General features: G+C 36.2%; 1 protein-coding gene and 1 non-coding gene across 2 annotated transcripts; one reads left to right on the top strand and one right to left on the bottom strand.

Moving 5' to 3' along the window:
* Window positions 1-873,949: 873,949 nt before the first annotated feature.
* Window positions 873,950-874,021, bottom strand: TRNAC-GCA (transfer RNA cysteine (anticodon GCA)). The gene has a single exon. It is a non-coding gene; the product is annotated as a tRNA-Cys (tRNA).
* A 163,360-nt stretch (window positions 874,022-1,037,381) lies between these two features.
* SLITRK1 (SLIT and NTRK like family member 1) lies at window positions 1,037,382-1,042,643 on the top strand. The gene is made up of 2 exons (XM_005907284.3): window positions 1,037,382-1,037,840; window positions 1,038,284-1,042,643. Exon 2 carries the CDS (start codon window positions 1,038,337-1,038,339, stop codon window positions 1,040,425-1,040,427), a length of 2,091 nt encoding a protein of 696 aa, XP_005907346.1. The 5' UTR covers window positions 1,037,382-1,037,840; window positions 1,038,284-1,038,336; the 3' UTR covers window positions 1,040,428-1,042,643.
* Window positions 1,042,644-1,153,433: the final 110,790 nt, after the last annotated feature.

Here is a 1,153,433-nt window from a genome sequence, read left to right as displayed (position 1 = left end):
AGAAAAACAAATATTGAAATACTAATGCCAAATATGTAATCCAGAAAGATGGTACTGATGAACCTATTTTAGGGCAGAAAGGGAGATGTAGATATAGAGAAAAGAATTTTGGACATGGGATTGGGGGCTGGAAAGAGAGGGTAGGACAAATGGAGAGAACAACATGGAAACATACACTATCGTATGTAAAACAGCAGTGGGAATTTGCTGCGTGACTCAGGAAACTCAAACCAGGGTTCTGTGACAACCTAGAGGGATGCACTGGGGTGGGAGTTGGGAAGGAGATTCAAGAGGGAGGGCACATATGTATACCTATGGCTGAATCATGTTGATGTATGGCAGAAACCAATATGATATTGTAAAGCAATTATTATTTAATTAAAAATAACAAAAAAAAAAAAAACAGCATGGCATTGGTAACAGAATAGACAAATTCATGGACTGAAAAGAAAGGACAGAATATTCTATTATTGTCATAATAGACCTTAAATTTCATTGCACTTATAGCATGTCACTTTAAGAAAGTGATGCACTTATTCTGGTAGCTCTACCTCAAAATAGACATGTATGTAAAGTTGTAAAACCACTATTAAAATATAAGTGAACAGTGATTTTTTTTTTCCCACAAATAGTAAAAACTTGGGAGTTTTTTTGCATTGCATGCATGTAGGTTGCTGGAAAGGTTTCATGAGATTGTCAGTCTTGCTCATTGGGTAAATGACTCAGGATGATGGCCTTGTTATGTCCACATATTAAAACTCAAAATATTCCTAAGAAAATATTTCTTTTTATTTCTTTAACACTGATGTTGTTTTCACATAAGATGCATGTAAATTACTTGTATTTGAAATAATTTTTCTACTATCAAATGTCAGGTTATTAAATTTATTTTTTTATTTCTCTATGGAACAGGCTGATTTTCCATTGTGTAAAAATGTCACAGAACAGCTGTGACCTTATGTTTGGAGATGACTGGCACAATGAAGTGTCAGAGCAAGGGAAAATGCCATTCTCTGATGAAATGAGCTGCTTCTATCACATTAATCATTGTTTATAATTACTAACACAGGTGCAGACAGCTGAATCTAAGATAACTAATAAAATTACTATTTATTATAATATTCCTGGTAACCATTAAATTGGAAAAGAAATTAAACATGTAGTTAGGTCATCATATGTCACATAAATGAAAGAGCTAGGTTATTCACATGGGTAGGACTATGGGCTAATTCTAAGTCAGCGTCTATTTTTATCATGTTTTGGAACTTTAAAAAACATTTTTATTTCTTGATATTTCGTATTTTTTCTTAGGTTGGAAATAACAAGTGGAATTTTTAACATTCAGGTATCATTCCTCTTACAGACAAAAGCACTGAAAGCACTGAGCTTTTCCTTTCACTTTAATAGGAAATAGGGCACTTACAGCTAGGATGGTATATTGGAACATATTTCCACAAGATTTTTTTTTCTTTTTATCTCACTGACTGTTGAGAAGTGAGCCTGCTTTTAATTCCATGTACTCAACCTTGACAATCTTTCTCTTATATTTATGAGTATGTATCCACAATGTGTCATAGTTTGCATTATTTACAATCCCCAGTTTTAACAAGCCTATGAATAAAATGTAAATAGTAAATAAATAGATGACCACTAAATGTTTACTTTGGATAGATTCTTATACCTGCTTTAGAAATAGAAGTCTTAGTATGATTACTTGTTTACTAAAACTAAAAGAAATTATATCAAGACCTTAACTATATTCATAATTCGTTACTTCTAAAGAATGACAAGTATACTTCCTGTTGTTTAAATATAATGACATTAGGGAAAAATATAAATGGGAACATGAATAAAGAGCATGAAGTCATACTTAGGAAATGAAAATTTATTTAGTAAACTTTTTTTTAACTTTTATTTTATTTTTAAACTTTACAATATTGTGTCAGTTTTGACAAATATCGAAATGAATCCGCCACAGGTATACATGTGTTCCCCATCCTGAACCCTCCTCCCTCCCCATACCCTCCTTCCTCCCCATACCATCCCTCTGGGTCATCCCAGTGCACCAGCCCCAAGCATCCAGTATCATGCATCGAACCTGGACTGGCGACTCGTTTCATACATATTTTACATGCTTCAATGCCATTCTCCCAAAACTTCCCACCCTCTCCCTCTCCCACAGAGTCCATAAGACTGTTCTATATGTCAGTGTCTCTTTTGCTGTCTCGTACACAGGGTTATTGTTACCATCGATAAGTTCTATTTTGTACTTGTCACACTTTCAATTTTCTTCTCATTGGAGACAGCAAACCTTTAAACATTTAAAAATATAGTTCAATAGATTATTACTTAGAAAAATCAATTTGAAACCACAGTGAGATACCACTAAAACTTCTTAGAATGGCTAAGATCCCAGTCTTATTTGTACTAAGTGCTGATGAGGGTATGAAGGAAGTGGAAGTCACATACATTTCTGTTAGAAGATTCTGTATAGTCAATTTGGAAAACAAATTGTTCTTTACAAAGCTTGTGTAAACTGACTATAAGAACCAGAAATTCAAGGTATTTACTCAAAGGTATGAGTACTGTATTCAACTTAATTCAAAGCTACCAAAACCTGAAAACAGCCTAAATGTCCCTCAGCTGATGAAATGATAAAAAATCAAAAGCACATCAATACAATGAGGTACTACTGAACTAAAGGAAACAACAAATTACTGACACAGGAATGTCAATATCAATGTGGAATAATGTCACATTCATAACGCTAAGTGAACAAAGACAGAGCCAACTCTCTACATACTGTGAGAGTTCATTTGAATGAATTTTTGAGTTAAGCAAAAGTTACACTGACAGAAGTCAGGGCATTGGTTTCCAGGAGATCAAGTGAAGGCAAAGGTCATTTACAAGAAATGTAGGAGGGAATTTGAAGCACATAGTACTTTATCTTGACTTTGGCTGTAGATACACAATTCCATGTATTGTTAAAATTCTCCCACATCTATACATTAAAAATCACAACTTTTGTTGTAGACAATTTAGGTCTAAATCAAACTGTAACAAAAGTTATATACCTCTCAAAAGACAGAGACAGTTGTTAAGATGAAGAATGTCTTGTTTGAAAATTATAATTTGGAAAACTCTACCTCATAATAAATCCTTTTCTCTATAATGTTTTCTATTTTTTAAAATGTGTTCTTTCTTCTTATCCATGCATTAGATAAAAATAGAGTTTTAATAAATAACAGAAACAAAACCTAAAATCTTTGAGCAGGTAAAATAAAAAATAGTTTATCAGAACAATACTTATCCTTGGTGTCTATAAAGCTGATAAATGTAAACCATTATTTTTTCTAAAAATGCATTTGAGCAAACTACCCTAAGAAATAATAAATACAGAAATGATCAACCAAGGCACATATTTTTCCATACCAAAGCAACAAACCATCCATTTTTTTCTGTATAGTTAATTTATTTTAAAGTAATTAATATTTTCCATGACTGATTTTAGCCTGCTGGATTCTGATAATAATCTTTTACAAGCAACAGATCCAAACAACTGACAGAAAATATAATTCAATATCATAGAAGATATTTAGCATCCAAAGTATATAAAAAAAAAGATGAAAAACCTATAGGATTTAGAACAAAGTTCACAAATAGAATGGAACTCCCAGAATTAAAAGTCTTTAGAGAAATTAAAGATATGAAAGGGAGCTCAATCTTACAAGCTACCAGCAAACTATAAACTAAAGTAATTAAAAGCTATTATTTCAAACCAAAATTCTGGGAAAAAATAAAGAAGTATATAGATTCAGATATTGACAAGATTATAGATAAAATTATTTTTCTTAAATGATTCTGAGGGAGTGAATTGTTACTACTATTTTGAGAGCAACTGTCAGCAGCTGAAAACTTTGCAGTTGAAAACTTACATGAAAATAAAACTAGATCATAAAATGCAGTTGCAAGTGGACAATAAAGTGAAGATGTGGATTATACATTTTGTTGCTAAATATTCACATGAAATAACACACACATAATGCTCTAAATGGTAAATGGATATTTGACATGTATATCAAATTAAATTAAAGGACTAGGGTCAGAGTCTTTAGAACTTAGCCAGGGAAATGGATTTATAATCTTGAATAAAGCTAAGGTTAGCCATAGCCATATCTACATTGTTTGATTTAACACTATCAAAAATAAAATCGATTAGCATTATTTTTTTATTTTTGGAAAAATGTTGCCTTCAATTATTTCTAATACATTTCTTTATGCTTCTGAAAAGAGAGAAAAGTAAATTTTAATGAAAATTTGATTTTTCAGTTAAATTTTCAATGTGGTCCTTATGTATAAAATGAGGCAAGTCAGGATACTAGTTTTGTACAATTGTTGATGTCTCATGTAGAAACAATAGCATAAATAGCTAATTCTTTACTATGTTTATTTGACAAAATCTAGCTTGCCTGGAGAATCCCAGGGACGGGGGAGCCTGGTGGACGTCTATGGGGTTGCATAGAGTCGGACACGGCTGAAGCGACTTAGCAGCAGCAGCAGCAGCAGCTTAGAAGTAGGTTTTCTACTTGTAAAATATTGGTCTTTTTATATTTTCTCTATAAAACAGAATTTCACCAACCACAGATACTGGAAAAAAGTGTTCATCAATAGGCCTTGGTTTTAAAGATTTTAAAAACCTTGATTCTTAACAAAGAGCATGTATTTTATCATCCTGCTGAGATCTAGTAAGTGACAGATATGTGCAAAGACCCTATGATAGCAACAGTAGTTAAGACAGTTAAAAGCTAAAGTAGCACTCTGCATTTTGGATGACTAAATGAAGAACACAGTCAGCTAGTCATTAATTCTGCCTATATGTGCAGCTTTTGAGACTTTAGTACATTAGGTTGAACAGTATTTTTAGTAGTATAAAACTAAATGTAAGATAACCTCGTAAAAGGCAGTGAAGACAGAATATCAAATCATTAAAAATAAATAGGCTACTTTGAAATATCCAACTGAGAAAAAGTCCTAGGAAGTAAAAACTGTTATGATGTCCTACTTCCAAAGAAAGTTAAGACTCAGCCAAGAATAAGATTGACTGAATGTCTATTTTTTTCTCTTTGAATAAAAATACATGTTTAGGATTTAATATGTTACCTGAATTGTATGTCAGAATTTATCATTGTTCAAATTTGTGCTGTGTTTTTGATTCTCTCACATTTCCATACACATGTGTAAGCACAGACCCAATTATTTTATTATGTAGTGTTTGGTTCACTAAATAATGTTTGGATTAATTTGGTGTTCCAGCAATGACAGTCAGATAAAGAACTGAAACAAGTCAGGGGGGCTACATCATTTCACTCAAATGTAGGCAGAAGAATGAAAATTCATTTAAGCACTTTAATGATTGAAAAGCAACTTTTCACTTGTAGCAATTTAATTCATTGATTATAGTATAATCATAGGGTCTAAATTAACCAAAACTACAGATTTTAATTGGAAACCTTTCCTTTCCTGTTTATCAGATTTGTCTGAATATGATGAAGCAATTAGGAAAAAGAAGCAACTGCTACTGCTGCTGCTGCTAAGTCGCTTCAGTCATGTCCGACTCTGTGTGACCCCATGGACTGCAGCCCACCAGGCTCCTCCATCCATGCGATTCTCCAAGCAAGAGTACTGGAGTGGGGTGCCATTGCCCTCTCCAAAAGAAGCAACAGAGCCACTAAAATACAGGCAGAGCTAATTTATCATAACTCATAAGAGCTAAATTGATCCATTAAGTGCCTGGACTTTCCTGTTGGTGCTTTTCTTTGATATGCAAATGAGAATTCTATTTTTTAAAGCAGGAACAAGACAATGACTAGGTAGAATAGACATAGTTAACAAGTAAGCCTACCTACTAAACATTTATTCTCAATTTAGCACTCTGTTTTGAAATCTCTCTTTATTTCCCAGGATTAATTGCTTCTGCAGTGCATAATTATAAAAATCAGGTGACAATATAGTTTCATGGAATGACAAAAAATATATATTATTAGCCCCACTCCCCCTTAAGGTTATAAAGTACTATGACAATCAGGAGAAGTTTTGAATATGGAATGGCAGGTTTTCAATAACCTAGAATACAGAATATGATCAAAGCAAATTAACAAAAGAGGTCTTCTAGGTTTTTGGTCTGGGTGATGGACTGAAAGATCATGCCACTTATAAGTTGGGAAAAACTGAGCAATCAAGAGACTAGAAGACTGAATTAGAAAAAATAAGATTCTGTTTTAAAACTGTTTGAGTTAGGTGACTCTTGGAGATTATGGTGAAGACACCAAGTAGGGAGTTTTATACTGGAGCATACACATTGGGTGCACCCCGGATCTCATTTATCACCTGGTGCCACCATTTACCCACCAGACACAGGCACTGCCTTCACTGCTGCCCATACCTGCTCAAATATTGTTCTTGCACTATTAGCATCACCTTGGGTTAACCAATTTATTGCAAGGCAATAGTGAATGAAGAGCAAAAATCAATAGAGGCATGCCTCTTATTGTGCTTCACTTCACTGAGCTTTGTAAAGATTGCATTTTTTACAAATTGAATGTTTGTGGCAACAATGTGTGAAACAAGTCTACTGCCACCATTTTCCCAACAAGATTTGCTCACTTCATGTCTCTGGCTCAATTTTGGTAATTCTCACAATATTTTAAAATTTTTCATCATTGTTATATTTGTTATGATGGCCTGTGATTAGTTATTTTGATGTTACTATTGCAAATTATTATGACTTGCTGAAGTCTCAGATAGTAGCACTTTTTAGCAATAGAGCACTTTAAAATTAAGTTGTGTACAAAATTTTAATAGATACACTATTAAACACTTATGTAGGGTACAGTATATTACGAACATAACTTTTATATTCACTGGGAAACAAAAAATTCATGTAATTTGTTTTACTGAAATACTCACTCTACTGTGGTGGTCTGGAATAAAAGTTGTAATATCTCAGAGGTATGCTCAAGTGTCTTTCCTCCATGTGAAACAAACTCTATGGTTCAATATACACCATTATCCAAGGGCTGTTGTTGCTGCTGCTGCTAAGTCACTTCAGTCGTGTCCGACTCTGTGTGACCCCATAGACGGCAGCCCACCAGGCTTCCTGTCCCTGGGATTCTCCAGGCAAGAACACTGGAGTGGGTTGCCATTTCCTTCTCCAATGTATGAAAGTGAAAAGTGAAAGTGAAGTCGCTTAGTTGTGTCCGACCCTCAGCAACCCCATGGACTGCAGCCTTCTAGGCTCCTCTGTACATGGGATTTTCCAGGCAAGAGTACTGGAGTGGGGTGCCATTGCCTTCTCCAAGGGCTAGACTTGTCTAAAGTTATTTTTAATTATCCACAATAGCATTCCCTTTGAAAATAAATTTATTAAATGTAAATTCACTTCTCAGACTCACTTTTACAGAATCTGAACTAACATCCAAATCAAAAGAAAAACCACAATTAGAAATGCATATGTAATAAATCATAGCATAAAAGATATTTAAACAACTGGGCTCATACATCATTATAAGGATAATGAAAGTAGAGACTTAGTTGATCATAAAAACGTAATTCTTAAAAGAGCAAATGTATACTCATCTTGCATAATGACAGAAAAACTATCACACTGAATATTACATTGTGTAATGACATGAAATAAGTTGGCTTCTTCAACAGGACACAAAAGTGTTTCTAAGGACCCGGGATAGAAGACATTATTGAAGGCAGTTGAGAAGAAGCAGAGGAATGCAATTTTGAAAAACTATTCTGAAACTCACCAAAATAAAATCTACACTGGAAGTGATGAAGAATATAATTCCCTCATATAGGCAATAAAAATCTAAGATATGTAGACATGAGAAACTAATAGAATGTAGATGGAGAAAATACAAAGAGAAGAAAAGATGGATCACAGAAGAAAATGTGACAATAAACAAATAAAAATTAAATATTAATACATAATGGTAACCGTAAAATGTTATAATAAAGTCACACATGCTTTACACTAATCAAATTTTAACCAGAATGTGATGAGAGGTGCCTTGAAAAGTAACATTATTTAAAACTTTTTGACAATTTAGTTGTCCTTCATACATTGGGACCCAGATACTTCAGTGGTAAAAATCAATTCAAAGAACATTTAATATATTTCCTAAATTTTATATACAAGAATATTTTAACCATTTTCTTCTTGTATAAAAGCAATGTGAAATTTCAGAGTGAGTTATTTAATAACTTTTGGTACGTTCTTAAATATAGACAAACATTAAAGTTGCATTTTTTTCAACATACATTTTGATTACTCTGAAAATAACTCTAAACACTCCTATCTACCATAGGCAAATTGAAGTATTTGTATGCAGGCTGACCTACAACTGACATATGTGTGTGTGTGCCCACTCTCTTGTGACCTCATAAACTGCAGCATTCCAGGCTTCCCTGTCCTTCACCATCCCCTGGAGCTTGCTCAAACTCATGTCTATCAAGTCGGTGATGCCACCCAATCCAACCATCTCATCCTCAATCTTTTCCAGCATCAGAGTCTTTCCTAATAAGTTGGTTCTTGGCATCAGGTGGCCAGAATATTGGAGTTTCAGCTGTAGGGTCAGGCCTTACAATGAATATTCAGGGTTGATTACTTTTAGGATTGACTGGTTGGATCTCCTTGCTGTCCAATTGACTCTCAAATATATTTTACAGCACCACTGTTCAAAAGCAACAATTCTTCGGTGCTCTTATGGTCCAACTCTCACATTCACACACGACTACTGGAAAAATATTAGCTTTGACTAGATGGACCTTTGTTGGCAAAGTGATGTCCCTGCTTTTTAATACACTGGCTAAGTTCATCATAGCTTTTCTTCCAAGGAGCAAGAGTCTTTTAATTTCATGGATGCAGTCACTGTACACAGTGATTTTGGAACCCAAGAAAATACAATCTCTCACTGTTTCCATTGTTTTCCCATCTATTTGCCATGAAGTAATGGGACCAGCTGCCATGATCTTTGTTTCTTTCTTTTTTTTTTTTGAATGTTGAGTTTTAAGCCAGCATTTTCACTCTCCTCTTTCACTTTCATCAAGAGGCTCTTTAGTTCCTCTTTGTTTTCCGCCATAAGGGTGGTGTTATCTGCATAGCTGAGGTTATCTATATTTCTCCCAGCAATCTTAATTCCAGCTTGTGCTTCATCCAGTCCGGGATTTTGCATGATGTACTCTGCATATAAGTTAAACAAGTAGGGTGACAATATACAGCCTTGACATACTCCTTTTCTAGATAGTTAATAGTGATTTCCAAAACAATCAATGAGATTAGTTGCAAACAGTTAAAATCACTAAAAATAATAGGTTGCAAATTTCATTACTCTTCTTTTTCTGTCACATATTCTTTTCACAGAAATAATTAACATAATATACACTTGCAATTTCTTTAAGTAATGATGTGTGGACAAGTAAAATTAAAAACTTATACTTGTTCAAATCATTTTATTTAGTAATGTTCGTATTTTTTGAGAAAGTTAGGTAAATAATTATGTTTGATTTTGAAAGTGCATGTTGATTTTGCTAAGGATCATTGCTAAGTATAAAGATCAAGAAAACACTTTATGATTAAGGAAAGAATCTTACTATATACACTTCTATTCAGCATTGTACTAGATGTTCTACCCGAGTCAGTTTGGCTATAAATATTAATAAATATAAAGCACACAGGTTGGAAAACAAAAAGTAGAATTACATCTATTCAAGGATTATATAATCTTGTATGTAGATAATCTTAAGAATCCACTAAAACTATCTGAATTAACAAATACTCAGCAAGTTTACAAAACATAAAATCAATATAACAATCAACACTATTTCTATACACTAGCAATGAAATTCAGGAAAAATTCCACTTGCAATAACAGAAACAATGGACTATTCAGGAAAAAGTTAACCAGGAAGAAGTGCAAGACTTGTACACTGAAAGCTATAAAACACTGTTGAATGAAAATAAAGAAAAGCTACATGAATGGAAAGACATCTATCTTCATGGAATAGAAGACAACAGCAAGATGTCAATGTTCCACAAACTGACTTACAAGCACAACACATTCCCTATGAAAAACTCAGCTGCATGATATTTTAGCAGAAATTGAAATCAGATTTCTAAAATTACTATGGAAATGCAAGGTATCCAGATTAGCCAAAATAAATCTTGAGATAAAGAAAAGACCAAACTTGCTTTGGTCTTTTATCAGAACTCTATGTAATTGTAGCTACTTTAAAAATACTGTTAGGCAGTTCCCTCAAATGTTAAGCAGAATTCTCTTATGATCAAGTAATTTTACCCTGTTATATACCCAAGAGAAATGAAAACATATGTCTCAATAAGAACATGTACATAAACAATCTTAGTAGTTTTATTCCTTATAGCCAAAAATTGGAAATAATTCACATGTTGTTCACTGGATAAGTGAATAAATAAGATGTTTTTCATCCATATAATGAGATATTGTTTGGTAATACAAAGAATGATGTCCTGCTCCAGTCATAACATGGACATTGAAAACCTTATAATAAGTGACAGAAGCCAGATATAAGGCTACATACAATTCCAGTTATATGAAATATACATATTATCAAATTCGTAAAGATATAAAGTAGATTAGTGGTTGCCCAGTGCTGGGAGGGAAGGGTTAATGAATGGAGATTGCCTGCTAACGTGTGCCGGTGTTTTTTTTTTTTTTTTGTTTTTTTTTGGTATGATGAAATATCTTAAAATTAGACAATGGTGATAACTGCACAACTCTGAGAATATACTAAAAATCACTAAATTATTTTTAAAGGGTGAATTTTATGACATGAGAGTTATCTCAATAATGAAGGTTTTATAAAGATCAAACATAAATATATTAATACTTCTATTATTCTGGATACTAATGATACAATTTATAATTTTTAATCATTTCTTCCCATGTTTTTTATATGACTACATGTCTACATTAAGAGACTTTGCCTTTGTTATACCTCATTAAAACAGTATGATTATATAGATTTTCATTCAAGTTTTATTGATAATAAATATTTTCAATTTTTATGTTGACTTCAGATAATCATGGTTTTAATAATATTTATTAAAATACACACTTTGGCATATATCTTTTAGTCACATCTTGCTTATTTATTTTCAACATAATTTCCAAGTGATCTTATTCACCCTAGGCTATGGATCTTATAGTAGTTTCTTAAATCATTGAATTTACTTTTGGAGAATAAACAGATACTTTTGTTCCTTTCCTTTTATTAATTATATCAAGAGGATATAAATATATTATTTCTTTCAGTAGAAGCTTATTTTAATTACTAGATGACATTTTCCATTTCAGTCAGGCAATTAAGCAATGTACACGAATGAAATAAAGGGATGGATATACAAGGAGAAAGTGACCTCAGCTTTCTTTGTCTTTCTGTTTTTTTTTTTTTTCTTCAATAAACAAGTCAAAGCAAGCATGGAAAGGAGAAAATTTTAATTTCTTAAACACTCTCGAATGTTGGAAAATTCTATAAACATGATGTCAGTAACTTTCAATTTCTTTAAACTTAATTCCACACAAATTACAGTCATCTACATAATAAGTACTTAGGAATACAATATCTTTGAAGTCTGTCAAGTTGATCTCTAAAGAGCTTTGTTACTCATTTTATACCCTGCCATTACTGCCCATCAACTAACCTTTGTCTTTCTTTTACTTACCTTTTACCACAAAACTAACCCAAATTTAGGTGAAAGTGTGCAGTTTAAATGGTAAATAATTAAAAAGTAAGCTGCCAGCTCATCAATGGCAGTGTATTATTTTGTCACAATTTTAAGAACAAATCACTTGTTTCTTTAACAACAACAAAAAAATAGTTATTGCTATTGTAATCAGAGGTAAGGTATTTCAGGTATTTCTATTGACAGTAAATTCCACAGAAAAGTAATGGGCGTGTTCTAATGGATAAAATAGCTGACATGGCATATTTCCTAACAGTGATGTCAACAAAAAGCTTTTAGAATAAAAAGTAAATGATGTAACAGTTTACAGCCTTAAAAACTTCAATGTTATTTATCTTTCTGCAATGTGAATGGGACAGATTTATAAGCCATTTCTAGTCTCTGCTGATAATTCATTGAATAAACATGCTTTCAGGCCGTTGTATACAAAAAATCATGTAAGTGGTGACTCAGATGCCAGATTTTCAAAAAACTTTAAAACAAATAAGACTTTTAACATTGTAATTCACCAGTTACAAGTGGATTTCATGTTTGTTTTGTAACTGACATTTTAACAGGGGAAAGCACTTTTCTGAGTGACTCTCTAGCTGTTCATCAGACATTCATGTTCCTGCCATTTGAATGGGTGGGATCAACAGCTGATTAATATTATGATTCTATTCTCAGATAGTTTGTCCTTTTCGTCATTTCTGTTCACATTTTTGTTACCATAATAAATCTTATCAGATATCACTATAATTTTATTTTTTCATGGTAGTAAACAAAACCTGATTCGAAGAATTGACTCATTTGAAAAGACCCCAATGCTGGGAAAGATTGAAGGCAAGAGGACAAGGGACAACAGAGGGTGAGATGGTTGGATGGCATCACCGATTCAACTGACATGAGTTTGAGTAAACTCTGGGAGTTGGAGATGGACAGCTCATGGGGTCACAAAGAGTCGGACATGACTGAGAGACTGAACTGAACTGAAACAACAAAGTTCAACATAAATCCATTGATTAAAAAGTACAATAGTGAAGTGAAAGTAGCTCAGTCGTGTCCAGCTGTTTGTGATCCCATGATTTCTCCTGGAATTCTCCAGACCAGAATCCTGGAATGGGTAGGCTTTTCCTCCTCCAGCGCATCTTCCCAACCTAGGGATCAAACCCAGGTTTCCTGCATTGCAGGTGGATTCTTTACCAACTGAACCACAACAATAATCATTGACTAATTCTAGCATTTTTAGAATTGAGAAGATTTTAACTTAAGGTTTCAATACTATAGGTCAATTCTCTATTAATGCAAACTAAAGCAGACTAAGCATTTTTTTTTTTTTTGCAGAAAATACTAGATTTTATAATCCATTTGAAGGTGGAATTAATTCCCATTTAGAAGAAACTACACTTTAATAATATGGCATTAAATAACTCACACAGATTCAGTTACTTTTGTTTACATGTGTGCGTGCGTGCGTGCTAAGATGTTTCACTTATGTCCAACTCTGTGATTCTATGGACTGCAGCCCACCAGGCTCCTCTGTCCATGGATTCTCCAGTTAAGAATACTGGAGTGGGTTGCCATGCCCATGTTCGGGGATCTTCCTGACCCAAGGATCGAATCCCCATCTTTTATGTTTCCCAAACTGGCTGGAGTGTTCTTTACCACTATTGACACCTGGGGAGCCCTGTGCTTATATATGCAAATCAAATTTTAAATTTTGTTAGATTGTTACTGTCCATTAAAGATGGGTACTTCAGAGGGAAAAAAAATCATCAAAATGATAATTTTTTAATTTTTCTAATGCCAAATAGATATTTTTAATATTCAAAAGCAGATACATTACTTTGCCAAAAAGGTCCATCTAGTCAAGGCTATGGTTTTTCCAGTGGTCATGTATGAATGTGAGAGATGGACTGTGAAGAAAGCTGAGCGCCAAAGAATTGATGCTTTTGAACTGTGGTGTTGGAGAAGACTCTTGAGAGTCCCTTGGACTGCAAGGAGATCCAACCAGTCCATTCTAAAGGAGATCAGTTCTGAATGTTCTTTGGAAGGACTGATGCTAAACTGAAACTCCAATACTTTGGCCACCTCATGTGAAGAGTTGACCCATTGGAAAAGACTCTGATGCTGGGAGGGATTGGGGGCAGGAGGAGTAGGGGACAACAGAGGATGAGATGGCTGGATGGCATCACCAACTCAATGAACATGAGTTTGGGTGAACTCTGGGAGTTGGTGATGGACAGGGAGGCCTGATGTGCTGCAGTTCATGGGGTCACAAAGAGTCGGACATGACTGAGCAACTGAACTGAACTCAACTGAATGATTATCTTGACTGATAAGAGTGATAGAATTTTAAAACACATTGCATAATAGGCTTACTTCACTCTAGCCAGAAAGAAAAACACCAATACAGTATACTAATACATATATACGGAATTTAGAAAGATGCTAACAATAACCCTGTGTACGAGACAGCAAAAGAGACACTGATGTATAGAACAGTCTTATGGACTCTGTTGCAGAGGGAGAGGGTGGGAAGATTTGGGAGAATGGCATTGAAACATGTATAATATCATGTATGAAACGAGTCGCCAGTCCAGGTTCGATGCACGATACTGGATGCTTGGGGCTAGTGCACTGGGACGACCCAGAGGGATGCTATGGGGAGGGAGGAGGGAGGAGGGTTCAGAATGGGGAACACATGTATACCTGTGGCAGATTCATTTTGATATTTGGCAATACTAATACAATTTGTAAAGTTTAAAAATAAAATAAAATAAAAAAAAACCACATTGCAACTTAATAACAATATATAAACCATTAAATGTATTTTAATCATTTTACTATAGATTCTGTAAGTTAAGAGATGCATAGAACTAGTTTAGCCATCTGGCATTCCAAGTGGCTCAGAGGTAAAAAGAATCTACCTGCCAATACAGGAGACCCAGTTTTGATCCCTGGCTCAGGAAGATCCCCTGGAGAAGGAAGTGACAACTCACTCCAGTCTTGTCACCTGGAAAATCCTATGTAGAGAGGAGCCTGTATAGTCTATGGGGTTGCAAAGATTCTGACACATCTTAGCAACTAAACAGCAGCAGCAACAGCAATAATAGGATGAGGAAGAAAAAAAAGAGTTCTGTTATCTGTAAGAAGTCAGAAATTGCTTTATACCAATCTTCATAAATCTCCTTAAACTGCAGAAGAAAAAAAATGAGGCAAGTACATTTTTGTCAGTAATAGACAATTCTCCTTAACCTCCTTGCATTATCAGTTTCATTTTTGCTCTTTTTAGAATGGTCATTTTTCTCTCTGGTAAAATAAATCCAATATTATTAATACAGAATTGGTATATTTGTGTTTGGTAATCTATAATTCAAATAAGAAAATAAGCATCAAAAATGTCAAATATTCAGACACGAACAACTACAAGAGCTTCAATTCATCAAGTCTATGTTAAGGTACTCAGCAAAATTAGGTATAATGTGACAGTTACCTTTTCTTTAAATTATTAGCTCCCAATTGAAGTAGTCATTGTTTACCTAATATGACTCTTGTTATGTTATGTATTAAATATGTTATGTGCAATATATATGATACCTGCTAGAGACCCAAATATGCAAATATGTAAAGACACAGTCCTTGTTTCAAAAAACTTATAACCAAAATGGGAAATATATGCGCAAATTAACAATTGTTACTTTCCAGGATCAAATATTATCATAATGTATGTATGAGATTATGGAACATTTCATAGTATACCTTAACCCACAGTGTTCCTTTGATTGGCAACTGGGAAGTTTGCTTTCACAGGAATGTTAGAAATTAGTATTATTAATAAATTCCTATACAGCAATTATTATTCATTTTCAAATGAATAAATCCTTAATCTTTACCACAGTCCTTAGACTTTGGTGAACACTCTGAAAATAATTCTTCTATGAGTCTATTAGTCTTATATCTAGAATATTAAGAAAAATCTCAGCTTTTGTAGCTTTTCCATAGAAAACAGAACAGCATGTTTCAGAGATTTGTAAGCTGTTTATAAACAATGCATTAGCTCAGTGCCATATGAAAAGAAACCAGGAAATACTAAATCTATGGAGTTTGTAATATATATTGACTATTTTGCTTGTCCCTTTTAAAGGTTGAACTTAAATTTACGGTATATAGGCTGGAGGCTGGGATACTATTAGTCACTGGGGTTCTGTGATACGTAACGTTGTGCTATGTGTTGATGAATAGCAGTAGGGTTCGTGAGGGACAAGAAAATGCATTACAATTGTAAGCAATTGCACAGATCTCTGGAAATTCCTCTGTTTCTAAGAATTACTCAAAATCCATAAAATAACTTTGTAACAACCTGCTGCTGCTGCTGCCAAGTCACTTCAGTCCTGTCCGACTCTGTGCGACCCCACAGATGGCAGCCCACCAGGCTCCCCGATCCCTGGGATTCTCCAGGCAAGAACACTGGAGTGGGTTGCCATTTCCTTCTCCAACAACCTGCTACATCACACCATATAATCATTGTAAAAGAAATCTAAGGGACAACAGTGATAAGTGACTAGATATCTTCTTTTCTTGTGTTACTTGATCTTCATTGAGATGAGAGTTCCAAAATCTTTAAAAAGTATGCACTTCTTATCTTCACATTATGTTTTTCCCTTGATAAATATATCATGTGTACTTTGTTACTTTTTATAAAATTGAACTTGGATTTTAAGTTTATCCTCAAAATAAGTCATAACAGTAAAAAAAATACAAAGGGAAACAATTGCTTTTACACTGTTCACTGAGTCAGACACGACTGAGCGACTTCACTTTCACTTTTCATTTTCATGCATCGGAGAAGGAAATGGCAACCCACTCCAGTGTTCTTGCCTGGAGAATTCCAGGGATGGGGGAGCCTGGTGGGCTCCATCTATGGGGTTGCGCAGAGTCGGACACGACTGAAGTGACTTAGAAGCAGCAGCAGCAATTACTAGCCAAAGGTCAGGAAAAATCTTTTTCACTAGGCTTAAGTTAACTGATATCCTCAACTAACTTATGAGATTGCTACTGCTGCTGCTAAGTTGTTTCAGTCGTGTCTGACTCTGTGCGACCCCATAGATGGCAGCCTGCCAGGCTCCCTCATCCCTGGGATTCTCCAGGCAAGAACACTGGAGTGGGTTGCCATTTCCTTCTCCAAAGCATGAAAGTGAAGAGTAAAAGTGAAGTCGCTCAGTTGTGTCCAACTCTCAGCAACCCTATGGACTGCAGCCTACCAGGCTCCTCCATCCATGGGATTTTCCAGGCAAGATTGCTGGAGTGGGGTGCCATTGCCTTATGTATAATTACAAGGTACAGAAATCAAACAAGAATTTTAAAAGTAAGGAATCCAATATTACGTTAACTGATTTCTCAATCATTCAGTGTGATTTCATTCTTTTGTTTTAAAGACTGAAGTAATGCATACCACCATTTTTAACAAAAGTCAATAATGAGATATGAGGGAAGCCACTGATTCCAAACTAAAACATAAACCTACTATCCACTTTATGATTGAAAGTATCACTCAACTTTACTTTTGCTACTAAGAGTCAAACTTCCTTAATTTTATGGTTCAGTTCAGTTCAGTTCAGTTGCTCAATCATGTCCAACTTTTTGCAACCGCATGAACTGCAGCATGCCAGGCCTCCCTGTCCATCACCAACTTCGGGAGTCCACCCAAACTCATGTCCATTGAGTCGGTGATGCCATCCAACTATCTTATCCTATGTTGTCCCCTTCTCCTCCTGCCCTCAATCTTTCCCAGCATCAGGGTCTTTTCAAATAAGTCAGCTCTTTGCATCAGGTGGCCAAAGTATTGGAGTTTCAGCTTCAACATCAGTCCTTCCAATGAACACCCAGGACTGATCTTCTTTAGAATGGACTGGTTGGATCTCCTTGCAGTCCAAGGGACTCTCAAGAGTCTTCTCCAGCACCACAGTTCAAAAGCATCAATTCTTCGGTGCTCAGCTTTCTTCATAGTCCAACTCTCACATACATACATGACCACTGGAAAAACCATAGCCTTGACTAGATGGATCTTTGTTGGCAAAGTAATGTCTCTGCTTTTTAATATGCTGTCTAGGTTGGTCATAACTTTCCACCCAGAGAGTAAGCATCTTTTCATTTCATGGCTGCAATCACCATCTGTAGTGATTTTGGAGCCCCCCAAAAATAAAGTCTCACACTGTTTCCACTGTTTCCCCATCTATATTCCATGAAGTGATGGGACCAGATGCCATGATCTTCGTTTTCTTAATGTTGAGCTTTAAGCCAACTTTTTCACTCTCCACTTTCACTTTCATCAAAAGGCTCTTTAGTTCCTTCTTCACTTTCTGCCATAAGGGTGGTGTCATCTGCATATCTGAGGTTATTGATATTTCTCAATAATTTAATTCCAGTAAAAAATTTAATTTAATTTAAATTTAATTTAATTCCAGAAATTTTAATTAAATTAAAAATTTAATTTAACTCCAGAAAAAAACACATAATCATATAAATGATGTAATAAGTGTTTGTCAAAATGCAACACTCATTCTTTAAAAAAAAAAAAAAACTCTCAGAAAACTAGGAACAGATTGGAACTTTCTCAAACTTATGAGGAACATCAAAAATAAATAAATAACACCTAAACTGTCATAATACATAATGGTGAAAAGCTGCATACTTTACTTCTAACATCACTAATATGCCAAATATCTTCATTCTTTCCACTCCTATTCCCCATAGTATTGGAGTTTCTAGCCTGTGCTATAGATTACAAGTCGTTGGAGGTGGGGGTTAGGAGGAGAGACAGCCAGAATGAAGAGGAATCAATGGAAATGTTTCCCCATTTCTTATATAGTTACATATGGAGAAAATCCCAAGAAAATGAAAATTTCCTTTAAATAATAAGTGAGTTTAATATGGTTACAGGATAAAAAGTCAGCATGCAAATAATTATATTTATTTATAAGGGCAATGTAAAACTGAGGGTCAATTTTTTAATAACAACCAGTTAAATACCATTAATAATGGCTCTAAAAATTTAACATACTCTGCAAAAATGCAGAGGCTTTGTATACCAAAAACTATAAAGTCCTGACAAAAATAAATTTAAAAAATATAGATGCTTATGATATTCAAATATATAGCACATTTAAGAAGAGAAAATATGAAAACTATTTCATGAACTAGGATTAACAAAGATTTTGTTAACATGATACAAAAGGAAAAGCAACATTCCACCAAAAAAAAAAGTGGATAAAATTTAAATTTATCAAAATTAAAACTGTTGCTCAGGGAAAGTTTCTATGATGGAGACAAAAATGCAAAGAATAGGCTTGTAGATAATATTTTTAGCATATCTCATATTTGTCATGTGTCCTTAATATAAAAATTACTCTATAAAGTCGATAGTTGTCGCTGTTCAGTTACTCAGTTATATCTAACACTTTGCAACACCATGGATGGGAGCATACCCGGCTTCCATACTTTCACTATCTCCTGGAGCTTGCTCAAACTCATGTCCATTGACTCAGTGATGCCATCCAACCACCTCATCCTCTGTTGTCCCCTTCTCCTCCTGCCTTCAGTCTTTCTCAGCATCAGGGTCTTTTCTAAAAATAAGTCAGCTCTTCTCATCAGGTGGCCAAAGTATTGGAGCTTCAGCTTCAGCATCAGTCCTTCCAATGAATATTCAGGACAGATTTCCTTTAGGATCAACTGGTTTGATCTCCTTGCAGTCCAAGGGACTCTCAAGAGTCTTCTCCAACACCAAGTTCAAAATCATCAATCCCTTGGTGCTCAGCTTTCTTTATGGCCCAACTCTCACATCCATACATGACTACTGGAAAAACCATAGCTTTAATTAGATGGACCTTGAGAGTGAAAATCAACAGTAGAAAGCAACATAATTATAAGATGATCAGGATATATGAACAGACATTTGATTACAGAAGTTATAAAGATGGCAAATGAGTACTTCAAAAGATGTTCAATATAGTTACCTTTTTGATAAAGTAAAACCACAATAAGATACCACTATGTAAAGGAGATCAGTCCTGGGTTTTCATTGGAAAGACTGATGCTAAAGCTGACACTCCAATACTTTGGCCACCTCATGCGAAAAGTTGACTCATTGGAAAAGACTCTGATGCTGGGAGGGATTGGGGGCAGGAAAAGAAGGGGATGACAGAGGATGAGATGGCTGGATGGCATCACCAACTCAATGGACATGAGTCTGAGTTAACTCTGGGAGTTGGTGATGGACAGGGAGGCCTGGCGTGCTGCATTTCATGGGGTTGCAAAGAGTCAGACACGACTGGGCAACTGAACTGAACTGAACTGATGTACCTGTTTAAACAGCTAAGTTAAAAAAATTAAAATGTGAAATCCTGGAGTTATTGCAAGCCAACTTAATTGTCATACTTTGCTGGTGGAAAAGCAAAATAATGAAGCCATTTTAGAGGGAAAAAAAAAGTTGGATATATAAAATTAAACTCCACTTCTCTACAGGGTAACTATACTCCTGGGCATTTATCCTAGGGAAAGGAAACTAACGTCACACCAAAAGTTGTACAGACATATTCAAAAGCAGCATTTTATGAAATAGCACTGATTTAAAAAGCAACAACAACAACAAAAAAAATGTCTTGCCACATGTAAAGAGATAAACTTAATATTACAACCCAATAAATGTTTTTCACAAAAAAATCCTCTAAATTTTTTCTGTTTTTAAACTATCCTAAGGTTTACATCTAGATCTGTTAACCATTTTGATATAATTTTTGTAAAAGGTATCAAGTACTGCAAAGTGATCAAACTGGTCAATTCTAAGTAAATCAACTCTGAATTTTCATTGAAAGAACTGATGCTGAAGCTTATAAGCTCTAATATTATGATGCAAAAAGTCAACTCATTTGAAAAGACCCTGATGCTGGGAAAGATTGAAGGCAAAAGGAGAAGGGGGTGGCAGAGGATGAGGTGATCAGACAGCATCACGGATTCAGTGGACATGAATTTGAGCAAGCTCTGGGAGATAGTGTAAAACAGAAGAAACTGGCAGGATAGAGTCCATGGAGTCACAAAGAGCTGGACATGATTTAGCCACTGAATGAAGAACAATCAAGTATGATTTCAGGTATTTTCTAAAATATATGGTCACTTTTCCAATGCTATTTATTAAAATACCTATCTTTACTGAACTGCCTTAGCACCTTTTTCAAAGATCAGTTGATCATATTTGTTTGTATTGATTTCAGGACATTTTTTTTTTTCAAAATGTACAGATATCTTTGTCTATTTTGTTCACTAATATTACACTGTCTTTATTATCATAACTATATAGTAAATCTGAGGGGATGACCTGATGGCTTAGCAATAAAGATTCTGCCTGCAATGGAGGAGCCTCAGGAGACATGGGTTCGATCCCTGAGTTGGGAAGATACCTTGGAGAATGGCATGGCAACCCAATCCAATATTCTTCCCTGGAGAATTCCATGGACACAGGAACCTGGCAGGTTACAGTTCATAAGGTCAAAGAGAGTCAGAAATAACTGAAGTGACAGCATGCGTGCAGGCATCAGTTCAGTCACTCAGTCATGTCTGACTCTTTGCGACCCCATGGACTGCAGCACACCAGGCGTCCCTGTCCACTACCAACTCCCGGAGCTTGCTCAAACTCATGTCCATAGAGTTGGTGATGCCATCCAACCATCTCATCCCCTGTCCTCCCCTTCTCCTTCTGCCTTCAATCTTTCCCAGCATCAGGGTCTTTTCCAATGAGTCAGTTATTCTCATCAGGTGGCCAAAGTATTGGAGTTTCAGCTTTACCATCATCAGTCCTTCCAACAGATATTCAGGACTGATTTTCTTTAGGATTGACTGGTTTGATCTAATGCAGTACAGGAAACTCTCAAGAGTCTTTTCCAACAACACAGTTCAAAAGCATCAATCCTTCAGTGCTCAGTTTTCTTTATAGTCCAACTCTCACATCCACACATGATGACTAGAAAAACCATAGCTTTGACTAGATGGAACATTGTTGGCAAAGTGATGGCTCTGCTTTTTAATATGATGTCTAGGTTTGTCATTTCTTTTGTGTCATCTGCATATCTGAGGTTTTTGATATTTCTTTCAGCAATCTTGATTCCATCTTGTGCTTCATGCAGCCCAGTGTTTCACATGATGTACTCTGCATATAAGTTAAATCAGCAAGGTGACAATAAGCAGCCTTATGTACTCATTTCCCAATTTGGAACCAGTCAGTTCCATGTCTGGTCCCAACTGTTGCTTCTTCACCTGTATAGATTTCTCAGGAGGCAGGTAAGGTGGTCTGGTATTTCAATCTCTTGAAGAATTTTCCACAGTTTGTTGTGATCCACACAGTCAAAGACTTCGGTGTAATCAATAAAACAAAAGTAGATTTTTTTTTTCTGGAATTTTTTTTTTTTTTTCTTTTTCTATGATTCAACGGATATTGGAAATTTGATTTCTGGTTCCTCTGTCTTTTCTAAGCTTGAACATCTGGAAGTTCTTAGTTCACACACTGTTGAAGGCTTGCTTGGAGAATTTTGAGCATTATCTTGATAAGAGTGTGAGATGAGTGCAATTGTGTGGTAGTTTGAAAATTCTTTGGCATTTCCTTTCTTTGGCATTGGAATGAAAACTAACCTTTTCCAGTCCTATGGCCACTGCTGAGTTTTCCAAATTTGCTGGCATATTGAGTGCATCATTTTCACAGCATCATCTGTTTAGGATTTGACGTAGTTCAACTGGAATTACATCACCTCCACTAGCTTTGTTCGAAGTGATGCTTTCTAAGGCCCACTTGACTTCTATTCCAGGATGTCTGGCTCTAGGTGAGTGATCACACCATTGTGGTTTGCTGGGTCATTAAAATCTTTTTTGTATAGTTCTTCTATATATTATTGCCACCTCGTCTTTATATCTTCTGCTTCTGTTAGGTCCATACAATTTCTCTCCTTTATTGTGCCCATCTTTGCATGAAATGTTCCCTTGGTACCTCTAATTTTCTTGAAGAGATCTCTAGTCTTTTCCATTGTGTTGTTTTTCTCTATTTCTTTTCCTTGATCACTGAGGAAAGCTTTCTTATGTCTCCTTGCCATTCTTTGGAACTCTGCATTCAAATGGCTATATCTTTCCTTTTCTCTTTTGCCTTTAGCTTCTTTTCTTTTCTCATGCATAGTAAGTCTAGAAATTAGGTAGAATGAGAACTTTGTTCCTCTTATTCAAAACCATTTTTAATATTCTAGTTCCTTTGAATTTTTACACAAATTTATCTTTTAAAATTTCTTTTGATGTATAGTTGACTTATATTAGTTTCAAGTATACAATACAATGATTCAATATTTACAGACTATAAAAAGTTACTATAAAATATTGAATATATACCCTGAAATGTACATTACATCATATTATCTTATTTAATACTTAATAGCTTGCATCTCTTAAGCACCTTTCCTTCTTCCTCCTCTCCCAGCCATCCTCCCACTTGAAAAAACTAGTTTGTTCCCCATTCCTGTGAATATGTTCCTTTTTGTTATAATCATCCACTTGTTTTATTTTTTTTTGATTCCAAATATAAGTGTGAAAACATAAGGTGATTGTCTTTCTCTGCCTGATTTATTTCACTGAGCGTAATGCCCTCTAGATCCTCCCATGTTCTCATAAGTGGTAAATTTTAATTTTTCATAGCTGAATAATATTCCATTGTATTTACATAAATTTTAGTATTATTCATTGCTAGTCATTAGAATATGCTCGATATCTGTACACTGACCATGTGTCCAGAAACTTTACTGAACTTCTGTATTTTGTAATTAGATTGAATTACAGTAAATTTTACATATTTGATTAATCTTTTATACATTATATAATGTATCTTATACCTATTATCAGAGATGGCAATGGCACCCCACTCCAGTACTCTCGACTGGCAAATCCCATGGACGGAGGAGCCTGGTAGGCTGCAGTCCCTGGGGTCGCTAAGAGTTGGACACGACTGAGCGACTTCACTTTCACTTTTCACTTTCATGCATTGGAAAAGGAAATGGCAATCCACTCCAGTGTTCTTGCCTGGAGAATCCTGGTGGGCTGCCATCTGTGGGGTCGCACAGAGTAGGACACGACTGAAGCGACTCAGCAGCAGCAGCAGCAGCATACCTATTATATATAATGAATGCATGTATTATATAATGGATACATATATGTGGATTTTCCTACTTTCAAATATCAAAGTAAAAAGCTAATCTGAAAATATTGTTGCCAAGAAATAATTTCCTTCTTTCTTTGGAAACAAGATTCTGATAAGTAGGGAGTTTCGAAAAATTATTTCAATACTGATAATAGTGGATATGTTATAAATTCTCATGGCAAAATACTATAAATAAATAGCAATGTCAAATCACTTCTTTATGTTCACAAAAGTAAATCAACAACATTCTCATTACTATCAACACAAATTTCAGAAGTGAATACCCAAGGCAGAAATTATAAATAATAATTGTAAAGAGTTATATCAAAATCTTCTCTCACCAGCAAGCATGAAGAGGAATGAGCACCTTCCCAATGTCGGAAATTATCATTTAGCAAAGTCACCAAGATACAACAAACAATCCAATCAGAGGTTAACTTTACCAATGTCATTTGCAGAATAACATAGCAGGCAGTTGGAGTGGAACTAACTATGTACTGTAAGTGGTATGAGAAGAGCTCACACATTAACAATTTTGCTTTAGGAATAAAAAGAAGTGCAATCATACTTTATATCAAAGGCTACTAAGAGCGATGACCTACACATGTGATGACCTACTTGGTTGATTAACTTTTGAAAGTTTATGCAGACCTAATCAGGTTAGAGTTGAATTAGACTGCATTTATATTCATAATTATAATCACATCTGAATCAGTAGACCAAGAAATGTGATATTATCTATTCAGATACTGGCATTCTCATAATCCTTTGTCTGTTTATATTTTCAGAAGCCATATTTTGCCCTGGCATTTTAACAATTCTTTACTTATACTTTGTAAAAGCCACATTTTACCCTATTGTTACTAGCAGTACTGGTGCTCAAATAATTTAAATAAAAAATGATATCTTTTTGTATGCACCATGGTTTAAACTAAATATGCTAGAAAAATTAGGGATAATAATGAATAAAACAGACTAAAAAAACCAACAAAAAATGTGATATAGTTTCATATTTAAAACATGAAATGAAAGCTTTTATTTTTTTACTTTCTTCTCTCTCTCTCTCTCTCTCACACACACACACACAGAAATATACACACAGGTAAAACTAGAAAAAAGGATATTAAAGTAAGGCTGCTATTGAAACTCAGCTGAGTATGAAAGCATAGATATTGAAATATCCTGGCTCCATTGTAGGAAAAAAAATTATTTTCAAAAACCTGCTTGGGAAAAACAGCACTCTATGTACATAGACCAAAATGTATTTTTCAACACTATTTTCTCATTTGAATGTGCTTACTCTAATTAAAACATGCTTTATGTGTCAAGATGCCTTGTTTTCAGCTAATATGTTGATTCTTTCAACCACAAACAACCATTCCGTTTTTCCTATATTCCACGTTCAGGAAACATGTCCTTGTATAAGACATACAAGGCTCCTCCTCTTTTGGAGCTTAAATCCCAGTAGGATATGACAGACAATAAAGAACAAATGAATAGAACAGTTATGGCATCATCTGAGGGAAATGTTTCCTGGGAGAGAGAACAGCTGGTACAAATGAGGAAAAGCATATACGACACTGTGTGGTTCTAGAACTGTACACAATGGGACACTGTGCTGTGGAATTAGCGTGAACATAGAGATGCGCTTGTAGGTTAGTTAAGAGTGGTGGGCAAGTCCAGGGAGAATAGGGCCTTCCTGAGAAAGTGGGAAGGATTTATGGTCACTGAATCATAATAAAATACTATATATTATGAAGGGTAAAGCCAGTTTCCTTCATACATTACTTTAAAAAATAGCTTCCACAGCTAAATCCTAAGAGAAATACAAAAAAAAGAAAAAAGAAAGAAAGAAAAGAAACAATGGCCTGCTTTTCTTCCATAACCATAGGTCTTTATTTTTTAGGAGATACAGCAGTTCACTTACTAATGGTTTTTAAATACTGAGTAAAATAAACTTGTTGCTATGTAATAACATATTAGCCAGAATCGTAAAGCATTTCTAATTTGGATTTATCAGAAAAGAATGGTTTGCTGATATAGGCCTAAAATAGACAATTATTTTCAGGATGTAATGATTATGCTTAGATCATTTTCCAAGAGTTTCCATTGACCTTCTTTGACAGAGAGCTCAATAAACTCTGCCTGATAACACCTGTGATATGTAATTTCAAAGTAAGTGCCTATGTTTTTTATGGTTCATCAGATCATTTTGAATGGTCAATCAATGTGTATCAATAATTACTGCACATTCTATAAAAGAAGATTCTATAGAATTTATAAATTATAACTCAATTAGCCATCACAGAAGAGATATGATAACACAGAAGGTGAGTATGAACCATGACAAATCAGATAAACTCTCACACATCATTAAGCAGCCTCAGCAGTCATGTTAAGGGGAAGGCTTTTGCACTTTTTCATTTTGCCTTCTTTTAACTTGTGCCAATTATATCCTTCCATAAATGAGGTCCATAAATGTTGTTAAAAACAGAGTCATCTAATGCCAGTTTCCTGTTTTATAGTCATAAATAAAATAAAATGATAATAAAAGAGATAGTCCATTAAGATGAACTATCCATTACTAAATTTACTATATTTAATACATAGCACCATCTAGTGAAATTTGAGGGAAATGTGTAATATACTGAATATGTTGCAGACAACTTTGGAAATAATTGGAGATTAGCTCTTATGCATTAACGTATCATTTAAATTTCTCCTAGAAATTTTTCAAAAGATAAATAAAATGTTATGGAATTCTCTGGGCAAGAATACTGGAGTGTTGAGCCATTCCTTTCTCCAGGGGACCTTCCCAACCCAGGGATCTAACCCAGGTCACACAAAAAGTGTGTCAGTGATAAGAATACACTGGCTGACTTTCCAACTATGAGAGCATAACTGACCAGAAGCTCTAGTTGCTATCTATGAAATCCATGTCCATGTTTACTTCACAGCCATGATTTCCACAATTTCTTCCCAATCAACGACTAAGTATGGTATGAATACAAAGTCAGGCCTATTCCTGGGCTGCATGATAGTCTTTCGACAGCCATCTCTGACTCAAGAACTACTCTGTAGCTCAGATGAACTTTTCTTAGATTGTGTTGCTGTCTAGAAAGCATCCACCAACTTTCTTTCCCTCTTTCCTTTGCCAGGGTCAGACTTGTATTGCAATTTGAAGATTCTCCCAAATTCTTTTAGCTTCCCAACCTCACTCCATTTTTTCCCTCTTGGGCATTTTTCCTAATAAAATGCCCACACATTTAACCCCACTTAGCATCTACTTCTTGGAGAATTCCGAAATGAGGTCTAGAAGGTCCAGAATGACCTCAGAGTAATAGAAAGTGAAAGTTGCTCAGTCATGTCTGACTCTTCGAGAGTCCATGGACTATATAGCCCATGGAATTCTGCAGGCCAGAATACTGCAGTTGGTATCCTATCCCTTCTCCAGTGGATCTTCCCTACCCAGGAATCCAACCAGGGTCTCCTGCATTGCAGGTGGATTCTTTACCAACTGAGTTATCAGGGAAGCCCCAGAATAATAGATGGATCAAGTTCTCTGTGAGCTTCCATGTAGTAGTGTTGGCTAAACTTTGTGTACACTGAAAGCAAACAAATATTTGTGATATGCTTAGCCAACATTCCCATATGGTAGCTTATAGAGAACTTGATCCACAGGCTTGGAATCCCACACAGAATAGCATTTGAGTAGGGGACAGCAAGGGTCCCGTTTAGATGTAAGTTATGGAAACCAACTGGTGACCTTAGAATTAATATGCCCAGGAATCAGAAGATAAGCAAAGAGGTCATTTAATGTCAGAGATAATTAACCTTGATCAGTAGGAGAAAGAATAACTGTACTTAGAAAATGGGGCAAGTAAACACAAAACCCAGACGACCCACTTGGCTTGCTTCTGCCTCATTAATCCTTCATTGCTCTATTTAAACTGTGACCAGATACATGTACGTACCCTGGACGGAGAAGCAAGGTATGACTATCAGGGTCAGAGCCATCAGGAATGAAGTTTTGGTCACACTACTAAGTAGGCCAGCATGACCTCTGAAGAGATAACTGAGACTGGGAGGGATTTAGAATGGACAGTAGTGCTAGGACAGTGTATCCGCTATAACTTCAAGATCAATTCCATCAGTTAGAACTCAAGTTCAAAATAATAATATGTTTTAAGGTTTTTCTCAAGAAAATGGGCCATGGAGGAGCTTGTCTGTACAACACAAGTAGTAGAATTAGTAGCCTTGGGAATAGGAGTATAATTGACCAAGGGCCCGAGCTGCTGTGCTGAAATCCATCAGCCACACTTATAATGATAAGTTTCTTACTAAACATTATTGGCTAATGACTAAGACTGGCAAGGAGATTAGAGCTGCCCTTGGTTCCAGAATTCTCCAGTCTCCCTGTTAAACTTTTCTTAGACTTAAAGAGTCTACTGCTACTGCTGCTAAGTCACTTCAGTCATGTCCAACTCTGTGCGACCCCATAGACAGCAGCCCACTAGGCTCCTCTGTCCCTGGGATTCTCCAGGCAAGAGTACGGGAGTGGGTTGCCATTTCCTTCTCCAATGCATGAAAGTGAAAAGTGAAAGTGAAGTCTCTCAGTTGTGTCCGACTCTTTGCAACCCTATGGACTGCAGCCTACCAGGTTCCTCCATCCATGGGATTTTCCAAGCAAGAGTACTGGAGTGGGTTGCCATTGCCTTCTCCGTAAAGAGTCTAGGACTCGTACATATAAATTCCTTTTTTCTATCCTTTACTTAGAATCAATCTTCCATGGCAACATGATGGATCTTCCCGCTTTAGCAGTCTCCTATCTATTTCCTCTCAGGGTCAGTATCAGACCTTTGCTCTCATAAAATCCTTAAATGTTTAATTCTGACACTATAAAGTCAAATAGTTCAAGACACTTAGATTGCAATAGGTTAGGAATTAATAAGTATACTAAATTAGTTGTTTTTGCTGATCTACAACCAGTAACTTTGTAGGAAGAAATCCCTTCTATCTCTGAATCAAAACTCCCTGCATTTAAAAAGAGTAAAATTAAAGGAAAAAAAAAAAAACTTATCCTATGAGGTATAACACAAAAGAGACACATTGAGTGTTTTTGTTTACAGGGCATCAGTTTAGTTCGGTTCAGTTGCTCAGTCGTGTCCAACTCTTTGTGACCCCATGAATCACAGCACGCCAGGCCTTCCTGTCCATCACCAACTCCCAGAATTTACCCAAACTCATGTCCATTGAGTCGGTGATGCCATCCAGCCACCTCATCCTCTGTCATCCCCTTCTCCTCCTGCCTCCAATCCCTCCCAGCATCAGAGTCTTTTCTAATGAGTCAACTCTTCGCATGAGGTGACCAAAGTACTGGAGTTTCAGCTTCAGCATCAGTCCTTTCAATGAACACTCAGGACTGATCTCCTTTATGATGGACTGGTTGGATCTTCTCCAACACCAGAGTTCAAAAGCATCAATCCTTCAGCGCTCAGCTTTCTTCACAGTCCAACTCTCACATCCATACATGACCACTGGAAAAACCATAGCCTTGAAAGTGCTGCACTCAATATGCCAGCAAATTTGGAAAACTCAGCAGTGGCCACAGGACTGGAAAAGGTCAGTTTTCATTCCAATCCCAAAGAAAGGCAATGCCGAAGAATGCTCAAACTACCGCACAATTGCACTCTCTCACACTCTAGTAAAGTAATGCTCAAAATTCTGCAAGCCAGGCTTCAGCAATATGTGAACCGTGAACTTCCTGATGTTCAAGCTGGTTTTAGAAAAGGCAGAGGAACCAGAGATCAAATTGCCAACATCCGCTGGATCATGGAAAAAGCAAGAGAGTTCCAGAAAAGCATCTATTTCTGCTTTATTGACTATGCCAAAGCCTTTGACTGCATGGATCACAATAAACTGTGGAAAATTCTTAAAGAGATGGGAATACCATACCACCTGATCTGCCTCTTGAGAAATTTGTATGCAGGTCAGGAAGCACCAGTTAGAACTGGACATGGAACAACAGACTGGTTCCAAATAGAAAAAGGAGTTCGTCAAGGCTGTATATTGTCACCCTGTTTATTTAACTTACATGCAGAGTACATCATGAGAAACGCTGTACTGGAAGAAACACAAACTGGAATCAAGATTTCCGGGAGAAATATCAATAACCTCAGATATGCAGATGACACCACCCTTCTGGCAGAAAGTGAAGAGGAACTCAAAAGCCTCTTGATGAAAGTGAAAGTGGAGAGTGGAAAAAGTTGACTTAAAGCTCAACATTCAGAAAACGAAGATCATGGCATCCAGTCCCACCACTTCATGGGAAATAGATGGGGAAACAGTGGAAACAGTGTGAGACTTTATTTTTCTGGGCTTCAAAATCACTACAGATGGTGACTGCAGCCATGAAATTAAAAGACGCTTAGTCCTTGGAAGGAGGGTTATGACCAACCTAGATAGCATATTGAAAAGCAGAGACATTACTTTGCCAACAAAGGTCCGTCTAGTCAAGGCTATGGTTTTTCCTGTGGTCATGTATGGATGTGAGAGTTGGACTGTGAAGAAGGCTGAGCGCCGAAGAATTAATGCTTTTGAACTGTGGTGTTGGAGAAGACTCTTGAGAGTCCCTTGGCCTGCAAGGAGATCCAACCAGTCCATTCTGAAGGAGATCAGCCCCGGGATTTCTTTGGAAGGAATGATGCTAAAGCTGAAACTCCATTACTTTTGCCACATGCGAAGAGTTGACTCATTGGAAAAGACTCTGATGCCTGGAGGGATTGGGGGCAAGAGGAGAAGGGGACGACAGAGAATGAGATGGCTGAATGGCATCACTGACTCGATGGACGTGAGTCTCAGTGAACTCCCGGAGTTGGTGATGGACAGGGAGGCCTGTGGTGCTGTGATTCATGTGGTCGCAAAGAGTCGGACATGACTGAGCGACTGATCTGATCTGATCTGACTAGACGGACCATTGTTGGCAAAGTAATGTCTCTGCTTTTTATAGGATAGGCCAAATAGAGAGAAAAGAAAATTAGTTTCCCAAGTTGCAGCTCAAAGAAACATGGAAAGAAGCCCCAAAGAAGTTTAAATTAGGAGACCTGCTCAGAAAGTACTCATGGTCACAGAAATTAAATTATATACTTGTAAATAAAGGGGATATTATGTACTGAGCATAAACTTGAAATATCATCTAGACGGCTTTTTTTTTGAAACACAGATTGTCCTCTTTTGTTTGAAAAATATTTATAAGTGAAAGTAGATTTCCATAGAAGTCTGGATAATAAATTTCATAGGGTAGAAATTACAGTTAGTACTCATGGCACTTTCTCTGGTATGGTACATTTTCGTGAACAGTTTAAATATACCATGCAAGTCCCTACCTAATAAAATTGGGAAAATATAAAACAATTAGTTAGAATGTATACACTTTAAAGTATACAAGGGTACTAGGAACAGGAAGTTCTATCTAGATGCATGGAATCTGGCCTGCACAAGGTGAGATCTGGTTAAGGCAAACCTATGATGGATGGAAGGTATTGTGCCTGCTTTCTGCTACAGAGTGATAGGCTTCAGAAGACAGGGAAGACCATATGAGTGTTCCTTTTGTTGTTTTGTTAAACACTATGGCTTCCCAGGTGGTTTTAGCAGTAAACAACCTGCCTGCCAATGAAGGAAATGTAAAAGACAGGTTCCTGGGTCAGTAATATCCCCTGGAGAAGGGCATGGCAACCCACTCCAGTATTCTTGCCTGGAGAAACCAATAGACAGAGGAGCCTGGCGGGCTACAATCCACAGGATAGCAAAGAGTCGGATACAACTAACACGACTTAGCATGCATGCATGCATGGCTTAATAGCCAATATAACTTAGGAACTTAAGAGAGAAGAATGTGTCTCCATTAACTGTAATTAGAAACATGAAAAGTCATATCTGACACTTCAGGAAGTAATGCGCAAAGGAGGGTAGCAATGATGCAGAGCAGGGGTTGACTCAGATAGACAAACAACTTTCGGGAAATATTTAAACGACATAAAGGCATTTGTAGGTACTACCAAAGTGTGTCCTCTATGGTGAGGTTGGGGGTTTTATACTTTGGGGAGTAATGAAGTAGAAACAATTTTCCTGCACTGAAAATTGATGTGGATAAAACCATACACTAGACAGCCTCTACTGTACAAGCTAGCATATTGGATCTTTTTGATTTGACATAGGTTCAGAGTGCTGATTCTATTTTCTTAGCAACTTCTGGAAGATAAACATAAACTTTAATAGAAGGCACTACTAAAGTCTTGTCACAGACAAGAGAAATCATGATTTCCATATCTATTGTATGCCACTTTCATCACTAGAGAGGTTGCCAAGAACCACAGATCAAAATCCTTTAATTTGTATGGTAATTTGGACATTTGGACCTTATGAATGTGTATTTTGTTGTTCTCATAGGTGAGCTAAAGAAGAAGAAATCTGTGTCTCCCATAATGAAACAGCCATTTTCTTAGCCTAGCACCACATCTAGGAATGCAGGGCAAGATATACTACCCTAGAAAGGTTAAATGGATGGTCTTTCATTGGAATACAAAAGAAGAAATCGGGGGCATCCATACCACGAGTATTTTGAATTATGAGTCTATTTCTTAGCAAATGAATGCAGAAAAAATATTGTGCATATATATTTCTGGACATTATATATTAACTAAATATATTTTTGATTTTGTTTTTACTGTTTGTTTAGTTGTTAAATCATGTTCCACTCTTAAATCCCAATAGACTATAGTCCCCCATCTTTTCTGTCCATGGTATTTCTCTAGGCAAGAATACTAGAGGGGGTTGTCATTTCCTTCTTCAGGGGATCTTTCCAACACAGAAATTGAACCCATATCTCCTGCATTGGCAGGCAGATTCTTCAGCAGTGAGCCACCTGGGAAGCTCATCATATCCTTGAATTAGGAAGCTTTATATTTTTTTTTCCTACAGTAAATTGATGCAGCCTGAGATATTAAATAAGACACATTACTCATTTTCTGAAAAATTTTACACTTACTTTAAAGTTATTTATTTCCAGTCTCCCTTATCCAATTCTAAGCCTGTTGAAAACAGGCAGAGATTATTTTACCCACTTTTAAACCTGAATGTTTACTTACAGTAGTACCTAGTACAATCATTTATCTTGCAGGGAAATGTATGAAGAAAGTATATTTTTTTTATGTATTACAGTTAATAATTTAATAAAGTTACTTTTCCTCCATAATGAATTAAATTTTTGTTGATGGAAACAAAAATTATAAAATAGAAGAAAAAAACACTAGCAGTAAATGTTATCACTATTATAATTCTTAAGGACACCAGAACTAGTATCACTATAGTCTTTATCTCTGTTAATGCAAATCACTCTGAAAGATCTCAGAATACTAGGTTCTGTCTCATCTCTTACTTTTACAGTTATCCCTCATAATTTTATACATGTTTAATATTTCTCTGCACATATTTAATTTCCTCATAGCTTATGTTTATTAAATCTGAAAATGCTTAAATTATTTTAAGATTTCAAATAAAGAATTCAACATTCATCATCAAGAAAATTCCTAGGGACTTCCTTGGCAGTCCAGTGGGTAAGACTTGTGCTTCCACTGCAGGGGGCATGAGTTCAGTCCCTGACCCAGGGAACATGCTGCATAGCACAGACAAAAAACAACAAAATAAAAAACCAAAATTCCTAAATCATAAACCCCTTCTCTGAACATTCCTGAGTCTGCGCCAAGGACAATGATATTTCTAAATTGTATGGTGGCAGCTTTTTTCACTGAGCCTTTACACAAGGCCCAAAAATATGGCAAAAATACTTCTGTCCTGATTTCAAAATAAATTCTTCTTCCATAAATGCCCAAGATTTTGAATCTTTTGTCTTCAGATTTTATACTATACAATATCTATCTTGATTATGGTCATCTACTAACATGGATTTTATTCCTTCTTAGTTTTCAAACTAAATGCCAAATAAAAATGAATAAAAAATACTCCCATCAACAAATATCACCACAAAATTTTGTCTATCCAAGACAAAGAGAAGTTTCTAAAACAACAGAGCGAAGTAGGCAAAAACAGCTATACATGGTCAAGTATCAGAATGATAGAGAAATTTTCGACAGCAGAACTGGAAACTAATAAAAATAAAAAATACATTATATGATATTATACATGTTTCAAGCCAGTCCAGGTTCGACGCAGGATACAGGAAGCTTGGGGCTGGTGCACTGGGATGACCCAGAGGGATGGTATGGGGAGGGAAGTAGGTGGGGGGTTCAGGATTGGAAACCCATGTACACCCGTGGCAGATTCATGTTGATGTATGGCAAAACCAATACAATATTGTAAAGTTAAAAAAAAACCAATATATTAATATCCCATATAATATATACATATAATAATGCTAATAAACATAAAAATATAATTATTACTAATAAATATCTCTTCTCTGCTGAGAAAAGATAAATACTCCAATAATAATGAAAGCAATTTTTATGGAAGTAAGAAGACTAGATTTGGGGACACTGACTTTAAAAAATGCTGTATTATTAATATTTTTTTTTATTTTTACTATTGTAATGCCATTATATTATTGGCAAGAATCTGCCTCTGAGTCTAAAGGATATCAGTGTTGAGTGAAAATATCTACTCTCATCTAGGTTATTCTTGACCCATTTTCACACACTTTCCAGTCAGATAAAGTAGAAAAATCTTTAAAGATTAAATAGCAGAATAGTTTTTAATCAATGTCATTAGTTGGATGGGGATAGAGGAGGAAAGGTTGATAGCTAATAGCATTCATTTTCATTATGGATAAAAAATGTTCATTAATAGGTATGTTAGTTTCATATAGTTTCTCTTGTTTTGACTTCAGATAGACAATTCTGACATGGAATTTTTGGGACAAAGGGAAGTAGCCAGAGAAAGATAGACTCTTCCTGCAGTAAAAAACATTATTATCATAATGAAGGCCTACTTATTTCTTAAATTTTTATTGCTATCTGATAGATGGTAAGAATCCATACTCTAAAACTGGCTTTGTCAACTTATTCTAAACTCAAAACCAAATTGACAGCAAAATTTAGGTCTGACCTTTTTCACATAGTATAACAAATTAAAATTCTGGTTTGGGGGATACTTTTAAAAATTGGGCTGATATTTATTTCAGTTCTTTTAGGTCTGCTTCATATAGAAAGTAATAGAATAAAAAAAAAAGAGGATTCATAGTTTACATTTCATCTATAGTACTAATGAATGCAAATACTTTTGATAAGGCTTTATGATTAGAAAAAATCATTTATATATGTAACAAAATTTGAGTACACATAAAACCACTTATTTTTAAGTAGCCAGAGACCACCATCTTCATAATATAGCTTAATGAAACTAAAATCGTGGTGAAAATATTTCTCACATCCATCTGTCACATTAGCAAATGTTAAGTATTCCATTAGAAATCAGGATAAATTGTCACTATTATATGTAATCACATTTTTCAGTTATTTTCTTTTAAAATAGATCTATCTTTGAGTGATGTAGACTAAGTTCATGATAATGAAACACTGCCCCATTGGCACAGAATATCTGTTAAAATAAACATAATTCTGTCTGGTAAAATATAAATGAGTAATGATATTACTTAAGGTTTATTGTTTAGCTCACAGAATCTCCAAGGCTGAAGAAGCTGGTTTGGGCACTCCTTTTATAGCCAGAAAGAGTGATCACAGTCAAGTACAGGGGTGGTTAATGAAAGCTCTGCTCCTATCATCAAACAGCCCAGACCCTGGGCTATACTGACCTGTTTGTGTATTGACTCAGAATGCCCTCGTGAGAACATTGCCACTGCTAATCCTGTAAACTGAACATGGATGCTACTGAGTCCACCAACCCCACCATAAATTCCACGTGTCCATTCCCATTTATTTTATTTTGTTCTAAGTCAATGTTTGGGGTAAATGCATGCAATTAATAGAGTCTGGTTTCCCAAAACACCCTATCTGCCAAAAAGACTTGGAAAGCAAAATTCTGAAACTTTCTAATTCACTTGCTTGAATCAGGACCTTTCTCATAGCAGTAAAGATTCCCTAAAGATTAATTTACTGAAGAACAAAAAGTAATAATAATAAATATTTAACATCACCACCCTTGTCTGTATAATAACAGTATCATTATGTGCTCCTTATTTTAACTCTAAAATAAACATCAAAAATTAACTATTTTCCCAATATAATTATAAATTACACAGATAAATACACTTAACCTTCCCATTGAAAAGCTTAATATGAATCACTAAATACAAATTGAGTACTATAGTCATTCAGTCATGAATATTAAAATATTATTTTGTCAAATTTTTAATTTTGATATTACCAATAACTTATACCCTTCATGAAATAATAGGGAAAAAAAAGAAATGCACAGAAGAGGAAAATTATTTATACTATATGCACATGTATATTTCAGAACAACAACATAATATGAATATCTACTATAGTATTCATTTCCCAACTTGTCAATAGGTGATAACTGGTTTTCATTACTTTTCTACTTTACTAATTATATCACTTACCCTGTCTTTAGCCAGGAGCTCAGCTGTTAAAGAGTTTTTTTTTCCCCCTTTGAGATAAAACATATCTTCATTCTTAAAGGACCTGAGTCCTTATTGGTTTTACCTATATAAAGTGGTAGCATTTTTCAACTTACATCATTTGACTTAGCATCACAGATATAAATCTAGTGTCTTAATATATATTACTTAGCATCACAAATATAAATTTAGTGTCTTAATGTGCAAAAACCAAGAAGTTCAAAATTTAGGAGAAATTCTTTAGTTATAAAATGATATTATTAAACAAAGAATTAATATATGAAGCAGTAATTTTTAGTAATGGGCATGATATTAGCAAAGCTACCATAAAGTGTTAATCAGATGAATCTACTGGGCAAATTGTGGAAACAGTGAAAATGCACATTTCCATTTTACCATACTCATGGGATAAACATCATTGATTGAGGGCTGCTCCTGGACACTATAAATCTGTGGCATGCTCAGTCTGCTGCCAAAGCTGTGTAGGTGGCTAGCCTTTGCAAAAATCCAAGGTAAAAGGGATGCAGATATTGGCTGTTGAAAATCACTTGTAGCACATAAAAAGTCCAAGATATATGGGTAGAACAGGCCAGAGTATGCTAAACTCTTCTACATTTCCAGGGTTTCTCCTAGGTTTAAATTACTTCCCTTTTTGTTTCTACAGGAACAGACAACAAAAATTACATTACTGACTCCACGAACATAAGGTGTTGATGCTGTCATTCAAACAGCTACAGCTATAGCTTTATCTGTGCTGTGTATGCTCAGTGGTATCCAACTCTGCGATCCCATGGACTGTAGCCCACCAGGATCCTCTGTCGGGATTTTCCAGGCAGGAATACTGAAGTGGGTTGCCATTTCCTCCTCCTGGAGGTCTTCCAAATCCAGGGATGAAACCCACATCTCTTAAGTCTGGGGCACTGACAAGCAAGTTCATAACCACTACTAGGGCCACTTGGGAAGCCCAAAAACTATAGCCTTAGAAAGTAGATCTATTAATAGCTGCAGCTACTCCACAGTGGCCCTTGATTCCTCACTTTAATTAGACATTAATCTGAGTCTACGGTAGGTGTGTGGGTGAGGCCTAGATCATGGACCTAGATATTTATTGAAAGGAGGCTAAAATAGCTAGTATCAGAAATTTTTACATTTTGTTATATGAAGCATAGAGAAAAGTTATATTAAAAATATATAAAGAGAACACATTACTACTGATATCACATAAATATAAAGGATCATAGAAGACTAATATGAACAATTATATGCCAATAAACTGTATAATCTAGAAGAAATGGACAAATTCCTAGAAACAAACAACCTATAAGTATAGAATCACAACAAAAATCTGAAAATCAATAATGAAAATGAAGATTAAATCAAGCTATCAAGTTTTAAAAACTACATTCTCATACTATTCATTCATTTCCTTGCTTTCTCTTTCATTTTCCTCAGGCTGCACCACAAATAATTTTTCTCATGCAATTTGAGTTTCTAAAACACAAATATGATCAGGAACTGCATCAATTCCTCATGACTACAGATTTCAAATATACTCTTGAGACTTGAGTGTTCCACTGGAATTGCATGGGAGGATATAGAACCCCTAGCCAGTGCTATTGCCTCCAACTATTATACCCCATGCTTTCTTCTCTCTCCCCAGTCTTGTCATCTTCCTCAACATAAATGTTTCTCAGGGAAAAATTTTGTGAACATCTCCTTTTATGTTATACTCCTATAATATCCTGAATTTCTCCAGTACTATCAAATCATAATACTGTTATATTTAGTTTCTTTTTCTTTTCTCAAATATTTAAATTCTATAGTTGAATCTAATTTCTCTTTTATTAATTACTTATAAAACACCTAAACAAAATTTTCTTAATTTTTGTGTAAATGTTAAATATATACCCAAAGCAAGGAGAAACTTTTAAATGGATTTTTAAAAATATGTATACCTGTGGCGGATTCATTTTGATATTTGGCAAAACTAATACAATTTGTAAAGTTTAAAAATAAAATAAAATTAAAATAAATAAATAAATTGGTAGGACACAGTTTGTATTTTAGAAATTTCTCTCACATTGACACAAACTAACAGTGAGAATCTTGAGGCTAGTAGATATTTTATGAGGCTGGTGAGGTTAGCTAGGTGATATGGTGGCTCCAACCAGTGAAGTGACAGGGGAATAGAAAGGACTAGACAGATCCCATAAATATTTAAGTGGTAAAATTGATAGGACAGAACAAGAGTTGATGTGTAGAATAAGGTAAAGGGAGATGGTCAGCTTGAAAAAACTGAGTTACTGGATTGATAAAATCAGTTGGACAGTGATGTCATTGAGATAGAGAACAGAGGACAAAGTTAGCTTGGATAATGAGAAAATTTTTTCTGCCCTTTGCTGCACAGAATTAAGCATTCTAAAAAGAGTTCTAATGTTTTGTTTTTAACTTCATTAAGTTTATAGTTTTAAGATTGTAGGCAACAAATAATGTATCTCATTAATGGCAAACAGATTTTTAAAAAATGTCTCATTTTATTTAAATTTATTAAATTGTAATATTCTCTAAAAGATAACATCACTTAATATTCTGGAAATGATTCTGAGAAAAAATAATTTGGACAGAAATGAACAACTATTTTGAATTTTACTTTTCCCATACTTAAAAATAGCTTAGAATCATAAATGAAAATAAAGTTTTTCTGTAGTTAATACATATTTTTTCATGAAAAATTAGGTTTTACACTCCCTAAAAATATTTCTAAAATAGTCTGTGTTCTTGTGTTTTTATCATTTAGTTTTGCCTGTTTAAAAGTGCAAACTGAGATTCAAATAGTGACATTGTGCTGCCACCTGCTGGAAGGTATGGAAAACTATCTGTTTTAAATAATGGACTGATAGTGATGTGCACTGCACTAAATAAGAAAACTCATGTGATGTTTAGGATATTTTTCTATTAAAAGGGTATCACAACATGCAAAGCTATGCGCCCATGTATGGTGATGTTCTCTTTAATTGTGAGTAAATCTGATTTATGCATTCTCATCCACTAACGTCTCCATGACCTGTTTAATTTCATTTTTAAAAAACATTTATGTGGGTAATTACAATTTGATTTTAACTAAAAAGTAATACAGAAGGTCTTAAATAGTTAATGTAGTAAATCAAAAAATAATCTTTAAACACACCTGAGTACATAAATGGAGACCAAAAAAAAGTTTCTAGGAGGAGAAACAAAGTGATTCAATATGGGAAAGTGGAATTGAGGCGTACTGGAGAAGGAAATGGCAACCCACTCCAGTATTCCTGCCTGGGAAATCCCATGGACACAGAAGCATGGAGGGCTACAGTCCATGGGGTCACAAAAGAGTCAGACCAGACTTAGAGACTAAAAAACAAAATCGCAATACATTGATTTAGGACATAGGTGCAGAATTCACTTAGATTTTATTGCAGTTAGGAGGCTGAAAAAAATATTAATTTGTGAAAAATATTAATTTGTGTATTAATTTGTGAAAAGCATTCTATCTCAGATTCTTTGTACTTAAAAATTGGAATCATATATTATAACACCAGGCTTTTGAGAACATTAAATGAGTATCCAACGAGTATTTCCACATTAGTCTTGCATATGACATGAAAAGCATAAAAATAATGTAAGAGTAAGATAACTTGGACAGTAAAAGCACTGTAACATGTTTAATAGTACTTCTAAAATATAAAATAAATAACACAATCAATTATAGTTTTTTGATTGACACATATTTATATCAGAGGCCAAATAACCTTTTAGTATTCTAACTAGAATATGTCACTAGCAAAAAAAAAAAAAAAAAACAAAACTGTTTTTAAGTAGTGCTTTCATTTGCCTGACTGCAATAATGGTGATAAGTAAATATATGCGTGAATTTATAGAACTGAGTGGATTATTCAAATACTTTTGAATTTTAGTAATTTTTCCACTTCTATTTCATTTGACCAGAAGAAAATTGCCATTTCTAATGGTTCTGATTGCTAACAAAATTTAAAATCTGTCCAAATGTTTCACAAAATTTGGCCTATAGTTCACTGGTGGTTCATTTGTATCATATTTACTTATATTACATTAGCTTGTGGTTGCTGATGAATAGATTACCTCAAACTTAGTTGTTTAATACAACACAAACATACTGTCTTGCAGTTTTATAAGCCAGAAGTGAAGTGAAGTGAAGTGAAGTCGCTCAGTCATGTCCGACTCTTTGCGACCCCATGGACTGTAGCCTACTAGTCTCCTCTGTCCATGGAATTTTCCAGGCAAGAGTACTGGAGTGGGTTGCCATTTCCTTCTCCATTTATAAGCCAGAAGTTCAATATAAATCTTACTGAGTTAAAATCAAGGTCTTTGCAGGTCTGCGTTCATCTCAGGAGGCTTGAGAAGAGAGTTCCCTTTCTTAGTTTTTTACAGCTTCCACAGGCTTCTTGAATTCTCATTTGTGGCCTTGCTATCTTCAGAGCCAAGGGCACTGCATCTTTCTGACCAATCATCCTTCTGAAAGGTCACTTTTATTACTCTGCTTAACTCTTCCACATCTTAGGATTCTTGTGATTGCATTGGGTACCCTAGATTATCCCTTTAGGTTAATCACGCCTGTAAAGTCCTTTGTACTATGTAAGGTGCTGTTCACAAATTCTGGGAATTAGGACATGGACATATTTGGGGACATTATTCTGACTACCACATTTTTCAAATGGCATCAAGTGGCTTAGCAGTTTTTTAAAAATGTAGCTTTGTTTTGATATATAATTCACAATCTTGAAATGTTGAGTCATTACTGTTTTCATAGAAATCACATGAGAGTTTTCATTATTACTTCTAATAATGAAAATAATTATCAAATTAATTAATTAATTTTAATTAATTTAAAATAATAATTTTTATTTAAAATAATAATTATTTTAAAATAATTTAATTTTTAATAATGATTAGTTTATAATAATTAATAATTTAAAATAATTAATTTTTTGGCTAGAAATGTGATGAAAAATGTGTTTATATTTTCTGGTCCAAGACCAAACAAAAATACACAAAAAGGAAATATCATGTTTGAACATCAATTTACAGAAATAATAATTTGAAATTGAAACATATATTTGTGTATCACACAGTCCAAAGACTGAATGAAACAAAGTCTGCTTTGGGGTGTATGAGGTGCATCTGGCAGTTAATAAAGTTTAAACATAAAGAAAAATAAATATATCAAGCCAAAATGCTGTTTTATCTTGAAAATTATACTATACTACTAGTTTTAAAGGTCAGATTACATTGGAAACTTCTCTGTGCTTCTTTTTTAATATTATTTTTAAGAATTATACAACAATAAAATGTATACCATATGAAGACAAAAATTAAATCCAACCTAATTTTCATATTATGTCAAACAGTATTTATCAAACATTTGCTTGATGGTGCAAAGTAAGGGTTATATAGACAGATTTTCCTTTTGGGAAATAATAAAAGGAAACACAGAGTTGATTTGCATAGACATGGCCCTTTTAGATCAGTGTTCTGTAAATGTATTCAGGACTTCCTACATCAGAATTACCAGAAAATACTAAGCAAGGATTGACTCTGAATCTGTGTGGAGCCCGGGGTCCTCAAGAATCTGCAGCTTGAGAAATACTTGTTATGTTGCATGTCAGTATGTCATATTCTATCCATATATCATATGGGAGAATAAGAGGATGTTAAAAATGGAGTGAGAATTGTCATTAAAATCATGATGATGTCATTAAAATTTTTGAGAATCATTTCTGTAGTGAGGAACTAAGTTTTTTTTCTTATTTTTATAATTATTCAATTAGCTTACTTTCAATGGAATAAAAGTATGAATGCAACTGAATGAGTAAACAGATTACTCATATTCCTTCATAAATAAAGAAAAATATATAGAATTTTTAAAAAGAGAGGAAATCTTACTTGAATTATTTGAAAACAAAGAATTTGCATGCATGGTATTGCTGTGCTGTGCTTAGTCACTCAGTTGTGTCCGACTCTTTGTGACCCCATGGACTGCAGCCATGGTATTAGAAATTTATTTTCATATCATGCTGAGTTTTCTAATAGCCAAGTTTTTGTAATAGCATATATTCAATTTGTTGTTGTTTAGTTGCTAAGTTGTGTCTGACTATTTTGAAACCCCATGCACTGTAGCCCACCAGGCTCTTCTGTCCATGGATTTTTTCCAGGCAAGAATACTGAAGTGGGTTGCAATTTCCTTCTCCAGGAGATCTTCCCAACCCAGGAATTAAACCCCAGTCAATCTATATGAGTATCAAAATTCAACTCATGAGAATTAAGGAGAAACATCTCTATAGACCCTACAGATATTAAAAGAATTATAAGAAAATATTATGAACAACTTTACGCTAACAAATAAGAAAAATTTGATAAAACTGACAAATTTCTAGAAAGCTAGAAATTGCCAAAATTAAAGCAAGAACACTAAATAGAATGTGTATGTAAACTTACATGAGATAATAAAATTGAATTAATAATTAAGAATTTCTCACAAAAGAAGCTGAAGTAATTCTATCAAATTTTTAAGGTAGAAAAGATATCCCAGTCCTACACAAGGTTTATAACTCATTTCACTGGGCCAGGATTAACTCAACATGGAGGCAAGATAAAGACATCAAAAGAAATCAAAGCCACACATTAATTTGCATTATGAATATACACATGAAATTCCTTAAAAACACGAACAAGTGAATCCAGTAACATATAGAAATCTATGTACATCATGATCAAGTGAAGTTTTGCCCAAGCAAAGTTTGGCAATTTAAATACACAAATCAATGAACATACACAATTGTAAATTAAAAGGCAAATGACAATGGCAATACAAGCAAAGGAGTTAAACACCCACACATCTGTGTAAGTGCAGAAAAAGCACTTGAAAAAATGCAACATCTGTATCTGTAAAAAGTAGTAGTTTCTGGAAACTAATAGAATTGAACTTACTCAAACAGCTAAAGGACTACTATGGAAAACCTGCAGCTAACATCATAGTTAACTGTGAAGGAGTAAAAGCTTTCCGCCCAAAATAGAAAATAATATAAAGACTGCTTTTTCCTTGAAAGAAAAAGTGAAAGTAGCACAGTCAAGTCCGACTCTTTGCAGACTGAAACCTGCCCAGCTCCTCTGTCCATAGAATTCTCCAGGCAAGAGTATTGGAATGAGCTGTCATTTCCTTCTCCAGGGGATCTTCCCTGACCCACAGATCAAACCCAGATCTCTTGCATTGCAGGCAGATTCTTTACCAACTGAACCACAATAAACAAAAACACTGGAGGTTGAGTTGAGCCAGTCAAATAAGACCATAAAAAGAAAATTTATGCATACGGGGGAAAGAAGGAATAAACTTTCCTTATTTTCCTTATTTGCAGATGGAACAGATTTTTTTTTTTTTTTTTTTTTAGCGAAAACCTCAAAACAGATTTAGTGATATTAAAACAAGTCAACAACAGATAACCAAAAATTAAGAGCAGCTGAAAGTGCAGAAATTTCTTATCTACCCCTCTTTATCACAACCCTTGGCACATAGTTGGAGAAGGAAATGGCAACCCATTCCAGTATTCTTGCCTGAAGAATCCCATGGACAAAGGAGCCTAGGGGGCTATAGTCCATGGGGTCACCAAGAATCAGACATGACTGAAGCTCTCTGGTGGTGGCACATAGTGTTCCCTACCTTTTTTGCCTATATTTGTTATAACTGATGAATCAATATTGATACTTTATTATTAACTAAAATTCATAGTTTTCATTAGTGTTCAATTCATGTTGTACAGTTCTGTTCTGACAGGCACATGATGTCACTTTCCAGCATTACAGTCTCATACAGAAAACATTCATTGCCCTAACAATCAAATATTGCATGCTAGCTTGAGAAAAATGTATATTCTGCTGTTGTTGGATAAAATATTCCTTAAATGTCAAGTACATCCACTTGATAGTGTTGTTCAGTCAGTGTTATCCTCGTCGATTTTCTGCCTCCTGGATCTGTCAGATACTGATAGGGAACATTGCTGTCTCCAGCTATCATAGTAGCTTTGTCTATATCCTTGCACAGTTCTATCAGTTTTTGCCTTACACATACCCATTAAGGATTAATATATCATCTTGGAGAACTGACCCCTTTTTATTCATATAATGTATCTCTATATCCCTGATAATTTTCTTTGCTCTGAAGTCCACTGCTGCTACTGCTAAGTTGTTTCAGTCATGTCCGGCTCTGTGCGACCCCATAGACGGCAGCCCACCAGGCTCTCCCGTCCCTGGGATTCTCCAGACAAGAACACTGGAGTGGGTTGCCATTTCCTTCTCCAATGCGTGAAAGTGAAAAGTGAAAGTGAAGTCACTCAGTTGTGTCCAACTCTTAGCCACCCCATGGACTGCAGCCCACCAGGCTTGGCTGTCCAGGGATTTTCCAGGCAAGAATACTGGAGTGGGGTGCCATTGCCTTCTCTGGCTCTAAAGTCTAGTTTGTCCAAAATTAATATGGCTACCTCTTATGACCCAAATTGTGTTCCCCTCAAACTCTTGTTTAAGTCATAGGCCTTAGTACATTATAATGTAACTATATTTGGATTTAAAGTTTTTGAAAAGGCAATTAAGCTAAAATGAAGATTACTAAAATAATCCAATATAATTTGTGTTATTTATGTATTTGGATTAATACCTACCATATTTGTAACTTTTTTCTGTCAGTGTCCTTGCTCTTCATTCCTTCAACTCCATTCATTTATTGCTTTCTTTCTCTGAAATTAATTGCTCATTCCAATTTATATACTCTAAGCATATTAATTATACTTCTCTTTAGACCATGGCACCCCACTCCAGTACTCTTGCCTAGAAAATCCCATGGACGGAGGAGCCTGGTAGGCTGCAGTCCCTGGGGTTGCTAAGAGTCAGACACGACTGAGCGACTTCACTTTCACTTTTCACTTTCATGCATTGGAGAAAGAAATGGCAACCCACTCCGGTGTTCTTGCCTGGAGAATCCCAGGGACAGGGGAGCCTGTTGGGCTGCCATCTACGGGGTCGCACAGAGTTGGACACAACTGAAGTGACTTAGCAGTAGCAGTAACAGCAGTGGTTGCCTAGAGTCTGTAATATAATTTACAACTAATATAAATTTCTTTTCCAATAGAACTATACCATTTCAATTATACTGCACACACCTCACAACGAACCATTCACAATTTTTCCCACCTCTCTCTTCTAACATTGCCGTGATTTATCTCATTTATTCACATGCTATAATCATCTGATACATTGCTGCTATTATTATTTGAAACAAAATCTTATCTGTTAGATAAGTTGAGTTAGAAAATAAAATATTTTATTTTACCAGTACATATTCCTTATCTAATGTTCTTGCTTTCCTTATGTGTATTAAAATTTCTGAATTATAGCATTTTTCTTTTCTGTGAAGAATTTCTTATAACAGTTACTTCAAGACAGGCTCACTGGCAAAAATGTCTTCAACTCTTGTCTTAGTATATCTTCTTCATTTTTGATGGATAATTTCACTAGATACATAATTTTAACTTGGTGTCTTTTTTCTTTGAACATTTCAAATATTTTACTACATTATTACTTTATTTTGAGTGAGCTTATTATAGACCATACCGCTTATAATAAGGTTGACTTGATAACAAAGTAGAAGAATAAATGTTTCATGTATGGGTTTTAATTTCTTTTCTTTTTTTTTTTTTTAATTAAAAAATTTTTTCCGCCCGCCCAAGACCTCCCTGGCAATTAACTGGAGGGCGGGAAAGACGCTGGGACGCCAATCCCAGTCCGATCTGGGGCGTGGGCCCCGAGCGCCAAGGGTGGTCTGGCGTCAAGCTCGGCGGCACCACCCTCCGCGTGGAACCTCCTCCCCGGCCTCCTCCTGGGTTTTAATTTCAATGAACATTGAAGATGTGCCTCTTTATCTAACATTAATACAGATTTCAGAATTTATTTCTAAATAAAAGAATACTTACTGCTGAATTATTCAAACCAATCAATTCTAGTTTTAAGAGAATAAAAGTAAAACATTAGCTGCTTAAAATAAATGAAAATATTTCTATTTAAAATTAAATAAAAATACTGCAGTCCCTCAGGAGAGATTCTTAGATTTGACTTTTCCAAGTGACCTACTTTTTAAGCAGTTGTAATTACTTCCAATCATCTTTCTATTCAATTTATTAAATGAAGGCTTTGCTTTTTAATGGATAATCTGCATTCTATTAAAGATTGAAAGCAATGCCTATGGCTTAGTTATTCTTCACTGAAGCAAACTCTTTTTGGGGACTCAATGCTTATCTTATAGTTAAAATGCACATTTCAGGAAATTAATTTCAGACTTGAAAGACAAGAGGCATGCATATATCCGATATGGTTACAGCACAAGAAAGCAAGCAACTTTGATTTCTAAAGTACTAATTGTCACGTTCTGGAACTCCCTTGAGATAATGTAAGTTAGATCCTAATTTTCAAAGAAGCCTACATAGAAATAATAAGTACAAAATAACAGACCCAGTATGTGTGGTTGATGTCATTAGAATGCTAATAGGAAATGCTTCAGTTAATGAAAGGCAAGAGTTCACATCATATTTAAACAAAGGCACTGTGAACAATTAAGGTTTTGAAATACTTAATAAAATAATTGTATTTTCTTATTTTCTTTTTAAATCTGAAATAGTTATCATATACTTAGATAAATGAAGGAGATTTGAGGGCACATCGTTTCTTTTCTTATCAAGTCTAAATTGTGAATAGGTAATGGTCATGACTGGGGCTTCCTTGGTGGCTCAGTGGTAAAGAATTCACCTGCCAATGCAGGAGACCCCGGTTCAATCCCTGATCTGGGAAGATCCCCTGCAGAAGGAAATGGCAACCTGCTTAAGTACTCTTGGCTGGGAAATCCCATGGACAGAGGAGCCTGGCAGGCTACAATTCACGGGCTTGCACAGAGCTGGACACAACTTAGCAACTGAAAAACATTAACAATGATAGTCGAGAAGTGTTGTATGTTTTGTTTTGGAATCCAGTGTTCTTTGAGTTTTGTTTTGGCAATATCTTGACTTTATAAAAAGCAGGATATTAAGCTTAATTGTCAGAGCCATAGTTTTCTCCTCTATAAAGTGAAGATGATACTAAGGCTGGTAGTAATAGAATTGTTTTGAAGACAAATGATATATATTATGAAACAATCCAATTTATTTATATAGTAAATAAACAAATTTAAGTTTCAAATTTGTAGTTAAATGAAAAGCTGGTAAACCACTTTAAAAAAGAAAATCTTTCAATTTGCTTACCTTCAGTAGGCTCTAAAAACCAGTAATATTAGGTCAAGTGATGAACTGATCTTAGCCAAGTTTTATTTGTTAAGCAATAGAGTTTTATAAATAAATAATCCTAAAGGACTATGATTCCTTCCATAATGTAAAAGAACAACAAAATTTAATATAAATTAAAGTAATAATTCTTTGATTTGGTTTCTACTTTACTCAATTCACTACTAAAAAAATAAGCATTCAAAAAATGAAGTTAAGTATACACCTATATCTCCAGGCAAGAATACTGGAGTGGGTTGCCATTTCCTTCTCCAGGGGATCTTCCCAACTCAGGGACCAAATCCTGGTCTCCTGCACTGCAGGCAGATTCCTTACTGTCTGAGCTACTTGGGAAGCCCATACACTTATCTAATGTCAAAGCTGATATCTGATATGGGTTTTCTTAGCTCTAAAATCCATATATATATATTTTAATTTCTAGTAGACCATCCCAGTCTTTAATTTTTTTCTTAAGATTTTAGTGTTCTTGGCAAGTCTTGGAAGTTTACTTATTTTCTCATGGAGTTCTAGTTCTATGTTCTTCTTTTCAGTATAATAAAGAATTTGATGCATGCTCAGATTATCTGAGCATTATTTTAAGTGCATTTAAGATATATAAGGTTATTTAAACAAATTTTTAAATTACCAGAGTCTTCTTTATTCCCTCATCACCCAGGGCCATCTGCTGCTGCTGCTGCTGCTGCTGCTGCTAAGTCACTTCAGTCGTGTCCAACTCTGTGAGACCCCATAGACGGCAGCCCACTAGGCTCCTCTGTCCCTGGGATTCTCCAGGCAAGAATACTGGAGTGGGTTGCCATTTCCTTCTCCAATGCATGAAAGTGAAAAGTGAAAGTGAAGTCGCTCAGTCATGCCCGACTCGTAGCGACCCCATGGACTGCAGCCCACCAGGCTCCTCAGTCCATGGCATTTTCCAGGCAAGAGTACTGGAGTGGGGTGCCAGTGCCTTCTCCGAGGGCTGTCTGCGGAAGCTTGAAATAGGAAGTTCTAACAGTCTGTGATTAAAAGTGGTTTTGTAAATTGGAATAAATGTAAATATAAATGTGCAGCCTTTAATTTCTGGGGATCAGTGAAGCATTTGAGTTTGACAGTATCACTTTGTAGGTGATTTGGTACTTGATTAATTAATTTATATGTAGTATTTTTTTAATTATAGTTAAAAAGTTATCTATGTAGATCAAACACTTACCTAGGTTTTATCTTTGCTCTTTTATTCTTGGAAAACACGTGAAAGCACAGTAGTCTAAAATAATTTTACTTGTGAATAAGACATTGCTAAACAGACAGTTATGAACTATCAGGGAATATTTTATCAAGGATGGAGAGCAAAACCAAAATGCAATTATAGTCCTAGGGAAAAGTTATAGCCACAGACTTAACACAATAGCATATTCAAAAGCAGAGGCATTACTTTGCCAACAAAGGTGCGTCTAGTCAAGGCTATGGTTTTTCCTGTGGTCATGTATGGATGTGAGAGTTGGACTGTGAAGAAGGCTGAGCCCCGAAGAATTGATGCTTTTGAACTGTGGTGTTGGAGAAGACTCTTGAGAGTCCCTTGGACTGCAAGGGGATCCAACCAGTCCATTCTGAAGGAGATCAGCCCTGGGATTTCTTTGGAAAGAATGATGCTAAAGCTGAAACTCCAGTACTTTGGCCACCTCATGCGAAGTGTTGACTCATTGGAAAAGACTCTGATGCTGGGAGGGATTGGGGGCAGGAGGAGAAGGGGACAACAGAGGATGAGATGGCTGGATGGCATCACTGACTCGATGGACGTGAGTCTGGGTGAACTCCAGGAGTTAGTGATGGACAGGGAGGTCTGGAGTGCTGTGATTCATGGGGTTGCAAAGAGTCGGACACGACTGAGCAACTGAACTGAACTGAACTAACACAATTTATAATATTCATGTAAACTTTAGACTTGCTATTACTTTTCCAAACAGTTTACTCTAGGAGTTTTAAGGATATTTAAACTGTCAGATGCCCTGATTAACCAGCATAACTTTTTTTTTTAATAAGTGAACATCTAAAATTTTGGAAATAAAAATCAAGATTGGTGAATTATTTCTCAAAAAGCGAGAGAACTCTCTCTTAGAGACAGAGAGAGATAATGACATAAAATACCCTGAACTTCCCTCCTCACACAGGTGTATGGAATGTACAACCACACATGGAGCCATTTACCTCTGAAAGAAATGCAGAAATTGGCTGAGTGAATCCTACAAGTTGAGCAAATGAAAAACTGCTGCATCAAAACGGGTAGGAAATGCTGAGTCACGCTCCCGCTGTAAACCCCAGTCCCACACAGCACTATCCAATCAGGTAGGCACCGTGAGGGGCTTCTCCCTTTGGAGCGAAAGGCTTGTACTTCACATTTAGTGCCCAAATCTGTGAGACTGCCATGAGGGGAAGGGCCCAGAACACCAAGTTGTGAAAGCCGAGGGCAATGAAAGCTACGAAAGAGTCCCACAAACAAAGAAGCAGGTTTTTTTGCGCACCCCCACCACCCCCCCTCCCCCCCGCCTCCCCATAGAAACTTAGAAAGTATGTATTTTCTGTAAATCTTATTTCCATTTCCTGTATAAACCTCTGGAAAAGCAAAGTAAGACCACTCAGTGGCCCTTCTCACCATTCAGAGGCCTGAGCAGCGGGAGCGGCAGCGTTGACTCCAGCAGTGGCCTGAGGCCCAGTCAGTCCTCAGTGGTTTCAGTGCCTTCCGCAACAGCTGGTTGAAGAACAGTAATCTTGGGGGGAAAAGAAGTCGAATCACTCTCAAATTCCTTCCCATTTATGGCCTTTATGGCAGACCCCAGCCCTCCTTTTCAATCTCTGCAGGATCTGTGGAGAACAGTAGTGAACGCCTTGTGAGTTTTCCCGCCAAAAAGTGCCTGGCGAGCACAGAACTCCAGAGCCAGACTGCTTCCGGTTAGACGGACTGAGGGAGCCAGCTCCCTTGTAGCTCAGATGGCAGTGTCTGCTTAGCAGAGAAGAGAGCCTGATACTCGCAGCAGTGGTTGACAGACTGACACCAGACGCCTCAGTGAGAGCTAGTGGGAAGCCCTGCGATCGGTAACCAGAGTTGCAGCTCCTGGAAGGCTGCCTGGATCTGGTGAGTGGAGGCCCAGGGAGCAGAGTGCAGGTCCAGAAGCCAAGCCGCGGCAATACCAGTGGCTCCAGTGGCCCCGGCAAACGTCAGCACAGCTCCCTGGTCAGTAATCCTGGAGGATATGACTCAGGTCAGCCAGGTTGTCAATGACAACAGTGGCGCAAACTGCTGGCTATAGCGTCTCTGGGGGTTTTCTCAGGTTTATGAAGTAGACGCCATCACTTTCCCTCTAGTGGATGTACTGTTCCATTGGGAAGCCAAGGTTGGTGTCCTAAGCAGATTCGTCTCCCAAAGAATTTGAGAACATCCTTATCCTTTATTTACAGGATGTTAATTTCTTTGGAGGTTGTAAACCTTCCCTTTAATTTAGTATGGGAATCCGGAGTAACTTCATGGGGACCCTGCCTGTATCTCTTATAGTTTATTGTTTTGTGGTTTCCTCAGAGCTTACATAAAACTTAAATGCCTAAGTCCTGTGGGCATTTAATAAAGTTTTCAAGAGGCATCCAGGAAATTCAGGAGAAGGCAAAAACCTATTTTTGGAACTTCTCTTGCTTTTCATAATTATTAAAATATTTGATCCTGTTTTTATACTGTGGGCCATTCCCAAGCTCTTTTTAAATTATGCATGCACAATATGCGTGTAATGTAGGACTTGTTATTATCCCTGCTGTAGAAAAGGATATTCAGAGGGTGATGATCTGTCTAAGGTGATCAACTTGATAACTAGCAGAGCAAAAAACAGGACCCAAGTCTCCACGTTACAATTTGGTACTGTATGTTTTATACAAATAGAACCTTACAAACAACTTTCTGAAAGCATGAGAACTCAGAGTTTACAGGAAAAACCTACCCAAGAGTCTGCATGTGTGTGTCTGTGATGTGTGTATGTGTGTTTGAATGTGCATGTGTGTGTTTAACAGCTTCATGAGTCCTTGAAATTCCCAGTAAATTGACTTTAAAATTTGAAGTCAGCCCATGAAATGATTTTTTAAGCAACCTAATAACCCTAATTTTATTAACCTGTAGTAACCAAGGATTTTATCTTTTCATTTCAAGAGTGCTTTACTATTCTAATAGTAGAATAAAATAATATTATTTTGTATGCTTATCATAGTATAAGCATATATAATATGAAATATAGATAGTAAACAAATATATATATATATGAACAACTATATATATTAAAAATTATATATATATTATATATATATATTGAAAATCAACTTTTCTTCATGATGAATAAACTTGCCTATACTCAAAATACCTGAAATGAACCACCCCCTACACACACCCCAAATTGATTTAAGATGAGTATATTTTGTTTTTTCTACCTTAAAATTACAATGTTTGTGAAAAGGTATATAATCAAAAATATTTTAATTTTGGTAAACATGATTATTTTCATTATTCTTATAATATTGAAACATATTTATTTGACTCTTGGTACATGATCTTTTGCCAGTCATGTTAAAATCTTCCTGTTTTATACTAAGTTTTTAAATAGCAATAGCAATGATGCTAATGCAATAAAGGATGATTTTAATATTACTTCACTTACAATGAAAGTACATTTTGAATCATATGTCTTTGAAGTTCTATTTTATATTATATTTTTTCACCTTGTAAATTTTTTACACATCTCTTCTATTTCCAAAAGAAAACTGTGAATGGAAGAGCTCTAATATGTGAAAATAGATGAAAATGTCACATTCCTAGCATGGTCAAAGTAGGTCAAAGTAACTTTTTATTGTGGTGAGAACAGTCTGTTGTAGTATTTCCAACTCAATTATTTATACAGATAAATCATGATTTGGTCAAATTTCTATCACTTTTTATTTTTCATTCTTTCATATCTATTTCTCTTTTACTAAATTATACAATAGTTCCATGATTAAAAAAAAATAACTGACTTCTATTTGATAAATAAAATTCCTTTTTGACTTATTTCCACTAGAAAACAATAATCTTCACAATTATTTGGGTTCCTCTGAAAACAAATAAAACATATCTATGCTTATTTAAAAAACTTGTCCAAGTGATTGAGAAAAGTTAAAAGTAAAAGTTACTGTAAAAAATTATTTCTAAAATATTGAAAGCTATTTGATAGTTTCAGTTCTTCATTAATGCATATTCAATAATTTTGAATTTTTTTTTGCATTTTAATTTCTTGATTCCCCTCACTGAGGACACATTTATATCATCAGATTATTCTTTAAATAATACATTGGTAAGTATTCACAGTTATTATAATAGTCAAAGATATTAATAAGGAAATACGCTGTCCAATACCATGCCTTATACCATACTGGCTTATACAAGATTTGGCTTTGCTCTGTTAAGTAATTGTCAGAATAAGCTAAGAGTGGTCCCTTAACTTTAATACTGCTGTCGTCCCGGTTCTAGCACTAACTGTAAGGCTATATATTTCCCCACACATAGTAAAATAGCAGGGTTGAAGAAAGACCTAGACAGCTCCTTATGTTCTCTCTGAGCCTGCCATTTTTCTTTACTTCCATTCACAAATATCCTGCCTAAGTGTCCAGTCCTATAAAAAAGAGATGTGGATGACCAAGAGTCTATCAATCAGAGTGAAGTAAGTCAGAAAGTGTATGTATGGATGTGAGAATTGGGCTGTGAAGAAAGTTGAGTGCCAAAGAATTGATGCTTTTGAACTGTGGTGTTGGAGAAGACTCTTGAGAGTCCCTTGGACTGCAAGGAGATCCAACCAGTCCATTCTAAAGATCAGTCCTGGGTGTTCATCCGGAGGACTGATGCTAAAGCTGAAACTCCAGTACTTTGGCCACTTCATGCAAAGAGTTGACTCATTGGAAAAGACTCTGATGCTGGGAGGGATTGGGGGCAGGAGGAGAAGGGGATGACAGAGGATGAGATGGCTGGGTGGCATCACCGACTCAATGGACATGAGTTTGGGTAAACTCCGGGAGTTAGTGATGTATAGGGAGGCCTGGCGTGCTGCGATTCATGGGGTCGCAAAGAGTCGGACATGACTGAGCGACTGAATTGAACTGAACTGAAGTCAGAAAGAGAAAAGCAAACGTTGTACATTAACACTTATATGTGGAATCTAGAAAAATGGTACTGATGAACCTATTTACAGGGCAGGGATAGAGACAAAGACATAGAGAATCGACATGTGGACACCAGGCTGGGGAGGGAGGGAATGAACTGGATTAGCATTGGCATATGTATGTGTGTGTGTGTGTATATATATATATATATACACACACATGTAGTATTGGCATATAGTGGGAACCTGCTCTATAGCACAGAGAGTGCTATACCCCAGTGCTCTGTGTTGACCTAGAGTGGGATGATGGGGAGGGCAGGGCTATATGCATTCATATAGCTGATTCACTTCATTGCACTGCAGAAACTAAACAACATGGTAAAGCAACTATATCCCAACTAAAAAAAGAGAGACTATAATTAGCATAGCTAACTACATTTCCATGATCATCATGACTAACTCCTTAATTTAGATGAGAGTTAGACTCATCGTGCCCTTTATTCTAGGTTATCTCAGTTCCCAGTAGTTAGTCAACCTCCCCCAGATTCTTTAATATCTATACTCTCAGAAGACCAACACTTTGATTTGCTTGTATTTGCATATTATAATGTAATCCAACCTGTTTGCAGTCATCTATCCTTCTGTAATCTCCTCATTCAGCAAAGATTTTAGTGTGCTTCCTTGTATTTTGCCAGTTATATCATTCAATATAAATGTATGATCTATTCTCCATAGTTTCTTGATGTTTTCTCCTCTAAATTTTCTTCCACCAGACCTCAGACATACTAATTGTCACACTTAGATTTTCAGTGAGAAATAATTGAACCACCTCCTGAATTTCGATATCTGCTGTCTTTCTATTAATAACTAACTCCTTCTATCTTCATAATGCAATCACTATCATACTCCAATTCTAAAATTTTTATAGCATTTCCATAACCTACAAGTTACTGCAATGTTTACTTTTCATCAGCCCCTCACTGCCTGACTTTTCTGCATACAGAACCAGTTGTCAACATTTATCTCCTTGCATATATCTTCAAACTTGCTCTCTCCCTTAATTAAATTTCTGAGATTGGAGGGGGGGTGGTGTGTGGTTTAAAACCACATCTGAATTTTACATTCTGCCTGAAAGGCAGCTTGTGAATATATCTAGGGACACATATACATAGGGTGCACATTCTCACCTCTCATTAATCAATATAACCCTCAAGGAAGTCTCCTATATTTATATCAATTCATTTCTCCTATTTTTCTATGCAACTAGTTTTCTAAGCCTTCTTTTCAGTCCTCAGTCAGTTTTGCTTCTAAAGTCACTGAGCTAATGTACACAATCAGAAGAGATCTCTCATACCTACTCACTGTTAAAATTATCAATTTTTTTCCTTTGTTTTCCTTTTAAAATGAATGAATTAGAAATATTTCCATCCAAGGCCAAAATCTCCACGTGTGCATTGAATCCCACTGGTGCATCTCTACAAAGAATTTCTATTTTAAAGCCTCCTCAAGAATAATTCCTATTAAAATAAGGAAATTCTTTAATTTTTTTGCTGCAAAACAAGTAAAAAAAAAACAGCATCCTTAATCCAACATCCTCCTCCACTTACCAATATCTTGGATGCTCCTGTTTTGAGGCAAATCATCAAGGAGTGCTCTATTTACATTATTCTCCTTTCTCACCTATTGAATTCTCTGGAATCCAGGTCAGTCAGATCTTTGTCCCCACTACACAAAAGAAAAGCCCAGTGATCATCACTATGCCAATATAATGGCAACTTTCATTCTACAACTCATTCAATATATTAACTGCATTTGACATAAATTGGTTTTCTATGATAACCAGTTTATTTTGGATAACTTACTACCATGATCATTTAAAAATCTTTCTCTCTAGGTAGATTGGTAGCTAGATTGACAGATATGATTACGCATTTTTCTTTTGTTTCTTTCCAAAATCTGTACTCTATAATAACTCAAAAAGTCTGAGCCTCTTCTTTGTAAGTGATTCTCTACCAACGTATTTGTTTAATAGACATTTTTTACAGCAGTTTTAGATTCACAGCAAAATTAAGAGGAAGGCACAGAGATTTTCCATAAACATCCTGTCTCCACACATACATCAACTCCTCTATAACCAATGTTCACCAGAGTGGAACATTTGTTATAATTGCTGAACATATATTGAGACGTCAGTATCACCCAAAATCCACTCTTGGTTGTGTACATTTGTTTTGTATGGAGATGACATATATTCTTCATTTTAATATCATATAGGGTTTATTCATATCTGCAAAAATCCTGTGTTCCAACTATTCACCACTCATCCCTACCCAATACCTAGAAGAACTCAGTGATAATTTTATTATTTCTATAATTTTGCTTTTTCCAGAATGTCACATAGTTGGAATCATAGTATTAGCCTTTTCAGATTGGGTTCTCCCGCTTATTAATATGCATTTAAGGTTCCTCCACCTCTTTCATGACTTGATAGCTCATTTCTTTTTAGTTCTGAATTATATTCCAATATCTGGAATACTACAGTTTAGCCATTCACCTATGGGTTACTTCCAAATTTTGGCATTAATAGATCAAACTGCTCTAAAATATCCACGTGCAGGTAATTGCATGAATATAAGTTTTCAACATCTTTGGGTAACTATGTTTAATAAGTTGAATTGGTAGATTGTATAGTAAGAGTATATTTAGTTCTGTAAGAAACCACCAAACAGTCTTCCAAAGTTATTTTATTATTTTGCATTCCCACTAGCAATAAAAGCGTTCACATGGCTGCACATCCTTGACAGCATTTGGTGTTATTGGTGTTACAGATTTCTGCTATTCTAGTAGGCAGGTAACAGTATCTTATTTTAATTTCTATTTCTGTGACAGCATATGATGTGGAACATCTTTGCATATGCTTACTTACCATATGTATATCTTCTTTGGTAATGTGCCTATTAAGATCTTGGTCATTTTTAATCAGGTTGTTTTATGTCTGTTGAATTTTAAGATTTATTTGTATATTTTGAATAACAATCATTTATCAGATATGTCTCTTGAAAACATTTTCTTCCAGTCAATGACTTGTCTTCTTATTCTCTTGACATTGTCCTTTGCAGAGCAGGGGTTTTAATTTTAATAAAGTCCAGGTTTTCATTTCTTTCTTTTATGGATCATGTCTTTAAATTTTTATCTAAAAGCTCGTCATCATACTCGGTATACCCAGGTCATCATACTCTTAGAAATTTTGTAGTTTTGTGTTTTTAATTTAGATCTGTGAGCCATTTGGAGTTAAGTTTTGTAAAGGGTATAAAGTCTATGTCTAGTTTCGTTTTTTGCATGTGGATGCCCTACAGTTCCAGTGACATTTGTTGAAAGACTATCTTTGTTCTATTGTATTACCTTCATTCCTTTGTCAAAGATCAGTTGACCATATTTTTGTGAGTCTATTTCTGAGCTGTCTACTATGTTCCATTTATCTATACATCTATTATCTTGCCAACACCACACAGTCCTGATTACTTACCTTTATAATAAAGTTTTGGATTCTGGCAGTATTGCTTCTCCAACGCTATTCTTCAAGTTTTGTGTGGGTACTCTGGGAATTTGCCTCTCCTATATAAAGGTTAAAATTTCTTTTTATATCTTCAAAACAAATTGCTGGGACTTTGATCAGGATTGCATTGAATCTATTGACATATTGACAATATTGAATCTTTCTATATGTGAATGTGGAATATATCTCCACTTATATAGCTTTTCTTTGATTTATTAAAGTTTTACAGTTTTTCTCATGTAGAACTTGTCCAAATTTTGTTAGATTTATATTGAAGTACTCAATTTTGGGGGTGTGAATATAAATAATATTTTGTTCTTAATTTCTAATTTCACTCATTTACTGCTTGCCTATAGGAGAAAATTGACTTTTTTATATGAACCTTACATCCTGTGACTTCTTTATAAGTTAGTTCCAGTTTTGTTTCATAGATTCTTTTGGATTTTCCAATAGACTATAATGTTATCTGAGAACAAATACAGTTATTATTTCCTCCTTCCCATTTTTCCTTCCTTTTCTAAATATATTAGTTAGGACTTCTAATAAGATGTTGAAAAACAATGGTGAGAGGGTACATCATTGCCTTATTCCTGATTTTAGTAAGAAAACAGAATTTCTCACTTTGAGTTTCTAAGTTTGATATTGCTGCTGCTGCTGCTGCTAAGTCGCTTCAATCGTGTCCGACTCTGTGCAACCCCATAGACGGCAGCCCACCAGGCTCCCCCATCCCTGCGATTCTCCAGGCAAGAACACTGGAGTGGGTTGCCATTTCCTTCTCCAATGCATGTAAGTGAAAAGTGAAAGTGAAGTCGTTCAGTCGTGTCGGACTCTAGCGACCCCATGGACCGCAGCCTACCAGGCTCCTCTGTCCATGGGATTTTCTAGGCAAAAGTACTGGAGTGGGGTGCCATTGCCTTCTCCGAAGTTTGATATTAGATGTAAGTTATTTGTAGATATCGTTTTTCAACTTGAAGAAAGTTTACTGAGAGTTTTTGTCATGCATAAGTATTAGAGTTTTTCAAATTCATTTTCTACATCAATGATTAACTTTTAGGTTTGTTATCCATAATGGATTCTATCATAAAATTTACCTAAGAGAATTTTCCTTCTGCAACAGAAAAGAAAAAAAAAAATGTGATGGTCACACTCAGTCCTCCATTGTACTAGCTATACCACGAGAGTTCTTTAGCCTCATATATATACAGAGAGAGAGAGAGAGAGAGTAATAGCAATCTGGAGAAATCTAAATACCTATATAAGGGAATGAGTGAGAAAATCCAAGAGCTTTAACTCAGAAAGTTCTGGCCTAGTCAGCCGAAAGGACTTTTAATTTAATGTAATAATGTTGAATGGAACTACTCACTTTGGAAAAAAAATAGCTGACTTAGGTCAGTTATTCTCTAGGAGTAGATCCTGAGGGTGGGGATTCTTGTTCAAGTATTATTTGGGGAATGCTTTCAGATGGAGGGAAATTGAGAAAGCAAGAAGGGATATAAAAAGAAAGTTAAGCAAGAATATATCCTTAGCTTTAGAAACTCAGACAAGTCCTGGAGCACATCTTAGAACTCTTTTTTTTTCTTTTTTTTTTTTCTCACCTTGAGACAACAGGTTGTCTTTGGCATCCCCATGCCGGTCAGGCATTAGGCAATGTCGTGTCTTCTTTGCAGCCCCATGGACTGTATATTCCATGGAATTCTCCAGGCCAGAAGACTGGAGTGGGTAGCCTTTCCCTTCTCCAGAGTATCTTCCCAACCCAGGGATCAAACCCAGGTCTCCCACATTGCAGGCAGATTCTTTACCAGCTGAGCCACAAGGGAAGCCCAAAGTATCTCATTTGGCCATGCTCAATTCTTAAAAAAAGAGGGAGGCAACAATAACAGAGCTGAAGGATGGAAAGCAGGCCAAAAAAGGGGCTGGAGATTGAAAATAGCAGCATCTACTCTTAGAACTGATACTAAAACAGTTTCTTTTGGACCAAGATTCCCTACAGAGAGATGCTTCTGAGCTTTTTTATTTTGGATATGCCCCCCATCAGACCACCTTTTGCTTAGCAGTCAGTACTCCTTGGTAAGAGTGAGTCCAGTAAAATTGAGTCCAGAAGGTCTGGAGTCCTGCATCGCATGAAATTTGTAAACACTTGAGCATATCTCAATGCATATCAAATACAGATTGCTTCTTAGGAAGATGTCAGATTTAATGTGTGATTTCTGCTGTCACTAACTAGGACATGGATTTAGCACCTCTGAATCACTAAGAAATGGTAACCAAGGTGCATACACAGTTACCAAAACACTAAGTTATTCTCTCTTGGTAGCGTCTGTGTGTTTGAATTCTTTGGACTACTCTTAAGTATAACATTTTTTTTTTAATCTATTGTTCCCATGGCTCAACTATATAGAGGAAAATGTTATTTTTAATCATTTGATTGTATCCTGCACATATGAATATTATTCTGTGTAATATTTTGCCATAGTTAACATGTTAAGCTCAATAAGAAATCATGAAAGTAACATAACTATGTTTATATTTGGCCAAGATTTTATGTATGTTAGTAAAGGAAGCCTTGAGCCCTCAGTTTTTAACAAAAACACTGGGATTGCACCATTCATTCCTTCTAAGTCACTCCCTCCTGAAAACAGGTAAACATTTTTCTCATTCCTACTTATCATCCCATATTTTTCCCTTCTGGTTAATTCTTACCTCAATAAATATGATCAATATCCTCCCAGACACTTAGCAAAAAAAGTAAATTCTTCCTTCTCTCCTTTCTCACACATTCATTCACAGAAGCTCTTCTAGCTTCATAAAATTTTCATTCACATGCCCCATATTATTCTTTCTTTAACATGCTTATTTGCCTCTGATTACAATCTATCCCCAAAACTGTTATAATATCTCTTTTAGAAATACAATCTGAATATCAACTAGCTACTTAAGACCTTCCCCTATATTCCCTTGCCTGGTTAATAATACAACATCTTCCTGATATAGTAAGACATTGTAACATGGATATTACTAGCTTTTGATACTGAAATCTACATATATCCTCTGGGTCTGTCCTCTGATCCCATTCCTGTACCTCAGGATGACCTTTCATATATCTGCAATGCATTTCTTTTCATGCCTACTCTATTCCCCATTTTCTTTCCACTTGGCTAACCTTATCTTTTATTCATACATCCCTCAACTCTTACTATATGAGAGAAGCATTTATTATGTAGTAGTTATAAAGGCAGTCTTATTTTTCTGCATACACACCTTGCACTAGTTCTTAAAATGAGGGTCTACCAATGCTAAACTTTATCTCTATTTTGATATTAACATGTTGTTGTTTCATGTATCCTTTTAACTGGAGGAGGTGTTTTTTAGCAAGAAAAATTCAGATTAGCTAACTTGTTATGTTGTTAAAAACAGGATCAGAACCTCTCCTTATCACAATAGCCTTTATGTAGACCTTTATCATGGTACATTTTTGCTATTTGTTAACTGTGTTTTGCATTCCTTTTCTTCCTGATCTAAAGTAAAAGTCCAAGAGAAAGCAAGCTAGCTAATGCAATTTTGTTACCTGATTAATGAATTAATGAGGATGTAGAACTAGAATATCAATTCCATGTGCCAAATAATATATTTTATGTTTTTGTTTTGATCATTAGCAGTTTCATACAATAACAGTTTGTGTAGAAATACATATATATATATATATATATATAATATATATTCTTTTTTTTTTCTTAAGTAGAAAACCAAAGACTATTTGTACTGTATTACGTATTATAGGACAGATTTGTAGATGTGTTAGAATAAAATAAAGCAACTTTAAAATAACAGTAAATAAGTAAACTTTTTAACTGTAGTAAAAAACATTATAAAATTTACTTTAGAAATTACATTTCTAAGTGTTCTAACCTAAGTTCAGTGACATTAGGTACAGTCACGCTGTTGTAAAACTCATCTCCAGTATTTTTTCATCTTACAAAACTGAAATTCTGTACCTTTACCCCATCCCCCCAACCCATGGTAACCACATTGCTTTTGGTATCTATGAATTTGATTACTTTAAATACCTCATGTAAGTGGAATCATATAGTAATTGTCCTTTTATGAAGGGTTTATTTCACCAAACATGAAATCTTCATTTAGTAGTGTGAGACAGAATTGTCTTCCTTTTTTAAGGCTTTGCACCACATTTGTTTAGATATTCATTTGTCCACAGACCTTTGTGTTGCTCCCACCTCTTTGCTATTGTGAATAATGTTGCTATGAATATGGAAATGCAAATATCTCTTTGAGATCCTGCTTTAAATTTCTTAAGAAATTCACCCAGCAGTAGGATCACCTTCGACATAAACTCTACATATCCCTTAGGCTCCCAAGTGGGACAAAATTTCTTTATAGTTATGAGATTGAGGTCCAAATCCAGGGTATCTCGTTGGTGCTTTGGTGTCTTCGTGAAGAAAGGGGACACTTGATGAGACCTTAGTTTTGCTCCCTGGAAGTAGAATCCCTGTTCATTATTCTCTAGAAACCCTTTTCACTTTCTAGAATATCTTTTTACTTATTTTGGTTTTTGGCATTAGCAACTCAATAAAGTGAAAATATTTTTATCCTATTTCCTTTCAGCAGATTATTGAGGTGGAGCACCAAGGCAAGCTTTAAATTTCAAAAGTTTTTAGCCTCTTTGATTTATGCAGAAGTGTCAGTATAACTCTCCTTATTTTAACTGGCTTTTATTTTTATTTCTTTGTTTTTTTTTTAATTTTATTTTATTTTTAAACTTTACAATATTGTATTAGTTTTGCCAAATATCGAAATGAATCCGCCACAGGTATACCTGTGTTCCCCATCCTGAACCTTTGATTACAGATACTACTCATGATAATTTTCATAATCTCTACTTATATTTATATACATCTTTGCTTTCCTATTCCTATACCTCCCTTTATGATTCAGTCTTGGGTACTATGGACCCACAATGCTAGACTGGAAGAAATGATTAGCTTTTTTCCCCTAAAGTATTCTGTCCAATTAAAACACCAGGTTTATTGCAAACCACACTATTAGTCCTTCAATCTGAGACTTCTTAATCTAAACAGAGATTTAAACAGTAAGTGTTATATATGTATGATTGATTTCATGATTAATATAATGATGAATTTTAAATGATTTTGTAGTCCAAAGCTTTCTTTTATATATATATATATATTAGAAATGTGTGTGTGTGAAGCAGCTGTTTTTTAAAACAGCCAAGAATTTCTGCTCTTTATATCTTTCCATTCCTTTTATCAAACATGAAAATTTATATATGATACCTGATTTTTTTTCTGTCAATAGCCAATCACACATGCTTCTAATATTTTTTCCAACTTTTTGTCCAAGAGTTATAAGGTCATTACATCCATGATGTCTTCTCATTAACAAAACTAGCCAGTTTACCAGTTCTTTTTATCACTCTATTGCCTGAGTCATTATTTTCCCTGTACTGCAATAAGAGTTCTCCCTTTTTCTGCTCACTGCAGGACTTGTGAAATGTGCCACACATTGCAGTTATTTGTTAAAGCAGCATCTCCTCTGTGACTGCCTATTTCTATTTATAGCAAAATGGGGTCATCTACGCTAAGGTAGTAAGTAGCAAACTATTTTAAAGTCCAGTGGCTTCAGCTCAGTCCCTCAGTCATGTCCAACTCTTTGCGACCCCATGGACTGCAGCACACCAGGCTTCCCTGTCCATCACCAACTCCCAGAACTAGGTGAAACCATCCAATCATCTCATCCTGTCATCTCCTTCTCCTCCTGCCTTCAATCTTTCCCAGCATTGAGGTCTTTTTGAATTAGTCATTTCTTTCGCATCTTCAGGATCAGTCCTTCCAATGATTATTCAGTGCTGATTTCCTTTAGGATTGACTGGTTTGATCTCCTTGCAGTCCAAGGGACTCTCAAGAGTCTTCTCCCACACCGCAGTTCAAAAGCATCAGTTCATCAATAAAGCTTTCTTTATAGTGGCTTTCCAGTGGCTTAGTAAAACAACGTTTTATTATACTTTTCCCAACATGAGTTGGTTAGCTTAATGTTAGCCTTGCTAGGAAACACAGATCATTTTCATTTCATTTTGACTTTGCTTTCAAGATGCAGTAGAAACAAACAATATAAATAGCATTGTGACTTTTAATACTTCTGCCAGAAATGTCTCCTGTCACTTAAATTACCCCATTGGCCAAATCAAGTCATAGGTCCATTCCTAACGTTAACAGGTCAGAGAAACACAGTCCAATCATGTGCTTCTTTATCGAAACAGCCCAGAAGTCTTTGGTGAATAGCCCTGAAATCTAATACAACGTCTATATACCAATGACACAAAGGGAAGTAAAAAAGATCTATACAGAGAGTGAAGCGGAGTTTAGAACTTACCCAGCATCATTTTTTTATAATAAATATTCTCTTTCATTGCAAATGTTTGAATAGATCTTTTGTAAATTTAATTTTATGATTTTGAACATTTAGCAAACAGTTGAAGATATAGGAATTGCACTTCAGTAGGGGTTTTGTTTTGCTCACAGATCGTAGAGCTCAGAACCCATATCCTTAGAAAAAAATAATGAATAATTATATGTTCTTTTGAAATATATAGTTAATTCTGGTTAGTTGTATCATTTTATAATAATATCATCTGTTTTGTCTAGAATGTAGTGATTAAGCTTTTTTTTGGAATAACGATATATTCTGATTTTCATTTGTGTATCTTTTTCTTTTTGAAATGCATCACACCAATATACTTTTTCAAACTTTTAATTTAAAAAAGAAGTCTAGTCTAAAAATGTTTTTTAAAGTCTGTATGGTAAGCTATTTGATTAGAAGAAGATGAACATTCTTTTTATTCTTATAAATTTTGTCAACCATTACCACCTCATAAAACCCTGCAGGTAAATTTGATATTCTCTGTTGTTTTTCCTTAATCCTGCTGAATGAATCGATTTAAATGTCTTATTTAGAGGCTCAAAATGCCACTGAACATGCCAAGATTTGTCTTCTAAACTGTGATTCTGCTTGCTTTGTTTTTTGTTATTTTTGTTTCCTTCTCTATCAATTCAGATGCAGTGGATGCCTGGCTTCCAGTCATTTGCATCGCAATGACACCCAGTGGCAAGCTAGAGAGCCCTGGCCTGGAGCCAGAGAAGCAGGCTGCCCTGGACTTCCTCGTGCTTTCACTGCTCCTTCAATGGACCTTTGGTATTAGCTGAAAAAGGTGCGATACATTGGGCTGTTTCTTTAGCTGAAACTCTATGATTGAATTAGAGATCATTTTAATACTTTATAGGACTCTCAGAACATATGTTAAAAATCTAGCTGGATGTGCTGTGATCTAATGGACTGGAAAGGCATCTTGTCCACTCTAGTCATTTTCTTGGCTACCTTTTTTATTGGTAATGTTTCAGCAGTTGCATTCTGTGTCACTGAGTGGTCAGAGCTATTTTCACTCACAAGTGGAATGTATGTCAAAACTGATTCACTTAATCTCTTAGTGGAACTTTTTATAAGCAATTATATTCCAGTTCTTTTTTTACTGAATTTCTGAAACTTCCAAAGGCACAAAACAAACAAACAAACAAACAAACAAAACAAAACAAAACAAAAAAAACTAGGCAATTATTCTCTTCTTTTAATTTTCAATTTTTTCTTCACTTTTTTTTTAATAGTGAATTGTGGCAAATACCTTTATCTTAAAACCTTGGCCCCAGAAGACTGAAAGGTGTTTGATTATAGCTGAAGAAAGCTTGAATTCCAAACAAAAATTACTACTCTACTACTAGAAAAATTCATCTAAGAATTCTCATAACACATACCTAAGAAGTAAAATTTTTCCAGAATTGAAGTCTAGAGACAAAAAATAAAAATAGTTTTGACATTATCTCCTTCTCACACATACTCATAACTGAAAATGAATAACTTTTGTTTGTTTCATCATTTCAAAATAAAATGTGAAAAAGATGCTACTTTAAAACCTGAGTTTTATGATCTCACCAATGTAAATTTGTTTCTCTCTTTATCAATTATTATTTATTGCTTGCTACATTTCAGGAATGATGCTAGATTCTGTGCCTAAAATAAATTTATAATCTCCTAAATAAGAGAAACTGGTAAACAGACAGTTGAATATGGTATTCTTAAGCATCAAACTTTGGTTGGGTCAAAGTTCCATTTACAAGTGATTTTGCTTTGTAAATATGTCAATCTAAATTTTAATCTCTTATAGAGAAGGAATCTCTTCAGATTGTATTTATCTAGTGCCTAGCATCCAATATTGCAAATAATTTTCTTCATAATCTTGTTAATTGATAATTTCTTACTATATACAGCATAATTCATAGTAGTAATGCTATTTTATTTTTTCTATATACCTGTAGTTACTCTGCAATGCTAAATTCATTGCTATGCCTTCCAACAAGAATAACTTGATGTGAAAGTATCATTAGTCACCAGTGTACAGTTCTCTTCCAATTTTTTGCATAGGAGAGGATCATTATGAAGTTAGGGGTAGCCAAGTTTTTGCTTTGGCCATAAAATGTGAGTGAAAGTGCATGTTGTACCTTCTTAGTGAAGACTGTCTAAACGACACGCTTAAAAGTTGCAAGTTCTCACGATCAACAACCCTTATGACACTGTTGGCTTTGTTTTCTGCATAGTATTTATTACCATTTAGAAAACAAAGTTATAATTGTTGCATGCTTTCCCATTCTCTGAAAGGTATATATTTGAACGTGAGATCAACAAAGGCAACGTATTTCTTCAATTTTTCAACTGATATCTGTTATTTTTCTTTAGGTCTAATATAGTGCTTGGAATATAGAAAATACTGTGTAAATTAACAGTTGTCACTGGGAGGGTATTTGATAAGGCAGGTGTAATGCTTATTTACAAAACACTGGAGATACACATAAATGTATATATGTGTGTGCATGTATATAACACACACATATACATACTTTGGAGTTCATATACACACATTTTATATATATTATTTACACATTATATATCAATATACATTAAAAGTATGAAATACATTTATTTATATAAAAGAAATATGCATATATGTATATATAGAAAGCTAGAGATACATACAAGTGTACACACATACACTATTGCTTGTGTGCTTGAGTTCTCTTGTTATTACTGTTTACATTGTTCATTTATATTACACAGATTTTTATAAATGGTATAGTTCACTAAGAGCGTTAAAAGAGTAAGTGTAGTGCGAGAGTGAGTTTAGGAGGCTTAGATGAGAAAGGATTAATATTATGCCAAGTGGAATATTTCATTTTAAGAGTTCAGAGACTGTGTATTTCTGATTATGATGTATCGGTGTGCAGTGGGATATAAAGTTAAAGTGGAATGAAATGAAAATTGCTGCAGTGGATGGGTTTAAGGCCAGGTTTAAAAGCTCTTGACATCATGAAGGATGGTGGCAGGTTAGTTGATTGGAATGAGTATCATTCAGGAACCCAAACTAATTTAGAAGAGCAGCCATGAGTGTGGTAGAATCATCTGATTACTGTTTTACAAAGATGTAGAAATTTTATGGTGTGTTTTTAACAATAGCCTTAAAATCAGTACAAGTTTTCAGCCTCCTGTCATTTCCCTTACCTCTCTTTTTCAAAGAATTGAATTCTAGAAAGCCAGACAGGAATCCAAACTTTGATTAAAAATAAGACAAGGATGTTGAGAAAAGTTAAAAATAAATTTAAATCAAGTAAACCATAAAACAGATTTTTTTTTTAACTTTCACATAGTGGAGAATATAAACATACTCTCTAAGAATCAGTTCTGTTAACTTGAGGGAAAAAAGCTTTTTGCTGAGCAAACTACTGTTTTCAAGAAGTGATAACAAGAGAGACATTGAAAGTCAGGACAGAACATTCACTCCTATACATTTAGTCAAGAGAGAAGGAAAATATAATTTAAGCATGACCTGACACTGCATAACAGCTCCAAATGCCACAACTCAATTTCTGAATTTGAGTGGAATAAATTAAAATTTATGAGAAATGTAGTGGTCCGTAAGTCATTTGATGTAGTTTTTAGACTGTGACTTAACATGAGCTAATTGGAAGGGGTTGTCATTCCATTCTTCATGGGATCTTCCCAACCCAGGGAACAAACCCAGGTCTCCTGTATTCCAGGGAAGCCTGATAAAGACAGAATTTTTTAGTTATTTCTTGATTGACTCAGAATTGAAATGTTTTGTGGAATAAGAAGACAAATAAGAACCAGCTAGTGGCTCCAATTGTTGAATAAATAAAATAAACTAAAAATTTTGTATCCATTCTTCTGTCAATGGACATCCAAGTTGCCTCCATGTCCTAGCTATTGTAAAAAGTGCTGCAGCAAACATTGGAGCACATGTATCTTTCTCAACTATAGTTTTTTCAGTGTATATGCCCAGTAGTGAGATTGTTGGGTCATATGTTAGTTCTATTTCTAGTTTTTTAAAGAATCTCCATACAGTTCTCCATGGTGGTTGTATCAATTCAGCCCAGTGCTCTGTGACAAACTAGAGGGATGGGAGGGGTGAGGGATGGGAGAGAGGTTCAGGAAGGAGGGGAACCTATGTATGCCTGTGGCTGACTCATGTTTATGTATGACAGAAACTGGCAGAATGTTGTTAAGCAGTTACCCTCCAATATTTTTTTTTTAAATTTCAACACTGATAAAATCCAAACCCAATAATGAGAAATGTATGGGGAAAAAAAGAAAAGAAAACAGCCCTGAAGAATTAGGCAGTAGCCAGGTTACAATTATTGTGAGAAATGGAAGCTTTTGTTTGGAGAGGACTAAGGAATCAAATTGTAGGAATATTCCAGGAGAGAAAAGTCTAGAGTTTTCCCCTTTACCTTCATTTTGTGAGTCTGAGGGCTTGAAGCTAGAGGTAACAAAACGTGATATTGAGGTCAAAGTTGAAAACCTGACCAAGGTGGTACTCACAAATATCAATTCATACTTTTGAGGCAGTAGGGATGTTTGTGATGCTACAAACTCTCTAAAATAACACAAAACATGGGAAATGATTTCATTATTATGCACCGTGTATTCAGACTTTGTAATCCTAGATTCCTGCCAGACCCACTCATACCAAAAAGGCGGCACAGCCACCTTTCGAACCAACAGGTAGAGTAATATTAAGAAGATGATAGACTTTTATTATTAGTTTAAGGAGGCAAGAACTTGAAGATGACTGGACTGCAGACCTCTGAACACTCTTTTACATAATCCTTGGAATACGGAATAATGAAAAGGAAAGCTACACTTAAAAGCAAGGGTAAAGTCTATAGTACAATGATTTGGACATAACTTGAGTTCACATGGAATGATGAGGTTTACGTAGCAATCTTAAATGTACACCCCTCCTCCACTCATGTGATGAACTCATTGTAGGGAATAATTTAGATTTTTAGTTACAGGGGGATATAACTAGCCTAGGCATGGAGAATATAATGCAAATCAAAATATATTCACATGGGAAAAATTAGAATTAAAATTAAGAAATAAAAATTAAAATCTAAAAAGATAGTTAAAACTTGGGAACACGAAGGAAGAGCAATAGTATTGAAGAAGTACTTAATGAAATATTGACCATGGAAATGATAATCCAGTGTATAAACTGAATATACACTGAAAGGCTGCAAGAAATAGTCCAAGTCACTGTAATACAGAATAAAAATTAAATTAGTGATGACATACAAAATTATATCCATCCAAATAAAGATAATCATACACCTAGATTATCAAAGAATTGTTTTGGATATAGACAATTTGGAAGTACAGTATTTTTGTAAAGAGAGCATTGTCTTGAAAAGTTAATAAGTTGAAATAGTCATTCTTAAAGGGAATTTTGCAATATTTACATTAAATATGGATATGCCTTTTGTCCTGATGAGCCAAACTTAGTATAAATATGTATGAAGTTATTATGGAGATGTCCATGTTATTCATGTAAGCAAAGTCGTAACTTAGTGACCATCAGTAAGAAATAATCATCTAGGAAAATATCAGTTATTTCCCTACAAAAACATGGAAACATGTTTAAATTTCATAGCACAATTTCAATTATGTGAAAGCAAAACTACAAAACAAAACCACAAGTGTGCATTTTTTGCAGACTCATGAACACTTAAGGGTTTCTGTCAAAAATATCAGAGTATATTTATATAGCACTGCTGGAACGATGAGAGGAAAATGAGTGGGAAATCAGTTTTCAATGAAAAATTAAAATCATAAAGGATTTTTTATGAATCTTTGGCATCACTATGCTCTTAAGAGTAAGATTAGTTAAACTCTACATCAGAAGTCTAAAATTTTAGTTAAAAACGTATTTTTAAGAGAAAAATATTTTGTTTAAAAAAGGAATCACCTTCTTTGAGCAGTTATTATATTAGTAGGCAACATTAAGTATAGAGAATTATGCATTGTTTATGTTGATTATATCTTTGTTCTAAGAAGAATGATAATTGATCTGAAGATGGTAAAATGAGTAATATGAAATAATTCAGTTGCAAAGGAGATAGCAAGATTAAATAAAATGCATTACTGTTACATATGCATGGACTTCTTCCATTGTGTAATAGTTGGTAATTGTCCTACTATATAATGATCATAATTGTAAGATTGGCACACTATCCAATTAGTTTTAAGTATTTGCTTAAAAAGATAAAGATGGAGAGGGTGAAAAGTGAAAGTGTTAGACTTAGCTGTGTCGAACTCTTTGGGACTCTATGGAATGTAGCCTGCCAGGCTCCTCTGTCCGTGGAATTCTCAAATGTACTATAACAGATATTGTAAATATACATTTGTTGAATAATTTAGAAAAAATAGGCTTACCAAGAAGAAATATATAAAAAATACACAAATAGAAGTTCTGGAGATGAAAAATAAAGTGTCTGAAATAAAAATACAATAGATGAAATGAATATCAGATTAGATATTACAGAAGGAAAATAATTACAGAAAATAGAGCACAGATATAAGAGTAAAAACAAAAAGAAAATTGAACTTCAGTGACTTGTGGGACAATATCATACAGGCTCTCATATGTTTAAATTGAAGCAAGAGAAGGAGGCAAAAAATTAAACAGGAAAATCATGGCTAAAAGACTTCCAAAAGTAATAAAAACCAATAAGTCAATAGATACAATAATTTCAGCATGAGTAAATCTCAAATTTATTATGTAAAATGAAAAACTAGACAAAAGAGATTACATACCATAAAGTCTACATTAAATTCTAGAAATGATAGAAATATTGTGATAGTTAGAAGATCAATGGATGACCTAGGCTGGAGGATGGCAAAAGAAAATCGTCAGTGGGGCATGAGAGAACTTCCCAGGGCTATGGGAATCTATAGTAGGATTTTACTGTGTATACACAATTGTATATACAAACATGCTATATTGTATGTTAAAATATCATGTTTGCTAACAGATTCTTTGTTATTTTGAAGTATGCACATAACACAATAAAAATATTATTCATTTATAGAAATTTTGTAAGAAAAGCTTGATTTATCTTTCACATAAACCAATAGTTCTATATTTAACAAAATAAATGGAAAATAGAAGATAGACGTCATACATATAAAATCAGAAAACTATTAGATTATTGTTAAAAATAATTCAAGATACATTTATTTGGTGAATATTTTAAAAGCAATTAATTTGGAAATAAAATAAATCATATCTTTCATCATTTAAAGAAAAACCTGTAATTTTGCAATCTGTAGTCCATTTAGCAGTTTAGGAGTATCTAAGTATTATTCTGGAGAAGGAAATGGCAACCCACTCCAGTACTCTTGGCCGGAGATTCCATGAACGGAGGGGCCTGGTGGGCTACAGTCTATGGGTTGCAGAGTCAGACAAGACTAAGCAACTAACACATACACACAGGTATTATTCTGATGATCAAGGCTTTTTATTTCTGTCTTAATATAAAATATTAAAATTCAGATTGGATATTACATGTGTGAATATACCAAAAATATTGAAATTTATGACTTTAAGATTATATAGATATAAATATACTGACGCATACTGGGGCTTCCCTGATAGCTCAGTTGGTAAAGAATCCGCCTGCAATGCAGGAGACCCGGTTCCATATCTGGGTCAGGAAGATCCTATGGAGAAGAGAAAAGCTACTCACTCCATTATTCTTGGGCTTCCCTGGTGGCTCAGCTGGTACAGAATCCACCTGCAGTGTGGGAGACCTGGATTAGGAAGATCCCTTGAAGACAGGAAAGGCTACCCTCTCCAATTTTCTGGCCTGGATAAGTTCATAGGGTTGCAGAGTCAGACATGACTGAGCGACTTTCACTTACACACATATATTAATAATAAATACCATGCACATTATGATACATTGAAAAATGTAATGTTAGATGGAAAAGGCTATCAACAAAGGCAAAATAAATTAGATTTCAGTTTAATCCTTACTGTAGAACCTGGCATTTAGATATTCAGTTCTTTATCATCACCATAATCATGTTTATGAATTATATCTATTAAATGCATAAAACTGCTAATAATATGTAAAGTCTGAAAATTATATCACTTTAATTGATTATATTATTTGCTTTTAAGTGATGTCTGTTATCTAATCTAATATTAATTACAAAATATAATTTTATGGATAATGTTTTAATTGGAAAGTAGTTAAGCACATTAGAATATGAAAATATATAGGCTAAGTTTTTTTCTAAATAAGCTTCTTAAAAAATAAATGCAACTCTTCCTAATATTATGAAAAGAAAGCAGTTTAAAAAATCAAGTGTAACAACACAAAATTTTCATAGAGTACTGAATGGTTTTCTATGAAGGCATTTCCATATTTCTTAGTATAGTCTTCATCAAATAACATTGAGGATTTTAATGGAACAGTAGGCAAGAGACTGGTTTGGAATTGCCAATTGCCATTCAACAGTTTTTGTCTTCACTATGTCTTCTATTGTATTGCACTCATAGAACATTAAAATATCACAATATTTCTTGTCAACTGGAAAGATGATAGCTCTGAGAATAGTTGTACAGCCACTTAGAAACTAATTAGCATTATTACAGAGGATTGTATATGATAATTAACAATTAAACTTTCAGAACAGAAGCTGATCCTCCCTAGAGGAGACTCTACATAGATTATGGCTAAAGAAGGAACTTAGTGAAATCTTCTTCACACAACAGTTACATAATGATGATTCTTTGCTACAGTAATTACTATTTAAATGTGCTATATATGTGTTCCTGTAACTTTGGATACACATTTCTATATACTTAAGTAATAAATAATATTTGTGTTTTATCAGCGACACTGTCTTGTATCTATTTTTCAGAATTCTAAACAAGGTGCTCTTATAACATTTGGCCACACTTATTTTAAATAAATATTTTAATAAAGTGGACACTGCATAAAGATCGAACTACTGATTCATAACCATATCCCAGAAGAATTTTTGGACATCAAGGACCAAATTTTCTGATAAAACATAACCTCTACTTACTTTTTATCTTTGTAATAAGAATATATGGTAATTTCAGGGAAATTATGTCCCTTTACTCTCTAATAAGCAGCATAAAATTTTAGATGGGGTTAATAATGATGTAGTATAAGTACTGTCGGAGAAGGCAATGGCACCCCACTCCAGTACTCTTGCCTGGAAAACCCCATGGATGGAGGAGCCTGGTGGGCTGCAGTCCATGGGGTCGCACAGAGTCGGACACAACTGAAGTGACTTAGCAGCAGCAGCATGGGTACGCTATCGTCAATTAACAGTTTGGCACACTTGCACATAATTAGTAATTTTAACAAGTAAAGAAATTTATTTTTTCCCTTAAAAATGTTACTCAGCCTGTAGAAAGGTTCAGTTCAGTTCAGTTCAGTTGCTCGGTCGTGTCCGACTCTTTGTGACCCCATGAATCAGAGCACACCCGGCCTCCCTGTCCTTCACCAACTGGTGGAGTTCACTCAAACTCATATCCATCGAGTTGGTGATACTATCCAGCCATCTCATCCTCTGTCATCCCCTTCTCCTCCTGCCCGCAATCCTCCCCAATATCAGGGTTTTTTCCAATGATTCAACCCTTTGCATTAGGTGGACAATGTATTGGAGTTTCAGCTTCAGCATCAATCCTTCCAATGAACACCCAGGACTGATCTCCTTTAGGATGAACTGGTTGTATCTCCTTGCAGTCCAAGGAACTCTCAAGAGTCTTCTCCAACACCACAGTTCAAAAGCATCAATTCTTCGGCGTCAACTTTCTTCACAGTCCAACTCTCACATCCATACATGACCACTGGAAGAACCATAGCCTTGACTAGATGGACCTTTGCTGGCAAAGTAATGTCTCTGCTTTTGAATATGCTTTCTAGGAAGGTCATAACTTTCCTTCCAAGGAGTAAGGGTCTTTTACTTTCATGGCTGCAATCACAGTCTGCAGTGATTTGGGAGCCACCAAAAATAAAGTCTGACACTGTTTACATGGTAGAGAGGTTCAGTTCAGTTCAGTCGCTCAGTTGTGTCCGACTCTTTGCAACCCCATGAATTGCAGCATGCCAGGCCTCCCTGTCCATCACCATCTCCAGGTGTTACTCAAAGTCAGCTCCATCGTGTCAGTGATGCCATCCAGCCCTCTCATCCTCTGTCGTCCCCTTCTCCTCCTGCCCCCAATCCCTCCCAGCATCAGAGTCTTTTCCAGTGAGTCAACTCTTCGCATGAGGTGGCCAAAGTATTGGAGTTTCAGCTTTAGCATCATTGCTTCCAAAGAACACCCAGGGCTGATCTCCTTTAGAATAGACTGGTTGGATCTCCTTGTAGTCCAAGGGACTCTCAAGAGGCTTCTGCAACACCACAGTTCAAAAGCATCAATTCTTCGGCACTCAGCCTTCCCCACAGTCCAACTCTCACATCCATACATGACCACTGGAAAAACAATACCTTGACTAGACAGACATTTGTTGGCAAAGTAACGTCTCTGCTTTTGAATATGCTATCTAGGTTGGTCATAACTTTCCTACCAAGGAGTAAGCGTCTTTTAATTTCATGGCTGCAGTCACCATGTGCAGTGATTTTGGAGCCCAGAAAAATAAAGTCTGACACTGTTTCCCCATCTATTTCCCATGAAGTGCTGGGACCAGATGCCATGATCTTTGTTTCCTGAATGTTGAGCTTTAAGCCAATTTTTTCACTCTCCACTTTCACTTTCATCAAGACGCTTTTTAGTTCCTCTTCACATTCTGCCATAAGGGTGGTGTCATCTGCATATCTGAGGTTATTGATATTTCTCCCTGCAATCTTGATTCCAGATTGTGTTTCTTCTAGTCCAGCGTTTCTTGTGATGTACTCTGCATAGAAGTTAAATAAACAGAGTGACAATATACAGCCTTGACGTACTCCTTTTCCTATTTGGAACCAGTCTGTTGTTCCCTGTCCAGTTCTAACTGTTGCTTCCTGACCTGCATACAGATTTCTCAAGAGGCAGGTCAGGTGGTCTGGTATTCCCATTTCTTTCAGAAAATTCCACAGTTTATTGTGATCCATGCAGTCAAAGGCTTTGGCATAGTCAAAAATCAGAAATAGATGCTTTTATGGAACACTCTTGCTTTTTCCATGATCCAGCGGATGTTGGCAATTTGATCTCTGGTTCCTCTGCCTTTTCTAAAACCAGCTTGAACATCAGGAAGTTCACGGTTCACATATTGCTGAAGCCTGGCTTGGAGAATTTTGAGCATTACTTTACTAGCATGTGAGATGAGTGCAATTGTGTAGTAGTTTGAGCATTGTTTGGCATTGCCTTTCTTTGGGATTGGAATGAAAACTGACCTTTTCCAGCCCCGTTGCCACTGCTGAGTTTTCCAAATTTGCTGGCATATTGAGTGCAGCACTTTCACAGCATCATCTTTCAGGATTTGGAATAGCTCAATTGGAATTCCATCACCTCCACTAGCTTTGTTCGTAGTGATGCTTTCTAAGGCCCACTTGACTTCACATTCCAGGATATCTGGCTCTAGGTGATTTATCACACCATCGTGATTATCTGGGTCGTGAAGATCTTTTTTGTACAGTTCTTCTGTGTATTCTTGCCATCTCTTCTTAATATCTTCTGCTTCTGTTAGGTCCATACCATTTGTCCTTTATCGAGCCCATCTTTGCATGAACTGTCCCCTTGGTATCTCTAGTTTTCTTGAAGAGATCTCTAGTCTTTCCCAATCTGTTGTTTTCCTTTATTTCTTTGCATTGATCACTGAAGAAGGCTTTCTTATCTCTTCTTGCTATTCTTTGGATCTCTGCATTCAGATGCTTATGTCTTTCCTTTTCTCCGTTGATTTTTGCTTCCCTTCTTTTCACAGCTATTTGTAAGGCCTCCCCAGACAGCCGTTTTGCTTTTTTGCATTTCTTTTCCATGGCGTGGTCTTGATCCCTGTCTCCTGTACAGTGTCACGAACCTCATTCCATAGTTCATCAGGCACTCTATCTATCAGATCTAGGCCTTTAAATCTATTTCTCACTTCCACTGTATAATCATAAGGGATTTGATTTAGGTCATATCTGAATGGTCCAGTGGTTTTCCCTACTTTCTTCAATTTAAGTCTGAATTTGGCAAGAAGGAGTTCATGATCTGAGCCACAGTCAGCTCCTGGTCTTGTTTTTGTTGACTGTACAGAGCCTCTCCATCTTTGGCTGCAAAGAATATAATCAATCTGATTTTGGTGTTGACCATCTGGTGATGTCCATGCATAGAGTCTTCTCTTGTGTTGTTGGAAGAGGGTGTTTGTTATGACCAGTGCATTTTCTTGGCAAAACTCTATTAGTCTTTGCCCTGCTTCATTCCGTATTCCAAGGCCAAATTTGCCTGTTACTCCAGGTGTTTGTTGACGTCCTACTTTTGCATTCCAGTCCCCTATAATGAAAAGGACATCTTTTTTGGGTGTTAGTTCTAAAAGGTCTTGTAGGTCTTCATAGAACCATTCAACTTCAGCTTCTTCAGCGTTACTGGTTGGGGCATAGACTTGGATTACTGTGACATTGAATGGTTTGCCTTGGAAATGAACAGAGATCATTCTGTCGTTTTTGAGATTGCATCCAAGTACTGCATTTCGGACTCTTTTGTTGACCATGATGGCTACTCCATTTCTTCTGAGGGATTCCTGCCCGCAGTAGTAGATATAATGGTCATCTGAGTTAAATTCACCCATTCCAGGCCATTTGAGTTTGCTGATTCCTAGAATGTCAACATTCACTCTTGCCATCTCTTGTTTGACCACTTCCAATTTGCCTTGATTCATGGACCTGACATTCCAGGTTCCTATGAAATATTGCTCTTTACAGCATCGGACCTTGCTTCTACCACCAGTCACATCCACAGCTGGGTATTCTTTTTGCTTTGGCTCCATCCCTTCCTTCTTTCTGGAGTTATTTCTCCACTCATCTCCAGTAGCATATTGGGCCCCTACTGACCTGGGGAGTTCCTCTTTCAGTATCCTATCATTTTGCCTTTTCATACTGTTCATGGGGTTCTCAAGGCAAGAATACTGATGTTGTTTTGCCATTCCCTTCTCCAGTGGACCACATTCTGTCAGATCTCTCCACCATGACCCACGCATTTTGGGTTGCCCCACCGGTATGGCTTACTTTCATTGAGTTAGACAAGACTGTGGTCCTAGTGTGATTAGACTGACTAGTTTTCTGTGAGTATGGTTTCAGTGTGTTTGCCCTCTGATGTCCTCTTACAGCACCTACTGTCTTACTTGGGTTTCTCTTACCTTGGGCATGGGGGTATCTCTTCACGGCTGCTCCCGCAAAGCAGCTCCTTACCTTGGACAAGGGGTATCTCCTCACTGCCACCCTTCCTGACCTTCAATTTAGGATAGCTCCTCTAAGCCCTCCTGCGCCTGCGCAGCCACCACTCCTTGAGCATGGGGTTGGTCCTCTCAGCCACCACCCCATGTCATAGCAGGCTTCCTCATTTCCAAGCTATTCTCTTAGATGACTTGTTGTGAAGAAAGTTTATTACCATGCAACTAAAACAAATAAAAACAAAAATACCAAAGGAGAGGTACAAATAGAAAAACTAATGTCCATAGTTAACAATCAATACCAGTTTGCTGACTATGTGAGTGAACCTCCAATCTCCATTCAGGTTTTCAAATGACTGTGGTCCCAGCTGTCATCTGATTACAAATTCATGAAAGAGTCCCAGTAAGATATTTGAAGCTGAACACTTACCATGGACCCAAAACTACATGAGATGCAATAAACGATTAATTTGCAAAAGTTATTAAATTCTGTGTTAAATGTAATGTGGTATTACTAATTAGAACAAATATTAATCAGCTTCTTGAAAGTGTAAAATCTGTTTTTGAGTATTGTTATGTTTAAATCACCAGATGGTCAACACCGAAATCAGATTGATTATATTCTTTGCAGCCAAAGATGGAGAGGCTCTGTACAGTCAACAAAAACAAGACCAGGAGCTGACTGTGGCTCAGATCATGAACTCCTTCTTGCCAAATTCAGACTTAAATTGAAGAAAGTAGGAAAAACCACTAGACTATTCAGGTATGACCTAAATCAAATCCCTTATGATTATACAGTGGAAGTGAGAAATAGATTTAAAGGCCTAGATCTGATAGATAGAGTGCCTGATGAACTATGGAATGAGGTTCGTGACACTGTACAGGAGACAGGGATCAAGACCACGCCATGGAAAAGAAATGCAAAAAAGCAAAACGGCTGTCTGGGGAGGCCTTACAAATAGCTGTGAAAAGAAGAGAAGGGAAAGGCAAAGGAGAAAAGGAAAGATGTAAACATCTGAATGCAAAGTTCCAAAGAATAGCAAGAAGAGATAAGAAAGCCTTCTTCAGTGATAAATGCACAGAAATAGAGGAAAACAACAGAATGGGAAAGACTAGAGATCTCTTCAAGAAAGTCGGAGATACCAAAGGAACATTTCATGCAAAGATGAGCTTAATAAAGGACAGAAATGGTATGGACCTAACAGAAGCAGAAGATATTAAGAAGAGATGGCAAGAATACACAGAAGAACTGTACAAAAAAGATCTTCACGACCCAGATAATCACGATGGTGTGATAAATCACCTAGAGCCAGATATCCTGGAATGTGAAGTCAAGTGGGCCTTAGAAAGCATCACTACGAACAAAGCTAGTGGAGGTGATGGAATTCCAATTGAGCTATTCCAAATCCTGAAAGATGATGCTGTGAAAGTGCTGCACTCAATATGCCAGCAAATTTGGAAAACTCAGCAGCGGCCACAGGGCTGGAAAAGGTCAGTTTTCATTCCAATCTCAAAGAAAGGCAATGCCAAAGAATGCTCAAACTACCATACAATTGCACTCATCTCACACGCTAGTAAAGTAATGCTCAAAATTCTCCAAGCCAGGCTTTAGCAATATCTGAACCGTGAACTTCTTGATGTTCAAGCTGGTTTTAAAAAAGGCAGAGGAACCAGAGATCAAATTTCCAACATCCACTGGATCATAGAAAAAGCAGGAGAGTTCTAGAAAAACATCTATTTCTGCTTTATTGACTATGCCAAAGCCTTTGACTGTGTGGAACACAATAAACTGTGGAAAATTCTGAAAGAGATGGGAATACCAGACCACCTGACCTGCCTCTTGAGAAATTTGTATGCAGGTCAGGAAGCAACAGTTAGAACTGGACATGGAGCAACAGACTGGTTCCAAATAGGAAAACGAGTTCGTCAAGCCTGTATATTGTTACCCTGTTTATTTAACTTCTATGCAGAGTACATCATGAGAAACGCTGGACTAGAAGAAACACAAGCTGGAATCAAGATTGCAGGGAGAAATATCAATAACCTCAGATATGCAGATCAATAACCTCAGATATGCAGATAACACCACCCTTATGGCAGAAAGTGAAGAGGACCTAAAAAGCCTCTTGATGAAAGTGAAAGTAGAGAGTGAAAAAATTGGCTTAAAGCTCAACATTCAGAAAACAAAGATCATGGCATCTGGTCCCATCACTTCATGGGAAATAGATGGGGAAACAGTGGAAACAGTGTCAGACTTTATTTTTCTAGGCTTCAAAATCACTGCAGATGGTGACTGCAGCCATGAAATTAAAAGACGCTTACTCCTTGGAAGGAAAGTTATGAGCAACCTAGATAGCATATTCAAAAGCAGAGACATTACTTTGCCAACAAAGGTTTGTCTAGTGAAGGCTATGATTTTTCCAGTGGTCATGTATGGATGTGAGAGTAGGACTGTGAAGAAAGCTGAGCGCCAAAGAATTGATGCTTTTGAACTGTGGTGTTGTAGACGACTCTTGAGAGTCCCTTGGACTGCAAGGAAGTCCAACCAGACCATTTTGAAGGAGATCAGCCCTGGGATTTCTTTGGAAGGAATGATGCTAAAGCTGAAACTCCAGTACTTTGGCCACCTCATGCGAAGAGTTGAATCATTGGAAAAGACTCTGATGCTGGGAGGGATTGGGGGCAGGAGGAGAAGGGGACGACAGAGGAAGAGATGGCTGGATAGCATCACTGACTCAATGGACGTGAGTCTGAGTGAACTCCGGGAGTTGGTGATGCACAGGGAAGCCTGGCATGCTGCGATTCATGGGGTCGCAAAGAGTCAGACACGAGTGAGTGACTGATCTGATCTGATGTTTAAATTTTTAGAGTAAGAGCAGATTGTTTTCTCTTTTACTTTATTTTTATTATCATTTTTATTTTTGAGATGGCTGTAGATGCACATACAATTTTAAAAAATACAGAGAGCTCCCATAAACCTTCTACCTAGTTTTGCTAAGTAATTAAATCTTTAAAAACTAAAATGCAACATTAATATAAAGACCATTTTAAACCCACAAGGATCCTTCATGTTATGTCTGGAATAAACCCACTGAAGAACTGAATGGGAATTTTAAAATAAAAAAATAATTATAATAACATAAAATCTCAACAAATGATCTCAACAACCAATGGTGGAAACAGAGAAAAGAATCAATGTACTTGAAGACAAAACAGAAATAAAATATGAACACCATAGAAAAAAGAATGTGAAGAAAATATGGGCAGGGTGCTAGAACCTGTTGGACTATAACCCAAAAATCTAATGTCATTGTTTTTACAGTCCTGAGGACAGGATAAAAATAGTTTTGCTGCCAAGTACTGGAATAATGACTGATTCCTCTCCCTAACTTTGACACAAGCCATAACCCTACAGACCCAAATAACTGAACCAATCACATATAGGATATACTTAAATCTAAACCTATCTAGATCATAATCAAACTTCTGAAAACTAAACAGACAAAAAATATTGAAAGCATACAGATAGAAATGGAGCTTTAGTGGTGGTGGGGTGAACAATTTGAATAACAGTCAATTTCTGATCCAACACAGTGGAAGCCAAAGGGAAGTGGAAAATATTTTAAACAGCTGGAGAAAAGGACACAATAATTTTATACCCAGTGAAAATACCCATCAGGAATGAAGACAAACTCATTACATTCACACATGAAAAAAACCTAAGAATTTGTCAACAATCGACCTACCCAAAAATAGTGGCCCAAAGCAAGTTCTGTGAAAATAAAGGAAATGATAAAAGAAGAAAGTTGAGAGCATCGGTAAAGAAGAAAGAATAATGTAAAAAGTGAAATGTGACTGAAAACAATCCACTTTCTTTCTCCTGATATGTCTTCTCAGTTATGCTTGATCGTTGAAACCAAAATTAAAATGCTGGATTCAAATATATGGAGAGGAAAATTTTAAAGACAATTATAAATATGAAAATCAAAAAGACAAAGTTGCTAAGAATTTTGTAGTTTTTTTTCAAACTGGTAGAATATGAACACCAGTAGACTGATAACTTTTGTATGTATAATGTAATCTCTGGAGCAACCACTAAACACTGTAAAACAATGCATGCAAAATACCAATAAGCATATTAAAAGGGAAATTATTTAAATGTTAAAGTAGCCCACATTAATGTAGAATAAAAGATATGAAAACCAGAGATAATAAAAAATACAAAACAAAATAACAAACTTTGCCAGAGCTTATCAATAATTATCCTAAATATGTATGACTTAAGCTATTGAAAGAGATTGAAAAAGTGGATTTTAAAAAATGATCCAACTCTATATTATCTACAAAAAATACTACAAATATACATATAAGGTAGGTTTAAAGTACAAAGATAAATATATAGAAACATTAATAAATATGACTACCATTTAAATGTTATAAATATCTATTAGTTCAAAGAAACAAAAATGTAGTGGGTACTTTTGGTGATTATATGGTATCATATGAGGTTCCCTCTGACTTCGCCCTCAGCTCTGGTGGGCATTCCTATACAATTTACAGATTGATTCAACCAACAGTACCCCACAATATTTCTGTCTTCAACCTCAGTTTCAGTGCTCATTTCTATACAATTTCCAGTTTAGAGTCAACCAACAGTATCCCACAATATAGCCGTGTCACATATCTTTCTAATTGAAACCATGACAAAAAACTCACTAAATATGCTTTATCTGAACTAAAAGGCAATTGACATCAGTGGAGGTGGGAAATACCCAACAAATTGAGGTAGGATTAATGCTTTGGCTACCGTACCTCAGGTACACAATTTGGAGTGGCACAATTTTTGAGTGACGTCCTCACAAATGAGCTGCCATTAATAAAGCAGCAGCTTTAATAACAGCTTTTAATTTATTTTTTCATGTACCTACCTCCTTCTTCCTGCATCCTCCATCTTGCTTCCTGAGATCATGATCCATACAAAGTACCAGCACTCAATCCTGGCCTCCTTTCTGTTTTCAGGGAAGAAAGACTATAAAAGCCTATTTCTTTTTTAGAGATAATTAGCTGAGTATACTGTTAGTAATTATGTTAGTCACTTAGTTGTGTTCAGCTGTTTGCAATCTTATGGATTGTAGCCCTCCATATTCCTCTCTCCATGGACTTCTCCAGGCAAGAATACTTACTGGAGTGGGTTGCCATTCCTTTCTCCAGGGATTTTTCCTGACCCATGTATTGAACCCAGGTCTCCTGCATTGCAGGCAGTTTCTTTACTGTCTGAGTCAGCAGGGAAGCCCTGTAGTAGCAGTCTATTTTCTTATTTACTTAGCTATTTAAAATTTTCTTAATGTTAATCACAAATATTTAATCATAACATATTTTCTTAGTCATTAACTATTACAAATTTCTTATTGCAAAATAGATACATATTTATATGCCAATTGATAACATTCCAAAGTGTTAAATATAAACTAGATTTTGTTCTCAGATTGCAGTAAGAGCTGAATTGAAAGCAGAATTTCACCCTAAGCCAAATTCAATCTATTCTTGGTTTATGAAAACACTATGGTGGTGCTCAAAATTCTCCAAGCCAGGCTTCAACGGTACATGAACCATGAAATCCCAGCTGTTCAAGCTAGATTTAGAAAAGGCAAAGGAACCAGAGATCAAATTGCCAACATCTGTTGGATCATTGAAAAAGCAAGAGAGTTCCAGAAAAACATCTATTTCTGCTTTATTGACTACACCAAAGTCTTTGACTGTGTGGATCATAACAAACTCTGGAAAATTGTTAAAGAGATGGGACTACCAGACCACCTGTCCTGCCACCTGAGAAATCTGTATGCAGGTCAGGAAGCAACAGTTAGAACTGGACATGGAACAACTGACTTGTTCTAAATAGGGAAAGGAGTATGTCAGGTCTGTATATTGTCACCCTGCTTATTTAACTTCTAGGCAGAGTACATCATGAGAAACGCTGGGCTGGATGAAGCACAAGTTGGAATCAAGATTGCTGGCAGAAATATCAATAACCTCAGAAATGTGGACACACCACCCATATGGCAGAAAGTGAAGAACTAAAGTGCCTCTTGAAGAAAGTGAAAGAGGAGAGTGGAAAAGTTGGCTTAAAGCTCAACATTCAGAAAACTAAGATAATGGCATCCTGTCCCATCAATTCATGGCAAATAGATGGGGAAACAGTGGAACCAGTGACTGACTTCATTTTGGGGGGCTCCAAAATCACTGCAGATGATTTTGTAACTGCAGCCATGTAATTAAAAGATGCTTACTCCTTGGAAGGAAAGTTATGAACAACCTAGACAGCATATTAAAAAGCAGAGACACTTTGCCACCAAAGGCCCGTCTAGTCAAGGCTATGTTTTTTCTAGTGGTCATGTATGAATGTGAGAGCTGGACTATAACGAAAGCTGAGCACTGAAGAATTGATGATTTTGAACTGTGGTATTGAAGAAGCCTCTTGCGAGTCCCTTGAACTGAAAGGAGATCCAACCAGTCAATCCTAAATGAAATTGGTCTTGAATATTTTTTGGAAGGACTGATGTGAAGCTGAGACTCCAATACTTTAGCCACCTGATGTGAAGAACTGACTCAATAGAAAAGGCCCCAATGCTGGAAAATATTAAAGTCAGGAGGAGAAGGGAACAACAGAAGATGAGATAGTTGGATGGCAGCACAGATTCAATGAACATGAGTTTGAGTAAGCTCCACAAGTTGGTGATGGAGGGAAACTAGGTGTGCTGTAGTCCATGGGGTCACAAAAAGTCAGACACGACTGAGTGACTGAACTGAATTGAACTGATGGTGATGCTCTGACTTAAAATTTAAAACCTTGGTTATAAAATATTAAACTAACTCTGAAGACAAAATTCATTTCTATGCATCTGTTATTGTCATGTATTATACTAATGTTAGTGACCTTGGAAGGAAAGTTATGACCAACCTAGATAGTGTATTAAAAAACAGAGGTATTACTTTGCCAACAAATGTCTGTCTAGTCAAGGCTATGGTTTTTTCCAGTGGTCATGTATGGATGTGAGTGTTGGACTGTGAAGAAAGCTGAGCACTAAAGAATTGATGCTTTTAAACTGTGGTGTTGGAGAAGACTCTTGAGAGTCCCTTGGACTGCAAGGAGATCCAACCAGTCCATCCTTAAGAGATCAGTCCTGAGTGTTCATTGGAAGGACTGATGCTAAAGCTGAAACTCCAATACTTTGGCCACCTCATGCGAAGAGCTGACTCATTGGAAAAGATCCTGATGCTGGGAGGGATTGGGGGCATGAGGAGTAGGGGACGACAGAGGATGAGATGGCTGGATGGCATCACCAACTCGATGGACATGAGTCTGAGTGAACTCCAGGAGTTGGTGATGGACAGGGAGGCCTGGTGTGCTGTGATTCATGGGGTCGCAAAGAGTCAGACATGACTGAGCGACTGAACTGAACTGAACTGAGTGACCTTTGAATAAGCATTTGCATTTTCTCTTCAGGTTGAAGAAATATTTTAAAAATCTTTTTCATGTTTAGATTATGATATACGTCTAGCATGTGGCATGTACTATATTACATATGTTTTTATTTGGTCTTGTAAGGGAAATTTTGAAAAACTATACTAGAATTTTGAATAACAAAGTTAAAATCCCATTTTTGTCTTTTTGCTTGTTTGAAATTATGCCAATGGAAAATATTAAACCAATAATTTAGGCTAAGGAATCTTGTAGTCTCAATTTATCTCTCCTTTACATCCCTTAGGGATTCCCTGGTGGCTCAGACGGTAAAGTGTCTTCCCGCAACGCGGGAGACCTGGGTTCGATCCCTGGGTTGGGAAGATCCCCTGGAGAAGGAAATGGCAACCCACTCCAGTACTCTTGCCTAGAAAATTCCATGGATGGAGGAGCCTGGTGGGCTACAGTCCATGGGGTCACAAAGAGTCGGACATGACTGAGCCACTTCACTTACATCCCTAAGGTTAGAAGATAAAAGATGTATTGGTTCAGGGAAAATGTGCTTTCTATCACTATTGCAGGATAGTAAGCATTTTTGTTTCAATGATTTTCTGTCATTACGTGAGAAAATAACGTTGTAGATAAAAGGTTTTCCTAATTTGCTAAGTACCTTAGCACACCCAATGTTATTACTTAATGTGAAGAGAATAGGGTTTTTAGTGCTGCCTAAAATGAACAAAGATCTTCAACAAACATGATTTGACTTCATGAAGAATAACATAGGAATATCTTTCTCTGGGTTACAGAGGCTTGTTTCTGTTCTTAGGAAAAGTATTTATATCTCTGAAAGAGACTAAAAAGTGCTTGATTTTTAATGAATAAAACATAACATTAATGAAAATAGTGATTTTTTAAAAAAATTTAATGACTGAAAGTAAAAATATTTTTCTAAAAATAAGACTTAGTTTATTTAGTCTGTTTTATAAATGGAATTTCACAATCTAACACAATTTCCCATTAAAAACATTTTCATATCCATATATATATATACACATATGTGTATATATTTATACATATATTCATTATGTTTAGTGGTAGTGTTAGTCATTCAGTCTTTGGTCTATATCTATAAATATATATACATAGTTTATATATATATAAATATATATATATACATACACACAAAATAATCAGCTTTGTATATTCAATAATAGTTTACCTTTTGAGGATATTTCATATAAATGGTCTTGTATGATTGCAATAATCTGAATCTTCTTGCTTTTTTTAATCTGAATAACTTAAATTTTATCATTTTTCTCTGTTTTTTTTCATGGAACCAACTCTTGATTTTATTGGCTTTGTTTTCTCTTATTTAAATTTCTACTCTTCTATTTATTACTTTGTTCCTGTGCTTGCCTTGAGTTTATTTTGCTCTGCTGTTTTGTAGTTGTTTCTAGTGGAAGATTGGTTATTGATTTGAAATCTTCCCCCACCCACCAGCTTTACTGAAGTAAATTGACAAAATTGTCCATGTTTAGTGATCAAAGTGGGACTTCCCGGATGGCTCAGTGATAAAAATCTGCTTTCAGTGTAGGAGAGGAAGGAGAAGCTGGTTCCATCCCTGGGTGGGAAAGATCCTCTGGAGGAGAAAATGGTATTCTTGTCTGGAGAATCACATGGATAGAGGAGCCTGGCTGGCGGGCTACACTCCATGGGGTCTCAAAGAGTCGGACATGACAAGTGACTGAGTACAGCACAAGTATACAAAGTGATGATATGGTGTATGCTTACATTATGTAAAGATCACTGCAGTCGGGTTAATTAACACACCCATCAGCAAACCTAGTTGTCATTTGTGTGTGTTGAGAATGCTTAACCCTTAACTTCTCAGCAAAGTTCAAGTATTTCAGTTCAGTTCAGTTTAGTTCAGTCGCTCACTCGTGTCCCACTCTTTGTGACCCCATGAATCGCAGCTCACCAGGCCTCCCTGTCCATCACCATCTCCCAGAGTTCACTCAAACTCATGTCCATTGAGTCAGTGATGCCATCCAGCCATCTCATCCTCTGTTGTCCCCTTTTCCTCCTGCCCCCAATCCCTCCCAGCATCAGAGTCTTTTCCAATGAGTCAACTCTTCGCATGAGGTGGCCAAAGTACTGGAGTTTCAGCTTTAGCATCATTCCTTCCAAAGAAATCCCAGGTCTGATCTCCTTTAGAATTTAATACAGTACATTTAAAACTGTAATTTCTCTCTGGACACTGATTTAGTTGTATCCCTTAAGTTTTTATGTGTTATATTTTCATTTTTATTCATTTGAAAGTATTTTCTAGGTTCATCATGATTTCTTTTTTGACTCACTGTTTAGCAGTTTCTGTGAGTTTTCAGTTACTTGTGAAATTCTGAAATTTCCTTCTGATACTGACTTTTATTTCTTTCCGTTATGAACAGATAAAATTCTTAAAGGATTTTACTCCTTCTAAATGTACTGAAGCTTATTTTATACCCTAGAATATGGTCTTTTCCAAACAATATTAACTATCACAGAGAATAAATATCTACTGTTGTCAAATAACATATTTTAGACACGTCTGTGAGTTCTCATTGGTTTTCTGTATTGTTTTGATCTCTACTTTGGTGTCACTTTTTGCCTCATTTTCCCAAATGTTACTTTTCAGTTGCCAATTTTGTTGGCAAAAATTGCTGTAACGTTTTATGTATTTACTCTTTTACCATTATGTTCTTTACCTCTAGAAAAATTTTTGTTCTAAATATCTTTTGGTCTAATATTAATATAGCTACTCCAGCTTTATTAAGGTTACTATTGCATGATACATATTTTCCATCCTTTTTCTTTCAAACTATTTGTTTCTTTGAATTTAAGACAAATCTCCAGTAGAGAACATATAAGTGTTACATAAAAAAGATTCTGACAATAATTCCATCATTCATTCAAATTCTTTTATCCATTCAGATTGCATGTAATCATTAATATATTTGAATTTATATCTGTCAATTTACTTTTGATTTTCTATATACTTCATGTCTTTTAATCCTCTCACTTCACTGCTTTCTTTTGCATGAGTATTTTCTACCTTAACATTTTATTTCTCTTAAATTTGTTCACTATATTTCTAAGTTATATTTCTAAGTTATTTTTTTAAATCATTGTTCTAGGTCCCAACAAACCTCTTAACTTCACTATAATCCACTTCAAATGTATACTAACTGTATTTTAGTAGATAAATATTACTTATATTGCTATATTCTGTGTTATTTTAATGAGCATTTTAAAATATCTGAATATAATATAAGTCCACCAGTACTTTGCTATAATTATTACTTCATATAATTTTCTATGTTTTAGCTAAAGTGAAAGAAGAAATTGAGGATATGTATTTTATAGAATTTGACATGCATGTTAATTTTCTTGTTTACCATTTCTATTTCTCAACATTTGATACTGTGTGATTTGAGTTACTATCTAATATTAATTATGTACTCTTTGTTTTGCTCTCACCTGTCTCCTTTGTGCCTCTTTTATTCCAAGATATTATGTCTCTATATGTTAAAGAATGAAAAATTCAACTGTATTGATATTGTTTATAAAATTGGCTTTTGCCTTGGATAACAGAAGTCAGAAGAAAACATGCATTTGTATTATCTTTTACAATTACATATTTTTCTTCATGATTACATTGTGTTTTCAAATTTCTATCTTGATTCACTTATTTTCATTGGAAGAACTTATTTCTGCCAGCAGTAGTCTTTTTGTTTGTGAATGCCTTTATCTTTTTATCTTCTTTTGTGAAAGATATATAAGATTCTTGGTTGACAGCTCTTTTGTGTTTCTTTTCTCCTTTTGGCACTTTGAATATGTCATCCCACTGTTTTCAGGCCTCATTTGTTTCTGACAAGAAGTCACCTGTTTATCTTATTAGTGTTACATTGTATCTGATGAGTCACGTTTCTATTGCTCTTCCTCTTTCTCTCTCTTTGTCTTTGATAATTTTTAATATGTTGGCTGTGGATCTCTTTGCATTTATCTAACTTTTAGATTACTCAAACTTCTTGAAAGATTAGATTAATGTCATTCATCCAGTTTAAGAAGTACTCTGCAATTTTAAAAATATTTTTTCTCCTTCTGGTACTCACTTTATTCACTTGATGTAATTAACAATGTCCTTCATTACTGTGAAGGTCTACTCATTTTTGTCTTTTTTTGCCTATTTGTTATTCAGATTGCATAATCATTAACAGTCAATCATCAAATTTATACTCTTTTTTCTCTTTCAAATCTGCTTTTGACACCTTCTAGTAATTTTTCATCTGTTGTACTTTTAAACATCACAACTTTTATTTTAAAATGATTTTCCTTTCTTGATATTCAATATTAGGTATTATATTGTTACCATAACTTCATCTACTTCTTTATGTATGACTTCCTTTAGTTCTTTGAACAAATTTATAATAACTGCTTTCAAGTCCTATATGGCAGCCCTCTTAGAGTTTCTTTTGCCTGCTTTTCTTTGTGCATATTCACTTTCCCTTATCTTTGCAAATCTCATAATATTTTTTGTTGAAAACTGGACAAGTTAGATAATAATCAAATATATACTAATCTCCCCCTCTTTCTAGGGCTTTTTGTTGCTGTTGTTGTTTGCTTGTTTGTTTGTACCTTTTGGTCTTCTTGACTTGTCTCTTTTCACATTGAACTGCCATCATGTAAATGAGCTAAGGCAGTTAAAATTGGGGCCCTGATATTTTTAATTTGCCACACCTTAGGTTAAAGCCTCAGTCCTTCAAATGGGAGCTGGGTAAAAGAAGGAAATCCCCAGCACTTTGGCTGCACTCACTATGCCTCAGAAATATAGTGTTGGGGTTATAAGAAATCAGGGTGGCCACTCCCCTGTCCACTGGCATACTGTAGCTCTTGAATAGGAGCTGAGGCAGGGATAAAAAGAATACATTTGAATCAGTTCTAATGAAGTGGATGAAACTGGAGCCTATTATACAGAGTGAAGTAAGCCAGAAAGAAAAACACCAATACAGTATACTAATGCATATATATGGAATTTAGAAAGATGGTAACAATAACCCTGTATACGAAACAGCAAAAGAGACACTGATGTATAGAACAGTCTTTTGGACTCTGTGGGAGAGGGAGAGGGTGGGATGATTTGGGAGAATGGCATTGAAATACGTATAATATCATATATGGAATGAGTCACCAGTCTAGGTTTGATGCACGGATACTGGATGCTTGGGGCTAGTGCACTGGGACGACCCAGAGGGATGGTATGGGGAGGGAGGAGGGAGGAGGGTTCAGGATGGGGAACACATGTATACCTGTGGCGGATTCATTTCGATATTTGGCAAAACCAATACAATATTATAAAGTTTAAAACAAAAAAAGCCACATTTTCTTACCCCATTCAACCTGAGTGAGGTTTCATTCATGCTAGTCCTGAAGCAAGTATTGAACTATATAACCTAAGAGCCACAGACTCTCATTGTTCTTATCAAAGTTTATTCTATTTGTGTTGAGTAATCATGTCTTCCTTTGTGCATCTTCTTAAGATAATCTCAAAAGCTTAAAATATACTTTTTAAGGGATTTGTTTTGTTTTAATAGTTTCCATCAGTTTATATTTGATTTCATTGATTGTGGGATCTATGGAGTTTCTCACACTATCATTCAGTAAGTAATCCCCAATAGTATATCTTTACATACTTTTTGCTGAAATCATTTAGAAATGCTTATGAAATGAAATGACTTCAAAGAAACTTTAAATTGTTCAGAGTTTTGTGCAAAAGGTGGTTTTTAATCGTTTAAAATAAATTATGTAATGATGTTGTCTCTAACTTTGTATTTCGTTTTATAATACAACAAACAAATGTTACAGTTTGCTTAAAATTACCACACCAGAAGAAAATGTTAAAATATATACTCCATAATAGGACAGAGTTTTTTTTTTTAATCTTTCTCACCAAGGCAATTAAATATTTAACTATTAAAGATATGCTCCGTTTCTTTCATCTTTACATAATTTAAAGACACTTCCTTTCATCAGTTACTGAAACCTATCAAAGCAGCTGCTAGAATTTGGTCATTTTCATTAACTGTAATTGCTTTGAAGTAGAATCTCTAGCTATTGTAATATAATTCCATGCTAATACAGAATGTAAAACTGGTTAGTCAGCCAAAAAAAAATCTTTACTTTTTGCTGTAGTTTGTTTTGAATGTCACATAATATTCAGACAAACATATTTATGAGAAGCAAAGAAAATATTATTGGAAAATTATGCAAATGTATAATAATCTTGGATTTTACTGTGAAAAAGCAAAAGTACTCTTAGGGTGCCCTGTTTAGCAGGTGATTTATTCTTTTGTTAGGTTAGAGCTCCCCTATGTGGCTATTTGGTTGAGTCACACTAACGACAATATATTCTCAAGATTAAGTATCATTTAATCTCAGAGATATCTTCCAGTAAAAATATATTGAGATAATCATCTATAAATAATTTTGAGATTCATAGACAGTAACGTTTTTCTCCCTTTGACTAACACTGCATAAAGAATATTGACTGGATGGAATATAAAAAAGGGGAATTAAAATTCAGTGTTTGCATGAACATAAGCAAATTTCTATCTAAGTCAACATCCTCATACTTAACAGGCTATTTAAGTTTGAAATAATTTTTCCAAACAATTATTAGTAACATTTTTCTATTCATTTAATTAGCTTACTGGGGGCAGGGGTGGGGCTTCCCTGGTGACTCAGTGGTAAAGAATCTGCCTGCAATGTGGAAGGCCTGGGTTCAATCCCTGGGTTGGGAAGATCTCCTGGAGAAGGAAGGAAATGGCAACCAATTCCAGTATTTTTGCGTGGGAAATCCCATGGACAGAGGAGCCTGGTGGGCTACAGTCCATGGGGTCACAAAGAGTCAGACACAACTGAGTGACTAACACTTTCACTTCCATATATACTTTTGAAGATATGAGAGCATATTAAAAGCTGTGTTGTCCTCAGTATATTGAAGATTTAGTAGGAAATACAATTTGTGTAAGCAAGTGTTAAATAATTCAACTGTGAATATTTTTTCCTTGTAATGGGAATTTAGTATTAACTCTCAACAGTTTTTGTGTATAACATATAGATATATTAATTATATTAATAGTTGTTGTACCTTACATATCTAGTATATATTTTTCTTATAACTGAAAGCAGATATCTTTATACTCCCTGCATCCAATTACCCTTCCCCTGACTCCCACCTCTGGTAATCACAAATCTGACCTCATTTTCTATGTGTTTGTTTGTTGAAGTATAATTGACCTACAATACTGTGTTAGTTATTGGTCATGACATAGTGACCAGGTGTTTTTTATATATCACAAAATGATTACCAAAATAAATCTAGTTACCATCTGTTATCATACAAAAATATTACATTATTATAGACTACATTTCCCATTCCGTATATTTCATTCCCATGACTAATTTATTTTGTAACTGCAAGTTTTGTCTCTCTGAATCAGAATTATTTTAATACAAATTTAATTTTTTCTGCAATTCAATTGGCAATATAAACTTCTGTTCAGTGGTTTAAATTTTTAAAATTTAAAATTGTGTGTGCTATTTCTGTGCTTTGCTAAGACTAGGAAAGGAATTTTATAGGAAAGAACTTTGAGCAGCTTGCAAACAATCTGAACATTAAAAAGTCTCATAGATTTATTAACATCGTACATCATTAAAATATAGAAGCAAAGAGGCATCACTGAACTGACAACGAGGACAATAAGCCTTCAGTGAAATTTAGTTTAGAAAAGTTTACTGGAAATACATTAGCCTGATTCAACCTCTCAATAAATATATCTGGGTGTGATTGAATGAATGACTGAGCTAGTTGCAAATCTAATATGTAGTTTATGCCCAATGAATCTAACACAAATCCCTAAGGAGATTATGTTTTGCAGATAATTTCCAGACCAAACTATTACCACTGAAGTCCAAACTGAAGTTATTATCAATTAATAATTCAGGAACAATGAGTTTACATTCCCTGAGGGCTATGATAAAAAAATTAGTTGATGGTAAATTTTTAAATATCCTGAATCATGCAAAAATAGTCCTAGAAAGAATGGGTCAATTAAGAAAATCATTTCTTGATCCAGTAAAAAGATATTCAAACAGTACACTGATTTTATACTTTGGAGTCAGTAGAGAATTTTAATTTCATTTGCCTACTAATTTAAAAATAAGATACCAGGGAAATTATTTAACATATTTGAGCATCCTAAGGTCAGCATGTGGAGAAGGCAATGGCACCCCACTCCAGTACTCTTGCCTGGACAATCCCATGGATGGAGGAGCCTGGTAGGCTGCAGTCCATGGGGTCTCGAAGAGTCGGACACGACTGAGCAGCTTCACTTTCACCTTTCACTTTCATGCATTGGAGAAGGAAATGGCAACCCACTCCAGTGTTCTTGCCTGGAGAATCCCAGGGATGGGGGAGCCTGGTGGGCTGCCGTCTATGGGCTCACACAGAGTCAGACACGACTGAAGCGACTTAGCAGCATCAGCAGCAGCAAGGTCAGCATGTGTGTCTCAGAACCATTGTTTTCTCATCGTTTTGATTTATTGAAAAATTTCTATTTTTGTGTTCTTTAGCCATAAAACCTGCAGAATAATACCCTAAAGGCTAACACTAGTTCAAAGACATCCAAATTATTTACTGCTGTGGTTTATCTGAAAGCTACAGGAAAAAAAGTTATAGGTATGAAATAATTTTTAAAAAACTACAGAATGATCAATCAAAGAATCACAATATATTTTCTATTAATGAAAATTCACAATATTAAATCAGTAGGTAATAAATATATATGTTACACAAGTGGACAAAACTTAAGAATAAATACAAGACTATGAAATGTTGCAGTCACTGAAGCTGCCATGTTTATTCTTTGGGTATCTGCTATGAACTCCTAACCCTTAAGGCACCAGGGCATAATGTCATATGAAAGGATGTGGAAGGAATCTTTTATGAAATAATTATTATTAGGTTTCAAGTATACTAAACACAGCACAAAGCAGTGCTGGTATTATCCATGAGTAAAATAAAAAAGAGGGTAGCAGAGTCTCTGAAATTTAAAACGAGGGTATAGACTTTCAGTGTGGAAAGCCAAAGTTTATAGAAGAGTTAACTATGGTAGGATTGGCTCATGATCATCTCTCAATAAATATATAGTTGTATAGAAATGCATTAATTACATGTTAAAATATAGTGCTAAATAAAAGATATAATTGTATGACTGGAACAGTCACTGGGCCAGTTTGAAAATGACATTTAATAAAATACACTAGTTAATGAATATCTTGGAGAAAGCAATGGCACCCCACTCCAGTACTCTTGCCTGGAAAATCCCATGGATTGAGGAGCCTGGAAGGCTGCAGTCCATGGGGTCACTGAGGGTCGGACATGACTGAGCGACTTCACTTTCACTTTTCACTATTATGCATTGGAGAAGGAAATGGCAACCCACTCCAGTGTTCTTGCCTGGAGAATCCCAGGGACGGGGAAGCCTGGTGGGCTGCCGTCTATGGGGTCACACAGAGTCGGACACGACTGAAGTGACTTAGCAATAGCAATGAATATCTACTTCATACCAGCCAATGTATCAAACACTTTACATATATTAAACTCTCTAATTCTGAAATAGCACTGAAATTAATTATATAACAGCATTATGAACTATGGTCAGCTTAAATTTGCTTGTTTTAATTTTGTAGTGAACTATTAAAATACAAAACCAAAAATTTTTGCATAATACTGTAAGAGAAAATTATAGTACATGATTTTGAATAAGTATCCATGGAAAATAAAAGGAAATCCATTACATTTTGATAGGAAAATGACCAACTCAACTAAGAAACTAATATCTAATATATTAATTATATATTATGTTATATCTTGATAAAAGGAATAAAAATCTAGACATTCTCAAGCCAATCTTTAACCTTTCATGAGACATATTTCTAAAAAGTTAATTTCACAGTTTTAACGTGGATAAATAATAGAAGTAAAGAAAAGCAGAAAATGTAAGGTTTCTTAATGTGAGATGCTATCAAATGAACAGGAGGGAAAGAAAAGTAATGGGGCATGAAGCTTAAATTTTAATTTTTTTTCCTCGGGTATTCAAAATAACTCCACTTTGGAATTTCCATTACTGAAAGAAAAAAATTCTATTCTAGATGAACACTCTATTATCATACTAACATGTGATTTGTGAACTTACAGGTTTATATATTTTCATAAATTAATATTATGAAATAATAGTGATTGAAAATGATATTTTGAAATAGCTATAATTCAAAATAACATTTTCAATCACTCCCTTGAAAAATAAAAATCACAACAATATATTTGTGTTTTTTAAAGTTGAGAGGGTTCAAGTACAAAAAACTGTATCTAAAGAAATGCTTTACTCTTATCACCATGCCACTCGGCTAATTCTTCTGCTACATTTTCGTTATTATTCCTACTTCATCAAACTGTGCCAACCATTAATTTTTCTGTAACTAATTCCTCAATTTGTGCCACATATTCCAGCAACTGAAAGCAAGAAAGGGAGAAAGCTATTTTATATTAACTACTATTGACTCACCAAAAATTATTAGATGAAATAAAACTATGTGCTTATTTTTTAAATTAACTTATTTACTTAAATTGGAGCTATCTACTTTACAATATTGTAGCAGTTTTTGCCATACATTGACATGAATCAGCCACAGGTGTACATGTGTTCCCCATCCTGAACCCCCCGCCCACCTCCCTCCTAATCTCATCCCTCAGGGTCATCCCAGTTTACCAGCCCTGAGCAGCCTGTCTCATGCATTGAAGCTGGACTGGCAATCTGTTTCACATATGATAATAAACATGTTTCAATGCTATTCTCTCAAATCATCCCACCCTAGCCTTCTCCCACAGAGTCCAAAAGACTGCTCTTAACATCTGTGTCTCTTTTGCTGTCTCGCATATAGGGTCATCGTTACCATCTTTCTAAATTCCATATATATGCATTAGTGTACTCTATTGGTGTTTTTCTTTCTGACTTACTTCAGTCTGTATAATAGGCTCCAGTTTCATCCACCTCACTAGAACTGATTCAAATGCATTTGTTTTAATGGCTGAGTAATATACCATTGTGTATATGTACCACAGCTTTCTTATCCATTTGTCTGCCAGTGGACATCTAGGTTGTTTCCATGTCCTGGCTATTGTAAACAATGCTGCAATGTACACTGGGGTACACATGTCTCTTTCAATTCTGTTTTCCTTGGTGTGTATGCCCAGCAGTGGGATTGCTGGGTCATATGGCAGTTCTATTTCCAGGTTTTTAAGGAATCTCCACACTGTTCTCCATAGTGGCTGTACTAATTTACATTCCCACCAACAGTGTAAGAGGGTTCCCTTTTCTCCACACCCTCTCTAGCATTTATTGTTTGTAGGCTTTTTGATAGCAGCCATTCTGACTGGTGTGAAATGGTACCTCATTGTGGTTTTGATTTGAAATTCTCTGATAATAAGTGATGTTGAGAATATTTTTATGTGTTTATTAGCCATCTGTATGTCTTCTTTGGAGAAATGTCTGTTTAGTCCTTTGGCCCATTTTTTTATTGGGTCATTTATTTTTCTGGAATTGAGCTGCATGAGCTGCTTATATATTTTTGAGATTAATTCTTTGTCAGTTGCTTCGTTGGCTATTATTTTCTCCCATTCTGAAGGCTGTCTTTTCAACTTGCTTATAGTTTCCTTTGTTGTGCAAAAGCTTTTACATTTAATTAGGTCCCACTTGTTTATTTTTGCTTTTATTCCCATTATTCTGGGAGGTGGGTCATAGAAGATCCTGCTGTGATTTATGTCAGAGTGTTTTGCCAATGTTTTCCTCTGGGAGTTTTATTGTGTCTGGTCTAACATTTAGATCTTTAATCCATTTTGAGTCTATTTATGCGTATGGTGTTAGAAAGTGTCTAGTTTCATTTTCTACAAGTGGTTGACCAGTTTCCCCAGCACCACTTATTAAAGAGATTGTCTTTTCTCCATTGGATATTCTTGCCTCCCTTGTCAAAGATAAGGTATCCCTAGGCGCGTGGATTTATCTCTGGGCTTTCTATTTTGTTCCATTGATCTATATTTCTGTCTTTGTGCCAGTACCATACTGTCTTGATGACTGTAACTTTGTAGTAGAGTCTGAAGTCAGGCAGGTTGATTTCTCCAGTTCCATTCTTCTTTCTCAAGGTTGCTTTGGCTATTCGAGTATTTTTGTATTTCCATACAAATTGTAATATTATTTGCTCTGGATCTCTGAAAAATACCATTGTAGCTTGATAGGGATTGGATTCAGTCTATAGATTGCTTTGGGCAATGTACTCATTTTCACTATATTGATTCTTCTGATCCATGAATTGGTATATTTCTCCATCTATTTGTGTCATCTTTGATTTCTTTCATCAGTGTTTTATAGTTTTCTATATGTAGGTCTTTTGCTTCTTTAGGTTCATTTGTTCCTAACATTTTATTCTTTTCTTTGCAATGGTAAATGGAATAGTTTCCTTAATTTCTCTGTTTTCTCATTGTTAGTGTATAAGAATGCAAGGGATTTCTGTGTGTTAATTTTATATACTGAAACTTTACTATATTCGTTGATTAGCTCTAGTAATTTTCTGGTGGAATCTTTAGGGTTTGCTATGTAGAGGATCATGTCATCTGCAAACAGTGAGAGTTTTACTTCTTCTTTTCAAATCTGGATTCCTTTTATTTCTTTTTCTTCTCTGATTGCTATGGCTAAAACTCCCAAAACTATGTTGAATGGTAGTGGTGAGAGTGGGCACCTTTGTCTTGTTCCTGACTTTAGGGGAAATGCTTTCAATTTTTCACCATTGAGGATAATGTTTATTGTGGGTTTACCATATATGGTGTTTATTAAATTGAGATATATTCCTTCTATGCCTGCTTTCTGGAGGGTTTTTATCATAAATGGATGTTGAATTTTGTCACAGGCTTTCTCTGCATCTATTGAGATAATCATATGGTTTTTATCTTTCAATTTGTTAATGTAGTGTATCACATTGATTTGGGAATTTTGAAGCATCCTTGCATCTCTGGGATAAAGCCCACTTGGTCATGATGTATGATCTTTTTAATATGCTGTTGGATTCTGTTTGCTAAAATTTTGTTAAGGATTTTTGCATCTATGTTCATCAATGAAATTGGCCTGTAGTTTTCTTTTTTTGTGGCATCTTTATCTGGTTTTGATATTGGGGTGATGGTGGCCTCATAGAATGAGTTTGGAAGTTTACCTTCCTCTGCAATTTTCTGGAAGAGTTTGAGTAGGATAGGTGTTAGCTCTTTTCTACGTTTGGTAGAATTCAGCTGTGAAGCCGTCTGGTCCTGGGCTTTTGTTTGCTGGAAGATTTCTGATTACAGTTTCTATTTCCGTCCTTGTGATGAGTCTGTTAAGATCTATGTGCTTATTTTTAAAATGTAAATGAGGCATAAAAATTTGTATGTTCCATTTAGTGTCATCTCATTTTTCAACCATGCTAATAATTCATTCAAATTTCTTCCATGTAATGTTTTACTTTTACGTATAATAGGTATTTTATCTATGGGGCAGTTATATATTTCTTTATATCTATGAATTATAAGTATGTATAATTCTTTACCTTGCTTATATCAGTTAAAATATTGATACATTCCTACTCCTGGATCCATGAAGATGATGGCTTTGCAGGCAGAACTATCAAGACAACAGGCTACTAGATGATTCTGAATCCTGGCATAAAGCATAAGGAGAATAAACTAAAATAGTGTATTTTTATTTTAATACTCTGCAGTTTTGCTGGAGTAATGTCAAGGTGATAACTAAAGGATAACTAATGGGTTTATCACCTACAAGTGAAGCCAAAGGAGAAGCAAGAGTTTGTTCTTACCTGGGCACTATTTTTCCATTAAGGCAGCTCAATTTAACCCTTTTATACACATGATAGATTTACCTTGTATGACATCACATTTGTGAAACTTACTAATCCCCAGTTTATCCTAGACCATAAATTAACCTTCTCAAGGGTGAAATTTAAATTGTGTAAAAGTAGTTTCAATAAAATATGAGAGATACAAAGTTTGTTATAAATTAAATGTCATAGGGATGAAATATATGGCATGAAGAATATAAACAAAAAGCAAATTTAGTGCATAGAACTGTCCTATATAATGGGCACAGGCTAGATATTAGTTTCTAGCAACTATCACATTTGTGTGTTTTTTTTTTTTTTTTACCATTAGAATTTCATTATGGTAAAGTGAGAGTCTTGTTATCAAAATATTTGGATGAAAAGTTTATGAAGAACAAGCTACAACCAAGACATTTAAGATTTTCTATTATCAACTTTTCTTTAAAACATAGGCAATTCTTATTTCCTGTCTGTTTTATCTTCCTTATTCAAAAAAACAGGCTGAAATGAAATTTCTTATGGATTTGTTGTCAACTGGATCAATTTCTGTAATTAAAATGAATTTCTTTGATTTCTCCTAAATTCAGATTCCCTGTTATCAAAATTTCTTCTTGGTATCCCCCTAGGTTTTCCATATGTTTTTCTGGAGTTATAGTCCCATGTAAAATGAAGTACATTAAAAATATACCCAGTTTCTATATCTTATTTTACATATTTTCCCATCTTATTATTTTCCTACCAGAATATACCAAGAAAAGAATAACAAAAACTGTTATAATGAAAAGTAAACATAGTAAAATATTAAAGTAATATTGTGCTGATCCTTCTTTTTTTTTTTAATTATGTATTCTTTAAGGTATCTAATTACTACAGGTAGAGGCAGTGATTTTTTTACTATAATAAATATCTGACTTAACATTTTAGCCTTGTACTAAATAGAAATATATTGTTAGTGCCATTTCTCAAAAAATAATTAATACCTGTATCCCTTCTCTAACTGAAATATTCTTGACAATTTTGATAGCTGGGAGCATAATTTCCCAATATGGGTGGACATCATCTAACCCATTGGAGGCCTGACTAAAACAAAAAGCTTGAAAGGATAAATTTGCCCCCTTTTCCCCTAATCTTTGATTAAGCTGAGACATCTCATTTTATCTTCTCATGTCCTGAGAAGGATTTATACCTTTGGCTTAGCAGCCTAACAGATTGTAGCACTATTCACAATAGCCAAGATGTATAAACAACTTAAATGTCAAGCAACAGAAAAATGGATAAAGAAAATGTGGTATATATTCATGATGGAATATTATTCAGCCTTTCATAAAAAAACAGCCTTGAACCAATTTCTTGAAGCTACTGAAAGTTGGGAGGAAATGAGCCTTGGAATTCTCAGAATTTAGTTAAATAACAATCATACTCATCTCTTCACTCTTTAGTACATTTTATAGAGAATGGCACAGTTTAAAACATTTTCAAAATATTTGGCCACTCATAAATGTTTTTCATTTTTTCTTTTCTTTAAAAAAAATCTATATATTCATTTATTTGGCTGCACCAGGTCTTAATTGAGGCATGCAGGCTCTTCAATCTTCCGTTTGTCATGCGGGATATTTAGTTGCAGCATGTGAACTCCTAGTTGCGCCATGTAGAATCTAGGTCCCTGACCAGGGGTTGAACCTGGACGCCCTGCATGGAGAGTGTTATGGACCATCACTGGATCACCAGTGAAGTCCCCACCATTTTTTTTTCCTATGTTTTGCTTTGACATTTACTTTTCAGTCTTCATTGCAACTAATTTCAAAGTCACTCTATCACCTACTTTTTAAGAATGTTGTATCTGCACTTCTGTTTAGTTCAGTTCAGTTGCTCAGTCATGTCGGACTCTTTGCGACTCTATGGATTGCAGCACGCCAGGCCTCCCTGTCCATCACCAACTCCAGAAGTTTACTCAAACTCATGTCCATTGACTCGGTGATGCCATCCAACCATCTCATCCTCTATTGTCCGCTTCTCCTCCTGCCTTCAATCTTTCCCAGCATCAGGGTTTTTCCCAGTCAGTCAGTTCTTCACATCAGGTGGCCAAAGTTTTAGAGTTTCAGCTTCAACATTAGTCCTTCCAATGAACTGATTTCCTTTACGATGGACTGGTTGGATCCCCTTGCAATTCAAGGGATTCTTAAGAGTCTTCTGCATTTAATATATGTAAAATAAAGCATTTATTAGAAGTGGTTCCTGATGCTCAGTGATGTTCCTAACATGTTAGAGATTTTCCAGGCAAGAGTACTGGACTGGGTTGCCATTGCCGTCTCCAGGAGATCTTCCTGACCCAGGGATCGAACCCTGGTCTCCCACATTGTAAGCAGACGCTTTTACCTTCTGAGCTATCAGGGAAGCTCATTAGTGATGTTACTGATATTAAATGATGGTGACAGATAACAGAAGAGGCTTCACACAGCTCCATATGATTCAGTTAGTCCATGTGGTAGCCAGAGTGATTTAATTAAGGCCTAATTCAAGGTCAAAAAAAGCAAAATAAAAGATATCTTTCTAAAAGTCTTCAATGTTTTTATTATAAAATGTCAATATGTATAAATGCCAATGATTTTATCTTTTAAAACTAGGTATACTTAATTAGAAGATTTAAGACATTAGTCTTAAGAATGGTTGTCTCAGTATATAAAGTTTACAAACTATTTAGTAGATATGTGCAAATGTTGTAGATCACTATTGTGGCTTATGCATTTAGATTAAAAACAATTTGAATATTATGAGATAATATAAAATAAATTTTTGAGTCATTGTACTAATTTATATTTTTGAAAGTTCAACTTGCTTTACTTCTTGAGGAACAGATGACCTGGTTTCCACAGTGGTTGTATTTTAAATTTCTTCCATTTAATATTCCTACTAACAATGTAGTAACACTCAAATTTTTCCATATTTTTGCCAATACTCATTAATTTCTGTGTTTTTATCACCCTAACTGCTATCCACTACCTCAACCAGATAAAATGTTAAAATAGCTGCTTTAATTAATTGTGAACAATATCCCTGAACTGGGTGGGGGGGTGGTGCTTTCACAGTGGATGAGCTTTAAGTCACCTCAAATAAAACCAGTTTTCTAATGGAAGTTGGACCTTTCATGGAACCATCATACTAGTGTCAAATAATGACATTTAGCAAGTAGTGAGTAAAGATAAAGGTCCAAACTAGTTTTCACACCTTCAGTGGCTGCCAGGGTGCTGATTTTTTTTTAGTTCCAGCTGTTAGATTGAAGGCAACCACAAATACAGAGAGGGGTGGATGGAAATAAGATAATTTAAAACATCAAAAAGCTATTTTTGTTGTTACAGAGATTCAGGCTTTTTTCCCCCAAACTGCTGCTGGATTTGCTGCAAACCTCTAGTTAATTTCCAGAGTTCTGAACAAGTTAATTCTGATAATTTTTGTCAAATTTCTACTGATTCTCTTAGGTCTTTATCTTGTTTGAACTTTTGTACCCTAGCTACCCACTAGGAGAAACACAAAGCAGAATTTTGCCTGATAATGACAATGCTGTCAGGGTAAAAGTTACTTCTACATCTTCACTTTATATATTCACACACCTTTTGGTCTACTGTGTCCATTCTGTCTTGAAATATCTTTAATGTTTTGAAGAAGATATATTTACATGGACTTTTTACAGCGTGGTTATTTGAATTCAGTTTCATTTTTAACTCTAATGTGTAGGGAGCAGTCTGACAGAAGTGAAAGTCTGAATGATTGCTCTATAATTTAAGACGCAAAAAAAAAAAAAAGAGCATGATTGTGTTTAAGAGGGAATACCTGAGAAAAGAGAGTGATTGAAAGCACTTGAAATCAGGTATACATGATGAAGCATTTTCACAGGGATGATTGCCTTAAAAGTGGAAGAATATTCTTGGATTGGAAAAGCTAGACCTTAACCATTCTTGTTATTTGCAAAGTTGCTGTTGTTCAGTTGCTAAGTCATGTCTGATTCTGTGAACCCATAGACTGCAGCATGCCAGACTTCCCTGTCCTTCACTACTTCCCAGAGTTAAAACACCAGAGGGGAACCTAGTATAATGCCTCCAAAAGCAAATTTCTGGTGGAGGCCTTAAGTACAGTTGATCCTTGAACAATGTGGGGGTTAATCTGACTATAGTTGATCCTCCATATCCTGGTTCTTCCACGTCCACGGATTTGTCAAGTCAGTTTATTTCTTTTCCTAGGTTCTTGTCTCATCACAGAAAAAATTTAGAATGATGGACTAAAGGGTTCAGCTCAAGCCAACAGATCTTTTACTAGATACTCTAAAGACATGGGAGCCAACTGACTCCAAAGGAGTCATCCTCCTCCCAGTCCCTCTTGACTTTTACATTTTTATACTTCCCATCTCTTCATTTGGTTGTGCTCTCTGCAAAACAGGGCTTGTACCCACCACTAATCAAGAAACGGAATGCAAATGGGCATACACTCAAGGCCGATTGACAATTGCAAGTTATATAATAACAGGTTCTGTTGTGTATGTCTTCCCATAATTCAGTCTGTTATAATCAGACAGAGGAGCCTGGAAGGCTACAGTCCATAGGGTCGCAAAGATTTGGACATGACTGAAGCAACTTAGCTTGCATGCATATATGTATAGAATATTTATGATCCCTTAACAGGCTCCCAGCTGCATAAGGTTACTTGAAGCCCCTGTGGTTAGTTTGTATGCACTGTGTGCTTAGGGGGCAAGTGCAGGAATTGTAAAAGTCTCTGTTGTTATTTTTGTAGCATATCCGTGAGCTCTCCTGGAGTATCTCAGATAGAGTTTAACTATCAGCTTGCATCCTTTTTGGCTAGACCACGACTACTTGCTCATGCCTAATTTCCTACTTAACAGTTTCAACCAACCTCAGACTGTGTAGTACTGTAGTATTTAACTCTTGAAAATTATTGGGTATAAGTAGACTCATGCAGTTCAAATCCATGTTGTTCAAGGGTCAACTTAGCTGTGTCCTTTGTCTTGTGCATATAACAAGTATGAGTGCACCATAGTAACATACTCAATAATGAGAATTATTTTCTTTCAACAACAGGAGACAAATGTTTGAGTATCTGAGAATGACACTATCAACTTGGTGATTGAATGTTGTTTCTCTTTAGAGATTTATTGACTAGATTCTTTAGAAGTTATCTTTCAATTTTAAGTGATGAAATGTTACCAAATACAAGTTTGTGTGCCTTACATACAGTGAGATCAAACAAACTAAAACACTGAATTTGAAGCAGAGAAAAGTTTACTGCAGGGCCATGTAAGGATATGAGTGGCTTGGGGCTCGGGGCCAAAACCCCATAAACTCTCAGAAGGGTTTCAGCAAAGCACTTTTAAAGGCAAGCTGGGGGAGAAGTGTGGTCAGTTGTTGGAAATGTCTTTGTTCTTGCAACTGTCCACGTAGGTCAGGTCCTCATGTTCCTGTAAAACTCCAATAAGACAAATGTTATTCTCTGTTCTTCAACTTTTTTATCTCTGTATGAATGGACTCAAAAGTCAGAGTCCTGAGAATAGGCTATCCTATATATTTCAGGCTTTAAGCAACATTCTTTCACAAAAGATGCAAGGCCAGCATGACTAAGCACGAGCAACAAAGCACAAAGTTAAAGCAAAAGGAACAGATCTAATATGGAATCAGAATTGTTCTTCCCTTTTACACACACTTTAAACTACTTTAAGGCAAAATATGGAAGTTATGAGGGATGATGGAAGAAAAATGAAGTGAAAGGAAGAAAAGAGTATGGGTTAATATAAATAAAAGAGAGACTTCCCTGGCAGCTTAGAGGGTTAAGTGTCTGCCTGCAATGCAGGAGACCTGGGTTTGATTTGGATGGGAAGATCCCCTGGAGAAGGAAATGGCAACCTACTCCAGTACTCTTGCCTGGAAAATCCCAGGGATGGAGGAGTCCAGTAGGCCCCAATCCATGGGGTCGCAAAGAGTTGGACACGACTGAGCAACTTCACTAGAGAGACTAATATAAATAAAAAGAAATAAAACATTATGGCTTTAAAAAAAAAAAAATTCTGGCTTTAGACACAGGCAGATCCAGATATTCAAGTCACATTCTGACTTCTCTTTCTGTTATTTTTTCCATTGCTTATATCTTCTTTCAGTCTGAGCAATCTCTTTCTAAAATGTAGGAAATATATTCTGCAGATACTTCACTTGTAGATGGATTAAACCAGAAGTCCCCAACCCTTTTGGCACCAGTGATCGATTTCCTGGAAGATAATTTTTCCATGGAGTGTATGGGGGCATGGTTTGGGGATGACTTTAGCTGCTTACATCACTTCATGGCAGATATCTGGGGACACAATGGAAACAGTGACAGACTTTATTTTGGGGGGCTCCAAAATCACTGCAGATAGTGACTACAGCCATGAAATTAAAAGATGCTTGCTCCTTGGAAGGAAAGTTATGATCAACCTAGACATCATATTAAAAAGCAGAGACATTATTTTGCCAACAAAGTTCTGTCTAGTCAAAGTTCTTGTTTCTTCAGTAGTCATGTATAGATGTGAGAGTTGGACTATAAAGAAAGCTGAGTGCCAAAGAATTCATGTTTTTGAACTGTGGTGTTGGAGAAGACTCTTGAGAGTTCCTTGGACTGCAAGGAGATCTAGCCAGTCCATCCTAAAGGAAATCAGTCTTGAATATTCATTGGAAGGACTGACACTGAAGCTGAAACTCTAATACTTTGGCCACCCGATATGAAAAACAGACTCATTTGAAAAGACCCTGATGCTGGGAAAGATTGAGGGCAGGAGGAGAAGGAGACAATAGAGGATGAGATGGTTGGATGGCATCACCGACTCAATGGATATGAATTTGGGTAAACTCTGGGAGTTGGCAATGGACAGGGAGTCCTGGCATGCTGCAGTCCATGGGGTTGCAAAGAGTCAGACAGGACTGAGAGACTGAAGTCAGTGACTATACTATGCAATTTATTTCTAATATAAGCTGCCTCTGATCTGATACTAAATACTGATCCACAGCCTGGAGGTTTGGGACCCCAAGTCTAAACTGCTCACAGTATCATAAAGAATGTGTGATTGTCTCTCTCTCTCACTATCAAAATCTATTTTAAAAAATATGCACGGGTGTATGTGTGCTTTCACATTTTGTTGGAACACATTTCCTAATTTCTTCCTGAAAAAGAGAGAGCAACCCAGATACATTTGGAAGATCTTACATATTAGAAAATTTATAATCATACTTGAATAATTATTCTCTATATTAAAATACCAAGTTGAGAAGCATTTTATCTAAGAATGAGCTTTGGTTTGCATTATGTTTTTTAAGTTTTCAATTAAAAAATGCACTGTTACTCTTATTCTTGATCTTTTGTATATATTATTTGCTTTGCTTGATCCCTCTCTTAACTTGCAAGTTCTCCTTAAAGATTGCAATTGAACCTTCTACTTGTTTAAAATGTGACTCACTATATTTCCTCCTTTCATTGTGTCTCTTCTTTAAAATATCTTAGTCTTTATGGTGATGTAATAGTTGAAAGCATCTTACCTTCTGTCATTCTTACTGTTAAGCACTTAGGTCTTAGTTTATTACTCTGTTACTTCAGTTAAAGCACTTCTATAAATATTTATTTCCCCTAAATATATTTAAAACTCTCCAGTGCTGCTGTCTCCTGTCCTTTCTCTTTACCAGTAGTTATATATGCAAGTTATATATGCAAGTGGTTCTTGCAAGTGGAGGCAGTGACAGATTTTGTTTTCTGGGCTCCAAAGTCACTGCTGTTGGTAAATTGCAGCCATGAAATTAAAAGATACTTGCTTTTTAGAAGGAAAGCTATGATAAACCTAGACATCATGTTAAAAAGCAAGGACATCACTTTGCCAAAGTGTTGTATAGTCAAAGCTATAGTTTTTCCAGTAGTCATGTACAGATGTGAGAATTGGTCCATAAAGAACACTGAGTGCCAAAGAATTGATGCTTTCAAATTGTGGTGCTGGAGAAGACTCTTTAGACAGCAAAGAAATCAAACCAGGCAATCCTAAAGGAAATCAACCGTGAATATTCATTGAAAGTACTGAAGCTGAAACTCCAATACTTTGGCCACCTAACGCAGAGTGCTAACTCATTGGAAAAGACCCTGATGCCGGGAAAGATTGAAGGCAAAAGGAGAAAGGGTGGGGGGCGGGCAGCAGAGGACTAGATGGTTAGATAGCACTACTGACTCAATGAACATGAATTTGAGCAACCTCCAGGAAATAATGAAGGACAGGGCAGGCTGGTGTGCTGTAGTCCATGGAGTCATAAAGTGTCAGACATGACTTAGTAACTAAACAACAAAAATAATATGTGATCTTGTCATGTATTCTTAGGATGAAATGTACTAAATGCTTATGTTTAAAATGCTAAGTTTGACCAGAAGTCATATGAAGTTAGGGCTTCCTAGGTGACATTAGTGGTAAAGAACCCACCTGCCAATTCAGAAGACATAAGAGACTTGGGTTTAATCCCTGGGTTGGGAAGATCCCCTAGGGGAGGGCATGGCAACCCACTCCAGTATTCTTTCCTTGAGAATACCATGGACAGAGGATCCTGGCAGGCTAACAGTCAGTGGGGTCACAAAGAGTCACACACAACTGAGCAATTAACACTTTCATTTCATATATATGCATGCATATGTGTGTGTGTGTTCACACATACATGTGTGCTTAGTCACTTCCATCATGTCTGACTCTTTGCATCACTATGGATTGTAGCCTGCCAAACTTCTCTGTCCACGGGATTCTCCAGGCAAGAATACTAGAGTGGGTTGCCATGTCCTCCTCCAGGGGATCTTCCCACCCCAGTGATCAAATCCACATCTCCTGCATTGAAGGCAGATTCTGTACAACTTAGCCTCTGGGGAAGCCCAACTAAGTGCATATTTATATAAATTTGAATACTTTTTAGTTCCTTCCAATTTTAAGTGTTTAAAGTATGAATTTTTCCTAAGGACCTCTTCATGGTAACAGTTTTATGAATCAATTCCTACCAAATATAAAGTTGGAATCAAAGCCACAAGGCAAACATCATGTCCGGTATAAGATGAAGGATATTTAAGTATATGAAATATATGTATCTTTCATCTAAATCTGTAACTATATCTATGTATATATGCATTATGAGAACATGACATAGTGTGGTTGCATGGCAAAGCCAAGATCTCTTAATTGAAATAGTTAGACTTCTGATGCTGAGATGCCCTTAATACATCTCCATATCAAAACTAACAACAACTGAGCTTCAGTTAGCTGAATAAATTTCTCATTCCACCTGAGTTATATAATATGAAACATAAAAGCTCTGGTGTACTTTGTGTGGACCAATACAAGAAATTCAGATTGGTTATTATGCTCTTTTGTTCCTGGTCTTGTGTTAATTCTCTCATATGTCCTTTTCATTGCTTGTTGGCAATCCTTAAACTAAACCATCATTCTCATTAAATTTTTAATCCTATTCTGTTATTATCTGGCTTATCTCAACTCTCCACTCTCAGTAATCAATAGAAAACAAGTACAATATTTCTGTAATCATGGTTCATAACCAGGCTTTCATATTGAGATGTAATAAGTACACCAAAGTACTTACTTCACATATTCTAAAATGTGTATTACCTCAGTGCTATAGCATTTATCATTGTGTATGTCAAGATTTATGAGACTTGTTAGGCCTTTTCTGCTTTAGCTTACTGCTCTAGAACTAAATCACTATAGATCCTGACCCAAAGCTTACAGCTGAGTAGACCTGTCATCTCTTCCCGGAAACAAACCTTCCCCTCAATAATCTATGACACCTACCTGGCCAGCTTTCTCTTGTTCACATTTATTCCTTGGCATGATAACTCTTTGATTCAAAACTCTGTGAATTACTGCCGCACTGGGTGAAACCTTGTTTTTATAGGAACATTGGGAGGGAAAAAATGTGTTGTTATGCTCAAAAATAAATCAAGGTCATATGTCAGGAATTAGAGAGGACATCAAAAGCACTTTCAGGAGAAAAAATTTTCAGCAGCAACACAGAGAAACTGTAAAATCTGATATCTCTCCATATCTAGAATGCTATGTTTATTAACTAGGTTGTAAAGCAGATTACACTTTTAAGCTGATTAAGGAAAAGTTGGAACTGCTAAATTAATAACAGTATATATGCCAAAGAAACATAAATCAGAATAATACAACAGAGCTGAACTTCTTGAAATTTTTTTAGTCTTCCTTCATGCACTTAGGCAAAATATCCTAAACTATCTGCATATGCATTTATCAATTTTGTTTTTATGTGTTTGGCATTTTAGAAATCATGTTGCTCATGAGCTAAATCTCAGGTGATATATGTATGTTTCCACAAAAAGTTTTTTCTATTTGGCTCATAATTTTTAACCGTACTGTCTTCATTCATACAGAAAGCAATAGGTTTGTGGTAACTTGATTACACATCTATCCTCTAAAATCATATTTTTAGAAATGTATATGTTTATCAATTCATCTATAAAAATTCAAATACTTTATTTCAATAAGAATTTGAACAGCATTTGTCTGTGAAGATTTTTACCTTTTGGTTTTCTGATAGCTTCTATATCTTATAAGAATATAGATTTAGAAAATATAGATTTAGTGATTTGATATTTGTTCAAAAAATGACTAACATGATAAAAAAAGAAATGAAATAAGCATAGGGAAATATCTGTGATATTAAACATATTTTAAATATTGTTTAAACAAGAAATAATGAAAGATAAACTCAGTTTGACTATTTTTTCTAAACATCAGTTCAGTTAATTCTCTCAGTCATGTCCTACTCTTTATGACCCCGTGAATTTCAGCACACTAGGCCTCCCTGTCCATCACCAACTCCCGGAGTTCACTCAAACTCACGTCCATTGTGTCGGTGATGCCATCCAGCCATCTCATTCTCTGTCCTCCCCTTCTCCTCCTGCCCTCAATCCCTCCCAGCATCAGAGTCTTTTCCAATGAGTCAACTCTTCACATGAGGTGGCCAAAATATTGGAGTTTCAGCTTCAGCATCATTCCTTCCAAAGAACACCCAGGACTGATCTCCTTTAGAATGGACTGGTTGGATCCCCTTGCAGTCCAAGGGACTCTCAAGAGTCTTCTCCAACACCACAGTTCAAAAGCATCAATTCTTCTGCACTCTAAGTTTTCTTCACAGTCCAACTGTCACATCCATACATGACTACTGGAAAAACCATAGCCTTGACTAGACGGACCTTTGTTGGCAAAGTAATGTCTCTGCTTTTGAATATGCTATCTAGGTTGGTCATAACTTTCCTTCCAAGGAGTAAACATCTTTTAGTTTCATGGGTGCAGTCACCATCTGCAGTGATTTTGGAGCCCAGAAAAATAAAGTCTGACACTGTTTCCACTGTTTCCCCATCTATTTCCCATGAAGTGATGGGACCAGATGCCATGATCTTCGTTTTCTGAATGTTGAGCCTTAAGCCAACTTTTCCACTCTCCTCTTTCACTTTCATCAAAAGGCTTTTTAATTCCTCTTCACTTTCTGCGATAAGGGTGGTGTCATCTGTGTATCTGAGGTTATTGATATTTCTCCTGGCAATCTTGATTCCAGCAATGCTTCTTCCAGCCCAGCGGTTTCTCATGATGTACTCTGCATAAAAGTTAAATAAGCAGGGTGACAATATACAGCCTTGACATACTCCTTTTCCTATTTGGAACCAGTCTGTTGTTCCATGTCCAGTTCTAACTGTTGCTTCCTGACCTGCATATAGGTTTCTCAAGAGGCAGATCAGGTGGTCTGGTATTCCCATCTCTTTCAGAATTTTCCACAGTTTGCTGTGATCCACACAGTCAAAGGCTTTGGCATAGTCAATAAAGTAGAAATAGATGGGAAAGACTAGAGATCTATTCAAGAAAATCAGAGATACCAAGGGAACATTTCATGCAAAGATGGGCTCGATAAAGGACAGAAATTGTATGGACCTAACAGAAGCAGAAGATATTAAGAAGAGGTGGCAAGAGTACAAAGAACTGTACAGAAAAGATCTTCATGACCAAGATAATCACGATGGTGTGATCACTCTTCTAGAGCCAGACATCCTGGAATGTGAAGTCAAGTGGGCCTTAGAAAGCATCAGTACGAACAAAGCTAGTGGAGGTGATGGAAATCCAGTTGAGCTATTTCAAATCCTGAAAGATCATGCTGTGAAAGTGCTGCTCTCAATATGCCAGCAAATTTGGAAAACTCAGCAGTAGCCACAGGACTGGAAAAGGTCAGTTTTCATTTCAATCCCAAAGAAAGGCAATGCCAAAGAATGCTCAAACTATTGCACAATTTCTAAGCATAAATTTTATCAAATTATTCATATTTCTAATTTTGTATTTGTAAGGTTTCTTTTTGGAGAAGGCAATGGCACCCCACTCCAGTACTCTTGCCTGGAAAATCCCATGGACAGAGAAGCCTGGTGGGCTGCAGTCCATGGAGTCACTACAAGTCGGACACAACTGAGCGACTTCCCTTTCACTGTTCACTTTCATGCACTGGAGAAGGAAATGGCAACCCACTCCAGTGTTCTTGCCTGGAGAATCCCAGCGATGGGGGAGCCTGGTGGGCTTCCGTCTATGGGGTCACACAGAGTCGGACACGACTGAAGTGACTTAGCAGCAGCAAGGTTTCTTTTAATAAGAGATGTGAAGGGAGAGGCAAATATACCTACTCCATATTTCTAAACAAGATTTTGAATTCTAGGAACTCAGATTTAAGACACACACATGTAAGTTAATAACTAAGAATTCTGAGCAAAAGCTATGTTAGGAAGAGTAACTTGGTATCAGTCAGTTGGGTTCTAATCTCAATATCATTGCCTACAAGGCCCTGTATCCTTCATGTAAAACAGGATAAAAATTATAAGAACTAGCTTGGATAATACACATAAATCTTCTAGATAAATTATAAATTCAGGCTCTCTCTTTCCTTTCTAAAAATAAAGAAAACAAACAAACCAAAAATCCCAGTTAAATTTTATTACAAATTCTCACTAAACTGTCAAAGTCTTTGTTGAGTATACTTGGTATTCTACAAAGAATATGTTTTATTAAGGAAAGTTTATTTAAGAAAGCATATATTTACTTACATTAACCGCTTTTATGCTAATCAGAGTCTGTAACATATAAGTTGTTCCACGCCAGCAGTCAAAATACTGGGTTCTCATTACCAACAAATCAGGTTAAATCTGTTTAAACAGTATCACTTGATCATATTTTCTCCATCAAATTTATGCTAATCCATCATTCAACTTTGCAACATAAATAGAATTATCCTCAGTGTTCTATTAATGGAAACATGTTGACTTATTTTAAATAAAATAGTCAGTAGCATGTACACATACAATATACCCCTTTGAACAGAGTTGAATATTTAATCTAATTTGAATTCTAAGAGAGTTTTAAAAAAAGTTTCTTTTCAATTCAAAACTCTGCTTTCTTGAACTAAAAATCTACATCTTAGAAATCATTCCAAATGTAAGTCGAAAGATAAACAATTTATTCTAGAGGTTAAATAACTTGGGAAGTAAACATTAAATTAAAATTCTGTCTTCAGATAAAAGTTAAATATATCAGAATGTTTCCAAATTATGAATAAATATTTTCTTTTTATAGTTTTTATTTCCCAGCTTCTACTATAACTAAGTTGAGATTTGAAATCTTTGAGAGTTATATGCTGAAAGATAGCATAACAATCTATTAATATTTACATGGATTTCAATTATTGTAATTAGCAGATACATTGACATATCACTTAGAGAATGCAGTAAGCTCTATAGTGAAAATCATTTCAGTAATAATATATAAAATAGAATTACCTACAATGTACACAAACTTCGCCCAAATTACACTTTTCCCAATTGTCATTATAATCAAATAATTGACATTATAAGCATATAAGGCATGATCACATACATAATTAATATTGAATATATTCATATCAAAAAGTAATTCTCAATTAAATAGAATCTTATTTTTCAGGATTTCAGTTCTATCTCTGATTTTGCTTATGATACAATTCTTAGGAAAAAAATAATGATTCAGCTTATTAACAAATAATATTTTTAAGAAAATATAAATGAATACTAAATGTAATCCATTGGAATTTCAAAATACTTAAAAACCTGTGAAATATTTAACATCTGTTTGCTAATGGTCAAATTCATGTCATTCAAAAAAATCTATTAATAAATTAAAACAAAATGAAAGCTAAGTATTTTATCTCAGAACTCTATTGCAAATCATTTTATCAGCTATATTTTTTCAGTCAGAATTATTAGAATATTTTATATTAACGAGATAACAAGAAAGTAGAATTATCATTGATTAGGGGAAACAGTGGAAACAGTGTCAGACTTTATTTTTGGGGACTCCAAAATCACTGCAGATGATGACTGCAGCCATGAAATTAAAAGACGCTTACTCCTTGGAAGGAAAGTTATGACCCAACTAGATAGCATATTAAAAGTAGAGACATTACTTTGCCAACAAAGGTCCGTCTGGTCAAGGCTATGGTTTTTCCAGTAGTCATGTATGGATGTGAGAGTTGGACTGTGAAGAAGGCTGAGCGCCAAAGAATTGATGCTTTTGAACTGTGGTGTTTGAGAAGACTCTTGAGAATCCCTTGGACTGCAAGGAGGTCCAACCAGTCCATTCTAAAGGAGATCAGTCCTGGGTGTTCATTGGGAGGACTGATGCCGAAGCTGAAACTCCAATATTTTGGCCACCTCATGCGAAGAGTTGACTCATTGACTCTGATGCTGGGAGGGATTGGGGGCAGGAGGAGAAAGGGATGACAGAGGATGAGATGACTGGATGGCATCACCAACTCGATGGACGTGAGTTTGAGTGAACTCCGGGAGCTGGTGATGGACAGGGAGGCCTGGCATTCTGCAATTCATGGGGTCACAAAGAGTTGGACACAACTGAGTAACTGAACTGAACCAAAAATTCAAAAACATATTCACCCAGTTTCACAGTAAAAGAAAATCTTAAAGGCATGGAAAGTATGCAAAGTCAAAATCTGAGTTACGTGTACTCTATTGAACTAAAGAAAAATTTACTGCGAATAAATATCAGGCACAAATTTTTTGACCCAAGTTTCTAAAAATTGCACAGGTTGCAGTTAAATGCATAAAACGAAACATCTACACATTTCTCATTGCTGCAATACTACTCAGAATCTATATGGCTTATTCAGCGGGTTCCCCATGGGATACTTAATAATTTAATAAGCCTGACCCTTTATATCACTACTGTACACTCTTGGGACAATGTTAGTCCAAAGAAAAATTGTATGTTGATGCTGAATATACTGAGCTAGTCTTAATTGTAAGTGAGTGAATCACATTTCACTGCTCTTGGTTTGTTTAAATTGGTTAATTTCCATGGAGAAATGTTGAGCTCAGCAATTTTTGCAGCGTGATTTTTTTTTTTTAATGTAGTGAAAAGAAGCCAAGTTTTCACACTCTAGAGGAAACTTTTTGAGCCTTAGCACAACGCATCAGTGTTTTGAAGTTTTAACTCTGTTTTGCTGTAATATGTTCTCCTGGGAGCCTGTATATACTGATATTGTGGTTTAATTTTACTGTCATCAAATATCCATTTTTTGTTTCTGCTATTGAAGTAGCAATTTTTTTTGGGGTGTGTGAATTTCCCTTGCTCTCACCATCAGCCAGTACAGATGGCTTTTTCAAATTCATTGGTCCTACAGTGGTCTCACTTTTTCTCCAGTGTTTTCTTCCTTGTTAAATTACTCTGGTCAGCTTCCAAATATGACACAATGACTACTAAAGGTAATACAAAGAAAAAAAAAAATCTTCCCTTGCTCTCAAATCTTCCTGTAACTACAGTTTTTCCTCTGATAAAAATGTGTTCAAGAGATGTTCATTGTAGGATTTAAAGATTCTTTTATGGCAAGACACTGCAGAATGACACTGATTACATTTGGATAGATGGAAGAACTGTAACTTGCAGTTCTAAAGGAGAGAAGGCTGTCATGCAGGGCCACATAGAAGAGAACCCCAGGGTAGAGACAGAGTACCAGTAACCAGGAGCTTAGGGGCCATTTATGTAGGGCAAGTGGGTGAGGTTAGCTACATTTCATGGGTTCCCTGTGAACTGGCTAATTCAAATAATTCTGTGGGTTTTGAGGAATAGAGGCTGTCCCTATATTTCTGACATCGGGGTGATAAGAGTAGATGCATTGTGGTCTCAGAGAGTAGATGCAAGTTAAGGGAGTTTGTTGGGTGAAATTTAATCCTACTCAAAGAAAATTGAAGGACCTCTAATTTGTGCCTCAAAACAAGGTCAAGACATCATTTTTAAGGAGGAAGCAATTGTATTACACTGGTGATATTTGGTATCACCAGTATTTCAGTGTTTTGTTTTTTTAATTTTTTTATTACCACTTCAATCAGAATTTTATTCACCACTTACCACACCATGATTTATAACTGAGGTCAGTGACAACATCCACACTGACAAATTCAAAAGCCAATCTTCAGTCTTGATCTCTGAGTAGCTGGTCTATCCACATCTGTCTTTGAACATGTTCTTCACTTGATTCTCAGTATAGAACTCCATCTTTAGCCATTGTCTCAGTTTCCCATGACTATTTCCTCATTTAGCAACATTTAAGCATTGTATCAGTCTTCCATCCATTTTTCATGTCTATATGTATTCACTCCCACATTTCCTTCATTCATCCCAGGCTGTTCCACGTTTAAACTGAGAATTCACAAATGGGTCTCTCAAGCCCAGAACTTCATCTAGAATTGTGTTAGCTAGTGGCTGGGGGAAGGAAAGTGGAGAGTTGCTAATCAGCAAGAATAAAAGTTCTGTTATGCAAGGTAAGTTATAGAGATCTACTGTACAATAATGTGCCTGTAGAAAATTTACTGAATTGTACACTTAAAACATATAAAGAGGGTAGATCTCAAGTTAAGTTTTCACAAAAACTTTAAAAAAATTAGGACAAACCACCATTTGATCATGAATTTTTATACTAAATGGAAACATCCAATGAAATGTGTATTGGATTGCCACAATGTTTTAAATGATGTGTGTCACTCAATCAGATGTGTCTGACTCTTTGTGACTCCATGGACTGTAGCCTGCTAGGCTCCTCTGTCCATGAAATTCTCCAGGCGAGAATATTAGAGTGGGTTGCCTTTCCCCTCTTCAGGGGATCTTTCCAACCCAGGGATCAAACCAGAGTCCCCTGCATTGCAGGCAGCTTCTTTACCATCTGAGGCACCAGGGATGATAAATACAGGTGAATGGTCACAATCTTGAAATATAGTAAAATATATAGTAATCTTTAAAATATTAGAGAGGTAAAATCTTTACAAAGGAGAACTCTTGATATGGAACAAAAATACAAAAATCGCATTGATTTACTTTGTTATTTGCTAAAGATCCATATAATCAAAGCTATGGTTTTTCCAGTAGTCATGTATGGATGTGAGAGTTGGACTATAAAGAAAGCTGAGTGCTGAAGAATTGATGCTTTTAGACTGTGGTACAGGAGAAGACTCTTGAGAGTCCTTGGGACAGCAAGGGGATCAAACCAGTCAATCCTAAAGTTAATAAACCCTGAATATTCATTTTAAGGACTGAAGCTGAAGTTGAAGCTCCAATAATTTGGCCACTTGATGCAAAGACCCAACTCATTGGAAAAGCCCCTGATGCTAGGAAAGATTGAGAGCTGGAGGAGAAGGGGCAGCAGAGGATGAGATGGGTGGATGGCATCACTGACTCAATGGACATGAGTTTAAGGTAACTCTGGGAGATGGTGAAGGACAGGGAAACCTGGTGTGCTATAGTCCGTGGGATCGCAAAGAGTCAGGCATGATTTACTGACTGAATAGCAACATTTGATTTACATAATTAATTCAACTTTCATAAATTGAAATTCCTGAGAATTCAACTTTTTTTCTGTTTTGAATCCATTTTCATTTGGGTAGATCTTCTCAAATGTTAGTGTAGAGTATACCAGCAGCCCCAAGAAAACCGTGTTTCAAATTCTAGTGTCCACAAATATATAAGTACACTGATGAGAATTTGGGGTTTCATCCCGAAAGGATAAAGCCTTAGTACCTTTCGAGAGGAATGTTGTGATAATGAGGGGAGAGGATAGCCGATTATGGAGTTAGTGCAGAAGCTCTAAAATAAGAAGAGTTGAAAACTTGAACTTGCTGTTACCAAAACCTATAATTCCTCTATTATCTCACTTTCATATATTTCCAATCCAACCTGTTATCAATCCAGTTTAATCCTGAGTTCTCCAACTCCAAACTGCTTTCATCCTATTTAAGACTTAAAATCCTTTGTTGTTGCTACATTTTTAAAGCCCCTTATTTCTCATCCCTATGATGATATTTCTTTCCTGATTTGTAGGTTAAGTTTTATGAACAATTATTTTAACCATTCCCTTGCATAAACTCTCAGCTTTTCATCTCTTCACTCTGAATCACTGCTTCCCCGTTATGCAGAACAAGGCATGTACATGGTAGCTTTTCAAAAAGCATTCATTGAGTGAATGGGCTTTTTATGCACTGGATAAATAGAAATGTGCCATACGTATGTGTGCTTCTAATTGCTTTTTCTTTTTCACCATGGGGAACTAGAAAATTTCATGGGAAAATGATGTATCTCAATTCCTACAACATATCCCCAGCAAGACTAGGCCTTATACTCAAGTTTTTTGTCTCCCAGTTCATCAGTCTTTTCTTTCCAGTCTCTGAGTTCTCTGAAAAACTGATTCAATTTCTCACAGACCATTTTTGGCTATATTTAATGACCTACCTTCCACCACAATGGTTGCAGAAAGACTTATGTATGAATAAAGTATTTTCATTTTTAATTTATAAACAAAACTTGCAAAAATTTGACAGTTATATACTATAAGACAGGCATAGAGTCATTCTAAGAATGATTTTATTTATTCTTAAAATAATGTAGTTTTTCTTAACTGAACAAATTGAGGAAATTGATTTTGATCATCTTTAATGTATTTGATCTGCTTCTGGAATAAAGACATGGGGATGATAAGGGTCTTTCTGTGAGAAATCTGAGGATAAAACTAAGATTTGGTTGTACATATTGATTTTAGTTAAAACATTAGTAAACAAGAATATTGTATTGCAGTGTTCTTTCTGTAATAAAATTGTTCAATAAGTTCAATTATTTCTCAATAGAATGTTAAAACTGTTTCAATAAAGTATTTTAAAAAGTGAGTTAGATGAGTTAGTAACAACTATCCTTTTCACCTGACAACCTAAATCTTTTAAATAAAGCACATGAGGGAAGGTTTATTGTTTGTATTTTTTGTTATTCTAAGCATTGGTTAAGCAGTTTTAAAGTTGAATCTCCAAACCTAATACAGAGCAGAATTATCACATTTTGAAAGGTGAGCCTGAAAGTAGAAAATACTGCTGAATCGAATCCCACTGTGAGCTAGACCCTATGACATGTGCAACTGTCCATGTACTTCAAACTAAACTAAGTAGGAAATGTGCATTCTCACTAGCAATTTTATACTGGAATTTTAACTTCCTTAATCACTTATCATGTGGTTATGCTAGCTTTCCTGAACTATGGGACTGTTTTCTTTCTTTAACTCATGCATACATAATTGAGTTAAAAATACATTTCAGTATTCATATCATGAAGGCATACACTCTTCATCCATCAACTCTATTATATTTTACTCAATATTTATTACCCCATTCATTCCATTTTTCTTCCCCTTTCTCACTCTCAATCACGTGTCTCACAGGTAGTCTAATATTGTCAGCATTTATCCTTGAATTTTATATGTATTTTATATGGGGAATAGATACATTTTTAAAATACATAAAAAACAGAAATCTAAAATGTTTTCTTTTTTTTTCTGTTTACATACAAGAGGTGTACATATTCTAGTTTATTTCTACTGATTACTGCATTTTATTCTATAGACTTTTCTATTTTATTTATCTCCATCAAAAATAAAAATTTAAACACTTTCCAAATACGAAAACTATAAGAATGTTGCAGTAAGCTTCTGACATATTTTCTTACAGATGTGTGTAAGAATTTCTCTGGGCCACATATGATGGGAGAAGATTTCTAGTCATAGGGTGTATTTTGATTGTGTATATCAGGCTACATGCCATACTTACTGCACCAGTCAAATTTCTAGCAGTGAAGAGTTCCTGTCATTTCACCTAGAAATGTTACCCAGTATTTTATATTTTAATATGTCATGAATATAATGTAGTACATTTTTATTTTAATTTACTGGCTAGCTGTGATTTTTTTGTACCTTATATAGAATTTGAGTTTTGTCCTCTGTAAATATATATTTATATACTTTCTCCATATTTCTATTCTTTCCTGGTTTATTTCTTGGTGATTTGCAGAATTTCTTTATTATTTTTTATTTTTACCATTTGTAGGTTTTTCAGTTTGAATATGACTTTTCTTAAACTTCATGTAAGGTATGTATATAATTAAATCCATTAGTTCTTCATATTATTTTATATACTTTAGACATACTATTTTAAAAATCCTTTCCTAAATTCAGCTTGATTTATATTTTCATGTATTTATTTCATGATTTATTTGCTGACATTTAAGTCAGGCAAGTCTGAATTCCATGTTTGTAGATGCTGTAGAGATGTCATTTTATTCTTTTTCTGTGAAGTGAGCCCACTTTCTTGATATGGTAAATTAAACAGTTTGTCACTTACATATTGATTTATTTCCTCTATATTTATCCTAGAATAAAATTAGAAGAGAGTGGAAAGATAGATAGTTAGATATCATCAGTTTTTTATTATTCTTGAAAACAAATCCAACTAATTTCTGTGAATCAATTTTCATCCTCAGAACATTATTGACCTTATTTCTAACCTTTTTAGATTAGAGTGAGATTAAATCTTTTTTAGATTGCCTGCTCAGTTCAGTTCAACTCAGTCGCTCAGTCATGTCCGACTCTTTGCAACCCAATGGATCACAGAACACCAGGGCTCCCTGTCCATCACCAACTCCTAGAGTATACTCAAACTCATGTCCAATTGAGTCGGTGATACCACCCAACCATCTTATCCTCTGTCGTCCCCTTCTCTTGTCTTCAATCTTTCCCAGCATCAAGGTCTTTTCAAATGAGTTGGCTCTTCCCATGAGGCAGACAAAGTATTGGAGTTTCACCTTCAATATCAGTCCTTCCAATAAACACTCAGGACTGATCTCCTTTAGGATAGACTGGTTGGATCTCCTTGCGGTCCAAGGGACTCTCAAGAGTCTTCTCCAACACCACAGTTCAAAAGAATCAATTCTTCTGCACTCAACTTTCTTTATAGTCCAATTCTCACATCCATACATGACTACTGGAAAAAACAGAGTTTTGACTGGACAGACGTTTGTTGGCAAAATCATGTCTCTGCTTTTAATAGGCTGTCTAGGTTGATCATAGCTTTTCTTCCAAGGAGCAAGCATCTATTAATTTCAAGGCCGCACACAATCTGCAGTGATTTTGAAGCCCGCCAAAAATAAAATCTGCCACTGTTTCCACTGTTTCCCCATCTATTTGCCATGATCCCAAGTGATGGGATGGAGAAGGCAATGGCACCCCACTCCTGTACTCTTGCCTGGAAAATCCCATGGACAGAGGAGCTTGGTAGGCTGCAGTCAATGGGGCCGCTAAGAGTCGGACACAACTGAGAGACTTTACTTTCACTTGTCACTTTCATGCATTGGAGAAGGAAATGGCAACCAACTCCAGTGTTCTTGCCTGGAGAATCCTAGGGACGGGGCAGCCTGGTGGGCTGCTGTCTATGGGATCACACAGAGTCGGACATGACTGAGGTGACTTAGCAGCGTCAGCAGCAAGTGATGGGACCGGATGCCATGATCTTAGTTATCTGAATGTTAAGATTTATACCAACATTTTCACTCTCCTCTTTCATTTTCATCAATAGGGTCTTTAGTTCTTCTTGACTTTCTTCCATAAGGGTGGTGTCATCTGCATATCTGAGGTTATTGATATTTCTCCCAGCAATTTTGATCCCAGCTTGTGTTCCATCATGCCCTGCATCTTGTACTCTACATATAAATTAAATAAGTGGGGTGACAATACAGCCTTGATGTACTCCTTTTCCTATTTGGAGACAGTCTGTTGTTCCGTGTCTAGTTTTAACTGTTGCTTCCTGACCTGCATACAGATTCTCAAGAGGGAGGTCAGGTGGTCTAGTATTCACACCTCTTTCAGAATTTTTCACAGTTTACTGTGATCCACACAGTCGAAGGCTTTGGCATAGTCAATAAAACTGAATTAGATGTTTTTTCTGGAACTCTCTTGCTTTTTATATGATACAACAGATGTTGGCAATTTGATCTCTGGCTCCTCTGCCTTTTCTACAAACAGCTTGAACATCTGGAAGTTCATGGTTCATATATTGTTGAAGCCTTGATTGGAGAATTTTGACCATTACTTTACTAGTATGTGAGATGAGTGGAGTTGTGTGGTAGTTTGAGCATTTTTGGCATTGCTTTTCTTTGGGATTGGAATTAAAACTGACCTTTTCTAGTCCCGTGGCCACTGCTGAATTTTCCAAATTTGCAGGCATATTGAGAGCAGCACTTTCACAACATCATCTTTCAGGATTTGAAATAGCTCAACTGGAATTCCATCACCTCCACTAGCTTTGTTTGTAGTGATGCTTCCTAAGGCCCACTTGACTTCACATTCCAAGATATCTGGCTGTAGTTGAGTAATCACACCATCGTGATTATGGTTCATGAAGATCTTTTTTGTACAGTTCTTCTGTGTATTCTTGCCACATCTTCTTAATAACTTCTGGTTCCGTTAGGTCCATACCATTTCTGTCCTTTATCGAGCCCATCTTTGCATGAAATGTTCCCTTGGTATCCCTAATTTTCTTGAAGAGATCTTAGCTTTTCCCATCCTATTGTTTTCCTCTATTTCTTTGCACTGATCACTGAGGAAGGCTTCCTTATCTCACCTTGCTATTCTTTGGAACTCTGCATTCAAATGGGTATATCTTTCCTTTTCTCCTTTGCTTTTTGCATTTCTTCTTTTCACAGCTATTTGTAAGGCCTCCTCAGACAACCATTTTGCTTTTTTGCATTTCTTTTTCTTGAAGATGGTCTTGATCCTTGTCTCCTATACAATGTCACAAACCTCCACCCATAGTTCATCAGGCACTCTGTCTATCAGATCTAGGCCTTTAAATCTATTTGTAACTTCCACTGTATAATCTTAAGGGATTTAATTTATGTCATACTTGAACAGTCTAGTGATTTTCCCCACTTTCTTCAATTTACGTCTGAATTTGGCAATAAAGAGTTCATGATCTGAGCCACAGTCAGCTTCCAGTCTTGATTTTGCTGACTGTATAGAGCTTCTCCACCTTTGTCTACAAAGAATATAATCATTCTGATTTCCATTTTGGCCATCTGGTGATGACCATGTAGAGTCTTCTCTTGTGTTGTTGGAAGAAGGTGTTTGCTATGACCAGTGCATTCTCTTGGTAAAACTCTATTAGCCTTTGCCCTGCTTTATTCTGTACTCCAAGGTCAAATTTGCTTGTTACTCCAGGTGTTTCTTGATGGCCTACTTTTGCATTCAGTCCCCTATAATGAAAAGGACATCTTTTTTGGATGTTAGGTCTAGAAAGTCTTGTAGGTCTTCATAATGATAATTCTGTTCCCTTTATCTCCATCTCAATATCCTTCCTTTTTTTGAGTTACAGTTGTGCTTATAACACATCCTTCCATGTGAACAGTGAGAGATTTTAGTAGACGTCATTGTCTTATCTCCATTTTAGAGAATAAAGGTACCATTTCTCTATCACTTATATTGTTTGATGTAGGTGTGGTATTATTTCATGTTAGAAATTTGAAATTATACATCAGTTCAGTTTACTGATAATTACATTGATTTGAAGTGACTTAGCAGCAGCTACTAGTTACTAATATGTCAACATGATTTTTATCCCTTCAGATTTTTGGGTTATGCTTTTGTCTACTTACCTATGTATTTGTCTGTCTTTTTTTTTTTTTTCTTTATTCTTCAGTAGTCTCTCTGTTTTTTTGTGACTTACATGTGTTCCATGCATCATCTCCAGGTTTGCAGTTTTCTTTATACAATTTCATGTCATCTCTTGAGTAATACATGTTTCTTACATTTAATATGATAAGTTTTATTTTCAATATTTTATTACCATTTCAAGTTTCTGTTTTGTTAAGGTAGTAACCCCTCTAAAAAGGATATGGACATATTCTGGATTTTAAAAAAATATTTTATACACATCTTGTACATTTTAAATTTTAAACTATCTAGAAGTGATTTTTTTATGTGATGTGATGTTGAGATCAAATTTTATTTGTGATTCTATTAAGGTTTTTAACAGCATTATTTTTATTTTATGTCCCCATATTAACTCTAATCAGGGGCTTTCCTGATAGCTCAGTTGGTAAAAAATTCATTTGCAATGCAGGAGACCCCGGTTTGATTCCTGGGTCAGGAAGATCCACTGGAGAAGGGATAGGCTACCCACTCCACTATTCTTTGGCTTCCGTTGTGGCTCAGCTGATAAAGAATCTGCCTGTAATGTGGGAGACCTGGGTCTGATCCTTCGGTTGGGAAGCCCCCCTGGAGAATGGAAAGGCTACCCAGGAGAATTCCATGGACTGTGTAGTCCATGGGGTTGCAAAGAGTTGGACAGGACTGAGCGACTTTTACTTCACATTAACTCCAGTCAGGAAGTTGTCCCTACCCGCTACACACTCACTCAACATGCACTTAATGTTTGTTTTAGATTGTCCATTATGCAGCCACTCTGGAAATCACATTGATTTTCAGTAGTATGGCAAAACATGTTGCAAAAAAAAAAAATCTTGTTTGAAACGAAGGCACTAGCTTTTGGGGCTAGTCAGCCGCAGGCAATGAAACTTCTGGTCTGAATCAAATTAAACAGAAAATCAGAGAGTAATAGGAAGATAAATCCTTTCTTCTTTCTCCAGGCAGTTTTGCCATGGAGCTAGTCCTTATGAGTCTATAGAAGTATTTGCACTGTTTTTTTAAGGCTTCACATGGAACAGTACCCAGAAGAGTGATATTTCATCATGCTTTTCTTTTTTCCTGTCTTATGTCACTTATAGTCTTACTCTTACTCCTCTAGGATTGTACCTTTTGAATAAATTCTTGACATTTTCTCCTTGTGTGAAGTTTGATTTTGTTAGGAATCTGAGGCTCAGAAATTGCCAGTAGGGCCTGTTTTAAAAAGCAAGCCTTAAGGGTCAGATTCCTACCTGATTAAAGACAATGATAAACCCCACTGATTATGATGTTTTAAATTATGGTAGTCATATCTCAATTAGCTAAGATGATATTTATTATTAATTGACATAAAATGTAGGAAGAGAAGGAAACTTTGGGGAATTAATTCAATGTATAGTCACTATGGGACAACAAAAACCATAATTATTGTGAAATTGATTGAAGATTTTGATGCATACTGAATACCTTGCAAAAGAACGTAATAGGTTCAGAGAAGTTATTTCCTACCCTAGTGAACAGTTTTAAACCAAAGGACCTTTATGCCAACTTTAAATTAGACTTACCTCTTATAGTCACAGGAGTGGCAGTGCTGGAAAATTTGCCCCCAAGTCTTGAAGAACTCCAAAGGGAATATTATATGTGCAATACTAAATAGACTTCTATTACTTAATAAGAGATTGGTAAGTAAGTTTGCATACCACCAAAGATATTTGAAGTATGAAAGCCATAGTGTACTGCCATGACCTCAGTGCCATTCTGAATTCTAGTGAATATAACACAAGAAAATCATACAACTGTACAGGAAAATTTCTATTAATTTGTAAGTATAGAGTTATCTTGGTAAATAACACATATTACTAGACAGTGTTAGGATGATGATATAACAGATGCTTGTATTGTCATAATATAGTTCATTTTTTAAACATTTATTGATTTGGGTGTGTCGAGTGTAGTTGTGGCATATGGGATCTTCCATCTCTGTTGTGGTCTGAGAGATCTTTAGTTGCAGCATATGGAATCTGTAGTTGGTGGTATGTGGGATCAACTTCCCTCACCAGGGATCAAACCCAGGCCACTTTCATTGAGAGCCCAGAGTCTTAGCCAGTGGACCACCAGGGAAATGCCTTATAATATAGTTCTTGCTCAGGGACACTAGGGGTCCATGTTTGGTTTGAATTGATTAAAACTAGAATTTAAGGCAAATATAGAGATTTTGTATTGTGGCGGTTCATATAGGGAACTGCTTTCCAGATCTATAAAATGCTATTTTTTTCAGTTACATAATCCTAATATAATTATACAAGTTGTACCCCATTATATTTGTTGGAGAAACCAACAGTTAATTAGTTGCTATCAACTAGTCTTTCTGATCATTCTATTCTGATTAGAGACAAGACCTAGTAGCTAAGATTACCTGTGGTGGTTTAGTACTAGTACTAGAATTCTGCTGGATTAGCATCTTACCATCCATATTGAAACCAAGCAAAACATTTTACTGACAGCATTAAGACCCACATCTCTGTTCTTTAGAAAACAGCCAAAAGAATATTTTATAAGATGCTTGCTGTCCCAGACTAAAGAATTTCTAAATGCCTATTAAAATGATTGATTTTTAAAATCGTATCCAGAAACATATCTAAATGATAAATGTGTACATCAAGCCATATTAAGTCCACTCCAAAATCCCTATCTTTGTTAGACTTGGACTCTTCCCTCTCCAATTTGACAAGGAATTTCTGACATCGTAACTTTTCTGTGCAGAAACCCACTGAATTAGTTTACTGTCTACACTTACTGAGAAATCAATCACCACCACTTTATAAGAGCACACTTAATTCAAAGTCTCTGGTAAGTGAACTCATACTTATAAGCTTACCATATAGAAAGTTATATTCCCTTGTCTAGACTGCAATCACACATGTATTCTTTTGATTTGTAAGCCTTCTTAAATTAGATTTGCAGTTGGCATTGTGGAGTATGATATACTTCTGAATTTGTAAAAAAAAAAAAAAGGGCATGATAGTTAGGGTAAGATGTGAAGAAAATACTGTTACTATCAGTAGGTAACTTTCTCAGGCAAGCACAATAATTACATGGTCTTCAAGTTACAATGAGCAGAAGGGGAGTACTTTTGTTGGTGAGAAGACTTTCATATGTTGGGGATTGTAAAAAATTACTTAAACTTCCAGATCATCTTTAATTGCAATTAATTACCAAAATCACACACAAGAGACTAGAAAACCTAAAAAAATAAAAAATTTATTTATAATTCCAAAATTTGCAGATTTAGACCATAGATTTGATTTTCAGTATCATTGTCCCTTTGGCTGGAGGAGATTAAAAAGTTGATCATAAAAATCTCCATTTTCTGTGTCTGTGTGTTGAGGTAAGAATTTAAATACTGAGTGCTCTATTTTATCATTAAATAACTGGTGCAATCTAAAGTAGTCCTTGGTTTGTCAAAGTCTTGCTTTCCATAGCGTTATGATTCAGATGAGTAAATGTGAGAGTTTGAATAATTTGTTCATCACTGGATGCTCTTGACTTCCAAGTTTCTATCCTATAGTAGCGAATTCAGACAAGGTCAGATACAAAATCCAAATTTAGCATATTCTGGAATATTTATTACTTGCAATAATTTTGCAAACTTGTTATTTCTGCCTAGAACTCATACACACAATAGTAAAAGCCATCTCTTGATAGTTAAAAAATATTGGTACATGTTAAATTGTTCCAAAAACTTTCCATATAGCCAGGGAATCCATGAGAATACACAGAAAACCTGTACAAGAAAAGGTCTTAATGATCCAGATAACAATGATGGTGTGATCACTCACCTAGAGCCAGACATCCTGGAGTGTGAAATCAAGTGGACCCTAGGAAGCATCACTACAAACAAAGCTAGGGCAGGTGACGGCATGCCAGCTGAGCTATTTCAAATCCTAAAAGCTGATGCTGTGAAAGTGCTGCACTCAGTATGCCAGCAAACTTGGAAAACTCAGCAGTGGCCAGTGGACTAGAAAAGATCAGTTTTCATCCCAATCCCAAAGAAGGGCAATGCCAAAGAATGTTTAAGCTACCGCACAATTGTACTAATTTCACATACAAGCAAGTTAATGCTCAAAATCCTTCAGGCTAGGCTTCAACAGTACATGAACCGAGAACTTCCATATTTGAAGCTGGATTTAAAAAAGACAGAAGACGAAAAAAAAAAAAAGAAGACAGAAGAATGAGAGATCAAATTGCCAACATCCACTGGATCATTGAAAAAGCAAGATAATGCCAGAAAAGTGTCTGCTTCATTGACTATGCTAAAGTCTGACTGAGTGGATCACAACAAACTGAAAAATTCTTAGAAATGAGAATACTAGACCACCTTACTTGCTTCTTGAAACACCAGGTTTGCAAGTCAAGTAAAAGCAGTTAAAACCAGACATGGAACAATGGACTGGTTCAAAATTGGAAATAGAGTACATCAAGGCTGTTTATTGTCACCCTGCTTAGTTAAATTATAAGCAGAGTACATCATGCAAAATGCCAGGCTAAATGAAACTCAAGATGAAATCAAGCTTGCTGGGAGAAGTATCAATAACCTCAGATATGCAGATGACACCACCCTAGTGGCAAAAAGTGAAGAGGAACTAAAAGCCTCTTGATGAAAGTGAGAGAGTGAAAAGGCTGACTTAAAACTCAACATTCAAAAAACTAAGATCATGGCATTCAGTCCCATCAGTACAGTTCAGTTCAGTTCAGTCACTCAGTCGTGTCCAACTCTTTGCGACCCCATGAATCGCAGCACGCCAGGCCTCCCTGTCCATCCTGGAGTTCACTCAGACTCACGTCCATCGAGTCAGTGATGCCATCCAGCCATCTCATCCTCTGTTGCCCTCTTCTCCTCCTGCCCCCAATCCCTCCCAGCATCAGAGTCTTTTCCAATGAGTCAAGTCTTCGCATGAGGTGGCCAAAGTACTGGAGTTTCAGCTTTAGCATCATTTCTTCCAAAGAAATCCCAGGGTTGATCTCCACTTCATGGCAAATAAATGGGGAAAAACTGGAAATAGTGACAGACTTTATTTTCTTGGGCTCCAAAATCACTGGGTAGTCACTGTAGCCATAACATTAAAAGACACTTGCTCGTTGGAAGAAAAGCTATGACAACCTAGACAGCATATTAAAAAGCAGAGATATCAGTTTGCTGACTAAGGTCTGTCTAGTGAAAGCTATGGTTTTTCCAGTAGTCATGAACGGATGTGATTCTTGGACCATAAAGAAGGCTGAGCGCTGAAGAGTTGATGCTTTTGAACTGTGATGTTGGAGAAGACTCTTGAGAGTCCCTTGGACAGCAAGGAGATCAAACCAGGCAATCCTAAAGGAAATCAATCCTGAGTATTCTTTGGAAGGACTGATGTTGAACCTGAAGCTCCAATACTTTAGCCACCTCATGCAAAGAGCCAAGTCATTGGAAAAGGCCTTGATGCTGGGGAAAATTGAAGGCAGGAGGAGAAGAGGACAACAGAGGATGAGATGGTTGGATGGCATCACCAACTCAATGGACATGAGTTTGAGTGGCCTCCAGGAGATAGTGAAGGACAGGTAAGCCTGCCATCCTGTAGTCCCTGAGATTGAAAAGAGCTGGACCCCACTTAGAGACTGACCCAGAACAAGAACCACATAGTGCAGTAACCAGTGTATAGAAAGCACGATTCTTACGTTTGCCTCTAGTCACTAGGTAACAGAAAATAATACAACTACTTCAGAACAAACAGCAACTCTGCCTCCATGATTGCCAGAAAGTCATTTTCCCTGAAATCTGTGACATCATATTTCACACCTCAGAAAAGAAACCTTAGTACATCCAGTTGGTGTAATGTAGATTACACTTTTCCACTGCAGCAAGGAAGCCCAGGAATAAGAATTTACAGATCATATACTAGTAAGTAAGTTTGAACTGTTTTTGACATTTTAAAAACATAGTAATCATTTCCAATTATTTTGAGTAGCCTCAATGATATTGACTCTAGGTTCCTTCATTATTTAGTTCCATAACATATTTATTTCTTTTTTTATCATTATTGATCCCTTTGGTCAGAGAACAAATGAATAATTTTGGTCAGTCCAGTCACTAAGCATTATCTTTCATTGCATACTATGAATATTTGAGTACGGAAGTCAATATTTTACCCTTAACTGGATATTAATTTTCAGAGAAGCATAATTTTAATCATCTACCTGATATTTACTTTTTTCAGTAGGATGCACAGAATCTGGTTGGAATTAGCTAAAGAAATCACTTCTTATATTCTACTTTCAAAAGGGTTTTTGTTAATATTTATATAGTAATCTAGTAGATATATTTAGAAATATAATTATTTCCAAATGTTTGATTCTTAAATGATATTGCCACTTCATTAATGAAATTCAAATGTTTCCTTTACAATAATAGTGTTCAACTGATAATTGACAAGATAAATTTTGGTTTTAAAATGGATTAAATGAATATTATAAACCAATATTACATCAATTTAAAATAGTCAATTACATGTTTCAATGTCAAAATATCACATAAGAAACGAGTTGCCAGTCCAGGTTCGATGCAGGATACTGGATGCTTGGGGCTAGTGCACTGGGACGACCCAGAGGGATGGTATGGGGAGGGAGGAGGGAGGAGGGTTCAGGATGGGGAACACATGTATACCTGTGACGGATTCATTTTGATATTTGGCAAAACTAATACAATTATGTAAAGTTTAAAAATAAAATAAAATTTAAAAAAATAAATAAAATAGTCAATTAATTTTAAAAGCTTCATATTCTATAATCTCTTCACAGTAATAGGTCAATATCTACACTCACCTAAAGTGATGTAAAAAATTTAAAAGACTTTAAAATATTACAAGAATCCTACTAACAAGTTTCTAAATAGCTCTACAGTTTTTGTGCAATTATTAAAGTGAATTTCATTAACCCTATGTCTTGCCTTGAAATATTGTTTTTATCACATCTAAAACCCTCTTGATGCATATGCATTTCATGACTTCTCAAGTTTTAAATATATATTTTAAATGTCCCTCCTCACTATTCATAATTTATATAAACACATATATATGCACGTATATATGTATATATACAACACACATATATAGGTATACATACATATGTGTTTGTGTCTGTGTGTGTGTAAATGGATAGAAGGATAAGTATGTATTCATATGGCCAACTAATAATACTGAGTGTTTAGACAATATACAGCAATATATTACAATCAGGAATAAGAGATATTAATAGTCAACAATATCAACTATCATATCATTATAAAAATTGAATAATAGCAACTAAGACAGAAGAGTTTGTCCCTGACAAAATTTGTGTAATGCTCCATTAGAAAGGCACCAGTAGTGTCACATAATCTTTACCTTACCAAATATGAGAAAAACAAATAAGAAATAATGACATAATATATACACATCATAAAATTTGGCTTTAGGAGAGAATATACATTGGATAAACTTGGAAACTATGTTTGAAAGAAAGATGAGTTTAGTATTTGACATACTTTACTCATGCTATTATAAAGTCCTAGTTAAAAGAATATCCCAAAGCTAAAGTATGTGTACAGAATACATTCAGTAAAGTGTTTTAGGGTATATATTAAAGAACATTTTTTAAGTGACTGGCATCTTTCAGTTACAAAATCTAAATTAATTACATGATCTGTTATATATTCCCCACATTTAAAAAAAAAAATCCTGATTGTAAATCATGTTTTTAATTTGAACTCAAAAACTGAACGTTCATATAATTGGTCAGTAGAGCAAAAGTTTCCTTCAATGAGCTCAGTATTTAAGTTTTAATTATTAGCTGGCATAACTTTCATTTTAACATCTACTTTGTCTTGAAATGAACAAATCAACCTTGCCTTTCCTATGGTTCAAGCCCCATTGGTTTTGATGGAAAACTTTGTCTTTCAAAATATGTACTCTGAAGCAAACCTTATATTTTCTCTAGTCTTTAGAAAAAATAAGCAATCATAAATTAAGGGCAGAAACTGTGTCTTGGCAGTCTCCTTTTTCCTCCCTGTTCTGTCCAATATTTTATAGATCCTTGATGAATATTAAATCATGGTGATGACAAAATCCTAAGCTGTCTCATTCTTTAAATCAACAAACTGTGAAATTTTATCATTTACACATGATATTAAAATAGCTGGAAAAAAGAAAACCTTTTATATTTCCTTGGGTCATTTTGAAAAAGCAAAACAATTGGTGTACATGACAGGCTCCCATCTATCTGTGTGTTTAATAAAGCCAAATGTGGTGAAGACTAATGTACCATACTGATGTTTGCAGAATTTCATTAATGTATTTCTAAGACTAACATAACTCACTCACCTCTGTTGAGTTTATGAGCCATAGGTTTTGTGCCAGCACATAAAATCAGCTTGCCTAACACAATGCAGAGACTAATAATATCAAAGATGACACTTACTCACATTTTGAAACAAGGTGACTCATTTATTTCCCCCTCCCCAGTGTAGTAGGACAATGGAGTCATTTAAATTAGCACTGAAATTAAGAACTTATTCAAAGTCACTAAGTGATAGTAACTTGTCTCTCATAAGAAAAGTCTGGTATTCTTTCATCACAAATTCAGAGTGCTACAACAAAGCAATAAAATTTATCAGTTTTATGTACATAAAAACCTTTTTATTATATAAATTATCATTGTCCATTCTTAGTGCTATATAGAATATTTTTAAAATCCTCAAACAGCTTATAATAAATAGATACAGTTACTCATATATTTTACCCCAAATGAGAATTTAAGGAAGATATTCATCAACTATACAGAATTCATGTTTTGATTACTGCATTGAATCAAATAATAAGATCAGCTAAAGAATATTTTCATAAGCTGTCTATTCACTACCATCTTGGTGATTCTATTAGGTTGGTTTGCTGTTCTCAGAAGAAAATAAAATCACCAAGTGTGTTGATAGCTGTAAATCAATTAAATAAAGAAGCAAACCAATCAACTAAAAATTCATGATCTGACTTCTGTATACTTCTCTGTTCTCTTATAGCCCTCTGCTCCCACCTGTTCCTAAACTCCTCATGCTCTTCTCCTGCCTCACTGGACTTTCTCTTTTGCTTCATTATGTCCAATTCATTCTCTCTCAGATATAATGCCCTTTCCTTCTGTTCTCTTTGGAAAGTGCAAATGCAGTTTTGCATGGCTGCTTCTCTGTGATCTTACAAGTCTCAGGTTATTTTATTCTGATGTAGCTAGAGAAAATACTAGAATAAATATCCTTCAAATACTAGGATAAAGTCAGTGTATTTTCATAGATTCTAGCACAAATAGCATAGAATACTGGAAAAAATAATGTGGCAGCAGTTCAAGTCTTATTTTACTGCCTAAAAATGGTGTAACAGTATAATTGTGTAAGTCACTGAATTGGTTAAAAATATTTTACAATGCCTATCAAATGCAGTGCTTATAGTTACACCACCAAATGCAAATTTTTGGGCAATATCTAATACTAAATCTATGAATTTAGATAGATGTTCAACTTAAGATTTTATCCCCTTCAGTGTCAATGATGTTCTCCAAAGATGCTTACATCGCCAAAAGATGTGGTAGAACAGAGGATTCCATTCAACTCCGTAGGCAAGCATTCCAGATACTTACAAAATACAAAAGCAAGTAACTATTTTCCTAACTGTCTACATCTTAAATTTAAATATATCCAATGATATATAAAACAGATTTAGATTTGCTGATAACTATTAAGTCTATAATACTCGAACAAATGCACACATACATATTTCTGTAATTATTTAACTCATAATCACACAATGGAATGAATATAATGAAGACAGCAGTATTAACAATGCAGTAAATTATTAGAAAACTAGTATTCAAGAAAATGGGGAAAAGAAAATTTAAAAGCAGTAAGGCAGACAGTTTCCTTAGAACTATATGTATGAGTCTCCCAAATAATCTAGTGAAGAGATAATACAGTCAGTCTTACAAATTCTTTGATTCCTGGGTTCACCTTAGTTGTGAAGCTGTGCTGGGGATGCTTCAGCACAGTCTGTTTGTGTTTATGTTTAAATAAACTTTTTCTCTTGCTGAAGATTTAAATTTAAGGAATTGCTTCTACTTTTTAAGTGTGTCACACAACTCATAAACAAGGATCATAAACAAGGACAATTATAAATTAAAATACATGAAATTGACAGCACAATCATGGAAAGTAACATACAAAGAAAATGCATAAGTAAAAATGGAAAAATATAGGCAACCCAACTCACAACTAAAGTACCAATTTTCTAACTATATTTCAAATTCTTAAAAATCAATAATGGAAGGAAAAAAATCTAGGTCTTAGTTGGCAAAATAAATGAACAGATACCTAAAAGAGACAAAGTGGAAATACTTTTGGAATATGGAATATTCCAAAATGGAAATATTCATGATTAAATGAAATATAATTTAACATAATACTGATATAAATGCTTCTACTTTCTAATTTCCTAAAAACCCATCAAGATTCACAGTGCAAAACATAGATGAAAATGATGTGAAAACAGCAACCTTCATAAAGAGGGAGCTTGCATATAAAAAAAAATTTTGGAAGACAATTTGACAATATCTGAGAGTTTTAACCAAGAAATATTTTTGACTAACTTTTTTGTAAGAGACACTTTAGGCCAAGAAATTACCTTAAAAAATAATAAACGTTCTAAACCTCATGTGATCTATATGCCAGGCACAGGAGATAAGCAATAAAAGAATTAATGGGTCAAGTGTATATTTCATCAGATGGTAATATGCTCTAGATAAACATAAAGTAAGAAAAGGACTAGTAAAAGGGTTAAAGGGTTATCACAGGGAGGATGAAATTTGATTAAGAATTTGGGAGGAATAAGCAAGCCATGTGGATATCTGATGAGAAAGTCAGTATTTGAAGGAAGGCCCTGGGTAAAGACCTTGAATGTAGCTGCTACCGCTGCTGCTGCTAAGTCGCTTCAGTCGTGTCCGACTCTGTGCGAACCCAGAGACAGCAGTCCACCAGTCTCCCCCGTCCCTGGGATTCTCCAGGCAAGAACACTGGAGTGGCTTGCCATTTCCTTCTCCAATGCATGAAAGTGAAAAGTGAAAGGGAAGTTGCTCAGGTTGTCTACTTGAAAGTTATACAGTCATGTCCAACTCCTAGTGACCCCATGGACTGCAGTCTACCAGGCTCCTCCGTCCATGGGATTTTCCAGGCAAGAGTACAGGAGTGGGGTGCCATTGTCTTCTCCACTTGAATGTAGAGCCATCCATATTTTTTAAAGGAAAAACAAAAATTCCAGTGTGTCTTAGAAGAGAAAATAAATGGGAGAGTAATAGGAGAGTACTAGAGGGGGAAAAAAAAAAAAACAGGGTAGGGAAGATAGATTAGGTACGTCATTGTAAAAACTGATATTTACTCTGAGGTGAAAAGTCAGTTTAAGGATCTGAAGTGTTAAGCGCCATAATATAGTTTAGGCTTGACCTAGTAGCTGACTCCTAGTGAGAAAAACTACATGGATATAAGTACTAAAGTGCTATAAGTCTAGTTAGGAGGCTACTGAAATATCCCGGATCAGGAATGATGGCTGCTTGATATATATTTTTAAAGTAGTGTCAACAATATATACTGATGGACTCACTGTGGAATATAAGAGGAGGAGAGAAGTTGATGATAAAAAAGCTTTTGGTATGAGCAACCAGGATAATGACACAATCAGGCACTGCGAATCAGACTTTTCAACGTTACAGTGCAGTAGGGAATGTGTTCACCATGGAAGTTACAGCGAGCCTGTTGTACATCAAGAGGTGATATTGATTACATAGTTAAACACAGAACTGAAGAGGAAAGGTTCTGACCGATTTAGGAGCCATTGCATTTTAAACAATATTTAAGCCATGAGAATGTATAAAATGATTAAAAACAGTTGATAAAGAGAAGAGGTATCAGAACTAAGCCATGAGGTACTAACTTATTAAATGTCAGAGATGAGAAGGAAAGATCAGACTGTGAAAAGTGGCATAAGAAATACACCAAGGGATGATGGTGACTTGGAGACAAAATTGAAAAGTTAATAAATAATATTTCAAATATCTTTGGCAAAGGAGCAAATGCAAAACAATGGAGCAGATATAGTGTTTTGTTTTTTTTTTTTAAACAAAATGATGCTGAAACAACTGGACATTCACATGGGAAAAAATGAGTTTATAAATTTATACCTTTCACAAAAACCAACTCAAAATAGATCATGGACATAAATCTAAAATTCACAACTATAAAAAACTTTAGAAGGTAACTTAGGAGAAAACTTAGATGACCTGAGATACGGTAATGAATTTTTAGATATAATACCAAAGATGTGAACCATGAAAGAAATAATTGATAAGCTAGATTTCATTAAAATTAAAACACTACTACTCCGCAAAAGTCAATGTCAAGAGAATAAAATAAGCCACCTACTTATGTTAAATGAAAGAAGCCACTCTGAAAAGGCTACATACTCTGTGATTCTGACAATATAGCACTCTGGAAAAGGCAAAATAGGGAGACATAAAAAGATTAGCGGAGAAGGCAATGGCACCCCACTCAAGTACTCTTGCCTGGAAAATCCCATGGACGGAGGAGCCTAGTAGGCTGCAGTCCATGGGGTCGCTAAGAGTCGGACATGACTGAGTGACATCGCTTTCACTTTTCATTTTCATGCATTGGAGAAGGAAATGGCAACCCACTCCAGTGTTCTTGCCTGGGGAATCCCAGGGACGGCAGAGCCTGGTGGGCTGCCGTCTATGGGTCGCACAGAGTTGGACACGACTGAAGCGATTTAGCAGCAGCAGCAGCAAAAAGATCAGTGGTTGCAGAGGTTGTAGATAGTTCATGCTCTGCAGAATATTATAATAGTTGATACATGTTGTTATACTTTTGTCCAAACCCAGAATGTAAAACACCAAGAGGGAAACATAATGTAAACTATAGACTTTAGGTGATGATATTATGCCAATGTAGGTTCATTAATTGTAACAAATGACCATTCTGTCATTTGTCATTTGCCTGGTGGGGAATGTTGATAATGAGAGATGATATGTGTGTGTGGAGACAGATGTATACAGGAAATTTCTGTCCTTTCCCTTCAGTTTTTCTGTGAAACTTAAACTACTCTAAAAAAACAAATAAATAAAGTTAAAAAACACTTTTTTCCAATTTTTCTTAATAGGCAAGAACATAATTGTTCTATAAATTCTCCTCTTTTACTTCTGTCTTACATCATATATATTTGCCTTATAAAATGTTAACACATCATCATTTTGCTTGAAATGTGCCAGGAAAATAGAATCACTGCATTTGTTAAGATGATCTGTAGTCAGGGGTCTTTGATATTATTACTATGGCTCCAAAAACCTTAGATGATGGTTAGCATTTTTTACCAATAAAGTAATTTGTAATTAAGGTACACACATTGTTTTTAGACATAATGCTATTGAACATTTAGTAGACCACAATATGGTATAAGCATTACTTTTATATACACCAAGAAACCAAAAAAATGTGTTTACTCATTTTATTGTCATAGTCTGGAACTGAACCCTGATATCTTCAAGAAGGTATGCCTGTACTTCACATTGTTATAATACAAATGGGGTAATTAAAAAAAATAGTAGTAACAAGATGATTTTAGAAGAAACTTAGAGGAGCTCCAGATGATTAGATTGAAGTTGCAGTGTTTGAGGATTCGACAGATGGAAAAATTTTTTAATGTTAACATGATTTTTAAAGTTGAAAAGTCTTCTCTGTGTCACAGATATTGCAACATACTTACTGTACAATACTGTTGTTCAGTTGCTCAGTTGTGTCTGACTCTTTGTGACCCCATGGACAACAGCATAAGAATTACCAAAATGTGACATAGAGATGTGAATTGAACAAGTGCTGTTGAAAAAATGACCCCAATTGCTCAATAGACACGCTCAATGCAACATTGCCACAAACCTTCAATTTGTAAAAAACATGATACCTTTGAAATATAATAACTAAAGTGAATAAAATAGTGAAGCACAGTAAAATAAAGTAAGTGGAAGTTTAATATACAATTAAGTGATGTTTTAGGATTTTCAGGATAAAAGTGAAGTAATGTAGACAAAATGAATTACATAATAACCTAAAACTTGATATATGCTATGTTGTCAGATACATTTATGAGCAAAAGAACATATTTTATTATACCCATTATGTCAAAATATTTAGTTAATTTAATTAAATGAATAGCTCTATTATATACTATTGGCTGACTCAAATATTTTTAAAAAGGTGACCGGTTTCAATGTATTTTTAGTAATTCACAAAATGTCTGAGGTTTAATTTCACTGAATTTTAATTATAAACATATTTTATTCATTTTTCTTTTTGGATAAGGCCACAGTAACAAATAATCTCAACACTTCAGTGTTTATGATTATGTGATGTTAATGTACTGTGGATTGGCAGTGACTATGTATTTGCCCTAAATGTGTCCTTTTTTGGAAAGCCTTCCTGGAGGCCAGTCTTTTATTGGGAGTTAATATTCTTCTGGAATAGAGAAAAGAGCAAAAATAATGCTGGAAATACTAGTATGTTCTTAAGCATCTTCTCAGAATAAGGGTATATCATTTAACACCCACTGTATTGACCAAAGCAAGTCACATGTAGAATATACTCCACTGATAAGGAGAAACTATAGATCCTATGGGATAAGTAGGTACAGCATATTCTTGAGGGGGAAAAGCAAATGAGCAGCTAACATGAAATGATTTGCTCCTACATTTAATTAGCTTATACATAGGATCATAGTGGTCCAACTCAGACTTGTCATATTGTGATAAACAAATATAAAGCCTATGTTATTGATAAAGGCGCTGAACTGCCTAACCAGCTCTCCAACTAAATACCATTGTATAACTTGTTGTGCGTATCTATTGTGCCATTCAAAGTTGGGTGTCTTGTAACTTGTGGCCTATAGTAGTTCTCAAAGAAAGTAAGCAATAATGACAAGATAAATATTTCCATTTGACAAATAATTTGGCTCATAATATTTAAAACAATATTTATTCAATTGTAAGAACTTATCAAGTGGCCATCACATGATAGATACACTTCTGTATACTGGGAGTATAGCAGATAACAAAAAGAAAATAGTTATCTTCTAGAGGTTGCATATTTCCATTGAATATTAAATTTGGAACAATTTATATTGACATGAATGATTCACAATATTAATGATTTCCTTATTTTTATATAAAGAAAACACATTCTGCAATATATATTCCATCTGAAATGTTCTTCTTCTAGGTAGCAGATGGCCAATTGGATTACTTCTGCCTTTTTCAGATCTTTGCTCCAAAATGATCTGTGAGCCTTTTCCTTATAACTCTAGTTAAAACTGTATTCCCACAAACTTGTCCTTTTGTAGTTGCTCCTCTTGTTATGTTTTTCTCTATAATAACACTATTTGATATTTGATTTATTTTAGTTTTCATTTATCATCTGCCTTCCCTGCTAAAATAGAAACTCTACAGTGGAAAGATGCTTGCTTACTGGTGTACTACCAGGGAATAGAAAATGGCAGAGCAAAAGTACATGTACTTTCTTGTACACTTTTGTTGGAAATGCAAATTGATGCTGTTACTATGGAAAACTATAGGAAGACTTCACAAAAATATAAAAAACAAAAGAAAGAAAGAATGTTATGATCCAGCAATCCTATTTCTGGATGTATATCCAAAAGAAATGAAATCACTGTCTTAAAGAGATATATGCCACCCCTTTTTTGTATCATTATTCACAATAGCCATGATATGGAAACAACCTAAATATCTATCAAAGGAAGAATGGATAAAGAAGATGTGATGCATAAATACAATGGAATATTGTTCAGATTTTTATAGAAAAGAACATCCTGCAAATATGTGACAACCTTGATTTCCCTCGAGCTAATTTCTTGAAGTTACTGAAAGCTGAAAATGAAAACTACACAAATAACTTAGGAAAGTAATGTTAAGAAGTGAAGTTTTAGAGATAAGAAAAAAAAGTCACAAATATTATTTAGTATTTGTAATTCCTTCAGTAGAATGCTTTACATGAATGGGGTTTGAATTAATTTATTTTAAAATATTATGATTATTAAACATGGTACCTTTATAGATGAACTTTTTAGATAAAATGTTTTCAGTTCATTGTATCATCAATATATGATAAAAATTGTTGCTAGAACATTTGGTCCTCAATCAACAGAGGGTAGGAAAACTTTATGTCATATTTCAGTTTGAATTAGGAAATAAATCGAATTAATTTCTCTGTTATTGACCTTCCATGCAAACTTACTAAGCTTTATTGGTTCCTTGATGGGTAGCCATTAAAATAGAATATAATTAATAGCATCCTAATTATGTCTTCTGCTGAGTCGCTTCAGTTGTGTCTGACTCTGTTTGACCCCATAGACCGCAGCCCACCAAGCTCCCCAGTCCCTGCGATTCTCCAGGCAAGAACACTGGAGTGGGTTGCCATTTCCTTCTCCAATGCATGAAAGTGAAAAGTGAAAGTGAAGTCGCTCAGTCATGTCTGACTCTTAGAGACCCCATGAACTGCAGCCTACCAGGCTCCTCCGTCCATGGGATTTTCCAGGCAAGAGTACTGGAGTGGGGTGCCATTGCCTTCTTGCTTATTTTCAGTATATAATCTTGTTCCTTGTATCCCACAGAGAGAAACTGAAATGACGTATTTTTATTTAGCAATTAAAAAATTACAAAACAATGAAAAAGAATAATTCCTGTGTATTAATTAAGTGGTAGATATAACTTACTGTATTTCACAAAATATATCATCACTTTTATATTGTACTTTTTAATTATGGAAAACAAAAACAATGAAAACTATGTATATAAACACATATATACATATATATGTACATAAATTATATACGTATATGTATGTATAAATTGTTTATGGAACAGTTGCAATTTAGTTGATAAAACGCTTTTATTGCTCAAAGTGGCAATTTACATTAGTTTTAATCATTAAAATAAAATAAATTATACTAATAAATGCTTCCGTAGCTCTGTAAACAGAGAAAGCACTTCTAACTAAGGAGATAGGGAAATTTTTCTCATTCTAATTTTGATTTGAGACAGACTTTATAGACTTAATGATTTGAATAAGATACATTTAAATTTTAGAAGGAATAAAGCTTTATGTAGAGGAGTGGAGCAAAGTGCAACACAAGAGTGAGAATATATAAAGATTATTTGAAAATCAGTGATTATATTTCCTTGAAGGATGCTAAGGAAAGTTTTTTTTTTTTTTCCCCATGACATCAGTTTAGTTCATTTCAGTCTGCTCAGTCATGTCCAACTCTTTGCAACCCCATGAACTGCAGCAAGCCAGGCTTCCCTGTCCAACTACAACACCCGGAGCTTGTTCAAACTCATGTCGATCGAGTAAGTGATGCCATCCAATGATCTCATCCTATGTCATCCCCTTCTCCTCCTGCCTTCAATCATTCCCAGCTTCAGAGTCTTATCTAATGAGCCAGTTCTTCACATTAGCTGGCCAAAGTATTGGAGTTTCAGGTTCAGCATCCATCCTTCCAATGTATATTCAGAACTGATTTCCTTTAGGATTGACTGGTTTGATCTCCTTGCAGTCCAAGAGACTCTCAAGAGTCTTCTCCAACACCAGAGTTCAAAAGTATCAATTCTTTGGTGCTTAGCTTTGTTTATGGTCCAAATCTCACATCCATACATTACTACTGGAAAACCATAGTTTTGACTATACAGACCTTTGTAGCTAAAGTAATGTCTCTGCTTTTTAATATGCTGTCTAGGTGTGTCATAGCTTTTCTTCCAAGGAGCAAGTGTCTTAATTACGTGACTGCAATCACCATCTGCAGTGCTTGTGGAGCCCAAGAAAACAAAGTCTGTCACTGTTTCCACTGTTTCCCCATCTGTCTTAAGTGATGAGACCGGATGTCATGATCTTAGTTTTAAGCCAGCTTTTTCACTCTCCTCTTTCACTTTCATCAAGTCTCTTTAGTTCCTCCTCATTTTCTGCCATAAGAGTGGTGTCATCTGCATATCTGAGGTTATTGATATTTCTCCTGGCAATCTTGATTCAAGCTTGTGCTTCATCCAGTCTGGCATTCCGCATGATGCACTCTGCATATAAGTTAAATAAGCAAGATGGTAATATACAGCCTTGATGTACTCCTTTCCCAATTTGTAACCAGTCTGTTCATTGTTCCATGTCCAATTCTAACTGTTGCTTCTTGACCTGCATACAGATTTCTCAGGAAGCAGTTAAGATGGTCTGGTATGGAAGAATGAAGAGCCTGAGATAAAGAGAAAACATGGCTCAGTTGTAGATGTGACTGGTGATGAAAGTAAAGTCCGATGTTGTAAAGAACAATATTACATAGAAACCTGGAATTCTAGGTCCGTGAATCAAGGTAAATTAGAAGTGATCAAACAGGAGATAGAAAGTGTGAACACTGACATTGTAGGAATCAGTGAACTAAAATGGACTGGAATGGGCCAATTTAACTCAGATGACCATTATATCTACTACTGTGCACAAGAATCTCTTAGAAGAAATGGAGTGTCTCTCATGGCCAACAAAATTCTGAAATGCCGTACTTGGGTGCAATCTCAAAAACAACAGGATGATCTCTGTTCATTTCCAAAGCAAACCATTCAATATCACAGTAATCCAAGTCTATGCCCCAACCACTAATGCTCAAGAAGCTGAAGTTGAACGGTTCTATGAAGACCTACTAGAACTAATACCAAAATTGATGTCCTTTCAAGAGTAACAGGCAAGTTTGGCCTTGGAGTACAACATGAAGCAGGACAATGGCTAACAACTTTTAGCCAAAAGAGCGCACTGATATAGCAAACACCTTCTTCCAACAACACAAGAGAGGACTCTAACATGGACATTACCAGATGGTCAACACTGAAATCAGATTGATTTTATTCTTTGCAGCCAAGATGGAGAAGTTCTATACAGTCAGCAAAAACAAGACTGGGCACTAACTGCCGCTCAGATCATGAACTCCTTATTGCAAAATTCAGACTTACAATGAAGAAAAACCTACTTTAGGTTTCACCTAAATCAAATCCCTTATGATTATATAGTGGAAGTGACAAGTAAACTAGATCTGATGGATAGTGCCTGAAAAACTATGGACAGATGTTCTTAACATTGTACAAAAGGCAGTGATCAAAACCATCCCCAAGAAGAATAAATGCAAAAAGGCAAAATGGTTGTTTGAGGAGGCCTTACAAATAGTTGAGAAAAGAAGAGAAGCAACAGTCAAAGGAGAAAAGGAAAGACATATCCATTTGAATGGAGGCATAGATATGTCAATGAGTGGAAACCAGAGGGAAGCAGGTGACAACTGTAAAACTACAGCCTATGACTAGTCCATCCTAAAGGATATCGGTCCTGAATATTCATTGGAAGGATTGATGCTGAAGCTGAACTCTGATACTTTGGCTACCTGATGCAAAGAACTGACTTATATGAAAAGACCCTGATGCTGGGAAATTTGAAGGCAGGAGAAGGTGATGACAGAAGATGAGATGGTTGGATGGCATCACCGACTCAATGGACATGAGTTTGAGTATATTCTGGGACTTGGTGATGGACAGGGAAGCCTGCTGTGCTGCAGTCCATGGGGGCACAAAGAGTAGGACACTACTGAGTGGTTGTTCAGTGAAATGCACTCAACTGATGGGCAAAGCTGTGAACAAATGGAAGAAGAATACAAGCAATCTGGAGGAGTGAGAAGGGATGAGATTGTGAATGGGACTTATCTGAAGGTTAATGGAGAGCCATGAAAAATAGGAGAAAAGGAAGAGCATTGAAGTTTGTCCAGATTTATATTGTATAAATAACATTGTGATGACCAACCAGATAATCCTATTGTCAGAATCAAGCCTGAAGAATCAAGTTAAACCACTTTTTTGGAGGGGGCGGGGGGAGCGGGTAGAGGGGGTCTCTCTTGTTGATCTCTCTTTTTTATAAAATCTGTATATTTTGTGAAAAATAATTATTTTTTGAAAATAAAAAAATAGTGACAAGAGTGGCATTGTTTTACATTGTCATTTTTAAACTAATCTTTACTGGAGTATATTTGTTTTTACAGTGTTGTATTAATTTTTGCTGAACAGCAAAGTGAACCAGCCATATATACTCTTGAGAATCCCTTGGATAGCATGGAGATCAAACCAGTCAATCCTAAAGGAAATTAACCCTGTGTATTCATTGGAAAAATGGTACAGCTTCCCTGGTGGCTCAGTCAGTAAGGACACTGCCTGAAATGCAGGAGACCTGGATTCAATGCCTGGGTTGGGAACATCCCCTGGAGAAGGAACGGCAACCCACTCCAGTATTCTTGCCTGGGAGATCCCATGGACTAAGGAGCCTGGCTGGCTACATACAGTCCATGGGGTTGCAAGAGTTGGACATGACTGAGCGACTACACCACATCACTGGAAGGACTGATGCTGAATCTGGAGCTTTGGCCATCTTATATGAAGAGATGACTTATTGGAAAAGACACTCATGCTGGAAAGACTAAAGGCAGGAGGAGGAGAGGGCAACAGAGGATGAGGTGGTTGGATGGCATTATCAACTCAGTGGACATGAGTTTGAGAAACTCCCTGAGGTAGTGAAGGACAGGGAAGCTTGGTGTGCTATATAGTCTATGGGGTTGCAGAGTCAGACACGACTTAGTGACAGAACACCAATACACACACACACACACACACACACACACATATTATATATATATATATATATATATATATATATCCCCTTTTTAAGATTTCATTCCCATTTAGGTCACCACAGAACATTGAGTAGAGTCACCTGTGCTATACAGTAGGTTCTCATTAATTATCTATTTTACACATAGCAGTGTATATATGGCAATCTCAGTCTCTCAATTGAATAAAAGAAGAAATTAAACTATTGTATGGAGAAGATGCAGTTGGATCCAGGAATATTTGTCAAGTGATAGGGATGCAGTATGGTGGATTGCTAAATGATGTGTGTAAAAAATGATGACAGAAAGCTATTTACAGACTGGCTAAAATGAGGGCACCTTCACTAAAAGATACAGAGCAAGACTAGGAACCTGACTGCTTCCTGCAGGTTTCAGAGCTCAGGCAGTCCCATTTGTTAGGACCAGTAGCCACTCCCCAATAACTATTGCTCTTCTTTCTCAATTTAACTTTTCTTTCTATTTCAGTGATTTAGTTCCTGTTTTGCTTTCAAGCTTGCTTAAATAAATATCTAAGACATGTTTATATCATATTTGATTCAGCCTCTCCGTGTGTGTGTGTGTGTTAAGGCAGAGTGATGGGTGGAGGTGGGAGTTCAGTTCAGTGTATTGACTGGAATTGCTGTACAACAAAAAAGTGCAAATTGTCTATGAAATTTTACTTTAGAATCTTGAAATACAAAAATCAGGGAAAGGGAAATGATTCACCATTACGTCTAAAATATCTCTGATCTTACTTGATAGCTGAAAGAAATATGGAAAGTATATGGGAGGAAATGTCATTTTATTACTGTATATTTTTATGAAATACCGGCAACTTTTAATTTAAAATGCCATCAAACTTGTAGTACTTGGAGCTTCTTCAAGTTAACACTAAAATCCCTATGGAAGCAAAGAAAAATAGTCACAACATTCATGAAGTTAAAGACATTGTATATATCCTGGATCAAGTTCTAACAATATACTCTACTAACTGTAATTTTAATAAGGTTAGTTAAATTACAGTTTTTCTTCAACTCAGTTCATAACTGAGCTTTCAGTTTTGAAACTGGCCTTCTGATTTCTCTCCAAGGGGAAGTAACTGCTACCATATCTGTGCTCTGTAGAGATGCTTTGTATTTCCCATACCATTTACATAATTCTGCTTTCAATGGAGTAAGCTTGGTTAGTATCTTTCTCACTAATGAACACCTTGAAGTTGAGGAAGCATGCATTGTCTGTGTATTTTCTGCACTACCCCTTATGAGTACTGCACTTGAAAATTATTGTTCAATTATTGAATGAAGTTTTGTTATCAGAATGGCATTATAATAGAGAGCAATTAAATTATGTTTTGTTGTATGTTGCCTTAGTGATTTGGGAGCTACTTCATCAAACAGAATGAAATAAAATATGCATGATTTTAAACTGCATCATAGTTAACTTGATGGTTCATTATCTTGACATTTATAAGTCAGTGTTTATAAATGTTTTTATATAGTTATCTTAGCTTGTAGCTTATTACATGCTATTTCCCCATAGCTTTGAAGAAGGATGCATTTTTCTCTAAATTTAATGCAGAGAAATAAAGTAAAATATTTTAAAAATTGCTTTTCACCTAATTATGACAAATCTAGAGCATAGCACTGTATACATAGCTAATTAGCTAAATACATTTTCTAGTATTCATTATTAGTTCTGGTGAAAAAAGACAGTCGGTGTGCACAGGACTGAAGGCATTCACTGTCATGGAATAATATTTATCTCAAAATCTCTATAAATATCTTGAATTATATACCATAAAATATATTCATATTTTATATAATTTAAAAATAAGTTTTAATCTAAAGTTTAATATAAATTTTTAAATAATATATTGATCAGTGAAACAGTGAAGTCACTCAGTCATGTCCAACTTTTTGCGACCCTATGGACTGTAGCCTACCAGGCTCCTCCATCCATGGAATTTTCCAGGCAAGAGTACTAGAGTGGGTTGACATTTTTTTCTCTAGGGGATTTTCCTGACCCAGGGATCAAACCCAGGTATCCCACATTGCAGGCAGACACTTTACCACCTGAGCTACCAGGGAAGCCCAATATATTGATAAATGTACCTATAAAATATGTGATACATAACACATGTCTCAGGAGTCCTATCTTAAAGGGAAATGTATAAAAGTATCGATAAATATTTTTAACCAATAAATTTACTAGTCAATGATAAACCTAAATATACATTTTAACATTACAAATGTTTAAGAACTAAACTGTGAATGCTTTTTCTATGAAGGATTATACCTACATTGATATTGTTTTCAATATTCATAGATATATTTATAAATATGCAAATAGTGATAGGTATACAATTATTGATCTAAAAGCATCAAAATCATACTTTTGTTATAAGTATGTAATTGTTATATAATTAATAGTTATATATATATAGTTGTTAATTTAAAGTTACCAAAATTATAATTTTAACTCAGTTATTTTGAATAATTATATATGTAACACAATATTACATTTTAAGCTTTTTATATTTAGTAAGTAGTTTCAGGAAGCAACAGTTAGAACTGGACATGGAACAACAGACTGGTTCCAAATAGGAAAAGGAGTACATCAAGGCTGTATATTGTCACCCTGCTTGTTTTACTTATATGCAGAGTAACATCATGAGAAACGCTGGACTTGAAGAAACACAAGCTGGAATCAAGATTGCTGGGAGAAATATCAATAACCTCAGATATGCAGATGACACCATTCTTATGGCAGAAAGTGAAGAGGAACTCAAAAGCCTCTTGATGAAAGTGAAGGAGGAGAGTGAAAAAGTTGGCTTAAAGCTCAACATTCAGAAAACGAAGATCATGGCATCTGGTCCCATCACTTCATGGGAAATAGATGGGGAAACAGTGGAAACAGTGTCAGACTTTATTTTTCTGGGCTCCAAAATCACTGCAGATGGTGACTGCAGCCATGAAATTAAAAGACGCTTACTCCTTGGAAGGAAAGTTATGACCAATCTAGATAGCATATTCAAAAGCAGAAGCATTACTTTGCCAACAAAGGTTCGTCTAGTCAAGGCTATGGTATTTCCTGTAGTCATTATGGATGTGAGAGTTGGACTGTGAAGAAGGCTGAGCGCCGACGAATTGATGGTTCTGAACTGTGGTGTTGGAGAAGACTCTTGAGAGTCCCTTGGACTGCAAGGAGATCCAACGAGTCCATTCTGAAGGAGATCAGCCCTGGGATTTCTTTGGAGGGAATGATGCTGAAGCTGAAACTCCAGTACTTTGGCCACCTCATGCGAAGAGTTGACTCATTGGAAAAGACTCTGATGCTGGGAGGGATTGGGGGCAGGAGGAGAAGGGGACGACAGAGGATGAGACGGCTGGATGGCATCACTGACTCGACGGACGTGAGTCTGGGTGAACTCCGGGAGCTGGTGATAGACAGGGAGGCCTGGCGTGCTGCGATTCATGGGGTCGTGAAGAGTCGGACACGACTGAGCGACTGAACTGAAATGAAGTAGTTTCATGTGATTATATTATAATAGATATTTTACCTGAGTTAGTATGATGTCAAAATGTCATGATTATTCCATTGATCTATAATATAAATTCACTAACAGACTGTGGAAGTAGAAGTAAAAGTAATAATTTCTATGACAGTATTTAAATTTGCACGTTACTTATTCACTTAAAAAACAAAAGCTTTTACAACTATACCTTTCTTCATAATTACCATTGTATAATTCTTAGAAAAGGAAGGAAAACATATGACTGTCTACTCTGTGCAAAGGAATTTTACATATGTTATCTAATTTAATTAGTTTCATAGCTTTTTATTAGAAAAATTTAAAGAATTTCTTTACTGGGCACATTTTGGATTTTACCATTGAAGTCAAACAATTGGATTATGTAACATAAAACTGTGCTGAACTCCACTAAGAATGTGGTAGAGATTTTGTTAATCTCTGTAGAGTTTATGCTTCACTAAATTATTTAAATAACACAAAATGTTTAAAAAATGAACTCTTTCTACCTTTGATGAATGACTGATAAGTTTACTCCATGTCAGTGTCTGTCATTGATTTACTCAAAGTGATGAGCATCCATGTTTGCCAATACTAAATCCATGTATTAAAATATTTGTTAAAAGCTATTAGAAAAAGAGAGGGGGGGAAAGCACTTATTTGATCATTTTAATATTTCTTCAAATACTCTTCTTAAACTGCATCCATGGATGTTGATCATGTGCCTTCCTAACCAAGCTTGCTTGATTTGTAATTATTCCTCTTATTTGTATTATTTTCTTTTAGTAGGATTGACATTTTTCTACAAAAACCTGGTTAATTTATCTGTGCCTCAGTGCCCTTCATGTACTTTTTATGTCACTCATCAAAATGTGATTTGTCTTATAATATCCTGCCACTATGATCTTTGCCTGTAAGAACTGAGTTATTCAGAGATGTTTTCTTTTTATATGGTAATAAGTGAAATGAAGAAGTGATAAGTATATGGTAGAAAAATAATAAATGACAGCATTTTGAAGGACCTCCCATGTACCAAGTACTTCATATTTTCAGACCCCTTGTTGGCTGTTGTGTCATATTTATGGATTTTAAATGCTGGGTCCCAGAAGCATAACCATCTCACAACTTATATCCAAGGCCTAAATGTGTCTCAAACATCCCTGACAATGTTTTGATTCCATTGGTTTCTTTTTGGAAAAAAGCAGTTAAAAGGTTAACTTCACTAGCTGAGATAATACATTTGTTCTGCAACCTGTAATGATTAGCTTGTCAAAGTACTCTTCATAGTCTGTATGCAGAAGCTACATTAATTTTTGGAATTTCAAATGACATTAATTTGAATTAAAGTGAATTTATTTAAAAACAGCTGTTAGTCATAAAATAAACCAAAAGCAACTCAAATATAGTAAGATAAGAAACTGAGTACTACAATAAGCTTATATTTTTTTATTACTTCATGCTTTTAAATTTTACATTTTACTATTATATTACAGGGCTTCCCTCATAGCTCAGTTGGTAAAGAATCCGCCTGCAATGCAGGAAACCCCTGTTTGATTCCTGGGTTGGGAAGATCCGCTGGGGAAGGGATAAATCACCCATTCCAGCATTCTTGGGCTTCTCATGTGGGCTCAGCTGGTAAAGAATCTGCCATGCAATGCAGGAGACCTGGGTTCAATCCCTGTGTTGGGAAGATCTCCTGGAGAAGGGAAAGGCTATCCACTCCAGTATTCTGGCCTGCAGAATTCCAAGGACTATACAGTCCTTGGGGTTGCAAAGAGTCAGACACGACTGAGCAACTTTCACTTTCATTATATTAACAATGTTTAAAATTTTATATTGATATCATTTTATTTTTAATCAATTAAGAGAATAATGTAAAACATGAAACTCTTTCATTTGAAATTAGCAAATAATAAAAGAGTATAGCTTTATTATTATAAATATTTTACTATGACTATAGTTACAAAATTTTAACAAATTTCTGAAAGTGAAAAGATACTATGACCAGGGAATTTTCCCCTCCTTTTACAAATGGTATTAAATTTCAATAAAAGTTTCCAAAATTGATAATAATTAAAAACAAATGACTACCTTTTTCATCCTGTACTAACATTTTTTTTTTTTTTTACTGATCCAGTTGTAACAATTCACTTTATATCCTAAATTTTAAAGCAGTATGTCTTTAATAATGATTAGTAGCTGAATCAAATGATTTTAGTGCTAATGTTTTGGTATTTTTGAAAAATCCTTACCAAACAAAGAGTTTATATTTTTTCAGAAGCAAAACAACAGAAAAATGACACATTACAATTTGAAAATTTAGAACTGGACATGAAACAACTGAGTGGTTCCAAACAGGAAAAGGAGTTTGTCAAGTCTGTATATTGTCACCCTACTTATTTAACTTATATGCAGAGTACATCATGAGAAATGCTGGACTGGAAGAAACAAAAGCTGGAATCAAGATTGCCAGGAGAAATATCAATAACCTCAGATATGCAGATGATATCACCCTCATGGCAGAAAGTGAAGAGGAACTAAAAAGCCTCTTGATGAAAGTGAAAGTGGAGAGTGAAAAAGTTGGCTTAAAGCTCAACATTCAGAAAACTAAGATTATGGCATCTGGTCCCATCACTTCATGGCAAAGAGATGGGGAAACAGTGGAAACAGTGACAGACTTTATTATTATTATTATTATTATTAATTTTTTTTGGAGGGTTTCAAAATCCCTGCAGAAGTGACTGCAGCCATGAAATTAAAAGACATTTGCTCCTTGGAAGAAAAATTATGGCCAACCTAGACAGCATATTAAAAGGCAGAGACATTACTTTACCAACAAATGTCTATCTAGTCAAAGCTATGGTTTTTCCAGTAGTCATGTATGGATATGAGAGTTGGACTACAAAGAAAGCTGAGCACTGAAGAATTGATGATTTTGAACTGTGGTGTTGGAGAAGACTTGAGAGTTCCTTGGACTGCAAGGAGATCCAACTAATCTATCCTAAAGGAAATCAGTCCTGAATATTCATTGGAAGGACTGATGCTGAAACTGAAACTGCAATACTTTGACCACTTGATGTGAAGAACCAACTCATTTGAAAGACCCTGATGCTGGGAAAGATTGAAGGCAGGAGGAGAAGGGGACGACAGAGGGCGAGATGGTTAGATGGCATCACCAACTCAATGGACATGAGTTTTAATAAACTCCTGGAGTTGGTGACGGACAGGGAGGCCTGGCATGTTTCAGTCCATGGGGTCACAAAAAGTCGGACACGACTGAGTGACTGAACTGAACTGAATTAAACTAGAGGAGAAGAAAGGTTGGCCAACATCTTCAGTCTTGACAGTGAGTAGTTTCCAGCTTGCACCTCTCTGATCTCTGCTCCAGATTTTGAATTCTCTTCTCCAATCTGGTTTCTCTTTCTGCATGGTACTTCTTATATCACTATATTGCATCCTTATAGTCACTCTGGTATAGGAAAATACAACTACCTAATCAACAGTTATAAAATAAATAACTGCCAAACATGATGTGCTGTTCCAAACTTGTAGGATACAGTAAAAAGGACAAATAAAATTCCTTCCCCATTGAGTACATCCTTGTCCTAGATAAATTTAATTACACATTCAATTACAATGTATTGAAACACTTACTAAGATACATGGTTACAGATTATTTTAAAACATTTTTCTAAAATCTACCAATATGTAAGCAATAGAGCATATACTGCAAACAGATATATTAGAAATATATTTAATTGCATTAAAATAGTTGGTAATATACTGGTCAGATAATAAAATGTAATAAAATACTGAGATATTTTTACATTTGGGACTCCAGACTAAAATGTTATGCTTGAATCTAAGCTCTGCTACTAATTGGTTCTTGAGACAATTTACTTAACCCTCATTAATGGTAATAATATTGAAAACAATAATGACAAAGGTAAGAGTAATAGTGGTATTTAACTTATAGAATTGCTGTGAAGATTAAGTGGCATAACAAGTTTTGCATACTGTCTGGCACAGAACATATGCTCAATAAATATATGATAAATTTTCTATCATAATGAGTTGAAAGAATAAATAAAATGAGTCATGTGAAAGTGAAATATCCATTCCAAAAACAGTGCAAATATAAAATTTTACTGATATACTACATTTAAGTTTTATCAAATACCAAGAAAGTTTGAAGGTGAATTACCTGAAAGTCTAGTGTTTGACTTTCTAGTTCAGTATCTAATGCTAAATTATAGTATATTATGAATTTTATGAGATAACAGTGAAAAAGTAGGGGAATGAAAAATATTAGTGTCAGAAACTTAAAATAAGAAAAGAAAAAAAAAAAAAAAGGGAATTTCTATATTGCCAAATATTGGACTTATTAAAATAGACTACATGTTCATGATATCATTTTTTTATTCCTCTCTCAGACTCCACATGTAAATGCAAAATAATGTCAACTCATTCAGTTGAGTTGATGATCGAGGCTTACAATGAGGTGAACTATTCAGAACATCAAGTAAAATGCCTGCCTCATAATAGACACTCTATAAACTTCATATCTACTCTCATTTATTTCTTTACTGCATCTTGTTGATGGCAGAGGTAGGAGGGATGAGAAAGAATGACTGGAATAAGAAACAGGCTTCTCAGAGTCACTTGAATTGCTTTCTCAGTATATCACTCCATTGCCAATATCGAAAATGCTTTTTTTCTATAAGTAAAAAATTAGTTTCCCACTCAAAGACAAAACTCATAAATTTTGTTATTTTATGAAGTTAAAAACAGAGAGACGAGAGGCAGAAAAAAGAAGATATCAACTTTATGTCAGAAAATGTAATCATAGATACAGCCATTCAACAGCCAATATATTCCAAGGTAAATCCCAGAATAAAATGCCTCATTTGTCTGGAGACACTGAGTCATTTGTTATTTTCTGACAAACGATGAAATTTCCTGAAACTGAGGAAGTATCATAAATTTATTATTACTGTAGATATATAAATGTTATTTATGTCAAAATATTGTCAGAACTTATAAATATGCTATTTTCTTTGAATTTCTCTACCTTACAAATGATCAATTCGTATAATGTACTACTGATATGTTAGGATATTATTGGCATTTGAGAAATACTATACAGCAGAAAAAGATTAATTTAAGGGCTCATATTTTTAAAAATTTCTTTTCTAAAGATTTTTAAAAAGTCTTTAAATTTTAAGAAACAATCTGTGTTTCACCAAGTAGAATTCATCACATTTACTGAAGGCCTAGAATATGTCTGTGATTATTTTACACAGTCTTCGTGGCAACCCTTTGAGACATATGCCATCCCCATTTCATAGATGAGTACATACATTTACAGCTAATGTAATATATATATAAAATTGGTGACTTCCCTGGCAGTCCAGTGGTTAAGATTCCTTGCTTCCAATGCAGGGAGTATGGGTTTGATCCTTGTTTGGAGAACTGAGATTCCACATGCTACATGGTATGGCCAAAAAAAGAAAAGTATATAATTATTTAAACGTTATTTGCTTTTTTAATAATGAAAATGGGTTTCCCTTGTGTCTCAGCTGGTAAAGAATCTGCGTGCAATGTGAGAGACCTGGGTTCAATCCCCGGATTGGGAAGATTCCCTGGAGAAGGGAAAGGCCACCCACTCCAGTATTCTGGCCTGGAGAATTCCAAGGACTATATAGTCCATGGGGTTGCAAAGAGTCAGACACAACTGAGTGACTTTCACTTTCACTTTATATTGAAAATATACACTAATAAAAAATGAGAAGATCATAAGAAGAGAGGTGGAGAATGGGTCACTTCTAGGGCAGCAGACCGCTATAGAAAAATAAGAGTTAATGCTTACTTTGTGAAATCCTTTGGCATAAAAGCAAAACAAAGACAAAAAAATCAAATTACATGTATCAGGATGTTTTTACTTGCAGTAAATATATATATATATATATATATATATATATATATATATATAAATACTAACAAAATTGCACACAAAGCAGAATGGGAGATAGGTGCTACTAATTGTTAATAATCCATTCAGAACCTCTTGGCTTCCTATATTTCCTTTTTGCCAGTCCTAGAGTCTCTTCTCTCTTCCACAGGCTTGTTATATCATGATAAAAATGGCTACATTACCTGCAGGCCACTCTTGCTTACATGACTGCATCCAAAGGAAGGGGAATGTCTCTCTACACACTTTTTCAGTTATAGTGGAAATCCTATATAGTAGAATTCCGTGAGACCTATATAGTGGAATTCCATAGGTCCAACCAGCCTAACACCCCTAAAATATCTTTGACCAGAACTGGGTCAACTTGCCCATTCCTTAAACCTATTTCTGGAAAAGGGGAATAAGATTGTCATAGTTTAATTCAACCATCAGTCATTTCCTGGGCATAGGAAGGAGCCCATCTTTCCCAGACACAGCACCTTCATATTTCTAAACTATATCTAAATTATTTAGCAAGAATGGAGAAGGCAGCGGCACCCCACTCCAGTACTCTTGCCTGGAGAATTCCATGGATGGAGGAGCCTGGTGGGCTGCAGTCCATGGTGTGGCTAAGAATCGGACATGACTGAGCAACTTCACTTTCACTTTTCACTTTCATGCATTGGAGAAGGAAATGGCAACCCACTCCAGTGTTCTTGCCTGGAGAATCCCAGGGACGGTGGAGCCTGGTGGGCTGCTGTCTATGGGGTCGCACAGAGTCGGACAGGACTGAAGTGACTTAGCAGCAGCAAAGAGAAAATAATGGCTTCTGAATAGGCAATTAACTGTGTCTGCCACTTTAGGTATGATTGTCTTAGAGATAGGATCTGATCTTAAGTTGAGAAGTTTATGGTTTTACTCTGTTACAAGCTAAGTTCAGAGAGTAGTACATTTGCCCTACCTTAGGTTGTGCCATATATATTTCAATCTGCATGAATAATGCTACTGGGCTTTCTTGTATCACCTAGGTGGCTGTGGTACATCTAGGTACAATGTTTTATAATGATTTTGCTAGAGATGTTGTATAAAATACCATTATATCCCCCAAAATTGATACTGTGTATTGAACTTTGAGTGCCACAATTCAATAACCCTTTAATATTACAAAGTGTGTATTAAATGAAATGTGCCACAAAATGAGATAATCCTTTAATAAATTTTCTAATTTAGTTCTTATAACAGCCTTATGAGAAAGGTAATTGAATTTTCCCCACTTACAGATGAGGAAATTGAGTGCTTTACAATTTAAGTATTTTTTCCAGTATTGCAGTTAGTAAGGGATAGAGATAAGGCTGCACCTTGTAAATATCAATTACACTATCAAATCATCACTGTCAAATCATTGCTGTTAAATGCCACTCTAGCATATAAAAGAAATATAAGTAGGGAGAAACAGGAGTAATCAATAGGCCAGATGAATAAGAACTAGAATATAAAATAAGAATATTGGCCATAAAAATAAATAAGAATTAACTAGAAAATAATGCAGAGCTGAAAATGCAAGGTATGATCCTGTAAGCCATATTAGCACTGATTATGAGAATGTTGGTTTTTATAAATGCTGAGTCCAGAAGTAGGCAATGAAAATGAGTCCAGAAGTAGGTGATGCTGTGTCTTCAATCCAAATGTAATCATAATTAATATAAGCAAAATATTTATGATCTCGCTATCCTTTTTATTCTATGGGATTGCAGTAGAAGCAGTGATAGCAAGAGTAAAAGCATTTCAAGGTTTTTCAAAAAATAATGAACACAATGTATTAGCAAAGAAAGATAAGGTAATGTTAAACCATGTTATATCAGTGTGTTTTCAGATTCAGATTATTTTAAACCACTTTTGAAAAGGCTGTTGATGCAAACTCAGTCTTTTAAAGAATGATGTCTTTTAGAAGCATTGCTTTTGAGGCCTTGTAGTCTTGGAATCTTTTCTTTGTCATGTCTTAGCACATTACATTAGGACAAGTTAGCCCCTTGCAATTTCAATTATCGATTTATCTTTGTCATTTTGAGGCTGAGGGTAGAGAATGTATGCCAGTCCTCTAGCCAGCTTGCTGCTTGGCACAGACCAGGGATAATTTCTCCATAACTGGAAGAAGAACTATGGAAAAGATACTTAAATTTCCATTGGTGCTTACTTTCTTTTGTCTTTTATCTTCCTCCACGTGTAACTTGCATTCAAAAATTTTTGTGACCTATACCTCCTAGGCAATTATTAATTCATTAACTTAAATAAACTTCTTTAAACAAAATGTCATTCCTTAATATAGAGAAATACTTGTATATATTTTCTTCAGAAAAGTCTCAGTCAACACATGCACAGGACACAGAGTTATGCATTAGGGAATAAGAAAATATAGAATAAGCTCTTCTTTCAGACTGCTAATTGGTAGCAAGATGGCAGATAACGGCACTAGTTCTTCCAAGCAGTAAAAACATCTTATTCATATATTTATTAAATTACCTTCTCATTCTATGTGATTGTGAGTTTACACTGCTGGCCATATTATTTGGTAAGAATTATTTTTAGTTTCAAGTATATTTTTAAGTTTAATATTAAAATATAAACATAAAGTATATTCCAAGTGAGTTTCCACAAACTTTCAATGTTGTATAGTATTAATAGGAAAGTTAAACTTGGAAAAGAGAAAGCTCTAAAATATGAGCTCTGATTTTTATTTTTATTTTATGAAGCAAAAGTGTTAAATGGGGGCAAAACAAAGAGCTGCATCTCAAATAAATATATTGTACAATCTACTATGTAAATTTCCAACTAAAGAATATGAAAGTCATAATCTCAGTGTAAGAACCTTTTAAACCTTTTTAACCTTTAAGTACATGAAGAATTTACTATGTTATCATTAGTTTTCTCATATAATTGCATTTTAAAAAAACACACACATCAGCAGCAGCTCTTGGGTCTTACTATTCCAAAAGACTAATGTATATACTACACACATACACACACACACATATATACACTAAATGAATATGATTTATTAATTTAAATCTTAGCAGTTTTTCAAAAATGAAGATTTAAAATTTAAACATGAAGCAAAATAATGTTAGGAGATTAAAAATAGTAAACCAGTTTTATGAAGTGCATTGTTAAATCTAAGATATTCAATAATTTCTTATTGTACAATATCTGCTTCTTTAATCTGGAAACACCAGGAATATGATCATCACTATCAGAATAACAGTAGCCTCAGGTACATCCCGGTGGTCCACTGATTAGGATTTGGTGTTTTCACTGCCATGGGCCTGGGATTCAATCCCTAGTTGGGGAACTAAGATTCCTCAAGCTGCAAGGTGTGGCAAAAAAAAAAAAAAAAAAAAATGATAATAGTCTGGATTTGGAAGCAGTAGCTTTTCCACATTATGCTTTAAGAATGCAAAGAAAATAAACTCTGGAGTTCAACTGATCTGTATTTCAAGCATTGCAGTGTTGGGTAAAATCATTGTACTTTGTACTCCATAACTGAAGGAGTTGGCATGACCATAATAAGAGTCAGACTCAAAGATCTATTTTAATTAAAAAAGGAAAGTGAATTAGGGTTATATGTATATGACTTACTATATGGAATTGGCTCTCATGATTATGGAACCCAGGAGATTCAAAATCCGTAGTGTAGGCTGGCAGGCTTGTGGTGCATAAAAGCCAATGTTCCAGTTCCACACTGAAGGGAATCTGCTGGAGAATCCCCTCTTGCTCAGAAGAGCCAGTCATTTTCTTTTCTTCAAGCTAATCGGATGAGGCTCACTCATATTATGGAAAGCAATCTGCTTTACTAAAGTTCACTGTTTTAAATATGGATCTCATCCAAAGACACTCTCCAATTCGACACATGAGACTGACCATTATACAAGATAAAGATTTCAAGTGAAGGTCAGTAAGACAGTCATGCTTTTTAAACATATGAACACTGGAATTATTTTTTTTTGAACACTGGAATTAAATGGAGTTTATTTTCTTGCAATTATATATTTGCATAAAACTATATTTATTTAGTTACTTTTCTTCAAATATATTTCATGATATGGCTCATGATTTAGCTTTATTTTTACACTCACATTGCCAACAGGGAATGGAGTAATAAAGGCAAACAGGTAGAAATTTGAATTTACCAGCAGCTATTTTTGATTCAAAAATGGATAAGGAAATGTTGGAGTTATTGGTTAAAATGAAATTTAGAAAAAAAAAAAAGAAATTTAGGTTTTATGGTAGATTTCATATTCTTCTTATTTAAATAAACTTATGAATCATTTTAAAATAGCTATTTAATGCTTGTGTGTTCAACATTAGATTAAATGTAGAGAAAAACACTACATACTTAAAAACTAGATTAAAAAAGTTTAGACAATATAAAACAATAGCATTTCAAGGCATTATAATAATGTGGGTTAGTTAAAATTATGAAAGAATGATCAGTCTGGAAAGAGAACAGTCAAGAAACAGTATCAAACCTATGAACAGTGAAAGAAACTACACAGTACACATGAAATTCATGGTACTGATGGGACTACTGAATTTTACATCCTTGCCAAGTCATAAATAATAGAAAATTAGACAGATTGATCTTTTCCATCCTTCACCAGTGCAGCTCTATATTTCTGTTCTCCATAACAACTTCTGGTAGCATTCCAGTTAAAAAAAAAAAAAAGGTACAAACAAAAAGCTGTTAGAGTAAATACACTTGACAAACCAAGAGTAAAAAAGCAAAAATACAAACATTTATTCTTGGAAAATATTTTCACCCTGTTTTTTAATAAAATTTCTCATTGTACAAATCACGTAGGTGTAAAGGCAATTCAGAATTTTTTTTTTTCTTTCCTTACTTTATTAATCCTGCGTTCTTGTTTCTGGAAAGAATAATATTATGCCAGAGGATACACAACACCTGCTAATGACCTTAAGTGGGGTTTGCAGATGGTCAGAAATAAAAGAATGACTCCCAGTGCCCATGGAAATGAGAGAAATACAGCTGTGTAAAGTCATAACAGCTTGTTATTTTGTGATGGTTGGTTGTCTGTGATTCCCCATTTTTGAAAATTTAAATTATAAAAACAAACACCTGTTTAAGCAACTCGCAGCACATCATTAATTCACACTACTACAGGGAAAAAACTATGTTCATCCTTGAGATTGTGCTTTCCAGGTGATATGCATTCAAGTAGTAACAAAAGCAGATAAGAATTATTAAAATATTCTCAACTTCTAACCTGAAAATGTCCACTCTCTTCACAGTAAAAAACAGTTCTTTGTGTTTTTTTTTTCTTTTTATATACATAAAAGGAAAATCTAGATCTTTCTTATAGTGGCTAGCAGTTATTAAAGTCTATTTAAAAGGAACTGTGCTATTATTCATATATATAAGCCATTTTGAAGAATATAAACACTAATAAGATTGCCTTTTGTCTAAATCTTCAAACATGCATTATCGTTAATTTATACACATAAAATGGCTTTTTAGGAGGTGAACAGCTGTCTTGTCCATAGATGTGATTAAATTACTGGATAAAATTTCACAGCAGATAACCTACTCAAGGACGGCACAGGAGCAGCAGTTTTAGAAAAGGTAGAGGATCCAGAGATCAAATTGCCAACATCCCTTGGATCATCAAAAAAGCAAGAGAGTTCCAGAAAAACATCTATTTCTGCTTTATTGACAATGCCAAAGCCTTTGGCTGTGTGGATGAAAATAAACTGTGGAAAATTCTGAAAGAGATGGGAAACCAGAACACTTGACCTGCCTCTTGAGAATGTGTATGCAGGTCAGGAAGCAACAGTTAGAACTGGACCTGGAACAACAGACTGTTTCCAAATAGGAAAAGGAGTACATCAAGGCTGTATATTGTCACCCTGCTTATTTAACTTATATGCAGCGTACATCATGAGAAACGCTGGGCTGGATGAAGCACAAGCTGGAATCCTGGAATCAAGATTGCCGGGAGAAATATAAATCTCAGATATGCAGATGACACCACCCTTGTGGCAGAAAGCGAAGAAGAACTAGAGAGCCTCTTGATGAAAGTGAAAGAGGAGAGTGAAAAAGTTGGCTTAAAGCTTAACATTCAGAAAACGAAGATCATGGCGTCTGGTCCCTTCACTTCATGGCAAATAGATGTGAAAACAGTAGAAACAGTGGCTGACTTTATTTGGGGGGCTCCAAAATCACTCCAGGTGGTGATTGCAAGCCATGAAATTAAAAGACACTTACTCCTTGGAAGGAAAGTTATGACAGACCTAGACAGCATATTAAAAAACAGAGACATACTTTGTCAGCAAAGGTCCATCTAGTCAAGGCTATGGTTTTTCCAGTAGTCATGTATGGATGTGAGAGTTGGACTATAAAGAAAGCTGAGTGTCAAAGAATTGATGCTTCTGAACTGTGGTGTTGGAGAAGACTCTTGAGAGTCTCTTGGACTGCAACGAAATCCAACAAGTCCATCCAAAAGGAGATCAGTCCTGGGTGTTCATCGGAAGGACTGATGTTGAAGCTGAAACTCCAATACTTAGGCCACCTGATGCAAAGAGCTGACTCATTTGAAAAGACCCTGATTCTGGGAAAGATTGAGGGCAGGAGGAGAAGGGGACGACAGAGGATGAGATGGTTGGATGGCATCACTGACTCAATGGACATGGGTTTGGGTAGACTCCGGGAGTTGGTGATGCACAGGGAGGCCTGGCGTGCTGCAGTTCATGGTGTCACAAAGAGTCAGACACGACTGAGCGACTGAACTGGAACTGGAACCCACTCAAGTCTGAAAGTTAACTAAATGAATATTTCTCAGTTTTTATAACCTTAGTAAGTTCTACAGCATCATGATCTATTTATTTGTCCCTTCTTCAAAATGACAATAATTAACAGAATCAAAACATTTTTATGTAATTATATTTACTCAAGAATTGGTAGGCTAATAAATATAGTTATATTTAGGATTCAAAGACATTTATTCTTACTCATTATTTTGTTTAATACATGTAAAATGTACATTCACATATCAGATTCTGAATGTGAATCCAAACACTTTCCTTCATGCATGTGCTTTTCTTCATTCATGATTTGAAGTTTTGAGTTGTAACTTTTGCATAAACAGTATTTAGAAATTTCATTTTCCATTAAAAAAATTTGAAATTATACATGGATCAGCTTTAAAGCAATCTGATCCTGTTATCTTTTTAGACTGACACACTTTGCCAATTTTTTTAGTCGACTCAACCTACCCACATCTACCAAGATGCTTTAGCAGTTCCCCTTTATTATGTTTTCCACAGTTGTCATAGACAAGATTATCTGTCTTACATATGGATATGAAATTCGTTTATGATAAATTTAACTAATCTAAATGATTATAAAGCAAGTGCAACATAAACAGGGGAAAGTATGAACACCTAACCTGAAGCACTCTATTCAGCTTGGAGAAAAGGGAAAGCAAAAGTGCGCAGATGTTTTAGAGGAAACTTCTGCCACCAGCTCACCTTTGTATAAAAATCAGTCAGCATGTTTTCATAGGCAATGGCAAGTGGTCAACGTTTGGTCAAGAGGCTTTCTAATGTGACTTGATCATTAATTGTTTCATCATTTTTCAATTTTTTTTTTATATTGGGAAATCTGAGTAAAGCAAATGAATTCAGGTTACTTGCTCTTCTTTGGTTCAGTGCCTCAGGGATTTTCCATTGATTCAGGAAATGGATGTTTATGTTCTTAGGCAGTAAAACTTTGTGTAATGTGAATAAAGGAATGTATCACTAGTAATCTGACATGGATGTTGTCCTACTCATGCTTCTGAAGTCAGCCCCATCACATCTTTCCCGACACATTCAGATAGAGATCAGTGAACATTTCATCTGCTCTCATAGCATCTCATTCATAGATCATTTAGCAGGGATAAACCTTTGCTTAAATGTCCACTTTCCAAATCAGTGATGAGCAACTAATCCTTTGTGATTTTTATTGTAGGAGTGCCCAGTCATTGAAAGTGTATATCACTGTGCAGAAAAGCAAAGATTATAATCTTCCCATGGTGTTCTGTTATGATAACTAATGTATAATTACCCTTATGGCTCTATTAATTCTTCCAATCAAAAGTGGCACAAACTAATATGATGCACCCACATGCCTGAAATGTATAGATATAATTGGCTTAATTAAATCAGATTAACTTATAAAAAGTTTTTATATATCAAATATATTGTGTTTAAAGAACATGGTTTCTTGGGTTAAAGTTCTCCAGTAAAATACCGTATTTCAAATTAATACATAAATTTAAAATATATGAGGAAAGTTATTTTTTTTATTTCTGGTATAGCAATGGTCATAAATAAATTCAAGGTAAATTATAACATGGATGTTTAACATGAGAAACAATATAAAGACTGTGGCAAGGATTCTATTGGGAAAAGTACTAGACCACAGGCATAGAAATTGGGTTAAGATTTAGAAGTGACAGGCACAGAAAATTTTGATGTATCAATTTAAAAATGTCTAGGGTGCTGTCTCTAGAACAATGATTTTATACCAGGATTGATTTTCTATCCCCAGGTAAATTTTGGTAATATTTGGAGATGATTTCAGTTGTCACAACTGTTGGAGAGGGGAAGTTGTTACTAATACTATCTAATCTATAAAGGGCAGAAATGCTGCTACATATCCTAAAACCCCCAGGATAGCCAGCCACACTGTTCCCTAAAAAGAATCATTCAACCCAAGATGAAAATAGTCAAGGCTGAGAAATCTTGCTGTAGAGGTGATGATAATGAAAATGACAATGATGACGTTTATTTCATTATTAATTTTCCCTGAAAAGACAAGATATATTTCTATCAATTGTAATTATAGTATGTCAATTGTAATTATAGTATAGTTAATGTAATTATAGTGTAGCATTTTAAAAGCTGTTAGATTGTGAAATTTATTTTTAAAACATGAATTTGTTTATTTGCTGTTATTCCATAAGAAAATGTTTTTGCATTTATTAATGTTCTAATGTCATTTTCTGAGTATGAAGAAAATTTATGAAATTGTAACCAACTCACTAAAAATCATACATAGTCCTAGATGTATCCTTCAATCATATAAATACCACTTGAATTGCAGATAATAATTTTTATCCTTTGGCAATTGGCATTGTCACTTCCACTCTATAGTAGTAAGGGATTTGATTTATGTTATACCTGAATGGTCTAATGGTTTCCCCTACTTTCTTCAATTTATCCTTTAATTCTTCTGAATTTTGCAATAAGGAGTTCATGATCTCAGCCACAGTCAGCTCCGGGTCTTGACTGGATAGAGTTTCTCCATCATTGGCTGCAAAGAATATAAACAATCTGATTTCAGTATTGACTGAAATACATTCAAGGGATTAGATCTGATAGACAGAGTGCCTGAAGAACTATGGGTGGAGGTTTGTGACATTGAACAGGAGGCAGTGATCAAGCTCATCCCCAAGGAAAAGAAATGCAATAAGGCAAAATGGTTGTCTGAGGAAGCCTTACAAATAGGTGAGAAAAGAAGAGAAGCTAAAGGCAAAGGAGTAAACAAAAGATACACCCTTTTGAATGCAGAGTTCCAAAGAATAGCACGTAGAGATAACAAAGCCTTCCTCGATGATCAGTGAAAAGGAATAGAGGAAAACAATAGAATGGGAAAGACTAGAGATCTCTTCAAGAAAATTAGAGATACCAAGGGAATGTTTCATACAAAGATGGGCACAACAAAGGACAGAAACAGTATGGACCTAACAGAAGCAGAAGATGTTAAGAAGAGGTGGCAAGAATACACAGAAGAACTATACTAACTAAAAAGATCTGCATGACCCAGATAATCACGATGGTGTGATCACTCACCTAGAACCAGACATCCTGGAATGTGAAGTCAAGTGGGTCTTAGGAAGCATCATTACGAACAAAGCTAGTGGAGGTGATGGTATTCCAGTTGAGCTATTTCAAACCCTAAAAGATAATGCAGTGAAGGTGATGCTGCCCTCAATATGCCAGCAAATTTGGAAAACTCAGCAGTAGCCACAGGCTGAAAAAGGTCAGTTTTAATTCCAAGCCCAAAGAAAGGCAATGCCAAAGAATGTTCAAGTGAAAGTGAAAGTCATTCAGTCATATCTGACTCTTTGAGACCCCATGGACTGTACTGTCCATGGAATTCTCCAGGCCAGAACACTGGAGTGGGTAGCCTTTCCCTTCTCCAGGGAATCTTCCCAACCCAGAGATTGAACCCAGGTCTCCCGCATTGCAGGCAGATTCTTTACCAGCTGAGCCACAAGGGAAGCCCAAGAACACTGGAGTGGATAGCCTATTCCTTCTCAGGTGGATCTTCCCGACCCAGGAATCAAACCGGGTCTCCTGCATTGCACCAACTGAGCTATCAGGGAAGCCCAAAGAATGTTCAGACTACTGCACAATTGCATTCATCTCACATACTGGCAAAGTAATTCTCAAAATTCTCCAAACCAGGCTTCAAAAGTAGGTGAACTGTGAATCTTTGGATGTTCAAGCTAGATTTAGAAGAGCCAGAGGAAACAGAGATCAAATTGCCAAGTCCAATGGATAAATGAAAAATCAAGAGTTCCACAAAAACTTCTGCTTTACTGATTATGCCAAAGCCTTTCACTATGTGGATCACAATAAACTGTGGAAAATTCTTCAAGAGATGGGTATACCAGACCACCTTACCTGCCTCCAAAGAAGTCTGTATGAAGGTCAAGAAGCCACAGTTAGAACTTGACATAGAACAACAGGCTATTTCCAAATAGGGAAAGGAGTATGTCAAGGCTGTATATTGTCACCCTGCTTATTTAACTTAAAAGCAGAGTACATAATACAGTGTTTCCCAACACTAAGGGAATGATTGTTCTCTGCATTAGTGCTTTTCACTTTAGTTTTTAGAGTTCTCCAATATTTAACCAATTCTTCTAACAATTTTTCCCTGCAGAAATCATGTGGTCTATGTTTGCCTGACTGGACCCAGAAATAATAGAGACCATTTAGAGAAGGTCTGGAGCCCTTCTAAGAATCAGCTTCCTCAGCAGCATGGGAACACACCTGGCAAATGTAAACTTTTCGTATTCACAGATTTCCCGAAAAACATAAAATATATAAAACTTTTACATAATTTCATTATATACTATCCAGAAATTCTTTTTCTCCCACATAATGGTGTATATAACGCATAATTTTTCCCAGCTTAACATCACTTTAATAGGCAGATTGGGGGAAAAAAACAACAACTAGGTTATAAAATCAGACAGAACTAAGTTTCGCTGTGTTCCTGAGGCATTTTCTATAGACTTTCATTATCTATATTCTCATTGTATATCATTGTAACCCTTTTAGGTTTTTGACTCACTGGTATATGAGTAACTTAAAGATAATGGTGATTAACCTTTGTTTTAGTATATGTAAAATAACACAAAACATAAGGTAGGTGCTCCAAAGATGTTAAGAAAATTCAACCGTGCATATTGTAAATTGTAACATGGTATAACCCCATGAGCTGATATTTTTTCAATGGTACTAGAAATTCATGTGAAAAGAAATTTGATTCAGTTTATACTATGAAGTGATACACACATATTCTCTCTTGCAAAAATATCTTTCATGATTTTCCAGGAAAAAATTGGAGGCATATAGATTGGCAGCATATTGTCTATCCATAAAGTCCCTAAAATGACTCGAGGGACAAAGATGATTCTCTCAAAGATCAATTAAGTTCAGTTCAGTTTCAGTTTAGTCGCACAGTTGTGTCTGACTCTTTGTGATCCCATGGACTGTAGCACACCAGGCCTCCCTGTCCATCACCAACTCCTGGAGTGCACCCAAACACATTGACCCAGTGATGCCATCCAAGCATCTCATTCTCTGCACCCCCCTACTCCTCCTGCCCTCAAGCTTTCCCAGCTTCAGGGTCTTTTCAAATGGGTCAGCTCTTTGAATCAGGTGGCCAAAGTATTGGAGTTTCAGCATCAGTCCTTCCAATGAATATTCAAGACTGATCTCTTTTAGGATGGACTTGTTGGATCTCCTTGCAGTCCAAAGGAATCTTAAGAATATTCTCCAAGACCACAGTTCAAAAGCATCAATTCTTAGTGCTCAGCTTTCTTTATAGTCCAACTCTCACATCCATACATGACTACTGGAGAAACCATAGCCTCAACTAGATGGACCTTTGCTGGCAAAGTAATATCTCTGCTTTTTAATATGCTTTCTACGCTGGTCATAACTTTTATTCCAAGGACCAAGTGTCTTTTAATTTCATGGCTACAATCACCATCTGCAGTGATTTTGGAGCCCCAAATATAAAGTCAGCCAATGTTTCTACTGTTACCCCATCTATTTGCCATGAAGTGATGGGACCAGATGCCATGATCTTTGTTTTCTGAATATTGAGCTTTAAGCCAACTTTTCACTCTCCTGTTTTACTTTCATCAAGAGACTCTTTAATTCTTCTTCACTTTTGCCATAAGGGTGGTGTCATTTGCATATCTGAGGTTATTGATATTTCTCCCAGCAATCTTGATTCCAGCTTGTGCTTCTTCCAGCCCAGCATTTCTCATGATGTACTCTGGATATAAGCTAAATTAGCATGGTGACAATATACAGCCTTGACGTACTCCTTTCCCAATTTGGAATCAGTCTGTTATTCCATGTCCAGTTCTAACTGTTGCTTCCTGAACTGCATGTAGATTTCTCAAGACGCAGGTAAGGTGGGCTGATAGTCCCATCTTTTGAAGAATTTTCCACAGTTTATTGTGATCCACACAGCCAAAGGCTTTGGCATAGTTAATAAAGCAGATATAGATATTTTTCTGGAAATCTCTTGCTTTTTTGATGATCCGGTGGATGTTGGCAATTTGATCTCTGATTCCTCTGCCTTTTCTACAAACAGCTTGAACATCTGGAAGTTCATGGTTCAGGTATTGCTGAAGCCTGACTTAGAGAATTTTGAGCACTACTTTGCTAGTGTGTGAGATGAGTGTAATTGTATCGTAGTTTGAGCATTCTTTGGCATTGCCTTTCTTAGGGATTGGAATGAAAACTGGACTTTTCCAGTCCCGTGGCCACACTGAGTTTTCCAAATATGCTGGCATATTGAGAGCAGCACTTTCATAGCATCATCTTTTAGGATTTGAAATAGCTCAACTGGAATTCCATCACCTCCACTAGCTTTGTTCGTAGTGATGCTTCCTAAGGCCTACTTGACTTCACATTCCAGGATGTCTGGATCTAGGTGAGTGATCACACCATAGTGATTATCTGGGTTGTGAAGATTCTTTTTCTATAGTTCTTCTGTATTCTTGCTATCTCTTCTTAATATCTTCTGCTTCTGTTAGGTTCATACCATTCTGTCCTTTATTGATTCCATCTTTGCATAAAATGTTCCCTTGGTATTTCTAATTTTCTTGAAGAGATCTCTAGTCTTCCCCATTTTATTATTTTCCTCTATTTCTTTGCACTGATCACCGAGGAAGGCTTTATTATCTCTCCTTGCTATTCTTTGGAGCTCTGCATTCAAATGGGTGTATCTTTCCTTTTCTCCTTTGGTTTTCCCCTCCCTGGTTTTCAAAGCTATTTGTAAGGCCTTCTAATTAGGGTGTGCAATTATCTTAATGTACTATGTAGCAACAATATGATATGTAGCCATAGTGATTGCTTCTATGACTTTTTTATTGAAAATAAAATAATAAAAAGACAGCCATTAAAATGGCTTTATTTTTCTTACTGGTAAATATAAAACTTTCAGTGCATCTTCAAAGTTTTTCACCTGTTAATGCCCACAAAAATTAATAGATTTTAAAACAGGTAGAGAACTTTTGTCTCCTTTCACTTAAATTTTTTGCTCTCTACTCTGCTTCTGCTAATCTCATTAATTGGATCATCAATCTCTAATATTTTCAATTTATCACTCAAATATTCAATGGCTTCACTGACACAATGAAGCATGGATGTCATACACACTGCAAAATTATATGAATTAATAGTCATCAGAGAATTAAACTTCACTGAACAAATTCCCTCTACAGTAGAAGAAACTGATTTATTTTGCTAGAGGTCTTCATCCTCTTATCTATCATGTTTTGTTCTTCTTGTCTCATCTGGAAAACTACTTCTCAACTTGACTGCAACTGCTTCAAAAGTTCTATTTCACTACTAAACTTTCTGGTCCCACTAAGAAATCCTTTTTAGACAAATATAAGAAGGATGCCATGAAAAACTGCTTATCTTGCAAATGAAAAGTCAAATGATACTTCAATTACATCCCAACACTTTAGGGACATTCTACAATTATCCTTTGTGGTATGCTTTAAATCAGCCATCTGGATTTCAATAATATTTAGGCTCAAAATTTTGAATGGGGAATTAAGCCTTTCTATAACAGCTCTCCCAATGCTCAAATCCTCATACTGATTCTGCTTTGCAGCATGAATTAAACTATGTTATGATCCATGCTGAAAATGATATGTCTTTACTAAGCTGATGGGAAAATCACCGTAACATTTATCAGTATCACACCAGGCTATTATGTCCACTGCTGGAACAGACATTACTTGTTCAAGCACTTCTGTCATAAGCAAGCAGATTGTATTTCCTTGCTACTCATTTTTGGCCAGAGGTCTGGTCTCTCCAGTGGGAAACTAGAGTTTTGAGTTATGCTAGTATTTCCCACTACTGTGATTCAGAGCCCTTATTGAATACATAGTAATCATGTGTCTTTTTCTGTTTGGAATTAAAGTCATTAACAAATGCTAGATATTCATTTCAATCCTGAACTTTAAAAAATGAAATTAAATCCAACATAAAATTTTTGAGCATCAATTTTGCTTCTCAACATAGGTTATAGAAACATATGAACTTAGGAAATGGTCTCTTCCCTTAATAAATGTTTAATATTTCTTGAACTGAAGTGATATTGAGTTGAACAATTGATAGATACAGAAGATAGAATATCACATTAGCCAATAATCATAAATTTGTTTGGTATACATTGTCTATATTTTCATTAAATTAAGACAAAATAGCTGATTTTTATTTATTTTAACTTAAAACTTTCATTTTGTTTATGTGCACACTCACCTGCTGCCCAAGATTTATCTTAGATTAAAACATATTTTATTGGGTTTCCCTGGTGGCTCAGAGGTTAAAGCATCTGCTGCAGTGTGGGAGATCTGGGTTCGATTCCTGGGTTGGGAAGATCCCCTGGAGAAGGAAATGGCAACCCACTCCAGTATTCTTGCCTGGAGAATCCCATGGACGGAGGAGCCTCCAAATATATTTTGGAGGCCTGACCTGATGATATTCTCCTTATATAGTTCAGATTCATCACCTACATTCTTTACTTTATCATTTACCTCCATTGAAGTGCTTCACAGCCTTTTTTGATGCCAATGGTGTCCTTGCATAAATTCAGTTCGGTTTATTTCAGTTGTTCAGTAGTGTCCGACTATGTGGCCCCATAGACTGCAGCATGCCAGGCTTCCCTGTCTATCACCAACTTCCAGAGTTTACTCAAACTCATGTTCCACTGAGTCGGTGATGCCATCCAACCATCTCATCCTCTGTTGTTCCCTTCTCCTCCTGCCTTCAATCTCTCCCAGCATCAAGGTCTTTTCAAATGAGTCAGCTCTTCTCATCAGGTGGCCAAAGTATTGGAGTTCCAGCTTCAACATTAGTCCTTCCAATGAATATTCAGGACTCATTTCCTTTAGGATGGACTGGTTGGATCTCCTTGCAGTCCAAGCGACTTTCAAGAGTCTTCTCCAATACTACAGTTCAAAAGCATCAATTCTTCTGTGCTCAACTTTCTTTATAGTCCACCTCTCATCCATACATGACTACTGGAAAAACTAGATGGACCTTTCTTGGCAAAGTAATATCTCTGCTTCTTAATATGCTCTTAAGTTTGGTTATAATTTTTTTATTCCAAGGAGCAGGCATTTTTAAATTTCATGGCTGCAATCACCATCTGCAGTGATTTTGGAGCCCAGAAAAATAAAGTCTGCCACTGTTTCCACTGTTTGTCCATCTATTTGCTATGAAGTGGTGGGACCAGATGCCATGATCTTAGTTTTCTGAATGTTGAGCTTTAAGCCAACTTTTTCACTCTCCTCTTTCACTTTTATCAAGAGGCTCATTAGTTCTTCTTCACTTTCTGCCCTAAGGGTGGTGTCATCTGCATATCTGAGGTTGTTGATATTTCTCCTGGAAATCTTGATTCCAATTTGTGCTTCCTACAATCCAGTGTTTCTCATGATATACTCTGTATATAAGTTAAATAAGCACGGTGACAATATACAGCCTTGACATTCTCCTTTCCCGATTTGGAACCAGTCTGTTGTTCCATGTCAAATTCTAACTGTTGTTTCCTGACTTGCATACAGATTCTCTAGAGGCAGGTCAGGTGGGCTGGTATTCCCATCTCTTTCAGAATTTTCCACAGTTTATTGTGATCCACACAAAGGATTTGGCATAGTCAATAAAGCAGAAATAGATGCTTTTCTGGAACTCTCTTGCATTTTCGATGATCCAGCAGATGTTGGCAATTTGATCTCTGGTTCCTCTACCTTTTCTACAAACAGCTTGAACATCTGGAAGTTCATGGTTCAGGTATTGCTGAAGAATTTTGAGCACTATTTTGCTAGTGTGTGAGATGAGAGCAATTGTATGGTAGTTTGAGCATTCTTTGGCATTGCCTTTCTTAGAGATTGGAATGAAAACTGACCTTTTCCAGTCCTGAGGCCACTGCTGAATTTTCCAAATTTTCTGGCATATTGAGAGCAGCACTTTCATAGCATCATCTTTTAGGATTTGAAATAGCTCAACTGGAATTCCATCACCTCCACTAGCTTTGTTCATAGTGATGCTTTCTAAGGCCCACTTGACTTCACATTCCACGATGTCTGGCTCTAGGTGAGTGATCACACCATCGTGGTTTTCTGGATCATGAAGATCTTTTTTGTACAGTTGTTCTGTGTATTATTGCTATCTCATCTTAATATCTTCTGCTTCTGTTAAGTTCATACCATTTCTGTCCTCTATTGAGTCCATCTTTGCATGAAATTTTCCCTTGGTATTTCTAATTTTCTTGAAGAGATCTCTAGTGTTTCCCATTCTATTGTTTTCCTCTATTTCTTTGCACTGATCACTGAGGAAGGGTTTCTTATCTCTCCTTGCTATTCTTTGGAACTCTGCATTCAAATGGCTGTATCTTTCCTTTTGTCTTTTGGGTTTTGCTTCTTTTCTTTTCACAGGTATTTCACAGCCCTCCTCAGACAGCCATTTTGCTTTTCTGCATTTCTTTTTCTTGGGGATATTCTTGACCCCTGTATCCTGTACAATGTCATGAACCTCCATCCATAGTTCAGGCACTCTGTCTATCAGATCTAGTCCCTTAAATGTATTTCTCACTTCCACTGTATTGCTTTACACTTATTGGTCCCTCTTTGTGAGTTTTTTCTCCTGATCTCTTACTCCTGAATTACTTATGTTAGGTGTTAACTCAGATGTCCCATTCCAGAATTCTTTCCTCAATCATGTGCTGTGGGTGTGCTAAATCTCTTCAGTCATATCCCACTCTTTGTGACCCTATGGACTTTAGCTCACCAAGCTCATCTGACCATGGGATTCTCCAGAAAGAATACTGGAGTGGGTTGCCATGCTCTCCTCCAGGGAATCTTCTCAAACTAGGAATCAAACTTGCATCTCTTACATCTCCTACATTGACAAGCAGGTTCCTTACCAGTAGCACCACCTGGGAAACTCTTTCTCAATCATATTATATGTAAGTTTCACTACTCAGCTTAGTCAACTTCTATCCTATTGCTTTATTCCCTTCATAATTCTACTATATGAAATTTCTCCCTTCTTTTCCTTCTTTTCTTTCTCACCCTCCTCTCCTCCCTCCTTATTTTCTTCCTGCCTTTTTTTTTTGTCTTCATCTCATTCTGATGCACTGTCTCTAGCCTCATTTTTAACTATTATATTGCTTTATTAACTCTTTCCCTTTCTCTGAAAGATTACTTAAAAAATAAAACAGAAACCATGCTGGATATTTCAGTAAAGAAGTAAATACATGGAATTATTTTCACAAATATTGGAGAACTGGAAAAATAAAAGACAACACTCAAGTATCACAGACATTTGCAACTTCAGGCATCAGCCTGCTACCACTGTAGGCATCATAAAAAAAAAAAAAAAAAAAAAAAATCAGAGGAAAAGACCACAAGAATCTAAGAACTCAAAGAATTGGTCCACAAAGACAGGCTCAAACTTCTGGGAAGACAATAAACTGACTGTTGGTGGTAATTTAAGAACTTGGAGAAACGGGTCCAGTGGAAATGAGACTGCTAAGCATGGATATTATCTGGTTAGTGGTTAAGAAGCTGGGTAGCAAATGATATGTTGCAGCAGAGATAAATGTTTAATAACCAATATATCTCATCCTTTTTGTACACTATATCCACACTTATATTCATTATAATGAACTTATATCCAATAACAAATACAACTTTATTCTTTTACCTAACATGATGCAATTGTTTTTCATGCATAGACAACAAGATGCTTTCCAAGAGACAGCACAGGATGCTAAGGCTCATTTTATTCAACTCAGAAAATATCATATTATCCACCTCTTATTTATTTTGATTAATCCTCTACTGGTGTTATAACACCTCTCTCATATTTATATATTGCAATATAAAGGCTGTAAAATTCACTATTAACAGACAACTTTCCTTTTACACAGTAATAAAAGAAAAATAAGAAGTGGAAATTAAAAAACTGGATGGTATAGTCGTGTGTGTGTGTGTGTTACAAGAAAAGTGAGTATATGCATACCTGCTACAATAAGTTTTTTTTTCCTCTAAACATAAGCCCATAGTTGATATGCCAATATTTTTTAATTCCTTATTTTTATCACCAATTTACATTCTCAGTAGGCTGATGTTGTTTAGTTTATGGGATGATCTAAAATCTGAATTTCAAAAATTCATTTCTAAAAGATCTAACATTTTTGTCTTCTGGCTTTTATAGGTTGCTGTAGTTTATTAAAGTATTATTAGTTTATTAATGTTTACTTTTAAACATGGAAGTACTAAGTTAAACCTGTGGGGTCTAAGTTAAACCTGTACTAAGTTAACCTGCAGTACTAAGATAAATCTGTGGGTCTAGCACACTCGTCCTTATCCCCAATGTGTATCAGCAACATATCTACCTTATGGGTATGACAGTCAATCACATCAGCCCATAACTATCCCAGTCTTTGCTCATTCAGTGGAACAAGGGGTTCAAAATGGTAAAGTGATAACTTCAACCTCCAGTTCAGTGAACCATTTTTCTATGCCCTGGTAGAAAGAAAAAAAACTAATGTTTTGGTACAGGAAAAGCTTTCTAAATGAATTGTTAGGTGTAACAGTATGACAGATAGGATTATAGAAATGTCTTCCCCCACCAAGATACTCATCTCCTAGTTATTCAACAGACATTAATCTTGGTAATTCTGTGGAGACATTAGTAATGTCTAATTGGATGACCTTAATATGACATTATCCTGGATTATCTAGGCGGGTTCAATGTATTCACATGAATCTTTAAAAACAGAATATGAAGGCAGAAGGGTCATTCGGACAGGTGCAGAGGAGAAATGAAGCATAAGGTTCCAGAGGTCAAAGAGATTGAAATTTAATGTAAGATAATACTCATTGTTGCCTTTGAGATAGAGGACAAGTACGATGAGATAGAGTATGTATGTAAATTGAGATGAGAAGAAACCCTGGATGACATCCAGAAAAGAAATGGGACCTTAGTCCTACAACCAAATTGAACTGGATTCTGACCCAAAATTTCTGCATGAGCTTTGAAGTGGATTTGTCTCCAGACAATCTAGAAAAGATTGCATCTGCTGCCACAAGAGTTCAGTCTTCTTGGACGCTAAGCCAAGAAAGTAGCCAGGCCCACCAGACATCTGATTGACAGAATTCTGACATCATAAATTCGTACTATTTTAAGTGAATGTTTGAGTTTGTGACAATTTGTTATGGCAGCAATAGAAAGCTAAAACAATAGTAATTTAAGCTTCTCTCATTTCACTCTTTGATTCTTGGATCTATACTTTCTGGCAATGGAAGAATATTGCCCATATTTTGATATCCATCTTAAAACATAGATCACACACCTGTAATATAGAATAGTAAAGCTTCATGGTATTACTTGTCAACTGGCAGTATAACTGAACCTTTACTGGGTCATTCTCTTTTCTGTCAAAGCAGCTGCTTGGGATGATTAAGTGTGTGAAAAAAAAGCCTGTGAATTTTATGGCACAAGCCCATTTCCACATTAATTTGCTTCAAATATTTCCTTTGTTCAAAAGCAACAAATCTATAGTTGGTGACGCTACCAAAACATTAGCAGAAAAGCCATAGCAGAGCCTCAGTATCTTTTGTTCTGATGTTGCCAAGTTAGACATTTAGCTGTGGAGATAAGCGAAATGAGTCTTATAGATGAAATTCCATATTGTTTGGCCCATGCAGAACTGCTATCCTTTCTACCACAGCCAATTTACAAATAAATATTAAGTATTAAGTTGGTTAGAAAAAAGAGATTGATATCCAAAAGAGGGGTCATTTATCCAGATGATTTTTTTTTTTTTTAAAAAAATTTTTTTATTATTATTATTTTTACTTTACAATATTGTATTGGTTTTGCCATACATCAACATGTGTCTGCCATGGGTGTACACGTGTTCCCCATCCTGAACCCCCCTCCCACCTTCCTCCCCATACCATCCCTCTGGGTCATCCCAGTGCACCAGCCCCAAGCTTCCTGTATCCTGCATCAGACCTGAACTGGCGATTCGTTTCTTATATGATAATGAGGTGGATGAAACTGGAGCCTATTATACAGAGGAAAGTAAGCCAGAAAGAAAAACACCAATACAGTATACTAACGCATATATATGGAATTTAGAAAGATGCTAATGACAACCCTGTATGCGAGACAGCAAAAGAGACACTGATGTATAGAACAGTTTTTTGGACTCTGTGGGAGAGGGAGGGGGGTGATGATTTGGGAGAATGGCATTAAAACATGTATCCAGCTGATTACTGAAAGCCTTCTCTGAATTAGGTGAACTTTTGTCAGGTAAGCATTCAGTGGTAGACAAATGGCTTCATATTCTTCTCAGTCCAATAAGGGTATTGATATAGTCCTCTGAAGCCTTTGTCACCAACTTTCCAATTCTATTTCTGACTCATTTTCCAAATTTCTGATCATACAGCCAAACCATTAGCCACTGTTCCACAGATAAATGCGTATAAATCTATATATCTATTTACTTATTGATCCAGACAAAGAATCTACAAAAACATTGTGGATTGATGCTCTGCCCACTCAGATGATTTCCATTTACCATTGTCTTCTCAAGGACACACTTGTGATTGAAGTTATATTACTGCAGCAGTCTCTTCAATGACTAGATACATTATGTGCAAAAAAGGCCTATGTTACTTCCCTTTCAGTCAATTTGTCATAAGAGGCTGTGAGAAGAGGAGTGGCAATGTTTCAAGAGAAGATACTAAAGGAATCTGAGCCCCCTGCTCATTAAACTTCTTTGTACATTATTTACCTGCTTGAACCTGATCTCTAATGAATCATTTACATAGGATGATTGATGGCTTATGATTTGGTAGCCGGAAGATACACAACCAAATTGTTAGGATAAGCTGCATGATCCGATGTCTTGTGATAATTAAAATTTCCAGTTAGAAGCCAGAAAGTATTTCTCATAAGGAAATTTTTTTTAATGTTATATGTAGAAGAGGAAAATATGTTGCTTCATAACAATCCTAGGAGTTCTCAGTGCCCTGTTGGGCTTTGCCAAGTATTTCACAGAATAGCCCTTTATTTTTCCACAGACATTTATATATTAATACCAATGGAACTGCTGTGCGAAAGTTCATATGACATCATAGCTGTTATTACAGTGGCACTTCCTAAAGAATTTTCTCTTGCCCTCGGCCTCACTCACTAAACCTTGCCAGTCTTATTAGTTACACAAAGTGTGTATAACATATTGTTTTGGAAGTAGATGATATAAAGTGCCTTTGGATAGGTTGTATTTATATGCTGTAGTTCAGTGGATATTCATATCATTCAACGAGATGGCAAGACCCTCATTTTTATGGGATTTAACTCTAACCTTTGGTTCACACTTTTCTTACTTTTTATTTACATTTTATGGCCATTGCTACTTCTTGAACATTATATTTCATAAGCAAAGTTTCATAAATATAGGTGAGCTGTGTGAACTGTTCTGTGGTTTGTTAATGCTATCATTAACAAAAGATTATGACAAAAGAAGACTAGAATATGACAAAAGAAGAAACATTAATATGGCCTTGAAACAGACTATGAAGGTGTACAGTTGTACCTGTCAGGCAACAACAGTCTGCATCTGGTGGATCTTATATGCTGGAAAAAATAATAAAGCATCTCCTTGATCAGTAGTTGTATACTTTCCTGCAGGAAAAATAAATCTAAAGAATAACTCACAATCAATCTTTTTCTGAGATCCATCTGTTTCCACACAGGACAAACAACTGAACTAAACTTAACATGTTAGTAATCGCCAATCCAGAATTTTCAAGTATTTTATACAGTAATCTTTTAAATCCCCTCAGAGATGTGATTTTACCTCCCACTGTCAAATATCCTTTCCAATTTGTTGTAACTACTCATTAGGGAAATAATATCAACATTGCTTTTTGGTATTAATTGTTGCCACTCAGTCTCATCATCCTGAGCTGCTATCTTGGATACTGTTGCCATCCTGAAGTCCATCTTAAGGACCGCATCTCCCTCCACAATATCCAGCCTTCCAAGGAGAGATGCCACAGAGATTCCTAGTATGCTGGAAATCTGCTCAAAATTGTAGTTCTCATTGCCTTGGTAAATGACTCACTCTTTTGATTAGGGACTAGAATTAATGAATGGATAGGCATAACATACGTTAAACATAATTACAAAATTTCAAACTCCTTAAGGCTTTGAATCCTGTTCTCCTGTACTATAGGAAGAAAGTATTGACCTCCCAGCTTCACTGAATGTAGCCCAAAGTAAGTTGAAATCTCAATCAAACAATCACGCAAACTCTTAGAGCCAATTCGTCAATGCAAACTAACATCTTTATGCATACCTGAAATGTGCTTTTATATTCATTTGGCTTATTACAGAGTTTTATTCCACATCTCTTTTATAACTATTATTAGAATCTAAAATATGTTAATATTAGTATTCTAACATATCAATTTAATAAATTTTATTATCAAGACCATCTATTAATATTACATTTTCAGTTTAAAAAAACTCAGTACTGCCTCCAACACAAAACATAACCAAGCAAATCCATAATCACATGTTTATGGTTCTGTTTTCTTGGGATCATTTCTAATATCAAGTACTGAATCTAATACCAATTAGAACACAGTCAGGGAAAGTGAAACCAAACTAAGTATTTCAACAGAGAAAATTTAGTATAGGCTATTTAATTGATTGGTTACATAATTTGGGGGTGTAAGGAAAAATAAACTGAAAATTCATGTAAAACAGGTAATATTTGGATTATCCAAGGATAGACACTCAAAAGGAGACTTTCTGTCAACCAGAGAAGGGGTACTTCCTGGTGCTGATTACCTTAGGAGTTATAAGCTTACAGAACGGGCTCAGAGCAGGGGGTTACTGTCTGGATAGTAATGATTGTCCTGAGAGAGTATAACAAGACTGGTTGTGATTGCTATACAAAGTTGGCAAATGGATCAAAGTGCTTCTTCCAAGGCCAATATTCAATGACATAGTGATATCAACTGGAACAGCAATCAAACAGAAAGAAACCCATCTTTTTCCTTTCTACCTTCCTGTAGTATGTTCATTTGGCAAAAAATAAAAGAGGTCAGATGATGAGAAAAAAGAGTCTGGTTTGAAAAATCTTAGTCCAAATATTTCAAAGTAGAATATCAAAAGGTTGATTAGAAGCTGAATAAGAGCTCAATTACTGATACAGTTTTGAACTAGAATATACATTGTGTATAGTGAAGCTTTGTCAGTTTAGCTTATGTTCCTAGAATCTTGAGACTCTCAATCGAAGGACCTTAGTACTTATTTGTTGAGTAACTTGCTCTAGAAAAATGCCTTGATACAAATGCAAAGTGATAATATAAACTAGAATCTGCCACCTTAGATAATTTTACTGGAATATGATAAAATATTAACAAAATAAAAATCACAGAAGATGTATTAGTATGTAATTTTTTAATTGTTATTTATTTATTATTATTATTTTATTTATTTATTTTTTAAATTTTATTTTATTTTTAAACTTTACATAATTGTATTAGTTTTTAATATACTAAATTAATATCCATATGATTACATGTATTATATAGCCCACCAGGCTCCTCTGTCCATGGAATTCTCCAAGCAAGAATACTGGAGTGGGTAGCTAGCTATTCCTTTTCCAGGGGAATATTCCTAGGGAATATTCCTGCATTGAAGGCAGGATCAAACCAAGGTCTCCTGCATTGAAGGTGGATTCTTGACTGTTTGAGCTAACAAGAAAGCACATTATTATATTATACTTTATTTCAAATAGAAAAGCAAATACAGGAAATACAGGTGGTTATCATTTAATTTAAAAGTAAAATATTAACACTGGATATCAGAGATGAAGTTTTACTAGCTTATTTATCCTTCAAATATCTAATCAATAGTTATAAATACTGTATCTGAAATATTTTACAGAAAGCATTTCAGCTAGTTTTCCTCTTCTAAGTTAGTCATTCACAAAATAATAATGTATAAAAGCAAATTGTATATACATATAAACAGGATAAAAAAATATGTGCTTGATCTTTTGATCAGTTCATTAGTTAATAAATTAATTAATTCATGCATGTTTCATTGAAATGGGTTTGAAACCTAGTGTATTAGAAAAATAAATAAATGTGGAATATATTGTAAAATTTGGTAAGAACTATAATCATTATTTGTACAGAATGTTACTGGAGGATAAAAAAGTTAGTATCTTACTCTAGATGGGCAAATTGAAGAAAGCTTCGTGAAAAGAGACCACACTAAAATTTCAGCAAGGTATTTTTCACAATATTATTTTACTTTACACTGGAACTTTTATTTTTAAGCCACATTCTATCTGCAACTTGCAACATTTAACTGGGTGACAAGTTTACACTGGGCTATCATGCCAACCACATGGTCTACCAGGTGCTATTATTTTGTTGAAATACAACCATATAAAATTTGATTTGTTCCTCTTTTTTTTAGATAGGTATATGGTGCAATGAATATTTGTAACCATTCATTTCAGTCTCTTATTTTGTCACATTTCCTTTTAATATCTCATTTGCACAGCCTTTCCTGTTTTTAAATATTTTTGAAATAAAGTATGGCAGTCTCTTCTGAACTTGTTGATGCGTTGATGTTTCTTACAGAGCTCAAGTCTTATTAGAGATTGTAGATAATAAGAATTAACAGCTGAAAGACCCAACTAGCAGTTCTACAACTTGATCCTATGTCTCACAAACAGGAAAGTCTTTGTCTCACAAACAGGAAAATTTTGAGTGATGCATCATTTGGTTTAGAGAATGGTGTATAGTCTTTCTCTCCTCCATAATTCATACTTTTTCATTAACCTAGAATGTCATTTTACTGCAATTCTTACTCGTAAAATATACATGTTAGTGGCACTAGTGGTAAATAACCCACCTGCCGATGCAGGAGACACAGGAGACATGGGTTTGATCCCTGGTTCAGGAAAGATCCCCTGCAGTAGGAAATGGCAACATATTCCATTATTCTTGTGAGGAAAATCCTATGGAGAGAGGAGCCTGGCTGGCTACAGTCCATGAGACTGCAGAGTTGGACACAATGCTCGAAAGAGCACAACACAACAGTTGTGTTTCAGTACTTTAGCATCTCTTTCTATAGGAATATTTCCCTGAATCTTAGTAGACTTGGTTTGATTCTTCTTAACTCTCATGTTTACTTCTACCAAATAACATGTAAATTATAGATAAATTTTTATTTATCTGAATCCTACACATTGCTTAGTCATGTCCGACTCTTTGCAACATCATGGACTATACAGTCCATGGAATTCTCTAGGCCAGAATACTGGAGTGGGTAGCTGTTCCCATCTCCAAGGAATCTTCCCAACCCAGGGAGTGAACCCAGGTTTCCCGCATTGCAGGAGGATTCTTTACCAACTGAGCCACCAGGGAAGCACAAGAATTACTGGAGTGAGTAGCCTATCCCTTCTCCAGCACATCTCCCCTACCCAGGAATTGAACTGGGGTCTCCTGCATTGCAAGTGCATTCTTTACTAGCTAAGCAAACAGGGAAGCCCTAAATAGCATGCAAATTATAGATTTTTTTTTTTAATTTTTCTGCATTCCACACAGTACTGCATACTCTGTGTTGGTAAGGATTACATCTTAATTTCTGTTTGCTATTCACTTAGGAAAGGTACTTGGAAGATACTGTAAGTTATCCACATTTGGGCTGAGTATATAAATGAATAATCAGTGGTATTGAGTCTTGAGGATGTAGCAAAGAAGAGTTAGCAGAGGAAAAATCCAAATATTAAGTCTAGGAAAGAATCTGTTGCAAGATATTATGGCTATAATGTGGACTGAGGGAGTTGATGAATAATCACTTTTTTGTGTACTTGGAGCATTTTTTTTTTCTCTCTCTCTTTTCTATCTGTGAACCTCCTAAGCCAATTTTGAGTGTGACTGCAGATGGTGATTGCAGCCATGAAATTAAAAGATGCTTACTCCTTGGAAGGAAAGTTATGACCAACCTAGATAGCATATTCAAAAGCAGAGACATTACTTTGCCAACAAAGGTTCGTCTAGTCAAGGCTATGGTTTTTCCTGTGGTCATGTACGGATGTGAGAGTTGGACTGTGAAGAAGGCTGAGTGCCGAAGATTTGATGCTTTTGAACTGTGGTGTTGGAGAAGACTCTTGAGAGTCCCTTGGACTGCAAGGAGATCCAACCAGTCCATTCTGAAGGAGATCATCCCTGGGATTTCTTTGGAAGAAATGATGCTAAAGCTGAAACTCCAGTACTTTGGCCACCTCATGTGAAGAGTTGACTCATTGGAAAAGACTGATGCTGGGAGGGACTGGGGGCAGGAGAAGAAGGGGATGACAAAGGATGAGATGGCTGGATGGCATCACCGACTCAATGGACGTGAGTCTGGGTGAACTCTGGGAGTTGGTGATGGACAGGGAGGCCTGGCGTGCTGCGATTCATGGGGTCGCAAAGAGTCGGACACGACTGAGTGACTGAAGTGAAGTGAACTGAACTGAATTTAGTTAAGCTTTCACTATTCCCAGTTGTAAACAACATTCTTTCTTGTGTTCTTTTGCTATTTTATTTTTATTTGATTTATCTTATAGTTTCTATTATGCTAGAATTACCTCTTGACAGAATATAGCATAGTTGTTCAGAGGCAGTGGAGTATAATGTTCAGGGACTACCAACCTCAGCTCAGAATAACCACTTTGAACCTTATCAAGGTTGACAATTACTTATGATACCGTGGATGATTTATTAAAAGTATTTTCATCAAGTTCCTCAAGAACGAATGGGGCCAATAATAACAGCTACCTCATTGGGCTGTTTTAAGGATTAAAAGATACAAAATTTACAAAACACTTAGATCATTACCATATAATAATATTTGCTGCTGCTGCTGCTAAGTCGCTTCAGTCATGTCTGACTCTATGCGATCCCAGAGACTACAGCCCACCAGGCTCCCCCATCCCTGGGATTCTCCAGGCAAGAACATAATATGTTAAATATTATCATATATTTATTCTCCCCTTTGTATAGTAAACATGTTGAGGACCTCAATAACTTTTTACTTAGATTTTTTTACAGTAAATAATGCAATGTCTATCAAAATCTCTTGGTTTGTTGTTTTTACCATTTGATCTTTGAAATATTCTCTTCTACTTGCAAAGTTATATTTATTTTCTTCCTCTTTCCTTATCTAAAATCATTTATTCTCCCTTTAATAACACTCAGAAGCTTAGAAATAAAAACTCAGCATCGCCACCTTTATTGTGTATTGCTTTTTAATACACATTGGCCACACTAAGCCTTCTTAGTAATAATTGTGTTGCGTTATGATAACTTGTCTACATTATACTTTTGTGACTAAGCTCTTGACTATTGTGTGATGGTATTTCAAACATTTATAAGGCAACCAAATAACACGTCATTAACTTTCAGGGAATTAACTTTCAGACTGTTCTGAAAACTTTGAACCTCTGGGCTATTCACTAAACTCTGACAATCAACTCACCCAGTCCCATTCATTCTTCATTTTTGTATTTGTTCTCACTCAGAAGAATGGTCCAAGAAGGGAAGTAGAGGGCTCTAAAAGATAATGTACCAGATTAGATTCTAGAAGACTGGACCAGTTCCTGGCTCTAACATTAATTAACTGTGTGAGCAAAAAAGGGATTTAAAGTCTCTGGACCCAAATAGCTTCAGCTACTAAATGAAATGGCTTGTCTAAGTCAGTGGTTTGCAGTTTTTGAAACATAGAAATAACATAGAGTTGGCGTTAGTATTTTTTAAGTTAGTATTATTGAATGTTTACAGAAATAAAAACTGGTTCAACACAAACAGTACTTTTTATGACACCAGATCCTAGTTGGATTTTCATCATTTTTGCTGTTTGAAGAATTAATGGAAGCAAATGTAGATGTACTAATTACCACATCAATTATTCCTAAGATATTTTACATTGTATTCTAAAGATCAATAAAATTTTAATTTTAGTCATTCATTCAATGGACTCATTTACTTATTCATTCAATGTATAATTAATGAAAATATATTTTCTAACATTCAGTTACTGTGGAAAAATCTGAAAGAGATGGGAATACCAGACCACCTGATCTGCCTCTTGAGAAACTTGTATGCAGGTCAGGAAGCAACAGCTAGAACTGGACATGGAACAACAGACTGGTTCCAAATAGGAAAAGGAGTTCGTCAAGGTTGTATATTGTCACCCTGCTTATTTAACTTATATGCAGAGTACATCATGAGAAACGCTGGAATGGAAGAAACACAAGCTGGAATCAAGATTGCCGGGAGAAATATCAATAATCTCAGATATGCAGATGACACCACCCTTATGGCAGAAAGTGAAGAGGAACTCAAAAGCCTCTTGATGAAAGTGAAAGTGGAGAGTGAAAAAGTTGGCTTAAAGCTCAACATTCAGAAAAGGAAGATCATGGCATCCAGTCCCATCACTTCATGGGAAATAGATGGGGAAACAGTGGAAACAGTGTCCGACTTTATTTTCCTGGGCTCCAAAATCACTACAGATGGTGACTGCAGCCATGAAATTACAAGATGCTTACTCCTTGGAAGGAAAGTTATGACCAACCTAGATAGCATATTCAAAAGCAGAGACATTACTTTGCCAACAAAGGTCCGTCTAGTCAAGGCTATAGTTTTTCCTGTGGTCATGTATGGATGTGAGAGTTGGACTGTGAAGAAAGCTGAGCGCCGAAGATTTGATGCTTCTGAACTGTGGTGTTGGAGAAGACTCTTGAGAGTCCCTTGGACTGCAAGGAGATCCAACGAGTCCATTCTGAAGGACATCATCCCTGGGATTTCTTTGGAAGGAATGATGCTTAAGCTGAAACTCCAGTACTTTGGCCACCTCATGTGAAGAGTTGACTCATTGGAAAAGACTCTGATGCTGGGAGGGATTGGGGGCAAGAAGAGAAGGGGACGACAGAGGATGAGATGGCTGGATGGCATCATTGACTCGACGGACGTGAGTCTGAGTGAACTCCAGGAGTTGGTGATGGACAGGGAGGCCTGGCATGCTGCGATTCATGGGGTCGCAAAGAGTCGGACATGACTAAGCGACTGATCTGATCTGTTCTGATCTGAACATTCAGTTAAGTTTAGTCGCTCAGTTGTGTCTGACTCTTTGCGACCCTGTGGACTGCAGCATGCCAGGCCTCCCTGTCCATCACCAACTCCTGGAGCTTGCTCAAACTCATGTCCATCGAGTCGGTGAGGCCATACAACCATCTCATCCTCTGTCATCCCCTTCTTCTCCTGCCTTTGATCTTTCCCAGCAAAAGGGTCTTTTCCAATAAGTCAGTTCTTCACATTTGGTGGCTAAAGTATTAGAGCTTCAGGTTTAGCATCAGTCCTTCCAGTGAATATTCAGGACTGATTTCCTTTAGGATTGACTGGTTTTATCTTCTTGCAGTCCAATTTGCAATATTAGTAAAATAAAAAAGGAGTAAAGCATGGATCTCAAATTTAGAATATCCTGGATATATTATCAGTGAAGATACATTATAGTGCATAGAAGGAGAGAATAATGTACATGAATAACTTCTCTGAAGATACAGGTTGAAATGAAATATATAATGTACTATATTAAATAAATATGTAATTTTATATATATATATATACATACATATAAAATATACAAGCTCTCTAAACAAGGAATATGGTTATTTAACCCATAAGAATTTCTGTGACTAACAGTTAGAACTGGACATGGAACAACAGAATGGTTCCAAATAGGTAAAGGAGTACGTCAAACCTGTATATTGTCACCATGCTCATTTAACTTATATGCAGCATACATCACAAGAAACTCTGGCCTGGAGGAGGCACAAGCTGGAATCAAGATTGCCAGGAGAAATATCAGTAACCTCACATATGCAGATGACACCACCCTTATAGCAGAAATTGAAGAAGAACTAAAGAGCCTCTTGATGAAAGTGAAAGAGGAGAGTGAAAAAGTTGGCTTAAAGTTCAACATTCAGAATACTGAGATCATGGCATCTGGTCCCATCACTTCATGGGAAATAGATGGGGAAACAGTGGAAACAGTGGCTGACTTTATTTTTCTGGGCTCCAAAATCACTGCAGATGGTGACTACAGCCATGAAATTAAAAGATGCTTACTCCTTGGAAGGAAAGTTATGACCAACCTAGACAGCATATTCAAAAGCTGAGACATTACTTTGCCAACAAAGGTCCGTCTAGTCAAGGCTATGGTTTTTCCAATGGTCATGTATGGATGTGAGAGTGGGACTGTGAAGAAAGCTGAGCGTTGAAGAATTGATGCTTCTGAACTGTGGTGTTGGAGAAGACTCTTGAGAGCCCCTTGGACTGCAAGGAGATTCAACCAGTCCATTCTAAAGGAGATCAGTATGGGTGTTCATTGGAAGCACTGATGTTGAAGCTGAAACTCTAATACTTTGGCCACCTCATGCAAAGTGCTGACTCATTTGAAAAGACCATGATTCTGGGAAAGATTGAGGGAAGGTGGAAAAGGGGACAACAGAGGATGAGATGGCTGGCATCACCAACTCGATGGACATGGGTTTGGGTGGACTCTGGGAGTTGGTGATGGACAGGGAGGCCTGGTGTGCTGCAATTCATGGGGTCTCAAAGAGTCGGACACGACTGAGTGACTGAACTGAACCGAACTGTGTTCAAGAAGCTTCTGAGTTTGAAACTTTTGCCAGACAATTCTGATCTAAAATTTCACCAATTTCTTAAATACATTAATGTGCTCCTGTAGATTGGAATTTATTCTCATGCTTTTAGTAATTTACTGAAATCTCATAAAGCCTAAAACAACTGATGAGTTGTTTTTTTGTTTTCTAAACTCATTTTATTAGTTTTCTTAGAAATCAAAGTCAATTCTTGCAATGAGGTATCTTGTTTTGTGGGCAATGGAATGAGTGTTTTCATTGCTGATTCAGAAAATATTCAATCAAATATTATTTTAAAATGGCACAATTGTAAATATATTATTATCTCTACCTTGTATTATAGATAATCATCAGTTATATAGACCATTTCATATTTTAACTTCTGTTTACCAAATCTGAAGCAAATTCATTTTTTAAAAATTGCATTTGATTTACAGAGTTTTAGTCTTTAATCCCAATTGTCCATTCTAAATCCCAAGCATCTCAGGGGCAAATAGACCCATAACATTTATATTTTGATCCATTTCTTACTATCCAATTAGGGGAAAAAATACACTACACAAATGTTTCTTTTCCTTTTAAACACATGCCAAAATTCCCCTTCTTTCATTCATTGCAGTACGTGGAAATTTATCAAACAGTGTGGCAAAGACAAATCCTTTCATAGCAAAAGAATGTCTCTAGGGCTTCCCTTAAAGTGGGAACAAACTGCTTTGTAGCTCTATTTGAAGCTGGTTAATAAGACACAAATGTAATAGTCGTCATTGCATTTAACTTCAGAAAAAAACACCACCAGCTTCAAAAGTGAACTTCGGATTATTGCCTCTGCAATTTGTTTAGGCAGCCAATGCACCACAACTCATTCACAGCCTACAAATTGCATTTGTTGGTGGAAGCAGCATACAATAAAGCTAGATTTCCTGGTGCTTTATTGATTCATCATCAAGTAGATGTTGGAATTTGTGTGTGTGTGTCTTTTTTCAATGACTCAAGTATTCTAAATGTTTTCAAAATAATGGCATGTATAAGGAGCTTCAATTCAGTTCAGTTCAGTCGCTCAGTCATGTCCAACTCTGCGACCCCATGAATCGCAGCATGCCAGGCCTCCCTGTCCATCACCAACTCCTGGAGTTCACTCAGACTCACGTCCGTCGAGTCAGTGATGCCATCCAGCCATCTCATCCTCTGTCGTCCCCTACTCCTCCTGTCCCAAATCTCTCCCAGCATCAGAGTCTTTTCCAATGAGTCAGCTCTTCACATGAGGTGGCCAAAGTACTGGAGTTTCAGCTTAAGCATCATTCCTTCCAAAGAAATCCCAGGGCCGATCTCCTTCAGAATGGACTCGTTGGATCTCCTTGCAGTCCAAGGGACTCTCAAGAGTCTTCTCCAACACCACAGTTCAAAAGCATCAAATCTTCGGCGCCCAGCCTTCTTCACAGTCCAACTCTCACATCCATACATGACCACAGGAAAAACCATAGCCTTGACTAGATGAACCTTTGTTGGCAAAGTAATGTCTCTGCTTTTGAATATGCTATCTAGGTTGGTCATAACTTTCCTTCCAAGGAGTAAGCATCTTGTAATTTCATGGCTGCAGTCACCATCTGTAGTGATTTTGGAGCCCAGGAAAATAAAGTCAGACACTGTTTCCACTGTTTCCCCATCTATTTCCCATGAAGTGATGGGACCGGATGCCATGATCTTCCTTTTCTGAATGTTAAGCTTTAAGCCAACTTTTTCACTCTCCTTTTTTACTTTCATCAAGAGGCTCTTTAGTTCCTCTTCACTTTCTGCCATAAGGGTGGTGTCATCTGCATATCTGAGGTTATTGATATTTCTCCCGGCAATCTTGATTCCAGCTTGTGTTTCTTCCATTCCAGCGTTTCTCATGATGTACTCTGCATATAAGTTAAATAAGCAGGGTGACAATATACAGCCTTGACATACTCCTTTTCCTATTTGGAACTAGTCTGTTGTTCCATGTCCACTTCTAACTGTTGCTTCCTGACCTGCATACAGATTTCTCAAGAGGCAGGTCAAGTGGTCTGGTATTCCCATCTCTTTCAGAATTTTCCACAGTTTATTGTGATCCACACAGTCAAAGGTTTTGGCATAGTCAATAAAGCAGAAATAGATGTTTTTATGGAACTCTCTTGCTTTTTCCATGATCCAGCAGATGTTGGCAATTTGATCTCTGGTTCTTCTGCCTTTTTAAAACCAGCTTGAACATCAGGAAGTTCACAGTTCACATATTGCTGAAGCCTGGCTTGGAGAATTTTGAGCATTACTTTACTAGTGTGTGAGATGAGTGCAATTGTGCAGTAGTTTGAGCATTCTTTGGCATTGCCTTTCTTTGGGATTGGAATGAAAACTGACCTTTTCCAGTCCTGTGGCCACTGCTGAGTTTTCCAAATTTGCTGGCATATTGAGTGTAGCACTTTTACAGCATCATCTTTCAGGATTTAAAATAGCTCAACTGGAATTCCATCACCTCCACTAGCTTCTTTCATAGTGATGCTTTCTTTCTTTTTTTTTTTTTTTTTTTGAGTGTTTGTTTGTTTGTTTTTAATTTTTTAAATTTTATTTTATTTTTAAACTTCACTAAGGCCCACTTGACTTCACATTCCAGGATATCTGGCTCTAGATGAGTGATCACACCATCGTGATTATCCGGGTCACAAAGATCTTTTTTGTACAGTTCTTCTGTGTATTCTTGCCACCTCTTCTTAATATCTTCTGCTTCTGTTAGGTCCATACCATTTCTGTCCTTTATCTAGCCCATCTTTGCATGAAATGTTCCCTTAGTATCTCTAATTTTCCTGAAGAGATCTCTAGTCTTTCCCATTCTGTTGTTTTCTTCTATTTCTTTGCATTGATCGCTGTTTTTTCTTTTTTTTTTAAAGACGCTTGTAATTCTTTGGCATTTTTGTTTCCTTGAAATACTTTAGTATTCTATTTTCAAATTGCCTATGTGTGTAGGAATTTTAGAACTACTGTAAAAATTATTTATCTAAATGTGGAGAGTTGCCCTTTAATATCAATACATCAATGTTCCTAAACTTTGTGATTATATTCTAATGGTAGTAAAACATTATGATTTTTCATAAGTATTAACTGAAAGTGTGCCATTATAGCATATTTTGTCAGTTGTGTTTTACATTACTTTTGAGAATTATAGTTTTATGAGCATATCTGCGATGCAATATATTACTACATGCCATCAACACAACTGATTTTCCTAGCATATTTAGTTTCCATAAAATTTGTTCACAAAACATAATTTAACAAATAATTGTGTACCTTAATAGTTTCTATTTGTTAGGGCTTCCTTTGTGGCTCAGCTGGTAAAGAATCTGCCTGCAATGTGGGAGTCTGGGTTCGATATCTGGGTTGGGAAGATCCCCTAGAGAAAGCAAAGGCTATCCACTCTAGCATTCTGGCCTGGAGAACTCCATGGACTTTATAGTCCTTGGGGTTGCAAAGAGTCGGACATGACTGAGCAACCTTCACTTTCACTTTCACAGTTTCTATTTGTTAGGCAAATAATGAAATACTTGAATGTCAAGCTTGCTTTGGAAGTTTAGGACAAGTATTTTTATATCAAACTTCAAATTACAGAAATGCTTAAAGGCATTTACTTTAATAATAGTATTAATTTATAATTCTTTATAAACATATATTAACCATTGCTTTAAAATACTTTTAGTTTACTTGTGAAAATATTAAGATTAATGTTACTTGTACTGAATAAATTTCATATTAAGCTGATAATTGCATTTAGAAAATAAACATTAGATTGCATCACTTTGTAATAACACTATCCTGAGGATAACATAATAAATGGAGTTCAGTGGTTTTCTAGTACCTGTGATATCTGAATACTGTAAATGCCCAGTGTTTTTGACAACTTGTAGGCAGTATTCTGGCAAGGTATCAGGCTTAGTTATAAGATATTAAAGCATCTGAACTTCAGGAAAATTTTTACTTGAGATATGAAGAAGATATCCAAAAAGCAAAGATACAAGCAGATCTAGAGCTCAGTATATAAGTTGGGAATGGAAATCAGGTACATACAAGTACCCCTTTCACCACGGGAGCATCCTTTTTTTTTTTTTTTTGGATAAATGCAGCTAAAATATTTAATATGTCTGTTTTGTTTTATTACTGCTGTGGGTTCTGACTTGCACTTGAGATACACCCTAAAGGATCAGTATATAAGTGATAATAAAGTTGAAATCTTTGTTGTCAAATAAATTGCACAAAAATGACAGCATTCTTAAGAATAAGCTACAAAATGCACTTCATAAAAGTATCCTAATAAAAAAGTGGAACTGATCAGTAATGTGGATGGCTAAACATTTTGAAGTCTTTTATTTCAAGGACACATAGTAGAAACTTAAAAAGAAATCCATTTCTTATTTTGATAAGTGCAAAACAAAATTGCTATTAGCCTTTGAATCAAATGTTGCTGTCAGTGAACTGAGGACCCTCAAATCAATATACATACCTTACATTAACATGTAACCCTAAAATCAATATAAATGCCTTAAATTAATATGGAACATAAAATTGAAGATTCAGGTGGATTTTTGAACAGATGCAGAGAATAAGAGATTGATCTGAATTTGCAAATGAATTCACAGCAAGTCCTTTCTGTTCCAAAGAATGACTTTCCCTGAGAAATTGTCTGCAATTGAAATCACTCTCTTTTAATAATTTTTATCCATATATATTATATATATGTAAATGATGGATAATGAATTATTGATACATGAATTAGTAAATAATAAATTGGCATTGAATATTAACTTTTTGTGTATATATATATTATCTTCTGCTGCTGCTGCTGCTGCAGCTTAGTCACTTCAGTCGTGTCTGACTCTGTCCAACACTATGGATGATAGTCCACCAGGCTCCTCTGTCAGTGGAATTCTCCAGGCAAGAGTATTGGAGTGGATGGCCATGTCTTCCTCCAGTGGATCTTTGCAACCCAGAGATTGAACCCTGGTCTCCTGAATTGCAAGCAGATTCTTTACCACTGAGCCACCAGGTAAGCCTATATATATTATCTAATATATATCAAATAAAGTATAAAATAAAATATACATCAAATTACATATACATAATATATTATATATATATCTGAATAATATATATATATATATAATTATTTAGTACTTACTAATTGAACAGTTACTATTCACTTGTAAACACACAATGGTGCACAAAATACAGACATATTACCTATACCATGGAATTTATAATCTAGAATGACACTAATTGTAAAGCTAGTTGTAATATGGAGAGATTATAAAAACACATATTATTAATAGGAAGTACTGGGTCTAAAAAGCGCAAATAATTGAAACAGAAAATATAAAGTTGAAAGACTTCTGTGTCCTTCATTCTCCTTCCTCAACTCTGAACATCAACCCTTGACAGCATGGACTTTTGAACTACAACAACAACAACAAAAAATCAGAGAGATTATCTAGAATAAATATGAACAGAATTTCATTATTTGTTATGATTGTTAAAGTAAAGGGTATATATTTTTGATTAAAATGTATCTGGTAAAATACGTATGATGTTAGAAGTCATCTCCCAGCTAACATTCCAAGTGTTAACATCATGAACTTACAAATTCGTAAAGTCTAGCTTTAAAGATTGTAGGCTTAAAAAAGTTAATTTCAAAATACACTGAGAATGACTATAATCCCTATGCATAACTTCATACAAAAGCCTCAGAAGTAATTTATCTATAAACCAGAATTCAAGTTTAACCACTCACAATGAGAAATGTAATAACTATGATTATATGATACCCTTATCTATAGACTTTATTATAGGGCTCGCAGATTAGCTATATGCACCCTTCTCCTCAATAGATACCTACTTATTACCAAAAATTGTAAAGATCTTTAGTCATCTGATTTCTCTGAATAGAGATGGATACAGAACATAAAATGCAGGGCTTCTTTTGTGCTTTTCACACTAAATAATCCTTCAACAATTACCTCTCCTCACATTCTTTCTTGAATCATTGGTTCTGTGTTCTATGGGGAATTTGACACCTGTTGTGGTAATTCTCAAAACCTTCATTTTTTCATCAGAAGAGAATTTTATTACTAAGTTCTAAAAGGACAAACTTAAATTCAACAGAATAAAATTATGTGATTTTTTTGAAAAGAACATTTTACTATGATTTATTTGTATGACTCACATTTTTAAGTGTGATCTTTGACTATTTAGAAAGTGTATCACCTCCATTGTATGCATTTGTGTCATGCACTTTTAGTTGACACATTGCAATGCTATCACTCGTTGCCCTCTTACTATAACAAGTGAAGGGCGTTACAGATAAATTAAGAATTTTGAAACAGGGAGACTGTACTGAATAATTCAGATGAGTTCACTGTCATTATATGAGCTTAACAAAGTGGAAGCAGGAGAGCCAAAGTCAGAGAAGATGGGGCAATGGAAGCACAGGAAGCAGAGATCCGACTCTTATAATTGCTGGCTTGTCACGACAAGTTAAGGATTCCAGTCAGCCTCTAAAAGCTGTAAAAATCAAGGGAATAGACTCTCTCCTAAAGCCTTTCAAAGGAAGCCTTAGATTTTAGCCCATTGAAGGCCATTTAAAATTTTTGTCCTACAGAACTATAACATAAAGAAAATATTAGTACATTTGCATTATTTTAAGCCACTAATTTTATGATAGTATTTCATAACAGCTACAGATAACCAATCTATATAGTTAATCAAAATAAGTTCTTGTGAGTGAAGTAAATTTAGAAATGCAATATCTATCTAGGAAAACATAAATGAAACATAATTAAAAGCACTATTCTGAGCAATAGCTATATCATACAAAACTATTCATGTATTTACTCAATGCTAAACAAATATGTATTGAGTAATATTTATCATGTTGACAGATCATTTTTGAATCTCAGCCTCACTAAATCTAGTTATGTAACCTCAGACACGCTTGAGATTCCTTTTCTACAAAATGAGTAAAATGCTTATGCAAAAAACTATAGCAGTGCATCACACATTATAAACGATAAACAAAGCTACTCATCTATTTGTTTCTTAGTATTATTGCTGGTCATTACATTTTATCACATACCTTGCAAATAAAAGCTATATTTGTAAAATATAGCTCGTAATAAACTGTAACACATTTGTAGATCAGGTTCAAACTTCAAACTGAAAATTTCAAAATTCTGTATGATAGACTTGAACATCTAGTTATTTTGGCATTATAATAATCATTTAATCAACATGAGAACTACATAATTACATCAGATGAATAATAGAAAAAAACATAGTGTCCCCCCAAATTAAAAACAAGATAGAAAAATGCAATAAACATTCTAAATAAATTGTCTTTCTTAATATAGTATTGTAATATATCAAGCCTGAATTAACAACAAGTCTAAACTACTATTTAATGACTCTGAGAACATACAATCTCTTTCATCTCCCAGCATAATAGAAAATAGATATAGGCATAGTGTCAGCCTATAAACTGAAAATTCAGAAACCTAAAAGAGAGTAATAAATTTCTTTTTAACAGCATGCTACCATCAGAGTAGTTAATAATAATTGTAGGAAATTACTTACCCTTTCCTCAGCTCTGGCTTAGAAAGTAATTTCATCTAAATGTATTGTATTTTAGCTGACACTAAGGACCTGCCTTTGTGAGTTCTATTACATTCTTATGTACTGTGGAATTGTACTTCAGGGTAATTTACAAACTATATGTGTGATTGGTGATTAAAATTATCTTCGAAGACTGAGTTCTATATCGATAACATTTTCCTGCCTATTTGAAGAGGAAATGAACAATCAGGAAGGCAATAAGCTATTCTTATGTGCTCCTGCACAAAGGTGTTCAGCAGATCTCTTCTCAAGATAACCATAGATGATTCAATTAATTTCTTCAAAGAGAACCTGTTCAAAGTTTTTATCATTATCTTCATTATTGCCATTGTCATTATTATTTTACTCTGTCTCAACAATAGACAGTAATAGTTTTCCTATATTGTATAGTATTCCTGTACTTGTCCCTTTTTTATCAAACAAAAAGTCAAATATATTGGATAGGGAAGTAATTTTGTATGCAATTTTAAAGTGATCCCTGGAATTAATTTAGGCATAATAAGATACAAACATTATAATACACATGATATTATATGAATACCATTAGTATTAGAGATAAATATAAAAGTAAATATGAAGCATTAAAATAAAATATATCAACATTCAAACACTATAGAGTAGTGTTCAGAGTATGACATCTGTATTGAAACTAAGTAGGTTGCTTTTTAGCTTTCTTCTTTTAACTGAAAAACTATTTTAATGTACACACATTCACATTTTTTATTTTCATTTTTTTTATTTGAAGTATAGTTAATTTAAATGTTTTGTTAGTTTCAAGTGTACAGCAAAGTGACTCAGGTATACACACATACTATATATATATCGGAGAAGGCAATGGCACCCCACTCCAGTACTCTTGCCTGGAAAATCCCATGGACGGAGGAGCCTGGTGGGCTGCAGTCCATGGGGTCACTAAGAGTTGGACACGACTGAGCGACTTCACTTTTACTTTTCACTTTCATGCATTGGAGAAGGAAATGGCAACCCACTCCAGTGTTCTTGCCTGGAGAATCCCAGGGACGGCTGAGCCTGGTGGGCTGCTGTCTATGGGGTCGCACAGAGTCGGACATGACTGAAGCGACTTAGCAGCAGCAGCAGCATATATAGATATACATATATATATTATATATATGTATAAATATATATATATATTCTTTTGTTAGCCTTAACATAGATCCTAGCAAGTAGGAGATGGTCAATACATTTCTCTCTGTCTTTCTCTCTTTCCTTTTTTCTTGTGCTTTCTATGTATATATATATATGTATATGTAAGGGCTTCTTCAATGGCTCAGTGGGTAAAGAACCTGCCTGTAATGCAAGAGACACAGGAGGTGTGGATTCAATCCCTGGATCGGGAAGATCCCCAGGAGAAGGAAATGGCAACCCCCTCTATTATTCTTGTCTAGGAAATTCCATTTTTAGAGAAGTCTGAGGGACTAGTGTCCAAAGGGTCACAAAGAGTCAAGGATGACTGAGCAACAAAGTATGAATGAATACATATGTATTTATATGTTTCTATATAAAACATACACATCACATAAATATATGCTTACAGGCAGGCACATGCATGTTTATATAATTATATATTTTATTTCATGTATAAAATATATCTATAATATAATATATATATATTCGATAAATAAGTAAACATATCCCAACATTCTACAACATATACTAAATCTTGCTGATGATGGCAATTTCCTTCTTTTTTAGCAATTTATCTATCTCTACCTATAAAACTACTGCCATCACAGTACAGATGAAGCAAAAATTAAGGACAAAGTAATAGCTACAGAAAAAGTGAAGCAACAGTCATTATAGTACTGTCCATTTCACAATATCCCCTTCATAGAGCACAGCCTTGTCATCATGAAGGGGCTGCATAATCCAATGAAGTTATAAGCCATGCCATGCAGGGCCATGCAAAATGGATTGGTCATAGTAGAGAGTTCTGGCAAAATGTGGTTCACTGGAGGAGGGAATGACAACCCACTCCAATATTCTTGCCGAGAGAACCCCATGAACAATATGAAAAGGCAAAAAGATATGACACTAGAAGATGACCCCCCCCAAGGTTGGAAGGTGTTCAAATATGCTACCAGGGAAGAGCAGAGGACAATTGCTCATAGCTCTAGAAAGAATGTAGCAACTGGGCCAAAGGAGAAGCAACACTCAGAAATGAATGTGTCCCAGTGGCTAAGATAGTAAAGGATCTGCCTGCAATATGGGAAACCTGGTTTCGATCCCTGGGTCTGGAAGATTCCCTGGAGAAGGGAATGCAAACCATTCCAGTATTCTTACCTGGAGAATTCCATGGACAGAGGAGCCTGGCGGGCTACAGCTTACAGGGTTGCAAAGAGTCAGACACAACTGAGTGACTAAGATGTTCACTTTTTTCACTGGTGGTAAAAATAAAGTCTGATGCAGCAAAGAACAATATTGTATAGGAACCTGAAATGTAAACCCCATGAATTAAGGTAAACAGGATGTGGTCTAGCAGGATAAGGCAGGAATGAACAATGATATCCTAGGAATCAGTGAACTAAAATGGACAAGAAGGTGCAAATTTAATTCAGATGAACATTATATGCAGTACTGTCAGCAAGAATCCCTTAGCAGAAATGGAGTAGCCCTCATAGTCAACAAAAGAGTCCAAAATGCAGTGTAACCTTGAAAAATGGCAGAATCATCTCCATTCATTTCCAAGGCAAATCATTCAACATCATCACAGTAGTCCAAGTCTAAGCCCCAACCATTGATTATGAAGAAGCTGAAGTTGACCAGTTCTCTGAAGACCTATGATACATTACAATACTAACACCAAGAAAAGATGTCTGTACACCAATGGGGATTGAAAGGCAAAAGTAGAAGTCAAGAGATACCCCAAATAATAGGCAACTTTGGCCTTGGAGTGAAACATGAAGCAGGGCAAATCTAACAATGTTTTGTCAAGAAAGCTCACTGATCAGAGCAAACACCTTTTTCCAGCAACCCAACAGACATCACCAGATGGTCAGTACCACAATCAGGCTGATTATATTCTTTGCAGCCAAAGATGGAAACGCTCTATACAGTTAGTGAAAACAAGACCTGGGGGGTGATTGTGGCTCAGATCCAGAGCTCCTTACTGTAAAATTCAAGCTTAAATGGAAGAAAGTAGGGAAAACTACTAGACCATCCAGGTATGACCTAAATCAGATTCCTTATGATTATATATTGGAGGTGAAAATAGATTCAAAATAGATTCAAGGGATTAGATCTGGTTGACAGGGTGTCTGAAGTAATATGAACAGAGGTTTGTAACATTGCACATGAAGCAGTGACCAGAACCATGCCAAAAACAAAGAAATGTAAGAAGGCAAGGTCATTGTCTGAGGAGGCTTTACAAATAGCAGAGGAAAGAACAGATGCAAAAGGCAAGGGAAAAGGAAAAGATATACCCAACTAAATACAGAGTTCCAGAAAATAGCAAGGAGAGAGAAGAAGGCCTTCTTCAGTGAACAATGCAAAGAAACAGAGGAAAACAAAAGAATAGGAAAGACTAGAGATCTCTTTAAGAAAACTGGAGATATCAAGGGAACAGTTCATGCAAGGATGGGCATAATAAAGTATAGAAAAGGTAAGGACTTAACAGAAGCAGAAGAGATAAAGAAGAGGTGGCAAGAATATACAGAACTGTACCAAAAACGAACTTAATGACCCAGATAACCACAATGGTGTGGTCATTCACTTAGAGCCAGATATCCTGGAGTGTGAAGTCAAGTGGACCTTAGGAAGCATTACTAGAAACAAAGCTAGTAGAGATGATGAAATTCCATCTAGGCTAATTAAAAACCTAAAAGATGATGCTGTTAAAGTGGTGTATTCAATAGTTCAGCAAATCTGGAAAACCCAGCAGTAGACACAAGACTGGAAAAGGTCAGATTTCACCACAATTCCAAAGAAGGGCAATGCTAAAGAATGTTCAAGCTACTGGACAATTGCACTTACTTCCAATTCTACTAAGATTATGCTCAAAATCCTACAAGCTAGGCTTTAGCAGTACTTGAATCGATGTAAAACCTGGGTTTAAAAAGGCAGAGGAACCAGAAATCATATTGACAACACTCACTGGATCATAAAGAAAGCAACGGAATTCTAGAAAAAATCTACTTTTTTATCATTGGCTACGAGAAAGTCTTTGACTATGTAGATCACAACGAACTGAGGAATATTCTTAAAGTGATGGGAATACCAGATCACTTGACCTGCCTCCTGACAAACCTGTATGCGGGTCGAAAAACAACAGTTAGAACCAAATGTGGAACAATTGACTGATTCCAAATTGGGAAAGGTGTACAAAAAGGCTGTATATTGTCACCCTGCTTATTTAACTCCTATACAGAGTATATCAGGTAAAATGTTTGGCTAGATTAATTACAAATTGGAATCAAGATTGCAGGGAGAAATATCAACAACTTCAGATATGCAAATACTTCCACTGTAATGGCATAAAATGAATAACTAAAGAGCCTCTTAATGAGGGTGAAAGAGGAGAGTAAAAATCTGGCTTGAAAATCAACATTAAAAAACTAAGATTATGACATCCAGTTCCATCACTTCATGGCAAATAGAAGGGGAAAAAGTAGAAGCAGTAACAGACTTTCTTTTGGGGGCTCCAAAAATCTGCAAACAGTGACTGAAGCTATGAAATTAGAAGATGCTTGGTCCTTGGAAGGAAAGCTATGACAAACCTAGACATCATATTAAAAAGCAGAGACATCACTTTGCCAACAAAGGTCCATTATAGTCAAAACAATGCTTTTTTCAGTAGTTATGTACAGGTGTGATAGTTGCTTTCAAACTGTATTGCTGGAGAAGACTCCTGAGAGTCCCTTGGACTGCAAGGAGATCAAATCGGTTGATCTTAAAGGAAATAAACCCTGAATATTCATTGGAAAGACTGATGCTGAAGCTGAAGCTCCAGTACTTTGGCCACCTGATGTAAAGAGCCAAATTATTGGAAAAATTATTGGATGCTGGGAAAGATTTCAAACAAAAGAAGAGGGTGGCAGAGAATGAGATGATCTAATAGCACCACTAACTCAATGGACATGAATTTGAGCTAACTCCAAGAGATAGTGGAAGACAGAGGAGCCTGGCATGCCGCAGTCCATGCAATCAAAAAGAGTTGAATTTGACTTAGCAACTGAACAACAATGACAATTTCACAATATATTTTGAAGGTGGTCTTCTGATTCAAAGCTGTTATTGGAGCTCCAGCTTCAGCATCAGTGCTTCCAATGAATATTCAGGTTTGATTTCCTTTAGGAGTGACTGGTTTGATCTCCTTGCAGTTCAGGGGACTCTCTGGAGTCTTCTCCAGCATCACAATTCAAAATAACCATTACTTCAATGCTTAGCTTTCTTTATGGTCCAACTCTCAGATCTGTACATGACTACTGGAAAACCATAGCTTTGACTCTAGAGACTTTTGTTGGCAAAGTGATGTCTCTTCTTTTGAATATGTTAGCCATAAGTTAGCCATAGCTTTCCTTGCAAGGAGCAAGAGCCTTCTAATTTCACCTATTAAGACAGATGATTTGTTAATAGCTGGGGTATCTGGTTTAAATATGTAATAGAATTATTTACTACTTTTGCAGACCCACAAATAAGTAAATATTTTATTCAGGACTTGGTATGATGAAATTTATTTTGTTTCTGAATTCTCAGCCAAAAATTATTGTCTCTACCTTTTCTCCCTACTCCAATCCTGGGTAATATTGATATTTTGTTCAGACACTCAAGGCAACAGGCTTTGGTAGTCTGTTTTATAGGACTGAGATATACATACTCATGTCTCTTTAATAATTTGTGAGATAGTCTTCTCAACTGTCACAAATCCCATTTTGAAAGCTAATCAAAATATCTATTAATAACTGAATATTTCATCAAAATATAACTCTCTGGCTTTCTTCACTCATCTTTAATTCTGCTATTGTTTTCATAATCTCAAAGCATTTTTAGTCACAACTGAAAGTATAAGGAAAATATTTTATATACAAATGTAAGGTTACATTAGGTTTTAGTTGTATTATTTTATTTACAAAATTTTTGCTTATATTGATTGACGTATATTCTATCACTGAATAAGAACATTGCAGACTTTATCAGCATGATTAGAGAAAGAAGCCAATAATATACTCAGTCACAATCAGTAAAAACAGTCAATTGTTATACTATACAAATCAGTGTAGACCAGTTAATATGTTAATTCTATCAGTCAACAGAATTAGAATATTTATTCATTCACCTCATCAATCTGAAAATCATTTCTTACAAAGAAAAATATACATAAAGTAACAACACTTACCTCAGAGTTAGCAGTGGCAAATGAAATAAAGCATATGCAAGTTCTTTATGAAGGGCAGAGCATTTTCACATGATAGAAATATTGAAGATGCTCTCTCAATAATCCAAAATTATGCTATGGGGCTTCCCATGTGGCACTAGTGGTAAAGAACCTGTCTGCCAATGTGGGAAACATAAGAGACACAGGTTAAATCCCTGGCTTGAGAAGGGGACAGCATAAAAACCCACTTCAGTATTCTTGCCTGGAGAATCCCAGTGAAAGAGGAACCTGGTGGGCTACAGTCCATAGGATCACAGTCGGACTTGACTGAAGTCACTTAGCATGCACATAGTCCACATATCTCTAAAAGTTGTATGTGTGTGTGTGTGTGTGTGTGTGTTAGTCACTAAGTCATAGGATTCTTCAGGCAAGAATACTGGAGTGGCTTAGCCATTTCCTTCTCCAGGGGATCTTCCAGACCCAGAGACTGAACTCCAGTGTCGTGTTGAAGACAGATCCTTTATCATCTGAGCCACCAAGGAGGCCCATAAATAGTGTATAGCTCTTATTTTTTTTGTTTTAATTTTTCATGATGCTTGTGTTTACACTTGGATTTGCACTTAGTTGAAAAAAAACATGCACCCCTTATCTCAGAAGGTTTTTTTCATATGAGCCTACCAGTCTCTTTGGCATAGTAGGTAACATAAAAAATTAAATGCCAATATTGGTAATCCATGGCTCAGGTGAAAAGCACCTCTGTACTTCAATTCACAATGGTATTTCATATCTAAAAGATATTTGATTTTCTGCACCCAATGAAGCCAGGGAGATAGCCAGAACATGTCTAGAGAGTCATAGAATTTTACAGCTGGAGGTAAATTTATTGTGAAACCCCAAATACATCAGATAAAGAAATAGACTTACAAAGATTAAATAACAAGCAAAATTTAAGTTTGGGCTAACTGATCTCAGATTTCAGGGAAAAAATCTAGATTTCTTTTTTCTTTATTCCCAGTTCAGCTACCCAAGTTTCTTTCAGACTCAAATAACATTTGATAGCCTATTTCCATTTCATTTGAGATGTACAAAACTATGTAAATACTTGCTTTAAACTCTTGCTGGATAAAAATTATAACTAGGTATTTTATAAAAAGGACTTTTTTTCACTATCAAAAATATGTTAGAATTATTTTTGAAGGTAAATTAAGGTATGTTGTTTTGTGGAATGACTAAGACAGTAGTGTTAAATAAACCAAGAGAGGTAATGATTCTATGTCTGCTTTGCTAGAAGAAAGCAAAATTATTAGCACAAATATTTTGGGATGCATTAATAAAAATCCTGACCAACTGACTAACAACTATTTTCTCTACCTAATTGGTCTAAAATAATTATAATTATTTGGAGATTTTTCATTTAAGAAAAGTGTTAGCCAGTAAAAGATAAGAGGAGAGTGCAAAAGCTAGCTTAAAACTCAACATGTAAAAAACTAAGATCATGGCATCTGGCCCCATCACTTCATGGCAAATAGATGGGTAAACAATGGAAACAGTGAGAGACTTTATCTTCTTGGGCTCCAAAATCACTGCAGATGGTGACTGCTGCCATGAAATTAAAAGAGGCTTGCTCCTTGGAAGAAAAGTTATAACCAACCTAGACAGCATATTAAAAAGCAGAGACATTACTTTGCTGACAAAGGTCCATAGTCCATGGTCATAGTCATAGTCAAAGCTATGATTTTTCCAGTAGTCATGTATGAATGTGAGAGTCGGACCATAAAGAAGACTGAGTGCTGAAGAATTGATGCTTTTGAACGGTGGTGTTGGAGAATACTCTTGAGAGTCCATTGGACTGCAAGGAGATCCAACTAGTCCCTCCTAAAGGAAATCAGTACTGAATATTCATCAGAAGGACTGATGCTGAAACTAAAACTCCAATATTTTGGCTACCTGCAAAGAGCTGACTCATAGGAAAAGAGACTGATGCTGGGCAAGTTCGAAGGCAGAAGGGTAAGGGGACAACAGAGGATGAGATGGTTGGATGGCATCACCTACTCAATGGACATGAGTTTGAACAAGCTCTGGGAGATGGTGAAGGTCAGGTAAGCCTGGTGTGCTGCTGTCCATGGGGCTGCAAAGCATCAGATGTGATGGAGGGACTGAACAACAATGACAACAGCGAAGTGTAACAAGGGCTTCTAAGAATACAGTTTTGTTAAATTTTAGTTCTTAAAGGAAATCCATAAGAACTCAACCTCTCAGTTTTGCTGAATAACAATGAATTATCATCTAGCCCCAAGTGCTAATGTCAGCCTTCTTGCATGTAAATAAGAAGGCACCATGTGGATATGTTCAGTATATATAATAGTTGGCCAGACAGAGACTGAAAAATGCTCAGTCTTTCAGCATCTGGGGGGGAGGGGTTGATGACTTTGTGGACATTTTTGAGTTATTGAATTACCTCTCCTGAAGTCTTTACTCCTTGTGTCTTTCATGAGCCAACAATAATAAAGCAATACCCAAAATAATAAAACATGCTATTTATTTACCAATACCTAGAATATAGATTTACTTACAAGACAAAAGATACTACGGAGGTAGGAAAAATCATAACTGAGTAGCTTATGTTTGCAACAGAGGATTCCTCTTTACTGAAAATTATGGGTATATTAATACAGATGTATTTTGTATTGAGAGCTTCCTGGCAGCAGAGATGATGAAGACTCTGCCTGCAATTTAGGAGACTTGAGTATGATCCCTGGGTAGGAAAGATCCCCTGGAGAAGTGAATGGCTACCCACTCCAGTATTCTTGCCTACAACTCACATCAAATACTCATTACCTTGTAGTGCTTGATACAAAAATGCTGAAATCTTCCCTTTAATACAAGTTGAAATAGATTTTATCCTAGAACTAACAGAAATATTTCTTTAATCTATATGGAATGGATCTACTTACTCAGTCACACATAAGATTTACTACTAGTTTCAGTTAGAGTTGAAAGTTCATATATATATATATATATAAGTATTTTTATATATTAAATATATATTTATATAATAGATTTAAGGGTCTAGATCTGATAAACAGAGTGCCTTATGAACTATGGATGGAGGTTTGTGACATTGTACAAGAGACAGGGATCAAGACCATCCTCAAGAAAAAGAAATGGAAAAAAGCAAAATGGCTGTCTGGGAGGCCTTACAAATAGCTGAGAAAAGAAGAGAAGGGATGAGCAAAGGAGAAAAGGAAAGTTAAAGCCATTTGAATGCAAAGTTCCAAAGAATAGCAAGGAGAGATAAGAAAGTGTTCCTCAGTGATCAGTGCAAAGAAATAGAGGAAAACAATAGAATGGGAAAGGCTAGAGATCTCTTCAAGAAAATTAGAGACACCAAGGGAACATTTCATGCAAAGATGGGCTCAATAAAGGACAGAAATGGTATGGACCTAACAGAAGCAGATGTATTAAGAAGAGGCAGCAAGAACACACAGAACTGTACAAAAAAGATCTTCAAGACCCAGGTAATCACGAAGGTGTGATCACTCACCTAGAGCCAGATCCTGGACTGTGAAGTCAAGTGGGCCTTAGGAAGCATCACTACAATGAAAGCAAGTGGAGGTGATGGAATTCTAGTTGAGCTATTTCAAATTCTAAAAGATGATGCTGTGAAAGTGCTGCACTCAATATAGCAGCAAATTTGGAAAACTCAGCAGTGGCCACAGGACTAGAAAAGATCAGTTTTCATTCCAATCCAAAAGAAAGGCAATGCCAAAAAATGCTCAAACTACCACACAATTGCATTCATCTCACATGCTAGTAAAGTAATGCTCAAAATTCTCCAAGCCAGGCTTCAGAGAAATACGTTAACCATGAACTTCCAGATGTTCAAGCAGTTTTTAGTAAAGGCAGAGGAAACAGAGATCAAGTTGCTAACATCCTCTGGATCATCAAAATAGCAAGAGAGTTCCAGAAAAACATCTATTTCTGCTTTAATGACTATGCCAAAGCCTTTGACTGTGTGGATCACAATAAACTGTGGAAAATTCTGAAAGAGATGGGAATACCAGACCACCTGACCTGCCTCTTGAGAAATCTATATGCAGGTCAGGAAGCAACAGTTAATACTGGCCATGGAACAACAGACTGGTTCCAAATAGGAAAAGGAGTACATCAAGGCTATGTATTGTCACCCTGCTTATTTAACTTATATGCAGTGTACATCATGAGAAACACTGGGCTGGATGAAGTACAAGCTGGAATCCAGATTGCCACAAGAAATACCAATAACCTCAGATACGCAGATGACATCACCCTTATGGCAGAAAGTAAGGAAGAACTAAAGAGCCTCTTGATGAAAGTGAAAGAGGAGAGTGAAAAGGTTGGCTTAAAGCTCAAGATTCAAAAAACTAAGATCATGGCATCTGGTCCCATCACGTCATGGCAGATATATGGGGAAACAGTGGAAACAGTGGCTGACTTTATTTTTTGGGGTTCCAAAATCTCTGCAGATGGTGTTTGCAGCCATAATACTAAAAGACGCTTACTCCTTGGAAGGAAAGGTATGACCAAACTAGACAGCATATTAAAAAGCAGAGACGTTACTTTGCCAACAAATGTCTATCTAGTCAAGGCTATGGTTTTTCCAGTAGTCATGTATGGATATGAGAGTTGGACTATAAAGAAAGCTGAGCCCTGAAGAATTGATGCTTCTGAGCTGCAGTGTTGGCAAAGACTCTTCAGAATCCCTTAGACTACAAGGTGATCCAACCAGTCCATCCTAAAGGAGATCAGTCCTGGGTGTTCACTGGAAGGACTGATGTTGAAGATGAAACTCCAATACTTTGGCCACCTGATGAGAAGAGCTGACTCATTTGAAAAGACACTGATGCTCGGAAAGATTGAAGGCAGGAGGAGAAGGGGACTACAGGGGATGAGATGGTTTGATGGCATCACCGACTCAATGGGCAGGAGTTTGGGTAGGCTCTAGGAGTTGTTGATGGACAGGGAGGCCTGGGGTGCTGCAGTTCATGGGGTTGGAAATAGCCAGACATGACTGAGCGACTGAACTGAACTGAATTTATATAATATATATAATATTATATATAATTTTATAGAATCGATATATGTTATTTATATATTATTATAATATAAATAAATACTAATTATATTAGATTAATATAATCATATTTTATATAATATATATATGAAAAAATTGAGATCTGAAACATTATGCTCAATATCTTATTTCAAATAGATATTGAGAGTTAGTGTTAAGTCCTCTGGTAGTTGAGTTTAATACATTAAAATATACTGTCCCTTTCATCAAAGCAGATGATACCTACAAAAACATAGTATGGGTTGGAAAGGCCCATGGAAGAAATACTTCCCAGTAAGGTGTATAGACAGAAGCATGTGTTTAAAAATATACTACTTGATATATAAATAATACCACCTAAAATAGCCAAGTGAAATTGAATGCATGTCTGCAGAAGCATAAAATGTGACTTGCTTTCCAGATTCACTGCTCAGAAATTTCAGGGTAATTTCAAATATAATTTAGAAAAAAAGTTTTGGAAAAGTGAACAATGTGTGAAAGCCTAATAAAGTCAAACCCTATGTTTGAAGCAGATTAGACTACTCAAAAGACACAGGTTATTATTATCATTGGTCATTTAGAATATGTCTGCAAGACATAGAACACTTGGGGGCTTTGACAAAAGTATTAAGAACCTTAAATGTTTCATGTGTTATGTTCTTAGTAAAAACAGTTAATTTTGTTTCTTCTGGTTTGTAAAAGCTACAACTAAGAACCAATTTATATGGAGAAGCTATAAAAGCTGTATAACCCTTGGCATTTCTAGAAACACTAGGATCTGTCCTACAGAGAAAAACAACCAAAATTCAGATGCACAGTTATGTCCCTCTGATTTAGGAAATATATTAAGACTTTTCCAATAGATCTTCTATTCTTTGAAGATAAGTGATGCATTTGATAGTTATGAAAATATTGTCCAGATGCATAAAAATAAGGATTCATAAAATATTTTATACTGAAGAAAATTCACTCATGCAGTAATTTTTGATGGCAAGTAAAAAGATTTATAATGAAGTCTACCATTTGAGTACTTGCTAAGGAAAATTTATCTTATTCTTGTAATGACATGAAATTCATTCCACAAAAAAAAGACTTAACAATTTAGATTCCGATCATCAAAAAAGTACTAGTACAGATTTTAAGGTTGATGTCAGCCTATCTGGCCTTCAAAGTGAATAATTCATTATCATTAATATAATTATTTCATTGTACTCTGCTAATTTAATATTATGGCATTAGTGGAAGTATATGGCCTTGTGCTGGAGAAGGAAATTGCAACCCACTCCAATACTCTTACCTGGAAAATCCCGTGGACCAACAGAGGAGCCTGGTAGGCTACAGTCCATGGGGTCACGAAGAGTTGGACACGACTGAGCCACTTCACTATGGTCTTGTGCTGACATTTACCCTTTGCTGTAACAATAATTAATTTTGAATTTTTTTGTCACTTTAAAAAAAAATTCATAATTTCTCTTGTTAAAAGAAAAATGGGTTTTGGTTATGAGGAGGCAGGGCCTTAGGGAGGTAATAAGATCATGAAGACAGACTTCTCATAAATGGAATTGTTGTTGCTGTTCGGTGACTAACTCTTGTCCGACACTTTGCAACCCCATGAATTGCAGCATGCCAGGCTTCCCTGTCCTTCACCATCTCCTGGAGTTTGTTTGAACTCATGTCCATTGAGTCAGTGATGCCACCCAACCATCTCATCCTCTGTTGTCTTTTTCTCTTCTTGACCAATTAGTGTCCTTATAAAAGAGACCTCAGAGATCTTGCTTGCCCTTCTCACCACGTGCTGTGCTGTGGTTAGTCACTCAGTTGTGCCTGACTCTTTGTGGCCCCATGGGCTATAACCCTGCAGGTTCTTCTGTCCATGGGATTCTCCAGGTAAGAGTACTGGAGTGGGTTGCCAGGACCTCTCGCCAAGTGAGAACACATCAAAAAAGTGGCTGAGAACCAGGAAGGGGGCTCTCACACCGTACTAAATATGCCTGGCACTTTGTTTTTGAACTTTTCAGGCTCCAGAACTGTAAGAAGTAAACCTCTGTTGTTTATAATCTTCTCAGCCTATGGTATTTTGTTTTAGTGTCAGAACTGAATATGAACCACAAGTAACTTGTGGAGATTAAATTTTATTTTCCTTGAAAATGTATATACAATTACTCTAATAATATTTACTTAAATTGTCCACATAAACTCATTCACTTGAAGTGCCCTTACAAAAAACCTAATTGCTTTTCATTTTATGTCTCTTCCATTTCCTTACTCTATTATAATTGTCTATGATTCTTTATTCCTGCACTAATATCAAACTCATAGTTGTTCATATCCCTTAATAACTGATAAGCCAGGATTCTCTATTTTTCAACATACTCTGAGTTTTCCTAACTGTATTCTATATTATTTAACAGAATTAAAAATCATCTTGTCCTGCTCCATAAAATTCCTGTTTAGAACTCATAATTGCTTTAAATTTTGCATTTTTTAGAAGAGAAAAGCCATTTTGCAATATTAATAACATGTAGGGGATTCAAGAGATTTGTTTATCCATTTGCTTACTGAAGAATATTTGGGATACTTTCAGCACTGGCTATTATTAATAAAATGACTATGAAATTCTCAAGAAATCTTCTTATGGACAATGTTTGTATTTATAATATATCAATAGCCACAAATGAAATTTCTATGTGATAGAGTAGACAGGTATTTATTTTTATTAGAAAATTTGAGTTTTTTTTCTAAATTGAGAGTAACATTTTTATCCCTGTTGTGAATATACCATGTATAATAATATATAGGCATTGCATTCTCTACATTTTCAGCAACATTTGGTTTTATCAATCTCTTTATCCATCTAGTGAGAGATACCTGGCATCTCGCTTTTAGTTTGTATTTCCTTGAGGAAGAGTGTGTCTTGAGTACTTTTTTTAAAAATTATTTTTGTGCCTTCCTAGTATGCATTTTGCTATTCTTAGATATTCCTTTGTGAAGCTTCTGTTCTAATCTTTTGCTTATATTTATTGAATTTCTTGTCATTTCATTATTGACTTGTAGAAATTTGTTGCATAATTCTGGGTTCAAGTCGTCTTGCAAATCTATGTTTTGCAAATATTATTTTCTTGGACTTAATTTTAAAATTTAAATTTAAAATTCTTCTAAAATTTATTTGCTTAATGTTTTATTTTAATGAACAGAATTTTTATGATTTACAATATATTTTTTAAGGCTATTGTTTCTGGATCTATCAAATAAAACTTTTCTTCTCCAAAACTGTGCAAATATTTTCTTCTGAAAAGTTATAGTTTCAAATTTGTGATAATATATATAATCCATTTCATATCGATTTTTATAAATTTGTAATATGTAAGAAAATATCAAAGAATTGTTCTTTATAAAAAAGGTTTCCAGTTATTCCAGCTCCAATAATTTGAAGATTTTTTTTTCCCCAATGATGACTTTGGCATCTTTTAGAAAATCAAAGTATCATTACATAAAAGTGGATCCATTTCTAACTATTTTCCATTGATCTATTTGTTAGGACTTCAACATACACATTTTGGGGAACATGATTCAGTTTATAACATAGGATCTCATGTTTTCTTGAGAAGGCATTATTCAGCTTTTAGATTTTCAAGTTTATTTATTTATTTTTCCCCTCTCTGTTCTTCAGAAAGAATTATTTCCATTGGTCATAGCACTCCATTAAGTGCTATGCTTATGTTAGGGCTTCCCTGTTGGCTCAGATGGAAAGAATCCACCTGCAATGCGGGATACTTGACTTCTATCCCTGGGTTGGAAAGATCCCCTGGAGGAGGGCCTTGTAACCCATTCCAGCATTCTTGCCTGGAGAATCCCCATGGACAGAGGAGCTTGGCAGGCTACAGTCCATGGAGTCGCAGAGTTGGATACCACTGAGTGACTAAGCAGCAGCAGAGGCAGCAAGCTTAGCTCATTGGATCTCTATTTTGTTATTTCTGTTTGTTCACTAGGCCCATCCAGTGAAGTTTTTCTTTTCTCTTTTTTTTTTTTTTAGATATTCTACTTTTCCATTCTAGAATTATAACTTTATTTTTTTCTTATAATTTTTTTTCTCTGCTGTAATTTCCAGACTGGGTTATCTCATGTTAGTCTTTGTTGGTTGTCTTACTTTCTAGACAATCAGCCATATTTTCCTATGTATTTATTTGTTGAGTAATTTTGACTTCTATCTTTGACATTGTTGTTGTTCAGTTGCTCAGTTGTGTCTGACTCTTTGAGTGAGTATTTAATTTTATTTTATATATTTTTAGAATTTCTACTTTAAGTTCTTTCTGTTCCTCCTATGAATATTGATTTTGCTTTTTAAGCAAGCATTCAATTTTCCCGAACCACAATTTTGTCACTCTTGTGGGTACAGAAGTTCAAATCTCAATATTTTTTAGCCTTTTCTGCAGTTCTTGTAATATGCCTCAGTAATTCAGACTTCAAGGGTAAGTCAGAATCTGGCAAATTCTATATTTAGATGTGGGTCTCTTTCTCTCTGGTCCTCTAATTTCCCTCTAACTGAGAGATATTCCCTCTCAGTATTCTTTGACTCTGGTAGTACAAACTTTCTTCTAGTTCTTCAATTGTTTAAGTCTTTTTTTTTTTTTTTAATAGAATTTGACTTATTCTTTTTGGATATTACTAAGGATGAATATCAAGAAACTATCTGTGAAAGAAGGAACTCTACTTAGTGCTACTGTTTATTCTCAGTTTAACTTTTATTAAATAGTATCTGAGTGCTTTTGATTATGCTTTGTGCCTTCAGGTTTATTTTTGTTTACCAAAATTTATAGGTTTTATGTATGGGAAGAGGGGTCTGATAGAAGATGTTCAGCCATGGCCCTAGTGAAGTATGTTTATTTACAAAGGAAAAGAGTACTACTATTTTATCTCTCAGGTACATTTGACAGTTGAACAAGACCGAGGTTGGACCATTGACCTCTCCCCCTGCCCAGTCAAAAATCCATGCACAATTTGACTTCCCCAAAACTTAATTACTAATAGACTACTATTGACTGGAAAATTTACTTATAAGCAGTTAACATATATTTTGTATTTTATTCTTATAATAATGTAAGCTAAAGAAAAGAAAAATTAAGAAAATTATAAAGAAGAAAAATTGTTTATAGGCCTGTACTCTGTCAATATTGTTAAGTTTACATCATCTATTTATAAGAGGATTGTCTGTTGATACCTACAATATTGTTGTTTTACGATATATAACACTGTAGATAATACACATATATTGTTTGTGTGTGTTAGTCACTGAGTCATGTCTGACTCTTTGAGACCCCAAGGACTGTAGCCTGCCAGACTCCTCTGTCCATGGGATTTTCCAGGCAAGAATACTGGAGTGGGTAGACATTCCCTTCTCTAGATACATATATTACTACATTAAATTTTTTTGAAAAGAAATATCTCTTACAGGTATAACAATTCATACATTGTTGATTAAGAAGCAACAACAGGATTGCTTTATTGTAGCCTAGGATGATCTATATGATTTCTTCATGAGGCCTAGCCCATACACTAGTGAATGAATCACTATAACATTTGTATGGTATACAGTATGACAGTCATTTTCATGAAACAGTATTTGGAACATTAAAAAAAAAGTTTATCTGTGATAATAGGCTGACAAGAAGTTTCTTCAATTAGAGAGAGAGGTATAACCTAAGGTAATGCAATTCTTTGTAAGCAAAGTAAAACGACAGTAAGAAAATAGAACATTTTAAATTTTATATAAAATATTACTCACCGTATGCCTATATAAGGATGGATGGTATAGACATATAATTTATACCTTTGTGACCTACCTGGTTTTATTTTTTTAATAGTTCTAACTATGTGGTTCATGCTATATAATGTAAATATCTCTAAGGATATAATCTTAATTGAATGAAGGTCAGAGAATACATATTTATTGCATGATATTATTGAGTTGTACCAAAACAATAGTTCAAGGTTTTTTTGTGTTCTTCTGTTAGAACATTGCTTTTTCATTTTGCTTGACTCTCTGTTAGTTCTTATATATTAGGTAAATGAGCCACCTCTCCTAGTCTTGAAGGAATGGCCTCATGCAGGATATAATCTTAATCCTGGCCTAGCTCTAGGTTGTCCTTCAAACTTCTGCAATTGGCCAAGCAGCCTATTTTTATTTTTAATGCCCCCCAGTAGTTGAGTGTGTGTCAAGATCTTTCAGTTTCCTAGAAGAGAGGATCTCAGTCTGTATGGAGATTCAGCCTGATTGGGAACACATGCTCAAGCAGCAGCTTTTAAAGTGTACAAATGTATACAGTCCTGTGGGACTACAAGCATAAGCCATGCTGACCTCCAGAACTGGGCAACTGGGTGGTCTGGAGGTGATCCCCAGGTATCAGTTGCAAAAACTGTGACTCCAGATGACTGTGTAAATTTCTTTCTGGGAGTTATTAATATAAGTATGCTGTAGTGAGGCAGAGGAACACTATGCTGATGGTGCCTTCCAGCCTCTGCTGCTGCTACTGCTGCTAAGTCACTTCAGTCATGTCGGACTCTGTGTGACCCCATAGATGTCAGCCCACCAGGCTCCCCCGTCCCTGGGATTCTCCAGGCAAGAACACTGGAGTGGGTTGCCATTTCCTTCTCCAATGCATGAAAGTGAAAAAGTGAAAGTGAAGTCGCTCAGTTGTGTCCAACTCTTAGTGACCACATGGACTGCAGCCCCACCAGGCTCCTCCATCCATGGGATTTTCCAGGCAAGAGTACTGGAGTGGGGTGCCATTGCCTTCCAGCCTCTAATGTGTATTAAATTAGATATTAATACCTCCCAGGACTTCCCTAGTGGTCCAGTGGTTAAGAATTGATGCTTCCACTGCACGGGTGCAGGTTTGACCCCTGCTCGATCCCTTGGTCTGGGAGCTAGATCCAATATGCCAGAAAATCAGATGCCTCCATCACAGGTTAATGCTTTAAGATTAGCAAATAAGCCTCTCCATCTATTGCCTCCAGGCTGTGCCCTAAGGCTATGGAGACTGATCTTGCAAGCCTTTTGGGTCCTTTGTCACACTATTACAGCCTTGGGGTTTTGCAGACTTGAGTCTGCCTCTTTGGATTTCAAAGCTATATGTATTAGGGGTTCATCTTTTAAATGCCGGTTTGAAAAGCTGAGGTGTTGTAGGGAAAGAGCAAATTAGCGAAGATGGCTTGGTCAGGTTCTCTCGCCCCATGGCCTCTCGCTTTTGCCCCACATTTTGTAAATAATGATATGTAACAGCTGAGATCACTTACTGCACTGAGCATGCATATCACACGGTTTATGTAACAACTGAGATCACCTATAGGACTGCGCATGCCCCTCAGGAGGTACTTATTTGGTCACAGGTTGTGTTGTTGTAAAGCAGCGGCATTACTGCTGCATCACGACCGTGTCTGCGGGGTCAGCCATGAGAGGAGAGACTTGTGGTATGGCTGCCATGCCGGCCAGAACAGAATAAGTGTGTCTGCGATTGCTAGGGCTCCTGGAGTCTCCTTCTGGCCTCTTAGCTCGCGCCTTGCCTACCCTGGATTCAGCGAATAGTGCGGCAGTGGCTACAGCAAGACAACTGGCGTCACCAGCAGGCTCAGCAATACAGGTGTCCAATGTGCAGTTCAAAGCTTTCACTTTTCAGTGTGGAGTTCCCTCCTGATTATGGGTCTCAGTGCCAGGGATGGGGCTTGTGGAGAGATTGTGTCCCAGCCTCCTTAATAGATATGAGCTTTCTCTCATTGGCTCAACTAGAAGTTGCTCAGAATTTTTCTTTTTTTAGAGAGAGGGACTTTTTTTAGAGAGAGAGAGATTTGTTGAGTCCCTGAAAAGAGGTGAGTCCAGGATCCTCCTAAGTAACCCCTGGAACTGGACCCCCCCGAAAATATTTTTAAATGGTTAAAGAAATATACAGTAGGCATTTACTTATGTTCTCTTGCACTTTCCACATTTTAAAGCATATTTTAAAATTTGTGTTAGGTAATTCGGGAAGAATATATCAGCAAATTCACAATTGTAAACAGCACAAGACATATGTAAAAAAAAAAAAAAGCATTGAACATTTAGAATGTTAATTAGCTATTTAATATTATAGAGTAGAAAGTCTAGAACAAGACTGGGAACTAGAACTGGATGTGCTAAGGCAAATGCACATTAGAGAGCCATTACAGTAGCATGGAAGGAATTGTTGTCCACCCCTGTGAGTCCACCCCCAGCAAGGGTTCTTCTACCAGGTGTCTTTAGAGCCTATGGAATGAGATTGAGTTCAGTTCAGAGGCAAAAGAGATCTTTATCAAAGAATGGACAAATGCAAACTCCTGCTCTAGAGCAGTGCCAAGGACCAAGGGTTCCAGAGGATAGTTGGGAGATGATCAAGCATGTTACATTTATCGTGCACTTTATTTCTAATCTAATGCCGCCACTGATCTGGCAGCACGAACCAGTCAGCCTGGAGGTTGGGGACTCCTGCTCCAGAAGAAACGCTGTCCTCAAGAGGCTGCAGGTGGGACTGTTTTGTAGGTTTCTGTCAGTGAGGAGAGGGCGGGGTTCTTGCCTATGAGGCGCAGGCGTGTCGCTTACCGCCCCAGACCCAGGTGCCTGGCCCAGCTTCTCTGCACAGGGCCATCGCCATCTTGAATTGAGGCACTGTGCACAGCGCTTGTCCTGCGGGCACACCGCGCTGGTGTGTTATGTGCAGCAGTTCCTCTATGGAAACTCTAACTGGACTTGTTACTTGCAAGGCCTCTGCACGCAACCCACTATAGGTAAGAAAAACCAGCTGTTGTTACTGTTTAGTCGCTAAGTCATGTCCGACTCTTTTGTGACCCCCATGGATTGCAGCCCGGCAGGCTCTTCTGTACATGGGATTTCCCAGGCAGGAATATCAGAGTGAGTTGCCATTCCCTTCTCCAGGGAATATTCCAGATCCAGGGATCAAACCCACATCTCCTGCATTGGTGGGCAGATTCTTTACTAAGCCACCAGGGAAGCCCAAATGAAACTAGACTAAGCCCAAAAGAAGAGGTTAGACCTCATCACCCAAATTACATCTTATTTTTTCACCCATGGAGACCAGTCAGCTTTGCCAGTGACAGAACTATCCATAAATTGAATTGGCAGCTGGAAATGAGCTAAGTGACAAAGATGACTAAAGGTTTATTCATGATTTGTGTGCATATTAGTGCCAAAATCTATACCATGGGAGTCTAGATTGAATAAGGCTCACCAGGACACTGTAGTAATAAAATGCACCATTTTCCTGTTAGTTTAGTGACATCTGTTGATCGAACAGTCATAGTGAATGTATAACCATTGTATATTTAGGTCTAGATCATAAATGAGTAATGATTTCATGGAAGTAATATCTGAAGCCATATATTTGGTTAAACTCACCCAGGGGTAAAATTACAAGAAAAAAAAAAAGTGAAAAATCCATACCTATACATTCACTTATCATCTAAAAGAAGAGAAACTAACACATTCCTTAGTATAGAGGTAAGTATATATTATGTATCTTTAGAAAGTTCGGGTACAGCATATGTAACATTCTGAATATGGGCTTAAAAACCTGGATCAGGAGTTGGCTGCCATAATAGGTCTTATTAGTCAAGGCAGGTAACATTTCAGAACTTCAGTTTTCACCCTCTGTAAAAGTTATCTACTTTGTCAGGTTAAAAGCTCCTTTTTTTTTTTTTTTTTTCCATTAGGCAGTGAAGAAAGGAAAGTATATGGGAATGGGGCGAAGATAATGATTAGCAGGTGAGTTAAAAACAAGGGCTTCAGGTACCTTCAGCTTTTTCCCCAGGATATCCAGCTACCCCAGAGACAGTTCTGAAACCAGAGGGAGGCTCATTTGTATATACTTACTTGGTCATGGCTTGTTAAAGGTACAAAATTCTCCACAAGCTTACCACCCTATGTTGGCTTTGCTTTTCTCTATCCCATCAGGAATCAACATAGGAAACTACTGTTTCCCAGAGGGAGCACACGACCTATTCCTAAGCTGCTCTTCTCCCAAATGGTAAGATGTGAATCAGTCACTTTATCTTTAATTGTAGTAGTGTATGTATATTCATATGTCTATTGAAAATGAAATATTCTAGCAGTGCCAAGTACTTCTGAAAGTGCCATTCAGACATATGGTACAACATGTTTATACCTTTTGCGGACCATCTGCTGTCTAGGCTCAATTGCACATTTATTTTACTTTTAATTCACAAAGAAAATGGAAAATAGAACTGGCCCATGTACTGCAATTTGGCTGGGCTTTAAGCAGGTGCAAATTCAATAAGAAAACTTATTTGGAACTATAAAAACCTCACTTGTCTGTCCCCGTGTGGGTATATATTCTTTCCAAACCAATGCAAATGTCTCAGTTTTTTATGCTTAGATCTGTTGCACTGTGTTTTAATGGGGTCAGATGGGATGAGGCTAATTTAGAAACCAGAGAACTCTATATCCTTTTGCTAAAGAATAAGGAATGTGTATAATAATACTTGTAATACGATTTTCTTGGTGTCACCCAGGTTTTATACTTATAAGAGAAGTAACAATTATGAAAACTTTATTCTTTCTAAACAATTTTCCTTTTAATATAGTATATGCTGTACACAGAATGAAAATACATAATATGAGATTTCTGTAGGCAAATCATCTTGCTTGTTAAAAATGTGAAAATTTGTCAGAAACCAAGTCACAGATACATACCACAAGAAAGAAAAAGAGAAACAAAGGAAGGGAATGAGGTAATATACTCATGTAGCAATGAAAACGTACTTGCAATTTCTTTATTCTTAACTATGATACAAAGTATTTTTCAATAATAAGTTCTTTTCAGGGACTTTCCTGGCCTTCCAGTGGTTAAGACTTCACCTTCCAATGCAGGTGGTGCTGGTTTGGTATCTGGTTAGGGAACTAAGCTCCCACATGCCTTGTGGACAAAAAATCAAAATACGAGACAGAAGCAATATTGTAACAAATTTAATAAAGACTTTAAAAATGACTGACATCTAAAAAAATCTTTAAAACAAATACTGCTGCTGCTGCTGCTAAGTCACTTCAGTCGTGTCCGACTCTGTGCGACCCCATAGACGGCAGCCCACCAGGCTCCCCCGTCCCTGGGATTCTCCAGGCAAGAACACTGGAGTGGGTTGTCATTTCCTTCTCCAATAATTATTGACTCTAAGTAATCTTTTAATAACTAATGTTTTGGGTTGAGTTTTAATATAACTCTTTCAATTTTAATATGAGATAACTTTTTCAAAATTTCAAAGCTATTTTTTTGACAGAAAATTTTTGAATATTTAAATTTGATGTGCTTTAACCTAAAATATTATTCACTGTCTAGGTTCTTTAGGTAAGAATTGGTGAATTTTTCAGATAGAGGCTAAATATATCATATGTCAATAGGAGACACTTCTTTCACTGATATGGTCATTGATAAATGAAGGATATATATCAAGGGTCACTTGATATATGTAATTTTTTTTATAAAGTTTGTCCTTGAAATGTTTTGTTTGAGGTCGGATGTTTCATTTGTGGCAAATACATACATACATAGATGTGTACATATAAATAAATGATGCCTCAGAAAGAAGTGTGAAGTGTGAAGTCGCTCAGTCGTGTCCGACTCTTTGCAACCCCATGGACTGTAGCCTATCAGGCTCCTCTGTCCATGGGATTTTCCAGGCAAGAGTGCTGGAGTGGATTGCTATTTCCTTCTCCAGGGGATCTTCCTGACCCAGGAATCGAACCTGGGTCTCCCGCATTGCAGGCAGACGCTTTACCCTCTGAGCCACTAAGAAAGTACAGGCATATTGTGAGAACACATAGGTGTAGGTTACTTTTCAGTTTCAATGGCTACACAATACTATTTTAACAGAAAAGAGTGGGGATCCATAGAGATGTCCTAAGGAAATCCACTCTATCAATAAAAGTAAGTCTTGACTGAGTATTTGCCATATGACATGTTGAAATGAGGAATAATACTATAATAATAAACAAGAGCTGAGACTAACTAGTTTTATGTGGAATATTTAAATAAATACTTGCATTACTTTCAAACCCTTACTACTTCTAAAATTTAAAGGCAAAGAAAAATGAAAACCAGTGGCATTGATTTAAAATTTTTGCCAAATCAAGGAAGCATTAACACCTTTAATCAGGGTGGTGAATAGGTTTAATCTCATGGACTGCTACTGCTGCTAAGTCACTTCAGTTGTGTCCGACTCTGTGTGACCCCATAGACGGCAGCCACCAGGCTCCCCCATCCCTGGGATTCTTCAGGCAAGAACTGGAATGGGTTGCCATTTCCTTCTCCAATTCAGGAAAGTGAAAAGTGAAAGTGAAGTCACTCAGTCGTGTCCGACTCTTCAAGACCCTATGGACTGCAGCCTACCAGGCTCCTCCATCCATGGGATTTTCCAGGCAAGAGTACTGGAGTGGGGTGCCATTGCCTTCTCCAATCTCATGGACAACTTCTGTCAATTTATACTGGTCTTCAAAAATGCTACCCTGCGAATCATTTGAGTTCTTCTCTTATGGTCATTGGAAGCAAATACAATAATTATTCATGTTGCCTTCCAAGATCCTTTAAAGCACTTTTCAAACTATCTTTAATTAACAGCTCCAACCATTCCCCCAGTAATATAAGACTTCTATTTGGAGTGAAGCTGAATCCTTTTACTACCATAATTTCTATGTATTCAAATAAGTTAACATGGATTCAAAGTTATCCTACAAAAAAATTAAATCAGCTAATTAAACATCCTGACTTTTCAAGAAATCCTAATGTTACTAGTTTCCTCTGTCTTTCTCTAAAGTGGCTACAGGGGTAAATAAGATTTTAATTCTAGATATGAGAATATAAAGATGGGGCTGAATTATATTTAGTGGCAGTGTATTTGAACTGTAGCTAAATGGGAATAAGGTTTAACATTTGTTATTGAATTTCTATCTCTCAGTTAAATCATACAAAAATCGGCTTTGTTTTCTGCCTTTTTCTTCTGCATTGTTGTTACTATGTGTAACTTCCCAGGTGGAGTAGTGGTAAATAACCTATCTGCCAGTGCAGGAGACATAAGGTACATGGGTTCAATCCCTGGGTTGGGAAGATCCCGTGGAGGAGGAAATGGCTACCAGTATCCTTGCCTGAAAATTCCATGGACAGAGGAGCCTATAAGGCTATAGTCCATAGAGTCACACGGAGTTGGACATGACTGAAGCAACTTAGCATGCACACACCCATACTTACTCTGTAATGTTTGTTTGTTGACATTATTCTTTGAAAATGAAACACCCAGTGGGAATAAGTTATTATCTGGGATGGTATTTGTTTACCTAATAATCTTGACATGGGTCTATATGGTGTACATATAGATGTATTTAACAGGAGTCTTCTAAATTTCAAGCATAAAATATAAGTTTAGAGTAACTAAACTCTTACTGAGAAAGTGAAAGTTGTTTAGTATAATTGAATGTATATTTAAGATCTATATGTACACACACATGTATTTAGATTAGTCATTTATACATTGTATGTAAAATATACATATATATGTTTGTGTATCTGCAGTAAAACTGACATGTGTGTACATACATAAAAATGTACCTTACAAAATTTACAAATAATATATGGCATGGGTTTGGTCAATGCAATGTTTAAGTAGCTTTGGCTTACTAAAACATCTTTGTGAATTCACACAAAAACAACTTGAAATTGAATATTTGCAATCCAGATTCCTCAATTTCTCCTGATACACCTCTTGTTGACCTTGATGGATGTTGGAACTTGATGTCATCAAAATCAATGCTGATATTAAAAGGAACTTTAGGAGCCCTGTCAAAATTAGCTAAAAGGTCATTCTCCATGGCAAACATCAAGTATGTAGCAGTAGAGACCACTGCTCATAAAGCAAGAGAAAATATACTCTCCAATCATCTGCTTTACCCAGGAAATGATATCTCCCTTACTGCCACACAGAAACTTTCTGTTAAAATTGCTTTTTTTTTTTTTTTTCATAGCTGTAATTTATTTGGCATCTTCTATGAGTCTGTTGCTAGGTTAGAGAGTCTAGAATGCATTTAATTTCCAACTCTAACCCCTATTCATACCCTAACTCATGCTGTCATGGTGTTTAAGCCTTAATTTTAGGTCAATAAAAGTTTTTTTTTTTTTTTTTTTATATTTCTCTATGTAAAGAATGTCATTTGTATGTGTGTGTGTGTGTGTTTATTCATTCAAACAATGACTTACAGTCAGTACTCATGGTTATTTCCTGCTCCAGGGAGTTTTTATCTTCTCCTTCTTAAAATGTCTGCTCTTCAAGATCTTTGTATATCACAACATGCCAAAGACAATTCACAGAGTAGACAAATGAGTCTTAAGCTGTGCTATGAAATCTTGGATTTTTGTCAAGATTTTATTGTATCATTAAACATGAAAAATAATAACTTGAAAATCAGGTACCTTTATCTTTAAAACACTGTTTCATTGATTTCCCTTTTTTCTGGTTACCAGTGTGAATTCTGAATAGAAAAGACTGATTTTCTTTCTGAACCAAGATTTTTAAAAACATATGAGATGCTTTTTTCTTTTTTTCCTACTTTAACCTGTATATTTAGGAATTTAAAAGGAAATGAGTATGTATCTCTATTGTCATTAGTTTCACTAGAGACTTGATTTATCCATTCAGTTACTGGACTTAAGCCTTTCTGTAGAGTATCAGTCCAATTATACCTACCTGTCTTGCAAAATTCCTTTTATACATATGATTCATTTCTTGGCTCCAAAATCACAGCAGAGGGTGACTGCAGCCATGAAATTAAAAGACACTTTCTCCCTGGAAGAAAAGCAATGACAACCTAGACAGCATATTAAAAAACAGAGATGTTGCTTTGCTAACAAAGGTCTGTCTAGTCAAAGCGATGGTTTCTCCAGTAGTAATGTATGGATGTGAGAATTGGACTATAGAGAAGACTGAGTGCCAAACGTGTTGGAGAAAACTCTTGAGAGTCTCTTGGCCTGCAAGGAGATCAAACCTGTCAATCCTAAACGAAATCAGTCCAGAATATTCATCAGAAAGACTGCTGCTGAAGCTGAAACTCCAATACTTTGGCCACCTGATGTGAAGAACCTACTCATTGGAAAAGACCCTGATGCTGGGAAAGATTGAAGGCACGAGGAGAAGAGGACCACAGAGGATGAGATGATTGTATGGCATCACTGACTCGATGGATATGAGTTTGAGTATGATCTGGGTGTTGGTGATGGACAGGGAAGCCTGTTGTGCTGCAGTCCATGTGGTCGCAAAGAGTCGGACATGGCTGAGTGACTGAACTGAATGTATGCATACATACATATCTATCCTTTTGATAATTAAGTAACTGAGAAATCTAAATAAAGCATGTTTCCATACTTCATATGTGTTTTTTCCTTGTAGGTTTTTTTCTTTATGCATATACCGACATTGGGCGAAGGCTCTTTTTAATATTTTATACCATAGAATTTTTGCAGCGATTAAGAACAGAAACCTGCTTTGCACAATGTCTAGTGTGTGCTAAGTGCCCAGTTAATGGTAAACTAAAACCGATAATCAAACATTATTAAGGTAAATCATTTTCTAGCAAACTGTTCCTCTAATGGCATTCAACATTATTCAGACTAATTTATCCATTGAAAACAACTAAAGATGTTGGATTAAAATATCTTTACAAATCTTACTGATAAATCAAAGACTGATAAAATAACAAGAAATCATCAGGCAAAATATAACAGAAAGCAAGAATTCACTCTTAAGTATACATAGAGCCTGAGCTCATATGCCAATCTTGCAGTAATTGAGCTTTTGAGAATCTAATAGGGCAAGGGAGATTGAAGTATAAGCATAAAGCTTTGTAAGGTTACTAAGCCAAGTGCAAATTCCCTAAATTAAGGTTGCACTCCTAGGGTAAACTTGAACCAGAAATAAATATACCCCATCCCAAGCCTCAGAAACTTAAAGACAAATACAGACTTCCATATGATTTAACACCCTAAGGACACATTCTGGGAGAACCAAGGGAAATCAGATATCGAATCTGGTCAAGGAGGTATCTAAATCATCATTGTGCCTACTGGAACTATCAGACACAGATTGTAAAAATAAGTAATTTTTATGATGTTAAAAAGACAAACCTTGGCCATATTTGCAGAGAACAAGAATTAGATGATTTGAAAAATATTCAAATAAAACTTGTAGAAGTATTTTTTAAAAATACATGACCAAATCAAAACGCAGTGATTAATTTTGACAGCAGACTGGGATTTCCCTGGATATTAAGTGATTAAGAATCTGTGTTTCTTCTGCAAGGGGCATGGGTTAAATCCCTGGTCAGGGAACTAAGATCCTGAATTCTGTGCAGCACAGCTAAAAAAAAAAAAAAAAAAGTATTTAGCAGACTAAAAAAATATTGGACATTAGGTCAAAATAAATCATCTAGATAGAGCATTCAGACTCAAAACAATAAAAGTATGGGATAGCAGTAATGAAAATGTGCAGGACAGAATGAAGTCTATATTGTTTAATGAGAGCCATAGGCAAAAAAGACAGGGGACAGAGACAATATTAGAAAAGACAATAAGGATTTTCCAGAAATATTATATTAGAAAGGCATAACAACTCACAGCCAGCTGAATGACCATAAATCATCAGCATCTACTTTGGAAATTCAGGTATCTTTTTCCTTAAAGTTCTGTATTGATCTTTCCACTTGGCCTGGGCCATTTCTCGAGATGCAGTAAAACACATTTGTAATGGTGCAAACTCTACTTTGGCTTCTGAGGAGGAAGTATAGCACAATTCTCATCAGAATCCTAGCCAGTTATTTGAAGTTGACCTGAATGCCTTCAAGGACCCAACTTTTGTTAAGCTATAGTAAGGGATAGATTTTATATCATCTTTTCTGATTGGATGACTCTGCTGTAGAGAATTGGAAAAGGAAATGGCAGCCCGCTCCAGTATTCTTGCCCTGAGAATCCCCTGGGCAGAGGAGCCTGTCAGGCTACAGTCCATGGGATTGCAAGAGTTGGATACTACTTAATGACTAAACCGCCACCACTGTAAAGAATAATGGCCATAGTGGGTACACAAATTTTGAATCTGTTATCCTTCTAGGAATTTTCCCCAAGCAAACAAACAAAATTATATTCTCTATAGATTTTCCCAGCCAACTGAGGGATAATTGATCTACATGGGGGAATTTCTTAGATATTTGAGGTCTCTTAAGGTCATCACTAAGGTGGAAACAGTTGTGTTTAGGGAAGAAAGGTGATTAATGATTGGTTTTCCCAAAAGAAATATGATTCGAAAGGTGCATATGGTACTCTGTGAAGAACTTGTTTATTTTGTTGGGATTTAATCAGCTGCAGGTCACAGGTTGATAGTGCGGTCAACATAGCCTGCCAGCCAATTGGTAAACTTTGTAATAACCAGTTACTCAGTTTGTGTAACTGAACCTAGTTCTTGTATTTGGAGGGACTGCCTGAGAGCATTGAGTGCAATCTGTCCTCTTTATCTAAGACAGATACTAGGTAGTATCCCTGTGTCACATTTCAGTATCTATAACTAATTTTTTCTCCAATAAATTGCTCACAGCTAAACTTTTAACAAAAAAGGGTCAGATAGAAGAAAACATCATTTTCATAAAGCATAATTGGAAGTAATTTTGAGTCCATTTGCCTTCTTTTGACTATATTTTCATATGAAGAATGTGTCAACCAGGCTGGTCTGAGATTGGTGATAGTAGAAAGATGTATCATCTCCAGGAATGAAATGGGTGGGATAGAATCCACTCATGTGTCTCTAACTGAGATGGGATGGTCACTTTCTGAAAAGAGCTGGATTCAATGACCAAGTTACTCTAATGAGGTAAATTAAGAAGAGGTGAAGTAGAAATCTGTTTAAACTAATTGGTAAGGAAACTGTTCCAACACTTAATAGTAGCAGATGCTTGCAGATAATGGGAAGCATGGAATTTCCATCAAATAGCTTGACTATAAGCTCATTGTTGAATGACTTTTCCAATAAATTGCATATTATTTCCAGAGTACAAGTGGTCTGAAAACCCCAAAAGAGAAAAGAAAATAAATCTTAAAGCCAAAGAATTAAAAAAAAATTATTTAGAAGTACCAGCTACATTGACTTCTCTACAGTAAAAGAAGAAGAAAAAAGAATGGACTAATATATTTTGTATATTGAAAGAAAATTGTTCCTAAATTGGACATTTATACTACACACAATTATCTTTTAAGAGGAGAGGCATTTATCACTGGTTGGATAATACTAAGGGGGAGAAAAGGAAAATGATCCAAGATGTGACATTGGTAACTGAAAGTGAAGTGTAAAGAGTAATGAAGAGGCAGAGTTTTATATATGATTGAAGTTAAGCAGGTATAAATTCAAATTAGAATTTTACAGCTTTAGGATGTTAAATGCAATTCCTGTGATAAAAACTGTTAAGATTCCTTTTCATACATGTTGATATGCTAATGATTTAAAAATACTGACAAGCCCAAGACTGGTAGAAAGCAGAAATATTTTAACATGGATGCACTAATAGTAGAAACTTAAATTGGAAATGGTTTGGCTTTATACAAGAATGGTGAACATGTGAATTCCCTAAAATCAAGCTATTCCACTCCTCATACTAAAGAAATGGCAGCCCACTCCAGTATTACTGCCTGGAAATTCCCATGGACAGAGCAGTCTGATGGGCTACATTCCACGGAGTAGTGAGGTGTTGGACACGATTTAACGACTAAACAGCAGCAGCAGCAACAGCAGCAGCATGATAAAGTTAGCAGAATTTAGAGAACCAGGATGGATGTACAAGAATAATTAGAGGAAGATTCTGAAATAGGGAAAATTTTGTAAATAGAGTGAATATATAAGTTGTTATTAATTCATAAATATCAAGATAATTAAAGACAAACCAAGACTGCATTTCGGTGAAAATAAACTCGTTAACATAAAACAATTGAAAGAGTTTTAAAAATATATTGTCAGTTGAAAGGACAAAGAAAAATGACTGCCTAGAGTATGGAATCTAAATGTAAAATGTTCAGTAATAGACAGTATTAAACTCTAAAGTTTTAAGGATAAATACACAGGAAAACCATAGAGGCAAGTAAGAAAACGAGTATCACAAGATCAGTGTAATGGTAACTTCTAAGAGTAGCTAAGTTTGTGCTTGGAAAAAGTCATGAGGTGAAGGAAGAGGACTGTAAGTTACTGTTGATATTTTATTTCTTGATTCAGGGTGGTGTTTATGATTTATTCATTAAACAGTATAATTCATTATTTTATTATGTTTATCAAACATTATTAAATATGATCCAAGTAAATATTTTCTTTTCATTACTCTTCCTATTCTCTTTAACTACTGATACATCTAAAAATAAGTATATGTGTCATTACATTCAGGGTCTTTAATAAGTGTTTTACCTATAATTTCAAAAGATTATCACATGAAATTTTTTTTTTAACTTTACAATATTGTATTGGTTTTGCCGTATATCAAAATGAGTCTGCCACAGGTATACACATGTTCCCCATCCTGAACCCTCCTCCCTCCTCCCACCCCGTACCATCCCTCTAGGTCGTCCCAGTGCACCAGCCCCAAGCATCCAGTATTGTGCATTGAACCTGGACTGGCGACTCATTTCATATATGATATTATACATGTTTCAATGCCATTCTCCCAAATCATCCCTCCCTCTCCCTCTCCCACAGAGTCCAAAAGACTGTTCTATACATCAGTGTCTCTTTTGCTGTCTCGTATACAGGGTTATTGTTACCATCTTTCTAAATTCCGTATATATGGGTTAGTATACTGTATTGGTGTTTTTCTTTCTGGCTTACTTCACTCTGTATAATAGGCTCCGGTTTCATCCACTTCATTAGAACTGATTCAAATGTATTCTTTTTAATGGCTGAGTAATACTCCATTGTGTATATGTACCACAGCATTCTTATCCATTCATCTGCTGATGGACATCTAGGTTGCTTCCATGTCCTGGCTATTATAAACAGTGCTGTGATGAACATTGGGGTACACGTGTCTATTTCAATTCTGGTTTCCTCAGTGTGTATGCCCAGGCAGTTCTACTTCCAGTTTTTTTAAGGAGTCTCCACACTGTTCTCCATAGTGGCTCTACTAGTTTGCATTCCCACCAACAGTGTAATTTTTACAGTACATTTAGAGAGCACTGAAACCAAATTTTTTCCAGTGAAAATTTTGTGTATAAAATAACACCCAAAGGCAGAAAGAAGCAGCATGATCTAAATTCCCAAGTAGTCATGAAGATAGTGACTTTGAGACATATGTCTGTAATATTTTAAGAACTGAGGAAAATAGAGATTTGAATACATATGTACACAAGTTATACTGTTAAAAATTGTGCATATAAAAGTAAAACATACTCTAAATTAGCAAAAAACGCCTACAAACACAAATTAATTTTAGGTTTATATTTCAGGAGTAGTTTGCACAAATATATATACATAATTATTTTTTATAAATATGATCAATTGATTATTCATAATTCCAGTTGTAGTATATAATGAAATACCCTTAAAGCTGAACATATGGATTTTTCTCACCTTAGATACCACGGTATTTTTCTATTTAGTTTGCAAAACCTTATTGCAATAAAAAAAAAAGCATATGCAAAATTTTTTTTTTTTTGGTAAACCTTTTAAGTATTTATTTAGCACCCATTACCATGATATTTTTTATAAACCACTTAAACATTTCTTTAGCATTCATTACCAAAATAGTTTTATAAACAGCTATGTATATAAATATATATAAGTGCATGCTCATGTGATCAGTTGTATCCTATTCTTTTTGATCACACGGACTGTAGCCTGCCAGGCTCCTCTGTCAATTGAATATTCTGGGCAGAAATACTGGAGTCAGTTGCTATTTCCTACTCAAGGGGATCTTCCCGACCCAAAGATTAAAACTGTGTCTCAAGTCTCCTGAATTGGCAGGCAGATTCTCTACCACTGAGCCGCCTGGGAAGGCCGTATATATGCATACCTGCATATCAAATTATTCCCATATTATATAAATGATGAAATTGATTTGATAAATTATCCAGTCACTGATTGTGATCCTAAAACTAGTACATGCAATCTTACAATAAAGTCTCAGGTGGATTGTTATATAATTTAGACATGACCAAGAAGTACTGCTTTGATATAAAGGCCGACTGTTTTCTAAAAGTGAGTACATTAACAAGTCAACTTATTTTCCCAGATAAAGGATATACTGCCTTAAATAATATATGATGCCTTAAATAATAATATATGATAAATTAGGAGGTAAGTTAGCAAGCAGGATTTATTTTCAAGGGAAAAAAAAGGAATTGGAACAGCTCTCCACAGCAGATATTGGCTAAAGAGGCATTGCCTAAGGCCATTGAACTTGAAAAAAATGAAGCAAATGTGTTGAAGTTCCCCACACTCAGTATGGTATGAGGGTGAAGGCTGGATTTGCAGCTTACCACAGACACCACCCTTATGGCAGAAATTGAAGAGGAACTAAAAAGCCTCTTGATGAAAGTGAAAGAGGAGAGTGGAAAAGTTGACTTAAAGCTCAACATTCAGAAAACTAAGATCATGGCATCTGGTCCCATCACTTCATGGGAAATAGATGGGGAAACAGTGAAAACAGAGTCAGACTTTATTTTTATGGGCTCCAAAATCACTGCAGATGGTGACTGCAGCCATGAAATTAAAAGACGCTTACTTCTTTGAAGGAAAGGAATGACCAACCTAGATAGCACATTCAAAAGCAGAGACATTACTTTACCAACAGAGGTCCGTCTAGTCAAGGCTATGGTTTTTCCAGTGGTCATGTATGGATGTGAGAGTTGGACTGTGAAGAAGGCTGAGTGCCAAAGAATTGATGCTTTTGAACTGTGGTGTTGGAGAAGACTCTTGAGAGTCCCTTAGACTACAAGGAGATCCAACCAGTCCATTCTGAAGGAGATCAGTCCTTGGTGTTCATTGGAAGGACTGATGTTGGAGCTGAAACTCCAATACTTTGGCCACCTCATGCGAAGAGTTGACTCATTGGAAAAGACTCTGATGCTGGGAGGAATTGAGGGCAGGAGGAGAAAGGGATGACAGAAGATGAGATGGCTGGATGGTATCACCGACTTGATGGACGTGAGTTTGAGTGAACTCCGGGAGTTGGTGATGGACAGGGAGGCCTGGCGTGCTGCAATTCACGGGGTCACAAAGAGTCGGACACGACTGAGCGACTGAACTGACTGACTGACTGATAGGATGCCAACAAACACTTATCTGAAATATGAGGACTAGTTTACCTTGATATAATTCTTGTTCCTCAAAAAAGTTTTAGCCCTTTTGCAAAGAGAACAGATCATCCCAGACATGATTCTGGGTTATTTTTTTTCCCCTTAATCTTTGCTAGCTCTCAGATTTAGAGTATAGGAAGGTGTCAGTTCACTGAAACACTACCGTGAGCATGTGTACATCATCTTCCCCTACACTGTCTTCTTCTAATATATTTTCAAGCTATCATTCACTGTTTCCAAAATCATCTGTATAACAAAAGTCAGTTAAATGTTATCTCTGTAAAAACTTAGTGTTTTCAATGTCTTATAAGAATAGTCCTGCAGAAATCTACAATAAAAATTTTATCCACCAGTACATTCTCTCCTTGTTTTGATCTACAACCCTGCATTAAGACAAAACCCAGTCCCAGTGTCCTAGTCTGTTTGCTATGATAAACCCAAAACCACACATTGTGCACTGGATTTCTGTTTAGAATGTATTTTCAGAACTTTCTTTAGGGTATCTACTTTGGAAAATTGGTAATGGAATATTTTGCCTTGCTGTATAACTGAAATTCTTTGTTGCTTATTCATTTTTTTTGCTATTCTTCCTGGTGACCAACCCAAATGACCATTATCTATTGTGAAAGGAGAAAAGCCAAATCATTAGGTCAAATTTATACTAAATATTGCTAAATGAGATCAACTTTGTTATGAATGTGAGGGAGGTAAGCAAGATGCTTAAATATATTGTTTGACAGAGAGGAGATAAGTCAAAATTTAGTTTTGTTCTAAGTCCACTATGGAAATTCTCAATATTTATGAAAATTAAAATATCATTAATTATAGGACAGGAGGGCAGAGCGGCAAAGCTGTGGTTGCAATTTATCAGCTATTGAATTTAGGTCATCTTGAATTTAGCAAAATTTTGATGGGAAGGAATAGTTGGAGACAAGTTTTTCAGGGGTCATGTTGAAACAGTTTTAGTCTTTTAGAGACTTTTACAGTTATTCTTTACCAGCATTTGCCTCAGAGAGACCATTTTTATGCTGAATGTCAGAGTCCAGTTTCTCACCTCTAACTAGGAATCCAAGTCTGAAGAACAAGTGAAGTCCATGAGCGTAAGAAATGTTAGAGTTTCAAGTGTAATTTTTTTTTTCCCCCTAGTGAATTCATTCATCAGATACTGGCTAGTTCTCAGATAAAAACACTCATGGGTCTGGATAAGATACAATACAGAATTGCAGTGCTAAGGAATACAAGAAGTGGATCGTCAATACACCCTGAAGTGCTTCCTTTAGAAATACTAACTTTTCTTAATGCTCACAAAAAAAAAAAAAAAAAAAAAAATCCTAAGCCCCAAATTCCCCAGTTTAGAAAAGCCACAGTGGCCAGATTTCCAAGGTTTCATTTCTTTCTCTTTAGTTCTTTATTCTAACCGTCAAATGTCAAATGCCAAGCATTTAGAAACTAAATAAAGTTTTATAAATAAAAGGAAAAAATCTTAAAAATTTTCATCCTTGATGCTTATTAAATTTTATATTTTTAAACCACAACAGATGGTTTAAAGATAGTTATTTTTTTAGCTTTTTAAAAAATGTTTATTTTTAGTTGAAAGATAATAGATTTACAGAATTTTGTTGTTTTCTGTCAAACCTCAACATGAATCAGCCATAGGTATACATATATCCTCTCCCTTTTGAACCTCCCTCCTGTCTCCCTCCCCACGCCACCCCTCTAGGTTGATACAGAGCCCCTGTTTGAGTTTCCTGAGCCATAGAGCAAATTCCCGTTGGCTATCTATTTTACATATGGTAATGTAAGTTTCCATGTTACTCTTTCAATACATCTCCCCCTCTCCTCCCCTCTTCCCATGTCCATAAGTCTATCTTCTATGTCTGTTTCTCCATTGCTGCTCTGTAAATAAATTCTTCAATACCATTTTTTAAGATTCCGTATATATGTGTTAGAATACAATATTTATCTTTCTCTTTCTGACTTACTTCATTCTGTATAATAGGCTCTAGATTCATCCATCTCATTAGAACTGATTCAAATGTGTTCCTTTGTATGGCTGAATAATATTCCATTGTGTATATGTACCAAAACTTCTTTATTCATCTGTTGATGGACATCTGGGTTGTTTCCATGTTATAGCTGTTGTAAATAGTGCTGCAATGAACAGTGGGATATATGTGTCTTTTTCAATTTTGGTTTCCTCAGGGTATATGCCTAGGAGTGGGATTGCTGGTCATATCGTGGTTTTATTCCTAGTTTCTTAAGGAATCACCATACTGTGTTCCATAGTGGCTATATCAATTTACATTCCAACCAAGAGTGCAAGAGCATTCTCTTTTCTCCACACCCTCTAGAGCATTTATTGTTTGTAGACTTTTTGATAATGAAGGATAATTATTTTTTTAAAAAATGGAGAAAGAGACAGCAATTCAGATTCCCTAGTATTCAAAATCAGTGTCTGAAAGTCTTAGGAGTCAGAAATGTGACTCAAAATTTTTGGAAAAACTGAATTCTTCATGAAGCTATCTGCTTTTAGAGAATCTGTAAAGAGTGTCAGTTTTACATTTCCAATCACTGAGGACAGCTGGTTCATGGGCGTATGATGCATTGTGACTTTGGAAATGTAAATGCAGGGCTTTCAAAGATAATTGCTGGGTTAGTAAGACCAGGTATGATCTTTTCCAAAGAGGTTCAAGAGTATTTTTACATTGTTTCTGAGGTTTTCCTTTAGTTCAGTTCAGTTCAGTTGCTCAGTTGTGTCCGACTCTTTGCAACATTATGAACCACAGCACGCCAGGCCTCTCTGTCCATCACCAACTCCCGGAATTTACCCAAACTCATGTCCATTGAGTCGGTGATACCATCTAACAATCTCATTCTCTGTCATCCCCTTCAACTCCTGCCTTCAATCTTTCCCAACATCAGGGTCTTTTCAGATGAGTCAGCTCTTCACATCAGGTGGCCAAAATATTGAAGTTTCAGCTTCAACATCAGTCCTTCCAATGAACACCCAGGACTGGTCTCCTTTAGGATGGACTGGTTGGATCTCCTTGCAGTCCAAGGGACTCTCAAGAGTCTTCTCCAACACCACACTTCAAAAGCATCAAGTCTTCGGTGCTCAGCTTTCTTTATAATCCAACTTTCACATCCATACAGGACCACTGGAAAAACCATAGCCTTGACTAGATGGACCTTTGTTGGCAAAGTTATGTCTGTGCTTTTTAATATATTGTCTAGGTTGGTCATAACTTTCCTTCCAAGGAGTAAGTGTCTTTTAATTTCATGGCTACAATCACCGTCTGTAGTGATTTTGGAGCCCAGAAAAAAAAAGTCAGCCACTGTTTCCACTATTTCCCTATCTATTTGCCATGAATTGATGGGATTGGATGCCATGATCTTAGTTTTCTGAATTTTGAGCTTTAAGCCAACTTTTTCACTCTCCTTTTTCACTTTCATCAAGAGGCTCTTTAGTTCTTTTTCACTTTCTGCCATAAGGGAGGTGTCATCTGCATATCTGAGGTTATTGATATTTCTCCTGGCAATCTTGATTCCAGCTGTGCTTCCTCCAGCCCAGCGTTTCTCATGATGTACTCTGTATAAAAGTTAAATAAGCAGGGTGACAATACACAGCCTTGACGTACTCCTTTTCCTATTTGGAACCAGTCTGTTGTTCCATGTCCAGTTCTAACTGTTGCTTTCTTGGTTGTTTGTTTGTTGTTTGCATACAGGTTTCTCAAGAGGCAGGTCAGGTGGTCTGGTATTCTCATCTCTTTCAGAATTTTCCACAGTTTATTGTGATCCACACAGTCGAAGGCTTTGGCATAGTCAATAAAGCAGAAATAGATGTTTATCTGGAACTCTCTTGGTTTTTCCATGATCCAGCAGATGTTGGCAATTTGATCTCTGGCTCCTCTGCCTTTTCTAAAAACAGCTTGAACATCTGGAAGTTCACAGTTCACCTATTGCTGAAGCCTGGCTTGGAGAATTTTGAGCATTACTTTACTAGCGTGTGAGATGAGTGCAATTGTGCTTGAACATCTGGAAGTAAAGCTACCTAGGTCTGTTGGTGATAAGTTTTTGTATACTGCAATAAACCTTTAAAAAATAACAGTTGTTGGATATATAATTGCTAATATCACTGGGTTAGAGTTAAGAGAATGATGACTTATGATTTCCAGTCAGTGAATTTTTGATAGTCAAGGAAGTTAAGGATGATACCTTAGGTCATGGCAGTGAATGCTTTAAATAATTTTCCAAGCATTATTTGTTCTTTTGTCTTTCACTACTGATAGACATGATAAAGACAATGGGGTTTCTAAATAATGAAAGGTATCATATACAGTTATTGTGAAATAATTTCCTCTGTCTCTGAATAAAATGGTTCATAAGGGACCAAGTTGAAAATACAAAGTCTAGGAGGCTGATTGTTATTATTCATTTGTTTTCACCTTATTTGTTTTCTAGTTGTTAATGCAGTTGCCTTTGCCAGATAAAATCTTATGGCCATCTTGAAAATACATACTAAAATGTATTCATATCAGTTTGAGGGAAGCAATTGCAAAATACCATTTTTAAATTTCACAATAAACTTTGAGGCTTGGTTCTTGGTTACTGCTTTGAGGTTGTCCTGGATTACAAATTTGGCAGGTGGGTGTGTGCCTGAAACATCCTAAGAGTTTTGAGTAAAATTATTCTGCTGCTGCTGCTAAGTCACTTCAGTCGTGTCCGACTCTGTGCGATCCCATAGACAGCAGCCCACCAGGCTCTGCCGTCCCTGGGATTCTCCAGGCAAGAACACTGGAGTGGGATGCCATTTCCTTCTCCAATGCGTGAAAGTGAAAAGTGAAAGTGAAGTCTCTCAGTCATGTCCGACTTGTAGCGACCCCATGGACTGCAGCCTACCAGGCTCCTCTGTCCATGGGATTTTCCAGGCAAGAGTACTGGAGTCAGGTGCCATTGCCTTCTCCCCAAATTATTCTAGCTATAGTGATATTAAGCTGCCAGGTAATTTACCTTTGCTACGGTGATCAAACTGAATAGTTCGTTAATAAATTATGTTATTTGATTGATTATGTTAATATATTATTATAATAAAATTTATCCTGGGAATGAGAATATATTATAAACTGTATGGAGATGGACAAGCCTCTGTAGCAATTTTATTTATGTTAAAAACCAAACTGATTGCTATTGATTGTACTGATGGTCATGCACATTGTATTTTAAAACAAAAGTCATCTTGTAGATAGCTGTTATGCATGCCTTTCTGCTTGTCCATGTGCGTGTATATGCTCAGTCTCTTTAGTCATGTGTGACTCTTTGTGAGTCTATGGACTGTAGCCCACCAAGCTCCTCTGTCCAAGGGATTCTCCAGTCAAGAATACTGGAGTGGGTTGCCATGCCCTCCTCCAGGGTATCTCCCCAAGCCCGGGATTGAATCCATTTCTCCTGTGTCCCCTGCATTGTCAGGCAGGTTCTTACCACTAGTGCCACCTAGGAAGCCCCTGGCTTATACATGAGTATATTTTTAATCTGAGGGCTTCAATATATATTTTTGGGGAAACACAATTCAAACCATAAGGGTCCACTCTTTACCCTCTCTGAAATTCATGTCTTTCCCATGTGTGAAATACATTCACTTCATCTCAACATCCCCAAAGTTTTAGCCCATTCCAGTTTAACTCAATGTCCAAAATTCACATAAATACAGTTAGCTCAAATTCACTTAAATTAGTTACATGAACGGCATTGAGTATGGTCCATCTAGAGAAAATATTTCTTGTCATCTATAGCCTTGTGAAATTACAAAACAAGTTATATCTTTTAAAACAAAATACTGGAGCTCTTATTGGATAGATGTTTTCATTCCGTAAGGTAGAGATTGGAGGAAAAAGGTCTCAGGTTCCAAGTAAGTTTGAAAACAAGCAAGGCAGATTCCATTAGATATCAAGGGTTGAGAACAATACCATGTGGCTCAGTTCCCTGTTCTGGCAGCTCTCTTGGCCCACTGGAGTGCAGCCTTAGCCTCTCTGCCCTGGGAAATACTGTCATCTCTGGCTGCTTCATCCGTGGTTCTACCCTCAGAGTCCTTTATTGCATTCTGTCTCTGACCCTCTCAAGCCAGGCTGGCAATGTTTCTTCTTGCATAATTCTAAAAATCTTGTCAGTCTTCTGAACAATTCATGGGAGTCCAAACCATCAAACAGAAAGGTACTCAATATATCATTCCTGATTATTTACATCTATATTCCCAGGTTCTTAGAGTTGACTGGATCCACAATTCACATAACCAGTCTCATTAGCAAATGTTTGTCCAGCCACATTCTTAGGTTCCAGAATGTACAGGATTGGATTTGAATTTTCCAAATCATTAACTGATGTTTTGTTTTTTGTGTAAGAGTTCATTCCTCAACTTATGTCTTACTTTTGCATTTTATTATAAGCAGCAAGAGAATCCAGGTCACACATTTCACACTTTATTGCAAGTTATTCTCAGTTAAAATCCATGATTGTCACTTATAAGCTCTACTTTCCACAAAATAGTGGAGCATAAATCCATCAAGTTCTCTGCCACTTTTTTTAAAAAAATAAGTATCACTTTTCCTCCATGTTCCAGTAACATATTCCTCATTTCCATCTGAGACATCATCAGAAGTACTCTTAATGTTCATATCTCTTGTAGCATTCTTCATGACAATATATGTATTGTCTAAGAAATAGAAGCTTTGTATGCAACTCCTCTTAACTCTTTCTTATTCTTTCTCAGAATTTTCTTTGATGGCCATATTTCTATCAACAATCTCTTCAAGGCAATCTAGCTTTTCCTATTAAGAGGTTCAAAAAATTTCCAACCTATGCCCATTACCCGTTTCCAAACCCACTTTCACATTTTCTTAGGTGTTTGTTATAGCAGACTGTTGGCCTTCTAAACTATGAGAGAATTCATTTTTGTTGCTTTAAGTCAGTTGCTTTATAACAGCTCAGAGACTAATATAGATTTTACTAAAATGATCAAAGTGCTGCTATAACAAATACTTGAGGAAAAATACAAATATAAAATGAAATGCACACATACTAAAACCAAACACACAGAGATATCTATAAAGCACCAATAAGATAGGAAAGGGGAGTATTTTACCTATATTTATATTTATAATTAAAAATAGCAATTACTTTTAAGCAAGACTTTTGGAAGCCGGATGTCACTGAATGGCAGCTTTATACTAATGGAATACTGTGGTGCTGGAGAAGACTCCTGAGAGCCCCTTGGACTGCAAGGAGATCAAACCAGTCCATCCTAAAGGAAATTAGTCCTGAATATTCATTGGAAAGACTGATGCTGAAGCTGAAGCTCCAGTACTTTGGCCACTTGATGTGAAGAGCCAACTCATTAGAAAAGACCCTGATACTTGGAAAGATTAAGAGCAAGAGAAGGAGATGACAGAGGATTAGATAGTTGGATGGCATCACTGACACAATGGACATAAGTCTGAACAAACTCCAGCATAGTGAAGGACAGGGAGGCCTGACATGCTGCAGTCCACGGGGTCTCAAAGAGTCAGACAAGATTTAGCAACTGAAGAACAACAATGTACAAAGAGGTTGTACAGGCAGTAAGTATGTTCACTGTCTGTAACAAATTTAAATATGTAGTAGATCTGAATAGAAACCACTCTGCTCTTTATATCATAAAGCACTGGAATTTCTAAACATTGTTATTGGCAAAATATACCTTCTTGCCTTGGTTGATTATTTGTGTTCTCCCCACTGTTTAAAAGTAGTGCGGAAAACTGTGTCAATTTAGAATTATATACTCTGTAAAATTTCTCTTAAAGAACAAAAGTTAACATCTAGGCATTTTTGTATATTGGCCATGTTTCCTGTGGACTTCCCAGATAAAGAATCTGCCTGCCCGCCAGGGCAGGAGAATTAAGAGACATGGGTTCGATTCTTGGATTGGAAATACCCACTTGAGGAGGACATAGTTACCCAGTCCAGTATTCTTGCCTGGAAAGTCTCATGGACAGAACAGAGTTGGAAACAACTGAAGCAACTTAGCATGTACTCAATCAGTTCCCTGCAAACTTGCTAAACTCATTTATTCAGGTAGCTTTTATGTAAATTTTGTAGCATGTTCTAAGATAGAAAATCACTTTGTTTGCAAATAAAATAGATATACTTCTTCCCGGTAGATTGTAATGGCTTTTATTTCATTTATTTTATTATTATTCTCACTAAAATTTCTAGTAAAATTTTGAAGAGAAATAGTAGATCATCATCATTGCCTATTCCCTGATTTTAAATGGAAAATAATGTTAGCTGTGAGATTTTCCCAGTTGCCTTATATCAGTTTGAAGACATTTTCTTCTAATGAAGTGAAGTGAAAGTCACTCAGTCATGTCCGACTCTTTGTGACCCCATGGAGTATACAGTCCATGAAACTTTCCAGGTCAGAATACTGGAGTAGGTAGCTTTTCCCTTCTCCAGGGAATCTTCCCAACCCAGGGATCACACCCAGGTCTCCAGCATTGAAGGCGGATTCTTTACCAGCTGAGCCGCAAGGGAAGCACGAGATTACTGGAGTGGGTAGCCTATCCTTTCTCCAGTGGATCTTCCCAACCCAGGAATTGAACCAGGGTCCCCTGCATTGCAGGCAGATTCTTTAGCAACTGAGCTATAAGGGAAGCCCACCTTTCTTCTAAGAATGACTTTTAAAACAAAAAACTGAATAAAATATGTGACGATTCTAAATGTTGGCAAGGATGTAGCGCTCACACATTTCTTGAGGAGGAATCAATTTTTATAACCTTGGAAAATTCTTTGAAATCGTCTAGTGATGCTGGAAACAACTTTCAAACCAAATTGTATGCACATGCTTAACAAAAGATACATACAACAGTATCGATGGCAAAATGATGTATAAAAGTTCCAGACTGGAAAACTGAAGTATCAGGCCCAAATTATCAATTTGAATATATTTACTCAACAGAATAATGTACAAAAATTACAGTGGCATAGCTAGAGCCTCAGTCAGTGATAAGCATGAATCTCACATGCATAACTTTGAGCAAAAGAGGCAAAACCTGAAAAACTGTATACAGTTAATTTGTACACATTTTAAACATAGTTGAAACCATAATGTGAATTAATCTGTTAGAAATCATTATAGTTGTTAACTTTTGGCATACAGGCAGCTCTGACATACTGTTATGTACCCTTTCCTTACTTGGATGGTATATGTACACTTAAAATATGCAAAAATCTCTGCATATATGTTGTGCTGAAGTTGAAAAAATAAGAAAATTTGTGCAAATAGATGTATGTTGTAATAAAATTTAGACCTATAAGCCAAGTTTTTACTTACATATCTATTTCTTTCCCTTCATCTTCTGTATTCCTGCAGTTGAATCAGAAACATTCATTGCTTTGAAGAACATGCTGTTAAGAGAGGTCCAAAATGAATTCATAAAGAATAGAATGAACAAGTCGCTTTGTGTTCCAAATTAGATTTTTTTTTGTATTTAAAGCAGGGACAATAACCTCAAAATGAAATGCTTTTCATTTTCAAGGGTCTTCTATTTTAAAGAACCAAAAATTAAACTTTGAATGATGCCAAGATGAATATGTTTGCCATACAAGAGATAAGAGCAAGACCCTATGAACTGCAGCTCATCAGGCTTCCCTATCTTTCACTGTCACCTGGAGTTTCTCAAACTCATGTCCATTGAGTTGGTGACACTGTTGTAATGTCATGATCCATGGTTTATTAAAGTCTGATTATAATATAGAGAAAAATAAACATTTTTGCACTTCACAAATAACACATATTTGTGGCACTTGATGGTTTTGCTATGTCTAAGGCTGGTCTTGGAAAATCATAGGATTTTGAATTATTTATTATCTTTATATGATAAACAAGATTTCATATGCAGATTTCTAAGTGGTTTTAATTATACCATCACCTGAAAAATAAATAACCAATATGAAGTCATAAGTAATAACCAGTTGACTAAGGTAAATAAAAATAGTCAAGTTTGGTGCATGTATGATGCATGTGTGAATAATTGAATCAAAGACTTTTATATTAATATACAATACATTAATCTAAATTAGCATAATGAAAGTTAACAACTTTGGAAGATAATTGGAATTATAAAAGCTTACACACAAATGTAGATGTTTAAATTAACAAATAGCAAAATAGAAAGTAACATCAGTTTTTAAATGCTATTGACATCAAGCAAAAAGTGAACAGTTTTCTTTACAAATCAGAAGTCAACATGCTCATAGAACACATGCTCATAGAAGAAATGTCAGAGGGCACTTGCAGTTTTTAATATCCATACTTTAATAAAGATGATATATAATATATGCTATGATGGTGTAAAAAACATCTTATTCAGCCATCCTGCTCTAGAAATATTTCTAAAATTGTGTTATTCTTATAATAAAAGTAACTTGAATTCAACTTTAGAGTGGGATCTTATTTAGGCTCTACTTTTAGCATTTTCTGAAGAATATTTTTAGTTAAGAAAAGCATAATTAATTTCAATAAGAATGACTTATTGAAAACTGTTAACTGCATAATATAAAATAGAAAATGCACTGTAAAATATGTAACTAATATTAAATAAAAGTATAATTACTATGACCAATTAAAAGAACAATAGTAATGACTTATCCATTGGAGTCAGGGAAAGAGGTTAGAATTTTTATATAATATTTTTTCAAGAAGAAGAGAATAATATTTTTTTAATTTATTTATTTTCATTGAAGTCAAGAGGATAATATTGTTTCAGTTCAGTTCAGTTCAGTCACTCAGTTGTGTCCGACTCTTTGCAACCCCATGAATTGCAGCACGCCAGGCCTTCCTGTCTATCACCAACTCCCGGAGTTCACTCAAACTCATGTCCATCGAGTCTGTGATGCCATCCAGTCATCTCATCCTCTGTCATCCCCTTTTCCTCCTGCCCCCAATCCCTCGCAGCATCAGAGTCTTTTCCAATGAGTCAGCTCTTTGCATGAGGTGGCCAAGTTACTGGAGTTTCAGCTTTAGCATCATTCCTTCCAAATTTAGATATTATTAAATTACATGAGAGGGATAAGAGTTGACTGGCAAATGAACTGATGTTCTGTCTTCCTCTCTGAGGATATCTGAATGTTCAGTTCTTAACTGTTGGTCAAGATAAGGACCATAAATCTATGATGTGTTGTTTAAGGTCCAAACATTCACTGGTGATCAGTTTTGTTACTGCTGGTTTGGTCCTGGCTTAACTGATTTAATAAGCCTAGTGGTGAATGGCCAATGGTCTTAGTCTTCCCTAGGAGTGTCAGCGTCTCCTAGACATGGTCTACCAATGCTTGCCTGCATTGTATTCCTCTTGCCATAATGGCCACTTTGCCTTAAAAAAGAAAGCCTAATGTGAGTGTATTCTGTGAAGTCAAGTCTTTTCACGTATCTAAAGGAGAGAAGTGTTTGCAGCATCTATGAGTTAATAATAAGCTGATTGAGAGAGTGAAGATAAAACAACAAAATATCTCATTCAAAAAAAGGCAGTGTGGAAGGAGTAAAACAGAATCAGAAAAAGGATAAGACAGAGAATATAAAAAGTAAGATGCTAGAAAGTCCTCCAAATATTTGAGCAATCACTGGTAAATATAAATATGTGGAAACATAACTAAGTATACTATGGATTCTTGCTTTGCATTTTCTCTCTTTGAAAATGTTACTCCAGAACTTTTCCAAATGCTTAGATTTCATCTGAAATAGATATTTTAGAATAAAAACATTTTGTCTCCAAAATAAAAGGATGTTTACTTATAATGTATTTTCTTATAGTTAATGCTGGAAGGTTGACCCCCCAAAAAAGGAGATTCAACAGCCTATTTTCTTAACCTACAGCTTCACCATTTATGATTGCAGGTACTGAAAAAGATGAATTTGACATTTCAGTGAGTATTCTGACTCATTGGTAAAGGAAACTGGTCCAAATAAACTGGGCCAACTGTAACTAAGAAAAGAAAAATATGACAAAGACCATCTTTCTCTCATCTTTCTCTCAGCTTTATAAGGTGTTGATCATATGACGGTTGTCTTATAGCACAGATTTTTTTTTTTTGAATAGTATTATGTGTCAGGTAAACCAATCATTCTAAGCGCACACACAAAAAACACTTGAATGTTTTTTGAGCTCTTTTCAAGAACTAACTCATTTGAAAAGACCCTAATGCTAAGATTGAAGGCAGGAGGAGAAGGGGACAACAGAGGATGAGATGGTTGGATGGCATCACTGACTCAATGGACCTAAGTTTGAGTAAACTCCGGGAGTTGGTGATGGACAGGGAGGCCTGGTGTGCTGCAGTCCATGGGGTCTTAGAGAGTCAGACATGACTGAGCAACTGAAATGAACTGAAAGATGAAAGTCATTTGAAAGTCATACAGTTTCTTCCGGGGTACATTTTCATAATTCACTGGTTGGATAAATGTACATGAAGGCTGAGAGACTGAAAAAGTTTTGAACAGTTGACACCGGTAAATGCTTGTTGAAAACTTAGTAATGAAAGGAGAAAGTGGGAAAAATGCAGAAAGTAGCATCGACATATATACACTACCATATGTAAAATAGATAGCTGGTGAGAAGTTGCTATATAACACAGGGAGCCCAGCCTGAGGCTTTCTGATGACCTAGAAGAGTGGGATGAGGGGAAGGGAGAGATACTCAAGAGGGAGGTGATATATGCATGATTATGATTGATTTGTGTTGTTGTATGACAGAAGCCAACACAACGTTGTAAAACGATTTTCCTCCAATTAAAAAAGAAATCATGTCCATGTACTTTTCAATGAGGGAGTGGATCTTCAAATTAATAATTTAGCTGAAAACATGAAGTCAGCATTTTGTCTTTAGGATTGTACTTTTGACTTATGTATTGACTAATACAGATGTGGCTGTATTGTTTGTTTGCACTGGTCCAAAATAAGTGTAAGTTCAGTTCAATGCAGTCGCTCAGTTGTGTCCCACTGTTTGCAACCCCATAGACTGCAGCACTCCAGGCTTCCCTGTTCATCAACAATTCCCAGAGCTTACTCAAACTCATGTCCATGGAGTCAGTGGTGCCATCCAACCATCTCATCCTCTGTCATCCCTGTTTACTCCTGCCTTCAATCGTGCCCAGCATCAGTCTTTTCCAATTAGTCAGTTCTTCGCATCAGGTGGCCAAAGTATTGGAGTTTCAGCTTCAGCATAAGTCTTTCCAATGAATATTCAGAACTGATTTCCTTTAGGATGGACTGGTTGGATCTCCTTGCAGTCTAAGGGATTCTCAAGACTCTTCTCCAATACCACAGTTCAAACGCATCAATTCTTTGGTGCTCAGCTTTCTTTATAGTCAACTCTCACATCTATACATAACTACTGGAAAAACCATAGCTTTGACTAGATGGACCTTTGTTGGCAAAGTAATGTCTCTGCTTTTTAATATGGTATCTAGGTTACAAAATAAGTGTAAGCTAGCCATCATAGAAGAAAATGTATGAAATGCTTGGCAATAAACACAAGTAATACTGAAATATACAAAGTGCTAAATAACCCTCTGAATGGTCCCTTTTTATCTATAATAATTGTACTGACATTTGCATTTTGGTGCAGAAATAGTAGTGAGTGAAACTTTTTGTGTCAGTACAAGTCAAGGTAGAGATACCAAATTATGGCAATAGTCAGTTTTCTTCACCACGACAAACTTACAGTTAAATAACTGATACTTCAAGCAAGTATTGGAAATGTAGAAACCTGTGTCCATCTCCATGAGTTTATATCCTCTCAGTAATTTAGGGTTTTGTTGATAAGTTAATGGATATATTTATGAATAGTAAATTATGTCAATATTAGGAAGATTTGTATAATTCATGGAAGTATTTTCCAAATGAACAATATATGATGATACAAATTCATATATGGGTAAAAGACACATTCAAAGATAGCAATGACTTACTCAAGTATGAAAGATTTATCGATATGGTTTCAGATTTCTACTGAATATAAATCACTGAATCTTTAAAATCTTTAAAGATTTTAAATCTGAATCACCAATCTTTAAAAAACTACCTCTTGTCAAGCTGGAGTATAGAATCAAAAATAGCCACAATTATCTGAAAAAGGCTATGAAAATACTTCTCATTTTTTTCTACATTATTTCTAACTTTTTTTTTGTAATCTTCAAGCAGAAAAAAATGAAAAACTTATTGCAGCAGAGTGAATGCAGGAATGAAAATGAGAATCTAGCTCTGTTCTAGTAATGTATAAAACAATGCTATTCTTCTCACTAAATGTTTCAAATAATGTGTAATTTTCAATAGAATGTATTGACTTAGTGGGCAAGGGTTATAATTATTTTAAGAATGTTAATAAGCAAGTATTATGAAAGATCTTAATTTTTAGCAAAATTTAAATTTAAGAAAATGTGATGATTTTAGTCATAATGCAAATCCTCTGACATTACCTTTTCATAAAAAATTTAGCTCTATATGGGTGCAGAAAGAGCTCCATGTTTTTTTTTTTTTTTGTTTTTTTCCTTCTAAAGGTCTGCTCATTTCTGTTAGAGTGCATGTGTGCTTGCTAAGTTGCTTCCATCTTCTCTGACTCTTCGGGACCCTGTGGATTGTGGCTCACCAGGCTTCTCTGTCTATCGGATTCTCCAGGCAAGAATACTGGAGTGGATTATCATGCCCTTTGTCAGGGGATCGTCCTGACCCAGGGATCAAACCTGCATCTCTTACATCTCCTCCTTTAGCAGTCGGGTTCTTTTCCACTAGGAAAACCCTTCTGTTTCAGTTGTTCTAGGTTATGCTCTGTCTCCGCATAAGAATGAAAACTCTCCCTTTAACTTTCCATCTTTCTGTTTGAAGGTGATAAATTTTAGAGTTCAAAGACACCCTCTATTATGTTCTTAGTTACTGTTGTCAAGATTTGATAGAGCTCTTCTGTTGCAAATCTAGGTATTAAAGAATTTCACACTCCCCTGCTGAGATTTGGGCAAAGCACTCTTTGCAGTTACTTAATAGCTGAGAATGGCTTTTCTTTCTTTTCATTACACTGGTGGAATAGAAGTAACTATAACATTTTCAAAGACTTTGAAGAATGTATATCAAGGTATGATTCAGGTTGCACTCCATTATTTTTATTTATATATATATATTTTTATCTGAAAAGGATATATATATATATATATATGTATATTTCAGTTCAGTTCAGTTCAGTTTGGTTGCTCAGTTGTGTCCGACTCTTTGGGACCCCATGAACTGCAGCATGCCACTCCTTCCTGTCCATCACCAACTCCCGGAGTCCACTCAAACCCATGTTCATCAAGTCGGTGATGCCATCCAACTATCTCATCCTCTGTCCTCCCCTTCTCCTCCTGCCCTCAATCTTTCCCAGCGTCAGGGTCTTTTCAAATGAGTCAGCTCTTCACGTCAGGTGGCCAAAGTGTTAGACTTTCAGCTTCAACATCAGTCCTTCCAATGAACACCCAGGACTGATCTCCTTTAGGATGGACTGGTTGGATCTCCTTGCAGTCCAAGGGACTCTCAAGAGTCTTCTCAAAAGCATCAATTCTTCTGCACTCAGCTTTCTTTATAGTCCAACTCTCACATCCACACATGACCACTGGAAAAACTATAGCCTTGACTAGACGGACCTTTGTTGGCAAAATTATGTCTCTGCTTTTTAATATGCTGTCTAGGTTGGTCATAACTTTCCTTCCAAGGAGTAAGCCTCTTTTAATTTCATGGCTGCAATCACCATCTGCAGAGATTTTGGAGCCCAGAAAAATAAAGTCAGCCACTGTTTCCCCATCTATTTGCCGTGAGGTGATGGGACCAGAAGCCATGATCTTAGTTTTCTGAATGTTGAGCTTTAAGTCAACTTTTGCACTCTCCTCTTTCACTTTCATCAAGAGGCTCTTTAGTTCTTCTTCACTTTTATATATAAATATGTAAACCCCCTTAAATATATATAGAAATATCAATGATTGGTGAAATCTGAAAATGTCTGTCAGTTGCTGGAATATCTTGTCTCCGTGTTACACCCTGTGTTATCTCTGGTACATTATTTAAGTTGCAGATAAAAGAGAATTTTGCTTTTTACAATAATTTAGATTATTATAAAATAAAGATAGTTCTATACACTGCAGTTGGAAGCAGCCTCTAATGAAATGACTGTAAGCCAATTAAAATAAATAAAGATAAATAGTATCCTAATTTCAGAACCAATGATCCTTTTGCATTTTACTTCCAAACACAATATATTTTTGTTGGAATTCAATTTCTAAATAAATATATAAACATTAACAAGTCACTGATATTTGGGTTGTAAAGTGACTCACTAAAAAAGGCCAGTGCTGGAATAAATTTATTAACACTAATTTTGATAAATATTTCTAATATTTGACTATGGAATTCTTTATAGAACATTTACCTATTATTTATATAGATACATCTTTATAAAATTAAAGTTTAGCACAATATAATGAGTACTGAATGTTGGAAGAATGTATAAAGATCATTTAATCTTACTTGTTATTGAATGTAATGGGTGTTAAGAATGCTCAATCATGTGGTTTTTGCATTATAGTAACTCCATTTCTAAATAAAATTTCAGCTGATATAATAAATGTTTCTCCACTTTTAATCCATTTTTTTTTAATCAGGAAGGCATTTTTCTTTCTTTTCTTTCTTGTTTTTTTTTTTTTGAGCAGAAAAATGACTTGATTTTATTTTCAAAGTAGCATACTGGCTGTCATAATAGTATGGACTACAGGAGAGGGTGGGATGGATTGAGAGAATAAAATTGAAACATATACCTTAACATATGTAAAATTAGATAGCCAGTGGAAATTTGCTGTATGACACATGGAGCTGAAATCAGGTGCTCTGTGACTTTTCATATTTTTACCCACGAATGATTTATGCCCTTTACTTTAAAAGGTATATTAAAATCAAACTAATACATTAAGTTTGATCCTGTTACTTAAATTCCTGTTCATATGTTGGTTGGCATTTATTAGACATGGAGAGGAGAGAACGCAAAGTGTCAGCTGCAGCTTGAAACATTAGCCACAAGAATAAAGAGCTCATTAAAATAGCAGTGCTTCCTCTCACTTCTGTTCCTTGACATAATACCCGCAGATACTATACCACTGTTAACCTCAGACTATAATAATGTTACTAACCATGGTGATTCCTCAACAGTTATAATCTGTTTTGCAAACTATTCACCTTTGAAACCAAAGGTCTCTTTATATTACCTTAAGCCTTTTTTTTTTTTTTTCTTTTTCACCTCCTATTTATTTAAGCAAACATTTATCTAGAACTCTCTAAAAATATTGCTCTGGTTTTCCTATTATGAAAGTAATGGAAGTTCATTAAAAATAAATATTACTGTAGTTCAACATACAAGGTGAAACCCAAATAGATTATAACACATATAATTTCAGCATAGAGCAGAAAGTTTAAGATGAATGAATCTGGAGCTTGATTCCTTGGGTTCAAACCCTGTCTCTGCCAGCCTTTAATGTGCATTTTAAAGCAAGGTAATTAAGCTTTCACCGATTCAGCCTCCAGGGGAATCAAATAGTTCTGACCTCATAGGGCTGGTGTGAGATTTAAAATAATTAATTAAAACTTTATTACTAATAGTGACCTCATAAGCTTGAAGTTGTCTAAAATTAAATTAGTTAATCGGTTGTGAGGATGAAATTAACCTCAGAGTACTATTTAATGCTCAGTAGGCATTGACTTTATATTAGCAATATAAAATAGAGTATTTTTACCACTTTAAACTCATATTAGGTATAATATTTGAAAACTGCATGATCATTTCCCTATGTTTCTCAATATCACTGTTTTCAGTAAATACTATCCCCATTGTATGAAGAAAATATAATCTAATCAATAGTATAATATGCTGGAATATATATGTTTTTTCCATTCTGAGTTTTGGAAAGGCCAAATTTAGCACTCTTTTACACATAATTTTTGCAAGGCAGTTTTATTTCTTAAAATGCGTTTCTACGATTGGGATTACTAGAACTTGGTATATTCAAACCATTTATTCAAAGAATATTTATTTAGTGCATGTGTGTACACTCATCCCTCAAAGCCATGAGGTGGATTGATTCTAGGACCTTCTCAGATACCAAAATCCATGCATGTTCAAGTCCCTTATATAAAATAGTGAATATAACCTTTGTTCTCTTTCCATGTATTTTGTCATCTCAAGATTAGCCCAGGTGGCGTTAGTGTTAAACCACCCCCCACCCCCCTGCTGCCAATGTAGAATACATAAGAGATGTGAGTTCTATCTCTGAGTCAGGAAGATCCCCTGGAGGAAGGCATGGCAACCCACTCCAGTATTCTTGCCTGGAGAATCCCATGGACAGAGGAGCATGGTGGACTATAGTACATAGGGTTGCAAAGAGTCAGATGTGACTGAAGCAACTTAGCAGGCAGGCAGATTACTTATAATGCTTAATACACTGTAAATGCTATAAAAATAGTTGCCAATGCAATAAAAATGCTATGGAAATGGTTACCAGTATGCAGCAAATTCAAGTTTTGCTTTTTTCTAACTTTCTGGAATTTTAAAAAATAAATTCAACTCATGGTTCGATAGAGCTTCAGAAGTGTGATCCACTGATATGGAGGGCCAAATGTGTAGTGGCTGGTATCCATCTCAGTTCCCTTGCAGATACTGCCAAAGTCTCTGTCCCCATGGAGATTATATCTCCTGGAAAATAATTTGAACTTTTGGTACATACTGCCAAATTCCCAAACTGACAAAGCTTGTTTCACATTATCTTTTCACCAATGATGTATGAAATATTGTTTCTTAAATGTCAACCAATAGTGGCTAGTCTAAGCAAGCAAGTAACAGCTAAATGAATAATAAAACAATAGGAACAAAAATAGAAGCTATGGAATAAACAATGAAAAGGCAGAAAAATTCATCATCTTTAGCCTCATTATGGCATGTAGGAGTGTAAATTAAAGACAAGTGTTGTATTTAGTCACTAAGTCATGTCTTATTCTTTTGCAACCCCATGGACTGTAGCCCTCCAGGCTCCTCTGTCCATGGGATTTCCCAGGCAAGAATACTGGAGTGGGTTGCCATTTCTTTCTCCAGGATATCTTCCCCACCCAGGGATTGAACCTTCTTCTCCTGCATTGTAGGCAGTTCCCTTACCACTGAACCACCTGGGAAGCCCAAGTTAAAGATGTATATTCCAAATAAAATATTTAAAGTGCTGATAATACCAGAAAACCATTTTCTCCTTTATTGCCTTATTTGTTATTATTATTGTGTTGTGGGAAATATCTTACCCAAAGAAGACTTTTATGAATCTTAGCAGGAACACAGGTCAGACATCATTTATATAATTCTTTTAAAGAATAGAAACAGTTCCAAATATGACAAGAAGGGAAGACAAATAATTTAAGTATGACAACATCTTTCACTTCCCATCTTCTTAGAATCTGTAAAATGCTTATAATTTTTCATACTATTATCATAATTGCTGTATAAAGATACATAATGTTGACAGGTTGTGGATAATTACTTCCAATTTACAATAGGAAAAATGGTGAGATTAAAATACAATTTCATTCTTTTAGCATATCATTTCAAAGATTTGCACTCTCTAAACAATGGTGTAGGATATGACTGAAGCAGTGGTATGAAAGATATATGATACAGATAACAATACATGATCTAGAGAAAAAATACAGGCTTTAAAGTGAGAAACTCTTGTTCTGAATTTCAGTGAACTGTGATGTGTAAAAATACATTTAATCATTCAGTCTTCTTTTCTCTCATTAATAAAAACCAGTTAATACACAGTACACCAAAGGTCTTCTGTGAGGATTTAATGAGAAAAAACTATGCAAAATTTCATTCAAGTTCTTAGCACATGATATAAAATCCCAAGCAATGGTTTTCCATTGCCATTGTATTTATATTAACCACAGCCACATAGATATTAGCCATTTTTTCCAGTCCCACCCAAGCATGCACATGCATATATCATTTAATCTTTTAAAAATATTGCACAAATAATTGAGGTCTCTGATTTCCGTCTTTGCTATAAAAAGCTTTCTCTTCTGATTTTTTTAAAGAAAACTTTCAAGCTATTAAGTCACACTTAAATCCATGTCTCTTTTAGCAGTGGACATGCTGTCTAATATTTTAAGAATAAATACATGTATTTTCTTTCCTTCTAACTTAATGGATACTTAACAATGAAGAGAGCCATTTTAAATACTGTAGATTATTTCTTCCTCAACTCAAGGTTGAAAATGAAATGTTATATGGTTTTATAGTGGCCCACAATGTTTAACTTATTCTTAAGAACATAAGACTAGAATTGCACTTGATTTCTTATGATCAAAAACATGAGTAAAAGGATTGGTAAGTGATCAGTTGATAATGATTTAAGTAACTTCTTCACAAGCAGCAACTCCATGTTGCTTTTACTTTATTTCTAACACTTACTAAAGGTGTTAAATGCCTGTTATCACTAGTTCAGAATTTATCTTAAGTATGTATTTGTGATTTTCATATTGTGTAGGTACTCCATCTTTGACAATCAGAGAGGACTTCTTTTTGAAAGAATAATACAGTAGGTACAGCTGTCATGGGCTCTACATAGCAAGTGGACAGGTTTCTAAGATCCAGGAGTGGTTAAGGTCAATATCTCAATTACCCTTTGTCTTGTAAATGATTCTTTCCATGTGTAAAGAAAAGTGTCTTGTCAGGATAACGTGATAGAAGATTGTGCACTTAGTGCCCAGGATCTATTTTTCTTCAGATAAACAGAGTGCTTTATTTTCTTTTCTTCCTGCCAATCTTCCTTTCACAAGAACTAAATTACCTAAATGGAGAGCAGGTTGTTAAATGTCTGAACTTTAAGATCCTAAAAGTACTGGCAGTTTGCCACATTGAAGATCTGACACCGACTGGCCTTGGTTTTAAACACTCCTTCCCATTTAGATATTGACAACATAGAGAATGGGAATGTCCTGTTATTTCTTGTCACAGTTTATGTTCATTGGAGAAATCCATATCTTTAGAACTTCTGTTTTTCTTTTCATCTGACTTCTACCAAAGTATTCACTGGAATGGTAACTTTCACAATTCTAGTTACTGTGAAAACAGAACCTGAAGATGCTGTCCCTACACTATTTTTTTAGTTGCTGATCTACCCAGAGTGAATTGGGAATACAGGATAAAAACAGGAAGTAGGGACTGGGAAAAGAAATACAAAGAAGATAGTATCATCTTCAACCTAGCCAATGCTCTATCTATGACCGGTCCTCGCATTCCTATTAAAAGGCAACCACTGCAGCATATGTACATTGGAAATTGTATTTTAATCCAGTTTCCAACATTTATTATCTCAGTGACTTTGATATGAAGAAATTACAAACTCATCTTGCTTCCATTTCTGTATTTCCAAAATAAAGGTAAAATGAGTCAATGTACAGAGTGTGTGTGCAGCTGGTATCCCAGGTGGCACTGTGGTAAAGAATTTGCCTGCCAAGGCAGGAGCTGCAAGAGATGCAGTTTCATTCCCTTGGTTGGGAAGATCCCCTGGAGAAGGAAAAGGCAACACACTTCTTTCTTGCCTGGAAAATCCCATGGACAGAGGAGCCTGGTGGGCCCTACTCCGTGGGGTTGCAAAGAGTTGAACATGACTGAGTGACTGAACACACACACATATGTAGGTAGCTAGCTTTAGGAGATTCAGGAGATTCCCTGGTGGCTCAGGGGTAAAGAAACTGTCTGCCAATATAGGAGATGTGGGTTCCATCCCTGGGTCAGGATGATCCCTGGAGAAGGAAGTGCTCAATAAATGTGCTAATATTGTCATGGCCCTGATTCTCTCAGATGTGTGCCCATGACAGACACCTTCAGGTCCAAGTCAAAAATTTGGCCTGTTTTCTTTTCTTATAGTAATTCTGTTGTGATTATATCATATCCCAAATCTTATGTAGCTTAAGGTATCAAAGTAAAATTTTCTTTCCTTATGCCTAAAAGTTATATGAATATGCAGAATGGTATTTTTTCACAGAGCTACAACAAATAATTTCACAATTAGTATGGAAATAAAAAAAACCTCAAATAGCCAAAGCAATTTTGAGAAAGAAGAATGGAACTGGAGGAATCAACTTGCCTGACTTCAGACTCTACTACAAAGCCACAGTCATCAAGACAGTATGGTACTGGCACAAAGACAGAAATATAGATCAATGGAACAAAATAGAAAGCTCAGAGATAAATCCATGCAGCTATGGACACCTTATCTTTGACAAAGGAGGCAAGAATATACAATGGAGAAAAGACAATCTCTTTAACAAGTGGTGCTTGGAAAACTGGTCAACCACTTGTAAAAGAATGAAATTAGAACACTTTCTAACACCATACACAAAAATAAACTCAAAATGGATTAAAGATCTAAATGTAAGACCAGAAACTATAAAACTCCTAGAGGAGAACATAGGCAAAACACTCTCTGACATAAATTACAGCAGGATCCTCTATGACCTACCTCCTACAATATTGGAAATACAAGCAAAATTAAACAAATAGGACCTAATTAAAATTAAAAGCTTCTGCACTACAAAGGAAACTATAAGCAAGGTGAAAAGACAGCCTTCAGAATGGGAGAAAATAATAGCAAATGAAGCAACTGACAAAGAATTAATCTCAAAAATATACAAGCAACTCCTGCAGCTCAATTCCAGAAAAATAAACGACCCAATAAAAAAATGGGCCAAAGAACTAAACAGACATTTCTCCAAAGAAGACATACAGATGGCTAACAAACACATGAAAAGATGCTCAACATCACTCATTATCAGAGAAATGCAAATCAAAACCACAATAAGGCACCATTTCACACCAGTCAGAATGGCTGCTATCCAAAAGTCTATAAGCAATAAATGCTGGAGAGGGTGTGGAGAAAAGGGAACCTTCTTACACTGTTGGTGGGAATGCAAACTAGTACAGCCACTATGGAGAACAGTGTGGAGATTCCTTAAAAAACTGGAAATAGAACTGCCATATGACCCAGCAATCCCACTGCTGGGCATACACACCAAGGAAACCAGAATTGAAAGAGACATGTGTACCCCAATGTTCATTGAAGCACTGTTTGCAACAGCCAGGACATGGAAGCAACCTAGATGTCCATCAGAAGAAGAATGGATAAGAAAGCTGTGGTACATATACACAATGGAATATTACTCAGCTATTAAAAAGAATGCATTTGAATCAGTTCTAATGAGGTGGATGAAACTGGACCCTGTTATACAAAGTGAAGTAAGCCAGAAAGAAAAACACCAATACAGTATACTAATGCCTATATATGGAATTTAGAAAGATGGTAATGATAGCCCTGTATGTGAGACAGCAAAAGAGACACAGATGTATAGAACAGTTTATGGACTCTGTGGGAGAGGGAGAGGGTGGGATGATTTGGGAGAATGGCATTGAAACATGTATAATATCATATAAGAAATTAATTGCCAGTCCAGGTTTGATGCAGGATACAGGATGCTTGGGGCTGGTGCCTGGGATGACCCAGAGGGATGGTATGGGGAGGGAGGTGGGGGGCAGGTTTCAGGATGGGGAACACGTGTACACCCATGGAAGATTCATGTTGATGTGTGGCAAGACCAGTGCAATATTGTAAAGTAATTAGCCTCCAATTAAAATAAATAAATTTATATTTTAAAAATTTAAGAAAAAAAAGAGCTTCAGTAGAACTAGTAAAAATTTTTGTAAATATTTTGTACTGCAGAACCTATTATTTCTTGTAGCTATTACTGAATCCCTAATTTTCCAAAAGCTTTCAATATTGTTAAACAACTGTTTTACATCTGTGAACCCAAAATGTCAGTCAAAGCAAAGGAGATGTTGCAGTATAAAAAGAGAGAGAAATTCATTTTACAAATATTATTCTGTTAAATGTATATGTTTTGGAGCAAAGCATTTTCTATTTGAAGTTGAAGTCCAAACAGTTGAAAGCCTAAACAGAACAAAAACATCAAGAGAGAATTTCTTCTGCTTCACTGGCTTTGAGTGAAGACAATATTTTTTTTCTTGCCTTTGAACTTTAACTGAATCATTGGCTCTTAATGAGTTTTAAGCCTACTGGCTTTCACACTGGAACTACATCATCTGTTCTTCTGGGTCTTCAACCTCCTGAAGATCTTGGGACTCGTCAACCTCCATAATCACATATGCTAATTCCTTAAACTCTTTAGGTAGATAGATATATAGGTCACTAAGTATATGATAATAAAATAGGTGATAGACAGATACAGATGATCCTCCATTAGTTCTGTTTCTCTGGTGAACCTTGACTAATACAGCCTCCAAACTGCACTTTGTCTTTTTCCAATGGGGAATAATAATAATTCACACCTCATAGGGTAGATTCAGTGACTCTATACATAAAAGTTTTAGTAAAAGTGGCTCAAAAATTGTGTTTTCAAATTAAAATTTTTATTTTAAGATTTCTATTTAAAGTCTTGTAAATTTTATCTTTAAATCTGAATGTGTAGTTGTGTCCAACTCTTTGCGATCCCACGGCTTACAGTCATGGAATTCTCTAGGCATGAATACTGGAGTGGGTAGCCTTTTCCTTACTCCAGGGGTTCTTCCCAACCAGGGATTGAACCCAGGTCTCCTGCGTTTCAGGGAGATTCTTTACCAGCTGAGCCACAAGGGAAGCCCAAGAATTCTTGAGTGGGTAGCCTTCCAGCAGAAGGCTGGGGAAGCGGATCTTTTCAACCCAGGAATTGAACTGGGATCTCCTGCATTGCAGGCAGATTCCTTACCAGCTGAGCTATCAGGAAGCCCACTGATAGGTAAAAGGAGAAGATAAAATTACCTCAATTTTATCTTAGGCTATTACAAACTCCTGACCAGTTTATTTGCCTAAAGCATGTTCTCCTCTAAAAGCTATAAATTAAAATTCTTCATTTGTCTAATAGTCTGATAACTTTATGATTCCATCAGATCAGATCAGATCAGTCACTCAGTCGTGTCCAACTCTTTGCGACCCCATGAATTGCAGCACGCCAGGCCTCCCTGTCCATCACCAACTCCCGAAGTTCACTGAGACTTACATCCATCGAGTCAGTGATGCCATCCAGCCATCTCATCCTCTGTCGTCCCCTTCTCCTCTTGCCCCCAATCCCTCCCAGCATCAGAGTCTTTTCCAATGAGTCAACCAACTCTTCACATGAGGTGGCCAAAGTACTGGAGTTTAAGCTTTAGCATCATTCCTTCCAAAGAAATCCCAGGGCTGATCTCCTTCAGAATGGACTGGTTGGTAAGTCATTTAGCTTCTTCATTCCCATCATCATCTGTTCCCACAGCTGGAATTTTGTTGTTGTTGTTCAGTCGGTAAGTTATTCTGACTCTTTGTGACCACACTGGCTGAAGCACACCAGGTTCGCCTGTCTTTCACTATCTCCCAGAGTTTGCTCAAATCCGTGCCCATTGAGTCAGTGATGCTATCTAACCATCTTATTCTCCGCCGCTCTCTTCTCATTTTACCTTCAATCTTTCCCAGCATCTGGGTCTTTTCTAATGGGATGGCTCTTCACATCAGATGGCCAAAGTACTGAAACTTCAGCATCAGCCCTTCCAATGAATAGTCAGGGTTTATATCCTTTGGCAGTCCTTGAGTCTGAACCCAAGTCTACTGGCTCTAGAGTCTTCATTTCTGATTGCTTCATGGTGAATCCTGTCAACTATACATTGACTTGTAAATCAGTTATTTAACACCTTGTCTACACCAAATGGAATACTCTTTTGGAAAAAAAATAAGTAAACTGACTAAAAAGATATTTTATTTACAGATTTACCTAGCTCTTACTCAATTTAAAAAGACTATAGGTTTGAGTTTCTAAGACATAGGAACAGAATTCTCAACGGGAGAGAGTTTAGTTGTTTTGTCCAAAAAAATAATGTATAAAAGTGTCATGAACATAGAACGCACTAAAGAAATATTCAACAAACTAATAAATTAAGAATAATTTGTAGAGTGGTTGAAAATAGAGCTCATCTGACAAAGTTTCTTAACTTCAAAATATAAACAAATTTAAAAGTCTTATGGACTTAGACTTGTTTTAAGTGTAGTACTCTTAAATGGAGCCTCAGTTCATTCAACATTTGTTTTCCTATAGTATTTAATGATTCAGCAACTTATACTGGTGGTTTCCATTCTAGCAGTATGGAATAAAGGATAGAATAAAGATGTTTTTCTTCTAATCATATTCCTCTAAATTAAATGTGGATATTATATGTATATATATATGCCTGTATTAAAAATATTAAATAAGTATCACTTTCACAAAATGCATTTGATTTTCTGAACTCTTTCTAGGTACTTCACACACTAAAGGGAAAAACTTGCTTGTGTTGGATGATTTAGCACCAGAAGAGATGTTAGCAAAGCCTCTAATATGTTGAGGATAAAAGTCAGATAACAAGTTTCCGGAACTTGGGAGAAAACATTATCCCTTAAAATGATCTTAGGATTTTAGAAATGTGATTTTATTATATTGTTTTTTAGTCTCCTATATAGATGGGACAAACTGTTCAAGTAAAATGGAAACTGAGCTTGGACGATGAATTGACTCCTCTTTAAATCATTTTCATTCTGTGACCTTGGCAATGAAAAGACAGGCTCAGATGATGTAATGTTTAAGGCTCTCCTAGCTCTAATGTTCTGTGAACAAAATAGGATTCTAGATTTTAAGCAACAGAAAATCATTAGATATCTTACATATGTGACTGATTTGTGTGGCTGTGTAAATGCATATGTATAAGTTTAGATAGAAAGTGGATTAGTGTTTGACTGTAGAGCTTTTTTTCTTTATTCTGCAATTTACTTTTATTGCCAAAATAAACAAAAAGAAATTTAATGTATTCTACTGAATTTCAAGTAATATATTGATTTCTTCCTAACTTCTAAGTAAAACTGTTGTTCAGTATAAATAATAGCCAATATTGCCAATAATTTTTTGCCCTGCATTTTGATGTTATTGTTTGTATCCATTTGTAAACCAAATAAACTGTCATATGTCAAGTGTGACATTACTACATCAATATAGTCCAAATCAAGTCTGTCTCTGTTCTCTTTTTTGCAGGAGATTAAGAAACTACTTCAGTAAATAAAGGGAGTCCATTCAAAGAATGAGAATGTGAAGCAGAATTACCTGAGTGAGTAGAAGAAATAAGGCACCATTTTATAATTTAGAAAATGGGAGCAAAAATGCAAAAATGAATCCCACTATTATAGAATAAAATATAAGAAAATTTTGGAAGTGGATATAGAATCAGTCAACATTTGATCAATAATTGCAAGTCTGCAATCAAAATTAGATGGCATTATGTGAAAACCAAACATAGGTGGGCAGGCAATGTGTCTAAAATTGATAATATTTTATCTTAAATAATTGTTATTAATTGATATAAGCATTTTACAGTAGTCCTCATGCAAATACCTGAGTGTGTACCAAGGCCAGGGTCTGCTTCATGTGTTCCTAGGACTTGGAGACATTTAGCAGATAGCAAACTCAACAATAATGAGTTTGTCTGTAAATGATACCCTCGTTGTTGTTGTTGTTTTCTTAGCCATTAGAGACCTTACCTGTTAAGTTCCAATTTTAAATTATTGTTTTAATTTGGATATTAATTCAAGTTATTTATTGTTGTTTATAAACTTCTTAGTGGTCTTTCTGAAATTCTTCACATTATAACATAGTAATTCTCCAAAAAATATATATATATAGAAACCAGCAAGAAAACAAATCCAAATTAAACTATAATTCACCAGAACTAAACAAGGATAAAAAGAAATCAAATGCAAGCACTATAAAAATAATTCCCATAATAACCCATTTTATCTAAGATAAAACTGTCTAATAACAGCTCAAGTCTTTATGTATTTTATATATATATGTATATATACATACATACATATCAGATCTTACAACATAGACCATTTTTCTATTCAGTATACTCTTCAAAAAGAAAGTCTTGTGGAAAAGTTTAACAAAGTCCTAAAATAACTGCTCTACAAATGTGGAAACAGGCAAGCAGAGTAATGGGATATGGAAACAATAGTATTAGTTATAAAAGTGCAACAGCCTTCCTTAGGACCTATCTATTGAGCATCTATGTCAGAATAACCCTGATCTGAGGACAGTTTGAATAGGCTAAAAAGGTTAAAATAATTTCCCACTACAAAATTCTATTGACCACATAAGTCTGTTTGGCTTTTCACTGTGTGACTTCTTTTTATTACCTTTTCGCAATTTTAAACTCATGAGGTATATGTGTGTGTGTATGTTCCTATGTATGCTATGCTATGCTAAGTCACTTCAGTCGTGTCCGACTCTGACCCCATAGACGGCAGCCCACCAGGCTCCCCCGTCCCTGGGATTCTCCAGGCAAGAACACTGGAGTGGATTGCCATTTCCTTCTCCAATGCATGAAAGTGAAAAGTGAAAGTGAAGTCACTCAGTCGTGTCCGACTCTTAGCGACCCCATGGACTGCAGCCTAACAGGCTCCCCGTCCATGGGATTTTCCAAGCAAGAGTACTGGAATGGGGTGCCATTGCCTTCTCCTATGTATAGATATAAACTTTATTTCAGATCTAGCCTAATCCCACTTGACAGTGCTATTTCCATTTTTGCGTAAATTCCAATAGACAAGTTCCATTTATGTTGCAAAATAAAAGTTCTAGAGATACCACTGATTTTGTAACTAAAATCATAGTTACCAATTAAGAAGGAGATTTAAATGCCAAAAAGATAAATTATAAAAACCTGAAGACATGCTTTTTCTCAAACATTATTAAAACTAGCCAATTCGAAGAAAACAATAATTTTAGTAAGGAAAAGTATGTAATATGTCATTGAGGAAATTTGTGAAAAGGAGTGCTATGGTCTGAATATTCATGGTTCCTCAAAATTCATACAATGAAATCATACAGTGAAGCCCCAAAGGTGATGTTAGTGGTGGATGAGGTCTTTGGGAAGCTCTTAGCTCATGATGGTGGAGCCCTCATAAATAGGACTAGTGCGTTAAATAAAAAGATCCTACAGATTTCTCTTGCCTCTTCCACCTTGTGAGGACACAGTGGGAAGCTGCTGGCATGAGCCAGGAAGAGGGCCCTTGCCCTGCCAGGCTGCTACCTTGATCTTGGATTTTCTGGCCTCTACAACTGTGAAAAAAAATAATTCCTGTTGTTTATAAGCTACCCAGCCTGTGGCATTTCTATATAGAAACATAAATGGACTAAGACAAGATGGAAAACACTTTCCAAAGTGTCCTTATAGACTTCTAGAAGGCATGGGTATTCTAAATATAAGAATATATAAGAATATAATATTATGAATATATTCTAATATAATAATTGTTATTATCTAAAGGCAATACAAAACCATAAATACCTCTGCATATTTTATATCTTTCTTGAACTCATGATCTATTAATAAATCTGGTTATCTCAATGATATCTCTTTAAGGATAGCCTAACCACATCTCAAAATCATTATCAATGCTTTTAAACAAAAGTATTATTTTTCCATGCCCTTCTCATCTTTTTAGATACAGTTACAAAGTGTATGTCAACTGAGATCCTTTCATAACTAAAAAAAAGTTGATCACCAAATACTTTCATTCCTACCCCCTTGAAATTGTTTTCTTTTTCTATATTCAAGCTTATGATTAAGCCACAATATATGATATTATTATTTCTTCCTGATATTTAAACCTTGAATCAGTTTCCTCTAATTAAATACTCTTCCACATCTGCAGTAAATTTATCTGTTAAAAATTCAAAGAAGATCATATTATTTTCTGCTCTAATGACATTTTTATAACTCTAGTCAACCCAGATTTAGTTCAAAATTCTCTGCATAAATTCAAGATAGTCCACCTTCTGTCACATCTTCAACTTCTATTGCACTGAAGTATCCTCTTCATCTGTCTAGACCAGGTAAATGTGTTTTTGTTGTTTCTGTGATAGACAGAATATCCCCATAGTTATATCCATGCCCTAACACTTATAACCTAAGAACGTGCTATGTGACATGGCAAAAGAGTTTCTCAAACGTACTTAACATTTATACACCTTAAAATAGTGAGATTATTATGGATTACTTGGGTAGGTGCACTATAATCACATGAGCCGTTAAAAGACAAGCACATCTTCACGTGGACTTGAAGAGAGGTGGCCCATGAATAAGCTATTGGGATTGAAAGCACAGCAATGACTCGTCTTTGTTGCTGGAGGGGTCCACATGGAAAGTATAAGGAACTGGTCTGAACTAACAGCCGGCAGTACAACAGGGACTTCAATCTGATAACTACCAAAAAAATAAAAAATAAAACTGAATTCAGTCAACGACTTGAATGAGCTAAGAAATGCATCCTTCCTCAATCTCTAGTAGGAAACCTAGACCTGTGGTTAATTTGATTTTGGCCTTATAAGACCTAGAGCAGAGAAACCAGCTAAGACCTGTGAGCCATAGACCTGTGAGATGCCAAATAGAAGATGCCATTGGCCCTGAGTCTGTGCGAAATTTTATAGAAGCAGTAAAAAACTAAAGTCTCCCTTAGAAATAAGCATTACATTTTAAAATAAACATTTCATCCTATTTCTTCTTCCACAACATATTATATGTATATGTCGATTATGGTAATTTGTATATATTTTTGCTCTTAGGACATATAAATGCTTTGTTACAGATGTTCTTTGAACTAACTAGTATTCCAATCTTCCTAAATTTACCAACATGGGATGCACAGCAGATTTGTTTTCCAAAGGTAACCACAACAATGTCTCCCATTCCATATGTGCTGCTGCAAGGTGATTTGCCATTCCTCCAGCCAAAGGTAGAGTTTAATTTTCTAACCACTTTAAAACTGAGTGGGCTTTGTGACTACATTGATAAGAAGGTATAAATAAATAAAGGGCAGACATGTTTCTGTGTTAGTTCTAGATATCTTCCTGTTAGCTTCTCTTTCTCCCTCTTGGAAGCCAGCCACCAAAAAAGAAATCTAACTACCCTGGAATTACCAAGTTGTGAGAAATCATAGAAATCGCAGCACATGGAAGACCCTGGAAGATAAACCATCATAACTAATTTGAGACACTCTCACTAATTTGTGAGAGAGAGACACAGAGAGAGAGAGAGACTAACAAACACCGTGGCAACAGATATGTGAATGAATGGAGAGAATATTTAAGAATGTCATCATTCAGACACTACTACCCCAGCTGATACCAAAAGGACCACAGATAAACTATTCAGGTTAGTCCTTTCCAAATTCCTTACCCTCAAACTGTGAGAAAATTAAAATGACTGTTTATGCCACTAAGATTTGGAGCACTTTGTTACACAGCCAACTGTATGTTCGTTGCTAAATCATGTCCAGCCCTTTGCGACCCCATAACCAGGATCCTCTCTCCATGGAATTCACCAGGCAAGAATACTGGAGTGGGTAGCCATTCCCTTCTCCAGGGGATCTTCCCTATCCAGGAATTAAACCCAAGTTTCCTGCATTGCAGGCAGATTCTTTATCATCCGAGCCACCATTTATAGGGAAGACTTAGAAAACCTTGGATAACTTAAATAAACCTTAGATAACTTATAACTTAAATAAGTTAATTGGCTAAAAAATTCTGGTCATTAAAAATAATAATGACAATCAGTTCCCTAATGGCAACCCACTCCAGTGTTCTTGCCTGGAGAATCCCAGGGACAGGGGAGCCTGTTGGGTACCGTCTATGGGGTCACACAGAGTCGGACACAACTGACGTGACTTAGCAGCAGCAGTGTCAAAGCACATACATTTCTGGTCTTGTAAGTATATATTCAGAAGTTTGGCTCCTGGCCAAAAATCCAAGGAGTGATTTTTTCAGACCTGATTATAGATAATTTCAAGTCTTTACCAGTAGCATCATAGAACAAAGCTGCCCTCCCCACATTGGCTTAGAGCAGAGTCCATCCAGTGCATTCTCTGAAGGGAGTTGCAGTCAAGAACTCAGACCTCCTTGCTGCCCATACTCTGGTCTGCATCTGCAATTTCTATCCCAGTTTCCTTACTCAGAATCCTTTTTATCTGGGGCCTTTGGCCAAGACCTTCCTCAGGTGCCTCTGCTGAGGCCTTCTAACAGGGGAGAGGGGAAGGAAAACTTGAAGACACTTTTCTTGATTCTGATTCAGTTCTCAGTACTTTCCCACTCCTGCTGCTGCTGCTGCTACTAAGTCACTTCAGTCATGTCTGACTCTGTGTGACCCCATAGATGGCAGCCCACCAGGTTCCGCCATTGTTGGGATTCTCCAGGCAAGAACACTGGAGTGGGTTGCCATTTCATTTTCCAATGCATGAAAGTGAAAAGTGAAAGTGAAGTAGCTCAGTCGTGTCTGACTCTGAGCGACCCCATGGACTCCAGTCTACCAGGCTCCTCCGTCCATGCGATTTTCCAGGCAAGAATACTGGAGTGGGTTGCCGTCGCCTTCTCCGTTCCCACTCCTAGACATTCCCTTGCCCTTGCCCTTGGCACCTGAGTTCATCAAACTATAGGAAACTTTTATTCCAGGCTCTCTCTTCAGTGATACCATGCCCTTGACTGGACTGGTCCAATGGACCTTCAATAGGGGAAAATTGGAAGAGGAGGTGTACGTGTTTTCTCTGGTTTAACTGCCAGCTTAAACTATTATGGTTCGTGATTAAAGGCTTAACTGTTACTTTCAGTTTGGCTTGTTGTTTTACTGACAGCTGACAACTCAGGTCTTTCTCTCCAACTCAGCTGAGTCCCTGACATATCTTATTAGTGAAGATAGCTGATGGTTTTTGTCAGGGTATGCTGTGTTATGAGGTTTTATATTGAAATATCAGCCCCTAAATCTCAGTAGCCAAAGCAATGGAAGATTACTCTTCACCCACTTGACACATCCTTCATGGGGCATCGGATTATTGCTCAACACAGTCCCTGGGGGACCTGAATTGACAGAAGAGCTACCATTTTAGCTTTACTGGTTACTAAGTGACAGACAAAGTATGTCCTGGAGGATCTTGCATTAGCAATTAAAAACTGTGACCCAGACATGGCACTTATCTCTTCTGAACACACTCACTCACTTACTCATCAACTCTAGAGGGGCCAAATAGTATAACCATATCGTATTTCTGGAGTCTGTAAGTCAGAACTATTTGGCAGACAGTTGTTAAAACTAACTCTCTGAAAATAACTTTCTTGTTAATATCCATTCTCGTCCCTTAGAAGGTGTATTGCCTACTTCCAGGAACTCTACAAATTATTCAAAGTGAGGTTCCGTGGGTTCTACTGAGTCATTTTCTGATTAAATAATTCATTCCCAAGTCTCAATGCTCATGTTAAAACTGTGTAATCAGTAAGGAGTCATGATCATGAAGTTGAGAGGGGAAGCTTGGTCAGAGTTTCTTCGTTGCAAATAATGAACTCAAAGCCATTGCTTTTTTTGTGTTCATGGTTATGGGGTAAATATTTAAGATCCTCAGCTACAGCATCTGATTGACTAAGTGCTAATTATCACCTGGAAGTGGATGAAAGCATTGGGAAAAGGGTTGATCCAATAAAAGGACCCTCTGGGGACTCCCCTAGGATTCTCCACTGTGAGAATAGGCACTGAGATTTACAACTCTATCAAGGTTACACAAATTGAGGTGCAGTGATTCTCCAAAGGAAATTGGAGTTAGAAATGAGAACTGTAAAACAGCAAATAACAACTAATGTTGCTGGTAAGTCACTTCAGTCGTGTCCGACTCTGTGTGACCCATAGACGGCAGCCCACCAGGCTCCCCCGTCCCTGGGATTCTCCAGGCAAGAACACTGGAGTGGGTTGCCATTTCCTTCTCCAATGCATGAAAGTGAAAAGTGAAAGTGAAGACACTCAGTCATATCTGACTCTTAGCGACCCCATGGACTGCAGCCTACCAGGCTCCTCCGTCCATGAGATTTTCCAGGCAAAAGTACTGGAGTGGGGTGCCATTGCCTTCTCTGAGCAACTAATGTTAGGGAATAAAATTTGCTCAAGGCCAATTTTTACTTACAAGTTATCCCTGATTCATTTACTGAAAACAGTGCATTCTAAGGCAAAACATATTTAGTATGACCTTCTTTTCTCAAGGTGAAACACACAAACTCGTAGTCTACAGAAAATTCTCCATATCCTTGATGACAGAGATTGCCTTGCTCATTCTGGAATGTCCCCTGTGACTTGCTCCCTGACTAAATATCTGAGCCAAAGTCACTTCCTATGATGACAGCAGGTAATTGGAAAATCTCCACAGAAACATCATCACATTGAAGTTGATACTAAATTAGAACAATGCTGTTTGGCTTGATAGGAGTTGAAGCCATGTTTCTGGCATATAATAGATCTCCTATCAGTACCCTTCAAGAAACTCCCTGAAAGCATTAACTACGCTGTTCTTTCAGAAACTTGGTCAGATATAGAACTCTAAAAATAAAAGAGAAGTGTATTCTTTATTTTAGGACATAATGTGAATCCATGTCATTTATTAAAAACTTGTGACTTTGGTTAAGAAAAACGCCTTCTACACTGAATCCATGAATGGATACAAATAGAGAGTTGTTAAAATCAGTGATTATGACAGAATACTGATTTAGAATACAGCTACTGTGTCAAGTGGAATCAAGGACCACAGGGTCTCTTAGATCCATAGAAATCCCCTGAAACCTTTGCCCTTTCCCCATAATAACTTGAGTGATTATAAAGGGAAGACACTAGTTATTGGAGGATCCTATACTTAAAGGGGAACCATCCTGACTCTTTCAGGATAATGTATTGTCAGTAATGCCTAACGCAGCTCCCGACATCGCTTTAGGCATTACTGACAATTTATGTGCTTTTTTTTTTTTTTAATGTTTCTTTGGTTAGTTCATTGATTTTAATGTATAGCAGAACCATCATTTTCTTTGTGGACAAATATCATAATCAAGCAACATGAGGATAACTAGACCACCATGAATGAGCTTAAATACTAATTTAATATGATAAACTAGATCTGAAGTGGACACATGATTGAACATTGTCACCTTTGGTATTTTTCCCAAATGCTTTAGTAAATTTCCAAGATCCCATGAAAAGTAAATAGGTAATAAATTTATGATCCAAATGTAGATCTTCTGGTATGTAATCTAGACTTTTAAATAAGTTATACTTATTTAGTTTTATTGTTATTGTTTATTAACTTATTTATCATTGTTACAACTGCTTCATTGAAACATTTATGATATATAATTTGATGATAAACAATATTTAACCCTTGCAAAAAACAATAAAATTAGTATAAAAAATAAATTGAGTAGGTTACTTGGCCTAACCAAGTTTTGGTTGCCTTCCTACTAAAATGGGGTAGAAAGAAATGAAGTTATCTGTGTTATAGCGTCTGTTACAGGAGCTGGCATCAGATCAGATCAGATCAGTCCCTCAGTCATGTCCGACTCTTTGTGACCCCATGAATCGCAGCACGCCAGGCCTCCCTGTCCATCACCAACTCCCGGAGTTCACTCAGACTCACGTCCATCGAGTCAGTGATGCCATCCAGCCATGTCATCCTCTGTCGTCCCCTTCTCCTCCTACCCCCAATCCCTCCCAGCATCAGAGTCTTTTCCAATGAGTGAACTCTTCGCATGAGGTGGCCAAAGTACTGGAGTTTCAGCTTTAGCATCATTCCTTCCAAAGAAATCCCAGGGCTGATGTCCTTCAGAATGGACTGGTGGGATCTCCTTGCAGTCCAAGGGACTCTCAAGAGTCTTCTCCAACACCACAGTTCAAAAGCATCAATTCTTTGGCGCTCAGCCTTCTTCACAGTCCAACTCTCACATCCATATACATGACCACAGGAAAAACCATAGCCTTGACTAGACGAACCTTTGTTGGCAAAGTAATGTCTCTGTTTTGAATATGCTATCTAGGTTGGTCATAACTTTTCTTCCAAGGAGTAAGCGTCTTTTAATTTCATGGCTGCAGTCACCATCTGTAGTGATTTTGGAGCCCAGAAAAATAAAGTCTGACACTGTTTCCAGTGTTTCCCCATCTATTTCCCATGAAGTGGTGGGACCGGATGCCATGATCTTCGTTTTCTGAATGTTGAGCTTTAAGCCAACTTTGTCACTCTCCACTTTCACTTTCATCAAGAGGCTTTTGAATTCCTCTTCACTTTCTGCCATAAGGGTGATGTCTCTTCAATAAAGTTGTCTTCTCCTCCCTGCTTTTTCCTGCTTTCTCTTCCTTGATCTTTATTCTCATTTCCCCTTTCTTCCTTTCCTTTGCCAAACTTTATGTTCCTTGGGTTTGTTTGAATTCATAATTCTATGAATTATTATATTTTATTTTAAAGACTTCATGTATAGTTTAACTATCTAGTAAAAAATCAAACACCTATAAGAGAAAAATGCTCAAATTGACAAATTTTTTAAAATAGTTTTATTTCTAAAGCTGTTGCTGTTACTGCTTTATATTGACATTTGAAACAATATATTTTAAAACATGTATTCTTTATGTGTTCTCTGATTTAATCCATCAACAAAGATTTGTTAAGGAGTGTTTGTAACCCTGAATATGGTCATTTAGTGGTAATTAAATGCAAATGTTTAAATGTAAAGACCAGTGCAGTTTATTTAATTCTTAATCTACATGAAAATAATTTCTCTGTTGCTAAGGATAAACATTTTCATTGAGTTTCCAATATTTTTCAAGTTAAAAACGTATTAAAATTTAGAGTTTATTAAATTATGTAGTACACTAGATTAATATTGAATATAAGTCATATTGCCCAGATTAAAGCAGAAATCTATACTGAAGTTACCATTATAGAAGTAGCCATATTTCCTGAATCCTATACCTGATGTAACTCTTATACATCACTAGATGGCACTCTAAATTTAGACTGTGACAAATGTGTTTTCAACCAGAAGTACATTACTTGTGGTTTATAAAGAAGAATTCATCATACGAAATAAACAAATGATCTACCTTCCTCCCTATAAACAAAGTTAAGATTTCCTCTACTACTTACTGGTGATGAGTAAGAAAACCTACAGTACTTAATTAAAACAATTTTACAATGCCAAAGTATATGATGAAAGACTAAACTAAAAAGAGGATATGCAGGTAACTTTTAAATGTTTCTCATAAATTTTTCAAACCTTATTTTTAATTGTTAACTTTAAGGCTTAATTTATATGTATATATCCAGTAATATAGAAATAAAGTATATTTATTTCTGTAAAAAGAGATGACTTACTGTTTAAAAAGCTGCCTAGCTTCTTAAAAACTTTTTTTTTAATTTACAAGTAGATATACAAATAGACTGGATACAATAAAAATGAAAGTACTACTATTAAAATATGTTTTCCTAATCAAATATAATTAGGGGTTTCCCCAAATAGACAGTGATAACTTATGTGATTGTTTTCTCAGATGTAAATTCATCAAATTCTTAATTTCTCTAGAGTATTTTTAGTTTCATGAAAAGACTAAGTTCATACTTGTCTTACTTTCCTACGTAAGTGATTGCTTCCCATATAAAGTGATACGACTGAACCTTTGGAAACGTTATCGTGATCATTTGAAAAGTAACCAGCCAATGATCTTATGACCCCAGCATAATTGAAGCCGTCAGCTATTCTCTGTCCAGGAACAAGGCCCTGGATGGTTAGCAGAAGGGGCGATGAGGTGGCTCGGCCTCACATTCAGGCTGTCAATTAGACTGCATTAAGGAACACTTTTAGCAGGGTTAATGCCATTGCTAGAGAAAGGCAGGCATCTGAAGATAGCCAGTACTTAGAAATATTCTACATTAGAAACCAACTTCTCCATGGATGGAAGTCAATGTATTTATCTCTTACTCTATGGTAAGGTCATGGCTCCAATTACAATGTAAAAACGCATGAATTCTGAATGGTTTTCCTTTGCTGAAGACCACAGATTTTTTTTTTTTTTTTTTTTCCTGACTGCACACTAAAGATCAACTTTTTAATTGTCTGGGTCAGATATGTGGGAAATAGCTATTATATTCTTCCCTTCCAGAGTAAAGAATGAGATCTTTGAATAAAATCCCTTCTGAAAAAATGGAAAAAAAAAATGTGGAGCTCTGTTGCACTGCAGCAAAGTTTGTTTTTCACTAAGTCTCTATATTTTGAGAGGAAGGGAAAAATCCATCACTGTTAACACTGATAAATGGGTAGAATTTTAATATTCATATTTCTGATTCAATTACAGTTACTGTGACATAAAAGGAGATGGCAAACTATTATGTTACTTTGGGATATATGAAATCCATACAAAACCCATAAGGGGGAAAAATATTCTTAGAATTGTTATTTTCTTTAAATACTCCAAAAATGTTCTAGTGCATTATGAAATATAAAATGAACTTATTTTAAATTCTCACTTCATTTGAAGCTAAAATTTATCTTTGTCAATACTGATCTGTTATAGAGATAGTAGGAGATCAAGAATTCAGGGAAATGTATTATTATAATTGTGAAGAAAAAAATTAAAACAAATATTCACTTACCAATGTTAAATTTACTGATATTTGGTGTTGGATGCAATAAAAGGGCTATAAAATTAAAACGCTTTGTTAAAAAAATAAATTATATTGTTCAAATTGTCATAAATTAAGAGAAATAATAGTTTCAGAAAATAAAACTTTAAGAAAGATATGTAAAACAAGCACAAGCTTTGGCCCCAAATTCTTCTCAGAAATCAAATTGGAAGCTACCAATGCCAAAATTCAATGCATCAGTGTATCAGAAGTCTTTCTAATAACCACAAGGATATTTGTCAAAAGAATGAGGGACTTGGAATTAGACAACCTGGATTTGAATCCTAACTTTGTTCTTGCTAGCTTTTAGAATTTGGACAAATGATTTAATCTACTTAAGCCTAGGCATCTCTTGTCCTAAAATAATAAAACATAGCACCTAAACAATCCTATCATCAACTGCTTATTTGGCTGATGGCCTAGAATTGAAATGTCTGGAAAACATGACCAAGCATTCATTTTATAGATTAACTCTAGTTTCTTCAGGGATATAACTGTTTATTTTTATGGCCCTTCTTCAAATTCCAATTCAGCTGTAGCATTGTTCCAAATTCTGTCAATAGTAGGATTTAAAACACACCCCAGATTTTCTTAGAATAGAGTAGAAACATATATTTGAATTATTTTAAAATGCAGCAAGTAACTCTTTTTATTACATAATGTTCTATATATTCTAAAATGTATTTGAGGCAGATACATATATCATTTACTCTAAAATACACCTGGTTAATATGTTTTGTAAGTTGGATCACTTACCATTATCTTTAGCAACCCAAGAATTTACAAGATTTAGGCTACAGGGTTTTTTTTTGTTGTTGTTGTTATTTTTTTCTTTAACCAATCAATATAAAAACTAAAAAAAGATACTTCCTTGATAAAGAATCCCTGTAGCAATGTAGAAGACACCAGTTTGATCCCTTGTCTGGGAGGATCCCACAAGCTGCAGAGAACCTAAGCCCATGCACCGCAACTATTGAATCTGTGTTCTAGAGCATAGGAGCCATAACTACTGAGCCTATATACTGCAGTAACAAAGCTTGTGAACACTAGAGTCTGTACTCTGCAATAAGAGAAGCCACTGCTTAAAACTCAACGTTCAAAAAACTAAGATCATGGCATACTGTCCCATCAGTTCATGGCAAATAGATGGGGAAACAATGGAAACAGTGAGAGACTATTTTCTTGGGCTCCAAAATCACTGCAGATGAGGACTGCAGCCATGAAATTAAAAGACGCTTGTTCCTTGGAAGAAAAGTTATGACCAACCTAGACAGCGTATTAAAAAGCAGAGACATAGCTTTGCTGACAAAGTTTGGTCTAGTCAAAGCTATGGGTTTTTCCAGTAGTCATGTATGGATGTGAGAAGAATACTCAGTCGTGTCCAACTCCTTGTGATCCCATGGACTGTACAGTCCATGGAATTCTCCAGGCCAGCATACTGGAGTGATTAGCTTTTCCCTTTCCCAGGGGATCTTCCTAACTCAGGGATCAAACCCAGGTCTCCTGCATTGCAGGCAGATTCTTTATCAGCTGAGTCACAAGTTGGACTAAAAAGAAAGCTGAGAATCAAAAATTGACACTTTTGAAACGTGGTATTGGAGAAGACTCTTGAGAATCTCTTGGACTGCAAGGAGATCAAACCAGTCAATCCTAAAGGAAATCAGTCCTGATTATTCATTGGAAGGACTGATGCTGAAGCTGAAGCTCCAATACTCTGGCCACCTGATGCAAAGACTGACTCATTGGAAAAGACCCTGATGCTGGGAAAGATTGAAGACAGGAGGAGAAGGGGATGACAGATGTGAGATGGTTGGATGGTATCACCGACTCAATGGACATGAGTTTGAGCAAGCTCTGGGAGTTGTTGATGGACAGAGAAGCCTGGCGTGCTGCAGTCCATGGGGTCACAAAGAGTTGGACATGAATGAGTGACTGAATTGAACTGCAGTAAGAAGCCCATGCACCACAACTAGAGAATAGCCCCTAGTCCCTGCAAATAGAAAAAGCCCATATGCAGTAACAAAGACTCAGCACAGCCCAAATAAATTAAATTTTTAAAATACTAAAATTTATGTAAATTATTTAAAAAGAGAATATGAAAATACAGTAAGCATGTATTTTTTTTCTCTTGTGAGTCCCTTGGACAGCAAGGAGAGCAAACCAGTCAATGCTAAAGACAATCAACCTGAATAATCTTTGGAAGGACTGTTTAAGGAGCTCCAGTATTTTGGCCACCTGATGCAAAGAGCTGACTCATTGGAAAAGAACATAAAGCTCAGAAAGATTGAAGGCAGAAAGAGAAGGGGGTGTGACAGGATTAGATTGTTGGATGGCATCATTGACTCAATGCACATAAGTTTGAGCAAACTCTGGGAGATAGTGAAGGTCAGGGAAGCCTGATATGCTGCAGTAATGGAGTTGGAAAGAGTTGGACATGACTGAGTGACTGAACAACAACAACAATTATTTATTCTAAGTTATTGAACATGAATAGCATACTGGAGCTCAAGCTGGGCTCAGACAAATCTGATTCTACTACTTGATGATATTTTCTAAGCTTTTGTTGATCAAAATATTACTTCACAGAACTGTAGCATCCACACCAACTGGGAACTTGTAACAAATGCACTCTTTTCAGGTCCCAAACCATACCCACTTCAGTTTAGCAACATCTGCAGTTGATTTATAAATACAAGTTTTGAGAAGCATTGCTGTTTATGTAATTTATGTAGGTTCACAAACTAAATGACCTATTCTATTAATTACATCTTTGTCATCATTTTTAAAGGACCTGTAGAGTGCAATAATCTGTCAGGCAAAACTGTTTATGCCAGAGTAGCTTTAACCAACTTTTCTAAAGAAATAGAAAGTTGGAACTTATGTATTTATGTTATATATAGGATGTTAACCAATTAGACAAGTTGAAAAATTCCTTTCCATACAAAGAGCAAAAGAAATCATTCAACTACTGATTTTCCTGAAATGAAAAATCATTGAATATATATGACTTACATCTCTGTGTATCAGTCTGTTTCTTTCTGAAACAGTGGTTTCAGTGTGTATATATATATATATATATATATATATATATATATGAACACACAATGGTTTGGTCACTCACCTAGGGCCAGATATCCTGTAACATGACGTCAAGTAGGCCATAGGAAGTGTTAACTACAAGCAAAGCTACTAGAGGTGATGGGATTCCAGCTGAGTAATTTTAAATCCCAAAAGATGATGTTGTTTAAAGTGGTGTGCTCAATATGTCATCAAATTTGGAAAACTCAGCAGTGGCCACAGGAAGGAAAAGGTCAGTTTTCATTCCAATCCCAAAGAAAGGCAATGCCAAAGGCTGCTGAAACTACCATACAATTATACTTATTTCACATGCTAGTAAGGTAATGCTCAAAATCCCTTAACTGCTGCTGCTGCTAAGTCACTTCAGTTGTGTCCGACTCTGTGCGACTCCATAGACGGCAGCCTACCAGGATCCTCCGTCCCTGGGATTCTACAGACAAGAATACTGGATTGGGTTGCCATTTCCTTCTAAAATGCATGCATGCATGCTAAGTCACTTCAGTCATGTCCAACTCTGTGCAACCCGACAGACAGCAGCCCACCAGGCTCCTCTATCCCTGGGATTCTCCAGGTAAGAATACTGGAGTGGGTTGCCATTTCCTTCTCCAACTAGGTGTCAGCAATATGTGAACCTAGAACTTCCAAATATACAAACTGGGTTTAGAAAAGGTAGAGGAAGCAGAGATTAAATTACCAACATTCACAAGATCATAGAAAAAAACAAGGGAATTCCAGAAAAACAACGATTTCTGCTTAATTGACTACACTAAAGCATTTGACTGTGTGGAATATGACAAACTGGAAAATTCTTAAAGATATGGGAATACCTGAACACCTTACCTGTCTTCTGAGAAAATCTGTATACGGGTCAAGAGACAACAGTTAGAACAGGACATGGAACAACTGACTGATTCAAAATTGGGAAAGGAGTATGACAAGGCTGTGTATTGTTGCTTGTTTATTTAACTTATATGCACAGTATATCATGTGAAATGCCGAGCTGGATGAATCCAAGTTGGAATCAAGATTGCAGTAAGAAATATCAACAACCTCAGATATGAAGATGATACACTCTATGACAGAAAGTGAAGAGGAACTAAAGACCGTCTTGATAAATGTGAAAGAGGAGAGTGAAAAACTTGCTTAAAACTCAACATTCATAGTTTTATATATATAGGTCTTTAGTTTCTTTAGGTAGATATATTCCTAAGTATTTTATTCTTTTCGTTGCAATGGTGAATGGAATTGTTTCCTTAATTTCTCTATTTTCTTGTTATTAGTGTATAGGATGCAAGGGATTTCTGTGTGAGGGTTTTATATCCTGCCACTTTACTATATTCATTGATTAGCTCTAGTAATTTTCTGTTGGAGTCTTTAGGGTTTTCTATGTAGATGATCATGTCATCTGCAAACGGTGAGAGTTTTACTTCTTCTTTTCCAATTTGGATTCCTTTTATTTCTTTTTATGCTCTGATTGCTGTGGCCAAAACTTCCAAAACTGTGTTGAATAGTGGTGAAAGTGGACACCCTTGTCTTATTCCTGACTTTAGGGGAAATACTTTCAACTTTTCACCATTGAGGATAATGTTTGCTGTGGGTTTGTCATATATAGATTTTATTATGTTGAGGTATGATCCTTCTGTTCCTGGTTTCTGGAGAGTTTTTATCATAAATGGATGTTGAATTTGGTCAAAGGCTTTCTCTGCATCTATTGAGATAATCATATGGCTTTTCTTTTTCTTTTTTAAATTTTATTTTATTTTTAAACTTTACAATATTGTATTAGTTTTGCCAGATATCGAAATGAATCTGCCACAGGTATACCTGTGTTCCCCATCCTGAACCCTCCTCCCTCCTCCCTCCCCATACCCTCCCTCTGGGTCGTCCCAGTGCACCAGCCCCAAGCATCCAGTATCGTGCATCGAACCTGGACTGGCGACTCGTTTCATACATGATATTATACATGTTTCAATGCCATTCTCCCAAATCTCCCCACCTTCTCCCTCTCCCACAGAGTCCATAAGACTGATCTATACATCAGTGTCTCTTTTGCTGTCTCGTACACAGGGTTATTGTTACCATCTTTCTAAATTCCATATATATGCATTAGTATACTGTATTGGTGTTTTTCTTTCTGGCTTACTTCACTCTGTATAATAGGTTCCATTTTCATCCATCTCATTAGAACTGATTCAAATGTATTCTTTTTAATGGCTGAGTAATACTCCATTGTGTACATGTACCACAGCTTTCTTATCCATTCATCTTCAATGTGTTAATCTGGTGTATTGCATTAATTGATTTGCAGATATTGAAGAACCCTTGCATCCCTGGGATAAAGCCCACTTGGTCATGGTGTATGATCTTTTTAATGTGTTGTTGGATTGTGATTGCTAGAATTTTGTTAAGGATTTTTGCATCTATGTTCGTCAGTGATATTGGCCTGTAGTTTTCTTTTTTTGTGGTATCTTTGTCAGGTTTTGGTATTAGGGTGATGGTGGCCTCATAGAATGAGTTTGGAAGTTTCCCTTCCTCTACAATTTTCTGGAAGAGTTTGAGTAGGATAGGTGTTAGCTCGTCTCTAAATTTTTGATAGAATTCAGCTGTGAAGCCGTCTGGATCTGGGCTTCTGTTTTCTGGAAGATTTCTGATTACAGTTTCAATTTCTGTGCTTGTGATGGGTCTGTTAAGATGTTCTATTCTTCCTGGCCCAGTTTTGGAAAGTTGTACTTGTCTAAGAATTTGTCCATTTCTTCTACGTTTTCCATTTTATTGGCATATAATTGCTGATTGTAGTCTCTTATGATCCTTTGTATTTCTGTGTTGTCTGTTGTGATCTCTCCATTTTCATTTCTAATTTTATTGATTTGATTTTTCTCCCTTTGTTTCTTGATGAGTCTGGCTAATGGTTTGTCAATTTTATTTATCCTTTCAAAGAACCAGCTTTTGGCTTTGTTGATTTTTGCTGTGGTCTCTTTTGTTTCTTTTACATTTATTTCTGCCCTAATTTTTAAGATTTCTTTCCTTCTACTAACCCTGGATAACACTGGTGAAAGAAATCAAAGAGGACACTAATAGACGGAGAAATATACCATGTTCATGAATCAGAAGAATCAATATAGTGAAAATGAATATACTACCCAAAGCAATCTATAGATTCAATGCAATCTCTATCAAGCTACCAATGGTATTTTTCACAGAGGTAGAGCAAATAATTTCACAATTTGTATGGAAATACAAAAAACCTCAAATAGCCAAAGCAATCTTGAGAAAGAAGAATGGAACTGGAGGAAACAACATGCCTGACTTCAGACTCTACTACAAAGCCACAGTCATCAAGATAGTATGGTACTGGCACAAAGACAGAAATATAGATCAATGGAACAAAATAGAAAGCCCAGAGATAAACCCACGCACCTATGGACATCTTATCTTTGACAAAGGAAGCAAGAATATACAGTGGATAAAAGACAATCTTTTCAACAAGTGGTGCTGGGAAAACTGGTCAACCACTTATAAATGAATGAATGAAACTAGAACATTTTCTAACACCATACACAAAAATAAACTCAAAATGGATTAAAAATCTAAATGTAAGACCAGAAACTATAAAAACTCCTAGAGGAGAACATAGGCAAAACACTCTCTGACATAAATCACAGCAGGATCCTCTATGACCCACCTCCCACAATATTGGAAATAAAAGCAAAAATAAACAAATGGGACCTAATTAAAATTAAAAGCTTCTGCACTACAAAGGAAACTATAAGCAAGGTGAAAAGAAAGCCTTCAGAATGGGAGAAAATAATAGCAAATGAAACAACTGACAAAGAATTAATCTCAAAAATATACAAGCAACTCCTGCAGCTCAATTCCAGAAAAATAAACGACCCAATAAAAAAATGGGCCAAAGAACTAAACAGACATTTCTCCAAAGAAGACATACAGATGGCTAACAAACACATGAAAAGATGCTCAACATCACTCATTATCAGAGAAATGCAAATCAAAATCACAATGAGGTACCATTTCATGCCAGACAGAAGGGCTGCTATCCAAAAGTCTACAAGCAATAAATGCTGAAGAGGGTTTGGAGAAAAGGGAACCCTCTTACACTGTTGGTGGGAAGGCAAACTAGTACAGCCACTATGGAGAACACTGTGGAGATTCCTTAAAACACTGGAAATAACTGCCTTATGACCCAGCAATCCCACTGCTGGGCATACACACTGAGATAACCAGAATTGAAAGAGACACGTGTACCCCAATGTTCATCGCAGCACTGTTTATAATAGCCAGGACATGGAAGCAACCTAGATGTCCATCAGAAGATGAATGGATAAGAAAGCTGTGATACATATACACAATGGAGTATTACTCAGCCATTAAAAAGAATACATTTGAATCAGTTCTAATGAAGTGGATGAAACTGGAGCCTGCTATACAGAATGAAGTAACCAGAAAGAAAAGCACCAATACAGTATACTAATGCCTATATATGGAATTTAGAAAGATGGTAATGATAACCCTGTATGCGAGACAGCAAAAGAGACACAGATGTATAGAACAATCTTTTGGACCCTTTGGGAGAGGGAGCGGGTGGGATGATTTGGGAGAATGGCATTGAAACGTGTATAATATCATATAAGAAATGAATCCCCCGTCCAGGTTTGATGCAGGATACAGGATGCTTGGGGCTGGTTCACTGGGATGACCCAGAGGGATGGTATGGGGAGGGAAATGGGAGGGGAGTTCAGGGTGTTGAACACGTGTACACCCATGGCAGATTCATGTTGATGTATGGCAAAAACCAATACAGTATTGTAAAGTAATTAGATTCCAATTAAAATAAATAAATTTAAATTTAAAAAAAAAAAAACTCAACATTAAAAAAACTAAGATCATGGCATCTGGTCCCATCACTTCATGGCAATACATGGGGAAAAGTTGGAAACAGTGACAGATTTTCTTTTCTTGGGTTCCAAAATCACTGCTGTTGGTGACTGCAGCCATTACATTAAAAGATGCTTGTTCCTTGGAAGGAGAGCTATGACAAACCTAGACAGAGTATTTTACAAAAAGCAAAGTCATCCCTTTTCTGACAAAGGTCCATATAGTCAAAGCTGTGGTTTTCCAGTATTCATGTATGTATGTGAGAGTTGGACCATAAAGAAGACTGAGAGCCAAAGAATTGATGCTTTTGAATCGTGGTTCTGGAAAAGACTCTTGAAGAGAGTCCCTTGGACTGCTAGCAGATCAAACCAGTTAATCCTAAAGGAAATCAACCCTGGATATTTCCTGGAAGGACTGATGCTAAAGCTGAAGCTCCAATACTTCAGCCACCTGATGTGAAGGGTGAAACATTAGAAAAGTCCTTGAAGCTGGGAAAGATTGAAGGCAAAAGGAGAAGAAGGCCAAAGAGGATGAGAGAGTTCATTAGCATCACTGACTCAACGGACATGAAGTTGAACAAACTCCAGGAGATAGTGAAGGCTGAGGAATCCTGGTGGTCTCAGTCCATAAGTCATATCCAAATTATGGACTTAGTGTAATTATTACACTTAGAGTGTAAGAGTTGGATATGACTTAGTGACTATTCAACAAAAAGAACATGAGAACAATCATCTTTACTCAGTGCCTTTTCAACCTTTTTTTCTTTTCTTTATATCCTCAAACATGAAAATATATACAGTATTGTCAAGGAACCATAATGAATAAAGAGAATAATATCTTAAAATGTTTCATTTCTTCAGAAGTTTCATTTGGTAGCCATCTCCTCTGTCTCTTTTAGAAAAAAATGTGTTGTTACATTAAATTTAAATTCATTTTGTATTGCAGAGCATCCAGTGTTGATAACAATGGCTTATAATATAAAATAGTCTTTAAGCAATTATTAAATATTAGTCATAATGATTATCAATTAGCTTCCCATATTAGCTTCCCATAACCAATAATCATAATGGTTATGGTTATTATCCCCATTTTATAGATGAGAAAACAAAAATTCAGAGAAGTGATGTGACTTTTCCAAACCTTGACTCTTTATAGATCTTCCTAACTTAAAAAAAAATTGGTAATAATTTTGTTATACTATGCCTTAACTCAACAAGAGAATTCCCATCTTAAAAGGAAAAAATATATATCTTTCTATATTTTCCTCAGGGCTTAAACATATAGAATTTGAAACAACTATTTGTGACTGTTCAAAGGCTTTGCTTCAAAATATATTGGCTTGGAATTTTTATAAATAAAAAAGTGTGTATTGAATTATTAGATAAATGAATCATGTACATAAATTTTGTAAAAATGCATATACATATTAATTTTTTGTCCAAATATGTTTCCTTTCATGATTTAAGTTTCTTCCAAACAGTAGTTTATCTGCAAGCTGTGGACTAGTCTTCTCTTTAGTCAAATATGTGTGATGCTATGAAAAGAACCAAGAATAAATAGATGGTTATTTTAAAATAATTACCAAAATAGACCTAGACTAACTTATCTAAAATAGCACCATTGCTGTGTGTGTAATGCATTACAGTAGATATGTCTTAAATACTTTGTTTCACCAGTAGAGCTAGAGGGAAATGTGTTATTAACTTTTATTATCTTATTCAAATACAATCTGCAAAAAAATCATTAATAGTTTCTCTCATGGATGCACAGAGTGAGAATTACCTTTTTATGTATCAGTGCTTATGTTAATTTACTATTGTTTAAAGTTTTATTATCATAAAAGTATATATAAAATGATTTTACACAGCAACATCACCTAAGTGAGAAATAATTTATAGATAAATTTGAAGAAAAATTTCAAAGGTACTTAAAGATTATCACCTAACTTATTATGCATTCACAGAAAATTATATTTAGGATTGCTTGCTTTTTCTAATATAAGAAAATCTTCCAAAGAGGAGTGACTGAATAAAAATTCATTTTTTAGTACAGTAGTATACTACTGCCTTTAGAAAAGCAATTGTTAAATATTCAGGAAATAATTTTAGATGTTAGAATTAAGTACAATTGGAAATTCAGAATGACTTTGTTTCTAGTAAATGAGAGATAATATTATATTGTGATAATATCTCTTGATACTGACTGAAGTATTATAGTCTAGCATTTATAAAGACTATAAAGTGCTGATGATTTTAAACTATCTTGCAAACCTAGATTTACCCACTCTGATGTTTTGGAAGAATGCTAACTATATTCAGTTTTTGTTATTCCCAGTAATTATGTTCTATAAAGTCTCTGCAAAAACTGAATCATTCACTATTCAGTGAATAATGATCCATTTTTCGTAGGGCCCTCTCAGGTGGTGCTAGTAGTAAAGAACCCGCCTGCCAATACAGGAAATGTAAGAGAAAAGGGTTTGATCCCTGGGTTGGGAAGATCCCCTGTAGGAGGAAATGGCCACCCACTCTAGTATTCTTGCCTGGAGAATCCTATGGACAGAGGAGCCTGGCGGGCTTCAGTCCATGGGGTCTCAAAGAGTAGGACACAACTGAAGCGACTTAGCACAAACCATTGTTCCTAGGAGAAATACAGAATTAGTTTCCTGCAAGCTTCTAGTCCTAACATTTTTGTCAACAAATCAAAACATAGCTTTGTTTTATATATGCTTATTTTAAAGACACCTGATTTAATACAGCGTTGCTTTATTAAAATTGAACTCACAGCCTTCCCAGGTGGCTCAGTGATAAAGAATCTGCTTGCCAATGAAGGAGACACAGGAGACACCAGTTCAATCCCTGTGTCAGGAAGATCCCCTGGAGGAGGAAATGGCAACCCACTCCAGTATTCTTGCCTGGAAAATCCCATGAACAGAAGAGCCTGGCAAGCTACAGTCCACAGGGTTTCAAAGAGTCAGACATGACTGCTCAACCAAGCACGCACACATGCAAAGCCCACAGCACCATAATTAATGCCTGAACGTAGCTTTTCTAACATATGTATTCTCTTTAGATGATACATCAGAGATTTCCTGCACTTTTAGTAGATGGACAGCACTTTGATACTACCCTTGAGGGCAATTTAGAAAAGTGAAATAATCAACAAAAAAGCACAAAAAACAGAACTGTGGCATTTAAATAGACTACAAAAAGAACAATTGTTTATAGTATGAGAACTGAAACAAGAAGGTCAGCTGTCATCTTATTTGACATCAGCTGGAAATGTGTGTTGAGTAATTTGAACTTTTGTCATTCTGTGTATATCCCACAGTGTATAACACCACAAGTGTTTTGTGGTTGTTTCTGTTTTGCTTTTTTTTTTAATCGGAGTATATTTGATTTATAATATTGTGTTACAATATTGTGTTAGGTATACAACACAGTGGTTTAGTTATACACACACACACACACACACACATATATATATATATACACACACACATAATTTATACAATACCTATAAGTGGCTGGATGGCATCACTGGCTTGATGGACGTGAGTCTTTGTGAACTCCGGGAGTTGGTGATGGACAGGGAGGCCTGGCATGCTGTGATTCATGGGGTCGCAAAGAGTCGGACACAACTGAGCGACTGATCTGATCTGATCCGATAAGTGTATTTTGTATACATGTGTGTGTGTGTGTATATATATATATATATATATATTCATTTTCTAATTATTTTCCCTTGTAGGTATTATGTAAATTGTGTATGGCTCCTTGTGCTATACAGTAGGTCCTTGTAGGTTATCTACTTTATGTATAGTTGTTTGTATATGATAATCCCATGAGTGTTGTTCTGGGAGGGTCATGCAGAAGTTTTAGTGAAAAGAGAAATTCTCAAACATAGAATCCATGAACAATGAGGATCCACTGTACTTGGTTTTACTTATTTCACTTAGAATGACTATTTATTAAAAATTGAATTCTGCTCTATTCAGTGCTTTCTTTTCTGTGCTTTTGGTGATTTTACATAAGATGGATATGCTTAAATGAGATTCTAATGAGAAGAATCATTTTCTTGTTTTTGTCTAAGCTGAGAGTTATTTCACTAAGCACATCACTTCTCTGTATCACCATTAAACATCTACTCCCTTTAGTTCTTGGAGCTCAGGAGATATTCTTACATAGTCACTTCATGCTTAGTATTATACAGGTTGAACCACATCAGTAATACTATAAAGTTGAGAAAAATGATACACTTTGGCAATTATGTTAACTTAAAGATTTATCCCTGACAGTTATTAATTCTATGACTTTTGAAAATTGCTTTACATATTCAGTACCTTAGATTTCTAATTCTTAAATAAGCTTAATATATAATATACTTAGTATTTAATGAAAATATACATTTCAAATCATTCCTGGTGCTTGTCACAGAGTAGGCAGTAAATAAATGCTATACTTTCCCCTATACAGTAAAAATGTATGATATATATGAAAGGCACAATACAGAAAATGCTGTCTCACCACAGAAAATAAAGTATACTTTGCTGAAGGTTAAAAACACAAACGGTAATTAACTTATATCTCTTAAGGGTAAATTAAAAAGCAAACAAAGAATAAAGGAAGAATGAAAAATCCCATTATAACCACTTGTTTTTCCAAATGCAATGATTAGATGACTGAGCTCATATGGTCATGAGGGAAGTACAAACTTAGCTTGATAACATGTGAAATATATGAAGTGATATATCAGGTTTTTACCTTAAAACACAATAAAGTTAAAGGGCAATTTCTTAAAAAAAAAATGTAAGAGGCTTTACAAGTTTCAGCTGAACTAAGCAATGCATTTTGAAAGAGCACCATAAAGAGAAATGTGTCTAAGGAATTAGTTGGCAGGTATGGCAAAACAACTTAGAGAAAGTGGGAAAATATGTCCGTAGGCAAACTATCTTGACACAGAAAATTTCAAAAGCATCAAACACAACATGAACATTTTTCACTTTCTTGACTTATTTCATTTGAGCCACCTAACTCACCAAGGAGTACTTCTTGAAATTAACAAAGTTTACCATGCCTAAAGCCATTAAAAAAAAAAAGCAACAACAAAAAAGGAAAAAACCAAGTCAATAGATGGCATTTTTTTGCCTTTTATCTAATGATAATCAAAGAACTATGAGACTTAAAGTACTTCTGAGTTTTTCCTGATAATAATATTTGAAATGAGCTTTTTAAAGACATTGCAATGCATTATAAAATAGACACATGTTAGCAGAGGATAAGTAGTGATTGATTGATTGAAAATGGTGAATGTTATTTTCTAATCTCTCAAAAGAGAGTAGAACTGGCATTTACAATAATTCTAGCCTAGCGTATTTTAATCATCTGGAACAAATACTCCCCTAATTTAAGAGGTTTTGAAAATATAAACACTCATCTCCTATGCTAGCAAATCACACAACTGCACTTATCTCACATACTAGCAAAGTAATGCTCAAAATTCTCCAAGCCAGGCTTCAAAGGTACATGAACCGTGAAGTTCCAGATGTTCAAGCTGGATTTAAAAAAGGCAGAGGAACCAGATATCAGATTGCCAACATTCATTGGATCATAGAAAAAGCAAGAGAGTTCCAATAAAACATCTGCTTTGTTGAGTATGCCAAGGCCTTTGACTGTGTGGATCAGAACAAACTGTGGAAATTACTTCATGGCAAATAGAGAGGGAAACAAAGGAAACAGTGACTGATTTACTTTTTTGGGTTCCAAAATCACTGCATATGGTGACTGCAGCCATGAAATTAAAAGACACTACTTGGAAGAAAAGCTATGACCAATCTAGACAGTATATTAAAAAGAAGAGACATTATTTTGCCAACAAAGTCCATCTAGTCAAAGCTATGGTTTTTCCAGTAGTCATGTGTGGATGTGAGAGTTGGATTATAAAGAAAGCTGAATGCCAAAGAACTGATGCTTTTGAAGTGTGGTGTTGAAGAAGACTCTTGAAAGTCCCTTGGACTGCAAGGAGATCCAACCAGTCCATCCTAAAGGAAATCAGTCCTAAATATTCATTGGGAGGACTCATTCTGAAGCTGAAACTCCAAACTTTGGCCACCTGATATGAAGAACTGACTCATTGGAAAAGACCTCAATGCTGGAAAAGATTGAAGAGAGGAGGAGAAGGGGATGACAGAGGATGAGATGGTTAGATAACATCACCAACTCGATAGATATGAGTTGGAGCAAGCTTCAAGAGTTGGTGATGGACAGGGAAGCCTGGCACACTGCAGTCCATGGGGTCACAAAGAGTGGGACTTGACTGATTGACTGAACTGAACTGAAAATATAAACTGTATTACCTTAACAAGAATGTAAGGAGTGTTGTAATTTTGCTACATCAATAAATCAGAATTTTATAGGTGTCTAATTATGTTATTGTTTACAATGTTGCAAATATTTATAATAGAAACATTTGTGTTGTAGCCTTTAAAAATAGGAATGAGGGCTCTTTTAATTGATTCTTGATTTCAGTCCTTCATTTAAATAAATAGAAATTGAAGGTAATTGTTTTGATCAACTTAGGGCAAAATGAGTGGCATTGATAATTTTTATCATTAATCTAAAAATAGTGGGGAATCAAGAGTTTTGGAAAACCGAAACTAACAATTTCACATATCATATATATGAGGAATGCCAAAAATAATAACAAAAAAGTAACAGAAGTAATGCAAAGCCAGTGGATACTCTCTGTCTCTTTATGTTCCAAAACAGTGAATTTCAGGAGTAACCAAATTTGAATTGATTAAAATGCTTTTTATTGGAGAAAATATTAAATAACCAAGACAGCAGCAATGATTTCTTTTTAATCTCAAATTGATGTGTTTTCACTTCATCTGTTCAAGCTTTCTGATGCAGCCTGGGAGGATTACCTCCACTCCCTGTTCGGCCTTTAACATCCACCTGCAAAAGGAAGTTTCATAAAATGTTTGTCAGTTCTCTTTTGAAGTTTTACCTCTTTAGAAATGTTTGGTGGACTCCACTGCACCTATGTCAGGTAGCCTGTGGCCAGAGAAAAATAGAAAGTACCGATGGAATTGCTGACCTAAGTTAAACATCCTTTCACTGAGACTCAGAGGGCCACGTTGGCACCCAGATTGTGTTTTCTATCTTAGCCTACTTTGTGTATGCTTTCCTGAGCCTTTTACTCTGAGTTTGTTTATTTACTATCCTCTCCTTGACTCACTCTGAAATATTTTTCATGCAGATGATAAAAGGTATTTTGGACTAAGCAGAAAGCCCAAATGGGTTCTGTCTTCTGTGTTCTTTTCTAAGCCGCCCTAAATAACTCACATTGTGAAGCTCCTCCATTTAGTGACTCTTCAGTCCCTCAGAGCTAGTCTAGTGTGGCAGGCTAAGCACTTGCGCTAAAACAAATCCCTTCTGAACCATAGGTATTTCATAAAGGGTCTTCTCAATAGGAGAAATGCACAGAAATCCAAACCCAGGCTGTGCTGCTTCCTTTTGATTCTAAGGAGGTGGTTTCCACATCAAAAGACAAGACTGACCCAAGGGCAGCAGCCTCTACTGGAGCCTGGGTATGTCACTGTTACCATAGGTATTAAAAAAATAAAAATAAAAAGGAATTCAAATAAATTTTCACTAGACCAGTGGGAAACTATTTTCACCTTACATTTTAAGCTACCTTAGAATGACAGTAATGCAGAGGATCTAAGGAGGAAAATGAAATTTACCTTACATGGTTCAGTGAAATTAAAAAAAAAAAAAAGAACACTAGATTAAAATTCTGCCTTTTTTGGAACATCAGAATGTCTCTTCTTTTAAATGCTTGATATACTGGTGACTAAAGTTGCTATAATTAAAAACCAAACCACAAAGGATGTAAATGTGGATATTTAGAAAACTGGGAAATACTTAAGGTTTTGAAAGCATATTTACCCATTGTGTATAAAATTCTAAGAATTATAGAATGTCCACATTAAAATATGTAGTAAAGAATGTGGATACATTATTGAAAAGAACCTTGGACTAGTTAATTTTCTAAAAGTTTGTAACTAATACAAATTTAGCCATGTTTTCCTTGTATATTATTATTATTTTTATATATCTTTCTATAAGCTAGGATGTAGTCTAACTATTCTGTCAACTCTAGAGTCTTGTTTAAAGACAAAATAAAATGATGTAATGCCAAATGCACTTTAAAAAGAGCTGCCTTATCTTAAGGAAGTGTAAAACTGCAAAGAAAATATGAAATTGGAGCTTTTATTTTTTTTCTTTATTTTTCATTAGTCTACTTGCTCATAGTGACATTAAATGTAGCAAACAGCCACATATACTAAGTTTTATTATTACATCATAAAATTCAATTTGGTACTTACATGATATTGAAGTAAAAGAACATAATGTTTTCTGATGATGCCACTGAAAAGCAAGTTCTTACAATTGGTAACAATATTCAAATTTTGTTTAGGGCAAGAACATTTTCATGGTTACCAAAGGACCTTCATATTTAATTTTAGAAATTGTTCCCACTTTATAAAGAAAATAATTTGCCAACTTAGATTTAACACAGTCAGAACATTTGGCACTGAATTAACATTTTGAATTCTGCCTAGTCATTAATGTATTAATGGGATAGATTCCCAAAATTAAGGTCAGTTTACAAAAAATCACACTAAGGTAATATCATAACAGTATGCTATGAAGTAGGCTTTTATTTCAGTCTCTTTAGGGGGAGGAAGATGGTCATGTGAGAATCTATAATAAAGGCCCATGTTTACTATTTGGGCAACAAATAAAAAATTCATTGTCAGGAGAGTGTATTGGTTCTTTCTGGTACTGTAACTTTTATTTTATAGAATTATTTTTTATAACTATCAGCTTCTGTTTCTTTTTTTCATAATATCAACACCCACCTACATTATTGGTTTTTGTTTTTTTAATATGTTTTATGTATTACTGTTGTTTTATCTTGATTAAATAGAGTATGAACATTTATGCAAATTTATCACAATGCCTGAAAAAGAGGACAGGGTCACTTGTTCAGGTATAAACATTATATGTTAGTATGAAATTTTAACTCTTTCAACTCAGACTTAAAATATAATTTTCAGCTTCTCTAACTTTCTTGTGTATGACCACTGCTTTCTTTTGGGTATGGGGACAGGAAATAAGCATTTTGTTTCCTGATTATAAGTGATTCAAACTTGGTAAATACATAGATTTTTATCTATTGCAAGTAAATAAATATATTTTTATCTATTGTGAGTAAATACATAGATTTTTATCTATTGCTTCCTGAAATTCCAATAATGTAAGAAAAAGAAGGTTAAAAAGCAGAGGCAGAGGGAGATAGGGAGTAAAATTCACAAGGTCAAAGATACAGGAGAAAAAGCAACATAAGCAAAATGCTGGAAGCTGGTGATAAGTGCACCAGTGACAACTGATTTATCAGATAAGAAAAAACTGAGACTTAAGCTGGCAGGAAAAATGCCTAGGAACAAACCCATTTGCAGGGCAGTATCCCAGAAATCCACAGGAATTTTCGCACTGGTACTCTTGAAAGTACAGATATCTCTGGAGCTAAAATTTCCTTGTGTGGTGCATCCAGGCGAGAGGTTTACTCTCTCGAGAGTTCAACAGGCATCATATTGGAAGAATCAGATGGAGCTGATGGTAATAACACATGCTGAAAAGCAGAGAAAAGAGTAGAAGCTTGCATCCTTGAGCACAGAAAGGACAGAAATATTCCCATCCAAAGCCCTGCTACCCTCACAGAGATTCTGGTAGATTTTAGAGTTCTTAACTATCAACTATGGACAAAGAAGCAGGAATCCCTAGACAACTGAGGAAATCTTCCAATATGAAAGAATACTAACACAATGAAGGACTACTGTAGAAACAGACATATATGGAGTAGAAAAGATTTTTTTTTTAATCTATACTCAATATCCTAAAAAAAAAAATATATATATATATATATATATATCAATGGTATTCTATCCATCTACTCTAAAGTCTGTATAAAGTAAAATATCCCAAGGAAATGTAAATAAATCTTTGGTATGTATATATATAAAATTACATATATAATGACAGTTTTGAAAATAATCAAGATATGTATCAGGATATAAAATTGAAAAAAAAAAGTCATACTAGAGAACAAAGCTACCAAGATATTGAAAATAGCAGAGAAGAGATAAGAAAATTAGAGAATCAGTGCTGAAACTGTTCTATGTGGTTATTAAAAGGTCCCAAAACAGGGAGTACAGGAAATGCCAGAGAAGATATTTTGATTGTTTCTTGTTTAAAATTGCCCACCACTAAGTGGTGGGTGTGGATAAACAAAGAAAAGTCCACACTGATATAAACATTAGAACATTAGGATTAAAGCCCTAATGTCATTCAAATTTTAGAATAAAGCCCTTAAGTCATCTAAGAATAGGAGGAGAAATGACACATTTTATTTCATCACATCAATACCATAGTTAGAAATAGTGAAGCACTTTCTTCAAAATTTGATCCATTATCCCCCGCCCGCCTGGTCGCCGCCGCCGCAGCCGCCCGAGGGGAGCTTGGGGAGGACGGTGGCCCGTGAGGTTCGTCGCACACAACGCGGCGGCGATGTCCGCGAGCCAGGCAGGAGCCGCGGCGGCAGCGGCGGGGCCTCAAGCACGGCACGGCGGCCTGGGCTTCGGCCTCCCTCCGGTTCCTAGGAGGCGGGCCGACGGCCAGCGCGGCGAAAAATTAAAAAAAAAAAAAAATTTGATCCATTAAATGCCCAATCTTTAATTGATTATATAGACTAGCAACCCAGTTTACTCATGTACTTATCCTGTTATCCAGGCATTTTTGAGTACTTGTAATGCCTCAGTCATTGAGATAGTGGAGGTCAGAGGAGCCTGGTGTCACTCAGTCCATGGGGTTTCAAAGAATTGGACACAACTTAGTGACTGAACAACAATAACAAAATTATCCTCAGTCATTGTTATAGGTACTAAGGAGAAAAATATGTTCTAAAATCCTTTAGCATAATTTATGTTTTAATAGTAGGATCAAAATAAATAGGTAAAAATAGAGAATTTTAGACCTTGATAAGGGCTGAGTACAATAAATAAAGTCTTCATTGAAAATCGGTTTTTGAGTAAACAAAAGAAGTAATATAGTAATAGAATTTGGATAATTGTATTCCAAAGAGTTCTACAGGAAACAAAAGGCTTGACCTGTACGTACAATATAGCATATCCAAATTCTAGGAAGAAGTTAATATGCTTTAAGCTATGAGAGAAAGAGGATCGAGACAAGAGATCAGTAAACTAAGGGTAGAATTGGGGTTATATGTTAAATATTGACGATCATATTAAAGACTTTGGGTAAACTCTGAGTGAAATGGAAAGCTGGAAAAGAGTTTGAACATTTTAGACAAATTTTAGCACAAATATGATGCCAGGACAGAATGAAGGACATCAGTTATGAGGGTACTGCAATGGTTCAGGCAGAGACAAAGGTGGCTTAGACTGAGTTGTGGCAATAGGAAGGAGGAAACATGGGTGAATCCTGGCTATTTTAGAAGAATGCCAGGTTTTGAAGGTTAAGCTCTTATAATTTGGTGATGGACTAGATCTAGAGTATGAAGACAAGAAAGCTGTTAAAAATAATGTCGAGATATTTAATTTGAATAATTGAAATAATAGAGTTGCCCTGTAGTGGAATAGACACGATCACAGTATGCACATGTTTGTTGAGCCATCATTATCTCCATTTAGAAAAAGTATATGTGAAATGCCTGATTATCATTGAAGAGGCTATGTCAAGAAGGTCATTATAAATGTAGATATGGAAAGACAGAAGAGAAGTTCTGATTATAGTCATCATAATGTACATGGTAGTTAAAGACAAGAAAAATGCATATGATTGCATAGGTAGTGAGCATACAAAAAATGTGTTGTCCTTATTCCAAGAAAAAGGTAAACTCTGCATGATTACCTAGTATGTTTTGTATCACATTCCATTTCATTTATTAAAAATATTCCTCCATCAGTTTTCCTATCATCATGTACATGGTACCTGAAGACAAGGAAAGTACATTAAGATTGCCTAGGGAGTGAGCAAGGAGAGAAAACAAAGAACCAAGCCTAGAAGCACATTTTTACATTGGTGAGATGAGCCAGCTCAAGAGACTGACCAGCTAAAGAAATAAGCAGAAAGATAAAAGGAAAATTAGATTAGAATAATATCACAGAAACCAATTGAAGAAGGTGTTTCAGAACAAGTGTTAATCGATAGTGTCACATGCCACTGATTTTCAACAAAGGAAGGCTGAAGTAAGTTCATTGTATTTCACAACAAGAAATCATTGCTGATTTGATAAAGGAGGTTTATCTGGTAATTTTGAAGTGATGGGGCAGAAATATAACTGTAGTCAGTTTAAGAGAGAATAGGCTGACATAAACAAGATATGATATGTTTTAAAAACATATAAAGTTTTGTTCCATAGAAGAGAAGAAAAATGAGATAGTAGTTGAAATAAGAGAGAGATCAGGGCAATTTTTCTTTCTGGGAAAAATAATAGCATGATTCTATGCTGATGAAAATGACCCAGAAGAGAGAGAGAGAGAGAGAGAGAGAGAGAGATGATGATGATGATAAAAATACGGGAAAATTGATAGAGTGATATCTTTATGAATTTGAGATGAAATTGAGTCTAAGAAATGCCAGGCAATTATAGAGAGCTTACCTTTGCTTGGAATAAGGACAATGCATCATTAGTAACAGGAGAGATGAGATTCAAGATGATAGATGGAAGCTGATAGACTGAAGGTTCCTTCTGATTGTTTCAGTCCTCTTAGTGATGTATGGATCAAGATTATCATCATCTGAGAGTAAGGTTAGAGCAATTTAAGGAGAAAATAAATATAAAATAGATATTAAGGAGAGTTGGAGAGAAGAAGGAAGACTTTTTCAGACATTTGAGAATCAAAAAATTATTTGGCCCATTTTATCAGAAAGTCACACTGGATATAAGTTCTACTACAATGAAGGAATTAAACAAGGCTGAGAATATGAAGATGAAATACAGGTGAGAGCAGAGGCAGAGGAAATTTCAAGGTACATCTCAGAATATCAGCTCTGCCTAAATATCCAACTACTGGGGAGCTGGGTGAGGCATAGCCCCAGGAAGGAATACAGCCACACACAGACAATGTGTAACTTTTACTTCCTTAAGTCATTAAAATATTTCAGTAGTTAATGTCACTTCTAGCAGAGTTGAGTGAAAAAATACTGATAAGCACAAAGAAACCAACCACATTAACTATTCAGTTCGGTTCAGTCACTCAGTCGTGTCCAACTCTTTGCGACCCCATGAATTGCAGCACGCCAGGCCTCCCTGTCCATTACCAACTCCATAATCTCACAGAAATATATGAGATAGTTTAACAAAGAAAAAAAATCAGTCAAATATGGCTCAACTATTGATTGTATTTTATACTCCAAATATTGTAAGCCCTAATTGCTCATCTGTCTCACAATATCAAAATTATATCAGGTATATTTGAATGGATGTTGAAGGGGTAGGTTTTTAAAATGTTGAATCACGTATTCCCATGCAGTTAGTCAAAAAATGTGATGTGAATTGAAACATATTAATTAATAGTTGTAACATGACATATAAATAAAATGTAAAAAAAAATTGAAAACTAGATAAAAGAGGAATTACTTAAAAGTACCTCTGAGCAGCAGAATTAAAAAGAAGAAGCGGTACAGAAGAGAAATTTTTAAATTAGTTGGTAATCTAGGCATGCGTGCATGGTTGGTTGCTTCAGTTCAGTTCAGTCTCTCAGTTGTGTCTGACTCTTTATGACCCCATGAATCACAGCACGCCAGGCCTCCCTGTCCATCACCAACTCCCAGAGTTCACTCAAACTCATGTCCATCAAATCAGTGATGCCATCCAGCCATCTCATCCTTTATCATCCCCTTCTCCTCTGGCCCCCAATCCCTCTCAGCATCAGAGTCTTTTCCAATGAGTCAACTCTTCACATGAGGTGGCCAAAGTATTGGAGTTTCAGCTTCAGCATCATTCCTTCCAGTGAACACCCAGGACTGATATCCTTTAGGATAGACTGGTTGGATCTCCTTGCAGTCCAAGGGACTTGAGTCTTCTCCAGCACATAGTTCAAAAGCATCAATTCTTCGGCACTCAGCTTTCTTCATAGTCCAACTCTTACATCCATATATGACCACTGGAAAAACCATAGCCTTGACTAGACGGACCTTTGTTGGCAAAATAATATCTCTGCCTTTCAATCTGCTATCTAGGTTGGTCATAATTTTCTTTCCAAGGAGTAAGTGTCTTTTAATTTTATGGCTGCAATCACCATCTGCAGTGATTTTAGATTCTCCCTCCCCCCCCCAAAAAAAAAGTCTGACACTGTTTCCACTGTTTTCCCATCTATTTCCCATGAAGTGATGGGACCAGATGCCATGATCTTAGTTTTCTGAATGTTGAGCTTTAAGACAACTTTTTCACTCTCCTCTTTTACTTTCATCAAGAGGTTTTTTAGTTCCTCTTCACTTTCTGCCATAAAGGTGGTGTCATCTGCATATCTGAGGTTATTGATATTTCTCCCAGCAATCTTGATTCCAGCTTGTGCTTCTTCCAGTCCAGCATTTCTCATGATGTACTCTGCATATAAATTAAATAATCAGGGTGACACTATACAGCCTTGATTACTCCTTTTCCAATTTGTAGGTCTTCATAGAACTATTCAACTTCAGCTTCTTCAGTATTACTGGTTGGGTCATAGACTTGAATTACCGTGATATTGAATGGTTTGCCTTGGAAACGAACAGAGATCATTCTGTCGTTTATGAGATTGCAACCAAGTACTGCATTTTGGACTCTTTCGTTGACCATGATGGCTACTCCCTTTCTTCTAAGGGATTCCTGCCCACAGTAGTAGCTATAATGGTCATCTGAGTTAAATTCACCCTTTCCAGTGTATTTTAGTTCGCTGATTCCTAGAATGTCAACGTTCACTCTGCCATCTTTTGTTTGACCACTTCCATTTGCCTTGATTCATGGACCTGACATTCCAGGTTCCTATACAATACTGCTCTTTACAGCATCGGACCTTGCTTCTATCACCAGTTGCATCCACAACTGGGTATTATTTTTGCTTTGGCTCCATCCCTTCATTCTTTCTGGAGTTATTTCTCCACTGATCTCCAGTAGCATATTGGGCATCTACCGACCCAAGGAGTTCCCCTTTCAATATTCTATCATTTTGCCTTTTCATACTGTTCATGGGGTTCTCAAGGCAAGAATACTGAAGTGGTTTCCCATTCCTTTCTCCAGTGGGCCACATTCTGTCAGACCTCTCCACCATGACCCGTCCGTCTTGGGTGGCCCCACACAGCATGCCTTAGTTTCATTGAGTTAGATAAGGCTGTGGTCCGTGTAACTAGATTGACTAGTTTTCTTTGATTATGGTTTCACTGTGTCTTCCCTTTGATGCCCGGTCACAACACCTACCGTCTTACTTTGGTTTCTCTTACCTGGACCTGGGGTATCTCCTCAGGGCTGTTCCAGCAAAGCTCAGCCACTGCTCATTACCTTGGATGAGGGGTATCTCCTCACGGCCACCCCTCCTGACCTTGAACGTGGAGTAGCTCCTCTCGGCCCTCATGCAGCTGCTGCTCCCTGGACGTGGGGTTGCTCCTCTTGCTTGCTTCAGTCATGTCCAGTTCTTTGCAAACCTGCTTTTCTGTCCATTGGATTCTTCAGGCAAGAATACTGGAGTGGGTTGCCATTCACTCCTCCAGGATGTCTTCCCCACCCACAGATTGAACCCACATCCCCTGGGTCTCCTGAACTGCATGCAGATTCTTTACCACTGAGCTACTGGGGAAGCCCTAACTAGGCATAAGTGATTTAAAAACAGCTATTTAATGATATAAAGTTATTTTCAGTAATTTTAGAAGTCAGAAATACTACTATCAGTGCTCAATGATAACTCTACCACTAGGAGTATTCATTAGTCACGTTTGGACAAGTTTTAATTTTTCTCTACTTGTTTTAAAATATTACAAGAAGCAATAAATTGTTTGAAAATTGTTTAAAGTGATTATTACTGTGTCCCATCTATATTTCACCAATGCGACATAGCACCTCTCACTTGAATGCCTATATTCACCTTTGCCCTTTTATGAATACAAGCTATTAATTCATGTGGAATACTTGCTTGAACAATCTCAATTCTTAGTTATGTCTGGGATGACTATGATTTTGTATTCTTGATAGCCCAAATTCAGTGTCATATTAAATGAAATATAAATATTTATCTTACTAAAATAAGTTATTTTTCTTTTACTATGCCTTAGTTTGAGTTTGTTGATATATTATTTTACATACAAAGGCATCCACTTTTAAGATTCCATAGTTATTTTGTAATCAATACCTATCTTGGTCCATGAATTAAATGTGTTTCCTAACAATTTAAGGACTTTATCAGCATGGTAGGGAAAAAGGTAATATTCTTGCATCATTGTACCTGACAAGACAAGAACTATTTTATTTACTTCATTTCATGTTTTTAGCACATTCTAGATTAAAAATTACAAAAGCAAATAAAAGAGCACCTTTCAACACTTCACCTAAAAATAGCCATAGTGAAGTGAAAGTCACTCCGTCTTGTCTGACTCTTTGCCACCCCATGGAATGCAGTCCATGGAATTCTCCAGGCCAGAATACTGGAGTGGGTAGCAATTCCCTTCTCCAGGGAATCTTTCCAGCCCAGGAATCAAATCAGGGTCTCCTGCATTTCAGGTGGATTCTTTACCAACTGAGCTACAATGGCATATAATGCTATATTTTCTCCTAGGCTTACCTATTGTATGTGTATGTATGTGATAATTATATAATTAACTCCTATAACATATATATTTTTATCCCAATTTATTCATTTAATACTATCTCCCATGAATTTTTAAAGTTAGTACTGCTACTCAATATTCGTATGTGAATGAGGAAATATAACAATAATATCTCAATAAAGATGTATATATGGATTTATTTAAGTTTTACTATGTTATTGGATATTTAAATAGTTTTTAACATTTTTAATTTAAAATAACCCATTGTAAAAATTATTACATAAACCTTCAGTTATGTCAGCATATATGACATTGAAACTATACCTCATACCTAAGGTTAAAAAAAAATCCTGAAACCACACTTCAAATGTTAAGAGAAACCGATGATTAACGGAAATTCTTGAGCTTGTCTTATAGAACAACAGATAAGAGAACAGCTAGTTTAAAACACTCCCTTGTAGCACAGCAAAACGGTTGAAACTGGGTGGAACTAACGTAGTTTAATTTTTAAAGAGAGTTAGACCATAAAAAAAGCTGAGGGCCGAAGAATTGATGCTTTCAAACTGTGGTGTTGGAGAAGACTCTCAAGAATCTCTTGGACTGCAAGGAGATCAAGTCAGTCAATCCTAAAGGAAATCAAGCCTGAATATTCACTGGAAGGACTGATGCTGAAGCTGAAGCTCCAATAATTTGGTCAACTGATGTGAAAAGCTGATTCATTTAAAAAGATGCTGATGCTGGGAAAGGTAGAAGGCAAAAGAAGTGGGCAGCAGAGGATTCGGTGGTTAGATAGTATCACCAAGTCAGTGGACATGAACTTGAGGAAACTCTGGAAGATGGGAAGCCTGGCGTACTGCAGTCCATGGGGTCCTAAAGAGTCAGACACTCCTTAACAACCAAACAACAACAATGTGGATTACTGGAGTTGTGCAGAATAGACTTGCTTGTCTGAAAGATGCCCTTTTGTCATTTGAGGCCAAAACTTTACCCTCAGATCATACTCATGCCACCGTTTTCTAAACATGTATCCATGAAGAAGCATTTTATCTTCCACCACAGCTCCAGTCACGCTATACTCTTCACTTGTAAGTTTTCAGAGAACCTCACCTTCAAGGAGATGAGTTTGAGACTTATTCTCACTCTACTCTGTTGGTTGCCTTGTAAATAAACCCTTCCTGTGCTACAAACCTCAGTGTTTCTGTGTTTGGCTTGCTACTTGTTGGCAAGGAAACCTGGTTTAGTAACACAATCTGTAATAGTTCTCAATAGAAACTACCTAACTTACTTTTTAAATGTTGCAGCAATTGATATCTTTTTCTGAAATATAAGACAGTGTTTTGCTGGTTATCCCTGAATTTTTTCATTTAAAAAATGGCCAAGGGATTTCTGTGTGTTGATTTTATATCCTGCAACTTTACTATAGTCATTGATTAGTTCTAGTAATTTTCTGGTGGAGTCTTTAGGGTTTTCTATGTAGAGGATCATGTCATCTGAAAATAGTGAGAGTTTTACTTTTCTTTTCCAATTTGGATTACTTTTATTTCTTTTTCTGCTCTGATTGCTGTGGCCAAAACTTCCAAAACTATGTTGAATAGTAATGGTGAAAGTGGGCACCCTTGTCTTGTTCCTGACTTTAGAGGAAATGCTTTCAATTTTTCACCATTGAGAATAATGTTTGCTGTGGGTTTGTCATATATAGCTTTTATTATGTTGAGATATGTTCCTTCTATTCCTGCTTTCTGGAGAGTTTTTATCATAAATGGGTGTTGAATTTTGTCAAAGGCTTTCTCTGCATCTATTGAGATAATCATATGGTTTTTGTTTTTCAATTTGTTAATGTGGTGTATTACATTGATTGATTTGCGGATATTGAACTAATAATGAGAAAACAGAAAGAGAAATTAAGGAAACAATTCCATTCACCATTGCAACGAAAAGAATAAAATACTTAGGAATATATCTACCTAAAGAAACTAAAGACCTATATATAGAAAACTATAAAACACTGGTGAAAGAAATCAAAGAGGACACTAATAGATGGAGAAATATACCATGTTCATGGATTGGAAGAATCAATATAGTGAAAATGAGTATACTACCCAAAGCAATTTATAGATTCAATGCAATCCCTATCAAGCTACCAACAGTATTCTTCACAGAGCTAGAACAAATAATTTCACAATTTGTATGGAAATACAAAAACCTCGAATAGCCAAAGCGATCTTGAGAAAGAAAAATGGAACTGGAGGAATCAACCTACCTGACTTCAGGCTCTACTACAAAGCCACAGTTATCAAGACAGTATGGTACTGGCACAAAGACAGAAATATAGATCAATGGAACAAAATAGAAAGCCCAGAGATAAATCCACGCACATATGGACACCTTATCTTTGACAAAGGAGGCAAGAATATACAATGGATTAAAGACAATCTCTTTAACAAGTGGTGCTGGGAAATCTGGTCAACCACTTGTAAAAGAATGAAACTAGAACACTTTCTAACACCATATACAAAAATAAACTCAAAATGGATTAAAGATCTCAACGTAAGACCAGAAACTATAAAACTCCTAGAGGAGAACATAGGCAAAACACTCTCTGACATACATCACAGCAGGATCCTCTATGACCCACCTCCCAGAATATTGGAAATAAAAGCAAAAATAAACAAATGGGACCTAATTAACCTTAAAAGCTTCTGCACATCAAAGGAAACTATTAGCAAGGTGAAAAGACAGCCTTCAGAATGGGAGAAAATAATAGCAAATGAAGCAACCGACAAACAACTAATCTCAAAAATATACAAGCAACTCCTACAGCTCAACTCCAGAAAAATAAATGACCCAATCAAAAAATGGGCCAAAGATCTAAATAGACATTTCTCCAAAGAAGACATACAGATGGCTAACAAACACATGAAAAGATGCTCAACATCACTCATTATCAGAGAAATGCAAATCAAAACCACTATGAGATACCATTTCACACCAGTCAGAATGGCTGCGATCCAAAAGTCTACAAATAATAAATGCTGGAGAGGGTGTGGAGAAAAGGGAACCCTCTTACACTGTTGGTGGGAATGCAAACTAGTGCAGCCACTATGGAGAACAGTGTGGAGATTCCTTAAAAAACTGGAAATAGAACTGCCTTATGATCCAGCAATCCCACTGCTGGGCATACACACTGAGGAAACCAGAAGGGAAAGAGACACGTGTACCCCAATGTTCATCGCAGCACTGTTTATAATAGCCAGGACATGGAAGCAACCTAGATGTCCATCAGCAGATGAATGGATAAGAAAGCTGTGGTACATATACACAATGGAGTATTACTCAGCCATTAAAAAGAATACACTTGAATCAGTTCTAATGAGGTGGATGAAACTGGAGCCTATTATACAGAGTGAAGTAAGCCAGAAGGAAAAACACCAATACAGTATACTAATGCATATATAAGGAATTTAGAAAGATGGTAACGATAACCCTGTATACGAGACAGCAAAAGAGACACTGATGTATAGAACAGGCTTATGGACTCTGTGGGAGAGGGAGAGGGTGGGAAGATTTGGGAGAATGGCATTGAAACATGTGAAATGTCATGTATGAAACGAGATGCCAGTCCAGGTTCAATGCACGATGCTGGATGCTTGGGGCTGGTGCACTGGGACGACCCAGAGGGATGGTATGGGGAGGGAGGAGGGAGGAGGGTTCAGGATGGGGAACACATAAGAAATAAAGGAATAAAAAAAAAAAGTAAAAAGAATTAAGTTATACAAAACATGGAAAACGATGAAATCCCCTAAAAGATGATGCACTGTCTTTAAAAAATATATTATCCTGCAGTTTTCCTATCATAGTGCCCAAAGTACTGCTTTCATTTTCAAGAAGGAATAAAATAAGACTTGAAGGGACTATCTTTATGGTTTGCTTCAAGATTTCATACAAGTTGAGAATTTAGAATTTTTCATTTTCCATTCATAGTGGCAAATAAAAGGAAATTGATAGAGGAAGATGTTTCCAAGTTATTAGATGAATCAGAGGATAAATGGAAAGAGGCAGGTAGCAGCACTTTTAGACTCTGTTAATGATGGCAAAATTGGTCAGGTTATGAGCTTTCAGAGGAATATATTGTAGATGAATCTTCTCAAAACTCAGTAATCGATAAATGACCTACATATTCTTAAGGACACAAAAGAAATGTGGTATTTTCATCCAGTTAGTCATTTGACAGGAAAAATGTCACTATGCAATGTTTTGTGACAAGAACTTGGACCATCTTGTTTTGCCAAAATGATGTATGATGATACTCTTTAATATTTTTTATTGTTTGTGTGTCAATGTTTGAGTTGAGGTTTACTATGTTAAAATTCTTGTGAACACTTCAAATAAAGTTTTTTTTCTTATTAAAAAAAAAAAAAGGCCAAAATTTGATAGGTGAATAGTCTCAATTTTTTTCACATTTCACACTTTGCCTCTTTTTTGTTCATATTAATGTTAACATTGCTCTTATACTTATTTGATATGTGATTTTTTGTTTTTCTCAGCAATGATACAATTTCTTTTGTCAATTAGTATGAAATCTTTATTAATAGAAGCAATAACACTTAATTTAAAATATCTACTGCACACATTTTCCTCAATTAATTGTTTGGAGACTTGAAGTTAAAATGAAATACGAAATGCTCTATGCAGTATAATCTGCATTTATGAGTTACCTGTGAGCATTCTGACCAGCTTAAAGGCATTAAGATCTTGGTAAAATATAAGTAGTGTAATAGCATAGCTTTTGTGAAATGTCACTTCTATATTTTCAGCAACTAAAAGCATTGCCTTTATGCATTCATATACATGCATTTGTGAGATATATATATAGTCTTGGGCTTCCTAGGTGGTGTTAGTGGTAAAGAACCCACCTACCAATGCAGGAGATGTAAGAAAGGAGGGTTAAATCCCTGGGTCAGTAAGATGCCCTGAAGGTGGGCATGGAAACCCAATCTAGTATTCTTGCCTGGAAAATCCCATGGACAGAGTAGCCTGATGGCAACAGTCCATGGGGTCACAAAGAGTCAGAAGTGACTTAGTACATATGCACAGATATGTTGTCTCACATACATGATCATGATTTTGGAAGTAATTAAACAATTCTATTTAACTTGATAAATTAGCAGAACTTTAGTATAATAGATGACATTGCAATTTGAAAGCCTCTCGTGAAGAGAAAGATGTACATACATGTTCAGTCATGTCTGACTCTCTGCAACCCCATGGACTGTAGCCTGTAGCCTGCCAGATTCCTCTGTCCGTGGAATTTCCCTAGCTAGAAAACCGGACTTGCTTACCATATTCTACTCCAGGGGATCTTTCCCTCCCAGGGATTGAACCCATATCTCTTGCATCACCTGCGTTGGCAGGCAGATTCTTTACCACTGGTGCCACCTGGAAAGTCATGAAAAGAACATATAATATTATAAAAATAATTCATGCAGAAAATCCAAAATATCTAAACTAGATTATTATATATCTTGAATTGTAGCGCTAGTAATTTAAGTTCAAAGAGATAAACTTATACTATATCAGATAACTAAAATTTTGCTTATCAGTTTTTATACCTTCTGACTTTTTATAAACATTTCATACAGAAGATATCCTTAAAATAATTTTAATCTTAGTGTAACTCAGCATACTGAAATGCAAAGTAAGAGAGATATTTTTAGGAAGTTTATTATTAGAAAAGATATTTTGATAAATTTTCCTTCTCTGAAAAATATCTAACTAGAACCATTAGTCACTGAAAATTCTAGCATCTAATTAAATGTAAGAAGTTAGTAATAGATTTAAAAGGATGAGGCATCAGACAGATACAGAAAATAGCTGCCTCATTTCAGTCAACTCTAGACTTGTGCTTCTGGGTGAAAATAGAGAAAACTTTAGCAATCTTTCTCTAAAAACACTGTAGATTTTAAAACATTATTTTACAATGTGCTTGCTCTTTTAGTGGAGTAAGACGGGTTGCAGAATAGCCACACCCTACAACATGGTAATAATGGTCAATCTTTGAAGACTTGGAAGCTAGGTATCATAATTCACTTTGGTGACAGGGGCAATGTGAAGAGTCCTGTGGTCACTCAGACCTAAAATCTGGGTCTCCATTAGGCCATGTTCTCAAAGGGAGGGAATTTTTAAAAGTCCTGCAGAATTGCAGAAAAAGATACTGGTATGTTTAAATTTGTACTCTGTATGGGGCAGAACTTAATAAGAATGTGTACTAATGTTCTGGAGAATAACCAGATGTCATCATTTACTAAAAGGATGGAACCCAAAATTCATATTTTCTGTGTTGCCTGAGAAATTCCAATTTAAGAAAATTAAAGTCTGGATCACACAGAGCCCAGGCATAAGTAACCTAAAACCAAAAACCCTCTAACAGAATTTGCTTTCATATAACATGTATCAAATTATTTTTAAAAGAATGTTAACAAGGAAAATAATGTGCTTAATTGCTTCAGTCGTGTCCGACTCTGTGTGACCCCGTGGACTGTAGCCTGCCAGGCTCCTCTGTCCATGGGATTCTCCAAGCAAGAATACTGGATTGGGTTGCCATGCCCTTCTTCAAGGGATCCTCCCAACCCAGGGATGGAACCTGCCTCTCACACACCTCATGCATTTGCAGGCGGGTTCTTTACCACTGACTTCCCTGGTGGCTTAGATGGTAAAGCTTCTGCCTACAGTGCAGGAGACCTGGGTTGGATCCTTGGGTCAGGAAGATCCTCTGGAGAAGGAAATGGCAACCCACTCCAGTATTCTTGCCTGGAAAATCCCATGGACGGAGGAACCTAGAAGGATACAGTCCTCTTTGGGGTCGCAAAGAGTCAGACACGACTGAGTGACTTCACTTTCACTTTTCTTTACCACTAGCACCACCTGGGAAGCTCTGTAAGGAAAATAATATTCTCCATTAAAAGTCACTAAATGCTTAAGGAAAAAATATCCATTATGAATCATACCTCTTTCTTGTCAGCAAAGATTTTATTAGATGAGACCTTGGGAAAGTAGTGTTTGATATAATTGGGGGAGGATGGCAGGTGGACAGTAAAAACCACTGGGAGATTCATTAAGCAACAAACTGCATCAAATATTGCAGTGACAGGGAAGGGTATGATCGGTTGGTAGGACTGAGGACAGAGCATGAGACGGAGCAACAGAGCTACTGTGCAGGAAGTTTACATGAAGTTCAGGTGTCAGCTAGTCAAGCCAGTCCAAAATTAATGGCAAGCAAAAAGGTATATCAGCCCTGTCAATGGAGTTTGAAATTTTGACAAAATAATAAGAGAATACCAAAATTGACTAATAAAGAACCAAAAAGTATTGATACTATAAATGAACAGCATAGTGAATTATTAAAAGCAAAATAGACACTGCTGAGGAGAATATTAAGTAGAAGATAGATCATTAAAAAAAAGAAGAAGCAAAAATATTTAATTAGCAGAGTAAGGGCCAAGGTGGGTAAAGTGAAAATGTTAATGTGTTTAGCTGGCATTCCAGAGATAGTATCTGAGATATTTCCTCAAATGGTAAATAAGACCCATCTTCATATTCAGAAAGAACAAACAAAAAAAACCAGGCAGAATCCATAAAAATAAGTCAACTCATAGACATATTTATGTAAATCTGTTGAACACCTAACACCTATATGATTAGGAAATCATATAAACCCTCAGAAAGAAAGAACAAATGACCAAGAATGAAATATCAATTAAATTAAAAAGTAATGTTATTTTTTTTTTTTTAAAGAGGAAGCCAGAAGACATTTCACACAAATCTGTACAGATAAAATCACTTTCAACCTACAGCTTAATACTCAAATAAAAAATAAGGGTAAAAGTAAGATATTTTGAAATTAATAAAACCTGACTTTGCTACCAAAAGCTATATATTAAAAGAAAGCATAAAGTTATGATTCACAGAGAAGGAATATAGTTTCAAATGAAGCTCTGTGATGTAATAAATACACAAAGAAAATTACACTAATATGTATATCTATTGAATACATAAAACATTACAGCAAATATCTAAATAAGATTAAAATGAATTAGCCCTAATATGCTGAACATTTTATGAAATAAGTATTTAATAAAATGCTAATTGTAAGACAAATTAAGCATCAAGTTAGACTTAAGCACAAACATATCCAAATTTTTGGAAGGATCATTAACAGGGTAGAAACATAAATTCCAAATTAATCAAAAGATGACAGGAAAAGTAAAATAAATAATGTCAAAAGTGAGCTATAAAAGTAGCCTAGAGGCTTCCATCCAAAGCCAGTGATCCATTGAACAAAAAAGATGCTGTTTTTTTTTTAATTGAAATATATTTGACATATAACAGTGTGTAAATTTAAGCTGTACAGCATATTAATTTGATACAATTGTATATTGTAATATAATTGTCATAGCAATAATTAGGATCTCTAGCATGTAACCGGAGAAGGCAATGGCACCCCACTCCAGTACTTTGCCTGGAAAATCCCATGGATGGAGGAGCCTGGTAGGCTGCAGTCCATGGAGTCGCTAAGAGTCGGACACAACTGAATGACTTCACTTTCACTTTTCATTTTCATTGGAGAAGGAAATGGCAACCCACTCCAGTGTTCTTGTCTGGAGAATCCCAGGGACGGGGGAGCCTGGTGGGCTGCCATCTGTGGGGTCCCACAGAGTCGGACACAACTGAAGTGACTTAGCAACAGCAGCAGCAGCATGTAACACAATTATTATTTATTTTTAGTGTTGGAATAAAGTTCTAGACTCTTAGAAAATTTGATTATTGTAATATGGTGTTATCCATACTTGCTATTCTGTGCATGAGATCTCTAACTTGTTTTACTACTTTTTGCAAGTTTTTTCCCTTGAACAGCAGCCAGCCTGTCCCTCGACCTCCCTGTCCTCTTGTACCACTTACATGTGGAATCTAAAAAACTACATCTTTAAAGACACTGAGAAAGGATTTTGCCAAGTGTTTTCTAAGTCATGAAGAAACAAAAACCTTGCTGTTTGGAATTCTTTTCAGTTCTGTGTGTGGTCAGACATTATTATAAAGTCATCTTTTGTCCTATGCCATCATAATCACAGTGACTTTATAGAAGGTTATTGTTCTCTGAAATTGTTTATGTTGAAGAGAACATTATAGCTTCTCGATTCTCTCTTGAAAATGCTGATGCCTTTTTTTTTCTCAGTGCCTGCCCTTTTTAGTTTCAGTTTAAGAATAAGATTAGCTCCCTTTAAAGTTTGTTATTTGGGTCTACCATGAAAAAAGACACATAGAGCAATATGGACAAACAGAAAACACAAAATATAATCACAGAGTTGTAAATCAATATAAATGTAGTCAATTCTTGAAAGATGATATCAGTTGAATTCAAAACCAAAGTTATATCTTATCTATAGCACAGCTACTTACATTATAAGAACACATAGAGCTGAACAGTAAAAAACAAAGAAACTAGTTATATGATGAAAATACTGATATAAACCAAAGAGAAGTTGATACATGTAATTTAATAATAAATAAAGTAACCTTTAAAATGACATTACTGGAGATAGTCACTATTTCCCTATTAAAACTTTCAATTGAGCAGGAAGATATAGAAATAACAAACTTGCAGGGGAATTAATAGGGATAACAACTGAAAGCAGGTTTCTGTCATAACAAAAGCCTAAAATAAGAGGAGTTGGCAGGAGGAGGCAAAATTTTTGGTAAAACTGTCACTTGTAGTAACTGAAAATGTGCATTATTACCTATCTGTTTAACCAGAAGCTCTGGGGGAAGTGGTTAGAAAACTGAAACCTAATGTTGTGTGTTGACTGTTTTTGACCAGTTACACAGATGGACTCAGGAAAGAACTGGCCAGTTTTCCATTAGAAACAAAATGAAATAGGTCTTTTCTAACACTATTTTCAGAGGATGTAATTTTGCCTGGAGAAAATGAGTGGGGCTTCTAGGTGGTGCTGGTGGTAAAGAAATGACTTGCCAGTGAGGGAAACATGAGACATGGCTTTGATACCTGGGTCAGGAATATACCCTGGAGGAGGAATTGGCAACCCACAGCAGTGTTACTGCCTGGAAATTCCATGGACAGAGGATCCTGGTGGGCTACAGTCCATAGGGTCACAAGGAGTCTGACATGACTGAAGTGACTTAGTAAGAATGCAAATGATTTAGGGGTTGATTTAAATCATTTAGAGGAGCTAGTGCTGGAAAAATCTTTTGTGTTCTATAAACCCTTTGATCCCTGAAAACCACAAAGGCTAAAGCTATTAAATGATTCCGCTACTCTGCCTAAATCTGAAAATCCTTTCAACTAAAACTAATCTGTATAAGGAATTGGGATGATGTCAAATTTCTGGATTTTTGACTGACAAATGCAAGATAACGTTTAGGTCAGGTTTAAATTCTTGTCATTTAGTATTTTTGAGCTTTAACCTGCAAGACAGTTTTAGTTTTGAATATTTACTTTTACTCCAGGAAATTTCTTAATATATAGGATGACTATGTGATGACTTTTTTTTTTTTTCCAGCTCAGTACTTCTCATAATGACATTTTATTTCATTGAAGAACTTATAATACGCCTAGGACATTTTGCACTCTATCTATCAGATTTGGGCCCTTAAATCTATTTCTCACTTCCACTGTATTATCATAAGGAATTTGATTTAGGTCATACCTGAGTGGTCTAGTGGTTTTCCCTACTTTCTTCAATTTAAGTCTGAATTTGGCAATAAGGAGTTCATGGTCTGAGCCACAGTCAGCTCCTGGTCTTGTTTTTGCTGACTGTATAGAGCTTCTCCATCTTGGCTGCAAAGAATATAATCAATCTGATTTCGGTGTTGACCATCTGGTGATGTCCATGTATAGAGTCTTCTCTTGTGTTGTTGGAAGAGGGTGTTTGTTATGACCAATGCATTTTCTTGGCAAAACTCTGTTAGTCTTCGCCCTGCTTCATTCCGTATTCCAAGGCCAAATTTCCTGTTGCAAAAAAGCAAAATGGCTGTCTGGGGAGGCCTTATAAACAGCTGTGAAAAGAAGAGAAGTGAAAAACAAAGGAGAAAAGGAAAGATATAAACATCTGAATGCAGAGTTCCAAAGAATAGCAAGAAGAGATAAGAAAGCCTTCTTCAACGATCAATGCAAAGAAATAGAGGAAAACAACAGAATGGGAAAGACTAGAGATCTCTTCAAGAAAATCAGAGATACCAAAGGAAAATTTCATGCAAAGATGGGCTCGATAAAGGACAGAAATGGTATGGACCTAACAGAAGCAGAAGATATTAAGAAGAGATAGCAAGAATACACAGAAGAACTGTACAAAAAAGATCTTCACGACCCAGATAATCATGATGGTGTGATCACTGACCTAGAGCCAGACATCCTGGAATGTGAAGTCAAGTGGGCCTTAGAAAGTATCACTACGAACAAAGCTAGTGGAGGTGATGGAATCCCAGTTGAGCTATTCCAAATCCTGAAAGATGACGCTGTGAAAGTGCTGCAGTCAATATTCCAGCAAATTTGGAAAACTCAGCAGTGGCCACAGGACTGGAAAAGGTCAGTTTTCATTCCAATCCCAAAGAAAGGCAATGCCAAAGAATGTTCAAACTACTGCACAATTGCACTCATCTCACACGCTAGTAAAGTAATGCTCAAAATTCTCCAAGCCAGGCTTAGCAATATGTGAACCGTGAACTTCCTGATGTTCAAGCTGGTTTTAGAAAAGGCAGAGGAACCAGAGATCAAATTGCCAACATCCGCTGGATCATGGAAAAAGCAAGAGTGTTCCAGAAAAACATCTATTTCTGCTTTATTGACTATGCCAAAGCTTATGACTGTGTGAATCACAATAAACTGTGGAAAATTCTGAAAGAGATGGGAATACCAGACCGCCTCATCTGCCTCTTGAGAAATCTGTATGCAGGTGAGGAAGCAACAGTTAGAACTGGACATGAAACAACAGACTGGTTCAAAATAGGAAAAGGAGTACGTCAAGGCTGTATATTGTCACCCTGTTTATTTAACTTATATGCAGAGTAAATCATGAGAAACACTGGACTGGAAGAAGCACAAGCTGGAATCAAGATTGCCGGGAGAAATATCAATAACCTCAGATATGGAGATGACACCACCCTTATGGCACGAAAGTGAAGAGGAACTCAAAAGCCTCTTGATGAAAGTGAAAGTGGAGAGTGAAACAGTTGGCTTAAAGCTCTACATTCAGAAAACGAAGATCATGGCATCCGGTCCCATCACTTCATGAGAAATAGATGGGGAAACAGTGGAAACAGTGTCAGACATGATTGAGCGACTGATGTGATCTGATCTGAGGACATTTTACAGATAATTTGAGAAACTCAATCTTGAATAATGTGTGAATTTTGGAGAAGATTTAATTAATTAAGTTAATCAGAGGGCACACCTCTGATCCACTAGAGAGATTTCTGGTTCTAAAATCTATACATTCTATCACAGGTTTCTGTTTCCTCCTTTGTTCATTATGCCATTCATTTTCCCAGCTAATAGTAATGTAAAGTTGTTAACTACCATTAATTTAGGAACATACCTAGACACAGAAATTTCAGTCCATTCCTTTCTTCTTACTCAAACTAAATCAGCAGAAAAAAGTAGAGGTATAATTTACAGACCCTGCTTTCTGCTTGAATGTGATATCCTGAGTAGACTCTGGTACAATTAGGGAGATCTCAAGTCCACTAATACTTAAATCAAGCATGTGTCTTCCAATCTAGCTTTATAAGTCATAAAGATGATCTCTCTTGGTCTTTGTCTATTGCTGCATCCGCTGTCTATTTCTCAATTTATCTGTAACTTGAATAGAGACAATGAGTGTTATTTACAAATGTGAGCTTTAGATAATCATGTAAATGCCCTAGCTTGTGACAGAATCTTTAGGCTGATAATTCTGATTTATATTTTTCTTGCCATTCTCTCTGTTCTGGGCTCTAACTGCATTTATCTAAGTACTTATGAGATACCCTCTACACAGATGTCATAAGCAGCTCAATCTTGATACATTTAAAATTAAAGACATTCTTTAATGTTTATTTTACTATTTTCAGTGTTTTTGTTCATTACCTTTAAGCATCTAATCCAGAGGTTATATAAGACATTGATATAGTCTGTCATTAACTCAGGAGCTTTTAGGATTTCTAAGGGATTGTTGTTTAGTCTCTAAATAGTGTCTGACTCTTTGCCACTCCATGGACTATAGCCAGCCAGGTTGCTCTGTCCATGGAATTCTCCAGCCAGAAATACTGGAGTGTGTTGCCATTTCTTCTCCAAAGGATTTTCCTGATTCAGGGATCAAACTCTCATCTCCTGCTTGGCAGGCAGGTTCCTTATAACTGAGTTACCTGGGAAGCTTCTTCAAAGGTATACAAACAAATTATCTGGGAAAGGCTGACATAACATAATGTAACAACTAATGAAACTGAAGAGGTTTTCTTATCAGTAGTTTCCTTAATCTTTCCCAATAGGGATGTGTACCAAGGCATGGAGGAAGCTATTTTTAGAATTGAGACATATGCAGGTTGTTCTTGGACTACCTAGTTGGCCTCAGGGGTAAAGAATCCACCTGTGGTGCAGAAGATGCAAGAGACCTGGGTTCGATCCCTTGTAGGGAAGATTCCCTGGAGTTGGAAATGGCAACCCACTCCAGAATTCTTGTCTGGGAAATCTCATGGACAGAGGAGCCTGGTTAGCTCCAGGGAGTTGAAAAGAGTTGGACACGACTAAGCGACTGAACACATACACAGTTGCTCAATCTAGGAGGCTGATGCTGTTGGGAAAGTGAAATTAAGGGAAACAATTAGAAGGATTAGGAGCAGGTTTTATGTAGGGTGAAGAATGAGGGAGGGAAAAGTATACTTCCCATAACATGAGAAGTTATGAGTTTAGTATAGGCAAGCATGCTAAATCGCTTCAGTCCGGTCCCACTCTGTGCAACCCCATGGACTATATATAGCCCACCAGGCTCCTCTCTCCATGAGATTCTCCTGGAAGAATACTGCAAGAATACTGCAGTGGGTTGCCATGCCCTTCCGCAGGGGCTCTTCTCAACCCAGGGATTGATCCCGCCTCTCTTACATCTCTGGCATTGGCGGGAGGGTTCTTTACCACTAGGGCCACCTGTGAAGACCAGTACAGGTATACAGCCAGTTTCTCTGGGGCTTAGTGTCTTTGACCTGGCCACAGCCTATCTTGGCAAAATGTATTCAGTCAAGTAAAAAGAGCACACTATTCAAAGCCTTAACTGCTACTTGAAAGGAGTTTGAATGGAGTTTCTTTTTTTGTAATATACCAACATTTGACTTACTTCCTCAAAGGAATAAGACCTCTTCCAAATAGTCAATATAAAATGCTGAGCTATCTATAGGCAGAGAATCACCAGTAGAAGATTCTCTAATTTAGCTGAGACCCTCCTAATACAGTAAATTAGATCATGTTCACCTTCATTTATCTCTATTCCTCTTTCCCCAACATATCTGTCTAATTCTCTAGAATGTACTTGTCATGAAGTGGCTCTCTCATTCCAGATATCACAATAGACTCAATGCTACCTGTCAGCATCCTCAGAACTTGATTTAGTATAAACAACAAAATGCTTTTTCCTTAGCATCCAAGAATCCTTTTAGCCTTCACGTGTCCTCTTACTCCCTCAAAAGTCCAATGGATTAATGACAATGCCTTCACCTCTGGAAATGTTATTTTCCTTTAAAAGAACACTCAGTCTTCATTGAAAAGCTAGATAAGAAAACTGGTGAGAGCCTTATGCCCTAGACCAAGAATGTTTGATTCAAACCTGACTCTTCAGCTAACTACTTATGTGTCTCTGAAGAAGCTTTTTAAACTCTTCTTTCCTATAAAATGGGAAAATCAGCATTTATTTCATGAAGTTGCTGAAGACTGAAAAATTTAATATAATCCTTTCAATATTAACAATTCCACAGATATTTATCATTATTCTGAAGTGTTAATTTTTACTAAATGTCCATTTTTTGAAAGAAGAATTTGAAATGTTTTTCATTTTTGTTTCCCTGAGTACATATTTTGCAGCAACTAATCTTTTGAGTTGTCTAAATAATTACAGCAAAATATATATTTCTCAGGAAAGTTGTGCTGACAACTTATCTCACACTTGTTTTAATATATTCTGGGCCAAATTCATTTATAAAGATGCCATTTTCTTTCTTTCTTTTTTTTTTTTTTTTTACTGTATCTGTGTTTCTCCATTCTCAGTGATATTACTACCAAGTCAGACAGCAGATGGAACTGTTAGTTCCATCATTATTGGAACACTTCTAAACATTTAGAAAACAAAGGTTATTTTTTCTTCTAGATAGGGAAGACAGTAACAGAATTGACCAGCAGTTTCAAAGTTCCTTAGCAGACAACATTAATTTTATATAACAGCTTATGGAATGTTTGCTAGAGAGCATTATATATATATTTTTTCTGGTTATTAATGCTATTAAAACTATTAAAATATACTTTACTAATAATATATGGACTAGAAATTTTCTTTCTTTTCAATGAAAAATCTGGCTGATTACACAATGAAATTGCTCAGGCTTCCTGTTGGTTTTGTCATTTGAACATTGAATTAGCTTGTGAATAATACATAAAGGAAAAAGAAAGACCCAAATTCCATCCCACTGCCATCTGGCTGAAGAGGATAAATGTCACATGCAATTGGCATACTCTTGCCTAAGATTAATCTCTACCCTTTTTTGTAAATTCTAAACCATGTTGTCTTCTTAAGCACAGAGGGGAGAATGATCTTCAAGATTTATTTTTAGAACAGAGAATGCCAGACTAGATAAATCACTAGTGTTATTCCAAATTACACAGCCTATATTCCAAAATCGCAAGGTAATGGGAAAAGTTATAGAGTTGTCCATAAGGAAAATGAGAAATAGCTAAATAGACAGCCTAAAGTGTTTATTATTCTGGAAAGGTGAATCAAAATATTAGTGCAGCACAATTCACATAGAGATGTTTTTATGATTATTTCACACTGTTGTATTTTGTCATAATATCTTTAAAACATTTTATGTTGCAATTCGGCGTATGGTGGTAAATTAATTATGTAGCAATGTTTTTAAGAATTTCATTCAAACTCAGTTATATGTGATTCTATAATATTAAACTTTGAGCATAAAAATATAATAAAAATTTCAAGTCAGTAAAAAAATCTACATTTATTTATATTTTTTCCTTGCCCATACATAAGAACATCACTCTGTATTGTTATCAATATATTTTGTAGAAAAGATTGAACAACTGTTACAAAAGCTATAGCCAATTAGGTTGTTTAAAATGACTTTATGGATTCAAAAGTATAACCCACTCATAGTAAAATCACTACACTATGAACATTCATTTACATATAAATACACAGAGAGGATCACTTAGCACAAATCTATGAAAGTGTCATGACATCACCCAGAGACATAGTGTTTAAATATGATCTGTGCTTTTACATATTAATATGCACAGTTTACTATAAATGTATGTATACAAAAATTACAACACAATTTTTCCCCAATGGACATTATACCCTGAATTTTTTTATTCTTAGTGTCTCTAGAACTCTCATTGTTTTCACTAGTCCTATACAATTCCATTATATCATTCCACTATAATTTATTATGTAGGGGATTACATATAATTAACATTATTTTCCCAATATATAAATGGAAAGCTAGCCAAGGGATAGTGAAAGATGGCACAAAGTACCAGCACAGACAGATAGCAAGTGTGCTGGGTTACTGTGCAAACTGTAGTGTGCACTGCCTTGAAAGTAGAAACAAAGGAGGAGTGAAGCCAGTATTTTATTGTTCTTTCTTTGGCTAAAATATAGCTGTCAGGTATAAAGCTTTCCACAGTGGACACTTTGGGTCCAGGTAGTTTAAATTCTATATCGTCAATAAAGAAAAGTACTTCTTTTTTGACAAGAGAAAAAATATAGAGGAGAGAAGATGATAGATAAAATAGTAAGAAAGAAGATAAATTGTTTTGCTTACTTCAAGAATTGAACTTTAAAAGTCCTAAGGACACAGAATACATCACATTGTTATTTTTGATAGTTTTCTTGGAATCTTCTACCATGCCTTTTCTCCTGTGATACCCCAAAACAGCCATGATTTCTTTCTAATTCAGTCCTAGTGTTAACATATCCATCAGTTTGGTTCCTCCATTTGTACTTCAATTCCACAAAGAATGTTGAAAGTTCCTATTAGACTATCAGTAATATCTAAGAGTGCCCAACAACTTCCCAGAAATTATTGTTATTTTCAAGAAAATGTAGTAAATGGTAACATCAAATGAGGAGCTGTAGTTTTTCTGCTAAATTCTTCATTGGAAATTCACAGGGCGGCCTCTTTTACTTGCATATTTAATTAATAGTTATACAGTCTTAGGGGATAGAGTATTGGAATTTTGAGTGAATTTACATATTGATTTATTCCCATCCATACTTCAGTGATAAGTATCCAGCTTGTTCATACGGTAGGTCCTTAACAACCACAAGGTTGATGCCTAACCTGCCTTCCTGACAATAGCTGATAGAAAAGAAAAATGATGGGCATATGACCAGAGTTAAGCCAGTTAAATTCTGTTCTCTAGCATCTTCAAATTTGAGTATGTTAATGGTAGTCTTCATATGTACAAATTTTATTGGCTTTTAACCATTTGACCCCTTCCTCTGAATAAAACTGGCCCTGTAGTTAAACACAGTTTTAGTTAGCCAAGAATAGGGAAAAGCAACTGAACAAACAAAAGGTAATGAAAACAAATCACTGTCAAACCAAAAAAAAAAAAAAAAATTCAAAGCATTCAGACACCTGATGCGCAGATTCAAAGGAAAATACAACAATCATATCGGACTCTATACACCCTACACACACACGCACATACACATACATACCCCTAATTATTTTCTCATGAAGTGAAGAGAAGTGAAGTCGCTCAATCGTGTCTGACTCTTTGCAACACCATGGACTGTAGCCTACCAGGCTCCTTAGTCCACGGAATTTTCCAGGCAAGAATACCGGATGGGTTGCCATTTCCTTCTCCAGGGGATCTTCCCAAGGAAATATATTATGGCAGCCATCAGATCAGATCAGTCACTCAGTCGTGTTCGACTCCTTGAGACTCCATGAATCGCAGCACGCCAGGCCTCCCTGTCCATCACCAACTCCCTGAGTTCGCTCAGACTCACATGCATCGAGTCAGTGACGCCATCCAGCCATCTCATCCTCTGTCGTCCCCTTCTCCTCCTGCCCCCAATCCCTCCCAGCATCAGAGTCTTTTCCAATGAGTCAACTCTTCGCATGAGGTGGCCAAAGTACTGGAGTTTCAGCTTTAGCTTCATTCCTTCCAAAGAAATCCCAGGGCTGATCTCCTTCAGAATGGACTGGTTGGATGTCCTTGCAGTCCAAGGGACTCTCAAGAGTCTTCTCCAACACCACAGTTCAAAAGCATCAATTCTTCGGCACTCAGCCTTCTTCACAGTCCAACTCTCACATCCATACATGACCACAGGAAAAACCATAGCCTTGACTAGACGAACCTTTGTTGGCAAAGTAATGTCTCTGCTTTTGAATATGCTATCTAGGTTGGTCATAACTTTCCTTCCAAGAAGAAAGCATCTTTTAATTTCATGGCTGCAGTCACCATCTGTAGTGATTTTGAAGCCCAGAAAAAAAAAGTCTGACACTGTTTCCAGTGTTTCCCCATCTATTTCCCATGAAGTGATGGGACCAGATGCCATGATCTTCATTTTCTGAATGTTGAGCTTTAAGCCAACTTTTTCACTCTCCACTTTCACTTTCATCAAGAGGCTTTTGAGTTCCTTTTCACTTTCTGCCATAAGGGTGGTGTCATCTGCAAATCTGAGGTTATTGATTTTTCTCTGGGCAATCTTGATTCCAGCTTGTGCTTCTTCCAGCCCAGCGTTTCTCATGATGTACTCTGCATGTAAGTTAAATAAGCAGGGTGACAATATACAGCCTTGACAAACTCCTTTTCCTATTTGGGACCAGTCTGTTGTTCCATGTCCAGTTCTTGCTTCCTCACCTGCATATAGGTTTCTCAAGAGGCAGGTCAGGTGGTCTGGTATTCCCATCTCTTTCAGAATTTTCCACAGTTTCTTGTGATGCACACAGTCAAAGAATAGTCAATAAAGCAGAATTGGAGGTTTTTCTGGAACTCTCTTGCTGTTTTGATGATTCAGCGGATGTTGGCAATTTGATCTCTGGTTCCTCTGCCATTTCTAAAACCAGATTGAACGTCTGGAAGTTCATGGTTCAAGTATTGCTGAAGCCTGGCTTGGAGAATTTTGAGCATTACTTTACTAGCATGTGAGATGAGTGCAATTGTGCAGTAGTTTGAGTAATCTTTGGCATTGTCTTTCTTTGGGATTGCAATGAAAACTGACGTTTTCCAGTCCTGTGGCCACTGCTGAGTTTTCCAAATTTGCTGGACTATTGAGTGCAGCACTTTCACAGCATCATCTTTCAGGATTTGAAATAGCTCAACTGGAATTCCATCACCTCTACCAGCTTTATTCATAGTGATACTTTCTAAGGCCCACTTGATTTCACATTCCAGGATGTCTGGCTCTGAGTGTTCACACCATCGTGTTTATCTTGGTCGAGAAGATCTTTTTTGTACAATTCTTCTGTGTATTCTTGCCATCTCTTCTTAATATTTTCTGCTTCTGTTAGATCCATACTATTTCTGTCCTTTATCTAGCCCATCTTTGCATGAAATGTTCCCTTGGTATCTCTAATCTTCTTGAAGAGATCTCTAGTCTTTCCCATTCTGTTGTTTTCCTCTATTTCTTTGCATTGATTGCTGAGGAAGGCTTTCTTATCTCTTCTTGCTATTCTTCGTAACTCTGCATTCAGCTGCTTATATCTTTCCTTTTCTCCTTTGCTTTTCACTTCTCTTCTTTTCACAGCTATTTGTAAGGCCTCCCCAGACAGCCATTTTGCTTTTTTGCATTTCTTTTCCATGGGGATGGTCTTGATCCCTGTCTCCTGTACAATGTCACGAACCTCATTCCATAGTTTATCAGGCACTCTATCTATCAGATCTAGGCCCTTAAATCTATTTCTCACTTCCACTGTATAATCATAAGGGATTTGATTTAGGTCATACCTCAGTGGTCTAGTGGTTTTCCCTACTTTCTTCAATTTAAGTCTGAATTTGGCAGTAAGGAGTTTCTGCTCTGAGCCACAGTCAGCTCCCGGTCTTGTTTTTACTGACCATATAGAGCTTCTCCATCTTTGGCTCCAAGGAATATAATCAATCTGATTTCAGTGTTGACCATCTGGTGATGTCCATGTATAGAGTCTTCTCTTGTGTTGTTGGAAGAGGGTGTTTGCTATGACCAGTGCATTCTCTTGGCAAAACTCTATTGGCCTTTGCCCTGCTTGATTCCGTATTCCAAGGCCAAATTTGCCTGTTACTCCAGGTGTTTCTTGACTTCCTACTTTTACATTCCAGTCCCCTATAATGAAAAGAACATATTTTTTGGATGTTAGTTAAAAGGTCTTGTAGGTCTTCAGAGAAACGTTCAACTTCAGCCTCTTCAGCATTACTGGTTGGGGCATAGGCTTGGATTACTGTGATATTGAATGGTTTGCCTTGGAAACAAACAGAGATAATTCTGTTGTTTTTGAGACTGCATCCAAGTACTGCATTTCAGACTCTTGTTGACCATGATGGCTACTCCATTTTTTCCAAAGTATTCCTCCCCACAGTAGTAGATATAATGGTTATCTGAGTTAAATTCACCCATTCCAGTTCATTTTAGTTTGCTGATTCCTAGAATGTCGACGTTCACTCTTGCCATCTCCTGTTGCACTAGGGTTTTATAAATGAGTAAGTCCTACTTTTGACCCCCTAATTAATTCAGTTGTCTAAACATAAAAAATAAACCAATGATAAAAAGGTACCATGTAACACAGCTAGCTATATTGTGATATAGTCTGTTTTCAAGTGTTTTTCACCATTTATTACATCTTCCTCCCCCACTTTCAAGCATTAACTATCTTTCTCATATTGAATATAATGTACATTCTACTATTGTATGTATAATCAAACCCTTATAGTGAATTTTGTTCTTCTTTTGTCAGGGATTCCTACATTCTGGAGGCCAGGGAATCATGTGCATTTTCCTTTCAGCCTACAACACTTGGCACAGAACAAGCTCTAAAAAATTAGCAATATAGTAGAAGCAAGTCAAAAATAATAATGAACACAGTGAATTCTTTCAAAGTATGGATTACCATGAAATCCAACACACTCTATAAAAAGAGCAAACACAGAATACAATTATCATTGAATAATCAGAAAGCATTTTTTAAAAAAGCATAAAAATACCAGAGCCATAATATATTTTTAAAAAATGAGAAACAACATGTGCTTGTTCTTAGTTGCTCTGTCGTGTCTGACTCTTTGCGACCCCATGGATTGTAGCCTGCCAGGCTCCTCTGTCCATGGGATTCTCCTGGCAGAGTTCTAGAGTGGGTTGCCATTTCCTCTTCCTTGGAATCTTCCCAACCAGGGATCGAACCCGAATCTACAGTGTCTTCTGCATTGAAGGCAGACTCTTTACCATCTGAGCTACCAGAGAAGCCATAGAGTTCATAGATTTGTTGTTGTTCAGTTGCTCAGTCATATCCAACCCTTTGCCCCTTAAATAAATGACTCCATCAAATTTATCTTTGCTTCGCATGAGGTGGCCTGACCTGCCTCTTGAGAAACCTGTATGCAGGTGAGGAAGCAAGAACTGGACATGGAACAACAGACTGGTCCCAAATAGGAAAAGGAGTTTGTCAAGGCTGTATATTGTCACCCTGCTTATTTAACTTACATGCAGAGTACATCATGAGAAACGCTTCCAGAATGTCTTTAAAATAACCTTTGTTGTTGTTTTACTGGTTGCAGTTAGTTTCACGTGTTGTTTGCATTATCAGAGAAATGAATTCAGAATGTCTTCCTCTATTCTACCTATGAAAATCAATGAGCTTTCTTCAGTAGCTCTTGGTTGTTCTCCGCATATATGTGTGTTAAGTTGCTTCAGTCCTATCTGACTCTGTGACCTCATGGACTGTAGCCCACCAGTCTCCTCTTTCCATGGGATTTGTCAGGCAAGAATACTGGAACAGATTGCCATGCCCTCCTCCAGGGAATCTTCCTGACCCAGGGATCGAACCCAGGTCTCTTAAATCTCTTGCATTGCCATGCGTATTCTTTACCCCCAGTGCCACGTGGGAACCCAAATAAAATCCTTTCTGAGTGTTACATTCAAATTAGCAAGTTTTTGGACTCCACGGATAAGCTAAACACTATGCTATCATCTGAGATCATCAAGATAAAATAGTCTCTTATCTGTAGGGGAAAAAAATCTATGCAGTGTTCCCAAAGGAAATTAATAAACAAAGTTATCTTTAAAAATTACGCTATGAAAGAAAATATGTATATGCAGCAATTCTGTGCTCTTACAGACATCACTCTGCTTCTGTAATAAAAAATCATCATGTCCCTACATATTTCCATTTAGATCCTCCTCCAAAATATTATTATGTGCAGGCATCAATTTATATACTTTATTTAATATTAAATATAAATTTTCAATAATACCATAATAATTGTTACATGAGGTGATTTAGTTCTAATTCCATTCCACAAAATCCTATTTGGTCCATAATGTCCCTGATGTATTTTATTGTCCTCATAAAAACATAAAAGCAAACCATTTTACTCCCCAATAATTCTTTGAAGAAGTGTGTCCAGAGCCTAACATAGAACCCTACCAATATATCTCTTCAATGCAATTCAAACATTCAAGATCACGGACTGCTTTACATGGAGCTATTAGCTTAGGCATAAATTCTAGGTTGATGAAAGACACTGGGAACACAGTGGACAAATAGACAATTGAAATAAAGTGGAATCCTAATCACTGATGAGGTGTGTGGCAGAAATAGATGATTTGTGGGACACCTAAGACTTGTGGACCTGCTCGTGGAATGTCAATAGACAGCGTGTGTTTACATCTGAGTGAGACCAGTTCAGTTATGATGTGGGTCACCGTATACCTCCCTTGCAGTCTCTCACTTTCCTTCATGTCACTGGGGTTCACATGTCAAAGAGGGTGATATCACAAGTTGGAAGGAGTCTGGATTCCTGAGTCACTCTTTGGAGTAAAGCCACAAGTTCCCCAATGAAAAACATTTGAAATAAACTTTGTATGGGTGAGAAATAAACTTTTATTGGATTAAGCCACTGAGATTTTTGAGTCATTTATTGCAAGTCCTACATTGCTCAAGCTAAGAGAGGGGTCAAGGAGAATATGATTTGAGTTGACTGATGGGCATGACTGGAGAAAACCTACTCTGCTCTGCTCTTTGTTCTTCTTATGTTTCACAGTTTTTCTACATTCTGCCCTATTTAAAAATTGGTGCTCAGAAAAGCTTGATAGGATCACAACAGAGAACACGATGGGTGTAAAGCATTAAGAAAATAGAAATAAAAACAGAACTCACTCCTCTTTTCACTTTTGCATATACTTTCAACATTTAGCATGAGAGACTGGAGTTGGAGAGAAGGGTGGATGAGGCAGGCAATGAAAAATAGTAATAACATGAGTTTTCTCCTTATGTCTTCCTTCCTCTGTTTTTGATGCCACAGTTACATACCAGAATTAAAGTTGCAGGTGTTAGTGAGACCCAAGAAGAGTCAATGAAAGGATATTTCTATGACAGTCAGTCTCAATAGGTAAGGAGGGACAAATACGTAGTATCGGTACCTTATGTGAAGAAATGCATATGAATCATGCCATACAAATTAAGCCATTCTCACAGTATTGCTCAAGATGACTGCTTATGGTAACACCCATAAGTATTTTTAAAATTTTCTTAAATTGATTCAATCCCTTTAATTTTAATAACATGCTGACTGTATATATATTGTTTAACCTCAGCTTAAGAAGATTGACATATTCAAAGCAAGTTTTCATGGCGTGTTACTGTTCTTGGTATGTGCAGATGCCTTTCTTATTTTATGTATCTGTTCCCTTTTAGTATCATATCTTCCATCTCTTCTTTCCTCAAGGCAACCATTCTGTTCTCCCTAATGTGTTATTTTCATTCGTATGAGTTTCTTTGGAGAGTTTATGAATTTCAATTGAGTAATATAATGGATGTTTTCAGACTCAAAACAGTCTAATTAAAATGATGATGTAATATTAATTTATGATAGACTAAATTTGGTACACTCCACTACCTCAAATAGAAGTCCTCAAGCCATGCTCTTAGGAAACATTTAAATACTAGACCAAAAATGCTTCCAAATTAAGATAAGGTGATGACAATATCTCAACATTGGCAAACACACACACAAACACATAATATGCATATATGTGTAAATAACTCTAGACTGCCTTAGCAAAATAAAACAGATTGCATGGTATAAAAAATAGAAAATTATTTTCTCCCAGTCCTGAAGGCTGGAAAATTTAAGGTCAAGGTCTAACAAGAGTTTGGTTTCTAGTGAGAGCTCTCATCACAGCTTGAGATGGCTGCCTTCTTTCTGTATTCTTACGTGGTGGAGAAGTATCTTTTTATCTTCCTCTTCTTATATGGTCACCAATCCTATCAGATTAGGGCCCACTCTTGTTAATTTTAATTACCTCCTAAAAGCTGTATGTCCAAATGCAGTCACGTTGAGGGTTAGGGTTTCAACATTTGTATAGCACTTGAAAAGCAGAGACATTACTTTGCCAACAAAGGTCCATCTAGTCAAGGCTATGGTCTTTCCAGTGGTCATGTATGTATGTGAGAGTTGGACTGTGAAGAAAGCTGAGTGCCAAAGAATTGATGCTTTTGAACTGTGGTGTTAGAGAAGACTCTTAAGAGTCTCTTGGACTGCAAGGAGATCCAACCAGTCCATCCTAAAGGAGATCAATCCCAGGTGTTCATTAGAAGGACTGATGTTGGAGATGAAACTCCAATACTTTTGCTACCTGATGAAAAGAGCTGACTCATTGGAAAAGACCCTAGTGCTGGGAAAGATTGAGGGCAGGAGGAGAAGGGGACGACAGAGGGTGAGATGGTTGGATGGCATCATCGACTTGATGAACATGGGTTTTGGTGGACTCTGGGAGTTGGTGATGGACAGGGAGGCCTGGAGTTCTGTAGTTCATGTGGTCACAAAGAGTCGGACACAACTGATTGACTGAACTGAACTAACTGACTGAATGTATATCTCACACACAGATGAAGCCACACATATTGGAGAGAAATTTCTCTATTATTGAAGTTGTAAATCAAAAAGTTTGTTGTGGCATTTATTCTTATGTTTGTAAATAATGTACAACCTGATGTTATATATTTATTCATTATTTGGCAAATAATCCTTGCTCAAGATGCATAATGTACTTGATTCATCAGTTATCTATTGATAAGTAGTAGCCCATTATTAGGAGAAGGCAATGGCACCCCACTCCAGTACTCTTGCCTGGAAAATCCCATGGGCAGAGGAGCCTGGTGGGCTGCAGTCCATGGGTCGCGAAAAGTCGGACATGACTGAGCGACTTGACTTTCACTTTTCACTTTCATGCATTGGAGAAGGAAATGGCAACACACTCCAGTGTTCTTGCCTGGAGAATCCCAGGGACGGGGAAGCCTGGTTGGCTGCCATCTATGGGGTGGCACAGAGTTGGACACGACTGAAGCGACTTAGCAGCAGCAGCAATAGGTATGAAACACTGTTACAAGTTCTTAAAATTAATCAAAGAAGAGGGGAAAAATTCTGTCTGGTTGTAGCTTACATAATAATAGGTGAATATTGACAGTAAATAATAAGATAAAAAGGGAATTATGCAGTGTGTTAGAAATTGAAGTCTTCTATGGAAATAATAGAGAAATTTAATAAGGATAACAATGGAGTATCAGCATGTCTTATAGAAAAAGTAGTATTTGGGGAAAATTCAAAGGATATTAGGCAATTAATCATACAACTATCTGAGGGAAGAAGATTCCAGGCAAGGGAACTGTGAGGTAAACTTGTTGAAGGAGAGAACATTTAAAACTGCAAGAAGACAGTGTGGCTAAAGCAGAAACAATAAAGATTGAAAGAAGTGGAAATGAGTCCAAACCCAACTTGCATAAAATTGCATAGGCAATTAGTTGTAAACTTCTTGGCTTAAACTGTGAATGAAAATGAGAATCATTGGAGCATTTGAAATCTGGTTTAAGATTTACAAGAATTAGTGCTGTTGCTGTGTTGAGAACTAAAGAGGAAGGATGGCAAAAGTGGAACCAGAAACCCGCTGAGTGGCTGTTAGAGTAATATAGGCAAGAGGCAACTGTGTTTCTGATAAGGCTGGTAGTGCTAGAAGTTGTAATAAATATTGGGATCTTGAATATATTTTGAAGGTAGTGTTCAGAAAGAACTACTGATGGTTTGTGTGCAGGTAATTTAGCACTCAAGTACAGAGTTGGTTTAAGTTTATTATATTGTGATCACTATCTCCTGCTGCAAAAAGCAATAGAACTTTCAGCAGGTCACAAACCTAGTTATAAAGCCAAATATTCTAGAAAATAAAAATGTTTCCATGAAGCAAACTGGGGTAAATTCAACATAGACTAACTCACCATATCACATGTGTTAGACTCCATTCGGAGAAGGCAATGGCACCCCACTCCAGTACTTTGCCTGGAAAATCCCATGGAAGGAGGAGCCTGGTAGGCTGCAGGCCATGGGTTCACTAAGAGTTGGACACGACTGAGCGACTTCACTTTCACTTTTCACTTTCATGCATTGGAGAAGGAAATGGCAACCCACTCCAGTGTTCTTGCCTGGAGAATCCCAGGGACAGGGGAGCCTGGTGGGCTGCCGTTTATTGGATCACACAGAGTTGGACACGATTGAAGTGACTTAGCAGCAGACTCCATTGTGTCTCTAGTGGAAATGTAACTTTAAAGTAGGTAGTTTATATATTCAGCTCTACATTTCCTAAGATGAAGTGACAGCTTAGTTTTGAAATACATTCAGTCATCTGTAGACAGTAGCATGACGTGTTCTGTTGGCAGTTCAGTTTAGTTCAGTCGCTCAACTGTGTCAAACTCTTTGCAACACCATGGATTGCAGCAAACCAGGCCTCCCTGTTCATCAACTTCGGAAGTTTACTCAAACTCATTTTCATTGAGTTGGTGATACCATCCAACCATCTCATCCTCTGTCATCCCCTTCTTCCACCTTCAATCTTTCCCAGCATAAGGGTCTTTTAAAATAAGTCAGTTCTTCACATCAGGTGGCCAAAGTATTGGAGTCTCAGCTTCAGCATCATACTTCCAATGAATATTTAGGACTGATTTCATTTAGGATTGACTGGTTTGATCTCCTTGCAGGCCAAGGGACTCTCAAGAGTCTTCTCCAACACCACAGCTCAAAACCATCAATTCTTCAGCACTCAGCTTTCTTTATAGTCCAGCTCTCACATCCATACATGCCTCTTGGAAAAATTGTAGCTTTGACTAGATGGACCTTTTTTGGCTAAGTAATGTCTCTGCTTTATAATATGCTCTCTAGGGTGGTCATAAATTTTATTTCAAGGGGCAAGCATCTTTTAATTTCATGGCTGCAGTCACCATCTGCAATGATTTTGGAGCCCCCAAAAATAAAGCTTGTCACTGTTTCTACTGTTTCCCCATCATTTGCCATGAAGTGGTGGGACCGGATGCCATGATCCTAGTTTTCTGAAGGTTGAGCTTTAAGCCAACTTTTCACTCTCCTCTTTCACTTTCATCAAGAGGCTTTTTATTTCTTTCTCACTTTATGCCATAAGGGTGGTATCATCTGCATATCTGAGGTTATTGATATTTCTCCTGGCAATCTTGATTCCAGCTTGTGCTTCATCCAGCCCAGCGTTTCTCATGATGTACTCTGCATATAAGTTAAATAAGCAGGGTGACAATATACAGCCTTGACATCCTCCTTTTCCTATTTGGAACCAGTCTGTTGTTCCATGTCCAGTTCTAACTGTTGCTTCCTGACCTGAATACAAATTTCTCAAGAGGCAGCTCAAGAGGTCTGGTATTCCTATCTCTTTAAGAATTTTCCAGAGTTTGTTGTGGTCCAAACAGTCAAAGGCTTTGCCATAGTCAATAAAGCAGAAGTGGAGGTTTTTCTGAAACTCTCTTGCTTTTTCAATGATCCAAAGGATGTTGGCAATTTGATCTCTGGTTCCTCTGCCTTTTCTAAAACCAGCTTGAACATCTGGAAGTTCACAGTTCACATATTGCTGAAGCCTGGCTTGAAGAATTTTAAGCATTACTTTACTAGTTTGTGAGATGAGTGCAATTGTGTGGTAGTTTAAGCATTCTTTGGCATTGCCTTTCTTTGGGATTGGAATGAAAACTGAACTTTTCCAGTCCTGTGGCCACTGCTGAGCTTTCCAAATTTGCTGACATACTGAGTGCAGCACTTTTACAGAATCATCTTTTAGCATTTGAAATACCTCAACTGGAATTCCATCACCTCCACTAGCTTTGTTCATGGTGATGCTTCCTAAGGCCCACTTGACTTCACATTCCATGATGTCTGGCTCTGAGTGAGAGGTCACACAATTGTGATTATCTGGGTCATGAAGATTTTTTTTTGTATAGTTCTTCTGTGTATTCTTGCCACCTTTTCTTAATATCTTCTGCTTCTGTTAGATCCATACCATTTCTGTCCTTTATTGTGCCCCTATTTGCATGAAACTTTCCCTTGTTATCCCTAATTTCTTGAAGAGATCTCTAGTCTTTTCCATTCTATTGTTTTCTTCTGTTTCTTTGCATTGATCACTGAGGAAGGTTTTCTTATCTCTTCTTGCTATTCTTTGGAACTCTGCTTTCAAATGGGTATATCTTTTCTTTTCTCATTTGTATTTTGCTTCTTTTCTATTCACAGCTATTTGTAAGGCCTCCTCAGACAACCATTTGGCCTTTTTATGTTTATTTTCCTTGGGGATGGTCTTGATCCCTGCCTCCTGTACAATGTCCTGAACCTCCGTCCATAGTTCTTCAGGCATTCTGTCTATCAGATCTAATCCCTTGAATCTATTTGTTACAGAAATCCAAGTCTATGCCCTGACCAGTAGCGCTGAAGAAGCTGAAGTTGAATGGTTCTGTGAAGACCTATAGGACCTTTTAGAACTATCACCCAAAAAAGATGTCATTTTTCATTATAGGCGACTGGAATGAAAAAGTAGAAAGTCAAGAAATACCTGGAGTAACAGGTAAATATGGCCTTGGAGTTCAGAATGAATTAGGGCAAAGACTACTACAGTTTTGCCAAGAGAACACACTGGTCATAGCAAACACCCTCTTCCAACAACACAAGATAAGACTCTACACATGGACATCACCAGATAGTGTATACTGAAATCAGATTGATTATATTCTTTGCAGGCAAAGATGAAAAAGTCCTATACAGTCAGCAAAAACAAGACCGAGACCTGACTGTGGCTCAGACCATGAACTCCTTATTTCCAAATTCAGACTTAATTTGAATAAAGTAGGGAAACCACTAGACCATTCAGGTATGACCTAAATCGAATCCCTTATGATTACACAGTTCTGTTGGCAAAGTGCCTTAAAATGAGACCTTCAAGGCCCATTGGTTGTTTGGACTCAAGAGTCCCTCTGAAGGCATACCTGGAGAATATTAGTCCTGGATAGAGTCTCATTTTTGGCCAAAGTCATGTTTGAGGATGGCACTACAGCAACCATAAGAGTCTACTCACCTGAGTCTAATCTCTTTATATGCTCTTGGTTTCTAATCAATTTCTATGCTTATATTTTGAGGTTGACTTTGGTGAAATTTTCCATTACATCCAAAGAATGTCTGTATACTTCTCAGGTTAGACATTAACAGCCTAAGAGGTATGAGGTCCCTGAGAAATACAGATTTTACCTTCTAGAAGCTTTTGGAAGTTCAACCTCTAGTTCTGATATTTGGTTTTCATTGAAGGTATAATACACCACCCTAAAGTGATGCAGGCTAATTCTGTTGGCCCGTATTTACCAGCATATGAGGTTTTAGATCTTGTTTCTAGTTATTATCTGTGACAAATGCAGTATAATACTTGTACCCTAAAATAAAATTCACTGCACATTTTTTTAATCAGGTATAAAAATGTAGGGGTAATTTTGTGGGTTTTTTTGTGAAAAGTCATACATAAAATATTAAAGCATGATTTCTGTGAGTAAATGAATAAGGAAAGTCTTTTCTCTAGTTTATAGAGCTGTGCCAGCCTGGCTGGGGTCTGGAAACTCTTTGCTGTGACAAAGATAAAAACTTTGTCCTGCCATGCAGATGCCTTGGGTCCCAGCTGTTTATTTCTGTAAACTTGATCCATATGGGAAAAACAGGCTCAGTAATATCTTTTAACAAGACTGCTCTGAGGACAGAACTTAGAATGTGACTCTAAAATTCTTCTGCTTCAATTTATAGATTATTATGTTCCAAGACTTTGCCTGAGCTGTTTTCTTACCTGCCTTCAAGCAGAGAAGCTTGCTTTAGATCAGATCTCCTGTCAGTGTCATGGGTAATGAAAGTGCTAATGAGAGTACCAACACCACAGGAAGTATCAAAAGGCTTAGATAGAGACTGGTAGAGACATAGAGGCTGATCACAGGAGTGGAGCAGGGAGAATGTGTACACAGGGGGCAGGTCCCCCAACTGGCCAGAGATCCTGGCATAGACAATACTGGTTGGAAAAATAAGACCCAAGGCTAGAAGCATATCTGCCATTTTATGTTATAAAGTGGGCCAAACCTAAGGGTGAAGGTGGCTTTGGTGGCCAAGGAGGAGGCAGAGGTGGCTTTGGAGGCCGAGGTGGTGGCAGAGGTGGCCGAGGTGGCTTTGGTGGCAGAGGCCTGGGAGGCTTTGGAGGGCAAGGAGGCTTCCGAGGAGGCAGAGGAGGAGGAGGAGACCACAAGCCACAAGGAAAGAAGACGAAGTTTGAATAGTTTCTTCTATCCCTGTCTCTCCCTCTTCCATTTGAAAGAAAGGACTCTGGGGTTTTTACTTTGTTAACTGATCAATGATAGAGCCTTCTGAGGACATTCCAAGACAGTATACAGCTCTGTGGTCTACTTGGAAATCTGTATAGATAACATTTCAAGGGAGATAACCCTGTTGGTGTTGACTGGATATTCGTATAAACTTTTTAAAGAGTGATAGAGCTAACCCTTATCTGTAAGTTTTGAATTTATATTGTTTCTTCCCATGTACAAAACCATTTTTTTTCTACGGAAAAAAAATAAAATAAAATAAAGTGCTATTTTTCAATGTATATCAGTGATGAGGTCAGATATTTTATCTTTTGTATCTGTATTAGGAAGTGCAGAAAGAGCAAGGAAGGATAAAGCCATGGAGTGTATATACACTCTCTGAGAAGTGAGCATATTCAAATTTTCTATTTCAGAGCAAGCATTTTCACAATGAAGACTGTGACTTGATCACTTTTTGTCCATTTGGCTGCTGTGACAATATACCAGACCAAGTAGCTTATAAACCCAGATATTTATTTCTCAAGGTTCTGGAGGCTTGAAGTCCAGAATCAAGGCGCCAGCATGGTCACATTCTGCTAAGAGGCCTCTTGCTAGGTCATAACCAGTGTCTTCTCACTGTGCCTCATGCAGTGGAAGTGGTGAACGATCTCTGGGGTCTCTTTTATAAGACTGATACATTTTTAATTAATTTTTCTTGGAGTATAATTGATTTACAGTATTGTGTTAGTTTCTGCTGTACAGCAAAATGAGTCAGACATATATACATGCACATATATCCACTCTTTTTTACCTGTGTATATGTATATACATATATACATGCACATATATCCACTTTTTTACATATGTATATGTATATACATATATATATTCACATATATACACTCTTTTTTTAGGTTCTGTTCCCATATAGGTCACTGTAGAGTACTGAATAGAGTTCCCTGTGCTATACAGTATAGGATCTTATTAGTTACCTATTCTATATATATAGTGATGTGTGTATGTCAATTGCAATCTCCAAATCCCAATCTCCTTTCTTCCCGATAACTGTAAGTTTGTTTTCTACATCTGTGCTTCCACTTCAGTTTTGTAAGTAGGTTTTTTTGTACCATTTAAGAAGATTAATCTTATTCATAAGGGCTCCGTCCTCATGACCTAATCACCCCCTAAAGACCATGCTTCCTAATGCCATCATCTTTGGGAGTTAGAATGTAAACATATGAATTTGGGGGGGGGGTCACAAACATTCAGGCCAGAATAATCACAATCCTTCCAAAATATGATTATTGATGCTATTAGCTAAAGATGGAAGATCTGAATAGACTAAGGACTGATCTGAAGAATATCTTTGATTCTTCATCTCTCCATACTAATATCTTCAAATCAAATAACTTATGACTATAAGTATCTCTCTGTGGAGAAGGTGATGGCACCCCACTCCAGTACTCTTGCCTAGAAAATCCCATGGATGGAGGAGCCTGCTGGGCTGCAGTCCATGGCGTCGCTAGGAGTCAGACATGACTGAGCGACTTCACTTTCACTTTTCACTTTCATGCATTGAAGAAGGAAATGGCAACCCACTCCAGTGTTCTTGCCTGAAGAATCCCAGGAATGGGGGAGCCTGGTGGGCTTCCGTCTATGGGGTTTCACAGAGTCAGACACGACTAAAGCGACTTAGCAGCAGCAGCAGCATAAGTATCTCTGACATAGATTTACTTCAACTTTAGAAGTCAATGGCATAATATTCCTAATATACAGTATGGATTTTCCCCTTAATGGTAACTAAACATTATTTGTTGAAGATCACATTGGTTTGTTAATAATGTAGTCAGGGAGCACATCTTGAATGTGTAAAAATATCTTTCAAAGAAAATCTTTTGGTTAAATTAATGTGGTTATATATTTAAATGTGCTGTTAAAACAAGCACTTTTCAATATATGACTGCTTCAATTTTAAGGATCTTCTTCAGTAACTCAGTGATAAAGCATCTGCCTGCAAAGCAGGAGATGTGGATTCAATCCCTGGGTTGGGAAGATATCCTGGAGGAAGAAATGGTAACCCACTCCAATATTCTCACCAGGAAAATCCCATGACATAGGAGCCAGCAGGCTACAGTCCATGGGGGCTCAGAGAGTTGGACATAACACAGCAACTGTGCATGCATGTTAAAACAAGTCCAAATGGAATACAAGGAAATATATAAAGAACCCAACACAACTTCCAAACATTTGTGATGGGGAAAATGATGTTCTGTCCACTAACAGGAGTTTTATATGAATCAGGAGATTTTTTAATGAATTTAAATGAAATGTGTTCCAATTCAATAACAAAATTTATCATGTAAAAATTATGTAAATAGAGCTGAAAGATCACATAATGGTTTGAAATGAGGTGCAATTTAAAGTGCAGTATGGTATTTTGATAATTCTTACCATTACCATTATATCTTTCAGGCCATCAGACTTGTTTACACTTTTATTTTTTGATATAGAGCTGATTAAAGTTCAAGAAGAATGAAAACAAAACAAAAAAATAAGTGACAGAATAGTCATTTCATCTAGGCTTTATAATTAGAGTTTTATTTGTATTTTATCACTAGGAATAAAAAAATTTGAATGAGAAATTTGCATTCCACTGAAAACCCTTAGAAAAATAAACCATAAATCTAAAGACAATGTAAAATTTTTAAAAACTGTGATCCAATATAGATGCAAAATATTCAAAATTAGTGTATGAAAATGCAAGAATGAAATAAGCCATATCCTGATTGAAGATTAAACTAAGCATAAAGTAACTAAAGTTCTCTCTTTTTAACATTGAATCAGAAAACTAAGACCACTTTATAATTTTTAATTCCATTTCTTTAAATTTAATTGATTTTTTGAATGCTGAACTAGCAGAAAATAATATAACTGATATTGGCCAGGAAAACATTTGATGGTGGATGCAAACCATTTGGAGATTCTATTTTGTTAATGTCTTTGGCTGTAAAAGCAATCAGGACAGCATCTATTTTTATCCTAAAAGTATATTCATTGACAATCCCTACCTCCCTATTTGATAAAAGTGGTAATATTAAGAGAAGAAGAACTTGCCTAATGTTCTGACATTCTAATAATTTATCAGTGCATTTGCTACTTACTCTATTTTGAACTGGAATATATTTTAATTTAATTGACCTATGCTTGTATAATTAAAATAATTTTACATACAGTTACAGTTATATATTATACATGGTTTTGTAAATATAGTTCATTATATGGTATAACCATTAGATGATTATTCTAGTTATGGGTGATATGAGTTCAACATTTCCAATAATACTTGTAATAAAATCAACTATTATAATTTTATTAAGTACTTTATGGTTTACAAAGTACTCTAGTAACAATACCAATTCTGTATGTATTAAAAACGTGTAATTATCTATCTCCCTATTAGGGTTATAGTTTTAGTAACTACACAAATATTTATAATGCCTAGATATATGTAAAGATAAATTATGTGGCTAGAAATAAATAAAGGGATGGAGCAAGGTGAGACTGTTATAAAGAGCAAGGAACAGAGCAGATATTAATGCCAGAAAACATGAGGACTTAGGGAGAATAAAAAGCTGAAATTATTAAGAAAAGAGAATTAAGAAGGATAAAGTCATGAGGGTTGGAGACACTGATATTTAAACATGTAGAGGAGATAAGGAAAAGGTATTTAAAGAAAGACAGAGAGGTCTGAGAAAACAGTGCATCCACTTTTCTTAATGTATGAATGGAAAACCTTCTAGTTTATTTTAAATCTACAGCTTGTTAAAGAGCGTCCAGTGCACAGCTAGACTTGTGCTTGATGAAAAAGGAAACAGTTTCTTGTTCAAATATGTAATTCCCCAAAATCTCTTCATGGTCTTCATTTTTTTTTTTTTTTTAGTATATTCACGTTAATTGCATGCTGCTTAAATGTGGTTTTACATATTTACTCTCAGCAGCTCACTTTTAGAGCTACATTTATTTTCCCACAAATGAGTCTTTCAACTCTTCAATAAATGCTCTTTCAATATTTGATATGGTGGTATGTATGCGGTTGCTGTCTTATCCTAAATTAAATGTTTATTTGAGACACTTCATTTAAAGTGTTTTCATTTTCTACTCATTTTAGTTGGAAAAGCAATCATACAGTCTCATTCAAGCTATCTTTTCCTCTGGCATTATTGTTCTTGTTAGTGGCGAAGTAACCTGAAAAGAGGGGAAAAAAAATCAAATTGAAAAAGACATGCAAACAAATTGTAGCTTCCAGTCTTCACAATGGACACACTGCACACACACAAAAAAGGTTTAGCGGTAATCTCTGACTGTGCCAATTCAGTTCACAAAGGCCTATTTGTTCATTCATGACAAACAAACAAACAAAAAAACAAAATGAGTTCCACTGAAGGTAAAATCCTTTACTTAATAGCCACATTGATGGCATTTTCATTTTCCTGCTTTAGGACTTAGGGCCAATGTGATTTCATTATAAAAAATTTGTGATTATTTTAATAGAAAATGGCTGGGTGTAGGAAATATTTTTTATGTTGATTAAGATTGCAGAAAAGATGTCATAGGGTCTATGTACAAAGCAATACTGCACTATTTATTTCTTTATCTGATGATGCTTCACTATAGTGTTTATACTCCCACTCTTCCCAGTACATCCGGGCACAGTTTTACCCCCTTCTACATGTTAAGGCAATGGCACCCCACTCCAATACTCTTGCCTGGAAAATCCCATGGACGGAGGAGCCTGGTAGGCTGCAGTCCATGGAGTCACTAGGAGTTGGACACGACTGAGCGACTTCACTTTCACTTTTCACTTTCATGCATTGGAGGAGGAAATGGCAACCCACTCCAGTGTTCTTGCCTGGAGAATCCCAGGGATGGTGGAGCCTGTTGGGCTGCCGTCTATGGGGTCGCACAGAGTCGGACACGACTGAAGTGACTTAGCAGTAGCAGCGGCAGCATGTTAAGGATAAAATCTGTTTCCTTCTTCTCTTATTTCTAACTTGGCATTTAGGGATAGTGAAATGTTCAGCTATGAAGGCATATTTATAAGTTCTGAACCAGTTTATTTATTTCAGCTTGCTGTAAATAGAAAAACATGCATTTGAAATACAAAATAAGGTTATAGAATTTATAAGATAAGGATGCCAGGACATAGTAAATGAAAACACAGGGTGCACAGTTAAATTTAATTTTGAAATGAATGTCAAACAGGTTTTCTATTTAAGGATTCCATGTGATATTTAGGACACACTTGTACTAAAAAATGTCACTGTTGTTTATCTGAATTTTAAATTTAACTGAATGTCCTTTATTTTGTCTGATAATCCCATTGGGAAACATGGTCATAAGATCTTTGTGTCATAAATTTCTATCATTTTAGAAGGAAGAAAAATCTAAATTATATAATTTATCCATTGCTATTATGGTTAATTACTAAAAACTGAAATAACAAAAAGTATATGATTAAAATTCACCAAGTTAATTATCCTGTCCTATGATTAAAATTACCAATTAAATGAACAAAATGCTAACCTAATCCCTTTATATTTCCTAACTGAATCAGATTGAAGCAGTATTTATTCTATAATCATTAATTTTATTATGCTGTATCAGTTTCAAATTTTGTGGCTCTGTTTTGTGTATTTCAAGCCATAGAATATTTTCCCAAAGTACTATATATGTTAGCTAGTATTTACTTTGTAATCTAATAAGAAAATTATATTGTTGATATGTGCGAATCTGAGAAACAGGGCTGTCTGAGTCTTTTCTCTGAGTTTCCTTCAATGGACTCTGGGATCCTATTCCCAGCAGAAGAAAATAAAAACAGTGAGAAAGAAAAAGAAGGAAAGCTTCTTAAACTTTTTATTTAAACTTTTTAATAAGCACTTTCTTTCAGAATACTTAAAGAAAATGACCCTAATGTCCTCTCCATTTGCATTAATCTCAAATAACTATTTGTGTTAACAAATGCAACTTCCCTTTCTCATAGATCTATTTATTTTAGTAACTTAGCAGCAAAGTGGTACAGAGTGAATGCAGAGGCCTTTGATTATGATGGCCAACATTATCTATGGTCCCTTGAGGTGACATGTGAGATTATGGGTTAAAGGTTTTCCTTATATTAAAAACAAACAAACAAAAAAACTCAAAGACATGCTTTGCTGTTGCCAGCTTTTCTTTTATGTAAAACATTTTCCCATCAAATCTCAATTATCCATATTAGTATCTTTCAACTCTATTAATGCCATAAATCTTAGAATTATTTCCTTGGAGAAGGAAGTGGCAACCCACTCTGGTATTCTTGTCTGGAGAATCCCATGGATAGAGGAGCCTGGCGTGCTACGACTATGGGGTCACAAAGAGTCAGACTCAACTAAGTGTCTAACACACAAACATCTTAGAATTATAGACCATACTGATATATGTTAGTTTATTGCATTGATATTTCTTTAGGCTAAAAAAAATTGATATTTTTTTCTTACTTTTTGCCAATTGCAAATGTTCGTCTCTGTACCTAGGTTTAAATATTGGTATTATCTGGGTCCATAAAGTCTTTCCCTTTATCTTATTGAAACAGGTCTTCTGGGCCCCATATGCAAGAGGCTATATGTCATCTTAGTTTAATGTGATCCTTCTACTATTCCTTTCTTTTCCTTATGTTACAGAAACCCTAGTGGTTGTTTGGCTTCTTCATTTCCAGAAGTGGCAGCAGTATTCTATTTCGTTATTGCAAGGGACTAAAAACTCCCCTTTATTGTAAATCACCTTGTGTAAAAAATCTTGGAATTTATTGACTCTCTGCCTACCAGAATTTTAGAAATTTCCCTAAAGATATGCAAAGAACAATAATAAACATCACAAAGATGTTAATAAATTTAATAGTAGGAATATGTCAAGTTCAACTGCTTAGATAATTATGCTATATAAAAATAGAAGATTTAATTAAAAGAAGCATTTTGGGGGCAGGTCTAGGTTGATAGTTTTAAAGATACTACTGAGACAACTTTATCTGTAGTAAAGTCCAAAGAAGGCAGGAAAGACAGGCTATGATGTTTTCCAGTACTTTTGTGGCCATAGAGTAATTTCTTGTTGAGGTGGGTGTTCCGAAAATTTAAGTAAGTCCATCTCCCTTAAATTAGATTTATTTGTTAAGAGTGTGTGGGATTATCCAAAAAATCATAGCATAGCATACCATATTCTCAGATGGGGAATTAGAGATTCATTATTTTAACTAAGTAAACACCTAAGGAACTTTCTGATGTTTTTAGCTGATAATACAAGATTTAACTTTTTATGAGTAAATTAAGTGTTGATTTTAGAGACTCTTAAGATTAAGCATTTTAAATAATTCCTTTATTCATTAGATATCAATCATGAGATAAGATACATCATGAATTTTCCTCCACAGTAACAACGTTTCAAATGCAATGTGGAAAATGGTGATTTATAGCATGATTTATTATGCTTATGTCATTACTTCTAAATAATTTATGTCATCATGTTTGTGGAGTATAACATTGATCATATGTCAGTATTGCTATAAATATGAGCAGCCTTTTGCACATTTGCCTTTATGTCTGATCCTTATTCTTGCTTGAAGTTTTTTAAAGTTTTTAATATTCCCAAAATAAGGACACATAAATACTTTTTAAAACTTCACCTTAGCACACAGACTACTTTTAATGATGTTAGCTAGGTTGTTTAAAAAAATAAAATAAATAAAAATAATCATTTGTTTTGTAACTACTTAATCAACCTTCCTTAAAATAAAGTGTTTTATATTTTATTTACTTACATTTAGTCAGTTCAGTTCAGTCACTCAGTCGTGTCCAACTCTTTGCGACCCCATGAATCGCAGCATGCCAGGCCTCCCTGTCCATCACCATCTCCCGGAGTCCACCCAAACCCATGTGCATCAAGTCGGTGATGCCATCCAGCCATCTCATCTTCTGTCGTCCCCTTCTCCTCCTGCCCCCAATCCCTCCCTAGCATCAGGGTCTTTTCCAATGAGTCAACTCTTTGCATGAGGTGGCCAAAATATTGGAGTTTCAGCCTCAGCATCAGTCCTTCCAATGAACACCCAGGACTGGTCTCCATTAGGATGGACTGGTTGGATCTCCTTGCAGTCCAAGGGACTCTCAAGAGTCTTCTCAACACCACAGTTCAAAAGCATCAATTCTTTGGCACTCAGCTTTCTTCACAGTCCAACTCTCACATCCATATTGGTGCAAATGTAATTGCAGTTTGGGACTGTGAATTTTAGATCAATATAACTAGGCTCAAACACATCTTAATTAATCAAATAGGAACCATTACAATCGATACATTTTTGCCAAGGTGAAATAAGTTTGTTTATTCCTGTAAGATAAAAATCCATGTTTCAGAATTCAACAAACTCTTGGAAAGCATTTTCTTCCTCCTGTGGTTATGGAAGCATTTTCCCTACAAAAAGTTGTCAAGATGCTTGAAGAAATGGTAGTTCATTGACAAGAGGTCAAGAGAATAGGGCCGATGAAGCCAAATTTCATAGCCCAATTTGTTCAACTTTTGAATCGTTGGTTGTGCAACATGTAGTTGGGTGTTGTCATGGAGAAGAATTGGACCCTTTCTGTTGATCAGTGCTGGCTGCAGGACCTGCAGTTTACAGTCAATTTCATTGATTTGCTGAACATACTTCTGTAATGGTTTCACTGGGATTCAGAAAGCAGTAGTGGATCAGAGCAGCAGCAGACCACCAAACAGTGACCATGACGTTTTTTGGGTGCAAGTTTGGCTTTGGGAAGAATTTGGAGCTTCTCAGTACAACCAACTGAGCTGGTCATCTCCAATTGTCACGTAAAATCCACTTTTTGTCACACATCACAATCCAATCAAGAAATAGTTCATTGTTGTTGCATAGAATAAGAGAAGACAACACTTTAAGATGATGATTTTCTTTTTTTTTTTTGCAATGAGCTCATGAGGCACCCACTTATCAAGCTTTTTCAACTTTCCAATTTGCTTCAAATGTGAAAGATTGTAGAATGGTTGATGTTGAGGACTTCAGCAACTTCTACTATAGCTGTAAGAGGATCAGGTTCAATGATCCTCTTAACAGATCATAGTCAACTTCCAATGGCCAGACACTGCACTCCTCATCTTCAAGGCTCTCATCTCATTTACAATACTTCTTGAACCACCACTGTGCTGTATGTTTGTTACCCATTCTTGGGCCAAATGTGTTACTGATGTGAGTTGTCTCCTCTGATTTACGACCCATTTTTAACTCAAATAATAAAATCCTCTGAGTTTGCTTTTTGTCTAACATTATTTCCCTAGTCTAACATAAATATACACAAGTAACAAATTATTAGCAAACAAAACATAAAGCAAGAAATGTTCATTAAAATGATGTATGACATAACCACATTTATTTAAGTAGCATTCCAATATCAAATGGTAAACTTCAACAATACAAAATGGCAATTACTTTAGTATCAACCTAATAATAACACAAATCGTGCTCTTTTCCTAGTTAAATTAATGGCTTTGTACCAACCATTTTCAAATACTCCACATCCTGCATATCTTCTTTACTGCCAGCCTGAGAATGGACAGATGTGGTAACATAAATTCAGGGTAAAACAGAGCAAGATGTGATTTCTACATTTAAATAAGTCAATATAGAAAGTTTCCTGTATTTCATGGACCTAATCTGATGGAAGTGTCAAAAATTTGTCTTTCCAAAATGACAGAAAATTGTAGTTTATCTTATCAAAACAAAATACTGCTGGAAAGAACCTTAATCATAGACTATATAATATATGAATGGAAAGTTTTCAAAAATTCTATGTACTTATTTTCTGATTTTGAAAAAATATATATAACATGTATTTGTTTTTTTAAAAAATACAATAAAAGAATTGTTCTCAAAAAAATTCCATTGTAATAAGAAGAGCCAGGAGCCAGAAGCCAGAAGAACAGACTGAAGGTTCTAAGCCAGCACATACACTACTTGCAGAAAAATGCATGAAGTGTTTAATGCATCCAGAATCCAGTTTCCTTCTCTATGGAGTAAAAGGACTATATTGAAATTCTATATAATGTTTAAAATTCTAAAAATCTATCAGTTGACAACCCAAAGATATCTTCAGTATCTCTTTCTTCTTTAACAAAATGGCAGGATTAAATAATTCTTATGATTTTAATATTCTCAAAATATAATTTTGTGAATATTTTGAGGTATCCAGTGATTAACTCATATATTATGAACTCTCCTATTAGAAAAAATGTAATGGATTTCAATTTTTGGTCTGATCAGTCATCATTAACAAATTTTGGTCACAGGTTATATTTACTAGTCAGTTTTATATCTTAATATATGCTTTAAGCATTAAAATGTAGGCTTCTTATTTTGCTATGAAAAATCAAAGTCAGTAATTTGACTCTTCCTGAGATATTTTTCAGTGATAGGGTTTGGAAAGAGGAAAAAGCAAAGAGAATACATGAAAGGAGGCAATAGGAAAAGAAAACAAGACAAAGAGAACTGTATGATAGTGTCAGAACCTGAACCAAAATCATTGCAGTAAAGTGCATTGAAAGCAGTCTTTTGCCAAGCCAGTACAAACATTGTTATGTGACTAAATCCCTGGTAGATTTATACTGAGTATCTGGATCTAAAATAATTATGTAAATGTGGAGTATTATGGCTAACACATAAACAATTATTTTGAATTTGTTAACATTGCAAAAAAAATGAGAGTGTTAGTGGGTCAGTCCTGTCTGACTCTTTGCGACCTCATGGACTGTAGCCCTCCAGGTTCCTCTGTCAATGAAATTCTCCCTGCAAGAATACTGGAGTTGGTTGCTATTCCCTTCCCCACAGGATCTTCCCAAAGCAGGGATCAAACTCAGGTCCTCTGAATTGCAGGCAGATTCTTTACCCAAGCCACCAGGGAAGCTGATTAAAATTACAGATCTGATTGCAACTCTTAATAGTCATGTAAATGTTTAGTTATTATTTTTATTAACATCAACATCAGCATTGTCTAATTTTTTCTTGTTTTCTCTTTTTCACAGATCATTAAATACAGTCAACTTATTTTGGCTTCTATAAAATTCTGGGCTTATGATAGATAAATAGAATAGCAATGTGAGTAGGACTCTGACAATTATCTGTGCAAGCTTAGAGTATGATATGGAAATGGGAGAGTTTAAGGAGAAAAATGATTCATTATGTTGTGGGTTAAATTTTTAAAGTTGTAATAATCAAAGCATGAAAAAATATATAGAAGCAAGGAACATAAAAATGATATGAAGAAATGGGGAAGCAGAAAAACTGCAGGAAAGGAGTTACATTTCTTCTAGGTCTTGAAAAGGAGACTTTATGTGTTTATAAACTAAGGATAACATGTAGAAACTAAAGTTGAAAGTATTGGATAGTGTTAGTGTGTTGAATTTGCTACTACAAAAAGTCTGGCTGAAATAGACTACAATTTGCAACACGGTCTGTTGCTTTCAAACCTGATTTACATTTTTTTTTTTTTATTGCTAAGACATTTCATTTCCTTGTTCTTCTAAAACAGCTTAATTGACTTTCTGTGAATTACTGTGAACGCATATGTGCTTTTGTGTTTTTAGATAGGGAGTCTGGGTTAAAGGTGCTTTGGGAAATAGCTTTCTATTGCCAACAAGTGAGAGGTTTTCAGACAACACTAAGGGAGCCATTCTTCTGAAATTTATGTTCTAAATGTGTTTGGAGATTGCTGTTTGTCTAAAATTAATATACCTATAGATCTCTCTAAAATATATAAAAATATTAATATTATATATAAAATTTACAATGTAGACATAAAACTCAGGAAGCAAAGCACAATAGCCACTCATTTCCATATGCAGATCATTATACGTGTACAGACTAGGACAATGAAGCAGATGCTGGACCAGATTTTCTGTTCACACAAACACACAATAATATTGATTCATCTAGTGACAGTGTGTTAAATATTCCAGACATTGTACTAGATTCCGGACTTATTGTTGAAAACAAAATAGACAAGAGACAGCTCTTCCCCTTGCTTAGAATGTTGGCTGAGATGGATAAGTGGTAAAACTACTCAGAGTCAAGTTCATGTGATAATGAACTCCTTCACAGTTTGGATCTATGTTCAATATCTTTTCTTTTAAGTAACTCAAAGAAATAGGCTCTTATATAGCCTGAAGAGGGTATTTTATGCCTCTGAATTTTTGATATCTTTCTCTAAAGAGATCTCTTGCTCTATAGCTCTAAAGAAGAGAAAGTCACTACTTATACTTGTTTTAGCCGAGTTACTGTGAAACACTCCAGCGCATTGGTAGAAAGGTAGTAATAGCCTCATCTCAAAAAAGTACCTTTTTAAACCTTTAACAAGATATTGTGTCGTAGCCAAATCAAAGAATAGCCATCTTTTCACATTTGGAGCTTTTCACCCCAGCACACTGATTTCCTTTCTTGGATTTCTTTTTTTTTTTTTTTAAACTTACAATAATTTTGGTTTAGCTGATTATTTAAAACTGAAACCTGCATTTATTTCTCATCATATTTATGATAAAAAAGTAATCAGAATCTTATCACTGATATTTGAACTCACTCTCTAAGACTGCAGCATCCTGAACCCTATCCAAAACCTACTTGAGCAGAACTCTCCCCACCCCGCCCTTTCTTTTTTTGTGGAACAAAGAAATGGAAAAATCAGGCTGACTGAAGACAGACACTTTTCCAAGAAAGAAAAGGACAGAAAGAGAATATTACTAGTGCATGCACAGACTCATCTTCTAAACAAATAAGTCAGAACACTCTTTCTAAGTCCTCTATGGCTCACAAGACATAGAAGAGAGAAGGCAGTAGGGAACTAGGGTCTTTTTAAAGAGAAAACATTGGGAGTGGAAAATAAGATCTCATCCTACACCAATAACATATACTTTGCCCACTAGCAGCCTGACTGATCTGACATCTTATGATTATTCTGCACTTCCAACCAACACTGAACCACTCTGAACTTCCAATTTTCGTGCCAGTGTTTTAAACATGTTCCCATTTCAGAGAAATCTAGTCCCACTGCTTAAAATGCTTTATTTAGGATTTCATGCCATTCATTTATGACTTTGTTTCGTTTGGATCTCTTTTCAAATGTCTTATCTGAGAGTCCAAACAGCACTCTCTAAGACAATCCACAACATCAGAACAGTTCTTTACTTGGTTTATAACTCTTTTGAAACCTGGCATTTCATTCTGTATTTAGGTTGTGTGTTTTATCATTTTCTATTTACTCACTGGAACTTAATTTCTCTGAGAATTGTGTTTAAGTGCTCTTCTTTCAGTGCCTAGTAAAATATCTAATGATCTATTATGGTTGTTGTTCAGTCTTTCAGTCATATCTGCCTCTTTGCAACCTCATGGACTGTAGCATGTCAGACTTCCCTGGCCTTCACTATCTCCTTGAGTTTGCTCAAATTCATGTCCATTGAGTCTATGATGCCATACAACCATCTCATCCTCTGTCACCCCTTTCTACTCCTACCCTCAAACTTTCCAGCATCAGGGTCTTTTCCGGTGAGTTGACTCTTTGCATCAGATGGCCAAAGCATTGGAGCTTTATCTTCAACATCAGTCCTTCCAATGCATATTCAGGGTTGATTACCTTGAGATTCGACTAGTTTGATATCCTTGCAGTCTAAGTGACTCTCAAGAGTCTTCTCCAGTACCACAGTTCAAAAGCATCAACTCTTTGGCACTCAGCCTTCTTTATGGTCCAATTCTCCCATCCATACATGACTACTGAAAAAGCCATAGCTTTGACTATATGGAGGTTTGTCAGCAAAGTAATGTCTTTGCTTGTTAATATGCTCTCTAGGTTTGTCGTAGCTTTTCTACCAAGGAGCAAGCATGTTTTAATTTCATGGCTGCAATCACTGTCTGCAGTGATTTTGGAACCCAAGAAAATAAAATCTGCCACTATTTTGTTGACTAAAAGGATGCATAACATGAGAGGAGTGAGTTAAGTTTTATTTGGGGCAAAATGAAGACTGCAGCCTGGGATTCAGCACCACAAATAGCTCTAAGAGACTGCTCCAAAGATGCAGTGGAGGGAGGTCAATATATAAGATTTTGGTTAAGGAGGTGTTCAATGCAATCGAGCATGCTTTACAAAGATTTTCTCCAGTGTGAAGGAATTTGTTGCAGGAAGTGGAACCCTTTCCAGGGCCAAAAAGTGGGCTCTTGTCTAACACTCAGAAATGAATTGTCAAGGAGACACAGATGCTGACAAAGCAAGAAATTTTACTGGGAAGGGCACCTGGGTGGAGAGTCCTGAGAGTCCAAAAGAAGGGTAAGGGAGCCCAGGAGAACTGCTGTGTCATGTGGCTTGCAGTCTTGGATTTTATGGTGATGGGATCAGTTTCTGGATTGTCTTTAGCCAATCATTCTGACTCAGAGTCCTTCTTGGTGGCACACCCATTGCTCAGCCAAGATGGATACCAGTGAGAAGATTCTGGGAAGTAGTCTGACATGTGATGTCTTGTTTGAACCTTTCCCAAACTTTTCTGGTTGGTGGTGGCTTATTAGTTCCATATTCCTTACTAGGACCTCCTATTGTAAAATAACTCATGTAAGTGGTTACTCTAGTGCCTGGCTAGGGTGAGTAGTTTCAGTCATTGTGCTTCCCCTAACAGATTTAGTGATTCTCTAGATATGAAGAGATGCAAAGATTGGGGTCATGAAATAATTTCTTGAAAATGTCTGACTATCTAAAGACTTGTTCACCAGTTTTCCTGGAGCAGAGTGCCTCACTCTCCACCCTGATTTCCTCTTAGGTGGTGTTTTGAAGGTCAGTGGCACCCCACTCCAGTACTCTTGCTTGGAAAATCCCATGGATGGAGGAGCCTGGTAGGCTGCAGTCCATGGGGTCGCTAAGAGTCGGACACGACTGAGCGACTTCACTTTCACCTTTCACTTTCATGCATTGGAGAAGGAAATGGCAAGCCACTTAAGTGTTCTTGCCTGGAGAAACCCAGGGATGGCAGAGCCTGGTGGGCTGCCGTCTATGGGGTCGCACAGAGTTGGACACTACTGAAGTGACTTAGCAGCAGCAGCTGCAGCAGCACAGGGCTCAGGCTCCACAGAGACAGAGGGCAAATGCCTTTGTTGTTGATCAGTCACTGGCAAATGCTCTTGGCAAGTGCCAATTTGTAGTCAACAAATGAAGAAAGGGAATAAGTCATATTATTAAATCTAGTTGGGCTTCCCAGGTGGTTCTAGTGGTAAAGAACATACCTGCCAATGGAGGAGGCATAAGAGATACAAACTTGATCCCTGCGTCAGGAAGATCCCCTGGAGGAGGGCATGACAACTCACTCTAGTATTCTTGCCTGAAGAATCCTATGGACAGAGGAGCCTGGAGGGCTACAGTCCATACGATCACAAAGAGTTGGACATGACTGATGCAACTTAACATACAAAGCATTATGTCTAGTAGGGTGCTGAAACAGGAATCCGAGTTCTTGTTCTCAGAATCGAAGAATGAACTTCGCAAACACACAAATGTTCATGGTAGCAAGCACACAGGATTTATTTCAGAGAGAAATAAATGTATGCTGAGTACAAAGCTCTCGGCATAGATGCTGAGAGGGGGTGAAGTGTCTGAAAAGGTGGAACTTACAGCAGTTTATACCTTACTAGTATTGATTATACACTTATGATTGGGTCTTACTTTTAACATGTCATTTCTAGCCTATCAGCTTAAAGGTCACAGTGTTTAACTTGACATCTTTATGGCTTTTTTTTATCCTTGGATTCTTAATTTGCCACTTTAGGAGTGGAAATGATGAGTTCAGGCACTACTGGCTTTAAACATATATTTCCCATGTTTGTAATACAATGTTAGCTCTCTCTCTCACACACACACAAACATACACACACACACACACAAACCATTTTGTCAATACCAAAGAATTTTCAAAGCATATTACAAAACTTAAAAGTGCTCCATATAACAATTTGATCCTTGTTAATTATAAATCTGATTTAATTAATTTGTTGATTAAAACTAATCAATGACTTTCCATAACCCTGAAAATAAAATACAGATTTCTTAACATGGTCTATAACATCCATCATGATTTCCTTTCATTTTTTCCAATATCACTTCAAATGACTCTTTTTTAATATGCTTCAGAAAATTGGTTTACTTTCAATTCCCAAGGCACTCCATCCATTTTAGACTTTTTGCTTTTACTGTTTCCATTTTTCTATACAGGTCTGGCTTTGCTTCATTATTTGATTCCCATTATAATATACTATTTTTCCTCGATCTCTGTCTAGTGTGACTACATTAATAAGCCTTGCTCTTGCTCATCCTATTAATCTCTATCTCAGAATTTGCAATTTTTAATCAAAGCAATTATAATAGCTTTAATAACTTTCATTTTGTTGACTTATCTATTTTTATTTGTCTTTCCATCCTGAGTTCCATCAAAGTAAACTTATGAGTGGACAGGCTATCTCTGTTTTACTGACTGGTATATATCCACTATATAACATCATGCTTAACACAAAGTTTTTGAATTATCTGTTAAGTAAACAAATTTGTGGTGTTTCATATTTTCTGTGTCATTATAAAGTAATCTCTCTCAGATGCCTTGTAAAGTCAACCTCTCTGCTCAAGGAATGGCTAATCCTGAACTTGCTGAATATTTTGTTAAGATAATACTCTGTCTGGTATAATTTTTTGTAATAGTCTCCTAAACATTAATTTAAGATAGAAATCCATTCAGATATAACTGAATTGGCAGAAAGGATATATGTGTATGAAGCAAGGGAGAAAGAGAAAGGTATATCCAATTAAACGCAGATTCCAAAGAACAGCGTAGAGAGAAAAGAAGGCATTCTTCAATGAACAGTGTATAAAACTAGAAGAAAACAACATAAGGGGAAAGATTATAGATCTCTTCAGGAAAATTGGAGATATCAAGGGAATATTTTGTCCAAAGATGGTCACAGTAAAGGGCGGAAAATGTAGAGACCTAGTAGACTGGAGAGATCAAGAAGATATGGAAAGAATACATGGAAGAACTGTATAAAAAGATCTAAATGATCTGATTACTATGATGGTAATAATACCACTCTGGTGGTAAGCCATCCAGAGCCAGACATTCTGGAGAGCAAAGTCAAGTGAGTCTTAGGAAGCACTGCTGTTAATAAAGCTAGTGGATGTGATGGAATTCCAGTAGAACTATTCAAAACCCTAAAGGCTGATGCCATCAAGATGTTGCATTTAGTATGTCAGCAAATCTGGAAGACCCAGCAGTAGCCACAGGACTGGAAAAGGTCAATCTTCATCCCAATTTCCAAGAAGGGTAGTACCAAAGAATGTGCTAATCATTGGACAATTGCACTCATCTCCCATGATAGTAAGGTCATGCTTAAAATCTTGCATGCTAGGCTTGAGCATTATGTGAACCAAGAACTTTCAGATGTCCAAGCTGGGGTTTAGAAAAGGAAGAGGAACCAGAGATGAATGCCAACATTCACTGGATTATAGAGAAAGCTAGGGAATTCCAGAAAAAAACATCTACCTCTGTTTCTTTGACTATGCCAAATCCTTTGATTGTGTGGATCAAAATAACTTTAGAAAGCTCTTAAAGAGATGGGAATACCAGAAAACCTTACCTGTCTCCTGATAAACCTGTATGCAGGTCAAGGAGCAACAGTTAGAACCCTGTTGTTAACAACTGATTGGTTCAAGATTGAGAAAGGAGTATAGCAGGGCTATCTGCAGTCACCCTGCTTGTTTAATCTATATGCTGAGCACATCATTAGAATGATGTGGATGAGTTACAAGCTGGAATCAAGATAGGCAAGAGAAAGTTCAACAACATCAGATATGTGGATGATACCACTGTAACCACAGAAAGTGAAGAGGAACTAAAGAGCCTCTTGATAAGGATGAAGAAGGAGAGAGAAAGATATGGCTTAAAACTAAAAAAAAAAAAAAAAAAAGATCATGGCATCTGGTCCCATTACTTCAAGGCAAATAGAGAAGGGACACGTGGAAGTAGTAACAAATTTCCTCTCCTTGGGCTCTAAAATCACTGCAGATTGTGACCAGAGCCATGAAATCAGAAAACATTTGCTTCTTGGCAGGAAAACTATGACAAACCTAGATAGTATGTTGAAAAGTGGAGACATTACTCTGCCAACAAAAGTCCATATAGTCAAGGCTGTGGTCTTCCCATTGGTCATGAATGATTGTGAGAGCTGGACTGTAAAGAAGGCTGAGTGACAAAGAATTTATGCCTTCCAACTGTGGTACTGGATAAGACTTCTGAGAGTCTCTTGGACAGCAAGGAGATCAAGCCAGTCAATCTTAACGGAAATCAGCCCTGCAAACTCATTGGGAAGACTGATGCTAAAGCTGAAGCTCCAATACTTTGGCCACCTAATGCGAAGAGCTGACTTATTAGAAAAGGCCCTTATACTGGAAAAGATTGAAGGCAGGATGAGAAGAGGATGACAGTGGATGAGATGGTTGGATGGCATCACTGATGCAGTGGAGATGACCTGGGCAAACTTTAGGAGATGGTGAAGGACAGGAAGGCCTGGCGTGCTGCAGTCCATGGGATCACAAAGATTCAGACACAACTGGGAAAATGAACAACAACTACAATATGTGTATAAATTTTAAGCCATATGTTGTATGTCTAATTATGTGTTGCTTTCTTAAGATTATCCAGTTTAGCATTTATTTTTTGTTATTACAGTGAATATATTTTTAAAATACTGTTTAGTTCAGTTGCTCAGTTGTGTCCAACTCTTTGTGACCCCATGGACTGCAGCATGCCAGGCCTCCCTGTCCCTCACCAACTCCCAGAGTTTACTCAAAACTCATGTCCATTGAGTTGGTGATGCCATCCAACCATCTCATCCTCTGTCATCCCCTTCTCCTCCTCTACCTTCAATCTTTCCCAGTATCAGAGTCTTTTCAAATGAGTCAGTTCTTCGCATCAGGTAGCCAAAGCATTGGAGTTTCATTTTCAGCATCAGTCCTTCCAATGAATATTCATGACTTATTTCCTTTAGGATTGACTGATTTGATCTCCTTGAAGTCCAAGGGGCTCTCAAGCATCTTCTCCAATGCCACAGTTCAAAAGCATCAATTCTTCAGTTGCTCAGCTGTCTTTATAGTCCAACTCTCACATCCATACATGACTACTGGAAAAACCATAGCTTTGACTAGATGGACCTTTGTTGGCAAAGTGATGCCTCTGCTTTTTAATATGCTGTTTATGTTGGTCATAAGTTTTCTTCCAAGGAGTAAGCGTCTTTTTATTTCATGGCTGTAATCACTATCTGCAGTGATTTTGGAGCCCCCCAAAATGAAATCTGTCACTGTTTCCACTGTTTCCCCATCAGTTTGTCATGAAGTGAAAGGGACCAGATGCCATGATCTTTGTTTTCTGAATATTGAGTTTTAAGCCAACTTTTTCACCCCCTTTTTCACTTTCAAGAGTCTCTTTAGTTCTTCTTATAAGGGTGGTATCATCTGCATATCTGAAATACTCATTATGCATCAAAATCTATCACATAATTTACCTATATTATTTAGTTTAATCCTTATGTTAACTCACTGGGGTAGACAATATCACCTCTGTTTTATCATTGAGAACATTGAGGGACAGAGAAGAAAAATAATTTTCCAAAGAATAAAGACTAAGACACTTGTAGAACTGGGATTTAAAACCATATCTATTAAAGGACAATTACTGTAACCTTGATAGGAATTTAATATATATTTAGTTTTATTTTCAGCTTTAGAAAAAATTTATATCACTTAAAACATTTGAGCATACTGAAACAAAGACTTCTCAGCATTACAATTTTTTAGTTTCAAAATATACCTATTTTATTGCCAGAGGCATTATCTTTGTAAGAAAACTGTGATTTTTTTTTTTTCTAATTTTATTTTATTTTTAAACTTTACATAATTGTATTAGTTTTGCCAAATATCAAAATGAATCCATACAGGTATACATGTGTTCAAAATAGAGTAAAAGTTTTTTTTTTTTTTTTTTTTTTACTTTTTACAGGAAAAAAAAAAAATATTCTAGTAAGTTTCCTCAAAAAAAAAAAAAAAATGAGACCTAAATAAGATACAGAACTGAAACATAACTGAAAACAAATGAGCAAACAAAGTACATAAAACACCTCCTGTTGTACAAATCACTGAAGGTGTCTGCTCTTTGGAAAAAAAGAATGCACACATCATTCTTCGTTTTTCACTTTGCTTCTTTACTCTGTTCAAGGATAGAAATATAAAAGACAGATTATAATTTATTCAGCCCACATGACAAGAACAAGACTGTCCCTTTAATCTATTTTTTTCTTTTTATTATTGTATCCTGATTTTAAATCATATGTCTGATAACAAAATGATGAAAATAGGTTGGAAACATCAGTGTAAACTCACTCATAGTGATTTTGATATATGAGAGAAAAGCAGAAAATATACTTAACCCAATTATGGTTTTCCTTATAATTGTGACACTCTAGTCTCCTCAATTTTATATTAAAAACTAATTGGGGATAAATGAAAAAGTCACATGATTTAGCTTAAATGTAAACTAAAAATTCTTTCCTAACTTAACTGGTTCCCAAAATAGAGCAGGCTTTGACACTTATGTACGCAAATCCCATCAGCAGAGGGCAGAAAAGATGACAGTCTCAAATATGAAACAGGAGAATATAAAAAATATAACAGTTTATAGTGAAATAAAAGTATGTATATTAAGCCTTGGGTTTTTTCAGCCACCTATATTCTACACATATGAAAAATGTTGCTAGTAAGGTATAAATTTCACACAAAAAAATCACAACAAAAGCAACTATCACAGAACATATTTTCTCATTTCATGGAGGCAAAAATCTAGATAATCACTACATACACTGACCATCTACAAGCTCAAGCACACCTGAAATATTCTTTAACTCCATAGGCAAGAAGACTGGTTTGACCTCTATAAGCACATAAAGAACCTAAGGATGGCTATTTTTATAGTTTTACTTTTGTGTCCTCTTTCTTAAATGCATCAACTAGAGAAATTATATGAGTTTTATACACACATCCTCAAAGGTTATGCATAGTCTTCCTATCTCTTCTGTTCTGCACAGAAAAACCTAGTTGTTATTCTCCAGTGCCCTTTACTTTTACTAGAAATAATTTACTTTACAAGATGTCTCTGAATAGGGATAGAAGATATAAAATGATTAACTGGTCTCTCTTCACATCGATCCCACTCATCTCAAGTAGGCCCTAAATGCTGCCCTGAGAATATATTACTGTCTCATGGTCTATTTATTACTCAATTCTTCTAGAAAATGTATACCATCTCTTCTCTCCCCAAGTTAGTTAAATACCTCCCACATTCTTTACTGCTTTAGGTGGTCACATTTTGTCTTTCACTGACTAACATTCTCTTTTTATTTAGAAAAAATAATCCACTAATCTGTCCGCATCATTAATCACCTTCTCTTTCTTCTTATAATTAAAGATAAATCATCTCTCTTTTTACTAATGTCATTCTATCATGTTGACATAACCCATATTCTTTGTCTGCTCATATCACTCTGGGAATTCAATTGCAAAATCAATCTTTCTCTCTCTTTCCCCCCTTCGGAAGTTATTTCTTTTATGTTAAAACTCCCTCTCTTTCTCTCTCTCTCTCTCTCACACACACATACACACCCACCACACACATTGTGTTGATAATAATCTGAACATGGCTAAACTCAAAGGTCGATTCTTAGCCTTCATTTTATCTGAACACTAGATTACCAAATTTTTTTCTTCAGTGATTATTTTTTTTTCTGATTTGACTTGTATTTTTAGCTCAGCTGGTAAAAAATCCACCTGCAATACAGGAGATCCCGGTTCAATTACTGGGTTGGGATGGTCCCTAGGAGGAGGGCATGGCAGCCCACCCCAGTATTCTTGTCTGGAGAATCCTCATGGAGAGTGGAGCCTGGCAGGTTACAGTCTATAGGGTTGCAAAGAGTTGGACATGACTGTACGACTAAGCACAGCTTCACATAAATGGATATGGTTTTCATGACAACATTTTATCCTTTGATATTACCAAAATGTGACATCATAAACCATGTAATTCAAAATATGCCTTTGGGGAAAATCTGTTCAGTTTAGGAAAGAAAATTGAGAAGGGTTGAAGCCAGAGGGAACATGACTTTCCGATCTCAGCATACAGAGAAGCAGCAATACATAAAAATAAAAAGAAAGAAAGGATGGAAGGAAAAAAGGGAAAGGGAGAGAAGGAGAGAAAGACAGGAAAGAGGAAAGTTGAGAAAAGGAAATAATGAGAGTTGCTAATTATTAGGGCATTTCCTGAACTAAAAAGCCTCTTGATGAAAGTGAAAATGGAGAGTGAAAAAGTTGGCTTAAAATTCAACATTCAGAAAAAGAAGATCATGGCATCTAGTCCCATCACTTCATGGGAAATAGATGGGGAAACACCGGAAACAGTGTCACACTTTATTTTTTTGGGCTCCAAAATCACTACAGATAGTGACTGCAGCCATGAAATTAAAAGACGCTTACTCCTTGGAAGGAAAGTTATGACCAACCTAGATAGCATATTCAAAAGCAGAGACATTACTTTGCCAACAAAGGTTCATCTAGTCAAGGCTATGGTTTTTCCTGTGGTCATGTATGGATGTGAGAGTTGGACTGTGAAGAAGGCTGAGCACCGAAGAATTGATGCTTTTGAACTGTGGTGTTGGAGAAGACTCTTGAGAGTCCCTTGGACTGCAAGGACATCCAACCAGTCCATTCTGAAGGACATCAGCCCAGGGATTTCTTTGGAAGGAATGATGCTAAAGCTGAAACTCCAGTACTTTGGCCACCTCATGCGAAGAGTTGACTCATTGGAAAAGACTCTGATGCTGGGAGGGATTGGGGGCAGGAGGAGAAGGGGATGACAGAGAATGAGATGGCTGGATGGCATCACTGACTCGATGGACGTGAATCTGAGTGAACTCCAGGAGTTGGTGATGGACAGGGAGGCCTGGCATGCTGTGATTCATGGGGTCGCAAAGAATCGAACACAACTGAGGGAATGAACTGAAATGAACTGATAGTCTAATTTATTCTACAGCATAAGCCAGAAATCTACTTTTATCATGGTACAGGGTGTTTAGTAATGGGAAATATGGGCTTTCACCTCACTAAGTCACAATATACAATTCTAAGTTTTGAAGCAACAATATCATTTAGTTGTCAACATCTATATCAAGGTGTTCACCTGTCTTGGTGACATATTGGTAAACAGTGACACAGCACATGGCAGAGATGAGTTCAGCTAAGGAAAGAGATGTGGATGACAGAACATGAGACACTCCACAAAAGACCCCAGACCTTACTCAGTAAGATTTTGTAGGGTCATGATTGTTCTATCATCTGTCTTATAAGATCTAGGAAATTTTGGTAATTGTATTAATGTTTATACTCTCCACCCTGTACTAGGAAGAGGCATGGGTGAAGCTAAATTGCAAACATTAAGAGAGATCTTAAAACAAATAACACAGATAGGAATGCTTTTTGTTACTGTTAAAAGCAGTATTCACAATGCCCCCTAATTTATGCATGTAGAGAACTGTGAATAGGCACCTCATAGTCTGGATTATTTAATCAATGTATACAATTTCTTAGTGAACATGTATAACCATTATCTGATGGCATCTAAAATCAGAGAAATAATCTTTAATGATTTCCATTTTGAATAAAGATTTATTACAACTTAAAAAAGTAAAAGTATTAGTCACTCAGTCATGACTGACTTTTTGCGACCCCATGGACTGTATTACAACTTGCTAGCCTATTACAGATAGGTTATGTTTAGCTTTAATAATGAGACAATGCATTTCCATTTCTAAGGAGATTTTTAATAAGTTAAAATGAAGCAGGTCATAATTTTAAAATGTAAAGATAAAGGTAGTCTTTTTCATGTGTATGGGATGTTATAATAAACATAATTATTTCCTTTTATTATTTTTATCAGTGTAGCACTTTTATCATTGTAACAAATTATTAGCTACCAAGCATACACAGATTTGATTATCTTGTTGTCTTCAGCAAAAATGGAGTATGACCATCTCAGTAATCTAGGATACATTATAAAGTAACTATAGTAGTTACAGAGACAGAAAAAAGCAAATTAATTAGCTAAGGTAAGTATTAGCTACATAAACTATACTTCCCTTAAGCTTCTTTGAGATTAGTTTATATTATCAGCTGCTTTCTTACTTCTATTGCCTTCTCTTCTAAAAACATTGATAGTTTTGTAAAAAAATATTATCGTTTATGGGGTTTGGTCCATATTTTTATATAACTGTTACTTATGCTATGCTAAGTCACTTCAGTCGTGTCCAACTCTGTGTGACCCCATAGACGGCAGCCACCAGGCTCCCCCGTCCCTGGGATTCTCCAGGCAAGAACACTGGAGTGGGTTGCCATTTCCTTCTCCAATGCATGAAAGTGAAAAGCGAAAGCAAAGTCGCTCAGTCATGTCCGACTCTTAGCGACCCCATGGATTGCAGCCTACCAGCCTCCTCCATCCATGGGATTTTCCAGGCAAAAGTACTGGAGTGGGGTGCCATTGTCGTCCTAATATAAACTAACTTTTATCATGTAGGGAATAACTACATACAATTCAGGTTCTGTCCCTATTAATTTACTTTAATTGGATAAATTAAAATTAAAGAAAAAATGATTTTGTGTTGAGACTGAGTGATACCTTTTTACATTCCAACTTGGTCTTTCAAAAATAAGATCATCAAAAACAATGTAAAAACCTTCTTTAAAAAAGTTAATTTGTATAAACAAACTCCTAATAGGTTTTATTTGCCTCACATTTATGGAAGGAATATTGAAAATGCATAAAATTTTCCGTATACAGAAATATATTTGAAACATGCCGGGCAATTGTCACCACCCTTTAGAATAAATAGCAATGTACAATAAATACTTCATTGGGAAATGAAAGATAAGAAAGTTTTTAAAATTAAGAAATTGGTATACTCCAGACAAAATGCACACCTCTATATTTTCTCAATATTCTCTCATGTATATTATATAGAAATCTATTGTATATTTATAATATTTAGAGTAATCCTATTGAAGTTACTTCTAAAACTTGCTAGGGAAAGATTCTTTGCTGATGCTCTGAAATTTAATCGTAAATGCCTGCAATATACTCAGATAGAATATTACAGTAATGCACTGTGAAAATTGTGGCATACCATTTTTTAGATCTTGTTAACTCTGATTCATAAAATGTGACATTTCTTTCACCATTTGCAAGGCAGTTAATTTATCCAGCAAATCTCATGATATTCTCTACACTTGAAAAGCTTTACTATTCAGTAATAAACACTGTTTTTGTAGAAATAGAAATGATGTAGTTATATAATGTGATAAGTATTAAATTGTGTTATAAACTGTACAGTAACACTGCTCTAGAATGCTGAAATATGTTTCCAGACCAACAAGGTGCAAAATAACTACAATAAAATGTTAACTATGAACTTGGCATGGTATTTTTTATGTAGCTGCAACAAAGTTTTAGTGAGGAAATCTAAACTTTTCATTGTGTCTACTTCTCAGAATAGTGTCTTTGTAGACAGTTTTGACATTAGTAATAATAATATTATGTAAACAAGCAATATGTGAAATGTTTGTCTATAGTTTTATTAGAGATAAAACAAAGTAATACTCATTTGTGAGAACAAGTTCTGTTTCTAAAGATTAAATGTTCTTCCCTCAGCAGATCTAAAATGTAAGGGAACGCAGTGACATAACATTTTAGTATATTTTTTGAAGTAAGTTTTCAGAAGATTCTAATGTAACTCATATTTGGAATAGTCATAAAAGAGTCTGTAGAAAGCCAAAAAATGTGAAAAAATTACCTGTCAGTGATAAAATACAAATATATATCATGACACTATATAATTGTTTAATTGCACAGTTAAAATTTGACTATTCTAAAAAGAAAATTATTTCAAAACATTACTTATGACATTTTACATTGAAAAGAATAGTAATATTATAAATAAAACCATAGTATCATTAGGTTTCATAACATCTTTAATGATCCAATTTCTCTAAAAATAATAGATTTACACAATTTGGAAATGTCCTTCGGTTTTAAAGACAGATCTGAAAGCTGGAAACATAAGTAGTGACTGTGTTTAAAAATATATATGACTACAAAAATTCTACCACATGTCCTTCAGTTATTGAATGGATAAAGAAATTGAATAAACTATGATACATCCAGACAATAGAATATTAGTAAGGGCTGAAAGGAAGTGAGATATCAAGCAATAAAAAGACATACACAAATTTAAATGTTTATTACTAATTGAAAGAAGCCAATCTGAGAAGCCTGCTTATTCTGAAAAAGGGAAATGGAGACAGTATAGACATCAATGTTTGCAAAGAATTGAGTGAAGGGTGGCAGATAAATAATTGATACATGGAGAATTTTTATGGAAGTAACAATACTGTATATGATACCATAATGGTGATATGTTTAGTTGTTCAGCTGTGTCCGACTCTTTTATGATCCCATGGACTGTAGCCCACCAGGCTCCTCTGTCTATTGGATTTCCCAGGCAAGAATACTGGAGTGGATTGTCATTTCTTTCTCCAGGGAGTCTTTCCAACCCAGGGATCAAATCTGCGTCTCCTGCATCAGCAAGTGGATTGTTTACCACTGAGCCACCAGGAAAGCCCATAATGATGAATACATTTGTACAAAGCAATAGAATATACAACACCAAGAGTGAACCCTAATTAAAATTATGGCCTTTGGATGCTTATGTTGTGTTAATGTAGGTTCATTAATTATAGCAAATGTATCAATACCACTGTAGTGATGGATACTAATAACAGGAAGCTATGCATATGTGGGGCAGGAATTATAAGGGAAACTCTCTATCTGCCCCTCAATTTTGCTGTAAAATTAAAAATATTCTAAAATTTTTAAAGTAAAATTTAAAATTCTATAAAATCATTGATATAAAGCACAGAATGAATATAATATCTTGAGCAAACAATGTTGTATTCCCATTCAACAATTAAAATCACTATGAAGCATGCAAGCATTGTAGACCCCCTATAATTTGTATCATGCTTACATTGTTATAAATCACCTGCTTCTATTCCCTGGAAACTTTTGTGATGCACAGCATTTTCTTAAATAGTGAGGAGACTTCTGCTGCTGCTACTGCTAAGTCGCTTCAGTTGTGTCCGACTCTGTGCAACCCCATAGACGGCAGCCCACCAGGCTCCACCTTCCCTGGGATTCTCCAGGTAAGAACACTGGAGTGGGTTGCCAGTTCCTTCTCCAATGCATGAAAGTGAAAAGTGAAAGTGAAGTCACTCAATCGTGTCCGACTCTTAGCGACCCCCTGGACTGCCGACTACCAGGCTTCTCAGTCCAAGGGATTCTCCTGGCAAGAGTACTGGAGTGGAGTGTCATTGGCTTCTCCGAGACTTCTAATGATGGCTTATGGAGCAAAAAACTTTATGCAGCATGCATGAAGCCATACTAACTGGCAACTCAAAAAAAAAAAAAAAAAGGATCAAAAACTACGATTGTAGTATTTATTTGTGAAAGATAATGAATGACTTAATTACTAAAATTCCAGTAGGACCCACCTTGAGTGAAAAAAGAAAAGTTAGGAAAGAGAAAAATAGTAATCCCCAAAGGGCTGTTTGTAGTAAGAATGTGCAATAGTGACGAGTGTTAGTGTTTGGAAAATACCTCTAACGATGGTGAATGGAGGAAGGGCAGAATGAGGAAGTGGGAGAAATGAGGAGGGAGAGAAAGAGCAAAAGGTAACAGTGGAAGAAGACGGAAAACCAGGGCACAGATGAGATGTATTTCAGCAGCAGCATTGCGTGAAAGGGGCAAAATGAATATTTTCAGAGGAATCTTACAGATTTGTTCATTCACCCATAAACTCACAATTTTCTGCTTTAAAAAAATATTTAGCACCAGATGTGACTTTTTTCTTACTGTGCTACTGTTCTAGGGAAGTCCGATTTTTATAGAAAGCATTTTGAGACTTTTTTGATATTTTTAGTTTGAAGTACAATATATTCCCAGTTGCACCTTGGAACAAATTGTTACCCTAACTTGAAATCCTCCCCCTATCTGACTGTGCTACAATTAGTAAACATCTTGGTTACAAGGCTGTTATTGATCAGACTTATGCACTAAAATTATGGGAAAGTAGTAAAGCACAATTGTGATTTTGGAGAGAATCTGGTATGTGTGATGGATATGCTACAATGAGAATGAAGTTTTGATATTTCCAGAAAAGTCTACTAAACTCATAAAGTAGGACACAAACCAGAATGAACTCTCAATCTGTAAATTTACTTTTAGGCCAACTTCCATAAATATCTCCTATATTAAGAAATTTGAGGTATTTGTTGATATATGAAATTGAAGTTATTCCATGTTTCACTGTAGTCTACCAAAGGACCCTCTTCTCTGAAGAATTAGTTTTTCTGTGGGACTGAAATCTAACATGCTTTAGAAATGCTAGTATTAACTGTTTGCCAATAGAAACAAGGGAAATTAAAGAGTGACCTGGAATACTGTGCCAAAGACTGTGAGATGAAATATCTATATAGGGATGCTCAAATATTTTGGCCAAGAAATACTGATTTGTAGAATTAATTCTGATGAGATAACTAGACTAGATATGACATACCAGACATATAAAATTCTCCTCAGACTTTGATGCATTGGGATTTTATCCCAGTAAGCTAAGTAAAAAAGTAAATAAATAAGATGTAAATTTTGTCAAGATTCTGTCTAGGGATGGTAGCCTGGAAGAAAGAAAGTCTTAGAACATAGCACCACTTCAGTCACTAGCAGTCCCTGGGACACTCTATGTGAGAACAGTGGTGAGCAAGGAAAGCCATTTTTAGAGATCAATTCCTAGGCTGAAAAAATAAGACCATTTCCTCTTCTCCCTTCAAAGACACCTCAATCCCTTCTCCAGTAGGCCTTTTAAGTAGGGCTGGCCAATTTTATTTTTGTCATTGTTAAAGGCAAGATTGTAAATATTTTAAGTTGTATGGGTCATATGTCTTTGCTTTCACTGTTTCACATTTGTAGCTTGAAATAAATACATAGACAAATGAGCATTTGTTCCCAAACCTTAAAAAAATGGGCTGTAAAATTAATTTGGCCATTGGGTTATTTTTCTATCCCTGATCTAGGTTATAGGTTGCAAATCTTGCATGTCAAGGTAAATAGGGATATATCATGAAATGCTAATTTGATTGTTTTCAGTATACTTCCATTCCTTTCTTTCCTAGAATGTATGCCAAAGGATTATTTTTCTCTTTCCAGTGAATGAAACAAATACACATAAAAAAAGATTTAAAGAAAATTACAAAGGTGAGCCGTTTATATGGATTTTCCAAAAATTTCAAGCAGGATGATAATTTTTCCTTAAAAATTGAGTAGAAGAGATTGGTCCAGAAAGATGAATGAGAAGGGGCAAGTTACTTCTGTAATGGAAGACTAGTCTTAAGAAGCTAGGTGTCTGATGAGCAAGAACTTTCTATTTCAGATTATCAAAAATTCTAATAAAGGACTGTCCTTGAGCAAGGACTGCTCTTACTTTATATTAAAAAAAGAAAAAAAAAATTGGGAAATCTATGCTAGAGGATATGAAGCTTAGATTTATAGTACCTTCTATGGTATAAGAATCTCAGCGAAGTGTAAAACACCAGGTAAAATTGTCAGCAAGCAAATGAGATTCTTACAGAAAGGAAACACTTATGGTTAATGTTAAGAGCATAATTAAAAGAAAAAAAACTGTAAGGAAATAATATAAATTAGATAGTCCTAGATGATAAAATTTAAAAAGCTACAAGGAATTCTTTGAGCACAAAGAATCCAGAAAATCTATAAAATATTATAAAGAGAAAGAAGTAACAGATATAAGGACTAAGTAAAGAAAGCTGAAGATTTTTAACCAAGAACAAAAACAAAATTATGGAAATAAATTTTGATGGTTAATGTATGTGTCAACTTGGCTAGACCACAGTAACCAGATATTTGGTCAAACAACCATCTAGATGGCCTGTGAATGTATATTTTAAATTAATGTTTAAATTAGTAGACTTTGAGTAATGCTGATTGAAGGCCTTCAAAGAAAATACTGAGATCTCCTGAATTATGCCTCCAGACTGTCTTTGAACTTGAATAGCACAGCCTAAGTTCTTCCCCTGTGTGTTCCTGCCCCACAGACTGCACTCTTGCCAGTTCCTATAATTGTATAATCACCTCTCTCTCTGTCTTTATCTCCTCCTATATCAATTTTTCTCCTCCTATATCTTTAGAGAATCCTGAATAATACATTTATCATGTACTTGTTATAATTTTTTTAAGTTATGAACAGTTGAATTTATTACATATTTAAACATACACAAAAACATATGAAAAGATTTCACCCAAAAACCATGAAAAGGTTTTTTTTTTTAAACCTTTAATTTTTTAAAGCAATAATTTTAAGCAATGAAAAGGATCTTTGTTTTTCAGTCACTAAGTCATGTCTAGCTCTCTGTGACCCCATGAACTGGGACATGGAAAAAGATTACAGTGAGTTGAATGTTATTACCCAAAGTTATGTCCACATTCGAATTCACAGAACCTGTGATAATTAAATTATTTGGGAAAAAGGTTTCAGAAGTTTTCTTTTTTGTTTCAGTTTAATTATGTAAAGCCTGTAACCGAGTTCATCCTAGATTACTAAGAGGGCCCAACCCAGTGACAAGTCTTTATAAGAATAAGACAGGGAGAGCCTTGACAGATAACAGAAAAGACATTGATGTAAGATGAAAGCAAGATTGAAGTGATGTGGCCTTAAGTTAAAGAAGGTCAGTTATCACCAGAAGCTATATGCATTGCTGTTGTTTCTTTGCTAAGACATGTCCTACTTTTTGTGACCCTAGGGACAGTGGCCCACCAGGATCCTCTGTCCATGGGATTCTCCAGGCAAGAATACTGGAGTGGCTTGCCATTTCCTTCTCCAGGGTATCTTCCCAACCCAGATACTGAACCTGCATCTCCTGCATTGATAAGCATTGGTGGAGTCTTTACTACTGAACCACCAGGGAAGCCTATATTCATTGTTACCAAACCCAAGACCAGATGCTCACTGCTTGAAAGCCAATTTGTGAGAGACCAATATTGATAGTAAAGGAAAGATTACTTTACTTCTGAGGTAGGAAACTGGAGGAGAAGGTAGAATTCTGTCTGAGAACCAACTCCCCATTGCTACTCAGAGGACAGGAACTTTTAAAGGGGAGTTTCAGAGTTGTATAGGCAGATAGAGGGAGCAGAATGGCACAGTCAGCTCTGACCGTCATTTCAAAATCAGTAATGTGGTGGTCTGACCAGCGTCATCTTGGCTGTTTTAAATACACTTAATCTTGAGTTCCAGAGTTTGCTCCAATTTCTTTGAGGCTGGTTCTTGGAATTGTGTGAAGTGGAGCAGCTTATATCATGGCTTCAATTTGATCATCATGTAGTCATCTTCTTCTGCCTGCTGGGAACTTCAGTATCTGTAAAATAGCTTACAGGATATGGCTCAGTGTATTACCTATGAACCTTGAGGAATAACTAAAAATCCCATTCTCTTTGCTTAGTGACTAAACTATTATATTCTGTCTTATATAAAGGCTTGGAGTGTAAAGTATAAGTTCTAAGGCCAAGGTGGTGCTTACAGCATGAAGTACATTCTCCCCTACAGAATCTAAGACGGACAATCCCAAGATAGGTGGACTAGACGTGTTTTCTAGACATTTTCATTCTTCTCAGACTCCGATGATTTTTGATTTTATATTATAATTCTTTTCCTGAAAGTATAGTCCTGCCCACACCTTGATCAGATTTATGGACTCCAAAACTGTGAAAGAATAAATTTATTCAGGAATTTCTGTTTCTTAAGTCAGTGAGTTTGTGATAATTTGATATGGCAGCCCAAGAAAACTAATACAAGTTTATAGCACATTTTCCAAAATTTAATAACAATTCTAAAAGAGAGAATAAAATAAATCGTGAAAATTATTTTTTGAGACTTTTTCAATTTGAAGAAAGGAAAATTGAAGAAGTACACATCTTGAGCCAGAAAAACAAAAATTAATCCCATGTCTAAATTGGGAAAACTAGATATCACCAGAATTGTCAAACATACTAAAAATAGTAACCACTATAAATTAGCAACATACTTCTAAATAAATGGTAGGTCACAGATAAAATTATAAGGGATATTAAAAAATATTCTGAGCAGATATAAAAGGAAAATAAGACAGATCAAAATCTGTGGAACATAGATCAAAAGGTACTCAGTGGAAAATTGCAACTTTAAAAAATGCTTTTGTTAGAAAGAAAAAAAATCTTAAAGATGTAAACTTTTAAATTAGAAAGATAGGGGGAAATGGCAAAATAAATCAAAGCAAATAAAAAGAAGAATAAAAAAAAAAAAAATACCGAAACATCAGTGATAGAAAACAAACGGTAGAGAAAATTTAGCAATCCAAATGCTGGCTTTTGGAATGTTCCAAACAATGAAAAGTTTTAGAGTAATCAAGGAAACAGAGAGAATATGCATATCAAAACCAGACATGAAAGGAAAAAAGATTTTCTACATATTCTTCAGACAGAGAAAGAAAATGTCACAAAAATATTGTGAATAGCATTGTGACAATAAATTAGTTTATATGAAATGGATAAATTTCTTGAAAATTAAAACCGACCCAAACTAGTACGTGATTAAAACAAATCTAAAGAGGTTTATGGAGAAGGCATGGCAACCCACTGCAGTACTTTTGCCTGGAAAATCCCACGGCGGAGGAGCCTGGTAGGCTGCAGTCCATGGGGTTGCTAAGAGTTGGACACGACTGAGTGACTTCACTTTCACTTTTCAGTTTCATGCATTGGAGAAGGAAATGGCAACCCACTCCAGTATTCTTGCCTGGTGAACCCCAGGGACCTGGGAGCCTGGTGGGCAGCAGTCTATGCGGTTGCACAGGGTCGGACACAACTGAAGCGACTTAGCAGCAGCAAAGAAGCTTATATCTGTAAAATACACTGAATTTATTCTTAAAATCTTCCCACAAAGAAATTCAAGATATCAATGATTTTATTGGTAAATTCTAATTTCAATCACTCAGTTAAAGAAGAAATTATAACAATCTTACTTTTACAACATAGGAGAGGAAAATATTCCTAAGCTGCTTCATGTGTTCAGTGATTTAAAAATTTATAAATTCAGCAATTTATAAAGATCACTTTATAAAATTGCTGTTAAAAACCTAACCAAAATTATGAAATAATATATAAAAATAAAACTTAACAAAACGTTAGTAAATATGATCTAGCAATAAATTAAATGACTATCAGTGATGACATAAAATTATAAAATAATGACCAATATGGTTCTATTCCAAAAATTCAAGCATAATTTAACACTTGAAAAATCAATTGACATAATTCATTGAATGAAAGAGAAAAAATGTATTTGATTGGCCAAAAAGTTCGTTGGGGTTTTGATAAGATGTTACGGAAAAACAAAATGAACTTTTTTTCCAACCCAACAATTATTTTCATGGATGCAAAGAAAAATGAAAAAGCTCAACATTCAATATTATGACAAAAACTCTCAGCAAATTTTGCAATAGGAGACAGTCTTGTCTAACAGAAAAGGAAATCTATGAAAAAAAAAAAAAAAGAGGGAGGAAGAGAAGAAAACAGCAAATAAAAGTCTACAGCTAATAGCATACTTAATTCGTAGTAAAAATATTGAAAGATTTACCCTTAGAATTAAGAACAACACCAGAATTTCTGTTGTTCCCATTTCTACGCAGTATTCGATACCTTCCAATACAGGGGGCTCTGGTTAGATCCCTAGTTGGGGGACTAAGATCCCACTTGCCATGTGGCATGTCAAAAAACGAAAACCAAATAAACCAAAAACACAGATTTAAGAAGGGAAATACATATATATATATCAGATCAAATCAGATCAGTCGCTCAGTCATGTTCGACTCTTTGCGACCCCATGAATCGCAACACGCCAGGCCTCCCTGTCCATCACCAACTCCCGGAGTTCACCCAGACTCACATCCATCAAGTCAGTGATGCCATCCAGCCATCTCATCCTCTGTCTTCCCCTTCTCCTCTTGCCCCCAATCCCTCCCAGCATCAGTCTTTTCCAATGAGTCAACTCTTTGCGTGAGGTGGCCAAAGTACTGGAGTTTCAGCTTTAGCATCATTCCTTCCAAAGAAATCCCAGGGCTGATCTCCTTCAGAATGGACTGGTTGGATCTCTTTGCTGTCCGAGGGACTCTCAAGAGTCTTCTCCAACACTGCAGTTCAAAAGCATCAATTATATATATAACATTTGAAAGTGAAAAGTGAATGAATATGTTAGTCACTCAGTAATGTCAGATTCTTTTTGACTCCACGGACTTTAACCCATCAGTTTCCTCTGTCCATGGAATTCTCCAGGCAAGAATACTAGAGTGTGTACCATTCCCTTCTCTAAGGGATCTTCCTGACCCAGGGATTGAACCCAAGTCTCTTGCATTGCAGGCAGATTCTTTACCATCTGAGCCACCAGGGAAGCCATTTGGAAAGGAGGAAATAAAACTATATTTATTCTCAAGGGACATGATTGTTTATAGAGAAAATCTTAAGGGATCTACAAAACAACTAGAGCAGTATATGAATTTAGCAAATTTAAGGGGTTCCACACAAAAGCTAATTCTAATTTTTATATACATTTGGTAAACAAATGGAAATTAAATTTAAAAGAAGAATTTTATTTACAATAATGTCTGCTACAGTGTCACCCAACCCTTTGCTGGGACTGTGGCTTAGAGTGCCACCTCCTCCCCTTTATAAGGCCAGATGTCAAGACACACCACATCACAGTAGCATTTATTGAAAAAAAAAAAAATGGTGCATGCTTACTTTTCACTCAGGCATAATCAAACCAAGATCATTCCTGAGAAAGAGGCATGACCCATGAGCAAAAAGGCTCTTACAGTGTCAGAAGGAGGTGATGGTGATAGCTGAGGCCAGCAGTAAAAATATATATAGTGTAAGGGCTGTGCTGAGCTCACCCACGGAGTGCAGCGGAGCATATATTAGCTGTTATTAACCTGACAAATACTTAACAGTTCAGCCAAAAGTTGTTTCCGGGCATCACTTAATTATGTTCATCTACAACATCAAAATGTATTAAGAATAAATTCAACAGAATATATATATATATAAATGGTACACTGAAATCTATAAAATTTTGCTAAAAAGAAAATAAATATGAATATGAATAATTCTTAAGATGAAAGTTCTCCAAGTCTGTTCTATAGAGTGGAAATTATTATAATTCTATTTGTTGGCTTTGTTGTGGAAGTCGATAAAGAAATTATAAACTTTATACAGAAATGAAAAAGATCTAGATTATTCAATGCAACTTGAAAAAGAACAAAGTTGCACCATCAGTACCTGATTGTAAAGTTATGATAATCAAGACAGGGAAGTACTTGCATAAGAATAAAAAGAAATAGACCATTGTAATATAGTGAAGAAGTAGACCCAGGCTTATGCAATCATTTAATTTTTAAATTGGGATGAAATCAGAGAGAAAATTGTTTTTAAACAAAAATTATTAAAAATTAACGTTACTCAAAGATGTGCCTTGATTAGAAATATTTCTTAATGCATGATTTATTTGTATTCATATGAAAATTAGCATGACTTAAAAATTTCAAAAGTAGCATAAATATATTAGAATCACTTTATATTTTTTTGACTCCTTGCCAGCTTTCTATCTGACTTTCTTTGTTTTTTCTATTTTATAAATTATAGTGATTTTTATCTTGTGGCTAAAATTTTAAAAATTTGTTTTCAGGGTTACAGCTCAGATGTCTAAAACTTTTTAAAGTAATAACTTGTGTATAGTATTTTGAGCTAAATTTATTTATTGTAGGAAACTTATGAATTCTCTTATTTAGATTTATTTAAGTTCTTTGTAAGCAAATAGATCTTTTAAATTTCAGAGACTTGATCATCGAAATTATTTTTTCCCCTCAAGAAATAAGCAAAAATATAACTAAAGTGTTTTTTAGCAAATATTTTGTATTCACACAATAGAGAAAATACTAAACTTTCAAACAACCAAAGCAATCTTATAATAGCTTATAAATAAGTTTTCCCTACTTCATTATGTGATATTTTCTCAATACATGTTCAGAGTTATTGTGGGTTGCATTAGGATTGACTTTAACATTTAGTATCACCTCTGGTCAACATATGAAGATCTTCTTCACTATAGCCTTGCTCTCCTTTGTGTACATTTTATGGAAATTCCCTGATATTTTCTGAAGAGCAAGGAAAAACTTCATTTCTGAAAACTCATGTCAGGATCTTATGGAGGCATAAAGCTACAGATAGGTCGTAGGTGAGTCAGTGGTAAAGACTCCGCCTGCCAATGCAAGAGACTCAGGAGTTGTGAGTTTGATCCCTGTGTCAAGAAGATCCCCTGGAACAGGAAATGGCCACCCACCCCAGTATTCTTGCCAGGAAAATCCCATGCACAGAGGAGCCTAGTGGGATATAGTCCCTAGGGTTGTAAAAATTTGGACACAGCTGAGTCACTGAGCACACAAAGCTACAGGCAAGCCAGAAATCATCGTTTCCCATCCTATCTGCATCCACATTTCAACATTTATGTCTACCATACAATTATCGTAAAAAGCAATTAGAGTTCTTTGTGATTACTCCAATATCAGTATTGGTTTATACTTTATATATCCATAGTGCACACAAATGGTAAGTGTCCATGTGCAATAAACTCCTTATGTTTAAAAATTGTTTCCATAGATACAAAAGAAAGCTATAAATAAAGCTAAGTACTTTCCTCTTATAAGCAGATTTTTTAAAATTTTAATTTACAACATCAGGTGGAAAGATCAACAAAACTGAAGGCAAAATATAAGATAAAAGGTGCTGGTTATTTTAAATAATTGGTAAAAAATATAAAATAATCCTCTAGTGTTCCAGCTGCTTGGAGATATGAGAATCTTCAAGAAAACAAACATATATAAAGATAATCAGATTTCCTGGCTTCCACTATGTCAAAGATTGGTATCTTCTACTATCTGATACAAACCAAGTGACCATAAAAATGAACTTTTCAATGTTATTCTTTGCAGTGGAGGTGAAGAGAAATAAACTAGATGTGTGCAGCTAGAAATATTAATTTGTCACTTATTGAGTTGAATAAAATTGAAGGAGAAGCTGTTTGGCACAGGGTAGCATTGTATCAGAATTTAAAGGATTTAAGCTGAGATGTTTACTAGACATCCAAATGCAGATTCTACTCAGCACTTTGATAAATGAGTCTTTTGTTCAGAGGAAAAATTTAGTGGAAATATAAAGTGAGGAATTGGTAATTTATGGATGGTGTTTAAAGCCTTGAGATTGGATAAGATAGACAAAGGGAGACATCCTGGAACTGTGCTCAAAGATAACTTAATATCTTGAGGTTATTGATATGAGGAAAATATAGTGAAGGAAACAGAAGTAACCAAATGCAGTAGAAAAATACAACATAATGTCCTGGAAACTAGTAAAAAGTTCAGGAAGGAAAGAATGATCAAATACTGTATCAGATATTGCTCATAGGTGAAATTATACAGGGAGCAAGAATTAACTATGAGATGTAATAATTTCCAGGTGATTGTTACCTTTGATAAGATCCACTTAATGGACTTCTTTTTATAAATAACTTATTGGAGTGATTCCAGAGAGAAAAAGAACAAAATAAAAACAAAATATTTATGGACTTCTCTTTCAAAGATTTTCTTGTAAAGAAATAAAACGAATTAGCTTAACTGCTAAAGGCACTCTGATATTGATGTGTTTTTACTTATTTTTGAGGTAAATAAGTTATATCTTTGAGATTGTAGATAATGAGGAAAATGCTGAAACAATGTTCATGCGATATTCATCACAATTCTCATAGGATCATTCACTATTCTCAGCGATTTGGTTATATTACTCTTTTGCAAGTGCAAAATTTTGAAAAATTTTGAAGATTATGAAGCTGGCCCTGGGAGAAATTAAAAAAAAATGCCACCAAAATAATGCAAAATGGACACATGATAGAGCTGAAAGAGTAGCAACAAAGTACCAATGGATTAGAAAATCTAAAAAGATATTTGTCTGTGTGTGTGTTCATGTCTGTGCATGTGTGTGCTTATGTGTGTATGAGTGAGTGAGACCAAGGGATATAATTACTATACAAAATCAAAATAATGATTATAAATAAATGTCATCTGTACAAATGGATATACAGTTAGATATAAGAAAAATTATACCATTGCCTTGCAAAATATGTTTTTAAAAAACACCATGAGATTGAAAATATTTTCAGATTTTAAATGTTTGCCAAAATATTGGGTGAGCAATTTCATCAAATCATTTTTAATTCACATTTTCCTGATTAGAGAAGTTCTATATCTTTTCTATGGCTTGTAGTATTTAACAGTTACTTACAAACTTTGAGTTCTAGATTTCTTTGTCAGTTATATGGGTTATAAATGCCTTTCCGCCCCCCACCCCCAACAGTGTGACTTGTCTTTAATCTTTGTTTAAACTCTTATAAAATTTATTTATTTTAGTGTGGTCAAACTGGAAAAAACACAGCTTTCACTATAAGAACCTTTCTCAGTAAAGTGATATCTCTGCTTTTTAATATGCTGTCTATGTTTGTCATAGCTTTCCTTTCAAAGAGCAGCCCTCTTAATTTCATGGCTTCAGTCACCATCCACAGTAATTTGAGAGCCCAAGAAAATAAAATCTGTCACTATTTCCATTTTTCCCCATCTATTTGCCATGAATATTTCCTAAAGGAAATCAGTCCTGAATATTCATTGGAGGGACTGATGCTGAGGCTGAAGCTCCAATACTTTGGCCACCTGATGCAAAGAACTGACTCATTTGAAAAGACCCTGATGCTGGGAAGGATAGAAGGTGGGAGGAGAAGGGGACAGCAGAGGATGAGATGGTTGGATGGCATCACCAACTCAATGGACATGAGTTTGAGTAAACTCCGGGAGTTGGTGATGGACAGGGAGGGCTGGTGTCCTGCAGTCCACGAGGTCGCAAAGAGTAGAACGCAACTAAGTGACTGAACTGATTTGCCATGAAGTGATGGGACCAGATGCCATGATCTTAGTGTTTTGAATGCTGAGTTTTATGCCACACTTTTCACTTTATTTCATCCTCATCAGAGTGGTATCATCTGCATATCTAAGGTTGTTGATATTTCTCCTGACAACCTTGGTTCCAGCTTGTGATTCATTTAGGCTGGCATTTCGCATGATGTACTCTGCATATAAATTAAATAAGCAGGACCACAATTTATGGCCTTGATGTATACGTTTCCCAATTTTGAACCAGTCAGTTGTTCCATGTCCCATTCTAACTGTAGCTTCTTGACCTGCATACAGGTTTCTCAGGAGGCAGGTAAGGTGGTCTGATATTCCTATCCCTTTAGAATTTTCCACAGTTTGTTGTGATCCACACAGTCAGAGACTTTACTGTAGTCAATAAAAGCAGAAGTAGAGGTTTTTCTGAAAGGTCTGTATAATCAAAGTTCATATAGTCAAAACTATGTTTTTTTTTTCAGTAGTCATTTATGGATGTAAGAGTTGGACTGTAAAGAAAGCTGAGCACCAAAGAATTGATGCTTTTGCACTGTGCTGTTGGGGAAGACTCTGGAGAGTTCTTTGGACAGCAAGGAGATCAAGTCAGTCAATTCTAAAAGAAATCAGTCCTGAATATTCACTGGAAGGCCTGATGCTGAAGTTGAAGCTCCAATACTTTGGCCACCTGATGTGAAGAATTGATTAATTGGAAAAGACCCTGACACTTTATGTTTTTTGAGTCTTGCTAAGAAATAACATGCTACCATGACTTCCTGAAGATATTCCAATCTACTTTTATAAATTGCTTAGCATTATGCTTTTGAAGTGTTGTGTTGGAGAAGACTCTTGAGAGTCCCTTGGATTGCAAGGAGATCCAACCAGTCCATTCTGAAGGAGATCAGCCCTGGGATTTCTTTGGAAGGAATGATGCTAAAGCTGAAACTCCAGTACTTTGGCCACCTCATGCAAAGAGTTGACTCATTGGAAAAGACTCTGATGCTGGGAGGGATTGGGGGCAAGAGGAGAAGGGGAAGACAGAGGATGAGATGGCTGGATGGCATCACTGACTCAATGGATGTGAGTCTGGGTGAACTCCGGGAGTTGGTGATGGACAGGGAGGCCTGGCGTGCTGCGATTCATGGGGTCACAAGGAGTTGGATACGACTGAGCAACTGATCTGATCTGATCTGATGCTTTCCTCATATACATTTTTAATCTACTTTTGAGTTAGTTTTTATGGCACAGATAGCAGTTGAATCAAATAGCTGACTTTAACATAGGTACTAATTTTTCTCTATATCATAAATATTTCCCATTTTTGCATCAATTCTATTATTAAATTTCACATAAAGAAATGTTTTATTCACAGAGTGAGAAGAAATATTTAAATACAGTTTTACTTAAAAGGAGTTCTCTTTTCTACTACCAGCAGTAATGAGAATTAAGCACATGATATCCTTTTTTCATAAAACTTAAGTCACAATCTCTTGGTATATATTAAAAAATGTCATACCTTTAGGTAATACTGCTTCTGAGTGTCACAAAATAGTATTTCAGCACTCAGTAAAATGCATAAACAAAGCCATTTAAAGATACTTTCTTTGCTACATTTGGATAAGTACAGAAAATAATTTCTCATAAATGAGCCTGTATTTCCTATTCCCTAGAGGTTTTCAAAAGGCCAACTGCCAATTTTACTTGAAAAAAATGACCTCTGTATTCTTATTGTGAGAAAAATCAACCCATGTAGCTCTTTAGTACAGATTTTTATTGTTCAATCAATTCTAGTGGGTGAAAATTTTCTGCTTCTGGTAAATATATTTTAAACAATGGCACAGGCAAATTTTAGATATTTTAGACATTGCTGAGTAGAATGTGATTATTTCGTATTCTGAGTTACAGAGAGAGTAAATAATGTCTTTAAAAAGGTCACAGATAGCTATTGCTGGAATTGGAATTCTGATTTTATCTGCCAGACGGAACACTTTGATTACTGCATCATTCCAACTTTTAAGGCAATCAATTCATTTAAACAATTACAGACATATAATTTGATACATTGTTATTTTAAACACTTGAAATAAATGTGAATTTTATGAAAAGGACAGAATGTTGGAGACTGCATATTTCTCAAGGCAACAATAGCTCACTTTTAGAACTTGGAAGAACTATTTCAAAGTAATTGTGATTCACATAATAGCATTGCATGCATATAGAGAGAGCAAATTTAAAACCAGTTCATCTAACATTATCTCACAAACATCCTAGTCATCACTCTGAGTGAGGATTATCTTTCATATATTAAAGTTCCAAATAATATCTGCAAAAATTAAAATAATTAGTTTTCTGGTCTACCATCTCAAACTGTATTCACAATTTAATACATCATTAACATTTTTTATATTTAGAAACTTTTAACAATACTACATCTGCATTATAGTCTGTTATTTATTTATTTTGATGCAGTGACCCTTCAGGATAAATGTAGTGTAATGTTACTTTAGTAATCAAAATTGTAAATATGGCAAACTAGAATAAGTTTTTATCTGGCAGTTTAATTGATGGTTTCAGTAGGGAGACTATAATCAAAAACAATATCAATTTAAATACTGGTGAGGCAGAAATTTTTCTAAAAAATTAGAAATGTGGGTTGTAATACATAAGGAAAATAGATTGCCATTCTTGTGATTCAATATTAATACCATGTTATATTGTCATAAATCAAATTCTGATATGTGAATTTCTCTTTCCTATGATTGCCTTTAGTTTCAAAACCAGAAACTTTGTCACAAACTTTAGTAAGAACTCAGACTGACTCCTACTCCTTTTACCTGTATCTTCAGTCTTGTGAATACATATATACATATGTTCACTTTCATGGATCACAGCCTTGTTGTAGTAAAGGGGCTTGTGTAACTCAGGGAAGCCATGAGCCATGCTATGTAGGGCCACCCGAGATGACTGGGTCATGGTGGAGAGTTCTGACAGAATTCCAGTGGTCCCCTGGAAAAGGGAATGGCAAACTGCTCCAGTAAACTTGTCCTGAGAATCCCATGAACTGCATAAAAAGGTAAAAAAGATATGATACCGGCAGATGAGTCCTCCAGGTTAGGAGGTATCCACTATGCTGCAATTACTAATAGCTACAGAAAGAATGAAGCAACTTGGACAAGGCAGAAATGGTGCTCAGTTGTGGATGAGTCTTGTGGTGAATGTAAAATGTGATGCTGTAGAGAACAATATTGCATAGGAATCTGTCAGTTTAAGTCCATGAATCAAAGTAAATTGGACATGGTCAAGCAGGAGATGGCAAGAGTGAAAATCAACATCTTAGGATTCAGTGAACTAAAATGGATCGAAATAAGAGAATTTAAATCAGATGAACAGTATATCTACAATTGTGGGCAAAAATCCTTTAGAAGAAGTGGAATAGCACACATAGCAAAAAAATTTAAAAAAATACAAAATAAAGTACTTGGGTGCAATCTCAAAAACAACAGAATGATCTTGGTTCATTACCAAGGCAAATGATTCAACATCACAGTAATCCAAATCTGTGCCCAACCACTGATGGCAAAGAAGCTGAAGTTAACCAGTTCTATGAAGACCTATAGGAAACACAGGATAGAGCCCAGGTCTCCCACATTGCAGGCAGATTCTTTACCAGCTGAGACACTAGGGAAGTCCAAGAATACCTGAGTGGATAGCCTATCTCTTCTCCAGTGGATCTTCCTGACCCAGGAATTAAACTAGGGTTTCCTGCATTGCAGGTGGATTCTTTACCAACTGAGCTACTAGGGAAGCCTTGACACAGAATAAGCAGGTTTGAACCCTGGGCTGGTAAGATCTCCTGGAGGAGGGTATTGCAACCCACTCCAGTATTCTTGCCTGGAGAATTCATGGACTAAGGAGGCTGGCAAGTTACAGTCCAAAGGGGCCCAAAGAGTCAGACATGACTTAGGTGACTGAGCATGCGTGCACAAGAAGAACTGCAAGACTTTCTAGAATTAACACCCCCCAAAAACAATATCTTTTTCATCAAAGTGAATTGGAATGCAAAAGGAGGAAGTCAAGAGATACTTGGAGTAACAGGCAAGTATGACCTTGGAGTACAAATTGCAACAAGGCAAAGTCTAACAGAGTTTTGTCAAGAAAACACACTGGTCATAGCAAACACCCTAATCCAACAATACAATAGATGACTCTACACGTGAAAATCACCAAGTGGTCAAAACTGAAACCTGATTATATTCTCTGCAGCCAAAGATGGAGACAGTATACACAGTCAGCAAAAGCAAAACATGGAGCTGACTTTTGCTTAGATCATCTGCTCCTTATTATGAAATTCAGACTTAAATTGAAAAAGTATGGAAAAATCACTAGGTCATCCAGGTATGACCTAAATCAAATCCCTTGTGATTATACAGGGGAGGTGATGAATAGATTCAAAGGATTAGATTTGGTAGACAGAATGCCTGGAGAACTATGAATGGAGGTTCATACCATTGTGCAGGAGGCAGTGACCAAAACCATCCACAAGAAAAAGAAACACAAAGTCAAAGTCTGAGGAGACTTTACTATTAGCTGAGGAAAAAGAAAAGTGAAGAGCAAGAGAGAAAGGCAAAGATATTTTGCCTATAAAGAGAAAGGCCAACTGAATGCAGAGTTCCAGACAATAGCAAAGAGAGATAAGAAGGCCTTAATTTAACAATGAAAGAAATAGAGGAAAACAATAGAATGGGAAAGGCTAGAGATCTTTTCCAAAAAATTGGAGACATCAAGGGAACATTTCATGCAAAGATGGGCACAATCAAAGACAGAAAATGTAAGGACCTAACAGAATCAGAAGAGATTAAGAAGAGGTGGCAAGAATGTACAGAAGAACTATACAGGAAAGGTATTAATGATCCAGATAAACACTATGGGGTCATCATTCACCTAAAGCCAGACATTCTGGAGTGTGAAGTCAAGTAGCCCTCAGGAAGCATTACTAGAAACAAAGCCAGTAGAAGTAATAGAATTCCAGCTGAGCTATCTAAAATCCTAAAAGATGATGCTGGTAAAATGTTGCACTCAACTTGCCAGCAAATTTGGAAAGCTCAGCAGTGGCCACAGGACTTGAAAATGTTAGTTTTCATTCCAGTCCCGAAGGAAGGCAGTGCTAAAAATGTTCAAACTACCGCTCAGTTGCACTCATTTCACATGCTAGTAAGATAATGCTCAAAATCCTTCATGCTAAGGTTCAACAGTACATGAACCAAAAACTTCCAGATATATAAGCTGGATTTAGAAAAGAGGAACCAGAGATCAAATTGCCAACATTCGTTGGATCATAGATAAAGCAAGGGAATTCCAGAGGGGAAAAAAAATCTACTCTGTTTCATTGACTATGCAAAAGCTTTTGGTTGTATGAATGACAACAAACTGGAAAATTCGTAGAGATGGGAATACCAAACCACCTTATCTGTCTCCTGAGAAACCTGTATGCAGGTCAAGAAGCAACAATTAGAACTGGTCATGGAACAACTGACTGGTTACAAATTGGAAAAGGAATACAAGACTGTGTACAATACAGTATAAAACACAAACACCCTGTTTTTTTTTTTACTTTATATGCAGAGTACATCATGTGAAATGCCAGTCTGGATAAAACACAAGCTGGAATCAAGATTTCCGGGAGAAACATCAATAACCTTAGATAGGCAGATGATACCACTCTAATGGCAGAAAGTGAAGAGTAACTAAAGAGGCTCTTGTTGAGGGTAGAAGAGGATAGTAAAAAAAAAAAAAAAAGCAGGCTTAAAATTAAACATTCAAAAAACTAAGATCATGGCATCCAGTCCCATCTCTTCATGGGCAATAGAAGGGGAAAAATTGGTAATGCTGACAGATTTTACCTTCTTGGATTTCAAAATAAATGTGGATGGTGATTAAGTTAGTAAACTGACTTCAAATCCATACTATATGTGTACATGTAATGCCATTATGTCAGTCTCAATTACTTTGAAATATTGCTTTTGAACTTTGAAAATGGGATACTATTGCCTTGAGAAATAGTTCAGGTTCTTTTTAATAAAATTGTTCTTTTTAATAAAATTCACATTTATTTTAAAAAGTTCAAATAACAAATGCAACACATTATAGAAATTGAAAATTATTTTAAATGAATATGTATATTATTATTTTTTGAAAAATTACATAAATATTTATATGCACGTATGTCTAGATGATGTGTCCTTCTTACCTGTCTTTTTAAATAGCCTATGAGTTCAGCTCTATGAAAAGACATGGACGCTGAAGGAGCCTGTGTTTTGATTTGTGGCCAGTGTTGCGGCTAGCAGAGTTTGGTGCTGTGACTGCCTATTAAGCCCCAGGTCAGCTCAGAGCCTGTGTTGAACAAAGCTACCTCCTTTATTTGCCGAACAGCAGGCTGATCCGTGTAATGTTTTTGCTTGTTACAGCTTTGTTGGGTGCTGAAGTTCTGTTTGGAATACTTTGAAAACTTTCCTTTGCTTGATGATTTATATCCTTGCTTGGTTCAAACAGGTGATTGGTGTCTACTGTGTAAGCAGTCCATTTTTATCCACAGAATCAGAATGGCCAATACCCTTGAGTAAATTATTTTGATTGACCCTGTAGGTGCTTCAGGATATACTTGTATCAGACATCTTGGTTCATAAATGTACATGTCTGTTACAATGTGTCTTTTATTCGCCTTCTACATTGTTCATTTTTTCTGTAAATGTGAGGTCAAAAATTAGCATTCTTATTTCACCTATCAGAATTGAAATTAATCCCAGCAATTGGAGTCTTCAGTGCTACTAGTAATGGTTGAATCCAAATGTTTCCTTAGGTAATAGGCAAGTCACATTACTTCTCTTTACCTGGATTTACAATTTGTCAAATGGGTGAAGTAATTATATTAATACTAAAGAAAACTTTTTAGTGTGACAGGCACAACATTTTGGATCAATCCAATCATATCTAAGGATTTAGTTCATTTTTACAATTATTTCACAGTATGATTATAGCTATGTAGTTGTATGTTTAAATGCATTCACTCCAAAAGTAAAAATTTGGATTTACAAAATGACACTCAAAATATTAACTGCAGGTGATTACCTGCTTACTACATAAGTAGATAATCACGATGGTGTGATCAATGCCCTAGAGCCAGACATCCTGGAATGTGAAGTCAAGTGGGCCTTAGAAAGCATCACTATGAACAAAGCTAGTGGAGGTGATGGAATTCCAGTTGAGCTATTCCAAATCCTGAAAGGTGATGCTGTGAAAGTGCTGCACTCAATATGCCAGCAGATTTGGAAAACTCAGCAGTGGCCACAGGACTAGAAAAGGTCAGTTTTCATTCCAATCCCAAAGAAAGGCAATGCCAAAGAATGCTCAAACAACCGCACAGTTGTACTCATCTGACACACTAGTAAAGTAATGCTCAAAATTCTCCAAGCCAGGCTTCAACAGTATGTGAACCGTGAACTTCCTGATGTTCAAGCTGGTTTTAGAAAAGGCAGAGGAACCAGAGATCAAATTGCCAACATCTGCTGGATCATGAAAAAAGCAAGAGAGTTCCAGAAAAACATCTATTTCTGCTTTATTGACTATGCCAAAGCCTTTGACTGTGTGGATCACAATGTGGAAAATCCACAACTGTGGAAAATTCTGAAAGAGATGGGAATACCAGACCACCTGACCTGCCTCTTGAGAAATTTGTATGCAGGTCAGGAAGCAACAGTTAGAACTGGGCATGGAACAGACTGGTTCCAAATAGGAAAAGGAGTTCGTCAAGGCTGTATATTGTCACCCTGTTTATTTAACTTATATGTAGAGTACATCATGAGAAACGCTGTCTGGAAGAAACACAAGCTGGAATCAAGATTGCTGGGAGAAATATCAATAACATCAGATATGCAGATGACACCACCCTTATGGTAGAAAGTGAAGAGGAACTCAAAAGCCTCTTGATGAAAGTGAAAGAGGAGAGTGAAAAAGTTGGCTTAAAGCTCAACATTCAGAAAATGAAGATCATGGTATCCAGTCCCATCACTTCATGGGAAATAGATGGGGAAACAGTGGAAACAGTGTCAGACATTATTTTTCTGGGCTCCAAAATCACTACAGATGGTGACTGCAGCCATAAAATTAAAAGACGCTTACTCCTTGGAAGGAAAGTTATGACCAACCTAAATAGCATATTCAAAAGCAGAGACATTACTTTGCCAACAAAGGTTCGTCTAGTCAAGGCTATTGTTTTTCCTGTGGTCATGTATGGATGTGAGAGTTGGACTGTGAAGAAGGCTGAGCGCCGAAGAATTGATGCTTTTTTTTTTTTTTATTTTATTTTTTTTTTAAACTTTACATAATTGTATTAGTTTTGCCAAATATCAAAATGAATCCGCCACCGGTATACATGTGTTGGAGAAGACTCTGAGAGTCCCTTGGACTGCAAGGAGATCCAACCAGTCCATTCTGAAGGAGATCAGCCCTGGGATTTCTTTGGAAGGAATGATGCTAAAGCTGAAACTCCAGTACTTTGGCCACCTCATGTGAAGAGTTGACTCATTGGAAAAGACTCTGATGCTGGGAGGGATTAGGGGCAAAAGGAGAAGGGGACGACAGAGGATGAGATGGCTGGATGACATCACTGACTCAATGAACATGAGTTTGAGTGAACTCCGGGAGTTGGTGATGGACAGGGAGGCCTGGTGTGCTGCAATTCATGAGGTCACAAAGAGTCGGACATGACTGAGTGACTGATCTGATCTGATCTGATCTAATTATGTTTGGTTAGTGCATTTAGGATATTAGTTTGCAGAACCAAATTTGTATAAAGTATGAACATTTATTTGATCAAAATAGGCACTTACATAATTATTATTTAGAAATAATATGCATTATATTAATTTAATTTGCATAATTTGGGCATAGTTTATTGAAATATTAGGCAACATAGAAATTTTATTATTATAATAAGCTTTAATTTAGGCTATATAGTATATAATTACCTAGGATCTTTATATGCATACATAAATGAAATACAGTGTTATATGCATAATGGCAATTCTATAATTCTATAAATAATTGTAAAATTCTATTGTAGTTGATTGCAACAGCCTAAGTAACACCAATGTTTTCATGAGGAATGTAAGATTTAATGAAGTGTAATGAGTTTACAAATATACTAAAATCTTACTTCTTGGTATAGAAATAAACATTCCAGATTGATAAAGACTATTGCAATTTCAGCTTTGTTATAGTTGGAATGAAATGAACATCAACAAGGATAATTCAAAATGGTCAAACATGATCAAAACATATACTAAATGTCATATTATCCACTTCCATGTCCTAAACACTGTGCAGAACAAGTATAGTCAATGCAATCTACAGTTTCTAGTTCATCCTTCATAGTTAGATAACCATAGCATATAGGAAAATGTGAGAATGCAGACATATAATCATATTATCAATAAATGCATGCTCTTCTCTTTTGAATTCCCAGATATACTATTTGTAGTTTACTTGTTTACTGAGCTATTTTAATTAAATAGACTGATAGATAGTATTGAAGTCTGTGCACATTTCAGCCATATATGTTTGTGTATTTATTTCTATTTTCAAGAGAGATTATTTTCAAGATCGACTCTTGTCACAGTGGTAGAGACCATGTCCATGAAACAAACTTTCAGTGACTAACCACCCTAAGGTAGAAATAGACATCTGCCTGATTACATGCATGTGTGTTAGTCACTCAATCGTGTCTGATTCTTTGTGACCCCATGAACTGTAGCCCATCAGGCTCCTTTGTCCACGGGAATGTCCAGGCAAGAATACTGGAGTGGGTAGCTATTCCCTTCTTCAGGGGATCTTCTCAACCCAGGCATCAAACCTAGATCTCCTGCATTGCAGGCAGATTCTTTATTATCTGAGCCATCAGGGAAGCCTCCATCTGCCTGATTAGCAAGAATCAAGTAATATATAGTATGATCCAGAATGTCTATATGCTCTAGGAAGCAGGTTTACATATCAAAAGCTAACAGTCTTCTCACAACTGATAGAAAAGAATAGCAATGCCAACTGTTTCACAATTCACTTCTTTCTTGGCTGCTCTAACTTTGAATTATTCTTTGTCAACGTTTCTGAATAGTTAAATTATTTTAAAATTATTATCTGGTCTTACTTCTCTACCATAGAGAAGTAGAACATTATCACCAGAAGAGAAGAGGAATAGAACAGCTGGAACAGGCCTCAGAATACCTGCAGAAATGTGTAAATGGGAATTTGAAACAGAAAACCTCAAAGTAACGTTTCCAAAGTCATGCTGCTGGTTACACAGAAAAGGAGTAAAACCAAATTGCATTTCACTTTAACTCACTATCAGCAAGTGATCCAGTAGGCTAGTTCTCTCTCTGCCCATTTTTCACTCTGGCTAAAAATTAGAACACACATGTAATGGGGATCAGTCAATCATTTTACAGTCTATCCTTTCCAAATTTTCTATTACCTTCTGTGGAATGAATGATTCCGTTTCAGAGGTTTGTAAGGGCTATACATTGTGTTGGCGTTTCCCAAGTGTTTCAATTGGTAAAGAATCCGCCTGAATACAGGAGACCTGGGTTTGGTCCCTGGGTCTGGAAAATCCCCCGGGGAAGGAAACTGCATCCCACTCCAGTATTTTGCCTGAAAAATCCCAAGGACAGAGGAGCCTGGTAGGCTACAGTCTGTGGGGCTGCAATGAGTTGGACATGACTTAGCAACTAAACCACCACCACCACACATTTGCAGTATTTTATATATTTGCAGAATTTCCTATGGCATATGGATAAATTTGATAAAATTATCAAAGGAAAAAATGATCAGTAGTTCAGGATTCATAGTCTTTTCAGGAAAATAAAACATACAGACATAACTGATATATATGTAGACTGAATGATTAATATTAAAAAAATCCCTTATTTTAGAAAATGCATGCATGGTAAGATTATACACTTGCATTGCAGTTGAAGATATATTGTTCATTACCTATCCAATTTTTTTGATTATTACTTTTTTATTTTTAAGAATGTCTTCATTAATCAGAGTGCAAATTGTTTAGCTTACCATGCAATGACCCACCCTGCTTAATATGCCCTTATCAATGTTTATTTCTTGGGGATGCTTTAATGCATTAGCACAAACTTTATGGCTTAAAATAACAGAAATGTATTGCCTTACGGTTCCCAGTTCAGTTCAGTTCAGTCGTTCAGTCGTGGCTGACTCGTTGCAAAACCATGCACTGCAGCACTCCAGGCTTCGCTGTCCATCAACAACTACCAGAGCTTGCTCAAACTCAACTCCATCTAGTCAGTGATACCATCCAACCATCTCATTCTCTGCCGTTCCCTTCTCCTTCTGCCTTTATAAAGTCCTTCCCAGCATAAGGGTCTTTTCCGAATCAGTTCTTCACATCAGGTAGACAAAGTATTGGAGATTCAACTTCATCATCAGTCCTTCCAATGAATATTCAGGACTGATTTCCTTTAGGATGGATTGGTTGGATCTCCTTGCAGTCTAAGGGACTCTCAAGAGTTTTCTCCATCACCACAGTTTAAAAGCATAAATTCTTCAGTGCTAAGTTTTCTTTATGGTCCAACTCTCACATCCATACATGAATAGTGGAAAAACTATAGCCTTGACTAGACGGACCTTTGTTGGCCAAGTAATGTCTCTGTTTTTTAATATGCTGTCTAGCTTTGTCATAAATTGTCTTCCAAGGAGCAAGGGTTTTTTAATTTTATAGCTACAGTCACCATCTGCAGTGATTTTGGAGCCCAAGAAAATAAAGTCTGTCACTGTTTCCATGGTTTCCCCATATATTTGCCATGAAGTGATGGGACCAGATGCCGTGATCTTTGTTTTTTGAATGTTGAGTTTTAAGCCATCTTTTCAACTCCAGCTCTTTCACTTTCATCAAGAGGTCCTTCAGTTCATCTTTGTTTTCTGCCATAAGGGTGGTGTCATCTACATATCAGAAGTTATTGATATTTCTCCCAGCAATCTTGATTCCAGCTTGTGCTTCATCCAGCCTGGCATTTTGCATGTTGTACTCTGCATGGAAGTTAAATAAGCAGGGTGACAATATACAGCCTTTATGTACTCCTTTCCCAATTTCAAACCAGTCCATTGTTCCATGTTCAATTCTAACTATTGTCTCTTGATATGCATACAGATTTCTCAGGAGGCAGATAAGGTGGTCTGGTATTCCTATCTCTTTAAAAATTTTCTACAGTTGTTGAGATCCTTAAAATCAAAGGCTTTGGCATAGTCAATAAAGCAGAAGTAGATGTTTTTCTGGAACTCTATTGCTTTTTCTATGATCCAACAGATGTTGGCAATTTGACCTCTGGTGTGTTTGCCTTTTCTAAATCCAGCTTGAACATCTGAAAGTTCTCAGTTCATGTACAGTTGAAGACTTGCTTGGAGAATTTTGAGCATTACTTTGCTAGCTTGTGAGATGGGTGCAGCTGTGCAGTAGCTTGAACATTCTTTGGCATCACCTTTCTTTGGCATTGGAATGAAAACTGACCTTTTTCAGTCCTGTGACCACTGCTGAGTGTTCCAAATTTGCTGGCATATTGAGTGCAGCACTTTAACAGCGTCACCTTTTAGGACTTGAAATAGCTCAGCTGGAATTCCATCTCCTCCACTAGCTTTGTTCATAGTGATGCTTCCTAAGCCCCACTTACAGTCCTTGATGCCAGAAATTCAAAATTAGCAGCACTTGTTGCTGAAATCAGGGTGGCGGCAGGGCTGGGTTCCGGGTGGTGGCAGAGCTGGGTTCCCTCTCAAAGCTCTACAGAATCTATTCCGTGCCTCTTCCAGCTCCTGGTGGCTACTGCCATTCTTTGGTTTCATCATTTCAGTCTTTCATCAGTGCATCACTTCAGTCTCTGCCTTGATAACTGCAGGGTCTTCTTCTCTTCTCTTTGTGTCAAATTTCCCTGAGCTTTCTCTTGGAGAAGGAAATGGCATGAAAATGAAAAAATGAAATAAGTTCATTTATGCCTTTTTTACCTTTTCTTTTAGTTTCTACGTATAAGTGATATCACATGATATTTGTCTTTGTCTAGTGTATTTTATTTAGTATGATTTACTTGATTCCTTCATTTTCTATTTTAGGTTAAAATGAACAAAAACCAAGCCAAAACAACAATAAAATCCTCCTTACTCAAGCTATGCCAGGACTCAGCTATGGTTCTTGATCCCTGGACATGTTCATGCACATGATAACCCTGTATTTCAATATTTATTTATTTTTTCTTTCTGAGGCACAAAAGTATAACTTTAATTTCTGTATCTGGTAGTCATCTTATTGCTTGACACGTAGTAGGAGATTGACATGTATTTATTGATTGCATTATTGTCTGAATAGAGTTGTCATGATTAGTGAGGATAGTAATTTACTTTAAAATATTGTACTGTCACTTGGGAAATAAGCTAAATTGCAATGAGAAAGCTGAAATCACTAAGTCATCAGTAAAATAGAAATTGGATTTACTATTACTACAGTGGGTATTCAGAGAAGGCAATGGCACCCCACTCCAGTACTCTTGCCTGGAAAATCCCATGGACGGAGGGGCCTGATAGGCTGCAGTCCATGGGGTCACTAAGAGTCGGACACGACTGAGCGACTTCACTTTCACTTTTCACTTTCCTGCATTGGAGAAGGAAATGGCAACCCACTCCAGTGTTCCTGCCTGGAGAATCCCAGGGACGGGGGAGCCTGGTGGGCTGCCGTCTATGGGGTCGCACAGAGTCGGACATGACTGAAGCGACTTAGCAGCAGTAGCAGCAGCAGCACAGTGGGTATTAATAGCAAACCATTCCAAAATTAAAATGCATACTGTAAAGAGTTTAAATACATATTTCTTTCTCATTGCATTTTCTAACATAAAAAGGCATTAACTTCTTCTTAGAAACCTAAGTATTTAATATAAAATGTGTTAATGTCCTAAAAACGGGATATACCTTTCGTATGTTTTTAAAAGAGGAGTTTCTAAACATTTTTTAACATATGAAAAACATAAATTCAGGTTATTATCCATCACTTCTTTTAAAATATGATAACACAGGTTATGTGTGTGTGTTAATCACTTAGTCTTGTGTGACTCTTAGTGACTCCATGAACTGTAGCCTATCGGGCTCCTCTGTCTATGGAATTCTCCATTGGTAGCCATTTCTTTCTTCAGGGGATCTTCCAAACCCAGGGATTGAACCTGGGTCTTTTGCATTGCAGGCAGCTTCTAACACATACAGGTTATGTGTTTACTCAATTCAACTCAGAATCAATGAAAGGTACTGTGAACTAAGTAGAATGCTAGAAAGAGAAGACATAGAGCAAGGTAAAAAGTAGTTCTTTTTCTCAAGGAAATTTTAACATAAGAAGAGAGGTAAGTTTACACAGTAAATAAGATAGCAAAATGATACAGAAGTAAAACATACCCTAGGAACACAGAGTAGAAAATAAAAGTGTGTGTGTGTGTGCGCCATGCACATATGTACACCTACATGCACCGGAACAGACATAGTTGGTGAACGATTAATGGGGAGTTGGAGAAATACTGTTGCTTTTGTTCTGTACCCAAAAGGAGAACCAGGAATTCACCAGGCAGGAATCAGAAAGAGATAACAGGGAGAGTAAAAAACACTAACTAAGGAGTCAGACCAGACCAGGGATTTGCAAGCAATTTAGATTACTCAAAGACTCTCAAATTTGACTAATGTGAAAAACTAGCATAAACAGAAAAATAAATCTTGTACAGTTTCCATATTGTTTTATTTCAAATTGGATTACTAATATTACCTAATATTTATAGTTATAGGACATCACTTTAAAATACCTTATACATAAACATATAATGCAGTTGTAAAATGAATACAAGTTTATAAATTGTATTTAATAAAAAATATAAAATTAATAGGAGTAAAATTACATTTAATATAGTGCCATGCTCTGTGTTAAAGTGTTTTAACTTTGATTTTACTAACAGAAAATGTTTGTTTTCTAAAAATAGTAATGTGTGGAATAACTTCAAGATTTATTTTTGGCTAAATCAGGATAAGCAGTCCTTCATCTTAATCAAATTTATGTCCGTGTGAACCTTACTTGAATGCCAAATTTAAATAGGCATATTTAAGGAATATATTTGGGAGAGGGAAATGGCAAACCATTCCCATATTCTTCTCAAGAGAATCCTGTGGACAGAGGAGCCTGGTGAGCTGCTGTCCATAGGGTTGCACAGAGTCAGAAACAACGGAAGCAACTTTGTATGCATGCATGCATGCATTGGAGAAGGAAATGGCAACCCACTCCAGTATTCTTGCCTGGAGAATCCCAGGGACAGAGGAGCCTGGTGGGCTGCTGTCTATGGAGTTGCACAGAGTCGGATACCACTGAAGCATCTTAGCAGCAAAAGCAAAGAATATATTTAAGTTGTGGTGATAGTTTTACCCAAATGGTAAGTTAATGCAATTATTGGTGAAAATGAAAAAAAAAAAAAAAATAAAGTTATACCTTAAATTCTAGTTTAGTAGCCACTAAAAAATCAGATTTACAGTTTTTAAGAATTACCAATTAATTACATTTTTAGCTCAAATTTTAAGCAAAAAAGAAATAGAATAGTCAGCAAGAGCTACAAATACCCTCTTTATTACCAGTAAACAAAAGTTTGAGACCATGGTTTGAACCTGAGGCCAAACATGCAACTTTACTAATATTACATCCCCGTAAGTGTAGACATTGGGGTTTCCCTGGTGACTCAGTGGTAAAGAATCTGCCTGTCAACATAGAAGATGCAGCCTCAATCCCTGGGTTAGAAAGATCCTCTGCAGAAGGAAATGGTAATCCTGTCCAGTATTCTTACCTGAGAAATCCCATGGACAGAGGAGCCTGGAAGGGCTACAGTCCGTGGGGTCACAAAGAGTCAGAAATGACTTACTAAGTAAAGAACATCAAAGTGTAGACTCTGTGAGCTGCATATGAAGACTGTAGAGGTGACGATTAGAATCGGTCGCCTTTAAACTTGATCTTGGTCTATAGCACAATCCAGTCAGCACAGAGTGTCAGAAAGAAAAGCCACTCAGCGATCATAATTTATGAATGGATAGAACATATCATATTAACAGAATAGAGAGCAAAATTCATATAGTCATCTCAATAAACATATAATATGTACTTAGCAAAGTCTAGTAAATTTCGTGGTAAAGAAAATTCAACAAGCAAGAAATAGAATGACATTTGCTCAAACTGAAAAAGAACATCTGTCAGTACAAAACTTGTAGCTAACATCATATTTAATGGTGAAAGACTGAAAGATTTTTCCTCAAATCAGAAAGACAAAAATATCCATCCTTATTACTTCTATTAATCATTTTTCTGAAAGTTCTATCCTGAATAATTAGGCAAAATGAATAAATTAGAGGCATCCAGATTGTAAATACAGAAGTGAAACTCTATAGATGATATAATCTGATATATAGAAAATCCTATGAAATCCACAAAATAATTCTTAGAACTTATAACATGAGTTAATTCCTAGGTAAAAGATTCATTCAAAGAGTGGAAGTATATTTCTGTATAGTAATAGTAAACAACCTGAAACTGAACTAAAGACAACAGTTCAAATTACAAGCATCAAAAACTAAAATATACTTAAGCAATTTGACAAAAAATGTACAAGATACTGTTGAAGAGGAAGAAATTATCCTTTACCTTCCTAGCTTCTTCTGGTTTGTCTAAGAATTAAATTGACATCACACAGATTAGAGTCAAAAAAAAGCTTAATAACATGTATCCTTGGGAGAGACCTAGGAAAACTGAGTAACTCACCAAAATGGCTGATGACCTTACCTTAAATACCATCTTCAGCTAAAAGCAAAAGTGGATGGTGGGGTAGTTGTTTGGGACTTCAAAGAAAAGGAAGACAGCTCACAAGGAGATGGACAAGCACATATTTGGTGGGGGGGAAATAAAGTTTGCTGGGCCATACAGAGACAATGGGACACAGAATGGACTCTGATCTCTAGGTCTTCTTACTCCCACCACATCTAGCTCATATTCTTTGCAGATATCTTTTGTGAGAGCTCTATTTGAGGAGTAGGCTCTCTGTATAAATTATTTTAGGTAGTTAGAGAAAGTGAAAGTCTCTCAGCTGTGTTCAACTCTTTGTGCCCCATACAGTTCATAGAATTCTACAGGCCGGAACACTGGAGTGGGTAGCCTTTCCCTTCTCCAGGGGATCTTCCCAACCCAGGGAATGAACCCAGTTCTCCTGCATTGCAGGCAAATTCTTTACCAGCTGAGCCAGAAGGGAAGCCCAAGAACATTGGTGTGGTGAAAGTGAAAGTCTCTCAGTTGTGTCAGACTCTTTGTGACCGCATACAGTTCTTGGAATTCTCCAGGCCAGAACACTGGAGTAGGTAGCCTTTCCCTTCTCCAGGGGATCTTCCCACTCAGGGATTGAACTCAGGTCTCCTGCATTGCAGGCGGATACTTTTCCAGCCGAGCCGCAAGGAAAGCCCAAGAATACTGGAGCAGGTAGCCTCTCCCTTCTCCATTGGATCTTCCCAACCCAGGAATTGAACAGGGGGCTACTGCATCGAAGGTGGATTCTTTACCAACTGAGCTATCAGGGAAGCTCCTTAGGTAGTTAGAAAGAAGATCAAATTTCTTTCTGGGCTTTTGGCCCTTGATTCTTTTTAGCTTGAAATAATCAACATTCTAAAAGAGACATTTTGGGGTGACAATTTTGCTTCCCTTCCATTTATACAACAAAAATCTCAAAACATATTTGAACAAAAATAGAAAAGAATTAAATCAATGTTAAGACAAAGTCATAGATTGAAAGATTTAATATTGTTACAGTGACACACTACTCAAATTAATCTATGGATTCAATGCAGTCCCTATCATAATCCCACAGACATTCCTAAATGGAAGTTGAAGTTCACGTTGAAAACCAAAGGATCCAGTATAGCCAAAACAATATTCAAAAGAAGAATAAAATTGGGAGACTTACATTTCCTGACTTCAAAGCTTACTACAAAGCAATAGTAATCAAAGAGTGTGGTGCTAACATACAAATTGGCATATAGATCAACAGAATAGAATTGATTGTTCAGAAATAATCTCTTCATGATCAATTAATTTTGACAAGGTTTCTAAGACAACTGAAAGAAGAAAAATAGTTATTTCAATAAAATGATATGGAAAAAATTAGATATCCATACAAGAAATGAGATTGATCCCCTACCTCCTACCTTATACAAAAACAAACAAATAAGTACATAAATAATTCAGAAGAGATCACAGGCCTAAACATAAGAAGTCAAACTATAAAACTCTTAGAAGAAAACATAGAAATATATTGCATTCAGTAATGGCTTCTTATATAAGGCAATGAAATCACAGGTACAATAAAAATAGGCCATAAAGCACTTAATCAAAGAAGATGTTAAAAATAATCCCACCAGCAGTGAAAATGGAAAACTATACAATCACTTTGGAAGATTGTTTATTACAAAACTATTTGTGGTATAACTGTATGATCCAGCATTGTGCTCCTTGGTATTTGCCTAAAGGAGTTGAAAACTTATGACCATCCTCACAAAAAATAAATCATGGATATTAATAGCAACTTTACTGCCAAAACTTAGATGAAACTAAGGTCTTCTTTAGTAGGTGAATGAGTAAATAAGCTGTGATGTATCTTATCAGTTCAGTTCAGCCGCTCAGTCGTGTCCAACTCTTTGTATCTAATGGGGTATTACTCAGTGATAAAAATGAAGGAGCTGTCAAGCCATGAAATAATACAGAGGAAACTTAAATACATAATATTGAATGAAAGAAGTCAATCTGAAAAGGCAACATACTGTATGACTCCCATTGTATGATATTCTGAAGAAGGTAAAACTATAGAGACAATAAAAAGATCAGTGGTTTCCAGGGGTTAATTAAATTGAAGGATGACTAAGTGGAGTAAGGAGAATTTTTTTAGGGAAACAAAATGATACTACAATGGTGGGTTCATGTCAGTATATGTTTGCCCAAGCCAACAGACTGTACAGCACCAAGAGTGAACCCTAGTGTAAACTATGAACTCTGGATGATTATGATATGTCAGTGCAGGGTCATCAAGTATAATATATATATCATTCCAGTGGGAGCTGTTAATAATGGGAGCGGAGGCTATGTATGTTCAGGAACAGGGAGTATATGGGAAATCTCTGCACCTTCCTCTCAGTTTTTCGGGAACCTGAAATTGCTCTATAAGAAAACCTTTTACTCTGTGCCTCATTTAGTACTTTAGATAAAATCTAAGTGAATTAAATTCTCCAGCATAAAAGAAAAATCTTAGAATAAGTATTTTAGTCATATCCGTTTTTAGAAAGAGGTTGGCTCAAGTAGGCTCTCTGTAACAAGGAGGAAGCTGAGGTTTGGGGAATTAGTAGGAAACTGAAAAGTCATGGGAATGACTTGGGAAAATATGTCTGCAAACAATAGAAAACTTCCATGTACGAAAATCTATTATTTTCATATGTCCAATGAAAACAGGCAGATTCTAAGGCATATTGCTAATTCTAAAGACTTTCTGTATCATTGATAGGCTATAATAATAAAATATACAATAGTTACATTCATATTTTTGAAGAGTATCATGTTCTTAGAGAAGAAGTAGTCACATACACATACAATATTACCAACGTGAATAAATTCAAGGTTGAGGGGGAGATCAGTTTTAAATAACAGAATTACATGAAGCAGTTTTATTTAAAAAAATAAATGCAGTTTAATTTCATCCTGAACTATTTGGTAAATAAGATGTAATCAAGTAGAGATCCTGCTGGAATTAATAGACAAAGGAATATTTGTAGTTAAAATATATTTGTTCATATATAATAAAGACCTCAAAAATACTGCTTTCTTTCAAATTAGATCTCATATAATTGTCATTTATAGCATTAATGTGCTAGGGAAGCATTTATATACTGAAACATAAGCTTCATTACATTACCATGAATTATACATTTGTGGCTCTAATTATATATTAGTTTTACCATATAAAGTAGAAGATTGAGGCAGACACATTAAGGGTATTTTAAATCAGGCCTCCTAGGGAAATGTTAATGCTACAGGTTCAGGAATATTTTTAGGACGATACATTTTACTACAAAAATGTGAAAAGAAAAGTTAATAAATTGTAATAGAACTAATTATTATTCTTGTTAGCATATAGTATGTCTTAATTTAATTTTACTGATTTCATTAGCTGGTCCATTAAATGCAAATTTTCACTTATAGCAACCAAAATGAATTAGTGACTTATTCATTTTTGTTATACTGAAAGCTCCCATAAAATCTCTGCCAAAAAAGTCTTGCCTACTCAGTGCCTTAGGCACTGACATGTCTCCACAAGCTTTGAATATGCCTTTAGTTTCCATTGGGAAAATGTCTCTCTTATTTCAACATTCTCTATCAAATGTACTGAGTCCTTATTTTAACAACATATTTAAACCTGATGAGAATTTGACTAATATATTAATATTTCAGTGTGAAATATGTAAATTTTCCTATATGACTCTACTGTAATTGAAGCTCATATGTTTCTTCCAAAATCCTGAAAAAGTACAAAACTGTTTTCCCTTTAGAGTTTAAATACAACAGAGTTAAATTAGAGACAGTACAAGCCAAGTGAAAAAACTCACATTTGGCTATCCTTTGACAGCACGAGTTTTTCTTTTTTTGTCCTTTGTCTGGCTACGTGCTTTTCTCTTTAAAATCCTCCAAGCTATGGATCATTTATCTCCTCTTTGGGGAGACTATTCTACCATCTAATACAGTTCACTAGCTATGTCAAAGTCCAACTTTCCTGACTGAGAATCAGAGTAGAGTGGAATTTCCTTATAACAGAGGGGCCATTTGACTCGTTTTATTATTTTTATTACTGAGCACCATAGTGAAGTAGCCAGTTGACTGTGTGTTCAAAGACATAGACCTGCCCTAAGGACTCACATTTCAGCAAATGATCCTTTTCCTCTGCCTAACTTGTCCAGCAGAGGACAGAGAATGCAATCATCTTGATCAATGAACCTGAGTAAAAGCAGAAGAGGCAGGACACTAATCAAATAAGTGAATCTGCTGAGGCTAATCCTTCAACGCAAAACTTTGTTTCTGGAGCACCCACAGAAGATAAACAGAAAAAAGAAGGCTAGACAATATGCTGTACTTGGCATGACTCAAATAGCCATCCTGTAGTCACATTTCCCTTAAGTCACCTTGAGAATGCAGTGTAATGTCAGAGACCTGGACATGCATATTTTGCTTCAGACTCACTGCCACATGTAATTTTGTTATTGTCTGCAATTTTGGGTTGTAAAATATCACACTTATAATTACAAACACCCTCACAGAATAATAGATAGAAAAACAACTTGAAAATACTCGGTATTTATAAGGTTCCTCTCATAATATTCTTCTTAAATTGTCACAATTAAAATTAGTCTGGGCAAAAAATCAGGATCAAGATATTCTATTAATATGTATTCTAAAGCAATCATAATAACTACTTCATTAGATTGTTGTGAAATGTATTGGGAACATGGTCCTTAAAAGTGCCAGTCATAGAGTACAGTTAACATATGGTATATCAAAATTTTCTTTTTATTTTTAAAACAATTTCTAAGATACCAATCTTAACTGAAAAGAGTTATGGACTTCTGTACAGTGTTTTTGGAACCAAAAAAATGGAAAATGCAATTTATTTTGTAAAAATTAAATGAGAAACTTGCATTGATGAGCTAATTTTCATAAATACCATGAGTAGGCAAATGATTTAATGGAAAGAAGGGAATATTATGCTAGATGGTAAAAATGGTCATTTTAGATATTAAATTTAAAATATTAAATATAAAATCATTTCTTTGAAATTCCTTTTCATCACCAATCTAAACCTCCTTTCACATTCTTCTTTTCATTGGTACCACTTGTTAGGTTTAAATTAGAAAGTTTCTTTTAATAAATGTTTAGTAAAGCCATCAGCATATTAAAAACTTAAAATAGCATGTGTATATTTAAATTTAACACATTTTTTCCCCCAAGGGTCCAGGGAAGGGAACTGATGAAGGAACACCAATGGAAACATACAGTGGGGACAATGGGGACTGTTTTAAGGGGCAAGATCATGACAGTGGGATGGAGTGTTTGAGAAACTCAGCAACAGTGAGATCTTCCATAGCATGTGATTGAGGTGCCATGTAATTTTAAGAAACACACACACACACATTCTAAATGACTTTCAGCATATTAAGAATAAGTGTGATACAGAAGAGAGTCAATATTGACCAGAGACCCTAACAGTAAAGATCAAGAGGAGTTCTCAAAAATTCAGTGATGGGATATTTGTCTCCAGTGTCTCTCCCCTTCTTGTCCTAATGCACTGACGGAGTCATGCCTCTGTGGACAAAACTGTTCCATTAAATAAATTAAAAATAAATAAAATCCTCTTGGTGAAAGAGGAGAGTGAAATTTGTCTTAAAACTCAACATTCAAAAAACTAAGATCATGGCATCCGGTCCCATCCCTTCGTGGCGTATACAGGGGGAAATGATGGAAACCATGCCAGGCTTTATTTTCTTGGGTTCCAGAATCACTACAGATGATGACTGCAGCCATGAAATTAGAAGAGGTTCGCTTCCTGGAAGAAAAGCTGTGACCAACCTAGACAGCATATTAAAAAGCAGAGACATTACTTTGCCAACAAAGGTCCATCTGGTCAAAACTATGGTTTTTCCAGTAGTCATGTATGGATGTGGGCTTCCCTCAAAGCTCAATTAAGAATCTGCCTTCAATGCAGGAGACCTGGATTCAGTTACTGGGTTGGAAGATCCCTTGGAGAAGGAAATGGTGACCCACTCCAATAATCTTGCCTGGAAAATCCCATGGACAGAGGAACATGGCAGGCTACAGTCCATGGGGTCACAAAGCATTGGACACAACTTAGCGACTAAACCACCACTGCCGCCACGTATGGATGTGAAAGTTGGACCATAGAGAAAGCTTAGCACCAAAGAATAGATGCTTTTGAACTGAGGTGTTGGAGAAGACTCTTGAGAGTCCCTTGGATGGCAAGGAGATCAAACCAGTCAATCCTAAAGGAAATCAGTCAGTCCTGAATATTCATTGGAAGGACTGATGCTGAAGCTGAAACTCCAGTACTTTGGCCACCTGATGAGAAGAACTGATTCATTGGAAAAGACCCGGATGCTGGGAAAGAGTGAAATCAGAAGGAGTAGGGATGACAGAGGATAAAATGGTTGGATGACATCACCTACTCGATGGACATGAGTTTGAATAAGCTCCCGGGGTTGGTGATGGACAGGGAAGCCTGGCATGCTGCAGTCCATGGGTTTGCAGAGTTGGACATGACTGAGTGACTGAACTGAACTGAACTGAACATTTGAGTAAGCATAGAATGTCACATGCCATTCCAATAAACAACAAATGTTGTCTGCCATCAAGACATCAGCTATTGCCATACCCCAGAATGTGTGCCTAGAGGACAATTACGGATAAAGGAAAACAGAATACTGGCCCTAGAAGATAAGATGCATATCTATGGAATAATCCAGACTCAATAATCCCAGACTGTTGAATCTTCCCATACGTAGAAAAGTAGTAATATCATTAACTGAAGATGTCTGTTTTTGTGATTAGCAATAATCACTTGATGTTCAACTACTATGTTTTTTCTGGCAAAATATTCCTTTATATCCTTTATATTTCTTTATCTCCTCCCTTACCTCTTTGGGACAGTTCCTCAGAGCTTTCAGAGAGACTATCTCCCAGGCTATAGTTTTCAGTAAAATCCACAAATGAAATATAACTCCAACTTTTAGGTTGTGTGTTTCTCTACAGTTGACATCTTGAAGGAGAAAGGAAAGATGCATCTGAGTCAAACACTCCAGCCATCAGCTTCAAGTATTTGTCATATATAAGGTCACTGGGTATGTAAGTACACAATCATCTCAGGTGAAATTGAAGATGGTGGTCAAAAAATTATTAACAAACATAAATTACATTTTGATGTATTTAAGAAATCTGTGTGTGTGTGTGTGTGTGTGTGTGTGTGTGTGCGTGCTAAGTCACTTTAGTTGTATTGTGTCTGACTCTTTGCTACCCTATGGACTGTAGCCCACCAGGCTCCTCTGTCCATGAGATTCTCCAAGCAAGAAGACTGGAGTGTGTTGCCATGCTCTCCTCCAGGGGATCTTCTCCACCCAGGGCTCAAACATGTTTTCTATATCTGCTGCATTGGCAGGCAAGTTCTTTATCATTAGTACCACCTGGGAAGCCTACCTTAATGCAAAATATACATATGTATAAAACATATTTTTAAATAAAGAAATTCAGTCCTAACTTTAGTCTTGTGATGTTGGGATGGGAGTTTGAGATGATCTAGGCTATCCAAATGTACTAAAAATTAATAATTATTCTTGATATATTTTAATATACTAACATATCCACATTAAAAGCACTTTGTCAGATGAAAATATTTCACAATAGCCAGGGTTTAATTTAAATAAATACAATTCATTGACACTTTTGGAGTTTGGTTAAGGGAAGAGGTAAGCAGGAGAGGCTGTAGTCCATGTGATCAGATTGGCTAGTTTTCTGTGTGTCTGCCCTCTGATGCCCTCTTGCAACACCCACCATCTTACTTGGGTTTCTCTTATCTTGGATGTGGGGTATCCCTTCATGGCTGCTCCACCAAAGCACAGCTGCTGCTCCTTACCTTGGACGAGGGGTATCTCCACACGGCCACCCCTCCTGACTATGGACATGGGGTTGCTCCTCTTGGCCGCATCCCCTGACCTCAGGCATGTGGTAGTTCCTCTGGAATGTGAAGAAAGCTGAGTGCCGAAGAATTGATGCTTTTGAACTGTGGTGTTGGAGAAGACTCTTGAGAGTCCCTTGGACTGCAAGGAGATCCAACCAGTCCATCTTAAAGGAGATCAGTCCTGGGTGTTCACTGAAAGGACTGATGCTGAAGCTGAAACTCCAATACTTTGGCCACCTCATGCGAGGAGTTGACTCTTTGGAAAAGACCCTGATGCTGGGAGGGATTGGGCCCAGAAGGAGAAGGGGATGACAGAGGCTGAGATGGGTGGATGGCATCACCAACTCAATGGACATGAGTTTGAGTGAACTCTGGGAGTTGGTGATGGACAGGGAGGCCTAGCGTGCTGTGATTCATGGGGTTGCAAAGAGTCAGACATGACTGAGCAACTGAATTTAACTGAAGCAGGAGAGACCCTCTTGACCTACTTCAGGCAGCTTCATTTCTATAGTTGATACACAGAATTTCCTTCCATTTCATAAACAGTATTTACATCCCATTCCTTTCATATTGTCATTTGTCATTTTTACTGTCAATAGGATGGTATTTCAGAGGCTAATGGAGAAATTTCTAAAAGAAATGAATTTCTTCTTTGCTCATCTAATACTTCTGCATGATTAAACTCCATTTAAAAACAGTGTTGGAAGGCAGCTATTTCAACTCCATTCTCTTATAACCTTTATCCCAGCAACTATCTCTTAAGATTTGTTGGCTTAATTAATTACAACTTGGACATCATTAACCTCTCTGGAGGCACAAGAAAGCTTGATTTTCTTTGGAACCCTAACCATGGGAAACCATTATTAGAGTTTGAGTGTGTGTGTGTGTGCTTGTGTGCACACACACACATATATATAGCTAAATATATGCTACATAACTATAACTATATATATATATATATATATATGATTTATAAAACTATAAAATACATTTTATGCTGAGGGCTGAGTTTCTCTTTTTCATTCTACTCTGTATTTTGCAGAACATTTGAAATGTGCTAGCAGTTTGTACAAAAGACAGGAGAAGCTAAGCTATTTCATGAATTCCCAGCACATGACTCTGTGAAGTCTTTTGTCAGTAAGCCAACCTTCAATTAGTCACAAAGTCTGAGAGTACTCTAATACCTAACATATTATTTCCAGGCTTGACAACTGTAAAGACAACCCTAGAAGGCAATTCCCTTCCTCTATTTCAATGCTTCTGAAGCCTTGACATAAAAAGAGGTGATGGATGCAAAGACCTTTCAAGTTAATGTGCTTGCTGCTTGAGTTTCTGTCATGACAAACTATTTTTATATGTCTATCAATCTACTTAGATAGTAGATGCTTAATTATTTAGGAATTAAAAGGATGAAAATATCTTCCTTTCCTTAAGGGAGAATTTTTTTTTCCTCAGTGTGTAAGTTATGTACGTTGCATTTCTCTTATTTCTGCTATTAAAAAAAAAAAAAACAACACTATAAATCTCTGGATATGCTCCCAATTAAATAAAGTAACAATTTTGAATTAAGAATGTCAATGTATGGCAAAACCAATACAATATTGTAAAGTAAAAAAATAAATAAAACTGAGATAAAAATAAATATAAATAAAAAAACAACAACAACAAAAAAACAAAAATCAACGGCAAATAGAAATTTACAATATCTAAAAATATACATCAGGTAACTTTGGCTTTGAATGAAAAGAAAAGTTTATGCTTTAATCCTTCCATTAAAACAATTAAAATGCAAAAAAAAAAAAAAAAAAGAATGAAAACATCTTCCTTTCCTCAGTGGGGGGGGGGCTGGGAAACAGAATGCCAGTTGTGTTTCTTGCATTTTTCTTATTTCCATATATATATATATATATGGTCTATAAATCTCTGGATATACTCCTGATTAAATAAAGTCACAATTTTGAATCATGCCTTTATGTAAAAGAAAATTTCCAATTAACTTTCCTCTTCAAGTTCTAGAAAAGTGATAGGCTATTGAAGTGAGACAATGTATTCAAGATTGATCTGATCTAAAACTATAAAAAAAAAAGTACAAGAATAGGAAAAAAATAATAAGTGTTTATCCTTTTATTTATTTTCTAATTTCTGAGGAAGAAAGTTAACAGTTGTATTCATTTTTAATGGTGAACTACTACAACTATATTTCATTGAAGACAAAACATTCAGTATTAAAAAATTACATTTACAAATCTCAGCAATAAACACTATTTATCTAACACTAATTTACATACATTTCATTTAGGGAATACTTTTTTTGACCTTCACTCTTCATAAGGCTACTAAAAAATAAATGTAAACAATTGGAATGCATCGTACAGTAGTATTAATTACAATTTAACCATTGTGGAAATTGAATTTGACATCATCTCAAAAGTTTTCCAGAGGTAACTAATAAAGCCAGGGGGTTGTTTTATTTATTAAATATAGAAACTGTATTTGATAACATTTACTAAAGAGCCTCTTGATGAAAGTGAAAGAGGAGAGTGAAAAAGTTGGCTTTAAAGCTCAACATTCAGAAAACAAAGATCATGGCATCCGGCCCCATCACTTCATAGTAAATAGATGGGGAAATAGTGGAAACAGTGTCAGACTTTATTTTTCTGGGCTCCAAAATCACTGCAGATGGTAATTGCAGCCATGGAATTAAAAGATGCTTACTCCTTGGAAGGAAAGTTATGACCAACCTAGACAGCATATTGAAAAGCAGAGACATTACTTTGCCAACAAAGGTCCGTCTAGTCAAGGCTATGGTTTTTCCAGTGGTCATGTATGGATGTGAGAATTGGACTATAAAGAAAGCTGAGCACCGAAGAATGATGCTTTTGTACTGTGGTGTTGGAGAAGACTCTTGAGAGTCCCTTGGACTGCAAGGAGATCCAACCAGTCCATCCTAAAGGAGATCAGTCCTGAGTGTTCATTGGAAGGACTGATGTTGCAGCTGAAACTCCAATACTTTGGCCACTTGATGCAAAGAGCTGACTCATTTGAAAAGACCCTGATGCTGGTAAAGGTTGGACAGGAGGAGAAGGGGACAACAGAGGACGAGATGGTTGGATGGCATCACTGACTCAATGGACATGGGTTTGGGTGGACTCTGGGAGTTGGTGATGGACAGGGAGGCCTGGCGTGCTGGAGTTCATGGGGTCACAAAGAGTCGGACATGACTAAGTGACTGAACTGAACTGAACTGAACAAGTACTATTGGTCTTCCCTGGTGGCTCAATTGTAAAGAATCTGCCTGCCATTTCAGGAGGTGCAGGTTCAATCATTGGGTCAGGAAGATCCCCTGGAGGAAGGCATGACAACCCATTCCAGTATTCCTGCCTGGAGAATCCCATAGACAGAGGAACCTGGTGCTGATAGTAAAGACACTACTGAATTGACTGAGCACACATACATTCATTTTTAAAAGTATGCTAAGTGAAAAGAAACCTATCCTTAAGACTTAAATATCATTCATGTGTTAGAGAATATAGATGTCTTTTTCTCTATTGTTACACTGTTAACTAAAATCCTTGGATATTGTATGTAAAACATGATTCTGGAAAGTACAGGGAGAAAAGTAGAGTATTAGGGGACCTCAAAACCCAGGGAGTTATATGAGTCCCTCCCTCTCCTTTCCTGAGAGAAAAAGTATTTTCTTTGGTGCAACAAATTGTGTGTATTGTCTTTCTCTGACTTGTTTTACTTCATTCTAGACATGGAGCTGAAGAAATAAATGACCCAGAAATGCCAATGTGCAGACACAATAAAAGCCCCAACAAAGCATGCTATCTCCAGACAAAAGACCAGGATAAAGAGCAATCTAGCAAAACAGAAAACCTTTAGGAAGTAACTATTCTTTACAGCCAACAGCCATCGTAAAAATAACAAAAATCAAGTCAATATTGTGTCTCATTGTCCAGCTATACCAGCAAAGTTTGAATGGAGACGTAGATTTCTAGGCTGTGACAATGTATCCCAACATCCTACCAGGGCGATGGCCAAGGAAGCAAATGGCATCTCAGGTTTTCATCCTTGACACTGTGGTGTCAGAGGAGACCACATAGGAAGATTGGATCACCCTTCACTGGCAGCAACAGACATGCCTTTCCTCCACCCTGAGGTGCTGTCAGAAGTGGTGAATCAGGACCATTACCATACCCAGTGGTAGAAAGGCCACCCCATATGCAGTGTCACTGGAAAATGCATGGAAAGCTAGAATGCCCACCCCTTCTCAGCATTAAACAGGAGCAACCCCCATCTAGGGTGTAAATGGGAGTTCCCATCTTGGCTTCCCCAAGTGGGGGACCTGGATTTTTACCTCCACCTGTTAATGAGACAGAGTGCCATGCCTTCCTTTGCCAGAGAAAGTAAGTTAAAGCAAAAAGTTTAAATAAGATCCAGAGACTCACATAACACCAAAAAATATTCCTATGTCAATCAATAACCCCTTGTCATACCAAAACACAAAAATATTATAACACAAAAATATTCAGGTTGCAATCAATAACTCTTTGTCATACCAGGAATAAGGAAATTCTCAAACTAAATGAAAAAATGTATATATATATAATCAATAGATGTCATTACTGAGATTTACTGAGCTAGCAGAAATGTTGGAATTATGTGATACATATTTCAAAGCATCCATGACAAAAGTGCTTCAATAAGCAATTATGAATGCACTTGAAGCAAATGTAAAAATAAAAATATCAGACTAAGAAATAGAAGATGCAGAGATGAAACAAATGGAAAATAATACAATAGCAAAAATTAAAACAACAGAAACCTCTGCGAATGGGATCAGTAGCAGAACAAAAGAGAGAAAATTATCAGGGAATTTTAAATGAAACAATAGAAATACCATAATCTGAATGAAAGAGAAAAAAATAGACAGAAAAAAATAATGAATAGAAACTCAGGGACCTGAGACACTATACAAAATGATCTAACATTTGTATCATAAAGCTCCTTGTCTTTACATTTAATTTAATTTTGGATATATTAGGTTGGTACAGAAGTAATTGTGGTTCTGGACCATGATGTTTAAGTCATTATAACTAGGTTCAAACATATCTTTATTAATCAAAACAGGAACCATTACTATCAACGCATTTTTGCCAATGAGAAATGTTTGTTCATTCCTGTAGCATAAAATCATTGCTTTGAGATTTGACAAACTCTTGGAAAAGATTTTTCTGCCTCCTGGTTGTGGAAGTGCTTCCCTTGTAAAAAGTTGCCGAGATGCTTGAAGAAGTGGTAATCAGTTGGCAAGAGGTCAGGTGAATATGACAGATGAGGCAAAACTTCGTAGCCCAGTTCGTTCAACTTTTTAAAGTGTTGGTTGTGCAACATGTGGTTGGGAGTTTTCTTGCAGAAGAAGTATGCCCATTTTGTTAACCAATGCCAGCTGCAGGTATTGTAGTTTTCAGGGCATCTCATCAATTTGCTGAGCATTACTTCTCAAATATAATGGTTTTGCCAGGATTCAGAAAGCTGTTATAGAGCAGACCAGCAGCAGACCACCAAACAGTGACCATGACCTTGCTTTGGGGTGCAGATTTGGCTTTGGGAAGTGTTTTGAAGCTTCTTCTCCATCCAGCTACTGAGCTGGTCATCACCAGTTTTGTAAAATCCACTTTTCGTCACATGTGACAATCCGATCGAGAAATGGTTTGTTGTTGTTGCATAGAATAAGAGAAGACGACACTCCAAAACGATGATTTTTTTTTTTTTTTTTTTTTGGTTTGTGGTCAGCTAATGAGACATCAACTTACCGAGCTTTTTCACCTCTCCAATTTACTTCAGATGCCAAATGATGATAGAATGATCGACGCTGAGTTCTTCTGCAACTTCTCATGTAGTTGTAAGAGGATCAGCTTTAATGATCCTTTCAGTTGGTCATTATCAACTTACAATCACCAACTCAATGGACGTGAGTTTGAGCAAACTCCAAGAGATAGTGAAAGACAGGGAAGCCTGGTGTGCTGTGGTCCATGGTGTTGCAAAGAGTCGGACATGACTTAGCGACTGAACAACAACTTTCGATAGCCAGCCACTGAACTCCTCAACTTCAAAACACATCTTTGCAAAACTTCTTGAACCACCTCTGCTCTTTATGTTCATTAGCAATTTGAAAGCCAAATGAGTTGTTGATGTTGCAAGTTGTCTCTGCTGCTTTATGACCCATTTTGAACTCGAATAAGAAAATCATTTGAATTTTCCTTTCATCTAACAAATATCATCTCCCTAGTCAAAAATAAATACAGAATAAACAGCAAGTAATGTAATTAGCAAAAAAAAAAACATAAAGCAAGAAATGCACATTAAAATAATGCACAATATAACCACATTGCAATTAACAATGCAAAATGGCAATTACTTTCTCACAAATCTAATATTTGTACTCTAGCACCAAGAGCAATTCAATTATATTAGCAAAAGTATTAAAACTCCTGTAAACTGTTTTGAAAAACCTATCCCCAAAGCTAAAAGCTTGACATAGGAACAATGTTATTTTGGATTTACACTTTGCCCAAATATGTATCTTGCTTCCTGATCCAAGAATTAACCTGAGACCAGCAAATCTATTCTGGTAGGAATCACTTATTCAATTCAGTGCAACAGTCTTTATTAAGTACTTGCAAGGGCTCAAGCCCTCTGTATTTTCACAGGCTGTTCTCCCTTCCTGGGATGTATTTTTTCATCTTGCCCACTTGGCAAATTCCCACTCTTCATCAAGTTCAGTCCAAATCCAATCTTCACTGACTCTCTCAAAAAGGTATGAGAGTTCCTTCATTTTTACTTATAATTGACTTGTCAACATTATCTGTATGTTACTCAAGACATCATGCATTGATTTATCCCTCTAACTAAACTGTGTTCTTTCAGAAGCTAGGACTCTTTCTTCTCATCTTTGCTACTCCAATTGCACTGAAATTCATTCTGTCATAAAGTGTTTTCAGTAATTACCTTTTACACAAACAAATGAATTAATATATTCAGCCACACATCAGATTTTTAAAAAAATATCTACTGCGTACCAGGCATAGTAATAGAGTCAGGTACTCATGGTGAGTGGATAGTGTTACTCATTGTTCTGAAGAATTCAAATAGTAAGGAACACATACCTTTAGAGTAAAGCAATTATGATGAAAGGCAATAAACTGTATATAGTCTCCTTGCTTTGTAAAATTTTAAGGATAAACACGGTTTTGTGTCTTTATATGCTGGGAAGCCAAATGTGTCCCACAGTATCTTACTGTGTATAATATTTTACATGTTTAGAAAAGGAAAGATCAAAGCACTTCTACAATACTAGTCTTATAACTGCCCCATCACCTTTCAACCAATAACATCAAATTTTAACTACTTGACTAAATTACCTTGCTAACACATACCATAGGGCCTAGCATACAACGAGTTCTCAATAAATAATAAATTGAACTTTTAAGCTTCTATTTTATTTTATTTATTTTAATTTTATTTTTTATTTTATTTTTTAACTTTACAATATTGTATTGGTTTTGCCATATATCAACATGAATCCGCCACAGGTATACACGTGTTACCCATCCTGAACCCTCCTCCCTCCTCCCTCCCTGTACCATCCCTCTGGGTCATCCCAGTGCACCAGCTCCAAGCATCCAGTATCGTGCATCGAACCTGGACTGGCAACTCATTTCATATATGATATTATACATGTTTAAAATTACTTAAGGATGAGAGTGAGTACTGTCCCTTAAGGTGTTAAATAGAGGTTTTGGTATTTTAAATACATTGAGTGCAAATGAAGTTAGAATTCTCAGAGTTTAGCACCTGGTATATTCTCCAAATTTTCCTTTCACCCAGAAATTTTATACCTTGTTATATAATCTCTGTAATCTGCCTCACATACTTTTTTTTAGCATGAGAATGTTTATAAATACATGCATAAAAATAAAATATTTGCTATATCCTGAAAAATAAATAAATTGAAAAAAATAGTTGAAAAAATGGCGTAAATTAGCACTATACAAACTTTTACATTCTGATAATTCTTTTTGAATATATATATATAGTTTAAATTATGTTTCCTACTGCTGAGGCTGAAACTCCAATACTTTGGCCACCTCATGCTAAGAGTTGACTCATTGGAAAAGACCCTGATGCTGGGAGGGATTGGGGGCAGGAGGAGAAGGGGACGACAGAGGATAAGATGGCTGGATGGCATCACTGACTCTATGGACATGAGTTTGGGTGAACTCCGGGAGTTGGTGATAGACAGGGAGGCCTGGCATGCTGTGATTCATGGGGTCGCAAAGAGTCGGACACGACTGAGTGACTGAACTGAAATGACCTATACTAATATATCCAGTGGCTTTAAAATATGCAAAATATAAAAAGGAGTGAAAAATAGGTGAAGTTAATTACAATATAAATTGTGCATTAGTTAATAAAATAACAGCATTTGTATAATATTTTATAAATATTTAATATCAATTTAAATGCCTAGTCCTTATTTTAGCATCAGTTCAGTTCAGTTCAGTCTCTCGTGTCCAACTCTTTGCGACCCCATGAATCACAGCACGCCAGGCCTCCCTGTCCATCACCAACTCCCGGAGTTCACCCAAACTCATGTCCATTGAGTTGGTGATGCCATCCAGCCATCTCATCCTCTGTCGTCCCCTTCTCCTCCTACCCCCAATCCCTCCCAGCATCAGGGTCTTTTCCAATGAGTCAACTCTTTGCATGAGGTGGCCAAAGTACTGGAGTTTCAGCTTTAGCATCATTCCTTACAAAGAAATCCCAGGGCCGATCTCCTTTAGAATGGACTGGTTGAATCTCCTTGCAGTCCAAGGGACTCTCAAGAGTCTTCTCCAACACCACAGTTCAAAAGCATCAATTCTTCGGCACTCAGCCTTCTTCATAGCCCAACTCTCACATCCATACATGACCACAGGAAAAACCATAGCCTTGACTAGACGGACCTTTGTTGGCAAAGTAATGTCTCTGTTTCAATATGCTATCTAGGTTGGTCATAACTTTCCTTCCAAGGAATAAGCATCTTTTAGTTTCATGGCTGCAGTCACCATCTGCAGTGATTTTGGAGCCCCAAAAAATAAAGTCTGACACTGTTTCCACTGTTTCCCCATCTATTTCCCATGAAGTGATGGGACCAGATGCCATGATCTTCATTTTCTGAATGTTGAGCTTTAAGCCAACTTTTTCACTCTCCACTTTCACTTTCATCAAGAGACTTTTTAGTTCCTCTTAACTTTCTGCCATAAGGGTGGTGTCATATATACATGTATATTATTTTTTATATCCTGTTTGACTATTATTTACTATAAGGTATTGAATATAGTTCCCTGTGGATATCTGTTCCTTTTTAAACTAATTGAAAGATGCCATTTAAAAATTATTTTATGGTTTAAACCAATGGAAACCTTCATTTCAAAAATTTGAAACAAGAAAAAAGTTTCTAAATTTTTCATGCAGGTAATTAATGTGAGAGCTTGTACAGGTAATCTGTAACAAAATCATAGAAATATGTCAACTTTTCCAAAGCTTTGATTCAGCAATGCTCTTTACATAGTACAATCCACTGAGAATAAATAGATGTTAGTGGCACTGTTTCAATCCCTGTATATTGCAAAACTTCCCCTAATCCCTCAGGGTACTGCACTTATTGGACTTGGCACTTAGCAAGGGAGAATAAATATGTATGTTATTTTTGATAAAGTTGCATATAAATAGAAGTTGAATAGTTTTTTTTTTTTTTTTTTTTTTAACCTACCAGTATCAGTATTCTTATACAGTTCTTGGCTACAAGCAATTCACTTTGACAACCACTGGAGTAAAATTCTGTACATTTCTTGAAATGAAAATTTTCAGAGACATCCTTTTTAGAAAGGAACAGAGTAGAGTGTATTCTATTCCATAATCATTAACAAACTTCTGTGATAGAATACCATGGGAGATAACTGTCTTTGAACTTCACCTTTGCTGAAAGGTGAAATTTTAACTACTGGTTCTCAGACTCAGAATCTGGCACCAGAGCCTAATTCTTTTCTAATATTACATTCTTTTCTCTCTGTTCTGTTGTACAGTTTTCTATATTCCAACATATGTTAATTCAATAAATACTTACGTTTCTCACTTACAGAGAGACTATTTTGAATAGTTCAATATCAGACTAGCTTTATATTACAACTTGTTTCAATTGGTTGTACTTAGAGTGCAAATTTAATACCAAATACATTCGGCTGTGTGTTTACTTTTTGAAAGGAGTGAGATAAGTTTTACATCCCTAGAATTTTAGATTTACATTCAGATGATTTTTCTTCTAAAGTGATTACTTTCTGTGGAGAATTTTTATGGAAAGTTAAATTATCTTTCTAGATACTTATTAGAGAAATATGCATCCACATTTTTTCTAAACTAAAATCTAGGATAACTAATTACACATATTTTTACATAACTTCTATTTATCTCTATCCCCAAATAATATTTACCATTTAAAGATGAATCTAACTTTATAACATCGTTCACTTTCTTATAATGAATAACTAATACAAATTTTTAGTGTATTCATTTTAAGTATTACTTTAGTTAATAAAGTTGTATTTCCTGCTTTTCAGTTTAAGAACAGAATTATAACCAAATCAACCAAATAGACATAAAATTATACATATATATATATGTGTGTATATATATATATATATGTATATAGTTCAGTTGCTCAGTCATGTCTGAGTCTTTGCGACCTCATGGACTGCAGCACACCAGGTTTCACTGTCCATCACCAACTCCCAGAGCTTGCTCAAACTCATGTCCATCAAGTCGGTGATGCCATCAAGCCATTTCATTCTGTTGTCCCCTTTTCCTCCTGCCTTCAGTCTTTCCCAGCATCAAGGTCTTTTCTAATAAGTCAACTCTTGGCATCAGGTGGCCAAAGTATTGGAGTTTCAGCTTCAGCATCAGTCCTTCCAATGAATATTCAGGACTTATTTCCTTTAAGATGGATTGGTTACATCCCCTTGCAGTGCAAGGGACTCTCAAGAGTCTCCTCCAATACCACAGTTCAAAAGCATCAATTCTTCAGTTCTCAGCTCTCTTTATAGTCCAACTCTCACATCTATACATCACTACTGGAAAAATCACAGCTTTGACTAGATGGGCCTTTGTTGGCAGTAATGTCTCTGCTTTTCAATATGCTATCTAAGTTGGTCATAACTTTTCTTCCAAGGAGCAAGCATCTTTTCATGGCTGAAATCACCATCTTCAGTGATTTTGGAGCCCCCCAAAATGAAGTCTGCTACTGTTTCCACTGTTTCCCCATCTGTTTGCCATGAAGTGATGGGACCAGATGCTATGATCTTAGTTTTCTGAATGTTGAGTTTTAAGCCAACTTTTTCACTCTCCTCTTTCACTTTCATCAAGAGGATCTTTAGTTCTTCACTTTCTGCCATAAGGGTGGTATCATCTGCATATCTGGGGTTATTGATATTTCTCCCAGCAATCTTGATTCCAGCTTGTGCTTCTTCCAGCCCAATGTTTCTCATGATGTCCTCTGCATATAAGTTAAATAAGCAGGGTGACAGTATACAGCCTTGATGTCCTCCTTTCCCTATTTGGACCCAGTCTGTTGTTCCATGTCCAGGTCTGTTGCTTCTGACCTGCGTACAGATTTCTGAAGAGGCAGGTCAGGTGGTCTGGTATTCGCATCTTCTGAAGAATTTTCCAGAGTTTGTTGTGATCCACACAGTCAAAGGCTTTGGCATAGTCAATAAAGCAGAAGTAGATGTTTTTCTGGAACTCTCTTGCTTTTTCGGTGATCCAACAGATGCTGGCAATTTGATCTCTGGTTCCTCTGCCTTTTCTAAAACCAGCTGGAAGTTCATGGTTCATGTATTGTTGAAGCCTGGCTTAGAGAATTTTGAGCATTACTTTGTTAGCCTGTGAGATGAGTGCAATTATGCAGTAATCTGAGCGTTCTTGGGCATTGCCTTTCTTTTGGATTGGAATGAAAACAACTTTTCCAGTCCTGTGGCCACTGCTGAGTTTTCCAAATTTGCTGGCATATTGAGAGTAGCACTTTCACAGCATCATCTTTCAGGATTTGAAATAGGTCAACTGGAATTTCATCACCTCCACAAGCTTTGTTCATAGTGATGCTTCGTAAGGCCCACTTGACTTTACATTGCAGATGTCTGGCTCTATATCCCTGGAGAAGGGATAGACTACCCATTCCAATATTCTTGGACTTCCATGGTGGCTCAGAGAGTAAAGAATCCACCTGCAATGTGGGTGACCTGGGTTCGATCCCTGGGTTGGGAAGATCCCCTGAAGGAGGACATGTCAACCCATTCCAGTCTTCTTGACTGGAGGTCTACAATCTATGGGTTCACAGAGTTAGACATGACTGAACCATTAAGCACAGCACAGCATATATATACATACATACATATACACATATATATATTTATATACACATACATACTTATATAGATATATATGCACATACATATAAAGAAGAATATGTGTTTTGAGTACATGAGAGCTCTATTCCTTGACGACACCATGTTTTATTCGGTTTCCCACAATGCTTACCACAGTAAGCATTACCACTAATACTGCACTAAATTTACATTTAATCTTCTAAAAATAATTTTGTATTTTATTCAGCAATTTTACTTCATATATGCTATGTGTGGTCATCACAAATAAATATATTGGTTCATGCCTTTTCATGTAATATTATCAATGCAGTTTTAAAACATTAACACAGTTATAATAATGATCTTAATGTATCTTTCCCTTAAATGTTATGTATCTATTTCTAAAAGCTCAGTTTTTGAAAACAAGTTTTCATATCTTCAAACAGATTTGATATAATCATTTTGATTTTAGAAATGTAATTTTTCAAAGATTTTGTAAATGACCCTTTGGGGGCTTATTCATTATTTATAAATCTTGAGTTGAACTCGGTTTGTGTAATCAGTAAGATTGACCCTTTTGCAATTAGAGCAAATAATTCATTTAGAGTTTAGTTTGCAATAAATCATACTTGCAAGTTATTTATATACATGCAAGGTTAGTGCTACAAATCACCCTTGTTTTTGCTCTATGTCAAAAACACTTTCTCAGAGAAGGAAGGAGAGACAATTATGAATTTGATTCTGTGATAGTACCTAGTATATTAATTATTTATAAGTTTATTTTTTATATATAATTCAGGTTTCTGCCTCACATCCTTAAGCATATGTGTGCAGCCATGGAAGCATGAATCACAAGAAAAGCTGCCTATTGTTTTCATTTATCACCACATTTATTTTTTATCATCTTACACTTCCGTTCTTTTCTCCTTGAACATCGCTCAGTTTGGAAGCTGACTAGTTTGGTTTGGATGCAAGTGAGACTTTATCACAATGAGTGACTCTGCTCTGCAAAGGAATTGATTGTTAGGTCACCTCAGTTTGTTTCCATCCATGTAAGATGAGCCATTTAAACAAAAAGAGCCTACTATGTGCTTTGTTTAATGAAAAGGTATTAAGGATGAAAAGAACATTAAAAACTCAGCTCTCAAAAACTTTATATATGGTCTTTCACCAACATTTCTGCATCCTTGACTTATGTACTGTCATATATTAAACTTGTTATCTCATTTCACAAATAAAACTCTTTAAATGAACAAATGTTTTGAAATAACTATCCTATCCACATTCTCATTAATAGCTACCATTGTATATCAGACACTAACAGATTCTAAATACATGCTTTACATATATTGTTATTTAACCCAAAGAAAAGCTATGAAATAAATCCTCTGATATCCACTTTTTATAAATGATGACATTGTGGCTTTGATGGATGAGGAAACTTTTGTAAAGTCCCACCAATAGCATCATCCTCTGCAATCACATTGACAATATGTTCTGACCCATGTGCCAAATTCTTAGTCACTGTGGCAAGGTATTTAATCATAGTTTCTTATTCTATTTAAGTAAGTTTGTTTAAATTGAATTTTTTCCAAAGTTGTTAGCACTAAGCATGGGATTTTTTCCATCATCTACAGCATTTATGCATAGCCTAATTTTCCAACTACATAATCTGATTAAGTTCTTGAGAGCAATCTTGTATAGCAGATATCACTATCCACCATTTTCAGATGAAGATAAATTGCCTCAGAAACTCTAGGGGTTTTGCCCAATATTAAACAGATGATCAGTGTCCCAGCTAAAATGTCAGCTTCCATTTTTTTCTTCCACTAATAACTTCAGATTCTTCTATGGCTTTAGTGAATTTTTTGATAAATTTTGGTGAAACATGCTAAATGTGCCCTTCCATTGGTCATGTAACTTGGCCTATTCTAACAATGTATATAGATGAACTTGCAACAAGAAGAAGTAAAATGGAAATAGTTGTGGTACACGTATTTATCCATCCGCAGAGAGAAGGAGTAGAATAAGAGAGTGACAGGGCAGCGCTCCTCAGGATACCTGATGCCACAGCCTAGAGCAAACTAGATATTTAAATTGACCTGCCTCCGTAGAGGGGGCTTCCCTGGTGGCTTAGACAGTAAAGCATCTGCCTGCAATGTGGGAGACCTGGGTTCAATCCCTGGGTTGGGAAGATCCCCTGGAGAAGGAAATGGCAACCCACTCCAGTACTCTTGCCTGGAAAATTCCTTAGATGGAGGAGCCTGGTAGGCTACAGTCCATGGAATCTCAGAGTCGGACACGACTGAACAATTTCACTGGTTCACTGGTTCACCTCCATAAAGAAAGGAACCCCGCAAGCTTCTCTCCAAGAGTTGTAAGCTAGAACCCAAAGACACTTTGCTAAAAATAAAATCCCTGCTGAATAAAATATTCTTTTCTAAACTACACAGGTTGTATGATGTCAGAGCAGAAAGAGGAGTTTTCCTAGATCACAATTTAGGAAAATAGGATTTCTGCTTGAAATGGAAAAGAGAAATATCAAATTCAATTCTACAAGTATGGCAATCATTTATCATGGTAAGTAAGACAAAAATATGATCTTCTTCCCTCTCAACCAGTTTTTCTAAGCTTCACCTGCTACTTGAAACTTGCTCAGGTACTCCGACATGTTCTATACCATCAATATTGTCTTTGCACAGCGATACAATTTTGTGAAATTTTTTTCCTCCAAGTGGCTGTGCATTCTATGCTCCATGTATTCTTTTTACTAGCATATTGCATTACTTCAGGAACATCTAACTTTAGGTGCTCATGTCTATGAATACTTTCTTGACTGTACCAGACAGTAGGACCTTTTGTTTCTACAGTATTTGCTTATACCTGCATATCCAGTATGCACTATTCTCTATTGAAGCGTAGGCAGAAAAACTTTTGCATTTTTCACAACTGGTTCATTGAATGGTCTAATAGGTAAATTGACATAAACAGATTACAGGGGAAAAATAATTTCATGCAGAGAGGATTCGTATAAAAATATGAGACTCAAGAAAGTGACCAAAGCAGGAGGTCTTTATATCTTTTAGACAAAAAAGCAATACATTTGTGCAAAATTAACAAGACAAAGGGGTTTGGGCTTAGGGGAGTAAGTTAGTGAGGAAGTAGCAAGATTTGTTTATATCACCTTCTCAGCCCTAAATTCCCTGTCTCTGGTAATAAGGATGCATGTGACAGGGTGACATGTTCTGAAATCCTGGAGAAATCTATGCTGGTTCCTTGTCTGTTGTTGTTGTTTAGTCACTGAGTCATGTTGTTGAACTCCAAAAAAACTTTTAAAATATTTTTAATTTTTAATTAAAAATTTAATTTCAATTTAAAATTAAAATTAAATTAAAATTTAAAAGTTTTAAATTTAAAATTAAAATTTAATTTTAATTTTAAAATATTTTAATATAAATTAAAATTTAAAAGTTTTAAAATTAAATTTTTTTAATTTTAAAATATTTTTAATATAAATATATTTATTTTAATTGGAGGCTAGTTACTTTACAATATTGTATTGGTTTTGCCATACATTGACATGAATCAGCCACAGGTGTACATGTGTTCCCCATCCTGAACCCCCCTCCCACTTCCCTCCCCATCCCATCTTCTGGGTCATTCTAGTGCACCAGCCCCGAGCACCCTGTCTCATGCATTGAACATGGACTGGAGATTAGTTTCGCATATGATAATATACATGTTTCAATGCCATTCACCCAAATCATCCCACCCTCGCCCTCTGCCACAAAAGACTGTTCTATACATCTGTGTCTCTTTTGCTGTCTCGTATATAGAGTTATCGTTACCATCTTTCTTAATTCCATATATATGCATTAGAATACTGTATTGGTGTTTTTCTTTCTGCCTTACTTCACTCTGTATAATAGGCTCCAGTTTCATCCACCTCATTAGAACTGATTCAAATGTATTCTTTTTAATGGCTGAGTGGGAAGGGCAGTGTCTCATTTAGCTTCTTGGCATAACATACAATCCCTGGTATTGAAAATAGTATTAGTTGATCAGTCGTGGCCAACTCCTTGCGACCCCATGGACTATAGCCTACTAGGCTCCTCTGTCCTTGGAATATTCCTGGCAAGAATACTGGAATGAGTAGCCATTCCCTTCTTCAGGGTATTTTCCCAACCTAGGAATTGAACCTGGGTCCCCTGCATTGCAGGCAGATTCTTTACCGTCAGAGGCAAACTGATGAATTTAAAATATTTCCAAAATAACAAGTTATGAAGTTTCCTGCTAGATAGGTGAAGAATTCATTCTGTTTTCGAGAGATCTTTGGATGAAGGGTAAATCCTAATAGCATCTTTATTCTTTCTACTAGTATTCATATATGGAAAAGAATTTCAGGCAGACACATGTAGAGGATATGCTTTTGAGTCACATCACAAGGGTAGATTCTGGGCTCAGGGAAGCACTCCATCTGAAGCAACAAAGTGTTGAGCTATTTATCTAGAAAGCACGCAATTTAGCTAGTCTGAGAGCAGAAGAGCACACTCCTTCCACTACAACCACTGGTTACAATTTAAGATAACTGACTGTGCCCCTCCTAGACTATTCTGGTGAAGTGTGTATCCTAAGGGAATAGAGTCAAATGACCAAATATAAACAAATAATTACAGAATAAAACTCCTGAGCATCTGTCTTGTTACCTTGAATCAACTGAGTAAGTAGGACTTGAGTTTCAGTCAACTAACAGGGTTAGTAATGAGGCCACAGTGAAACAGTATCTGTGGAAGAGCTATCACCTGCTAGTGAGGTGGGCATCAATTTGAGTAATATATTTTAAAAATGTTTGTTTCTATAATTTTGATTCAAAGAAATAGTTTAACAGCTAGAGGATATAGTATATAAAAATATATATAAGGTAGAGTACAATATAATATACAAGGTAGAAAATATATAAGGTAAAATACCTCATAAGTAACATTATTATCATTCTGAGAGTTTATAGATACTTTGAATATCAAAAAATGTTAGGTATTTTTAGAGATTTTACTTTTAATATCTTAACCCTAATTTGAGCTCATTGGAGATGATAGCTGCAACAATCTGATTTAAGTATGCTAAATGTTTTGATTTGAAATTTTAATCAAGTAAGTAATTATTATAAAATATGTTGATTTCTCATTGTCCATGAAAATTACAATGCAACACACAGCAAGCTTTTAACTGAGTGAAAATAGTCTTTATAGTGTCAGTTTATGGCATCCCATAAGTAATTGTCTAGGCAACCAATTATATTTTTATGGAGGACGCATATGGTAAAACAACTGAAATAGTCACGTAAAATTTTTATATTGTGTGTTTTTTCTCATGGTTTGTGGTGTATTTAAATACTAGTACTGCCAAGTTCAAATTTATTGCTATAGCAAGTTCCAAATAGGAACATTTTAACATGCAGGTATGAATATAAAGAACTATATTGACTGCACAATCCAAATGTGAAAGTCAGTACAATTTCTAACAAACATGCTTTATTATACTCCTAAATGTGTGTTGCAGAACACAATGGAATTGAAAGCCTAGAAATCACATGAAACATGAAAATGTTCATCAGAGAAAACCATAAATTATGAAGCATATCTGATAAACAGCATAAAGCTTAAAAGAGAATTGAAGTGAAGTGAAAGTTGTTCAGTCATGTCAGACTCTTTGCAACCCCATGGACTGTAGCCTGTCAGGTTCCTCTGTCCATTAATTCTTCAGGCAAGGATACTGGAGTGGGTAGCCTATCCCTTCTCCAGTGGATCTTCCCGAGCCAGGAATTGCACTGGGGTCTCCTGCATTGCAGGCAGATTCTTTATCAGCTGAGCTACCAGGGAAGCCCTGAAAGAGGATTAGGGAGGCATCTAATTGCCACTTCATGGTACTTTAGACTGCAAGCAGCAAACAAAATGCTTTAAAAGTCAAAGACTTGAGAGGTGACAGGATTCTCAGTCACAGTGAAATCTTGGGATGCTGACTGGTCTCAGGCAAAGTGGTTGGTCTGAGCTGTCCCGTAGCTTGGTCACTCTCAATGTGTTATGACTTTCGTTTTCAGGCATTCTTCAACTCAATTCATCTGCCATGGCCTTTAGCTAGTGCTACTGCTGCTGCTGCTGCTAAGTTGCTTCAGTCCTTTCCGACTCTGTGCGACCCCAGAGATGGCAGCCCACCAGGATCTTCCATCCCTGGGATTCTCCAGGCAAGAACACTGGAGTGGGTTGCCATTTCCTTCTCCAATGCATGAAAGTGAAAAGTGAAAGTCAAGTCGCTCAGTCGTGTCCGACTTTTAGCGACCCCATGGACTGCAGCCCACCAGGCTCCTCTGTCCATGGGATTTTCCAGGCAAGAGTACTGGAGTGGGGTGCCATTGCCTTCTCCGAGCTAGTGCTACAGATCCCCTTTAAACATTTGTGAAATCCTCTACCCCTTCTCTAGTTGCTGTGCAGTGCAATGGTCATGTTAACCTTTGTGATCAAATGTATTTACTGGTTATGTCTGAAATTTACCTCAGTATAGAGGGTGTGTGTGTGTGTGTGTGTGTGTGAATTAATGGTAACATACACTCTTGGGATAATATTTGTAGGACCTTAATTAGGAATACATAATAGAGAGGCAGTTAATTAATAATTGAAGACTCTTAATCAGGAATTCATAATGCATGCACATTCATGTGGCTGACTGTTGGTTGTCTACTTAACGCCTAGTCTTTTCTACATCTTTATTACCAAAGTCCCCAATTTGTTTAAGGTTTCAAAGTGCCCAGTTGAGAAAATTACATTTCCCAACCCCCTTTGCAATTTAGTCTTGTCTTGAGGCACAGTTACTGCCAATGAATTTCCTGCTGGGGTTTCTGGGAAAATTTGCTTTCTTGATACAAGCATCACTTATTTTTGTTGTTGTTTGTTTATTACTATATTTATTCTGACATGGATTTCACAAGTGAAACCGTAGGTAAAGCACTACTTTGCAACCATATATGACTATGAAAATAGATGGCATTTGCTAAAGATGGTGAAGTAGAAATGAGGAGCCTGGAACATTCCTGGTACACTAGAGGCTCTGTTCCAACCCTAGGCTGCCTGACTTTGCACGTTTCCTAATGTAAGGAGTCACTGATAGTCACATTGCATAACTGAAGTTAAACACAATCCCAAAGTGTTCTAAATTGTGGTAATGAACTGGTTTTTACCGTACTTGTCAAGAATGAGACCAACAGTCAATTATTATTCACTAGAAGGAATAAAATTTTACATGTATTCATTTTGGTCTTTTATAAGGAAAAAGTCAGCGTTCATTAGCATGCAGATTGCTTTCAAAAGGAAACCATTCAAGTTTTGTCCCGAAATTATGTCAACAACTTTTGGCAAATTCATATTTCCTGGGTGGAGAAGAGATCAATCATAGCTGATTAGTCTCGGTCTGTATTTTGAACATCTGTGTTTATTTTGTACAGATAATTCAAATTTGAGTAATGCTGATGATGATAATAAGTAAAATCACACTTTTAAGTAATATTTGTGAACATTCATATAGGATACAGTGTTTTGACATGTCATATAACTTTACTCTTATAAAACAATTTGATAAAATATTTATTACTACAATTTTACAATTAGAGAGATCAAGGATAAGAGAAGTTAATGACTCACTGCATGGATGCATACTGTCGCTTCAGTTGTTTCTGACTTTCCCAGCCCTGTGGACTGTAGCCTACCAGGCTTCTCTGTCCTTGGGATTCTCCAGGCAAGAATACTGATTAGCAACTGAAATTTTTAGGTCCCAAATACCGAAAAGAAATAAGAGGTTGATGATATTTTCAAGAATGTCATGAGGCTTTGAAATGGGAGTGATGGCAAGAGAAAATTGATAGCCTAGCATTTCCTCCATAGTTAATATGTTGAGTCAGATTTCATATGCTCATTATTATAAATTGATTCCAATTTCAAAGTTAGACTATTATGTACATTTGTCCTAGTTCTGGGAGGATTTTGCAAGAGAAGATCATGTGACCTGATATTTACTGAAAGTTGCTGTTGTGTAGTCACTCAGGCATGTCTGCCTCTTTGCAACCCCATGGACTGCAGCATGCCACACTTCCCTCTCCTTCACTATCTCACAGGGTTTGCTCAAACATGTCCATTGAGTCAATGATGCCAGCCAACCATCTCATCCTCTTTGGTTAAAATGAGAAGACGGAGGATATGGTTAATTCACCATGCTGTGACAGTAGCTTTCATCTTCATTTTCATTGCAGTCACCTATTCCCATGAATGTTTTTGATGGATCTGGTCAGACTGATCCACTTCTGAAAATGTAAACTCAAATATCCCACCTTCTGAACTTCTGAATAAAACCCATTTTATTTATGATGTCAAGTTGATCCTTATCCTCACTGAGATCTTTAACTTTGTTATTTTTATGCTAGGCTATCGATTTCCTCTTGCCATCACTCCCATTTCAAGGCCTCATGACATTCTTGAAAATATCGTCAACCTCTTATTTCTTTCCAATATTTGGGACCTAAAAATTCCAGTTGCTAATCAATATAATTTATATTCCTTTTCCACCTCTACACTTACCCTACCCAGCAGATTATTGCTTGAAAAGATGAATTGAACAATCAGTAAACCAACTCCTTGAACCAGCTCGATTTTGTGGTTTTGAGGAATCCCTAGAATTTTAAATGCCAACTGAATATATCTTTTTTTCTGATGATTGTTGACTTAGATTAACTAAAGTTAAGCTATTTCCAAACATTTCTACCGCCTTAAAGTTCTGAAACCTTCCCTGGGTCACTGATCTCCCTCTATGACTTTCTGCTAATTATATTTTCTTCATATTTAAAAAGAAAAAAAATAGAGAAACAGATATAATCACATTCCTTGCCCCACTCTCACCTATATATGTACATTCTTTCTCATCTTTATTCTGCAGCATCACATTTATTTTTATAGCCCTGGGGTATCACTCTATTAATGACTGAGGAAGAATATGGGAATATTTTATTTAAATACTTATTTAAAATACTTATTGGCTTCAATTTCTCTCTGGAATGCACTCTATCTTTCTTGCTCTACATAGCTGCATTTTTGTTGCTTGCTTATGTGTTTAATGTTATCTTTTATTCATACTTCAGAATAACAAAATATGATTTTGGTTATGATCATCACACTGGAATGCCCTAACAAAGGTTGTTAACATTGTCACACTTTCAAGATTCTGTGGACCAGTGTCACTTGGCTTTATCCTTCTTTTTTTTTTTTTTTTTTTTGACACACAGTAGAACTTTGCACAGCTAATAACTCGTTCTTCTTGACACTTTCTACTGTCCATGATTGGCATAATGCCATTCTTTTCTAGTTCCTTTCTTGCTTCTTTGCTTGTTCTGGAGATTGTAGAAAACAAACAAACAAAAGAAAAAATTGCTCTTCTACCATTTCTTGATAAGTTAGTGTTTTGCTCCATAATCCCTGCTGCTAATCATCCTATTTCTGAAACTTTTTACCAGTATGCTTTTCCACATAATCATTGCATATGAATCTTATAATGCCATTCTAAATTATTAATAATACTTTTATCCTTGATATGCACTTTCCACATTCCATACACAACTTTTTACACTAGTGATATGACATTGTATATTTATACGTAAGATAACAAAAACTGCGATAGAAAGCATAACCCGAAATAGTTCTTTTGTGATCTAGCCTTGAGAAATATTTTCTAACACCATTTACAGAAGCTTTCCTTTAGAAACTTTGGTTCCAGCTATGCACAATGATTTGCAATTTTCAAAAGTTGTTATGTTCTTGCACATTTATTTTGTAGCATGCACTGTCCTCTTCCTGGACTGCCCTTCTTCTCTTCCAATTAGGTTAATTCTTGTTCTGACCTTAATAGTCAGTGTAAGAATTATTTTTCCCAGGCAACCTTGTACTAAATGAGAGTTAAGCCCTCCTTCAGAGTCTACAGGGATTTCTATCTATCAATATTATATCTGTTTATCACAACGTGATTTTAATTTTTCTGATAAAATTATTAAAAACTAACATTTGGATGCTACTCCAGGCAAACATTCATTTATTAATTTTTCTTAATAATAACTTTGAGAGACAGGTTTGTTAACATCCTGGTATTACAAATAAGGAAACTGAAGCACAGAAAATGTTAAACAACTTGCACAAGGTTTCATGTCTGCTACATGGCAGAAGCAGAGAACTGCCTGAATGAATTTTATTCCATTTTCATATTCTTCAATAAAAAATCTCAGCAGCGGGCTCAGGGAATTATTCATAGCTGATACCTAATATGCATTTGTTGAATGTTGAATGAGATAGAGGAAATACACCCAAGATATGTCATTTAAGTACTTACTGAAGTTGCTTCATCATGTCTGCTTAATTACTGTTCACAGGAGAGGCATTGAGATTTAAAGTTTAAAAGCTTATGAACAAATTCGCATATGGTGAACTCAACAGTTTTTTTTTTTTTTCCTCCTCATATGGGAATGAATTTAGTTAACAGACAGGTGTTTAATTTAGGTATGTGACAAACATATCAGAAATGATAAGAAAGCATTGAGCAGAAATTTAGAGAAGGTCAGTGCCATCATAAAATAAAATTCTGTTATTTCCCTCTTACAATTCTCCCATCATTCCTTTAACTTCTCCCTGGTGTTGTTTTGTGATCTTGGAACCCTTAATCATTTTAATGCATTGGGTAGACACTTTAAGTACATGATCATAAATCACAGTGAGGAGGGTGAAGCCAGAACATTTTGTTTGTGAGTTTGCTGTTGCCAGTGTCATTTTTAATGAGAAGATTCTTCAGTGTGTTTGATACGAAAACAAAGATTCTGAGGGAAATATGAGAAACCTTAGTTTTAACTGTTATTTTATACAAAAAAAAATCATATGCATTACATAAAGAATATTTCAAATTACTTTTTAGAAATATTTAGAAATAGATTTCATATGTATAATTTAACATATCTACCATTATAAATCATAGTTGTTTTTATACAAACATCATTTCCCTTCAGACTTCTCATCAAGCTTGGATCATACATATTATGTTCTTTGATGGCTTTCCTCATCTTTTCCATTTTCTGGAAATGCCACCTTCTTTCCATCTCATACCTTACTTTTCCAGGCTGCCCTGAAATAACAATGCTAACTGATCCCATCATTTGAGTTTCTATAATGGCTTATATTATTTATATAACAGTTTATACTCTGCCTTGTTTGGTGAATTTTTTAGTCACTTAGCATTTATTGTGCAACTGCTACAAACCAAACATGCTGTGATATAAATATAGGTAAGAATATAAATAAATCTTAATCAAGAGGAATCACATTCAAGTCAGATATAAGGGCCATCACAAGATCCTGAACTTTGACTCTTTGCCATGAATGAATGGGCCTTTTGAGTGGTCTGCCTAGAGGTAGGATGAGTGTTTCTCTGTGTGCTTATAGGAGGAAAACTATTTGACTAAGAGGACAGGTTCTTTTATATGTTATCAACAAAGATTTGCCTTTTTATCACCCCATTTTTGTGGGAGGATTGCATTTCCCTGGAACTCAGACTGGTTGTGCTATTTGTTTTTACCAGTGAAATGTGAGTGTGGATGGCACGTGTTACTTCTGGACAAGAGCTTTAAAAGCCATCACAAGATTCTGCTATCTCTACTTTCCTGTTTGTTGGAAGTCTGAATATTTATAGGCTGAGGCTGTTTCTTTATTTTGGATTTAGAAATGACGAAGACTTGGAACACAGCCACGCTTGACCAATAAAAGACATTAACATAAATGAAAAATACATTTTTGGTTATTATAAGCTAATGATATTTGGATTTGTTATTTCAAAATGAGTTAGTCTGAACTAGATGACAAAGAAATAAGACAAAAGATGTATCATCCTTGCCATCATGAAACTTACTGGCACAGAAAAATTTTAATTTAATAATGACAGCAACAGGGAATTCCCTGCGAGTCCAGAGGTTAGGACTACACCCTTTCACTGCTAAGTGCCCAGGTTCCATCCTTAGTTGGAGAATGAAGATTGACTAGGATCCCACAAGCTCTGCAATGGTATAGCCAAAAAAAAAAAAAATAAATGCAAGCTTGTGAGTGAAAAGACTGCTACCAAAAACTTGTAAGAGATGTTATTAAGGAAATTTATACAAGTAAATGGTTATCAGAGAGGTCACCATAAGTAGTAGTTCCCTCATACCCTGGCAAATGGGTTCCTGCCCAGGTTTTATCCCTCAGTGGACCCAAATTTTGGAACATTTTCCTCAAAAATTCCCAAGTCCCATTCTGAACCTGGCGCAGGTTGAGGCTGACAATACCACCTGGATTGCCTCAATGTGAACCAGGATGACATGAGTCTCAGGCCCCACTACTCCCCTTCAAATTCTTCTACAAATTGACTCCATTTATAGTGGCCATCAGTTCAGTTCAGTCACTCAGTCGTGTCTGACTCTTTGTGACCCCATGAATCGCAGCACGCCAGGCCTCCCTGTCTATCACCAACTCCTGGAGTTCACTCAAACTCATGTCCATCAAGTTGGTGATGCCATCCAGCCATCTCATCCTCTGTCATCCCCTTCTCCTCCTGCCCACAATCCCTCCCAGCATCAGGGTTTTGTCCAATGAGTCAACTCTTTGCATGATGTAGCCAAAGTATTGGAATTTCAGCTTTAGCATCAGTCCTTCCAATGAACACCCAGGACTGAACTCCTTAAGCATAGTCTGGTTGGATCTCCTTGCAGTCCAAGGGACTCTCAAGAGTCTTCTCCAATACCACAGTTCAAAAACATCAATTCTTTGGCACTCAGCTTTCTTTATAGTCCAACTCTCACATCCATACATGACCACTGGAAAAACTATAGCCTTGACTAGACGGACCTTTGTTGGCAAAGTAATATCTCTGCTTTTCAATAGGCTATCTAGGTTGGTCATAATTTTCCTTCCAAGGAGTAAGCATCTTTTAATTTCATGGCTGCAATCACCATCTGTAGTGATTTTGGAGCGCAAAAAAATAAAGTCAGCCACTGTTCCCACTGTTTCCCCATCCACTTGCCATGAAGTGATGGAACCAGATGCCACGATCTTAGTTTTCTGAATGTTGAGTTTTAAGCCAACTTTTTCACTCTCGTCTTTCACTTTCATCAAGAGGCTCTTTAGTTCTTCACTTTCTGTCATATGGGTGGTGTCATCTGCATATCTGAGGTTATTGATATTTTTTCCCAGCAATCTTGATTCCAGCTTGTGCTTCCTCCAACCCAAGGTTTTTCATGATGTACTCTGAATAAAATTTAAATAAGCAGGATGACAATATACACTCCTTGATGTACTCCTTTTCCTATTTGGAACCAGTCTGTTGTTCCATGTCCAGTTCTAACTGTTGCTTCCTGAACTGCATACAGGTTTCTCAAGTTATGATTACCCAATTATGCAGATTATTTTACTAATGTCTGTAGTTTTAGGAAGCACCCATTTTATATACCTTGGCTACACCTGGGCAGGACAATCCCATTAACTTTCTGAAAATTCTCTACTTCAGATTTTAGAGCCAAGATCCTTTCTCATTCCAGTAACAATTAACCAAAATTAATTCCCTAGAATTACCCTACTTAGATAGATACTTGATTCTATTTTTCTTTCATGTAATACTAGATTTTCCTCTAAGAACCAATTTTATTCTCATATCTTCCCTCCTTTCTTTATTTATGTATTTATTTTTTACCATTTTCCACTGTTTATTTTTGGCCTGCTGGATGAAAACCTTCTTTTTTTTTTTTTTTTTTTAAATGGACATTGCTATCAGACTCCAGAAGGAAAAAACAAAAACAAAAAAAATAAGTGGAAAACACTGACTGTTTAACTTCAATTATCTTTATCTTTTCACTGATACCATCAGTTGTTCACTGTTTGATATCAGTAGGGTTTCCAGTTATCTTACAACCATTGTTTAAAATATACACAATGAAAAATACAGAAATATATCAAGTGGTAGCACTAGGGTCAAGGATATGACCAGAATCCCAAAGACAAGACACAATAGTTAAAATAGTTGGCTGTGGCCATCCTGAGTCAGTTCATTTTTGAAACTTGAAACAGTTTAAAACGAGTTTAGGAAGAAAATATGAAGCCGCCATCCAAGGGTTACCAACTTGTACCTGACATCATTTTAAAAGACATTAAACCCATAAAACTAGTGCTTGCCCCTCATAGAACATTCAAAATGATATTGAAATCTGAAGTACAGGTAAATAAATGCGTTTTCCATACAGATGGCCATAAATTTCTCACGTGCCTGATTTGAATTAAGTCTTAGTTGAAAACTGTTTTAAGGTGTCTTTTTCTGAAAATCAAATATCAGCCTCCACCAAAGAGCTGCTGCATACAAACCAAGCACTTTGTTCTTCTGGGTACAATATCAATCTCAACTCTTAAAGGTAGCTTCTTTGCATACAATTTGAGACATATGTCAATATTTAACATCTATAACACAGAAATTTAACCTTGAATATTAAAGAGAAACACTGTAATCAGAAATAATTCAATTGTCTCATTTAGTGAGAAAACCCATCATCATGATGAGTACTTCAGTATTAAGAATTTGGTAAAAGAATTTAACCTTATACAAAAGTGGAGGTGCTGGGAAGTGGAAGTGGTTATATGCAGGTGGAAGGGACAACCAGAAAGGCTGAGTCAAAGCCACTAAAGATTTTGCCTGAAGGACTGACAAGTGGTTATATGGACATTTGAGGAGATAATGGAGAAAATAATACATGTCCATCTTCCTAAGAAGGGGTAAGCTCAAGAAGAGGAACTCTGTGCATCTAACACCCCTGCAGCTCCACAGCCAAGCATTTGGGGTGACTTAGGTCTTATTGGTCAACAGGACCAGAAGTTGGCAAGACAGTCTGAATGCAGAACAGAGGATGGCTGAGGTCCACTTTTGTGCCAGTCACCATATCTGAGTACAGTGACCTTGGTAGAAAAAAATGGATACAGCTGCAGTTTTGCCTTCCAAATCTCATGCAAAGACTTTTTATGATCATTTGTAACTTGGAATCATAGAGGTGGAGAAAATCTGAGAAACGTAGTTTCCATCTTAACAAAATTGACCCTAGCAGTCCAGGAAATAGAGCATGCATTAAGCTTAAAAAAAAAAAAGACTTTAGGCCACTCTGATGATCACTTAAACTATTATTGAAATTGTAAACATTTTCTAACCTTCTGTTCTTTACAATGCTGAGAAGAACAAGTTTGTAATAGCACCAGGATAATTATACTAACACGATTATATTCCTGTCCAGACTCCTCATCAAATAGAGCTGTAACTTATATTTCCAAATTTAAATCAAGGAAATTAAAGTCTTCAATTCAAGGTTCCAAAGCACAATTTTAAGTGTAGAATTCATGCTTAATAGCTTCAGAGTATGTTTAACCATGAGGTTGTGGTGACCATGAAACAGAAACTTCATCTGTCATGAGAAATTATATGTTTTTTTTTTCACTTGAGTATAAAATATTTGGTATGGGAATTTGCTCAGTTAATCTGTAAATTAGCTTATCAGACTTGTGTAGGTTCTCATCTGAACAGAGGCTATTTTGCCTCTTTCCTAGGACTGTATTAAAAAAAAAAAAAAAAAAAAACTAGTCTCTAATAGAGAAAATTCAAACCCATGGCAAACTTTGATTTTATTCCTTATTGGTTTAGCTTAAAATTCATGACTGTGGACCTCAAATAGGAACTTGATGCTGCAGAGAAATCTTATATTTCTCTAGTATAATCATTTTCCACTCCTGAGATTGCTTTATATCTTTAGCTCTTTCTTCAATATCCAGTGGCTATACCTCCTCTCTCTTACCTAAAGGTTTCATCTCAGATTGCTTGAGAAAATAAAAGTATTTAGGGAGGAACTCTCTCAAAATTTTTTAATCTAAATCTCAGAGACAGCCTCTATCTATAGTTATGTCCTTTTGTTAAATGGGAGGATTATTTCAGCTCTCCTTAAAGTCCAAACAGTCCTCTTGCCCTCCAGACATTAAAACTCTTCTAAATGCTTATTTTATCTCTATTTGTCGTTTAAAATTGAAAATGACCTCAGTGGAACAAATTATTTCCTCCACCTATGCTTATTAATCTGCCAGTGTTCCTTGTTCTGAAATTAGTACCACCATCTCTTCAGTTGTTCAAGCCAAAAACTTGGGAGTCATCCTTTGCCTGGTTCCTTATTTCCTACTCCAGTGGTTGAATGTGGCTTTGAATATTATACAGCAGTTCGGATCCTGTTATGTTCATTTATTTTGGCTAAGTCTGTCATCACTGAACATTAGGCTTAGTCCCACAAACTAGCAAAAGTTCATGGATATTAATATTCATAGGCTGTGAATCTGTATAATAATAACTGACTCCTGAATAATGATCGGATTAAAACCTCAGAGCTAAAGCATTTCCAGATGTATTAACCAGACTTATCTATTTTCTCATGGACACCTACAGGAATGCCTTAAGTGTTCCAGCTCTAGCAAGTGCCCGTCTTCTTTTTGCCTACTTGATTTCAGCCATTTCTATTAATACATTGGAGTAATACCTAAAATGCTGCTCCAGTTCACAGGATCCAAGATAGCCAAGTTGTGCAAATTAGTGTTTTCCTGGAAATGCTAGAAAATAGAACTAGAAAATAAGTCCAGTATCACTCATGGTAGCTAAAACCCTACATACAAAAATAAGAAACTGTCAGTATGCTGCTGCTGCTGCTGCTAAGTCGCTTCAGACGTGTCCGACTCTGTGCTACCCCAGAGACGGCAGCCCAACAGGCTCCCCCTTCCTGGGATTCTCCAGGCAAGAACACTGGAGTGGGTTGCCATTTCCTTCTCCAATGCATGAATGTTAAAAGTGAAAGTGAAGTCGCTCAGTCGTGCCAGACTCTTAGCGACCCCATGGACTGCAGCCCACCAGACTTCTCCCTCCATGGGATTTCCCAGGCAAGAGTACTGGAGTGGGGTGCCATTGCCTTCTCCAAAACTGTCAGTATGTCAGTGTGTGTATGTGTATATATATACACACATACACACATATATACATATATATACATACATATATATACATACACACACACACACACACACACACATATATATATATATATATATAGACAGATAGACCAGATTAGGCCAGGTGAAACAGAAAAGAAAACTTCAGGTTTTGAAAAGAGAATGTAATTGAGCATTCTCACAAATACAAGCAGAAACCAGGGAGGAGATGAGAAATCTGTTGACATATGAATCCCTGACTGCAACTCTTTCTGGGATCTAGCATGATTCCTGTTGTTGAGCTCTGTGAGATGGCCCTGTATGTTACAACAAATTCTTCTTTAAACTGAGAGTAGCCCAACTAAATTTGTTGCTTACATTCAGAAAAATGTTAACTATTACATGCTCTTTAGGTATTCCCTGAGTTGCAATTCTAGACTCCAATTCTACAAGTTTTTTTTTTTTTTTTTCTTTTGTTCCTGGGTACAATTTGGATCTCATGTAAGATTGAAATAAATTTTCCTTCCTTGCTTGCTATGTGTTTTAGTGAAAAAAAATCTCATTTCTTATAATGGAGTCTATTGCACTATTTATCATGACCTGTTATATTGTGGTCACTTATGTGTGTTTATCTCCTATAAGACTAAGTCCCTTTCCTGGAGGACAAGGCAATATTTTATCCTTCACTGTATCAAAGCTAGTACCTAGAGTAGGGCTTGGCCCATACTGGTGGATTCAGAATAAAATATTTATTATGTGGTATGTTTTGAATATATAATTTTAATTACAGATACATTAAGGAGTGAAATGTTGGTATTGTTTCATTTAATCCAATGAAGGTTAGAATGTGTTCAATGAACAATGTAATATTATTTCCCAGAAAATGACCAATTTATTCTGATCAGGTCACTGCTAAATGGTTTAAGAAGCCATTTATTAATGTGATTTCAATTTATGATTTTAAAGATAAGTCTGAATGTGCCTTCAACTATAGGCTACATTCCAAGTCTCATTGTAGGAAAGTGATTCATGTATGTCATGCTCTGTAATAATTTTCTTCAATTACTGAATGACTCTGCATTATGGTTTATCATGTGACCAGGCAGTTAATAAACTCCCTAGTTACTGGAAAATTACTAAAACTATATATTAATTAAAAATATCTCCATAATATGAGACATTTTAATTTGGAGCAGTAATTAAATTATTTTCATCTCACAGATGATTATGTTTCTCCTTTTGTTGTGCTATTTGTCCATCCTTGGATTATGAGATTTAGCATTTTTTTGACAGTAAGGTATGTCATCAGAATAAATGAGAGACCTGCTTGACAGAAATCCAAGAAATTCAACAACTTGGACCATGGAAGAAATGAGTAGTTGGGGTTAAGACAGAAGTATAATAACAGCAAATAATTATAAACTTATTAGACTGGTCAAAGAATAATTCTGATATTTCAGCAACCAGTAGGAAAACAAAGACACAAGAAAAGAACATTAGATAACAACACTAGGTGTATGATTAAAGCACAAGGAAATAACCAGAAACCAGGATCTCTCATCAAGATGGGCTTCCCTGTTGGATCAGCAGGTAAAGAATCTCTCTGCAATGCAGGAGACACAGAAGAGGCAGGTTGGAGCCCTGGCTTGAAAAGATCTCCTGGAGGAGGAAATGGCAACCCACTCCAGTCTTCTTGCTTGAAAAAATCCCATGGACAAAGGAGTCTGGTGGACTACTGTCCAAAGTGTTGCACAGAGTCGGACGCGACTGAGCAACTAAGCAAGTAAGCAAGCTCATCAAAATAGTAGATCTCCTTCATGTGTCTCCTTTTGCTCTTCAAATGTTACCTGTGGGAGAATCAGAGGGGCAAACAAGAAAACAGTGGAGTAAGTCTGTTATAGAAAGGAGAGTAGAAGCCACACGTCATCAGCAGACAAGATATCTTAGTACCTCATGAAGTGTGGAAATCTCCCTCTGTATCAGTTTGTCTTGTGTATCTATCTGCCTTGATACCTTCCATAGTCTACTCCATTGAGAGGAAAAATTAAGAACACTACCATATCAAACTCAGTTCGGTGGGAAATTAGGCTCTTGTTTGCCATCCAGCTGTATTGCTCAGCTTTTTCCTCTTTCCTCTTCCTGACTCCACTGTCATCCTTTTTATTTTTTTTTTTCTCATGGCAATTCTACATCAACAAACTCAACAAGGGGGATTAGACAGTACTCCATTTATCTTTTTTTAATTTATGGACACATACTTAAAGAAAAAATTATTAGTTTATAATTCTAAAAGAGAGCTTGAATTCTGATCATTTGTCTGGCCATTCATCTTAATTTTTCTTCTAATATTTTGTCTACATTGTTCCTTTGGTCTGGTACATTTTGACACCAATTGTTGAGCTGTTGACAATGATCTCTTTCCTTGTTTCTCGAACAGTGTTCCTCAAAACTCCGTTTATCAGACTAATCCCTTCTAGTCTCAGCATGCTGCAAGATGGAGAGAGAGAGGGAGTGAGAAATGAGACAGGAGAGTTCCGTTCTTTTGCAGTTTGATGACTTTTGAGGGATTCTGACACTAGAGTATAGGGGTGTCACTGAAAATGGCCATATTAAATATATGAGAGTTGTCTGCAGGGTGTTTCATACACTTTATATTCCATTTTTAAATTATCAGCAAGGAGAGAAATGCATTACCCATGGAAAGAGTGGCTGTAATCACTATAAACAACAGACGCAGCAGCAGTTATTTCTGGGAAATGAAATGGGAGGTGGTGAGCCGTAGATTTTCATTTTTATTTTATATTCATCAGATCAGTTTAACTTGTGTGTTGTACACATAGGACAAAAGCATGTAGAATATTCATAATTAAAACTAAAAAAGAATTAACTAGAGACTAATAGCAGGGCCAGGTGGACAAAGCAGGATCGACACCAAAGTCTCCAGTAACAATGAAGAATTCATAATAGATGGAATTCCATCTATTCTCACCTAGGAGGACATCAGTAGCAGACGGAGTTTTCTCTGGCTCAAAGGCTAATATGGCCATCACTGAAATAGGAACAATACTATAAAGAGTGACTATAATTGGCAGGTGGAAACAAAATTTGAATGATTAGTTTGATGGGGCAAAAGGAAGTAAACTTTTCTGGGAGGCTTAGATGGAAAATCCTCATGATATTTTGTAATTCCACAATAACTCTAAGGATGTTTTCTCAGTATCATATGTTGTGTTCTTATATCTGAAGTCAGAAAATTGTGTTCCACCTCTCTTCAGATCTGGTCTCCATTGCTTATTGTCTGTGTGAACTTGGGCACATTATTTCATCTCTACTGTCAGCCTCCTCATAAGAAAATCTAGAAAAAGAAAAAAAAAAAAAAAGCTTACATTGAGTAAATTAAGTGAGACATTTTATGTTAATCACCAAGGATGTATACATATTCCAGAAGAAATTGTCTTACTCCAAGGAGAGAAGTTAGAACTTCATTTAAATATTAACTCAATCATATATATTACAAAGTAAAATGAGTATGTAGAAAAATATCAAACTGCTGGTGAAACATTTGTGATACAAATTCCAGTATATGTTTGCTGTGATCTACAAAGAATCAATTTAGGAAAATGTAGCATAAGTAGTGAACTCAATGCATTTTCTATTAGATGGTTTCACATATACCATCTGATTTGCAACACACAAAAATGTGTCCTATTTTCAAAAGAAGAATAATGAAAATTAGAGCAGTAATATCACACAGTTAATGATTAGAGAATCATGATTGAAAGCCAAATTTAGATTTTAATACTAAACTCATGATTCTAAAATACCTATTATAGAACTATAATATCCCACTACCTCTCAGCAGGTATATAGGAAAAGAGAAGTAAACTCCTTGACCTTCACCTGCATAATCAGCTCCTTATCCACCTCTAAATCAAAGTCCTTCAATTTCATATTGAAGATGGCATCCAGATGAACAGGGCTCATTATGTTTTACCCTCTTTTCCTGTGGGATTGGATGGCATTTTGAAAGTGGGTGTGCCTCCCATATCCTAGGTGATCTGCTATCTGACCACTATTCACAATGAAGATAAAAGGAACAATAACATTGCCACACAACACTATACCACTTTCTTAGAATACATGCTCACACAATCAGTGACTTCCTAGAACAGGTTTGTGATGTATTTGGAAAAAATTTTAAGATATACAGAAGATATCTCAATGTAGATATAAAAGGAGGTTAACTATAGATTATTTGAAATAGGTACTTGTTTCATATGGGAATTATTCAAAGAAACTATCTTTACAAAGAATAAAGTCTGTTGTAGTAAAAGGTCAATTAGATGTTACCCACTTATTTTTTACATTAAACAATAAGAGAATATGTTTGATAATAATTAATCAAAAACTAGTTTATTTTCAAGTGTATCACCAAACTATTTCATAAACATTCCCTTTTGAATCTCATATATATGTAGAAGCATTTTACATTTTAAGTATAGCTATTTATTGCTTTGTTATGGAATTATAGACTTTTTTTGACAAAAAAGTATTATTTCAGGTTTTAAGCATTACTTATTTTTCATCACACATATAATAGATATATCACAAATTTTAATAAAATTTATAAATATTTTGATTAAGAATTTATTTCTATAAAAACAGAGATATGATCTAAATGTATTCTGTCAAAATAGTGCCAAAGATATATTAGAAAACAGATACATAATACAATTTAAGATTTTAGTATGATTTTTATTTAATTTTTGAATAATGAGGAGAAACTACTTTGTATTTCTTGGCCAAATAGTTTGTTTGGATTTTTCCATTAGATGTTATGGAAAACAAAAATGAATTTTTTGACAAACCAGTATATCTGTTTTTAAATTTAAAGTTAAAGTTACTATAAGAAATATTCTAAATAACATAATTATAAATTTCATGAATAAGCTAAAATATTAGTGTGTAAATACAATTTTGTGTATGAATACAGCATCTTTTACATGTATTTTTGCATGTCTGCCTTCTGTTTTCTGTCTAATTTGGATAATATTTGTACTTCTGCCTTGATGTAGAGAACTAACATCATTTTTCTCAAAAATAATACCTTGCTTAGAAAATGTAGTGATTCAAAAAGAAAAAATAAAATCTAGATATATCTTAGAACAAAACATAAAAATTCTTTCATAAAAATTAACAAGAAAAATTAATTTCTTATTAATATTTTTTATTAACAAGAAGAATATTAAATCAAGAATACAAAATCTCCATTATATGATTTTTTTCAATAATTTTGTTTATTTTTATAATTTGCTAATGATTATTTTATAAGACCTATTTGTATGGAGAAAGAACTGATAAACTATGTTAAACCTATTTATCGATATTCACACATATTTAAAGCGAAATGGCTGGTAGTCAAATAAAACATTTGTTAACAAATGTTAACCATGTTAAAGAATTTCTATAATGTAGATTTTTCAGATTATTAGAGGAGCAACCAGATTTGCTTATGAAACTTAAATACCATACAGAATTAGTCTATTTTAAAGATCTCTCTCTATATATATACAGTTCTTCTAGATCACATTAAAAAAAGGGGGATTTTTCTGTGGTTGTGTTCTGTCAACACTCATGCTTGAGTGTGTTTATTTCAGGTCCCTAGGAGAGAACACTATCACTTCTGTAGACAATGATTAGAAAAAGGAAGAAAAGAATCATGATTATTGTGTGCCAAAATTGACTCTGCTGTTAAGATTTTATAAGCCCTGTAGTACTTCAGTGTGCATAGGTAAGATGAAATTGACAAGCTAGCAGATGGTAGGTTGATGAAGAACGCTTTTATTAATCTATTAAAATAGCCCAGAGAGTCCCTGCTGGGTACCATAATAGTAAAATAAAAAAAAAATTAAATCCTATAAATTATGGCATAAGTCCTAAGGGAAGGAAGATATGTGTATACAGAATAGACAGCAACATAATTATGTTGGATAGTATTACATGGTGAAGGAAAATAAAAATCAAAAATACTACTTTATATTTAATTTTCCTTGGGCAAACAATGGTCCTTCAAATAGCCCATTAATAAAATGTTATCTGACAGCATAAAATAGAAAATAACATATTAAAAGCAAAATATTTAATTGACTTTGTATTAAATTATTAACTATATGATTCCTTATTTCTTTGAACCAAAATATTTTCTTTTGCTAAATGTATGTAATATAAATATACCCTTAAGAATGATTCAGACTTAGTATGTTAACGAGTTTTAAACTAACTCATACTCCAAAATTTCCAAACTGTTTAGGATTACTTGTGTGTGTGTGTGTGTGTGTGTGTGTGTGTGTGTGTGTGTGTGTGCATGCAGGAATTAATTATATAATGATAAAATATAAAACAATACAGACATTTTATAGTATTTGTGTAAATTGTTTAAAAGCTATAACATTTTATATGTATTTCTCCTTATTGATATGTAAATGAATAGATAAAAAAGGATATATAATAACATGGTAAGAATTATCAGATTCACCTTTAATTTCAATTTGAAATTGGTAACTTTATTCTTCTGTAGACATTTAGTATACTATTCAAGTTATTTTTTGAAAGAAAAAATTCACTTTAAGCATTGCATTTTAGTTTATTTTACCACTGAACTATTCACTAATATAAGTAATTCTGATAACCCAGAGTCCCAGTGTCTCTTCGATATAATGGGCTACATAAGCTCTATAATATTCAAACATTGCTCAGAAGTTTTTTCAGATTTCTAAAATGGAAAGCTTCCTTTGCATATTAATACTCTAATTGATGTGTCATGAATATCTCTAAGTGACCTTTCATCTTCTCTTGTTAGATTTCATATGTGATGTATGTGTGAGATAAAATAGAATGCATTTTACTATGAGCATTTTCCCAGTGGGAAGGAAAAAATGCTCATACTTTGGTAATTTTCCAAAGAATGTATCAATTAAAAAACATTCACTTGAAAAAAATATGCACAGATTTATATTATAACTTATCCTCTAATGTCCTAGCTTTGCCTGTTAAGTTTAAATAGATGTAATTTTAAAAATGAAAATTAAAATTGATAGATAGCTATAATCATAGAAAATTACAAAAGAACCCAACTAAACTAGTAAGAATATCAGAAGATATATAATATATTATTAAAATCATTTCTGCTGCTGCTGCTGAGTCACTTCAGTCGTGTCCGACTCTGTGCGACCCCATAGACAGCAGCCCATCAGGCTCCCCCTTTCCTGGGATTCTCCAGGCAAGAACACTGGAGTGGGTTGCCATTTCCTTCTCCAATGCATGAAAGTGAAAACTGAAAGTAAACTCGCTCAGTCGTGTCCGACCCTCAGCGACCCCATGGACTGCAGCCTACCAGGCTCCTCTGTCCATGGGATTTTCCAGGCAAGAATATTGGAGTGGGGTGCCATTGCCTTCTCCTAAAATCATTTCAGGCATCCTTATTTCTTATTTATTTATCATACCATGTAGTACTGCAAATATTTTAATTTGCTTTTTGTCATTTTTCAATTATTTTAAAATGATAGCTAGAGAAAAAATATAGACACCACATCCTGACCACTTCAGTTCTAAACAATAATCAGTATTCATCCAGAGTGCTCCGTTTAACCTCTGCTCATCACTCAGATAATTTCTTTCAATGAAAATTAATTCTAGAAGCAGGGTCAAGAATGAGGTTTTTATATATATATATATATATATATATATATATATATATATGGAATAACTTTGTACTTGACCATGAAACCAAGAACATTAAGTTATTTTTCATTGTATGTTTGTATGTACAGTTGACAGAATTTATGTGATATCTTTTTAGATATACAAATATATGACTAATTCTCAAATATTTCCCAAACTTGCTTACTTGTTACGGTATATTTTAATGAAGAATCATTATTGTTTTTGTTCAGTAGCTCAGGCATGTCTATCTCTTTGCAAACCAATGGGCTGCAGCTCACCAGGCTTCCCTATCTTTCACCATCTCCTGGAACTTCCTCAAACTCGTATCCATTGAGTTGGTGATGCCATCCAACCATCTTGTCCTTTATTGTCTCCTTCTTCTCCTGCAGTTCTCCTGGGTTCCCTTACCCTACTGCTCTCCACCCGGGTGCCCTTTCCCAGTAAAATCTCTTGCTTTGTCAGCACATACGTCTCCTCGGACAATTCATTTCCGAGTTAGACAAGAGCCCAGTTTCGGGCCCTGGAAGGGTTCCGCCTTCCTGCAACAAATGGCTACTCTGGCAAGGACTCTTCTTTGCTGAGACTGACATCCTGACCACTCGGGGTACTCAGGGGCCAGCTTGCCTGCCAATGGACCAGACCCAGTGGCCGCAACTGGGACCCTTTTTTCCCTGGTCTCCTCCTGACGCGGACAACTGGCCAGAGTGCCCCGACCAGTAAGGAACAAGAGACTTTATTGACCTCTCTCTCCTTCCCTCTCTCAATCCTCTCCTTAACCCTTCCTATCCTTCCCTGTTTTTCTAGTCCCCCGGTCCTGGATGCAGGAATCTGGTCGAAGGGCCCTCAGCCTGAGCTGAGGATTGGAGACTGATCACCTCCTCTTGGCAGAGAACTCGAATTCTGGTTCTGGTCTGGTCTGATTTCTGGTAGGGCAGAGTTCCAGTCCTCCCTTCTCTGGAGGCCCAGGGAAAAGTCCCGTAATGCCTGGGTATCTGTAGGTGGCAGGAGACGTCTGTAAGGCCACCCCTTTCGCCCCCTTCTCCCACCTCCTCCCCCTTCTTCTTTCAACCTGGCTTCCTTTCCTCCCTTTGAAATCTTTGATGTTAGTACTTGGATCTGAAGTTCTGTGTCTCTATAGGAGGTTTTCTAAGAGACTGTATTCTTATATTTAAGGGCTTCCCTGGTGGCGCAGAGGTTAAACCGTCTGCCTGCAATGTGGGAAACCTGGGTTTGATCCCTGGGTCAGGAAGATCCTCTGGAGAAGGAAATGGCAACCCACTCCAGTATTCTTGCCTGAAGAATCCCATGGACGGAGGAGTTTGGGGACTACAGTCCACGGGTAGCAAAGAGTGGGACACGACTTCACTTTCACTTTCACTTTCACTTTCACTTTCTCCTGCCTTCAATCTTTCTCAGCTAAATGGTATTTTCTAATGAGTCAACTCTTTGCGTCAGTTGGCCAAAGTATTTGAGCTTCAGCATCAGTTCTTCCAATGAATATTCAGGACTGATTTCCTTTAGGATTGACAGGCTCAATGTCCTTGCTGCACAAGGGGCTCTCAAGAGTCTTCTGCAACACCGCAGTTCAAAAGCACAAATTCTTCAGCACTCAGCTTTCTTTATGGTCCAACTCTCACATCCATACATGACTACTGGAAAAATCATAGTTTTGACTAGACAGACCTTTGTCAGCAAAGTAATGTCTCTGCCTTTTAATATGCTGTCTAGGTTGATCATAGCTTTTCTTCCAGGGAGCAAAGGTCTTGTAATTTCATGGTTGCAGTCACCATCTGCAGTGGTTTTGAAGCCCAAGAAAATAAAGTCTGTCACTATTTCCATTGTTTCCCCATCTATCTTCTATGAAGTGATGGGACCATATCCCATGATCTTCGTTTTTTGAATGTTGAGTTTTAAGCTAGCTTTTTCACCCTCGTCTTTCACTTTCATCAAGAGGCTCTTCAGTTCCTCTTTGCTCTCTGCCATAAGGGTGGTGTCATCTGCATATCTGAGGTTTTTTATATCCTGATAATCTTGATTGCAGCTTGTACTTCTTCCAGCCCAGCATTTCTCATGGTGTACTCTGCATAGAAGTTAACTAAGCAGAGTGACAATAAAAATCTTGACATACTCCTTTCCCAAATTGGAAGCAATCCATTGTTTCATGTCCAATTCTAACTGTTGCTTCTTGACCTGCATACATGTTTCTCAGGAGGCAGATCAGGTAGTCTGGTATTCCCATCACTTTAAGAATTTTTCAGTTTGTTGTGATCCACACAGTCAAGGCTTTGGCATAGTCAGTGAAGCAGAAGTAAATATTTTTCGCAATTCTCTTGCTTTTTCTGGGCCTCCCTTGTGGCTCAGCTGGTAAAGAATCTGCCTCAATGCCAGAGACCTGGGTTTAATCCCTGGATTGGGAAGATCCACTGGAGAAGGGAAAGGCTACCCACTCCAGAATTCTTGCCTGGAGAATTCCATGGACTGTATAATCCATGGGGTGGCAAAGAGTTGGACACAACTGAACGACTCTCAGTCTTACACTTGCTTTTTCTATGATCCAATGGGTTCTGGCAATTTGATCTCTGCTTCCTCTGTCTTTTCTTAACCCAGCTTGAATATCTGGAAGTTCTCGGTTCACTCACTGTTGAAGTATCACTTAGAGAATTTTGAGCGTTACTTTGCTAGTGTGTGAAATGAGTGCAATCATGCAGTAGTTTGAACATTCTTTGGCATTGCCTTTCTTTGGGACTGGAATGAAAGCTCACCTTTCCAGTCCTGTGGCCACTGCTGAGTTTTACAGATTTGCTGACATATTGAGTGCAGCACTTTCACAGCATCATCTTTGAGGATTTGAAAAGGCTCAGCTGGAATTCCATCACCTCCACAGCCTTTGTTTGTAGTGATGCTTCCTCTAGTCCACCTGGCTTCATACTCCAGTTTGTCTGGCTCTAAGTGATTGATAACACCATCATGGTTTTCTGGGTTATTAAGATTTTTTTTGTATAGTTCTTCTGTGTATTCTTGCCACTACTTCTTAATATCTTCTGCTTCTGTTAGGTCCATAGCATTTCTGTCCCTTATTGTGCTCATCTTTGCATGAAATGTTCCCTTGGTATCTCTAATTTTCTTTAAGGGATCTCTCATCTTTCTCATTCTATTGTTTTCCTCTATTGCTTTGCACTGAACACTTAAGAAGGCTTTTTTACCTCTCCTTGCTATTCTTTGGAACTCTGGATTCAGATGGGTCTATCTTTCCTTTGCCTTTCACTTCTTTTCTTTCCTCAGGTTTGTAAGGCCTCCTTAGGCAACCATTTTTCCTTTTTGCATGAAGAATCATTTTACCCAACTATAACAATGAAATAAGAATATCCCATAACTTAAATTTACTTGTTACAAGTATTCAGTAAGAGATAAATTTATCAGAAATAGTAGCATAAATTAGAACATCATTAATATGTTATGTTCTAACATATGGTGGATGTGAAAGAGAAAATTGTTAACAAGTCGAAGAAAGTCATCTTGTCTTGGAGGAGCCATTACCCCAGGACCCCTTCATTTCTGTTATAGCTGTAACTACTTCAGAAAACTCTGTGTTTAAGTGGTCATAACAGAAATCAGCCTACTAAAGAATCACCACATATTCTGTTGAATTCATATTGTTAGAGACTAGAGGGGTAAGCAATGCCACATCTCAGGGCAAAGTATTCTCAGGAAAGAAATTTCCACATTTCGACATAAGCATCTTCACATTTTATAAAATCTTCTACTGTAGGGCTTCTCACACTCTGATGTGAATATTAATCACTTAGGGAATCTTATTAAAACAAAGATTCTGATTCAGAAAGCTGGGGTGTGGTCTGAAATTCCACATTTCTGACATCCTATTACAATAACAATGCTGTATATTATGAATTTCATTATTCCTAAATAGCTTCCTGGTTTGACTCTCTCTTAACATTATAAAAATAAATATTTTCTTGTAAGTTGGAATATAGAAATACTTTAAGATTTGTATTTTCAGAGTTTTATTCAAAGTATTTTTTCTCTGTTTCCTTTACACATAATTTATTTAGTCTGTGTATAACCATAGAGATGTGAGGTCATTCTCTGAATTCCAGAAAACAGTATCAAAAAATCTTACATTGGAAAATTTAAGGAGGGAAAACCATTAGAGAGATTAATTCTGGGAAGGCAAAAAGGAAAGAGTAGAGGAAACAAATTGCAAATCTTCTCATCTTAGTCAGTTCAACACTGTTCTCTTTAAATATATGTTTCATGAACATTCAACTTGATTCTGTTTGAGAATGAGGTTGGGAAACTTGGCATTTCACACACTTAATTTCACAATAACCGTGCAAGAGTTTTTAGAAGGAAAAAAAATGCAGTTCAGAGAGGTTATGTTACTTGATTAAGCTAAAAATTGAAAAACCTATCATCTGAAGCCAAGTCTTTTGGCTTTAAAATGACTGTCTCCATGGCTCTATTTTGGATAACAGAATGATCAGTGCCTCCAAGATAAACTTTGCCTGTTTGACAGCCTTGACCAGGGCATTTCTTTTTGGAACATCAAAGACAGTACTTTTATAGCTGTCCTAGGCTTAATTCACCTCTTTTATTTTTTTAATGAATTAATTTATTTATTACTTTGCAATATTGTATTGGTTTTGCCATACATCAACATGCATCCTCCACGGGTGTACACGTGTTCCTCATCCTGAACCCCCTCCCACCTCCCTCCCCATACCATCCCTCTAGGTCATCCCAGTGCACCAGCCCCAAGCTTCAAGGGACCATACAAACAGAGCACAAACTCAATGGAAATCTATTTGAATGCAATGAAAGGAATTCTCTATCTGGAGGTCACTTAAGCTTTAAAATGGGAATACAAAAGGAGAAAGGAGCTAAACCACGATAGATTTCCCCTTTTTTTGCTTATATTTCTGACTGTAAAATCTGCTGTTGGAAGGGAATAATTATCCATCAATAAAGGAATGGAATCAAGACAGAGTAGAATTACGTTGATATCAATACAGTTATAATCTGTGAAATGGACATGTGTGTGTGGATGCTAAGTTGCTTCAGTTGTGTCTGACTCTATGTGACCCTACTGGACTCCTCTGTCCATGAAATTCTCAGGCAAGAATACTGAAGTGGGTTGCCAGGCCCTTCTTGAGGGGATCTTCTGGACCCAAGGAAAGAACCCATTGCTCCTGCATCTCTTGCACTGCAGGCAGATTCTTTACCACTGAGCCACCAGGGAAGCCTACAAAATGGATAGTGATGAGTTAGTGACAAAATGATTAATTAACTGCTGGAGGTATTATTAGGACTTGTTAATTGCATCTGTCAATGTGACTGGATCACAGTGTGCCCTGATACTTGGTCAAAGGTGATTCTAAGTGTGGCTATATGACTGTTTCTGGATGAGTTTAACATTTGATTCAGAAGACTGAGTAAAGCAAGTTGCCTTCCTTAACGTAAGGACCTTGCCTATCTATTGGAGGCTTGTATAGAACAAAAACATCTCACACGCTAGTAAAGTAATCAGATCAGATCATATCAGTTGCTCAGTCCTGTCCGACTCTTTGCGACACCATGAATCGCAGCACGCCAGGCCTCCCTGTCCATCACCAACTCCCGGAGTTCACTCAGACTCATGTCCACTGATTCAGTGATGCCATCCAGCCATCTCATCCTCTGTCGCCCCTTCTCTTGCCCCCAATCTCTCCCAGCATCAGAGTCTTTTCCAATGAGTCAACTCTTCGCATGAGGTGGCCAAAGTACTGAAGTTTCAGCTTCAGCATCATTCCTTCCAAAGAAATCCCAGGGCTGATCTCCTTCAGAATTGACTGGTTGGATCTCCTTGCAGTCCAAGGGACTCTCAAGAGTCTTCTCCAACACCACAGTTCAAAAGCATCAATTCTTCGGTGCTCAGCCTTCTTCACAGTCCAACTCTCACATCCATACATGACCCCAGGAAAAACCATAGCCTTGACTAGATGGACCTTTGTTGGCAAAGTAATGCCTCTGCTTTTGAATATGCTGTCTAGATTGGTTATAACTTTCCTTCCAAGGAGTAAGCGTCTTTTAATTTAATGGCTGCAGTCACCATCTGCAGTGATTTTGGAACCCAGAAAAATAGTCTGACACTGTTTCCACTGTTTCCCCATCTATTTCCCATGAAGTGATGGGACCGGTTGCCATGATCTTTGTTTTCTGAATGTTGAGCTTTAAGCCAACTTTTTCACTCTCCTCTTTCACTTTCATCAAGAGGCTTTTGAGTTCCTCTTCACTTTCTGCCATAAGGGTGGTGTCATCTGCATATCTGAGGTTATTCATATTTCTCCCAGATATTCCTTTCTGGAATCTTGATTCCAGCTTGTGTTTCTTCCAGCCCAGCATTTCTCATGATGTACTCTGCATATAAGTTAAATAAGCAGGGTGACAATATACAGCCTTGTCGTACTCCTTTTCCTATTTGGAACCAGTCTGTGGTTCCATGCCCAGTTCTAACTGTTGCTTCCTGACCTGCATACAAATTTCTCAAGAGGCAGATCAGGTGGTCTGGTATTCCCATCTCTTTCAGAATTTTCCACAGTTGATTGTGATCCACACAGTCAAAGGCTTTGGCATAGTCAATAAAGCAGAAATAGATGTTTTTCTGGAACTCTCTTGCTTTTTGCAAAATCCAGCAGATGTTGGCAATATGATCTCTGGTTCCTCTGCCTTTTTGAAAACCAGCTTGAACATCTGGAAGTTCATGGTTCACGTATTGCTGAAGCCTGGCTTGGAGAATTTTGAGCATTACTTTACTAGCGTGTTGGAGAAGGAAATGGCAACCCACTCCAGTACTCTTGCCTGGGAATACCATGGATGGAGGAGCCTGGTGGGCTACAGTCCATAGGGTCCCAAAGAGTTGAACACAACTGAGCAAATCCTTAGTTACTAGCCTGTGAGATGAGTGCAATTGTGCGGTAGTTTGAGCATTCTTTGGCATTGCCTTAAGTAAAGTAATGCTCAAAATTCTCCAAGCCAGGCTTCAGCAGTATGTGAACCATGAACTTCCAGATGATCAAGCTGGTTTTCGAAAAAGCAGAGGAACCAGAGATCAAATTGCCAACATCCACTGGATCATGGAAAAAGCAAGAGAGTTCCAGAAAAACATCTATTTCTGCTTTGTTGACTATGCCAAAGCCTTTGACTGTGCGGATCACAAGAAACTGTGGAAAATTCCAAAAGAGATGGGAATACCAGACCACCTGACCTGCCTCTGGAGAAACCTGTATGCAGGTCAGGAAGCAACAGTTAGAACTGGACATGGAACAACAGACTGTTTCCAAATAGGAAAAGGAGTACATCAAGGCTGTATATTGTCACCCTGCTTATTTAACTTATATGCAGAGTACATCATGAGAAATGCTGGGCTGGAAGAAGCACAAGCTGGAATCAAGATTGCCGGGAGAACTATCAATAACCTCAGATATGACACCACTCTTATGGCAGATAGTGAAGAGGAACTCAAAAGCCTCTTGATGAAAGTGAAAGAGGAGAGTGAAAAGTTGGCTTAAAGCTCAACATTCAGAAAACTAAGATCATGACATCTTGTCCCATCACTTCATGGCAAATAGATGGGGAAACAGTGGAAACAGTGTCAGACTTTATTTTTGGGGGCTCCAAAATCACTGCAGATGGTGACTGCAGCTATGAAATTAAAAGACGCTTACTCCTTGGAAGGAAAGTTATGACCAACCTAGATAACATATTGAAAAGCAGAGACATTACTTTGCCAACAAAAGTCTGTCTCGTCAAGACTATGGTTTTTCCAGTAGTCATGTATGGATGTGAGAGTTGGACTGTGAAGAAGGCTGAGCACTGAAGAATTGATGCTTTTGAACTGTGGTGTTGGAGATGACTCTTGAGAGTCCCTTGGACTGCAAGGAGATCCAACCAGTCCATTCTAAAGGAGATCAGCCCTGGGATTTCTTTGGAAGGAATGATGCTGAAGCTGAAACTTCAGTACTTTGGCCACCTCATGCAAAGAGTTGACTCATTGGAAAATACTCTGATGCTGGGAGGGATTGGAGGCAGGAGGAGAAGGGGATGACAGAGGATGAGATGGTTGGATGGCATCACCGACTGGATGGACACGAGTCTGAGTGAACTCCGGGAGTTGGTAATGGACAGGGAGGCCTGGCATGCTGAGATTCATTGGGTCACAAAGAGTCGGACACAACTGAGTGGCTGAACAGAACTGAAGGGAAAATTTACTTTCTTCCTGTCTTCAAGCTTGGCCATCAGTCTTCTCCTGCCTTTGAGCTCACAATTATCCTGGAATTTGCTGAAACAGGTTTCAAGTCTTTGAACTGGAACTGGAACTATACCTACCAACTACAGGTTGTGAGATTTCTCAGCTTCCCTAATAGATAGATGGATAGACACATAGAGATCTCCTATTGGTTCTCTTTCTGTGGAGAACGCAAACTAATACAGCTTGTTTCTACGTTGACAATTTCAGGGCAATATTTATGTAAAGGGGCACACATGGGAATTTAGGCTTGCTTCATTTTACTTCAGTCTTTGCATTATTAAATTCTTCAGGTTCTCAAGGAGACTGCAATATTTGTATGTCTCTCAATGACTTAATTTAAAAATGATGGTTTGAAGTTATGATTTGAAGAATGCAGAGTATTTATATACATTAGCATGTATGGTTCCACAGCATGTATGTTTCTACTAATAGTTACTCATGATGTACTCTGCATATAAGTTAAATAAGCAGGTAGGCAAGCCAAAAAATGACTTCTATCATCAATTTTAGCTTATCATTGTGTTTTTTTTTTTTTTTTCTGGTTGCACCACTTGGCATGCAGGATCTTAGTTCCTTGACCTGGAATCAGACCTGTCCCGCATGCAGTGAAAGCAGAGTCCTAACCACTCAACTGGAATTCCGTAGCTTGCTGACTTACACTTAGAAAATTTTAACATTCTAAGAGATTCAGCTCATCTCATGAGCACTGAATGGTTATCAAAAACGCCAAGACTTTAATAAAATTTTCATATTGCCTCAGCTTCCCCTGTGTCTGGTGCTAAAGAATCTGCTGCTAATGTAGGAGATTTGGGTTCGATCCCTTCAGTCAGGAAGATTCCCCTGGAGAAGGGCATGGCAACCCACTCCAGTAAAAAACAACTTGCAGTCAATCATTTTTATCTTCAAGTAACATGAGAGACAGATATTCCCATTCTAATGCTGTGTATTATACCATATGAAATCTCACTCCACTTTAGTCTTCACAGCATATAATTAATGTGACTAAATTGAAAAAAAAAATCACATTAATGTGTCACACTTCAAAACAATGGTGTTAGATGGCATTGTTAAAGTACTGTTTTTAAATACCCAGCTTCAATGTTGAAAAAAATAGAATTATACTGAGAAAAAAATAACAGAGAGAAAACAAAAGTGAAACAATAAGTAAAAATAAAACAGAAATGCTAATATATTTTGACCCTGAGCTGCTGCTGTTGTTGTTCAGTTGCTAAGTCATGTCTGACTCATTGCAACCCCATGGATTGCAGCACACCAAGCTTCTCTGTCCTTCACTATCTCCAAGAGTTTGCTCAAACTCCTGTCCATTGAGTGGCTGATGCTATCCAGCCATTTCATCCTTTGTCACTCCCTTCTCCTGTCCACGGTCTTTCCCAGTATCAGAGTCTTTTCCAATGAGTCAGCTCGTCGAATCAGCTAGCTAAAGTATTAGAGCTTCAGCTTCAGCTTCAGCGTCAGTCTTTCCAATGAATATTCAGGGTTGATTTCCTTCAGGATTGACAGGTTTGATCTCCTTGCTCTCCAAGGGATTCTCAAGAGTCTTTTCCAGCACCACAATTTGAAAGCATCAATTCTTCAGTGCCCAGCCTTCTTAATGGTCTAACTCTCACATCTGTACATGACTACTGGAAAAACCATAGCTTTGACTATATGGACCTTTGCCATCAAAGTGATGTCTCTGCTTTTTAATACACCCTTCAGGTTTCTGATAGCTTTCCTTCCAAGCAGCAAAGTGTCTTGTAATTTCATGGCAGCAGTCACACTGTTTAGTGATCTTGGAGCCCAAGAAAATATTACTGCTTCTACTTTTTCCACTTCTATTTGCCATGAAGTGATGGGACTGGATGCCATGATCTTTGTTTTTTGAATGTTAAGCTTTAAGACAGCTTTTTCACTCTCCTCTTTCTCTTATTAAGAGGTTCTTCATTTTCTGCCATTAGAGTGGTATTATCTGCATATCTGAGGTTGTTGATAATTCTCCTTGCAATCTTGTTCCAGCTTGTGATTCATCCAGCCAGGCACTCTGCATGACGTAATCTGCATATAAGTTAAATAAGCAGAGTGACAGTATATAGCCTTGTCATACTCCTTTCCCAGTTTTGGACCAATCTGTTGTTCCATGTCTGGTTTAAATTCTTATTTTGACTTGTGTACAGGTTTCTCAGAAGCCAGGTCAGGTGATCTTTGTTCCCATCTCTTTAAGAATTTTCCACTGTTTGCTGTGATCCACATAGTCAAAGGCTTTAGCATAGTCAACGAAGCAGAATGGGCTATTATGATTCTTTACTGTCTGAGCCACCAGGGAATCACTAGTCTATAGCAATCATTAATTTATTTTCTGTCTCTAGAAATATGTCTCTTATGGACATCTCATATCAGTGTAATCAGGAAATATATATTGGTATATAACTGATTGCTTGCGTTTAGCATATAGTTGTAACTGACTGCTTATCCTTAGTGTTATGTTTTCATGTTTTTTCATGTTTGTATGGCTATATCAAATATTAATCCATTCTCTGATGAATATATGAGTTTTTTCCACTTTGGGCTATTATGAGTAATTGTGTGGTGAATATTCATGGATAATGTTTGGCCTGAACATGACTTTTTAATTCTTCAACTATATATAGAAATGACATTACTGGTTTATGTGGTGACTATAGTCAAAAATTGAAGTTTTTACCAGAATGACTGTAGTGTGTTATATTCCAGCAATGTACAAGCTTTCCAGTTTCTCTGTATGCCCAAAAAGTCTTTTTACTGCCTGGCTTTTTGACTAGAGCCATTCTAGAGGGTGTAAAATGTGTTTTTTTGTGGTTTTAATTTTAAATTCTCTGATAGCTAATTATATTGACTGTCTTATCATGTGTTTCTTTGCCATTTTAATTCTACTTTGAAGAAATGTCTATTCAGAGTCTCTGCCTGTTTTTAAATTTGGATATTTGTCTTTTTATTAATCAGTTGTAAGTTTTTTATATATCAACAATAAAAATTTCTTATCAGATATATTATTTGCAAGTATTTCCTCCCTTGCTTTGTGTTGAAAAGTCTTTGATTCAATATTACTCTCAAGATTTGTGAGGAGATAGCTGTAAACTATACCAGGGTTTTTAAATTTAATTTTTTTTTGAAGTATAGTTGACTACAACATTGTGTTACTTTGAGGTGTACAGCAATGTGATTCATACACACACACACACACACACATATATATATATAAAATCAGATGATTTTTCCATATAGGCTATTTCAAAGATTGAGTATAGTTCCCTGTGCTATTAAGTCGTGTTGTTAATCTGTTTTATATATAGTAGTGTATATCTGTTACTCCCAAATTTCTAATTTATCCCTTCCCCCCACCCTCTCCACTCTGATAGCTATAAGTTTGTTTTCTATGTCTGTGAGCCTATTTCTGTTTTGTAAATAACTTCATTTGTATCATTTTTTATATTCCACATGCAAATTATATCATATGGTAATTCTCTTTGTCTGACTTACTTCATTTAGTAAGATAATGTCTAAGTCCATCCATCTTGCTGCAAATGGCATTGTTTTATTCTTTTTAGGGCTGAGTAACATTCCATTCATATTCTATGAATATATAACCCATCTTATTTATCCATTCATCTGTCAGTAAACATTTAGTTTGTCTCCATATCTTAGCTATTATAAATAATGCTACAATGAGCATTGAGGTGCATGTATCTTTTAGAATTATGGTTTCTTCCAAATGTATGCCAAGGAGAAAGATTATGAGATCATTGCTTGCTAAGTTGCTAAGTCACTTCAGTCATGTCCAACTCTGTGTGACCCCATAGACGGCAGCCTACCAGGCTCCCCCGTCCCTGGGATTCTCCAGGCAAGAACACTGGAGTGGGTTGCCATTTCCTTCTCCAATGCATGAAAGTGAAAAGTGAAAGTGAAGTCTCTCAGTTGTGTCTGACTTAGCGACCCCATGGACTGCAGCCTACCAGGCTCTTCCGTCCATAGGATTTTCCAGGCAAGAGTACACGGAGTGGGGTGCCATTGCCTTCTCTGATCCATCCCCATTACTTCATGGCAAATAAAAGGGGAAAAAAGCAGAAGCAGTGACAGATTTTATTTTCCTGGGCTCCAAAATCAAGTGTGGATAATGACTGCAGCCATGAAATTAAAAGATCCATGATCCTGGGAAGGAAAGCCATGACAAACCTAGACAGCGTATTAAAAAGCAGAGACATCACTTTGCTGAAAAAGATCTACATAGTCAAAGCTATGGTTTTTCTAGTAGCCATGTACAGATGTGAGAATTGGTCCAAAAAGAAGGCTGAGCACTGAAGAATTGATGCTTTCAAATTGTGGTGCTAGAGAAGACTCTTGAAATTCCCTTGGAGAGCAAGGGGATCAAACCCGTCAATCCTGAAGCAACCACCCTGAATATTCATCAGAGAACTGCTACTGAAGATGATTCTTCAATATTTTGGCTACATGATGCAAAGAGCCTACTTATTGGAAACGGCCCCGAAGCTGGAAAAGATTGAAGGCAAAAGGAAAAGAGGGCGGTAGAGGATGAGATGGTTAGATACCATCACCAACTCAATGGACATGAGTTTGAGCAAACTTTGCAAGATAGAAGACAGAGGAGTCTGGCCTGCTGTAGTCCATGGGGTTACAAAGAGTTGGACGTGACTTAAAGACTGAACAACAACAACAATTCATCAAATGGTGCTACAGAAAATTAAGTATGTTTTAGGTAGGTATCATTTACTAGAAACATTCAGAGCAACTTATAATCACAAATTAACTTTACTCCAAAGGGAAGCTTAGCTTCAGAAAAATGTATCAATCTTCCTTTATGTTGCCCACTGATTTAATATACAATCAACTTTGCAGATTTCATAAAAATGTTATAAAAATTAGAAGATTTTTTTCCTATTTTTATTTTATAAAATATTTATACCTGTTACTTTTTTAAACTGGTATCTTTTACTGTTGCTAATAGTACATCTAAACATTGTTATCATTAGTTACAATATACTTTTATTTACCCTCTGTGTAGAGGATTTTATAAATATAACTATAAAGTTGATTTGCAGCATATTGCTTCAAAGTAAATGCATATTATTTGTAGAAGTAAAATAATTTATCATTACTTTACTAAGGTACTAACATGATCCAGAGATTTCCATATATATCAGCTTCCAGCTACTTTAATAGTCCTTGCATGGATGTCTACTTCAACTAAACACACAATTTTCCATCCATTCATCCTACCTTGTCTTCTTTCTACTAGGGATTGGCACCTTGGTTATCTATCTCTTCCATCTAAAAACTGGGTATCATTCTTGACTCTCCCTGTACGAGAGGGACAAATTTCTGACCCATTTCTGACAACTTTCTTTTTGGTAACTCTAGGATCTTCCATTTTCATTCTTATCCACTAACATTATTTTCATCAGAATTATCCTCATCATTCCTCTACATGAGTGCAACTGATTAAGAGACATTGGGAAACATACCTCCTGCCTCCAACCCATGCCCATTCCATAGTAGAAATTAATTTTCAAAACGTAAATCTTATCTTGTCACTGTAATAGTACTTCAGTGGCTTAGTATTTTTCTTATAGTCCTAAGTACATAACCGTTGGATATTATTGGGCTCACTCTGCATGGAGAACTCTTCTTCCTCTTCACTTAGCTTAATGTCTCAGCTTCAAATGTCACTTTTTCCAAGAAAGCTTTTAATCTGAACCTATAACTGCACCTACCACTGAGACTAAAACATGTATTGGAATTGTAGTTTTCTATTTACCTGTGCAGTTTTCTTTATGAACATTCCTCAAATAAAATATAGAATATGCTCCTTTGTTCACTACACCTCCTATCACTTACCACAGGAGTTAGCAAATTTTATAGATTAAAATTTTATAATGAATGTGTAAACAGATGAATGTGTGCATTTGAACTTGGGTGTGTGTTTAAATAGACCTATAGCTGTGTGTGTGTGTGTGTGTTTCTTTAGCACACAAACATTCAATAAACCCCAACTCTGTGGACTTACCAACTTCTTATCTTTACAATTTGAAACAACATAAAATTCATCAGTTTTGTTTTTATATTATTACCTGAATAAAAATTAGAAATTGTATTTTTCTTAGCTAATGTGTAATCATGTTATATTTTTGGAACATTTTAATAAATTTCTATAATAAAGCAAGAAAGCTTTAGTTGTAAACATGAGTATGAAGTCTTTTACAGCTGTGTCATTTAAAAGATGCTCCAGAACATTCAGAATTACAGATTTCTTCATCAAAAATTTAGGTAGAGGGAAAAATCATTGAAATATGAAAGAACTAATAAGAACTTATTTTTACTTTCTTTATCATGCAAATGAGAGATCAAAATTTTAAATCATATCCTATTCTCTGACAGACAATAAGTGCTTAATTGAAATATAAACTCCTTTGAAATACCTTTATTGCTTATCTTTTGTTCCTCACTGGTATCAAATAAAATACACAGAGGGAACATACTTGGCAAATCAATTGTCAATGTTAGATAATAAGTTCCGTTATGTCCAAATTTAAGTATTAAAATTTAATGCATCCATTACAAAATTGCAGAGTTGTAAGAATACTAAGAAAGTTGATGCCCATAACTATGGTACTTACATGAGACTTATAATTTTGAGAAATAACACAAGGCATGAAAAGACTTCTAGATGCCTTTCATATAAAGATTTTGCTAATTATTTATGCATATTAGGCATTTCAAAAGAAATTTGTATGCTAAATTATTTTGAAAATTGTCTTCATATATCATTTCATGAAAACAACTTTTTTAATTTTTTCAATGAGTTATTAGACCAAAGGAGTAATCACTTTGAAATAAAGCATTAAGAAATTAAAAAATGAACATTTTCCAAAAGATACCAGAAGCATTTCTTTAAAAATCTAAAAGGATTTTATCCTATTACTGTGTACTTTATCTTTCAAGCAAAATGTTTTGAAATTTATTTTCAATATGTTCTTGTTTTATTCAGTTCTTTTTTACTAGTATCTTGATCTTTTTTTAAATTGAAATGTAGTTGATAAAGGATATTACGTTAGTTTCAAGTGTATTACATAGTGATTTGACATTAACATTATTACAAAATGATCACCACAATAAGTTTAATAACCAGTTGTCTTCATACTGCATTATTACAATATTATTAACCATATTCCTTATGCTGAATACTATATCTTCAAGGTTTATTTGTTTTTTAACTAAGTAAGCTACAAAAGATGGACTCTGCTGAATTCAAAACTTTCCCCTTCATTTTGTTAACTAAGTGATGCTTGGTAATTAGTTTAACCTGTCTGTTTTTCATTGTTCTCATCTGTGAAATGGAATAAATAATAGTATCTACCAGGAAAGCTGCTAATACATTAAATAAATTAATACAGATAAAAGTGCCTAAAACATAATAGATACTCAATTCTTATCATTTGTTGCTGCTTTTGTTTCATTACATTGCTGAATTTTAAAAAAATTAATAGGACAGATACACAAGGCTGGGTTTTTGCTCAGTATTGGATACCCATTCTATGTTAGGTATAAAAATAATAACTGCATAGCCAAACAAGTTGAATAGTAGCATTAGTATCTTATAAAATATAAATAAGTATGGTTTTAATTTAAAAATACTTTGAACATTCTATTTTTAATAACATTCTTATGAGGCCTACTGTTTATTTGGTAGTGAACAGGAAGGAGGTATGCTACTGCTAAGTCACTTCAGTCGTGTCCAACTCTGTGTGGCCCCATAGACGGCAGCCCACCAGGCTCCCCGGTCCCTGGGATTCTCCAGGCAAGAACACTGGAGTGGGTTGCCATTTCCTTCTCTGAAAAGTGAAAGTGAAGTCACTCAGTCGAGTCCAACTCTTAGCGACCACATGGACTGCAGCCTACCAGGCTCCTCCATCCATGGGCTTTTCCAGGCAACAGTACTGGAGTGGGGTGCCATTGCCTTCCCTGGGAAGGAGGTATAGAATTGGCAATAAACAGAAGATAGCATGGGAAAGTGGTTCAGAGTGCTACTTCAGGAATTGAATACTTCAGGAAGTATCTCACTTCTGTCGCTTGTTAACTATATGTTCTTGACCTCTGTTTAACCACCTGTAAACTCGGAATAACCAGAGTTACTATTTAATATGTTCTTGTTAAGAAAGTGTGTTTTTATACTAGGTCAAAATAAATGCTCACTGTTACTACTTTGATTGATAAATTAATGAGGAAAACCACAAGCTGGGAAAAACCACAATAGACCAACAACATATAATGGTTTTGATTTCTTAGTTGAAGTGTCTTTCAAATTCTACGTTAATCTATTTAATATAAATAGCTAAAGCAATCACCGCAGCTACACAGGTGGCGCTAGTGGTAAAGAACCTGCCTGTCAATACAGGAAATTTGGAAAGCTCAGCAGTGGCCACAGGATTGGAAAAGGTCAGTTTTCATTCAAATCCCAAAGAAAGGCAATGCCAAAGAATTTTCAAACTGCCACAAAATTGCACTCGGCAACCCACTCCAGTGTTCTTTCCTGGAGAATCCCAGGGACAGGGGAGCCTGGTGGACTGCCGTCTATGGGGTTGCACAAAGTTGGACACGACTGAAGCGACTTAGCAGCAGCAACATACTAGTAAAGTAATGCTCAAAATTCTCCAAGCCAGGCTTCAACAGTATGTGAACTGAGAACTTCCAAATGTTCAAACTGGATTTAGAAAAGGCAGAGGAACCAGCGATCAAATTGCCAACATCCGCTGGATCATAGAAAAAGCAAGAGGATTACAGAAAAACATCTATTTCTAATTCATTGACTACTCTAAAACCTTTGACTGTGTGGATCACAGAAAACTGTGGAAAATTCTTAAAGAGATGGGAATACCAGACCACCTGACCTGTGAGAAATCGATATGCAACTCAAGAAACAACAGTTAGAACCAGACATGGAAAAATGGACTGGTTCGAAATTGGGAATGGAGTACATCAAAGCTGTACATTGTCACCCTGCTTATTTAACATACACAAGTAAATCATGCAAAATGCCAGACTGATGAAGCACAAGCTGGAATCAAGATTGCTGGGAGAAATATCAATAATCTTAAATACGCAGATGACATCACCCTTATGGCAGAAGGTGAAGAAGAACTAAAGAGCCTCTTGATGAAAGTGAAAGAGGAGAGTTAAAAAGCTGGCTTAAAACACATTCAAAAAGCAAAAATTATGGCATCTAGCCCCATCACTTTATGGCAAATAGATGGGGAAACAATGGAAACTGTGACAGACTATTTTCTTGGGCTCCGAAATCACTGCAGATGGTGACTGCAGCCATGAAATTAAAAGATGCTTGCTCCTTGGAAGAAAAGTTGTGAGCAACTTAGCATATTAAAAAGCAGAGACATTACTTTAACAACAAAGGTCTGTATAGACAAAGCTATGGTTTTTCCAGTAGTCATATATGGATGGAGAGTTGGACCATAAAGAGGAGGAGTGGAGGGCAACACACTCCAGTATTTTTTCCTTGGAGAATCCCATGGAAAGAGGAACCTGGCATTTTATGGTTCATAGGGTCGCAAAGAGTCGGACACAACTGAAGTGACTGAGTATGCAAAGCAATGATGATAAAATAATTCTGTTCATATGCGTTCTCACCACAAAAAAGAAAACAAGAGAAAACAAAACAAAAAACACAGAGTAGGAGGTAACATTTGGAATAATGGATATCTTTGTTTGGATCAGTTCAGTTCAGTTGCTCAGTGGTGTCCAACTCTTTGTGACCCCATGAACCACAGCACGCCAGGCCTCCCTGTTCATCAGCAACTCCCGGAGCCCACCCAAACCTATGTCCATCGATTCGATGATGCCATCCAACCATCTCATCCTCTGTCATTCCCTTCTCCTCCTGCCCTCAATCTTTCACAGCAACAGGGTCTTTTCCAATGAGTCAGCTCTTCACATCAGGTGGCCAAAGTATTGGAGTTTCAGCTGCAACATCAACCTTCCAATGAACACCCAGGACTGACCTCCTTTAGGATGGACTGGTTGGATCTCCTTGCAGTCCAAGGGACTCTTAAGAATCTTCTCCAACACCACAGTTCAAAAGCATCAATTCTTCTGTGCTAAGCTTTCTTTATAGTCCAACTCTCACATCCATACATGACCACTGGAAAAACCATAGCCTTGATTAGACGGACCTTTGTTGACAAAGTAATGTCTCTGCTTTTGAATATGCTATCTAGGTTGGTCATAACATTCCTTCCAAGGAGTAGCGTCTTTTAATTTTATTGCCATGCAGTGATTTTGGAGCCCAGAAAAATAAAGTCAGCCACTGTTTCCACTGTTTCCCCATCTATTTCCCATGAAGTGATGGGACTGGATGCCATGATCTTAGTTTTCTGAATATTGAGCTTTAAGCCAACTTTTTCACTCTCCTCTTTTACTTTCATCAAGAGGCTTTTTAGTTCCTCTTCACTTTCTGCCATAAGGGTGGTGTCATCTGCATATCTGAGGTTATTGATATTTCTCCCGGCAATCTTGATGCCAGCTTGTGCTTCCTTGAGCCCAGCGTTTCTCATGATGTACTCTGCATATAATTTAAATAAGCAGGGTGACAATATACAGCCTTGACGTACTTCTTTTCCTATTTGGAACCAGTCTGTTTTTCCATGTCCAGTTCTAACTGTTGCTTGGATATTGATTGTTTAGAAAAAGTAATACATTTTTCTGATTTGATAATATTACCTGTAATATTAGATAATATTATCAAATTTACTGATTTGATAATATCAAATATGTGATTTGATAAGAATGCCATTAGTATTATCTACTAACAAAGTATTTATAAAATTCCACTTGGCTTCAGTGTATATCTTTACAAAATGGTTATATAAAAGAATGATTTTTTTATTAGAACATGCTGTTGCCTAATTTGTTACATGTGACGAAGGTGAAATTTGGGGAAACAAAAATGTAGAGCAAGCTTAATGCTACTATAGAATATATTCTGTGAATTTGAATCATCCATCATACATCTGAAAATAAGAAAACTAGGAGAATCACCTGGTGAATAACTCAGTAACTTAATCAAAGTGACGGTAAAGAAACTAATAATGAACTGACTGTAAACCCTACAAATAGGTACAGATAGTTGGTTGGGATTTGTGAATTTAGGAGAGATTTATATTACCACGGTGATGATTAAGAGTTTGTAGAAAATATTGTTGTGGGTTAGAGTTTGTCAAGTTTAGTTATTGAGGATAGTGACAATAGCTTAGTTTTTCTGGATATAATTTCTTATTAAAAAAGTAGCATTAACGTTGAACTTCCCTAGTGGCTTAGTGTTAAAGAATCTGCCTGCCAATACAGGAGACATGGATTCAATTCCTGTGTTGGGAAGATTCCTTTGGAGAGAGGGGCCTGGAAGGCTACAGTCCATGGGGTCACAAAAGAGTCATACATGACTTAGCAACTTAACAACAGCAACAACAAGTTATCACTGTTATCACTGTGATGATCGTTGCTTTGAGACAAGTCCCTTCCAGACTGCGTATGGCATCACCTGGAAGAAACAGTCATATCTGCACTGCCTCTTATGAACCACTAGGTTTGTTGCTACAAATAGGACCATTTCAGCCTGTTACTCAACATAAGGACCTAGAAAACAACATTACAATAGCCCCCCACAGAGTGTACTAATACCTGTTACTTCTGGGTTTTGTTACCTATTTCCTTTAAGGAAATTTATCATCAGACTAAGAAGCAACACTTAAGTCCAGACAAATAGGAAGGAATAATTTCCCCAAATATGAAACTATTTGTCATAGTATTCCTCTGATGTGAACATTATTACCAAGGAGATGGAAAAATTGCAGTACAAAGAGATTAATCGTCTAATGACACATGAAGCCACAAGCTGGAGAGGAAAGATCACCCAACTCACTGATTCTCACAATCAATAAATTAAAAGAAAACCACTGAGTGCTTTTCCTATATGACGTATCTATTGCAACTAATTAGTACTATTCTACTTTGCAAAGTTTAAAGCATTTTTTGAGTCCTTGTCAGTTAGAAAATTAGTGTTTAGTATTATTAGAAGATATAGCTTCCAGGAAACTCATGACAAAATATTCCACTGCAAATTATTCTTCCTTTTCTTGGGGTTACCAATGAGCTGTGCATATGGTATACTAGTACAGAAAATAGTAGAAAGGAATCCAAATACCACTTTTCTAGTCCCTTTCCACAAACCTATATATTCCAGTGCACAGCTCCATTAAAAACCTGACTGGTGTGTATGGCTTATGCATTAAGCTCAGGGAAAACATTTAACTACATATGTGTGTGCATGCATTCATGCTCAGTTGCTTCAGTCATGTCTGACTCTTTGCGCCCCTATGGACGATAGCCTGCCAGGCTCCTCTGTCCATGGGATTCTCCAAGCAAGAATACTGGAGTGGGTTATCATGCCCTCCTCCAGGGGACTTCCTCACCCAGAAATTGAACTTGAGTCTCCTGCAGCTCCAGCATTGCAGGTGGATTCTTCACCTATACAATACAAAATATAATTATAAGGGATAAGTTTATAAATAAAAGGAAATTTATCTTTATGACAAAGCAGATCCAGATCAACTCTCCTACCCAGATACATCAAGAAGAAGGGGAAAATATGAGACTAGTCAGATTTTTCTAGATTCACTTACTGTATGGATTAAAAAAAAAAAAAGTGGAAAATACAAAGGAAGGAGAGAAATCACATGAGGATAATTATGTATTTAAAATGGAATAGGGAGTCTATGTTACTTTATTAATGCTATAGAAAAATAGTTTGTTAATATGCAAATCCTGCTGGTCCTAAGATCAACCATAAACTTGACAAGACTCAAAAAAGCTGTTGTAATCATGTTTATGGTTTATTGCAATGAAAGAAAACAGAGTAAAATCAGCAAAAAGAAAAGGTACTTGGTGTGAAGGCCAGTAGAAACCAGGGGCAAACTTTCAGTGTCCTCTCTCAGTGGATTCACAAAGATTGCTCAATTTTCCTAGCATCTATGTATGAAGTAGGCTTCCTTGGTGGCTCAGCAGTAAAGAAATCCACCTGCCAATGCAGGAGATGTGGATTTGATCCCCTGGATCATGAAGATCCCCTGGACAAGGAAATGGCGACCCAATCTAGTATTCTTGCCTGGGAAACCCCATGGACATAGGAGTCTACTGGGCCACAATCCATGGGTCTCAAGAGTCAGACACGACTTAGCAACTAAACGACAACATGTGAAGTATTGCCAACCAGGTGAATGCACCTGAGTCTGGATGTCCAGGTATTCTGAGAGGTTCAGTCAAAAAAATGATGGAAATTAATTGAACTTAAGTCTAAGCCTCCTTTGGAAGCTTCATGCCATCTATAGACTCCAAATTCTGGTATAGTTACATCAGATATATTGTCATCTAGGTGGAGAGAAGTATTCTTGCTGCTTCCTCTTCTGTTTCTTTGCAGAATCCTCTATTTATTATTTACACTTAAGTCTTTTCACGTCTTACAGATTTGACTCTTCCTGTTATATTGTAGTTATTTTCTGGCATGGTATCAGCATTTTGAAATGATGAATATACATCAAGAGGATTCTGTTCTTCAGAGTTAATTTTCCCTGTTCATTTTTCTTTAGACTTTAAAAGCATTCTCTTATTCATGATGCCAGAAAGCCCGCTACAGTGTTTGAAGTTATTGAAGAAAAACATATTAAAGCAGAGTGACAAACAGTGACACACCAAAGTGAAGCTGTCAGATAGGAAGTCAAAAGCCAAGATTAAGTAGAGACTGAGAAACAAAGTTATAACCAGCTTTAGATATAACCAAAAAAAAGAGACCAAAATCAAAGGGTTCAGAACAATGTTTTTCCTCTTGCTGCTGGAAATGCTATCATCTTCACACAAACATTCAATTAACAGCATAATGACAGTAGTTGAGGGGTATCTAAGTCTGGAAATAGAAACTGGAGTTCTGTGTGTTCAGTTTAATAAGCCTTCAGAGTTTTAAAATAATATTTCAATGATAATCCAGTTAACAGAAATATCAAATTATGCAAACAGGTCTCACTCTCTCAAACTGATTATTTTTCAAGCTATTTTTCTACCTGAGGGCTTTCAGTGCACCTTAATAGTTATTTTGCATACATGAAGAAAAGCATTAATTATTTTAAAGGGATAAATTATATTAATTATTTTATTATAATTATCAATATATTTGATAGTTATTTGCCTTGAAGCATATAAAACAACAATTGATTAGTAAAGTGGTAGAATTTGTCTCAAAATTGAATTATACAGCAAAGTCATGAAATTGTGAACAAGGAATATGCATATGTGTTACCATTTAATCAAAAAATTTAGTGGATCATCTGAACTATGAAAGTGAAAGTATTAGTTGCTCAGTTGTATCTGACTGTTTGTGACTCCATGACTGCAACACACCAGGCTTCTCTGTCAATGAAATTCTCCAGGTGAGAATTACTGGAGTGGGTTGCCATTTCCTTCTCCAGGGGATCTTCTGAACCCAGGGATTGAACCTGGGTTTTCTGTATTGCAGGCAGATCCTTTACCACCCGAACCACTAGGGAAGCCCTCTCTGAATTACAAGACACATCATTAAGAATGAATAGAACTACATTAAAATCTTGCTTCTAAAACTTACTATGTGTGTGATTTCATGACTATTGAAGTTCTAATTTTCTGTCTCTTCTTGATGAATAGGAGAAAATAATGTTAGCCTTTACAAAGTTACTGCTGCTGCTGCTGCTAAGTCGCTTCAATCATGTCCGACTCTGTGTGACCCCATAGACCACAGCCCAACAGGCTCCTCCATCCCTGGGATTCTCCAGGCAAGAATACTGGAGTGGGTTGCCATTTCCTTCTCCATTCAAAGTTACTGAAAGGATGAAAATGGAAAATCTATGCAAAGTGACTATTAAAGTTACCCAGCTTATAGGTAAGTCTCAAAAAACAGTACCTGTGATAGCAGAACACATTTACTGCCTACATACAATTTAAGTGTTCTAAGTAATTCATAGGAATTAAGACAATTTTCACAATAATCTAGAACTTCTGACACTTCACTGCTTCCTGAAAGTACCTGAAGTAAAAATTAAAAGATAATCGTTTCACACAAAATCAAGGGTGTTTATATCAATAATCATTTAATTAGCTCTTAGCAACAGAGAGTTACAGGTTCATGAACTAGTACGACTCAGTTCAAATTCTGGCAGATACTTATTCAATGAAGGAAGTGAAGCAATTTATTTAGCTTTCTTCTTGTCATAAATTATGTGTAACAGAGTGATGAGTGAATACAGTCACAACTCTATCGTTTCCTGATGCATTGTAGGTACTCCATAAGTGGTAGTGGATGATGTAATTATTACCAGTAGATGCTGGGACCTGAGTGCATTTATCAGCATATTAATAAGGGTATTGAATATTGTAGGGCAAGATAAGTACATTAGCAAATAATGGTACAAGAAGGTGGTAAGGAAAAACATGTTTGGAATAAAGGAGAAATACATGTAAAAGGGTGCTTCCCATATGGCTCAGTGGGTAAAGAATCTGCCAGCAATGCAGGAGATGCAGTAAACACCAGCTGGATCCTTGGGTAAGGAAGATCCTCTGGAGGAGGGCATGGCAACCCCCTCCAGTATTCTTGCCTGGAGAGTCCCATGGACAGAAGAGGCTGGTAGCCTACAGTCCTTACTGTCAACCCACTCCTGTATTCTTGTCTGGAAAATCCCGTGGACAGAGGAGTCTGGTGGCCTAGCATAATGTCACACAGAGTTGGACAACACTAAAGCAATTGAGCACACACTCACGTGCAGATAAGAGGATGGGAAGTTCTACTGAAGGGACCTTGGTTAGAAGTTAGGATATCAGCAAAATTCTAGACACAAGAATAATTACAGGATTTGACAGACTCTGAAGTGATTGGGGAACTTTTTGTAGTTGGGAAAAGCAAAATTGGATGGACGTTTGGCAAGATATGCAGCAATAGACACAGGCAGGATGTAGATCAGAGAATCCCTACAAGGACATACTGAAGACTCTATCCTTATGGGCATTTATGGACTGTTGATGTGTTTTTAAGTAGGAGATAACATAATAAATATTTATATTTTCAAAAATGTATGCCTTCCATGTAGAAGCTGCATTTTCAGAGAGGTGAATGATGAAAGATTGATAATAGAGGCAGGAAGAAAGCTTAGCTGAGTAAGGGGCAAGAACCTGGAATTTCCCAATGATTGTAGTAATAAAAAGAGTGAAAAAATGTGTTTTAAATTGTGCAGAAATACAGCCAAAGTTACTGGATTAACAAATGATGAAATGTTATAGAGAGGAGAACTATTCTAAGATGGACCCCCAAGTTTCTGGTGTTGATGGGTAAAAGCAGGTTGTACCACTCACCACCTGAGTGACTTAGCAGATGCATGCTAGAGAATAAATAAGTGCCTAGACATAGCAGCAGACACATATATATATAGCTGGGGAGGTAACTAGTTACAATTGGCTGTGTGCCTGCAGCTCTGGCCAGGAAACACAGCTTTGTGAGTCATCTAAAAATATTGAATAGAAAAGCCACTAAAGAGGATTCAGTCTCCTTGAGTTTGGTGATAAGAGAGAGAAGAAAATTTACAATAATGTTCAGTGCTGAAATAGTGCTAAGGTACCACTGAATGCTAATCCAAACCTAAATCTCCTGATGGAACTGTTCCTACTCTTACACTCTTGGACTGTACCTTTCTTAGATCTATGTGGCCTATCAGAATACAGTTCTCTGGAAAAAATAAATGGATACTTTTATTAATTTCCTACTGGCATTTAACATTTTGGCTTGAAATATGGACTTTATACAGAAAGTGTTTTTGTATTATCTGTACAATGTTGTCTTGAAATGAGACACATCTTTCTAATGTAATTTCCAACTACACTTTTAATACTTCAGTGTATCTGAAAAGCAAGTGTAACACAACTGCCTCAATAACCGATTTGGACCTCAAATTGAAACAATTATTGAAATTAATATTAACCAAAAAAAAAAAAACTGGAAAATTTGGGATGATTTGGATAATCTAAATCCAAAAAAAGTGAATATCAGTCTGCTTTTTTTCCTTTTAAAACATGTTTAAATAAAAAGTGTGATCAGATCTATTTTCCCTGTGCAGAATGATGAGCTATTTTAAGGACACTTCTAATAACTTAGTCATATTTTTATTGGATTCATGTTCACAAGTGGCTGAGTGTTGATCTCCTTTGGATATGTACCAGTGAAGTTAAAGACTTCTAGATCCTGAAGATGTACATTTTAAGTTACAGAAATGCTACATATCACAGAAATCATGTCTTAATCTAAATAAGTATCTTAAAATGTCCTGAATATCTCTTTAGGGTCATGGCCATAGTTTTCCTTATCACCTATCACCTGTAAAGCACCTACTATCTGTGAGACATTTTAACCATATGTATACAATTCTCACAGCAATTTTATCACATCTGTTTTCCATATAACATGATGTAAAATACAAGAGGTGAAACTAAGTTACTTAGGGCCCCCATGTAGTAAAAGGCCAAAATACAAGCCCTGTTTCCAAAGTTCAAATTATTTCTGTTATGTCTTTAGCTTGCGTGTGTGCTAACTGACTTCAGTTGTGTCTGACTCTTTGTGAACCCATGCACTGTAGCCCTCCAGGCTCCTCTGTCAATGGAATTCTCCAGGCAAGAATACTGAATTGGGTTGCCATGCCCTCCTCCAGGAGATCTTCCCCAGCAAGAGATGGAACCCACGTCTCCTGCGGCTCCAGCATTGCAGGCAGATTCCTTAACACTCAGTCACCGGGGAAGCCCATTATGCCTTGTATGCACTTCAAATGCAGCTTATCTCCAGTAAATCTGATCCTTCTCAGTAGATTAAATAATATACACTGCTATACACGTACAATCAACCAGAGCCCTGAGGTATCTCAGATACCTATATTTCTCTGTATTCTCAAGTCCACTTTATGAACAAATCATGATATTTATTTAACCTTCTTAGTCACTGTAGAATACATCTTTTCATACTTGATGTTTTAGGGTATAAGAGTGTCCTTATGTCTTTTTTATTTTAGTATTATTATCTTCTAATTGCTGTCTCCTTAATAAAACACTATTTCACTCTATTCTTCATACTTTTATTAAAATAATCTTTATAAAAATACCACTTCATTTCTTAAAATTATGTATTTGTCCCTATTGCCTTGAGGATAAAGTCAAACACTTTAACATGGCATTCAAATTTCACCATTTCTAAACTGAACACATCATTCTTTTTTGCCTATTGTCTTGAGCCCCAAACCTACATGATCCAGTCTCACTGACTACTTAGCTCATGTGTAGTTTCATGACCTGAAGTTTTATTCTTGCTGTTCTGTCTATCCAGAGTGTGATCTCCCCATTCTTTCTCCCTGCACACATCTACTTCAGTTTCGACTCCAGCTCAAGTTCTATCATCTGCAAAACATTTTTGCCCCATCCTTAGCTTCAAGGGGAAGTAGTCACTCACTCTTATTTGCATCATAACTTTTCTAAAGTTATTTATAAAGTATTTTATATCTGTCCTAGACCAATCAATTGTACATTTCTTGAAATGAAAATTTTGTTATTCTGACTACCTAGTAGAATCTTTGGCCATGGTAGCAATGTGTTACATGTTCTTGAATGAATTAATTAAAATGTCTTTATTACAGGTCAACCTCAATTTCATTATTCTTTCTGTAAGAAAATTAATCAGCATGATCTCTAATTCTTTGGAAAATTGGTACATGTAGTATTTATTACAAATAATTTTTGCATGCTCAGGACAATCATCAAGATGAGTGTGTCTTGAATCCTTTATTTAGGAATGGTACAAGCCCTCGCTATAGTCCATGGGGTCATAAAGAGTTGAATATGACTTAGTGACTGAACAACAATAACCATATAGTTACTACACAGATATGTCCATTACAAAAGAAAATATAAAGTAGTATAACATAATGTAAGATAACAAGGCTGGTATAGATAGTTCAGTTCAGTCGCTCAGTCGTGTCCGACTCTTTGCGACCCCATGAATGGCAGCACGCCAGGCCTCCCTGTCCATCACCAACTTCTGGAGTTCACTCAAGCCCAAGTCCATCGAGTCAGTGATGCCATCCAGCCATCTCATCCTCTGTCGTCCCCTTCTCCTCCTGCCCCCAATCCCTCCCAGCATCAGAGTCTTTTTCAATGAGTCAACTCTTCGTGTGAGGTGGCCACAGTACTGGAGCTTCAGCTTTAGCATCATTCCCTCCAAAGAACACCCAGGGCTGATCTCCTTCAGAATGGACTGGTTGGATCTCCTTGCAGTCCAAGGGACTCTCAGGAGTCTTCTCCAACACCACAGTTCAAAAATATCAATTCTTCAGCTCTCAGCTTTCTTCACAGTCCAACTCTCACATCCACACATGATCACTGGAAAAACCATAGCCTTGACTAGATAGTAGATGAATAAAATTATTATCAGTAGCAAAAATAATAAATGTAGGTTACATGATAGGAGACAAGTCAAAGTGAAGGTCTCTTTGTTGGAGACATTACCATGTAATCATGTATATTTTCTTGTAAAACACAGATTAGCCAGATGGAGATATAAGGAGAGCAATATTGATAGAAAAATAAAATCAGAACTGGGAAAGAAGAACATGGTGTCGATAGGAATGGAAAAAGTTCTAGTAAGACCACATAGATGTCCAATGCACTGGAGTGAAAGATAAGTTCAAAAAGTTTGTAGGAATAATTTTGGAAAGTCTTGCATTGTAGGGTCAGGAGTTAGATTTCATTTTGAACATGTGTAAAAGCCATCAACAATATTGAATCAAAATGCTGATGCAATTGTGTTTTTGCTTTGAAATTAATCTCTGCTGAGTAGAGAAAGATGGAGAGAAAAGTAACAGGAAGCTCAGTGATGTTAGGAAGCAATTGCAATAGTCTGCAAGAATTGGACTTCCTTGGTAGCTCAGATGGTAAACAATCTGCCTGCAATGCGGGAGGCCTCGGTTTGATTCCCTGGTCAGGAAGATTCCTTGGAGAAGGGATAGGCTACCCACTCCAGTATTCATGGGCTTCCCTGGTGGCTCAGATGGTAAAGAATCCACCCACATGCAGGATCCCTGGGTTGGAAAGATGCCCTAGAGGAGGGCATGACAATCCACTCCCATATCCATGCCTGGAGAATCCCCATGGACAGAGGATTGTAGTGGGCTACAGTCCATGGGGTCTCAAAGAGTCAGACACTACTGAGTGACTCAGAACAGTGCAACACAAACAAGGATTATTAGGGCTTATGTGGCACAGTGAAAATGGTAATATACAGGGCAATTGTAGAAAATTATTGGAATTGATAAGTTTGAATGTATGTTGAATATGAAAAGTGAGAAAAAGTAAAGGTACAATGACTTCATGTCTGTCCAACAACTATTGATAATTTATAAGTCAGACACAGCATTACCTCATTGATATAGATAATGCTATTATCAAAACCAAATATATAAGAAAAATGAAGAATTGAGATTGAACAGTAAACTGAAATTTTAATATTTTGAGTTGTTTCCACAGGATGCTCATGTCAAGTGAAAAATTAAAAAGTGAGGTCACAACCAATTAATTTAGTCTATGGCATTTAATAGCACAAGTTGTAATTATAGGACTTAAAAAAATGGCACTATCTACACATTTCATTTTATTAAACAGAAGTTAAAAAAGACATTGTATTTGAAGTTCTACCAAAGAAAGCAGCATAAGTTATCATTAAGTTTCATAGCATATGTTCTTGATAATATTAATATTTATTTCAAATTTTTAAACAAAAATATATTAAAATGTGCATAAAAAATATTTAAGAAAAGTCTGAAGCCCCATGACAAAGATTTCTACCTAGTTTAATAACTACTGTCTTAGAAGAGGTAATAAGAAACTGAAATACTATGGCATAAAAAATGAAGACCTCTCCCAACCTTTCTTCACAGAGTATTGCAAGTTTTAAGACGTCTGTATTCTGTTTTGGTGACAAACCCTAAGAGCTATATTTTGTCCATACATTTAACCATTAGGCTATGTGTTTCTGACAAGGAGGGATCTCTGTCCTCCACCCACATACACCTTACTGTACTGTTTTGGGATCCCTTTCTTGTAACCAAACTAAAAGCCTATAACACATATTATCTCTGTTATATATCGATCTGCCATCCCCTCCCTTTTTCTGAAAGAAATATTGTCTTATATGTGTTTGCCCATTTTCTTGTGGTTTTACTACAGATCCTCCATATGGAAAAGTGCTGGTATGGAAATAAGAAACCAAAAGACGTAGTCTACTTCTGGGTCACTTGAGTGTGCATGTGAAATACACATATGTAAATATAATGTGGAATTCCATCTTTTGACATACTAGTTGATATATTTTATGTGGGATAATTCATACAAATAATGCTGGAGCTCACCATCCATTGACTCAAATATGTTCATCATTTAAATGAGAAAGTAACAGAGAACTAAAACACTCCACTTTTATCTTGAATTTTAAAATATAGGGCTTAATTCCATTACAGATATATGCATCTAGGATTCAAAGCTTTTTTACTTGCAAGAGTTGAGCTCTAGGGATGGAAAAAAAAAATGTCATAGAGTTTGAAAACCTTGATTTTGCAGTATCAAGGGCAAGTTAATGGAGGATTAAGGATATGTTGTAGTTAGAGCCTCACAATGAGTAGGGACACTTTTGACTGCATTTAGTAATAATTTTCACACTTTACAAGAAAGAGAAAAAACTAAAAATAAAAGAGCACTGCATGGACTCAGGAGAATTTTGGAAGAGAGAACATGAAAAATTAGATTGGAAAACCCCTCTGAAGTCTTTAGATTTGAGTTAGAAAGAGGTAGAAAACAATAGGGCTTCCCAGGTGGTGTTAGTGGTAAAGAACCTGCCTGCCAATGCAGGAGGCTCATAAGAGACTGCTGTGATCCCTGGGTCAGGAAGATCCCCTGGAGGAGGGCATGTCAACCCATTGCAGTGTTCTTGCTTGGAGAAGCCCATGGACAAGAGTCAGACAGGATTGACTCTTGTGGACCTTAATCAATAGTGTTGCAAAGAGTCAGACACGATTGAAGCAAATTAGCACCGAGAAAAGGGTAGAAAGATTGTTATTTGGAGCACTGTCTAAGAGATATAGGAAACTTTGGCCCATTATCTTCTCTCCACTTTTCAGTAGAATTCTGGGGATATAGCTGTATGTGTGTGCGTATGTTTGTGTGTGTGTGAATATGGAAGGGAATAGAGATTGTGGTGACAAGCCAATTTTGAATCAAGGTTTGAAATAAGATTAGAAATTTTCTAGTCTTTGAAGGCTGACTGGAAGGAGGATGCTTCTATGTTCACATATAAAATTTTAACATTAATCCAGTTGAGTGAATATCAAGAAATAAAACATCAAGACAATCCTGAGAAACTTCGTTCTGTAAAAACATAAGTCCTTGAAATATTTTGCTATTTTAAGTCACATCATAAACCACAGACCTAGAATAAACCAATTGGTGAGAATGCCAAAATATCTCTCTCTGATCCAAAAGCCAATCACAATTATTCCTGCTTCTCTTAGAGCCAATCAAAATTCTCAGTTTCTATGTTCTGTAATGTACATAAGACCTGTGCCAATGCTAACTGGAACAGTTTTTCAAAGGTAGGCCCCCTTGCCCAGCTAGTTTAATAAGTTATTTTTATTTTAATTTGTTTCATTATCTTGATGTTTCTTTTCTTGAAAGTATCCCTGGCTATCTCAGGCAGACTACCTGACTTAGTATAAACACATACTTTCTTAACAACATTTAAAATAGTAACTTTTTTAATTCAGAGTTTAAAGGTGGGAAAGCAGAGCTCAAGACTGTACAATTCACAAAAGATGGAAGGGGGATGCTTATCCCAAGTTACTCAATTCCAAAAGTAGCACTCTGGATCTCTCTTCCATGCTTTCTTCTGTTTATTGCCAATCCCACATCTCCTTCCTCTTCAAATTCATTGTTGGCTTTCAGTAAGGAAAACAGGCAGCTCATGCTCAAAAGACTCACAGTCCATGATGGCTTTTGGGGAAGAGTTTTTTAAAGGCAGTGTAAGGGAGGGAATCATGGGATTTAGGATCAACTCTTGGACCTCCTTCTGAATGGCTGGTGGTGAGAGAATAGGGTGGCATTTTAGGGGTCAGTAGCATCAACTTTCTGGTTCCAACCAGTCTGAGGGCTACCTGCTGGTGGTCAGCTTGCAGTCAACACCCTGCATGGTGGACAGGGTTTTATTGTCTTCAAACTAACTTATGATCAGACTTACCTTTACCTTTGAAGCAAAACTGGGAGTCCTGGTGATTGATTTATTGTTAAAGTTATAGCTTCCTGCTGGGCTGTCCTATCTTTGTTTCTGCATTCTTTACTTCTTCAAGTACACGCTGGTAGGGGAGTCACAGTGGATTTTCACAGCCTCTTTCCCTGTCAGCAACAACTGAGGACACAGAGGGGTCTGTCACACCAGGAAGGGCCCTATGTGGACCCACTTCATTTTGGGAGTGTATTTGCAATTCCTTTTTTAGCCTTAGAATGTTACATATCATGTAACTTTTGGGTAACATGGGTTGAATCCTCGGGTTTTTGTGTGTGTGTGCATTTTTTTTTTTTTCCATAGCCCTGTTTTTTTTTTTTTTTCTATCTTTACTTGAGACAAAATATCTCAAAAGTTTTTTTCTTTTTTAATATCCTTTTCTTTGGAATGTTTTTGAAAGCTGCAGGAAACAGCCTAAACATGCCAATGTTATTAATTTTTTCTTCTATCTGACTCTAACAGCTCAAGCACATGGCCTACTTTCCAACTTAACAGCAGCAAACAATTTGACTATTTTGCCACCCACCTCCTATTGTACACTCCATGTTTTCCAGCCATCAATACCTGTGTCCTTGCCACCTACTTCCTGATTGCCTCCCCCAAACCAAAATATTCCTTTTTAAAAAAATATGTGTTTCTGTTTGCTTATTCACTTATATTTTAGATTTTTAATTTAACCTTTTTTAGCGTGCACCCAGATCATCTGGGGAGCCTGCTAAAATTCAGATTTTGAATCCGAAGATCTGGTGGAGGGCTTGAGATCTGACATTTCTAAGAAATTCCCAGTTGATATCAGTATGACCAGGACAAGACCATGGTTTGATTAATTAGATTCATGCACCATGCTGCTTCTTTCTACTAATTATTCTTTACAGGTGTTTCCTATTTAAGATAGCCAAATTTACTCTGGCTTGTTTAAATAAAAAGGAATCTATGGTTTAACCACATGCCCAGGGGAACCTGGAGGATTGAATCAAGAGACAATAGTCTGTTGCTCTAAGAAAAAAATCCCCAAATAATCCACAGGACTCACCCATCTAAAGAACTGCAGCCTTTGCCAAGATCAGGCAGAATATTAAATCTGTTACCATAAACACTGTTTCCCAATCTTGTGCCTCTGCAAAAATCAGGAAGCTGCTATCTAGCTTGTGGTTTCTAAATAAGACCACCTCTGTCATAATCTGTAACAGCAGAATGGATTTCCACTCCCTGTGCCTCTCAGTGCATAAATAATAATGAATCCAAGTTTCACAAGAGTGCATTGACAAAACCTATATAGCTCATCCTCCTAAATAGCCACAGCTTGATTGCAAAAAGAGTATGAAATATTGTTTTTATCTTTCTTCGTTCTTCCCTCTAGGAGCCTGGTGTTGAGGTGTGGTAAACACGTCTTCATCTAGCACAGTCAGGTTTTGCAAGAGATAGACAATCTAATAACTGCTCAGGTGGGTAAGATAAGAAAGAAAGGAGAAGAAGATCCAATATATTGACATGTAGCTATTTCCTGTATTAATATAAAATAATAAAATAATTAATATAAAATACTTTTAAATTCAAACTGAGATACCTATATTTACAAATTTAAAAAACAAAAAGGACAAGAAAGTCTTTTACTCAAAATAAAGAGTAGTAGATGGGTTTCTTATTTAAATAGAGCAGGTTAAAGGATTTCTTCCCCGATGACAGCATATTGCCAGTCAAGATTTTACAACTCTATGTTATGTATTAAATCTCTAGATTATAAAGCTAGAGATTTTATAACCTTTTGCTAAATAACTGACATAATTTTAAAACTTGTAAACTCCAGAAATGTTAAAATATTTATCTTATGTGCTAGGTGTTAACGACCAAAATTTGCACAGTTTTACCCAGACAAGGGGAGCTATGAAAAACCGATAGTTGTTTTATGAGTTATTCACAGACATTTCCATTAGCTTTGGGCCCCAAAAAGATTATAAACGTGAAACAGAAATATATCCTGACATTCAACATTTTAGAGTGTTTCATTCTTATTTTTCTTTCCTTTTTTTTCCATTTTTGTCTTTGATTTTACAAATAAAAATTGCTTCATTTGATAAAATGAAAGTGAAGTCACTCAGTTGAGTCCGACTCTTTGCAACCCTGTGGACTGTAGCCGACCAGGCTCCTCTATCTATGGGATTCTCCAGGCAAGAATACTGGAGTGGGTTGCCATTTCCTTCTCCAGGGGATCTTCCTGACCCAGGGATGGAACCCAGGGATCGAACCTGGGTCTCCCGCATTGGAGGCAGATGCTTTAACCTCTGAGCCACCAGGGAAGCCTCATTTGATAAAGGTTGTCACTAAACCTGAAAGTATCAGTAGAAACCCAGCAAACTGTTAATTGCTCAGATTTACTACTGATTAACATATTTATCAAATAATGCAGTTGTTGAAAATTTGGACATCAGTTTTGAGATTTAAACATTTTGTAAATTTCCTTTAAGTCATAGTCATATTTTATTTTTATAGAAGCAGCTGCATACTGTTTACTACCTAAATTGAATACGTTGGCCATTAAGTTTTGCATGTTTTACTGATTGAAATGAATATATTAGTAGTTAAATTTGCATTTACACTGATTGCCCTGAATATTGTGCAAATGTATATGTTGTTAAATTTAAAAAGTATATATATCTTAGTAACTACTTCTATTAAGGAGATTCAGAGCCGATAACTTAAAATTAACCCAGCCATGAAGATTTTATTTGTCATTTATCTCTTAATCTGTTATTAACATGAAATATTACTCTGTTGTTTTTAAATGGTATTATTCATCATTAAAATTTTTTTTCTTTTCTTTTTTTTTGTGATGAGTGCTTGATTGCTTTGGGTTACAAAGGTCAAAACCTCATTGGCAATAAATTTTCTTTTGTGATTAATATTGATAAATTGGAGATATAAGGTCTAATGCTTTAACTCTTTTGTATAATACAATTTAAATGAATTTTTATTAATTTAATTTCTATGAAAATATGACTTGGAAGGATAGAAATTCTATTAATTTGGTCACTAGCATGTGCCAAGTTATCAAAAATATTTCTCTTCTTAATTCTCTTGGCAGTTGATGTCGTTTCACAGATAAGAGAAACTCAGAAATGTTTACATAAAGTCACTGAAATCTGTGCACCATGTAAGTAGTGGAGCTTGAACTACAATCTGGAACTATCCAGATTCAAATGCTCTAATTTCTACTCCATCATTCATGCCCTAAACTAAAAAACTCTTTTTAAAGAGTCAAATCTCTGTTACTTACCAGGTTTATGTGGTACGTATTTCTCATCTCTGTGTCTATTTCTGAAATTAAGATAATAGCTATCATTTCTCAGTCAGCTCTGTAAGGTGAATGAAATAGAATAAATATAGGCTTTTTGAAAATCATAAAGCACTCTATTATTTTAAGGTATCCTGAATATATTTACTAGTCAATTATGATTTATGTCATAATATAAGAACACATGAGGAACTATGCATTAAGCATGAGAAGTTGAACTTACTATGTTCTCAGGAGTCAGTGAATTTAAGAAAATTAAGGGGAGCAATGATTTGCCTGCAGCATGATGTTGCCATGTTTGCCATGATCTTTGGCATTACTATCTTCCTACACACTATTTTCCTTTATTTGGAACTTCTCTTATACTCCGTATTATTTTGCTTATGTCCCTTTACCCCTAGAAAGACTTCCAGTCAATTCTCAACCTGCTTTATCCCCCTGTTCCAGAAGCACTGTGTGCATTTATATTCCTGGCATTTAAGAAACTTTCATGTGATTGTTATTCTCTTTGTCTATAACTCTTGCCAGTGTGAACGTCTCTGGTACACGATGAATGCCGAAAAGTATTACCTGAGTAAGTGAGTTTGACTGCCTCCACCTATAACTGTTGTTCAGTCACTAAGTAGTCTCCAACTCTTTGCAACCCTATGGACTGTAGATCACAAGGCTCCTCTGTCCATGGAATTCTCCAGGCAAGAATACTGGAGTGGGTCGCCATTTCCTTCTCCAGGGGATCTTCCCAACCCAGGGACAGAACTCAGGTCTCCTGCATTGCAGGCAGATTCTTTACCATCTGAGCCACCATCACCTACTTTTTTTTTTTTTCTCTCTTCAGGGTTAACCAAAGGACATACTTTGCTGTCTTTACATCTCCTATAGTTTGCTCAGATTCATGTACACTGAGTTGGTGGCACCATCCAACCATCCCATCCTCTGCCACCCCCTCTCCTCCTGCCCTTGGAAATGCCTATCCAAGCATAAGGGTCTTTTCCAATGAGTTGACTCTTTGCATCAGGTGGCCAAAGTATTGGAGCTTCAGCTTCAGCATCAGTCCTTGCAATGAATATTCAAAGCTATAATTAGGTGGTGTTTATTCTTTTTGTTTGCCTTCATTGTTATATATTTTGTTGTGGCAAAAACACATAACATGAGCTCTATACTCTTAACAGATTTTTAGGTGCACAGCACAGTATTAACTATAAGCACAATGTCATACAGCGGATCTCTAGAACCTTTTCATTATGCATGATTGAATCTTCATACCCTGAGCAATCTTGTCAGGAAAATAATTTATGAGTAAGAAAATTCAGTATAACATTGGATGCAGTGCTGTGCTGTGCTTAGATGCTCAGTCGTGTTTAACTCTTTGTGACCCCATAGACTGTAGTCTGCCAGGCTCCTCTGGGATTTTTCAGTTAAGAATACTGGAGTAGTTTGACATTTCCTTCTCCAGGGGATCTTACTGACCCAGGGATCAAACCTGAGTTTCCTGTGTCTCATGCATTTCAGGTGGGTTCTTTACCTGCTGAGCCATCCAGGAAGCTAATATTGGATGAGTCAGATTTCTTCTCTTTTTTTTTTTTTGGTAAAACACTTTGCTATATAACATTGCCCAATTTCACAACTGAGCATATGTCACAAATCAATATTTTAATATATATATATATTTATTTATATTAATACTAGGTAAATATAGATATACACAGACATAAATCTATATATATATTATATACATATATATATATGTGTGTGTGTGTATGTTTTAATTTCAAAGCCAAGATACATTATATGATCTGTTGAGAATTACAGAAATGCATTTTGGGGGTGAGAAAATAGAAAATTTTAAATATTGCAAGATATAGTTAAATAAATTCCTATTTATTTTATAGTGACAAATAATTTAATTTTCCTTTTCAAGGTATTTTATTTATATTCTGTATTACATTTTAATTTATAGAATAGTTCTATTTTACAAAGTTAATATGTCATACCATGAATTTACCACTTAAAATTTCTTCGAAAATTTATATTAATTGAGATTAAATAGTGAGGCAGTGAGATTAGGAAATGAAAAAAAATCTATAGTTAAACGTTCAACTGTTGTCAATAATGACTAAGGCATGATTAATAAACTGTACTACATTTAGAGCTCAATTATGAAAGCTGGCAACCTAATCAGGAAATCAAGCTTTTCAACCTGTAGTGCAGCTTAAAACTCAGCAATTGTAACTTCAAAGTGTTCAGCTGAACTAGTGAAATTGGTGGTTGAATTATCAAATGTGCAATGCAATTAGTTAGGTAAGAAAATCCCATGGTGCTATAATATGGACATGAATCAGCAAAGACTCCTGGTGATTGCTAAATACCTGACTACTTCCTCAGTAACTATAGTTCTTGAACAATTCTATAAATAAATGTGGAAATGAAGTTTAATGAAATGAAATAGCGAATAAGAGACAATCTTTGTTAAATTTGAGAAAATTGGTAAAACTTGAAAGTAGCTGGATAATTTTCTTTTAAATATGCTATTGATCTACTAGACTTCCTAGTATTTGCTGCATATTATTCTTGTTCTTTAAAATACTTTATTTTTGTTAAATATCTTCCCTCTAGAAATTTGCTCAAAAGATAAGTCTTTTCATCCAGAAGAATTAATCCAAAGGAATACAGCATTTGAATCCCTCATTTCAATACTGATTAGCTATACCAGGTATAATTTACAGACCTCCCACAAAGTGTAAACTTTTAAAGACTTTTCTAGATGAATGACTAGCTATATGATTTATAATGGAGATTTGAAAAAGAATTCCTACAGATTGAAAATCCTGCATATAGAAAATTTCACTTGTATATAAGTTTGAAACATACAACACTATATCTAAAATTGCAGGCAGGAAACATAGAGAAGTCTATCTGTGGACATGTGGAAATTCAAAAACTGTATGATATGTTTTCTTTCACTTCATAAATTTATGTTTTCAGGTTCTACACTTGAGGAAAAATTTCCCACTTTCAATTGGATTATTTAGCTATCAGGTATCAGTGTTTTTTCAGCTGACACAAAATTTTATAAATTTTGAAAAAAATTATAAAATCATCTTCATATGATCAAGGTACAGATAAGCACACACTGTTTTTAAGAACGCTAATGTTTTATAGTAATTAATCATTTGTTGTGTTAACCCTTCCAAAAAAATAATTAATCATTTGAAGATATTGTCACAAACTGCGTTTTAAAAGTCCTTATGAAGCATGGAAATTCAGAGTCAGAAGAATTTTTTTTTGGCCTTTCCTCTAAATCTCTAGTCTGGGAAACAAAAATTCAAATGCCTCTGATATCTGGGTGGATCATATAAAAGAGTGAAATTTGAAGACACAGTAGGAACTGATGTGACTTCTGAAAAATTATAGTAGATCTGCTTTAAAAGGATAAGCAACCCTCATCCAGCTGAATGTTTCCATTCAATCCAATAGAACATGTGGTTTCCATGCTGCTGTTTTTTCTTGAGTGAAACCAGAAAAACATATTTATTTTAAACTCATGAATTAAGTATTGAATTGTAAGTCACTCAGTTGTCTCCAACTCTTTGCAACCCTATGGACTGTAGCCTGCAATTCTCCTCTGTCCATGAAGTTCTCCAGGCAAGAATACTAGAGTGGGTTGCCATTTCCTACTCCAAGGGATCTTCCAGACCCAGGGATTGAACCCAGGTCTCCTGCATTGCAGGCAGATTCTTTACCATCTGAGCCACCATTGCCTACTTTTCTTTTTAAAGAAATAATACAGTGCAGTCCCAATACAGTAAGTACAACTGCTGTTTACAAATTTTCCTCTAAGTGGAACATTATTATAAGTGTCATCTTCTATTGACATAAGAAAAACTCTGACAGAAGTTTTTCCTTATCACAACTAAGAATTCTAAAAAAAAAAAAAAAAAAAAAAGAAAAGTCAAAAGATGGTTCAACTCATTGTTTTATTTTTAAATGGGAAAACTGAGACCAGAAATTTCGGTCGTTCACCCAAAGTCATGGAGTTGTTTAATAAGAAAGTGAATTTGCTCAGTCGTGTCCGACTCTTTGCGACCCCATGGACTATAGCCCACCAGGCTCCTCCATCCATGGAATTTTCTAGCCAAGAGTACAGGAGTTGGTTGCCATTTCCTTCTTCAGGGGATCTTTCTGACCAGTGATCAAACCCTGGTCTCCTGCATTGTGGGCAGACACTTTACCGGCTGAGCCACAGGGAATCCCTCACGTTTAATAAGAGGTTCATGGGAAAAAAGGCAATGAAACCTACCATATGAGAAAACTAATGGTGGATGCCCTCATAGGTGTTATAATATTTCCTTTTAAAACAATTTTGTGATGTCGATACTCTTAGCCACAGTTTGCAATTGAATACACAGCTTCAGTTCTGTTGCCCATTACTACACAGCTACTAAGAAGCAGACTAATGATCCAAACCATTCAATTCCTAGCCTAGGTCTTTCCATATTTTCCATTAAATCATATCATTAAAAATAAGTAGGTTTCTATCCTATAAGAAATCAAAAAATCTCTTTGGAAAAAAACTTCAGATTAGGGTTCTTTATATTTTGTCCTCTTCACTAGTCATATTGATTAGTATTTATAGTAAATGCAGCTGATATGATGTTGTAAATTATGATGGCCTTTTGGTTATTTCAGTCATCATCTGATAGAAGGCTGTAGTACTGATCTTTAGTTAAACCTGAAGAGATAATACACCTATTTCCTGCTGGGTGCAAAAGAGATAGATAGACATTTGAACCTAGTTTCTCCAAAACAGGCCTCAGCGTGCATTGCTACCAAATTCATCTTAGTCACTACAGGGCATCGTAGCTGGGATGCACACAAGAGAGTCTCAGCTGACAATAGACACCAATGAGAATGTGCCCACCAGTGCAGCTCCAGCCATTCTCCCTGCATTTGGGAATTACTGCCCAATATGACAGAAGCTAAATATAATTAACAAACCTTGAGGGTTGACATATATTTTTAGTAATGGTGCCAGTCATCCAAATTAAACAGATAGTAGGTGAAACCAAAATACAGATAAAAGAACCAACTTGCAAATGTATTTATTAAACTTGGATTTATGATGTACTTGTAATAGGGTTTAAAAATAGAATTCATATGCCAGTGGTATCCAATGTGTTAAAAGTTAATTTTAACACATTTGAACAAATACACTTATGACAACTTATCTAAATTTGGCCACCCTACTTAGTTTATCAAACTTCATTATTTGTTTCCTTCCTTAGATGTAACAATTTGCAGCACTTTGTTTAATACATATAAGTAGCCTCTCTTTTCATATTAGAATCCAGATGAGATGAAGGCAGAGGCCTTGTGAAGCTTGGCACAAAGTTTAATAAAGAATAATGAATTAATAATGCAAAATGAAACATGGAAGTTGCTAGGGAATAAAGAAATATTAAATAATCATTCTTAATCTGAAAGAGTTCAAATAGTGATAGGTATATCAAAACTAATAAGAAATTAAAGTTGTCCACTAAGAAAAGCAAAGTAATATTTTAGAATTTTCAAATAGTTGAAAGAAAAAAATGTACAGGAACAAGTCAGGAAAGGGAAAAGGGAAAACAAGCAAACTTGTATGAAATTAGTTCTTTTAAACTTTAAGTGGCAAGGGGTGATGGGAAAGAATAGAGTGAAAATATTCTCCATTGATCCAGAGTAAATGGGAAGTCAGGCATGGTAATGGGAAATAAGCATATCTAAAAAGAAGCTACCATTCAAGAATAAATCATAATCATGAATCTGTTTCTATCACCATATGGTATTTCTCTCCATCTGGCTTACCTCAATTAGTATGATAATCTCCAAGTCCATCCATATTCCTAAATAGCATCATTTCATTCTTTCTTATGATTGAATAATATTCCATTGCTTCAGTATCCTACATCTTATTTATCAATTCATCTGTCTGTGGAAAGCAAGACTTTCGTTTCCCCTAGTTACTAAGGAGCCTGGTATACAATTCTTTAAAATTTCACATTCATTGCCTCCTTATAAAGCCATGTCTAAATGAAAAGCAACAAGTTATCCCATCAACTAGTGTCTTCTTAATTCATGAGTTATGTGCAAGATTTGTATATAGAGAAAATGAATATATATTTAACCTAGATTCGTAATCACTGTTGGCTATAGTGGCCATGGAAATATACCACTCAGACCTCCAACTGAAGGAGCTGTGATAGCAACCACTGCACTCTGAAATTCCTCATGATGTTTGCACCAGGCAGTGCTCATTGACTGTTTCCAGCCCATGTCTGGAAACAGCAGTAATAGTAAATCATGCCTATTCCTAGGAGATAAGTACTCTTTCAGAAGGACAACTGTGGCTCAAGAAATCTCCACCAGCCTTGCCAAACTTCTTTTAGAACTGCATGGCAGTCTAGGATTTTCCTACTCACCCATCCGTCTCTCTCTCCTTCAGAAGGGTCAGACCTGCATTAAGTATTTGCACCTTCCTCAGATGCCCCAGGGTCCTTTCATCTTGTGCCTCCTCAGCCTTTCTCCTAGTACATCTCTTGAATGTGTAATCCCACTTGACTTCTGCTCCTTTGGGGACCAGGACAACCACATCAGGCTTCTTCTTTATGCTATCAACATCAATAATGATTGCTGGACAGCAAAAAAATAAAACAGATATTTTATATGATTTTTCTCATATGGAAAAATGTTTTGGGGATTTCCTGTTAAGCACGGTGGTATAAGTATTTATCTCTGCTCTCTACTAAAATTCTTCTATGATGGTCTCAGTTGAATTAAAGACAAATAATTATAGACAACAACAGAGTGAATGATAAAGTAACAGAAGATGAGAAATGTGAACAAAACTTTAGAAATTAAAGTGCATTTGTGGTAGTGTTGGCTTAGTTGCTATGTCGTGTCCAACTCTTGTGACCCCATGAACTGTAGCCTGTCAGTTTCCTCTGTCCATGGGATTCTCCAGGCAAGAATACTGGAGTGGGTTGCCATTTCCTTCTTCAGGGAATCTTCCCAAACAAGGGATCGAACCCGGGTCTCCTGCATTGCAGGCAGATTCTTTACCAACTGAGCTATGAGGGAAGTCCAAAATGCATTTGGGGGAGTGGAAAATGAATAGAGTGTAGAAAGCAACATCAAAGAAAAGCAATCTCTTTACTATAGGTTTCCATCTATAACAGAAAGTTGTTAATAGTTAATTCTTTGGGCTATTTTTGGAGGAAGTGATCTAATTCATGTCAATGACCTAGAAATTACAGCCTTCAGTCAGTTCAGTCAGTCAGTCATGTCTGACTCTTTGCGACCCCATGGACTGCAGCACGCCAGGCTTCTCTGTCCATCACCATCTCCTGGAGCTTGCTCAAACTCATGTCCATCGAGTCAGTGATGCCATCCGACCATCTCATCCTTTGCTGTCCCCTTCATCTCCTGCCTTCAGTCTTTCCCAGGGTCTTTTCCAGTGAATCAGTTCTTGCATCAGGTGGCCAAAGTTTTGGAGTTTCAGCTTTAGCATCAGTCCTTCCAATGAATATTCAGGACTGATTTCTTTTAGGATGGACTGATTTGATCTCCTTGCAGTCCAAGGGACTCTCAAGAGTCTTCTCAAACACTACAGCTCAAAAGCATCAATTCTTCAGCACTCAGATTTCATTATAGTCCAACTCTCACATCCATACATGACTACTGGACAAACCATAGCTTTAACTATATGGACATTTTTCAAAAAAAGTAGTGTCTCTGCTTTTTAATAATCTGTCTAGGTTGGTCATAGCTTTTCTTCCAAGGAGCAATATTCACTCACAGTAAATATCCAATAAATATTAATTGCTTTTAAGTTGTTATCAATCTACCCAACTCAAAAAATAACTAGTTTCCCTACTAGGCAACTGGTATTTAAGTAAAATATATAAAATCTCATGAAATGATGAGGAAAGCACCAGAGAAATAGAGGGTGCATGCATTCCTGGAAGACTGAGAACTGCATACCGTGATAAGTTAAAACTTGGCATTTTTGCAAATTTTGTATCTAGATATTGATATTCATATCTTTATTTCAATTGTGCAACAAATAAAATCCTTAAAAATAATAGTAAGGCAGTAACATTTTTAATTTTCTCTACAAATATATTAAGCTTTTCAGCAACCAAGGGAAAAAAAAAGAAAAAACAACTGAGAGCTACTCCTTATTGTAAAATACCTTGTAAGCCATGAGAAAAGCAGTGCTTGCAGTTTGTGGGTGGTTGATGTCCATAAAAAACGTGTGAACATTCAAGTCTCCTCATTGACATGGTGTTTTATATTCAGGTCCAGGAAGTCTTTTCTCTTGTCTGTCTACCTTGACCCCAGACTCCTAAATTTGTTTTTCCTGGTACCCTGAAATTACTTTCATTTTATCATTGCCTATTAATTATATTGCCAGTGATTCCTTAGAGAAGCTTCACATTTCATCTGCTCAATTTGAAGTACAAAAACTCGAATGCCAGCAGTACTTCCTAATTAGTCAGTGAAAGTGAGGAGAGGTCACAGGCTACCTAGGGAGGCATGCTGGTAAGTGGGGGAGGCTGAGGCAGTGCTGCAGCAGGAATGCTCCTACCAAGCCCATCCCGAGGTTCTCAGATTCAGGTGGACCAGGAAGTATGAAATGGAAAGATGCTTTCCAAAGTTTATGATCTGTTTTCTGATAAACAGCCATTTCTGAAGTCATTTCAAGTAATAAAGAGAATCAATATATTTTCTCAACCAGAGGAAAAAACAATGAATGCCATTAGCAGTACATGTTACTGCTAAGTCGCTTCAGTCGTGTCCGACTCTGTGTGACCCCATAGACGGCAGCCCACCAGGCTCCCCTGTCCCTGGGATTCTCCAGGCAAGAACACTGGAGTGGGTTGCCATTTCAGGTTAAGAATGCTATTCCCTCATTGTAAAAATCAAATGGTTACATGTATATGATCTCTATAAGAACCCCAAACTGCTCTATTTGATTGTCCCCCAGCCCCTAATCTAGTCAAACCCATGTGTGTGCTGTGTGCTTAGTCGCTCAGTCATGTCTGACTCTTTGTGACCCCATGGCCTGTATAGCCTGCCAGGCACCTCTGTCCATGGGGATTTTCCAGGCAAGAATTCTGGAGTGGGTTCCATGCTCTCCTCGAGGGTAACTTCCCAACCCAGGGATAGAACCCTGGTCTCCTGCATTATAGGCAAATTCTTTACTGTCTGAGCCACCTGGGAAGCCCATGAATTACTGGAGTGTGTAGCCTATCCCTTCTCCAGGGGATCTTCCTGATCCAGGAATCAAACCAGGGTCTCTGTACTTCCTATAAAATCCATATAGAATTGTGCTTTGCCAGCCCACTCAGAAGGCTCTACAGATCTTCTAAGCCTCTCACTCACTCTCCCTACCCACATAAAGAGGTACAAAATCCTACTGTTTTCATAGCTCTCTACTTTTTAGCTCTTCATGAGCTTCAGTAAAACAGCTGTTTGAGGTTTTCTCATGAGGTCATAGGTCACAGTGACAGCTATGCAGACTGAGCTGTGCATTCTGAAAAACTACCCATCTCATCAGGAGACTTGTGATGTATATATGATAACCATCATAGACCCTGGCACATATTTGACATTCAGTGTATTTTAAGTGAACAAATTAAAACTTTGATTGCTCTCCCTTCTGCTTTCATTCTACTCTGTGTAATCAATGTCACTGCTCAAATACTTTCTAAAGCACAAGTCTAATTATGTCTCTTCCCTGCTTAACACCATTCATAAGTTCCCCCATCATCTTCTGACCTGTTTCTCAAGTAATATTATGGCTTAAAATAACCTTCAGGCCTGGTTAAATTTTAGAATCCTGCGTTTTAACCAGACCTGCTAAATGAGAATCTTTGGAATGTGAATTCCAGGATTTGCATTTTTAGTAATCTCTTTATGTTTGCATGCTGAATTATGAGAACTACTGACCCACAGGACAATTTTAAGCTGGTGAACATGTTATGTCAGTGACATCATTGTTTAGCCCTTAAATTTTAGTTTCAGTTCCTGCATTGCTGACCTGCTGTGCTGATTTTATACCAACAGCACTGTATTACTTTTTTTTTCCCTTCAGTTTTATTTATTTTTTTACTTTACAATATTGTATTGGTTTTGCCATACATTGACATGAGTCTGCCATGGGTGTACATGAGTTCCCCATCCTGAAGCCACCTCCTACCTCCCTCCCCATCCCATCACTCTGGGTCATCCAGTGCACCAGCCCCGAGGACCCTGTATCATGCATCAAACCTGGACTGGCGATTCATTTCACATGTGACAATTTACATGTTTCAATGCCATTCTCCCATATCATCCCACTCTCGCCCTCTCCCACAGAGTCCAAAAGTCTGTTCTATATGTCTGTGTCTCTTTTGCTGTCTCGCATACAGGGTTATCATTACCATCTTTCTAAATTCCATATATATGCGTTAGTATACTGTATTGGTGGTTTTCTTTCTGGCTTACTTCACTCTGTATAATAGGCTCCAGTTTCATCCACCTCATTAGAACTGATTCAAATGTATTCTTTTTAATGGCTGAGTAATACTCCATTGTGTATATGTACCACCGCTTTCTTATCCATTCATCTGCTGATGGACAGCTAGGTTGCTTCCATGTCCTGGCTGTTGTAAACAGTGCTGCGATGAACATTGGGGTACACGTGTCTCTTTCCATTCTGGTTTCCTCGGTGTGTATGCCCAGTAGTGGGATTGCACCAGCAAATGATGCTGTCTTCCTGTTTTTGAATTTGTTTCTTCCTTTGCCCAGGTATTCTTTTTCCCTTTAATACTCTTAAAAACTCAAATTTCATATTTTGTAATCCAGCTCAGGTATAATCTCTTTCCAAAAGCTCATCTTGTGTCCTATAAACTGTGATAGACTTGATCACTCCCTCTAATAACTTTCCTGCATATTATTATAGCTGCCTGGGGTTCTCACAGGGTATTATGATTTAACTTTCCTCTCCTAGACTTAGAATGTCTTAAGTCCAGGGCCTATGTTGTATTCTTCTCTTTAAACAAATCCCTAATAGACCTAGGACTTTAATACATTTTCCATGGATATTTGGTGGATGATTACAGGCAAACACAGCATGCTTGGTTATGCATCCAGTGTTTTTCGTTTCTTTTTTACCTGTCAAAATTATCTCTGAAACACAAATCTGTTCATGAAGAACTCTCCTTCTAAAATGCTTCCTAAATGACATCGTCTCATTAAGAAAAGTAAAACTGATATTGAAGAAGATACTAATTTTTACTCCCTGATACTCTGATGTTAACAAATTAAGAGATTAAATTAGAAATTCAAGCTTTAACATTGACAAGAAAATCAAGATGTGCTAGTTGTGTGCTTTCTGTTAAGAAGAAAGCTGCTTAAGCTGATTCTAAACTAAGGTTTAATTTTTAATATGTTGTGTATTAAAAATTAAGGTTAGTGAGGGAAAGTCATGCATTTGTTTATTCATCTATTCTCTTAAACTCTAATACAAAGTACTTCCAACTTCTCTTTACAGAGAAAATATGCCAAATGTCTCAGCACTTTAAGTACCAGATTAGCACCTGCTTTAAGAACTTAGGAGGCACTAATTGACCTGAAAACAGCCCAACATGAGCAGCAGGCATGGAGTTAGCTCGCTTCAAAATCGAAGTCTTGTTGCCAACGTTTGCCTAATGTAAATATAAGAAATGCAAATTGAATGGTACCATCACTTGTGTGCTAAAGTCATCTCTCATTGAGCCAGATTCTCCCTTGGAGCATCTTATTCCTTGGAACCTAGATAAGCATCCAGTGAGATGGATTAACACTCTGAAGTCACTAGGGTATCATCAAGGCTTTTTTGTTGATGATACTGTGTCTTTGGCACTGGGAAAAATCTGGCTCATCTTGTTAGTAGCAGAAAAAATGTAATTTAAGTGAGTTGCCAGGATAATTAGAGCAGGTGAGCAGTAGACAGAAATAATGCCCTGAAGAGATGAAAGAAAATACTTAGATTCTTTTTCATTTTATTTCAGTGCTACTAAATGCTACTGGTATCTGTTTGTTTATGTGTCTCTGTCAATCCTGGGTAGCAAATTAAGCGTTTAGGGAGACATTAACTCTTCCAAGCCACTTGGAGACTATTTAGTACATTTCTGCGCAGTGCTAATTGACAGAGTTGTAAATGAAAACATTACAAAAATGTGATATTTATCTATACTGACTTAAGAATGTATGAAATTCACAGGAGAATGATTCATTGTCATCATTTTTAGAAAGAAACACATTTCCAAATTCCTGTCAGTATTTAATTACATGAGAACAGTGAGTCAGTAGCTTCTTATATTTAGGGAATTTAAACTAAGTATATGTTAAAGGATTTTAGCCTAAAGAGTTTACTTTCCAAAACCTTAGTAGCTCCAAAATCCATATGAATAAATTCCAAAAGGTATTTGGTTGATTTTTCCAAGGGACTTGAACTACAATATATTTGATCGGTATTATTTCCAGTAATCCTTCCATGTAAAATGAACCAAATGCTCCACAGAGTCTAGTCTATCAACTCCTCCCTGAATACATTTTATGCATTTGTGTTCCTATATGTTTTTGCATGTATTGCCCTTAACTGGAAAGGTCATTTCTTCTTTCCTAATGAACAGTGAACTAGACCAAAACAAGTCATTTGAACAATGATGCAAGAAAAAAATATTTAAGACAGTGAAACTATTTTGTAGATACAGTAATGGTGAACAAATAATGCTATGTATTTGTCAAAACCCATAGAATATTACAAGAAAAAAAATGTAAACCTTACCACATGCAAATTAAATTAGGAGGCTGATGGGTCCACTTGAAGAAGGCAACAAACTAATTTAATTCTATTATAATTGCATAAAACAACACTGAAGGAGTCAAGGAAAAGATGCTGATCTAAATAACTTTGTAAATGAGTGGAGTTTGTAAAATTAAAGGCCCAGTGAAGTTTACTCTGGCCACCTGATGTGAAGAACTATCTCACTGGAAAAGACCCTGATGCTGGGAAAGATTGAAGGCAGGAGGAGAAGGGGATGACAGAAGATGAGATGATTGGATGGCATCACCGACTCAATGGATATGAGTTTGAGCAAGCTCTGGGAGTTGGTAATAGACAGAGAGTCCTGGCATGCTGCAGTCCATGGAGTCACAGAGTCAGACACAACTGAGTGACTGAACTGAAATGGATCACTGTATTCTAGTTTATAAAGTTGTTTCCTTTAAGGGTTAACAACTCTTATATCACCAACCCATGCTTATTAGAATTAAAATGCTAAGTAAACAGACGGTTCATATACATATGTGTGTGTGTATAGATGGGTATACACTAATGTATTTCGTTACTGTCAGATAAAAAGACTTAGAGGCAAAGACATTCCAGTCACAATGAGTACACCAAGTGCCCAGATATTTCTTCTAATATCCTGCTCCTATAAAAGGAACTAAGACTCCTTGGAGAAATGGCTGATTCTAGGACAGAATCAAGCAGTATATAAGATGGCATATAATATCTTGTATTCTAGAATTAGAGGAGTGCACAAAAGCAATACAAAAATAGTGGTAAGTCAAAGAGAAATTGGAACCAACTGAGAGAACCTCCAGTAGCCAAAGCTGAAACAACTTATTCAATAAAGAAGTGTTGAGTTATAACCAAAAGTATAAAATGAATAAGCATAATTCCATACAGATATAAGTCAATGATAAAAAAAAAACTAATGTGGAGAATAAAGATAAATCTACCACCAGCAACATATTGTTTTTAATTATATAGGTTTTTTTTTTTTTTTACTTTCAAGAAGGAGGTATGTAACACCCCAGTTATTAGTTGTGGGCTGTACATAGTGAATTCATAAGAATTCAGAAAAATCAGAAGAATTCAGAAAAATCAGAAGACATTACTATGAACAATTACCCATCAGCAAATTAAGTAAAAGCGGAAAAGTGGATAAACTTCTAGAAACATAGCTACATAGACAGAATAATAAAAAATCTAAAGAAACCAATAATGAGTAAGGAATTTAATCTGTAACAAAAACCTACCAACAATAAGCCCACTACTTAATGTCTTTACTGATGAATTTTACTGAGTATTTAAAGAACAACAATGCCTCTGAAAGTTTTCCAAAAAAACTGAAGAGGAAGGTATATTTACAAATTTAACCACACCAGCTAAAAAAGAAAAGAAGTAAACAATAGAATGAAAAAGCAATCTACAGAATGGGAGAACATCAAATTGTACATCAGATAAGATATTTTGATCTAAAATATGTAAGCAACACCTACAACTTAATATCAAAAAACTAGGAATCCAATTAAAATTGAGATAAGGACCTGAATAGACATGTCTCCAAAGGAGACACACATATTGCCAACAGATATATGAAAAACTGTTCAACATCAACTAGTATCAGGAAAATGAAAAACAAAACCATAGTGAGACATTACCTCACATGTGTTATGATGGCTATTATCAAGAAAAGAAAGAAAGGGAAAGAAAGAATGGTAAGAACTCCTTCCTGAGGATGTTAAGAAATCGTAACCCTTGTACATTGTTGCAGAGAAGGTAAAATGGTGTAGCCACTGTGGAAAACAGTATGGAACCTCTTCAAAAAATTAAAAATAGAACTACTGTAAGATATAGCAACCCCACTTCGGAGAATACATTTAAAAGAATTGAAAGTCAAATCTCAAAGGGTTATCTGCATTCTCATGTTCACTGTAGCATTACTTACAATAGCCATCAGTAGAAACAATCTATTCATTGATGGATAAATGGATAAAGAAAATGTGATAGATAATTAAATGAAATATTATTCAGTCTTAAAAAAAGAAAAAAATTTGTCATAAGGGACAGCAGAAGGAACCTGGAGGATATTATGCTAAGTGAACTTAGCCAGTTACAAAGGACAAACACCACAGGATCCTACTTATGCTAGGTATCATATATGGGAGAGAAGAGAATGTTGGTTACCAGGGCCTGGGAGAGAGAGAAATGGGGATTTGTTGTTCAACATTACAAAGTTTCAACTATTCAGTATAAACAATTTCTAGAGACCTACAGCACAACACAGTGCCAATAGTTAATACTGTACTGAAGACTCAAAATTTTGTATTGAGAGCTTGCATCTCGAGTTGTCTTCACACACAAATGCACACACAAATAAACGGGAAAGAGGAAAGTTTTGGAGGTGACAGATATAGCTATCATCTTGATTGTGCTGATGGTTTCATAGGTAAGAGGATATGTACAAATCCACGAAATAATATACATTAAATATGTCCCATTTTGTGTAATAACTGTATTTAAATTAGGCTGTTTTAAAAATGAGTAATGAACCTACCACTAAGCACATTTATAAAACAAAGAAACCTCTAATATATTTCTGAAAACAAAAAGGGCACTTCTACAAAAAAATGTTCAGATTCACAAATGACTTCAACATCATCCATGACAAGTTGAGGAATATTCTGAAGTAAAATCTTCAAAGTGCTATATGAATGGAACCTCAAACCTATACTTTATATCCAGTGGAAGTTTTATTTAATTGTAAGGGGAAACTATTCTGAGAAATATAAGGTCTCAGAATGCTTAATTCATTTGAAAAAAATTTTATAGCAGGTACTCATAGAATTTATCATCTAAACTAAACTTCCTAGCATTAATTTTAATTCTAAATAATAATTAGTGTTTATAATTTTATTGGTCCAAAGGAAAACTAGTTCTGTTCCATGCAAACTCTAGCAAAAAACTGGCTCATTTCTGGGATACACACTCTTTCAATGAGAGAAAAATTGAGATGAAAGTCTATGAGAGGAAATCTGATACGTACAGAAATTAGTAAAATGTTGTTTCCTACAACAGAGTGCCAAAACATTACACTGTATTCCAGAACTGAAATTCCAGATGGTAATAATGCAATAGTAATGATGGTAGACAGAAGATGGGGAAACAAGAGTGAGGTGAATATGTTTTCAATTGGTGGTTTCATTTACATCTCATTCCATAAATTAAATAATTGTTAGACATACATAAACAGAAGAATGACTTCCAATTATTTAGGGGAAATGCAAGAAAAATTAGAACAGAGCACATGGTTTTCACAGCAACAGAGTAGTCAACCCATCCAATGAAAGACAGTAAAGGAAAAATATAGGTAAAAGTAATGTATATAGAAGCAAATATGAGGGCAAAATATGGTATATCACAATCACTGTAATAAATTGATGAGATATACTATAAAATCAGGAAAGAAATCTCTCTCTCTCTTACACACACACATACAGACACGCACAGATCCATCTTGGATCCATCAATTTGACCCCAAGAAATAGTAAAGCAAATATCTACACAGAAATGGGAAACAACTAAGAAACTGAAAAAAGTTATGCAGGGAAATATAAACCAAACAAACTGGGAAGCAGTTTTAATATCAAACAAAACAGAATATTATAATGACATAAAAAAGAAACAAAACATGTTATATACAATAAAAGAAAATGGTTAACTACCATGAATACTTATATTTAACATACACCTACACATATGCACACATGTCACACATCTCAAAATATATGAGGCAACAGTTCCCAGAGCTATAATAAGAGAAATAGTAATGGAAATAAATAAATAGTAATTGAGAATTTTAACAAACCCTCAGGAAATATCAGGCAGAAATACACAAAAAATATTGAAAAATATAATAGTAGAATTAATAAAAGTGTTCTTGCCTGGAGAATCCCAGGGGATGGGGGAGCCTGGTGGGCTGCCGTCTATGGGGTCGCACAGAGTCGGACACGACTGAAGTGACTTAGCATAGCATAGCATAGCATAGAAGTATATTCAAGGACTTACATCCAAGATAAGAAAACATTTTTGAGCACACTTAGAATATTCTCAATAAAATTAATGCATGCTAAGCCACAAAGAATGTTTTAATGTTTCAAATGAATTAAACCTCTGTTTTTTAAGTTTTCTGAACGTAAAGCAATAAAATTAACTCAGAAAGAAAAAGATGTTAGCTAGATTTATGCATGCAGATACATATTTACACAAGTTCATAGTTTTAATATCATTTGTGGCCTTCAATTTAAAAACTAAATAACAAAAGCCATCCTCAATGAAATCAGTTATTTTAACAAATGATTTCATTACCTTACAGCACACAATTTTATGCATGTACATTTTAACCAATCTTCTCTTATTGGATATTAGATAGTTTGCCACATGCTTATATGCTTTTTAAACATTTCTTAGTGTTTTGTGTGTATATGTGTGTGAGGATAATATCCTTGAAGGAACTGCCCAGTAATTAGATATGAACTGTTATTCTTATATCCATAAGACTTCTGTAACAAAAATAGCTCATACCCATCTATAATTGTTTTATCATTGCCCCTTATCAATGTCAAAATGATTTTTTATTACCAGAAACAACAGATATTATTCATTGTTTTTATTTGAATTATCAGGCTTCAATTGACAAGCAAAACATGTATCTTCATTTTATTGATGCTACCTGAGGCGGTTTTTTTCTCATACAATAAAGGGGGCCATTTCTTGGTTTGCTTTCTTAATGTTACTGGATTCTTAAATATGAATATACCTCAGTGCTCTTTTCTACATCTCCTCTCCATCATCCTGTGCATGATATGCTATGCTCATGCAGGCCGGTGCGCTCAGTCACTTAGTCCTATCCAACTCTTTGCAACCCCATGGGCTGTAGCCTGCTGGGCTCCTCTGTCCAGGAAATTTTCCAGGCAAGAGTAATGGAGTGGGTTGCCATTCCCTCTTCCAGGGGATCTTCCTGACCCAGGGATGGAACTCAGTCTCTTGCATCTCCATTCTTCACCACTACACTATGTAGGAAGCCCCTAATTATATACTCATAACTCCCAAATGCACTCCTTCTAAACCTCTCCTATGAATTCCAAAGCCACAGTCCAAGTTTGCTTGTTTCTCCTATTTGATTTCTGTAAGCTATGTCAAATTTATTATTTCCAAACTACCCTAAACTTGCTTCTCACCAGTTTTTCCTTCGTAAATGGCAATAAAATCCACCCAAATACCAAGTTAGAAACAACAGCATGCTTCATTCCACTATCTGGCCCTCACCGCCCAATTTAATGTCAATTCCGTCCTTTCTGACTCTGCAATGTGTTCTGATTCATTTTACTTCTGTCCATCTCTCCTGGCAACACTCACGTCCAAGCCAAAATCAATTCCTGGACTATTGCCAAAGCCTCTTAACTGCTTTCTTCAGTGACTATCTTGCACATTCTTTACTGGAGAGTGACTTTTGAAAAATGTGATTTACATCATGCCGGTCAACTTCTTAAAATCTTGTAATAGCTTTCCATTAGATTTTGAATACAATCCAAATTCCTTGACATGGCCTAGTGACCCAACCTCAACGTTTTTCTGAACTTTATTTCCGGAGGCTTCCCCTTTCTCAATGGGCTCCAGCGACAACACTCTCTGTTACTTCCTAGAACATGTCAGTCCATATCCAGCTTGAAGTCTTGCCCAGCTATTCATTCTCTTTATCTGGAATATCCTTCTAGGTTTTGATCTGCTTTCTTTTTACCTTTCAGACAAATCTAAATAACCCAGTGATGTCATATCTCACCCTTACTTTCTAGAATCTTTGGTAGCATTTGTTTTCTTATCATTTAATATAATTTACTATCGTTTCCAGTTTTAGGTTTGTTTTGCTAAAGTTGTCTTTTCATTTGCACAATTTTTGCTTCTTCTTTTACTCCAACATAGCGGAAGAGTGTAGAGTTTGTATTTACCTTGTTCCTGACTGTGAACAATTGTTTATTGTTTACTATAGTATATGACAGAGAGTGAATGCTTAAATTATTAAATACAATTTGACTATATGAAAGACATTTCTGTGGACATTAAACAATAATGTATATTTTAAGCATACTTATAATTTTATTGTAAAAATTCTTATAAGTAGAATGGCAAGAATAAAAATATATTTTATTTTGTTTTTAATCCCAGTTTTCCTTGAGCATTGTCTATATTTATTTTCTTTTAGTTTTACTGAGATTTAATTGACAAATAAAGAAGTAAGATATTTAAAGTGTACTTCATAATGATTTTGTATATGTAGACATTGTGAAAAGATCCTCCCATCAGTTAATTAGCACACCTATCACCTTAGCTTTTTGTTTATTTCTTATTTTGTTTTAGTGGAATTCTCGGTTAGAAATTTGAAATATACAACACAGTGTTATCAACTATAATCACCATGTTCTTAGACCTTATTCCTCTTATAAATGAAAGGTTGTGCCCTTTCTATTTTGCATTTTCTCTGTTCATTTTTAAAAAGCTAACAGCTTCATTCATTTTTTAATACAAAGCTTAAGTATTTTTATTATTATTTCTAAAACTTCCAATGGAATATTTAAAAATGTTAACTTCTCAAGTGTTTTAGAAAACAATATAAAAATTCATCTGCATCATTTCTTTTTTCAAATATTTTATTGCTTCAGATCAGATCAAATAAGTCACTCAGTCATGTCCAACTCTTTGCGACCCCATGAATCGCAGCCTGCCAGGCCTCCCTGTCCAACACCAACTCCCAGAGTTCACTGAGACTCACGTCCATTGAGTCAGTGATGCCATCCAGCCATCTCATCCTCTGTTGTCCCCTTCTCCTCCTGCCCCCAATCCCTCCCAGCATCAGAGTCTTTCCCAATGAGTCAACTCTTCCCATGAGGTGGCCAAAGTACTGGAGTTTCAGCTTTAGCATCATTCCTTCCAAAGAAATCCCAGGGCTGATCTCCTTCAGAATGGGCTGGCTGGATCTCCTTGCAGTCCAAGGGACTCTCAAGAGTCTTCTCCAACACCACAGTTCAAAAGCATCAATTCTTCGGCGTTCAGCCTTCTTCACAGTCCAACTCTCACATCCATACATGACCACAGGAAAAACCATAGCCTTGACTAGACGAACCTTTGTTAGCAAAGTAATGTCTCTGCTTTTGAATATGCTATCTAGGTTGGACATAACTTTCCTTCCAAAGAGTAAGCGTCTTTTAATTTCATGGCTGCAGTCACCATCTGCAGTGATTTTGGAGCCCAGAAAAATAAACTCAGCCACAGTTTCCACTGTTTCCCCATCTATTTCCCATGAAGTGATGGGACCGGATGCCATGATCTTCATTTTCTGAATGTTGAGCTTTAAGCCAACTTTTTCACTCTCTACCTTCACTTTCATCAACAGGCTTTTGAGTTCCTCTTCACTTTCTGCCATAAGGGTTTATTGCTTAAAAATGTATTATTTCCTTATTATGAATCCCGCTTATTTCTGCTAAACATATTTTAGCTACTTTATACTGTTTCTATTACATGTTTCATTTTTACTTTCAAATTAATAATTTAATAACTCCTTTAGCATTAACATAACATCTTCAGAGTTGTTCAGAGACAGCAAAATTATGCTATGAATTCTAAAATCTTCAATTTATTTCTTTGGATTTTGAATGTAAACAGATATATCAACTGCATATTATAATATGTCCTTTGTTCAGTAGCAGTTTGTCTTCTAAATTATACATTTCTGATAATATCTCAAAAAGTCTTGGAAGTGGTTTGAATTTGGAAATCACATTTTGTGAACATTTTCTCTCCAAGCCACATAAATGATACTCCATTATTTTTTCTACTAATTCTCCAAGCCAGGCTTCAGCAATATGTGAACCATGAACTTCCTGATGTTCAAGCTGGTTTTAGAAAAGGCAGAAGAACCAGAGATCAAATTGCCAACATCTGCTGGATCATGGAAAAAGCAAGAGAGTTCCAGAAAAACATCTATTTCTGCTTTATTGACTATGGCAAAGCCTTTGACTGTGTGGATCACAATAAACTGTGGAAAATTCTGAAAGAGATGGGAATACCAAACCACCTGATCTGCCTCTTGAGAAATTTGTATGCAGGTCAGGAAGCAACAGTTAGAACTGGACATGGAACAACAGACTGGTTCCAAATAGGAAAAGGAGTACGTCAAGGCTGTATATTGCACCCTGTTTATTTAAGTTATATGCAGAGTACATCATGAGAAATGCTGGACTGGAAGAAACAAGCTGGAATCAAGATTGCTGGGAGAAATATCAATAACCTCAGATATGCAGATGACACCACCCTTAAGGCAGAAAGTGAAGAGGAACTAAAAAGCCTCTTGATGAAGGTGAAAGAGGAGAGTGAAAAAGTTGGCTTAAAACTCAACATTCAGAAAACGAAGATCATGGCATCCGGTCCCATCACTTCATGGGAAATAGATGGGGAAACAGTGGAAACAGTGTCAGACTTTATTTTTCTGGGCTCCAAAATCACTGCAGATGGTGACTGCAGCCATGAAATTAAAAGACGCTTACTCCGTGGAAGGAAAGTTATGACCAACCTAGATAGCATATTCAAAAGCAGAGACATTACTTTGCCAACAAAAGTTCGTCTAGTCAAGGCTATGGTTTTTCCTGTGGTCATGTATGGATGTGAGAGTTGGACTGTGAAGAAGGCTGAACGCCGAAGAATTGATGCTTTTGAACTGTGGTGTTGGAGAAGACTCTTGAGAGTCCCTTGGACTGCAAGGAGATCCAGCCAGCCCATTCTGAAGGAGATCAGCCCTGGGATTTCTTTGGAAGGAATGATGCTAAAGCTGAAACTCCAGTACTTTGGCCATCTCATGCAAAGAGTTGACTCATTGGAAAAGACTCTGAGGCTGGGAGGGATTGGGGGCAAGAAGAGAAGGGGACGACAGAGGATGAGATGGCTGGAAGGCATCACTGACTCGATGGACGTGAGTCTGAGTGAACTCCGGGAGTTGGTGATGGACAGGGAGGCCTGGCATGCTGCAATTCATGGGGTCGTAAAGAGTCAGACATGACTGAGCGACTGATCTGATCTGATCTGATTTTAGAGTTGATTTAATGGAGTAAATTATTTTCATAATATACAGGTATTAGTACTACAGTGTTTTTCTTCTTATCATTAAAATTCAAAATTTACATCAAATGTGCTTAGTAATATTGTTAATTTATTTTTGATAATTCTTGATAAGCCTTTGCAATTGTGTTTATTCAACAATCTTTACCTCAAGAGTATTGGCTTCCTTTTAGTTATATCTTTGATCATTGTTTATTTCTTGGATCCCCTCCTTTCTAATTTTGCAATACTTTTACATGTATTCTTATATTACTTTTTATTACTCATTCTTTTATCATCTCATTTCTTAAAGTCTATAACTTCTGGACAATAGTTCTATCTTCTCCTTTACTAATTCTCATTATGAAACATCTATATTATTGGCTCAATTCTACTTTTCAATTTGGCATTGCTATTTTTATCTCTATACACTCTCTCCTGAGTTCAGATACTATATTATTTACAGCAATAATTTTATATAAAATATTTTAATCTTCAATTTTAATCTAAATGTGTTACTAGTTGATACAACTGTTTAGGTAAAAAGATGTGTGATACCTGACAATTCCTTTATGTGTGATACCTGACAATTTCAAAAACTTTTGTATTATTGCATGTATCTGATGCTTTTCCTATATTAATTCCCATAGAATAAAGTTTATTTTTGCTGTATATCAAGATTTAACTTGATCTAAATCCTTAATGTTAGGGTTCATTATTTATAATGCCTTAGGTCACACAGAGGCTATTACATTTTAATTGAAATATGTGTGTACACACACATACACACACATATATTTATATCTTTGTTACCCAACCCAAAATTTTAGAAGCTTTTATGAAACTGAGATACAGGGTTATAGTCAGTGTCCATAAGAAATAGGTCCTGAGGCCTAAGAGTTTGTCTCACTTAATACAGACCATATAGATCATCCTGGAGAAGGAAATGGCAATCCACTCCAGCACTCTTGCCTGGAAAATCTCATGGATGGAGGATCCTGATAGGCTGCAGTCCATGGGGTCGCAAAGAGTCAGACAGGACTGAGCGACTTCACTTTCACTTTCATATAGATCATACTTAGATTTTCGCTTCCCCGTTGGATTACATAATATGATATTGCCCCCATAGAATTTTCAAGAAACATAACTAGAAGGATAAATTTTTGTCCTTTGAAGTTGTAAAGCAAATTTTGGTAGGATATAATTTTAAAAATGTAATTGATCAGAATTTTCATTCCTCCCATCACCCAGGCCCTATCATCAATAGACTATATAATTTAAGAGGTCTGAAAGATAAATTAGAAAATAAATCAAGATTTAGAAGTGGTTAGGACTTTTATGGAGAAGGCAATGGCACCGCACTCCAGTACTCTTGCCTGGCAAATCCCATGGACGGAAGAGCCTGGTAGGCTGCAGTCCATGGGGTCGTGAAGAGTTGGACACGACTGAGTGACTTCCATTTCACTTTTCACTTTCATGCATTGGAGAAGGAAATGGCAACCCACTCCAGTGTTCTTGCCTGGAGAATTCCAGGGATGGGGGAGCCTGGTGGCTGCCGTCTATGGTGTCACACAGAGTCGGACACGACTGAAGTGACGCAGCAGCAGTCTCTGCTTCCTGGCCCTCAATGTCATATTTAACATTGAAGCCATGTGATAAATACCAACAAATTGAGAAGCCAAGGACACAGACACATCAAACTGTACAACTTTTCCCTCTGGACAACTGAAAAAGAATTCAGTCAGTATCACTATGGCTGAGCTGAATAACTGAATGTTCCAGTGACACTGAAGAGGAGGAAAATTGCTCTGAGGAGAGGAACAATTGTTCTATAGTAGTCACAAAGTTGTAATGAGGGGACTCTGTAGCAGAAACTGGCCTAGACCTAAGATGGCAATATAATTTGCCAATCAAACTAAGGTACTTCAGGATAAATCAGAAGTACTGTTAGTAATTGGGCTTCTCCAGTGGCTCAGTGGTAAAGAATACACTTCACAATACAGGAGACACAGGTTCAGTGTCTGGTTTGGGAAGATGCCCTGCAGAAGGAAATGACAACAAACTCCAATATTCTTGCCTGGGAAATCCCACGGACAGAGGAGTTTAGCGGGCTACAGTCCATGGGGGTCTCAAAAGAGTCGGACATGACTCAGTAATTAAACAACAGCAACTATTAATGATTAAGCTTGTGCAAAAGGCATTTACTATCTCAGCAAAACCTGGATATGTGGTCACTCTCCTAGGCTCTACAAGTGGAGAACTAGTGGGAACACAGATTATTTGTGTTGGGGACAGTTTACTACATTTGCAAGTAAAGTGCAGTAAAACATCTCAAGGCACCATAGTTGGACACATAATTGACATTTTTACTACTCAAAGTCTGGCCCTGCCTACCAGGATAACTGAGTTTCCTAGAAATATAGTATCTCTGCCTCAGTGACCCTTATGTTCAACCAGAGTAAGATAACATGAAGAGCATGAGTCTCAATTGACCAAGTTTTATTTTGCTTTTTTTCCAAATTGATGAGTTTACTTAAACAGATATGATTAACCCATTTTAAATGGAGTGTCAAGACAGTAATTAGGTTCACTAAAAAAAAAAAAACCAAAAAACTAGTTTTGATTATCTCAGTAAATTTTATCTCATATTAAAAATATTGAAACGATAATAAATCCACCTGCTCATGCAGGAGACACAGATTCAGTCCCTACTTTGGGAAGATCCCCTGGAGAAGGAAATGGCAACCCACTCCAGCATTCTTGCCTGGAGAATCCCAAGAGGAGACTGGTGGGCTACAGTCCATGGGGTTGTAAAAGAGTCAGATAGGACTTAGTGAGTAAAAAGCAAATGACAACAATGGTAACTGAGAATGAAGTAGGTCAGTGTCCTCATTTTTCCATGGTGGAATTAGTTATCTTTGTTTCTAGCTTTTTGTCTGGTGTGCATAGCTAGTTCAAATATAGGTCAGAAAGAGGTGCTACCACTGATTATTTCAGAGATGATGATATATTCTATACCTTTGGTCCTGACCCTTCACCCTTGGAGTTAGAACTTGACTAACAAAGTGTTTGGAGTGGACATCTTCTATTCAGTTCCCAAGCAAGCTCTTTCTATTTATGGGGAGTGCATGGTTCATTGACTTTTCCCTTAATGTAGTAGTAGCTATACCATGTTGTTGTTCTTAGGCATTAAGTCGTGTCTGACTCTTTTGTGATTCGTGGACTGTAGCCCACCAAACTCCTTTGTCCATGGGATTTCCCAGGCAAGAATACTGGAGTGGGTAGCCATTTCTTTCTCCAGGGGATTTTCCTAACCCAGGATTGAACCTGAGACTCCTGCACTGCAGGCAGATTCTTTACCAGTTGAGCCACCAATGAAGCCCATAACTATACCCTACCTAGGACAAATTCCTCAAAATTCTGCTGCATGGCTCCTCTGCTTCTTTTGCCAATACAATGCCAATTCCCTCTGCAGTCTTATTTGCATTTTTGTGTTTAATTCATACTTGAAAATAAGGTAAAATGGACTAAGATCAGATCAGATCCGTCACTCAGTCGTCTCCGACTCTCTGCGACCCCATGAATCGCAGCACGCCAGGCCTCCCTGTCCATCACCAACTCCCGGAGTTCACCCAGACTCCCGTCCATCGAGTCAGTGATGCCATCCAGCCATCTCATCCCCTGTTGTCCCCTTCTCCTCTTGCCCCCAATCCCTCCCAGCATCAGAGTCTTTCCCAATGAGTCAACTCTTCCCATGAGGTGGCCAAAGTACTGGAGTTTCAGCTTTAGCATCATTCCTTCCAAAGAAATCCCAGGGCCGATCTCCTTCAGAATGGACTGGTTGGATCTCCTTGCAGTCCAAGGGACTCTCAAGAGTCTTCTCCAACACCACAGTTCAAAAGCATCAATTCTTCAGCGCTCAGCCTTCCACACAGTCCAACTCTCACATCCATACATGACCACAGAAAAAACCATAGCCTTGACTAGACGAACCTTTGTTGGCAAAGTAATGTCTCTGCTTTTCAATATGCTATCTAGGTTGGACATAACTTTCCTTCCAAACAGTAAGTGTCTTTTAATTTCATGGCTGCAGTCACCATCTGCAGTGATTTTGGAGCCCAGAAAAATAAAGTCAGCCACTGTTTCCACTGTTTCCCCATCTATTTCCCATGAAGTGATGGGACCGGATGCCATGATCTTCGTTTTCTGAGTGTTGAGCTTTAAGCCAACTTTTTCACTCTCCTCTTTCACCTTCAACAAGAGGCTTTTTAGTTCCTCTTCACTTTCTGCCTTAAGGGTGGTGTCATCTGCATATCTGAGGTTATTGATATTTCTCCCAGCAATCTTGATTCCAGCTTGTGTTTCTTCCAGTCCAGCGTTTCTCATGATGTACTCTGCATATAACTTAAATAAACAGGGTGCAATATACAGCCTTGACGAACTCCTTTTCCTATTTGGAACCAGTCTGTTGTTCCATGTCCAGTTCTAACTGTTGCTTCCTGACCTGCATACAAATTTCTCAAGAGGCAGATCAGGTGGTCTGGTATTCCCATCTCTTTCAGAATTTTCCACAGTTTATTTATTTATTTTTTTATAATTTTATTTTATTTTTAAACTTTACATAATTGTATTAGTTTTGCCAAATATCAAAATGAATCCATCACAGTTATACATGTGCTCCCCATCCTGAATTGTGATCCACACAATCAAAAGCTTTGGCATAGTCAATAAAGCAGCTGCTACTGCTGCTAAATCGCTTCATTCGTGTCTGACTCTGTGTGACCCCATAGATAGCAGCCCACCTGGCTCCCCCGTCCCTGGGATTCTCCAGGCAAGAACACTGAAGTGGGTTGCCATTTCTGTCTCCAATGCATGAAAGTGAAAAGTGAAAGTGAAGTCGCTCAGTTGTGTCCAACTCTTTGCGACCAGAAATAGATGTTTTTCTGGAACTCTCTTGCTTTTTCCATGATCCAGTGCATGTTGGCAATTTGATCTCTGGTTCCTCTGCCTTTTCTAAAACCAGCTTGAACATCAGGAAGTTCACAGTTCATGTATTGCTGAAGCCTGGCTTGGAGAATTTTGAGCATTACTTTACTAGCATGTGAGATGAGTGCAATTGTGTGGTAGTTTGAGCATTCTTTGGCATTGCCTTTCTTTGAGATTGGAATGAAAACTGACCTTTTCCAGTCCTGTGGCCACTGCTGAGTTTTCCAAATTTGCTGGCATATTGAGTGCAGCACTTTCACAGCATCATCTTTCAGGATTTGGAATAGCTCAACTGGGATTCCATCACCTCCACTAGCTTTGTTCGTAGTGATGCTTTCTAAGGCCCACTTGACTTCACATTCCAGGATGTCTTGCTCTAGGTGAGTCGTCACACCATCATGATTATCTGGGTCATGAAGATCTTTTTTGTACAGTTCTTCTGTGTATTCTTGCCACCTCTTCTTAATATCTTCTGCTTCTGTTAGGTCCACATCATTTCTGTCCTTTATTGAGCCCATCTTTGCATAAAATGTTCCTTTGGTATCTCTGATTTTCTTGAAGAGATCTCTAGTCTTTCCCGTTCTGTTGTTTTCCTCTATTTCTTTGCATTGATCGCTAAAGAAGGCTTTCTTATCTCTTCTTGCTATTCTTTGGAACTCTGCATTCAGATGTTTATATCTTTCCTTTTCTCCTTTGCATTTCCTTTCTCTTCTTTTCACAGCTATTTGTAATGCCTCCCCAGACAGCCATTTTACTGTTTTGCATTTCTTTTCCATGGGGATGGTCTTGATCCCTGTCTCCTGTACAATGTCACGAACCTCATTCCATAGTTTATCAGGCACTCTATCTATCAGATCTAGGCTCTTAAATCTATTTCTCACTTCCACTGGATAATCATAAGGGATTTGGTTTAGGTCATACCTGAATGGTCTAGTGGTTTTCCCTTACTTTCTTCAATTTCAGTCTGAATTTGGCAATAAGGAGTTCATGGTCTGAGCCACAGTCAGCTCCTGGTCTTGTTTTTGCTGACTGTATAGAGCTTCTCTATCTTTGGCTGCAAAGAATATAATCAATCTGATTTCGGTGTTGACCGTCTGGTGATGTCCATGTGTAGAGTCCTCTCTTGTGTTGTTGGAAGAGGGTGTTTGCTGTGACCAGTGCATTTTCTTGGCAAAACTCTATGAGCCTTTGCCCTGCTTGATTCCGTATTCCAAGGCCAAATTTGCCTGTTACTCCAGGTGTTTCTTGAATTCCTACTTTTGCATTCCAGTCCCCTATAATGAAAAGGACATCTTTTTTGGGTGTTAGTTCTATAAAGTCTTGTAGGTCTTCATAGAACCGTTCAACTTCAGCTTCTTCAGCATTCCTGGTTGGGGCATAGACTTGGATTACTGTGATATTGAATGGTTTGCCTTGGAAACGAATAGAGATCATTCTGTCGTTTTTGAGATTGCATCCGAGTGCTGCATTTTGGATGCTTTTGTTGACCATGAGGGCCACTCCATTTCTTCTGAGGGATTCCTGCCCGCACTAGTAGATATAATGGTCATCTGAGTTAAACTCACCCATTCCAGTCCATTTCAGTTCGCTGACTCCTAGAATGTCGACATTCACTCTTGCCATCTCTTGTTTGACCACTTCCAATTTGCCTTTATTCATGGACCTGACATTCCAGGCTCCTAAGCAATATTGTTCCTTACAGCATCAGACCTTGCTTCTATCACCAGTTACATCCATAGCTGGGTATTCTTTTGCTGTGGCTCCATCCCTTCATTCTTTCTGGAGTTATTTCTCCACTGATCTCCAGTAGCATATGGGGCACCTACTGACCTGAGGAGTTTCTCTTTCAGTATCCTATCATTTTGCCTTTTCATACGGTTCATGGGGTTATCAAGGCAAGAATACTGAAGTGGTTTGCCATTCCCTTCTCCAGTGGACCACATTCTGTCAGATCTCTCCACCGTGACCCGCCCATCTTGGGTTGCCTGACGGGCATGGCTTAGTTTCACTGAGTTAGACAAGACTGTGGTCCTAGTGTAATTAGATTGACTAGTTTTCTGTGAGTATGGTTTCAGTGTTTCTGCCCTCTGATGCCCTCTTGCAACACCTACCATCTTACTTGGATTTCTCTTACCTTGGGTGTGGGGTATCTCTTCACGGCTGCTCCAGCAAAGCGCAGCCATTGCTCCTTACCTTGGACAAGGGGTATCTCCTCACCGCCGCCCTTCCTGACCTTCAACACGGGATAGCTTCTCTAGGCCCTCCTGCGCCCGACCCAGACTTCGTCATAAATTCTGTTTGGGAAGATATTCCAAATCTAACTGAAATACTACTGTATTTCCAAGACTCCTTTATCAATACAAAGGAAATGAGCTTGATGGAAGCACCTGAAGAACAGATGTGGATTCTATAAGGGGAAAGGGTACTGATATATAATGGGCATGGCAAAGATATCTATAGAGCCATATTTTTGTTGAGTTATCTCTCATTTGGCCAGCTAGACTCTAGAGAGGTTTTGTGATGATTTTCCCCCAGCACTTATTTATAGAGGCCTTGGTGAGCTGCCATACTGAATCTTCCTGAAACAGTACTTGAATATATCTGGCCACATAAAATCAGTTTCAGAGAGAAAAAAAGAAAAGGTTTTTTTCTAAGTGTCAAGAAATATATTTCTTATTTGAGATATTTTATAGTAATATTATGATACATTTTATCACATCAGGAGGTAAGGTGTCTTTCAAATATAAAAAACCTCCTTAAAATGAACCACGTGCCATGTAATGTATTTTGATGCTACATTTGCAAAGCCTGTCTAATAGTGTCAAGAAATCTAATATTACTGAAACAGAATGCTTGTAGGAATTATGAGCTTGTATATTAAGTGCTAAGAACTCTTCAGTTTAACGAATAAAAGAATTATCTTGTCACTAAGAGAATAAATTCAAGCCAATAAGCACCATACACTGTAGGTCTGAGTGAAAATAATTATTTCCTTTGAGAAAATCAAAATAGATCCTTGAAAACTGTAACCTGCATTAGATTTTTTTTTTTTTTTTTTTTTCTAAATCCTGCATGGATTTTTTTAAACACCTTTCCAAAGTAGTCTATAATTTAGTCTTTATACAGTTATAGTACAGGTCATTAAATTAACCATCATTTCTGCCAGCACATGCATTCAGTAAACTGAACTTTTTCCTGCCTATCCTAGACAAAGTATGTGGTCTTCTGGAACTTTTTATAATAAGTGCTTTTTTGGAACTGTTTAAACAAATTTATTAGAGGTTTAATTCCTTCAGAGATAAGAATTTAGAGAAATGGAAACTATATCAAGGAGTCACAGGAGTCTATGTTTGTAAGATTATAGCTGTTTCCACTTATGCACCATCTTGCAGGATATATTATCAACAAGATATGACAAATTTAAATGCAACTGCTGAAGCAGATCGGACTAGATACAAATTGGTGGTACTTTAATAACTGGATGGTTAGATTTAGCAATGGGTACCTGTGTGAGCCAATCTCCCAAGTGTGCACCAAAGGGTAAAGGGAACTCAAGGAACTGAACCAGGGGATTCTAGAAAAAACACTCTCACCTATACTAATGGAATGGGTTCCCAGATGGCTCTAGTGGTAAACAACCCACTTGCCAATGCAGAAGACACAGGTTCAATTCCTGGATAGGGAAGATCCCCTGGAGGAGGGCATAGCAAGCCATTTCATCATTCTTGCCTGGAGAATTTCATGGACAGAGGAGCCTGGTGGGCTACAGTCCATAGGGTTACAAAGAGCTCCCAACAGCTGAAGCAACTTAGCATACATGCATACTAATAGAATGTTCTGGTTTTATATTGCTAGGCAATCTGAAATATTTTTTGTTGTATTAAAAGTTGGCTCTTGCTGTTGATATATATCTTATTCAGTTTTGAAACTTCAAAAGGCAGCAAATATTTCAGAAGAGCATTGACCCATGTGTACGAGAATGTCTTCAGATAGGCTCTTCGATTGCCAGCCACCCACTACTCAACTATTCAATGAAATAAGGACCTACAAAACATTCCTTTCAGATTGAAGAATTCAGTTAAGGCATGTAAGAGTTGTAAAATGAAAGTAGTGTATTTGATTAAGCACATGGCAGACTGAAGAGAAAGACAAAAGAAATGGAGAAGAGACAAACTGCCTGTATTAGACACAGTCACTAGAAAATTAGATCTAGAAAGACACATGAGAGGCTCTCAGACTATTTTATATATACAATAATCAAGAGAATAAAATTTAAAGGGCCTGAATTGGGTAAAAGTAGTTGGATAAAGCAGAGGTTTCAGCTGTTAAAAGGAATTAGGATGGTGTTTAGAAATATCCTAACTTTTAATGGTCCAGATCTTTTAATGGAAATAAGTAAAGACAAAACTGATTTTAAATATATTTTTTTAAGTTACTAAAGTTGTTTTTTTTTTTTTTTTTTTTTATCCCTGCCTAAGAGATAGCACGTCATAGTGGTAAGCATCATGTGATTCAGAAGCTGCCAATAGGGTTGGATGCTTTGTTTTGCCTCTATAAGGTCATGCTTATGACCAACTCATTTGTGTCTTGGTTTTCTCAATGTAGAATAAAGATACTTATGCTAATTAGCTCAGATAGTTGTTGGGAGCAAATTGTTTAATCGAAAATGCTTAGGTTAATGCTTGACACCTAGAAACCATGTGAATAATAACTGGAAATACTGTTATATTCATTGTATGCAATTTATTTTAACTTTATTTTAATATTTAAAACTAATATGCAAATAGTGCTAAATGATATATTAAAGAAGTGAAAAAGAGAGAGAAGACTGGTAGGTTTATAGGACTTCTTATTTAGATTTCTTTTTGAACACCTTATAAAAAAGGCAACATTTGAACAGAGATCTGAAAGGAATAATAGAGCAAGCCTGCACATACTTACAGGAAAATTATTTAAAGGAGAAGAAATATTAGGTAGAAACAGTGAGGACAGAATAAACTAGAAGAATGGTGACAGAAGGTGAGGTCTGGAACGTGAGATAGATCACGTTCAGACTTTCAGTTTAGGTTAGGGAGGTGGAATTTTATTGTTAGTTTGGAAAAAAACTTTTGGAGTTTCAGGGCATGATAGTAACATGACACTTTAAGAAGGTGTCATGAACTGTTATGTGGAATATGTATTGTGATGGAAAATAACAGAAGTAGGAAAATTTGTTAGGTAGCTGTTGAGTAATCCAGACAAAACATAATCTGAGTGGAAGAGTAAAAATAATGAGAATTGGGTCCTTTGGGCAGCAATAGTTTGAACAGTAAAAAGAAAATTCCAAGAAAATGTATTATCTAAATTTTTTATATCTTAGAATATTGGATAGCTATTTTGTGTCTGTTCCTAGGACATTATGAGCATCATTGTGGCTGTTATATTGCATTTAGGATGTTTTCTATCAGATGAGACTTGTGAATGGCCAAACCTATGACCTGGTGCTCATTTTACACAAACTTTCAAACCAGACATTTTTGAGCAGGTTACTACTCTGGTTTACCTATTATATAAAAATAGTGTTGTGGAAAATAGTAGAAACACTGGTGAAATGCAACTAGAATCTGGATGCTAGTTAATAATAATATGTCTATATCACTATACTTTTCATTTTGGCAAAGAAACCATAGTTATGATGGTAAGCAGAATAATGGCCCCCTTCCCAAAGCTGTCTGCATTCTAATCTCTGGAACCTGTGAATACATGATGTTAGGTGGCAAAGGAGAATTATGGCAGCAGATGGTATGAGGTTTGCTAATAGAGTGACTTTAAATTAGGGGGAATGACCTCGGTTAACCAGGTGGACTCAGTGTAATTACAGGTCCCTTAAATACGGAGAAGGAGGGCAGGAGGCTCAGTATCAAGTTAAGCAGAATGATCAAGATCCGTGGTAGGCAGGGGAAATTTCTCCCCCCTACCCCTCTTGTGAATTAGGTTTTTGGGTACACAGTGAAGACTAAGCATTTGGGCTTGACGTAGAAGATCAAAACAGCTTAGAGAGAGACAGAAAGGAGGTTCAGACTCTGCCTCCTGCATTAGCTTGAATTGCTTCCTAAATTGTTTTTTAGGAAACTTTAATTCAAAATCATCAATATGCCATTAAGGCATATTTGGGGCTGCCTACACTGGGCCACAACATTTGACTGGCTATTGCTGTCTTTGAAGATAAAAGGAAGGGACGCCAGTGCCCTTGAGAAGCTGGATGAGGCAAACAAACATTCTCTCCTGGAGCCTCCAGAAAAGATAACGGCACTGCAGACAACTTGAGACCCATTTTGAACTTCTGACCTCCCAAACTGTAAGTTAATAAATTTGTGTTGGTTTGAGTCGCTAATTTTGTGGTAACTTGTTATTGAAGTAATGAGAAATCCATACGGCTGTATAAGATGTTCATATTAGAAGAAACCGAGTAAAGAGTTTATGGAAAATCTCTAATGCCCTTGTGATATTTCTGCAAATCTTTTTCCAAAATGTTTGAAAAATTAGTTATTTTTCTCACTTTCTCACTCTCTGTCTCCCCTACTGTACCCCCATCTTCTGCAGTTTTAGGTATGTTCTGCTTTTAACTTTATTTTTTCCCTCTACTTATCTCCCACAGCCATGTCAATATGACATATTATAACCGAAAGTGGGATCCCACTGCTTGTTGCTTAAAAGCCATTGAAGAGGCCAGGCTGTTGGAAAGGAAAGTTTGCTTTATTTTTGATACTGCCACCTGGTGTGGAGGTAGGGAAGGGTATGTGCCTGTCCAAAGGCTGACTCTTCCCACCCCACCCCACCCCACCCCACCCCACCCCACCGGTAATCAGGGAGCAAGAGCTTTTATATACAGAGGGAGGGGGCTACATGCAGAAAGAGCAGTCAGCTCTGATAGTCATCTTGAAATTGGTCATCAGTGGTCTGACCAGCATCATCTGGATTGTTTTAGATACAGTTAGTGTTCAGTTTCAAGGTCCATTTGTTCCCATTTCCTTGAGGCCTGTTCTCAGAATTGTGGCTGCTTATGTCAGGACTACAGTCTGGTCATCATGCAGTTAACTTCTTCCACCTGGTGGGGTTTCAGTGTCTATAATAGAGAGCTCACAAGATACAGCTCAGAATATTATCAATAGACCCTGAGAAGGAACTAAATGTCCTTGACTCTTCTTAATGACTAGACTATTATTATTTGGTCTCCTTTGGTTCTTTTCCTTTACTTCTGTATTTTCTCACTTCTCAGGTTAAACTTATTCTTTGATTAAATTTTTTCACTGACAAAAGGCAGGCAGAGGGCATGGGGGGCAAGGACCATAGGGTCTTGCTCTGTTTCAATACCATAAGCTGCTTTTATTCATATTCTAATATTCTTATCTTACATGCGTTCCCAATCAGCTCGCATGCTCTTTCTTGTACTCTAATGTTTCACCTGTAATTTCCAAAAGTAATCTTATAATTATCTTCCTATCCTCTATTTTGGAGAAGAAATGACAACCCAATCCAGTATTCTTGCCTGGAGAATCCCATGGATAGAGGAGCCTAGTGGGCTGAAGTCCATGGGGTCACAAATAGTTGGACACGACTGAAGTGACCATCCTCTATTTTACATTAACTCTTTCATGGTCACTATCATATATTCAACTGAAACAATTTGGAGACCTATCTGGATAATACTTTCTTCCACATGACTGCAATACCACAAGCCTAACAATTATTCCAAAAGTTGCCATAGCAATTCTTCTTTCTCATCCTCACATTTACTTTAAACTTTTCCTATAGACCCCTACTCCATTTATTTTCATTTTTAAAATATTTACATATGTATTTAGATGCCCTGGGTCTTAGTTGAAGTACTCAGGATCTTTGATCTTTTAATTGAGGCACATGACATCTAGTTCCCTGACCAGATTGAATCCAGGACCCCTACATTGGGAGCAGGAAGTCTTAGCCACTGGACCACCGGGAAAGTCCCTGCCAATTACTTTCAATATCCCTTACCATTTTTTGTGTTCTCTTTATAACAATATATTTTTTAATAACTTTGTGATGTTCCATAACATTAACCTAAAATGATATTTCACTATCAATGGTAATGTATTCTTTCAGTAGCTCATCCTTGCTTTCCATATCTGTTTTCTTTCTATATATCCAAGCGTGATGAATTCCTCTGTTTTCAAAAAGGCCATACTTTAAATACAGAACAATTTGTAGCATACATTTTGTTTATTTATTTATTTTTACATCGTAGCATATTTCACTATGGCTGCATTGTGTTGTTAGTAAAGTAATAATGCTGGTTAACGATGATACTGAGTTGATCTTTCCATGTTTTTCAATGAATGGTGTCTTTTTCTGTGATCTTCCACAAGATGAGATCAGTTAGCCACAGTTATATGTCTTGTTGTGTAGCTCCAGCACAGTATATCTCATATTGCATTATGACTGTTCATGTGTATATTTTCCATCTCTCCTACCCTCAAAGTAGCTACCGTGTCTTATCATTGCATGCTCAATAACTACAAACAATCTCAGTTCTCAATTGTGTGTAGGCCTCACTAAAGGGAGAAAAATTGGCCCAAAGAAGAAAAATTTAAGCTTGTTACAAACTGATTCTCTTTGCTGATCTGCATATGTCATAGTTTCATTATTTATATAAACTACTGGTTAGAATATGACTACATGTTGCCACAGTTTGCTAATTTTATGACATAGCAGCTGAATTTCATGGAAGACATGTTCTTGTTACAAAAATAGTTGATGCCCTCCAAGTCTTTTTCTGCTTTGGTCTTATTCAAGGCACAGGTGGTACTTATCTGGACACATCTGGATGCTTTAAAACTAATGAGAAGCTAGTTCAGCTTAGCAGATGCATACTTACGTGACACTATACACACTGACCTTACAGAATGCATTTCTAACATATTTAAGTTATTTATACCTCTATTTTAGTGTTTATTAATTGTGGTGAAAGTCACACGATAGAAAACATACTATTTTAACCATTTTTAACTGTATGGTTCAATGGCACTAAGTTGCTGCTGCTGCTGTCGCTTCAGTCGTGCCCTACTCTGTGCGACCCCATAGACGGCAGCCCACGAGGCTCCCCCATCCCTGGGATTCTCCAGTCAAGAACACTGGAGTGGGTTGCCATTTCCTTCTCCAATGCATGAAAGTGAAAAGTGAAAGTGAAGTCATTCAGTCGTGTCTGACTCTTAGCAACCCCATGGACTGCAGCCCACCAGGCTCCTCCATCCATGGGATTTCCCAGGCAAGAGTGCTGGAGTGGGGTGCCATTGCCTTCTCTGAATGGCACTAAGTACACCCACATTATTGTGCAACTCTCACCATCATCCATCTCCCAAACTTTTCACCTTTCAAACCGAAACTGTCCTCATTAAACACTAAGTCCCCATTTGCCCCTCTCCATCTGTACCCCTCCGCCCCAGGCCCCTGGCATCTACCAGTTTACTTTCTGACTCTGAATTTGACTAGCCTAGGTTTCTCATGTAAGTAGAATCAAACAGTATTTGTTCACAGCTTTTGATGCTGTATATATTTATACCTCTTGATACATCTCATGAATTCTCACTGCAGAGGCTAAGGTCCTGGTACAGAGGAGTACTATGTGTAAAATGAAAGTAAAAGAAATGGAAAGGTGGGAACTAATTCAGTTGGTGCTGGTGGTATAATTCAGAGAAAAAACAGTATGAACAGTGTGGATAAAGGGATCGTTTGAAACCCCTGTATGGCTAAGAGGATAGTTCTGTTATTGCTGAAGAATATTAGTCATTCATACATGTAAATGTCATTTGGCTCTGCCTTTTGTTGTACTCAAGATTCTACTTTATGGTAATATGAAAAGAAACCTGTGAGATACTAAAAACTATAAAATTGCTCATTTCATTGTCAAGTAGATGAGGTGCAATGAGGCAACAAATGTACTAAAAAGAACAATGCACACAAAAAGAGGGAAGCTGGATTTTAATCTTGTTTTCCAATTAGATTCTGTATAATTTGGAGAAAGCATCTCTTCTGTGACAACTTCAGTTATATTTTTATATAAAATAATACTTAATGTTGGTTGATGATGAAGTAAATAGGCCAGTGTCACGGGGTTAATGTTATCAATACTTAGGCTCCAGTAGGTCTCTGGGCTACTGTGCTTATGGTCATCAAGTAGTTAATTTCCTCCATTTGATAAAAACCACTCAGGAAATTTGTTTCAGATACTACTATTTAGGTACGCTAAGGCAAGATATGGGGATGGAGTGTGTCCTGGCAAATCCTCCTAGTGTCTTACTCGGTTACAATTTCCTTTGGGTGTTTTTCTTTTTAAATTATTTATTATTTGGCCATGTCAGATCTTTTGTGGCAGCATGGGGACTCTTTGCTAACTTCATATGAACTGTCCTTTGTTTTTATTCAAGCAATTAAGAACTATTAAAGCATAAATTGTAAAAAAAAAAATGTTTAACAATATTTAACTACTATATTCATGATATTTTTAAAAGTATTACCCCTTTACATCTCATAAAAAGCGATGCAAACCTAGAAGCCAAAAAACAAATTTGAGTTTACTTATACACAAAAATTGAATTCCCTTTTAATAGATGATCATTAATTGATTTAAGTTCACAGATATCTGAAAATGTTACACCTGGAAACTTGTAAGTTGAAGATTAAGCAGGCATCAGTGTTTAGTAACAAAATCTAGCACATCCACTTTGTAGGTACATGCACAGCATATAAAAGCTATTAGCCTCAAATCTTTTTATCTTCGATGGTGTTCATGGCTCATGCCCGCAGAAATCTAAGGTAAAAGAAAGCATGTACTTTTGAGGGCATGGTATTTTGTGTGCAAATTATTTTCAGCTGGATCCTTCAGTAAACCATCCTTGGGAAGGAAATGTTGGAAAGTGTTTTTTGATAAAAGAAGTATTGGGTTAGGCAAAAAATTTGTTCATGTTTTTCATGCTATCTTATGGAAAACATGAACCAACATTTTGGCCAACCCAATTAATTCAAAAATTGAAATGAGAATAAAAGAGAAATTAAGAGTATTTGAATAATAGTGTTTTGGTCTCATTTTTTACAAGTCAAACTATCTGGCTTCATTTTACCCATTGTAACAATGAGGAATTTGGATTGGAAGACTTTTATATTCCTTTCCCACTTCAGTGTTTCTGATTCTGTGCTTCCATATTCCCTTCCTAAAGTTATAATTTTGTTACAGTTGCTCTGCCTGCCATGTGGGGAAAGATTATATAAAAGACCTCAGGTACTCAGGTACCAAATAACAGCAGTATTTATTAACTGTTTATTCTCTCTTTTCAGGTCTTTGTGCTATGAAAACAAAGGGCTTGGGTCAGGTTAGAAATTTCACTTTTGATCAATAACCTCTGTCTTTATTCAGAGTTAACTCCTTTCTATAAAACTTGTCTCTTGATTTCTTTACTTTTTTTTCCGTCTGCTCCTAATATAACTGAATGTGTTGCATGGCTAAATATGTCTAGGAAGAAAGGATGATGTATAAGGTTTTAAGATAATAACTTTTCAAACCAATTTTATTGAGTAGATATTCATTTAAGGCCTCCTTATGTTCAGAGCATTTCATGAGATATTTTAATGCAGAAGTGATGAGAATCAATGTTGATTAAATTTATTTTAAAATAGTAGAGTAGAATCTCAAATATGAATAGTATCAGTTTAAAATGCTAGTCACTTACCTATGTCATCACATTTGTCTAATATATATATGAAAGATTAAAAGTGTTTATATAAATAATATAAAACCCCAAAGCAAATCCAAGACTGAGTTTCACAGTGCTGAAACCACACCATTTAGATTGGGACTTGAACTCATGGGCCAAGACTTGAACCCTGCCAAAACCCAGATTTGGATTTTAAATTCACTGTCTTTTAATAAAGATCACACACCTGCAGGACTTAATTTTAAGATCTTGATGTCTCCTCACAGAAAGAATTCAGTAAGACACAAAATGATAGGTAAGAAGTGAATTTATTTAGAGAGATACACATTCTACAAACAGAACACAATCCATCTCAAAAGGCAATAATGGCTTGAGGAGAAACGCTTTCCACAGACAGTATGTGGGCCATCTCAGAAAGTAAGAGGCACCAAAATATGGGATGATTAGTTTTAATGGGCTGGGTAATTCCATAGGCTAATGGATGGGAGGATTATTCCAACCTTTGGGGTAAGGGGCAGAGTTTTCTAGGAATTAGGCCATGCCCATATTTTGGTCTTTTATGGTTAACCTCCAAACTGTCATGATGCCTACGGGGTGTGTCATTTAGCATATGCTAATGTATTACAATGAGGCTCAAGGTCCACTGGAAGTTGAATCTTTCATCTTGGATCTCATTGGTTCTGGCCAGTTTATGTCTGTCCTTAAGGCCTATGCCATTCTTTTAAAGATTGCTCCCTGCCCACTTCCCTCATTTCATTTTGACCATTAATACACTTAGTGCCCATATACTAACAGAAATGTAATAACTTTAATGCCCATATTACATCTAAGGTCATATAAAGTTAGTAAATGATAATGCCATAATTTACTTTGTGAGGCAGTTGAGACTTAGTATAGGGTATCTAAATGTCATCATTTTGTTTTTAGACACTAATATAGCAAAAATAAGTTAAACAATTTCTACCAATTGATTTCTAAATTAGGAAAAAAGTTCACATACACTCATAATTTATCATATACATCTTTAGCTTATGCTTTTTATGCTCTTAATACTGTGTTAAGACTACTAAGTAGACAGTAAAACCAAATCGTCCATTTCTAAGATCCTTGCTTTGAACAGGCACTATAAAACTGGGCAAGAGAGAATGAAACACAAAAAGTCTATGGCAAGATTTTATATGTAATTGTCTTTTTTAAATTGCAGTGTTTTTTAATCTGCATAATATAAGATAGTATCTATTATAAAAATATGATTAACTATAATGCACAAAGTATATCCCTTCAGAGGCTTGCTTCATGGCAAAGGAAATGTGTTTAAAATATGAGGCATAATTTCTTAGTAAGCCTAGGGATGTAAACAAAACAAAAGAGAAAAAGAAAAAGGATAGATCATCTAGGGCAAGCTCCAAAAAGGGAATAAAACACCCTCTTAATTGCTAGCATACTAAAACGCCATATGTGTCTTAAAGTAACAATCCTATAACAAATACTTAAATGTGGTGTTTTATGTTAGGATGGTTTGGCTGTTTAACATGCAGTGGTATTCATACACACCTCACCCACTCTCTTTCTAATACAAAATAGTCTACTCAGAGTACAGAGAAATACAAGAGACTGAACTATTTGTTGGAAAAGACAATAGATTTTGTGTTCTTCAAATGTGCTATTTAAGAAAAGGCAGGGCTTCCAGCTCTACTCCTTATTGTAATTCTACAGGCCCTAAAGCCTTGTTATAATGTATCAGACTACAATGTAACTAATTATGCTGATGGAGTTCATAACATGATAAATGTCTTATTTTCACTCTGCAAGCAGTCCGTTTGCTAAAAGAAGTGGAAGAAAATTAAGATGACTAGAGGGTTTTCACCTCTATTGTTAAAGCATTTGTGATGAGGACATGCAAGCAATCAGAGCCAGCCCTAGTTTGCAAAGATGACCTCAATACTCCTCATTAAAATGCTAACTTCTACTGATTTTGAGATGACTGCAGAAATAAATAGAATTTACCATTATATTGAGGCCAAGTCTCCCCTGGAAGGAGTAGTGACCTTAGTGTTTTCTTTGCCTATTCAATCAATACCACTATGGGTTTTGCTAAATGCATAAAGATTCATATTTATTCCATAAAAATACAATGAGTCAATATTATATCCTACATCCTAGTCTTCCTCTGATATTTCAATTTATATTTTTGGATGAGTGGGGTTAATTATCTCCTACTTATGCATGTGAAAGTGGCTTGTTATTTTTACCTAATTTGTTTTTGTGTTCTATAGATCATTTATAGAATTTAATCTTCTCTATATAAATAGAAAGCAGTTCTGTTCCTCTTTGTGTTCATATATACAGATCGTTGGGGAGGAAGGCATTTTACTCTACTCTCCTATGTTTTCCTGGGTAGACTGCAGAATTAAGTTGATGTGAGTCAGATTAACAGGAGAAAATCAAACAAAAGTTTAATAACATGCATACATATGGGCGAGATCTAGAAAAACCGAGGAGTAACTAAAGACAGTGTTCAGAGTCCTCATCTTAAATACCTTCCTCAGCTAAATAGCGGAGAAGGCAATGGCACCCCACTCCAGTACTCTTGACTTCACTTTCACTTTTCACTTTCATGCATTGGAGAAGGAAATGGCAACCCACTCCAGTATTCTCGCCTGGAGAATCCCATGGACGGAGGAGCCTGGTGGGCTGCCGTCTCTGGGGTCGCACAGAGTCGGACACGACTGAAGTGACGCAGCAGCAGCAGCAGCAAAGAGGTTTCCCTGGTGGCTCATAGGTTAAAGCATCTGCCTGCAATGCGGGAGACGTGGGTTCGATCCCTGGGTCGGGAATATCCCCTGGAGAAGGAAATGGCAACCCACTCCAGTATTCTTGCCTGGAGAATCCCATGGACGGAGGACCCTGGCGGGCTACAGTCCAGAGGGTCTAAAAAGAGTCGGACGCGACTGAATGACTTCACTTTCACTTTTCACTTTTTCAGCTAAAGACAAAGGAGGATGTTGAGGGTAGTGGTTTTGGACTTTGTAAATGGGAGTGATGAAATCCACATGGAGATAGAAAAACAAAGTATTGATAAACAAATGTTTGTTGTGCCTTGTTGAGATGATGGGGCAGAGTGGACTCTCACCTCTAAGCCCCATTATCCCCACCACACCTATCCCATATTCACTGCAGATATCTCTCCTGAGAGCTCTATTCTGGAACAGACTCTCCATCTAAGTTCTTTAGGCACCTAAGGAGGAGGTACAAATTTCTCACTTTTGGATTTTGATTATTTTCAGTGTGAAGTAAGCCACATGCCTGTTGACTGAAGAAAAACACACAACCTAAAAGTGTAAGTTTATATTTTATTCAGGAAACTTACTGAGGACTGCAGCCTTGGAGACAGCCTCTCAGATAGCTCTGAGGAACTCTGGCAAAGGGGTCAGGGTGAAGTTAGAAGCTTTTGCTGAAAATGCATAAACAAAAATAAATGTGTAGTTGAATATCAAAAGATTACTGCAATCACAAGAAAATATGTATCAAGTTAATGATTTTAGTGCTAGTCTACATATGGGAAAGTACAAGAGTCTGGATTTATTGAAATTATTTCTTAGATAAGCATCTTAACTAAGTAGGACCAGTATGATGTTTTCCTCCATCCTGAATTCCCCTCAGGGAACGTCATCAAAGGTGAATGCAGTGACTGTTGGACTGATGCAGGGCAACATTCTTTGTTTATAGGAAGGCTAGGCAACTTCTTTCATTTACTGACATGACAGGCTCCATTTTTTTTTTTTGTCTGCATGTCAGAGACATTTTTGGGTGGCAAATACTGCTTCCCTACAGTTTATATTAGAGCAGGAGAAAAAACTAAACTAGATTCAGGGAAAGAATTTTGTTCATCATGTCCGTGGTATTTAATGTGTTCTTTGGAAAATATTAAGTATTGTATAGGTAGAAATGTAGCTTTCACAGGATTTAACTTCTTAAATATTTATAATATGTGATTATTTGTCTTTTTTGTCCTTTTCCTTTTTTTTTTTTCTTTTTACACTATATTAAACCATGTAGTGGGAGGAAGCAAGGAAGAAAAATGTAAATATGGCTACCTTAATTTTTTTGAAGTCAATTCTGGCAGTAATATTCTATAAATTCATGTGGAAGAATATTCTTAAGTCAAAAACCCTGTTAGAATTGGAGCCTCCCTATTAGAGGAAAGAATATAAAAACTCAGGAAGACACTCAATCCACACTGTTAACTTGGGACAAAAGCCATGTTTAGGTTGATAACATGTGAAAAGACATTGCAAATTCAAATATATATATATATATATGATATATATATATAAATGATAAAAAGATAGAAATGACACAAGATACCAGATGCCATTGGAATAATTTTTTTAAACTTTTATTGTGTAAATTTATAAGCAACATTACATTTGTACCTATATGCCTAGCTTATTTTATTTAACATAATTGTCTTCACAGTTAACCGATGTAGCATATGTCAGAATTTCATTCCTTTTAAGGCTGAAAACTATTCCATTGTATATACACAGCACATTTATCTGTCAATGGACATTATACCTTTTCTAGCTTTTGGCTACTGTTAATAATGCTACTATGAAAATGGGTGTATAGCTAGCTATCTTAGTCCTTGATTTCAATTCTTTTTGGTATATACACAGAAGTGGAGTTACTGGATCATATAATAATTCAACTCTTACTTTTTTGAGAACCTGCCATTATTGAAAATAAAAATATCCCATTTTCTATTCTGGAATAATTATCATTTATTTTCATAAATATTTGTTTTAAGACTTCAAACTTAACTATATTAATTTGTTAAAAGGAGTAAAAGGTAAACCTTTTTAAGGCATTGCATGTATTTATACCAGTCCAATCTGAGAAAACTATTATCTTTGAATTTCATAATGGTATAGTGCAAATGATTAATACTTAGCTTTTTACAATGTGGATATTGGTTAAATGTTTGTGGTGACCCAGCAGACGGTTAGACCACACCCTCACCTATAATCGGTTTGAAAGTCAAGTCTGATGCCACACATGCATCAAGAATATGAAATGCTTTATTAGAACTTAGAGCACCTATTTTCTCTCTCTACTTCTAAAATTTATTCGCTATGTGATATTAAAAAGCTGATGAACCTAATCATGATGTTTAAGAAGATTCTAAAAGGATATTTTAAGGGACTTTCCTGGTAGTCCAGTGATTAATACTCTGTACTCCCAATGCAGGGAGCCTGGGTTCAATTCCTGGTCAGGGAACTAGATCACACCATCCTCAGTTAATGATCCTATCCTACATACCACAACCAAGACCTGGTACAGCCAAATAAATAAGTAGTATTCTAAAAGATTTAAAAAATGTTTTACATTAAATAGCTAAGACTCCTTTGAGGTATTACAATAGTTGATCCCAGGCAGTCTGTGCCTCAGAATCCATGTGCTTAAGCCTTTCAAGCCTTTCATGACACCATCCCACTCAGATACTATCCACGACTCTGATTCAGCTCACACTCCATCCCTTACTACTATCGACTAAAATAATAATCACAACCTAAAGGATGAGAATCTGTTGTCTTCTGTCAGAATTTTTAGGACTTTAAGACCAGGAGACAGCATCTCAAAGCATTTCAAGTGACACTTAAAGAACTGTTTCAAAGAGGTGGGGAGGAATCGGGTTGTATAGAAGATTGCAACAAGGGGCAGATAGTCTGAGCTTATTGTTAATTAAGGAAAACCAGATATCTCAAATTAAGGAACCATCCCCATGGAAAAGAAATGCAAAAAAGCAAAATGGCTGTCTGGGGAGGCCTTACAAAAAGCTGTGAAAGGAAGAGAAGAGAAAAGCAAAGGAGAAAAGGAAAGATATAAGCATGCAGATAAAGAATGCAGAGTTCAAAAGAAGAGCAAGAAGAGATAAGAAAGCCTTCCTCAGTGATCAATGCAAAGAAATAGAGGAAAACAACAGAATGGGAAAGACTAGAGATCTCTTCAAGAAAATTATAGATACCAAGGGAACATTTCATGCAAAGACGGGCTTGATAAAGGACAGAAATGAAGTGGACCTAACAGAAGCAGAAGATATTAAGAAGAGATGGCAAGAATACACAGAACAACTGTACAAAAAAGATCTTCAAGACCCAGATAATCACGATGGTGTGATCACTCACCTAGAGCAAGACATTCTGGAATGTGAAGTCAAGTGGGCCTTAGAAAGCATCACTAAGAACAAAGCTAGTGGAGGTGATGGAATTCCAGTTGAACTATTTCAAATCCTGAAAGATGATGCTGTGAAAGTGCTGCACTCAATATGCCAGCAAATTTGGAAAACTCAGCAGTGGCCACAGGACTGGAAAAGGTCAGTTTTCATTCCAATCCCAAACAAAGGCAATGCCAAAGAATGCTCAAACTACCGCACATTTGTACTCATCTCACATGCTAGTAAAGTAATGCTCAAAATTCTCCAAGCCAGGCTTCAGCAATACATGAACTGTGAACTTCCTGATGTTCAAACTGGTTTTAGAAAAGGCAGAGGAACCAGAGATCAAATTGCCAACATCCAGTGGATCATGGAAAAAGCAAGAGAGTTCCAGAAAAGCATCTATTTCTGCTTTATTGACTATGCCAAAGCCTTTGACTGTGTGGATCACAATAAACTGTGGAAAATTCTTCAAGAGATGGGAATACCAGACCACCTGACCTGCCTCTTGAGAAATCTGTATGCAGGTCAGGAAGCAACAGTTAGAACTGGACATGGAACAACAGACTGGTTCCAAATAGGAAAAGGAGTACATCAAGGCTGTATATTGTCACCCTGCTTAATTAACTTATATGCAGAGTACATCATGAGAAACGCTGGACTGGAAGAAACACAAGCTGAAATCAAGATTGCCAGGAGAAATATCAATAACCTCAGATATGGAGATGACACCACCCTTATGGCAGAAAGTGAAGAGGAACTAAAAAGCCTCTTGATGAAAGTGAAAGAGGAGAGTGAAAAAGTTGGCTTAAAGCTCAACATTCAGAAAACTAAGATCATGGCATCTGGTCCCATCACTTCATGGGAAAAAATGAGGAAACAGTGTCAGACTTTACTTTTTTGGGCTCCAAAATCACTGCAGATGGTGACTTTAGCCATGAAATTAAAAGACGCTTACTCCTTGGAAAGAAAATTATGACCACCCTAGATAGCATATTGAAAAGCAGAGACATTACTTTGGCAACAAAGGTCCGTCTAGTCAAGGCTATGGTTTTTCCTGTGGTCATGTATGGATGTGAGAGTTAGACTGTGAAGAAGGCTGAGCACCAAAGAATTGATGCTTTTGAACTGTGGTGTTGGAGAAGACTCTTGAGAGTCCTTTGGACTGCAAGGAGATCCAACCAGTCCATTCTGAAGGAGATCGGCCCTGGGATTTCTTTGGAAGGAATGATGCTAAAACTGAAACTCCAGTTTTTGGCCACCTCATGCAAAGAATTGACTCATTGGAAAAGACTCTGATGCTGGGAGGGATTGGGGGCAAGAGGAGAAGGGGACGACAGAGGATGAGATGGCTGGATGGCATCACTGACTTGATGGACGTGAGTCTGAGTGAACTCTGGGAGTTGGTGATGGACAGGAAGGCCTGGCGTTTTGCGATTTATGGGGTCTCAACGCGAGTCGGACACGACTGAGCAACTGAACTGTACTGAGTGCTTTTCTGTGTATGAGAAGATGCAAGAGTCTGGGCTCACTGAAATCATTCCTTTCATATACATTTCAGCTATCTGGAGCCAGAATCCTGCATTGATTTTTCACATCCTTAGTTTCTTGCTCACCATAGGGAGTGATAGCAGCCTGATAACTGCCAGATTGCAGGCATTGTTCTTCCTGGGCATCCTCTGGGTTCACATTTGGAGGACCACAGTAGCTGATGACTGTGATATCCTTGTTTATTGATATGGCAAATACTCTGTTTCAAATTATGTGCTCTTGAACAGCACCCATAACCATTGTGTTCCTGAGCTTCTATATCTGTAAAATGGAAGTAGTAAGGCCCTACCGATAGATTTAAAGTTAGTATATGTAAAAATTAAAGTTAATATATGTAAAACACTCAGAACATTGTCTGGCATGTAGTACAACTTACAAGTGCTATTTATTTGCAGAGAGTTGAAAAAAAAACCCACTTTTATGAAGACCGCTTTTTCAAAACAAAGTAAATATTTGTATTTAATTTCTCAGAAGAGCAGTTCTTCAGTTCAATTTATCTCTTTTTTTCTTAACATCTTATTTTATAAGAAATGTAAATAAACTTAGCTCAGAATAAAAGTTAAGAACTTAATATGCCACCTTAGAGCATCTTTCATACTTTTTCTAGAAGTAAATAAATCATCAAAGAGATCCTATTGGTTCTCTTTATAAATATCACTTATTATTCCACCCCCTGTTGTTCTGAACTTGACAGCAGGTTCTTAAACCTAGCAAATCTGTCAAAGTAATAATTACAGGCAAACTGCTTCAATAATAATTTCAACACATAGGCATCCTGGACCTACTTTTTAAAATGTGAATAACTGATATTTGCCTTGGAGTTACCACACTGTCATAACCAGACCTATGACTCTAGTGTCAGAATTATGATTCTAATGTCGTTAACACAAATGTCTTTTATTTCAAGACACAGGAATTTTCACATGGTAGCAGTCAACTCAAGGTTTCCTCCAAGCTTTGGATTTTGTCTTGGGGGAAGAGGTTTGACTGTATAGGAGAGCACAATTTGCCACCCCAAAATGTCTCTCTAGCATGAGATTGTTTCAAGTTGAAAACAATCTGTGTGGGTGTGTGCTGAGTCACTGAAGTCATGTTTGACTCTTTGCAACACTATGGACCAGGCTTCTCTGTCCATGGGATTCTCCAGGCAAGAATGCTGGAGTGCGTTGCCATGCCCTCCTTCAGGGGATCTTCCTGACCCAGGGACTGAACCTACATCTCATACATATATCACACTAGCAACAGATTCTTTACCACTAGCACCACATGGGAAGCATATGTGCTAGGAAAACAACCTAGGTCCAAAAGATCTAGGAAGATACTTTGACTTTCCCCTTATCCACCTAAAATAATTTGTTAAATAAAGAACTCCCTGATTCCAGCTATCACCAGAAATATCTGTGAAGAATAAGGACTACTCACAGTGAAGGGAACTCAGCAGGACCTAGAAATTAGTTTACACTGTAATCCTTTGTCTCTACATGACCCAGTAAATATTTGTTTACTCAAATACATTCATTCCATCTCTATGTGAATTTCCTCCCTCTTTTGAGGTCTCAAACCATTATCTCCAATATCTTCTTTATTCTTTAGCTGAAAATGCTAATTACAGTGACGTCTTCGGTCATTTTAGTGAGTTACTCAGTTTTCCTGGTCTCTCCCCTGTATTGTTGTTCAGTCACTCAGTTGTGTCTGACTCTTTGCAACTCCATGGATTGTAGTGAGATGGGAATCCGAGTTCTTGTCTGCAGAGGTGAAGAATGGAATCCATGAACACACAAGCACTCATGGTAGCAAGTGAATAGGATCTTTTAAAGAGGAGGAAAGTACAAGGCTCTCAGCATAGACTCTGAGAGGGGGTAAGGAAACTGTAAGTCCCTCAAAGTGGGACTTATAGAAGTTTTTACATCCTTCTTTAAATCACATTGTCACATGAGTGTATGTTCCTCGGTTCTTTGTCTCATCACAACAAAGATTTGGAGCAACGGACGTTAAAGCCCTTGCCCTGTCACAGCTCTCCAGTCTTGGACAAATCGTGTTATAGCTCTTAGGCAAATCAGTGTTACAGCTCTATTTTATTTAGAAGATAGAAGGAGAATCCATGCTCAAAGCGTGAGGGCATGCCAACCCAAAGACTCGAAGAGAAGACAGTGGAGAAGCGCATGGGGGAGGGAGAGAGAGAGAATGAGAGAGGGAGAGAGAGAGAAGGAGCATATGCATGCAGGAGAGAAAGAGAGCAAGAAAGCGCTTTGGCTCCTCCTCTTATATGTTTTTTCCTCCACCTGGGCCTGCCCTATGCAAATTGGGCTTAGCCAGGAGTGCTGTTTGTTCTACCTGAAGTCTTCACTCTGGTCCTCAGACTTCCTCTGACCTTCCTTTGTTCTATTTCCATGGGCTTTCCCCTTCCTTGTCTTTTAGCCACCGCCATTTTGGACTCCTTTTCCCTATTGTACCTACCTATTCAAAAGCAGAGACATTACTTTGCCAACAAAGGTTCGTCTAGTCAAGGCTATGGTTTTTCCTGTGGTCATGTATGGATGTGAGAGTTGGACTGTGAAGAAGGCTGAGCACCAAAGAATTGATGCTTTTGATTTGTGGTGTTGGAGAAGACTCTTGAGAGTCCCTTGGACTGCAAGGAGATCCAACCAGTCCATTCCGCAGTTCAAAAACATCAATTCCTCAGCACTCAGTCCTCTTTATGGAACTCTCACATCCATACATGACTACTGGAAAAGCCATTGCTTTGACTGTACAAACTCACCTTTGTCAGCAAAGTGATGTCTCTGCTTTTTAATATGCTGTCTAAGCCTGTCATAGCTTTTCTTCCAAGGAGCAAGCATCTTTTAATTTCATGGCTGCAGTCACTCTCTGCAGTGACTTTGGAGCCCAAGAAATAGTTTATCACTATTTCCAGTTTTTCCCCTTTTATTTGCCTTGAAGTGATGGGACCAGATGGCATGATATTCATTTTTTGAATGTTGAGTTTTAAGCCAGCTTTTTTACTATCTTCGTTCACCTTCATCAAGAGGCTCTTTAGTTCCTCTTTGCTTTCTGCCATTAAAGTGATGTCATCTGCATCTGAGATTATTGTTATTTCTCCCTGCAATCTGATTACAGCTTGTGCTTCATCTAGCCCAACATTTTGCATGATGTACTCTGCATATAAGTTAAATAAGCAGGGTGACAATATACACCCTTGACCTACTCTTTTCTCAATTTTGAACCAGTCCATTGTTCCATGTCTATTTCTAACTTGCTTCTTGACGTGCACACAGGCCTCTCAGGAAATTGTTACAGTGGTCTGGCAATCTGATCTCTTTAAGAATTTCCCACAGTTTTTTGTGATCCACACAACCCAAGGCTTTAGCATAGTCAATGAAGCAGAAGTAGATATTTTTCTTTAATTCCCTTGCTTTTTCTTTGAGCCACTGGATATTGGCAATTTGATCTCAAGTTGGCAATTTTATCTTTCCCATATATACATGTTATTAAAATTTGTTTGTTTTTCTCCTGTCAATCTAGCTCATGTCAAATTCTTTCTTAGAACAGAAAGAAAAATTAGAATGGTAGAGGAAAATTTCTTCAACTGTATATAAGTAACTGTCTTTCATTCCATGGGTAATTACCTACACTAAGGATAATCTTCGCTTTAGTTGAGAAATGCAAAAGAGATACACTAGACCTCAGAGCCCTGAAAGGCACATAAAAAATTTGTGTTGGGCAGCATCTACCAGGGCCACAAAGCCCATATTCGAGTCCTAAGAAAGAACCTGGAGTCAGTGACAGACACAATGGATAAGGTGGACCTTTCATGTCTTGAAACGTCCTGGAGTAACACCCCATCATGTACAGCAGAGGCAGGCAAAATGAGGCTGCAGTCTCCCCATCCTGAGCAAAGGGGATATTGCCAGTTATGGGGGAATTGATATCCAATTGGCTCATTGGTTACTAGGAAAACTAGCAGAGGGGCACACCCCTCAACACTCCTTTGATAAGACCAATCACTAGCTAGGGCCTGGGGAAAGTACATAGGAAGGTCAGTCATGTGAGAAGGTGTAAGTGAAGCAGGCTCTGGTCTAGCAGGGGATGTACAGAGAGCAAGAGAACCACCACCTAGAGTGGCCTGACCATACAGTTTGGATGTTAGAATTGCAGTTACAGATCAACTACTTTATGTGTTCATGAAATCCTCACTGACAAGCATTGTGTGACACTCGTGGTCTCTGTTTAAACTTCAGAGTTTCTTCAGAGTATCCTCTCTCCTACAACAATCCCACTAAAATAAAGTTGTAATTTTGGTAGGATTGTTTTACTTCATTTCAGATTCCACAGCTTTAAACTGGGTTTCTGCAGAAATGTCAGTTAGAAAACTCTCAAGGAGATTTCACTTCTCCCATCACCATGCACAGATGGAATTTTGACTTAAAGTGAACCTGTTTATAGACAGAGGAGTTCTCTTTATTTTACACACACACACACACACACACACACACACACACACACAATTCCAGTATTGCTTTCAATTCAGTTCAGTCACTCAGTCAGGTCTAGAAAAATGCTAACTGTGGACCTCCATGTATTCATTTAACAAGGGCTTATTCCAAGTTTACTGAGTTTTAGCCCAAGCTATCCCTCTGTAAACAGAAAAAATAAAAATAAAAAGTTGCCTGCAAGTCCAGTAAACAAAGAATGTTATCTTCCATTAAGCCATCAGCCTGAGCAGCCACTCCTGATGGTACACCCTGAGGGGAATTCAGGATGGAGAAAAACAGAATCCTGGCCCTAGATAGTCAAGCTGCTTATCTAAGGAATAAGCCCAGAGTCTTGCATCTTCCCATATGTAGAAAAGCACTATAGTCATTTATGTGAGATCTATTTTTGTGTGTGTGATTAGCAGTAACCTTTTGATGTTCAACTGCATATCGTTTTTTGTTTTTTCTTTTTTCTAAGCAAAATCTTCTCTATACTCAGACTCCAACCTTCCCTCTTTGGAATAGTTTCTAAAAGTAACCAGAGTGACTAATTCCCATGCTATAGTCCTCAGTAAGGTATCCAAATAAAACATAACTCTCAGCTTTTAGGTACGCGTTGTTTTGCTTGATTTTTTTTTTTTTGATAGGCATTTCTGATGCTGTACATCTGCTTGTATAAAATAGTATCTCAAATAGAAATGTAAAAAATTAGAAAAGGTCCCAAACTGTTAATATTGTAATTGTTAAATGTAACATGCTCAAATGTTTCTGAGCTGCATTTATATTTCCATATCGTTTCTGAAGTATATTTTTATATTGAATACAATACTTAAGACATGGAAATTTATGATATTCTGAAAGCTCCTATAATTTGAAAGTGACTAAGGATTAGTAAGAAAAACCCCAAATATAATAATGCTTACATATTCAGTGACAAGCATGCAGCCTACCCTTAGCAGCAAAAATACATATTTATGGCTGTCTCATGTTTGCCTGTAGAACTTCTGTATCCTTAGAAACAAAGATTCCCAAAGGATCACCTGAATAGCATTCCAGAAATGCTGATTCCAGAGGCTACTGACAATGATTCAATAATCCCTAATACAGGGATCGAGAATTTTGTAAATTAACCTTCTTAAGAGATATTGATGATCATTGAGATCTGGAACTGCAAGTCTAAAAAACATATTCAAGCTAAATGTATTTAGCATGGGGATGAACAGTTCCCAAAGTGCCCTAATGTGTGCTCATATTTCACTCCATGCTAAGCCATTTCAAAAGGTCAAATGTGAGATAATAGAGTTATACACCAAAATCGGATCTAATGTGCTTCTGCACTTCACTTTCTGCACCCAACACATGGAATATATGATTGGGCATATTTACTTGGCCATGACTCTCTCATTCACACTTGTTTGGAAGAACAAATTAAAATGCTTTGGATAATGTCTGCATTATTTTGAATCAGCCTCTCATATGCACTCACACATACACAGATATATGTACATAAACACAGGTACACACAGGTGTACATTTGTGCACCCAGCCTTTTGATGAAAGTGAAAGTGGAGACTGAAAAAGTTGGCTTAAAGCTTAATATTCAGAAAATGAAGATCATGGCATCTGGTCCTATCACTTCATGGGAAATAGATGGGAAAACAGTGGAAACAGTGTCAGACTTTATCTTTGGGGGGCTCCAAAATCACTGCAGATGGTGACTGCAGCCATGAAATTAAAAGACGCTTACTCCTTGGAGGGAAAGTTATGACCAACCTAGAAAGCATATTCAAAAGCAGAGACATTACTTTGCCAACAAAGGTCCGTCTAGTCAAGGCTATGGTTTTTTCTGTGGTCATGTATGGATGTGAGAGTTGGACTGTGAAGAAAGCTGAGTACCGAAGAATTGATGCTTTTGAACTGTGGTGTTGGAGAAGACTCTTGAGAGTCCCTTGGTCTGCAAGGAGATCCAACCAGTCCATTCTGAAGGAGATCAGCCCTGGAATTTCTTTGGAAGGAATGATGCTGAATCTGAAACTCCAGTACTTTGGCCACCTCATGTGAAGAGTTGACTCATTGGAAAAGTCTCTGATGCTGGGAAGGATTGGGGGCAGGAGGAGAAGGGGATGACAGAGGATGAGATGGCTGGATGGCATCACTGACTCTATGGATGTGGGTCTGAGTAAACTCCGGGAGTTCGTGATGGACAGGGAGACCTGGCCTGCTGTGTTTCATGGGATCACAAAGAGTCCGACACGACTGAGTGACTGAACTCAACTGTGCATCTATTCAGAGAAAAGTCTTCATTCCAGAATGAATGAAAGAATGACTATTCAAAAATATTTATTTATGAAAAACATTAGTCTAGGAACTGTAGGGATAAAATAAGTTATCAGAAATAGAGATGGCAAGACTGTCAAATATATCTTAAGAATATCAATTTAGTAATCAGCTTAACATCTCTAAGTGTTAAACATTTGGTAGAGTTAACATGTATTGCAATTAGAGAAAGAATAAAACTTGGTAAGGGCTAATGGGTGAGGCTTTTAAATGGCATTTTAATTTATAGCTTAAAAATAACCAAGGTTCTGTCTGAAACTGGAAATATCTTTTAGAGATCACAGGTTGAAAGGCACAAAAATAGGAAATTCAAATCATTTTTGAGGAGTTTGTGAAACAGTTGGGTTGAAGCAATACTTATGTTGGGGATTAGTCTGAGGAGGAAAAAATGGAAAGTTAATCTGAGTCCAGACTCAGAATAGATATGGCTTAAAATTATTTATAAAGGGGATGAGAACAGTAACTTTTAATAATTTTAAAGGGGAATTGTTCAGTTGCTAAGTCATGTCCGACTAATTGTGACCCCATGGACTGCAGCACGCCAGGCTTCCCTATCCTTCACTGTCTCCTGGAATTTGTTCAAATCCATGTCCATTGAGTTGATGATGCTATCTAACCATTTCATCCTCTACCACACTCTCCTTTTGCCTTCAATCTTTCCGAGCATAAAGAGGGCAATGTTGGAAGGGAAACAAATGCGAGAGATTGTACTTAACCACAGTAGTGAAGGAAGAGTCAGGGGAGATATGAAGTCTCAGAATATGGATTATTAGGAGTGTGTTGTCATCTTTCAAGCATGTTCTTTTATTTTTGCCAACTATAACTATTAACCTTTTTGTTTTTCCTTGTAAGCCCTTAAAGGTTCTGCAAGAGGCAACAGTCAGCTCAGACTAACACTGGGTCCCAGTGATGTGTGGTGCCACATTTCAGTAATAGTTACTCAAAGGTAGCATATGAGAATTTCTACCAAGTGTCATAGCTAAGGGTAACACACAGAACTAGAGAGTGACAGTATACAACTGGAGAAATTATCAAATTTTATTCTGAGAAATTAAAAAGTTAAGGCACACATCTATAACACTACCTACTTTTAAATTACTGAGTGATCACAAAAAAGTAGGAATTAAGATAATACAGTTATTCTTCATGTTGGGGATAAGAAAAACCTAGGTTTACAAGGGTTAAGTATCTGCCTGGCATCTTAGTCTATTGGCGCTACTTTAACAAGATGAAATAGATTATTTGGCTCATCAACAACAGAAATTCTCATATCTCTGGAGGCTGGGAATGCAAGATCAAGGCATAAGCTGATGCACTGCCTAGTATAGAAACGTCCTGGTTCCTAGACAATAGTCTTCTCTTATAGTGAAAAGACAGTAAAGCTCTCTCCAGTCACTAATTCCGTTTATGAGGGTTTTGTCCTCATGACCTTCTAACCCTCCCATACTATCATGTTGGTGACTGGGCTTCAACCTAAGAACTGGGGTATACAAACAGTCTATATCACAGGGGTTGACAAATTTCCTAAGAGGCTAGTTTGGGATATGAACAGAGGCAGTCTGTTCACAGATCTACTCTCTTAACTATTAAACTATAAACCACAAGAAAAGCATAAGAGCTCCCATTGTTTGTAAGGTATAGGTCATGGTTTTGGAAATCTTTCTTATTGACCTCTGAGGAATGCTTAAATGTTTTGCTTAAGTTATAGACAGAACTACCATCAAAATTCAAGATGCTTCTTAGGATTAATTGTGAAGATATATACTCTCTATGCTTTCAATATCTCAAATCAGTATCTTGAGTTACAAGATACTGGTGCATCTTAATCTTTAGAAATTGTGACTAATGAAGTACAAAAAAATTGATTCACTTACAGTTTTTAATATTAGTGAACTCAATATCATCCTTCTAAATTTGCTCTCTTCATATCAATGATTTCCTGGGCATTACAGGGCACATTTAAGAATGTTTGTATTATATAAATCTTATCTGTACCAAAGGGTATTTAAATGTTTGGTTTAATCACACATATAATTGTAATATGCTTTTGTGAATTTTAATTTCTATTAGAAAAGGATATTTAAGAATAAATTTAAGAATAAATATTTGAGCTAATATTAAAATCCCCAGAACTATATAGTAATTATTATGGTTACTTATACAAGGTGGGAGAGTAGGATGATTGACATAGGGAAGAAGATATCTCTGTGTATAATTGTAATATATTTTTTACCTTTGAATTTTATTTTACCTGCTTATAGAATACTTAATTAAAATGCATATTACCTATCTTTGTTATATGCGTAATTGAAGGTATAAGAATCTGCATCCACTCGGGAGTATTATACCAATAAATACACCAACTTGCCTGTCTCATAGAGAGTGAGATGGTATCGATTTTCTGCATGGAAGTTGTGGTAGTTAATGTGTCTTCTTTTTCTTTTTTAAAAAAAACATTTCTGACTCTCCTCTTTCTGGGTACATTGTAGGACTACAATTCCATATCTCTTTTAAATAAAATAGGATCTTGTGACTTTGTGTAATAAAATATGAGAGATTTCAGAGGGTATAAGCTATCTGGGGAGATACCATGAAGAGGCTCTATATCCTGTGCCATGTTTTTTATCCATGGTTGTGATGCATAGCAACACTGCACGTGATGGAAAATTCATCATTTTGGGTTCCTAAGAGAGGACACTGTAGTGAGAACTACCACTTACCTGAGACTGGTTGGTAGTTACTGCTTTCAAGCCAGTGATATTGTACAGGTAGACTTCCTATAACCTTATCTAATCTGACTGAAAGAGAAGTTTTTCAAGTATTTAAAGAAGTATGTCTTAATTGTCTCTTTCCTAGGTTAAACAATTCCAATGCCTTCAACACTTGCATGTTTGACATATTATCCAAATTAATAACGTTTCCTACTTTAGTGGCAATATGATCTTTGAATCTCCAAACATTCTTGGATAGTTTATACTCAACACATCTGAAATTTTCCTTGTTTGGATTTTTCATGCTTATATATAGGCCATGTTCAAGTTTGGTGTATTTCATTTGTGAACACGTTTACATAGAATGGAGGGCCAAAGGTGATTCATAAAATGTAACTGTCAAGAGAGGTAATTTTTTCCTAGAATGAGTATTCATAAGCTCAACTATAGGTTATTGTTTTCTGGATCTTAGGGATTAGTCACTTCACCAGTAAATGCACTAATCCTGAAACAAAAACAATCTGTTGGAAACTTTAAATACTTTGCATAAAGAAATTTTTATTTTATCCTGTGCAGCTTGAGTCATCACTATGAATATGAAGTACGTTAAAAACTAAGGAGATCATAACTGCTCTCCTTGGTTGCCCCCATCATCAGAATGATGCATAATTGCAGATTGTTAAGGCTTATGTTTTTTAAAATGAAAGATTATAGATTGGAAAAGAATAAAAACAAATAAATCTGAATGAAATAGAATAGTAATTTCAGAGACTTGGAGATTTGAGAAAGATAATATTTTTTGAAAGTTTTGATTTATCTATTCTTGGCATTATGTTTGTTTACATTATTAAAATGAATTCAAAGGAAGAAAACTGAGAGGATCATAGACAAATTATGGGGTTACAAGTGAATCAGATTGGACTCCCTACCAATGATGTGCATAATAATCAATAACTTTGAATAGCTCCTTCACTTTCCTTTTAGTTAAAATCTTTAAAAATTGAAAAATGACCCTAATTGTGTTTTCAAGCTTAGACAATTTAATGAACTCCCAGGAAGCTCTCCAGAGGTAGCCTGGATTCCACTGGGGAGAATGAACAGAATTAGTTTCCACTCTAGGCTCGGATCTGACATAAATGGAATAAAAAAAAATTCAGAAAAATTGAAGTATTCCTTCATCATCCTATAAAGGAAGTCTTTGGCTAAGAATTTTGTCTATTTTTTACTAGAAATATTTATATACAAATGTGACCATGTGATCACTGAGCCCCTCAAATATAAAATTCTATTACCAAAGGTTAATGTGTTAAACATAATTTTTAAATCAATTGTCATGGAATTCAGAGTGAAAATGTGGTATTCTGGCCAACAGATTCAAGCAGAGAGAATTTTTTTTTTTTTTTCACTGTTTTTGATCCTGAAGACAGATGGGGTATGGAGGTATTTTCTATGAATTATAGTACAGAGATGGTGATTGCTTTTGTTTTGGTCACAAAGCAAAGGGATTTCAAGTGCTTCTAACAGGCTACTCTTTAGGTGTTTTCAGAAAAAAAAAAAGCTAGACACTTCAGAACCTCTGTTCCCAAATATAATGAAGTAGATTCATTATTCATTTATAAAACATACTTTGCATTAAGGAAGCAAAATCAAACCATTCCTTCCAGTATAGAATTTTAGTGTAACATGCACCTCAGTCGATGTGGTTTGGTATCTGGTTTACAACCTTTTCTTCCTCAGTCCCCACAGAGAACCCCATGAGGGACTATTCTTGGAAGAAGTGATTCTCCCATATCTTCTGACTCTAGATGTCAATGCATAGACAATATCAACATCTTACTACTCCCCATAACTGGGGCAGTATAATAGGAGAGAAGAGCAAAAGAAGACAGGCAAGGGGTACAATATAAACTTTTATTTAATAAAATTATGTATTTAAAAAGTTATTTTTTTCTCCACATCCACATGTAAACCCAAATGATATGTATTACCATGCTGCTATAATTCCACTGTTAAACATCTGTTAAACTGACAGGGTTAAATCTCCTTTACCAGATGATTTAAATGTTTTTGTTAATAGTTTTCAGTTTATTTTCAAATATTATTAAGAAAAATAGGTCAGTATATTAAAATATGCAAAAAGAACAGGGGCTTTAGTTTAGGACATAATAGGGAATGCATATTTTTTGTAAATTAAAAGGAGGACAACTGACTAATGATCATGAATTTGCATCTGTACTTAATCAGTATAGTTAAGCATCAAAAAATTGTTTACTTAGAGATTAAAGAAATTTGATTATAATAGTCTGATGTACTAAAGTAGTTGCTATATGTTGGGGGAAACTTTAGAATTATGGCAGAAATATTCATCAGGTGACCAAAGTATATGGTGAAAAGATTAGGACATTTGTGTTTTATCTGTTTTTGAACACTGCCTCTCAAATAAAATAGCAACTCACAAGGGAAATAAGATTGTTTATAGGACATCTGTCCTGGGGCAATAAATTGCAGAAATGTAGCTAAATATGTGCCATCTGTGAAGGGGTCTGCCTGGCAGAATCAGCAGTGTGGCATTTAATAAACATCCAGTGGCTCTGGGAGTTTCTCTTTGCAAGCATGGCACCTAAAAAGGGTTGCTAAATTGCTATGGTTTTAAGATTGTAATTGACCTCACTTGCTACCCCATGGGTCATTATTTTACTTATGAAGAAAGATTTAGTCATTTATCTTGTTAGGAAAGAGTCTATTTATTCACAAACAGAATGTGCTACAATTCTGTTTGTGAATAAACACTTTATTTACTTCATAAAGTAAATAGATACTTCACTTACTATACATCAAATGACATATTTATTAGTTTAATAAATACCAATGACATGTCAAGCTAATTTTTGTCCTAACACCATGCCACACAAAAGAAAACCAGTGGCTAAAATGTCCGTAAGATGAAAGTACTTGGTTATTCAGAATAACCCCCCCTCAGACGCTGACAAATTTTCTAATTTCTGATTTTTATTAATTTTCAGCAACATGATTTGTATATATGTAAAATTCTTGAATACAAAAATGGTCACACATGATTTTAAAATTTGTATATAATTTCATCTCAGTGCAATTCTTCTCATACAGTGGCTAAGTCATGTCCGGTTCTTTGCAACCCCATGGACATGGAATGCCACATGCCAGGTTTCCCTGTCTTTTACTATCTTCTTAATAGATTATAAATGGGCAAAATGATTTTATACATAAATACTTAGCAGATGGAATAAAAATGTATACATTTGATTTTATAGTATTTTTAACCAAACAACTCAATGGCCAGACTGTAAAGTGACTTACTCACTTTGTAATTTATAAATGTGTTGGTATAAGTACTGAGATTATTCAAATATCTTATATGTATTAAATTTTCTCACAGATTTTTTTATTTCTATAATTAGTTTAAATTTTATATATTCAGTGCTTATAGTTTCATACACATATATGTAGTGAAATATTTATTACGGTCACTCTAGCTAACATATATTCTTCTTACATAGTTACCATTTTTTTGTGTGTATATGATAATACTTGAATTCTAGCCACAGAAAATTTCCACTGTTCACCACAGTATTATAAACTGTAACCATCACATTATACATTAGCTCTCTACACTTTTTTTAAAATTTTATTTTATTTTTAAACTTTACATAATTGTATTAGTTTTGCCAAATATCAAAATGAATCCGCCACAGGTATACATGTGTTCCCCATCCTGAACCCTCCTCCCTCCTCCCTCCCCATACCATCCCTCTGGGTTGTCCCAGTGCACTAGCCCCAAGCATCCAGTATCGTGTATCGAACCTGGACTGGCAACTCGTTTCTTACATGATATTTTACGTGTTTCAATGTCATTCTCCCAAATCTTCCCACCCTCTCCCTCTCCCACAGAGTCCATAAGACTGTTCTATACATCAGTGTCTCTTTTGCTGTCTCGTACACAGGGTTATTGTTACCATCATCCCTACTGATTTTAGAATCCTTGGTTGACTGTGCCTGGAAAAATCATTACTGTGATGTTTGTTTAATAGTGATTTAGGGTTTTTTTTAATTTCTTCTAAATAATATTAATACAAATTTTTCTTTAATAAAGAGCTAACTCTCCTCTTTCCTATATTTGATTGAATTATTCATATCTATACATACTCATTAATATTTATCTTATGTTATATGGTCTAAAGGGCTTCCCTGGTGGCTCAGAAGGTAAAGAATCTGTCTGCAACACAGGAGAACTGGGTTTGATTCCTGGGTTGGGAAGACCCCCTGGAGAGGGAAAGGGCAGCCCACTCTAGTATTCTTGCCTGGAGAATCCCATGGGCGGAGAAGCCTGATAGGCTACAGTCCATGCAGTCTCAAAGAGCCAGATATGACTGAGCAACTAACACTAACTAACTAAAGGGAAAACAATTAAGGCAGACAAAGGTCATGAAGAAAGAGGAAGTCCATAATGCGATGACTACTGGCAGGTGCTTGGGAAACAGTGGCAGAAAATGTTGAATGATTCACAGATTTTGCAGGCAGGTCATCTCCATAACAGGTTAAACTATCAGACTGTGATTAAAGACAGAAGACTTTAGCTTAGTAGGCCAGAGAAAAATATTGGATTTTTTTTAGCACTAAATATCATTTTTGTAATTTTCTCTTAATATAATCAGGCATTGATGTGAGAGATGAATTGTTTAAATGTTTAAGGGAATTCTAAGAAGATGTAGGAATTAGTGAAAGGCAAAACTTTTCCTGTTTCCATTTAAGAATCATTTCATGATCATTCACTGAATGCTGAAAACAAATATAATGCATATGACATCATCTACATCCCCAAGAAATTTTAGTGTAAGAGACCAAAAGCAACTATATGGTTATGATGATAGAAGTAGGCTGAGAATGCTACACTCTGCCATGAAGATGGAACAAGGATTCCTGGCCCAGATTGGAAGGGAGTTAGGAGCAAGTCTTACTACATTAAGGTTTAAACAGAGAACAGTTTTGGAGTTGAAGTGGACCCTGTGGGGAGAGTGCATTCTGTCTAGAAGGAAAAGATGAGAATATAAGTGAGATTATGACATGCATAGAGAAAATTTCAATTTGAGGTCTGTGCCTAGAATGTAGAAGACAAGAGATAAAAGTTTTAAAGTTAACAAAGCTGGGGAGAATCTACAGTCTATACTTCTTCCTGTAGGATATTAAAAAAAATAATTCAGGGGACCCATTTGAGGTCACTGTGAAGTAGGTAGACAGGAAAGAGGTTGTATGTCTTATCTCTGGGCCCCTTCAAATAACTGGGTTGCTGAACTTATTTTTCATTTGAGGCTAAAACTTATTTTTTGTTGAAGTTAAAATTTTGTTTGCAGGGCTTATTATTCCTACCGGAAGAGTTTCTAAACTACTGCGCAATAATGAAAGACTACTGGGAGTAAGTAAGCGTAAGGTGAGACTGAGGAGTCAGAGTGAAATAACTGGTACTTGAGCACTTGAACAGAAATTGCAAACTGGGAAGGAAGAAAAAGTGTGCCCACATGGTCACTTATACTAGTATTCAGGAAAACAATAATTAAAAGAACAGAAAAACTGCTTTCTTTCTATTGAATTAGTAAAAGTAAACAAGAAAAAAATAATCAGCAATATTGACTTTCATATAAGGAGTTGAGCAAGATGATGTACTTCTAGAAACCATATATAATGTTTCATGCATTCTGCAAAGCAGACCAATATTGCTTACTAGATCATTATAAATAGTAAGTGTTGACATAGTAAATCTACATTTAAATGCTTATTCTCAGGAAAATATTAGGGGTATGGGCAAGTCTTACACTACATAAGATGGCAGCAATCCATTTATATCATAAAAAAGTTAACCTGAAAATCAAACAATAGCCATCTAAGTAAATATGACTGCACATAAATGCATAGGTATACTGTAAAACCATTAAAATAGACATTAAACTTGTAATATGGAAAGTGCTCTCAATATTTACATCTCTGTACTTTTGTCCCACTATTGAGGACTCTTCCTCCGCAATGCTGACATGGAAAATTCTATCCCAGTCCCCACCACTATCTTCCCCTTACCATAGTTTTGATTTTGTTGAATTCTGTTCTGGTATATTAATTTTTTTGTTGTTTTTTATTGCCTGTCTTCCTCACAATGGAATGTGAGCTCCATGAGAGCAATTGATTTGTGTTATTAGGGCTGAGATCTTGGTGTCAAGAACAGTGCCTACAAATATAAACATATATGGGCAGAATAGGGCTTTCCCAGGTAGCTCAGTGGTAAATAACCCACCTCCCAATGCAGGAGATGTAAAAGACACGGGTTCGATTCCTGGGTCAGGAAGATCCCCTGGAGGAGGGCATGGCAGTCCACTCCAGTATTCTTGCTTGGAAAATCCCATGGATATAGGAGCCTGGTAGGCTAAGTCCATGGGGTCGCAGAGTCAGACATGACTGAAGTGACTTAGCATGCATGCATGTCCAAAATAAATAGTTCTTAATTATATATAGTTGGACATCAAATATGCAGGCATAGGTAAATAATACAAAAACAAATATTAAAAAATGCTGTCACTATCAATAATTATATTTGAAATTATGAGCATTTTTGTTCTATCATATTTAGATATAACAAGATTTTCAAAAAAAGAATAAATGCCTTTTGTTAAAGAAAAAAGTAGCAAAACTTAGACTAAAATTTTTTTCTGATCTTAGTGTAATGAGGGGCACTTTGAAATCCATTATGAAGATTAGGAGTTAATACAATTGAAAACTGTTGCAAATGTGTACTAAGAAATGGCAGAGATAAAAGATAGCCTAAGACTCTGATTTTAGTCTTGTTAAAATATCCATGATATTATGCAAATTCAGTGATTAGGGCACTGATGTTTCTTTAGGTTTCCCAGAGATCTCCCTGCACTTGTTGGATGCTTTATCTTATGCTAACATACAGAGGAAAACAGGCAGAGAGCGGCCATGCCTGAGCTGTTCCCACTTTTATGGAATCACTGCTTTTGGTTTCTCTCCCAGTCCTTTTCCTCTAAACCTGGTAAATGTGGTCTTTCCTCAAACTGTGGTTTGTACAAACCTAGACTTTGTGTGTTATCCTGGGCTTACTTTGTTTGTGGAATCTTAGAACTCTATTGAACAGAAAAGAAAGACATTATCTGATTCTACCCTGCATTCAGAATTTTCACATTGGAAATTTCCATACGGCTCAATTCTAACAAAAGACCACGGGGCTGAATCTGTTTTTTCATGTTTTACTATCTGTGAATATTGTTCCCTCATGGAGCTATAGCAAGAATAGAGTTTCCAATGTGTATATCTTGGCCAAATTCTATGTAATATAATTTTTAGCCTTTTAGTAGTTTTAATAAGAAAGAAAACTCAATTATTTAGATATTATTTCAACTATATTTTCATATGAAAGTTTAGTTTGCTAGATGTACTTATATATATCAGATCTTTTATTGTGAGTGAATTTTAATTTAATGGTGCAGAAGAGGATATAAATTGAGGATAAATCTTGTGCATAGATGCACATAGACAGGCACTTTTTTATTGTTTTAACAAAACACTATTCATTACACATGCACTATGAGTCAAGAATAGCTTGGATAAAGATTTGAATCACAAATTTGGGAATACTTAGAGAAAGATATTGAATTCCACAGACAAACACAGCATTGACAAAAACCCTGTAGAGATATAATCTTGCCTCAAATCAGGCCCAATAATAATAACTTCTTCCCCATTTCAGTACATAGAAATTAACAAAAATATTTTAATAAGGCAATTAGCTTAATAAAATGCATATTTTACTTAAAATTTTAACTAATAAATAAATACATGTAGTCATTATCAAAAATTCTCCTTGAAATAAAGTCTTATAATGAAGCTGGTTCAATATTGCTACAGCTAAAAACTACTGAATTTTGTAACTGACTCTCACATTGAATGATTTCTGTTTCAAAAATGTATTGAGGGTAAGAAATTCTTTTCTCCTGCATAATATAACCTTCAATTTCATGAAGATGTTAAACTCATCTTTAGATGATTCAGATAGATATGACTTGTGTGAAAGTTCTACCACCTGAAAGTATCAGTTACTACCTGCAACATATCTCTATTTGAGTGTCTTATTAGAGTCATATCTGACAGATACTTGTCCACAAATGAAATTTTAGTGTGAGATGTTAGTTAGAAACCTCATCTCCATTACCTGAGATTTTCTCCAAGCAAAAGAAGGAAGGAAGGAACTGTCAGCACAGCCATCATTTTTAGAAAGCAAAATATTTAAAGCATGAAGCAAATAGGCTAGCAGGAATACAAAAATTCCTAAGGTGCACTAGGGTAAGGGAAATCTCATTTTCCAAAAATTTCAATAGCTTTCACTGCAAATTAATATATTTCATTACTGGGAATATTTTACTTTCAAATGTAATTGATATGGCTCATGGTTTACTGCCAGCTACACTTTCATTGTGGCATAGCTGCTGCTTATAATGACATTCTGCAAGGAGACCACTGACGCTGGTACTTTGTCTTCCATAACAGCACTCAGGGGCATATTTTCAACACAGAATGAATCAGGAATCACACCCATAACTTCGGGAATGTGATGCTGAAAATTAATTCCACTGAGTTCTAACCAGATGGTTCCTCACTCATAATCTAGAATAATTTATTGTGAGAAGCCATTTACACTTGAGAACTGATTATTATTTATGTTAAATCACAAATTAACATGGCCATATAAATAAGCTTAGGAAAATAAGTGATTCTTCCACATTCTAAAAGAAATGAAAACAAAATTAAAATAGGAAATATTAAGGCAGAGATCAGGCAAGCAATTACCTGAAGCATATGCTATTGAGTTAAAAAAAAAAAAAAAAAAGGATGCAGTAATATAAGGAAAAAAAGATTTAAAGATAGAAGTCATCTCAAGAAAGATCCTGCCATGAATAAACTTTGACTGAATCTGCAGTAAATATATGAGATAACTGAGTGTTTGCTTTTTCAGAAACAGAATTAAAATAACACAATTCAATGTGAATGAGGTAGCAAGGCATATATAAGACTTGAGTTTCCAGAGTATCTAAAGCATTCTTAATTTTTCTACAAATTGGGAATGTTAAAATAGCAATGGAATGTCACAAACAAACTTGAATGGAATATTTAGCCACAAGCTTGGGTTGCATGACTTGAGATTAATTGGAAATGTATTCATTCATTCAAAAAATACTCATTATACACCTACAAGCGCTTGAGCAGGCACTTGGATACATCAGAACAAAATAAGGTGATATATAATGTTTAGTTTTAGTGAAGACAGACAAAAGAGAATTAACAAAATAAAACTGGTATAATATAGAGTATCCAAGGGTGGTAAATGCTATAGAAAGAGCTAAATAAGGTCAGGGGTGTATAACTAGGGAAGAGGGAAGATGTGGAGGATGAAGGTGTAAGGATGTATCTTTGTGAAATAAGGTGGTCAGGGTATGCCTCCCTGAGAAACTGACAATTGAATAAAGACTGAACTGGGTCTGTTGACCATATGCATATCTGGGGAAAGAGTGATCCATGCAGAGGGAATAACTGGGGCAGAGTAACTAAGAGAGGTGTATACCTGGCATGTTCCAGGAATGTCAAGGAAGGCTTTGTCTACATACCTAAGAGACAGTTGGGATGGGTGGTAAGATAATAGGGACTTTGCTATGTAGGACCTTGCAGGAAATACAACCTGAAGTTAAAGGGAAGTGAGCAAAAGTGTTATGCCATGACTTGCATTTCAAAAAGTCATTTGGTCTATAAAGACTGGCAGGTAGGAGTAGCAGTAGAATTAGGGAGACCTCTTTGAAGGTAATTCCAGTACCCGCATGGTAACCTTGGTGGCAGAAGTAGAAGAGCTTGAAATGGTCAGTTCCTGGTTATGGACAGTTCTGATGAACACGGATGATACCAATATCAGCCCAGGGAACTGAAAGTATGGCCACTATCTTACATGAGACTGCAAAGAGATGAAAAGTGAAGCCTGTTTGGCAAGAAAAGCAAGTTCAGTTGGGGCACACAGGGTTCAGTTTAGTTCAGTTCAGTCGCTCAGTCATGTCAGACTCCTTGTGACCCCATGAATTGCAGCATGCCAGGCCTCCCTGTCCATCACCAAATCCCGGAGTTCGCTGAGACTCACGTCCATCGACTCAATGATGTCATCCAGCCATCTCATCCTCTGTCATCCCCTTCTCCTCCTTCCCCCAGTCCCTCCCAGCATCAGAGTCTTTTCCAATGAGGCAACTCTTTGCAGGAGGTGGCCAAAGTACTGGAATTTCAGTTCAGCATCATTCCTTCCAAAGAAATCCCAGGGCTGATCTCCTTCAGAATGGACTGGTTAGATCTCCTTGCAGTCCAAGGGATTCTCAAGAATCTTCTCCAACACCACAGATCAAAAGCATCAATTCTTTGGTGCTCAGCCTTCTTCACAGTCCAATTTTCACATCCATACATGACCACAGGAAAAACCATAGCCTTGACTAGACGGACCTTTGTTGGCAAAGTAATGTCTCTGCTTTTCAATATGCTATCTAGGTTGGTCATAACTTTTCTTCCAAGGAGTAAAAGTCTTTTAATTTTATGGCTGCAGTCACCATCTGCAGTGATTTTGGAGCCCCAAAAAATAAAGTCTGACACTGTTTCCTCATCTATTTCCCATGAAGTGATGGGATCGGATGCCATGATCTTCGTTTTCTGAATGTGGAGTTTTAAGCCAACTTTTTCTCTCTCCTCTTTCACCTTCATCAAAAGGCTTTTTAGTTCCTCTTCACTTTCTGCCTTAAGGGTGGTGTCATCTGCATATCTGAGGTTATTGATATTTCTGCCAGCAATCTTGATTCCAGCTTGTGCTTCTTCCAGTCCAGCGTTTCTCATGATGTACTCTGCATATAAGTTAAATAAACAGGGTGACAATATACAGCCTTGACATACTCCTTTTCCTATTTGGAACCAGTCTGTTATTCCATGTCCAGTTCTAACTGTTGCTTCCTGACCTGCATACAAATTTCTCAAGAGGCAGATCAGGTGGTCTGGTATTCCCATCTCTTTCAGAATTTTCCACAGTTTATTGTGATCCACACAGTCAAAGGCTTTGGCATAGTCAATAAAGCAGAAATAGATGTTTTTCTGGAACTCTCTTGCTTTTTCTATGATCCAGCGGATGTTGGCAATTTGATCTCTGGTTCCTCTGCCTTTTCTAAAACCAGCTTGAACATCGGGAAGTTCATGGTTCGCTTATTGCTGAAGCCTGGCTTGGAGGATTTTGAACATTACATTACTAGCCTGTGAGATGAGTGCAATTGTGCAGTAGTTTGAGCATTCTTTGGCATTGCCTTTGTTTGGGATTGGAATGAAAACTGACCTTTTCCAGTCCTGTGGCCACTGCTGAGTTTTCCAAATTTACGGCATATTGAGAGCAGCACTTTCACAGCATCATCTTTCAAGATTTGAAACAGCTCAACTGGAATTCCATCACCTCCACTAGCTTTGTTTATAGTCATGCTTTCTAAGGCCCACTTGACTTCACATTCCAGGATGTCTGGCTCTAGGTGAGTGATCACACCATCATGATTTTCTTGGTCGTGAAGATCTTTTTTGTACAGTTCTTCTGTGTATTCTTGCCACCTGTTCTTAATATCTTCTGTTTTTTTTAGGTCCATACCATTTCTGTCCTTTATTGAGCCAATCTTTGCATGAAATGTTCCTTTGTTATCTCTCATTTTCTTGAAGAAATCTCTAGTCTTTCCCATTCTGTTGTTTTCCTCTATTTCTTTGCATTGATCACTGAAGAACCTTTCTTATCTCTTCTTGCTCTTCTTTGGAACTCTGCATTCAGATGTTTATATCTTTCCTTTTCTCCTTTGCTTTTCCCTTCTCTTCTTTTCACAGCTATTTGTAAGGCCTCCCCAGACAGCCATTTTGCTTTTTTGCATTTCTTTTCCATGGGGATGGTCTTGATCTGTGTCTCCTGTACAGTATCAGGAACCTCCGTCCATAGTTCATCAGGCACTCTATCTATCAGATCTAGGCCCTTAAATCTATTTCTCACTTCCACTGTATAATCATAAGGGATTTGATTTAGGTCATACCTGAATGGTCTAGTGGTTTTCCCTACTTTCTTCAATTTAAGTCTGAATTTGGCAATAAGGAGCTCATGATCTGAACCACAGTCAGCTCCTGGTCTTGTTTTTGCTGACTGTATAGAGCTTCTCCATCTTTGGCTGCAAAGAATATAATCAATCTGATTTCGGTATTGACCATCTGGTGATGTCCATGTGTAGAGTCTTCTCTTGTGTTGTTGGAAGAGGGTGTTTGCTATGACTAGTGCATTTTCTTGGCAAAACTCTATTAGTCTTTGCCCTGCTTCACAGGGTATGAGATGGTTATTCAGCATTTGAGTAGCAACAGTAAGTGTGAGGCTCCAATTTGAGTGTGGATTTGGGGAACAAGACCTGGACTAATAATGTACATTTCAGTCATGTGAGCATGGATTAATTCCTACATTTAATTCCAGAAGGTGGGATGAGGCTACCAAAGGAGAGATGCAAGGAGATATCAGATCAGATCAGTGGCTCAGTCGTGTCCAACTCTTTGCGACCCCATGAATCGCAGCACGCCAGGCCTCCCTGTCCATCACCAACTCCCGGAGTTCACTCATACTCATGTCCATTGAATCAGTGATGGCCACCCAGGCATCTCATTCTCTGTCATCCCCTTCTCCTCTTGCCCCCAGTCCCTCCCAGCATCAGAGTCTTTTCCAATGAGTCAGCTCTTCGCATGAGGTGGCCAAAGTACTGGAGTTTCAGTTCAGCATCATTCCCTCCAAAGAAATCCCAGGGCTGATCTCCTTCAGAATGAACTGGTTGGATCTCCTTGCAGTCCAAGGGACTATCAGGAGTCTTCTCCAACACCACAGTTCAAAAGCATCAATTCTTCGGCGCTCAGCCTTCTTCACAGTCCAACTCTCACATCCATACATGACCCAGGAAAAACCATAGCCTTGACTAGATGAACCTTTGTTTGCAAAGTAATGTCTCTGCTTTTCAATATGCTATCTAGGTTGGTCATAACTTTTCTTCCAAGGAGTAAAAGTCTTTAAATTTCATGGCTGCAGTCACCATCTGCAGTGATTTTGGAGCCCAGAAAAATGAAGTCTGACACTATTTCACTGTTTCCCCATCTATTTCCCATGATGGGACCGGATGCCATGATCTTCGTTTTCTGAACGTTGAGCTTTAAGCCAACTTTTTCACTCTCCTCTTTCACCTTCATCAAGAGGCTTTTTAGTTCCTCTTCACTTTCTGCCATAAGGGATACAGACAATAAAAAGACGAAGTTCCCAGAAAGGAGGTTTCTCCATTGAAATTGCCATTTCCTGTATTTCTGGGTTAAAATCTGTAAAGAAATCCAGGTAGCTAATTATACTAAGAAATAGAAGAAGGCAATGGCACCCCACTCCAGTACTCTTGCCTGGAAAATTCCATGTATGGAGAAGCCTGGTAGGCTGCAGTTCTTGGGGTCTCTAAGAGTCGGGCACGACTGAGGGACTTCACTTTCACTTTTTACTTTCATGCATTGGAGAAGGAAATGGCAACCCACTCCAGTGTTCTTGCCTGGAGAATCCCAGGGACGGGGAAGCCTGGTGGGCTGCAGTCTATGGGGTCGCACACAGTTGGACACGACTCAAGTGACTTAGCAGCAGCAGTAGCAGCAGCAAATAAGCCATTCACGTTTAAAGCACTGTACAAATCATTTCAGTAGTGTTCCAGCTCTTAATTCTATAATTCAAGAGAAGAACAATGTTAATAGGGATAACTAAGAAGCTATCAAGGGCAAGGTAAGATCATGTTAGGAGTATAATATAGATTGACTATGTCGGAAAAGAATGCTGCCTTAAACTTAAAAGAACATTGTACAAACGTGAGAGCACCTCACAGCTATAGTTAGAATTATCTACAACAAAATTTAACCTTTGTATTACAATAAAATCACAACTGTAAGGATAGTAAATCCTAAAAGTTAATATCAAGTGAAAAAAGTATTTTCATGCTGTTTAGACTCAAAAGATATTAATATAAACAAAATGTGAATATTATTCGGCACAAAGCAAATTTCCAAGTCTTGTCCTATGGGTTTTAATTTAAACAAAAATTATATAAAATAGTCAACAGCTTTTTCCTGAATGGAGGGAGAACAGGGAAGCAGCTGTATGGAACTTATTTTTCTGTACTTAGAGTTGAATGTTTGTCGTAAGTGAATATTTGGTACTGCAGTTGCTATAGGTACTGATTAAAGAAATCTATTTATTTCTCCCAGAAACAGGAATTTGTCTTTGTGCTTTCTGCACCATTTATGTAACAGCTAAGTGAACTGTCAGCTTTGTATGATGGGACAGGAGATTTCGTTTTAATCAAAGTAAGTCCAAAATTAAAAAAAAAAAAAAGTGACCTCTAAAATATTCTGATTCCTGTGAGCTTCTTTGTTGGCAAGGGGGGAAAGCTGTATTTATTTTCCTAGTATTACATTGACCTACTGAAGAAGTTAAATCTACTCTGTAACCTCAAATTGTTAGATAAATCTATTTCATTTTATTCTACTTCCCCAATTATTAATGAAGGAAAAGCTTGAATTTATTTCTCTGAAAAACGTAGATTTCTCTCCTCCTAAAAATGCTGTCTTATCCTACAAGCAATTATAAAGATATATTTGCTATAAGTCACAAGAATTATTAGTGATACATGTGGTGGGAAACCAGGTATGGAATAAGCATCAGCCGTGGCTTTCAAGTAATATAAAATAGAAATACAATCAGCTATTACAAGAGAGCTTTTAGGGAAACTTTCCAAATAGAAACGCAGTGCCCAAATAACTTAATTAACTTCGTGTGGGATCAAATCCATCACTCTTAAGCACCTGTCACATATAAGCATTGCCTAGAGTGAGGTTCAATAAATGTTTTGTATTAATGCCAATATTATTTATGCCTCCATATTACAATATTAGGGAAATAAAACATTTTCTATATTAAAAAGAAACTCTCATAATTGAACTAGCAACTACTGTGATATTAAAATAAATCTAATATTGAAAGTGAAAAATGGGGGACATACTAAATGGTTTATTAGGGGTTAGAAACATAAAGATACTTCTCTGCAATACTGTTGCCCTCTCCATATTTCACTATGAAGTGGAAAGTTCTGTCACATTCCATAAATGCCTTCACAATCATCCATGACTGTGCTGGAAGCTAAGCCTGAAAAACCACAAAGCACAGTTGTTTCAGAGTTATTCACAAAATACTTTTGTTTTTTCATTCAATAAAATCGGATTTGGATTTCTCAATGTCCTAAATTATATGTCCATGTATAAGTCACCACGCTGTCTTTCAAGATGAAGTTATGTTGATAGAATTCTCCAAAATCAAAGGTGGAAAGTATTAAAACAATAATGCAAGCCCAGGCTATTTGACTGTAAACTCCATACTCTAAAACACAACATTTTAATGGGGATAAAAAATAGAAACAACAATTTTGTATTCTAGGAGTATTCAGGTCTGCTGTAACAGCTGATTTCAGATCTCACTGAGATAGTGCATAGCTAGGTGTGCTTTGAGCATGATAGAATTCAGATTTAGGGATTATGAGTTTCTATGGGGACAGGAGGAAAAGGAGATGACAGAGAATGAGATGGCTGGATGGATCACCAACTTGATGGACGTGAGTTTGAGTGAACTCCGGGAGTTGGTGATGGACAGGGAGGCCTGGTGTGCTGCAATTCATGGGGTCGCAAAGAGTGGGACATGACTGAGTGACTGAACTGAACTGAACTGATGGCATTGATTTATCATAGAACTCATTTTTCGAAACTGATACTTAAAGCAATGTCAACTGATACAACATGAGAAATGTTGGCAAAGTTATAATAATAAAAGACCTTAACAGCCATTTCTACTGTTAAGTGGGAAGTAGGCTTTCTAGAGCTATACACTGAAGTCTGGAGCTCTGTGGAAAAATGTATGTGTAAAGCATCCCATTTTGGGGGAGTTTTTATTATGTTAACTGAAGTATTTTTGCAAACTGAAAATGTAAGCAATATTTACAACCCACATTTTCATGTGCCTGTGTTTTATGTATATTTCAATCAATTAGAACATATCTAAGCATCTTTATCCCAATTTTAATAAGAACAAAGAGCTTAAAAATTTATTTAAGTTGTTCAGGGCCACACCATTGCTTGAGTGGAGTCAAAATCAACTCTTAATTATGTGCCTCAAAACGTAATGCCTTATTTAATTTAGCAGGATATTTTAGTGAATTTTGCTTCTCAAAATTTTGATAGGAATCTCTGCAAAGGCAAAAACTGCATCAAAATAGTTGGCTTTAGGACATTCTTCCTCGATGGTATTTAACATCATAATGTCCTCAAGGCCTATCCATGTTGTCAAAATGGCAAATGCCATTTTTTTTTTATGGCTGAATAAGTTCCATGATACATATATACACTGCACCTTTATCCATCCATCCACTTATGGACAGTTAAATTGTTCCACACCTTGGCTGCCATGAATAGTGCTGGAATGAACATGAGGATGCGTACATCTTTTTGAATTAGTGTTTCCATCTTCTTTAGATAAATACCCGGAAGTGAAATTGCTAGATCATGTAGTAATCCTATTTTTAATTTTTGAGGAGCTACTATACTGTTTTCCGTAGTAGCTGCACAAGTTTGCATTTCCACCAACTGTGCATGAAGGATTCCCTTTTCTCAACATCGTCTTCAACATTTACCTCTTGCCTTTTTGTTAGTCCTAAAGGAAATCAGTCCTGAATATTCATTGAAAGGACTGATGCTGAAACTCCAATACTTTGGCCACCTGATGCAAAGAACTGAATCATTGGAGAAGACTGCCCCTTATGCTGGGAAAGATTTAAGGCAAGAAGAGAAGGGGACAACAGAGGATGAGATGGTTGGATGGCATCACCAACTCAATGGACATGAGTCTGAGTAAGCTCCAGGAATTGGTGATGAACAGGGAGGCCTGGCGTGCTACAGATCATGGGGTCACAAAAAGTCAGACACGATTGAGCAACTGGACTGAACTGATTCTAAACGGCATGAGGTGATTTGCATTTCCCTAATAATTAGCAATGTTCAGCACGGTAATATGTACCTTCTGGCTATCTGATATTTTCTTTGGAAAAAATGTATATTCAAATCATCTGTTCCCTTTTTTTTTTTTTTAGTTGTCCTCACTTTATTTTTTTTTTTCTTTTATTTAAATTAATTAATTAATTTTAATTGGAGGCTAATTACTTTACATTGTAGAGGTTTTGACCATACACTGACTTAAATCAGCCATGGGTGTACATGTGTTCCCCATCCTGAACCCCTCCTACCTCCCTCCCCATCCCATCCCTCAAGGTTGTCCAGTGGACTGGCTTTGAGTGCCCTGTTTCATGCATCGAACTTGGACTGGTGATCTGTTTCACATATGGTAATATACATGTTTCAATGCTACTCTCTAAAATCATCCCACCCTCACCTTCTCCCACAGAATCCAAAAGTCTGTTCCGTATATCTGTGTCTCTTTTGCTATCTCACATATCGGGTCATCATTACCATCTTTCTAAATTCCATATGTATACAATAATATTTGTATTGGTGTTTTTCTTGCTGACTTACTTCATTCTGTATAATAGCCTCCAGTTTCATCCAACTCATTAGAATTGATTAAAATCCATTCTTTTAAATAGCTGAGTAACATTCCATTATGTACACGTACCACAGCTTTCTTATCCATTCGTCTACCGATGGACATCTAGGTTGCTTCCATGTCCTGGCTATTGTAAACAGTGCTGCGATGAACATTGGGGTACATGTGTGTCTTTAAGTTCTGGTTTCCTCAGTGGGTATGCCCAGCAGTGGGATTGCTGGGTCATAAGGCAGTTCTATTTCCAGTTTTTTAAGGAATCTCCACATTGTTCTCCATAGTGGCTGTAATAGTTTGCATTCCCACCAACAGTACAAGAGGATTCCCTTTTCTCCGTCACCCTCTCCAGCATTTAGCGCTTTTTGACAGCAGTCATTCTGACTGGCATGAGATGGTATCTCATTGTGGTTTTGATTTGCATTTCTCTGAGTGATGTTGAACAAATTTTCATGTGTTTGTTAGCCATCTGTGTGTCTTCTTAGGAAAAATATCTGTTTAGTTCTATAGATCATTTTTTGATTGGGTCATTTATTTTTCTGGAATTGAGCTGCCTGAGCTGCTTGTATATTTTTGAGATTAATTCTTTGTCAGTTGCTTTGTTTGCTGTTCAATACAGTTCAGTCGCTCAGTCGTGTCCGACTCTTTGTGACCCCATGAACAACAGCACACCAGGCCTCCCTGTCCATCACGAACTCCAGGAGTCCACCCAAACCCATGTCCATTGAGTTGGTGATGCCATGCAACCATCTCATCCTCTGTCATCCCCTTCTCCACCTGCCCCAATCTTTCCTAGCATCAGGTTTTTTTTCCAACGAGTCAGTTCTTCACATCAAATAGCCAAAGTACTGGAGTTTCAGCTTCAACATCAGTCCTTCCAATGAACACCCAGGACTGATCTCCTTTAGGATGGACTGGTTGGATCTCCTTGCAGTCCAAGGGACTCTCAAGAGTCTTCTCCAACACCACAGTTCAAAAGCATCAATTCACTGGTGCTCAGCTTTCTTTATAGTCCAACTCTCACATCCATACATGACCACTGGAAAAACCATAGCCTTGACTAGACGGATATTTGTTGACAAAGTAATGTCTCTGCTTTTTAATATGCTTTCTAGGTTGGTCATAACTTTCCTTCCAAGGAGTAGCATCTTTTAATTTCATGGCTACAATCACCATCTGCAGTGAATTTGGAGCCCAGAAAAATAAAGTCAGCTTGTTTGCTATTATTTTCTCCCATTCTGAAGGCTGTCTTTTCACCTTGCTTATAGTTTCCTTCATTGTGCAAAAGTTTTTAAGTTTAATTAGGTCTCATTTGTTTATTTTTGCTTTTATACCCATTAATTTGGGAGGTGGGTCATAGAGGATCCTGATGTGATTTATTTCAGAGAGTGTTTTGCCTATGTTTTCCTCTAGGAGGTTTATAGTTTCTGGTCTTACATTTAGATCTTTATTCCATTTTGAGTTTATTTTTGTGTATGGTGTTAAAAAGTATTCTAGTTTCATTCTTTTACAGGTAGTTGACCAGTTTTCCCAGCACTACTTGTTAAAAAGATTGTCTTTTCTCCATTGTTTATTCTTTGCTCCTTTGTCAAAGGTAAGGTGTCCACAGGTGTATGGATTTATCTCTGAGCTTTCTATTTTGTTCCGTTAATCTATATTTCTGTCTTTGTGCCAGTACCATACTATCTTGATGTCTGTGGCTTTGTAGTATAATCTGAAGTCAAGCAGCTTGATTCCTCCAGTTCCATTCTTCTTTCTCAAGATTGCTTTGGCTATTCGAGGTTTGTGTGTGTGTGTGTGTGTTTGTGTGTGTGTATTTCCATACAAATTGTGAAATTACTTGTTCTAGTTCTGTGAAAAATGTCATTGGTAGCTTGATAGTGATTGCATTGAATCTATAGATTGCTTTGGGTAGTATACTCATTTTCACTATTTTGATTCTTCTGATCCATGAACATGGTATATTTCTCCATCTATTTGTGTCCTCTTTGATTTCTTTCATCAGTGTTTTATAATTTTCTATATATAGGTCTTTTGTTTCCTTAGGTAGATTTATTCCTAAGTATTTTATTCCTTTCATTTCAATGGTAAATGGAACTGTTTCCTTAATTTATTTTTCTGTTTTCTCAGTAACATCTCACTAACTATACACATTGTTAGTATATAGGAAATCAAGGTATTTCTGTGTGTTAATTTTATATCCTGCAACTTTATTATATTCATTGATTAGCTCTAGTAATTTTCTGGTGGAATCTTTAGGGTTTTCATATAGAGGATCATGTCATCTGCAAACAGTAAGAGTTTTACTTCTTTTTTTACCAATCTGGATTCCTTTTATTTATTTTCTTCTCTGATTGTTGTGACTAAAACTTCCAAAACTATGTTGAATAGTAGTGGTGAGAGTGGGCACCCTTGTCTTGTTCCTGACTTTAGGGGAAATGCTTTCAATTTTTCACCATTGAGGATAATGTTCGGTGTGCATTTATCATATATAGCTTTTATTATGTTGAGGTATGTTCCTTCTATGCCTGCTTTCTAGAGGGTTTTTATCATAAATGGATGTTGAATTTTGTCAAAGGCTTTCTTTGCATTTATTGAGATAATCATATGGTTTTTAACTTTCAATTTGTTAATGTGGCATATCACATTGATTAATTTGCAAATGTTGAAGAATCCTTGCATCCTTGGGATAAAGTCCACTTGGTCATGATTACAGTTTCAATTTCTGTGCTTGTGCTGGGTCTTTTAAGACTTCTTAATCAAACTTTTTTTCCTGCAATAGTGTTGCATGAGTTCTTTTAATACTTATATTTTTATATTAACCCTTATCAGATACATGACTTGCAAATGTTTTCTCCCATTGTCAATTACTTTTTTCTTTTGTTGATAGTTTCCTTTGCTGTATAGAGCTTTTTAGTCTGAGGTAGTCTCAATTACTTTTGCTTTTCTTGCTTTTGATTATGGTATCATTTTCAGAAAATAAATGACAAGACTAGTGTCAAAGAGCTCTTCACTTATGTTTTCTTCTAGTAGTTTTATGGTCTCAGGTACTACATTTAATTTTTTAATCCATTTTGAGTTAATTCTTATGTATGCTATACAAAAGTGATCCAGTTTATTATTTTTCATGTGTCTGTCCTGTTTTTCCAACACCATTTATTGAAGACGCTGTCCTTTACCTCTTATATATTCTTGCCCCTTTCATTGTATATTAATTAACCATAAAAGCATAGGTTATTTCTGGGCCCTCTATTTTGTCCCATTGACCTATGTGCCAGTACCATACTCTTTTGATGACTAGAGTTTTGTTATGTGGTGTGATCAGGGAGCATGATGCCTCCAGATTTGTTCTTTTTACTAGACATGACCTTGACTTCTTGGACACTTCTGTGGTTTCATACAAACTTTAGGATTGTTATGTTTTTGTGGAAAATATTATTAGAATTGTGATAGTGATCACATTGGGTATGTACATTGTTTTAAGTAGTATGGACACTTTAACAATATTAATTCTTCTAGTCAGTGATTACAGATTACTTTTCCTTTGTATTCTGCTTCTATTATTAATATCTTATAGTTTACAGTGTATAGACCTTTCAATTTCTTTGTTAAATTTATTCCTAAGTTATTTTGATGCAACTGTAAATGAGATTATTTTAATATTAATTTTAATTTTAATATTATTTTTAAATTATTTTTCTTTCATAATATATTTTTCTTTTTATTTATTAGTTTGTATAAATACATCAGACTTTTGTTGATTTTTGTACCCTGCAGCATGACTGAATTATTTCAACTTTAGGGTTTTCTATCTGATATTCAGTTCAGTTCAGTTCAGTTCAATCGCTCAGTCGTGTCTGACTCTTTGCAACCCCATGAATCACAACACACCAGGCCTCCCTGTCCATCACCAACTCCCGGAGTTCACTCAAACTCATGTCTATCGAGTCCGTGATGCCATCCAGCCATCTCATCCTCTGTTTTCCCCTTCTCCTCCTGCCCCCAATCCCTCCCAGCATCAGGGTCTTTTCCAATGAGGCAACTCTTCACATGAGGTTTTGTCATCTGCAAATAGTAACAGTTTTATTCTTTTCAACTTAGATGTCATTTATTCCTTTTACTTGCTTATTTGCTCTGCCTAGGACTTCCAATACTATGGTGAATAAATGTAGCAAGATCGGGCATCCTTATCTTTTACTAATCTTAGAGAAAACTTTGTTTTTCATCATATAATACTTTTTTAAGAAACACTTTTTTTCATAAAAACAATTTCTCATGTAATATAATCATCATTAGTCTCTTATACTTCTGATGAAAGAAAAGAAAAGTGAGGTCGCTTGGTCATGTCCAACTCTTTGCAACTCCATGCATGGACTGTAGCCTGCCAGGCTCCTCTGCCCATGGGATTTTCCACACAAGAATACTTGAGTGGGTTGCCATTTCCTTCTCCAGGAGATCTTCCCAAACCAGGGGTAGAATCTGGTTATCCCACATTGCAGGCAAACTCTTTACTGTCTGAACCATGAGGGAAGCCCATAGCATAGATTAGATGACATGAGAATCCATTGACATTTAAAATTTTGAATGTTTCAGAACATCCACATATACAAAGGTATCATTAATCCAGATCAATATAAAAACTAAAGCATTTCACAATATTGTTATAATCAGTTTTAACCATGTGTGTGTGTATCTGTCCTGTGAGTTGGGTGGGGGGGGATGGGGATACATGTGTTAAATCTGCTATATTTTCCCTTCTACTATTCTGATTTAAAGACAATTCTGTTATTATAATATATATTACACAAAGGAGCAGTACCACTGGCAAAACTACTTCAATAACTGAAACCAACTGGAAAATAGAAAAAGAAATTATTTGATTTCATTGATTATAACATTTTCTATATTATTTAATCTGACTTTCCTTCAGCTAAGACAATATTTTACAGGAATGTTTAGTCTTTGGGAATTATTTCACTAATGTTATACCCTGGAAAAGAGGATTGAAATGAGGGCAAAATTTTCCAATGCAATTTCATGCAAGCTTCTAATAATTTGGGGGGAGGCATAAATAACATGGAACAACAGACTGGTTCCACATAGAAAAAGAAGTACATCAAGGCTGTATATTGTCACCCTACTTATTTAACTTATATGCAAGAGTACATCATGAGAAATGCAGGGCTCAAAGAAGCACAAGCTGGCATCAAGATTGCCGGAAGAAATATCAATAACCTCAGATATGCAGATGACACCACCCTTATGGCAGAAAGTGAAGAAGAACTCAAGAGCCACCTGATGAAGGTGAAAGAGGAGAGTGAAAAAGTTAGCTTAAAGCTCGACATTCATAAAACTAAGATCATGGCATCCAGTCCCATCACTTCATGGCAAATAGATGGGGAAACAGTGAAAACAGTGGCTGACTTTATTTTTCTGGGCTCCAAAATCACTGCAGATGGTGATTGCAGCCGTGAAATTAAAAGACGCTTGCTCCTTGGAAGGAAAGTTATGACCAACCTAGAAAGCATATTAAAAAGCAGAGACATTACTTTGCCAACAAAGGTCCACCTTGTCAAGGCTATGGTTTTTCCAGTGGTCATGTATGGATGTGAGAGTTGGACTATAAAGAAAGCTGAGCGCCAAAGAATTGATGCTTTTGAACTGTGGTATTGGAGAAGACTCTTGAGAATCCCTTGGACTGCAAGGAGATTCAACCAGTCCATCCTAAAGGAGATCAGTCCTGGGTGTTCATTGGAAAGACTGATGTTGAAGCTGAAACTCCAGTAGTTTAGCCACCTGATGTGAAGAGCTGACTCATTGGAAAAGACTCCGTTGCTGTGAAAGATTGAGGGCAGGAGGAGAAGGGGACAACAGAGGATGAGATGGTTGGATGGTATCACCAACTCAATGGACATGGGTTTGGGTGGACTCTGGGAGTTGGTGATGGACAGGGAGGCCTGGCGTGGTATGGTTCATGGAGTTGCAAAGAGTCAGACACGACTGAGTAACTGAACTGAACTGAGTGAATTTCTGATAGGCCATCAGCTTTTTACTATTCAATTCATGCAAAACATGAAGGATGTGAGGCTCTGATAAGAACTCTACTATGCACTAGATGTAGTAAGTTAAATAAATTTGCCAAGATATGTAAACTGTCAGAAACTGTTTTGTTCAGGAGTAAAATGGGTGTACTAATACCTGCATCAGAGTTTACTAAAAAGAAATTACATAAAAATTAAGTTACAAGAAAAGTGCTTGAGAGATCCATGGTAAGTTTTCAATAAATGTTAACATAGTTGGGATAATGCTAGAAATTAATCACATCACAGTCAAAGCTTAGTTTTAAACCAATTGAACAACAGGCAGAAATGTAAACTGAGGAGCAACATATTAGCTTTGTTCCAGTCAGGCTGAGTGAGAGAATATGACCTGAACTTGAAACCATTTCTACCTCTGGGTCTGGACATTATGGTTGAACTGTGAGGTGAGTGAGGTCTTGCATAGATGTTCTGAGTCTGCCAAAGTAGACCAAAAACAAGGAGCAAATCAAATAAGCTTGTAATCTCTAGCATACTTAGATTCGAGGGAACTAGAACAAGTCCAGTTTTTTTCACTCTTAATAAAACAAACCACCCTTTTTCCTGTAGGTAGGATCAGTAAAGAAACTTTTGCCAATATTACTTCCAGAATGTTCTTAAATTCTAGGCTAGCTAAAAGCAAAACCAGGGTACCATGGTGCAGTGTTTAAGATGTCTCTTGAGCTGCTGGGAGGCCATCGGTGAGTCTCAAGTTCAATTTACATAAAAAACAAAGAAGTTCATATTTCTGTAGCACTCAGCATAGCAGAGGAAATGATTTCACCTAGAATGAACTCTCTTTATTCCCATCATTGGTGAGGGGTTGTTTACATATAGTTTTAGAATACAAATATGAATAACAAAGAATAAATAATTTCACTTAGAGGAAAAAATAAAAGGTCAGTGTTTATTATATTCACATTCAATAGATGGGAAGAAAGTAAAAGAAGAAAGCTAGTCAATAAATCCAAAGCGTTTCTATCCATATTTAAGTGTAGTGATTCTGAGTGTCATAAGATGGATAATTTTAACCAGAAGGACTACATAAAAAGTTTTAAATTTCAGTAGGGGACTATTCAGGTTGACTCTAAATTGGTTCTGCAGGGGAAAATGAAGACGTGTTCAAACTTCTCTGATGACCTAGGAATACCTATCAGTGTGCATGAAAAACTGGGTATCTTACTTGGAGAGAATACATTCTAAAAAAGAAAATCGGGGAGGCAGATAAAAATTAGTAAGTAAATAGCTTAACCTGTAGGAAGACTGGCAGTGTGATTTTTTGGGAAACAGTGGTTGTCTCTAATTTGAGTTCATCTATGGTTCAAACTCTAGAGGACTTATATCCCAGATCCAATGAGGAACTACAATTAATTTTTTTAAATAAAATTTCTTTAAGGTATCTAAGTTCAGGAAGTACTAATCCTCTAAGCAAATAGTATAACTCAAATAGGGATTATGTATCTGACCCTGGTTTCTACAGAACACAAAACAATTCTGACCTCTCAACAGCTTCCATTCAACTTTGAAACTTCCCATCAATATTGAACCAATGTTTGTGAGATTCAGCAATATGCCATGAAAAAGTCAGCCATGCTGGAGGAAAATCAGTGGGGAATTTTCAAAAATTCATCCCTAATGCAATTATAAAGATAAAGGATCAAAGCATATCAATCATGGATCTGACCCAACATGCTGATTTGTTTTCTACATTTCTAACGCACTCACTTGCCACATATTTTGTTGTTGTTATGAATAAGATTGGGAAAGATGTCAAGAAATAAATTAGGAAGATTTTAAAATAAGAATGCACTCATATAAATTAATTTGATCAGTGACACTGAAATAAGAATTAATCATCTGTGTAGCAAACAAAAGCAAAAGGAATATAGAGCAATACACACTGACAGTGTATATCAAAACATATTTTAAAGTAGGCTGAAAAAGTCTTTAGAAATACACACTCTTGTCCCCCAGAGAAGCTTCTAAATATCCTGTCTTCTCAGACTATGAAATAAAGAAATTGAGAGTTGTAGCATAGATAATATCAAACACTCTTATAGGAAATCGTGCAGTTTACTGTAAGCTGTTTATTGTAGTAAGCTGTTTATTATTTATATAAATCTAGTAACTGCACCGTTATTCTATGTATGATATGTTTTCATTTGTTATTTTTGCACTATGTATTTGTCAATGTTTAATACATGCTCAAAAACATTTCCAAAATATGTATTTAAAAATAATTGAAAATATTTGATATATTGTGTGCACCATAACAAACACCAAATGACCAAATTTTCAGTTTTACTTTTTTAGTTTCTGAAGTATTTTATGGTTTGTTGTGTTTCAGCAGTTAATGGGCATTATTAATGTTTCCAAAAATAAAGCAGGGTTAGGTATACTCATTATTATATAACAAATGACATTTTTGCTTGCTAAGAAAATTTTTCATGGCCTAGAAATAATTTATTAACAGTGATTCAAATAAACTTCAGCATACCATATTCTGTCAGGTTTCTATGCCCCATTTTATGTTCTAGTCCTTAAAAATCAGTTCAGTTCAGTTCAGTCGCTCAGTCGTGTTTGACTCTGTAACCCCATGAATCACAGCACACTAGGCTTCCCTGTCCATCACCAACTCCCAGAGTTCATGCAAACTTATGTCCATCGAGTTGGTGATGCCATCCAGCCATCTCATCCTCTGTTGTCCCCTTTTCCTCCTGCCCCCAATCTCTCCCAGCATCAGAGTCTCTTCCAATGAGTCAACTCTTTGCATGAGGTGGCCAAAGTATTGGAGTTTCAGCCTCAGCATCTGTCCTTCCAATGAACACCCAGGATTGGTCTCCTTTAGGATGGACTGGTTGGATCTCCTTGCAGTCCAAGGGACTCGCAAGAGTCTTCTCCAGCACCACAGTTTAAAAGCATCAATTCTTTGGTGCTCAGCTTTCTTTATTGTCCAACTCTCACATCCATACATGACCACTGGAAAAACCATAGCCTTGACTAGACGGACCTTTGTTGCCAAAGTAATGTCTCTGCTTTTGAATATGCTTTCTAGGTTTATCATAACTTTCCTTCCAAGGAGCAAGCGTTTTTTAATTTCATGGCTGCAGTCACCATCTGCAGTGATTTTGGAGCCCCAAAAAATAAAGTCTGACACTGTTTCCACTGTTTCCCCACCTCTTTCCCATGAAGTGATGGGACCAGATGCCATGATCTTAGTTTTATGAATGTTGAGCTTTAAGTCAACTTTTTCGCTCTCCTCTTCACGTTCTTCAAGAGGCTTTTGAGTTCCTCTTCACTTTCTGCCATAAGCGCGGTGTCATCTGCATATCTGAGGTTATTTATATTTCTCCTGACAATCTTGATTCCAGTTTGTGCTTCTTCCAGTCCAGCATTTCTCATGATGTACTCTGAATATAAGTTAAATAAGCAGGGTGACAATATACAGCCTTGACGTACTCCTTTTCCTATTTGGAACCAGTCTGTTAGTCCATGTCCAGTTCTAACTTTTGCTTCCTGACCTGCATATAGGTTTCTCAAGAGGCAGGTCAGGTGGTCTGGTATTTCCATCTCTTTCAGAATTTTCCACAGTTTATGGTTAGCCACACAGTCAAAGGATTTGGCATAGTCAATAAAGCAAAAATAGTTTTTTTCCTGGAACTCTTGCTTTTTCTATGATCCAGTGGATGTTGGCAATTTGATCTCTGGTTCCTCTGCCTTTTCTAAAACCAGCTTGAACAAAGTTCACAGTTCACGTATTGCTGAAGCCTGGCTTGGAGAATTTTAAGCATTACTTTACTAGTGTGTGAGATGAGTGCAATTGTGCAGTAGTCTAAGCATTCTTTGGCATTGCCTTTCTTTGGGATTAGAATGAAAACTGACCTTTTCCAGTCCTGTGACCACTGCTGAGTTGAGTCCTTAAAAATGCTTGCTAAATATGTAACATACATATGTGTACACATACATAGATAAATGTTTTAGAGCAAAGTGTATTTGGTGACTGTTGACATGTCATCTGTACATATTATGAGTCATCAATGAGATGCATGGTGTTTTTCTCCAGGAAATAAAATCTGTGGGGTTTTAACACAAAAATTGGATAAGTCTTTTCATACCACATATTCAGTGAATCATAAAATAGTTTGGTTTCCAAATATCACAGTGAAAATTTGGTAATTGTTTAATAGAGTATTTAAAGAAATCAAGATATAACTGAGGAATATAGTCATGTTAATCCATTCAGAAGAGATTTTTCATAAAAATTTTAAAAGTTGAATTTTAACAAGTTAATTTCTGGTACATGTTTAACTTAGGTCTAAGGGAAGCCTGTGGTCTAGGCATGAGCCAATTCCTCTTCCTTGGGTTAAGGCAGTGAGGAAAACTACTAAACACATGCAAAAGTTTAATCCTCTCAGGCATTGTCTCTTCTGTTTTGCTTGCTTCTGGTTATTTATGCATTCTGAGCCTGAATAATTTCACTCTCCTATTTCTTTTCCCTTTGACCTTTGTTTATAACCTGATTTCTTTCCCATACTCTTTATCTTGTGTTCTTCAGTTACATTGATTGCCCTCTGGATACTGAATCTGATTTCTGTGTTCTTAATGATTTGAGACCGATTTTTTCACTTTATACCTTATTTTTGAGCAACCATCATATACAATTAGAAAAGGGATTAAAAAAAAAAAAAAAGAACCTGTAAGATGAATAGCTTTTATTTTGCCTTTTAAGAATGTATTTGTTTCAGTTAATGATGGTTTATGACATGCTTAATTTTGATGATGTCAATGACCCTTAAAGTGTATATAGATCTCAAAGCCTCTTATCAGTTTGATAGTCCAGAAATGTCTTCAAGGACCTGTGAGACATCCTTTGAATTACAACATCAAAGGAACTTGTACTCCTACTTCCTGGTCTCTGTAAGAGGGTTGGAATCTAATTTCAGTAAGTTCCAATTAACAAGCAGAGATGGCCTAATCACATTAGATGAACTGAGGACCTAAATAAAGCCCTCTAGTATTTTTCACAAGGTCACTTTTGCACTTGAAAACCCACTCACCTTTTGTTTCTGTGATGTTCAGCTTAATCTTTCTCCCCAGTAACCTTGCCAACCTAACTCTGTCTTTTGCAAATTTTCTTTGACAGCTGTGGTGTCACACCTCAGATAGGATAGGTTTCATCACTGAACCTCAGGCCTCTCACCCAAGGCTCCTGGTGCTCAACTTTAAAGCCTCTATCCTCACTCCTGACTGATAGATCAGGGAACCATTGATTTCTGATTCAGTACTTCAGACATCTGACCCCTGAAGCATGGTAAGTAACTGACTTTAATTCTAATCATATTTTTGATGGTAATGAGATTTTATTTGATTGAACTTTGGTTTTATGGTACTTAGAGTACTTGTCGTGTGCTGAGAGATTTTTTTTTTAATATTTATTGATTAATTTGGCTGCACCAGATCTTAGTTGCAGCATGTGGGATCTTTGATCATTATTGCAGTATGTGGGATTTTTAGCTGTGGCACGTGGAATTCTAGATGTGGCATGCGAGATCTTTAGTTGTGATATGTGGGATCTAGTTCCCTGACCAGGGTTCAAATCTGGGCCCCCTGCATTGGAGAGCTCAGAGTATTAGCCACTGGAAGACCAGCGAAGTCCCCATGTGCTGAGATTGTGTTTGACTTTTGGTCGGTTAGTTGGTGTGTCTCTCCCCCATGGGAATTTCTTATTCTTCTAATTCTCCTCCTTTAAAGACTCCTGTTGACTCTATGATCTGATGTTTTTCCTGCCTCTGGATGGAATTACTAAATTAACTTATAATTTCTGGTTAAAGGAACTCTATTACAATAGGCTTAGAGAAATAAATATTACTGAACTTCTCAGATTAAACACACACACACACACTGAGCTTTGCATGATACAGATATAATGTATATTCTTATAAAATTAATCCAAATGTTTAAAAAATCAAGTCCACATAAAAATAAAAACAGTGGTTTTCTGACTTATCATGATTAAATGTAATAAAAGCATACTTTTAAAATTTTACTTGGGTTTATGATCAAACAGATATCTACTAGATATTTAAGACTATAAATCTTATTCTGAACATTTATTTTGAATAACTGTATTTCAACCATAATTATATCTTCTACTTCTGCTTAAAAATACTTTCCAAAATATTTTTGTAAAGGAAAATATTAGAATTATGCTAAATTAAATAATATTAATGAAATATCTAGGTAATTTCTTTTTTTTTTTTTTTGCCATTCTTTTTTTTTTTTTTTTTTTTTTTTTTTTTTTATTTTTTTTTTTCTAAAATTTTATTTTATTTTTAAACTTTACATAATTGTATTAGTTTTGCCAAATATCAAAATGAATTTACATGTTTCCCCATCCCGAACCCTCCTCCCTCCTCCCTCCCCAGTTTCCAGCATCATCAGTGGACTGCAACTCAGATCATGTTTCATTGCCAAAATCTTCTTTCCCTCTCCCACAGAGTCAAAGACCCATCAGTGGCTGTCTGCAATTGTTACCATCTTTCTAAATTCCATATAATAATCTACTAAAACCTTTGTTAGGCAGTCCATTTAGTTCAGTTGCCAAACTCCTGGACTGCAACACGCCAGGCCTTAACCAACTCAAAATCAAACTCATGTCCATCAAGTTGGTGATGCCATCCAACCATTTCATCCTCTGTTGTCCCCTTCTTCTCCCACCTTCAGTCTTTCCCAGCATTAGGGTTTTTTTTCAAATGAGTCAGTTCTTCACATCAGGTGGGCAAAGTATTGGAGCTTCAGCTTCAGCATCAGTCCTTCCAGTGAATATTCACAACTGATTTCCTTTAAGATTGACTGGATGGATGTCCTTGAAGTCCTTGGGATTCTCAAGAGTCTTCTTCAACACCACAGTTCAAAAGCATTAATTCTTCAGCACTCAGCTTTCTTTTACAGTCCAACTCTCACATCCATACATGGCTACTGGAAAAACCATAGCTTTGACTAGATGGACCTTTGTTGGACAAAACGTCTCTGCTTTTTAATATGCTGTCTAGGTTGGTCATAGATTTTCTTCCAAAGAGCATACATCTTTTGTATAATTTTTTCTTATATTTTTGTTACTTAGAGGCTAAAAACGTTGGGTCTGTTATTAAATATATTATTGCTGTCATATGGAGAAAGTACACCATAAGAACGCATATACCTATAAAAAATTGTGAGACGGTATATTCATAAACTTGTCTGCTATAGAATTCTGATATAAGACTGTTCACAACAATCTATTTCCTTGTTTGCTCCGTAACCTACTAGGGGTTAAAAAGTATAATCCACATATCTAAATGAATCTACCAGAAACAATTAGGGTAAAGCAAAACAATTTTGTATGCAAAGTATATTAAGACTGGAGGATGTGTTTTTGTTTAAAAATAAAAAAGTGTGTAAGTTATGCTGGGTGTATTTTAAGGGGAAAAAAGTAATATCATTGTAAATTAAAGTGACTGGTTGCTCTTGAGTGAGAAGAAAATGTATGATAAAATCTGAATGGTAAGAATATTTGTAGGTTTGCAGAATAATTTTGTGTTGTCAGAGCTAGTTAATACTGGGTTAATTTGTTTTTTACTTTTTTAATGACTTTTAGTATCAATGATGTCCTGATGCGAAACTAGAGTTTTGTGTTCTCTCTGTTAAATGCCAAAAGTTTCCTAGATTATTGGTTTGTTCCTAATACAATTGTAAAAGGTTTTATTTTCCTTATAAGTAACTTTCCTAGAAAGTAAAGTTTCTGTGTTTTATTGAATAACTTCTTATATTTCATGTTGACTTGAATATGTATTGATTATTTAAGTGAGCCAATTCTTCTCACATTTAAAAGAGCTATAAATTTTGTTTTTTCAATCATGTTACCACCCATATTGCCTTTTAAACTCCTCTGATACTTTGGTTAAATAGGTAACCAAGTAATGTTTTGGTGACTCATGATCAGATTACAAGTGCCCAAATATCCTGAATTTTTAAAAACTTCTGATATTTTGCCATCTCAAAATAGAATTCCAAGTGAAATTTGCTTGATCTCAAATTGACTTTGGAACTTTCCAGAGGATCCCTGGAAATTCACAAAAATTTTTCTTTTGCCTTTTAAAAAGAGAAATACTAAAAATAATTAGGATTATTTGATATGTTGTCCAATAAGAAGAGATGCCTAACCCTCCCTAGGTTATTTGTATGGGTAAAGCATCATCAATATAAATATTTCAGAAACTTTAAAGTTTCTAGAAAATTTTCAGTTTCTATACAGCCCAAGATATATTCTGATTCTGCTTTGCTGGTATTAAATAAGAGTAAAACATAGTTATATTTCAGTGGAAAATTTTGAACATTCCTATCCTCTAGCCTCTGTGGGAGGTGAGAAACCAACTTTGATAAGTGTCAGTGAGTAAACACAGATGCCTAATTACACTGATCAACTTCCACTAGCTTGTTCTCTAGTACTTTTCCACTAGCTCATCCCGGTGCTTAAAACCGTCCTGCCTGTGGTTTCAATACAGTTGAATCAATCTGTCTCCCATAGAGAGAATTCAATAGTTTTTAACAAAAACTTTCTTGTCTATTTAGCTTTGTCTGGTGTAATTGGTCTTTAACAAAACCTTGACACAAATATAGTAGAGTTAATACATATTGAATTTCCTTTCTCTTTGCTACATGCTTTACAAATATTATCTAACTTACTTCTCATAGTCAACTTCAAGAGATGTACTCAATTCATTTGGAAGCTGAGGAAACTGAGGTTTAGATTCACTAAATATACTAAGTCACTCAGCTAAACTTGAGGACTCCCCCTCAACATCCAATCCCTTCTTGGCTGGGAGGATCTTATACACAGTTTTGTATTTATGGTTCTACGGCTTCCTTTTAAAAAGAGAACCTCCCAGATTATGTGAAGCCATCATAGAATCTGAATGTGCCCCTATATGGTTAACATATGTTAAATTCATAATTTAAACATGGGAATGGCTGGTCTCAATGCCTGTATGCTTTTTTTGTCAGGTGTGGCTCTTTTCGTGTTCCTTTTCTTGTTTTAGTGAAAGAATTAAAATGACAGACCAGGAAAGCTCATGCAAGCAGGATTTATTAAACAAGTAACATGAAAATATACCCTTGAGATGTGAGAGGGGACCCAGCCCATTTTAGTTTTTTTCTCTTTATATCCTTTGTTCCTCACCCAAGCAGTCTGCAGAGACTGATACATTCTGTTCCATGTCAAACAGGGCTTGTATTTGAGACCAACCAGGGAAGGGGTCATGTTAAGAATGTTTTCTCCCCACCAAATTTTTTTTACTCCAGGCTGTAGATTTTCCCTTTTTTGTTTTGTGCAAACTGTTTCATTCCTTTGTCTGCCTTTTAGCTGCCATTTTTTAGTGGCCATTTTGGACTTTTTTTTTTTTTCTTTACTCTAACTACCTAACACTTTCACTACAATTATTTTCAGTTTTGTTTTGGAGTACTAGTGTTTAGTAAAATTATCTCAGAGACAACTTTGCAAAACTAAGGGCAGGCTTGTGGGAGAAACTGAGTTCTGGGACTTCCACTGCAATTAACTATCAGACCAGCCCTGCCTATCTCCCACTCTTCATCTATTTATCTGTCATATGAATCAAACTTATTTTGAAGAAATGATAGAAATAATTCTTGTCCAAAATGGTTTGGAAGTAGTGGCAATGTCAGTCTTCTAGGACATTTTTTATTGAGTATATGATGATATAAGTTAGCAACTGTAGCAAATTAATTATACAAAATTTATTCAATATATTTTGAACTGAAAAGGCCTAAGAAATTATCTAGTCTAATATCTTCCTTTTAAAGACACAAGAAATGAGTCACAGAAAAGAAAGTAATTGACCTAAGGTCAAAGACTGGTTCAGCATAGAACTGTAATGATTAAACTCTTACCATGAAGAAAATGGCAACCCACTCCAGTACTCTTGCCTGGAAAATCCCATGGACGGAGGAGCCTTGTAGGCTACAGTCCATGGGGTTGAAAAGCGTCGGACACGACTGAGCAACTTCACTCTCTATGCATTATGTCACTAGCTTATTTTAAATATACTTTAAGAAAGCACCAAATGTAACTTGTCTTTGTATTGATGGTAGTCATGCTTTGAAGGTCATTGTTCACTACATGCTACTTGATTCATTTTATGAATGAGCACAAGAAGATATTTAACTTCAATCAAAATAAAAAACCAGTTCTGAGCAGCTTATTTATTTTCTCTTTTAAATAACATCAAATGTATAAGTGGTTGAATTCCCTACTTTGGCTAGCTTCTAGAACTATCACTAACAAATTTGTTATGGACTGAATACTTGTGTCTTACCCCAATTTCATTTGTAGAAACCCAAATCTCTAATGTGATGGTAGCTGGAGGTAGATACTGGGTAGTAATTAGGTGAGATTAAGTCATGAGGATAAGGCTCTCATGGTGGAACTAATGCCATTATAAGAAGAAGAGATATGAGATATACATTGATATACTTGATATACATTGTTGTTAAGAAATCACTATTAATTTGACCTGAAGCTAGACAGGCACCATGCTCCATGAAGATTTTTGGGTAGTTGTATCTCTATCTCACTTGTATACAAATATTTCTCTAGTTTCTAATGTAGTGTCTTGTACATTATGGGCCTCTAACAAATAATGAATGCATGCAGGCATGAAGGCAAGGAGAATGCCAAAGTTCTAACAACTGTGACAAAACCCACAACTGATGCTTCTCAGATTAATGAAGAAAAAAAAAAAAAGAGAGAGAACATATTTTTAGTTCTTATGGTGTTTCAGACTCTGTATTGCATACCTTGTATAAACTATCATACTTAATATTATGTTGTCAGGCAATTTTAAGATGAAAAAATCGAGACTCAGAGGCCCCAAGCCCAAGTCTATATCTGTGGCTAGTTGAAGAGTCAGAATGTAGAAAATTGTATTCCCTTTTCACTATCATAAAGTATCATGTTTTGTAAGATATTATGTTTCATAATAAGATTATGGAGAAAGTGCTACAATAACCTAAAGCAGAAAGAGATGTTTTTTATATAGTGTAATACATGATGTAGCATTTAAATTACATATTGAAGTTTGGATAGAATTTGAACAATACATAGAAGAAAGAGACAAATATATTGAGCATATGAGCATGCTCGGAGAAGAGATTGTTTCATGGCTGTAACAATTTAGCTGTAATTAGAGTAGAGTAAGGATTCTTTCCATATCACTCTTAAGCTAAGTACTTAATTGGGATTTGTGAATTTTCAACATAATTGTGGAGATTAGCTGACAGTCTATTATACAGAATAATAATTCAGAAAAAAAGATCTAGAGCATAAATTCTCACTTTGAAATTCACATCAATGACTTGCTTGCTTGAAGGCATTACTTGCTTTTCATACATCTTAGTTTTCTTCTCTAAAGTTGAAGTTCTTTCTGGTTTGTTTATCACACAACTGATGTGCTAAATCATATAATCCTCAAAAATTCTATAGGACAATGCTTGCAAGTATTAAGTATTTCTTCTGTTTGTTATCAGTTACATTCAAAAATGTATTTTTTTATTTTATAAGTACTTCTATTTATAAATAGTCATATTTATAAAGGCCTTCCTTTCATGGAAGCCACGAAGAGTTTATTTTAAATTTCTTTCGCCTTAATATTTGTGGTATCTGATTGACTTGAAATTTTATATCTTTTCTAATTTCAGTGTTGAGCCTGCCACTCAGGTAGACCTCAATCAAAGGTCTTGTTCAATTCTGACTAACAAGCTACCCATTATCAGTTGAGTGATACACTATTTCTGTTATTATCTATTTTTATTCAGTCTCTTTGTTGGCCTTCATTTTAAGATATAAGAAAAGATCAAGGAATATAAGAATATATTTCTAATCCCCAGGGTAAATTTTACAACTCAAAGATGTGAAGTTAAAAACCAGAAACTGATGTATATTAAAACTGTGATTTTGAACTGCTCATGCCATAAAACATGTAAAAAACCAAAAATAAACTAGGACCAGTTTTCAGAGTCAGCACAGTACTGATCATCTTTAAAAGAGTAGCAAAGTCATTCACTACCTAGAAAATGCACATAAAAATATTTTAATTTTCCACTCCTTTACTAAAAATTAACACTTTAATAGATCTGGATTTGCCTAAAGTTTGTGTGTATATTCTCACACTCCTATTATCCTCTAAATAATTCTTTAATTCAAACCAAATTCCCCAATGCCTAGTTAGTATGTAGAGTAAGTCAGACATTGTGCTAGGTATAAAGTTATAAATCATATGAAATCAATCAGACTTTCAACTTAAATATAATCACACAAAAGAGAATTTAAGAAATGATGAATAAGGTATCCTGTCACAAGAACAAGACTATGGGAATACAAAGAAGATACATATCAAATTGTAAACAAAGCAAGCTTTTTAAATTAACATAAATCTTGGTTGGATTAAAAGCCTAATTGTATTAATATATGTATATACAAATTGCATCTAAAGAGAGGCATTAAATCTCACCCATCTGTCCAGTTGGCTTTCAGTATATGTCTCATTCAACTTAATGTTTTTTTTTTTTTAACCAGATCTTCTTTTTCATTTTTATCTAATGACTAGTGTTCTCTCTTTTTTTTTTTTTTTTTTTCTGTACAAGAGTGCATTTTTCAGCTATTTAATCACAGGTGATTTCCCTTAGAGCAAGACTAACACATGCTCTTAAAAAGTCAGATTTTCTTGTTTGTTTTTGTTTTTAAATAGCAGATAACAATCAGACAGAAGGTAAAGCCTGTGCAAAGGCAAATAGTTCTGATATATGACTATTTCTGAAACTTGAAGTAATTTGGTTTGAGTGAATGACTAAGAAAAGTAAGAACTTCTAGTTCATAGAGGGCCTTATTTAGAAATGAAAGTGTCTGAAATTTCCACTACCACTTGTGAAGAGTTACTCAATAATTTTAAGAAGGGACTCCATTATATATATATATGTGTGTGTATATATGTATACACACATACAATCTTTTAGTTGATATAACTGAAAAATTTAAAACACAGCTAAAGCAAAAGAAGCAGGACAAACTTAGCCCCATACATGGATAACATAAACACAACAATTGTGAAAGCTCCTAAAAATTAAAAACACTCCTTTGCTGATATCTGATACCCAAAGCATAATTAAGTGCCCCTTATTGTCTCAATGATGATTTTATATATGTGGCCACATTTTGTTTGCTGTTTATCAAGTTAAGTCTCTTGATCTGCAATAGTGTCCCTTTCACTCCTTTTACTCTCTACTATTGATTGTTGCAAAAGCCAGGTCCTTGTCTTTTAGAATGTCCTATATTTTATATTTGTACTTTTCTTTCATTTCTAGTGCCATTTAGATAGTTACTGTAACTTCTCAGTTTTACGTTAATAGAAGTTAACTCTAAAGACTTGGCAAGGTGAGAGTCTACATTTCAATAATTTGAAATTAGATTGTACATTTCAATAATTTGAAGTTAGTTTAATAACTTGAATTTATTCATATACAAGGTAATTTCATCTTTTATATGCTAGTAACTGAGAAAAAGCAAAACAAGAGTTTATAAACTACAACTGCTTATAAACCAGTCTGTGGAACAACAAGATGTGTTCTCTCTTGTTTTGTGTGTACTTTTATTTCTTGTTCTTTAGCAAACTGATGAGCCGAAAACTAATCAGGGATAACAGTCTCCCCTAAACCAAATTAATGCAGATATTAGGTAAAACAAGTTAAATGATCTGTAGGTGTTTCTTAAACTTATGATTTTGGCTGTAAAAATGCATATTCTGTTCAACTTTGGGTAATGGCTACTGGTATCCATCTGTTAGCCTTTCCACTAAACTGGATAAAAACATTTTCTTCACAATAATTCCTGTCTTTCCTTTGGGTTGAACCACATTCCCAGAGGGGCTAAATTGACTATGAGGCTACTGTTTCTACTTGACATGCCATCTGCTGGATGACATCTCAGGATGATCACTGGGAATTAATGTTTAAGCAACTGTATCAGACAGCAGAGGAAGGCAAGGATATTTACACAAGCAAAAACAACCTAGGTAACATTTGGAAACTTCCTCATAGCCAGAATTTTTTGTTTATTTATTTGTTTACAATTGAATTAAATCCACCTAAATGAATTAATCCCATAGATTAGTTTGCCAAATTTTGATAACTAACAAGTCTTTTTTTGCTAATTGAAAATGTGGTTGAACTACCTTTACCGAAATGTCTATACAGTTATTTATTATACATGTTCATTTCTTGGACATGTAAATATATGTTGATCCCCATCTCCCAATTTATCCCCCCTCTATATGTTTGTTTATTACATCTGTGACTCTATTTCTGTTGTGTAAATAAGTTTATTTGTACCATATTTTTAGATAGCACATATAAGTGATTTCATACGATATTTATCTTTCTCTGTCTGACTACTTTCACTCAGTATGACAATCTCTAGGTCTATCCATGTTTCTACAAATGACATTATTTTATTCCTTTTTATGACTAATATCCCCTTGTAATTATGTACCACATCCTCTTTATGCATTCATCCAGCGATAAACATTTAGGTTACTTCCATGTCCTAGCTATTGTAAACAGTGCTGCAATGAACACTGGGGTGTATCTATATTTTCAAATTATCATTTTCTCCAGATATATGCCCAGGAGTAGCATTGCTGGATCATATGCTAGCTCTGTTTTTAGTTTTTAAGGAAATCTCCATACTGTTCTCCATGATAGTACCAATTTACATTCCTACTGACAGCATAGGGGAAATCTCTTTTCTCCACACCCTCTCTAGCATTTATTGTTTGAGATTTTTTGATGCTGATCATTCTCACCTATGTAAGGTGATACATCATTGTGGTTTTGATTTATATTTCTCTAATAATGAATAATGTTGAGAATATTTTCATGTGCTTTTTGGCCATCTCTACGTCTTCTTTGGAGAAATGTCTGTTTTTGTCTTCTTCGCGTTTTTTGATTGGGTTCTTCGTTCTTTTGATATTGAGCTGCATGAGCTTTTTGTGTATTTTGGAAATTAATTCCTTGTTGGTCACTGCATTTGCGAATGTTTTCTCCCATTCTGTGGGTTGTTTTTCATTTGTTTATGGTTTCCTTTGCTGTGCAAAAGCTTTTAAGTTTAATTAGATCCCATTTGCTATTTTTTTTTTAATTTTCATTACTCTAGGAGGTGGATCAAAATTTTTTGCTATGATTTATGTTCTGCCTATGTTTTCCTATAAGAGATTTATACTATTTGGGCTTATATTTAGATCTTTAATCCATTTAAGCTTATGTGTGGTATTAGGAAGTGCTCTAATTTCACTCTTTTACATGTAATTATCTAGTATTCTGTCTGGATCTGGAAATGTGTCGCTTTAAGAGATAGTTCAGTGAATTTCAATGTTAAATCTTTCATTTATGAATGTCTAAGTTCTAAATTCGTTAGTACATTTACACAGGACAGCCTGAATTGTTGGGTGTGTGTTCTGGAGTATAAAAGCAGGACTGTTAAAGTAACTGAAATTATTCTTTTCAGTTTGGTTCTAAGGCTTGCCTTCTTGGTGTCATTTTTTTCCTACAAAATTCAATCTAGTTGTATATCCTGTAAAGTTAAGTTTGGTGACTAGCTGTTGGAAATGTTTGTCATATATGTATATGTGAATATGAGAAATTTAGTTTTAAGGTCAAATGTTACATAGTGACAATGGAGGAATTAATCTAAACCTCATGGGACATCTTATAATGTTATATAATTAAAATTTAAAATATGTAGATTAATATCTTTAAAACAAGGGGTACAATTTTTGGTCAAGATTACATCCTATATAAATTGGGACAGTTTTGATTCTAAAATATTAGTTTAACCTTTTGAAAACTTTGGAATAATAAGGCATGAAAATTTATCTTTTAATGAAAAACCTTGTATAATTTCTTGGTTATTAAATTGTAAAGTAAGTTTCTCTCAGACAAGAGTGGTGTATTGAAAATATTTCCCAAGGAAGAAAAACAAAACTGACTAGTCTTTTTGCAAGGTGCAGATAAGGGAAAGCATTAATCTAACCAGGAAATTTGTATACTATTACCAAAACATATTGATTATTTCATGATTAGGATAGCTGATTAAAATCCATTTATAAATTCAAACGGTCCCTAGAAGAGTGTTCTGTATCTTGCCCTACTTTATAGTTTTCCTGAATTGTAATTATAGATAAGGCAAATACTGTTCATCTTTTGAGTCTCTCAGATAAAAATTTCTCCATCAATAATTTTTAAAGTTTGGATTAACTTGATTAACATGACATTGTGGTGCTTTCTGTAACACAAAGTCTCAAAGTCTTGATTTAAATGGATTCCAAGTAGCCACTGTGTACATGCAAAAGTCCATAGAAGTTGATGAAATAAAATTCTGAGAAAAATATTTTAACTCTTTTATAGAGGCAGAAGGTTGTATTATAATAAATCCTCTGGATTCATAAAAATCAGTTTGAGTAGCTGCCTATAAAGTCTCAATAGTGGTAAAATTAGTAAGGGCTGTTTGTTTTACATGGTAGTCATATAAGGATTTATTTCTACCATTTAAATTATGATTTAATATTAATAAAGTATATCAAATGATAAATACTTATTTAGAGACATTTTTCATGTACAGTATTCCTTAGACTTGAATGTACAAATAAATCAACTGTATTAAATACTCAAATTCCTAGACCACACTACCAGAGAATCTGATTAGATATTTGTGAAGTGGCACCTGAATATGTACATTTTAACAAACATTTTTGAACTCCAAATTGAAATTTATAATACTCAGCTGTCTAGGTTGTTGGAAGATTTGAGGGACTGGATCAGACATTTTCATTCACTTGAAAATCATTACTATATAACTTATATTTTTAAAAAACTGAGTATCAAGTTTATATTCTTAAACCATTTCTAAACTATCTCAGTAACATAATACTGAAAAGGTTAAGAGCTTGAAATCTAAAGATATTTCCAACGGTAGTAAGAATACTATCTAAACTTGCTGTAGTTTGATGTTTTACAAGATTTTTACCTTCCTTAGAATAATAAAGTTTTTATATTTCTGGTAAGACTGATTAAGGAAAAATGAGAGAGGAGAAGTCACAAGTTGCCAAATTCATAAATAAGATGCAAGATGTCACTAGAGTTTAAGATAGTCCACCGAATGTTCAAACTAATTACACTTTATGTAATAAAGAACTTTATCTAGACTATACAAGTAACAGGTAAAACCTATTCACAATTTTCAAAACAAAAGAAAAAAGAGCAAAATTATAAGTGCATTTCACCAGTGGTATCAAAATTGTCAAGAAATATAAGAAATGCTGTTTAAATTCATGTCATAAGAAAAATGCAAATTGTAACCACAATTAGATACTATTCTACACTTAGTAATGACTGAAATTAGAAACTGACAATATAATGATGTAGAGAAATGAGCATTCTCATACACTGATGACAGAAGCATAAAAATGCTATAATCACATTGGAAAAAGTATTTGGCAGGATCTAAAAAATTAAGCACACTCATTCTTTGTAAGCCAGGAATTTTTTTCCTAAGGAAAATATACTACATAAAAAGAAAGTGATTGAATATATGCAAAAGAAAGGTATAAATATGAATTCAAAATCATCATTCCTAATAGAAAATAACTGAAAATGCCCTAAATGTCACCAGTAGTAAGCTAGATGGATAAATGTGTGAAGTCTTTATATAATGGGAACTATGATTCATAATAATGTTAATAACGCATGTCTGTACACGTTGACTGGAGAAGGCAATGGCAACGCACTCCAGTACTCTGCCTGGAAAATCCCATGAGTGGAGGAGCCTGGGGTCGCTAAGAGTCGGACACGACTGAGCGACTTCACTTTCACTTTTCACTTTCATGCATCGGAGAAGGAAATGCCAACCCACTCCAGTGTTCTTGCCTGGAGAATCCCAGGGACAGGGGAGCCTGGTGGGCTGCCATCTATGGGGTTGAACAGAGTTGGACACGACTGAAGCGACTTAGCAGCAGCAGCTACACATTGACACCACTCCAAACCACCCTACTCTCACCATCTACTGTCCAGTAAGTGCTCAAGTCTAAACTTAGTCCAAGAGGTAAAGGTAGTATGAGGAAGTGGCCCAGGAAACAGATCCTTGGAATTTATTCAAGGATCCCCATACAGAGCACTCAGAAACTGGTCTAGTCCTCGTTAATTTCATCTGGCTGCATCTTCTATTCTGCAACAGCACTTCTTAGATACCTTCTGATATCTAAGTAGGTGCCTAATATTTCTCAACCTCTGTTTTTTCTCTTTGCTACTTCCATGTGTAGCCTGATTAAAGTACCTGCACACCTCCATGGGACACTGAGACTCTTGTATGATAAAAATATACATATTCAAATCAAGGCATTGCCCTTACCTTGCCTCTTACCCTGGCACACTCCATTGCCCACTACTCCTGATTTTCCTAAATCACTATACTTCCCTAAAGCCAAGTTTCTTCTCAGTATTGACTCTTTGCGACCCCATGGACTGTAGCCTACCATGCTCCTCCATCCGTGGGATTCTCCAGGCAAGAATACTGGAGTGGGTTGCCATTTCCTTCTCCAGGAGATCTTCCCAACCCAGGGATCAAACCCAGGTCTCCCACATTGCAGGCAGACGCTTCACCATCTGAGCCACCAGGGAAGCTCAAAAATGTAGTTGACAAAGTTAGGTGTTTAGATGGTAGATGGTAGGAGAGTGGTTACTTGTGAAGGGCGGGGGTGAAAGAGGATATGAGGGGCTCTAAAGGGAAGCAGTTGCAGTCTGTTTCTTGATCCAGATGCTGGTTACATAGGTTGGTTCACTTTCTGAAAATTTGTATACTCATGATTTAGCCTTTCTTTCTTTTTTTTTTCTAATTTGCACATTATACTTTAAAATAAAAAGTTTGCTTAAAAGACATACTAGTTTTGCTACTCTAAAATTATATTTGACTATAAGTCCTACTTTCGGATTGGAATGAAAACTGCCCTTTTCCAGTCCTGTGGCCACTGCTGAGTTTTCCAAATTTGCTGGCATATTGAGTGCAGCACTTTCACAGCATCATCTTTCAGGATTTGGAATAGCTCAACTGGAATTCCATCACCTCCACTAGCTTTGTTCGTAGTGATGCTTTCTAAGGCCCACTTGACTTCACATTCCAGGATGTCTGGCTCTAGGTCACCTAGCAGTGGCCACAGGACCAGAAAAGGTCAGTTTTCATTCCAATCCCAAAGAAAGGCAATGCCAAAGAATGCTCAAACTACCACACAATTGCACTCATCTCACATGCTAGTAATGTAATGCTCAAAATTCTCCAAGCCAGGCTTCAGCAATATGTGAACCGTGAACTTCCTGATGTTCAAGCTGGTTTTAGAAAAGGCAGAGGAACCAGAGATCAAATTGCCAACATCTGCTGGATCATAGATAAAGCAAGAAAGTTCCAGAAAAACATCTATTTCTGCTCTATTAACTATGCCAAAGCCTTTGACTGTGTGGATCACAATAAACTGTGGAAAATTTAAAAGAAATGGAAATACCAGACCACCTGACCTGCCTCTTGAGAAATCTGTATGCAAGTCAGGAAGCAACAGTTAGAACTGGACATGAAACAACGGACTGGTTCCAAATAGGAAAAGGAGTACGTCAAGGTTGTATACTGTCACCCTGCTTATTTAACTTATATGCGGAGTACATCATGAGAAATGCTGGACTGGAAGAAACACAAGCTGGAATCAAGATTGCCAGGAGAAATATCAATAACCTTAGCTATGCAGATGACACTGCCCTTATGGCAGAAAGTGAAGAGGAACTAAAAAGCCTCTTGATGAAAGTGAAAAAAGAGAGTGAAAAAGTTGGCTTAAAGTTCAACAATCAGAAAATGAAGATCATGGCATCCGGTCCCATCACTTCTTGGGAAATAGATGGGGAAACAGTAGAAACAGTGTCAGACTTTATTTTGGGGGGCTCCAAAATCACTTCAGATGGTGACTGCAGCCATGAAATTAAAAGACGCTTACTCCTTGGAAGGAAAGTTATGATCAGCCTAGACAGCATATTCAAAAGCAGAGACATTACTTTGCCAACAACGATCCATCTAGTCAAGGCTATGGTTTTTCCTGTGGTCATGTATGGATGAGAGAGTTGGACTGTGAAGAAAGCTGAGCGCTGAACAATTGATGCTTTTGGACTGTGGTGTTGGAGAAGACTCTTGAGAGTACCTTCGACTGCAAGGAGATTCAACCAGTCCATTCTGAAGGAGATCAGTCCTGGGATTTCTTTGGAGGGAATGATGCTGAATCTGAAACTCCAGTACTTTGGCCACCTCATGCGAAGAGTTAACTCATTGGAAAAGACTCTGATGCTGGGAGGGATTGGGGGCAGGAGGAGAAGGGGATGACAGAGGATGAGATGGCTGGATGGCATCACTGACTCAATGGACGTGAGTCTCAGTGAACTCCAGGAGTTGGTGATGGACAGGGAGGCCTGGTGTGCTGTGATTCATGGGGTCGCAAATAATCGGACACGACTGAGCAACTGAACTGAACTGAACTGAAAGATTCCACCAGAAAATTACTAGAGCTAATCAATGAATATAGTAAAGTTGCAGGATATAAAATCAACACCCAGAAATCCCTTGCATTCCTATACACTAATAATGAGAAAATAAAAAGAGAAATTAAGGAAACAATCCCATTCACCATTGCAACGAAAAGAATAAAATACTTAGGAATATATCTACCTAAAGAAACTAAAGACCTATATATAGATAACTATAAAACACTTGTGAAAGAAATCAAAGAGGAGAAATTACCATGTTCATGGATCGGAAGAATCAATATAGTGAAAAGGAGTATACTACCCAAAGCAATCTATAGATTCAATGCAATCCCTATCAAGCTACCAACGGTATTTTTCACAGAGCTAGAACAAATAATTTCACAATTTGTATGGAAATACAAAGCAGTCTTGGGGAAGAAGAATGGAACTGGAGGAATCAACCTGCCTGACTTCAGTTTATACTACAAAGCCACAGTCATCAAGACATTATGGTACTGGCACAAAGACAGAAATATAGATCAATGGAACAAAATAGAAAGCCCAGAGATAAACCCACGCACATATGGACACCTTATCTTTGACAAAGGAGGCAAGGATATACAATGGGGAAAAGACAATCTCTTTAACAAGTGGTGCTGGGAAAACGGGTCAACCACTTGTAAAAGAATGAAACTAGAACACTTTCTAACACCATACACAAAAATAAACTCAAAATGGATTAAAGATCTAAATGTAAGACCAGAAACTCTAAAACTCTTAGAGGAGAACATAGGCAAAACACTTTCCGACATAAGTCACAGCAGGATCCTCTATGACCCACCTCCCAGAATATTGGAAATAAAAGCAAAAATAAACAAATGGGATCTAATTAAAATTAAACACTTTTGCACAACAAAAGAAACTATAAGCAAGGTGAAAAGACAGCCTTCAGAATGGGAGAAAATAATAGCAAATGAAGCAACTGACAAACAACTAATCTCAAAAATATACAAACAACTCCTGCAGCTCAATTCCAGAAAAATAAACGACCCAATCAAAAAATGGGCCGAAGAACTAAACAGACATTTCTCCAAAGAAGACATACAGATGGCTAACAAACACATGAAAAGATGCTCAACATCACTCATAATCAGAGAAATGCAAATCAAAACCACTATGAGGTACCATTTCACACCAGTCAAAATGGCTGCTATCCAAAAGTCTACAAGCAATAAATGCTGGAGAGGAAGTGGAGAAAAGGGAACCTTCTTACACTGTTGGTGGGAATGCAAACTAGTACAGCCACTATGGAGAACAGTGTGGAGATTCCTTAAAAAACTGAAAATAGAACTGCCATACGACCCAGAAATCCCACTGCTGGGCATACACACTGAGGAAACCAGAATTGAAAGAGACACGTGTACCCCAGTGTTCATCGCAGCACTGTTTATAATAGCCAGGACATGGAAGCAACCTAGATGTCCATCAGCAGATGAATGGATAAGAAAGCAGTGGTACATATACACAATGGAGTATTACTCAGCCATTAAAAAGAATACATTTGAATCAGTTCTAATGAGGTGGATGAAACTGGAGCTGATTATACAGAGTGAAGTAAGCCAGAAAGAAAAACACCAATACAGTATACTAACACATATATATGGAATTTAGAAAGATGGTAATGATAACCCTGTATGTGAGACAGCAAAAGAGACACAGATGTATAGAATAGTCTTTTGGACTCTGTGGGAGAGGGAGTGGGAGGATGATTTGGGAGAATGGCATTGAAACATGTATAATATCATATAAGAAATTAATCACCAGTCCAGGTTTGATCCACAGGATGCTTGTGGCTGGTGCACTGGGATGACCCAGAGGAATGGTATCTGGAGGGAGGTGGGAAGGGGTTCAGGATTGGGAACACGTGTACACCCGTTGAGGATTCATGTTGATGTATGGCAAAACCAATACAATATTGTAAAGTAATTAGCCTCTAATTAAAATAAATAAATTGAAAATGAAAATCACCTAAAAGATCAAAGAAATGATGTAACAGTGGACTTTGCAAACGTCTTATTTGGGAGGAAATAAATAGAAAATAAAAAAGGCCACTTCCCTAATCAGTCACACTTAAATGAAAGTTGCTTTCATATCATCAATGTACAATATTCTGTGCTTTAATTTTTAACTTTTTAAGGTAAAAATGACTGCTTAACTATGAAATTTTTTTCAAGAATTCAATGCATTCTAGGTCCCATCTTAAGAGATGAAATTTCAAAAAACACTATATTGCACAAATGTGACAATATGTATCTGTACGTATTTAATATATCTTTTTTTTTCTCTCACAGAAATGACTAATTCTCTAGAATGACAGTACATAAAGTTAAGTGGTCTGTATATGTATATTCTTATAGCAACACAAAAGTTCCCAGTTAAGTGGAATCCTTCGGTTTATATATACGAAGCAATGTAAAATAGCCTCAGATATCTTGAATTTACATAGACAGAGGAACCTCACAGGCTACAGTCCATTGAGTCACAAAGAGTAGGACACAACTGAGTGACTAAGCACAGCAGCACATGCTGTATTGTAAGCATAGTTGAGAAGATTTGCTGATTGCTTGTATGTAGGGCAAAAGAGAAAGAAAATATTCTCACATGTTTGCCTTGAACAACTGGGTAAATGAAATTGTCATGCTCTGAAATAGATCAGGTTACAGCATATATGTACATGTGCTGTGCTGTGCTTAGTTGTACCCAACTCGACTCTGTCCATGGAGATTCCCCAGGCAAGAATATTGGAGTGGGTTGCCATGTCCCTCTCTGGGGGATCTTCCTGACCCAGGGATTGAACCCAGGCCTCTCACACTGAAGGTGGATTCTTTACCATTTGAGCCACCAGGGAAGCCCAAAAATACTGGAGTGGGTAGCCTATCTTGTCTCCAGGGGATCTTCCAGACCTAGGAATCAAACTGGGGTCTCCTGCATTGCAGGCAGATTCTTTACCAGCTGAGCTACCAGGGAAGCCCCATATATGTGCATACATAAATACATACAGTAAATAATTTGGGGCAGAATATTTTAAGTTTCAGAAATCCATTAACATAAAAAAAAAATAGAATCCCTGAATTGGCAAGAAAGAGGTCATGGCAAGAAATATACATTTGAATGTTTTCAGTCTATATGGGCCTCCCTGATAGCTAAGTTGGTAAAGAATCCGCCTGCAATGCAGGAGACCCCAGTTCAATTCCTGGATCAGTAAAACCCACTGTAGAAGGGATAGGCTACCCACTCCAGTATTCTTGGGCTTCCCTGGTGGCTCAGCTGGTAAAGAATCCACCTGCAATGCAGGAAATTTTGGTTCAGTCCTTGGGTTGGGCAGATCCCCTGGAGAAGGTAAATGCTACCCACTGCAGTATGCTGGCCTGGAGAATTTCATGGACTGTATAGTCCATGGGGTCTCAAAGAGTTGGACATCACTGAGCAATTTTCACTTCACTTCACTTCAGTCTGCATGAGGTGACCTAGGGTGAGGGAGGAGATTGTGTCAGGATACAGAGGAGGACCAGAATCTTAGTTCTTCCCAGTCTCACTGGGAGGCTGTGGGCATAATATTTACATCCTATGATCACGGTAAAACCTGTATTCTAGGATTTTTGTAAAGATTGATTAAGACAACCAAGGTATGTCAAGACTAGATTACAACTAGAGATTCAGATTTAAGTGCTTGACAAGCATTATTGGATATTAACAACTTGATTAGTTTAAATATCTCCAAAAGTACTTTCTAACATCTCCCCCCAGCAAAAACACCACCAAAGAAAGACAGAGACCAAAGGAATGAAAAATAAGAAAAAATTAAAATAACATTTTACAACCATTAATGTTTCCTGAAATATCACCTCTAAAATGTAATCAACCAGGACAGCTGGCTAAAGAGTTTTTCCAGAGTAACACTCTGAGGATATGGAAAGCAGATTTGGTGCTTATGTTAGCAGGAAGGAGAAATGAAGCCATAGACATTAGAGCACATCATGGGAAGACCACTTTACCTACAAGGACTTAATCACCAGGGACACATATAACCATATGTTAAAACATTTCTAAATTCTTATTTGCATAAATTGTATAATATGTGGGAAAATACTGCTTGATATTAGACAAATAATTGCAATTACCATTAACTCAGTCATCTAAGAAACGGAATCCCTTACACTGGAGGGTAAGGGAATGGCAGATATTTATTAAAAATTTATGTCTAATTGCTATTCTAAAAGTTTATTATTAAGTATAAAATTATCATTGAAAAATATAATAGACATTCAATTAATACTTCTAATGTAAGAAATGTATATAAATTGCATATTATTATAGCAAGTGTTCATAATGCTTTTTCCTTGCCCCTTTCTCTTCATCCTTTTCCAACGTCCAAGAATATTATTACATAATCCACTCTTACAACCAGCTGCTGTATTGTGCAATGAAATATTTGAAGGATAGTTGCATGCCAGATGGAAAACACAGGTAATGGTGCCAAACAATGTATAATAAAGCATATTTCTACTTTCATATTCCAGTGGAATCTATTAATATTTTTATAAACTCAGAAAAAACATTGGTACATGATTTTGTGAACTGGATTGCTTAGAAAAAAGTAAAAATACCAAGAAAGGAAATGCCACATAGAGCAGACTATAATGTGAAAAAATAAAGGAAACACAATGGCAAAGTTTGAAGTAAAATTTCAGTAGATATAAAAAAGTATAGACAGTGTTCTCCTAAGGCAGGTTACTAACATACTAAAAAGACCATGTAGGATAGTGAAATACATTGTGAAGCTTTTGAGTGTAATGAAGAATTTTTAGCAGTCAGCATTTTGTATTGAGGGATTCCCAGGGGTTGGCATTGGTGGTAAAGAGCCCGCCTGCTAATGCAGGAGATATGAGACCCAGGTTGGATCCTTGGGTTGGAAAGATCCCCTGTAGGAGGGCATGGACAACCTACTCCAGTAGTCTTGCCTGGAGAATCCCATTGACAGAGGAGCCTGGCAGGCTACAATCCATAGGGTCGCACAGAGTTGGAAAACACTGAAGCGACTTAGCACATGTGTACACACACACATACACACACACACACATTTTGTACCGATCTCTAATTTTCTAAAATCAGAGAATCTTATATTTGCTTTTTACATTTGACATTTCTTACGAGCTAAAGGAAAATGTACCGGAACTCATATTCTTTAGGTAATTCTGACAGCTGCTGATCTGAAAGTGATGAAAACCATTGGAGACAGCCATGCTAAAGACTGAGTGCACTTTATGATGCTGGCAAAGTATGGATGATCGTGGTTGTCAATCTAAGGAAACGCAGCAGCAGAAAATAATTACTAGAAGCGAAAGTCTAAGAACCACACAAGAGAAATGGAACATTGGCAGATGATTTTTAGGATGAATTCTGTATACAATGGGTCACTTTTGGAAGAGGAACAGAAGGATTTTCAGAAATGTGGGTTCTTCAATGATGATCTTTTGATATCCAGAGTAAGTCTATTTTCAGAAGGGTCTTAACTGGGAGACCTAAGGTACTTGAATTTGTATCAGAGGAGAGGCTAATGTCTGGATTGTTTTCTTTTTTTTAATTTTAACATTCTTCATCACCTTCTTGAAGGATTTTGTCCTATTTGGTCAAGAGTTATAAAGAAAGTTCTGTTGCCTACTAATTTTTTGTTGTTGATGATGTACAGTTGATTTACAGTATTGTGTTAGTTTCAGGTATACAGCATAGTGATTCAGCTTGTTTTTTCCCTCTGATTGCATTTCATTGTAGGTTATTATAAGATATCATACAGTCCCTTGTGCTATATAGTAAATCCTTGTTGATTATCTGTTTTACATATGGTATTTTGTATCTGTTAACCCCATACTTCTAATTTGTTTCTCCCCACGCCCCTCTCCCCTTTGGTGACCATACTTCTTTTTTTTTCTGTGTGTAAGTCTGATTCAGTTTTGTGTATTTATTTCATTCGTTTTCTTTTTTAAGACTCCATATATAAGTGACACCATATAGTATTTGTCTTTCTCTGACTTACTTTGCTAAGCATAAGTTCTCATGGTTCACGTTGCTGCAAATGACAGTTCATTTTATATAGTTGATAAACACTCCGTTGGCCCACATCTTCTTAGGCCATTATCAAGTTCTGTTGATGGGTACCCGGGCCATTTCTGTTCCTTGGCTATTGTAAATAGTGTTGCCATGAATACTGGGGTGTGTATACCTTTTAAAATTAGAGTTTTTGTTTTTTTCCAGACATATAACAAGGATTACTGGATCCTTGTTATATGTTGGCTGGATCATATGTTGGCTCTATTTTCTTTCAGCTTTTTAAGGAAACTTCATACTGTTTTCCGTAGTGTTGACAATGATAGCATCTGTTAATAATATCAGTAATTAACCCAGTCTCCATCAATATCCTACGTATCCAATATCTATATTCTCAGAAGTAACCTAAAATATATGTACTTTTGAGGTCTCCTATAAATCTTCAAAATTGGGTAATAGAAGAGTTGAAAATTTATTATAATCATTCTAAAAGATTTGGATTAATGTGAATGATAGAATTACTAAACTATTCACTGTGGCCTTATGGATACCATTGTATTAAGTTCTGAGTAGTCTCTTTAATAAATGGTGTTGAGAAAGCTAGATATCCTTATGCAAATGAATGAAATATTAACAGGACCCTTATCTTATACTATACACAAAAATTAACTGGAAATGGACTAAGGACTTAAATGTAAGACCTAAAATTATATAACTTCCTAAGCTTAAGCAGTTTTGATGCCCTGCTGAATGTCCTTACGTGATTATCCTTTAAGCCATCTCTCATCCCCATATTCATACGTTCATTCATATATCAGCATCTAGAAAATACTTAGTACATTTTGCTGAATGTATGGATGAGGAAATAATAAATTGTTCCACTTGCAAACTTAATTTTTTCTATATTGTCCCCATTTCTTCCTAAATGTTTTCCCCTTCTTATGTCATTCTATTTCTTAAGGAATATTCGAAGAAAACAAAACTCAAAAAATCTTGATCATCCATACAGTTTTACAAACATTAGAGCTATAAATTGGGAACATACTAATGAAGTGGGTTAAAGCCAGAGGACACAATTTTAGTCCTGGGGAGATGATACTCCTGATTTAAGTCTATTAGGGACTGGTTAGATACATATTCAGAGAAGGTGATGGCACCCCACTCCAGTACTCTTGCCTGGAAAACCCCGTAGACAGAGGAGCCTGATAGGCTGCAGTGCATGGGGTCACCAAGATTCAGACACGACTGAGCGACTTAACTTTCACTTTTCACTTTCATGCATTGGAGAAGGAAATGGCAACCCACTCCAATGTTCTTGTCTGGAGAATCCCAGGGACGGGGGAGCCTGGTGGGCTGCCGTCTATGGGGTCGCACAGAGTCAGACACGACTAAAGTGACTTAGCAGGTACATACATATTATGTTTGTTGTGTTCATTTTAATACCTCACAGAAACAAAATATGAACAGGAACTGCTTTGTTTAATTCTATGTTTCATAAGTATGTAGATTTATTAAGAAATTGATAATTGACAAAATTAAGGATACTATATATAACTGCTTATGATTTTCTTTAAAAAGCATTAATGGAAATTCCTAAATACTTCTCTCAGTATTGTCTTTTGAAAAATATAAAATATTACATATAAAATATATATGCTTATATATTATACATTTTATATATATGTTTCATCATACATTATTTGGCAGAAACTTAAAGCAAAGTAAACTGTTTTTTTGTGGTATCTAAAATTAAAACAAAACTTACCCAAACATTTTATCAAATTATTTCCTTTGTGACTCTATGAAGCAAACTATAAAGATTGAAAATAAAATATTTCAATTAATAATTATAAAATTTATATGATTTAAATTTCAACTCTCATTCATGATAATTTTGTCAGGTAATTTTAATCACTCCATTTCTATTCCAAATCATAGAAATCCTAAGTTAATGTATAATAAATGTAAAATGAAATATAACATAAATATATAAAATGAAAATATGGAAGTCAGCACTCCCAAGTGAGATTTTTGAGAATCAAAGTTAACACTAAAATAGATAGCAGAGAGCAGAGCTGAAACCATGGCCTGTTGTACTCTTGATCTGGAAGTGGGTGGGAGTTGCCAGGAGTTCTGTTCTTACAGGGAAACCATGAAAAAAATGTATAAAAGACTTCCATTCAAACCTTGAAAATGACTAGAGTCGGGCTCATGGATAGAAACTAGAGATCAAGTGTGCAGTTCATAATCTCTCCCCAGCTTTAAAAAGAGGGCTTCATAAAGCTTATACTGACCTTTTCCCAGAGCTAAAGCTTTTATGAAACTATAGTCTAGGTAGGTGGGAAAAGAAATCACAAACCCTTAACCAGAGAGTGAGCCAGGCCACCTGCTATTTTGAACAACAGATTTTCTACATCCCCAAAATAAGCACACAAAATCACCCCAAACCAAAATTAAAGAACTTTATTTTGGACAGGAAACCACAAGGGAAGAGCTAACTGAAAAATAAAAAAGTGCTTAAAGAGATAAAGGTATTCAGAGAGATAGAGAGTAATGGAAAAAATGATCAAACTACAATTCACACAAAGAAATCTGACAGTAAATAGTATAAAAAGAACTCTAAGCATAAGACAGATGTAAAAAAGCAAAATATATATGCTTCCATATGAATTTCAAATATAAGATTAATCTGAATAGACTTTCAAGTGAGTGTTTATAAAAAGTTATTCAAAAATATAGAAGGCAACAGAAATTCTTTCAAAAAAAACTGAAAAATATCAATTGACTATCATCAAAAACAATTAAATGTTCCAATTGTGAATGAGATACTGACAATTAAGATGCAGGAGAGGAAAGTGAAAGTCACTCAGTTGTGTCTGACTCTTTGTGACCCCTTGAACTGTAGCCTGCCAGGCTCCTCTGTCCATGGAATTCTCCAGGCCAGAGTACTGGACTGCATAGCCATTTCCTTTTCCAGAGGATCTTCCCAGCCCAGGGATCAAACCCAGGTCTCCCACATTGCAGGTGAATTCTTTACCATCTGAGTCACCAGAGAAACCCCATGAGAGAGGAAGGTAAATGTTAAGCAAATAAAAGTCCAATTAACAACTTTGAAAGACTAGATTAAGGGTTCTTTGTAAATGTTTAATAAGAATTTCTATAAAAGAACACAGAAACTTCGTAACTTAGATCCTAAAACTGAGATATATTTCAGGTGCTAAAGTAAAAAAAAAAAAAAATACTTAATGTAAATAGAGAGTAAGGAGAAATTATTCAGGATTATATATATATATATATATATATATATATATATAATATATATTATATAATATATATATTATATATATTATATAATATATATATTATATATATATATAAACTACTGGGCAACCCACTCCAGTATTCTTGCCTGGAGAATTTTATGGACAGAGGAGCCTGGCAGGCTACAGTCTATGGGGTCGCAAAGAGTTGGACACAACTGAGCAACTAACTTTCAGTGGAGGCAAAATACAGAATATATACAGGAGGTGACAATTGTCTGGATAGCACTTTCTTTAATCAAAACTAAATGGCATTTTTTAAAAAAATTCCAATATCTTGGTACCAATGTGTTTACATACATAAAGATTAGATTTGGTATACTAATTGCATTCCCCTTTCACCATGATTTAGTCTGTGATCTATGAAGAGGAAACAATAATAATATCCTTTACATGCTATTTAAAAGATTGATTTGTGTACATTTAAAGTTTATAGAATTGCTAACGTACAAATAGCTGAGAATAGAAGAGAAGCTGAAAGCAAAGGATAAAAAGAAAGATAACCATTTGAATGCAGAGTTCCACAGAATAGCAAGGAAAGATAAGAAAGCCTTCCTCAGTGATCAATGCAAAGAAATAGAGGAAAACAACAGAATGGGAAAGACTAGATATCTCTTCAAGAAAATTAGAGATACCAAGGGATATTTCATGCAAAGAAGGGCACCAAGAAAGGACAGAAATAGTATGGACCTAACAGAAGCAGAAGGTATTAAGAAGAGGTGGCAAGAATACCCAGAAGAACTGTACAAAAAAGATGTTCACAATCCAGGAAACCATGATGGTGTGATCACTCACCTAGAGCCAGACATCCTGGAATGCAATGTCAAATGGGCCTTAGGAAGCATCACTACGAACAAAGCTAGTGGAGGGGATGGAATTCCAGTTGAGCTATTTCAAATCCTAAAAGATGATGCTGTGAAAGTGCTGCACTCAATATTCTAGCAAATTGGAAAACTCAGCAGTGGCCACAGGACTGGAAAAGGCCAGTTTTTATTTCAATCCCAAAGGGCAATGCCAAAGAATGTTCGAACTACTTCACAATTGCACTCATTTCACATGCTAGTAAAGTAAAACTCAAAATTCTCCAAGGCAGGCTTTAAGAGTATGTGAACAATAAACTTCCAGATGTTTAAGCTGGATTTACAAGAGGCAGAGGAACCAGAGATCAAGTTGCCAACATCTGTTGGATCATGGAAAAAGTGAGAGTTCCAGAAAAAATATGCTTTATTGAATATGCCAAAGCCTTTGGCTGTGTGGATCACAAAAAAACTGCGGAAAATTCTTCAAGACATGGAAATACCAGACCACTTTACCTGCCTCCTGAGAAATCTGTATGCAGGTCAAGAAGCAATAGTTAGGACCAGAAATGGAACAACAGGCTGGTTTCAAATCAGGAAAGGAGTACATCACAGCTGTATATTGTCACCCTGCTTATTTAACTTACATGCAGAATACATTATGCAAAATGCCAGACTGGATGAAGCACAGGCTGGAATGAAGATTCCTGGGAGAAATATCAATAACCTCAGATATGCAGATGACACCACCCTTATGACAGAAAGTGAAGAACTAAAGAGCCTCTTGATGACAGTGAAAGAGGAGAGTGAAAAAGTTGGGTTAAAACTCAACATTCAGAAAACTAAGATCATGGCATCCGGTCCCATCACTTCATGGTAAAAAGATGGGGAAACAATGGAAACAGTTGTAGTTTTTATTCTCTTGGGCTCCCAAATCACTGCAGATGGTTACTGCAACCATGAAATTAAAAGACTCTTGCTCCTTGGAAGAAAAGCCATGACCAACCTAGACAGCATATTAAAAAGCAGAGACATTACTTTGCCAACAAAGGTCTGCCTAGTCATAGCTATGGTTTTTCCAGTAGTCATGTATGGACAAGAGAGTTGGTCTATAAAGAAAGCTGAGCACCGAAGAATTGATGCTTTTGAACTGTGGTGTTGGCTCACTGGAAAAGACCCTGATGCTGGGAAAGATTGAAGGCAGGAATAGAAGGGGACGACAGAGGATTGGATGGTTTGATGGCATCACCAACTCGATGGACATGAGTTTGAGCAACTCCAGTAGTTGGTGATGGACAGGAAACCCTGGCGTGCTGCAGTCCATGGGGTTGCAAAGAGTCAGACACGACTGAGTGACTGAACTGAACTCATATCTATTAAATATGTTATCACTAAAAACATAATACAATGACAGTAAACATAAAAGTAATGAAGGAAAGTAATTTTCAGGCTAGAATATTGAATTGAATTAAATTATTATTAAGGGAAACATAGTCTTTGGGACACAGTTATTCACTCAAAGAAAAACAGAATGATGTGGTTTCAAAAGAAAAATGCATACAAACAAAGGTGTAAGATACAATAAACAAAAAACTGCTGCTGCTGCTGCTGCTGCTGCATGGCTTCAGTCGTGTCCGACTCTGTGCGACCCCATAGACAGCAGCCCACCAGGCTCCCCCATCCCTGGGATTCTCCAGGCAATAACACTGGAGTGGGTTGCCATTTCCTTCTCCAATGCATGAAAGTGGAAAGTGGAAAGTGAAAGTGAAGCCGCTCAGTCGTGTCCGACTCTCAACGACCCCATGGATTTCAGCCTACCAGGCTCCTCCGTCCATGGGATTTTCCAGGCAAGAGTACTGGAGTGGGGTGCCATTGCCTTCTCCAAACAAAAAACTAAGCTAAGATATTGATAGGAAATGTTGGTGAATTTAGTTAATCAATAATATAAAATAAAAATATTAAATGCATGGCTAAATGGTATAGCCTAACAAGCTGAAGTTAAAAGTTTCGACAACTCTAACAAACGAATTGGGGGATGGCAGACTCGAGATATTGTTTAGTGAATACTGATGCTAAGGGCTAAGGACTTAATCTCATTCTGAGGGACTTATTCTGAAATCAATGCACCAAAAAAGGTCAGACTTCATTATAGTTATAATTCAGTATCGATGTTAAATATATATGGCCAGGCAATAAAAGAGTTAAAATATGTGTTGTTTCCAAATCCACAGATTAAACAAAGATTGCATATAGAAAAACTTTAACATTAGAATGAATGCTTTCACAGGAAAAGATAAACTAAGATAAAGGATGTTAAACATGAATTTATTTGTAAGTTTTTAGGATTATACTCAATTATATTCAGAATGTTTAAAAATAATTTTATAGAACTATTAAGGCTATTTAAATCTTTTAAGACATAGTTAAAACAAAATTAAAGTAAAAGTTTGGAAAAAAAAGTTTTATGAAATGCTAACCCAAAGAAAGTAGAATTTTCCACACAAAAATTATAAAAATATAATTTAAATAAAGTATTAAAGAAATGATAGAATAGGTAATTAATGATAAAAGAAGCATTCCACAATAGTGTACAAATAAATGAGTTTTATATACCTAAAACTAGAGCTAAAAATATATAAAAAAATCTTAAGTCTAAGGCCACAATCATAGTAAATATTTTATTAAACCAGACCCAAAATATGTGATAAAAAATCTTAAGCCTAAGGCCACAATCGTAGTAGATATTTTATTATACTTCCATAGATATATAAATTGTTTAAGCAGTTATACAAAATTTTATAACTTTAATGTACATGTATAGAAAAGGTATTCATTACAGTTTAAACTGATAAAGGAGAAACCAAACTCATTTATTAAAATACATGCCAAGGAAAATGCTAAGACATGTGCCTTCAACCTTATAGAAGATAAAACATAATACCAAACTAATTGCATTCCTCATATTCAAAGGTGGGATCTCATTCATTTCCCTTAAACATGACCTAGTTTTAATGACTTGGTAGAACAATAGAATATTGTCAAGTGATCTAGAGCATTACTAGTCTAGTCTTTCAGAACACTAGTCTGCATGCAATGCAGGAGACCCAGGTTCAATCCCTGGGTCAGAAAGGTTCCCTGGAAAAGGGAATGACTATCCACTCCAGTATTCTTGCCTGGAGAATTCCACAGACAGAGGAACCTTATGGGCTGTAGTCCATGAGGTCACAAAAAGTCAGATGACTGAGTGACTACACTTTGACTTCAGAACACTAACAGTTTCTACTCTTCTTTGGGGTCTTGAATTGTCATATAAGAAATTCAACAACCCCTAGGATGCCATGCTCTGAAGAAGCCCACAACACATAATGGGCCATGTATAAAGGCTCCCAGTGGAGTAACTATTTTGTAACTATTCCCACCAAGGCCCTCAAATATGAATGTGATTAACCATCTTAGACTTCTGGTTGATTCCATCCATCAGCTGAATACCATCAAATGATGTCAGTTGGCACCACTTGAAGCAGAAGAATTACTCAGTAGAACGGTCCCCAAATTCTTGATGTACAAAATTTTTAAATATAGCAAGATATTTATTGGTTAATATTGTAGGCTGTTTTATTATGCAGCAATAATTAGAACAACCACTGTTTTAAAAAGTATAAATCAGATCAGACCATTCTTTTCTACATTTTCAAGAATCAGTATTGGAAAATTGATTCATGTAGTCGATAACATTAAGAAGTTGAATCAATAAAAAATTTTTTTTCAACTTCAGTAAAATAAAGGAATCAATAAAACACATTGGGTCAATTTAGAGGTAGAACAAATTCATATTTAATCTAACATTTTAATAAAATGAATTGAATGCAATCTTCTGTACAAAAAAAAAAAAAAAAAAAACATTTTAACTGTCAATGTCAATATTTTTCACAGTCCAGGGTTTTAAAAGTTTAGGTATTGAGGGACTCCTTCTCATAGTTCTCCCTTAAATCTCATGAAATGAAAAAATAAATAAATAAATAAATGCAATTTCAGATTCTGCTTATGCTAAAGGGACTAAATTTGTTAAATGCTCTAATCATCCTAAGATAAACAGATGGCTTCTATTCAAGCAAAGCAAAGCAGTAATTATACGCATCTGTATAATACCAATAAAATCTAATATATCCAGAAGCTATTGGCTGCCATTTCAGACAACAGTCTCTGAGAATAAAATTTGTATAATCATTCAGTCATTTTTCATAAAAGCTATCCTGACACCCACATATTTTTATCATGCCAAACACAAAGCATGTCTTTGATTCATTCCTTCTTAAAAAAAAAAAAAAAAAGTGCTGTTGACTGTCAATGGAATATCGTTTGTTAATCTTACCATCTCTTTGCCATATATTTTCTTTTGTATGATATTAGAAATTTGCTTCTGTTTGTAAAGAAAGCTCATGTTTACTTAGTTTTTTGAAGAAACTTGTATATCCCAATCATCAGGGGTATAATAAATATTACACCTCCAAAAATCATTCTAAAAATATTGGCCGCCAACAGAGCTGAATACTGTTCTTTGAATTCTAAACGTTTCTTTTGAATTGTCATACACAACCAGAAATGCCATCACCTCAAGTAGGGTGTTGTGGTTTCACGTGAAGGAACAGCAGCTCAGCCATCTGGAGAGACACTTTAAAGATTTTTATTGTCCAATTGGTTTCTCTAGTTCTATATGGCAGCCTGTAGACACCCACATTTTCTGTCTAGAAGTGCAAATGAATGCTTTTATTTCTGGCAGCTCATGTAAAATGCTGCTCTTCAGATAGCCAGACTGAAATGCTTCTGGTTACCAAAATAATTTCATTAGCCCAGTTAGAATGACATGCATAAAATTGAGATTATACCCTGTAAAATCAATTCTCATTACTAACCTTAATGAGGCCAATATGTTTTTCTATATACAAAGTGCTGAAGAGTTTAGCCTAATTTTAGGAATAAATGAAAATACGGATTTGTGAATGTTTGTGGAGACTGTGCTGGGTTTTTTTGAATAAAGATATTTCTACCTTACTAATCTTTAAGGGAAATTGATGACAACTGTTAACATTCTTCAACAAATGTAATGTTCATTTCAGTTATTTCTGCCTTCCAAATTCCATTTTGTACTTCAATTAAATCTGTATTGATCATTGTGAGTTAATTGGCATATACTCAAATAAATTTGCATTGTCTAAACTGAAAAGCTGAAGTTTTACCTATGTCAGCAAAGATGGTAAAAATAGAGCCTTTATTATTACTAATTTTTAGAGCCAGGAACCTGATAGCTTTATTTTTTATTTTTGTTGGAGTTTAGTTGCTCTACAATGTTGTCTTAGTTTCTGATGTACAACAAAGGGAATTGGCTATATTGTTTACATATAGCCCCCCTGTCTTGGATTTCCTTCCTATTTAGGTCATCGCAGAACATTGGGTAGAGTTCCCTGTTCTACACAGTAGATTCTCATTAGTTATCTATTTTATACCTAGCATCAATAGTGAATGTATGTCAATCCCAATCTCCTAGTTCATGCCACCCCTCTTCTTTCCCCTTGACAGCCATATATTTATTCTCTATGTCTGTCTACACTTCTGCTTTGCAAATAGGATTATCTATAATATTTTCCTAGATTAAGCATACATGAGTTAATATATTAGTTTTTCTGATTTCACTCTGTATGACAGTCTCTAGGTCAATCCCTGTCTCTGCAAATGGCACATTTTGTTCTTTTTATGGCTGAATAATCCTAAATCAAATCCCTTATGACTATACAGTGGAAGTGAGAAATAGATTTAAGGGACTAGATCTGAATGAGTGCCTGATGAACTATGGATGGAGGTTCATGACATTGTACAGGAGACAGGAATCAAGACCATCCCAAAGAAAAAGAAATGCAAAAAAGCAAAATGGCTCTCTGAGGAGGCCTTACAAATAGCTGTGAGGAGAAGGGAAGCAAAAAGCAAAGGAGAAAAGGAAAGATATACCATTTGAATGCAGAATTCCAAAGAACAGCAAGCAGAGATAAGAAAGCCTTCCTCAGCAATCAATGCAAAGAAATAGAGGAAAACAACAGAATGGGAAAGACTAGAGATCTCTTCAAGAAGATTAGAGATACCAAGGGAACATTTCATGCAAAGATGGACTCGATAAAGGACAGAAATGGTATGGACCTAACAGAAGCCAAAGATATTAAGAAGAGATGGCAAGAATACACAGAAGAACTGTACAAAAAAGATCTTCACGACCCAGATAATCACGATGGTGTGATCACTCACCTAAAGCCAGACTTCCTGGAATGTGAAGTCAAATGGGCCTTAGAAAGCATCACTACGAACAAAGCTAGTGGAGGTGATGGAATTCCAGTTGAGCTATTTCAAATCCTGAAAGATGATGCTGTGAAAGTGCTACACTCAATATGCCAGCCAATTTGGAAAACTCAACAATGGCCACAGGACTGGAAAAGGTCAGTTTTCATTCCAACCCCAAAAAAGGCAATGCCAAAGAATGCTCAAACTACTGTACAATTCCACTCATCTCACACGCCAGTAAAGTAATGCTCAAAATTCTCCAAGTTAGGCTTCAGCAATTCATGAATTGTGAACTTCCAGATGTTCAAGCTGATCTTAGAAAAGGCAGAGGAACCAGAGATCAAATTTCCAACATCTGTTGGATCATCGAAAAAGCAAGAAATTTCCAGAAAAACATCTATTTCTGCTTTATTAACTATGCCAAAGCCTTTGACTGTGTGGATCACAATAAATTGTGGAAAATTCTGAATGAGATGGGAATACCAGACCACCTGACCTGCCTCTTGAGAAACCTGTACACAGGTCAGCAAGCAACAGTTAGAACTGGACATGGAACAACAGACTGGTTCCAAATAGGAAAAGGAGTATGTCAATGCTCTATATCATCACCCTGCTTATTTAACTTATATGCAGAGTACATCATGAGAAACGCTGGGCTGGAGGAACCACAAGCTGGAATCAAGATTGCCAGGAGAAATATCAATGACTTCAGATATGCAGATGACACCACCCTTATGGCAGAAAGTGAAGAACTAAAGAGCCTCTTGATGAAGGTGAAAGAGAGAGTGAAAAAGTTGGCTTAAAGCTCAACATTCAACAAACTAAGATCATGGCATCTGGTCCCATCAATTCATGGCAAATAGAAGGGGAAACTATGGAAACAGTGACAGCCTTTATATTCTGGGGGGCTCCAAAATCACTGCAGATGGTGACTGCAGCCATGAAATTAAAAGACACCTGCTCCTTGGAAGAAAAGCTATGACCAAACTAGACAGCATATTAAAATACAGAAACATTACCAACAAAAGCCCGTCTAGTCAAAGCTGTGGTTTTTCCAGTAGTCATGTATAGAGGTGAGAGTTGGACTATAAAGAAAGGTGAACACCAAAAAATTAATGCTTTGAATTGTGCTATTGGAGAAGACTCTTGAGTGTCCCTTGGACTGCAAGGAGATCCAACCAGTCCATCCTAAAGTAAATCAGTCCTGAATATTCATTGGAAGGACTGATGCTGAAGCTGAAATCCAGTACTTTGGCCACTTGATGCAAAGAACTGACTCACTGGAAAAGACCCTGATCCTGGGAAAGATTGAAGACAGGAGGAGAAAGGGACTACAGAGGATGAGATGGTTGGATGGCATCACCGACTTGATGGACATGAGTATGAGTAGGCTCCAGGAGTTGGTGATGGACAGGGAAGCCTGGCATTCTGCAGTCCATGGGGTTGCAGAGATCTGACATAACTGAGTGAGTGAACTGAACTGGGAACTCTGTTTCACCTTGGCAACTTTTCTGTAAATCTAAGTTCATTTAACAATAAAAAAAATTGTTTTAAAAAATTGAATCCTGATAACATGTTAAAATGGCAAAAGTTTAAAATATAATAAACATAAATAGCTACATCATGAGACTCAGAAAAAAAAATCAGTTGGAAGGGACAAAAGTTATAAGCAGTAATACACAGAAAGTGACACATCAAAGGTTTATAGAAGAAATCTAAGAAATTCAACCTCATTAGTAATTGTAGAATTGCAAATTCAGCTGTATTTTCATGCCTATTGTAATGACCAAAACCACAGTATCAAAGGTTGGTGAGAATGTGGAGCAGTATTCATATTCATCTGTGGTTGGAGTACCAAGTATAAAGATAAGTTAGGAGATTACTGGACAACTAATTACTGGTAATGTAAAAAGTAGAAAAAAATACTGGTAAAATTTTTTAAATATGTATAATCTATGTACCAGTTATTCTGTTCCTGGTGTGTATACTAGATAAAATCAAAAGTACACAGGATACATGTATGGAAGTATTCATAGCATTACTTGAAATAAAAAAAAAAAAGTGGGAGGAACAGTCTCTATATCTATTGACAGAGAATAATAATTCACATTCATGTGTATTCATGTAATGGGACACTGCACAGAAGCAAATATGAATGATATTGCACAACATCTTAATATTGGTGAACTTTACAAATAATTTTTCTTGAAAAAAGTAAGTTGCAGAGGACATATAAGTTCAACTTCTCGAAAGTTTTAAAACATATAAAGTAATATCACAGTATCCTTGTAACTCACAAAGTTGCAGAAAATGAACCAGAATAATACACATAAAATGCAGGATAAATGAAGCTTTTCTGAAGAGAATAAAGGAAATAGATTGGGGAGGAAAATTCAACAGGTTTGATAATGTTAAGCTAGTTGATGGATATTCAGGCGTATGTTGTTTTATTTCTTAACATTTTGCATATGCGTTTCCCTGATAGCTCAGTTGGTAGAGAATCTGCCAGCAACGCAGGAGACCTGGGTTTGATCCTTGGGTTGGGAAGATCCCCTGGAGGAGGGAAAGTCTACCCACTCCAGTATTCTGGCCTGGAGAATTCCATGGATAGTCCATGGGGTCTCAAAGAGTCGGACACAGCTGAGTGACTTTCACTTTTTGATGTTTTATAACTACATTTTAATTGTATATATTAGATTTATCAATCTAGCTGCTTCTCTCTTAACAGGATTTTGTGTAATATATTTCTTAAAACATTGTACAAGAAGCTCTCATTACCATACTGGTTTTAAAAGCATAAAGTCTAATATATTAATTTATCTGTATACATTGATTGCTTAAGGTTATTAAAAGTGCAATAGTCTTTCTTTCCTTTCATATTGTGTGTTACTGTCTTATCTTGTAGTCAGAAAACCTAAACCTTTTCCTTGTTTGTTGGTGAGGATTACTATCACTATTGCTTTTACTGTTGATTTGAATATATGCTAGAAATAAAACTAAAATAAACATGGACCTTGAGGAGTAAAGAACAATGGTGTGCTTAGTGATGTGTCCCCTGGGAATTGCCAGGGGTTGTCCCTCAACAGTCTTTTAATTATCCTACTTGTATGTTCATGAATTTATTGTGGTTCAAGATCTGACCTTCATATTTGTAGGGTTAGTAAACTGTATAATTACATTCAGAATTGATTCATCATTCGCTTGTGACATAATTTAATCAAGCTCTTAAAACTCATCTATAAAGCCAGAACAACAGTTTCAGATCAGTTCAGTCACTCAGTTGTGTCCAATTCTTTGCGACCCCATGAATCACAGCACGCCAGGCCTCCCTGTCCATCACCAACTCCCGGAGTTCACTCAGACTCACGTCCATCGAGTCAGTGATGCCATCCAGCCATCTCATCCTCTGTCGTCCCCTTCTCCTCCTGCCCCCAATCCCTCCCAGCATCAGAGTCTTTTCCAATGAGTCAACTCTTCACATGAGGTGGCCAAAGTATTGGAGTTTCAGCTTTAAGCATCATTCCTTCCAAAGAACACCTTTGGAATGGATGGGTTGGATCTCCTTGCAGTCCAAGGGATTCTCAAGAGTCTTCTCCAACACCATAGTTCAAAAGCATCAATTCTTCGGTGCTCAGCTTTCTTCACAGTCCAACTCTCGCATCCATGCATGACTACTGGAAAAACCATAGCCTTGACTACATGGACCTTTGTTGGCAAGTCTCTGCTTTTGAATATGCTATCTAGGTTGGTCATAACTTTCCTTCCAAGGAGTAAGCGTCTTTTAATTTCATGGCTGCAGTCACCATCTGCAGTGATTTTGGAGCCCAGAAAAATAAAGTCTGACACTGTTTCCACTGTTTCCCCATCTATTTGCCATGAAGTGACAAGACTGGATGCCATGATCTTCGTTTTCTGAATGTTGAGCTTTAAGTCAACTTTTTCACTCTCCTCTTTCACTTTCATCAAGAAGCTTTTTAGTTCCTCTTCACTTTCTGCCATAAGGGTGGTGTTATCTGCATATCTGAGGTTATTGATAGTTCTCCCAGCAATCTTGATTCCAGCCCAGCATTTCTCATGATGTACTCTGCACATAAGTTAAATAAGCAGGGTGACAATATACAGCCTTGAGGTACTCCTTTTCCTATTTGTAACCAGTCCATTGTTCCATGTCCAGTTCTAACTGTTGCTTCCTGACCTGCATACCGGTTTCTCAAGTGGCAGGTCAGGTGGTCTGGTATTCCCGTCTCTTTCAGAATTTTCCACAGTTTATTGTGATCCACACAGTCAAAGGCTTTGGCATAGTCAATAAAGCAGAAATAGATGTTTTTCTGGAAGTCTCTTACTTTTTCAATGATCCAGTGGATGTTGGCAATTAAATATCTGGTTCTTATGCCTTTTCTAAATCCAGCTTGAACATCTGGAAATTCACGGTTCATTTATTGTTGAAGCCTGGTTCCTGAGAATTTTGAGCATTACTTTACTAATGTGTGAGATGAGTGCAGTTGTGCAGTAGTTTGAGCATTCTTTGGCACTGCCTTTCTTTGGGATTGGAATGAAAACTGACCTTTTCCAGTCCTGTGGCCACTGCTGAGTTTTCCAAATTGGCTGCCATATTGAGTGTGGCACTTTCACGGCATCATCTTTCAGGATTTGAAATAGCTCAACTGGAATTCCATCACCTCCACTAGCTTTGTTCGTAGTGATGCTTTCTAAGGCCCACTTGACTTCACATTCCAGAATGTCTTGCTCTAGGTGAGTGATCACACCATCATGGTTATCTGGGTCATGAAGATCTTTTTTGTATAGTTCTTCTGTGTATTCTTGCCACCTCTTCTTAATATCTTCTGCTTCTGTTAAGTCCATAAAATTTCTGTCCTTTATTGAGCCCATCTTTGCATGAAATATTCCCTTGGTATCTCTAATTTTCTTGAAGAGATCGCTAGTCTTTCCCATTCTGTTGTTTTCCTCTATTTCCTTGCATTGATTGCTGAGGAAGGCTTTCTTATCTCTTCTTGCTGTTCTTTGGAACTCTGCATTCAGATGCTTATCTATCTTTTTCTCCTTTGCTTTTCCCTTCTCTTCTTTTCACAGCTATTTGTAAGGCCTCCCCAGACCGCCATTTTGCTTTTTTGCATTTCTTTTCCATGGGGATGGTCTTGATCCCTGTCTCCTGTACAAATTCACGAAACTCCATCCATAGTTCTGAATTCAGTTCAGTTGCTCAGTCGTGTCTGACTCTTTGCGACCCCATGAATCGCAGCACGCCAGGCCTCCCTGTCCATCACCAACTCCCCGGGTTCACTGAGACTCACGTCCATTGAATCAGTGATGCCATCCAGCCATCTCATCCTCTGTCATCCCCTTCTCCTCATCCATAGTTCTACCGGCACTCTATCTATCAGATCTAGTCCCTTAAATCTATTTCTTACTTCCACTATATAATCATAAGGGATTTGATTTAGGTCATACCTGAATGGTCTAGTGTTTTTCCCTACTTTGTTCAATTTAAGTCTTAATTTGGCAATAAGGAGTTCATGATATTAGCCACAGTCATCTCCCAGTCTTGTTTTTGCTGACTGTATAAAGTTTTTCCATCTTTGGCTGCAAAGAATATAATCAATCTGGTTTTGGTGTTGACCATCTGGTGATGTCCATGTGTATAGTCTTCTCTTGTGTTGTTGGAAGAGGGTGTTTGCTATGACCAGTGCATTCTCTTGACAAAACTCTATTAGCCTTTGCCCTTCTTCATTCCGTATTCCTAGGTCAAATTTGCCTGCTACTCCAGGTGTTTCTTGACTTCCTACTTTTGCATTCCAGTCCCCTATAATGATAATGACATCTTTTTTGGGTGTTAATTCTAAAAGGTCTTGTAGGTCCTCATAGAACCATTCAACTTCAGCTTTTTCAGCATTACCGGTTGGGGCATAGACTTGGATTACCGTGATATTGAATGGTTTGCTTTGGAAATGAACAGAGATCATTCTGTCATTTTTGAGATTGCATCCAAGTACTGCATTTCGGGCTCTTTTGTTGACCATGATGGCTACTTCATTTCTTCTGAGGGATTCCTGCCCACAGTAGTCGATATAATGGTCATCTGAGTTAAATTCACCCATTCCAGTCCATTTAGTTTACTGATTCCTAGAATGTTGACGTTCACTCTTGCCATCTCCTGTTTGACCACTTCCAATTTGCCTTGATTCATGGACCTGACATTCCAGGTCCTATGCAATATTGCTCTTTATAGCATCAGACCTTGCTTCTATCACCAGTCACATTCACAGCTGGGTATTGTTTTTGCTTTGGCTCCATCCCTTTATTCTTTCTGGAGTTATTTCTCCACTGATCTCCAGTAGCATATTGGGCACCTACCGACCTGGGGAGTTCCTCTTTCAGTATCCTATCATTTTGCCTTTTCATACTGTTCATGGGATTCTCAAGGCAGGAATACTGAAGTGGTTTGCCATTCCCTTCTCCAGTGGACCACATTCTATCAGACTTTCCACCATGACCCGCTCATCTTGGGTGGCCCCACAGGGCATGGCTTAGTTTCATTGAGTTAGACAAAGCTGTGGTCCATGTGATTGGCTTGACTAGTTTTCTGTGAGTATGGTTTCAGTGTGTCTGCCCTCTGATGCCCTCTTGCAACACCTACCATCTTATTTGGGTTTCTCTTACCTTGGACATGGGGTATCTCCTCAGGGCTGCTCCAGTAAAGCACAGCCACTGCTCCTTGCATTGGAAAAGGGGTATCTCCTCACCGCCAGTCCTCCTCACCTTGAACATCAAGTAGATTCTCTTGGCCCTCCTGCGTCTGCACAGCCATGGCTCCTTGGACGTGGGGTTGCTCTTCTTGGCCACAGCCCCTGACCTCGGACGTGGGGTAGCTCCTCTTGGCCATGCTTCTGCGAGGTCCGTCACAGCCTGTGCACTTCAGTTTACCTGTTCAAAATAAAATTAGAACTCTTAAAAGAATGGATTGAAGGAATCAAGGACTCAGTATTAGCAGCCTATCTTCTCCCCCTAGGTAGACCCATGATGGAAAACAATAACAGAATCAGAAAGTTGTTTTAAGGGCATTTTATAAGGATAAGCACAGTTAGATGAATCAGATATTTATTGGTATCAAGATAACAACAATTAATATGTTCATCCAAATATTAATAATTATCATCTTGCTGATGGAACATGAATATTCAAAACCCATTGACAAAGATTCTTTATCCTCTGACCAGAGTAAGAATGACAACCACCAATGTTTGCCTTTGGGACTAAAATTTTTCTTACAATCTCATGATAGATATTTCATATTTTTGATTGACAAATTCTTTTCAGACACAAGATAATGCATTCAGCCAAATTACAAGTAGGTTTTCATGAAGCTTAGGACATTGTCTGTCTGTTAGATGACTTTGTATAAATCTGCTTTGATACACTGTGTTGATTTTCAGATGTAACTCTCATAGGACATCTGATATCCTTTGTTTTATTTGCATCTGATGTCTGTCATCAACATAATAGCTATCACTTCTAGTTTTGTGCTGTCTGCAATTTTAATCATCCAAGCCATTGATAAAAATGTGAAACAGAGCAGGGGCAAAAACCTCTGTTGCATACTACCAGAATCTATCTTCTCTCTTGACAGATTTTTCAGTAATTATACATTTTTTTGAACATGATCAACCATTGACAATTCCGCCCCAATGCCCTGCCTTCCAACAAAATGACTTCTTATTCCTAAGGACATTATGTGGGAGCTTGTGAAATACCTTCACCAGGCAGATGTACTGCATCTACTAAGTTACTCAAACTAATAATTGTTCAGTAAACTTCCATGGAAGAATATATAGTTGATCTCAAGTGATCTAGTCTTTGTGTCCACATAGCAAGAAGAAACCTGGGCATTATTTGAGACTCCATGGTCTCTCCTCTGATTTTCACTCTGCTGCCAAATCTGGGTTTCAGCCATTCCATCCACTTCTGCTGTCTACATTTGTGCATATCACTGTCTACTCTGTTTTCATAAAAATCTGTCAAACTTACGTTGTGGGCCGATTGTGTTCCCTCAAAATTCACAGGCTGAAGCCACTATCCTCAGTGTCACTATATGTGAAGACAGGGCCTTTAAGGAGGTTAAATTTGAATGAGGCCTTCAGCGAAGTGAAGTCACTCAATTGTGTCCAACTCTTTGCAGCCCCATGGACTGTAGCCTACCCAGCTTCTCCATCCATGGGATTTTCCAGGCAAGAGTACTGGAGTGGGTTACCATTTCCTTCTCCAGGAGATCTTCCTGACCCAGGGATTGAACCCAGGTCTCTGGCATTGTAGGCAGACGCTTTACCGTCTGAGCCACCAGGGAAGTCCTTCAGGGCCGATCCCTAATCCTAATACCACAGGACTGATATCATTGTAAGATAGCATTGTAAGAGGTAGAAACACTTGGAGAATATTTCATATGCACGGAGAAAAGGCCATATGAGGATAAAGCAAGAATGCAGCCATATGCTAGCCAAGGAGAAAGATCTTTAGAGAAACCCAACCTGCCCATACCCTGATCTTGGACATCCAGCCTCCAGATTTTTGTGAAAATAAATGCTAGTTGTTTCAGCTGTCCAGCGTGTGCTATTTTTTATGGCAGCTCTGAAAGTGAAAGTGAAAGTCGATCAGTCTTGTCCGACTCTGCGACCCCATGGACTACACAGTCCGTGGAATCATCCAGGCCAGAATACTGGAGTGTATAGCCTTTTCCTTCTCCAGGGATCTTCCCAACCCAGGAATCAAACCCAGGTCTCCAGCATTGCAGGCGGATTCTTTACCAGGGGAGCCACAAGGGAAGCCTCAATGGCAGCTCTAGTTCACTAGTATAATAGGAATCTTATATTTAGACTAACTTATATAAAGCCATCACCAGTAAAAATCATATTTTCTTGGTAAATTAATAATCACCCATTAACTCGGGGTTTTTCTTTCCACAAAATACCTGTTTATGTCAATGGCATATTTTTATACTTATCCTAAATAGTGTATCTTGTTTTCCATTTTTGATTGAGACCAATTAGGTATATTATCATCAGTGTGCTCTTCGAATGCCCGGTAATTTTAGATAAATGTCTTGTTTCCTCTTCATTAAAAAGAATTCTTTGTATTGATCTATAATAATTACTTTTTAAACTGCATAAACCACCTCAAATTATAAATCCATTCATAATTATTCAAGCAAAAATAATATCCCTCTCTATTAAATGGTTATATTATTTTATTACTCTTGTAATCATGGCAACCTTAAATATAATTATTATAGTATATTTATTTTAAGTGTTCTTCTTTCCTGCCTTACTAGATTATAAATTCCTTGAGCACAGAGAGTTGACCTTACTTATTTTTCTTTTTCTTTCCGTGGTTATCATAATTTTTTTAACTGACAGAAAAATCACTGTGTTAAATTGAATAAATTTAAATATATTTTGTGTTTTTATTAAGCCATGCTATTAGTTAATATTTTCTAATAATGTTAAGTAGTGTTTTCTATTTTTTCTTCCATTTTTTACTGAGATATAATAGGTATATACCACTGCAGAAGTTAGAAGTGCAGCATAATGTTTTGATATACATACATCAAGGAAGGATTACCACAAGGTTAGTGAATAACCATGATCTTATGAATATACAAAATTAAAGAAATAGAAAAAATTTTTCCTCTCAAAATGCTTAAAATTTAATCTCTTTACTTTCATATATAACCTACAACAGTGTTAATTATATTTATCATATTGAACATTGTATCCCTGGTATTGTTTATCTTTTAATTGAAAGTTTTTATGCTTTGACTACCTTCATTCAATTCCCTTTCCCCAGCCCCTGCCTCTGATAACCACAAATCTGATTAATTTTCTTTTAGTTTGTTTGTATTTGAAGTATAATTGACCTACAACACTATGTTAATTCTTGGTACACAAGCTAGTGATTCAGTATTTGTGTACATTTCAAAATGACCCTATAATAAGTCTAGTTACCATCTGTCATCATACAAAGATACTGTATAATTATTAACTATATTTCCCACATTGAACTTTTCACACCTGTGACTCATTTATTTTGTAACTGGTAATTTATACTTCTTTGTATCCCTCACTTCTTTCTTTCCTTCCCCAACTCTCTACCCCTCTGGCAACTACCTGCTCATTCTCTGTATCTGTGACTTTATTTCTGATTTGTTGTGCCTGCTCATTTCTTTTATTTTTAAATTGCACTCATAAGTGGTATCATACAGTCTTTGTCTTTCTCTGTCTGACTTATTTCACTTAGCATATTACATTCTAGATCCATCTATGTTGTCACAAACGGCACTATTTCATTCTTTTTCATGGCTAGATAATAGTCCATTGTGTATTTATACTACATCTTCTTTATCCATTTATCTATTGATGAACAGTTAGGATACTTCTGTATGTTGGCTATTGTGAGTAATGCTACACTGAAGATGGGCTGCATAATTCTGCTCTAATTAGTTTTTTTGCTTTCTTTGGATAAATACCCTGCAGTGGAATTTCTAGATCCTATAGTAGTTCTATTTTTAATATTTTGAGGATCTGCATAGTGTTTTCCATCATGACCTCCCTCTAAGAGTGTACAAGGATTCCCTTTTCTCCACACCTTCACCAATAATTGCTATTTGTTGTCTTTGGGATAATAGCCAATCCAACAGATGTGAAGTGATATCTCAGTGTGGTGTTGACTTGTATTTCCCTGATGATTAGTGATGTTGAGCATCTTTTCATATGTCTTGTTGGCACTGGTATGTTCTCTTTGGAAAAAAGATGTCTGTCTTTCTATGAATTTTTTAATCAAATCATGTGTTTTTTTTGTTTTGTGATGTTGAGTTGCATAAGTTCTAAGCATATTTTGGATATTAACCCTTATCAGATATACAGTTTATATATAGTTTATGAATATCTTCTCCCATTCAGTAGGCAGCCTTTTTATTGATAGTTTCTTTAGCTGTGCAGAAGTTTTTTTAGCTTGGTGTAGTCCCATTTGTTTATTTTTTTCTTTTGTTTTCCTTGCCTGAGGAGACATATCAAAGAACTTTTTCCTAAAATGAATATTACAAAGTGAACTGCCTCTGTTTTCTTCTAGAAGTTTTATGGTGTCAGGTTTTCTAAAATTTCTGCTAACTTAAAAAAAATAGTAGTTATAGAGATGGAAATAATTTTCTATGGTGAGAAAATCTTTGGTGAATGAAGTTAGCATAGTAAATTCAAGTAAAATATTACATCATATACAGTGGAATTGTCTTGTTAGTAAAAGGAATAATTGTGGCAGGAAAATATTTTGAAATATTAATCACAGTTTTCTTCTGTAGTTTCTCATACCCTGTGTCAATCCCACATTCATTCATCTGTTTCTTGTTGACTAATTTATGATCATTTCTTTATTGTTTCCTATAGTCTAATTCTTTGGGGGTTACCTTGTTCTTTTTTTGGCTTCTTGACTCAGTCAGCTATCATTAAACTTTGATTCAAGGACTGTAATCTCTTGTGAGCCAAAATGTACAAGAGTTCAGTACAGTAGTAACACTGGAGATGCAAGAACAACCAAAGGGCAGAAGATCAGAAGGCATTAAATAAGAATGAGCTGGATCCACTTTTTTTCTTTTTAATTTATCTTTTGTAACTGAAGGATAATTGCTTTACAGAATTTTGCTATTTTCTGTCAAACGTCAACATGAATCAGCCATAGGTATACATGTATCCCTTCCCTTTTGAACCTCCCTCCCATTTCCCTCCCCATCCCACTGCTCTAGGTTGATACAGAGCCCTTGATTGAGTTTCCAGAGTCATACAGCAAATTCCCATTGGCTATCTATTTTACATATGGTAATGTAAGTTTCCATGTTACTTTTTCAATACATCTCACCCTCTCCTCTCTTCTCCCCTTGTCCATAAGTCTATTCTCTATGTCTGTTTCTCCACTGCTGCCCTGTAAATAAATGCTTCAGTACCATGGATCCATTTTTAATACCAATGTCACAGCAATATAAAATCCAACTGCTTGATGTATAGAAGCAGGCTATACTCTTCAGATAATTCATGGTAGCAATAGTAGATTTCTTGTTATGAGGAGTAAGTAGTTAGCAAATAAATGCAAAAGTAGAAGAGAACCAGCCATATTTACTTACAACCAATTCAAGGAATCAGATCATACTAGTTAATCATGTACTAACAGGAATATGTGGCATTACTTTAGCCAAGTAGTTGGGGTGTCTGATTAAAAATTTTAGATGCAATAAAAACTAGCATTTCATTTACTGTTACTTGTAAATGAAAAATCTCTTTATTCTTTATAGTGAAGTGAAGTCGCTCAGTCGTGTCTGACGATTTGCGACCCCATGGACAGTAGCCTGCACCAGGCTCCTCTGTCCATGGGATTTTCTAGGCAAGAGTACTGGAGTGGGTTGCCATTTCCTTCTCCAGGGACTCTTCCCGACCCAGGGATCAAACCCAGGTCTCTTGCATTGTAGACAGATGTCTTACCATCTGAGCCACCAGGGATTATGTTTTATTCTTTATAATAGGTGCATAAAAATAAGAGCTATAATGATATAACAGGCAACTTTTAAAATTTTAAACCAAAAGAATATATCAAATTTCCATCATTCTGTTAAAGTACATACCCTAACTTTTTTTTATTTCCTACAATAGTTATTTATGTATGTATTTTATTTAATAAAATTATATTTAGAACATAGATAAAATTATATATGTTTTCCTTTAAAGTAAAAGGATAAAATGTTTCACATGTTATGAAGTCATATTAGAGAGATTTTTGAAGACTTGGTACTTAAGAAGTTACTATCACAGTGAGAATAATAATTAAAAAAAAATGAGTTCTAGACAAGGAATTTCTAATTATCAAAGCAAGTTTAAATGAAATAATTCCAAGCAAAGATGATTAATTTAAGATGGAAGTGCCAATGTCAGGTGATGATAATACTAATCATCCAAGTTGGAAATACCTAGTAAAAAATGTAGAGCAATTAATCTAGACAATTTCTCAAATACAAATTTTCTTTGTCAGGGAGGGGTTATATGTGTACCTATGGCTGACTCATGTTGAGGTTTGACAGAAAACCGCAAAATTCTGTAAAGCAATGATCCTTTAGTAAAAAATAAATTAATAAAAAAATAAAGTGTACAAATAGTATACTTACTTTCAGTTGTTTGGAATCTAACTCAATGTACTTCCCAGGTGAAGGTAGTGATACAGAACCTGCCTGCCAATGCAGGAGATGTAAGGGACATGGGTTTGATCCCTTGGTCGGGAAGATCCTAGAGGAGGGCATGGCAACCCACTCCAGTATTCTTTCCTGGAGAATCCCATGGAAGAGGAGCCTGGTGGGCCACAGTTCATGGGGTCACAAAGAGTCTGATACGACTGAAGCAACAGCACCATACACAATCTTATTTTTTATTTGTACATATTATTATCATTATTTTGTAAATATACTACATATAGGAAATATGCATTCTGAAATTTTTAATCAAGACTACCAACAATGACAGTATAGTTTAAATGATGCCTTTCTGTATTTGGACCCCTGAAAAATTAATTATGCATTTATTCAGTTATGAATTTACATTGAGAACATAATTAAGACTCTTTCTGACCCCTAACCCTGACTTGCCAGGCTCCTCTGTCCATGGAATTCTGCAGGCAAAAATAGTGGAGTGGATAGCCTATCCCTTCTCCAGGGGATCTTCCCAACCCAGGGATAGAACCCAGGTCTCCTGCATTGCAGGTGGATTCTTTACTGTCTGAACCACCAGGGAAGCCTCTCTCTATATATATATACACACAGACACACACACACACATATATTTACAGAGTAGGCATAAGCTTTACTTGAATATGACTCAGGTCAGTGTATCTATCGGAGAAGGCAATGGCACCCCACTCCAGTACTCGTGCCTGGAAAATCCCATGGACAGAGGAGCCTGGTGGGTGGCAGTCCATGGGGTCCCTCAGAGTCGGACACGACTGAGCAACTCACTCTCACTTTTCACTTTCATGCATTTGAGAAGGAAATGGCAACTCACTCCAGTGTTCTTGCCTGGAGAATCCCAGGGATGGGGGAGCCTGGTGGGCTGCTGTCCATGGGGTCGCACAGAGTCGGACACGACTGAAGTGACTTAGCAGCAGCAGCAGTGTATCTATTAAAAGATAATACATAAAATTGCAGCCAGTTATCATAGAACTGATATTATACTAGATTTGATTCAGAATTCTCTTCTGTATTACATCATAACTTTGGTTTCTTAATTCATCAGACATTAACTTTAAGAAGTGCGTTTAGTTGTTTCAGAACCTCCAGGTACTGTTCAGAGTTCAAAGAAAAAAAGTAATTTGTTGAGATATCCGACAGCACACAATGCTGATTTTGAGGAGTTGGGCAGTTCTAAACAATATCATTGACACAAAATTTAAACTAGGTAATCCTAAGGTTTGTTATCAAATCCACTTTAAATGGGGTAATTCAAATAGAAGATAACACTGGACATAGAGGAGACCAAAGAACATATGTGTTTGTGTGTATTTTAAATTCCAAGTCTGAAAGCTAAAAGAGAATTCAAATAACATCTAGTGAAAATTACTGTAATTTAAATATTGATGCATTTTTTTTTGACTTACCAAAGGTTTCAAAATACAAAAAGTCCACTTTGATTCCTTATGAGGTGTTCTTTCATGCTACTTTACTTCTGCTCAGATTTAACCCTAACGTGGTTCATTATTTTCATGACAGATGTACTGACAATTCATTACTAATCAGCTTTAAAACATAAATTTTCTCAACTCAGTGCAAGTGTTATTTATTAAATATGCTAAAGTGAAATCATCCCACTCCAAGAAGTGTGTCTAATACAAAAAATCTTCTCTGTTTTATGTCTTAAAGTTTAAAGATCCCTGTATAGCCTAAAACAACACAAAACCCTTGTTTATATCCTGATAGTATATTCAGAGAAAGCTTCTTTTATTTGCATGCTGGGTGATTTGGCCTGTTTTGAAAAACAGTTCAGAAAATCTCAGATGAGGATAATGTCTGTTGACGATAACTGATGCTGGCTTCCATGGAAACGCTTATTTGGTAGCAGTCACTGTCAATCAGGAGCCCTGAGTTATTGTTCCAGCATTTCTAGATTCAGTGTGTGATGGCTGACAGAAGTCCGCACTACAGTAGTTAGGCTGTTTTAAAAGAAGAAGAAAGGATTGTTAACACAAAGGTAAACAAGTTCCAAGCAGGACAAAATCATAAATTGCTTAAAATGATTTGAACAAAGAAAGGCATTCAAAAATCCTTCTCGTCTCATTTTCTTAAAAGAGAGGCACATTGGTTAAACAGATTCAGCCTATCATATGGTGTATAATAAACTGATTCTTTCTGGTTTGTCTATTTATGTTTTATAGTTATGAAATTAAAGAGTGATTATATAGCTATGAAGTAACGTGTTTTACTATGTATTTTATTTCATTTTTAAACAAACATTTTTTGAAATTACTTTGATTTATATTCTATTGTAAGAAATTCCAAAAATTATCTCATTTATATTTTATCACTTCCCTTCTTAAGGACGACTTACAGGCTATGGTACAATATCCCACCTAGGATGTTTAACTTGGTTTATTCCACTGATATTGTTCAATTTCCTGGTTTAGTTCAGTTGCTTTTACAATTTTCTATTTACCACTACTTTTGGCATTGTGATTTGTTGTAATTTCCTTCATATCTCTTATTATTGTGATTTGCTGAGCCTCATGGATCTTTGAATTCTTTGTTTTTTACAACTTTAAAAAAATCTTTGGCCATGATTTAAATTTATTTTTATCTTTTCTTTTCTTTTGAGGGTTCCAATTGTGCACATAGTTGGAACTTTGTTACATTGTCTCACTGCTCACTAATTCTTTGTTCATTTTGTTAATCTCTTTGCTTTATTTCATTTTGAATATTTTCCATAACTATGTATTTAAGTTCAGTTATCTTTTCTTTTGTAACATCTAATCTTTTAATCCCATCCAGTGTATTTTTCACCTTTAGACCTTATAATTTTTATCTTTAGAAGTTATAGACATAATTTGTATCTTTTGAGCCTCTTACCATTTTAATATATAGAATACAGGTAAAATAACCATCTAAAAATTCCTGTCTCCTATTTCTAACACTTAAGTCATTTTGGGTTGAGTTTAAATTGATTACATTCTGTTAATATTATTATGGATCATAAGTGCTCTCTTTGCTCTTTGAATGCCTGCTAGCTTCTTACTGGATGCTAGAAATTGTTAAATTTGGAATGTTAAATTGTTAAATGTTGGAAGCTGGATATTTTTGTATGTTTAGAATCATTCCTGAAACTTCTTGTCTGGCATAGCTAGGTTACTTGGAATCAGCTTGATCCTCTCAAGTCTTGCTTCAAGATTTATTTAGGCAGGACCAGAACAGTGCCTCCAGAGGCAGGACCCTTCTGTGTATTCTCCCCAGTGAATCAAGAAATTTTCAATCTGTTTAGCATATGCACTGCCCAGGCATCAGGCACTATTACCTCTAACCTTCAAGGGTGTTTCTTCCCCAGTCCCAGGTAATGTACTCATGCCTGGACTGATGAATGCTCTGGTGAATCCTTGGGCACTTCCATCTGTGGATCTCAAGACTTCCCATTACAGGATGTCTCATCTCTCTGGTAATGACCTTTTTCTCCCTGGTCTCTTGGTTTTGTCTCTTTACCTCATGGAACCCAGGGGGTCCTAACTGAAGTCTCTCTTCCTGCATTGCCTTCTGGAAACTCTCTCAAGATCAAAAGTTGGAGAAAACCTAGTACCCATCTCATTTCCTTCCCATCACTTGGGCATCATTGTCTCTTGTCTTTCATTTGGTATCTCGAAATTGGAGGTAAATCAGAACAAATGTTGAAAGTCCCCATAGAGAACAAATGTTGTAGTCATTCTGAGTTCCATCTAAGATAGATATACATCAACATTTTGTTACACCCTAGTAGTATTCTAGGGCTTCCCGGGCTTCCCACATGGCACTAGCCTAGTCGTCAAGAACCACCCCCTACTCCCCACCCCACCCCGCCCCTGCCAATGTAGGACACAAAAGAAACTCGGGTTGTATCCCTGGGTCAGAAAAATCCCCTGCAGGAGGAAATGGCAACCACTCCAATACTCTTGCCTGGAGAATTCCATGGACAGAGGAGCCTGTCAGGCTACAGTCCATGGGGTCACAAAGAATCAGACATGACTGAGACACGAGTAGTATTCTATCCTATGGGCAATTCATATGTCATTTATTCACTTACTAGCTGGATGAGATTGGGATACAAATCCATAAACTAGTCACCAGGGCTTTAATTCTAATCTGTATGATTCAGGTCTTCTAGAGATTGAAGATCCTCTCATGAGAGCATAAACATAATATAGGTTTATTACATAAGGCAGAAAAAGATCCTGTTCTCATTCTCATCCTGTAGAAACTCTTAATTCTATGGAAATGCTGTGTGGAATCTTTTCAAACTGCTTCACATTTACATCTCTCTCACTAGCTTCTGAAAGCCTGTGATTATAAGAACTGGCAAGCAACTTCTCTCTGCCTATATTAATTCAGATTATTAAAGACAGGCATTAGCATGGTGAATGGTTTTACTAGATTGTAGAAAACAACTGAATAAATTCAGTGGTGAGGATCTATATCCATTAGTTTACTCCCAAATTAGTTTGCAGAACTTGAAGCAGTTTAGAACTAGGCTAAAGAAACATGCAAATAATGAAACATTTATAAACATTTATCCTCATGTTTAAAATTAGTATTTTTATTTAAAATAACTGTTTATGTTAACCATGACTATGATTATTTTATAAATATAAATTGTTAGAATGGTATATATGCTTCTGTGTTTATTTTGTCACATTTTCTTAAAGAGTCAACAGTTACAATGTTGGAATAGTAATGGATAATAGTATTAATACATACTACATATTTTATGCTTAGAATTTTACTGCTTCCAGTACATAGTGTAACTTTGATATTCAAAGTACCCCATTGTTTAGTGGCACCAAACAAACTTTGTGTCATGCTCACATATTATGTGGATGAGGAATTAATTGCAGAGGAGATGGTTTATCTTTCCTCCTCATGCCAGAAACTACACCTGCAAAAGACTTCAGGCCCAGGATAACTGAATGAATGGATCCTGGAACCATTCGGAGATTTCTTCACCCACATGATTGCTACCTGACCTGGAATGATCGCAACACTGAGTTTAACAAGGACCTTCCAACAGAATATCTAAATATGCCCTCTCCATGTGGACTGGCTTCTTTGCAGTCTTTATGATACTCAGTTTTCTGAGTTCAGATCTCAAGCAAGAGTAGCCAAGAGAATAAGTCAGAGGCTTTATCCCTTTTATGACCTGGTCTAGAAAGTCATGTAAAGTCACTTCTATCAAACTGTATTGGTGAAAGCAATCACCAGATTCAAGGAAAGGGAGCAGAGCCATTGCAGCCTGAAGGCAGTAGCATCAAAGAATTGTGTGACTATTTTTAAAATCATCACACTACTGATAAGCCAAAGATGGTTACGCTTCTTTAAGTCATGCTGGTATAGGACAATTAGTTCAAATTCAAATTCCCTCCAACTACAACTCCATCACTGTTCTTAATTTCTCATCTATTTTATTTTTCCCTCTTAAGGAGCTATAGTTTTAAAATGGTAGAGCAGAAGTGTTGCCCAGAGTAATCCCTATCAGAAAAAGTGAGATATCTTAATTGAATAGGACATAGAAACCAGACAGGTCTTTTTTTTTTTTTTTTTAATCATTGCCTACACTAATTTTTTGAGCTTCCCTGGTGACTCAGATGGTAAAGAATCTGTCTGCAATGCAGGAGACCTGGATTCAATCCCTGGGTTGGAAAGATCCCCTGGAGGACGGCATGACAATCCACTCCAGCATCTTGCCTGGAGAATCCCCATGGACAGAGGAACCTGTCAGGCTACAGTCTATGGGGTAGCAAAGAGTTGGACATGACTGAGCGACTAAGCACAGCACAGCCCAGCACACTAATTTCTTATTCTCTGCCCTCATAATTATCATAAGTTATATGTTATATCATAGTTATATTTATGTTATATATATATGTTATATCATAATTATAATTGTTATCATATAGTTATGTTAGTCATAGCATAATTAAATTGTTCTGATTTGATACACCTTGCATGGCTCATCATATATTGATTCATACAGCCAGTATTTTAAAATCTTTGAAAAGTAATACTTTAAATGGAGCTTTTTAAAGGGTTTTAAAAAAGATGGCTTTTGGTGGAGATGGAGAAAATAATAAACAGTTACAAAGTCTGGTATTCTTTGCAGAAGTTTTTCTTTATTTGACCAATAATTAGCATCTTCAAAAGTAGAAAAGACTAACCTAACATGCTTGCTGCCATGATTTCTTATCTCATCTAACTTGCTGATAACAATGTAATACTTTTGGCTCACAGTTATGAACACAGGTGAAGGTGAAGCAAGCATTCTGTAAGAAAAAACAAAATAGAATTGATACTCTGTAGAATACATACTCTGTAACCATGTGATTGCATTTATCTTTTTATGTGTGCCAGATAGTAATCCCAAATATGTATCATTATTTCATTATTTTCACAGAAATGTTTATGGTACCCAGTTAAATTTAACACTGGCAGGTAACAGAATTGATGATACAATTTATAACTTAATTGTACATTTTAAACATTTATACCATTTTTTCTCAAAAATGTTAAGTATCCCGCTCTTTTTTATAAAGGAACTAGTCAATGAACAGAATAATAGACAATTAACAATGCAAATACAACTTACCTATACAAATTGGACAGACATTTACAAGTGCCTAATCATTTCAAAGTTTTCACTCAGAGGAAACAAAAAAACTGTGCTCTTTAAGATGGCATTTCTTGTTGTCTAGGAAAAGAAAAACATCATGACCAGATTAATTCAAATATTTAATCTACTGTATTAATACTATTAGAATTTTATAGTGTTTAACCTAGAAAATCCAATACAATCATCTACTTATAAAATGATGAGGGAATGATCGAGAAAATTTAAAATAGTACCTAAAATCAAAAGCTAAATAAATCACAGGACACAGGAGCTAGAGAAGAGGTTCTCAATCAGGTGAGTTTTCATATTTACCTAGAGGTTTAAAACTATAGATTCTAGACTTCATCCTTCACAAGTTCTGTCAGAAATCTTTCTTTCCATTCCCATCACTTCCTTAGGATTTAGAATGCTGTCCTGTGACTTAGCTGGCATGTCATGGAGGTCTATTATTCTAAAAGCATTTATTCAGCAGCTACTATATGCTGAGGGTTGGAATGTGGAGTAAGTACAATGAGTGTCAAATTTCCTGTTCTCAAGGAGCTCAGTTGACTGAAGGAAACAGAAGTAGAAAAATGTTTGCAATTTAATACACTAAGTGCTATGACCAGATACCAAGAGAGTACTTAAACTAAATTGAGGAAGAGAAGGGCATTGCGTGTACTTTAAGGAGAGACACTGACCTGATTCTTAAAGGAAGTTGGAGGGGAAGGCATTTAATGAAGCTGGAAGGGAAAATGAGCCTAAGAAAATAAACAGGCATCAGCAACCTGAAGACTTTCTGCAACCTTCTATGGGAACTGGCTTTTATCCTAAGAATAGAGAAGCAGTTTAAAGTATCTGCATGGGACATTAGTAAAATCCTTTTGTGATTTGAAAATGTTCATATGATTACATCATGGGGATCCCATCAGAATGGTGAAAGCAAGAGTTTAATCATAGGAAGATTTTATTTGGCATGAAGTGAACTACATTGGCAAGACCTTTGTATTCTCATGATTATAGGTTTGTGATGATTTTAATCACTTCTCATTTCCAGGTTCTTGACAAATAAAAAAACAAAAGCAAAGTCCAACTGTGGATCAACCTATAGCATCCATCTGATTTTAATTAATATATCCAAATCTAAAAAACTTAGCAGAATCGCCTTTTTATCTTAAGCCTAAGCTTTCATATCTTTCCAATCCTGACTTACTATATCCAGTTTCAAACTGAGAAATTAGAATTTGGGGAGCAGATACATGGCTGGGGCTTTATCTGAGCTGCTAACATGTAGATTTGCTGCACATTTTAGCACAAGAATCTGTGAATTAAGATGTGGGTGGTATTCTGGTTTACAGGGATGATTTTTAAATGGAAAGGTTTTACCTCCAGATCGACTTGGCTCCTAAAAGTCAGGCATTCCCTCTCACTAAGTAGATGAGATTATTTTCTTCACAGAGAAAGAGAGAAACCTAAACATCCCTTCATATTTCTCATTCTCTAGAATTAAGGCAGACTCTTTCAAGCCACTCATAAAGACCTTAAGAACAAGACTTTCCCCTAGCATTCTCCAAATTGTTTTTCTCCTAAGATTCTTACCTTAGCAACAAATCTGTAGTCAACCAATGATGTGATGTTTCCTTTGGGATAAGATAGCAACAGAATCTGAGGTCAGTCTGGCTCCCTGAAGTTTTTCTATTAAAACTAACTTTGCTTCTTTGTGTATCCTTTGAGACCAAATAACCTGGGATGAATATAGTTACTTTAACATTTCCAAAGCTATAGTAATATGATCAGAATTCTCTCATGTATCCTCTTTTATAAAAGGTATAAAGAGCCAGTAGGCATGTTGTGATTATCATGAGTATCCTAAAGTGTGAAAACACAGAAAATACAAGCCAACCCTCCATTATTACAGCAATTATACCCATAAAGCTATGTTCTCAAATGGCATATCTAATAGACGTCAAGAGTGGCAAGGGTCTGAGATTTGACCTAACTTGCAAATGAACAATTCTGCTTCCAACAGTTTCATGAATTCAGACAGAAGATACAAGACTCCTAGGTCAGAGAATATATTCACAGCAATGGCAGTAGTCAGAGCATGAACACTTTTGGTCCAGTTTGGCACACCCCAATTCCCACAGGGTGACAAAGAAAGATGGATGATACCTGCACATACAGCAGGTTGAGATATAGAAGAAGAATCATGCACTTAGGAAACCTATATCGTTTATAATGGACAGTAAGCTTGCCTGCCTGTTACTCCTAAGGGAGGCACTCTCTCTTTCCAGTCTTTGAGCAAAGATGCCCTTTGCTTAGAAGAGAAAATTCATCTTTAATGCTATTTTCTATACAGACATTCCAGAAAAGTAGGTTTGGAACAAAGAACATTAAAATGTGTTCAATATGGACAGAAATGTGAGAGATCTATAGAGAAATATTTCCCCAAATTTTGTGTGTATATATATATATATATACATATGATTTATACACATATAAAAATAAATACAGATAAACATATATATAACTAAAATTATTATACATATATATGTCATATATATAAGTAAAAGTATATACATATGTGTCTACAACTGCATGTGAGAGATGCATGCATACATAATACATAGAAACCTAGATACATATATACATATATGAATATAATGTTTGCAAATCAGGAGAGTGCACTTTATCCTATGCATGGCATTGAATTATTGTTGTTGAATGCAAATTTGTACTGTGTACCTCTAAACGTCAATGCTCACTGAGATTTTCATCTTCCATATATGACAGACAATGTTTTAAACTACTTAGTTTTCATTTTCTTTTTTATTTTTGTATTTCTAGCATTCTAATGATGAAGTATATGCAGAATTTTAACTAGAGAGCCTGGTTAAAATATTATGCTTAGCTTTAAAAAAAGTAAACAGCCACTTAATTTACCTTCATATTCTTCCATCATGAATAAGAACCCTGAGGAATATATTGGTAACATGGTCTAATGGCTGCTATCATTTCCTAATCTGGCTGTGGGATTATAGATCTTTGCCTCCTAAAGAATGTATCATGGTTGTTTACACTTTTACTTTCCCTAAAGATTTCATCTGAGCAGATTCCAAAAGAAAAGACTATTGCTGGTAATTCCAACATTGTTGTCCTATAGTATACCTCTAAGGATGACTATGTATTCATACAAATAGGTCACTCAGCATTGAGTCTTTCTTTAGATTTTGATGGATCTGAGAAACTTGAGTCTTTTTAATGAAAACATATTTTTTTTCCTTTTTTTAAATTTATTTATTTTTTTAACTTTACAATATTGTATTGGCTTTGCCATACATCAAGATGAATCCGCCACGAGTGTACACATGCTCCCAATCCTGAACCCCTCTCCCACCTCCCTCCCCAAACCATCCCTCTGGGTCATCCCAGTGCACCAGCCCCAAGCTTCCTGTATCCTGCATCGAACCTGGACTGGCGATTCGTTTCTTATATTATACATGTTTCAATGCCATTCTCCCAAATTATCCCACCCTCTCCCTCTCCCACAGAGTCCAAATTTTTATTTGATTGTCTCACATTTTTTTTCTATACAAGTAGGATATGCATCTATGTACAATGTCCTTGAACTGGTTCCTTCTTCTTTTAAGAAGTACCCTAATGAAATGCTAAAATCAAATCTCATTTTTAAATTGATCTCTTTTATGATGCTTATAGGAATAAAATTAAATAACTTTTAACCTATAGTTTGACTCCTAGACATTTGTTTTCTGAACACATGCCATTGTAATGTGTTCTATCACATTATTTGTATTTAGTTGATCATTTAAATTAAAAATGAACCTCTATGTTGCTTTGACAACAAAGTGTGGATTCACAGTAAAAACACTGTAATATATCATGGATAAAAATGCAATCAATATGCATTGATGGACAGATACATTAAGGGTTTGTTATAGTATGGTTTTGAGTATAAAATATTCAGGAAAGAAATCTTCACATCTCTGCAACAGTATTTATAAGTACTTTCTAAAAGTATGTGCTGTAATAATATGATTTTTATATTGTTATTGTAAACAAACCTTAATATTTGTCAGACCTCCAATATCATTGAACATTTTCAAAAAACCTTACCAGAACAGAATAAAACTAAGAATAAATTGATGGCCATTCAGATAAAACAACCAGGTGCTCCTACCCCAGGCATTAAACACCAGAGTAGGAAGTCTCTCGAGAAAGATAGTTGTAGATACACTGAAGAAAAACACTATTAGAAAAAAATTGGCCTACAGAAAGTGATGGTGAAAAAAAATGGAATAATCAGTGAAGGTACTAAGGAGAAATCAAACAGCCAGTTTCCCATTTTGTCCTTGAATTCAGAAGGATAAATTTCTATATATGCTAGAGAACAATTTTTCAAAAAATTGAATTGTTGCAGGTGCTACAGTATTGACCTTAACTTACAGTTGTTAAAGAAATGCTTTATGGAGTCAAAAACTACTCAGGTTGTATGATAGTTACCTGCAATAATTCTAACACATTCTCTGTACCCTGGACAACATCCCTATGTTCACACCTTAACCAGGGAATATCTGTTCCTCCTCTCTATGCCACACCCAATAACTTCATAGGGAATACTTTACAGTATAAATAGATTTGCCATATTAATGAAATCTTGATCTCTTCCTAGAAATCCCTGAGGCCTCCTCTATTCCCAATGTGGTTGTATTTAATTTGGACATTAACTGTCAGGTATCCTGTACCTAAAACCCAGATTAAATATCTCAAGAAAGTGCTGGATGACTTGTAGGCAAAATTTCCTGTTATAGATAGGATTATCGGGGCTGAACCCCTGAAGGTTTAGTTAAACCTAACAAATCTTCGACTGAAACTTTCACAATACACTTTAAAACCAGAAGCTAAAAAAAGCATTAAAGCCAATAGTCAAAGCCTGAGAGAAGGACTTATTTTATCTTTTCACAATCCTTCTACTAGTATCCTCGCAGGCAAAAACTAAACACAGAAAACATAAACAACAGCAACAACAGAAATAAACAAAACAGACTTATTAGAAGTACCTTTAGTAAAAGTAAGACAAAATCTTATTTGCAAATGGGTTATACTTTAAAAATGAAACAGGAATATAAAGTGGAATTTACTGTAATTCTTTTCATAGGACAATCTGCTAAGGGACAGAGCTAAATCAAGCTCATTAGAGTATGTGTTGGTTAGCTGGTGATAAGACTAATAATTTGTATATTGATAGAAGATACTATTTTGGAGTCATCCATGAATTTGGAAAATTTTGAAAACCACAAAGCTTTCTAACTTCAACAGCACCCCAATTAAGAATGATCAAGAGATTAAAGAAATTTTCTATAGCTGTGGCTATCATAACTGTACTTTATACAAAAAAGCATTGATAAGAAAGATAAAAGAAATGCCTTGGCTTTTCCAGACAGTCTACAATAATACAATCCTAGCCCTCATGATATACCAAAGAGACCAAATATTTGGAAAATTTGAGAGAGACAGGTTTAGAATTCCCAGCATCGTCTCCTGAATAGAAAAGGGATAGTGGAAGAATCTAAATGCCAAGCATGAGAATAACACTTGGCACTCTAGGGCAAGAGGTTAAGTAGGCCTGGACGACCTCAAGTAGAGACTTGCAAAAAATTGACATGAAATTACCACCCCAGCAAGGACAAGCTAGCCACAGTACTTAATGAAAATTGTTGTGGAAAATTTATAGTGAAGCTCCTAGATTTGCCTCTGATGTATGTCATCACCATAATGATGAAAAATAAAGGTATGATATAGAAGAGCCCAAACCTTAGGACTTCTTTGAGCATATCCAACTGGATTTCATAAAACTATCTCTGATGTGGGTTTTGAATACATGATGGTCATTGTTTGCTTATTCTCTGTTAGCATTTTCTCTTCAAAGGGCTATCTCTCACATGGTAGCAAAAAAAAAAAAAAAAATTGATTTGATATTCCCAAACTCAGAAATTCCAAGGCGTCTTTCTAGTGACAGAAAGTGAAAGTGAAAGTTGCCCAGTCGTGTCCTACTCTTTTTGACTCCATAGACTGTATAGTCCGTGGAATTGCCCAGGCCAGAATACTGGAGTGGGTAGCCTTTCCCTTCTCCAGGGGACCTTCCCAACCCAGGGATCGAACTCAGGTTTCCCACATTGCAGGCGGATTCTTTACCAACTGAGCTATCACGGAAGCCTAGTGACAGAGGCACCCATATGATTGAAACTGTTCTTAGAGAGTGTTACAAAACCCTACCACTATTCAGACACTTTACAGTTCATATAAAGCTGATTATTCAGCAAAGGTATAATGAAGAAATGGAATTCTGAAAATTAAATTAGTCATACTCTCAGAGATTTTCAAACTTTCTTGGCTGAAGGAATGGTCTTTGGTTTTAATGAAATTCCTACTGGATGCTTTAACTTTCCCATCATGAGTTAGTTAATAACAGGTCAGTGATAGAATCTATTCTACACTCCACATTCTTGCAAGCAGACATAACCATATATTTCAGGTGATTCTTGTAACACACCCATTGTTAGCACCAGATACAGTCAGCCCTTCTCAGCATCTCCCTAAACCATCCTGACATGTCTCAACACCTGGAGAAATGGTGTGATGGAAGAGCCAGTAGACAGTCCTCAAACACTGATAGAAATAATCTTGTCAGATATTCTTAGCTATTTCAGTAATGAAACTGAGGAATTGATGCTTTTATTTATGTATTTCAGCTAAAGAAGGAAAACAATCCTGTATCACTGAAAGATAGTCTCTGTTACTAATCTCGAGTTGAAAACTCTTAGTAACTGTCTGGAATCATTTTCCATTGAGACCTCAGAGGTCTCTCTACCCAAGTAGAGGTAGTTTCTACCCAACATTTTTTTTTTTTGATTGAAGTTATAGTTGGTTTACAATTTTGTGTTAATTTCTGCTGTACAACAAAGTGATTTAGCTATACATATATATCTTCTTTTTTATTATTTTCTATTATGATTTATATAAGATATTGAATCTATATTCTATACAGTAGGATCTTGCTTATACCCTAGACTTCTGAATCAAGTAGTTGGTTATATGAGATGTAGACAACTTCTACCCAAGATACATGGGGCAAAAAAATGTCACCCTTTAATCTTTCTTAATATTGTTTCTGAAGCTTTAATCGTGCCTTGGTATGAGTCTAATACCTGGACACAATTTATTCAGGTACTGGCTAATGCATATAATAAAATGAATTGTTGGGTTTGTAAGCATTTTCTTTTGGGAGCCACTGAGCTTACCTTTGTATGATTTCTTTATGATGAATTTGTTTGTTTTCTGGCTTATTCAGTCATTGCTGCTGCTTCATTCATGTCCAACTCTGTGCGACCGCATAGACGGCAGCCCATCAGGCTCCCCCGTCCCTGGGATTCTCCAGGCAAGAACAATGGAGTGGGTTGCCATTTCCTTCTCCAGTGCATGAAAGTGAAAAGTGAAAGGGAAGGTGCTCAGTCATGTCCGACTCTTTGAGACTCCATGGACTGTAGCCTACCAGGCTCCTCTATCCATGGGATTTTCCAGGCAAGAGTACTAGGGTGGGTTGCCATTGCCTTCTCCATGGATTCAGTCATTAGGTAACTTTTAAATGACACATGCTCCAACAGGCTAAATAGCCATAAATTTAAATTCTTCTTTTACTTCATTATTAGAAAAGGAAATTCCTATCTCCACCAAAAACAATACTGCAGGATCTCTTGTTAGAGCCAGCTTTTTTTTTTTTTTTTTTTAACATTGATGAAAGTGCCTTCATAGAAATAAAACTTAGAAGAAAATTATAGAACATTTGGAAACCATCTCCCTTCAGTCTGTTTTTTTTTTTTTATTTTATTTAACTTTACAATATTGTATTGGTTTTGCCATATATCAAAATGAATCTGCCACAGGTATACATGTGTTCCCCATCCTGAACCCTCCTCCCTTCTCCCTCCCCATACCATCCCTCTGGGTCGTCCCAGTGCACCAGCCCCAAGCATCCAGTATCGTGCATCGAACCTGGGCTGGTGACTCGTTTCATATATGGTATTATACATATTTCAATGCCATTATCCCAAATCTTCCCACCCTCTCCCTCTCCCACAGAGTCCAAAAGACTGTTCTATACATCAGTGTCTCTTTTGCTGTCTCATATACAGGGTTATTGTTACCATCTTTCTAAATTCCATATATATGCGTTAGTATACTGTATTGGTGTTTTTTCTTTCTGGCTTACTTCACTCTGTATAATAGGCTCCAGTTTCATCTACCTCATTAGAACTGATTCAAATGTATTCTTTTTAATGGCTGAGTAATACTCCATTGTGTATATGTACCACAGCTTTCTTATCCATTCATCTGCTGATGGACATCTAGGTTGCTTCCATGTCCTGGCTATTGTCTTAAGAGTAAGAAGCTTTACTTTTCTTTTGCTTAAGTCTATCTATTTATTTTAATACTAAAATTTTGATTTCCTGGAGATATGCCATTACAGGTGAGCCGTGCCCTGTTGTTAGATACTGGACCTCATTTTCAGAACTGAAATTCTTAACCCATCGAGGTGGTTCTATTTTCTCCTCTCCTCAAACCTCTTCATTCTGTGCTTTACAAGATGCCCAGGATATGGGGAAATCCTAAGTGATTCGGTCAGAGAAGAGAAGAAGTGCTAGACAATGTCTTCACCCATGAAACTGAACAGGCAGTGATTCTGAATAGAAACAGTTCAGGTACCATATTAGCCTCTCGAGGGAAAATATGTGCTGTCTTAAGGAAAGAATGGGATCCTTATATCCATGCAGAACTCTCTAGGCTCTTTAATATTAATAAAAAAAGATCTGAGAAAAAACAAAGACATTTTAATTAGGCAACTTGGCTAATATAACTAAATTGGGCTCTGAGGACATATTGGATTGGAAATGGGATCTGTTCTTTTGGTTTAATTTGAGCACTTTTGGCTACTGACTTAAACACAGACTATAAACTCTGATAATAATTCTCTTATTTTTCATCTGTTGTGTGCTGTGTAGATGTATGATTTCCACTGTCTTAAATGTTTCTGTGGAAAAAAAAAATAATTCTCTGCATAGCTGCTGTACGATTAGATATTCTAACAAAGTCATCAAGCAAAAAGACAGGAAAACACAACACTTAGAAAGGTCAAACAACAACTCCTGGAACTCGATACAACATTGAGACACCTCAAATAGTAGTGAAGAGTGGGATCGGTTATGTTCACAGGTATGAATGGTCCACCTTCAGCTCAGGTTTTAGACTGGAAGCTGGGGGTTGCGGGTGGTGCACTGTCAACAGAAACAATCAAACACTCAACTTCTTGCCTGTGTGCTGCTTAGTTGCTTCAGTCGTGTCCGACTCTTTGTGATACTATGGGCTATCGCTCACCAGGCAAATCTGTCCATGGGGAGTCTCCAGGTGAGAATACTGGAGTGGGTTGCCATGCCCGCCTCCAGGGGATCTTCCTGACCCAGAGATCAAACTGGCCATTGTGTGCGTCTCCTGCTTTCCAGGTGGATTCTTTACACACTGAGCCTCATGGGAAGCTCCAACTTCTTGCCTGCTCTAGTATAATTTTGCTGTTTGGTTGCCTTCACTAACATGGTTTTGCAATCTAGTGTATTGTTTAATGAGCTTTCCTGATAGCTCAGTTGGTAAAGAATCCACCTGCAATGCAAAAGACCACAGTTCAATTCCTGGGTCAGGAAGATCCCCTGGAGAAGGGATAGGCTACCCACTCCAGTATTGTTTAACATGACTTTACTAATCTCTGGAAGATAAAAGTTGCAAATAACCTTATTATTAATTTCAGGAACATTCTGAAGACATTATTAAAAATCATGACACTTCCTATCTTTTTCAATATATTACATAAAATAGCTCTTCACTCCATAAGCTTGCTTCAAAACCCTCATCTCAAAATCTTTGTCTTACTGAGTACCAATCCTAAACTATTACACCATGGGTTTTGCTGTACAATTAAAATATCTTAATCAGTTCTTAAGATATACAGAGTTCCATGGCATTGCATTCATAGTTTTTTAAGGTCTGCTTTATGCTCACCTCACGAGCCTCATACCTCATGGTCCACATACTCCTACCTTTCAAATTACCTTCAAGCAGAACCAATAATGGTTCTCAATTTCATTTTCAACAGTTCACCACTTCTTTTCCAAGAAATTTCTTTCTGCTGTTTGTTGATATTACCTCTTTTATGGCACTTTCTCTGAAGCCTTAGGATTCCAATCATATACATATGCTAATGTGTCTATTAAACTGCTTTTAAAGTTTTGTTTATATGTGTTTCATACTATTTTTATGTTATGACTTACTGGTTAGTACTCTACTAGAAGTTTTGGCAACTGTGCTTGACAGAATTAATACTGAAAACAATACTACCCACAAGTCAGTTATAATGTAACAAAATCTCTACAATATAACAATGTCTCAGAGTGTCTATAAAAGAATCCAGTTACTGCACTTAATGTTCACCCTTCAACACCAGGTTGTTTTTTAGAGAGGAATGTTTACTGCCTTGAATAAACTCTCTTATGTTCTCATGAGGCCAAGTTTCTTGCATGTTCCAGAAAATACTTTCTTTGACTTTCATTTAGTTTTATGCTTCATCTCTTACCTCTGACACAAAACAAGTTGTACCTTGCTCTGCAAACAGTGTAGCATTCAGCCTGACAGATGTGGCCATAAAAATAGGTGTATATAGTTTAAAATCAAAGTACATGTTATACATCTATCAAAATGTGGCACAAAGCTGGAGAGGGTTTAGGAAACACCATTGTGCTGTGCCATGCTTTGTCATACTGGTCAAAGACCATTGTTTAAGACAGAGTTTCTTGAATACTGGTATATAGATTTTTATATTCCCAGGGCTTAGTACAGTAGTTGAAATAGCAGCAGATTAAATTGAATCAAAATCACAATGTCTAACCTATCTTTTCTATTTTCATCTATTTATACATCAATAAATAGAGTTCCTTTTCTCTCAACTGTGATTTTTTTTTTTTTTTTAAAGAAGCAAGAGAATATGTTGCTACAACAAGTAACAGGAGGCTTCTGAAGAACTGCCTTGGGCACCTTAATTAATGTGCTCAGTAGTTTTGAATCACTGAGATTTAATTGGGGATGCAAAGAGAGTCCAGGGAAATGCATTTTTTTTTAAACAAATGACTAAAACCATGTAGGTCTTATTATTAATATTTGATTTTTAATTAATATTTGCTCTTAGTTGTTAAGTTGATAAATTCTCTGAATGTTTAGGAGAATTTTATCCATTTTGTCCACAAAGTTAACTTTCTTATCATTCAACTTCAAAACAGGTTCACTGTCTGTTACATACAAGTCATTGAGTGGGGGCTAAAGAACTGAATTTTAAATTTTATTTAATTTTAAGTAACAATTTTACATACTCTCGTGGGCTTTGTGACTGTTGGACAATGCAAGTCTGGATAATAAGCAATCCCTACCATATAGAATTTACTTATATTCCTTTTAATTTAGAGCTGCATTTTTCTATTTATTCTTCACTTATTTTTCTTGTCATTCTTGACTTTTTTGATATTGTTATTCTCATAACTTTTTCTTATTGCTTTTTTCTTGTTGTTTTTGCTTATTTGTTCTCATATATTTCTCTCTTCATTTTGCTTTTGGTTGAATATTAATGTAATTTTGATTTTTCTCTGCTTCCCTTGAAGGCAGTTTCTCCTCCATCAGACTTTTTTCAACATTTTATTAAGAATAATCTTTCCAAAATTAAGTATTTAGTATACAAGCAAATGAATAAATTAATTATATTTTAGCAATCCTTTTTATCTTTAGTGTATTGGCCAAGGACTTACTAATAGACAAAAATAAATATTGTTGAACACTGGATAGTCTCTTTATGATATAGAAAGTACTCTAATTCATGATAAGCTTGGCGATAGAATGTAATAGGTATTAATTCCGTCCATTACCCTTTTAGAATTTTCTTGTTTTCTTATACTTGTAGAAAAAGTAAAAAGAGATCAGCATACCATGAAGCCTCTACTTCCTTGTTCATAAAAGTGGGTGCAAAAAAATATGTTCCTAAAGCATTCCAATTATAACTTTCAAAAATTGAAACCTTGACTAAAGTCAGTAGAGGTTTGAAAATTCTTCTGACAATATCCATCAAAGTAATTTAATCAATCATGAATATACCTGATTTTTTGTTTTTAAAAATGGATGGACATAATTGACTTAAACTAAGATTTTATCACTTCAAAAACATGTATGGAACACCTGATATATATTTCATGTATTTCACAATTTATTTTTATATCAATAAGTGGATTAAACAATATCATACAGGGCATGTTTGTGTTTTAATATTCCCCATACCACCTACTTATTCTCATTTTATGTCTATTTTGGCTTTTATTATTTCCCTTTTAAAAAGAATTCTAATAGGAATTTAGAAAATGAGGTCTTGTCTAAATGTCTCATCAGCAGGAACTAAGGCATTTCTATGTAATTTGATTTGCTTCTAATCAGACAATCATTCTTTCCCCAAAATCCACAAAGACTAAACAGATTCCCTAAAAACTAATGAAACTAATACCATCTTACTGTAGAAGCCTATTTAGAACTGTTTTCATTACCAGAAACTCAATTGTCCCAGGAAGTTTACAATCATTTAGGCTTTATATGTAAAGCATGGAAAGATGACCCAATTCTCCACCTGTCATTATCATTCAGACACTTCTACTCTTCTCAATGGAACATCTTCCATCATCATTATCATTTTATATATTCCCAATCTCTGCTGTGTGCTTCCCCATCACTTTCAGGCTTTAGAAGAAACTTCACTCTCTCCTGAGAATACTTCCTCCCTGTATCCCTAAGCTCATGAGATATTTTGCACATCCTGCTTTTTTTTTTTTTAAGCCATCAGCATTGCACAGGAGCTATCTGAGACATACTTTACTTACCTTGTTTTTCATTCTCACTTCCAAGCTATTTCCCTTCTTTCCTTCAAATACCACAGCCCTTTTGAGGTGCATGGCATCACATTTACACAGAAAACTTTGCAATTTTAAACATTTACAAAACTTGCATTAAGTTCTAATTCATCATAAATGTTTTCACCAGGGTTATCGTCTTTATCCTTACATTACTTCAGTATCTCCTCATTGCATAGAGTCTTTTCAATTGGCTCCTCATCTCCTTTCCATCATTTTCAATATCTTGTACTCATCCACCTTACCTAGATAAATAACATTATCAATAACTGAACAATCTCCACAGTCTTCATGCTACTCATTCCTGACTTCTACTACCTATCTTCCCAGGCTGCTGCTGAATCTATTACCACCTTCTAAAAATTTCTTTAGTCTCATCAGTAAGTCAGTCAGTTCAGTCGCTCAGTCATGTCCAACTCTTTGCGACCCCATGAACTGCAGCACGCCAGGCCTCCCTGTCCATCACCAACTCCCGGAGTTCACTCACATGTCCATCGAGTCAGTGATGCCATCCAGCCATCTCATCCTCTGTCGTCCCCTTCTCCTCCTGCCCCCAATCCCCCAGCATCAGAGTCTTTTCCAATGAGTCAACTCTTTGCATGAGGTGGCCAAAGTACTGGAATTTCAGCTTTAGCATCATTCCTTCCAAAGAAATCCCAGGGCTGATCTCCTTCAGAATGGACTGGTTGGATCTCCTTGCAGTCCAATGGACTCGCAAGAGTCTTCTCCAACACCACAGTTCAAAAGCATCAGTTCTTCGGTGCTCAGCTTTCTTCACAGTCCAACTCTCACATCCATACATGACCACTGGAAAAACCATAGCCTTGACTCTTGACTTTAGTCTCATAGAGACTGCCAAAACTTTGACCACATTCCTATCATCTGGCTACCTATTACCCTCAACTCATGTCCTAAAAACACTTCTCTTCATTTCTCCTACTCCTAACAGAAATACTGAAAGTCAGGGTTCTAACACAAACAGAGCCAGTAGGATATATGCATATGAATATATATGCAGGTATGCATATGAATATATACACACATATACATAGTAAAACAATGTAATAAAGAAGGAAAAGAGTAAAACTAAGGATTCAATAAAGCTTTCATACTTATTAATTTTTCCCAAAATCTATATTTAATATATGTGCTCACTTTCATAGTAATATGAAAATTATGATTTTCTAGGCTTCACCTATCATGACATATATACCAAATATATCCCAAACATGCTGATTTGAGTTTCAGTTTAACTTTATATTTAAGATAACTGACAAAGCTTTATAAAAGAACTCCTTGAATCATCACAGTTATTCATTGTTTTCTAAAATGGATAATTGATTCCATTTTTAGTAAGTTACCATTGATGGGGTAATTTTCTTTTCAGATATTGGTATAGTATAATGAGTAGTTTTATCCTAGTAAAATACAAAAAAAGAATTTCAAATCTCTAGTTTCTCTCATCTCTAAAATTTCTCAGAAATGCACACTTTAGTGTTCAAGATGAAAAATGTGAATCTATCATAATATTTCACATAGTCTGATTAAAGTCTCATTTTTCCTCTCAAACTACTCTCTTTTGGTGACAACACTGTCTAAAAATTCACAAGTATGAACTTTGGTCTTACCTAAAATGTGGAATGGCTTCCATGTCAGCCACATTCCTGATTGAGAACTAGAGATGAATAATTAAAATTTAACTACAGAAGGTCTTCCATATTTCAAAGTCTACTTCCCTCCAAGATACTAAACACCCTTGGTCAAAGGACTCAATACTTTCATAATTATATAATATACCCATATAGGTGGAGCCAGATTAGTAGAAATAAATAATTGTTTTATTTGTATCTTCAAAGTTACTTATAAATAAAATATAAGCTAGCATTATTTGATAGTCATTTGGGTAAGGTTTTATATTTTTAATCTTACTGAATTGTCATTAATTTTAATAGAACAGTGAAATTAATGTAATAATTATAGTAAAAAAAAAGAAAAATCTAGGTTACCAAATGTTAACTCATTCTAAACCACAGAGTTCAGATTGAAATAAAAGATTTCCAAACATAAATACAAACATATTTTTAATATATATTTATATATATATAATAAAAATCATATTAATTTACATATTTAAATAAAAGTAAAATGACATTAAATAGGTTATTTTAAATAATTATTAAATTTGGCACAAAATAGAATATTTGTAATATTAGGCTTGGTCTTTTCAGAAGTATTCTAATAGGTGGACATTCAAATATCAGTAAAATCTTAAGGGAGCATGGTTACATTATTCTTTTTTACTGACAGTTATGCTATATAGTTGACTAAACTTTTACAAAAGGAAAAACAAGCATATATATAAATATATATTATATATGTATACACACATATATAAACATCTCTAAAATGTAAATTGGATATCTGTAGAAATTCTTATATTTTAATATTTTGTTAAATATACATTAGGAAAATATTTATTTTCTCAATTTGAGATCATATAAACAAGGAAATATATCTGATTTGTAATTTGTATGCCTCTCTGATTGCAATGAGGAAAGAAAATATCTAGAAGCTAAGTCAAATGATTTGGATCAAACTTACTTCATATTGAATATTTCATTACACAAAGAATTATTTGCTTTGTCCCTATTACAGAAATAATTATCTGTTTGAAAATGATGAGTATGTCAAAGAGTATAAAAATTTTAATTTCAACTATAACCAGTGTGCTGTGTGTTAGACCTTCAGGACTTATTTATCTACTACTTGAAAGTTTATACCTTTAAACGACATCTTCCTAATTCCCTCATCCTCAGGCCTCAGTAACTGTTCTATTTTCTGTTTCTAGAGAGTTCAGATTTTTTAGATTCTACATGTAATGATATAATAAAATATCCTTTTTTTTGTTTTTTGTCTGCCTGGCTTATCTCATTTAGTATAATTCCCTCAAGGTGCATCCATGTCATCATATATGCCAGGATTTTCTTCTTTCTCATAGCTAGATAACATTCCATTGTGTATCTGTATTTGTGTACATGTGTATAAAACATCTTCACAGAAATAGAAAGAACAGTCCTAGATTTGTGTAGAATCACAAAAGATCTCAAATAAGCAAAACAACACTGAGAAAAAAGAATGAAGATGAGGTCATAACATGTCCTCATTTCAAACTATGCTAGAAAGCTAGAGTAATTAAAATACTATGGTACTGTAATACAAAGGGACACATAGTCCAATGTAAAAGAATAGAGAGACCAGAAATAAACCACCACATATAGTCAACTAAAGAGTCAACAAAAGAGTCCAAACTGCGGTAATTGGGTGCAATTTCAAAAACAGAATGATCTCTGTTCATTTCTAAGGCAAACCATTCAATATCACAGTAATCCAAGTCTATCCCCCAAAAAGGAATGCTAAAGAAGCTGAAGTTGAACAGTTCTATGAAAACCTACAAGACTTTCTAGAACTAACACCCAAAAAAGATGTACTTTTCATTATAGGGGACAGGAAAGCAAAAGTAGGAATTCAAGAGATACCTGGATTAACAGGCAAATTTGGCCTTGGAGTACAGGATGAAGCAGGGAAAAGGCTAATAGAGTTTTGCCAAGAGAATGCCCTGGTCATAGCAAACACCCTCTTCTAACAACACAAGAGAAGAAAGACTCTACACATGGACATCACCAGATGGTCAATACCGAAATCAGATTGATTGTGTTCTTTGCAGCCAATGATGGACAAGCTCTATACAGTGAGCAAAAACAAGACCAGGAGCTGACTATAGCTTAGATCATGAACTATTTATCGCAAAATTCAGACTTAAATGGAAGAAAGTAGGGAAAACCTTAGACCATTCAGTTATGACCTAAATCAAAGGCCTTGCGATTATACAGTAGAAGTGACAAATAGATTTCAGGGATTAGATCTGATAGACAGAGTACCTGAAGAACTATGGATGGAGGTGTGTGATATTGTATGAAAGGGAAAGTTAAGTTTTCTCAGTCGTGGCTGAGTCTTTGAGACCCCATGGACTATAGCCTACCAGGTTCCACTATCCATGGGATTTTCCAGGCAAGAGTACTGGAGTGGGTTGCTATTTCAGGAGGCAGTAATAAGACCAGCCCCAAAATAATGAAATTCAAAAAGGGAAAATGGTTTTCTGAGGAGGCCTTACAATGAGCCAAGAAAAAAGAAAGCAAAAGGCAAAGGAGAAAGGGAAAATATACCCATTTGAATTCAGAGTTCCAAAGAATAACAAGGAGAGATAAGAAAGCCTTCCTCCGTCATCAATGCAAAGAAATAGAGGAAACAATAGAAAGAGGAAGACTAGAGATCTCTTCAGAAAATAAGTGATATCAAGGGAATATTTCATGCAAAGATGGGCACAATAAAGGACAGAAATGGTATGGACCTAACAGAAGCAGAAGATATTAAGAAGAGGTAGCACAGAAGAACTATAAAAAAAAATCATCTTCATGACCCAGATAACTACAGTGGTGTGATCACTCACCTAGAGACAGACATCCTCAAGTGGGCCTTAGGAAGTATCACTACGAACAAAGTTAGTGGAGGTAATGGAATTCCAGTTGAGCTAATTCAAATTCTAAAAGATGATGCTGTGAAAGTGCACTCAATATGCCAGCAAATCTGGAAAAGTCAGCAGTGGTTTCACTGCTCACAGGACTGGAAAAAGTCAGTTTTCATTCCAATCCCAAAGAAAGGCAATGCCAACGAATGGTCAAACAACCACACAATTGCATTCATCTCACACACTAGCAAAGTAATGCTCAAAATTCTCCAAGCCATGCTTCAATAGTATGTGAACCATAAAATTCCAGATGTTCAAGCTGGATTTAGAAAAGGCAGATTGCCAACATCTGCTGGGTGATCGAAAAAGCAAGGGTTCCAGAAAAGCATCTACCTCTGCTTTATTGAATACGCCAAAGCCTTTGACTGTGTGGATCACAGCAAACTGTGGAAAATTCTTCAAGTGATGGAAATACCAGACCACCTGACCTGCCTCCTGAGAAATCTGTATGCAGGTCAAGAAGCAACAGTTATTTTACCGGACACAGAACAACAGACTGGTTCCAAATAGGGAGAGGAGTAAGTCAAGGTTGTGTATCGTCACCCTACTTATTTAACATATGCAGAGTACATCATGAGAAATGCTGGCCTGGATGAAGCACGAACTGGAATCAAGATTAATGGAGAAATATCAATAACCTCAGATACACAGATGATACCACCCTTATGTAGAAAAGCAAAGAAGAACTAAAGACTCTTGTTGAAAGTAAAAGAGGATAGTGAAAAAGTTGGTTTAAAACTCAACATTCAGAAAACTAAGATCATGGCATCTGGCCCCATCATTTCATGGCAAATAGATGGGGAAACAATGGAAATAGTGAGAGACTGTTTTTTGTAGCTCCAAAATCACTGCAGATGGTGACTGCACCCATGAAATTAAAAGCCTCTTGCTCCTTGGAAGAAAAGTTATGACCAACCTAGATAGCATATTCAAAAGCAGATCATTAATTTGCCAACAAAGGTCCATGTAGTCAAAGCTATGGTTTTTCCAGTGGTCATGTATGGATGTGAGAGTTGGCCTATAAAGAAAGTTGAGCACCAAAGAATTGATGCTTTTGAACTGTGGTGTTGGAGAAGACTCTTGAGAGTCCCTTGGACTGCAAGGAGATTCAACCAGACAATCCTAAAGGAAATAAATCCTGAATAATCATTGAAAGAACTGATGCTGAATCTGAAGCCTCAGTACTTTGGCCACCTGATGTGAAGAGCTGACTCATTGGAAAAGACCCTGATGCTGGGAAAACTTGAAGGTGGGAGAAGAAGGGGCGTTAGAGGATTAGATGGTTAGATGGCATCACTGACTCAATGGACATGAGTTTGAGCAAGCTCTGGGAGTTGGTGATGGACAGGGAAGCCTGGCATGCTGCATTCCATGGGGTCACAAAGAGTTGGACATGACTAACCGATTGAACTGAACTGATAGTCAACTAATATTTGCTGGGAGCCAAGAACAACATTCAATGTGAAAGTAATAGTCTTGTCAACAAATAGTGTTGAGAAAACGGAATAACAATATGCAGGAAAATGAAATTAGATTTCTACTTTATAAAAAGCCACCAAAAAATTAACTTGAAATTGATTTGAAATCTTAAATGACCTGATCCTTTAAAATTTCTAGGTAAAGATATAGGGAAAACGTTCCTTGACTTGAGTATTGCCAAGGATTTTTTGGATATCACACCAAAAGCATAGTACCAAAGGCAAAATCAACAAGTGGGACAAGCTATATATCAAGCTATATATATTATATATTTATGCACATATACCATCTATCCCTTTATTAAAATTCAGTTTTTGCAACTTTACCTGCTTGCTAAATTTTATTTGTAAGCAGAGAATTAATATTCAAGGTATTTTAATGATCACTTGTGGAATTGTGTTGCACACTAAAAATATTGCATTTCCTTGCATTATATAATAAATAATTATGAGTAGAAAAAGTATATATGAATACTGAGAAGAGTAATTATGAATATTAAAATCCCTAAAGTCATCATAGACCATTACCAACATCTTAGAATACTCTTATATGCCTTTGTGCTTTTGAAAGTCCTTTTCTACCCCAAAGAAACAGTCTCTACTTTTCCTGACCTTTGTGATAATCAATGTTTATCTTACAGATTTTACCACCAATGTATGCATCTCTATTATTTATAGTTCAGTTATGCTAGTCTTTTGGATAGAAATGAAAGTACACTAGATGCTTTTTGTGCCTCGTTTCACTCAATACTATGTTTGTGACATCCATCCATATTTTCTTGTGGAATCATGTTTGCTGCAGTATAGACTAATTTGTATGAATTTATCAAAACATATTAACCCATTCACTCTTAATAAACCTCTTAAAATTTTGCAGCTGTTATAAATAATTCTGTTAGAGCTCTACATGAATATAGAGGAGATGCATAAAATATGAATTTATGTTAAACATATATATCTAACACATATGTGCTCACTCAGTTGTGTCCAGCTCTTTGTGACACCAAGGACTGTAGCATTTGTGTATATATACACTGTGTGTGTATATGTGTATATATATGTATAGAATTGCCAAGTCTTTGGGAATGCTAAAATTCCTTTCTTTGAGAATTCATACATCATGATAGTCACCATTTGTAGTGTTACATTCACTGATCTTTTAATGGGTTTGATGTTGGGAAACTTTTATCACAGTTAATTTTTAATATATTTATTACCCCAAAGCAACCTCATTTTTATTGTTGTTCAGTCACTCAGTCATGTCTGACTCTTTGTGACCACATGGACTGCAGCACGCCAGGCTTCCCTGTCCTTCACTATCTCCCAGAGTTTGCTCAAGCTCATGTCCATTGATCAAGTCGGTGATGCCATCCAACCATCTCATCCTCTGTCATTCCCTTCTCCTCCTGCATTCAACCTTTCCCAGAATCAGGGACTTTTCTAATGAGTTGGCTCTTTGCATCAGATGGCCAGAGTATTAGAGCATCAGCATCAGGCCTTCCACTGAATATTCAGGATTTATTTCCTTTAGGATTGACTGGTTGGATCTCCTTGCAGTCCAAGGGACTCTCAAGAGTCTTCTCCAACACCATAGTTCAAAAGCATCAATTCTTCGGTGCTCAGCTTTCTTTATGGTCCAACTCTCACATCCATATATGACTACTGGAGAAACACTTTAGCTTATCCCACTCCTAGCTGTAGGGGACTTCTAATCTGTTATCTCTATAGATTTGCCTATTTTGGAAATTTCCTGTAAATAGAATTATGCAGCATGTTTTTATTGAGCAAAATATTTTCAAGATGCATCCGTTCATATATCAGTACTTCATTCTTCTTATGGCTAAATACTATTTGTGTGGATATACCACATTTTCATTATTTATTTAATAGTTGATGACTATTTGGGTTGTTTCCACATTTGAGCTATTATAAATAATGTTGCTCTGAGCAGTGCTATACAAATTTATGTGTGAATATATATTTTCAGTTATATTGGGTGCAAATTCATTTTGATTTGATCCTACTACATGTTTTTTTTAGAGTCATTACACTAGTTTCTGTTCTCACCAACTAGATGAGACTTTCTATTACTATACATTTTCACCAGCACTTAGTGTTCTGAGGCTAAAATTTCACTTAGCTCAGTGACTGTGTAGTAATATTTTATAAATTTGTTTTTTATTTCAGTGATATCTAAAGAAGCTGAGCACTTTCAATTTATATATAGGCTGTCCGGATTTTCTCTTTAGTGAAGTGCATATTCATTTCTTTTGCCAATTTTTTTTACTGTGTGTTTTTGACTTGTCAATTTTTTTTAACCTATTTGGAAACTAATTCTTTGCTCATGATACGTGTTAAAATATTATTTTCCTTCTGTGGTTTGTCTTTTTACCCTCCTTTGAGTATTAATGTCATTCATTTAAATTACTTTAGCAAATTATTTTCTGTGGTTATTATTTCTTGTGCTTTATTAGATAAATTCAAGTATACAAAATGAAGGGTTTTTTCCGATATCACCCTTTAAGTTTTTATATTTTTTTTTCTATATTTACACTTATTTTTATGTAGGGTAAAAGTAGTGATCATTTTTTTTTCACCAATATGTATAATGATTCCATTGACATATTCATTTCCCACTGAGTTGTACTGCCCCTTATATTATATATTTACTGCCCTTTTAAGCATAGCTGTTTCAATATTGTAATTCTCTTATACATGTCTGTGTGTTTATACTTGTAGCAACATCACGCTTCCATAATATATCTTGAGACCCTACAGAGCAATTTCTCTCATCTTACAATTCTTTTTTAAGCAATACTTAACCGATTTTTTGACCCTTTGTAGATTTATGAAATTGTTTTGCCAACTAGCAAATTGTTCAGAAAGAATCTTTGAATTTTTATTAAGATTACATTCAATTCACACATTATTTTGGAAAGAATATAAATTGTTGGGGTTCTCCAGTTCATGAATACTTTGTTTCCGTATATTGATTCATCTTTAATCATAAAAATGATTTTTCTATTTTTATGGATTGTTTTGAAACTTTATGAAATAAATACCAAGCTACATCTCAAATTTTATGCTCCTAAAATATTAGCTTTTCCAAATATAATATCTGACATATTAACACTGCTTGATTTTAAAATATTGCTGGTGTTTGTGGCTATAATTTGTATATTTTTCGTATCCAGAAACCTTTTTAGATACTTCTTTGAATTTGAAAGTTATTCTTTAGACTATTTGATATTCTACCACATACAAATGTATATAACAAATATATATTAATTCAGTGATGAAGTATCCTAAGTTGTCCTTCAGATACTTTATTGCCTAGATTCTGCAATGTTTATTTTTCTTTATGCCACACATAACAATTATATGATGTTCTTTAGCAAAAATTATTTTAAAGTACAAATCATTATATATATGTGTGTGTGTGTATAAACAGTTACAAATAATAACACTATTTTTTGTTATTTTTCTAACTTGTACTGTATTTTTTAAATTATTCTTTGCCTTATGGTACTGGCTAGATGCTTTATTGCAAAGATAATTAAAAGCTATAATGATGAACAAAGTGTAGGCTTGCAACTGGCATACCATCATTTCTGTCTTTTTCTGTTGGTTACAAGTCACATGGCCAAATTTGAGATCAAAGTACAAAGAAATAAATTCCATTTATTTTTTAATGGGGAGGACTGCTACAGAAAAATTTCAGAAGGAAGAATTATGGCCATTAATGCAGTTTCCAATAGTATGTCTTTTTGCCAAATTTTTGAAGATTACTTTTTTCCATGATTCACCATATAGAGGTTGTGGTTTTATTAGTCCATAGTTTTACTCGATAGGTTATTATTACACACTTATTTCGTAGAAGCAATTCCTGAAGCAAAAGTTTGACATTCAGAATATCCTCAATTGTCAATGCATGGAGGAGAGTGGGCAGAAACAGGATTGAATAGAAGTGAACATCAAACTGCAATGTGACCCAACCTTGGGTGACTCAGGAGAGTCCCCTGCAGAGACATGTCCTATTAAAGTTGTCTCACATAAAGCTCAGTGTCCAAAATGTATTCCCCTACTGTGATCAGTCACTGGATATGGACTTTTCTAGAGAAGCTGTTCCCTTGGGTGAGGCAGCTCGCTGTATTAGAGCAGACTGAAGAGTTAGAATTAAAGGCAACCTGCTGACAGCATTTCCAGTTCTGGGGGCAGTATGTGCTTCCTTAAAAGGGAACTGAGAAAAACATTAAATATCATCAAATTTTTCTTTAACAATAATACATTTCATCAGTTGAGTTTAGTTCAGTTCAGTCGCTCAGTGTGTCTGACTCTGCAACCCCATGAATCACAGCACGCCAGGCCTCCCTGTCCATCACCAACTCCCGGAGTTCACTCAGACTCATGTCCATCAAGTCAGTGATGCCATCCAGCCATCTCATCCTCTGTCGTCCCCTTCTCCTCCTGCCCCCAATCCCTCCCAGCATTAGAGTCTTTTCCAAAGAGTCAACTCTTTACCTGAGGTGGCCAAAGTACTGGAGTTTCAGCTTCAGCATCATTCCTTCCAAAGAAATCCCAGGGCTGATCTTCTTCAAAATGGACTGGTTGGACCTCTTTGCAGTCCAAGGGACTCTCAAGAGTCTTCTCCAACACCACAATTCAAAAGCATCAATCCTTCAGCACTCAGTTTTCTTCACAGTCCAACTCTCACATCCATACATGACCACTGGAAAAACCATAGTCTTGACTAGACGGACCTTTGTTGGCAAAGTAATGTCTCTGCTTTTTAATATGCTGTCTAGGTTGGTCATAACTTTTCTTCCAAGGAGTAAATTATTAGAAAATCATAGTTTTTCCACTTTAATCTGTTAATGCAGTGAATTGAATATTTTCTAGAATGCATCGAACCTTGAATTCTTGATACTGAATCAGATTTTTTTCACATTTGTATCTTTGAACTACATTCTGGATAATTTCTTTTCCATCTGCCATTTACCCAATGGTTCTCAATCATGTATTAGCTGCTATTAAGCATATCAAATACATGATTAACTTTGATTACTATCATTTTTACATATAGGATGAAAGGTTTCTCGGTAGTTTATTTTTTCATTTAAGCATTTTCCTTGCTTAAACTGCTCAATACTGTGAATTCCTTTTTAACCTTTGGAAGTAGGAAGCATGTAGATTTATTACTCTGTTGTTCAATCACTAAGTCGTGTCCAACTGTTTGCGACTCCAAGGACCACAGCATGCCAGGCTTCCCTGTCCTTCATTATCTCCTAGAGTTTGCTCAGATTCATGCTCATTGAGTTGGTGATGATATCTAACCATTTCATCCTCTGCCAACTCTCTTCTCTTTTTGCTTTCAATCTTTCCCAGTATCAGGGTCTATTCCAGTGACTTGACTCTTCACATCAGGTGGCCAAAGTGTTGAAGTTTCAACATCAGTCCTTCCAATGAATATTCAAGGTTGATTTCCTTTAAGATTAACTGTTGATCTCCTTGTAGTCCAGTGAACTCTTAAGCATCACAATTCTTCAGCATTCAGCATTCTTTATGGTCCAGCTCTCACATCCATATGTTACTACTGGAACAAACATAAATTTGACTCTATGGACTTTCATCAGTAAAGTGATGTCTTTGCTTTTAGATATGCTGTCTAGGTTTGTCATAGGTTTTCTTCCAAGGAGCAACCGTCCTTTAATTTCATGTCTGAAGTCACTGTTCACAGTGATTTTGGAGTCCAAGAAAATAAAATCTGTCACTGCTTCCACTTTTCTTTTTTTCTCCTTCTTTTTGCCATGAAATGATGGGACCAGATGCCATGATCTTAGTTTTTGAATGTTGACTTTTAAACCAGCTTTTTCACTCTTATCTATCACCCTCATCTAGAGGCTCTTTAATTCCTCTTCACTTTCTGCAATTAAGTGGTGTCATTCATTACTGGATCCCTCTTATTCTGTGAATTTACTTCTTTAACCCCTAACTTTATGCAGCAGAAAGCACTTTATTAGGCTTCTTGCTTGGCTGGACCTGTATCTTCACTTCTATCTCCCCACTTCTAGTTCCCTGCACACAATTCTGTCAAATATAAAGTTGAGATTCATTGGTTGGACAAATGCTCACATGAAAAAACAAGTTTAATTTTTCTCCTCAACATTTGGGGTATTATTTTTCTTTGACCTTAGACTGGTGTTTCTTATCTTATTAGCTCTTTATTACTCTTTAATTTAAATATATAATCTGCATTTTCAGTTGTCTTTAATGAGAGGATTTGTTTAAGATAGACTTTCCAGCCATATTACTGGAAATAGAGGTCAAATTTAGATATTAAAAGTGTGACCTAAGGATGATAAAACACAAATTCTGTGAAAATAAACTAGGAAAAAAAACACAGCAAGCTCCTGTATTAAACTCCCTGTGACTGGGAAAACCAATAAATTAGCATTATATATGAGCTGCTCAGTAGTTTCATCTAGATGCAAATATGTATACTTAGGGTAAACGTAATTTCATATCCCGGGTCAAAAAGTTTGAAAGTCATTGCAATAGATTGAGGAAACAGAGTGAATAATAAAAATCCATTTCCCATGTCTTGAAGGAAGACAACAGTTCTTCTATCTCATTTGAAACTATGGAGAGTAAACTAGTCTGCATTATGGGGAGTAAAGTAGTCTGCATTTAAAATATAACAAGTCTATCTACTATTTAGAATACTGCTACTGCTGCTGCTAAGTCGCTTCAGTCGTGTCCGACTCTGTGCGACCCCATAGACGCAGCCCACCAGGCTCCCCGGTCCCTGGGATTCTCCAGGCAAGAACACCGGATTGGGTTGCCATTTCCTTCTCCAGTGCATGAAAGTGAAAAGTGAAAGTGAAATCGTTCAGTTGTGTCCGACTCTTAGTGACCCCATGGACTGCAGCCTACCAGGCTCCTCCATCCATGGGATTTTCCAGGCAAGAGTACTGGAGTGAGGTGCCATTGCCTTCTCTGACTATTTAGAATAGTTGTAGAGAAATACGATATACCATGGGATTGTCTAATCAAGTAGTAAGGGTTTAGATTTTAAATGTGTAAATCACCTTTGCTGTCTATCTTTTCTTGATTTTTTACCTCTGTCACTAAGTAAACAGAAAGGTTATGAAAAATTTAAATATGCAAATTTACATATTGAAAAACTCAAAGCAAACTAAAAAGAAAAAATAATAACTTTAATTTTTGAGAAAGTTATAAAATAAGTGGGCTCATCAGAATATTTTTGTACTTGGGAAATTTAAGCAAACTATCTCCTGTTTCTATAATTAAATGACAAATTATTATAGTTGATAAGATTATACACTATAGCTAACATTTTTGAGTCTCAGGATTTTTTTTAATTTTGATATAAATGTACTTTACAAGAGTCAGAAACAGATACTTATATTCTCACAGTGATAGATATGATATATTCTGTTATTTCACATCAGTAGCCTGAAAAGTGCTAGGTACAGGAATTTTTGATTTATTCAATGTAAGTAATGACTTTTACTGATTGTTCTGCATCCATCCAGTGTTTTGAACTACATTATATTTATATAGCATATATAAGCACAGTTCATAAATTGTCAGCAGAAATACATCTTGCAATTAGTTTGCTTTACAGAGGTGACCTCATCAGAATTACCTGGAGAATGCCATCTAACATTGACAGCATTCTCTTAAAGACAGAAAGCTGTCAGGATTTCCATTAAATTTATATTCCCAGAGGTTTGTAACTCTGCTTCTAAAAATGCCAAAGGCATTAACTTAGAATGGAAGGTGTTAGTGAGGTAGTTTAATTTAAAAGGAAGATTGTTTGTAAACTGTGAAAATGTCCTTCAAGTTTAAAAAGGCAGCCAGGCTCTTATAAATGTGTACATAGGGAAGCATTTGTGTTAGTACCATCTTGGTGCTCCTAGCAATCCTGCTGATCCTAAAACCAGAGAAAGATAATGATATAACTGCAGTTGACTGGATATTTCATGGGGTTCAGCCAGTCACTATTGTGTCCTTAGCTGTTCATGCACAGGTTCAGTAAGGTGTTTTTTTGTTTTTTTGTTTTTTTTTTTTCATTGTAAGAATATCCCAAATCAGGATACCAGAGTGGTTTTGCAGAATCTGAGATGGGACTTATCCTTTAAGAATGAATGGCATAGCTTCACTGAAGCAGAAAGGAAAAGAAGGTTGCCAGGGTCTGGGGTGTGGGGGAGGGACATGGGAATATAGTGATTAGAAAGTACAGACTTTGTTATAAGATGAGTAATTTCTGAAAATCTAATATAACACACTGACCATAGCTAGTAATGCTGTATTGTATACTTAAAATTTGCTAATAGAGCAGATCTTAAATATTCTCTCTCTCTCTCTCTTTCTCTCTCTCTCTCACTCACACACACATACACATATAAGATAGAGATGAAAGAAAAAAAAATGTATGGCATGGCTTTTAATCTTTTAGTCCTAAATCTGACACTTACTGTCAGCTGGTGGAAATCAAATTAATGTGATCATTAATTACTCAAATTATAAAGCAAGAATAATGATAATGCCTTGCCAAAGATACATACACTGGGTTCTGAGAAATAAGAAATAAGGCATGTAAAATTTACAAACTGGAAAGGGCAATGTTAACGTTATGACTCAGAGAACTTCCAGCAAGGTGCCTCAACATAGGTTTCTTTTGCCTAAGTGGGAGGTAGGCTCAGGCACTGATTTGTTGGAGTTTGGTGATATCCGTTGTGAGTAGCCCAAAACATTGCCCTTATTCTGGTCACCATAATTGCAAGATGGAGAGGTTTTTGTCCATTGGTGAATGTTTCTTTCAGAGACACTAAGGTCCACACTAATTAACATTTCAACAATAAAAGTCATTTGGAGGTATCTGGCTAAAATATAGTCACAGTGAGGAGATTTACCCTCCTGATTCCAGGAACCAAATAAAAGAAAAGAAAAAACCTCACACACAGAAGAATGGTTTTCAAGATAATAGACATCAGTTAATGAAGGACAGTGAGTCCACAGAGAATGGAAATAAACAGCTATACTGTTGGCCCAGTTTACTGACTTGAAAGGACTCCTGGGCCACAGTGCAAAATGAGGAACAAAGGCAGAACCTGATAGTCTCCCTGAGTTAAGGAGAAGAAACTGAGATTTGGGGGAAAACAAAGCCGTTAGAGCCCACAAAACAGACTATAGGAAATAAGAGACCAAGAAGGAGAAGAGGCCCCCAAATCTGAGAAAACCCCCATTTAAGTGTTGAGAAGAATATTGACCCATGCATTTGTACAATGAAACTACACTGAAGAGCCATCCAAAAAGAATAGTAAGAACAATAGCCAGGAAGTTAAAAGATGCTTGCTCCTTGGGAGGAAAGCTGTGACAAGTCTAGACAGCATATTAAAAGGCAGAGAATTACTTGTGACAAAGGTGCATCTAGTCAAAGCTATAGTTTTTGTAGGAATCACATATGGATGTGCGAGTTGGACCATAAAGAAGGCTGAGCACCAAAGAATTGATGCTTTTGAATGGGGTGCTGGAAAAGAATCTTGAGTGTCTCTTAGACTTCAAGGAGATCAGTTACAGATCAATTACTTACAATATTCATAAATATTTTGCCTCTGTATTGGGGAATAAATTAGCTCTAGAAAAGAAATTCCTCATTATCTACTTAAGAAATTTTAGAAATAAAAAGCCAAAAGGATCAAACAGTTTCCAAGTACCTTTGCTGCTGCTGCTGCTGCTGCTAAGTCGCTTCAGTCGTGTTCGACTCTGTGTGACCCCATAGACGGCAGCCCGCCAGACTCCTCCATCCATGGGATTTTCCAGGCAAGAGAACTGGAGTGGGATGCCATTGCCTTCTCCGCCAAGTACCTTTAGTATTCCATAAAATAGTACTCAAGAATATTACAGAAAAAAAAAGTATAACCTTCAACCACAGTTACCAGACACATAGAGGACAGAAAATATAACTCATAATGAAAAAAAATTCAAAATTGACCCAGAACTTTCTCAAATGTTAGGATTAGCATGTGAAAGAAATAAAACAGCTATTAACAATTGTATTGCATATATTAAAAATTTTAAGTAGAGGAATGAAGGATATGAAACAAAATCACTAACTGCTAGAGATACTAATGCCAACAGCTAAGATGCAACTATGATAAATAGAATACATGGCAGACTTGATATTGCAGAAGAAAATGTTAGAAAATATGAAATTGAAAGCATAGCAAGAGAAATTCTAAAAATTAAAAAGATGTAAAAATCGATAAAATTGAAAAGAGCATAAGTGAAATAAAATTCTTAGAGAGGAGAGATTAATAGCAAAAATATTTGAAGAAATAATGTCAAGATTTCCCAAATATGATGACAACTATAAACCCACAAATCCAAGAAGTTCAACAAACCCCAAAGCAAATTTTGAGGTAAATTGCATCAAGGCATATAATAATCAAATGACGTAAAACTAGTGACACAGAAAAAATTTTTAGAGTGGCAAAAAAAGACACATTACATACAGAAGAACAAAGGTAAAAAAGAAAGATTTCTTGTCAGGATATTGTATCTCAGCGGATAATGGAGCAATGTATTTAAAGTGCTAAAAGAATAAATTTATCAACATAGAATTTTTATATATATATATATAATATCTTTATATAATGAAAGCAAAAAAAAATGACATTTTCAGAAATATAGAAGTTGAAAGAATCTGTCATTGTCAGGCCTGGTCTACAAGAAATGTTAAAGTAATCCTTCAGTCAAAAAGTGTACCAAAGTTAAACATGTTCCCAAGAAGAAAAGTGTAGTAAGAAAATTGATAATGATGTATAGTTGTTAGCTATACATATATTTAAATCTCTTTAAAATGTGAATTACTGTTAAAAATAACAATGAATTTTACAGTTTATATATATATATATATATATATATATATAATGTACAAGTGATAGCATAAAAATGGGAAAGGAAGAACATGGAATTATATTGTTGAAATGTTCTTATGCTACACATCTGATATAGTATCATTTGTATGTGAGGGGTGATAAGTTAAAGATACTATAAAATATAAAGTGCCATTCAAATGAAAGAAGGAAGTATGGACGATAAACCAACAATGAAAAATAGAATCATAAAATATACTGAATCCAAAAGACAGAAAAAAAGAACTATTTGGAACAAATAGAAAAACAATAGCAAACAGATACACTTAATCGTATCAATAGCATCAAATGTAATTGTTCTAAAACTGCTATTTATATGGAGAGATTGTCACACTGGACAAAAAAAAATTAAGAATACACTCTCTGTTGCTTTCAACATACACCTAAGATACAAAGAAACAGATTAAAAGTAAAATATGGGAAAGGTTATAGTACAATTTGACTAAACAAAAGAAAGCTGGAGTGGCTATATCAATATCAGATAAAATACATATCAGAACAAATAATCTTACCAGGGGATAAATGATTTCATAATGAAAAGATATATAAAGCTAATTTAAAATTGTAAATATCTATGCATTTATTAACAGACTATCAAAATATATGAAAGAAAAGTTAATAGAACTGTTAAAACGAAATGGACTATTCTACATTTACAGCAAGGGATTGCTATACCTTGTTTCCAATATTGGTAGAACAAGTGAATACAAAATCAGTAAAAATAGTGAATAATACTGAAATTGACCTAACTGACATTTATACACACCCAATAAACAGCAGAAAGATACCTTTGTTTTGTTTCTTCACAAATGTACATGGAACATTTGTCAATATAATAAATATATTTTAGGTCATAGAAAAAAATCTAGGTAATTTTAAAAATATTCCATTTAAATAATCTACAAAATAAATTCTATGACCACATGGGATTAAAATAAAAATCAATGGACATATCTTTGTTTGAGATATTTCCACTAAATATACCCAAATGATAGTAATTCAGTTCTCAATTTAGAACATACTTTCAACTGAATGAAAAATAACACAATATGTTAAAATTTGGGGCTGTTGTTAAAGCATGTGTTAAGAGAAATTTATAGGACAATATGGATAGTAAAAATGCACATAAGGATGCAACATCTCATCTCAATAACATCATCTATACCTTAGAAAATGCAAAAATAAAGTGCAAATGTAACCTAAAGTAAACAGAATGAAAATAATAAAAATCAGAGAAGAAATCAGTAAAAGAGAACTTGGAAAAAGAAAAACAAGACAAAAACTCACTTTTTTGAGATCACTAAAAGTCCAAGCTATCAAGAAAAAGTATGAAGACACAAATTACTACTCTGAGAAATGAAAGATATGATGACATCCCAAGATATTCTACAATCTAAAAAACATAGTAAATAATCATCATGAAAATTATAGTATTTAAAATTTTACCATTAAAATTTTTTTAAATGTTAGGGAAAGCATAATAATGCTAATTCCACACAAAATCTTCTAAAATTTTGCAGAAGAGTATTTCTCAATTAATTGTATTAGGTTTATGTTACCCTGATACCAAAAATCATAGAAATAAATTAGATTGAGAACAGCAAATTACTATTACTCCAGATAAATATAGATTTAAATATTATGAATAGTATTTTAGCTAATTAAATCTAATAATATGAATAATAATTTATCATAATCAGATAGGATTTATCCCAGGGATTTAAATTTGATTTAATCAAAGTGAATGTAATTTATCATATTAACAAAATAAACATGAAAACTATATGATAATATAGTTTTGAAGAGCCAGAAAAGAAAAACAATAAAATTCCAACACTAGTTTTCAATATAAAATATCAACAACCTAGACACAGAAAAGTACCCTCTCATCCTGATAAAGTATATCAATGAAAACCCTATAGCCAATGACAACTTAATGTTAAAGACTTCCTAATATCTCCAAGATCAGGAAGAAGACCAAGATCTTCTCTCTTTACTTCTACTCAATATTGTATTACAGATTGCACCTACTGCAATAAGAAAATTATACTGACTAGAAAAAAAGACATAAACGTTTGCTATTCAAGACTACTCAAAATTCAATGTAGAAATTTAATGGATTTTTTTAAATTTTATTTTATTTTTAAACTCTACATAATTGTATTAGTTTTGCCAAATATCAAAGTTAATCCGCCACAGGTATACATGTGTTCCCCATCCTGAACCCTCCTCCCTCCTCCCTCCCCATACCATCCCTCTGATTAAATCTCCATTAAACCCTACAACTATTAAGTTAATTTAGCAAGGTACTAGTATCAAAATAAAAACTAAGTATTTTATTTATTGTCAACTAAAAAAAATAGTCACAACCTAAAAGTTTAGAGTTATGTTTTATTTTGTAGGAAATTTTAGTATTTCCAGCCTGGAAGACTCAAGTGACCCAGAGAGAACTGCCTAGAGGAGGTGACAGATGAGGGTGTCAGGTTATATAGAAGTTTGCAACAAAGGCAGGTAGTCTGAACATCAAAAGTAATTTTGTGAATTAAAGAAAGCCAGATATCTTAAGAAATTTAGCATTTTTCTATGGGAAGATGCAAGAGTCTCAGACTAACTGAAATAATTCTTTTCATATACATCTCAGCTATCTGGAGCCAGTATCCTGTTTTTCCTCAGTACTCACTCCAGGGAGCAGCTGCAGCCTAATGGCTGCCAGATCACAGGTATTGCTCTCCTTCCTGGTTGCCCTGGAGGGCTGGAATTCCTGATGACTTTGACATCTTTGTTTCTTGATTTAGTAGTAAATACTCCACTTCTCAGGCTCCCCAGGTGGCTCTGGTTATAAAGAACCTACCTACCAATGCAGGAGATATAAGAGACACAGGTTTGATCCCTGGGTCAGGAAGACCCCTCGGAAGAGGGCATGGCAACCCACTCCAGTATTCTTACCTGGAGAAATCCATGGACAGAGGAGCCTGGTGGGCTACAGTCCACAGGGTCTCAAAGAGTTAGACAAGACTGAAGCTATTTAGCACGCACTCAAGCACACTCCATTTCTCAGTACTAATGAACAATCCAAAACTGAAATTAAAAAGAATACCATTTACAAGAAGAACAAATACATGATACACTTTGGATGTAAATATGAGGAAAGATGTGCTAAACCTATACATTTGAAAGTATAAAACATTGCTGAGAGAAATTAAATACAGCCTAAATAAATATAACTGTTGATGAGGCTGAAGGTTCTATGTTGGTAAGATATCAATTCTCCCCAAAGCAGTCTACAGCTACAGCAAACCTCAGTCTAAATCTGAGCAGGCTGCCCAGCAAGCATATGAAAAGATATTTAACATTACTAATTATAAGAGAAATGCAGATTAAAAACACAATGAGATTTTACTTTAAATCCATCAGAATAGCCACTATCAAAAGAGCTGAAAATAGCAAGCACTGGGGAGGATGTGAAGAAATTGGAAACTTCGCTTCCTATCAGCCATTATGGAAAAAAGTATAAGTTGGTGAAAATATTAAAAATAGAATTATCATGTGATCCAGCAATTCCACTTCTGGATATATTTCCAAAATAATTCAAAGCAGGATCTCTTAACTATTTGCATACTCATGTTCATTGGAGTCTTATTCACAATAGCCAAGAGGTAGAAGCAATTCCTATGTTCATCAGTGGATGAATGGATAGAGTAAATGTGGTATATACATACAATAGACTATTATGCAACATTTAAAAAGAGGTGTTACAACATGAAAGAACCTTGGGGATATTATGCTAAGTGGAATAAGCTAGTCATAAAAGGACAAGTACCATATAATGCTACTCATATAAAATACCTGAAGTAGTAAAAATTGTAAACGTAGAAGAAATGTGGTTGCCTAAGGCTGATGGAAGGAGGGAAAGAGGCAATTAGTATTTAATGGATATAGAGTGTTTTGCAAAATGAAAAGGATTTAGATATCATTTGCACAAAATGTGAAGATATTTAACACTACTAAGCTGTAAAATTAAAAATGGTTAAGACAGTAGGCTCAGTGTTATATGTTTTTACCATACACATACACACAAATCCTAGCAAGCTTTCTTATAGAACTTGAAGTTTATTGCAAAAATTCATATGGAAATGTAAATGACTTGGAATAGTGAAATCAACTTAATAGAATAACAAAGTTGGAGAACTAGAAAACTATGTGTATTCAAGGTAAAACTACCTAATTGTAAGACTTATTATAAATCTCAGTCATCAAGGTAATGCAGTTTAATTCTGAAGTAAGATAAGTATTAATAAATTTATGTAGATATAGTCCAGAAAAATATACACATACATATGGGAAGCTGATTTTTGACAAAGGTACAATTCAGTGGACATAAGGTAGTTTTATTTTCAACAAATATCGCTAGAGTAATGAAAAGTTCATATGCAAAACAAGAGCTTTGAACATAACCACACTTTATACAAAACTTATTTAAAAATGAAAAGCAGACCCAAATGGAAAATCAAAACCTTTAATATTTTCAGAAGAAAATAAAAGATACTGTCTTTGTGATCCTGGATTCACTAATATTAAAAATATTTGCATGAAAAGTCAGCATTGGAATAATGAGTAAACAATCTACAATTGGGGAAAAATATTTGCAACCTTGTGTCTGCTCAAGAACTTGCATCATTAGTGCATAAAGAATCCTCAAAAATCAAAAACAAGAAAATAACTCAATAAAAATGGTCAAAAAGTCAAGAAGAGACATCTCCAAAGAAAATAAACAAATGCAAATACACAGTGCAAATAAACATTTGAAAAGATGATTAGTATGCTTAACTACAAATGAAATATTATTATTTCCTTTATTTTAATTTGATTTTGATTTCATTTTATTTTGATAATTTCCTTTATTTTTTAAAATTAAAACCATCAGAAAATATCATTATGTATTACAATAGCTAAATGAAAAAAATGGGCCATACCAAATATCTGGAGATGAGGAGGAACTGGCATTCTCACTTATTGATAATGAGACTATAACTGATATAATCACTTTGTAAAACCTTTTAGTGGTTTATTATAAAGTTCAGCCAGATATGCAGATGACACCACCCTTATGGCAGAAAGCAAAGAGGAACTAAAAAGCCTCTTGATGAAAGTGAAAGTGGAGAGTGAAAAAGTTGGCTTAAAGCTCAACATTCAGAAAACGAAGATCATGGCATCCGGTCCCATCACTTCATGGGAAATAGATGGGGAAACAGTGGAAACAGTGTCAGACTTTATTTTTCTGGGCTCCAAAATCAGTGCAGATGGTGATTGCAGCCATGAAATTAAAAGACGCTTACTCCTAGGAAGGAAAGTTATGACCAACCTAGATAGCATATTGAAAAGCAGACATTACTTTGCCAACAGAGGCCCATCTAGTCAAGGCTATGGTTTTTCCAATGGTCATGTATGGATATGAGAGTTGGACTGTGAAGAAAGCTGAGCTCTGAAGAATTGATGCTTTTGAACTGTGGTGTTGGAGAAGACTCTTGAGAGTCCCTTGGACTGCAAGGAGATCCAACCAGTCCATTCTTTTTTTTTTTTTTTTTTTTTTTTTTTTTTTTTTTTTTTTTTTTTTTAATTTTCTATATTCCTCCCTCCTCCCCTCCCCATACCATCCCTCTGGGCCGTCCCAGTGCACCAGCCCCAAGCATCCAGCATCATGCATCGAACCTGGACTGGCAACTCGTTTCCTACATGATATTTTACATGTTTCATTGCCATTCTCCCAAATCTTCCCACCCTCTCCCTCTCCCACAGAGTCCATAAGACTGTTCTATACATCAGTGTCTCTTTTGCTGTCTCAGCACAATCGGGTTATTGTTACCATCTTTCTAAATTCCATATATGTGCGTTAGTATACTGTATTTATGTTTTCCTTCTGGCTTACTTCACTCTGTATAATAGGCTCCAGTTTCATCCACCTCATTAGAACTGATTCAAATGTATTCTTTTTAATGGCTGAGTAATACTCCATTGTGTATATGTACCACTGCTTTCTTATCCATTCATCTGCTGATGGACATGTAGGTTGCTTCCATGTCTTGGCTATTATAAACAGTGCTGCGATGAACATTGGGGTACACGTGTCTCTTTCCCTCTGGTTTCCTCAGTGTGTATGCCCAGCAGTGGGGTTGCTGGATCATAAGGCAGTTCTATTTCCAGTTTTTTAAGGAATCTCCACACTGTTCTCCATAGTGGCTGTACTAGTTTGCATTCCCACCAACAGTGTAAGAGAGTTCCCTTTTCTCCACACCCTCTCCAGCATTTATTATTTGTAGACTTTTGGATCATAGCCATTCTGACTGGTGTGAAATGGTACCTCATAGTGGTTTTGATTTGCATTTCTCTGATAATGAGTGATGTTGAGCATCTTTTCATGTGTTTGTTAGCCATCTGTATGTCTTTTTGGAGAAATGTCTATTTAGTTCTTTGCCCATTTTTTGATTGGGTCGTTTATTTTTCTGGAGTTGAGCTGTAGGAGTTGCTTGTATATTTTTGAGATTAGTTGTTTGTCGGTTGCTTCATTTGCTATTATTTTCTCCCATTCTGAAGGCTGACTTTTCACCTTGCTAATAGTTTCCTTTGATGTGCAGAAGCTTTTAAGGTTAATTAGGTCCCATTTGTTTATTTTTGCTTTTATTTCCAATATTCTGGGAGGTGGGTCATAGAGGATCCTGCTGTGATGTATGTCGGAGAGTGTTTTGCCTATGTTCTCCTCTAGGAGTTTTATAGTTTCTGGTCTTACGTTTAGATCTTTAATCCATTTTGAGTTTATTTTTGTGTATGGTGTTAGAAAGTGGTCCAGTTTCATTCTTTTTACAAGTGGTTGACCAGATTTCCCAGCACCACTTGTTAAAGAGATTGTCTTTAATCCATTGTATATTCTTGCCTCCTTTGTCAAGATAAGGTGTCCATATGTGTGTGGATTTATCTCTGGGCTTTCTATTTTATTCCATTGATCAATAATTCTGTCTTTGTGCCAGTACCATACTGTCTTGATAACTGTGGCTTTGTAGTAGAGCCTGAAGTCAGGTAGGTTGATTCCTCCAGTTCCATTCTTCTTTCTCAAGATCGCTTTGGCTATTCGAGGTTTTTTTGTATTTCCATACAAATTGTGAAATTATTTGTTCTAGCTCTGTGAAGAATGCTGTTGGTAGCTTGATAGGGATTGCATTGAATCTATAAATTGCTTTGGGTAGTATACTCATTTTCACTATATTGATTCTTCCAATCCATGAACATGGTATATTTCTCCATCTATTAGTGTCCTCTTTGATTTCTTTCACCAGTGTTTTATAGTTTTCTATATATAGGTCTTTAGTTTCTTTAGGTAGATATATTCCTAAGTATTTTATTCTTTCCGTTGCAATGGTGAATGGAATTGTTTCCTTAATTTCTCTTTCTGTTTTCTCATTATTAGTGTATAGGAATGCCAGGGATTTCTGTGTGTTGATTTTATATCCTGCAACTTTACTGTAGTCATTGATTATTTCTAGTAATTTTCTGGTGGACTCTTTAGGGTTTTCTATGTAGAGGATCATGTCATCTGCAAATAGTGAGAGTTTTACTTCTTCTTTTCCAATTTGGATTCCTTTTATTTCTTTTTCTGCTCTGATTGCTGTGGCCAAAACTTCCAAAACTATGTTGAATAGTAATGGTGAAAGTGGGCACCCTTGTCTTGTTCCTGACTTTAGAGGAAATGCTTTCAATTTTTCACCATTGAGGATAATGTTTGCAGTGGGTTTGTCATATATAGCTTTTATTATGTTGAGGTATGTTCCTTCTATTCCTGCTTTCTGGAGAGTTTTTATCATAAATGGATGTTGAATTTTGTCAAAGGCTTTCTCTGCATCTATTGAGATAATCATATGGTTTTTATTTTTCAATTTGTTAATGTGGTGTATTACATTGATTGATTTACGGATATTGAAGAATCCTTGCATCCCTGGGATAAAGCCCACTTGATCATGGTGTATGATCTTTTAATGTGTTGTTGGATTCTGATTGCTAGAATTTTGTTAAGGATTTTTGCATCTATGTTCATCAGTGATATTGGCCTGTAGTTTTTTTTTTTTTGTGGGATCTTTGTCAAGTTTTGGTATTAGGGTGATGGTGGCCTCATAGAATGAGTTTGGGAGTTTACCTTCCTCTGCAATTTTCTGGAAGAGTTTGAGCAGGATAGGTGTTAGCTCTTCTCTAAATTTTGGTAGAATTCAGCTGTGAAGCCGTCTGGACCGGGCTTTTGTTTGCTGGAAGATTTTTGATTACAGTTTCAATTTCCATGCTTGTGATGGGTCTGTTAAGATTTTCTATTTCTTCCTGGTCCAGTTTTGGAAAGTTGTACTTTTCTAAGAATTTGTCCATTTCTTCCACGTTGTCCATTTTATTGGCATATAATTGTTGATAGTAGTCTCTTATGATCCTTTGTATTTCTGTGTTGTCTGTTGTGATCTCTCCATTTTCGTTTCTAATTTTGTTGATTTGATTTTTCTCCCTTTGTTTCTTGATGAGTCTGGCTAATGGTTTGTCAATTTTATTTATCCTTTCAAAGAACCAGCTTTTGGTTTTGTTGATTTTTGCTATGGTCTCTTTTGTTTCTTTTGCATTTATTTCTGCTCTAATTTTTAAGATTTCTTTCCTTCTACTAACCCTGGGGTTCTTCATTTCTTCCTTTTCTAGTTGCTTTAGGTGTAGAGTTAGGTTATTTATTTGACTTTTTTCTTGTTTCTTGAGGTATGCCTGTATTGCTATGAACTTTCCCCTTAGGACTGCTTTTACCGTGTCCCACAGGTTTTGGGTTGTTGTGTTTTCATTTTCATTCGTTTCTATGCAAATTTTGATTTCTTTTTTGATTTCTTCTGTGATTTGTTGGTTATTCAGCAGCGTGTTGTTCAGCCTCCATATGTTGGAATTTTTAATAGTTTTTCTCCTGTAATTGAGATCTAATCTTACTGCATTGTGGTCAGAAAAAATGCTTGGAATGATTTCTATTTTTTTGAATTTACCAAGGCTAGCTTTATGGCCCAGGATGTGATCTATCCTGGAGAAGGTTCCATGTGCGCTTGAGAAAAAGGTGAAATTCATTGTTTTGGGATGAAATGACCTATAGATATCAATTAGGTCTAACTGGTCTATTGTATCGTTTAAAGTTTGTGTTTCCTTGTTAATTTTCTGTTTAGTTGATCTATCCATAGGTGTAAGTGGGGTATTAAAGTCTCCCACTATTATTGTGTTATTGTTAATTTCTCCTTTCATACTTGTTAGCATTTGTCTTATGTACTGTGGTGCTCCCGTGTTGGGTGCATATATATTTATAATTGTTATATCTTCTTCTTGGACTGATCCTTTGATCATTATGTAGTGACCTTCTTTGTCTCTTTTCACAGCCTTTGTTTTAAAGTCTATTTTATCTGATATGAGTATTGCTACTCCTGCTTTCTTTTGGTCCCTATTTGCATGGAAAATCTTTTTCCAGCCCTTCACTTTCAGTCTGTATGTGTCCCTGTTTTGAGGTGGGTCTCTTGTAGACAACATATGTAGGGTCTTGTTTTTGTATCCATTCAGCCAGTCTTTGTCTTTTGGTTGGGGCATTCAACCCATTTACATTTAAGGTAATTACTGATAAGTGTGATCCTGTTGCCATTTACTTTATTGTTTTGGGTTCGAGTTTATACACCGCTTTTGTGTTTCCTGTCTAGAGAATATCCTTTAGTATTTGTTGGAGAGCTGGTTTGGTGGTGCAGAATTCTCTCAGCTTTTGCTTGTCTGAAAAGCTTTTGATTTCTCCTTCATACTTGAATGAGATCCTTGCTGGGTACAATAATCTGGGCTGTAGGTTATTTTCTTTCATCATTTTAAGTATGTCTTGCCATTCCCTCCTGGCTTGAAGAGTTTCTATTGAAAGATCAGCTGTTATCCTTATGGGAATTCCCTTGTGTGTTATTTGTTGTTTTTCCCTTGCTGCTTTTAATATTTGTTCTTTGTGTTTGATCTTTGTTAATTTGATTAATATGTGTCTTGGGGTGTTTCTCCTTGGGTTTATCCTGTTTGGTACTCTCTGGGTTTCTTGGACTTGGGTGATTATTTCCTTCCCCATTTTAGGAAGTTTTCCACTATTATCTCCTCAAGTATTTTCTCATGGTCTTTCTTTTTGTCTTCTTCTTCTGGAACCCCTATGATTCAATGTTGTAGCATTTAATATTGTCCTGGAGGTCTCTGAGATTGTCCTCATTTCTTTTAATTCGTTTTTCTTTTATCCTCTCTGATTCATTTATTTCTACCATTCTATCTTCTAATTCACTAATCCTGTCTTCTGCCTCTGTTATTCTACTATTTGTTGCCTCCAGAGTGTTTTTAATTTCACTTATTGCATTATTCATTATATATTGACTCTTTTTATTTCTTCTAGGTCCTTGTTAAACCTTTCTTTGCATCTTCTCAATCCTTGTCTCCAGGCTATTTATCTGTGATTCCATTTTAGTTTCAAGATTTTGGATCAATTTCACTATCATTATTCGAATTCTTTATCAGGTAGATTCCTATCTCTTCCTCTTTTGTTTGGTTTTGGTGGGCATTTATCCTGTTCCTTTATCTGCTGAGTATTCCTCTGTCTCTTCATCTTGTTTAAATTGCTGAGTTTGGGGTGTCCTTTCTGTATTCTGGCAGTTTGTGGAGTTCTCTTTATTATGGCGTTTCCTCACTGTGTGTGGGTTTGTACAGGTGGCTTGTCAAGGTTTCCTGGTTAGGGAAGCTTGTGTCGGTGTTCTGGTGGGTGGAGCTGTATTTCTTCTCTCTTCTCCACTGGCCTCTGTCACATCTCCTTCAAAGCCACCAAGGGGCTGCTTCCCTATACCCGAGAGGACAAAGCTTCTTACAAGTGTCAATGTCTTCCTTCTCCAGGATCCTTAAGAGGTTCTGCTCCAGAAGGTGAGCCAGCATTTATATCCAAAGCTGAGTGTTATGAAGCCTCTTCTCCCCAGCTGACCACAAGGCAAAGCTTGAAGGGAGACTTGCTTCTTAAAGCGGCATCCATCAGCATGTGAGGTATAGATGGTAATAGATGGTAAAACACCAAAGCGCTGCCAGTATGGGAACTCAGCTCCAGGGGCCACCAGGTCAGTCTCTCTATTGCCCAATTCCAGCCCTCTGACCACGCTTTGGCAGCTACAGCCACGGAGTCAACCAGTCCATTCTGAAGGAGATCAGCCCTGGGATTTCTTTGGAAGGAATGATGCTAAAGCTGAAACTCCAGTACTTTGGCCACCTCATGCAAAGAGTTGACTCATTGGAAAAGACCCTGATGCTGGGAGGGATTGGGGGCAGGAGGAGAAGGGGACGACAGAGGATGAGATGGCTGGATGACATCGCCAACTCCATGGATATGAGTTTGGGTAAACTACGGGAGTTGGTGACAGACAGGGAGGCCTGGCGTGCTGCAGTTTATGGGGTCGCAAAGAGTCAGACACGACTGAGAGACTGAACTGAACTGAACTGAACTCATAAAGTTCAGCATGTTCCTGCCATATAAATCAAATATTCCATCTCTAGATATTTAGTTAAGAATAAAGAAAGCATATAGATATACAAAGACTTGCAAATGAATATTCATTTTCTCTGTTATACCCTTTAGCTGAAAACAGTCCAAATGTTCAACAGGTGATTGAAAAAATAAATAGTGGTATGTATATTTATAACAGAATACTGCTGCTGCTGCTGCTAAGTCACTTCAGTCATGTCCAACTCTGTGCGACCCCATAGATGGAAGCCCAACAGGCTCCCCCGTCCCTGGGATTCTCCAGGCAAGAATACTGGAGTGGGTTGCCATTTCAGCCACAAATGGTAATGAACTATTAATACATGCCACTGCCTTGATAAACTTCAGAATAATGAAACTGAATAAAAGAAGTTAGTTAAGAGAATACATACTCATTTCCATTTATTCTAGAAAATGCAAATCAAACTCTACTGACAGAAAGAGACATATGGTTGCCTAGAGACGAGGGCGTGTTTGATGGGTAGTTGAGAGAGATTACATAGTCATGAGGAAATATTTTGGGGTGATATATTCAATATCTTGATTTTAGTGATTGCTTCATGGGAATTTATATATGTCAAAATGTATCAAATTGTATGTCAGGGAGAAAACATTTTCCTCTACTCTTCCAGGTCCTTCTGGCTGGTTCAAGAACTAAATCATCATAAGAAAGGTTAATAGGAGAAAATCTAGCAAAAATTTAATGACATGTATATATGTGGGAGGAGAAGGCAATGGCAACCCACTCCAGTACTCTGGCCTGGAAAATACCATGGGCAGAAGAGCCTGGTAGGCTGCAGTCCATGGGGTAGAGAAGAGTCAGACATGACTGAAGCAACTTAGCATCAGCAGCATATATGTGGGAGAGATCCGGGAGAACTGAATACCTCACCAAAATGACTGAAGCCCTCACCTTAAATACCACCTTTAGCTAAAGATAAAAGAGGATGTTGAGGGTAGAGATTTAGGACTTCAAAAAGGAGGAAGACAGTTCCCATTGATGGAAAAGCAAATGTTTGGTAATACATGTTTTCTGGGTCACACAGAGAGAATGGGATGCGGAGTGAACTCTGATCCCTAGGCTCTACCCAATTTTCCCCACCACCTCTAGCCCATTGTCTTTGCAGATACCTCAGGAGATAGCTCAATTCTGAGAACTCTTTGTATAAATTATTCTGAGCACCTAAGTTCAGTTCAGTTCAGTTGCTCAGTCATGTCCGACTCTTTGTGACTCCACGAATTGCAGCACGCCAGGCCTCCCCGTCCCTCACCAACTCCCAGAGTTCACTCAAACTCATGTCCATTGAGTCAGTGAAGCCATCCAGCCATTTCATCCTCCGTCGTCCCCTTCTCCTCCTGCCTCCAATCCCTCCCAGCATTAGAGTCTTTTCCAATGAGTCAACTTTTTGCATCAGGTGGCCAAAATATTGGAGTTTTAGCTTCAGCATCAGTCCCTCCAATGAACACCCAGGACTGATCGCCTTTAGGATGAACTTGTTGGATCTCTTTGCAGTCCAAGGGACTCTCAAGAGTCTTCTCCAACACCACAGTTCAAAACCATCAATTCTTCAACACCTAAAGGGGAATTCAAAGTCTCCTCTCAATTCTTTGGGCCTTGATTATTTTCAGCTCAAAGTCATCATCATGCCAGAGACGTTTTGGGGTGGCACATTTCGCTCCCCTGTATATGCTTTAAATGTATATATTTATTTTTGTCAATTATATTGCAAATAAATAATAATACAGCTCTTCCTGTCCCCACATAGTAACTCAGGAGAGTGAAACACAGTTTCACTTAGGAGAAACACTCACATAAGTGCTAGATCTGGCTCATATTTTGGATTTACTTTATTACTATTTGCTTGATTTTGGTGGTATTTTTTTTTCTCTTTTTCCTACCTCAAAGATGAACTGTAAGTTGAAGCATTCATGCATTTATCTTTGTTTTCTTCTTGTAAAGAAATTTAAATACTATTTCTGGGTAAATCACACTAGTCTATTATGAAATTTTGTGCTGTGTCTACATTGAATGTTTACTAGCTTTTGAAAGACTCTCAGCAAGTATTGTATGTGTGTGTTTCTATGTGATCATGCAATATCGTTTCAAAAGGCCAGAATAAAAAGTAGAAATAGGGAGAAGAAGGAAAAACATTTCCATAAGAAAAGTGCATTGGTTAGCTCAAGGTTTGAAAAAAGTTCAGGTAGAACCAGGTGTGGTCATGGCAACACAAAATTTTAAGAGAAACCTCCTTTTAATTTTATATAGAAAAGGGAAAAGAATCTGACACTTGTAGTTTGTTTCCTCCTGCTGCTTAGGAGAGAGATAAAAAAAACATCTGACTCTTGCCTCCGTTTGGAGACCCCTAGCCTTCCTGTGTGTTACCCTCTCAGTTTCATTAGTACCATTTTTCTAGATTCCATACACATATGTTAATGCACAATATTTATCTTTATCTTTCTGACTTACTTCACTCTGTGTAATAGGCTCTAGGTTCATCTATCGCATCAGGACGGACTTGAACGTGTTCTTTTTTATAGCTGAGTAATATTCCATTGTCTATATGCACCACAATCTCTGTATCTATACATCTGTCAATGGACATCTAGGTTGCTTCCATGTCTTAGTTATTGAAAAAAGTGCTGCAGCAAACATTGGGGCACATGCATCTCTTTCAGTTATGGTTTTCTCAGGGTATCTGTCCAGCAGAGGGATTGTTGGATCACATGGTAATTCTGTTCCTAGTTTTTAAATCAATCTCCATGGTGTTCTCCATAGTGGCTGTATCAATTTACACTCCCAGCAACAGAGCAAGAGGGTTTCTTTTCCCCACATCCTCTCTAGCATGTATTGTTGTAGATTTTTAACGATGGCCATTGTGACCGGTGTGAAGTGATACCTCACTGTAGTGTTTGTTTGCATTTTTCTAATAATGAGTGATGTAGAACATCTTTTCGTGTTGGTTGGCCATCTGTATATCTTCTTTGGAGAAATGTCTGTTTAAGTCTTCCACCATTTTTTGATTGAGTTGTTTCTCTGGTGTTGAGCTGCATGAGCTACCTGTATATTTTGGAGATTAATCCTTTGTCAGTTGTTTCATTTTCAGTTATTTTCTCCCATTCTGAGGATTGTCTTTTAATCTTGTTTATTGTTTCCTTTGCTGTGCAAAAGCTTTTTAGTTTAATTAAGTCCCATTTGTTTACTTTTGTTTTTATTTCCATTAGTCCAGGAGGTTGGTCAGAGGCTCTTGCTGTGATATATACCAAAGAGTGTACTGCCTATATTTTCCTCTAAGAGTTTTATATTTTCTGATATTACATTTAAATCTTCAACCCATTTTGAGTTTATTTTTGTGTATGGTATTTTCCCCATTTTTAACTGGTCTTTTATTGTTCAGTTTTAGGAGTTATTTCTATAAGTATATATTAATCACCTATCAGATATGCAACCTGCAAATATTTTCTCCCATTCTGTGTGATTTGCTGTTTAATAATTGGGTCACTTTCAGGCTTACTGTAAAGTTTGCCAAAATGCCTATTATTTTTTTTCTCCAAGCGTTGTCCTTTCTACAGTTCTTCTGGCTTTCAGACTTTTCTTCTTCATTCTTTTGTGTGCGTCAATGTAGTTCAGACTCAAATGAGTGGTGAAATTTTGCTACCCTTTGCTCACATCTGGTCATATAACAATAACATTGGACAGTACACTTATGATAGAAAAAAGAAAAAGAAGTCATATCTTTATAAATTTTATTTAAGAGCTCATAGTTGCTATTAGAACAATCTCATTCATTTTCTTCAGAATGTTTTTTGTCAATGCACTATTCTTTGCAAATGCAAAAATTTCATGAGCATATTTACTTGCATATTGTGTTTCATCAAAGCTGTTTTATAACATTTTTTCTGTAAAATTTTCTATGGCTTTCAATGGTTTCCTTAACCTATATTTTCTCTAAAACATTTTTTAGCACATTATTTGTTGAGCTATTTGTGTTCTCAGCCCCAGAATCTTGCTAGATATGAAGAAAAGAGCACAAAATGTAGTCTGTATTCTCAAGAAGTTACTGATCTTAAAAGAATTAGGGCATAATAAAATGGACATAGAATAAGCAAATAATATTTTTAAATGCCCACTGTTGTACACAGTATGGTGTATGGCAGAAGATGAAATTTGAGGATAAATCTATGATTGCAATCCTGACATTGTCTCTTATAATACATATACCCTTTGCATGGAACACTTTTGTTACCTTTATTGTATTCATGTATAAAGTGAAGTTAACATTTTCATAATAAAATTTGGGTTTTATTACAAAGAGAAATTGCAGTGCACTTCATCTATTACATGTAAGGCATTAATGATACCAAACTGAATTCCTTTCTCAATGATCATATTGAGTGGCTTTATTTAAATCCTTAAATGTTAACTTAATTGCATTATATCAAAAGTTTCTTCACTTAAATCAGAATCTTGAATCACTTTGATGAACTTAAGTCAATTTATTTCTATTATTATCACATTACTTTGTAAGTTTTAAAACATTTTTTAAAATTTTAGTATTTTAAAATTTTATTTTTTTCCTCATTATGATATTAACTCAGGAAATTATAAGAAACCTCAATATGTTATGAAAGTTATATTTTTCCTTTCTTAATAAGAGACAGAATTAGACTTGCCAGTTTTAAATTAACATACTTCTTTTTCTTTCATCAAATTGCTTCAATAAGTAAAAGTAATGTGACCTAGTTAAATATCCTTTTATCATTGAAAAATAGATATATATATAATGTCAGCTGTATTATTGGTTATTTAAAGTGCAAATAAATAAATGAAGGTTCTTTTGCCTGCAATCTAAATGTTCTTTTTTGAATTTATCATTACTTGTGATGTTAATTTATTTAAATTCTTATGGATCATATAACCTCAGTGAGAAATTTTTATTAGAAATATGATAATGGTATTGATCCATATTGGGATGTCAGGCTTGGAATCTCTTTTTTGGCTATGTCTAAATTTATGTATTATGCAAATGTCTAACTTGACTAAATATGTTTTTTGCTGCTTGAATTACATTAGCAATCATTCTTCTAGACATGGCCTCAGATTAAAGATGTGGAATCAGTCCAGCAGGTTTGATAAATTCTGTGTATTCTCACCATTAAGAGAGAAATGAATTGTCAGAAGTAGAATTAAATCTTATTCCAAAGTTTCCATTGGCCACATAAAAGTATTTGGAGGAGGAAGTATACTTTATAGCTTCATGACAGCTGCCTGTCTGTTTGTTTGTTGTTATTTTGGGATCAGTGCAAGAATTAAATGAACATTCCCTTGAAAATTTAATGTTGTTCCCCAAAACTTCTTCATACAGTATTGCCATTTTCTTGAATAATGCAATATCTCACATTTTCAATTTATTTACTCTGTGTTTACTCTATTTTTATTATGTTCGATGTATTAATGAAATGGCAGTATCATTGTATTTGTATTAAAATAGTGTCAGGCACTCTTTGCTGGCTAGCCACTTGTTACAGCTGGAAATAGTCTTTTGAAGTCCATGAGCTTGATATTCCATAATTATCTACATTTAACAATTAATTTGACTAAGAAATAAAATGCTTAAACTCAGGGACATAAATGCTTAAACCCACTATTGTTAAAATTATACTTCAGTGGCAATGTTATAGGGCTTCCCTGGTGGCTCATATGGTAAAGAATCTGCCTGCAATTCAAGAGACTCAGATTTGATCCCTGGATCAGGAAGATCCCCTGGAGAAGGCAATGTTAAAGATCAAATCAGGAAAAACTAGACTGGGATGTACAGGCTCACTGTCTGAGTCAAGGAGCAATGCCAAAGACAACTTGATTTTCACTCTTCATGAATAGGATGCCTGATAGATCTGAATAATAAGATCATTGCCAGCTCTTTCAGAAATTCTGAGCTTCAGCTTTCAGATATCACCTTTCTTATCTCACTGCACTTGTCAACAGGAAACATAGTCCTTTTCCATTTTCACCTCATGTTTGTCAGTAAGTTCATGATGAATGATTACATGCAACATGAACTGACCTGAGATTTGCATTCTACCTCAGTCAACTATCTTTTATCAGACAGCTACCAAACACCTTCACAGATAGCTTCATGTCTTACCTTTCCTGACTTTCCAGGCTGCAGATTTTTTACAGTTGAGAAATGAACACAGCATCTACTTCCCTCACAACATCTGTAAAATTGGCCCCTCTTAATGAGACTTACGGAGGCCTGTATATAACATAAATTAGTCACAAATCCCACACACACACACACACACACACATATGCACTGTCAAGGATATTTAGACCCCTTTGATAAAGTTTCTTTCCTTTCTAGTTCTGTGCTTCTCTAATGCTCTAGTGTCTGATCCCTGGAAGAGTTATCCTTGCTCCTCTGATTAGTGGGGTGTTTCATTATCTTTCCTCTTTATGGAGTCAAGTCCCCTAATTCAAACTCCATACTCAATTTGCCAGTCCCCTCCAGGCTGCCATTACAGACTCAATAGACTGAGTTGATGCAACAACAGAAGTTTACTTTCTTACAGTTCTGCAGGCTAGAAGTCCAAAATCAAGACATCAGCATGGTTAGTTCCTGGTTAGTGCTGTGCCCTGGCATGTAGACTGCCGCTTCCTCACTTGTCCTCACGAGGTGAAGAGAGACAAAGCAAGCTCTTTGGTGTCTTTTTGGGAACAACACTAATCCCATAATGAGGATCCCACCTTTATGATCTCATCTAAACCAAACTATATCTCCAAACATCCTTACGTTGGGGATTAGGACTTCAGCATGATGTTGGAAGGGGACATTCCATAACACCAGCATGGATCTTTTCCTCTAGGATGGAAGTTGGAATGTCTATTCTCCTCAGGGTGAAAATAGTTCTATCCTGTTTAAAAAAGATACAACAGGTTCCCAATGGAGTCAGTTATGCTAAGCCCACATCACCAAACCAAGTCTTAACACCTAATTTACATTTTCAGTCTCTTCAGGAGTAGAATCTTAAACCAATCTGGAATTAATTGGTCAGTAGAGAAGTAACTGGCCTGATAGTCCCCTCAGAAAAGGTGACTTTGCCCGAAACAATTTGCTCTTTGCTAGTAACTCCTTTGTCTCACCCTCTCTGCCTATAAGTCTTTTATTTTGTACAGCTCTTCAGAGCATCTTTCTATCTCCTTTTTGGGACTATGCACAATTAAAAAAAGCCCATAAAATCTCTAAAACTTCCTCAGTTTATTTATTTATTTTTAAACAGTCCCTTGTGGTTGTGCTTACTCGCTCAGTCATGTCCAATTCTTTGCGACCCCTGGACTGCATCCTTCTAGGCTACTCTGTCCATGGGGATTCTCCTGGCAAGAATATCAGAGTGGGTTGCCAATGCTCTTCTCCAGGGGATCTTTCCAACCCAGGAATTGAACCCAGGTCTACTGCATTGCAAGCAGATTCTTTACTGACTGAGGCACCAGGGACAAGACCCTCTTTTAATTTGACCATCTTCTGCTCATAACTTCTGCCACTACAACTAGGATAACCTTTTAGAATATGTTTCTTTCTCATTGGCTCAATTTGCAAAGCCTGAGGCATTCAATTCAGAATACCAACGAGGGTTGAATTTCACACAAATGTTTTCCTCTATCTACTCTCAACTGTCATTGAGACAACTCCATTTTCAATTTTTGCCATTGTCCAGTGGCTACTTCAACTTTCCTATGGATAACTTCTGATAAAGGATACATAAATTACAAAGATAAAAATCTTCCTACAATGAAAGAAACCTTTATTTTGCAAAGCAATTTAAGTCTATTGTCTCAAAGCTCTGCTTTCAATAATAGAATCTTCAATTTATCTTTGAATAACAAAGAGGCCCATTAGAGTGATTTTTGTAAAAACAAAGCGATGATTTGATAAAACATAAATATAGCTCTCTGTTAGAAAAACAGAAAGACAGGTCAAAGCTTAATGCTTACTTCCCACTCCTTTCTAGGTTTTATGGTTTCCTAATGAGAGTGCTCATTATTAGAGACCTATTAAATCCCGTGGACAGAATTTGTCTTTAATTATTGCATATATATATTAATATTTTCTTTCTAGTGATAAAATGATATAAGATCACACATACTTTGTCTATTATTTAGTATAAGTATGTAGCAGGATAAAATTTTCTTCATGATTATTTCTTTTCCACTGAACATGTCTTCAACTCTGCCTTTTAAGCTTGTGATTTCTTCTCTTTCTCAGGTTTGTTGAATCAAAAAAGGCATTGATAACTAATATAAATAATCCTTTAATACCCATCATGTATATTATGCTGGCAAAACAATAGTATAGAAATTGTTACTCTCAATTAAACTTATTAACCAGGGGGGAGAGAGAGGAAGAGTGAGTGAGTGAGTGTGTGCATGCACATACACATGCGTGCTCAGTTCTTTCCAACTCTTTGAGACCCCAGGGATTGTAGCTGAACTGTAGCCCACCAGGCTCCTCTGCCCATAAAATTTTTAGGCAAGAACACTGGAGTGGGTTGCCACTTCCTCCTCCAAGTGATCTTCCTGACTCAGGGACTTAACCCTTGTCTCTTACATCTCCTGCATTGGGAGGCAGATTCTTTACTTCTACGCTGCCTGGGAAACCCCAATATTATGCTTAGAAAGCAGGAAATGATTCTCCTAGGATGACAGAAATAAAATGAGAAGAGCCTGCCAGCCATTTTTAAGTCAAAGCCCTGGGGAGGTAATCATACAGTTGCATAATGAGGTTAAACAGAAAGGGCAATTGTAAAGGTATCAAGTGGTTGTCTTGCTCTACCTGAAGTAGCTTCTGGGAGACGAATAAGGGCTGCCATAGCAACAACCACTGTGATTATGTCAGTTACAAAGAATATGAGAAATGAAGGAGTTTTTCCAGCCTAGAATGGAGAACAAAGAGAACCAGAGGTGAAGCGTCCCACATTCATCTATGTGAAGGTATTTCACATAGTCTTGTTATCATTTAAACACCCAACCCCATCAAGGTAGGTGTCAGGCAACTGGATAAAGTTCCAGTAACAACAAATGGCTTGAGATGAACTGGAGATAGAACCTAAAAGAACAAATAGCAGGAGAGGAGATTAATCAGAGATCGGATTGTACAATGTGACAACACAGGTAATTTTTAAATATTTAAGAATTACCAAAATACCAAGGGGAGACTACAAAAGGGGTTTACACACAAGTGTGACATAACCAGGTATCTATTTGCAGTTCATCCCTACTGACCCTATACACTATTAACAATGGAGAGTACAGAGCAGTACTTGTAACTAACAGTCAAAGAGAGTGTTAGAAGGTTATCTAGTCATTCCAGCAAGGAATAACAAAGCTTCTAATCAAGGACAACAGCAAATAGAAAGAAACAATAGGACTTTGGGTGTATCAGAAAGTCAAAGTGACAGGATTTGATGAATAATTGGATATTGGGAGTTCAGTGAAATAAATTTTCAAAGGTGACTCCCAGGTTCTTCCATAAAGAATAGCATGTATAGTGGAAGAGAAAATGATTTAGGTGGAAAGTTTATAAATTTGGACACAGGGATTACACAGGGCCTTATGGTCTTGTACACACTTTGTCTTCCATACTGAAAGCAGATTAGAATTTTTAAAGCAAAAATTTTACTGCACAAGTAAAACACGTGTCTTAGGTCATTTTGGCTCTGAAAATAAATTACCATACGCTGAGTGGCTTAACAAATAAGAGAAATTTGTTTCTCACAGAGAGGTTAGGAAGCCCAATATCAGTGTGCTAGCAGAGTCAGTTTCTAGTGAGGCCTCACTTCCTGGTTCATAGATGACATCTTCCTGCTGGATCCTCACTTGACTGAAGAGATGAGGGAGTTTTCTAGTGTATCTTTTAAAAAGGCACTAACCCTATTCATGAGGGCTTCACTCTCATGAACTAATCACCTCTCAAAGGCTCCTCTACCTGCAAATATCTTCACACTAGAGCTGAGATTTCACCATGTGAATTTAGGTGGTGTGAGGACACGAACTTTCTGATTGTAGTGACAGACAAGGAAGACTTTATTCGTGGCGATAAAAGAGAAAGGTCAGAATGCAGCCTGAGCTTAACTCACTAAAACAAAGGGCTAGATGGTTTTTTAGGATATGTGGGTAGAGGATGAGGGTGGAGAATCACAGTCCACTTGCGTTTGTAATTGTCCTTACCCAAAGGAGGAGCTACCATTCTTACACCTTCATGACATAAAATAGTTTTACCACTTGGAGCAAGGTGCCCACTGAAGTTCGAAGTTAGGCTCCTATGCTTCGACAGAAACTGAAAGATGCTATCTTCCTGGAAAAGGATGGCTCCCAGTTCCTTGAAAATGACTTTCTTGGGTTGTAAGTCTGGCAACAGGCTTTAAAAAAAAAAATTATTGGAGTATAGTTCATATAAGAGGTTTTCCAGGTGACACAGTTAAGAAATTAATCCCCCTGCCAGTGCAAAAGACTCAAGAGACACTGGGCTTGATCCTGGGTGGGGAAAATCCCCTGGAGTAGGAAATGGCAACCCATTCCAATATTCTTGCCTGGAGAATCCCATGAACAGAGAAGCCTGGTGGGCTACAGTCCATGGGATCACAAAGAGTTGGACACGATTGTGCAACTCAGCATGCATGTATATCAGTTCAGTTCAGTCTCTCAGTCGTGTCTGACTCTTTGCGACCCCATGAATCGCAGCACGCCAGGCCTCCCTGTCCATCACCAACTCCCAGAGTTCACTCAGACTCATGTCCATCGAGTCTGTGATGCCATCCAGCCATCTCATCCTCTGTCGTCCCCTTTTCCTCCTGCCCCCAATCCTTCCCAGCGTCAGGGTCTTTTCCAATGAGTCAACTCTTTGCATGAGGTGGCCAAAGTACTGGAGTTTCAGCTTTAGCATCATTCCTTCCAAAGAAATCCCAGGGCTGATCTCCTTCAGAATGGACTGGTTGGATCTCCTTGCAGTCCAAGGGACTCTCAAGAGTCTTCTCCAACACCACAGTTCAAAAGCATCAATTCTTCGGTGCTCAGCCTTCTTCACATCCATACATGACCACTGGAAAAACCATAGCCTTGACTAGACGGACCTTTGTTGGCAAAGTAATGTCTCTGCTTTTGAATACGCTATCCAGGTTGGTCATAACTTTCCTTCCAAGGAGTAAGCGTCTTTTAATATGCATACTATACTCCTATTGAAACATTTTCCTTTTCTGCATGCTTGCAATATTAATATATAGGACTGGGGACTCTCTCATGCTAGATTTTATGCATGACACACACTTCAGAGCAATCCTTTCTTGTTATGAAGTCTTTGCATTTTTCTGCAGTATCTGCATTGTTAAGAGGTCTCCCTATCCACTTTTTCTTTAGAAATATATACTGGCAAAAACATACACATTACATATATTATATATACATATGTATATACACAATATACATGACAAATATATATTCATAATTATGAAGACATATATTTCATATATTTCAATTATTTCATAATTAAAATTAGCATTTAGCTTATAAATAAAAGAGAGCATGCATCTCCTATTGGTCAATGGAAGGCATATTGAATGTTCCAATAAGTGACAGAGGAATGAAAGAAAAGCTAGAATTTTATAAGGCAATATATACTTAAGATATATAATTTTAGGTGTAAATGTAACTAGCGCTACGTGTTTTTTTTTCCTAATCCATAAGGGGAAATAAATATGTTATTGGCATCAGGAAAGTAGAAATCACAGACTTTTTTGTATACTGTAAGATACAACCTTTGATAAGATCAAAGGTTGCAACACAATGCTATTTGATTTTATTTCAGATGCTCGACAGACATTTTTGTTTCATGAATATCGCATTGTATAGTGCAGATACAAAACATTTCCATGACCAAAACAAGTTCGATGAAAATTTACAGTCACATTAGCAGATGCAACGTAAACATAGGAGAACAAAGAGAGAATAAAACTGAAGTTTAATTGGATTCATAATGTGAAAGTAATTATCATTTAAACTTTGAAATTATTAAGAAATCATGGAGAAGAGATGTATTTATGGGGTTACATAAAACTGAAAATTTTCACAGTGAAATGTCACTGAAAAAATAGACTTGGAAATACCACTGATATTATTGTGTTAAAAAGTTTACATATGTACAAATTTATGGATAAATAATACATGTACATAAATATTTATACAAAGAAAATTATAATCTCATGATTGTAGTCAATTATGATCTCACATTTATAATAAGAAAAGTACCATAAATGTTATGAGAATTACAAAGAACAAATTAATGTAAAATGAACAAAGCCAATGCTTAGAGACAAATGTAAATTTAAACATGCATAATTGAGGGAGGATTTTAGCAATATTAGTCATCTGACCAATGGAAAAGTACTCAAGCATATGTAATTTAAAAACATAAATTCTACTCCTAGCAATTTACCTTTAGGAAATAATTTCATAAGTTATAAAATTGTATATGTACAAGAATGTTTATGACAGTATTTTTTACTGCAAATAATTGGGATTATTCTGCCTATGCAATAATTAGGAACTTGGAGATAAATTGTTTATGGAGGACATAAAGCAACATAATAAATAAAATCCAAAAGTCTGTATCTGCTGTGTTTACAACTGTGTAAAATTATGGGACTATATAAGCAACAATAGTAAGAGAACAGTGGGATAAAAAGGAATGTTCATAGATTAGTGGGATTTATAAAAAATAGATGATAATGATGATAATTGATACTATTTATTCTGACAATATTTGTTGAATGTTTAGGTTACTTCATGGTTGGCATAGTGCTAATTATTTTATATTCATTAGCTTAATTAATCCTTCTAACAACCTGAAGAAGTAGCTAATATCATTCTTCATTTTACACATGAGAAAACTGTGTCTCAGGTTCTGCTTCTTGTCCAGTGACATTCAGTGGAAAATTGCAGAGCTCAAGGTCTAACCCGGATCTCACTTGCTAGAACGTTGATTGTGAAATATAAGACAACAGACACAATGAAAAACGTCCCCTATCCAAGAACTTTGTTCCCAGCACATATACAAGGCTTATCTATACATGAAATACATTAATAAATTGATCTTTATTTCTATGTATCAAACTTGCTGTAACAGACTATTGTTTGTGTGCTCCAAAAATCCTTAGTAAATGTAAACACCAGTTGATGAAAAGCTTCATAATTTAAGTCTAAAACTTTGTGTCATTAGGCCTCTCATCTCTTCTCCAAACACAGTAAAATTTTAGGGAATATTTTAAAATTAGTCAATGTTGCCCAGAAAGAAAGATATAAAAATTTGTGGCATATGAGAACACCACTTGTGGGTTTTCAAAAGGGCATTACATAATCTGCAGGAAGTGAGCTCCCTGACTTACGAATGGATCTGACAGAGGTCAAATTACAGTTTACATGTCTGCCCCTCTTAAGAGAGGATTAACTCTTATAACATTAACTTCTCTTTATCATCCACAAGGATATGTCATTCCCTAATTGTTAATAGTGGAACCTTTCTCAACTAAGTCAAATACTACTTGAGAATAAGAATAAAACAGTAATTGCATTAGTTTTCTATCATTGCCATAACAAATCACTAGCAATTTAGCAACTTGGAAAACAAATTTATCTGACAGGGTCTGTAGCTCAGAAGTCCACATGGACTCAGCAAGTATCACAAGGCTGAAATCAAGCAGACAGCAAGGCTTTGTTTGTTACTGGAGTCAAAAGACAGTGAGTCACTCAGGTTCTTGGTACAAATCATTTCCTCACAACTATAGGACCAAGGTCTCAATTTGCTTTTCTTACTGTTGCCCAAGGGTCATTATCAGCTTCTAGAGGCCACCTGCATTTTCTCGTACCTCGTTCCCTTCAATGCCATCAGTGTTAAGGTGAATCCTTTTCATGGTTCAAATTTGCCTCACCCCTCTCTCATCTCCCCTTTGCCTCTGTTCTCCTCTGAATTTATCTACCTCTATTGTTTCCATCTGTAAATGTTCATGTGATTGCTTTGGGCCTAGTAGATTATCCTGGATAAAATACTATCTTAAAATTAGCTAACTAGCAACTTGAATCCATCTGTACAGTGTCTACACAGCAGTACCTCAATCTGTTTTTGATTCAGTAACCAGGGGATGGAAATTTTGGAGTAACATCTTGTAGAATTCTGCCTACTACTGTAACCTAAAAGATTCATCCTGGTTCCTTTCTCTGTTGATAAATCTAAATCATATTTTTGGTTGAGCTAAGTTAAAACAATCTTTGAACTACACTAGAAATCTTAATGCATGGTATCCAAAAATAGAAACATTTGAATTATTAAGCAGTTGAGAAAGTTTGATCACTTTCATTTGGAGTTCTAATTGCATTAGTATCTCCTGTTAAATCTTCAGTTACATGACTTGCATTTGTTCCATTGATCTCTAAATCTACAACAAAGACATCTCAAATTAAATATAGTGTTAGAAAGACCTTGACTATCTTAATTAAAAGGAAATTACAGAATTACTTGAGCCCTTCATTTAACAATGTTGTTCCCTTTTCCTCATCATAGATAGGTAATTGACTTTATATATATTTAACATAATCAAATAACTACTTAAATCTTCATCAGTGCCTAAGTGCACTCTTAACTGCTAGTGTTGATTTGGATGAATTGTATCATCTCCCCCTTTGAGAGAATACATTATCTCACAGGAACATACAAAAAAGGTATGAAAACACACCTGCCAGGACTAAGAGTATTTTGGCTTAAAATATCCACCTGTCCTATTTGCTATCTATTGCATGGACTGCAATGCTGGTCCTTGGTATGAATTTGTAGTTTGCTTTTCAATGTAGCAGAAATATCAAGTGAATTGAAGTCTCTATTCTATATAGGAAGGTCAGCCATAATGTTAATTTTCTGTGTCTCATTGCAGTGGCAACCCACTCCAGTACTCTTGCCTGGGAAGTCCCATGGATGAAGGAGCCTGGTAGGCTGCAGTCCATGGGGTCGCAAAGAGTCGGACGTGACTGAGCGACTTCCCTTTCACTTTTCACTTTCATGCATTGGAGAAGGAAATGGCAACCCACTACAGTGTTCTTGCCTGGAGAATCCCAGGGACCGGGGAGCCTTGTGGGCTGCTGTCTATGGGGTCGCACAGAGTCGGACACGACTGAAGCAACTTAGCAGCAGCAGTAGCAGCATTGCAGCACCTCTGCCTCTTCCCCACCCCATATACATTGTGGAAAAGGCCAAACAAGAATGACAATCTTTAATCACCATATTTTCATTCTAGCCTGTTTTCTTTAAAAGAATGATTAGAAGGCAAAATATAATTCCTCCCCTCCAAGACAATTATTAGTTTCATTAGTATACTCTAATGTGGTGTCATTTAAAAAACTGTATTCTCCCATGTTCAATCAGTAATGAATTCTAGAAAAAATGAGCTAAATTCATCAGCCTTGTTAATCCGCTAAAATCCTCTAAGACAGGCAGCAACACAGTTCTAAACTCTGTACTTACATTTTGATAGAAATATATTGTCAAGCTATAGATCTAATTTATAAAGTTTACAATGAATGCCTCCTTTTAAATCAACACAAATGGATAGTATGTGACTTTTTGACACAATCACTTCAGAAGCTGCAAACTCTGTCCTGGCCTCAGATGACTTTGTCAGCTTTATCCCTTGCTTCTATCATCTGTTATTATTTTGCCTTTTCTTACTGTTTGTGGGGTTCTCAAGGCAAGAATACTGAAGTGGTTTGCCATTCCCTTCTCCAGTAGAATAATTTCATAAGAATAATTCCAGAAAAAATGAAGAGATGGAGCCAAAGTAAAAACAATGCCCAGTTGTAGATGTGACTGGTGATGGAAGTAAAGTCCGATGCCATAAAAAACAATATTGCATAGGAACCTGGAATGCTAGATCCATGAATCAAGGCAAATTGGAAGTTGTCAAACAGGAGATGGCAAGAGTGAACATCAACATTTTAGGAATCAGCGAACTAAATGGACTGCAATGGATGAATTTAACTCAGATGACCATTATATCTACTATTGTGGGCAAGAATCCCTTAGTAAAATGGAGTAGTCCTCATACTCAACAAAAGAGTCAGAAATACAGTATTTGGATGCAATCTCAAAAATGACAGAATGATTTTCTGTTTGTTTCCAAGGAGAACCATTCAATATTACACTAATACAAGTCTATCCCCCAAAAGTAATGCTGAAGAAGCTGAAGTTGAACAGTTCTATGAAGACCTACAAGATCTTCTAAAACTAACAACCAGGGGACTGGAATGCAAAAGTAGGAAGTCAAGAGATACCTGGAGTAACAAACAAATTTGGCCTTGAAGTACAAAATGAAGCACGACAAAGGTTAACAGAGTTTTGCCAAGAGAACACATTGGTTGTAGCAAACACCCTCTTCCAACAACACAAGAGAAAACTCTACCTATGGACATTACCAGATGGTCAATACTGAAATCAAGTTGATTATATTCTTTGCAGCCAAAGATGGAGAAGCTCTATACAGTCAGCAAAAACAAGACTGGGAGCTGACTGTGGTTCAGATCATGAACTGCTTATTGCCAAATACAGACTTAAATTGAAGCAAGTAGGGAAAACCACTAGACCATTCACATATGACCTAAACCAAATCCTTTATGATTGTACAGTGGAAGTGACAAATAGATTCCGGGAATTAGATCTGATAGACAGAGTGCATGAAGAAGTATAGATGGAGGTTTGGAACATTGTACAGGAGGCAGTGACCAAGACCATCCCAAGAAAAAGAAATACAAACAGGCAAAATGGTTGTCTGAGGAGGCTTTATAAATAGCTGAGAAAAGAGAAGCTAAAGGCAAAGGAGAAAGGAGAGATATACCCATTTGAACACAGAGTTCCAAAGAATAGCAAGGAGAGATAAGAAAGTCTTCCTCAGTGATTAATACAAAGAAATAGAGGAAAACAGGAGAATGGGAAACACTAGAGATCACTTCAAGAAGATTAGATCTACCAAGGGAAAATTTCATGCAAAGATGGGCCCAATAAAGGACAGAAATGGTATGGACCAAACAGAAGCAGAAGTTATTAAGAAGAGCTGGCAATAATACACAGAATAACTATACAAAAAAGATCCTCATGACCCAGATAACCATGATGGTGTGATCACTCACATAGAGTCAGACATCCTGGAATGTGAAGTCATGGGGGCTTTAGGAAGCATCACTACAAACAAAGCTAGTGGAGGTGGTGGAATTCCTGTTGAGTGATTTCAAATCCTAAAACATGATGCTATGAAAGTGCTGCACTAAATTTGGAAAACTCAGCAGTGGCCATGGGTTGGAAAAGGTCAGTTTTCTTTCCAATCCAAAGAAAGGTGTGTCAAGGAATGTTCAAACTATCGTACAATTGCACTCATCTCACAGGCTAGCAAATAATGCTCAAAATTCTCCAAGCCAGGCTTCAACAGTATATGAAACCATGAACTTCCAGATGTTCAAGCTAGATTTAGAAAAGGCAGAGGAACCAGAGATCAAATTGTCAACATCCATTGGATCATCCAAAAAGCAAAAGAATTCCAAAAAAAATCTATTTCTGCTTTATTGACTGTGCCAAAGCCTTTGCATGTGTGGATCACAAAAAACTGTGGAAAATTCTGAAAGAGATGGGAATACCAGATCACCTGACCTGCCTCCTGAGAAATCTGTATGCAGGTCAAGAAGCAACAGTTAGAACTGGACAAGGAACAGATTAATTTCAAATCAGGAAAGAAGTACATCAAGGCTGTATATTGTCACCAAGCTTGTTTAGCTTATATGCAGAGTACATCATGTGAAATGCCAGGCTGGATGAAGCACAAGCTGGAATCAAGATTGCTGGGAAAAACATCAATAGCCTCAGATATGCAGATGACACCACCCTTATGGCAGAAAGCAAAGAAGAACTAATGAGCCTCTTGATGAAAGTGAAAGAGGAGAGTGAAAAAGCTGGCTCAACACTCAACATTCAAAAAACAAACATCATGGCATCTGGTCATATCACTTCATGGCAAATAGATAGGGAAACAATGGAAAGAGTGGGAGACTTTATTTTGGGGGGCTCCAAAATCACTGCAGATGGTGACTGAAGCCATGAAATTAAAAGACACTTACTCCTTGGAAGAAAAGTTATGACCAACCTAGACAGCAGATTAAAAAGCAGAGACATTACTTTGCCAACAAAGGTCCATCTAGTCAAACTATGGTTTTTCCAACAGTCATACATGGATGTGAAGGGTGGACTCTATAGCAAGCTGAGCACCAAATAATTGATGCTTTTGAGCTGTGGTGTTGGAGAAGACTCTTGAGAGTCCAAGGGAGATCAACCAATCCATCCTAAAGGAAGTCAGTCCTGAATATTCATTGGAAATACTGATGCTGAAGTTGAAACTCCAATACTTTGGCCACCTAATACAAAGAACTGACTCACTGGAACAAAATCTGATGCTAGGTTAGATTGAAGGCAGGAGGAGATGGGGACAATAGAGAATGAGATGGTTGATGGCATCACTGACTCAATGGACATGAGTTTGAGTAAACTCCAGGAGTTGATGATGGACAGGGAAGCCTGGTGTGCTGCAGTCCATGGGGTCACAAAGAATCAGACACGACTGAACAACCAAACTGAACTGAATTGATATGGATGAAAGAAACACTATGTAACCTATAATGGACTATTTAAATATATTATACTTGGCCTTTTTCTTTAGATATTTTAGTGCACTCTGTTAAGTGTCTCTTCCCCACTTGATTGAAGTTATTAGAGGATTTTGACTGTGCCAGGCTTTGCCTATTTATCACCTAACCTCTGTAGGACTTTGCTTTTACATTTCCCTCCTACCTCTTCTCTAACTGTGGCACATCATCTCTACAGCCATCCAGAATTGCTTACACACATGCCTATGTTCTTATCTTAAAAAAAAAAGCAGCTTTTCTTTACCTATTTTAGCTACAACCATTTTTTCTCTTTACCATGACATCTCCCAGAAAATTGATCTAGATTTAATTTATTTAATTATTATTATTCTGATGGTTCTCTAAATATATTTTCATGCCAATAAACCCACATATGTTCCTTTTCATCTGTTAACAATGACCTTCATAGGTAGAGCAGCTAATTTCATACCTCTGTTGCCTTTAAAAGACTAGCATTTGGTCTGGCCAGCTCTTGATAATTTTGTACTCCCTGGCTTTCATAAAGTTGCAATATTTTAGTTCTCAAATATAATTAACAATTTGAGTATTTACTTATACCAAAACTTTCTCTGTCACTTCTATGATATTTCTATGTCCTCAGAGTTGCCATGTAACTTAAATCATTTCTTTACCATTTTTTCATGCTTCATGTTACCTTCTACTTTGAATAATAAACTTGTTCTCATGTACAGAATACATGTGCAACATAAGTTATTATTTCAAATGTATTCAATGTATGATAAACCGGGAGGGAGAGCTCTTCCTTAGAGTTCAATGTTAATCAGTAAACTTAGAAGGAATAATATAGCTTGAAAATGGATGGATGTTAAAACCACTGGATCAAAGCTTAAAGAGGACCAGGATATTTATACCACCACAAGATATCTCACCATATGTTATTTATAAATTACAAACAAGAAGATGCTAACTTCTGAGTGGAGAAACCCAACAGACATCCTCTTAACCAACAATCAATGTTAACATCACAGTAACAGGACACAGTGGCATCGAGTGTTTCTTAACAGTAACAATAACCACCTATTATGTGATTTACTAATGATAATGGAAAATCTGAATCTAATCAGATGGAAAATTTGATAATCTCAAACAAGAAAATTTTACAGATCAACTGTTCTATTCTTTTCAAAGCTTCAATTTGTAACTGCTGCTGATGCTGCTAAGTCGCTTCAGTCGTGTCTAACTCTGTGTGACCCCAAGGACGGCAGCCCACCAGGCTCCCCCATCCCTGGGATTCTCTAGGCAAGAACACTGGAGTGGGTTGCTATTTCCTTCTCCAAAGCATGAAAGTGAAAAGTGAAAGTGAAGCTGCTCAGTCGTGTCTGACTCTAAGCGACTCCATGGACTGTAGCTTACCAGGAGTGCTGGTAGCTACCAGGAGTACTGGAGTGGGTTGCCATTGCCTTCTCCATCAATTCGTAACAGTTCTAGAGTAAATGAAACTAGAAATGACTTCCACGTTGAGACAAAATTAGCTGTAAAATATCACAGCATAACTATAGATTATGATATTAAGGAAATAAATTATGCAATGTGGGAGGAGCTTTCTTTAGAAAGTTTGATCAAGAATTCTCTCTTCAAAAATTTCATATGCATTGAGCTGGTTTGAGTGTAACCCAGACATGTGAAGAGTTTGCAGAAGAGCATCTAAGCAAATCCCAGGTGCTTTACCTTTTCAACTCTTTCCCCTCCCCTCATTTACTGCCTCTGTCATTTTATCCTTTCTAGACTTTCGTATGATTGGAATCATACAGTATGTAGCTTTTTTGACTGACTTCATTCACTTAGAAATATAGATTTATGATTCACCCAGTTTTTTTTTTTTTTTCATGGCTGAATATGGCTCACTTTAGTCTTTTTTTTTTAATTTTATTTTTAAACTTTACAATATTGTATTGGTTTTGCCAAATATCGAAATGAATCTGCCACAGGTATACATGTGTTCCCCATCCTGAATAATATTTCATTATATAGATGTATCAGAGATTGTTCATCTATTGAAGGAAATCATAAAGTTGCTATAAAAGTTAACAGGCAGATGGACATATATTTTCAAATCAATTAGGTAAATATCTAAGAACATGATTACTGGACTCGCCAAGACTCTCAAACTGTTTTCCCAACTGGCTATACCATTAGTGATGGATGAGTTTCAGTTGCTTTTCAAAAGTAATGTTGATATTGTAAACTTAAAAAATTTCTTAGTATCATTTTAATAGATATGTTGTAATATCTCGTTGTTTTAGCCCCTTTTTGAAATAAGGCTTTTTTAGAAGCCAGCTGCACCATTTATTTTTGTATTGTCTATGGCTCTTTCCATGACATAATAGCAAAGCTTAATAATAGTGAGAGTTGCATATGATCCACAAAGACTAACTGGCCCCTTACAGAAAATTTTGCAGACTTTTGTCTTAAACTAATTATATAAAAAGTAATGCATTGAAAAATTAATTATATTTATTTCTAAAACTATTCTTTGCATTTTTAAATTATATATATTCTTATAGCTTCCAATAAAATAAAAATTTATACAATTAATTTTTTGAAAAACCCTGAAAGTATAATGAATTACTGGAAACTTTCATAGAGAATATGCTACAGATAAAATTAACTCTCCTTTTTGTCCTGATAGATTTGGAAAACAAAAAATTAAGTGAATATAAATTTTAGGAAGGGATGTAGCATGAAGTTCTTAAAAGAAAATTAGAAAATGGAGGAACTAATATGTTTTAATTGTATTGATGACATATGCCAGATTTGTAAGTAATAACTCCATTTATTTTTAAAAGTAATCCCATAATACAGTTAGTATTGTGCTACTAATTATGAAAAAAGTGACAATCATAAATTTTTCCAAAAGTAGAGAATTACTAATAGATGGATAATCGAAAATTTGTCCATATGCCTAAATGATAATAAAATTCTCTGTGTTTTCAGCACTGCTCATTACAAAATATCACATCATCAGAAAAAAAAAATATCATCAAAGTCCTTCTTAATAATTAGCTGAATCTGCCACTAACAGGTGGTAATAATGATAACACTCTATCAAGGTCACTATTTCTCTTACCAAAATTTTGGGTGAGTTTGGGGAATGTTACTTAACATCTATGTAGATTGTTACTCCAGGTGTTTCTTGACTTCCTGCTTTTGCATTCCAGTCGCCTATAATGAAAAGGACATCTTTTTTGGTTGTTAGTTCTAGAAGGTCTTGTAGGTCTTCATAGAACTGTTCAGCTTCAGCTTCTTCAGCATTACTGGTCTTACTGGTCAGGGCATAGACTTGGATTACGGTGATATTGAATGGTTTGCCTTGGAAATGAACAGAGATCATTCTGTCATTTTTGAGATTGCATCCAAATATTGTATTTCGGACTCTTTTGTTGACCATGATGGCTACTTCATTTCTTCTAAGGAATTCTTGCCACAGTAGTAGATATAATGGTCATCTGAGTTAAATTCACCCACTCCAGTCCAGTTCGCTGATTACTGTCAACACTCACTCTTGTCATCTCCTGTTTGACCACTTGCAATTTACCTTGATTCATGGACCTAACCTTCCAGGTTCCTATGCAATATTGCTCTTTACAGTATCAGACCTTGCTTCCATCACCAGTCACATCCACAACTGGATGTTGCTTTTGCTTTGGCTCCATCCCTTCATTCTTTCTGGAGTTATTTCTCCACTGATCTCCAGTAGCATATTGGGCACCTACTGACCTGGGGAGTTCCCCTTTCAGTATCCTATCATTTTGCCTTTTCATACTGTTCATGGGGTTCTCAAGGCAAGAATACTGAAGTGGTTTGCCAGTCCCTTCTCCAGTGAACCACATTTTGCCAGAACTCTCCACCATGACCCGCCCATCTTGGGTGGCCCTACACAGCATGGCTCATAGTTTTTTTGAGTTAGACAAGGCAGTGGTCCCTGTGATTAGATTGGTTAATTTTCTATGATTGTGGTTTTCATTCTGTCTGCCCTCTGATGGAGAAGGATAAGAGGCTTATGGAAGCTTCCTGATAGGAGAGACCAAGGGAGAAACTGACTGAGAGTCCCTTGGACTGCAAGGGGATCAAACGGTCCATCCTAAAGGAAATCAATCCTGGGTATTCACTGGAAGGACTGATGTTTAAGCTGAAACTCCAATACTTTGGCCACCTGATGTGAAGAGCTGACTCCTTTGAAAAAACCTGATGCTGGGAAAGATTGAAGGCGGGAGGAGAAGGGGACGACAGAGGATGAGATGGTTGGATGGCAACACCTACTCAATGGACATGAGTTTGAGTAAACTCTGGGAGTTGGTGATGGATAGGGAGGCCTGGCGTCCTGCAGTCCATGGGGTCACAAAGAGTCAGACACGACTGAGCGACTGAACGGAACTGATGTAGATTGAATTTACCAAAAACTGCAATATTGAATTTTTGATGTTGTGAACATATATATGTGTGTGTATGATCTATATAGCTGGTATTTTTGGAAAAACAGAATGCTCAAGTAGCTTCCATATAGTGAGTTAAAGTGCCATAGCCATGAACTCAGGATAGAATATCTATTTTAAAAAACAAAATGTAGCCCTCTAAAAATATAAGTAGTGTGGCTTGGCCATGGACCTCTAGGGTATACAAAAGTTCCCATATTTAGCACCTGAGAACTTTGTTTATCTGGAGGAAAAACTTTAGATATACTGGCTTTAGAAATCAACATGGAAAACAGATATGTTTTTTATGTAGTAACTATATAAATGGTCATCAAGATTTAGAGTACCACAAATATTTAACTGTTCCAATTGTCACACTGGCCATTTAAGAGCCACATTAAAATGGGTTGAATAAATCAGAAATACAGGCAGCAGCAACCTTTCTTAACAGAAGACTGGCTTAACGAAGCTTACCACCAACATACCATCTGTTATACATCTCTTCTTAGATTAAGACACAATAGACTTAAGCATATGGACTGTAGGTTGTGAAGAAGAAAGGTTTTTGAACATATCAGCTTTCTTTTTTGGATTTCTGTTTTGTTTTGCTTTTAATTGTTGTGATTTGTTTTGTTTTTCAACAATGTATGTTTTCGTTCCTCTGGGGGCAATTTAAATATCATCCTGATTGAAGGCTAAATGGAACCACATTCCTTTTAAATGTTTTTTTTTTCCTAATTTAAGACTGGACGATAAATGTTAGAAGTAGCTAAAATTTGCAGACCCATTTTTCTGCCCCAAACTCTTCAGAGTGAAGTTTAATATGTTTATACCATTGCTATGGGAACAAACATTGTCCTCATTATTTTGTATCATTTCCCTATTCACCTAAGAGATCATAGATCCAAGCACACAGATGATCTCTTATACAGCCATACTGTATTGTCCTGCATGCAATAAAACAGCAGTAATAATGAAGATACTATCTAATATTCACTCTGTGTTTACTGTATGTTACATGTTGCTCTAAGTCCCCTATAACCATTAATTTTCTTAAACATATATGTTAGGCATTATTATTATAAGAACTTCATTTTATAAATGATCAATGGGAAGAAATAAAGACACTAGGTCTTTGAGCATGAAGATTAAAAAATACCCTGAAGTACTGAGATAAAACAAGTCAATTCATTTCAAAATAGCCTAAGATCAAAAAAAAAAACTTCATGCCAATTTGAATAATAACATTTTGAGCTTCTATATAATAACTTGAGTTATTAAGTTTTTAAAAGTTGTACTGAAGCAAGTTGATTTACAGTGTGTTCATTTCTACTGTACAGCAAAGTGATTCAGTTATATATATATATTCTTTTATATATTCCTTTCCATTATGGTTTATCACAGAATATTGAATATAGTTCCTTGTGCTGTATAGTATGACCATGTTGTTTATCCATCCTATATATAATAGTTTGCATCTGCTAACCCCAAACTCTCCCTTCTCCACCCACCTTCCCCTTGGCAACCACAGTCTGTTGTCTATATCTGTTTTGTAGATACCTTCATTTGTGTTATATTTTAGATTCCACATGGAAGTGATATCACGTGGCATTTGCCTTTCTCTTTCTGACTTTCATTGCTTAGTATGATAATCTCTAGTTGCATCCATGTTGCTTCAAATGGCATATATTTCATTCTTTGTATTTCTGAGTAATATTCCATTCTCTGGAATATATATATACACATATACACACTAAATCTTCTTTATTCATCCTATTGATGGACATTGATGTTGTTTCCATGTCTTGGCTATTGTAAGTAGTGCTTCTATAAACACTAAGCTGCATGCATCTTTTTGAATTACAGTTTTGTCTGAATATATGCCCAGGAATGGGATTACTGGTTCATATGGCAAAATTTTATTACATTTTATTATCATATTTAACATGATGTTCCAATTTCAAATTAAGAACCATTATTACTTGATCTGATACTTAAATATTATACTTTTCTGTCCGTTATTGAGCTGGATGGAAGTTTAGTCACTCAGTCGTGTCCGACTCTTTGTGACCCCATAGACTGTAGCCCACCAGGCTCCTCTGCCCATGGGATTTTCCAGGCAAGAATACTGGAGTGGGTTGCCATTTCCTTCTCCGGAGGATCTTCCTGACTCAGGGGTTAAACCCAGGTCTCCCACATTGTAGGCAGATGCTTTACCATCGGAGCCACCAGGGAAGTTGAGCTAGATATTTGTATCCAAAATGAAGCTACATTTTATGGATCTATGTGAAAAGAAAGACTAGGGTGAAATTCATCACTGCACTCTTTAGTCTGTCCAGACAGGAAAAAATCAGCAGTTTGGTTACTGAATTGTTTCTTTCTTTCTCATCATTTTTTACCACAAACACAAGTGACTGCTTCTAAAGTATTCTTGTCAATATTTCCTATCATTTCTGATGCAAATCTGGTCATGACAGTTTCTTGTTACTAGTTTTATTTCTGCGTACCTAAACAGCTTTCACAAAGTTGATTCTGCCTATCAGTCAAATAGGACAAGAGAAAGACAAATTTCTGGAGACCCAGAACAGAAGAAGCGAGAGAATGAAAAAGTGAAAAAGACACGCAACATCAAATTCAAAAGACGTGGAAAGCTTTCTTGTTCACAACATCGATTCCTGTCTGTCAGATTTAAACTAGTGCCTCTGTCTAAAACACCTAACATGTAGAAAAGCCAACAGGACGGAAAAAGCAAAAGCATTAAAGCATGAGAATTTATATCACTATAAAGAATTTGAACACCCAAAATAGGCTCAAACCTTAGATTGGATCCAGGGGTCAGTTTTCTCATTTTTTAGTATTGGTGCTAAGAAACAGTTATTTAGTATCTGGACTTTGGTTTCTGCCTCTGGGAACTGAGAATGATAATTATATATGCCACATAAAATTTGCCATGCAGAATTTTTTCTTTGCAGTTTAATTGAGATATAATTGACACACAGCACTGAATAAGTTACTGTGTACAGTATAATGATTTGACTTAATCACACCATGACGTGATTACCAAAATAAGTGTAGTGAGCATCCATCATCTCATATAGATACAAAATAAAAGACAAACTTTTTGTCTTCTGATGAGAACTCTTATGATTTACTCCTTCCAAAACTTTGTAACATAGAGCACTGCTGATTGTAGTAATCATGTTGTACATTACATACTTAGTATATATTTATCTTATAATCGAAAGTTTGTGGCTTTTGAGTACCTTTATCCAATTTCCCTACCCCCACCTCCTGCCTCTGGTAAAATATATCTCTTCTATAAGTATGCTGTTCTTGAAGTATAAGTAGCCTACAATACTATGTTATTTCCTGGTTCACAACATAATGAGTCTATATTTCTGTACATTACAAAACAATCACCAAGATAAGTCTAGTTACCATCTGTCTTTATACAAAGATGTTGCAATATCACTGACTACCTTTCCCATTCTGTACACTTCATCCCTGTGACTCACTTGTTTTGTTACTGGAAGTTTGTACCTCTTGATTTCCCTAATCCCTTTCACTCACTGAGTACCCAATATAATCACAAGCCTTCTTAAAAGTCAAAGAGGGGAGCAGAAGAAGGGAATCAGATTGAGTTATGATCACAGAAGCATGTTCAGAGAGATGTAATGTTGACATTGAAGGTGGAGGAAGAAGACCACCCTCCAAGGAATGTAGCTGTCTGCTGGAAGCTGAAAAACACAGGGGAATAGAATCTCCTCTAGAGTCTCCAGTAAAGAAAGCCAGAACTGTTGATACTTTGAGTTTAGGTTGTTAACATTCCTAGATGGACTTCTGACATTGAGAACAGTATTCTCTCTGATTTAGAGAAGTTAGGAGGTTGCCCCAAGAGAGACCCATGGTGAATGAGGCAAGAAGTCTTATGGTTTAAAAAAAAAAAAAAAGAAGTCTTATGGTTTTACTACACAGTCTCTGACTTTGAGAAGGAAACTGCCATGTAAGTTAAATTAATTCATGCATACAGAATACTTAACAATATTTTTTACATTTAATAAGTACACGATAAATATCGATTAGCACATTATTTTGGAGGGGTTCAAAAATATTTTTGAAAGAAATGATGAGTCATTAGAGTGACAATGATGAAGCAGGGTATTTGAGTAAAAGAAATCTTATGTCTAACTCAGTATTTTTAATCTTATGGAATTTAAAAAAGTTGCTATAATTTCATTTAGACTTAGAATTAGTATAAATTAAAGATTTCACTTAAACAAGAATTTACATAAGTTACAACTGAAACTTTTAATTGAATTCATAAAATGTTTTGATACGATCACAAATTTAGTGTTCTCAAAGATTGAATGTAGAAAAAAATTTTAAACATTTATGCTTTAATAACTGCAAAAGTTTGATTCTTAAAAGACTTTAATTTAAATAGGATGCTTCTCTATTGGTAAGGTTTCAAATAAATAAATGACATATCAGTTATCTCCTCTTGTTTTCTACAGTGAAAGTCTGCATGAACATAGTTTCAAAGAGATCCTAAGAAAGTGGTAACAGCTATGAATATGCTAGTATACTTTGTATTTTACATTTTGTTTGTGGAAGAAGTATGTTCAGTTGCTAGGATTTCATACTTAAGGGCCAGATAGCATTAAATTTTGCCACTCAACAGCTCTGTCATTCACACTAAGGAATTTATTTAAGCCCTGAAAGGCTAATAAAAATGTAGATATCTAATAGCATCCAGATCAATGGATTGTTTGAGGATTGAATTATATAATTCAAAGAACGTGTCTAGATCACATCTGATTTATAATTATTTATTGTTGTTGTAACAGCTTAAACATTAAAAAGCCTTTTTTTCCTTTTTCAAGGAGAAGGAACATTATCTAATCAAAATATGGCTTCCTCTTGCCTGAAGGAGAATTAGAATTGATTTACTAAAAATGTAAAAGAGACTTAATATTAGAACTTTGACATCTAAATAGGGTGTTGCATCAAATTAATAAAGAAAAAGATTTGGCAAGAGAAAGTATCTTGTAATGCCTTTATTTTTTCTTTTATGACATCAAATACCCAGGTTTAAAGAGCTGTTCATTGAATTTTATCGGACAGAAGATAGAAGGAGTAAATTCTTCTTTTTCCAGTCTGGATTTTTGAAGAAGAGGAAATTGAAGGCAAATGTCTTCAGCTGCACTTCCATTGTGAAACTCTGGAAAGAGTTCACTTCCATATGTGTGTGGCTAGCCAGATTCATGCTGAGCACCCAGGGATAAATCCACAATGTGCCTAATGGTCCTCCCTAGGCTCCAGAAGCACCAGAGATGTATCACTGCCTAGCAATGGAGGGCATGGCGCAATCCAGACACACTGCCTCCTTCCTTCCCTCATTTCATGAAAGACATACCACCTCTTCTTCCTCTCCTATGTCCAGACGTCATCTGAAAGAGGACCAGTAGAGAGGGTGAAAGCTCAAAGACAGACAGAATATGGAGAACAGTGTGGAGATTCCTTAAAAAACTGGAAATAGAACTGCCTTATGATCCAGCAATCCCACTGCTGGGCATACACACTGAGGAAACCAGAAGGGAAAGAGACACGTGTACCCCAATGTTCATCACAGCGCTGTTTATAATAGCCAGGACATGGAAGCAACCTAGAGGTCCATCAGCAGATGAATGGATAAGAAAGCAGTGGTACATATACACAATGAAGTATTACTCAGCCATTAAAAAGAAAATATTTGCATCAGTTCTAATGAGGTGGATGAAACTGGAGCCTATTATACAGAGTGAAGTAAGCCAGAAAGAAAAACACCAATACAGTATACTAACGCATATATGTGGAATTTAGAAAGATGGTAACAATAACCCTGTGTACAAGACAGCAAAAGAGACACTGATGTATAGAACAGTCTTATGGACTCTGTGGGAGAGGGAGAGGGTGGGAAGATTTGGGAGAATGGCATTGAAACATGTAAAATATCATGTATGAAACGAGATGCCTGTCCAGGTTCGATGCACGATACTGGATGCTTGGGGCTAGTGCACTGGGACGACCCAGAGGGATGGTATGGGGAGGGAGGAGGGAGGAGGGTTCAGGATGGGGAACACATGTATACCTGCGGCGGATTCATGTTGATATTTGGCAAAACTAATACAATTATGTAAAGTTTAAAAAAAAAAAAAAGAATATTTTGCTTATAGAGTGACAAAGTAGGGAAGTATAGAGAATAGTCTCCTGCTCAGCTGTGCAGATAATAGGAGAATAAGGGTAAAGTTAGGAAAATGAGACTTCATCCAGAGTAACTATGATGAACTTGCAATCTTGCTACCGGAGTTGTTTTGTTGTTTCCATTGAGGGTGCATGCGTGTATGTGTGTGTGTGTGTAAGCAGTACTTTTTCTTTTTTATTTCATTATATGTCTTAATTTTTCTTCCCCATTGCCTTTAAAGACTTCCTACTAAGTATTCCAATGATACGGATAAAGTTGGTATTTCCAATATTCTGTTATTGAAGTTTTAGATCCTTTTCATTATATTTTCTGTTAGAAATAATATTTCAGAGAATATCTTTGTAATTTACTTATGGTTGAGATTTTCTCAGACTAAAAATAATTTATTATTAAAAGAAAAAATTGTCTTAAACTTTGATATACTTTTGCAGAGTTGTTTCAGTTTGCATTCTACTTATATTGTTGCAAGCTACAATAAGTTTCATGTAAGGAATGCCATGATAAATATGCAGATACTACAACATAGCACTGTTTAAAAAAATTGTGAACAATTTTTCATAATGAGGTCTCTTGAGCAATTAAAACAGTGTCATATTTCAGGCATTAAGAAATAGAGACATGAAAAGGGGGTAGGAAAGGACCAAAATGGTCATATTTATTTTCGCAGTCTTTTCTAAGGCTAGAACACAAATAAACAACTAAACCTGCCTGTCACTGTGTATCTCAAGCATCGCTCTTCATTCTTTTGTACATAGATCCTCTTGTGAAGAAATCTCATTATTAAATTCTAAATCATCATATATTCTAAAATAATTCTGAATTCCAAGAAAAGCATCTAAAGTACAAATAAATATAAATTTTCTTTAGTGGTTTGAAAGTACAACTCTACTTGGATTTACATCCTCCAAAATCTGGTCCCACCACTTTTTTCTCATCTCATTTCTCAAAACTTAATATTTAACTCACATATTACTTCAGCCCACAATGCTCTTAGGCACTCAGTCACCCTCATTCCCTGTTCTCAGGCTGATCCCTTGGCACAGTCTAGAATTATGGCTCATCTTTTGTATAAGATATTCAGTTAATATTCTTCACATCTAATTTATCATAAAACAATTCTTACTAATCAAACAAGATGTTTAAATTATTACTTTTAAATTTTAGGAAAAATATAAAATTATCCAATGCTGGATAATTCATCTCTCTATCCATCAACCTACCTATCTATCCATCCATTAATTCATACATCTATCCATCAATACATATAATTTTGTTTTTCAGAATGATTATAGAACAGTATTAATTTACTTTTAAGTTGAGAAAAATGTTTTATTTGTGATATGTAACATCCATTGCTATTTAAGGAATGGAAATTAGTATTATATGCTGAAGACTTACTTTATGAGAGTGATTGAATTTATTTTCTAATTGGCTTACACATAATATATTTATATCATCTGTGATTAAAATATCTTATAAAAGCTCAATACATTTTAAAAGTTGTTATTAAGGCCTTGGTATTATTTCACTCAGGGTACTTGATTTTGCTACAGAAGTCAATAACTACTGGCTTGACAAAATACAAAAAGTGTTTTGCCTAGGGCATTGTTTTTTCTAACAGAAATAATATACCAAAAAATACAGATGCTTTATTTCTGAATCAGTGATGATCAGCAGATTGTGAGATAGCAAAAAATAAATTTGATTTTACTGAACCTGAAACTGAACTGACATGGCATATTTGAAATAGTCATTACTTTTCCATTATTACAATAACTCTGAAACAAGTTATAATTGTTTACCCAATCTGGTTGAAGTAAAAGTAACCATAAAGAAAACAAGGAAAAAACACTACAGATCAACACAGGTAACTGTAAAATATTTCTGTGAATGGGCATAACCTAATACTGCTCTGGTAAAGCCATTTTCTCTTAATAGGATGGATTTTCTCTTTTGGACTTTTGTTGCCATTTTCCTTCCTGCTGTAGGAAAGACTTTCTGGTGCCAAGGAACTGAACTCCTCACAAACATACTCAGTGACTCAAATGAGATAAAGGGAGATTATGACAAAGATTAAAGATGAACTCAGAGTACTCATATAGTTCTGAACCCTCAAGTGGCTCACAGTTGGGAGAATAGTGGATAAAATGGATCCTACAAAGGTATATGTTCAGGGTATATGAACTCTGTACATACAAGTTAATGAAACTTTTATGATATCAACTACTCAATCCTTCATGGCATCTTCCATATAATATTCTGCCAAAGAATGTCTCTTTTTATATTCCATAACTATTTTGCCAGATCTCAGGAAGAAGAAGGAGGGAGATAGGGAAAAAATATTCTGCCATATGTGATAATTCAAGTCTTCGTCAATAAACATTTCTCAAACATAGCTGTGAGCAAGGCATTGTTCCAGTAGTTATCAGTATTCAAATGATGTGTGAGACATGATTCCTGTCTGTAAAGAATTGACAGTGTTATAAATGATACTGATATATAATTTTAAGTCAGCAGAATGTCTAAAGGAGAAGGGAATTAACAGCTATGAGAATAGGAAGTGTTTGTATATAAAATGTATATAAAATGGCATCTGAGATAATCTTTTAAAGAAAGGGAAGGGAGCTAAAGGAGAGGGAGAAGGAGGTGAATGGTATAAAAATTAAATTTTACTTTCAAAATTTAAGGGGATACAAAGTGAGCAATGGAATGTGGAAATAAAATTGTGGATTGGACACAAGTAATTCTATGTGGCTGAATGGGATGTTTGAGCAACTATAGGTTTTTGTAATGACACGTAACTCTAAAATGTGGTATATAGTGAGAGACTGTATATTTTTACTAATTGATTCTTACTGTTTATCTTCTGCTTGTGGAATTCTTATATTTGAGAGTTCTGATCTATCACATGAATAATATCCTACCCTCTAAGTTTGATATTGAATCCTCTTGGCACTTCAAAGCAAAGTGTGCTTTTCAGTTTTCACAAGTTGTAGAGTCAGACTGTTTGAAATCTAAGCTTAGACTATAACTTATTGATGGCTGAATATGAATTTCAGTCATAAATAGATGCATTCAAACATATCTGGCAACTAAGACTAATTTTTTTCTTTTAAATTAAATTACAAAACACTGAAATTCAGAATTCATTGAGATTTCTAATTCACTGATAACACAGAATGAGAGAGTGAGAGAAGAGTAGAGAGGAAAAAACAGGACGAGAGAAATCAGAAATCTCAATTGTTCAATATTGTTAAAGGCCAGCAGACATGGAATATGGTAACAGGATTTTAACTTTACATAGCAAATGTTGACTCCTTAGAGTTGAATTGTGAGCACAAAGTTATTGGAATCAAATTGATGTATTATGTAATAAATGTTCTTACTAAATGCCACTGTAAGCTCATCTCCCAACATTAAACATTTGGAAGGCTTAATTATATTTCCCTGAGTTCTGAAGGGGAAAAAAAAAAAAGCACTTTTATTCAGAGAGGCCTGAAATCCAAACTCTCTGAGCCTCACATTTCTTATTTGTTTATTGAGCTAAGGGTGTTTATAGCATGTCCCCTGGTTCAACAATGTAGCTCTTTCTGGGCACATAATAAGTACTCAGCAAATTGTTAAGGTTATTAGAATATAAACTTTTATAGTAGGTCGTGTTTATTTGATTTTTAACTGATTTGTCTAACAAGGAATGGAGGGAATCTAGCACTCCTTTAGGCCCCATTAGGAATTAACTGTGATTCATACCCCAGAATCAACCCATACCCAGAAGACTCACTGACCCATCTTGGGGAACTTTCATTTCTTGGTCCTACAGAACATATTCAGGTGAATAAGGAGAGTTTGCCTTACTCTGACTTACTCTGAAGCTTAATAATTTATCTCCCTGTGCAGTGCTTCCTAAGCACTGATCATATATCCTTACTTGGAATCCATCAAACAAAGTAGGAACTTTTTACACATCCAAGTCTTAACTTGCTCTGGTCTTTCAGGCTACTCCACCCTCCAACCCCCAAACACCCGACTCCTGCCCTATCTGTTCTTCACCTCAGAGAATCCTGCCAGCTCCGAAACAAATACCCATTTCTTCAAATAACTGTTTCCTGTATATCCAAATCTGAAATACTCACTTTTTAAATGAACTTAAGCCCTGTAATGATAATAATGTTTTTTTAAAAAATGCCAGGTAGGAGAAATAAAGAGAGTTTTCTTTGGTTTTAATAGCTAGAGCAAAGGCAGCTTTAGAATTGATAGGCACATGTGCCTAGAATAATGGTTCTTGTCCAGGAGTAATTCTGTGCCCCAGGGGAGAGTTGTCAAAGTCTGAAGTCATTTTGCTTGTCATTCTTGAAGAGAGGGAGGATGTTCTGGTAACTAGGGGTGGCAACCAGAGATGCTATTAGTACCCTACAGTTTACAGTACCGCCCCCTGATAATAAAGACTCATCTTCCCCCGTAGCTCAGTTGGTAAAGAAACTGCCAGCAATTTGGAAGATCCCCTGGGAAGGAAATGGCAACCCACTCCATTATTCTTGCCTGGAGAATCCCATGGTCAGAGGAGCCTGCCAGGCTACAGTCCATGGGGTTGCAAGAGTCGGACATGTCTGAGTGAATAAACCACCACCACCATCCTGTCAAAAGGCCAGTAGTGCTGAGGTTGAGAAGACCTGGTCTGGAGCAGAATGACACCATCTCATTTGCCTCCCTCAGCGCTAAAGGACTGAGTACCAGAGTGTGCTGCATGGAACAGCAGTGGCTCTAGGTCACCGTGGCTGATCCTGGGAAAGCAGAAAGATATGCAAGCACCAGTGTTTCATAGGAAGAGTGTAGCCACTACAGCAGAGAAAAGGCTCTGCTAGTGAATACTTCCTGTTCTCCTTTTCTCGGGTTGTTGAAGTGTAGAGAAGATTCCAGGAACTTAGACATATTATGGGAAAAGGGTAGTCAAGACCATAGCAATTTCTTGGTTGTGATTCTAAAACTTATTTTTTTAAGCGTGATTTTTAGTGACGTAATAAAAATGAGAAGGATATTTACATTCTTTTTTTATTCCTGAATAATCTGATATTTAGTTCTTCCTAAGAAAAATATTTATACTTATATCCTGTGCTTTGCACAGTGATTTGCTAATAATAATAAAATGATGATGAGGAGGATAATTAACTTATCCTGTTCTTTTCTATGCTTGAAATATATTGAATTCTCTTTGCAGTATTACTTCTTCTTCTAACTCTATTAACTCAATTTATTTTATATATATATATATATCACTATGGGAGAGATATTTAAAAGCTAGAATAACATTTAAAAAAATATATAGAATACATCATATGAAATATGTCCCCAGTTCTCCAGTTTCCAATAGGAAAAACGATAAGTAGTCTGAGTCAAGAGCTTCTGATCGGAATCACTCTGTGATATAGATGATACTCTATAACTGTTAACCAGTATTGATTAAATGAAACAGACAGTCTTCTGCTTGAAGAACATTCCAAAAAAGGTACGTGCAGCATGCAGTGAGACAGTCATACCTGAGAATGTCTGGCTGGCTGCCCAGAAAGTTCTCTCTAAGCTTTAACTTAGTTCTTTAACCTCAGTTCAGAGTTCATAGCAGGCTAATTTGTAAACATCAAGGGGTTCCATTTCTCTGAGGTAGTCACATATTAACCAAGCTTGATGTAATTGAAGAGAATAACAACACAACTAGTTGACAGTGAGAAAGAAATATAAAAGGTAATCCAATGCCTAATCTTTTCCTGTAGGCACTGATTAGAGAATGCCAAGCATTGTTATTTAGAGGTTTCTTGGTAAGCATAAAGTTAAATTAGGAGTGTTAGTAATAGGAAGTCAATATTTAATATTATCATATTAAATTACCCTCAGAGATAGATCATCACAATAGGTTATAATTGAATCTCATGGCAGGGTATCTATTTTGTGTGCAAGGTAATTCCATCCTGATATTAAAGTAAATTTTTATCACTGAAGCCTCTCTGCTGCTGCTACTGCTGCTAGGTCACTTCAGTTGTGTCCGACTCTGTGCGATCCCATAGACAGCAGCCCGCCAGGCTCTGCTGTCCCTGGGATTCTCCAGGCAAGAACACTGGAGTGGGTTGCCAAAGCCTCTCTAATTCTGTGTATTTTTAAGTTGTTACTATAACTGCTATTGTGGGAAATGGTTTGGTGGAAGGCCTTGCTGCAGCTGTTATTAGTGAGAGGTGCTTATGTCTGATTTTTTAATTTTTGAATTCTCCAGTTATTCTAGTTGTTTAATTTTATAAAAAGTAATGTAATTAAATGTCATGATTATCTACAATTTAAGCATTTAAGCCATAGATCTAGGCACAGCATTTCTACAGAATAGGACAAGCAGATTATAGGATTTACTTATGATGCCGTTACCCAATGTAAATGCTTAACAGGTGGTTTTTAATTAATAAATTTTCACAAAGCTTTCCCACTTGTAGATAGCACTCTCATTTCAACTTTCAAAATTATAGTTGCATATGTTTGTAGAAAATTTCATTCACTATTTGTCCACACCAGAAATTATACTTTGCTTAAAAGTATGATAACCAATAGGATGATTTTGAAGAAGACTACATTTGAGGTGTTACTTTATGAGTTCACAATCTTCATTTTAATTGGTGCCTTATGATACTATTGGAGAAGGAATGGCAACCCTTGTAATTTTGACTTGAGAATCCCATGGACAGAGGGCTCTGGTGGGCTACAGTCCATGAGATCAAAAAGAGTCGACAGTGACCGAGCAACTGAGCACATGTGACACTATGATTTCCTTAAGTAGCTGGCCCCATTGCCCAGGTGAGGGACCTTTGCTATTCTAAGTTTGATGATGTTCTTAAGATCAGCAAACTAAAGAGAGAAGCAGAACTTGGATTTAGATGTTCTGATTCTAAAGCCTATCAACTTTCCAGGTTTTTTTTTTTTCATTCTTATAAATAATAGCAAACATTGCTGTGTACTATATCATATTTCCTCTAAAACATTTACAGATTCTTTGTACAATTTGTTTTATATATAATAAGAACTAACTCTATTTTCTATTTTTATAGTTTGTAAATCTAAATAGATTAAATATTTCTATGATATTGAAATCTCTCACCATGTTGAAGAAACTGAAAGCACATTGTAGACCACAGGAAAAGAAAAAAAGTTGAAATGCCTTATTTTGTAAAAAATATACATGCATACACTGCTGTGGACTGAATGTTTGTGTCACTACAAAATTCATGTATTGAAGCCTCAACCTATTTGGAAATGGGACTTTGGGAGATGATTAGGTCATGAAAGTAGAATGCTCATGAATGGGATTAATGCCCTTTTAAGAGAGATCCCAAAGAACTCCCTCTTGGCCTTCCACCCTTAAGAACACTGAGAGAAAGACTGCAGGCTGCGGGCCATGAAGCAGGCCCTTATGAGATACTGAATCTGCCAATCTCCAAAATGGCAAAATATAAATTTCTGTAGTTTATAAATCAGCTATGGTATTCAGTTATAGCAACCCAAACAGTTTGAGACATATATGGATGTGTAAATGTGTATTTTTTAAATACCAGATTTTCTTGCAAAATGTTCTGTTGGGGAAATGGGTCATAGTGGTGACATTTGCTTTATATAAAAATGTTTTCTAGATTATTTTATATTCATTAAATATTACTCTCTGACTTGCTATATGCTAAATACTGAATAGGAGAGTGTTCTGATTCCAGCTACATGGCCAGCTGAGCAGGTGAAGACCACTTCTTTTGTCAATAATACATAAGATACCTATTTATAATATAACAAAACAAACTTTTTATAGCGAACTTTTCATAAATGGAAAAGGAAATCCACAAGTCCCATAAATAACCTTGGAATTAAAAGCACAGGCATAGCTGTGCATTTTGAGACATTTTTAAATGTTGCCAAAATAATCTAGAGGTCTGGAAACTAATTCCAGGTTTTAAAGGCTTGACAAATAAGTTTGGAAGCCTACTTGGGATGAAAGATATGACCTCAGACCTAGATGAGTTTGAGAAAAGGACCATGCAAAACAAGGTGTGGGTGGCCTAGAAAAATCCTACTAGTGACTCATAGAAGCAGTAAGGAAGATCGCCACGACCTGGAGCTCTCATTATGGGGAAAGCAGACTGGTATTAAGTAGATAGGTTTAAACTCAAAATCCACTCAACTTTCATTTTAATTTTTTTTTTTTACACATTCCACATGGAATAGTAAACAAAAGTGAAAAGTTTACTCTGTCTTAAAATCAGATTCTCAAGAAGCAAACTCTGAAATCAAGTTATATGGGGAGAAAGTATACTGGGGCGTGGCTTCAGGAACAGGAGTATGTGGGTGAGGAGAGACAAGGACAAATTTGGGACTGTGATGCTGTCACAAATAAAGGCCATCGCAATCAGGGGACCTGAGCCCAGGATGGCCCTTGAGTTGCCCTAAACAGTAGGCCGGGCCTTTGTGTCCCTGTATTGCTGCTGCTGCTGCTAAGTCGCTTCAGTTGTGTCCGACTCTGTGCGACCCCATAGACGGCAGCCCACCAGGCTTCCCTGTCCTGGGGTTCCCCAGTATTGATGGGACGAGAGCAAAGCCCTGAATCAGGTAGATTTTTTACAGCCAAGAGAAATCTATGTGGAGGAAGAAGGCTATGAGCTATCAGCAGGTAATTCCCTTGGCTGCTGGAAGATACATGTCTCCATTCTGAAAGCAATGTGGGGCATTTTCTAGCACCCCATGGCTTTCCCCACCATCCATCCTTATGCTGCTCTGATCTACCTTTATATAAAAGGTTAATCCCATCTGGGAAATTACAGAATTTGATTGCTCTTTTCCTGGAGAAACTTTCAAGGGAAGGTTAGTGGAGCAAACTATAGCCCCTACAGTCTCTTCTACTAAAGCTTGTGTTTGGGCCATAGCGGATATGTGTCACCTCCCCTATTACCCTTCTAGATTCCTCTCACTCCAGTAAAACTCCTCTGAATATTTTGGTAGCTAACATGTTAGGGTGACCCAAACACTCATCACTAAATCTCTTTATACTAAGTATTAATCTGCAGCTCCTGTACTTGTCAGTTAGCATCAAAAGTCACAGGGAAAAAGCCAAAAGATGTGAAAATAGTCTTCCCTGCTACATTTCCCAATATTATATCTTCCTAATTATCATGATCAGTTACTGATACAAAAATGTGACTTCTTTCCTTACATGATAGTTTCATGGCACAAGGAGACAAAGGAACCAGCAGAAGGTGGGGCTTAAAGTTTACTGGTTCTTATACTATTTCCTTGTAGAAGAGTTTTCCTTTTTTGAACTAAGACCTCTAGATGTTCATATCATAGATTCTGGGGATAGAAATCATGAATTCCCAAATGGAGCACTAGAAATTATGGTAACAAAGTTACTCCAAGTTGAACCTTAGGTATTCAGACTTACATATTTTTACCTCTTGAGGACATAACACTATATAAAAGAGTTACTGATTTAGATTATACACTACATCCTGGAGAATGGTAGTCTATTCTCCCTGCCATCATCTCCAAGCAGATTTTTCAGCTTTTGTCTTCCAGCCATTTTATTTTTGTATTAGATTCTGAGGAATATGGTACATTTTAGGGTCAGCGGTTCCTGTCATAAGGTACCCGTATTGACATAGATTTATGCTGATGGAGAGGCAGTGGTGCAACAGTGGGGTCTACACAGGGGTCTGGGCCATCTGTTCCTGCAGCCCAACCTTGTTCTGCTGTACTAGCTGTACCTACAACTGGATATGTTACTTTTCATGATGGTTACTGCTGAGTCTGTCCAATCTAATGACTTGAATTTTCTGAGAGACCTCAGTTCACGATGTGTGGCTCTAGCCATGCAGTCATGTGATATCTGATGGCCAACTACACTTCCTCTACCAGAACCTCATAGCATCCTGGCAGACAGTTTTTTTTTTTTTTAACAGTGTATAATTCTCTGTTGTAAATGGCAGGAATTTCTTCCAGCATCGTACGGGTCTATGTTGCTATTCTGTTGGGGACTTCCTTACTCTCTACCAAAGGGTGGTACCTTTGTCAACTCAGATGCACTGACTACTGTAGAGTTTCCTTGGTCACATGGCCTAAGCAGTAGGACTGCTTACACAGCAGTAACTGCGGACATGTTGCAGAGCCCTTCCCCGCTCTGAACTCAAATCAGAAGGTCAACTTTCCAGGTCATTTGGTAAAAGGAACAAATAGTATTCCAAGTGAGCAATGTTCTGTCTCCAGAAGCTAAAGATGTCTGCTAGGAATTTTCTCCCTTTCTAGTACTGGGAGGCACAGGAGACTTGAAACATACATTGTCCTTTATTTTAGAGGGGAAATCTGGTTATGCCCCAGACCATCTGATTTTCCAAAACCTCTCCAATGCAGCAGACCCTTGGATTCTCAGTGTTTATCTCACATCTTCTTGAGCACTTGTACATTACAATTACCCACCCTTTCTTACTCCACTCTTGTGAACAACCTAATATTATTGAAGTTGTAAACCAATGGAAATTTCTATACAATGTTTAGGAGGTCCAAGTCCCTATTATGATTGACAGAGGAAGAGGGATTTAATGTAGTTCTGGAAGTAATCTGTGAATATAAACTACTCTGACCCTTCCTCATGATGGAGATAGAAAAGAACACCTTCACCTGGCAATTGCTATTATATATTCCTAAGACCATGTTAATTGCTCTAACAAAGATAGTAAAGCTACTCCAGCAGCTATACTTAAGACTACTCTCTGCTTCTGCAGAGTTTGCAGTAATACAGCATAATCCTTCAGAATCCATCTGATTTTTATAAGTGCTAGATAAATCCTTTGGTAAATGATGAATTAAATGGGTGTGTAATGAGGTTCACTACTCTGCATTTTTTAGATATTTAAAGGTGTTGTTAATTTTTGCATTCAGACAAGAGTTTTTGGTAAGTTTAACCTCTTTTCTCAGGTGGGAAGATTCAGATGTTTCTGCTGGACTTTTCCTATATTATAGCTTCTCCTTTATTATAACTTTAACCCACAGACCAAGGTACACATGTGGGAGTTATGGCAATGACTGTGTCTGTCTATTCCAATTGTACATACTGGTGTAATAAACATTAACTGCATTCATGGACTCAGTGGAATCATAGCTAATTATGACAAGGCTAGATTCAATTTATCATCTGTTCCAATATGCATCCACTCTGAGAGGCCATGGTGACACTTTGAGTCCACTGGTTATTGTTGCTAACTTGGTCTCTGTTTCCCAGCAGTTCTCTATCTATTCCCATTTCTCTGGTGTATTTTTATTCAAGTGAGCAGACATAGGTCTCCTTGTGGGAGGACTGAATGAATCATCACTGTGCACTGGTTGTATTATAGTTTCCTTCCTCTTGCAAACTTGGTCTTTACATCAGTCAGTGTCATGCCAGGTTTGAAAACTGGCTCAAGTCCCAAATCTAAGAAAGGATAATTATATTTTTTATTGCACCAGATGCCCTCCACCTCCAGATCATCCATAATTTACTATTTTGATTATATAGATTGAGAAATAGCATTGTTGGCTATCTCTATGACATTTTGATTTTAGTAACCATCTTTATATCTCTTCACACATCTGTCTCCACTGGCTAGCACTCTAACATTGCTATTCTTACTGATTATGCTTCGCCACCAAGCCTTAATACATACTCTCTTACTATTAGGGAGTCAGTATCTATAGCAGTATCTTCCCTTTTAATTCCCATAACACAGAAGACATCGTTTAGCTGCTCAAAATTGCTGATATCCTTACCAACAGGATATTCTTTTTGTTTTCCTTGCATATTTGTATTTCCTTTATTCTATGGGAGAAAATGAATATTTTTAAATTTTATTGGAGTATACTTGATTTAAAATGTTGTGTCAGTTTCAGGTGTATAGCAAAGTAAATCAACAGGATATTTTTTTCATCACTTTCATAAATAGTATGTTCCAGTCTCTCCTAGAGAATATACTTAGCTAGTGGTTTTTCTGAACTTCATGGTCATTCCATAATAGTTTCACTTCTCAGAGCCATTTTACCCAGACCTCTACCACTTTCCATGGTAACTCTTGCATTTTTACTTCACATTGAGAAAGCCATTGCTTTTTCCAAGCTTGTAAGAGTCAAATTAGCCACTATTAGCACTATCTCATCGGGGGATGCAGGGTGTTAGATCATGCATTAAGAGAGCAATTCCTTATCAATGAATACTCTCTTATATAAATTTGCTTTCCATTTACCATATTCCAGCTCTCAATGTCTTTTTTCTTTGTATCTCCCAGGACACATTGGCTGGGTCCTGCAACTCCTTCAGTTCATAGTTCTTCTTCTTGAGAGGCCCAGCAGTTCTCTGGCTCTGTTACACTGTGATTTGACCTTATTTATGGGGTTGGTGGCCCCACTGAAGGTGGCTGTAAATCCAGAGAGGAGTGCCACCTGACTTGCAAGACAGAACGAAGCTTCTGTGTTGTGTTTAAGAAAGAGGGGAGTGTTAATCTTATTAGAGACAAATGAGGTATTTCCACTGTCCAAAGAGTTTAGGAAATCTGAGATTTCAGGCTCTTGAGCATATCAACTCTTATGTAGATTAGAAAGTCTGAGTCATCTAGAAATCCATGTACATGGTCTGAATTTCATATAACTCTATTTTAATAATTTCAAACAAGTAATTTAATCTCTATTCAAAAACAAATTTAACTTTATGAATGAAGCTTTATTTTTTTAAAATACTTATCAAAGATTATAATTGTACACTATTGAGAAGTATAGAAAAAATACAATTATTGGAGGACAGTTGGTCTTCAATACTGTAAAGTATAGTTAGAGACGAGGCAATGAAGAAAGGAAGACGACCTCAGTGGAGACAGGTTACCTTTATTCAGGCAAGGGCGGGGGACAGTCAGTCTAACGACCAGGCTGAGCACATGCGGGATCAGGGAGGCTTCATATTTAAGGAGAGGTTTTGTGAAAGCAATAAAGGAAGATTTAATAAGGCAGATGAACAGAGGTGGGGTCCCGGCTGATACAATCTGCCTTGAGTATCGGGGCAGGACTTAAAGTTCAATTTTGTCATCCCCAAAGTCAGGTGGTTGAGCAAGGACCCTTGAAGTCGTTATCTTCTTTTTCCAGGCCGGAGGACTTTGAGGTCTTTATCTTCTTTTCTAGGCCCAAGGACTCCTTCAAATACTGTGTTGAACTCTGCCACACACCAACACAAATCAGCCACAAGTATACATATGCCTGAGAATGAAGCTTATTGATTGCATTTATATCCCATTCATAATCATTTAAAGTTTGCTGCATGCTAAATAAATGTACTTATTGCCCATAAGCATGTTTGAAACATGCAAGTGGGCTTAACTTTACTTATAGTATTTATTTAATCACACAACACAGTTTTATTGTGCTACTTTTCGTCATACATACAAAGTAGCTAATTTTAGAAGTGACTAAAACAGGTTTAGGAACTATATCTAACTACAGTAGCCAGCAGCCTTCAAGATGGTCCCATGATCCCTATTCTCTAGTATCCATAGCCTTATGTGGTATTCTCCCTATATATATAGTAAATCCCAGTTTTCTGTATATACTGTACATATAGCATACACTTTGATAATACTATATTGCTTATGAACTTAGGTTAAAGAAGACTATGGTTTCCATCTTGGGATCTCTTTTTCCCTTCCCCTTTCTCTGGAGGAAGCAAACTGCCATGTTTTCAGAGACCTTATAAAGAGCCTGACAGGAAGAAGAGCTAACTCTGGTAAATAGCCATACAGGACCGTGTTTCCTTGCCAATAGACATGTGAGTGGGCTTGCAAGCAGGTTATCCTATCCCAGGCCACTTTTAGCATGCCTACAGCACTGGTGCATAGTTTGGCTGAAATCTCTTGAGAGAGCATGAGGCACACTTTAGCTAAGCCACTCCCACATTCCTGATCCTCAGAAACTATGAGAGATAATAAATGCTTATTATGTTAAACTGCTAAATTGTGGGGGTAATTTATTATGCGACAACAGATAACAAATATATCCATCAAACATTAATTAATGGGAATTTATGCAGATTCATACGTTTTAAAAATTAAACTACTATATCACTCAAATATCAAAACATTATAAAATAAACATTTTTAATGTATCTGTGTTCCATAAATGTTTTCCATTTATATGCAAATATATTGATTGATATGCAATTCATTTTAATCTTTAAAAATCCAATGAATTTATTAGAAAAACAGCTAGAATCCAATCATCAATAAGAGAGATATATGCATTTATAAGAAAAAAATATAGAGATATTTAAAAACTATATGCAGCCTCAAATTAAAAAAAAATAGCTCAAGTAAGCATATGAATCAAAGCCATTTCATCCTACAAATGTTCATTGCTCAGTCTTTTTGACCTTTTGCGACTCCATGGACTGCAGCCCACCAGGCTCCTCTGTCCATGGAATTTTTCAGGCAAGAATACTGGAGTGGGTTGCTATTCTCTTCTCCAGGGGATCTTCCTGACCCAAGGATTGATGCAGAGCAGGTCTCCTGCATTGCAGGCAGTTTCTTTACTGTCTGAGCCACCAGGAAGTCAAAAGGGTTCACAATTTAAGATCACCAGATATAGTCCCTCCCCCTCCAGCAGGTAGACTATTGTTCTCTGCCTCACTTGTCCAAAATGTTTATAAAGAAAACAGAATAAAGTTAAAACAATATTAATTTCCTGTGTGAGAAAAATGTAAATACGGAAGAAGAATTCAGCTTCTGCTTTAGCAAGGTAGTCAGAGTCACATTTAAAACAATGATTGCATGGCTTCTGTCTTCTCCATCAAACTGAAGGTTTCCAGTCCAGAGAAGAGGATGTCCCTCCTCACAAAAGCTTAAAGGGCTTTGATACCAATTAAATTCTGTGTTATGAGAGAAAACTCTTCAGTTATATATTTTTCTAACTATATGAAGGAGTAAATTCTGTTTTATAAATGACTGTAGGTAAATAAGATGAAAAACTAAGATATTGGTTCCTTTTTTCTTTGTATTATTATTGGGGTAGGGGAAGCCGTGGGTCAAAATAATAACAAGACTGTTTTCTTCACAAGAAAAGAAATCAACACTTGTTGTATATTGATGTACAAGTGCCTGTGGTAATATTTCTAATTTAATTAACTTTCCCTCTTTTGTTCAACGTATAGATGATTCTTCTCTAATAAATCCAAGAACTAAAGAAGAGATATTTAGCCTCTAGTTTTAGTATTTCATCTAGATTCTAGGTGCCACTGATCTGATAATTAATAAAGCTAGGAAACTATCACTATCCCATTTACACCATGAGTTTTCACCATTTGCACATATAGAATTGAGGTTTATATAATATTTTAGGTAATTTTCTGAGGAAAGGAGAACAGTAAAATCGGAAAACTCGAAAGAAGCCATAGCACTGTTGTCAGAATAAAGTTTTCTGAAGGAAATATAAGAACTCATCTTAAAGATTCAAATTTTGATTCATTAATAAAACTAAAGAAGAGAGGAGGATAAAGAGCTCTGTTAGAAGTGATGCAAAAGGAAAGCACAGAGATGTATTTTGGGGCAAAAGCCATGAAGGAAATTGTGTTATGTTGTAGATAGACAAATATAGAACTATACAGCTTTAAACTATGCAAAATTAAGAAATGAAAGAGAGCAGTATATTTTAAAATATGCATTATTGATTTGAGCTAAGGAATTTATTATGGATTACTCTTGAGGGTTTGCTATGTATTTTAGAGTGCAGAATGATCAAGCCAGGTAATTGGGGAACTCGCCAGGAATAGAAATTGGCTGCATATATTAAACATCACATCTCTGTATTTTTAGGAACCTCTCCAAAAAAGCTCATCAATCTTAGAGTACATGGAATCTTGAGCAGTGATTGTGTTATACTGCTTTGCATGGAATTCTTGGCAATAAATAGCTATGGGTTATTGGTCAGCTTGTCAACCACATATCATATATTTGTTCTTCTAGAAGGGAAACTTATTTCCCAATGGGGAAGTGAAATCTACAGCAGGGATTCATTTTGGAATGAAATAGAACACTATGGAACAAGATGTGAATTTCTTATTTGCCCTCTGAGGTGTCAATTTCTTTTATTGGATTGGCTGCATTTTTCTTCTTTTTAATTGTATCACATTTCTTATTTCTAATCTTATATACTTTAAATTAAACTGGAAAATTTACTTTTTTTGTGTAAAGCAAGATTAAATTACTGTGAACCACAATGAGGGAGTAGGTGGCTGGAAGTAAGCCAGAATTCAAGGAAAAGGAGTGTGAATGTGAACTCTGTCTTTTCCATCTTAGCCTTGCTCTCTTGCTGACAGCATCAGAGAGGTGAGGCGAGCAAAAAGCAGCTGTGGAAGCAAGAAACCAAACACTGAGAACTGAAATGGATCAACAGCACCGGATTTTAACTAAACAGGTTAGAAAAGCAGAGCCATTCATAGCAAACTATTAAATGATGTGGAAACCATTTGAAGGCTTAAGGTTTAGGAAAGCAGAGTGGAAAATAATATTGAAGATGCTTGAAGAAATGTAGCAAGAGTGAGATGACACTTTTAAAACTGTAAGAGAAGCCTCTATGCATGAAGCTGTTGCTGATACTTTGTTTTGTAATTCCACATCCTTATAGGAGCACTATGTAAAACAGTAAATCTTGCTTTTAAGCAAACAGTAACTTAAAATTTAATGACTCAATGTGAGATAGATGGCTCCATGTACATTATACTGGCTTTCAGGGTGCTCTCATACATTCCTCCCTAAAACTCTTAGTCTAGACTTCAATGAACCAAGATAGTTCTTCTAGAACCCTACTTTATTGATTTCTAACTTTACCCTCACCCTACTTATGCCTGTCATACCACTTCTCCTGTCATAGCCTTATTGCTCTCAATAATTCAGCCCTTCACTATCTCTATTCTAGGAAGCCTTCTCTCTGATCATCATGTCCTCTGATTCAGGTGAGTTTCCTCTGCTAGTTTCCTAACAGAGGACTAGTTTCCTAGGTTTGGTCCTAGGAAACCAGGACTCCACTGATGCTCCTGTTCCTTTTCTGCTGTCACTCAATCCATTGATGTCCTTCCTTCTGACCTTAACAAGTTTTTAATCCCATGATCAGTCACTGTAAAAGTACCTTACTACAACCCTGTTGAAATCCAACTCTCTGCCTGCCTCATCCTTGCACCCAGAAGCTTAATGTGGCTATGGGAAAATATACAACCACAATAACTCTCTGCACTTGAAATTCTTGATCATAAACCTTACATCGACTTTAACACTGTCCTGCAGTCATTCTATATTCCCCTCATTCACTGGTTGACCCACTCTCCTCAATGACTTTCTGATGCCTGCTCCTCTCTAATACCTCCTTCACCATCCTCAACCTCTAATGATTATTAATTCACAAAATTAAGTAATCAGAAGATCATTTCTGTAGGTGCCCCCAACATCTAATTACAGATATACTTCCATGCTGTTTTCCTCTTGCTATGGATTAGCTGTTTACATTTTCTATCAAAAACTAATACTTACATTTGTAACCTTGATCACACCTACTGAAGAACATTGCTCCAGCAATTTGTCTCTCTCATTTATATCCTTGTTGTTTACTTCCCTACTAAATAATTTATTTAGCCATATAAAATGACATTATTTCTCCCATTAAAAACAAGTGAGCTTATCTTAACATCACTTTCCTTTACACCTACCACCCCAGGTATACATTCTCTTGGTTCCCTTCACACGAATATGGTGATATTTTACTGCAGATTCTATTCTTCCTCCAATTTCCTCTTGAACCTATGTGATTCAGTCTTCCACTCTCATTTTTTGACTGAAACTGCTTTTCACTATCACCAATGAAGTCTAGTACTCTAGTACTAGTAAATACAACATTTAGTGTCATATATTTGTCATATTTTATATTCTTGGCAATAGTCATATTTTATATTCTTGGTAACTCTTTTCTCTTGACAAACTCTCTTCCTTAGGCTTCCAGGGCAACCATGGTTGTTGTCATAATTGTTGTTTGATGTCCATCTTTTTCACTTGTTGCTAGAACTCAGTCTCCATGGTGATTTCTCTCAATTTCATAACCAGTTTGGAAGTCCCATTTCTTATCTGTACTCCTTTGGTAATCCCATATGATCTTATGTCTGCAAAGTCTATGATATGAGTAAATGTGTTTGCTAATTCCCAAATATACCCCAACCTAACTGTCCAAACTCCTAGATACAGTAGCCTACCTGATAATTCCACTTCTAAAATGTAAATATATTTAAAATTGAACACTTGATCATCACTCTCCAGTCTAAAAGGGAAAAATTAGCTGTTCTACCCAAATTCTTTCCCATCTATCTTAGTTGACAATAGCTTAATACTTCTAGTTGCTGGAGATCAACACTTGGAGTTGACCTTAATTTCTCTTTCTTTATCTCAAACCAGCCTGTCAAATTGCCTGTTGGCTGTACTTTCAGATAAAACCTTAATCAGACAGTATCTCCTCCCCTTCCCTATTACTACTCTGACCCACTATGGTCTTCTCTGGGATTCTGCAGTAGCCTATCTTGTCTCTGTGATTCCATCCCTGCCATGCACACTCCCTTAAAGTTTATTCTCCAATATTTGTCAGACTGATCACATAGACCATGTCATTCTTACCTTAAATGTGTTATCATTTCCTTGTTGCTCTTTGAGAAAACTATGAAGACCACACAATGGTCTGCAAGCCTTTATGTCATTGATTCCCTATAATTGTCTATCTTGCCTCTCTCTTCTTCATGTCACTGAGTCCACATTGCAACTCCTCAGATATACCAGACCAACCCCTCACGTTGTGCTCTATATTCTTTGTCTGAAACTTTCCCCTCTAAATATCTCTATGGCTTTATATCTTACATCCTTCTAGTCTTTGCTTAAAAATCCCCATCTCACTGCAGCTATTTAAAACTAATTCCCCCCTCCAAGTTCCACATATCCTGCTATACTTTTCTATTGCACTTCTCATAATCTAATGTAGTATACTATTTTCACTTATTTATTTTTGTTTCTTGTTTAAGATCATAATCCCCATAAAAGATAGGGCCCACCAAGGCATTAATGTTTGATTCTATTCACAGATGTATCATAGGTTTCTTGAACTGTGTCTATAAAGAGTGGATATTTGATACAGATTTGTCAGGAAAAAAAAAGATTCAGTTAATGGTAACAGGATTAATTTAGAGTCAGATAAATGGATTCAACGTCAGACCATTGCTCCCCTCATTCACTACTAGTACCAGGAGAAAGTTACTTTAACCTCTCTAAATGTGTAGAATATGATAATAAGATACCATACAAGTTCACTGCAAAGACTGAATTTTTGAAGTATGGTCTAAGCACACACTAATAATAATGATAATTATAATAGCTGTTTAAACACATGATAGCCATTTTGCTATTGCAATTGTGTTCATAAAAATATCAAACTACCTAGACCTCATTAATTAGTTTGTTTGTAAAAGTGAATTTTCTACACACATGTATGAGTTTGTTCTATTGTCAAAAGTCTGGAAGGTATATTATGTTCAGCAGATGAAGTAGGGCTTTCAAAATCTAGGATTTCATATTGTTTATCATTATACTTTGTGGATTAACAGAGTGGATATTCAAATGGTCCATTAGAACTGAATCAAATTGGCTAGAAAGGAAGACCAATGAATAGATCACTTCCTTAATTTTAATAGTCTTATATAAAAAGGAATTATCTTCAGTGTTCCCTTGCATTCGATACAAATAACAAAAACATATCTTTCACCTGTACATCCACTGAGTACGTAGGAGATTTAAATGATTTCATCCCCGCTGTCTCATTTCCAGGCTATTCCTAGATTGTTACTGAAATTCTTGGTTGATATAAATAATAAAGGTGTGTGTGTGAAGCTCGCTCAGTCACGTCCAACTCTTTGCGACCCCATGGGCTGTAGCTTACCACGCTCCTCCGTCCGTGGGATTCTCCAGGCAAGAATACTGGAGTGGGTTGCATTTCCTTCTCCAGGAGATCTTCCCAACCCAGGGATCGAACCCAGGTCTCCCGCATTGCAGGCAGATGCTTTACCATCTGAACCACCAGGGAAGCTCAGATAATAAAGGTAGTTGAGGTTAAATGAGTTAGAATCTAAACTCTAAAAGCAGCCATTTATCCAGTAGAGATACATCAAAAACTGAGAGAGACTGCATGGAAGAATCACATTTGCAGAACAGAAGATTTTCATGATGCTGTTAATTCTATTTTGCTTTCTCTTAGAAGCCATTCGAGGGAACTTTGAGATCAAAGAGTGAAAACATTGTGCTGGCAGTAATCAGCATACAGAAAGCTAAAAGGCTACCTGCTTGTCTGAGTGAATTTGTACCATTTTCCATACATGGAAATCCTTACTTTCCTGCTGCCTCTACCCATCCTTCAAGTTTAATAGGTTTCTAAGCACTCAGTCATTGTTATTACGTCTGAAGCTGACCTGGACATTCTGGCTCGACTCCTTTATACTTACGTGATCCTTCTTCCTCTTTGACAGTACCTATTCTTATAGATTTCAGTCATTTGTTCCCTGTCCAGGGCTATGTTTTCAGATTTAGGTCCAGCTACATATCAAGGCGATACTGCCAATACACCATTCTCCTGCTGGCGACCTCTAGCAGATTTAGTTCATCTCTTAGTTTCTTTTACCAGTCCTGTCCAGTGAGTAGTAAAACCAGTGAGTCTTTTACAGTCTTTTATTAGCTGACTGACTCCTCTCTCTTCCCCTAGAGCAGCAGTATTGTCATGCAGCATTCAAGCATAGGCTGTTTGGAAAATCTACTCTAGTGATTCCTATTTAAGGAATATATAATTCCTGTTAATTAAAGATGATGAGCCCCTAGCAATATAATCACAAATTGACCTATATAATGAAAAACAAAACTTATATAAAATAATAGATAACTGTTCTTCTTCATTGTTTTATGACAGAAGAGAGTTCCTTCACAATATGCTAACTGGATATTAGCGCATTATAAAATATTAGAATATTATAAAATATGTAATTTAACTTAAAATACAGCAAGCAGCACAATATAAAACAAGCTGGTTGATGTAAGGTATACTCTAAGGCTAGTTATATTCAGAACTGCTCAGTTGGTAAAATTTGTCTATTTTCAATCAGCCCAATAAATGTTAGAAATTTGTGCTCTCTCTGATGAAGTTTATGGTAGTTGATAGTTGTAGAATGGCTAAGATATTCTGTAAATAAATAACAAATGTGCATGAACAACCATGAGTCTAGGGAGTCCAGTAGGAAAAAAACTAAAATTTGATTCATAAAAGATCCTACATTTAGAAATGGAAATGGAGAATTTTGGTTTGCCGACTGCTAGTAATCAAGGTCACAGAATCCCACTCTGGAATCTTGTCAGGTGTGCCTCTTGTAATTTTATGCAAGTTGTGTTCAAATAGATAAACAACCAAAGAGATGTGGCTTCCTAATTTAGAACACAGGTTTTATGAACTATTTTGTGATTCTTAAATTTACTTAATAAATGTCTGTATATATGATGAAATTTGTTCTGAGAACTATTTTCATTATAACTTGATAGCAAGGTTGTAGAGGCACATTATACTTTATCTATTTCAAATAATTTAAATTATCTAATAAGAGATGCTAAGAGTTCTCATGTCAAATTGACTTAGTTTAATTTATTTTTAATCAAACAGGATGAAGGTGACTTAAAAAATGATTTATAAGAGGGAGGTAAGAATTCTAGGTCTGAGGAAGAGTACATGTACAAAAAAATTTATAATCAGATAAATAATCATAGTCCACATGGAAAAATTTGTACAATGGTAGGAATGGTAGGTTGGATGAATGGAATATTTTATTCAGTATAATTCAGTAGGTTTTAATTAGCTAATTTAGAATTTGATTATGAAAATATATATATATTTTTTGTTGCTAAGTTTAAGAAATCTAGGTTCTTTCACTGAAGGATGAGTCAAATAAAAGTTATATACCTAATTAGAAATGTTGACTTAACATGCTGTAATGACAGGAAAATGGAATATTTGAACACCAAATGCATAATGCTCATTTATTTTCCCTAATCACAGGGCTCATTTGAAAGATAAGTAATCTGTTTTTCAGGCAAGAAGATCAGAAAATTGCCCCCCTGATTTTTGGCTTTGTCTTCAGATGTAGAGCAATCTGAAATTCTGTCTTTCAGTAGGGGAAAAAAAATCCTAGCAAACATGAAGTAATGGAAAATTATCTTCAAGGATGTTTAAAAGAAAGATTCCTAAAAAGTGGGAAATCCCTTTATGCTTCCTTAAATGACTGTCACAATCGCAAATAGTTCTGATCCCTTTTCTTTCAACTTTTTAAAGAGCAAAACCTGATTGCATATCAGAGCATAAAGCTTGGTATCAGGGCATAAAAAATTTCTTTCATATGGTGAGTCAGTATCAGTATTTCCTTGAAAATATGAAAAATGAGCTGAGGTTGGAAAGTATAAATATTAATACAATCAAAGACTGAGCAAAATGAGGGGAAGAATTATAGACTAATTTATGGCCCTTAAACCTGCTATAAGAAATATCTGACTTACATGAAATAATCATTAAGGATGAGTTAGGATAAAAACAAAAACAAATGAAGTGACAAATATATGCCTCATTTTATATTCTATAGATTCAATCATTTTATATAGATAGATATATTCACCAACCTCCCACAAGAGTCTTGAAACAGTTTATGTCAAAAATGTTTAATATTAAGAAAGTTTCCATCATATGCTATAGTCATTATTTTATTCAATGTAGTTTCTAATTTCCTTATTTTGATTGAATTTTTTTCATGTTTCACATACATATTTTATCTAACCATCCAGCTTTTAAATTTTTTCTCTTCTAGAAGGTCTTGCACAAGCTAAATGTGAGAAAAATATATACATACAATTCTAAGTAGCTTTATTTATGCTTTCAAATATATACCTGCACATTTTCCAGCCTATATAAAATTGGTGGTTTCAATCTTAAATACATATTACACCAGTTCTAGACAAAATGGTAAGTCTATTCTTTGATCCACATTATTTTTTTACTATCAAATTAGAAACTTGGTCTATTTTAATCCAAGTGCAAGTCACTCAGTCGTGTCTGACTCTTTGCGACTCTGTGGACTGCATAGTCCATGGAATTCTCCAGGCCAGAATACTGGAGTGGGTAGCCTTTCCCTTCTCCAGGGGATCTTCCCAACCCAGGGATTGAACCCAGGTCTCCCACATTGCAGGGGGATTCTTTACCACCTGAGCCACAAGGGAAGCCCCCTGCCTTTTTTTTAAATCCAAACATGTAGTCTAATTTTACCTTATACAGACTTTTTCCTGTAATTTTCTTATTTCAGGATGCTTTAATATCTGTACTGAGTCTTATTATTATTTTTATAAGTTAAAATTTGACACAGCAATCATGGAAGTAAAATTCATGTTATCTCTTAGAACCTCAGTTTTCTCACTTGAAATGCAGTGAAGCTTATGAGTAGCCATGTACAGGGTACTTTAATCATAGTTTTATACCTATGAAAAGTTTTACCCCTGCTTACATTCTTGTTAGGCCAAGAATACACTGTTTTAGTTAAACTTTCCATCTACATCATTAATATATAACATGCTCTGGTGATGAGACTCTGCTTTGGAAGAGGGAAAAGGCAAACAAATTGAAAGTTAAAAATCTATTCCTTGTGATATCTGTATTTTTACCTTTCACATTCATGTTGTGGTCATTATACTTTTGGCAAAAAACATAATATTTCCATGTACAATGGAAAAACTCTCTGCATCAGAAATATATTTTGAGCATTAAATACTTCACCCACAGTTAAATATGGTTGAAATAACAGTGACAGCAACAACATCAACAATAATGATGCTTGTATAGCATTTACTAAGTGCCAGACACTATATTGAATTTTTGTTTCCATATGAGGAAGGTGTAATTATTTTACCCACATTTGTATTAGAAAAAAAACTGAAGCACCAAGAGGTTAAGTGAATTTTTCACAGTCACCCAGTCTGGAAGTAACAGGGTTCGGATTCACTTCCAGACTCTCCAGCTCCAGACTCCACTTTTTAAATAATGAATAAATCATCAGTCCTGAAGAAGGAAACAGCCTGAAACTGAGTAAAAAATCTGCTCAATTCAGAGACAGCAAAAATCAGTACTGCAATTAATCTGACTGTGATCACAGACATTGATAAAGTCAGCTGCTAAGTTCATAGGAAATAATCTTTCCCATTGCAACTATGTCATGTCCAAATGATTTCCTTTCTTCTTGAGACTACTATCATCCTGCTTTGCTAGTCTCACCTTATGAACCAAGCTCAGTGTGATGCTCAGTTGTTGTCATCTATCTCCTAAGAACAGCAACCAATCCTGAGCTCAAACCTACTTTCCTCCCCCTTACAAATTGCAGTCAACACAGAGCTGACTTTTCCTGTCCTGTGTCCTCCTTAGAATCAATCATGGTGAGTACCAAACTTACCAAAACCCTTCCTAACCCACCCCTGGACACGGATACCACAAGGACCTGTGGCACGCAGTCTACCTTGATGTTACATATCAATAAAAATGTTTTTGCTAGACTGCAGGTGTGTCCCTAGGGGTCTTCTTCAGACAGTGGTACAGCGTTATAGAACCTGATAACAAGTGCACGGCCAGGGTTATTTTTGTTTTCTAACATTTTCCTCATCTCCCTGAACTTCCATACATCTTGGATCCACTTTGGTTTTCAGATCCATGCTTTCAGGTTTACCTGGTGTTTACTAAAAATCCAGTGTGACTATTCCAGTACCTATATTCATCTACTGGTAAATATGAGCAAGTTATTTATTGAGGTGAAGTTACCTATCTGTAAAAGAATAATAGAATCCATTTCTCGAAGAAGTTTGTAGGATTAAGTGGAACAATATATCTGCAGGGGCAGAGCCTAAATTAGGATCAGCAGAGAATAAACATTGATCATTATATTGTTTACATGTAAAATTATTCATTTTTAACTGATATTATTCCAGAACTGATTTGAATTGGGACAGTTATACAGATATAGAAATAGATATTTTAGTGATCTATACATATATAATAGATATGGGTAGATAATACAGCTGTCCCTCAGTATCCACAGGAGATTGGTAATAATCTTTCTCAAATATCAAGTTCTAGAGATGCTCAAATACTTTATATACAGTGGTATAATATTTGTGTATAACCTACAGATAGCCTCCCTTATACAGATAATTTAAGTTTTGCTTTTTGGAACTTTCTGGAATTTTTTTCTACATACTTTTTATCCACTGTTGATTGATTCCATGGATATGGAACCTGTGGATTTGGAGGGCCAACTGTACTGTAAAAGAGAAAATATCAGGATATTATACTAATGTCTTAAGTTTAGGCAGTAAGATAAATAGAGAAAAAAAGAAAACTTCATTCAGAAATACATCTCATAAGATTATCTTCAATAGGTTAGAAAGAGAGCTATATTTATAACAGTCCTTTCAGCTTATTTTTCGTTTTTTGTGTTTTATGCAGTTTGTTCAAAGTACCTCGAAATTTAACACTTAGGAAAAAAAATAGTATATACTTTGAAACATTTTATTATATGAACTGATTCATTTATTCTCTCATCACATTGCTGTGTTAGTTTATTTCTCTTTCTCGATTCTTACCTACCTCGTCGCGACAAAAATTTAGAACTGTGGGCTAAAATATTTAGAACAATAGACAAGTTACAGCTCAGTTACAGCTCAAGCAGACAGAATATTAGACAGATATACCCAAGACCTGGGAGCAGGCCGACCCCAAAGGAGTTACCCTAATGTTCCCTCTTGGCTTCCCCCATTTTATACCTCCCATCTCCTCCTTTTGGTGTGTCCATGCAAAATAGGGCTTGTACCCACGACCAGTCAATGAAAGGGAATGCAAATGGGCATATGCTCAAGGCCAATTGACAGTTGTAAGTTAGATAACAGTGGGTTCTGTTGTGTATGTCTTCCCACAATTCAGTCTGTTATACTCAGACATATACATGTGTAGCATACTTATGAGCACTTAATGTAACTCCTGGCTGCCTAAGGTTACTTGAGGTAGCCGCTATGGTTAGTTTGTGTCCACTGTGTGCCTAGGGCACAAGTGCAGGAGTTAAAAAGGTCTCTGTGGTCATTTTGTAGAATATATGTGAACTCTCCTGGGTGTCTCTGAGATGGGGTATAGAGATCAGTTTTCATCCCTTTCCATCAGGCTACCCCTCGTTGCTCACGCCTAACTCTCTACCTAACAAAATCCTTATTATGCCTGATTGTATGGTGAGGCTTAGCTGTGGAAGAGTTTTTTTTTTTTTTCCTTACACTGACACTGATTTTGTTTAGGAAAGTTGTTTTCAAAATAATCATTTGATAAACTTGTATTTTTTATTCCTATGAAATATATATTCCTATTACTTTCCATAGGCTAAAAAAAGGGAACCCGGTTGTACAAGTAGGGCTTCATTTTCACCTATATTACCTATTCAGGGTCAAACATAATTTATTAAAAGAAGCTCTGCTGAACAAAAAGTTATGAGAACACTGAGTTAAGCTATAAAAGACTATACTACCCACAACATTTTGCCAGCAAAAATATAAATTTGAGAATAATTTTTGAAAATAAAATTCATTTATAGAGTTCCCTTGTTGTTTGTTGTTCAGGCCCTTAGTCATGTCTGACCCTTTGTGACCCCATGGACTGCAGCACGCCAGGCTTCCCTGTCCTTCACCAACTTGCAGAACTTGCTCAAACTCATGTCCATTGAGTCAGTGATGCCATCCAACTATCTCATTCTCTGTCATCCCCCTCTCCTGCCTTCTATCTTTCCCAGCATCAGAGTCTTTTCTAATGAGTCAGCTGTTTGCATCAGGGGGCCAAAGTATTGGAGCTTCAGCATCAGTACTTCCAATGAATACTCAGGATTGATTTCCTTTAAGTTTGACTGGTTTGATCTCCTTGCAGTCCAAGGGACTCTCAAAAGTCTTCTCCAACACCACAATTCAAAATCATCAATTCTTCAGCACTCAGCCTTCTTTATCGTTCAACTCTCACATCCATACATGACTAGAGATCCATTAATAAAAATTAAATAACAAATCTATATTAGATTGGCATTTCCAATAACTTTCAAAGTTAATAATTAGCTAGATATATATGACGTATGCTGAGGAATAGACATGGAAACTGTCTATGCTTTCCTGAAGTACTTAACACATTTGTCTCATCATTAAACTACAAAACCACATTTTTGGGGGCACTAAAATTCCCCATAGAATTAAATGTTTATAATGGAGAAATGGTGTTTTAGGGAGAGTATGGAATAGATTTGAATGAACATTTAAGGCTGACTGTGTATTTTCTCTAAGTAAATTTCTAACCAGTCTCCTCCCTTCCTTTCTCTCTCTCTATCACACAGGCATACACATGCACACACCATTAGTTCCTGCAGGAACCTCTTCTCTTTATGTTTTATTCTCTTTGTCTGCATTTATCACCATAACTAATCCTTGCCTTATAATAAGAAAGCCTGTTTTCAATTCTGAATATTGTTTTGTTTGTATCTTTTCTTTAAAAAAGGATATTATTTTATGTTTGTGTGTGTGTGTTTTACTTATTTTTTTTAACTTTACAATATTGTATTGGTTTTGCCATACATCAACATGTATCTGCCAAGGATGTACACGTGTTCCCCATCCTGAACACCCCCTCCCACCTCCCTCCGCATACCATCCCTCTGGGTCATCCCAATGCACCAGCACCAAGCTTCCTGTATCCTGCATCGAACCTCAACTGGCGATTCATTTCTTATATGATATTATACATGTTTTAATGCCATTCTCCAAAATCATCCCCCCTCCCTCTCCTACAGAGTCTAAAAGACTGTTCTATACATCTGTGTCTCTTTTGCTTTCTCGCATACAGGGTTATCGTTACCATCTTTCTAAATTCCATATATATGCGTTAGTATACTGTATTGGTGGTTTTCTTTCTGGCTTACTTCATTCTGTATAATAGGCTCCAGTTTCATCCACCTCAGTAGAACTGATTCAAATTTCAAATGTATTCTTTTTAATGGCTGAGTAATACTCCATTGTGTATATGTACCACTGCTTTCTTATCCATTCATCTGCTGATGGACATCTAGGTTGCTTCCATGTCCTGGCTATTATAAACAGTGCTGCGATGAACATTGGGGTACACGTGTCTCTTTCAATTCTGGTTTCCTCAGTGTGTATGCCCAGCAGTGGGATTGCTGGGTCGTATGGCAGTTCTATTTCCAGTTTTTTTTAAGAAATCTCCACACTGTTCTCCATAGTGGCTGTACTAGTTTGCATTCCCACCAACAGTGTAAGAGGGTTCCCTTTTCTCCACATCCTCTCCAGCATTTATTGCTTATAGACTTTTGGATCGCAGCCATTCTGACTGGTGTGAAATGGTACCTCATTGTGGTTTTGATTTGCATTTCTCTGATCATGAGTGATGTTGAGCATCTTTTCATGTGTTTGTTAGCCATCTGGATGTCTTCTTTGGAGAAATGTCTATTTAGTTCTTTGGCCCATTTTTTGATTGGGTCATTTATTTTTCTGGAGTTGAGCTGTAGGAGTTTCTTGTATATTTTTGAGATTAGTTGTTTGTCAGTTGCTTCATTTGCTATTATTTTCTCCCATTCTGAAGGCTGTCTTTTCACCTTGCTTATAGTTTCTTTTGTTGTGCAGAAGTTTTTAATTTTAATTAGATCCCATTTGTTTATTTTTGCTTTTATTTACAATATTCTGGGAGGTGGGTCATAGAGGATCCTGCTGTGATGTATGTCGGAGAGTGTTTTGCCTATGTTCTCCTCTAAGAGTTTTATAATTTCTGGTCTTATGTTTAGATATTTAATTGATTTTGAGTTTATTTTTGTGTATGGTGTTAGAAAGTGTTCTAGTTTCATTCCTTTACAAGTGGTTGACCAGTTTTCCCAGCACCACTTGTTAAAGAGATTGTCTTTTCTCCATTGTATATTCTTGCCTCCTTTGTCAGAGGTAAGGTGTCCATAGGTGTGTGGATTTTTCTCTGGGCTTTCTATTTTGTTCCATTGATCTATATTTCTGTCTTTGTGCCAGTACCATACTGTCTTGATGACTGTGGCTTTGTAGTAAAGCTTGAAGTCAGGCAGGTTGATTCCTCTGGTTCGATTCTTCTTTCTCAAGATTGCTTTGGCTATTTGAGGTTTTTTGTATTTCCATACGAATTGTGAAATTATTCGTTCTAGCTCTGTGTAAAGCAATTACCTTCAATAAAAAAAAATTTTTTTTTAAAAACTCAATATTCAGAAAACTAAGATCAAGGCATCCGGTCCTATCCCTTTATGGCAAATAGATGGGGAAACTATGGAAACAGTGAGAGACTATTTTTGGGGTTCCAAAATCACTGCAGATGGTGACTGCAGCCATGAAATTAAAAGATGCTTGCTCCTTGGAAAAAAAGCTATGACAAACCTAGACAACATACTAAGAAGCAGAGATATTACTTTACCAACAAAGATCCATCTATTCAAAGCTATGATTTTTCCAGTAGTCATGTGTGGATGTGAGAATGGGACTACAAAGAAAGCTAAGTGCCAAAGAATTGATAGTTTTGAACCGTGGTGTTAGAGAAGACTCTTGAGAGTCCCTTGGACAGCAAGGAGACCCAACAGTCCATCCTAAAGGAAATCAGTCCTGAACAGTCATTGGAAGGACTGATACTGAAGCTGAAACTCCAATACTTTGGCCCCTGATATGAAGAAACGACTCATTGGGAAAGACCCTGATTCTGGGTAAGATTGAAGCTGGGAGGACAAGGGGATGGCAGAGGATGAGATGGTTGAATGTCATCAGCGACACAATGGACATGAGTTTGAGCAAGTTCTGGGAGTTGGTGATGGACAGGGAAGCCTCACATGCTGCAGTCCATGGGGTCTCAAAGAGTCAGACACAACTGAGTGACTGAACTGAGCTTAACTGACTGAAATTGAACTCACAGTAAGACCTGTCAAGGTGATTAAGGCCACTCTAACAAAATATATCAGTATCAAATTTTAATCAGTGGTCTGAAATCTGCACGAGGATCTGTTCATAGGCTTTATATGTTTAATGTTTTTCTAATAGATTCCTTCTTATTATTTCAAAATTCTTAGACTCTATTTTTTTTCTATTTTCATGCTTATTTTCAGCAATGAACTTTTAGATCTTTATAGGTATTTTTTATTATAAAAGTAATGTATGCCCCCTACACATTTTTTTTTTTTTTGAGACAATCGTGAGCTTATAAAGTGAACATATGATATACACTCCTCTCCTTGTTCTGTTCTCTTCCTCTGGATCAATTCTTTAGGGATAAGAACTGCTAACAATCTGGTGTATAGCCTTGTGCATCTATCTTTAATACATTGTTTCTCCCTAAACAAATGAAATTTTCATGAATTGCAGTGGTTCATGACCAAGAATAGTGTTCCTGTTACTGTCTCATGACAACCGGAATGCTTTCCTGGTTGGATTAAATAAAAATATAGGCTGCCATTTGGGCTATGATGACATTTTGATAATGAACTCTATTTTTACATTGAATGTAGTTAAAAGAGAAAGAAAGGAAAGAAGGAAGGAAGGAGAGAGCTTTCAGATTTAGTCACTATGTGAAATATAATGCCACCAAAAATCAAAAAAAAAAGCCTCAGTAATATGTTTTGGCCAGGGATTTAGCCATGTAAGCATGGAGCCAGCAAAGCTAAAGGAGTACTTTATAACTGTCCATCCTGAAAACACATGTGAAAAATAATCTCAATTTGAACAAAACTGGACACTAATTAAACCTTGGATTTACCCCAATCCCTGCCTTCCCTGGTGGCACAGAGGGTAAAGAATCTGCTTATAATATAGGATACCTGGATTTATTCCCTGAGTCAGGAAAGTCCCTGGAGAAGGGAAAGGCTACCCACTCCAGTACTCTTGCCTGGAGAATCCTAGAGGAGCATGGTGGGCTACACTCCATGGGGCTGAAAAGAGTTGGACACGACTGAGTGACTAACACTTTGCCTTAAAACCAGGCTGTCAAACTAAAAATTCTACATGTGATTTGGCACAGTTTGATGAAGCTATTTACTCTGAAAGTGGCTAAGTCATGTTGTGGCTTAGCAGAAAGAAATACAAGAGACAAGATGCTTTTTGACACATGACATTCTACCACAAAGACCCCCAAGATGATGATGTTTAATGCAGTTAGAAACTGCTCATGGAGAAAGAAACAAAACTTATTTCAACATGCAGCTGGATAAGAATTCCTATATCATTCTTTGTGGCCAGATTTTGGTTCTTAGGTAACTTTATTAATTTTAAAAGTGTCAAAGGTTTGAATGAGTGAAATTTTTTTTTTTGAGAAGTACATGTTTAAATGAAAGGAAATAAGAGTATTTTGTGTTTAGCTGGACATCTGTACTACTTGTTAACATATTTGATTCTGTGACTCTGAAGATGAAAGTTACACCATGTACCATCAAAATCATAGCTTGGAACATTTGTAAGTAATGTCATGAAGTCTCAGGTTATACTACCAGACTATGTCTTGTTTATTACATGAAATTTCATTGGCTTCATTACAGCCAAGAATGAAGTCGTTTCTGTATCAAAGATATTATTTTTACAAAATGGGAGCAGAATGTTATTTTGATCTATGTGTAGAAACTTCCTAGATTTCCAGAGTGAAAATCTTAAAGCATGTGATTGAAATTTAAGTAGAAGTTTTATTTTTCATTTTGAGGGGAAAAAAATTCCCTTCTTAGAACAATTTGATCAGAAGGAGTTCTTTTACCTCTAGGTTTAATTTGAAGATTATTCATTTCCACTGACGGGTTTTAAATTGTTATTCAATACAATCACATGGAGGGCTGGTTAAAACACAGATTCTAGGTTCCACCTCCTGAGTTTCTGCTTCAGTCAGTTGAGGTGGAGTCCAAAAATTAGCACTTTGATACCCACTGACTTAGACTATGCTTTGATTACATGAATAATGTATTTTTTATTTACAACTCTGCATTTATGGATGGTGCTGATAAACTTAAGAGCTCTTTTGACTGAAATACTACTCTGCAAGATGAGATTAAATATTCCAGTGATAGGGATATACACCAGGTTACACCAGGTTTCGTGGTGATACAGTCCTATCAATGACTTTGGCAGGCAGTGAATTGAAGACACCTAAAAATGCCTGCCATTTTTGTTAAGGTTATATTAAAATCAAATATGGAGTGATCATAGAAAAGAAGCAAGCCTTGCCACTGGTGACCTCACTGCTCATATGAGGACAAAGAACTATAAGACAAGTTAAAGCAACATGGCTTCAACTTGAAGTCCTGTTGAATTTTAGGAATAATGTTAAGCTTATCTTGCAGAGTGAACTGAGCTTTCTCTGATCACATTTTCTCCCCAGTATGTTTGAAACCAGTGTTATCAACAGTGTTGGTAAAACTGAGAACATTTTTCTGATTATACTGGAAAGATGATATGCATACTGCCATTCAACTCTCTATTCAGATCAAATAAAGACAATTTTATTGAAATCATTTTGAACAAAATTAAATCATAATTTTTATTGCCTAATTTTGACTTTCTGGGATTTGTTTTCATCAACTGGTTATTAATTTTTCATTTAAACATAAGATGAAGAATAGGTCTCTGTGTAGTTACTTCTTTGTATATACATTTTAATAGCTAGTAGAGACTTATAAACTTGAAATATGAAGAGTTATACCCATTTTATCTTTCTAAAACTCCTTTGGATCTCAATTCCTTCACTGACAATCAGTCCAAAATCCATTCTTTGTGTCTTGCCCGTTTCATCTCACCTCAGTGTTTTTAACAAAATCCCTGGATATTTATGGTGTCCAGCTCCTACATGCCAGACAGGTACAGAACAGTATGCGATACTTTTTCTGCCAGTATTCCTGATGATCCATGGACTCACTACTAACGATGGTACCTACATAGCCAAGGTTTTCATCACTGCTGAGGTGGCTCATTAATGTCTAAACCTCAGCATGGCTTGTGGTGTTTTTTCAAAGAATGATCATTCCATTTCCTCAGTGTCATCCCATGCTTGACATCTGATGGTTGTGGTCTTTAGCCCTCACTGATTTTGTTCCACACATTCTTCTCAGGGCAGAAGATACCTGCAAAAGGGCTAGACAATATTAGTTCTGCTGCTGCTGCTAAGTTGCTTCAGTCGTGTCCGACTCTGTGTGACCCCATAGGCGGCAGCCCACCAGGCTCCCCCATCCCTGGGATTCTCCAGGTAAGAACACTATTAGTTCTAGCACTTTCTATTTCAGGAATCACAACTCCTTTTCGAACTCCCCAGAGATAAAGTAGCATCTCTACTACTGCCTAAAAATACATTATCTTATTTTTTTCCCTTGGAAAATCAACAACCTTGAAATGGCAACCCACTCCAGTATTCTTGTCTGGAGAATCCCATGGACGGAGGAGCCTAGCAGGCTACAGTCCGTGGGGTCGCACAGAGTCAAACAACTGAGCAACTTCACTTTCCACCTTCCCACCTAGTGTGGACAGAAGGACTATTCTCAGAGATTGCCATATAATGTATCCTTGTAAGGATAATGTGACCTTCATTAATCCAAAGGTTATTTTCATCCTAGCTTACTATTATATGTTGCTTTGTTCATTAAAAACAAGACAAAAAGGAGAAATAAATTATATATGTGGTAGACTGTTGTCGGAGAAGGCAATGGCACCCCACTCCAGTACTCTTGCTTGGAAAATCCCATGGATGGAGGAGCCTGGTAGGCTGCAGTCCATGGGGTCGCTAAGAGTTGGACACGACTGAGCGACTTCACTTTCACTTTTCACTTTCATGCATTGGAGAAGGAAATGGCAACCCACTCCAGTGTTCTTTCCTGGAGAATCCCAGGGACGGGGGAGCCTGGTGGGTTGCCATCTATGGGGTCGCACAGAGTCGGACACGACTGAAGTAACTTAGCATAGCATAGCATAGCATAGCATAGACTGTTGTAACGTCAATTTTTAAATGTGTGTGTTCATGGGCATTTTTAAAGGAGGGATGCCCATAAACCATTTTTCTCATATTTTCAATGAGATCCATGACCAATAAGAAATTTATAACCAGTTGGTTATATGGGTATAACTTTACAGACAGAACATGTAATATTAAGTATTATAAAGAGGAGTCAAAACAGAATAGCAAGGGTGTATCAGAGATACAGGAAAAGATCAAGAGAAGCTGACAATCATGGAAGTCAGAGAAGAAGAGAGTTGAATGCAGGAGAATCCAGTTAGATGAAGAACACTGTGATTGGTGCAGTTGGGAGCATTTCCTGAGGATTGCTGTTCAGGTTGTCACTTTCTATGTGAGTTACCTGCAGCAATGATATCAATGAACACAGCCTCCAGGGAGAATCTGCAGCAGCAGTGGTGGAGGAGGATGAAAACTGAAAGGAAGCAGTAGGAGGTGCAGGAACTCCCACTGACTCCTCATGGCTAATAAGTAATTGAGAAGCCAGCCCGACCATTCAGGCACATTTATCTGGTCTTATGCTGCCTTGTCACTTTCATACATCCTCATTTATCACTTTTCATGTGCTGCTTTTCACCACAGCAGTTCATTCCAAATCATTTGTGGTTTAAAGGGGAATAGTGCTTTTTCTCCTCAAATCTATTATAGATCTACCTTTTTGCAAAGTCCAATAAATTGGAAAAAATCAAAAAACATAAAATGCAAGCACCATTTTTTATTATTAAACTTCCAAAACTTAACATGCTATAGGATTTCATTTGTAAAACATGCTTGGAGAGACAATACTATAGAAATGGAGAATGAATTAGTAGTAGACAGGGCTTAAGGAGAAAGCAGAGACTAAAGGGAAGTGAGTGTGAATATAAAAAGGCACCATGTTTAAACCTTGTGCAATGGACATGTTCCATATTTGAGTGCTAATTTCATTATTCTTGTTATGACATTGTATTGTAATTTTGTAAGTTATTATGGGGCTTGGGTAATGTGCACATGGACTTTCACTCTTTTATTTCTTAAAAGTTTATGCACATACACAATTATCTCAAAAAGTTTATTTAGTAAAAAAAGAAAGTAGACATATTATTCTGTCAAAGGACTAAAAAGACTTTTAAATGCTTTTTATTTTCCAATGTTCATCTCATTGAATTGTAACATCCACTCAATCCACACTGGTCCACAGACCACACTTGGACTAACCAGCACTTTCTTTTTTTATTTCTGTGTTACAGTTAAATTCCTTCAGCACAGACTCCCTTTAAAACTATTCTTCTGAAAACAGACTGCTCTTCTGCACCACTCTACTTTTCAGCCTCATTACACAACTCCATACCTTAAGCCATCCTTAATATATCATGGACCTCTGTGTTTCTCTCCTTAGCTTAAATGTTCCTTTTACTTACACTCTTCTCCACTAATCAGATCTGCTTTCCCAAATCCATCTATATTTCACATGCCAGGATGACTCCATTCATAGTTTCTCTAGATTCCATCACTCAGAGTTAATCTCTCCTGTTTCAATTTTCTTTTATCTATAATCACTTATTTTTAAGTAACCATTCAAGCATTTTCCATTCTCTTCACTTTAATTAAAAGGTAAAAGAATACTATACCCAGAAGATACACAATAATTATTGAAATAGGTTAAACCAAATAGGAGGAATTGCTAGCATCTGTTTGATGCCTGAAGAGGTCTCAGTGTCACTGCATCTGTTCCCTAAAGTTAGTCCATGGAGCAGTAGTTGCTGACTTCACTCAAGGGATGTTATGAATTTGCTGTATTTCATATTGGTTCTTTCTTGGTACTTCAGAGGAAGCATTATCTGAGGTTCAGTTCAGTCACTCAGTCATGTTCAACTTTTTGCGACCCCATGAACCGCAGCACACCAGGCCGCCCTGTCCATCACCAACTCCTGGAGTCCACCCAAACCCATGTCCATTGAGTCTATGATGCCATCCAACCATCTCATCCTCTGTTGTCCCCTTCTCCTCCTACCCTCAATCTTTCCCAGCATCAGGGTCTTTTCCAATGAGTCAGCTCTTTGCATCAGGTGGCCAAAGTATTGGAGTTTCAGCTTCAACATCAGTCCTACCAGTGAACACCCAGGACTGATCTCCTTCAGAATGGACTGGTTGGATCTCCTTGCAGTCCAAGGGACTCTCAAGAGACTTCTCCAACACCACAGTTCAAAAGCATCAATTCTTCAGCGTTCAGCTTTCTTCACAGTCCAACTCTCACATCCATATATGACCACAGGAAAAACCATAGCCTTGACTAGATGGACCTTTGTTGACAAAGTAATGTCTCTGCTTTTGAATATGCTATCTAGGTTGGCCATAACTTTCCTTCCAAGGAGTAAGCGTCTTTTAATTTCATGGCTGTAATCATCATCTGCACTGATTTTGGAACCCAGAAAAATAAAGTCTGACACTGTTTCCACTGTTTCCCCGTCTATTTCCCATGAAGTGATGGGACCAGATGCCATGATCTTAGTTTTCTGAATATTGAGCTTTAAGCCAACTTTTTCATTCTCCTCTTTCACTTTCATCAGGAGGCTTTTTAGTTCTTCACTTTCTGCCATAAGAGTGATGTCATCTGCATATCTGAGGTTATTGATATTTCTCCCAGCAATCTTGATTCCAGCTTGTGCTTCTTCCAGCCCAGAGTTTCTCATGATGTACTCTGCATATAAGTTAAATAAGCAGGGTTACAATACACAGCCTTGACTTACTTCTTTTCCTATTTGGAACCAGTCTGTTATTCACCCAGTTCTGTTATCTGAAGGGAGAAAGCAAATCCGTATTTAGGATCATGGTTGGGGGGTTAATTCTAGAAATTTAGGTGTTCAGGGGTTTAAGACTGCAACAGTACCTTTATATTAATTGGATATCTTAGCCATCAAAATTCTGATTAAGAATATCGCTCAGGAAAAACATGCCACATTAATCTATCAGAGTTACAGAAAATAGCAAGTTAATAAAGAAAGCAAGTACAAAGAAAAATCTAACTGCTGATTAGGCAGCTTGATTTCTTATTTTCATTATATATGCATGTATATATAATCAATGTAATAACTGTAGTGATATAATTGGAAATAATATCACAATCATTAGCAAATGCTCTTCATTGATTTTAGTGTTTAGTTACATGTGGTCCAAAGCTTTCCTATTCTCATAAAACCTATAGAATCCTTTTATTTATTTATGCTTACTGAATATTAGAAACTATTTATTAAAAGTAGTCATCTAAGTTTAGAACTTCCAGGGTGAAAACATGTTCCCTCTTGGCTCCATTTTCTGTATTTCATTTAGCTGAGTTCAGATTTTCGCTTATTGTGATTAGTACACACTGTCAGATGAAAGACTGTGCAAGTTGCCCTTCATCTTCTGTGATAAATTTAGCTCCCCACGATGATACATAATTACACTGGGCAGTGCAATCTGATTATCTGTCAAATATAGATGAGTCACCCTGCTACCTTCAAATACCAGTTCTCTGTGTCTACAATGAATTAAAACACTTCAGTCCTTGATGCAAAAGTGATAATAAAATCTCCATTCAGCCAGTACACATTTACTGAATGCCTGCTGTGTGCCAACCAATCGTATTTGAAGAGCAGCTTTCAGATGAGTTTTACATAATTCTTTAACTGATCCTTAGAATAACTCTTTAATCCGTAGAAGCAGACACACTGGTCTCAATCTGCAGGTGAGGAAATGGTGCTTCAGAGAGGGCAAGTGATTTCTTGGGGCTCACATGGTTTGAAATGTTACAGTTAAGAATAAAAGTTAGGACTTCTGAGTCATCCCCATTTAGTCCTTTTCACATAGCATGCTTTGTTGCAGAGTATAAGATGTTCTGTGCATGATAATGTAGGTCTGGCGTCTTTTGTGTGAATGTCTTTATCATCAAATCACTTATAATTATGAAAAATCTACTTTCCACTCCAAAAGTATTAGCCCTGTGGGACTTCAGTGAAAGTCATGTATCACAGATCTGTAAAATAAAATAAATAGAAGTTGCAAACATATCTGCAAAGAATAGCCCACTTGAACCTATGACAAAAAGATTGTTAATGATAGAAATAGTTACGTTTCCACTGAATCTGTAACGTTCTTCGGTATTAGCTCAAAAAATGTCTAACAAGATAAGCAAATCCTTGCACTCATAGTAAATGTACACACATTTCTTTATAATTAACCCTTCACATGTCTCACATATAACTTCATTTTATAGCTAAGAATAAAAAAATCTAAGAGAAGCTGCCAGGATGAACAAATGGTTTCTTCAGAGCTTGTGTATTTGCTGTGTATTTGCTGTTATAGTACTGCCTTTAATAAATGCAGTTAAGGCAGATAAATTCCACTGAGGTAGAAGCTACCAGGGGCTTTCCTGGTGGCTCAGCAGTAAAGAATCCATTTGCAATGCATGAGATGCAGGTTCGATCCCTGGGTTGGGAAGATCCCCTGAAGGAGGGCACAGCAACCCCCTCCAGTATTCTTGCCTAGAGAATCCCATGGACAGAGGAACCTGGAGGGCTACAGTCCATGGGACTGCGGGGAGTCAGACCCAGCTGAAGTGACGGAGCATGCATAAGCTACCAGAGGCAGAAATTGTGTCTGTTTATCTCATTACTAGATCTCCAACCCTAGAATAATACCTGGCACATAGCATATAGTCAATAAATAGTTGTCAAATGAATGCAATGCTTTGAAAAGAAGTCTCTTTTCAACCTCAGCCTTTCCTGATGTATATATGTCTGTGATACTGGAGAAAGCTGCGTCAGAATGGTTTAAGTTTCATATGTGGCAAAGTGAAACCACAGCTGTATAATGATGATCCTGTAACACCAGTTGATTCACATTATACCTCAGCCATGGTTAGTACATGCTGTTCCAGCAGCCATCTCTCTTTTTTTTTTTTTAATTTTTAATTGAAGGATAATTGATTTACAGAATTTTGTAGTTTTCTTTCATATAACAAAAATCAACCATAGGTACACCCATGTCCCCTCCTTCCCATCTCCCGCCCCATCCCACCCTTCAGCTTGTCACAGAGCCCCTGTTTGAATTCCCTGAGTCATACAGCAAATTCCCATTGGCTATCTATTTTACATATGATATTGTAAATTTCTACATTACTCTGTCCATACATCTCCCCTTCTCCCTACTCTCCTTCTCCTATGTCCATAGGCCAGTTCTCTATGTCTGTTTCTCCACTGCTGTGCTGAAAATAAATTCATCAGTGCCATCTCTTTAGATTCCATATATGTAAGTCAATATCAGTTCAGTTCAGTTCAGTCGCTCAGTCGTCTCTGACTCTTTGCGACCCCATAAATCGCAGCACGCCAGGCCTCCCTGTCCGTCACCAACTCCTGGAGTTCACCCAGACTTATATCCATCGAGTCAGTGATGTCATCCAGCCATCTCATCCTCTGTCGTCCCCTTCTCCATCTGCCGCCAATCCCTCCCAGCCTCAGAGTCTTTTCCAATGAGTCAACTCTTCGCATGAGGTGGCCAAAGTACTGGAGTTTCAGCTTTAGCATCATTCCTTCCAAATAACACCCAGGGCTAATCTCCTTCAGAATGGCCTGGTTGGATCTCCTTGCAGTCCAAGGGACTCTCAAGACTCTCCTCCAACACCACAGTTCAAAAGCATCAATTCTTCGGTGCTCAGCTTTCTTCACAGTCCAACTCTCACATCCATACATGACCCCAGGAAAAACCATAGCCTCGACTAGACAAACCTTTGTTGGCAAAGTAATGTCTCTGCTGTTGAATATGCTATCTAGGTTGGTCATAACTTTCCTTCCAAGGAGTAAGCGTCTTTTAATTTCATGGCTGCAGTCACCATCTGCAGTGATTTTGGAGCCCCCAAAAATAAAGTCTGACACTGTTTCTACTGTTTCCCCATCTATTTCCCATGAAGTGATGGGACCGGATGCCCTGATCTTAGATTTCTGAATGTTGAGCTTTAAGCCAACTTTTCACTCTCCACTTTCACTTTCATCAAGAGGCTTTTTAGTTCCTCTTCACTTTCTGCCATAAGGGTGATGCCATCTGCATATCTAAGGTTATTGATATTTCTCTCAGCAATCTTGATTCCAGCTTGTGTTTCTTGCAGCCCAGCGTTTCTCATGATGTACTCTGCATATAAGTTAAATAAGCAGGGTGACTATATACAGCCTTGACGAACTCCTTTTCCTATTTGGAACCAGTCTGTTGTTCCATGTCCAGTTCTAACTGTTGCTTCCTGATCTGCATACAAATTTCTCAAGAGGCAGATCAGGTGGTCTGGTATTCCCATCTCTTCCAGAATTTCCTACAGTTTATTGTGATCCACACAGTCAAAGGTTTGGCATAGTCAATAAAGCAGAAATAGATGTTTTTCTGGAACTCTCTTGCTTTTTCCATGATCCAGCAGATGTTGGTAATTTGATCTCTGGTTCCTCTGCCTTTTCTAAAACCAGCTTGAATATCAGGAAGTTCACAGTTCACATATTGCTGAAGCCTGGCTTGGAGAATTTTGAGCATTACTTTACTAGCGTGTGAGATGAGTGCAGTTGTGCGGTAGTTTGAGCATTCTTTGGCATTGCCTTTCTTTGGGATTGGAATGAAAACTGACCTTTTCCAGTTCTGTGGCCACTGCTGAGTTTTCCAAATTTGCTGGCACATTGAGCGCAGCACTTTCACAGCATCATCTTTCAGGATTTGAAAGAGCTCAACTGGGATTCCATCACCTCCACTAGCTTTGTTCATAGTGATGCTTTTTAAGGCCCACTTGACTTCACATTCCAGGATGTCTGGCTCTAGGTCAGTAATCACACCATTGTGATTATCTGGGTCGTGAAGATCGTTTTTGTACAGTTCTTCTGTGTATTCTTGCCACCTCTTCTTAATATCTTCTGCTTCTGTTAGGTCCATACCATTTCTGTCCTTTATCGAGCCCATCTTTGCATGAAATGTTCCCTTGGTATCTCTAATTTTCTTGAAGAGATCTCTAGTCTTACCCATTCTGTTGTTTTCCTCTATTTCTTCGCATTGATTGCTGAAGAAGGCTTTCTTAGCTGAACATTAGGATACATGTGTCTTTTTCAGTTTCATTTCCTCAGGGTATATGGCTAGGAGTGAGATTGCTGTGTCATATAGTGGTTTTATTCCTAGCTTTTTAAGGAATCTCCATACCATCTTCCATAATGGCTGTATCAGTTTACATTCCCACCAGCAATACAAGAACGTTCCCTTTTCTCTACACCCTCTCCAGCGTTTATTGTTGTAGACATTTGATGATGGCTGGATGGCCATTCTGACTGGTGTGAGGTGGTATCTCATTGTAGTTTTGATTTGCATTTCTCTAATAATGAGTGACTGGGGACAGGAGGAGAAGGGGGCGACAGAGGATGAGATGGCTGGATGGCATCACTGACTCGATGGACGTGAGTCTGAGTGAACTCCGGGGGTTGGTGATGGACAGGGAGGCCTGGTGTACTGTGGTTCATGGGGTCGCAAAGAGTCGGACAAGACTGAGCGACTGAACTGAACTGAATAATGAGTGAAATTGAGCGTCTTTTCATGTGCTTGTTAGCCATCTGTATGTCTTCTTTGGAGAAATGGTCCCTTTCCCACTTTTTGATTGGGTTGTTTGCTTTTCTGGTATTGAGTTGTATGAACTGCTTGTATATTTTGAAAGCTAGTTATTTTTCAGTTGTTTCCTTTGCTATTATTTTCTCCCATTCTGAGGATTGTCTTTTCACCTTGTTTGTAGTTTCTTTTGCTGTGCAAAAGCTTTTAAGTTTAGTTAAGTTGCACTTGCTTATTTTTGTTTTTATTTCCATCACTCTAGGAGGTGGGTCATAGAAGATCTTGCTTTATGTCATCAAGTGTTCTGCCTATGTTAATAGTTTCTTACATTTACGTCTTTAATCCATTTTGAGTTTATCTTTGTGTATGGCATTAGGTAGTTTTCTAATTTCATTCTTTTGCATGTAGCTGTCCAATTTTCCTAGCACCACTTATTGAAGAAGCTGTCTTTGCCCCATTGTACATCCTGGTAGGTGCCTGGGTTTATCTCTGAGTTCTCTGTCTTGTTCTATTGGTCTATATTTCCAACAGCCATCTTTAAATAGAACAATAAATACCCTCCAGAACAATAAATACCCTCCAGTGGTACCAACAGAACTCAAAGCTTACATTCCATTAACCCTAAGCCAGAGCTTTGCAGATATGCAGAGTAAAAGACAGCATGCATTAAAGTTTCTAACCTAGCACTGGTGACAGAGGATGTGCAGTAAACACTGAGTGAATCTCCCTTCAATTTTGTAGCACAATAAATCAGAACTTGTGTGTGTGTTGCATAATATGGTCTTATCTAATTCACATGAAGGTAAAGCTAAAACTCCTTAAGATTTCATATGTGTATTTAATAATGTTTGAGGGACCTCTTTAATATGGTAGTTAAGCTAAAAGAATTTTAAGATAGAGGGATTTTGGTCCATGGCCTGACTTTGTCAACTTTCTAAAATTTGGCAAGTTATTCAGTTTTCCCAAGGTTAAATTTCCTGAGCTTCAAAGCAAGGAAAATCATAGTAAAAGCTTTATAAGGTGGTAATGTGTTGTATTTGAGGTACCTGCATTTGAAGGCCACAGGGAATGTTGAGTTACTGAAAAGAGGGCAGGTCCAAACCTGCAGTGATGGCTCAGGTGATTCTGTCTATGTAAATCAGATACCAGTTATGCCCACTTTGCTCCTGCAGACTTATATATGATATTGGCTCGCATCCAAGTTCTATAATCCATAGAAATCTAAATTCTTCTTCAAGGTTTTTAAGAATTCTGAAGGATCACAGTTTCATGGTGAACTTTTATCTAGAGTGGCACTTCCATGCCCTTTTTGTTTTGTTTTGATTTTATTAAATGCTTTCTATTGACTGACACGAGAAAATGAGGCTGTTTCTAAAATTCTACCTGCTCCCAAAAATACACATTGACACAAGGTATCAATGAAAAGACTTTAGTGAATATCTTGGCATCAGAGGAATGGGATCATTTTAAATTGCAAAACAGAATCAAATTTTATACTGCCTGTTGTTTTCATTTTATTCATTTTTATTTGTTAGATACCAAACATTTTGGCATTCTCTTGGCTTTTCACACTGCATCATTACCTAATTTCCCAAGATTTCATTTGTCCATCCTCCTCTCTTCTGTAATTCCCTCTCCCCATCAACTTCTAAAAAATTCCTGATTATGTAAGCAAAATAGATGTATATTTATTGATTAATTTTGGTGGAGATTTCTACAATAGTCAAGATTGCAGGATCTCACATTTTATTCCACAGAACTTGAGTACCCCCAGCCATAAAAGACTGTTCCTTTCCAAAGAGGAATATTGTAAAAATGTTACAATAATGCATCTATTGCATCATTACACTCAAGACTGACTGCCAATGCCCCTTGTCAGGAAAACAACTGAATGTCTCTCATTTGCTTGCTTGCGACTGATCTATATTTACTCCAGTTACCATCACTAATTGGCTGTGTGAAATACTGACTCTACATCTTATTTGGGACCACTCTTTGATACCAAAGTTGAATCTGTTAGCCATGATGTTCTCCAAAACACGGTCAGAATTAAATTTAAAATATGTATGCTCTATATGTGTGTCTTTTGGGGCTCTTGCGTTTTCTTCATCATGATAAGCATATTTCCAATGACAGCCATTCTAAAGGTGATCTCTATGTCCTACACTTTCTGTTTTGGTTAAGCGTTACTGGTCTCATTTCTTTTTCCTTGATATCATATTCCATCTTCTTGGTAAATCTTTTATTCTTTGAAGATTTTAATGCTTTCCCACAGTTGCTCTCTCCTTTATCATTCTTGGTTTCCTAGGAACAGCTTTCATGTGAAAATCACCTTTACAACCCGAGCCATCCCCTTGGTTAGTCTAAGAATTATTTTTTTCATCAAGTTATCTCTGATGCTGGGAGGGATTGGGGGCAAGAGGAGAAGGAGACGACAGAGGATGAGATGGCTGGATGGCATCACTGACTTGATGGACGTGAGTCTCAGTGAACTCCAGGAGTTGGTGATGGACAGGGAGGCCTGGCGTGCTGCGATTCATGGGGTGGCAAAGAGTCAGACACGACTGAGTGACTGATCTGATCTGATCTGATACAGAAATTTTAAAAAATATATTAATGAAAACATTCCTTATTTAGACGTGTTCTATTGTCTACACTCCCATTTCTCGAATCTAGTGGTTCATAAACTCATTAAGACTGTCAACTGATTAAATTTCCATTATCAATCCTCTGTTTTTAGTACCCTTTTCCCAGCATAGTTTTCATGATTTTTTTTTTTTTTTGCAATTACTCTGTTGAAAATAACTTAAACTTTATATTTTCCCATGGAATCCATGTGGTTAACATTACCTTTAGGCTAGGTTAGAATGTTGGGATAGGGTACTGTTGTTGTAACTGTGGTATTAATTAAGGTAGAATAATTCCTATTTTTAAAAAGTGCCAGATCTCAATGACTTATTACAATGAAGTTTTATTATGTTCTCATCTCTGTCCCATACAGTCCACCTGAGGAAGGAGAATGAGGAATCTCCTTTATGCAGTCATTTCAGGGACTCGTCAGACTATTTCCATGTATGTTGCTAAGAGTAGGTATGAAGAAAGCACATCTTAACTGAACTGTTTTGGACTCCAAATAATGTATTGCTTCTCCTCACATTTAAGTTGTGAGAACTGGTTGCATGGCCCCACCTTGATGCAGAGAACCTGAAATGCAGTTTGTCTGTGGATCCATAAACAGGAAAAATGTAGAGCAATGATAAATTTGCAATGCCGTCATCCACAAAGTTGAGTTGTAATAATGAAAAACAAAAGGACAAAATGACAACTGGTATACATATAGCCCTATAACTCTTCTACCCTGCTCAGCAATTTCCCACTTTTCTCTAGTTAGCTTACTCTTCTTTTTCATGCTAGTCATCTTTCATATGTTTCTTACTCTCTTCCAACTTCTGATAATTTTCCTTCCCTTGTTTCAATTATCATAGAGATAAAAAGAAAAATCTAAGTAGAAAGCATATCTCTTGCTCTCATTTCTAAATGCATTCCTGTGTATCTGAATCTTTCTCATTTCTAGCTCTATTTCATTGAAGGGATTGCCCATCTTCCATTTCAAAGGCCATTGTCCAGTGGCCAATATGCCAATCACTATGTTCATTAGTAAATAGACATTTCCCACTAACATTTAATCCTGCCAGTGACTTGTCTCTAAGTCCCTTTGCACTGACTGTAACTCTATCCAACTGTCCTCTCCTCTCTTCTGCTGTCCATCCTGTAATAAATTATCTGGAGAGGCCTTTCTGTATCGTGGCCTCTGCTGCTCGATACCTCAGGGACTCTTCAACCCCTTGTACCCACAATACTTGATGGAAATTGCTCTTTCCAAGATTCCATTCACTTCTATCACTAAATCCAATAGTGACTTTTCATTTCATTTGTTATTTTACACAATCGACATTTAATACATTTGAAAACTCAGTTGTGTTTTAAACACTCTTGCCTTGCCTTATCTCACATGACACTTCTTATCGTCTTTCCTTTCAGTTCCATTTTCAAGTTATCTTTCTTTGCTGTAACTTTAAATTGCATAGTTCTTACAATTCCCCTTTAGATCCTATTCAACTTTCTCCTTAAAGGCAAATCAAATTAAATATATCCAGCAAATTTCAGGATTTCTTCTTTTTCCCTCCATCTATTCTCCAATCTTGGTGTCTCACTCAATACGTCAAATCAGATCTGTGGGAATCATGAAGATTTTCCCTTCTCCATCAGCCACTATATCAGATTTATTACAAAATTCTGTTCACAGTAATCTTTCCGTTAGTTTCATTCTAATAAAAGCCACCATAACTTAAGAGCAAAAGCAGGAAATTCTTCTAATTTTATTGACTATATTAACAACCACCATCTTTTTTGCTCCACCCAACCTTCAGAATGGTCTCTTAAGTCACTAAACAGATATTATCCTTGTCTTTTAAAATTTCTTTTAATCCAAGGGGCATGCTTATTTATCTTGGTCTGCAAGCCTTTTAATGGTCTGGCTCTCTCTTCTCATTTATGTCAGGCCACGCTCCCTACTCACCCCACTTCATTAGTCACAATTGTCCTTATTTTGGTGCCTCAAACATAAAAGTCACAGGAATTTTAGAACATTTAGTTCCACTCGCTCCAATTTATCATAATTTTCTAGTTCTCAGTTCAATTTTAACTTTTCTATTGAAAAGCATGGCACACTTTCTGTTTTTCTAATTGATTTAAAAATATCAGTATCAGCATCAGATACTTGCATTTAGCCCTAGTTTTAAAAACACATATGTATTAATCAGAATCAGACTGCTACAGGTGCAGTATCTAGTATGAACTTATGCTATTGTGTCCTTTCTGTTAAAGGGACCTGTCCTTGAACAGTAAAATTTTAGTCTTATTGGAAGCTTTCTCCATGTGACCCTATTTCTCAGTTGTTATTCCTTTTTGTTCTGTTGAATGCCATATATTCTTCTCATGACTCTAGACTAAACAAAGTACTTCTAATCAAATATTTACATTTTTTAAATTAGAAGGTTATATTAGCATTGAAAATGTGTTTACATTCTAACACTTTAGCTACAATTCTTTATAAAATTTTATTTTTTTTCCTCTTAACGTAGCTTCCAGGAGATGGGGTTTGAAGGAAATGAAATCACACTGCATTTACTAGTCTGATTTTCTTATAGAAAAGGACTGCTCTTGAGAGAACAAATGAAAGTTCAGTAGCATTTTCTACAGATTATGTGTCAGCAGTTATTGCTTTACTTCAAGCCCTTTTAGTGCATTTTGGCATCAATTACAGATAAAATCTGTGGAGTGCTCAGACCTCTCCACATGTGGCTTCATTTCAACCTGAAAGAACCTTAGGGTAGGTACTTTTACTACCATCTAACAAAGAAAATAAAGGTTAAAGAGAATATCTGCCCTGCTTAAAGTCACATAGCTCATAAACAGGGCTGAGATATGAAGCTAGACTGTCTGGCAGCAGGGCTCTTACTTCTAATCAACAAGCTACAATACTTTGTTTTAGTATATAGCATTCTCAGATGATATAATCTAGTTATTCTGTAGAGGGGAAATTTTACCTGACTTTTTCTGTGCATGTCACTTAAACTTAATTGTAAAATTCAAAGGAGGTCCAGCCCCCAGGGATCTAAAGATAACAATATCTAAAATATTGCTTTGATTTTTAATTAGGATGTTATAAAAATTTTTGTAACATTATTTTTGCTTTGCTGTCTACCTGAAACTATCACAACATTGTTAATTGGCTAAAATCCAATATAAAAAAAAAATAGCTGTAGGATTTATTGAAATTTCACAAATTTCTTCTCAATAAGGGGAGTGTACAAAATGTATTATATATTTTAGGAGAGTATTCTAAAGCTTTAGGAAGTTTCTTGTGATATCAAATCCAGGGTCCCCTCATTAAAAACCCCTCCAGATCTTCCTATGATTCCCAACTATTTATCCTCCCTAATCAAGTTTTTGTTTCCTGGCCTGTATTATTCATACTAGGTATTACTAGTAACTGTTTATTTTTTGTATCTGAAAATTCTACAGAAATTAGAATGTTATATATTCCAAGAGTTCGATTTTCCCATGGGAAAGGAAGAATGTTTGCCATCACTCTAGAAAAGAAAAAGATCCTCATGTTTAGGCTTAAAAACTAAAATAAACTCTGCCAATTAGGTCATTTTTCATTACCTATGTGGTATATGGTTACAATAATAGCCTCTAAGTGTATCTTGCTTCCCTGCATTGCTCCTTGGATCAGTCCTCCCTTACTCATTCTAGTCTTTTTTATTTATTTATTTTTTAATAACAGCAAATTTTTATTTGTCGTGGTTCCAGAGGCTAGGAAATTCAAGATCAAAGCACCTATAGATTTACTGTCTGGTGAGGATCTGATTCCAGATGAGTAAATGACATCTTGCTGTGCCTAATATGGTGGAAGGAGCACAGGGGCTCTCTGAGGTCTTTTTTTAAGGGCACTAATCCCATTAGTAAGGCTCCACCCTCATGGCCTAATCACGTCCCAAAGGCCCCACTTCCAAATACCATCACATTGGGGATTAGGTGTCAGCATATGAATTTAGGGGGAGACACAAACATCCAATCTATACATTTTTTTTATAGTCTTTGGTTATGTCCTTGCTCATTTATCGTAGTGTTGATAAAGTACCTTGCTTTGGTTAAAAAAACAACAACAACTGGAGAACGTGGCACAGAAACTTGAAAAATGTTGATGTTTTACACTTTATTTGTCCTGTTGCTCTTGTAACTTTTCCCATGAGCAAGTCAAGGCTAGCCTGCAGGGTGGCTCATGGCCCATCTTCTCCAGTTTCCATAGCTAATCATCAAACTGAGAAGCAGAGCCACTTGGTTAGATGACTGCAAATGATGGAGACAGAGGTTAGCCTAGGAGAGACTGGACAAGCACTGCTCATCTAAGCCTAGACCAGCTGCTGATCCACAGAATTTTGAGCTTAATAAGTCATGGTCTTTTGAGCCACTAATCTATGGTATTCTGTTATACAGTAAAAGCTAACTAACACAAACATTTTCTCATTTACACTAACTATGGAGTTTACTGTTTAATTACTATTGGCCCTAGGGCATGTGAATTATGACACTACATTTTCAAGTTAGTAATATTCATTTTTATAGACATCATAGCTGGAGGAGGATACTACTTACGCAGACAGAATAAACAAAAACATTAAAATGGAGTGCTCAATGTCAAGCATTGTATTACATCCTATACACATATCCTAAAGCATATGTGTTTGTTTGGTATAGCTCAGGTGCCAACAGGAATGTACCTTTCTCCTTAGTTCTTCAATTAACCTTAATTAAGATTCTTCAATTAAGCATTATTCTTCACTTGATGCTTGTAAAAATTGGCCCATACCATAGATATATGTTGGTATGCATAAGCACAGAAGGAAAAGCTAGAAAGAAGTAAAGGTAGTCAGAGATTAAAATCATGATTATCAGGAAAGTTGTGGAATTACTTTTCCTTAGTACTGAAATATCCCTGGATTTGTACCTAAGGGTAGGTGACATTTAAATATTTCTTTATAAAGATTTTAAACACAAGGACTGTGTGGTAATTGAATACAACCTAATGATAATTTCAAGGTAATAATTCTCTTCTGAAGACTTCTATGACTGTGTTCAATAGCACCACATTATCCAATGCATTATGTACAGCATGATGGATAGAAATCTCCCACCTCGTACACACTAGGAAATAAAGTCCTACAATGGCTGAAAATCTTACGAATTCACTAATATTCAAAATGTTCCCTTTAAAGTCATTCATACCATAGGAAGTTTCTCTTTCATTCATCACCCTGTCATGGGAGGTTTTTCCACTATTTGTCAGACAGACAAATAATACTCTATAAAGAAGGAATAGCAGCTAAAATGGAAACTTTGCTAGTGGTGTTCTTAAATAAACAGAAAAATGAAACTTTGTAGATCATAATAACCTTAGGAAACAAAAAACGTATCATATATTTTGATATTTTGATAGCATTTCCTCTCTTCTCTGTTATGCATGGTAAGTGGAAATTTCCTAATATAAAACAACTGATAAAGATCTTCTCAGATGTTCATACTGTATAACTTTAAGAGACTAAATTCTGATATACTAAATTATTTAATTTGGTAAATTAGAATCTGAGTTTATAGATTAGTTATAAATGGAGAGGATGAGATTAGTTGCTAATTAATGTAAAAAGTTGGGCTGTCTATACTTTTTAATAGAGAATGAGAGAACATCAAAATTGATGAAATTTGATTTGTTAATGTACCAGAAAATATATGAGTTTTCACTTTATTAGCATAAATCAAAGATTGTCCTTTTTAAACTGTATCCAAAATATAGCAATGTTAAAAATTTTGTTTTAGCAAGTAGATGAAATACTTTAAATTGTCAAACATCTACATGTATTACTACAAATACTATTGCATACTTAATTTCAGAGGCAAATATACTTTTATACTGCTTTTATAGTGCTGATTAGCATCTTACTTCTTAAGATATTTAAAAATTTTCCTTCTGAATTCATTTTTTCCTGAGAAATCATAATAAATAAAATTATCTTGGTTTCTTTATATCACCTATTCTCTAGAAAGCTGCAGATTTTTCCGGGACAAAATTTGATCAAGTGAATTCTCACTTGCCAATATTTCTGTAGTAAAACATTTTCATGCATTGAGATTAATTGAAGAGATGGGACTGCATTCCAAATATCTCCTGCTTCTGATGAAAGATGATTTAAAGCTGAAATATAGGTGGAGGATGAATGTTGGTATCATTACTTATTTAGCAAGTATCAAAAGTCTATAGCCCTATACATGACTTCATAAAAATGTTTACATAAAAACCCTATATAACTCTTCATTTTAAAATGAATAAATACCAAGATTTAAACCGTTATTTTACAGGAATTTAGGTAGAATAATATGTATCAAAGTTATAAAAGAAGGATTTTTTTCCATCTATCGTATAGTAACTAAAAGGACATTTCTGATCCTCAAAAGAGTGAAGATGACATGCCCCTGGCTTGAATAAAAGAACAAGTGAGATGATTGAGATGAATAACAAATCTTCTCTTGTCCAAACTGGTAATACTTCATCAGTAGCTAAAGTTTACATGGTAAATAAATATTTAATAGAGTCTTAAGTAACTGAGTCTTTACACCTTAAAGAAGATCAGTTTTGATACCATAGATAATGAGGAGATGTTTATTGACTACTGTTATTATCTTTGTACTTAGTGTGGGTTATTCCTTCATCATCATAAAAATCAACTGAAAAAATGGAGAAAGCTGAGAGAGTAATACATGCATGAGAAGAGGAGGGCCTGGAATAAGGTGATAGCTTGTTTTTGTTCAGCTGCTAAGTCTTGTCTGACTTGCTGCAACCCCCTGAACTATAGCCCCCTAGGCTCCTCTGCCCATGGTATTTCCCAGGCAAGAATACTGGAGTGGGTAGACATTTCCTTCTGCAGGTAATCTTCATGACTCAACCTTGTCTCCTGTATTGCAGGTAGATTTTTTTACTCCTGAACCACCAGGGATGCCCTAAGGTCATAGGTATGGAAACACAAGTGAGGAGTTAAGGCTTGAAAGTATAGGAATAGGTAAAATGGGATTTAGTAGCTGAGTGGAGGAAGGTTAGTTAGTACCCTCAAAGTATAGTGGATGAGTAAACAGAAACATCTAAAGAACCCACTAAGTGGTGTGTTTGGTGGATAAAGACATTTAGAAGGATTATTAATTTGTATGAAAAATATAATAAAAGTATTTCCAAACAGAGAAATTAGTAAGGTTAGACCAAAACAAAACAACAAAAACAAAAAGAACAGGTACTGAATTGAAGATACAAATGTAGGAGTTACCTATTAACTATTAATAGTACCAGCAGAAGTTCCTGAAAAAGCAACACAGAGAGATGGCAGACACTGACAAAGGGAAGAGAGAGAGATGGAGAAAAATGCAAACAGTATCACTGAAACCAAGGAAAGCGATTCAAGAGGAGCAAAAGTTAGGGATGGCAAATTTCAAAGATGAAATAAAATAAGGCAGCGTCTTATGGGAGAAAATCACAGGCAAAATTATAGAGTAGTTTAAATGTGTTATTAGGAAGGAAATCAAATTCTAGAGGACTATGGAGGGAATATTCAATGAGAAATTGGAGCTGACATTAAAGAAAACTTATTTAAGAAGCTTAGATATAAAAGATAAGGGAAATAACACAATATTTTGATGATCAAATGAAAGCTACCTGCCTGGTATTCCTCTGTCTCATTTTCCAAAATAAGGGAAAAAAAAAAAAAAAACAAAACTGGTAAATCCTTTCTTCTGTTAGGAAGTAAAAAATACTTTTTAAAAATGTGGGAAAAGGAAAAGAGAGGGGAAGAGGAGGATGAGAAAGAAGAGCCAGGCAGTTTTTTTTTTTTTTTTTTTTCATTTTTTGAATCTTCAGGTTTTTCTTCTTTTAAATTTTATTTAATTTTTAAACTTTACATAATTGTATTAGTTTTGCCAAATATCAAAATGAATCCACCACAGGTATACATGTGTTCCCCATCCTGAACCCTCCTCCCTCCTCCCTCCCCATACCATCCCTCTGGGTCATCCCAGTGCACTAGCCCCAAGCATCCAGTATCGTGCATCGAACCTGGACTGGCATCTCGTTTCATACATGATATTTTACATGTTTCAATGCCATTCTCCCAAATCTTCCCACCCTCTCCCTCTCCCACAGAGTCCATAAGATTGTTCTATACATCAGTGTCTCTTTTGCTGTCTCATACACAGGGTTATTGTTACCATCTTTCTAAATTCCATATATATGCGTTAGTTTACTGTATTGGTGTTTTTCCTTCTGGCTTACTTCACTCTGTATAATAGGCTCCAGTTTCATCCACCTCATTAGAACTGATTCAAATGTATTCTTTTTAATGGCTGAGTAATACTCCATTGTGTATATGTACCACTGCTTTCTTATCCATTCATCTGCTGATGGGCATCTAGGTTGCTTCCATGTCCTGGCTATTATAAATAGTGCTGCGATGAACATTGGGGTACACATGTCTCTTTCCCTTCTGGTTTCCTTGGTATGTATGCCCAGCAGTGGGATTGCTGGATCATAAGGCAGTTCTATTTCCAGTTTTTTTAAGGAATCTCCACACTGTTCTCCATAGTGGCTGTACTAGTTTGCATTCCCACCAACAGTGTAAGAGGGTTCCCTTTTCTCCACACCCTCTCCAGCATTTATTATTTGTAGACTTTTGGATTGCAGCCATTCTGACTGGTGTGAAATGGTACCTCATAGTGGTTTTGATTTGCATTTCTCTGATAATGAGTGATGTTGAGCATCTTTTCATGTGTTTGTTAGCCATCTGTATGTCTCCTTTGGAGAAATGTCTATTTAGTTCTTTGGCCCATTTTTTGATTGGGTCATTTATGGAAAGATATAATCACCATCACCTCTTCTCAAACCAAAGCAAGGATTGAAAGCTGTTTGGGCATAACAGAAAATGAAGAGAAAGAGTTAGTCATTCTGAGTCTTTGTGTTCCCATGGACTGTAGCCTGCCAAGCTCCTCTACCCTTGGATTTCTGCAGAGAAGAATACTGGAGAGGGTAGCAAGTGCCTTCTCCAGGAGATCTTCCCAACCCAGGGATGAAACCTGTGTCTCCTGCATTGCAGGCAGATTCTTTACTGTCTGAGCCACTACAGGCATAACAGAAAACATTTCAAAAATCAGAGTAGACTAGCAATTACTTGAAAGGACATTGGCTAACTCAGTCTGGCACTGGCTAGAGAAAAGTTATCACTGTTCATTGTAAAGCAGCAGTGAGTGAGGGGTAATGGATTGTCAGTCTTCCTATGGCATTATTTTCTAACATAAGTATTATAAACATAATGAAAATGCTGTGTCTGTCTAGAATTGAGGGCCATGTGATACCAAAGACATGTCTGTTGTCCTAAGAGAGAGGGCAAGACATTAAGGAGTAAATAGGAAAGAATATATATATCCTGGCTAGGAGGAGTATTATTAAATCAAAATGAAAATTTCATGGGTTGAGTGATAATGACAAAGTAAGAATTATTAAAGTGGACAATTGGGAAGAAATGAAGTTCATGACAAAAGATAAAGGCAGCTTCAAGCCAGGAAGGGAAATCTTATTTTGAGGGGTGACCTAGTGGAGAAGAAAAAAAGTTGCATAGCAGAAATGCATGTGGAGTGTGGGGATAGCCATAAGAAGCAAAAATGAAAGAAATATTGCATAAACATATACACATATGACCTAGTAAATAAGTATAAACAATTATGTTAATTTGCCTTTCTTTGTATTTTCATACAAAGGCATATGAGAAGAGCATTCTGTGGGATTAAATTTACTACATACTACAGACTTTTAAAGACTGCATACAGCTGTTAGCTACTGCAGCTCTTGCCTTTCTGTATCTAAAAAGATTTTTTCCAGTGATAATTTACTTCAGTTGGAAGTTTATATAACAGATATCACTAAATATTCAACTTCTTGCTTCACAAACTGTGTTGTCTTTAGCACATGTATCTGTGAAAATATAAAGCACATCACTTGGAAATACAACTAAATCAATACTTATTCAATAAATATTCTCCATATTCCTTACCCACAATATATTTTTTCTACATTGACAATAGTTATTTTCTCAAATCAAATACTACATATTATCCCAAACTAATATTATTAGATTATTCATTATAAGCATAAAATGAGCCATAATTATAAACCAATAGGTTTATAGCATAACATATACAGTTTGAATAATGTGACATATTGCCACTTGCACACTTAATACTGAGTTTTATTTTTCTTTCTTCAAAAAGTTAATTACTCAGCCTTTTAAAGCTTTTTAGATAGAGAGGGTATGAGATGTAACCTGGTAAAAAAAATATAAACAGATTTCTTGGGGGAAGAGGTCATCACAGAATCATCATAGAAAGAGATCATTCATAGAAAAAGAAAATTATTTTTGATTTACTATATTTCTGTAAAAACTACAATGGATATATATCATTACATTGATACATTATATCAATGCATATAACATTCATGTATAACTGTAGTAATATCAATGTGGTAGCTCTCTCATGCTTCAACTAGTAGACCAATTTGCACACTGCATTTCTTCTCTTGCCTGGAACATGCACTTGATGTTGGGAGATAGAGTATCATCCTGTAACAATAGAGCAGCAAGCCATAGAGGAAGACAAAATAGAGAACCAGAGTAAGAGGGACCTGGCTTGGGAGTAGTTGTGGCAGCCCTAGCTGCTCATCCCCAAACTGTAAATGACCTAAGAGATTAGGCATCTGTGATACACAGCCAAAGACAATCACAATTGAGAATTAATTTTTTGTTCCATATCAATTATATTTAGGAAGATTGATACACCCAAATATTGAGAGATGATATTTTTAAAGTAATATTAATTATTATTGAAGGATGATATTATTGGGTTTCCCAGGTGGCGCTAGTGTCAAAGAATTGGCCTGCCAATGTAGGAGATGTAAGTGAATGGGTTTGATCCCTGGGTCGGGAAGATCCCCTGGAGGAGGTCACAGCAACCCACTCCAGTATTCTTGCCTGAGAATCACATGGACAGAGGAGCCTGGCATTTTACAGTCCATGGGGTCACAAAGGGTCGGGCACAACTGAAGTGACTTAGCATCCACCCATGATATTTTAAAAATGATATTAATTATTATTAACCTATTAATCAAGTATGTTAACAGCAAAGCTGCTAAAGCTGAAGTACAACCTAGCCACTACTCTCAAAAGAAAAATAATACTTTTTCTGACAGTTTTCAAAAGTTTCTCCACTTGAACTACTTGAAAGCACTCCATTTTGTTGAAGGGTCGCTGGGCAAGATAAATAGCTGAATTTTTTATTTTATTTAAAGGCAGCAGTCTTAGGCATTGACTGTTAAAACTGTATATGATGGAAAAGACACTGAATTTCTCTTTTCAAACACCTCAGCACAGAATAAGCTCTAAAAATCATTAGCTCTCAGAACCTTCTCACTGGTTGCAAGACCTTCTTTGACTCCCTAAAACCATAGATACTTAATTCAAATTCGAGTCAGAATCTCAGGAGACCAGTTCATCCACTGAGGAGTTTCCTGGTGGTTCTGCTACATGATAATTTAAATAAAAATTAAATGACCTTTTTTTTTTTCATGGCAAGGGGTGTTAAGAATATGGAATTGAGTATATATGAAGAAGTATAAATACTTGGCGACAATTTTGTTGGTTTTTTTCTGGAACTCTCTGAATTTGCTTAGAGTTTAAGGTGAAATCCATGACTTTGACAATTATATAAATTCCACTGTGCTCAGCTGATGCAGAACATGGTTAAAGCTATTTTCCATAGGTTTTGGTACTTTAAAGTGAACAGAGTCTTTACTTCACAGTATGACTTCCTTATTCAAAAATAAAATAGAACTTGCAGAGCAGCAATAAAAATGATACCAAATAAAAGCTTGTAGCTTTGTTGAGTGGGGTAAGAGCCCAGAGCAATATTTTAATTCAAGCAGAAAAGCAAAAGTTTCACATTATTGGTCTGACACACCACTTCATGCTCAAAGAGACACATCTCTCCTGTGATGAATATATGCATAGCAAAGAAGTGTCTCTCATGTCTTAGCCTCTGAGGAGGAATTTTAAAGACAGTGAGACTTTGAATTTATAGCTTATCTACTAAAAGGGGGAGGAGGGGGAAGGAGGCACAAGTTTGGATAAGAAAAATTCTACAAAAAACAAAATATTCCTTTTAGTCACCAGTAAATAAACCTGTGGGGACTCAGGTATTAGTATGTCTTCATAAGTTGACCCTCACTTGATTCTACTTTTTCTGTCATATTATTTCTGTGTGGTTCAGTTCAGTTCAGTTGCTCAGTCGTGTCTGACTCTTTGTGACCCCACGGACTGCAGCACACCAGGCCTCCCTGTCCATCACGAACTCTTGGAGTTTACTCAAACTCATGTCCATTGAGTCGGTGATACCATCCAACCATCTCATCCTCTGTTGTTTCTTTGTGGAGCGGGATGTATTTGGTTTCCCTGCAAAATATTTATTTCCTGGGCAATGACAAAGGAATTTTTGGCAGACAGGTATAATTCTATACCAAGACATTAGAAAAGTTCTACTCATAGTCAGAGTCCAGCTATAAATGATTACATAAAATGTAAGAAATAAATCGGAGGGGAAAGGAAAAAATATTTGGAATGAATCATTTGATATATGGAGCACTGCAATTCATATTAGAATAATTCATAGTGGGACTAGCTTCCTGAAAGTTAGAAAAATATGGAAAAGTCTAAATCTACTATATTTTGAGTGTTCTTGGTACCATACCTATGAAATCTTTGCCAAGACCAATGGCATGAAAAATTTCCCCGTGTTTTCTTTGAAAAGGTTTAAAGTCTTAAATTTAATTCTTTAATCCATCCTTTCAGGATAACTGTTATAAAACAAACAAAAAATGTTGGCAAGAATGTGGAGAATTTGGAATTCTTGTTTCAATTTTAAGTTATTGTTCCAACTTAAAACAGTCTCAGAACAATGAATATGAGTTAATATATCTAAAATGTATGGTTAGCTGTGTCTACAATCATAAATATAGGATTTATTTGGCTGAAAGCTGGACTTTATTTTTAACTCCTGAGTTTATATTCTATTCTGAATTATGAAAGCTGAACAATTTAGACAGCTGGAGAGACCATGGATGATCACAGCTAAAGTTAAGCAAATTAGAGGATTGTCTTTTTTACTGTCTTTGTTTGTCCACATATTCTACTTGGCTTTCTGTCTTAAAAATTCCAGAGCCAAATGGTGGTCTTCCAAACTTCTAGTCATGTCCTGTATAAGTAAATTCTGAAATTTAATTCTGCTACATCCATACAAATGATAGTCAAATCTATAATTCTAGTTCTATTCTCTAGAATTTTTTCTAGCAACTTTACAGAGCTCTGCTTTATAACCAGTGAAATTCAACAATATTAAGCATAAATGCTAATACATTTGGACAATTGTATACAATCATGTTGGAGAAGGCAATGGCAACCCACTCTTGCCTGGAAAATCCCATGGACGGAGGAGCCTGGTAGTCTGCAGTCCATGGGGTTGCTAAGAGTCAGACATGACTGTGCGACTTCACTTTCAGGCATTGGAAAAGGAAATGGCAACCCACTCCAATGGTTTTGCCTGGAGAATCCCAGGGACGGGGGAGCCTGGTGGGCTGCCGTCTACGGGGTCACACAGAGTTGGACACGACTGAAGCAACTTAGCAGCAGCATACAATCATGTAGCCACGTAATCACTACTGAAATTATGAAAGGGCATGTCTATCACCAAAAATGTTCACTTCAGTTCCTTTGCAATCAATCTTCTTTCTATATCTTTCCTGGATGCCTGATTTCCATTCTGTCACTACAGTTTCCTTTACTAAAATAAAAAATGGAATTGTACAATATGTGGTTGTCTCTGCTTAAACATTCTCACTTAGAATCACGCTTTTTAATTACATTACTGTGTTGGTACATCTGTAATCTATTTCTTTTTGTTGCACAGTTGTGTTCCATTGAATGAATAAATGCATTTTTTAATTCATATACAATTTCTTCATTTGGGTTGTTCCAGTTCTTATTACAAATGGAGCTGTTCTGAATATTTGAGTAAAATATCTGTGTGGGCACAGGTTTTTATTTGTATTTTTTGGTATATGCTTAGGAGTGGAATTACTAGATCATATGGAGGTATATGCTTAATATAATAATAAAACAAAACTAAAATCTGTTTTCCAAAGTAACTGTACCATTGTGATTTTCAGCTAGTAATGTAAATGAGTTCTAGTTTCTCTTTTTTCCCCAACACTACCTATTTTCTGAGGTTTTTATTATAATTCTTCTGATGAAGTTGTAGTGGTATCTCATTATAGTTTTAGTTTGTACTGATGCACATATTTTTGTCTCAAAAAAAGCTTCAAAATGCACGCAGCTACTCTACTCTCAAGGATGTAAATTGATGAATATGACAAGGTTACTCTTTGCAGCAAGATTTGTAATGACAAAATATTGGAAGATCTTAATTGCATCAGTTCAGTTCAGTTCAGTCGCTCAGTCGTGTCCAACTCTTTGTGACCCCATGAATCGCAGCACGCCAGGCCTCCCTGTCCATCACCAACTCCTGGAGTTCACTCAGACTCACGTCCATCGAGTCAGTGATGCCATCCAGCCATCTCATCCTCTGTCGTCCCCTTCTCCTCCTGCTCCCAATCCCTCCCAGCATCAGAGTCTTTTCCAATGAGTCAGCTCTTCACATGAGGTGGCCAAAGTACTGGAGTTTCAGCTTTAGCATCATTCCTTCCAAAGAACACCCAGAGCTGATCTCCTTCAGAATGGACTGGTTGGATCTCCTTGCAGTCCAAGGGACTCTCAAGAGTCTTCTCCAACACCACAGTTCAAAAGCATCAATTCTTCGGCGCCCAACCTTCTTCACAGTCCAACTCTCACATCCATACATGACCACAGGAAAAATAGTAGTTAAATAACTTATGACACACATATTTGATGGAATACTATGCACACAGTAAGCAAAAAGAATGTGGAAATTCTTCAAGGACTGGTCAAATATAATTTCTGGTATAACTTGTTAAGTGAAAATAAAAAGAGAGATGTGACTGGCAGAACAATTGTATGGTGAAGGTAGGGGATGAAAAGAGACCCATTTAACTCTTCTCCACAAAATCCATGTGAGGAAAATATTAATATTATTTTATAAAGCAATTCAAGGAAACAATGATCCTCTTTTAGATTAAACTCATTGAGAATATTCAGTAGTTGTGCTTTCTAAATATTTCTACAAATATGTGACAAAATATTTTCTCCCATTCATGTCAAATAGTAGCACTAGACTTATCAACTCCCTTGGATTTGAGTGGAGTCATATGACTAGTCCTGGCCAATGATTTGAGAATAAAAATGCCTGCATCATGCCCATATGAGTGCTCAAGTCAGACCCTCCTGTAGAATATCATCCAATGGCATGATTGGATGGCCTGGATCATTCCCTCCATGATGAGGGAAACGTACTTTCCAGTACAATATTTATTACCCCCATGTGGCTATTCAGTGCTTGAGATGTGGCTAGTGTGACTCAGGCACTGACTTTTAAATTTAATTTTAAATACTTAAAATTAAGAGTTCCAGGTGGCTCAGTTCTGTGCAGTTCAGTCGCTCAGTCGTGTCCGACTCTTTGCGACCCCATGGACTGCAGCACACCAGGCCTCCCTGTCCATCAACAACTGCCAGAGTTTACCCAAACTCATATCCATTGAGCCAGTGATACCATCCAACAGTCTCATCCTCTTTTGTCCTCCCACCTTCAATCTTTCCCAGCATCAGGGTCTTTTCCAATGACTAAGCTCTTCGCATCAGGTGGCCAAAGTATTGGAGTTTCCACTTAAGCGATCAGTCCTTCCAATGAATATTCAGGACTGATTTCCTTGAGGATGGACTGGTTGGATCTCCTTGCAGTCCAAGGGACTCTCAAGAGTCTTCTCCAACACCACAGTTCAAAAGCATCAATTCTTTGGTGCTCAGCCTTCTTTATATTTCAACTCTCACATCCATACATACTGGAAAAACAATAGCTTTGACTAGACAGACCTTTCTTGGCAAAGTAATGTCTCTGCTTTTTAATATGCTGTCTAGGCTGGCCATCACTTTCATCCCAAGGAGTAAGTATCTTTTAATTTCATGGCTGCGGTCACCATCCGAGGTGATTTTCGAGCCCCCCAAAATAAAGTCTATCACTGTTTTCATTGTTTCCCGGTCTATTTGCCATGAACTGATGGGACTGAATGACAAAATCTTGTTTTCTGAATGTTGAGTTTTAAGCCAACTTTTTCACTCTCCTCTTTCACTTTCATCAGGAGACTCTTTAGTTCATCCTATTTTCTGCCATAAGGATGGTCTCATCTGCATATCTGAGGTTATTGAAATTTCTCCTGGCAATCTTGATTCCAGCTCGCACTTCATCCAGTGCATGTTTCATGATGTACTCTGCATATAAGCTAAATAAGCAGGGTGACAATATACAGCCATGATGTACTCCTTTCCCAATTTGGAATCAGCCTCTTATTCCATATCCAGTTCTAACTGTTGTTTTCTGACTTGCATACAGATTTCTCCAGAGGCATGTCAGGTGGTCTGGTATTCCCATCTCTTTCAGAATTTTCCACAATTTGTTGTGATTCAGAGTCAAAGGCTGTGGCATAGTCAAAAAGCAGATGTAGACGTTGTTCTGGAATTCTCTTGCTTTTGTGATGATCCAGCAGATGTTGGCAATTCGATCTCTGGTTCCTCTGCATTTTCTAAAACCAGCTGGAACATCTGGAAGTTCATGGATCAGACACTGTTGAAGCCTGAATTGGAGAATTTTCAACATTATTTTGCTAGCATGTGAGATGAGTGCAATTGTGCATTCGTTTGAACATTCCTTGGTATTGGCTTTCTTTGGGATTGGAATGAAAACTGACCTTTTCCAGTCCTGTGGTGACGATTGATTTTTTCCAAATTTGCTAACATATCGAGCGCAGCATTTTCACAGTGTCATCTTTCAGGATTTAAAATAGCTCAACTGAAATTCCATCATCTCTACTACCTTTGATCTTAGTGATGCATCCTAAGGCCCACATGACTTCACATTCCAGGATGTCTGGCTCTAGGTCAGTGATCACACCATCATGATTATCTAGGTCGTGAAGATCTTTTTTGTACAGTTCTTCTGTGTATTCTTGCCACCTCTTCTTAATATCTTCTGCTTCTGTTAGGTCCCTACCATATCTGTCCTTTACTGAGCCCATCTTTGCATGAAATGTTCCCTTGGTATCTCTTATTTTCTTGAAGAGATCGCTAGTCTTTCCCATTCTATTGTTTTCCTCTATTTCTTGCACTGATCTCTGAGGAAGGCTTTCTTATCTCTCCTTGCTATTCTTTGGAACTCTGCATTCAAATGGGTATATTTTCCTTTTCTCCTTTGCCTTTTGCTTTTCTGCTTTTCACAGCTATTTGTAAGGCCTCCTAAGATAACCATCTTGGATTTTTGTGTTTCTTTTTGTTGCGGATGGTCAGGATCCCTACTTCCTATAGTGTTAAGAACATCCATCCATAGTTATTCAATCATTCTATCAGCTCTAATTTCTTAAATCTATTTCTCACTTCCATTCTATAATCGTAAGGAATTTGATTTAAGTCATATCTGATAGTCTAGTGTTTTTGCCTACTTTCTTCAATTTAAGTCTGAATTTGGAAATAAGGAGTTCATGGTCTGAGCCACAGTCAGCTCCTGGTCTTGTTTTTGCTGACTGTATAGAGCTTCTCCATCTTTGGCTGCAAAGAATATAATCAACCTGATTTTGGTATTGACCATTTGTTTATATCCATGTATAGAGTCTTGTGTCATTGGAAGAGAGTATTTGCTATGACCAGTGTGTTCTCTTGGCAAAACTCTATTAGCCCTTGCCCTGCTTCATTCTGTACTCCAAGGCAAATTTGCCTGTTACTCCAGGTATTTCTTGAATTCCTACTTTTACATTCCAGTCCCCTATAATGAAAAGAACATCTTTTTTGGGTGTTAGTTCTAGAAGGTCTTGTATGTCTTCATATAACCATTCAGTTTCCACTTCTTCAGCATTACTGGTTGGAGCATAGACTTGTATTACTGTGATATTGAATGGTTTGCCTTGAAAATGAACAGAGATCATTCTGTCATTTTTGAATTGCATCCAAGTACTGCAGGCTCAAAATTCTCGAAGCCAGGCTTCAGCAATACGTGAACCATGAACTTCCAGATGTTCAAGCTGGCTTTAGAAAAGACAGAGGAACCAGAGATCAAATTCCCAACACCTGCTGGATCATCAATAAAGCAAGAGAGTTCCAGAAAAACATCTATTTCTGCTTTATTGACTATGCCAAACCTTTGACTGTGTGGATCACAATAAACTGTGAAAAATCCTGAAAGAGATCGGAATACCAGACCACCTGACCTGCCTCTTGAGAAACCTACACACAGGTCAGGAAGCAACAGTTAGAACGGGACATAGAACAAAAGACTGGTTCCACATACAAAAAGGAGTATGTCAAGGCTGTATATTGTCACCTGCTTATTTAACTTATATGCAGAGTACATCATGAGAAATGCCAGGCTGGATGAAGCACAAGCTGGAATCAAGATTGCTGGGAGAAGTATAAATAACCTCAGATATGCAGATGACCCCACCCTTATAGCAGAAAGTGAAGAAGAACTAAAGAGCCTCTTGATGAAAGTGAAAGAGGAGAGTGAAAAAGTTGCCTTAAAGCTCAACATTCAGAAAACTAAGATCATGGCATCCAGTCCCATCACTTCATGGCAAATAGATGGGGAAACAGTGGAAAAAATGGTTGACTTTATTTTTCTGGGCTCCAAAATCAGTGCAGATGGTGACATCAGCCATGAAATTAAAAGATTCTTACTCCTTGGAAGGAAAGTTATGACCAACCTAGATAGTATATTAAAAAGCAGAGACATTACTTTGCCAACAAAGTTCCATCTAGTCAAGGCTATGGTTTTTCCAGTGGTCATGTATGGATGTATGGATATATATACATGTATGGATGTGAGAATTGGACTGTGAAGAAAGCTGAGTGCTGAAGAATTGATGCTTTTGAACTATGGTGCTGGAGAAGACTCTTTCGAGTCCCTTGGACTGCAAGGAGATCCAACCAGTCCATCATAAAGGAGATCAGTCCTGGATGTTTATTGGAAGGTCTTATGCTGCAGCTGGAACTCCAATACTTTGGGCACCTCATGTTAAGAGTTACCTCATTTAAAAGATCCTGATGCTGGGAGGGGTTGGGGCAGGAGGAGAAGGGGATGACAGAGGATGAGACGGCTGGATGGCATCACCGACTCAATGAACATGAGTTTGGATGAACTCCGGGAGTTGGTGATGGACAGGGAGGCCTGGCTTGCTGTGATTCATGGGGTTGCAAAGAGTCGGACATGACTGAGGTCCATTTCAGTTTGCTGATTCCTAAAATGTCAATGTTCACTCTTGGCATCTCCTTTTAGACCACTTCCAATTTGCCTTGATTCATGGATCTAACATTCCAGATTCCTATGCAATATCATTCGTTACAGCATTGGACTTACTTCTATCATCAGTCACATCCACAACTCAGTGTTGTTTCTGCTTTAACTCCATCTCTTCATTCTTTTTGGAGTTATGTCTCCACTAATTTCCAGTAACATATTGGGCACCTGCCAACCTGGGGAATTCATCTTTCAGTGTTCTATCTTTTTCTTTTGCATACTGTTCATGGGGTTCTCAAGGCAAGAATAGTGAAGTGGTTCGCCATTCCCTTCTGCAGTGGACACATTATGTCAGAATTCTCCACCATGACCCATCCATCTTGGGTGGCCCTACATTGCGTGGCTCATAGTTTCATTGAGTAAGACAAGGCTGTGGTCCATGTGATCAGACTGGTTAGTTTTCTGTGATTGTGGTTTTCAGTCTGTCTGTCTTCTGATGGAAAAGGACAAGAAGCTTATGGAAGCTTCCTGATGGGAGAGACTGACTGAGGGAGAAGCTGGGTCTTGTTCTAATGGGCAGGGCCATGCTCAGTAAATCTGTAATCCAGTTTTCTGTTGATGGGTGAGACTGTGTTATCTCCCTGTTATTTACCTGGGGCCAAACTATGATGATCAATATAGGGGACTGGAATGCAAAAGTAGGAAGTCAAGAAACACCTGGAGCAACAGGCAAATTTGTCCTTGGGGTACAAAATAAAGCAGGCCAAAGGCTAATAGAGTTTTGCCAAGAAAACGCACTGGTCATAGCAAACCACCCTCTTTCAACAACACAAGAGAAGACTCTACATATGGACATCACCAGATGGCCAACACCGAAATCAGATTGATTATATTCTTTGCAGCCGAAGATGGAAAAGCTCTATACTGTCAGCATAAACAAGACCAGGAGCTGGCTGTGGCTCAGATTATGAACACCTTATTGCCAAATTCAAACTTCAATTGCAGAAAGTAGGGAAGACCACTAGACCATTAGATATGATCTAAATCAAATCCCTTATGATTATATAGTGGAAGTGAGAAATAGATTTAAGGGACTAGATCTGATAGACAGAGTGCCTGATGAACTATGGATGGAGGTTTGTGACATTGTACAGAAGACAGGTACCAAGACCATCCCCAAGATAAAGAAATGCAAAAAGGCAAAATGGCTGTCTAAGGAGGTCTTACTCCTGTGAAAACCAAAGGAAAAAGGAATGATATACTCATTTGAATGCAGAGTTCCAAAGAATACAAGAAGAGATAAGAAAGCCTTCCTCAGTGATCAGTGCAAAGATATAGAGGAAAACAATAGAATGGGAAAGGCTAGAGATCTCTTCAAGAAAATTGGAGACACCGAGGGAACATTTCATGCAAAGATGGGCTCAATAAAGGACAGAAATGATAGGGACCTAACAGAAGCAGAAGATATTAAGAAGAGGTGGCAAGAATACACAGAAGACCTGTACAAAAAAAATCTTCACGACCAAGATAATCACGATGGTGTGATCACTCACCTAGAGCCAGACATCCTGGAATGTGAAGTCAAGTGGGCCTTAGGAAGCATCACTGTGAACAAAGCTAGTGGAGGTGACAGAATTCCCTTGAGCTACTTCAAATCCTAAAAGGTGATGCTGTGAAAGTGTTAAATTCAATATGCCAGCAAATTTGGAAAACTCAGCAGTGGCCCCAGGACTGGAAAAGGTCAGTTTTCATTCCAGTCCTTAAGAAAGGCAATGCCAAAGTATGTTCAAACTACCACACAATTGCACTCATCTCACACACTAGTAAAGTAATGCTCAAATTCTCCAAGCCAGGCTTCAGCAATTATGAACCATGAACTTTCAGATGTTCAAGCTGATTTTTGAAAAGGCAGAGGAATCAGAGATCAAATTGCCAACATCTGCTGGATTATTGAAAAAGCAAGAGAGTTCCAGAAAATATCTACTTCTGTTTATTGACTATGCCAAAACCTTTGACTGTGTGGATCACAATAAACTGTGGAAAATTCTGAAAGAGATGGGAATAGTAGATCACCTTATCTGCCTTTGGAGAAATCTGTACAGAGGTCAGGAAACAAATTAGAACTGGACATGGAACAACAGACTGGTTCCAATAGGAAAAGGAGTACGTCAAGACTGTATATTGTCACCCTGTTTATTTAACATATATGCAGAGCACATCATGAGAAACGCTGGGCTGGAAGAAGCACAAGCTGGAATCAAGATTGCCGGGAGAAATATCAATAACCTCAGATGTGCAGATGACACCACCCTTATGGCAGAAAGTGAAGAGGAACTAAGAGCCGCTTGATGGAAGTGAAAGAGGAGAGTGAAATAGTTGACTTAAAGCTCAACATTCAGAAAACTAAGATCATGTCATCTTTTCCCATCACTTCATCACAAATAGAGAGGGAAACAGTGGCAGACTTTATTTTTTTGGGCTCCAAAATCACTGCAGATGGTGACTGCAGCCATGAAATTAAAAGATGCTTACTCCTCGGAAGGAAAGTTATGACCCACCTAGACAGCGTATTAAAAAGCAGAGACATTTCTTTGCCAACAAATGTCCTTCTAGTCAAGGCTATGGTTTTTCTAGTAGTCATGTATGGATGTCAGAGTTGGACTATAATGAAAGCTTCGCACTGAAGAACTGATGCTTTTGAACCGTGGTGTTGGAGAAGACTCTTGCGAGTCCCTTGGACATCAAGGAGATCCAACCAGTCCATCCTTAAGGAGATCAGTCTTGAGTGTTCATTGGAAAGACTGATATTGAAGCTGAAACTCATATTTTGGCCACCTGATGGGAAGAACTTACTCATTGGAAAAGACCCTAATGCTGGGAAAGATGGAAGGCGGGAGAAGAAGGGGACGACAGAGGATGAGATGATTGGATGGCATCAGCTACTCAATGGACATGAGTTTGAGTAAACTCTGGGAATTGTTGATGGACAGGGAGGCCTGGTGGGCTACAGTCCATGGGGTCACAAAGAGTCAGACATGACTAGTGACTGAACTGAACCAAAACTATGGTGGAGGTAATTAAGATAATTATGACCTCGTTCAAAAGGTCCCCTGCAAGCACTGCTACACTCAGTGTCCTCAACCCTGCAGCAGGTCACCGCTGACCCACACCACGTCAGAGCCTCCTGGACACTCATGAGCAAGTCTGAGTCAGTCTCTTGTGGGGTCACTGCTCCTTTGTCTGGGGTCCTGCTGCATATAATGTTCTGTTTGTGCCCTCCAAGAGTCTGTTTCCCCAGTACTGTGTAAGTTTGGGCAGCTCTATGGTGGGGTTAATGGTGACCTCCTCCTCCTCCAAGAGGGCTTATGCCATACCCAGTCTCCTGCACTCAGAGGCCCTGCCTCTACGGCAGTCCACTGGGACCTGTACCTCATCATGAGGCACTCAAACAGGTCTGTCTCAGTCTCCGTGACATCTCTGGGTCCTGGTGCACACAAGGTTTATTTGAGCCTCCTGAGCATCTCTGGTGGGCATTGGGTTTGGTTCTAAATGTGATTTTGCTCCTCCTACCACCTTGCTCGGGCTTCTCCTTTGCCCTTGGATGTGGGGTATCTGCCTTTTTAGACACTGCAGCTCTAGAACCTTCTTTTCTCTGTGCTGTACTAATCAGCCTCAGTTTGTCAGCTGTGGGCTCAGAATTGAGTACAATAAAAAGTACCCATGGATGACTTTTGATGAGCAATTATGGTGAGCTGGATTAAGGTTTGTTGTTTCAAGTAGCTGAGATCTTTTCTGGTTTAATAACAAAATAATCTGTCCTGGTTTACATGACCTGGAATATTTAAAAATTCTAAACATAAGAGTTGGATTTCTACCATATATAATTGAATCATGTTATTACAAGGAAGATAATGACAATACTTCTTAAATGTTTCCACCTTCCATATTTTTCATCTTCTGGTTTATCTCATAGTTTCCAGTTTTCACATTACTATTGTTGACATCTCATCTTTTATTCTCCAGATTTAAACATTTACCACCATCTTTCACTTATCTCTATTGTTAACATTCATCTCTGAGGTAAGTGGCCCTACCATTGCTTTCTCAGAAAATTTCTAATATTTTTGCCTTTACTTTCCATCTTACTTATATTATTAGAGCTCCATTCACTTATTCTTTCATAATTGCCAGACATTGGAAGCAGATCCATAATTACTTGTCATGTAATACAAATGATAAACACAAATAGCCTCCTCCTGCTTTCAGTACTTCTTATCACACTGTTTTAGTTTTAACAAGCAGACAATAGGTTTCAAATAATCTCCTTAAAGTTAGAGCCATTCTTCAGCTCTAACATAGATCGTATTTCTCTGCAAGAACTTGCAATTCACCTATTCTAATCTCATTCTTCTCTGTCAACCTTGAATGAACCTCCATTCTACTGGTTTTATGAAATAACCATTTTTATCTTCATTTAACCTATGAGAAGACAGGAGATTAGAAAGTCTCAATGCTTGTCACAGAGCTAATGCACGGTAAAACCAGTCTTTAAATCCACATGAGCCAATCACACTGCCTCCAAAAAGGAAATTACTAATAAAAACTATAAATCAGTAAGCAATAAATTTGCTTTATAGAACTCTCCCTCAAAACAGGGAATCAGGAAACATATGCCTAAGAAGACAAATAGAAACACGAAATAGGATGCTTCCCATTCAGACAGCAAATAGGACCACCTTTCTACAAAACCCCAGATGTACTGGACAAAATATGACAAGGAAAAAGTGCACTCAGACAACAGCACAAGAAATAGAGGAAATCCATTACTGGGAGCAAAAATAAAATGGAAAGCTTAAGAGAAAAATCTTAAGAAGATAGCATATTGGCCCTGCATGTTGAAGGGAAAGGATGAAAGATGTAGAAATTAAGAAGTTACTAGGTGATTGGAATTATTTTCCATTTTAGTTTTTATAAAGTCTAATTTTGAAATCATTTAAATTCATGGAAAATTTGCAAAAACCAGTGTTTTCCAATTATCAACATTTTGGCTATTTGATTTATTTTCTCTTTATCTGTACACACATATGTAAATCCATGAAATTACATAAATATGTATTTTTGAAACATTTGAGAATCATTCAGTTTTACCCCCCATTTATTTATAACTATTTTAGTGTCCATTTCTTAAAACCAGTGAACAAAGTCCGCACTTTATTTTCCAAAGTAGTTTTTATACCTTAAGTTATGCATAATGGATAATGGGGGAAGGGGTAGAGTCATGCAGTAAGCCAGGCTTTCTTTCTGCAAACTTATCATATGCAAAAGTTTAGGTGATTTGCATCATCTTCTGGCCCAGAGGCCTGTTAACATTTTAATACCCTTTCTTCAGAAAACTTATTTTTCTCTAAAGATGATTAGTCAGGCGCCACCCTCCAAAAGCATTAGATAAAGTTGCATTCCTATAGGGCAAAGGTGTGGTGGGCTACAACAAGAAAAAGAATTAACTAAAAGGTCCAAGGTTACAAACATTAAAGCTACTACTTACACCAATTATATTAATCAGTACACTGCCAAGGACACAGTAGGTAAGGGATATGGAGACTTAGCAGCAAACATTGGCCCAACAAGTGAAAAACCCTTCACCAATACGATTTCTAATCAATCTTTTTATTTTATTTTATTTTATTTTTAAACTTTACATAATTGTATTAGTTTTGCCAAATATCAAAATGAATCCACCACAGGTATACATGTGTTCCCCATCCTGAACCCTCCTCCCTCCTCCCTCCCCGTACCATCCCTCTGGGTCGTCCCAGTGCACTAGCCCCAAGCATCCAGTATCGTGCATCAAACCTGGACTGGCATCTCGTTTCATACATGATATTTTACATGTTTCAATGCCATTCTCCCAAATCTTCCCAACTTCTCCCTCTCCCACAGAGTCCATAAGATTGTTCTATACATCAGTGTCTCTTTTGCTGTCTCGTACACAGGGTTATTGTTTCCATAATTCTAAATTCCATATATATGCGTTAGTATACTGTATTGGTGTTTTTCCTTCTGGCTTACTTCACTCTGTATAATAGGCTTCAATTTCATCCACCTCATTAGAACTGATTCAAATGTATTCTTTTTAATGGCTGAGTAATACTCCATTGTGTATATGTACCACAGCTTTCTTATCCATTCATCCGCTGATGGACATCTAGGTTGCTTCCATGTCCTGGCTATTATAAACAGTGCTGCGATGAACATTGGGGTACACGTGTCTCTTCAATTCTGGTTTCCTCAGTGTGTATGCCCAGCAGTGGGATTTCTGGATCATAAGGCAGTTCTATTTCCAGTGTTTTAAGGAATCTCCACACTGTTCTCCATAGTGGCTGTACTAGTTTGCATTCCCACCAACAGTGTAAGAGGGTTCCCTTGTCTCCACACCCTCTCCAGCATTTATTATTTGTAGACTTTTGGATTGCAGCCATTCTGACTGGTGTGAAATCTTTTAACTGCTCAAAGGAATCTGTATTTAGACAGTTTAGAACATCTCATGCCTCTCACAGTTGGGAGACTCTGAACAATCACATGTGGCCGGAAAAACCTATTCAGGCAGGCTAGAGGACTTCCAAAGGAGTTTATAGGTTGAAACACTGTCACACCCAGGAATTATTAACTGGAGCTGTAACTTAACTCTTTTTTCAGAGAGAGGTAGTGGGGGACAGCACCCCATAAAGTCAGAGGTATAGGTGAGGCACAAAGCAGAAAGTAGGCAGACTCTGGTTTTGGGGGTAGATGCTCGAGAATTTCCAGGGGGACTCCTGAGGCTCGATCCCACCTTTGCATATGCCAAGCTTCCTTCCTCAGGACCTTTGTCATGGGCGGAGTTCCTCACGCTGGTCCCGGCAAGGTTTTTTCATGACTAAAGTATAATTATCAAAATTAGGAAATATAATATTGATAACAATACTCCACAACCCAAATTCAAGTTTTTTCAACTGTCTTAATAGTATTTTCAGTAGGATTTTCCTCCCTAAAATAGGAATGAATTCTGGATCACGTATTATATTTGTCATGTCTTTCTGGACTTCTTTAATCTAGAATGGTTCTTTAGCTGTTTTCATTTTTTCATGATCTTGACATTTCCAAAATCCTAGCAAATTATATTATAGTCTCTTCTTAAATTTCAGTGTGTCAAATGTTTTATTATGTAATTTGGATTTTATATTTTAAAAGTTATTTTTGGCAGAAAACTTGTGAAATCCATTTGTCTAATTATTGACGATATTCAATTTGATCACTTAAGTCTGTGAAAGCTATATTCCTCTTCAGTTCAGTTCATGTGCTCAGTCGTGTCTGACTTTGCAACCCCATGAACCGCAGCACGCCAGGCCTCCCTGTCCATTACCAACCCCTGGGGTCCACCCAAACACATGTCCATTGAGTCGATGATGCCATCCAGCCATCTCATCCTCTGTCGTCCCCTTCTCCTCCTGCGCTCAATCTTTCCCAGCATCAGGGTCTTTTCCAATGAGTCAACTCTTCGCATCAGGTGGCCAAAATATTGGAGTTTCAGCTTTAGCATCAATCCTTACAATGAACACCCAGGACTAATCCCCTTTAGGATGGACTGGTTGAATCTCCTTGCAGTCCAAGGGACTCTCAAGAGTCTTCTCCAACACCACAATTCAAAAGTATCAATTCTTTGGCTCTCAGCTTTCTTTATAGTCCAACCCTCACATCCATACAGACCACTGGGAAAACCATAGCCTTGACTAGACGGACCTTTGTTAGCAAAGTAATGTCTCTTCTTTCAGTATGCTGTCTAGGTTGGTCATAACTTTCCTTCCAAGGAGTAAGCGTCTTTTAATTTCATGGCTGCAATCACTACCTGCAGTGATTTTGGAGCCCAGAAAAATAAAGTCTGCCACTGTTACCACTTTTTTCCTATCTGTCTGCCATGAAGTGATGGGACCGGATGCCATGATCTTCGTTTTCTGAATGTTGAGCTTTAAGCCAACTTTTTCACTCTCTACTTTCACTTTCATCAAGACGCTTTAGCTCTTCCTCACTTTTTGCCATAAGGGTGGTGTTATCTGCATATCTGAGGTTATTGATATTTCTCCCGGCAATCTTGATTCCAGCTTGTGCTTCCTCCAGCCCAGTGTTTCTCATGATGCACTCTGCATATAAGTTAAATAAGCAAGATGACAATATACAGCCTTGATGTACTCCTTTTCCTATTTGGAACCAGTCTGTTGTTCCACGTCCAGTTCTAACTGTTGCTTCCTGACCTGCATATAGGTTTCTCAAGAGGCAGGTCAGGTGGTTTTGTATGCCCATCTCTTTCAGAATTTTCCACAGTTTATTGTGATCCACACAGTCAAAGGCTTTGGAATAGTTAATAAAGCAGAAATAGATGTTTTTCTGAAATTCTCTTGCTTTTTTGATGTTCAAGCGCATGTTAGCAATTTGATCTCTGATTGCTCTGCCTTTTCTAAAACCAGCTTGGACATCTGGAAGTTCACAGTTCACATATTGATGAAACCTGGCTTGGAGAATTTTAAGCATTACTTTACTAGCGTGTGAGATGAGTGCAATTGTGTGGTGGTTTGAGCATTCTTTGGCATTGCCTTTCTTTGGGATTGGAATGAAAACTGATCTTTTCCAGTCATGTGACCACTGCTGAGCTTCCAAATTTGCTGGCATTCACAGCATCATCTTTCAGGATTTGAAATAGCTCAACTGGAATTCTATCACCTCCACTAGCTTTTATCGTAGTGATGCATGCTAAGGCCCACTTGACTTCACATTTCAGGATATCTGGCTCTGGGTGAGTGATCACACCATTGTGATTATCTGGGTTGTGAAGCTCTTTTTTGTACAGTGCTTCTGTGTATTCTTGCCACCTGTTCTTAATATCCTCTGCTTCTGTTAGGTCCCTACCATTTCTGTCCTTTATTGAGACCATCATTGGATGAAATGTTCCCTTGTTATCTCTAATTTCTTGAGGAGATCTCTAGTCTTTCCCATTGTATTGTTTTCCTCTATTTTTTGCATTGATCACTGAGGAAGACCTTCTTATCTCTCCTTGCTATTCTTTGGAACTCTGTATTCAAATGGGTATATCTTTCCTTTTCTCCTTTGATTTTTGCTTCCCATCTTTTCACAGCTATTTGTAAGGCCTCCTCAGACAGCCAATTTGCCTTTTGCATTTCTTTTTCTTGGGGATGGTCTTGATTCCTGTCTCCTGTACAATGTAACGAACCTCCGTCCATAGTTCATCAGGCACTCTGTCTATCAGATCTAGTCCCTTAAATCTATTTCTCACTTCCACTATATAATCATAAGGGATTTGATTTAGGTCATACCTGAATGGTCTAGTGGTGTTCCCTACTTTCTTCAATTTCAGTCTGAATTTGGCAATAAGGAGTTCATAATCTGAACCACAGTCAGATTCTGGTCTTGTTTTTGCTGACTATATAGAGCTTCTCCATATGTGACTGCAAAGAATATAATCAGTCTGATTTCAGTGTCAACCATCTGGTGATGTCCATGTATAGAGTCTTGTCTTGTGTTGTTCGAAGAAGGTGTTGGCTATGACTAGTGTGTTCTCTTGGCAGAACTCTATTAGCCTTTGCCCTGTTTCATTCTATACTCCAAGGCCAAATTTGCCTGTTACTCCAGGTGTTTCTTGACTTCCTACCTTTGCATTCCTCTACTATAAAGTCATACTTTTTCCTTTGAAGTTTATAATTTTCAGGAAGACTTTCTGTTCACCACATTTCCCTTATTTTTAGCATCCATCCACTGATGATTTTTTTTTGATGATTTTTGTCTTAAAGTATCACTACATTGAAAAGATATTTTCAAATTCCATCATTTCTTCTATATAATAGATTTCACTATAAATAAAGGTCTTCCTCTACCTCATCTATGTGTACATGTATAGATGCATTTATTTGTTTCTGACTAATTAAATTTTAATATCCTTTCTGGGATAGGGCATGAACCCTTAGAACTGTTCAATGTTTTGACATTTGAACTGAAAATTATTGTATTTTGAGACTCTCCAAACACTGAATCTTTAACTTAAGGAAAACCAGAACATCACCTAAGAAAGATGGTGGAAAGATTCTCTCTGCCAAAGTCTTTATGTCAACAAAGTAGCTTTTTGTATTAATTAATAGAAATTAAAAATATGCACAATTGTGCTAGCAATAGATTTTAAATTTAACTTGGTGTAAATATCCATAGTGCAGAAATACCCAAACTTTTGAAGGAACATAGAATTGTCATTAGTCTAATGAAACCCCTGGATACATGGATGAAGCCAGTGGATGCCACCTCTACATAAGTATGGCAATTGAGCATTAAAGAAAACACAGTAACTGTTTCAAAATGTAACAGTAAAAATTAAACTTAATGAAGTCACAAATACAACCAAACAGGAATAGTATTAATAAACCCCAAGAACCTTTTATAGTAAGTAAATGTGTTTAAAGTGGCACAGTGTTAAAGACTCTACCTGCCAATGCAGGAAACACAAGAAACATGGGTTTATTCACTGTGACAGGAAGATCCCCTGGAGTAGGAAAGGGCAATCTGCTCCAGTATTCTTGCCTGGAAAATTCCATGGACAGAGGAGCCTGGAGGGCTGCAATCCATGGGTTGCTAAAAGTTGAACAACTGAGCACACACTAAAGTAACTAAAGCAATAAAAGGAAAAAAGGAGACAATAAGCAAAGCATTTTATACTATGAAAAAAGTACAGTCAATATAAAAAAGAGCTTCAAACAATGAAAAAACAGAGGCATTTGAAATAAAAAGGCAGAAGACTCTTTGGCAAATGTACCTAGATAGGTGCATGTATAGGCAGATGTACCCAGAAGGCAATTGGGAGACAGATCAGAAGACATTAACTTTAATGAACAAAGTTTGAATCATAAGATTAAAGTGTAAAAGAGAGTTTAAGAGACGAAAAAAAAAAAATAGTGAAAGAGATTAGACAAAAAGGGAGAAGGAAGTGTGTTAGGCGTTTCTAGATTAAACTAGAAACAGGTATCAAATGAAACAAATGTAGATTTAGGTAAAAAGTCTTCAATGATTATGATGGGGTAAAAAGGCTAATAAAGTAGAGGAAAGGAGACTATAGTAATAGAGAGAAGACTCCAACCACAAAGTCTGCAAGTTTCTCTTTTCTTTGACAAGGAGTCAAGAAGACTAGAAAGAACTGGATGTGAGGGAGTGGATGGCATGATCAGTTACTACTTCAGGTAAGGCTTGTGGTCAGTCAGTTCTCAAGAAGGGTGAGGGGTTGTGTGCTGGCTGTGGACCCAGGCTGAACATAAGTCCAAATGCAGGGGCCAAAAAGCTTAATCAAATTTTGGTCTGGTCAGTTATTTTGTGCAGATAGGTCAGTGGATACAAACACTTCAAGTCATCATTGTTGCTGAGAACAGAATTTGGAGGAGAGGTGTTTAGCTTTGTCATGGGAAAATAAAAGCAGGGCCTCTGAGTTTTATCTAAATCATACTGGGAACATAAAGGATGAGGGCATTTCTTGAATCATTACTGATGTCCAGAGGGCATTTCTTGAATCATTACTGATGTCCAGATTCACAAGACTCCAATAAAGTTCAGCAATGCCAACTTTTAAACCAATATAAGCAAACAAATGCACACACACAAAAAGGAAACAGATATACAGCTATAGCAGTTTATGCTTTAGGGCAGAGTGAGCAATACAGGCAAGCATAATGCAAAATTTCCTATTCAATAAACTTGCTATCAAGTGGAGATTATGTACAGAATAACACTGAAAGTCCATGGGGGAAAAGGGTAATGCCCATGACTTCAAAGTGAGCCAGTCTAATTTTTTGCGAAGCCTATAGCATAACTTCTATAACTTAGATATAAACTAAAAGCTTTTGTAGCCCAGAGGGGAAAATAGATTCTACCTAGATGTGGGACTCAGAAATACTTCCTAAATGAATTATGTTTGAGTTGACTCAATCTAATAAAGCTTTGCTCTTTACAAATTGTTTTCATATATGTAATCTCACTAAACAATCAAAAAACATCATGAGTTAATTATGACAGGTATTGTATTCTTCATTTTACAACTGGAAAAATACAGCCAATAAATGATGGAATTAATTCTTTAAGCTCTAGGTTGGTTTACTGCCAGTACAGTGTTGTTTTTTTTTTTTTTTTTTTTGGTCTTCTTCTATATTATACTTTAAGGGCAGTTGAGGTTAGGGAGGACACAAAAGAAACAGATCTTACTTAGGATGGAAAGAAAAGTTGAAAAGAGGAAAAAGAGAATAAAGAAAGAAAACTAGTAAAGGTGGAAATATGTACCATTGAAAAAGAATTTGGGAAGAAAACCAATGAAGAAATGTGGAGGATGGATGAGAATACCACTGATTATAGCTTTACATGGCATAATAGAATGTACCAATATGCAATAGAGAATTTGAAAATTTCTGGAAACATATCATCTTTATTTTTAAATCAAATCTAGCCCCACATCAATTTATCTTTAGAAACCTTGATTTTCACCCTGGTTGATCTCCTGTATTTGTCTTTCTGTTGCTCACTAAATTTTCTTCTGTGAAGCAAATTTTCACTCTTTCCTGTTTTTCATGCACTTGCATTTTATTTTTCTTTTCAGCTCTATTGAGATGTAATTGTGGTATAATGTCAGCTTTATTGAGGTATAACTATATGTTTAAGGTGTGCAATACCATATTTTATGTACCTCTACATTGTGAAATGATTATTTCTGTCAATTGACACATCCATCACTCCAGAGTTACTTTTATTTATTTATTGTTCTGGCATATGTAATGACAACACTTAAGATCTCTCTTAGCAATTTCAATTGTGCAATACTGTATTATTAACTATAGTCACCATGCTTTAGATCCCAGAACTTACCTTATAGTTGAAAATTTGTACCCTTTAACCAATGTCTTCCCATTTCTCCCAACCACTCAAAAGAACTTGAATTTCTGTGTGTATTTGTATAAACATCTATATACCTACAAAATGATTCTACTCAGAAATAATGCAAAAAATAAAATAAAATGAAGGGTTTACAGATGATACTGAAACACGCTGATTATCTTGCAGTTTTAATAGTTTGTCAAAATAATCTGCTTATAAAGACAATTATAATTGCAACATTATGACATAAAACAATCTGCAATTTTACAATCTGCAATGACATAAGGGAATGACTCTTTTGCCTGTTTTTAAAGCATTCTCTGTTTCATCTAATAATGGAATGATTTTCAGTGAATGGTAAATTATTTAAGTTTGTGGTGAAAACATCTCATCATTTACATGATTGCACCTTAAGGAAACCCATCTGATTAATAATACTGAAGGCTGGGCAGTGTCATTAGAAAAAAAAGAATCAGCTTTTGAAAACTTAATATTCTAGATTATTTCTTGTATTTATTGGTGTATTCTCTATTGGAGAATGTATGTTGGACACAAATTAATGGACTTGTGATAAAAGATGAGATATTTGCACACACATGTTGCTTTTTTTCTGGCTAAATATCAAATAATTTGCATCCTCACTATAGCTACAGTAACTATGGTAAAAGCCAGAAGAGAAATTAAAAAAAAATTATTTTGCTATAAAAGTCGATAGTGTTGCACACAAAAATTAAAACAATATGCATAAGTTTAGTTTGCACCATGTGAAGAACTTGAAGGAGCTATAATTAAAATATCCTGAAAAAGAATTGACATTTTCATTTGCCAGTGGCTTGTGGCAGACACACTGGCTGGCACAGACAGAATATCAGTATTAAGAAACACACATAAAGGGGAGAGCTTAAGGGATCCAAGAAAAGAAGCTGCTGAAGACAGCCAGATACTTTATATAGTAAGTTGAAAATCTTTACAATTATGTGCCTATAGAAGTCACAGACTTCTGCTATACAAGTGGGAAAATGAAACCCAAATGGGCAAATCATAGTGTTTTGTCATTTTTCACAACACTATAATAATTTTTAAAACCTATAATCTAACCTATAACCTAAATATGGTATATAAAAGAAAAGTGCTAATTAATTTGAAATGTGAATTAAATACAGACTAAGCCATAACTATGTTCAGTGCTTGCTACTGAGAAAGTACCAAAAGATACGGAATGTGAACCTTATCATCTATTGAAGCAAAGAATGAATACATAAATTAAGTAGTTAACAGCTTTGTGGTTATTAAAATAAACTATGTAATAGAGCCCTTGGTTGCTGTGTTCAAATTTGATATCATTTAAAGTCTGTGTGTCTGTCCTTCACCTTTTGAGATCCTGTTTCTGCTGTCTGGCCTCTACCATCTTGGAAGATGACCACTGTCCTATTGAAGCCACATGATTCAGAGAAGCCTGCACCCAACCCCACCTCAGGCCCCAGAGTGGCCAGGGGTCACTAAACACTGAAGGGCTACTATAGTATCATGGACATCCATCTCACTCACCGAGAGATGGGATAAACTCTGCTATATGTTTTACACACTAGACTTCTCCAGGAACTTTAAGTGAAGCTGGGTTTCCATCTCAAAGATGCCTTTGCTTGACTTCTTCCATTTGCACACAAATCCTTGTTTCAGAAACTGGGCTTGGAACATAAAGCCAAGAGATATTGTATGATAGTACATTACTAATGAAAATAACAAGTACAATTACATACATATTTTGATACATCAGAAGAGAGACATCACTGTGGGCTGGAATAGGCTAGTTTTCCTATGGAGAGTCTTTGGGTTTGGACAGGTGGAAGAGAGAAGCTATTCTGGCACAGAAAACAACGTGAGAAAGTCTTCCAGACAGAGTGCATAAGTTTTTTCCAGGGTGAGTAGAGCAATGCTGCGAGAGTAAAAGTCTTGATGATATGTGCTGATTTGCTACAAACAGATTATGGAGATCCTTAAACAAAACAAAACCAAAAAAATTACATAAAAATCTATATAACTTAAAATGTGTGACTAGAAGTGGAGGAATCCCTTAACATTTAAGAATACAGGAATGATACAATTACAGTGGTGTTTCAAGGTCAATTTAGTGGTGCTGGGTGCTATAATTCAAAGGACAGAGAGGTGCAGACCAATCAGAGCCTAGTACAGATGTACAAACGTGAAGTAACTAGTCAACCTAGAGTTTGGGGATGCAGACATTAATAGGAATGAAAATAGAAGGCAGTTAGGATGACGAATACTCTAGAAAGTTGTATAGAATCATTTATAAGGTTCTATGACTAACCTGATGAGAGCTGGGAGAGAAAAACAAGGATTTCTTTTTTAATAAGTTTTTAAAATATCAGGAGAGTAAACATGAATTCAATGAGGCACTTTGATTCTTAGAGATTAAACAATAAACCTGGTGGCTATTATGGTAGAGTTTACCTGCAAAGCAAGAGACCTGAATTCGATCCCTAGGTTGGAAGATCCCCAGGAGAAAGGAATAGCAACCTACTACAGAATTCTTGCCTGGAGAATTCCAGGGACAGAGGAGCCTGGTGGGCTACAGTTCATGGGGTCACAAAGAGTTGGACATGACTGAACGACTTGCATTACTATTGTGTGTGTGTGTGTGTGTGTGTGTGTGTAATCCCTCAGTTGTGTACAACTCTTTGCAACCCCATGGACTGTAGTCTGCCAGGAAATTCTCCAGGCAAGAATACTGGAGTGGGTTGTCATTTCCTTTTCCAGAGGATCTTCCCACCCCAGGGGTCGCACCTGGGTCTCCTGTGTTTCAGGCGGATGGGTTACCGACTGAACTACTAGGGGAGCCCACTAGTACTACAACTACTAAACAAGAAACAGCAACATCATGAGAAATAGGCATATACATAGTCAGGGTTCTTGTGGAAAGAGCACAAAATGAGAATTCAGGAATCATTCATTTTAGTGCTGATTCTATATCAAACCTCCACATAAACTTAGGTAAATCATGAACTTTTCTAGGCTTTAAAAATCCCTCCTCAAAAAATTCTAATGGCCACAGTAGTTGTCAAATTAATTTCTGACTTTTATACCAGGAAGAGGTTAATGATTTTAATTTAGATTTTTTTTTTCTTTAGAGTGAAAGTTAGGGCATACATGTAGAATTATCTAGAAAGTAGTTGCAGGAAATGTGAACATGATCCTGAGAAGGTTGGATTTGAGCAGCAGTTTTTTGTTTTGTTTTGTTTTAATTTATTTTTCCCTGGAGGATAATTGCTTTACAATACTGTGTTGGTTTCTGCCACATATTAACAGAATCAGCCATAGGTATACTCTCGCTTAGGTGAGAGAGTATAGGTGTCCTCGCCCTCTTGAATAGCCTTCCCACCTCCCATCCCATCCCACCCTTCTAGGTTGTCACAGGGCACCAGATTTGAGCCCTTGTGTCGTACAGCAAATTCCCACTGGCTATCACTTTTACATATGGTAATGCATATGTATTACCATTCATATGTATGGCATATGAATCAAGATATGGCACTTCCATGCCACTATATCGATTCATCCCACCCTCTCCTTCCCACACTGTGTCCACCAGTCTGTTCTCTGTGTCTACATCTCCACTGCTGCCCTGCAAAAAGGCCCATCTGTACCATCTTTCCAGAATCCATTTAAATTTGTTAATATATGGTATTTGTTTTTCTGACTGACTTCACTCTGAATAGTAGGACCTAGGCTCATTCATCGCACTAGAACTGACTCAAATGTGTTCTTTTTATGGCTGAGTAATATTCCATTTTATATACATACCATAACTTCTTTATCCATTCATCTGTGGATAGGTATCTGGGTTGTTTCCCTGTCCTAGCTATTGTAAATAGTGCCTAGCAGCAGATTTTGATAATTCCTGTAGATATTTTTGGAAGTCATGACTGCAAGTGTCTTCTAGTGGGTAGAGATTAGAGATGCTGCTAAACATCCTACAAAGCACCACAACAAAGAATTTTCAGGTCCAAAATGTCAGTATTGCTTAGGTTGTGAAATGCTAGGCTACGTAGCATCTCCTTGCAGTTAGATACAGTGACATTATACTTAAACAGAACAGATCAATTTGAGTTGACTCTGAAGAGTAATGATTTCTGGTCTGCCTCCTATTCTTTCTCGCATTACATATCTCTTACTGATCTATTGGATCTTAATTTAAAGTTGTGAATCATTTGATTCATGACACACCAAACTATAATCGTCATCCATCCAACAGTGTCTACTCAGTGCTTGGCACTCTGCCTAATGCTTGGCACTCTGCCTAACCTAACCAAGCCTAACCAGTGCTGGACAATGAAAATATAGTTGTGAAATAATTACAAAAATAATTTTTGTTATGCTCAAATATATACTTTTTATAATGCTCAAATATGTAACTTTTATTATATTTCTTTTTAAACTTTCTTCCAAAATAGAAAACATATTTCTAGAAACAAATATGAATTATCTATGTGTTGCAAAATTAGATACTGATATGCTAATTACAGCCTTGACATACTCCCTTTCCTATTTGGAAACAGTCTGTTGTTCCATGTCCTGTTCTAACTGTTGCCTCCTGACCTGCATATAGGTTTCTCAAGAGGCACGTCAGGTGGTCTGCTATGCCCATTTATTTCAGATTTTTCCACAGTTTATTGTGATCCACACAGTCAAAGGCTTTGGCATAGTCAATAAAGCAGAAATAGATGTATTTCTGGAACTCTCTTGCTTTTTCCATGATCCAGTGAATATTGGCATTTTGATTGCTGGTTCTGCCTTTTCTAAAACCAGCTTGAACATCTGGAAGTTTGTGGTTCATGCATTGCTGAAGCCTGGATTGGAAAATTTTAAGCATTACTTTACTAGCGTATGAGATGAGTGCAATTGTGCGGTAGTTTGAGCATTCTTTGGCATTGCCTTTCTTTGAGATTGGAATGAAAACTGACCTTTTCCCATCCTGTGGTCACTGCTGGGTTTTCCAACTTTGCTGGCATATTGAGTGCAGCACTTTCACAGCATCATCTTTCAGAATTTGAAATAGCTCAACTGAAATTCCATCACCTCCACTAGCTTTGTTCGTAGTGATGCTTTCTAAGGCCCACTTGACTTCACATTTCAGGATGTCTGGCTCTAGGTCAGTGATCACACCATTGTGATAATCTTGGTTATGAAGCTCTTTTTTGTACAGTTCTTCTGTGTATTCTTGTCACCTCTTCTTAATATCTTCTGCTTCTGTTAGGTCCATACCATTTCTGTCTTTTATTGAGCCCATCTTTGTATGAAATGTTCCCTTGGTATCTCTAATTTTAATGAAGAGATCTCTAGTCTTTCCCATTCTTTTGTTTTCTTCTATTTCTTTGCATTGATCGCTGAGGAAAGCTTTCTTATCTCTCCTTGCTATTCTTTGGAACTCTGCATTCAGATACTTATATCTATCCTTTTCCTCTTTCCTTTCCACTTATCTTCTTTTCACAGCTATTTGTAAGGCCTTCCCAGACAGCCATTTTGCTTTTTTGCATTTCTTTTCCATGGGGATAGTCTTGGTCCCTGTCTCCTGTACAATGTCACGAACCTCTGTCCATAGTTCATCAGGCACTCTGTCTATCAGATCTAGTCCCTTAAATCTATTTCTCACTTCCACTGGATAATCATAAGGGATTTGATTTAGGTCATACCTGAATGGTCTAGTGGTGTTCCCCACTTTCTTCAATTTCAGTCTGAATTTGGCAATAAGGAGTTCATGATCTGAGCCACAGTCAGCTTCTGGTCTTGTTTTTGCTGACTGTATATAGCTTCTCCATCTTTGGCTGCAAAGAATATAATCAGTCTGATTTCGGTGTTGACCATCTGGTGATGTCCATGTGTAGAGTCTTCTCTTGTGTTGTTGGAAGAGGGTGTTTGCTATGACCAGTGCATTCTCTTGGCAGAACTCTATTAGCCTTTGCCCTGCCTCATTATGTACTCCAAGGCCAAATTTGCCTGTTATTCCAGGTTCCAAATAGGAAAAGGAGTACGTCAAGGCTGTATAGTGTCACCCTGTTTATTTAACTTATATGCAGAGTATATCATGAGAAACGCTGGACTGGAAGAAACACAAGCTGGAATCAAGATTGCCGGGAGAAATATCAATACCTCAGATATGCAGATGACAGTACCCTTAAGGCAGAAAGTGAAGAGGAACTAAAAAGCCTCTTGATGAAAGTGAAAGAGGAGAGTGAAAAATTTAGCTTAAAGCTCAACATTCAGAAAACAAATATCATGGCATCTGGTCCCATCACTTCATGGGAAATAGATGGGGAAACAGTGGAAACAGTGGCAGACTTTATTTTTCTGGGCTCCAAACTCACTGCAGATGGTGATTACAGCCATGAAATTAAAAGAAACTTACTCCTTGGAAGGAAAGTTATGACCAACCTAGACAGCATATTGAAAAGCAGAGATATTACTTTGCCAACAAAGGTCCATCTAGTCAAGGCTATGGTTTTTCCTGTGGTCATGTATGGATGTGAGAGTTGGACTGTGAAGAAAGCTGAGCACCAAAGAATTGATGCTTCTGAACTGTGGTGTTGGAGAAGACTCTTGAGAGTCCCTTGGACTGCAAGGAGATCCAACCAGTCCATTCTAAAGGAGAGCAGTTCTGGGTGTTCATTGGAAGGACTTATGCTATAGCTGAAACTCCAATACTTCGGCCACCTCATGTGAAGAGTTGACTCATTGGAAAATACTCTAATGCTGGGAGGGTTTGGGGGCAGGAGAAGAAGGGGACGATAGTGGATGAGGTGGCTGGATGGCATCATCGACTCAATGGACATGAGTTTGAGTAAACTCTGGGAGTTGGTGATGGACAGGGAGGCCTGGCGTGCTGTGATTCATGGCATCACAAAGAGTCAGACATGACTGAGTGACTGAACTGAACTGAACTGATACAAATTAAAATGTATGAGTAATACATGGTACATACTGGATGCTCAATATACATTTACTTACTGATATGAATATGTGTTGAACAGGTAGACTAGGATGCTTAAAGAATTATATTTTCAGACTAAGATAAAGTTATATTGTCACCCTGTTTATTTAACTTATATGCAGAGTACATCATGAGAAATGCTGGACTGGAAGAAACACAAGCTGGAATCAATATTGCCAGGAGAAATATCAATAACCTCAGATATGCAGATGACACCACCCTTATGGCAGAAAGTGAAGAAGAACTAAAAAGCCTCTTGATGAAAGTGAAAGTGGAGAGTGAAAAAGTTGCCTTAAAGCTCAACATTCAGAAAATGAAGATCTGGTCCCACCAATTTGTGGGAAATAGATGGGGAAACAGTGGAAACAGTGGCAGAATTTATTTTTCTGGGCTCCAAAATCACTGCAGATGGTGACTTCAGCCATGAAATTAAAAGATGCTTACTCCTTGGAAGGAAAGTTATGACCAACCTAGATAGCATGTTCAAAAGCAGAGACATTACTTTGCCAACAAAGGTTCGTCTAGTCAAGGCTGTGGTTTTTCCTGTGGTCATGTATGGATGTGAGAGTTGGACTGTGAAGAAGGCTGAGCACCGAAGAATTGATGCTTTTGAACTGTGGTGTTGGAGAAGACTCTTGAGAGTCCCTTGGACTGCAAGGAGATCCAACCAGTCCATTCTGAAGGAGATCAACCCTGGGATTTCTTTGGAAGGAATGATGCTAAAGCTGAAACTCCAGTACTTTGGCCACCTCATGTGAGGAGTTGACTCATTGGAAAAGACTCTGATGCTGGGAGGGATTGGGGGCAGGAGGAGAAGGGGATGACAGAGGATGAGATGACTGGATGGCATCACTGACTCGATGGACGTGAGTCTGGGTGAACTCCGGGAGTTGGTGATGGACAGGGAGGCCTGGCGTGCTGCGATTCATGGGGTTGCAAAGAGTCGGACACGACTGAGTGACTGATCTGATCTGATCTGATTTAAAACTTTAAAAATAAGAAGTATTATATATAATATTAACTCTCAATAGCTATCTTGATCCCAGTTTTGTTGCTATGATACCAAATATTCATTTTTATTTGTATACTATGAACTTTTATAGGATATATTGATGGCAAGGTTAAAAATTAACTGGCATAACCACAAATTTGTTTTATGTTACTAACAAGACAAGTTAATAAGCATCTCAGTTTTACCATGCCTAAAATTGATCCCTATTCTCCTCCAACAAATTCTTTCTGATTCTCACGCATTATGAAACATGGCATTATCCAGTGCTCTCTGGAGCTTCAGCTCAAAACCTAAATGTTATTTTGCTCTTTCTCTCATCCTAAAATCCAGAGGATTAGTACATTTTTTGGTAAAAGTCTCCAAATATAGAAGGAAACAGTTTGCCTCTCTCCATCAGTTTTTATCAATCTAATCTCCAAATCCAGATGCCATTGCCTCCTCTGTGCATTTACTGCAAATGCCTCTTAACTCATCTCCCTGATATTATTTGCTCTCAACTTTCCATTCTCCATACAGCAGCCTAGATAATTTAAAAACTTCACAAGTTAATTTATTGCATTTTTCATTAAAAACCTGTAACTCTTCTACTGCATTTAGTACAGACTCAGTATACAATAAAATGGATTACTTGCCTTCCTTTCTAGTATCTTTATGTTTAATGTGGAGAATTCCTACAGTGCTGGGGAAAATAATCTAGTTTTGGCTTCGGGGTGAAACATGAAACTGAAAAGAAAAACTCCTGCCAACACATGTTATATGAATGACCACAAGGATTAATGAAGAGAGGTTTTGTGTGACCAAAGCCTATCTAATCAAAGTGAATTTCAGGGAAACGACTGGGAATTGTGAAAAACAAAAGAAGGCAAGAGGAAAAGGTGGTGACAGATAATGAGATGGTTGGATGGCAAAACTGACTCAAAGGAAATGAGTTTGAGCAAGCTCCAGGAGTTAGTGAAGGACAGGAAAGTCTGGTGTGCTGCAGTTCATGGGGTCACAGAGTCAGACATAACTTAGTACCCGAACAATAGCAGATATGAGAGCTTGAACCCCTTTAGCTATTTTGTTAGTTATCTATTTTACTAGTAGTAATGGGAACCCACTCCAGTACTCTTGCCTGGAAAATCCCATGGACGGAGGAGACTGGTAGGCTGCAGTCCATGGGATCGTGAAGAGTCAGACACGACTGAGCGACTTCACTTTCACTTTTCACTTTCATGCATTGGAGAAGGAAATGGCAACCCACTCCAGTGTTCTTGCCTGGAGAATCCCAGGGACAGCGGAGCCTGGTGGGCTGCCCTCTATGGGGTCGCACAGAGTCGGACACAACTGAAGTGACTTAGCAGCAGCAGCAGCAGCAGTATGCATATGTTAATCACTAGAAGCCAGGAGGAAAGTGAGAATCTGAGGGACCAGGCAGTGCCTTGAGGCAAAGTTCCTGGTTACAGGAGCCAAGAAAATTCTTCCTTGTTTAAATTGGTTATGCTAAAGCAGGAGGCATTAAACACTGTGGACTTAGGACACTTCTGCCCTCTTAAAAATCACTGACAACTTCTTCAGAGTTTCTGCTGGTGTGAGTAATAACTATTATATTAGATTGAATGCAATTAATATGTTTAATCAATGTATTTGGTATAATAAATAATGTCATTAATATATTATTATTTGTAAATACATATACTTATTATCTGTTAACATAAATAGCATGTTTATAAAAGTAGACTATTTTCCAAACCAATATACTGAGTGAATAAATGGATTCATTTTTGCAAATCTCTACATCTGGCTTAACAAAAAAGACAGGAGGTAAATTCTCTTATCTGCTTCTACATTTGGTCTATTGGGATATTCTTTTTTAACTTTATGGAGAAAATCTGTGTTCATCAGGATGTATGACTAGAGAAATAATGAATATGTTAATAGCTTTTCATGTCACCATGGATAGTCTCTGTTTATACTACATGAGAACTCAACAAGTGGTAGTTTCTTAAAGGTTATTTGCAGTGTGGGGACTTAAGGCATATTAATACATAATTCATTTGTGTTGTTTAAAAAACAATAATCTATATAGTAATGGAATAGAGCTGTTTCCAGAGAAGATTTTGTAATATCACTCATTAATCATTAAGAAATAGTGGCTTACTGGATATTTCAGACCTTCTAAATGTAACATATTTTACAACAATATCAAAATTGCATATATTATCACAGATATTATCCATGCTTTTATGTCTGAGGAAGCTTTTACTCTTATTGTGGCAAATACAAATTTTCCAAAATCTAAATTCATTTGATATTTTAATAAAATGAAGTGTGCATTTTATTATTAGCAACAAGTGTAATTTACCTTAAATTGACAATTTTCCTTACTTTGTATTCTAAAATAGTCATAGATTTCCTGCTAATTACTCTCAGTTCAGTTAAGGTGCTCAGTCTTGTCCAACTCTTTGTGACCCCATATACTGCGGCACACCGGTCTTCCCTGTCCATCACCAACTCCAGGAGCTTGCTCAAACCTATGTACATTGAGTTGGCGATGCATCCAAGCATCTCATCCTCTGTCATCTCCTTCTCTTTCTGCCTTCAATCTATTCCACCATCAGGGTCTTTTCCAATGAATCAGCTCTTTGCATCAGGTGGCCAAAGTATTGGAGCTTCAGCATCAGTCCTTCCAATGAATATTCAGGATTGATTTCCTTTAGGATTGACTGGTTTCATCTCCTTGCAGTCCGAGGGACTCTCAATTGTCTTCTCCAACACCACAGTTCAAAAGCATCAGTTCTTCAGCACTCAGCTTTCTTTATGGTCCAACTCTCACATCCATACATGACTACTGGAAAAAAATTAGCTTTGACCATAGCTAATCTCTCTTTCAGTTAAAAATTATGCTTTTTGACAAAAGGGGAAGTTCAACTCAAAGAAAAAATAGTCTCTCAGGTGATTGTTTTTTGGAATCAACATACTTTGCTTTATAGCAGAAGGAAAGGTTTCATTAAGATACTCAGAACATTAGAAAAAAATTGTATACACAATGGTTGAGCATTAATAGAATTAGTAATTTTTTACTACTTCATAAAGGCCAGTCTTAACTACAGCTGACATTTATCCTACCCCAAGTACATGGCACTTAAGAATACAAACACGATTAGCACAGTACTGCCCTGATTTGTACGAAGTCATCAGCCAATGTATTTGATATTATTTTTGCACCATCAGTGCAAATGTCAAAACAGTAAAAAGGGAAAAAGATGTATTAGCTTGTTTGGGAAATCTTTTTGATCTTGTGCATTATCTTAAATGTCTTGAGGACTCTCAAGGTCTGGGAAAATCTGCCCTAGTCATTCTATAACACCCTATATTATCCCACCATTGGTACTAGCCATCCTCTGCTTACCTTTTTCTCCTTTATTCACAACAAATTTGACTATATTCCTTGAATAAATTAAAACCTTTGCCAATGTTGTTGCAACTTTCTAATACTTGTCTACTGAATTTGATGCTTTTTATCTGCTTATAATTTAAGTCTTAAACTAAGTGCCAGATCTTCAGAGGGGTCATCTCTAATGGCCACACCATGTATAACTCCTCTTTATGTATACAAGGAATTTTTTTATTGCATTACTCATTTTTTAATCTCAGCATTTTTGTATATGATTGGGCACCTAGTGGCATATAATTGTCATTTATTATACAAAGTAACAAGTTTATGTAAGTGCCATTTATTTGACTAGCTGCTCAATTTGTTAAATATGAATATTTTCATACAACTTCAGATCAGTTCAGTCACTCAGTCATGTCCGACTCTTTGCGACCCTATGAATCGCAGCATGCCAGGCCTCCCTGTCCATCACCAACTCCTGGAGTTCACTCAGACTCACGTCCATCGAGTCAGTGATGCCATCCAGCCATCTCATCCTCTGTTGTCCCCTTTCCTCCTGCCCCCAACCCCTCCCAGCATCAGAGTCTTTTCTAATGAGTCAACTCTTTGCGTGAGGTGGCCAAAGTACTGGAGTTTCAGCTTTAGCATCATTCCTTCCAAAGAACACCCAGGGCTGATCTCCTTTAGAATGGACTGGTTGGATCTCCTTGCAGTCCAAGGGACTTAACTAGGAGCAATTATATTTGAACTAAAAAAATGGTAACCCCTTTTACCTCTCTCATCACCCCTTCCAGGGTTGATTTCAATCTGTTCTTTTATTTATTTAAGTCACTAAAACTGTTATTATAATTTTAAATTTTATTTTATTTTTTATTTATTACTTTTTTTCACTATTTTTATTATTATTATAACCAACAACATATTCCTTCCCTTACATTCAAAAGTTATGAGTGGTAGGAGCAGTGTACTAGAATTAGCATTTAGTTACCTAATATGATGAATTATAAAAAATAAAAATTCTGCAATTCTTCTTTTTTTTTCTTTCCCCTCTTTCACTGTGATGTGGCCTTGGAAAGGAGTTCACTTCTCATCAGACATTAAAGTTGTAGACTTAAAAGAAAAATATTAATATAATCCAATATGTTCTTCTAAATCGCATCTTTATCCTAAAAATATGGTTACTAAGTACTCTTGTAACTGGCTAAGAGAAATATTTATTTTTTGGTATTATCTTGTTCAATAGATGAGTCTACTGACTTGTTCAGTAGATTAAAAAAAAAAAGCACTAAAATGTACTGACACTTGTTAACAAATTTTGATGTAAAGGCTCATGAATTTTGGACAGGGAAATATAGAAACTACACCCTACTCTATAAAATATTGCAATAAAATAGACATTTCCCTTGATTGTTAAGATCATCCACTTCTTTCAGTGAATCGGTGAAGCAAGCTTAGTCAGTAGCAGTGGTGGTTAGAAGATATGATTCACTATTCAACTGATTTTTTCTTCCAAGTCAGTTACTTTAAGTTAGTTAACTGAAGAGTAAATGAATGGATCAGATAGCACAAAGAAAAAAATTGAAACCACAAGTCTTAGCAGAACTAAAGAATGGTTTGTGACTGTCACAAACTGCTAGGGCAAAAAATGGACCATGTTCTGATACCAATTAAATCTTACACACTAATTTGCATTCATTATAATGGCATCTTTGTCCTAGACTCTCTTGGGTATGAATAACAGGAGCAATATGTCACCACTTCGAATTATTTGATGATAATTGTCCTATCCCAATAAGCCTAGAAGTAAAGCCATTATTATTTTTCCTAGATAAAGCAACATAAAGTAAGTCAACATATATGGTCTACCTCAGTCATGTGCGTTTTGTAAGAGAATAAGTAATGCTGCTAATACTCTACAATTCATGTTTTTGCTGCAAAAAGGCACAATGATTTTTTGCTCTACAAAAGTAGTCTTATTAGTCTTGTCATACAAAACCATTTAATATAGTTGATTTGGTGTTATGTCACTAAAATTTCAAACGAAATAACTATTCTCATGCCAGCTTCAGACTGCACTGTGAATTTTTTTCCGGCTTTTATTGTATTGTACTCAATGAAAGAAGGGTGGGAAAAGGAGGAAATATGCACATCTACACACACACACAGACACACACACACACATCCCAAATACTTCTAAATAATTCAGGTAACTAAAAATCTTGTATTTGCCAGCAAACAAGAAGGGCTAATACTTACATGTTCTATTTTCTCTGCTTCACTTTATCAGATAAAGCCAACCTGGACACTAGGAGTTAGATTTTATGTGCACTGCATAGAGAATTAACCTCACATTTTCCAGGGACAGCAGCAAAACTTGTGTGCTGGATTTCCTTTGTGTGATTTAAAGTGACTCTTAGACATTTCCAAGTAAGCTGATTTAGGAAATTGAATATATTTCTAAAGTAGTTAAATAGGGATAGAATATAGTTTTCTATATTGTGTCATTTCATAATAATCTACCATTGTGTGTGTGTTAGTCACTCAGTCATGTCCAACTCTTTGCAACCCCATGGGGTGTAGCCCATCAGGTCCCTCTGTTCTTGGGAATTTCTAGGCAAACAAACTGGAGTGGGTTTCCATTTCCTTCTCCAGGGGATCTTCTTGACCCAGAGATTGAGCCCGGGTCTACTGCATTGCAGGCAGACTCTTTATTGTCTAAACCACCAGGGAAGCCCTCAAGGATATTTGCTTTATGGAATTTGTGTTATTTATATTTTCAAATTCAAAATAATTATTGTGAATACTCTAGTTATATGTCCCCCCAAAAAACAATTTTTTCTTTTATAATGTTAAGGAAATAAGCAGGAGCTAAAGTGCTTATAATGTGAAAACTTTGTATTCCTTGTAATTTGAAGTTTAAAAGGCATTTCATATGCTTTTGAAAGTCAATAATTTTTAACATAAGTCTAAAATTAAATGTCTATTCTGAACGAAATAAAAGTGACATAAATTGATTGTCTAAAAGACACTAGGAAATTTTACAGTGAAAGACTGTTCCATGAGATAGGCATATTTCCTTCATTTCACAGCTGAAGAATTAAGCTTAAAGGGCTAACTGATTTCCCTGTTACTGGCCATGATAGGCCTGCTCTGACCTCAAAATACTGCTCAGTGAAAGTTTTACTTTTTTTGTAATCTAATTAGTGAATGCATAAATGTTCTCTCTCTTCATTACCAAAATATTCTTGAACTAAAGAATGAAAAGACAATTAAAATAATAAATTCCAAAAAATAGTCATAAGTAAATAAGGAATTTAGCATAATTGATTTGACTTAGCAATAAATCGTCAGAGAAGGCAATGGCACCCCACTCCAGTATTCTTGCCTGGAAAATCCCATGGACGGAGGAGCCTGGTGGGCTGCAGTCCATGGGGTCGCTGGGAGTCGGACACGACTGAGCGACTTCACTTTCACTTTTCACTTTCATGCATTGGAGAAGGAAATGGCAACCCACTCCAGTGTTCTTACCTGGAGAATCCCAGGAACCGGAGAGCCTGGTGGGCTGCCCTCTATGGGGTCACACAGAGTCGGACACGAATGAAGCAACTGAGCAGCAGAGCAGCAGCAATAAATCGTAAGAACTACATAAAGAAAAAGTCAGTGATATCTGGGATGGTATGTATTTCACTTCAAAAACCGCAGTTCAGCTGCTGCAAAAGAGAGATGGAAAGACAGAGGAGATCAACCCAGTAGACTTGAAATGTTATAATCTGGAATAGACATGACAGTGAATGATTATCTACAGTGAGTGCACAGCACAATTGAATTGTAATGATCTGTTGTGAAAGCTATGTCATCATAGCCAAATGTCTAATCTCATTACAAAGTGTTACATGTTTTAAAACCCAGTATTTCTCATATGTAGTATATTTGACTCAGGGAAACTACAGAAATAGTTTTCCTCCACAGGTGCAAGAGAGAGAAGGCGAAGGTAGAATTCATTAAAAATAGAACACTTCACATCACATACATCATGAAATATCAGATAGCACTGATGAAGTCACAGATACATGAGTTAACAGTTACTAAGGTTTGTAGCGAAGTTATAAAACTCTTTCTTTAGTGTGCACACATACAGGCCCATACATACATAAAGCATAGTATAGTATGTTAGTATATAGTATATACCATATAGGTATGTACAGTATATATCATGTATAATATATATTATACATATTGGAGGACTCTGGCATAGTGATTAAGAATCCACCTGCCAATGCAGGAGGTGCCAGAGATATGGGTTTTGTCCACAAGTGAGGAAGATCCCCTACAGGAGGAATGTAACCCACTCCAGCATTCTTGCCTGAAAAATCCCATGGATAGAGGAGCCTGATGGACTAGAGTTGCACAGAGTCAGACACAACTGAGGGACTGAGTATGCATGCAAGGATTTCTACTGAAAACATGTTTTCTCTGTAGCAACTGCTGCTTTACCTGTTACAATTTTTCATCTCATTTCTCTTTATCCTAATTAAAGACAAAGCAATTTATACACTGACCTTATTCAAAACCCTTTGGAAATGAGGCAGATTAAAAACAGTTAACATGCATTTTAGACATACTTTTTTCAAGTATATTCAGGTTTATATAGTAAATCTTGATAATCTGAATACTACATACTGAGTGCCACTTTGAAAGCAGAATTAATGATCCTAAATAATTTTATGACAGACTTACCATTGTTAGTCAGTCAGTCAGTTCAATCGCTCAGCTGTGTCCGACTCTTTGCGACCCCATAAACCACAGCACACCAGGCCTCCCTGTCTATCACCAACTCCCAGGGTCCACCCAAACCCATGTCCATTGAGTCGGAGACACCATCCAACCATCTCATCCTCTGTTGTCCCCTTCTCCTGCACTCAATCTTTCCCAGCATCAGGGTTTTTTCAAATGAGTCAGCTCTTTGTGTCAGGTTGCCAAAGTATTGGAGTTTCAGCTTCAACATCAGTCTTTCCAATGAACACCCAGGACTGATCTCCTATAGGATGGACTGGTTGGATGTCCTTGCAGTTCAAGGGACTTGCAAAAGTCTTCTCCAACACCAGAGTTCAAAAGCATCAATTCTTTGGCTCTCAGCTTTCTTTATAGTTCAACTCTCACATCCATACATGACCACTGGAAAAACCATAGCCTTGACTAGATGGACCTTTGTTGCCAAAGTAATGTCTCTGCTTTTGAATATGCTGTCTAGGTTGGTCATAAATTTTCTTCCAAGGAGTAAGTGTATTTTAATTTCATGGCTGCAGTCAACATCTGCAGTGATTTTGGAGCCCAGAAAAATAAAGTCAGCCACTGTTTCCCATTCTATTTGCCATGAAGTGATGGGACTGGATGCCATGATATTACTTTTCTGAATGTTGAGCTTTAAGCCAACTTTTCACTCTCCTCTTTCACTTTCATCAAGAGGCTTTTTAGTTCTTCTTCACTTTCTGACATAAGGGTGGTGTTTTCTGCATATCTGAGGTTATTAATATTTCTCCTGGCAATCTTGATTGCAGCTTGTGCTTCCTCCAGCCCAGCGCTTCTCATGATGTACTCTGCATAAAAGTTAAATAAGCAGGGTGACAATATACAGCCTCGACGTACTCCTTTTCCTATTTGGAACCAGTCTGTTGTTCTGTGTCCAGTTCTAACTGTTGCTTCCTGACCTGCATACAGGTTTGTCAAGAGGCAGGTCAGGTGGTCTGATATGCCCATCTCTTTCAGAATTTTCCACAGTTTATTGTGATCCACAGAGTCAAAGGCTTTGGCATAGTCAATAAAGCAGAAATAGATGTTTTTCTGAAACTCTCTTGCTTTTTCGATGATCAATCGGATGTTGGCAATTTGATCACTGGTTCCTCTGCCTTTTCTAAAACCAGCTCAAATACCAGGAAGTTCACGGTTCACGAATTGCTGAAGCCTGGCTTGGAGAATTTTAAGCATTACTTTACTAGTGTAGGCTGCTGCTGCTGCTAAGTCGCTTCAGTCGTGTCCGACTCTGTGCGACCCCATAGACAGCAGCCCACCAGGCTCCCCCGTCCCTGGGATTCTCCAGGCAAGAACACTGGAGTGGGTTGCCATTCCTTCTCCAATACATGAAAGTGAAAAGTGAAAGTGAAGTCACTCAGTCATGTCCAACTCAGCGACCCCATGGACTGCAGCCTACCAGGCTTCTCTGTCCATGGGATTTTCCAAACAAGAGTACTGGAGTAGGGTGCCATTTGCCTTCTCCTTACTAGTGTATGAGATGAGTGCAATTGTGCAGTAGTTTGAGCATTCCTTAGCATTGCCTTTCTTTGGCATTGGAATGAAAACTGACCTTTTCCAGTCCTGTGGCCACCGCTGAGTTTTCCAAATTTGCTAGCATATTGAGTGCAGCACTTTCATAGCATCGTCTTTCAGGATTTGAAATAGCTCAACTGGAATTCCATCACCTCCACTAGCTTTGTTCGTGTGATGCATCCTAAGGCCCACTTGACTTCACATTCCAGGGTGTCTGGCTCTAGGTGAGTGATCACACCATGGTGATTATCTGGGTCGTGAAGATCTTTTTTGTACAGTTCTTCTGTGTATTCTTGCCACCTCCCTCTTCTTAATATCTTCTGCTTCTGTTAGGTCCCTACCATTTCTGTCCTTTATTGAGCCCATCTTTGCATGAAATGTTCCCTTGGAATCTCTAATTTTCTTGAAGAGATCTCTAGTCTTTCCCATTCTGTTGTTTTCCTTTATTTCTTTGCATTGATCACTGACGAAGGCTTTCTTATCTCTCCTTGCTATTCTTTGGAACTCTGCATTTAGATGCTTATATCTTTCCTTTTCTCCTTTGCTTTTTGCTACCCTTCTCTTCACAGCTATTTGTAAGGCCTCCTCAGACAGCCATTTTGCTTTTTTGCATTTCTTTTTCTTGGGGATGATCTTGATTCCTGTCTCCTGTACAATATCATGAACCTCCATCCATTGTTCATCAGGCACTCAGTCTATCAGATCTAGGCCCTTAAATCTACTTCTCACTTCCACTGTATGGTCATAAGGGATTCAATTTAGGTCATACCTGAATGGTCTAGTGGTGTTCCCTACTTTCTTCGATTTCAGTCTGAATTTGGCAGTTTACCATTTATTTACCATTGTAGCATTGCCAACATCTTAATTTTGATTATGCCTATATCCGTGAATCTGCCTGCAATACAGAAGACCCAGGTTTGATCCCTGGTCCAGGAAGATCCCCTGGAGGAGGGCATGGTAATCAACACCAGTATTCTTGCCCGAAGAATCCTCATAGACAGAGGAGCCTGGAAGCTACAGTCCATAGGGTCGCAAAGAATCAGATACAGCTGAAGTGACTGAGCACTTTTGCAAACATATTTACTAGCCTGAGTTTAATTCTGGCCCTAACCTTGAACTAATAACAGACAAGAATAGACTGTCAGAGACGTGGCTGGTATTTAGGAATATTTGAGAATGAAGAGAAGGACAAACTTTATCCAAGTCATTTGTTTGCTTGGTATCCACTCTGTTTAAAGGCAGTGTCATTTATCACTGCTCTAATAGATAATATAGGAACCTCTTCCACAGTGCTGAAAATCCCATATTTTTAAATGCAGAGACTGTGATTTATATAGAAATATATATAGAATAATGAGAATCTGAAACAATGATTGGTACGATAAAAGGGAGTAAATTACATTTACCTGAGGTGTAAATAAGACAAAAAAATTCTTGACGTTTACCTATGTAATCAAACTACTGTGAAAACATTTGAAAAGGTATAAAAACTATGAAATATGTTGCTTTACAGTGATCTTTCAAAAATGCTCTAAATAAAATTAAGAAACTGATATAAATAACTGGAAACTAAATTGGTTTTCAGAAAAATGAGAGCAAGTGTTTCCTCAGACTTTGTATTAACTATATTTTATTTCAAAATAAAATATTGGCATTTTCAATATAGAAAAGAATTTGTAACTGTTTTTACATGATAAGTGAAGTATGATAATTAGTTTAATATTAAATCTATAGTATCTAGAAATTTCATCCCTATTTAATATAATGAATAGTATCTGAAAATAGTATATAATAAGCAGAAAGTGAAAAGTGAAAGTTGCTCAGTCATGTCCGACTTGTTGTGACCCCATGGACTATGCGGTCCATGGAATTCTCTAGGCCAGAATACTAGAGTGGGTAGCCTTTCTCTTTTCCAGGGGTTCTTCCCAACCCAGGGGATGTTCCCTTCTCCAGGGGATCTTCCCAACCCAGGAATCAAACTGGGATCTCCTGCATTGCAGGCAGCTTTACCAGCTAAGCTACCAGGGAAGCCCATAATAAGCAGAAAATGTATATTATTGAGTATTAGATTATAGAAAAAATGGATACAATAATTCTAAAATATTAGGTCATTTCTTAATTAAACAAAGATTTATCTACCACCTACTGTGTAAAAGAGTACTGTATTTTGTTTGTTGTTACAAGACTTTTAATCTCTGATATGATGGTTAAAGTGATAATAAACAATACAATGAGATATATTTTTAAATAAATATATTTAATTTTCCTAGAGTTTTAAATGTATTCATATTAATGTTGCTAATGTTAACAAAGTAAAAATTTCACCTACTTCTACCTAATTTAGGTAAATAAAAGCATAACTAGTTAAAGATGTTTCTCTTTTATACTTATTAAATTGTTTTATATGTAATGTTTAATAACTTCTACATCAAACTCTGAATTAAAAATAATTAGCTCATTGTATTAGGTGGACACCCACTTGGGCAAAACAAAACAAAAATAAAAAAGACAACAAAGCCCTCTATGTAACAGGAATATAAATTAGAAAATATAAATAAAATGGCTCTTCAATAATAATAGCAAAAATAATATTCCTAAAAACTGTGTATAACAATAGATTCATAGGATTCATGTTAAAGAAATAAAAATATATATTTTGGGGGAATACAAAATAAGTTTCACACATGCTAAAAATAGAACACGTTCTCTTGTCACAGAACTGTAACAAACTGGAAAGGTGCACCAGATAAAAATCACTCAAGTAAAGCATAGAGACATTTTTCAAATTGCTTTAAGAATGATGATAAAGTATCCATTTACCTAAACACTGTGATATGCAAGAGAAACTATTTTATATGTTTAGGAATTGTCTTTCAAATAAAATATGTATTTTAAAAAATATATTTGAAACTTTCCTTTAGTTCTTGTAAGAAAATATCATATATAAAAATAAACTAAAATAGATTAAAGGCCTAAATATATGACATGAAACCATAAAACTTGCAGAAGAAAACATAAGCGATATAAACTCTTTGACATCAGTCTTAGCAATATATTTTTGGATCTGTCTCCTCAGGCAAGGGCACAGAAGCAAAAATAAACAAATGAGACCACATCAAACTAAAAAGTTTTGCACATCGAAAGAAACCATCGCTAAAATGAAAAGGCAAACTATTGAATGGACAAAGAGTTTTGCAAATGATATGTCTAATAAGAACTCAATATCTAAAATATATGAAGAAGTCATATAATACAATATCAAGAAAAAAGGAAGCAATCCAATTAAAAATCAGTATCACAATCAGGGTAGTACAAATCGAAACCACAATGAGATATCACCTCACACCTGTCAGAAAGGCTGTTAGCATAAAGACAACAAATAAGTGTTGGTAAGGATATGGAGAAAGTGAATCCTTGAGCACTGTTTGTGGGAATGTAAATTGATACAATCACTATGGAAAGCAGTATGAAGGCTCTTCAAAAATAAAAAATAAAACTATTATATGATCCAGTGATTCCACTCCTGTGTATTTATACAAAGAAAACAAAAACGCTAATTCATAAAGATATATACATCCCATTGTTTACTGCAACATTATTAACAATAGTCAAGATATGGAAACAACTTGTCTGTTGATAGAAGAAGGGAAAAAGAAGAGGTGGCACACACACACACACACACACACATATGTATATATATATAATGGCATATGGTATAACACTTATGCCAATCAACCATAAAAAATAATGAAGATTGTAACAATAGGATAAAGATAGACGGGATTATGCTCAGCAAAATAAGTCAGAGAAAGACAAATACGATTTGATTTCACTTATATGTGGAATCTTAAAAAAAAAAAAAAGGGTAAATAAAACAAACAGAGGTATAGATACAGGAAAAAAACGATGGTTGCCAGATCAAAGGGGATAGTGAATGGGCAAAACAGGTGAAGGGGATGAAGAGGCACAAACCTCCAGTTATAAATAAGGAGAGATCTTGTACAGTTTAGGAAGTAGAGTTAATAATATTGTCATTTGTAGGGTGATTAGATTTCTCAGGGTGATCTTTCCATAATGTAGAGAAATATTGGATCACTAGATTGTACACTTGAAACTAATATAGTATTATAAGCCATATTATCTTATAAATCATGATGTAGAAAGAATTATAGGTGTTATTTCACTTTATTTGGTAAGTTCATGTTCACAGTGGTGAGGCTGTGGGAAAAAAAAAAAAAATCCCTGCGGCAAAGAATGATGTGAATGAATTTGGGGAGATTTGTTACTGTGCTGGCTACTGCTTCAGAGAGCCCTGCGGAAACCAGTAGAACTCTCAGGGGTTCTGTGAGTTTGGCTTTGTAGGGCATCCCTACTAAGGTTGAAAGCTGGAACTGCATCTCAGAGAATTCTACCAAGGAAGGGAAAGAGAGGAAATTTAACTGACCAGCTCTCTCCCACCTCCTACTTTTGGTTAAGGTGGACATCCCTCCAGCCCCACCCCTGGCAGCTCACTGACATTGCTGAGTTCTTTATCTGGCCCTCACTGGCCACTTAGGAAGTCAAATCCCATATGTGCCACTGTGATGCTTCATCTGCATTTGAAGTAGTGGGGCATCCAGGGCTGGTGCTCACCCTGGCAGAGAAAGCAGGAGGCAATCCCACACGTCTGGGAGAGTACAGCAGTTTTATGTCTAATATAAAACTTTCATACTATTGTAAATAAAATCTTTAAATTGACACCATTTCTTTGATCAGTACTTTTCCAGTGATAATCTCTTGAAACTTTGCAGAAACATTACCAATTGCAAAAGTCGAAGTAAAACAATTGTACCACTTGTGAAATATTCTTTCCATTTTGTCAATATAATGACTAGTTCAATCATATTAAATTTAAATCAATAGCATTTTATGTTTGCACTTAATGGTATAAATTCTGATTGAAAGGCAATTAATAATATGAAAATGAGCAAATACATTTCAAACTTAATTAAGGAAACTTTGATTTCAGATAAAATTGTATAAATATTTTAATCTTAATTTTCTTTCTTCTTTCCATTACTCTCTCCTTTGTGTGTACTTTATATGTATGTACTGCTGTTTGTATGTGTATACATTCACATGTGTTTATATTTTATAGATGTTGACTTTGAAATTAACATTTTAAAAAATTTCTCATGGTTTCATCTATAATCTAATTCAAATATATACGATACTACAGTACTCATAACATTAAATTTAAAAAACCTACATCTCTCTGATGATTTTTATATACATTAATTTAATAGAACATTGGCCTAGGAATTGGATTATATCAGTGCTTGTCTCCATCTCCTTCTTAACTCAATTTTCTCATTTTGAATAGATGTTTTAACTTCTCCTAGAAATATGGCTCAAGATAAAATAAGTAATATCTAGCTTTTGTTGGAGTCTCAAGATTGTATTCAGCTGTATTTTGCTCTTGATTTAAATCACAGGACTTATTTCCAGTTTAGGTCAATGATCCTAAATGAAATTCAGAAGGGATAAGATATTAAACTCCTTGGATGCCAGATTTACTGACTGATCCTAATAAGAATGAATTTCATCTTGGGTAGTGATGGAAATTATAAAATCAAGAAAAATATAGCAACTGGCTAATTATTGTGCTACATAGTCTGGCAAAATAAATTGCTTTACCCTTTCTACCTCTTGAAAAATATGTCTTATTCAAAAAAGCTTTAGTAATATGTAAACTCTCATGTATATTTTTCTTTACAGTTACAGGATATATAGTGGGAGAATTATCAAGTATGTGTGGACTTACCAGACAAGTTTTACTTCTGAGATGTTCTGGTTCAGTCTTTTCAAACTTCTGGTCATGGATCCTTACCTACAAAAATATATTAAACTCCAAATTCATTTATTTAGTTTTACATTTACTCATATTTTGCTTATCAATAAAGAGTATATAAATATTTATAAAGCATAATAATTACGATTATAAATTATATTGATTTCCCACATTTCATTGAATTACTTTGTATAAAACCTGGAATGTACATACTATGATTTAGAGATCATACTCTAAAGTTTTTAACCCCTGTATACTTATGCATTCATTCATCAAATCATTGAAAATTTCCTGAAAACCTATGGGCAGGACATGATGAACACTAATTACCTGTGTTTTCTTATATTCTTATGAGGATGTAATATTCTTATATTATCATATTCTCTGTTATTATATAATCTGAACAAGAAAGAATTATGTAATCCTTGTTAGTGCATGTGGCACTCAAGTAATCCACCTGGACTATCTTGGTTTTTCTCTGGCCAATTTTGAAAATTGTAGGCTGTACAACCTAAGAAGGCCATGGAGACCAGAGGTCCAGGTGTCACAGGGATGGGTCTCTCTTGGTCATCCCACCAGATTTATATATGATGAAAGAAAAACATTAAAATTAACATTTTACCATTTGAAAATATGGAAATTAAGTAATTTAACTCAAATTATATTGGAGTGAGTGGTAGTTATGGGAGACAGACCCAAATAGTTATATTCTAGAATATTTGTTCTTAAGAATTATACTATCCAGTCTCCAGATACTAACTTGGCATCAGCCTGTGATTCTCAGTGCATGTGACTAACATGATAATTTATTCCCAGAACTCATTTCATAATTTGGGTTCTACATTTGAATTTAATACTCCTGTATGGCAGCAATATGTGAACCGTGAACTTCCTGATGTTCAAGCTGGTTTTAGAAAAGGCAGAGGAACCAGAGATCAAATTGCCAACATCTGCTGGATCATGGAAAAAGCAAGAGAGTTCCAGAAAAGCATCTATTTCTGCTTTATTGACTATGCCAAAGCCTTTGACTGTGTGGATCACAATGAACTGTGGAAAATTCTGAAAGAGATGGGAATACCAGACCACCTAATCTGCCTCTTGAGAAATTTGTATGAAGGTCAGGAAGCAACAGTTAGAACTGGACATGGAACAACAGACTGGTTCCAAATAGGAAAAGGAGTTCATCAAGGCTGTATATTGTCACCCTGTTTATTTAACTTATATGCAGAGTACCTCATGAGAAACGCTGGACTGGAAGAAACACAAGCTGGAATCAAGATTGCTGGGAGAAATATCAATAACCTCAGATATGCAGATGACACCACCCTTATGGCAGAAAGTGAAGAAGAACTAAAAAGCCTCTTGATGAAGGTGAAAGAGGAGAGTGAAAAAGTTGGCTTAAAGCTCAACATTCAGAAAACGAAGATCATGGCATCCAGTCCCATCACTTCGTGGGAAATAGATGGGGAAACAGTGGAAACAGTGTCAGACTTTATTTTTCTGGGCTCCAAAATCACTGCAGATGGTGACTGCAGCCATGAAATTAAAAGACGCTTACTCCTTGGAAGGAAAGTTATGACCAACCTAGATAGCATATTCAAAAGCAGAGACATTACTTTGCCAACAAAGGTTCGTCTAGTCAAGGCTATGGTTTTTCCTGTGGTCGTGTATGGATGTGAGAGTTGAACTGTGAAGAAGGCTGAGTGCCGAAGAATTGATGCTTTTCAACTGTGGTGTTGGAGAAGACTCTTGAGAGTCCCTTGGACTGCAAGGAGAGCCAACCAGTCCATTCTGAAGGAGATCAACCCTGGGATTTCTTTGGAAGGAATGATGCTAAAGCTGAAACTCCAGTACTTTGGCCACCTCATGTGAAGAGTTGTCTCACTGGAAAAGACTCTGATGCTGGGAGGAATTGGGGGCAGGAGGAGAAGGGGACGACAGAGGATGAAATGGCTGGATGGCATCACTGACTCGATGGACGTGAGTCTGGGTGAACTCCGGGAGTTGGTGATGGACAGGGAGGCCTGGTGTGCTGTGATTCATGGGGTCGCAAAGAGCCGGACACGACTGAGCGACTGATCTGATCTGATCTTATCTTATGGCAGCTCTGCAAACAAAAACAGAAAAATAATTGCCGCCGCCCCCTGCATGAACTGCCATATATGTTCTAAAACCTTGATAAAGCCTAATGTACAAGTCTCCCTGGATATCTGTCATGAAATTTTCATTATCTAACCTATTTGACAACCAGTTGAACTCCTATCATGGCCCAGGGGCTGTTAGCAATCTAATTTTCACTGTGAAAGAAAGACAGATTCTACCAAACAAAGACAATAGGAAATGAACCATAATGATACTGCCTATAAGAGAATTTCCCTGTGATTAGTGTGTACATATTTTAGAAAATTATCACTAGATGGAATAGGTTTTTTGAACAATAGAACCATACTATTTCTAGGAGCAAATTTTATCCGTGAGAATTATATTTCAATAGTGAAAAAATAGAGTACATACAGACCAGATTACCAGTGTATCTGTATTATTTATACCATTTTCAGAGGATCTGGAGGCCTATCCTGGAGTTTCAGTATATATCGGACTTGAGCAAGATAATCTAATGCACTTTGGGTAGAAAGCTTTGCTAAAAGGGCAGATGGTCAGAATTCTCAAAAGGCATAGACCCAGGCATACAGGGCACAGTCTTGCAAGCAATAAAGACTCATTGCCAATGAAACCAGCTGTCCCAGCATCTGTGTGTGTTTCCAGTGAATGAAAAAGATGAGGAAACGAGTATGGAACTCTCAGATACCATGATTCTGCAGCAAGCAGTGAAAAACTTATGATTTTAGGCATCTTATTTTGAATCCTGTTTTTTTAATACCTGTGACCAGAAGTCTGAGGAAAGACCAGGGACTTTCAAGAAATTCTTTAAAACCTCCTCTGATCTTATTCTATAAGACTTTTTCCATACTATCAGAGGTGGTCAAAAGCCTAAAATGAATAGCTAGACACTTTCTGTACCTAACCACCATAGCATACTCAACCCAATGCAATATAGTTCTGATCTCCTGGTTCACCAGGCCAGGGACAATCCAGGAGCTTCTATGACAGACATCTTGATGAGATTTTGGTGCTCAGAATAATAGTAGAATTCTAGGGGAAATCTGAAACTAATATATTTTAATGTATCTAACAATTTTTGCTTGTCAAAAAGGCAGGTTATCTCAAAATAGGCAAAGGTGTGTGAGTCATGTGATTCCCCACTGCAGGTTAGTGACCAATAATCCTTGAAAATGAGGAATTTACACAATCATATCCAGAAAGTCTTTCATAGAACAAAGTATTGCCTATGGGGTAGAATTCACAAAGGCAAGGACCAGAACTTAGAATTTCAAGTTGGAATGAAATTGTGACTAGAACTCAAGAAAATAGCAAATATTCACCTGCAGGAATAGGTCATTAATTTAGGCTCAGACTAGCAAAAAAAAAAAAAAAGTGGTTTTGATACTACAACCTGGAGCAAACTAACAGAATTTCTAAATTATTTCCCACTAAGGCCAGAATAAAGTCAGTCTTATTATGGCAAAATAGGACACAATTCACTTTGAATCATTAACTGTGACATCTATGGAGGAAAGCTTGCTCCCTTCTAAATAGCTTGCTCCTTGGAAGAAAAGTTATGACCAACTTGGACAGCCTATTAAAAAGTAGAGACATTACTCTACCAACAAAGGCTCAACTAGTCAAAGCTGTGGTTTTTCCAGTAGTCATGTACGGATATGAGAATTGGACCATAAAGAAGGCTGAGTACTGAAGAATTGATGCTTTGGAACTGTGGTGCTAAAAAGGATTCTTGAGAGTCTCTTGGACAGCAAGGAGCTCAAACCAGTCAATTCTAAAGGAAATCAGCTTTGAATATTCATTGGAAGGACTGATGCTGAAAATTGAAGCTCCAATATTTTGTCTACCTGATCCGAAGAACTGACTCGTTGGAAAAGACCCTGATTCTGGGAAAGATTGAAGGCGGGAGGAGAAGGAGACAACAGAGATGAGATGGTTGGATGGCATCACCAACTCAATGAACATGAGTCTGAGTAAGCTCCAGGAGTTGGTGATGGACAGGGAAGCCTGGCCTGCTACAGTCCATGGGGTCGCAGAGAGTCGGACACAACTGAGTGACTGAACTGAACTGATAGAAGAAATAGAATGTAGACATTAGAGGAAAATAAAACAAGGTCAACAGAATCTGGTAAATTCCTAACCTATTTTGAACTTTACCCTCAATACTCACTCTGAAGTCCCATATTATGTATTGCTTTTATATCCTGACATCCCAAGCATCCAATCCTTGTTGTTGTTGTTCAGTCACTAAGTCATGTCTGACTCTTTGTAACTCCATGAACTGCAGGATACCAGGCTTCCCTATCCTTCACTATCTCCCACAGTTCACTCAAACTCATGTCCATGAGTCAGTGATGCCATCCAAACATGTCACCCTCCTTAGCACCTTCTTCTCCTGCCGTCAGTATTTCCCAGCATCAGAATCTTTTCTAATGAGTTGGCTCTTCACATCAGGTAGCCAAAATATTGGAACTTCAGCTTCAGCATCAGTTCTTCCAGTGAATATTCAGGGTTGCTTTCCTTTAGAATTGATTGGTTTGAGTTCTTTGCTGTCCAAGGGACTCAAGAGTCTTTTTTAGCACCACAGTTTGAAAGCATCAATTCTTCCATGCTCAGCTTTCTTTATGGTCCAATTTTATTTTATTTATTTATTTTTTTATGGTCCAATTTTAACATCCGTACATGACTACTGGAAGGACCATAGTTTTGACTATATGGACCTTGGTCAGCAAAGTGATGTCTCTGCTTTTAAATATCCTTTTAAATATACTGCCTAGGTTTGTCATAGTGTTTCTTCCTAGAAACAATCATCATTTAATTTTTGGCTGCAATCACCATCCACAATGAATTTGGAGCCCAAGAAAATAAAGTCTGTCACTGTTTCCACTTTGTCCCATCTATACCATGTACCCAATCCTATAGAATTTAAATCAAGTCCTTGAGATAAGTTGCAAAAATACAAATGACTGATCAAAATTCACAGGGTCAGAAAGACAACATTTTGACTGTCATTATTCAGTGGATAATAATATCAAAGGATAGTCTTTGATCCCAGGCTGTGAAGCAGATGAGAATGATAGAGCAGGATAGGCAAGACCCACAGGCATGGAAAAGCACTAGAAATTGCAGCTCTTTGAGAAAAGAGTTATGGCTCTGTTTCATTCAGACAATGGCATAATTGATTGCTGAGATAATTACTGAGTTAATTCACAGTTTTGATGTGCTGGAAAGGCATTTTGACACTGACACAGCAGTTCACACATGATTTCAATTATCTTGCACTGAGCTCAAATTTTCCTATACTCAAGAGTGATACAAGAAAGTTGTATGAATTATAATTAGAGTCCATGTCATATCCTTTCTCTGCAATTTTTTCAAGTTTGCTTCATTTTCTCTGCATTAGGCTGAAATGCCATTGAATTAATCTGAACATAAATTATCCTTCAAATGCTAGGACATTGCTTTTGTCTATGGCCTATATACTTGTGTAGCTAAATAAACAGATGTTCATAGATACAAAGACTATTAGATAGAAGATTTGTTATTCAGTTGCTCAGTCATGTCTGACTCTTTGTGACCCCATGGACTGCAGCACGCCAGGTTTTCCTGTCCTCACCATCTCCCAGAGTCTGTTCAAACTCATGTCCGGTGAGTCACTGATGCCATCTGACCATCTCATCCTCTGTCATCCATTTCTCTGCCTGCCTTCAATCTTTCCCAGCATCAGGGTCTTTTCCAATGAGTTGACTTTCTGCATCAGGAGGCCAAAGTATTGGAGCTTCAGTATAAGTCCTTTTGATGATTATTCAGGGTCAATTTTCTTTAGGATTAACTGGTTTGATCTTGCAGTCCAGGGGACTCTGAAGAGTCTTCTCCAGCACAGAGTTCAAAGGCATGGATTCTTTAGCACTCAACCTTTTCATTATCCATCTCTCACATCAATACATAACTAGTGGAAAAAACATAACTTTGACTATATGGACCTTTGTCAGCAAAGTAATGTCTCTGCTTTTGTAAAATGCTGTATAGGTTTGTCATTGCTTTTCTTCCAAGGAACAAGTATCTTTTAATTTCATGGCTGCAGTCACCATCTGCAGTGATTTTGAAGCTGAAGAAAATAAAGTCTGCCAGTGTTTCCATTGTCTCCCCATCTACTTGCCATGAAGTGATGGGACCAGATGCCATGTTCTTCATTTTTTGAATGTTGAGTTTTAAGCCAGGCTTTTCAATCTCCTCTTTCACCTTCATCAAGAGACTCTTTAGTTTATCTTCCCTTTCTGCCATAAGGGTGGTGTCCTCTGCATATCTGAGGCTATTGATATTTCTCCCCACAATATTGATTCCAGCTTGTGCTTCATCCAGCTAGCATTTTACATTATATACTCTGCATATATGTTAAATAAGCAGGGTGACAGTATACAGCCTTTATGCACTCATCTCCCAATTTTGAATGAGTCAGTTATTCCATGTCCAGTTCTAACTGTTGCTTCTTGACCTGCATACAAGTTTCTCAGGAGGCAGGTAAGGTGGTCTGGTATTTCCATGTTTTTAAGAATTTTCCACAGTTTGTTGTGATCTACACAATCAAAGGCTTTAGTATAGCCAATGAAGCAGAAGTAGATGTTTTTCTGGAATTCTCTTGCTTTTTCTACAATCCAGCAGATGCTGGCAATTTGAATTCTGGTTCCTCTGCCTTTTCTAAATCCAGCTTGTACATCTGGAAGTTCTCAGTTCACATACTGTTGAAGCCTAGCTTGAAGGATTTTGAGCATTACTTTGCTAGTATGTGAAATGAGTGCAGCAATTGTGCAGTAGTTTGAACATTCTTTGGCTTTTTCCTTCTTTGGGATTGGAATGAAAACTGACCTTTTCCAGTCCCATGGCCACTGCTGAGTTTTCCAAATTTGCTGGCATACTGAGTGCAGTACTTTAACAGCATCACCTTTTAGGATTTGACATAGCTTAGCTGGAATTCCATCACCTCTACTAGCTTTGTTCGTAGTGATGCCTCCTAAGGCCCACTTGATTTCACACTCCAGGATGTCTAGCTCTAGGTGACGAATCACACTATCATGGTTATCTCAGATCTTTAAGATTTTTTTGTATTGTTCTTTTGTGTATCCTGCCACCTTTTCTTAATATCTTCCTTTCTGTTGGGTCCATACCACTCTGTCCTTTATCTTGCCTATCTTTGCATGAAATGTTCCCTTGGTATCTCTAATTTTCTAATTTGATGATATCTCTAGCCTTTCCTGTCCTATTGTTTTCCTCTAGATAGAAGATAGATAATGAGTATCACAAGTAAAAATACTAACTTGTCACAAGAAAAAAGAAACTTAATTAAAACAGGATGATTAATGTAGACACAGCTTAAGAACCATATGTTAAAGAACTTGGCCAAAACAACAGCTGAATTCAGTATTCTCAGGAGCTTTTCTCAGTTACCAGGATTATACTAATATTCTATTAAGACCAGTGTTCCATTTCTCTTAAGCCACCTGAAATGAGTTTAAAAATTAAGCATATGGATTAGTGAAACTTGGACACTATGTTGTCATGCAATTATTCTATTCAATGTGTGGGCTTATCACAGTCTAGATTTTCATTTTATTTGCTTATATATGTTTTACTAAAATCCAATGTATTTACGGTGATTTTTAAAATCTCCCCAGCTCCACACATGCTCGTATATCAAATTGTCAGTTAATGTTATGTTACTACATTTTTCAAAACCATCCATGCAGAGTAGCTTCCTGATTCTTGTTTGTACTTCAGAATAATTTAGCTATTAAGGTAAATTATGGATGATTTATTTTCTACATAAAAGTAGAGCTATCCATATTGAAAGCAGAGCATAGGAAAATCATCACCTTTTTCAGTGAAAGAATTTTAAAACTAGGACATATATGTGTTATTTAATAAACTTTGAATTATAAAGGAAAAGAACTAGCTAAAAACCTTTGCTGTCTTGATACTGTATTTGCTTTCACATATCAATAAACATTATTTCAATATACTTTTAATTAAAAAATTAAAACATGAAAGTAAATCTCTCTGCTAGGGATCTCTCTGCTGGTATAATGGTGTTTTTTCCTCAAGTCAGAACACACTTGTAGAGAAGCATGGTAATGGTAATGAGGGAAAGTCATACCTGAGACTGTCTACCTGCAGTACTTGCTCCATGATTTCTAGCCCTGTGACATTGTACAGAGCCCTTGCCATCTTAATATTGAAGTTTCCGTATTTGTAAAATCTGAGTAATAATGGGTTATTTAGAAAATTAAATGAGTTAATATGTATAAAGCAAAGAAATGACTATTTTGACTGCTGTAGAGCAAAAAGAATCTAAGCTACTGATTAGATAGGCATTGCTATATGTAACACAAAACCACATACTCATGTCCTTAAACTTAAGAAATACATAGTGAGTGCTCATAAATGTTGGATGCTAGCACAGTGGTGAGGGCATTCTTCTAGCAATATATGCAGATTTTATTGCTTTTCCTGAAATGTTGGTTTACAGTGTTACCAAAAAAAATGTTCTTTAAAAGAAAAAGCCAACATATCAGTACAACTACATTGCTTTGCTTTTCTAAACCATTCTAAGCCTCAATTTCTTCATCTGCAAATAGGGATAGTATTGGAATCTACATTGTAGGATTACTGTGAGAGCTAAGTGACATAACACATTTAAAGCCCAGAGCAGAGAGCTTAATGTATGTAAATTTTCAAAATAAAACTTGCTTTCATTACTAACGCAGTTACATAGGACGCTGCTTTCCTAACGTGTTCCTAATGCAGGACATGACTTATGTGTTTTTCTAGAGTTCACAATAATTTCTCTTTTTATTAAAAAATAATAATCCTGGTTCCTGCTCTTGAACTCTAAATGGGATATGCTTTTTCCCTGTGACTATTGCAGATGTTCAGCCAAAGAACTTGAATTATCCACCAGGCCAGCATAGTACAGTACCTAGAGTCTCTAAGGAAAGGGAATGAATTGTAATTAATAATACAAAGAATGTTTCCATGGCAAAATCTGTTCAGTACAAGGACATATGCATGTATATACATACATTCTTAAACTTACTACATGTGTGTCTATGCTTATACTGACTAAACAGTGAGGAACAGTATATGTTTTATGTAATCATAGTGTTATATACATTGTCTTTTGATTTAAATAATCAGTACAGCAATAATACTTGTGTTTACCCCCACCTTCCCATTTCAAAACAAAACTCCGTTAAAGAGAACATTTCAATTGAATATATTTAATATTGTGCATCTGTATATTGGGCAACATCTAGGTATCTATTTATTTTCATTCTGTATAGTCTGATATTCTATCCACCTTACATTTTATTTCTCTTTGTGGAGAAACTTAAAAAAGCAGATATGTCACTCTGAACCCAACAATGAAGAGATAAAGCATGTAGAAAGATAGTTATGTTATTAAATGATTTCAACAATATTATTCTGCTCATTTAATAGCTTTTTTCTGTAATTGGTAATCAAAAGCATAATTATACTTTTGCATATGACCAAAACATGAGGAATTATTCATCCCTTTTAACAAAGATATTTATAAATAATAAAATAAACTTGAATATTTCAAACTATTCTGTAGTATTTGATACTTTGGAAAGGTGACACAGCTCTTTCAGATCTGCTTGTCTTTTTACACTTGGTTTAAAGTAATATTTATTTATAAACATTCAAAAAACATTCTACTATGGGACACAGAAAATATCACTTATTCTGGAGAAAATATTAATAATACTCCAATTTCTCTCTATATTCTTGCAGTATTTTATGGCTCTCATAGATTCTCCATAAACTTAACAGAGAGAGAAACTATGTCCAATTAAAATAAATAAATTTTTAAAAAAGAAACTATGAATCAGAGTGATAAAACATCCTGTCCAAGACTACATAGGAGCCAAGAGGCAGTAAAAGATATGAACTTAATAATCATATCCACAATCCCAGGACTCTGTCCATTGTAAGAAATACCATCAGTTTATTGGTAGTATACTGACAGGATTGGAGAAGACTGTACGATAGCCAAAGTGGATATGTAATTACTTAATATGTAATGTATTTACTCAATCTTGCAGTCATTTAATGAAAAGTCATTTCACTAAGAATATGACAGGTGTGGTAATAGTGAGAAAGCCTTCCATTTCAGTCAAATTTCTTAGGGAAACAAATCAAAAAGGAATCTTAGTCAAAAGATTTAGATTAGGTAGGTGAAGTAACATTTTAAACATGAAAGAGATTCAAAATCATTTTCTATCAAACACAGCTAGGGAAAAAAAGAGCTTCAGTTTAGTCTTTTTGCAAAAGGGACAAACTCTTCTGAGAAACTCCATTCTGTTGTTAGATATCTCTTTTCATGTTGCCCTTGGGTATATAAAGAAATGTGTTTCAAATAATTTGTTTCTACTACATAGAAACAAATGAGTTTGAGTTTGAGAAGAAAATCACCCTTTCCTTTGAATATATATTCAGGAGTGATAGCTCTTTCTAGGTAGAAGTGAGGGAAGCTACAATTGTTTGCCCCAGTAGTCTGATCTTTGGACCTTATCAATGAAACCATACCTAAAATGGCACAAGAATATATCGATAGTAAGAGCAAACTCAGAACTCCTTTCCTCAAAACACAGTGAAAACTCAGGAGGTAAGCACAAAAGGCCTTCTTAGAAGTTCAAACTTGGAACAAAGCCAGGAGATCTACACTGAATATTCACATAAACCATATTTGAAAGCAGCTGTTTTAAATATCCCAGTACAATCACAAGTCAAAGTCTCCAGAGAAAGGCTAGCCAGAGCCTCATCAAGTACCTGAATATTCACTGAAGCCAAAACAAAAAGTAGATTAGAAAAGCCTCTCTCCCTCTAACAATGGCTTAATCAGAAGCCTGAGTGACTTTATTCTGCCCACCCTTCTCTCTGTACTCTGCAAGCTGCTGAACCATTACCGTTGTTTCAAATCAACATGCAAGAAAGAGGAAAAAGCAAACAACATGCAAGAAAGAGAAAATTTCTGTGCTTTGCCATATTAAATATAAAAGATTAAAGTAAAACTAATTTAGAAAAAATTAAAACAATATATGCCTAGGTCATCATTTATTTCATGTCAATAGACATGAACCTATGAAAATTTTATATAATGAAAAAGAAAGATAAGTGTGAAGAGATGTCTTACTTTCAAATATAAAGGAAAACAGAACCATATTTAGCTGTAACTATAGAAATTTTGAAGAACAAATAAACAGAGAAATGTTGTGAAATTGAATATGTCAGTGCCTTCCAAGGAAAGACCCTCAGGAAGACCATGGAGTTATACAAAGTTGAGATATTTATTTGCTGAAGCAAGGGAGATTGCAACATGAAGAAATGTGGAGTAAGAAAGTCCTAAAAGGTGTTGTAATTGGATTTGGCTTGTGGTGGTAATTTGGGAGAAGAATCAGGAAGCAGGGCATTGGTCTTGATGCAGTGCTCTCAGAAAGTAGGAACCCCCTTGTTTAGTCACTCTGTCGTGTCTGATTCTGTGTGACCCCATGGACTGCAGCACTCCGGGCTCCCCTGTCCCTCACTATCTTGGAGTTTGCTCAAACTCATATCCTTTGAGTCACTGGTGCTATCTAACCATCTCATCCTCTGCCATCCCCTTCTCCTCCTGCCCTAGATATGTTAAATTTTTCTATCTAGAAAGCAGGAAAAAAAAATGGAGTGTGGTAGACTTCAACTGGTAAACATGAAGCAATTTTCTCATTTCTTGGCAGGAGTGGAGATTCAGTCCTTTTTGTGGTGGGCCATGTTGTTGTTTTTGCATGCGTACAGCTAAGATTATGGAGTGTTCTTCTTATGTACTTGGTCCTGGGCACAGAATGCACTTACAGAGAAATAACACAGCCTACTGTGAATGCCATGCCAGCTTCCAGAGGAAAGTAGCCTGTGTTGCTTTTTTCTTTCTTAAGAAGTACCCCAAACTGGGAAACCACAGAGAAAAAATTATAAAGAGGTTAAAAAAAAAAAATGAGAGGAAATTATGGCTTTTGAATACTCTATACAGAGATTTATTTTTTAGTGAGGACAAATTGAGTAAAAACAATCATCAAAGTTAAAAAAAAAAGGCAACAATTGTGATCCAGGAAGAATAAAAATATCAGCCTTATAAAAAAGGTTATACTTACAAAAATCATTTGCAAGATGTAAAGTTTTATTTAAATAGAAATTAGAATTTTAAAACCATGACTTCTTCCTAACTACAAAACAAGAAAAATCCAAACAACTTTCATTATCATTTTGCGAAATAGCAAGGAAAGAAACTAGCCACTGAAAATTAAGAACATATTCAATATGTAGTCAAAAATATTGATAGAATACTTGTGATGCCATAGTACTTAAGTCAGTACAGATTTTTTGCCTGCATAACCATAGTAATTGAACAAAATAGAAGACTGATTGCAATGTTGGGAATATTCATATATTTATTGTATAATATAGGTAGCATTTTATTCAACGGTAACAGCACAAAATATATGATAATGAAAATTTGTCAAAATTGGGGGGAATTATAATACAAATGATTCCTATACATCATTTACAGCAAAGTAAATTTAAGTTGAGTTAAAAAATTAAATTTGAAGTAAAAAAGTTTAAAAGGAAGTAGACATTAGTAATTATATCTGATTATGGTAAAGATCTTCTCAAGCATAGAAGCAGTGGTAGGAATGAGAAAGATAGACCTGTGAACTGTCTCTTAGGAGTGAAAATAATATAAACAATATTTTTATGTGTGTGTGTATGTGTTAATTTCTCAGCCATATTCAGCTCTTTGCAACACCATGAACTGTAGCCTGCCAGGCTCCTCTGTCCATAGAATTCTCCAGGCAAGAATATTGGAGTAATATGCCATTTCTTTCCCCAGGGGACCTTCCTGACTCCAGGGATCCAACCTGGGTCTTATGCATTTCAGATGGATTCTTCACTGTCTGAGCCACCAGGGAAGCATGTTTTTATGTGTAGTAATAATTAATTTAAATGCACTTTGGCCACCTAATGAGAAGAGCTGACTCATTGGAAAAAACCCTGATGTTGGGAAAGATTGAGAGCAAGAGGAGAAGGAGGTGACAGAGGATGAGATGGTTGGATGTCATCACTGACTCAATGGACATGAGTTTGAGCAAACTCCTGGAGATAGTGAAGGACAGGAAAGCCTGGCTTGTTGCACTTCATGGGGTTGCAGAGTCACACACATCTTAGCGACTGAACAAAAACAAATATACAATACAATTTCAAAAACATATTGTGAACAACTCTTTAAATCATCCCTCTTATCATTTTCCATTTGAGAAGAAATGCATGTATTCTGTATCTCTTATTATGTGGACATTTGCAAATTAATTACCACCAAAAAAAAAAAATCAAGGGGCTTTTGTGTTAAGCCTGTAAAAATAAATCTCCTTGACTTCCTAAATTATTTTCAAATAGAGGTTAGTATTAGACCAGAATATGTATATGACCAATATATGACCAAAGTTTTGACCTCTAGGTAGCTTTTGAATGCTCACATCAGAGAGAATGCCTCTACACAATTTAATAGCATGCACAACTGAATGTGCAGTTTATAAAGTGTTTTTTATGTGTAGTTGGTGTGTTGTTGGTTTACTTTTGTTTTTGTTGTGTCATTTACGTGCTGTTTCTTTACTTTCTGCGCTGGTTTCTCTTTCGTCTGCCTCTCCCTAGGAGAAAAAAAGCATCTTATGTGTGAGTTGTGAAATCAGGCTATTCCCAACTTCCTACACTCCCTCTGGAGCTCCTTCAAGGGAGGAGGCTGATGACTTTTGTCTAGCTTGACTGGACAGTTATTCTTCATCTCACTGCTCTACTACACATTTCTAAAGAGACCACTTGGTATCTACAACATAATTAAGTCTATCTTTCTCTGATGTAATCTTTCTCTTCCCTGCCTATTTTGTGTCTGGGCTTCTGCTGAGTGCTTTATTAACTTCCTGCTGTAAATCTTCTGAAGGCAGAATGGAGATAATCCAAAATCCTCTTATATGATCGTACAATGGGAAAGAAGGGAGTCCAAAATTGTCTATCTACAGTGGCTCTATAGATTTTTTTTTACACACTCTTTTTCACCACAGCAGTCTCCCAACTTCTAATTTTCCATTTTTCTCAGAGGTACTTTTGAGCTTTAAAAACAAAAACAATAGCAACAACCAAAAAAAGCCTTAAAATCAGTATGAAATTCTGTACAGAACTTCAAAATACAGCTAAAAGAAGTATCTATCCTAAAGTTTTGCAAGCCAGATTCCACAAATTTCTATTTGATGTATTTTCTATATTAATCACTCATTATCAACACAGTATGATATGTGCATGTTCATAAAAGAATATGTGATAAGAATGCCAGATTAAATATAAAGATATTTAATTTCTTATCTTGGTCTCTAATGAACTGTTTTGAATATTTTGAATTAAAGTTTTTTTCCCCCATTTCTCACATGTGAAATGGAGTTAATGATATCCACCTATCAGTTCAGTTCAATAGCTCCATCGTGTCCAAACTTTGTGACCCCATGGACTGCAGCACACCAGGCTTCGCTGTCCAAAACCAACTCCCAGAGCCTATTCAAACTCATGTCAGTGATGCTATCCAACCATCTCATCCTCTGTTGTCCCCTTATCTTCCCACCTTCAATCTTTCCCAGCATCACGGTCTTTTCCAATGAGTCAGTTCTTCGCATCAGGTGGCCAAAGTATTGGAGTTTCAGCTGCAACATCAGTCCTTCCAGGGAACACCCAGGACTGATCTCCTTAAGGATGGACTGGTTAGATCTTCTTGCCATCCAAAGAACTCTCAAGAGTCTTCTCCAACACCACAGTTCAAAAGCATCGATTCTTCAGTGCTCTTGTTTCTTTATGGTCCAACTCTCACATCCATACACAACTACTGGAAAAACCATAGCTTTGGCTAGATGGACCTTTGTTGGGAAAGTAATGTCTCTGCTTTTTAATATGCTGTCAAGTTCGTCATAGCTTTCCTTCCAAGGAGCAAGCGTCTTAATTTCATGGCTGCAGACACCATCTGCAGTGATTTGGGAGCCCCCTGCCCCTCCCGCCAAATAACGTCTGTCACTGTTTCCATTGTTTCCCCATGTATTTGCCATGAAGTGATGGGACTGGATACCATGATGTTAGTTTTCTGAATCTTGAATTTGCACTCAGTGAAAATAAATAGAGGAAAACAATAGAATGGGAAAGACTAGAAATCTCTTCAAGAAAATTAGAGATACCAAGGGAACATTTCATCCAATGATGGGCTCAATAAAGGACAGAAATGGTAGGGACCTAACAGAAGCAGAAGATATTAAGAAGAGGTGGCAAGAATACACAGAAGAACTGTACAAAAAAGATCTTCATGACCTAGATAATCATGATGGTGTGATCACTGACCTAGAGCCAGACATCCTGGAATGTGAAGTCCAGTGGGCCTTAGAAAGCATCACTACAAACAAAGCTAGTAGAGGTGATGGAATTCCAGTTGAGCTCTTTCAAATCCTGAAAGATGATGCTGTGAAAGTGCTGTACTCAATATGCCAACAAATCTGGAAAACTCAGCAGTGGCCAAAGGACTGGAAAAGGTCCATTTTCATTCCAATCCCAAAGAAAAGCAATGCCAAAGAATGTTCAAACTACTACACATTGCACTCATCTCACACTAAAGTAATGTTCAAAATTCTCCAAGCCAGGTTTCAGCAATATGTGAACCATGAACTTCCAGATGTTCAAGCTGGATATAGAAAAGGCAGAGGAATCAGAGATCAAATTACCAACACCCACTGGATCATCAAAAAAGCAAGAGGGTTCTGAAAAAAATTTCTACTTTTGCTTTATTGACTATGCCAAAGCCTTTGACTGTGTAAATCACAAATATCTTTGGGAAATTCTGAAAGAGATGGAATACTAGACCACCTGACCTGCATCCTGAGAAATCTGTATGCTGGTCAAGAAGAAACATGTAGAACTGGGCATGGAACAACAGACTGGTTCTAAATCGGGAAAGGAGTATGTCAAGGCTGTATATTGTCGCCCTGCTTATTTAACTTATATGCAGAGTACATCATATGAAATACCAGGCTGGATGAAGCACAAGCTAGAATCAAGATTGCCAGGAGAAATATCAGTAACTTCAGATACGCAGATGACACTAACCTTTTGGCAGAAAGTGAAAAACAACTAAAGAGCCTCTTGATGAAAGTTAGAGAGGAGAGGGAAGTTGGCTTAAAGATATACACTTATAGGAAAGACTAACATGTGATCCTTGATTCATTATGCTTTCTACTTTACTCTTGCTTTGTTTCAGCTGTGTTCTAGTTCCTCCAGTGTTTGCTGGGAAAAAAGGCCACTTCTAAGAGCTGACAATTTTGTAGAGGATAAATTGAGCAATAAATTAAAATATTGAGTTGGCCTTAGAGTTTAATTGCATTTTTCTCTAACGGTTTATGGAAAGGCCTGAATGAACTTTTTGGCCAACCCAATACAAAGTGCTAAATATGATTCAGAGATCTTAGTAAAGTAACTTTTAAACTTCATCTAAAAAGATATTTAGGAATTTTCCATGTGAAGTAGATAGGTCATTCCAGATAAAGGAGAAACAATGTATAAATATAGAGGTTATAAAGGTCATAGTGTGTAGAGGGGATAATTAGAAATTCAGTGTGGTAAAATTTTACAATAGGTTAATAGAGAATCTGAAGATAAAAACACAAATGTAGTTCTGTATCACTTTGTGACAGAGCTATTATCCCAAATTAAAATACATTAATTTTATACTGTAGCCAATCAGTATCACTGGAATGCAATTATCAGTATTTTCTTGGAATATGATTATGGAGGCAATATGAAAAACACAAAATTTTTGGCATGGAATCCAACAGAAACTTTTAAAAATATCTCAAGCAAAAGATAATGGGGGTCTTAAAATGAGAAAGAAACTATTAAGAGGCTAAAGTAGACTTTCAATGGATGTAATTAGATTTTTTGACCAACTCTGTGTGAGGAGAGACTGATAAGAAAGGAAGGATATCTTGCAATTTGCTGTTTTAAGGGACACAGGGACAATGCTAATGGAAATCAAGAATATGTCAGTCATCTGGCATAATAGTTTACTTTGTGATTTGCGTGGACCATATTGAGTTTCAGGAGTCTAGTGAGAGTTTTCATTTGGGTATGTCTAAAGCTAGGAGAGAAATACAGGAGGGATTGAGGTATATTAGTGTCATAGTGAAACTGAAGTTGTACACTGAAATTTAAGTTTTGAAAGTGTGATTAACATTAAATAAAAGAAAACCAAAGGCCAACTGTCAAGACACAATAGCAATTAAAGGGTGGATAGAAAAAAAAGTGGAACAAAAATATAGAAAATTATTATTCAGAGGGGAAGGAAAATCATCATGGAATAATTTTTCAGTTAGAACCAAGAGACAATTTTCGAATTAAAAATGGGCCACCATGGCTCAAAGTTATTATAACAGTATATGAACAAACCATTATATCAGGAATGTAATTTTTCTTAAATTCAACAAAGAATAGTGGATTCGTGTACTAAGCACAAGTCTAGTGACCAGGTTTATCAGTGAAAAAAGATCAATATTCTTTATGCAAACAAAATTCTTAAAAACAATGAAAGAATAGTTAAATAAATATGTTATATGTCTTGTAAAATGATTAGAAAAAATAAATTAGGTTATGGAAACATAAGATAGCTGTTGGGAGTGTGTGCTAGTATGAGGGCAAGAAAGGTTTCCACAATCAAGTCACACTTGAGTGGAGACAGTAGAAAGGGATGATGGGAAGCGTTTGTGATGGTGGTGTGTAGAAGAGTGATTTGATCTGAAGAATGTTTTTTTGTTTGTTTGTTTAAACAATTCTTAAAAAAATGGCTATCCTGAACTCCTGAAGAATTTTTAAAACAATTAACTGTAGGCAGATAGTTAGAGAGGAAATTTAATGACTAAGAAGATATTAGGAAGAAAACAGGGAGAGACAATGGGAACTTGTTCAGGTCTGAATTCTTCAGCCTAGGTACTACTGCCATTTTAGATGGGGTAATTGTTGGGGGAAGCTGTCCTACGCTTCACAGGATTTTTAGCAGCATCCCTAACCTCTATCCACTGGATGCCTGTAGCACCTTTGTGATTTGACTTTCAAAACCATTTCCAGACAGTGCCCAGTATCCCCCAGTTGTCTTTATAGAGCAAAGGGCAGGGATTGAATGTGTAACTAACTAGACATATTTCAAAGATAAAACTGAATAGATTTTTTTTTAATTGGATGTGGACTGTGAGAGAGATTGCCAAGGTTTCTGCCTTGAACAGCTGGAGAATCAAATTGACATTCCTGAGATCTGGAAGACTAAAGGTGCAGTGGGAATCAATATATCAGTTTTGGCCTTATTAAAGTTGAAGCAGTTGGATATAAAACTGAAGTTCAGGGAAGAGCTCAGGTTGGGTATATAAATTTGGCTGCCAGATGTGTATAGATAGTATTTAAAGCAAAAAGAATGGATGAGCTCCCCTAGGGAATGAATAGAGATAGAAAAGAGATCCAGTGTCTGAGCTCTGAGTTTCTTCCAAGTTGAGAGTTGGGGAAGACAATGATGACTTACAATGGAGGCTGAGAAATCCGGTGTGTATATGTGTTTGTGTGTGTGTACACGAATGCATATTTCCTCTTCTTGGCATCCCACCTTTCATGAGTACAAGAGAGTAATGATGGAAAAAGCAATCACAGTGTAGTTGCTGGCATGATACTGCTGCTATTTTACAGAAATTTTTAGTGTATATGTGTTTGTGTGTGTGTGTACACGAATGCATATTTCCTCTTCTTGGCATCCCACCTTTCATGAGTACAAGAGAATAATGATAGAAAAAACAATCACAGTGTAGTTGCTGGCATGATATTGCTGCTATTTTCCAGAAACTTTTAGTGATACAATGTTAAATCAATTATGTCCACAGAACATTTTTCTTCTCATAATAGCAGCTTCTTCCTATGCAATTTAGTGCTGGCAGTCAACTGCAATTCCCTACTCTTTGGCTATATAATGAAAAGGATCTGACCTGAAGTTTTCTGATTTCAGTAGTTTCTGGCAGCCATAATAACAGATGTGGCAAAAATTGGAACATTGAAAAACAAAAACAAATTCAATATACATAGAAAAGAAGAGAGAAGGGACAGACAAGAAAAGCCTGATAACATCTGATGTTCTGGTTCAAGATCCCTGATGCCAAATGTACCTTTGGCTTTCAGACATTTTGTTCTATGACTAAACATTTATTCCCTCCTACCAAACCTGAGTCAAGTTAGAATTCACTTGTTTGCAACCAAAATGAGGTTTAGGTTCTTCCTAAAATAATGCAAAAATGAATAAAGTGTGTCAAATACCAGTCAAATATATGTAATTAAAAATATATAGCCAAAGAAAAAAAGAAACTTTTGAATTATTCTGTCATTTTCTTTACACATGAATAATTTGCTTGCTTTATTTCTGATTCCAAGTTGAGGATATCCTAGGGAACTCCTAAGTTATCAAAGGCAAATGTCCTTAAAGTCCTTAAAAATAGTTCCCAAATGATAAAGCTACAAATCCTAGAATGGAAGGTACCTGGAATTATTGTATCGGTTTCGTATTAATACACTCATGTGCAAACACGTTTCATATTATATGGATGTTTAAAATGTCTGTTCATTAGAAAGACATCCTAATGTTTGAACATATTGGGAACCATTGCATTGAGACATGATTCATGGTGATTTGCTTTCATTTAAAGATGAATGTTAAGCCACGGTGCTTTCAGTTTTATATCACAGATGTTGGTAATACATTAAATTTTTTAATGTATTTTTAAATATGTTAAATTAATGTTGGTAATACATTAAATTTAGGGATAGGTGTGGATTTTCCAAACAGAAAATACACCAGGATTTTTGCACTTCATGGAAAGGAATCCTTATTTCAAACGCAACTGATTTTTGTGTTTATACTGCTCTTATGCTTTGCAGCCTGGCCTCTTTCCATTATTGATACCAGCATATAGTTTCATCAAAAACATCCACAACTCTGATTACTATTTTCATAATGCACTCTTTGCTGATATTTTTATTAAATAGTAATTCATAATTATTATGGTTCATAATCTTATAATATCAGTCTTCTTTATTAATGCTAGCATTCACTTTGCCACTCATCATTTTTCATTGTTCTGTTGAAATTGCAGGATAATATAACAGACTGATTAACCTACCTCTACCACTTACTAAAACTTCCATTGCCATGGTCTTTTAGTTATAAAATTAGGATAAAGAGTAACATCAAAGTGTACCTACGAATGTATAAGGATCAAATGAGTCCCGTTTGTAAAAATGCTAAACTCAGGTAAGCTGTGAAAATGTTAGATCTTTAAAAATGTCATTGGATAGGGTATTCAATAAATACTTGCTATTATCTAAAAAACTGGTTAATTCCAGAAATATAATTGCTTCTTACATACTTAGTAAATATTAGCTAATATGTTTGATTTTCAAAGACTCTATCTTAGCCACTTTGTCTAGTGCTGTTTGACAGCAATCTTAGACATAATGAAAGTTGCAAGTCACTTCACCCATCTAGTTCAGTTTCTTCTCTCTGAAGTGCTTCCACAGAAATGTTACAGTAAGAGAATAGTTGTGAAATTTACTGAAAATTTTAAATGCAATCTAAAACTTTTATTTTTATATAGTTAAAAACTCACATGTACTTGTAAGAAAGAAAGGAGATCACATATACTCTTACCCATTTTACCACAATAGTAACTGCTTGTAAATTTATAGTACAATATCACCACCAGGATAGTGCTGCTGCTGCTGCTAAGTCACTTCAGTCGTGTCCAACTCTGTGCAACCCCAGAGACGGCAGCCCACCAGGCTCCCCTGTCCCTGGGATCTCCAGGCAAGAACACTGGAGTGGGTTGCCATTGCCTTCTCCAATGCATGAAAGGGAAAAGTGAAAGTGAAGTCACTTAGTCGTGTCCAACTCTTTGCAACCCCATGGACTGCAGCCTACCAGGCTCCTCTGTCCATGGGATTTTCTAGGCAAGAGTACTGGAGTGGGTTGCCATTGTCTTCTCTAACCAGGATAGTGACATTGATATAATCTATCAGTTTTACATAGATTTCCCTAGGATTACAAATACTTACCTGTGTGTCTGCATGTGTTTCTTTAGTTCTATGCAATTTTATCACATGTGCAGGTTTAACAAATATGAAGGTTTACAGACTTCAGTGGTCACTGGTATTTCTTTCCGTTGTGCGCATTTTGACCATCGTGGTTATCTGGGACATGAAGATTTTTTTTTTTTTTTAATAGTTTTTCTGTGCCACCTCTTCTTAGTATCTTCTGCTTCTGTTAGGTCCATACAATTCCCGTCCTTTATTAAGCCCATCTTTGCATGAAATATTCCCTTGGTATCTCTAATTTTATTTAATGAATCTCTAGTCTTTTCCATTCTATTGGTTTCCTCTATTTGCACTGACCACTGTGGAAGACTTTCTTATCTCTCCTTGCTATTCTTTGGAACTCTGTATTCAAATGGATATATTTTTCCTTTTTCCTTTGCTTTTTGCTTCTCTTCTTTTCACAGCTATTTGCAAAGCCTCCTCAGACAGCCATTTTGCTTTTCTGCATTTCTATTTCTTGAGGATGATCTTGATCCCTGCCTTCTGTACAGTATCACAAACCTCTGTCCATAGCTCATCAGGCACTTTGTCTATCAGATCCAATCCCTTGAATCTATTTCTCACTTCCACTGTATAATCGTCAGGGATTTGATTTAGATATTACCTGAATGGTCTAGTGGTTTTCCTTACTTTCTTCAATTTAAGTCTGAATTTGGCAATAAGTAGTTCATGATCTGAGCCACAGTCAGCTCCCGGTCTTGTTTTTGTTGACTGTATAGAGCTTCTCCATCTTTGACTGCAAAGAATATAATCAGTCTGCATTAGGTATTGACCATCTGGTGATGTCCATGTGTAGAATCTTCTTTTGTGCTGTGGGAAGAGGTGTTTACTATGACCAGTGCATTTTCTTGGTGAAACTCTGTTAGCCTTTGCCCAACTTCATTCTGTACTCCGAGGCCAAATCTGCCTGTTACTCCAGGTATTTCTTGACCTCCTTCTTGACTGAGTATAGACCTATTTTAGAGAGTCTGAAGCAATAATGTCCAACTGATAAAGTCTGAGGCCATATTATAGTAAGCCTTGAAAGCAAGTGTGAGAGTCTTATATGGAATCACAGACCCAAGCTCAACATATTAACCTGGGTGAGATGGCAGGCACACTTATTTTATTGCTTCCATTCTATGAGACACTGTGAGACTGAAACTCACCAGGCATAAATAAGCATGTTTTTAATCTACAAAATCGTTTATCAAATCTTAGCTAAAGAATTCATTTTTATGATTATATTTTAACTGATATCCCAAACAATCCCTGAACACAGAGAATGTGGGTGTGACTTATAAAACTGCTTGCAGAGATACTGTTAAATTGCTGTGTGATCAGGGTCTGATTGGGTCTGATTATGAAAGCTCTCTTTAATGAATACAAATGCTTTGCTAGACTGTTCAAATTCCTTCTTATATTATTATGTATTCACTATAAAATGCTCCTTTGTGAGACACTGAAAAACTTCATCTATTTTCTTTTCAGGCTTAAATGCATGAATTTTCAGTTTAAAAAATGTTAAAAATAAATGATATTAATGGACTTTCATGGTTTCTTTTAAAAATAATTAACTAGTAGGCTGAGACACAAGTATTCAAACAATTGGTCATAATTTTATACTATCAAGTGTTCTTTTATCAAATAGCTTACACAGCTTATCTACACATCTATAGGTCAAATCATACTCCACAAACAAAAGGTCAGAACACTAATGCTGATTAATTTTCTTTGCATTTGAAGAAGAATATGGACTTTAGCTAAACTTATCTTTCTAGTCCATAAACTATAGATTTATGACACAGAATATAAGGTAATAAATCAAATAAAGAAACATATGTGTCTATGGTCAACAGGATTGCGATCCTAGTGGGTCAACTTGATATTGTTCAGATAAAGAAGAATCACAGTTAGACTGTTTTTAAATATTACTAATAAAAGTGATTCACATAGACCTTTACTATCAGTGATTTTAAATTTACCAATTTAACGTACTCTCTTTTCTGTAAACTTTACCCATCCTTCTAAGATCCCCATCTCGTTTGGACTTTGGAGGAAATTACTCCTCAAGTTTTATACCCTTCTCTAGTGAATTATTGAGGTGCATTCACCCCTACCTTCAAAGGGATGAATGCACCTACATCTTCCAAGTCTTGATTCTACCACCTAGAATATATCTAGATTTCTCATCTCTGCCCTAATGGTTGTCCTCCACATTGGTTATCTCCACATAATGGTTACCCTAACCACTGCTCAACAAGAACTTCTTTCCGGGAATGAATATAATAATATCTAGAATGTAAGTTGTTCACAAAAAAAATAGGATAATGTCCATTTAGAGCACTCAGCTCAGTTACTGACAAGTAAGAACTCACTGCACTACCAGTGTCTTCCTTCCTCTGATTTTCCTTTCAAGACCAGACTTTACAAATAAATGTCTAGAGCTATTTCATCAATTTTTTTTCATCAGCAGTTTTAAATCTGCTTCACTACCCCATGTTCTACAAAAATATCTTTATCTAAAATCACTGGTGACCTGACTCTTCTCAGCCCATCTGTTCTGTCTTCTCTCCCTGGGCTTTCATATGCAGTTCAGACTCAATTGTTGTGTTTTGTTTTATTTCCCCTGAATAGCTCTTCTTTGGTTTCCATTACTCTGTTTTCCTTTTCTTACTCCATATACTCTGCCTGTTCTTACTGTGTCTTAAGAATTCATTGGCTAGTTATATATGATTTTTGAACAGTGTTTTGAAGCTGATAGAAGGAAATGGCAACCCACACCAGTATTCTTGCCTGGAGAATCCCATGGACAGAGGATCCTGGTGGGCTACAGTCCATGGGATGGCAGAGTCGGACTTGACTGAGCAACTAACACACACTTGAGGCTGATAAAGAAATAACTATGAAAGTATGCAATTTCATTGAATCACTTCACTTCTGTACCTTACTTTTATGTATCTGTAAAATCCAGTATTATTCAGATCTAAAATTCTTCTAGTGGAAATAGGGAACTGTTGAGAACAAAATTGTTTTCGGTTTTCATCCAAAATTCGTCATTCAAATGTCATGTAATTTGTTTAAAGAGATGGATCATGTCCTAGGAAATCTGACCAACAATGTAAAGAATGTAGAAAATGTAAAACTACCGATACAGTGGAGGAATTAGACGCAGATTTGTCCTCAGAACATCACCTTCCTATAAGAATCTTCCAAATGGCTCTTTAGAACTTCACTGAACATCATACATCAACTTAAATCTTTCCTTCTAACTTTGACCAATCTCAAATTATTCTTTTTAATTAGTGTCATCAGCATTACTCTCCTTTAGTTAAAATGAAATACTAGTTTATTAATTCTAAACATAGTCATAAACACTAATGGACTCAATTTTCTTTTAAATATTTTTACTCAAAATCTTAAATGTACAAGTCTTCATAGAGATAGAATTATTGATTGACTCAAGACATATTAATAACACTTGTATGAGTGGTTCTAAGCTTTAGCATACACATAAAATTTCTGGAGAGTTTGTTAAAAATGCTAATCCCATGTTCTTCAGATGTGAAGCTCCCAAATATATATAGTCAAGCACCTTAGAATCTCCTTTTGCCTTGCACTGCATTCTTATTATCATAAAGATGAGCCAATTATATTACATGAAACTTGGGAGAAGTGTAGTTAACAATACATGAAACAACTCTAACACTAAGTGATAGAGAGGGTCAGGAAAAGTGTAATGAGAGTACAAGGTTAAAATTCACTTAGGAAGGAAAAGATTATACCATGAGGGAGACTTAGGGGAGGACTTGGAAAATTTCTGAAGAGAATGAAGAGCTAGATTCTGAGTTTGGATCAACCTACAGAGTAGCATATAGTCTGAGAGCCACAAGAGAAGTACACAAAGAGGATGGTTCACTGTGGCTGGGCTAACTCTAACATCTCATAGCTCCTTTTTACTGTCTGCCTGCTCCCTGCACCAATGAAAAGGTCATTGATCATTATTCCCATTGTGATAGGTTTAATTACTATTTTTTACTTAATCTTCCCATAAGTTTTTGAGATATCACTGTTATCCCCATTTTATAGGTGAGGAAGTTGGAGTTTGGAGTGTTTAAGTAGCCATGATTCAAATTGTGATCTCAGATTTTCACATATAATGCTAATGGCATTATTTTATTTTATAGTCATGTGCGTTTTAGTCACTGAGTCATGTCCAACTCTTGTGACCCCATGGACTGTAGTCTGCCAGGCTCCTCTGTCCATGGGATTCTCAAGGCAAGAATACTGGAGTGGGTTGCCATATCCTTCCCCAGGTTTATAGTCATATAATAACCAAATAAATACACACCCCCAGACATATATATTTACCTATATATCTTCTTCCACTTCCTTACTGCCAACCACTTAGTCCAAACCCTCATGTCTTTATCTTGTTTTCTACAGTTTTCTTCACTTCTGTTGATAGAATTTTAGATCTGGATAATACTAGAACAAACCACTTTTTAGATACATACAGGTGTGTTCTCATTTTCCTTATTTCTTAAAACAGTAGATACATTTGACCATTTCCTCCCTTCTGCAACACCATTTCCTTCACTTCCACACCACAGCACTCATCTAGGTTGACTTTTTACTTCTTTAACTTCAGTCTCCATTTCCAGCTTTTCCTCTTGTACCACATCATTTAATGCCAGAATTACTTGGAGCTCTAAACTCCTCTTCTACTTGAAGTTCTTGAAGTCACTCCTGTGGCTTTAACCATCATGTATACATCAATGATGTTTTTTTCCAAAGAGATCTCAAGTCATATTCGACTTCTTGCTCCACTTGAATGCTCTGTAAGCAACACAAATTATATGGTATTAAAAACTATCATTTATTTTCCAAATACTTCAACTTCTTGATACCTTTCTTAGGAAATAAAATTGCATTTCAGCTCACTTTTCTTAGTGTGAACCTGAATGACCATTCTTCATACTTTCTGGTTCATTTTCTCATTCACTTAATCACCATGTTCTGTTCATCCTAAGTGCTGTGCTGTGCTTAGTCAGTCAGTTGTGTCTGATTCTTTGAGACTCCATGGACTGTAACCCACCAGGCTTCTCTGTCCATGGGATTCTCCAGGCAAGAATACTGGAGTGGGTTGCCATGCCCTCCTCCAGGGGATCTTCCCAACCCAAGTCTCCCACATTGCAGGCAGATTCTTTACAGTCTGAACCACCAGGGAAGCCCTATTCATCCTAAGCAGTTTCACTAATCATGTCCTGTCACCCTCAACCTCCCACAGCAGAATAAGTTTGAACATGGTGAGACCTTTAAATGAAATTGGTCTAAGCTGCTGAATTCCTCTCTGATTGCTACCTAAGCTCTCTCTTCATCTTGAGGCAATTCTCCACTTGCTTTTCACAGGCTTCCCTGCAGGCAGGACTGTTTTTCATATCATTCAAGAAGTCATTGTTTTCCAGTCTCTCATCATAGGCTCTTTTCTCTGGTTATAATCCATCACCCTCCTATTCCAAGACATCCCCTGCACATTCACCCTCATCCCAAGTGAACCCTCAAAACAGGAAGTCCAGTTAAAATTTTTTGAATTTCAGATAGACAATAATTATTTTAATAAAATGTCATTTATACTGCATGAAACATTGATATTAAGCAATTTTTCATAAATATAAGAAATGCAAATTTAACAGTATAATTTACTTGTCCTCTTAAATCTGGTAACCCTGCTTCACAGTGAATCTCATCTCTTTTCTATAATGTGCACCCAATGAAGAAAAGACCTGTGTGTGACTTAGTTAATGCTGCTATTCCATTGCTACCAATTCTGTACACAAACAGTAAGCACTTAATATACCCTGGCTAAATTCATTACACACGTGCTCTTCAAAGTCTCTGAAAGTTAGTACTAATTTGCCTCTATACATTGGCCCATTTCTAGTATTATCTTTTTGCTACTCACCTTAGGCATTTTCAGATGTGTTCATTCAAACGTATGAACTTTACTCCCACCGCGGCTTCTTGAAAATGTCTACACCATTACACATTTAAAACATAAGCTTCTGCTAAAGCCATGTATGAGACCCATCTGTTCCATGATATCTTTTTATAAGTACTTCTGATCATCTCTAAGTTCAGTTATTATGCTCAAACTCAACATACTCAAAATTCAAAGGAAAAAAAAGTTTTAAAGAAAAACATTTGGAAGTATATGAGTAAGAAACTGAAAACACCCATTCTTCTTTTTAAATTACTGCCAAGGTAACTGTTGTCCTTTATGGAGTTTGCATTTATCTGCAACACGTTCAGTTTGGTCCTGAGGTGTCCTGTGTGTGTGTGTGTGTGTGTGTGTGTGTGTGTGTATCTCTTGTTGGGGAGAGAAAATGAACTGATAGTAGAAAATAATGGCTCTCTGTCTGACATTTTCCGGAATACCAAACATCATATAGAGTAGAACTTCATGTTCAATTTGCTAATCACATAAAGGTCTGTACAACTGAATGCTGAAAATTTTATTGCAATAAAAATGAACTCGTGACCAAAATAATTTGTTCTTATTAGGGTTTTGACTTTATATCTAAGATATTCCCAACTTGAAACAGAGCTTATGAGAAGAAAAAAAATATTCCTTATCTCTTATTAGGCATCTTCCATACCCTAGTTAATGAAAATTACAAATTGTGAGAGTATTTTGATTAGTTAAGTCTTAAAATTATTTACTCATATATGTCAATTTTTTGGTAAGAAAATACATTTCTCCCTTTTAAAATATATTTGAAACATTAATTAACAATATTGGTAATATTCTTTATTATCATCATTTTTTCTTTCCGTTTGCCAACCCCACAATTCTAAAGCATTAATCATTAAATAATTCAGACACTTTAATGAAGATTTAACGTGCCATATTGAAGTCACTCCACTCCTCAGTTACTAGAACCTTTATTGCTGCAACTATTCAGGTCCTGCATTGCTATCTTTATTTGGGCTTTATCAGCAGTTACAGACAGATTCCTGAGGAAGTTACTCTTAAATCTACATTTTTTGATATCAGTAAAGTTTATATAAAGTAAAGAGCACCATTTGAGATGGACTTTGCAATAGGTTAGGAGTCCAAAGAATAATGCTCACCTTCCCTAAGATGCATAAAATTAGAATCTCTTGATCCAAAGGAGGGCCACAGAGGGAATGAAAAGATACAAACAGCCCAGAGAGAATACAGCCACCATTGCTTTAACCTGGGCTATTTTTGTCCTGGGTTTGTCCTCTGTTATATAATAAATTTTACAAATTTTACACCAAGGAACAAGAAAATTTCAGTATTGTAACAATAAACTTTTTGTCATTCTATATTTAATACCTCTCCCTAGATTTTTGTTTAATTTTTTTAATTTATATTTCAAACAACCAAGCTAATTCTGAATTACTTGTACTGTTTTATACAGAAATGGTTTTGGTTAGCTTAATGTTAGTGTTTTCAAAATATTTGGGATGGGGAGATTCCTATGCTTTCAATATGTTCTGATCACTGCAATTCATAATTTCATATCTCTCTTTTTGAAAGTTTTTCTGAAGTATTTGCCTAATATCTTTGCTACAAAAAGCATTTGCTCTATATTTTGAATTTTGTGTCTATAAATAAACTATAACTATACAAAGCAAAGGCTTCCCAGGTGGCACTAGTGGTAAAGAACCTACTTGCCAATGCAAGATTCGTAAGAGATACAGGTTCAATCCCTGGGCTGGGAAGATCCCTGACGGAGGGCATGAAAACCCACTCCAGTTTTCTTGCCTAGATAATCCCATGGACAGAGGAGCCTGGAGCGCTACAATCCATAGGGTTGCAAAGAGTCAGACACAACTGATATGACTTAGCACATACCCCACATAATACAAAGCAAACATATAATCCTTATTCTTTGCTACCTTTAAATATCAGAATAGAATGAGCCTGCACTCTGGCATTTGTCATGATAGACTGATGGCCTCAATGTTCCATTGTGAGCAGGACCTTAAAGAACAGTCCTGGCCTTTGACCAATGTCAGGATCTTACATTTATTAGATTGGTGACATCACTTAATCATTTGATTACACATAGCACAATCCCCAGACACCATTTACTACTTAATACTCTTTGAGAATTTTACCTTTATATTCAATAATATTATAACCCTTTATAGAGATAGTATCTGGTATGCAACATATTATTATAGATTCCAGATTTATGAAATTAAACATATATTGAAACATTTCAATTTTTAAACCTTAAGTTAAAGATCTAACTGAATGAAGTCCTCTATAATTACTACAGTCATATGTTTCGTTAAAGCACTACTGTTTCATTTTTCTCCCACTTATCTCCAAAATCTTATTATAAGATTAAATATTTGTAATTACTTGTGCTAGCTAAATCTCATCAATTTGGCAATGTTTTAATTTTCATACAATCAATAATGAATCTTTGACTGTGTCATCCAGTTCTGGCCAGAATTTGGAAGAAAACTCTTTTTCTCTTATTATCCACTTTTATTTTCTTCTATTAAGATCTTCTACTAAGATTATATTAAGATTGAAAAGACTAGAATGTTGTTTTCTTAATTAGTCAGTTGTGCCAATTATCTGCGATTCTCTTGCTTACCTAATTAGAATAGCAATTAATGATTATACTTTGAATGATATGACAGTTTATGTGGATATATTCCTTAGAAGCAAACTTGTATGTAAGTTATGTTTTGTGTGCATTAGGCCATCTATAAATACAAGTTGAGGGGGTAAGATTTTATGGATTATTTTATGGGTCACATTTTACTATTTAAATAATCTATGAATGTGTGGTTCAAATGGACTTAGGAATCATCTGTTTCAAACACTTTATATATTATTTCACTAAATATTCATTTCAGAACTTAGTTCTGTAAATGAGAAAATGAGCTTTGAGACAAAAAGTGATTTGTTGTCCAAGGTTGATGAATAAAGTCAGCCACAGAGCCAGCAGAGGAAAGTAATATATATTGAGCAATTTCTACGTACCAGAACTTGTGCACAATGTCTAATATCCTAACTATTCTTTACTCTTTCTCACGAATGTGAAATATTAAGAATATCCTCATTTTGAAATTATAGTGAGACTAACACTGAGCACATGAGGTATCTGAATCAAGCCTGCCTAGATGGTATAAAATGGAAATTGGTTTTCATTTCTGTATGAAAGCAAAGCCTTGATCATACACAATGTGATACAATTCATAGGTGATATACCTTAAAGGCATTTGGCTAGGAAACAAAAAGGACAGTGGGGAAGAAAAATCACATGGATGTGTTTTAGTCTTAACTCATCTTCTTGTCTAGTACCTAAGGAACTTGCCAGTACAGAAGAGCCAAGGAAGATCATTTTATTCTCCTTCACTTCCTCCTATCATTACTGCTGCTATTACAACTACTAACCACTATTATTATTGAAACAATGCTGTAATAGCTTAAAAGTTTTGAGCATAGTGATTTCCAGGCAGGCCTCTAAGTTCTTTTCACTTAAAACTTACAAACATCATATGAGGCAGAAAGTGTTATTATCCCTTTTTTATATAAGAGACTAGTGCATAGAGGTTAAATAGATTGCTTGAGGATATGGTGGATAGATGTTACAGTCACATGGCAAATTGTGGTAGAATGGGGAGAGAGCCTGCAATAGAAAGACCACAGTGTAAGACCAAAATTGTCCTCATGCATCATGTATACAGAGAAACAAAGAATCACTTCCTTGGATTAAACTGCACTTCTGCTGCTTAAGGCCATAGATTTGATCAAATTTTATTTGAACTTTTTGAGGACTTTTTGAATTTTCTGTGAACTGGAGATAATACTGATTTCATATGATTATGTTTAATATTAAATTAAATATTAAGCATTTCAACCATAATTGTCTATGGTGCATATTAAAAAATACACAAAAATGTATGAGAATATGGAGATTAGTAATACAATTAAGTAGGGGCATATGTGTGTGTGTGTGTGTGCATAAAGTTCTTAGTTTACCTGTGTGAGAAATTGACACTTCTTAAAACACTTTGGAATGATATTTCATTATATTCCTCACCTCACACTTTAGAGAGGTATACAGGATGTGAGTAAGGAAATAGAATACAAATGAATAGCAAATGTTAAAGTAGTATATTAATATTGCTATAAAAATTGTCAGGAAAATATATATGCTGGGGACTACAGGGCTTGCCACCCAAACTACTGCCTTTAAAATGAGCTATGTCATTTCAGAGTACAGTTCAAAGACGAGATTACAAACACAAATGAACAGTTTTCCTATCACGAAACCAGCCTCTTTGGAACTGAAAAATTATTCATGAGAAAATTTTAAATCCTTTTAGATATACTTCCAAAAACTTCATGCCATTTCATAAAAAAAAAAAAGTGAACCAAAAGCTACTTCCTAGCCTTCCTTGTTTATTAAATGTTTTTACATGAAATGCCTTGCATAGAATAACCAGATTTATAGTAATTTATAAGTCAATTCATTGTAACAGCCAGGAAACCAAGATGATTAATGTGTATCTCTTAATATATTCAAAGTATTGTGTCTACATGCAAAATATTCTTTCTCAATTCTGTGTTTAATATATGCCACAACACCTTGCCAAGTACAAAGATTGAATCCTAATAAAGTATAGAATTTATCAGAGTAATATAAGGCAGCATAGCTTTTTATAACAAGGACCTTCAAGGAACATGAACTTTAACTATGAAATATTGTTTCTTACATTCAAACATATGTCACAAAAACTTATGGAATAACGTGATATCTTCTTATTAAATGTAATTTTTCAGAACTGAGGTATAATTTTCTTCACAGAGTTTATGTACAGTTGCCTTATTTTCTTATAGTCTTCACAATTTCCATAAAATATTTTAAAAGTTCCTAAATCTGAAAAAAAAAAAAAAAAAGGTGGGGGCGAAGGGTATGGAGAAATAAAGACAAACTTAATGAGCCCCATCCAGTATAGAAAGTAAGTTTTGATTCATGTCTATATATGACTCCATTTCTTCATATAGCTTCAGTGAAAAAATAATTATAATAGGTTTTATAAATAAATTGTTATTGTGGAACAAATCAATAATATATTAATGCATTAATTATGTATGCATTTTTAAATGCATGTACACTTTCCTATTATTGCTATCCAGTACTATTATTTTTCCATAGCATTCACAAAAGACGGATTTGTCATAGCTAAGTTTGGAGAAGAAAACTAAAGGATTAATTGAATACTTGTGGGAAAAAAGTAAATGTTCAGATTTGGAGAGACTGCCCCTTCTCCCCGAAGCTCTTCTGAAACTGTGTCATAATTCATTACTAATTTGGCTTCTGAGGATGTAAAGTCAGGTTTTAGTCCAATTAAGGAATAGAAATGTACCGTTGTTATAAAACTTTGATAAGGTGATTCTGTTTGAGTAAAGTTAATTTTTATTTAATAGAAAGGTCAGTTGTTGCCTCAGGCAATGGATGGGAATACTGACCTGGAAAGGGCATGAGAAAATGCTTTGGGATGATGGAATTATTCTATAACTTGATTAAAGTGGAGAGTAAACACATTATATATATATGCATGCTGCTAAGTATCTTCAGTCATGTCCGACTCTGTGCGACCCCATAGATGGCAGCCCACCAGGCTCTCCCGTCCCTGGGATTCTCCAGGCAAGAACACAGGAGTGGGTTGCCATTTCCTTCTCCAATATATATGCATATATACATATTTGTGTATGCATATACACATATGTATATGTGCATGTATGCACAAATGTGTATGTATGTATATGTGTGTGTGTCAAAACTCATCAAAATAGATGCATAGAATGCATACATTTTGTTACATGTAAATTATATATCAAAATAGTGGTTAAAAAAAAAACTCCACAAAAAATTGAATGTATAGTATGTGCCAAACCAGCATGTAATTCCTTAGTTCTAAATTTAGATACAGTTTGAAAAATAACCTAATAAAAACAATTGCCTTTCTGTAGCTTGGAGTATTGTGAAATATGTGCCTCTCTCTTTTACGATAGCATTACTTTGGTGATAATCTGAATCTGTCTCAGGCAGACTTTATTTAGTTCTTTGGTGCTCACATGGGCAGAACACTCTACCAAGTTTGAGGAGAGGGCATAAAAGAAATAAAACCCATCGTACTTACCTTCAAAGATTTGACAATTTAGTGGAAGATTAAAAAGATTTAACAACCTTTTAAAAGCAGGAAATAAATGAGAGCAAATTAACATAGCACAGCTACTGTGCAGGTTCTGAAGTGAAGTAAACAAAAAAGCAATCAGAGTGAGTCGGAGTTGATCAGAAGAGTTGCCACAGTGATTTGTATTTTCAGCCAGGTTGTAAAGGGGATGAGAGACAGTTTGGGGGAGAAAATGAGGGAGGCTGTTTTTGGACAGATGGGCACATTGAAAAGCAGTTTCTAGCGTAGTTAAGACAGAGCTGTCCATGCTGTATTCAGTTGTCTCCTTTGAGGACTATCACCTAGATGTCTCTAACCCCATCACGATTCCATCCACAAGAGTAGGAACAAAGGAGGTTTATGGGCCCCAGGGGATTCTGAATCCTCTTGCTGCTCTGAAGTAGAGCATTTCCATTATTCTTTTTTTGTTACAGCTGAGTAAAAAAAGACATTTTACCCACCATATTAGTTTATAAAAATCTATTGGAAATAAAACAGCAATAACAATTTCTAAAATATCTTAAAACCTTTTTTGAGTACAGGATGACTTTAATCATAGGACAATTTACTGATATAATGCATTGAATAATACACTGTGCCTTGTCTCTTTCCTTACCCAATCTGACAACTCCCCAATCTGAATTATTTTCAGACTTTTCCAGTGCTTCAGATAAGTTCACTAGGATGCACAGTGCTTCTGAAAAATGAGTTCAGTCCCCCCACTGTTTATAATCTCCGGTTTGTCTGCAGTACCCAATCTCTTCCCAGTGTTGCTTTTTTCATCAGCTTGTCTTTTATTTAGATCTCTTTGAGTACAGGAATAGAGAGCTACTCAAACTTTCCAGACAGAGGGGTGTTCATTGCAGTGAAGTGCCATAGTACAAATGGCATGTTTTAACTATTTAGCACACATGACATATGTATTTGGGTATATACAAATATTATATTATGGCTTCCCAGGTGGCTCAGTGGTTAAAAAAATCCACCTGCCAATGCAGGAGATGCATGTTCGATCCTTGGGTCAGGAAGATCCCCTGGAAAAGGAAATGGGAACCAACTCCAGTATTCTTGCCTAGAAAATCCCATGGACAGAGGAACCTGGCAGGCTACATTCCATGCAGTCACAAAAAGTCAGACACAACTGAGCAACTAAGTACATACACACAAATATTATTAATATATTGTAAATATATGTTGGTAATATCATATCAGTTATGTGTAACCAGGATAATGAGTCTGTTTCTCAGACAAATGATGTGCTAGAGGGAACTCAAAATGTTGTATTTGTATTAGATATCTGAGAATCAGCAAGATAGACATCATCCTTGAGTTTATGGAATGCCCCATCTAAGAAGGAAGATAGACAGTGAGGAAAGCATTATCCAGAAATAACATATAAAAGTGTACAGCAGCAAGTCCTAAAGAGTGTGGAGAAGTTTTTTGGAGGGAAATTAAGTTTAAGTAGTGGGCCAAGAATGAGTGAAAGTTAATTTTAAAGTGAATGAAGATTATTTTAATGGTGCTATAACAATTAGCTCCACCAAACAGCTTTTTCATTTTTCTTTCTTTTTTGCTGAACTGTTTGACAGGAACAATGGAAAATCTCCAAAGATTCAATACAAAGGTTGACACCAGAGACTTCGGCTCCATTGTTTTGAAATTTAGTAGTATTTTTATGATAATTCTTTAGGTTTAATATGGTAAACTCACTGATTCATTCATTCAGTATGAGGTCATTAAGCATCTCCTATGTTTCTGACATTATTGCAGGTGAGAAAAAGCAAGAGTGAATAGCTAAGGGTACCAGATATGCTAGTGTGCCAAGGACTGCCAGGTATAGCACTGAAACTTCCACATTTTGAGAAAATCCTAGTTTCACACAAACAAGAAGATTTGATCACCCTCAGAGAGAATGCACAGCTTCTTCTGCCTTCATAAAACTTAAAAATTCCAGATGAACATACATATTATAAACACATGATTCAATATGAGTGATGCATGTGTGCATTCACACTCAGTCATGTTCAACTCTTTGTTACCCCATGGAGTGTAGCCTACCAGGCACCTCTGTTCATGGATTCTCCAGGTGAGAATACTAGAGTGAGTTGGCATTTCCTTCTTTAGGGGATCTTCCCCAACTAGGGATCGAACCCATATCACCTGCATTGGCAGGCAGATTCTTTACAAACTGAGGAACTCAGGAAGCCCTCTATATGAGTGAGGTGATAATAAATACAATGTAGAAAATACAGCATGGCGATGGAAAAAAAGAGAAAAGCAGGGGCTGGAATATTGACATTATTCAAAGAAGGCCTCTCTAAGAAAGTGATATTTAAGCATGAACTCAAATAAATGAAGGATAGAGCTTGACAATGCCAAAGAATATTCAAATTACTGCACACTTGCATCTCACACACTAGCAAAGTAATGCTCAAAATCCTCCAAGCTAAGGAATCAACCAGCCTGATTTCAGACTATACTACAAAGCCTCATTCATCAAGACAGTATGGTACTGACACAAAGACATATAGATCAATGGAACAAAAGACAAAGCCCAGCAATAAATCCACACACCTATGGACACCTTATCTTTGACAAAGGAGGAAAGAATATACAATGGGGTAAAGACAATCTCTTTAACAAGTGGTGCTAGGAAAACTGGTCAACCACCTGTAAAAGAATGAAACTAGAACACTTTCTAACACCACATACAAAAATAAACTCAAAATGGATTAAAGATCTAAATGTAAGACCAGAGACTATAAAACTCCTAGAGGAAAACATAGGCAAAACACTCTCTGACATAAATCACAGCAGGATCCTCTATGACCCACCTCCAAGAGTAATGGAAATGAAAGTAAAAATAAACAAATGGGACCTAATTAAACTTAAAAGCTTTCGCATAATGAAGGAAACTATAAGCAAGATGAAAAGACAGCCATCAGAATGGGAGAAAATAATAGCAAACAAAGCAACTGACAAAGAATTAATCTCAAAAATATACAAGCAACTCCTGCAGCTCAACTCCAGAAAAATAAATGACCCAATCAAAATATGGGCCAAAGAACTAAACAGACATTTCTCTAAAGAAGACATACAGATGGCTAACAAACACATGAAAAGATGCTCCACATCACTCATTATCAGAGAAATGCAAATCAAAACCACAATGAGGTACCATCTCACGCCGGTCAGAATGGCTGCTATCCAAAAGTCTACAAACAATAAATGCTGGAGAGGGTGTGGAGAAAGGGAACCCTCTTACACTGTTGGTGGGAATGCAAACTAGTATAGGAACTATGGAGAACACTGTGGAGATTCCTTAAAAAACTGGAAATAGAATTGCCATATGACCCAGCAATCCCACTGCTGGGGATATACCCTGAGGAAACCAGAATTGAAAAAGAAATATGTATCCCAATGTTCATCGCAGCACGGTTTACAGTAGCTAGGACATGGAAGCAACCTAGATGTCCATCAGCAGATGAATGGATAAGAAAGGTGTGGTACATATACACAATGGAATATTACTCATCTATTAAAAATAATGCATTTGAATCTAATGAGGTGGATGAAACTGGAGCCTATTATACAGAGTGATGTAAGGCAGAAAGAAAAACACCAGTACAGTATAATAACACACGTATATGGAATTTAGAAAGATGGTAACAATGACCCTATATGTGAGACAGCAAAAGAGACATAGATGTAAAGAAAAAGACTGTTGGACTCTGTGGGAGAAGGCGAGGGTGGGATTTGAGAGAATAGCAGTGAAACATATATATTACCATATGTGAAATAGATCACTAGTCCAAGTACAATGCATGAAACAGGGCACTCCAAACCGGTGCATTAGGACAACCCTGAGGGATGGGATGGGGAGGTAGGTGGGAGGGGGTTTCAGGATGGCGGACACATGTACACCCATGCCTGATTCATGTCAATGTATGGCAAAAACCACTACAATATTGTAAAGTAATTAGCCTCCATAAATTAATTGAAAAAAAAAAAGATCATGTCACCAGTGTCAACTACAAATGGGCACTTACCAGGAGCATTGCCAATGATTAAACAAAAAAGACATTTGACATCTGCCTCTACAGAGATCGAGACCCATGCTGATATAGCTGTTGACCCTCAACAACCCCTGAGGGAGTTCAGAGTGGAGTGAGGCACTTTGTGCTCCAGGGAATCTGGTGGGACAGGTCTTTAGATAGTTAGATGTTTTTAGGAACAGATCTTATGATCTCAATCCTCCTCACATCTCAGTCTCCTCATATCTATAGAAGCACTAAATCACTTCATGGTGACTTCAGATCCTCATGACTAACAAGAGCCTTTTGTAAAATGAGTGTTTCATGGCATTGAACTCCCCCTTCACCAAAACCTTATATATTGACCGTCCCCCACTGCCGCTTTGTAACAGTCTCTCAGAGCTATCCAAGATGTTTTCTCCTGGGCTGCAGTCCTCATTCTACCCCAAATAACTTAACTTGCAATAAATAAATAAATAAATAAAATCCTCCAAGCTAGGCATCAACGGTATGTGAACATAGAACTTTCAGATGTTCAAGCTGGATTTGAAAGGCAGAGGAAACAGAATTCAAAATGCCAATGTCCATTGGCTTATAGAAAAAGCAAGTGAATTCCAGAAAAACGTGTACTTCTGCTTCACTGACTATGCCAAAGCCTTCTACTATATGGATCACATATAGAAAATTCTTCAAGAGATGGTTTTTATCATAAAGAGATGGGAACACTACACCATCTTACCTGCCTCCTGAGAAATCTGTATGCAAGTTAAGAAGCAACAGTTAGAACCAGACATGGAACAATGGACTGGTTTCAAATAGTAAAAGGAGTATATCAAGGCTGTTTATTGTCACCCTGCCTATTTAACTTACATGCAGAGTACATCATGCCAAATGCTGGGCCGGATGAAGCACAAGCTGGAATCAAAATAGCCAAGAGAAATATCAATAATCTTAGATATGCAGATGACACCACTCTTATAGGAGAAAGCAAAAAGAACTAAAGAGTTTCTTGATGAAAGTGAAAGAGGAGAGTGAAAAGCTGGCTTAAACCTCAACTTTCAAAAAACGAAGATCATGGCATCCGGTCTCATCACTTCATGACAAAGACATGGGGAAACAATGGAAAAAGTGACAGACTATTTTTTGGGCTCCAAAATCACTGCAGATGGTGACTGAAGCCATGAAATTCAAAGATGCTTGCTCCTTGGAAGAAAAGCTATGACCAACCTAGTTCAGTTCAGTTATTCGGTCATGTCCAACTCTTTGTGGAAAGTAATGGATTCTGCTTTTTATTTTTATTTTTTTGATTCTGCTTTTTAATATGCTGTCTAGGTTGGTCATAACTTTCCTTCCAGAGAGTAAGTGTCTTTTAATTTCCAACCTAGCAAGTGTCTTTTAACGACCAATCTAGACAGCATATTAAAAAGTAGAGACATTACTTTGTTGACAAAGGTCCATCTAGTCAAAGCTATGGTATTTCCAGTAGTCATGTATGGATGTGAGAGTTGTACCATTTAGAAAGCTGAGCACTCAATATTGATGCTTTTGAACTGTGGTGTTACAGAATACTCTTAAGAGTCCCTTGGACATCAAGAAGATCCAACCAGTCCATCCTAAAGGAAATCAGTCCTGAATATTCATTGGAAGGACTGATGCTGAAACTCCAATACTTTGGCCACCTGATAAAAAGAACTGACTCATTTGAAAAGATCCTGATGATGGGCAAGATTGAAGGCAGGAGGAGAAGGTGACGAGAGAAAATGAGATGGTTGGATGGCATCACTGACTCAGTGGACATGAGTTTGAACAAGTTCCAGGAGTTGGTGATGGACAGGGAAACCTGGCATGCTGCAGTCCATGGGGCTGCAAAGAGTCAGACACAACTGAGTGACTGTACTGAACTGAGAGTTTTGAAAGAACCTGGGGAAGTTTTATAAAGAGAAAGGAACAGAAAAGCTTTCTAAAGAAGCAGAAGGCTTGGGAAGTCTTCTGAGATCAATACAATTGGACATAGATGGTGGCCACCCAAACCAGGCCTTAGTGAAAGTGAAATTAAAATCACTCAGTCGTGTCCGACTCTTTGCGACCCCATGGACTGTAGCCTACCAGGCTTCTCCGTCCATGGAATTTTCCAGGCAAGAATACTGTAGTGGGTTGCCATTTCCTTCTCCAGGAGATCTTCCTGATCCAGGGACTGAACCCAAGTCTCCTGCATTGTTGGCAGACACTTTACTATCCGAGCCACCAGGGAAATCCTGCCTTAGTAGGATGTTGATTTTATTCTCTGTGATTGGACACCATTGAAGGATCTGAATGAGGACTAATGACCTAATAATAGGCTTATTTAAAACCTAAATTTATTCAAAGTAGTGCTTGAAAAAACACTGTTTTCTTAGCTCACCTTTATTTATATAAAGTTCTTTGTTATGGCACTTTAATAATCTATGGTATTTTAACTGGAAAATCAGGTGTTAACAACGTCTATGTAAAGTTTCCAATCTCTCATTTTTAGCAAAATAGAATAATTTCTTGTTTTTATTATTTTGATAAATATGCCATGTAGATTGAAAATAACACATTCTAAAAACAAGCTCACATAAAAAAACTGTGTGTGTTTATATACACTGACTATATTATAAAAAAGCAGGATTAAACAATGCATAGTGATTACTTCAAAGAGAGGAAGTGACTAAATTAAGGATAAAAGTAATAATTTTAATATTAAAATAATATTTGATTTTATATAATTATAAATATATTTTCTATTCTATATCTTAATGTGATATATTCATATTTGTATTTTTATATGGAACCCTTTAAGTGTGTTGCCATCCTTGTCTTCATTCTCCTTTCCTACCTGGTAATGTGTACATAAGACACAATCAACAAAGTGATACAAAACAAACAAAAAAAATCTACAGCTCTCCAAGACAAAAATCCCCCAATAAAATCAATCTTTTCTAAATTACCCGTACAAATACATACATTTTATATAATTTAAAATCTAACTTGATATTATGCATTTTTACTTAATATTATAGTTTAATCATTTTTCAAATTTTATATATGATTTTTTAAATATGTGTTATTTGTGTGAACAACATTGAAAATATTAATTCTATTAGGGGAGTTTGCTTTGGGTATTGTTATTTGAATGTTGTTCTACAATCATAAATATTATTTTTCAATAATTAAAAGACCTTTGAGTACTGTTTATTCTCTTGATAATAAATAATTTAAATAAATGACAATTTTATGTTTCATATATAATTACCATCTTTCATTTATCTTTGTCAGTTGTGTCTGAACCAGTAACTGTATTGCCTGGCTGGAAAGGTGTCTTCCATATACCTGCTAAATGAAAGAATCAATGAATGAAGATAGTGTACTTATCTATATTTTTCCATGAAATGCCATTGGATTATCTCTTGAAAACTAAATGGAATTTCTTACATCGCTGACATTCTTACCCAAGAATTTAACCTTATGGAGCATTACTTTAAAAGTACTGTAATATAAACTTACTTTGAAGCTTAACAGTTCTATGTTGGTATGTTTCAGATCAACCAATATAAACAAAAATATCAATAATATGTGATTGTATTATTGCATTGATGATGATGATAACTTGCACATTCTTTCTATCTGAGAATCTTAAAAATATATTTATTATACAATATCACTAATCTTTGAGGTATAAAAGGATAATTTAATAAAATATTTCTTAGAACATCTTCTGTACACTTGATTTCCATGCACAAAAAGAATGCTTTTAATTTGCAACCCAAGATATGTCTTTGATTGGACTGTAATTTACATTTAGGAATTCCATTATAGACATCTATGATAAACATGGCTGTTTCTAAAACGTTTGAAGGTTATAGAAATACGTTCAATAAAGAAAGGCTTAAGAAAGTACTTCTAACATGGTTATTTTAAAACTGGAATGACTACAGGCTGAAGGTAAAACTCATTCAAATATATTGAACAATATTTTCGTCAATGAAGTGAATAGCTTTGTCCTTTAGAAAATCAGAGGACAAAAAAGTGAATTCAATTTCAGAATAATATACAAATTTTCCATTGATTCTGAGCTGTTTAATGTTTGAGTTTGTTGAGCCTGCAACCTTGAAAAATTTGTAATAAGGAAAACTCTAAAAATATGTTTTTATCTCTGATGAATTATGTGTACACAAGAAATAGAATAAAATGGATTACAAGGTTCTTTTCCATTTTAAAATTCTATGCTTCCTGCTCAGATTAAAAATGCCATAATTATAAATATCTCTTTTTTTCCTTCTTTTTTTAAAATGTATTTAACTGGAGGATAATTGCTTTACAATGTTGTGTTGGGCTATGCCATACATCAACATGAATCAACCATAGGTATATATATGTATCCTTCCTCTTGAACTTCCCTCCCATCTCCAATCTCATCTTACCCTCTAGGTTGTCACAGAACACTGGATTGAGTTTCCTGTGTCATACAGCAAATTCTCACTGGCTATCTGTTTCACATATACTAATATATATGTTTCAATGCTGTTCTCTCAATTTCTCACACCCTCTACTTCCCCCACTGTGTCCAGAATCTGTACTCTGTCTGCATCTCTCTCACTGCCCTATAAATAGGTTTATCAGTACCATTTTTCTAGATTCCATATATATGCATTAATACATGATATCTGCTTTTCTCTTTCTGACTTACTTCACTGTGTATAACAGGCTCTAGGTTCATCCACCTCACTAGAACTGGCCCCAATGGCTAAGTAATATGCCATCGTATATATGTACCACAACTCCTTTATTCATTCATCTGGGCATCTAGGTTGTTTCCTTGTCCTGTCTGTTGTAAATATTGCTGCAATAAACATTGGAGTACACGTGTCTTTTCCAATTCTGATTTCCTTAAGGTGTATGCCTAGTACTGGTGTTGCTGTATCATATGGTAGCTTTATTCCTAAATTTTTAAGAAATCTCCTTACTCTTCTCCACAGTGGCTATATCAATTTACATTCCCAGAAACAGTGCAAGAGGGTTCCCTTTTCTCCACATCCTCCCCAGCATTTATTGTTTGTATTTTTTGGTGATGCCCCATTCTGATGGGTATAAGATGATACTTGATTGTAGTTTTGATTTGTGTTTATCTAATAATAAATGATGCTGAATATTTTTTCATGTGTTTATCAGCCATTTGTGTGTCTCCTTTGGAGAAATGTCTGTTTAGGTCTTCTGACCATTTTTGACAGGGTTATTTGATTTTTTGTTACTGACCTGCCTGAGCTCCTTATATATTTTGGAGGTTTATCCTTTGTCAGTTGCTTCATTTGCAATTATTTTCTCCCGTTCTGAGGGTCTTTTAATCTTATATATAGTTTCTTACGGAGAAGATAATGGCACCCCACTCCAGTACTCTTTCCTGGAAAATCCCATGGATGGAGGAGTCTGGTGGGCTGCAGTCCATGGGGTCGCTAAGAGTCAGACATGCCTGAGCAATGTCACTTTCACTTTTCACTTTCATGCATTGGAGAAGGAAATGGCAACCCACTGCAGTGTTCTTGCCTGGAAAATCCCAGGGACTGGGGAGCCTGGTGGGCTGCAGTCTCTGGGGTCGCACAGAGTCAAACACAACTGAAGCGACTTAGCAGCAGCAGCATAGTTTCTTAGAGATCAATCCTGAGTATTCATTGGAAGGACTGATGCTGAAGCTGAAGCTCCAATACTTTGGCCACCAATACTTTGGCCACATGATGCAAAGAACTGACTCATTTGAAAAGACTCTGATGCTGGGAAAGATTGAGGGTAGGAGAAGAAGGGTATGACAGAGGATAAGATGGTTGGATGGCATCACTGACTGACTCAATAGACATGAGTTTGACTTGGCTCCCGGAGTTGGTGATGGACAGGGAAGCCTGGCATGCTGCAGTCCATGGTGTTGCAAAGAGTCGGACATGACTGAGTGACAGAACTGAACTGAACTGATAATTTCCTTTGCTGTGCAAAATCTTTTAAATTTAATTAGATCCCTTTTGTTTATTTTTGGTTTTATTTCCATTACCCTAGATGATGGGTCATAGAGGATCTTGCTGTGAGTTACGTCAAAGAGCATTCTGCGTACATTTTCCTCTAAGGGTTTCTGGTCTTACATTTAGGTCTTTAATACATTTTGAGTTTATCTTCGTGTATGCTGTTAAGAATTGTTCTAATTTCATTCTTTTATGTATAGCTGTCTAGTTTTCCCAGCACCACTTACTGAAAAGACTATCTTTTCTCCATTGTATATTCTTGCCTACATTGTCAAAGATAAGGTGCCCATAAATGCATGGGTTTTTCTCTGGGATTTCCGGTTTGTTCTATTGGTCCATATTTCTGTTTCTTTGCCAGTGCCATACTGTCTTGACTGCTGTAGCTTTATACTCTAGTTTGAAGTCAGGAAGGTTGATTCCTCCAGCTCCTTTCTTCTTTCTCAAGATTATTTTGGCCATTCAGCTTCTTTTGTGATTCCATATGAACTGTTAAATCTTTTATTCTAGTTCTGTGAAAAATGCCATTGGTAACTTGATAGGGATTGCCTTGAATCTGTAGATTTCTTTGGGTAGTATAGTTATTTTCATAATTTTAATTTTTCCAACCCAGGAATATGGTGTATCTCTCCATCTGATAAGCATGTTTCTTTACTAGAGATTTTAAAATACTATTTTTCTAAAATGTAACAAATGCCAAATCAAATCCATGTATGCACAATAGCAAAACATGTTAGTAGACATTTATATTTATTTGTAATCCTGCATTATTTAATTATAAGAAATGCTGTTTTGGATAACAGTACTTTTCAGTACACATTTATAAACATATACACTCATACAGAAACATTTTAAGTATTACATGGTTTTCATTGGTATGTATATTGTCTGACTTCACTTAAGCAAAAAAGACCTCCAGGAGTCAATAATAAGAAATAAATATCTGTTATTAATACCATAAGAAAACCACATGGTATAAAGACATTTTGTTTCTCCTTTTAATATATATAGTAAAACTTTACCTTATAAGTGCCTCATCCCCAATAATGTAGGTACTTTGACGATTTCTATAAAATTAATAATTTCATTGACTGAACACTTCAATGTGACATCTTTGAATTTTTTTTTCTATGCACCAGTATAATTGCTAGGATAAATGGAGGGTTTAACAGTTCTTTTCTTAATTCTATTAAACTGAAAGTTGGAAGGCTTTGTATGGTTATTCAGCACACAATGACATTTTTTTCATTACATTGTCATCAGATTCCTCCTATGAACTAATTAGGCTCACATTATTCTTGCATTCAAAAATAACTGTTTGATAAAAGAGTATAGAATTCTACATTTTATCCAGAATGTTCTGAACATTTGGACTCTTTTTGCAGGGATAAATGTCCTTTTCAATATAAGGATAGTAAAAGTACATCTTAATAGAGACACACATACACATTCACAGAGACAGAGAGATGAAAGACAGAACATGAAAGGAAGTAAGCTGTTTCTGTTTGCAGCAGATATGGTATGATATGTAAAAATATAAAAAAATAAAAACTAAAAATTCCATCACAAAAGGTAATAAATTTAGTAAAGTTTGCAGGATATAAAATCAGAAGTCAGTTGTATTTATTACTACTATACAAACAATAAACAATCAGAGAATTTTTTTAAAATCTATTTATAATTGCATTGAATGGAATAAATACCCAGGAATAAATTTAATTGATAAAAAGATTTGTACATGGAAAACTATAATACAATGATGAAAGAAACGGAGGAAAATGCAACTAAAAGATATTCTGTGATCATGGACTGAATGAATTAATATTGTTAAAATATGCATACTACCCAAATAAATGCAATCCATTCAAAATCCCAATGCATGCACGGTCAATTCACTTACAACAAAGGAGCCAAGAATATACAATGGGGTATTTATTCTCTTTTCAATAAATGGTGGTGAGGAAACTAGACAGCCAAAAGAATCAATCTGGATCCTTATCTTACACACTCACAAAAATCAACTCAAAATGGATTCAGTGTCTTGAATTTAAGATCTGAAACTGTAAAACTTTAAGGAGAAATCATAACAGGTAAGATCCTTGACACTGATCTTGCCAATAATGCACTGAATGTGACATCAAAAAGCAAAAATAAACAAGAAGGACTATATCAAATTAAAAGTTTCATCACAGCAAAGGGAATCATCAACAAAATGACAAGGAAACCCATGGAATAGAAGAAAGTGTTTGTAACTCATATATATGATAAGGAGTTAATGTCCAGAAAAATAAATAACTCATATAACCCATAGCAATAAAAAGACAGTGCAATTTACTATTTTTTTCCACAGAAATATACAAATGACCAATAGATACATGAAAAGCGGTCCAGAATCACTACTCAAGAAAATGAAAATCAAAACCAAAATGAGGTATCACCTCACAACTATTAGAATGTCTATTAGCAAAAAGATAAGAGAAAACAAGTGTTAATGAGGAAGTAGAGAAAAAGGGACTCTTTTGCATTCATGGGAGGAATATAGATGGGTGCAACTGCTATGCAAATAGTATGGAGCTTCCTCAGACAATGAAAATAGATCTACCATATAATCCAGCAATGCGCCTTCTGGAACTGTTTCCCAAGAAAAGGAAAACAGGGTCTTGTAGAGATACTTGTACTGTCATGCTAACTTCAACATTATTCCAAATAGCCAAGATATGCCAACAACCTAAGTATGCATCAACAGATAAGTGAATAAGGATGCAGTGCATATATTATATACATTATATAATATATATATATATATATAATGTATCCCATGAGATTATATACTATATAATATATATATAATATATCCTATGACATGAGCCATGAGAAAGGACATCCTGCTGTTTATGACAAGAATAGAACTTAAGAGCATTGAAATATAAGTAAGCTAAATAAGAGAAAGACAAATGCTGCAGGGTATCACTTATATATGGAATCTAAAAAAAAACAAATTTGTAGATACAGAGAGTAGAATGGTTGTTACCAGGTGCTGGAGGGTGGGAGAAAAGAGAACTTGATCAAAGAATACAAACTTCCAGGTATAAGTTCTCAGCATCCGATAGTGATTACAGCTAATAACACTCTATTGTATACCTGAAAATACGTTATTCTCTCTACTGCTCAGAGAATAGACCTTAAGTGTTCTCACCACATAAAGAACTGGTGATTATGTGATAGGATAGAGGTGTTAGCTAACTCTATGGTGGTAATCATTTTGCATATATAAGTGTATCAAATCAACAAGTTTTATACCTTAAATTTATGGAATGTTATTTGTCAGTTGTATCTTTATAAACTGAAGAGAAAAACTCTGTACTTTAAGTGGTTATATTATGGGTTAAATGAGATAATGCATGAAAATATGCTTCATAAAATATATACTGATACAGATATTAAAAGTGTTAATATTATAATAGCTCTCAACTTCCCATGATACTTTTATGGTTCTCTTTAAAAACAACATTTTGAATATTTTTCCTGAAAATAAAATACCCATTTTTAGATATTTAGAAATAATCTGCTGAATTTGTTATTAAGAAACCTAACTTTATATCACTTTAAAAAAATAATAAATGAATGATAAACTAGCTTCCAAAGAGTCTGAGAGTAGAAAACTGTGATTATGGACATAATTGAAGTACACAAACTCTACTGTTTTCAGTTTTATTGACTATACGAGGAACAATGGGGGGACACTGGGTATAGGTCTTGGAAGCTTAAAGATAAATATACATTTCACTGAGAGAGCCAAAGGTCCTGTGAAAATGAAAACCAGAATGGAACAGGGTTTAAGCCCCTTGTACAACAAGCATTTGGTTTTAGCAATATACAAAATATAAATACATACAACCTGGAAGATATTTGATGAAAATTCATTTTAAGTGATATTTATTTTCAGTAATAGTATGGAAAATTCTGTTGGAAGAAGGAATTATACAAATTTAACTCATTAGACTCAAACTCAACATTTTAAATCTGACCCAAATTTACCCTTTCAAGCCTGCCTCCTACTTCTGAATCCTAAACACATTGTGAATAAAGAGTCTGTGTTTCTTTAACTATAAATTTATTTTTGCTACTTATTATATTCAGAAAGAAATACCTTTTTAGTTCAACATTTCTCTACTAAAATTCAAATCATAGAAGTCTGTCTTCTAAAATATAGAAAATGAAGAAAACATTATAATGGGAAGGAACATTAAAGTTTTCCTAATCAAATTCATAATAGGAATTAAGTAACTTTTCTATAAATGTAAGTCAGTAAATTGTATGAGGAAAAAAGCAATTTTAGGACACAAACCATGCCAAGCATGTCATGTTTATTATTTTTTATTCTCACATTCTTTGAAAATTATCCATTTTATTGGTGACAAATTGTTTCCTTATTGATAGCTGAAACCCACAGAGAACTCTGACATATAGCCAACTGCATATATACTTTTAATTTGATTGAAATTGATCATATTACATCAATTTCTAACTGTTTTATTAATTATGGGACCTATGTTCAGAATCAGAGGCTCTTCTGAACAAAAATATTCTGATGTCTTATGTTGAGTATGTTATCTCAGCAGGGAATTCAAGAGAGAAAAGAGAAAGGAAAAAAATGCACAAATAGAAAAGAGCACACATTAATATAGTTGACTATTGAGTGTGAAAGGCGAAGGTCCCCCCAAAACAATCCTTTTCAAACATTGGAAACCTTCAGACCTTCATGAGTCAGAGAATCCAGGCCAGATTCAAGTGGGTCCACATGAATAGTCGGGATATCTGGGATGTTCTGGAATAACAGCATGGTGGACCTCATCATCATTCCTTGTACTAATGCCTTTGAGGAAAGAATGTTGAATTGCTCAGTTAAACAGGGCACTAAGTCTTGCTGAATAGATTGTGACTCCAGTCCCCAAACAGAATTACACTGTGAATATGCAAGTTAGAAAAAGTCCACCTGTGTGAATGTGACAAGATAGAATTTTGATGGAAAATCTTTGGCCTGATGTCTACATAGGTGGTTGAATTTACCACAGATGCAATGGCTGCAAGCAATATAATGGGATTTAGTGGGCTTCCCAGGTAGCTCAGATGGTAAAGAATCTGCCTGCAATGCAGGAGACCATGGTTCAGTCCCTGGGCTTGGAAGATCCCCTGGAGAAGGAAATAGCATCCCATTCCAGTATTCTTGCCTGGATAATTTCATGGACAGTGGAGCCTGGTGGGCTACAGTCCATGGGGTCACAAAGAGTCAGAGATATTTAAGTGACTACCAGTGATCTAAAATAGATGATATAGGAATCACATTCTAGTAATGGCACTGAAATTTCTGGTAATTTTCAGGAATATATTCCTGTTTTTCAGTATCTAAGATAGCTTACAGCTGTAATAGTCACTTAACAAACAAACAATTCTGTAATATTAAATGCCTTGACTTAGGAGAGTAGCTCCATTAATAACCCATAAATGAAAGTAAGGTCTTGAGCTCTCACTCTAATACACAAGTTAGAATAAAAAAATCTCTGACCATTTAGAGCCTAGTTGAAGTAGTGATTTGGTTATTGTACAGAATTCATCTGTTATATCAATTGGTCTACTTGACTAAAAATATATTTGCTATTTATTTTTTATGTCTTCAAGAGTCTAAAATATTAACATTCAAGATATTCAGTGTATTTGAACCAAAAATGATGGGGAATTTTTCAAAAAAATTTGAAGGAGTTTCTTAACATAAGCATGAAATCCATTAGCTATTTCAAAAAGAAACACACATGCACACACATATCCAGGCTTTAGATCATTTGGGCAGTAGCTTAGGAAGGGGGAACATTATTTATGTTTTCTGAACTATTTATCTTGATGCTTCCTGATGAAAACAACAACACAAATCCCAAACTAACTTACAAAGCACAGATGGGATTTTCCTCAGAATTCTAGTTCATATATAAAACAAATCCTTTTGCTTCAGTCATAAGTATCCTTAAAGATTTTCAATAACAGACAAATACACTAATTGTTTTCAAGGGGAACATATGCTTGAAATGCAGTACATGATTTTTTGAGATGCTGTTAATCATTACAAATATCTCAAAAATGGAATAGGATACCAGATTCTTTTCATATCCTAGAAATCATTGATTAGTTCAACAACTATTAGAAATGAGAGCAATGTTGGATATGTAATTTTGTTTGGAATATCAAGAAATTAAAGTCACAGTTTAAATAGTTCAGGAACATTTATGCAGATAAATGGTAACTAAAATGGGACTGGGACTTAAGGTTTCTGACTAAAGGCCTAAGCAAATACTAACCTGCTATAAATAATGTGTGTTTATTTCAGTTGAGTCTTATGATAATACACTAATTACTGCCTTCATGCAATAAATAGAAGTGAATTATAAATGTCATTTGGAGTAGGAAAATGGATTAAAAGGGAATAAAATAGGACAAAGATGATACTTGAGTTAAAAGCCATATATATTAGCTTTTTATTACTTAATTAAAGAGACTTGAGACATTTCAGGGAAAGGAATCATACTGAGAAATTGCTACAGATCCTGACAAGAGTGATGGTCAATGGACCCAAAGAGAGAGATTTGGCTCTTCTCAGGATTCACAGCACTGATGATAGAAAATACAAAAGAGAATTCTGATTGTGAGTTTGAGGAAAAATAAAGGAAAAAAAAGTAATTTGCATTTAACTGAAAACAGCACACAGTATTGTTCTCTCCCTCTTTTAAGAAAATAGTCTGAAACAGTATATGAAATTTTTATGAATTTTAGAATCCAAGAATAATTAGAAATCATTGAACAGGGCTTAATGGGACTAGAATTTTGAGATCTCCTCTATTCGCATTTTGAATTTCAGGTTCTTTCATACAAAATCATTTTCTGGAACTTTTGAAAGAATTTTATATCGTCACACATACACAAACTTCATGAAAACAGAAAATTAGTAACTGTGCTATATCACTTTACCACATATGTATCCATATATCCACATTCAGCTTTCCTATTTTTCTTCATGTTGGAACACTATTTAATATAAACTTCTTCAGAAAATAAGTTCATAAAAAATATGTATCTTTTAGTAAAAATGTATGACTATTTAACTTGAACAATGTGGAGATTTAATAAATATTTAAGAACATTAGTGTATTAATAGTTATGCCATACTCTTTAATAACTAAATAAATCTGCATGCATTTCATTAAATGTGAATATTATGCATATATATCCATAAATATATGTGTATATGAATACATGGAGCATTAAGAGAGGACAGTGACCATCTGTGTCAGGTATTGTTTAGAACCTGAGTAAGATGAATAAAGTGTCCAGTGAATGTGGGAAAGTAGCAAGCCAAATGAGGGGACTTCGGCTAGATTGGAGTAATGTGAAGAGAGAAGTTGGAGATGAAGTATGGTTATATGTGGAATATGCCCTGAAAGGATGCATTTGAAAACTAGTGTGGTTGCTATATGGTAGTGAGTTATGAACATTTGGGCATTTTTAGGAGTATTTTGCTGTCCTGTAGGAAAATATAAAGATATTTCTACTTCATTTTGGATTTATGACCCATTTACCTATTATTAATTTTTTCTTTGTGACTTCATATACATTTACTTAATTATTTGACATTAGACAGCTTCTTATTTTACAAAGGTGAATCCAGTGAGGTAGATTGTGAAGTCAGTAGTTTGTCTATAGCTTAAAATAAATTGGTTCATTGAGTTGATCTCTATGACAATAGCTTGTCATTAAGTTTTGTCAGCATTCTTTAAGCTATTGGGTTAATGATAACTAGCTAATAGAATAGATTGGTTAATGGGATTCTTGGTCACCCTTATCTGCCTCATGGCTATGTGGCTTTATTATTTGAGATTACAGTTAAGCATCTGACATAACTGTTCCTTGACATACAATATAAACACAATAAAATCTGTTCATATATATAGATACTCAGTGACACTGTTCATCCTTGGTAGGCATGTTTTCATCATCATTCATTTTATGAAATACATTTCATTTGGCACCAAATCACACAGTGAGGAGAGAAAAGGAAGGCATTTTAGCATACATATTAATGCACTCAGCAACAAAGAAAAAGTATGCAAATCAACAACACAGTGCTATGTTTTCCAGGAGGCACATATCTTCAGTCATTTAAATCCATTAGAAGTACCCTAAACATAATGATTTCATCTCATGCCTCTGTAACTTATGATGGTTATAAGACACAGCAAAGATATATATTGTATATTCAAATAATTCCTACTACATTTACATTAAACATTAGATACTGTTTAGAATATATGACCTAGTTTTCAGACAGGTCAGCTTTCTACAATAGTCTCTATATGATACTGATACATCCACACTTCACAGTTTTAGTGCATTAACTCTGTATGACTAGACTTATAAGGTTAGGAATTGCAAGTGAGTAATATAAAAATTCTTATAAAATAATTATACACAAAGGAGTTTTGATTATAAAAGTTAACAAACTGTTAATTATAAATTCTAAATGATTTTTTTTCCATCTGTGAGTTCATCTTTAATGTTGCTATTTGAAAGAAATCTTTAATAGATACATCCAACACATTGTTTCTGTTATTTATACAGACTACATTCCTGTACTTTTCATTATTCCGTTCACAATAATCAGGCTTTTATCCCCACTCCTCCACTGAAACTGTTATCAGGTTCATAGCAACTTCACTAAGCCGGATCTGGTGACTAATTCTAAGCTCTCCATTTACTGGACTTTCAACTGTATTTGGCACTGTTTATATGTATGCATCCCTGGAGAAGGAAATGGCAACTCACTTCATTATACTTGCCTGAGAATCTATGGCAGAAGAGCCTGGCAGGCTGTAGTCCTTGGGGTTGCAAAAGGTCAGACACAACTGAGCAACTAAACAACAACATACACACGCATCACTTCTTTCTTCCTATAATTTACTTTACTTGGCCTATGGGGCACCATTATATTCCTTTCTCCCAATGCCATCCCCTTTGTTAGTTCCTTTTCTTCCCTACCTATAAATTTCTGAGCTCCAAAGCTTGACTCTGATGTTTATTCTGCAGACCTAACCATTTCCCTGAACTAGAAACTCACTTATTAAACTGTCTGCCTCTCTTCAAAACTTTAATATGTAGTGGTGTCAAAAATGGATTTTATCCAAAATAGAACTTTTGATCTCTCCTTTCAAGCTGTAAAAGATAAGGTATCTGAAAACAAGGTCTTGTTAAATGTCATATATAAAGTACTGACAGTGGAACCTGGAATACAGTATTCAAAGAATAAACACGAAAGCAAACAAAAACAAATGACAGAAAACAGAGACATGACCATTTAAATGCAGTAACAGTCATGTTTTGAAATAGTGTGAAATCTCCACATATATGTTGCGGAGGCAGGGTTCAAAATAACAAAATGATTCTCAATTGTCTCAGAGAATTTTTCTAAAGATAAGATATACTTGAGTAAAAGATTCAGGAATTCATTGTGTAGAAGCTTACAGAATATTTGAATAAAAAACTATTTAAATAGGTTTTAAACTATTTAACTATTAAAACTATTTAAATAAGCTCAACATTAAAAAAACTAAGATCATGGCATCCAGTCCCATCACTAGATGGCAAATAGATGGAGAAACAATGGAAACAGTGAAAGAATTTATTTTCTTGGGCTCCAACACTGCTTCAGATTATGATTGCAGCCATGAAATTAAAAGACGCTTGCTCTTTGGAAGAAAAGCTATGACAAACCTAGACAGTGTATTAAAAAGCAGAGACATTACTTTGTTGACAAAGGTCCGTCTAGTCAAAGCTGTGGTTTTTCCAGTGGTCACATATGGATGTGAGAGTTGGACCATAAAGAACACTGAGCACTGAAGAAGTGATGCTTTTGAACTGTGGTGTTGGAGAAGACTCTTGAGAGTCCCTTGGACTGCAAGGAGATCCAACCAGTCCATTCTAAAGGAAATCAGTCCTGAATATTCATTGGAAGGACTGATGTTGAAGCTGAAGCTCCAATACTTTGGCCACCTGATGTGAGGAACTGACTCTTTAGAAAAGACCCTGATGCTAGTAAGGATTGAAGGCAGAAAGAGAAAGGGACGATAGAGAATGAGATGATTGGATGGCATCACCAACTCGATGGACATGAGTTTGAGAAAGCTCTGGGAGTTGGTGATGGACAGGAAAGCGTGGTGTTCTGCAGTACATGGGGTTGTGAGAGTTAAACATGACTGAGTGCGTGCTCAGTCACTTCAGTCGTGTCCAATTCTCTGTGACCCCATGAACCATGGCCTCTCAGGCTCCTCAGTCCATGAGATTCTCCAGGAAAGAATACTGGAGTGGGTTGCCAGTTCCTTCTCCAGTGATAAAGTATGAAATGAGTGAAGTGAGTGGAGTAAAGTCGTTCAGTCATGTCCGACTCTTTGTGACCCCATGGGCTGCAGCCTACCAGGCTCCTCTGTCCATGGGATTTTCCAGGCAAGAGTACTGGAGTGGGTTACCATTTCCTTCTCCAACTGAGTGACTGAATTGAATTTAAATTATATATCAGTATATATGTAAATAACTCCATAGAATTTAAGCTATATTGAAAGTTTATAAGGCCTTTGTGATAGAAACCTTTTAGATATTATTAATGATGACTATGAGCAGTATGGATTTCACTGCAGACACAATTCTTCTACCCACTTGAAGCATTCGAGGTAAGCAGCATCTCTTTCACAAGGCAGACTTTGCAAAGACCAATTCCAGAGTTCTTTTACACAAGCAATACAACCATGAGCTGATGACACAACCATCTTCCCTCACAAGATATGTATTCAGATAGGCTATTTCAAATTCTTATGATATATCTCTGTACTTATGGGACTGCCACTGTATCTCCTTATATACATTTCATCTACTTAACAGGATCATAGTAGAGTAAAATGGAAAACACACATATACATAACTCTGTGCTCAAGTCATGTCCAACTCTTTGTAATCCCATGCACTCTAGCCTGCCAGGCTCCTCTGTCCATTGGATTTCCCAGAAAAGAATAGCAGTCTGGGTTGTCATTTCCTACTCCAGACACATAACTACACATATGCACAATATTATGAAATGGTATCTAAAAAGTAAGATGCAGTTTAATCTAGATTTGATATTGGATCTCTTCCAATTTCATCAGGGATTTAGTCAGATATGGTTGCTTTACTGCGAATATTCAGGAGAATGTTCTAATTTTCTGAGCTATTAAATGAGATGGGCAAATGCAGAAGAAAAATAACAAAAAAAGAAAGATGAAGAAAACTGCTTGTATCTTTACTCACCCCTGTAACAAACAAGGAAGCATCACTCACTTCGAAAATATTGCTCCTTGAAAACATTTTATGCTATTCCCCTTGTTAAGTTTATGGGAAATAATTGATTTCAAGCCCTTGGCCTGTGGATAAGAAACAGCTATTTCTAACTTCAATTTAGGCAGAAGCAGCTGCATCTAGTCTCTTAGGATGTACACAGCACCCTGGAATCCATGGTGGCAGCCAAGCATTGTGTTTTTCTGGCTATTACACTTTTTTCTGATTTTTCATAAAGCTTAGGATACTAATTTCAGGATATAGAATGTTCAGCCCTTGCAGGTTTGAGGACAGTAGCCCTCCAACTGACAGTAATGTGTTCTCAAGTTTGAATACGTCTCTCTGCATCAGCATCTCCAGTAAATAATTTCTTGCCATCTGTTTTCCAACCACTGTGTGCATTTGATAGAGTGAGTGAAGCCGCAGGATTATTGCAATGACACACCGCACCTCTTTGTCATTTTCTTGGCAGTTTTCCATTATAAAATACCAAGCATATTTTGCACTTATTCTCCGAAACCATTTCAGTTTTGTAATTTTTGTCATCCTCAGCAAATTAATCCCACACATGCCTTTGTCTGTCATGTGAACCATGCAGAAATTTTGAATTATGTCACCTCTATAAATGGGAATCTTGGAAGAAGGATTAAACGCTAAGGGTGATCAGTCAGAGAAAGTGGCAACTCGTCTGGTTCAATGATTAAAGTCTGGACCTGAAAATAAGAATTACTAGGTTCTATTTGTGGCTTTGCTATCAATTTGCTGTGTGACTTTTAGCAAGAGTTTTTCACAAGGAATTAGTTTTCAGATATGGGCTTAAGCAAAAAATCATAGACCTTCAAAAGCTAAGAAATTGTTTCATTTCTTAGAAACATCATGCAGTTTATTAGTGTGACATTTAGAGAGTATGGCAAGTTTCAGGAAAATAAATGTTATATGTCAGTTCATCTGATAATCAAAACATTAGCTGAAGAAATTTGACTTAGTATGCTGCATTTTCTCATACAGAGAGTTCAAATAAGGCAAGCTGACTGTTAATTTCAGTTTAGACATTGTTGTGTACAGGAAGAATCTACAAGGAACTTTCATAAATTATTTGGAAAATTTATTTCATAAATTATTTGGAAAATTGAATGATACTATAAAATCAAATTGAGATCTCATATAAAAACTGATAATTTCAATATTAGACCAGATTTTTTTCACTAATTCTATTTTTTTATGTTCCTGTTCAGACCATGTTCAGACCACTTTGTTCTTCCTCTTGCTAAGACTTCACTGTCATTTATGTCCCAGCCCAGAGTAACTCTGCCTCTAAATTCATATAATAAAATTTCCCAGATGCTTTGTTTGTGATTGCTAGTGTTTGTGTGGTCGGTCTTTAAATCTTTTCTTTAAATTTTAATTATTTAAGCCTTTCAAACTGCAAAAGCCTTACTCTTTTGAATCAAACTAGGCCACACAAATATCTACAAAATGGCAAGTCTGCAGGTCTTTTTTCATTATTCAACCCCACATGCATCTGTCTATCTTTTTCTCTATGTATAAGAAACAGGTGTGTGTATAAGCAAAAACTTCTTTTTTCACAAAAATGAGATTATAAGATGCATTTTTTGGCATTTTTCCTTTTTATTTTTAGTAAATTAATAGTAAACTTTTTTAAGGTGTAGTATTCTGGATTTTCTAGGGGAACAGACCTAGAAGGAGTGTGTGTGTGTGTGTGTGTGTGTGTGAGAAAGAGAACAAGAGGTTCATTTTAAGGACTCCCATGACTGTGGAGGTTGGCGAGGTTGGCCAACCAGCTGGAGACCCAGGGAGGAGTTGCAGTTGAGTCTGAAAACAGTCTGCTGGCAAAATTCTTTCTCCAGGGAAGTCTATCTTCCTCCTATTAAGGTCTTCAATTGATGAGATAAAGCTTACCCACTTTATGGAGAACAGTCTGGTAATCTGCTTAACTCAAAGTCTACAAATTTAAATGTTAATCTCATCTAAAAAGTACCTTCACAGAAATATTTAGAATAACATTTGTCCAAATGTCTGGGTACCATTGCCTAGCCAAGTTGACCCATAAAATTAGCCGTCACATAGTTTGCACTATCGGAGAAGGCAATGGCACCCCACTCCAGTACTCTTGCCTGGAAAATCCCATGGATTGATGAGCCTGGTGGGCTGCAGTCCATGGGGTCACAAAGAGTTGAACACGACTGAGCGACTTCACTTTCACTTTTCACTTTCATGCATTGGAGAAGGAAATGGCAACCCACTCCAGTGTTCTTGCCTGGAGAATCCCAGCCATGGGGGAGCCTGATGGGCTGCCGTCTATGGGGTCACACAGAGTCGGACGTGACTGAAGCAACTTAGCAGCAGCAGTTTCTACTATGTTCCAATTAGTGCTAGTACTTTGTATGAACTATTTCATTTAATGATCAAAACAACCCTATGACTTAAGTATTATTATCTCCATTTCATTTACTAAGAAGGAAACCAAGGCACAGAGAAACTAAAACTTTGCCCAGTGATTGAGCCAGTACATGGGATATAAAACTAAGACTCTGTGGCTCCAGAACCCATGATTTTAATTACAATACACTGTTGCTTCCACGTATATTAGCCTGGACATCTTTGTATTACAATAAATGCAGAACCCATTCATTCTTCTTAACGGGACTTCATATTCCAAACCGTGGAAGTTGATTGAGGTGATTTTTGTTGATTGAAGTCATTGAAGTTGATTGAAGTCATTTTCTCCCATGCTTTAGTTTAATTTTCTATAGAATGAGGAAATTAATAATATCTACCAAAAACTTGATATGATTAATAAAATGACAGTACATGTGAATTACAAATGCAAACCTGGTAAGTAAAACACATTAACAATTTTGTTTTATTAAAATATAGGCAAACATCCTCCTTTGATCATTTTTATTATAATCAGCTGCTTACCATGACAAGTATACTGAACTAACCATTTCTGTGTATTTGTTGGTAGTTTCCTCTTAAATAGACAAGGGCAATTTGCCATTTTGAAGTATGCAATTTAATCATTTCTTAGAATAGCCACAAGTTTGTACAGTTTTCATGCTTGTGTGCTCAGTCATGTCTGACTCTTGGTGACCCCACAGACTGTAGACCACCAGGCTCCTCTGTCCATGAAATTTTTCAGGCAAAAATACTGCAATGGGTTGCCATTTCCTCCTCTAGGGGATCTTCCAGACCCAGGGATTGAGCCACAGTCTCTTGAGTGACCTGCATTGGCAGGTAGATTCTTTACCACAGAGGTACCTGTACTCAGTGGTTGGACAGTTATCTCCACTATCTAATTCTAGGATATTTATCACCCCCTTACTGGCCAAAAATCCATATCCATTAGCAGTCATTGCACATTTCTCCTCTCAAAGGATCTGGTGACATCTAATCTACTTTCTGTCTCTATAGATTCAGATTTGCTTTACTAGACATTTCATGGAAATGAAATCATACAATACTTTGTGTCTGGCTTCTTTAGCTTCATATGTTTACAAGCTTCTCCCGTGTTGTAGCACAAATAAGTACTCCATTCCTTGAACGCAGTTGCCAATGTACTCTCTGGATCCAGCGTCTATTGGGCAGTACTCTCACTTCATGTGGGGGCAAAAATACTGAGTCTGGAAACAGTAAACAGTCATCACTCATACTCACTGGCTGTGTTGGTCTTCTCTGCCTCAAACATGGTGGTGGTTGTTGTTCAGTCACTAAGTCCCGTCTGACTTTTTGCAACCGCCTGAACTATGGCATGTCAGGCTCCTCATCCTACAGTATGTCCTGGAGTTTGCTCAGATTCATGTCCATTGAGTCACTGATGCTCTCTAACCATCTCATCCTCCACTGCCCCCTTCTCCTTTTGCCTTCAATCTTTCCCAACATCAGGGCATTTTCCAATGAGTTGGCTCTTTATATTAGTTGACCAAAGTATTGGAGCTTCAGCTTCAGCATCAGCCCTTCCACTGAATATTCAGAGTTGATTTCCTTGAGTGAGGATTGACTGGTTTTATCTCCTTGCCATCCAAGGGACTCTCAAGGGTCTTCTCCAACATCATAATTCAAAAGAATCCATTTTTCTGCACTTAGTCCAGCTCTCGTATCCATACATGACTGCTGGAAAAACCATAGCTTTGACTATATGGACATTTGTCTTTTTAATATACTGTCTAGGCAGATAAAACCTTAGGAAGTACTTGCCTTCTAAGGACCTATTCAATTCTCCTTCTGCTCTGATTCTATTGATACTTTTCCTTTTGAGGTTAGTACTCAAAAGGTAAGGCTACCTTTTGGAGAGGTAAGGCTGCTGCTGCTGCTGCTGCTGCTGCTAAGTTGTGTCAGTCATGCCCGACTCTGTGGGACCCCATAGACGGAAGCCCACCAGGCTGTCCCGTCCCTGGGATTCTCCAGGCAGGAACACTGGAGTGGGTTGCCATTTCCTTCTCCAATGCATGAAAATGAAAGTGAAGTCGCTCAGTTGTGTCCAACTCTTAGCCACCCCATGGACTGCAGCCTACCAGGCTCCTCCATCCATGGGACTCTCCAGGCAAGAGTATTGGAGTGGGGTGCCATTGGCTAGTCTCTATTATTTGGCAAATCAAGGAAGAAAAAGTGGGATGTCATGTTAGTCTGAAGTCCCTGATTCACTCTCAAATTCATTTTAGCAGGGAAATTTTCAAAATATGGAATGAACATTCCATAAAACCCTGTCTCTCTCCTGGTCAATCTATTTTGACAACAAATCCATGCAAATTAGGAAAGAAATAAAGCATCAAACAAAAAAATGTGGGAAGTTTTAATTACCCGTGTTTCTGTTTTCCTTTACTATGCTAAATGATCACATACATTATTAAATTAGATAAATTACAATGGAGTTCTTCGTTCAGCATTATTTTGCATAAACAATAATAAAGAGTTTAACAATATAAAATCTGTTCTAAAAATTAACTGTACTCTTTTAAAATGTGTATCTAAGGACTGTAGTTACTTTGGCAAAAATTAAATAGAAATCTGTGCCAACAGCTTTAATTGGCCCTTTTTGGATGTGGCTTTCTCCAGACTGAAGTATGAAATGGTTGATCCCAGAGAAAAGTCATAATTCCACAGTTTAATAATGAGGCTAATGAATTATGTATTATTAGGTATGTTCAAGAAGGTGATTGCTATTTACTGTTTTCTGTGTTAAAGAATTATTTTAAGAAGGAAGGCCTGAGAAAAGTTTTCAGCTGCTTCATTTGCCATTCCCTCCTTCTCAGAGACTTGATTTGCAATCAACAGTTATGTAAATTTTTTTATCAGATTAGACTTTCAGAACTGGATTTCCCTTAATATATGCAACTGCTACCTCAGTGAAACTGACAAAATGTCAGAGAGAGGGACAAGGTTCAGTAGTTAGCAAAATGGTAGGAGTCTAAAAGCAATCCAAATTGAGAAAGCTTTTCTTTTTCCTAAGGTTGTAATTTCCTAAAGGACAAGCAGAAAAGAAAACTCCTATGGACCATTTGATTTACATATCACATAATTTAAACATTCCTGATAGCTAACAGTTTGTGTTTTATTAAATAATGATGACAATTTTAGCTATACTTTATGTTAAAATGAAATAGAATACCATTTCCAGTTCATTTGGTTTGGGTATTATAAGAAGTCTCTAATCTTTTCTTTAGTTTAAAGACTCCTTTTATAGGTCTTTATAATTTTAATTCATAACACATAGTTTAGAGAAGTGACAGTATATATGCGATTGATGTTAAGATTTTTATTGTGCTAAATTTCTAATATACTACATTTATCTATTCAGTATCAAGTTAGTAGAACCTGGAATGTATACATGCTGTTATAAAATGTTTATCAATATTGAAGTTCTATAAGCCAGATTGCCTTGTATAAAGTATTGTGTGTGTTAGTCACTTGGTCGTGTCCAACTCTTTGAGACCCCATGGGCTTAGCCTGCCAGGTTTCTCTGTCCATGGGATTCTCCTGGCAAGAATACTGGAGTTGGTTGCCATTTCCTTCTCCAGAGGATCTTCCTGACCCAGGAATCGAATCCAGGTCTCCTGAATTGCAGCCAGGTTTTTTACCGTCTAAGCCACTAGTATTGTATGTATGTTTAATTATAATATATGTCCAAAATAGTAAGTGAATGTGCTATTTAAGTAAACTCTTTTCCCATGTTAAGGAATGTTTCATATTTGAGAGGGTATTACCTTGATCAAATTCATTTGCACTACAAAATTCAAGTTACTCCTTCTAAATTCATCTTTTTTTTTTTTTCCTTTAAGGATTCATAATTAAGAGTAAAATGTATAGAGAGAAAAAAAATTATTTAATCTGTGATCACTGGCACTTGTATCTCCAACGTATATTGAATGGGTCTTAAAGTCACTATTTTTTCTTATGGAAAACTTGAAATATTTTAGATTTGTCTTTTAATGATTTCTGTCCTATCTAGTTTCCTGCTTCCTACTCTGTGATAGTATGTTGCAAATATTTTCCAAAATATTAGCAATTTGCACTGCTTTCCCTTATAAGTGTTTTAATCATTTATACTCCAAATACAAAATATACACTAAATGGGCAAAATTTTAAATATAACTTTCTCACCAAAGCTTTAGGGAATAAATTCTTTAACACAAAGGAATTAGTTACATGTCAAGATTTCTTTCATCTACAGATTTTGTGGAAAAGAAGAAATATATTGGACAGAAAAAAGCCTGTCTAGATACAACTTATAATTATACATAATCAAATTATTAACAATAGTTTATTTTAATTAGACACTGCTAAGTTGCTGCTAAGTCGCTTCAGTCGTGTCCGAATCTGTGCGACCCCAGAGACGGCAGCCCACCAGGCTCCCCCGTCCCTGGGATTCTCCAGCCAAGAACACTGGAGTGGGTTGCCATTTCCTTCTCCAATGCATGAAAGTGAAAAGTGAAAGTGAAGTCGCTCAGTCGTGTCCGACTCTTTGCTACCCCATAGACTGCATCTTACCAGCATACTTTTATTCTTTATAAGCATTTACACATATCTCAATTAATGTTCACAATTCAATGTGAATTTTATTATTTTCTTATGTATTATATTATTATTAGTTTCCATTTAGTGATGAGAAAATAGAATACTGAAAAGCTGTATCAGAATGGCTGTTCACTTTGTTGTACAACAGAAACTAACACGACGTTGTAAGACTATACCCCAATTTAAGAAGAAGAAGAAAAAAAAAAAAAAACAGCTGAAGGGATAAAAAAGACAAACAGAAAAAGACTACAATTTCTGTTACTTCCTGAGCCTAATAGCTGTAATTCTTCTGCTTTACCATTTTTCTTTACCACATTGCTATGTCATGATATTCCACTTCAGAAAATATGAATTTGTCCTAACCGCATTATGTGGATAATAAGTTTTTACTTAAACAGTATTTACATGTCCAGATCCCATATGAATAGGGTTTAAAATAGATTCTTTATGCTCTTGCTCCATATCAACAAACCCCAAGTACTTACTGTCTCCAAAATATTGGAGTTGCCGTAAGAGCATATTGATCCAATAACATAACATTTAGATGATATATTTCAAAGAATACAGATAAGTGGTGCCCATGAAACTCTGGCCTTCTGTGTTTTTCACTCTTTTCCAAAAATTACATATCATGAGAATAACAATATTTCATAATTTTTATAATCTGGCTTGGCTTGCAAAATAACAATCCAATTGATCTGTTGCCATGACCCCAATCATTTTAATCACTTTATTCAAAGTTTCTTTTCACAATATCTCTGGGTTATTGGTGACTTTGAATATTTAATAAAGTTAATTTACATACTGTTCTTATAGAGAGAACAATGATGCAATATATTTTCACAGAGTGATAGTCATTTCTTTTTTTTGTTTTGTATTCTAGCAAAAAGAAGATTTTCAAAAAGATCATTGATAATATAATTATTCATCATAAACTTACTTTAGCACTGAAGTTATTTACATACAGAGCTAAAATTTTAGAGATTTTACCAATGATAGACAGGTTTGTAGATAAACAGCAAACGCAATACCTTAATGTCCTTAATGTCAAACAATAAAAATTGGTAGGAGAGAACAAGTCAGTACGTGAAAAAGGTAAGAAAAATTGTATTTAATAGAGTAGAGTACCAACCCCCCCTTAAGTACCAACCCCTGCATGAAGAATATAGCTTTTCCATCTTAAGCATCCTTTCACTAATTAGTTTAAACACATTCCTTGTGTTCCCATATTGTGCTACTACACTTTATGTCCGTAATTGACACTCTCTTCTGTTGCATGGTAAATTGGATATTGCTAATATCTATAAATACATCCCCTACAATATTGATAACCTTAAGGAAAACAGAGTTTATAAGTCCTGAATTTGCAGTAGGTTTTCTAGTCCCAGTACATACCTACATATACCTTTGGTATTGCTCTTGAGAAAATGGTAGCAGTAACCTCAGTTCTCCAGAAAAAAGAATCCAAATACCATATAGCAATTATTTAATAATCTTTGTAAAAAAAAAATATCGTGCACATCCAACTATACAAAGTGTCATGAGATTGAGACATGAATTTTGGCAGCAGAACTAAAAAGCGTCTTGATGAAAGTGAAAGAGGAGAGTGAAAAAGTTGGCTTAAAGCTCAACATTCAGAAAACTAAGATCATGACATCTGGTCCCATCACTTCCTGGCAGACAGATGGGGAAACAGTGGAAACAGTGGCAGACTTTATGTTGGGGGACTCCAAAATCATTGCAGATGGTGACTGCAGCCATGAAATTAAAAGACACTGACTCCTGGGAAGGAAAGTTATGACCAACCTAGATAGCATATTCAAAAGCAGGGACATTACTTTGCCAGCAAAAGTCTATCTAGTCAAGGCTATGGTTTTTCCACTGCTGGGTGTTCTTTGGAAGGACTGATGCTAAAGCTGAAACTCCAATACTTTGGCCACCTCATGCAAAGAGTTGACTCATTGGAAAAGACTCTGATGCTGGGAGGGATTGGGGGAAGGAGAAGAAGGGGACAACAGAGGATGAGATGGCTGGATGGCATCACTGACTCGATGGACATGAGTTTGAGTGAACTCCGGGAGTTGGTGATGGACAGGAAGGCCTGGTGTGCTGCAATTCATGGGGTCGCAAAGAGTTGGACATGACTGAGTGACTGAACTGAACTGAACTGAAACATTGAGGACACAAAGCATATTAACAATTGTAAAATAGTAATTGAAAGTATATACTCCAGAGTGAAAGCAAGAGAAACATTAGAAATGAGGAAGAGAATATGAAACCTACATTATGTGATAAAATCCCTCACAATGAAGAAACACTCCAACTAACTTGCCAAGAGTGTCTTCACTGAGAAATACTATTTTCAGAACATTTAGTGTTTAGTGCTGAATGTTTACTGTTAGGTCAATGACAGTAGAAAGTTAATATCTGTTGTGTTTTGATTTTATAAAAGTCTCCTGATACTGTCTGAAAGAATATTCCTGTTTTAATAATATTCCTAATTGCCAACATCTGTTGATTCATCAAAAAAGCAGGAGAGTTTCAGAAAAACATCTACATCTGCTTTATTGACTATGCTAAAGCCTTTGACTATGTGGATCACAACAAACTGGAAAATTCTTAAAGAGTTCGGAATACCAGACCACCTGACCTACCTCTTGAGAAATCTGTATACAGATCAGGAAGCAACAGTTAGAACTGGACATTGAACAACAGACTAGTTCCAAATCGGGAAAGGAGTACATCAAGGCTGTATATTGTTACCGTGCTTATTTAACTTATATGCAGAGTACATCATGAGAAATGCTGGGCTGGATGAAACACAAGCTGGAATCAAGATTGCATGAAGAAATATCAATAACCTCAGATATGCAGATGACACCACCCTTATGACAGAAAGTGAAGAAGAACTAAGAGCCGCTTGATGAAAGTGATAGCAGAGAGTGAAAAAGTTGGCTTAAAACTCAACATTCAGAAAACAAAGATCATGGCATTTGGTCCCATCACTTCATGGCAAATAGATGGGGGAACAATGGAAACAGTGAGAGACTTTATTTTGGGGGGGGCTCTAAAATCACTGCAGATGGTGATTGCAGCCATAAAATTAAAAGATGCTTACTCCCTGGGAAGAAAGTTATGACCAACCTAGACAGCATATTAAAAAGCAGAGACATTACTTTACCAACAAAGGTCCATCTAGTCAAGGCTATATTTTTTCCAGTAGTCATGCATGGGTTGAGAGTTGGACTGTAAAGAAAGCTGAGCTTTTGAATTGATGCTTTTGAGCTGTGGTGTTGGAGAAGGCTCTTGAGAATCCCTTGGACTGCAAGGAGATACAACCAGTCTATCCTAAAGGAAATCAGTCCCATCATTGGAAGGACTGATGCTGAAGTGGAAATGTCAATACTTTGGCCACCTGATGGGAAGAACTGACTCATTGGAAAAGACCCTGATGCTGGACAAGATTGAAGGCAGAAGGAGAAGAGGAAACAGAAGATGAGCTTGTTGGATGGCATCACCGACTCAATGGACATGAATTTGAGTAAACTCCAGAAATTGGCGATGGACAGGGAGGCCTGGCATGCTGTGGTCCATGGGGTTGCAAAGAGTCAGATACTACTGAACAACTGAACTGAACTGAACTGTATTGTTTTGAAGAATGAACACTTGAGAAGGCTTTTGAATATAGAAGACCATGCAATTAAGTTAGAAAAAAGAATATAATTCTAATAATTTTGTACCTCCTTGACAAGTGTCATACAACAAACTACATCATTTCCAAGAGTCCTTCCAAATAAGACTCGTTCTAAGAAATGAATTGGGTCTTATGAAAAATAAATTAAAAAACCAGTACTTTTCTGATGTTCTGTGTTTCACAGAAGAGTTTATATCCCCAAAGCTTTTGTATAATAATGTTCTTTGTAATTCTCAAAAATAGTAATAATTACATAGTATTTCTCAGTATTATGGAAGTGCTTTTCTGCAAAAGGTATATTCAGAAATGGGGCTATAAAGGATGCTTCTACCCACATAGATAAAAGTCACATCTTCAACCCATTGGTTAGAAAATCAGGCTTGATATGATTTTCCTTTTAATTTTTGCCCTGTAAGCATTGCCAGTAAAGAGTGAGTTTAATTATCCATATGCAGTTAAGCACTTAAGGGATTAATTAATTAGTTGGCATTTGTAACACTCTTCAAGATGAAAATCACTGTTTAAGAATGATCATTATTAATATGAACAGATGCAAGGGATGAAAGCATCATTTACGCATGCATATGGCACACCCATCAACTCTTAGGTTACATTTAACTATGAAGATGGATAAATATGCTGTTGGCTTTATCATGAATGTAAAACATGTTAGAGTCCTATTCAGAGACATGATTGCTCTTTGAGCCAACATGAACACCCATTTCCAAATATTAACCCAATAAGTCTTCAAAAAAATTTTGCCAAATTTATATTCAGTAATATCTATTGCCAATTATGCAATGAAGCTTTTATGAAAGCATATTTAAATGACTTGAGTAAATTTTGCCATAATTTTCAAAAGATAACTATCTTTTGTTGTCTTCCAATAATAATGAAAAGTAAAACTATAAAATTAACTATCAAATAATACTTCCTTAAAAGAAATAGGAATAGAAGTTGTCACTCTTTTCTATAACAATTAATAGTACATAATACATCATACTGATAAATTATCATTTAACTTAAATTTTGTAATCTTAAATTTTAATATTTACTATATTTTTATAACTTTATCCCCTTTATTTTTTTCAGTTAAAAGGTTTAATGGAAGGAAAAACTTGTATCTTCATTTCTTTAGCTTGCTGATTTAATAAAATATGGATATTTTTGTTCTACGTTGATGTAAAGTCAAAACTCATTCATGGCAATAAAATCCACATATGCTTTTGACTAATACTTTCATTTTAACCTGAGAGAGCACATTGAAACTTGCAATTTGATAAGTGATGTCCCCACACAATATCATAGCAAGTAATAAAGACATAATATGGCACTTACAGAGCCATTTATATCAACTTCTTAAATGACAGAAACCAGTTATCTTAGCTCTGCAGGCTATCAATCCAAATATATAATACAAAGATGTGTTTTTGTTTAGCGCATTTTTGATGCTTGGTAAAGCTTTATACTGGTATTTTTCATTAAAACAGTATGTAGATTGCTGTAGTTAAAAGAAAATGGGGTTTCAATTTACAGCCTCTGTTTTCATGAACTTATAATATGAGCCTGAACACTATTCAAAATAAAGCTTTAAGTACTTATTTTCAGGATTGCATTTAACATTAAATTAACACAAAATGCAAGACTTAGGCATGCAAACCATAATGCAAAGAAGGCTGCAAAATTTTGATAGTCTAAATGAAAATAATTTTCTGAATACATTTAGGGTCTCAGTATAACAGATTTTCTTCTCTTAAAACAATTCCATCAAGATTTATATACTTTAACTACAACTCTATTAAGGTTTGCAGAAATGATGAATAAATCCCATTGTAAGAAACTAAAACATCCTATTGCTCTTTCTTGGAGATCTTTAAACTTAATGGAGGCATATAATCCATTCAAGTATAGTATACTTTATCTTTTCACCATTTGTTTTTTGTCTTTACTTGTGACAATGGTAATGATCTTATCTTTCACCTAGTCACAGAATACTTCCTTGATGTTTTCTTAGAAAACAAGTAGTCATTAGAGGGAAAGTTTTTTGTAGTTTTAACTAAATAAAAATCTATGCTAAAAATATCCAGAATTTAAAAACTCACCTTTTCTTGCTACAAATCACTCGATTTCTAGGTATCTTTCCAAAATTGTTCCTAAGCAGTCTCATTGACAATTTTGAAAGATTAGATATTGAATTCTGGGAAAGAACTCTTCACATAATTGAAGGCAGGTTTAAAATTAGCCTTCAGAGGTCCTCTTAGCCCAGGTGTTCAGTGTTGAAATCAAGGCTTTAGAAGTGGAACAGTTATTAGCAATGACAAGACTAGAACTGTAGATGATTGAAGTGGAGTAGAAGGCAATGCAATTGAACATATAGAGGACAGAGATATTTAAATCAAAAATGAAAATAAGACTCTTACAGCACAGCAACAAAAAACAGTGAGCCAGCTGTTAAAATCTTTAATTTCCTAAGAATAATAACCAGGAAAGTAGAAGTTGAAGAAGACTCTGGAACAATAAAGTGCACCTCAAAGTTGCTGGATTTTTCAGGGAGAAGGATAAAAGAGTCATGTACAAGTGATAATGAAAAGTTAATCAAGAGCCTAGTTCACCTCTTCAGCATATATATAGTAAGAGGAACAAAACAATACCTTTATCTGACATTTAGGCTCTAATTTTTACACTGAATTTCAACAAGTTCTGAAGAGAAGATGAATGCTTAATGGATTTTTGTAAGGATTTTTAGTTCAAGTGAATGTTGATGAAAAGTTACTATTGACAGGATGAGGAAGTGTTGGGCACTTTCTTAGGCTAGAGCTCACCAATCACACCTTCCTTTTTGGGTCTGCTTTTTCAGCTAGCCTACACTGCTAAGATCCAGACTGTTGAGGACACGATGATAGGAAGTGTTGGGGACCCTTCAATTCTGCTATGGTCCATGTAGAAAACAAGAACATTTTAAGTACAGTCATTTAGTGAACCTCAGTGATCTGGAATTATTAGTTGATGTGCTTCATGTGGCTTAATTTTTTTATTGAACATCATGAAAACCAGATTCACTATTTGAATGTGAAAATGTCTTGCCCTTTAGTTTGGGAAATCATCTTACACCATCCTCTGATAACTTCTGTTCCCCTTCTCCTAGTTTTCTCCTTCTAGAACTTTAGGGGCTGAACATAGATTGATGGCCTAAATTTGTCTTCCTTCTTACTTTTTCCCTTCTCTGTCTTTTCATTCTACTCACTGAAAAAAAATCCTCAAGTTTATCTTCAAATGAATTTTCTACTATGGTTATTATATTTTTTACTTCCAAGTATATTTCTTCTTTATGGAATGTCCCATTTTTAAAGCATCGTGTGCTTATTTTATGGATTTAATAAACTTTCTGATATTTCTGAGGATATTAGCCATATTGATTTGTCTTCTTCCAGTTTCTCTTTATTGCCTGTGTTTGCCAAGTTGCTTTTTCAAGTTTCTTGGTTTTGCTTTCTCTCGTTCACACAAAAATTTTTCCTCAAACCTCTGTAATCACAGTTATCTGTTCTTAGTTGAGAATAAGACTTTAAAGAGAGCTATGTATCTCTATGTATTTCTATTTTTAAGTGAAAAAATTGGATAAAACTGTATCCATTTTAGGAGAATAGCCACCACACATCATAACAGGTATTGTCTGTGGGCCTATGTATTGTATTCAGAGAATATTCTATTCTACAGAGTGAAAAGATAGAAGGATTATGTCACTGTGCTTTTTGTCTTAGAACTAACCTATATAATGAGCTTGAAGATCTTATTGTTAATGTTTTGCTAATTGCCTTTGTTTTCAGTATAAGACCTCTGCCTGCTTTTACTATGCTTGTATACTTGAAGATCCTTAATTTTGTCCCATAGAATAAATTTCCTACTTATTTCTTGGTGAGCTCTATAATAACTATCTGGTTAAGTGCTATCTCTGATATGAGGAGGGCATTTTGGTCTCAAACCTCCTCTTATTTGATGATTAGTATTCTTAAGATTTTAGCCCCATACCTTACTCTAATCTTCAGAAATGGTCTTGAGACAATTCTGGATCTGTCCATGGTGCTGAAAAATAAGTGCCCGCATGCGGTAGAAAGCCAAATTTCACCTTTCAGTTTAAAGATAATATCTAAACACCTATCCATCCATTTTCCATCCTCTTAGTTTGTTTATATAATGCCATTTGCGTCTTATGTCTCCTGCTTTTCTTGATATTCTTATTCCCTTATGACCAATTTAATAATACTTCCAGAAGTACCAAAAATAAATGTCTTCACACAATATGATATGCTTAGTGTATAAATCATATGTTATTCTTCTGATTATTTTTACTAATTTCTTGACTTTTTAAAAAATTTTAGGCTAAAAAGTTGGCAACATGTTCTAGTCACCAAATTCTTTTAGGTAAAGCTGAATTCAAGTAAAATAAAAATTGAAGTTAATATTACAGCTGCATGTAATTTCTCCTGAATGCATATCACAATTGAACTAAGCATAGTTATTGACATTTAAGGCTAACACTGATGTGGAAATCATAAGTGAAAACTATGTTAGAACAAGCTTATGCCAAACATTTTTTTCACAAAAATAGATATAATATTTATCGTTCTATATATTTCAAGGAAACTGTGAAAACAGAACACTCTCATTTTAGATTTCTTATGTGCAGATGCAGAATAAGATTTTTATGTAAATTTTATAAGTGTTAGATGCAACTTGTTCTTTATGAGGGTCTGCATCTGCTGCTGTATCATAGTGGAAAATATTCTTATGTAGAAGTCCTGTAACCTACATTAAAGTCCCTCTGGTTCACTTTAGACCACAATTTACAAGAAACTTGTAGGACCTATTCAAAATCTTAGGCAATGAAAGTAGACTAGAGGTTATGATTTTATAATATACTGTTACAATTTTCTCTGGCCTTGTAAAAGAAAGCTACAAACATCTGCTAAAATCTAGCCATATTATCCCCATACATTTGAGAAATTCTGCAATATTATGCTATACAGTAGCCAGACAATAACAATAAATCAATTGCTCACTAAAACAGCTACAATGAAAATGTCATTTTGCCTCTAAGAAGATGTTGCAAAAAAGAATTATCCCATGAAATATATTTTCTTAACACAAACAAAAAGAGAATTAAATTTTCTTTAAAAATATTTAATGTGGTTGAAAAAAAAGAACATGCACTTAGAAGTAACTTGTCTAATCAAGTTATTATATAATATATAATAAAATTGTAAAACAGTATTGTTCTCTATTTAAAAATAGGAAACTTCATTATGGGAAGAGTTTAAGAAACTTTTCACTTCACTTTAAATTAGTATAAATTTTTCTATGAAATAATTTATTCTAAGGATGCAAAACACTGTAAGACCATTTAAGTTAAATTTACAGGTAAAAGTAGGTTTTCCATTTAAGAAATAATTCTCCTAGAATACATTAGAAACTTAGAAAGCTCATGGTTTATAAAGAAAGAATTTCATTCAGAGGTGCCCCAGTTTAATCATTTGATTACATGTCCTACATATGTATTTTGATGTTTATTTGGGAAATTTTAATTAAAGTTTTGGGAAAGCTGTTTTTACTTCACTCAGAAACACTTCTACTATATGCCTACCCTGTGAACACTGAGCTAGATTCTATGAATTCTAATGAACAATTTAAGCACAAAGATTACACCTTTCAAAGGTTTACAGTGAAGCTGAGTGCATCATACATTCCACCATACGTTCTACCACATCCCTTCCAAACTGGCAAGGAAACCAAATAAAAATGAGAAACAACTCATGATATACGTGTCCCATATTTGAGGTCCCATATCATGAGACTGGAGCTATGTTAAAACAATGCATAAAACCCTACTCCAGATGTGTGTTTAATAGCAAAACATTTATGCAAAGAGCAAGTCAACAGAGAATTCACAGAAAATATTTCATCTAAGGACTGTTATTCACACGAGGGAATTTATCCTCTATATGATTTAGTTTATGTAAGTATGATTGACCTATGAACAATATGGCTGTGAACTGCTTAGGTTTACTTATACACAGATTTTTTTTTTTTTCAGTAAATATATGGTACAGTACCACACTATCCAGCCGCTGGTTGAATGTGGATGCAGAACCTTTGATGTGTAGGTCCATTATATGAAGTGAGACCTGGATTTTCAAGTGTGTGCCAGTCAACACCTCTAACCCCCACCTTATTCAAGGGTCAACAATACTTTAATTTAGAAAGAAAGTACTGTAAGGTGTCACCTTAGAAAACCTTGTTCTATCAGTTGAGATTCAAAGAGTACATTTAGAAATGTATTATAACTATATTTTTGGTAGTGTTCATTTTGTAATGTATACAAATATTAAATTGTTATGTTCTATACCTGATACTAATACAGTGTTATATATCAATTATACCACAATGAAAAAGAATGCAAAAGATAAATAAAAAATAAATTAGTATTATGGGAAAAAACAGGCTCTACTTTCTCCTGGTAAACTTTTCCTGTTTTGATCAATTTTTCTCTTATGTTTCTGGTTTCTTGGAGTGATAGAGTAGTTCTATCTCATTTTTATAGTATTACAGTAATAGTTTTTTCTAAAATATATAAAAATATATTTTAAATATTTTTCCTTAATTGGGGAAGCAGTCGTATGCATAACCTCTTACCATCTTACAAAACTGGAGCTCTAACAAATTCATTTTCCTGGGCTGTTCTCTTACATTTTGTTATAGTATCTAAGGCTTCCCAGGTGGTGCTAGCGATAAAGAATCTGCTAGCCAAAGCAGGAGACTCAAGAGATGAGACTTCAGTCCTTGGTTTGGGAAGATCCCCTGGAGAAGGGAATGGCAATCCACTCCAGAATTCTCACCTGTAAAATCCCATGGACAGAAGATCCTGGCAGGCTAGAGTCCACAGGGTCGCAAAAAATCGGACACGACTGAGTGAGCATGCACCCATAGAATCCCAACTCCCCACTGTCAGAAATTTAGTTTGTTTTGCCTCAAATTCAGGAGTTTCTATTTAATCTTTTAAAATTTCATAGCCATATTATCAGCAACTATCTAAATTAAATTAGAATTTTTACTGGGTACATCTTTCGCCACTGATTTTCATCTCCAAGGCATTCTCGTTAAATTCTTTCTTTGTTTGTTTTGCTGAAGCATTACTTTTAACAAGTAACATATTACTATTATTTTGTATTCATGTTTGCTATAGAATTCTATGATCAAATCCTTTCATTAATTGTAGACTTTGCTCCAGGACTCTTCGACATCCAGTTTAACAACTCAATTTGTTTGAAGTGTTCTGTTCCCTCCCTGACATTTTCTCTGTACTTTTTAATTAAAAAAATACATACTAATATAACTAAGAATCAAAATGAATGTGGGTAAGATAATAATAGCAAACACTTAGAAGGTGATTCTAAAACTTTTTGCCAAATATCGTTCTAAAACTTTTACATTGCATTAACTCTAGTAATCTCAATAATAGCATAATAAAGTAAGTTTGAATTTTACAAACATTTGCAGGGAAGATGCTACACAAGAGAACTTTTTATTTCCCTAAGGACACATGCCAGATATTGAAGAAATCAAAACATAAGCATCGAGTTCTAGTCTGTGGAGTCTTTTTAAGCATAAGTGATATTAGTTTGTAATAAGCAGTTTAGAATTTCCTTGCAAATGACTGTGTAGGATCTCCTGTGACTGGGATGACAAGGCAAGATTTAATAAGAAGATAATTCTTTATTTGAAAACATAAGTAGAAATGGATTTAAGAATATAGTCCATGAATCAATAAAGATAAATACACTGATGCAGTAGAGTGATGTTTATACTTTACTGTGTTAGAAATCACTTGAAATTATTGTTAAAAATATACAAATCCTGAGCTCTTGAATTTTGTTGTGTTTTGATCTAAGAAGATCTTAGGTATACCACGGAATTCTCATTTTTAACAAGTTCTCTAGATTATTTAGATGCTCGCAGTCTATGCAGGATACTATGAGAAACAATATATACGCTAATATTTTGAACTCAAATTAAATTCTTATTCCAAGGAAATGAAGTAGAGGGGGTCAGGGAATACATAACACAATTTATCACACTGACAATTTACATCTACATCTACATAGAAAATAATGCTAGATGTAATGGAAATTAGCTCCTGTTTCATAGAATTTTGTAATTTATTTGACTGTTTACACAATAATATCTATGAATCACCATGTATTTAGTATATAATATTATCTTACCAAATCTATTTGTTCTCATTTTTAACCCAGTTTTACCAGTTTCTTCCAACTCTCCAAATGAATCTAGGTTCTTATCATAGACATGTAATCTTAAGTATGAGGATATGGCTTAGTGATTAAAGTTGATTCTGTTCTATTATGTAAATAACATTCAAGTCCCCTGAGTGTTTTCAGAGTTGTCTTAGTGACATCCTAAATTATTTAATGAAATTATATGGATCCATGGTATTATGCGGAGAAGGCAATGGCACCCCACTCCAGTACTCTTGCCTGGAAAATCCCATGGATGGAGGAGCCTGGAAGGCTGCAGTCCATGGGGTTGGACATGACTGAGCGACTTCATTTTCACTTTTCACTTTCATGCATTGGAGAAGGAAATGGCAACCCACTCCAGTGTTCTTGGCTGGAGAATCCCAGGGACGGGGGAGCCTGGTGGGCTGCCGTCTATGGGGTCACATAGAGTCGGACACGACTGAAGTGACAGCAGCAGCAGTAGCATGGCATTATGAACCAATTATTTCTACTTTGTAATATAATTTTTTTTAAAGTTTGTTGGGGTATAGTTGATTTTCAATGTTGTGTTCATTTCTGCTGTAGAGCAAAATGAATCAGTTATACACATACATATATCCAATCTTTTTAGATTCTTTACCCATATAAGCCTTTATACCATACTGAGTAGAGGTCCTTGCGCTATACACATTATTAGGTATCAATTTTATATATGTAGTGGGTATATGTCGTTCCTAATCTCCCAATTTATCCTCCACCCCTCACCTTCTCTCCTGGTAACTGTAACTTTGTTTTTTAAATTTGTGTCTTTATGTATGTTTTGCAAATAAATTCATTTGTACCATTTTTTTAGATTTCACATAAAAGTGATATTTTATGGTATTTGTCTTTGTCTGACTTACTTCACTCAGTATGATAATCTCTGGGTCCCTCCATGTGACTGCAAATGGCATTATTTCATTCTTTTATGGCTGAGTAATATTCCATTATATATATTAATATGTACCACATCTTCTCTATCCATCCTTCTGCTGATGGACATTTAGGTTGCTTCCATGTCCTAGCTATTGTAAACAGTGCTTCAGTGAACACTATGGTGCATGTATCATTTCAAATCACTGTTTTCTCCAAGTATACGCCCAGGAATGGGATTGCAGGATCATATGGTAGTGTAAACAGTGTCAGACTTTATTTTGGGGGGCTCCCAAATCACTGCAGATGGTGACTGCAGCCATGAAATTAAAAGACACTTACTCCTCGGAAGGAAAGTTAAGACCAACCTAGATAGCATATTCAAAAGCAGAGACATTACTTTGCCAACAAAGGTCTGTCTAGTCAAGGCTGTGGTTTTTCCAGTGGTCATGTATGGATCTGAGAGTTGGACTATAAAGAAAGCTGAGCGCTGAAGAATTGATGCTTTTGAACTGTGGTATTGGAGAAGACTCTTGAGAGTCCCTTGTACTGCAAGGAGATCTAACCAGTCCATTCTAAAGGAGATCAGTCCTGGGTGTTCATTGGAAGGACTGATGCTGAAACTGAAACTCCAGTACTTGGCCACTTCATGTGAAGAGTTGACTCATTGGAAAAGACCCTGATGCTGGGAGGGATTGGGGGCAGGAGGAGAAGGGGACAACAGAGGGTGAGATGGCTGGATGGCATCACTGACTCGATGGACATGAGTCTGAGTGAACTCCGGGAGTTGGTGATGGACAGGGAGGCCTGGCGTGCTGTGATTCATGGGGTCACAAGGAGTCTGACACGACTGAGCGACTGAACTGACTGAACTGAGCTGATAGTAGCTATCTATTTAATTTTTTTAAGAAAGCTGCATACTCTTCTCCACAGTGATTGTGGGGAATATACATTCCTGCTAACAGTGCAGAAAAGTTTTCTTTTCTCCACATCCTCTCCAGTATTTATTGTTTGTAGATTTTTCAATGATGTCATTCTGACAATGTGAGGTGATGCTTCATTGTAGTTTTGATTTGCATTTCTCTAATAATTAGTGATGTTTAGCAGCTTTTCATGTGTCTTTGGCCATTTGTATGTCTTCTTTGGAGAAATATTTATATAGATCTTCTGCCCTGGTTTTTTTTTTTTTTTTTTTTGATTCTGTTGTTTGTTTTTTATATTGAGTTGCCTGAGCTGTTTGTATATTTTGGAGATTAGCCCTTGTCAGTTGTTTCATTTGCAAATGTTTTCTCCCATTCTGAGAGTCATCTTTTTGTCTTGTTTATGATTTCTTATGCTGTACAAAAAGCTTTTCAGTTTATTTAGGTCCCATTTGCTTTTTAGTTTATTTGTTTGCTTGTTTTCATTTTCATTACTCTAGTAAGATGATTAAAAAAGATATTGCTGCAAGAATACTCTGCCTGTTTTCCTCTAAGAATTTATAGTATCCAGTCTTCATTTAGGTGTTTAATCTATTTTGAGCTTATTTTTGAGTATGGTGTAGGGAGTGTTCTAGTTTCATTCTTTTACACATAGCTTTCCAGTTTTCCCAATATAATTTAAAAGTTTGCTTTCATAGGTATATTTTTTTCTGGTATGTTGTAGTCAGGTCAAAACATGCCATTGTATGATATTGCTTTTAAAATTTAAGACCATATTTTGATTAACAATTGTAATAATTGCAGGCTGGGAGAAAATAAATTCGACTTTATTGAAGTCACTGCATTGCCCCGATTCCCTCGGCAGGATTAATTTCCATCTCCTTCTGCCTGGGAACTTAGTAATTGTGTCTGTCATGCCAGTTATCATATTGCACCATGATATTTTTTCTTAGTGTCCAGCCCACACTAGATTATATGCTCCTCCAGGGCAAAGGGCATATCTTATTCCATTCATATGTCCATTCATTCAGTCAGTCACTTAGATACTTACTCATCCATTCAACCAAAATGTGTTTGAGAATGTTCACCAGAAATAACTTACAAAATATAAAATAAAATGGAAACCCAAAGTGAGGGCAGATTTTAAAAGGTGATGCTGCATGCCCTAAAAATGTAAACTCTAGTAAAAGAGTTAAACTTTTCTTCTATTGTTCCTAATAATAAGCCCTTTTCAGGGTATCTAGTAAAACTTCAATAAAGATTTAATTCGTTAATTAGATGTTCAACTATATCACCAGAATAAATGATTCTTTTGAAACACAGTTTTCAAAAAGATTCTTCAAATTAATACAAAGAAAAAAGGTATCTATTGTATAAGCCAAAAATATTACCTTAAATATGTTCCATATTTTATTTGTAGTTGTGGATATTAAAAATGAGAAGTGGTCATTGCCAAACCTGGCTTTGTATAAAAATAAGCTAAAGTTTGTTTTAAAAATGCCCCAACTATAAACACTGCATTAAATTCTCAAGTTATTGAACCTAGCACAGGGAACACAAGCAGCTCAGATGAACAAGTGATTATATACATTACAAAATTGGTTTCAGGTATCTTTCTCAGTACATGGTATATTTGGGCTGCTTAGCATTTCAAATTGTGCTTAAAACAGATAAATATAATACAGATTTCAAGATGGGCTAATTATTAAATTTTACTATTAAAATTTTACATTCTCAAAAACCATAAAAATTACAGTGTATATAAACAAATCTGTTTGAGGAATGACAATTGGAAAATGCTATCCAATAGTATTTTTATATTAACATTTTCTTTAGCTGTACCTACTCACATTCACAAATGAGTTTCCAGAACATTTATGTTGCAAATGTTCTAAGATTGCAAGTTAGACATCATTACTTTCCTTGGTCTTCTCTAGCATTTCTTAGTAAGCTTGAAAATACAAACTCAACCTAAAAATATGACTTGTCAGAATAGCATACTTCACAGTTATACTATATTCTCTATTTTATATCATGCAATTTAGAACATCATGTGTGTTTAGAAGAAGCCTAGAATATCAGTACAAATAGGCAGGTTATCCTGTTATAACAAATAACCCTAACACCTCAATGATTTCAAAATCAAATACTTAGTTATTCTTTATATTCTAATTGGAGAAGGAAACAGCAACCCACTCCAGTATTCATGCCTGGAAAATCCCATGGACCGAGGAGCCTGGTGGGCTTCCACCCATGGGGTTGCAAAGAGTCGGACACGACTGAGTGACTTCTGTGTGTGTGTGTGTCTGTGTATATTCTAATTCATGAAATGCTAAAAGCCAGGCTCTGCTCTGAGTCTTTCTCATAGTTACACCAGGCAAAGACTATGGGAACAGCTATGATCTGGAATGTAGCTAGATATTCTGATAGATGAAGAAAAAAAAAAAAAAAAGGCATATTTGCCCTTAGAACATCTGCCCTACTCATCATTCCTGCTTAATTGGAGTTTAAGTGAGAGTAGGGAACTACAACCCTACCATCTACTGGAAGGAGAGAGAAATAAATACTCTAAAATGCATACTACAGGTAGATTTCAACATTTAGCATGGATTTTGTTGAAGTTAGTTATTTTTATAAACTATTTGTTTTAATTTAACCCACATTATTTTTAGTCAAACCTGTCTTACAAGGCATTTAAAGAAATGTCTTGGAGCTGTGAAATACACATCTTTCAAAATACACAATGGAATTTCATGTCAAATTCATACACAGAAAAGGACCCAAATTGATGGAACTACATGGAGTCTAAATGAGGGTAATATTTTAAGAATGTTTCACAAAGATAACTTAAGTGTAAATAATGCTAAAAATTTTAACTTATGTTTATTTCCTGTATGTTTTTTTGTTTATAAGAAAGTAGCATAGCCTGCAGTGTGTATGCAGTTGATGGATAGGCAACTTCCTGGAAATTTCTCCTTCTAAAAACAATAGAGCAATTGCTATTCAAGAAGGAGAGCATAAAACTTAAAAAAAATTACATAACACCTTTCAAATGTGTAAGATGTATAGAGGGAAAACGTCAGGCAGTTAGAACCATTTAAAATGAACTTTCTTTATTTAATTAGTCTAGGTTAGAAAGTTTTGAATCAAGAATTGTTTAAAAAAAGTGTTTTAAATATTTTTTTATCCAAAAAAACAAAATTATATGGTATCTGTAAAGAGAAAACCATGTTATAAACTATAATGCCCATGACTCTCATTTGAATTTGAGTTCATTTGTTCATGATCTAATATTTAGGTTTATGATATAGTGATCAAAAATTCAATTTCCACAGAGCAATACAACATTTATTTGATTTTATGTTTATTGCATTAAAATTTCTTTGAATTCTTTGCATACTTGTTTATTTCCTAGTGGAAACTGGAAATGACATTTTTTATGACAACGTTTTCCATTCTCGGGTTAGAGGTTTATGAACTTTTATTATTTTCAATTAAAAATAATTTTTTTACAAAAACATTTTTAAATTTGATATAATTTGATACATATTTATATTACAGATTGATATATTTATTTGGATATAACTTTTTATAAATTGAAATTGGATTAATTAGTCTTAATAAGGAGCCATATCCAATAAAGACCTGATTTCAGTTTCTTGCAAATGGAGACATTTAAAACCTTAAGTGAGATCTTGGTCATATTTTATCTTCAAGATTATGAAAATTACTGATAAAACATGTGCAGAAGTCCACATGGTTTAAAATACGAAAATCTTATTTATTTATAAAGAGATATCAGTACTAGCCACAATAAAAAGAAAGAGAGAGAGACTCTAGTACAAAAAGCAGCAGCTGAAAACTGGCAGTTGATAAGAGGTCTTAATCATGGGATTTCTCAGGGTTTGTATCTAGTTTAAAGATATCATCCTTCCTCTATAATTTTCATTAAAACAAATGTGCATAGAAGTCTTACACATAAAATTTACCTTAGGAACCAGAAAACTAAGAACAACAAATCATGGTCATTTTGTTTTGTATAGAAGATGTTAACTTTCTTGTAATACTTTATGTAAAAATTCATTGGAATACTTTTTAATACCTGTCAGAAGTGCATTACCTCCTAGGAGTAAAATAAAAATGCATTTATAATCGAATGGAACAAAGGCTCCTATAACAGGACTTTTACTGCAGCAACTTACTACTGTGCATTAATTTGCACTAAATTTCAATCCAGATGAGAAAACATGTAAAAACCTATGCATTTACTTCATGGCCCATTGTCTCCCAGAGGTGAACACAGGTCTTTATTTTGTGTAACAGTATGAAATATTTGAAACTCAAAAACTTGTGTTTTATTTCAACTTTAGTGAAATAAGGTATAGTATTTACAAGTGTAAACTCAGTAATCTGTTTTAACATTGTACTTTGATAAAGCAGCTCTTCTCTAACTTTATTTTAAAATGCGCAGATGCTCTTCCATCTTCCATCCCAGTGTATCTATCAAGCCAGACAAATCACTATTAGCTACTGTCTGTAGGCAATACACTAAGAGAGCATAGGACATCCTGCAGGCTCACCATGTGCTGTGGTTTGTGTTGGACACTTGCTATTCCATTCTCATAGCGATCTTAGGTGGTGGGTATAATTATTGCAATTTTACAGAAAAGAAAATAAACTCAGGACTGTTAAATAATGAACTCAGGATAGCATGGCTGGTGAGCGAAAGGAATGCTTTTTGTGTGTGGTTCTGAAAGTTCTTATGAATTTTAAAAAATTACTGAGTATTTTACTATAGTTTATTTTTGTTATCTATTTAGGAGAAATACTGCTGCTTCTTTGCTTTACTGTTTTTATCCCATATGACTCACTCTACCTATATTCGCATTAATCTCTTCTATTTGCCTATAGCATATTTTATGTAGACTGTGAACACTGACGGCAGAGTGTACTTAATAAAGGACTTTGCTATGTGCCCTTATATCAGTCTATAACCACTTCATAAGACTAGCACTTGGCCAGTAATTCTGTGTCTCCAGGGCAGATGCAATGCTTTAGACAAATCTCTTTTGAAGCAAAGACTACAATTTTTAAGATGCCTACTAAATAAAAATAAAATTTAATTATGTCACCAGATAAAGCATTAGGCCAAGATTTCTGTATTTAGCATTTACTGTAGTTTAAATGTGCCTGAACTAGAGTTTTACTCTCAAAATAAAATATTTTATGATTCTCACAGCAAATGCCTTCGACAACATTATCCTTTACTGTTTATCAACTTTGTCAGTTCCAAAAATAATTTAATATTGTAAAAATTGAATCCACATAGCTCTGAGGTAGCAATTTTATCTTTGATAATATATGCACATGGAATAGGAAAACAAGAATGTGATTTTAGCATATAAGATTATCTAATGATATTAGGTAGAAGGGATGTTGTTGACTAGGTTTTTTGTTTCTTTAATTATTTTTTAACGATAGGGCTATCCTGAAATTTGAAATTCAAGCAGAGTCTTTTCAAAGAAAAGATTGAGTAGAATGTATAATCAGAAAGTCAGTGATCAGAAATACATTTTAACGTTTTTATTTAAAATCACCTAGTTTAAATCTAATCAACTGAATTCCATGAGAAAAAAAAAAAAATTAGAAAACATACAACAAGAAAGGTTTATGGGGAAAAAGCCTAATTATTGGCTAGTACGTACCTTTAAATTCTTATCTATTCTCTTTCTCCCTTAGTTTAAATTCAGCATCTGATATCTTACACTGGAAGTTATCTTGTCATCACGAATTCTTCTAGGATTATGTGAAAAGTAACTAGGAGAGTAATTATCTTGAAACATCTCAGGGATCAATTATCAGTACTAATTGACTTTTTTAATGCCAGTCATTTTTATGCTGGGATCTGTTTTACTCAACTGTTTCTCTGAAGGACAGCTGAGGCTGAAGTTGATGCAGTCAGATATAGCTTTACCAAGAGTTGTCTTTCCTTCATTTCTCAGTCATCTCAAAAAAAAAAAAAAAAAAAAAAAGTCATGACCCACCTCCCAGAATATTGGGAAAAAAAAGCAAAAATAAACAAATGGAGCCTAATTAAACTTAAAAGCTTCTGCACAACAAAGGAAACTATAAGCAAGGTGAAAAGACAGCCTTCAGAATGGGAGAAAATAATAGCAAATGAAGCAACAGACAAACAACTAATCTCAAAAATATACAAGCAACTCCTACAGCTCAATTCCAGAAAAATAAATGACCCAATCAAAAAATGGGCCAAAGAACTAAATAGACATTTCTCCAAAGAAGACATACAGATTGCTAACAAACACATGAAAAGATGCTCAACATCACTCATTATCAGAGAAATGCAAATCAAAACCACCTATGAGGTACCATTTCACGCCAGTCAGAATGGCTGCGATCCAAAAGTCTACAAGCAACACATGCTGGAGAGGGTGTGGAGAAAAGGGAACCCTCTTACACTGTTGGTGGGAATGCAAACTAGTACAGCCACTATGGAGAACAGTGTGGAGATTCCTTAAAAAACTGGAAATAGAACTGCCTTATGATCCAGCAATCCCACTGCTGGGCATACACACTGAGGAAACTAGAAGGGAAAGAGACACGTGTACCCCAATGTTCATCGCAGCACTGTTTATAATAGCCAGGACATGGAAGCAACCTAGATGCCCATCAGCAGATGAATGGATAAGAAAGCAGTGGTACATATACACAATGGAGTATTACTCAGCCATTAAAAAGAATACATTTGAATCAGTTCTAATGAGGTGGATGAAACTGGAGCCTATAATACAGAGTGAAGTAAGCCAGAAGGAAAAACACCAATACAGTATACTAAGGCATATATGTGGAATTTAGAAAGATGGTAACAATAACCCTGTATACGAGACAGCAAAAGAGACACTGATGTATAGAACAGTCTTTTGGACTCTGTGGAAGAGGGAGAGGGTGGGATGATTTGGGAGAATGGCATTGAAATACGTATAATATCATCTATGAAATGAGTTGCCTGTCCAGGTTCGATGCACGATACTGGATGCTTGGGGCTAGTGCACTGGGACGACCCAGAGGGATGGTATGGGGAGGGAGGAGGGAGGAGGATTCAGGATGGGGAACACATGTATACCTGTGGCAGATTCATTTTGATATATGGCAAAACCAATACAATATTGTAAAGTTAAATAAAATAAAATTTTAAAAAAATTTTAAATGAAAAGAAAACTGAGTGGTCCTTGCTTAGTTCTAGCTTAGCAATCTGGATTCTTTATACCAGCAGAAATAACTATGTAGGTGACTGTGATATGTGGAGAGGAAGAGGCCTGATAGAGAAAGGAGGTGAGGAGAGTGAGATGAAAGCATTGTAACACTGTGGGAGGCTGGAGTTGAAGTTATTAAAAAGGCTAAACAAATACTTTAAAGAGGATACTAAACAGAATTTTAAATTGTTGGGATCATTGCAATGTAAACCCCCTGTATTTCTGAAAACCCATAGTAAACTTTATATCAAAAGAACTTGGAAGAATGTGTGTGTGTGTGTGTGTGTGTGTGCATGCACACCTGTGTACATGAGTTAGAGATTCATTAATTAAGTAATATGTTCTAGTTTTAAATCCATATTAAATTAAAAAGAGTCAGATTTGGAGAATGTTCCAAAAGGTAAATTAATGCAAGGGTTACCAGACCTCTGAGACAAAAATAACCACTTCTTACCTTTACTCCTCAGAAATTATATATATTTTGAGATGTACATTTCAGTTGCTCAGTTGTGTCTCACTTATTGAAACGCCAATGGGCTGAAGTAAGCAAGGCTTTTCTCTCGTTCACCAACTCCTAGAGCTTGCTCAAACTCATGTCCATGAGTCAGTGATGCCATCCATCCATCTCATCCTCTGTCGTCCCCTTCTCCTCCTGGCTTTAATCTTTCTCAGCATCAGGGTATTTTCCACTGAGTCAGTTCTTCTCATCAGGTGGCCAAAATATTGGAGCTTCAGCTTCAGCATCAGTCCTTCCAATGAATATTCAGGACTGATTTCCTTTAGGATAGACTGGTTGTATCTCCTTGCAGTCCAAGGGACTCTAAAGGGTCTTCTCCAACATGACAATTTGAAAGCATCAATTCTTCTGCACTCAGGTTTCTTTATGGTCCAACTCTCACATACATACGTGACTACTGGAAAAACCATAACTTTGAATGGAAGGACTTTGTCTGTTAAGTAATGTCTCTGCTTTTTAGTATACTGTCTAGGTTGGTCATAGCTTTTCATCCAAGGAACAAGCATCTTTTAATTTCATGGCTGCAGTCATCATCTGCAGAGATTTTGGAACCCAAGAAAATAAAGTCTGTCACTGTTTCCACTGTTTCCCCATCTATTTGCCATGAAGCGATGGGACCAGATGCCATGATCTTCATTTTTTAAACCAGCTTTTTCACTCTATTCTTTCACTTTCATCAAGAGGCTCTTTAGTTCCTCTTCACTCTCTGCCATAAAGATGGTGTCATCTGCATATCTGAGGTTATTGATATTTCTCCCAGCAATCTTGATTCCAGCTTGTGCTTCATCCAGTCTGGCATTGGCATGACGTACTCTGCATGTAAGTTAAATAAACAGGGTGACAGTATACAACCTTGATGTACTCCTTTCCCAATTTGGAACCAGTCTGTTTTTCCATGTCGGGTTCTAATTGTTGCTTCCTGACCTGCATACAGATTTCTGAGGAGGCAGATAAGGTGGTCTGGTATTCTCATCTCTTGAAGAATTTTCCACAGTTAGTTGCGATCCACACAAAGGCTTTGATGTAGTCAAAAAAGCAGAAGTAAATGTTTTTCTGGAACTCTCTTGCTTTTTCAATGACCCAAGAGATGTTGGCAATTTGATCTCCGGTTGTTCTGTTTTTTCTAAATCCAACTTCAGCATCTGGAAGTTCTCAATTATGTACTGTTGAAGATTAGCTTGGAGAATTTTGAGCATTACTTTCCTAGAATGTGAGATAAGTGCAATTGTGCAGTAGTTTGAACATTTTTCGGCATTATTTTTCTTTGGGATTGGAATGAAAACTGACCTTTTCCAGTCCTGTGGCCACTGCTGAGTTTTCCAAGTTTACTGGCATATTGAGTACAACACTGTCACAGCATCATTTTTTAGGATTTGAAATAGCTCAACTGGAATTCTATCACCTCCACTAGCTTTGTTCATAGTGATGCTTCCGAAGTCCCACTTGACTTCACATTCCAGGATGTCTGGCTCTAGGTGTGTGATCACAGCATCATGGTTATCTGGGTCATGAAAATCTTTTTAATATAGTTCTGTGTATTCTCGCCACTCTTCTTAATATCTTCTACTTCTGTTAGGTCCATGCCATTTCTGTCCTTTATTAAGCCCATCTTTGCATGAAATGTTCCCTTGGTATCTCTAATTTTCTTGAAGAGATCTCTAGTCTTTCCATTCTATTGTTTTCCTCTATTTCTTTGCATTGATAACTTAGGAAAGGTTTCTTAACTCTTCTTGCTATTCTTTGGAACTCTTCATTCAGATGAATATATCTTTCCTTTTCTCCTTTGCCTTTCACTTATCTTTTTATCTCAGCTATTCGAAAGGCTTCCTCAGACAACCATTTTGCATTTCTTTTTCTTGGGGTGATTTTGGTCATGGCCTCTTGTACAATGTTATGAACCTCTGTCCATAGCTCTTCAGGCACTCCATCAGATTTAATCCCTTGAATCTACTTGTCATTTCCACTGTAAGGGATTTGATTTAGGTCATACCCAAATGGTCTAGTGGTTTTCCCTACTTTTTCAATTTAAGTCTGAATTTGGCAATAAGGAGTTTGCCATCTGAGCCACAGTCAGCTCCCGGTCTTGTTTTTGCTGACTGTATAGAGCTTCTCCATCTTAAGAAGCAAGGGGTATAATCAATATTTCACTATTGACCATCTGGTAATATCTGTGTGTAGAGTTGTCTCTTGTGTTGTTTGAAGAGAGTGTTTGCTATGACCAGTACATTTCTTGGCCAAGACTGTTAGCCTTTGCCCTGCTTCATTTTGTACTCCAAGGCCAAACTTGCCTGTTACTCTCTGTATCTCTTGACTTCTTAGTTTTGCAATCCAGTCCCCTATGATGAAAAGGATAACTGTTTTTTGTGTTAGTTCATTTTGAGATAAGTAAGTATTAAACTTCCTACAAACTTGAAATCAAAGTTTTGGCAGACTTTTTGAGATCTAGATAGCTTATGATTGGATTTAAATTAGACTTGCTTTTGTTCACTAAAATCTACCTCTAAGAATACCTTCACAATCTCTCCCCTCAAATCTTTAGAACTTTGGAGTATGTTTTCAGATTTATGTACTTAAATGATTAAAATTCTTGATATAACAATCATCTTGTTCCTTTTATAAAAGTAAAGGAAATATTTCAAATAAATACTATATAACTGAGAAATTAATCATCCAGAACAAAATAAATTCTCGCTGAAAGAGCTAAAAATAACATTTCATCAGAACCCTATGGAAACAAAATAGGATTCTTCAGTGTATTATCTTACATTGACACCTTGAAAATATCCCCTAAATTACCTGTTGGCTAGACAAAACTGAGTTTCATCTTATTGTTGTATAGGAAATCACTATCTTGATATAGTCTAGATAGGGTCTCAGAGAAAGAACAAATCTTGGATACATTTGTGATTTGGAGTCTGTTTAAGGTGAGTTTTTCAAACTGGTGCCTTGATTAAGATTATAGTAGTATATGAACACAGCAAGATGAGGTTGCAGGAAAATTAAAGTCTTCATTAGAGAATAGTAACTTGATGTTTTCTATTCAAGTTGAACAATTTGGTCATTTAAGTAATATTTTCATCAAATTTCTGGAATAAATATATTTGTAATTTTTATCTTGTTGAGTCAGAATTTCTGAGTATAGTAAAACTGGATTAACAATAGCAGTGCTTAAAGAAGAAATCCGTGTTAGGAATGACATCAAATAATAGTCATATTAACATAGTAAACTGTGCATGTACAAATGGTTTTGATTCTATGTGTGATCATAAGGTGAAAACTCTGAGATCATTTAAAAACTAATATTAAAATGTGGACACGTACAGCAAATTTGAGAACTGAAGAATTAACATACCATAGACCTAGCTCAGCTGGTAAAGAATTCTCTTGCATTGTGGGAGACCCCAATTTGATTCCTGGGTCAGGAAGATTCCCTGGAGAAAGGATAGGCTACCCAGTCCAGTATTCTTGGGCTTCTCTGGTGACTCCCACCTGCAATGCAGAAAACCTGGATTCAATCCCTGGGTTGGGAAGATCCCCTGAAGGAGGGCATGACAACCCCTCCAGTATTCTTGCCTGGAGAATACCCATGGACAGAAGACCCTGGTGGGCTGCTGTATATGGAGTTGCAAAAAGTTGGACATGACTGAGAGACTAAGCACAGCAGAGATCATTCCTGACTGTACTTTCCTTGGCAGAATACTGAGGTTCTGTATGGTGAAATAAGTGAAGTCGCTCAGTCATGTCCAACTCTTTGTGACCCCATGGACTGTAGTATACCAGGCTCCTCCATCCATGGGATTTTCCAGACAAGAATACTGGAGTGGGTTGCCATTTCCTTCTCCAGGAGATCTTCCCAACCCAGGCATTGAATCCAGGTTTTCTGTATTGCAGGTGGGAGTCACCAGAGAAGCCCAAGAATACTGGACTGGGTAGCCTATCCCTTCTCCCGGGAATCTTCCTGACATTCAGTGGGTCTCCCACATTGTAGGCAGATGCTTTACCATCTGAGCCAGGATGGTGGTATAATCCAATTGAGCAATTCTTATGTTCTCATATTCACAAAAAGTGTGACCTCAAAATTATGTAATATATTGACATATATGAGTTAATGTATATTTAGAAATTATTGTTATATCCAAAATTATCTTGTTAGTCCTTAGCAAAATAAGTTTTTCCCCATTTCAAAACTATATTGAAATTGTTTCTTATTATATTACTCATAAAAAAGTTCTTATTTTAGATAAGTGTTCTTTGGTAAAGCATGCAAAATGAAACTGTAACACTGTGAGTCTGTGATTTCATATACATGAGAATTGTTTCTATGGAGAATATGTAAGGATATTGGAATTAGCCTACCTCTGGTGAAAGCTATAGTGAAATGTGCAGAATTCACTTTGTTTTAGAAGTGGCTTTAGAGACTACATAATTGTTAGATTCCCGGGAATGGCATCAACTATCTCTGATAACCGTCATTTGATGGGGACTTTAGTGGTTTATATTTCTCAAAAATCATACCAAAAGAATTTCACTGTGATTTTTCATTATCAGATATTTTTTACATGTTAGTGAATCAGATGGTGATTGCAGCCATGAAATTAAAAGACGCTTAGTCCTTGGAAGGAAAGTTATGACTAACTTAGACAGCTTATTAAAAAGCAGGGACATTACTTTGCCAATAAAGGTCCATCTAGTCAAGGCTATGGTTTTTCCAGTGGTCACATATGGATGTGAGAGTTGGACTATAAAGAAAGCTGAGCGCAGAAGAACTGATGCTTTTGAACTGTGGTGTTGGAGAAGACTCTTGAGAGTCCCTTGGACTGCAAGGAGATCCAACCAGTCCATCCTAAAGGAGATCAGTCCTGGGTGTTCGTTGGAAGAACTGATGTTGAAGCTGAAACTCCAATACTTTGGCCACCTCATGCAAAGAGCTGACTTGTTGGAAAAGACCCTGATGCTGGGGAAGATTGAGGGCAGGAGAAGAAGGGGCCAACAGAGAATGAGATGGTTGGATGGCATCACCGACTCGTTGGACGTGGGTTTGGGTGGACTCTGAGAGCTGGTGATGGACAGGAAGGCTGGCATGCTGTGGTTAATGGAGTCGCAGAGAGTCGGACACGACTGAGCGACTGAACTGAATTGAACTTAGTAAATCTATCTCCTCTCCAATTCTAATGCCTTAATTCTTACCTTGATAACAGAAGGCTGTATGCAGAGTAGTTTGAAGTTTAATAATTAAGCAGACCTGTACTGAGCTTCTGTTTCAATGGGTGTTTAGATTTTTTTAAAAGTTGGATTCCCTTTTCTATAAATGAGGATATTGACACCTGTCTTGCAGGTTTGCTAGGACTGTCAGAGGGAATGACTAATATAAAGCTCTCAGAAGTGATAAATTTAAAAAAAAAATTATAACTTTTTTCTCTTCTTACTTGAAGAAGGATGTGTTCTAGAGCCAGTTTTTCCCATAAGGAGATCACTTCTCTCTTAAAGCTTTTCATAATCTGTCTGGTGAAACACTGAATTTTTAATTTTCTCTGTGCTAATAACCTCTCTGGGATGTAATTTGCTTTCTGTACAATCCTGAAAGTAACACCACCCTCATATGGTTATGGTGGAAATTAGAGGAAAGAACACAAAATATATTTATCAGATGTATATAACAGCATTCTTATTATTAAGTTAGCAAATAAGTTAGCAATTGATGAAATAAATCTCTCCTTTAGGCCCCTCCCAATTCTATCCTCCTATCTCTCCACACACCCTCTACCATCAGCCCACCTTCCCCTCCAGACCCCCCCAACAAAGGAACACAAATTCTGTCATGTAATTTGTTTCAGATTTAAAGGCCAGTGTGACCATACACATACTATATTTTCAGTTCATAAAAATGTATCACCTTAAGTAGAAAAGCTCTTTTGCTTTTCTTACCATTTACTTATCTTTCTATTGTAAGATTCTCCCCTTATCTGGAACTGGCTGAGCCATTTTGTCTGCTGCAGGGAAAGAGTGTGCAACCATCCTAATTCCTACTGGCAAATTATTTATAACTCAGATACTCATTGAAATCAAGCCATCCATTTGTGGGCCAAATGTTATTGACTTGACTCTCACAGTGAGTGATATATTTTGAATTCAACACCTACACAAGATTTCCAATTTTGGGGGCGGTGGGGCTACATTGATTGTCTTAGTTAATCTATGCCTTTGTATCACCCTGAATTAACTCAGGGTTTGAATCATCCGGTGATTCCACACACGAAGCTGTACCTAGTTGCGAAACTCCGCAGGCTTTCCTGGTTACTCAAATTCCACTTACTGAAACTTTGACCGTATTTCCAGCTCTCCTGAAGTCATGGGGAGACTGGGAGATGAGGTAGGGGAAGATTAGGGGAAGAACTATTTCACAGCTGAATCACTTAGCAAATAACTTAAATTTCAGTAATTTACAAATGTGTTTCTAAAAGTCTTTTCTACTACTCCCCAGTGCACAAAGTGAGTGTTGCAGAAACTTGGCATTTTAATGTTTTCTCTTTGCCTCCCAGGGCTATAATTCTTCAAACCCTGGAGTAAAGAGAAATTTAGCACATCACTACTCCATCTCCCAGTTTCTGCTCTGGGCCCACTTTTGTATGAACTAAAATCATCAAGGTGCTCAATTAAACAAAATACATGTCTATTCATTTATAACATCTTGCTTACCTTGAAGGCTACTTTCGATTAAAACAGAAATTTATTTTATCTACAATTGCATTGAATATTCCAATATCATTATTCTTATGTGTTGCCTGATTTGGAATCCAAGTGTTAAGTAACCTATACTTTAATAATCTATAGAATATATTGTAGTGCTATCTAGTATCACAGATAACTTTATGTTGGATGAAGGTGTTTCTCTTAAATTAGAATACATTAATAAATTGGCTTCTCAAAGAGTGAACACAAAGTAATTCCCTTCCTGATCTTTTCCTTTAATTTGTTTCAGAGAATTTGAAGGATAGTACAGTATGATGAATGGTGATTAAACTGAGCCCGAACAAAATGATGAAGAAAATATTTAAACTTTTCAGTCTTGACAAGAGGCATTAAAATAGAACACAGACCATTTTATGTTGAGCAGAGTTAAATTCAAGATTCTTTTGGAAGTCTGCATGATGCTATATATTGAACAAAGCAATGAAGTCAAAGGACACAATGTTTTATTTATAAGCTTAAAAAAAAAAGGATCAGCACTCAGAATTTTGATTATTTAATTTCCTTCCAAATAGGGAATATCTACTTTAGTAATTTTCTCATTTTTGGTATTTTGTTATGAGAAATTTTAATGTATATTTGTATATAGCGATGATTTAATTGCCTAAAATAGAGGAACTATCACTAAAACAACTATTGTATTTCTATATCTTATTATCACCTTCAATAATGACAACTACATAAGGGAAAGTAGTGTTGATATAATAATAGTTGGTAATGTATTATATTTATGCTATGGTAGACAATGTTATTATATTTTAATAAATAGTAACTATTTCTCATGAGCATTTTATGATGAAAGAAAAATTATTATTCCTTTTTATAAATGGATATGCTAAAGAGATGTTAAGTAAATTACTCAGGCTCTCTGATTCCCACATCCATGTTTATCAGCATTTATGACAATTTTTCCACATCTTCACAAATATTTGAAACTGGCTATTCAGGAGTTATATGATGGTGGTTCCGATTCAAATGGTAGCAGTGGATAGCATAAGAGGTGGAATCCTGGATATTTTCTAAAGGTGGAGCTGACACGTTTTGATGATGGATAAATACGGTGTATGACAGAAAGAGAAAAAGTCAACAAGGACTCCAAGTTTTTACCCTACACACTGAAACCTTGGAATTCCAATGAATGGATAGAGATAAGACTATGGAGGGAGCAAGGAAATCCAACTAGTCCATCCTAAAGGAAATCAGACCTGAATATTCATTGGAAGGACTGATGCTGAAGCTGAAACTCCCAATACTTTGGCCTCGTGATGCGAAGAACTGACTCATTTGAAAAGACCCTGATGCTGGGAAAGATTGGAGGCAGGAGGAGAAGGGGACAATAGAGGATGAGATACTTGGATGGCATCACCAACTCATGGACATGAGTTTGAGTAAACTCTGGCAGTTGGTGATAGACAGGGAGGCCTGGTGTGCTGCAGTCCATAGGGTAACAAAGAGTCAGACGTGACTCAATGACTGAACTGAACTGAACTGAACTAATGGAGAGAGCAGCTTTTAAGGAGATCATTTGAAATTTGGTTCTGACAATATTTATTTAGCATATTAATTAGACATTGAGGTGGCAATATCTAACAGACACTGGATATATTTCACAAGATATGTAGAAATTCAAATTTAGGGTGTTTCTGTTTACAGGTTATATTGAGAAAAGATATTATATAAAACCTTACAGGGAGTGGATGTAACTAGAGAACAGAAAGGACTTTTTTCTAATAAGAAAGAACTAGTTAATCTGGGTAAACTATTGGTGAGAACACCTGAAAAACTGCTGTCACATTACTAACAAATCTACTGCAAGGTTCTAAAGGTAATGATGTAGTAAAATGTTGCCAGACAAATATCTCAGGAATAGGTATAAATCTAGAAAGGTGAGATCAGTATCTGAAAATAGTATTCATTTAGGGCTATTCACCAATTCAGGACTGGTGGCTCAGATGGTAAAGAACCTGTCTGCATTGCGGAATACTGGGATTCGACCGGTGGGTTGGGAAGATCCCCTGGAGAAGGAAATGGCAACCCACTCCAGTATTGCCTGGGCAATTGCTCGGGAAATCCCATGGACAGAGGAGCCTGGCAGGCTACAGTAGTCCTTTGCGTCACAAAGTGTTGGATACAACTGAGTACTAACACTTTCACTTACTTTTTTTCTCACCAATTCAGGAAGAGGTGCTGACAGGCAAAGAACATGAGCAGAGTTTTTAACAGCCTTCAGGACTGATATAAAGGTCTAAGTTCTGCCATTGAGAAGCAACTAGTAATTTCCCACATTTTGTATTATGATCCCCAAAACCTATATTCTAAGAATTAGGATGAATGAGAAGTTGACTTGCCCTCACAGAGTGTGAAGCCAAATTTTCAAGACTATTGATCCCAAAGGTGAGTGGGATATCAGATTGCTAGTACCCTTATTTGAATTCCAGAAGCCAAAGTAAAATCGGTTTAGAAGAAAATATCTTTATTTTAGACTTTAAATTCCATTTACATTATCAAATGTCACTTACAATTCCTCACACTTAATAAAAAGTAGCTACACACTAATACATAAAGAAGTTAAAACACACAAATGAAATGAAAAACAAGAAAAAATAAATAAAGGTAAACCAAGTAATCTTAGACATGTTATCAGATAAAGACTTTAAATCAAGTTTAAATAGTGTGTGCACAGAGATGTAATAAAATGTTGAAACTTTTGTCAGGGAAGTGAAAATTATAAAAAGGAATCAAATTATAATTTTAGAACTGAAAAATAAAGTAACCTAAATTAAGAAATCAACAGAAGTTTTGCAGATGATTGACAAGGAAGCCACATCTAGTTACATGATTCAACTATTGACGACTGAAAGAAGCAAAACAGAAATTTTTATAAGTAGAAAGAAAAAAAGAAAAAATACTGTTTTCCTACAAAGCAGTAACATAGAGACTTGTAGCTATTTTCTCAACCCAAATGAAAGCCCAAAAGACAATGAGAATGATGTCTTTAAAATTCTAAAGAAAGTGAAGTCACTCAGTCGTGTCTGACTCTTTGCAACCCCGTGGACTGTAGCCTACCAGGCTCCTCTGTCCATGGGATTTTCCAGGCAATAGTCCTGGAGTGGATTGCTATTTCCTTCTCCAGGGGATCTTCCCAACCCAGGGATCAAACCCAGGCCTCCCACATTGTAGACAGACCCTTTACCATCTGAGCCACCAGGGAAGTCATTAAAAGATAACAACTCAACCTAGAGTTCTCTCTCCAGCAAAGGCATCCTTCAAGCTAGAAGGGGAAATATATTTTCAGGCTATCAAATTTGAGGAAATTTATTACTAACATATTTATATTAAATGATAGATTCAAGGTGGGCTTCAGACAAAAAAACACAAGTATCCTAGAAGAAACATAAAGAAAAAAAATCAAAACAAAACAGCAGTAAAATGGTAAACACAAAGGGAATGATAAGTGAATAATGCTGTATAAAACAATTTGGTCTTACTGTGTTTAACACATATCTATCTGTATATCTAGATATATTGCTATATATACATACATATATTGCATTTAAGACTAGCATATAACTAAAGAGGTAAAGAGTGTGGCAAGATTTTTGCACTGCACAGGAAAATATAAATTCTTGGTGGTTTAACCTAACCCTTTATTCATTGAAGGAAAAGGAAAAGATTATGCAACTTCTAGGCTAAAGGAAGGAAACAGCTTTTTTAAAAATAAAAGGAAGGCAGAAATGAAGAGAAAAAGGATGTACCAGGCAGGAAAAATAGGAAACAAATGTTGTAAGGGTAGATTTAATCTCTAAAATATCAGTAATTACATTCAATGTAAGTGAATTAAATGATGCCTTTAATGGACAAAATATGTCAGATTGGATTTTTTTTTTAACTTTACAATATTGTATTGGTTTTGCCATATATCAAAATGATTCAAAAAACTGTATTTTTCAATGGGAGATTCAAGAGAGATCTAGAAGGTAAATAATTGAAAAAATAGAACATCTCCAAAGGTAGAGGAAATGCCTGTGTTTACATTCTAGCTAAAATCGCTTGCTTTTGCTACTATTCTTGTCTCTCAAAATGGAAATCCACATGTTTAAGGCTTCAATTTAATCTTCATCACCATAGAATGAGCTTTGACACTCTGTGAGGCAGTGTGAGCTTCCCCTTAATTTGCTGTTCTTGATTAACCATACAGCCATCCCCCTCCTCAGCTTGGCAGAGGATTCCAATCAAGCTTTTGAAGCTATCCATTATCAACTTTTTTGTGGTCTAGCAATTTAAACAAGTCTTGCAAGTTTAAAGTTGTAATATTTCATTATCTTTTTCATGTTTGCCTCTCTATAGAAGAAATGTTAAGAAAGAGTTTAATGGGAAAAGAGGAAGTAAAAGATAATGAAGAAGTAAGGGATGGAGTTTTCACTGAGGAAAACAAAAGCAACAGGAGGCAGGAAGAATGGGATTGGAATATGAGGAAATACTGAGTAAAGTTATTCAGTTGTGAAGACTATACATTTAGAAAAAAAATTAAAGTTGGTTTGTACACAGGATAGTGTTCCATGAGAGAATTTTTTTCTGGCATTACCTGGGAAATTTTGCTTTGCTTTGTTTTGAATAACTGATACTGAAAACAATGTAGTTGAGAAATTAGGAGAACAGGATAATAACTGTAATACTTCTGGGATAGCAAAGCATTTGTGATCCTAAGGAAACTACTAACTTCAAGTGGAGAGTAAGACCAGGAAATGTTCATGTCCAATGAACCTGGACGATCAAGGTTCATGTTTCCAGAACCCAGTACAGGAGAATGTGGAATAAAATGGTCCTTCATTGATCAGCCAGTTGGATCCTGGGTGGTTGTGGCTATATCTGCATTTTCTCGAAAATAAATCTTACTAAGTCATTGTATATGATATATTTTATGCAGATTTTATGATTAGCCTTCCATGAAATATCAACATTTAGTACCAAAATAAGTTCTTAATGTGGCAAATCTCACCTATATTTCGAGTACTGTTGATCTTTCTAGGAAGTATGGAATGCTGACATGATTAACTTCTCTCCAGTGATGTTTGTGCCTGGAGAATCCCAGGGACGGCGGAGCCTGGTGGGCTGCCATCTATGGGGTGGCACAGAGTCGGACACGACTGAAGTGACTTAGCAGCAGCAGCAGTGATGTTTGCTTGTATTTTCCACTGTAAGAATTTTAATTATAGGTTCTAGTTCCTTGTAAAAATATTATTAAGTCATGCTTTATGAATAATTTTAAAGATACAGTTTTAATTTTATTTTATAATTTTATAAATTTTAAAGATTGCTTAAAGCATTTGAGAAGATCTTTTGATTTTAGGAATTCCAATTTCTGTGTATGAATCAGGAATTTGAAAACATTAAATCAATATCGAGAACTGAGACATTCCTGTGAGAAGGGAAAACAGTTTGGTGAAATTTACCAAAACCAACTTATGTGTATTTCCCAGGTTGTGAAGTGAGAAAAACAAAAGAGATACAAATATGTATCATCTAACATGGATACAATAGATGTTAAAGGCCCAGTAAGCATGGAAGTGTTTCTGAGAAAAGTGTAGGAATAGAAGAACCCACAGTATGAAATGAAACATAAACATCAGTTGTATGCATTTTAAGTCAGCCAAAGAGCCAAATGTTCACTTTTGTAGCAAAATAAGAAGGTGCAAACACAGATTTTACTGAGCTCTTACCCACTCCAGTGTTCTTGCCTGGAGAATCCCCACCGACAGAGTGGCCTAGCAGGTTGCAGTCCATGGGGTAACAAAGAGTAGGGCATAACTAAGCACAGGGCACATTCTTATTTTCAACCTAAGGACAATGATGGATGTTTAGACCTATAAATGACTGATGTTAAAATAATGCTAGGGTGTCTGTGTTCAGCTCCCAAAAAGAGAAATATTCTCACTTATCAGTAGTAACTTTTGGAGTCAGGGGTATAGAATACCCCACTTTCCCTGATGGGGTCATGATCGTCCTTGGGGGAACTTTTTGGGCATTTCTGATACTTTTCAAGATTATAAATATCAGGTCTGAAATTATTTTAATGGATCAGGTATTTGTGGAAGATTTTTCTTGCACAATAGAAGATTTGGCATCCTAAGATTTGCACCCAGTACTCCAAATATCAGAGCTTAATATAATTCTCTTTCCTAGAAAATTGTGCAGAATAATCACTTTAACCATATCTCTCTTGTTTGTTTTTCTTAGCTTCACATATTTTTAATCATTCAGTAAGCATTAATCGTGCATCTGTAGTATAGCTGACCTTGTATAAGATAATTAAAATGTGATACCAGGCCTTCAAGAAATTCAGCTTATTGAATCAACAAATTTTTCACTCATCATCATTAACATTATATTAGTTGCCATCTCAGAGAAGGCGATGGCACCCCACTCCAGTACTCTTGCCTGGAAAATCCCATGGACGGAGGAGCGTGGTAGGCTGCAGCCCATGGGGTCGCGAAGAGTCGGACACGACTGAGCGACTTCACTTTCAATTTTCACTTTCCACTTTCATGCATTGGAGAAGGAAATAGCAACCCACTCCAGTGTTCTTGCCTGGAGAATCCCAAGGACAGGGGAGCCTGGTGGGCTGCCGTCCATGGGGTCACACAGAGTCAGACACGACTGAAGTGACTTAGCAGGAGCAGCAGCAGCAACAGTTGCCATCTAAGATCTACCATTTGTTGAGCACTACATATGTGTGAAGTATTCAGCTAAATATATTGCATGTATTATCTCAACTAAAACCTCTGCAACAGCTAATGTGACATATTTTGGAGTTCAAAACATTGAGTGTAGAGTAATTAGCTCACAGTTAAAGAGTTAGAGGTTGATGAATCCTGGGCTAAGCTCAGAGCTAATTGATTTCAATGTTTGAACTCTTCAGCATTATTTTAAACTATATACCCTAGGCAAACTAATTGGTGCTTTGGGAACCCGTAATTGGAGTAATATACTCTATTTGAAATAGGAGGTACCAGGAAGGCTGTAAAATGATATGACATTTAACTTGTGCCCTTAAAAATGTATAGCAGGTAGTCATTAACTCAATGGACAAGTAAAGATAACACATTCCAAATACATGAATCTACATGACCAAGAGAATGAAGCCTCATTATTTTTAAGATAAATTTCCAATATGAAGATATGTATTAACCTACTTACCTAGGAAAAATGTTATAGGTAATGGATATGAAATAAGGGTGCTGTGTCACAAAATTTATTGGCTATGGTGACCCTTGCTCATTGCATTTTACCTCAGTGGTGATTAATAAACATCAGATTTTAATTTGATTTTATGACATTGTAATAGTGTTTACCATTTCTGTTCAAAATAACCTCGTGCATTTATTGCATTTTTAGTAAGAATTATTATTATAGGTCAACACCTTTTGGTTAATAGCACTGATAATGCAAATAAAGTTAGTTTATTACAGGAACCAGACACATAAGAACAAGCCAAATAAATTTTGAATAGCCATCAGTATAACCATGCTAATGGCATTCTCATCTTCTTTGATCTATTTTAGTACCAACTCCTTTAACATTGATGGACAATAACATGGAGTAGTGATGACAAGACAGTTAATAAGCTGCTGACTCTTATTTCACTGTATCTTTTCTATTAACTTCCTTTGATCTTAGATGGGAGGACTAACTATTTTAAAACTGTCATTTCTACTAGAGATTAACCTATATAGTTAATGCAAATTCAATGAACATCTCAATGTGTTTTTTTTTTTTTCTGTATTAAAATAAATTGATTCTGAGTTTCATCTAGAAGACACGTGTAATAGGTAACAAAGTACGATTTGTAAAAGAAAAGCAGTGAGGAGGAACATGGTTGCTTTGCCATATGTATAAATATCCCATAAACCCATAAATTTTAAAAAATGCTCCTGTGCAATCATAGATAAAGAAAGAAATGGAATAATATTTGAAATAATATTTATTATTACCATATGTCTATCATCTTCAAGATTACTGAGCAGGAAGCAAACCAAGTCAATGAGCTATATAGTGATATTGGAATATCAAATTAGTAGGGAAGAGGTTGATTATTATTATAAGCTAAAAAGTTATAGGAAAAGTAAACTTAGATCACTAAAATATACATGCGCATATTCAATTCAACTGTGCTATTATGTAACCTAAAATAAACTATAAACTATTACAAGAACAAAGTTTCTGAGAGCATTTTTGGGCATCAGGAAGTAAGAGAATATATTCAAATATGATATGAAATGAAAATTGTTAAAGAATAGTAAATATTTTATATGTAAAACTTCATTGCTAAGTCTAAAGAAAAAAAGACAAACTGGGAAAATACTGGCAGTGGATATTTTGGGCAAATCACTGAAAGGCATAAAAATATAGACGTTTTAGTCATCTATACATCCGTTAGTGAAGAGTAGGACACGACTGAGCGACTTCACTTTCACTTTCCACTTTCCTGCATTGGAGAAGGAAATGCAACCCACTCCAGTGTTCTTGCCTGGAGAATCCCAGGGACAGGGGAGCCTGGTGGGCTGCCATCTATGGGGTCGCACAGAGTCGGACACGATTCAAGCAACTTAGCAGAAGCAGCTGCAGCAGCATCTATATAAAAAGTCAACCCAAAGCATAGTAAATTAAAACGGGAATAATCAGGAGTGGACTGGGAATTCGGGTGTGGTTTATCTAAGTAGTTCTAGCTTGAGATCTCTGAGATTACAGTCAGTTGTTTGGTTGTGGCTACAATCATCAAAATTCTTCATTCATATGTGTAGTGGACTAGGCTGTAGAAAACAGAACCACAGGAGCTAGGACTGCTGTGATTCTGCAGACACGCTCTCTCTAGATAAATAGTCTTTCCAGGTTAGTAATATCACAGTGGCAAGACTTCTTTTAAGCAGCTTCAGTGTTCCAAAGGCAGATAAGCCCAGAGAGCAACCCGGGTGGAGGTTTTGTCAATATTATGACCTAGCCTCGAAAATCACTTTATTCTTACCCTATTTTGTTGGTCAGAAAAGGCAGAAGCCCCAGTCCAGATTCCAGGGTAGGAAATACAGGATCCACCTCTTAATGGGAAAAGTGTGAGTCATATGAAAGAAGAATATCTGGAAAATACATTCCGCCACAGGAAAGTGACTCACAAATTCTAAATATATAGATACATACAATCATCCCATGGTAACTGTTCAAAAACATTCATTGTATTAATGATTACAATTTTATAACAGGAAACAATATGCTTATTTTTTAGTTAAAATGCAGTCTATCCCTACCATTAAATCTCATGACTGTTAAAAGTATGGTATAAATTAATATTTAAAGCAATGGGATGAGAATTCATGAGCTATTGGTGGAAGGAATGTAGGTTACAAAATAGAATGTATGATAAATAGTCTATTCATAAATATTTATAAAAGAAACACCCCAAGAGTTTAAAATGTTACTTTTTATATATTAACATTTTGGGGAGGAAAAACACAACTATAAATAAACCAATTATCAAAATAATGATCCAGGTTTTATCTAGTAGTAATGCAGGGAATGCAGAGATGGAATCAACAATATGGACAATAATAATGCTTGGTTCTGGAGCATATTCTATATTTCGCCTCTTAAAAAAAATAAGAGAACTGAATTGCAAAATTTTAGTAAGTGTACAGTGGTGAGCTTCACAGCTAAACCTGTCTTCTTTTATTCAGCGTTCCTTTGGTGTACTGAGCTTTAAAATTGCATTCCAGTTCAGAAATCAAACTTTTTTTAGATGTTCTCTGTGTGCAATCACTGAGAAGTTTCATGTAAAGACTTGCAGTGTTTTCTGTCTGACCCAGACCAAATAGGAATATATAAGGGAAACGTTATTTCCAAAAGCTATACTTCTGCATTAAAATGTGTGACATTTTAGTTATTGCTAAGTAGCACATTCGTTGATAATAAAACTTCCTGCTTTTTCTCCAAAAACATAAATATGTTATGCATCAGACAGTAAATGCAATGAACACTGGGCAAAGTGACCTGAGTTCCATTGTAGACAAGGAATGTCTCCTGCCACATCGGTAAACAAAGGATGTTGCTGCTCTCAAGCCATCAATCAATGGGTCACCCAGACTGTACATCCTGAGGGGACTCAGGATGGATGGAGAAAAACAGGATACTGGCCCTAGATAGTTAAGGTAAATGTTATATACCTAGAAAAGACTGAATTCCTTAATTTGAGATGTGTGGTTTTCCTTTATTAACAGTAATCTTTTGATATTCCAAATACCTGGGGTTTATTTTTGTTTTTACAAAAACTCTTATATATCCCAGCTCCTCCTTTACCTCTTTGGAACAGTCCTTCAGAGGCATTTGAGAGGCTGTCTCCTGGGCTGAAGTCCTCAGCATGTTCACCAAATAAACCATAATTCCTAATTTTTAGGTTATGTATTTTTTTCAGTGGACACTATCTTGTTTTTCTAATTACATGTCCTCAGGCATGTTATAACCTCATTTAGACCTATTACTTCATCTAAAAAATAAATAGCACACTTACTTAATTTTTAATGTCTTTTTGGTTCTGAAACAATTCCAGTTTTCTCTTTCTCCTCTAGAGTGGATTTATTAATCAGTCCATACCATATGATGTTGTTTAAATATTCTGTTTCTGCTATCTAATGTTTTTCTAATATTTGCTAGAGTAAATTCACATGATTGTCAGCCCAATTAACTAATGAAAACCTTAAATCATAGAAGACATGCAAACATTATTTCTCCAAACACAGTATAAGACTTGATGGAAATTTACTCATACATGCATTCGGCGTACAGCAAAACCTGGAAATGGAGGTAAGCGAGTGCCCAGTCAGATGCACGGTCAGATCTCTGTGCTCAGGGCTACAGCCACAGTATAGAAAGATTTAGCGAGTCCATTAAGTGAGAGGGAATACAAAGGCAGAAGGGATAGGGACACAGGCTTCCTCACCCTGTATCCCATGCCTCATCCTGTGTAGATATTAAAAGAAAATCGAGGAGTGAGATAGTCATGAGGCAGAGTGAGACTGAAGATGCCTCAGGGAAGAACCTTTCCAGTCCTATTGGTATGAGAGGATGGCAGAATTCCTTGAATCCTAGAATGCTGTGACACTCTCAAAAGGATACACCTAATAATAAAGGGTTGTATAACTGTGGATATCAGGTGTGGTTCTTTCCTCAGTCCTTGTCTTGTCATAGTGAAGAAAAAAAAAAATTAAAATGATTCACCAGAAAGTTCACACAGGCATGATCTATTAAACAAGCAGCAAACAATGTGGTGGGGGGGAGGACACTCCCTAGATGTGAGAGTAGACCCACCCTGTTTTAGGTCCTGTTCCCCTCCCAAGTAGTCCTTGGAGTCTAATTTGTTTTGCCCCATGTCAAACAGGGCTTGTATCCGAGACCAACCAGGGAGGGGCATGTTGGGGATGTTTTTCCCGCCAAAGCTCCAGTGCTTTTTGATTTGTTTCTCTGCCTTTTAGCTGCATTTTTTAATCGTCACTTTGGACTCTTTTCTCTACCTAACAGGTGGATGTGTTTCATTATCATAGTCAATTTTCGCTGCTATGATAAAGGACCATCGACTGATTGGTTTACAACCAACAGAAGTTTATTTCTCACAGTTCTGCAGGCTGAGACATCCAAGATCAGGGTGCTTGCATGATCTCATTCTGATGAGAGAGCTTTTCTGATTTTCAGACTGCCGACTTCTTATCTTCACATGGCAGAAAGCAGGCAAGGGGATGCTCTGGAGTCCTTTTTATAAGAACACCAATCCCATTCATGAGGGCTCCACTTTCATGACCTAATTTCCTCCCAAAAGTCTTACCGTCTAATACCATTGTGTTATGAATTAGAATTTCAACATAAGAATTTAAGGGAGGGGAGCAGAGACATTCAGTACCTTGCATGCATAAGCATGGAACTGTAGGCTTTCATCAATTTCTTCTTTTCTATATGTGAACAGAGGCTCTCAGACAGACTTGGAATCCTCTCTCTGAATACTTAGGAACTCACATTCTTCCTTTGAGGCATTAATTTCCCAATACCAGGAACTATTTAGGGAAACAATAGATATAAGGTGGTCCTGACAAAGCTAATATACTTACGAGTTATCCTACAATCCAGAGATTTCTCAGTAAATGCAAAAAAAAAAAAAAACCAAACAACTGTTAATTTATACTAAATCAAATTAAATTTTAATATGCAGAAAAGGACTAAGTAAAAACATTTAATAATGGTAAAAAGAGTGATTAAAGATTAAATATTACCTACTTAGGAAAACAAACCTTTCAGACACTGGGTGGCATGTATTTCCATGCAATTTGCATTACATCAATATAATTAAACTAAATGTGAAAGTAATTAAAAGGTAAAACAAATGCTAAAAATGTGTACATTTGCAATGAGTCAAAAATACATTCAGTGTTTAAGAGGGAAAGGGCATTGTTAGCCAGATTAATGCAACATATGTTAAAGCATAAGGGTGAGCAAGCCACAATAATTTTCCTTTTGTTTAAAAGGAGGGGGGATATGATTAAAAGTATATTTTAATGGAAAACTATGCATTATAACAACATGTAGAATGCAAAGGCTTGGAATTGTATATAATGCTTTTATAAAAAGATATATTAAAGCTTAAGTGTGTACAAGCCAAAATGAAATGTGATGAAGCAACTAGTATTATGTATTTAGAATCTGAAGTGTAGAAGAATGTGCCACCACAAAAGACCTCTTTGGCAAAAGGATTATTTTAAGCTGATTGTTTTGAGAAACAGCAGAAACAAGATAAGCTTGGAAAACTGAAGAGAAGTTGCCCTTTTGTAAAGTGTGAATTTATAAAGGATATCTCCATTTGTAAAGGAGTTTTCCTTCTCTGTACCAGGAAGAGACAAATCTCATCAAAGGAAAAGGCACTAAGATAAACTTGTATAACAAGCCTTACCCTTTTTACCATGCTTTTCTTAATAACCTCCTCATAACTAGTCTCCTTCTAACCCCTTTATTCTTTCATCTCTAGCTAGTTTTTAAGCCAGAGATCTAAGCCACCTCAAAGAGTTGTTCATTCTTCCCTGGATATTTCCCCTGTGCACATGTTAATACACTTCTGTTTGTTTTTCTCTTGTTTATATATTATTAAAAAGATCTCAACCTAGAACCCAGACAGTACAGGAAAAATTGTTTTCCTTCTCTAAGAAACCATGTGCACATTTAAATACATCCCTATTCTAACTTTTCGTGTGTTGCCCTATTGATTCATCTTTTCCCATTCATCATTTTTCTCAAATTCCTCTTATGAAAGTTACTAAATGCATCTAATCACCAGCTGCTACTATTAGTTCTCATCCTATTTTTAGATTGCTTGAATATATCTTCCTTTGCCTTCTATGCTGATGTATTGCTACCTTCTCTGATTTTTGAATAATTATGATAATTTTGATTCTTAACAGTCTGCATTACTGTTGGTATTAAATGGTTAAATGAATGAAATTGTGGTGTGGAAAATACAATAATAAAAAATGTTATAACAACTTTATTTCTGTTTTCACCTTATATGTCAATAAGAAAATTACTATACACTTATTTAAAACAAAAGAAAGGAAAATTCAAACACTCCATTTCCACACCAAAGAAAAAAAGTGAAGCAAAACCTAATTCAAGGGTAACAGCAAAAAAACAAATATGGTAAACAGAGAGTACAGCAAAATGCTTCAGGGGAAAGGAAAAGAAGCAGAAGTTATTGATAGGTGTTAAGTAATTAGCAGTTGACATTTTCAAGATGAGGTAATGAAGGTAATGAAAATATCTTAGAGATGCTATTAATAAGAGAAAGTCTCTACTATCTAATGTTTAGCATATACAAAATATGTCTGAAAATTTTCTGTTTTTCCAAAAATAGACTATATCAGAACAAAGATACCAAAAAGTCTCAGTAGAATTTTGTCAAGGAGAACTCAGAACAGAAGAAATTCTCTTTATTACATCTTCCTAAAATTTTTCACTATTATATTTATGAGTACAATATTTATTATTAACACAAGAATCTCTCTTTATTACAATTTGTGGTTTTCTATTTGTGTATGTGTGGGCTTCCTGGTGGCTCATTGGTAAAGAATCCACCTATCAATGCAGGAGATGCAGATTCAGTCCCTGGGAGAAAGAAAGGTCCCCTAAAGAAGGAAATGGCAACCCACTCCAGTATTCTTGCCTGGAAAATCCCATGGATGGAGTTGCCTGTTGGGCTACAGTGCATGGGGTCTCAAAGAGTCAGACTCGACTCAGAGACTTTCACATACATACATATATATGGTATTAAATTTAATTTGGCTTAGCATGTACATTTGATTCTTTCTCTCTACAATGTGTAGTCAGTGATTCTAATGAAAAGTCTTTCTTGTCTACATAAATCCTAAAGAATTTTTATCATTTAAATGAATGATAACTAACAGCACTGAATGGTCATCTCTAAGTAAGGCAGCTGCCCTCTTAAATGGTGAGCCAAAGAGGCTTATTTGATTTAGTTTCTTTTTTTTTTTTTTATATTGTACATTATCTTTTAATATCCAACTATCCTTAGACTTCTCTACATATTTCTCTTTTGAAAGATCTCCCCAACCCCAGAATTTCACACCTACTATGCAAATGGCTTCCAAATATCTAGCTGAGACCTGACTAATGAGATTTAGATTCATACTTCCAGTTCAGCAGATCAGCATAATCAATTGTTTTTTCCACTAATACTTCAAACTCAATAAACACAAACATCATCTTTCCCAGGTGATCTGTCACTTTGCTATTCTAAATTTATCTTGGTAGCGATTCTCACACTTACCTGAGAACAATCATCAAGACCTAACACTGGAGGCATGTTTTTCCTGTAGAATTCTCTGCTACCTGTAGTTAGAAAAACAAAAAACTCTTCCTTGTCTGATAGAAATGTACCTGACATTTGCCCATGATGTTTAAATTCTTTGTCTAAGAATTAGAGCTGCATGAGGATATAATTGTTGATTCAATTAACGTCTTCACAGTTTTACAGATTTTAGTCCTATCACAATGCTTTCATCTTGCAAGATCTGAGTGCTGATTTTTAAAATACACTTTACGCATCCTCATGCCACTTCTTTACTTTTAATCATTTCATATGTTCTTTCTTAGAACTTTTCTAACTACCTACTCTATATAAAATAATTTTATATTAGCATAATTTTTCATGCTAAACTAAGCATTATCAGTTCACTTCTACTGTAAATTTACATATGACAAAAAGCTATGTGGTTTTGCTTCCAAAGATTTTCACAAGATGGCCAAGATTATCTTGATTTATTAGTAATTTATGTCTTTAGAGAATAGAATCCAGTGTCTTTAAACTTTCATTCTAAATCAGATGAATATGTATATATACATATACATCATATGTAAATGCTGCAGGTGTAAAATGGAGATAATAGCTTGGTAGGGCTATTGGGAAAGGAAATAAGTAAAAGTAAAGCATTTTGGAACAATGGCTGGCACATAATTGCATGCTAATCTCAGCTCTGATTATTATTAATATGTATGAATTTCTCAGGGTCTTTTACAGTGAAAGACAATAGCTGTTGAATTGAAATTTCATATCTGTGATAAATCATCCTCCTAAATTATAAAATAGAAACTCTCAAAAGCTTAACTTTATGGAGATTTAGACATGAACTAATTTGACTCTCTAGCATGGGTTAGATTTAGATGGCAGACTAAGAAATATTCAGCGACTTACCCAAGACGACATATCTAGTTTGACTTGCAAAATTGGTACTAGAACATGAATCTTATGAGCCAATACTGTCTAACTCATCGTGTTAGTTGCAGTTTTCATTTGTTGTTACTTTATTTTATGGAATTGTGTCAAAGAAATTTTGCAGATAATAATGAGCATTAACTTGTGGTTCCCTTTGTCATATGATTAATCATAAAATTAACTTGAGATTGTGATTATTTCTTATAGTACCCATTTCCTTACACTCTCACACCTCCAGGCATTATGATCACATATTTTCTATTCATTCTTTTGTTACTCATATCTGTGGCTGGAGTTAGGGGAAGCTCACTCACTGAAACCTCCCACTCTGGCCAGTAACCCTAGTAATCATTTAAGTGAGTTATTTTACAACAGGAGGTCCTGGTAAGGAACATGGAACTATTAAGCCATCATCAACTGGAAGAATTCAGGAAAGATCAGAAGGAGACACCATGTGTCTCCCAGAATCCTTCCTGCTAGCATCTTGGCTGAGCAATGTGTGTGCCACCAGGAAAGGCCCTGAGTCATTATTATTGGCCAAATACAAACTGCAAACTAATCCCATCGTCATGAAACTGAGACTGGGAGCCATGTGGCAGAGCAGTTCTCCTGGGTTCCCTTACCCTCCACCCAGGCGCCCTTTCCCAATAACATCTCTTACTTGGTCAGCTCTTGGTGTCTCCTTGGACAATTCATTTCCAAATTTTAGACAAGAGCCTATTCTCAGGACCTGGAAGGGGTCCCTCTTCCTGCAACAGAACTATCAAGAGCAAGGTTTGGTAACTAGTGATCCACCAAAATTGTAAATGGCAACCCACTCTAGTATTCTTGCCTGGAAAATCCCGTGGATGGTGGAACCTGGTAGGCTACAGTCCATGGGGTTGCAAAGAGTCAGACACGACTGAGCAACTTCACTTTCCTGTTGTGGAATCTGGCTGGGAGCTGGGTGTCCAGCCAGGGACATTTCCCAGCAATATCACTTCACCTGGTCTTCAGCTGTGGCTGTGAAACTAGTTTCACAAGACATTTGAGTAGCAGTAATGGTGGCACTTCTGGTGTTAATATTCCTTCTTCATTCTTTCTCCTTTCTCCAGTTACAGGGCTCCGATATCCTGTGTGTATGTGTGTGTGAAGTCGCTCAGTTGTGTCCGACTCTTTGCAAGCCCGTGGACTGTAGCCCACCAGGCTCCTCTATCCATGGGATTCTTCAGGCAAGAATACTGGAGTGGGTTGCCATTTCCTTCTCCAGGGGATCTTCCCAACCCAGGGATCGAACCTGGGTCTCCTGCACTGCAGGCAGACGCTCTATCCTCTGAGCCACCAGGGATATCCTGCTGCTACTGCTAAGTCGCTTCAGTCGTGTCCGACTCTGTGTGACCCCATAGATGGCAGCCCACGAGGCTCCCCGCTCCCTGGGATTCTCCAGGCAAGAACACTGGAGTTGGTTGCCATTGCCTTCTCCAATGCAGGAAAGTGAAAAGTGAAAGTGAAGTCGCTGAGTTTTGTCCGACTCTTAACAACCCCATGGACTGAGGCTCACCAGGCTCCTCCATCCATGGGATTTTCCAGGCAAGAGTACTGGAGTGGGGTGAGGGATATCCTAGGAGATAGCAAAACCTTAACAAGAAGAAGCTGCAGGCCTAAATCAACTGTAAGGGAGGGGAAATGTTTCCCTACTCTTCGAGGACCTTTTGGCTAATCTGATAATTAAATTGACATGAGACAAATTAACAGGAGAAAAAGCTAATTATGTACATAAATTCAATTATGTGCATTCGAGGGCCAAGGACATATTACACAATTGAGGATTATATGACAACTAAGAGAAGAAGAATCAGATAGGAGTCTGAGACTTCAAAGGGGAAGAAGGTAATTCATATGGAATTAGAAAAGCAAATGTTTAGTAAACAAACATTTGCTATAATAAGCAGAGACAATGGGACAGGGAGAACTTTGGTCTCCTTGCCTCCCTGAGTTTCCCTCTCCACTCCTAGTCCATAGTCTTTGTAGATATTTCTCTCTCTTTATCGAAATTCGTTTAGCCAGTTAAGTAGGAGGTACAAAGAGACTCCTTGAGTGTTTTATTTCTGAAAAATATTCAGCCTAAAATAATCTTCATGCCAAAGAGATACATTTTGGGGTGGCCCATGTTGCTTACCTAAATAGTCCATTGAACAGAGCTGCCTCAGAGATCATATCAGACTGTTATGGAAGTGAAAAATAAATACCTATTATCTAACACCACTTTGATTTGAAGCATCTCCTTGGTGTTTCTACAAAGAATTCGATATTTGAAGTTAATAAAATTAGCTACTTTTAATGTTTTTAATGTTTTATTGTAGATTCCTACTAATTCAGAGAGCCAACTCACAAATTTCGTATCATTAATATATGTACCTTATCTTGATGTAGCATATTTAGTATTTAGAGACTTAGAGACTTTCTAATAACATTCAAAGTACCACGATTTACTTTTATTTCCACAGCCATCACTCTAACCCACTATCTTCAGGAAAAGTCTAAATATTACCAAGTGGATTGAGACGTGTAGAGTGGGGGGTATGCTAGAGTGAGAAATAAATAAAAAAGCATAAGACTATTTTCTCAACATGAATACAACAGTGGAAAAATGTAAACAAGTAATCTGTGAGTATTGTTACTTGGAGGTAACATAGATATCGTTTTTTTGTCCATAATACATATCAATTGCTCTTTTATATTTGCTAAAGCATTTTCTGAGACTTGGTTTTGTACTCCTCTTGCTTTTTTTCCCTTTTGTTTTCATTTCACGCAGCTGTAGCTTCCCTGTGACACAGTTAAGCCCCATCCTGCCCACCTTCTTTAAAATGTCCTTTCTGTGACTTACTGGAAATAGGCTCCCAGTTGTTTTTTAATTGCCATGCATGGGAAATGTTTTCAACAGCACAGCTGGCTCCAGGATAAGCCTCTGGTGTTGGAGCAACTACTTTCTAATCGTGTCCCTACCTTTCCGATTAAATTGTGAAGAACCCAGCTGGGAGCAAACTCTTCAAATGGATAACCAGCCCTACTATGTCAGCTCCTAGTTGCTCTAATGTGATAATCAGGAAAAAGAAGTGTTTTTTTGTTTGTTTGTTTGTTTGTCTTGATAACTGCACTTCAGTAGTATTGAGAACAAAAGGACTTCAGTAGAAAGGAAATGGGAGTTTATGTGGTCTTTTATTTCAAGAAACACTGAAACTCTGTTTACTTAATACATTCCTAAATTCTTCTGTATTTGCTCTATTAATTATTCTTGGCTACATAGCTAACTCTCACTCTATTATCCTGATGTCCACTTTATATGAATTCCTGCCTCTGGGTTTACTGTATCCTACTAATAATTATTCCTTTGCTATTTGGTCTGTATGTTAGCTTGCAGTGTCAGAAAAAAAAAATTATACAACTACAACGCTTCTATTACTAGCTAGACAGAAATCATTTGCTAATTCTAACTAACGTGAAAGTGTTAGTCACTCAGTCATGTCTGACTCTTTGTGACTCCATGGACTGTACCCATGCTCGTGGAATTCTCCAGACCAGATACTGGAGTGGGTTGCCATTCCCTTCTCCAGGGCATCTTCCGGATCTGGGATTGAACCATGTCTTCTGCATTACAGAATTCTAACTAAAGGCCATTCTAATAAAAACTCTTTTAGGCTCGGTTCTTTAAGATTGCTTATTGCAAAATACATAGAAGAAAAATATGTACTCTTGCTGCTTTCGTTTTGGTCTGATGAAGTTCATTTTAAGTGAAACTCTGAGGCAACTTCAAAAATGATCCTTAAACTTAGATCATACATTGTTTTTAAAAGTAATTTGGTGTCAGTGTTTAATTAAGCTGATTTTTTTGAGTTATAGTTGATTTAAGACAAATATGATGTAGTAAGTGGTACTGATAAACTGACCTAGACAGCATATAGGAAATACAGCTCCAGTGCTGCCACCAAGGAAAGGCAGATTGGAGGTTATTTGATGAAAAACTTCCCTCCAATGGAAAATAAAGAGGTTGACCTTTTTGAGAGCAATTGATTATTTAATGGTAGCAAAGGCACTTTATTTATTTTTGTCTTTGGAGTTTCTAAATATTATTTCAGCTAAAAGCAAAGAGATATTTTGTTATATCTATGATTTTAAACATGTAGACTTTTGCTTCAAAGCTTCCTCATGTCCTTGAATCTACTAATATTCCTTTACAGAAAAATCAAGACCAACCCAAACAACCCCACAATTATTTAAAGGATAGAAATCAAAGTGTAGATTGGAGTCTCAGCAGAGCTTAGCTTAATTGACATATATTTATTGATGCTAGAGAGATTTAAAAAATATGCCTTACGATTTAAATTCCATTCTTCAATGCTTTCATGGAAATATTATAGATTCATATCTCTTAAGCTTTCTAGAATCATCAGGTAGAGGTGATATTTAACTTTTAGGATAATAGTCACAAGTCTATCCCCTAATGAGAAATAAATACAATAAAATCTCCAAATTTTGTAAATTCTGGTTTCATAAAGTATAATTAACAACAAAAAAGTATCAATACCTTTTATTTATTCTTATTAAGAATATAAAAACTGATTCAGAAAATCATAATCCAAGTCACACTTTCTTAAATATTCATTTTACAATAATGCACACATCTAAAAGTAACATTTTATAATGCTTAAATTATATTTTAGCATGTTCTTAAATTTTTTTACCTTGTAAAAATGCATGACAATGAATTTGTCTAATTATGCTCTTAGATAAAAGCATATTGGCTCATTAATTTTATTTTTTTCTTCTTAAATGTAACAATAAACAGTGTTGTATTCAAAGGTGAATTTTTAAAAAGAGAATAGCAGCAAATTAAAAACATCAAATAAATTAATATTTTGAAGAAATATAATTATGTGTATATAATTATTTTTAAAATATTATCACTTGAAGACTGCACTTTTAGAAAACTGTTTTCAATTGCCTTCCTATGCACAGACTTTACACATATAGTTTAATTTTTTCCAACCTAAGCTACTGCTTGATAACATACTTTGCAACTTTCTACATAGTATATCATGAACCGTTTTGACATGCAGTTACAAAATTATCTACCAAGAAAAATCAGAGTTATATGAGAAAGAAATATTTTATCTAATTAAATTGAATTTGACATATTTAGCAGCATAAAAGAGTATTAAAATATTAATGATGATGATATGTCACCATTTTTAGTTTTAATTACTATGCCATAGCTCAATCTTTATTACAAATACATATAATAACTCAGGTGAACCATAATATATGCTCTTAGATAAATTCAGCTATTCTATTTTTTATCACAGTATAAACAAGCTTTTAAATCAATAGAAATATCTATCTTCAGTTAACTCATTGGTTCATTAATAAATTTTATATGTCATATAAGATTAACAAAGATATATACCATATAAAAGAAAATTTCTACCAGTTAAAAAAAAATAAAAGATAATAAAATTAAAAAGTCAAATAATCACAAAATATGATGGGAAATGTGAACTGTTATATTAAGAGATTATTTTTTCATTGGAATGTGATTCCTTTGCAATACTGTGTTAATCTCTGCTGTATAACATTGTGAATCAATCATAGGCATACATAAATCCCATCCCTCTTGGACCTCCCTCCCACCTCACCTCAATCCCACTTCTCCAGGTCATCACATAGCACCTAGATGAGCTTCCTATGTTAGCTATCTGTTTTACACATGGTAGTGTATATAGGTCAATCTCAAACTCCCAGTTCATCCCATCATCACCCTCCCCCTAACTGTGTCCAACATATCCAATTTCTAGGTCTGCATTTCTATTCTTGCCTTAGAAATAGGCTTGTCTGTAATGACCTCAGATATGCAGATGACACCACCCTTATGGCAGAAAGTGAAGAGAAACTATAAAGCCTCTTGATGAAGGTGAAAGAGGAGAGTGAACAAGTTGGCTTAAAACTCAACATTCAGAAAACGAAGATCATGGCATCTGGTCCCATCACTTCATGGCAAATAGATAGGGAAACGGTGGAGACAGTGTCAGACTGTATTTTTGGGGGCTCCAAAATCACTGCAGATGGTGACTGCAGCCATGAAATTAAAAGACGCTTATTCCTTGGAAGAAAAGTTATGACCAACCTAGACAGCATATTGAAAAGCAGAGACATTACTTTGCCAACAAAGGTCCATCTAGTCAAGGCTATGATTTTTCCAGTGGTCATATATGGATGCGAGAGTTGGACTGTGAAGAAAGCTGAGTACCAAAGAGTTGGTGCTTTTGAAATGTGGTGTTGGAGAAGACTCTTGAAAGTCCCTTGGGCTGCAAGGAGATCCAACCAGTCCATTCTGAAGGAGATCAGCCCTGGGATTTCTTTGGAAGGAATGATGCTAAAGCTGAAACTCCAGTACTCTGGCCACCTCATGTGAAGAGTTGACTCATTGGAAAAGACTCTGATGCTGGGAGGGATTGGGGGCAGGAGGAGAAGGGGACGACAGAGGATGAGATGGCTGGATGGCATCACTGACTCGATGGACATGAGTCTGAGTGAACTCGGGACTTGGTGATGGACAGGGAGGCCTGGCGTGCTGCAATTCATCGGGTCGCAAAGAGTTGGACACGACTGAGCAACTGAAATGAATTGTACCAATTTTTCTAGATTCCACATATATGTGTTAGTATATGATATATTTTTTTTTTCTCTTTCTGACTTACTTCACTCTGTATGACAGACTCTAGGTCATCCACATCTCTACAAATGAACCTATTTTGTTCTTTTTAGTGGCTGAGTAAGATTCCATTGCATGTATGCACAATATCATCTCTATCCATTCATATGTCAATGGACACTTAGGTTATTTCCATGTTCTGATTATTGTAAATAGTGCCACAAGACATTACACATGGACATCACCAGATGGTCAACACCGAAATCAGATTAGTTATGTTCTTTGCAGCCAAAGATGGAGAAGCTCTATGCAGTCAACAAAAACAAGACCAGGAGCTGACTGTGGCTCAGACCATGAACTCCTTATTACCAAATTCAGACTTAAATTGAAGAAAGTGGGGAAAACTACTAGACCATTCAGGTATGACCTAAATCAAATCCCTTATGATTATACAGTGGAAGTGAGAAATAGATTTAAGGGACTAGATCTGATAGATAGAGTGCCTGATGAACTATGGACTGAGGTTCGTGACATTGTACAGGAGACGGGGATCAAGACCATCCCCATGGAAAAGAAATGCAAAAAAGCCAAATGGCTGTCTGGGAAGGCCTTACAAATAGCTGTGAAAAGAAGAGAAGCGAAAAGCAAAGGAGAAAAGGAAAGATATAAGCATCTGAATGCAGAGTTCCAAAGAATAGCAAGAAGAGATAAGAAAGCCTTCCTCAGCAATCAATGCAAGGAAATAGAGGAAAACAACAGAATGGGAAAGACTAGCGATCTCTTCAAGAAAATTAGAGATACCAAGGGAATATTTCATGCAAAGATGGGCTCGATAAAGGACAGAAATGGTGTGGACCTAACAGAAGCAGAAGATATTAAGAAGAGGTGGCAAGAATACACAGAAGAACTGTACAAAAAAGATCTTCATGACCCAGATAATCATGATGGTATGGTCACTCACCTAGAGCCAGACATCCTGTAATGTGAAGTCAAGTGGGCCTTAGAAAGCATCACTACAAACAAAGCTAGTGGAGGTGATGGAATTCCAGTTAAGCTATTTCAAATCCTGAAGATGATGCTGTGTAAGGGCTGTACTCAATATGCCAGCAAATTTGGAAAACTCAGCAGTGGTCACAGGACTGGAAAAGGTCAGTTTTCATTCCAATCCCAAAGAAAGGCAATGCCAAAGAATGCTCAAACTACCACACAATTGCACTCATCTCACATGCTAGTAAAGTAATGCTCAAAATTCTCCCAGCCAGGCCTCAGCAATACGTGAACCGTGAACTTCCTGATGTTCAAGCTGGTTTTAGAAAAGGCAGAGGAACCAGAGATCAAATTGCCAACATGCGCTGGATCATGGAAAAAGCAAGAGAGTTCCAGACATACATCTATTTCTGCTTTATTGACTATGCCAAAGCCTTTGACTGTGTGAATCACAATAAACTGTGGAAAATTCTGAAAGAGATAGGAATACCAGACCACCTGACCTGCCTCTTGAGAAATCTGTATGCAGGTCAGGAAGCAACAGTTAGAACTGGACATGGAACAACAGACTGGTTACAAATAGGAAAAGGAGTTCGTCAAGGCTGTATATTGTCACCCTGCTCATTTAACTTATATGCAGAGTACCTCATGAGAAACGCTGGACTGGAAGAAACACAAGCTGGAATCAAGATTGCCGGGAGAAATCTCAATAACCTCAGATATGCAGATGACACCACCCTTATGGCAGAAAGTGAAGAGGAACTCAAAAGCCTCTTGATGAAAGTGAAAGTGGAGAGTGAAAAAGTTGGCTTAAAGCTCAACATTCAGAAAACGAAGATCATGGCATCTGGTCCCATCACTTCATGGGAAATAGATGGGGAAACGGTGGAGACAGTGTCAGACTTTATTTTCTGGGTTCCAAAATCACTGCAGATGGTGACTGCAGCCATGAAATTAAAAGACGCTTACTCCTTGGGAGGAAAGTTATGACCAACCTAGATAGCATATTCAAAAGCAGAGACAAATGTGTGACGAAAAGCAGACACAAATGAGTGACGGAACTGAACTGATGATGCTGTTCTCCACAGTGAAGAGATTCTTTATAATTAGTGGAGATGGACTTAGTATCTCTAGTTCCTGCCATGGTGTCATCCTATCGTTCATGATACACATTTGATGCATTCTAATGCCTGCTAAGATCTGTTTATCTTTCTTCTAGTCCTTCTGAAACAATATTATTAAGGCTCATTTCAAGGATGCAGTCTGGGTGCTCACTTTATTAATGTGCTTTGGAACAGGCGTTTCTAGGGACAGTGCTGCTTGCTGGCCACTTTAGTGTGCCAGCCAGTTGCCGTGTGACTTGTGCTGAAAACTTTGTGATGCAAGCTGGCAGTTGAGGAGGTTAATAGGAAAAATGGAAAATTTATATCAAATGTTAAGTGAAGTGTGTGTAGAAAATAGAGGCAGAACTGAACTGCTTTAGAGAGGTTAAAAAGTAGTATGAATCCTTTTACTCTAATGGTTTTAGTCATTTTATGATCCAAACCTATTATATCTTGTTGGGAAAAGTTGTCATAATTTTGCAGAGTTCTTTTACCAACAACAGGTTAAAAATAACATCAAGGGATGCTAAGTAAAAAACAAGTGATAAAAAATTCATCAAATAAGTTGCCCTATTTCGTTACTTAGATTTGTTCTCTTCACTTGCTTGCACTATGAATGTTGAGTTTCAGTCATCTAAAATTGAAAGCACTGTTCTTTATTAAGGTTGTTGTTATTCAGTAACTCAATCATGTCTGACTCTTTGTGACCCTGTGTACTATAGCTTGCCAGGCTCCTCTGTCCCCCACTATCTCCCACTGAAAGTGAAAGCCACTCAGTCATGTCCAATTCTTTGCAACCCCATGGAATTCTCTAGGCCAGAATACTGGAGTGGGTAGCCTCTATGTTCTCCAGGGGATCTTCCCAACCCAAGAATCAAACCCAGGTCTCCTACATTGCAGGAGGATTCTTTACCAGCTGAGCCACAAGGGAAGCACAATCTCCTGGAGTGTGCTCAAATTCATATCCATTGAGTCAGTGATGCTATCTAACCATTTCATCCCTTGCTGCTCCCATCTTCTTTTGCCTTCAATCTTTCACAGCATCAGGGTCTTTTCCAATGAGTGGACTCCAATCCAGCATTTCACATGATGTACTCTGCATAGAAGTTAAGTAATCTGGATGATAATATACAGCCTTTTCATATCCCTTTCCCAATTTTGAACCACTCAGTTGTTCCATTCCAGTTCTAACTCTCATTTCTTGACCTGCATACAGGTTTCTCAGGAGACAGGTAAGGTGGTCTGGTATTCCCCTATCTTTAAGAATTTTCCACAGTGTGTTATGATCCACACAGTCAAAGGCTTTAATGTGGTCAAGGAAGCAGAAGTAAATGTTTTTCTGGAATTCCTTTGCTTTCTCCATGATCCAGTGACTGTTGGCTATTTGATTCTCTGGTTCCTCTGCCTTTTCTAAATTCAGCTTGTGCATCTGGAAGTTCTCGGTTCAGGTAGTGCTAAAGCCTAATTTGAAGGGTTTTGAGCATAACCTTGCTAGCATGTCAAATGAGTGCAATTATATGGTAGTTTGAAATTCTTTGGTCTTGCCCTTCTTTGGGATTGAAATGAAAACTGACCTTTTCCAGTCTTAATCTCTTCTGCTTCTGTTAGGTCCTTACCATTTCTCTTCTTTATAGCGCCCATCCTTGCCACCAGGTGATATTAATTTCCTCATGATTCAAACTCAGACTTTAGCTCTGAGTGAGCTAAAGGTCACATAGATTCTAAGTGACAAAAATAAGAATTATACACTCAACTCTATATCTATTTTTACTTTTTTTCTTTATTTTTAATTAGAGGGTAATTACTTAATATTGTGATGGGTTTTGCCATATATCAAGATGAACCAGCCATAGGTATACATATGTCCCCTCCCTCTTGAACCTCTCTCCCACCTCCCTCCCCATACACCCTTTAGGTTGTCACAGAGCACCGACTTTGGGTTCTCTGTGTCATGTGTCAAACTCACTCTGGCTATCTATTTTACATGTGGTCATCTACATCTTATTTTTGAGCCTAACACTCATAATGTTTTTTACACTATTTCTCTAGACCAGGTATAGAGGTACATTTTCCTGTCTTCAGACAAAGTAAAAACAAGGGAAGCAGAGCCTGCCTAAAATGTAAGTAGTACCCAATCTAACCCTGTCTTGAAGTAATTTAACTCTGGGACTCTTTCCACTGCTGGTGATTTTCCTATGCCAAAATCTCCACAACTCCCTGCATGTGCCAGGATATTGCATGATCTCATGATTTTGCTTGTGCTATGTCCAATTATTAATACACTTTGTCTTCACAACTTTGCCTTGAAAGCTCATACAAGTCCTTTAAGACCTAGTTGAAAAGCCAGATCAATCATAATTTCCCAGGCAGAGTTTACAGCATCCAGACCTTAACAACCTGCTTTAATGCACCCTTTAACAGAAAACAATATGTAGGCAAGTTGAAAATGTTATTTATGAACAATTAAGCCCACAGTACAGAACAATTAATCTCAAATCATAGAGCCAGAAATTAGAGGGCCTCACACATAGACCTTTTTTCCAAAACTGCTGAGAATTTTGCATGGTATGATGGTTAGTAACCAGTCTCACTCTGGAGCTAACCTAACTTGGTCAGAACCCCAGCCCTGTGGTTTGTGTCCATGGATAAACTACATAATTTCAGTGGGCTTTAGCATCTTTTTCTCTGGAAAAAGAAAGAGAATAATAATAATACTGTCTTAAAGTTAGTGTGAGAAAGAAATAGGTTGATTTATTATGAAAAGTGAAAATAGTATCTAGCACACACTGAGTACTGTACAATGACATTGATGATCAGAAAAAAATAAGTAAATATCTCTAAAGATTATAATGAAAACCTTGGGGGAAATAAAAGTTTCCCTAGCAATAAATCAATATATTCTATCTACCTAAAATGAGTGCTGCTTCAAACAAAAACAGAAGCCTGGATAGAACCATCCCAGTGTAAAACGTTTGGGTCACGGTCTCACTGAGAAACACAGAAATAGATAAGCTGAATAAAAAAAAAAAGAAAAGAAAGAAAAAAAAAAGCATGGATAAAAGCAGAACAGACTCCAGTTGCTTTCCCAAGCTACTTCGGAAAAACTATATATTAATATTTGAAGCTTAAGTCTTACAGTTATTTTTTTCTAGCTATGAATCTTAAAATAGTGATATACCTTTTAACTCTTTCCATGATTTGCTTCAAAATAATCCAGTGGATGGTCCAGGGAGAGATGAGGGGGTATAGACGTAACACTTTTTCCTTGAAAAATTCTAGAAGTTGGGTGGTGGCAGTACTATTCTTTTTACTTTTATTTGTAAAACAATTTTTAACATTTGATCTTATCATTGGGTTATGAACATTTTCAGATTGGGTGTGAGACCAGGTGACTTTTTAAAAAATATCCTTCCTGACAGCAACAGCTCAACATTGGTAGTGTTAACCATGACATTTGTTTTAACAAATGAGCTAAAACAGCATTTTTTTAAGATGCTAAAATTACCTGTAAAACATTTTATTAAAATAATTAATCATAAAATAACTAATAGGGAAACAAATTTTATAATATCAATAAATACCAAATACATTGAGTGCCATTCATTTTTTAAAATAGAATGTTTATATCAAAACTGTATTAAAAATTCAAAAAGAAAAAATGTACAGAAAAGCCTTGCTCTCACCCCTCTTCCCCCAGATGATATTTTATTAGGCCTCTGTTTATCTTTCCAGTGTGACATTATACAGATACAAGCAAATGTGGGTATTCCCTTTCTCCTTCTTATGTAAAATTCATTATATATTATATATTTTTATAAAACACATAGTTATATGTACATACATATATTGTTCTTCACCTTGCATTTTTTACTTACTATATCTTGGGCATATTTCCATTTCAATAAGGAAATTTTCCTTCGTTTTTGTTACAGCTGCATACTATTCCACTGTGTGGATATACAGTCTGTTAAACCAGTTTTCTGTTGATGGACATTTGTGTTGTTTTCTATTTTTTACTATTGGAAACAATGACAAACATTTACAAAGCATATGAGTAACTGTGGGATGTGAATGTGAGCTCATTTGCTCAGTTGTGTCTGAGTCTTTGTGAACTCATGGACTGTAGCCTGCCAGGTTCCTCTGTCCATGGAATTTTCCAGGCAAGAATACTGGAGTGGGTTATCATTTCCTTCTCCATAAAACAGCTTTTTATATTACCATTAGCCCTGAATTTCCCTAGCTTGAGTGTATATCTAGATCATCTACAAGGTCTCATTAAAACCTGATCACCAGACTTCTTCCAGTCAGGAGTTTCTAATTCAGTAGTTCAGGAAGGATTCCAGTTTGTGTATTTCTAACTGGAAGAGGTAGAGGCTGGTAGAGGCTGCTGCTCTGGAACCCGTTCTTTTAGAACATTTCACCCAATCTCTATATTCATAGCATTGTCTCCCGTATTATTAAGGACTCAGCATCATGAAGATAGAGTTATATTCTCTGTATTATTAGAGCACTGAACAGTATGTGGAATATTGTGTAAGATTCATAATTGAACATAAGTGTACTTAATATCTCTAGATTTTCTTGGCTCATATTCAAACAAAAGAATCAGTTTAAATTACCTTTGAGATTCTTTCCAAGAGATTGAAATGAGAATGTGAGAACAATGGATATTATTTTAAATTTTACTGAATATGACTTTAATTGGGATAGCAACATCTAGTCATTAATCCAAAAATAATGAAAGGGTAAATGCATCCTTTGTACCAGACACTATCTTGAGGACAGGAGCATGGCTCTCAGATGTCTTCAAGGCTTTGCTTTCATTGACTGGAAAGATTAATATTGTAATAGCATGAGAGAGAATTAGAATCCCCAGATAGGGAGGTCATTTTTATTGCTACTGCAAAAACACAGATGTAAAATCATACATGTCTCATTGCAGGTTGTCAATGCAAAAATGGAAAAGAAGGAGTAAATATAAAAGAAGACTAAATCGTCTATTATAAAAGAAGATTAAAAAAAAAATAAACCTCAGTATCTCTTTAATTTGGGAGAATAGAATGCTAGACACTTTTCTTGTTTCTACCATAAAAGTATATTTCTTGAAAAGGATAGAACATTATGTCAGCACAATGTAAATATAAATAAGTCAATTTGATATAAATATAATCTGTAAGTTAGGTAAGAATACAGTCTTTTCCATTTCTGGAAATTGGAAAAAATTCTTATATTAATCACAGGGATTGTGACTTTAGTAAGATGATTCTTATATAGGTGGTTTATGCTTTTTGATACTCAGGCATTGAAAAATAAACTAAGCCTTAAAGATGTCATGTTTGCTCACACTACGTTTTTATGATTCAACTTTTCATTTTGGTTTGTTTTGCTGTCTTTCCTTAAGGGCTAACCATTGCTTTACCCAGCAGGGAGAAGAGAGCTCACCCACCAGGTTCCCTCCAACTTGCACTGATGAGCTCTTGGGGCTGTTTACATTAGCCATGCAAATTTGAAAAACCCCAACTGCCTCCTGGTGTTTAAATCTCACAACCCAATTTGTTTCTGAGGCTGGTGCACTTAGCAGCTGTGCCACAGAGCTTTGCCCATCCCTAAGACAAAAGCTAAGAAATAAAAAATAAAAGACTAGGCAAAATACCCCAATGTCTTAGACAGATCACTGCATCGAAGGAGGTAATTAATGACCCTGAACAGTCACAGCCAACCTATTTTCAGTTATAATCAAGATGAAAACGTATGTGTCAGGTATTTTCCGGAACCGGACCATATGTATAATAGTCGCTCACAAGCACACTTTGAAAAGTTAGTAATGACAAAATGTATGTGCCTAAGCAATTTCCTCCCTCCCCATCAACAATAGCTTTTTCTTACAGTTTATTTTAAAACATCTGTTTCTGGCAGATTTAAGAAGATATGAGTTTGGATTTTTAAAAATCCCACTGCTGTTAAAACAACAGGAAAAAGAAAAAGTACATATTTATGTATTTTGGCTAAAATGTCCCTCAGTTGAGCCGTTTCTGAGGAAAAGTGCCTTTAACACAAGTCTCAGAGACTATGGGGGTGTAAATAAAAACTCAAAAAATGAACATCTCTGAGCTTTAAATCTGGAAGTGAGTTGGAACTGACACTGCTATTACAAGGAAATAACCTTGGAGTCTAGTGTTCCATTCTGCATTTAGCACACTATATTAGCGTATGTAGAAAAAATTCCCTGTAAGACCCTTTGCAATTTAGCCTTAATCTGCTTCTCCCTTCATCAAATAAATAAATAAATAACGTCAATACACTTCACAATGTTTTTCAAAAACATAGATACCTTTGCATTGCTATATGCCATAGATCATTATTCATGATGATGATCCTGCCTTGACGGCGTCCTCATTCTTTACCTTTTAGTCTTACTTTTATTTATTTTTAAATTTATTATTTTTAATTTGTATTGAAGTATAATTGATTTACAATGCCGTGTTACTTTCAGGTATACAGCAAAGTTAGTTGTACAGATACATATATCCACTTATTTTCTCATATGCTATTGCTAAGTCACTTCAGTCGTATCCGACTCTGTGTGACCCCATAGACGGCAGCCCACCAGGCTTCCCCGTCCCTGGGATTCTCCAGGCAAGAACACTGGAGTGGATTGCCATTTCCTTCTCCAATGCATTAAAGTGAAAAGTGAAAGCGAAGTCGCTCAGTCATGTCCGACCCTCAGTGACCCCGTGGACTGCAGCCTTCCAGGTTCCTCAATCCATGGGATTTTCCAAGCAAGAGTACTGGAGTGGGGTGCCATTGCCTTCTCATATAGGTCATTGCAAAGTATGGAGTAGAGTTCCCTGTGCTATACTGTAGGTCCTTATTATCTATTTTCTGCATCAGTTCAGTACAGTTCAGTCGCTCAGTCACGTCCAACTCTTTGCAACCCCACCCACCGTCTATGGGGTCGCACAGAGTTGGACATGACTGAAGCGACTTAGCAGCAGCAGCAGCAGCAGCAAGCCTCCCTGTCCATCACCAACTCCCAGAGTTTACTCACACTCATGTCCATCGAGTCGGTGATGCCATCCAGCCATCTCATTCTCTGTCATCCCCTTCTCCTCCTGCCCCAATTCCTCCCAGCGTCAGGGTCTTTTCCAATGAGTCAACTCTTTGCATGTGGTGGCCAAAGTACTGGAGTTTCACCTTTAGCATCAGTCCTTCCAATGAACACCCAGGGCTGATCTCCTTCAGAATGGACTGGTTGGATCTCCTTGCAGTCCAAGGGACTCTCAAGAGTCTTCTCTAACACCACAGTTCAAAAGCATCAATTCTTTGGTGCTCAGCCTTCTTCACAGTCCAACTCTCATATCCATACATGACCACTGGAAAAACCATAGCCTTGACTAGCCGGACCTTTGTTGGCAAAGTAATGTCTCTGCTTTTGAATATGCTATCTAGGTTGGTCATAACTTTCCTTCCAAGGAGTAAGCTTCTTTTAATTTCGTGGCTGCAGTCACCATCTGCAGTGACTTTGGAGCCCTCCAAAATAAAGTCTGACACTGTTCCACTGTTTCCCCATCTATTTCCCATGAAGTGATGGGACCAGATGCCATGATCTTAGTTTTCTGAATGTTGAGCTTTAAGCTAACTTTTTCACTCTTCTCTCATCAGGAGGCTTTTTAGTTCCTCTTCACTTTCTGTCATAAGGGTGGTGTCATCCGCATATCTGAGGTTATTGATATTTCTCCCGGCAATCTTGATTCCAGCTTGTGCTTCTTCCAGCCCAGCGCTTCTCATGATGTACTCTGCATATAAGTTTAAGCATAGTAGTGTCTATATGTTAATTGCAGTCTCTCGATTTATCCTTCTCCTCTCTCTCCCTCTTGTTAATCATAAACTGATTTACAATGTTGTGTTAATCACTGTTTTGCAGCAAAGTGATTCAGTTATACATATACCTGTATTTAATTCTTTTTTCAAATATACTTTCCGTTATGGTTTACCATTTTTTTTTGGGCTGTGCTCTGTCTTCATTGCTACAGGCTCTTTTCTAGTTGCAATGAGTGAGGGCTACTCTTCATTGCAGTGTGTGAACTTCTCATTGCAGTGACTTCTCTTGTTGCAGAGCACAGCTCTAAAACATGCAGGCTTTGTAGTTGTGACACATGGACTCATTAGTTGTGGTTGCCAGGCTCTGGAGCACGGGCTCAATAGTTATGGCACATGGCCTTAATTGCTCCAGGGCATGTGGGATCTTGCCAGACCAAGGATGGAGTCCATGGCTCCTGTGTTGGTAGGTGGATTCTTTACCACTAAGCTCCCAGGGAAGTACTAACATGGGATATTGAATACGGTTCTCTATAAGACCTTGATGTTTAGCCATTCTATATATAAAAAGCTTATATCTGATAACCCCAGTCTCTGACTCCGTACCTTCCCCAACACTCTTGGCAATCACCAGTCTGTTTGCTGTGCCCAGGATTCTGTTTCTGTTTCATAGATAGGTTCATTTATGTCCTATTTTAGATTCCACTTATAAGTGATATCATATGATGTTTGTCTTTTATCTTTCTTACTTCACTTAGAATGATAATCTCCAGTTGTAACCATGCTGCTGCAAATGACATTATTTTGTTCCTTTTTGTGACTGAGTAGTATTCCACTGGATGTATGTGCCACATCTTCTGTATCCATTCTTCTGATGATGGTCATTTAGCTTATTTTCATGTGTTGGCTATTGTGAATAGTGCTGTTATGAATAGATGAGTACATGTATCTTTTTGAATTATGTTTTTGTCCCCCAGATATATGCCCAGGAGTGGGATTGTTGGATCATATAATAATTCCATTTTTAGTTTTGTGAGGAACCTCCATACTGTTTTCCACAGTGGCTGCACCAACTTACATTGCCACCAACAATGTAGGAGTGGCATTCACATCCTCTCTGGCATTTGTTATTTGTAGACTTCATAATTATGGTCATTCTAACCAGTGTGAGATGGTACTCCTTGTCATTTTAGAAAATCTTATAATTTACATTTGTTCTCCAATTTCTCCAATTGCAGAACTTGTTCTCCAAGTTCTCCAATTTTATCAGCTCTCTAAGCCTTCCTCTATCCTAACATACAATATCAATGTCTACCTATTAGCTGCTTTAGCAATAGCACTATCAAATGTACATTATTATTATATATATGATAATGCATTGCCCTCTGAACTAGAAACTCCATAAAACTCTCTGGTTGAAAGTGACTCATTTATCCTCAGGTAATTGACAGTTGAAGTGAGTATTTAATAAGTGAAGTCTTATTTTACTGAGTTGTCTGTATGACTTTTCTTACCATCAAGAATTAGTTAACATACTCATTTGTCTATTTCAGGTTATAGACCTGCACTTCTAATTTCTTTAGGTAATTTTTAAATAAGTTTTTGAAGGTGTGACCAGATGCAAATCTTTTCTGAAGCTCTTGGTGGAATAAGTTGCTTTTATAAGCCTGGATGTCAATCCTTCACCACTTATTCCCTCTGTAAATTTTCTATTTTAGCAAATGACCAATGTTTTCCTGATTTTAGGTACAGTGTCTTGTATAAGATTGCCTTTGAAAAGTGAAGTATGCCCTCAATGGCCTAATTAATTATGTACTTTGCAGCAAGGCTCTGCTTTCAATCGTCTACTACATCAGAGCACTTCAACACTAACTGAAAATTTAATCAAGCAGGAGCAATGTAGTTTAAGCAAGGTAATGTTTTAGATAAGAGTAAATAGAACTTAAAAAGAAGATAAACACACCATTCTAATTGAAAAAAACAATGTGTCTCTATATTGTTAGAAGGAAATTAAAAAAAAAAACACTCTTGTGAGTTAATGTAGCATGTCTTCACTTTAAAAATGGGAAAAAATAAAAAAAGATAAGGCTTAAGAAAGCATTTTAACTTGAGACTCTCCTCTATACTTGAACACTATCTTGTTATGAAATGCTGTGAAGACAAGCTTCTAGAGTACACCTCAGCCTCAAATGTGTCAGTGCTTTTTGGAGAGAGATTACAGGTGAAATCCTAGGAGAAAAATTGCAGAAGGAGCCACAACTTGCTTTCCCCACTTGATGAGTTATTTATGTCTCTCTCTCTCTTTTTTTTTTTTTGTTTGAAAGTACAGTTGATTCTGTGCTTTCATTCATATCTGATAAATACTCAAGGAAACCTAGTTTTATATTAGAATAAGATTATTTTTCTTAGCCACAATAGAGGATTATGAGCTCATGAACTTTTACACCACTGTAAATATTAAGACTAGAAATTTACCTGATGAGTCCCTAAGGTGAAAGAATGTACATGTCAGTCTGTGTACCTCTCTTCCCTCCTCTCAGAAGAGAATGAGCTCATAAAGTTAATGACATGTAAGCTGTTTCAGCAAAGATTATGAAAACAATGTGTTTTACACTTTATTCATTTGTGTTTACATCTGTTTGCATTCTTTCTGTAGCTCATTAATAGCCTTCTCAAAATATATTACATTATGTAGCTAGCATTTGTGTTACAATTTTAGAAATAAAAGTCCATTGCTTTTTATGGGATTAACTCTCATAAATGAAGCACTGTCCCTGAAAAACCAGAAAATGTGTAGTTAGTTAATCTATCTGTAAGGTTTCATGATATCCTACATGTAGTGCCCATAGAGAAAGCTGAGGGGATAATTCCTCAACTGCTCTAGAAAACTAATCTCCAACTCTGGAAACAGTTACATTCAATGAAATTCTAGGTTCCCATTAAGCAGTTGGAGACATTCATAAGCCAAGAATTCCTCTCCCTTGAGAAAATCCTGTTCCATATCAAAGGTGACAGTGGTTCATCTAATCATTTATTTGGATAAGTGGAGACAAAATAGACATCTCAGACAAAAGACTGGAATTCAGTCTAAACCACTTTACTTACTGGCTTTGGGCAACTAAGTTCTCCGTGTCTCAATTGATACTAGGATTAATATCTTTTAAAGAATAGTTTGTTATAAAAACTACTTGTTAATCATCCCAAGATAAGGTAGCTGTGTAATGCTTAGCTTTCTGCCCTTTTCTTAGATGATACTAGAAAGCAGTATTAACTTTCATCTGGAAGTCTGGATACTCCAGTTTCACAGGCCTAATTTAATCACTCACTAAAAATTGGGGAGCTACAGAGTTCAGGCTAATATTTTTCTGTTGGCTTGAAAACCATGCTTTTCAAACATTATTCTCAAAATCAGTCTATTTGCAAAAAGGATACTTTGTTTTTCTAGGTCTCTCTCTCCAATATTAGAGTATTCCCAGACTCCCAAAATACACATTGCTTTGTAAGTTTTGAAAGTGCTCTCTAATCTGGGGGACATAGCCTTGGCTAGTAAAAAGTCTTCATGTCCAGTCGCTTTTGGTTTTTCAGGGCCATGTGGTTGCTTTTCTATCCATATGCATCAGAACATCGTTTTATCACAATGGTGACTGAGACACCAAATAAACTGACCATATCTCACACATTCTAATTTTCCTTTTGTCCCTGTTTCTCAAAATTATGAGATGACAATAGAATTTTCCACCATTTTTATTTGTGAGACCTCTGAAGTGCTGCCCTCCTCCTGCCTTTCTCCCTCACCAATGTAGGGCTTTTTGGCCTTACCATTTCTCTGGCAGGTTCCTTCCATGGCTTTTTAGGTTGTGTATCTTCTGATTGCCAAGCATAATCACAATAAAAACAACTTATTATCTATATAAAGAGAGGATTCTTTGAAGAAGACAGAACAGAACATTTCCTATTTCCCTTGTCAACTTATTCCTCATACATTATTGATAGGATGTCCTCAAGTAGGAATTCCAATCTAGAAAACATGGCAGTTGAAATTCCAATTTCCAAAGACATTCCTTGCATAGTCTTCACATAATGTGTGAGATCTTCAATCCTTAGGGCTCCACATGTAAGTTTCCATGTAAAAGCTCCTACTGTGTCAGACCAATTTATATCAGAGTCCACATCCCATCTCTTGTAATCTTGTTCTGTCAGATTCTCCACCCTCCTTTCAGGAGAGGCCAACATTTGAACAGGTAGAGGTTTCATTCTCTGTGTCCTACATCTTGGAACTGTTAATTGTAGATTTATTGCTATAAATATTGATGCCAATAAGGGAAATAAATCAGACAGGAAATATTACATGATCTCACTTTCATGTGGAATCTAAAAAACTTGAACTCACAGACACAGTGAGTAGATTGGTGGTTGCCAGGGGTTGGAAGTTGGGGAAATGAAGAAATTGTGGATTAATATGTATTAACTTTCATTATAAGATGAATAAATTCCACAGACCTAATGTTAACAATACAGTACTATACAGTACTATGTACTTAATATTTGCTTAGAGGGTAGATGGTAAATATTCTACATACACACACACAGAAAATAATTACAATCTGAGGTGATACAAATGTTAACCAGCATTTTTGTAGTAATCATTTCATAATATATATCTAAACCAAACCATTACTTTGTACACATTGCTGCTGCTGCTGCTAAGTCACTTCAGTCGTGTCCGACTCTGTGTGACCCCATAGACGGCAGTCCGCCAGGCTCCCCCGTCCCTGGGATTCTCCAGGCAAGAACACTGGAATGGGTTGTCATTTCCTTCTCCAATGCATGAAAGTGAAAAGTGAAAGTGAAGTCGCTCAGTCGTGTCCGACTCTTTGCTACCCCATGGACTGCAGCCTACCAGGCTCCTCCGTCCATGGGATTTTCCAGGCAAGAGTACTGGAGTGGGGTGCCATTGCCTTCTCCGTTGTACACCTTAAATTTACACAAAGTTAATTTGTCAATTATATCAAAATGAAGCCAAGAAACAAAACAATAAAAATAAAGGCACCTGTAAAAAAGACATTTATACCAGCTTCTGCTTTAAGATTTAGACTTAAAAGACCTCTTAGCCCTGGAGAAAAATTGAATCATGGTTCTCTGTTTCCTGTAGATTTCAACCAATGATAAGTTTGGCCTTAACTATGCATATTTTTTTAAAAAGATAAGTTTATGTGTAAATCAAGGTTAATTCCAGAAAATAGGCCCAATTTGGAAACAGCCCAAGTATCTATCAACATAAGAATAGACAAACTAACCATGATACATCACATAAAAGGGACTAGTATTCAGCAATAAGAAAGGAACACTATCTGAAACACACAAAAAAGATAAAATCATAATGAGCAAAAGAAGTCAGCCACCAAAGGTTATACATGAATGTTTCTATGTATAGGACGTTCTAAAACTGGCAAAGCTATTATTCTTAGAAGTCAAAATATTGGTTGCCTGGGGCAGGAGGATAAGGTTGATTGCAGTGGGCAGGGAGAACTATCAAGGTATATAGGAATATCCAATGTCTTCATCTAGGCAGTAATTATAGGAGTGTATCCATGTGTGTCAGGAGGCAACAGTTGGAACAGACATGTTGGAACAACAACAGACATGGAACAACAGACTGGTTCCAAGTAGGAAAAGGAGTACATCAAGGCTGTATACTGTCACCCTGCTTATTTAACTTCTATGCAGAGAATATCATGAGAAACGCTGGGCTGGAAGAAGCACAAGCTGGAATCAAGATTGCCGGGAGACATCTCAATACCTCAGATATGCAGATGACACCACCCTTATGGCAGAAAGTGAAGAGGAACTAAAAAGCCTCTTGATGAAAGTGAAAGAGAAGAGTGAAAAAGTTAGCTTAAAGCTCAACATTCAGAAAACTAAGATCATGGCATCTGGTCCCATCACTTCATGGCAAACAGATGGGGAAACAGTGGAAACAGTGTCAGACTTTATTTTTTTGGGCTCCAAAATCACTGCAGATAGTGACTACAGCCATGAAATTGAAAGAAGCTTACTCCTTGGAAGGAAAGTTATGACCAACCTAGATAGCATATTGAAACAGAGACATTACCTTGCCAACAAAGGTCCGGCTAGTCAAGGCTATGGTTTTTCCAATGGTCATGTATGGATGTGAGAGTTGGACTGTGAATAAAGCTGAGCACCGAAGAATTGATGCTTTTGAACTGTGGTGTTGGAGAAGACTCTTGAGAGTCCCTTGGACTGCAAGGAGATCCAACCAGTCCATTCTAAAGGAGATCAGTCCTGGGTATTCTTTGGAAGGAATGATGCTAAAGCTGAAACTCCAGTACTTTGGCCACCTCATGCGAAGAGTTGACTCATTGGAAAAGACTCTGATGCTGGGAGGTATTGGGTGCAGGAGTAGAAGGGGATGACAGAGGATGAGATGGCTAGATGGCATCACTGACTCAGACGTGAGTTTGAGTGAACTCCAGGAGTTGGTGATGGACAGTGAGGCCTGGCGTGCTGCGATTCATGGGGTCACAAAGAGTTGGACACAACTGAGCGACTGAACTGAACTTATCCTTGTGTTAAATTATTTTCAATAATTATCCATAGCTAAATATCTGTATTTTCCAGTAGCATATCAATGTGGCTCATTGTCTTCAGTTCAGTTGCTCAGTTGAGTCTGACTCTTTGTAACCCCATGGACTGCAGCATGCCAGGCTTCCTTGTCCTACACCAACTCCCAAAGCTTGATAAAACTCATGTTCATCATTAGTGATACCAACTGACCATCTCATCCTCTGTCCCCTTCTCCTCCCACTTTCAATCTTTCCCAGCATCAGGGTCTTTTCCAATGGGTCAGTTCTTCTCATCGGGTGGCCAAAGTATTGGAATTTCACCTTCAGCATCAGTCCTTCCAATGAATATTTAGGACTGATTTTCTTTAGGATGGACTGGTTGGATCTCCTGCAGTTCAAGGGACTCTCAAGAGTCTTCTCTGACACCACAGTTCAAAAGCATCAATTATTCAGTGATCTGCCTTCTTTATGGTCCAACTCTCACATCCATACGTGACTACTGGAAAAACAATAGCTTTAATTACATGGACCTTTGTCAGCAATATCTCTGCTTTTTAATATGCTAAGTCAGTCAAAGCCTTTCTTCCAAGGAGCAAGCATCATTTAATTCGTGACAGTAGTCACCATCTACAGTGATTTTGGAGTCCAATAATGTAAAGTCTGACAATGTTTCCATTGTTTCCCCATGTATTTGCCATGAAGTGATGGGACCAGATACCATGATCCTTGTTTTTTGAATGTTGAGTTTTAAGCCAACTTTTTCATTTTCCGCTTTCACTTTCATCAACAGGCTTTTTAGTTCTTCTTCGCTTTCTGCCATAAGGGTAGTGGCATCTGCGTATCTAAGGTTATTGATACTTCTCCCGGCAATTGTTCTATGTCCAGTATTAACTGTTGCTTCTTGACCTGCATACAGATTTCTTAGGGGCAAGTAAGGGGGTCTGGTGGTCCCATCTCCTGAAGAATTTTCTACAGTTTTTGTAATCCACAGTCAAGGGCTTTGGCATAATCAATAAAGCAGAAGTAGATGTTTTTCTGGAATATTCTTGCTTTTTCTATGATCCAATGGATGGTGGCATTTTGATCTCTGGTTTCTCTGCCTTTTCTAAATCCAGCTTGAACATCTGGAAGTTCATGATTCACATACTATTGAAGCCTGGATTGAGAATATTGAGCATTACTTGGCTAGCATGTGAGATGAGTGCAATTGTGCTATAGTTTGAACATTTTTTGCCATTGCCTTTCTTTGGGATTGGAATGAAAACTGACCTTTTCCAGTCCTGTGGCCATTCCTGAGTTTTCCAAATTTGCTGGCATATTGAGTGCAGCACTTTCACAGCATCATCTTTTAGAGTTTGAAATATCTCAACTGGAATTCCATCACCTCTACTAGCTTTGATCTTAGTGATGCTTCCTAAGGCCCACTTGACTTCTCATTCCAGGATGTCTGGCTCTAGGTTAGTGATCACACCATTGTGGTTATGTGGGTCATTAAGATCTTCTTTGTAGAGTTCTTCTGTGTATTCCTGCAACCTATTCTCAATATCATCTGCTACTGTTATGTCCATACTGTTTCATTCTTTATTGTGCCCATCTTTGCACGAAATGTTCCCTTGGTGTCTCTAATTTTCTTGAAGAGCTCTCTAGTCTTTTCCATTCTATTGTTTTCCTCTATTCTTTGCATTGATCACTGAAGAATGCTTTCTTATCTCTCCTTGCTATTCTTTGGAACTCTGCATTCAAATGGGTATATCTTCCTTTTTCTCCTTTGCCTTTGGCTTCTCTTCTTTTCACAGCTATTTGTAAGGCCTCCTCACACAATCATTTTGCCTTGTTGCATTTCTTTTTCTTGGGGATGTTCTTGATCACTTCTGCCTGTACAAGGTCACAAACTCCATCCATAGTTTTTCAGGCACTCTATCAGATCTAATCCTTTAAATCTATTTGTCACTTTGAATGTATAATCATAAGGAATTTAATTTAGTTCATATCTGAATGGTCTAGTGGTTTTCCCTACTTTCTTCAAGTTAAGACTGAATTTGGCAATAAGGAGTTTGCAATCTGAGCCACAGTCAGCTTCCAGTCTTCTTTTTGCTGACTGTATAGGGCTTCTCCATCTTTGGCTGCAAAGACTATAATCAATCTGGTTTTGGTATTGACCATCTGGAAATGTCCATGTGTAGAGTCTTCTCTTGTGTTGTTGGAAGAGGGTGTTTGCCATGACCAGTGCATTCTCTCGGCAAAAGTCTATTAGCTTTTGCTCTGCTTCATTTTGTACTATAAGGCCAAATTTGCCTATTACTCCAGGTATCTCTTGATTTTCTACATTTCATTCCAGTCCTCTATAATGAAAAGGATATCTTTTTTGCACGTTAGGTCTAGAACATCTTGTAGGTTTTCATAGATTCATTTAACTTCAGCTTCTTAAGCATTACTGGTTGGGGCATAGACTTGGATTACTGTGCTATTAAATGGTTTGCCTTGGAAATGAACAAAGACCATTCTGTTGTTTTTGAGACTGCACCCGAGTATTACATTTCTGACTCTTTTGTTGACTTTGAGGGGTACTTCCTTTCTTCCAAGGGATTCTTCCCACAGTATAGATATAATGGCCATCTGAATCAAATTCGCCCATTCCCGTCCATTTTAGTTCACTAGTTTGTAAAATGTCAGTGTTCAGTCTTGCCATCTTCTGTTTGACCACTTCCAATTTGCCTTGATTCATGGACCCAACATTCCAGGTTTGTACGCAATACTGTTCTTTATAGCATCGGACTTTACTCCCATCACCAGTCACATCCACAACTGGGCATTGTTTTTTCTTTGGTTCCGTGTCTTCATTCTCTCTGGAGTTATTTCTCCACTGATCTCCAGTAGCATATTGGGCACCTACCAACCTGGGGAGTTCTTCTTTCAGTGTTCTCTCTTTTTGCCTTTTCATGCTGTTTATGGGGTTCTCAAGGCAAGAATACTGAAGTGGTTTGCCATTCCCTTCTCCAGTGGACCATGTTTTGTCAGAACTCATCACCATGACCCGTTGTCTTGGGTGTCCGTACACGGCATCGCTTGGCTCATTGTCTTAGATGTAAATATAGTAAATTCTAAAATGTAGCGTTCAAAAGCTGGGAATAAACATCTTAAAATACCCATGTAATTTATTCATTATCTCTATTTCTCTTCTTATAATTCTTTTATGTCTGTTTCAATCTTAATCAGTTTAGCCAAAATTATTATCAAGACAAGTTTCCTGGTGTTTTGATTATATTTACACACTGATGAAATTTGGAGTTCATTGATATATTGAAAGATGAAACTCAAACAGTGAGTAGACTTTTTTAAAATGTCAATGTCTTTGGTTAGTAAAGATGCAGTTTTAGTACTGAATCATTAATATCAACAAGTATGATTTTTATAAAATAAACTAAGGAGGAAATCTAACATAATTCCCAGTGATAGAAAGGGCAGAAGACCTATTTGGAAAACAAGTAAAATTCAAACATCTTCTGCATTTTGATAAGAGACTGCTGCTTATGTGCTGGAGGTTAAGTAACATTATTTTCTCTTAGGCTGCCTATGGATAATCTTCTCTCAGTTGGACTACATATAATACCTATTCATACCATTAATATGACTTATTGAAATCCAAAACTTTGGGATGCTCAGAAGTAATCAATAGTGATTGCATTTGTTTTCTTACCTTATAAATAGACTCATCACATTTTTAAAAATTAGCATCCTCTGTAATAATAATAAATCTACCAGTGTGTGTTTGTATCTGCATGAAACTTCAGAAAGGAATGTTTAAAACACTTCCAAATAAATACTCACAAGCATTTTAAATAATTATGATTTAACATAATTTTTTGAAGGAAAAATTTTTTGAAGGAAAACCACATTCATGGAAAAATTCAAAAAGATGAAAAGAAGTACCTAAAATAGCATTAATAAATATAGTTGTAAAAAAAAATATATATATATATAGTTGCAATCACCAAGCTGTTTTAAGGAACTATAGTCCTCTAAACATTCTAGATTATTTTTATTCATCTTCTGTCTCCTGGAACCTAGAGCTTTCATGTAATTATTGTTTGTCATTATTATTGCATCTCTTAAGACATTTAAAATGTAATTTTTACCATTTATGTTTATATTTAATCTAAAAGAATATAACTGTCAATTTCAAGAAATATTCCATTATATCCATTGCTTTAAGATCCACTCTAGAGTCTGAATATGGTAAATGATTAATAATATGCTAATAAATGATAGCCATTTAACAATAAATTCTGTCTTCCAAAAAATCTAGTCAAAGAGAGTATAAGACCTATCTAAAATAAGAAAATAATCAGAGATATTCATAAATTCCTATTCTTATTATTGAAAGTGAAAAAAATGTGATCAAAATAGATTGCAAACATGAACACTACTTTTGCCTTAAACCTGAGTATTTGAACATCATTCAAAAACTAAAACCTTTATAGAGAAAAATTTGAGATACCTTCCTTACCCAACTTTACACCCAAGCAAGTCTCTCCAGAATCCATTATCTCTTATTTATGTTCACAATTTTTAAAGATTCTTTTAATATGGGTCATTTTTTAAAAATCATTAATGAATTTGTTACAATAGTCCATCTGTTTTATGTTTTGTCTCTTTTTTTTTGGCTGCAAGGATGTTGGATCTTGGCTCCCCAACCAGGTATCAAACCAGCACCCCCTGTACTGGAAACCCAGACCACCAGAAAGTCCTAACTGGACCACCAGAAAAGTCCTAACTTTTGCATTTCAGAATAGTATATTTATACTGCCTTTTCTCTTTTAATGACTTTGGACATTAACTTACAAGTACAGAGTATATCTCATCATCATACCTTCTTGTTTCCAATATTATACTCTTATTTTTAATTAAATCATCACTCTGTGATTATCGTGTTAAGACTGTAAATGTTCTTTACTTCTGAAGCGTGCAGTTGTCTACTTTAAAAAAAATGAGTTTTTAATATTCTGTTCTTCCTTGACTCAACTTTTGCTTTATTTTTGATTGCTTGATATTGCATATTAAATGCATAAGAGAACAATCATTGTCTTTATGTTGCTATAGCCAGAGAGAGATCCCCATCTTCAGTTTCACAGTAATAATTTCTATATAATCACATTCTTAAATAGGTATCTCCACCATATCTTCTAAGTTTTCTAAATAAGAGTATTATTCCACTTGGCCATGTTGCTTGAAATTAATTTTTATTGTTTGTGTCAATTAAGAAGGCTTCTGATTGAAAGGAACAAAAACTCATTGCAAATGGTTGAAACCATATTAAAATTTACCAGTTCTCATAAGGTGCTGTTTTAGTCTCTAAGTCGCATCTGAGTCTTGCGACCCGATGGACTATAGCCCATCAGGCTGCTATGTCCATGGAATTCTCCAAGCAAGAATACTGGAGAAGGTTGCCATACCTTCTCTAGGGGATCTTCCTGACCCAGGAACCAAACCTGTGTCTCCTGCATTACAGGCAGATCCCTTACTGACTTAGTTACAAGGGAAGTCTTATCCTCATAAGAGAATATTGCAAACCTGGGACACAGTAGGTTGGGCTGCTGTGGTGGAAGAATAGTTTATCATGTTATCAAAGGTGATTGGCATTCACAGATGTCTCTGTCAAGTTTTAGTAATATTTCTCAATTTTCTTGGAGAAGGAAATGGCAACCCACTCCAGTACTCTTGCCTGGAAAATCCCATGGACAGAGGAGCCTGGTAGGCTACAGTCCATGGGGTCGCAAAGAGTCGGACACTACTGAGCAACTTCACTTTACTTTTACTCAATTTTCTAGACTATTCAGACATGAGTTGACAAGGGAATAGGTGGTGAAATATTTTCCAGTGATAAATACTATTAATATGCTAAACTCAAAATTGTCTCCTCGTTCAGGTCAAAGCTTTTCTAGTTTGGATTACTTTATTTTTATTTTCTATTACAATAAGAATGCTTCAAATTTCCTAAGTGTTTCACCAGAAATACTTTAACTTATCTGAATCATGGCATTGTTAAAATATTTTCTGAGAAGAAAACACCCTTTGGTTGCAACTGGAGCAACTAAACAGACCCTGCAATCCATGAGAAGAACTCTTGTTTCTTTTCCCATGGAGGAAAAACATTAAGACTAAAATAAATATTTATTAAAATAGGATACAGCAAAAGTCACAGTATAGGAGCTGACTAGTCATTTCTCCATTCTTGATACCTCCAGTTCATCCTTCCCTTACCTGCCAGATTTTCTAAGCACACTGATCCTATAATGACACTGCTTAAACAAAATCTGTATAACTACTATTGACTTAACACTGCTAGTAATATTATTTCAAGATGCTAATAGCTTCTCTCAAAGATAATTTCTACATCCTTAGAAAGTCAAGAGAACTTCCTAAGTTACATTTATATTATAATGATGTTTTGCTCCATATGATAATTATTTGGATCTTTTTTTTCTTTCCAACTGAGTGGCAAACTTCTTGAGACTGTGCACCACATCTTATAAACCTTTTTATTCCCTATAAAATCCAGTACTATACCTTTCATATGTGAAATACTTAATATTTATGAAATAAATGCATTTTAAGAATGAATGAAGACAGCAATATCTAATACACTTTAGGGGAAACCATTAACTTTTAAAATATAAAGGCCATATTTTTTCCCACACTGGTTACTTTTTTAATTTATCAATGCTTACTGATACCATGCAGCTAGTGTAATTTTTGAAAAGTGGACGATAGTGAGCTGCACATGGGAGTTAATTCAAGTGTTTCAGACATCAAGCTATATTGAATGTAAGGTCATTTTGTTAACTTATTTTAATTGGGTGAAATAGCTGCACGTCTGACAATACCTTTTGATACTGGAACCATTTTGATGCTGGAACCATCAGTGATAGGCAGATTTTCAGTTTTTACCCATACAGTCTCATCCTGTGCAATGTCTCTTGTGGCTTATAAACTTTTAGAATCGTATACTAAAACTACAGAGTCAGATACAAACATCTTAAGTTTACTCTGTTGATGTTGTTGATCAGTCACTAAATGGTGTCCAACTCTTTGCAACCGCATGGACTGCAGCATGCCAGGCTCCTCTGTTCTCCACTATCTCCCTGTATTTGCTCAAATTCATGTCCACTGAGTTGGTGATGCTATCTAACAAACTTGTTTTTTGCCACCCCCATCTCCTTTTGCCTTCAGTCTTTCCCAACATCAGTGTTTTTTCCAATGAATCAGCTTTTCAAATCAGGTGGCCAAAGATTAGAGCTTCAGCTTCAGCATCAGTCCTTCCAGTGAATATTCAGGGTTGGTTTCCTTTAGGATTGACTGGTTGGATTTCCTTGCAGCCCAAGTAACTCTCAAGAGTCCTCCAACACCACAGTTCAAAAGCATTATTTGTCAGCGCTCCACCGTCTTTATGGTCCAACTCTTACATCCATACAGGACTACTCGAGGAAACATAGTTTTGTTTACTCTTAGGCTGTATTAATTTGTTGATGTTTATTTCATGAGGTATATGAACCTTTGTTTTAATCAATATGACTTTCTATGTCTTTATGATTTAAAACCTGAACTGATTCACCTACCTAAGCTTAGAAGTATACATTCTGTCTCTTGTCCCTCTCCTCTGCCTTCTCCTCCCCTCTCTCCCTCTAATTCCCTTTCATTATTCCTCTCCTATCTTCTCATTCCCAGAACTTCAAAAAGGTAACACTTGATTAAATTTGTATTAAAATTGATTAGATTAAAATTGTAAAACTGATCCAAATAAAATTAAACTGATTCTCCAAGAATACAAATAACCACCATAAAGATTCTGAGATTCTAGGCAAAACAGTGATGGCTCAAAGCCATGGGGGAGAGACAGTCATCAGCATGAGGCATACCTTTTTTTAAGATTACAGGCTACTCATAAGCATGCATGCACAGCTAATTTCTACTATATAAAGTCTTCCAAAAAGGAATATGTATATTACATAAAAAAAAACACCTAGGAAAAACCTATAAAGGCTAACAATATAATTTTTTTCTGTGTGTGGCATAAGATGGAGGAATAGAAGGACGTGTGCTCATCTTCTCCTGTGAGAACTCCAAAACAACAACTGTCTACTGAACAACCATCAACTGGAGAATATTGGATCCCACCATAAAAAGATACCCCACGTCTGAGGGCAAAGGAAAAGCCTCAGCAAGACTGTAGGAGGGGTGAAATCATGTTTAGAATCAAACCCCTTACCCACCAGAGACGCTCAGAGGCCTCAAACCTGGTGCTCAAATCCAGAGCACCAGGATCCAGAGACCCCACAGAGACTGAGCCAGAACTGTGTTTGAGTGTCTCCTGCAAGGTAGTGGCCTGACGCAGGGACAGGGGCTCTGGGTGCAGCAGACCTGGGTGGGGCATAAGCACTCTTAGAGGAGGTTGCCATTAACCCCACCATAGAGCAACCAGAACTTACACAGGACTGGGGAAACAGACTTTTGGAGGGCACAAATAGAACCTTGTGAACACTAGGACCCAGGAGAAAGGAGCAGTGACCTCACAAGAGACTGACCCCAACTTGCCCGTGAGTGTCCAGGAGTCTCCGAGGGAGGCTTGGGTCGACAGTGCCCTGCTGTTGCTGCTACTGCTGCTAAGTCATTAAAGTCATGTCTGACTCTGTGCGACCCCAGAGACGGCAGCCCACCAGGCTCCCCTGTCCCTGGGATTCTCCAGGAAGAACACTGGAGTGGGTTGCCATTTCCTGACCCAATGCATGAAAGTGAAAAGTGAAAGTGAAGTCACTCAGTTGTGTCCGACTCCTAGCAACCCCATGGACTGCAGCCTACCAGGCTCCCCTGTCCCTGGGATTCTCCAGGCAAGAACACTGGAGTGGGTTGCCATGTCCTTCTCCAGTGCCCTGCTGCAGTGTCAGGCAAAAGTGTGCAGACAGTGCATGCATGGGACCTTTTGAAGGAGGTCGCCATTATCTTCATTACCTCCACCATAGTTTGGCCTCAGGTCAAACAAAAAGGAGAGAATACAGCACCACCCATCAACAGAAAATTGGATTAAAGATTTATTGAGCATAGCCCTGCCCATCAAAACAAGACCCAGTTTCCCCCTCAAGACCCAGTTTCCCCCTCTCTCCCATCAGGAAGCTTCCATAAGCCTCTTATCCTTATCCATCAGAGGGCAGACAGAATGAAAACTACAAACACAGAAAACTAACCAAACTGATCACATGGACCACAACCTTGTCTAACTCAATGAAATGATGAACCATGCTGTGTAGGGCCACCCAAGAAGGATGGGTGATAGTGGAGAGTTCTGACAAAATGTGGTGCACTGGAGAAGGGAATGGCAAACCACTTCAGTATTCTTGCCTTGAGAACCCCATGAACAGCATGAAAGGACACTGAAAGATAAACTCCCCCAGGTCAGTAGGTGCCCAATATACTACTGGAGAACAGTGGAGAAATAACTCCAGAAGAATGAAGAGATGGAACCAAAGCAAAATGACACTCAGTTGTGGATGTGACTGGTGATGAAAGTAAAGTCCTATGCTGTAAAGGACAGTATAGCATAGAAACCTGGAATGTTAGGTCCATGAATCAAGGTAAATTGGAAGTGGCCAAACGGGAGATGTCAAGAGTGAAGATCAACATTTTAAGAATCAGTGAACTAAAATGGACTGGAATGGGTGAATTTAACTCAGATGACCATTATATCTACTACTGTGGGCAAGAATCCTTTAGAAGAAATGAAGTAACCCTCAAAATAAACAAAAGAGTCCAAAATGCAGTACTTGGAAGCCATCTCAAAAACAGTAGAATGATCTCTGTTCATTTCCAAGGCAAACCATTCAATATTACAGTAATCCAAGTCTATGTCCCAACCAGTAACGCTGAAGAAGCTGAAGTTGAACGGCTCTATGAAGACCTATAAGACCTTCTAGACCTAACACCCAAAAAAGATGTCCTTTTCATTATAGGAGACTGGATGCAAAAGTAGGAAGTCAAGAGATACCTGAAGTAACAGGCAAATTTGGTCTTGGAGTACAGAATGAAGCAGGGCAAAGGCTAACAGTGTTTTGCCAAGAGAATGCACTGGTCATAGCAAACACCCTCTTCCAACAAAAGAGAAGACTCTACACATGGACATCACCAGATGGTCAACACTGAAATCAGATTGATTATATTCTTTGCTGCCAAAGATGGAGAAGTTCTATAGTCAGAACAAACAAACAGGAGATAACTGTGGCTCAAATCATGAACTCCTTATTGCCAAATTCAGACTTAACTTGAAGAAAGTAGGGAAAACCATTAGACCATTCAGATACGAACTAAATCAAATCTCGTGTGATTATACAGTGGATATGACAAATAGATTCAAAGGATTAGATCTGATAGACAGTGCCTGAAGAACTATGGATGGAGGTTCATAACACTGCACAAGAGGCAGTGTTCAAGACCATCCCCAAGAAAAAGAAATGCAAAAAGGCAAAATAGTTGTCTGAGGAGGCCTTACAAATAGCTGTGAAAAGACAAGTGAAAAACAAAGGAAAAAAGAAAGACATACCCATTTGAATGCAGAGTTCCAAAGAATAGCAAGGAGAGATAAGAAAGCCTTCCTCAGTGATCAATGCAAAGAAATAGAGGAAAACAATAAAATGGGAAAGATTAGAGATCTCTTCATGAAAATTAGAGATACCAAGAGAACATTTAATGTAAAGATAAATAAAGGACAGAATAAAGGACACAATAAAGGACAAAAATGGTAGTATGGACCTAACAGAAGCAGAAGATATTGAGAAGAACTGGCAACAATATACAGAAGAACTATACAAAAAGGATTTTCATGACCCAGATAATCACGATGGTGTGATCACTCACCTAGAGCCAGACATCCTGGAATGGGAAGTCAAGTGGGCCTTAGAAAGCATCACTACGAACAAAGCTAGTGGCAGTGATGGAATTCCAGTTTGAATTCCAATTCAAATCCTAAAAGATGATGCTGTGAAAGTGCTGCACTCAATATGCCCACAAATTTGGAAAACTCAACAGAGGCCACAGGATTGGAAAAGGTCAGTTTTCATTTCAATCCCAAAGAAAGGCAATGGCAAAGCTATAGCACAATTGCAGTCATCTCACTCACTCGCAAAATAATGCTCAAAATTCTCCAAGCCAGGCTTCAATAGTACTTGAACTGTGAACTTCCAGATGTTCAAGCTGGATTTACAAAAGGCAGAGGAACCAGAAAACTGGCAAAAGAAAATTGTGAAAATTCATTTTTTCACAAATCTGGAAATTAACCAAAATCTTACAAAATTTAGAGTCATTTTTCTTTTTTAAGAAAGAAAATGACTGAAACTTGGTAAGAACAGTTAGCTTATGACATGTTTACTTGTTTTTTTTCCACCCTTTTGTCTCCAGCACTACAGTGGTCTTTAAAACCAACAGCCTGCAATCATAACAAAGTTAGAAATTTGGCAGACATTGGAGAAGGCACAATGCTGTAAGAACTCCTTTAAACCCCAGTCCCACAAATTTATCACTATCTTTCTATTGGTTCCAAGAAGTCACAACTTGTTAGGCTGTATATATGTGGCCTGACACAGAAGATCCCCAATGTAAGCAGTCTTTGCTCCTGGAGGAGAAAATACCTCAGTTGGAATCAGTTTCCTACAGATACCAAGGAGCAACTGTATTACACTAATTGATTAAAGACCCCTACCATGGGATCCCAGTTGAACCAATCTGTGCAATTAACACTTCATGCTTAAAAAAAAAAAAAACAAAAAAACACTTCATGCTTTCCCCTCACCAAAAACTCGCTCTTTCCACATGAGTCTCAATTTTTTCCAAGTTTTAAGCAATTATAAAAAAAAAAAGTGTGAATAGCTGACAAACTTAACCTCAGGTTGTTAATCTTTGAGAGGAGGAATTTATTTGCATTTTTGGAAGAATTCTGTTACCAAGTTAATCTTGGATTGTGGAATATTTTGTGAGACTTTCTGGTTTATAGATGGCCACGAAGCACACCTCAGTCCCACATTAGCCATTGTTTCTTATATTGGGCAGATTAATTTTCATTTTTATCCTTTTGGGCAGTTAAAATATTAAACTGAGTTTCCTCAGTAACTCTCCTGTGGCTGGCACAGTGATTGTTGCTGGGGTAAAGATAGGAATATGACATGGTAGACAAAAACTCAAGCTTTATGAAAGAATGCTAGAGGTGAGGTCTCAGCCTGTCCTAGAAATAGTTGTGAAATTGAGCTACTTAACTTAACATTTTCATGTAAATTAAGGCGGTAATAGGAAGGTTATGAAATTAATTAAGAAAATTCACATAGAAGTCTAAACATGTAAACTAGTACTAGACACACAATACATACTATATAAAGCTGATCTATGATGATGATGATAAGGAGAAATATTTCTTATTTCCTTTAATCAAAGACTTAGTACCCTCGTAAGTTATGACAGCATAAATTTTCAATTTTTTTCAAAACTAGAAAGAGTTTTCAATATTAAAAGGAAAATCTTCACTTTTGAATCTTGCCTTCAATTTCACTAATGTAATTTTTTTCAACTTGAGGCTTTTGATCATCTCTTGTGAGATTTCCTGCAAAAATTAGTATGTATGGTGACTTTAGAAATGTATAAACACTTATTAAAGTCTATTCCAGGCAGATGTCACCTACTAGCACAAGTATATAAAATCTAGCATTCCACATAATGAAAATATCATTAAGATTCATGTCCCATCAAAAGAGTCAAGGTGTCTTTCCAGTCATATCATTCAGAAGTGTTTTCTATCAAAATGTATCTTTCAGTCACACCAAACATTTTATTCATGACAAGGCATTGTTAACAGTATTACAAAACATAAAGACAGCTCTCAATGTAAATGCAGTCACTGATTATTATGAATATCATAAACTCCATATTCAGAAGACATAGGCTTTTTGGAACTGTAGGTTCTATATTTAACCTATTTGCATTTGTATATGTATAATAACTACTATGGAAATACTCAGGATCTATATTGCCAATGAAATACGAAAGAATGTCCTTATTATTTTAAACTACACACTACTCTGCAGCCAAAATGAAGGGATTAGCACTGGTGTTCAAAGACCAACGACAAAAGCGGCCCTTTCATCTCTTTTTGAATTCCCAGATGTAAGAGCAAAGGCAACAGAAGGACTTTTAGGGGCAGAGAATTGTATAACCTTGGATGTGCAGTGTGTTTCTTAGGTGATTATAAAGGAAGGCAATGATTTTCTGAGTTTCAAAGGAACACAAAATATAGCCAAGGCACGCATTTTGTTTCTCAATGGATCTGTCATCCAAAGTCTATTTGGATGTGTTAACAATAGATAATAACAGAAAATAGAATACATTTTTGAACCAAATAAGAGACTAAAATTATCATGTGAGACAATTCTACATTTCCAATATATTATATTACTCAGTTCAGTTCATTTAAGTCACTCAGTCCTTTCTGACTCTTTTGCAACCCCATGAATCGCAGGACGCCAGGCCTTCCTGTCCATCACCAACTCCCGGAGCTTACTCAAACTCATGTCCATTGAGTCGGTGATGCCATCCAACCATCTCACCCTCTGTTGTCCCCTTCTCTCATCTTCAATCTTTATCAGCATCAGGATCTTTTCAAATGAGTCAGTTCTTAGCATCAGGTAGCCAAAGTATTGGAGTTTCAGCATCAGTCCTTCCAATGAACATTCAGGACTGATGTCCTTTAGGATGGACTGGTTGGATCTCCTTGCAGTCCAAGGGATTCTCAAGAGTCTTCTCCAACACCACAGTTCAAAAGCATCAATTCTTCAGCACTCACCTTTCTCTACAGACTAACTCTCACATCCATACATGACTACTAGAAAAACCATAGCTTTGACTAGAAGGATCTTTGTGGGCAAAGTAGTGCCTCTGCTTTTTAGTATGCTGTCTAGGTTGGTCATCAGAAAAGGCGATGGCACCCCACTCCAGTACTCTTGCTGGAAAATTCCATGGATGGAGGAGCCTGGTTGGCTGCAGTCCATGGGGTCGTGAAGAGTCAGACATGACTGAACGACTTCACTTTGACTTTTCACTTTCATGCATTGGAGAAGGAAATGGCAACCCACTCCAGTGTTCTTGCCTAGAGAATTCCAGGGACAGGGGGGCCTGGTGGGCTGCCATCGAAGGGGTCACACAGAGTCAGACATGACTGAAGTGACTTAGCAGCAGCAGCTAGGTTGGTCATAGCTATTCTTCCAAGGAGCAAGTGTCTTTTAATTTCATGGCTGCAGTCACCATTTGCAGTGATTTTGGAGCCCAAGAAAATAGTCTTTCAATGTTTCCATTGTATCTCGACCTATTTGCTATGAAGTGATGGGATCAGATGCCATGATCTTAGTTTTCTAAATGTTGAGTTTTAAGCCAACTTTTCCACTCTCCTCTTTCACTTTCATCAAGAGGCTCTTTAGTTCTTCTTCACTTTCTGCCATAAGGGTAGTGTTATCTGCATATCTGAGGTTATTGATATTTCTCCTGGCAATCTTGATTCCAGCTTGTGTTTCATCCAGCCCAGCGTTTCACATAATGTTAACTGCATAGAAGTTAAATAAACAGGGTGACAGTATACAACCTTGATGTACTCCTTTTCCTATTTGGAACCAGTCTGTTGTTTCATTACCAGTTCTAACTGTTGTTTCTTGACCTGCATACACATTTCTCAGGAGGCAGGTCAGGTGGTCTTGTATTCCCATCAGTTTAAGAATTTTCCACAGTTTATTGTGATCCACACAGTCAAAGGCTTTGCCGTAGTCAATAAAGCAGAAGTAGATATTTTTCTGGAACTCTTGCTTTTTTGATATTCCAAAGGATGTTGGCAGTTTTCTTATTACCTTTATAGAGAAGATATTTTTTTTAGAAGTCTTTGCTTTGCCATTTTCCCTGTCTCCTTTATATTTTAAATTTTTAGTTAAATTAATATTGCTTTCTTAAGAAATTTATTTCTAACTCTTAGGTCTAAAAGAAGTTCTGGAAGCATATTATTTAAAAGTGCACAGTAATTTTTATATTCTTAATATTTGTAATTAACTGTGAGGTTAGGGCTTAGTATCTGTATCCTTCATGGGAATAAGCTAAAGGAAGATATTGCTTTTCTTGCTCATTGATGTATAATCAGTACAAGTACAGTGTCATTCATATAATAGGACTATAGTATTTTTTAATTAAGAAGTGAATTGGTGAATACATGACTTTGAGCTTCACTAAAAAGTGTCAATACATAAGTATGCTCTATTTGAATGACTAGGACACACCATGAGTGAAAACAACTTGGAATCAATTCAAGTTTATATGAAAAGTCACTAACCCCAGAACTGTAGTGGGAATACAATGATAAAGGCTTTTCTCACTCATGCCAAATATCCATCAATGTTCATTTTTTGTTCTAATCCATATAATCATCATGTTAGAACTTAGGCTGTTAAAGGAGCTTTTATTTTCAACCTTTCTACCTTCTGTGAAGGAGAGAAAGACATTGCTAACCACATCTGACTCTTAAAGCTACTCTTACAAATGTCACATGTCATTTCTGCTCACATTTAATTGACAAAGTAAGTCATAAAAGCAATCTTAATTCAAGTGGATGGGCATGAATAACCCTTCAATAAGGAAGGATACAAAGTCATATGGGCAAGCTGGTTTTCAGTGGGAAAGTGTGAAAATATTCTTCTGCAGAGAGAAACAACAAATATGTGTGAACAATAATATAACCTATCAGAATAACGTTGCTCCCCAGTCTGATGTTAATTTTACTAAACCACACTAGACTTAATCTTGATATGTTTCCAAGCAGAAAAGAAAATTAAACTTCACTGGATTTTCTTTAATGTGGTAGCATGTTAAAAACTGGCCTACATAATGAAAGTTGCATTACTAGAAATGTTGGATAGCCATGCTTTAAAGTGCATATATACAGTGACTCTACTGTATATGAAAACAATTTATGACAGAGATTTCTTCACAGTTCATTAAATAGCTTTTCAAAACTGGTTTGAAACTTTCCAAAGCATGTTTAAGATTTGTAGAAATGACACCTTGGATATAAAAGTAAAATAAAGCATTACTTTGACTCCTGACATATCTGCAATGGAAACACATCAATCACCCACAGCCTGAAGTATTAGATGATGTTTAGTGCTAAGAAAGACTCCTTAGAAATATTGTCTGACAGGCATATCATGGTATTTCTTTTTAAAAAAATTTTCTTTCCAAAATTAGCAGTTCATAGAGACCTTAATCAACAACACTTAAAAAACACCTGCCTTATATTCCTTGGAGTACATGTTTTCTTGAAGTCTTATAGAAAAAAATCAGAACAGGACACACTCGGACAATACTTTGAATGTTTCATCTATAAATGACAAATTTTTCTATTAGCATTCTCTAAACCTTATTTTTCATGTTCTTGGTGAAAGGAAACAGATCAATCAAAAATGCCTCTTGGGTCTTGAATTCTACTAGGTGATTTGAAGGATACAGTTGAAATATATTGAATAATTCCTACCTTGAGGTATCATACAGGTAGGATGTTAAGCTAAGCCAAAATTAAGCATTTAAGAATAAATAAATTCTAAAATGTATAGCACAAAATTCTGGATGGAGATAATAGTTTCAATTCAAATCTCAAAATATTTAACTCTAAGCTTGAAGGGATTAGTTTAAAATAATATATATATATATATAGTATATGTAATAATGTATACATTATTATATTTTAGTCTAATCTCTTCTTCCCATATTATTACATATATTATTTATAATTATATATACAAATTTGCATATTATGTATAGAAATATATATATATATATAACACACAAGAATGGAAAAACTTTAATGTATAGTTTATGACACTTCTGGAAGCTTCTGTTTCAGCCTCAGAAGAATTTCAGTAAGCAAAGGGAGTAGGCATTTAACTTCAAATTTGGAACAGTAAGCCAAGGGGAGAGAATAATTTGAATAAAATAGTACATAAATAGGTTAAAGGATTAAAATCATATAATTACCTCAACACAGAAAAAGTAACTGGTACATGTCCACATCTATTAACAAGAATTCTTAACTAGAAATAGGAAATTCCCTTAACTCAATAAAGAGAACCCTTAAAAGCCTATTGTGAATATCAAGGTTAATTATGAAACTCTGTAAACATGACCTTTCAAAATGGGCACCCACTATAGCCAATGCTATTCAATGTCATATGTAGGTATTAGCTAGCTAAGCAGTTTTAAAAATAATAAAATTTTAAAAAGAAGAAAATGATAAATTGACTGAGAAGGAAAAACATTGTCATTTTTCCAAGTGAAATTATTGCCTACTTTATAAAAATCAAAACTCCTCTGATAATGTATTAAAGTGAACAAGACAATTTTTCAAAGAAAAGAAATTCAAAATATAAAATCCAGTTAAATTTTGGCATACAGCTGTTAAAACCATAATTTTCAAAAATACATGACATAAAAATATAACACCTAACAGTAATTATAAGAAAAAAATATATAGAGCATGTGTGTGGAATAAGTTATGAATATATGATGGTTAAAGATTGGAATTCAATGCTGTAAAGATTCAGTCTCTCTGAGTTAATCTATAATGATGAAATCTCAAATATAATACAAAAACTGGCAGTGTGTGTAAAACTCTACTTGTAGTCTCTAAAATTTCTGTTAGTGTTGGATGTTCAGAGAACAGCAAAGATACTATTGGATAAAAAAAAGATTTGTGAACATATGGAGAGTTCTCTTAAAGTGTTATGTAGAAATAGACCCATAAATAGAATAGATGGCCTAGTAAATAGACCCACTTTTAAATGCACATTTATAGAAGACATTAACAGATTGCAGATCAATGCCTGAAAGAGAAATACTGAAATAAATGATACTGGGGTAATTAATTTATCCATGTCAAAAGAGAAAAAGAAAAAAAAGAAGAGAAAGAAAAAACAGATCTTGAATTCATACCGTAAACCAAAGCAGTCCTATATGGATAAATGGCCTAAATGTAGCAGATAAATCTATAAAATTTTAGAGACAATTTGGAAAACACACTTATAATTTAACTCTGGCTTTTGTAAGTAAGATATCAAATCCAAAAAAAGTGAAATTTACAAATTCTACAACATTTAAAATGAAGTACATCCATTTATAAAAAAGTTAAAAGTGAATAAAATATGTAAAGTTTTTAGAAGACTGGAGGAAAATACATTTATAAACTTGGAGTAGGAAAAGATGTCTTAAATAACAGAGAGAAAAAGGAAAGGATTGATATATCAATTATGCCATACTTAAGGGAGAAGGCAATGGCACCCCACTCCAGTACTCTTGCCTGGAGAAGCCCATGGATGCAGGAGCCTGGTAGGCTACAGTCCATGAGGTCGCTAAGAGTCAGACAGGACTGAGCGACTTCACTTTCACTTTTCACTTTCATGCATTGGAGAAGGAAACGGCAACCCACTCCAGTGTTCTTGCCTGGAGAATCCCAGGGACGGGGGAGCCTGGTGGTGGTCTATGGGGTCACACAGAGTCAGACACGACTGATGCGACTTAGCAGCAGCACCAGCAGCAAAACATAAGAACTAATGCTCCTCTAAAACAAAATTTAAAAATTAAGAAACAACCTGGAAGAAGATATTTGTGAAAGCATTTCTAAAAAGAAGTCAATATATAAACAATGCCTAAAATCTATTTTAAATAAAAATTTAGAAGGATGCATTCAAAAAAGAACATGATGCAGCCAATAAACAGTCTAATTTCTTGACAAATTGTTCATCTTAACCAAAGCAACCAAGAAGTTTTTAAGTAAAAAAGGATAAATAAACATACAAGAGAAGTGTTAGTCTCTCCAAGAAGTAAAATGAGAGAAATTTTCCTGTTTTTAATTTCATTGATTCTACTACAATCCTTATTATTTCTTCTGTTTACTTTGGAAATAATTTGCTTTTACTTTTCTAGTTTCCTTACATGGAAACTTAGGTGATTGACTTTAGGTTTTACTTCTTTCTTATTGTTGTTGTTATTCAGTCGCTCAGTCATGTCTGACTCTTTGAGACCCCATGGACTACAGCATGCCAAACCTCCTGTCCTTCACTATCTCCGGGAGTTTGCTCAAACTCATGTCCATTGAGTTGATAATGCCATCCAACCATCTCATCCTCTATTGGTTCCTTCTCCTGCCTTCAATCTTTCCCAGCATCAGGGTCTTTTCAATGAGTCAGCTTTTCGTATCAGGTGGCCAGTATTGGAGTTTCAGCTTCAGCATCAGTCCTTCCAATGAATATTCAGGATTGATTTCCTTGAGGACTGACCAGTTTGATCTCCTTGCAGCTCAAGGGACTCTCAAGAGTCTTCTCCAGCACCAGAGTTTGAAAGCATGGATTCTTTTCTATTATATGTGTTCAATGCTGCAAATGTCCTTGTAAGCAACGAATTTACCGTGTTATACAAATTTTGATAAATGGTTTTAATTTTTATTTAGTTCAAAATATTTTAAAAATTTTATTTAAATTTCTTCTTTCCCTCCTGTGTTATTTAGAAATGTGTGGTTTACTCAGCATGAATTTGGGGATTTTCCAGTTATATTCTGGTTGTTGGTTTCTAGTTTAATTTCACTGTGGTCTGAGAGCAGACATTATATAATTTCTACAGTTTAAATTTTTTCTGTGGTATGTTTTGTGGCCCAGAGTGTTCCTGTATTGGTAAAGGTCTCTTGTGGGCTTGGAAAGAATACGTATTTTGGCATTGTTGGATGAAATAGTTTATGGATGTCAATTACATCCAGTTGAGTGATGGTGTTGTTGAATATGTTCTTACTGATTTTCTGTCTCCTAAATTTGTCTCTTTCTCATAGAGGAGTATTAATTCTTTAACTATGATAGTGAATAGAATAGTGAAGTTGCTCAGTCGTGTCCGACTCTTTGCAACCACATGGACTGTAGCCTACCAGGCTCCTCTGTCCATGGGATTTTCCAGGCAGTAGTCCTGGAGTGGATTGCTATTTCCTTCTCCAGGGGATCTTCCCAACCCAGGGATCGAACCCAGGTCTCCTGCATTGTAGACAGACGTTTTACCATCTGAGCCACCAGGGAAGTCCTTAACTATGATAGTGAATTAATATTTTTCTCCTTGTGATCTATCAGTTATCACCTTATATAGTTTGATACTCTGTTATGAGGCATACAAGAATCATTATGTCTTCCAGGATAATTGACTCCTTCATCACTATATAACAACTTTCATTATACCTAATAACTTTCTTTGTTTTGAAATCTACTTTACCTTAAATTGGGCTTCCCTGTTAGCTCAGTTGGTAAAGAATCTACCTGTAATGCAAGAAACCCTGGTTCATTTCCTGGGTTGGGAAGATCTGCTAGAGAAGGCTAGGCTAACCACTCCAGTATTCTTGGGCTTCCCTGGTGGCTCAGCTGGTAAAGAATCTGCCTGCAGTGTGGGAAACCTGCTTTCCACCCCTGGGTTGGGACAATCCCCTGGAGAAGGGAACTGGCTACCCACCCCAGTATCCTGGCCTGGAAAATTCCATGGAATATTCCATGGGGTTGCAAAGAGCTGGACACCACTGAGACACTTTCACTTTCACTTTGCCTGAAATTAATATAGCCACTTCTGATTTCTTTTAATTAGTATTACCATAGTATAATTTCCCCCATCCATTTATTTGTAATCTATATGTATATTTGTATTTAAAGTGGATTTCTTGTAGACAATATATAGTTGCATCATGCATTTTGATAAACTCGTTGATATAGTTATGGAAAGAGTATGATTCATTCTTTAAGAAAATTACTTGAAATAAATGAAAAATTTTTCCTGTTCATGGATAAGAAGACTAAATGTTATCAAGGTATCTGTTCTTCCTAAATGAATTTATGGATTTAGTGCAATCTCAATCAAAATCTCAAATGTTATTTTGTATTTTTGACAAATTAATTCTAAAGTTTATATGGAGAGGCAGAAGACACAGAATAGACAATATTGAAGAAGAGCAAAACTGGAGGACTGATACTATACAATATTAGGTATAAAGTGGTTTGTATACTAGGATAAAGCTGCAGTTGTCAAAACAGTGTGGTATAAGCGTATGAAAAGAGGCTCCACATTAGGTCATTAGAGAGTCAGTTTTTTATAATACCACTACACACCTATTAAATGGCCGGAATCCATAACACTGACAACACCAAATGTTAGCAAATATGTGAAGCTACCTGAACTCTTATTCACTGTAGTAGAAATGAAAATCGATATAGCCAATTTGGGGTATAGTTTGGCACATTTTTATGATGCTAAACATATTCCTACCATATGATTCAGCATTTGTACTTCTTGCTATTTACCCCAAAAAGGTGAAAACTTATGCCCTCAAAAAACTTGCAAAAATAAGTTTATAGCGGATTTATTGATAATTGCTAAAGTCCTTCAATAGGTGAATAGTCAAATATTCTGTAGTGCATCCAGACCAGGCATTATTGTTCAGCACTAAAAGGAAATATGCTTTCAAGCCATGAAAAGACATGGAGTAACCTTAACTGCATATTATTAAGTGACATAGCCAATCTGAAAAAGCTACATACATATCATTCCAACTATATGACATTCTGGAAAAGGCAAACCATGGAAACAATGAAAAGATCAGTTGCTGCCCAGGACAGGGTTAGGGGTTAGAGAGGAACAATTAGGCAAATCACAGAAGATTTTTAGGGCAATGAAGGTGATATCTACCCTAATAATGCATCCATGTCATTATAAATTTGTTAATATACTCATATACTACACTAAGTGACTATGTACTTTGGGTGATTAAGAATATGTCAGTGTAAAAAAAATATATATATATATATATATATGTCAGTGTAGATTTCGTCAATTGTAACAGATGTATAGTAATGGGATGTTGATAATGGGAGAGGCCATATATATGGGAGGGGAGGGGTATATGGATAATTTCTGTACTTTCACTTTGATTTTTCCATAAACCTAAAACTACTCTAAAAATAATTTTTTTAAAGAGTAATTGACTAAATCAACTCATTTAATTTTTAAATGTTAAATAAGGGATATTGATATATAGATCTTAAAGATGTCATGTTTGTATATGTATTTGACTAACATATTATATATTACTACCTAGTACATGTTGTATATAAATTAGTTAATTTGACTAACATAACCACTATTTTACATGTAAATTCTGTCATGCTACAAAAAAATATGGAAAGCATTATGAGTTATGTCATAATGAGAGAAATCAATCTTACCATAACAAATTTTATTATCCTTGTTTTACTAGTGCTAGCCCATTTGATTAAACAAAATTAAACTATCAGTTTAAATAATAGGCTAGAAAGAAAAATTCAAGATAATTTGATTACATGCCAGCAAAATACATGAGAATCACTTTAAAGATCTCATATAAATAAATGATTTAGTGTTATAAAATTAATACACAAGTGGAATCATTTTTTCTTTTTTTGTAAATAAAATTAGCTGCAAATATATGACCAAAAAAATTGTTTATAATAGGTAACAAAGTGCATACAAAATTTGTAAGAATTGTGTATCATCTATATGTATATCTGTATCTGTCTATATTTATTCTACAGAAATATGAGAGGGAGAAAGACAAGGAGAGAGAAGAAAAGTAACAATATCTATAAAAGATATTATCAAAATATTAAGATAAATGAAAAAACAAAGTGTTTCTGGATAAGAAAACAAATTATAAGGATATAAAATTATCTTAACCTAATCTATAAAGTTAACTGAAGTCCAATTAAAATAGCAGGTGGGGGTTACTTAATGAAATGAAGCTCCACTTTGGTAAAATAATCATGATAGAGAAATCAGGAAAAGTATTTTCAAAAGTATAATAAGGTAAGAGTCTTAACACACATTAGAGATGGAAGCTAAAAAGATAAGCTTGATTTGTTACTGTCATCAAAACATATAGATCAATGGTACAGACAGGAGTGCAGATATACCTCCAAACTATGCATGGGGTTTAGTCTACAAAAAAGGTGACATTTCCACTCAGTGAGGAAATAAAAGTGAAGTTGGGACAGGTTATGTGAGCATGTGTCTGTGTGTATCTGTGTGTATGTCTGTGTAAGTTGTATTTACCCTTTATTACAAACATAAATTCCATCTTGTAGATTATGCTTGTTAGAATACTTTTTTGTTAGGAAACCTTTTCCAAAGAAAGAAGAGTCCCTTCCTTTGGTTCAGCTCCTGATTAAGCTGGGCCTAATTTTAGAGTGAAGTGATACTTAAAACATTCAAAGACAAATATAGGTCAAAAGGATTTTTCAACAAAGACACTTTTATTTAATCAGTATAATATTTGGCATAGTAGATACTATTCTGCTGTTTTTACAGTCTTGGAAAGTGAGGATTCTTCTTTTTAATAAAATATCTGATCAGTTGTCCACACCCATGCTTCTAACTGTAAAAGTTTATCCCCTTTTCGGCAGTCTGATATGAAAAAGTAATGACATCTAAAGGCACTATTTTTCTTTATAAGTATGATTCAAAAGGTTTGCTTTTTCTAATCTCTACTAGATTAAGTTTGTATATTTCTGAAGAAAGAGAAAGATATAATTCTGCAGAATATTACATGTTTTTATTGCATCATGCATAAATATCTCTTAGAATTTAAATATCAAGGCTTAGCATACCCAGCTTTAAGGGAAAACTTATAGTTTACTAATTTCATTTTGCTTTAGATTTTATTTAAATAGAATGAATTACAATCTGGGAGATTAATCTGAGCCTCAGGACAGGACTCTGCAATGTTCTCCTAGCTCAATTTGTTTGAGCAAATTTCTAAGCAGGATATCCATCACACCCCAGGAGTCATAAGTGAAATATAAATATATCTCACTGTATAAAAATTTTAAATGCTACAGAAAAATAATTCATCAGAATACAACCAATTGAGAAGGCCTGCCAGTAAAAATAGTTATTTTTAAATCTATTACAGAGCTGATTAAATTTAAGAAATGCACTATAAACAACTCATCTGGAAAACAGACAATAGATGAAATTGTTGAAAGACAAAGGCTAAAGGCAGTTAGAAACAGCAAGAGGTTTTGAATGTCAGGTTTTAAGAATGAAAATTTTATTAGTTGGGGTGCTATAACAGACTACCATAGACTGAATAGCTTAAGACAACACACATTTATTTCACTCGATTTTGGAGGCCGAAAGTCTCAGACCAGAGTGTCAGGGTAGCTGGGCTCTTGGTGAAGGCCCTCCTGCTGGCTTACAGTTGGACTCCTGTCTTCTCGCTGGTGCCCACATGTGGCTGAAAGAGTGTTAGCTGATTCTCTTGTCTTTGCTTATCAGGGCACTAGTCCTATGAAGGTTCCACTCTCATGACCTAATTACCTCACAAAGTCGCCATCTTCAAATACCACCATGTTAGCATTAGAGTTTCAACAGACACAGTTTGGTAAGACTCAAACAGTACACAATTGGCCTTCGAAAAGCATGTTTACTTACTCTGTTATTAAAACTGTTAATTTGACAAACCAAGAGTTGTTGAGTATGTATGTCTCCATAGGTTTAATTGCTGAATTCAAGTTAATTGCGGTGTGTAAACAAGCCTGGAAACAACAAAAGTGACTGTCAACAAAGAACTGATGAGATAAGCCATGGTACATTCATTTGATGAAAAGTTATTATAAAGGTTTGCAGAAAGATTAGCAAGGTATTTAAACAAAAAAAAATCAAAAGCAAGATACAAAATAATATATATTATTATGTATATTATATATTATAACCCACTATATAATGTATTATCACATATATATATGTATCTATCAAATTGGTAGATAGATTGTTATATACATACTCAATTTATGGCTAAGTAGATCTATAGATATATAAGAGAGTAATGAAAAAAATTCTCTTTGTGGGAGAAAGTACACAACTATTTAAAATAAATGATATCTCTAGAAAAATATTGGGATGGGACAGGGACATAAATCAGGAAGAAGATATTTTCACTATTCACTTTGCCTTCTTATATTAAAAGAAATTAACCATACAGCAAATCATATGAACTACTTATTGAACATTTTGTTTAAAAGAATATACAGAGAGAAAAGTACAAAACCTGTAAGGGTACAACATGATGAACCTAATGACCATGAGCATACACAATTAACCAGCAGCAAGATTAAGAAATATTATCAGCATCACCCCAGAAATAGTTTTCATGCACTCCACAAGTCTGTTTTCGATTTTAACATGACTGATATTTGGTTTTAATATGACTGATAACATTTCATGCTAAGTTAGAACTATACAACCACTATTTTTGTTTGTTAAAAGAATATAAATTTAGCTTATAAGGACTTGAATTCTTTTATACAATAACTCTTAATTGTAATTAATTGGTATTTTATTAATTCAGGGGACACAAATAGCAAAAATTCTCTAGAAGCCAGAAAAGAAAAAATGAACGTTCTTGGTTTTTGACTTTTTTTGTTTTGTTTTATGATTAGATTATTTTCCTCTAGAAAAAGAAATGATAGCCCATCTCTGCTCCATGGTTTGAGACCTCAGCTAAGATGTCTTGGATGACTGGACTTGTCTATACGTCTAGGGACTTCGTTCTTTTCATGATGTATGCTGGGGCTAGAAAGTCCAAGATGACTTCTTCACTCATGTCAGGTGCCACGGCTGGTGTGATGGATCAGCTTGTATGATGAACAGCTGGCATTGCTCTCCCTGTGGCCTCTCTGAGTAGCTAGAATGAGCTTTCACACATTTTTTTTATATTCCACGTATAAGGGATGCCATAATTGTTCCAGTATGCATACATTTTTATTTATCACATACTATTAGTTTTTTGATTTTTTTTTTTTTAATATTTCTGTAGCTCAGCTACCTGTAAAGCTAAGGCACTTAAAGTTTGGTGGCTTTTAGTGAATCCCTTAGCACAACGGTTTTCAAAGTGTGGCTTCTAGACTAGCAATGTCAGTATCAACAAGGAACTGGTTGAAAAGGCAAAATGACAGGCTGCCCTGTACCACTGAATCAGAAACTTATTGGGTGGAACCCAGATATCTGTCCTCCAGTTGTTGTTAACAACTGAACATGTCCTCCAGTTGTTGTTCAGTTGCTAATCCATGTCCAACTCTGCGACCCCATGGATTACAGCATGCCAGGCTTCCTGTCCTTCATTATCTCCCAGAATTTGCTCAAACTCATGTCCATTGAGTCAGTGATGCCATCCAACCATTTCGTCTTCTGTCATCTATTTCTCCTCCTGCCTTTAATCTTTTCCAGCATCAGGGACTTTTCCAATGAGTTGGCTCTTCACATCAGGTGGCCAAAGTATTGGAGCTTAAGCATTAGTCCTTTCAAAGAATATTCATTGTTGATTTCCTTTAGGATTTATCTTATTGCTGTCCCAGGGACTCTCAAGAGACTTCTCCTGCACCACAGTTTGAAAGCATGAATTCTTTGGTGCTCAGCCTTCGTTATGGTCCAACTCTTGCGTCCATATATGACTATGGATTGTTTATATTTCTCCCAGCAGTCTTAATTCCAGCTTGTAATTCATCTAAACCAGGATTTCACATGATGTACTCTACATAGAAGTTAAATAAGCAGGGTGAAAATATACAGCCTTGATGTACTCCTTTCCCAGTTTTGAAACAGTCTGTTGTTCCATGTCCAGTTCTAACTGTTGAATCTTGGCCTGCATACAGGTTTCTCAGGAGGCAGGTCAGGTAGTCTGGTAGTCCCAACTGTTTAAGAATTTTCCACAGTTTGTTGTGATCCACACAGTCAAAGGCTTTGACATAGCATTTAAGTTCTCCAGATAAGCCATATAAATGCTCAAGTTTGAGAACTGTTTCCTTTGGAAAAGTTAGACTTGATTGCTATACATTATCCTCAAATTTTTCACTATTAGAGTCTCCTCCAGTAACCGCCATATATAACTGCTTTGCTAAAAGATATAAAAATTAATTTCTAACATTTACACTTTGCAGTTTCAAGCATACTATTATCCTGTGGCTGATTTAATTAACATTTTTCAAATTAGTATGTCCTTAACTAATTTGGGAGAGAATGCCAGGTGACTAATTTCTGATTACTCAGTGTCTCTTTCAATTGTTTTTTTGCTACTTGCTATATAACCCTGTTCATGTCATTTTCCTATTTCATTTACACTGAGGCTTCCTAATAGATGGTAGCCTGTATGCACTGTATATATGTATGTATATACAATGTTTGTTTTGTCCTACTCCTATTCTCTCCTTAACACCATCAAAACCCAGCTCTGAATCTACTATACCACTTACTTTTTAAAATTTTGCAATGTCTTAGTTAAATGATAAACCAATATACCAATATGCTTTTGTCCCAGATTTCATCAGGCTCTGTGTGGCATTTGAGATTTCCCCATATTCTAGAAAGGAGTACATTTCCTAGACTTTCCCTTATATTTTGTACCACTTCTTTCCAGTGTCTCAGATTTGTTCTCTTTTTAGCTTGACGTATGAAATGGTAGTATTTCTCCACACTAGCTTTGTCTTTTTGGCCCCTTCTCTTCTTATTTTACACTGACACCATTGAGCAACTTCACGTAACCTATAGCCTAAATATTTATGCAATGATGATTCTGGAATCTATGTTTCCAAAACTGACCTCACCCATGAGATTCAGATCTACATATCCAAAACTTACTAAATGTTTTCTTAAGAAATACCCATAGACTTTTCTCTGTCAGTGAGTCTAAAAAATACCTGTGTATTATTTCTGAGGTTAAAAGTACCACATACTTACTGTAGAAATATATATATTACAAAAATAATGCAAAATTGAAAACTGGAATCACTTATAATACTACCACTCAGAAACAACCAGTTAGTATGTATACACTCACACACACACACACACACCCCTACTCCTTGCTTTGAAAGTATAATGTTACATTTTTCTACCAGAAATGTGACTGTTTAGAACCCCAGAGTATTTTTATTACTCTCATGAAAAACACTGTAACAACTTATGCATAAATTTCAAGCCAAGTAAATTTAGACCAATTTTACAGAAGGCTCTACTTCTTTGACTGTTATATGCACCTGGTTGCATTTAAATTACAAAGGGGAATGTGAAGAAGGATAGAGATCTTTCAGGTTCAAAGCAGACACAACACTACCCTTGAGTTACTGGGTATGGTTTTCCATAAATATATTTTCCTTCCGGGAACCAATATACTCACTCTAGAAAAATAACAGAGAGCTGCACTGTGACATTTAGTGAAAATTCAGTTTTGAAATGGACATGTGGCTTCAAACTGTTATCTCACTTCCATGCATCTTAGATCAAGACTGTTGAAAAACTGTATATTTGAAAGTCCAAATGTTGGTATAAAGTGTTTGGGTTTAACGTTATTCTGAGGGATATGTGTGACTGTATGTACGTGTATATATCTCTCTGTATTTATATTTTAAAAAGAAAGAAAGAAAACTGCAAATATATTTGTTAACTATGAAGTAGACATTTTTATTATTTCTCAATTTTCGATTGATTCAAAAATTAGGTCCATATCATCTCAGATATAATAGATGGCTTTTTAAAGTAAAAAAAAGTCAAGATGTAATTACATGACTTGAGACATGAAGGAAAACATTAAAGAATCAGTTAAATGAAATATGGATCAAGAAGGGAAGGCTTTCTGAGATCATTGTTTTAACAAGCTTTGTGGAAGTAGGTGCTTCTTTAAAGTATGCACATGAAAAGTTGGATTTAAAAATTAAAATCATCCTATAAATGGAGGGAAAAAAATCAAAACAGGGAGCATTTTGTATTAGACAATCTCTGTGTCTCATAACTAATTTAGTACCAAAAGTTGTTCATTGCTTGCTTCTGGAAGACCAAGCAAAATGCAGCACAGAAAGATAAATAAGTCTGGTCACTGTCGTAAGGCAGTTTTTCCTCTCTGGAGAAGAGAGACAATATGTAAGACAAGTATAGTGATAGATGCTATGTAATAATTGACCAAAGAGTGAGAACAGCTCCTCTGTCACCCAACTCCATGTTGCCTGAAGAGGCAGCTACCTCTGAGTGACATTTGGGTGTATAGCACTCTCAGATATCACTATTGTACAAAGTAAGTTGTTAGCATTCATGGAACTAGAGCTGACCACTCAGCTTCATAACAGGATCAGTCCCAATGAGGTTGCATATTCCTGCTTTCCTGTGCCTCAGTATATCCACCATGACCTGAGTTCTCACCTCACAACTACTCTCTGCTCCTCTGACCCAGCTGCTAACCCCTTCCTCCTAAACTATGGTTCTTTGTCTTTGAAACTTAGCATTAGTGATAAGTAAACTTTCTTGCATCCTGAGACTCTTCTCAGAAATTTGGAGTGATCTCTTTGCTCTTAAAAAAACGAGTATGCGCTTGATTCCCCACTCCATTTAGGCCATCTAAACCCCACACTCTATTTTACTTTATGCCACATTTCCATAGGAAATGAACAGCTGGCATCTTTTACCAACCATCAAAGAATTAAGTCCCTCTTATTTTACAAAGCTAAAAACATAGTTCCATTTCCTTGAGACTTATACCATTCAGATGAACCACTTACTCATCTTCCTTGTTTCCATGATATACCAGTCTCTTGCTGACTCCTCCAATTATGCGGTCAAAACTTAGCTCTCAACTCAAAATTTTACTTTCCCATTAGTTGCTATTATAATTCTTAGCAACATCAATAGCCATGTAGTTATTTCAGACAGCATACTTAATCTTTCAGTTTCTTCACTAATAAAAATTTCCCCCAGTTGTTTTCAACTAGTTTCTCTAATAATAGTACTTAGAACAATTACAATCATGAAAAACTTGACCTCATCTTCAAAATTTTAATGCAAAAAAACAGCCTTTAAGAGCAATCTCTTTTAGTTTGCTTTTTCAAGTACTCTCAGTTCAACTTTTCCACCATGTCTGCCACATTCTGTCCCCATATCTGTTAGTTTTACCATTTGCTCTTAATCCATCTATTATCCTTTCTTCTATCACTTTACCTTCTTTATTGAGCATCTTAGAGTCTAATCTATGATTCCCCAATGAATTACTCAGTGTGGTTTTCAATCCATCCCCTGCCCTCTCATCATAATATTTGCTTTCCAAAATCCCAACTCTGAATGGACTTGAAGGGAACAAAAATATATCACTCCAAAATATGCCACTTTGAACTATTTTGAACTGAAGACTCTTAAGAAACATCAGATGCAACAAAGAAACTCTGAACCTCCTTTTTCTTCCTAAAAGCAGAAAAACTAGCTCCCATGTGAAAATCACCCTCCATGTAGCAAGAAAAAGAAAGACATTTTTATCTGGGAATTGGTGGCCAAGAGATCTGTACAAAAACCTTGGTAAACTAACTCTTACCTTCCTACTTACTTCTTCACAATCTACTATGCCTATTCCAAACCACTTTTTCATGCCAATTCTTTACAAACTTATCATATTTTTTTCAAAATGATATAAAAGCTTCCTGCTATGATCACATCTTCAGGTCGTCATTTTCCTGTGAAGAACTTCATGTACATAACAAGTAAAATATACATGCTCTTCTCCTGTTAATCTGTCTTATGTTAGTTTAATTCTTAGGCTCAGCTGGGGATTTTAAGAGGTTAGAGGAGAATTTTTCGTCCCCTACAAACTCCTAAACGAGCCTTCTCTGGACCTCTGACCAAGCAGCTGAGTCACACATCCAAGCCAACACATTTGTTTTACTTAACATTTCGTATCTTAAGATTCAAACAGGCTGCAGCACTGTCTGATCATTCTACTATATATAAAGTAGCCAACTCACTTTCTAATTCTTGAGAAGATTATATAATATCTTCTTCTTTCTCCTACCCGCCTTCTGCCATCTCAGCTCATGAGCTTGCTTCACACAATATCAAGAAAAGAGAAATTATTGGACGCTAAATCTTTTCTCTCACCTACAAAAAATGACCCAAGCAAGGCCACAGTGACCTCCAAGTTGCTAAATTCAGTGTTCTCCTTTTCTACCTACGTCTTACACGAATCCAACATTCAGTACTCTTGACCTCTTGTTCCTGAAAACATTTCTTGTCTCTAGAATTCTGTACCAGCAGACTCTCATTTTTATTCTTCTCTGACCTTTTCCCTCTCTTTTTACAGACGCTATACATGGAAATTCTCTAGGGCTGTGTCCCATATCTCTGCAGACGTTTTATTTTCTTCATACCACATAGTTCGTCCTTGTGTACGCTTTACCCGTTTAATGTACACCCCAGTAATGCCATACACTATTGTTGCATGTCCTTAAGGTGGTTCTTATCTTTTCATATATCTTTTATCACTTTGTCTCTACTTTCATTACATTGCACAGGACATTACACATAGAATATATATTTGTTAAATGAATGAATAAACAGTACTACTGTGAACTTATTAAAACAGTAATATTTCTATTCCCATGGATGAAAGCATAGAGTAATGTCAATGATTTATCTTCTCTCTATTTTCACAGTCTTGTTTTTTTTTTTTTTTTTAAGAAACAATAGGCTTTTAGCAGGCTTCCTTTGTGACTCAAATAGTAAAGAATCTGGCTACAGTGCAGGATACCCGGGGTCAATCCCTGGGTCAGAAAGATGTCCTGGAGAAGGAAATGGCAACCCACCCCAGTATTCCTCCCTGGAGAATTCCATGGACAGAGGAATCTGTAGGACTACAGTCCATGGGGTCGCAAAGAGTCAGACATGACTGAGCAACTAACACACACAAACAGGCTTTCAGCCACTCCTTTCTCTTACTGAAAATAATCATTTCCTCTTGTTACACTCTTGTTCTTATTTGAGAGCCGTAACTGGCAGCCTTTTCTTTTCTTCTTGAGATAGTGTGCCAGTGCTAAAGCTAAAGAGATCTTTCAGACAGAAGTGTGAGGCTCTGCTCCAAGGGACAACCTGTTTTCACTTTGGTGCCTGCAGGGCATCTGACATCATTCATTTTGATCAGGCTACTTTCTACCTTATTAGTGATTCTACATGCTTCATGGTGCAGGTTAATTTCCTCTTACAGATCTGCATAAATTGCCAACATTATCCTATATCTCAGCTACATATTCCTTCAGGGAATTGATCAGCATACCTTCTCCCACTTGAATACTATATTTAAATTCTCTATGTATCTGTATTGGAATATGCCTGAAAAAAAAAAGTCATACGTAGAGCATGTCTGATTATAGACATTATCTGAAGCATAGTTAAATAGTATTATTTAACTATGTACCAACAATATAATGTACCAACAATTGAAATACTGGCCTAATTTACCAACTATTTTGGAACAATATATTGATAGCTTTCTATTTAAGTAAAATCTCCCTTTTTTATATCTTTGCTGTCATTATTAAGTATACTATTAGACACAGATAAATATGGATTAATTTAATTAAATCTCTGTATATTATAGAGGTTTAAGGTTTTAGGAATCATGCCCTATGTTAATATAAAAATGAAGGTACCTTCTGTTTGGGAAGGCATGCAGTCTGGCATATCTCTCTCTAAAATATAAAGAAAATACAAAGGTGGATGAACCAAAGTGAATTGATTCCCTCCCAGTAAGAAATTTCCAGATTCATAGTTTAAACCAATTTAACCTATAGGTATAACCACTTTAAATGTGTTTTGTTTGTTTCCATTACTCATCTTCCTTTTGTTAGGTAGGAAGTTAGGCGTGAGGAACAAGGAGAGGCCTAGTGGAAAGGATGAAAGCTGATCTCTAAACCCCACGGGACGTGGCCCAATACAGCCCAGGAGAGCTCACAGATGTGTTACAAAATAACCACAGAGACTTTTCCAACTCAGGCAGAAGGGCTCTAGGCACACAGCGGATACCACAGGAACTGGTCCAACTTAGGCACACGTGCCCTTGATGCAGAGCTGTGTCCTCAAGTGACCACAGATACTAGGAGCCCATGAAGTGTTCATAAATATGCTATACATATATACATCTGTTTATAACAGACTAAATCACAGGAAAGACATGTGCAATAGAGCCGATTGTTATATAACTTGCAATCACCATTCAAAATTTTCAGCCCACGCCCATCTAGATGAATATTCAAAAGCCTTGTTTTAAAAACCCCAGTATCTCATCATTCCCAGACCAGTGTCTTTCCTGGCTTGGCCCACCTCTCCCTTTAGCTGTTTTTTTTTTTGTTGTTTTTTTTTCTGTTCTTTCCTTAATAAACTTGCTTTTACCATGGCTAAGACCTCAGATTCTTCTTTGTGTCCTTACCAAGAACAGAGGCCCACAAGGGAGAGTCCTCTTCCTCACTCTCTTCTCTAAATCCCCTAACAACTTGAACTAGTCTGTGCTAATAGTTAGGTCAAGGAACTTTTTTCTAGGTCTAGGATGTTGATAATGAACCTGGTTCAGTTCTTGTAGCAACCAGAAACCACTGTAAGACATTTTAAGAATTTTTTATATGAAGGATGACTTGTTCCTGAATCTGTTGGAAGGGCTGGAGGAAATGATCAAAGAATAGGATTCTCAAAAGGACTCTTATGACAGATTCCACTTTCCAAGGGAGCTATGCCCTTTGCCTGTTACAAGGAGTAGGAAGTTGCTATTGACTTGACTACACTCCCAGGCTTATCCCCTCTCTACTCTGGGAAGCTGGGATCAGACAGCCACCACAAGCACAAGTGTATTTTGACATATACAACCTGGTCATGGACACAGACACTGATTCTGACCCACTGACACAATCATCCTTTAACACCACAACCTAGACATGGTCCACTGGAAAAATGCTTCAGATGAAATCAGCTCCATCCTGGCTTTCCAGAAGAAAAGAACTAACTGAACAAGAAGATTGCCTCTGTTCCATTTCTGCCTTGCAAGGCTCAAATGAAAGCCTATACTTTAATTTCATGCTTACAGAATAGGAAGTGTGAGCAGATGATACATTGCATTGAACACATCTACCTTAATATCATTGTCAAGAAAACCAATATGAAAAGGGGGTGAGTGTGAGAAATCCACTAAACAAGCTGATCACAATTAAATATCCCTCTTTACCAGTATTATTATTTTGAAATAATTAATATGTCCTGTGAAGTATAGAATTAGTTCTCTATTGCTTTAGACTCTGCCTCTTGAAAAACATATATGCAGGTCAGGAAACAACAGTTAGAACTGGACATGGAACAACAGACTGGTTCCAAATAGGAAAAGCAGCACATCAAGGCTGTATATTGTCACCCTGCTTATTTAACTTATATACAAAGTACATCATGAGAAACGCTGGGCTGGAAGAAGCACAAGCTGGAATCAAGATTGCCAGGAAAAATATCAATACCTCAGATATGCAAATGACACCACCCTTAAGGCAGAAAGTGAAGAAGAACTAAAAAGCCTCTTGATGAAAGTGAAAGAGGAGAGTGAAAAAGTTGGCTTAAAGCTCAACATTCAGAAAACAAAGATCATGGCATCCAGTCCCATCACTTCATGGGAAATAGATGGGGAAACAGTGGAAAGTGTCAGACTTTATTTTTGGGGGCTCCAAAATCAGTGCAGATGGTGACTGCAGCCATGAAATTGAAAGACACTTACTCCTTGGAAGGAAAGTTATGACCAACCTAGATAGCATAATGAAAAGCAGAGACATTACTTTGCCAACAAAGGTTGTCTAGTCAAGGCTATGGTTTTTCCTGTGGTCATATATGGATGTGAGAGTTGGACTATGAAGAAAGCTGAGCACCAAAGAATTGATGCTTTTGAACTGTGGTGTTGGAGAAGACTCTTGAGAGTCCCTTGGACTGCAAGAAGGTCCAGCCAGTCCATTCTAAAGGAGATCAGTCCTGGGTGTTCTTTGGAAGGAATGATGCTGAAGCTGAAACTCCAGTACTTTGGCCACCTCATGCAAAGAGTTGACTCACTGGAAAAGATTCTGATGCTGGGAGGAATTGGGGGCAGGAGGAGAAGGGGATTACAGAGGATGAGTTGGCTGGATGACATCACCAACTAGATGGACGTGAGTTTGAGTGAACTCCGGGCATTGGTGATGGACAGGGAGGCCTGGCATGATGCGATTCATGGGGTCGCAAGGAGTCGGACACAACTGAGCAACTGCTCTGAACTGAACTGATACTAAAATTGAATTTCCCAAATTTCCTAGACTTTATCTGACCTCTTTCTCTGCATGTTAAACTCCTAAAAGGCACTGTCATTTTCTCCCAACATCCTATTTATTAGCCATATTTTTCTCCAGCTTCACTTGTATTTATTTTCTTCTATATGGCCCAAAGCTCCCCTTGTAAATCTCTATCATAAAATGATCATTTATTAACCAACCTATCTATTCTAATAGATCATAAAGTTTTTAAGGACAGTCTTCTTCCTCTGTTCATTGCAGGTGCTCAGTAAAGGCTATCTGAATCTATGCTCAAATGACATTTTTGGGCTTTTTAGTACCATTTAAATATCAGTTATTTTTTAACAAGCTTTTGTTATATTCAAAGTGCTATATTTCTGATTGCATAACACATCAAAAGATTGGGCACTTGTCTTCAGTTTTTAGTTTAAGTGTGCTGACCTGTTGGGTGTATCCATTTTTTTTTTTTTTTAAATATACTTAAAAAGAAGATTTCATCCTCTCCCACACTCCCACCCAGAAATGTTAAATCAACCATTGTGTTGCATCTTAGATTTTTTTCTTTTTTTTTTTTTTTTTGTCTTGAAAAAAGTTAATGACTCAGGACAAAAATAGAAGTTGTCCTCCACCCAGAAAACTATCACCACTTTCTCATCACCACCACCACCCATTGCCCACTACTAGTGACTCATTTTGAGAAGCAACTAACATGGAAGAGAAAGTCTTTGGGTGAAACTGAAGGTCCTGAAATGGTGAATAGAGTTGAGAAAAGAAGTATGTTTTATTAGAATTAATGACATTGTGTTTCCCTCACCAGAAGTTCCACCCCAACTCTTCAAACACCCCAATGCCTACTTTTGGAGGAATATCACCAAAATTTATTTTACATTGAATGCAAAAATAATCCAATAAATTTTCTTTCTCATGATGAGATATTCCTAATAAAATCATGTGAATCCTGAAGCAAATTTAGATGTAAACAGTAGGTTTTACAGGCTGAATTTTCAAAGCTAAAACATTATTTATAGTAAACTGCTTATGTTTAGGAATTGCTTATCTTATTTTTTGCTTGTTTTGTGTCAAAAACTTAAATTTGAAAAGGTGCAGAAGAAAATTTTAGAAGGTAAATTGTATAGTACTAGCATCTAGAGAAAGGGAGACCACCATAAAAATTATGATAATATCATTATGGTTTTGTACATCACAATCTCAAAGAACAAGCTTTGCAGCACAAATAATGACACTGTGTTTTCCTTGCCAAAAGTTTTATCTCCAGGAAATTAAAAACCCAGAAAAGATGGTAAACATCTTTACAATAGAGAATAGAACAAAAAGTATACAATCATTCTACAAGCTACTTACATCTAAATATAGCTATTGTTAATAATGGAAGGGTATCAGGGAAGAGAATAAACTGTGAATTATCCTTCTTACTGCTATTAATAACTAAGTAATCAAAACAGCAAAGATTATTGTTCAAGTATTGAATATAGGAAGTTGGTGGAGGGGGGGAAGCAAAGGGAAAAAAAAATAATCAATATATATGGATTAAAGTAGGGTCAGAGTCTTTTTTCTTTTTTAATTGAATCCAAGCAACTTCAATTTAAACAAATGCAAATGAGAGCTCATTTAAGATAAAACACTGTCATTAAGTGCTTTGTGCTTTAAATTATATAAAGATCATAAAAATTCCAAAAGTATATTTTTCAAAGTAAATTGAAAGAGACTAGCCTCCAGGAGTTTGCCCTATGGATATACTCCAATAAGTTCACTTGGATCCACTTTGAAAAATATAAACTTAAAATTAAAAAAGAGAAATGCAGAGGCTCCCAAGATAATTATAAATATATGGTGTCATCCATGTTAGCAATTGCTTTTTAAGTCACAGATATCTTAAAGACAAAAAGGAATGCAATTCCACACACCCAAGTGCTACATGGCAAATTACTGCTTATTATGTACAGACCAAATAGTGTTTTATCTTGTAGATGTTAGAGGGCAGAGTAGAAGGATGTGTGTTCATCTTCTGCAAGAACTCCAAAATTACAACTTGCTGCTGAACAATCATAGACAGGAGAATGTTGGATCCCACCAAAAAAAGATACCCCATGTCCAAGGCCAAGGAGAAACCCAAACAAGATGGTAGGAGGGGCAAAATTGCATTTAGAATCAAACCCCTTACCTACCAGAGATGCTCGGAGGGTTCAAACAAAACCTTATGTGCACCAGGAGATCCCACAGATACTGAGCCAGATATGCCTTTGAGTGTATGAGTGTCTCCTGAGGTGGTGAGGGTCAGCAGTGGCCTGCCAAAGGGACAGGGGCTCTGGGTACAGCAGACCTGGGTGTGGCATAAGCCCTCTGGGAGGAGGTTGCCATTAACTCCACCACAGTGCCACAAGAACTTACACAGGACTGGGGAAACAGATTCTTGGAGGGCACAAACAAAACCTTATGTGCATCAAGACCCAGGAGACAGGAGCAGTGACCCCACAAGAGACTGAACCAGACTTGCCTGTGAGTGTCCAGGAGTTTCTGGTGGAGGCATGGGTCAGCGGTGGCCTGCTGAAAGGTCAGGGGCACTACGTGTATGCATAAGACCTTTTGAAGGAGGTCACCATTATCTTCATTACTTCCACCATAGTTTGGCCTCCGGTCAAACAAGAGGGAGGGAACACAGCACCAAGCATCAATAGAAAATTGGATTAAAGATTTACTGAGCGTGATCCCACCCATAAGAACAAGACCCAGTTTCCCCCTCAGTCAGTCTCTCCCATCAGGAAGCCTCCATAAGCCTCCTATCCTTATCCCTCAGAGGGCAGACAGACTGAAAACCACAATCACAGAAAACTAATCAAACTGATCACATTCACCAAAGCCTTGTTCAACTCAATGAAAGTATGAGCCGTGCCATGTAGGGCCACCCAGGATGGACAGGTCATGGTGGAGAGTTATGACAAAATGTGGTCCACTGGCGAAGGAAATGTTGAACCATTTCAATACTCTTGCCTTGAAAACCCCATGAACAGTATGAAAAGGCAAAAAAATAGGACACTGAAAGATGAACTCCCCAGGTCAGTAGGTGCCCAATATGCTACTGGAGAACAGTGGAAAAATAATTTGAGAAAGAATGAAGAGACAGAGCCAAAACAAAAACAACACCCAGCTGTGGATGTGACTGGTGATGGAAGGAAATTTTGATGTTATAAAGAACAATATTACATAGGAACCTGGAATGTTAGGTCCATGAATCAAGGTAAATTGGAAATGGTCAAACAGGAGATGGCAAGACTGAGCACTGACATTTTATGAACCAGTGAACTAAAATGGACTGCAATGGGTGAATTTAACTCAGCTAAACATTATATCTACTACTGTGGCAAGAATCCCTCAGAAGAAATGGAGTAGCTGTCATAATCAAAAAAAGAGTCTGAAATGCAGTACCTTGGATACAATCTCAAAAATGATAGCATGATCTCTGTTCTTTTCCAAGGCAAACCATTCAATGTCACTGTAATCCAAGTCTATTCCCCAACCAGTAACACTGAAGAAGTTAAAGTTGAACAGGTCTATGAAGACATACAAGACCTTCTAGAACTAACACACAAAAAAGATGTCCTTTTCATTATAGGGGACTGGAATGCAAAAGTAGGAAATCAAGAGATACCTGGTGCAATAGGCAAATCTGGCCTTGGATTACAGAATGAAACAGGGCAAAGGCTAACAGAGTTTTCCCAAGAGAATGCACTGGTCATAGCAAATACTCTCTTCCAACAACACAGGAGAAGACTCTACACATGGAAATCACCAGATGGTCAATACCAAAATCAGATTGATTATATTCTTTGCAGCCAAAATGGAGAAGCTCTACACAGTCAGCAGAAACAAGACTGGGAGCTAACTGTGGCTCAGATCATGAACTGCTTATTGCCAAATTTGAACTTAAATTGAAGAAAGTAGGGAAAACCACTAGACCATTCAGGTATGACCAAATATACAGCGGAAATGAGAAATAGATTCAAGGGATTAGATCTGATAGACAGAGTGCCTGAAGAACTATGGAAGGAGGTTCATGACATTGTATAAGAGGCAGTGATCAAGACCATCCCCAAGATAAAGAAATGCAAAAAGACAAAATGGTTGTCTTAGGAGGCCTTACAGATAGTTGTGAAAAGAAGAGAAGCAAAGGGCAAAGGAGAAAAAGAAAGATATGCCCATTTGAATGCAGAGTTCCAAAGAATAGCAAAGAGAGATAAGAAAGACTTCTTCAGAGATCAGTGCAAAGAGAGGAAAACAACAGAATGGGAAAGACTAGAGATCCCTTCAAGAAAATTAGAGGTACCAAGGGAACATTTCATGCAAAGATGGGCACAATAAAGGATAGAAATATTATGGAGACAACAGAAGCAGAAGATATTAAGAAAAGGTGGCAAGAATATATGAAAGAACTATACAAAAAAGATCTTCATGACCCAGATAACCACAATGGTGTGATCACACACCTAGAGCCAGACATCCTGAAATGCAAAGTCAAATGGGCCTTAGGAAGCATCGCTAGGAACAAAGCTCATGAAGGTGATGGAATTCCAGTTGAGCTATTTCAAATCCTAAAAGATGATGCTGTGAAAGTGCTGCACTCAGTATGCCAGCAAATTTGGAAAACTCAACAGTGGCCACAGGACTGAAAAAGTTCAATTTTAATTCTAATCCCAAAGAAAGAAATGTCAAAGCATGTTCCAACTACCACACAGTTGCATTCATCTCACACACTAGCAAAGTAATGCTCAACATTCTCCAAGCCAGGCTTCAGCAGTACATGAACTGTGAACTGTTCAAGCTGGATTTAGAAAAAGCAGAGGAACCAGAGATCAAATTGCCAACATCCGTTGGATCATCAAAAAAAGCAAGAGAGTTCCAGAAAAATAGCTGCTTTATTGACTATGGCAAAGCCTTTGACTGTTTGGATCACAACAAACTGTGGAAAATTCTTCAAGTGATGGGAATACCATACTACATGACCTGCCTCCTGAGAAATCTCTATGCAGGTCAGGAAGCAACAGTTAGAACTGGACATGGAACAACAGACTGGTTCCAAATAAGGAAAGAGTACGTAAGGCTGTATGTATAGTCACCCTGCTTATTTAACTTATGTGCAGAGTACATGATGTGAAATGCTGGGCTCAATGAATCAAAAGCTAGAATCAAGATTGCCTGGAGAAATATCAATAACCTCAGATTTGCAGATGATACCACCTTTATGGCAAAAAGCAAAGAACTAAAGAGACTGTTAATGAAAGTGAAGGAGGAGAGTGAAAATGTTGGTTTAAAACTCAACATTCAGAAAACTAAGATCATGGCATCATGTCACATCTCTTAATGGCAAATAGATGGGGAAACATATAAAATAAAAAACTTTATATTTTTGGTCTCTAAAATGACTACAGATGGTTACTGCAGCCATGAAATTAAAAGACGCTTGCTCCTTGGAAGAAAAGCTATGACCAAACTAGACAGCATGCTAAAAAGCAAAGACAGTACTTTGCCAACAAAGATACATCTAGTCAAAGCTATGGTTTTTCCAGTAGTCATGTATGGATGTGAGAGTTGGACTATAAAGAAATCTGAGCTCTGAAGAACTGATACTTTGGAACTGTTGTGTTGGAGTAGACTCTTGAGAGTCCATTGGACTGCAAGGAGATCCAACCAGTCCATCCTAAAGAAGATCTATCCTGAGTGTTCATTGGAAGGACTGATGCTGAAGCTGAAACTCCAATACTTTGGCCACCTGATGCAAATAACTGACTCATTGGAAAAGACCCTGATGCTGGGAACGATTGAAGGTGGGAGGAGAAGAGGAAGACAGAGGACTAGATGGTTGGATGGCATCACCGACTGAATGGGCATGAGTTTGTGTATGCTTCAGGAGTTTTGTGATGGACAGGAAAGCCTAGCATGCTGCAGTGCATGGGGTTGCAAAGTGTCAGACACGATTGAGTAGCTGAGCTGAACTGAAAATAGTGTTTATCTCACTTTTCTTCTCTTTCACTTCTCTTCATTATTTCCCTTCTTCTTTTTTCCCCCATGTATTATTAATCTGTGAAACGAATGCATTTTTTGTGGCAGTAAAAACTATTGCTGCTAATTGCTACCGTCATACCTAGCATACATCTTAATTCTGCATGTTTCAGGAAGTTGACATGTGTTTCTGTTCTCTAAGTTCTAACACCGCATTGTAACACTGTGCAGTACCGGACTCTTCTATGACTTTCAGTAAAACTCACTGATTGAATAAATGAGTGCATATACATCAAGAAACAATGACCTCTACTGTGAAACTTTCTCACTGTATTAATTTTCTTTTGCTGCCTCAGCAATTCTCCCACAAATTGAAAAGTTTAAAACAACACAAACCTATTATCATAGGACCAGAGGCCACAAGTTCAACACAAATCACAGGTTGTTAGTAAGGCTGTACTTATTACTGGAGGTTTAGGAAAAGAATCCACTTTCACATTCATTCAACTTGGAGGAATCCATTTCCTTGCAGTTGTAGAACTTAATTAAGTCCATATAACTATCAGTTTGCAGATGTTCTGAGCTTTTGGAGGCCCCTATTTTTTTCTTGATTCCCCATTTTTTCTTGGATTCCTTCATCCCAGAGCTAGCAACAGAACTTTGAATTCTTTTTCTCTACATTTTCTCTCTTCTTCATACAAATGGAGAAAGTTATTGTTTTTAATGACTCATGATTCTTTTAAACCCACCTGGATAATCCATGGTACTCTTATTTTAAGGTCAATTACTTTGATAATATCTGTAAAGTCCCTTTTGCCATGTAATGTACCATATTCACGAATTCTAGAGATTAGGGTGTGAACGTCTACAAGATGCTAATACTATGCCAATCAAATAATACTCATGTTTTCTTTACTATTTATTTGATTATATAAGTGACCAATGTCAAAATAAATAGCTTAAAATTTGTATGTTTTAGAATATTTGGGCAAAGGCAAAAAGATCCTTGAAATCTTGGGAAGGGCTTTTTTGTTCTTCAAATATTTTATCAGTTGATTGTTGTTGTTGCTCAGTTGCCCAGTCATGTCTGACTCTTTGCGACCTCATGGACAGCAGCACGACAGGCCTCCCTGTCCCTCACCATCTCCTGGAGTTTGCCCAAGTAAACCTTTAAGTTATTTTGACAAATTATGATCTCTGCACAATAACTGAATGTGTGGCCATGATCATATAGTTCTTTCAGTTCTTTGTTTTAATTTCAAGTTTTGTATGTGTTAGTAAAAATATTATTCAAAAAAAGAAATAAGACTGGATAAGACAGTCTTAGCAATGAAGATGATACAAAATCTTCCTACAGACAGAGATTGAGTAAATGTATTCCAGGAGATATTTCCCTTCAATTCTAGATTCTCAGCTTCTCTGGGGGTTGTTGTTGTTAAGTCACTAAGTCATATCCAACTCTTTGTTTCCTCCATGGACTGAAGCCCTCCAGGCTCCTCTGTCCGTGGGATTTCACAGGCAAGAATACTGGAGTGAGTTGCCATTTCTTTCTCCAGGGGATCATCTCAACCTGGATTGGCAGGCAGTTTCTTTACCATCCAAGCCACCAAGGAAGCCTCACTGGGGGTTGTGGGAAGACTAAGCATATTTTGGAGCTGCAAAAAGTCAGACAAGATGAGTGCACACACACACACACACACACAAGCATATTTAAGATACAATACTGGTTACTTCAAATTTTAGTTGCTTAACAGTTTTACTGACATGTGACAATTTACAAAAATTGTTTCCGTATAAGATAAGTTAATTTATTTGATGCCTATATCGACACAGATCATATAACTTCACCACAAAAATGGTTAAAATAATTAAAGTTAATAACATACTCAAGGGTAAACATTTGTCAGTCACTATATGTCACACTCATGTATGAATTATTACCTATTTACTCATAGACACCTGAGGTAGAATTTCCTTGAATTACAGCTCCCAAACTCTAAAAATTCTAATGATTTTTGTTATTTAATCAACCTAAGCAGTGATAAGGCAGTTAAATAATAAAACAAAATACCAAGAGCTTTCCAGAACATTACTGTCACATAGAAGTTAGACATCTCTTCCAAATCTAAAACCTTTACATTTATGACAGTTGCGTAATCCCATTTTATTTTACAAAAATATATCTTTTGCACCAGTTCAATTTTACTTGTTTTATATTGCACAAATGAACAGTCTTACATTCTACTAAATTTTTGACATTTAATGTAATAATTATCTTCTATTGGATATGTGATTAGTAATTCACAGTCTTCAAGGTTCTGATTGATATTGAACATGCATCCCATTATAATTTACTGAATCTTTTCAATAGCAGTGAATCATGGTATAAACTAGCTTTGTTTATTTCAAGGGCATTTTTCTAATACAGAACAAAATGAAATTGAAAACAAGCCAAATTTTAAAGAGAGTACTATTTGGTTTCGTGAACTGCATTCCTTGAATGGTACAAGTAAAATGACTGTCTAGGGTGTAACAAATACAATGAATCAGGAAAGGTGTCTTAGTCTTCAGGATTTCCTACTAAATAGTTTGTGTAGTTGTTAAATACTGACCTAGCCTAGGAGGAAAGTTAATGAAGTCTAGCTGAAAGTCTATTGCACTTGATCAAAGTGGCCTTAAGATTCCCCTCAGCTTGACTAAATTCTAGACAGATTTCTTCCTGATTCTTAGCTCTGACCTCCCTTGTCTTAGAGCATTTTCTTTTGAAAACTTACAGTTGTCAATCCTTTCTCTGTCCATTTGAGATGTAAATCTTTTTTAAAAAATCTCTAAGTTTTATTAAGAAAACCCAAGACTGAATTTCTCAAGTACTTGGGAGCTATCTTTGAAATGTGGCCTTTGAGGAAGATAGCACCCCTCTTTCCCCATTTCTATGGGAAGATAGCCTAACTTGGGGGAGCAACACAGTCCATGTGGTAAAATTTCCTTATGCATGGAGTTGGGAAAAAGTTCACTTTTCCTTGGAATAAGGCCAATTAGCAAACACAGATGGCCTTAGACCCCACCCTCCACCCCAGTTCTTAAACTCTCTCCCACCTTTTGTTTCAACTGGGTTGTGTTCAAACTCCATTCTGGTCTTTCCTCATTCAGTAGTCCTGAACAAAGTCTTTCTTGCTTATTTCAGTTTATCTGGGGCAATTTTTCTTTGACACACTTTAAGACAAAATGTAACCATGAACATCAGAAACTGAGGAGGGAAATCTCTCTTTTCAGTGAAAACATATTTTAAGAGCATTAAAATTAGTTATAATAAATCAGTGTTTATCTGATTTAATCTCCCAAAGTTTAAGCACATTAGTATATGCCTTCCCATTTACTGAAAGCTGCACCAAAAATGAAGCATTGAGGTACAGAAGGAAAGAATTTACTCACAGTGTAGAGAGGATAGTGACTAGATCTACAACTAGAGAATTCATCAAACTTCATGAAGAGTATGAATGGAAGAGGAACTTGGGAAACTCCAAACCTGAGATTCCTAGAATATACGTGGACTAGATAGATGGAAAGTATATTCTTCCTGGAGTATATGGCCATCAGTGTGCCCAGCAGAACGCCGATGGGGCTCTAGACTCCTATCAGAAGTGTCTGCAGAGGACTGAGCTGAGAAGCAGAGTTGAATTGTGAGAGCTCATCAGTTCAGTTGCTTAGTCATGTCTGACTCTGCGACCCAGTGGACTTCAGGGCTTCCCTGTCCATCACCAACTTCCAGAGCTTGCTCAAACTCATGTCCATCAAGTTGGTGATGCCATCCAGCCATCTCATCCTCTGTCATCCCCTTCTCCTCCTGGCCTTAATCTTTCCCAGCATCAGGGTCTTTTCAAATGAGTCAGTTATTTGCATCAGGTGGCCAAAGTATTGGAGCTTCAGCTGCAGCATCAGTCCTTCCAGTGAATATTCAGGACTGATTTCCTTTAGAATGGACTGGTTGGATATCCTTGCAGTCCAATGGACTCTCAAGAGTCTCCTCCAACATCACAGTTCAAAAGCATCAATTCTTCAGCGCTCAGCTTTCCTTATGGTCCAACTCTCACATCCATACGTGACTACTGGAAAAAACCATAGCTTTGACTAGACAGACCTTTGTTGGCAAAGTAATGTCTCTGTATTTTAATATGTTATCTAGGTTGGTCATAGCCTTTCTTCCAAGGAGCAAGTGTCTTTTAATTTCATGGCAGCAGTCACCATCTGCAGTGATTTTGGAACCTCCCACAATAAAGTCTGTCACTGTTTCCATTATTTCCCCATCTATTTGCCATGAAATGATGGGACCAGATGCCATGATACTAGTTTTCTGAATGTTGAACTTTAAGCCAAATTTTTCACTCTCTTCTTTCACTTTCATCAAGAAACTCTTTAATTCTTTTTCATTTTCTGCCATAAGGGTGGTGTCATCTGCATATCTGAGGTTATTGATATTTCTCCCAGCAATTTTGATTTCAGCTTGTGTTTCATCCAGCCCTGCATTTCTCATGATGTACTCTGCATATAAGCTCATGGAAAGATGTAAACCAAGTCAACTGCATCTTTCTGCTCTCCCATCCTTCCCTCATCCCCAGGCAGAACAGAGCCAATACTTGGCACATAGTGGGCAAATCTGACATATCTTTTCTCCGTTTGGTTTGGTTTAGTCACTAAGTCATGTCTGACTCTTGTGGACACCATGGACTGTGGCCTACAAGGCTCTTCTGTCCATGGATTTCTCTAGGCAAGAACACTGGAGTTGGTTGCCATTTCCTTCTCCAGGGGATCTTTTCAACCCAGGAATCGAACCCAGGTCTCCTGCATTGCAGGCAGATTCTTTAATGACTAAGCTATGAGGGAAGCCCATCTTTTCTCTAACTAAAAGAAAAAGTAACCAACTCACCCATTAAGCAAAGAACAACAGCACGGGAGGCCTAGATCTACCCTGGGGTTCCTGGGAAACACTCTTCCCATTAAGATTTTTAGAAAGTCCACAACTGGTATGGGAAAACTACTTTGTTTCAAAAACAGCCTGCTCAGAATACCTACTAGGAGAAACCTAGATATAATAGTAAAGAAAAAAAAATCTAAAAATTAACTAGCCCAAATGGCAACCCACACCAGTATTCTTGTCTGGAAAATTCCAAGGACAGAGGAGCCTGGCAGGCTATATAGTCCATGGAGCTGTAGAGTCAGACACAACTAAGCACACACACACACACACACACACACACACACACACACACACACAGTTAAAAAAAAAAAAAAAAAGAATGTTATAAGTAAAAATTACCAGATATACAAAGAAACTCATAGCATAAAAATTAAAATCACACGTAAATAATTAGTTCCCTTAAAAAATCTAGACAACACTTATGGTACAAATATGAAGCAAAACAATTGATAGAATGCAGGAGAAAAGAATCCATTATTTATAGTTTCTTGTTTAGTTCTTTTTCACAGAAATTTTGTTTATTTACTTACAGTAAACATTTTTTTTAATGGCTTGTCATTTACTGAGTGATTTGTTTTTTTACAGAGTCCTACATAAGTATAGTGGTTCACTATTCCTAAGTGCCTAGAGTTGAATTCATATTTGCCTCCACCAAGATCTTTAGTGTGGGGGAATAAACAAAGACCGCCCAAAGGAGAACAAGAGAAGGCTGTCCAGACGTGCAGGGGATTTGGCTATCATTACTTGCATTTGTCAGAGACTCAGAGACAGTCAGCAGAGTAGAAAGGCTTTATAGTAAAAAAAAAAAAAAAAACAGGAAAAGCTTCAGGTATGCCCCAACTGGACATTATTTGCAGAGGGAAGCTGGAGATTGGTTAGCTGGTCGTGGGATATCTCGTATGATTGGTTTGGGGAGCATATTTGGCTTTTTCTAGTTGGTTCTAAGTTAAAAAGGGAAGAACAAAAATTAGGAAGCCCTTTAATTTTTGACCAAATTGTGACAGTATGGAGACAACTGATATGGGAGCTATGGTTAGGCTTCCTGAACTGGTTGCTATCGAGGTTGCAGGTCAAAGTTCTACTTTTACATTAGGTCTGGTGATTGTCCTTTTGTATACTCAGTATCTCAAGAGTTGTTTTTTTTTTCTAATTGGAGTATAACTGCTTTACAATGTTGGGTCAGTTTCTGCTGAAAAGACAACCCTTAGAATGGGAGAAAATATTTGCCAATGAAACAACTGACAAAGGATTAATCTCCAAAACATACAAGCAGCTCATGCAACTCAGTATCAGAAAAACAAACAACCCAATCAAAAACAATGGGCAGAAGCCCTAAATAAACATTTCTCCAAAGAAAATATACAGATGGTCAACAAATACATGAAAAGATGCTCAACATCATTAATAATTAGAGAAATGCAAATCTCAAGGATTTTAGAACCCCACAGGCTTGAGTCCTGCAGCTTTGACAGCACTCCCTGCCCACTCCACCCTGATTACACACACACACACACACACACACACACACACACACACACACAGCATCAAAGCTCCAGTGCATGGAATGGATGGTTTGTTGTGATATTGCTGTTGGCTAAACAGTACATTTGTGCTCAATACTCTGACTTTGCAGATGCTCCTCCCACTCTTCTTCCTTCTTCTCTTTCATTCCCTTTGACATCTATGAGTCTTCATTTATTGTTTTTTCATTATTTAAAGCTCAACTATATAGTTAAAATTCTTGTTATACTATTACATTATATCGTTATATTTCAGACTGCCTTTCTATGAGCTTGGAATATAGGGACTAAGCTCATCCTACCATTTTAACCAGGACATACATGTATGAAAATAAAAATTAAAAGATGAGAACATTTAGGATAAAAGGAATTTTAAAAACAGACATAGTCAAACACTGTTGACTTTTTTAAAAATGGAAATTTTTTTTTTAATTTCCAGATATTAATAGCATATTTCTGAAGAGCAATATTAAGCTACAAATTCAAAATGTCAATTATAGAAGTAGAAGGTATAGAACTAGTCCTGTGGGGAAACTATGGTAAAGAATTTTCTGTTAGAAACACTACATACTCAGGTTTCTGTAATTATTCACCATCACAGGGATCTTTTTGCTCTAATGTGCTCAGCTTTTAACAGGGACCTTTTTGCTCTTATGTGCTCAGCTTTTAGGTGTTGTCTTCTATGTAATTATGTATTTCTCTTTCCACGCAATACCTCACGCTACTTCCTTTTTTTCACACAACACTCACACACAAAATGCACTTTTTTGTCCAATATTGTTCTACTTTTTCCTTTTTCAAAACTTACAATGTAAGGGCAAATGTAAATTAAAAAGACTTAGCCTTCACTGTAGAATATAAGGGAAAAGATTCTCCCCTTCTAACATTATTCTTTAAGAATCTTGTCATTTTAAATGCTTTCTCTGCTTGAAATGTGTGTAAACATTTTAGCAGCTAAATAAGCCTCTTGCTAGGATCCAGAAACATCTTTTTCAGGAATACAGGAACCAACTCTTTCAAATGTAATTATCAAAGACAGAGCGCTGCCTCTCAGATTCTAGGGGATACTAGGAACTACTTAGGCTGGACTTTCCTCCAAGTTGTAAAAGTACCTCCCTTTATGATGGTATGAGAAGTTTGTTTTTCCTTTGTATAAAATCAACTAACAAAAACAAATGGCTATCCCAAGTACCAGGTGAATCTAGAATGAATGTGCGTAACAGTGCTGACAGTCTTCTTACTTGAAAACTAGTTATTATTTGAGAACACGCATGTAATAGGTGGTATCTGCTTGCCTGTGTAAATGGGTGAGATTTCCTTCTATTTCCCAGACTCTTAGTGGATTACCTGCGATGTGTATCACATTCTGGCTTAATGCTTAGTCGATAATAAAACTGTTTTCCTTCTCTTCCTCTTTGGAGAGGTTTTCTGGGTTGGCAGGAGAATTTATTTCCCTAATAAAATCCTCCAGATTTATTTAAGGTTCTGCATCCTGGGCGAAAAAAAAAAAAAAAAAAGATTCTGAATTCTTGTTACATAAAATTCAGAAGATATTGTAACTCAGTAAAAATGGAAGAATCCTTCTTTGCGGGCTTTTTTGTGTAGATTGAGAAACGATTAGTCCAGAAGAAAGACTTGAGAAGATCTCTTCTGCCATGTAGGTGTGAAATGGAGGCCTGAGAGGTTACAGCCTTTCAACCGATGTCTATCCTGAGCGGTTTGGTTAATAGATACACGAAGAGCCAAAACAATCATAACCTTCCTCTCAATTTCAGTTGGCACTATTGGGAATGATGCCAAGTTTGTGCACTTCGAAATCTGTGAAGCTGTCAAGGACCAGTTGCCACTAGAGAAACTGTGAGACTAAGGTTGTGTGCATATGCCCTCAGTTGCTCAGTCATGTCTGACTCTTTGCGACCCCGTGGATGTAGCCCACCAGGCTCCTCTGTCCATAGGAATTCCCAGGCAATAATACTGAAGGGGGTTTCCATTTCCTTCTCTAGTAGATCTTCCTGACCCAGGGATTGAACCCATGTTTCCTGCATTGTAGGCAGATTCTTTACTGCTGAGCCACCATGGAAGCCCTAAGAATAAGGTGTAACAGAAACAAACTGCAGAGAAAACAAAAGTAGCAAGAGAGAGACAGAGTACTGACACCATCCTTGGGATATTTTGGTCTAACTTTTGAGACTTAAGCTATACTAATTTTTCCTGATATCATTGTCAAAAGAAAAAGTTGAATTAATTCACTGACTATGCCAGCCGTAACAGTTTCATGTGAAGGAAGTAAATCTTAAAATATTAAAAGTTCTATTTGTACATGTATTCCTTTTGCAAGTATTTATTGAATACCTATCATATGACACACAGTCTTCTAGTACAAGGGAGTCATTGGCGAATATATCAAAGAAAATCTTTAGATTCAGCACCTTATATTCCAGTGAGAGTGTTAGTCAATAAATTAGATTTTAAGCAAAATGCATACAGTGCGTGTGTGTGTGTGCTCAGTTGTGTCTGACTGTTTGTGACCCCGTAGACTGTAAGCTGCTAGGTTCCTCTGTATCAAGCAAGGAATACTAGACTGGGTTGCCATTTCCTCCTCCAAAGGATCTTCCACACCCAAGGATTGAACATGTGTCTCTTGCATCTCCTGCATCAGCAAGTGGATTCTTTACCACTGAGCCTCCTGAGAAGCACAGAGAAAGTGCAAAGGAGGCAAAGTATTCCAGAAAATTAGGAAGGAGGAGTGGAAACTAAGGTAAGGAAGTCAGGCAGACTTTTTTAAAGAAGGTGACTTTTAGTTTGAAGACCTGAAGGAAACAAGAGAGCTTCCCAAGAGCTATGACTGGGGGGATAGCATCTCAGGCAGCAGGAACAGACATGGTGCACTGAAGTGTGCCTGGCTTGTTCAAGGAGCATTGATTAGATCAATACAGTTGCACTGAATGAGGGAAGAAGGGAGTAGAAAGAGATGAGGTGGAAGAATAATCTGAATGAGACTTCGTGCTCCTCATAAGAACTTTGACTTTTACTCTGAAAGAAATGGGAAACCATTTGATGCATGTATCAGAGAGTAACATCAGATTTATATACTAAAATATATTGTTGGGATTTTTTACTATATACTTTTCTAGTAACAATATATCTGGCTATAGTGATTAATATATTTTCCCCATACATTTGCACCATGATCTTTTTTTTCATTCTGGCATTTTGGAAGTGAGTTCCATAGACTCAGAGATTGGATGGCACCTTAGAAAGGAACATTTATACAAAAGGAAGTATGTGGAGTAGTGGGAGCAGTTTCCTTTAGCCTTATTGATAGTGCTTTATCTTTTTACATGGGAGAACAATTGTAAATTAAATTTCATGGCTAAAATTAATTTTAAGTGTTATTAAAAATGCATTGGTAATCAGTAGAAACTTTGAGAATTCTTTATTTGGTTTTTGCTTTTCTATCTTATCTTTGTGACTTCCAAAGAGCATGAAGTCAAATCACAGAACAATGAAATAATTAGAAAGATAAGATTGACCCAGAGATCTGCCAGTCCCTTTACTCAAAGAAAAAAAGATGTGTTATATTATTTTGAAGAAATATTGTAATGTAAAGCCAAAAAAATTGATTTTAATTTGCTTGTTTTTTTTTAATCTCTAAACCTTTTAAGAATTATTTCCATTGTAATTTTATAGTAGCAGAGTGATTTGTAAATGTATATGTGTTAGTAATGAAAATCTCCAATATGCTATGTAAGTAGAGTTATCAAGGGGCATCTTATCTGGTGCCTGGATCCATCAAATCCACCCTTACTGATAAAGCCTTGTCTTTGAGTTCTGAGTCAATCTCCCCGAATTAACCAGGGGATATTTAGCTGCAAGTCAGAAAGTCACCTTTAAGGATTTGAATCATGTGACCTTCCTTCTCTTTCTAAATAAATGGCCTATAATTTTAAAACCCTGTTATCTCCACTTTATAACCTAAACATACAGCAGGGTGTTTATTTAAATTTATGAATCCGATTAGGAAATAGTTATTCTTTTAGATTTGCTCTCCATTCTCAAAAAGTGTCATCTAGAGATTGCATTTGATTGTTGCCAGACTGTTATAGAACAGATTAGCCAATTATTAATTCCTACAATTTCTATTTACATCCTCCCAAAGCTCTTTATTGTGAGGGAACTATCAAGGGGAAGGGGGAAAGAGCACCCTCACAGTTTTTTGCTGATTATTGGTAGTGAAACTTGACTATGTTAAAAGAGCATGACTGATACAGAGTAAAATGTCATTGTTAGAATATAATATCCTATCTTCCCCAAAGTGTTTCTTCTTTATATTATTGAATAAAAATAGATAAGGTTCTCTCATGCATAGGTCTCAAGTAATAACTTCCTTATAATATGAATATATTATATATCCAGATTCATATTATTATACTCATTTGGATATAAAATGCACATAATAAATTTAAAATAACAAATAAGTTATATAATTTAATTCATATAGACATTATTTTCTTGTCCCATCCGTTCCAGTGAAAGATCTGAGTAAAAAGCTTTTCTTAATCTACTTCATCAAGAACTCCATTGGCTAGCAACACTATGGTCTCAAGAATTCTATTCAACTTCAAGTGGGTCTGATTGGATTAAACCAGAGGTTGAGCAACATTTTTCTGTGAAGAGCCTATTACTAAATATTATAGGTTTTGCTAGTCAATTGGAAAAATGAAGAATATTATATAAGCATTTATATAACGAGAGAAAACACATTTGCACACATTTTATATTGCCATAATTAAAAATTTTATTTGTGAACACTTAAATCTGAATTTCCTGTACATTTTATGGGTCCAAAGTATTTTCTTCTTTTGATTTCTTGGGAGCATTTCAAGTTGTACAAATAATTTGTAGCCCCTATAAAATACAAAAGTATGCTGTGGGTCAGATTTGACTGGGGCTAGAGTTACCTGACCCCCATGTTAAAGGAACCTTAAACATTTCCCTTTTTCTTGCTGGTTATTGAGTGCTTTGAGAATCCAGGCTTAAACTAATCAGAGCTGCTTTCAATTTCATTCAAATATATAGACTTCTTTGTTCACGTCCCATTTTAGTCACAGTAATCTCTCTTCTTTTTTCACTATATGGTTGTTTTGTTCATTTTACACTACCACCACCAAAATATTAATTCTCATTGTGTGCATATGTATTAACTCTGAATTTTCTATTAATAGACATACAACACACCATAATAGCACAATATGTACATTTTCTCCTTGTTCCTTTCACATTAGGTCTACATATAATTCTCCCTCCTTCTATATCTCTCTCCAAGAGTCGCCTTACCTTGTTTCTCATGCTATACATCGATCCTTACAATTAGTTGGAAAAAGAAAATCCCTCCCTTTAAAGTTGGGTTCATCATTACGTAAGATGAATTACAACATACAATTATATGACCAGAGAACACTGAGTAGATGATGACGTGGCATAACTTTATATTGAACTTACAGAAACGACAGCCATAACTTTCTCTATGTGCTCCTGAAAAAGAAAAAAGTTGCCAACACTGCAGTTCTCCCACTAGGCCCTCAGGCAACTATGTTAGCAACTGCTTGCCAGCACACCAGCTATAAGCAAACAGATGGGGGAAAGAGAATTAAGACTTTGATGCAGAGGCATACTAGGTGAGTCAGGGGGATCTGATTACAGAAAGAAATAAGGTAACAATACTTACATATTAATTTGCTAAAGATTGCCTCATAAAATTATTGTTTTGGAAGAAGAACCATTTTTATCAGTAAGTACTAGATAGGCGAGGTTGCTTTTGTTGGTATCTTTAAATGAAAAAAAGCTGATTGTTTATAATATTTTCTGAGAACTTTTAAATTGTTACTTTTGTTTCAGCATCCGAGACTGATGTTAAGCATAGAAACTCAGATTACTAGTCAGTAGTCGTTAGAAACCTCAAAAGGGACACATTGTTGGAAGAATGCTGGGAGAACATTAACCATCAGAGCAAGTGCATTCAGAGATGAACCTGAGAGCCCTAGAATAAGCTAATTTAGGTTGAAAATCTGGCTCAGACTTTAACTTACTGTGTGACTACAGACAAGTTCATTACCTTTCATATGACTTAATTTATACATCTCTGAAGGAATGGAAAAGACTCTGATGCTGGGAGGGATTGGGGGCAAGAGGAGAAGGGGATGACAGAGGATGAGATGGCTGAATGGCATCACCGACTCGATGGACGTGAGTTTGAGTGAACCCCGGGAGATGGTGATGGACAGGGAGGCCTGGCGTGCTGCGATTCATGGGGTTGAAAAGAGTCGGACACGACTCAGCGACTGAACTGAACTGAAGGAATGGACTTGTTTAGAGATAATTTTCTATGTATACAGTTTCCATACACCACACAGTGTTTGTTGAGTAAATGTTCATTTTATTTTAGAAAGAGCAAATCAATGTCAAGAAAAATAGCCATGACAAAAGTCCCTTTTCTTTCACAATCATGGTTGGATTTAGAAGGCAGATTTTATTCAGTTTCTTTATTTTTATCTACACCATTTTATTTACTTTATTTCATGTATTATAGATTTATTTTTTAACTGAGATATCTTGCCATTTGCATGGATGGATCTTGAAGGTGTTTTGCTAAGTGAAGTAAGTCAGATGGAGAAAGATAAATACCATTTGATTTCACTCATATGTGAAATATAAAAAGCAAGCAAACAAAATAAGTGAACAAAACAAACCAAGCAAAAACAAATGCATGGACAGAGAGAACAGAATAGTGGGTTTTTTTTTATAGGTATAAATACAATACTGTACACATGATACTTATATAACATTATAAACCAATATTAGCAGAAAGGTTTAAGCAATCAAACAGGATCCTCTAAAAAGCATTCCCTCTTAATAATATTGGAGTTTTATAAGATAATTACAAATAAAGTCATATATTTTCATATAAATTGAGACTAACTCTGATTTTAATTTGGGAAAAAAATGCCTAATACAAGGAGAAAACTTGTATTAGGAGAAAACTTATAAACTAGTTTCTGTATATTTTTTTACATTTGAAAGCAATGTCATTGGTATTTGATTGAAAAATGGCCTAAGTGAGGAAAAACTGTCCACTAATTATGGTAATAAAATGACCTTCATAAATTTTAATCATCAAATTATTTTTAGTTCCACATTTGAAAATTAATTTATAATCAAATTGTTATGCTCAAACTATTTGCATTCACTTAGCAAAAGTTTCTCCATAACATCACTGTATGATGATACAATGATTATTCTTATATATATGGCAGATTCTCTTGAAAATTTCCTGTCATTGCTTTTTGCATTTCTCACTTGTCATGACTATCATGAGACATTTACACTGCTGTAGAGTATTCCTCCAGGAAGAATCATTCCTCAGCTATCACATTCATAATTTAAGCCTTATTATGCTCATAGAACACCATTTGATATACATCTCCTACAGAAAGGCCTATTTTTAACTGCCAAGAGTTTTGGCAATTTAAGGAAAAGATAATTTAATATTTAGGAGAAAATTTTTAGATAGACGACTTTGACCAAGGGATGTAGGAATCAATGTAATGATGAGTTGCATACTTCACCACGCTATTTGCGATGTATTTGGAATATACATACAGAAATAGCTAAGTGCAACGTCTTTATATTTCAACCCTGTTTATAAATATAAACCCCATTTAATATTTTAAAAACATGTAAAATGTAGAAATGGATAAGATTTTAACATGTGTATGGTTTTGTTTGCTTCTATAAAAACAACTTTTGACAATTTAATATTACAAAACCCAAAATAGTCACTGTAGCTTACTCAGCATTAAGTAAAAGAGTGTGCAATAAGGCAAAGCCAGTGTAAGGAAATCTTGATGTTTGTGGCTCCTAGTCTGTGCACCTGCAAATGTTCTCTGTTCCTAAGGATAGTTTAATGCTGTTGCAGCATGTTCTGCTGATGGGTTCATAGAATGACTTTGGCAGTTAGGTGTGCTATTTCAGATTTTGATGGTCTGTGCCAAAATGTGTTAATTTTTGGAAAGGTGCCATTAAAAAATAAATGTTGCAACATGTAACATGTTGCAGCACCTATTTCAAAAATATAGAAAGTCTATATGTTAAAATGTTATTCATGCTTGATGTTGATCTTTGGAAAGACAAAATAAATAATTTATGTTTTAATTATTTGGAAAACAATTAACAAGGACAGGGTTTTTCCTAATATTGATATATATGAGTTGAAAGTTATTTTTTAAATAAATACAGAGATTATGAAGCAGAAACCCAATTTATAATAAAATTATTTTTATTTAGAAATAAATTTATCTTTTAGTTCTTGCATATTTATGGTTAAAAAATATTTGAAATTATCCTGCTATGCTGAGGTCACATTTGGCACTGATTTTGCATTGTGATATAAAACGTTCTAGGTCACTAGAACAGGAATAGCCACTTTAAAAGACTTTTTTTTAAAAATAGAAAGGGCAGGAGTAATAGAGGTATGTGTTTTGGCAGAAAATAGTGACATTAATAGAACTGGGCTACATGCTTATAAATATAGCATCCACTAAGAAAAGATCAGTGTTAGCTCAAAGTAGTTAGAAACATTAGAAATACTGGGATGGACAATTGTGTGAAAAAGTCAGAAACCCTTTTAGAGACGATTCAGAGTAAGTAAAAGTTATATAAATTGGGATGAATCGCTAAGTATAATAAGAAGAAAAATGAAAAAGAAGATTATCCTTAGTTAAAAGTGTCTACATCTTTCTCCGGTAATTTTGTTTCATATCAGGTGTGGAAAATTTACCTATTTAAATTTGGTGTCAGCTTATTCTTATGACCTATGTGACCTTGAGGAAGTTGATTAACCTTGCTGCCCTCAGCTTCCTCACAAGTCAAAAGAAATTACATGAGTTTATATGAAACTGGTGCCTGGAACCCATATACTCAATGAATTTAATGAATTATTTTTACTGGAAAATGGACTAATTTATTTATTTAAATATGCTGCCTGATTGGGAACTATTATATATGCCATGTACAGGATTTGTTGTCATATAATATAGATTTGGATGAATAGCCACAAAAAAAGAAGAGAAACACAATAAAATTTTTCAAGTTTCTATTCAAAATAACCATTATTAATGTTACCATATTATTCTAGAGATTTAAGTATTTAATTTAATTATCTTTGTGCTTAATTTGGGGCTTCCCTGCTGGCTCACTGGTAAAGCATCTGCCTACCAATGCATGGGTTCAATCCTTGGATCAGAAAGATTCCCTGGAGAAGGAAATGGCAACCCTACTCCAGTATTCTTGCTTTGGAAATCCTATGGACAGAAGAGCCTGGCAGGCTATAGTGATGGGGTCTCAAAGAGTTGGATAGAACTTAGTGACTTAACAACAACAACAAATGCTTACTTTGAGATTTAATACTCTTTGCTCATTTTAATAAATTATTAATTTATTTTATAAAATAATCCTTCTTTGAAAATATATCTATTTGATATGTGTCTTGAGCTTTCTCTACATATTATCCCATAATCCTGTCAGTGTGGTGGTGGTGGTTTAGTCACTAAGTCAAGTACGATTCTTCGCAACCACATGGATTATAGCCCGCCAGGCTCCTCTGTCCACGGGATTTTCCAGGCAAGAATACAGAAGTGGGTTGTCATTTCCTTCTCCAGGGTTTCTTCCTGACCCAGGGATTGAACCTGGGTCTCCTGTGCTGCAGGCAGATTCTTTATCAGCTGAGCTACCAGGGAATTCCCAATCCAATCAATAAGTTAGAATGAAAAGACACATTCTCTATGTTTTGTATTTATTAGAATTGGTATTGGAACATAAGCTGCTTGTAGTCAGACACTAGGTCTACATTATATTTTTTGTACCTCAAATGATGTGACATAATTTTAAAATATAAATATTTATAATTAACTGACAACCTTTTATTGGATATAAAGACTGCTGACGTGAAATTAAAATACGCTTGCTCTTTGGAAGGAAAGCTGTGACAAACCTAGCAAGTGTATTAAAGAGCAGAGACATCATTTTGCCAACAAAGGTCCATGTAGTTAAAGCTATGGTTTTTCCAGTAGTCTTGTACAGGTGTGAGAATTGGAACATTTAAAGTAGGCTAAGCACCAAAGAATTGATGCTTTTAAATTGTGGTGCTGGAAAAGATTCTTAAGAGTCTCTTGGACTGCAAGGAGATCAAACCAATCAATCTTAAAGGGATTAAAGCTTGAACATTCTCTGGAAGGACTGATACTGAAGTTCCAATACTTTGGCCACCTGATGCACAGAGCTGCCTCATTGGAAAAAGACCCTGATGATGGGAAAGATTAAAGGCAAAAGTAAAAGGGGATGGTAGAGGAAGAGATGGTTATATAGCATCACTGACTCAATGAACATGAATTTGAGCAAACTCCAGGATATAGTGGAGGACAGAGGAGCCTGGCATGGTGCATTCCATGAGGTTGCAGAGTTGGACACGACTTATGACTGAACAACAAAAATATACACGTGTGTATTGATCAAATCAATGTTACTGTGAAAGAAATGTCTCACCTCTCGGCTCCATTTGTTTTTGTTTTTTTTTTTTTTTTTAAATTGCAATTAGACAAACTTTCCCCTCTACCACTGGGAATCATGTAATTGCCTAGGGTGTTTTTTAGAGATGATACACATAGAAAATCAGGAACTAAGGATCCACAGCTTGGTCTAAATATGTTAAATACTGGAGATGAGATGCCAGCAGAAAGGATTAATGACATCTTTACTTCAAACCTCTAGAAGGACATTCCCAAAGAAAATGAGAGTTCATTCTGAGCCAAGAAAGAGTGCAGTAGGATAGTATTTTTCTTCTGAATAGTATTTTATTCTGATAAAACTTATAGATATTTATACTTTCCCTTTATAGAGAGCTATGAATCATGATAACTGACAGCCCCGGGCTCACCAACAGAGGTCTCCTATGAAATGCCTTTTAGATACAACATAGAAAAACCTGGGGCCACAGATCACTGATCATAGGGCTTATTTTTGAAGACTAACACTGATACAAAGATAAAGCTTCTGGGAATAGAAACTGTCTTCAACAGATAAAATATAATTAAGAGGAGCCCTTTTTACAGGAAGAGCAGGGAAGGGCAGTGAGATCTTTAGTCCATCATACCATGAACTGTACAGAGCTCTAGAGAGAAAAAGATAATCACATTCCACATGATACTCAGAAAGGACAAGAGCATTGATATCTCTGATTGAAAAAGAAAAATAAAATGCAATAGCAGGGAAACCAAGTAAATAAATGGTCTAACAGCTGGGAGTAAAACTCAGAAGCAGCTATCTAGCCTTTCAGTCAACACTTATTTTCTGATTTCTATAAAGGAGATGACGCAAGAAAATAGGTCTTATGTAAGAATTCAAGAAGAGAAATCAGTTGAAGAGAAAGATGCAGCCTAGCAACCTGAATACATGGGTGGCATATCACAATCAACAACCAGGGGTTGTGTAAATAGATACTCATCTTATCAGGAATAATCATTCTTTCACTCCTCTGTGTTACAGAGTTAACATTTTAATGAATCTTTGTATGATTCTATTTCTTAATCCTACTATAATCGGGATTTGAAATTTGTTGTTATTCCCTTAAAATTTAATTATGGGCCTTTCTGGTAAAATTATACTGGACGTGTCTTTAAAAAGACAAAGAAAACCCCTTGATAACTGAATTGGCTGATTGGTTTGTCTGTATGTTTGGCTTAGCGAGATGCTTTTAGGGCAAAGTTTCTTTCATTTATGTTCTACAGGTTTATTATAGAAATAATCCACACCTTTTGATATATCTTCAATTTTAATTAAACTTCTCATATCTCCAGGTAGCCTTCTGAGGAACTCTGCTGCATTTCTCATTACTATAAAGATATGAGTTATCATTAGAATATATATTGTTTAATTTTTATCATGTGGTTGGCCTTTATCATCCTCCCCTACCTTCTAATGATTTCACCATTTCGATTTACTCTATATTTTCCTTTTTGTATCTCTTCTTTAGCTCACCAAGAAGGAATGGTAGGAGAAATTTCAATGATATTGATAGAATCTATTTGGGCATGGCTAGAATACACATTATCTTCTCCTTTTTCTATATCAAATAAGTGTGGAGCATATTATTGGTCTTAAGTAGGAACTCAAAGTTAGCCATCATCATTCTTTCTCTCTAGTTTAAAGCACTTATTTAAATATGCTTTTTTCAATGATCTTTCTAATTTAAGTGTTAGAGTCTTAGGTGGGGACTGTTTTTGCCAATATTCTCCCTTTCTCTTCTCTGAGTATATATTTCAAACAGTCATACAAATCAATTTAATAAATATGTGTCTCTTCTTTCCCCATTTTCACTGAATAATCATTATTCTGCTAGATGGTTAACAGCTCAGTAGATAAAATTTCAGATAAAAAAATAGCAAATGGATGTACTTGGTCTAATTAAGACATTTCTCCAAAATAAGTGTTTATTGAAATAGCTGATTAGAAGAAAGCAACACCACATGTCTGTGAGGATTACTTTATTCTCAGTTTTCTGGAATACTTGAACTCAACCAAGTTTGATTTAAATCATAACAAATCCAAAATATGTGGACATAATATGTCACAACAGCTCATGTTAACTCAGTGATTTCTAGACAGTAAATTATTTGTAAGTCATTTGAATGAACTTCTTAATATATGAGAATACATAGTAGACCTGCAGCCCCTAATAAAAGTGTAACAACTCTTGTAGATTTATATTCTTGGACAATGATTGAGAATTTTTCTAAGCTTAATCAGTGGATGTAATTAGTTGGTAGTCAGACTGTTTGATTATCATTTCTTCAATGTATTCACATATATCTACCTCTAAAAGAAGACTGAAATGTTCTTTCAAGTGAGTGATGTTGGTATGCCCTTCCTTTTGTAATTCAGTTCCTTAAGTAGATGAGAAATTTTATACTTGGGTAGATGTATGCATTCTCTGTTTTATTAGGCAATATTTTCAAAGGTCAGCTATGTTTAGAAACTGTTACATGTATTTAGTCTATTCAAATAACATATTTTTTATGTTATTTAAATGGTTCCTTCACTTCCTAAAGAATTCACAGTCTAATATAGTACTCTTCAAACTTGATGTTGACTTTCTGGAATGCCTTTAAACTACTGATACCTGTGTCCCACTATAGATGCCAGGTATCTGATAAAATTGTCATGAATATGGCCTAAGTGTCAAGCTTTTTAAAGTCCGCAGATGATTCTAATATGAAGGTAGGTTTGAGAACCACAGACAGTGAAAGATATATGATCAATGTAGAGCTCTAATGGAAGTAAATAAAACTGAAGAATGTGATAATATATGCAAGTCAGGAAGCAACAATTAGAACTGGACATGGAATAACAGACTGGTTCCAAATAGGAAAAGGAGTATGTCAAGACTGTATATTGTCACCCAGTTTATTTAACTTCTATGCAGAGTACATCATGAGAAACGCTGGGCTGGAAGAAGCACAAGCTGGGATCAAGATTGCCGGTAGAAATATCAATAACCTCAGATATGCAGATTACACCACCCTTATGGCAGAAAGTGAAGAGGAACTAAAAAGCCTCTTGATGAAAGTGAAAGTGGAGAGTGAAAAAGTTGGCTTAAAGCTCAACATTCAGAAAATGAAGATCATGGCATCTGGTCCCATCACTTCATGGGAAATAGATGGGGAAACAGTGGAAACAGTGTCAGACTTTATTTTTTTGGGCTCCAAAATCACTGCAGATGGTGATTGCAGCCATGAAATTAAAAGACGCTTACTCCTTGGAAGAAAAGTTATGACCAACCTAGATAGCATATTGAAAAGCAGAGACATTACTTTGCCCACAAAGGTCCGTCTAGTCAAGACTATGGTTTTTCCAGTGGTTATGTATGGATGTGAGAGTTGGACTATGAAGAAAGCTGAGCGCCGAAGAATTGATGCTTTTGAACTGTGGTGTTGGAGAAGACTCTTGAGAGTCCCTTGGACTGCAAGGAGATCCAACCAGTCCACTCTGAAGGAGATCAGCCCTGGGATTTCTTTGGAGGGAATGATGCTGAAGCTGAAACTCCAGTACTTTGGCCACCTCAGGCAAAGAGTTGACTCATTGGAAAAGACGCTGATGCTGGGAGGGATTGGGGGCAGGAGGAGAAGGGGACGACAGAGGATGAGATGGCTGGATGGCATCACTGACTCGATGGACGTAGTCTGAGTGAACTCGGGAGTTGGTGATGGACAGGGAGGCCTGGCGTGCTGCGATTCATGGGGTCGCAAAGAGTCGGACACGACTGAGTGACTGAACTGAACTGAACTGAACTGAAAAGGACTTAACGAAAGAGATTGAATTCTGAGAGAAAAGTAGTTGCCACTAGTTAGCCTGCAGAAAAACACTGAAAGAATATACTGAGAGGAGATAGTAGCTGCATTAAGGAGTTTGCTGTGCTGAGTATATTTGAATAGACTAGGTGTGTTTGAACAGAGGGAATAGATGAAGCTGGAAAACTAGCTTGAAACCTGATAATGGAGTCATATTAGAGTTTCCTATAAGTAAAAAGACTGCATATTTATATTTTCCTTTTTATATCTTGTCATATAAAATTAGGTCAACATCTTTATATATGTTCTTTTAATAAAAGTAAATATGACAGCTCATAGAATGGAGGAGAGAATTGTACAAGAACATTTAGCTGACCTGAAGTGAGGTGGTAATGTCCTGAATAGGGCCAGTGAGAGAAAAGTTTCAGAAAATAGACCATTTATTGATTTAAAGCAAAACATTCATTGAAGACCATGTTTGCTGAGTAATATACCTGGGGCTATGTGCTATGTACTAAGTGGCTTCAGTCATGTCCAACTCTGTACTCCCCTATTGACTGTAGCCTGCCAGGCTCCTCTGTCCATGGGATTCTCCAGGCAAGAATACTGGAGTGGGTTGCCACACCTTCCTGCAAGTGATCTTCTTGACCCAAGGATCGAACCCACTTCTCCTACCTTAGTGGGTTCTTTACCACTAGCACCACCTGGGAAGCCAGTCAGTCAGTCAGTTCAGTCGCTCAGTTGCATCCAACTCTTTGTGACTTCATGGATGGCCATGTGCCAGGCTTCCCTGTCCATCATCAGCTCCCGGAGTCTGCTCAAACTCATGTCCATCGAGTTGGTGATGCCATCCAACCATCTCATCCTCTCTCATCCTCTTCTTCTCCTGTCTTTAATCTTTCCCAGCATCAGGGTCTTTTCTAAGGAGTCAGTTCTTTGCATCAAATGGCCAAAGGATTGGAACTTAAGCATCAGCATTAGTCCTTCCAATGAATATTCAGGACTGATTTCCTTTAGGATTGACTGGTTGGAACTCTTTTCAAGAGACTTCTCCAATACATCAGTGTAAAAGCATCAATTCTTTGGTGCTCAGCTTTCTTTATGGTCCAACTCTCACATCCATATATGACTACTGGAAAAACCATAACTTTGACTAGACAGAGCTTTGTTGGCAAAGTAATGTTTCTGCTTTTTAATATGCTAAGTTGGTCATAGTTTTTCTTCCAAGGAGCAAGTGTCTTTTAATTTCATGGCTTCAGTCACCATCTGCAGTTACTTTGGATCCCAAGAAAATAAAATTTGTCTGTCACTGTTTCCATTTTTTCCCATCTATTTGCCATAAAATGATGGGAACAGATGCCATGATCTTAGTTTTCTGAATGTTAAGCTTTAAGCCAGCTTTTTCACTCTTTTCTTTCAGTTCATCAAGAGATTCTTTGGTTCTTCTTCTCTTTCTACCATAAGGGTGGTGTCCTCTGTATATCTGAGGTTATTGATGTTTCTCCCAGCAATCTTGATTCCTGTTTGTGCTTCATCCAGCCCAGCCTTTTGCATGATGTACTCTGCAAATGAGTTAAATAAGCAGGGTGACATTATACAGCCTTGACATACTCATTTCCCAATTTGGAATCAGTCCATTGTTCCATGTCTGGTTCTAACTGTTGCTTCTTGATCTGCATACAGATTTCTCAGGAGGCAGGTAAGGTGGTCTGGTATTTCCATCTCTTGAATTTTCCACAGTCTGTTGTGATCCACACAGTCAAAGGCTTTGGTGTAGTAAATAAACCAGAAGTAGATGTTTTTCTGAATCTCTCTTGCTTTTTCAATGATCCAACAGATGTTGGCAATTTGATCTCTGGTTTCTCTGCCTTTTGACCTGTGACAAAAACACAGTATCCCCTAGTAATATATTGCTGTGTAATGTGAGAGATCACTTCCTTCAGCACTGTGTGAAGGATTCTATATGAGTTCCTAACAGGTGGATAACTTCTTAAAGCTCCTTAAAAAGAAGCAGAGGTACTGCTTAAAATAAAAGGCAGTGATAATATAATAGCCAGTATTTATTCATTGCTTGCTTATTTTCTAACCTATTACATGTTGCAGTGACCATTTTGGTGGTTCTCTGCTTCATTCCTTGTTCTTTCTATCTTTGCTCTCTATTGTAAGGGGAATGCCCCTGAAAAGTTACATTTCCCAGACTCTCTTGACAATTGGTTTTTAGTAAATTCAGACAAGGGAGGCTGTGGAGGGAGATAAGAGAGCAGGAAAGCAAGCAAAGTCAGTGCCTTTCTCCTCCTTTTTCTCTCGGGATACAGCAGCGTCACTGAGGGCAAGGCCAGTGTCATGATTCCAAGTTCCTGCCTGGATGCTCCTCCTCTGTGTTCCCAACTCTAGAAGGGTGGTTTCAGCTCCTGAGAAACCATACCCATCCTTTTCCCTTCGGTCATAGGAGGCGTATTATCTTCTGTATATTAATCTCTGGGTTATTTTATCATCTTGTTTATCCCTGAGCTTTCCAAACACTTTTGTAATCAGTTGTTCAGTCACTCAATCATGTCTGACTCTTTGCGACCTCATGGACTGCAGCATGTCAGGCTTCCCTGTCCATCACCATCTCCCAGAGCCTGCTAAAATTCATGTCCTTTGAGTCAGTGATGCCACCCAACCACCTCATCCTCTGTTACCCACTTCTTCTCCTGCCTTCAATATTTTCCAGCATCAGGGTTTTTTAGAGTGGGCTTTTCCAGGCTCTTCACATCAGGTGGCCAAAGTATTGGAGCTTCAGCTTCAGCATCCGTCCTTCCAATGAGTATTCAGGTTCCTCATCTTAAATTTTGCTGTTGTTCTACTTGAGTTAGTTACTGTTTTCTTTTTAGAACGTCAACTGATACACAAATATTTAATGATTTGAGTCTCACATAAATTTAAGAAGTAGGCACTATTTTATCTTCACTAATAACATGAGGTAAGTAAAGTTTAGAGTAGTTAAGTCACTAACCCAAGGTCACACTACTAGTAATAAGACAAATAATAGAACTCAGGTTTTCTGGCTACAAGTTCTGTGCTCTTCACTAGTATTCTAATGCCTTCTAAACTTTTTTTACCGTGATCCACAAAAAGAAACAGATTTTATATCACACAGCAAGACCACTGCACATATCCACACACATAAACTTTTGAAACAAAAGTTTCACTAAAGAATATGTATATATGTATATCATTGTAAGTAATACTTGATGCTGTAACAACAACTAAATTCTATACACAGAAATGGTTTATTTTTCACTTTCATTATTCTGCCCCAAGTAGTCAGTTAGGGACCTTGAAGCTGAACATCTTGTAAGACCTCCATGTCCTTTATTGGATCCTTCCAATCAATCCAGAATCAAAGACAGTGGGAAATACATATGTTCTTAAAATTTAGCTTGCAGAGAATGAATATTTCCTCTGATATTCCAAGTCCAGAAGTAGTTACCATCCCACATAAATGGCTATTTTATGTGCCCAACATAAAAATAAAATGGATTTTGGAGGCTCGTATATTGTCTCTGGCAGAATGAGCTATGTTGATATGTATGTTAAAGAGTGCTGTAGGTTTTTTCCACTTGTCCATTAAGAAATGGAGTATTTTCCCCCTGTTTTTGCTCTGGCCTTGGGATTTGCTTTGGATAATAGAATGTGCAGTGAAGTAGATGCTTTGCTGAACAGTCTTTAAGAGGCTAAGAGGGTGTTCAGTTCATTTTTCTGGAGAGAGAGGCCATGGAGAATCCATGGAGACTGAAACACAGCAAGGAGGTAGGGAATGTGCAGAATCTAGGCTACAATCAACAATTGGTTGAATACAATGAGCTGGTAACTCCAACTGACATTACAGAGAACAGAACTATCTATTCAAGCCTCACAATGGTAAGTAATAAATTCTTGCTTTTTAAGCCATAAAATTTGAGATAATTTGCTTTACAGCAATGGAAAATTGAAGCATCACCAAATATCAATTTCACTATTTCTCACACATAGAACACACTTATAGTGCCCTGAGACAGAAGACAGCCCCATCTGACCACTGTCTTCAGCTAAAATTCCATGATCTCCAGATAATATAGAGTACCCTTCTCCTTGTATATATGTGGATCCTTTGTAGTTCAGACCCCACATCTACTCTGAGTTTAGTAATTGTGTGTTCAGTGTTTTGTTTTTTTTTTTTCCTATCCTAATCCATTGTAGTCTATTAAATTGTATTTCATTAAAACTGCAGGTCACATGACCCAGTAAATTGATTTCATGACCTACTAATATTAGATCATAAAGAACAGCTTTAAAAAACACTGCATAACACTACACTGCCTCTCATAAATGTGATTAGTAAGTTTTGCATGGGTCTGGGAAGGACAAATGAAAAGAAAGGTTACAGAAGGATTTTAAGTAGGGAAAGGACTTGAACAGACTTTCCTTTTGGAATAATCACTCTAGTAGCACCATGGAGAACTGATTGGGAAGAAACAGGACTGGTAGATGTTGTATTAGGAAAGAGGCAACAGAGATACTTCGGTGGTAATTTTCATGAGGTTAAGGAAAAGACATATAAGTAGGTAAATTTATAATTTTGAGGTTATTTCATAGATGTGTGACATTAACGAGGGAGAGGAAGACAAGCATTTACGTCTGCTCTTACAACAGGGAAAGAAGAGTCCCTAAGAATGCAGTGTGTTCTGTTTAGATAATCTGTTTTTATGAGAGAACATGGATGTTTATACAATTTTTTGAAGCACCTTTATTGGCAGTGGAAGCCTATGAAGATAACTGAAAATGGAATGATGATGATAAATACGAAATGAAAATAAGTAGAGCTGATAGTGTCAACTATATTTTACAGTTGTAAGTGAAGAGCCAAAAACTGTGTGTCCATGTGTAAGTAAAGTCTGTGTATGCCTACATGGTAGTCTTTTGGTAAGAAAATTAAACTTATTAAAACCTTCAAGTAACTTTCTTTTTATTTTTTGAGCCAATTTTTCAGGAGATAAATATGAATAAAACACATTACTTGGGTTCTGGAAGATTTGAATAGATCTGGTGTAGTCTCCTTTACTTCCACCAAATACTCTGCTATTCAATGAGAATTAGTTTTCCTAAGGGTGACTTAGGGCCAAAAAACTCATAGTCAGAAAAGAACTATGAGATATGCTATTCACATTAGATTTTTAAATGACACTAATTATATATTTTTAAAATATTTTTAACAGGGATGCTTTTCCTTAAACCTTTTTGAATCAAATAATCATTCCTCTGAAATTTCATTTAATCAAGATTTTATGGTAGCACCGTGAGAAGAACAGGATTTTATGAAGGGAAATGGTCTGGGCAATAATAACATTTTTTAATAGAATGCATCATTTAAGGTAATATAAAAATGATGTGATTAGTCCATTCAAACTCTGCACACCAAGCTGCGCTCCACCAGTATGTTCTGCAGAACACAGTCAACATTTCCACACCCCCTTTTTTATTGCTATCATGATGATTTATGTGCTGGAACTGCTGGGTTTAGCTTGCTATTTTTGCTTTTCAAAAAAGAGGTATGCTATGAATCATTTAAAATACTAGGAAATGTATTTCATAATAAATGGCTGCCTTAAGCTTTTTTTCTGTAAATTAAAGAGCAAAGATATTTGTGCTAAGTTTCTGAAGATGTTGAGGTGAATGACATTTCAAGTGAGTTGGTGGAAATCAGGAGTGGACCACATGTTTTTGTAGCAATCATTCTTTAATCTGATTTATTTGTTTAGACTTGTTTTTGTCATTAAGCTCTCCACATTTACATTAACGCTATATAACAGGTTTTTTAAAAATATAATTATTATTGTGATTTAATTGAATATTTACTCCTCTAAAACACCAAATTCAATGCATATTTAATTTAATTATTTAATTTTGAACAATTTTATTGTTCTTCTTTTGCAAATTTCATGAAAGATGTGATCTGGGGTACTTGATGGCCCTGAACACAATCTGATAACTATGATCTAAAGTTCAGTAACAATTTTTTATACATTTATGAAAAAACATCTTTCTAAATTATTGTTAAAGAAAAATCTATTGTGATTTATAATGAAATTCAGCTAAGGGCCTATTTCTTACCTTGGATACTATTTGATGTACAAAGAGAGATTGTAGAGAGTTCCTACTTGCCATCATTATGTATCAGAAAACTGTGTGGAGAAGTATGAGTAATTTGAAGATGGAGTGTACAATCCAAAAATCTCTTCTTTTACAAGAAGAACTGGATATGGAAGAATTGAACCATGAAAACTCAAGACTTAAGAGATGTTAGTATTAATTTGGGTTGGAAGTTAAGAAAGATTCAAAATGACAGAAGATAGGAGAACTTGTTCTAATTCCAGGTAAAAATTTATTCTGGAGATGACAGAGAGCTTAAGAAGAATTTTAATGCTTATTGAGCTCTGATTCCATTATTGATACTGTTGTAAGTGCTTTTGAAGTATTAAATTATTTAATATTCACAAACATTACCTGAGATAAAGGTTATTATAATGCCTATTTTATAGTCACTAGATAGAGGATCTGAAAAGTCATGTAGCAATTCCTATATATAACAGAAGGAAAGTAGCAGGACCAGGATAAAAATGCTGGTATTCTGGCCTACACAAAAATACCTCTTAATGGTCAAAGTTCAATTGGTTGCATTAGGTATATAATAAATCCCATGTCTATACAAATGATATTTGAAGGCATAGCCTGATACTGCCTTTAATAATCTATGATCTATTCTACTTTGAAAGAAAATTACTAGCAAATTTTTAAAAAGCCTTCACGTGTGTGAGTGTTGGTGTGTGTATGTGTGGATGAGTGAGTATCTCAGGAGGGAAAATAAAACTAGTTAGATTCTGCAATACACAGACAAAATACAAGAAAGAAACCAAGCAATGGTCTTCAAGCTAGGTTGTAGCTTGAAGTAATATTTTTCTTAGGTATGGAAGGAATCATTGTCCAGAACCTATTTCTAAATATATTTATTTAAAGTCATTTGTGTTGCAGTAAGCCTGATGTTGACAAGAAGGCAACGGCCCCCCACTCCAGTACTCTTGCTTGGAAAATCCCATGGACATAGGAACCGGATAGGCTGCAGTCCATGGGGTCGATAAGAGTCGGACATGACTGAGTGACTTCCCTTTCACTTTTCACTTTCATGCATTGGAGAAGGAAATGGCAACCCACTCCAGTGTTCTTGCCTGGAGAATCCCAGGGACAGGGGAGCCTGGTAGGCTGCCATTTGTGGGGTTGCACAGAGTCGGACATGACTGAAGCAACTTAGCAGCAGCAGCGAGCCTGATGTTGAAGACTCATGTTGATTCTTTTTTCCTACCTTCTCCTTAAAGTTCAGTTACCCAGTTGGCATGCTATAAAAATTTCCAGACATTAAGCAAAAGGGTAGTTTGGATTATTCATATCATTTAAGAAAGTAAATCACACTAATAACTGGGTAATAAATCCTTTTGAGAACCAGGATGTTTCTAATTTTGTATTCAGAATCATTGAAGGGAGAACAAATGATGAGAGCTGATTAATGTTTTAAATGTTGCTTACTTTGTGATTTTTGTCCTTAAAATAGAAGAAAGTCCAAGAATTTAATGATATAGATGAAATAAGACATTACCCTTTTTATGTATTTCTTTATATGCATAAATTGTATTTTAAGATTTTATTGAAAATTAGAAATAAATTGCATTTTAATAATCTCATAAAACTAAAAAGTCTATATTTTCTAACATAATAACTGTTTAAAGAAAAGCCCAATTGTCATATTTAAGTTAGTGTTTTAATAAAATCTTTGTTATTATATGTATTCACCAAATATTCATCAAAATCTATAATGTGATAAGTGGTTTTGACCAGTTGTGCATAGACACAGAATAATATTGAAGTCTTGGAGTCCAAAATAATTAAAAAAATAATCTCAGTTTATACACAGACTGCAGATACAAATATTTTTACTTCAGCTAAGGCAGATGTCTTATAAGAAAACCCTTGTTATTCTCAAGATCAGATGCCCCTCTTCTGATCATCTCCAGGCTGATAACCAGAGGGTAGTCAGAAAAATCTTAGGGAAGTTCAGTTCCCACTCTGTGAGAAATTAATATACATAAAGGAGAAGGTACAAGATCTGACTAATGATGACTTTCTAGAATGGAGAAAACATTTTTGTGAAGCTCAGTGGGGTCATATTCTATTGTTTAGAGTTGGCTGTGAAAGAAGTTGTGATGAATCTGCCATAAGGGTGGTGTCATCTGCGTATCTGAGGTTATTGATATTTCTCCCAGCAATCTTGATTCCAGCTTGTGCTTCTTTCAGCCCAGCGTTTCTCATGATGTACTCTGCATATAAGTTAAACAAGCAGGGTCACAACATACAGCCTTGATGTATTCCTTTTCCTATTTGGAACCAGTCTGTTGTTTCATGTCCTGTTCTAACTATTGCTTCCTGACCTGCATATAGGTTTCTCAAGAGGCAGGTCAGGTGGTCTGGTATTCCTATCTCTTGAAGAATTTCCCACAGTTTATTGTGATCCACACAGTCAAAGGCTTTGGCATAGTCAATAAAGCAGAAATAGATGTTTTTCTGGAACTCTCTTGCTTTTTCCATGATCCAGCGGATGTTGGTAATTTGATCTCTGGTTCCTTTGCCTTTTCTAAAATCAGCTTGAACATCTGAAAGTTTACAGTTCACGTATTGCTGAAGTGTGGCTTGGAGAATTTTGAGCATTACTTTACTAGCATGTGAGATGAGTGCAATTGTATGGTAGTTTGAGCATTCTTTGGCATTGCCTTTCTTTGGGATTGGAATGAAAACTGCCCTTTTCCGGTCCTGTGGCCACTGCTGAGTTTTCCAAATTTGCTGTCATATTGGGTGTAGCACTTTCACAGCATCATCTTTCAGGATTTGGAAGAGCTCAACTGGAATTCCATCACCTCCACTAGCTTTGTTCGTAGTGATGCTTTCTAAGGCCCACTTGACTTCACATTCCAGAATGTCTGGCTCTAGGTCAGTGATCACACCATTGTGATTATCTGTGTTGTGAAGATCTTTTTTGTACAGTTCTTCTGTGTATTCTTGCCACCTCTTCTTACTATCTTCTGCTTCTGTTAGGTCCCTACCATTTCTGTCCTTTATCGAGCCCATCTTTGCATGAAATGTTCCTTTGGTATCTCTAATTTTCTTGAAGAGATCTCTAGTCTTTCCCATTCTGTTGTTTTCCTCTATTTCTTTGCATTGATTGCTGAAGAAGGCTTTCTTATCTCTCCTTGCTATTCTTTGGAACTCTGCATTCAGATGCTTATATCTTTCCTTTTCTCCTTTGCTTTTCAGTTTTCACAGCTATTTGTAAGGCCTCCTCAGAGAGCCATTTTGCGTTTTTGCATTTCTTGCATTTTGTTGTAGATTAAGTGATCATAATTGTGTAGGTTTAGTTCTGGGCTATTTATCAGGTGTTACTGATCTATATGTCTGCTTTTGTGCCAATACCCTCCTGATTTTATTCCTGTAGCTTTGTAGTATTGTCTGAAATCTGGGAGAATTATGTCTCCAGCTCTATTCTTTTTCATTATGATTATTTAGGCAATTCTGGGTCTTTTGTAGTTCCATATATAATTTAAAACTATTTATTCTAGTTTTGTTGAAAATATCATGGGTGTTTTGATAGGGATAACATTAAATCTGTAGATTGCTTTGGGTACTATGGCTTTTTTAAATATTAATTTTTCCAATCTAAAAGCATGAATATCTTTCTGTTTATCTGAATTATCTTCAGTTCCCTTTATTGATATTTTAAAGTCTCAGCATTTCAGTCTTTCACCTTCCTGATTAAATTCATGCCTAGATACAGTTTATGGAAATTTTTTTTTTAACTTTCTGATATTTCATTGTTAGTGTCAAGAAACATAACAGATTTCTGTACATTAATCTTGCATTGTCTGCTTTTATTTTTGAATTTAAACATAATCCAGTAAAGGGGAAGGGTGTGGCCATGATTAGATAATTGCTGAAGTGGTTTGATGAATCCATGAGGAATCATTATGCTATTCTTTCTTATTTTGTATATGTCTGAAAAATGCTATGTAAAATACTAAAAAGAAGTGTGCTAAAATTTAAACACACACATACTTTAAAATGCCAGAATAGAACCCATCAGTCATATAGGCCACAATCCAAGACCTGTTCATTATTTTTTACTAAGTACATATATATATGATGTAGAAATAATGATTTTAAAGTGCTTGTATCAAATAATTCAATGTTTGTATAAATTTTCAGTATTTTAATACATATCAATGATGTTTCAATATTTTTCATTATCTTTATTTTTAAAAATCCCTGGTGGCTCAGATGGCGAAGAATCTGCTTACAATGGAGGAGACCTCGGTTCAATCCTGGGTAGGGAAGAGCCTCTGGAGAAGGAAATTCCTAACCACTCCAGTGTTCTTGTCTGCAGAAATCTATGGGCAATGGAGTCTGGCAGGCTACAGTTCATGGGGTTGCAAAGAGTTGCACATGACTGAACAACTAACAATTACACTTTCACTACTTTAGAAAAATTTAATGCTAAACAATAATGGCAATATAAGGAGGATACTTTGATGTTTATATCACTGACTAAACCCTTGATTTAACTTTTTTGTGTGTTTTTGTCTTGAGAGAAACTATTTGTCATTATTAGTTATATCACTTCAGTTCAGTCGCTCAGTCATGTCTGACTCTCAGGCTTCCCTGTCCATCACTAACTCACAGAGCTTGTTCAAACCCATGTCCACAGGGTCGGTGATGCCATCCAGCCATCTCATCCTTTGTCATCCACTTCTCCTCCTGCCCTCAATCTTTCCCAGCATCAGGGTCTTTTCCAAGGAGTCAGTTCTTCACATCAGGTAGCCAAAGGATTGGAGCTTCAGCTTCAGCATCAGTCCTTCCAGTGCATATTCAGGACTGCTTTCCTTTAGGATGGACTGGTTGGATCTCCTTTTAGTCCAAGGGACTCTCAAGAGTCTTCCCCAACACTACAGTTCAAAAGCATCAATTCTTTGGCACTCAGCTTTCTGTATAGTCCAACTCTCACATCCATTCATGACTACTGGAAAAACCATAGCTTTGACTAGATGAATCTTTGTTGGCGAAGTAATGTCTCTGCTTTTTAATATGTTGTCTAGGTTAGTCATAGTTTTTCTTCCAAGGAGCAACTGTCTTTTAATTTCACGGTTACAGTTACCTTTTGCAGTGGTCTTTGAGCCACCCAAAATAAAGTATCTCACTGTTTCCATTGTTTCCCCATCATTTAATACATAATATTATATATCATGTAATATATAATAGTTATATACATTGGGAAAAAGGATTTTATAAACTTTATTAATAGTGGAATGATTTCCTCAAACAAATCTTATATGGAAATTCAAAAAATGTAAAGGAGAAATAAGTGTCATGAATATGATTGAAATAACACAGAGGACCAAGACCTGCTACCACAACTAATCCCCTGCCACCAGGGCAAACATGATGATGAGACACAGTAAAATAAGTTTGTACTCCTTATTCTTTCTAGGTATGAGTCAAAAGAGATTTTTATCTCTATATTTTATGGTGATATATTGAAGTTAATGATAGCTCATTATTATAAATATTCCATATTGTGCGTAGAAATAAATATACCAAGTATTTAAGAAGATAGACTGTGAAGACAGTTTGATTTCTAATCATTATCAATGTGCCTCTTCATTTACTCAAACCTTTAAGTTATGAAGTAGTCTTCATATAGTCTCAAACTTTTCTTCAATTTACTCCCTGACATATAAACCTTTTTATGACAGTCATTATTGTATTACTTACCTTCAAGATATTGCAAAGTGTTTTGTTTGCATTATGTTATTGAATTACCAAAATATCCCTATGTACCCATATTATCTCCTGTTTGCTAATAATGTACCTGAAGCAGAGAGAGGCAAAATAAATCACCCAAATATAAACTGTTATCACATGATAGAGTCTGATTTAATCTGACTTCAAACACATGCTCTTAATGGCTATACTGTATTTAACTTCTCTACATATCTGTTTCCTCAACTTTAAAAAGCACACAATTAAAAGGAATAAATGAGATATACTTAGTGTAAGTTGTTATTTACGATTCCTATATTTGTTTTATATTTATAGCAAGTTTTTCACTCAGATTAGTAAGAACGGCGATATGTTCATCAGCCTGTTGACTATGGTATGTTCAGTTTTAGAAGATATTGCCAAACGCATCTTTAAAGTGTTCTAAGCTTTACATCCTCAGCTACAATGTGATGTTTACTTGCGTCTCCACCTTTTCACCAGCTCTTGATTTAGTCTGTGTTTTTATTTTTGGCCTTTAAATTCTGTGGTTTTAATGCAGACATTTGCCTGATAAGTAATGACATTATGTACCTTTCCTTTTCTGTTTTGCTTGTTGGCCATTTGAACATCCTCTTCTTGTGAAAAGCCTGCTCACATTTTTTTTTTTTTTTTTCCCATTTTCACAAAACTGAGTTGTCTGCCTATTTCTTATTGATCTATAGGAATTCTTTATATTCTGGATGCAAGATTCTTGCCATACACACACACATAAGAGTATGTGGAAGCAAAATCCACACACTCCCCTCACTCCTACCAAATTTTGATGTGAAATGAATGATAAGAAAACATTTATGGTGCTAATTGTTGTTGTTTATTCGGTTTTGACAGCAGTAAGCCTGAAACTGAAGAATATACTTTGGACAGATAGTATTTGGAGACACTGTCCATGTCATCAATTCCATAGTGCTCTCTGCAGGAGACTTGAAAGACACGGGTTAGATTCTTGTGTCTGGAAGACCCCCTGGAGTAGGAAATGGCAACCCACTGCAGTATTGTTGCCTGGAGAATCCCATGATAGAGGAGCCTGGCAGGCTGCGGTCCATGGGGTCACAAAGGGTTGGGCATGACTAAAGCGACATAGCACACACTTATTCATCTGTATTTCTTAATATATTAGTATCCTTATTAGGGGTTGCTGCATCCATATATATCACTTGTCTTATTTTAGTGTCCGTGACATAATAGCTACTGTACAAATATTGATCTATGTAGTTAATTAAGTTTCCTGAAATGTGTGATATATAAGGAACACACACACTTACCCTCCTATTATTAGGACTTTTTTTCCTCTCATTATATATTTTATACTTCAATTTTATGGACATTTAGGAAGTAATAGGTAGGTATTATTGGGGTATCATTTTGCCTAGAAAGTTTTATGATCTCGACTTTCTTGTGTCTTTTACATCTTTTTCTACATACATTCTATATTTTAAAATGCTAAATCATTTCTAGCTCCTATTGCCAACAAGAAATCTCAGTTTATTAGCACTACACAATATATTCTCATAATCTGATCCCTTTTTAATCTCTCCTTAGACTAATAAGGAAAAGTCTTAGCATTTGCTTCCCATCCTGAGTTCTTTTCCACCATCTTACTTAGGCTTATCTTATTTCCTTGAGGTGAATACTCTTCCCTGGACTTTACTCAGTTGGCAAACCACTAATTATAATTCAGTTTCCTAAATGTCTTTTCTGTTTTAAACATTTTGTAACCTTTCCATAAAAGGAAGCCAAACTTTCCTCTATGCTTTCAGAGGATTTCTATGTATGCTTTATTATGAAACATGTTGTTTTCAACAAATAGTTATTAAATACATCAGTCATTTAATTAATGGCTTATAATTATACCTAAAATAGGTTAATTTCTTGTGACTACTTCTTGAAATGAGGCATTGTACATTTAAATATTTTTTAAAAATTAATTTTTCATACAGGAAAATATATCCTTATGACACTAATTCTTTACTCATTTTTTATAGGGATAGTGTCATGGAATAGTAAAATTAAGGAAACATGTATAAGTTATTGTCTAAAACCTCTATTCTGAAATATACATATATCTTATATATTTTTTTAAATAGTCATAAAGATGGCCTATGTCTCCATGCTGACTTATCACTGTGGTATCTTTAACACTGGGATTTTTTGTTATCCATGAATTCAAATACTGGCAGATGTGTTTTTCTATCATTAGTGTGTGTATGTATCTATCTATATGTATATATATGTGTGTGTATATATATATATATATATATATATATATGCTTTTATACTTTAGGAGTCGGACATGACTGAGCGACTTCACTTTCACTTTTCACTTGCATGCATTGGAGAAGGCAATGGCAACCCACTCCAGTGCTCTTGCCTGGAGAATCCCAGGGACGGGGGAGCCTGGTGTGCTGCCGTCTATGGGGTTGCACAGAGTCGGACACGACTGAAGCAACTTAGCAGCAGCAGCAGCAGCAGCATGAGTTGACACCCCCTTTGGGCTTTCCTGGTGGCTCATATAGTAAAGAATCTGCCTGCAATGCAGGAGACCTGGGTTTGATCCCTGGGTTGGAAAGATCCCCTGGAGGAGGGCACAGCAACCCACTCCAGTATTCTGGCTTGCAGAATCCTCATGGACAGAGGAGCCTGGTGGCTACAATCCATTGGGTATCAAAGAGTCAAACATGACTGAGAGACTAAGCTCATGAGTTGATACAGTTTCATTCGCTTCCCAATCTCAGCAAAAATATGCACATATACATATGCTAAGTGAAAAAATTAAAAATTAAAAGAAATGTATTAATGAAAGTGGTTCTCTCCAATTTCCAGTTTTGTATTTTGTTTTAGCTCACTGAAATGCTGCCAGCAGAGTGATTTTACTTTTATATGGCAAATCCAGGTTTCACTTACCCCAAATAACTCCACAACTTTTATCTCTTCCACTTATTTTTTGAACAACATGTTTCTACATTACTCCTTAAAAGATTAGAAACCATAGGTGGTTATAAATTAGAAATAGCACCTCCTATCCAATTTTTATTGGTTTAATAGTTTATATTGACAGCTATTTCTTCATAAAACTAGAGGGGGGAAAAAAAAAACTATTTCATGAGCAAAATGACACCATTATAAATTAGAGTCCCGAAAACTGCACTGCTTTCTTCAAACTCAATGTTCTTTTAAGGCAATGATAGCTCCCTAAGGAATGTCCATGTTTATGAGCCCCTGACAATGTTTTTGAAGGGGAAATACCTCTTTCAGTGGTGAAAATGCTATCAACATGTACCCGAGGCAGATCTCAGCAAGTGCTAAATAGTTTCTTCACTGACTCTTATTCCATCTGGTTGAAGGACACATAGCAGTTCCATGAGATTCATGTGGCTGTACTTATTATTGATGTTGTGTTGTCAGTGACTCTGAAATTGCCCACAACTCTTATTCATATTTTCCTCTTTGCTGATGCCTATTGCATGTCATTTAAATATACATTCTTTGAACCAGTAGATATTTTCTTCAAATATTAAAAATTTGTTTAGGTGACAAACCCAAAGCACTTAGGTTATTGCTTATTTCACCTTTGTGTAAACTGAAATTTAAATTTCACCTTGAATGTCTAGTGCTATGTGAATCTGATATTTAGTTATTTGAATATTTAGATTAAAGAATCTACCTGTCAGTGCAGGAGATATAAGAGATATGGGTTTGGTTCCCAGGCCAGGAAGAGTCCCTGGAGGCGGAAATGCCACCCTACTCCAGTATTCTTGCTGGGAAATCCCATGGACAGATGAGCCTGATGGACTACAGTTGATGGAGCCACAAAGAGTTGGACACATCTGAACATCTGAGCACACAGCTATATTTTTATTTGTATTAAAATGATCATTGAAATTATTTCTTTGTGTATGTTTTTCAATTATGAGAAAAATATGGATAATATTAACTTTAAAAAAAATTAAAATTTTAAGCCAAGATGCTGTTATCAACCTTACCTGTTTGGTAATCAGAACAAGCCAAAATACAATATAGCACAACACAATCAGTACAATAAAACTCATTCCTATGTAATACTGGGTTACTATAGGGCTAGTGACAGAATAATGGAACCCATAATAATAATTACAACAACAACAATAATAGTAAGTTAACTTTTAAATAAAAATTTGAACATCAAATCTTTTAAATATGACTTGCCACAGTCCTCAGCCCTCCCTACTGTATCTTGAGAAGCCCATTTTATTCATTTCATTGCTTGCCTGACCTCTACTGGGTTATGCTCTTCAGCGTAGCCCTGATAAGTGAGAATCCTATAATGAAAGTGAAGGAGGAAACAGACAGAACAGGCTCCATCTTGAAAGCAAGACTCCATCTTCGGCTAGACTGTGGACTTTGAGCTATATGCCCAGTATCTATGGAAATGACATGCTGCTTCTGCTAAGTCGCTTCAGTCGTGTCCGACTCTGTGAGACCCCATAGACAGCAGCCCACCAGGCTCCTCTGTCCAGGGGATTCTCTAGGCAAGAACACTGGAGTGGACTGCCAATTCCTTCTCCAATGGAAATGACATATCAACTGGAAAACCAGCCCCCCTGGGTGGAAGAGCCCCAGGGCTCATACCTAGACTCTCCGTTGCCTAAAAGAATACCCTAATTGTCTGTGTAAATGGCACCCCACTCCAGTACTCTTGCCTGGAAAATCCCATGGACGGAGGAGCCTGGTAGGCTGCAGTCCATGGGCTCGCTAGGAGTCGGACACGATTGAGCAACTTCACTTTCACTTTTCACTTTCATGAGTTAGAGAAGGAAATGGCAACCCACTCCAGTGTTCTTGTCTGGAGAATCCCAGGGATGGGGGAGCCTGGTGGGCTGCCGTCTATGGGGTCGCACAGCGTTGGACACGACTGAAGCAACTTAGCAGTAGCAGCAACCAAATAGAATCATTAATTCTATTATTCTTATTGGGGTATGACCACAGGCCTATTGATAATTGCCCACTGTTAAATACCTAGGCTTAAGGCATATGAATCATGAGTTGACTTTGATTATATCTTTCTTTTCCTTTGTTCAGACCAGTTTCAGATAATTTGTGGAGGTGGTTTTAATTATGCAGGCTCAGGCTATATAAGGTTTTCACAAAAACTGGTCGGGGTCCTTGGCTAAGAGAAAACTCTGCCTTGGGCCCCGCCGGTGTAATAAACTGCCCTCCACTATCTGCATTGTCCTTCTGAGTGAATTTGTTTACTGGAATGTGTTGCTACAACAAAAGTAATATAAGTAAACCTAGTTTTATAATTAAACGTAAGAAAATATGGGATAGTATCAGAAGCTAAGAAACTGTTAAAAACCATACATTTTGCAAGTGAAGACCTAAGATTAGAATTTGGAAGTCATTTATAACTTCTCTTCATTATTGTCCCAATTTTAATAACATTGTAGATGCTTATTTTGATAAATTTTGCTGGCTTTAAAATATAAACTGAAAAATGTGTTTTTGTCTTATATAGTTTCCACTAAAAGTACAAGAAAAAATCTTTTGAATGAAAACTAAATGGAAAAAGTCTGATCTTTTAAAATTTCACTTCCCTAGAATATTTTATTCATGAAAAGTATGCTTTTGTGCTACAAGACAAGCCCACTCAAAGCATTTTTAAATTTAGATTTCCTTATTCAGCACACCCTTTTGATATGCAATAATTTTCTTTATAGTGCAATGAATGTTAATAATTACATACGTAACAATTTGACCAGGTGTTTACATTAGATGCAAGGTAATATAAAATAACAAAAAAGTGATAATAACACATTCATGCAAAAATAACTCAGAATAAACCACATTCGTTATTTTATGACGTTAACAAGGGGATGATTGTTTATCTCTCCTTAGCAGACTCTTAGAGGATATTATTCAGTTTTGCTGTCTAAATGATTAAGTTTTACACATAGAGAAATTCTGAAAAAAGCAAGGCAAAAGTACTAAATACACACAACATGTATGTGTGTATCTCTGCATGTAAATTTTTATAGTACATTCTTTTCCTTCAAAACTACTGCTAGTATATGACAAAAAATAATACAAAGTTGAAAACAAATGACAAGAGAAGTCAAAAGGACATAAAACAGTGGAATATATAAGTGCAACATCTCCACTTTTATAATTGCCTATTTGGCTAAGCAGAGTGCTTGCATAAAAACTTTATAATTTTTTTTCCAAACCAATACAATTTCCTTTTTGTATAATCAGCCAGTATTTATTGATGTGATCCATGTGCCAGGTTTTATGCTTGATGTCGAAGAGACAGAGCTGAATAAAATATGACACTCTCCCTCAGAGAGCCTACAATAAAATGAGAGGCAGGTGTGAACAAATTATTATAAATAAAATATGGTGAGTAGAGGTATAAACCAAGCACTATGAAAACACTGGGAGAGGATGTTCACAGAAATATTCAGCAAGGAATAGCTGATTTCTGAAGTTCAGTAGGAGTTTTACCATGTGGGGCAGGGATGAGATCAATTTCTAGAGAGATGAATGTCTTGGTCTGGGTGCGGGTTGAAAAAGAATTTCCAGACATGAGACAGATGAGAGGGAAATTAAGTTTATTAGAATGGGAGACACTGTTACAACAGAGGGCCAGCTCAAGGGAGAACCAACATCGAACAGGGGTCTTTAGTCCACCTTTATACCCAGGGTACAAGCAGTGGGATAGGGGTCTTGTGGGCCATTTGCTGACTGGATGAGGCATGTGTACCTCCACCCACATATATTGGGTGGAGGGAGGAGTAAGGCAAATACCTTCTCCCTATGGGGTAGGAGAGGAGACAAGTTATACTGCTCAGGAGGACTTGAAATCCATTAATAGTTACAACATGGGGTAGGGAAGGATGATAAGGGTCTGGTTTTTCCATTCCTGCATTCCATGACCCTCCTTGGTTTTATCTGCTCTTTGTCCTTGGGTCACCACATTCCTCCCCCTCTTTATTTTTAGGGCAAATTCTTTGGCCCCTTTTGATACCTGGCTCATGTCTAACTGTCTACCTATTTCCTTTCTCAGGCATTTGGTAACCCAGCTGCTGCTGCTGTGTGTGCTTAGTCATGTCTGACTCTTGCAAACCCATAGACCATCAGCCCCATAGACTGTCTGCCAGGCTCCTCTGTCTATGGGATTCTCCAAGGAAGGATACTGGAGCGGGTTTCCATTTCCTTCTAAAGGGGATCTTCCTGACCCAGGAACTGAACCCTGGTCTCCTGCATTGCAGGCAGACTTTTTACTGACTGAGGTATGAGGGAAGCCCTTGGGAATCCAGTCTCAGGGGAAAAGGGGCGATGGCCACTCTGGTTTCTTCAGGCTGTACAGGGGTGTCATGAGGCTCTGGGTTCCTTTTGCCTGCTCTCTATCAGGGTGCATTTACAGAGGGAGATGAGAGTTCATGGAATGATAAGGTGACTTGTTTCAGCATTGTCTAGGTATTGGTCAGGGAATATTCTTGTCATACTATCACTTGGAGATATTCTGAAGGAGATCAGCCCTGGGATTTCTTTGGAAGGAATGATGCTAAAGCTGAAACTCCAGTACTTTGGCCACCTCATGCGAAGAGTTGACTCATTGGAAAAGACTCTGATGCTGGGAGGGATTGGGGGCAAGAGGAGAAGGGGACGACAGAGGATGAGATGGCTGGATGGCATCACTGACTCGATGGACATGAGTCTGAGTGAACTCCGGGAGTTGGTGATGGACAGGGAGGCCTGGCGTGCTGTGATTCATGGGTTGCAAAAGAGTCAGACACGACTGAGTGACTGAACTGAACTGAGAAGAAACAAACTTAACAAGAAAGTTAAAGATATGTGGCCCAAAGATTAGTAGAAATAGAAAAGCTGCTCAGGGGCTAGCCAGGAGAACCAGGACCACACACTGGTTCATGAAATTAGTGTTTCTCTAGGTACGAGAAGATGCAAGGATTTGGGCTCATAAAATCTTTACCTGAAAACATATGACTATCTGAAGACCAGTTCTTCTGGGTTTTTCCCAGAGCACAGAGTGCCTTATTTCTGCTCTCCACCCTGAACACCTTTCAGGGGTGTTGAAGGTCAGCAGCTTGCAGTGGTCATTATGTAATCTTTGTAGAGGCAGCTGGCAAGTGTCAACTTCCAGTCAGCAGGGTACCTTCATAGTCACATATGTGACCATGCTTTGGGAGCATTTTCATGGCTATGTGTCCTGCGGTGTTGGGAAGGCTCATTCCCATGTCTAGGGAAGATTCCATTGATATGTTACTCAGTGTACTGTTATTGAACCAGGCTTTGCTAGTAGCAAAAGTCTCTGGACATACCTGTCTTACTAGCCTCTTGGTCCATGAAAATATTCCCTCTTTTTGCTTCTTCCCATATCTCGAGTTACATTATTACAATCATTGTTCTCATATGGAATTGCATTTCAGCATTGTATCACAGGCTTAGTTACACATCTGGTAACTTATGAAAAAATCTTCTGAAACAAGTGACATAGAAAATAATATAGCTATGCTGCTGCTGCTGCTGCTAAGTCACTTCAGTTGTATATAGCTAGCAGTTACTAGTAAGGTCATAAGTAAGAATTATAAGTCAAGAACTTTCATTGGGTAGAACCTAGTTTACCCTAGGTCATCTGACTTCATTTGTCAAATACATATAGCCTGGTGTTAATCTCCTGGTTCTACATCATGGAGCATCTGATCTTTATCTGAAGATTGGTTACTGAGATAAACTTTAGAAACAAACAGAGTATCCGTTTCTATAATTTAATTAAATCTTTTAGCAATATAACATGACAACAAGGAACTATCTCAGAAGTGAGTCTTAGTAAACACTAGTCCCATCACTTCATTGGAAATAGATGGGGAAACAGTGGACACAGTGTCAGACTTTATTATTTTGGGCTCCAAAATCACTGCAGATGGTGACTGCAGCCATGAAATTAAAAGACGCTTACTCCTTGGAAGAAAAGTTATGACCAACCTAGATAGCATATTCAAAAGCAGAGACATTACTTTGCCAACAAAGGTTCGTCTAGTCAAGGCTATGGTTTTTCCAGCAGTCATGGATGGATGTGAGAGTTGGACTGTGAAGAAAGCTGAGTGCTGAAGAATTGATGCTTTTGAACTGTGGTGTTGGAGAAGACTCTTGAGAGTCCCTTGGACTGCAAGGAGATCCAACCAGTCCATTCTGAAGGAGATCAGCCCTGGGATTTCTTTGGAAGGAATGATGCTAAAGCTGAAACTCGGGTACTTTGGTCACCTCATGCGAAGAGTTGACTCATTGGAAAAGACTCTGATGCTGGGAGGGATTGGGGGCAGGAGGAGAAGGGGACGACAGAGGATGAGGTGGCTGGATGGCATCACTGACTCGATGGACGTGAGTCTGAGTGAAGTCCGGGGGTTGGAGGCGGGCAGGGAGGCCTGGCGTGCTGCGATTCATGGAGTCGCAAAGAGTTGAACACGATTGAGCAACTGAACTGAACTGAACTGAACTGAGACCTTAATTAACAAAGCTAGAAACTTAGTTTAACAATTAACGAAACAATATTCAGTGAATTATGATTTTTTCATTATGAGGGCATTAACCCTGTAGCCAGGGAAGGCTTTAACCCATCAAATAAAAATGAGGTTTGTCAGGGAGCTGGGAAAAGTCAACTGGCTGTCTTGGATTTCCCATAGCCCTGACTCTTTGATTTTCAGCTATTGTTCACCCATTTTTAATTCCCTAATTTAGGAGTTGACTGTTGCCATGTTTTAAGGACATCAGGATAGCAAAAGTCTAATAGTGAGGGTTTTGTTTTGTTTTGTTGGTAGAAGCAGAATGAACTTTTACATGTACCATAATCTATTTCGGCTTTATTGACTATGCCAAAGCCTTTGACTGTGTGGATCACAATAAACTGTGGAAAATTCTGAAAGAGATGGGAATACCAGACCACCTGACCTGCCTCTTGAAAAATTTGTATGCAGGTCAGGAAGCAACAGTTAGAACTGGACATGGAACAACAGACTGGTTCCAAATAGGAAAAGGAGTAAGTCAAGGCTGTGTATTGTCACCCTGCTTATTTAACTTATATGCAGAGTACATCATGAGAAACACTGGGCTGGAAGAAACACAAGCTGGAATCAAGATTGCCAGGAGAAATATCAATAACCTCAGATATGCAGATGATATCACCCTTATGGCAGGAAGTGAGGAGGAACTAAAAAGCCTCTTGATGAAGGTGAAAGTGGAGAGTAAAAAAGTTGGCTTAAAGCTCAACATTCAGAAAATGAAGATCATGGCATCTGGTCCCATCACTTCATGGGAAGTAGATGGGGAAACAGTGGAAACAGTGTCAGACTTTATTTTTCTGGGCTCCAAAATCACTGCAGATGGTGACTGCAGCCATGAAATTAAAAGACGCTTACTCCTTGGAAGAAAAGTTATGACCAACCTAGATAGCATATTGAAAAGCAGAGACATTACTTTGCCAACACAGGTCCGTCCAGTCAAGGCTATGGTTTTTCCAGCAGTCATGGATGGATGCGAGATTTGGACTGTGAAGAAAGCTGAGCACTGAAGAATTGATGCTTTTGAACTGTGGTGTTAGAGAAGACTCTTGAGAGTCCCTTGGACTGCAAGGAGATCCAACCAGTCCATTCTGAAGGAGAACAGCCCTGGAATTTCTTTGGAAGGAATGATGCTAAAGCTGAAACTCCAGTAATTTGGCCACATCATGTGAAGAGTTGACTCATTGGAGAAGACCCTGATGCTGGGAGGGATTGAGGGCAGGAGGAGAAGGGGACGACAGAGGATGAGATGGCTGGATGGCATCACTGACTCGATGGACGTGAGTCTGAGTGAACTCCGGGAGTTGGTGATGGACAGGGAGGCCTGGAGTACTGCAATTCATGGGGTCGCAAAGAGTCAGACACGACTGAGCGACTGAACTGAACTGAATCTTAAATAATGTTTATTTACTTTACCAAAGTAACAAAAGATTTTAAAAACAAATATAAATCACTTAAAGGCAATGAAATGCATAATCTGTTATTGAAAGCTTCATTCTAAGAAAACTGTTCTCTTAACGTAGAGAGTAGACTAAATTCCAGTCTGTTACCAGTTTATCAGATAACAAACAAACAAAATTTGTTTATCAGTTAATCTTAGAAAAGTCTTTTCCATAAATCTTGAAGAACTAGCAGTATTTTCCTAAAGACATGAGAGTGAAACCATAGAAGGCTTGTTTAAAATATAATTAAATTGACGTGACAATGTAGCCTGGTCATTGCTGTGACTTGTAACACTTTAAGATGATAAGTAGAATTATAACTAACAACATTTTACCAGGACATATCAGTTTTTCATGAATTTCATATAATTTCTAGGATATTTATATAAGTAACATCAACCATACAATATAACCTGAGAAGATTCATCACTCCTCCAACAATACTTCCCATGTAATTTAACACGTCAAATGAACGCAGGTAGTTTAAGAGCTCTTTGGGATGTCTCAGGGGCCCTCTGAAGCATTCCAAAGCCACCTCGAAGTCAAGCTATTTAGGAAGTTTTGTTGATAAATATCAAAAGGGTTTATAACACTCAGTCAGATAGAATCATATAGATCACTGTGAAACAATATATTCACTTGCTGCTGCTGCTGCTAAGTCGCTTCAGTCATGTCTGACTCTGTGCGACCCAATGGACGGCAGCCCACCAGGCTATATTCACTTAGCCAAAGTAATAAAGAAGATCTCAAAGGTAAACATAGAGAGATCACTTCAGAGGCAATGAAACTTAAAATCCATTATCAAAGGCAGTTCAACATTTCAAGAAAACTTGTATTCATGCACAAAACTCTTCCCTTGGGGTCCAGTTTCCATAAAACCTTATCACTTTCTGTACCCATTTGTTCTCCCATCCTGAAACAGCCACTTGTAAGTCAGAGCTACTTTTTCCCTTCATACAATGTAATTTCATTCCTCATACCTTCTTTACTGAAAACACACATCCTACTTTCTGTAAGCAACCAAAAATTGACCTTTATATAAGCATTCTATAGATTAGTGAACAAAAATACCACTGATAATTTCTAAAAAAAATTCTAGAGAATATCACAGGATGGCATCAAACATTATTCATTAATAGTCCAAAATCTATATCGTCTCTGTAAGAGGAAATTAGTATTCAGTAATGAATGTTTCAGAATCTTATTTTATTTGGAAATGACTTAGCTATTCAATAAACTTCTGTCACTTAGTTTAACACAACCCTAGAAATTCAGGTTACCAAAATCTAGAGAGATCATTTTCGGAGAAGGAAATGGCACCCCACTCCAGTACTCTTGCCTGGAAAATCCCATGGATGGAGGAGCCTGGTGGGCTGCAGTCCATGCGGTTGCTAAGAGTCGGATACGACTGAGCGACTTCATTTTCACTTTTCACTTTCATGCATTGGAGAAGGAAATGGCAACCCACTCCATTGTTCTTGCCTGGAGAATCCCAGGGACAGGGGAGCCTGGTGGGCTGCCGCCTATGGGGTCGCACAGAGTTGGACACGACTGAAGTGACTTAGCAGCAGCAGCAGAGAGACCATTTTAGACTGAAATTTTTAATCTTAATAGAATTTATCTAAAAGCTCATATCTCATTTACATTTTTTTGGAAGTTTCTTCACTCCAGGTACCTTCCTTCCTGACAAATTTGTAACATATATAGCAAATATAACAATATTTTACTTATAATAAACCTAGGCACAATGAAAATATGCTTAATGTTAATGACTCTTAGACATGTCTATATTGGATTAGCAAACAAACATTAATACTAGATATTTAATATTGAATATTTCCCAGTTCACATTAATCTGAAATTCATTTAGGTTAATTTCTCTTCTATTTAGAATTGTCTGATTTGTAAGTGCTTTTCCAGTGGTCATATATGGATGTGAGAGTTGGACTGTGAAGAAAGCTGAGCGCTGAAGAATTGATGCTTTTGAACTGTGGTGTTGGAGAAGACTCTTGACAGTCCCTTGGACTGCAAGGAGATCCAACCAGTCCATTCTAAAGGAGATCAGTCCTGGGTGTTTATTGAAAGAACTGATGCTAAAGCTGAAACTCCAATACTTTGGCCACCTCATGCAAAGAGTTGACTCATTGGAAAAGACTCTGATGCTGGGAGGGATTGGGGGCAGGAGGAGAAGGGGATGACAGAGGATGAGATGGCTGGATGGCATCACCGACTCGATGGACAAGAGTTTGGGTGAACTCCAGGAAACAGGGAGGCCTGGCGTGCTGCAATTCATGGGGTCGGAAAGAGTTGGACACGACTGAGCGACTGAACTGAACTTTTCTTTAGGCCAATTAAATTAGAACTCATTTACAACATCAGCCATATTATCAAAAAAAGCCAAATGACACACACTGAGACATACATAAATCCAGACAGACAAATATCTCATAGTTTTATGCGTGTGATTTAAAATGTCTCTTTGACTCCTCCCTCCTTTATTTACTTATTTATTTATTTTGTTTGCTTGAAGTTCTAATTTCCCCAAGGCTGAGGTCTCAGGAAAAGTGGGCCATGTATTTCAAGAACATAGAAAGGGTTCACTTCAAGCTTTTCCCTAGGCAGGCCTTTTAACAAGCTGCTGCTGCTGCTGCTAAGTCGCTTCAGTTACGTCCGACTCTGTGCGACCCCAGAGACGGCAGCCCACCAGGCTCCCCCATCCCTGGGATTCTCCAGGCAAGAACACTGGAGTGGGTTGCCATTTCCTTCTCCAATGCAAGAAAGTGAAAAGTGAAAGTGAAGTTGCTTAGTCGTGTCCAACTCTTAGCGACCCCATGGACTGCAGCCTACCAGGCTCTGCTGTCCATGGGATTTTCCAGGCAAGAGTACTAGTTGTTTTTAATTGTACATGCAAAAAGAACCAGTTTTGCAGTTTCCAAGAAAAAAAAATTATTTTAGCCAGTTTTCTATAGAGTCTAAAGAATATCATCGCTATCCTGTGTCAAAAAGTCACCTTTCCTTTCTGTAGTCCTAGTTTTATACCTAAATTATAGACCAAATAGTGCTCAAATTGATTCTGATATCAGAGGCAGATCAGCTGATAAAAATCTTTGATTGTCCGTCTGGAGGGAAGTGAGGTCTTTGTCCCATCAGAAGAGTCAGAAGGGTTAAGGAAATTTGCAGGAGTGGGGGAAGCTTGGCCTTTCCCACCCTGAGAAACAGGAGTAGTTGGAGGGAATTCTTTAGGATGTTCAGGAGTGGGGGAAACTTTGTTCGCTCTCCATGTGAGAGATAAGCATAGAGGACAGTTTTGATCCTTCAGGCTTTTGAATATAGGAGAAAGACCTGGACCAAAGGGAACCTCAGAATCCTTCCCTAGAGATCGTATGGATATGAAAGGTCGAGTAGAGGTTGTCTAGGAAATCTGATGGAGAGAGACAGATGGGGACAGGAGATAGGGAGGCAACAGAAAGACACATGTGGCATGAGTCCCTCAAATCCAGATTCTGACTGAGGGCCATGAAGGACTAAACATAAAGAAATTCTGAGTCCTTTCCCTGCTTCTGGCAAAAGCTAGTATGCCATTCAGAGGCCATTTTTTTGGGTCCCCCTGTCTGTATTGGGGCCAGGCCTTTTGCAGGGTCAACCCCCTGTTTGTATTGGGGCCAGGCCTTTTGCAGGGTCAAAATTCTCTAGTTTCTGAGAACGTAGCCAAGGGGTGAGTCTGAGAGAGGCTCCCAAGATGTACCATAACCCATCCTTAGCCTATATACCTTAGAATGGGGATACTGAGAGTCACCGACTGGCAAAAGGGCATCCCTTTTTGTCTCAGTGACATCTCCACGCAACTAATGGCACTAAAATGGCCCACCATCCCAACAGTCGCGTCTGACAGTGAGAGGTGACCTCTGAGAACCTTGCAGCTAAGGCACCATGTGACCTGGCCAGAGAAAGAAAGAAATTCCCTGGAGCAACTGGGTGATTCACCATTTGGTGATTCCCTGAAACATAGAAGCACTCTTGGGATGGCTCAGGGCAACACCTGGGCTCCTATAAATCAGTCTAGACAGAAAGGGAAAGAAGCGAAAGTGACAGGGAAGAAGGCTGAGGAATCCACCTTACAATCCTATCAGGGAAGAAATGGCCAGGGGACAATAGTCTCTGTTTTGCTTCAACCACTATGTGCCTGACATGATGCATGGAAGTTGTCTTGCTGGGTGTGGATGCCCTTGTGGCCTGATCCATTCCATGCCCCCTTATCCTTACACGGGAGTCTTCATGTGGCAGGCGCCCTAATGGCTTTTAAGTGCCTGACCCGTGCCCACACAATATTGGTTGGCCTAGTCCTCAGTTGGAAAGAAGACAAAGGAGAGACCCTCACCCATTTAGGCAGCAGCTACTGGGATGCAGTGAGCAGTGGAGCCTTTGAAACACACCAGAGGGTAACCCTGGCCAGAGTTCCTCAGTTGCTTCCATAACACTTGCCTGTTTGCAGAGGGTCCCTATGAAAAAGGAGAAGCAAGGAGGTGGGAAAGAGACCCCAAGTCCCTGTATGGGCCACCAAAAATGTCATGGTCCCGGTGTAGGTTGAAAAAGAATTTCCAGACATGAGACAGAATGAGAGGGAAATAAAGTTTATTAGAATAGGAGACGCTGTTACAACAGAGGGCCAGCTCAAGGGAGAACCGACATTGAACAGGGGTCCTTAGTCCACTTTTATACCCAGGGTACAAGCAGTGGGATAGGGGTCTTGTGGGCCATTTGCTGATTGGATGAGGCATGTGTACTGGATGAGGGGAGACAGGTTATACTGTTTAGGAGGACTTGAAATCCATTAATAGTTACAACATGGGGTAGGGAAGGACAATAAGGGTCTGGTTTTTCCATTCCTGCATTCCAAGACCTTCCTTGATTTTATCTGCTCTTTCATCCTTTGATCACCACAGTGAAGCAACACAGACTGAGGATAATATGAAAGAAAAGGTGAAGACTGATGAAATTCCATTAAGGAAAGCACATTGTGCTTGGAGAAAGAGGAGGGAGGAGTCAGAAAGATAAACCTAGACCAGGGGCAGGATCAGACTGGGAAGTGCTGTGAGCATGTGCTTTATCTTTAGGTGATAAAAGGCCAATAGAGGTTTTTAAAAATGGAAGCAACATTATCAGATTTGCTTAACTGGAAAGATACCTCTGGAAGTGGTAGTGAAATTCCTGCTTTTCTGCCTTCATGCAAAATTTGCTTCTTAGCTTAAACTTAATATCCTTTGACAGACATAATTGGCTCAATTGCACCCTTTTGGAAGGGGCAGAAGGAAGATAGAAGGGAGTTGTGAAGTGTGGTGGGTGGAGATAATAATGTAGCCCCGCCCTTTTTAGACCTCTGCTAGCTTCCACAGCATTCTTTCAGGTTACAGGCACTGAATCCCAGTATTCCTCTTCACCCTTAAATAATTCTATGATCCTGGTTAATTGCAATATCCTCATGAATGACTCAGATAGTAAAATAGCCTGGCAACTCTTCATATAAAGTCTTGGAGACCTTCATCCATACCCTTCTTCAGGGACTACTTTGATGGTAATAGACCTTGACAGCCCAGGGATGGAAATCTCAAGAACCTTCTCAGTGACCAACACTTGATATGACATTTGCTTCTCCTCCTCAAGGAATAATCTCACTATCCCCACTGATTATTGTCACTTTGATATTTCTCAAGAGCCTTGCCCTCAAGAGGATGAGATAGTTATATAAATGACAATTGAAAGGTAATAAGAAAATACCCATAATGGAAATGATATAAAACTCAGCAGAGGCATTGATGAAAGAACTAAATCTCCCCTTAAAATCAGGGAAAGATCCATTAAAAAGATTTTGAATTAAAAATTTTTGGGTGAGCACATGTTTGCCAGCTTCACAATTAGAGGAAGAGGGTTCTATATAGAAGAAACGCTATGTAGAAATCAAAATAGTGTTATAGTGAATGTCTTTTTCAAGGAACCACAAATATCACATATTATTAGTGAATATAGTTTGAAAATGGCCTCTGTGGCTAGATATGTGCTTACTATACCAAGAGCTTCAATTGAAGTTCTTCAATGCTACACAAAGAAGCTATTAATTAATTAATATTAATCCTGTAGACTATTTGAATCCATAGAATGATTTAGAGTGTGGAATGATTTTTATCATTATTGCATATGACAAAACTTACTTTTGCTTCCTAATCAACTCCTCAGACTTTTGCATTAAAGTCTCTAAAGTGTCAAGAAAATGTAAACTCTCTTGGAAATTTGTTCCATATGCTTATGTCAAAAATCTGAATCTCCAATCTTAAACTCTACACAGAATTCCAAACTTATTTATTAACATCTGGTTACCTTCAGATGCCGCATTGAGACATCTCCCTGTGACTTCCAACAATTTCTTGACTTCTTTGACCTTCCACCTTTAAAGGTGACAAACTACTTACTAGATTACACTCAAGTTAAGCTCTTAGATATCATACTTAGCTATCATAATTAGACACTTTATTTGTCACTCATAAATAATCACAACTAAATTCTACTGTTATCTTTTAAGTACTTCTCTATTCCAACTTTTCCTCTGTAACCAAAATTAAATTGCTCATTTTAGGCTTGTATTCTATCTTCACTGATACTGCTTTAAATGTCTCTTATTACTACTAGTATGCCCTTAATGAATCTTTTAAGATGTATAATAAGCAAAAAATATGAATAGAAATTTAATTAGTATTACCAGCTACTTTAAACTCAAACCCTAACTTGTTTCCTGGTATGGACTAATTAAAAGTAAATGTCTAAAGTAATTAAGTAAATGTACTGAATTTAGGATGGATGTTAGGCATAGTAAAGTAGAAACAGAAATATAATTTGCTGCATTCTTAGTTTTAGTAGTTCATGGTGATTTAAAATTGTAATTTGAGTCGGGGTATCTATTGATTAAGTATATACTATCTTAATATGTGAATGATTACATATAGTTATGCATATATAACTATATATTAACTGTTCAATATATTTTCAATAAAATAATATGTATAGGTAACAAACTTATACAACTAAAATATGATTAAGTTATTGTGAAAATCTGAAATAAAAACTTCACAAATTCACACTAAGCAAACCCATATTATATTCAAAGTCTTACCAGTGTAATAGAATGCTAAAATAGTAACACAAGAATGGATACTTAGCTTCATTTCTTAAAGTCAGTGCTGCCTTATATAAGCCAGAGAAGTTTTGTATGTGCCTCTGAAATAATCTAGGAACAGAACACCTTTTTCAGCAACTGTATTAGATGTGTATTATAGCACTCTGTCCTTAAGAAAATTATGTACAATATTCTGATTTTAGTTCATGACAAAAAGAAAAATTAATTATATAAGCTCCTGAATTTTATAAGTAGTGGATTGCTAAGTCACTTCAGTTGTGTCCGACTCTGTGCGACCCCATAGACAGCAGCCCACCAGGCTCCACCATCCCTGGGATTCTCCAGGCAAGAACACTGGAATGGATTGCCATTTCCCTCTCCAATGCATGAAAGTGAAAAGTGAAAGTGAAGTCTCTCAGTCGTATCTGACCCTCAGCGACCCCATGGACTGCAGCCATCTAGGCTCCTCCATCCATGGGATTTTCCAGGCAAGAGTACTGGAGTGGGGTGCCATTGCCTTCTCTGAAGTATGAATTAAACAAAACCAAAAACAATGTTTTGAATTTCAGATTAAAATACATATTTATTTCTTATGGCCAAATGATAAAAATATTAACCATGACTATACACACACACACACACACACACACACACACACCAGGTGGCGCTAGTGGTAAAGAATCTGCCTGTAATGCAGGAGACCTGGGTTCCATACCCAAGTTAGGAAGATCATCTGGAGAAAGGAATGACTACCTACTCCAGTATTCTTGCCTGGAGTATCCCATGGAGCCCTGGTGGGCTACAGTCCCTGGGGTTGCAAAGAATCAGACACAACTCAGTAACTAATTTCTACATAATATATATATATATATATATATATATATATATATATATATATATATATATTATATATATATATATATATATATAAAGCCCCAAACAGATGTCATGTCATTTAATCCTTACAAATCTGTGAAGAATTGCCCACATTTTAATAGAGAGAAAAGGAACTGAATATCAGTTAAATGCCTTGTATAAGTTCAAGGTGTTAGCAGACGAAGGATCCCAGATTCAAACTGATGTCTGTCTGACTTCAGAGCTCTGTCTGAGATGACAGGAAAAGAGGAAAACACAGATTTCTTAAAATTTGCAGTTATCTGTGGGTATCATTGCAGATAATTTTTCATGTTATCTATCCTATTTTTCAAATTAACGAAGTAAGTGTTATAGGAAGAGAAAGAATCAACTAACTTGTCCTACAAAAGGCTAGAAATGTTGGGTATTGCAGGCCTTGCCATGTCTATAGCAATGGTGTATTCTACTCCATTCTATTGTATCACAAGAGCAGCCACAAAAAGTACATAAACTAATGAGTGTGGTTGTTTTCAATAAAACCTCATTTTTGAATACTGACATTTGCTTTTCAGATGAGTTTCATGTGTCATGAATTATTTTTTTCTTTGTTTTTCAATGATTCAAAAATGTAAAAATCATTGTCAGGTTGCAGGCTGTACAAAAACAGGTGGTGGGTTGGAATCAGGACATGGTCTGCCTATGCCTAAAATAAAGGAGAGCTTAACTGTACAATCTGATTTATAAAATACAGAACTAAATCATATAGTTTTCAAAACCTATTTTGGATTTTCATCTGTTAAAACTGAAAGAACTAAAATTGTCTTTGTGGTTTAGTTCTCAACCTATGTAGGAGAGCAATGAACAGAATTTTTTAGAAAACAGTGGCTCCTGAAATCTGAATGTGCTATGCTCCCTACATTTCTTTTGAATGTGGTTTCTCTTTCTGCTCCTCACATCCTCTACCCACCTATCCTGTCAGTCATAACTCATGCAAACCTCCCACATCCTTGTCTTCTCTTATTGTTGTACCCATGAGGGACTTTGCTATCTTTAAAATCACATTGAAGGTAATGTCCTATGGACACATTTAGCATTTTAATATTTTATTTTATATTTATTTCATGGTTTAGTAACTTAATAATAGAGATAATATATTATTCTTTCCCCAATAACTGTCATAATCCTTTCTAAAATTTGTGTTACTATAAACAACAAAATGTGGAATCTCATATCTTAGACTCAGTAATCAGGCATTATTGTTATTGTTGTTCAGTCTCCGAGTTGTGTCTGACTCTTTGTGACCCATGGACTGCAGCTTGCCAGGCCTCCCTGTCCCTCACCATCTCCCAGAGTTTGTCCAAGTTCATCTTCATTGCATTGTTGATGCCATCCAGCCATCTCATCCTCTGATGCCCTCTTCTCCTTCTGCCTTCAATCTTTCCCAGTATTAGGGACTTTTCCACTGAAAAGTAATCAGGCATCTTAGGAGTTAAAAGGCCTCCACCTCTCTTGGCCACATACAGCTCTGTTGCCCAATTTCTAAAACTCAAAGTTAGGTGACTTGCATGTTACTACATGGCTAGTGACCAAATGAGGATTCCTTCTTATTTTGACAGTAGTATGTCAATAAACTAACTGATCAGAAAATGCGTGCTTGGTTTTATGAACTTAAGTAAATAGCTAATTCCAAAATCTCAGGGGTGCAATATAACAAAAATTTTTTTTTTTTCTTTTCATTCACACAACAGTCCAATGAGGTCATGTGTCTCTCTGGACAGTTTTCCACTAAGCAATGACTCAACAATCCTGGCATTTTCAATATACCTCCATCATCCTCTAGAAGTCTCTTCTGAGTCTTTCACTGCATCTGACAGATCAAGTGGAGAAAGAGAAAGAGAGCTTTCATGGAGAGGTTCTGATGGTCAAACATAGGCATGTCGTTCATCACTGCTACTCATGTTGCTTTATCTTAAACCTAAATAACTACGTGGCTGATGAGAAATGTGATCCACCAAGAAAGAGAAAACAGGATTGAGAAAGTTTTAACAATGTCAGCTGCTAAGGTTAAGAGGCTTCCCTAATTGAAAGCTGACTGACGCCAGTAGTAAAATTCTGTAAAAATTTTGAAATGTTAATTGTTTGTCAGAAAGCAAAACAATACTGTAAAATAATTACCCTTCAATTAAAAATAAATAAATTTAAAAAACAAAGTAAACAAAAAATTTAAAAATGTAAAATTTTAATATATTGAAATCTCTTTAACACTTACAAAAAAGGCGTGTTCAGTTCAGTTCAGTCAACGGTCATGTCCAACTCTTTGCCACCCCATGAACCGCAGCACACCAGGCCTCCCTGTCCAGCACCAACTCCTGGAGTCTACCTAAACCCATGTCCATTGAGTCAGTGATGCCATTGAAAGGTTGTTGTTGAATCACGTGAAGACACCGGGATTCTTGGCCCCCAGAGAAGAATTCAATCTGGGGCCAGAGACGAGGCTGTGTAATAAAGTTTTATTAAAGAGTAAAGGAGATAGAGAAAGCTTCTGATATAGGCATCAGAAGGGGGCAGAAAGAATACCCACTTGTTAGTGTTAACAATGAAGTTATATAATCCAAAGAACGTCTGGAGGTTGTAAAGACCTCATCAGACCTACTCCCATAATTTACATTTTAAGATAACACTGTTCTCAGGCAGGATACATTCTTGTAAAGACCAGGTCTACTCCCATAATTTACATTTTAAAGTAACAGAAGGTTTAATACAAAGACTGTCCTTAGGCAGGATACATTATTGTTATATAATCCTAAGGAATGTGGAGAAAGAAAAAAAGTTTGTCCTTTCTTCCTTCTTGAGAATTCCAGACCCCTCTCTCCTTGGGGACCCCTAGACTCCCTATCAACCTGCCTGGAAATGACTCTCTCACCATCCAACCCTCTCATCCTCTGTCGTCCTCTTCTATTCCTGGCCTCAATCTTTCCCAGCATCAGGGTCTTTTCAAATGAGTCAGCTCTTCGCATCAGGTGGCCAAAGTATTGGAGTTTCAGCTTCAGCATCAGTCGTTTCAATGAATATTCAGGACTGATTTCCTTTAGGATGGACTAGTTGGATTTCCTTGCAGTCCAAGGGACTCTCAAGAGTCTCCTCCAACACCACAGTTTAAAAGCATCAATTCTTTTGCGCTCAGCTTTCTTTATAGTCCAACTCTCACATCCATACATGACCACTGGAAAAACCATATTCTTAACTAGATGGACCTTTGTTGACAAAGTAACGTCTCTGCTTTTCAACATGTTGTCTAGGTTGGTCATAACTTTCCTTCCAAGGAATAAGCACCTTTTAATTTCATGTCTGCAAGCACCATCTGCAGTGATTTTGGAGCCCAGAAAAATAAAGTCAGCCACTATTTCTACTGTTTCCCCATCTACTTCCCATGAAGTGATGGGACCAGATGCCATGGTCTTAGTTTTCTGAATGTTGAGCTTTAAGCCAACTTTTTCACTCTCCTCTTTCACTTTCATCAAGAGGCTCTTTAGTTCTTTTTCACTTTCTGCCATAAGGGTGGTGCATGTACCCTATATTAAATCTAAAAAATTCATTAGTTTTTACTTTAAAAAGGGAAAAAAACAAGAATTTGTTGTTGATTTTTGGTCTCCAAGTCATGTCCAACACTTTGTGACTCAATGGACTGTAACCCACCAAACTTCTCTATCCATGGAATTTATAGGCAAAAAAATTAGAGTGGGTTGCCATTTTCTACTCCAGGGTATCTTCCCTGCCCAGAGACCAAAACTTCGAACCTGCAATTCCTGTATTGGCAGGAGGATTCTTTACTTCTTAGCCACCGGGAAAGCCAAGAATTTATTATTAATAGCTAGCAATAATTGAAACTTTTGCAAGCGTCTATAATGTTATTATTTTGCATTTAGAATACAGTATGTTTTAAGGCCAAATCAGTAACTGATAGATCTTTGCTTCACTGACTTTCAGCTCTGACAAAGTGTGAGATTCTAAGTTTTATCATCCTTAATGACTGTAATTAACATATTAGGATTCCTTGAAAACAAGATCTGAAGCTCTTTTTTTCCTTTTGTGGGAAAGTGTCAGGAAGCCTTTGAAAGATAACTTTTATCTTTGATTCTTCTCAGCAAATGAGTCCTGACTTTATTTCTGTTTCTTAGTCCTTCTCATTAACACACAACAAAATAAAATAGTTACTGGTGTTTTTAAGAGGTACAAAAAAATAAATAAAAAGATAATTTAAAGAATAAGAGGTACAAGAGCCTTGATTGAATTGTAGGGCCTTTTTTAATTTTAAAAGAATACATTTTCAAAAGTTTGTGTCTGGTATTGTTAATAACATTTAACTAACTTTAAGCATAATTAATTTGCTTTTAGATTCACTTGAATAAAATACTGCTGGCTTTATGAATATTCATGCATAAGGTATAGAATTGACAATGGTGTTCGGAGTTATAATGAAAGGCTTCTCTTGAATTTCTGTTGATACTAAATGTTGATTTTACTTTTGAGAAATTCTTTTCCTATGGGACAATTTTTTAATCCTATAAACTGCTCTATGCTGCCCTTGGAAAGGACAAATACAAATTCCTTTGAGAATACCTTGTAAGAGCAAAGGGAACCCTATCATCTCTCTGACCTCAATTCTTCAATGACTTTCTGTTGCAGCTGAAGGCTGGTCACCTTTCTATTGTGTTTCTTTCAGAGAACAGGACTCCTTGAAACCTTTTAGAATGATGGAATTTGGACATCTGACTGTGAGTAAAAGTTTTTGATGATCTTTATTATATCATAGCACAATCATTCAAATAACCTCCTTATATTTTTTGTGGTGTACTGAAGTATTCTAGAAATGTGTTGCGCATTCTTACTAAAATGTGTATCCATGTACCTCTTACACTAGATTGTAAAAGATGAAAATTTGGGTAGAAAAAATACTAAAAATTTGGAACACATATTCAATAATTAAGGTACAATTTAATTTCTCTCTAGTTTATCTTTATTTGTCAAAACTGGATCTGATATACCACATAAAATATCTTAATTCATCTGAATTCTTTCAAGATTTTCTATTTTCTATTTGGCTTTCTCCTGGCTTTTGATATGCCCAATAATTTTTTGATGAAATCCTGGCATGATGTCTCAGTAACAGAAACTGAGGTAAAGGCCTAAGGTATAAGTTTTTATGTTAATCTAACTAGAAGTTGAGCTTTTACAATGTTTGCTGTAACTTTAGGTGCAGATGCTTCAAATTCTCTAGTGTTTTATGGGAGACAGTAGATGCTACACCTTACAGATTGTTCAGCTATAATCTACTGGTTTTTCCAGTAGTCATCTATGGATGTGAGAGTTGGATTATAAAGAAAGCTGAGAACCAAAGAATTGATGCTTTTGAGCTGTGGTGTTGGAGAAGACTCTTGAGAGTCCCTTGGACAAGCAAGGAGATCCAGCAGTCCATTCTAAAGGAAATTAGTGCTGAATATTCATTGGAAGGACAAATGCTGAAGCTGAAACTCCAAAACTTTGACCACCTGATGCAAAGAACTGACTCATTTGAAAAGACCCTGACTAGGAAAGATTGAAGGTAGGAGGAGAAGGGGATGACAGAGGATGAGATAGTTGGATGGCATCACCGACTCAATGGACATGAGTTTGAGTAAACTCCAGGAGTTGGTAATGGACAGGGAGGCCTGGCATGCCACAGTCCATGGGGTTGCAAAGAGTCGGACACGACTGAGCAACTGAACTGAACTGATACTGGTAGCAGATGCTTTAAACTAGATTAAAAGAGATACTTAAATCCCAGTGTTTGAAGTTTGGCTGCCCATAAAGAGTATCTAGAAATATAAAAGATTTGAGTAGCATTGGGATAAGTCTATGAATACTGAGCTCTTTAGAAGAAATTGACATGAAATGAAGTGGTTTCATATGAGCCTCAAAAAGCTTATCTTCAGTAGCAGAGTCAGCTAATAGAAAACCTATAAATATCTTAAATTGTCATTATATTCTAGATTTAGTAGTAGACAGTAGGTATCAAGAAGTATTATCTGCAATCTATAAAATAGAATCGTAATATGGGTAACATTCCTTGGCATAAATCTCAGAAGGCAAAGAACTTCTGTTTCTCATTTTTAAATATTAAGCTGGATAATACATAAAAAAGATTCATTTGTGCTAAATAGGAAAAGGAGTAGGCCAAGGCTGTATATTGTCACCCTGCTTATTTAACTTATATGCAGAGTACATCATGAGAAACCCTGGGCTGGAAGAAGCACAAGCTGGAATCACGATTGCTGGGAGAAATATCAATAACCTCAGATATGCAGATAACACCACCCTTATGGCAGAAAGTGAAGAGGAACTAAAAGGCCTCTTGATGAAAGTGAAAGAGAAGAGTGAAAATGTTGGCTTAAAGCTCAACATTCAGAAAACAAAGATCATGGCATCCAGTCCCATCACCTCATGGCAAATAGATGGAGAAACAATGGAAACAGTAGCAGACTTTATTTTTTGGAGCTGCAAAATCACTGCAGATGGTGATTACAGCCATGAATTAAAAGATGCTTAGTCCTTGGAAGAAAAGTTATGACCAACCAAGACAGTATATCGAAAAGCAGAGACATTGCCAAAAAAGTCCATCTAGTCAAGGCTATGGTTTTTCCAGTAGTCATGTATGGATGTGAGTGTTGGACTATAAAAAAAGCTGAGCACCGAAGAATTGATGCTTTTGAACTATGGTGTTGGAGGAGACTCTTGAGAATCCCTTGGAGTGCAAGGAGATCCAACCAGTCCATCCTAAAGGACATCAATCCTGAATGTTCATTGGAATGAACATTGGAATGTTCAATGTTCAATCCTGATGCTGAAGCTGAAATTCCAATACTTTGGCCACCTGATGCAAAGAACTGACTCATTTGAAAAGACCCTGGGAAAGGTTGAAGGGGAGAGGAAAAAGGGATGACAGAGGATGAGGTGGTTGGATGGCATCACCAACTCAATGGACATAAGTTTTGGTAGGCTCTGGGAGTTGGTGATGGAGAGGGAGGCCCGGCGTGCTGCAGTTGATGGGGTCACAAAGAGTCGGACACAACTTAGCGACCGAACTGAACTGAACTGAACTGATAGAAATCCTGCTATTTATAGCAACATATATGAAACTTTGGGTGTATTGTGCTAAGTGAAGTGTGTCAGGGAGAGAAAAACAAATACTATATGATCTCAATTATATGTGGAACAAAAAAACAAATACAGGAACAGAACACACAGCAGATTGGCAGTTGCAAGGGATATGGGGTGTGAGTGAGGGAAATGGTAGAAAGTACTCAAGGGGTATACATTTCCAGTGACAGATGAGCAAGTTAGTGATAGATGAGTAAGTTCTGGGGTTGTGACATATGGCATAACAATCCTGTGCTGTACATTTGAAAGTTGCTAAGAAAATAGATCTTAAAATTTCTCATTGTACGGACACACATGAAACTGTGTGAGACGTTGGACATGTCAAGTAACTGTATTTTTGTAATCATTTTGCAATATATACCTATGTAAAATCATACGTTAATTTTACACAATATGTCAGTTACATCTCAACAAATTTGAAATTTGTTTTTTTAAACAGGTGGTTTAGTTAGTGGTATTTATATCACAGAAGGAAGAGGAAACGGGTAAGATATTAAAGAAGCATTCTAGGTGAAAATTAGAGAGCATGTTGAGCACATATGCTTTTTGACCTTTAGTGTGACATACAAACAAGAGACATTTTATCACTTAACAATTAAGAAGATTACAGGTGTCGTTTTCTGCAGCAGTCTTCCCAAGAGAAAAGCATTTTAAGTCCTGTTTGCAGATAGCAATCAACTTGAATTGGTAGACTTAGATAACACAGAATTAGTGAGACCAAACTTTGAGTTCAGAATCATTTGAGAATAGTCACTGACAATTAGAGTTGAGCAATCATGTTGAACAAAACTACTGATCAAATTAGAGTAGAATATAATATTAGTGAATAAAGAGAGAGGTAATTTAGTTGAGGGAATTTATGGAATAAGGAATCAAATGAATGTCTAGGTATTAAATATAATATATAAAGAGCTAGAAAGATGATTCTATCAATCAGACAAAATGAATGGCTTACCAAAGAAATATTTAACACTTAATTCTAAATATTTGCCTAGAACTTTTTCGCACGTATAATACATCTAACATGATTTCCAAATCAAATAGACTTTTAATTCTTCTGTGTCACTGCAACAGAAAACAGAGCTCAAAAACATTCACAAATTTGCAGTAAAATAATTTGTGACCATGTCAATATTGCAGTACAATGGACAAAGGATATGTTTTTGATCAATGAGGTTTTCTCAACTGGCTATCTATTTAAAGGTATGAATTTTGATCTCTCCTTCCATAGACAAAAAACAAGTTCAGATGGATTGTACATTTACATATGAAAAGTGAAATAATAAAGGTTCCAGAAGGTAGCAGTTAAGAATATCTAAAATTATTGACTAAGAAGATATTTTTACAGTGATACAAAGTTAGTAATTGAAGGAAAAATAATAAAGTTTACTGCATTAATGGTAAAACCATCTTTTCATCAAAAATTACCTGTACAAAAGTGAAAAGGCAACCCATGTTGTGGGAGAAGACATTTCTAACACATAAATCCAATGAAGACTTCGTAATATTTAAAGAATTCTAAATATATATGTGGAAACCTCTTCTAAATAAATAAGGAAAATGTCACCGTACATAAGAAAAAAAAAAAAAATGAGGGAAAGACTCAAACAAGTCCTTCACAACACAGTATATCTAAATGGCCAATAAACATTAGAAAGCATGCTCAACTTCATTAGTGACCTGGGAAAAGAAAAACCTAAAATTGAAACCTAAAACTGACATACATAAGAAAGACTAAAACGTCCTGTAACAGTGGATATGGGGAGCAAACCAAACTCATATATTCTTTTTGGGTTGCAAATTGGTATAAGCACTTTGGCAAACAGTTTTGCTGACCTTCTAAATTTAAATACACTAAACCCTTGAGCCAGCTGTTCTTCTCCATAGTATGCACCAAGTAGAAATCTATCCCAAAGTTCTCCAAATATAGATAGGACCTTAAAGAACTATTAACAATAGCCAACTATTGGAAACAACATAAATATCCCTCTATATTGGAATGCATAACTACGCTACCACGTATTCATTCAATGAATGGATAAACCATACAAGAAACTGCAATTACACGCGATAACATGAGTGAGCTTCACAAATAAAATGTCAAGCAAACTAAAACAGTCACAGGAGACTAGGCTGTATAATTTTATGTATTAAAGTAACAGTGAGAGAAAGAAAGAACAAAACATGCATAGAATTGCCACCTTACATAAACAGTTAGGTTAGTGGTTATCTTTGGTGGACGGTGGTCTTGGATGGAGGCAGAGAGCTCCTGGTTGTGGTCTGTGTTCTATTTTTTTACCTGGTTTCTGTTTACATGGATATTTTTACAAGAGCAAATTCATTAAGCTTTATTGTTTTGACTTGTGCACTTATTCTATATGTGCATTTTACTTGGATAAATTTTAAAAAATATCCTTATTGGGTGTGTCCACAGACATAAATCCCCAGGTTTGCTGATAGAAAGTCTTGTTTTACAAGTTCTGTAATCCATGATTTCTTTTTTTTTTCTTTAAAATTTAAATTTCTTAAAGACAAATTTTGCTTGCTACTTTAGTTAAAATGAATGAGTTTGAGGTCATATCTGTCCAAGATTAATCATGTGAAAAGGAGGCACTTCAGAGAACAGATAATTTAAGATATATTTGAAGGGTAATGAGTAGACTGGTATGATTAACTCATGCATTCCAGAAAGAAATGATGCAAGTGATGAAGTAATAAAAATGGAAACATAATTTGGTTTCAAGTGATGAAAATGGAAAGGTAATTTAGATTCCAGTAATTGAGACCTTTGAATGCTATGCTAAATTATTTGACTGTATTTTGTATATAATGAGGCACACAGAAGGTTTTTGAAAAGGAAAATGACAGAATGTTACCTGTTTTTGTGAAGATAATTCAGATGACAGTGTGAAAAACAGATTAAAAAGATTAGAATCCAGTGGCCTGGAGATTAATTGGATAGATACTGCAACAGATAAAGCAGATGATGAATACCTGAACCAAGATATTAACAGAGGCAACTTTAGAAGAGAAAGGCAGAGAATTTTTTTAAATGCACTAATAAGAAAATTAACAGAATTTAGCAGTGGATTGAATATGGGAAACAGGAACAAAATGCTTGAACTAAAGGTAACTTTAGTATTTCTAGTCTGTGAAAAAAAATTTCTTTAGCAGAAATAATGAATAGAAAAGGAACACCATTAAAGAGGAACTAATGAATTCATCCTAGAATACTGGAGTCTAGTGTAACCGAGTTTGGTGTAATGCCAGTACAAACTGGCAATGGAAAGTTGGGGTTTAGAAGGCAGGTTTGTATGCAAACATGTATTTAGTAGTTTTGGCACAAAGATCATCTTTGAAGCCATAGAAATCATTTCCCAGAAATGTTGACTCTTTATTGTCTCTTATTGTTTTGATATAACTTTGTTTCAGCCAAATTTATGTGTGTGTTTCTGAATTCTATGTATGAAAGCAATATTCCATACTTATTTGTATATTCTTTCACATTGCTCTACATGGTACTGGGCCTAGAGTGGTCATTGACTTCTAATTTTTTGGTAATTTGATGTTTTGAATATCCAATAGCCTCATGTTGCTATATTCATTATGAATTTTATAACTTTCAAATACTTATAGTATAGAATATATCACTCAGCATCTCAAATGTATATGTAACAGAGCAACCTACATTATGTAATTTAGTTTTATAATAGTAAATGTTTCAAAAACAGTTTTAAACTAATTAGATCTTATAGTCAATTCAAATTTGATTACCAGTTATTTTTTGCTACTAGAGATACCAGTTAATTTTTGCCTTCATTATTCCCTATATAGATTATTACGTTAGCCTCCAATTCTGGATCCCTTTCTTCAGTCTGATTCTACAATTGCTGTTTCACTTTGTAGCCAATAATCTCTCTGTCTATAATTTGTACCCTGCTTCAGGGTAGCTGTTAAGAATTTTCTCCAGTCATTCTTGTAATCATTCCACATCAATGAGCTTTCTGTAGAATCCTACCATTAGGATTTACTAAATCAGTAGTAAAATAAAAAAACGTAACTTCACTTGAGGGAAAGCGGCTGTATTAGTCTGACTTCTCTAGAGAAATAGAACTAATAAAAGATAGATACATAGATACATACAAATATAGATGCATAGATGTATAGATAGATTTTATATATATACACATACATGTGTGTGTATAGATACACGAAGGGATCTATTATGAGAAACTGGTTCACAAAATTATGGAGACTGACAAGTCCCATGATTATCATCTGAAGCTCGGTACCCAGGAAAGTCAGTGGTATAATTCAAACTGAGTCCAAAATCTTAATAAATGGGAGTCAACAGGACAGCAGATAAATGTCCCAGCTCAAGCAAAGAGGTTAAAAAAAAAAGGGCCAGATTCTTCCTTTCTGTACCTTTTTGTTCTGTTGAGGAGGCCTACCACAGATTGCATGGTGCTGGCTACATTGTAGAAGGTAAACAGCTTTACTGAGTCCAGTCATGCAAATGCTAATTTCATCCAGGAAAACCCTTCCAGACATACTCAGAAATCATGTTTAGTCAAATATCTGCACACCCTGGGATCCAGTCAAGTTGACAGTAAAATTAACCGCCACAGTGGCTGTATTTCAGGAGCTCATTATCTTTTCTCATGATGGTCAGATAATGTACTAATCCTTTTCCCAAAGTAGAGACCTAGTCTTTAAAATTAAATATTTAATGTGACTTTCATTTTACCATGTTAGTGGAAATCTTTCCAAAATAGATTTTCCATGTTCTCGCCTTTTAAATACCATGTACTGAATATAATTTTAACTTTCACTGTATGACTCAGGAACTTCATTATCAATATCTGTTGACTCTAACTTCAAAATTGTCTATATCTACCTTTTCATATCACCCTTACCAATGTCACTCCGGCCCACACAAATGCTGTCCCTGTGATTTCTTCTGCTCTGAGTGATAATTTAATACATTTCCTAACTTGTGCCCCTCACAACTATACACACAAGCACACACACACACACACACAGAAAGACTTCTAATTTGTTGCTTCTAAAGTGCCACAAACTCAAATAGCAGCTAAAAAAAAAAAATCACATCAAAATAATGTCTAAAATTAGCATGCATAGGTTCTAAATGGCATCCTGAAGGGCTTTCTTTAAGGAAATTATATAATTTTTCTGCACATGATTGAATGGCATAAGTTTTGCTTTCATGCTTTTAGCTGTTCTAAATATTTGACATTGTAGGAAAAATCTCAACATAAGTGAGGTATTATTTTCTATGGCATAGAAGTCACACTGATTCAAACAGTCAGTTTAAAAGGGTAGGAAGAAAAAGAGACTCGTGTCAGTGATTTAATTTTCTAGATAAACTGCTTCCATTTTCATTTTTTAAGCAATAAACTTGTTGAGCCACTAAAGAATAAATCTGAAGTGCAATCCGAAGTATTTAGTAGGTTCTCAACAATTAAAACAGTGGAACTGAGAAAATAACAGAGGAAGCATGATGGAAGACATATATATAACACTGACGTATCAGAGTCAATCTTATTGAGAAGGTGAAAACTAAATTTTAACACTACATAAATGACTTTTCATGATGAACATATTTACCTCATTCCCACATAACTATTACATATCAAAATTAGGTGAGTCATCTCTTCACTGGAACTCTAATGAAGTGTTAACAATACAAATGAGTTCCACCATTTGTTGCATGGTTTACTGTAAGCAACATTTTACTATTCTAACTTATAATAATAATGGTGATCCATTATATTTACATAGCTCAAACATCCAAAAGAAAATCTCTAAATATGTGATACAAGCATTTACAAACTCCTTCAAAGCTATAGAAAAAAAGACATATAATAACTGAACATACTATTGATCAAACAGAGATTAATAGTACTGCTTGAGTGATTAACTTAATTAGTCTAATTTAGTGCAACTCATTTAGATTTCGGTATAAAATGGAAACCAAGATGATAGCTAGTGAATTGAGCCAAACAAACATTTCATTATATTGGATTCTGAGATAGAGGAATAGTTTTAGAGTATGAGACTAACTAGTTGGACATTTTCATGTATAACACTTAGCACTAAATGATGCAGGGACAATTATACCCCATGAAAAAGTTATGTCTCTGCACTAGCCATATGATATCAATCTATTGAGCAAGTATAGAGTGACCTCATTTATGTATCACTCACTCTTGAGACCCACTGGGATTCCCTGGTGGCTCAGACAGTAAAGCATCTGCCCACAATGCGGGAGACCGGGGTTTAATCCCTGGGTTGGGAAGATCCTCTGGAGAAGGAAATGGCAACCCACTCCAGTACTCTTGCTTAGAAAATTCCATGGATGAAGGAGCCTGCTGGGCTATAGTCCATGGGCTATAGACATGGCTGAGCGACTTCACTTTCAGTTTCACTCTTGAGAGGGACTTCCCAGGTGGCTCAGCAGATAAAGAATCCACCTGCAATGCAGGAGACATGAGTTTAATTCTTGGGTCAGGAAGATCCCCTGGAGGAGGGCATGGTAACACACTCTAGTTTTCTTGCATGGAGAATCTCATGGACAGAGGAGGAGCCTGGTGGGCTACAGCCCATAGGGTTACTAAGAGTCAAATACTACTGAAGCAACTTAGCATGCATGAAAGCACTTGAGAGTAATTTATGGTAAGATAAAATGAAATTTATCTGAGTTCATCTGAAGAGACTGAATAACTGAAAGTTTGAGAAAATAACATTTTTTCAGAGTATATCCATACTGGGGCATAATTCATCACTGAAGATAGGCTCTCCTCCTTAGAGCTTTAGTCATAAGTCATATCTAAGACATCAAAATTAAATGATATTTCTTGCTGGTATTTTCATATTAAAGCTTGACTATTAAGAAACAAATAAAACAAAGGTTTTCTTTACATATATATAGATATAGATATAGATATAGATAGATAGATAGATAGATAGATGATGATGTAATTCCCAAAATAGTGATGACAATTCCAATTTTTTCTGTCTACCTATAAATCAGTATGATATTAAAATAATGGAAACCCTATGGAATCCTCATCAATATAATACTGAATTAAGAAAGTGTTCCGAGTTCCCTATATCTAGATCTTCAAGAACATGACTTTGCAGGATGAAGAAAATACTGTCAGATTCTTGTAAGGTTAGGTGACATTAAACACCTCATATAAATATCTATATTTGGTCTGGCTAGATGGGGATTTCTTCTATTGTGAATATTCTTAAAAAATCAAAACTCAAATCATAATTGATTTCTGTATCTTCCTTATCATAATCAGCATTTATTTCATGTATACATCAGATCCTGTTTTATATACTTAGTATGTATTAACTCCATGAATCTTTTAAATTTAATAACATTATAAAATAAATACAATTGTTATCCTCATTCATGATAAACATCAGAAATTAAGTACCATGTTAAATGTTGCACATTTGATAAATGGTGGAGTGGAATTTTCAGTACAAGCAGCTGTTTAATTGCTTGGTCTTTATCAAGACCAAGATTTATTATATCTCATAAATGAGGAAGAATAAACTTAGAAACTTCCAAATTTATAAAATATTTTAACAAAAATATTAACATGGCCAGTATTCAATTTAGTGGCTATTTTTTAAAATACACATTATAAATATAACAAAGTAAGTTGTTTCTAAAATAATGCCACTGTTTTACATTCTATTTCGTGTACTTCCTCTTTTTAAAGTAATTACCTGAATTTCACTTCAGTAATATTTTTCCATGTTGTCTCTCTTTTTCATTCTTCATTTAACTTAAGCAACAGCATCATTCGTTGTTGTCGTTTCTAGTTTCCTACCCAAAAATCTTTTACTCAGTCACACACACACACACACACACAAATTGGGGCCTTTTATTTCATTATTTCACTCTATGTTTATTTAAGTCTGGCAACACATTAAAAAAAAATCAAAGACTATTTTTAGAGTAGTCTTAGGGTCAAAGGAAAATTGAAAGGAAGGTACAAAGATTACTCATTAATTTCCTACCCACCCCCACCCCCCACCCCCAACACACACACACACAGGGCTCACCATATTATTTAACATCTCACACCAGAAGGTACATTTACTATCATTCTGGTATTTACTGTCAATGGATGGGTTGAAACTCCAATACTTTGGCCACCTGATGCTAAGAGCTCATTTGAAAAGACTCTGATGCTGGGAAAGATTGAGGGCAGGAGGAGAAGGGGACAACAGAGGATAAGATGATTGGATGGCATCACTGACTCAATGGACATGGGTTTGGGTGGACTCCGGGAGTTGGTAATGGACAGGGAGGCCTGATGTGCTGCAGTTTATGGGGTCGCAAAGAGTCGGACACAACTGAGCGACTGAACTGAACTGATGATGCAAACCTGAAACATCATAATCACCCAAAGTCCATGGTTTACTTAGGATTATTGTATATTTTATGGATTTGGATAAATGCATAATGACATGCATCCATCATTATGTGGTAGTGGTGGTCAGTCACTTCAGTCATGTTTGACTCTTTGTGACCCCATGGATCATAGCCTGCCAGACTCCTCTGTCCATTGGACTTTCCCAGCAGGAATATTGAAGTGGGTTGCCATGCCTTCCTCCAGGGGATCGTCCCAACCCAGGGATTGAACCCACATCTCCTGCATTGCAGGCGGATTCTTTACAGCTGAGCCACTGAGGAAACCCTTCCATCACTGTAGTATCATACAAAATATTTTCACTGCCCAACACCCTTTGTGCTCCATCTTTTCATCCCATCCCCTCCAAGGTAAAATAAACTCTGATCCTTTTACTGTCTCCAAATTTGACCTTTTCTAGAACATCATATAGTTGGAATTATACAGTATTAAACTTTTCAAATTACCCTCATTCACTTGGTAATATGCAGTTAAGGTTTCTCCATGTTCTCTCATGGCTTGGTAGCTCATTTCTTATTCAGTTCAGTTCAGTTCAGTCAGGCTCAAACTCTTTGCAACATCACTGTCCATCACCAACTCCCGGAGTTCGCCAGACTCACGCCCATCGAGTCAGTGATGCCACCATCTCATCCTCTGTCGTCCCTTCTCCTCCTGCCCAATCCCTCCCAGCATCAGAGTCTTTTCCAATGAGTCAACTCCATCTTTTTCAGCCCATCATCATTCCTCCAAAGAAATCCCAGGGCTGAAAATAAACTCTGAAGAGTCTTCTTTCAAAAGCATGTGCTCAGCCTTCTTCAAAACTCTCACATCTATCCATGACCCCAGGAAAAACCATTTGACTAGAACATTTGTGGCAAATAATGTTGGAATATGCTATCCAGGTTGGTCATAACTTTCCTTCCAAAGTAAGCGTCTTTTAATCTCATGGCTGCAGTCACCATCTGCAGTGATTTTGGAGCCCACAAAAATAAAGTCTGACACTGTTTCCATTTTTCCCCATCTATTTCCCATGAAGTGATGGGACCAGATCCCATGATCTTAGTTTTCTGAATGTTGAGCTTTAAGCCAACTTTTTCACTCTCCACTTTCACTTTCATCAAGAGGCTTTTGAGTTCCTCTTCACTTTCTGCCATAAGGGTTGTCATCTGCATATCTGAGGTTATTGAGGTTTCTCCCGGCAATCTTGATTCCAGGTTGTGTTTCTTCCAGTCCAGTGTTTCCGAGGTACTCTTATAAGCAGGGTGATAATATACAGCCTTGACATACTCCTTTTCCTATTTGGAACCAGTCTGTTGTTCCATGTCCAGTTCTAACTGCCTGACCTGTTTCCAAGAGGCAGGTCAGGTGTTCTGGTATTCCCATCTCTTTCAGAATTTCCCACAGTTTCTTGTGATCCACACAGTCAAAGGCTTTGGCATAGTCAATAAAGCAGAAATAGATGTTTTTCTGGGACTCTTGCTTTTCAAGATGATCCAGCAGATGTTGGCAATTTGATCTCTGGTTCCTCTTCCTTTTCTAAAACCAGCTTGAACATCAGGAAGTTCACGGTTGACTTATTGCTTTCCTTTGTTTGGATATATTGTAGTTTATTTACTGAAGGACCACTTGATTGCTAACAGGTTTTGTCAATAATAAACAAAGTTTCTTTAAACAACAGTGTACAGGTATTTGTAGAGACATAAGTTTCAGACTTGTTTGGGAAAATACCAAGAAGCATTATTGCTGGATCCTATTGTAAGAGAACAGGATCCAGCAATATATATATTGCTGGAGATATCAGATCAGATCAGTCACTTCATGTCCGACTCTTTGCGACTCCATGAATTGCAGCAACCCAGGCCTTCCTGTCCATCACCAACTCCCGGAGTTCACTGAGACTCACGTCCATCGAGTCAGTGATGCCATCCAGCCGCCTATCCTCTGTCGCCCCTTCTCCTCTTGCCCCATCCCTTCCAGCATCAGAGTCTTTTCCAATGAGTCAACTAGATATATATATATATAAAAAATATTTTATATGGTTTGGTTTTATAGGAAACCATCAAACTCTCTTCCTAAGTGACTGTATAATTTTGCATGTTTTGATATACAGAAAAGTATAAAATTGAGTATTTGACATTAACAACCATATTTATAAATGATCTTGATGTGATAAGTCATTTTAATACTTCTTTTGTTCAATTTTGTTTCTTTTTACTTGCATTCAATAAAAATAATAATGCCCATGTCTTTTAATTTGTTACCACACAGGGCATCAAGTATTACAGTGTTGAGAAATTGTTTGATTTTTACTTAAAAGGAAGCTTCTTTTTTTAATTTTTTAAAATTTTATTTTATTTTTAAACTTTACAATATTGTGTTGGTTTTGCCAAATATTGAAATGAATTCACCACAGGTATACATGTGTTCCCCATCCTGAACCCTCCTCCCTCCTCCCTCCCCATACCATCCCTCTGGGTCGTCCCAGTGCACCAGCCCCAAGCATCCAGTATCGTGCATCAAACCTGGACTGGCGACTCATTTCATATATGATATTATATGTATTTCAATGCCATTCTCCCAAATCATCCCACCCTCTCCCTCTCTCCTGTTCTATACATCAGTGTCTCTTTTGCTGTCTCGTATACAGGGTTATTGTTACCATCTTTCTAAATTCCATATATATGCGTTAGTATACTGTATTGGTGTTTCTTTTTAAAAAGTTGATTCTTGGGTCATCATAAATGATCAGATCAGATCAGATCAGTCGCTCAGTCATGTCTGACTCTTTGCGACCCCATGAATCGCAGCACACCAGGCCTCCCCGTCCATCACCAACTCCCGGAGTTCACTGAGACTCACGTCCATCAAGTCAGTGATGCCATCCAGCCATCTCATCCTCTGTCGTCCTCTTCTCCTCCTGCCCCCAATCCCTCCCAGCATCAGAGTCTTTTCCAATGAGTCAACTCTTTGCATGAGGTGGCCAAAGTACTGGAGTTTCAGCTTCAGCATCATTCCCTCCAAAGAAATCCCAGCTGATCTCCTTCAGAATGGACTGGTTGGATCTCCTTGCAGTCCAAGGGACTCTCAAGAGTCTTCTCCAACACCACAGTTCAAAACATCAATTCTTCGGAGCTCAGCCTTCTTTACAGTCCAACTCTCACATCCATACATGACCACAGGAGAAGCCACAGCCTTGACTAGATGGACCTTTGTTGGCACTGCACTATTATTTAGTCAATCAAAAAATGTGTAGCTAAATCAGTTTATGGTCCAAATAAATATTGAAACAAAATGTGTAACAAATGTTTTTAATAATTTATTACATGCATATATATGGGCTTGAACAAAAAGAAATTTAAAATTTGACTATTTTAGTAGAAGGCAGAAGTCACATTAAAAAAAAAATACCTGTTAACCATGAATTAATTTAGTTATAGAGATAGTATTTTTATGGTCTTTCATTGAATCAACAAATACCTATTGTATAAAGATACTCCATGTCTCTGCTTGATATTGGGCTGGCATTGTCGGGGGGCAACAAACATTGAGAACAACAGGATATTTTTCCTCATGAAGTTTATTATGCAGATTGCGCTCTTTGTAACTCCTTTCGCCTCTGAACAAATTCAAATTGATGATAACGTATTATAACTTTTCTCTTGGGAGTGAGGAGAAGGAGGCCGTAAACAAAAACAAAAAAACAAAAACTCCATTGATACTCTAATGATAGCACACAAAATAAGACTTTTATTTCAAATATGACAGAAAAAAGTGGTTTTGCATTAGATAGATATAAATTCCACAAATCAGAAGATATAGAGGATATGGGAAATCTGTTTGTACAATAATTCAATGTCTTACTTTAGTTTTATTTGTCTTAAAGTACTAGCATGTGATTTTTGCAGTAGTACTACCTACAGACCTGAACTGTAATTTCTCCTTATCTTCATGCCCCCAATTCCTGCTTCTGTAGTATATTTTCTACTAATATAATTAAGCATTAATACAATATGTTTTTAAAGAAAACACTTTTTCTTACACTTAAAAGATGTTGGGTCCAAAGTGATCAACATCAGTTAAATGATTGTTGATGTTGTGGTTGTTCAGTTGCTAAGTCGGCCAGGCACCTCTGTCACCCAGAGTTTGCTCAAACTCATGTCCACTGAGTCAGTGATGCCATCTAGCCATTTCATCCTCTGCTGCCCCTTCTCCTTTTACCGTCCGTCTTTCCCAGCATCAGGGTTTTTTCCAATGAATCAGCTCTTTGCATCAGGTGGCTAAAGTATTGGAGCTTCAGCTTCAGTTCTCAGTCTTAATGAATAATTCCAGGTTGATTTCCTTTAGGATTGACTGGTTTGATCTTGCAGTCCAAGGGACTCTCAAGAGTCTTCTCTAGCACCACAACTTGACAGCATCAATTCTTCGGCACTCAGCCTTCTTTATGGTCCTACTGTCTCATACGTACACGACTACTGGAAAAATTATAGCTTTGGCTATACAGACCTTTGTCGGCAAAATGATGTCTCTGATTTGTAATATGCTGCCTAGGTTTCTCATAGTTTTTCTTCCAAGGAGCAAGTGTCTTTTACTTTCATGGCTGCAGTCATTGTTCACAGTGATTTTGGAGTCCAAGGAAATAAAATCTGTCACTGTTTCCACTTTTTCTCCTTCTATTTGCCATGAGGTGATAGGACTGGATACTATGATATCAGTTTTTTGAATGCTGAGTTTCAAAACAGCTTTTTCATTCTCCTCTTTCATCCTTACCAAGAGGCTTTTTAGTTCCTCTTTGCTTTCTGCCATTAGGGTAACATCTGTATATCTGAGGTTGTTGTCATTTCTCCTGGCAATCTTGATTCCAGCTTGTGATTTATCCAGCCCAGCATTTCATATGATGTACTGTGCATATAAGTTAAATAAGCATGCTGCTGCTAAGTCGCTTCAGTCATGTCTGACTCTGTGCGACCCCAGAGACGGCAGCCTACCAGGCTCCCCCGTCCCTGGGATTCTCCAGGCAAGAACACTGGAGTGGGTCGCCACTTCCTTCTCCAACGAATGAAAGTGAAAAGTGAAAGTGAAGTCGCTCAGGTTGTCTGCTTGAAAGTTACACAGTCGTGTCCGACTCCTAGGGATCCTGTGGACTGCAGTGTACCAGGCTCCTCCGTCCATGGGATTTTCCAGGCAAGAGTACTGGAGTGGGGTGCCATTGCCTTCTCCGTAAATAAGCATAATAACAATATATAGCTTTGACGTACTCTTTTCCCAATTTTGAACCAGTCTGTTGTTCCATGTACAGTTCTAACTATTGCTTCTTGACCTGCATACAGGATTCTCAGGAGACAGGTGAGGTAGTCTGGTATTCCCATGTCTTCAAGAATTTTCCAGTTTGTTGTGATCCACACAGTCAAAGGTTTTAGTGTACATAGTCAATGAAGCAGAAGCAGGTGTTTTTCTGGAATTTCCTTGCTTTCTTCATGATGCAATGTATGTTGGCAATTTGATATGTGGTTCCTCAGCCTTTTATAAACCCAACTTATACATCTGAAAGTTCTCAACATACTGTTGAAACCTAGCTTGAAGAATTTTGAGCATAACCTTGCTTTCGTGTGAAATGAGTGAAAGTCTGCAGTAGTTTGAACATTCTTACAGCCCTTCTTTGGTATTGGATTGAAAACTGACCTTTTCCAGTTAAATGTGTCATATATTTAAGGATATAGCCTGGAGAAGCCAAGTGTGGATTTTATAACTTGGTAAACTTAACTTTAAACCAGTTGTCCATTAATGGCAACTCTATAAATAAGACCAGTGTATCAGGTAATAGTTATCAGGCAGATGTATAGAAGTGCTAGAGTACATAGCACTAGAAGTGCCATCTATGCCATCTAATGTGTGAATTCACCCATACAAACACAGAATTCAGCACTTTGCAATTCATTCGAGTTTGGACAACAGTTAAATGGTTAAACAGAAAGAGTTTTGACTAAAATGACTCGTCTTGGAGGCAAGACAGGCCCAACTTTTGCACTTGGTAGACTTTTCTCAATATAGACATGTACTGAAGAATCAAAAGGCATAAGCACTTGCACATGGTTTGATATTGATATAATAATGAAGTAATATCCTGTTACATTTTTACTATTATAATGAAGTAATTTAATAGAGAGGTAAAGGACATTTGGAGAAACTAATCTGATGTGATTATTACTATGGCTCTTTATAGAGTTCTATTTCTCTATCATCTAGATGTAAAATATCTATTTACTGATACAGATTAATGAGGACTCCGGTAAAGTGCCTATTTGTGGCTTTAAAATTCTAATGGAAATTTACTGTGTAAGTAATAGCACATAGTTCTTTTCAAATAGTATACAAGTTTTGGCTTATATGACAACCACAAATCTGCCCATGAGCTTTGTTATTTGGTGATAAAAATTCTACACCAAATGTACAATATGAAAATGTTTTTACTGTAATATTTCTGAAAAGAAGCAGTAGTATTTAGGTTTAATTATTGAACTCATTAAACTAAGGACATAATGGCATTGCAAGATCATAATGCTCAGGAATTCTTGTTAGAATAACATATACCAGGGACTAATATGCCATTTGCAGCAAAGTTAACATTGTAGAAAGGAAGGCGGTATCACAGAACTGTGTGTGTGTGTGTGTTTGTGAGAGAGAGATTGAGAGAGAGAGAGATTAAAAAACCAAGAAAACTTATAATCTAAGGTTTGTGTTTAAAATATAGTATTCTTGAGTCATTTCAAGATTAAAAGAGAGTATAGACACATACACACAGGTACATATATATGTGTATATAAATATGTTGCAAGATTCTTTATGATACATAATAATCTTCCTTTAATTCAGTGATTAAAAATAGAAATTATTCAATGATTAAAATTTAGGTGAGTAAAGCTTATCTTCTCCGTGAGAAGGGAGTCATTACAATTTTACTTGACAATATCAAAAATACAAATACATGTTTTAAAGTCAGTAACTTACTTATAGCTATATAATTACTGCCTACTCTGTGCTAGATACTCTTTAAGTTCTGAGGATACTGTTTTCAGTGAAAAATGTGATCTATGCCCTCATATAAGTTTGTAGAAGGGAAAATTATTTATAATAGTTACAAAAAGTGAGTATTTTATAGTTTAAAAATGAGGGTGCTTTGAAAGAAAAATGATGGGACAAAATGAGAAAGTATAATAATTAGACATAATATTAGAATAGGAATACAGCAGTGGTCAGAGAAGGTCTCTTGGAGGAAGTAATACTTCAGTTAGAATTTTTTTCTCCAGGTAAAAGGAACAGCATTTTTAATGTCTGGAGGGGTCTTCCCTGGGAGCTCAGTTGATAAAGAATCCTCCTGCAGTGAAGGAGACCCCAGTTCCACTCCTGGGTGGGGAAGATCTGCTGGAGAAGGGATAGGCTACCCACTTCAGTATTCTTGGGCTTCCCCTGTGGCTCAGCTGGTAAAGAATCCACCTGTAATGCAGGAGACCTGAGTTCAATCCCTTGGTTGGGAAGATCCCCTGGAGAAGGGAATAGCTACCCACTCCAGTATTCTGGCCTGGAGAATTCCACGGACTGTATAGTCCATAGGGTGGCAAAGAGTCAGGCATGACTGAGCAACTTTCACTTCACTTCAAATCTTCAGAGGGCTTAGTTTAGGGAACAGGGTGCGGGTGGGGTAGGGTAATGAAATCAATATGACTACTCCAGAGTCCTCACAAGAATGATGAAGTTACACAGGTAAAAGAGTCCAGATTTTTAGGCTCTTTGAGTAGGAAATTATGATAAAGATTTTATGTTTTAGTCAACATGCAATGAGGAACTCAGAGGGTTCTGAGTGGGGAGTGATATGTTTTCATTAGCATATGAAATAGATCACCTGAACTGCTGGGTGAAGAATAGATGGCTGATTTTAAAACTTTCCAATGACTCAACAAGTTCAATAGTGAAAGAGGCAAATATTTTTCCATGACTACTGCAAATGATTAATGCATTTGTCACAGCTACTTTCCTTCCATCCAAAAACCCCTTTGAAGTGAAAACTTAAAATCTTAAAATTATAACACAATATTCAGGAGGATGGATGAAGTAGAATCATTAGACAAAAGGTAAGAACAAAATTCTGAATGCTGGGAGCAAATAAAAAGGTGAAAGTGACAAAATGGGGCTGCAATAACTGGAATTTATAGTATAATGTAAATAGGGGAAACAGCAAAGACTTGTCATAGGATGACCCAAGGAAAGTAGAAATTTGGGACTCCTACATAAATTTAAAGCCTGATATATGGTTCCAAACAAGAGGACTCATTACAAGACTGTATATGAACCATAAAATTCTGTCACCTCTTTTCTTACACCATCTTATAAAATTCTGGAAGCTAGGTACTCAAGCAAAGAATTTAGTAATTTTTCTCTGAAGCAATTAAATGTTAAGCATAAATTCTTACTTTTGTTTTATTCATCTTGTAACAAATCTCATCACTGACAAAATCCCACAAGTACGTAAAGTTTGAAACCAACTTTTTATTATCTCATTTTTAAATATGAAAGGATATTCAAGGATCAATAGAGCAATCAACAATTGAGATTTGAAAAATGGACTCTAAATCAGGGTTTCTCAAGCATGGCACTAATGACATTTTGGACTTGATGCATTGTGTGAGGCAATAGCTCTTTGTCTTAATCGTGATAACCGAAAGTGACTTCAAGCATTGCCAGTGTTCTATGGGGATTGAATCATCTCCAGTTGAGAATCATTGCTCTATAGGAAATAGATTGAGGAAAAGAAGAAAATTTTAGAATAATTATATTTCAGTTAAATATTGCATTCATAATACAAGAAAGATGTAAAATACCAATTAGGAAATAATAACTGCTGAAGATTAAAAGTGTTATTTCTAAAATTAAATAAAAAATATCTGATGGCTTATAAAAGTTAAGATTTATCACAGATATAGAACAAAAGGATAAAATAAGGGAAAATCAATAAATGAGATCTGATGTGTAACTAAACATGAGCTCTGTACAAGACAGCAAAGAAAATAAAAACTAATATACAAGTGTCTTGGCTGCATAAGTTTGGCAAGTACTCAAAGAAGTGAATGACAAAAGATACAGAGTTGGTTCTAAACTCTTTTCCAAAGGGTTTGCATAGAAATTTATGAAAGTTACATTTGAGTGATGATGGCTTTTCCTGTAGTCATGTATGGATGTGAGAGTTGGACCATAAAGAAAGCTGAGCACTGAAGAATTGATGCTCAATTGTATTTTATAAATTGATGCTAAAAGGGAAGTGGAAAAGTCAAATATGTAGATAGAAATAAATTTGAATATATTAGGATTGATGATGAATAAAAACAGTAGTTTGCCAGTTAAGATGTAAAAGTTGGCTGCTGTGTCTTATTTCCTAAAGCCATAATTAATATATAAGAAAATAAAAAGGTGACAATAAAAGATATAACAAATATATACCAATCAAATATCCACAAAGAAAATTATTATTTTAATATAAAAATAGATTGATAACTGATAAACATAAATATATGAACAAAAGTAATCTAATTTTGATAAGATTTGGAAAAAATCCATCATCATATTTCTAAGGCATTATAATGCTACATCAATATTTGTATATTCAAATACACAAAATTATAGATACACCTCTACAACAGTATGCAACATCCAAAATTTAGAGAAAACACATTCTTCTTAAAAGACACAGATAATATCTATTACAATCATGTACAAGACTTTGACATAAGTTTAACAACTTTAAAATATGATTGTGAGACTGGTCAAATGCTTGAACCATAAAGCAATTTAAGTTACAAATCACTATCAAAATACAAGCTGTGAGTGAAAAATTTTAAATGCATTTCTGCTGCTGCTGCTGCTGCTAAGTCGCTTCAGTCGTGTCCGACTCTGTGCGACCCCATAGACAGCAGCCTACCAGGCTCCCCTGTCCTTGGGATTCTCCAGGCAAGAACAGTGGAGTGGGTTGCCATTTCCTTCTCCAATGCATGAAAGTGAAAAGTGAAAGTGAAGTCGCTCAGTCGTGTCTGACTCTAGCAACCCCATGGACTGCAGCCCACCAGGCTCCTCTGTCCATGGGATTTTCCAGGCAAAAGTATTGGAGTAGGGTGCCATTGCCTTCTCCAGCATTTCTAACTATCTCCAAATGATCTTCCATATAACAAAAATGGAAGGCAATGAAAACACAACTATATTAATAAAATGAACAGAATATATTGCAGAATGGACTTAATATTAGACGAGAATAGAAAGATGAAAATAGTGAAATGACTAACATAAGTCTAAAGCAGAGCACTAAGTAAATCTCAAAGAAGGTAGCAACTAGTTAACGTGAGAGAATTTAATCAATCAGAGAAAGTAGATGCAATAGAGAAGATTACAGTTGGCAATAAAGAAAAAAATACTGTTTGAAAACAGTAATAAAAGACAGGTTTTTCTTGAGGATTAATCAGAAATAAAGAAACATAGATACACACTAAAATGAAAAATAAACACTCACATAACCATTGGTTTGGTTTAGTCACTCATTGTGTCTGACTCTTCTGCAACCAGGACTGTAGCCTGCCAGGCTCCTCTGTCAGTGGAGTTTTCTAGGCAAGAATACTGGAGTGGGTTGTCATTTCCTTCCATTACACATATTTTATAAAGTGTAATATTCTTGAATCTGTTTCAACAGCTTTTAAATTTATATGTTTTTTCATATGAACAAAAACAGAACGAACTCTCAGGTCAAGTACACGCAATTTCATTATCCATCTCTTAAAATTAGAATGTGGAAAGTCATATACCATCCAAAGTTCTTCCATGGAATTCATGCAATATCTCTGATTTTACCCATCTGTATGTATCAAAGTATAAAAGCACGCTATTGTGTAAGAGTTATTGTCAATTTTTCATCACCTTAAAATCTGAAATCTTTTTTTCCTGTATCTTACATTTGTATTGTGATATACTTGTGTAAGTTTAATTGTAAAACATGCTGAATCAATGCTTACAATATGATTAGCACTGTAGTGTTAGTTAACACCTATAACATATCATATGATTAACCTTTCTTTTTTGTGGTAGGAACATTTAAGATGTGGTCTCTTAGCAACTTTAAAATATGTAATGCAGTATTGTTAACTATTATCACTATTCATCTTCTAACTACAATTAGAACTTACTCATCTTCTAACTATAATTTGCACCATTTGAGCAGTATCTCCCAGTTCCCCTGCCCAAGAGCTCTGCTAACAGCCACTCTACTCTCTGTTTCTATAAGATTCTCTTTTGGATTCTACATATACATGAGATCATAAGGTATTTGTTTTTCTCTGTCTAACTTATCTCAGTTAACTTAATGTCTTCAAGGTCTTAAAATGTTTTTCTTCAAGAATTCTACTGCTAATGATAACCCACAGAATAGATCTTTCTAAAATAATAAGGCTAACATAAATATTAAGTGGCTCTAAAAGCAGTATATTTTCCACATAAAGAAGAAATGCAATGTAAAAATGTATGCAAATATCAGTGACTATTCATCTGAAAGACCAAAAAAGTCAAGCCCTTTGAGGAAAAGTTTGTAGATAATAATGTATATCACATTTCATTGGAAGGTCCAGAGAAGTGTGTACTCCCAGTAGGTTTCTGTTGAGTCCCTCAACCCTTCTTCTGGGCTTTGATAAGATACATGCTTCTGCTGCCAAATGGGTATTTTTTCACTTGACAAGGGGATATGTTCTTGGATTTAAATAATAATATAAATTATAGACCCATTATTATTGTTTTGCTTTTGAAATAAATGTAGGTTCTAATTTAATTGTACATGACACATCATTTTATTAGGTTGCACAAAATAAGCATATTCTTTCAATCCTTACAATCAAAACTTGGTATGAAGTAAAAGTGTCCCTTATCAGCATGCTTGTATTACTGGTAATTACTGCTAGCTTTCTGTTGGCTTTGCTTGACGTTTTTGATGCCTTGCTTTGAAGAATGAATTGATGAATGAATAAAAAATAGTAGAAGTATAATGGTTCCAGTAGGATTTCATATGTACATGCATAGAAGTATATGAATACTGCTAGACAAATATTCAAAAGTCTGCTCAATGCAGTTAAGAGTTGCATACACTGTGGTGTCCTGGTGAGGGCAGCAAAACATTCAGCCTCATATTAAAATAAGGTACTGTTCTATGCAAACTATGAGTTTGTGCAAAATCCAGAGTGTAGCTCCTCAGTCCCAAAGAAGGAACTCAGAGACAAAGATAGTATTCTTTTCATCAAATCATTCACTTTATCATCACTTTTTCTTAAATCACAGTAGCTATATTATTAAATAAATGAATGTATGCCATTCATTTATTCTTTACCAATACACATATATCACAGTTACAGACCTTCAGGGATCTTAGGAACCACCTAGTAAAACCTCAAAAGATGTAAATATATCTGTAATTGAGAACAAGGAGAAATGCACACTCTTTTCCTAGTAGTTCTGAGTAAATTGCAATTGTTCATATGCAACCTGCATTTTTTCTATTTTTTGTATGCTAATGACCTGTTTAGAGTATCCGATACCTTAAAATATATTTCAAAGTGTATTTAAATGGATAAATGTAATAGCTTGTGCTGGTAACTAATTTCAATGTAGGGTCAGAAGAGGGTCTACAAAAGGACTTAAATCTTTTAAAAAGTTTAAAATACTAAAGCTAAATAGAAATGTATCTTTGATAACTAAGGGGAAAAGTGGAAACAGTAACAGATTTTATTTTCTTGGGCTCCAAAATCACTGCAGATAGTGACTGCAGCCATGAAATTAAAAGACACCTGCTCCTTGGAAGGAAAGCTATGATAAGCTTAGACAGCATATTAAAAAGCAGAGACATCACTCTGCCAACAAAAGTCCATATAGTCAAAGTTATGGTTTTTCCAGTAGTCATGTATGGATGTGTGAGTTGGACCATAAAGAAGGCTGAGCATTGAAGAACTGATGCTTTTGAATTGTGTTGATGGAAAGACTTGAGAGTCCCTTGAACTGCAAGGAGATCAAACCAGTCAGTCCTAAAAGAAATCAACCCTGAATATTCATTAGGACTAATGCTGAAGCTGAAGCTCCAATACAATGGCCACCTGATGGGAAGAGCCAACTCTGGAAAACACTCTTATGCTGGGCAAGATTGAAGGCAGGAGAACTGGGCGACAGAGGATGAGATGGTTGGATGGTTAGATGGCATCACTGACTCAATGGACATGAGTTTGAGCAAACTCTGAAAGACAGTGCAGGACAGGAAGTCCTGACATGCTGCAGCCCATGGGATTGCAATGAGTCAGACATAACTTAGCACCTAAACAACAACAACCACAACAATAAACATTTTAGTACCTTTATCCATGGTGAGAGAGTCAATTCTTAGGCAAACTGATAAAATGTCCAGGGTCCCCGAGGAGGAGAAAGGGGTCAGGAGTTCTCAAGGAGGAGGAGATAGGGGTCTGGAATTCTCAAGCAGGAGGAAAGGACAAACCCCTTTCTCCCCCTCTACATTCCTTAGTCTTAGTCACATAAAGCCTTTTTTTCTTTAAGCCCAGAACTGATGATTACACAACAAACAACTCAGTTCACACTCTGTACTAGGGATTATATAACAACAGTGTATCCTGCTTGAGGACAGTTTCTCCTTCCTGAAAACCTTCTGACTAATCCTGATATTTTAAAATATGTATTATAGGGGTGGGTTTGGTAGGATCTTTCTATTGTTAAGTTCTAATCATGCTATCCTAAAATGTAAATTGTGGGAGTGGGTCTGGTAAAATTTTCACAAACTTGAGACATTCTTTCGATTTATTGTAATAACTAATTATAAAGTATATAACTCCCTTGTAAAGACTAGCAAGGGGGGCACTCTCCATCCCCCTTCTGATGTCTATGTGAGAAGCTTCTTTCTCTGTCCTTTTTCTTACTTTAATAAAACTCTGCTACACAAAAGCTCTTGAGTGATTAAACGTGGTCCCTGGTCTGGAAGCTAAATCTTCTTCTTCGGAGATCACGAATCCAACATTGTTCACAGTAAGTTATCAATAGCACTTATTGAACAGATATTACATTGTTTAACAAATATTTACTTAACACTCTCATGGACTGTATGAAAGGAAAAAAAAAAAAAAAAACAACTATAAATAGCATTTAGAAGTACTGAAAATAGAGTAGTATTTGATTGACCTGAAGATTGTTTAGAGATTTACCCTGTGCATGTGTGGATACTTTTATTTATACATTTTAAATGAAAAGCAAATTAGCAGGAGGGAAACAACAGTAGTGAAGAAAAGGATGTGGGAAGGGGAGAAAGGCACAGAGAAAACTGAGTTCTATGCACTTTATGGGACAAAGCACACTTTTCTGTCAAAAGTAGAAATGCTCTAGAAACCTGAACTGGAATCAACATTTTTAGTCTTTTTAGTGAGGTACTATCCTTCCAAATGCATCAGTGGTAAAAATTATTCTGTGGAAAACACCCATCTAACTGGAAATACTCCATTTTATACCAATTAGCTTAGAACAGGCATGTCTTTCCTGGTATTTTCTACTTTTTGTTTTAAAAAATTATTTCCGTGTATGTCTAATTGATACTATGATTTTGAACTTAAATACATAGTTCTCAATGTATTGAGAAGCTCAGAATGAAGCTCAGAAATTACACATTGGTTCTATATTATGAGTCACTAAAGAAAAAAATGAATTAGCAGCGTTATTATTTCTTCTTTGACATAGAATTACAAACTGGGTCTTATGTTTATAATGAGAAATTAACTAATTAATATTTACTGTGAACCTACTAGGAAGAAGTGTAAAACGTAGATTGATTTCAAAGTATGCATAGCCTAGGTGAGAAACCAGGCATCAATGTTATATATTAAAAGGAAATGTGAGGTGACAAAATTCTGATTAAGGAAATTTGTAATTTGTAGGCAAATGAGTAGCAAAGATAGAATTAGGGGAATGAATTTTAAGCTATAACTGTCAGTCATTTATTTATTTGAAAATTTGAGCATCTATTGTTTATTCCTGTTTTCATAGAACACGTGGGAAAGATATGTAGTAATTAGAAGGAGGTTTGATTAGTGTGAAATCAGAGTTAAAGGACTTAAGTGGACATACTTTCCAGGCTCACTCTTTACCTTAACATTCTAGGATGGCCTTTATCAGTATATTGCTTTGTGATTCTCCTTTTATTCTGCTCTGGTTCTAATGCTTTACTCTTAGTTTCCTGTTGGCATCAGATGTCTATGCAATGGTTAATCTTTAGGGTGAAGCAGCATGTGTATAAGATAATATGTACCTATGTGAAACTATAACTTACAAGGAATTGTTAGTAAAGAGATCTTGCTATTGCCATCCATGTCTAAATTGTGATATTATTTTGAGCACAGGGATTTGAGGTTTATATGTATCCCACAATATATATGCAGATATGCATTGATTGTTGTTTAGCCACTGTGTTGTGCCCTACTCTTTTATTACCCCATGGACTGTAGCCTGCCAGGCTCCTCTGTCCATGGGATTTCCCAGGCATGAACACTGGAGTGGATTGACATTTCCTTTTCAGGGGATCTTCACAAGCCAGAGATCGAATCCTGCATCTGCTGCATTGCAGGCAGATTCTTTACCACTGATCCACTTGAGAACCCCTGCGGATATATACACACACAACACACGCATATGTGTGTGTGTGTGTGTGTGTGTGTAATATGTACATATAGACATAAATTCAAATAGTTTACAGTTTATAGTGGGAGATAGGACATGCCTTATAATATAAGCTGAATGTGAGAGAAGAATGGAACTATGCAATGTGAATTCTAGTTAGTTTGCACTTACATTTGTTGGAGAGTATTCATTAAAAATTACTCATGAAAAATCCCATGGACTGCAAGGAGATCAAACCAGTCAATCCTAAAGGAAATCAATTCTAAATATTCATTGGAAGGACTGATGCTGAAGGTGAAGCTCCAATACCTTGGCCGCCTGATGCAAAGAGCCAACACTTGGAAAAGTTGGGAAAGATTGGGAAAGATGCTGGGAGAGAGTGAGGGCAGGAGGAGAAGGAGACGACAGAGGATAACACGGTTGGATGGCATCACCAACTCAATGGACTGAGTTTGAGCAAGCTCTGGGAGTTGGTGATGGACAGGGAAACCTGGCATGCTGCAGTCCTTGGGGTCGCAAAGAGTTGGAAACAACTAAGCAGTTGAATGACAAAACATTATAAAAGGAATATCTGCTTTACAAGCTTTCCTATCGGTTTCATACTTGGCTTTTACACACCTCTAACATGTCTTATTATCCATCTTTATTAAAGTATAATCAATATATACAGTTTAATGAGTTTGAACATATGAGTATACTCATGCTATCATCACTGCAAATCAAAAAGGGTAATAAACATACCCATCACCTCCAAAAGTTTCCTTGTGTCCCTTTACTTTTTTTATTATTTTATTTCAGTGAGGTAAGAACATTTAATATCTATCTTCTTAAATTTTGAAGTGCTTAATACCTTACTCTTAATTTTAGGCACTGTGTTTTCATCATCATCTCCAGAATTAATTCTTTATGATAAAAAACTCCATTTAAGGAATCTGATAAAAATTCTAGGTGTGCATCTGGGTTTTGACCAAAAATTTCACATAGGTAATCTTTTAAAAATATTTTGTGAACAGTGAAAAGAAAGAAAAATAATGGTCACCAAGATAACTAAGACACAGTAATTTACAGTTTTCAGAGGCCCTTTGCCTCTACCATGTGTAGAGTCTTCTCTTGTGTTGTTGGAAGAGGGTGTCTGTTATGACCAGTGCATTTTCTTGGCAAAACTCTATCAGTCTTTGCCCTGCTTCATTCCATATTCCAAGGCCAAATTTGCCTGTTACTCCAGGTGTTTCTTGACTTCCTACTTTTGTATTCCAGTCCCCTATAATGAAAAGGACATCTTTTTTGGGTGTTAGTTCTAAAAGGTCTTGTAGGTCTTCATGGAACCATTCAACTTCAGCTTCTTCAGCATTACTGGTTGGGGCATAGACTTGGATTACTGTGATATTGAATGGTTTGCCTTGGAAACGAACAGAGATCATTCTGTCGTTTTTGAGATTGCATCCAAGTACTGCATTTCGGACTCTTTTGTTGACCATGATGGCCACTCCATTTCTTCTGAGGGATTCCTGCCTGCAGTAGTAGATATAATGGTCATCTGAGTTAAATTCACCCATTCCAGTCCATTTCAGTTCTCTGATTGCTAGAATGTCGACATTCACTCTTGCCATCTCCTGTTTGACCACTTCCAATTTGCCTTGATTCATGGACCTGACACTCCAGGTTCCTATGTAATATTGCTGTTTACAGCATCGGACCTTGCTTCTATCACCAGTCACATCCACCAGGAGCTGACTATGGCTCAGACCATGAACTCCTATTGCCAAATTCAGACTGAAATTGAAGAAAGTAGGGAAAACCACTAGACCATTCAGGTATGACCTAAATCAAACCCCTTATGATTATACAGTGGAAGTGAGAAATAGATTTAAGGGCCTAGATCTGATAGATAGAGTGCCTGATGAACTATGGAATGAGGTTCGTGACATTGTACAGGAGACAGGGATCAAGACCATCCCCATAGAAAAGAAATGCAAAAAAGCAAAATGGCTGTCTGGGGAGGCCTTACAAATAGCTGTGAAAAGATGAGAAGCAAAAAGTAAAGGAGAAAAGGAAAGATATAAACATCTGAATGCAGAGTTCCAAAGAATAGCAAGATGAGATGAGAAAGCCTTCCTCAGCCATCAATGCAAAGAAATAGAGGGAAACAACAGAATGGGAAAGACTAGGGATCTCTTCAAGAAAATCAGAGATACCAAAGGAACATTTCATGCAAAGATGAGCTCGATAAAGGACAGAAATGGTATGGACCTAACAGAAGCAGAAGATAGTAAGAAGAGATGGCAAGAATACACAGAAGAACTGTACAAAAAAGATCTTCACGACCCAGATAATCACGATAGTGTGATCACTGACCTAGAGCCAGCCATCCTGGAATGTGAAGTCAAGTGGGCCTTAGAAAGCATCACTACGAACAAAGCTAGTGGAGGTGATGGAATTCCAGTTGAGCTCTTCCAAATCCTGAAAGATGATGTTGTGAAAGTGCTGCACTCAATATGCCAGCAAATTTGGAAAACTCAGCAGTGGCCACAGGACTGGAAAAGGTCAGTTTTCATTCCAATCCCAAAGAAAGGCAATGCCAAAGAATGTTCAAACTACCACACAATTGTACTCATCTCACACGCTAGTAAAGTAATGCTCAAAATTCTCCAAGCCAGGCTTCAGCAGTATGTGAACTGTGAAATTCCTGAGGTTCAAGCTGGTTTTAGAAAAGGCAGAGGAACCAGAGATCAAATTGCCAATATCCACTGGATCATGGAGAAAGCAAGAGAGTTCCAGAAAAACATCTATTTCTGCTTTATTGACTATGCCAAAGCCTTTGACTGTGTGGATCACAAGAAACTGTGGAAAATTCTGAAAGAGATGGGAATACCAGAACACCTGATCTGCCTCTTGAGAAATCTGTATGCAGTTCAGGAAGCAACAGCTAGAACTGGACATGGAACAACAGACTGGTTCCAAATAGGAAAAGGAGTTCGTCAAGGCTATATATTGTCACCCTGTTTATTTAACTTTATGCAGAGTACCTCATGAGAAACGCTGGACTGGAAGAAACACAAGCTGGAATCAAGATTGCCAGGAGAAATATCAATAACCTCAGATATGCAGATGACACCACCCTTATGGCAGAAAGTGAAGAGGACCTAAAAAGCCTCTTGATGAAAGTGAAAGTGGAGAGTGAAAAAGTTGGCTTAAAGCTCAACATTCAGAAAACGAAGATCATGGCATCCGGTCCCACCACTTCATGGGAAATACATGGGGAAACAGTGTCAGACTTTATTTTTCTGGGCTCCAAAATCACTGCAGATGGTGACTGCAGCCATGAAATTAAAAGACGCTTGCTCCTTGGAAGGAAAGTTATGACCAACCTAGATAGCATATTCAAAAGCAGAGACATTACTTTGCCAACAAAGGTTCGTCTAGTCAAGGCTATGGTTTTTCCTGTGGTCATGTATGGACGTGAGAGTTGGACTGTGAAGAAGGCTGAGTGCCAAAGAATTGATGCTTTTGAACTCTGGTGTTGGAGAAGACTCTTGAGAGTCCCTTGGACTGCAAAGGAGATCCAACCAGTCCCTTCTGAAGGAGATCAGCCCTGGGATTTCTTTGGAAGGAATGATGCTAAAGCTGAAACTCCAGTACTTTGGCCACCTCATGCGAAGAGTTGACTCATTGGAAAAGACTCTGATGCTGGGAGTGATTGGGGGTAGGAGGAGAAGGGGACGACAGAGGATGAAATGGCTGGATGGCATCACTGGCTTGATGGACGTGAGTCTCAGTGAGCTCTGGGAGTTGGTGATGGACAGGGAGGCCTGGTGTGCTGCGATTCATGGGGTGGCAAAGAGTAGGACATGACTGAGTGACTGATCTGATCTGATCTTGCCTCTACCATCTTTTTTAACTCTCAGAGAATAGACTTGAAATAGGCAGGGTAGAAATTATGGCATAGCTGCTGTTTGATATAAATTGTGCACCTTTTATATTTTGAGCTGCAAAATGTAATGATTGACTTTATATTTGAGCATTAATTAGTATCCTATGGTATTTAAACACACTTTGTCCTCTTTTGATTGCTTTTGTCATATTTTCTACAATGTTTTAGCATCTTTAACCTTAATTTTCATAGTGTATTATATTTTACAGCTCAGTAGTTGGTTAGTGTTGAAAGCTTTTCTGTTCACAGCCTCTTTTAAATATATTAACATATGCAGATATTTTTATAAATTTCTTATCTGTATAAGAAGAAAAGAAATAAGGGTGGTCCATACTTGGCTAATATTAGAAAGCCTTCTTTTCTCTTTTTTCTTGCTCACTCTCACTTATTAAAACCTATAGATGAGTCAACACATACAAAAAATAACAATAGACCACATCAAAATATCATTTCGCATAAGTAATGAGAAGTGTTTCTTCTAAAGTATTATTCTAGAAGGCATTGCCATGTATCTTTTTCACCTAGCTTTTGAAATAATTCAAAGTTATCATCATTCACTGTACAAACAGTTATGAGCATTTCTTAAGCTTCTTAACCTTTTACAGAAAGCAAACTAACATACTATAATGTTACTTGGAAAGAGTTTATGAAGCATATGGTGTCCATTTATCTTTACAGAAAATTAAGGATTCAAACATGGATTAAGCCATACAATCAAAGAGTTTGTATGTAGATTATTCAGTCTTGGCACCCTATCAAATTATTTGAATGCAGTGTTGCTGTTTCACCAAAAAATTATAATGGGAACTGCTTTTAAAACTCATTCCTCTATTTGCTCTAAGAAGTTATTGTGTAGTTCAAAATATTGACTTTTCTCAATTTCTTCTATATGAAATCTACATTGAAAATATTAGCTTATATTCAATAATTCTTAACAAAATTGTTTTTCATAAGGAAACCACAGTTACCTCCCCATATTATAAGGTAACCCTCAATATATAATAGTACTTACTATAATACTGCTTACCTCCAGAATTCTGCCACCCACTCATGGGTGTTTAAAAATATCCAGTACCCAGTGGGCCTATTTATAAAGTAGACTCTTGGCTCATAAGATGTATTTGATTAACATGACAGGGCATAAGATGTGGTGATTAATAATATAAAAGTACATTTTTAAAATTATGCTCTTCTTACTAGCAGAGTGTGGAAAGAGAAAACATCACAGCAATTCCTTAAGTTTGACATCACATGAGTAATTTCACAAAAGTAGAATACACCTCACCTATAAGCATGCCTTTATAAATTAGCAAACGTGTTATTACCCACTTGTTTCAAATACCATAATGCTCAGAAGCAAGTGTATCACCAAATTAAAATGACTCCGAAGACCTTACAGTCCTGATGGGTCCTGATAATCTTTCCCAATTTGAATTCTCCCTAAAAATGTGTCTGTATCTAAAATTTGTTGTTTTATTGTGTATATTTCCTATATAAACTACCTCCAGTACTCTGTGAAACCAAACATGTTATTAATTAATTGCTTAATTCTGTGCAGCTGCATTGTGCCAGGCCCTCTGCCAGATGCTGGAAATACAAAGAAAAACATGACACAGTCCCTTTTTTCAAGAAGCTGAAAATGTAGCCAAAGTAGCTCCCATTTTCATGGCACTTTGGAATATAGCAAGTTCTTCCACTTTATCATATTTGATATACACACATGGGAAATTTAAAAAGTGCATTAGAAGTATGTTTACTCTTCCTGGGCAGTGAACTGCAACAATTATTTTGTTCAATAATAGATCCACTGGGAAGAGGTAGCAATGTGTGAAAACTCAAATCTGAATAGATGTCTTATCCTGGGAGAATAACTAAAATTTGGGGGAAGCTGCCTTTGGTTCTGTGTTGTGTCATTGGATTTTGATCTTCATGAAACAAAATGCTTTCATTGTGACCAGAATCGGAAAATCTCACATTTATTTAGATATTGCCAATTGTGTATACTTCTGCATTGCCTCAGTAAAGGCAGTGACCTGACCTCAAATAGATTAGAATGCCAAAAATCTACAGGTAAATATCAAAGGTAAAACTTGATACCATATTAACAAAAGCCTCTAAATTGTTTATATTTCTGTGCTTAGACAATTTGTTTAAAGCAAAATAATTAACTAACCGTTGACTAAATAGTAGTGATATAGCCATATTATAATTACTCATCTTTATTTTATTACACAAGATAAACAACAAGCTAAACCACTACCAGATGATTATTGGCTTTGTGTTTTATTTGGTTATAATTTGCAAATAGATGTTTAAGTAAGGTTATTTACTCTCTCATTGTTTATCTCCCATCCTCTTCACCCCATTAGTGATGGGAGGGGGGTTGGCCAAACACACACCTCCTGACACCTGACAATTGAGACTGAAAGAAGGGCAAGCACAGTGCAGCAAGCCACTTGCAGAGGCATGTGTGCTGACACTGGTTGTAGTAACCCTCAGATGGAAGAAAGGAAAAAAAAAGAAATCTCTTAACGGAGGTTGAGAGAGCGTTTCAACATGTCTTTTGACTGACGTGTTTGCAGATGTTTAAGTACTTTGAGCGGAACTATAATTTATGGAAACATGATTTTGCATCTGGTTGATTTACCTTAGAAACATCCCATTGAAATATGACATTTGATTTTGATTTTTCAAGACCACCTCAAAGACAAACTGGTTTATGTTATCTCCTAACGCTGTTGACATAAATTATGTGCTGGTCGTGCCTATTTCAGCAAGTCTTCCTTCAGTAATACCATGAATTGTAAATGTGTTACTAAACTAGTGGTAAACTCTGTGGGAATGGACCACACATTTTCAATGTGGGGTGATATCACCCACAAAAAGAAAAAAAAATTGGCTTGGAGTGCCAATTTGATATTGATATTACAATGGTCTGTAAACCTCCAAGGGGCCACCGTATATACATGATATACACATGAAATTTTATGGTTGAAGATTATGGGCGGGGGGAGATATCTATATAAAAGGCTCTTGACATGGAAGTGATATGTAGAAAATTAATAAGTTTGAGAAACAATGGTATAAACCAGTTGTATATGGTTTGAAGACGTAAAATTGGTTGACCAAGAAGTAATTGATCAAGCAAAAGTAAAAACTTGGCTAAACCAGTAAAATTTCAAATGAAATAGTAGTAATGCTGCAGTAAATAATCACCTTCTAGAGAGTTTCCTATTGGAGTAGGAAATGGCAACCCATTCCAGTATTCTTGCCTGGGAAATTCCATGGACAGAGGAACCTTGGTGGGCTATATAGTCCATGGGGTCCCAAAGAGTCAGACATGACTGAGCATGCATGCACACACACACATACACTGATTTTCCTATAGGAGTTCTTATGATATAAGAGAACTTAAAACAATAACAATTACAAAATTTCAGATGTGCTGTTATCACTACTTATTTTTAGATTAGTTTAAAAGAAGTGGATAAATTAAAAGGGCAAAATTACTGGGTTTTAATGTTTCATGTTTTAATTAATGTATTTACTTCTAATTTCAGAAGTGATAGAACATTTGAGATAATTAAGAAATATTTTCAAATTAAAATTAGGAAAAAATTGTGGAACAGTATGTTAAAATAGTACATCTTCTCAAACATAGTACTAAAAGTGAGATGCATTAAAGTGTCAGGAAATTTGTATTGTGTTTCTACTTAATTTTTAAATCAAAGTAACAATATTTACAATTTGTGCCAGGCAAGTGTTTTTCAATGACAAGTATTTTTACTAAGGTTGTATACTAACAAAAGATTCAAAGAAGTGAATTGCATAAGCTTTACAAATAGCTGACCAATTCAACTAAATTCAGCTAGGTTCAAGTACTGCAAAGTCAATTACAATTATATGTTAAAGTGGTCTTAAAAATAGAGGCCTTTTAGAAAGTTACTGTAAAATAAACTTTTGCCAAATTTGCCCCCCTTAGTTAAAACTGAATATGCAAAAAACTTCATTTAAGAAAAACAACAAGTTACTGCATGAGTTTAGAATGCAAATCTAGTACCTGTTTAACACAACTGTTTTGAAAATAGCTATTAAACTAGTGAATTTTGTTTATTGGATGTTATTCAAAAGTTTTAATTATATTTGAAATATTCCATGTATATATCCCATATATTTTCTAGACCAGTCAATGGATTTTTTCTGGGTGACAATTTCAAGCTGTGCCATATTAGAATAAGGAGGAATACATAAAAAATAAAAGGTTAGGCAGATAATATTATAAGGATATAGACAAAAAATATAAATTGTTCATTATCATGTATGTAGAATCTTGTATTCTCAAAAATAAGTTACTAATTTAATTGAAAAATGAACATAAGAATTTGTCACTTATCAACAAATCACACTATGAGAGACAATCAAGTTGAGAAGGAAAAATATATTTCAGGAAACATATACATGCATCTATATGCATATACACCTATTTATATGTGTGTATACACATGTACAGGTTTACTTGTATATATACTGCTCTGTATATGTGTGTGTGTATATATATATTGTGCCTCAGCTGGTAAAGAATCCACCTGCAATGCGGGAGACCTGGGTCTGATCCCTTGATGGGGAAGATGCCCTGGAGAAGGGAAAGGCTACCCACTCCAGTATTCTGGCCCAGAGAATTCCATGAACTATACAGTCCATGAAGTCGCAAAGAGTGGAACACAACTGAGCGACTTTTACACTTTCACATTAACTTATGTAAATCAGCTACAAGACATGAGATCACATCCTAGACTTCATGGTAGCTATTAGAAGAAGAAAGGCTTTTGATAAAAAGAAAAATTCCAGGAAAAAGATACGTCACAGTGATTTAGATATGAACTTCAGCTTGAAATAATTGGGAGCTGAGATAAGTATTGCACTTTTAATCGAAGTGCACATAGCATACTATATGTTCAAAGAAATAAATGGCCTCTTTGTTAGATTGACCATGTAATTTATTGTATGGATCAACTTTTGAAAGTGAAGTTGTATGCTGTGTGTATTCACTACCAGAAAACCCAGCATAAACCAGGACCTTTCTGGGAAAAACCATAATGTTATGTTCACTTTACTCACATTTCAGATCAGTCTGATTTCCTGATTTATTGACATAGAAAAGGGCATTTAGAAGGAGGAAACTGAGTAGCCCCCAAATTCTCTGGAAAGGCCAGAGAATCACACTGGGTGCGTGGATAGAAGCATAAGTGGCCCCACTGTCAGAACTGGTGCAAGTCTTGCTATAGCACATCTTGTGCTGAGGATGGTGTTGCCAATGTTCTGACCAGTGGTAGAAACTTTCACGTCAACCTCACCCTCAGCCGGGGAGATCCTGAGAAGATGTTCCTTCTCCGGGTGGTACTGCTTGTGCCTCCTTCTGCCAGTACTACCACTGCTGGTGGAAATCTTTCCATTTCTCTTCCCACATGTCACTAGGTCTAATGTCAAAATCCAGGCATGTGAGTCTGACTGGCCAGGCCAAGTCTTAACAGTCTGCTAGACAGAGCCACCATGAGATCTGGGAAAATGGAGAGCTAATGTTTTTAACATGTATAATAGTATATATAGCTTATTTCCCAACAAGAGTTAAAAGAAACGGACTAGTGTTATGAAATAAGAGTCCCACACAAACACAGTGTATGGAAATCTATGATTTTTCTGAGTTTGATGCCAAAGTCCTTGATATTTTCAAAGCTCCAGGTAACTGCTCATGTGAGATGATGCTTTTTCATCTAATAACTACCATAAATGTAAGAGTTGCCAATTCCAACTGATTAGAAAATGACATGTTTTCTGCCTTAACAAGTACTATTTAATCTTTTTCCTTGGGTAATTCAAAGTGCCCGATAGGATTTCCATTTTTCATGATGTTGAAATAAAAATTATATGCTAGTACATAGTGCTTGTGCAAAACTCTAAAAGAGATGGTGTTGACCTTTTACATCAGCCAATTAGACATTAGCCATCTACATGTGGTGATTTAATGGCCATCACAAAACCAATCCACCTCTGTTAAATATATCACTCTACCTGGCCTGCAATAGTGCATGTGATAAGGAGATTTATTCTTCCTGATCAAAACATTGCATATTCAAGAAACAAGAATGAAAATGCAAATGGTGGTATTGGCCATCTTTTTATATTCTGGTATCTTACACAGGGTAAATATTATATGACATATAATGCCTTCAGTGTATGACTGTTTGTGTGCAGCTTCTGTGTGCATGCAAAGATAAATAATTGATATCAACATCTACCTTTTTTGAAAACTATTGAAACAGAATATTGGTATAGTACATTTTTAAATTGTTGTATTATTTTGCAATCTCATGAACACTCTCACAAAAGAGTCAAATTTTGGCCTAAAATAAGACCCACGGGAGGCATTGTAATGTACATGATAAAGATAATAATGTAACTAGTAAACTGAGATTTTTAAGCCATATTTTTATCAAAGAAAAAAAAGAAGGAAAACAGTTAAGCCTCTTTAAAAATTTGTCACAGCTCCTGAAAGACGGCTTTGCAGGTGGCACTCGTGTTAAAGAATACACCTGCCAGTGCAGGAGACACAAAAGTAGGCTAAATCCCAGAGTGGGGAAGATCCCTTGGAAAATGAAATGGCAACCCTTTCCAGTATTCTTGCCTGGAAAATCCCACTTATAGAGGAGCCTGATGGGCTATAGTCTGTGGTGCCGCAAGGAGTTGGACATGACTGAGCACACCCAAAACACTAATAGAGTAAGAAGTAACATTTTTGGTTTTATGCCTTTTAAAAGTCCAATCAATAAGATGAAGAGGTAAACTCTCTGGGTCTTTGCTAAGTCGCTTCAGTTGTGTCCGACTCTGTGTGACCCCATAGACCGCAGCTCACCAGGCTCCCCCGTCCCTGGGATTCTCCAGGCAAGAACACTGGAGTGGGTTGCCATGTCCTTCTCCAATGCATGAAAGTGAAAAGTGAAAGTGAAGTCGCTCAGTCGTGTCCGACTCTTCGCAACCCCATGGGCTGCAGCCTACCAGGCTCCTCCGCCCACGGGGTTTTCCAGGCAAGAGTACTGGAGTGGGGTGCCATTGCCTTCAGACTTTCTTATTTTCAGGTCTTTTAGACTCACAACAGTCAGTGTCACAATCTACTTTCTCTTGCAAAAGTACCAATTCATCCCTATCATTAGCATCATTACACATTTGTTGGTTGTCAACCAGGTGCATGGTACTGTACTAACTCTTAAGGGATACACAAAATGTAAGTTAGAAACTCATTTTCTGGAGAAAAAAAGGAATTTTATAAATATATGCATGAGAAAATATATCTAGTGCACATAATGCATAGAAAATATGAAACCTAAAAGTCTACCTAAATAATTCATAGATTGTATCTCTTTTCCAAGTTCTTTGTTTGTGAATTAATCCTGACTCCGAGCTTTCAAACTCCTATGGTCTTCTCCACTTGATTTATTGCTGTTGGATTATGCATTGTTGTTCAGTTGCTAAGTAGTGTTTGATTCTTTTTAAACCATATAATATGCCCAGTACTCTGCTAAGTGACACATATAAAAAGATGAAAAGATTTGACTTCTGCCTTCAAGAATGTTACACTCTGGTGAGAAATCAGTGCCTCAAAACAAACAATTTTTAAAAAAACACAATTTAGTAACTATTCTATTGGTGATATTAAGGTGAAAGGGAGTGAGATGCATAAGTAACTTGGTATGAAAAGGACTCACAGAAGTAATGTTAAGTAAAAATTATATCTTAAAAGTTGAACAGGAATGAAGAAGGCAATTGATGTACTCTATAAAAAATTAAGAATGAAAATGAATTGTTCAAGTAATAAGGTCAGCATTGGCTTCACTTTAAAAATCCTGAACTAGTGGGAAATATTTTAAACGATACTGAATAATAGTGGCAGGGTTTAGGGAAATGGCAAATTTCATCTACTGCTCATGGTGTATAAACTGGCAAAAATTGTGTGCAGGCAATTTGTCAATTTGCATCACCTTTTTCCTAGACTTTGACCTGGCAATCCAACTGCTAGGGATCTGAAATGAGAAGATAAATGATGATGTTTACAATGACTTATGTACAAGGTTGTTCTTTGCAACATCATTTATGAGAGCAAAATCTTTAGAAAGAACTAAATATCCAACAATGTAGAATGATTTCAATGTTGCAAGCAAATTCAGCCCCTAATGTAATATAGTAATGGATGTTTATTAACACTGAACTTTTTAGAAATAAATGTTAAGTGCAAAAAGTATATTACAATATATAGCTGTATGTTCACCATATTAATTTCTGAATGCTGCGACTTTGTGATTTTAATTTTGCTGTGTTGTTGCTCTCAACATTTTTCCAACATCTAAACAAGTAATATATATTTCTTTATCATAAAAATTTTAATACATATGCTGTAGGAAACAAAAACAGAGCTATTTTTTGTAAGTGATTATCTGCAAGGTCTTGTAGGATATTTTTTAAAGAATAGTATACGTTCTTAACAGTATGTACTTAAGTACCAATTAAAATAATAACCAATTGTACAACTATATGTCCTTAGTTCAGTACAGTATAGTGCAGCATAGTGCATACATATGAGTAACAAAAAACTTTAGTTGCCTAGTTCACGTTATAATAAAATGAAAAAAGAAAGATTTTCTTACTTACAAACTTATATTTTTGATCAGTGTTCTCCCCAGTAGGTCCAAAAGAGTGACTTGTATGAGACTTTGTGGGAAATCAGTTTCAACTCCAAGATGGTTGAAATTAAGATATAGACAATGTAAATTTAAAGTGATATGAAAATGAGAAAATGATACTTCAGGACATAATGTAAAAATGGGAAAGTACCTTGATATGTCCTACTAAGTTTACTGTTTATTTGATGATACAGTAGGTACATTTTGAAAATCAACCTACTATAAAAGAAATATTTTAAAAATATTTTATTGTTTTGCCTTTCAGAAGTCATGTAATGTAATAATTATCTTGGCACTCCACTCCTAGAATATTATTTATATGCAAAAAGAAGATACGGAGAAATGGGAAATATTACATTCTAAACATATTAGTTTGTAGGTATAATTGATTTATTTCCTTGTCTCTTAGTTTTTTCCTTGTCTCTTAGTTGTTCCCAGAAGCAAGAATTCCAAAAACTCCTTTATCTTATGAACCTTAGGAAAGCATAGTATAGATTAAACTCAGAACTAGTGAGTTCTGTTTACAGTGGCTCTTACATTTATTCTTGGCCTCAAGCCCTAGTGAAGATGCAAAGACATGAACAAAATATCCTAAATCCAAATATGAAAAGTGTAAGGAGTAATGAGACACTAGACCTTTACTGAAATTATTTTTTAGAGAATTGGATTGAGAAAAAAAGTGCTTCAAGAGACCAAAAATCTGCAAGCTCCAACGATTTAATTCAGTAATAAGGAAACTGACTCAGGGAGAGCTGAACTAAGGTAACAGTAATGCATATTTAGAATAGAGATTTAGGATTGAGAGTAAAAATTTGACTCATGAGGGTGTAGCTTTGTTATCTTTGCCAGTGTCAACAGATGTCATTTAATCTCAGTATATAACTCAATATACCTCAGTTTCAGCGTCTACACTTATAAAATAGGAGAATGATATCACTATATATGAATAAATTATCAGTATTTCCCTCTGGAATAAAAAGTAGTGTGGACAGGAGATGAACTTCTTATGTATAATTTTGTATTTCTTAAAAATATTACTTTTATAATTAAAAATCAAATGGAATACTTTAAAAATTATTGTAAGGATTATATACTGAGGAATAAAAGGATATAAAATTAATGTTTGCTATAAATTCTACTTTTTCATCTTAAATATGCAGTGCACATATGGAAGTGTCTGGAAATTTGATGTCATTTGTGAAAAAAAGAGATCATTAACAGATAGCCCCTTTCCCTTAATGACTTTGTGATGTTTACATCATACTTGTGTCACTTGAGAGATGAACCTATTTGAGGAAGAATAAGAAAAAGAAAAGAACATTTAATGATGCAATTGAAGTACTTTTGGCCACAGCATAAAAATGAAACTATAGTCCTGAGCAAATATTATCAATTCTCATCATCATCTGGAGTGTCCTTTATCTCTGGCTCCTGAGATCATCTGTTATAAGAGGCAAAGCAATTGAAGTAGTTCACTTGAACTCAAATAGATATCGTAGAACCCTTTTATGAAGAGTTCATGCCTAAGAAATATTCCCCTAAGGCATTAGAAATGTTTAGATCACATACACAGTCCCTATTTTTTTTTTTTTTTACTACACACCAAGAAATGTACTGTTGTTATACTTGAAGAGTTATCCTTCTGGAGAGGTGGGTGTACGTTTCTTGATTGCTTTATTTCTCTGGAATATATTTATTATAAAAATAATAATGAACACTTTTACCAACTTATTAACAAGGGTGCATTTTCCATTGATCTATATGCGTGTGACTGTTCTCTGCTTACAAATTTGGTAGTGGATATGTTCATAGAGGTGATAGGTGGCTCAGTGGTAAAGAATCCGCATGCCAATGCAGGAGACACAGGAGACGAGGGTTCGATCCCTGGATGGGGAAAATCCTCTGGTAGAAAAAATGGCAATCCACTCCAGTATTACTGCCTGGAAAAATCCTATGGGCAGAAGAGCCAGGTGGGTTACAGTCCATGGGGTGACAAAGAGTCAGACACAACTGAGCATGCACATATTGGGCTATCCCACACAGGCAGAGGTTTTAAAAAAAAGCTATTTGAGGATGGTAGAATTGGACAAAAATTGTGTAACAGACTAAAACAGGAAAATCCTGTCCATAAATTTTCCAATGTGATTGGTGTTTTGAGAGGCAAGAAATAATCAGGAGAGGAAAGAAGCAATCAGGAGAGAAAGATACAGAGTTTAATGGGTGGGGAAGGGGGTGGATTCTGAATATCAATTGCTTATTATCCCAACACTGTTCATTTAAATACATCCTTTCAGCTTCTTTGCATAAAGTATTTATTCAACAAGTTGAATAAATAAGTCACCAATTAAGCATTAAAGTGTGATTTTTAGATGATTATCAACAATATTTTTCTTCCTAAACAGCCAGCATTTTCCTGTCTCCTTCAGAGTCTTGCCACAGATACTGCAGAACTCTGCACTCCTCTCTCAGGGTGGTTTCTGGGGCCTTTCAAATCTGAGTCCTCTTACAAAGAAACCAATATCCTCCACCCCATCTGTAGTTCTCAACTGCATAGCATTATTTTTGAGAAAAGGTTTCAAATTGATTAAGCTCTTTTCCCTGTTCCTGCAAGTGGTAGTAGGTTAAGTTAAATAAGAACAGGATTGTTTTTAGAAGCATAATAGGTTGTCTGAAAAGAGGCCTTTCAGTCTCTCCCTCTTTCTCTCTCTTCTCTCTCCTCTCTCTCAAACACACACACACACACACACACACTCACACTCACACTCACACACACTATACAGAGCTGAACCTTCATCCATGACTCCCCACTGAATTTCACCAGAAGATAACAACACATTTGATTATATGAAAATATTATATATAGATATGATAACTGTCACTCCCCAATTATCACCTTCTGGTGCTGGTGTAAGAAATCTCCTCTACAATTCCCTGAATTTTCCCAACCCCATTCCTGCCCCCCAAACTTTCACTCTTTAGCCTTTTCCAAATGCGTGATCCTTGAATATTTGATCTTTTATGCAGCTTATTAGAGACTTGTAACAGCTGTCCAACTTGTGTAAGACCTAATTAAAAGGGAAACTGACATGAACATAGTATCCCTGCTTAGACTGAAGAAAGAACCAAACAACATTTTTTTAAGTCCTGTAAATTCCAAACACTAAAACGATGCACACAATTTTTAGAAGTGTTGATGAGAAAGGTGTTGACTCTGGTAAGTCAGCAAAACAGCCTTCAGAGAGAAGCTGCATTTTCATATTCTCCCCCCTCCCAGATGTTAGTAGAACTTGGTTTTTATAAGCTCCATCTAAGTTTGAAGAACCTATGGATTCCTTCCCTAGAAAAAACCTGAGTACATTGCCTTGGCAGCACCATTGACCCAGCAAAGAGGAACTGGCCAGTACCTGAATAATGTTTGCACAGAGCTTTGGAGACTGGAGATTTCTATCTCCCTCTAGCAAAATGCAACTGGTTATTTACTTGTATGCATTTTAAATTCCTCCAAATGGATGCAGAAACTTTGTGTGTTTGAGAGATTGAGGGAGTGTGTGTGTGTTTGTGGTGTGCATGAATCAGTCTGCCAGTGGGTTTTTAAGAGCACTCACGAATCATACTGGGATTTTTCCCTGCCCCCTCCCTTCTTTTCCGGTTCTCAGTGAATGTTTTGGGTCTGGAATCAAAGATGCAAGCGTACATTGTGTTTTCACCCTGCAGACTTAAGTAACATTCAGGAAATACCAGAAAAACCTCTCAAAGACCAAATTGACTAAAATTCTATAACAAGTTTTAAAAAGTATGTGCCTGAATTAAGTATCTCACAGCAAAAAGAAAAGCATACCCAATTTTATAATGTAAAATATATATGATATGAATGTATGTTTCAAATAGCCACTTTCAATATGCTAAAATAAAAAAAAGGGGGGGTCTCAAAGACATCAAATAGCATAAAACATTGTACTGCAGAGACGGAAGAAATGCATTTAAAGCACCGATGAAAATGGCGTGCGGTATAATTACCTCAAATTGCTGTTCGCTTGACACCCTGACACTAATTTTATTCAAGCCATCGGGAAATAAATGTTTTAAAAGCACTCTTTCCAAACGCCGGAGCTAGTGGGGGCTGTGAGTTCATTAAGGAAAGGAAAGGGTAAAGTTTTCAGCACGCAAAAAGAATTAAATAATCCTTTTAAAATCAGCATCTATGTGAATCGCCAGTCTTTAATGCCCACATTTTTAACGCTTGCCCTGTACGTGGATTGATTTTTTTTTCCTTCAGCATTCCCTCAGCAGATGGATTTTTGCTACTGCAGATCAGCAGAGGGTGTCAGATCTTTGAGTGCACCAGGCTGGAACGAGCAGAGCTTCTTAGCAACTCTCTTCTCCCCCCTCCCCATTCTCGCGTTCTCTCCCTCCCTCAGACAGCTCCCCCCCAACCACCCGCCCTCCGCCCCCTCCACGTAATTCCGAAAGAGCAGAAGAAAGAGAAGGAGAACAAGAAAAGAAGAGCTAGTAACCAAGAGAGAGCCGGAGTCCAGGGGGAAAAAAAAAAAAAAAAAGGCTGAAGAGGACCGAAGGGGAGGAAAGGGAAAGGATGGACAGCCACAAAACGCAGCGATTGCGGAAATTTTCCAGCGCCATTGGTTCGGCAGCGTGAGTCCTTCGGTCCGGCGTGATTTCAGCACCGGGGGGACTGGACAGCACCTCGGGGGTACTCCTGGGCAACCCGCAGCCACGGCAGGAACTCCATCAAGCAGCCTCAACAACAGAAGCCACTGAAAACCCTGCTTTGTATCAGAGAGGCAAGGTCAGTCCGACGCACAGCCATGCACAGGCAGTGCGCCTGTACTACGCTGCAAACCCTCTGCTTGTTTCTCTAACATGCACTTGCTTCTAATTACCAGCATTGTTCCCTTTCTGATTAGTGAGGAACTAGGCGAGATTCTGTAAGGGTATATTTTTAATTTATATGTACATATTTAACTTCTTTTTCGTTATCTTTAAAGGGTTGAGAGGGAGTGAGTGGGGTTATTGGTTCTACTTTTTTTTTTTTTTTCTTTTTGCTTGCCTTGCACTACTGTGCCTGGATAGTTTGTAGATATAATTATTGACTGGCGCCTGGGTTGTTGCAGTGCGGGGGGGTTAGGGAGGAAAGAATCCACCCCCACCCCCCCAAACCCTTTTCTTCTCCTTCTCTGGGTTCGGACATTGGAGCACTAAATGAACTTGAATTGTGTCTGTGGCGAGCAGGATGGTCGCTGTTACTTTGTGATGAGATCGGGGATGAATTGCTCGCTTTAAAAATGCTGCTTTGGATTCTGTTGCTGGAGACGTCTCTTTGTTTTGCCGCTGGAAACGTTACAGGGGACGTTTGCAAAGAGAAGATCTGCTCCTGCAATGAGATAGAAGGGGACCTACACGTAGACTGTGAAAAAAAGGGCTTCACAAGTCTGCAGCGTTTCACCGCCCCGACTTCCCAGTTTTACCATCTATTTCTGCATGGCAATTCCCTCACTCGACTTTTCCCTAATGAGTTCGCTAACTTTTATAATGCGGTTAGTTTGCACATGGAAAACAATGGCTTGCATGAAATCGTTCCTGGGGCTTTTCTGGGACTGCAGCTGGTGAAAAGGCTGCACATCAACAACAACAAGATCAAGTCTTTTCGAAAGCAGACTTTTCTGGGGCTGGACGATCTGGAATACCTCCAGGCTGATTTTAATTTATTACGGGATATAGACCCGGGGGCCTTCCAGGACTTGAACAAGCTGGAGGTACTCATTTTAAATGACAATCTCATCAGCACCCTACCTGCCAACGTGTTCCAGTATGTGCCCATCACCCACCTGGACCTCCGGGGAAACAGGCTGAAAACACTGCCCTATGAAGAGGTCTTGGAGCAAATCCCTGGCATTGCTGAGATCCTGCTAGAGGATAACCCATGGGACTGCACCTGTGATCTGCTCTCCCTGAAAGAATGGCTGGAAAACATTCCCAAAAATGCCCTGATCGGCCGAGTGGTCTGTGAAGCCCCCACCAGACTGCAGGGCAAAGACCTCAATGAAACCACTGAACAGGACTTGTGTCCTTTGAAACACAGAGTGGATTCTAGTCTCCCGGCTCCCCCTGCCCAAGAAGAGACCTTTCCCCCTGGCCCCCTGCCAACTCCCTTCAAGACAAATGGGCAAGAAGATCATGCTACCCCAGGGTCGGCTCCAAACGGAGGTACAAAGATCCCAGGCAACTGGCAGATCAAAATCAGACCCACGGCAGCGATAGGGACTGGCAGCGCCAGAAACAAACCCCCAGCCAACGGCTTGCCCTGCCCTGGGGGCTGCAGCTGCGACCACATCCCGGGGTCGGGTTTAAAGATGAACTGCAACAACCGGAACGTGAGCAGCTTGGCTGATTTGAAGCCCAAGCTCTCCAACGTGCAGGAGCTCTTCCTGCGAGATAACAAGATCCACAGCATCCGAAAATCGCACTTTGTGGATTACAAGAACCTCATTCTGTTGGATCTGGGCAACAACAACATCGCCACCGTAGAGAACAACACTTTTAAGAACCTTTTAGACCTCAGGTGGCTGTATATGGACAGCAACTACCTGGACACGCTGTCCCGGGAGAAATTCGCTGGGCTGCAAAACCTCGAGTACCTGAATGTGGAGTACAACGCGATCCAGCTCATCCTTCCCGGCACCTTCAACGCCATGCCCAAACTAAGGATTCTCATTCTCAACAACAACTTGCTGAGGTCCCTACCCGTGGACGTGTTTGCTGGGGTCTCGCTGTCTAAACTCAGCCTGCACAACAATTACTTCATGTACCTTCCAGTGGCCGGGGTGCTGGACCAGTTAACCTCCATCATCCAGATAGACCTGCACGGAAACCCCTGGGAGTGCTCCTGTACCATTGTGCCTTTCAAGCAATGGGCAGAACGCCTGGGTTCCGAAGTGCTGATGAGCGACCTCAAGTGTGAGACGCCGGTGAACTTCTTTAGGAAGGATTTCATGCTCCTCTCCAATGACGAGATCTGCCCCCAGCTGTACGCGAGAATCTCGCCCACGTTAACTTCGCACAGTAAAAACAGCACTGGGTTGGCGGAGACCGGGACGCACTCCAACTCCTACTTAGACACCAGCAGGGTGTCCATCTCCGTGTTGGTCCCAGGACTGCTGCTGGTGTTTGTCACCTCCGCCTTCACTGTGGTGGGCATGCTCGTGTTTATCCTGAGGAATCGAAAGCGGTCCAAGAGAAGGGACGCCAACTCCTCGGCGTCCGAGATTAATTCCCTACAGACAGTCTGTGACTCTTCCTACTGGCACAATGGGCCTTACAACGCAGATGGGGCCCACAGAGTGTACGACTGTGGCTCCCACTCGCTCTCAGACTAAGACACCCAGCCTGGGTAAAGCAGAGGCGAGAGCAGGAGGGGAAGGATGGAGATGCCCCTCCACGGCCCCACTCTGCCAGCATCCCCGGGGGTGGGGTAGGTCGGAGGAGCCCACACCCAAGTCCAGCGCGCCCCGAGGCTTGATGGACAAAAGTAAATAAATAACTATGGACTCGCTCGACGCAGAGGGTCTGACCCCTTTAGTACCCTTCGGGAAACAAAGAGCAGACTGTGGTGAGCGGCAGAGCGCTGCCAAATCGCTCTTTGCTGCAGCCCCTTTTGACAAAGCCCAGCAGGAGTCCTGCTCAGAGCTGAGACGGTGCCCCTCCCCACGGGGGAGGGGCTGGAGGGGATCGCGGTCCTATACATATATACATATACCTACAGCTATATAGAGAGATAGATTATCTATTTTTCCCCCTGTGGATTAGCCCCGTGAGGAGGTGAGGGCGCGATGGCTCCCTGTTGGCTACGGAGGGATGGGCGGTTGCACGAAGGCATGAATGTATTGTAAATAAGTAACTTTGACTTCTGACAAAAAGTGCTGCATGGCTCGCATGGAATCCACGCGCTCCAGGGACGCTGCCCTCCCAGCGACTGGGGACCCCGTCACGTTCACAGCACCCACCCTCTTACCTGATAAGTCCCATCATATCAAACTTTCTATAAACAAAAATACAGCATAATCAGAAAGTGCCATTTCGCCATTATTTGTGATCGGTAGGCAGTTCAGAGCGTTACGTTTACTGTGAACAACAACAACAACAAATGTAAAGGTTTTATTTAGGATATTTGCATGGCTAGTCATCAGTCCATTTTATGAGTTAAAAATGTATTTTGTTGAACAAAGTTTTTATGGGTTGTTTTGGGTTTTCTTTTATTTTGATGGTGATTTTTCTTTTGGAGGGGGAATATTTTTCTATACATATCCAATAATGCCTTCCATCTGAATGTAAAATAAGTACCCATGATTTCTATTATAGTATCAGTGTAATTATTTAAAAAAAAAAAAGATTTTGAGGCAGTTAAGCATGACCAATTAATGTCACTCTAGTGCTTAGGCTGCGATCTTATGGTAGCAATTCTGTGCTGGTGTAAATCTTACTTATAAAGTAGGAAAAAAGAACCGAGGAAGCACGTGGAACTTACTAATTCTATTCGAGGATTTTATAATGGCATATTTTTTCAGTATTAAAGTGAAAATGTTTTCAACTCTGGGTCCTTACATTTTTCCAGCTTCGTATTTGCAACATGGTAAATTGGATTTGCGGTGGAAGGGATGCGGGAGGGGGATGGTTGGGGGTGGATCCCTTTAAGAGCTACATTAAGGCTCTCTCTTTAATCCTCTCAGCTTTTTGCCCTTTAGTAGCTCCCCTCCCCCTCCATCCCCGCCGGGACTTCTCCAGTTTTCCCCTGTGGTTAAGGTCTTTCCCCGACACGCCCCCTCCCCCTCCCTTTTCCCCCCCATCCTTATGCGGCAGTGAATCCCTTTATTAATACTGGAAATCCTTGGCTGCTGCTGCTGCTGCTGCACACACTGCAGATATGTTAAGGATGTTAGTAGAGATTTGATTTAATTGACTGTCTAGATCGGTCTCATTAAACAGTGGAGGTTTCATTGGTCAGCACTCTTTGATGAAAGACAGCTCTAATGACTGGCATTTGAGATGCTGCTGGCATTTTGAATTCAACATCTGCTGAAAACGGTAAAACTAATTAGTGCCCACCCACCCTGCCCGCCCCAGCAACTGCATATTGAAATTTGTTAAAGCACTCATCTTTATGGAAATCAATCATTATCCTAAAGAAGTGTTTCTCTGCTATCATTCGGATTTCTGGTTGTGGCCCAGTAATTAACAAGAAAAGCATTGAACTGTTTGAATTTTATGAGCCAATGTAACTCTGGCCCCAATCATATTCCTCCGGGATTTCTAAGCAGTCTATTTTATCAGCAGTTAGGGGACAAAACAGCAAATAAAACCACAGTGTTGATGGGGTCTGCATTCCACCACATATCCACCTTTGAGAAGTATGTTAAAAAGACTGCAGACCACAGATTTAAAAAAAAAAAAAAAAAAAAAAACCCACAATTGTAGGATTGTAAATCAGCCAATGAAAGCCCCCAGAGCAGTTGTAAGATTTGCCTTCTAGAACTCATATTCTAAAGAGAATAAATTTCCCAGAACAGTGATGTTCTAGAGTATGTATTATTTATTTTAACGCTTTTTAAATAAAATCTTTATTATAAACCATGACTATTCCTAAGGCCATTCATCATTTTCTCTCTTGATTCTTTTGTTTGTGGAATGCATTTCATAGTAGTGTGATTGTAACCTACTATTCTTTGACAAATATTATGGGTTGTTATTTATTTAATCATTTTTCATGTCAAGACCTTAATTCTTTTATGGAAAGACAACTGGATTCCTGGTAGGCAATCAACAGATTTACTCTTGATGAAAAAGTTGGGAGAGAGAATGAGTTATATATTCAAGGATTCTATGACCTTAAAAAGGAAAAGAAAAGATGGCAGATGTTCTATGTTTTTAGTGGAAAGTGACCCTTGAAAGACACCTAGTGAGGCATGATGGTAATTTTTAAACTGATACATTAGTTTAAGTCAGGAAAATAGAACTTCTAGTAGAAGGTGTGCATTGGGAGCTGAGCTTTCCTTCATACTAATTAAAACAAAATTAAAATATAGAAGGCAAAATTTAAAGTATTTTTTAAATATTAGCTTCAGTGGTTTTTGAGTGGTCATTGTTTACTAGACATGCACTAAGTGGTTTACAGAATTGTTTAATGTACCCCTCACAAGCACAGAATAATAAGATGTTGCTATTTTCATTACACCAATGAGAAAACTGAGGTTTAAGGACAGTAGGCAATAACTCAAATCTCATAAATAGTGGGGCTGTGTTTAAACCCAATTATCTTCATACACCAAAAACTCACTCTGTGTATGGAGTAGTCATATGCATTTACTTGTTAACTTCTTAAAGAATGTTATCCTTTTTATAAATACAGTATAAAAATTAAGGACCCTGGGTGTATCTTCTTAATTCAGTGCGAATTGTTGGCCCTTTATATTTTCAGTATGTCTTGCAACAGAAAGTATTGTCCTACATTTGAAGGAGATAACTTTAGTGTGTTCTCCAAGACTGTGTAAGAAGACTTAACATATAAGAAAAAAGATGAATGTGCTTTATGAATTCATGAATTATATAAATCCAAGTCAAATGTAAGTTATCAATATATTGATACTAAAATATTGCTGCTGCTGCTAAGTCGCCTCAGTCGTGTCTGACTCTGTGCGACCCCATAGATGTCAGCCTACCAGTTTCCCCCTTCCCTGGGATTCTCCAGGCAAGAACACTGGAGTGGGTTGCCATTTCCTTCTCTAGTACATGAAAGTGAAAAGTGAAAGTGAAGTCACTCAGTCGTGTCCGACTCTGTGCAACCCCATAGACGGCGGCTCACCAGGTTCCCCCTTCCATGGGATTTTCCAGGCAAGAGTACTGGAGTGGGGTGCCATTGCCTTCTCCAGGGCCATCAAATATTATAATACATAATAATATGTTAAAAATCTATGTAGAAAACATATTCATGATTTTATAGAAAAGAACTTTTATTATTTATTTAGACCATGTTTTATTTAGTTTGATAAAGTATCTCTGTCACAATCATATAAACTAAAATATAGTAAATTTACTTTTAAGTTTGCAGGATATATAATACCATATAATTTTCATTTAGAAGTACTTAGCTTCTTGTCTTCATTTTAACATAAAATGCTCATATAACTGTAGTTACCATGTGCTTTAGTTAAGATATCTTGTTTCCAGTTAAATCATCCCATAATTCATCAAAGTAAAAGAGATTTTAGTTGGGCCAGATGGAAAAGGAGGAAAGAAGATATCTTGTTCAGTTCCACTGCTTTAAAGAAAGTAGTACCTTCTGTGGCTGCGGGTGTAACTAAGAATATCCTAGAATTTAAGTTGTTGCCATAGAAATTTATTGTTTAACCTTTCTTACATGTTTACCGAGTAGGAAGTTAGAATAGCTGATCTAATATTGTATAACAGGATTCTTTTTCTTATCTTTGTTTATATTAAATGTAATTAAAATTGTCAGGCATTTTAATACATGTCAGAAGTATATTGGCAATTTCAAGGACAGTTTGTTAATTTGGCTTTTTCCAGGGTTGCAGATAGATATAATTGGCATGTACAGAGAGATGGATGAATTTGCAAGTTTGAATAGGGAAGTGTGTGTTTTTAATGTGTTGGTAGAATGTTACATAGAATGGTTTCTAATTTAACTCTTCTGATAGCTAAATTTTCAATATTAGTTTTTTTTTTAATTTGTATGCTTATTTGACCAAAAAATGGAAATATAAAATGTGCAAAAATTCAGTTTTAGCACATGTTCATTTTTGGTTCATTTTCTTTATTATTTCAATCTATTCTAAATGCAACATATTATTTAAATTTTAAAAGATGAGCTGTGTATGATATCAACAGGTATGGTAAATGCATACTCAGAATTACTAAGATATATGAGTTGTTTAAATTTGGCCCAGAACCATAAAAAAAGAAGGCTACATTAAATACATTTCATTTAATCTCCTGGCATTGTCTTACAGCTCTAAAGTCACCAAAAATATGTTTATAAAAAGTGATATACAAGACATGCAGGACTTTCTTGGTGTTGAGAGTGTTTCAAAGAAATGCCACTAAATGATTTCCTGAAAGCACATGTCACAAACAGAGCCATCCTGAAACCTGATCAATATTGACTCTGGTCTGGCCTATCAAAATTTGATTGAGTTTCAGAAAAAATTAAATAGTTAAGATAATAACAGATGAAGTGTTTAAGAATGGTAGCTTTATAATGAAATGGATAATTGAAGGAATCATCTTCGTTTTTAAAGCCCAGGATCACCATTTGTCCTCAATTGATTGGCAATGTCCAGTTTATTGGTTTAGACTTCAAATATCTAAATAATCACTCTTCTCATTCCATTTGGATGCTAAATATAAACTATATTAATACTTCAAAAATAATTATTTTTTCTATTTAAAAGCTTACAGAGTAATTATCTAATAATTGAAAGAATTTTGAATGAGTTAGAACCTAAATATTAAATTGGCAACAATAATTGGGTACTTGTATGAAAAACATTGTAGAAGCTCTCTTATGGCAGTTCTAACCTCAAGGAGTTCACAACCTACAAAGATGAGATACATACATCATTCTAATTGTGTAATAGTACATCATCAATAATTTTTAAATGATGTGATGCCACTAGAAAATTTTGTTTTTACATTTTAAGTAATATAGGATTTTGGCCATTTGGATGATTACAGTTGTCACATAAGTTTTGGAGAAGTCAGTGGCAACCCACTCCAGTACTCTTGCCTGGAAAATCCCATGGATGGAGGAGCCTGGTAGGCTGCAGTCCATGGGATCGCAAAGAGTTGGACATGACTGAGCGACTTCACTTTCACTTTTCACTTTCATGCATTGGAGAAGGAAATGGCAAACCACTCCAGTGTTCTTGCCTGGAGAATCCCAGGGATGGGGGAGCCTGGTGGGCTGCGGTCTATGGGGTCACACAGAGTCGGACATGACTGAAGCGACTTAGCAGCAGCAGCACCATAAGTTTTACCTCTTGTTCAAAGAGTTGAAAATCTTAAAACAGTGTTTTAAAATGAAAGAGATACTTGCATTACTTTGCTAGGTTTATTTTCATTTATTCTTTTGTAAAATGGGAATAATGTCTGCTATTTTGTAAGTTCACTAAGACTTTTCTAACTCATCCTTGTAAGAAGAAACCATCAAACAAGTTTTTATTTTAGCAAATGAATGACAGATGATTTTCAATGTTAGTTACTTGAGAAATCAAATATAAATTTAGAAATTTGAGTAAAATATTTTATAGTATCGTAAGAGTTACAGAATAGCTGTTTCTGCGTATTTGATTTGTGTCATTTACAGTATACATAATATAGATAACAAAAGCTTTAATATATTACATATACTTGAAAATTTTTATGGTAAAGCTAATGTTGCCCTAGCCATTTCTTATTTAGTAAAACCCAAACTTCAGTTATCTAGTAATGTGTTCCAGGTGGATAAGTCCAAGGTTTAACAAGCAGAAAGCAATAGGCAAGTTGTGCATTTACTAACTTCTATGCATTATTCTCTTTGCCTCGAGCTCCATTTCTTTTCTTGACAGAAGAATACAGGAAGGAAGCATGTTCAGCTGCAGCATATCAATAGAAAAAATCAATATATAGTGAAAAATGAGAAGTGCTTGAAATGTAGATAGTCAAGCAACAGTGCAGAGAAACAAATCTCTCTGCTTCCTAGGAGAGGGGGATGAGTGGAAAGGGTGACTGTTACCATAACAATAATTACTCTTACCAGATTCTGTGATATCTATTGTTAAATTTTCTTTTTTTAATCATATCTTTTTACTATTTCCAAACTGCATATGATACAAAAATTTATGCTCATTATTATGATAGTAATCTGATTTGAATAGTATGTGTAAATATGTAGAACTTTTGGCCACTTCTCCATAAGGTCGCAAGAGTTGGACACAGCTTAGTGACCCACCCAACCAACATAAAATAATACGATTACAACATAGCAAGTGCATTTGAAATAATGACATTGCCTATACATTATTGTAAAATTCATGTGCTTAGTCCAAGCATTTTTATTTATTAAAATAATCATTTTATATGCTTTAAGTAATCCTATATGACTAAATTAATACTGTATCTAAAATATTTTGTTGTATGATATGTGCAATGATATCAAATAGTAATTATTTGCTAATATCTGTTTGCTAATTTAGATGGTTTCTGCAGCTATTCTGATAAAGTGGCAAATCCAGTTAACTTTGCTAATTGGATACATTTAACACCAGTTTGAATGGCTATATGTTTGAGTATGGCTTTGTCATCACTGAGTTGGAAATTTATGTTATGAACTTTATAAGATTCCTCAATAATGGATCTAAATTGGCTTAACTCATTATCAGATGAATCTAAAGGGAATGAAATTACTAAAGCAAAGAGTTTAATTCTATTAATCCCTCTGCTTCCTGAATAACTAAATGTGCTCTGATGTCTCAATACATGCTTTAATGAGGGAACTTAGCTTTATTATTATTATTATTATTAGTGGGGGATCAGAAAACATTACATTTTAAATTTTTCAGCTAAACTTTGGACAGGATTTGTTTTTTTTTCACCAGAATGGTCAGCATTCCAACAATCAGGTTTCATGTTACAGATGGTATTTGGTATAATTAGACATTAAGAAATGGCAAGCAGAGTATTCTAGGAGAGTATTACACCTTTATGGTATAATATTATCAGGAATAAGACAAAGTCAAGAAACTAACAGCTGGAAACAGTAATAATCCCAGAAAAAATGAATTACATGGAACATCATGTTACTATTATAACTTTAAATTTATAATACCAAATTAAGAAGAAAGTCAAATCAGAGCCCTTTTTAAAAGTATTTGCATAAGCATGCCATCACTTATAGCCAGCCGGAACCTATTCATGCCACAAGCTTTGTATAATATAGTACCTTTTTTTCAACATCCCCACATAGCTAGCTAACTTGGTGTCTATTAAACTTCTGTCCCTGAAAGCCCAATTTATACACTTGATTAGTAATCAAATTCATAATTGGAAACAGAATGAGTTTCTTTTGTAAGTGCATGGTTTTTAATTCATAATATCTTAAACTAGTATGACATATTTTAAGAAGAGATACTTCAGTCCAAAATATTGAGAAAAATGTTATTACTATAGCATTTATAGTAATGCATTCGTAGATACTGGTAAAATTGCTGAAAAGTAATAGCTCAGTTGTTTTTTTTGTTTGTTTTTTTTTAATTTTGATCATTCATTTGTATACTTTATCTGGGAATCACAACTATCAACTTAACAAGCCAGATTCTCTTAACTCTTACAAGACAGGACAGTACCACATTTGTTCAGATGCCTTAACCAGGAAATAGTAATATGGTGCTTTTGAATCTCTCAGTTATTTCTATTCTCAATTCTTTTTTTTTTTAATTTGTTTATTTATTTATTTTTTGGAGGGTAATTACTTTACAATATTGTATTGGTTTTGCCATACATTGACAATAGTTCAGTTTTCAAAGTACAGCTGCTAGTGGTAGCTGTATGTACCATGTAGCGCCAGACATTTCAAGGAGGCAAAATTGCATTGGTGTCAGGGAGATACATCTTAATTACGCCTAATTCAGAAAATTGAAACATAAAGGAAGAAAAACAACTGAAGATGATAGAAATTTTACCTTGGTGTTCATTGATCTCCTATGCATGCCAGGCACTTAACTACACAGAAAAGACTAGAATTCTGCTTATCTGAATTTACATTCCAGAGCAGATTACAGAAAACCAAAGATAATGGTAAACTATTGACTAATGAAGAGTTATGAATTAAATACAATGAGGGAGAGACTGACTTCTTTTCTTAAAGGAGGTCATGGAAGTTCTCTCTGAGGACATGATGCATGAACTAAGGTGGAAAATATTAACAGAGGATCATTTGAAGGCTGGATAAAGAGAGATCTGGGCAAATAAATCAAGTACAAAATATCCTGATTTATCAGTGTTCATGAGATATTTGAGGCCCAGAAAGAAGGCCAGATTGACTGCCATCTGAACATAGGCAGATATGAAGTTGGAGAAACAGAAAGCAGAGAATGCCTTATGAACCACAGCAAGGAGTTTAAATTTTATTTTAAGTATAACATAGATTTAAGTAGGCAAATAATATGATCCAAGTAGTTTATATAGCCATTTTGGCTTGTTTTGTTGTTCATTGTTGTTATTCAGTTGCTAAATTGTGCGTGACTTGTTGCGACCCCATTGCCTGCAGCACTCCAGGCTTGCCTGTCCTTCACTATCTCCCAGAGTTTGCTCAAATTCATGTCTATTGAGTTGGTGTTGCCATCCAACCATCTCATCCTCTGACTTGCTTAGTGAGAGTGAATTACCAGAGGGAAAGCAGAAGTCAAGAAGCTGCTGTTGCAGAGCTTGGGAAACCCACGATGGCGTGTTGGCCAGTTGTAGTAGTGGTGGAAAGAAGTGGTGGCTTGTGTGGTATAGTTTGGTCTCCAGCAGAACGTTGTATCAGAGCAGATGTGAGAGTGCCAAGGAAAATAATATGAGAGTTACAAGGGTATGTGTGTGTGTTTTCTTTATCAACTAACTTGATGGTGGCAACTTTTATTGAGAAGGGAAGGCTAGAGGAAGCAGCTGTAGGTTTTAGAGTTCGAATTTGAACATGCCAAGAGTGAGATTCCTGTTTACAGATTCTGAGTAGACTGCTGGACATAGAAATATGGAGGTCAGGGAGAGTTTAAGGAGAAGAAAAAGTCTTGGAATTCATCATTCATCTTTTATCGGTGGCTCCATTTTATAGAATTACAAACTAAACCTATGGTTGTATTTAACTGCTACACTCTACCTTCATGGCAGACTTGCTGAAAATTGAATGTAAACTTGGTTCTAGACATAACTAATGTAGAAAAGTTACAAAACATGTATGGTATCTCTCATGTCTGTACATTTCTCCTCAAACCAAAAGACCCTATATAAAACCTAGCAAAATATTCATTTATGAAAATCAATTGAAAGTGGAAAAAAATGGCTCAGACAAGGCTAAACAGCCTATAGTAAAAAGGGATAGTGTGAACTTTAAATTGAAATACTTAAGCTGCTGCTTTAATAAGCATATTTCTGAGTGAGAAGGAGGCAAGCAATTTTATCCATTACCAGAGACAAAAGACTAAACTTTTTTTTTTCCCCCAAGAGGACAAATTTCTGGCAAAGGAAGATTAACTTTAATAATCAAGCATAAAATAAGACAGGATCAGGCTCTTCTTATTTGGTAGTTAGTCAAATGTTGGACTCTGTTTTGAAGACTTTATTTTACTTTGGCTTTCAACTCTGTGGTTTGGTCTGGTTAGCTGTTCAAAACCCTATGTCCCATTTGGTATTTAGTCCAACTTTTGAGTAGATAACACAGTAAAAAATATTTAATGTTTTCCTCATAGAACAGTTTCAGCACACCATCACTAACTGTCTCTAATCCCTGACAATTTAAGTGTAATTGAACTTAATCTTCTGAGTAAAGTGTGATTACTTTTCATTTTATTTTAGTCCTGCTGAAATTCAAATTTTCATTTTAGAGCTTGTACAAGGATACTTTTCCCACAAGGCTCTAAGTGCTTGCTTCTTTCTGTTTGGTTGGGATGCCATGACATAAATACTCAGCTTATTTTTAAAAAGAAAGTTAAAAGCTGGTTGAGAGCTCTGTTTGGTTTCTCACAAGACAGCCTCACAGTGCTACAGAGTTTGAAGTCTTGGGATCTTATGGGGCCCGTGGCAAGGAACTTAGTCAGAAAGCCTTGATTCTAGATTATGTTCTCCTCTAACTAGCTTTGTGATGCTAGGCAAATCTCTTAAGTACCGTAAGTTCCAATTTTCATACCTAAAATGAGGCTGTGGACTACAATCAAGGGGTCAGAAAAAATTTTTCTGTAATGGGCCAGATTCAATAAGTGTTTTATGCTCTATGGGCTAAGATACAAAATCTAGGTTATTTAGGAGATACTAAGTCCATATGTAAATTAATTAGATGTGTATCAAGCAAGAGAGAAAATAAATTTCCAAAAATTTATGTTGAAAGAGTTAAAAACTTTATTCAATGAGGTTTAAATCTTATATAATTTTTACATGTCACAAAATATTGTCCTTTAGTTTTTTTCAACCATTTAAAAATGCAACAACAATTCTTAGCTCACAGGTGACATAAAAACAGGCAGCAGAACTGATCTGGCCTGTGGGAGGTGGTTTGCCATTCTCAGGACTAGATCGAATTCCTCTAGTAAAGCTCAAATAGAAGCTTTATTACAGATTCATTGAAATATACAAAAATGTTTTGCATTATACATATTATATAAAATTTTCCAAATTATATGGGATATGTATCTAAGTTTTTTTTCTTTCAATATATGGATATTTTATATTATGCCAGGGAATTTTATCATAATATAATTTTAAATGTGTACAAAATAGGCCAGGGGTAAAATAATGATTGAAGAGGTCTAACAATAAATTAGTCATGTTTGATAAGAATTATTGGAGTAATTTACAGCCTCATGTCTAGAATCAGACTGTATCAATTCTAATCCTAGCTCTGGCTAGCTGTGTGAACTTGACCAAGTTATTAATCTTATAGCTACTTGATTCTCTTATTTGTAAAATGCAAACAACAATGATAGCATCTACTTCATAGTAATGTTATTAGTATTAAATGTATCAGAGCACTTAAAATGCCTATACGAGGTTACTCCATTATGAACTTTCAGGAGGCTTTTAGCCATTAAGAGTGATTCTCTATTGCATAAATATTTTTACATAATCCTCAAAATATTTATATCTGGTAGGTCATTTTTTAAAATCGCTACTTTCCAAATAAAGAATCTGAAGATTAAAAAGCACTTTACCTAGGAGTACCTTGCTCAGAGGCAGAGTCAAAACGCAAAGCCAGATCAGAGGGACTTTAAAACTGATGCATTTTACCTGCACAACTGGGTACTTGATGGGAGATTATCAGTATTTATCTTCCCCAACTTTTTGTGACATATTTTGACATCAATTTTGTTGTTTTTCCAGGGATTACAGATATATAATGTTATCTTGTTATGTTTTCCCATTCCATTTTTATGTTGAAGTAAGCACATACTTTTTTAAAAAAATTTTAACACAATTAAATTTACCCCCATCTCCTAGCTTGTTCTACTATTGTACAGTAACTGATACTCTAAAATTTAATTTCTGTTCCCTTTGTGCTTCCACTTCATAAACTTCATTTAAATCTCTACATTGTGGCCATTTTTAACTAAGCCACAGAAGGAAAAGAAAAGAAAAACCTTCAAGCTAAATAGTACTAAAGTGACATGGTGGCTTAACACAATATGTGTTTGTTTTTTTTTCTGGCAAAAGGTGGGGTATTTAAAAAATCTAAGAGCAGCATGATAACAAATAAATGCATTTTTAATGCTAGCATTTCAATAGTGATATTTGGCAGGAAGACTTACTTTGTCACCTTTATGTGTAAATATGCTATGCTATGGAGCCAACTGACTTTTTTATTAATAAAGAAATCTGAGAGATTGCTTCTCTATCATTTAAGAAAATGAGAATGGAGAATTTTGCCATTTTGCTGCTCCCAAGGTGTCCAATAGAACTGGGAAGGGAATTCAGATTGGTGCTATTACAAAACAAATTCTCCACCACAATCAGTTATAGAACTGAACAGCTATTACATTTGGTTTTGAAGATTCTTTATTAGTTTGTATACCAAAGACCACAGTTCCTTTTGTTTGTCATCATACCTATCTATGAACACATCTATAATATAATGTTATTGCTGTTGTGAGGTTGCTAATAATCCACATTGTCATTTGGGAAGGCAATTCATTTTTCCTTCCAGTGCCAAAACTGAAGCCAGCTAAGATGTCAGAATACATTTGCTTAGGAAAGGAAACATGCTTTCCTCCCAGGGACTACTTCCAGTATAATCTGTGGTAACTCTCCTATTTATAGAACCATGTGCAATATTCCCACCATCTAATAAATATAAAAAACTACAGCCTCCAAAAATGATTTCTTGATTTTTAAAATTTGGAGAAATGCCACATTAAATAACCTAAGTCCTAGTCCTTATTACAGGACTTCACTGATTTCAAGAAAGGTTCTGAGTCCCCGTGAGAAATATGTGATATGCAATATTTCCCACACTTATTGACTTCAGAAGCCACTACCCTCTTGTCAGTCACAACACCCTTGTTTGTTTTTCCAAAACACTTATTTAAGACTTGGAGGGCAGAAGAGATAATTACTTGACATAACTTAATTTGGGAGGGGAAAAACAGAACAAAATAAGCTCAGGTCTTACAGAAAGCCAAACTCATAGTGTAGTGATCTAAAATAATAGGCTTAGAGCCAATTCTTTCTGAAAGAAAGTAGCAATTCAGAGAACTAATAATAATAAAAGAAAAAGAGAAGCCATTGCATTTATTTCCTATGGCTTTCAGGCATCTCTGAGTCTAATTGTGTGCCATTTACCATGAAGAGCTTGGCCTTTCTTCAATTTTGCCATCTGTTGAAACACAGGATAGATCACTACTTTATGACCTAGTGGTTCAAAATAGCTTGTGTCTCAATAAATATAGAACACTCAAAGGAACATTTCTCTGTTACTATGGCTCTGAACGATGCAGCCATTTAGCCCTAGTTTCATGGAAATAAGATTAATTGTTCACAGTAGAATTTATTTTAAAACAGTGTACCCTTCAAAAGTTACCCCAATCCCACTTGTCTTTAGTGACTTGTCATTTTCATATATGGAATACCCAAGCCTAACAAATAAAATTAATAATAGATTGATGGCCTAGGCTGATTAGTATGCAGTTTCTTAAATTTGTAATTGGGTGACTTTCTAACTGAAGTTTATAAGCAAGTGTATTTCCTCTAATTTGGTGTGTTAAAATACTGATTGATTTTCCATCTGAACTTATCAGTTAGGACCATACTTAATGAAACAAAAGGTCAATTTGTTTTAATTTGAGCTCCTTTGTTAATTCAGTAGGCAAATTCCACTTGACGAAAAAGTCACCTCCCACCTTCTATTGAAATAATCGATACCTATGTTCACTGTGATAAACAGATATTATTGAACATTTGAAAATCTTCACTCTTTAGATTTTATACATTGCAAGTTCTTCCTGAGTGAGGCTCATGTGTTCTGCAGGTTTTATCCTCCTTGCTTAATTGAAGAATGATATATAATAGTAATATGATGTTACTTGATTGAATGAATACTTATAAAAATACACAGCTTTATACTTTAAATATAGTTGCAAAATGGCAAGACAAAATTATTATTTTCATCATTTTGTCAGGACCCAAACTCTTTCCAAATCAATGTTATAAAAATAGCAAAGCATGATACTAGTAAACAAATATTTCCATTCCTAAGTCTATTATAAAAGTGATTATCTTTCAAAAAGGGTATAGGGATTTATCTTCCTGATTAACTAATCATAATATATTCAATTTATGAAGTTAGATATGTATTTATATGAAATTAGATTTACCTAAAAAGCAAACAAGTCTTAGTGCTGTATCTCAGAAAAGAAATATGACAAAAAAAATTTTTTTTAGAAAAACCTACTGGAGTCTTTTAGGAAAAATTATCCCTGCCTTGTGCATGTGCACATATACACATACACCCACCACTCCTCTCCCCGCCCCCCACACACTCATGGTTTAAGAATGAAGGTAATAATAGACCATAACCTCTGGGTCACTGATTCAGAAAGGATGGAATGGGAGAGCATAACACTGAAAATCAGTCTAGACTGAAAAACAGGGAAATACTATAACTTTTTTATTTTCTAATTTACAACTCTAGTAGAATAACTAGAAAGAAAATGATGTATTTGCCTAGTTTATTGAATAAGTAAAGCAGAGCTTTGTTATAGATTTACGAAAGTCACTTGTTACTTTTAGAATTAGTTTAAATGTTTTGCTCATGTGAAATTTGCCAAATGGGTAACACACAGTCTGAAATAAGGATCAATATTTAATAAGACTTGAGTTTCCTAGGTGGTTTTGAAATTTAATCATTCTTTAAAAATATTTATAAAGGGTTGTTAGTTTCTATTAAGCTCAAGCATATCTTGTCCCAAATTGCTTTAAGCCAAAGAGAATGTTATATGACATTGATTTTTTCTTCATAATATTTTATAATTCTTATAATCTTTTTGTCTTATAAAAGCAATAGTCATTCATTAAGCAATAATTACTTTTCATTTTTTTAAGAAGTTACAAGTTTTATTGTTAAAAAAGCCTTCATTTCATTCATTTTTTTAGGAAATTTTAAGGACATTTACTGTCTTGGTAATTAACCAGCTTGGTAACTTTGAAATTCACTGCCTAATTTTGGAGTTAAAAAAAAAAAAACACTTATACCTCTAAAGATTAGGAAAGAAATACCTATATTATAAACTTTAATAACACTATACTGAAATTTTAAGTTCCTATTGATTCTACGAGGGATCCTGCTGTATCTGTTTTTATTAGGGGTTTTACAACATTTGATGGATTCACTGCAGCAACTAAAATTAATTTGTGGTGTATTTTTTATAATCATTGTACAGAAATTTTTGGACAGAAAAAAGTAAATTCTGTGATTCTTAGTTTTCTTAAAAATTCAGGCAGATGCATGATACGCATATATACTTTTTTTTTGTTAAATTATTTAATTCATGTTTAGAAACATCAAAAATTTATTGCTTTACTGAAAGAGAGCTCCCACCTGATCCATGAATGTTTGGGGAAAAATGAAAAAGAATTCAAGTTTAAGGGAGAAATACACCATACTAGTTGCTCCTGACTGCTCTGCACAAGAGGTGAAGAAATAATCCAAAGTGTGCTGTAGGGATAAAAGGAGTCAAGAGTAACCAAATATTTGCCCTCTATTGTCTCTATGTTGTAAACACAGCTTGCATTTTTCCACTCCTTTGATGAAATGTAGTTAACACCATTTGAGATAAAATTAAATGTCATTTTGACTCTGGCTGTGTATCATGAGGCCTGCTGCAGAGATAATTTCTCATTTTCCATATGTATGTAATGGGGGCATAGCAAAAATGGCAGGAAAACCTAATCATCTGGGCCTTTTGAATTAAGGAATTCTTGAGACTCTTATCCTACTGATTATGAAGAAAGAAATGAACCTGTGTTTTTTAGATGCAAAAAGACATTTTGTAAACTGGGCTGTTTGATTCTATGCGACTATAGATGATTACGAATCACACTATTTCAGCAGCCTAGTATTATATCTTAACTACTTTTACCATTAGAGTTTTTCTGCATTAACAAAAGTGCAACTCATGGACAAAGGTTATTTGTTCTTTGGATTTAATGTAGGTAGTAAAATGTATGTTTGAGCTGTGCTTCACTTATATTTAGGATAATTTTGTTTTGGATTATAGTTTTGAGTAATGAATTTTCTTGAAGAATATATCATTTTTGCTCATTATCTATTATTTGTAATTAACCTGAGCCTTAGAAGATTTTTTCCAAATATGAGTCTACATATTGCACTGAGTAATTTTATAATTAATTACAATTCTTCTTTTAAGTCAATGCTAAAATTAAACTCTATAAATTTGTGTGGACAGGTAAACAGGTTCAATATGTCTATCCTTCATCTCATCTTGAAAACCAGCCCGTAAAATGAAAAAGAATATTGTTTAAGGAGACACAGTGCCAAATTGAAGATAGTTATTATGGCACTCTAAAAATGTGCCCAGGGTTAAAATTTATCACCCTGAGACATTAGTCAGGAAACCTGCACAGTTAATGGGAACCCTCAGTTTGACTAATTGTTGGCATTAAGAAGGAAATTTCAAGGTCTATTAAGAAAGAAAATGAAAACCCAAGTGCATATGTGGTTTTGGGCATATAGTGGAGTCTGGCAAGGACATGAAGAAAAAGTGATGAATAAAAATTATAGGAAAAGTTACAAAGAGGCTCTATGAAAGTCAAGTGCTGTAAGAGGAACAGGAAATAGCCAGTGAAGATCCAGATAGCAGCTTGATCTAGATTTTTTCTCTGAATGGCATTATATATAATAACTGTGGAACTCAAGTTGGTCATCGGGGAACAAATATGACTGGTAGATTTTTTAAAATTAGCTGCATATCAAGCACAGAAAAACTGAGCATCTTCCACCTGAGCAGAAAATATTTTTAATAAAATCTATTTAATTGTTTTATTTCATTAAAGGTATTTCTGTACCTTAAAGGTATTATAAGTACTTATTTAGATATAATTTTAAAATATTCTATAATATTCACAAACATTTGGGTTAAAAACTGAAATGAACATTTTTCTATGTGATTTTAGTAAATTAGATTAATGAAAAGAATGTCTAGAGTGAAGTATCTGAAATTAGGAATGTAAAAATAGCCATTTCCCTTTTATTAGTTAATTAAAATTTTTGTCAATTCAGAACATGTTTCATTACTAAGCTGAAAACTTACTAGTTTTACATTTGGTATCCCAAAACAAAACATACATGTTATTTTTTAATATAGCGTGTATGGTCAGCCAATAGAATTATTGTGTGGCCAATATGTATTAGGGTGCCGTACTGACATTCACAGATATTAAGAGATATTTAGTTCCAATTATTGGAGAAGGCAATGGCAACCCACTCCAGTACTCTTGCCTGGAAAATCGCATGGGCGGAGGAGCCTGGTAGGCTGCAGTCCACGGGGTTGCGAAGAGTCAGACGCGACTGAGCGACTTCACTTTCATGCATTTTCACTTTCATGCATTGGAGAAGGAAATGGCAACCCACCCCAGTGTTCTTGCCTGGAGAATCCCAGGGACGGGGGAGCCTGGTGGGCTGCCGTCTATGGGGTCACACAGAGTTGGACTCAACTGAAGTGACTTAGCAGTAGCAGCAGCAGCAGTTCCAATTATAAGTAAATACATACTTCTAAGTTGCTTCAGTCGTGTCCAACTTACAGCTTTATCTACTTTATCTGCGTTTTATTAAATTGGCCTCGTGACCTGCAAGAATCTCTGCTTTTCCTGAGTGCAGACACAAGACACTTGTGTTAACAAGCATTTATTGAGTAAAAGGCAGCCTGCTAGGTGTCGGGTGCAATATGATAAATAAGACAGCCCACACTCTCAAGGAGCTCATGTTTTAAAGACATTTCCTGTCAAAATGTGGGTGAAAACCACCAGATGTGCCTCTTTCAAGTTCAGATTCTTAGGCACTGTCTTAAACTTACTGATTCATAATCTTTCTGGTAACCCTTGATTCAAAAATAACACCCTACATATTTTAAGTCTCTTTATTTAAAATATTGTTGAGTAGTAGATTCTTTAGCAGAAATTTATTTTTAAAACAATGTAGTAATAGATACACATAGGAAATTGCAAGAGGGAAGAGGAACCTGCAACCAATCTAAAGGGCTGGAAAGACCTCTTGTAAGAAGGAACATCTCAGGTTGACCATCACAGGAAGCACCCAGAGTATGTGTGCTGTTTGGAATAGGGAGAGTTATTGGATCTTTCTAGGCAGCAGCTAATTCATAAACCAAGGTAGTAAAGTTAGAAAGAGACTGGCGTCAATAGGGAAATACAAGGAGTTTGTTTAGGAGGAGAAAGAAGTACACACACACAAAAGGGTTATCAAAATAATTAGGCACCAAGTCATCAGGAACTTTAAATGTTAGTTTAAGAAAATTTGATTTTTATCCTGTCTTAGTTTTGATGTTGTTGTTTGGTCCCTTAAGTCGTGTCTGATTCTTTGTGACCCCATGGACTGCAGCATCCCAGGCTGCTTTGTCCTCCACTACCTCCCGAAGTTTGCTCAAATTCATGACCATCGAATCGGTGATGCTATCTAACCATCTCATCCTCTGCCACCCTTTGCCTTCAATCTTTCCCAACATCAGAGTCTTTGCCAATGAGTCGCCTCTTTGTGTTAGATGACCAAAGTATTGTAGCTTCAGCAACACTCATTGCAATGAATATTAAGGGTTGATTTCCTTTGGAATTGACATTCCAAGGCAAATAACATGAACTATTAAAAAAATCCAGTATAGAGAGGAAGATACTGAAAAAAAATTTTAAATGAAGCCTGTTCTGTTCTAGTCAGTTGTTGCCATGGGGAAGCATGGCAGAGAACTGCCAGATTGTCCAGTCTTTCAAAAATAGCCAGAAATCTGGTGTATTCATTAGAATTAGGTTCAGCTGCTAATAACAGGATATCCTAAAATAAGAATGAAATTATTTATTACTCATAGATAGGTCTGGGAAAATGCAGTCCTAGGTTGGAATGTCATCTCTGTTCTACCAAAACTACAGGGAACCAGATTCCATCTTAGTCACTCCCCCACCATTCCTGGGCTGTGACCCTTCTTCTTCTGGTTCTGCATGTGCAGGCAGCAGAGGAAATGGCCAATTTAACGGGAAGAGAACAAAATCATTTAGGAAGTTCTGGAAACTGCCATAGGATTCTACTCCATGTCTACATGCAAGGAAATGGATATGGAATGGATTTTTTTTTTTTTTATTCTGAGCTACCATGATAACTTCTTGTTATTATGGAGAAAATCTATTATCACTGTGTTTGATCAATACTAATAGTACTGGAAAACAAAAATATCTGAGTTGTGCATGACCTCTAAGCTCCCAGTTAATTTATGGGAATCTTTGGTTTATGGGATTCTTTGGATATTATCAAGTAGCATAATGAGCTGTTCAATATGTAGAGAAGGGATATATTCATAAGCTACTTTCATGATCAAATTTTCTGGACTTGATGACTAGATTAATGGGTAAAAAAGTGAGAGGGAATTCAAGAATTACTCCCAGGGTTTTGGTTTGATTTATTTGACTAAGATACCACTAACTTGGACAAAAAGTACCAAAAAATCATTCATTCTTGGGAAAAGATGAATCCATTTTTGCACATGCTAACTAAGAACTCTACATTGCCATACTGCATGCATTTTGATATTAAGACCAAAGGTAGGGGAGGAGTTTGAGTAATAGATTTAGGACTTACAGGATATGGTAAATGAAAATGTCATTATAGAAGAAGTTATCAGGATAACATGGAAACAAATATAGATTGCAAAGGGCTGTCATAATAGTACTGAATACTAGCAAAAAAAAAAAAAAAAAAGGTTATTCAAGAGCTCATCAAAGAGATGTAAGGTCAGGATCATCATGAATGTAAATATGTGAGAACTGAAGAAACTTTGAATGTTTGAACATAGTTTGAATATAGTTCAGCAGATGTGCTATAGGTAGTGTCCACATAATTTTTTAATTAACAGGATGCTAAGTTCAGTGAAAGGGAGATTTCTTGGGGAGGAAAATGAATGCCAGTGTGTTGATGAATGAATCTGGAGGTGTCAAGGTGGATACAAGTGATTATTATTAAATATTAAAATTTTGTTAAAATCCAGTTAAAAGATATTGGAAGCAGCCAGGGGTTAAAATAAGATCAAGGGAAAATTATTTGCTTAGAATGGGATGCATATGAGCATACTGATTAGATTAGAAAAAGAGACAATACAGAGACTTTTCAAGGTGTCTATGTTGGATGATATCTAAATTGGATGATATCTAAATTGGATGATATGAGTAATCGACCAGAGTTTGAGGACGAAGGCGTTTAAGGCATCAGGTCATAGATTCTTTATTAAAGGATGAGAAAATATGGCAATGTGGCTTCACATAAGCTTAATTTTGAGGATAAGAAATTGTGAAAGACTATTCCTCACCAATACAGTGCTATTGATTAGGTGAACAAAAGTGGAAAGTGCATATGGAAAGAATTCACGGATCGGAGGCTCCAGCTGGGTTAGGAAATACTGATTTTGTAATACTGCCATTTAGTAGAGGAATGCCTGTGTGTGTGTGTGCGTGTGTTTTCATCCATGTTTAGGTAATTGAATAAAAAGACACACATGCTACTGACCCAAATATGCATTTGCTCGACATATTCTGTGGAAGCATAATGATGCAAATACTTTAAATGAACTCCATAGAAAATTATTCAATGGGGAAACAACTAAGTCCAAATTAGAAAAAGATGAATAGTTCTAATAGACAGGAGCAATTTGAAAGGATGAGGGCAATGACAGTCTCTGAGAATTTGAAGAGCAGATTTGGCAGAAATAAGTTTTGGGAAGAAATGAAGTCTATGGTCAAAATGAAGGATGCTAAGACTAAGATTTCTGAGTTGGAATACACCCTGGTAACAGAAGTGACTGGCTGAATTGAAACAAAGGCCAAAGTCTTAGGTATTATATTCTCCAAGAATTTCAAAAGCTATTAGTTGTTGTCGGGGACATATCATTACTTTATAGAAACAGTATGCATATTACAAAGATCAGGTTCAGATTTTGACACACAGGTCTAGGAGTTAAAATGAATCTTCTGTTTTTGTCAATTATTTGATTTCTAACTATCAAAGGATCATCTAACTTTCCTCTGTTTTAAATACTATAATGGTAAAATGGAAACAACAAAGATAATTTACCTTCTATAGTAAGTAGTGAAAAAATTGTTTGTTTGTTTTAACAGGAATCAGCTGTGGCATTTCGTAGAGACCATTGTAACCAGAAAGATAAATTGTCTCATTGTAGTTTACTGAATAAACTGCCTTCTGCAGTCACTCTCTTGCATGGCTAGTGTGCAGACACCCAAGGAGTAGTTGTAGATGTTCCCATTGATTTCACTTAGAGGTCTCAGTGATCTTTCTAAAGTTCCTTACGCACTGGAGACCATTTAATCTGGAGAACATTTAATTACAAATAGGACATCACCATAGTCCCTCACGGAGAAGACAATGGCACCCCACTCCAGTACTCTTGCCTGGAAAATCCCATGGACAGAGGGGCCTGGTGGGCCGCAGTCCATGGGATCGTAAAGAGTCGGACACGACTGAGTGACTTCACTTTCACTTTTCACTTTCATGCCTTGGAGAAGGAAATGGCAACCCACTCCAGTGTTCTTGCCTGGGGAATCCCAGGGATGGGGGAGCCTGGTGGGCTGCCTCTATGGGGTTGCACAGAGTCGGACATGACTGAAGCGACTTAGCAGCAGCAGCATAGTCCCTCCACCACAGTTGAGCAAAGTGGGAAACATAAGATTTTTTTATTTTTAAGGAAGAAGTTCTTCAAACAGTAAAAGAAAATAAGTAAACTGCCAGTGTTTCTCAAAATAGTTCTCAAGAGATTTAGTGTGTAGTGTGTTGCTTGTATATGTAGACACCTGTGTTCACTTCAAGACAAAGACAAATTTTTTACTAGTACAGACTTGGACATATGGTTGTTGTTTTGCTATTTTAGTCACTAAGTAGTGTCCGACTCTTTATGACCCCGTGGATTGTAGACCGCCAGGCCCCCCTGTCCTTGAGATTTCCCAGGCAAGAACACTGGAGTGGGTTGCCATTTCCTCCTCCAGGGGATCTTTCCAACCCAAGGATCAAACCAGCATCTCCTGCATTGGCAGGCGGATTTTTTACCACTTAGCCACCAGAGAAGCAAGACTTGAACTTAGGTCATATTAAAATCTTTTACGGAGATCTGTGAGTTGGACCTAAATTACAACCATTTATAAACTTTATTGATTCTTTGCAAAAATGTACCCTGTGTACTAAACAATGTGAATTTACAATCTTGAAACAGTGTCTAAGTTAAGTGGTTTTATTCATTTATTTATTTAATAGAAACTTTTGAGAATGAGAAGTAACATGACAATTTTAACATTGTGATAACTACATGACAGTTTTATTTTCTCTATCATTGATAGCATATAATTTTTATCATCAAGTAAACTTGATAGATTGAATCTAGCAACAAAAGTTTTATATAATTTATAAGTATATTTTTCTCAGGTAAACCTATTAACTTTTTTTTAAATCTGTAATGGGGCTGGAGGTTTTTTCTTATTGGAGAATGTAGAGATGGTGGTATTGTGACTTCTGTTTAAGTGATATTAAATGGAATGTTTTTGGTGTTTCATTCATTCATCAAGTATTACTGATAGTCTAAGATGTGACTAGTATGGAATATATTTGTGTGTACATTATAAATGGAATTATCTGCTTGGAAATATAAGATAATCAGCATAATCTCTGATTCAAAGCTAACAGAATGGGAAAAGATGAACAATGTCTTTGACAGTGGATAAGAAAAGGCTCCAAGAGTCATTCCATACCTGGGGAAACAGTTAAGCAGTAATCAGTTTCCAGTTGTCTTCAAGAACTACTTTGGGTCCAACATGCTACATTTTCCTTTATTTGATGGAGAATAATGTATTTCAAGCTCCCTTGATGTTTCCCAGGAAATATACCTTTTAAAACAATGCAAATATTTATATATTTCAGGGATAAGTATGTTATTTGCAAAAATAGCAGATGTATGAATATCTTGAGATGTTTGTGAGTCCAGATTTTACTCTGAAGACAGCAACGTAGCTTTCCCTACAAGCCTTCCCAAGTAAAATGAGACCAAAGTCACATATTTGTTCCAAGTTAGCAATCTATTTTGTGGACAGGAAGGTATAGCATTGTTGCTTAAGGATGCTCTTCCTGAATGAATGTTAACAAAATTTCCTTCTTTAAACACCAATGTGTGTCTCTTCCTGTTTCTCCACAGTCTTTCACACAACAGGGAAATTGGTTCACACAATCAGCAGTAATTAGCTTTACCCATGGTTTTTCTCATCATAGGTTATTTTCCAGTGTTCTAGAATAAAGTTGTATTTGTCCTTTGTAAGTTATCTCATTAAATTTATTAGTGCTCCTATAGTAACAAAATTGAGAAGGCAATGGCACTCCACTCCAGTACTCTTGCCTGGAAAATCCCATGGACGGAGGAGCCTGGTGTGCTGCAGTCCATGGGGTCGCTAAGAGTTGGACACGACTGAGCCACTTCACTTTCACTTTTCACTTCCATGCATTGGAGAAGGAAATGGCAACCCACTCCAGTGTTCTTGCCTGGAAAATCCCAGGGACTGGGGAGCCTGTTGGGCTGACGTCTATGGGGTTGCACAGAGTTAGACACAACTGACGTGACTTAGCAGCAGCAGTAACAAAATAGAATCAAATAAGTTTTCAGTGGGTGCTGTGACTAATTTTAAGGCTAGTGACATTTTTGACACTTCTCAATGACACATATCATGTGATGACAAAATGTTTTGGCTAGTAAATGTGAATATAATACAACTTACAAGTTATTTTTGCTTTTACAATACATATTTCTATTTCCCCTAAATCTGTCAAGCAGAAAATTCAGACACTTCGTTTTAATTTATTTGTTAATAAGGTTAAATTAGCACATGCTTTCTTTCTGCTGCTACGTCACTTCAGTCGTGTCCGACTCTGTGCGACCCCATAGACAGCAGCCCACCAGGCTCCCCCGTCCCTGGGATTCTCCAGGCAAGAACACTGGAGTGGGTTGCCATTTCCTTCTCCAATGCATGAAAGGGAGAAGTGAAAGTGAAGTCGCTCAGTCGTGTCCGACTCCTAGTGACCCCATGGACTGCAGCCCACCAGGCTCCTCCGTCCATGAGATTTTCCAGGCAAGAGTACATGCTTTCTTAGGAGTCAACTAATCACAAATTTACATTTAAAACTAGAATGACATATGTAGTAACAGTTTGTCATAGTCAAAAAAACTGAATGCCTGGGTAAGGTTGCTGCAGACTGAGAAGTGATGCAGTAACAGAGTTCATATTTTGTAAAATAGCCTGACCTACTTTCACTTTTCTTAGAATATGTTAGGTAGAGAGACAGAAGCATTCTGCCATCCAGAGAATTTAACACCAATGTTGGAAACCTTTAGACACATCCCTGTCTGGGAAAAAAAAAAATACATTGCTGATTCTGTGCTTTATGAAATTTTGTCTCTTTATCTCAGACATACATGAACAAATGTTGTAAATGCCAAATACAGTGTTAGTTATTTTCTAAATAGATTAACATGTGAACAAATGATCGTATGCCAAAGGGAATTGTGAGACTGCTAAAGAAAAACTAGAAACCAAAATGGTTATTCTAAATATCAATATGCCTTATAAAATACTATCACAGACATGTGCATATATATCATAATAGGTGGTTCTGTTCTCAGAGGCATCTTCCAATTGTTAGAGTCTAACTGCTGTTTGCTACACCCAACTAGAAAATAAATACTGTATCCAACAATCTCTTATAATGACAACTGTGTTAGCAGTTGAAACTGATTTAAAACATACAAGTTCAGACAATACAGATTTCTGTAATGATAATACATATTTCAACCTAAGGTTTACATGTAGAATATTGTTAATGCTATTTTTAAAGCATTCTTACAGATTTTACTTTATTTTTGAGAAATAAGAAAAAACATATAAATACATATTCTGGAAATATCACTGTTGTAGATAACTGATTTTTTTGTTGTTGTTTTTGAGCATTGACTGCTACATATTTCTATATATTTATTTTAATTTTAAAAAATATCTAAGCACTTCTTCTTGTGGCCTAGTTACCAAAATGTTCTAAAAGAGAAGAGGTTAATTTTATTAGTGTGTATTGGTGTTTGTGAGGATATATTTAGATTTGTTTTAAGTTTAGATTGCTGCTGCTGCTGCTGCTAAGTCGTTTCAGTCGTGTCCAACTCTATGCGACCCCATAGACGGCAGCCCACCAGACTCCTCCATCCCTGGGATTCTCCAGGCGAGAACACTGGAGTGGGTTGCCATTTCCTTCTCCAATGCATGAAAGTGAAAAGTGAAAGGTTGAATGAGGTCAAATTATTTTTGTGTGATTTTAGAAAGAAACTATATAAAATGAATTTAGATTTTATGATTTTGTGAACTGATTAGCATTTCATAATATTACAACTCTAAGTATTTAATTTTAATTGCCTTACATTAAAAATAAAACATGTTTAGAGAAATAAATATATTTATAGTTTCAAATATAGGGACAAAAAACGAATGAATTTTCATACTTCAGTAAGATATTACTATTTGTTTCAGTACCACTGGTAAGGAGGAACATACACATACATCAGGTAAGATCAGATCAGATCAGCTAAGTCACTCAGTTGTGTCCGACTCTTTGCAACCCCATGAATCGCAGCACGCCAGGACTCCCTGTCCATCACCAACTCCTGGAGTTCACTCAGACTCACGTCCATCGAGTCAGTGATGCCATCCAGCCATCTCATCCTCTGTCGTCCCCTTCTCCTCTTGCCCCCAATCCCTCCCAGCATCAGAGTCTTTTTCAGTGAGTCAACTCTTCGCATGAGGTGGCCAAAGTACTGGAGTTTCAGCTTTAGCATCATTCCTTCCAAAGAAATCCCAGGGCTGATCTCCTTCAGAATGGACTGGTTGAATCTAAAATTCAATTGTATGGAATTCAGGATCTTTGTAATTTACTATGGACAGTAGAGGTATTCAACTGAATATACAATTCAGTAAATTAGTCTTGAATACGTATCAGGGCAAACTCCAGCTTGTAAAGTCTTAGATCACTGTTGCTGCTAAATCGCTCAGTCGTGTCCAACTCTGTGCGACCCCATAGACGGCAGCCTACCAGGCTCCCCCATCCCTGGGATTCTCCAGGCAAGAACACTGGAGTAGGTTGCCATTTCCTTCTCCAATGCATGAAAGTGAAAAGATGGTAACAATAACCCTGTATATGTTATACATCAGCAAAAGAGACACTGATGTATAGAACAGTCTTTTGGACTCTGTAGGAGAGGGTGAGGGTGGGATGATTTGGGAGAATGGCATTGAAATATGTATAATATCATGTATGAAATGAGTCGCCAGTCCAGGTTCGATGCACGATAGTGGATGCTTGGGGATGGTGCACTGGGATGACCCAGAGGGATGGTATGGGGAGGGAGGAGGGAGGAAGGTTCAGGATGGGGAACACGTGTATACCTGTGGCGAATTCATGTTGATATATGGCAAAACCAATATAATATTGTAAAGTTAAAAAATAAAATAAAATAAAATAAATTTTTTTTTTTTTTTTAAGTGAAAGTGAAGTAGCTCAGTCGACTCCTAGCGACCCCATGGACTTCAGCGAATCAGGTTCCTCTGTCTATGGGATTTGCCAGGCAAGAGTACTGGAGTCCTACCTTCTTACTGACTTAAATTTTCCCATTATTTTTACTTAACTATCACTATTTCAGTCTTTACCTTCTTCTTCCAAATTATCACAAATTTTCAGAAATATAAAATAAAACAGCTTTTCCTTCTAGAACCGTTTGTTATCTGCTCATGATGAATAAAGAATGAAGTGGCGTTTATTGGAGGGGTGGTTATACACAGTCTAGGCTTTCGCAATATAAGACGATCTTTTTTTTTAATTTTTATTGGAGTACAGTTGATTTACAGCATTGTGTTAGTTTCTGCTGTGCAGCAAAGTAAATTAATTATGTGTATACATACATCCAACTCTTTTTTAGATTCTTTTCCTCTATAGGCCATTAGAGAGTATTAACTAGATGTCCTGTGCTAAGCAGTAGGTCCTTATTAGTTTACTATTTTGTATATAGAATGTGAGAGTTGGACTGTGAAGAAGGCTGAGCACCGAAGAATTGATGCTTTTGAACTGTGGTGTTGGAGAAGACTCTTGAGAGTCCCTTGGACTGCAAGGAGATCCAACCAGTCCACTCTGAAGGAGATCAGCCCTGGGATTTCTTTGGAAGGAATGATGCTAAAGCTGAAGCTCCAGTACTTTGGCCACCTCATGCGAAGAGTTGACTCATTGGAAAAGACTCTGATGCTGGGAGGGATTGGGGGCAAGAGGAGAAGGGGACGACAGAGGATGAGATGGCTGGATGGCATCACTGACTCGATGGACGTGAGTCTGAGTGAACTCCAGGAGTTGGTGATGGACAGGGAGGCCTGGCGTGCTGTGATTCATGGGGTCGCAAAGAGTCGGACACGACTGAGCGACTGATCTGATCGGATCTGATCTAATCTGATATAGCATTGTGTATATGTAAATCCCAATCTCCCAGTTTATTGCTCCCCTCTAAGAGTTGATCCTTAAAGACTGTTTTGAAGCAGATAATATCATTTAGAGAAGGTACTGATTGCAGAGCATAGAAATATAATTACTAGAGTAATACTGAAAGCAAGTAGAGTAAGAGGGGTCATGAGGCAGGCTTCCCTGGCAGTAGATGGCATCCCTAGTCACAGTGCTTGTGCATATACCTGGGATCTAAGCAAACCAGAAAGGAAGTGAAGGATTAAAATGCATCATATGCTTTGATTGGATTTTAAGATGTGATCTTCTTACTGTTTTTATAAGAATAGTACATGATGAAATCAAAATTTGTGAAAATGTGTTCTTCACTAATAAAAACATGCATATTTCCAGGTAAGAAGATTAAATTCATAGGCCTGCCCTAGAAGTGGCAGTTCAGTATTTTACCACCGTAGTTCAGGATATGTTTTTGACCTTCTACTTATTATATCAATAGCCAAGGTACATCCTTTTTTAGTGTTTGGACCAAGTGATTCTCAATTTAATATGTACTCTACTTTTGAATCACTAATTCATTAAATGGAAAGTTTTCTTTTGAGATCAGCAACACATGCCCGTGTTCCTGGTTTGTCCTGGACTGAGGAATTTCCAGGGATGTGGAACAAACTGGAATGAATTTCTCTCTAAAGCACATACAATACACATTCTTTAAAAACCACTGATACTAGAATTGATTTTGGAACATGAATGGCTTCTTTACATTTGCTTGACATTGTGAAGAACACAAATATTCAAGAAGAATACTATTTTTTTCATTTAATTTACTAAAATGTTAATGAATACTTTTTTCTTTAATCTTCGAGGTGACCTCTCTACCCAGACCTGTCTACTCATCTGAATACTCACCCCTACGTCTCACTTAGGTTAAGTACCTTTATTCTAAAATAGCCTCTTTAATTCCCATCTCTTCCTTAAACGGACCTAGTAGTACGGTGGCCATATTTTCCTACACCAAAGCCATAACACATGGTTTAACTCAAGTTGGTACACTTCTGCATTATATTTGAGATCTGAAATGTCTCAAATAAATCTGGATATATGGCTGTGCAACTAAAAAAATGCAGTCTTAAGACTTGAAGTTATCAAACAAAAATTTGAGTAAAATTAATTGATTTCATAAAGAATATATGCAGTTCACTGTCTTGGGTAGTAAATGTTCTGTGCATATTTCTTCTAACACCCAGGGTAAATATGATGTCACACATTATTTAAAGTATTTCCTGAGTTTCCTGTATTCATTCAGTTAATAAAGTTTCGTCACCCTTATCCCATGCTTCCCATAAATAATATAGTAATTCAACACACATCCTCTTACAGATAGACTTTTTCTTTTTTTTACTGAATCCCAGTCATAGGGTTTAGTAAGAAATGGCAATAAATACACTAGTTCATAAGTTTATTGAAGCTATAGCTTTCTAAGGTCCTACACTTGTGATATAAAGGAGTGATTTGTTAGTAACAAGCTTTTACATTTATAGACCATATTTCCTTAGCCACTTCTTGGAACTGAATAATTCTAACTTAATTGTCCTCTTTAAATCAGATTTACTATAGTTATTTCCTTTGCAGCATTTCAAGAATAACCATATTATTCTCCAAGGAAGTATCTAATGGAGTATTTTGGCTTAGATCTTTCCTTGAGGCCCCACTTGAAGAGATCATCTGAGAAAATATTAGTCCCTTTTCAAATGTCTTTATCATAGCATTTTGTCCCACACTAAGGGAAGGATGGAGCACAGAGCTTGAAGGGAGTCATACCAGATTGTTAAGATTTCATTTTTATATAGCCAATTTTACAAGTGGTTGATGTACATTCAATTTGTAGATACGAAATAAAGATTTTTTTTTTTTTTTCTTACCCAGTGACAGAGTAACTGGCTACTAAGAAATATATGGAATGAGGCTTACTATCTCTTAAAGTCTCCCAGACTTTGTTGTGTTCTATAAACCATTATTTAGAAAGATAAGTGGTGGTGGTGGTGGTTTAGTCACTATGTCCTATCCGACTCTTGCAGCCCCATGGAGTGTAGCCTGCCAGGCTCTTCTGTCCATGGAATATTCCACTATAATAGTGGAGTAGGTTGCCTTTTCCTTCCCCAGGGGATCTTCCCTACCTAGAGATCGAAACTGCATTGACAGGCCGGTTCTTTACCAATAGCACCTCTCCCCCCATATCTCACTTCTCACTACTGGAATGATAACTGGGTTTTAGAGGTAATAGGATAAAAGCTCTATGTTTTTTGTTTGTTTGTTTTCTCCACTAAAGTTTTATTTTGAAGATTTATTATTTTAATTGTTCCATATGTAGTTTAGATTTTAATTGAGCAGATACAACCTAAATACTGAAAATTATCATCAGATTAGAAGATATTATCTACATTTTTTTTGCTGCTTCTCATTATAACCCAATTATTAATTTTTCAAAATATGAGAGACTGTAACAGTTGAGCTATATGTTACTAAAACACATCCCTACATCCTGGTTACTTAATTTTGAATTATCAACACACATTCTTTTTTTTAAATTTATTTTTAACTGGAAGATAATTGCTTTACAATGTTGTATTGGTTTCTACTGTACTACAGTGTGAATCAACCATAAGTATATACATAGTCCCTCCCTCTTGACCTTCCCTCCCACCCCACCCCATCCCACCCTCACCCCAGCCCTCTAGGTTATCACAGAGCTGAGTTCCCTGTGTTATACAGCACATACTCTTAAATTTAATGCTATTATAAATTCGTTGACCACATACAGATCTAGACTATGATTTGGTTTTGATCAATGGATAGTTTTTGGTGAATATTTTAGTCAATTGTTGTTTTTTCTTTTAAATCCAAGTTAAATGTATAATAGACCGACTAGTTCTCTACATTTTTAATATGGCAATTTGCTTGCTCAAGAGAAAATTATCATTATAATAATTCTCTGTTACTGTATTTTTATGTATAGCTTAACCTGGTTATTGCTGCTTAAGAACTTAAATGTAAAATGTATGAAATATCTGAGACTGAGGAGATAATTGAATCTGTAATTTCCCCATATTCTTTTAAAATAGTGCAATTCCTTCTCTTTCTCTCTTGACCTATATCCTTACTACTATACCACTTCATTTCTCTGTTCCCCTTGGAAACAGAACATCTTACGGGTTTTATTACTTGCTGTCTTCAATTCCTCTTCCTTTATTTTCCCTTCAAACCTCTCCATCAGGCTTTTGTCCTTACCACTCTTTTGAAACTATTCTTTCCAAGGTTACTGATGACCATTACACTGTAAATTCTACTTGCCATTTTTAAGCCCTAAAATACTTGAACCATCGATAGCATTTGAAGCAGACTATCATATCTTTTCTTCAAATGCTTTTTTTCACTTACCTTCCAAGTGAAAGATATCTTCACTAGTATCTTCTAGTTTACTTCCTCCCTCACTGACTGCTGCTGCTGCTGCTAAGTTGCATAAGTCGTGCTCGACTCTGTGCGACCCCGTAGACGGAAGCCCACCAGGCTCCCCTGTCCCTGGGATTCTCCAGGCAAGAACACTGGAGTGGGGTACCATTGCCTACTCCCCCTCACTGACTACTTTCTATCAGCCCTTTTGTTCACTTTTCTTCATCTGCCCAACCTCTTCACCTTTGAGCATCCTTAGGGCTTACTTCTTGCTTCTCTTTTCTGCCATTCTCTTTCCCCACTGCTTTGGTATTCTCATCTGGTCTCGTGAAATTAAATGCCATCTGTGCAGTGATGACTGCTAAATTTATATCTCCAGCCTGGCCCTCTTCCCTGAACACTAGGCTCATACATTTATCTGCAGAGTTGCATTTCCATTTGGATGCTTAGTAGGCAGTCCACTGCAACATGTACACAACTGATCTCATGGTACTTCTTTAAAGTTGTAAAATTTTCTTTCTTTTTTATTGATGTATAATTGACATGTAACATTGAATTGTGTTAGTTTTAGGTGTATACCATAATGATTTGATATATGTATATACTGAGAAATAATTATCACAAAGTTTATTTAATTTAACATCTATCACCTGGAGAAGGCAATGGCACCCCGCTCCAGTACTCTTGCCTGGAAAATCCCATGGATGGAGGAGCCTGGTAGGCTGCAGTCCATGGGGTTGCTAGGAGTCGGACACAACTGAGTGACTTCACTTTCACTTTTCACTTTCATGCATTGGGTCAGGAAATGGCAACCCACTCCAGTGTTCTTCCTGGAGAATCCCAGGGACAGGGGAGCCTGGTGGGCTGCTGTCTCTGGGGTCACACAGAGTCGGACACGACTGAAGAGACTTAGCAGCAGCAACATCTGTCACCATGCAGAGTTACTATTTTTTTTTTTTTTTTGCAATGAAAACTTTAAGATCTATTCTTTTTGCTACATTTGGATATACTATACAGTGCTAACTATGGCTATCATGTCATGTATTACTTCCCCAGGACTTATTGGTCTTATAAATGAATTTTGTACCTTTAGATCACCTTCACTTACTTTGCCCACCCTCCCCACCTTCTGCCTCTGGAAAATTTCAATCTGTTCTCTGTACCTATGAATTTTGCTTTTGTTTCTTTTTAGATTCCAAATAGAGGCAGTATTATGCCATTTTTGTCTTTTTCTGTCTGACTGATTATTTCTCTTCACATAATACTCCAAGTTCCATCCATGCTATCACAAATGGCAGAATTTTCTTCCTCATTTATGGATGAATAATTAATATAAATAATCATATTTTCTTTGTATTTTCTTCTTCTTCTTCTTCTTTTTTTTTTTTTTTTTGGTATTTCTCCCAGTTATAACCCAAATTTTATAAAGGGTTTTTTGCTTTTTTTTTTTTACTTTGTTTGTTAATGTGTTTTCACTAGTGCTAGGTGGGAAGTAGGCACGTAAAAATTATTGAATGTATTTATTTTTTACTGCCTTATAATTTCACTGTCTTTAAAGATTTAAGATTTTATCTGAGACTTAACTTGTCTGTTTAAAAATCTGCATATATCCAGTTCATTTAAAAATGTATATGTTTTTAATAAATATTTATGTGCCAAGCCTTTTGTCTGTCATGTTGGTTAAAGAAAATAAAATGCAGGATCCTTGTTCTAGGAGCTCACTTCTTATTGGAATTCAGTGATATTAATAAACTATCAAATTCACTGTAATGGAAGTTGTAGAGCAGGGAGAAGCCATGCCTAAGATAGCATGAGAGTAAGAATGGACATGAAAGACTTGTGTATCTATTTAAGTTCCTTAACGTCCCTCTATCCTTGGACCTCCCTCTAAAATAAAGATTAAACTTTCCTGTGCTATTATACAGGGAACAAATCTGGAAATGAATATGGATTGGCTAGCTCTGGTTTGACATAAGGTAGTTGCTGTTGTTGTTTAGTTGCTTAGTCAAGTCTCTTTGTGACCCCATAGACTGTAGCCTGCCAGGCTCCTCTGTCTGTGGAATTTCCCAGGCAAGAATCCTGGAGTGGGTTGCCATTTCCTTCTCCAGGCAATCTTCTTGACCCAGGGATCGAAGTCAGGTCTCCTGCATTGCAGGCAAATTCTTTACTGCTGAACCATGGGGGAAGCCCCCTTGGCATAAGGTAGACACACACTTAAAATTAATATACTGTCTCTGCTTTATTGGTTTTACCTTGCAATCATATATATATATAACTTCCCACCATCCATGTATCAAAAGATAAAATAATAGTTGCATGTAAGTATGAAATTTCGAGGTTGGGCAATACTATAGATAAGCTAAAATCTGGTATGGAAAAAGAGTCATTGAAACCTTTTGAATTAATTAAAATTACATTCTTCCTAGTAGTCTTTAGAATAGATCAGAAATGAGGAAAGAAGGGGTATCAGTTAGGTCATGCTAATACTTCACAAGAATGCTCATACTAATTTTAAGAGGTTAAAAAAACAGGCAAAAAATAAATAAATAAATAAAGACAAAAAACCCATGAACATTTGGAAAAGATATTGGGGGTATAGAGTCTACTGAACTTGGAAAATTATATATATTAATGAGCTAAAAGAAAAAACCATATATGACCCAGGGGTCTTCATCTTGAGCAGAGACACCAACAAAGACAATATTAAAAACATTAGCACACTTTGGAGTGAATGGTAAAGAGACAGGATTAATACAATTGTAGATATAATGAATTTGAAATACACAGTAGACTGTTCTTTAATTCAGGCAGAGAAAAAAGTTATAGGCCACACATAGATCTTAGGAAGAGCACTGGAAAATAAAATACAAGAGTTAATATAATAAGTAAGAATTTTCAAGAATAAACATATTTATAGAATTATCAAGGTCATAGGCAGAGGACAACCGACATAGTAATTTGGCAGAAAAAAAAATTAAAAATCAAGACATTTTTTTTCCAAACAGGATTTTCTCAGAGGTGTGAGGGAATTAGGGAAGGGAGGTAGGAAGGAAAAGGAAAGGTGAAATTAAAAATATTATTCATAAGAATGGACCCACATAGAAAAGGAAAATTTTATCTTGGCATCTTTGACTACTTTGTTGATGAAAAATTGTGTTCAGGGAACGGGGAACCAGGGCCAGGAAAAGATTGGGAGCTTGAAAAAGGAGGTAAGATTGTGAATTGCTACTAGAGAAGTGATTGACAAGTGTATTGACAATTTGGGACAGGCCCTGTGAAGCTCCAAATAAGTTATTTAGCACACATGTATGGTGGTGTCAATCAGCTGAGATTGATTGTTTGGAAGCACAAAGACGTTTGATTGGTAGGGTTTCCAGAACAGAGGATCCACAAAAAGTGAATTACATGTCAGTCAGGGTAGTGAGGTTATTGGGGAAATGCAAGCTTAGGTATCTGAAGAAGTGGAGAAGAAAATGAGGACTAAAAGAGACCACTGAATGTACTGAGTGTACAGCCAGACCACTGGATGTACTGAAATCACAACTCTACCTCAGCAAACAAGTGGCCTTGGAAATGTCTGTTCTAACACCTTCCCAGACTTCTGGAAGCACTTTACCTCAGAGGAAGGGAGGTATCATTTTAATTCAGAGGAAAGCGGGAGGAACTGATATCATTCTTATGAATAATTCAGAATTACTTGAGGGTAAGATATATCAAATGATGGTTACCTATCAAACAACACAGCAGTGTAAAAGTTTGCCTAAAAGTAACAAAAGATAGAGAATTTAAAAATTAGAGGCAGGACTGAACCATTGGAAATGACCAATTTTAATTTATCATTAACTCTTACATTAACTTAATTAACCATGCTTTATAATATCCCATTGGTAAATTTTAAAGCAACTAAAATAGTTTACATTGTTATTTATTTCTTATTAATACTAGAATGTTCTATTTTATTACACATTTAAATTTTAGTTCAGTTCAGTTGCTCAGTCATGTCCGACTCTATGCGACCCCATGAAACGCAGCACACCAGGCCTCCCTGTCCATAACCAACTCCCGGAGTTCACTCAGACTCACGTCCATCGAATCGGTGATGCCATCCAGCCATCTCATCCTCTGTCGTCCCCTTCTCCTCCTGCCCCCAATCCCTCCCAGCATCAGAGTCTTTTCCAATGAGTCAACTCTTCGCATGAGGTGGCCAAAGTACTGGAGTTTCAGCTTTAGCATCATTCCTTCCAAAGAAATCCCAGGGCTGATCTCCTTCAGAATGGACTGGTTGGATCTCCTTGCAGTCCAAGGGACTCTCAAGAGTCTTCTCCAACACATTTAAGTTTACCTTTCTCAATTAATGCTCACATCAGTATTTTGATCTTGATTCTATTTCCTACTTTAAAAACTCCACTGTATCATACTCACTCCATACACACATGGAAAACATGAAAATAGAAAGGAATAAAAAATTCTTAAGTGTTTAACTAAGAGTACTTTCTATATTTCCCAAAAATCTTTGTATAGCTAGTTTGCACTTAAAAAATGTGGTTGTAATCATACTATATGAAATTTAGAAGGCTAAATATATTTTTATTTGCCTATTTTCATCTGTATATTATTTATAATTATACAATTTCAAAATTGCATTTTTTATTATTACATAATAATAAATCTCGTGAATATATTGGCTTCTTTTTTCACTTTCATTGCTAATTTGGGGACTGTCAATTCTTTTTTAAAATTTATTTATTTTTAATTGAAAGATAATTGCTTTAAAGTACTGTGTAGGTTTCTGCCATACATCAACATGAATCAGCCATAGGTATACATATGGGTACTTAATTCTTATAGAAGCTGAAGAGTTACCAGAAAAGATATTTTAGCAGCATGCTACTCCAGTTGCTTCAGGCCCTGACTTTACTTAGTATCCCAGGATAACACACTTCTATTCTGTCATCACCCCAAACTGCTTGCTGACAACAATGCAAATATGTGGAGTGGAAAAATATGAATATGCAAATGCATGATTTATGTGATTCCTGCCATCATTATTAATATAGGCAGATTGTTTTTCTTGCATTTCTGGTTGCTTATGACTATCGGTGCATATCATCCTGTAACTCAGAGTTTCAGTTATTTTCAATGAGTACTTTGACCTTGAGTCTAAGAAGTAGAATTCATTGGCCAGAAGGATTTAAAATTTTAAATTGATATATGACCTATTCAGCATGAGACAAACCTGAAATTTGGACTCTTGGGGGACAAACAAGTTAGCTTTTCTCAAATGACTCTTCTATTTTCTAGACAAAGAAGTTGAACAAACAAAACGATATTCATTAAAAAAATAATTAGTATAATTGCTTTACAATGTTGTAATTAGTTTCCACTGTACAGCAAAGTAAATCAGCTATGTGTTTACATCTATCCCCTCTTTATTGGATTTCCTTTCCATTTAGGTCACCACAGAGCACTGAGTAGAGTTCCCTGTGCTGTACATTAGGTTCTCACTAGTTGTCTATTTTACACATAGTATCAAAAATGGAGAGTGAAAACGTTGGCTTAAAGCTCAACATTCAGAAAACTAAGATCATGGCATCTGGTCCCATCACTTCATGGGAAATAGATGGGGAAACAGTGGAAACAGTGTCAGACTTTATTTTTCTGGGCTCCAAAATCACTGCAGATGGTGACTGCAGCCGTGAAATTAAAAGACGCTTACTCCTTGGAAGGAAAGTTATGACCAACCTAGATAGCATATTCAAAAGCAGAGACATTACTTTGCCAACAAAGGTTCGTCTAGTCAAGGCTATGGTTTTTCCTGTGGTCATGTATGGATGTGAGAGTTGGACTGTGAAGAAGGCTGAGCGTCGAAGAATTGATGCTTTTGAACTGTGGTGTTGGAGAAGACTCTTGAGAGTCCCTTGGACTGCAAGGAGATCCAACCACTCCATTCTGAAGGAGATCAGCCCTGGGATTTCTTTGGAAGGAATGATGCTAAAGCTGAAGCTCCAGTACTTTGGCCACCTCATGCGAAGAGTTGACTCATTGGAAAAAACTCTGATGCTGGGAGGGATTGAGGGCAGGAGGAGAAGGGGACGATAGAGGATGAGATGGCTGGATGGTATCACTGACTCGATGGACATGAGTCTGAGTGAACCCCGGGAGTTGGTGATGGACAGGGAGGCCTGGCGTGCTGTGATTCATGAGGTCGCAAAGAGTCGGACACGACTGAGCGACTGATCTGATCTGATCAACAGTGTATGTATATCAGTCCCAGCTTCCCAATTCATCCCTTCACCCTCTTGTTATCCATACATTTGTTCTATATGTCTTTGTCTCTCTGCTTTGTAAAAAGATCATCTATACAAATTTTTTCAGATTCCACATGTTCCACATACTATATGGTATTTGCTTTTTTCTTTCTGACTTACCTCACTCAGTATGACAGTCTCAAGGTCTATTCATGTCTCCACAAATGGCCCAATTTTGTTTCTTTTTATGGCAAAGTAGTGTTCCATTTTATATATGTACCACATATTCTTTATCCATTTCTCTGTTGATGGACATTTAGGTTGTTTCTATGTCCTGGCTATTGTAAATAGTGCTGCAATGAACACTGGAGTGCATGAGTCTTTTTGAACTATGACTTTCTCTGGGTATAAACCTAGCAGTGGGATTGTTGGGTCATGTGGTCGTTTTCTAAGGAATCTCCCTACTCTTATCTGTAGTGACTGTATCAATTTACGTTTCCATCAAGAGTGCAAGAGGGTTCCTTCTTCTCTACACTTCCTCCAGCATGTCTTGTTTGTAGATTTTTGTGATGATGGCCTTTTTGACTGGCATGAGGTGATGTCTCATTTTAGTTTTTATTTGCATTTCTCTAATAATTAATGATGCTGAGCATCTTTTCACATATTTGTTGGTCATCTATATAACTTCTTTGGAGAAATATCCTCTTAGGTCTTCTCTCCATTTTCTGGTGAGATTTTTTTTGTTTTTATTTTTTGATACTGAGCAAGAGCACTGGAGTGCGTTGCCATTTCCTTCTCCAGGGGATCTTCCCAACCCAGGGATCGAACCCAGGTCTCCTGCACTGCAGGCAGATGCTTTACCATCTGAGCCACCAGGGAAGCCCCTATATTGAGCTACATGAGCTATTTGCATATTTCTGAGAGTAAACCTTTGTAAGTTGCTTCATTATAAGTATATTCTCCCATTCTTGTACTCAGGAAATGTATTTTATTCAGATTTGTCTCTAATGAAATACATCAAGTAGAACTGGTAGTAAGAAGAGCTAAAAGCGTTAAGATCATTAACAATTCAACAAACAAGGAGCGTAAATAACTTCTTTGCTTGCATGTCACAAGTTAAGCATGCTTCCCAGGCAGAGTCCATATGGCCATGGATTCTTCAGCAGGTTTCGTTGTTGTCAGTCAATAAGCATTTCCTGAAGACGTCTTTGGGATGTGATGCATTGCAAGAAACCCATGCATTTTCTCCTCATCAGTTCATTTCATTTCAGTCACTCGGTCATGTCTGACTCTTTGTGACCCCATAGACTGCAGCACGCCAGGCCACCCTGTCCATCACCAACTCCCGGTGTTTACTCAAACTCATGTCCATTGAGTCGGTGATGCCATCCAGCCATCTCATCATCTGTCATCCCCTTCTCCTCCCACCTTCAATCTGTCCTAGCATCAGGGTCTTTTCAAATGAGTCAGTTCTTTGCATCAGGTAGCCAAAATATTGGAGTTTCAGCTTCAGCATCAGTCCTTCCGATGAATATTCAAGTCTTCTCCAACACCACAGTTCAAAAGCACCAATTTCTCAGCACTTAGCCTTCTTTATGGTCCAAATCTCATATCCATACATGACTACTGGGAAAACCAGAGCCTTGCCTAGACGGACCTTTGTTGGCAAAGTAATGTCTCTGCTTTCTAATATGCTGATTGCTGCTGCTGCTAAGTCACTTCAGTTGTGTCCAACTCTGTGCAACCCCATAGATGGCAGCCCACCAGGCTCCTCTGTCCCTTGGATTCTCCAGGCAAGAATACTGGAGCGGGTTGCCATTTCCTTCTCCAATGCATGAAAGTGAAAAGTGAAAATGAAGTCACTCAGCCATGTCAGACTCTTTGAGACCCCATGGACTATAGCCTACCAGGCTCCTCCGTCCATGGGATTTTTCAGGCAAGAGTACTGGAGCGGGTTGCCATTTCCTTCTCCAAATATGCTGTCTAGGTGGGTCATAACTTTTCTTTCAAGGTCTCCTTTCAAGACTTCTTTCAAGTCTCCTTTAATTTCATGGCTGCAGTCATCATCTGCAGTGATTTTGGATCCCCCCAAAATAAAGTCTCTCACTATTTCCTCTGTTTTCCCATCTATTTGCATGAAGTGATGGGACCAGATGCCATGATCTTAGTTTCTTGAATGTTGAGCTTTAAATGAACTTTTTCACCTATTTTACTTTCATCAAGAGGCCCTTTAGTCCTTCTTCACTTTCTTCCATAAGGGTGGTGTCATTTACATATCTGAGGTTATTGGTATTTCTCCCGGCAATTTTAATTCTAGCTTGTGCTTCATCCAGCCCAGTGTTTCTCATAGTGTACTGTGCATATAAGTTAAACAAGCAGGGTGACAATATACAGCCTTGACGTACTCCTTTCCCTATTTGGAACCAGTCTGTTGTTCCATGTCCAGTTCTAACTGTTGCTTCTTGACCTGCATACAGATTTCTCAAGAGGCAGGTCAGGTGGTCTGGTATTCCCATCTCTTTCAGAATTTTCCACAGTTTCTTGTGATCCACACAGTCAAAGGCTTTGGCATAGTCAATAAAGCAGAAATAGATGTTTTTCTGGAGCTCTCTTGCTTTTTTGATGATCCGTGAATAATTTAGTAAGAAATGCAAAATCATAACTGTTGGGTTGGCCAGAAAGTACATTTGAGTTTTTCTGTAACATCTTATGAACTCTATTTTAAAACCCAAATGAACTTTCTGGCCTACTGAGAAGCTTCACATTCATTTTCCATTCTATAAGGTAGAAAAAGGAGGGAAAAAGGATCAGTGGATGAGATTATATTACTTTAAAAAATAGCTCAATTATAACAGACAGCTTTGCAACAGAGCTGCTTTCTGGATTTGGTGAGCCCTCAGCACTTGCCTTTGCAGTCCCCCTTCTTCATTAAAAAATATTAGAAAGTATGCATTATGTTTGTGTTGGTATAAAGACAAATTCTAAATATATATATTGAAATATTTTCTTCTACTTAAAAGTTAAAATTATCTTCTGAATTCAAAAGCAATTGAAACAGTTTGTGGGCTGTTACACTTAGTGTGGGCCCTTGGCCCTGTGCCTAGTAGTTCAATTTTCTCTGGTTTAGAATGTGCTAGAAACCAATTCAGCTTCTTGCCTCTGTATTCGAAACCATTTAATCCTTCTGGATGTTAAGGTTGTGAGGTCTACTGAAGCTGTTAATCTTGATTGTGTGTGCCTGATCTACCAGGGTGATTCTGGTTTTTTTATTGTATTTTTTGCTCTTTAATTTTTTTTTCCCTGAACGTAAAGTGATGTAGACGACAAAAAAATAGGGTGCGGAAGTTACTGGAGATACAGAGTAGACATAGTTTAAAGATGTGTATATAAACTTGGTAATGATTATTCTTTTCTGCCTTCTTTGTCAGTCACATTCTTAACTGTGTTGTCAAAGGGTGTCATACATAGGTATGGGAATCATTTTGCAAGCCCAGAAAATATGCTTCATGGACCACCTGAATCTGTTAAACCTGGGACTTACAATGTAGTTATTATACCTGATATTTATAATATAAATTCCTACCATCAAAGCAGAATTTCTCAGAGGGGAGGCAAAATTCACGTTTAACATTATCTCCAGGTGGTTTGTATGGACTTAGTATGTGAGACCCAGATGTCTAATTGTAAAATCTCATTAAAGTCTGAGATTTTATGATTTTAGAATATGTGAAAAAAAAAAAGCTTACACAGAGGCAATATGGTAAGGGTGCAGTGATCCAGACTATACTCTCTGACATTGTTTTACCAACTGAGCACAAAAGGGAAATGACTTCTTTTGTCCCTCTTCTATTTTTGCCATTGGTTAGGAGAATTTCTCCTCAGTCACATATGTAGCCTAATCGGCTGCTGTCAGAGAAGTTTCCTGAGCATGTTAAAGTGTGCACGGGGATGCTTTTTAGTAGATGCCTGTGGAGTTGATGGCTCGCATGCTGCCTTGATCTAGGGCCTGTGGGATTCATTCTGTGTTTTTGATGGTGCACTAAATGGCACCTGACTCCTTGTACGAGTTCAGGAGTTTTTCCTGCTGTTTAATTCATCCTCAGGGAGTGACTTTGGAATAGGGAAGACTAGAGTTAATATTTCTGGTATAGTTACTTTACTTGTGCAAATAGATGTATTTTTTTCAAAAATACTATTTCCCACATAAGAACAGATATTGAGAAGACCTGACTGATAGATTTTTATTCTTTACAAAGCAAGCCGATTTTTTTCTGTCTCTGGAGATAGACTTGTTCTATATTTATTAGTATAATACATGCCTGTAGAAAATTTGGAAACATATAGGTGATAAAAATGATATTAGAAACCTCAACAATCCTACCACTTAGATCTACTCATTGTTGACACTCCAGTACTCTTTTTTCTGAAGGTTCTTGATGCTTTTTCATAGTGGAGACACACTGTACTTACTATTCTGATCCTTTTAAAGTAACATTATTTGAAAGTATTTTTATCAGTTACATAATACCCTCTCCTATGGGTTCATAGTATAATTGCACATTACTGTTACAGAGAATTCAGGTTCTTTCTAACTCTGCTTCATTGTGGATACATATTTAACTGTATTTCTCATTATTTGCTGAAGAAAATAAAGTCACTGAAATATGCTTGCTGAAAATAACAGTATTTTTCCAAATACTGATACATTTTGGGAAATCATTTTTCATAAATAGTCTTTGCTTTTTATTGAAAAACTAGAAAACATGAATCTTGAGAGAAAATACTTATAATGTCTCTCGATATTCTGAGATATTTGATGCAAAGACTGAAAAAAAATTATATGGTAGCAGAATTTATGGCAACTACTAAATTGATATATTAAAAAGCAAGGGAAATTGTGATATCAAAAATACTCACTATATTTTTAACATCATGCTATGACTTTGGAAAGTCCTATAATATAAAGAATCATTAGATGACTATTAAGGAGAAGGCAATGGCACCCCACTCCAGTACTCTTGCCTGGAAAATTCCATGGTCTGAGGAGCCTGGTGGGCTGCTGTCCATAGGGTCGCACAGAGTTGGAGACGACTGAAGCGTCTTAGCAGCAGCAGCAGCAAGGGGCTGGTGGTAAATATAATTACTGGTTGTAGGAGAACTTTACAGAAATAGGAAAGACTTAAACATACAAAGAGGTTCCAATTAAGAGATAGATCTGAAAAGAAAGGGGTTCTGTAAATCTCAAGCCAATAGAAAGATATTTGAATTTCTCACATATTTGTAAGTTAGATTCACGTATTACTAAGGTAGATTCCTGGTTTCTTGGTACAGAGAAATAAACAATCTAGAATAACTATGATTTACATATAGTATAATCATGAAAAGATTCAAAGATAATACTGACAAAAAAATGAAGAGTCTACCCCCAAACTCACCCACAAAAAGCAAAAATAGAGTTGTTTTATTTATGCATTCTAAAACAGATGAAAGAAACAGAAACTTTTAGGAAGGGAAAGTGTCCCTAAAAAGTGGTCAATAGCTGGAAATTAGCCATGACTAAGGCTAAGGTTTGGTTTCTGAGAGGCTGGATAAAGGGAATAGATATACTTCAATATTGCCAGGAAAGGGGTAATTTTGCAGCCCTGCTTTGTATTAAGTGCCAGTCCTTATTTTAGCAGGAGAATGGCTCATTAACTGACCACCATGAAAGTGAAAGTGAAGTCACTCAGTCATGTCCGACTCTTTGTAACCCCGTGGACTGTAGCCCACCAGGCTCCTCCGTCCATGGGATTCTCCAGGCAAGAATACTGGAGTGGGTTGCCATTTCCTTCTCCAGGGGATCTTCCTGACCCAGGGATCGAATCCAGGTGTCCCACATTGCAGGCAGATACTTTAACCTCTGAGTCCCCTGGAAGCCCCATACCATGGTCCTAGGTAAACCCTTTAGCTTAGTGAACTTTAACTTAGTGACGATTTCAGCACAGGCACCTGGGATCCTTCCTAGTTGACACCAGCTCACAAATGGACATCTGGATCATCACCAACTAGGCTGGACTGTCCAGAATGCTTTCTTACTCAGAACCACATACCTCAGCACATCATGTCCTAGACCCAGTCCTTAGCTTAGTCACCATCGATGTTGCCTTTTCACAAAAAAACACAAGACAATCATTTTATTTCTAAGAAATAGAATATGAACTTTTCAGATCTCATTTCTCTGGGGGGAGGGGTGGAAGGTCTAGAATTCCTTAAATCTCAAGTGGAAGGAGCTTAGTCAGCATTGTGAAAGTGAAGTTGAAAGTTTACATTTATTTTAAGATTCGATTAGGTAGACATTTGATTTCATAATTGTGCTATCAATCAGGTTCAGAATCCAATTCATGTCTTTTTTTGCTGGGGGGGAATATTAGTGTGCAATAAATCATGTGGTTATAAAACGGTCTCAAGATAGATATTCAAGGTAGACATTCAATCAGGTTTTTTAAACAGTTCATCATCAGTTCCTAGAACCAATATTCAACACTCACTGATAAAGTAGAGTCTTGAACAAAGGGGCCTGGGAAGCAACTATTTCATCTGCATAGAAATGATACTTACTTCAATGGCTCTATCCTGGGCAGGGCCGGGCTTGGAGATGAATAGGGACATAAGGGCATCAAAGCTACAGAAGCATTCAAAGACTGCAAAATAAACACAATAAGTGCTATAAGGAGAAACTGAAGCAGAATGTTAAGTGATTCAGCAGAGTTTTATGATGCCTGAAAATTCCTAGGGCAGACTCTGGAATCTGACAGAGAATGAAGATGGGGTATTTTTTCTGTAATTTGAAAGGTTACAGCAACAGATTCCACAAGAGTAGTTGCTGCTGGAATCCTGAGAAGCCTCTGGCATGCTGCTTCTGATTTTTTAAAAAATTCATTACATGATATCAAATACACCTCCTTCAACTCAAATAATAGTTTACCAAGTACTCACCAAACCCAGGCATAAGACACAGGCTTTGCTCAGATGCATCACAAAGGGTGAACTAACAAACTAGAAACAAGTACTTCAAATTACAGAGAGAACAAATTGAGTTGCAATGTTACTTTCCTGACCATAAAATGTACTAACCCATAGAATCATTACCTAAAGGAAGTGAGTAAGATGCATCTACCAGGCTTCCAGGTGGCTCATATGGTAAAGAAAATGCCTGCAATGCAGGAGACCCTGGTTCAATTCCTGGGTCAGGAAGATCCCCTGGATTGGGAAATGGCAACCCACTCCAATATTCTTGCCTGGGAAATCCCATGCACAGAGGAGCCTGGTGTGCACAGTCCATGGGGTTGCACAGTCAGACACATCAGAGCACACAAACACAAGGAGCATTACTACAATCACTTAAAATGTGTTGAACAAAACATGGAAGGATACTTGGGAGGAAATAAGCAGGACTATGAAAGTTTTCCATCTTCTGTTTCAACTCTGTGTGTGTGTGTTAGTAATTCAGTTGTGTCTGACTCTATGTGATCCCATGGACTGTAGCCTGCCAGGCTTCTCTGTCCATGGCGCTCTCCAAGCAAGAACACTGAAGTGGGTTGCCATTCCCTTCTCCAGGGGACCTTCCCAACCCAGGGATCGAACCAAGGTCTTGTGCATTGCAGGCAGACTCTTTACCATCTGAGCCACCAGGGAAGCTTCTCTATGTTATTTTAATTTCATACTCCATCCTGCTCTCTTTATATGCTTTTCCCACCTCCAATTGAAATATAGATATATGGAAGTATTTTTTTTAACATTTGTATATTATTACATTTTGCCTAGTTTTTGAGATAGGACATATGATGTAATAGGCTAGAAACTGATATATTTTATTTTTCCTCTTTTATTTTCAGAAGTATACACACACTCATCACCCTAATACATCTGATTTTTGTAATAGTCTATTCCTTGAAAATCAGTCATCATCAATAGGCTCATTAGCAGAAAGAGACTGCTAGGGGAATTTTTCTTACACACTGGAAGGAGTAAATCATCCTCTGCCCATACACGTATTTGCTATTCTGATAGTTTTAAACTGGATTTTATATAGTTGCTACAGGCTAGAGTCTCATACTGAATAGTTCAGAATTGCGATTCCTGTAGAGTTGCACATTAGGATAATCAGACTAGTGTAGTTTGAGAAATTACATGGGGCTTGAGATATTTTAAGAGTTTTGGCATATAAGATCACTTGGCAATGGTCCACATCAACCAACATATAAGAGATTTGAAAAAACAAATGAGTAACAGTTTGTAATCCTTTAAATGAGATATTCCTGGTAGGCAATCCTCAAGTGAATGGAATTTTTTTTCCAGTAATTCAATGAAGACTAAACTATTTTTAAGGTCCCACAGATGAAAAAAAAATATACATTGGAGAAATAAAAGATTGAAAACCTCTTCTATTTTTTATTTTGAGTCTTTAAAAAAGTTTATTAAAACCTGTATCTAAGTAACTGTCAAGAATATTTCCATTAATGCTTTACATATTATTTTATACAAAGTGCCATGAAAATGTCTAACCTTATGAGCTATTATCTCTATTCTACAGATGAGGAAGCTGAGCCTTAGTAACACTGTGTGTGTTAGCCCCTCAGTGGTGTCAGACTCTTTGCGACCCCGTGGGGGATTGTTGCCCACCAGGCTCTTCTGTCTATGGAATTCTCTAGGCAAGAATATTGGAGTGGTTAGCCATGTCCTTCTCTAGGTGTTCTTCCCAACCCAAGAATTGAACTCAGGTCTCAATGGCACCCCACTCCAGTACTCTTGCCTGGAAAATCCCATGGACGGAGGAGGCTGGTAGGCTGAAGTCCATGGGGTCGCTAAGAGTCGGACACGACTGAGCGACTTCACTTTCACTTTTCCCTTTCATGCATTGGAGAAGGAAATGGCAACCCACTCCAGTGTTCTTGCCTGGAGAATCCCAGGGAAGGTGGATCCTGGTGTGCTGCTGTCTCTGGGGTTGCACAGAGTTGGACACGACTGAAGCGACTTAGCAGCAGCAGCAGCTCCTGCATTACAGGCGGATTCTTTACAGTGTGAGCTACCAGGGAAGCTCCTGATAATAATATTAGTAATAGTGAAAGTGAAATTCACTCAGTCATGTCCGACTCTTTGCAACCCAATGGACTATATAGTCCATGGAATTCTCAAGGCCAGAATACTCGAGTGGGTAGCCTTTCCCTTCTCCAGGGTATCTTCCAGACCCAGGAATCCAACAGGGATCTCCTGCGTTGCAGGTGGATTCTTTACCAGTTGAGCTACCAGATAAGCCCAATATACTTGGTTATTAAATGGGAGAGCTAGGATGAGACTCCACACTTGCAGTGTCTTGTCCTTTTGAATACTGTAAATATCATTTTGATCTGATTAGATGCACTTTGATTAGTTCACATTGTAGGGGAGCAAAACTAGGCTCTCTAAAATGTCTCTTTAGTATGCAGATTATTTTGAGTGGAAAATAATCAACACACAAAAGGCTCTGGAAAAAACTTTGATCTGTCCTCACCCCACCAATTGCTTGAAGAATTTAAAAAGGAGGGCCTGTTGGAGGAAGGAAGTTCTCACCAGAGGTATCTGCAGTGAATATGAGCTCCTGTCGTGGGGGAAAGTCTTAGACATCAGAGTCCACTCTGTGTTCAGTTGTCTCTTCAAGGACCCAGCAAACATTTGCTTATCAAATATTTGTTTTTCCATCTCCATGTCAATTGCTTTCCTCCCCTCTGAAGTCCCAAATTCCTGTTCCCAACATCCTCTTTTGGTTTCCACTGAAGATGGTATTTAAAGTAAAGACTGGCCATTTTCACGAGTTACTCAATTCTCCTGGGTGTCTTCTATGTATACGTGTAATTAAGTTTGATTTTCTCCTGTTAATTGGTCTCATGCCAATTTAATTCTCATGCCAGCCAGAAGAACCTAAAAGGGTAGAAGAAATTTTCTTCCTCCCCAACAATGTGTATGGAAAATCGGAGGACTCTCCAGTACATTTTGAACTTGTACCTATTTTTTAAATACATACAATTTGGGCCCATTCCTACTGTTCTATTCCAAATATCTACTTTATTCTCATACATATCTTAATTTTAGAAATGGTGAAACAGCTTGAGTGTCCTCTCTTGGAAATATGTTAACCTCACTACCATTTCAGCATATTGTTTGTAATTTAACCCTGCTTTAACATGCTCATGTTTCAAATAGTCCTATTATTAGAAGGAGAATTTATTTAGTCAAAGGGGAGTCCATACACAAATGAGATGTGTTCTGAAATATTTTTACAGAGATTTATTTTTACAGTATGGTAACAAGAATCTCACCATTTTCTGAATCCAAAATAAGACTTAGGGCTTGAAAATCTTGACATAAAATTAAATACAATACCTGAGATTCAGAAAGCTGTTGGAAATCCAAGATATCAGGCATAGAATAAACATAGTCATTCCATCAGTGTGGTCTTTGCTGACCTAGAATATGCTGCTTTTTTTTTGTGGGGGGGAGGAATAAATATTCAGCTTTCTCTTTTTCTTTATAGCATATCCTCATATGTTCATTTAAAAAAACATGATGTATATTAATTTGTATAAAAGCAAGAATTGTATGTAGAATATGTTATGTTCAACACAGCGAATGTACCTGGTACATAATAGATATTCATTTATAATTACTCAATATGTGAATGATCATAAAAATAAAATAATGAATTAATGGTTAACTATCCTAAGATACAAATTCTATTTCCTTTGCCTATTTGAACAAGTGACTTCTAGAACACCATCTAAAAATATGTCCCAAATAACAGTGCCCTTTCAAGGATCAAATGACATGGAGAATGCAGAAATCTTTGTAAAACTTTGTATACATTTTAGGCTATGTTGAAAATGCACAAAAACCTCTCTGAGATTATTTCACATCCACAATTTTAGGTCAAATGTCAACATTATTAGTGATTTTCAGAATATCTTCTTTGAAGGGAATATATGAATATAAATTTTGTAATTTAGAAATTTCTATATTGTAGTATGTGTTTATTTGCATTTTTTTCCTTTTAAACATTCAAAATAGCTTTTTCTTGGAACTATTTACTTCATATTTCCATAGTATAAAATATGTTACTTTTAGAAATTCAAATTGATCCATTAGTTAAATTGTAAATCCATTTGTTTAATCTACTGGCTCTTTCCTCACAGATTTCAACCAAGTAATAGCAATGATTATTTCTATGATTTGGATAAGGAACACAAAGTTTGAATGCAGTATATATTGTCCTAGATCAGGAATATCTGTTAGTACTATGACCTATTTTAATTTTTATAATTATTGTACATATATATTTATTGTATGACCTGTATAATAAGAGGCATTTTATTTTAGGAAATAAAATGTAATTATAATTATAGAAATTATAATATAATGAAATATAATGATATTATATTATAATTATAGAAGAAATTATGCTACAAGGACATTAGAAAATACAGGATATTTCACATTGTATTATCAGTAGATTCCAGCTAAATTGAGTTTAAAATACTAGAAAAAAATAGATTTCACTTTCCTTCTTGAACATAGAGAATGATATGCAATATGCAATGTATGCAAAATGGATATTGAACCAAATACCTGTTTTATAGAAAATGCATTGCAAGCTTTTTTCAAAGGCTATTTTCTCCTGTAATACTGCCAAGGCCAATGTGATCTTAGTTTGGCTGAAGTATCCCAGTCATCACATTAGGAAAAATGCACAGTTGGGTACTTTTTTTCAAATTTTAAGAGCTTACCAGAAGTTATATGCTGCATTTCTGCCATTCCATATAAGACAGCTCAAGTTTGCTAAAGGAAAAATGAAAAGTTTCATTTATTTTTTAACGTAGAAAATTTGTTTTATGGTGGCAATAAAAGGGACAAGAAACAAAATTACACTAAGTCTTACAAATTTGACAAATTGGTAAGATTTTAAAAAAATTATTGGCCTATTATTTATTTATAATGCTGTGTTAGTTTCAAGTGTATAGCGAAGTTACTCAGTTATACTATACATATATTCATTCTTTTTAGGTTCTCTTCTCATATAGGTTATAACAAAATATTGAGTAGAGTTCCCTGTGTTATACAGTAGAGCCTTGTTGATTACATATCTTATATATGTAGTGTGTGTATATTCATCCCAAGTTCCTGATTTATCCCTTCCCCTTCCATATTTCCCCTTTGGTTTAATTTCAATATCTCTAAGTCTGTTCCTGTTTTGTGAATAAGTTCATTTGTATCATTTTTGAAAATTAGATTCCACATCTGAGTGCTACTATATGCTATTTTTAAGTCTGAAAAAATTTTGTCTATTCTTATTATAAATAGCTTACTTTGAAGATAATAAATTAATTATGCTCAAGAAATGAGCATAATTAACCTAATAAATAGATGACACTTTATTTGACAATTTTGAACTTCTCTACCACTTCCTGTAAGAGTTCATGGTGGAATTTATTGAAAATTAAATGGCATAAAATTAATTCATTTTGACTCCTATGGAAGATAAGAAGTCAAACAGGATAAATGAGTATTTGCAGATGATTTTTCTTTAAACATTATAACTTATTTTTATTAAATTTTGTCCCTGTAATATACAAAAAGAAAAATGAATATTGGTGGGATTTTCCAAGCAAGAATACTGGAATGGCTTGTTATTTCCTCTCCAGCAGTCTTCCCAACCCAGGAATTGAACCTGCATCTCCTGCACTGGCAGGCAGATTCTTTACTGCTGAGTCACCAGGGAAGTCTATATTGAAGTTCATAAAATGCAAATAGTTCTATCACTCAATTATATACCCATTTTTAACCCACTTGTCTCCTTCTTAGAATTTTTGGAGATTGGTATTATAGATAATTATCTCCAGTATATATATATAGAAACCTTCCAAAAACATACCTTAAATAGCAATCTGTCACTAAGTACTGTTCCTTTTCCTCTGTGTCTTCCTCTTCCTCCTTTTTTATTGCTTTTGGGATTGAGCTGACCCTATAGTCAGGTCAGGGGCACCTTCTCAGAAAATTGAAAGATTTTTTTTGAGCTATATTATTTGTGAAGCTTTATTCTAGGAACTCACTAATATAATAGTGAAGAGAATCTTCAAACTCTCTGTCTTCAGGAAATTAACTTTCAAGCAAATACAAAATTAAAAACATAATAATAAATGTAGTTTAACACAACATGATTTCATAGTGTTATATGAAGATATTAAAATGAAATATTATGGTGGAATGTAATACAGGTGAGGTGGAAGTGCATTCAAGAATGGTGCTATTTCACTGGAAGGCTCAGAGATGTTTCTTGGTAAAAGTGACCTTTAGGCAGAGATCTGAAAGGTGAAGAAAAGGAGATGCCATGGCTGACTGTGTGTGAAGAGGATTTTAGGCAAGATTCTAAGAAAGGAAAGTGCAAAACCAAAAAGCCCAATATGGCTCATCTGGAAGGGATGTGTGCAAAGAGATGAGGTGGGAAAAAGGCAGGAGCCTATAGGCTGCAGTGAGCAATTGTACAAGATGAGTTAAGAGAGATTTTCTCATATAAAATGACATTGGCACACACTAAATTCTTCATGAGTACGTCAAAAGATGTCATAAAAACCATATGGAGATGGGCAACTGATATCTACAGATTCATTTTTATTATTAATCACATGAGAAGTAAGAGGAAGATGTGACCTCTTCCTTCTGGTGAATGTTTAACTCAGTTATTCATGATCAAGTTTACTGCCCCTAAGTTAACACATAAAAACTATTTGACCCGTGTCTAAGTGTGAACAACCAATGAACTAGTACTGTCTACCTTCACCTGGACTGTTCATAAGGTTGGACCATATTTGTCCCTGGGCTTCTCCCTTTCTCATCCTTCATCATAACTGTTTCATTTACATTCTCCTCCTACTCTACCTCCAACTCACTTGTCTTCGCTGATGACCATCTTTCAGAAGGTTGAAGAAAATACAAATCGTCAGAGTTCCTTCAGCTCACTTTTCTCCCTGCCTTCAGAATAAATTCAGTATTTATGTTCTTTCCTCTGAACTTAACAGCAAGAAATTTCCTTCCCTATCCTTTCTTTCCAGAACAATCTCTTCACCTCATTCTGACTCCCATCCTACATGCCTTATCTGAGAGTTTGCTTTTTAGTTTATTTTTCTCATATTTAATTAGTCTCCAACCCCCCCACCACGTCTTTTCCCTCCTGCAGTTCTACCTCCCTTCCAATTTCCCTTTTTCCATTTACCTTTCTTCTTTGAAGATGTTAAACTTATTTAAATATCTAAGCATGAAACAATAAATAGTTGAAAATCTTTCTAATGTATTAATTCCCCTTCCCTCTAGACCCACCATCCTATTTGCTGTTTCCTTTTTACTATGCAAATCTTTTGATATAAGAGTTGACTTTATCTGGCTTTATTCCCACAAACCTGATTGACATTTCATCATATAATATGAAGGTTCTTCATTCATCTCCTTTCTTAAACATGTTCACTAAATTTCCCTCTTTTCCACATTCATATAGAAAACTTTACTACATTTTGCTAAACCCAATGATCTCTTTTGATTCTCATTCCTTTGACTTATACTTTATGATATTGTTGACCATCTCTTGAAAAAATATTTTTTCAGCAGCATTAGTGAAAGAAAATCAATATACAAAGAAGTGCACATATTTAATGTGTACAATATGATATGTCTGCTGCTGCTGCTGCTAAGCCACTTCCGTTGTGTCCGACTCAGTGTGACCCCATAGATAGCAGCCCACCAGGCTCCGCCATCCCCGAGATTCTCCAAGCAAGAACACTGGATTGGGTTGCCATTTCCTTCTCCAAAGCATGAAAGTGAAAAGTAAAAGTGAAGTCACTCAGTCATGTTGGACTCTTAGCGACCCCATGGACTGTGGCCTACTAGGCTCCTCCGTCCATGGGATTTTCCAGGCAAGAGTACTGGAGTGGGGTGCCATTGCCTTCTCCAATGATATGTCTAGACACAGGCAACCACTCTTGAAACCATTGGCACAACCAAAGTGATAGACGTATATAGCACCTCACACATTTCCTGTGTTCCTTTCTTTGTTTTGTCATAAGAATATTTAACATAAGACCTACTCTCAAATTTTGAAGTGTACGCATCATGCAGTTAATTATAGGAACAATATTGTACAAAAGAGATATAGAACTTATTCATCAAATATAACTGAAACTTTATATCCATTAGTTGGAAGAAGAGTATACACTGGAGAACATAAAGGTTTCAGCTGTGAGCAAATGAGGAGGAAGTATCCTTTGTTTTTAGGAAACCTCTCCTTCTTTCTGGAGAAGGCAATGGCACCCCACTCCAGTACTCTTGGCTGGAAAATCCCATGGATGGAGGAGCCTGGTAGGCTGCAGTCCATGGGGTTGTTAAGGGTCGGACACGACTGAGCGACTTCACTTTCACGCATTGGAGAAGGAAATGGCAACCCACTCCAGTGTTCTTGCCTTGAGAATCCCAGGGACGGGGAGCCTGGTGGGCTGCGGTCTATGGGGTCACACAGAGTCAGACATGACTGAAGCGACTTAGCAGCAGTAGCAGCTCCTTCTTTCTTCCTGCCTTTTTTAGTCTCTTGATAGTCTCTCCTCCTTAGCCCACAGCTTAAACATTTATGTGTTTCAGGGTCTACTCTTCTACTTCTCTGTTTGCTTTGTACATGTGCTGCATGATGATTACAGAACATGGCTCAGACTGATTCAATGTCTGTCTTCCCTTCACAACCTTCTTAAATTCCTATTTTGAAGATGATATGACTCATACAAACCCCTCAGGTAGGAACCTCAGCATTTTAAATCTCTTCCTTCAATATCCATACCCAATCAGGAATTAATCCTCCAGATTAAGTGCTTCTCAAACTATCTGTGGTGAAATAAACGTGTTTTAATGACCATATCACTCTGTCTTTTCCATACATGCCCTAATTCCAGTCTATTTTAATAGTTGCTTAACTGATGGTACTGCTTCTTGACTTCCCTAATCTTTGTTTTTATTCATTCTGAAGTTCTTTAAAAATTCCTTTCATTCTTATAACAAAATAAAAATGTCAACTACATCTGCTGTTTCCTGCCAAGTCCTTACACAACTCTTCACAAATTCACTCAGACCATAGCTCAAACTACACAGAATTCACTGATCCACAAATATGTCACTTTATTTTCATAAGCTGTTCCCATGTCCTGGAATGTCCTTCAACATCTTAACCATCTGGCAAAATCCTAGTTAGCTTCAAGGCCTGGATCACACATCATCTCACTCATCATCTTTTCTGACAAGTATTTTGTAAACAGTCCAGGCCTACTTAACTTTCATGAATAATGAAAAAAACATAGCTCTGGAGTGACTCAATTTGGATCCAGCCATTGATAGTCAAGAATCATATTTTCAGTCATATTTCATATTTAAAGTTCTCTGAGCTTCAACTTCTTATCCTCAAGCATCAAAATAATATCAATACTATTGAGTATTGCTGCTTAAATAAAAGATGTGCAGATTATAAATCAGTCTGTGTAGTCCTTGGCACACAGAATGTAGATAATAGTAAAAAATTTTTGGCAATGAGGCCAAATAAATGAGTATAATATTTTTCAATGTTTTTATTATTTAATTATAATTGCATCATTATATATCTCTATTTATTTTAATGCTATGTTCTTTCATCTCTTTATTCAGTATAGTACTAGGATAGAAACAAAAGAGATATCCTATATATGTTTGATGAGTATGAATTAATAGCTTGCAAGAGACAGCAGTGGAAGGAAGCCATTTTCCTCTCATAAACACCCACTTTCCTTTTGCTTTTTAATTAGAATCTAATTTTTGTTGGTTTTCGACATGTATTATTTGGACATTTGTACAGGTGTTTTCATGAAAAACAGTCTTGACACTGTCTGTAATGACTGTCTATTATATGGCTTAACTTTCATCATAAGAACAAAACAAGAAAACAAGCTACTTTAATTTAAAGATATTTTAGGTGTCCATCTCAGCAGGGCAAATCATATTATCAGTCAATTGCTACTTTTGCTCCAAATCCTAAGAAGAAAGTTTCAGTGTCCCCAAAGTCTGTCAATCTAGACCCTGCAAGAGGGCCACATCACCACAGGAGGATAGCACCCAATTCAGGAAAAGATTTACAGTCATTTATTTCTGAATTTTTAGGGGCTTTTTAAATAATGCTTATTCAGTATAAATTTCTAATCAGATAAATACACCTCTTTGTGTGTGTGTGTGTGTGTGTGTGCGTGTGTGTGTGTGTGTGTGCGCGCGTGCGCGTGCATTCTCTGTAGGTAAAAATAGAAACTCCTATTTAGTTCATTCTATTTTACTCTTAGAGAAAAGTTTTGCTCTAGAAATTTTTGATTTGTGGCAGCAGATACTGCAGTACATAGAGGTCAAGAGAAAGAAGAAAGAGAGAATCAGTGAGATATGGCAGAATCATGTTTTGCATTTATATTACTCATAAAGAAATGTTGTAGACTATGGTAATATATTTAATAGGGAGGATCCTGAATTAATGTTCTGTTTTCTAAGGGAAAATATTAAGAGGTTATTTTCTTCAAAGCACAAAGAGAGTAGATAATGTTAAATTACCAATTTGAAATTGAATTTACATAAATAAGAGGATATAGAAAAATAATTTTAAAACACACATTCATAATTTTGAGTCTGTTTAAAAAATCAAGACAAGAGATAACTAATTCAGGAAAAAGTTTATCTGTGTGCTTTAGGCAGCTTTTAAAGCAAAGATAAACTTTTGCATTTCAGTTTCAAACTATATTCTAAGGCACATGATAAGCCATTTGGCAGACTTATCTTGTTTGTTAGAATGACCATTGAGGAAAGGAATAAAATGATATCCATCTGAAAGGATAAGCTTACTATTGAAATGGAGTATTCACCTTTCCTCTGAATTCTGTTAGATGGTTCATTAGAAATTTTTTCAAAGAAAAAAAATGCCCATTTCAATAAATTAAACATTTAGATATTTTGTTTGAATCTCATTTCTAAAGTTCTGACACCAAACATATATTAAATCTAGAAAGTAAATAACTTGATTGTGAATACAAGCAGAATCTATATTATAAACTGGGTTTTTAAATTCTGTGTAGTACCTATTGGCTGACCAAAGAATTCATGTTGATCATACAGTTGGTGACCATTTGTTTTTCATTGTTTTGTGTCAAAGATGTATAGGGATGTGTGTGTTCCTGTGTGTGTGAGAGAAGGAGAGAGAGAACAGAATACTTCCTAATCTGTCCAATAAAAAGGTGAATCAGTTACAAGGTGTGAGAATATTATTTACTTTCTTCCTTGGAAAACATCTGAAACTGACAGGAGTATGTGATACCAATTTTATGATAAGTGTCTCTGAGATCAGAAGGGGAGGCAAAGAGACTATTACAAGAATCAGAGAATACAATTAATAGGTTCCTTTTTTGCCTTCATTCCATGAATGCAGCAAACAATGGACAGCAAAATGTATTTAAGATTAATGAGGAAACTATTCTGTCAATTTGAAAATTATCAGAGTAATGCTGTCAAAACGGTAGAGTTGCAGGTATCTGAACGTAACAATTTCTGATTCCAAAGATCCTGCACCTTCAATTCCCAGGTTCTCCTATCTTTCACACCTAGTCGGCTTGTTGCCAGGAGAAAATGCGCAGCTGTTAACTGACATTTATTTTAAGATGTTCCCTTGTCTGCTTGTACTCTGGTGCAGTCCTATGACTCAAACTTGAGGAAGATGGAAAGCTCAAATTACACAGCTCGCATTTTTCTGCCTGAAGTTTTGATCTCCTAACAGAACATTTCAAATTAAAAAGATCATTTGTATAACTAGGAATGGTGAGAATTAAAAACAGTAGCTCCCCAGGCATAACTCTATCATTACATATGCTGTACTATTTTGAAGTTTGCTAATTATTTGTCTGTCTCCCTCACTAAACCAAGAGCTCCTTGAAAGACTGCATTTTGTTCATCTTTTATTCCCAGATTATTTAATAATGTCTTGCACATAGGAAGGTACTTAATGTATGTTTTCTTAAATAAAATGAAAAGATCACAAAAACAAAGACATGATATGCTGATATATTATGGGAAAAATGCTGATTTCAATTTTAAAGCTTCTACATTTAATTTCTAAAATTTTTGCACTTTATACAAACTATAGCTAGACATTAAAATGTGTAGTAAACTTGAGGTTTAAAACACTTTAAAAATAAGTGTTTTAAATTATGATTGTAGTGTGTATTTTATTCCATTATTTTATATAAATATAATATTTTTAAATAATTACCTTCAGCTGGAAAACTGATTCCTTAAATTATGTCACCTAAGTTTGTGCGTGAGTGTATATATATGTGTACATGTGTGTGCCTGTATGTGTATATGTATAGTAGTGTGTTAATGTATTTAAGATATATATCTAACATATATTCTATACTATAGAGTATACATTAGAGGTATCTATGTAAATTTAAGATTACAGATTTTCCTCTACTTGCAACCAGCTTACATCCTGACAAATTCATTGTAACCTGAAAATATTAGGTCAAAAATATACTTAACGCACCTACCCTACTGAATATCACAGCTTAGCCTAGCCAACATTAAATGTTCTCAGAACACTTACCTTAGCCTACAGTTGGGCAAACTTATCTAATATAAAGCCTATTTTATAATAAAATGTTGACTATCTTATGTAATTTATTGACTACTGAACTGAAAGTGAAAAACAGAATGATTGTCTGAGTAAAGAAAGGCTGTAGGTCTATGGGTTGTTCATCTTTGTGATCACATGGCTGACTGGGCGCTAAGGCTCCTTGCCTCATCCCAAAATCACAATAGAGAATGTATGGAACCACATACGGCCAGCCTGGGAACAGACCAAAACTCAAAATTTGAAAAATGATTTCTATTGAATGCTTATCACTTTCATAGCATCCTAAAGTCAAAAAAGTTATTAAGTTGAACCATTATAATCAGGGGAATTTCTGTATAGATATATATCTCTATATAGATTTAAGATTATAGATGTTTATCTCAAATCCATCTACACAAAAAGATACACAAATATTCAACATGCAATTGTTAATTATATATCTTTATTATAGAAATATAGTAATGCCATATTTGGGAACTAAAATGTCAGAGTTACAGCTGATAATTCATATAGGATTATCCCTTAAAAAAACCCATACAGCTTATGTAAGTTTTAGTCCCAGTAGCTAAGTTACAAAGAACAGAAAATTGTGTATATGTGTATGTGTGTACACACATGGAAGTAAGACTTTTCTTTTAGAATCCAGAAACACAGGGTTCTAAAAACACAGGCCACTTATGGAACCATAATTTTCTTTTAATTTGACCAGATCTTTTCTGAAGAGGATGGATAAAAGGAGTAAGACTATTTCCTAATCAATAGTTTCCATTAACAAAGCCTGTGTGTGTGCACATGTGCACTTGAAGAAGAATTGAGTGTTAGATAGTATTTCTATTTTAAAACTATTTATTAGTGTTTTATTTAGTGGGGAAAGGCCTTTAAGGTATAAAGAATTTAAGAATTCAATTTTATTGGGAAATGTAATTTCTGAATTCTGATTTTTTCCCTTGAACATGGAATATTATTTATTCAGAACATGTTTATTGATCACTTAACAAATGACAACCTATTTCTAATTCATCTAATGTAAAACAATGTCAATTTTACTTCTTCTGGTCTGAATCCCTTGTATTTACATTGCTCAGAAAACAAAGCATTGCTTCATTTGGTGTAGACTAATTGTTAAGAAGACTTTGCAGTTATTTTACAGCATTACATGTTGTGTTTTATGGTATATAATGGGAGTTTTTAAGGGTAATTTACTATTTGCCTCTATTGCAGCAACAAATAGTCACAAAACATTTTGCAGCATGCTGGCACCTGCACAAGGCTGTGATTTATGAATATGCTAATGAGGTTGCATCCAGAACTGGCAAAAATTCAGGACTCACACACAATTACAGTTCTGGCAGCCCTCAATGCTATGATACCAAGCCTGACAAGAAATATTTAGGTCAATTAATACAAGGTGTGGCTTCTTACATTTTGAATGTGAAACATGTTTAATATTGGAACTATTTGGGAATCAAGATGTTTTACTTATTGCAATGGTTTTCTCACTGTAATTGTTGGAATATTTAACATAGGTTTTAAGAATTATTTTGTACTACTTAATTCTGTTAAGTACCTGAAAGATTACTTTCTCTACCAAGCTTGTTGTGTAAATAATGCCTGCCATGATTTTATTCCTTGTTACAAAGCGACGTTAGATGCCAGAAGTGGTCCCTAATATTTTCAGAAGAGAGTCCTATCGTTTTACCTAATGTGTGGTACGATCACTTTCTGAAGCTGCAAGAAGCTCAGCTTACAAAGCGGTGCTTTCCTTCAATAATATAGCAAGGGCCTAGCTTTTCCATTTCTGCTGAACAAAAGACTTCTTGTAAATCTCATAAGTGTTTATTAGTGTTGGAAGCTTCTTCCAAATGTAAAAGCACATAAATATTCAGAAGTTTGCCACAATGTTACCTCTCTTTAATGACTGAATTAAGATAGTTCAACAAAAGCAAAGCTGAGATAAAATAAAACAGGCCTGCCTGGAGCCAAATCATATTAAACCCAGAGCCCTCTACTCCATCACGTGTGGAGTTCCATAGCATGCTTAGTAGTTCTTTGGGTTTATGGTTGTTTTGTCTCATTTATCATAAATTTGCATGTATTTATTCTTTAATATTTCTCTAGGCATCTCTGAAAATCACTGTCTACATAGAGAAAAAAGCGAATAGTCCAACCTGACAGCTGTCCCAGATGAATTTCATTCTTTCACTCTAACACACAGAGTCATCATTCTTAAGACTGGTCGTCGTTCACTTTTCTTTTTCTACTTGAATGCGACTGAGAATACCACCAAACATCATTAGAAATAGTGGCTTCTCAACTGTTACTTTCATGGGAGTTGAGATGGAAGGATTGGTGTTTTCAGAATCTGAATCAAAGTGTAATTTGTAAAGACACTTCAGACAACCCTGTCTCCTTTCTTATTCCTGTCTTCATCCTTGTTAATTGAGCATCTGATACAGTATATGATACAAAAAAAAAAAAAAAGAACTCATATATTGTGGAGAAGATAGATAGATCTTCATTCTGTTTCTGTGACAACCTGGGGGCATAATTAGAGAGAAAGTTAAGGGCATATTTTTGGCTGTGTATGAAACTTCAGAGCTGTACTAAATGACACAAGTTTCTGACTTATTAGTAAACTAGTGCTTCTTATGGCAAGAAGTTTGTTTATTGCCAACTGTTTTCTCCTATTTGTTACATTTGACAAATATGTGATGACCATTTACGTGTCTACTATGAATATCAGTTCAGTTCAGTTGCTCAGTTGTGTCCAGTTCTTTGTGATCCCATGGACTGCAGCACTGCAGGCCTTCCTGTCCATCACCAGCTCCTGGAGTTTACTCAAACTCATGTCCATTGAGTCGGTGATGCCATTCAACCATCTCATCCTCTGTTGTCCCCTTCTCCTCCTGCCATCAATCATTCCCAGCATCAAGGTCTTTTCAAATGAGTCAGTTCTTCTTAACAGGTAGCCAAAGTATAGAAGTTTCAGCTTCAGCATCAGTCCTTCCAATGAATATTCAGGACTGATTTCCTTTAGGATGGACTCATTGGATCTCCTTGCAGTCCAAGGGACTCTCAAGAGTCTTTTCCAACACCACAGTTCAAAAGTATCATTTTTCAGCGGTCAGCTTTCTTTATAGTCCAACTCTTACATCCATACATGACTACTGGAAAAACCATAGCCTTGACTAGACGGACTTTTGCTGGCAAAGTAAAGTCTCTGCTTTTGAATATGCTGTCTAGGTTGGTCATAACTTTTCTTCCAAGGAGTAAGCATCTTTTAATTTCATGGCTGCAGTAACCCATCTGCAGTGATTTTGGAGTCCAAAAAAATAAAGTCTGTCACTGTTTCCACTGTTTCCACATCTATTTGCCATGAAGTGATGGGACCAGATGCCATGATCTTCGTTTTCTGAATGTTGAGTTTTAAGCCAACATTTTCACTCTCCTCTTTCATCAAGAGGCTTTTTAGTTCTTTTTCACTTTCTGCCATAAGGGTGGTGTCATCTGCATATCTGAGGTTATTGATGTTTCTCCTGGCAATCTTGATTTTAGCTTGTGCTTCATCCATCCCAGCGTTTCTCATGATGTACTCTGCATATAAGTTAAACAAGCAGGATGACAATATACAGCCTTGCTGTACTGCTTTCCCTATTTGGAACCAGTCTGTTGTTCTATATCTAGTTCTCTCTGTTGTTTCCTGACCTGCACACAGATTTCCCAAAGGCAGGTCAAGTGGTCTGGTATTCCCATCTTTTCAGAATTTTCCACAGTTTGTTGTGATTCACACAGACAAAGGCTTTGGTATAGTCAATAAAGCAGAAATAGATGTTTTTCTGGAATTATCTTGTTTTTTTGATGACTCAATGGATGTTGGCAATTTTGTCTCTGGTTCCTCTGCCTTTTCTAAAACCAGCTTGAACACCTGGAAGTTCATAGTTCACATACTGCTGAAGCCTGGCTTGGAGAATTTTGAGCATTACTTTACCAGGTGTGAGATGAGTGTAATTGTGTGGTATTTTGAGCATTCTTTGGCATTGCCTTTCTTTGGGATTGGAATGAAAACTGACATTTTCCAGTCCAGTGGCCATTGCTGAGTTTTCCAAATTTGCTGACGTATTGAGTGTAGCACTTTCACAGCATCATCTTTTAGAATTTGAAATAGCTCAACTGGAATTCCATCACCTCCACTAGCTTTGTTCATAGTGATGCTTTCTAAGGCCCACTTGACTTCACATTCCAGGATGTCTGGCTCTAGGTCAGTGATCACACCATTGTGATTATCTGGGTCATGAAGATCTTTTTTGTATAGTTCTTCTGTGTATTCTTGCCACCTCTTCTTAATATCTTCTGCTTATGTTAGGGCCATACCATTTCTGTCCTTTATTGAGCCTATCTTTTAATGAAATGTTCCCTTTGTATCTCTAATTTTCTTGAGGAAATCTCTAGTTTTTCCCATTCTATTGTTTTCCTCTATTTCTTTGCATTGATAGCAGAGGAAGGCTTTCTTATCTCTCTTTTCTATTCTTTGAAATTCTGCATTCAAATGTGTATATCTTTCCTTTTCTTCTTTGCTTTTTGCTGCTCTTCTTTTCATAGCTATTTGTAAGCCCTCTTCAGACAGCCATTTTTTTTTAAATTTCTTTTTCTTGGGGATGGTCTTGATCCCTGTCTCCTGTACAATGTCATGCTCCTCCATCCATAGTTCATCAGGCACTCTGTCTATCAGATCTAGTCCCTTAAATCTATTAGTCACTTCCACTCTATAATTGTAAGGGATTTGATTTAGGTCATACCTGAATGGTCTAGAGGTTTTCTCTACTTTCTTCAATTTAAGTCTGGATTTGGCAATAAGGAGTTCATGATCACACAGTCAGCTCCCAGTCTTGTTTTTGCAGACTGTATAGAGCTTCTCCATCTTTGGCTGCAAAGAATATAATCAATCTGATTTTGGTGTTGACCATCTGGTGATGTCCATGTGTAGGGTCTTCTTTTGTGTTGTTGGAAGGGGGTGTTTGCTATGACCAGTGTGTTCTCTTGTGAAAACTCTATTAGCCTTTGTCCTGTTTCATTCTGTATTCCAAGGCCAAATTTGCCTGTTACCCCAGGTGTTTCTTGACTTCCTACTTTTGCATTCCAGTACCCTGTAATGAAAAGGACATCTTTTGGGGGTGTTGGTACTAGTAGGTCTTGTAGGTCTTCATACAACTGTTCAACTTCAGCTTCTTCAGCATTACTGGTTGGGGCATAGACTTGGATTACCATGATATTGAATGGTTTGCATTGGAAATGAACAGAGATCATTCTGTCATTTTTGAGATTGCATCCAAGTACTGCATTTCAAACTCTTTTGTTGACTATGATGGCTTCTCCATCTTCTAAGATATTCTTGCCCACAGTAGTAGATATAATAGTCATTGGAGTTAAATTCACCCATTCCAGTCCATTTTAGTTCACTGATTCCTAAAATGTCAATGTTCATTCTTGCCATCTCCTGTTTGAGCACTTCCAATTTGCCTTGATTCATGTACCTAACAGTCCACATTCCTATGCAATATTGCTTTTACAGAATCAGACCTTGCTTCTATCACCAGCTACATCCACAACTGGGTGTCATTTTTGCTTTGGCTCCATCTCTTCATTCTTTCTGGAGTTATTTCTCCACTGATCTCCAGTAGCATATTGGGCAACTACTGACTTGGGGAGTTCATGTTTCAGTGTCCTATCTTTTTGCCTTTTATAGCGTAAAGATTTAACAAGCTTCTCCTATTTTCTTAAAGACCTCTTAATAGAACATTTATTACCTGAATGAACAGATGAACATTTCAAGATCTAAGGTCTGTCTTGAACCTTGTAATCTAAGATATTTTCAGTTGGCTACTAATATTATAATGGCCTATCTGTACTGATTAAATAATCAGTACAGATTTATAATTTTATAATTATAATTTTATATTTAAAATTTAAAATTATAATTTATAATTAAATAATCTCAGAAAAACTTCCCTTTTAAAAGTGACTCAAAGATATGTCCTCAGTAATAATTCAGGGATTCCATGTGGTAATACATTCCAAGAGTAAGTTGTACTGGAAATGACGTTGAAACAAAGCAGTTGCTTGATAACCTTTATGAGTTGAATTGTGTTCTGCAAAAGATATACTGAAGTCTATGCTGTTTATATGACTTTATTTGGAAATTGGGTCATTGCAGATATAATTTAAGATGAGGTCATACAGGAGTAGAGTGGCCTTTAATCCAATATGATGGTTGTCTTTATAAAAAGAAGTGAGAGATACACACAAGAAGAACATCAATGTAATGATAGATTCAGAGATTGTAGTGATGCAACTTTAAGATGAGGAGTAAGGATTGACTGTCACCACCAGAAGCTAGAGAGGCAAAGAAAGATTCTACCCTGTCTCAGAAGGACCAAGCCTGCTCACACCTTGATTTCAGGTTTCTAGTCTCTACATTGCATGAGAATAATTTTTTTAATATTTTTTAATTGCAAGCTAATTTATTTATTTTTTTACTTTAAACTTTTAACTTTCTATCAGAGCATAGCTGATTACAATGTTTGTTATGATAGTTTTAGATGACCAATGAGGGGGCTCAGCCATACATATACATGTATCCATTCTCCTCCCAAACTCCCCTGTCATCCAGTTCCCACCTAACATTGAGCAGACTACCATGTGCTATACAGTAAATTATTATTGATCATCCATTTAAAATATAGCAGTGTATACCTGTTCATCCCAAATTCCATAACTATCCCTTCCTACTGGCAACCATAAATTAGTTCTCGAAGTCTGTGAGTCTCTTTCTGAATTTTTTTTAAACCATCGGTTTATAGCATTTTGTCATAGCAGCCCTAGAAAACTAATACAGTAATAAAGCTGAGGTCCAGCCGGTGTTCGTCAGCATGAACACAGCTGTTATCTATAGCTGGTTTTATTCAGATTAAGTGTAGCACTCATTGGCTGGTGTCTAATCTATACTGCTTATTCATTATTTTGAAAATCCCTTCATATTGTGAGTAGGCAATCAGAATAATAAAACTGGTTGAGAAATTTAATTATGCATGAATGTGAAAGCCCAGAGTTAAGGAGTCTTCTTCCTAGATAGTTGAAGGGCAAATGCCACGTTTTGTCACTAATGCTTTAATTCTGAATGTTTAAAATTTATATTTTTCTTCTGACTAATGATTTACTTATCTATTAAGGCATTTAATAGATTTCCTACTATCATATAAATTTTGCACCAGCCTACTTTGTAAAGATCCTAAAGTTTCATGTCATGAGGTCATTCTTATTTCTCTCACTCCCTTATGGGCATCTCATCCTCAACAAAACTAACATGAAAGCTGCAAGTAATCAATCATTGATATTAACTATGAACATAGAACAAGTAGCAATCTGGAATTTTCTTCAGACAACTGAGAAGGTTTATTAACCTCAGGTAAATTACTACTAATTTTAAAACCATAATTTTAAATTCAATCAGTAATTGCTGATTTTTACAGGATGCTAGGGATTAGACATGGCACATATTCCCTGCCAAACATGCAGAAGGTTCTATATAGTCAGCAAAAACAAGTCTGGGAACTGACTATGGCCCAGATCTGCTGCTGATGCTGCTAAGTCACTTCAGTCATGTCCGACTCTGTGCGATCCCATCAGGCTCCGCCATCCCTGGGAATCTCCAGGCAAGAACACTGGAGTGGGTTGCCATTTCTTTCTCCAATGCATGCATGCATGCTAAGTCACTTCAGTTGTGTCCGACTCTGTGCGGCCCTATAGACAGCAGCCCACCAGGCTCCTCCGTCCACAGGATTCTCTAGGCAAGAATACTGGGACAGGTTGCCATTTTCTTCTCCAGTGGCTCAGATCATGAACTCCTTATTGCCAAATTCAGACTTAAATTGAGGAAAGTAGGGAAAACCACTAGACCATTCAGGTATGACCTAAATCAAATCCCTTACAATTATAGAGTGGAAGTGACAAATAGATTCAAGGGACTAGATTTGATAGAGTGTCTCAAGAACTATGGACAGAGTTCTTGACATTGTATAGGTAGCAGTGATCAAGACCATCCACAAGAAAAAGAAATGCAAAAAGAGCAAAATGGTTGTCTGAGGAGGCCTTACAAATAGCTGAGAAAATAAGAAAGGAGAAAAGGAAAGATTTATCCATCTGAATGCAGAGTTCCAAAGAATAGCAAAGCGAGATAAGAAAGCCTTCCTGAGTGATCAATGCAAAGAAATAGAGGAAAACAATAGAATGGGAAAGATGAGAGATCTCTGCAAAGATATTAGAGATACAAAGGGAATGTTTCATACAAAGATGGGCACAATTTAAAATAGAAATGGTATGGAACTAACAGAAGCAGAAGATATTAAGAAGAGGTGGCAAGAATGCACAGAACTACACAAAAAAGATCTTAATGACCCAGATAACCATGATGGTGTGATCACTCACCTAGAGCCAGACATCCTGGAGTGAGAAGTCAAGTGGGCCTTAGGAATGTCATTACAAACAAAGCTAGTGGAGGTGATGGAATTCCGGCTGAGCTAATTCGAATCCTAAAAAGTGATGCTGTGAAAGTGCTGCACTCAATATTCCAGCAAATTTGGAAAACTGAGCATTGGCCACTGGACTGGAAAAGGTCAGTTTTTATTCTAATCCCAAAGAAAGGCAGTGACAAAGAATGTTCAAACTACTGCACATTAATTGCACTCATCTCACATGCTAGCAAAGTAATGCTCAAAATTCTCCAAGCGAGGATTCAATAGTACATGAACTGAGAACTTCCAGATGTTCAAGCTAGATTTAGAAAAGGCAGAGGAACCAGAGATCAAATTGCCAACATCCCCTGGATCATAGAAAAAGAAACAGAGTTCCAGAAAAATGTCTACTTCTGTTTTATGAACTATGTCAAGACCTTTGACTGTGTGGATCACAACAAACTGTAGAAAATTGTTCAAAAGATGGAAATACCAGACCACCTCAGTGGCCTCCTGAGAAATCTGTATGCAGGTCAAGAAGCAACAGTTAACCAGACATGGAACAATGGACTTGTTCCAAATTGGGAAAGAATTACGTCAAGGCTATATATTGTCTTCCTGTTTATTTAACATATATACAGAGTACATCATGTGAAATGCTGGGCTGGATGAAGCACAAGATGGAATCAAGTTTACCAGGAGAAATATCAATAACCTCAGAAACACAGATGACACCACCTTTATGACAGAAAGTGAAGAGGAGCTGAAGTGCCTCTTGATGGAAGTGAAACAGGAGAGTGAAAAGCTGGCTTAAAACTCAGCATTCAAAACTGAGGATCATGGCATCTGGTCCCATCCCTTTATGGCAAATAGATGTGGAAACAGTGGAAACCATGACAGACTTTATTTTCTTGGGCTCCAAAATCAATGCAGATGGTGACTGCAACCATGAAATTAAAAGACAGTTGCTCCTTGGGTGTGGGGGTGGGGGGGGAACTATGACCAATTAGACAACGTATTAAAAAGCAGACATTACTTTGCCTACAAAGGTCTATATAGTCAAAGCTATGGTTTTTCCACTAGTCATGAATGGATGTGAGAGTTGGACCTTGAAGAATTGGTGCTTTGAACTGTCGCTTTGGAAAAGTCTCTTGAGAGACCCTTGGACTGCAAGCAGATCAAACCAGCCAATCATAAATGAAATCAACCTTGAATATTCATTGGAAGGACTGATGCTGTAGCTGAAGCTCCAGTACTTTTGCCACCTGATGTGAAGAACTTACTCACTGGAAAAGACCCTGATGCTGGGAAAGACTGAAGGGGACCACAGAGGATGAGATGGTTGGATGGCATCACTGACTCAATTGACAAGAGTTTGAGCAAGCTCTGGGTGTTGGTGGTAGACAGGGAAGTCTGGCATGCTGCAGTCCATGGGTCAGAGTCAGACACAAGAGTCAGACACAAGTGAGCAACTGAACTGCCCTGAACTGATATTCCCTGTCTCTTAAGAATATTGATGTGGGAAGATAACGTGGTGACAGGACTTCGGAAGTGCTGTGCATAAAGTGATTATATGACCCAGTGGGAGAGACCAAAAGCCTCCTGGTGAATGTAATATCTGAACTAGGCCTTAGAGGATAAATGAAAGTAAGGCAGTCAAAAATGTAGATAAGGTATTGTAAGATATTGTAAGATAATGTATTCCTTCTGCCCCAAATTAATGTAAAGTAGTAATAGCAAGAGAGATGAAATTGCTAGTACTGTGGAGGACAAGATCATAGCAAGATCATAGAGAGTTCATAGGCATTGGTGAAGATTGGCTTTATCTTTTTTGGGTCTGGAAGACATTAAATCATTTCAGTAGAGACCATCATGTTTTCATTTCTATTTTAAATAAAATACTTGACTGGTGATATGGGAAAACAGATTTGAAGACAAAAAAACTTGTAGGCATTAGAAACAGTGACAAAATTGTCATGGCGACAGAGAAAAGACAATATTAAGTCTCTGAATTAGGACAACAGTATATGAAAGAAAAAGAATGATATTTAAAAACTGAGTTTTCCTTCTAAAAACAAAGACTTAATGTGTGTAATGTTTTTATGTGTTTTTTGTATACATATATTAAGTACATATAATCATATATCTGAATACATATTTGCTTTCTCAATATGTAAAAGTATATAGTCACTCTAATAAGGTTGAATGTTATAAAAATGGTAAGCAGCTTAAATACCCATTCATGGGATGAATTTACTATGTGAATTTTTAAAGCAATGAGTTGGAAATATACAAAAACATGTCACATAAAGATTTGCATTTTAATCATATATGAAAAATGAAATTTTCTGGGCATTATAAATGTTATTTGAGTTTCATAAAATAATATTTGTATATTTATAAATGTTTGGGAAATGAAAATGAGGATATACTATAAACTTGATGTTTAGCTTTTGAGAGATAAGATTATAGGTGTATTTCTCTTTTTATATTATTTATTTCTATATTGTGTGTTTTTTATAAATGACTTGCTTTGATATTATCTTTTAGATAACATAGGTTGTGTAGAACAGACATTTAAAGGACAAAACTTTGTAGGACTTGTGAATAATTGATTTAGGAAATGAGAGACAAGGGAGTGTCAAGATTGATCCTCTCTCTCTTCATCTTTTAAAAAACTGAGTTATTAAGATGGTTTTTAGTGCCATCAATTGATGGGGAATCCAAAGAAGAGTGTAATTGTTTACACTATGTATTTAATGTATTTCAAGCATATGCAGGGGAAAACTTCTGACCTTTCAAAGGAATTTGGAATGGAGATATAGATGAGGGCTCAGTAACTTATAGCATAGTAGTAGTCAAAGATTATAGTTTGCAAGTAAATTATAATATAGACAGTTAAGCCAGTGCAGAAGTCAATGAGTTCACTCAGTGAGAAGACATGTTAATAAGAGAAACCAGACCCCGAGGAAAGGTTTTCTGGTATAAATAATAGAAGTTTGAGCCAAAGTGGACATAGAGACCATCTGAAGCAACAACTCCCTTGTTTTCCAACATGAATTTGAAGATCCAGAGAGAATGACTCATCAAAAGTCAGTCAGTTGATCAGAGGCAGAACCAGGATAAGCCAGCAGTGCAATTCTGTGGATTCTCAGTTCTTTGACTTTTTTCCCCATGCTTCCAGATAAGCTTAACTTCCAGTTTTATCGCATTTTACTGTTCTCTAAATTCTTAAATATACAAGACCTATTCTGAACTTCACAACAACTGTTAAGTATGAAGGGCAGATGGTTACTCCAACTTTATAGCTAATACAAGTTTCAATAACTTTGACCAAAGTTGAGTGTTTGGCAACTGACAGAGCCAGAATTTGAACTGAGATTTTCTACAGACACTCCTGGCACTCTTTCCACATCATCAATCACATAAAAACGATCTTCAATTTACTCATGTATCTCTTGGGTCCCATCTGCCATCCCCGGATTTGAAAGAATAAAGAACTGGAGTTTTCATTGTAGGCGTGTTTTGTTCAAGTTCATGCTATACATAGTCCCTTTCCTTTGACTTGAAATGTGTGAATAAACTTAAATTTTAGTTATAAAGATGTAGATAAAAAAACATTTATTTTAATTAGTTCATAAATAAAATAATCTATGAAAATTTTAGTTTGTAGGAGTCTACATTGTTTATCACAATTAGAAATTATACAGCTGAACTCATGATAAAGAAACATGATCTCATGAGTGTAGATTTCATTCTTGAATTTACCTTTTTTAATTTGTATCTTCCCCCTTTTCATAGATTGACCCTTGAGAAGCTGGGCAAGCATCTTACCTGTGGTTAAAATCCTGAAAAAAGCTTTCTGTTTGTTAAGAAGTTGGTTTTAGTCACTCATAGGTTAATAATGGTAATCTATTATGATTTTCAAGGGATTTTTTTTCTTCAAAAGTCAATTATTTGGCTCTCCACTTCTCTTCTTCATGAAACTTTCCAACTGCTGTATGGTGGCACAACGGTGCCTTTGTTAGCTGCTAAGAGGAGCTATTTGTCAGTTGTTTTGCTTCAAGGACTGCCTCCTTTGTTGATGTTCTTCCACAAATTCAAAAAGTAGTTCAACAAAGCAGAAAACCAGAAAAAAAAAATGACATTTTCATTCATAGAGTGTTTTTTGAGAGGAAAAATTTCCAGGCTGCATTATATAAAAGCTTAGTTTTCTTTGTTGATAAGTGAAGGTTAATTCTTTTTGGTTTTTCATTGGCAACAGAAAAATAAAAGACACTTAGACATAGAAACATTGTTAAAATGGAGATAAGTAGCCAGCCTAGGATTGGTGAGTTGGCAGCATTGGACATGAGACAAAATATTATATGGGATTTGCTATTACGAACATAAAAAGGGACACAGAATTTCCATTGTGATCTCTGATGATATCAGGTGAGAAATGGGTTGCAATGTAATATAATTTTAAAAATGAAAGGAATTGTAGATGCCATCTAAACTGGTCTGTTCCTTTCATAGGTGAGAAAATTGCAGCCCAGAGAAATGAAGTGATTGCCAGATTCTAGAACAAATGCCAATAGAAAGCAGAGAACCAATATAGTATGCTTTGTGGCAGGCAGCTTGGCAACCCAGGGGCATTGTCATTGTGTTCCCTATAGATTTTCATCGAGAAGGGAGCCATCTCTCTCATGTAATAATGTATTAAGAAAATTGTGAGGAAAAAAACTGGTGAGTTTATAGATTTTTAACCCATTTCTATCTTTATATGACTGAAATAGGTAAATTTATTTTCCATGTATGTATTTCCTTCAGTCTCTTACTGTTTTACATATCTCTAATGAACTATTACTTACTATAACATGCAATTTATACTATATTATTTATTTAGACTACACATTATTGTTTCTTTTGCCCTTTTCCTCCTCTATGCCTCTGAATGAATATATAAACTAAGAATATACATAAATTAATAATAGTAATGTAAACTAATAATAAACTAATAACTGTAATAACTGAATAATAATAATGATGTAAAATAGATTTTTAAAAGTTATCTCCAAGTGTATGCTTAGTCACTTCAGTCGTGTCCAACTTTTTGTGATCCTATTGACTGTAGCCTGCCAGGCTCCTTTGTTCATGGGTTTCTCCAGGCAAAAGTACTGAACTGGGTTTCCATGCCTCTCCCAGGGGATCTTTCTGATCCTGGGATCAAAACCGAGTATCCTGTATCTCCTGCACTGCAGGCAGATTCTTTACTCCTTAGGAATTAGTAAGTGACATTTCATGGACAAAATTCAACCTGCTATCTGTCTTTTTAATAAAGCTGCATTGAAACACAGCAATGTTTGTGGAATTGGATGTGATAAAATAGTGCCAGATGCATACAATTTTTCAACTACCAAAAACAAGTGAAGTTTCAAAAGGAAAGAAAGAGGTTGGCTTTTAGGAGGTCCAGAGCGTTTTCCATTGAGTGAAAAAATATTCTTTTTGTAGCTCCATCTTTTATAATTTAATTTTATTTTTGAATTGGTTTCTTAGATGAATCAGAAGAGACAAAATGACTTACATGATCCAACATGTTGTGAGATGCTAAGGAAAACACTCCCAGAATAAGGAGGCACGTTTCCTAACAAAGTAAAACAGTTTATTGAAAACATAATTAACCTTGAATCACTATATTCTTTGCGGATATGACAAACAGTTTGTGCCTTATGAAAACATTCTTTTCTTTTTATATTCAGTGCTGAATTTTTTTGCTTCCCTCAGGATACTCTGCAATAATGAATAGTAAGTAGATGATTTTTTTCCCTTATGTTTCCATACTGGTGTCAGTGTCCACTGAGAAGGGCCCACCGTGTGGGATAGTAACAAATATCATACAGGAATTACAAACTCTGATGTCTATATATGAAATGTCAGTGGTAATCAACAGTTATTTTGTCTCAAACAGACTTTCACAATGCATTTTCAGAGAATTAAATACATAAAAGGATTGTCATGTGCACTAAATATTTGTTTGGTATTTGCCTAATCAGACTCAATTCAGAACATCATAGAATATTCAAGTGGTAGAATTTTATGCTTTTTTAAAAAACCATTGTTTATAGATGATGAATCAGAGAGCCAGCTTGGAAATGACGTGTTGGATCCTGAAAATTAAAGGAGATAAACTGGGAGATGGAGATTGATTTAGCCTTCTTATACATGCAGAGTAACAGAATATACAAATATTGGACAATGATTGTTGAACCAGATTTTCTGGAACACCAGGATATCAGGAATTATTTTTCGTTTTTTTAAACTTTTTACTATGTATTGGGGTATAGCCAGTTAACAAGCAATGTTGTGACAGTTTCAGGTGAACAGTGAAGGTACCCAGTCATATATACACATGTATTCAGGGATGTTTATATATAATCATATGGGAGCAATGGCTCATGTTCATCTCTGCCACCTTAATAAGAACATATCCTTTAAAAAGACTGTTTAATATTAGATTCTATATAATATTTCATTTGAAAAATCAAACTTTGCCATCCAAAAATGTGTGAATGCTACTGCTATAGATTATTGAACAAGATCACTGAATGAAGAAAACAGTAACACTGTCAGAATTTACTGTAGATTGACCTCCTCATGTTTTAGCTTAAACAGATCTTTACAGTTATACTGAACCTTCTGAAAGTGGTTTAGCCAAAGTCTCAGTGACCCTGTCTGCTAATTAGCAATATAATGTGTGAGGAAGTATATTCATACTCCCAGAGTTAAATGCAAAAAATAATAATGAGACTTTTATTAAAAGGACAAAAGTATACTTGAAGATCTTTGACAGATTTCCAAGAATTATAAACCAGGTCAAATAGTTCAACCTTTTCATTTTATAGATAAAGATATTAAAATTTAAGAATTTTCAAAATTGCTGGCGGAATGAGTAATAGAACATAGGCCCATAACCACCTTCATATTTAGTAGAAAATAAATTAGGACTTAAAAAATCTAGTTTGATGTTTAATAGCTTCCAAACTTCAGCTACTTACCTTCTCTGAGTGTCAATTCAATCATCACTAGCATGGCTAATCCCCAAGTATAGCACTGGGTTTTGTAAGAATGGCGTATGGAATGTTCTATGTATGATATCCCAGGTAAATATGAGCTATTATTATTAGGATAAGTTTAAATATTTGCCATTGCCAATACCTGACATTTTACCTATGAATCCAGCAGTTTCATATGGTTTGACTTAATAGTATTGTTTATAGTATTATACCACAAATGAATTCTATTATAAAATTTTATTTTTATCTTAACTGCAGAGGATCCATTTAATTGTATGCCTCTTTTCATGATTCATTATTATTCTTAATCCTATCTCAGCCATTATCTTTTGAAATTAATTTTTATTAGAATAAAGTTGCTTTACAATGTTGTATTGGTTTCTACTATACAGCAAAGTGAACCAGAAATACATATGTCCCCTCTTTTTTGTATTTCCTTCCCATTTAGGTCACCACAGAGAAGAGTTCCCTTAAGTATACAGTATCTTCTCATTCGTTATATATTTTATACATATTACCAATAGTGTAAATATGTCAATCCCAAACTCTATTCCTTCCACCCCCTCATGCCATTATCTTTACCTTCATTTGTAGTATATACATATAATCGTTTCATAGCATCCCATTCCTTACTGTCATTTGCCTCTTCCATCAAAAAAGCAACTATATTAATATATTTCATATATTTCCTTTAATTTGCATATGACTTTAACATTTTTAAATTCCATAATTATATTGTAATTCTTTTCAAAATATTAAATTTAACTCATTAGTAAACAGTATACTTTGGATTAGCTTTTATTCCCAGAGTTAAAATGAGATTTTGCTTCTCTAAAGCATTAAATAGGTATGACAAGAGTATAGAATTCATAGTAAGAGCCAAAAAGATCCTCCATCCATGGGATTTTCCAGGCAAGAATACTGGAGTGGGTTGCCATTTCCTTCTCCAGGGGATCATCCCGACATAGGGATCGAACCCAGGTCTCCCACATTGCAGGCAGACTCTTTACCATCTGAACCACCAGGGAATCCTAAATGTGTATGACAAGAGTATAGAATTCATCATAAGAACCAAAAAGGACCTAACAATCACAGAAATGTGGTACAATTAACATCCTTATAAACATTGCTTCAATTATGCTTGGCTTTCATACAGGCTGCATTTTTCAACATTTTCCTTTTTCTTGTTTTCTGGTTTAAGCACTCAGACAAACATACCTGAATGTGTGAGCATGCACACACATTCATGAACACACACACACAAATCACAGAGGGAGAAAAAAAAAAAAAAGAAATGAAGAAAGGCTGAGACAAGGAGAAGAAAAACTGACCTACTTTTTTTCCAGGCCTTACTGAAATACCTAGGTGACAGTCTGAGCTGGCTAGTAACTAGAATTTTCCAGTCCTGCAATTAATCACTGTCAGGTCAACGGGTTCATTTTGAAAAATCTTGGAAAACACTTAAAGTTTACTAAAATTGAAATATATACACACAAATATCCTAAATGCATATATAAAAATAATTCAAAATTTACCCATTTCAGTTTTAGGTGTCAACTGAAAGCAATTTAGAATAAATATATGATTTTAAAATTGAAACACAAAGTATTATTAAATACCATTGTTATTGAGTTTCACTAGAGTCTAGTGGAAACAACTTTCTGACCTGATTTTAAATCCCAAATCAGTCACTTATTTGTTTAATAACCTTTGGATACATCACTTTTAATTTGTGTGCATGCATACATGTCCCACTCTTTGCAACCCCATGGACTGCAGCACACCAGTCTTCCCTGTCCTTCACTATCTCTCAGAGTTTGCTCAAACTCATGTATATTGATTCGATGATGCCATCCAATGATCTCATCCTCTGTTTGCCCCTTTTCCTCCTTCCCTCAATCTTTCCCAGCATCAGTGTCTTTTCCTGTGAGTCAGTTCTTCCCATCAGGTGGCTAAAGTATTGGAGCTTCAGCTTAAGCATCAGTCCTTCCAATGAATATTCAGGGTTGATTTCCCTTAGGATTGATGTGTATGATAATAATGTGTATGTTAATGATTCTTAAATTACACTTCCAGTATAGAATTCTGCAGGAAATCGTTGGACAGTTTTCAACAGGTTTCCACTGGCTATTTTCTAGATATCCCCAAATCATGCATAAAATTGAGCTCTTAACTTTCTCCTCCTTACTATTTTCAAGTTGTTCATATCAGTTAGTAGATATTCCTTCCTTTACAGTTGCACAGCTTAAAAACTTTGGGATTATTCTTTACTATACTCTTTTTCTTACATCCCACATTTAATCTCTCAGACAATATTGGTGACTCTACTTTCAAAGTATATCTAAAACAATCAGTTTTCTCTTCCACTAAGGATATCATACTTTCGCACTTGCTGCTTTTACTATTCCTTTCAATGAGGTCTACCCTGACTACCTTATTAAAAATTGACTCAGATCAATTCTTACCAATCTCCTCCTCCTACTGTACTTTTCAGATATATCTATATATCTATTTTCATAGATATATTAAGAATATAATATAGTATATATGTGATTCATTGATTTCTTAATGCCATTTAGTGATGCTATTTCTTAATTGTATTTTAATGCCATTATTTTACTACCAGATTATAAGCTGCATGAAGACATGGATTTGTTTGCTTTATTTATTCCCAGAATTCTGATGCATATTTGTAGGTATTTATTAATATTTGCTAAATAAGTAAACAAAAGATCCATAAACACAATATCTGAAATATTTCTTAAAATAATTATTTGGTGAAAATAACTTTAAAACAATGTTCCACCCGCATCCTAAATAAGCCCCATCATTTAAGTATTCTCTCTGGGCTTCCCTGGTGGTTCAGACAGTAAGAAATCTGCCTGTAGTGCGGAAGAGCCAAGTTTTATCCCTATGTCAGGAAGATCCCCTAAAGAAGGGAATGGCAACCCACTCGAGTATTCTTGCCTGGAAAATACCATGGACAGTAGCAGGAGCCTGACAGGCCACTGTCCATGGTGTCCCAAAGAACTGGACATTACTGAGGGACTAATCATTTCACTTTCATTTAGTGTTTCCAAGAAAATAAGACTGGCCTTTGTTTTTCTTTTGTGTTTTTATGGTCAGGTGTTATTTAAATTTTATTTAATTGTCAAATGTGTCATTTTTTAATTTCCAAATGATGGTAAAATATAATATTCCCAAGGTGAAGCTAAACTGAAATATAATAAATATCTTCAGTTTTAAAATCATTGAATCTTAAATACTGAAGATACAACGCCTGAGTTAATGATATAGACTATGCTTGAATTTAGTGAAGTCAGCAATCTACTTGCCCCAGAATCTTTTGGGGGAAATAGGTTTTAATCATATTAGAAACATTAGGAGACACTCAGATAGAAAGAAGTTAGATTAACATTTTTCAAATTATCATTTTTTGTTTCTTTTTTGGTTAAGCTAAACCATCCTATAATTCAACTTTCAAAAGGCTGAGAAAATATAAAGTAAGAACGCCTTCCCTTCCTAACAGACACCCAATTCATTTCCCAGGGGGCAAGGATGTAACAGGTTCCAGTTTATCCCTTGTATAGTTAACTAGATGTTTAAGCAATATGTATACATATTCTTCTCCCTGACCCCTTTCCAAACACAGATGGCTGCACACTATACACATTGTTGTACATCTTGCTTTCTCACTTGGCCATATATTATGGAGATTTACCCACAATAATACATAAAAAAGGATTCTCATGAGATCATATTATACTTTGTACATAAGTGTGTGTATAAATTTAGACACAGGTACATACACTGTAATTTATTTGATGTATCATTTAGGGAAATTCACATTATTTCCAAATTTCCAGTCATAAGAAAATACTACAGTAAATAATCATATATTTCTTACATGAGGAGGTATATTTATATAGTAAAAGTTCTATAAGTAAAATGGCTGGGTTCAAGAGAATGATACTTATCATTTTAACAACAATTTCCAAAAGCTGCCCATAGAGTACTTTTCATATTCATATTGCAACAACATTGTATGACAGTGCTGCTTTAACCATACTCTTGTTAGGAAGGCTTTAATGATGATGATGGGTACATTAAAAGAAAATTGTCTATATGAGTAGAATTGTTTGCCTGACAAATCTAGAAATATTAATTGAAGAGGGATCAAGGAAATTATTTTTTCTCAGATAAAGGTAAATTCTTAAAGTCAGACAGTATGTATCTCATTAGCCTTGACATCAGTGTAATGCCAAAAACACGATAGAAGCCTGGTGATTGCTATTATCATGAGCTGAAACAAATGTAAACCTGAAGAACATGATTAAACTTCAGGAGACATAGCAGTACACTCCTAATTTCATATGAAAACAATGAATTTGAAACCTGATTATGACATCACATAGATGTTGAGAGGGTAGCAAAATGGCAGAGTTACTGATGCCCATTGACAGCGTAATTACAGCCACCGGTATAATCTGAGAGAGGCTCTTGACAGCACACACTAAGAAGAGAAGGGAATCACTGGTGACTCAGGTCCCTGCAGGACCTGAAAAATTGTCAGAGCAGGCCATAAGTAATTACCAGAAGACTGTCCTCCTAACCAAGTGGATTGTACAAATGTAACTGGGAACAAAAAAGTATCACTGGTCTATGGGTTAACTTAACAGATTTTGAAAGTTTATCAGCTCCTTAAATCAGACAGCCTTTGAGATGGTATATTCCTTGGTAATGGGCTTCCCTGGTGGCTCAAATGGTAGAGTCTGTGTGCAATGCAGGTTACCTGCGTTTGATCACTGGGTCAGGAAGATCCCCTGGAGAAGGAAATGGCAACCCACTCCAGTATTCTCGCCTGGAAAATCCCATGGACAAAAGAGCCTGTTGGGCTACAGTCTATGGGGTCCCAAAGAGTTGGACAAAACTGAATGACTAACACTTTCACTTTTTTCATACCTGGTAATACAGCAAGTTACATTTATATCACCTTCTGCTTTTCTTGGATTGGGTTTGGAAGTTTGACTATTAGCTATGGTTTCTTGGTTTAATATTAGCTTCATAGTTGTTGTTCAGTCACTCAGTTGTGTCTGACTCTGTGACCTCATGGACTGCAGCACGCCAGGCTTCCCTGTCTTTCACTGTCTCTCAGAGTTTGCACGTACTCGTATCCATTGAGTGATGATGCCATCCAACCATCCATCCAACCATCTCATCATAGGTCGCCCCCTTCTCCCACCCTCAGTCTTGCCCAGCATCAGGATCTTTCCAATCTTCCCAGCAGGTGGCCAAAGTATTGGAGCTTCAGAATCAGTCCTTCCAATGAATATTTAGGGTTGATTTCCTTTAGGATTGACTAGATCTTCTTGCTGTCCAAGTGACTCTCTTCAATTCCATGTTTTTACCTGATGTACACATATTACTATGCCCCAGGAGAGAGAACTCCATGATGTAATTTATAAGACTTTAAGGTTCAGTTTAGCCTGGGAAGCAGTGAAGAATAGGGATAAATAGGCAAAATAATAACTGAACAGCAGGGACACGGTGCAGTCAATGAGATTAAACCAGATTTAGTTAATCTGTAAAGTTAATTGTTTAACATAGAGAATCATCCATTACTTTTTAAAACTTGAGGTGCAGAGACTACATATATCACAAACTCTGAAAGTTAGGTGAATGTAATTATATTTTATACTAGTGATTTATACTAGTCACATAGCAAATTCAAACTAGTAACATAGGAAATTGTAGTTCTCACAGGTTTAGGTGGCTTTTGAAAGGAAAAGGTAACGAAATTTGATTTTAGTTGAAAAGGTTCACCTGTATCTCATGAAAAAGATTCTAGAAATTAAGAAAGTGATGGGAAGTACTTAGATATCAAAAAATATGAGAAAATATGCAATAATAAGTAAAGTCAAAATCTAATGTAAAAATGATTTTTTTAATCAATCTTTTCACATGGCCCACTTAACAAATGTATACAATATAACAAGTCTTCATTAGACATTAATCAAATACCTACTGGTTTGTGTACTGTGGCTTCTCAAACTCTAAAATGAGTAGAATTCTAGATAGCAGCTGTATTTGAACTACAATTGTACTCTTTGGAAAAATTAAATAAGTAAAATTTCTATCTCAAGCATTTTTAATTGGTAAATCTGGACTTGTTTTTAGCAGGAAACCATCTTCTATTAAAATCTTAAGACAGTGATGTATCAATTGAGATTACTTAGCCTGGGTAGAAAATAGCAAGATGTATTTAAGTATTCAAGCAACTGTGAAAAATGTGTTATGTCCATGCTTCTTACTGGTAATTAAAATTTTAACTGGGTACTAGGAAAATGATATTTGGCTTGAAATCTACATAAAAGTTTTTGTACTTGTCAGATGAAGAAAAACATTTATTCATCACCACATGCTTAACTGTAGAAATCACTATAAAGATAAATTCAATGAATTTACAAAGACATATGTATAATTCCATCAGGGAAGATGTATATTCTTCTGAAATATAATTCCCTAGCATTCCTGGCTTATACTTCTGTTCTTTTCTGGAAAAATAATTCCTAATGTGATCTTTTCATTGTTTCTATGAATATATGTGTGTATGTATCTATATATATATAGATACATACACATAGGTATATGTTACATATATATACATACATAAAATTTTAGATATTACTAATATTTTATATTTGATGCTTTTAAACATAGTTAATATTCAGTAGTTATAAGAAAGAAAGAAAATATCAGTGCACACTTAGCTCTTGATTTCCATAAATATTTTATTATCAGTTTTAAATAATAATGTTCTAAAACAGAATTTTTGCATAATTAGTTTAGTTCTAATTATATTTATGTGTAATAACAGAAAAAGTGTATATAACTTTTATCTTTTGGAAAATGGCTTATTTTTCTAATAGTCATACATGTCAAGATGTTGAAATGACAAATTCTTTATCTTCTTGAACCTCAAATATGATGTAGCTCGTTACATTAGCACCAAGAAAGCAGCCCGTAAATTACCACAGGGTGTTCAAGCATGTCTGCAGGTCTGACATTGCCTTCCTTCTAGAACATCCATCATTGCTGAACGGTCCTGAGAACTGAAAGCGCAGACTATAAAGAAATTAAATCCCAAAATAGAGGTAGGCAATTTTTACTCTTAATATCAGATACAAAGTATTAATGCATCTGTTCAGTTTCTACTTCATCTATGAACTCAGTAATCATCAGACTTTTATGCTTTAAACAATAAGGAGTTTACATATGTTTACTTAGTAGTGGTTAAAAATAGATTAAGAATGGAGTAAAATTAATAGAAAAAAAAACTGAAACATGAACAAAAGATATTACTTCACACATTTTAGGAAATATAAGCTTTAATAAAAAAACCTCAAAGAGTTTATTAAAAATCATCTTTAAGACTAATAAACATATTATTTTTAAAGAACATGTTTGGAATGAGGAACAGTCAAGGCATTTTTCATTTCAGAACTTATACTGTATAACATAGAACTGCAAATACTGTTTAAGTTGCAGAGGCAAAGGAACAAATTGAAAGGCACAAATTATAATGTCTTTTTCTGCTCTAAGAATTTTAAGTTCCCTAAGGAGATAAATGGGAAATAGGGACTCAACTATTTAAATATGATGCCCATTCAGAATAAGTATGGAAAAAATATTCCATCACATACTTATTGATTTCAGTCAGCATTAATACAAGGTCTACTGTTGAGGATGTAAAAAGTCCATCCAGGGATGGTGGGAAGAGATCTGGGGCTTCCAAACTAGCAAGTGTTAAAGAATACACTTGCCAATGAAGGAGACACAAGAGATGCAAGTTCAATCCCTATGTTGGGAAGATCCCCTGGAGTAGGAAATGCCAACGCACTCCAGTATACTTGCCTGGAAAATTCCATGGACATAGGAATCTGGTGAGCTACAGTCCATGGGGTCTCAAAATGTTGGACTCTAGTGAGCAACTGAGCAGTAAAAAGGACAAGACATCAAGAAAATTGGTGACATGATAGAGCCACCATGGAGAACAGTATGCTGCTGCTGCTAAGTCACATCAGTCATGTCTGACTCTCTGCGACCCCATAGACGGCAGCCCACCAGGCTCCCCCGTCCCTGGGATTCACCAGGCAAGAACACTGGAGTGGGCTGCCATTTCCTTCTCCAATGCATGAAAGTGAAAAGTGAAAGTGAAGTCGCTCAGTCGTGTCCAACTCTCAGCGATCCCATGGACTGCAGCCCACCAGGCTCCTCCATCAATGGGATTTTCCTGGCAAGAGTACTGGAGTGGGGTGCCATTGCCTTCTCCAGGTATGGAGGTTCTTAAAAAGTAAAAATAGAGCTAACATGTGATCCAGCAACTCCATTCCAGGGCATATATCAAGAGAAAAGCATAATTCAAAAAGATACATGCACCCCAATCTTCATTGCAGCACTATTTACAATAGCCAGAACATGGAAATAACTTAAATGTCTATCAATGGAGGAATGGATAAAGAAGGTGTGGTACATATATACAATGGAATGTTATTCAGCCATATAAAAAATGAAATAATTGCATTTTCAGTGGCATGGATTGGACCTAGGGACTGTCATACTGAATGAAGTCAAAGACAAATATCATATGATTTCACTTATATGTGGAAACTTAAAAAAAAATGGGTACAAATGAACTTATCTACAAAATAGAAATACAGTTACAGATGTAGAAAAACAAAGTTACATTTACCAGGGGTATGGGCATGAGGGATAAATTGAGAAATTGGGATTGATATATACACCCTGCTGCTGCTGCTAAGTCGCTTCAGTCGTGTCCGACTCTGTGCGACCACATAGACGGCAGCCCACCAGGCTCCCCGGTCCCTGGGATTCTCCAGACAAGAAAACTGGAGTGGGTTGCCATTTCCTTCTCCAATGCATGAAAGTGAAAAAATAAAGTGAAGTTGCTCAGTCATGTCTGACTCCTAGCGACCCCATGGACTGCAGCGCACCAGGCCCCTCCGTCCATGGGATTTTCCAGACAAGAGTATTGGAGTGGGTTGCCATTGCCTTCTCTGATATACACCCTACTATATATAAAATAGATAACTGAAAAGAACTACAGTATACCTCACAGAACTCTATTCATTGCTTTGTAATGACCTATATGGAACAAGAATCTAAAAAAAGAGTGGATATATGTATAACTAAGTCATTTTGCTATAGCCCTGAAACAAACACATTATAAATCAGCTATACACCAATAAGATTTTTAAGAAATAAAGATAATTTAATTTTAAAAATAAATAAAATGTTAGCAATTTTAAACAAAATACAAAAAAGGAAAATTTCAGATCCTAGAAATTTTTTCTTCCCCTGGGGACTGAGAAAATTGAATGGAAACTGTGTCATATTTTAATATTCAGTTTATTACTTTTCTTACCATAACATCTAAGATGCTATGGTTTGGGTGGATCACAGGTACTTACTTCTTTAACTGGTTCAAGTTGTTTTACAATTAAAACTTTGTCCATGTTACTTAGTCTATAGTTAAGACAGAAACAACATCAAAATATTTCTTCACTTTAGGATAGCTATATTAAGTAATAGTAAACAACGTATTTTGTGTTTTCCTGGTGCTCAGACAGTAAAGAATCCACCTGCCAATGCAGGAGAATCAGGTTTGATTCCTGTGTCAGGGAAGTCCCCTGAAGAAAGAAACGGCAATTCACTCCAGTATTCTTGCCTGGGAAATCCCATGAATAGAGGAGCCTGGTGGGCTACAGTTCATGGCATCACAAAAGCGTGGAACACCATGACTTAGCGACTAAACCACAACAAGCAACGCATTTATGTTCATATTTTGGAACATGTGACAAACAAATGCTAAGGTGAATTAAAGATAAATCAGTTCTTGTGAGTCTTCGGCTGTGGTAGAATAATGCCCCTCCAACGACTGTGCAGTGACCACATCCCCAAAACCTCTGAATATTACCTTGCATAAAAAGAGCTTGACTGACATAAGGCATGGCCCTTAAGCGAGTGCAGGTAGTCTGAAACACACAGCCGGGGCCAATCTAATCACATGGGTGCTTAAAAGCAGGGAAGCATCTCCAGCTGGAGGAAGAAGAGGAGGACGGCAGTGAGAAGCAGCAGAAGCAAAAGGGAGAGTATGAGAAGGAGTCTACCTATCATTTCATGGAAGGAACAGTGGTCCAAAAGGTATTAGAGGCACCTGGAGATTATGAGAATAAACGCGGGCAACTTCTCAGGACTAAAGACTGCTCACCAACTGAAAATTAGCAAGGACTTCAGTCTCAGGAAATGAACGCCTTCACAAGCAGGAGTTTTGGAGACACATTCATTCCTTCCCAGAGCCTCCTGAAAGGGACAGAACTTGAGTGTCACCAATTCTGGCCTTCTGAGAGCCTAAGCAGAAGAGCAGCTGAGCCCACCTGGATTTCTGACTTGCCTGACCTCCAAAGGTTAGTCTGTAAATGTGTGTTGTTTTAAGCTAATATATTGTGGCAATTTGCTAAAGCAATAGAACAGTAATACAGTAGTGTAGAGAAGTGTTTTGATTTAAGAATCAGTGCCAAATGGCTAAAGAGTATGAAATATCCTCAAGGACATTATTAAGAGTGTGTATAAGTTCTATTATGATCAATATGAAGGATGAAATAAATTCATGTCCCCACACATGCTATTAAAACAATTTTTAATATAAGCATGGATACAGTATATTTCAATTTTCTTCTAAATGTGAAGTTAGGGAAGATAGGCATATCTAGGCCCAGTTTGTCGTGCTACCATTGAAACAGGCTGATGTGGAAAACCTGGAAAGCAGGGTCAGGTCTTCTCAGAAAACCTCCACTCCAAGACTCATACCTAAACCTCTTTTCGGTCGGGGCTGTTAGCAGTTAAGCTGCTCAACTGACCTGACTTCTGCAAACATTTTCTCAACTCATTTCAGCTAGAGATTTAAGCAACCATATGAAGAAAAACTTAAAGGGCAGCTTTTGTAATGGATATTTGACTCCAGCTATGATTACAAAGCCGTGCACTTTTGCAGGTCCACTTTGGACAGTTCAAATTCTTAGGGGATAATGGCAGTGACAACAGAAAACACAAATAATCATTGAAATTGCTGGTCTTACTTCATGCAAACCACCTGGCCATTCACCCTTCATTATTTGTGTGCCTAGGCGTATTTTGTCTGCCCAAATGGTGTATAAGTCCTATTTCAAAACTCTGATGGCATTTCCATGTAGATTTTTAACTAGTGTGTTGGTAGAAATGTAACAGATACTGATGACAGATTTTTATAATATCATTTTGTAAGATTCAGTACACAAGATAAAATTGGCAGACTGGGAAGTGGCCAAATGCCAAGGGCAAATAACCAAAGTAAAACATGTTTCAATTTAGATTTAAATCTCTTATTATTGTGGGCAAGAATGGAGACTTTTTTACTACTCATCAATCATCCAAACAGTCAGTCAATTATTAGATAAGTCTTTATGGAGTGCCTCAAGTATAGTAGAAAGTAATTTATAGTACCCTGCCATCTGTATGTATGATTTAAAAGAAATAACTTTGTTAGATTACATCTGAGTTTATTTTTTTTAATACATTAAAGAAGCAATTTTTCAAATAGGAAAAAATATATTATTTCAAAGTCCTCTTTTAAATTTACTCATTTAAATTCCCAAGTGAGACTCAATAAACTGTTACCATTTCTGGATATATAACAGCAGAAATCTTTCTGCATCTGCCTCATTGCTTATCACAACTGTCTTGCTTTTCTGTGTTTCAGAATATTGCTAAGAGCACACAACCTTGCCATTGCAATTTCAAACTGAATTTCTTTTCATGTTTCCTATCTAGTTGCCTACGCTCCAAGGTCATCTCTTGGTTTTCCCTGTAGGCACTGATGAAAAAGTAAATTGAAAAAAAAATACATAGAAGAATCTAAATTTCTTCTGTGACAATGCTGACAAATAACTTACATAATATTTTGAACTGGTGATTTAAAATATGAAGACATCCTATCCTGAAAATAATGGAAGATAAAAACAGTTCACCAAAGAAAATAATAAAAGACTTAAAATGTAAAATATTTTTTAAAACTTAGAATTACAGATAATTCTTAGTAGATAAAATGATGAAATAAGATAGCAAATTTTAGAGAATGCTAATTTTTCCTGATGATCGTAATTATGTAGCTATATTAACACTCATATTATAACTATAGCATGTCCATAATCTGAAAAAGGTAATAAATTTCCTATTTTTTCATCCAGAGTAATACTTTGGTCTAGAATAGAATCTTGCTCTTTGGATTTGTAATTGAAATAATAATAACAATGATTTTTTTTCCTAACTCAGGTCATTTTTGAAAAAAATAGTTTTAAGTTTTAGGTCCAGTATTGAGGACAAAGGCAAAAACAAGCCAGGAAAAATAAAATATATCAGTCTTATATGATTTGTTATGATATGAAATTGGAATATTTGCTAATTTTATAATGTATTTATCTAAAGATATCAAGGTTCTAAATCTTGGATTTTAAAAAATTCATTAAATATAGTATACAATGAAAAAAAATAGGAAATATTGCTAGGAAATAAGTTTATCACTAGATATTAAATCATTTAAACATAAGTGGTTATGTGCTTTATATTTACTAAAATCATTACATTTTAAATAGAGTCATTAATAAGACAAAAATATAAATATACTGAGTGGTTAAATTTAATTCAAAAGGCTTCATGATAAGAATGCTTAAGTAACATGTAAAATATTAAATTTCAATGGTGTTTTAAGCTTATCTAATATTTTTCAATAGGATTCTGCTTATGTAGAAGTGATACCTTAGAAAAAATCTAAATACCATAAAAACAGGTTTTACTAAAAGTCATAAGCAACAGAACATAGAAAATTTGTCTATTAGTATGACAGATGCTGCTATGGTTCATACGTACATAACCTCTGTGATACTCATTTTTATCTGTGAAGTTTTCTAGGCTATAATGCCCAGTTTTCTAATCAAACACTAATCTAGCTGCTGTTGTGATGTTAGATATGGTTTACAGCTGTGCAATCCGTTAACATTAGGAACTAGGGAACTTTGAACAATATGGGTTGACCTCATTCAGTCATTTGAAACACCTTAATAGTGAAACCTGAGGCATCACCAAGAGGAAAAAGAAATTCTGCCTCAAGTCTGCTGCATCCATTCCTGCCAAAGTTTCCAGCCTGGTGGACTCCTCTATAAAATTTAGGCCTGCTGGCTCCCAGAATAAAGTGAGCCAATTCCTTATAATAAATGTCTTTACATATGGATAAATGATAGCTTCAGTTCAGTTCTGTCTCTCAGTCATGTCTGACTCTTTTCTGCCTCAAGGACTGCAGCATACCAGGCTTCCCTGTCCATCACCAGCTCCCAGAGCTTGCTCAAACTCATGTATTTTGAGTCAGTGATGCCATCCAACCAGCTTGTTCTCTGTCATCCCCTTTTCATCCTGCCTTCAATCTTTCCCAGCATCAGGGTCTTTTCCAATGAGCCAGTTCTTCACATCAGGTGGCCAAAGGATTGGAGCTTCAGTTTCAGTATCAGTCCTTCCAATAAATATTCAGGACTGATTTCCTTTAGGATTGAATGGTTTGATCTCCTTGCTGTCCAAGTGACTTCCAATTCTCCAACACCACAGTTCAAAGGCATCAATTCTTTGCCACTCAGCTTTCTTTATGGTCCATCTCTCACATACATACATGACTGCTGGAAAAACAAAACAAAACAAAAAAACCTATATGGCAAAACCATAGCTTTCACTAGATGGACCTTTGTCAGCTAAGTAATGTCTCTGCTTTTAAATATGCTGTCTAGATTTGTCATAGTTTTTCTTCCAAGGAGTAAGTGTCTTTTAATTTCATGGCTGCATCACTGTCTGCAGTGACTTTGGAGTCCAAGAAAATAAAGTCTCTCACTCTTTCCATTGTTTCCTCATCTATTTGCCATGAAATGATGGGCTCAGATGCCATGATCTTAGTTTTTTGAATATGAGTTTTAAGATGATAGCTTGATGATTGATAAATGGTAGATAGAGTCTACTGCTTCTGTTTTTCTGGAAAAACCTGATTGATCTAGAGCCACATTAAAATGTAAAAAATCAAAGACACTTAATAATTACTACAATAAATTTGTTTTTGTCACATAGAAATACAATTTACAAAAACTTTTAAGTTCAGATTTATACCTGTATCTCATTGCTTGAATACCACCAGACTCCGATAAAACACATCTAATCTTAGGGCATTCTCATTAAACACTAGTATTCATGAAAAGAAATTAAGCAGGAAGAGCATTATATACAGACTGACGTTCAAGATCCTTTTCTTCCTAGTGCCAGTATTTCCCTGGGTTTTTCTGACTACTATCGTCAGTTAGCTTTTTTGTTTCATGTATTTCTGAGTGGGTCTTGTTTGTGATTAATACCTAGCCTATAAAGGTATCTGGGCCTATGTTTAATCTGTGGTTATTTTGGTAAAACGTCTTCATTGTAGTAGTGATAATGAAATGTCCCATACTAGCAGAAAGAGAAATCTATGATATGTAATATCCATGATTAAATATTGTTACTTTATTATTATTTGAAATGATGAAATGCAAAGTTGTTGTTGTTGTTTTTTTGGGTTTTCTTTTGTTTTTACTCTTTCAATACTATATTTTCGAATTGCCAAAGTATTTCCCTAATTCTTCCTTCTCTCTGACCTGTTTTAAAATCAGGTCAATGAAAGATGAGAAAACTGCACTCTTAATGTCAGAGATTCAAAATGAATTAGTTAACATAAAGAATTAAGTCAGTTGATACATGAAGCTATACTAATAATACATTCCTTTTAATGCTTTGTGACTCATTTGAGTCTATATACCACAGAATTAGGAATCCACATGAACAGCAGCTAAGGTAGGATTGTCAGTGTCAAGAAAACATGAGTGTTTCAAAGATGCTTTGGGAAAAAAGAAGGAATTGGGTCAAAATATACGTAGCGCTGTTCTTAGTCACTCAGTCATGTCTGACTCCACTGGGCTCCTGTGTCCATGGGGATTCTTCAGGAAAGAATACTGGATTGGGTTGCCACGCCCTTCTCCAGGGAATCTTCCCAACCGAGGCATTGAACCTGAGGTCTCTCTCATTGCAGGAGGAATCTTTACTGTCTGAGCCACCAGGGAAGTCCAAGAATGGTAGAGTGGGTAACCTATCCCTTCTCCAGGATGTCTTTTTGACTCAGGAATTGAACCGGGGTCCCCTGCTTTGCAGGAGGATTCATTACCAGGAGCTACCAGGAAAGCCCATATGTAGCACTACAAGTTAACATTACAATTTATGTAGTATACTTTGTTCTTTTCTATAAATGCCTAAACCTATTTTCAAGTCACAGTATAGAATTAAACTCCAGGAAATAATTTGGCAAAGGATAATCCAAGTGAGTAGTCAATATGTCAGGCATGAGGCCATAAAATCAGTTGTCGGTAGCTGACATACATTTCAATATTTTGTATGTGTAGCAGATTAAAGAGGTAATCTGTAACTGATTGCCAAATGAGAATGCAGTAATATTTAAATAATAAAAGCATAAGTAATCAACCCATTGATTAGAATATTTTTTCTTTCTAGAAGTGAAAATTACAGATAACACCTATGTATATTTGAACATTTAATGTATATTTAAAATTTTTTAGGGACAACTTCTATATACTGGCAGACCTCTTGTACATATTTACTATCAATTGTTCTGTGCAATAAGAAACAACTTTCATAAGTACCTAATATTAACAAATACAACTTAAATTATGTCATTTATATATAAATAAGAAATCAATAGATTTTAGATAGTTTAAAATATAAAGATTAAAATGTATCATTTTTCCAATAAGTCTTGCATTAAAAAGAAAATTAAATTTGCTATTCCTTTAACATTGTTTGACATTAATATTTATTCATTATGATCTGAATCAGATCAGATCAGATCAGTCGCTCAGTCATGTCCGACTCTTTGCGACTCCATGAATCGCAGCATGCCAGGCCTCCCTGTCCATCACCAACTCCCGGAGTTCACTGAGACCCACGTCCTATGCATGTAGAAATAAAATAGTGAATAATGAATATTGATTGACAATTCAGTACTGAGTAAAATGTAAGGCATTTTACTTTTTGAAAGATATTTTTGTAATTTTATTCTTCTATCCACCAAGCCACTCAAATATATATACTTAAGTATTTAAAAATAATTCAGATTAATAAAGTACAAAGTGAACCCATCCTCTGTGACAATGTTTCTGAAACATGGGGAAAATATGGACATTACTTAAAATATATGTTTTATAACTAAAAATTTAGATCTGACTTGAAGTGCTTAGATTTAACATTTATGGAAAAGCTATAATGTGCTTTACACACCATTTGTTTGAGAGCAAATATTCATAATGGTGATTAAAATAATTTCATATTTCTAATCTCAAAATTGTTCAATTTTACATATGCTTATTCCTCATTTATATTAGTGCCCTAAACATTTAGATGAGGACCTATAATTATGAATACCTCCATTAGTTTGTGGTCAGATTAATTTTTTTCAATTTGTGTTCAAAGAGTAACTGACTGTTTAATATACTAGAGGCACTGTTTTAGTAACTGTGGGTACTAGAAGCGAGAGAGAAGGGAAGCTGGAGCATGGGTCAGAGAAGCCATGGGTGGGTTCATGCGTCCCGGGACCTAACTATAACCCTCCCTTTCTCTTGTACTCACAATGCAGAAGATTGTTAGGATAGTTTGGATCTTAAGCAGTCTATAAACAATGGTTAAATGTCATCAACCTCCTGACTGGGACACGGCACAGGGTGATAATATGGCCAAGATGAGCTGTATTCTAGTACCCAAGACCACCACCCTCCCTCCACATGTTATTTCCTTCACTAGTTGGCACCCAGGTCCACAGAAAATCCTAGTCAGGTTCCTACAAAACAATAGGTTTGTAGGTTGGGTAAGAGAAAAATTGAGTGAGCTCTACTCTAATAGCCTTTTTATCTTCCTGGGAAGAAAAGTGGCATAAGTTGAAGGAAAACAATACCCAAATAAATGGTCAGGAAATGGGAAAAGTTATTACAGGGCAGGACTGGGATCCTGAATGTGAATAGAAACAGAGACAACAACACCAGTCCTCATTACTGGTGAACTTCACTTACTCCAGCCTGTACCAGTATCACTAAGAACGATTATGTCAGTGCAGAGTGGCGGTTTTGCTGGATAAATGAAAAGTAAAAGGCCAAACAAATTGGCAGTACTGGTTAACAGATGATGTAAGTGTTCTTCCATGCATTGAAAAGAAGAGCAAAATAGAAGAGAAATATAGAAAATGAGGTAGAAGAGGGATGAAAAGAACAAAGTCAAAATGAGATAAAATAAGAAACATGTTAAAGATACATAGAGTTCTGGTGTTAGAAGTTTGCGATCAAATAGTATAAAAGTCCAATTGATTATTTTAGAGATAAAAAGAGTTCCAAAGAAAGTTGAGCTCCACTGATGTCCATCCAAGTACTTGAGATCAACCTGAGGGTGAGTTTCCTGCGGCTTAAACCTGCGGATTATTTTCATTTGTGTCTCCCCCAATGCCGTCCAGCTGTCATCCACACTGCATATCTCACACAGTCTCATCTGTGCATAAAACAGGCACAGAGAGCAAAGCAATTCATGACCCTGGTACTGCTGGAGTCTGCTAAGAGCTTACCTAGATCATATATAAAGCAAATTTGCTATAAAGATAACTCCAGTGCCTTCCTATGTTAACCATCCCAAATATTATTTGCCTAATAGGGGAAGCCCTATATACTTATCGTCTTGAAACTATAAATGGTGGAAGTACAGTGAGTTGAAATTCACAGAAGAGGGAAATTTTGGTTTCCTGTGTTGTCCACAGCTATGCTTTTTTGATATTGCCCATCCAGCTAGTAAAGCCTCTAAGGATTTCTAGTTTCAGAATAATACAGTTCAAGGTTGGCAAGTAAACAGCATGTATGCTGCCTAACTGATAATTGCATTTCCCCACTTGTGTAGAGAATTAACTGAAGAATTCTTCTTCACACACTGTCTAAAGCAGTCACTATCAATTCTTCAGCATTGGTACTTAGGAAGCAAGCTATCTGACATTTCTAGCCTTTCCTTAGAAAACCCCAGATTCCACACAATTGTCTTTGGTTCTGGTACCATAGGCATATGTTCAAGGGCAAGTTACTTCTTCAGGGACAGAGGAGATTTGGTTTGATGACATTCACAAGCACACTGGGCTTCCTGAAATCCAGTCCATCCAAGACAGGTTCCCACGGAGACTTCTAACCCCAGAGGTGAACCCAGACATTCCCACAAAGGCTTCGCTGGCTTGTGTGGTTCTCGATTTCATGTTGTTAAAAGTGCATTGATTCAGTTATCATGGCTATGTCTCTACCTACCTCTGCCGCCCATATTTGATATGAGGCAAATATGTTTCTCATACCTTAGTAGACTATTTATCTTAAGAAATATAAAAAGCTAAAAACTGTTAGTCCCTCAGTCGTGTCTGATTCTTTGTGACCCCATGGTCTGTAGCCCACCAGACTTCTCTGTCTCTGGAATTCTCCATTCAAGAATATTAAAGTAGGTAGCCATTCCCTTCTCCAGAGTCTTCTACATTGCAGGTAGATTCTTTACTATCTCATCCACAGGGAAACATTCTACAAATAGATATAAAAATTCTATACCACATACAGTTTTCTTATAGTCTCAAAAGAAGTACAACTAATCAGTGTTATCCTTGTGTGTTCATTCTAACATGTAAAATTGAGAAGTTTATAATACACAAAGAAGAAAATCAGCTCTGTATTTTACTCAAATCCCCAAGTTTCTCAAGGACATTTAAAATTGAATACAATTACATTAATTTTAGCAATATTGGAAGTAGATTTCCAGATAAGCAGGGGTCTTATTTTATGACAGTAAATGAATTTCATAATCTCCCCATATAAATATGAGGATATATATTATATATGGGTCTGTCTGGGCTCTGTTAGTGCATCAAAATATTTGGCTGTACTTAACACTTAATTATTCTAATTATTTATCTTAAGAATTACTGTTCTATTAAGAATCTAATACTTTAAAAATCATTTGGTTTTCAGAGAGAATATGTCCTCTTTGTTTTGTGTCTGAAACACATCTCCCATTCTTTCATATTCAATATTCCTGCATTTTTAGGATTTATTTTTGAGAGACAATAGTATTTAGGCATATTCTAGTGATTTAATGCTCTTTTACTTAATATCTTGCCTGTTATGTTGGTTATATGCCCTTTTTGGTTTATTTGCATTCACAATTAAAACAAACAAGAAAATCCCCCAAATGATCTCTGTTCCCATAACCTCAAGCTACATCACAGAATGTGAAATTTTGGTTTGACAAGTAAAACAGATAACAACATTTATGTGTCATATTGCCACTCCAGTCTGAGTGTTGTGACTGGCTTATAGTTGTTTGGTTAATGTGCTGTCTACAAAAATCCCTTAAAACAAAACCTCATGGCAGGTGTCACACTCATTTTAGGGAACTTACGTGTTCTACTCCATGTTCAACTTAGATGTCACACTGATTCAGCAAGTGTGACAGCTCATGAAACCTCAAATATATAACAGTTATCTAACATATTGAAGCAGTACTATTTTATTCAACAAATTTTACATATGATGATGAGTTATATAAAAGCTGTGTTAATTTTCATTTTACAAAGAGAACACCCACATTTTCTTTAACAAGCATTTTAAAAAATTATCTAGAATCTACAAAGTGATTTTGCCAGAAACATTGCTTCTGTTAAAATACATGTTGTGTGTAATTACTTGTTTGCCCACTAGTTTGATATCACAGTATTTGATGCTGTAATTTCTGAGATCTTGGGATTATTTGACTTGGTCAAGCTTCACTCTCCTAATTAAAAAAAAAAAAAAAAACAGATTAACATTTTTAGGAAAATAATGTCTTCTTTGTGGTTTGTGTTGTGGGAAACAAACTGGGGAAACTACATTGTGAACTGCTATTATGCACTGTGAAAATTTATTATGACATATGTATGCTGCATTCCATGCCCAATTTCCTACAAGACTGTCAGATTTTTTATTTTATTCTCTCATATGTTTTCATTGCCATGTCATCTAAGTAATTGCATGGGTGGCAGAAGTCAGTAACAAATTTCAACAGTTTATTTCCAGTGAGATTTCTAATGAGTTCCCCAACCCCCCTCCGCCTGAGACCTATTTAAAAGGCAAAGTAACAAGCACTTGAATCTGTTACTTTTAATCAAATGTGTTATAAAAGCTGAAAAATTTAATGTAACATTTTATCTTTTCAGCTTTTTATCAGGTAGTGAATTAGACACTGGGAAGCATGTTCCTCTTTATATATGAAAAGAGTATAAAAGAAGAAATTAGAAATTTAAAAACACATAGAAATTCTTGTAAATTTATTTAATAATATCTTATCTGTCTTAGTAGCTTTTGATCAGAATTAAACAAAAATACTATTCCATTTTCATTCCCCCACCCACTGCCATTAAGTTTCTAAGAAATAAAATAAATGTGAATGTTTTCACATCTACCTCTGCATATTTGCCAACTGTAGAATTCTCTTTCCATTTCCCCTTTATGACAACCCTTAATCCTCAACCTTCCACCCCACAAAGGGCACATTCTGGCAGGTGTACTGAGCATTTTGCCCAAATACAGAGAGTAGCTTAGATTCAGGGCAACAAAAACTTGGGTAAATTTCCAGTCAGCTTTCCCTCTGGCCAACATGCAAAGCAAAACCTGTATCTGATCAAGCTGGGAGCCTCATTATAACGTTCTTACAGGATTTCATTTCTTCCCAAACAGTTGAGTATTGCCTTATCATGGCTTGGAAACAAATCATTTATTCTATTTCTTATGACAAAAATTATAATAAATATATCTACCAAAGATGCACTATTTATTTTATTTATATGGAAACTTTTCCCAATAAGAATGTCCTATCATTTTCAAAAAATTAAATTCCGTTTTTATTGTATCCATTGAAGTGCCAAGCTATTAAAAGTGCATAATGCTAATTTAAAAATTGCAGTCATTTGCCTCTTTCCATGGTAGAATTGACCAAGGCAGGCCTATTACTTGTTTTGTATTTTATTAATTTACACTTTTATCACCCAGAAGGTACTCTGTTATTTCCTGATCTTTAATTGCAGACATAATCTATTGATTTTTATTTTGAAAAATTATTTAGTCAATACATAATCCCTCTCAACCCCACCACCAAACATCTTCTTATTCCATCCTCTGTGTATAGTATATAACTTTTTTCATAAACAGTCAGTGTTTAAGTTTTATATCTTTGTAAGTTTTGTTAGTGTGATATGGTTAGATTATCTCTTTTACATAACATGTGATTGAGACTTTTGAATTTAAATTTTGACTACCTTTTTGATTTGAATGAATCCATATAAGCACAAAAGAATTAAAAATTATATTTCAGCATAGAAAATGGAATCAGGTAATGTCAGATTCATTTCAGTCTGAATATGGAAGTGTTTCTCCTGAAATCCTTCTTTTTGGTGCATTCTGAATTCATTCTCCTCTTATCACTTGGTTTTATCCTTGAGACTTCCCTTTCTCATTATCTTGGAAATATTCCTTACCTTCCTTGCTGGATTGTTCCAACTCTGGTATTATACCTTTTTTTTGCTTCCTGCCTTGTGTTTATCAGATCACATCCACGAGTAGTTTCTGAAAATGATCTGCGGAAGGATTTTTTTGAGAACTTGCATACTTGAGAAAGAGCAAAACTGCATGCTCCCTGGCCTCAAACTATACTACAAAGCTATAGTAATCAAAGAAGCACAGTACTGGAACAAAATCAGATACATAGATAAATGGAACAGAATAGACAGGCAGGAATAAACTCATTCCCAGGTAGTCAATTAATCCACAATAGAAGAGGCAAAAATACACAGTGGGGAAAAGACAGTCTCTTCAATGAATGACGTTGTAAAAACTGGACAGTAACTTGTACAAGAGTTAAGGTGGACTATTTTCTAATACCATATACAGAAATACCCTCAAAGAGATTTAAAGCTTACTTAAATGTTAGATCCGAAACTCTAAAACTTGTAGAAGAAAACACAGGCAGCAAATTCTTTGAAATCAGCTTTAACAATATGTTTTTAGATCTGTCTCCTCAGGCAAGGGCAATGAAAGCAAAAAATGAACAAATGGGACCACATGGTTAACAAAAATTATTCAAGCAATTCAAATAAAGCTTTAAGTTTTAATTTAACCAATGTGATGAATTTGTCAATTTTTCATTTTTTTTTTTTTTTTTTTAATACAGAGAACACTATTCTAGTCAGTCTTTGAGCATTTTTCTCCTCAATTTTGCATATTTCCTTCCAAACCTGTGTTTGAAGGGCTGGTAGAGTAAAACGAAAGTTTAACAATTTACTTTTACATTTATTTATTCTCATCATTGCATCAAGACTTTAAATGAGAGGTTTCTGGACTAGAGTCGAAGCCGTTTTTTCTGTGTAAGATTTTAAGCAGAATTAAAGTGGAGCCTATGAATACCTTCTTCTGTTTTCATCTCCAGAAGTCAGCATGTGCTGTGCTGAGCTTAGTTGCTCAGCCCTGTCTGACTCTTTGTGATCCCATGGACTGTAGCCCATCAGGTTCCTCTTGCCTGGTTTTCTCCAGCCAAGAATACTGAGGTGGGTTTCCATGCCCTCCTCCAGGGAATCTTCCCAACCCAGGGATCAAACCCTGGTCTCCTGTATCACAGACGGATACTTTACCATCTGAACCACCAGGGAAACCAAAGAACACTGGAGTGGGTGGCCTATCTCTTCTTCAGGGGATTGTCCCAATCCAGGAATTGAACTCAGGTCTCCTGTACTGCAGGAGGATTCTTTACCAACTGAGCTACCAGGGAAGCCTCAGAGGTTAGCATAGTACCTGGCATAAAGAAAATACTTTGCAAGTGTTAAGTGAATTACATGTATGAATTATGAATTATCTATGAGTTGTCAAATAAAATTTAATTGAATAATATAAGTGAATTATGTATGTGTACATATATGCAAATCCAAGTATCCTAATTCACCAAAAATAACAACATAAATTTTTACAGAAGGCACCAGTACTGGAGGATAATTTTAATATTGAAATACTCTTTATGATCATATTAGTAATTTGAAGGATGAAGATGCAATTTTTTATGATTTTTCTTCCATTAAGATCATTGTAACCACACTGTGTGAATCTGCTCAAGCTTCTAAGCTGATTTTACATCTGTCTCTCTTCTGCCAAACTAAGATTTTTGGCAAACATGAAGCCTGTTACAGGGTGGTTTGGGGATATTGAGAACTTGTGTGGTAAATAAAAATTTAGGTCTTTCTGTGAACTAAAATAATAAATAATTAGTCAAATATTTTTGGAGGCTTATTTTGGTACAATAAGTTTAAATAATAATTATCAGGCCTTATTAGATACATGAATCACCCTGACTAATGTCTTTAGATTTCAGAGATTAATTTGTAAAAAGTTGGAGGATAGGACCTTATGGATTTTGAATTTATACTTTATAATTCTAATAAAGTGTAATTTCTCAATTTAATGGAAATATAATTATCCAATTATTACTGAGAGACACTGAAGATGGAAGAATACTGAATAAACAGCTTGATGATCAGAAGTCATTAAACGTGTTAAAAGGTAACTGAAGTACATTATAATTTTTCAAGAGTTCAATCAATCAATTTGATTGATTGGAATTGTGCAGCCCCAAACCAAAATGGTTAGGAGTGCTCCACGGTCAGGAGTCAGAAAAAAGGTTTTTGTAAAGAAGTTATGGAAGCAAAGCAAAGATATTATCTATAACATCTTTAAGTTATAAGTTAAGCAATTGTCTTATTTGGGAAATTCTGGACTTCGGGATGGAGAAGGCAATGGCATCCCACTCCAGTACTCTTGCCTGGAAAATCCCATGAATGGAGGCTGCAGTCCATGGGGTCACTAAGAGTCGGACACGACTGAGCAACTTCACTTTCACTTTTCACTTTCATGCATTGGAGAAGGAAATGGCAACCCACTCCAGTGTTCTTGCCTGGAGAATCCCAGGGGCCGGGGAGCCTGGTGGGCTGCCGTCTATGGAGTCACACAGAGTCAGACACAACTGAAGCGACTTAGCAGCAGCAGACTTCAGGAAAAGTCTAGGTGGCTATTTGTGATTGGTTGTACTTAAGTTTCATTTCCTTGTATTCAAATGAATTGACTCTGGCTTAGGTTTTTGTTTACTTATATTAGCTAGCAAGGCATAAGTCCCACCTCTATCTAGCCCTCTTGTGTAAATACTTGAACAGGTGATTTTCTTTGCTGCACCAAAGGGAGAAGGTAAAAACAGGTTAAACTGATACTACTTTTAACTAAGATAATTCACCTTTAGAGAATTGTACAGTAGTGCCATTGTTGACCAGATTTTTAAAAAATATTTACAATAGTGACCACTTAGAATATTAAGAAAAATAATAATAAATGAAAAGGAAAGAAGTCATCTAATATTATGCATGATACAAACATTCTCTACTTTGATATCTCAAGAATTACTGTTATGAAAATAATAAAGAATTAACTGAGAGGATAATTTATAAATATTTTTAATATGACTGATTTTAATATTACTATCATTTACTTTATCATTGATATATTGATATCAGTATATCAATGTTATTATCATTTATTGTTATCAGAAGAAAGTTCATTCAGTAGTTTATGTCAGACAAACACAATGAAAATTCAAAGAACTAAATATTTTGTTAAATGTGTGAATATCAACATCATCAGATAATGTTCCAGCTAAAAGTTACAGCATTGAAGATAATTCACTGTCATTAAAAAAAGTATTTTTGTTCAAATCATATAAAATCATTATTACCCTTAATTACAAATAAAAATTTTGTCATGCAATGAATTCCTGATGTTTAATGAAAAAAAAGGTATTAAACTAGATTCACATGTGTGTGCAATTATTCATAAATATTAATTATAGTATATATTATGTCAAACTGATAGTGAATCAAAAGCTTATAAGCAAGATTAGGTTTATAGTCAATGAATTTGCAAGGTTGTTCTATGCTTGCTTGTCATCAATTCCTTCATGCACTTTGAAAATCTGTCCGTTTGTAGGTAAAGTATTTATTTAACATAAAAACAGACAAAACAGCTTCATTAACATAGAAGAAAAAATTTGCTTAACTTTTTTTTTTAAAAATCAATGAACCTGTTTGTTTTATTTAAGGTCATCACTCAAGTGATACAGTTGACAGTTTTTGAAAAGGATGTCTTTGTCTCACTACAGTCTTCAATTCAATTTCATGCCCTGATTGTGTTTACTACAGGGTAAGGTCAAAATAAGCAATGATTACCTGACTCTGGCATTACTAGCCTTCTTTCAAAATCTGATAACACTCCTGCTGCTGCTGCTAAGTCACTTCAGTCATGTCCAACTCTGTGTGACCCCATAGACGTCAGCCCACCAGACTCTCCTGCCCCTGGGATTCTCCAGGCAAGAACACTGGAGTGGGTTGCCAGTTCCTTCTCCAATGCATGAAAGTGAAGTCGCTCAGTCATGTCTGACTCGTAGCGACCCCATGGACTGCAGCCTACCAGGCTCCTCCATCCATGGGATTTTCCAGGCAAGAGTACTAGAGTGGGGTGCCATTGCCTTCTCCAGATAACACTCCAGGTAGTTTTAAAATATTGCTAACCTGTTCTACATATCTGTACCAAGTTAGTTGCCTGGATGTGAATCAAATATTATGTTAATCTAGGTACATATTTTTTGTTAGAAAGTCCAGTCTATATAGCCTGGGAGAAAATTTCAAGAGCTGGATGAATGTTTAGAGTATTATAAGAGAATGTGTGTGTAAACAAGTAGGTGGAATTTTGAACTTAAAAGCTAGAAGATGTGTGCAGTTGGCTTTAATATATGTATTACATGGATTAAGGAAGTAGGCAGGTTTAAAACATTGCCTCATCTGATAATCCAGGTTCTGCCAAAGCAGGATGACAGGTAGATTATTGCTCAAAGCAAAGAGAATACAGGTTAATTCAGGAAGGAAAAGGAAAATAATAATGACAGTTAGAAATATGACAGTGTACAACCAAAGATTAAAATATAAAAAAATGCTTTTAAAGTTTATCTATTTAGGGAATAGTAACACAATATACCTTAAAGAAAGACAGCAATAACTAATCAACATTGTGTTGTTGTTCAGTAATTAAGTCATTAAGTTTGGTCTAACCCTTGTAACCCCGTGGACTGCAGCAAGCCAGGTTCCTCTGTCCTCTATTATCTCCCAGAGTTTGCTCAAATTCATGTCCATTGAGTCTGTGATGCCATCCAACAATCTCATCCTCTGTCTCACCCTTCTCTTGCCCTCAATCTTTTCCAGTATCAGGTCTTTTCCAATGAGTTGGGTCTTTGCATCAAGTGGCCAAATTATTGGAGCTTCAGGTTCAGCAACAGTACTTACAATGAATATTCAGGGTTGATTTCCTTTAGAATTGGCTTGTTTGATCATCTTGCAGTCGAAGGGACTCTCAAGAGTCTACAGTATCACAATTCAAAGTCATCAAATTTTTGGCATTCAGCCTTCTTTGCGGTCAATGTCTCACATCCACACATGATTACTGGAAAAGACATAGCTTTGATTACACAGATCTTTGTCAGCAAAGTGATGTCTCTACTTTTTAATACACTGTATGTTTGTCATAGGCTTCTTTTCAAGGAGCAAGCAGTTTTTTAAATTTCATGGCTTCAGTCACTGTCCACAGTGATTTTGGAGCCAAAGAAAATAAAATCTGTCACTGTTACCACTTTTCCCCTTGTGCTTGCCATGAAGTGATGGAACTGGATGCCATGATATTTGTTTTTTTGAATGTTGTTTTAAGCCAGCTTTTTCACTCTCCTCTTTCACCTTCATCAAGAGGCTCTTTAGTTCTTCTTCATTTTCTCCCCTAAGAGTGGTATTATCTGCATATCTGAGGTTGCTGATATTTCTCCTGGCAATCTTGATTCCTCCTTATGATTCATACAGCTCAGTATTTTGCATGATGTAATCTACATATAAGTTAAATAAGCAGGGTAATAATATACAGCCTTGATATACTCCTTTCCTAATTTTGAACCAGGCCATTGTTCCATACCAGTTCTAACTGTTGCTTCTTGACCCACAGACAGGTTTCTCAGGAGATAGGTAGAGTGGTCTGGTACTCTCATCTCATGAAGTATTTTCCTTATTTTGTTGTGATCCCCACAGTCAAAGACTTTAGCATAGTCCATGAAGAAGTAGATGTCTCTCTGGAACACTCTTGGTTTCACCATGATCCAACAAGTGTTTGAAATTTAATTTCTGGTCCTGCCTCTTTGAATCCCAGATTTTTCAACTGGAATTTCTTAGTTCATGTACTGTTGAAGACTGGACTAAAGGATTTTTTAAAATTTTATTTATTTTAATTGGAGGCTAATTACTTTGCAATATTGTAGTGGTTTTTGCCATACATGGACATGAATCCACCATGGGTGTACACGTGTTCCCCATTCTGAACCCCCCTCCCATCTCCCTCCCCATCCCATCCCTCTGGGTCATCCCAGTGCACCAGCCCTGAGCACCCTGTCTCATGCATCAAACCTGGACTGGCGATCTATTTCACATATAGTAATATACATGCTTCAATGCTATTCTCTCAAATCATCCCACCCTCGCCTTCTCCGACAGAGTCCAAAAGTCTGTTCTTTATATCTGTGTCTCTTTTGCTGTCTCACATATAGGGTCATCATTACTCTTTCTAAATCCCATATATATGCGTTAATATACTGTACTGGTGTTTTTCTTTCTGCCTTACTTCACTCTGTATAATAGGCTCCAGTTTCATCCAGCTCAATAGAACTGATTCAAATGTGCTATTTTTAATAGCTGAGTAATATACCATTATGTATATGTACCAAAGCTTTCTTATCTATTCGTCTGCCGATGGACATCTAGGTTGCTTCCATGTCCTAGCTATTGTAAACAGTGCTGCAATGAACATTGGGGTACATGTGTCTCTTTCAATTCTGGTTTCCTTGCTGTGTATGCCCAGCAGTGAGATTGCTGGGCTGTATGGCAGTACTATTTCCAGTTTTTTAAGGAATCTCCACACTGTTCTCCATCAGAGAAGGCAATGGCACCCCACTCCAGTCCCATGGATGGAGGAGCCTGGTAGGCTGCAGTCCATGGGGTGGCTAAGAGTTGGACATGACTGAGGGACTTCACTTTCACTTTTCACTTTCATGCATTGGAGAAGGAAATGGCAACCCACTCCAGTGTTCTTGCCTGGAGAATCCCAGGGATGGGGGAGCCTGGTGGGCTGCCGTCTATGGAGTCGCATAGGGTCGGACATGACTGAAGTGATTTAGCAGCAGCAGCAGCAGCAGCCACACTGTTCTCCATAGTGGCTATACTAGTTTGCATTCCCACCAACAGTGTAAGAGGGTTCCTTTTTCTGCACCCTCTCCAGCATTTATTGTTTGTAGACGTTTTGATGGCAGCCATTCTGACTGGCATGAGATGGTACCTCATTGTGGTTTTGATTTGCATTTCTCTGATAATGAGCAATGTTGAACATCTTTTCATGTGTTTGTTAGCCATCTGTATGTCTTCTTTGGAGAAAAGTCTGCTTAGTTCTTTGGCCCACTTTTTGATTGGGTTGTTTATTTTCCTGGAATTGAGCTGCATGAGGTGCTTGTATATTTTTCAGATTAATTCTTTGTCAGTTGCTTTGTTTGTTATTTTCTCCCATTCTAAAGGCTGTCTTTTCACGTTGCTTATAGTTTCCTTTGTTGTGCAAAAGCTTTTAAATTTAATTAGGTCCCATTTGTTTCTTTTTGCTTTTATTTCCATTACTCTGAGAGGTGGATCATAGAGGATCCTGCTGTGATTTATGTCAGAGAGTGTTTTGCCTATGTTTTCCTCTAGGGGTTTTATAGTTTCTGGTCTTACATTTAGACTGCCTTTCTGGGTGCCTGGTGTCCTCCCTAGACTGAAGGATTTTGAGCATCACTTTGCTAGCATATGAAATGAGTGCAACTAAGCAGTTGTTTGTGCATTCTTTGGCATTGCCCTTCTTTGGGACTGGAATGAAAACTGACCTTTTCCAGTCCTGTGGCCATTGCTGAGTTTTCCAAATTTACTACATATTGAGTGCCACAGTTTAACAGCATCATCTTTTAGGATTTTAAATAACTCATATGGAACTCCTTCACCACCACTAGCTTTGCTTGTAGTAATGCTTCCTAAGGCCCACTTGACTTTGCATTCCAGGATGTCTGCTTCTTGGTGAGTGATCACACCACCATGGTTATCTGGGTCATTAAGACCTTTTTTTGTGTAGTTCTTCTTTGTATTCTTGTCACCTCTTCTTAATCTCTTCTTCTCTTAGGTCCTTACCATTTCTGTCCTTTATTGTGTGCATCCTCTTGCATGAAATGCTCCCTTGACATCTCCTATTTTCTTTAAGAGGTCTCTAGTCTTTTGCATTCTATTTCCCCCCTCTATTTTTGGCATTGTTCATTGAACAAGGCTTTCTTTTATCTCCTTGATATTCTCTGGAATTCTTGTTAGAATTCTTCACTATGATACATCCATCTTGGGTGATCCTGTCCTGCATGGCATGGCTCATAGCTTCATTGAGTTATGCAAACCCCTTCATCACAACAGGGCTGTGATCATGAAGGGGAACTAATAGACTAATGTTCTGTTTTTCAAATAAATATGTTTAATTTGTTACTTAATAAATTAGCTGAACTGGGTATAGAGTCCTTGCATAGATACCATTCAATTCAGTCTTTAACATTTTCAAATATATGATAAAAGGAATTTTAGATTTTATTTTCAACTATAAACATATCCGTATTGATACCTGATGCTGGTTTAAATAATTTGATAATTCCTAATAGTTATGTGTATCAATATTAGAAATATTTGTATTATATACTTCAAAATTAGCTAGTACCAAATTTAATTAATTCCAGGTTTGAAATTTGAAGATGTATTTCATTTATTGTTTACTTTGATTTATCTAACATTATTTTGGATACTTTCAATATTTTTATTTTGGTCTTTTTTTGAAGTTTAGCACAACTAAAACTAAGCTGGCAAGAGGGAAGATCTTGGGGGTGTAAGTTGTTGGGGTGATGGGTATAAGGTTTAGTGGGTGGTATGTGAATGTCATGTGGGCATACTGCATAATTGAGTCTAAAATATACTATAGTGGCAGACATGTTAGTCATTTTTACTTTTTAAAGTGAGAAGTAGGTTTAAATGCCACCAGAAGAATTTCAAGTTTTAGGCAGCTGAACAGACTCCTAGTTCCTTGTTTGCACATATGATTATATGTATATATTCCTAATGGGTTTTCTAACTCTGGATATTATCCTCAGATTAAGTACTATATCTAGCCTAATTTGGAGGATTTTCTAGCACTGTATAATATAGTTCTTTGTTTGCAATAGGAAACTGACTACAATGTAAAACCATACCAAATTCTGCAAAGCTACTGCCGTTTGTTAGCATTAAGTAGACAGATATAGCTAAACAGCATTTTTGTGAACCATTTGTAATGTGCTGCTTAAGAGTCAAAGTAGGAGCCTTTGATTTCCAGCATACTTAGAGGTGATATTCAATAGTAGTAATATGTGAATGGAATTTTAAAAGAGCATACGTACAGTTAAATCCCACATTGTAACCCATTGATCTAAAGAATATCACTTCTATATATTTCTGAAGATTCTCAGCAGCCTTAGAAAATACAAATTCTTATTAGGGATTATAGGTAGCAAAAGCTATCAGAAGTCTGAGTTATTCCCTCACCAGAATCAACAGGAATGCATTTAAGCCTTAGTAGATTTCTATCACCTACTAATTATCCCATTATTATTATACTCACAGAATATTTTAACATTGGTTACCTTGATATGATCTTCTACCAAATTAATATCTTGTGAGGCCACTAGTCCTAAATAAAGAAAACAAGCTTTCTTTCCTACATCAAAAAAACCAAGAAAACATAACTCCCCCATGTCACATATGTGATGGCATTATTACCTGAATCCCACTAGGCTGAACTGAGTTTTAAACTGAGGTGATAGGGAGAATATTATATACCATAATTTATGAGATTATTTAAAACCCTAAAAAGAAATTGACTCAATCATATTAAAGAAAAGTTATTCTATGGAAACCTACTGATCCCACATCATATCCTAAAATTAAAAGTTTTTATTACAACATATATCACTATTTCTCAAAGTTGTGTAATGACATAGGGAGGTAGAGTGTCACAGAAGAAAGACTGGAAGCCCTGGATTGAGACAGACTTTCACAAACCAAACAGATAATAGAGTACAGCCACACTCTGTATGTATAGTATGCATTTATTATACATGCATATATAAATACATTATTATTATACATACATGCATTTTGCTTAAATACGTTTTATTTAATAAACAACACATTATTTGTATTGTGTATTACAATAATACAATTGTAAATACATTGTATTATTTGTGACCAGGTGGACTGTAGCCTCCCAGGCTCCTATGTCCCTGAGATTTCCTGGGCAAGAATACTGGAGTGGGTTGCCGTTTCCTTCTCCAGGGGATCTTCCTGACCCAGGGATTGAACCCAGATTTCCTGCATTGCAGGCAGATTCTTTACCATCTGAACCATCAGGGAAACATGTATTATTATACATACATATATAATATACAAATACATTATATATTATATACCATCTGCTGTTGCTGCTAAGTCGCTTCAGTCGTGTCCAACTCTGTGCGACCCCATAGACAGCAGCCCACCAGGCTCCACCGTCCCTGGGATTCTCCAGGCAAGAATACTAGAGTGGGTTGCCATTTCCTTCTCCAATGCATAAAAGTGAAAAGTGAAAGTGAAGTCGCTCAGTCGTGTCCAACTCTTAGTTACGCCATGGACTGCAGCCTACCAGGCTCCTCCATCCATGGGATTTTCCAGGCAAGAGTACTGGAGTGGGGTGCCATTGCCTTCTCCGATTATATACCATAGGTATTTTTATATGTCTATATAAATAAAGTACAGCCACAATCTATGTATAATATGTACATATATTCACATATAAATATATATATATGTGTTGTGTATAATGTATCGTAATTTATATATTATGTATAAAGTATATGTGACATATGTATGTAGTTCATCATAATGCTATTACATTGCCATAGCAACTGCATATAGTTCATACTTTATATATATTAACAATCTAATAGTAGTGAAACAATAATGGTTCTGAAGATTTATTATGGTGATTTTAAACAAGATTGGTGCAGTATTAAGAACATGTTTTAGGGACAAACAATAACTTGAAACATACTGAATTTGTATGCCTCTACTATAAATTAGTCAGTAATTATAGTTAATTTTATGTACTCAGTCATTCAGTTGTGTACAACTCTTTGCAGCCCCATAAACTGTAGCCTGCCAGGCTCCTCTATCCATGGAATTTTCCAGGCAAAAATACTGGAGTGGGTTGCCGTTTCCTACTCCCAGAGACCTTCCCAACCCAAGGATCAAAACTGCATCTCCTACACCTCCTGCATTACAGGAAGATTCTTTACCACTGCACCACCTAGGAAGCCCATTATATTTAATAGATAGTTATAAATATAGAGCATAAATGTAAAACAAATATTAGAACACTATGAGTTTAAAGGGATCAGCATAAATGATTCATTTAAAGCCATCAGCATGAAAGATATACTGCAGAGGCTGGATAAGAAGGTAACAAGAGTATTGAAAGCATAAAGTTGAGATCACTAATACTTGTGGAATCAATAAAGGATTAGAAGTGTGTAAAGGAGAATGAGAAAGACTGTTCTGAACAAAAGGAGAACCTCAGAAAGTGCTATTTAGCAAATATAAGGGAAAGAAACATTCAAGACGCAGCCTTCCAGATGCTGCTGAATTCTCAAATGAAATCAATTGTAGTGGATGCAGGTTTAGTGAAGAAATGGGAGTGAAACAAGATTTCCATGATTCTAAGATATAAATGAAAGTTGAATAATGGACACACCTAGTTGAATATGTCTTGAAAGACATATCTATAATGGAGATATGTTAGATGTTTGATAAAGAGAGTTTCACGGTGGAGGGAGTCTTTCTGAAATGAGATGAAAAAATACAGCCTAAAGCGAAAGTACCCATGAAGGAAGATAATTGTAAGATAAAAAAGGAAGTGGATATGATCTAGGGTGTTAGAATTCCTGGAAAGTAGGAGGAGATGGTACCCACTGCAGAGAGGGAGAGAGAAGAATTGGCTTTGGATTGGATGGAGACATCTTTTCTGCAACATTAAAATATAAGAAAGATTATTTTATATCTATACACACACATTAGAGAATAAGAAGCCAAGATAAATATGCCCTAATTCCTTATTTTTTATTTGAAAGTCAGAAGTGGGTTTTGTTTGCTGCTCAGGAAGAGAATTAGATGTGTATAAGGTGGCTTATTTCTAATGGTAAATATTTGGCATATTAGATAGAGCAGAGGGAGGAAAGAGAAGAGGACAAAGAACATAATCTGAAAGAATGATGCAATTGAAGATATGGTGGAGGTGAGGGAAAAAAGTGTCCACAGAGGAAGAAAGGAATCAAAGCAATAGAGTTTTCATGAAGATAAATGATGAGTAGAATTAAATGTCTTTCAATTATTTATATAAGAATATTTGTTTTAGCAAAACTAACAGCAGTTTCAGAACTATTAGAAAGGTTTTTTGTTTTATTTCATGGGGTATAGTTACTTTAAATGTTGTGTCAGTTTCTGCAGTGCAATGAAGTGAATCAGCTATATGTATACATATATCCTGGTTTCCCTGGTAGCTCAGCTGATAAAGAATCTGCCTGCAATGCAGGAGATCCTGGTTTGATTCCTGGGTCAGGTAGATCCCCTGGAGAAGGAATAGGCTGCCCACTCCAGTATTCTTGGGCTTCCTTGGCGGTGCAATAGGTAAAGAATCCATCTGTAATGTGGGAGCCCTAGGTTCAATCCTGGGTTGGGAAGATCCCCTCGAGGAGGGCAAGGCAACCCACTCCAATATTCTCCAATTCTTTCCTGGAGAATTTTATGGACTGAGGAGCCTAATGGGCCACAGTCCATGGGGTCACAGAGTCGGACAGGACTTAGCGACTACGCACAGCACAGTATACATATATATATATTCCTTCCCTTTTGAGCTTCCTCCCACCCCACCCTCCAGCCCACACTTCTAGGTCACCAGAGAGCACCAAGCTGAGTTCTCTGTGCTATATAGCAGGTTCCCACTAGCTATTTATACAAAGGAGATTTTGCAGAGAAGCAAGATTTAAGAGGGTTTTGTCATTGATGGAACACGGCAACAATTGATTCAGTTAAATTCAAGGTGTTTGTGCAGGAAAATCAGGGATGGTAGGTTAATGAAAAGGAAAAAGAGAGTAAATGTAAGCAGTCATTGAAAAGATCCAAGAAAAAGGGTGGGACCGGAGACAGGACTAAGAACTAAACCTGAAGGAAGAGAAAGCTGTAAGATTATGACTGCTGTAAAAGGTAACTTCCTTTGAAAAATAAAAAAGACAATGATTTGAATATTGGTGGCAGAAAGTTGAGTGTTTGTTCTATGAATTTGAGGGAAAGATTTCCTGTTGAGAACGAGGACAAAGGCAGATAATGTTTAAAATAATTTGGAGAATGAGGATTCAGCAATAACTTAGGGTTGTTCAGACTGTAGAGATCTCAGATGATATGAGAAAATAAAGCTTATATATCAGCACTGGTCTGTATAGCTGGATATTTTTCTCTGGCAATGAATGTGAAGTCAGTCATTTGTTCTAATTCAGGTTTTGAGTTTGCTGGGGGAGGAGAGAGGGATATGATTAAAGGACAGTACACAGACAGCCTCCAGCTTAATGACAAGTCAGTGGTTAAGATAATGGAAAATGAGGCCTAGAATGACTGTGGAAGAAGGGGGCCAATGGTAGGGAAAATACCAAGATCAAAGGAATATAATTCTGATGAGTTCAAAGAATCGGTGAAGTAGAAGCTCCCAGTAGATGCTGTAGCTTATATGATTAATGACAAAAACAGAAAGAGTGTGCAAAGGTCTTTTTTTTTTTTTTCTAAATAAGAGAAAAAATGCTGAATTATCACAGCATAGATAAACCTCAAAGAACTGAGTTTTGTATAAAAGAGCATTAAGGAAATAATGTGGAAGTTTCAGGGAGCAAGGAATACCTGGGGTGTGGGTGTAAGAGTTTCCTTTACTTCACAGGGTTACACAAGAGACAGGGCCTTTAGGGGAATAATCCATTTTATTAATCCATCTTAATAATCCATCTCAAGAATACATGGGAAATCCCATGGACAGAAGAGCCTGGCAAGCTACAGTCCATGGGGTTGCAAAGAGTCAGATGCAACTGAGCAACTAAACGTGGCATGTCAGGAAATGTGAAAAGATTCTGGTGAAGGGGTGCTGTGGACTTTGTGTTATGGAAGGGGAATTAAGAAGTATATGATAGAGAAATTACAAGAGACAACACATAACCAGTGAAATTTGCAGCTTGAGTATGCATGGTATGTGAATAGTTTTAGTGGCATGACTGATAAAGTTTTAGTCATGCGAATCAAAAAAATGATTTATTTTACATTTTCTTTAGCTAAACTTCAAGCATGAGTGCCTATTACTTCTTTTCTTTCAAAATCACTTTATTAAGTTATAATTTGAACACCATAAAATTCACCAAGTGTAAGTGTCCTAGTCAGTGATGTTTGGTAAATACACAGAGTAGTGCAACCATCAACACAATCCACTTTTGATCATTTTCATTGGCCTAAAACTTCCCTTGTGCATGTGCACGTTTGCTCAGTTGCGTCTGATTCTTTGTGACCTCATGGCCTGTAGCCCACCAGGCTTCTCTGTCCATGGGATTTCCCAGGCAAGAATACTGGAATGGGTTGCATTTCCAGGGAATCTTCCTGACCTGGGATCAAACCTGCATCTCTTGCCTCTACTACATTGATAGGTAGGAGCCTATCTTTTAACACAGAGCCACCTGGGAAGCTCCCTCCCTTGTACACATTTGTTGTCTATCCCCGTTTTTATACCAGGTATCAAAAACCTCCTGGTTCACTTTCTGTCTTAACAATTTGCCTTTCTGTAATTTCCTCTAAATGACATCTGGCCTATTTTGTGTCTTGCCTTTTTAATCAGATAAGTGATTTGCAAATATTTTCTCCCAATGTTTAAGTTTTATTTTTTGTTGTTGTTATTGTTGATAGTTTTAATACAAGATGCCTGTTGAAGAGCAAAGGTTTTTAGTTTTGATGAAGTTCAGCTTATCATTTTTTAATGGATTATGATTTTGTTTTCATACCTAACAACTCTCTTTGACCAATCCGAGGTCAAACTAATTTTCTCCCATTCATTTTTTTCTAAAATTTTTATATGTTTAAAGAACTTACATTTAAGCAGCTGACTCATTTTGAGTTTTTATTGTTATTGTTATGATGTGATATGTCTAAATATATTTCTTTGAAATGGGTACCCCCAGTTTTCCCAGCACAATTAGTTGAAAAGACTATCATCTGCCCAGTATATTGTCCTGGCATCTTTGTTGAACTACAACCATAAATATAATGGTTCATTTTTAAACTGGCAATTCATTTTGATTGATCTCTGCATCTATTCTTATGCCAATACCGCCATTATCTTATTTAACTAGATTTATAGTAAAGCTGCTCTTGTAGTTCAAATAAATTTTATTAATATACTAGGTTATTTGCATTTCCATGTAAATTTTAGGATTTGCTTGTCAATTTTACAAAAGAAAAAATGCTTCATTATAGGGATTGCATCAAATCAGATTAATTTGGAGAGAAAACCAATTCAGTATTGTAAAGCAGCATAAAGAACTATCTCTCCATTTCTTTTAAATTTCCTTTCAGCAATGTTTTTGGTTTTTAGTAGACAAATTTTGATTTCTTTCTTAAATTTGTTCCATAGTACTTTATTCTCCTTGATGCTAGTATAAACAGTTATTTTCTTAATTTTTGAATTGTTGGTTCTCAGTAGGCATATAAATTAATTTATTGATCTTGTATCCTGCTACTTTGTTATAGTTCTTAATTCTAGTAGCCTTTTTTGTAGGCTCCTTAGAAATTTCAGCATACAGGATTATGTTATCTGCATGCAAAGGCAGTATTCTTTTCAGATCTAAATGCCTTTTATTCATTTTTATTGTTTTAATTCTCTGGCTAGAACCATCAATACAATATTTGAATAGAAGTAACTAGATCAACTATTGTTGCCTTGTTCCTGTGCTTAGGAGAACACTATTTTCACCATTAAGTAAGGTATTAGCCATAAGTTTCTCATAGATGCTGTCATTATACGAGTACATTCTTCTTTTCTTGTAGTTTGTTGTAAATTGTTATTGTTAATATGTGTTGGGGCTTGCCAAATGCCTTCCCCCAAACTGTGATATGATGTGTTTTTTCTATTCTTTTATTCTCTTAATATGGTGTATTATTGATACTTTGACTGATTTTCAGATGCGGTGGTGGTGGTGGTTTGGTCACTAAGTCCTGTCCGTCTCTTGCCACCCGCCTGGACTGAAGCCTGCCAGGTTCCTCTGTCCATGTTGAACAAACCTTACATTCCTGGAAAAATTCCAATTCATCCTAATATACATTCTTCGAAATATGTTGTGGGATTAATTTGCTGATGTTTTATCAGTAATCTATATTTATGTACATGTTCTTTCTATAATTTGGGGCTTCCCTGGTGTCTCAGACAGTAAAGACTCTGCCTGCAATGTAGGAGATCTGGGTTCGATCCCTGGATTGGGAAGATCCCCTGGAGAAGGGAATGACGACCCACTCCAGTATTCTTGCCTGGAAAATTCAGAGCAGCCTGACAGGCCACAGTCCATGTACTTGCAAAAGAGTTGGACACGACTGGTTGACTAGTACACACATACACACACTTTCTATAATTTTACTTTCTTGGGCTACTTACACCTAGTTTTAATATCTGGGTAAGATAGTCTTAGAGTTGGAAAATGCTTCCACTTTTTTTGTTTCTTAAGAGTTTAAGATCATCATTATGTATATTTTAACTATCTGATAAAACTCCCTAGTGAATTTGTAAGAGCATGAAACTTTCTTCATGTGATATTTTTATTAAATTCTTAATTCAGTTTCTTTACCAGTAATGGGCCAATTCAGATTTTCTGTTTTCTTCCTGAATCAGTTTTTATAATTGCTGTCTTTTGCATTAACTTGTCAATTTAATTACATTTTCTAATTTATTGGCATGAAATTGTTCATAATATTCTCTTTCAGTACTTTTAATTTCTGTTGATTTATTACTAATGGATTTCTAAATTTTCTGATTTTGTCTTCTTTTTCATTTTGATTAGTCAAAAAATTGTCAATTTTTATGTTTTTTTCAAAATCATCTTTTATTTTTATCAGTTTTATTTATTGATTTTCTGAATTCTCAGATATTCATTATTTCATTTCTTCTGCTTTGTTTTTCTTTTTGGTTATTTTCAGAATGTTGAATTTATTTTTTTGAATAAAGATTTTTCTTCTTTTTTTAAAAATTGGGGCTAATTTTATATGTCTTGATTTTGTTTCCATTCAGCTCAAAATATTTTCTAATTTTCCTGTTGTTATTCTTTCAGTTGTAGGTTTTAAACTGTGCTGCATTTCCAAATATTTGAAGATTTCCCAACTGTTTTTTTTGTTGTTGTTGTTTCTAATTTAATCCTAGTATATTTGAAGAACATACTTTCAATTACTTCAGTCCTTTTGAGTTTGGGTCTTATTTCAAGATGTAGTAGTTGCCACATCCTGAAAAATATTTCATGTGCACTGGGGAAAGAGAGGAATTATATTTTTGCTGTGTGTGGTATTCTTTTTTTTTTTTTTTTTTTACATTTTATTTTATTTTTAAACTTTACATACTTGTATTAGTTTTGCCAAATATCAAAATGAATCCACCACAGGTATACATGTGTTCCCCATCCTGAACCCTCCTCCCTCCTCCCTCCCCATACCATTCCTCTGGGTCGTCCCAGTGCACTAGCCCCAAGCATCCAGTATCGTGCATCGAACCTGGACTGGCAACTCCTTTCGTACATGATATGTGTGCTGTATTCTACAGATGAGCTGGTTAATAGTTCAAGACTTCTGTATTCATGCTGATTTTTTAATACAGTTGTTTTAGTAGTTACTGAGAATTTGGCATTGATATCTTTGATCTAAGTGTACTTCTTGTAGACAACATGCATTGAATGTTGCATTTTCATCTTGCATTTTGGTTGGATAATTAGTCAAAATTTATTTAATATAGTGATTAATATGCTTGAATTCTGTCAGCACATTTATTTTTAAATATTTTCTTATGTATTTCTTTCTCTGTTGCTTCTTCCTCCAAAATTTTGTGTAAAGTATTGTCTAAGTGTCCATTTTAATTCCCCAGTGATTTTTTAACTATACATTTCAATTTTTTTCTTGGTTGCTGTAAGAATTGCAACATGGATTAATTTATCACAGTCTATTGAATACTTTCAATAAATTTCAAGAACTATAGAAACTTTGAGATTTTACCCTAATTTCAAAACCAGATTGATGCCTGCAACATTCTCATGAACACTGACAGAAAGCAGATACTGATACTGACTCATGGGGAGCAAGCCAAGGACTTTATTATCCACACAGTATTGGAAGGCAAAGGATTATCATGTTTATGCCCTGGGTCTAATTCCTACAAGGGCAAACTGCAAATGGTCAGGTGGCATGTGCCCACAAAATGAGTTTCATGACAGAAGGTGACCCTGAGGTTAGCTTACCTGAATCTCATACAAGGACAGCAAGCTTGCCGATGTTTTGCTCCAGTGAGAAGACAGTATCTCTGTCCTGTATGGCTGCTCACTATATAAATATTCTTGAAAGGACAGTCTAGCAAAAGGCAAAAATGTCTCTGCTGACAAGATGTATGGAAATGAGAGAAACCCATGAGGAATTATATCCCAACAATTAATGCATGTTTAATTCCGGTTAAATACAGTTGCAGTCCATGGTGTCAGAAAGAGTTGAACATGACTAGGCGACTGAGCAACAA

The sequence above is a fragment of the Bos mutus genome, chromosome 12 (genome assembly GCF_027580195.1).
Source record: "Bos mutus isolate GX-2022 chromosome 12, NWIPB_WYAK_1.1, whole genome shotgun sequence".
In the NCBI taxonomy this organism is placed as follows: domain Eukaryota; kingdom Metazoa; phylum Chordata; class Mammalia; order Artiodactyla; family Bovidae; genus Bos; species Bos mutus.
The sequence above is the reverse complement of the archived record's forward strand: the minus strand, read 5'-3'. Positions and strand labels throughout refer to the sequence as shown.

Bases quoted from the DNA above. Each gene is read 5' to 3' on its own strand.
- SLITRK1 (XM_005907284.3), top strand. From the start codon at position 1,038,337: ATGCTGCTTTGGATTCTGTTGCTGGAGACGTCTCTTTGTTTTGCCGCT.